Source organism: Saccopteryx leptura, chromosome 2, assembly GCF_036850995.1.
Source record: "Saccopteryx leptura isolate mSacLep1 chromosome 2, mSacLep1_pri_phased_curated, whole genome shotgun sequence".
Taxonomy (NCBI): Eukaryota; Metazoa; Chordata; class Mammalia; order Chiroptera; family Emballonuridae; genus Saccopteryx; species Saccopteryx leptura.
The window spans coordinates 205,793,253-206,946,685 of NC_089504.1; the positions used below are offsets into that span (position 1 = coordinate 205,793,253).

The 1,153,433-nt window shown below is 35.3% G+C and overlaps 1 protein-coding gene, 1 non-coding gene and 3 pseudogenes across 3 annotated transcripts; 3 read left to right on the forward strand and 2 right to left on the reverse strand.

Moving 5' to 3' along the window:
* Window positions 1-122,100: 122,100 nt before the first annotated feature.
* On the forward strand, window positions 122,101-684,490 carry NCAM2 (neural cell adhesion molecule 2). 2 transcript variants are annotated; one of them, XM_066369923.1, is made up of 18 exons: window positions 122,101-122,353; window positions 415,721-415,795; window positions 418,971-419,177; window positions 420,967-421,110; window positions 430,793-430,930; window positions 466,694-466,811; window positions 470,670-470,830; window positions 474,087-474,232; window positions 522,562-522,712; window positions 557,868-558,055; window positions 564,060-564,156; window positions 591,728-591,901; window positions 621,523-621,642; window positions 624,719-624,840; window positions 637,586-637,766; window positions 670,496-670,700; window positions 674,296-674,415; window positions 680,234-684,490. In XM_066369923.1, the coding sequence occupies exons 1-18, from the start codon at window positions 122,299-122,301 to the stop codon at window positions 680,340-680,342; spliced, it is 2,511 nt and encodes an 836-aa protein (XP_066226020.1). In that variant the 5' UTR covers window positions 122,101-122,298; the 3' UTR covers window positions 680,343-684,490. The 2 variants fall into 2 exon arrangements, with proteins under 2 accessions (XP_066226020.1, XP_066226021.1); XM_066369924.1 differs by lacking the exons at window positions 670,496-670,700; window positions 674,296-674,415; window positions 680,234-684,490 and adding an exon at window positions 643,392-643,498.
* TRNAG-ACC (transfer RNA glycine (anticodon ACC)) lies at window positions 299,700-299,775 on the forward strand. Its single transcript has one exon. It is a non-coding gene; the product is annotated as a tRNA-Gly (tRNA).
* Window positions 472,489-472,603, reverse strand: LOC136396360 (small nucleolar RNA U3; annotated as a pseudogene).
* Window positions 684,491-885,934: 201,444 nt separating the features above from the next.
* On the reverse strand, window positions 885,935-886,379 carry LOC136391788 (coiled-coil domain-containing protein 25 pseudogene; annotated as a pseudogene).
* Window positions 886,380-930,906: 44,527 nt separating this feature from the next.
* On the forward strand, window positions 930,907-931,636 carry LOC136393286 (transgelin-2 pseudogene; annotated as a pseudogene).
* Window positions 931,637-1,153,433: the final 221,797 nt, after the last annotated feature.

A 1,153,433-nucleotide genomic window follows, 5' to 3' on the forward strand; every position in this document is an offset into this window, starting at 1 on the left:
TGATCCTCTGTAAAACTATCATTTTTATTCTTAATTCAAGTATCTGTCATGAATACTTAATTTTTACAATACCCATGTTGGCAGGACAGGACAACCTAAGCTTTAAAAAATTAGGATAGTGCATTCACGTCAGTTCTTTTAACCTAAGAAATGAAAATTATGGTTCTCTTTCACTTCATAAAAAATGCCCAACAAACAGATCATTTTAGAATGAGGTTTTTTTAATCCATAGACATGAATTTCTTTTGAAAAACAAAAGAAATTTTTCTCTTTCAAAATTTAAAAACGACAATTTTTTGGGCATCTTTCCCAAATTCAGAGTTGAAGCAAATGTTAAATGATGTTTACTTTTTTGCTAACCCATACTAATTTGTTTTGATTTTCAGTAATAATTTTCTATTTTTAAGATGTATATCTATTGTATCACAGGTTGTTTTTTTGACAATTCTATGGCAGCTTCTTGTGTTTCTCCACCTAGTCCTCCTTTATATAATATTTATGCTTTTATGACCCCTGTTTGACAGGATTACTGTAAAGAGGAAACATGGAACAGCCCAAATCCCTTATAATCAGACAAGGTGATAACTTATCTTCTGAAAGAACTATATCCAAAAACATGGTCCGTTGTCTAATGTGTTTAGTTAGAAATCATCTTACTTTAGATGTAAAAAATGCACATGTATGTGTGTATTATTTTTCCACTTGATATTATGTGACAAATTCTAATTAAAATAAAATTTAATTTAACTGTGTGTGTGTTTTATGGTAGTGTCATCTTATTTATTTTGATTCAAAATGTTCTTATCAAAAAAAGTTTCCATTTTGATACTGTCCATGAGATCAGACCTATCATGGGGTATAATATCCAATTGCATTGTGATGGGGTACAAATGAAAGAAGAACAAAATAGCTTTTCATCTGGTCTAAATAGTTCATGTGTTTACTACTCATGAGAGTAACATCAGAGAATTTCAATTTCAGAGTAGTTCACCAAAACCATGGTCAAAGTATAACCAAAGTCACAACTCTTTACATTTAACTTCACCTGATTTATGAGCTCATAATATTTCTTTCTCCCATTCTTTGTGTCCCTCTTTTAAAAGAACTGCTTGCCTCTTTTCTATTTATTTTTAGAGTGACTTTTTTAAAAAAAGACTTGTGCAATACATTTTGAGGTGAAACTTAGTGAATTTTTTTCTGAAAAATTAGAGCCTTTAATTGACTATCTGATCCAGATTGACTTGTTGAATATTTACTAAAGACTAGTTAAGTTATGACATATGATCAATCCAAACAGCAGTACCTCATTGTTTACTTAGCTTTTGTACTTATATTTTTCAGAGAAAATAATACTACTGTAAATTGTAAATAGTCAATACATAATGATTGTATGCAAATCTGTGACTGTTGGCAATGTCATCTCGGAAGAACAGATAAAGTTTACTATAAAAAAACCATTTAAAATTCTTTTTATGCTTTCTTGCCTGTTGTACCCATGGAATATCACTCCAATGGTGTAAAGAAGGTCAGACACTCAAAAAATTCTTTGCCAAATATAAAACATTTTCTCCTTGGAGCTTTAAAAGTACTTGAAAGAATAAGGGAATTTAATTATCCTATTGGGGTAATAAAACCATCAGATCACAAATTTATTGAAAAACTACTAAGCTCTTCTAACATTTGTCATAATTAGTTTTCTACATTACCTATAAATATCACTCTTGCCTTGAACCTTAGTTTCTTCTAACATAGTATGTAATAATAACATTTATAGAGACCTAAGACTGACTTCCCATGTGATAATATGAATACATTTTATGAAGTAGTTCCAAATTTTGAAATTAATGTTAGTGTAGAATATGTGTTGTATGAAGTTATAGAATTGACTGTGTTAAAATTATTATATAGAATAGTATACCAACAGAACCCTTAGAAAAATTTAAACATTCATATATTTGACTCTTTAGGATTAAATCTTATTTGCCTTTTGAGTCTTATTTCTGGTAACTACACTCTTGAAATCAAAGTTCCATTAAAATTAAACACCCTACCATTCCTGGAAAAATTCTATACCTGCCCACTCTTCTTCCCTGGAACACTTTCTTGTATTTAGTTCCTACTAAACCGATCATCTGTATTATTATTATTATTATTATTATTATTATTATTTATAATTTCATTTAGAAAATTTAATTTAATGGGTGACGTTGATCAGTAAGAGTACATGAGTTTCAGGTAAACATCTCTATAGCATATGAACTGTTGATTGTGTCGTGTGCCCATCACCCAAAATGAAATCATTTTCTGTCACATGTATTTGTACCTTTTCACTCCTCTCCCCCTCTCCCCCTCTACCCCTCTACCCCTGGTAACTGTTTCACTTTTATCTATGTCCATGAGTTTCAGGTTTAAATCCCACTTATGTGTGAAATCATATAGTTCTTAGCTTTTTCTGATTTACTTATTTCACTTACTATAATGTTCCCAGTCTGGTATTTCAGGATCCGTTTCTTGATCCTCCAAATCCAGGTCAGGAGCCATTCTCAATGCACCCTCTGGTGGTCACTTCTATATCCACCTCAGTTGATAAAACCTATTCTGGTAATTCCATAATTACACTGGTGGCAGCTTCACAAAAAGGCATGGGATCTGATTCTAGACCATAGAAACAGAAGCACATTATATTGGAAGGCATCTAATAAAAGTTCCCTCATTCATAAGAGAGAGCCATAGGAAAATAATGTCTTCTATTTTTAAATGTATTAGTATTATTGTTGTGGCTGCCATTCTGGTTGATGTTATTTTACAACATAATTTCTGGAATTTATGTTACTATATTTTTAATACTCTCTGTCCCCATTATTGCAAAAGTTAATCAGCCACTTTGGAGATTTATTTTAGTAGTCATTTAGCATTCCTGTTGCCCATTAGCATCTGACTTGCCTTAAATGTTTGCAGAATATTACACATTTTGAAGAGTTTGAAACTCATTACCAAATCTAAAATGCCTTTTATTCCTTTTTCTAGTCATCCTTGTCTTGAAAGACATTTTTCCAAGAATTTCTCACTTTTCTGCACATCTGGAGTCCTTTGAGCAAAAGCATTTACAGCCAATTTTTATGTATAGAGACATTCTAGGATATTTAAGACATTTTTTCCTTTTGTGTAAGAAATTTGTTTAATTTCTGTAATAATATACATAAAAATGGTTTCTGCTTCACTCCCAAAGATATTTGCTTACTTTCCTGAGTAAAGATAATATTACTGTTATTTTTTTTCTCTCTGGACGGGAGGATAGACAGGGGAGGATGAGCAGCCCTATGTGAAATCATAGTTTGCTAATTTTGAGCATTCTCTTCTGTGATGCACACTCTGTATGTGCAGATAACTTCTAACACTCATTGTGCTGCCCTGTGGGAATTGATGTATAGGAATCTGATAAAATATAATAAGAAATGGTCTTTATCTCTGAAAAAGAAGTCATGAATTTTATTAGCCTACCAAAGGTTTGTACTTCAAATAACTACTGTTACAACATTCAGGAGAGTAGACTCAGCAGGACAGTGTGGTCCCTGACATTCTATGGTGGGCTAATTTGTTAGTGTGTGAGGAGGATAAAATGACCAACTCTTTGCAGTTTTCAACTTGACATTTTATGTTTTAAGTATAATCACCTGACTGAATCCCACAATTGGCTACACTTGTCCCACATTTGCAATTGGAAATGTTAATGTAAAAAATCAGGTACCATGCTAAATTTCTATACAAAATAGTTTCATCTTTCAGCATCTATTGGTAGTTGTGTCAACCAAGGATGCTACTAAAAAAAGAAAAAAAAAGTTCATATCACTCCTAAGCTTTCTCCTCCTGCCAGAGTTGTATTGACTTCATTGTTTATTTTCTATCTCCTCACACTGGAATGTAATCACCACCAGGGTAGGGATTGTTTGTTATTTTCTGTAAACACATGACAGACTCTCAAAAATATTACTGAGAAAATGAATATCAGGGATTTGGAAGAAACTATTATTGACTTCCACTGTTTTTCTCTTGAGGAAATTATATAATCACATGACTGAATCCAACAGTTGCCCACACAAACAGAACAATTCATGTGGATTGACTGTTTCTTTTGTTGTTGTTGTTTTGTTTGTTTTTATGCTTTCTTTTGTTTTTACCATATATGAATGAAACATTTTCTTTTCTTAAGTATCTGGAGAGCAAGTGGAAATCTGATCCTAGAGAATGCAATATAACAATATGTATAATTTATAAAAAGAAGTTATGAGGAAATTCCAAGTAAGAAACACACAGACTGTCACCTCTTATGACAAAAATGGATTACAAATTAAGGACAATCATAGTGAAAAACCAACTTTAGACTAAAAGAACAGGACTCGAAAAACAAGGGGCACAGAAGAATCCACACCAATCCTGGTAGGGAGTGCTTGGGCATGGTGGGGGCTCTCCTACTCCCAGAAGCGAGGGGAGGCTGAGGCTGAGGGTCCAGAAGGACTCTCACTGTGAGGATAGAAACCCTGAGAGGTGGGGGTTCTCAGTCCCAGGACTAGAACCCCAGCCTAGAAACCCAGGGGCTGGAGGAGACAGCCTGACAGCATTGAATGGGGAGAAGAGTGAGAGTTCTGTCTGTGAGAAGCGGCTGGTGAAAGAAAATTCAGCCTTAAAGGGTCAGCACAGAAAATATCACAGCCACTTGCCTGGGTCTCTGGAGATTAGGAGTGCTGAGAGGACTGGTCTTGCATGAGGAGAGTGGGGAGATTGAGACAGGGAGACACAAATGGTGACAAGGAGAGGAGAGCCTGAGTTGACCTGAATCATTCTCCAGTTTCGAGTTGGCCATAGCTGGGGGAGGGGTCACTCCCTCTGCCATGCACAAACCAACAGTGGAACCAGTTGACAGATGTCCAAATAGCTCTCCAGCTCCAATCAGCATGAAAGGTTGTTCAGACAGGAGGAAGTGTAGGGGAGGGGCAGTGACTCAGGTTTCCAGGGAGACCAGAGCTACATCTCCCCCTTCATACTGAGAATGTCTCCCTGCCCCTGGAGAGGCACTGGGCAGAACACACCTTCAGAATCTCAGAGGTCACATTCACCACATTCATGGATATATTTTCAACTAAAAAATAAATAAAAACAAGATACGCCCACTTCTCCCCTCCCAAAGACAGAAGCCCCCTGTTGGGATAAATAAACATAGAAGCTCCCTTCTGGGATCAGCAAATACAGACACTTCCTGCTGGACTCAGCAAACAAACAGCAGGGAAATTAAGACTTTTAAGCAGCTCTACTAGTTAAGGAGAATTAAAATCCAAGCAATGAGCAGAGGTTGAGGAATTAAAGTCCTGAAGGAAAACCCACATTCCATAAACCAGCTTCAGACCCACAACTCTAACAAGCATGCAAATGACACACAGAATGAATGGGAACATAGAGAAACATAAACTATCTGAATCAACAAGAAAAATCCCCAGAAGAAAAAATGAATGAGATGAAAGTAATCAAATCACCAGATGCAGAGTTTAAAATAATGATTGTTAGGATGGAAGTAATCAAATTACCAGATGCAGACTTTAAAATAATGATTAAAATTAGGATGTTTAAAGATCTCAAAGCTACAATGGATGGACTTAATGAGCACCCAAATAAAGAAATTGCAAGCATCAAAAAGGACACTGAATTCATAAAAAAGAATTAATCAGAAATGGCAATTACATTATCAGAAATGAAGACTATACTAGAAATATTCGATAGCAGGCTGATTAAAGAAGAGGATTGAATCAGTAAATTAAAGGACAAGATAAATAAAAACACAGAAACAGAGCAGCAAAAACAAAGAACAGACTCAAAAAGTCTGAGGAAAGTATCAGAGAACTCTGTGACAAGAAGAAGAGAAATAACATCCACATTATAGGGGTTCCTAAAGGAGAAGAGAAAGAATAAGGGATAGAGAACCTGTTTGAAGAAATCATAGCTGAAAACTTTTCTAAATTGATGAAGGAAAAAGTCACACAAGTTCAAGAAGCACAGGGAGTCTTGATAAAAAGAAACCCAATGAGGCCTACATCAAGGCACATCATAATTAAAATACCAAAGTTAAGAGATAAAGAAAAATGTTAAAAGCATCAAGAGAAAAGCAGTCAATCACCTACAGAGGAGCCTCATAAGGATAACATCCGACATTTCAACAAAAACACTTGAGGACAGAAAAGAATGACAAGAAATATTTAAAGTAATGCAAAAATGAGCTTAGAACCAAGGTTTCTTTATCCAGCAAGATTATCATTTAAAACTGAAGAAGAATAAAAAGCTTCCCAGACAAAAAAAGAAAAAATATCAAGGAATTCATTACAACAAAACCAGTATTGCAGGATATGTCAAGGGGCTTGCTGTAGAAAGAGCAAAAAAAGAAATCAAGAAAAAAAGTGGTCTAAAGAATATAATGGCAATAAACAACTACATATCAATAATAACCATAAATGTAAATAGATTGTTTCAATCAAAAGACATAGGATAGCTCCATGGATGAGAAAACAGGGCCCATATATATGCTGCCTACAAGAGACCAACCTCAGAACAAAAGATACACACAGACTGAGAGTAAAGGAATAGAAAAAAATATTTCATGCAAACGGAAAAGAAAGAAAGCTGGGGTAGCAATACTAATATCTGACAAAATAAATTTTAAAACAAAGTCTATAGTAAGAGATAAAGAAGGTCACTATAATGATGAAAAGAGCATTAGAACAGGAAGATATAACTATTATGAATATATATGTGCCTAACATAGGAGCACCTAAATATATAAAACAGACTTTGATGGACAAAAAGGGAGGAATCAACAGCAATACTATAATAGTAGGGGTTTTAACACCCCACTAACATCACAAAGAAGCAGCAGCCTTAAATGACACATTAGATCAACTGGATTTAATAAATATCTTCAGAACCTTTCACCCTAAAGCAGCAGAATATACATTCTTTTCAAGTGTTCATGGTACATTCTGCAGGATAGACCACATGTTAGGACACAAAACAAGTCTCAATAAATTTAAGAAGATTGAAATCATTTCAAGCATCTTCTCTGATCACAATGGCATAAAACTAGAAATCAATTACAATAGAAAAACTAAAAAACACTCAAATACTTAGAAACTAAATAACATGTAATTAAATAATGAATGGTTTAACAATAAGATCAAGGAAGAAATCAAAAATTACCTTGAAACAAATGAAAATGAACATACAACAACTCAAAATTTATGGAACAGAGCAAAAGTAGTCCTGAGAGGGAAATTCATAGCATTACAGGCATACTTTAAGACACAAGAAAAAGCTCCAATAAACAACTCAAGTAAAGCCTAGAGGAAGTAGAAGGAAGGAAATAATAAAGATTAGAGTGGAAATAAATGACACAGAGGCAAAAAAAATCCCTGATAAACTTAGATGCTAAAATTCTCAATAAAATATTAGCAAATCAGATCCAGCAATACATGAAAAATATCATACATCATGATCAAGTGGGATTTATTTTAGGGAGGCAAGGCTGGTACAATATTTGCAAATCAATCAATATGATTCATCACATAAACAAAAGGAAAGATAAAAACCACATGATAATATCAATAGATGCAGAAAAAGCATTTGATAAAATCGAGCACTCATTTATGATCAAAACTCTCAGCAAAGTGAGAATACAGGGAACATACCTGAACATGATAAAGGCCATCTATGACAAACCCACAGCAAACATCATACTCAATGGCAAAAACTAAAAGCATTCCCCTTAAGAACAGGTTCAAGGCAGGAATGCCCCCTTTCACCACTCTTCTTCAACATAGTTCTAGAAGTCCTAGCCACAGCAATCAGACAAGAAGAAGAAATAAAAGGCATCTAAATGGAAAAGAAAGAGTAAAACTATTATTATTTGCTGATGACTTGATACTGTACATAGAAAACCCTAAAGTCTTGGTAAAAAACTACTGAAACTAATAAATGAATTCAGCAAGGTGGCAGGTTATAAATTCAATATTCAGAAATCCGTGACATTTATATACACCAAGATTGAACTGTCTGAAAGAGAAATTAAGGATGGAATACCCTTCACTATGGCAACAACAACAAAATAAATAAATAAATAAAGTACCTACAAGTAAATTTAACCAAGGAGTTTAAAGACCTGTACTCAGAAAATTATAACACATTGATAAAAGAAATCAAGGAAGATACAAACAAGTGGAAGCATATACCATGTTCATAGATAGGTATAATAAACATCATTAAAATATCTGTACTACACAAAGCAATCTATAAATTCAATGCAATTCCTATTAAAATACTAATAGCATACTTCAAAGATATAGAATACATAATCCAAAAATTTATATGTAACCAAAACCAAACAAAAATAGCCTCAGCAATCTTGAAAAAGAAGAATAAAGTGGGGGGTATTACATTTCCTGATATCAAGTTATACTACAATGTCATTATACTCAAAACAGTACTGTCATAAGAACAGGTACACAGATCAATGGAACAGAATAAAGAACCCAGAAATAAACTCACACATTTATGGTTAACTGATATTTGACAAAGGAAGTAAGAGCATACAATGAAGTAAAGACAGTCTCTTTAACAGATGATGCTGGGAAAACTGGACAAATACATGCAAAAAAAAAATGAAACTAGACCACCAACTTACACCATTCTCAAAAATAAACTCAAAATAGATAAAAGATTTGAATGTAAGTCGTGAAACCATGATCATCTTGAAAGAAAACATAGGCAGTAAGCTCTCCGACATCTGTCGCAGCAATGCAATTGCTGATTTAACTACAGGGGCAAGTGAAATAAAGGACAGGGTGAACAAATGGGACTATATCAAACTAAAAAGCTTTTGCATAGCAAAAGACAACATGAACAAAATAAAAAGACAGCCCACACAATGGAAGAACATATTTGCCAACACGTCCGATAAGGGCTTAATAACCAAAATCTACAATGAACTTGTAAAACTCAGCACCAGGAAAGTAAACAATCCAATCAAAAATTGAGCAAACGAACTGAATAGACACTTCTTTAAAGAGGACATAGAATGGCCAATGAGCATATGAAAAAATGTTCAACATCACTAATCATTAGAGAAATGCAAATTAAAACCACGATGAAATACCACCTGTCAGAATGGCACAAAACAACACATAACAAGTGCTGACGAGGACGTGGAGAAAAAGGAACCCCCCTGCACTGCTGGTGGGAATGCAGTCTGGTGCAGCCACTGTTGAAAACAGTATGGACATTCCTCAAAAAATTAAAAATGGAACTGCCTTTTGACCCAGCTATCTATCCCATTTGTAGGAATATATCCTAAGAATAACAAATTGCCAAATCAAAAGAAGAAATGCACCCCCATGTTTATTGCAGCATCGTTTATAATAGCTAAGACCTGGAAACAGCCCAATGTCCATCAGCAGATGAGTGGATCAAAAAGCAGTGGTACATATACACAGTGGAATATACATGGCCGTGAAAAAGAAGGAAATCTTATACATTGTGGCAACATGGATGGACCTGGAGTCTATTATGCTTAGGAAAATAAGCCTGAAAGAGAAATAAAAATATCATATAACTTCTCTTATATTAGGAATCCAATAAATAATAAGAACTGAGGAACAGAAGAGAGGCAGAGAAAGAGTCAAAGAGTCCAGAGGGAAAGGGGAAGAGAAGAGGGCATCAAAGAAAGGAAAGACAGTAGTGAAAGTATATAAACATAACACAGAGAGATAGAGGGTAGGATAGTAAATTATGGAGGAAAAGGGGGAAGGCAGTGGGGGAAGGGGGCTAAAGGGACATCAAGGAAAACAAGGGGGATGAGAGGGAGATATATTCGAAGGTACACTTGTAACTATGTAAACAACAAATTAAAATTAATAAAAAAGAAAAATATAAAAAGAAGTTACTACTATATTGCTAGTATGATTAATAATTTTGTTACTTATCTCACTGCACAATGAATTATCCACAAAACTTAATAACTTACAACATTGAACATATCTCACACAGTTTCTGTTGATGGGGAATTCTGTAGTGGCTTAGCTGAGTGGTTTGGCTCTGAATCTCTCATAAAGTTGCAGTTAGGATTATGGCTATGCCTGCAGTCATCTGAAGGCTTGACTATAGCTGCAGGAATTGTTTTCACAATGGCTCAATCCAAGAACTGCAAAATTGATCAGGCAGTTAGCAAGAGTCTTTAGTTTTTCACCACATGAACTTATCCTTAGGAGTATTAGAGATGAATTATTACATAACAGCTGGATTCTCCCAAAGAAAGTGATCCTGTAGAACATATATGTCAATGTGTCTTTTAAGATCTAGCTTTGAAGTCGCATTCTGTAATTTCCACAATACTCTGTAGGTTACAACAGTCAGCTTGATTCCACAGTGGAAAAAAATTTAATGGGGCCTGAACACCTCAAGAGAAGAATCACTAGGGGTACTACTGGAGTCTGGCTACCACAGCAATAATGGAGTTTTGCAAGTCCTATCTTCTTGCAAGGAAAGTGTTGATCTTTACGGCACTTCTAAACTCTAAATAATTATAATTAACTGAGAAAGAAAGTGACTGGAAAGGCCAAAGAAAATTAAGTGTAGGCCCTGGTCGGTTAGCTCAGTGGTAGAGCATTGGCCAGGAGTGTGGAAGTCCTGGGTTCTATCCTCGACTAGGGCACACAGGAGAAGAACCCATTGGCTTCTCCCCCCTCCCCCCTCACCTTTCTCTCTGTCTCTGTCTTCCCCTCCCACAGCCAGGGTTCCATTGGAGCACAGTTGGCCTGAGCACTGAGGACGGCTCCATGGCCTCCACCTCAGGCATTAGAATGGCTACAGTTGTAACAGAGCAATGCCTCAGATGGGCAGAGCATTGCCCCCTGGTGGGCATGCCGGGTGGATCCCAGTGGGGCAGCTGCAGGATTCTGTCTCTCTGCCTCCCTGCTTCTCACTTCAGAAAAATACAAATAATAATAATATTAAGTATATAGTTTGTGATATTATATGATTCTTAATTCTTTATCTTTTTTTTTTCACACCAACTTGAAAGGAAAGTTCTGTTAGTTAAATTAGACTTTTTTCTTTTGTATTTTTCCAAAGTGAGAAGTGGGGAGGCAGACAGACTCCTGCATGCGCTGGACCAGGATCCACCCAACATGCCCACCAGAGGGTGATGCTCGGCCTCTCTTGGCTGTTGTTCCTTTTTAGCAGGAGCCATTCTAGCGCCTGAGGCAGAGGCCATGGAGCCATCCTCAGTGCCCAGGCCAACTCTGCTCCAATGAAGCTTTGGCTGCAAGAGGGGAAGAGAGACAGAGAGGAAGGAGAGGAGGAAGGGTGGAGAAGCAGATGGGCGCTTCTCCTGTGTGCCCTGGCCGGGAATCAAACCTGGGACTTCCCCACGCTGGGCTGATACTCTACTGCTGAGCAAACTGGCCAGAGCAAATTAGACATTTAAAAAGATTTGACAACTCTAATGTAGTAGAAGGATATATTAATTATAATATTAATTTTTTCATCATCAGGAGCAGCTCTTCTCATTCAAAGAATGTCCAATAGAGTTATGTTAATCAATACAAGGTTTAAATCAGTGATACATTCCTGCCTCATATTATGAATGTTGGCAGGTTACATAAAAAATTGACAGAGAGGGTGACGTCAGAGTGATGGCGCGGTAGGAAGCGATACCGATAAATCTCCCCATAAACTCAACAAGATCTTCAACCAGAAACAGAAAAACCTATCCTTGGAGCCTTCAGATGCTTCGCAACACACCCAAAGGTATGGTCGAGCGAAAGACTGGCTAGATATATGGTCAAACCCTGGGGGAAATAGGGAGTAAGAAATGCTCCGCCTTCCTCTCTAACCCTAACAGGACGGCTTTCACTGAGAACTGAGAACATAGAAACTAAGGAGGGCATAGGGAGTGAATAGATCCAGGCTGCGGTACAAACAGCCAAACCAGGCTGTGGCACGGAGATCCAAGCCGAGGAAAAACCTGGCAATTCAAGCTAACACGTGCGCCAAACCCAGACAAAGAAAGACAAGTGGGGCAGCCATTTTCTGCATGTCCTGGTCGGCGTGCATGGATAGTGGGCAAGAGATTCCTACGAACATTTCAGGGGTGGGCGCCACCTGTGCTAACCCACAGAGAGGCAGAGTCAGAGGCCTCTGTGTGGGCAAAAAGCGGAATCTCCGAAAAGCCCCAGCACCCTGAGGGGGCCGGGCATGGGGAGGGAGCTGGAGCCAATTCCAACGCTGGAACTTTTCCGTGCGGGCGGAGGGATTTCTCGGAGAGGCATCCGGCCTGATATCATGGTCAACGCGCATGGAGAGTGGGCAGGAGATTCCTCCGAACTCCTCAGGGGTGGGTGCCCGTGTTTTCCCACAGAGGGGCAGAGTCAGGGGCCTGTGTGTGGGCCAAAAACGGAATCTCCGAACCGCCCCAGTGCCCTGAAAAAGCCACACACGGGAACAGAGCTAGAGCCAATTCCAACACTGGAACTTTTCCGTGCGGGCGGAGGGCTTTCTCAGAGTGAGAGACGACTGGCCTGAAATCCAGGTCGGTGCGCATGGAGAGTGGGCAAGAGATTCCTGCGAACTCCTCAGGGGTGGGTGCCTGTGTTTTTCCACAGAGGAGCAGAGTCAGAGGCCTGTGAGCGGGCCAGGAGCAGAATCTCCGAGCCGCCCCAGCACCCTGAGGGGGCCGCGCACAGGGAGAGAGTGAGAGCCAATTCCAACGCTGGAACTTTTCCGTGCGGGCAGGGGTTTCACTCAAAGTGTGATGCAGCTGGTCTGACATTCTGGTCGGCATGCACGGAGAGTGGGCAAGAGATTCCTCCAAATGCCTCAGGAGTGGGCACCCATGTTATCCCACAGAGGGGCAGAGCCAGAGGTCTTTGAGTGGGTGGAAGCCCCGCCTGATTATGCTAGCAGCTCTGACTGACTGAGCCTTACTCAGAGCCTTGTGCTGAGCGGGAATAGAGTGGGGAGTTGCCAGCTCTTTCAACCTCTTACTATCCAGGCAGAGGCAGCAGCAACCCCATAGCTGGATTATCAGGCTTCTAATTGTGGAAGGAAAGACTAGGAGAGAGGCTCCAGGAACACTCTCACAGTGAGAGACCCTCTATAAATGCTAATGAGCCTCGACTACCAACGAGACTGAAGCCCAATACATAACATCGCCATAGAGAATTATCAACTGCAAACCTCTACCAGAGTGTGCCACAGGGGCAAAACCCAGGGTACAAAGTCACCGACCAGGAAGAGACACAGAAAAAAAAAAAGCAAGACGATAACCTCTCAAAATCAAGAATAATCTGCAGACTTTATAACCTATCCCATTTTATTATATTTGTTCGTCTGTGTCTCTATTCTTCATTCTTGATTTTTTTTTCTTCCTATTCCAATTTGGTCATTTAATTCTCTGTCAGTCTTACTCTTGTCTCTCTTTGAACTACACTACCCATACGTGTTACATCTCCCATTATCTTTTCTTTCCTCTTCCTTTCTCTCTATGAGGGTTGCACTCCAAAACCCCTAACTCTCTCTCTCTCCTTCTTTTTCTTTTTTCTTCTTTTAGTGGCTCCGTCTTTTCTCTCTCTCTCTCACTCTTTTCTCCCTCTATATTAGTCTCTTCCTTTCTCCTTTACGTCTTCTCTCATTCAAACCTCAATAACGAAAAAATTATCTTATCTGGGACTCAAACTTAAGTTTGTGGCATTTTGGGGGGTTTTTACTTCACCCTTTTTAACTTATTAGCAGTGCTCCCATCCCTGGTTCTCCATTTTATCTAGTTCTTGTTCCACTAAATACAATAGTAATTTTTTAATTTTCCACCCCTTTTTCCTGTTTCCCTCTTATTCCTCTCATCATAACTCTTAGTCAGCCAACACCTAAAAGCAAATCATTTTATACTTGACCCAAATTTTTTCCTTATTTGCTTTTTGTGGGTCTATACCACCCCCCCTTTATTTATATATATATATATATTTTTTTTTTTTTTTTTTTCTTTTTCTTTTTTTCTTTTTCCTTTACCCCTTTATTACTTCTCTCCAATTCAGGCCCTCCACTACAGGTATTGTTTGTTCTATTTAGTACAATATAATTCACAGTTCACCACAAGATTTTCTCAAGAAAGAGGGGAGAGGAGAGGAGAGGAAAAAAGGAGGGGAAGGAATAATTCCCTTTTTTCTCAAATTTTTATCTTACTTTATTTTTCTTTATTTAATGATTAATTTTTAAAAAACCCTCAATTTTTATAACTTTTTATTCCTTATAAAATCTCATTAATACTATCAACAAAACCACCCTCAGATGCCATTAAGGAAGAGAAAATCAAATATCATGGATACAAATGAAAGAGAGGTAACACAGAGAGATGAGGAAAAATCTATGGAGAAAAAATTTAAATATTGGAAAACTTGGAATTAAACAACAGAGAATTTAAAATAGAAATCCTAAAAATACTCAGAGATATACAAGAAAACACAGAAAGGCAATTTAGGGAGCTCAGAAAACAACTCGATGAACACAAAGAGTATATCTCAAAGGAAATTGAAACTATAAGAACAAATCAAACAGAGATGAAAAACTCAATTCACGAGCTGAAAAACGAGGTAACAAGCTTAGCTAATAGAACAAGCCAAATAGAAGAGAGGATTAGTGAAATAGAAGACAAGCAACTTAAGGCACAACAAAGAAAAGAAGAAAGAGACTCAAAAATTAAAAAAAATGAGATAGCCCTACAGGAATTATCTGACTCCATCAAAAAGAATAACATAAGAATAATAGGTATATCAGAAGGAGAAGAGAGAGAAAATGGAATGGAGAACATACTCAAACAAATAATAGATGAGAACTTCCCAAGCCTGTGGAAAGAACTAAAACCTCAAATTCTAGAAGCAAACAGAACTCCAAGTTTTCTTAACCCCAACAAACCTACTCCAAGGCATATCATAATGAAATGGACACAAACCAACTGCAAAGAAAAAATTCTCAAGGCAGCTAAGGAAAAGAAGAATACAACATATAAAGGAAGGCCCATTAGATTATCATCCGATTTCTCAGCAGAAACTCTATAAGCTAGAAGAGAGTGGACCCCAATATTTAACGTCTTGAAAGAAAGAACTTTCAGCCATGAATACTATACCCATCAAAGCTATCCTTCAAATATGAAGGAGAAATAAAAACATTCACAGATACAGAAAAGATGAGGGAATTTATCATCAGAAAACCCCCACTCCAGGAAATACTAAAGGGGGTTCTCCAATCAGATACAAAGAATAAAAAAAAAAAAAACACAACAAAGCCACAAGTAAAAGCTCCAAGAAGAACACAATAAAACCAAATTTAAACTGTGACAACAAAAAGAAAGGGGGGGAGAGGATGGAGATTAACAGTAGCAAAGGACGATGGAGTGCAAAAGTACTCACAAAATAGTGCACTACAATGAACAGGGTAGGAACCCTTTTCATTATTTAATGGTGACCACCATTAAAAAAACCACCACAGAAGCACATGATTTAATAAAGATAGCAACAGAGGAAAGATGTATGGAACACAACCAAATAAAAACAAAAGATAGAAAAATGAAAGAGAAGGATCAAACAAGACACAAAACTAACAGAAAGCAATATATAAAATGGCAATAAGGAACTCACAAGTGTAAATAATTACACTAAATGTAAACGGATTAAACTCACCAATAAAAAGGCACAGAGTAGCAGAATGGATCAAAAAAGAAAATCCAAATGTATGCTGCCTACAAGAAACTCATTTAAGTAACAAGGATAAAAACAAATTCAAAGTGAAAGGCTGGAAAACAATACTCCAAGCAAATAACATCCAAAAAAAAGCAGGCGTAGCAATACTCATATCTTATAATGCTGACTACAAGACAACAAAAGTACTCAGAGACAAAAATGGCCATTTCATAATGGCTAAGGGGACATTGAATCAAGAAGACATAACAATTTTTAATATATATGCACCAAACCAAGGAGCACCAAAAAATATAAGACAACTACTTATTGACCTTAAAACAAAAACTGACAAAAATACAATCATACTTGGAGACCTCAATACACCGCTGATGGCTCTAGATCGGTCATCCAAAAAGAGAATCAACAAAGATATAGTGGCCTTAAACAAAACACTAGAGCACCTGGATATGATAGACATCTACAGGACACTTCATCCCAAAGTGACTGAGTATACATTTTTCTCCAGTGTACATGGATCATTCTCAAGAATTGAGCATATGTTAGGCCACAAAAACAACATCAGCAAATTCAGAAAAATCGAAGTTGTACCAAGCATATTTTCTGATTATAAAGCCTTGAAACTAGAATTCAACTGCAAAAAAGAGGAAAAAAATCCCACCAAAATGTGGAAACTAAACAACATACTTTTAAAGAATGAATGGGTCAAGGAAGAAATAAGTGCAGAGATCAAAAGATATATACAGAGTAATGAAAATGACAATACGACATATCAGAATCTATGGGATGCAGCAAAAGCAGTGATAAGAGGAAAGTTCATATCACTTCGGGCATATATGAACAAACACGAGAGAGCCCAAGTAAACCACTTAACTTCACACCTTAAGGAACTAGAAAAAGAACAAAGACAACCCAAAACCAGCCGAAGAAAGGAGATAATAAAAATCAGAGCAGAAATAAATGAAATAGAGAACAGAAAGACTATAGAAAAAATTAATAGAACAAGGAGCTAGTTCTTTGAAAAGATCAACAAAATTGACAAACCCTTGGCAAGACTTACCAAGGAAAAAAGAGAAAGAACGCATATAAACAAAATCCAAAATGAACGAGGGGAAATCACCACAGACATCGTAGATATACAAAGAATTATTGTAGAATACTATGAAAAACTTTATGCCACTAAATTCAACAACCTAGAAGAAATGGATAAATTCCTAGAACAATACAACCTTCCTAGACTGAGTCAAGAAGAAGCAGAAAGCCTAAACAGACCTATTGGTAGAGAAGAAATAGAAAAAACCATTAAAAACCTCCCCAAAAATAAAAGTCCAGGCCCAGACGGCTATACCAGTGAATTTTCTCAAACCTTCAAAGAAGACTTGGTTCCTATTCTACTGAAAGTCTTCCAAAAAATTGAAGAATAAGCAATACTTCCAAACACATTTTATGAGGCAAACATAACCCTTATACCAAAACCAGGCAAGGATGGCACAAAAAAAGAAAACTACAGACAAATATCTCTAATGAATACAGATGCTAAAATACTAAACAAAATACTAGCAAATCGAATACAACAACATATTAAAAAAATAATACATCATGATCAAGTGGGATTCATCCCAGAATCTCAAGGATGGTTCAACATACGTAAAACGGTTAACATAATACACCATATCAACAAAACAAAGAACAAGAACCACATGATATTATCAGTAGATGCAGAAAAGGTTTTTGATAAAATACAACACAATTTTATGTTTAAGACTCTCAACAAAATGGGTATAGAAGGAAAATATCTCAACATGATAAAGGCCATATATGATAAACCATCAGCTAACATCATATTAAATGACACAAAACTGAAGGCTTTCCCCCTTAAATCAGGAACAAGACAGGGTTGTCCACTCTCTCCACTCTTATTTAATGTGGTACTAGAGGTTCTAGCCAGAGCAATCAGACAAGACAAAGAAATAAAAGGCATCCATATCGGAAAAGAAGAAGTAAAGGTATCACTTTTTGCAGATGATATGATCCTATACATCGAAAACCCCAAAGAATCCACAAAAAGACTACTAGAAACAATAAGCCAATACAGTAAGGTCGCAGGATACAAAATTAACATACAGAAGTCAATAGCCTTTCTATATGCCAACAATGAAACATTTGAGAATGAACTCAAAAGAATAATTCCCTTCACGATTGCAACAACAACAACAAAAATACCTATGAATAAACATAACAAAAATATAAAGGATTTATATAATAAAAACTATAAACCATTGTTAAGGGAAATCGAAAAAGATACAATGAGATGGAAGAATATTCCTTGTTCTTGGTTAGATAGAATAAATATAATCAAGATGGCCATATTACCCAAAGCAATATACAAATTTAATGCAATTCCCATCAAAATTCCAATGACATTTTTTAAAGCAATGGAGCAAAAAATAATCAGATTTATGTGGAACTATAAAAAGCCCCGAATAGCCAAAGCAATCCTAAAGAAAAGGAATGAAGCTGGAGGCATTACAATACCTGACTTCAAACTATATTATAGGGCCATGACAATCAAAACAGCATGGTATTGGCAGAAAAATAGACACTCAGACCAATGGAACAGAATAGAAAGCCCAGAAATAAAACCACATATATATAGTCAAATAATTTTTGATAAAGGGGCCAACAACACACAATGGAGAAAAGAAAGCCTCTTCAACAAATGGTGCTGGGAAAACTGGAAAGCCACATGCAAAAGAATGAAGCTGGACTACAGTTTGTCCCCCTGTACTAAAATTAACTCAAAATGGATCAAAGATCTAAACATAAGACCTGAAACAATAAAGTACATAGAAGAAGACATAGGTACTAAACTCATTGACCTGGGCTTTAAAGAGCATTTTATGAATTTGACTCCACAGGCAAGAGAAGTGAAAGCAAAAATTAATGAATGGGACTACATCAGAATAAGAAGTTTTTGCTCAGCAAGAGAAACTGATAACAAGATAAACAGACAGCCAACTAATTGGGAAATGATATTTTTAAACACCTGCTCAGATAAGGGCCTAATATCCAAAATATACAAAGAACTCATAAAACTCAACAACAAACAAACAAACAATCCAATAAAAAAATGGGAAGAGGACATGAACAGACACTTCTCCCAGGAGGAAGTACAAATGGCCAACAGATATATGAAGAGATGTTCATCTTCTTTAGTTATTAGAGAAATGCAAATCAAAACTGCAATGAGATACCACCTCACTCCTGTTAGATTAAGTATTATTAACAAGACACGTAATAGCAAGTGTTGGAGAGGTTGTGGAGAAAAAGGAACCCTCATCCACTGTTGGTGGGAATGTAAAGTAGTACAACCATTATGGAAGAAAGTATGGTGGTTCCTCAAAAAACTGAAAATAGAACTACCTTATGACCCAGCAATCCCTCTACTGGGTATATACCCCAAAAACTCAGAAACTTTGATTCGTAAAGACACATGCAGCCCCATGTTCATTGCAGCATTGTTCACAGTGACCAGGACATGGAAACAACCAAAAATCCCATCAATGGATGACTGGATAAAGAAGATGTGGCACATATACACTATGGAATACTACTCAGCCATAAGAAATGATGACAATGGATCATTTATAGCAAAATGGTGGGAACTTGACAACATTATATGGAGTGAAATAAGTAAATCAGAAAAAGCAGGAACTGCATTATTCCATACGTAGATGGGACATAAAAGTGAGACCAAGAGACATTGATAAGAGTGTGGTGGTTACGGGGGGAGGGGGGAGAGGGAGAGGGAAGGGGGAGGGGGAGGGGCACAATGAGAACTAGATAGAAGGTGACAGAGGACAATCTGACTTTGGGTGATGGGTATGCAACATAATTGAACGACAATATAACCTGGACATGTTATCTTTGAATATATGTATCTTGATTTACTGATGTCACCCCATTAAAAATAAATAAATAAATATAATACAAAAAAAATAATTGACAGAAACCCCAGACTCCCTCACACACAATAAGTGCTTGTGCTTTTATTTACTAATTTTAATCCCTGGCAGTGATTTTCATTAAAGGAATAGTATGCTCTAGTGGAGCCTAAATATATGATCACTTATTACATGATACTCTTCTTGTATTTATACTTTGAGCAATGGCCAAAATATGACATAGTCTCTTAAAAAGCATATTGAAAAGGGACCAAAAATTACATTGTGTAAATCATGGTTGTTTATGACAATATTTTTCTCAAAATATATAGGATATATGAATAAAGTATGTTAGGTAATGCTACATTTGTTTAAGTCAAACTTCTATTTTTACAATATTGATCTGCCATTTTTGAAGCCTTTTATTTTCTGTGCTCCTCAGGCTATTTCTACACCTGGGCTATAGGAGCTCAATGTTTTCACCCAACCCTGTGGCACCTGAATCTATTACAAAGCCTCTTATGCATTTCCTTTTGATTCTCTGTTGTCAAACTTCCTACAACTTTGATTCATTAATATCAGTGTGGATTTTATTGAAAATATCGCTCTATATAGTTATTCAAATTTTAAACTTGCACACAAATTTATGCCTAATATGATATATATTATTCACAAAGCTATTCTCACTCATGTCTTAAAATGTTTAAATGTAAATGTTCTGAATTACCATAAATATGTTAAAACTAATTAAATGTCTTAATTTTGTCACTGTTAGAAAATTAAGTTCTGTTTTAAATAATTTAAAAAACCAAAGATATTTTCAGCTGTGTTAAAATAGGACAAATAATCTGAACTTTTGTATCATATTTTTCTCTATGAATGGCCATCTTCTTCATTGCATCAATGGCCTTTGTGAATTGGCAGTTTCTTTATAGATTTATGATTTATATGTCTCTTAGCTCTACATAATTTCATGTAGTTGTACTTAAAATTTTTCATGCTTTAAAATAAATGTGAATAGAAAATTCAGAACAGGAAAGCTTAAGGCTTTTTTTTTAAAAAAAACTTTCATATTATATATAACATCTAATTCACTGTCAGTGACTACTAGGTATCTTCTGACACTCTAATATTCCAGGTTGCTCCTTCCCACTGAAAATCTGTTCTCATATTACTTTCCCAACATAGCGATTATATTTCATTTTTCCAAGTTTAATATTGTTGGTTTTTTCCACACAGATATTTTTGAATAAAATTTACTCATGATATAAAACTACTTAACAGTTTATTTTCTACTCTCATAGTTAACATTTTATGATGTCAATCTTTTATACCTATAATATTAATTAAATGTGATAAGAATGCCTCTAGAGTAAAACTGTTCAAATTATGTGACAGGAAGCAACAAGAAAGTGCCAAATGTTTCCATTTTTTTGTCAATCAGATACAAGGTATGAAATGTGTATTGTTCCCTACATACCCAGAAAATGACGCCCTATGCAACTAAGTATTTCACACCATGCCTTTCCTTTGTGGGTTGAACCCATTAGACATTACATTGGTCAAGCATTCAAAGATTCATAGAAGAAAACATGTTGTTAAGCCAGAATTGCCCACACAAACAGAGCAATTTATGAAACCAAACAATCAAAGAAATCGATTATATAAAACTTGTTGGTAAAAATGAAACTTTTCAGTTTCAAATAATAGGTGTTTTTGTTTTCAATTTAGGCTGACTTCAAATGTTTAAGGATCCTGAGTATAATTCTGGCTTTAAGATTATGTCTACAAAGAGCCTACATTTATCATTTAAAGGGGCAAAATATGTCTTATATTAATTATATCCTTATATTACATGTTCTATCATTACATTTATAAAATATTTTTCAATTATTTATTTTCTGTTAGGTCAGTTAAATGTTCAGCTTTATGATGTCAGAAATATCTATATTAATATATATACACACATACATACACATATATTAATTTTTATCTCTATATTAAAATTTTCAAATGGTTATTATTTAGGGCATTAAAGTACACTAAACTTTCTAGAAAGCGATTTCCAAAAAATAATTAAGATTAAAAAAATATAGTAGACATTTGGGACAGGAAATGAACTGAGATCCAGAGGAATTTCTTACTTTTCCACATGAGCTTAATTTTATCAGACATGTTTTGAGGTCATATAGCTTATTAATAGATAGCATGATGAAAATGAAGCTCACCCATTCAACAAATGTGCATTAAGTATTATATTAAACAACATGTCATTAAATGGTTGGTATTCATGGGATATAATCATAAAATTTACTCTTTCCTTCTGTCTTTTTAAACTATCTCAGTGTGGATAGTTTCCCCCTTAATCTTGCAAAACCCAACTGTCACTTTATAACTAATATGCAGCTTTAATTCAATAATTAAAAATATCCAATATATTAGTTAACACTGCAATAATCATTCAATGATAAGTTTTATTTTCCCAGCCAAAGTCAGCTATAAGGGTACCAGTGACCTTGAAGTACAGCTGTGCTCCTTTGACTTTGTTACTGTTCACTGTTTTCCCTTTCTTTTCCTCTTTTAACTCTATCAGAAACAGAGGTTGGGGAGATGAGAGGCTAAGAAATCAAAAAGAGATTAATTCATTGGTCCTACGGAAGATGGCTTTGTATTCTCTTGAACAGTCAATATTGAGGCCTGTACTTCACAGACCCTTTCATGAATCCTCAATGGGTGCAACATGGACTCTGCACCCCAAATTAACTAGCAACTTCAGACTTCCAGCTGTAGCTTATCTTCTCTGGGGAGCAGACTACAACCTACAGCTGTTGGGGTCCTGTAACCCTGGTAGTTGTCTTGGGCTAACTTCCTTGTAGTGTTTGCCTCATTGGGCTCCAGGATTCACACATCTGTTGTTCATTGCTAATGGATAGTTACTTTCAGGTTAGAGGCCTCCTTCCTCATGCCATCGGCCACTAGTGTTCTCAACTGTGAGTCAGAATCTCATTTTCTGTATTCTTTCAACCACATAAAGTACATAATAAGCACTAGAAGTGATGCAGTTGGAACATCAGGGAAGAGAAAGAACCTCATCCTCATGTCATCACTTCTTTTGATGGAGAATGGATTCAGATTTAACAATTATCCTTTTAATGCACCCCCTCACACACTTTACATCATAGACATGAGTAAGAATACCATTTAAGAGCCCAGTCATCAACTTTAAAGTTCCACGTGACCAGCAAATTTTTTGAGAAAACAAATTTTGTACATTGATCATTCATCTTAAAGTGTGAGTTTAACTTTTTGTTCCAGCTGCTATAATATCATGCATTGGCATGATAGAGTAATGAACAGAAGAACTCTGGTCCCTGTTCTCATGGAGCATAATATCTAGAAAGGAAATTAGACATTATTCAAATGATAACAAAGTTGGAAGTTACAACGACAGTAAGTGTTTACAAGGGGACATAAATGTAGCTGTGAGACTCATATTAAAGACAGTTGAACCAGTAAAGAGGTTGGTAAAAGTTTCTCTAAGTAAGAGACCATTTAATTGAAATATGAAAGTGAACTTCATGGAAGAATAGAGATTAAAGAGAATTTGGAAAAACATTTTACACAGATTCCTTATACAATGGTTCAGTGACATGACAGAAAAAACAGGCAAATGGAGATGATTTTAAGAGAGAAAGGGTTCCTGGGAGCAAGACATGAGGCTAGAGATTCTAATAGAATATTCAGGGCCTGATAGGCCGTGTTAAAGATTAATGTTTAAACTCAAATGCAGTGCTAATCCTTTAGATGTTCTAAACTGAGCTTGGAAAGGATACAATTAATGTTTTGAAGAGCACATTTTGTCTGAAGTTTAGAAAAAGATCTTATGTAGAGAAGTATACAAAAGTAGAAGACAAATTAAGGAGCCAATTGCAATATTCTGTGTGAGATTTGTTTCAACTAGCATGGGAAAGATCTTTCAACTTCACTGTGTAGCTTGTAAACTCACAAAGTGTACAGACTGCCTGCTGGCCTGAATGCTAGACCTGTTACAGCTTTGACCAGGTTCAGGAGAACACTTTTCATAAAATACTAGGATAGAAATGTAGCCCACTAGTAAAAACCTACCTAATGGTGCATTGATTCTACACTATCCAGGTTCAAATAGTTGATTATACTTTACTAAACTCAATACAGGGAGTTCTCAAGTTACAAAACAGTTCCCTTCTTACAACAGTGATGTAACCTGAATTTTGGTGTATTTAAAAACACGCCCTAGCCTAAGTCACTTACTTATCTTAACAGAGTTGTAAAATCATAATCTAGTAACAGTGGTAGTCAACCTGGTCCCTATGCCCCCTAGTGGGAGTTCCAGCTTTCATGGTGGGTGGTAGTGGAGCAACCAAAGTATAAATAAAAAGATAGTTTTAACTATAGTAAGTTGTTTTATAAAGATTTATTCTGCCAAACTTAGTGAAAATCCAACATAAAGTACTTGGTAAGTAATTATTATTATATGCTTTAACTTGCTGTAATTCTGCTTTATAAATTTTATAAAGTAAAATTACTTCCCTACTATATAAATCACCATTACTGTGGAACCAGTGGGTGGTTAGAAAATTTTACTATTAACAGAGATACAAAAGTGGGTGGTAGGTATAAAAAGGTTGACTACACCTGATCTAGAACATAAAAACAGAACTATACCGCAGAAAAAGGAAAAGGACATAAGTAATACCGTATTGCAGTAACAGAAAAAAAATGAGTGTAAAAAATATTCCTTACTTCTTTATTCCTGTGGTTGGCTTGCACACTGAACGGTGAATAAATGTATTTATTCATTTCTATACTCATTCTGTTTGCATGGCTAGAGAGCATAATTTAAAACATATTTAAATGATAAAATAAGTTTGAAGGTATGTTAAGAAACCAAGGCATAATGTGCCTCATAGCCTTAGTAAGAATATCAATTCCACTATTTAATCATTTGGAAATTACTGGAATTATTTTAAATAGAATGTAATTAATCATACTTGCATTTGTGGAAGAACAGTCCACAGTTGTATAAAACATAGTTTGGACTGATCGTGACTGCTTCAGGCAGAAGGTGGGCAAGACAATGAGTTGGGAGGTGAGGGGGTATTTATAAATCACTAAATGAAAAATGATGAAATTATAAGGAAATGAGAACATGTTGTAGCAATGTTAATGAGGAGAGAATATTTTATGTATTTAGTATTATAATTAGGTATCAATATATCCTCTGGCATGTATTTCCAAACAGATAAAATTGAATCATGTTTCTAAGGTTTAAAATAACACTATCACATTTTATATTATGGTTTGTTTCTTTACATTAAAAGAACACCTTAAAGCATTAAATCTTTTATTTTGTAAGTGCTATGATAGTGTACATTTATTTAAATTAAATCAGTGTGTGTGTGTGTTTGCAAAGATTTAATAGCAGTCTATGTAAAGTTAATAAACTTAGACATTCTGTACGGTAAAAATTATATTGTTTAAATTGTACCAAAAGGCATTTTGTTGTTTCTTTCCTCGGCTAATGAGATTAACTACTATTTTCTTTCTGTACACACATCTGACTGAAATTATCAACCTTAGTTTTGACAAAATAATTAGATATAAAGGAGAAAACTAATAAGCGGGTGAGGATTAGGTAAAGAAATCAACTAGCTATACCCAGCTTTTCTACATCTCATCCAAAAGTTTGAATGGCTTGCAGACAAGGCACCACTTTTTTTTTTTTTTTTTTTTTTTTTCAAGGCACCACTTTTAAGCATTAAAGTCATAATCTAGCCAATAACAGAGCGTTTAAACCTACTCTTCTGTGATGTTTCATAATTAATTGGGGTCTCCTAAGTCATGCTTACGTGGCAATTCTATTACTAATAATTCCAATAATTTGACAATAAGACTTTAAAGCATTAAATGAGATATCTAAAAATACACTGAATTCTGCTAGATAACTTAAAATAAATTGTTATACTGTGATATGTTGTGCATATTAATAAAAACTTCTTCAAAGTACATGCTGTAACCCAGGGGTCCCCAAACTCTTTACACAGGGGGCCAGTTCACTGTCCCTCAGACCATTGGAGGGCCAGACTATAAAAAAAAAACTATGAGCAAATCTCTACACACTGCACATATCTTATTTTAAAGTAAAAAAACAAAACGGGAACAAATACAATATTTAAAATAAAGAACAAATAAATTTAAATTAACAAACTGACCAGTATTTCAATGGGAACTATGGGCCTTCTTTTGGCTAATGCGATGGTCAATGTTAGGTTCCATATTTATCACTGGTAGCCGTAACAAGTGATATGAGGCGCTTCCAGAGCCGTGAGGCGTGCATCCCGCATCACCGGAAGTAGTACTGTATGTGAGCAACACTGCACTTTGCGGCATCACCACATACAGTACTCCAGAATCCTGTGCTCCTCTCACTGACCACCAATGAAAGAGGTGCCCCTTCCGGAAGTGCAGCGGGGGTCAGATAAATGGCCTCAGGGTTCTGCATATGTCCCACGTGCCGTAGTTTGGGGACACCTCCTGTAACCAGTGACAATACTGCTGTAGTCAGGCTAGTACTTTAAAAATTGTGTGTTGAACGAAATGAATGGCTAATAAATAAATAATTGTGATTGCCTTATCAAACTATTTTTCTGTAGCACTTTATTTCTACCAGCATATAATTTTCAATGTATCTTCATTATCCTACTTCCATTTCAAACTTTTAGACTCTGAGGATTTCTGATAACTCTGTTAACAACCTTGAGAGGAAAGCTCAAATGGTCTTTCATGTTTTAGGATCCTAAAGATGTATTACCTTTTTAATAGGATCTCTTGGTAGTTTTGCATATTTCATGGCTCACGTAAGACTTTAACAAGGAGAAATGCATAGTTATATGATGTTTTGCTGGCATTCTGTATATTGATTGTCTGTTATATTTTATATCTTAATTGCAATTTTTTTTTGAAATAATTTACCTTTAACTGGTAGGACTATAATAGCAGAAGTTACTCTCAAATCTATATGCTGGAGGTGGTTCGTATGTGCAACCCCTAATCCTTTTTCATTGCAGATTACAAAATGGAGCCCTTTTTTGATGTTGTCCAATTATAAGATATTAAGGAATCATTTTTTCAATAGAACCATTGAAATCCATAATCTTTTGTCAGTCATATGAGAAAATCAATGCTTTCACTAAATCTTGCTCCAGATTCTCCCTGATACATAAACATTATTTTTAAAAAGAAATGAGTTTTCATATTTTTCATTGAATTTATTGGAATGACATTGGTTTGCCAAACCATACAGGTTTCAGGTGTACAGCTCAATAAAACATCATTTGCACATTGCCTTATGTGCCCACTGCCCCAAGCAAAGTCTCTTTCCATCCCCATTGTCACCCCCTTTGCTGCCTACACCTACCACTCCACTAATTTCCCTCCAGCTTTCACCCCACTGTTGTCTGTATCTATATGTCATATACATATGTGTGTTTGCTTGATCCCTTACATTCTTTTATCCAGCCCCCAAATCCCCTCCCCTCTGACAGCTGTCAGTCTGTGAGTTTGTTTCTGTTTTGTTTGTCAGTTATTTTGTTCATTAGATTCCACATATAAAGGAGATCATATGACATTTGTCTGTCTCTGACTGGCTTATTTCCTGTTGCATCCATGATATCACAAAAAGTAAGATTTCCTTATTTTTATGGTCAAGTAGTATTCCACTGTGTGTATGTACCACAGCTTTATTACTACTCAGCCACTGATGGACACTGGGCAGTTTCCAGATCTTAGCTATTGTAAATAATGCTGGCAAAACTCATATGAAGTAAACTATTAATCATGCTTAGTAAGCTATTGTTACTTCTCTTCAATTTTTAATTATAGTATGATGCAAATAATTATGCAATAAAAGACAATAGTTTAAGCAAGTCTCACTTCTCATTTTTAATTTAGAAGAAAACAACAAAGCAATAACCTAAAAATAGAACTAAATAATTTTTAAAGTAATTGATTCTTTAAAAATGAACTCTAAGTTTTCTGTAATCTGATTTTATTAATTCAATAAGTACAGCTTACTAGATTGTGGTAGAAATAATTGATTTTACTTAATAATTTTTTTATTTTGTTTAATCATTTTCTTAATTTCTATTAATAGACAATGTATAGAAATAGTGTTAAATGCAGAACTGTATGTCATGCTTGAGTTAGGATTTTTCAGTGTTAATTCATTTCCTTTTAGGTGTTTTTGGAATTCAGTTTTCAAATGAATTTATATGGAATCAAAGACGATAGGAAGAATTTAAATAAAGGCTAATATAAGGCAATTTAAAAAACTAAGGAACATATTTTTATAGATGTAATTCAGCCTTCACTGAAATATATTTAAACACATTTTCTAGATCAGTCACTTGATTTGAATCCATCTAAATGACCTGTTAATTCATTTTTTATCTACTATTCAAATATAGCACTACTATTACTTTACCCTTTGAAGGTAAAGACAGTCAAACATAAAAGATGCAGGAAATCTGTGCAAATAAACAGTAAAAACAATCAGTGAGAATAGTTATGGTTCATCTTTTATGCAGCTGTTTGATTTTTCTCTTTGTTCAGATGGTTGCATCAGTAAGTAGAGACAGCCTGAGATGATGATTATTTGAATATGTGTGAGAAATGAACAAATGTTCAGTTCCAAAAACACTGCTGCTTCTCCCCTCTTCTTTTGGCATATAAAAGCACATTTTGACCTTAGTACAATTTGTGATATTAGTACAATGACAATAGAAGTAATATTCAAATTTAACATAGCAAGGTACAACTCTAAGCCACATCATTTTCAAAGTACCATAACTATTTTAAAATTTCATATAAAGGCTTTGGTCAGTTGTCTCAGTGGTACAGTGTGGCCCAGCATGTGGAAGCCCTGGGTTCAATTCCCGGTCAGGGCACACATGAGAAGCGCCCATCTGCTTCTCCACCCCTCCCCCTCTCCTTCCTCTCTGTCTCTCTCTTCCCCTCCCGCAGCCAAGGATCCATTGGAGCAATGATGGCCTGGGCGCTGAGGACGGCTCCATGGCCTCCACCTCAGGCACTAGAATGGCTCTGGCCACAACAAGCAATGCCCCTGATGGGTAAAGCATTGCCCCCTGGTGGGCATACTGGGTCGATCCTGGTCAGGCACAATGCAGGAGCCTGTCTGACCGCCTCCCCACTTCTAACTTTGGAAAAATACAAAAAAAAAATTTTTTTATATAAAAATAAATGTATTCATCATATTGGGAAGATTTGTTATTGCAACACTAAAATAGAATCTTTTTCATTTGTCTAATACACTTTTTCAGGGTAGCTTTATAGATCATTTCATGAAAATTCATTGAGCTCCATTGGGAAATATTGATATAAATGGAATTTTAACCTGAAAATCTTATGTATTTGTTTTAGGTATGTTTTATAGCAGTTGTTCTTCCTCAGGGAGGATTTTTCCCTCCAGGGGACATTTTGCCATGTCTGGAATGTTTTCAGTTTTCACAACTGAGCAATATTACTGACATTTAGTAGGTAGCAGTATAGATGGCAATCAACATCCTACACTATAGAGAGCACTCTTCTCATAGTTATTCAGCCCAAGAAATTGAGAAGCCCTGTTTAAGGGGATCAAAAATTGAGATGCTGTCTACCCTTTCAGAATGAAAAGTTACTGTGAAGAATGTAAAAACTTTTATCCCCTTAAAACTCATGTTGTCTACCTGACCAGGCAGTGGCGCAGTGGATAGAGTGTTGAACTGGGATGCAGAGGACCCAGGTTCAAGACCCTGAGGTCGCCAGCTTAAGCGTGGGCTCATCTGGTTTAAGCAAAGCTCACCAGCTTGGACCCAAGGTCGCTGGCTTGAGCAAGGGGTTACTTGGTTTGCTGTAGCCCCACGGTCAAGGCACATATGAAAAAGCAATCAATGAACAACTAAGGTGTCGCAACAAAAAACTAATAATTGATGCTTCTCATCTCTTCGTTCCTATCTGTCTGTCCCTATCTATCCCTCTCTCTGACTCCATCTCTGTCTCTATAAAAAAAAACAAAAAAAACTCATGTTGTCAATGTACTCACATGTCTATATAATATTGAAATCAAAACTGTTTCTCTATCAAATCTTTGTGGATCTGTGCTGAAAAAAGAAAAACAAGTGATTATATAACTTTTTTGCTTTGTGATTAAATTATGATTTATTGGCAAGATTGAAAATATTTGAGCTGTTGCTGCTAGCCAAAAGTAAAGAAAATTTACTGGAAAAAAATAGCATTGTTTATGATTAGATCAGATAGAATGGGTGTAATGTAAGTGAGAGAAGTTAAAAAGTAGATAAAACAATACATTTGAGAGGTACACTTTTAATATCTTGTAATAGATAAAAATGACAAAAATGCTCATCTACAGTGCCCTGTCTAGAAATGCAGTGAAGATAAAATAAGCTGACAGTACCGCAATTCAACATTTAAGCCTTAATGTCCTAAGTGGTAAAACAATTAGAATCTACTGGCTAATATAGATATGCTTTCAGATGTGGAGGCAATAAGTGTATCAAATAATTCTAACTATCAATATTCTAACCACACCTCAGTGGATCACTTTTGTAAATAGTACCAAAGAATGTACTTGGCCTGTGGACCTTGATGGACTAGGGAAGATAATGAAGCAAGTGTCCATTGGTGTTATAGGCATTTTTTAGGCTGAATATTATGGGTTTTCCTTGCCTTACAAGTAGAAGGAAAACTCACATTAATGTTTTCAGTTTTCAAAATGTTACAGCTTTTTTTTTTTTAATCAAAAAATAAATATCATGGACAAGTTAACCCAGTTGTCTGAATGCTTTAAATTTACAAGTTTGTCTCATTAAAGAACAGTAGCATGGACTCAAAAATATTTAGGCAATCAACCTTCTGGTTGGATCTTCATAAAATGAATTCATGATAATTTAATGTTCTGCTTTTTTTGGGCATCCAGGCCCATTCATGGGTGTTTGACCTATGCAGTCACATGCAGTCTGAGCCTGGCTCAATATTCCACTGTTGCTGTCTCAAAGTTTGTTATGGTTGTGAATGAGGGACTTGGAATTTTTACTTTCCACCAGCCCTTGCACAGTTACGTAGCAAGTCTAAGGGGCATCTTTGGGAAGAAGTAACCAGTGACAAACTGGCTTTGTTCTCATCTGTCAAACAGGCACTAGAAGTGAGGCAACCATAGCAGAGGTCTGCATCTTGGCGGCCAAGATGGGCTGCTGTCTTTTGTGTAACTTTCATCCCTTTAAAACAGTAAGGGTTTTCAACATCAGTACTACTGACAGGTCAGGTCAGAAGATCCCGTGTTGAGGAAATTATCCTGAGCATTGCAGGATGTTTAGAAACATTCCTGACCTTTTCAGATTTTACACATTAAACAACAGCCTTTCCTCCACTTCCCAATTTGTGACAATCAAAAAAGGTCTCTCTAGACATTGCCAAATATCCCTTGGGGACCCAAATTGCTGCCTGTTTTGAAGGTCAATTTTGCAATTTATTATCCAAACCAAAAAATTCTTAGATTTCAAAGATTTTGTAATTATGCTGGAAGAACAGAGTTAAACCAATACTGTTCAGGCCAATGGGGAAAATTTTTTTTTTCCTAAGAATTTTTTTTTCTTTTTTTTTTTTTAATTTTTATTTTATTTATTCATTTTAGAGAGGAGAGAGAGAGAAGAGAGAGACGGGGGGAGGAGCTGGAAGCATCAACTCCCATATGTGCCTTGACCAGGCAAACCCAGGGTTTCGAACCGGCGACCTCAGCATTTCCAGGTCGACGCTTTTATCCACTGTGCCACCACAGGTCAGGCAATGGGGAAAATTGATCACATTACCTATACATCACATGCAATCAAAGATTGTCCAAGAAAACCTCTTATCCTGGGATAGAATAGCAAAGTATACGCAAGTAAAAGGTATAATATTAAACTTGTTTCTTATGCCTGTACTTTCAGTAAGTGAGACTATTTTAAATTTCAAAGTATTAGTGTTTACTTTAATTGTAATGATTTGGAGAATTAAAGAGATTAACAGGAAGTTACCTTCATATTCTTAGCATTAATTTGTAAAATCATTCTAGTACAATGAGGTCTGAGGTTCTCACAAGGAATATACAAAATTCATATATTTCCTTGCTTCCCACACAAGAGTGACATGTTTTCTTTGGTAACACATCTGCCTTGAATTATTTTAGCCAATTTGGAAATCTAGTACCAACTTTGGACATAGTGCATTTTTATTATTCTTTTTTACCCTACCTGTTGTTGTTTTATCCTAAAGACCCTCATTGCTAGGGCTTAATCATCACCATTCTCACCTCCCATATCTTTGAGGGCTACATAGTGTTGCCAGCAAATATATGTTGCAGGAAAATGTTAAATATTTCTAAAATATCCATGCATACAAAGTATTTAGGTTTTGATAAAGCAGATATCTATACTGACTGAGCTATATGACAAAGCATATCATAAAAATATGATATTAGATAGACATCAGTTTACATTTCTTAAATATCTTCTCTATCTCAACAATTTAAAGCATGAAAAAAATTCTTTTCTGCCCAAAGAATTCTTTATGCTGGTCAGTAAAGAACAACCTCTGGTTCTTACCAGTAAGAAAAAAATAGTGTTACATTATTCTTTTTGATAATATTATCTTAATACATGTATAACAATGAAACTATTTCTTAAAGGAGTATTATGATTTTTATTACAAATACATTTCTCTTTGTGTCATTATCATAGTATAAAATTACTGTTAGTCAACTATAATTCTAACTTATTTTTTTCTTCTTACATCACTGTATAGTTTATATTAAAAATATAACTTGTTCTAATTACTATTTTATTTGTTTTTCAGAACAATGAGGTTTCTACACCTTAAATAATTAATAAAATTAAATCTTGAAAATAACTGTTTTTATTTTGTTGACCTTTTACTATATGTGTAACTACCAAATGGTCAAAAAATTTAGACAATTTTCTAATTTCATACTCTGACCTTGATTTCTTTTTTAAACAGGAAAGGTTACAGGAAATAATCTGCAAGACTTTAAAGTAATCATTGAACTTGAAAAAAAAAAGTATTTTTAACTTTTATCACCAGCCAGGTTGACTGATCTCATTTACAATGAATAGCTATAAAAATCAAGTGAGCCTTTTCTATCACCTAGCAATTCTATTTTATTTGCTCAAGTACATTCATAATGACAATTTCATAACTTTCCAAAGTTCTACTTCAATATTTTGAACTCACCTCAATCCATGCCCAAATCCTCTACTGTCTCTTCCTTTTTGATTTTGTTGTTAGTGTTATTTCACTTGTGGGAAAATTTGGCTGCTCCTCACTCTCAAATTTTTTTTTTGTAGTACCTGTATATATCAATAGATGATATGACAATTTCTTTACAAAAATGTATACTTCAGTTAGTTGGATTTTATCTGTGTTGTTATTTGTAGTACGTTGGAAAAGTGGACATTAGAAGGAGCCAGGTAGACTTAGAATATGCAAATGAATGCCTCCATATCTGTTGCTGCTCAGCTGGGCTGCTAGAGCTCATCATGATCCCTCTCTCTAGCCCAGGAATAGTCAACCATTTTATACCTACCACCCACTTTTGTATCTCTGTTAGTAGTAAAATTTTCTAACCGCCCACCAGTTTCACAGTAATGGTGATTTATAAAGTAGGGAAGTAACTTTACTTTATAAAATTTATAAAGCAGAGTTACAGCAAGTTAAAGCATATAATAATAATTACTTACCAAGTACTTTATGTCGGATTTTTGCTGTTTGGCAGAATAAATCTTTATAAAACAACTTACTATAGTTAAATCTATCTTTTTATTTATATATACTTTGGTTGCTCCACTACTGCCCACCATGAAAGCTGGAATTCCCACTAGGGGGCAGTAGGGACCAGGGTGACTACCACTGCCTAGCCCCACTTCCTCTCTCTCCACCTCACTTGCTTAAAGGTGGCCTCTCTGTCTAGCCCTGAGTTACCCATCACTTCACGGGCTACTGAGTCCAAGTCATAGACCATGCCTATCTTTTAGAAAGGATAAATTTGCTGGTACATTTTGGGGGTTTCCACATCTAGGCTACATACTATATTTTCCCACATATAAGATGCATCCTTTTTCGAAAATTTTGAGGTCTAAAACCGGGGTGCATCTTATACAGTGGGTTTAGAATTTTCCCTTGCATTTCCCACTTTTTCATGCTTGTTTTTGCACTCATTGGTGTAGATTTCTAATGTACATTTCCTGCTTTTTCGCACTTGTTGTCTTTCAGCTCATTGTTTTGCATTTGTTACTGGTATATTATAGTAGGTTATGTTTTGCCATGTTCTGCCCAGAAATGGCTCAGAAAAGATTTTCATACATTGCTGAATTCAAGTTACAAGCCTTCCAGTTCGTAAAAGTGAATGGAAATCATGCTGCTGAATGTAAGTTCAGTCTTCCTTCAACTGAGAAATCAATCCAAGACTGGCTGCAGGAAGAAGAAATCCTACTGAAAACGCCACAGCAGAAGAAGGCCAGGAGAGGCAAGTCAGCAAAATGGCCTGATTCAGAGAGGGAATTGAAGATATGGACTGAAGAGCAAAGGGCAAGTGTAATTCCTGTGTCCACAAAGATGGTACAGCATGAGGCAGGAAGAATTGCTGATGAAAAAGAAGTTACTGATTTCAAAAGAGGACACAATTGGTGGTTCAGGTTCATGAAACAGAATGGACTAAGCATGTGTACATACACCAGACTTGCCCAAAAGATGCCTGAAAGTTATGAGCAGAAAGTCAAATTTTGGGCTCCAAAATTAAAGTGCTTCTTATACATGGGGAAATACAGTAGTTCTTTTATGAATCTTCTCACTTAGCCAGGGTTTCTACTGTGGATGATTTTGGCCCTGTTCACAGCAGTTCCCACTTTGGGTGAGGCACTTACCTCATGGAAAACCTCTATGCTGGCTGTTTTTCCCAGCTATGCCAGTGCTAAGGCCCTCTGACCCTTCCTGACTGCTCAGGTCACAACTTTTCAATGTCTTCCCATAGGGCTCTGCTACTCTGAGCTGATATGTCATGACTTACAAGTAATGTTAATTATAAGGATGTTCCTCACCTTCTAGTTATGCTGAAAATGCCATTCAGTTTATAAGGCTTGGTTTTCTGTTTCTTAAAATTATTTGCAGTTTAAAGGAGGGAAAACAGAAAGCATCAGAAATAAAGTGTCTCTCTATCCAGACATCAGAATTCCCTTCATTGACTTTTTTTGGAATCAATCATATAATTCAATTTTTATATCAATAAATGTAAAGATCATGTTCATTATGAGAGTGAATATAATCTCTCTCTCTCTGTTTCTCTCCCACCACCTCCCTCATTCTGAAGGTATAACATGTACATTTCAAAGAATAATGAAGAAGGTATAGTTAATGAGATAATAAATATTGAATATTTGGATATAACAACAAAATATCTAGTAAAAAGGCAATCGATTTAAATGTCATTGGAGTAAGTTATTAAACCAGAAGAAACTAAACATTTATATTTTAGCTATGGAAAAAATAACTCTTCAATTTTCTCTGTTTAATAAGCAGTATAAAATTATTTTTATTGTCTATACATTTTTAAATGTTTCCAGTTTGGTTTTATCTGAAGTTGTCACTTAAATTAACTTCTCAAACGTGGATTTTCAACTCGATATGCCAAACACCAAGTTAGGTGCACTAAATATTAATAAACTGTGCCAACCCTCAAAATAAATTACCAATATGATAACATACACAGCATGGAAGAAATATTACATGGATTATTTTCTTATTGTATATTTTTTCTGTTCCACAGATATATACTCTAGATAATCTGTATTTTTTTTAGAACACTTTTGTTTTAATTCTTATTAAACTACTGGTTCTGAAAAATTCTTCTTTTTTTTTAGAAAGGAGGTTCAGATTGTTATGTTAAGAATTACTTTTGTCCAATTTCTTGTACATTTTATCTACTTTATTTTTAAAACTAATTGCTTACATATGTACTTTTTGAGAAAGAGTGGAAAATGATAAATAAAGTGCTACAGGTTTTCCATCTCTTACCCGAAATCTTCAGGCTAGATGTGTTTCAGAACTCATATTTTCCATATTTTAAAGAGACAGGTATAGATATGTTATATCACAATGCTTCAAGAGGGTCTTGGAAGTACACAGGAATATTTCTGAAATAAAATGGATAAAACACACATTCACTAATTGGAATTAAAAGAGTAACAGCACAGTCTGACCAAGAGGTGCAGTGGATAGAGCATAGGACTGGGACGTGGAGGACCCAGGTTCAAAACCCTGAGGTCACCGACTTGAGAATGAGATCATCTGGTTTGAGCAAGGCTCACTAGCTTAAGCCCATGGTCACTGGCTTGAGCAAGGTGTCACTCAGTCTGCTGTAGCCCCTGGACAAAGCACATATGAGAAAGCAATCAATGAACAACTAAGGCACTGCAACAAAAAATTGATGTTTTCATCTCTCTCCCTTTCTGTCTGTCACTATATGTCCCTGTCTCTGTCTCTGTCTGTGTCACACACACACACAAAACAGTAACTCAGATAAAACCTCCTAAATAGCCTCATAATTATCCTGACCATATTTTGTCATTCAAATGAGCTATACTCCCCACCACCACCACCACCACACTCTCCCTCTTCTTCTGTCACAGCCAGTGCTTTATTGGCTTGAGGGTGGCCCTGGGTGTTGAGGATAGGTCTGTTGGAGCACCTCAGTCTCAGATGCTAAAAATAGTTCTGTACTCTAACATCGGCCCATGATGGGGTTGCCAGGTGGATCCCAGTCAGGTCACATGTGGAAGTCTGCCTCACTATCTCCCTTCCTTTCACCTAAAAAAATAAAAATAAATAATAAATGAGTTATTAGAAATTCTGATTGCAAATTTCTTATTTTCAGAGTGGTAGATAAATTTTAGGCCTGAGGTATAAGACATGTCTGCAATGTACTAAATAGTTAAAACACCTTTTAACACAAGATTAGAGAGTTCTTTCATTAGAAATTTTTAGTGCCTCTCACATTTCAGGTGAGGGTACATAACTACAAAAGATACGTTGAGACTTTCTCTTGTGTGCTTTGACTGAGAATTGAACCCAGGATGTCCATACACTGGGCCAACATTCTATTCATTAAGTGAACTGGCCAGGGCCAAGCATTTCTATAATTCTATATATTACTATAATTCCATATATGAGACTTGGACTAGCTAGGCCCTACCTTTGACCTAATCATTAGCTTTTTGCTTTCTCAAGTCTTCTAAGCAATCAAAATTATCTATACACTACATATAAGATAGTATTACATCTTTTGGAATTAGATTTATTTTTTCTTTTAGAGGAGAATATATGGCTAATAGAAATAAAACAATTTATTTCAGTATGAAGCAGTATATATTTGAAGCTTCATATGAGTGGTAAGGCTGATGAATTCTAGAAGAATTTAGACATTGGAAATGAGAGTGACACAATTTATTTTGGTCCACTAAATTTGCTCTCATATGCTAACCACCCACTCCCTCAAAGAAATGTTTGAGTCTGAAGGAGGGAGGCATCTAGAAGTGTAATAGTTCTCCAAATTCTGCTGTCAAAGTCATATTTGCTTTTACTGAGGATTATATAAGTTGTGTATATGTGTGTGAGTGGGTTTGCACAGACATGTGAAAGCTAGATACAAAGGAAGGAAAGAATGAAGGAAGGAAGGAAATGAAGGAAGGAGGGAGGGAGGGATGGAGGGAGGGAATGAGGAAAAATAAATCTTTTGAATACTACCTACGGGATTTGAGAAATAATACTGCGGCAAGTGATTATGATATACATTATAGAAAAAATGAATATTTTCTTTCTTCCACTTATTTATTCATTAATGCATTTAATTGCTTCTTGTGTGTCACATATGGTGATAGACACACAATAAATGGTGGGAAAATATGCAGATTTTTAAAAAATATCCCACATGCCTTTTAGATCAAACTGCTGTGTAGCAGCAAATAGCATTTTGAGTAGTTATCCAGAAAGAGTCAAATTAAGTTCAATCTGTGGCAGTAAAAATATTCAATGCAAGACAGTTATTTGTCATTTCTGTGTTTTCCAATTTTCTCATAAGACATAAGTTTGGAAAAATCTATTTCCATTAACATTGCAATTTGTAATTATTCATTTTGTTTCTGTGGGAGGGTTTTGTCAGAAAATAACTTTTTCTTATAGAATCTACTTGACAGCAAGTTAGGTGCTTACATATGACATAGCATCTGTTTATTTTTTTCAAAAGAAAGTTATAGATTAATTTTTCTTACTTATGGACATTTCTATAAATTTCTCTCATACCATATTTCCATTATTATATTTTATATGCTGAGATTATAGATAATGTGTGTTGTTTATTACATATATTCTGATTAAAAATAGTTTTAAAAGTTTTTCTTAAAATTAAAATACTGCCCACACAATATTTCATTCAAAAATGTCAACTATATTTTAAGAGTCTTAATATTTTGAACCAAAAATTACAACATACTTAAGAATGTATTTGGTGAAACAATGCTGGGACTACATTACACACAAGTCTGTGATTTTCAAAAAGTAATTTGCAGAACCCAGGATTCCCCTCAATATTCCTCAAAACTTAGGTTGAAGAAAGGATTTTATTAGCTGGGTTTACTTACAAAAGTTTCTGAAAACCGTCAATATAATATTTTATAATATTCTAAAAAAACCAAATATTATGTATATTTTAGAATATAATTTCTTTCTATTTGTACATAGTGTTTTGAATTAAAATACTATATGATGAATATCTAGCATTTTTCTAAAAATACTTGGTATAATAGTAGTGCCAAGCCAACTTAAGCAGTCCAGTATTCCTTCAGAGGTTCCATAAAGGAAACATTGACTTCCTGTGGGCAGTGAACTGGCTATCTCTGTGTCCTCCATTCCCAGGTTTCCGTTTGCTCCATTTCAATATTATAAGTATACACATATATACACATACATACAAATATATACATATATGTACACAAATATATTTGTTTTGCATAAAATAAATATAAAAATGATAACACTGATAAAGCTTTGAATATATATTACAATATAAATTCAAATTAATGAGTAATAGGTCACCATATTAAATAAATTTTTTTTTCAAACCTATTCAGAATCATTGGAGATTTAGTTGGTTTTCTAGTCTACATTATAGTAACTAAAGCTGCTGAGAATCCTAGAAATGAATTCTTGACTATATTCATGATTATAACTTGGAAGTGAATTGGTCAACATAAAGCATTTATATTAAATGGTAAATGATCTTCTGTAATAGTGTACAAAATTATAATTATGAATACATTTTTTGAAAAATAAGATGTAAAACAGCAAATGTGAACTCTGATATAAATTATAGACTTTGAGTGACAAAGATAAATCAATGGAGATTCACCAGTTGTCACAAATGTATCACTCTGGTGGGGATGTTGATTATGGGGAAGGCTGTATGTGTGTGAGAGCAGTCAATATATGGGAACCTAAAACTGCTGTATAAATAAAACCTACTAAAATAATAGCAAGAGTGAAGATACTACCTATAAAAAATAGGTGTATAGCCAAAGCTGTGTCAAAAAGAGTACAATTAATCTTAGTGTATTGTAACATTTAAATATAAAAAGGAAATACCAAAGGCATGTGTCTCAAAAAAAGTAAAACAAACAATAAAATCAATAGTAGTTAGAATGCAATTTTTAAAATGTATAATTTAATTAAGTTGTCAGTGGGAAATTGAAAATGAGAGTATCTAAAAGTTCTCTCTTCTCTCCGTCAGACCTTGTGTGAAGTGTTTTAAATAGTTTATTGCATGAATCTTCATAATAATTCTTTGAGGATGAAACTCACTTCCATTGTACATAAGAAACTAGACAAAGATAGGAAGAAAGAGCAAAGGTCAAACAGAAAGTAAATAGTGGTTGGAATTTGATACAGTTCTACTCGAAATCAATAAAATAGAATAGTTTTACATAGAAAGAAACATCTTGACACTCATTCTGACAATAATAATCTGGTATAAAAGCCATATTCCTAAGAAATGTTTTGTTTCATTTTTGTCTCTTTGTATTTCAGCTTCACTGAGATATAAATGACATGTAAGTTTAAGTTGTAAAATGTGATAATTTGATATATGTTTACATAGCACAATAAAAACCACAATTATGTTTCTTGTTTTTGTTTTTGCTTTTGTTTTTATGTAATGATCAACCATCTACCCCATCCCTCCTTTGAGCAAACATGAGAGTACCATATTATGTTCTGGCTATTTCAAGGTAAATAAAATGACTTAAAAATGTTTTTTAAACCCTTTTTAATACCTTAATATTTCACTGCTTTTCAGTGTTGTCCCTTAAAAGAGTTCCCCTGAGATTTTAGCTGTAAGTTTTCTAAATTGATATGATTTTTTTAGCACACAAATGAAAGAAATATTACTAAATCTTCCTTACATTTTCTTCAAAGCATGTATTTTTCCACCATTTTTTTATTCTTGATATAAATATATGCTTATTGTTCTACAGTAAGCAATTAGTTGTTTTGGGGGATGTGTTTGATGGCTATGTACTGTGCTTTCTACACTGAATTAATATAAAATATACCAATCTGGGAGTTAGAAGAATTATATTTATTATTCACCTAAGAAATATTTTATAACCATGTATATGTGTGAGCCTGGTATTTTATATACAGTACTGGAAAATGTTAATTACTGAAAGGCAGACAGCTGTGAAAATATTTTATTCCTATGATCAAGGTCTCTTCATACCACAGACTTATTCACAAATATAAAAAGGAACTGAAAATTCTTATCAGATGGGTATTAATTGGATATAGTTTTAACTGAAAACAAAACCAAAAAAGCCAGACAATACTGTAGGGATAGCAAGAGAGAAAGGGGAAAGGGGGAGGTAGAGAAGGGGAAAGGAGGGATAGATGACATAGAATTGTACACCTGAAACCTGTATAAATTTTATTAACCAATGTCACCCCAATAAATTCAATAAAACATTTTAAAGAAACATGCTGCATAAATACATTGTTTCAAGGGCACAACTGAAAGAAACAGAAGTATCTTCTTTAAGATATACTTTTCTGATTCATTTATAAATTGAACTCAAAGCTTCTGAGCATATATACCATATCTTTTTCTTAGAAAACATTGGTTTGGTTTTAACATAGAGATTTATTTCCTGAAAACAGGTAGAAAATTATCTTAAGGTAAACTTGGGTTGAAAAATTCTTTCATATATAGCTCATGGAAAGTTTCCTTCTGTAGTTACCAATAAAGAATATTCTCTAACCAAAAAGACTGCATAACTCATACTTCTACCTGTGGAATGAAATAGCCCAATTTATATTTCTGACTTTCTGCTTAGGTATGTGTTAGCCACCATAAATTTCTTTAAAACTTTAAAGCACATTAACTTATTTTCAAAGCTAATGTTGGAGGTGAAGATAAAAAGAAAACTGTTTTAATCCTAAAGTTATTCTGGAATAAGGTCTAGATTATTATGTTTGTTTGTTTTTTTCTTAATTTCTACAGCCTTTTCCAAGTTGCCTTTATTTCTCCCAAGCTGCTTGTTGCTTTTGCGTGAGATAATCTTTATGGTAAGCAGTTGATAAAATGTTCATGGACACATTAGCAATGTCATATAGTTTCACATCTCTCCAAAGAATCTATCTGAAGAGATAGGAATTCTTTAAAACAACTATTTATAATCTGTTTAATTATAATAATGAAATAAACCTTATTGAAATAAACATTTCTAACTCACCCATAGCTTAGGTTATAAATATATTACAATAATTTAGTGTCTATTTAAGTACAAAAACAAGTACAGTGCTATATAGTTTAGAAATAAACATTAGTTTCTCAGTTTTCTAAATAGACAGGTTTTTCTTTACCTAACATAGCCTCTAAAAGCTCTGTGATTCAAAGATATGATAGATTAAATTTAGTTTGAAAGTATTTATGTAAATCTCTGTTAAAGAAATTTAGTAAATTCAATGACCAAAAATGAATAATGCTGTAAAATTAAGAACTTCAATGTTTATTTAATGGTTAATCTTAGCTACTTATCCATTTTTATTTTTTTAAACTTTGTTTTTTGGACACTCAGTAATTCATCTCAGTGTAGTCATTTATTGGTATCTCTTGATTCAGCGAAGCACAAATCCAGGTTGGTTCTACAGGGTGCTTCATTTATATAGAATTTGGTTAACTCAAGAATGACCATTCTTGTAGTATGGTGATTATCAACCACATTAGCTTCAGATGTGTTGTCCAAAGTTTTGCAAATGATCATACCTGTGAAATTCTATAAAATAAGTGGTAGTATAAGCAGATTATAGGGGGATACATTATTTGAATCAGGGGGACCAGTTCATATATACTAGCCATTTTAATGAGCCTCCACAGATTTTACCATGTTTTATTGGCATATCCATGGCAGAGCTAAGGGTAGGGCACAAGTAGTTTTATAGTTATGAGTACATAAAACTCTTTGCATTATGATTTATTCACTATTGTATTATTTTCTATATGAACAATTGTAAATCTATGTAGAGCCAGAAGCCACGGCCACAACTACAGCAGCCCGGCCCATGCAGGTTCCCATTGGATTCGGACAGTCGGTAAAGAAACAACGGAGCCACAAACTGGTGGGCCATAGTCTTTAATCCTAGCTTGCACCCGGCGGGCAAGTAAAAACACACACTGGGCTCCAAAACCCAATCACATTCAGTGCTCAAAAAGCCACTGACTTATCTGAGTTTCCTAGAATCAAAGGTTTCTAGCTCACCAGCCTTATTCTCCTCAGTTCCCCATCTCCTTCCTTATCCCAGATACAAACTCTGTACAAACTGGCATCTCACTCAGCACTCCGCCATCTTGGCTGCTTTTCCTGGCCTCCTTCACGTGGCCTCCTTCTGCTCTGCTCTCTCATGCTAATCATCCCAGGAACCAAGAGCGCAAACTCTCGTGTAGTCTACCCCCATTTTATATTGTAGCTTCACAACCTCCAATCCAATATACAAAATAGGGTAGTCTCTAATACAGTCACTTCTCTGAGGCATGATTGGATTGTACCACCCCACATCAAAAAGGGTGGGAAAGGCTTAATCCCAAAACCAAGCCCCAGGCTACAAGGATTCTCAACACGCATTAATATCACCTGGGCGATGGCCTCACGTGGGCAGCGCTATATTTAACAAAGTGAGCATAATATACTCTATCTGCCCAACAATCTATTTTTCCCCCACCTTGTATGTATAGAAGCAGTTTTGTCTTAGGAAATTCAGAAAGCTTAACCTGTGGAGTCTCATTCTTGAGTCTCCAAGAATGGTTATCAAAGACAACCCAGGGATTATCAAAAGAAAATATTTAGTAGTATAAAATAAAAAGTGCAATACTGTCAAAGACTTTTCAAAATTATGATTTCAGATGTTATTTATTCAGGAAGCTATTGTTGTCTTAGTAATTGAACAGCTCCCTGAATTAATGATTAGTGGGCAGCTCCCCATCCTACTCACCCATAAAGAATATGTGTTGGAGTTAACTTTAACATCAACATATTGATAGTAACTAATTAAATCCTATCAAATAAAAGAAGAATCTAGGAGTCTACACCAATATAAATGTGCAAGTTACTTTTAAATGGAGAGAAATTTCTCTTGAAAATACAGTAAGTGTAGAAAGAAAGCTGGAAATATCCATTTGACAACCATCATAGTAATAAGTAACTCAAGTATCAACGAATAACACAACTAGTAAGTAAAAGTTAGATGAACATTGGGATATTTGTATACTTTCAAAGTACTCCCCAGCAGATTACTTATTAATTATAAAAGGGGGGAATAACATTACAGTATATAAAGCTAGCACACAACCTTAACATAGTTATCAATTTTAATATTTCCAGGAATGTGATAGATTGAAATGTGATGAGAAGATCAAAGCATCACTTCTATAATATCTCTGCCAAAAATGCATAACCTGTGTCTGATCATGAGAAAACATCACACAATCTCAAACTGAGGAATATTTTACAAAATGACTGGGCTATAGTCTTCAAAAACTTCTGGTCATGAAGATCAAAGAAGCCATGAGAAATTGTTTCAAAATGAGGAAGACTAAAGAACATGATGATCAATGCAAGGAATGAATGAGGATTAAATTTATTCCCTAAAGGGCATTATTGGAACTGTTGGCAAACTTCAAAGGGATATGTTAATAAAGGTTAGGGGACTACTTAGCACAATTCTTGCAATGTGTTATTAAATGTAGAATGACATAAAAATAAAAAGCAAATATTTTACTTATACTGATATTAATATATAGTTACTTTGAGACTCTTGGAGAATATATTATTACATTAAAATTTTGATAACAATTAAGAAATGATTGTAATCTATCTTTTAATGATTTATTATGCATACCTTTGTTCTAACAAAGTAAGTCTTCTGATTCCTTGACTAGATAAGCAGACATACTAATTGGAAAAAATTAGATTTTTTTGTGACTACCCACAAAACTGACAATCCACAGGAAAATATATTAAATTCATATCTTCTAAGGACTTTTTCATGTGCTAGACCTCTGCATCACAAGACTGTCAAACTATATGTCTATTATTCCTGAAAGATACTTGACTATTTTTTATTTAGAATGATTAAGCAAATTAGTACAAACATTATGGAAGAAAGTATAGTGGTTCTTCAAAAAATTAAGAATTGAATTAATATGACTCAGCAATCCCTCTACTGGGTATCTACCCCAAAAACTTGAAAACAGGCCCTGGCCGGTTGGCTCAGCGGTAGAGCGTCGGCCTAGCGTGCGGAGGACCCAGGTTCGATTCCCGGCCAGGGCACACAGGAGAAGCGCCCATTTGCTTCTCCACCCCTCCGCCGCGCTTTCCTCTCTGTCTCTCTCTTCCCCTCCCGCAGCCAAGGCTCCATTGGAGCAAAGATGGCCCGGGCGCTGGGGATGGCTCTGTGGCCTCTGCCTCAGGCGCTAGAGTGGCTCTGGTCGCAACATGGCGACCCCCAGGATGGGCAGAGCATCGCCCCCTGGTGGGCGGAGCATCGCCCCTGGTGGGCGTGCCGGGTGGATCCCGGTCGGGCGCATGCGGGAGTCTGTCTGACTGTCTCTCCCTGTTTCCAGCTTCAGAAAAATGAAAAAAAAAAAAAAAAAAAAACTTGAAAACATTGGTACGTAAAGACACATGCAGCCACATGTTCATCACAGCATTATTCACAGTGGCCAAGACATGGAAACAACCAAAGTGTTCCTCAATAAAGGATTGGATAAAGAAGATGTGTTACATATATACAATGGAATACTACTCAGTCATAAAAAACAATGACATAGTGCCTGACCAGGCAGGGGTGTAGTGGTTAGAATGTCAGACTGGGACACAAAGGACCCAGGTTCAAGGCCCTGAGGTCACTGGCTTGAGCATGGGCTCATCCAGCTTGAGTGTGGGCTCACCAGCTTGAGCACTGGTTTACTCACTGGCTTGAGCATGGGATCAAACATATGAACCCATTGTCACAGCTTAAGCCCAAAGGTCACTGGCTTAAAGCCCAAGGTTGCAGGTTTGAGCAAGGGGTCATTCGCTCTGCTAGAGTCCCCCAGTCAAAGCAGGTATGAGGAAGCAATCAAGGAACAACTAAGGAAACAGAGGAACATCAACAAAGAACTGATGCTTCTCATCTTTCCTTTCCTGTCTGTCTGTCCCTATATGTCCCTCTCTCTGTCTCTCTCTCTGTCTCTGTCACAAAAACAGAAACAAAAACAACCAAAAATAAGCAATGACATAGTGACATTACAACAACACGGATGGACCTTGAGAACATTATACTGAGTGAAATAAGTAAATCAGAAAAAACAAAGAACTATGATTTTACGCATAGGTGGGATATAAAACTGAGACTCATAGACATAGATAAAAGTGAAGTGGTTACCAGGGGGAGGGGATGTGGTGGAGGGGACAGGATAGGTAGTAGGGAGAAGGGTTTAAAGATGGACAAATATAAGGTGACAGAAAATGATTTGACTTTGGGTAATGGGTATACAACATAGTCAATAGTTCAAATACTTTAGGAATGCTTACCTGAAACACATGTACTCTTATTGATCAATGTCACTTCCTATTAAAGTTAATTTTCTATATAAAATTTTAAAATTAAAAATAAATAAAAAATAAAATGATTAAGGATTCAAGCATTATTTACCAAATAATCTATCATGACAATGTTCTTTTTTTAAAGCATAGAGTATATTTTATGTATCACATGTGAATTTGAGTCTGAGACAGATAATGATACATAGTGTCATCACTCTAATTTTGATATTGAGATAAGAGATATTGCTTAATACAAACTTAAAATCATCTTTTTATAATAAATGTATATAATTCTTCCTCACATATTTAATAGTTTATTAGTTATCAACTTTAAGATAAATGCGAAATTATAAGTGATTTGCTATGTTGCTTTTTATGGACTATCTCAGATCTAGAGACCTGTAACAACTTAAAAAAGACTCAACAAAATCTAAGTGTGTGTGTTTATTGTATAATAAACTTTACCCAATAAAATTTTACTCAGATCCCAATGAAATGTATTTTATTCAACACATCAGGAGAAGAAATTATCACTAAGCAGTGTGAATGTTATGTTCATTTTAATTTGTTATTCCTGAAAAGAAAAGGAAAAAGATTTTCTATGCAATTGTATTTTTTCAATTTTAATAAAATAAAATAAGATTATATTAGTTATATGAAAACACCTGAATTCTAATATACAAGTATTGTTTTCAAGCTGAAGAATAGGTTGGAAATAATGTAGAAAATATCATTATCTTGTACACTTTACCAAAAATTATAAATAAAGGGTTTGATGTAATTTATTTTAGTAATCTGAACTGGTCACTTCTTGTTAAAGTCTAAGACTAACATCTGGCAAAGGAATCTCAGAATCACAAATTCTAGTTATCCCCTTGATTACTTTTATTAATATATATACAGGAAATGTAAGATATTTATGTAAAGAATATCTCAGTTATTGATAATGACAAGTAGTGTGTACTTTTCTAAGAATCTATATATAGTCACAATAATGTGCTTCCATGATAAAGGCAATGCTAGAATTTGATTAGAATTTTTTGGTTTTTCCTTTGTGCATGGAAAGACTCCACTTCCTCAGTTCCTTATCAACAACTAGACAGAGCCTCACCTGTGGTGGCGCAGTGGATAAAAGCGTCAACCTGGAAACACTGAGGTTGCCAGTTCAAAACCCTGGGCTTGCCTGGTCAAGGCACATATGGAAATTGATGCTTCCTACTCCTCCCCCCTTCTCTCTCTCTCTCTCTCTCTCTCTCTCTCTCTCTCTCTCTCTTCCCTCTCTATAATGAATAAATAAAATCTTTAAAAAAAAAAACACAACTAGACAGAGCCATGTAGCAAGTTCTGGGCATTGAAATATGGGCATAAGGGCTGTAGGGCACTTCCATTCCTGGACCTAAAATATTACACACTCTTTCACTTTATGTCTTTCTCTTCAATGGTAAGAGCCAAAGTGGCCATAGAACTAATAGATGGAAGAAATGTCCTTCTTAATTTACTCCTTGACAGAGAGTGGCCTAGGAAAATTATCTGACCAAGAATATCCATATTGGAAGGAAAAATAAACCTAAGTGATGTTAATCCATTAATATTTATAATTGTTTATTAATAGCTCATCTTTGTGACTAATACAGCTTTCTACTTAAATTATAAAAAACAATTATCTGGAAACAAATGTTATCTAAGTGTGTGTGTGTGTGTGTGTGTGTGTGTGTGTACATGTGCACACAAAAGTAGGTCAAGTTGTATAAATTTCTTATTAGTTGTAAAACAGAGAGTAAATTGATTTTCCTCCCCAGTTTTGTAGTTCATTTTTTAGAAAGCCATGCATTATAAGCAAAACCATTTATATCTATAGTAACCATGTAATCAGTGCTCACTGATATTCATAATTGTGACTCTGAGAGGGTAGGTACAAGATTAAGATGTTAAGTGTAATGGACCTCATATCTTTTATAGATATTAATGTCCACAGAAGTATATAGAGCTTAATATCTAGTGGCAGTCGGTAGGCCCCATCACACATTAATCATTCAGAGAGCAAGTTAAGATCTCTTACCATCTTAACAGAATAGACAACTAAAATTTAGAGAACTTGGCATGACAGAGAGCATTTTACATGAATCATCTGATTAAATACTCCTAGCCAAGTTAAGAATGAATAATTCTGACCCTTATATCCCTAGTTTATAGGTCAGGAAACAAAGCCATGAGTTCACCATTCTGAGGCTGCCCTGCAGGAACAAGTTTTACTCGACAAGGTGAACTCCATCCTTCCTTCAGCACTTTTCAACAATAAACACCTTAAGATATTCAGTGAAGAGTAAAATAAGCAAGGTTTCCAAACCCATCCTGTGTGCCAAAAGCACTGATGTCCCCAACTGGGACTCTCTCAAGGTATTTTAGGTCTATACCTCCCCTGTGACTCCTACAGCACTTTCTTCTTGTATTTCTAATAAATGATAACCAAATAGATGCCCTATAATGATCAAATTATAGAATGAACTGCAATAATGTTCTAGCAATTTATATTAGTGGTCACTTTATTCACAGTGAAGCCAGAATGTTCTCTTCAGTGAACAGAGTAAATTTCTAGTATATAGAATTCAGAACTGAAAATATTTATTAAAAGTTGATTTTTAATAACTAGCTCCTAAACAGAGAAAACTGGAACCCCAATGCACTTTTATGAACTTGTCGTAAGTCAGTCCAGGAGCCTCTCCACGCTCAGAGATAAAAGAGGTCAGTGCTTTGCACTTTAGTAGATGTCTCTAGACCAGGGGTCCCCAGACTTTTTACACAGGAGGCCATTTCACTTTCCCTCATACCACTGAGGGCCGGACTATAAAAAAAACTATGAACAAATCCCTATGCACACTGCACATATCTTATTTTAAAGTAAAAAATCAAAATGGGAACAAATACAAAATTTAAAATAAAGAACAAGTAAATTTAAATCAACAAACTGACCAGTATTTCAATGGAAACTATGCTCCTCTCACTGACCACCAATGAAAGAGGTGCCCCTTCGGGAAGTGCGACGGGGCCAGATAAATGGCTTCAGGGGGCTGCATGCATCCCGCAGGCCGTAGTTTGGGGACCCCTGCTCTAGACTCTGCAAACCCTACTACCCCATCCAATTCTCATGGGGCTATGGCTTATATTCTAATTGTAAAAAGATCAATGTAAGAAACATTAAAAGCTGACCTCAGCTACCAGTTCCAAAAATCAATGTTCACAACCACCCAGTCTGAAAATGCTGCTTTAGCCTAGCAAAGAAAAATGGCGATCGCAGTGGAAACCTCAGGGTTCACAGAACACTCTGTTGTGTAGAGTTAATCAGCAAATTTCTAAGAGTAAGTCATTCAAATGGGTTCTAAGATTCTTCTTCCCATCAGAATTTTAACAAAGGGATTTGAAGTTTAGAAGTAAAAGTTATATTTAAATGCATCATTTTAAGGCTTTTGGAACTTTGTGCTTCCTTTGCTTATAATTAGAATTAAAAAAATATGCTGTATTCTTTTTTGCCAGCTTTATTTGTCTAGGAAAAATAAAAAGAGGACTGATGCATCTTCAGTAATTAGGGATAGCAAAATATTAATATGAGTATATCTAGTAGCTTTATTAATATGAACTGCATATGGAGAAACATAAGTTTTAAATCAAGAATTAAATTTTTTGGCCCTGGCCAGTTAGTTCAGTTGGTTAAGAGAATGTCCTAAAATGACAAGATTGAAGGTTCAATCCCCTTTCAGGGCACATATAGGTACAACTCAATGATACTGTCTCTCTGCCTCTCTCTGAAAAAAGAATTAAATTTTTGATACTTTAAAATTATTAATTTATGATAAATTAAAGATAGATTGTTATTTTAATTTTTTAATTTATTCTAACTTTTCAATTTTAGTTTACATTCAATATTATTCTGTATTAGTTTCAGATGTACAGCAAAGTTGTTAGACAACCATGTGCTTTGCAAAGTGGTCCCCCTGCTGCTTAAGTATCCACCTGGTCCCAAGGCTAACTTATTATTTGTATTGCTATCCTTCTTGCAAAATATAAAATGGTCTGTTGTCTAATTCTGATTCAGTGAATACTACATCTAGTTACTATAGTGTCTTGTTTTCCTTGCATTATGAATGGGTGGGACTCTCTTATTATCTAAATGTTAAATTGTACCAAAAACTGATCTGTTCCAATCAAATTAGGAGCAACATCATTGCCAGTTTGTTTCTATGTGAATAAAGGATAAGAAAAAAAGAGTTTAAATTTTGCCTGACCAGGAGATGGTGCAGTGGATAGAGCGTTGAACTGATACACAGAGAACCTATGTTGGAAACCCCCAGGTAGGTGGTTTATGTATGAGTTCATCCAACTTGTGCAGAGGCTCAGTAGCTTGAGTGAGGGGTCTCTGGCTAGAGTGTGGGATCATAGACATGACCCCATGGTCACTGGCTTGAGCCCAAAGGTCTCTGGCTTGAAGCCCAAGGTCACGCTGGCTTGAGCAAGGGGTCACTCACTCTGCTGTAGCTCCCTCTATCAAGACACATATGAGAAAGCAATCACTGAACAACTAAGGTGATGCAATGAAGAATTGATGCTCTCATCTCTCTCCCTTTCTGTCAGTCTGTCCCTATCTGTCCCTCTCTCTGACTCTCTCTCTCTCTGTCAAAAAAAAAAAGAATTTAAATTTTATTTTGATTTTGAGAATTTTATAGATGTTAACTAATTTAATTTTTGTGAGATAGAGATTGGTATTTTCTCTCTCATCTCTCCTCCCCAATTTTAGCATAAATTTAAGAAATTGAAACTAAGAACTTAGTTATTGTGTCAGTCATTCAGAGTTTTGTCTGATTCTAATGCTACTAATTTACTTTTCTCTATTTAAAAAAATAAGTTTCATCTTATTAGACTGCTCTTCTTGAAGCCGCTTTTTAGAGGACTACACTGAGAGAAATTGTCCAATTTACTTTGAGGGAGTAACTCCCCTTAAATATACTGATTAAATTCTCCTTTTAGGAAGGTAAGACAAATTGATTAAATTGAAATACAACAAGGAATTCTGATAATTACCTGGGTTTATATTCTTGCCCAATCTTTGTCAACATGCTATTTGTCATATGTATATAAAATAAATAATTAAGTCATACCCATGTGACACTTGAATTGTGATCTAAACTTTAATTCCAGGTTGTCTCGCACCATCATTTTATTTTATTTATTTATTTTTTTATTGTGTGCTATTCTTTTTTTTTTAATTCTTTTTTAATTTATTTATTCATTTTTAGAGAGGAGAGAGAGAGAGAGAGAGGGAGAGAGAGGAGAGAGAGAGAGAAGGGGGGAGGAGCTGGAAGCATCAACTCCCATATGTGCCTTGACCAGGCAGGCCAAGGGTTTCGAACCGGCAACCTCAGCATTTCCAGGTCGACGCTTTATCCACTGCGCCACCACAGGTCAGGCCAACACCATCATTTTAAACAGTATTTGATGGGTACAAGATGACTTGCCTCTGCATGGAGACTGCTGTAGAGTCCGTTGTTTTCCACTCTCTCATAGGAAATAGTCACCTACATTGTTTCTCTAGTGAAGTAGGCAGACTGACAGTCAGCTTTCTACATCCAGCTTCCTCTCTGATCCTTCCCTGGCAAAACCTAACTAGCTTGTTTGCTTATGAGCCTGTGTATGATGAGTGGGAACAGGTACTGACAAGAGGATAGAAAAGATCTCATTTGAGTGGATGCCATTAGGATTGACTTCTTCTTTTCCAGTATGGCACAAATTTCTATGAAATTTCTGCTTACATTCTTCTCCCCTGCAGTTATCTCATTTTGGGTGGAGGCATTTTCACATCTTTAATAAAGATGGTTGCTTGCTTACAACAGTTGCCTTAGCTCTAGGTATCTGTGAGTCACCTGCAGTTTCTTTTGGCTTATATTTTCCCATCCATCTGGGCAGCTTTCTTTGATAGAACACCAGGCGACCTATCACCAGATTGTGCTCCTCAAGATGACACACATCTTAATTGTGGGGATCACAAATCCTTTGCCCCAGAGGACCAGGCCAGAGTGTTCTCTGAGCTCTGCCTACAGAAGCCCATAGGCCAGAGTGGACTGAACACAGGCAGAGCTCCAAAAAAGCTGCTACCTTACCACCATGAACTTTTCTTTCCTGGGAGGTGGAATAGAACTAACAGCATAACTTTCTGCAAAATGTCCTTCTCAAACCACTCATTCTTCTGATTTTTATTTTATTTACTTTTTTAGATATTGTTTATTGATTTTAATTTATTGTTTTTACATAGATTCTAGTGTTGCATCGAATGCATCCCCCTTCCCCCATATTCCCCTCAACCTCTTTTTGCCCTCCTCCCCATAGTGCTCTCCCCCTTTCCCTTCAGGTTTATCCCATCCTATCATCCCCTTTCCCTCATCCTTCTGATTTTTAAAATGTCATTTCATGTGCCTGAGAAGAGATTTCAGAAAAAATATGGCTGCAAAAAAATGTCTACAAGATATTTTACTGCCTGTTTCCTTCTAGGATTTTTATGGTTTCAAGTCTAACATTTAAGTCTTCACTCCATTCTGAGTTTATTCTTGTGTGTGGCTCAAAGGAAACAAAAGAATAAATAAATGGGACTACATTAACTAGAAACTTTTTGCACTGCAAAAAAGACCATCACCAAAATGAAAAGACAATGAGAGAACATATTCACCAATACATCTGACAAGGGTTTAACACCCAAGCTTTATAAAATTTGTAAAACTCAACACCAAATCAAGAAACAACCCAATTCAAAAATGGTCAAAGAACCTAAATAGATACTTCTCCAAAGATGACATACAGATGGCCAATGGGCATATGTAAAGATGATCAATGTCACTAATCATCATATAAATGCAAATTAAAAGCACTATGAGATATCACTTGACATCTATCGTAATGGTTATCATAAAAAAATCAACAATAAGTATTTGTGAGGATGTAGAATAAAGGGGACCCTTTTGTACTGTTAGTGGGAATATACAATGCTGTACCACTGTGGAAAACAGTATGGAGTGACCTCAAAAAATTAAAAATGGAACTTCCTTATGACTCAGTGATATCACTTCTGTGAATTTACCTGAAGAAACCTGAAACACTAATTCAAAAGAAGATATAAACACCTATGTTTATGACAGCACCTGAAGAAACTTGAAACACTAATGAACACCTATGTTTATGACAGCATTATTTACAGTAGCCAAGATCTGGAAGCAGTCCAAGTATCTATCAAGTGTATAAAAAAAGCTGTGATACATTTACACAATGGAATACCACTTGGGTATAAAAAAGGAGAAAAGAAATCTTATCTTTTGTGACAGCATGGATGGACCTGGAAATTATTGTGCTAAATGCAATAAGCCAGTCAGAGAAAGACAAGTACATATGATTTCACTCATATGTGAATCTAATAAACAAAAGAAACTTACAAGCAAAACAGTGACAGACTCATAGAGAACAGGCTGACAGCTGTTGGGGGACTGGGTGAGCAGGGTGGAAGGATTGAGCAAAAAAGAAAAAAGCTCGTGGACACAGACAAGACTGTGGTAATTTCTGGAGGGGAGGCATGGAAGGGGGAGTTGGAGAAGGGTATAGAGAGGATAATTGGCAATGGAAGGTGACTTCATTTGGGGTGGTGAACACACAATACAGTGTACAGATGATGTATTGTAGAATCATATACCTGAAACATGTAGTATTTTGTTAACCAGTGTCACTCCAATAAATCCAATTTAAAAATTCTGTTCTTCTATAACCATTCTCAGTTCCAAATCCTGTACTAATCATGGTTCTCTAGAGAAACAGAACTAATAGGATGTATGTATCTACAGACAGAGATTTATTAAAAGGAATTGACTCACGAAAAAATAGAAATAAAAATAAAATGTCATTTGACTGAGAAAGGAGTGTTCAAGGGTCAGGAAATGAGTTCTTTGACATTTCTTTTAAAACTCTATGATTGTCAATTTATTAATTTTGAACTCTCCTAACTGATATTGGCTCCTCAGTTAAAACTCAGGCTGAATGATTAGATTTAAGCCTTATATTACTAGCATTTGATGATTTTTCCATTTGTCAAGATACCACCGCCAGCCATAGAAACTTGGGTCATAAAGAGGAAATGCATTTAAGAAACACATCTGATGCCTGATTCATATTAATGTGAAGGGCAATTAGATCTCAATATCACATGGAAATATTATAATAATCTGTAGGTCAGGAAAGCAAAAACTGTTTTGGAGATAATTAATAGGAGAAAGTATAATACAGGGAAATTTTAGATTGCACAGAATTTTGGAAGTGCTGGTGGTTCCAAGATCTGAAAAACACTGATGTATTATTTGCAAGTTACTGCCAAACTAAAATAAATAATTTTCTCATCTGGAAATAAATAGCAAAACTTCACATTGAATGTCTGCAGATTCCCCTGTGCCTACTGGTATATTCCTCCTGAAGAACAGTGGCTTTTCAACTCTGCTCATCAGCAATGTCTAACTTAAACCCTTTCTGAAAGAATTACCCTGGGTTTCCAGGGAAAAGAATAAAATCAGATGGGAAAAGGGCTTACTAAAAAATAGATATTCCTACATAGAGTTGTACATGTGATTTCAGTTGCTAGAAACTTACCAAAGACCAAGTATAAAGCATTCTTAAATACTAAGTGGCAATAGTAGCAAAAAAAATGATAAATCATCTCAGACTACATGTGACCTCAAGTAAATATATGAACCAGAAGAGCTGCAAAAATAATGTTGTGATATAAAAGCATATAGAATTGAGTTCATGAAAACTCTATGAATATATGGTTTTCTGAAGGCTAACTGATGATGATGTTAAGCAGTTGTTTTTATTTTTTTTAATTTTTTATTTATGTATTTTAGAGAGGAGAGAGAAAGAAAGAGAGAGAGAGAAAGAGGGGAGGAGCAGGAAGCATCAACTCCCATATGTGCCTTGACCAGACAAGTGCAGGGTTTTGAAAAAGCGACCTCAGCATTCCAGGTCGATGCTTTATCCACTACGCCACCACAGGTCAGGCTGCAGTTGTTTTTCAAAAACATGTACACTGATTACCTACTGTCAAAGCACTTGTTTATTTTCTAGTGAAAGTGTCCTTTAGAGAAAACATTACCAAACAGATGTTTTACACACCTGAGATATGATAAAGATAGGGTATTGTAACAGACTTTAACTTATCTCTCTGACATTTCAAATACTTCAGTAAAGGATCTGAAGCAAGAGGCAATAAAACCTCTTAGCAAAAAATGATAGAAAGCATGGATCCTGGTTCCATTGTGCGTGTGACTGGGGGACTCTTCAGGACTAGCAGCGCATAGCAGATATTCTTGCAGGAGCGCTAAAGTAACAATTAATGTAGCAAAGGGACATTTTACAATTCAGCACAGTGTACACTTCATTAACTGGATCACTAAGGGTATGCTAAGTAGCTACTACTGACATACATCACAGTACAATTCCAAAGTGTTTATTTTATACATACACTCACATGCACACACACTATGACATTTAAGAAGTGAGACATCCAGATTTTTAAAAGTTACTGTCTTGAAAACTAGAACATTCTGTGTTCTGTTATTCACAGTATTAAACTGAGAAACTTTAATTGGCAGTATAAAGCTAACTGTACCATATTATTTATTGCTTTTTACCAGAATGGTGTAAGGATTTGGATTTCATCTAAAATTCTAAAAGTAGCATTTCTTCAAAGAATGTTCAATGTGTTTTCAAGTTAAAAAAGGCTTTTTTTTTCTTGAGGTACTGTTATCCTTTTTCTTTCACCATGGAAATAGAGCAGGTATTGAAAAATAAAAAATAAAACACTTTGATTCTGACTTCTGACAGATCTTAAACATTTTTGCCAAGAGCTAGGTTTTGTAACAATATGTATGCAGAATAACAAATATTATTAGAGTTAAAATAAGTAGTCTTTGCATCTGTGTTTTTAAATGATAGCAATTTCAAAGTAAATGACCAAAAAAAATTGTTTGTAAGTACTGTATGCTCTTTTGCATTGTCCTCTCCTATTACAAGATTCTTATTTGTTATTAATTTCCATAATTTACTTTTAGTTTGTTCTTTCTTTTCTTTGTGAGCCAGTTCTATGTGAAAGTCTTGAGATTGATCTATGGTTACCATATAAAGATGCTTGCATTTGCCTGGAACAACACTGAAACTTCAAATCTGAGTTGTCAAGGAGTACTTGCTGACTGGGTGGCTGATTCACTGTTGCTCGTGAACTCAGATGCCTTGTTCTTTCAGTAGGTTCTTTCAGCATTCTTTATGATGATTTCAAGAATGATTTTGCCACTCTGTACAACTGAAATTTTCAGCTTTTACATAACTCAAAAGATTCAAATACCCTGTGTTCCCTTGAAAGTCTAGTAGATAATAAACAGAACTCTTTTATTTGAATGACCTGTCTAATGTTGATACAAAATTCCTAATACAATACAAACCCAAGAACACAATATTAAGTAAATATAGAGTGACTGCCTCTTCTGCTCTGGACAAAATGCTAAGATATAGATGTAGTCTAACCTAGAATAAAGATGAATTTAAGAAGATTAGCATGTTGCCACAAATTTCATCTAATAAAATAACGTTAGTAAAATCCACGAAGACCACAAGTGTCACTGACATGAGTTAGTAATTCTGCATTAAGCACCCATGCACTCATTGTTTTGACCAATACTACCTTTTACAATGTCAGGTTTTAAAATAATCTTAATTCACATAGTCTTCTCTTTAATATTGTGAGTCACATGGCTTTTCTGGTTCTTTGAACTTTATCACTATGCTTCTGTCTACTGTGTAAGGGTTACTTGATTCTAAACACCTTGGCCTTTTCTGTCACAAATACATCACCCAGACCCTGGCTTTGCGCATTCAGTATTGATCAGCTTTCCATCTTGTGACTCAAACCTATTTAATGACATATAAGAAAATTTGTCCCTGTGCTAAATCAACACTTCCTGACAAGAGAATAAATAAATTCTGGGCTCCGAAGGCTCTGTCAGCTCATCTAAGGCTTGTATTGCAGCAGGGAAGAAAAGAGCCTGGTCAGCAAGTCATCTGATCTAACCCACTCAGATGTGACTACACTGCCTCGGCCTGTCTACAGAAATGGAGCATTCATATGAGGTAGTTGTACTTACAACCAGAAATTAAATAAAAAAATATTGCAAAGGATCCAGGAAGGGAGAAATGGCACTCGTGGAGGAGAGATGTTGGTGGGAAATGAGCACAGATCAGTGAAGGCCCCAACTGGCGACATTCTGTTAGCACATTGAAGAGTTGAAGTCAGGTCGCTTGAAGTTGTCAGGGCTGAAAACACATCCGGCTCAACGATTTCAGTGGCACTGAGATACTTAAAAACCAGTCTGTTCTTTTCATAGGAAGAGTTCCAACTAGCATAGACATCTGCCTAAAGTGGTTTGGTTCTATACACCAGTAATTGAAGTGAGAAAAGAATGAACTGTAGTTCTGTTTACAAATCTTAGGGGCTATTGTAAAGGTAACTGCTTAGATTATACCATTTCTGCTCCAACTTACAAATAAAATGTTGCTCTTGCTTTTTGTTTTTATATATATTCATTTATATATATATTTGGGTTGGGGAATAAGTTCGTAGCGTTTTTACCAAAGACTTTTATTTAAACAAAAAACAATAATTATATCAATAAGTTAATCAATTATATATTCGCCATTGCTATTTACAACCTCTTCCCACCTCTCAACCAATTTGTTGATGCCGTTCTGCCAAAAATCACCTGGTCTGGTGTCAAAGAAGTTGTTGAGCCAGTTTTTAAGGACCTCTTTGTTATCGAAGGTAACGCCCTTATATGGTTTGACAGGGAGCGGAAAAGATGGTAATCGGTCGGTGCAAGGTCCGGAGAATACGGCAGATGCTGAAGGACCTCCCAATCGAGCTCTTGAAGTGCAGCTTTGACGACTTGTGCAACATGGGGCCTGGCGTTGTCATGAAGGAGTATGGTTTGACCATGTCGATGTCTTTTCAGTCGAATAGCCTCATTCACGCAGTGTAGCTGGGCAATGTAGAGCTCCTTGTTGACCGTGGCTTTCTTTTCGAGCATTTCCCAGTTCTTCATCGAATTCAGAAGGCCTTCCGCTGCGGGACGTGTCATCAACGTCAAAGTCGCCATTTTTGAACTTTCAAACCATTTCCGTGCTGAAGACTCGTCTATGACATCTTCTCCATACACGTCGCAAATGTCCCGGGCTGCTTTGGCAGCTTTTGACCTCGATGAAAAGCAAAGAAGAGCAGGTGTCGAAAATGTTGATTTTTGCCTCCTGGGTATTCCATTTCTAAGCCTCAAAACTAATAAAAAATTAAATAACTCAAAAATATAATTAACATAGTTTTGTAGAGCAGAAAGAGTTTTACCGAATGAATACTTACCCTTTGCCAAACAGCAAACAAATCATTGTAAAATGAAAGAAAATATAAAAACGCTACAAACTTATTCCCCACATGTACATATATACATTCACATGCAGCAATTCACATATCTAAAATATATTATTTGCATGTATATACCAGAATGCCAAAAATATAGTTTATCATTTACATTAGTCTTAATGAGCAATTATAGTTAGGTTGCAAACATTGTTGCATTGTTTTCATAACAGATGGCATTTTTATTTCATTTAGCATGCCAGTTCAGATTGCAATGAATCTGTACAATTTATATGCAGTTAAAAATAAAATTATTTCAGATTTTTAAAAAATATATTTCAGGACTCTTCTCTGGTTCTGTTGCTGTTTATGAGGTGTTGGCTTATTGTGTTCTGTGTTTGTTTTTCTGGCTGGCTTACTTATACAGCTTCATGAGGAAAACTTCTTTATGTTTACTCTATATTGACCTACAGCTGAGCAACAGCAGAGACAGAGGAAAAGACATGTTTACAAATATCAATAAAGACATAGACTTCAGAAACAATGGCAGACAGAACAATCTGTGGCTCAGAAATCTGAAATTGTGGGGTTTTTTATTGGTAAGTATGCAGAAAAGAGAGAGCTTTGCAGAGCATTTTGTTCGGTAAAAAGAGATCATGACACAAATTAAACAATGCCTCCTATTTTCAACAAAGCTGGCTGATTTCTGAAAAGTTTTTATTACATACATTTATTGGTATTGTCTAGTGATTATTAGTTTTTTAACCATGCCTGCATATTACTCACGTACACCTGGATGTATGTACTTGAAAGTGTTCTCAAAAGGAGTACGACTTTGCCTGAATTGTTCCCATTTATTTCACAGACTGATGTCTTTGAACTGGGCATGCTACACAGGCATGAATAATTTTGCAAAACTTCTCAGATTCTTCTAATATGAAGACAAGGTTGAGAACCGTTGGGCCAAAAACAGGGCTTCCAAAATTTTAATGTGCATGTAGATCACTAGGATATGTTGCTAAAAGGCCTATTCTGGTTTACTAGGTATTGTTTGGGTTCTGAAAGTATGTTCTACAAAGCTCCTAGGGGATACTGATAATGGAAAAAAATAAAATAAAATTAGCATTACTAAAAAAGTCACTTAAATTAAAATGTTGAGTGTAGAGGGCACTAAGGAAGTAGGCCCTATGCAAGCCTCATGTTTCAGTCCTCAGAAGTGCTATAAGTTGCTAACTTGTTGATAAACTCAGTTCAAGACAAAGCCATAAACATCCTGGAACATGAAAAGCTCCATGGACATATACAGACATCATTTCCTCTTTGTAGTTTTCACCTTCCTCATTTGCATATAGAAATTAACCAATCCCTTGTAACCTAGCTAGTAATCTTCATTTTGCATGGAGAACCCGAATGAAAACTGTACTTGTTTTTTACCTTTACAAACCTGGACTTTTTTTGTTCTCTTCAAAGCACAATTTGCTACCTGAATCTGTAGCTCCAGGAATGCAATCTTCTTTTGCTTGAATAAATGTTTTTATTATTTAATACAGCCTAAACATTTTCTTTGGTTTACACTTTTGATTTTGTATGTACTACCTGTTGAGTAGCCAGAGGCCAGAAGATATGGGAGCTAAAATTGCAAACTCAACAAAATGCCACAGTTTTTATCATGGCTAAAATACCTAATATTCTTTTTAACAGTATACTACAGAGATTTCTAAATTTCCTACTGCAAAGTTTCTCTTGGTTCACAATTCATTATCTACATTCGTTCTTCCAGGTTCCAATTTTAAACAAATATGTTTTCTGAATAACTTCACATGTCTATTTATAAATTTGAGGATATATTATAAGGCCCCATATACTGAATATGCCAAAGGTATTAATATAATGAGAATAGAGTGGTGCTTCGTAACCGAATCACAGTCTGGTGGGGTACTATTGGGGTACATTCCCCCAAATAATCATTACATAAAATCTTTACATGAAAGGTAAAAATTACTAATCTAGATGTCTACTATTTTCACCTTTTAAACTACTTTTTAAAAATCTATGACTAGAATACATTTTTAACTAAAATGCTGAAACATTTAAGAAGTTTATGAATGAACAAACATTGTGTATCATATAATTCAACCCAGAATTTTGTTCTGTGTTGATAGTTTCACAGTTACAATCTTAGAAATACATCAAAGCATTTGCATTGGTTTCATATAGTGAAAATCTTTCTGTGGTTTAATATAGGCAATCACACATGTGATAGTTTGCCTTTATTAATTCCTTAGAATATTTTTTAACCTATGCTATATATTTTCTAGGAGCAACACCAAGGTTCATATTTGTTGTGTTTTGGCAGGTTGCATTTTGGCAAGTTCTTTTGATTACTCGGTTCTAACAAGATGTGTTCCGAAAAGTAACAAACTTTCATGCTATCTATGCAGAATTCCTTCTTTGTTAGTGATGTGTGCAAAGCCATCTGTTCTCTTTGGAGCAGCGGTGATGACTTGTGTGGGACAGTGAGCTTGTCAGCGTCTGGAAGATGGTCCTCTGCATAAATCATTATCCTGTCTTTATGTCTCATAAGCAGTGAACCCATTTTAGGCTGCACTTCTGGCTAAGCATGGCAGACACTGGGAAAAGAGAATCAGAATCTAAGAGATTTGTTTATTAAATTACTCATCTCAGTTTTACGAACAGCTGCTAAACCAAACTGGCTAAAATATCTCAGAAGTTATCTAAAGCATATGTTTGAATACAGATGCTCCCTTTAAGAAAATCAAATAGCCCAGGTTGTGGAGGTTGATAAATGTTCAGCTTCTAGATATAAAGCCTGGGTTAAATGGATATGTCAAGATGCTTAGCTTGCCCTGCTACTTTTTGCTGAAGAATAAATGGTGGCAAACTTCCCACTAGGCTATCTTCTAATCTACCTTATGCAAGAAAAATTAATGGAAATATCATCTGTGACTTTTCATAGTGTGCTGGACCCATTTTATTGTATTGGTTCACTTATAATAAAAAAAAAACCTTTTAAATACATTTAAGGTCAAGGCAAACCATTGAATAATATATTTATTCAAGAAACAATGCTATTGGAGAACTTTCATGAACCTTCTTACCCATTTAGAAATAACCAGCTTTAGAACACCTGACTTCCTTCTTTCTCCTTCAAAAAGTATTTCCACACTTTTTAACTTCTATAACCACACCATAAAATTTCTTTTTAATTAATTAGGATTCTTAAGTCTTAGAAACCTCAGTTTTTTCTAACAGATAAAAAATAAGCAATTAAAGTGACGTCAGAGAAATGGTGCCATGAGGAGTGCTCCTGATACTTCTCCCTGAAACTTCAAAAAATTCAACAACTAGAGACAAAAAAACAATCTCAGGAGCATCTGAAATATACATACATCAAACAAAGGTACAATTGGATGAAAAGGTGACTGAATATATTCCACTCTGAAGGAAATAAGACGAAGAATGGAGTATTCCATTTTTCTTACTGACCTGAACAAGGGCTGCTTTCACTTGGAACTAGAGAGAGAAAGCGAGGGCTGGGGGCGTGGAAAAGCTGGGCTAGGACAGAGACATTCAAGCTGAGAAGAGAGTGTGCCCATGGCTCAGCCTATGCAAAGCTAATGAAAGTGGCAGACCCCAGCAGAAGTGGGTGAGCAGTTGCCTTGTTTACTCTCAGTATCCAAGTCGGCGAGCACGGGCAATGTGCTAGTAGATCCACCTGGTGCTTTGGGCATGGGTGCCCGTGTTCCTATGGCTGGGTCAGAGACTGTGAGTAGTGGGCCTCTGTGTGGGCTGTGACCACAGTTTCTGAATAATTTTGACCTCCCAAACTACAGTGTGCGGGAAGGACACAAAAGCTGGCTTGCCTATACCCGTACCTGTCTGGGTACGGTGCCTCCACCACCATACAAGCTAACAAAGCACATTCCTGAGGAAGAGAACTGCAGAAGTGGTGGGGGGAAGGGCACGCAGGCAGCTTGCAGACAGCCTCTGGAGAGCAGACCTGCGGAGTGCTGAGGCAACTAGACATGCCCGGAGGCTCATAGAAAGACACCTGAAAGGCAATCGGCTCCAGCCCTGCCTGATTACGCGAGGGCTCTGGCTGGCAAAGTCTTACCCAGAACCCTGCATTGAGTGGGGATTGAGGGGGGATTTGGCAGCTCTTGGAGCCTCTTGCTCTCCAGGCAGTGGCTGGGGCAACTTCAAAGCTGGGTCCCAGGCTGCTGGTTTAGGAAGAAGAGATTTGGGGAGAGACTCCGGGAAAATGGACTCTCCCATTGTCGGAGCCTGCAAATGCTAACAAGCCCTGCCTACCAATGGGACTGAGGCCCAGTTTCTGTAATCACCATAGTGACACAACAGCAAATTTCTGCCTAAGAGTGCCACTGGGGCAGAACCTGGGGTACAGTGCCAACCGCCAAAAAGAGAGAAGAAAGAAAAAAAAAAGATAACTTCTCAAAACCAGGAAAAATCCACAGTCTTCATAACATTTTCCATTTCTTTTCTTGTATTTTTTATCTTTTTTTTCCCCTTCTACTTTGGTCATTTTATCCTCTTTCCATTCTATACTTTTCTTTTTATTTTGACCATTATTACCCACAAGTGTTACATTGTCCATTCTTTTTTTTTTCTATGAGTTACATTCCAAAAAAATTCAACTCAAATTTTATTCTCTCTCTTTTTGTATCTTCTTTTTTTTTTCACTTTTTCTCTCATTCAAATCTAATTCACAAACAAATTATTTTATTTTGGATTTAAATTTTTTCTTTGTGGCATTTTGTGTGCTCTTTATCTCTTTAGCATTATCCCCAAATCCAGCTCCATATTCTATAGTTTTTGTGCCACTTAATACAATAGAATTTTCATTTTTTACTGTATTTTTTCCTTTTTTCTCTTTTTTTTTCTCTTCTTTTCTCTTATACTAGTTCTCTCATTTGATCATCATTTCTAAAAATTATTTTATTCTTGATCCAAATTTTTTCCTAGTGGCATTTTGTGGGTTCTTACCTTGTTTTTTGCCTCTTTGTCACTTCCCTCCAACTGAGGCCCTCTGTTCTATGTATTCTTGTTCCCCTTAACACAATAGAATTTTCAGTTTTTCAATGCATTTTTCTCAAAAAATTTTTTTTATCAACTCTTATTAGTGTTATTAACAATACCACTCTCAAATGCCATTAAAGAAAAAGAAATAAAAAATCATGGATACAAAAGACATTGATGTAGCTCAGAAAGATTTGGGAAAATCTATAGAAAAAAATTTCAATAGCTTAGAAACCTTGTAGTTAAATGACAGAGTATTTAAATTGAAGTCTTAAAAATACTCAGCGGAATACAAGAAAGCAGAGAAAGGCAATTTAGGGAGCTCAAAAAAATTCAATGAACAGAAAGAATACTTAACCAAAAAAATTGAAACTATGAAAATGAATCAAACAGAGATGAAAAACTCAATTCATGAACTAAAAAATAAGGTAACAAGCTTAGCCAATAAAACAGGCCAGATAGAGGATAGAATTAATGACATAGAAGACAGGCAACTAGAGGTACTACAGAAAGAAGAGAAGAGGGATTCACAAATTTAAAAAAAAAAAAGAGATATATAGAAGGAGAAGAGAGAGAAAATGGAATGGAGAACATATTCAAACAAATAATAGATGAGAACTTCCCAAGCCTGTGGAAAGAACTAAAGCCTCAAATTCAAGAAGCAAACAGAACATCGAGTTATCTTAACTCAAACAAATCTACTCCAAGGCACATCATAATGAAATTGGCACAAATGACAAAGAAAAAATTCTCAATGCAGCAGGGAAAAGAAGAATACCACATATACAGGAAGGCTCATTATATTATCAACAGATTTCTCAACAGAAACTCTACAAGCTAGAAGAGAGTGGACCCCAATGTATAAAATTCTGAAACAGAGAAACTTCCAGCCAAGAATACTATACCCATCAAAGATATACTTCAAATACAAAGGAGAAATAAAAACATTCACAGATATAGAAAAGATGAGACAATTTATCACCAGAAAACCCCCACTTCAGGAAATACTAAAGGGGGTTTTCCGACCCAACACTAAAAAACAAAACTACAAGTAAAAGCTCCATCAAGATCGCAATAAAAATAAGATTAAATTGTGACAAAGAAACAAAGAAAAGGGAGAAGACAAAGATTAACAGTAGCAAAGGAGGATGGAGTGCAGAAGTACTCATGAGATAATGCACTACAATGAACATAGTATGTATGCTTTCCATTACTTAATGGTAACCACCCCTTAAGAACCAGCACAGAGGTACACGACTTGAAAAAAGTAAGAGAGAAAAGAAGTATGGATTACAACCAAACAAAAACAAATAATAGGGAAATAAAGAAGAAGAACCAAACAAGATACAAAACTATCAGAAAGCAATATATAAAATGGCAATAGGAAACCCTCAAATGTCAATAATTACACTAAACGTAAATGGATGGAACTCATCAATAAAAAGACACAGAGTAGCAGAATGGATTAGAAAAGAAAATCCAACTGTATGCTGCGTACAAGAAACACATCTAAGCTACAAGGATAAAAAAAATTCTGGCCCTGGCCACTTGGCTCAGTGGTAGAGCGTCGGCCTGGCGTGCAGAAGTCCCAGGTTCGATTCCCGGCCAGGGCACACAGGAGAAGCGCCCATCTGCTTCTCCACACCTCTCCCTCTCCTTCCTCTCTGTCTCTCTCTTCCCCTCCCACAGCCGAGGCTCCATTGGAGCAAAGATAGTCCAGGCGCTGGGGATGGCTCCTTGGCCTCTGCCCCAGGCGCTAGAGTGGCTCTGGTCGCAACAGAGCGACACCCCAGAGGGGCAGTGCATCACCTCCTGGTGGGCAGAGCTTCCGCCCCTGGTGGGCATGCCGGGTGGATCTCGGTCGGGCGTATGCGGGAGTCTGTCTGATTGTCTCTCCCCATTTCCAGCTTCGGAAAAATACAAAAAAAAAATTCTAAGTGAAAGGTTAGAAAACAATACTCCAAGCAAATAACATCCAAAAAAAAAGCAGGTGTAGCAATACTCATATCTAACAATGCTGACTACAAGAAGGCTAAGGTAATCAGAGACAAAAATGGACATTTCATAATGAAAAAGGGGACAATGAATCAAGAAGACATAACAATTCTTAATATATATGCACCAAACCAAGGAGCATGAAAATATATGACAGCTACTGACTGACCTAAAAAAAAACTGACAAAAATAAAATCATACTTGGAGACCTCAATATACCACTCATGGCTCTAGATCATTCATCCAAACAAAAAATCAATAAAGAAATATTGGCCTTAAATGAAACACTACAACAACTGATCATGATAGACGTCTATAGGACATTTCATCCCAAAGTACCAGAGTATACATTTTTCTCTAGTGTACATGGAACATTCTCAAGAATTGACCATATGTTGGGCCACAAAAATAACATCAACAAATTCAGTAAGATTGAAATAATAGCAAGCATATTTTTTTATCATAAAGCCTTGAAACTAGAACTCAACTGCAAAAAAGGTAAACAAACCAACAAAAATGTGGAAACTAAACAACATACTTTTAAAAAATGAGTGGGTCAAAAAAGAAATTAGCGCAGAGATCAAAAGATACATACAGGTAAACGAAAATAACAATACAACATATCAGAATCTCTGGGATGCAGCAAAAGCAGTAATAAGAGGAAAGTTCATATCACTAAAGGACTATATGAACAAACAAGAGAGAGCCCAAGTAAACAACTTCACATCTTAAGGAACTAGAAAAAGAACAAAGACAACCCAAAACCAGCAGAAGAAATATAATAATAAAAACCAGAGCAAAAATAAACAAAATAGGAAACAGAAAAACTCTAGAAAAAAATTAATAAAACAGGGAGTTTGTTCTTTATAAAGATCAACAAAATTGACAAACTCTTGGCAGGACTAACCAAGGAAAAAAGAGAAAAGATTCATATAAACAAAATAAAAAATAAAAGAGGAGAAATCACCACAGATATCATAGATATACAAAGAATTGTTGTAGAATACTATGAAAAACTATGTGCCACCAAATTTAACAATATAGAAGAAATGGACAGATTCCTAGAACAATACAACCTTCCTAGACTGAGTCATGAAGAAGCAGAAATCCTAAACAGACCCATAAGCAGGGAGGAAATAGAAACAAGTATTAAATACCTCCCAAAAAGTAAAATATAGGGCCAGGCGGCTATACCAGTGAATTCTATCAAACATTCAAAGAGGACTTGCTTCCTATTCTACTCAAAATATTCCAAAAAATTGAAGAAGAAGCAATACTACTAAACACATTTTATGAGACCAACATAACCCTCATACAAAAACCTAGCAAGGACAACACAAAAAAAGAAAACTACAGACCAATATCTCTAATAAATACAGATGCTAAAATACTAGCAAATCAAATACAACAACATATTAAAAAAATAACACTGGGGAACAAAATTTTGGTTGTATCCACAAAATTACTTGTTCTTACCTAATTCAAGTGTGCTGATCTGAAATCTGACATTAGTTTTTTCTGTGAGCTACAGTTTTTTTGCAATTCAAGATTTAAATGTTCATCTTATTGTAAAACATTCAACATTTAGTTTAACATAATGAAGTAGAATGTCTTCTCAGACATCATCTTTGTGAACATATAATTTATATAATGCAGTAAATACACTAATACACTAAAAGATATGATTGCATCAGAATTTGTCTACAATTTCAAAGTAGAACATATTAAAACACTTATTTTCATACTAATATTTGTGCAAAACTTATTTAAATTCTATTCAGGCAAAAATTTGCGTTTGTAGCTCTTGTGTTTGTGTACTTGTTGAGCACAATCTTGTTTGATGCTCCAGCAGTAGTCTGCTCATCACTAACAGCTCCAAGATTTTCAGGGAACTTATCAAGGTGACTATTCAGGAAGTGAATTCTTAATGCTCATGTTACATCCAATGTCATGGAAAGCCAGCAGCATCCTTTGAACCAGAAGTTTATAGTTTTCTGCTTTTTGTTGCCAAGGAAGTTCTTTGTAACCACTACAAAAGACTGCCATGCTGCTTTCTCCTCCTTATTTATGTTCCTGGGAAATTCTTTGTCACGTATGAAGGTTCAAATTTGAGGTCCATCAAATACACCTGCTTTTATCTTCTCGAAAGACAAGGCAGGAAAAGCAGAAATAATATATTGAAAGCATTCACTTTCTCTATTCAAAGCCTGAACAAACTGCTTCATTAAGCCAAGTTTGATGTGAAGTGGAGGAAACATCATCCTGTCTTGATTAACTTAAGTTTCATTCACAATATTTCGCATCCCTACTTCCAGAGCTTCATGTTTCAGCCACTCCTTTTGTGTCCAGTGTTTCTCCACAGCTCAGCTGTCCCACAAACACAAAAAGCAAGGATACTTTGTGAAACCTCTCTGTTGTCCTAGCAGGAAATTTACCATTTTCAGATCCACACAAATGATCCAGTTATGCTCCTCATAGTTCAGGAAGTTGAGGACAATTTTTATGTCATTATAATCTTCTCACAGATGAGTTGAATAACCAATTGGAACCACTGCATAAACATTACTGTTATGTAGGAGAACATATTTCAGACTCAGAGCTGTCAAGAAATAGCTGCCATTCTGTTGGACTGTAAGTGGTAACACCTAGCTGGCTGAGAAGACTACTGATATCATGACAGTAAACAAAGTGTTTGTCTTCAGGAAAAAAATCCACAAAAATTTGTTCACGCTTCCTGAAATGAGATACTTTAAGCTGACCGATAAAGTACATTCTTTTCTTGAAGACTGGAGGCTAATAACTCAGCTGCTTTCTTTGCTAGGCCCAAATCTCTTACTAAGTCATTTAATGCTGATTGGCTAAACTGCTGAGGGGTTAATGACTGTTTGGCATCAAAAGAAGACCCTTCAGATTCTACAACCATTTGCTCATGCATCTTCTCAAAATACACTTGATCACCATGTTCACTTTTTTCGTCCTTAGAAGAAATAAAACCATTGAAAACTGGAACTGGGAGTGTCTCAGAGTCTGGGATAGGTTGTATTGCTGGAGGAATATTAGAATATACGATCATATGCTGTTTTTTCTTGCTGATGCCTTTGTATGGATAAGACTGATATAACAATCACTGCTGTGGTCCTTAGGTTCACACCAAACCATGGAAATACCAAAAGACATCCCTTTGTGTTTTCCTTTTGTCCAGTCATGAAGCATCTCCTCACAATTATGACACAAAATATGAGGAGCCCAATTCTTGTCTTGATCACCAAGGAGAACTTGAAAATAGGAAATGTATGCACATTTCACAAATGATGAAATATTGCGCCATTGACATTGAAGTATATAACAGCCACATATATAACAGAAGATGTCAGGACTATTCTTACATTTACACCTACTCAAAGAAAGAAGCCATGATTCAATCTTAAAACAAAATAAGAGGGTGTTTTTATCAGGTAATAATTTTTTACATTTAACAACAACTACAATTATATACAAGTGATGTTTGTAAAACATGAATTGCCTTGTGGTTATGTTTAATTTAATAGTCATTGCCCTTTAACTCCAATTTAAAAACCAATGCATGCCATTAACTGGAACAAAAAGAAATTAAAATTGCTTAAAAACTGAAGCATGCACCAAGAAACAGATTTCAGATTTGGAATCAGTGATGCAGATATATATAGAACCATTTCTAAATTCTTTTTTTTTTAATTTTTTTATTATTTATTTATTCACTTTAGAGAGGAAAGGGAGAGACAGAGAGAGAGAGAGGAGAGACAGAGAGAGAGAAGGGGGGAGGAACTGGAAGCATCAACTCCCATATGTGCCTTGACCAGGCAAGCCCAGGGTTTTGAACCGGCGACCTCAGCATTTCCAGATCAACGCTTTATCCACTGCACCACCACAGGTCAGGCCCATTTCTAAATTCTTATGCAACAAAAAATAACAAGAAAAAATTGTTCCCCGTGTCATGATCAAGTGGGATTCATCCCAGAATCACAAGGATGGTTCAACATACGTAAAATGGTTAACGTAATATACCATAACAACAAAACGAAGAACAAAAACCACATGTTCTTATCAATAGATGAAGAAAAGCATTTAATAAAATACATCATTTTATGTTAAAACACTTAACAAAATGGGTATAGAAGGAAAATATATCAACATAATTAAGGCCATCTATGATAAACCATCAGCTAACATCATATTAAATGGCATAAAACTGAGGACTTTTCCCCTACAATCAGGAACAAGACAAGGTTTTTCACTCTGTTCACTTTTATTCAACGTAGTGTTGAGAGTTCTAGCCAGGGCAATCAGACATAACAAAGAAATAAAAGGCACTCATATTGGGAAAGAAGAAGTAAAGGTTTCACTCGTTGCAGATGATATGATCCTTTACATCGAAAACCCCAAAGACTCCACAAAAAATATTACTAGAAACAATGAACCAATAGAGGAAGGTCGCAGAATACAAAATTAATATACAAAAGTTCATAGCCTTCCTATATTGCCAACAATGAAAAATTAGAAAACAAGCTAAAAAAAATCCCCTTTATGGTTGCAACAAAACAATAAAATACCTAGGAACAAATATAATAAAGAATGTAAAGGACCTATATAATGAAAATTACAAAGCATTTTTAGGGAAATTGAAAAAGATATAATGAAATGAAAAAATATTCCATGTACTTTGATAGGAAGAATAAATATAGTCAAAATGACTATATTACCCAAAGTGATATACAAATTTAATGCAATTCCCATCAAAATTCCAATGTCATTTTTTAAAGAAATGAGACAAAAATCATCAGGTTTATATGGGACTATAAAAAACCCCGAATAGCCAGAGCAATCCTAAGGAGAAAGAATGAAGCAGGGGCATTACAATACCTGACTTGAAATTATATTATAGAGCCACGATAATCAAAACAGCATGGTATTGGCAGAAAAATAGACACTCAGACCAATGGAAAAGAATAGAGAGCCCAGAAATACAACCACATGTATATGGTCAAATAATTTTTGATAGAGTGGCCAACAACACACAATGGAGAAAAGAAAGCCTCTTCAACCAATGGTGCTGAGAAAACTGGAAAACCACATGCAAAAGAATGAAACGCGACTACAGTTTGTCCCCATGTACTAAAATCAATTCAAAATGATTCAAAGACCTAAATATAAGACCTGAAACAATAAATTACAAAAAAGAAAAAAATAGGTACTAAACGCATGGATCTTGGTTACAAAGAGCACTTTATGAATTTGACTCCAAAGGCAAGGGAAGTTAAGGCAAAGATAAATAAATGGGACTATATCATACTAAGAAGCTTTTGCACAGCATAAGAAACTTAAAATAAACAGACAGCCAACTAAATTGGAGATGATATTTTCAAATGACAGCACAGATAAGGGCCTAATATCCAAAATATACAAAGAATTCATAAAACTCAACAACAAACAAGCAAACAATCCAATAAAAAAATGGGAAGAGGATATGAACAGACACTTCTCCCGGGAAGAAATACAAATGGCCAACAGCTATATGAAAAGATTCTTATCTTAATTAGCTATTAGAGAAATGCAAATCAAAACTACAATGAGATACCACCTCACACCTGTTAGATTAACTATTATCAACAAGACAGGTAATAACAACTGTTGGAGAGGCTGTGGAGAAAGAGGAACCCTCATCCACTGTTGGTGGGAATGTAAAGTAGTACAACCATTATGGAAGAAAGTATGGTAGTTCCTCAAAAAATTAAAAATAGAGCTACCATTTGACCCAGCAATCCCTCTACTGGGAATATACTCCCATAACTTAAAAACACTGATACATAAAGACACATGCAGCCCCATGTTCATTGCAGCCCTGTTCACAGTGGCCAAGAAATAGAAACAACCAAAAAATTGTTTAATAGATGATTGGATAAAGAAGATGTGGTATATATATACTATGGAATACTACTCAGCCATAAGAAATGATGATATCGGAACATTTACAACAATGTGGATGGACCTTGATAACATTTTATTGAGTGAAATAAGTAAATCAGAAAAACTAAGAACTATATAATTCCATACATAGGTGGGACATAAAAATTAGACTCAGGGATATGGACAAGAGTGTGGTGGTTGACCCTGGCCAGTTGGCTCAGTGGTAGAGTGTCGGCCTGGCGTGCAGGGGACCCGGGTTCGATTCCCGGCCAGGGCACATAGGAGAAGCGCCCATTTGCTTCTCCACACCCCCCTCCTTCCTCTCTGTCTCTCTCTTCCCCTCCTGCAGCCGAGGCTCCATTGGAGCAAGGATGGCCCGGGCGCTGGGGATGACTCCTTGGCCTCTGCCCCAGGTGCTAGAGTGGCTCTGGTTGCAGCAGAGCGATGCCCCGGAGGGGCAGAGCATCACTCCCTGGTGGGCAGAGCGTCGCCCCTGGTGGGCGTGCCAGGTGGATCCCGGTCGGGCGCATGCGGGAGTCTGTTTGACTCTCTCTCCCCGTTTCCAGCTTCAGAAAAATACAAAAAAAAAAAAAAAAAAAAAGTGTGGTTATGGGGAGGGAGGGTAAAGAAGGGGGTGAGGGGAGAGGAGGGGCACAAAGAAAACCAGATAGCAGGTGATGCAAGACTATATGACTTTGGGTGAGGGGTATGCAACATAATCAAATGTTAAAATAACCTGGAGATGTTTCTCTGTACCTATGTACCCTGATTGATTAATGTTACTCCATTAAAATTAATTTAAAAAAATAAGCAATTAGCTTTTTTTAAATTAGCAAACACATTTTGTAACCTCTAGAAATGTAGGCTCCTCCATTGGGAGATGCATACTTTTAAGAGACATGCTTCTAACAAAGTATAAGACACTCATTAACTGCTTCAAATGTAAAGGTCAAAAATAGGCGAACTTAAGACTTGTCTTGCAAGGCACATTTAACAGTTGAGATAAGTTCATTTTACCTGCTCAGATGACTAAATTTTTTTTCTTTCCTTTCAATAAAGATTATATTCCAGACAGTTGAATTTTGAAAGATGTCCCAGATAAGATTTGGTGGGATTTGAAGTGTTTTTGGAGCCACACACACCTGTGGCCCTATAAAGTCTGTCTGTAAAGCAAATACAGTTGGTTTGTAATACCTCAGAAATAGGGTTTCCACTCAATGTTGGCAAAGGACTATAAAATTTATTCACTCATTTTTAGAATGTTTTTTTCCCATCTGTATACATTTTTTTTTTCAGGCCCTTTAGCAATTACAGAAAGATTTGGTTTACAGGTAGTACATTGGGTAGAGCCATCCTTGAAAGCCATAAAGGCTTGGATATATGGAACCTCTGTTTCCCTGGGACTGGCAGAACAGGTCTAGCTGCACAATAGTGCTGGAATTAATGGTGCCATTAACAGGACAGACTCCTCCAATGCCTAATTTACACTGAGGTCAAGATGTGTTACAAAAAACATATTAGCCTCTTCTTTAAGGTTTGGGGATCGAGTTTTGACCAGTCTAAATACAGCCATTAGAACTCAGAGTACTAGCTAACAAACTTTATGTGCATGTCCCTGGATGAGTCAACCAGGAGAGCAGTGGGTAGTGGTTGATTTAGTTACAGTTGAGTTAGAATTTCTGATGGGACTCCAGCACATTGTGAGGGATGATCTCTGACACCCCTACAAAGATTTCTAGTCACCAAAGAATACCCAAGATTTGGGCTGGAGGGAAGAATTGCTTCTTATCTTCAGAGTCCAACAAGTTCAGGTTTCATTTCTGTAGTAGGTTTTGTTTGGACCCTCAGAAAGCATTCCCATTGAAAAGCCAAAGTGAAAAACCAGCCATTTATTTTTATTCTCCTGCCCTTAATGATCTCAACCTTTATATACAGTTTAGGTTCTCAATCCTTAACTATTAGCTCCACCATGAGGATTCAAAAAAGAAAAGCTGAAAGAAAGTCAGCCGTGTACCTTAAATCAAGGAGGTCTGGAATTCCAAGAAAAACTCACCCAAGTCTACCTGATGCAAAGTAAGGAGCTTGTCGGGCACAATGGGTCCCTGCTGGTGCCTAGCACAGGTCCAGGTGGTCCTGGGTGGGCCTCGCTGGAATCCTGCCAGACTATGATATGATAAGACCATCAGGGTCCTGGCCCCCCAAAAAATATGTTACCAAGGGAATGACAAGACCTAGATTCCTGTCTTCTTGAGAGAAGGAATTGAATCAAGAGACAAAGTACAGCAAATAAAGGAAGAATTTATTGGCTGTGCAGGAAGAAAGTCAGAGAAAAGGGGGCCTTGATGACAGGTTCAGGGGATTAGCCTGGGACGAGTTACCACTGCCCACTGCTCTCCTGGTTACAAGTCCCTTGGGGTCCAGTAGGGCTTAGGAGAAACAGAGAGGCAAGGAAAACATGCCTGGGGGGGAAGAAAAAAGGGGAGAAAGAAGAGGAAGGTGCAGGCTTGCTCCAGGGAGGGAGAGTGCGCTGGGACCTCTGTCCTAAGAGCTTTCATAAGTGGAGATTTCAGGGAAGGATCTCAGTGGAATCTTCATTAGCTTTTTAAGTATTCTTTTAGGGTCATGGTCTCCTCTGATTGATCAGCACCATGGCAGAGGGTCATTAGTCAGTGCAGCTGATCCTGAAGGCAGCTGTGGCATCCTTTTTGGTTTTACTGTTTTTCTGAGCCTGGAGCTGAAACACAACTGAGGTCTAGATGTTATCTCTAAAGCTTAATGCTTAAGGGAGTGGTCATGCAAGGACTTGTATGGGGGTCGTATGGTGCTATTCTCTTGCCCCTATTGATTTTCAAGGAGGGTCTAAAACCACATGATTAGCAATATGCCAGGAGAAGAAAGGTCAAGGTAGTATCCAAACTATAAGACCAGTGATTTGGAAGGTCAAGGAGTTTAAACAACATAACCAGCTAAGGTAGGAAAGATCAACCTGTAGGTCAGTTTCTTATTTTCCTGGTTTCGTTCTTTGCTAGGTAACTGGGGCCTTTTTCCCTGGTGCTCTTCTGTGACTGGACTATAGTCCTTGCTCAGCTTGTGTGTGTCTAACTGCCTACCACATTAAAATGAGTGAGTGCATAAATTATTAATATAATTTCTTGTGGGATTTACCATATAGGACTATTTATTAAAAGCTGGTTCATTCAATGAATAACTGTCATGAATGTGGCTTTAAGATATGGCAGTTTGCCTTACAAGACTTGTATTCAGACCACTGGCAAATTCTCATAGGTTACTTAATTTCTATTTAATTACAGCAACTGTTAGTCATGACTAATCTTGGTGGTGTTTGGACTTGTGAATTAGAGATGGAAAATTTTGTAACTCATTAAAAGCCCTTAATCAATCAAATATTTTGTTTGAGGCAAGAAGAATCATTTGTTGGTCAATTCCTATTTAATTCTTTAGTTGATTTTTTACTATAAAATGAAGGATGAAAAAAGTTTGTTTTCTCTTTTAACTGTTTTTTTTTTCCTAAAAAATTAACTCAATTAAAACCATCATTATTGTTAACAAATTAAGACAATATTGATGATTAGGCTGACACAGGCTGTTTTAATTTAAGTACTATTTTCTGATGGGTCTCTATGAGGAATTCTATTTCCTAATACCTATTAAATAACAGGCATTTGATAGAAGTTCCTTATATTTAATGCTTATGCATGCAAAAATATTTGAAGATACAGTAATTTCCTAAGAAGATATGCAGTCTTTAATATATTCCTTGATTAGCTAGATAGTTAATCACTTTTATCCATGTACTCAGTACCACATTCAAAGCTCAATCCACAATACAACTACTAATTTAAACAAAACTGAGCAAATGACATCTTTTTCATATGCAGATTCAGTTCATCCTTGATACTTTGTATCAAGAGGGAAGGGAATAAAATGAAGCTCAAGAAAAGTTCAAAACAATCCCTGACTGCACTATCCTTCAAAGGAATGCCTAAGCACTTCTTTGAAACATTGTAAGAAATCCCTTTATGAACAGTGGATTCATCCTAAATGCAGGTTACTGAGATGACAGAATGTGTGGGAATGTGATCCTAATATAAACAAGAAAGATCAAAGTAGAAAATAAAGTGACAATGATCCACTCTGGTGTTAAAATACTAAAAACAAGATCTCTTTCAAGAAGTAGGAATACGATCCAAATTGTTACAAAGCAGGCAACGTGCAAGGTAGAAAAAGGCATAAAGCCTTGTTTTGTTTTAAATTAATTGGTGTAATTTGTCAAATGTCGCCAAAACACATGAGGTGTCCAAAAACATGTTAATTTTTCTCATTTGTTAGGGCAGTGGAAGAGAGGTGACCAGATATTTGCGACGAAAGCACTTTCAAGTTTAAAAGTATCTACCAATAAAAGGAATATTCCCTACTCTATACCTAACTCTATTTCTAAATGTAATGTAGACATATTCTCATTGGTTAAATGATGAAGTTGAAAAAAAAAATGATGGAGTTGACAACACATCATTTCTCATTCTTTTCAGAAGCCCAGAGAAATGACCCCACCAGCTATTGGCAATGTTTATTTAGCCTATTCCTATAATTATTTTTTGTTCTGTAAAGCCAGTAGCCAAGGCCAGGGCCACCACTACAGCAGCCTGGCCCATGCAGGTTCGCATTGGATTCGGACAGTTGGTAAAGGAACAATAGAGCCAAAAACTGATAGGCCATTTTCTTTAATTCTAGCTTGCACTCGGCGGGCAAGTAAAAACACACATTGGGCTCCAAAACCCACTCACATTCAGTGCTCACAAAGCCACTGACTTATCCGAGTTTCCTAGAATCGAAGGTTTCTAGCTCACCAGCCTTATTCTCCTCAGTTCCCCATCTCCTTCCTTATCCCAGATACAAACTCTGCACAAACTGGCATCTCACTCAGCACTCCGCCATCTTGGCTGCTTCTCCTGGCCACATGGCCTCTTTCTGCTGCTCTCTGCTCTGCTCCCTCTGCTCTCTCATGCTAATCATCCCAGGAACCAAGAGGGCAAACTCTTGTTCTGCCCCCATTTTATATTGTAGCTTCACAATCTCTAATCCAATATACAAAATAGGGAAGTCTCTAATACAAAGTCACTTCTCTGAGGCATGATTGGATTGTACCGCCCCACATCAAAAAGGGTAGAAAAGGCTTAATCCCAAAACCAAGCCCCAGGCTACAAGGATTCTGCCTGCCTTTAGCCCACCCTAACACACATTAATATCACCTGGGCGATGGCCTCCTCGTGGGCAGCACCGTCTTTAACAAAGTGAGCATAATATATTTTATCTGCCCAACATGTTCTAACTCTTATCTCAATTCTTTGGGACTCTATAATCTATCTTCTGATGGCTGCAGTTTAATGTTTTTACAGAGTTATTTATTTCTCCTTTATTATTTTAAAACCATTTTTAAAAGAATGAAAATTTTGAATACATTTTCCTTATGTTCTTTGCAGTTTATTTTTCTTCATGATTAAAATATTTAAATCTAGGGACTTGATTCACTATCTGTTTCTATGACAGTTATTATACAATTGTAAAAATAACCTTTCTAAAATTTATGTACAATATTCTATTCCACAAGTGTACCATAGTTTAAAGCATCACCTTTCTGTTGTTGGAGGGTATATTTTTTCTAACTTTTGCATATCTTAAAATGATATAATTATGAACTGCCAAGTGTCTGAATCTTCAACTGCATTGCTAAACATTATCCCTAGTATTACCTTATAGTATATTTTTTACCACTTCATTGGCTCTGTCATTGCATAGATCACAAGGTATTATTTCAGACAAATTAAACATCTTTTCTTAAAATTTCAATTTTACTGGCTTCTTTGAAGAACTGATTTCACTCAGTTTACCACCATGAATCTCCCTACTCTTTTAGTTCCCGAGAATACTTAGTGATTAACGTTTTCTCTAAGTATGCATAGTTCATGTAAGCACAGGGACTATGAAGCCACAGACTTCTTTTCATTTTATAAACTCCGGTGTTCCTCTCAATTTTAAAGAAAGTAAACAATATGATTTCTATTGTAATAATATATATCCTCAACATTTTGTCACACTAGAACTGCTTCTTTTCTAATAATCTACTTCCATATGTACTCCACATTTTAGGATCTAGTATCCATTAATAATTTGCAGGTTTGTCCAGTTGTCAGAAAGTAGACGAGCCTATGGCCTTGCATAACCTGAATCAGCAGAAAGAAAATAGTATTCCATTTACCCAAGTTTGCATTACACCATTTTGCTTTTACGCTTTGGTACCTGTTTTCGCTCACTGAAAGAAATCTGAAGAGAATTTTTGTTTTTACAGGAAAAGTCTTTACCACACTAATGCAGGTCTTTCCTAATAGCAAAATGGCATAAAGCAAACTTGTACAAATCAGGCCATACCTGTATACACAACAGTTATCCTATAGTATCTCCTTTATTTATTTTTATGTTTCTTTTCTATCTTGCTAGACTAATATTTTTGCCCTTTTATTTTAATTAATTTCTATTTTTTAGGTTAAATTTACAGACTGAAATATATATATATCAAACATACAGCCTGATGAATTTTCACAGTAAACACCCTTGTGGAGCATAGAATGCAAATGATCACTTGGCTTGTTTTCCATAATTTAGTATTAAAAACTGACTTTCTGTGTTTGAAATTTTACTCATCTTGCATTTTAAAAAAATCTATTGTTCTTTTTAAAATAAAATTGTAGCTAGAGAAACCAAGAACTATTTACTAATAGCTTTGGGATCTCACAAAATCAGCCACATTATATTTTCAAGTGACTTTCCAATAAATTGGGGAAAATGATTCATATTCTAAATGTTTTATTAGCTTAAACCTTGAGGATATATGGATTTCTGTCAAGTATTAATTTTATCTTTCAACTCTGTTTCCTGATGGTGCCAGTTATTTCTTTTGTTCTATGAATCTATAAAAAAAATTGCCTAAAACATCCAGATAAGAGAATATTCCTTTAAAACTTCTCTTTTAAAATAAAATTTGTGTGCACTTTGAATCTTTAGTAAGTTAAGGTGAAAATATGATAAAATATCTGTAATTGACATTAAAAGTAAGTTAATTAAGGCCATTTAAAAAATCATATTAGAAATGAGAAATGGCTTCCCGAGGGAAAATAATAAACAATAACTTACAGCAAAATATTTGAAAATTTCATTGACTCTGAAAGATAATTCAATTTGCTTTCACATGACATTTATGCATTTATTAAAATTAATTTGAAAAGACCACAAATACTATTAAAGATGTTGAAAATTTGACAACACATTTATATGTAAAGCTTTAGTTTCTCTCAACCTTAATAAATTATTATACTTCAAATATTCAATTTATTTCTTCTCTGCAGGAATTCCTTCAAGTATTTCAAAACATCTTTAAGATAAAATCATTTACGTAAAGACACATGTAGCCCCATGTTCATTGCAGCACTGTTCACAGTGGCCAAGACATGGAAAAAACCAAAAAGCCCTTCAATAGAAGACTGGATAAAGAAGATGTGGCACATATATACTATGGAATACTACTCAGCCATAAGAAATGATGACATCAGATCATTTACAGCAAAATGGTGGGATCTTGTTAACATTATACGGAGTGAAATAAGTAAATCAGAAAAAAACAAGAACTACATGATTCCATACATTGGTGGAACATAAAAATGAGACTAAGAGGCATGGACAACAGGGGTGGGGGGAGGAAGGATGCAGGAGGGAGGGAGGGAGAGAGTTAGGGGGAGGGGGAGGGGCACAGAGAAAACTAGATAGAGGGTGACGGAGGACAATCTGACTCTGGGTGAGGGGTATGCAACATAATTTAATGACAAGATAACCTAGACATGTTTTCTTTGAATATATGTACCCTGAATTATTAATGTCATCCTATTAACATTAATAAAAATTTATAAAAAAAAAAAGAATTTAAATCTAAGAGGATGTTAAAATCTAAATTCTATTCAAATCAATGCTAAAATGAATTAAAAATATCCTAACAAATATTTACATAAATAAATCATAATTAGACTAATAAAATGTTTAAACCCTAAAAAAAAAAAAGAGAGAAAATCATTAAATATTAGTCAAAATGGCTGTTAAAATCCATAGTGTATCACTGACAAGACCATATATATATATATATATATATATATAATATACATACACACTTATATACATATATATATATATATTTTTTTTTTTTTTTTTACCTTGGCAAAGCAACTTTAAGAACTTCTGCAGAAAGGCATGGTGCTGCTTTTTTTTATTTTTATTTTTATTCAATTTAATTTATTGTGTTTACATAGATTCAAGTGTCCCACCAAATATATCTTCCCCGGACCCTGTGTTCCCCTTAATACCCCGCTTGCCCCTTTCCCACAATTCCTTTCCCCATTCCCTCCAGGATTTGCTTCCCTGCTCTCTATAATGCTGTATTATGTATATATAATTACACTAATCTTTTTCCCTTCTCTGATCCCTTGCTCTCATCCCCTTTACCTCTGACCACTCTCCCTCTGGTCCCTTTGATTCTATCTCTGCCTCTATTCCATTCTTCAGTTCATACTGTTCATTAGATTATTCAAATGAGTGAGGTCATAAGATATTTTTCTTTCTCTGCCTGGCTTATTTCACTTAGCATAATAGTATCCAGGTCCATCCATGTTGTCACAAAAGGTAAGATTTCCTTCTTTTACATGGCTGTGAAGTATTCCATTGTGTATATGTACCATTACTTTTTAATCCCCTTGTCCACAGACAGACATTTGGGTTGTTCCAGACCTTGGCTATTGTAAACAATGCTGCAATAAACACGAGGGTGTATTTTTTCTTTTGGACCAGTGATTTGATATTCTTAGGATGTATTCCTAAAAATGGAATAGCTGGGTCAAAAGGCAGTTCCATTTTAAACTTTTTGAAAAATCTCCATACTATTTTCCACAGTGGCTGCACTAGTCTGCATTCCCACCAGCAGTACAGTATGGTTCGTTTTTCTCTACACCCTCTCCAGCACTTATTATGTGTTGTTTTGTTAATGAGCACCATTCTGACACGTGTGAGGTGATATCTCATTGTGGTTTTAATTTGAATTTTTCTAATGAATAGTGAAATTGAACATTTTTTCATATGCCTATTGGCCATCTGTATGTCCTCTTTGGAGAAATGTCTATTCATTTTCGTAGCCCTTTATTTTATTTTATTTTATTTTATTTTATTTTATTTTATTTTTTGTATTTTTCTGAAGTTGGAAATGGGGAGGCAGTCTGACAGACTCCCGCATGTGCCCAACCAGGATCCACCTGGCATGCCCACCAGGGGGCGATGCTCTGCCCATCTGGGGCATTGCTCTGTTGCAACCAGAGGCATTCTAGCACCTGAGGCAGAGGCCACGGAGTCATCCTCAGCACCTGGGCCAACTTTGTTCCAATGGAGCCTTGGCTGCAGGAGGGGAAGAGAGAGACAGAGAGGAAGGAGAGGGGGAGGGGAGGAGAAGCAGATGGGCACTTCTCCTGTGTGCCCTGGCCGAGAATCGAACCCAGGACTCCTGCATGCCAGGCCAACACTCTACCACTGAGCCATCCGGCCAGGGCCTAGCCCATTATTTGATTGGATTGTTTACCTTCCTGGTGTTGAGTTTTTTAAGTTGTTTATAAATTTTGGTTATTAAATGTATTGGCAAATATATTCTCCCACTGTGTGGTTTGTCTTTTTATTTTGTTCATATTGTCCTTAGCTGTATAAAAACTTTTTATTTTCAAATCCTGCCACTTTGCTGAATTCATTTATCAGGTCTAGTAGTTTTTTGACTGAGACTTTAGGGTTTTCTATGTACAGTATTATGTCAGCAAATAATGATAGTTTTACTTTTTTTCCAATTTGGATGCCTTTTATTTTTTCTTCTTGTCTGATTGCTGTGGCTAGGACTTCCAGAACTATGATGAATAAGAGTGGTGAAAGGGGGCACCCCTGCCTTGTTCCTGATCTTTGTTCCATTTGTTCATCCTGTCCTTTGTTTCACTTGCCTGTGGAGATAAATCAGCAAATCTATTGCTGTGAGAGCTGTCAGAGAACTTACTGCTTATGTTTTCTTCCAAGGTGTTTATGGTTTCACAACTTACATTTAAATCTTTTATCTATTTTGAGTTTATTTTTGTGAATGGTGAAATTTGGTGGTCTAGGTTCATTTTTTTGCAAGTATCTGCTCAACTTTCCCAACACCATTTGTTAAAGAGACTGTCTTTACTCCATTGTATGCTCTTACCTCCTTTGTCAAATATCAATTGTCCATAATGGTGTGGGTTTATTTCTGGTTTCTCTGTTGTATTCCATTGACTTATATGCCTGTTCTTATGCCAGTACCAAGCTGTTTTGAGTACAATGGCCTTGTAGTATAAGTTGATATCAGGAAGTGGGATACTACCCACTTTATTATTCCTTTTCAAGATTGCTGAGGCTATTCATGTTCTTTTTTTGGTTCCATATAACTTTTTGGAATATGTGTTCTATATCTTTGAAGTATGCCATTAGTATTTTAGTAGGGATTGCATTGAATTTATAGGTTGCTTTGAGTAATATAGACATTTTAATTATGTTTATTCTTCCTATCCATGAACATGGTATATGCTTCAGCTTGTTTGTATCTTCTTCGATTTTTTTTATCAATGTTTTATAATTTTCCAAGTACAAGTCTTTAACCTTCTTGGTTAAATTTATTCTTAGGTACTTTACTTTTTCTGTTGTTGTTGCAATAGTTAAGGGGATTGTTATCTTAATTTCTCTTTCAGACAGTTCATTGTTGCTGTATAAAAATACCTCTGATTTCTGGATATTAATTTTATATCCTGCCACTTTGCTGAATTCATTTATCAGGTCTAGTAGTTTTTTGACTGAGACTTTAGGGTTTTCTATGTACAGTATTATGTCAGCAAATAATGATAGTTTTACTTTTTTTCCAATTTGGATGCCTTTTATTTTTTCTTCTTGTCTGATTGCTGTGGCTAGGACTTCCAGAACTATGTTGAATAAGAGTGGTGAAAGGGGGCACCCCTGCCTTGTTCCTGATCTTAATGGGATTGCTTTGAATTTTTGCCCATTTTGTATGATGTTTTCTGTGTGTTTGTCATAGATGGCCTTTATTATGTTGAGGTATGATCCTTGTATTCCCACTTTGCTGAGAGTTTTGATCATGAATGAGTGCAGGATTTTATCAAATGCTTTTTCTGTATCTATTGATATCATCATGTGATATTTCTCCTTTCCTTTGTTTATGTGATGAATCACATTGATTGATTTGGGAATATTGTACCAGCCCTGCCTCCCTAGAATGAATCCCACTTGATCATAATGTATTATTTTTTTTCATGTATTGCTGGATCCAGTTTGCTAATATTTTCTTGAGAATTTTAGCATCTAAGTTTATCAGGGATATTTGCCTATAGTTTTTATTTCATTGTATTGTCTTTGCCTGGTTTTGGAATGAGGATTATGCTCACCTCATAAAAGGTGCTTGGAAGTCTTCCCTCCTCTTGAATTTTTTAAAATTACTTGAGAAGGATAGAAGTTAGTTCTTCTCTGAATATTTGGTAGACTTTATCTGTGAAGCCATTGTTTGTTGGGAGTGTTTTGATGACTGTTTCAATCTCATTTGTTTGTAATCAGTCTGTTTAGGTTTTCTGATTCTTCCAGAATGATTTTGAAAAGATTATATGTTTCAAGGGTTTGTCTATTTCACCTAGATTGTATAATCTTTTGGCATACAATTCTTCATAGTAGTTTTTTACAATCTTTTGTATTTCTACAGTGTCAGTTGTTACTTCTCCACTCTCATTTTTAATATTATTTATTTGAGTCCTCTCTCTTTTTTTCTTGGTAAGTCTGGCTAAAGGTTCATCAATATTGTTTACCTTTTCAAAGAACCAGGTCTTGGTTTCATTGACTTTCTATATTGTTTTATTTGCTTCTATGTCATTTATTTCCACTCATATATTTATTATTTCCTTCCTTCTACTTCCTCTGGGCTTTACTTGTTCTTTTTCTAGTTCTTTTAGATACAGGGTTAAGTTTTTTATTTGAGGTTTGTCTTGCTTCTTAAAGTATGCCTGTAATGCTATGAGTTTCCTTTTCAGACTGCTTTTGCTGTGTCCTATAAATTTTGAGATACTTTATTTTCATTTTCATCTGTTTCAAGGAAATTTTTATATCTTTCTTGATCTCATTGTTAATCCATTTGTTTTAATTTCATAACATGCTATTTAGTCTCCTAATCTTTCAATGTTTTTTACTTTTTCTATTGTAGTTGACTTCTAATACCATTCCTTTGTGATCAGAGAAGATGCTTGATATGATTTTAATTTTCTTAAATTTATTTAGACTTGCTCTGTGTCCTAACATGTGGTGTACCCTAGAGAATGTACCATGAGCACTTGAAAAGAATATATATTCTGCTGCTTTAGGCTGAAAGGTTCTGCAGATATCTATTAAATTCAGTTGATCTAGCCTGTCCTTTGAGTGTGCTGTTTCTTTGTTAATTTTCTTTCTTGGCAATCTATCCAGTGATGTTAGTGGGGTATTGAAATCCCCAACTAGCCTGACCTGTGGTGGTGCAGTGGATAAAGCGTCGACCTGGAAATGCTGAGGTCGCCAGTTCGAAACCCTGGGCTTGCCTGGTCAAGGCACATATGGGAGTTGATGCTTCCAGCTCCTCCCCCCCTTCTCTCTCTCTGGCTCTCTCCCTCTCTGACTCTCTCTCTCCCTCTCTCTCTCCTCTCTAAAAAAAAAAAAAAAAAAAGAAATCCCCAACTCTTATAGTATTGTTGTTGATGTTGCCCTTTATGTTCATCAAAATCTGCTTTATATATTTAGGTGCTCCTAATTAGGTCCATAGATACAGTGGTACCTTGAGATGCAAATTTAATTTGTTCTGTAACTGAGCTCATAATTCAGTCCACTCATATTTCAAACTGCCGATACTGGACCTGTGTGCCAACTAGTGTCAGCTTCCTGAATCATGACTCGTATCTTGGAATTTCACTCGGATCTCAAACAAAAATATGGACCAAGTTGCAGCTCATATCCTAAAAAATTTGTATGTTGGTCTGTTCTTATCTCAAGGTACCACTGTATTTATAATGGTTATATCTTCTTGTTGGATTGCTCCCTTTATCATTATGTAGTGACCTTCTTTATCCTTTACTATAGCCTTTGTTTTAAAGTCTATTTTGTCAGATATAAGTATTGCTTCCCCAGCTTTATTTTCATTTCCATTTGCATGAAATATTTTTTTTCTATCCCTTCACTTTCAGTGTATGTATATTTTTGTTTTGAAGTAGGTCTCTTGTAAACAGCATACATATGGGTCCTGTTTTCTTATCCATGCAGCTACCCTATGTTTTTTGATTGGAGTATTTAACCCATTTTCATTTAAGGTTATTATTGATATGTTGTTGGTTTTTGCTATTTTATCTATTTTTAAATTCTTTTACTTTTAGTTTTATTTTTTAGATCTTATTTCTTCATTTTTAGAGAAAGAAGAGAGAGGGAGAGAGAGAGAGAGAGAGAAAGAAAGAAAGAAAGAAAGAAAGAAAGAAAGAAAGAAAGAAAGAAAGAAAGAAAGAAGAAAGAAAAATAGAAGGAGCGAAAAGCAGGAAGCATCAACTCTCATATGTGCCATGATCTGGCAAGCTATCAGTTTTGAGCCAGTGTCCTCAACATTCCAGGTCGACACTTTATCCACTGTGTCACCCAGGTCAGGTAACATTTTACTCTTTAAATCTACATTCTTCTTTTTCTATATTTTTTCCCCCTTTGATCTGTTTACAACAGGCCCCTTAACATTTCTTGCAGCATTGGTGTGGCTGTAACAAACTTTTGAAATTTTTTTTTGAGGGGGGTCTGGTAAGCTTTATATTTCTTCTTCAATTTTAAGTGATAGGCTTGCTGGATAAAGAAGTCTTGGCTGCAAGCTATTGTTTTGCATTACTTTGAATATTTCTTGCCATTACCTTTTGGCCTCCAGTGTTTCTTTTGAAAAGTCAGATATCATCCTTATGGGGGCTCCTTTGTAGGTGATTAACTGCATTTTCTTTGCAGCTTTTAGTATTCTTTCTTTATCTCTTAAGTTTGGTGTTTTAATTATGATGTGTCTTGGTGGAGGTCTCTTTGAGTTCCTCTTTAATGGGACTCTCTGTGCTTCTTGAACTTGTGTAACTTTTTCCTTCATTAATTTAGGAAAGATTTCTGCTATGATTTCTTCAATCATGTTCTCTATCACTTATTCTTTTCTTCTCCTTCAGGAACCTTATGATGTGAATGTTGTTTCTCTTCATGTTGTCACAGATTCTCTTAGAATTTCCTCAGATTTTTGAGCCTCTTTTCTTTTTGATGTTCTGTTTCTGTGATTGCACTTATCTTGTCCTCTAAATCACTCATTTCTACCTCTGCTTCATCCAGACTGCTGTTAATTCCTTTTAGTGTAGTCTTCATTTCTGATATTGTATTTGTCATTTCTGACTGATTCTTTTTTATGATTTCAATGTCTTTTTTGATGCTTTCTATGTCTTTAGTTATGTGCTCATTATGTTCATCCATTGTTGCTCTAAGATCCTTGAGTATCCTAACAGTCATTATTTTAAACTCTGCATCTGATATCTTCATTATTTCCATCTCATTCAGTTGTTTTTATAGGGATTGCATGTTGTTGTTCCTTTTGGATTGCATTTCTGTCTTCTCATTTTTTCTGTGTATAGACTTCTCTTTTGGATGTTCTGTTTGTGTAGCTAGCTGAGTATAGGGTTGTTGTTGTCTGCCTCCAGCTTCCAGTAGTGTTGTTTCTAGATCTTCTTGGGATGGTCTCAGCTGTTGTTTGTAATCCACTATGGACTACTTGTCTGCTGTTACTGCTCTTTTTTCTATTTGAGTTGGCATTTTCTATGCTTTTGCTGGGTCAGATGGGAGGAGCTCTTCCTTAAGATACCACTCTAACTAGAGTTGTTAAGTCTTGAGCTGATGCTCTTCATATATGGCCACTGGATATGCCAGCGCTGGACCTCCCTGGCCAGAACTTGGCACAGACCAGTGGGGGTCATACTACTTATGACTGGCCCTTAGGAACCTTCTTGGAGCTACAAGCGATCCAGATTTTGTGGCTGCCTCTGCTGGGCCCAGGTTTCATTATAAATACCAGTTGCCCTCCTAGGCTGGCTTTTATCGACTCTTGGCCTGTGGGTGTGGCTCCTGTGTTCCTGAGGTGTGTGATCTGCCTGCTGGCCTGCTGCTGCCTCCTCAGGTGTTAAGGCATGGCATGGCAGGTGCCGACCCGCCTCTGTTTCTGCCATGGGTATGTGGGCTGCCTCTGGACACTGCAGGCCACCGCAGTGCACTCAGGTGCACGGGCAAGGCATCACCCCTGCTGCCACTGGTGCTGGTTCTGCCTACCCTTCAGCAGGTACTCAGCAAAGTGGGAGGGGGGGGACAGGGTAGCCCAGACCTCAGCACTCAAAACCTGTATCCCTGACGCACTCCCTGATTCTAAGCAACTCTTTGCTCTGACTGGAGTAGGAGAGTCTCTGGTGAGCCAAGTAATTGCTTCCCTTTGCTGGTATTACTTCTCCCAGGAAAAATGGACCCTTTAGATTTGGGGAATGATTCAGCACAGGGGTTAGGATGGCTGTTGCCCACAGTGTCTCTCCCTGTACCTCTGAGACTACACTCTCCTCTCACAACTCCAGTTCTCTCAGCACCTCATGCTCCCAGAGCCCTGGGTAAGTGGCTGTGAACAAGGTTTTCTGAACGGTCCCTTTCAGATGGAGCTTGGGTCTGAGAGTTCTGTCTACCTTTCACAAACAGTAACTCAGCTCTTCTCTCAGCTAAATACTGTCCATACGCCTTCTCTAGTCTCTGGGGCTCTAGTCTGGGGATCTGGCCCTGGGGCTAAGGACCCACAACTCTCCAGGCCACCTGCCCCTCCATGAGAGTCCCTTTGGGCTGCCACCTGCTCTTGGAGCAGGACAGCCCTTTCCGCATCTCCACATTTTCTACCAGTCTCAGTGTGGTTTCTTTTGTGGTCCTTGGTTATAGAATCCTGTTAGTTTAGTCCAAAGTTGATTTTTCAAGATGATTGTTCTTAAAATAAAAATGTAATCCACTTTGGTTCTGGGAGGTGGGATTAGGAATGTCCACCTATGCCATTGCCATATTCTAGATTCAAAACCAAATATATTTGGTGAGATCAAAAACTTACACTAATTTTAAAAACTAAGTTAACTAGATTAATATCCTGGTAAAGATTTATTATTACTTCACCTGTTATTTCTATTGCTTCTTTTACACTGTTCTTCTATATAAACACAATATAAATAATGGCTATTGTATGAAACAAGATGTCATCATAAAAGACAAGGAAAAAAGAGGTTTTGCTTTATTGCTTTGGATAAAACTACAGAGAGAAAATTTGTTATTTATTTTCATGAAAAAGACATTTTATCAGCCCATATATTAGAAAAAGCAATTATTCTCATTCTAAATGAATCAGTGACACAAACATGGCTAAACATTAGAAATTTATGTAAATTTATACTGACTTTTATATGCAGGCACTAGTTCATTAATTATCCTAATTTTATTATCTTTTATGTAAATCAATTATCTTTACTTCTTTTAAATTTTATTTAACTTGGGGTAGGAAGACTTGATCCTCTCTAACAAAAATAACAAAAATTAAACATTGAAAAAGAATGGTCTCTCATCATACATGTCTAATTTCTTCAGTTTCAATGAATCTCTGCATTCTCAAAGTAGGATATAATTGTTTGTTTGCCTTTTCATAACCTATGGATTGTTTATTTTTTGTCATTGCAGAGAATTAAAAACCCTAATTACTTAAATTTATACAAAGAACAACAAAAAATATGAGTTAGAATGTTGTGCCACAAATGGTTTTCCTTTACTTAAGCCTTTAGAGATATTTGAATTTAAGATAATAAACTGTGTTTCATAGTAGACGAAGAGGTAAATTTGTTAATGTTTACAAAAGCATTAGGATTTTTTTATGTTTTAAAATGCAAAGCTGTCTAAAGAAACACATGGATTTTTTGTCTTCCCTTCAATCTTTATCCTAATAAGATGGAGACAGGAAGAAAGAAATAGTGTGTTATTACATATTTATAATATTTCACTTACTACATTTTAAAAGCCTTTGATTCCAGAATTGTAGCACTTGCTTAATCATAATGCTATTGTTCTTTTAACTTTTTTGGGATTGGTCTGTTTATTGTGTAATAAATTTTAAAATTTAAGGCTTTTTATAATTCTGATTCAGAGAAAGATGATTTGTGTAACCATGATTTGAGAACATCAAATCAAGCTGCTACTTTTATTTTGAAGTAATGTAGAAGGTCAAGATACAGTCTGTAAACTGGGCCTGTGCCTTTGTTTACAAGTCTCCTGGGAGGGCCTATTCCAGTAGTTTTCAACCACTCTCCTTGTCCATCAGAAATTTTGCATTTGTCTGCAAAAGAGTTAACCACTCTGATGTTATATGAAGATTATAAATTCCATAATCATTGGGTCCCACTTGCCTATGCTGTATTTGGAATGCAGCACGGTTCAATGTTGAGGTATCTTTTCTCCTGCCACATTAGTATTTTTCTAAGTAATATCTGCTCTCACTACTTTAACATCTACCTTTTGTCTTTCTTTAATAGGCTTCTCAACCACTTGCATTAAGATGATAAGGGATCATAAACAACTTGAAATAAGTAAGACATTCAAATTGCTGCATCCCTTGGTTATTGTAAGTAATGTTTAAATTTTATTCAAGTATGTAATTAGCCACCTAAACATTATTGTATTACAGATCACACTTTGAAAAATGTATCTTGGTGTCAATTTCCCATGATTTGTGAAGTCAAACAGGCTCAAATTGAAAAATGTAACCACTTCTCTGACTTCTGATCCCGATAATGATTTTCTTAAAGCATTTGCCATTTTTCTTGAAACAATGAAGAGGCTAATCAAGGCTCTAGACTTTTAGTTTTATTTATTAAAATACCATTATTGTAAATATTAAAATGATTTATTATGAATAAAATATACCATCTTAAAATCATTTAATAAGTCAACCTTTAAAGCACATGTATGGTGATTTGTATATTATATTTAGAGGCAACATTTTAAAGCAAGTCTATGGGGACTTATAAATGTGTAGAAACTCTAGACTGACCTATAAAGCTAATCTTCACTTATTTAAAAAAATGTATTTTCCACTTGAACCATTAATATTTTGAATTTATTTTCACATGGCACCATTTATAACAAGTTTTCTAAGTGTCTCTGAGATCAATCTGTTATAATTCAACATTATTCAAATACAGGCCCTCTAGTGTAGTGACAGTGATATTACTTCTGGCTTTACTATATGGATTTGTGGTTCAATGGAATGAATTCTAGATTTAAAATCAGGTCACAAGAGTTTAAGTTCTTTCTTAGTCAATCTTCAGTTAACAACTTGGAGTCTCAGTTTTACTTTGTTTTGTTTTTTACTGGTTAATGCTTTACCTGACTCATTAAGCTATCAATTTCAAAACAGGCCAAATATGTAAATGTTTTTTCAAATATGAAAATATCCTAAAAGTTGACATTTTCATTATAATGCTATATAGACATGGCCCTTTTACACTCTGGGTATAGTTGACAGAAAATCTGTTTCGAGAAACATATAGCTCATATTTTATTACCAGAATTTGAAGGGATATTAAAAATAGCTCCAAAAAATAAGTTAGAAAAGAGACAAGAAGACTGAGTAAAGAACCCTTCCCAGGATACACACACTAAAAAAGAAATATCTTCTGATAATATTTGTATTTTCCAAGAACCAAGCATAATAATATCCATTAGAATATACTTAATGAAGTTAGGTTGAATTGAGCTATGGAAAAAATACAAACTTTGAAAATAGTGTGATATTAACAATGTTAGAAACTGACCTTTCCTTTCTGCTGTTTTATACCTTCTTTTAAGCTTGGGTTATATATTTTTTCCTTTTGTACAGGTCTCATCAAAGGAACTAATAGACATTTATAGATGCTCTGTTATTTTAAGGTTTGTAATATGGATACACGTTTGAGAATTCACGGATGGGGAGTAAGAAAGTTTTTGAGAAGATATATATTGATAATCTTACTACTTCCTGAGCATCATAAAATTATCCAGGGGTTGGTTATCTCATCTCTGTGCAGCTAACTTTAAAACAGAAATATTATGTCATTAACTAGGGGAAAACTACAACTAGTGTCACTTCAATTAGCAAACCGCTTGAAGTAGCATGATCATCAGCTAACTTGAGACACTTTCATACTCAAAAATTCTCTCTTTCCAACACTAGGTACCAAAATTGCACAGAAATTTCAACTTGCATGCTGGTTGTTACATTCATGAAGATTTCAGCACTATGTTTTCTGTAATATGTCTCAAACTGAGAAAATAAATAGGCAATGTGGTTTTGATATTTGAGATAATAGGAAACTCAGCTTTTCTGGTTAAAGTGAAAAGGCAAAGGACACTAGAAAAGGAATAAAGATTATTTCACTGCATGTGTTCATGAGCACGTGTCTATACATAAATATGCATACAAGAGCACACATACACTACCTACCCAAGATAATTATTTATTTTTTTACTTTTAATATGTTATAACCTTGAAGAATTTGACATTATATTTTTCTTTTTTGTCACTGGCTAGATTTTTCTAGTATTATTATAATGAATAACATTTAAGTTATTGGAAGTTATTGATCAATGTAGTTTTGCAATACCTTTGAAAAGTTAGTGGTTTAATCTTTGAATAAGTTGCTGATTTAGAATCAAATCTTTTCCAGATGTACACTCTTTATCTTGGTGAGTATTTTACCTTTCAACTCACTGGTATCTAACTTTCTGCTTTTGGAACTAATGTGGGTCTTTGATACAACCAACTTGTCCCTGCTATCCATACAGAGGTTTTTCTTATCTTGTTATCAGCTATCTTCATTCAAGGTAATTTTTTATCTAAGTAACTATCTTCTGTGTCCCTCTAAAACAGTTGACCTTGTAGATTTAGTTTATTATCTGGTCATTTAGAGAACAATTTATATTATACTAAAATTATTTCCCTGATTTTTTCTGACACCTGTATATGTTTGTAGAGGATTTTAGAGTTGGCAGAGCATTTTCTCATATACTATCTCATTCAACTTTTTTCTTTTCATGTGGATTATAAGACAGTAATAAAGGATAGCTTCAGTCAGTTTGGTTGAAAAGTAACTCTCAGAAAAAACATATAAAAATGAACAATTGTTAACAATTTTATTTCCTTATTTAATGAAGGGCCAAGCTCATCTTATATTTGGCTCAAAAGAGGATAAAAAAGTACACATATTTATAATTCAAGAATATTCAAATAAAGATGGTGCATGGAGGCAAAGCTAGGTTTTCCATATTTTGAGAGAGTAAGTCAGTGGAAGCTCTACTAACAGGGCTGATTGAGCATATGAAATAGTTACCAACAAATTGCAGATATAATCAGCTCAAAAATTACAAAACTAGAATCAAATAACTCAGAAGGGTGTGTTATAAACACAGTGTTCCATTGGATATAGTTATTCATTCCAGTGCATGCTTCTCCATTGGATACAAATTATTTTTCCATAGTTTTTATAAACAGCAATCAATGCATGATAATAACAGCAATTTCCAAGTGAACACACATAGGTGTTCATCAAATCAACTGCTAATATATTATAAACTAAATTCTATCTTAAGTGTTAGGTCCAAAATAAATATTCACTAGCTTGTATGTTTAATTAGTTTTTTTAACTAATAGAATTCAAAATAACAATGGGGCTCAGAAAATGCTCAAGGGAAGGGCTTTCTAAATAATTTTCTATGACCTCCTGATGTGTCCCAAATGAGTAACAGGTGGGATATGAGAAATTGAACCTCATAGCCTACAGGGCATTCTAGTATAGCCAAGGTATCCAGGGATAACAGTCTGGTCATAGCTAGTCATAAGCAACTTCAATAGGGTCTCAAAGAGGGGCCCTGAAAGAGTGAGGTCTGTGGTTGCATTCCCCTACACCTTGCAGTCGATATGTACAGCAGGAACCAAAACTCGATTTTTTTTGTTTTGTTTTATTTTTATAATGTTTTTCTTTTCCAAGTAGGAGGAGGGGAGACAGAGAGACCAAGAAACACCCTCCCCCACATGCGCCCTAACAGGGTTCCAACCAATAAACCCCTGGGCAACCCTCATCTGGAGCCAATGTTCTGCCAATCTGGGGACATGCTCCCAACAAAGCTATTTTTAGCAGCTGAGACCGCAGTGAAGAGAGAGATAGAGAGAAGGGGCAGAGTAGAGAAGTAGATGATCTCTTCTCCTGTGTGCTCTAAGAATCGAACATGGGACATCCACACACCAGGCCGATGCTTTTCCACTGAGCCAACTGGCCAGGACCAATTCTAAATTCTTGATGTAAAAGTATGATTTGACTTAAAAACAACTCACATAATCATAAAAAAATTTAACATGTTCTTAATGTGTAAAAGACAAGAAAAAGCTATAGATTGTGCAAATATAACTTTGACTGTTTTACATTGCTCAAAGTTTCTTATCAATGGGAATTACTAAGTCACTTCACTAATTGATGTCCACTAAACATGAAGCTGTCAGACCTTTTACTTAGACTGATGAGGATCTAAAAATGGTCATTTACCTGTCATGAAAGCCATCTATTAATTTTAGTATTATATAAAATAGAATTATAATATATAATACAGTCCATCACATATTGCTTCAGCAATTTAGTATCTGTGTGACTCTGGGCAAGGCATTTAACATTTATAAGACTTAGATTCTTCATATGTGAAATGGGAATTAAAACAGTATAGCCTTAAAGATGTTGCAATTAAATGAGTAATCCACACAAAGCACAATAACCATCACAAATTTAAGCTCAAAAAAACTTTACCTTATAAGTTTTCACTTTATTTACTTGTTTCCTAAATCTTGTCTGCTGCAGGCACTTTGAGAAGCTAGCATTTTAGACTGTTATTAAAGGGCACTGTGTTTAATATTTCTCTTGTAGGGTACCGTGTTACACTTGGATGAATAGTTGGTATGAAGTTTGAAAACATTAAGATGCAAAAACCTTTGGGCAGTAATTTGATGACCATGGGTACATGTACACAGTATACTCACTATGAATAAAAATAGACTTGAATAAAGAGCGAACATGTTTCTTTTCAACACCGCTATAACAACAACAACAACAAAAATGACAGAGAGAGTGATCAATCCCCATTGCCACCAAGCCTTTATGAACAGAAAGTTGACAAATATCTAAAATCACATCACTTCTGCTCTTTTAAAAAACTGGTCTTTGAAAGCATAAATGTCTCATGCCAAAACAAAGATGAAATGGTGAAACCTTTACATCATCTAAGTGAAATCCTGGCCAGTCCTCATCCTTCATTCTTTTTACAAGCTGGTGAATAGGGACCTGCTTGATTGTCAGACACTGAACATTTTCAGAAGACCTTTTGCCTTAACATCTGCCTTTGATCTGCTGAAGGATCACAAAGCTCTCTGGCAAATTATAGAAGAAAAACGAAGGTTGCACTGTGTTATCAAGTGTAAAATAATTTCCCCCAAAAAATAAGTGCTTGGGTGTCATTAACTTTTTAACAACATTTCTCAGATCTACTACATGAATAAAAGCGTAACAACAGGTCCTAGAGACCCCACAGGCATGGGACCTCTGAAAACTACGTGACATTAATGGCCATAGGAGAACTCAAGGGTCTATAGCGACACCATTACAGTAAATAAGATTTGGTAGTCAGTGTAACACACTGTACAGCAGATATACTCACTCTAAGTAAAGACAGACTCTCCTGAATAAAGAGCCAAAGTGTTTGACAGGTATAATCCAATATATGTCACTTTCCTTGGAAGATCTGACTACACAATTTTATAGAATAGACTTTAACACCCCCAAAATTTAAGTTTTTAAATTTGCAATCCTGTTTTCCATATAAAACCTACACAGAGACATTCTCACAAAAAGAATAAATGTACTTTTGAATAATCCTTTAATTTTGGTTGACTTTTACTGCAAACGTTTTCATTTACTAATGAAATTTCATATTGTTAATTTTTTTATTCTATTCACTTTGGTTTGTGTTTTCAAATGTTATGTTTTAAAGACTTTTATCTGTTCTTAAAAATACCTGAATCATTACTTTAAAATTTTACCCTTATGTTTGCTTGTATACTGCTGCTCCTCAAATTCAGCCTGTTTTCTAGATTGCAGTCATAATTTATGACCACAAACTTACTTATAATCAAATGCTTTCATTTTTGCATTATTTTTTGCAACCTACAATGCAATAGCCTTTATTTTTGTCCTATGATTTGCCATTCTTTTTTTTAGATTTTAGATTTCAAATAAGTGATGTTTTTTTATAAAGTTAAATTTCTTTATTTTCTTAGTTTTACTGTTTATCTTTAATCCAAACATATCATAAAGAATTATGGTTCCATATATTTAAATCATCTGCACATTTTTTTCCTTTGGAGTCTGTGCAGCTTAAAAACAAACTAAGAGTTTCTTATTTCCATGAGAAGCAAACATTTAAAAATCATGTGTAATTATCTTTTGGAAAGCAGGCCTACTCTAGTTGTCCAGGTGTATACAGTTCTCAGACTTTTATTATAAAAATAAACAAAAATTCAAGTCCTCATGGATTTCACTGACTTGTACATTCAGCAGTCACTAAACGGTTGGGTCATGCTTCCTCCAAGTTCTGCAGCCTGGGGCAGCCACCTGTCCTGGCTGAATGATCAGGAGTACAGGAGCAGGAAGGGCCAGCTTTTTGCATAGCCTGAGCACAGGGATTGAATATACTACTCTTGCCACTATAACTGAATGTCCTGTCTCTACAGAGCAGGCAACAAATGCACTGTCTGAATGTCATGAAGGCAGAGAATTATCTCTTAGTAAGAATTTGTTAAGCATTTTGACAAATAGAATATACAGAGATAAAGTTTCAACAAGATCTTTAAAATAGAGTATTATAAAAATGTTCATTTTTTTGCAGGTAGCTCTCCAGTTTTCCCAACATTTGTTGAGACTGTCTTTACTCTACTGTATGCTCTTATCTTCTTTGTCAAATACCAGTTGTCCATAAAGGTGCGGGTTTATTTCTGGGTTCTTTGTTCTATTCCATTGATCTATGTGTCTGTTCTTATGCCAGTACCAAGCTGTTTTGAGTATAATGGCCTTGTAGTATAACTTGATATCAGGAAGTGTGATATCTCCCACTTTATTCTTCTTTTTCAAGATTGCTGAGGCTATTTGTGTTCTTTTTGGTTCCATATAAATTTTTGGAAAATGTGTTGTATATCTTTGAAGTATGTCATTGGTATTTTAATTGGTATTACACTGAATTTATAAATTGCTTTGGGTAATATAGACATTTTAATTATGTTTATTCTTCCTAACCATGAGCATGGTATATGCCTCCACTTGTTTGTGTCTTCCTTGATTTCTTTTATCAATGTTTTATAATTTTCTGAGAACAAGTCTTTAACCTCCTTGGTTAAATTGGGAGAACATATTCGACAGTATATCTGATAAGGGATTAATAACCAAAATTTATAAAGAATTTGTAAAACTCAACACCAGGAAGACAAACAATCTAATCAAAAATGGGCACAAGAAATGAATAGACACTTATCCAAAGAGGACATAAAGATGGCCAATAGGCATATGAAAAAATGCTCAACATCACTAATTATTAGAGAAATGAAAATTAAAACCACAATGAGATACCACCTCGCACCAGTCAGAATGGCGCTCATCAACAAAATAACACAGGATAGGTGCTGGCGAGGATGTGGAGAAAGGGGAACCCTCCTGCACTGCTGGTGGGAATGCAGACTGGTACAGCCACTGTGGAAAACAGTATGGAGATTCCTCAAAAAATTAGAAATGGAACTGCCCTTTGACCCAGCCATCCCACTTATGGGAATATACCCCAAGGACACCATATCACTGACTGAAAAAAAGAAATGCACTCTCATGTTTATGGCAGCATTGTTCACAATAGTGAAGATGTGGAAACAGCCCAAGTGTCCGTCAGTGGACGAGTGGATTAAAAAGCTGTGGTACATATATACTATGGAATACTATGGGGCTATGAAAAAGAAGGAAATATTACCTTTTGCAACAATATGGAGGGACCTGGAAACTATTATGTTTAGTGAAATAAGCCAGGCAAAGAAAGAAAATTATCATATGACCTCACTCATTTGAGGAATCTAAGGAATAATGAGAATTTAGGAATGGAATTCAGAGAAAGGAGAGATCAAAAGGACCAGAGGGATAGAGGACAGAGGGAAAGGGGATGATAGGATGAGATAAACCTGAAGGGAAGGGGGGAGGGTGCTGTAGGGAGGGGGCAAGGGCGATTTTGAGGGGAATAGGGGGGATGCATTCGGTGTGACCCTAGAATCTATGTAAACACAATTAATTAAATAAAAAATATATTTACCTTAAAAAATAGGAAGATACTTTCTTAATGCTTGATGTAAGAAGTTCTTAGTATTTTGGAAGTTCTGACTTTCCAAGTTTGCATAATGGTTAACATAAAAGAAAGTCAATACATTTTAAAAAAGAAAGATATATTTGTTATTCATGGTTCCTTATAACTGTTACAAAGGATATATATATAATATTCAGTATATAATAATCACTATCAGTGATTATCTGTATTTATTGCTTACCCACTATGTGCCTCAAATTTTTTTCCCAGATAATATTTAAGATGACAATGTTTTTTACTTTGGCTATCTTTTCATACTGGTGGTATCTGAGGTACATATTTATTCATCAAATATTTAAATAAATTAAAACATATGCTGCCAACAGAAACTAGTAATACTGTTTATCAATTCTGTGACATGTTTTTGAGTATTCACTTAATATTTTAATAGATGCAATTTTAAACCCCAAACAAGTTTTTGGAATATGCTTATGAATTTTAACAAACTATGCTGAAAAAGGTGCTTTGAGCTGAGAGAGGACTGGTCTGACATCAAACTGGCTGTGTGGTACCAGATACATGGCTTGCTCCATCTCATATCCTATGGTAAGTAGTCTTTCTTACTCAAAGGAGGCAGCATAGCAGCGTAGCAGCATACAAAGAGTATAGCTCACAGGGCAGAGTGCAAAGGGAAACACCTTTGATGGGCTTCTGGGTTTTGTGTTGCTGTTTTTTGTTTTTTTGTTTTCAATAGAAAGCTTTAGTATAATGAAAAGAGAAACTTCAGAGTCTGGGTGGAGTAATATATAAGTAGACTGTAGTTACTTATACTAAATAGATTTAAGTTTACACAGAAATTGTGCTACACAGTATAAATAAGTATTTAATATCTCTAATAACTTTCAAAAACTTCTATTCTTACCACCACGAAGAAATATGAATGCAGAAGAGATTTTTTGGGAAAAGGATATGTAAAACATAATTCTAACTATCCTATAATATCTTCTTTAGCATATCAGTGACTTCAATACAATCTATCTATCTATCTATCTATCTATCTATCTATCTATCTATCTATCTATCTATCATCTATCTATATCTATCTTTCATCTATCTATTTATCTATCTATCTATCTATCTATCTATCTATCTATCTATCTATCATTTATCATCCATTTTGGTAAAAGTCCAATACAATATACTGTAGGAAAAACTTATAAAGATAAAAACATTAAAATTTCAATATAATTGTGTATTCATCTGGAGGGAAGTTTAAAAGTATATATCTCATGTTTATTCAGGGGTTGCTAAGAAATATAGTATGCTAAGTGTTTCATATAGATTGCATGTTATGTTCTGACAGCATTTTATGAAATTTATAACATTTTTAGAATTCTATAAACTAAGAAACTGAGAAAAATAAGATTTAAAATATGAGACAAAGATCACAGAGTTAATAATGATAGATGCCAGTATGTATGATGATATCTTCTTTTCACAAATTTCATACAACTTACCATTAGCCTCTTAATCAAAATAATAATACTTCAAAATATTTGTATATTGTCATATTTTGTTACCCAAAAAATGCACTTGTTACTATTTCCCAAATGAATGATTCTGAGAGGACTGTATACATGTTTATATACACTGGCCATATTGATAGTATACAAATTTTTTAAAGTATTACTTCTATATGAAAAAAAATATTTGTCCACAATGTGTATATACATACATACATACAGGCAGGGTGGAGTAAAAATAGTGTTAAGTTGTGAATATGTGAAACAGAGTTTATTATTGTATTATTTTCCATATTAAGAACTATAAACCTACTTTTACCCCACCCTGAAATAATCAGGAATAACATCTTCACCTCTAAATATCTCCTTTCCTATTTAATAATGCCTTAATCAGACAAAATGTGGCCATTTAAGAAAAGAAAATATCCCCTAAGTTTTAAACACATAGGTTTAATTTGCTAGTTAGCTGATATCCCTTCATTACGGAAGGTTACTTCACGAAGAGAGCACCAGTGATACTGAAGAAGGGGAGGTTGGCAGAAACTCATCACATTGTAAGGGAAAATAGTAATATTAAAAGAAAACTTTCAGGAAGTAAGATATATTTTAGCAATAGGCAGAAAGATCAGAATGGAAAGTGGATTAATAAAAAGAATCAGAATTATGCATTATAATTAATATAAAAGATATGCATTATAAGTATTATAAACTGATTTTTGAAAAGTGTCCTCAAACAATAAAAGTTTAAATATCACTTACAAATTTTTTTCAGTAAGGATTTAACAACAGTAAATAAAATTTACTTAGGAATTAAGAAGAATGATTTCCAAAAGAGGTGCTTAGAGTCTCATGTCTGGTTTAGTTGTAAATAAGCCAGCGTTTGTTTTTTCCATTCAGCACTATGAAGCACACTACTCATTTGTTCTTTCACAGTTGCCAAAAATCAAATCACACATACACAACAGAACTGACGAGCATTTAACAGTTGTGACAAATAAAATACCATTTTATATGATGTGGCGTTAGAATTATTTTTTAAAAATAAAACCAGTAAATGTGTTTGAAAAGCTGTAACGGGGAATTTAGAAATTCTTTCTGTTCATCAACAGCTGAACTCCCAAATAGCTGAACTGTAGCTATTCAGCATCAACCCAAACACAAGCCCTCCCTGTATTTTCCTGGTATGTGTGTTTTCAATGAGACTGTATCATAAATTATGAATATGGTGCAATGTTGCAATCTCTGCTTTGTTATTATGGAAGGCCCCACTAAAGAGTGAATTGCCTTAGTGCTAGGTATTTTCACATGCATTTGTTCTAAGGAAAAAAGAATGTTTGAATGGTGAGGAAGCAGAAATGAAAAAGGAACTTAGGGGTTTCATCACCTCTAAAACAATAAAGGAGAATGATAGGCCGTGAATACAGCAAACCGTACGTTCTTACAAGGGTGCAGGGAAATAGACCACGTTTCCCAAACACAATGAGATTCCATTCCTAAAGGAATTTATATTACCCCTCCCATTCTATTCTCTCAATCCAGATTCAAAGTATTTTTGGAATTTTCTCATTTCTTGCCATTCTATTGAAACATTCAAAGCAATTTTTAAAATTATGGTGTTAAACTGTGAAAACCTATTTGGCAGTTTATTATAAATCTCAGTAAGTTAAGCTATTGGTTGCTTTCTTTCATTCTTAGGTGTGCTGGACTGCCTCTGAATATTAAATCTACTGCTTATAAATAGGATAACAAACGATGTCTCTATATAGCTCCTGAGAAAAGGGTTAGATAACTTGGGATCCCTCTGGTGTCTGCCTCGTCTCTCCTGAAGTACCTAAAAGGAATAGAAAAAAAATGATCAAAATAGAAAAAAAGATACCAACTTCTTTAATAAAACTACCATATAAACAGCAAGAATAACTTATATTTCCATACTGACTCTCATAAGAATTGAGTCTGACTTTTAAATAAATCTGAAACAAGAACAAGGGCATTCCTACAATGAACGTTTAATATCCAGTGACTGTTGTTTACTGGAAATAAGGATGCCAGATAAATGTAAATTAGAAATGGTCTTCAGAAAATATGCCATTCAAAAATCTAAACCGTAGAAACAAGTCTTTTATAGCTAAAAGAAATCAGGGCTTAAAGTTGTATTTAATGAGTAAGCTTATTTTCAACTATATTCAATCAGATCTATTTGAACAAAAAAGCACACTATGTTTAATCATTGATGTTTATGCCAAGAATAAAGCCCATCCTTTGAAATAGATAATTTCAGAAAATGCTATAATATTTCACAAGTTTTACAAGTTTTATAGACTCTGTAGGGGCTCTTATATTATTTGAGGAAGGAACCAAAGAGAGAAAGTGGCAGTTTATAATTATATGAAAGATACTCTATGTTCTGATAGTTTACTTTGTTTATTTCATTAAAATTTGTGGTGTGAATGAATACATTCAAACCTACTCAACTTTGTTATAATAATTTTGTTGTGAAATTAGTTAACATTTTAACAAGTTTTGAAAGCCCAAGCCTTAAACATGAAAATACATTTTGCTCAATATTTATTTTTTTAATATTTTTAGTGCCTAGTAATAGAATATGAAATTTGTACCTTTCATTGTTTCTATAAAAATTTACTCCAATACATTTAACAATCAAGAATTTTACTAACTTTACCATTTACACAATTCTAGGACTCTCAGCTCCATATTTATTTAATATAAAGCATATATGTATGATTATATATTATATATTTTTAAAAGTTATTTCCCTTTATATATTAATATTTACATAAATTATAAAGAAAAAAGTCTTATATAAAACCAGCTACTAATATCTCATGTGATTATCACTCATATAGTACTATGTTAAAGTACATAATCAAAGTTGGATATAATATGCAAGAAAAAAATATGCGGGAAAGAAATATAATTTTCTAAATACAAATATAAGGCCCTGGCCGGTTGGCTTAGCGGTAGAGCGTCGGCCTGGCGTGCGGGGGACCGGTTCGATTCCCGACCAGGGCACATAGGAGAAGCGCCCATTTGCTTCTCCACCCCCCCCTTCCTCTCTGTCTCTCTCTTCCCCTCCCGCAGCCAAGGCTCCATTGGAGCAAAGATGGCCCGGGCGCTGGGGATGGCTCCTTGGCCTCTTCCCCAGGCGCTAGAGTGGCTCTGGTTGCGGCAGAGCGACGCCCCAGAGGGGCAGAGCATCGCCCCTGGTCGGCGTGCTGGGTGGATCCCGGTCGGGCGCATGCGGGAGTCTGTCTGACTGTCTCTCCCCATTTCCAGCTTCAGAAAAATACAAAAAATAAATAAATAAATACAAATATAATTCTCTATAATTAAATACAATTTTCTTGTAAGATCTGGCCATCCTTAGTTTATGTAATAATCCAACTCTAAAGTAGAAAGTAAATAGAAGATAAAAATTATGAGAAAAAAAAAAGGAGGCATGAACGCTGGGAACAGATGAACAGCTGTCAGAAGGAAGGGAAAAGAGAGGACTGGATCAAAGAGGGTGAAGGAATTAGCCAAAAAACATATATACATACCACATAGATACAGATACAGACAACACAGTGGTAATAGCCAGAGGGAAAGCAGGGATGGAGGTCAGAAGAGGAGGGCAAAGGCAGCTAATGTGGATGGAAAGAGACTTTGCTTGGTGTGGGGCTTGATGCGGTGTGTAGATGGTGCTATATTGAGTTGTACATTTGCAACCTGTATGGTTTGGTGAACCACGTCAACCGAATAATTAAAAAAAGAAAAGAAAAGAGAAAACAGAAACTAATGATTTGATGATGACTGCTTAGATTTATCTAAATTACTCTATGGTATTGCTGCCAAGAAGTCTGTTTTGTTTGACCAACAAGCCTGAGGGATTTTAACCTGACACTAGCCCCTCATGCAAGTACTGATCTAGACAGAAGCAAAGGTTAAATTCCTGATATGACTTCCTGTGATTAACAGTCCCCTGCCTCTCACCATCTTTCCCTTAAGTGTCCCTTAGGTAAGACCTCCATGTAACATATGAAACCTTGATTTTTTAGTTTGAATTGACCAATCTGGCCTGAGAATCCCAAACCCCAAACCCACTGACATGTGCTCCATATATACATACATTCTCCTACTAATATTTTATAAGTATATCACATGATGCTAGATAACTTATTTGATTGCTATATAAAATATGTAGAAAATATTTTTGAAAGAAGTATCAAATATATACAAAAATTTTTTGATCAAATAGAAATAATTCACAAGTCCTCTAGTTGAAGTTTAGGACAACTTAAAATTCTAAAAGCTAAACAAAAACATAAAATAGAATCTGAACGTGAGCCAATCCTTCTAAATTATAGCCAAAACAGAAATTGAAAGCTCCTTTGTAAAACAATGTCATTATTGCAGTTCATTGTTGCCTTTGAGAAATTTCATTGAAAATCAACAGATGTCCTTTTTACCTTTGGGAATATAATGTGTTATTTATGAAAACAAAATACAGGTTTTCCTCAATATTATGTGTTTGTTTCTTAGGTCAGCTAGTGGGAGGATTATTTCCAGAATCTCTAGTGAGAAGAACATAGCTGAATATCTATGCAATACTTTGACTATGACTCTTCCTATGACTCCAACTACCATCTGTCTCTAAGAATAGCAGCCATTACTGAACAATGAGCAGCTCTTTTTAACATCAGAATGAAGTCTGAGGTGTTCCAATTGACAGGAAGATTATATCATATTAAACCATATGACAAAAAAGAGAATTCTAGAAGGAGGGAGAGCTTAGGTGGTGAAGCCATCTTTTTAAAAGCCTAGTTTAAAAGCTTTCTCTTTTTATGGTGAAAGGAAGTACTCTATTAGGTAGAGTGGCAAACTCTGATCTCTAATTCCTACATGTTCCTTTACTCATTTGAAATCTACCTAACATTGCAGTGAACAACCAGACTCAATTTTTTGCATGTTTATAAATTAGAGAAGTTATATAGGGCATTAGTTCTCAGGAGAGAAAAGGGAATGAAGAGTAAACTTATTCATCTTTTATGAACCATAAATATGTTCCTTTGCTTTTACTCTCCAGGTTATCATGCCAAATCACCAGAAGGCATTATAGCAAAGCAAAGACAAGAGCAGGAGAGATCAATGTAACACTCCTCTCATGTCTAAGTGTCAGGAACAAGAGTACAAATACAGAAATAGGTTTCCCTATTAGCAAGAAACCATATTTCAACAGAGTGCAAAGGGCTTATTATGCTCTAGTCTATCTAGATGTTGACATAAATATAGAAATTATTTTTTTAATTCCCTGAAAGAACATAAATTATGAATTTCAAATACATCCTATTTAGCTGTACTGTTTTTAGTAGCTCTGTCGGTCATGATAATATTGCCTAGCAACTTTAGGTTAAATTTTTATATTCTGAAATTCTATTTAGCCAAAAAAATGACTGCTTTTTATCAGACATAAACACATTTCAGTATAAGAGTAAGAATTTTTATATGAATTCTGTCATGGTATCTTCTTTAAGTTCAAGCAAAGAAAAAGAGCAAATATAAAAAGTAAAATAATGTGTTAAGTTCAATGAATCCTCATGTATTAATCAAGTGATGGTATGTCTATTTAGAGGAAGTTATACATAACTCCAACATGTAGATATATATAGTACAGAGTCAAAAATATAAGCATTATACTAATTATTCTAATTATTTTTATTTCAAAGGGGCATAAGAAAAAGTCCAGCAAGTTGTGTAACACAAATGAGTGGTAAACCATTACATTTTTATTTCTCAGTGGATAATTCATCTTCGTCATATAATCCTAAAAAGTCATACTTACATACAATCTCAATACAAAATCATGTTCAGTTGTTTGTTTCAAAGTGTTACCTATAATCTAGTAATCAGAACAAGTTGTAGAGGACTGTAATCATACATAATAAATAACACACAAGGAATAGCTTTCATTGTATATGATCACCAAGATTTTAAAATTATATTATTTCATATACATCATGGTTTTATTGAAAAGAAAAAAGACCCATCATAATTTCATATTTTAGATCAAAGTAGTCTGCTCTGAATTCATTACCCAAAGATTGAATTGTTGAAATACAGTTGTTAACATTTCCAATGCTACTATGGTTCTGATATTTCATATATCACAGTAATGGGTCTGGAGATCCAAACCAATTATGAGGGTTGGATGGGCAATCCAAACCATACTGGGAAGAAGGAAAGATGGAAATTGCTTCAAACCAGTGTTCAAAATAGCAAAGAGGTAAAGACAGGTGCATGAAAGTCACAATGAAAGACCAGATTTTCTAACAAATAGAAGAATAGTATCCATTGACCAATAACACCATCATATTAATTTCCACACTTACACTGTTATTAGTATTGGTCTGATCTATCTTGTATTTATCTAAATATAAACATGAACAAAGGTAATATTTTATTTTTAAAAGGGATACTTAATATGTTATTTAGTGCTGGTCAGTTGGCTCAGTGGTAGAGCATAGGCCTGGCATATTTACTTCCCAGATATGATTCCTGGTCTGGGCACAAGGGAGAAGCAACCATCAGCTTCTCCCTCCCTCCCCCCTTCCCCTGCCACAGCCATGGCTCAGTTGAAGTAAGTTGGCCCCCAGTGCTGAAGATGACTCCATGGCCTCCCCTCAGGAGCTAAAATAGCTCAATTGCCAAGCAACAGAGCAACAGCCCCAGATAGGCAGAGAATCACCTGGTAGGGGGCTTGCTGGGTGAATCCTAGTCAGGATGTATGTGGATGTCTGTCTCTCTACCTCCCAGCTTCTCACTTTAAAAAATTAATATAAAATTAGAATAGAATACAGGCCCTGGCCGGTTGGCTTAGCGGTAGAGCAACAGCCTGGCATGTGGAAGTCCGGGGTTTGATTCCAGGCCAGTGTACACAGGAGAAGTACCCAGCTGCTTCTCCACCCTTCTCCTTCTCCTTTCTCTCTCTTTCTTCCCCTTCTACAGCCAAGGATCCTCTCCTTCTCCTTTCTCTCTCTTTCTTCCCCTTTTACAGCCAAGGATCCATGGAAACAAAGTTGGCCCAGGGCCCTGAGGATGGCTCCATGGCTTCCGCCTCAGATGCTGGAATGGCTCTGGTTACAGCAGAGCAACATTCCAGATGGGCAGAGCATCACCCCTAGTGGGCATGCTGGATGGATCTGTCTGGCACATGCTGGAGTCTGTCTGTCTGCTGCCCACTGCTTCTCACTTCGGAAAAAATTTTTTAAAAAATTAGAACAGAATGGAATAATTTAAGCATCATACTTTCTGTTTATACCCATGAAAGAAATATATATATATATATATATATATATATATATATATATATGTTATTTGGGAGAGGATAGCATAATGAAAAACATACCACACAATATATGCATGACTCTGAGCATGCCAGTTAATATCTCTGGGCTTCAGTTGCAAGGTGAGGGCTTGTTTCAGTTCTACTGAAACATCTTTGCTGTGATAGACTCTCATGGGCTGAGAGCCTGCTCTTTATGTACCCTCATTGGCTACATGGCTTAAGAGGCCAGCTAATGGCACATGCATTGGCTGGAGGGTGACATCTGCCTCATAAACATCTTCACCAGCCTTTTCAGAGGACACACCAAAAAGGACAGCATGCATACCTCTTCCATTATCACTTCACTCATTTCAGAGTTCACAGCTTTGCTCTTATCTATCATAGACAGAAAATGCTCTCGGGAGATACATGGCATTTTCCTGTAGGACAGAGTGACCCCATTTATGCTAAAAATTGTTTCCAATTATTCCTAGAGATAAAAAATAATAATAATTGCACTGCCTAGAGGCCTATTTTGCTATTATTAAATCGATTTCTGTAAATTGTTGTTCAACAGTGAGAATCCAGCTGTGCACCAGGTGCTGTCAGAACACAAAGGTAGTAACATTCCCCACCCAGGAGCATAATTATGATCCAGATTAGACAAATAAATCAGACCTGTACACACACTGACAGCTTTCTTAAACACAGTGGTCATCTCAGAGTGAATGAAGACTTAAGTTGATGGTATGTAGGATCTTAGCAGCTGTCAACTGTATTATCAGTTCATATTTATCTTCAATGCAGCTGCCTTTTAAAGAGGTAAGAACTAAAACTGTACTAATAATATATTCTCTGGCCATATTCAAGATATCTATACTAATTGAAAAAAAAAGTAATAGAGTGGTACACTCTAGCATAATTTATGTAGTGCCTCTTTAATTGTGTTTGCAGTACTCACATGGAAGCATTCTGTTTGGATAATTACTCATCTTCCTGAAGATCAGCAATTTGGCTCATGAACACTTCAGAAAATTACTAAAAATATTGCAAGAATAAAATTTGGTATGCTCAGATATACAAAGTATAAATAAATGTTTTTTTCATCTTCTTTCAGAATACTTTTAAAAATTCTTCTAAGCATTTTGTATCTATAAGTTGTTTATGATAGTACCTTTTTTGGTAAAGAGACATAGTTATTTTCTTTTCTTTAATGCATACAATTGATATTGTCATACATACACAAAAATCTAAATGTTATGACGTAAGTGAAATTAAATATATGCTAACATTCTTATGTCATAAATATATCTAACATTCATAATAAACAAAATTATTAAATGATATACATATAAAAATATACTGTTATCAATACTTAACAGCATGTTAAATATTATTTCTTTGTACATTATTTTGTTCTTTCTATTGTTGAAAACAATAACAATAGTTACAAAATAAAGAATTTTACATTTTATGTAAATATATTATTTATTCTTAGTTAATGTTTCAAAATTTATTAATATAAGAGATAAACCAATATTGTGAATGTTTTTAATGTTGTTACCCATCTAGAATTTGTGTTAATTTACTTGATGGTTTTCTCATTTAGGTCATCTAAGTATATCAAAATTGTAATCTGTGGGAAAATTTTTTAATTTTTCCACATTTCTTTTTTTAAAAACATCTTTGCCTTGCTAAGAGCCTTTAATAAATGTATTATACATACATTATGTTTAAATGAGATGTTTTTAAATGATTGAAATACCCATCTTTGCAGTGAGGGTTGCCTGGGCCCACACCACAACTCTCACACATCATGACCCTGTGGTCATTCCAGTGGCTAGAGCTTCTTTTTTCCCTTTCTAATTTTCTCATTGATAAAGTAGAAATAATAATGTGTCTCACAAAGTTTCTGTGAGAAATAAATTGAGTGATATGTATAATGGGCTTAACTCAGTGCATTGCACTAATGCCTTTCAAAATTTATCAAGTTGCCAATAAATGTGGATATTAGTACATTCTTTAATTTTAGATATGACACATACATTATATTATACTATAAAACCTGAATATATTTAATGGCTATTTTCCTTAGATGTTTTTTACTCCATGACATTTCCCCCTCATTTGATTATAACCATTATGCAACAGTTTTATCATTACAGGCAACTAAATTTTTCTTTTCTATACACATCTAGTAAGCACCCAGAATCAAGAAAGCAATTCTCTATGTTACAAATAAAAAAGGAAAGGTCTATTATTTAAAAAAAAAACCCTGACAAAATAATGTTTTCAGAACTATCTAATGGCATTAAACTGGACTCAAACTTCTATTTTTTCCCTTGCATTATGCTTCAAGGGTTCATAGCAGCTAATTACCCATTATTTATTGGGCATCTATTTTTTTGATCACATACATTTAGAAAAATATATAATCTAGTTATTTGAGAGTTATAGTGAGCAAATTGTCAGCCTGTGATGATTTGGCTTGGTTTTACACACTTAAGTCAGTTTCAGCATTGGTAGTAGCAATAGTCATTTTGGTAATTAGAGAAAAGACCTGAATTAAGAAGATAGAATCTATTAATATATAGTAATGTCATCAGTCAAAAATAAATAAAGCTGCTCCATGGAAATTATTAGAATAGAATTTAACTTTTAAAAAATATCTTAACCAGCAATATTATCACACTTCATTTAGGAAATAAATTATAGAATTATATTATGTAGTGATTAGGAAATTGATCTTGCAATTTTTCTATTTTTAAGCAATCTGAATCAGAAAAAAATATTACTTTGGATTCAAATCTGTTTTGCTTTTGCAGCTCAATGAAATTGGGCAGGTCATTTAATCATTCACAGTGACAGTTCTTTTTATTTTTAAATTTAGAGGGTCAGACTTATATGTGATATCTAACTATATAATGCAAATGATGATAATATGGAGAACATAATATTTAGTTTACTATTGTATATTTTGTTGTAAGTAAAAGGAAATTCAGGCATAAGAGACTTACTAATTATGATTATTATGACATTAGATTTCTTAAAAATCTGTCAAACACAGTATTCAAGTAAATGGAGTTAGGACAAAAACTTTCAATTAGATAACACTTTGGCCTTTTAATAATGAATGAACTTAATTTACTATGTGTAGGTGTTACTGTGACACTTTTTTGAGACACCACCTGTAATTTGAGGAAGATGTCCTTAAAGGTCAAATTTTCTGAATATAGATTTTTTTTTCCTGTGTGACCAGTAGAGTAGGAAGTTATATTTTGGCCCTGGCTGGTTGGCTCAGTGCTAGAGTGTTGATCTGGCATGTGGAGATCTCAAGTTCAATTTCCAGTCAGGGCACACAGGAGAAGCCCCCATCTGCTTCTCCACCCCTCCCCCTCTTGCTTTTCTCCCTCTCTATGTCTTTCCCCTCCTGCAGCCATGACTTGATTGGAGCCAGTTGGCCCCAGGCAATGAGGATGGCTCCTTGGTCTCCGCCTCAGGCACTAGGAAGAGCTTGTTGAGAGTTTTAAGACAATGCTGCTTTACCCCTGATAAATTAAATTACTCTACAGTTCATTTCAGAAAGACTGCATACCTTTAGTACAAATGCTAGAGTAACAATAGGAGCACTTGTAAGTTCACACTTCTGAGAGTTGGTCTTCAGAGCTATTAATTAGAATTATTATGGAAACAGTTATTGTGAGAACAATGGAGGAACTGAGCCCCAAACTGGTGTGGGATACAGGCAGAGGGAAGTTACCATAGTAGCAGATATGAGGTCACTATGAATATCAGAAGACATGATATGAAGTGGTGAGAAAAAATAAGGTCAACATCAAAGGTGGGGAAGTAAAAACTGCCCTGCAAATCTAACACGCTGAAAGCAGACGAGCAACCCACACAGAAAACCAAAAATGGAGTAAAGAAATGAAAAAGACCACATAGTTCTAGGTGATCTGGAGAAATCCCATACATGGATCAGAGGTCCCCACGCCACCCCCAGTCTGGTTTCCCTGAGCACATTTTAAGAAGGACAAGACACCTGCGTATATGTTGTTACTTGGTTGACTGCAATTCAGTTTGAGTGGCAACACCCTCCGTTTTATTTAATATGTGGCAGAATATTAAGAATATTGAAACAGGGATCATAACATTTAATTGTAAATGCCATTTAAATATCAGCAATTTGGAGAAAAATGAAATTATTCCAAAGGATGATTGAAAGGTTTGATCCTGAATGTGGGTTGCAATTGTAAGGAAACAAATATTTGAAGCAGCACTTACTTTCATTGTCCTTCTCTTTCATTTTTCCTTTCTTTTTCTTTTTTTGTGAAAGAAGGGGAAGTAGAGAGGCAGACTCCTGCAGGCACCCTGACTGACTGGGATCCACCTGGAAAGCCCATTAGGGGGCGATGCTCTGCCCATCTAGGGCCCTTGCTTTGTTGCTCAGCAATGGAGTTATTTTTTTTAGCGTCTGAGGCAAAGGCCACTGAACCAACCTCAGCACCCGAGGCCAACTCCTTGGAACGAATTGAGCCATGCTTGTGGGAGGGGGAGAGAAAGAGAGAGAGAGAGGGTAGAGGAGGGAGCGGGGTGAAGAAGCAGATGGTCACTTATCCTGTATGCTCTGACCGGAAATTGAACCCAGGACATCCACACTCTGGGCGATGCTCTACCACTGAGCAAACTGGCCAGGGCTGTCCTTCTCTTTCATTATCAGTTTCTCCTATATTTTATTTTTTATTTTTGCATTTTCATTCAACAGATATTTATTGAATTTTGTCATTCTCCATGTGTTGTTCTAAGCACTGGAAATAGGGTCATGCTTTTTATCCACAAAATGTCTTTAATGAGTTCTAGACCAAACCAAGCTCTCATTCTCTATGTTTTTTTTGTTTTGTTTTGTTTTTTAATCTATGAACTATTTGCTCAATAACTTACTAGTTGAAGGAAAATAAATTGATACACTTCCTTTAGCACTCTGGACATATAACAGTTTGCTGAATGGAGGCTAGACCTTAATGTTTTGCTAGCAGCCATTTCAGAAGCCTATAAATAATGTCTGCACATTTGTGCTTGGTTAGACATGTTTTCATTTTTGGAGGGATTCCACTGATGAGTTCTAACATAAAGATACGAGCCATATATACACCCTGTTTTATTCTGGGATATTTCTGACATAATGAAGTCATCTACTTGTAGCTATTTCTACCTTAAATGTTAAAAAAAATTATTTGAACCATAAATTAAGTGTATGACTAGCAAGTCTAGATTTTTCTAGAAATACATTTGCATTTTTCTATTTTAGTGAAGTTAGACGGTACTGGCTTTAACACAACATTTGGTTCTTAGGGGTTGCCTTCCCTATCTCTGTCCCAGACCATGCCATTCCTGAATATTTATTTATAAGGTAAATTGCAAAGCAGTTTGTCAGGTCAGTAGGATGCGGCAGACTGATCTTCTTCTCATAGGTTGTTCTACTCACAGATTTATACCTAAGTAGAGACATACTATGTAAAGAATATTGAGCCCCCTTGGGGTTTTTCTATCTCATGCATTTTCCCTTTGGGCTGAGGCCCATAATATAATTTAAGTTGTGGGTGAGCTTTCTTTAATAATTATTACCCATATTTGGATGTTACACCAAACTCTATGTAAGGTTGAGAAATCCTGCTCTTATCTGTATTTCCCAGGCTGAGTCTAGGGTCTTCAACAATTTGTTCGCTTTCTAAAACCAAAGTCTGACCCATTTTCCTCTCTGAAGTATTTGTAATGGAACTATCCTCATCCTTCGGAGCAACATTTGACCCAACATAGATGCTCAGTTTCATTCTTGGCTTTTCCCCACTGCACGCCAGTAGGGAAAATCCATTCATGACAATAAAAATGTCTGCAGACATTGTTGAATATTTCCTAGGGGAAAAAATAGTCCTCAGTTATGAAGGACTAGGTTAAAGAAATTCTTCTTGGGAAGTTACTTATTTTTGATAGGTTGATTTTATTTATTTAAAAAACATTTTTAAATTTTATTTTATTATGTTAACATGGTTTCAAGTTTCCCGCTCAGTATAATAACCCTCAACTCCCCACATCATGCCCCCATACCCCATGCAAAGTCTCTTTCCAGTCCCATTTCACCCCTTTTGCCCCCTCCCCCTACCTCCATCACCCCGTTACCTCTGGAACTTGCTGCTCTGTTTTCTGTATCTATGTGTTATGAATATATAATTTGGCTAATCCCTTCACATTCTCTGATTCTGTCCCCTCATCTATCTTCTTTCTGATAGCTGTTTTGTTCTTTGTGACCATGCCTCTCTTTCTACTTTGTTCCTCAGTTTATTGTGTTCATTAGATCATATGATATTTGTCTTTCACTGCCTGGCTTACTTCACTTAGCATAATAATCTCCAGGTTCATCCATGCCATCGCAAAAGATAAGATTTCCTTCTCTTTTTTATGGCATGTAGTATTCCATTGTGTACATGTACCATAGCTTTTTTACCAACTTATCCACTGACAGACACTTGGGCTGTTTCCAGATCTTCGCTATTATGAACAATGCTGCCATAAACATGGGGGTGCATTTCTTCTTTTAAAGTAGTATTTTGGGATTCTTAGGATATATTTCTAAAAGTGGGATAGCTGGGTTATAAAACAGCTTTGGGAAAATAATTAAAACCTAAAATATTCATGGCACTAAGAAAGGAATCCATTAAGGGGACTCTATGTAGGGAGATAGAGAAGTTGCTAACAGGCTAAAACTGATAAATTTTTAAGACTTTGTGTTTGTTTGTTTGTTTGTTTTTAGCAGTTTTAAGTTGACAGCAAAATTTAGAGGAAGGCAAAGAGATTTCCCAAATTCTCCCTGCCCCTTTACATGCACAGCTTCCTTCATTATAAATATCTCTTTCCAGAATGGTACATTCTTTATCAAGGTTGAACCTGCATCTTTGACATATCACCATCACCCAAAGTTTGAATTTCACCTGAGGGTTCACTTACTCTTGGTGTACATTCAGTGGGTTTAGGAAACATATAAAGGCATAGATCCATCATTAGAATAGCATACAGATTAAAACTGCCCTAAAACTCATCTGTACTTTGCCTATTCATCTTCTTCCCTTCTCTACTGAAAACCACTGATTTTTTTATAATCTTGGTTTTGCCTTTTCCAGATTGTCACATCATTGGAGTCATACAGGGTGTATCTTTCTCTGATTGGCTTCTTTCACTTAGTACTATACATTTAAAGTTCCTCCATGACTTTTCATGGTTTGATAGCTCATTTCTTTTTAGTGCTAGGTAATATCCCATTGTCGAATGTACCATATTCACCTACTGAAGGACATCTTGGTTGCTTTAAAGTTTTAGCAGTTACACATAAACCTGCTATAAACATCTGTGTGCAAGTTTTTATGTGGATATAAATTTTCCACTCCTTTGGGTAAATAGCAAGGAGCATGACTGCTGGATCATATGGTATGAATATGTTTAGTTTTATCAGAAACTGTCAAACTGTTTCCCAAAGTGTCTATACTTTGGTATCTATTTTTTTAAAGCTGTGTTTCCCTTTTTTGCTTGTTGTGTCTATAGTATTCCCAAGCTTTCAATATGCTTTATTAAACACCTCTGCCTGAGCTCTGAGGAATTAAGGCAGGTGTCTGTGTTTTAGGCTTCAAATGAAGTGATACCAAAAAAAAGCTATAGCCTGGGGTAGCCATTTATAAGAAGACAATAAGTAACCTCCAGGGAGTAGAGCAGAGATGGAATTGAAATGAAAAACTAGTACTAGGTCCTATGTATGACACATGCCAACATTCCTCAGGCATCCTTAGAGATCCCTAACAGCTAATGCATTGGTATAGTTATCCCACTGTTTATTGTGTGAATGTATTACAGAAAATAAAAGGAAGATTAATTCTTATGAACTATAGAAATTAAGAATATTCAGTCATTGACAATTAAAGAGCTTTTCAACATCATATCCTAATAAATACAGGAGTGCCTGGATCCCAGAGCATAAAAATAAGGTGAAAAGTACATGAGATATTAAGGAGTAGAAGTCTTTTAGCACACCTCAAATTTGACAAATATGAACATACACATACTTCTAGAGTCTAATAATTCAACTGAAGATGTTTAAAGAAAGAAACAACAGAGTAGAAACTCAGAAAGTTCACACAAAATATACAATAAATATTTAATAAACAGGCAATGCTAGTTTGAGTGAAGTATTTTAGGTCTTTCTGATTAGGAAGAAAATTATACATTTGGGAAAACAATTTAGGCAATATGAATACAGTACTCACAAATTGCCATACCCTTAACAAAGCTAAATTTAAAATCTAGTAGCCTAGGGATGTAATGTAGAATATGGTAAAGCTTTGTGGACAGAGATATTCACATTGTGGTTTACTACTAATAATAATTACAGAAAAAATACTTAATGTCTTAGTGTAGGAAATTGTTTATTAGGATGCAGTACATGTAATCAAGTGAAGTTAAATTTATATTTGCAAATATTAATTATAAAGACAGATATATATTAATACAGTGTAATATTAATACATTAATACAATGTAATGTGTGTGTATATATATACATAGAGAGAGAGAGAGAGAGAGAGGTTGGATAAAATGAGACAAAATGTTTAAGGATAGTCTCTATCTGGTTGATAGTGTACAGCTATTTCTAAGTTTTTCTTATTATAAAAATGCAGAAATTTGAGATAGTAAATATAACTTTATAATAAAATATATACAGATATTTAGTTTTATTTCCCTAGTCTACTTTTTACATAGACCAGCTTTTCATACAGATTTCTTCCATAATAGGTGTTGGGTTTTTGTTTTTCAAAAGGTTATCAAACCTAGTAACAAGTATTAAGTGCATGTTTATTTAAGTATGGGGACAAATTATTTAAAATGCTTACAGAAAAAATGTGTCATTTTTCTTTAAAATAGGTGAGCATCATCTCATGTAAATGTAAAAAATAAGCATTTTTTAAAATAAATTTTTATTAATTTTAATGGGGTGACATTAATAAATCAGGGTACATATGTTCAAAGAAAACATCTCCAGGTTATCTTGTTATTCAATTATGTTGCATACCCATCACCCAAAGTCAGATTGTCCTCTGGGTTTTCTTTGTGCCCCTCCCCTCCCCAATCTCCTTCCCTCTCCTCCCCCCCCACCCACCACACTCTTGTCCATGTCTCTTAGACTTGTTTTTTTTTTATTTTATTTTTTTATGTTTTTTTAAAGAGACAGAGAGAGAGTCAGAGAGAGAGATAGATAGGGACATACAGACAGGAATGGAGAGAGATGAGAAGCATCAATCATCAGTTTTTCATTGTGACACCTTAGTTGCTCATTGGTTGCTTTCTCATATGTGCCTTGACCGTGGGCCTTCAGCAGACCAAGTAACCCCTTGCTCAAACCAGCGACCTTGGGTCCAAGCTGGTGAGCTTTGCTCAAGCCAGATGAGCCCGTGCTCAAGCTGGCGACCTTGGGGTCTCAAACCTAAGTCCTCCGCATCCCAATCCGACGCTCTATCCACTGCGTCACTGCCTGGTCAGGCTCTTAGACTTTTTTATGTCCCTCATATGTATGGAATCATGCAGTTTTTAGGTTTTTTCTGATATACTTATTTCACTCAGTATAATGTTATCAAGGTCCATCCATGTTGTTGTAAATGATCTGATGTCATCATTTCTTATGGCTGAGTAGTTTTTAACCTAAACAATTTACGTTAAAATAGAAAAGTGTGTATATTCAAATAATGTGCATTGGCTGGTTATTAGATAGCATATCAATGGTTTGTGCATCTGTAGTGGGGAGTCTCACTGCTCCCAGTAGCCCTCCAATCTGTAATACAATAGCACATGTCATTTGGAAATTAACAAAAGCATAATTCCATTAAGAATTAAATGATTCTCTGCAATAAGAGATTGTCAAATTTAATTGTTAATTATATTGATCTGTAAAAATGCATTAACACTCTCTTTCCTCTCAGACTTTCACCTGTATAGGGATCATTTGCCAGACATGAAGGATTTGCTGTTATCTAGTATGTAATAACTGCCTTCCATTTGATAGGATTTGTGCAGACATCACCTTGGTCAATACTACCCATGGACAAAAATGTTTTCTGAGTGCTGTGATCAATATTTGGGCAACCAGCACTTCACATCACGATCCTCGTCATATCAAATAGGTTCATAGCCAGCCAACTGCTTGATTCTTTTTCCTGTCTCACTTTATCCCAAATTATTCTTAAAGTTCTGTCAATCACGTTTTGTCAATGTGTTAAAGGTCTGTTATATATTCTGCTGTCCATCATTATCTTTGCCAGGGATATTTCAGTGGAGAAAAATATAATACCCCAAAGAGTTAAGAAAATATTATTCTGTTAAGTGGCAAATTATAGGCAGTTACTGCATAATTTCAGAGCGAAGTGAGCAGTTATTTGCCCAGAGGGAACATGAAGTAGCCATGAAGGAAAATGACCCCATGTATCTTAAAAGAAATTAAAAAGTAAGAATCTGTGACAATTAGGGTGCCTTGGTAGCATAAATCTCTTTCTCTGTTATTTAATTTCAAAAAGAATGGTCAAGAAATTAAAGCATTTGCAGAAAGGTGTTAAAATCTAAATTTACCACTAAAAAAGCTAATGTCAGAGGTTCACAAGGAGCCTAGTAAAACATTTAACATGCCGTTGTATCAAGAAAATTGAAATTATTTTCAAAGACATGATCATTAGTAAAAGTGGCACTAATGGAGAAGGAGAGGTTTTAGGCTATCTACCTCTACATACAATGGATAGTTTTCTTCTCTTGTGGTAATAAAAGAAAGTTAAAACAGAAACTTTCCAGACAGGTAAATGCTCAGGTATAACGGGTTTATGACATTTTAGAAATATGACTGAACACACAAAATGTCCCATTTCATAATAGTCTAATCTTAACGCACATGAATTCTCTCAACACGAAGACTAAACAAAACTAATACCCCAAATACACAAATAGAAATAATGTTTAGATCCTGCCCACAGCACAGCATTCATGCCTGGGATCTATGTGTGGATTGCATACCGGCATGCTTTTTGCAAGAACAGATTGCAGATGCAGACTCTTCCTGCAAAGATAATTTTCACACATAATGCACCTTATCACTTTCTATCTTTCTGCTACTCTTTTATGCTCATTTTATTGATTCTTTGAAAACAAATTTATCTGCTTTCATTTAACCATGCATCCAGTTCTGTTAGTATTTCTTATTACTTAGCTTTTCATAGATTCCTGAGTTCTGTTCAACTTTCTCTTGTTTTTATAAGTGAAATAATTAAAGTTCCAATTCAGCCTCTTAAGCATTTGCTTGGATAGTTGGAGGCTAAGATAATTTGCATTAAACATAAATTGTGAGCCACATAAAGGAGAGATGATGCATCTCTGTACCTTTGATATCCTATATGGTGCACATGGCTCAGTCATGTTCAGAGATTTGGCTCATTGGTAATAATACTGTGTCTGCACAATGAGATACATGCCTTTGGAATGGGGAGGAAGGCAGTGGGGAAAGGCATATTGTTCTAACATCCTCAATCTGTTACTAAGTGAAACTGATCAAAGCAAATGCCAGGATTTGTATCATTTGATCAGTGCAGGCAGGATTGATGTGCTTCTTAGGGGCACCTGGAGAGGTACATCTACTGTTGGCTAAGAAGCAGTTTAGGGAAGGTGGCAAGTACCACCATTTGAGTATGTGCCACCTGCTATTGAGACCTCACAGACACATCAATTTTGGCTAACTATGAGAAAGGCTATGTGAAGCCCTGTTGATAAGCTTCCTTACAACTTTGCAATCAGGCCTTAAATCCAGGGATGGAGACAACCACTCTGGTTCTTCTTGTCCACACATATCTGGGCATTCTCGAGACTGTAAATAGCTTTTGTAGTATAACACGATGCCAGACCTTTTCCCAACTCCATCCAACCTTGCGTTTTTCACTCAGTGCTTTTTTCAAGTTAGGCTTCTCTGTCTAACTTGACAGAGTTACTCTAACTTAACAGACACCCAAGGCTCTATTAAGCTTCTCTCTGTCTTGCCCACATCTCCTTCTGTCAAATTTCTTCCCTTCCTTCAGTTTCCTCATGCCACTATTCAGAACTAATCACCTCCTCTATACCACAATGATTGTTTTCACTTTTCTTATAACATTTTACAACCTGATTTATATAATCAAGTTTTGTGTGAATGACTGATCACTTCAACAAACTTCCTAAATTGAGAGCAGGATCAATAGCTCTATCACCTTGTTACATACCTGAGGATGACTGCTTTGTCAGTACTGTTGTAGTAATATAAGGTTATGGTAATTAAATATATAGAAATATAAAAATATGGAAGATATATAAAAGTAATTAAAAAGATATTAAAAATAATTATTAAAATTAAGTAAAGTTATGCCAATTGGATAGGAATTAATATAGTGGCTTAGTGCCATAACTCTGTAATGTAATAAACAGATTCTGACTTTCAAGCAGGGCCCAGTTAGTATGTGTGTGAAGTTATACATAGATAAGAAGTGGCTTGGTGTTATTTACATTAACTTTGTAAATTAATGAAAATAAGAACATCTTAAAAAGTGGTTTAATGTAAACATTTTAGTAGATTGACTTAAAGGGGGTTCCCTGCGAGGAACTCCCAAAAAGGTGGTTTGAAGTGATAATCCTGTAGATTGACACCTGTTAGAAGACTTGGCCAGAAAAGGTACTAAAGCTGAGGGGCCCCGTGCTGCAGTAGTCGCCCAGACTCCAACGTTGATGTGGACTGTCTCCACACCGCTCTGAGCTCTGACCAAAGCCAGCTGAGAGGAGCACACCAACGGGGCCCCCCTTAACCTGTACCCAGGCACGCAAAAAGGATTTGTGAGTAATAGATTGCCTGTGTGATTATTACAACTAATTTTTGTGTCAGTCGTGTCTTTCCTCCGGTGGCATTTAACAGCAGCATCCTCATAGCAGCCTCAAGAGTAGTCTCGAAGAGGCTGCCAGCCCTGCTAATAAGCAAGAATGTCCTACTGCACTGGGGAAGTCGAATCAGGGACGCCTGATTGACGTAGAGCTTGGGCTCTACTGTGACAAGTACACTGTTTTCATGAACACAGATACATGTTGTCTCTCTCTCTCTCATACACACACATGCTCACAGAGTTTGCACACAATTCTCTGATATAAACCACTACTCAGAAATTTCATTAATGGCTGATGAATCATTGCTACCCTTTCTCCTTCCTCCATCTTACCCTAAGAAGATTTTTTTTTTTTTTTTTGTATTTTTCTGAAGCTGGAAACGGGGAGAGACAGTCAGACAGACTCCCGCATGCGCCCGACCGGGATCCACCTGGCACGCCCACCAGGGGCGACGTTCTGCCCACCAGGGGGCGATGCTCTGCCCCTTCGGGGTGTCGCTCTGCTGCCTGGGGCAGAGGCCAAGGAGCCATCCCCAGCACCCGGGTCATCTTTGCTCCAATGGAGCCTTGGCTGCGGGAGGGGAAGAGAGAGACAGAGAGGAAGGAGGGGGGTGGGGGTGGAGAAGCAAATGGGCGCGTCTCCTATGTGCCCTGGCCGGGAATCGAACCCGGGTCCCCCGCACGCCAGGCCGACGCTCTACCGCTGAGCCAACCGGCCAGGGCCACCCTAAGAAGATTTAATGTCTAAATTATCTCAAAATCAAATTCTCCTCTAACATAGTTCAACCCTTTGCCTGAGATAAAAGTAATTTAACTTTCAACAATAAAAATAATGATGTTATCAAGATTCCTAGGAGTGTGTGTGTGTGTGTGTGTGTGTGTGCATGTGTGTGTGATAGTCACTTAGTCACTCCTGATGTCACATTGAAAAACTACTGGTTTTCTGATGAAGAGGCTATTTGGCACATGTATTATCTTTGAAACTTTCTTCTGTGACTTTGGGTGTGTGTGTTTCTCTAGAGAAATCCAGAACTGGTTACAGTAAATAAGTCATTTGTCTTTCACACCTACAAATGAGATGTCACCCCTTTCTGCAAAGAGTTGACTGTGAGCTTATTTAAGCATAGTTACTGTTCCCCAGAATGTGGAAGGGTGTGGGGAGGGACCCTTGCCAAAATAACTTAAATATATAGTCCTAAATACACAACTACAAGATCAAGAGGGAGGAGCAGGTTCTCAAGCCTTGAAGCCCTGACAGGGCCATTAGATGGAGGAGCTCATCAAAGGTGTATGCTGAAAGCTGCCTTCCTCCGCCATACGCAATACCCACATCCCAGGATGCCCAGTAAGTGAATCTTTTGTATAAGGAAGATGGTGTTCTGCCAGGGAGCACTCATTGCAAGGAATATATCCTTTTTCCACGCAAGCTTATTTCTCTTCTTATCCTTGCTCTCCCTGAGGCAATGGAATCTCCATTTCAGCATCCAATCAGGTGTGTAAGTGTATGGGGTCGGGCGGAGTGGATTTGAAACTCTACCATATTCTATCCTCTCCGACCTGCATGCCCACTCACAAGGAAATGACTAAAGGCCTCTCCCTGGCTGAGGTGAAGCAGTTGGTGATGCCTAAGGAACCAGGACTAAGGTGTAGATCAGGGGTCCCCAAACTTTTTACACAGGGGGCCAGTTCACTGTCTCTCAGACCATTGGAGGGCCGGACTATAAAAAAAGAACTATGAACAAATTCCTATGCACACTGCACATATCTTATTTTAAAGTAAAAAAACAAAATGGGAACAAATGTAACATTTAAAATAAAGAACAATTTAAATCAACAAACTGACCAGTATTTCAATGGGAACTATGCTCCTCTCACTGACCACCAATGAAAGAGGTGCCCCTTCCGGAAGTGCGGTGGGGGCTGGATAAATGGCCTCAGGGGGCCGCATGTGGCCCGCGGGCTGTAGTTTGGGGACCCCTGGTGTAAATGAAGAGACTCATGTTCAGTTCCAGCATGCGGCTGAGATCCAGGCCAGCTGGCCAGGGCCCTGGGGACAGGAAAGCTGCCTCTTGCCGCAGGTTTGATATTCCACTGATAGACCTTGTCCTACCCTTCCTGGAGAAATAGAAATATGCCCCAACCTTCACCAAAGGACGGTTAGCTCCAGGAGCTTGCCAGGGGCTTATCACTTCAATTTACATGCGTGCACACACGTGCAGGTGTGTGTTTGGGGGAGGAGGTAGCCTGGGGAAGGACCTCCGCACGACTCAACTTGTGCATTTCCTGGACCTCCCTCAAGGCGCCCACGCGGCGACCTGGCCGGAACAGTGGACTGGGGACCAAGGGCAGAGCCCTTGAGTGTGGCTTGGAGAGGCTGTAGACTTCTCCAAGGACGTGACTAACGCGGACAGCCGAGTTTAACGCAGCCCCTCCAACATCGCGTCCTCTCCCTAATCTCTCTCCCCTAAGGTTTCTGCTCTCAACCGCAGAGGGTCAGCGTGGGTAGGAAACACCGTGCACCTCGTTCTGCCTGCTCTGTAGAGCCTGAGGAGACAGGCAGTGGGGGCAGTAGAGGACACCTGCTTCCCCGAGCCGCGGCAGACGGAAAAGCGTGGGAAAGGGGCACCCTGCAGAAGGCTTGCGCGAGGAGGAGGACCTGGAGAGGGAGCATCCTCGCTCCCCAGACTTCCACGTGCTCGGGGCCTGAGAGCCGCAGTCTGCCTCCGGCGCCCCGCTGCCGATCGGCCCGGGCGCAATCGGAGTCCAGGGCCGGGCAGGTGGCCTTCCGCAGCACCAGCAGCAGCATCAACTCAGGCGGCGCGGAGCTCCAGGTTGCCCTCCCTCCTCGCCCAGGGGCGTCCGTCCACGTGCGGATGGCCGAAGACTGAGCGTGTGTCTGCCACTCGCAGGCGTGCTCCGAGCACCCGGGTCGCGTCGGCCCCTCTAACTGGAGGCAACAGGAACCGAACCCCTGTCTCTGAGCTCGACTGCGGACGAATCCTGGGGCCGCGCGCCCGAGAAGGCGGCCGCCGTGCGTCGCGGAGGGATACGCCTCGGCCGCGCCTCCCCTCCTCTCCCCGCGGCCCCCCCCCTTCTCCTCCCCTCCCGGCTCTGCTGCTGCCGCGGCGGCCGCTCTTGCCGCTGCCGCCGCCGCCGCCGCCGCCGCCGCCTGGATATAGTGCGGCAAGGAGCGGCGCTGGCAGTCACTTTGCGAGGAGGAGCGCGCGGGCTGCGGGCGGTTGGGCACCCGGGAGTGGCGGCGGCGCTAGCCGAGGCGGCCGTGGCAGCGGAAGGTTCTCTCTCCAGGGCTGGACTTAATAACTTTGGAAGTGTCCACCAGTGTCACGTCCTGAACATGAGCCTCCTCCTCTCCTTCTACCTGCTCGGGTTGCTTGTCAGTAGCGGGCAAGGTAGGAGTGTGCTGCTTTATTACAGTTACTTTCCCTCCCCCTTCCACCCAACCAGAGAGGCAGAGGGAGGCACAAGAAGATTTAAAGGAAAGAACTAAAGTTATAGTTATTGTTGTTGTTGCTATTATTTGTCGCTCTTTCTTTTAGCTGCCGCTAATGATCGCATCTGTATCTTAAATAAAAGAATTGGAGATGGGCATCCGTGAGCAGGAAATTGAAGCAAACTGCTTTTTTTTTTTCTTCTTTCTCTCTTTTTTTCTTGCGATCTTTGCTTTCTCTGGTTTCATTATCAGAAATTGGATGAGTGTGTTGCGGAAGGAATAGAGAAAGATGATGCTTTTCAGAAGCAACCAAAACTATCAGCATTAAACTCGTTTGGGTAATGTGTTGTGTGCAAGAAATGCAATTCTTAGACACTCTTCACCTCGCTTTTCCCAAGACCCCAATTCCTGGCTATGAATTGAACGGTGATGGCTTATTTCTGTTGAAAACTAAGAGACAGGAGAGGGGCCGTGGATGTTGTGTGTAAGAAAGCAAATGGATAAAACTAGGGATGTGTTGCAGTCATTCATTTTCACCCCTCCCCCCATTAATAGATCAAGGTTGAAAATTTTTATAATATCAAATTGTTCTTACACCTGTAAGGGATTTTTTTTTTAGTTTCTGGAGAACTGGTGGGAGCTTTTATTTCTTAAGAAAAAAAAAATAGTACACTAGAATAACCTGAGAGAGGATTCGTGGAAGCTACCTCTGTTTATCTGTATAGAGGGAGATGTGAATTTATTTTGCTTTTTAAAGGTATTTCACATTCACATAAAATATATTTGTAATAAATGGAGGCATATTCAACTATCCAGACAAGTTGGGACATTTAATTGGGGGACACAAAAATGCTAAAACATGCATTGGTTGAAGTCTTTGAAGGAAAAGAAAAAAGCAGTGATCTTGTAATGTGTGATAATTGTAGAGAATGTTATATTATTAGTGTAGCATGAAATTGTTTTTTGAGGAAAATAAATTACAAGACAAGTTAAAATACCTCCACTATATTTAATTCTAAGCCTTTTTTAGCCTCTTGTGCATTGGTTGTGTCGTCCAGCAGGGGGTGGTAGAACTCTATTTTAAGCCTAGAAATGGTTATTTCTGCTTTACCACACTCACTGGTCCCTGTATCATTCTTCAGCAGGGCTTGACATTTTGGATATGAAACCTTCCTTTCTCTGCCCTTCTCCTCCCTTAGCTATAGTGTTAGTAGCTGATGAAACATGACTGTATGCAAATTTTATGTTCAGAATGCAGACATTGGATGTTGCTATAGTTTGTAAAGTGTCTTGGTAAGATGCTGCTCAATTTCTCTTATTAATACAGAGGGTGCAAAATTTCAGTCGTAGCAAAATCGCGGATATGGCCATTTGAAGCTAGTATCATCCCAGTTTAATTCAATCACTATTATAGCAAAAATCAACATATGCTTTATTACCTATAAATATCCTGCTTTAATTTTTGGAGAGCTGCTGATTATGTTTAACTGTTCATTTATAACACAGGGAGGTATTTCTGAATACTAAGAAGCAGTCCCTGAAAATTACAGTTAAAATACCACTGCAATTAAGCAAGTATAGATAATGTGGAACAAGATGGGGCATAATAGGAAGCAAGTTTATGCAGACCTTATGATTACATTGTCACTGATTTGGAGAAGAAAAATGTCTCAGTTGTGGAGCCGGAATTTACCATTGTATATATTAAATGTGGTGGAATTTGGGGGATACAAAGGAAATCTAGGAATGTTTAGTATACAAAGGCACATATTTGGAATCTGTATATGCAACATATATCTGAAAATGTGATTCACATAATTTATAATTCAGAATGCAGGATCATTATAAAGAGGAGCTCTAAGACTGAAGCATGCCTGAAGGGGAGCCCATATTCACTATAATAAAACAGGGAAGGAAGAGAGAGCATTGTTCTAAATATCTCTCTATCTAGTCCAATTTAAAAATGCATGACACTCATAGAGGCATAGATGCCCATCAGAGAGACCTAGTTTTGTGCAAGAGAACATGTAGTACTTCTATGCTGTTCCCTAATGAAGTCAGAGATGCTTAGAAACAGCAAGCCTGATCTGGGAGTACAGTTCCTCTATGCTAGTGTTTTGTTCTCCAGTTAAGGATGTAGCAGCGAGTATCAGATACACCACTGAGAGCAGTTTTTTAAAAAATGGATATAGTGTAACTCATAATTTTGTTTATTCTTTTATAAAGGGGACTATGGAAAAGCCTCCAGTCAGTGATCCCTGGGTTTACCTTAGAAATACTGAAACCCTCACTTGCTGATTTATGTTTCTAACAATACACTTGCAGGGGATTTTATGAAGCATGATTGAAGCTATTGCTTTGGAAAGTGGTGTGCAGTTAGACTGGGGAAAGGCAACGATGATGTATTCCCTTTTAAGTAGTCAAAATGTTTTGAACTGCAGCGATTGAATAGGAGAAAATGACAGAAATGAAAAACTGACTAACTTAAGTGGATGCCAATACCATAATTAGCTAACACGGCCTAATAGTTCTATTTCTAACTTTCAACACAACGTTATTGTTCTACTGTGGCGAGAGCCTCTTTTTAATTGTAGCAGACATGCTTCTCTAAAAGCCTCCCATTTCTATTGCAAGATGAATATCTAATGAAGTAAGGTTGGCATTTAATTGTCAAGTCTGAATTTAATTGTCATGAAAGATATTATAACTCTTAACTTCTGCAATTATTTTTCCTTTGTATTCAAAACCTGGTCACATCCTCTGTCATCATAAATCTCAAGTGATAACTGTGTCTCTGGTTCATAGTGCATTTGCTGTTTGGATCTATGCATATTCAGATTCCCAAAGTGTAGTACAAATGTGTTGCTTTCCTGAAGCCTATTTAGTTTCTAAACTAATTTTCTTCTTCTTTTAAAAAATTTACCCAAGTATGATTAATGTCTATTACTGGATGTTGACACATATAAAATAGAAGCATTGTTGTATGAAAATGTAAGGTTAGAAACAGAGGTATCCATCTTTCTTGCAATCCAGTCCAACCAGGTGTAGTCAGAACACTCACCTAAGCCAAAACCAAGGAGGAGAGAAATAAGCTACCCAATTAATGAATTAAATTTACAGATATATGCTTATATTTACTCTTTATGGTGAAGTCATCATTTGATAGAGAAGTATACATTCTAAACATAAAGCAGATGTGTATGGGTCCCTACCAGGGTCAGGTCTACAGGAAGGTCTCTATAAACCTCTCTTTTGCATAGAGTGTTACAACATTTTCACTCCATCCTGGTCTAATTCTTTGAACTCAGCCTCTTTTTGCTAGGTGTCTATTGAATCAACTTCGCACTCACAGAAGATAGGTTGTGTAAAGCAAAATCAATATTGTCCATGAGTAACCCAGAGGATTTCCTTTCCTATTTTATGTCAGAGGAGTTAAGCAGAGCATTTGGTCACTTTAGTTATAATGTCAAATTGAAGGCTAGAGAGCAAGAAGGGGAGTTGGTGGGTCCCGGGTGTCCAATGAGTCTTTTCAGTGACACAGAGGCTAATGTTCTCCCAGAGGTAATGTCCTGTTAGAAAGCCATTAGTAGAACAAAAGAACCTCATTCAGTACAAGAAGAAAGTCAAACTTCATATAATTTGGTAAATAAAATGGCTTTCTTTCAAACATAGAACTAGTTTGTCATGGGTCTGAGAAATGACCTATAGAGACGAAGGCTGGTAACCAAGCTGAAGAGTATAATTTGTTTTTGTCTGTTTCCTTGTGAGGGAGCAATGCGAAAGGAAACAGGGTTGTCAATCTGAAGGCCCGGGAACTGCTAGTCCTGCTGCTTTCTCTGGCTTTTGACATTTGGAAAATGATTTTAATTAATCTGTTTTCAGGGTCATCTCTCATAGCAGTGAACTCTCAAAAGCATGAAGAAAGTGCTCGATAAGTGGTAAAGCGGGTCTGAATTGCTTTTGTTATTAGGTCCTAAAATACAATTAATCCTCTAGGGGTTGATATATACAAAATTAATTTAATAATTTTAATATTCTTGTAAAGGGAATATCACTGTTTTTCAAGTTTTATTGACCTAGATTCTGAATTCCTTATGTTCTTTATAGTAGCCCAATTATATTGAAAATAGGCCTATTAAAAAGATTACAAATTAGTTTTAATTTTTTAAATGATCTGATATGAGAAAACTTTAAGATGTAACCAGTGCTTTTATGCTTTTAGTAAATGTAATAATATCCCTGTGCTTCATAGAGCCAAACTATCTGTAATTGTTCAGCAAATTAAAGTGGTTTATATGAAATTCTTTAAAATATTTAATAACTTTCAATTATTTACAGTTACAATAATAGCGCAGATACTAAATAGCTATCAGTATACTTTCTAGTTTCACATATATTCTTGTGGCACTAACAAAGGTTAAGAGAGATGACATGGAATTTTGAAAGTATTTATGAGCATAACAATCAACAGATGAGAGTTTAAAGAATTTCAGGTCAATTAATCAAAATTATCTTGCCTGTATTTTGTAACTAAAACTAGTAGGGGAAGGGAAGGAACATTGCATTTGACATCAGCAGACCTAGACCACAAAGATTTTGAAGAAGCAACTTAAAGTCTCAGAATCATTAGTTGCTCATTTGAAAATCTGATATAGCTATATCTGCCTGGTTGGTATTGAGGAGCAGTTGTGATCATAGATATGTGTAGACATCTTGTAAAATGCCAGACGTTGTTTATATTTTTGGTATAATATGTATACAGATAAATCTGCCTGCAGTTTAAAAACATCTCATTTATTTAATTTTTGAAAATAATGATTAGAAAAAAATATTGATGAGGTGGAGATAATCTAATTCATTGACAATAGTGGCTTGTTCATTATTACTTATTTACCAAACAATTATTAAATGTCTGGTGTCTCACACCTTAGTAGACAACATTCCTAAAAATGGTTGTATTGGTGGTATGATGAACAGCTCTAGGGGGTACCACTGATAGTCATCATGTGATAGAATACATATTTATTATCAAAAATTTTCAGCAGATGGCAGTTACAGGGTCTGATGAAAAGGTTTCTTTTTGAATCTTGACTCAACTCAATGGGCCAACACCTGATAAGCTTAGGTTATGCACACAATTAAGATAATTGACTTATTAAGGTCCAATTGGAAGAGTAAAAGGTTAATAACTAGAGCTTTGGTCTCTAAACACCAAACTTTTCCATTGATTAAAAAAATAATCTAACATTGCTTCAGCTCAGAGTAATACTTAAATTCTGTGCCATTTTGTCCATTAATTAACCAGTACTAGTTCAGGCCTTAAAATAAATATAATGCCACCATCTTTTTTATTTTATTTTTTGTATTTTTTCAAAGTTAGAAGTGAGGAGGCAGTCAGACAGACTTCCACATGCGCCCAACTGGAATCCACCCAGCATGCCCACCGGGGGCAATGCTCTGCCCATTTGGGGTGTTGCTCTGTTGCGGCCAGAGCCATTCTAGTGCCTGAGGCGGAGGCCATGAGCCATCCTCAGCGCCCAGACCAACTTTGCTCCAGTGGAGCCTTATAATGCAAGCATCTTATAACCATATAGATCATTTGTTTAAAGTGCTTTTAACCATCTTATAAATAATGATCATCAAGAATCCAAGAGACTAGTAACATTATTTTATGAATGAAAATATTGAAATACACAGGAATTAATTTGTGTATATCAGTATTGTGTGTAGTTACTGGAATTAGGATTAAATTGTTTTACTTCTAGTTCAAAGGGGTATGTTTTAATATATTTAACGTATTTGTTTGGAGTGCATAGAATTCAATGTTGAAAGTTGAGAAGGCTACAAATGTAAATTGTAAAGCCAAATGAGTATAGTGTACTAATAACAACAAATTAATGCTTCCTTTCCCCCTCTCCTCTCTTTCCCTTCCTCTCTCTGTCTCTCTAAAAATCAACAAAAATTAAGCCCTATCCAGGTAGCTTGATTAGTTGGAGCATCATCTTGGAGTGTGGAGGTTACTGGTTCCATTCCCTGGTCGGGACACATACTGCAGCAGATAAATGTTCCTGTCTACCCACTCCCCTCACTGCCTCTCTCTCAAAAATAAATACATAATAAATAAAAATAAAATAAAAGTGGTACCTTGGATAAAGTTTCCATATTAAAGTGAATGCCCTTGAAACCTTGCATCTTGAAAGAAGATGAGCTAGGTACAAATGCCAGTAGAACTTTAACTGTGCTAGGGTTTTGATTAAGATGGTTAAGGTTTAGGTTAGTGCTTGGCTACACATATGTGGAGGTTGTGAATGTTCTGACTGCTAATCTTTCGTCTTTTCCCATAAACCATGATTTTTTTATAGCATATTATTTTTATGCATCAGTGGTTTTTAAGATGCAAATACAGTACAGTTTTAGGGCAGAAATATGTCACTATTTGTAAAATCAACCAATGCTATATGGCTAAGACCTACCTTATAGTATAAGGTAGTAGGACTCCATTTAAGAAAATTAGCACACTTTGTTCTCTGTAGGCGAGAGTTTTTGGACAACTTTTCTATATTGTAACTTGTCCATAGCCAACTAGTTTTCTACTAATTGTAACACTAACCTTGCTAATTACTTATATATTTATTGCTCTACTTAATTTTTCTTTGTATATTATCTACCAATCACAAATATTGAACATACTTTCTGACCAGAGCAGTTACATTTGGTATCTATCATTTATAAAAGAAATGCTAAATTTGATTATATGAAGTTTAAAATATAGCATGAAATATATGCTGTATACTTTGTCATTGTAGTGATCAATGATATTTACCTGGTTTTAAAATTTTTAAAATTTATTTAATTTAATAAATACCTATAACTGAAGTATCCCGATTATCCTGGAAGGTAGATGCTAGTCCTGAATTAGAAAAAAGGAAGATAAATCTCGAGAGATAAAATAACTTTCCCAGGAAGAAAAACATGAAAAATGGTATGACCAAGACTTGGTATAAATATTTTATTCTAGATACATCACATTTTTTTATTGAAATGTCTATGCCCTTGCCTAACTGTGTTTTACTCATACCTTTGGAGCAATTCTCAGAAATAACTTTGTAGTACAGTACATATTTTATGTGATTATGCTTCACACAGTTATCTTTAGATTGTGTTTACAGACACATTCTAATTTTCATTGGAGGTATACCTTTCATTTGAATTATATGGGAGTTCCTGACTTAGGACTGTTAAGACTTTTGCTTTTTATTCATTTACACAATCCTATTTTCTCCCCCCTTATGCTCGTTACCCTGTGCATTAAACATTTTTGAGCCATTTCTAGTATTACTAGGCTTGGATGCTGTATCTGCACAACCTGTGCATTTTACATTTTTTCAGCCTTTCTTTGCCTAGACTATTGCTATTTTTTTTCAAGACTCAGCTCAAGTATCTCATCAATGAATACATATTGTTTTAAAAAATAAGTACATTAATTGCCTTCTGTATGCCTGTCAATGTGCAAGGCACTGGGGATCTTTTTTGTTTTATTTATTCATTTTAGAGAGGAGAGAGAGAGAGAGAAAGAGAGAGAGAGAGAGAGAGAGAGAATGAGAATGGGGTGGGGGGGGGAAGAGCAGGAAGCATCAATTCCCATATGTACCTTGACCAGATAAGTGCAACGTTTCAAACTGGCAACCTCAGCGTTCCAGGTCAACGCTTTATCCACTGTGCCACCACAGGTCAGGCGGCACTGGGGATTTAATTGAAGATGGCAATGTACTGAATTCTGCATGTCAAACTACACTGTCCTGTAACCTTCCACATGACCTCTGAGAGCAAGAATGCCTTTCCATTCAGTAAAATGTATTTGATTCGGGTGTTCACTGTAAATTCATACATGTATTCTGGGAATATAGTACTGTAGATACTTAGCAAATAGCTGCTGAATAAACATTTCAATATAACCAGCCAGAGAAAATAAAAACGACTGAATAATTAAAAATATACTTACTCTCAACTTTGGATAGTGCTTTGATTTTCTGGATATGTTGTTCTGGGTCTTTATTTTAAACATTATTTTTATTTCACTGACACCTATGATTTCAAAAATATATAAATATATAACAAATAATCAAGTCGCAGTGATTATTTGAGGAGGAATAGCAAGTATCTCTTATATTGAAGAAACAAATTAGACTGGGAATAAACAACCCCTAATTCTTGCTGTAAGATTTATTCTTTTGAAGCTTTACCTGAGGCTTCGGAGATGGTTACATAGTTGAGATTTTAGAGTCTTCTATGTATAGAGATAAATGAGGGAGATCTATGTAGATAACAGCATAATGAAACATTAGATATTGTTAATAATAAATGTCTGCTGTGTCAATAGAGGAAGTATTTAAAGTTCTCAGGGTTAATTAAAAGTTACTCAATCAATGATCATTAGAAGTCAGTTCTGAATGGTAGGAGTAGAAACACAAATTGTTTTACCTTATTTTTTCATAGGTACTTGGATTTTGTCTGTATTATTTATTTATTTGTAAAATTCGATTTAACTTCAAAACATTCTCTCTTGCCTGGTAGCTATGTTTTGTCATGATTTTATGTTCTCTCGGTCTGACTTCAGTGATAAAAAGATTTCATTGGACAGAATACATTTTCTGATAATCCAGAATATCATTTTCATCTATTTATTTGTGTGCCTACCATTATTACTCTAATGTTACCATTATTGTATATGCCACTTTTAACTTGAAGCAGTTTACAATTAACTCCATTTCAGAGCTCCTGGTTCTGATTCATCCATTTTAACTTTCATTTTTCCCACAATTTTCACATAATTTGTAATCACTTTAATTGGTTCTCTACATGAGTCATTTTCTTTCAAAGGCCCCTCATCAGCTCCATGCTAATGTATTTTGTCTCTGCATATTTTGCACGTGGTTGGCAATTTAGAAACAAAACTCAACGTGGGTTATTAAATGATATTATGTCATCCTCTGCGCTACTGAAAATGTTCACAGCTGTATTTCAATGTGAAATATTCACCTTTAGTGTTCTTATCATATTAAAATAATAGCTCGTATAAAATTCTGAGCAATTATAATCTACCCTAAGTTGTTAATGTTTTTCTCTTTCAAGTACCTGTTCCATTTCTGATGTAATGAAGCATTTTATTAAAAAAACATCCTTTCTACACTCTTCATTAATACAGACATTATTTGGTGGATAGGGACTTCTTTAAGCAGATTCTATTTTTTTTCTTACTTGAAAAATCAAAGGATTAAACTTGACTGTGGTGGAGAAGAGGACCTATTTATTAGTTAACTTGTACTTGTCTCTTTTTGTTTGGCTGCCTCTCACTCCTGTACTTCATTCAGAAATCTCATATTTCAGGTGATGCAGGTGGCTACAGTATGTGATGAGAGAAGAGAAGTTGTCATAGAAGTGTAAAGTGTCTTTAACTAATTGTGACTCCAAACGGGGCTAATTGTGACTCTGAAACAAATTTCACTGAGGAGAAATGCCTGCAAGGAATTGAGACTGAGGAAGGAAAGTAAATCACTTTTATGTTTCAAAGAGAATAATTTATAAGCCACAGGGAATGAGGAAGTGGGTTGGGGGCCCAAGTAGGTTGTGGGATACAGTCTTAGTTATATGCATACAAAGAGAATAAGAGATGACCAGTAAAATAAAATTATTTGATTCCAGGCAATTTCATTTCCTCCATATCCAGTGTCTTTTTGTATTTGATAAATTAATTGAAAAAAGGGAGTGTGTCAAAGATAAAGCAAGACACTAATTATAATGGTAAGGACAGTTTTTAATCATAATATAGTATATTGGAAATTTAGTGTATTATTACATTCAATAGGGTAGAGTCAATGAACTGAACTCAACTTCGATTTGTACAGAGGTGACTGGGCCTTTCAAAGGGAGAAGAGGGAAATTGGGAGGGGGGTGAGTGGGGTTCAGCAGAGTCAAATAAATGAAAGAGGACAAAAGCAGAAAGGGGCAATTAGTTCATGTGAAACCCACCTGGATTTGTTAACTAGTACGATATCAAAGTTAGGCTTCTCTCTTTACACAGAGGCTGGGAAACAGGGTCCTAACCTCAGGTGTTGACTACAAGAAACAAATTTTTTGGCAGCCTTGAGTTTTCTAAGGTAGGCACTTAAGGAGGATTTATAGTCATTCTAGGGATTCACCCTTGAACTGTTAAAAATCATATTGGTGTTTTGTTTAAAACTTTATAGGCCAAGGTTGAGGCCTGTTTGAAAAGAGGGCTCTGTGGTGTCTGGCTAGAGTTTGGTGACAGCGAGAATCTTTGTCAGACACTGTCAGTCACCATGCAGGGTCTTTCACATAGGTTACCTCATGTTTATATTCACAATGTATATAGGAGTTTTGAACAAATGAGCAATCAAAATTTTATAATAGTGAAGTGGCTTTTAATAAGTAAAAGACTTGAAGTGCAAATTCAGTTAATATTTGATTCTAAAACTTGACCCATTTCAGTGACTAAAACATGGTTTCCTTGGCAGTAGAAGGAATTCCTGATGAAAGAAAGAAAACATTAGCAGTAGCTGCAGTTCTTGGTTTTTAACCATCCTTTCTGGTCCTTTCCTTTGAATGGGCAAACTTGAGGTAAGTGACTACCAATTAGTAAAAGAGTAAATCTTTTAGTGACCTGAAAGATTAATGTGTGTGAACTAACAGTATTTAGACAGTGGATTTAGAGTGGTTACAAGGTGGGGCAGTTTGATTATTCAGGTTTAGTATAATTCATTAAGGACCATATACCATTAATATTTTAATATGAGCTACATTTTCAAGTGGCTTCTCTCATGTGAAACAGTATAATTATGAATAATTCAGTAAGTCATTAGTTTGTGGTTGATTTTCTGAATACTTTCATAATGAAATCACATGTGTATAGGATTCTTTTAGGGGCAAATAAGAGGGAAACAAATTGACAATAGCCTAATAATAAAAATCTATTATAGCATGGAAAGAAGCAATCTGGAGACAGGTTTGGGTTTCTTATTTCTCCTCAATTATGGCTGTTTTTTTCTTGACTTCATGGAAGAAACATGCCTGCAACAGATTTATATCTTTATGCAATAAAATGTGAAGTTGGGAAAGATAAATCAATATTTCATTTACTGACCTTATTTTAATAATAAAGGGCAAAAAAGTCTTGTATGTCATCCTTCAGACTTCCCTCAATTTTCATTGGCTAGAATTGTTTCATAGGAATCTCACTAAACCAATCACTAGTGAGGATGACATTACCAAAATTTCTCTTGATTAATCAACTCTTCTGTTGCTTGAGGTGGAGATATCCTCCCTTGAGGTATATGATTGGCCAGTCAACTTCGGAGTTCAATTAGTAAGGAAGAATGAGGGAGGGGGCTAAGTATGTGGTTGGTAGTCAGATATGGTTGACACAGATATGTTGAATGGGACTTTTTTGATAAAGAACTTAAACAGTATCAAAAGTCAATATTTATTGCATACTTAGAATATACCATATTTACATGCTTTGTATGTGATCTAATTTTATCCTTCAAGCTTTCTTAGGAATGTGAATCTTTTTTATAGAAGAGGATATGAAGAGATTTTGAAGGGGTGAAATGACTTGTCACCCTCAAAAAGCTGCCCAGTGGCAGATGTGGGATTGGTACCCAGGCTGAATGGCCACAGAGTCACCTTTCTTTGCCAAGTCACCATGAAAGGAAACAACATTTTGCATGGTTTTGCTATTGTTAAATTTAAGAATAGTAGGTGAGGATACTGACTTTCTTTGTGAACAGGTTATATCTTGGCCAATCTCCTAAGAAATACTTGATCACATTTAATATCTATATTAATATATCTTTTACTGTCTTTTAAAAATATGTATATATTATATAAAAATTAAGAGATGAAGAGATAAAGCAGTTTACCTGAGATCACATAGCTATAAGGTCCTAAGTAAGGTTTGAATGAAGGCTTATTTTGGATTTGAAGGCCTGCATGCCTCCCACTACTCAATATTTGAGAACTGCAGTGAGAATAGTGGCACGGTAGAGAAAAAATTTGGAGTAAAAAAAAAATTAGTTAAACCTAATGAGCCCTCCAGAAGCTTATAATATAAAAACAGTGAAGTTTTTAAAGGAAATATATTGCTTTTATTTATTTACATTTTTCCAAACTAGGCAGGAGAATAATGTTCTCAAGTTTAAGGAGACCAAGAAAAATATTTATTTGATTTCTGGAAGAGTTGAATGAAAAATAGAAATGGGGACCAGGGACTTTAGAGGGAGAAGTTGAAATGAAAAACGAGGAATATTGATTTGAAATTGCTAAGACAGGTTAAATATTGAAATGCACAGATGCACTAATCAGGGTTCTAATCTAATGCATGCCTAGACCAAGGTGTAAATTGACCAGTTCCTGGATTGTTTTTTCTGGAGACTCCACGGGAGTTAAATGGGCAGGATAGAGATCGAAGCCCCTAGGGTGTAAAACTATGTGCTTACTTTGTAATTACTGTTTCTTAGATGATCATTCTATTTTTTTTAATGACAGATACACTCACTAACATGGTTTTTTTGTTTTGTTTTGTTTTTTTGGAATGGCTAGATATGTAAAAATATATATTTACTTGTGTGTGTATACATATGCATATGTATATAAAAAGTTTCAAAAGCAGTTTCTCATTCCATGCTTTGTCAAAATGTTTGCTATATTTGTTTCATTAGTGCTGAAAATCATGACTTTTTTAAATCACATGCTCTTTGCTGCTTTTTATCTTCTAAGAATAAAATGTTTGCCTTGTTAAAACATTGGACTTATTATTCACACATTGTGTAACAAAACTAATTAGCCAGTGTTTAATTTTTCAGGACTACAAAACAATATCTGTTGTCTTTCACTTACACAAAATGAACAGCTACACAGCTCTCCCACCTTAATTTTTTAAACAAACTCCTAGTACACAAGCATTCATAATTTATGATATTTTCCATTAAAATATATTCCCTGAATATAGATAAGATCGGCGTTTGGAACATGGTTTCGGTTCCAGCTCAGGGGCTGTGATTGAGATGCATGCACAGGCTTGAATTCTTCATTTTCATATTTCCTCATTTTGTAACTGAAGAGATGAAAGCTGCTAAGTGCCTAACAGTGTTATTAGACTCTGTTTTACATTGCATTGCACAACTGAGTTACAACATTTCTTGTTTAAAAGCTGCCGAGCAAATTCTTAAACATATTTATTATACTGCAATAAGGACTGGATCATCAAATTGTAGACACAGATTCTCTTGTATCTCAGTGCTTGATTGCCATGTCCTTTTTTGAGGATTGCTAGGTAGATAATCCACTTCTATTTCTGATGACAGAGAATAAATTTATTTGTATTCTGAGTATTTTTGTGAGATACGTTAATAATGTTTTTCAATATAAAGCATTTCCGTATTTGCAGGTATTTCTTACAATGGAGTTCATGTATTTGCTGCAAAGTAATAGTGTTCAAATTAGATAGCTTCTGTTAACTATCATTGACTGCTAGTTTATGCTTTTATGGATATAAAAATAATTTTTAAAGGAGCTGTCTTGTTTTCTATAAATGGTATTGAATGGTCATATTCTTAAAGGTTTCTTTGATTTTTTTTTTCTTAGTCCCTATGGTTTGGTGACACCAGTCAAAATTGTTTCTAAAGTGTTCAAAATTCACATCACGTGGCCAGTTGTTGAAGCCTCCTGGCTGAATGGTTGGATACTAAATGGATTCCTGCCAGCACATGGCATTTCCAGGCACTGAGGCCAATGGCTGCTTAGTGCTGGGGAGAAACTCTTTCTTGTTAGTAGTAGTTTCCTGTGAATAAATTTGGATTCTGTAGCCCAAATGATATCTTCAGCAAATAATTCAACATCTGTTTTATTCCCAACATTATTTCACACTCAGTGAAGCCCGGATCTCTACATATAAACTAAATAGCTAAATATCTTTCCATTTCCATTTGCCTCAAAGCAAAATTTTTTGAAAATTTTACAGGCAAACATGTTTATTTTTGTTTGTGAGCATGCGAACACTTTGAGCCTACATAATATGCTTCTGTGCCAGAGGCTGTGTGATTGTTGAGAGCACAGAGTCTGAAGTCTGCCTGATTTGATAAATCCTGCTTACTCACTGTCTATCTCGAACAAGTGATTCATCTCTGTCCCTTAATATTCTCATCTGTATTATGGGAAACATAATAGTGCTAGTTACATAGCAAGTGTTCAACTAAAGAAGCTGTCATCCTTAATATTATTGTAAAGCCAAGTGATAATCACACCATTTTTGATGATTTAGTAACCAAGCTTCTTTGAAAGGCTTCCAAAGAGGATTTGGCTTTCTGAAAAGACATTCTCCGGGCCAGTGTCAGAATGCTCGTTTAGAGGCAGTTATTCATTTTGGAAAGCTATCACTGTTTAGTTTCTCCACACTTTACCAAGGGCAGATGGCAGCCGGTAAATGTGGCATTTGGGACCTTTCTGATATCTGTGCTCCCTTCACCTCTGAATTAGGTGTTTACCATCAAGGGGCAGGACTTTACAGAGAGGCACAATGAGGAATTAAGGGTAATTACTCCGTTTATTACTTGACTAACTCAGAACTCTTTAACTCCTGACTTCAGTGCAAAGTTCAGCCTCCCTTTCAAGGACTTCTGTCCTTCAACCCTAACCCTACTCAGCATACTTTCTTTTTTGTTCTCCAGTCTTCTTCATCCTTAATTCCAATGTACATTAATTCTTCTACTTCCTGTAAACATAATAAATCACTATATCCCCAATTTTCTCCCCTCTTGTGTGAATATTTCCATGTCTTTCTTCTTACATATCTACACTCTGGGTCTTTATCACCTTGCAACTCCCTAAAACTTGTGGCCTGTTAGTTTTCTCCCAGTGAGCTGAGCAATGCATCCTTTCACAGGGACCACAAGAGTAGAGAAACAAGAAATCATTGTCAGCTTTGATTTTTAAACAGCACTTTTAAATAGAGCATGGTAGAAGGAACAACCTTGAATGCTAGGATTTTAGCATCCAATCCAATATTTTAGCATTAAAGAAGAAAAGAGTATTTTCATAAAGTATCTTTTTAAATATCAATAGCCGATGACACAAATTGAGGAGTTTATAGAATGATCCATAGAAGAAACAGAATGCACCTACCATAAGTACAGCTCACCATTCCCTGATAAGGGGAAGAATGTAACTAGTTGTTGGGACAGAGGAAGACAGAAGATGGTCAGATGACTCTTAGTGGGTTATCTTTTCCTTCCTTGCACCGTCACTTAGGACCCAGAGGCAGTCGGCCCTGTCCTACCATCTCTGCCCCCATAATCTCAACCGCCTTTACCACAGAAATATTTTAGAACAGAATGGCTTTTATTTTTGTTTCCCTAATGAGGAACCAAGTTGTGCTCTTGCCCCAAGTCTTCACATTCTACTGCAATGTGGAAAGATATAGAAAATGCTCCTATAATTTCTTCATTATGATGCCAATAGTAGAGGAGAATAAATTGTCGCTGAACCACCTTGAAGTGTGTGTGGTGAAGATCACTAAAGCTTCAAGTAGGTAATGAGGCTAACACCACCAGCCATGTTATGAGGAAGGAACTGAGAATCCTTTGAACATAACCAGAGCCATTGGGAGCCAAGGGGAGTCTTACTTAGTAATATGGGAACCACTGTGCATTGATCATGCTGTGGAAATAGACCATATGGAATCTCATGTTGAAGGACGTGACCACCAGTTGATCTGTGAGCTGGAACCAAGCAATTAGAAGCTCCTTTCCACTCCCCTGCCCTTAGAATGTGTGCCCTGCCCACCATTACTACAATGGGAGCTATTGTCAAGACAGAGGCTTGAGAGGGTAAGGTGTTGTTAAGACCACCAGATGGCATACATATCTGAATACAGTTAAGGCCTCTTTATAAGTTTTTAAGATTCTGACAGGTAGGTGCAGAGGTCTATGCGTCTTTTGTTCACCTAGGAAAAGTATGTAAGTTCCTTTGCTTTTAAATCCACCACATACTCGTCTGTAGTGGGCTGCCTTTTCTTAAGTCTCTCCTTGTCCTCCATGGACAGGGCCCAGTATAAGAAACAATAGCCAGTGGTACAGATACTTCCCAAAGTCTACAAGTAAAATGACAAGAAGTAGTTTTTAGACCCTTTCCTAGGTGTCATTTTTAAATAATCTTTTCCATTACCTCAGTTTATCTTATAAAATGAAGCTCAAGATCTATTTGATTTTTGTAACCTTTCTTATTAATCATTCCAAGCCACCTTTCTGTGTCGCTTATAAACCATTACAATATAGATTAGTTCTACTAATTTATAATATCATACAGTCCTAGCTTAAGTGTTTTAATTTCATTTATTGTGTCTTTTCAATCAGATTCTAAGCTTACAAAGAAAGATTTTATATTATGTGATTCACTGATGCTCAATAAATAGTTGGTGAAAAAATAAATGAATGATGCTATGACATTGTTATTTATATTTCGAATAGAGATTTAAACTATAACCAAAGGAATATAAGTTCAATAAAATACACACCTGGCTTCAAGGTGTATATATTATGAGTGAGCATATTATACTGACAAATGTTATAGAATATTTACTCTTTTAAAGTCTTTAAAGATAAACATACACTTTTATTGGAACCATGTTGTTGAATATTTAAATTAAATCATCAGAGTTGCCTTCTAGTTTTCTGAAACTATATAATTAAAAAATTATTTAAATTTGTGTTTATTAATACAACTGTCCTTCTCAATAGCCTTTCTCATACATTTTCAGAGAAAATAGCCAGTAAATTTAAATAGCCCAAACTTCAGTAGTTTATCTTTGTGTATGCGTTAGTTATATGCACATCTTGCCTACCTAAATTAGTTTAATTTCTTTCCTGACTCTAAATGTTCTATAGCAGAATCTATTTTGGTTATAAAAAATGTCAAATGACTCTTCAAATGGCACTATCCGGATAAATGTTACTTGAAGTTTTTTGTTACTAAAACTCTTAATTAATATTTACATCGAAATTAATTTGTTGTAACTGCTGTGTCTAAATAATAGTCCATAACATATATAACGTATCTGCCACATTTACAAAGTATTTTTATTTCATTTATTGGGGTGGTATTGGTTAGTAAGATTATATAGGTTTCAATGGACAATTCTGTGATACATGAGCTGTATTTGCATGGTGGTGTGCCCACCCACAAAGCAGATCTTTTGTCACCATGTGTTTGGTCATTGTTACCCTTTATTACTCCCCACCCACCTTCCTCTGGTAAGCACCATGCTGTTTTTTATATGCCTGTGAGTTTTTGTTTGTTTTTCTTCTTTGTTCATTTGATGCTTTTAGGTTTATATCCTACATATATTTGAGTGAAATCATATGATTCTTAACTTTTTCCATCTGACTTATTTCACTTAGCATGATATTCTCAGGATCCTTCCACATTGTTGCAAATGGCAGTATTTCATCTTTTCTTATGGTTGAGTAGTATTTTGACATCATTACTTTTAAAATAGTCTGTTTGCATTCATATAACATTATAGAATTTTAATAATTTCTGAATAATCTATTGTTGATAATTCTTAATGTTTTACTCTGATGAAATAAATGTTAAAACTCTTATAATATCTACAGTTTAGAAAATTTAATTTTACTAAGAAAAGGGTCAAAATGTCAGAAGTGATTTATGTATAAATATATCTTATAATAATTAAAAAAACCAAAGCAGCAATAACAAAGGCACAATAAAAGTTAAAGTAGAAGAAGCCAACCATCATATATATGTTTGTGATATGAAAGAAAATATTCCAAAATATTTAATTTTTCTAACTATGTTATGATTTAGTACACAAATGTAAAAAGAATATTTGTAGTCACACTTAAGAGAAATATATACTAAAATATTCTTAAAAACATAAGAACATGAGAAAGAGGCAAAATAATAACAAAATATAAATTAGTTATGTTACTCCATTTAAAGTTATATTTAATTCAAAATTTTCTGGAAAAATAAGGGAAAAAAGAAAGATGAGATATATAACTTTTATTATCAAGTGAGGAAGTCTTTATCCAAAAGGAAAATTAAAATTAATTTATTGTTTAGCTGTTTAAAGTAGAAATGTTAAACAACTTAATAACGACAGACTTGCATTCTAGCTTTATGAGAGATCCAGAAAATTTTTAATAGTGCTGTTTTATATAATTATCAATGAAAAAGTCTAGACATAGCAAGGTGTACTAATCTGTAGTATCACATTATATATGTTTACATATTTATATACATATACAAATTAAAGAGCTAGGATTGTTACTTAGTGTTTATTGTTTAGTTTATATTTTTTAGATATTTCAGTGATATTAGCTTTTTTTTATCTTAAAGTATGATCTAAAACTGTAATTTAAAGTGATGAATAATAGAATAGTTTACAAAGTTATCTTTGAGGGTTTTGGATTCTGTGTCATTCACTCATTTCTGTCAAATCTTTACTTTTACTTTGCACAGCCATTGAACCCATGGGTAGTGCAAAGTTTTCTAAGTCCTGGATTATTTTCTCAAGGGATTTACCATCAAGCATTAGCAATAATACACTTATGCCCAAAGAAATAACACAAAGAATATGTGATATTTTCATATAAGTGACAAGGTGTGTTATCAGCCTGTGAATGCAATTTGATTATATGCATGTGCCAACAGTGCGGAGATTTCAATTGAAATAACAGTGAAGGTGAGTCTCTGACTAGGGAAGAACTGGAGAATCAGCCTGTTATGTTCCGCTACCTACAATATAGTCAGTGCCTAGAGTAGACCACTATCACTCAGGTTAGAACCCTGCTTTTGCTCATGTCCTTCTCCCTTGGAGCAGAGAGGATGGTTAGGTTTTGGGTTCTCCAAGAATACCTGTTATATCACAGAATCTTGAAATATTTCTTTATAAGAGAAACACCTGCAAATTATTTTAATTAACATCCTTATTTTAAAAATAAAAATTAAACCTCCTTAAAAGGATAAGGGACTTGTTTAATTATTCACGGTGGCAAGTAGCATGGCCTGGGACTTGGTCTAAAATCTAAATCTTTTCAACATAAGCAGAAAAATCTTAAAACACTCCATTTTAGGAAATAAAGTTTGGGGCCAAAATTTTATGTGCTTTTATTTTAAATGTGCCAGTTTATTTTTTCCAATTTTATAAACATCCACTATTGTATATTATTCCAAGGGAAAGGGATTTAAAAATTAAAGAGTTGAACTGTTTTAATATGTTCTATCTCTCCAGGACTGGCAAGAGAGGACATTTACATAATATGAGTATTCCACTATTTCCTTAACATTTTGAGCTAACTGGAAGAGTTTAATTCCTTTTTAAATATGGAAATCACTGTTATTAAAGACAAGAGTCTTACTGCATCTGAAGTAAGTGTGCTCATTTCACTTGAAATCAAACCAACATCTTTTATTTCCTAGGTGGAAATGCATTTTAATGGAAAATTAATGGCTATATTGCCCCACTTCCAGGGTTGAGAAGGTAACTTGGGTGGCATGTAGCTAACGAACATGCCGTGGGTACACTGTAGAACGAGCTGTTGTGTGTCAGAGTGAGAGAACTGACTTCTGAAGCACATCCACAAGTATATCTGAAGTTTGAGCCGGACGGTTTTGAGCAAGTGGATAATGCCTCTGGGCAAATTGCGAAGATAGAATTGAGTACATTCAGGCACAGTCAATATTTTGTATTGACTTGTAAATAATTACAGGAAAAGATAGAGGATAAACTAAGCCATTTTCTACCTAGTGTCATTTAAAATGTTCAAATCAAGAAATAATTTTGATGAGTACATTGAGAACTTGGAAAGCATTAGTGTAGCCTGAATTTATCCTGGAAGCAGGGTGAAGGTGGTAGAAGAGGACATACAGTGTGTCCGTAAAGTCATGGTACACTTTTGACTGGTCACAGGAAAGCAAGAAAAGATGATAGAAATGTGAAATCTGCACCAAATAAAAGGAAAACCCTCCCAGTTTCTGTAGGATGATGTGGCAGCATGTGCACATGCGCAGATGATGACGTAACACCGTGTATACAGCGGAGCAGCCCACGGCCATGCCAGTTGAGATGTGGACGGTACAGAGGAAAGTTCAGTGTGTTCTGTGGCTTGCTAAATTCGAATCTGTGACCAAAGTGCAATATGAATTTTGGCGCGTTTATAATGAAGCGCCACCACATAGGAATAACATTACTCGGTGGGATAAGCAGTTGAAGGAAACCGGCAGTTTGGTGGAGAAACCCCGTTCTGGTAGGCCATCAGTCAGTGACGAGTCTGTAGAGGCTATACGGAATAGCTACCTAAGGAGCCCTAAAAAATCTGTGTGTGAGCCCACATCGAGCTGCACTGAATAGGTATGAAATTGGGAGAGTTTTCCTTTTATTTGGTGCAGATTTCACATTTCTATTGTCTTTTGTTGCTTTCCTGTGACTGGTCAAAAGTGCACCCTGACTTTATGGACACATTGTATATGACCCTGAGAAGTAAACATGGTTCAGGCTTACTGTTTTCTAACAGTTTTCAGAGGCAAAATGGAGATTAGTTATCTGGAGGTGGCTAGCGTGCATTTCAGAAAAGGAGGTGGTATGGCAGGAAGATGTAAAAAAGTGTTAAAGTTTGAGATGAAATGCTCATAATGGAAATTCTCTTGAAGTGTTTTGGAATTCAAGAGAAAGGTACCAGTAGATTCTGTGTCAGGTGAATACACAGATTCTGGTTCATAGAAAGCCCTCTTGGTGGTGTGTCTTCATCTGGTGGAAGGGATGGAAGCGCTCACTGGAGTCTCTTCATAAGGGCACTAATTCCTTTTGTTGAAGGCACCTCTAATTATCTAACCAAATCCCAACATCATCACATTGGGGGGGTCAAATTTTCCATCTGAATTGGGGGGGCACAAACATTAATTCTCCATCAGCATTTAACCCCAAGAATTCTCATTTTTTTTATTGTGTTCTAATTTTTTGATTGACCACTGGCAGTTTGGAGTCTGTGTTACTTTATATTATTTTTTCTTAATTATTATTATTTTTAGTGAGAGAGAGAAAGAGAGAGGGACAGACAGTAAGGGAGAGAGATGAAGAGCATCAACTTGTTGTTATGGCACTTTAGTTCATTGATGACTTTCTCATATTTGTCCTGATGCGGGGGATGGGGGCTCCAGCTGATCCAGTGACCCCTTGCTCAATCCAGAAACCTTGGGCTCAAGCCTGTGACCTTTGGGCTCAAGCCAATGACCATGGGGTCATGTCTATGATGCTACACTCAAGTCGGCAACCCAGTGCTGAAGCTGGATGAGCCCACACTCAAGCTGGCAACTTTACGGTTTCAAGCCTGGGACTCAGTGTCCCAGGTCAACACACTGTCTACTGTGCCACCACCGGTCAGGCTACTTTATATTCTTCAATGTTAGATAAGGTGAGTTTATTTATGCATTTACTAAAGATATCTTTGGAGAATTATGTTTTTTCCAGTCATTTTGATAAGCACTAAACTATAAATTAGATTTACAGAGATGAATAAAACACTGTCATTTCCCTCAAGGAACTTTGAATCTTACTTAGAGAAGCCATTTAAGCAGACAGTTCTAATGAGATATTCTAATTATATCCAAAAACTCATATACAGAAATAATTTGGAAACATGAACTAGTACTGATACATCATTTTATATTATTTTAGTTGTTTTCAATTTTATAATTATTCAATTGTGGAATAATGTATATGAACATAAGCTAATTTCAAACTTGCTTTTTCTTAAAGAAAGAACTATGAATAAAAATACTTTTTGTAGTTTATAGTGAGTATACACTGTGGACATTAAAATAGACACATTGACGCCCTGCCCATATAGTTCACAGTTGGTTAGAGTATCCTCTGGAAGTTCAAAGGTTGCCAGTTCAATCCCCAGTCAGGGAACATACAGGAACAGATGTTCCTGTTTCTTTCCATTTAAAATACATACATACATACATACATGTATAAAAACTAAAATAGATGCATTGTTTGAGCCCTCTATACCTCCTTTTAAAAAATGTGCAAGCCCCCAATCCCAACCACCTTGTTATGAAAAAATAGTGTTAAAATCATAATTGAGCTCAGAAATTAATGTTGTGTGATACATATTTACTTATCAGATTATTTAATGAGGCCTGGCTAGGTCTTTTGAGCATAAACCAAACACAGTGATTCATACTCCCTAAGCAGACCTTCAGTCTAAATGATTTTGAATCATATTTGAGGTCACTTTGTCTTTGTCATTGTACTTAATCTTCCCAGCATCTCATTGTTATTGCCAGTAAACTTTGGTGTGCAGCCTGCATGTAATCAGGCACAGACAAACGCACACAGACTGCCTTAACTGAATTAAAATAAGATGGCGCAATACAATCTGCAAACTTATGCAAGACAAGACATACTAAGCTTGTACACAAAATGCCTAAATAGTCTTTTATTTGCTATTAAAAAAAACATAGCATATGTATTACATATCTATAATATACTGATGTTTTTATGTAAAAGTCAGCGTTTTCATGAGTCTACCTGATTGTACTTAATATTCTATTGGTGTATAGGGAAACAAAACCAATGTCTCTTTGTGGGAGGATGTTTAATGTTATAAATTTTTTAAAGTTTACATGGTTTTTATAAGTATGAGTTTATACAATTATTTTTAGTATTACAACTCAGTAAAGAAGAAACTAATTTCTGAGAGTTTTGAATAATAGTTGTTCTTTGACTCTCTTGTAGACTAAATTGTAGCTTCATATGAAGGTTATTCCATAACCCATAAATCCACACTCTTTAATTTTAAAAACATAAATTTTCTATTAGCAGAGGTGTGTTTTTATACACATATTTACAATTTTTGTCTTTATTTGACTTCTTACATTGCCCCAGACTTTGTTATATTTTTCAGATGAAAACTGTGACAAGTGGTCAAGGTATACTTGGACTTAATTATAAATATTTAATGCGATTCAGAGAACAATAGATTCTTTATGATGTAAAATTCTTAGTTGTCATGTTGCTAGTGTGCTGTTTGACTAGAATACAAAGTACTTTTAATCCATACATCCTTTTTTCTGTGCTGGGATGCTTGCCAAATCTATGTCTGTGATTAACTTTTGAGGTTGTCAAGTTGAAACAAATGTAGGGCAGGAAAACTTAGAACAGTGGATTTGCATTTAATGCATATTTAACAATAGTGCTAGCTTCAGAATTAGACAAATAATTATCTTCCTAAATTAAAACTTGGCATTACATTGGCTGTTTTAATCTGTCCTACCTTTGTAGTTTATATTTTTAACATTTCATGTAAAATTTATGGCATTTTAAAAGTTTTCTTTTAGAATCATATTACGTAATTATTTGTTATTTTAGTGTCAAAAACTCTCCTGCTTGTTAGCAGGAGGTGCAAGTCAGCAACATACAGGAGCACTTGTTACCTAATTTGCTTAATTCTTTGGCGAGTTGTTAATAATCTAGGCAAAGAAGATTTGGGGTGGGAGAACCCTTGCTAAGCATTAGGAAAACAAAATTCTGGGATCAAATCAAGCATTTACTGAATTTCTCTGGGTTTCCATATCTTCATCTATATAAACGTTCTATATCCTGGTGACTCGTTTCAGGGTATTTAAATTATTAAGTTTGAACAGGACTGGAAGGTAGGGAAATTCACACTCAGCAATACCAGCTGTGTCCCGTGTTGTATAGTGAATCTATGAGGAATGTTCATTTCATATAAATTACCAATTAGGAAATTGCCTCAGAGAAGATTACTCACTGTCTAAGGTTGTTCAATTGATAAGTGAAGAATGTGGAATTCAAAACCATAATTGTCCACTTTCTTTTTTGTTGTTTTATTAAACTTAACTGTTGATATTGGTTAATAAAATGATACAGGTTTCAAGCGAACAATTCTATGATACATCATCTGTATATTATACTGTTTGTCCACCACCCAAAGTCAAGGTTGTCTACTTTCAGAAATTTTATTTACATGACTGTACACAGCCTTGACTCTTATGTACCCAGGGCTACATTTTCTACTCCCATTTCTTACCTCCACATGATGATGGGAGGAGAGGGAATGATTTAAATATTTGGAAAAGATCCATGAAAATATAATCATATTTTGTGAGCATGTTATTCTAGATAGTTTGCTAAGCATTCGATATATATTATTTCACTTCAGGATAAGCATAACCTCAATGAGGTAAATACTCTTATTACTAAGCCATTTTACAGATGTGAGAGCAATGCTCAGAAACTTTAAGTGACTTCTCTAAATTTTAAGACAATGTAGCTTGACTTCAAAGGTCATGTCTTTTACCACTGCTATATTCATTTCCTATTGCTGCTTTAATAAATTACCACAAAATTAGTGGTTTAAACAATATAGATTTATTTTCTTACTCTTCTAAAGGTCTGAAGTCTCACAGGACTAAAGTTAAGATGTCAGCAGGACTATGTTCTTAAGGTTCTAACTGGAAATGTGTTCTTTCCTTTTCCAGCTCCTAAAAGCCACCTGCAATTCCTTGGCTCATAGCCCCTTCCTCATCTTCAAATCTAGCAGTATAGAATCTTCATATTTCTTTCTTTCTGTTCCCCCCCCCCTTTTCTATCACATCTCCATCTGAATTACCTGATTTTTTAAAAATAAGGTCCCTTAACATTATAATGAACATTATAATATTCAGGATGATCTCCCCATCTCAAGGTTCTTAATTATTTCTGCAGAGTCCCTTTGCCATTAGGGCAACATTCACAGGTTGTGGGAGTTAAGATGAGATCTTCAGGGTGTGTCTTTCTTCCTTCTACCGCAAGTGTGCTCTGCTGATTGACTCTCGGCAATGCATTTCCTTCTAGAACAGTGGTAGTCAACCTGGTCCCTACCGCCCACGAGTGGGCATTCCAGCTTTCATGGTGGGTGATAGTGGAGCAACCAAAGTATAAATAAAAAGATAGATTTAACTATAGTAAGTTGTTTTATAAAGATTTATTCTGCCAAACTTAGCAAAATTCTGACATAAAGTACTTGGTAAGTAATTATTATTATATGCTTTAACTTGCTGTAACTCTGCTTTATAAATTTTATAAAGTAAAGTTACTTCCCTACTTTATAAATCACCATTACTGTGGAACTGGTGGGCAGTTAGAAAATTTTACTACTAACAGAGATACAAAAGTGGACAGTAGGTATAAAAAGGTTGACTACCCCTGCTCTAGAATGAGTGGTGTTGAGGGATATAAATGGCTAATTTATTAATCTCATTTGTGAAAAGTTTAAAAGGGATGATTTGGTATTAATTGATTAGTCAGATAAATGGAGACACATTTAAAATCAGCAACTAACATTGCCTTATATATTAAATAATGGAGAAATGTAAAGTGTAGTGGGCTTTAAAAGCTGACTAACTTGTATGACAAGGAATTCATACATGATAATTTTAATTGATAAATGTTAAATACATTTATGAATTTAATCTAAAAAGATAATAAAGATTATAGTGAATAAAGTATTTTATCTTTAATATTGCATTTTCTGTGGAATGAAAAAACATCTACTTTAAGAAATATATTAAATGTATAGTAGTTTATACTCTGAAAAAATTTTCTAATCTGTGTTTCCATTTAATTTCACATTAATCTTGGAGGTACTAGAACAAATGCTTTAAAACCTGCTTTATAAATATATTACCTTTGTTGAGACCTGGTAGCTAACATGTATTATTAGTTTCACTATTTATTTTTTTCTGCCATTTTTATTTTTCAATTTGCTATTTTTTATTGAGTTGTTTTATAACCTGCTGTAATTATTTTTAGATACTAGAGTATTAATGCAAATAAAGGAAATGTCATCCATGAGACATGGGGAGTATTAGTAAATTCCCCACAACCAGTTTGTGAGATAGCTTGGCCTGTTACCTCGTTCACTGGACTCACACTCCACAGTGATTGTCTCTGGGTTAAATCACCTCCAAATTCTTAGACCGAACTTAATGAACCCTTAGCCTTTTGACTTTACTACCTCTGCAGGTTCATTGGCAATACATAGTCCTCTCCTGGTGTGATCTAGAGCAGTGGTCCCCAACCTGTTTTGGGCCATGGACCAGTTTAATTTCAGAAAATATTTTCACAGACCAGCCTTTAGGGTGGGACAGATAAATGTATCAAATGACCGAGACCAGCGTCAAGAGTGAGTCTTAGATGGATGTAACAGAGGGAATATGGTCATTTTTTAAAAATAAAACATCATTCAGACTTAAATATAAATAAAACGGAAATAATGTAAGTTATTTCCGGGGGTTGGAGACCACTGATCTAGAGCATCTTGATTTTGGCAGAGGACATCTACATCATTATAAAACCCTTCAAGTGAGGTCTTCTTCAATACAGAAGTAGGCAGTGAAGGCTATTAGAATTGGCAAGCAAACTAGAGCCATATTTAATGTTTGAAATAAGCCTTTGCTAAGTTAAGTGAACATTTTACCTTAATATTTATTAACGTTTATTGAATATTCTCTCTTCGTTTCTACCACTACCCTGTTCTGTTTTTCTCTCTCTCACACACAATTTATTATCTTTTTTTTTAAATAGAAGTTAAATGTTGTCATAAGTTCTTTATATGGTTCAGGTAGATTTTATGTTTCTGTAACCCTCAGACGGAGATCTTAACACGGAAAACACTTTCTAGTAGAGGAATACTAAAGCAAATGTAGTCTGATAGATTTCAATATTAATTAGATACTTTTTGACTGAGTAAAGATTGTTCCTCACTGTCTCTGATGTGATATCAGTGTGAGAGTGGACATATTAACTGAGGAAAAAATATCTAGCTGGTTTTGACCCTTTTACATTAAATTAATTTCTTTTAAAATTATTTTTATTCTGAATAACTCCATAGATAATTATTCTTATAAAGTGATTTTCACATAGTGGCGGCATGCTAAAACCAGTGGTTACTTAAATGGAAATAAAGCTATAGCAGTTAAAAATATTTTTATTACTTAGCAAGGAAATTTTTTAAAAAGTTATGTTTACTTAAGCATAATAAATAAAATAGCTATTTTATAATTTTAATTTTTTTTTATATTTCCCTGGTCATGAATGCCAATAAGTCTTTATGATTCCTTCTTCCAGAAAACCAGTGGTTTTAGTCTGTGAAATTATAGGGTGGTTATGCATTTACACCAGAAAATGTTATTGTAATTGCCAGAAACATCATCAGCAAAGTAATAGCAAAGTAATCCTAATATCTGTATTACCTCAGCATGAAAAGAAAAATAGGTATTGAGTACAGCCAATCAAAATATATTTCTCAGTATTTCACATCTACATTCTTTATTTTGCCATACATCTAGAGTATGGATTCACTCTTTGCATTGTTTTAGAAGTGGTATAATTACAGTGCATTTGAAACTACAAGAAAATGTAATTTCACTGAAATGTTCAAGTACCAATTTACTCAACCAATAGAATAGTCAGAGACACAATTATTACCTTATTTCATATGGTAAATTAATGGTTATTAGTAGCTATGAAAAACTCATCATTCCTTTTGTGTGACCTAAATTTCTTTTTCTTAAAATCTGTTTAAAAATTTATTCACACACTTTAGCTAAATGCTGTTCTGTTTTGTTGCAATTCTGTTTACTTACTAACAAGGCATGGTTTCTTGTTTTTACACAATATAATGTGTACCACATTCTATTCAGGCACATGGGATGATAAAGTGATAAGTGCCTATAGCTCAGATCATGGTGTCAAAACAATGTTTATATCTGCTTTACCTATGGAATTATACTGATTATAAAACATAGTGATTTTCAGTAGAAGCCTGTGTTTTCCTGTTATTTTGTATGTAGTTATTCTCCTAAGAGCTAAGACAGTTAATGATTTCCAAGAAGACAAAGGATTTTATGGATGATATTTAAACTCTTTGGAATTCATAAAACCAAATAATTTATCATTGATTATTTACTTAGAGTTGTTTTTGATCAATATAATATTTAATAATGATAATTTCCAGGGATGTATCATCTTACAGTCTGTATGTTAGGCTATATATTCAGTTAAGAGATAGATTAGCACTGATTTTCTAATTTGGAGCCAAAGACTGATTGTTAAGATTTTGTGATTATCAGAACATTGCAGAGGTCTACTGGAATTCAACAGAACATTGTAGAGGTCTACTGGAATTCAAATTTTGCCAATTCAATATTTAAACATAAAAGTATGGTGGCTGTAGAAGGATAATTTTGGTTTAAATGGAAAGATTTATTTTGACATATAGTTCCTTTATATATCATTTTCTTGGAGTTGGCAATTTATGATTACTTGATTAAAATTGGAAACTACAAAATAGAATGATTCAATTTTCTAATAATTTTGATAGCAGAAATGCATCTTTGACAGGCAGAGTGCCCATTTCAAAGATGAGATATCTATCTATATATATAATATATATATAGTATTTCCCCATGTACAAGACGCTCCCATGTGTAAGACACACCTTAATTTTGGGTCCTGAAATTTGAGAAAAAATGTATTACATTAAGTTATTATTATTTTTTTTTTGTATTTTTCTGAAGCTGGAAACAGGGAGAGACAGTCAGACTAACTCCCGCATGCGCCCGACCGGGATCCACCCGGCACGCCCACCAGGGGGCGACGCTCTGCCCACCAGGGGGCGATGCTCTGCCCCTCTGGGGCGTCGCTCTGTTGTGACCAGAGCCACTCCAGAGCCTGGGGCAGAGGCCAAGGAGCCATCCCCAGCGCCTGGGCCATCTTTGCTCCAATGGAGCCTTGCTGCGGGAGGGGAAGAGAGAGACAGAGAGGAAGGAGAGGGGGAGGGGTGGAGAAACAGATGGGCACTTCTCCTGTGTGCCCTGGCTGGGAATCGAACCCGGGACTTCTGCACGCCAGGCCGACGCTCTACCACTGAGCCAACTGGCCAGGGCCTACATTAAGTTATTGAACTCAAGTTTTATTCATTATAAAATTCATACAATTCCTCATCACTATCAAAACTTCCATCCATTAGCTTGTCCTCATCTGTTTCTAATGACAAATCACTGTCTTCATATATTGCCTCGTCCTCAGTTCCATCTATGGTACTTGAAAATCCACACTTCTTAATGGCAATGATCTTAATCTTGATATTATCCCAGGATCTTTTCACCCAGGTACAAACTTCTCCTATAGTTGGTTTCTTCACTCTTCTTGCTGGTGTCAAATTGTCCCCAAAAGACTTCATCCATTGGTTCCATTCGTCTGTCATGGCAGCTTTGAAGGGTTTGTTAATGCTGACATCAAGTGGTTGGAGCTGGGATGTCAAGTCTCCAGATATGACAGCAAGTTTTGTTTTTTGCTTTGCAGAAATCTTCTTTGTGTTTTTTATGTGTGTCCTGAACTAATCAAATACCATTGGGCAGGTTTGTGTAAGAGCCCACCTGGTCTCCTTCTCCAAACTTTCTTAAACCAGATCTTCATCTCATCCTGATCCATTCAACCCTTGTCATGAACGTGGACAATCAGTCCTGGAGGAATGTCTTCTTTGGTATTATTTTGCATTTGAAAATCAGCATAGGAGGCAGCTTGGTTCTGTCAGCACAACAAGCTAGAACAACTTTATAATGGCTCTTTTCATGTTCACTTGTCTTCACAGTTACAGTTTTCACCCCCTTCTTTTTAACAGTTCTGTTACATGGGACATGAAAATGAAGGGGGACTTCATTCATATTTGCAATCTGTCCCAACTCAAACTGATGTGTTTTCCAACATTGAATGACAGAACAATGAAATTCAAGGACTTTTTGCTCATAGCTTTCAGGCATCTTTTGGGCAAGCCTGGTGCATGTACGCATGTTTAGTCCATTCCGTTTCATGAATCTGAAGCACCAATTGTGTCCTCCTTTGAAATCAGTAACTTCTTTTTTTTTAGCAATTCTTCTTGCCTCATGCTGAACCATCTTTGTGGACACAGGAATTACACTTGCCCTTCGCTCTTCAGTCCATATCTTCAATTCCCTCTCTGAATCAGATAATTTGGCTGACTTGCCTCTCCTGGCCTTCTTTTGCCGTGGCGTTTCCGGTAGGGTTTCTTCTTCCTGTATCCAGTCTCTGATTGATTTCTCAGTTGGAGGAGGACCAAACTTATGTTCAGCAGCACGGTTTCTGTTTACTTTTGCAAACTAGATTGCTTTTAACTTGAATTCAGCACTGTAGGAAAATTTTTTCTGAGCCATTTTGGGCAGAATGTGGCAAAACATAACTTATCATAATATACTGGTAACAAGTGCGAAATAATGAGCACAGAGACAACAGGTATGAAAAAGTGGGAAATGCAACTAAAAAAATCTACAACAATGAGTGCAAAAACAAGCACGAAAAAACTGAAATGCAAGTAAATAAAATCTACAACCACTGTATAAGATGCACCCTGTTTTTAGACCCCAGTTTTTAAAAAAGGGTGCATTTTATAAATGGGGAATACGATATATACACTGCTCACAAAAATTAGGGGATATTTAATCGCTTCATATTCATTTCTAAATATCCTCTAATTTTTGTGAGCAGTATATATAAATTTTTTATTCAAAAGTGAAATTCTCTACCCACTATTTGTGACCAGCTTGTTTTTTTAACATGTTATTTTTCTGTGTAATTAAATAATTATATCAAAAAGATATATTAATGTAGATAATATCATTTGTCTTGGGATACTATATTGAATTAATTATTCTGCTTATGATATTATAAGAAATGGGAAGATAAGATATTGTAGTTTACTTTGAGTGCTTCTGTTCACAATTTTCTTAATCTTTTTCTGCTGCTAGTGTTAAATGACCAGTCAGCATGATCTAAATCTAAATTTGCTTTAATGGCTGACAGGATTGATTTTTTCTAGAGAATACAGAGATTAAGAAGGCGATCGGTAGGCATGCTAAGAGTTATTCAGTCATCCCCCAAAAGGAATATATACAGATGGACAGAAGTACTGTGTAAGCTGAAATTTTTGTATATAAAAGAAAGTTATAGATTGATTAGGTATTTTAAATAGTTTTATTTTTCTGAAAGAAATAGGAACTATAAATTGTTCTTTACCAAGGAAACCCAAATCCTGATTTTCTGCTGTTGCTCCTGAAATTCACTGACTTAAATAATCCCATTTTGACTCTGGTCTGAATGCACAAGCAGTCTTCATGCTCAGCAGGTTTCAATTTAAATGGCTCCACGGAAGGAATGCTCTGACAAGGCAGAACCTCATGCTTCTACTGCAAGTTGTGCTTTCAATATATATCACCTTCAAATGTTAACTAGACCATTCACCTTTCCAACCACACCACTAACAGATGTGTTTCTTGGTCAGAGACAAGTAAGACCTATAGCTATGAGGTTTGTTGATTCCATTAATAAATCTCCATAAAGAAATATGTGTGTCTCACTTGTTCTTTCCGGTTTCTGGCACTTCAGTTAAATAAGAAAGTAGATGTAACAAGTGCATTAATACGAATTTGTTCTTTGACAGCAGTGGATTATTAAGGGCTGTCTTTTTTTTAGGGAGCAGCAAATCTTGTAGAAAAATAATATAACTTCAGGGAGGAAAAACAGGATTATATTCAAATGTATGCATGTTTTAAATTAATATTTCAGTAATCGCTTTGAGATTTGATGTGTGAAAATGTTAGAAATTAAAATGAGAACAATTTCCCAGCCATGCTATATCTTTCTACCTTGGACATATGCAAATCACTGAAGTTGCCCAAGGGTCGCTTATGTGATTCTCTCTCAAGTGCGGCACTAAATGTTTACATTGCTTGTTGATATCTAATCCTCAGTTAATATCATAAATCAGCACTTGTCAAATCAGAGAAGCATATTAACTAGAGTTATTATATTTCAAAACAGTTAGGGGTGTTTCTTATTCTGACAGCTTTCCAGAGAGTGGGGACTCTGTGATGAGTAGCTGCAAATATTTCAAACCGGTGAGGAGGCTACACATTGTGTTACTGTTAAGGGCACCCTTAGCTGGCACGTCATAATTCTCTCTACAGTTCTCCATTTCGATTCCTGTCACACCCTAATATTATTTACTCTCTTTGCCAAGCTAACAGCTGCATGCCAAGTACATTTTTTGTAGAATTATAGCATTTTAGAAAGGGTAGAGGGGACTGGCTACACAGGGTATCTTACCTGAATTTTCCTTTTCCTTTTGGTATACTGATGCCTTTTCATTGTTGAGGACTTACTATGCTGTGGCCCAGAGAAGCTGTTTAACTCACCACTAACTTGTTCCCTTCAAGCATCCTATTCATTCAGTCTTAGTCTCTGCCTTTGTGTCTGTCTCTCTGTCAGTTACTTTAAAAAAATTGTTGTTTCAGTCTTACTGTATTGTTTTATATTACAGTATTAAATCAATAGAAACACCACTATACCGGTGGTACAATATTCTGTAGTAGGTAATATCTGGATGAAAAAGAAACAAAAAGGTAAACAAAAGAAGTAAGGAAGGAGGTATTAATTGAAGAAAGGGCTATCTGATAGGCTCACCTTTAAAAATGACTGGAAGTGAAACAGAACCAATAAAGAATATAAAACACATTCTTTCTCTGTAAGAATGTTACTAAAAACCATTACACCTGAAAGTAAGATGAGGCTCTTGGAAAGTATCAACAACAATGAGATGTTACTTGAGAAGGCCCTGAACTTCTGTGAAAAATGTCATTCATTCATTGTGTAAATAGGGGTTTTTAATAGAACAGCTGTGTGGTTAACCTCAAACATCCTTGGAGTCAAAGATGGTAAAACTGAAGTTGCCCTTCTTCAGGGACATCTTGAGGAGACAGGATTCTTTGAAAAAGATAATAGTGCAGGAAAAATGGAATGTAGCAGGAAAAGACCTGAGCTACAGGAGCTGAGCAGGGCTTTGAGGATAGAACACTGTGGACATCACTCATTCATAGGTTTGCCAGGAGTCGGAGCGCCTTGATGTTATGTGTGTATACACACACACACACACACACACACACACACAACACTTAAACATACAGGTAGATGACAGAGAGAAGGTGGATATGCCATTTATTTTCATCCTTTAAGAATGATTTTTAAGTAGTTTCGATATCTGAAATATTTAATACACTTTCGAACTAAAAGTAGAATTAGGTGAGGAGTCTTTAAGAAAACAATTACTTCTTCTAAATTTGTTTTAGCTTTCTTATCCCAATAGATTATATCACAGAATAATAGCTGAACCTAGCTGAAAACATTTTATTCTGCAGTCTTTGAAGCAGTGAAAGCAGAATGATGTTGCTGTGAAGGTGTGATTTTTTTTTTTTTTTTTTTGGTTTGTCACAAAGCAGGTACAGCAAACTATAGATTTGTAACCTTGACTTTGATCTCAGAAAAGATTTCAAAATATAATACATTGTGTGTGTTTGTGTGTGTGTGTATCCATAAACACTTGAGCTGGAAAAGAAGGAAGTAGTCATTCAGGTCTTGTTTGACTAACCAGTAGGGAACTTATATAAAACTGGTATATCTGAATTGGAGGTTAGCATTTAACAGAAGCTTAGCTTGTGGTTAATGTGGAGAAATGTGGACAGAATCATCAGTTTGTAACTGGTTAAATTACTGTGACAATGTTCATTAATTTTAAACATAGTCAAATACTTTTTAATATTTCTACAGTTTTCCAAAGCACTAACACATATATAAAGGCAAGGATGTTGCTATCCAAACAAAATTAAGGATCTAAAGTTTAGAAAATGTCTAGAGATTTTTCTCTCTGACTGTACATAGATTGTTTTGTGGAATAAATAGAAATCTCTCCTTGCTTTAAGGGTTTAGCATTCTGTATGTCTAGGAATTAATTTAACAGAGGGTAGGATTCATTTTTCTAAGTTTAGAAATGTGTAAATTTAAAAAAAATCTTAGGGATTCTTCTTTTCCTTTCACTTGAATTCCTTGAGCTTGAATTTTTCATCTATAAGTGAGGAATGTTGCCAACTAAAAAATGAGCTGTAATTTATTCCCTTCAGACCTTTATTTCACATTGGCTGTTATTCAGAGTGATATTAGGCACCTGAAATGGACCAGAAGTAGTAAATAATAAGAATTGAGTTGGCTAGGTAAATGGAAAGCAAGTTTTATTAATATATAGATCTTATTTTCTGCCAGAGCTGTCCTTGATCAATAGGTTTAAATAACAGCAAACATTTTTCTAAGTGCACATTAGTGCATTTTATATCTTTGAAAGCTTTATAAGAAGGCAAATGAAACAAAATAAAATGTCAAATCCAAATATCAATATTCAATTTCATTGTAACATGTACCATCGACATAACTTACCTTGCATTTATCTTTTTAAAATCAGAGTAAGAAATGGGAAGCATTCTTTTCTGTTAAAAGTTAAATTGAGGCAAGTTAACATTTTTTCAAGAGTTTGAGCACATGTTGATTCAAACTGGTCAGTGATAAGGATTGCTCCACTCACAGGAGAAGACAAGGAAGCAAAGCAAGGAAATTATTTGAGTGGCTACAGTTTAAGCAATCGTCTTATTGGGGAAAGCCTTAGTGGCTGTTTGTGGTTGATTATTCTTGTTTCCTTTTTTTCAGAGTTGAGTGCACTGACTCTGGCTTAGGTTTTTGTTTGCTTATGTAGTCTAAAGGCATTAGAACTTCCTCAGTCTAATGATCTCCTTGTTTAGAATTACGTTTACATTTTAAAACATGTTTTATTGTAACTAATTTACAAGTATGAATTATGTCAGGATAAACGTTTCTATGTCAAGCCACAGCCAGATTTAATGGAACTGCTTATTTGTTTCCCTTCCCTATGTCTAGTACAGAGGACTTTCTGTTACAATATATGGCAATATCACAAATACAGTATAGGGGGGGTCCTGAAGTTATGACACAGTTCCGTTCCTATGGCAGTGGGAATTTTGGTGTAAATTGAAACACACCCTACCCTGAGTCACTTACCTATTCTAAGACAGTTGTAAAATCATCTAGAACATAAAAACACAACTAAGCCAAAAAAAAAAAAGAAAAAGAAAAAAAAAGGACATAAATACTAACTGGTATATGCCACTGATGCTGGTCTTCCAGCCACAAAACTAGCAAATCTTTCCATCTCAATCATTCTGCCACCTCACTGTTTAGTAATAATCACAGTCGAAGTCATAGGGGCTGATCCCTTTTCTTGTCCTAGGATATGGTCTTTATCCTTGATATTGTTGCTACAATAGCACGGCTAAGGCCTAGCATGTATCCAATGTTTGTTGCTGATTCTCCTTTTTTGATCTCTTTACAATGTCTAATTTCATTTCTATTATGATGGCTTTCCTCTTCGAAGCACTACCATCTGAAGACTCTGACTTTCATTTAGGAGCCATGATAAGGGCCAAAAAGTCAACAAACAAAGCAACACAAATGGAACACTTGCGCTTTTAACACTCCAAAATGGTGTAGGTAAGTGTACTGGGAGACACCAGCCCCTTCGCTCATGTGTGCATTACTGCGTATTCTTCTGCCGCACACAACCAAACTAGTTCACCCTTCTTGTCCATAGTATGACACTAACAGCATAAGCTGAAACTCTCACGTCTCAATTTTTAAAGTCTTTATGGGAGTGAGCATCATAAACTTGCACCGTCCTGTGTCGAGACTGTCATAACCCAAGGATCTCCTGTAATTGGGTTTCTATAGGAAATATAGTTCAGTGGTTAAGAACCAGGATTCTGGATTTAGTATGACTCACATAGAATTCTAGTAACACAGGCTAGCATCAAGAATGACTAATCTAATTCTAATCAACTGTGAAATAAGAATGATTATATTATCTATCCCATAGATTTATTTTGAGGATTAAATAAGATAATATAGATAAGTTGGATGCTACAACCTCTGGAACCTACTAATTAGCTTTTGTTTTAAAGGAAAAAGTATTTGTGAAGACATAGCATTTATACGGTGTCAGTAATTGTCTTTTTATTAGATGATACTCTCAAATTGTGTTGTAATATAAAAGTTAAAATATGCACATACCTTTTTGAGCCAGTGAAAACAATCCAAAAATACAGTATATGGAACTTACAACCAGCTAATCAAGTATTTTGGTTAATTGATATTTCAACTATTTTAGCCATAAAACATTTCCAAGTATGTTATCTACTGTATATGTGTGTGCTTGTGGGGGCAGAGGAGGGATGAAGAAAGAATATGCTTATTAATGGGAAATTTTACTACAAAACATATCAGTACATTTTATGTACCAAAATTTCAGTCTCTGTCCTAAAGGTATGTTTTCTAGCTACTCAGGTCTTTGAAAATATAACCTTGTTGTAGACTTGTGCTCAGACCTGGTCTTCCTTTTGAGGCGTGGAAAGGTACTGAAGAGCAGCAGAGAGCAGTCCTTGCGCTTGTATGAGGTTGTACCTGTTCCGTTCCTCTGCTGGTGTACTTGCTCTTTCAGTGTTAAAAGACGTGTGTTTCAAATGATGACTGTGGTGAGGAAATGTATGCATCCATTCAGTGTGGATGCCACTTCGATCTCCTGTTAATAATTGTATGTCTCTAAATCACAGACAGGAGTAAAATAGTAGAAATACCATAGGATCTGAATGTTTCCTTTTACTCTAAAGTGAATATATTGATGCTTGCCTTATGGAATTTTTATGGATATTAACTGATTTAATATAAATCACAGTCAATATGCAAACCTGTCTCATAGCAGGTAGAAACTAAATGTTAAGGGCAATGAATAAATTAGTGTTTCTGTCATCAGACATGCTTGCACTGAAAATTGAAGTTGGTCTTATATAAAGGGTTACAATAATCTGAGTTCTCAGCTCCTTTCAATTTAACTTGTAATGTATATCAAATGATGTCAGCCATGTTCCCTTCTTTCTTGTCTGTCTGCAGAAGTGTTGTTTTCTTTCAAGATCATTTTCTCTGACCTTCCAGGTGTACTAGGTATGTACCAGGTATATAGTCTTTACAACAGTTGGATCCACACAGTCTGGGACTAGTTGTCTGACTTTGGGCAAGTTATTTAACCACTGCATGGCTCAATTTTCTTGCTCAGAAAAAGAGAATAATAATAATGTTTCTTTACTCCTAGGATGGGCATGAAGATTAAATGTGATGTGTAATGTGTAAAGTGTTCATAAAAACTCAGATCTCAAGAGGTATTACCCATTATTTTCTACATCATATATATAGTGATATCTCATGAAGCTAGATTATGTGTCTATCTTCTACAGGAAACTCTGATCTCCCTGATGATAAGGAAAATGCTATTACTTATCTTTCTATGTTTCAAGTCTATTCTAGTTTCAGGCAAATAATAGGGGATTAATATTTTGGTGGATGTTATACTTAATTTTAAGAGTCTCTTTGAATTTAGATATTCTGTTCATAGATGTTTGTAATGCTATTGGATGCCCTTTTCATAAAGCTACATATTTAAATCTCAAATTATATAGATTATATATAATCTGTATAATTATATGAATATATTGGGTTGGGGAATAAGTTCATAGCGTTTTTACCAAAGACTTTTATTTAAACAAAAAACAATAATTATATCAATAAATTAATCAATTATATATTCGCCGTTGCTGTTTACAACCTCTTCCCACCTCTCGACCAATTTGTTGATGCCGTTCCGCCAAAAATCGCCTGGTCTGGTGTCAAAGAAGTTGTTGAGCCAGTTTTTAAGGACCTCTTTGTTATCGAAGGTAACGCCCCTCATATGGTTTGACAGGGAGCGGAAAAGATGATAATCATTGGTGCAAGGTGGTGCAAGGTCCAGAGAATACGGCGGATGCTGAAGGACCTCCCATTCGAGCTCTTGGAGTGCGGCTTTGACGACTTGTGCAACATGGGGCCTGGCATTGTCGTGAAGGAGTATGGTTTGACCATGTCGATCAGGTCTTTTCAGTGAATAGCCTCATTCACGCGGTGTAGCTGGGCAATGTAGATCTCCTTGTTGACCGTGGCTTTCTTTTTGAGCATTTCCCAGTTCTTCATCGAATTCAGAAGGCCTTCCGCTGGGGCACGTGTCATCGATGTCAAAGTCGCCATTTTTGAACTTTGCAAACCATTTCTGTGCTGTAGACTCGCCTATGACACCTTCTCCATATACGTCGCAAATGTCCTGGGCTGCTTCGGCAGCTTTTTGACCTCGATGAAAAGCAAAGAAGAGCAGGTGTCGAAATGTTGATTTTTGCCTCCTGGGTATTCCATTTCTAAGCCTCAAAACTAATAAAAAATTAAATAACTCAAAAATACAATTAAAATAGTTTTGTAGAGCAGAAAGAGTTTTATCGAATGAATACTTACCCTTTGCCAAACAGCAAACAAATCGTTGTAAAATAAAAGAAAATATAAAAACGCTACAAACTTATTCCCCAACCCAATATAATACATAAAACATATATATAATATATATGTAATTGTTTTTCTTAAAATAACTTCTTTACTTCATTTCACTAACCCTTATGAGCCTAATCCAATCTGATATTGTATAGATTTTCCTTTGCAACCATTTCTGCTTCATCTCTTGGTTTAAATTTTCTTGTCAGCACCAACAAGAACTTGGAGCTCAGTTTTCAGTTGCATGCCTACACCGATACTGCAGTTCAGGGAAACTGTTCTTAGATATATATTTTTTCAGTTTAATTGGATAATCAAGAATAAAGAAAGTAAACTCCAATAGTTTCTGCTTTTTTGACAAAGTGAAAGTATGACGGAAAACTTAACTAGCAAAGAACCCCAAATAACTCAAAATATCTAAGAAAAAGTAATATTTATTTTGTCATAGTGAAACGTTTTACTCTAAATGGTAATTTTTTATTGATTTTCTCATTCCTAATTTACTCATCTCCTTTATTTTGGTAAAATAATCTCTGAAGGAATAAAATTAGTATTTCAGCAAGCACATATATACAACTTTTTAGCACCATTTGAAATAAAGGCAGTCTGCCTAAATATGGATGGCTGCTTTATGAAATAGCTTATACCCTTTCTTAAAATCAGTTGGTTTGCACAAGTTAGAGAAGCTATGCAATTAATAATTAAATAGTTTTGTTAGGTTTGCTCTAATGATGATCATATACTTAAAAATGCCCTAAGGAAATTTTATTTTTACTGGGGTATTTAAGATAATACTTGTAATTCTTCAGTAATTTCTTTGATATGATTAAGTGAATTTTGGATAAACACATATTTTTAAAATAAAATTACTTGCAGAATAGATAAATATGCTTGAAAAGAGAACTAGTTTTACTAATGAGTTGCTATTTAGAGTCTAAGTGTTCATTAACCAGGAGGTGGCTAATGAGCAGATGTTTAATGAGCAACAAAAATGAAGAGATAGGTTTGTTTGTTTTTTGCTTGTGTAATTCAGACCAACTGAAGGTATGGATGTGGTTGCTGAAACAAGAAAAACAAAACAGATCCAGTTTTATAGGGTTTTAATGGAAACATGTTTTAATAATAGAATTGAATATAGTATGGAAATACACTGAAATTTCAGAAGAATACTGATATGCTTTTAGAGATAAATCAAAGCATATACAGATAGCATCGGTAGTTAAAGATATCAAAACAATTTAATCAATTCATAATTAATATATTATGTAATGTTTTCTTATTCTCTTTTATGTCTCATTACCTTACTAATGGCTATTTTACTGCTCATTTACTAGGTTAGACTATACTGTGGCTTTTTGTTTTGTTTCGTTTTTCAAATTCTATATATCCAAAGATTGTTTCATCTGAGATTTAACTATACTGACTTGAGATTTCTCATATACTGTGCCATTCTTATAAGATAACCATGAAGATAAAGCATTTAAAGAGCACTAGAAAGATTTATGTATAATCTTGTGATTTCTTTTCTCATGAAACTATTTTGTCACTTTCTTCTTTTTGGCCTGTTATTTAAAACTGATTTTCAGACACAGAGCTCTTAAAGTTGGGTCTCCAAAGTAAAAATTTTTAAAGAAACAAATATTTAGGCCTCTATGATAATACACTATTTTACAGGTCCATCTGTGCAAATATCTTTCTTTTATGGGCCCTTACACATTATATTTTAATAGTGACCTGCTAATTTCACTGTACTGTCCTACAGTTATCACAAAAACAAAAGTCACAGCTTTTTCTAAATTTTTTCTCATGCCAGTTGATGAAAACAAAATTTTATGTATTTATTTATTTATTTATTTATTTATTTATTTATTTTTAAGTGAGAGGAGGGGAGATAGACAGACTCTCACATGCACCCTAACTGGGATCTACCTGGAAACCCCCATCTGGGGCTACACTTGTACCAACTAAACTATCCTCAGTTCTTGAGGCTGATTCTCTCGAACCACTGGCTACAAGAGGGGAAGAGAGAGAAAAAGGAGACGTAAGGGAAGAGAAGCAGATGGTCGCTTCTCTTGTGTGTCCTGATTCAGGATTGAACCCGGGATATCGCATTAAGGGCAGATGCTTTATCCACTTTGCCAAACGGCCAGGACCCAAACTTTTCTTTTACCACTTTTCTCTATCTAAATATGGAGGACATTTTGGGAGTAATGGGGTTAAATTAATCACAATTTATTCCATAGTTTATTTCTGTAGTCATTAAGGAAACTGTACAGAGTTAGGTTTATATTTTATTTCCCTTACTATTATATTAACTAGAAAGCCCAGCGGTCATATGAAATGACCGCTGTTCTAGATATTATAAATTGTAATTAAAATGATTTGTGCAAAGGTGTCTGCTAATTCAAACTGAATTACCCAAGGCAGGCGGTGAGGATGCCCCTTTGCTTAGTGCCCCACAGGGTTTCCCCCTTCTACTTGCTTAATTGCTTAAAGTAGAGTGCAATGAAGGAAACCACTGGTGGTACATTTCTTAAGAGCCACTGCTAGCTCAATAAATAAAGGTGATTTAAATAATAAAATGTTAATTCACATGTCAAAGATCTCTTTGTGCACAACATTTCTTGTGTGGATCTTTCCATCATTTTTAAGCTCGCCTTGCAGAGGACAATCAATTATTTTTAATTTTACGTCCGTTCTCTTACAAACTCTTAAACAGGCAATATAAAGTTGACCATGTCCAAATGCAGGCTCAGGTAAAAAAATGCCAACATGCTTAAGCGTTTGGCCCTGAGACTTATTGATGGTCATAGCAAAGACAAGTTTTACAGGACCTTCCCCCGACCCGCTCAATTTGCGTTCAGCCGTGGCAACTTCACCCCATTGACTAGTACAGTTACGCAAGCAACCAATAATCTATCGGCGACAAACAGACACTTAAGCCGCATATAATAAAGATTTATATGCTGATACAGCTAAACTCTGCACATTAAATACCCTATAATGATCAAATTTGAATGTAATAACACTACATTAGGCTTAAAATTACATGTTCGGTTCTTTTTAATGGATTTGTAATTGATGGCAAGGACCCTTCTGAATTGCCTAATAAAAAGAGCATGGGTGCTGGAATCAGTCACTGACTCTCTCAGCCACTTTTTTCTCTGCATGTTACCATAAGGAATTTATATGCTCAACTTTTCATTTAATATTGTTGTTAATATTATATAATATCATGTATATAAATAGGCTTTTGAAACTGTAAATAGCATGCAAGTGGAGATACTGGGGTAGGAGCATTTGAAGACAATCTAATTTATTATTCTAGGTTATTAATCGATAACAGCAATCCTACATATGACTGATGAAATGACTACTGAAGTTGACTAACTAGAACTTACAAACTTTGGATGCTCTATCCAATTCACATTGAGTACTGTAAAATGCAGAGATGGTTTTATTCATCATGAGTCTATTTTAATATGGTCTACTTCTTAATTTGCATTTCATAAACTCTTCTAATTTATGACAAAGTTAGGAAAGTGAAAGGTACACATTTTTGTAAGGATGCACTGTGGAAGTGATCATTTTAGAATCCTTGAAGTTTAATTATATGAACACTGCTTTTAGTAGGAGTTAAGTTAGAGATTATGTGCCATTAATACGACTGGTTTTTTGGGGGGAGGGGCAGTGTTACGCTTGTTCACAGGGCTCTAGTGTCTTAAATACCACCATTTTGGTCAAAATGAAGAAGATGCATTGATTCATACTGATTTTTGTGTTCCTCATTGACCCCTTTTGGTTTCTTCTATTTGATTGCAGCCTTACGTTTGCCAACCCTACTTGGCCTAGTGCTTCAGTTTGGAATGTGAAACATTTTTGTTTGCCCTACAGGAATGAAAGAGATCAAATTTGGAGTGTGCCTTATTCATCTTTGGAGTCCCCACAGGGCCTATCACATGTGTGGCCAGAGGCCTGAAGGGTGTTTTAGTATTGAAGGCATTACCTTCTAGGGCAGCGGTTCTCAACCTGTGGGTCGCGACCCTGGCGGGGGTCGAACAACCAAAACACAGGGGTCGCCTAAAGCCATCGGAAAATACATATTTATTATACAATACATTTTAATTTCCGATGGCTTTAGGCGACCCCTGTGTTTCTCAACCTGTGGGTCGCGACCCCGGTGAGGGTCGAACAACCAAAACACAGGGGTCGCCTAAAGCCATCGGAAAATACATATTAATTATACAATACATTTTAATTTCCGATGGCTTTAGGCGACCCGTGTTTTGGTCGTTCGACCCCCGCCGGGGTCGCGACCCACAGGTTGAGAACCCCTGTTCTAGGGGCCTTGCTCTCCTGATCTGGGAAATGAAAATAAAAACACACCTAAATCTCTGTGTGATCAGAAGAGTTAAGTGAGGTAACACATGCCCTGCCCCTGAGTTAGAGCTTGGCAGAAAGAGGCACTAAAAATGTTAACTATTGTTAGTGTCATTAGTACTCTTTTGTTGAGATTATAGGAAACTTGATAATGCTATAAATAGTGTGTTTGGCTAAAGATATTGTTAAATACTAGTTTGAGAACCTTGATTGCTTTTCATCGAGATAGTTAAAATTTGACACCCTTCAGAACAGGTTATCTGGGCCCAAGATCTCTTGGTATCCACTGTGATGTGTAGTGCAGATGAAGGAGATCCTCGTCCCCACTTGTAGAGAGGGAAAGGATGTCAATAGCAGAGTTGGGTCTCTTCAATAATTGCTTTGGCTTACATGATTTCGTGCTTTAGGTCACACCTTTTGCCTGGTTTTGTTTATAGCCAGTTTCTAGTTGAGGTGAACTTTAAGGCCTGGACTTTACTGCCTTTCTCAGGAAAATTCTAAGGCACCCTTCCAACTGGAGAGCAACCTGTGTGGTTACCTGAGGCTGTCATTGGACATGTTGCATCTTGACTTCTTCCTCTTCCCAAATCTGTATCACGCCCTCCCCTTTACAGCTGTTGACCCAAGGGCACTTACTTCATAATAAACATTCTGCGTTCTGCTACCTCCACGTCTGTTTCTAAGAAACCCACAATGTGCTATAACTTTTCAGATGGTTGATGTTTAATGATTGGATATCAAATTGAGCTGAAGAATGACACATAAAGAATTTGATCAGAATCCAAATTCTTTGCAACTCAAGTTTCCTAGGCTACATTAGGCTGAGGATGAAATTAGTCATAATGGGTGTTTTGGCTCAACATTATAGTTTTAGCACTTAGCACATGTAATACAGTTTCTGTGAAAAAGCAGGCAGAATGTTTTTGCCACGCAGTAATATTTCTATTTCACAACTTCTGTTGTCCATTTCTCCTCTTCCAAGTAACTTTTTGGATTCTCACAGAAGTGTGAGGATGCCCTCATCTCTGTTTCAGCGAGACAGTAACTTCCTGTTTCCTGCTCTCCATTCCAGAGGTCTCTTATGTAACAGAAACGGGCTCAGGTAACCCACCTGCAAAGCTTTTTCTCACTGGTGTTTTGTTGATAACAAGCTAGATTCTCCAAAGGAAAAGGGAGACTCCTTTAACTGTGATCTGAATATGTTTGATTATTGGGACTCAAACTCATAATGCCTTTTTCTTCAATGTCTCCTGGACACTGTATCCCAAGTTCTGTTCCGTGTATGATTTGAAGCACCTTCCTCCCTAGCACATGGAAGAGACTCTATGGGGCCTATGCTGAATAAGAACCTAAGGAGTTATCGAAGCACTGAGCACTAAAAATCATCTCTTCTCACCCCTATAAGCTCTGTTTTCCTCACAATGCTTTCTTTTTTCAGAAGAGTCTCAGTCCCTTAGGCAAATACATCTCTGGTGGCCCACTCATTAATCTTGACAACCAGACACGTTCAGGCAGGTTAGTCTGAATGCACCCACTTAGGGCTACAGCTGGAGTTTCCACTATAATTAGAAAGTAAATGATTGCATGGTATTCTGTATACTCTTTTTTCTCGAAAGTAAAAATAAACAGATAGCATTAGCATTTTTGCACAGATCTCCAGGCCTTTCAAGGAATTTTAGAAAAATAAAGGGTTCATAAATCTCAGAGAAGCAATTCTAAAATTTTGTATTTTTTCTATTTTGCTATGCTTCACAATTCTCATTACCATTTCTCACTATTTACCCATTCTTTAGGGGTGTGTATATGTAATGTCTTTTATTATATAAAATGGTAGACAACCATTTTATTGAATAGGAATAAAAAAAGTCCAAAATGTGATCTTTATGTTCCATTGTGAATACATTTAGCACTGGCTGTATTATATTTGCTTGGATTTAAACAACATATTTTTTTTTGCATCTTTATATAATTTGAAATCTCATATTTGATTTCCATGTAGGTTTAGAAGGTGATCTTTAGAAATATCAATTATTCAGCCCAACCTAGCATCTAAAATGAAACTTAATATTTTCACTGGTTTGACTTCAGAATTAGAAACCCTATTTTGATAAAATAAGCATTATCAAACACAGGTCATCCTTTCCTGGTCAGCTGTCCTTACTAAAGATTTTCATCATTTTGTGTTATTGCATAATCTGTATTGCAGATATTTTCAGTAATATTACAAATTAGTGGTCTAGGCATAATTATAAATTTATTTTCATTCATAAATAGTGGCCAGCATTGTCATACTGTACAAGACGACGTGTTCAGTAAATTTACTTTTAAAATTCAATTTTAACTTTTTTACAGCAATTTGTAAATCTTTCTATCAAAGTATTCCTGTGGTATAACTACAAAAATTAATGGAAAATGTTAAGGTTATAACTTTGATTCAATAAGTGAAGATATACTACTAATCATATACTAACTCATGATAATTATAAAAAAAATTTAGAGCCCTGTTTTGTAATCATAACCTGGATAATATCTATTAAGATATATTTCCAAAGAGTAGTTACCTAAATATTAATATTAACACACATATATGTAGAACCTATGTATATAAATAACTCAAATGTTCGTGATTGATGATTTTTAGAAACTTAATTATTAGACAGGCATATTTGAAAGTTCTACCTGCAGGTATGAGCATAAATAGAAATCATGACTGATACAAGGTTTCAGATTATGAGATAAAGTAACGTCCCAGGTTAGTTTATAACTCACAACTCTATAGTAGTAATTCAAATATCAAATCAATTTGTTCTACACAAAATTATATCAAGCTCACCTTACATTGTTAGAAGTGAAAATGAATTGTTCCTGGAGGGCTTTTCTTATCTGCAGCTCTGAAGCTCGGATAAAACACCTTGTCTTGTTTTTGCCTCTACTATGGTTCTCTAATTTTCACTGTGTCCTGTCCATCATTCATTTATCCAGTTTAAGTAAGAAATAAGGGCATGCTTAATTCTATAATAATCTTTTCAGCTCTTATCAGAGTCACTGAGTTGGTCAATAATTTGCAGATTCCTAGATTTCATCCTGGTCCTATTAAATTAAAAACTGGGTTTTGCCTGAAAATATGCATTTTAAACAAACATTGCAGTTTTTTTTGTTTTGTTTTGTTTTTTGTTTTTTATGAGAGATAGAGGGATAGATTGACAGAAAGGGATAAAGATGAGAAACATCAATTCTTTGTTGCAGTACCTTAGTTGTTCATTGATTGCTTTCTCATATGTGCCTTGACCGGGGTGCCTCCAGCCAAATCAGTGAAACTTTGCTCAAGTTAGCCACCTTGGGCTTCAAGCCAGCGACCTTGGACTCAAGCCAGTGACCATGGGGTCATGTCTGTGATCCCATGCTCATGCCAGCAACCCTGTGCCCAAGCTTGTGAGTCTGCACTTAAGTGGGTGACCTCGAGGTTTCAAACCTGGATCCTCAGTGTCCCAGGCTCATGCTATACCCACTGTGCCACTACCTGGTCAGGCAAAGTTAATTCTTAGATACAATAAAAATCTGAGAAACTCTGTTCTTCAATTCTTTTTATTTTCTTTTTCTTTTTTGATAGAGACAGAGAAAGACAGAGAGAGGGAGAGATAGGGACAGACAGACAGAAAGGGAGAGAGATGAGAAGCATCAGTTCTTTGTTGCAGCACCTTAGTTGTTCATTGATTGCTTTCTCATATGTGCCTTGACCAGGGGGACTACAGCAGATTGAGTGATCCCTTGCTCAAGCCAGCGACCTTGTGCTCAAGCTGGTGAGCTTTACTCAAACCAGATGTGCCTGTGCCCAAGCTGGCGACCTCAGGGTTTTGAACCTGGTTCCTCTGCGTCCCAGTCTGATGCTCTATCCACTATACCACCACCTGGTCAGGCTGTTCTTCAGTTCTTTAGAGAGATTTTTTTTTATACCTCTTGGTATCAGTCTGACTACTGGATATTTGATTATTATTTCTGTGCTATGAAATAAAAATCACATTTTGTATTAAAAAAGAAAATTTTGTTTAAACAGTATATTTTTGTAAAAATTAATTCAAGCCTGCCTGTTAAATTTTGATTTTGACTGCTTGTCTTGAAGACAACTTTGAGTGTGGGAAAATCATGGCAAAACCTTAATGGTGTACTACTTACCTGAAGCTAACTTGTTTAGATTTCTCTCTCCTAGCACTGAAGAAATAATTCATGATGTTTCTGCCTCATAAATCTTTATAGTTAAACATTTTCTTAGAATGAAATTTCTTAAATGCAGAAATAAAGACATGATTGCTTAGGATCTATTTTCTTTTATTTTGAGATTCATAAGACAAATGTATGTCACAAACTCCTTAATGGAAAATGAAATATAAAAATTTCAGCTACAGAATAGAAATATATATATTTCTTTTTCTAACTTCTCTTAATTTTTGGACACCCAGCTTAAATATTGGAATGCATTTGATATTACTGAATCAACTGAGAACGGAAGTTGAAAGAGAGAAACTACTAAAGTCAAATGATCTCCAAAAGCCCTGAGACATAAATTATTGATCATCCTGTGAAAACATTCAGATATTTTTCTGTGGGTGTGTTCATGCTCACTGGTCAGTTTAGAAGAAGAGTTTTAAGAAAACTTTGTCTCTCTTGATCCAGCAAGATATTATTCAGTAGGTCATAAACAGGAAACTACATCAACCATCTCTTTACTAAAAACAATGATAGTTTTAATGTATTAATATGATACTTTTTAAGTAGAAGTTAGTGATGGTTAACCTAAAATACTTTGAAAGCAGTCTTGCTTGATCTGTCTTCTAAGTCTATGCTTGTTAATTTTTTGAAGTATAATGAACCTTCAGAAGTACATTTCTTTATTAATAAGTAACTACAGAAGCACATTACATCTTAAAATGGCAAGCGCGAGTGGGAGGGGATGCTGGTAGAGGTTAGGAGTAGGCTCAGGACCACCCAGTTGGTATCATCACTCTGTAGCTGCAATGCACACTTCCTCAGCCTTAATTTTCTCATTTTTAAAGTCATAGCAATGATGAAGCCTAACTCACAGACTTGATATAAGAATCAGAAAGGAAAACCCATGTTAATACAACACCCAGCACATCCAATGCTCAGTAATTATTAGCCTTTATGACAATTACTGTCACACTTACAAGTTCCTAAATGTATATTACACATTTCTATGAGACTCAAAATCCATTAGGATGAATGAAAGATAAAATAGTACACCTGTTCTTCAAGCACCTCATTTTAGCAATAGCTTTATATCCAGTCAAATGTTTTCTCTCTGGGGATAGAAGTTCTGGCTTAAGCATTTTATTTGCACAGAACCAAATACTGTCTGCACACATAGTAAAAAAAAAATTATATATATATATCTATATATATAGATATATATATATATAATTTTTTTTTTTTAGAAAACAAAAAGCCAGTATGTATTTATATTTTAGAAATGGTACAAAGTACTAAGAGAATTCATTTTAAAGGTCTACCAGTCTGAGTCATATTTATTCATGAAACTTTTTAATACCTTGATCACCTTGATCAACACCTTGAAACGTCTTGATCAGCAACATGTGTTGAATGTAATTTTGAGGAATAATTATAGGAGCATTGTGGTCAACTGAAATTAATGAGATTTTATTTGACATTTTTATTTTTCCTTCCTGGTGGTGTAATTTTATTTTACATTTGTAGGGTTGTGTTGCCCTTTCTTCTAGCTCATTTATCAAGTTGTAAAATTTCCTCCAGAGACTCACTAAAATAAATTGATAATTGTCAGTGGAGAGCAAGTGACAGAGGTGTTTTTTTTTGTTTTTTTTTGTTTTTTTTGTTTTTTATCACCAAAGACCTACTGTTACTCCTCCTAAAGAAAAAAAATGATCCTTAAGGCAAGGGAGGGTCAGTTCTTTTCAAGGTTACTTAACTCACTGTATTTTTGATATAATCAGTTTATAGTGGAGAGTAAACAGAGGTAGATAAGAACATTATGATGAAAAGGTTAGGGGCAACCTGCAGATTTGAGGATACCATTAAATAATTAGAGCTAGGATTATGTAAAGGTGAAGAAAACAAACTTGACTCCTTGTGGTATGTGCTTCTCCCCATCTATATCATGGACATTATATATCAATTAGAATAAAGTTTCAGTTAAGCAATAGAAATAGGTTCTAGAGATCTACTGTACAACATTGTACCTATAGTCAACAATACTGTGTTACAGACTTAAACATTTCAGAAAGCAGTTATCCTGTTAAGTGTTCTTAAAACAATGAAATAAAAAAATTTAAAGAGCTTAATTTAAAATAAGTGATATTTATATTTGATTCTATATTTTGTATCTGATAAGTTGTATTCACAATAAGAGTGTTTTATAAATAGGAACAATGAGGTAAATGATACTATTTAGGGATCATTTTAACATAAAAGCCCTTTTATATTTAGAATACAATAGCTTGTAGTGTGTATTAATGTGATCTTTATCTTTTACATAGCATTCCTCTTACAAGGCACATATTATTGACAAGTAAAAAATGGTTTGGAACAGATTCTCTTTGATTTTAAATTATCAGACCATTTCAATCTCTAAAATAGTAGTTTTCAGCAGGGATGTTTTGTCCCCCTGACGATATTGGGCAATGTCTGGAGATATTTTTGGTTGTCACAACATGTGTATGGGTGGGAGTATTACTCATATCTAGTGGATAGAGACCAAGAATGCTGCTGCCATCCCATATGCACAGTACTACTGCCGTCTACAAAGCAACATGTCAGTAGTGCTGAGGTTGAGACATTCTGCTCTAGAAGTGAGAGGGTTGTCTTGTCTAAACAATTATTTTCAGCAGTATTTTTCTTCAGATATGGAAATGCTCAATTTTATGGTTCTGTATAATTATAATTAATTAGGTGAAATATGCCATTTATGTGTCTGAACTAATCTGATTACAAGGTGAGGGTTCATTCTGTACATGTTTGACATGTATTTATAAATGCGTGACTATTATAAATATACAGTGATACCTCGGTTTTTGTCGATAATCCATCTAAAATCAATCTGCAAAATCTGAAACTGATGCAAACCAAGGCAATTATTTTCATATGAATCAATGTAAATCCAATTAATTCATTCTAGACACTACAGAATACGTACCCCAAACACATTACACCGATACTGTATACACAGTAATCACTTATATGTAATTGTAGTATTAACACTCACAATCAATAAAAAACACAAAAACACTGAAAAAGCAATGGAATTATTTGGCTAGATGCACGGGGTGATGCTCACACAACGAGAAACAAAGCTACACTGATCAAGAGACGTGGGTCGCCCTTTGTTTTTGCAAAATTAGCAGCGAGGTAACATGGGCACATCAATGAAAGCCGAGGCAACCAACGAAAACTGAGACTTTTTTTTCCGCGGGGAAAAGCAACAAAAACCGAAACTGATGATAACCAAAGTCAACAAAAACCGAGGCATTATTGTACTGATAACAGAATAGTTATTGCATTTCAACTAAATTTAATAGGATTCTTATGCATAATATCTAGGTTAAAGGTTAATATTTTGATGGATTTCAACTTAGCCCATCACTGAAAAATAATAAAATGACCATGCTGTTTGTGATAGTAATCACCAATCACCAAATGATATTAATTTCCATCCTAGTGGTTAAGTGATAATGTAAATCTATTAACTATAAATGCATAAGCATATCTGTGTATGTATGCCTGTATTTTATTAGTTTAAGTCCACTATATTATGGATCAATTTCTTTAAAAAATTATTTTATCTGAAGGAAAAAATGTCAGTTGATATATTTTAACTTGGTTTTTTTTCTTTTAATTTTCTGTTTAAATGTTCAAAATGTATTTCTTTTTTCTTTTTTTTTTATTATTGACTATATTCCCTATGTTGTATTTTACATTCTTATGACTAGTCTGTAACTACCGATCTGTACTTCTTAATACCTTCACCTCTTTCATCTCGTTCCCCAAACACCTCCCTCATTGTTAACTCATTCATTGTTTAGTAACATGTTATTTAGCCTCCATGTCTTTTGTGTTTTCTTTAGTTTTAACCTTGTGATTGATTGCTAGTTTCATACCACAATGGTCAGAGAAGATGTTTGATGTGATTTCAATCTTAAATTTATGGAGACTTCTGGGTCCCAATGTGTTCTATCCTAGAAAATGTTCCATGTACACTTAAAAAGAATGTATTTTCTGCTCTGGCTGGATAGCTCAGTTGGTTTATTTGGATCCTGAAGAATGGACATAGCTTCAATCAATAGAATGAGGGAAGCAGTGCCCTTGATAACTGAATGACCACATATCTGACAATAACCCTTTTCTTGAAATAATCAGCATATTTTCAAACTCTCATTATTTTTGAAAAAAGGTTGATGTATTTGTACCATTTTTTTCTATACAAATTTTTATTCAATATTCATTTATCCTGCACTAAAATTTAGTCTAAGATCAGTCATACTTTTAGTAAACTTAGTATTTTGCAGTGCTGTGTGATCAAAGAACTTCAGGTTCTAGGGAATTAGTATTTGTGGGTATTTTATGAAGCAATTGTATAAAATTCTGAATGTTTGCAGTCAGTAATGAAGGAAAAGAAGTGTATTAAGTATTACCAAAAACTAATTACGAAGCAGCAAAGGAAAACTGGACAACTGATTAGATCAGAGGTTATGATTGTATAAGTCCATTCAGGACTCAATATTGATACTAAGTACCTGGTTAAATTGTTAGTGGCTGTTATTTCAAAATGATTCCATGATTACTATGTCTCACTAGGGTTAGTTAGGACTCCACTGGACTTAAATATTCAATTACATGATGGAAAGGAACTCCCAATGTAAAACAAGAACAACAATATCAAATCAAGTAAGAAATTCAAAGATGTCGATTATAGCTTGCCTAGAAAAGAAAGCCTTCTCATCTATGATTGAGTATCATCATGTATTATAATCATTTTTGAAAACAAAATCTTGATAAGTTATCAGCATTTGAAAAGGGTGTTCTGTGTTAGAGAAAGATGATTTTATGTACACACATACATATGAAGAAAGTAAAATACTGTTTTGGGTCCTCAGAATATGAGGCATTTACATATTCAGGGTCGTTGCAGTGAGTGTCAGTTTTATAATTCATCCTAAAGAAATCTGTGAAAAAGCTCTAAAATCGAACATGAACATTAACATAAAGTAAGAAATCTAGCAGTTTTTCTTAACCAAAATTATCTTGCTTAACTATTTCTTTGGCCTACTGCTAGCAAAACCAGTTCTATAGGACAGCCTGATAGGTTTAAAATCTCTGAATCAGTACTAAATCTTACACTTGCCCCTCAAGTCGGAAAAGTACTTATCTTCACAGTCTTAGCACCTTGAAAGGATGGCATGTATAAATGTGAGATTTACTAAAACATACACATTTAAGTGTAAGAGGAGAGAATAATTTCCTAGTAATACATTCCCACCTTAATATATGTGAGACACAAGAAAAAGAAAAAGGAAAAAAAATTGATGAAAGAAATCAAATATCACACAGTAAAATGTGTTCAGTTAATTAATATCAATGCTTTATGTAGTACTTATTAGTGGTATTATTTGTTCTAATTAACACATACTTGCTCTTTAAAATAGTTTTATATAGAGCTTATTTATGAAGAGGCACATTGTTAAATTGTGAAAGGCTTCTTACATAATGGAGTTTCTGGTCTGACACGGGAGTGCAACATTTACAGAGATAATTACATTTTGATGATGGCCAGGAAGAAAGCTAATTTAAAGGTTATTATGACAGATAATAACAAGGGCAATTTGGGGGGGGGATTAGACAGGCAAGAACTGATATGTTTTCAGAGACCTGAGAGGTGCTAGGTGTAAGGAATTTTTCCCCGCCGAGAAGGAAGAAAGAGGTCTTGGAGCCACCAAGTGTAGAATAGCAAAAAGGCTTTATTGAGTACAGAGCGCGCATCCCGCCCAGCAAGGTTCCCTGGCCCCAAGGTAAGATGGAGGCCGGGGAAGTTGCAAAGATTAAACCACGTGGGAGATATTTAAAGGGGTCCCTTTAGGGAAGTGGAGCTAACATGATGTGGTGAAATCCCACTGGCTGGCAGATGGTCACTTTTTTCCAAACGGTTCCTGTGAAGCTTTTGGCGCGTTTGGTTGTGGGCGGTCCTAGCCAAAGTTCGCGGGTCTGAGTTTTCCAAGTGACCACCACCCATTATCCACTGACCTTACATTCTGACCTTTTGTGTTAAATAGAAAAGGGGTGCCGTTTATATGTCTGGCTACTTCCTGCTGAATAGGGGCGTTGTGGGGAGGGGGAGATCAGAAAGTGGTGGCTTTGAGGGGTGTCAGGGGGAACATCTGTGTGGCTGTGAGTTGAGAAACTGTACGGATGCGGTCTTGTAAGGATTTAAAAAAAGAGGAGTAATAGGGGATTTGTAAGGTCCAGCCTTTTGGTGAGCTGGAGATGGATGGAGTCCAGTGGTTCCGACTGCCAGTGGTCCTGTAAGGAGGCAAGCTTGAGGCAGAACTGCATGTCAGGAGTGGTGTAAAAAGGGGAAAGGAAGGGGTCCCATCCATTCCCATAACCGAGACCTGTGAGAGTACTAGAGGTCCAGAGTGTGATGGCAAAACAGAGAAGGCAGCCCCCATGTCCACAAGAAATGAGATAGACTTACCCACTTGTTGCAGCATACCCTGGGTTCTCCAAGTCCAGGTCGTGTCCTAGGAGTTCGAGCAATGCACCCACCTGGCTGGATTGGCCTTCCCATTTGGGCGGCTTGTCCTCCATGTAGAGGCGCTGAGGAAAAACCTGTAGCCCAAAGGGGCAATCACTCTGCCAGTGACTGGGCTGCTTGCAGTCAGGGCAGGGCTCAGTGGGCAGCCGCCGGCAGGGGCCCTGCTGGGACCAGTGGTCCTGCTTGCCACACTTAAAGCAAGCTGCTGGTGGCTCTGCTGGTCTCAGGGTTGCCACAAGAATCGGGGTTTGGAGTGTTACCTTCTGCTACATGCGGGCCTGGCAAACAGCCTTGGTCTGTTTCTACTAGTTTGGACCGTTAAAAACTTTACATGCCATGTTCACAGGTTCTGGATAGGGGTTTCGGGGTTGAAATAAAAGGAGGGGGGGCTCGTGCGGAGCCCAGCACCCAGATCCTGCAGGAAACGCTGGAGCCAAAGGCAGGACAGGGCAGGAACTTCCTGCAAGAAAATTGGGGTTGGACATCCTGAAAACCGGTGTTAGAGCCAATGCCAGGCTGAGAATGGCCTGATGGGGGAGGGACTTAAGAACACAGTGAAGGGAGGGGCCCCTGGCCAGCAGGGGAGAAGAAAGAGATGGTAGTGGTGAATAAGAAACAGGTTTTTGAAAAGGGAGGGGAGGGGGCTCTCAGAGGGAAGAGACGCGAGCACAAAAGAGGTCCGCAGAGGGACCAGAGAAAAGTCCCGAGAGAGGGGTGCCCACAGTGGTCAGACAGGAGGGAGAAAGTTGGGAGTCTGTGGAGAAGGAAAGATTAGGAGTGGAGGTTTGAGGTGAGGTTTCTCTGGCCAGAAAAAGGCCTGAGCGATGGAACAGGCAGCACAGAGATTAAGGACAGGTGCGTGAATAATTAGAAGCCGTGTATGTAAGAGATCTCCAATCAGTTCCCAGCTTTTCTGGCGATAGTTAAATTGGTGAGGTTGTTAAAACCGAAAGTCCCTTCAGGAGGCTAATTGAGTGGGTACTGTGGCCTGGCCACAGTGGAGAAGAACAGTTTCTTCTTCTTTAGGGAGGGAGATTCCTGTGCCCCCATGGCCGCCCTCAGTCCTCAGAGTGGTCAGATTTGAGTATTAGCATCCTAAAAACTCAAGGTCCGGCCACGGACAGAAAAGATAAAGTAGATGTGCTTGGGGAAATCTCCACAGCACATGCACTCGGATGGACAAAAAATAATTCCCTGACATAGCTATGGTTTCAGACAGGGAGTCTTGGAGGAAAGAACTGAGAGGAAGTTGGAGGCAGGGGACTTACTGCACCGTGCGCTGAAGTGGGTGGAAGGTCAGAGATCCTGGTTCTTTCTTGGAGGGAAGGGGAAAGGAGCAGTCCTAGCAGACTTCTAACTCCTCCCAGGTTTCGGCACCAAAATGTAAGATATTTTTCCCCACCGAGAAGGAAGGAAGAGGTCTCGGAGCCACCAAGTGTGGAATAGCAAACGGCTTTATTGAGTACAGAGCACGCATCCCACCCGGCAAGGTTCCCTGGCCCCGAGGTAAGATGGAGGCCAGGGAAGTTGCAAGGATTAAACCGCGTGGGAGATATTTAAAGGGGTCCCTTTAGGGAAGTGCTTACATGATGTGGTGAAATCCCACTGGCTGGCAGATGGTCACTTTTTTCCAAACGGTTCCTGTGAAGCTTCTTTTGGTGTGCTTGGTTGTGGGCGGTCCTAGCCAAAGTTCGCGGGTCTGAGTTTCCCAAGTGACCATCCCCCATTATTCACTGACCTGGCACTAGGAAATGATTGGCAAAGAATTGGGGGAACAGAAATCTCAGTAGAAGGAACTGGACCTATGAAAGCCCTGAGTTGTGAGATTTTCATACATGCTTGAAATAAAATAAGGTCATTGTGGCTACAGCATAATGAATGTGGAAGCTTTGGGGCAGGAAATCTAAACAGTATAAAACTATACCAGCCTCTGAAGGATGATAAATTTATGACGTTAGTCCACATATATAAATATAACATTAGCCAATGTTGACTTCTCAATCTAAAAGCTTTGCGTATGATCAAAGGAGACGCAATGAAGCGGTCTTGAAGAACAATGTTCATTTTAACCGGGTGTTCTTAAAAAAACTTACATAGCACTTTTATGATGCAGAAAGCTTCTTATATATCTTTTCTCCAAAGTTCCTCAATCATAGCACCCATTAAAAATTATGCTCTCTGTTATTGATGTATTGACACATTCCTCCCATTATAGTTTCTTATCATTTATTTCCTTTTTCTCCACCAAAAGCATTCTACCTTCCACTTGCATGGGGTCACCAGCCATTTGAGTTATTCTAGGAATTGTAGCTTCAGAATTCTGAGAAGTGTAGTTTCCTGTCATTTTGATGGCTGATTTACTAGAAATTCATAGGGACAGTTTCTAGTAATAAAGTGCAGCATCGTGTTCCACAAAACTGAGAACATTAATCTCAGGTCTCCAGACTTGGTTTTGATTTTATGGAAACTTTGTGTAGTTTTGGGACTGTTACTATATTTTTTCATTTGTTAACCTGCACATTAAATCTGATAGGAACGTGGTCACTGGAGCTTCATTACTCTACCATCATCCGTTCTTTTCTAGGATCAGACATCTTCCAACTGATAGAAAATTATAGACATTGCAGCACAACAGTAGTTGTATTTTTTGAGCTCTATTTAATACAGGTATTAACATCACCCTTAAAGTACACAAGTTTTATAGCTTCCATTTATATCTGATCAAGGCATCACAAAAGCCTCCTAAAACAAAAACAAAAACAAATCTTTTAAACAAGTCCACAGTTCAAATGCTATAAACTGTAAGCATGACAGCATTGTGTGAATGTTTCTTCTACTCTTCATTTTTGAATAGGTGATTACTCTTAACAGTGTTTCTACTTATGTAAATATCCCTTGTTATTAAAAATGCTGGCATGAAAGGTTATTCCTATAGTCAGTATACAGTAGGGATTGCAAAGTCCCCAATCATCAAGCATAGCTATTACTGGGCAATTCAATTCATAGTTTAAAATCATCTGAGTTTTAATTATTGCTCAAGGTCACAGAAGTGCTTGGTTATTCTAATTGGAATGTGAACAACTAATATATTTATTCTGAGCCATTAAAAATGGTTTATATGTAGGAGTTCTGTGTCAATAAATTAGAACAAATTAGACAAACAAGTGTTTTATTTCATTTCAAAGATAATTTTAATTCACTATCTCTCAGTTAGATTAATGCTTCTAATAAAAATTAAGCTCTCCCCAGTGCATGGCACGTGTACCAAATGACCTCATTAAGTAGGTATATGGAGAACAGATGCATCTATGACCTGTCCCCAGATTTCCTAGAGGGGAGTGTCCTTGTTTTAGTGTCTTGTGATTAGTGAATGAATTTCAAATTAGGGACACAAGGACAATATTTCCTCATGGGATGTTCTCTATGCAGTTTGGTAAGCTTAAGAACATTAAACAAGATTCACCTTTACTGATGAATTTGTCATCATCTTTACTAGACTGATGATTTGATTTTCTAATTTGATTTTAGTTTATAAATATGTTTTTCCATAAACCAATGGAGATCAGTTATTAAGTTCATTTTTATATATACTAGCACATTTCTTAAGTGACACCTGGTTTAAATTAGTCCATATGTAGTTTTTTTTCTAAAATTTTTTTTATTTATTCATTTTAGAGAGGAGAGGGAGAGAGAGAGAGAAAGAGAGAGAGAGAGAGAGGAGTGACAGAGAGAGAGAGAGAGAGAGAGAGAGAAGGGGGGGAGGAGCTGGAAGCATCAACTCCCATATGTGCCTTGACCAGGCAAGCCCAGGGTTTTGAACCAGCGACCTCAGCATTTCCAGGTTGACGCTTTATCCACTGCGCCACCACAGGTCAGGCCATATGTAGTTTTCATGACTATGAAAATACTGTTTTCCAGAACATATATATGCTATTCTGGTGTCTCATTCAAACCATTACTGTGTTGCTGCTTCTTATATTATTATTGGTGGTCTAGGTTTCTGTCAGCTAAGGAATAATACAGCTGTTAAACCAATGCTTGACTTCATGTCCTGCTACTGATTTCTCTCTACAGGAAAATTCAATGTCAATATAAAGGAACATGATACCATTAATTTTTCTAGTAGTGTATTTTAGGTTGTTGGCTTTTATGTTGTTTGAGTCTTTTAACTTAAAAATTCAAAGGAAATTTAGACTTTTGAATAGCTTCATGTTAAAAGCAATGTAAGTATGTTCACATTGAAAGCTATAATGAATATATGAAACAGAAGCTGAAATTGACTAAATATTTAATATATGCAAAGATTCCTGTGTGGTCTTAATGTTTCAATGGAAATCCTAAATTAATCTGTTACTGACTGAAAAGTACTCATTTGATTTTAGCACTTTGAGAAAACCACAACATAACTGTAGCCTATATTACAGATTCCCAATTTATTGAGGATGTTACCTTAAATGTTGCCTTGTTATGGAAATCTTTAAAAATACGTGCATCCAGTTAAGTAGGTTTATACACACCTGGAATGTAAATAACTGAGAAAAGAGCTGTCTGCATAATCAGCTTCTTCATAAAATCTTTGATAATGTATTTATCAGCTTGAAAATTATTTACATTTGAAAATTTACTAGGCAGTACATATTTTACTAGGCAGTGTGTATAAAAGTAAAAATTATCAGATGTTATTATCTATCTTTAAAGTTGGCATGAGAGGGAAAATAATACCTCAATTAAAAAAGCATTACTGAAAAATACCTTGTAGAGGAAAAGATACACTCTTTATAAACATATTTTGAGAAGGGAACTGTGTAATATATATATTTGCATATAAAATATGAAAACCAAGTAAGTGAATGTTATGGCATGAATTTTCTATCTTTATGACATATGTAGACAAACAGGAATAGATTATTGACCTTAAGATATGGATACTTATTTAACATAGATATGGGAATTATCTTAAAAATGAAATTAAAAATATTTTACATAATTCTCAACATTTATGAGAATCTTTGGGAAAATTCAACCTAGATATTACTTTTAAATTATAAAACATTCTAGATACTCCTTTGTATCATAATATTTTTCTACAGGCTACTCTTCTAGCACTGGTAAACTCATTTTGTATATTTGTATCAATCTAACATAATTGCCCTATTTACATTATTTATATAATATTATCCTGAATTACTTGTAAGAAAGAAAAAAGTAGACTTCCATATTTCAAACACAGTCATGATATATGAGAAACAATTATGGTAACAATATATCTATAAAATAATTTTGTTTTAATAAACACAAATTAACTATATTTTTGTGCATATTTCATATGTGTTTATATAATCATGGGAATTATAGAATATAGCACATCTACCTGTTAATATTGTTTATAATAGGGAGCTTTAATTATGTATAATGGTCAGAGGGTGAGGAGTCATGTTAGGAACATAAGGGGACACTTAATTTATTGTGTTCAAAAATATCTACTCATGATTAAGATGCCCCATGTATAAGATATACCTTAATTATGGGGCCTGAAATTTGAAAAAAATGTAATATATAATGTTATTGAACTCAAGTTTTATTCATCATAAAATTCACATAACTCCTCATCACTGTCAAAACTCCCATCCATTAGCTTATCCTCATCTGTGTCTGATGATGAATCACTGTCTTCAACAATGATTGCAAAAAACAAGTGCAAAAAAGTGGGAAATGCAAGTAAAAAATCTACAACCACTGTATAAGATGCACCCAGTGTTTAGACCCCAAATTATTTGAAAGAAAAAAAAGTGCATCTTATACCTGGGGAAATATGGTATATTTGTAAAGTCAACTTTCTTGATGAAAAATAACTTTCTGAATAAGGAACTTTGTTTCCATTTATATAATGATTCTAGGACCTCAATCCTTCATCTTAATGGTAAAAAAAATTGCAATATGATTGTCTTGACTAAATTATAGGAAGATAAAAATGTGTATTTCCATTATCCACATACTGTGTGTTTCATTTTCAAGATTAAGTTGGAGTAAACATTGGTCATCAGGAGTCTACATAGTATCAATATGTGAAGACTTCCCCAAAAGTCACTTTATTTTCTTTCCTTCCAATTTAACTATAGTAACTATTTTAAAAGGTCAGCAAGTTTCTGATTTTTAAGGTCACTATGAGCCAAATTTAACAGCATCTCTTGGCTTTCCAGAATATGGATTATTAACTGGAGAGGGAGATATGTGGTAATTATAACGATAGCTATATAAATACCTAGGCAAGAGGTGATTCACTTTAAATCATTATCATAATGAAAATAATATCTAACCAACTATGTTGAAAGACTTAATTTTTTTATTTGGTTTTTAGTTAAATTATGTTTACTGTGTTTTCTGAATTTTACTTTGTTAGCACTGCTTAGAAATGTTTTTAGAAAAAACACTAAAAGTTATCAGACATTAATTAAACCAGAATTTCTAACATTTTTGAAGAAAAATAGGTGGGAAGGACTAGAAAAGAGTTTAGAAATTACAAGGTAAAGTTTTTCTTCTTGGGAGGTAATTTGGATTTGTGACTACTTGTTTCTCCTTTAAAAATCAGAAAAATTATTTTATATAAATAAGAGTTATTTTATTTCTGTTTTTAGAAATTGGTTGAAAATACACAATGAAGGTCATTGGATTGACTGCTATCTGCCATTCAATGAAAAAAAAATTGATCAAAACACAGTATTTTCCAAAAGGGTATAAAAACATTCCACTCCACACTCTTGAATTAGTTCTGTGATGTAATGTATGCTGGAGAACAGTCACTGAGTTTTCTGTTGAATGGAAGGATAAGTGGTACCAAGCTCTAGTAAAAGTACGTGAAATGCCCATATAAATAAATAAATGAAGCATCTATCTATCTATCTATCTATCTACCTATCTATCTATATCTATCTATCATCTATTTATTTTTCTATTTCTCATCTATCATCTCTCTTCACTGAATCACTTTCAGATTCAGCTATTTACTTTTAGCTATTTAACTAGAAAAAGAACATATCTTATAAAATGGTATGTTCTCACATATATACACATAAAAGTTGAATGAGTTCTAAAAATGATGTTGGAAAAGAGAAAAGAAATTGAATAGATTTAATTATGACTTAAAGCTCAGTTCTCTATAGTAATTTTATTATTTGAGACATTTCACTTTGATATAATAAATTTTTATTTATTATTTTCTTATTTGGCAATCAATATGCTTCAAGTTGGGGAAGCAAGGATGAATACCACATATTTCACATTACAGTGGTGCATAATCCAGGGAAGACAATACATGACCAAATAAAGTTTAAATGATTATTTGCTTCCAAAATAATAACTGAATAGTGTCCTGTAATATTCATTATATTGCATTTTTATGTAATGAATCAGTGACTTTTTTTTGGTATTTTTCTGAAGTGAGAAGCAGGGAGGCGGGAGGCAGAGAGACAGACTCTGGTATGTGCCGACTGGGATCCACCCGGCATGCCCACCAGGTGGTGATGTTCTGCCCATCTGGGCCATTGCTCCATTGCAACTGGAGCCATTCTAACGCCTGAGGCAGAGGCCCTGGAGCCATCTTCAGTGCCCGGGCCAACTTTGCTCCAATGGAGCCGTGGCTGCAGCAGGGGAGGAGAGAGAGAGAGGAAGGAGAAAGAGAAGGGTGGAGAAGCAGATGCGTGCTACTCCTGTGTGCCCTGCTGGGAATCGAACCCGAGACTTCCGCATGCCAAGCCGATGCTCTACCACTGAGACAACTGGCTAGGGCCCAATGACTTATTTTTAGTGCACTACTCTTTTTTTGTTATTATATTAAAGTAGCTAATATTTCATGTTGTGAAGTTACTTTGCTTTGTTTATTTTTCTAAAGAATTGTCATCTTCCTAGCACTCATCTATTTTTTCTTTGCTACTAGTTAAAACCAGTCGCTCATAATACAATCTAAATGTATACCCTATTTCTTTATTTTTATTTTTATTTTTTTTTTATTTTTTTTTTATTTTTCTGAAGCTGGAAACGGGGAGAGACAGTCAGACAGACTCCTGCATGTGCCCGACCGGGATCCACCCGGCACGCCCACCAGGGGTGACGCTCTGCCCACTAGGGGGCGATGCTCTGCCCCTCCGGGGCGTCGCTCTGCCGCGACCAGAGCCACTCTAGCGCCTGGGGCAGAGGCCAAGGAGCCATCCCCAGCGCCCAGGCCATCTTTGTTCCAATGGAGCCTTGGCTGCGGGAGGGGAAGAGAGAGACAGAGAGGAGGGGGGGGGGTGGAGAAGCAAATGGGCGCTTCTCCTATGTACCCTGGCCGGGAATCGAACCCGAGTCCCCCACACGCCAGGCCGATGCTCTACCGCTGAGCCAACCGGCCAGGGCAATGTATACCCTATTTCTATTTTAGAAGGCCATCCAGAATCATTGTGCTAAAAAGATACTTTGTGTTTTCAAAAGGGATGAATTTTATGACTTTAAAAATTTATTTCATCAGAAAACAGGTACTATAAATGAATTGCATATGGTTAACATATAATTGTAATTATGTTCCCTTTGGAAAATACTCAGAAACTCATTGAAACTCAGCAGAGTTTTTTATCCTCTGTGTGCTCTGTCCCCATGTAGCAATTTTACTTGATTAGTTGAATTCAGTAATTCATATATAAAAATAAATTTGATTGATTTATTACTAACTAATCAATACTGATGTGTCTTTTATTATGTGCTATGTCAGATTACTTTCTGGGAGCAAAGAGAATGTAAGCTGTATATGAATATAACATATAAAAAAAGTAGAAAAGCTCACAAACACAACATTGCGACCACCAGAGGGGAAGCAGGGTGAGAGCGGTAGAGGGGCCCAGGTGGTGACGGGAGCAGACTCGACTTGGGGAGGTGAACACACAGTACAGTACACAGATGATGTAGTGTAGAATGTGTATAACTGAAACCTATATAGTTTTATTAGTCAATGTCACCCCAATAAATTCAATAACAATTATAAAAATAAAATAAAATTATAAAAATATTATTAAACTTTGACAATTATAAGAAGATAGGTGAAAAATCCTTTAAGTATAAACATTATCTCCTTTTTTTTTGTTTGTTGAATTTATTAGGATGACATTGGTTTGTAAAACTGTACTGGTTTCAGGTGTACAATTCTATTAAGCACCATCTGCACATGACATTGTGTGCCCATTATCCAAAGCAAAGTCTCTTTCCAGCCCTCTTGTCCCCCTTTGCCCACCTCCACCTAGCCCCCACCCCTCTCCCTCTGGCTGTCACCACACTATTGTCTTTCTTTATTTGTTATGTGTGTGTGTTTTCTGGCCGATCCCTTCACCTTTCATTTAGTCCCGCCACACCCTCTCCTCTGACAGCTTTTAGTCTGTCCCATGTGTCCATGCTTCTGCTTCTATATTTTTCATGTCTCAGAAAACAAGTTTTGGTGAGGGTGTGGAGAAAAAGGAAGGCTTGTGCACTGTGGGTGGGAATGCAGACTGCTGCATCTGCTGCAGAAAACAGTACGTAGTTTTCTCAAAAAAATTCATCATGAACTGCCTTTTAATGCAGTTATCCCACTTCTAGGAATATATCCTAAAAATCCCAAAACGCTAATATGAAAGAATATATGCACTCCTATTCATTGCAGCATTATTTCCAATAACAAAAATCTAGGTACAACCCAAGTGCCCATCTGTAGATGCTTGGTTAAAAATTATGTAGTACTTTTACACAATGAAATACCAAGTAGCTGTAAAAAAAGAAGTAAATCTTACCTTTGTGACGTATTGGATGGACCTGGAGATTATTATGCTAGATGATATAAACCAGTCAGAGAAAAAGAAATAAGACAAATATCATCTCCTTTCTTAGCTTAAATATTTACCCATAGTAATATTTGCAAACCAAAAAAAGTTTTCTTCTCTTCTTGGTAGCAAAGGAAAGTTTTTTTGTTTTTTTTTTCTTATCCTAGCCATGGTATGATAGTACCTCTTTGCTATAGGTAAAATCTAGTATCTACTGATAATTCTCTACCTCTCTATCCACTCAAACACATACACTTCTTTTCAAGAGTGTTTCAAGGAATTTTAGATCTAGAATGTAGAAAATACAGAATATATAGAAATATGAAAATACAAAAATATGGAAAAATATGAAACTGAGTAAGCTCTGTGCTGCTGCTACAGCTGACTGCAGGGAAATGACAAGTGGTAATAAAGTCTCCGTGGGTAAAGATAAAAGGGTAAAAACGTAGACAGACAAGATTGACATTTTTTATTCCCAGTTCCTAGGCATCCTCTCTGATATCCCAAGATAGAGTTTACCCCCTTTTTATATTGTCCTTGAACTTTCTCATCCTTTTATTGTTGCTGTTAAAACATACTGTCCTGCAGTTGCCTTTCTCACAAACTCTGTGAACTCTGGCAGTTAAGACTGTGTGTAAGTGTGTGTGTGCATGTGTATGTATTAAACATAAGTAGGGTCTTTCAGAAGCAGGAAATGTAACAACTAATGTTATTTTCTTGGTACACTAATGTTATTCTCCTGGTACAATTAGAAAAGATGGTGACACTAAATCTCCCAGAACCTGGGAGAACTTAGCAAGATCAAAGTCCAGACACATTTCTATGAAGGCCAAATATCAAAGAAAGAAAGAAAAAAAGAAAAACCTGGTTAAAAAATTTTGTGAAAGAAAAGTATGAAAGCCATTTTATACGGTTTCCTCTAAGTAAAGGTAAAACCAGTGAACCAGGGAAGGAACCTATTGGATGGTCAAATATTATAGCTTTCAAAGTTAAATTTAATTATTCTACCTCTTTATATGCTTCAGAATCTAGTTACTTTTCTAAATTTTTCAGTTTCTTTTCATTTCAGTACAATTTCCCTAATTGCTCAGTTTCTGTTATCTTTAAAAAATAGCCACCTTATTGGCAAATCATATCAGTAACACTATTGAGCAATAAAATGTACTGTACTAAGAGCCATAAGGCTGAGTGTGGTGATATGTAGTATACATGACATATGTGTGTGTGTATAAATAATAGATACATGGAAACGTTTATCAGAAAATATAAACAAACAAATTATTAAATGTATTATAAAATCTTTTAAGAACTATCAAAATTATATATAACTGAAAGATAAATAAAACAACAGTAGCTACTGAAAGAAGAGTAGTTGGCAACGATAGGGAGGTGGGAAAAGTCAGTGGGGTTGAGGGGAGGGACAGAATGGTTAAGTGAAGTGAAAAAATGTTAATAATTATGTAATGAGCAGTTGGAGACTGAAAATGAAATTGATGTGGGGCCCTATTTTGGTCTAAAATGTGCTAATGTGGTGTTTATGTTGTACATAAAAAAGGCATTAATATTTTGAATAGGGAGATTTTATGGTCAAGGTGAGGTCACTGAAGAACACAGCAATGTGGCAGGTGAACTAAAGCTGGGAGGATAGATTACAACAGTCCTCTCACTACTGGCAGAGTTTGCACCAGGCTGGTAGTTTTGAGTCTAGATAAGAATGGAGTACCAATAAATATTTTGATGGGACAGTGGAAATCCAGTAGTTATTTATTAAATTTAAAGAGCACTTAGAGAATGTGAAATAGCTTTGATGTTTTGAGCTTGGAAAATTGGAAGAATAATAATATCATTTAAAAGCAGGAGAAAACAGGCAAGCAAGAAATAGAATTATGCAAGTATGTTTCTAAACATAGTGAGTTGAAATGAGAGTTATTGAAGAGAAAATAGGAGTCATATCAGAAAGACATAACCAAAGCCTGTGAATAGTTGGTGATTAAGATAGAGGTTTAAACTTTGGCACCATCAAGATAATGTGTGAATTCATGAGAGTGAATGACATCTTCAAGAATGAGAATGTGGAGAGTGATGAACTTACTGAACAGTATTCAACTGCAGAGAACATATATTTAAGAGAAAAGGAAGGATGATGAGGAATGAGGAAGGGAAAGAGAAAGAGAGCAAATAAAACCAGTTGGTAAAAATTAGCAAATTTTGTGGAGATAGTGATTAATATCTCAACTTTCTTGCTGTTTGGAAATCCTGCAAAATAAAATGTAATGGGTGATGGGGGAAGATCTAGAGAAATAAAGATCAGGGTGCAGAGCTCAAGAAGATTTTGAAAAGGATTTGAAATTGTGTGTGCGAAGATAACTCTTGATATTTAGGTTTTCCAGGGCTTTAAAAAGAACATTGGGAGCTTGACTTGTGGTGGCGCAGTGGTTAAAGCGTCAACCTGGAACACTGAGGTTGTTGATTGGAAACCCCGGGCTTGGCTGGTCAAGGCTCATATGAGAAGCAATTACAAGTTAATGCTTCCTGCTCCACCCCTTTTCTCTCTCTTTCTCTCTCTCTCATCTCTAAAAACATTAATATGTAAAATCTTTAAAATCAAAGAAAACATTAAATATAAAAGGAAGATGGGAAAGCTGTATTGAAAGGGGTTTATGCAGCTATAGGATATGGAATTAACTACATAATATATTTAGAAGGGAAAATATTGTATAACTGCCAGTTATAATATTAACATAAATTATTTAAATTTTTCTTTTGCTTTCCAAAAAAAATGATGAGATCGACAATTCCTCTAAGAAGGAATGCTCTAAATCAGGGGTCTCAAACTTGCGGCCCACGGGCCGCATGCGGCCCGCCAAACAATTTTGTGCAGCCCGCAGACTAATCCACGAAGTTCAAAATATTTTGGATAAAATTAAGTAAGCCTAGGGGCCTACTTGTATTTTTCATTTCTCTAGCATCCTAGCTAGATATTAGCTTAGTTAACAGCAATTGTGATGCGAACTACAGTTTCTGGTCGTTTTGTGACACTGAGTAAACTGCATGTACGATTGTGCTTGTTGTACTGATTTTTTTTTGTTTTCAACTGCAGTGAGAAAAGTGTTGCATAACAGTTGCCTTTTGTAGACCTAGTGCGGCCCACCGAACGTCTGTGATCTTGCTCTGCTGCCCACATGCTGAGTTGAGTTTGAGACCCCTGCTCTAAATAGCAGTTTCAAAGTAAATGCCACATGAAGAAAAGAGTATGCTGCCCAATTGTCATTCTTTTGAAATTGAAAATTTGAAAATCTGACAGATTTAAGTGGAGGTGAGATGATCAGAAACCACACAATCTGGCCTGACCTATGGTGGTGCAGTGGATAAAGTGTCGACCTGGAATGCTGAGGTTGCCAGTTCAAAATCCTGGACTTGCCCTGTCAAGGCACATATGGGAGTTGAAGCTTCCTGCTCCTCCCCCCTTCTCTCTCTCTCTCTCTCTCTCTCTCTCTCTCCTTCTCTCCTCTAAAATGAATAAATAAATAAAAATAATTAAAAAAAAAGAAGCCACACAATCTATATTCTTTCAAACTCTAGTATATTGTAAAGGAATACAGTGTCCGGACAAATAATGATGACTAAAAATTTTCTTGTATCAAGAAAATAAAATTATGGAAAAACCCAAGGATATTTTTGAGAAGCAAAGTCAAGAAATACTTATTGAGACTTGACAAACTCATAAAAGTTATCACTCTATGCCCCTGAAATTGAGGAGGAATGGAAAGAAGGGTCAATAAAACCTTGTGATAATACCAAATATCATTGAAAAGTTTTAGGAAAAGACCAGATAAATAAGACTTTTTGCTCATATGGTTGTTACATTGAAACTTTCAAATATGGAAATCCTGTTTGTATTAAAAGAACCAAATTATTCAATATTCATTGTTACTGATTTCAGTTACATACAATTTATTATTTTTATTTATTTTAATATGTTGACTTTTTTCATTTTAATAATTGAAAAATATTTATAAAAGTGTTTTTTAGATTCATTTATATATAACATTTTATTGTGGTAAATTATACATAACCTAAAATTTATCATTTTAACTATATTTGAGTGAACAGTTCAGGGTCTGTTATTATTCATATTGTTGAGCATTTATCACCACATTTATCTGCAGAACTTTTCATCTTCCCAAATTGAAATTCTGTACACATTAAGCAATAATTCCCAAATATCTCCTGCTCATGACTCTTGGCAACCACATTCTACTTTCTGTTTCTGCAAATTGACTATTGTGTATACCGTATTTAAGAGGAATCATACAATATTTGTTTTTTGTGACTGGCTTATTCACTTAGCTTAATGTCTTTAAACTTCATACATGTTTGTTGAGATGAGTAGAATTGTTACATATTGGTGGATGCAGAAGCTGACAGATAATATCTAGTTAACATAGCTTGCTATTCTCTAGGAACACATACATTTATAGTCCAGGAGGCACAATGATTCTATATCAGCTATGATGGTAAAAGATGTAATTAAAGGACAGTTTCTGTTAATTCATAATCAGCTCTGAGTGTGGTGCCTTTGGCTCTGTGTTTATTAATGCCTAATGAAATCAGAGGCTCACAGATAAGCTGTGCAGGGTAGAGAGGGTTTAGCAGATATGCATGATAGTTCTGTAAATCTTCTTGATGCTGTTCAAGGAAACGACAGCTTTTTCCTAAAGTCACACCTCCTAATATATATAATTACTTATGTCTTAAATATATGTTGACTTTCTTTTATTGGAGTGTTGCATCTTCAAATACTGCTTGAATGTTATTCAGTATAGAAAATTAACTTTAAAAGACATGAAAATTTTCTCTAAATAGAAACTGAAGAACTTAAGTGTTTTAAAAAAATGGACAGCTTTGTGTTGATGCAGTTTAAGAATGTGATTATGAAGATCTGCATATTTAAAAGAGGTTTGATAAAAGTATAATTTATATTACAAGGGATATGAACTGAAAACATTCTTCTGTAGTCCTTTTATGGGGATATTTTTAAAGCTGACTATGCATTTAATGCAGCACATAATGAAACTTGGATCCTTATAATTTTCTAAAATAATAAACTTAGACAAAACGATGTCCTTAGTTTCTGTTCTGATCTCTTTGAATGGTTTGCGAAGTAATTATTTCGGGCTTATACTGACAAAATGTTTGTCAGAAAATTAGAGCCATTTAATTTTTTTTACTGTTTTTTTATGCACATTTTGCTTTGTTTAGTTTTCTTTGTTAAAGATTCTTTTTTTTTTTTTTTTTTTGTATTTTTCTGAAGCTGGAAACGGGAGAGACAGACAGACTCCCGCATGCGCCCGACCGGGATCCACCCGGCACGCCCACCAGGGGGCGACGCTCTGCCCACCAGGGGGCGATGCTCTGCCCCTGGGGCAGAGGCCAAGGAGCCATCCCCAGCGCCTGGGCCATCTTTGCTCCAATGGAGCCTCACTGAGGGAGGGGAAGAGAGAGACAGAGAGGAAGGAGAGGGGGAGGGGTGGAGAAGCAGATGGGTGCTTCTCCTGTGTGCCCAGGCCGGGAATCGAACCCGGGACTTCTGCACACCAGGCCGACGATCTACCACTGAGCCAACCGGCCAGGGCTGTTAAAGATTCTTATAGCTCCGTCAGTTAAGTTTGAGGAATGACAACCCCTCTACCTTCCTTTGCTTCTTCCCTATCATTTGTTTTAAAACTGGATCAGTCTATTTAAATTTCCTTTTGCTGCTTTCTGAGGATTATTGATACCAAAGTAAAGAAGCTCACTGAAATCCAGTATTACATGATGCATAAAATGCAGTTTTTAGAGTCCTCACAATTAAGTATAGGTATATGGAAAACTGTACAGGTTTCTACTTGGCTTTTTTTTTTCCTGCCTAGTGAAAAACAACATAATCTACCCAAATGGGACTTTTTCTTGGAGCATAATGGGCAGAATCTTACAAGACCCAACTCCTTTCTCATCTTTCTGCTTTCATCTGGCCAGGGAGAGTAAGAGAATTGAAGGATTGTCCTTTGAAGAGTACATTGCCTTTGAATGTAAGGTGACTGCAAGCTTGTCTAAATTTTTGAGGCGGGTTTCTTTCCACTAGCAGAGATTATCTATGACAGAAACAGAGGCCATGTGTTGATTAGTGTGGCTGGAAACATGAGGTGTTGAGTCATTTCTTCCATATATAAGATCTGTGATCTTCAGCAAGCTACTCAACTTCTCTTTGTCTTATGTTTTCACTTAGGAGAAAAGGAAGATAACACCTATCTCAAGACAATTTTGTGACAAGCTACTTTAGATAAAATGCTACTCATAAATTAGCCATTCTATAATTTGCAACTCAGGTTATGATTATTTATGGTCGATTACAGCCTGACCTGTGATGGTGCAGTGGAAAGAGTGTCAACTTGGAACACTGAGGTCACTGGTTCAAAAACCTGGGTTTGCCCGATGAAGGCAAAACCAGAAAGCAACTGCTATGATGCTTCCCACCTCCCCCTTTCTCTCTCCTCTCTCTAAATATCAATGAATAAAATATAAAATACTATATATTTAAGGAAATTAAGGTTAATTACATGTGGCATCAGAATTGACTTAGTATTGTACCTCATCCTAGTATCTCCACATGAGATGATTTAAGCCTAAGAAAAAGGAAATATTTTGCCTTCTGTTATAGATTTTAAGTTTGGGCTTTTTTTCTTAGTAGAAAAGGTCCTCAGATGCCTTTGAAAGAGAATTGAAGGATCATTGAGAAGGCATCTACTAGTCATTGTGTAAAAATAAAAAAAACTAACCCTTATTTCTCATTCTCATGCCTCAATTTCACATTAATGAGGTTCATTGCATTTTGAGGCTGAAACATTTTATGAATGATAGTGCCCATATGTAATCAATTTTATATAGTTTATGTATATGTAGTCCATCACCTTTTATTTCATACTTACAATGCAAATTTTATAAGTAAAAGCTGAAGAGATGTACAGAATTAAAATTCTCTTTTCTCATAACAGGAGATAAAATAATAGCTCTAACATATAGCAGAAGCAGTAACTAAAAATTTTAAGATAGGTGAATGATCACTGACTCCACTGAAAAAAATAACATGTGCATTTTAACTAGTTTTTAATGAATAGACAGTAAATATATATTTTATGGCTCACAGCTTTATTTATTTACCATCACACCATTTTTTATTGACTTGATCTGTGGAGAAAATTGTGATTTTTCACAGGCCAAGCTGTACTTAACACTTTAATATAAGGTATTGATGAGGTATGCCAGTGAATTTTAAAGGTTACTCTCTGTAGAGAATTCAGAAACCAAATTTTGGTTGTAAATTAACAGGAATAGTGGCAGAATTGCCTTGGAGTGATAGTAGAATTGAAGTCAGTAAACTTCTAATTTGTATCACATAATAAACATGGCTCAATTTTAAGTAAAAGATGTTATCTCACGTGTAAGGAGAGTGCATTGCTTTTGTCCCATTTTAATACAAAATAAAATAAAGATGTTTAATATTATTGTATCTAGTTTAGATTCAGCTTTTCTTTTTAGGAGAAAATATAGTATGTTTGTGTATTTGAGTGCTTGTGTGTGAATTTGATTCTTGGGTATATATGTTTATATCATGTAATAATTATAATGGTTTCACAGATTAATGGGTCTAATGTGTTACTTAGTTGTCTTCCTGCTTTTTCTAGGTACAGGCAAAAGGATAAGAGTCTGAAATTCACAAATAACTCACTTTTTGTTAGTCATTTTCCTTTGGTTGTAGAATTAAAGTTATATTGATTTAGATGTATTAAAGTGGTATTTCTCTTGGATTTACAGTGGTACCTTGAGATTCAAACAGACCAACATACGAATTTTTTTTTAAGATACGAGCTGCAACCCGGTTTGTATTTTTGTTCGAGATCTGATTGAAATTCTAAGTTAGAGTGACGTCACGGAAATGGCGCCGTGAGCAGCGCGTCCGACAGATCTCCCCAAAATCTCAACAAATTTATCAACTAGAAACAGAAAAATTTATCCTCGGAGCATTGCGGAGTTCCACACACACACTGAAAGCAAAAGGACTGTTGCTGAGGAGAGAGCACACCTGTGGTGAGTCAACCCACACGTGCAGCTGCCCGCCCACACTCCGGGACTGCAGCCTGGGCACTGGCAGCTGCCCCAGCATACCCTGAGAAACCGCGCGCGCGCCCCGTGCCGCGGTCCCCGACCACTGGCGTGCGGAGAAACCCCGCGCGCGCCCCCCGTGCCGCGGTCCCCGGCCACTGGCGTGCGGAGAAACTGCACACGCGCACGCGCCCCCGAGCCGCGGTCCGGGAGGAGCTCCAAGGCTGTCTTTCTTTTTTTTTTTTTTTTTTTTTTTTTTTTATATATAATTTTATTTTTTTAATGGGGTGACATCCATAAATCAGGATACATATATTCAAAGATAACAAGTCCAGGTTATCTTGTCGTTCGATTATGTTGCATACCCACCACCCAAAGTCAGATTGTCCTCTGTCACCTTCTATCTTGTTTTCTTTGTGCCCCTTCCCACCCCCTATCCCTCTCCCATTCCCCCCTCCCCCCCCCGTAACCACCACACTCTTATAAATGTCTCTTAGTTTCACTATTATGTCCCACCTACGTATGGAATAATACAGTTCCTGTTTTTTTCTGATTTACTTATTTCGCTTCGTATCATGTTATCAAGATCCCACCATTTTGCTGTAAATGTTCCGATGTCATCATTTCTTATGGCTGAGTAGTATTCCATAGTGTATATGTGCCACATCTTCTTTATCCAGTCATCTATTGATGGGCTTTTTGGTTGTTTCCATGTCCTGGCCACTGTGAACAATGCTGCAATAAACATGGGGCTGCATGTGTCTTTACGTATCAATGTTTCTGAGTTTTTGGGATATATACCCAGTAGAGGGATTGCTGGGTCATAAGGTAGTTCTATTTTCAGTTTTTTGAGGAACCACCATACTTTCTTCCATAATGGTTGTACTACTTTACATTCCCACCAACAGTGTATGAGGGTTCCTTTTTCTCCACAGCCTCTCCAACATTTGCTGTTACCTGACTTGCTAATAACAGCTAATCGAACAGGTGTGAGGTGGTATCTCATTGCCGTTTTGATTTGCATTTCTCTAACAGCTAAAGAAGATGAGCATCTTTTCATATATCTGTTGGCCATTTGTATTTCTTCCTGGGAGAAGTGTCTATTCATATCCTCTTCCCATTTTTTTATTGGATTGTTTGTTTGTTTGTTGTTGAGTTTTATGAGTTCTTTGTATATTTTGGATATTAGGCCCTTATCTGAGCTGTCGTTTGAAAAAATCATTTCCCATTTAGTTGGCTTTCTGTTTATTTTGTTATCAGTTTCTCTTGCTGAGCAAAAACTTCTTAGTCTGATGTAGTCCCATTCATTAATTTTTGCCTTCACTTCTCTTGCCTGTGGAGTCAAATTCATAAAATGCTCTTTAAAACCCAGGTTCCTGAGTTGAGTACCTATGTCTTCTTCTATGTACTTAATTGTTTCAGGTCTTATGTTTAGATCTTTGATCCATTTTGAGTTAATTTTTGTACAGGGGGAGAGACTGTAGTCCAGTTTCATTCTTTTGCATGTGGCTTTCCAGTTTTCCCAGCACCATTTATTGAAGAGGCTTTCTTTTCTCCATTGTGTGTTGTTGGCCCCTTTATCAAAAATTATTTGACTATATATATGTGGTTTTATTTCTGGACTTTCTATTCTGTTCCATTGGTCTGAGTGTCTATTTTTCTGCCAATACCATGCTGTTTTGATTGTCGTGGCCCTATAATAGAGTTTGAAGTCAGGTATTGAAATGCCCCCAGCTTCATTCTTTTTCTTTAGGATTGCTTTGGCTATTCGGGGTTTTTTATAGTTCCATATAAATCTGATGATTTTTTGCTCTATTTCTTTAAAAAATGTCATTGGAAGTTTGATGGGAATTGCATTAAATTTGTATATTGCTTTGGGTAATATAGCCATCTTGATTATATTTATTCTTCCTAGCCAAGAACAAGGTATATTCTTCCATCTAATTATATCTTTTTCGATTTCCCTTAACAATGGTTTATAGTTTTCATTATATAAGTCCTTTACATTCTTTGTTATGTTTATTCCTAAGTATTTTATTTTTTTTGTTGCAATCGTGAAGGGGATTATTCTTTTGAGTTCCTTCTCAGTTGTTTCATTGTTGGCATATAGAAAGGCTATTGACTTCTGTATGTTAATTTTGTATCCTGCGACCTTACTGTATTGGCTTATTGTTTCTAGTAGTCTTTTTGTGGATTCTTTGGGATTTTCGATGTATAGTATCATATCATCTGCAAAAAGTGATACCTTTACTTCTTCTTTTCCGATATGGATGCCTTTTATTTCTTTGTCTTGTCTGATTGCTCTGGCTAGAACCTCTAGTACTACATTAAATAAGAGTGGAGAGAGTGGACAACCCTGTCTTGTTCCTGATTTAAGGGGGAAAGCCTTCAGTTTAGTGCCATTTAATATGATGTTAGCTGATGGTTTATCATATATGGCCTTTATCATGTTGAGATATTTTCCTTCTATACCCATTTTGTTGAGAGTCTTAAACATAAAATTGTGTTGTATTTTATCGAAAGCCTTTTCTGCGTCTATTGATAAGATCATGTGGTTTTTGTTCTTTGTTTTGTTGATATGGTGTATTACATTAACCGTTTTACGTATGTTGAACCATCCTTGAGATTCTGGGATGAATCCCACTTGATCATGATGTATTATTTTTTTAATATGTTGTTGTATTCGATTTGCTAGTATTTTGTTTAGTATTTTAGCATCTGTATTCATTAGAGATATTGGTCTGTAGTTTTCTTTTTTTGTGCCCTCCTTGCCTGGTTTTGGTATGAGGGTTATGTTGGCTTCGTAAAATGTGTTTGGAAGTATTGCTTCTTCTTCAATTTTTTGGAAGACTTTGAGTAGAATAGGAACCAAGTCTTCTTTGAATGTTTGATAAAATTCGCTGGTATAGCCGTCAGGGCCTGGACTTTTATTTTTGGGGAGGTTTTTAATGTTTTTTTCTATTTCTTCTCTACTGATAGGTCTGTTTAGGCTTTCTGCTTCTTCTTGACTCAGTCTAGGAAGGTTGTATTTTTCTAGTAATTTATCCATTTATTCTAGGTTGTTGAATTTAGTAGCATAAAGTTTTTCATAGTATTCTACAATAATTCTTTGTATATCTACGGTGTCCGTGGTGATTTCTCCTCTTTCATTTTGGATTTTGTTTATATGAGTTCTTTCTCTTTTTTCCTTGGTAAGTCTTGCCAAGGGTTTGTCAATTTTGTTGATCTTTTCAAAGAACCAGCTCCTTGTTCTATTAATTTTTTCTATAGTTTTTCTGTTCTCTAATTCATTTATTTCTGCTCTGATTTTTATTATCTCCTTTCTTCGGCTGGTTTTGGGTTGTCTTTGTTCTTCTTTTTCTAGTTCCTTAAGGTGGGAAGTTAAGTGGTTCACTTGGGCTCTCTCTTGTTTGTTCATATATGCCTGAAGTGATATGAACTTCCCTCTTATCACTGCTTTTGCTGCATCCCATAGATTCTGATATGTCGTATTGTCATTTTCATTACTCTGTATATATCTTTTGATCTCTGCACTTATTTCTTCTTTGACCCATTCATTTTTTAAAAGTATGTTGTTTAGTTTCCACATTTTTGTGGGATTTTTTTCCTCTTTTTTGCAGTTGAATTCTAGTTTCAAGGCTTTATGATCAGAAAATATGCTTGGTACAACTTCAATTTTTCTGAATTTGCTGATGTTGTTTTTGTGGCCCAACATATGGTCAATTCTTGAGAATGATCCATGTACACTGGAGAAAAATGTATACTCAGTCACTTTGGGATGAAATGTCCTGTAGATGTCTATCATATCCAGGTGCTCTAGTGTTTTGTTTAAGGCCACTATGTCTTTGTTGATTCTCTTTTTGGATGACCGATCTAGAGCCGTCAGCGGTGTATTGAGGTCTCCAAGTATGATTGTATTTTTGTCAGTTTTTGCTTTAAGATCAATAAGTAGCTGTCTTATATATTTTGGTGCTCCTTGGTTTGGTGCATATATATTAAGAATTGTTATGTCTTCTTGATTCAGTGTCCCCTTAGCCATTATGAAATGGCCATTTTTGTCTCTGAGTACTTTTCCTGTCTTGTAGTCAGCATTATCCGATATGAGTATTGCTACACCTGCTTTTTTTTGGATGTTATTTGCTTGGAGTATTGTTTTCCAGCCTTTCACTTTGAATTTGTTTTTATCCTTGTTACTTAGATGAGTTTCCTGTAGGCAGCATACAGTTGGATTTTCTTTTTTAATCCATTCTGCTACTCTGTGCCTTTTTATTGGTGAGTTTAATCCGTTTACATTTAGTGTAATTATTGATACTTGTGAGTTCCCTATTGCCATTTTATATCTTGCTTTCTGTTAGTTTTGTGTCTTGTTTGATCCTTCTCTTTTGTTTTTCTATCTTTTGTTTTTATTTGGTTGTATTCCGTACATCTTTCCACTGTTGCTATCTTTTTTATCTCATGTGCTTCTGTGGTGGTTTTTTCAATGGTGGTTACCTTTGAATAATTAAAAGGGTCCCTACCCTGTTCATTGTAGCGAACTATTTTGTGAGTACTTTTGCACTCCATCGTCCTTTGCTACTGTTAATCTCCATCTTCTCCCCCTCTTTCTTTTTGTTGTTGTCACAGTTTAAATTTGGTTTTATTGTGTTCTTCTTGGAGCTTTTACTTGTGGCTCTGTTTTTTTTTGTTCTTTGTATCTGATTGGAGAACCTCCTTTAGTAATTCCTGGAGTGGGGGTTTTCTGATGATAAATTCCCTCATCTTTTCTGTATCTGTGAATGTTTTTATTTCTCCTTCATATTTGAAGGATAGCTTTGATGGGTATAGTATTTGTGGCTGAAAGTTCCTCTCTTTCAGGACTTTAAATATTGGGGTCCACTCTCTTCTAGCTTGTAGAGTTTCTGCTGAGAAATCTGATGATAATCTAATGCGCCTTCCTTTATATGTTGTATTCTTCTTTTCCCTGGCTGCCTTGAGAATTTTTTCTTTGCTGTTGGTTTGTGTCAATTTCATTATGATATGCCTTGGAGTAGGTTTGTTGGGGTTAAGAAAACTTGGAGTTCTGTTTGCTTCTTGAACTTGAGGCTTTAGTTCTTTCCACAGGCTTGGGAAGTTCTCATCTATTATTTGTTTGAGTATGTTCTCCATTCCATTTTCTCTCTCTTCTCCCTCTGATATACCTATTATTCTTATGTTATTCTTTTTGATGGAGTCAGATAATTCTTGTAGGGCTATCTCATTTTTTTTAATTTTTGAGTCTCTTTCTTCTTCTCTCTGTTGTGCCTCAAGTTGCTTGTCTTCTATTTCACTAATCCTCTCTTCTATCTGACCTGTTCTATTAGCTAAGCTTGTTACTTCGTTTTTCAGCTCGTGCATTGAGTTTTTCATCTCTGTTTGATTTGTTTTTATAGTTTCAATTTCCTTGGACATATATTCTTTGTGTTCATTGAGTTGTTTTCTGAGCTCCCTAAATTGCCTTTCTGTGTTTTCTTGTATATCTCGGAGGATTTTTAGGATTTCTATCTTGAATTCTCTGTCATTTAGCTCCAAGGTTTCCAATGTATTAAATTTTTTCTCCATAGATTTTTCCTCATCTAGCTGTGTTACCTCTCTTTCTTTTGTATCCATGATATTCGATTTTCTCTTCCTTAATGGCATCTGAGGGTGGTTTTGTTGATAGTATTAATGAGATTTAATAAAGAATAAAAAGTTTCAAAAAATAATAAAAAAAAATCGACAAGAGTTTTTTTTTTAAAAATAAATTAATAATGAAATAAAGAAAAATAAAATAAAATAAAAATTAAAAAAAAAAAAAAAAAAAAGAAATTATTCCCCCCCTCCTTTTTTCCTCTCCTCTCCTCTCCCCTCTTTCTTGATAAAATCTTGTGGTGGACTGTGAATTATAACAAACAATGCCTGTGATGGAGGGCCTGAATTGGGGAAAAGTAATAAAGGGGCAAAAAAAAAAAAAAAAAAAAAAGAAAGAAAAAAGAAAAAAAAGAGCGTAGGGACCCACAAAAAGCAAATAAGGAAAAAATTTGGGTCAAGAATAAAATGATTTGCTTTTAGGTGTTGGTTGTCTAAGAGTTATGATGAGAGGATTAAGAGGAAAACGGAAAAATGGGGGGACAAATTAAAAAATTACTATTGTATTTAGTGGAACAAGAACTAGATAATATGGAGAGCCAGGGATGGGAGCACTGCTAGTGAGTTAAAAAGGTGAAGTAAAAACCCCCCAAAATGCCACAAACATAAGTTTGAGTCCCAGATAAGATAATTTGTTTGTTATTGAGGTTTGAATGAGAGGAGATGTAAAGGAAAAAGGAAGAAACTAATATAGAGGGAGAAAAGAAAGAGAGAGAGAGAGAAAAAAAAAAAAGAGGGAACCACTAAAAGAAGAAAAAAGAAAGGAGAGAGAGAGAGAGAGAGTTAAGGGTTTTGGAGTGCAACCCTCATAGAGAGAAAGGAAGAGAAGAGAAAAGATAATGGGAGATGTAACACTTATGGGTAGTGTAGTTCAAGGAGAGGAGAGAGTAAGACCGGTAGAGAGTTAATCGGCCAAATTGGAGGAGGAAAAAAAAAAGTATCAAGAATGAAGATAAGAGAAACAAACGAACAAATACAATAAAATGGGATAGGTTATAAAGTCTGCAGATTATTCTTGATTTTGAGAGGTTATCTTCTTGCTTTTTCTTTTCTCTCCCTCTTCCTGGTCGGTGACTCTGTACCCCGGGTTTTGCCCCTTTGCCACGCTCAGGTGGAGGTTTGCAGTTGATAAGTCTCTATGGCAATGTCATGTATTGTGCTTTAGTCTAGTTGGCAGTCGAGGCTATTAGCATTTATAGGCTCCGACAGTGAGAGAGTCCATGTTCCTGGAGCCTTTCTCCTAGTCTTTCCTTCCTCAATTAGTAGCCTGATAATCCAGCTATGGGGTTGCTGCTGCCTCTGCCTGGATAGTAAGAGGCTCAAAGAGCTGGCAACTCCCCACTCTATTTCCACTCAGCACAGGGCTCTGGGTAAGGCTCAGTCAGTCAGAGCTGCTAGCATAATCAGGCGGGCTTTCCACCCACTCACAGACCTCTGGCTCTGCCACTCTGTCCGGTAACACAAGCGGGTGCCCACTTCCGGGGCGCTTGGAGAAAACTCTCACTCACTGGCTGCGCGCAGACCAGGATATCCGGCCAGCAGTCTCACGCTCTGAGTGAAACCCCTGACCGCATGGAAAAGTTGCAGCGTTGGAATTGGCTCTCGCTCCGTCCCCGTGCGCGGCTTTTGCAAGGCGCTGGGGCGGCCCGAGATTCCGCTTTGGCCCACACAAAGGCCCCTGACTCTGCTCCTCTGTGCGATGACACGGGCGTGCACTGCCGAGGCACTCGGAGGAATCGCTCACTCCTTATCTGCGCGCGCAAACCAGGATATGAGGCCGGCCGTTTTCCCTCTGAGTGAAACACCCTCGGCAAGGAAAATCTCCACCATTGGAATTAGTTCTCACTCCCTCCCGTGCGTGGCTTTCCCAGGGTGCTGGGGCTGCCCAGAGACTCTGCCCTCGGCCCACAGAAAGGCCTCTGACCCTGCCTCTCCGTGGGGCAACACGGGCACTGACTCCCGGGGCCTAGGAAGAAATCTCTCGCCCACTAACTGCGCACCAACCAGGAGACCGGGTAAAATGGCCGCGCCGCTTGTCTTTCTTTGTTTGGGTTTGGCGCGAGTGTTAGCTTGTATTGCCTGGGTTGCCACAGGATCAGATTTTCCTCGGCTTGGATCTCCGTGCCACAGCCTGGTTTGGCCGTTTGTATTCACCCCCTTTGCCCGCCTCAGTTTCTATATTCACAGTTACCAGAGAAAGCCGCCCTGTTTAGGTTAGTGAGGAAGGCGGAGCATTTCTTACTCCCTATTTCCTTCGGGGTTTGGTTATATATTTAGCCAATTTTTCACTCAATCATACCTTTGGGTGTATTGCGAAGCATCTGGAAGCTCCAAGTATAGGTTTTTCTGTTTCTGGTTGAAGATCTTGTTGAGTTTTGGGGGAGATTTATCGATATCGCTTCCTACCCCGCCATTACTCTGACGTCGGCTGTCTTTCTTAGTCAGGAGATTCTCTCCATGGGCGGGGCACCTCACCCAGCCATTCAAGCTAACAATCAAGCGCTGGGGGGAGGGGCGCGCAGACAGCCTGAAATACTTTCTGGAGCACAGCTGCGGATCCAATCAATGAAATTAGCTTAACCCACGAAATCTACGCACCCGCGGGGCTCTAATTGATAAGATCTCTCCCAGTTCAGCGATCCAAAACAAGAGGCGTGATATTTTTCAGTGCCTTTCGCTAAAGGGGCGGGGGCAACTTCTGATTGACAGAGCCTCCATATTCAGGGATATACCTAACAAGAGGGACTTGGCAGATATTAAGATCCATAAAGCAAACAGCGACTAGTGCTTCTTCTTCACAGCCAAAACAGGCTACCAAGTGTGGAAAGCCTGGGTTGAGTGGTCCAACTTAATGATAGGCACTGAACAGTCACCTTGACAACAATTGACTCCCATCCCCACCTGATTACGCTGGAGGCTCTGACTACCAGAGCCTTACCCAGAGCCTTGCGCTGAGTGAGGATAGAGTGGGGATTTCCCAGCTCTTTGAGCCTCTTACTCCCCAGTCAGAAGCAGTGGCAGCCTCATAGCTGGATCACCAGGCTGCTAATTCAGGAAGGGGAGACTAGGGGAGAGACTCCAGGAAAGCAAACTCTCTCATTGTTGGACTTTGCAAACGCCAACAAGCCTTGACTACCAGCGAGACTAAAGCCAATTATATGACATTGCCATAGAATCCCATCAACTGCAAATTCCTACCTAAGAGTGACACAGGGGCAGAACCTGGGGTACAGAGTCACCGACCAGGAAGAGGGGGAAAAAAGAAAAAAGGAAGAATTTAACCTCTCAAAATCAAGAAAAATCCACAGACTTTATAACTTGTTCCACTAATTCTTTGTTGTTGTTGTTTCTTTCTTCTATCTTATTGCCTTTATTATTATTTCTATTTCTTCCACCTCGGTCCTTTTACTCTCTGCCCATCTTATGCTACCCTTTTCTTGAACTACACTACCCATGAGTGTTACATTTTATTTCTTTTCTTCATCCTAACTCTCCTTTAGGGTTACACCCCAAAACCCTTAACTCTCACTCTCTCCCCTTTTGTTTTTTTTTTGTTCCTTTCCTTTTTTTCTTCCTTCATTTCTCTCTTACTCTTATTTTTTCCTTTCTATTCATTTCTTCTTTTCTCCTTTTACTTTTCCTCCCATTTAAGCCTCAATCACGAACAAATTATTTAATTTGGGGCTCAAGTTTTTGTGTTGTTTTTTTTTGTTGTTGTTCTTTTTTTTTTTTTTTTCTTCTTCTGCTTTTGTTCTTGGTTTTCCTCTATTTGTTTGTTTTTGTGGCATTTTGGGCACTTTTTACATTGCTTTTTAACTCACTAGCATTCCTCCCAACCCAAAGTCTCCATTGTATTTACTCTTCACTCCACTTAATACAACAGATTTTTACTTATTATTTTTATTTTTCTTTTTTCTTTTTTAATTATTGTTTTTTCTCTCCTTTTTTTCTGTTTCCCTCTCATCCCTCTCATTATATCTCTTAGTTGACCATCACTTACAAGCAAATCATTTTATGCTTGTCTAAGATTTTCTCCCCCCCCCCTTTTTTTTTTTTTTAGTAGGTCCCTGCTCCCTTTTTTGCCCCTTGAACTCTTCACCCCAAATTAGGCCCTCCATTATAGGCAGTTTTTGTTCCATTTAGCATAATATAATTCACAGGTCATCACAATATTTCCCTAAGGAGGTGAGAGGGGGGGAAGAGAAGAAAGAAAAAAGGGGGAAATAATAAATTATTACTTTTTTTTTTTTTTGTGGAGTGTTTTCCTTTTTTCTTTTTTTTCTTTTTATTTTTTATTAATTCCAATTAACACTATCATCAAGACCACCTTCAGATGCCAATAAGAAAAAGGAAATCGAACATTATGGATACAAAAGACAGAGAGGTAACACAAATAGATGTGGAAAAATCTATGGAGAAAAGATTTAACATATTGGAAGCCTTGGAGCCAAATGACAGAGAATTTAAAATAGAAATCTTAAAAATACTCAGAGATATACAAGAAAACACAGAAAGGCAATTTAGGGAAATCAGAAAACAACTCAACGATCACAAAGAATATATTACCAAGGAAATTGAAACTATAAAAACAAATCAAACAGAAATGAAAAACTCAATTCAAGAGCTGAAAAACGAGGTAACAAGCTTAGCTAATAGAACAGCCCAGATAGATGACAGGATCAGTGAAATAGAAGACAAGCAACTTGAGGCACAACAGAAAGAAGAAGAAAGAGACTCAAAAATAATAAAAAACGAGAAAGCCCTACAGGAATTGTCTGACTCCATCAGAAAGAATAACATAAGAATAATAGGTATATCAGAGGGAGAAGAGAAAGAAAATGGAATGGAGAATATACTCAAACAAATAATAGATGAGAATTTCCCAAGCCTATGGAAAGAATTAAAGCCTCAAATTCAAGAAGCAAACAGAACACCAAGTTTTCTTAACCACAACAAACCCACTCCAAGGCACATCATAATGAAATGACACAAACCAATGACAAAGAAAAAATTCTCAAGGCAGCCAGGGAAAAGAAGAATACAACATATAAAGGAAGGCCTATTAGATTATCATCAGATTTCTCAGCAGAAATTCTACAAGCTAGAAGAGAGTGGACCCCAATATTTAAAGTCCTGAAAGAGAGGAACTTTCAGCCAAGAATACTATACCCATCAAAGCTATCCTTCAAGTACGAAGAAGATATAAAAATATTCACAAATATAAAAAAGATGAGAGAATTTATCATCAGAAAGCCCCCACTCCAGGAAATACTAAAGGGAGTTTTCCAACCAGATTCAAAGAACAAAAGAAAACATAACCACAAGTAACAGCTCCACCAAGAAAACAATAAAACCAAACTTAAACTGTGACAACAAAAGAAAAAAAAAAGGGGAGAAAGGATGAAGATTAATAGTAGCAAAGGACGATGAAGTGCAGAAATACTCACAAGAAAGGGTACTACAATGAATATGGTAGGTACCCTTTTCATTACTTAATGGTAACCACCCTCGAAAAAACCACCACAAAAACACTTGACTTAAAAAAGGTAGCAACAGAGGAAAGAAGTATGGAATACAAACAAACAAAAACAAACGATAGAAAAACAAAAGAGAAGAATCAAACAAGATACAAAACTAACAGAAAGCAATTTATAAAATGGCAATAGGAAAACCACAAGTGTCAATAATTACACTAAATGTAAATGGATTAAACTTACCAATAAAAAGACACAGAGTAGCAGAATGGATTAAAAAAGAAAATCCAACTATATGCTGCCTACAAGATACTCATCTAAGCAACAAGGATAAAAACAAATTCAAAGTGAAAGGCTGGAAAACAATACTCCAAGCAAACAACACCCAAAAAAAAGCAGGTGTAACAATACTCATATCTAATAATGCTGACTACAAGACAGAAAAAGTACTCAGAGACAAAAATGGTCATTTCATAATGATTAAGGGGACACTGAATCAAGAAGACATAACAATCCTTAATATATATGCACCAAACCAAGGAGCACCAAAATATATAAGACAGCTACTTATTGACCTTAAAACAAAAACTGACAAAAATACAATCATACTTGGAGACCTCAATACACCGCTGACGGCTCTAGATCGGTCATTGAAACAGAGAATCAATAAAGATATAGTGGCCTTAAATAAAATACTAGAACAACTGGATATGATAGACATATACAGGACACTTCATCCCAAAGCGACAGAGTATACATTTTTCTCTAGTGTACATGGAACATTCTCAAGAATTGACCATATGTTGGGCCACAAAGACAATATCAGCAAATTTAAAAAAATTGAAATTGTGCCAAGCATATTTTCTGATCATAAAGCCTTGAAACTAGAATTCAACTGTAAAAAAAAGGGGGAAAACCCCACAAAATTGTGGAAACTAAACAACATACTTCTAAAAAATGAATGGGTCAAAGAAGAAATAAGCGCAGAGATCAAAAGATATATACAGAGTAATGAAAATGACAATACGACATATCAGAATCTCTGGGATGCAGCAAAAGCAGTAATAAGAGGAAAGTTCATATCACTTCAGGCCTATATGAACAAGCAAGAGAGAGCCGAAGTAAACCACTTAACTTCACACCTTAAGGAACTAGAAAAAGAAGAACAAAGACAACCCAAAACCAGCCGAAGAAAGGAGATAATAAAAATCAGAGCAGAAATAAACGAAATAGAGAACAGAAAAACTATAGAAAAAATCAATAAAACAAGGAGCTGGTTCTTTGAAAAGATCAACAAAATCGACAAACCCTTGGCAAGACTCACCAAGGAAAAAAGACACAGGACTCAAATAAATAAAATCCAAAATGAAAAAGGAGAGATCACCACAGACATCATAGATATACAAAGAATTATTGTAGAATACTATGAAAAACTATATGCCACCAAATACAACAATCTAGAAGAAATGGATAAATTCCTAGAACAATACAACCTTCCTAGACTGAGTCATGAAGAAGCAGAAAGACTAAACAGACCAATCAGCAGGGAGGAAATAGAAAAAACTATTAAAAACCTCCCCAAAAATAAAAGTCCAGGCCCAGACGGTTATACTAGTGAATTCTATCAAACATTCAAAGAAGACTTGGTTCCTATTCTACTCAAAGTCTTCAAAAAAATTGAAGAAGAAGCAATACTTCCAAACACATTTTATGAGGCCAACATAACCCTCATACCAAAACCAGGCAAGGAGGGCACAAAGAAAGAAAACTACAGACCAATATCTCTAATGAATACAGATGCTAAAATACTAAACAAAATACTGGCATATCGAATACAACAACATATTAAAAAAATAATACATCATGATCAAGTGGGATTCATCCCAGAATCTCAAGGATGGTTCAACATACGTAAAACAGTTAACGTAATACACCATATCAACAAAACAAAGAACAAAAACCACATGATCTTATCAATAGACGCAGAAAAGGCTTTCGATAAAATACAACACAATTTTATGTTTAAGACTCTCAACAAAATGGGTATAGAAGGAAAATATCTCAACATAATAAAGGCCATATATGATAAACCATCAGCCAACATCATATTAAATGGCGTAAAACTGAGGACTTTCCACCTTAAATCAGGAACACGACAGGGGTGTCCACTCTCTCCACTCTTATTTATCGTGGTGCTAGAAGTTCTGGCCAGAGCAATCAGACAAGACAAAGAAATAAAAGGCATCCATATTGGAAAAGAAGAAGTAAAGGTATCACTTTTTGCTGATGATATGATCCTAAAAATCAAAAACCCAAAGGACTCCACAAAAAGATTACTAGAAACAATAAACCAATACAGTAAGGTCGCAGGATACAAAATTAACATACAGAAGTCCATAGCCTTTCTATATGCCAACAATGAAATATTAGAAAATGAACTCAAAAAAACAATCCCCTTCATGATTGCAACAACAACAAAAAAATACCTAGGAATAAACATAACAAAGAATGTAAAGGACCTATATAAAGAAAACTACAAGGCATTGCTAAGAGAAATAGAAAAAGACACAATGAGATGGAAAAATATTCCTTGTTCTTGGATAGGAAGAATAAATATAATTAAAATGGCCATATTACCCAAAGTAATATATAAATTTAATGCAATTCCCATCAAAATTCCTATGACATTTTTTAAAGAAATAGAGCAAAAAATCATCAGATTTATATGGAACTATAAAAAACCCCGAATAGCCAAAGCAATCCTAAGGAAAAAGAATGAAGCTGGGGGCATTACAATACCTGACTTTAAACTATATTATAGGGCCACAATAATTAAAACTGCATGGTATTGGCAGAAAAATAGACACTCAGACCAATGGAACAGAATAGAAAGCCCAGAAATAAAACCACATATATATGGTCAAATAATCTTTGATAAAGGGGTCAACAACACAAAATGGAGAAAAGAAAGCCTCTTCAACAAATGGTGTTGGGAGAACTGGAAAGCCACATGCAAAAGAATGAAACTCGACTACAGCCTGTCCCCGTGTACTAAAATTAATTCAAAATGGATCAAAGACCTAAATATAAGATCTGAAACAATAAAGTACATAGAAGAAGACATAGGTACTAAACTCATGGATCTGGGTTTTAAAGAACATTTTATGAACTTTACTCCAATGGCAAGAGAAGTGAAGGCAAAGATAAATGAATGGGACTACATCAGAATTAAAAGTTTTTGCTCAGCAAGAGAAACTGATAACAAAATAAACAGACAGCCAACTAAATGGGAACTGATATTTTCAAACGACAGCTCAGATAAGGGCCTAATATCCAAAATTTACAAAGAACTCATAAAACTCAACAACAAACAAACAAACAATCCAATAAAAAAATGGGAAGAGGACATGAACAGACACTTCTCCCAGGAAGAAATACAAATGGCCAACAGATATATGAAAAGATGCTCAGCTTCATTAGTTATTAGAGAAATGCAGATCAAGACTACAATGAAATACCACCTCACCCCTGTTAGATTAGCTATTATCAACAAGACGGGTAATAACAAATGTTGGAGAGGCTGTGGAGAAAAAGGAACCCTCATACACTGTTGGTGGGAATGTAAAGTAGTACAACCACTATGGAGGAAAGTATGGTGGTTCCTCAAAAAACTGCAAATAGAACTACCTTATGACCCAGCAATCCCTCTACTGGGTATATACCCCAAAACCTCAGAATCATTGATACGTAAAGACACATGTAGCCCCATGTTCATAGCAGCACTGTTCACAGTGGCCAAGACATGGAAACAACCAAAAAGCCCTTCACTAGAAGATTGGATAAAGAAGATGTGCACATATACACTATGGAATACTACTCAGCTATAAGAAATGATGACATTAGATCATTTATAGCAAAATGGTGGGATCTTGATAACATTATACGGAGTGAAATAAGTAAATCAGAAAAAAACAAGAACTACATGATTCCATACATTGGTGGAACATAAAAACAAGACTAAGAGACATAGACAAGAGTGTGGTGGTTACCAGGGGTGGGGGGAGGGAGGACGCAGGAGGGGGGAGGGAGAGGGGAAGGGGGAGGGGGAGGGGCACAGAGAAAACTAGATAGAGGGTGACAGAGGACAATCTGACTCTGGGCGAGGGGTATGCAACATAATTTAATGAGAAGATAACCTAGACATGTTTTCTTTGAATATATGTACCCTGAATTATTAATGTCATCCCATTAACATTAATAAAAATTTATTAAAAAAAAAAAAAAAAAAAAAAAGAAATTCTAAGTTATGAGTCGTGATTCGGGAAGCTGCCGCTAGTTGGCACATTGGCGCACGGGTCCAGTATGGGCAGTTTGATATACGAGTTGACTGACTTACGAGCTCGGTTACAGAATGAATTAAATTTGTATCTCAAGGTACGACTCTAATTGAATATAACTCATTATTCTGAATTGTTTTATCTTAGAGATGATTTTTGCTTTCTCTCTAATGGAGAATTTTACTTATTCACTAGACTTTTAGCAAGCCACTAATGAGAGTGAGAAGCTACGATAGTATTTGTGGCTATTTTAAAGGTAGAAATACATCACTGACCCCCTCCCCCCCATCAAGGCACATATGAGAAAGCAATCAATGAACAACTAAGGAGCTGCAACAAAGAATTGATGTTTCTCATCTCTCTCCCTTCCTGTCTGTCTGTCCCTATCTGTCCCTCTCTCTGACTCTCTCTGTCTCTGTCACAAAACACAAACAAATAAAAAAAACAAACTGATGCTATATGGATTTGGATTGCTTATTATGAACATTTTTAAGAAGAGAAACAAAAATATTGCAGTGATTGGTGAGGAAATAATGACTGTGTCTTACCAATTTTCCTTTGGTAGAAACTCTTTGCCTGTGAGTTCTCCATTCACTGCACACTTTTCTCATTCCAGATCATTGCCATCTCTCTTCTGTTATTATATAGTTTCCTTTACCTCACTTTTTTTTTTTTTTTTTTTTTGTAATTTTCTGAAGTTGGAAATGGGGAGGCAGTCAGACAGATTCCCACATGCACCCGACTGGGATCCACCCGGCATGCCCACTAGAGGGCAATGCTCTGCCCATCTGGGGCGTTGCTCTGTTGTGACCAGAGCCATTCTAGTGCCTGAGGCAGAGGCCATGGAGCTATCCTCAGCACCTGGGCCAACTTTGCTCCAATGGAGCCTTGGCTGCGGGAGGGGAAGAGAGAGACAGAGAGGAAGGAGAGGGGGAGGGGTGGAGAAGCAGATGGGTGCTTCTCCTGTGTGCCCTGGCCGGGAATCGAACCCAGGATTCCTGCACTCCAGGCCGATGCTACACCACTGAGCTAACTGGCCAGGGCCCTTTACCTCACTTTTATTTCTACCTTCTGTCAACCTACTCTGTCCCTCACACTCTCATTAGAATATTTTCTTAAAAACTCATGGCTTTCCATCTCTTTCACATTAAGACTATGCTCCCTGGCTTTCCACAAATGTTCCTTCACTATCTGGCCACAATGTGTCTATTACATTTTTCAAACAATCAGTGCTATTCCTTGTTCCCTAAATAAAACATTCAGTTGCTAACTTTATCCATTTTCCTTGTCCTTAGAATGCCCTTCTCTTGCTGGCTGTGCCTGGAAAAATAATGCTTATATTTAAAGATGCTACTATAATTTCACCTCAGATTTCCTAAGTCTCAGAATTTCAAGGTGAGAATTGATGATGTTATTATATGACATTGATTCACACCAATCACATTAATTCTTCTTTGAATTTATTTAGGTAAATATCTATCACACAATCTATAAACTCTTGGAACATAAAGGACGGTGCATCATTCATTAAGACTTTTCCGTGTTTTATATCTGTTGGAGCTCAAGAAAGACTTGAAGGTGGTAATAAAGAGTATAGCATCATATGGATTTAGCCTGCTTTGGTGTTGAAGAAATGATCGCAATTTCTGATTTTAAAAAATGTGAATTATAACATGACCATTGATATAAGTGGCACATAAGTATTCAGTTTCCCAGAATATTTCATTACCATCATGGTAATTAAATTTAGTTTGAAAAGTAGCAGGCTTGGGTCAGCAGTAGTGCATCGGCCTGGCATGTGGAAGTCCCAGGTTCAATCCCCAGTCAGGGCACACAGGAGAAGTGCCCATCTGATTCTCCACCTTTCCCCCTCTCCTTTCTATCTCTCTCTTCCCCTTCTGCAGTCAAGGCTCCATTGGAGCAAACTTGGCCCAGGCACTGAGGATGGCTTCATGGCCTCTGCCTCAGGCTCTAGAACAGGGGTTGGGAATCTTTTTGTCTGAGAGAGGCATGAACACCACATATTTTATAATGTATTACCATGAGAGCCATACAATAACCCATGTACTTTACGCATTATCCAATAAAAATTTGGTATTGTCCCAGAGGACAGCTGTGATTGGCTCCAGCCACCCGCAACCATGAACATGAGCGGCAGGAAATGAATGGATTGTAATACATGAGAATGTTTTATATTTTGACGTTATTATTTTTTTATTAAAGATTTGTCTGTGAGCCAGATGCAGGCATCAAAAGAGCCACATCTGGCTCACGAGCCATATGTTCCCAACCCCTGCTTAGGATGTCTCTGGTCACAACTGAGCAACGCCCCAGATAGGCACAGCAGCACCCCTTGGTGGGCATACTGTGTGGATCCCGGTCGGGCACATGCAGGAGTCTGTCTGACTGCTTCCCCACTTCTAACTTTGAAAAAATAAAAATTTAAAAAATTTAAAAAAAAGAAAAAGGAGAAGAAAATGAAAAGTAGCAGGCTGAATAAAAATTAGTTTTTATTAAAGCCATTATTAAAAGGGATACTAAATATTAATGTTCCTTCTGCTATTAGGTCTGCAATTATACCTAATGATACTACAGATAATATTAGCTGAAGTGCTGATATTTGCCATGCACCATACAGGTACTTTTGGATCCTGAGTCTTTGATATCAACTGCAGGTTTGACTGGATTGATTTGTTATGGTCATCCTGTGTCACATATCTCTCACGGTAGAACTAATATCTCTTCATCTCCTACTCTGAACTGGGTGCCTTACTTTTTCACTAATTCACCATGTCCCCTTCTTTCTCTTCCTGAAAAGCCCTTCCATTTTACCAGAATTTCTATGCAGTTTCCAGACAAATATTTTATACTGTAGAAATCTTCCTAGCCTCTGAAAATCTCAGTGACAGGCCCACTGTTTGTTTCTTGAGAGATCTTTACCTTCTACCATGGGATTTGTTAAAACAAAGCATTTTTTCCTTGGCTTCCTTTTTCTTGTTCACTCCTCGGCATCAGGAGTCTTCATTATAATTAGCAGTAGTGATAGTAGTGGTGGCAACCATAATGGTAGCAGTGATGTTGATAATAGAGCTTTTGAATTCCAGTTTATAAGTGTAGCACCTGGGACTCGGTGCATGCCTGACATTTGAATGGCTGGCTGGCTGAGTGAATGATGGATGAATGAATGAATGAATGAATGAATAAGGTAGCACCTTTGTGGTAATTACTATGTCCTATTTTATGGGGGTGGAATGGAAACATGTTCAGATAATTGAGACTATTTCATCAGAGACTTGTAAGCTAGCTTAGAATCTTTATCCTAGTGAACTCTAAAATCTACCTTCTTTTTATTTAATTAAAATTTTTATTAAAAATTATATATTCATATTGTTGTTTAAGTCAGGTTTTTAAGACAAATAGAACCAAATACAGGCAAAGATAGATAGATAGATAGATAATCTAGAAAGGGATTTTTTAAATGGTATTGGAATTTACAGTTATGAATGATGAGAAGTCCCCTAATCTGGGACACATGATAGAGACTCAGGAGAGCTAGTGGTGTTGTTTGAAGGTGAAAGAGTCAAAGAGCCAACAGTGTGGATTCCAGTTCAAGGTGAAAGCCTAAGAACAAGGAGTACCAAGAGTAGGCTAACACTGATATCCCAGCTAAAAATCAGTGAGGCAGAGATTAAGTTCAACTTTAATTTTATGCTCTGGGCTTATAGTAGAAAGAGTGTTCCTTTTCATGTTTGATAATTATCACTCATGTAAATAAAATATTTTTATATTGAGTTGCTCTACTTGGTCACTGTACTGGTGTCATTTTTTCAGGCATTAGAAAAACTCATGCACCCCTCCTTCTGTGACCAATTCTATTTAGTAACTATTTTCAATCAATGGTTAAAGTTCTTCCATTATCATAGGTCCTGAAAACCTAAAATTTATTCTCTATATATTTTTAAATTTTTATTTATTTATTTATTTTTAGAGAGAAGAGAGAAAGAGAGAAGAGGGGAGAAGTGGGAAGCATCAACTTATAGTAGTTGTTTCTTGTATGCGCCTTGATCTGGCAAGCCCAGGGTTTTGAACTGGTGACTTCAGCATTGCAGGTTGATGCTTTATCCACTGTGTCTCCACTAGTCAGGCTGATCTCTGTATTAAAATATGTTTTGTTAGGTTAAATCCTATAAAACACCTATTTTTACTATTAATTACTATTACTCTTGTTATTAACCATTTATGCTTGTTCTAACTAGAGGTCTTTTATTTAGAAGGAATGGGGAGTCTCTTAATTTTATGCACAGAGGAGTTCTTGAAAGAATGTATGTGCTCAGGGACCTGAGTGGAAATAAACAGCTTCCAGGACTGGCACTCTCTCCTCTCCACCCTCTCGGCAATGGAAGTCCTCCCTTTGCACATCTGCTCTGGTTTTCTCCCCACTGGCTGGATTCCACAGCTTATATTGGCCCTTTGAATGCTAATTCCAGCTTATTTTTTACTTCATGTTCATTTTGCTTGACTTTCCCCACTATCCTCTGGGCTTAAAAGCCACAGTCCTCTGGCCAATCACTGGATGGACTCTCTTCTCATGAAGTTTTCACCAACAGCTGAGGTGCTTTGGCTGGAAAGGTGGGGTTCTGTGATGCAAAACAGGGTGTAGGTGAGTGTACATTTTTGAAGATAAGATTGTAGACACCTGAAGGCTATGAAGACTCCTCATGCAATAAATAAAGGTTATTTTTTATTGCTATTTTCTTGTAAGTTCCTTGTTTATATCTGAGAACAGATTTATTACTCAATATATATAGTTTATTATGGAAATTATTTTATCATGCAGTTTATTTTATTTTTTAATTATTTTTATTTATTCATTTTAGAGAAGAGAAAGAGAGAGAGAGAGAGAGAGAGAAGGGAGGGAGGAGCAGAAAGCATCAACTCCCATATGTGCCAGGCAAGACCAGGGTTTTGAACCAGTGACCTCAGCGTTCCAGGTTGATGCTTGAGCCACTGTGCCACCTCAGATCAGGCTTATCATGCAGTTTAGATAAAACCTTCAGATTTATTTTAATATACCTAAATTTGTTTTAAAGGAAAATATTCAGCAGGTATTAATATTCATCTGCAGAATAGCCTTCTTATAGGCATATATTGAAGGCTTTCCTCACATGACCCAATAGCATGTTAGGACACACCAAATATTTGTAATCAACACATTTATTGTAAATAAGATGACAAGTGAGTGAAGGTATGGAAGTTGAAGTCATGCATACTATTACTGATGCTGAACTGTCAGAAGGTGCTTTGCATGCCTGTTACCTGTGATAGAAATCTTAAAGCAGAATAGAAGCAAGCAGTCTTTGGTGGTACAGATGGAAAACGATAGGAAGAAACTTGTTTTCTCTTTTGATTCAACAGCTCATTTTGCAGTTATGAGTGCCTATTAATAAACCAAGAGATAAATACAAGTACATGCTATACCTCTGAGGAAATGTAGAAATGTATGCATACAGTAGCCAGCTCTCTCTCTCTAAAATATCTTTTAAAGTTGTGTTTGTGTTAAAACTTCACACTTTATGCTTCAAGATGTTCCCGGTTCAAATGCATATGTGTACAACTTTCTAGTATTAGTTTTTATAATTGTATTCAGAATGCTTCTGTCTTACTGATTTTTTTCAAATATAAGTGAATTTACCCAATTTAAAAAAAAATACAAATGTGATCTATTTTTAAATAATGATATTTGCCATTTTGTGGATCTAACACTATAATGTCTTTTCCTGGCAAAATGACAAGAATTACATGAAGATTTAAGTTGTCTATGAGATTTACAGTATGTGTTGTTATTTTTTCCCTTAAAACCTTTCCTGATAATACTAGCATTAAAATAAATCTCAGGTTTGAAAATTAAGAAAGCATACTCCCCACATCCCACTGAGAATTGATGCTGGTTCTCTTTCCTTCACTCTCTTCTGCCCTATACTCTTGCCCCAGATGCTGCCATTTTTTTAGTCAGCTGGATCACCACTGGGGAGCCCTGTTGAGAGACTGAAGAGGAGGACAGAGCATTCTCTCGATTTCCTTCTTGAGATTATATCCTGCTCCAGTGTCAGTGTTCTCCTGCAGACACCCTGGTCCACACAAGTTTTCTTTTCTTGTGGATTCCAATAGCCTATCATACCATTGGTCCCTTGTACCGACTGGTGGCAACATCTTCTCTGCTGCTGGCCCTGATCCTTGAGCTCTCCATTTATGGTCCCCCATGTACCACACACAACTTAGTCATTAGCCTCTTTGTAAATGAGGCGTTATCTTAATTTGAGTGCACCACCTGAGTCCTATGGTCCTTGGGGAGATTCTGCATTCTGGATGATACAGGCAGGACTGGGAATTCAGTGAGATAGAAAATTGTGAGATTATTGCATAAATCAATAAGAATAGATCTCATTTGAATTCTAGTCTTAGAGTTGAGAATAGTCTTCTTTCTAGCTTTGGCCTTTGGAAGGCCAAAATGTGGAAGGTCTGCTTTGGAATTATTTGTGACAAATCTTGTGTGTGATTGAGTATTGTGTAAGCCCATAAGGGCTCAGTAGGACTAAGTAATATGTCAGGAATTAGTCATGTCATTGAATTTATTCTTGCTGAGTATCACCTTTTAAATAGTTATAAGCTGTCTAATTCTCTCTTGAAATAAATATCTTTCCATTTTTTGGTATGTTTACATTCTATAAAGTGATATAGAACTGTGATTGTATATAGCAAGAATATGACACATTATTAAATAATTTAATAAAGTGCCTTTAAGTTAAATATGAAAGTAATAGATTTAAAATAGTTACCCATGATCCAGATTATCAATCAATAAAAATATTAAGAAAGTGTATTTCCTAGGTCACTTTAGGAGCATTACTTTCTTTTCAAACTAAGCAAGTATCAATAAATATTTAAATAATGAAAGCTGGAATAATATATAGTAGGTTATGCCAAAATTATAATTTATATTGAATTATTTAATGTACTAATATCCATGATATAGAAAAAAACTAGTCTTCAATAATTACATTTAAATTATATATAATTATAATATGAGCTATGAATTTTCAACAAAAAGTGTTGGAATTCTATTTTAATAATGAATTAAAAATCGAATGTCAATGTTACCTCAGATTTCCATATGACAGGAAAGTTCTGAAAATATAAAACAACCCCTATGATCAATTATATTGCATATAAATTTTAGATAGCCTTATATTACAGTTTCATTTTGTGATTATTTCTTTTCCTCTTAGGATCAGCCTTGGGGAGTGTTTTTATTTATTGAGAAATAAATGGCATATAAGAATGTGTAAGTTTAAAATGTACAATGTGTTGGTTTGATGCATTTATAAATTTCAGTATACTATGACCATAGCATTAGCTAACACTTCTATCATGTCACATAATTATCAACTATCTTTTGTGGTAGTAACAATTAAGATATAGATTTTTAGCAGCTTTGAAGTTTATAACAGTGTTGTTGACTATAATCACTGTCCTGTGCATTAGATCTTTACTATTTATTTATGACTGTGACATAAATACAATCAATTGGTGAAACTCTTTTACTGAGAAATCCATTTACAGTTGAGGCTTCAGGAATCATAGGTTTATATTTTGGGTAGCTAGTCCTACTACAGTGATCTTTTGTGAGTTGTTCTTTTGTTTTACTTTATTAGCAAAGAACTGGCCTTTCAAAACCTTCCACTCAATACAGGGATTGTAAAACTAGAAAAGTTATGTTTTATGATAAAATAGAATCTTTATTTGAAGATATAATAAAAAAATAAACCTGGTAGGAGTATTTGGGAACAATTACTGTTAATAAAGACACCTTGTTTTCTGAAAAAATATTCCCTAATAGAGTTTTGCTATTCTCAAGTTACAATACAATTTAGAGTATAACTTCTTACTTTGGCCAACAAATTCTGTGAGTTCTTTCTCTCCCTAATGTATCTATCCCATCTGCTGGTTATTAGTGGCAATCAATCCCAAAATAACGAATCACATTAAAAATCACTACTTTTTTTTCTGATTAGTTTTCTAAGATTCTCTTACTATAGATATTGATGCAACAAGGCTGAATATTTCGCTGAACATCCATTTCTCAGTGAAACTAGATGACTATGCCAAAATGAATTTGTCTGAAATTGGGATTCCTGAAGGATGCCTATGACATCTAGAGCAACTGTTCTCTGCTAACTCTTTTTTTATTATTTATTTATTTATTTATTTATTTATTTATTTATTTATTTAAGTGAGAGGAGGGGAGGCAGAGACAGATTCCCACATGCACCTGACCAGGATTCACCCAGAAAGCCCACTAAGGGGCAATGCTCTGCCCATCTGGGGCTGTTGCTCTGTTGCAATGGGGAACCATTTTTAGTGCCTCAAGTAGAGGCATGGAGCCATCCTCAGTGCCTGCTTTAATGAATGTAGCTGTGGCTTGCAGGAGGGAAAGAGAGAGAGAGAGAGAGAGAGAGAGAAGGGGGAGGAGTGGAGAAGCAGATGATCACTTTTCTTGTGTGCCTGGGATTCGAACCCAGGACTTTCACTGAGCCAATCAGCCAGGGTTGCTAACTCTTCTGTATGTTTCCATTGTTAGTTACGGTGTCCCTCTGCTTTCCCATTACATCCTCCCTTGAGGTCTATCACTAAGCTTTACATACTGCATTTAAGCTCTCTGGCCATATGTTTCTCAAAGTCACCTGACTATAATAAATAATAAAACATGTTATCTTTTTCTTTTGATTTTATATCTCCTGTTTGCATTAAATTCCAGTTCCTAGTTTAAATATGATCATCCTACTTGGTTGTATCCAAGAAGCTATGTTCTGAAACAGAATAAATAATCAAAAGGCAACAAACATCAATCTGGTAACATCAAGGACATCAGCAACAGTAGACAGTGAGGGACATAAAGATGGCAGGACAGGGGTAAAATGCTACTGCCCCCAGCATGTTTCTACTCAAGGTCTGGTTGGTGGATCGGCCTGTAGCTTCAGCAGCAGCTGGAAGGTTGTTGGAAATGCAGAGTCTCAGGTTCTACTAGAGACTTAGAATCTGCCATTCAAAATTTCCCAAGTGATAGGTACACACATTAAAGGTTAAGAACTCTGGCTTTTCTCTTTTTTTTCCCACCCTTCTTTTATTTTTATTTTTTGTGTCTTTCTATCTTGTGTTGTCAGATCTGATGAATTTTTAAAAAATATTTAAAATGTGAATTTTAATATGAAAATTCTTATTTTTAAGAAGTTATTAATCCAGGTTTTTTTTGTTGTTGTTAATTTCTTTTCAAATTTTCAGGGACCAATAAAGCAAACTAAAAATCTCATGAGGTCTGGGAGGCCACCAGTTTGTATTCTAAAACATGCAATGACAAAAGTGAATGTGGACTGCTTTATTTTTGTATTTTCAGGAAATAGTAATATCTAAATAACTAAGCAAAACTATTGATTGTATAAAATCAAATATTGTCATCAGTAAATATGCCAAACCTTATTTTGTTCTGAATACCTGCCACTCACTTGTGTGATTATAAGGCCGCCTGCCCTCACCCTCCATCCCAAGCATATTACATTCACACAGCGGTTAGGGACCCTTTTAAAACCTGAGTTGAACTTGTTTGGTTCCTCCAGAGGCTCCTGTCTTATTCGGGAATAAATACCAACACTTGTAAGCTTTTTGAAGGCTTCTCAGTCCAGTTTCTCTTTTTTAAATTTATGTCCAGCCACCCTGGCTAGCTTTGCATTTCTTCCACCACTGAAAAGAAGAATGCCTCAGTGTTCTCTCCCAGATGGGTGCTGAGCTTGCCCCTCACCGACTGCAATGCTATCTGGAATGTCATTCGTATAGTGAGGCTGTCTCTGATGAGAGCTGGTGAATGATAGTCCCTGTGACCACCCCAATAACCTACCCACTCTTTCATGACTCTTCTCCAGAGCAGTCATGCCATCAGATTTATGTAAATTGTTCTATTTATTTATTAGTCTATTTCCTGTCTCTCACCACTAGAATGGTAATTCTTTGAAAGAAGATACTTTTGATCTTTTGTTCATTGTGTATCCCTAATCTGAGAACAATGTTTGACACACAGTAAATTCTTAATAGTACGTGTGGCATGAATGTATTACATAAACTTAAAATTTATGTGACCCTACTCACTTTTCTATAGGTTTGCTCATTTATTTCTTTCATAACAGTACACAATTAAAGGTAATGTTATTATTAAGTGTATACTCCAGGTATTACCTATGATTAGTCTTCATTCTATAGGTTTCCAGATATACTATATACATGTTGTTTACTTTCTTTTCTACCATTCTGAGTATTTTACAACTGCATTACCTAACTTCCAAATGTACCAATCACATAGTATCTTTAATGAGGGCACACATAATGTCTTCTTTAATAATTCTTTACTGTTAGTGCTAACCATTAATATTTTAAATTGAATAATTGAGCTGTGCTCTATTACTTGGTTTAAATAAAATGCAACTTAAAATAGAAAAATCTCACAAAGTATAATGAAAAAAATAGTTATTCTTAGAAAAGGTTTGTTTCCCCCCTAAATCAGGATGGCAGTACAAATGATCTAATACTCCTGCTTCTTTAAACATTTTACATTTTACTAAGAATAATAAATACGATTCCAAGTACTACTCAGTTCTCATTCTAAGAAAGATATTTGAAACTTTGTTACTTTCTCAAATACATTGTTAGCTACATAATATCTGACAATGAAATAGATTACTCTAGTTAGAATACAGGTATCTTAAGTAATAGAATGCAATTTATTACTATATTTAAGTCTCAATGTTCAAGAAATAAATGTTTTTTTAAAAAGACCCATTGTACTAATGTTTTTCTTTTTTTATAAAGTGTTGAGAAGATACGCACGGGAACATCTTGAAAACTACTATTAACTTATATACTCTCCAATTAGAGAATTGGTTTTAGGTCCCTCTGCTTTAAATATATAAAAGAGAGCCTAACAAATACTCAATAAATATTTGATAAATAATCAATAATATAAAAACTAATTTTTTAGACATATTTATTTATGTATAGACTTTGTAAGTTCATGCACTGAGTTCTTAGTGAAAAGTGGGTAACTTGTTTGTGATAATGAGGATTGTTGATGCTGTCTATAAAAAATGGAAGATGAAGCTGATAGGAAGTTTTTTGATTAACAGTTAATTAAATTGTGCTGTCTACATCATTGCCTAATGTTTCCATTGTGGTAGACTAAAAAATGTTGAAGGGATTAAAATGATAAATTATCATTTCATCTACTTTAAATGACTAAGGAGACTTACTAATTTTTTAGAAACTTCTTTTGAATTGAATTTCAATTTATTTAAAATCACTTAACATGTTTGTTTTATCCTTATATAATACAAAATATATAGCTAGGCTATATGAATTTACTGGAATATTTAGTGTTATATTTTAATTATAGCAGTAATGTCAATTAGCATGCATATTTTTTAATTTTTATAAACAATGGCAACTCAGTAGCCACCTGCTTTGATGCTAGTAGAACACATAAAAAATGAGAAGCATTGCTCAGAATACTAATAAAGATGTAGATTAAGTGAACATATGGTTAGTTGACATGATCTTTATATTTGGATATATGTGCTGCTAAAGCAAGCACTGATCTTTATACTTTAAAGTAGACAAAATATGAAGTCATAGGAGTGAGATGAATTGAGAAATCTGTGATAAGAACTTAACTTCCTTGAGTCTTTCTTACCCAAGACATGAACATACCTGCAATGTATAATTAAATATTGTAGATGCTTCAGAGATATTGAACTAAATCATAACTCAAATGATATACAAAAAACTTTATTTTATATCTTTTTAAAAGTATATTTTTATGATTGTCATTTATTAAGTAATGTTTTTCTGAATTTTTATACAAAATACTAAAACAAATATTACAACGTCAATTTCAAATATTCCACAGAGTTTTTGTGGCAATGTGTCGAATATCAATGACTTGACATTGACTGCAGCTTTCATAACTTCTTAATAACATTTAGTAACTTTGTCAAGTCTAGAGGTGTCAGGGAATACAGGGTTTGCAGGAAGATCCAGAAGACAACAGGTTACTCCAGGAAAATCAATCAGTGAGGATAATGAGGGGGGTCAAGGTTAAATGGTGCTCAAGAATGGACTGAAGGTACAAATGACAAGAAGGCTGAGTGAGATTCTGCTGCTGCCTTCTGATTGTTGTCTCTTTACCTTCCCCTCTGGATAAGTATACCTTTCTTTTTGAAACTGCCTCTCTGTCTTTTTTAGTTAGGGATCTAAGTGCAGATGGTGTTGGACATTATCCCCTGCATAGAAATTGACATGTGTTCTAAAGTTATGCAGCCCTTGTTAGGGATATCTCAGTGAGGAGATGGTGGGGAAGAGCCTGTTCCTCTTTGCATCATGGGCTAATAGCATATGAACTTGAAAGGCTCTGGGAAAGCAAGAACAAGCATAATTACTGATAGCATACAGGTCATCCCTGCCCAGTTAATCCTCAGTTTCACTGCATTCCCTTCCCATGATTTAATAACATTAGCTGATAATTCTTGCTTAGACTGAAACTAGGTTGATGCTTTAATTTTCAGCTGGAGTCTTAATGCATCTTCTGTGGCAAGAGCAACTCTTAAAAGTGCTGTTTGAGGCCAGAATATATGTTGGGATAGATTGTACTGAACCTTAAATTTAAGGTATTGGAGAAAAGGAGACGAACATAATATAAGGAATTAGAATGTAAAAGTTAAAGGAAGCTAGAAAGCATCTAGTTCCTTATGGATAATGAATCCAAAATGCTCACAGTATTTTATTTTTAATAAGATGGCCCAGCTCATTCAATTAATGAATTATTATATTGTTTCAGATTGGGAATCCCATGACTTTTATAGGAAGCTGCCCCTTGTAGAACTTTCTTGATCTAGTAGGAGCCTGCAACCAAATTAAAAGGAGATATCTATGTTCAAGATTTGTCTTCTACTTCAGTTTCAGTTTGCCAAGTTATGCCATGCTTATTTCTTGAACAGATCTTGCTTATCTTCTAACCGTAATCCAGGAAGTGATTGCTTAATATACTGATTCAAGGTGTGTCTCTTTCCTTCCAGCCAAACAATCAAACTCTCCTCAATATTCTTTCTCCTTTGGTTTTGGTTTGGAGCACATGTAAGGATCTTTCACCTAACTGAAATGAATATAGTCTTTTGTTTTAAATTTATGAATATTACAAGGTATCTGCAAGAATATTAGATGCAGCATTATTTGAAAGCTTAATGTATAGCTATAACTGAATATGTTTAAAGATAATTCTCAAAGGGTAGATAAACTTGAAAGATTGAAGAAAATTCAAATTGAACACTTATAATTAGCAAAATTACCACAGGGACACTAATTATAATCAGTGAATAATGAAGGATATTGGTAATATTAGAGGCATAATTGTTGACTTCTAAAAGAGTTTTAAGTTTATCTGCACATTGATATTCACTGTTAAAAAGGAATTAGGTCATTAGTTTTCTGTATATAAATTTATGAATTAACATTTGATTAGTTCAATATGATCTCTTTCATGAAGTAGACTTGTGTTGCATGTCTTAAGAAATATAGTCAGATCAGGTTATATTTGTGCTTTAAAAAGTAAAGTATATGCCAATTCTGAAATGAGAGTGCAACTTAATTGTTAAGCATTAAGCATGTATGCTACAGCTTCATCTTTTCATTTAGGGATTATCTATTATCTATCTATCTATCTATCTATCTATCTATCTATCTATCTATCTATCTATCTATCTACCTACCTACCTACCTATCTGTACCTGACACAGTATATTTTAACTTCATCTTTAAAATATACACAGAAAGAAAAAACAAGATAAAATATGTTGTAGAGGTGTATATTCCAACAACTAAACGTGGAAGAAAAAGTGAAGCTAAATAAGTGTTTTAAGGGAGAAAGGCTGATAAGAAACTATTCAAGTTTCTACAAAGAATGAAGGTATTGAGTAATTGTAAAAATATAAATAAAAAAAATGGAGCCTGACCAGAAAATGGCACAATGGATAGTATGTCAGACTGGGACCCAGAGGACCCAGGTTTGAAACCATGAGTTCGCCGGCTTGAGCACAGGCTCACTAGCTTAAGTGCAGGGTCTCTGGCTTGAGCATGGGATCAACATAACCCCATGGTCGCTGGCTTGAGCTGAAAGGTTGCTGGCTTGTGCAAGGGGTCACTCACTCTGCTGTAGCCTCCTGGTCAAGGCACATATGAGAAAGCAATCAATAAACAACTAAGGTGCCACAACGAAGAATTGATGCTTCTCATCTCTCTCTCTTTCTGTCTGCCTGTCCCTATCTGTCCCTCTCTCTGTCTCTCTCTCTGTTTCTGTCACAAAACAGCAAAAACAAAAAAATGGAGCATGATTGTTCCAAAGGAAAATATTAATAAATAAGGTAGTATTAAACCCTTGAGTATTACCAATGAAAAAAATCAACGTTGGTTTTATCTTGTTTCCAATTTCACCCAAGTATCAGCTTTTCCGTAATGTCTTTCAGAGAGCTGTGATTTATCTTTTCTTTGTATGTATTTCTAATCTAGCACAATATTCGACATAGAATAGCACTCATTAAGGGTTAGTTGTTGAGCCCTACACTTTCCCATCAGAAATTCACAGATGTACCTTTGAAAAATAAATGGGAAGTGAGAGACAAGAGAGAAGAAACTAATGAGGCAGAGAGGTTTCAAAGGCAATACAAGCAGAACATCTGTTTATGAGAAACAGGAAGGTCTTTAATTATCCAGTGGGAACACCATGGAGATGCTTCATTTCCCTTTGCATTTTGTCTTTGTCTTACTGACAACTCTACCTATTACTGTTAATTTATTTAATACATTAGATAATAGTACCACACATTCTTATCAGCAAGGGTGCTTGCCAGGTTGTTCCAGTTTTCTTTATCTCAGACAGACTAGATAAGAAGATGACTTTAAATGTTTTAATTCTTTTTAAATTCCCTAATGCTTAGTGTGATATTTTTTTTTTTACGTTTTACTGGATTCAATATTAATGACCTTTTGAAGTCCATACGGGGAATCCTCCCTTTGCATGGTAGTCCAGGATCATAAAAAAGCAAGTGCAAGCTGAAATTATGTGAATAATCAATGGACAAATCATGATTGTTCTGTGCGGTTAATTTTTTTTTTTGTCAAAACCTTAATGCCTCTCTTACTCTTGTCTATAAATGAAAGGGCATGAAAAATAGTAAAGCTAGTATTTATTTAGTACACTGCCTAAAACATAAGGCATATTGAAAATTAAAGTGACTTCTTTCTTTATAAAATACTTATGTAGAGTTGTTGGTACAGTGAACAGTGCTTTCTTTTCTTGGTATAATTGATGGTTTGTATAACAAGTGAGCATCTTTTTTGTGCCTTGGTGGACTGTCTTATTTCTTTCAAGTTGGGATCAGCTTCTAACATTTTATGCTTTGCTTTTCCAATGTCATGAAGTATTTCCAAGAGTTCCTTCAATGTGAAGTTTTTGTTGGTGTCATTTCTCTGGAATATCTTCAACCTTTGTGTTAAAAAGTTTTTTCATTCCTGTTGGGTTTTGCCTTAATAAGTCCCTATAGCTTCACAATACAAGCCTCTTCAACAGCGGCCGTTCCAACATTCCTACATTAGTTATTTCTTCTGTAATTCCACTTACCTTTTCCTTGAATTTTACTTTCAGCATTATCACTTCTTTTTCTTTCCTAATATTTTATTTTTGTTATCCAGTTTTGTAACTGTCTTGTGAGTTCATCACTGGGAGACAAAGAGACAGTACAACCATCATTTTTGCATTTTGTATATGAACTGAATAGATTCACAGTGACCAATCACCAACAGACTAGGAAAAAAGTGACATGATTGGTCATTGATCACAATCATCTCTTATTTACATAACTTTTGTACTGATAATTTAACAGCCTAGTTTGTACCCAGTGCAATTACAGTCAATATACCATAGTACAGTATACCTGAACCAAATCATGAGGGTTAATATTATCTAAGTACACTGTGGTAACAAAAATTCATGAACCTTAGAACTGTGCAAAACAAAACTATCTACATTTTTATTTTCTGGTATAAATTTTGTTTATTTTATTTGTGTGGACATCTATGAAAAATTATTTTTCATATGTTTGAAAGGTTTCATATCAAACCTTTCATATGTTTACTATTTTATATTGCCTGTAAATTTCCACAGATGGTTCTATTTATACTTCACTGACGTGGACACATAATGGATGTCTGCTGAGTCAACAACAAAAAGCCTATCTGGCTGTTTGAAACATATCAATATCAACGTCTGTAAAAAAGAATCTGAAGCTTTGTAGGTCCAAAACTCTGTTATGCCAGAACACTTATTGTTTACAGACCTTCTGGGATGATTCATTCCAACAAAATAACACAAAGAGCAATTAGAAGCCAAATACAAATTTGAATTGATAATCACAAATATAACCATGAATTAGATGAGATTTTTACTATGGATATGTAATAGATTTTTGCCAGATAGGAATCTCTCAACCCTACTTTCAGTTGATCCCTCGATGGGCTACCAAGAGCTAGAATTAGAGATCTCTGCTTTCAAAGAGAAAGTGGGGACAGGTTTCCATTGAGTTGGCCCCTTGAAATCACCATGCTTCATATCTCAAAGCACACATTCTAGAGAATTTTGTACCAATATGGTAGCCATTAGACACATATGTCTATGAAACACAAGAAATGTGACTAGTTCAAAATTGAGATGTGTTGTAAGTATAAAATACACATTGAATTTTGGAGGCCTTGATGAAAAAATAATGTTAAAATATCATTAATAAGCTACTGATCGTATATTACAATATTATTATTTGGATATATTAGTTTAAATAAAATGTGTTCTTAGTAGTAATTATTCCCATTTCTTTTTTTTTCTTTTTTTATTAATTTTTAGAGAGGAGAGAGAGTGAAAGAGAGAGAGAGAGAGAGAGAGAGAGAGAGAGAAGGGGGAGGGAGGAGTAGGAAGCATCAACTCCCATATGTGCCTTGACCAGGCAAGCCCAGGGTTTTGAACCGGCGACTTCAGCGTTTCCAGGTCGACGCTTTATCCACTGCGCCACCACATATCAGGCCTGACCCATTTCTTTCGAATTTTTCAGTGTAGCTACAGAAAACTTAAAATTGACTTATGTGACTCACACTGTATTACTAAGGTTTAAATCCCAGCTTCACAATTTACATGCTGTGTGGCACTGGAGTTGACACTTAACCCCTTTGCTCCTCAGTTTGTCAAATGGAGAAAATACGGTTTCTAAAACATAAGGATAAAGTTCAATTTGAATTAGTTAATAAGTATTAAGTACTTAGCTATTTGCCTGACATTTAGTTAAACGCTGTAAGTTTTTATTGTTTGGTGTTGATATATATATAATGTACTAAGCATATTTTTTACTTCCACTCTTTTTAGTATTCTTTGTTTTCTTATAATCAACATCGTTTAGTCTTTCCAGACACATTGTTGAATAACTGAGTTTGATTACACTTTTTTTACATCAGCTGTATCAAGGTGTGTTTTTGTAGGAATACACACAGGACTGTTGATGGAAAGTTGAAACATAGCCCAGTTTCATCACCAAGGTGTTTATATTTCATCACAAACATATTTGCACACTATATCTTTCTGGTTTACTTCTATAATTGGCTAACTGTATTCTTTGTGTGTGTGCATGTGGTGTTTTAATTATTATTACTTTTTACTCAGTGTTGGTTTTTGTCTCACCTTATGGCCAAATAATTGGAACTGTTTTCTTAGATAGCTAAAAAATGTTTAAATTGTTTTATTATTAAGTTTCAAAAATAACTTAGTTCTTATTGACCATAATGTAAGATGAATGTGGTTAACTATGAATAATATGTAGTTAGGTCTAAATCAAAAGCCCAGAACATTGATTGGAAAAGGTAACTTGCATTCATTTGTACTTCATGGTAGTATTTCTCTGTTGTTTAGATATTTTGAGGAAACATTTCTTTCAGATATCTGTAATATAATTTTGTATTTTTTCAGCATATGTAATGGGCTATATATCAATTTACTTCTTTGTGCTTTATTTAATGAGCGATATTTCTATAACTGGAATAACCATAACCCAAAGTAGCTGGTCTTCAAAATACAGGTCTTCCAATTACATAGCTCTTGTGTTTTTATACTATTCTAATTTTCCCAATGTCCTCGGCTTTTCATACAGTCATAACAACATATTATAATAGTCAACCATATTCATCATTCATTACGGTCAAAGAGAACATGAGATTTTAGTAGAGTTTTCATCTCAGTTATGAACATGTTTTCAATTGAAATATTCTCATTTTGATGTTATTTTTTCTCTTATGAAGATATCTCCATCGAACTCATTTTACTTCCCAGTATATGGTGATTTAATTTATCTGTTAATAGAAGATGATAAATTTCATCTAGAGATTTCTTAAAGTCTAACTGTACTTTATGATGAATTTGAATTTATTGTGGCAGTAATAGCCTCGAAGTATTGTAATAGGTTTGTTAAACATTTAAGCATGACCTCCCCTGCCTGAATTCATGTTGCCTATAATTAATCAAATCATACCTTACCAGGTGTGCAGTTTTCATGCTCTCTAAATACGTTGCCATGAATAAAATGCTACAGCAGATGTTAACATTTGTCACTCTTGATTTATCTTTTGTTGTTCATGTTATATAATACATTAGGTGATATAATTATCCATTTAGTGAACTAATCATACTCATTCAATAATAGAATAGTTTATTTATTCCAGCTAAGTTTACTTGTAATTATAACTGGAATTTCTAAAAGTATTTAATCTTAACTATATCCTTAAACTCTATATTCTTGTAATTAACAGGAATGTGGAAAATAATTATTGTAAAATATAGTACATTTCAAGTTTTAGAAAGTCATTTTGCAATTTTTTTAACTGTTTTTAGTCATGTGAACAAAGGACATGAGGGTGTTTGTAGAAACATTTAATCAAGTGGGGAGGTGTTATAATCCATCTCAGGAGAAGCTTATTTTATCAGTGAACTATGTAATGGGTTTGCAGGTAATTAGAAATTACTACAATTATAGCAAATCTTTAATTGGGCCTAATTTTAAAAGGCACTATGATTTATGTAATCAATCTTTAATATTGTTATAAAGTATTGTTATTTGGCTTTGCAGCATGAAAACAGTTATGACCACAGAAAACAATATCCCCTTTTCTTAAGTTTAAATAGAATATGTTTAAATAAGTTTAAGTATTTGTTTGAAACTGTTATCTGTACATAAGTGCAAATAATGGAATAAAAATAAAATGCGCCCTTAATATTTTTTTAAAGAATACAAAATATTTTTGACACTGTTTATAAAATCAGAATATCTATTGTCATTTTAAATTTAATTTTTATAAATATGTAATTAACAAGATATTAGATAATTAAATGGTTTAATATAAACTAAAGACAAAATTCTTCATAAAAATGATACTTGTACTCATTGACGTGGAGGGGGTGAACCCACAATAAAGTATACAGAGATGTGTTGTAGAAGTGGGCACCTAAAACCTATATAATTATATTAACCGGTGTCATCCCAATAAAATTCAATAGAAAATGATACCTGTAATATTAATATTCCTGTATTTCCCTGATAATTCTGATGTCTACTGTTTTTATTGACTTCTCATGTATGTGCAGGAAACAATAATTACTTTGTCAATTGAATGCACAATATTAGGCATTACCCAATATTAAGCATTATTGAATAAAATGGAATAGAGTTCTGACTGGAACCATAACTTTTGTTGTTGTTAAGCCCAACATAGATCTTTTGGTTTATGATATTTACTTCAGATGGATATAACACCACAAAAATATTTAATAACAGTTTTAAAGACATATAATGTCATAATTTCAAAAACCTCAGTGTTTTTCAGATAGTAGAGACTATTAGCTTTTGTCCTCTATCTTCATAATAGACCTGTTTTTTAATGTGATGCATTTCTGTGTGTATATTTATAGAACTAGTATTTTTATCCTTAACACATTTGATATTATATACTTAAAACACTCAAATGTATTTCAGAACAGGAGGGACATAGTCATTTTTTAATATGTTACTGCATGTTAGATATTGTGCTAAACACTTAAAACCTATATCACATTTATTGCTCACTTTAGGTCGTTTAGGGAGGTATCATTATCCCTATTTTACAGATAAGTAAATTGAGTGAGACTCAGTGGATTGCACTGAGGAATTAGGTTCATTCAATTTTAAAGCCAAAGTATTTTCTATGATGTGCTCTGAAATGTGAAAGAATGTCTTTCATACCTTTTCTCTGAATATCCATTAACTGTAGGTGGCAGGAATGTAAAGATTGACCCAAAAAAGTGCTTTAAGAGTTCACATTGATATTGAAACCATTTTTTTTTTTAAATTTAGTGTTGCCCAGAGGCCTGACGTGAACTCATGTAGGGCACAACTTTTAACCAAGCAATGGCCAGAGGCTAATGAAAGGAAGAAATTCATTCCTGAAATGGCCAAGCACAGGAAGAGCTAGGGAATGAGCTGTGGTGATAGTACTTAGAGAATGGAAAGAATCAAGTGGGGAACACAGGCCCAGTTGGAGTAACCATCATGAATCATTTGTTCACTTGTGTGTCAATAGATGTGTATTGATGAGCTCCTATCTTTCAGACAACATGTTGGACATTATCCAAAGGCCCATAGTTGGGAGGAAAAACAAAACCAACTAAAGTGAGTGAAAAAGTCAAACCTGAGTACCAGTAATCAGACTTCTAAGCATGGAAAGGTGAATCCTGGATGATGCCTTGAATGGTGATAAAACATTTATATTTTGTCTTAATGATCATCAGTTTTGGACTAACCTGGCTCAGGCAATCTATATTATATGTATAAAGTAAGAATAATGTGATGGTCTCTAAAAAACAGGAGAGTTGCTAGTTTTAGAATATTATCAACTGCCAGAAGCAGTATTGTCAGTATTCCACCATTTCCCTTCTTTACACAAGTCTATCTCTTCTCCCTCTGATATACCTATTATTCTTATGTTATTCTTTCTGATGGAGTCAGATAATTCCTGTAGGGCTTTCTCGTTTTTTATTATTTTTGAGTCTCTTTCTTCTTCTCTCTGTTGTGCCTCAAGTTGTTTGTCTTCTATTTCACTAATCCTATCTTCAATCTGGGTTGTTCTGCTAGCTAAGCTTGTTACCTCGTTTTTCAGCTCGTGAATTGAGTTTTTCATTTCTGTTTGATTTGTTTTTATAGTTTCAATTTCCTTGGTAATATATTCTTTGTGTTCATTGAGTTGTTTTCTGATCTCCCTATATTGCCTTTCTGTGTTTTCTTGTATATCTCTGAGTATTTTTAAGATTTCTATTTTAAATTCTCTGTCATTTAGCTCCAAGGCTTCCAATATGTTAAGTCTTTTCTCCATAGATTTTTCCACATCTATTTGTGTTACCTCTCTTTCTTTTGTATCCATAATATTCGATTTCCTCTTTCTTATTGGCATCTGCGGGTGGTCTTGTTGATAGCACTACTTAGAATTAATAAAGAGTAAAAAGTAAAAAACAAAAACAAAAAAACAAAAAAACAAAAAAAGGAAAAACAAAAAAACAACAACAAAAAAAAACAAAAAAAACAACAAAAAAAAAACAAAGGGTAAAACACCCCACAAAAAAAAGCAGTAATAATTTATTATTTCCCCCTTTTTTTTTTTTTTCTTTGCTCTCCTTCCCTCCTCTCCCCTCCTCAGGGAAATATCGTGCCTATAATGGAGGGCCTGGTTTGCGGTGAAGAGTTCAAGGGGGCAAAAAAAAAAAAAAAAAAAAAAAAATAATTAAAAAAAAAAAATAAAATAAAAAAATAAAGGAAGAAAATCTTAGACAAGCATAAGTTGATCTGCCTGCGGGTGACGGTCAACCAAGAGATATAATGAGAGGGACAAGAGGGAACCAGAAAAAAGGACCAAAAAAAGGAATAATCAAGAAGAAAAAATAAAAATAATAAGTAAAAATATGTTGTATTAAGTGGAGCAAAGACCAAATACAATGGAGACCTTGGGTTGGGAGGACCCAAAATGTCACAAAAACAAACCAACCAGAAAAAAAACAAAAACAAAACCGAAAAAGAAAAACAAAGCCAAAAAAAAACCTTGAGTCCCAAATTAACTAATTTGTTCGTGATTGAGGATTAAATGGGAGGAAAGTAAAACGAGAAAAGAAAAAACGAATAGAAAGGAAAAAATAAGAAAAAGAGAAAAACGAAGGAAGAAATAAAAAAGGAAGAGAAAAAAACAAAATAAGGCAAAAAAAAACAAAAGAGGAGAGAGTGAGAGTTAAGTGTCCTGGAGTATAACCCCAAAGGAGGGTGAGGATGAAGGAGAGAAATAAAATGTAATACTTATGGGTAGTGTAGTTCAAGAAAAGGGAAGCATAAGATGGGCAGAGAATAGAAGGGCTGAGGTGGAGGAAATAAAGGCAATAAGATAGAAGGAACAAACAACAACAACTACAAAAAAAAAAACCCCAAACAAACAGTGGAACAAGCTGCAAAGTCTGTGGATTTTTCCTGATTTTGAGATGTCAACCTCTTCCTCCTTCTCCTCTCTCCCTCTTCCCGGTCGGCGACTCTGCACCCCAGGCCCTGCCCCTGCGCCACACCCAGGCAGGGACTTGCAGTTGATGGGGTTCTATGGCAATGTCACACAGTTGGCTTTAGTCTTGTTGGTAGTCCAGGCCTGCCGGCGTCTGCAGGGTCTAACGACGAGAGAGTTCGCCTTCGTGGATTCTCTCTCCCAGTCCCCCCCTCCTGAACCAGCAGCCTGGCGATCCAGCCCCAAGGCTGCCACTGCTTCTGCCTGGGGAGTAAGAGGCTCAAAGAGCTGGGAAATCCCCACTCTATCCCCACTCAGTGCAAGGCTCTGGGAAGGGCTCTGACAGTCAGGGCCTCCTGTGTAATTAGGCAGGAGTGGGAGTCAATTGTTGTCAAGGTGATTGTTCAGCGCCTAGCATTCCGTTGGACCTCTCAACCCAGGCTTTCCACACTTTGTAGCCTGTTTTGGCCGGTAAAAAGAGGCACTAGTCTCTGCTTGCGACTAGTGTGGTATAGATCTTATTATCTGCCAAGTCCTTCTTGTTAGCGTTTATCCCTGAATATAGAGGCTCTATCAATCAGAAGTTGCCCCCGCCCCTTTAGCGAGAGGCACCAAAAAATATCACGCCTCTTGTCTTGGGTCGGTGAACTGAGAGAGATCTTATCAATTAGAACCGAGGGTGCGCAGATTTCACGGGTGAAGTTAATTTTAGTAATTGGGTCGCAGCTGTGCTCCCGAAGGTATTTCAGGCTGCCTGCGCGCGCCCCTCCCCCAACGCTTGATTGTTAGCTTGAATGGCTGGGTGAGGTGCCCCGCCCGCGGAGAGAATCTCCCAAGTAGGGAATACCTCCCTGGGGCCTCTCCCGCTCCCCGTGCGCGGGCCGCTGGGAACGTTAGCGGTGCTCGGTCTGCAATGCTCGGTCTGCAACCAGACCGGGATCGCGCCAGCGGCTGTTTGCCGCTGGCTCTGCAACCGACCCACTGCTCGCGGCGGCGGCGGCGGCGGCGGCGGCAGCGGCAGCGGCGGTGGCGGCGGGATGACTTACCACAGGCGCACGTCTCTCAGATTCGAGTGATAACAGTCTTTTTGCTTTCAGTTTGCTCCGAAGATAAATTTTCCTGTTTCTAGTTGATAAATTTGTTGTGATTTTGGGGAGATCTGTCGGACGCGCTGCTCACAGCGCCATTTCCGTGACGTCACTCTACACAAGTCTAAAAATTAGAGATGCTATCCTAGTTACCAGACCCACCCTGTTATGCCATTTTTACTTCTGTGCCACTGACCATAATTTAGTTACAACACTTTCGCTTATCTTGTCATTTTTTTGGCATGTTTCTGAAGTGAGAAGTGGGGAGGCAGAGAGACAGACTCTTTCATGCGCCCAACTGGGATCCACCCGGCATGCCTACCAGGGGTTGATGCTCTGCCCACCTGGGGTATTGCTCTGTTGCAACTGGAGCCATTCTAGCACCTGAGGCGGAGTCTATGGAGCCATCCTCAGCATCTGGGGGCCAACTTTGCTCTAATGGAGCCTGGGCTGTAGGAAGGGAAGAGAGAGACAGAGAGGAAGGAGAGGGGGAGGGGTGGAGAAGCAGATGGGTGCTTCTCCTGTGTTCCCTGGCCAGGAATCGAACCCAGGACTTCCACCTGCTGAGCCCTACTGCTGATCTAGCTGGCCAGGGCTGCCATAGTTTTAACTTTGCTTTCTTAACTTTATTTTTAAGAAATCTTATCTAGCTTCTAGTTACCTATATTCCAACTTGATTCCTTTGCCTTGGCTGTAATTTGCCATGATTTTAGCACCCTGTTGTTTTTGCTGAACAACACAGATTAAGAAATTAAAAAAGATTTTATTATTTTTAGTTTTTCTTTTTTTCCTTCCTTCCCTCCTTCCATCCATCCATCGATCCATCTTTTCTCTTTCTTTCTTTCTTTCTTTCTTTCTTTCTTTCTTTCTTTCTTTCTTTCTTTCTTTCTTTCTTCTTCTTTCTTTCTTCATTTTACCATTTTTACCTATTCCACATAAAACTAAGCAATGTTCTTTTTTCCAGGATGGGCTTTTGTATAGTCAAATACAAAGAAAAAAATATTAAATTGTTAGCTTTCAAGTGTAAAATACAATTTTAAAAATTTATGGCAAAAACTATAGGTTTAAAAGGTTTTAGAGTTATAACAACATCAGAGAGGGGAAGTTTGTATATTTTATATTTGATCAACAAAAGAGAAGTCCCGAAGAAACTTCAGCATTCCATTTATGAGCTAATATAAGGAGGGATCAGAAGTTTGCAAAATGAATTCACTGGAGACCACAATGAACTATAGGTATGTCATAGAGACATCAAGGGTAGATGTCTGTGACCCTCCAAAGAGAAGACAAGGCATATCTCAATGAATGCCATAATCAAATGACAAATCCAGAAGAACAAAATATTTGTTCCCAAAATCATGATGTCATGTAGAAATGGAAAAGGGACATATCTGATAGGAATGTAGGAATATGGACACGACTGGTTTAAACTGTGTTTTTTTATGTTAAGTTTGCTGTTATCAGCCAGAAGAGAATCTCAGAAAATAGACTTCATTTAGTAAGAGAAAATATTTTGCACTTCTCAAACCTGAGTCTTGGTCCCCCAAATACAGTATAGACTTTTAATATACTTGGCATCTCATTCTACTTAGCCTGCCCTCTTTTCCCCTTTCTTGTTTGTTTCTCTAGCCTGAGACTTCTCCCAGTACTCCACTTTCGTCCTCCTCCTCACCAGTTTGTGGCCTAGGCACATCTAGACAAATCCGCTTCCTTGGGAGTGCGTTTTTTTCCGGAGTCACCTTAGCACTTCATCTGTCTTAATGTATCAGATATTCTCTCTTAGGATACAATTTGCTAGTCCCTTGGATTCTAATGAATTTGATCTGTGACACTGACTTCTGACTGTGCCCTAAATGTCTACAATACCAACCCTCAATGAAATCTATATAACACAGTGGTTGTGAGGACACACTATATATATATAAATATATATATATATATTTATATATATATATAAAATGTATCATCCTAGCTTTATTCCAATTAAAAAGGGAATAATAATAGTTACCTGATTTGAATCTATAGTATTTTCTCTTTAAAAATGCTTTCATACACATTACCTCATTTTACTTTAGAATTGTACAAATAAATAACAGTTGTGTTAGTTTTCCTTAAGTAAATTTGCAGAGGAGAACATATCCATCAGCTGTACAGATGTAGACAATAAATGTATGTGGATTGAACTTGGGAAAATATGTATACAAATATCACAAATACAATCATAGCTAATTATAATACAGAAGGTATGTTTTATTTCCCTTGTGTTTTTCCCTCTGTGATTATAATTACATAGATACCACTTTTTATTTATTTATTTTTTGTGGCAGAGACAGAGAGAGTCAGAGAGACGGACAGATAGGGACAGACAGACAGGAAGGGAGAGATGAGAAAGAAACATCAATTCTTCATTCTGACTCCTTAGTTGTTCATTGATTGATTTCTCATATGTGCCTTGACTGGGGAGCTACAGCAGACCAAGTGGCCCCTTGCTTGAGCCAGCGACCTTGGGCTCAAGCTGGTGAGCCTTGCTCAAACCAGATGAGCTCGCACTCAAGCTGGCAATCTTGGGGTCTCACACCTGGGTCTTCCACATCCCAGTACGACCCTCTATCCACTGTGCCATTACCTAGTCATTTGGAGGCAGAAACAAGCACACTAACCTGCTTACACTGTCACAAGAGTGTTCTCAAATATTCAGGGTAGACACAATATAATTAACTGGCTTTCAGACTCAGGAATAAAACTGCCGTGTTGTGTACCAGCTGTTTGACCCTGGACAAGTCACTGAACCTCTCCATGCCTCAGTTTTCTAATATGAATAACTATCATAACATATATTATATATAGTGTTGTGAGGATTAAACAGTATAGCATGAAGTGCATAGTAAACCTAAATAATTGTTCTGTATGATTATTTTGGTTATAGATACTTATTGTAAAGCTTTCTTTTTTGTCAAATCTCTTATTCTAACTAAGAGTAAAACATGGTACAATTGCTGGATGAGTAAATAGAAGTTTTCTAGAACTCACTAGCTAATAATGATACATATATTTAAATGTAACCATTTTCAAAAAAGTCGGAATAGTGTTTTCTGTCTTTTGAGGTAACCAGAAGAACAAAAGGAAATGGGCGATAAATTTAGGTTCTTGCTCAAACAGTTGATGGCCAAAAGAAAGACAGCTGATTAAAAATCATTAGTTTTGCGATACCACTTTTATTTTTTACATTGACACAAGGCTGCTACCTGAAAACACAGCCTCAACAAGTATCAGTGGTATTTACCAAATATTTACAGCTCTCATCTGTTTGGATATGTGCTAGGATTTTATTGGCTGGCCTCTGATATTACACCTGGCATGTTACAATCTTTGGCCAGTGAAGTGCAAGGAGTGGCCATTGTCACTTTTTATCCCCTTTTTTCCACTACTGTGATGATTGGTGAAGCACCAGTCAAAGTGAAGGTTCCATCATGCTGACTTTGTGTGACCATGAGGAGAGAGCCCCCTGCTGATCATCACCATAGATGAAACAAGAGAAAACATAAACCCTTTTGTGTTCAAATATGACACTTTGGGATTGTGGGTAGTTAACACATTGTCTAAACTATCCTGAGTGTTTCAACATTTATTTAGATTTTGGAGCATTGCTTATACTTATTTTTACTTTTTAAATTATAAAAGTGTATACAATACAATACAGTAATATAAAACTTTTTATTAGAAACACTACCTACAAATCTCTATTTAAAAGATTGTGGAAACATGGCAGTTTAATTTAATTTAATTTAATTTTTACTACTTGAAAATATAATACTTGTCAGTTAGTAGTTCACGCATGGTATGGTTCTGATGTAGTGCATAAAACTGTGAGCATCGCAGCATGTTTGAGGGAGTTGAATTGGGTATTTAATATGATTATTTGGCACTTTAGTTACTACTCATGGATATGAATCACAATTGCAATCCAAGTAGATAAAAATTCAAGAGTATTCATTAAGTGCCAAGAAGGTGGAAAGAACTGTAATAAATGAGAAAAAATAAAAATACTGATATTATCTATGATGTTTTCTAAACTAATAATGCTGAGTTATAATAATTTCAATAGAAAATATTAATGCATTGTAAAAAAAGTATGAAAAATTTCTTCTGTGAATCAATCTGTTTTTAGTTTGGGGATTTATTTAAAAAGTAAGAAAGAAAGAAATAGAGATAGAAAGGGAAAAAATAGAAACAAAGGCATTATTATTCTATGTTGTTATTTTCTGGAAAGGTGTTGGTTAAGGCAGAATTTTAAAAATTTCATATATAATTATGTAATAATAGCCTTATTTCATTCTTTTGTGATTTTACCAATTTATATATTTCTGTCATATATAGCTTTAAGCCCCATCATCTAATGCATGGTTTCTTGTCTAGTCGTGTTATCAAAGGATTGATTCTTGTGAATCAACAAGGCATAGACCCAGACTAAAGAGAGCTTTCATCGTTTTTAAGAAAGTGACGCTAGCTTACAGTCTCCTAGGAAACTCTAAAATTCAGCAGCTGTAGAAAGTCCAAGTTTACAAAATAGCTATTATTTGGGATAAAAATCTCCCATGGAAGTACTCTCTGCAATGTTACTTTATTATAAATTTTAGTCTAAGCAATCCTTATACAGTCTTTATGGTTAACTATGTGTTACCACAAGAAAAAAGAAATGAACATAACCCAGATTTTGACACTTTCATTCCTTGATCTGTGTGAAACTGCAATTAAACACTGGGAACTTAACAAAGGGCTTATTATTTGAAGGTAATGGTCATCAAATAAACACAGGGGGAAAGAAATCCAGTAAGCACAAACAGAATAATTAGTGGGGCAGTATAATAGGAGTAGAAATAGAAAAAATGTATTTACATCTAGGAGAAGTATATATTTCAAAATATATAAATATTAACAATACATGAAATAGCTAATTTCTCTTCATGGAATTAAAAGCTTGAGCTAAATGACCTTCAAAATTGCTACCAAGAGAGTGTGATATTTTTCTAAGTGTCTAACATGTTCATTTTGTTGGCTATGTTCTCTTGTGGGTGTTAGGTGTAGTACAGAACACTGCTCTTAGAAATAGTTACCTCTGTTTTACATTACTATTTGGCTTTGGAAGATGGGCACGTATTTTGTTTTCATGGGATAATATAAGTTTTTGTAATTGTCTAGTGTGTCATTTGTGTGCGTGTGTGTGTGTTAATGGCTCCTTTATCCTTCATTATCAGTATATCTTGATGATAAAGAATTTAAGAATAAAAAAAATTAGTGTCATTTTTTCTGAACAAAAATAAATAAATAACAACTAAAGAAATACAGATGTTTGTGGGATTACCAGCATGCTGACTCAGTGTTTGTCCCAGTGAGGAATATCTTTGATATCTGGCAGATTTAAGTATAAAACTTTTTTTCAGTATTATTTTTGGGATGTTGGTCAAGTTTGTTAACTTCTCTAAAGCTCAGTTTCTCTATATGAAAGATACAGATATTATAATTACCCTTGAAGGGTTGAAGATTATTTTTTAATGAGTTAAGTTTTCACTAAATGTTGTCATGTCTTCTCCCTTTTGTTACACAGACACTTGAATAAGTCCCTTCTTGTCTGTTATAATCTGACATACACAGACTTATGTATGAATGTATTAGTACAGTATATATATTGCATGTCAAATGTAAAATAAGTAAGAAGGGAAAATATAAGCAAGAGAAATATTTATAATACATATTACAGAAAAGGGGTTCTTATTATTCATTTTCTTTTCATAGATAGATGCTTTTGAGTAAAGACTATGTATGCACATATATCTATTAACTGAACACTGTCCTCTGTATCATTTATGTGTGATGTCTGTGTGTATATATAGATGCATATATTTATAAATTATATATATATATGTGTATATATATTATATATACATAGATTATATACACACATAAATTATAGAAATATAATTTTATGAAGCATTTGTGATAGTCAAGGTCATGAACAAGAACAAGGCTGGTAGTCTTTGCTCTCATGAGGAATATATTCTAGTAAAGAAGAGAAAATTAAGAAGCTGATAAACAAAATTACAGTGATTAATTTTTTTTTCAGGGATGTTGCATTTGAACTAAGAACAGAAAGATAGCTTAGAATTAACCATGTTATGAGCTAGGGAAAAGTGTTCCAGATAAAAAGAATAGCTCTTACAAAGTTTCTAAGGAGAGAATGAATTTGGGACATGTAACAAATGGAAACACAGTCCTGTGTTAGGACTATAATTCACAAGGTGTGAGAACAGGCCACCAGTAGGCCCTTAAAGATCCCTGCTTATTCCTACGGCCCCCTCTTTGGCTCAGGGATTGGTTTGTATGAGCAGTAGAATATGGCAGAATTCTTGGTATGCTACTTCTGAGATTAAGTTACAAAAGACACTGAGTTCCTTCTTAGTCGCTGCTTTCTCTTGAATCTTTTGCTGTGGGGTAACCATATTGGGAGCAGCTCACTGGAGATGCTCATTTGGAGAACTAAAGGCTCCTGGCAACTACTACAATGAATAAGTTCTGGGTGGATCCCTCAGACCCAAACAAGTTTGCTGAGCTTGCAGAGCTAGCCAACATTTTGACTGAAACTTCATTAAAGACATGAGTCAGAACTTGCTTAGCTAAGTTCTTCCCAATTCTTGACTCTCAGAAATAGTATGGGATAATAACTGCTTATTGTCTTAAGGTCCCACCATAGGGACTGCTTTCTGTGCAGATAAAGAATACAAAAAAGAAGACTGGTTTAGAAATGAAGTGACATGATGTCAGACTTCACAGACCTTAGTGCAATCTGTATTGTGTTTAAATTATTAAGCAATTTAAAATTATGAAATGTACACATAACACAATTTGTTATAAATAATGAATTGACATTTGGGGACACAGTAGTTTGGAGGGACATGCAAATTATTCAGGATTCAAATTAAAAGGAGTAATTCCAATGTGGGTGAGTCAGTGATTAGAGTAGAACAGGAAAAATAGTGCCATGGAACTATTCAGGATTCTTGGCGCTAGAACTGGCAAGGGATGCTAATAATGGGAGCATTCTTACTAGACATGAACATGTAAGCTCAATGAGAAAAATAAATGGCAAGTAACTAATGGACTTACATATGACAAAAATGCATCTGAAAAGGTCCTCAATCTCATTATTATTGGCAAAAATCAATATTAATGACATTTTTCATCATAGATTTAAAAAAAACTGATAAAACCATTGGCAAGACTGGAAGGCTTTACACTCTCATTTATTGTAGATATGAGTTTAAATTGACATAAACTGTCTGAAGCTAGTCTGCAAAGTGGATATTTTTCCACCAATTCCACTTGTAGGAATTTACCCTGATAAAATATTTGCAATATTAATGAGCATTCATTGTTCATGCAAGTCTGTTTGTAATGGACATTTGGAAATTATAAGCTCATCATGTTATATGTAATGAATCGTGCTTATAGCATAATGCTGAGTAAAGTAAAGGTTTGATGATGGTATTTTTTTTAATGAGTCCATGTTATGTAAAACTATATAAACCCATGCCATATATTCATGGTGTGTGTGTGTGGGGGTGGGGGGAAGGTAGGAGGGAAAGAAGAAAGGAAGAAGGGAAGAAAGGAAGGGAGAGAATGAGGGAGGGAGGAAGGAAGGGAAAGAAGATTTGAAAGAATGCTCAGCAATTATGAAAGGTTCTGGATTTGAAAATAATTTTTATTTTCTTCAGATTTTTTTTCTATTAAAATATTTTTGTCAGCATTCTATTTTTAATATTTTATAGACTTTATTTTTTAGAGAAGTTTTAGTTCAAAGTGATATTGATGAAAAGTAGTGTAATTTTTGTTTAGTCCTATCTTGCTGTTGTAATTTGCCTTTCCTGAGTATACGGATGTGGGACATTATTTTATGTGCTTATTTTCCATGTATAGATCTTCTTTGGTAAGGTATTTGTTAAGATGTTTGTCTCATTTTTTTAATTGAGTTACTTATTTTTTTAGTGTTGATGTTTAAATGATCTTTATATAGTTTACATAACAATTGTTTATCAAACGTATTTTCTGCAAATATTTTTTACTAGTCTGTGTATTTTCTTCTCAGTCTCTCAATAGTGTCTTTGGCAGAACAGAAGTTTTAATGGTAGTGAAGTCCAATTTATCAATTCTGTTCTGTGTGGATCATGCCTTAGGTCACACATGGTATTTTTACAAATAAAAATAGCCACAAACTATTCAAAAAATGTAAAATGTAGAAATATTTACTGAAAAAAATAACATTTAAAATCTTATGAATATCATGATTTTTCTGTTAAAACAAAAAAACTGCAAAGTAACTCTGTTACATTAGTTATTTTATCCATTCAAGATTTAGCCTGACCTGTGGTGGTGCAGTGGATAAAGCGTCGACCTGGAAATGCTGAGGTCGCCGGTTTGAAACCCTGGGCTTGCCCGGTCAAGGCACATATGGGAGTTGGTGCTTCCTGCTCCTCCCCCCCTTCTCTCTCTCTCTCCTTTCTAAAATGAATAAATAAAATAAAAAAAATAAAAAAAAAAAGATTTATAGTGGTAATTTAGATTATCAGTAGTCTATTTTTGTTTACATTTTTAGGTCTTTAGAAAACTTTGTTTCCATTTATTCTTTTTAAACAGAGCAGAAGAACAATACCATAGGAGTAATAATGGAATTGATCATTGAGGAGAAAATAAAGAATCAGGCCATGTAGTTAAAATTTAATAAAGATAGCCTGATCAGGTGATGGTGGAACACTGGCTAGAGCATCGACCTGGGACACTGAACACCTAGGTTTGAAACTCGAGGTTTCCGGCTTGAGTGTGGACTCATCTGGCTTGAGCGCTGTGTTGCTGCCTTAAGTGTGGGATCATACACACGACCACAAGGTTACTGGTTGACCCCAGAGGTCGCTCACTTGAAGCCCAAGGTTGCTGGCTTAAGCCCAACGTCACTGGCTTAAGCAAGGGGTCACTCACTCTGCTGTAGTCCCCCGGTCAAGGCACATATGAGAAGCAATCAATGAACAACTAAGGGGCCTCAGCTATGAGTTGATGCTTCTCATCTCTCTTCTGTTTGTTTGTCCCCCACCCCCTCGCTAAGAAAAAAAAAATGCACGTTCAATCTCTGGTCAGGGAACACACAAGAATCAACCAATGAATACATAAATAAATGGAACAACAAATCTACATTTTTCTTTCTCTCTCTCTCCCTCTCTCATTCTTCTTCTCTTTATAAAACCAATAAGTTTAAGATATTTTTTAACTTAATAAAAAATTCCATTGCTCAGCAACTGAGCTATTTTAGCATGTGAGGCAAGGCCATGGAGCCATCCTCAGTGCCCAGGGCAAATTTGCTCAAACTGTTTGAGCCATGGCTGAGGGAGGGGAAGAGAGGGAGACAGAGAGAAGGGGGAGGGGTGAGAAGCTGAACTCCAGGACTTCCACACCTCAGGCTGACACTCTACGGCTTAGCCAACCTGCCAGGGCCCACACATTTTTTATTAAGATTGCCTATAATGATGTTTTTGTTATTAGTCAATGTTTGCAAAAATGATTTAGTTGCATAAAAATTATTTCTGAAAAATTATTCTCACATTGAATTTTAGTTGTTTCAAGATCTGAGGTCATAGTACTAAGAGGATCTTATCTGTTGAAATGGTGCTTTATAGTTTTTGCTTTAAAGATTCAGAAGAAATTTCTGCTTTTTATATGTAATTGATACTAATCTAGTTTACTTAGGAGTTATTTGAGGTCTTAAAATATCTGGCAATAATAGCCATAGCATAGGATATTACTTTTGTAATTGCTAGTCTTCATTGTGCTTCACGTGCCATGTTTCATTTCATCCTTACCGCAACTTCAGTAACTCTGATTAATGGCTTCCATTAGAGAAGTGAGACAACTGAGGCTGAGAGACCCTGAATGCCTTGTCCAGCATTATAATTTTAATAAGTACTGGAGCAAGAAAATTACTCCAGAGCCCACAGTGAAAAAATGTGTCCAAAATGTAAATCAGGTTTTTTGTTTCTATTTTCCCCCCAAGGCTTATATAGAGTTATCATGCAGCTTCCAAAGTGACTCATTTGAGTTTACTATTGACTAGGGACAGGAAATTCTTTCTGAAAAGTGTCTCCACCCCCTCCCCAGTTATTCAACCTACATTTACCCTCCCTGCATAGTAGCTATCTCCATTACCATATTTTCTATTTAATTTTTGTTTTGAGTCCACTGTTATTAATTTAATTTAAAATAACTTTATGTACATCTTAATACATTGTATTTACTGCATGTAAACACTTAAGGCAGGACTGTAGTCCTAAAAGAGCTTATGAAGGCAATTGGGGATATAAGACATTTTGGAAAACTCTTTAAACAGAAATATAGAAAAATACTATCATCAAGTACATACATTCATTATTGACAATTTGGGTCTATATTGCTTCAGCACTACCCAGTGGACATGATATGAACCACCCTGCTTCAACGTGAAGTCATTGCTAAGATTTAAAATGCATTATTAAAATAAAAATTATGTATTTCTTTTATTTAATCTGGTCACTTTATAAACTTATTCATAATATACTACTTGAATATAATCTAGTACTTGCTACAGTTTGTTAATATTTTAAGAAACATTTAAATGTTCAATATACATTACACTTAAATTGCAAATGGACAGTGGAAATATATTTCCTCTAAGTGAATTGCCTGCACTATGTAATAACCAGTTTATTTATTTAAATACCATGTTTTAATTGTGTTCATTTTTTGTGTGTATTGTTTCAAAAAATGAGCTTATGTTTGAAAAACTAAACTGTTCAACTCAATTATAATAGTTTTAAAAGGTAATGTAACTTATAAGTTCTTGATTTTTTTTTTCAATGAACACATTGTAAAGGGTACAGTGTTCCGGGCTTTAAGTCTGAGTCATGAATTCTGCAAATTGAAGCTATATTTTCAGACAACTGATTTTCTTTCACAGTTTAATTTTTTTTGTGCAACAAAAATCTAGAATATATTTGGCCACCGATGGCACTTTTAATTTGAAGCTACACTGAAGCTGTCACACTACCATCCAAATGGTAGTTAAATGAGTATGCTAATTGAAAAACTCTGGCTATGAAATTAAATATTGCAATTTTATCAGGCAGAGATAAGAACTCAGTATAAAGCAGGGGTTTTTTAAGTAAATAGAATTATCAAATTATAAGACTGGGCCACAATTTGAAAACCCAATGGTAAATAGATTTAAAATTTTTAACTTGTTATAAAGACTACATAAAATTTGGAATAAGGACATTTCTACTTGGGTCTAAATTTCCTAACTGGCATAACTCATGAATTTTCTCTCTTCTTTCTGTTGAATTTGGGAGGCTATTTAGTACAATTTTTTTTTAATTTCAAGAATTTGCAGTTAAATTCAGAAATCATACACCATTGTTCTCCAAATCAGACCATATATCAAAAAACATAGGATAAATCAACCTCAAAATTTACTCTCAGCTATCCATAAAAGTTGTGTTTTGGGATGAGTCTAAAGTTCTTGACTTTAGCTATGGTCTCTATTTTGTGTGTGTGTGTGTGTGTGTGTGTGTGTGTTTAAATAATTCTGAGTCTGACCAGGCAGTGGTGCAGTGGACAGAGCGTCGGACTGGGATGCAAAGGACTCAGGTTCAAAACCACAAGGTCCCAGCTTGACCGTGGGCTCATCTGGTTTGAGCAGGGCTCACCAGCTTGAGCCCAATGTTGCTGGCTTGATCAAGGAGTCACTCGCTTTGCTGTAGCCCCCTGGTCATGGCACATAAGAGAAAGCAATCAATGAACAGCTACGGTGCCACACTGAAGAACTGATGCTTCTCATCTCTCTCCGTTTCTGTCTGTCCCTCTCTCTGTCTCTGTCACACACAGAAAAATAATAATTGTGATAACAATGTAATACATGTGCAAACAGTTGCAGCTACCATGAAAAGATAATCAATAAAACCTTTTTCCAATGGCTGAAATATATATTTAGATTTATTTGGAAAATAACCTTGCCTTTAAAATACTTTTCTAAGGATAAGCCTGATATAAGTGAGATATGGTTCTATTGTTTAGGATTAATGGCATGAATGGCCAGTTAAATATGCTTTAGCACATACTAGAAATTCTCAAAAAGAGCAATGTAAATATTTTTGGAGCATTGTTTCATATAGACACATATGTCCTAGATATTTCTAATATAAAACTTACTAATATATTAGTTAACTTTTATATGATAAAAGTGAACAATGTTCCTGCAAATTACAAGAAACATTTTATACCACTATTTCTTTTTTTTTTTAATAATTTTATTTTTTTAATGGGGCGACATCAATAAATCAGGATACATATATTCAAAGATAACATATCCAGGATATCTTGTGATTCAATTATGTTGCATATCCATCACCCAAAGTCAGATTGTCCTCTGTCACCTTCTATCTAGTTTTCTTTGTGCTCCTCCCCCCCTTTCCCTCTCCCTCTCCCCCCTCCCCCCCATAACCACCACACTCTTATCAATGTCTCTTAGTCTCACTTTTATGTCCCACCTACGTATGGAATAATGCAGTTCCTGGTTTTTTCTGATTTACTTATTTCACTTCCGTATAATGTTATCAAGATCCCACCATTTTGCTGTAAATGATCCGATGTCATCATTTCTTATGGCTGAGTAGTATTCCATAATGTATATGTGCCACATCTTCTTTATCCAGTCTTCTATTGACGGGCTTTTTGGTTGTTTCCATGTCCTGGCCACTGTGAACAATGCTGCAATAAACATGGGGCTGCATGTGTCTTTACGTATCAATGTTTCTGAGTTTTGGGGGTATATACCGAGTAGAGGGATTGGGTATATACCCCCAAAACTGGGGTCATAAGGTAGTTCTATTTTCAGTTTTTTGAGGAACCACCATACTTTCTTCCATAATGGTTGTACTACTTTACATTCCCACCAACAGTGGATGAGGGTTCCTTTTTCTCCACAGCCTCTCCAACATTTGCTATTACCTGTCTTGTTAATAATAGCTAATCTAACAGATGTGAGGTGGTATCTCATTGCAGTTTTGATTTGCATTTCTCTAATAACTAAAGAAGATGAGCATCTTTTCATATGTCTGTTGGCCATTGGTATTTCTTCCTGGGAGAAGTGTCTGTTCATGTCCTCTTCCCATTTTTTTATTGGATTGTTTGTTTGTTGTTGAGTTTTATGAGTTCTTTGTATATTTTGGATATGAGGCCCTTATCTGAGCTGTTGTTTGAAAATATCATTTCCCATTTAGTTGGCTTTCTGTTTATTTTGTTATCAGTTTCTCTTGCTGAGCAAAAACTTCTTAGTCTGATGTAGTCCCATTCATTAATTTTTGCCTTCACTTCTCTTGCCTTTGGAGTCAAATTCATAAAATGCTCTTTAAAACCCAGGTCCATGAGTTGAGTACCTATGTCTTCTTCTATGTACTTAATTGTTTCAGGTCTTATGTTTAGATTTTTGATCCATTTTGAGTTAATTTTAGTACAGGGGGACAAACTGTAGTCTAGTTTCATTCTTTTGCATGTGGCTTTCCAGTTTTCTCAGCACCATTTATTGAAGAGGCTTTCTTTTCTCCATTGTGTGTTGTTGGCCCCTTTATCAAAAATTATTTGACTATATATATGTGGTTTTATTTCTGGGTTTTCTATTCTGTTCCATTGGTCTGAGTGTCTATTTTTCTGCCAATACCATGCTGTTTTGATTGTCGTGGCCCTATAATATAGTTTGAAGTCAGGCATTGTAATGCTCCCAGCTTCATTCTTTTTCTTGAGGATTGCTTTGGCTATTTGGGGTTTTTTATAGTTCCATATAAATCTGATGATTTTTTTGCTCCATTTCTTTAAAAAAATGTCATTGGAATTTTGATGGGAATTGCATTGAATCTGTATATTGCTTTGGGTAATATGGCCATCTTGATTATATTTATTCTTCCTAACCAAGAACAAGGAATATTCTTCCATCTCATTATATCTTTTTCGATTTCCCTTAACAATGGTTTATAGTTTTCATTATATAAGTCCTTTACATTCTTTGTTATATTTATTCCTAGGTATTTTGTTGTTGTTGTTGCAATCGTGAAGGGGATTATTCTTTTCAGTTCATTCTCAAATGTTTCATTGTTGGCATATAGAAAGGCTGTTGACTTTTTTTTTTTTGTATTTTTCTGAAACCGGAAACGGGGAGAGACAGTGAGACAGACTCCTGCATGCGCCCGACCGGGATCCACCTGGCACGCCCACCAGGGGCGAGGCTCTGCCCCTCCGGGGCGTTGCTTTGTTGTGACCAGAGCCACTCTAGCTCCTGGGGCAGAGGCCAAGTTGCCATCCCCAGCGCCCGGGTCATCTTTGCTCCAATGGAGCCTCGGCTGCGGGAGGGGAAGAGAGAGACAGAGAGGAAGGAGAGGGGGTGTTGGAGAAGCAGATGGGCGCTTCTCCTGTGTGCCCTGGCCGGGAATCGAACCTGGGACTTCTGCACGCCATGCCGACGCTCTACCACTGAGCCAACCTGCCAGGGCCAGGCTATTGACTTTTGTATGTTAATTTTGTATCCTGCGACCTTACTATATTGGCTTATTGTTTCTAGTAGTCTTTTTGTGGATTCTTTGGGGTTTTCGATGTATAGAATCATATCATCTGCAAAAAGTGATACCTTTACTTCTTTTTTGATATGGATGCCTTTTATTTCTTTGTCTTGTCTGATTGCTCTGGCTAGAACCTCTAGTACCACATTAAATAAGAGTGGAGAGAGTGGACAACCCTGTCTTGTTCCTGTATCCCATATTTCTTACATCCTATTTCTTGCCTTTTTAATTTCATGTTACTTGAAATAAAAAATGGTTATAATTTAGTGAAATTATTTTTCACTGAATTATTCCTTTTATCCTCTATTTGCAGAACTTAAGCCTTTGACAAATTGTGAGCTTCTGTTTTTTTTTATTTACTTTTTATTTTTAGTGAGAGAAGGGGAGGCAGAGAGACAGACTCTTCATGTGCCCCATGGGGATCTACCCATCAAGCCCTCTAGGGGCTGATGCTCTGCCCATTTGGGGCTGTTGCTCTGTTGCTGAGCAGTGATGCCATTTTTTTTTTATCCTTTGGCCGAGGCCACAGAGTCAACCTCAGTGCCTGAGGCCAACTCTTTGGAGTCAATTGAGCCAAGCCTGCTGGAGGAGGAGAGACAGAGAGAAGGGGGAGGGGTGGAGGAGCAGATGGTTGCTTTTCTCATGTGTACCCTGACCGGGAATCAAACCCGGGACATCCACATGCCAGCCCAACACTCTACAACTGAACCAACCAGTGAGGGCCAAATTGTTGAGCTTTTAAAAGCTTATTTTAAGTATAAACTTTCTTATAAAATTAGCATCAGTTTGATGATTCAGTCATAGTATTATTTTATTTTTTGTGTTAACTTTTTGAGGGCAGAAACAGTATCTAATTTATTTCTCTATTCCCTAACACTAATTTAATATTTGGCATATAGCAACATTTCAGTTAATATTCAAAGAGAAGAACCTTAAACAGGGTAAAAAATTCAAATTAAATGTGAAATATCACGTATACACTGTAATTCTTTAAATTCAGGTATGTAATAAAAATAATTTTCTCTGTTTTATAAATTATGATATATTAGATTCACACACTAAATTATTATGAATCGACTTTTTTGGAAAGTGTCAGAGAAAGCCTTCTGTGAGTTATTTTTTAAAACATTCTCTTTTAAGATTTTAATAAAACATTTTTTTGGAAACTGCATGTTTCTCTACTGCAGAGCTAGCATTGAACACTTGAAACACAACTCAGAGTGAATTAGAATGTCACTGTTCCTTCTCATTCTTTAAGAGCTGCAACCACTGTGCTGGGAATGTTATTTTGTGACACTTTGTGATTGCCAGATGGTATCTGTCCTCCTAACTCCATTTCAGAAAATCGGAAGAGAAAACTTTTATCGATCTGTCACTGTCGGGCCTTATCACCCATAAGCAAGTGTTCAAGCTAACAGATCCTAAAGAATGCCCCAAAGCAGATTACTATATGAGATTGGCCAGTGAGATGCAACATGTTGCACAGGATTCTTTTACCCTTGAATCAATAGCAGGTATTAGTAAAAGCATATCTTGAGGCCTCTTTAAACTACTTACATTGAGAATTGGTTTCCTAGGATTGAAAAGAAAGCAGTATGTTCTGCTGCTTCCCTACACGTGGTACTGAGCTTGGGGCACCTGTGTTGCTTTTTTGCATATGTCTATTTGTCCCCAAAATGTCTTTGCTAAGAGTTAGCATAAGGTATTAGGGCTTTTAGAATTTAAAACCTAAACAGTGGTTCTCAAAGTGACAATATTTCCCAGATCCATGGTCTAAAACTTTCAAGGGGTCTGTGAATTTTAAATAAGCTATTTTCATAATTAGGCTGACAGTTATTGGACTTTTTCAATTTGTTGACCTGTACACTAATGGTGCAAAAGCAGTTCTGGGATGAATTGCTGCCCCTTAGTGAGAATCACACAGTGGTATGAAATTGTTCACTATTACACAGTCACTGGAAGAAAAAGAGTCAATTTCATTTAAAATGTCCTTCAAGAAGCAATACAATATAGTATTATTTTATACATTGACACTGGACTGCACAGTCTTTTCAGTATTTAGTGTGACAACATTGAAAAGACATATAAAGCATTTCTACTCCAAACACAGATGCAGTAATAGTCTTGAGGAAAAAGCCATGTGTGCATTATTTGACTTGTGAAAGCTAGCTTTGTTTTTAAATATGGAAGGTTATTCATATTGAAAAATGACTGACAAATTCTGGTTATTCACATTGGGTATTTTGCAACTCTTTTTAAGGCACGAGTGAGCCTGTCAGTTACAGGAAACTACTGATTGTCTTTGTTGTCATTCATAAAATTTGTGCTTTTAATCAATTGATCCTAAATAGTGAGAACTGCACTGCATTATGAATACGTAATATGGAATATATATGTTATCCAGTTATTGTATAAGATTTTAAAACTGAAGTTAATGCCTCTTTGGCTTTAATTGGCCTTCTGGTAATTCAAAATTAATGAAGGTCTTTACTATGGATAATAATATTGTTAGTTTTCATTTTGATTTGTATGACCTCAAGCTTCCAGTAATTCATTTTAGAGTTAAGACAGTCCAAAGATATCATATCATTTTCTGACTTTACCTTTTGAGTTATAATCAGTCATGTGAGTTATCTATTTTTGTTATGGCTTTTTTATGCCTCATTTTTTGCCCATTTTTTATAATACAGTTTACTATAAAGTCTATGAATACTAATGAATGAAAGAACCCTCCCCCAATTTAACTCCGCTAGCATTTATTAGAATAATAATAATGTTTTCAGTATGTCTTACATCTAACACCCCAAGATCCTGATTCTCCAATTTTTGGAAGAAGAGTGTGGCAAGCTTCTCCTGAGAATCTCCAGGCATATATGCACTTGAAAGTAACATAAAGTACTCTATATCTTATCCTTAACATAATAATGTTATTTTGTTCTATACAAAAACCTATTTTTTGAACAGAATGTGGGCTACTATGAGCAGTATATTGTTTTCTATATGGTATGTTTAAACTCTCATTTTTAAATTGCAAGTAGTTTTGTATAAATGTGTTTCTAAACTTGTTTGGAAATACAGGTGTGATTACATACTAATGGCTTTCCTGGGCTATAACCCGCAGTGTCCAAGGGTCAGTGTTGATGCTCTTCCTTAAGAACAAGTTAGCAGCAAGGATGGAGATGCCATCTGTGCCAAAAACTATTTCTTAAATCCAGAGATCATGGCAGAAGACATTGCTGAGCTTGTTTTAATGATGTTAAGAGTACTGAAAAAGCACTTTATCAAAAGCTGTCACAATGAACCACTGAAGAGTGACTTCTTAGGGCAAGGGTGGGAGACTGAATGACAAATCAAACATGCTTAGAGCCTCCTCTGTCCCTCCCTCCCTCCCTCCCCTCCCTCCCTCCCTCTTCTTTCTCTCTCCCTCTTTTTTCTCTTTCTTTCTTTCTTTCTTTCTTTCTTTCTTTCTTTCTTTCTTTCTTTCTTTCTTTCTTTCTTTCTTTCTTTCTTTCTTTCTTTCTTTCTTTCTTTCTTTCTTTCTTTCTTTCTTTCTTTCTTTCTTTCTTTCTTTCTTTCTTTCTCTTTCTTCTTTTCTTTCTTTCACAACCTGGCTTATTTATTTTGTCTACTGCTTCCTTTGGAAGACAAAATTTCTCTGCATGAGGAAATGTAAAAAAGATGTAGGCAAGTCCCAACTTAAGGACTAAAGACTCCTGCAAGTCATTTTCACTTTTTCTCAGAAAAATGTCAACTACTATTAACTAACAAAAAGAAACAGACACCGGAGGAAGCTTTTTCCAGCCCTTCCTGTGGCACTGCTCTCCATTTTCTCCTGCAGCTCTGAATGCTCAGGCACCGTTGGGCATCCTAATTATCTAATCGCCCTAAAATGGAGACCCAAGGTGCATATTTGGAAGGAGTAAGTTAAGTAAAATAGAAACATTTAAAACTTTAAATTCATTTTCAATTCCTCTCCATTTATTTCTTCACTGCTTTTGTTTTCAACAATGGGAGGGGGGATTAGTTATATTTATCTTGACCTAATGTCCAGTCAGTGGTTAAAACTCTGTTCTCACATATAACTACGTACTATAAATATAACTAATTTAGAGTCTTTTAAAAAAAGCTTCCCTGCCATTACATTTCTTTTCCAGATTGCCATCTTATGTACTTCTCTGTTCTGCTTTGGTGCCTTTTGATATTACTCATGATTCTGAAAATCTCACCAGCAACTATACATTATTATTTTCCTGGGTAATATTTGATTACAAGTTTAGAACCATGGATTTGTATGTGTCTGTGTATAATTTGCATTGTCTTATATGGAAAGGAATAAAATCAATTCAGATTGGCTCAAAGATATTGAAATGTATTTTCTGGGATAACAAGGAGCTCATAGATAGGGTGGGAATTCAGGGTTTCAGCTCTATTTCTCTGACATTCTCTTTTGTCTTTTTTTATGGATTGGGTTTTTTCTCAGTTTTCAGTTTGAATATAGCAAATCCAGGCATCATATTCAGATAAATAATGTCCAAAGCAGCAGAAGAGATGGTATTTTTCTTTTTTACCATAGGTTCAATTAATTTTCAGATCCTCTCAACAAAATTCTTATTGGTCAGAAGTGAGTCACATGCACTATATGTGCTGATTATGACTGCTTCAATGAATCATCTGGGGAAATCACCCCTCTGACTAGTGCACTATTGAAGGGGAAAATAACAATGTTTGGTAGCAGTGTTAGATTGTGTGGGAGATAATAGAAAATGAAATCTCTCCATATATGTGACATATGAGTACTAGATGAAGCTGCTGAAGTTGTTCAGACATACTGGCCTTTATTCAGTTTTTTTTCAACATGAAGACCTTTCATAGGTTGAGCCTGCTTATCTGGGACATTCCTTTTATTTATCTTTTTATTCAACTGCATCCTTCACTAGTACTCTCAGACCATTTCTTCAGGGAATTTTGATGTACCCAACTGCTTCAAAGCCCTCTGTATTTTTTCTATCACTTAGACATTAATTGAGTCATCATTGAATTGATACCTTTAACATTTTCCATATCTTTTATTGAGATGACTGACACTGGTTAACACAATTATATAGGTGTCATGTGTACAATTCTATGGCACATCATCTGTACACTGATTGTTTACCTCCACAAGTCAGATCTCCATCAGTCACCATTTATTCCCTCTATACTCTACTCCACCTCCCCACATTATTGGGCTATACCTTTAATTTAGGTTTTGTCTATTTTCTTTACTATCTTTAGCACCTGCAGGGCCAGTTTAACATAGTAAGTGCTCAAGAAATAGTTGTTCAGTGTTTGATGCAACAAATACATGAATAAATGAATGAGTCATAGAAATTGTTAAGTTGCAGGCAGTAGTCTTTGAAGAAATGCAAAATAAAAACTTTTTATTTAGACTCTGCTCTTTAATTATTTTATTCAGCCTGTGAAGATGTATTAAGGATTAAGGGAACTGATCCTTATTCTTCAAAGAATGTATCACAGCTTGAGATTTCAGATTCCAATTGTGTTTCCTTGATTAATGATGGTCTCCTTCACTTAATTTCAAGTTCTATGAAGACATGGTTTGTGTCTCCTTGGATTGACAGTTTACAAAGAACATGGCTTGCTATTGGGCACATACTAAAAAGTTAATCCAGTTCTATTAAATCATTGGACTAATGTATAGATGAAAGACATTAAATTGCATGGTATTCATGACTTTTAATTATGTTGATAGAATTAGGAATGACTGCATATATTTAGGAATATCTTTTCAAATATCAGTTAAAAAAATTGACTGCTAACTTGTCCCTTGTTAAAGTGACTACCAAGACACTCAACAACAAATAGTAAGTTCTTGTGATGATGCTATTTGATAGCTTTGGATGCTCTTCAAGATGAGAATCTGTCATTTTTCTTTTGCTTACTCAGTAAACTTGATTGTTAAATAGTCACTTTATCGTAAGAAAAGGAGATCAAGCTATTGTTGCACATGCCTAACCAGCTGTTCTAATACATTATTTATTACAATCAACCACCAACACATACGGAAGGTAGAATTTGATTCAATACCAAAATAAATTGATCAGTAGTCCATGAATTGATAGGTCATCCTGTCTTTCTGCAGGATGGATGATCTGGATTGGATGCTGAAAAACTTAGCCAATTCAGATAAACAAAGAAGGGGTGAGAGACACTGTAGGTAGAGAGAAATCAGTAGGAAAGAATACTCCCTAGTCAATTCATGTGTGCAATCTGAACTGATCAACAGCCTTGCCAGTTAGTGTAAGGCTAAAACAAAAGTTTTTGCTTTTTCTTCTTTTTCCTTCCTTTCCTTTATTCATTCCCTCCTTCCCTCTTCTTTTATCTTCTGGGTTTTTTTTTTAATTCTTCCATCACATTTTCCACCTCCTCTTCCCACTATTTCCACTGATTCACATTTCCTTCTTCTCCACCTCCACCCCAACATTCTTTTGCACCAATGGGTTTAGGATGTTTGGGATAGCTCACCTGAACTCTTCCACACTCCTTAATTTCTAATAGAAAAAGATCAGCACCCTTTCCCCAGTTTTTCTATATGACAGTGTTGGAAGAACATGATTAGGTGTATATGAAAGTTCTTAGTTTTATGTCCACTGCTTGCTTTTTAGACTAGTGAGCACTATATAAGGGAAGCAATAGTTATTTTTTATCTCCCTTTTTCTTTGTTCTTTCTTTTTGTTTTTGTTTTATGGTTTCTGTTTATTCATTTTTATTTTATTATGTTTTGAGCATACTGTGGAATTTTTTTCAGAAGTTCAAGTGTAATTTTTCATACGGAGGATCATGATACTGTATTTGAACTTCATTTGGAGCAAAATAATTAGGCATTTCCATTCTAATTCTCTTCTTATATGTCCTCTTTAGCTTAATGATTACTTCACAATAATATTATAGTCCATTTCTTACTTTAATTAATATCACATCTCAATTCTAAGTGCTTATTTTCAGCTCCAGGGTACTAATTTCATATTTTGTTTCTTAAATTAGCTGACTTTAAGCTCAAATTTCAGGTGGTTACAAAAGTCATACAGCTATTTTGTGTCCCCATCAATAAAAAGAAATTAGTGTTTTAATGAAGGATTTTCTGCTAATCTCTTAGGTATTTGATTTTATAAACTGTAGTATTGTTTCATGGCCTTAAGTTATATATTAAGCAATAATTGCTCGGTAGCTAATATATTTTTGTTATTTCTAGAATCATTTATAATTTATAGGATTGAAGAAAATATACAAAACCTAATCAGGTACATTTTTTTAAAAAAGTAGCATTTTATTATTATCCTAGTTAATAAACCAATATAGAAAATAATATAAGTTTCTTAGCAACCCTAGATTTGTTTACAATGAACTGAAGTTTTTCTTTGATAATAACATCTAGGGACAAAAGGAAAATAAATTATCTAGAGACATCTTGTTAACACTACATCTAAATTTAAAAATATATATATATATAATTCCAAATGCAGGTGACAATTATAGAAATTAGTAGTTTCATATTTATTCTAAAAATTTTGAATATCAAAACATAGCTGCATATTAAAATAAACTCATTTATGTTAAAATATAATCTTTCTGCATTGATTTAAATTTTTGCACAAACCCATTGTGATTCTAACCTGCAAAAGTCCCAACCTATTGATTATTCTCTATTACTTCAGTGTCTGATTTGTTGCCCAGTTAGAAGTGATAATAATTTTGACACCTCATTGTTATTTTGATAATTTCTCTAATATTCTGCCTTTAGTTAGAAAGTTTTCTTTTATATATGTTTCTTATATGCTATGAAGGGTGAGAGATACTTTCTGGGGCTCATTATTTTATTAGGAGAAACAGTAATGAACTTTAAATATATGGATTACATTGATATGAACAGCTTTATCAATGATTTACAAGGATTATGACACAGTTAAACTCCCAGAATTCTGTATAAGTGAAAAAGAAGAAAAAGAAAATATCACTTGACTGTTAGCAGTCATTATATTGTGATTAAAAATACAATTGATTATCAATGAAGAAAAAAATAAAATTAATTTGGGGATAGAAAATCCATTGCTATAGTGGTGTTTGTGTATGTGTGTCCCTAGGACATGGTTTTAAGATGGTATTGGAAGCAAGGGTCAACGTAGGTGGCAGGTAGGGGGTATGTATTTACAGGCACTGGAAACTCCTTATGAACCCTTGGGATAAAAGGCAGCTTGTGTTTTACAGGGTGGGGAAAAGTCCACCTTGGTCCAACGTGGAGAGAAAACATAATGGCCTTTTTAAAGGCAATAAAAATTTTAAAAGAAATTAATATTTATGTGTTTAATGGGAAGGACTTTACTAAGCTTATCATTTTTACATATGTTCCTGTTATATTTCTCTGTAGTTTTTTGATATATCATATGATCATTATTTATATTATTTAAATATTTCAGGAATTATTCTCATATGCATAGATATTCATTCTTAAGTGAGAGAAAGAGACATAGAAACAGACTCCTACATATGCCCCCACCCAGTTTCACCTGGCTACCCCCATCTGGGGCCATGCTCATAACCGAGCTGTTTTTATCCCTTGAGGCAGAGGCTTGGCAGAGCCGTTTTTAGCACCTGTGGCCAATGTTTTCAAACCAGTTAAGCCATGGCTGCAGGAGGAGAAGAAGTAAAAGAAGAGAGAGAGAGAGAGAAGCAGATAGTTGCTTCTGTTGTATGCCCTGACAGAGAATCAACCAGGACATCCATATCCTGGACCAATGTGCTACTGCTGAGCCAGCTGGCAGGGCCAAATATTTCTTTTCTTTTCTTTTTTTTAGATTTTGTTTATTCATTTTAGAGAGAAGAAGAGGAGAGAGAAAGGGGGAGGAGCCGCAAGTATCAACTCCCACATGTGCCTTGACTAGGCAAGCCCAGGGTTCCAAACTGGTGACCTCAGCATTCCAGGTTGGTGCTTTATCCACTGCGCCACCACAGGTTAGGCTGAATAATTCTTACTAAATAAATTTAAAGACAAAAAAATGAGAAAGAATTGTGATGTCCATTGTACTGATCAGGAGCTATTAAAATTTCCAGATTGTAATTATTCACATTTTTATTTTAAAAATTATGTATTGGCCCTAGCTGGTTGGCTCAGCCATAGAGCATTGGCCTGATGTATAGATGTCCCAGTTTTGATTCCTAGCCAAGGCACACATGAGAAGCAACCATCTATTTCCCTCCTTCTCTTTCTCTTCCCCTCCCACAGCCAGTGACTCATTTGTGTCAGCCCTGGGCACTGAGGATAGCTTGGATGGCCCAAGCATCAGCCTTAGGTGCTACAAATAGCTCAGTTGATTCAAGCATTAGGCCTAGACAGGGGTTGCTGGTTGGTTCAGGTGCATGCAGGCCTTTGTTTCACTATCTCCCTTCCACTCACTTAAAAAAAAAAATAGAATTATTCTTGAGATTTTACAAAGATAGTGCTATACTCTTCCAAGTATAGTAATTGATGTTGAGAAGAGAGTAGATGAAATTAGTCCTACTTGAGATTTGCTGTTTGATATAGACTTCAAAGAATGGAAGAAAATTTACATTTAGTTGCATGTCATAATTAAAAATTTGAATAACGTTTGAATTGGGATTTAATTATAAATGATAAAGTTATCAGTTTATTTATTTTGCTATATTTATTAAGCAATTAAGATGTCTAGATATGATTAAGGATTCAAAGTAGTCATGATCCTTCTTTTAAGTCCAGATCTCTTAGTTCAAGATAATAAAATTTAGTCCAGCCAGATTAAACAAAAAATGATTTATCATAGATTATAGCTTGCTCACTGAAGTGTTTAGAAAGCTAATGGGAAAGGCTATATATATATATGCTTTCCTCAGGAAATCCCTGCCAAAATCATGCTGTTGAAGTGACCGGCCAGTGGATCTGCTGCCTCTGTCAGAATAGACTTGGTGATGAATCAGGGACCTAATACCACAACCGCAGGCTGTGGACCCATGTTGTTACAGAAGACATTATGAGAGACATCCAGGGGAAAAAGACAATTCATTGAACTGAATCCAAAACAGTTATGCCTGTTTCCAAAAAACAACCGGGAAATGGTGAATATGAATTTGAAAAACAGTGTGTTCTGATGAAGATTTGACCCTCTTGGGTTTTAGAAGAAACTAAAATCAATTAATATTGATAGAGGTCTAGTAATGCTTAGAAGCTCTGAAATTAGATATCAGAAGCAGCAAATATTGTTAGGCCTGGAAAAGAAATCAACCTTTTAGCGAGAGATACTCTATCCTATGATTGTCCATGCATAGTTTAATAATAATTGAATGCATAATAATACATTTTATTATTCATTAATTAACTTCTTAACATAACCTGATTAGGTGATTATATGAAATGACAAATAGTTTAATATGAAAAAAAGACTCAGGTACTTTATATATACTATATAATACCAGAGTTTTGTAAGATATGCCATCCAGAGCCCCGATTTTAATAACAGGCCAAAGAAGATTGTTTTTAATACTTTTTCCCATGATGCATTTTTTCTCTTTATAGTAGTTGTGAATTTCCACAATAATGCTATGATAAAAACTATTCCAATAATTTCTAGTATAAAACATCAAGTATTTATTAGTTTTCACAGTTCTTTGTGTTGGTTGAATGTTCTTTTTGACCTAGCTTGCATTGTCTAATCTTGACTGAGCTGGGTCGGATATCTGCTATCAACTTGGTAATAGTTGACTGGAAACTGGGTAGGTCTTACTGAGTCTTTTCTGTTTTTCTGCACATGGTCTCACAATTTTTTAGCAAGGTAACTTTGTGTTCTCAAATGACAGGCAGGAGTCCAAGTTATTGAAGACATGTGAAACCTATTGAGCTCTAGGATCAAAGCTGACACATTGTGAGTTCAGCCACATTCTAGTAACCAGGGCAAGTTATTAAAGATTATACCATAATTAAGAGGTAGACTAATAAGCTACAATTCTTGATAGGAGGTGTTACAAAGCTGCATTGCAAATCATTTACTGTATTCTTCCATACACTTTTGATAAGCAAATCAAGTCAGGTCATTGTCCTCAATTCATTTTCCTAAACTAACTTTTCAATTATTGAAATAGCAGCACAGTTTCAAATAAATACATCTCTAAGCAGGATATATATTGTCCTTGAGAGTAAACTTACATAATATAAGTAAATTTAAAAATATTTATTGACCACATATTTATTATTTGAAAACTCTATGAATAACACGAAACTGAAAAACAAAAACAATAATCCAGGTTCTAGTCCAGAATGTAAGAATCTTGGAAGTTGTTATTTCACTCTAATAAATAAAATGCTGACAAACTAAAAAAACAAAACAAAACAAAAAAACAACAAACAAACACACAAAATAACTTCTTAAATCCATAAGAAACATGTAACCACAGGATAAACCACTGCCTCTCTAATTGGATAGACCAAGAACAAATACAGAATAAACAACTTACCTTAGGCCTGACCTGTGGTGGTGCAGTGAATCAAGTGTCAATCTGGAACACTAAGGTCACCGTTTCAAAACCCTGTCCTTGCCTGGTCAAGGTGCATATGGAAACTGATGCTTCCTGCTCCTCCCTCCTCCTCTCTCTCATTCTCTCTCTCTCTCTCTCTCTCTCTTTCTCCTCTAAAATGAATAAATAAATAAAATTAATTAAATAAAAAAAAACTTACCTTAACAGGGCTGAAACCTCCTCAGATTCCAGTACCTGGGCAAGGAACATGAATTGTTTTTGAAGAATTTCTGGAAGCCAGTGTAGACAAGTCTGAGAGAGGAAATCTCTAAGTGAATTCAGTCATCTGGGAGGGTTCACACTTTTTTTGAGTTTCACTTCCTAGAGTTTTACTAGTTCTTTATATAGTCTCACAGTGAATGTCCCTATGCTCATGGCAGAAGAAGAGCAAAAGAAACCACTTTGAAATAAGCCACAGTATTTTGTACCTTTTATGAAAACCTGCCCTCCGGAGAAATGATTGAAAAAGAACCTAAGGTGCTGGGGGTTATATCAGAGCCTAACTGACTTAGGGTAAGGGAACTATCCAACCCCATTTCCTGGCACCCTTCACACAGGAGAAAGAAAATGTACATTCTGGTCATCCTTTCCTACTTAAGAAAGGGGTGCTGAAAAGCATATCTGTCATTTATAATATATAGGCACAAGTCACTGAAAGGCTGAGATTTAACTATAGGATGAGAAATGCTTCCCTCTCCTTCCAACACACAACACACCTTTACCATAACATTACTGAGAGCCTATTGATAGCAGTTCCTTTGAGCTGCAAGTACATTATGTCTGGTCATTCAGAAAAAAAAATATAAGATGTACTAAAAAAACTTAAAAACTTAAAAAAAGCATCAGAAACAGATTCCCTGGAGATTAAAAACAAAACAAAACAACAAAAAACTTGTTTAATATGTGAGAGATTTAATGGATAAAATAGATGACCTCAAAGAACATATAGACAGTATCAACAGAGAGATAGAAATCCTAAGAACCTCACACCAAAAGAAAATGCTAAAGATAATGCTGTAGCCGTGATGAGGGAATGCCTTTGATAGGTATACTAATTGTCTAGATATATCTAAGGAAAGAATGTCTGAGGTGTGGATTTCTTTATAGAAACTTCTAAACTGGAAAAGCAAAGAGAAAAGCTACTGGAAAAAAAGACTAGAATATTCAATAACTGGTACAACTACAAAAATTGTAACACACATGTATTGGCAATACCAGGAGGAGATTAAAGAAAAGGACAGAGAAATATTTAAAACAATGAATGAGAATTTCCCTCAAAGAATATCAGACAGCAAACCAGGAAAAGAATACCAAGCCTGAAAAACAAGAGAAAATCTACAACTAGTCAATTCGAACTAAAGAAAAAAAAAAAAAAGATCAGGAATAAACCCTGAAAGAAGCCAAAGGGGAAAATCACCTTACTTTTAGAGGAACAATTATAATAATTACATTCAACTTCTCCTCAGAGACCATGCAAACAGGACAGTGGAATGCAATATTTAAATTGCAGAGAGAAAAAAATAGACACCAATGCAGAATTCTGTTGCCTGAAAAATTACCCTTAAAAGTGAAGAAGAGGAGTGGCAAGATGGTGATGGAGTAAGCAGATGTACCAACTTCCACTTCCCAGAACCAAAGTGGATTACAACTTAATTTTAAGAACCATAATCTGGAAAAATCAACTTTGAACTAAATTAAGAGGACTCTTTAACCAAGGAACACTGAAGAAGCCACACTGAGACTGGTAGGAAAGGCGGAAATGCGGAGAGGGCTGCCCAGCTCCCTGGAGTGAATGGCAGCCCAGAGAGACTTGCGTGGTGGGAAGTGAGTTTAGCAGAGAGGGGAGGGTCCTGAGCCTGAGGAACAAAGTCCCAGCCTGCAGCCCCAGAGCCTAGAAGAGGCGTATTGACAGTATTTAGCTGCAAAACAAGTCAGGATACTGTTTGTGAGAAAGAGACAGTTTTCTCAGACCCTGGATTATTCTTAAAAGGACTGCACAGAAAACCTCTTTCACAACCACCCACCAGGGGTTCCAGGGGATGGGGAGAGAGGAGAGGACTGGAGTAGCAGAAAGAGAGTGTAGAAACACTTTGAGGGACAGCCACCCTAACCCTTGGGCTGAGTTACTCCCCAAATCTGAAGAGAATATTTCTCCTGGAAACAGCAATACCAGCAAAGGGAAGCAGGACAGCAGCCAAACAAGCTCTTCCGTGGCACTCAGAGCAGAGCCAATTAGAAGGAGGAAGCTTTCAGGACTACAGTATGGAGTGTTAGGGTCTGAGCTGCAGTACCCCTACCCACACTGCTGAGGGCTTGCTGTAGGGCGGGAGGCGGCGGGATGCAGAAGCGTGGTTCCATTGGCGGGGTCAGAAGCCAGGCCAACCACACCTGAGTCCTGGGTGTCAGCTCAGTCTAGCCCAGCAGGGGCAAAGGGGAGGTGCGAAAGCAGTCTGGCCCAGCTGCGGACCTGCCTGCAAACCCGCCTGTGGGGGAAGGGCGGAGATCCGTTGCTGAGCAAGGGCATGCAGGTGCGCAGCCTAGACTGACCAGCAGAGCCAAGGCTTGTGGCCATATGCATGAATCGGCTCTGCCTACAGGGATGTGACAAAAGACTGGGAAAGGCAGAGATCTGCAGCTGAGCATGTGCACACAGGGCTGCCCGGCACACAGAGCCAAGTCTTGCAGCTGGACGTGAGAGCCATCTCTGACTGCAGTGGCGGGACAGAAGTCCTGGAACAGGTGGAGACCCACAGCTGAGCAAAGGTGTTCACCTCTGCCATCAGTGCTGAGGCGTGTGGTCCATGCAGGGCACACAACCCCACCTGCAGGGGCGGGGCCAAGGTTGAGACCGCCTGAGGCTTGTAGAGCCAGGCACATGAACACAGCCCCTCCAGTGGAGGAGAGGCAAAAATCGCAGCAACAGTTGCATCAAGCCAGTGCTAAGAAGGCCTATCTTGAACACCCTAGGCAGCAGCAGAGGGGGTGGCAAGACTGCAGACAGACCAAACCTAGGAAAAACACATTGGACTCCAGTGGCCAAACCCATACTCAAAATGGGAAGGCAGAGAAATGCAACCCAAATGAATCATGAGAAATCCCCAGAGAAGGACCTAAATGAGTCAGATATAACCAAATTACCAGATGCAGATTTTAAAATTATGATTGTTAGGATGTCCAAAGAGATTAGAATGACAATAGATGATCACTACAAACACCTAAATAAAGAGATAGCAAATATAAAAAAGGAAATTGAAATAATAAAAAAAGAATCAGTCAGAAATGAAAAATACAGTATCAGAATTGAGAACACAATGGAAGGAATGAAAAGCAGGATGGATGAAGCTGAGGATAGAATCAGCGACTTAGAGGACAAGATAAATGAAGGCACGGAAGCAGAGCAGAAAAAAGAAAAGATACAAAATGTCTGAGAAACTCTTAGAGAGCTCTGTGAAAACATGAAGAGTAATAACATCCACATCATAAGGGTTCCTGAAGAAGAAGAGAAAAAACAAGGGATACAAAATTTGTTTAATCAAATTATAGCTGAAAACTTCCCTAAATTGAGGCAGGAAAATGTCTCATAGGTTCAAGAAGCACAGAGAACTCCATTAAAGAGAAACCCAAAGAAATATATACCAAGACACATCATAATTAAAATAGGAAAGCTAAGTGATAAAGAAAAAATATTAAAAGCTGCTAGAGAAAAAGAGGATATCACCTACAAAAGAGCCACCATAAAAATAACATCTGACTTCTCAACAGAAACACTTGAGGCCAGAAGGGAATGGCAAGATGTAAGTAATGCAGAAAAAGAGCCTACAACCAAGACTACTTTATCCAGCAAGGCTGTTGTTTATAATTGAAGAAGAAATAAAAAGCTTCCCAGACAAAACAAAAACTCAAGGAATTCACAACAACAAAACCAATGCGGCAAGAAATGCTAAGGGGCCTGTTGTAAACAGATCAAAGTAGGAAAAGAATATAGCAAAAGAGGAATACAGCTATAAGGAATAAAATAGCAATAAACTACTACATATTAATAATAACCTTAAATGGAAATGGATTAAGTGATAACATCAAAAGATATAGGGTAGCTGCGTGGATAAGAAAACAGGACCCATACATATGCTGTCTATAAGAGACACACCATTAAACAAAAGATGCACATAGACTGAAGGGAAAAGGATGGAAAAAATTATTTCTTGTAAATGGAAATGAAAAAAGAGCTGGGGTAGCAATACTTATATCAGACAAAATGGACTTTAAAACAAAGGGTATAGTAAGAGATAAAGGAGAACATTACAGAATGATAGAGCAATCCAACAGGAAGATATAACCATTATAAATATCTATGCACCTAATATAGGAGCACCTTAATATATAAAGCAGACTTTGATGGATATGAAGAGCGAAATCCACAGAATACTATAATAGTAGTATTAAGGAAAAAAAATCAAGAAAAAAAATTAACGAAGAATCAGCAGACTTAAAGGACACACTAATTCAACTGGATTTAATAGATATCTTCAGAACGTTTCACCCTAAAGCAGCAGAATATACATTCTTTTCAAGTGCTCATGGTACATTCTCTAGGATAGGGCACAAAAGTGGTCTCAACAAATTTAAGATTATTGAAATCATATCAAGCATTTTCTCTGAGCACAATGGCATGAAACTAGAAATCAACCACAACAGAAAAACTGAAAAAATACTCAAGCATTTGGAAACTAAATAGCATTTTATTAAATAAATATTGGATTAACAATGAGATCAAGGAAGAAATAAAAAAATTCCAAGAAACAAATGATAATGAGCATACATCACTCAAAATTTATTGGACACAGCCAAAGCAGTCCAAGAGGAAAGTTCATAGCATTACAGGCATATGTTAAGAAGCTAGAAAAAGCTCAAATAAAAACTTGACCCTGCATCTAAAAGAACTATAAAAAGGACAGTAAGTAAAGCCCAAATGTAGTTGAAGGAAGGAAATAGTAAAGATCAGAGCAGAAATAAATGACATAGAGGCAAAAGAAACAATATAGAGGATCAGTGAAACCAGGAGCTCGTTCTTTGAAAAGATAAAAAATATCGATGAACCTTTAACTAGACTCACCAAGAAAAATAGAGAGAGGACTCAAATAAATAAAATTAGAAATGAGAGTGGTGAAATAACAACTGACACAACAGAAAAACAAAGTATTGTAAAAAAAATACTATGAAGAACTGTATGCCAAAAAACTAGACAACCTAGATGAAATGGACAAATTTCTTGAAGCATACAATCTTCCAAAAATCAATCTGGAAGAATCAGAAAACCTAAACAGACTGAATACAGCAAGTGAGATTGAAACAGTTATCAAAAAACTCCCAAAAAAGAAAAGTCCTGGGCCTGATGGCTTCACAAGGGAATTCTACCAAATATTCAAAGAACTAACTCCTATCCTACTCAAGCTATTTCAAAAATTCAAGAGGAAGGAAAACTGTCAAGCTCCTTTTATGAGGCAAGTATAATTCTGATTCCAAAACCAGGCAAAGAAAACACAAAGAAAGAAAATTATAGGCCAATATCTCTGATGAATATAGATGCTAAAATCCTCAAAAAAATATTAGCAAACCAGATCCAGCAGTATATGAAAAAAATCATGCACCATGATCAAGTGGGATTTATTCTGGGGAGGCAAGGCTGGTACAATATTCACAAATCAATCAATGTGATTCATCACATAAACAAAAGGAAGGAGAAAAACCACATAATAATTTCAGTAGATGCAGAAAAAGCATTTGATAAAATCCAGCACCCATTTATCATCAAAACTCTTAGCAAAGTGGGAATACAAGAAACATACCTCAACATGATAAAGGCCATCTATGACAAACCCACAGCCAACATCATACTCAATGGGCAAAAATTAAAAGCAATCCCCTTAAGATCAGGAACAAGGCAACGGTGCCCTTGTTCACCACTCTTATTCAACATAGTTCTGGAAGTCCTAGCCACAGCAATTAGACAAGAAAAAGAAATAAAAGGCATCCAAATTGGAAAAGAAGTAGTAAAACTATCATTATTTGCAGATGATATGATATTGTATATAGAAAACCCTAAAGTCTCAGTCAAAAAAACTACTGGATCTGGTGAATGAATTTAGCAAGGTTGAAGGATATAAAATTAATACTCAGAAATCAGAGGCATTTTTATACAGCAACAATGAACTGTCAGAAAGAGAGAGAAATAAAACAATCTCGTTCACTATTGAAACCAAATAAAGTACTGAGGAGTAAATTAACCAAGGAGATTAAAGAGTTGTACTCAGATAATTATAAAACATTGATAAAAGAAATCAAGTAAGATACAAACAAGTGGAGGCATATACCGTGTTCATGGACAGGAAGAATAAACATCATTAAAATGTCTATATTACCCAAAGCAATTTAAAATTTAATGCAATACCAATTAAAATACCAATGACATACTTCAAAGATATAGATCACATATTCCAAAAATTTATATGAAACCAAAAAAAAAAAAAAAAAAAAAAAAAAACACGAATAGCCTCAGCAATCTTGAAAAGGAAGAATAAAGTGGGTGGTATCACACTTTCTGATATCAAGTTTAACTACAAGGCCATTGTACTCAAAACAGCCTGGTAGTGGCATAAGAACAGGCATATAGATCAATGGAACAGAACAGAGAACCCAGAAATAAACCCACAGCTCTGGGGACAACTGATATTTGACAAAGGAGGTAAGAGCATACAATGAAGTCAGCTTCTTTAACAAATGGTGTTGGAAAAATTGGACATCTACCTGCAAAAAAATGAAATTAGACCACCAACTTACATCATTCACAAAAATAAACTCAAAATGGATAAAAGACTTAAATGTAAGCCGTGAAACCTTAAGCATCTTAGAACAAAACATAGGCAGTAAGCTCTCTGACATCTCTCTCAGCAATATATTTGCCGATTTATCTCCACGGGCAAGTGAAATAAAAGACAGGATGAACATATGAGACTATATCAAACTAAAAAACTTTTGCACAGCTAAAGACGATAAAAATAGAATAAAAAGACAAACTACACAATGGGAGAACATATTCGACAATACATCTGATAAGAGGTTAATAACAAAAATTTATAAAGAATTTGTAAATCAACACCAGGAAGACAAAAAATTCCATCAAAAAATGGGCAAAAGTAATGAATAGACACCTCTCCAAAGAGGACATACAGATGGCCAATAGGCATATGAAAAAATGCTCAACATCATTAATCATTAGAATAATTCAAATTAAAACCACAATGAGATATCTCCTCACACCAGCCAGAATGGCGCTCATCAACAAAACAACACAGAATAAGTGCTGGCAAGGATGTGGAGAAAAGGGAACCCTCCTGCACTGCTGGTGGGAATGCAGAATGGTGCAGCCACTATGGAAAATAGTATGGAGATTCCTCAAGAAATTAAAAATCAAACTTCCTTTTGACCCAGCTATTGCACTTTTAGGAATATACCCCAAGAACACCATAGCACTGTTCCAAAAGGAGAAATGCACATCCATGTTTATGGCAGCATTGTTCACAATACTGAAGATCTGGAAACAGTCCAGGTGTCTGTCAGTGGACGAGTGGATTAAAGAGCTTTGGTACATATATACTATGGAATACTACTCAGCCATAAGAAATGATGACATCGGATCATTTACAACAACTTGGATGGACCTTGATAACATTATACTGAGTGAAATAAATAAATCAGAAAAAAACTAAGAACTATATTATTACATACATAGATGGGACATAAAAATGTGACTCATAGACATGGACAAGAGGGTGGTGGTTATGGGGAGGGGCAGAAGGGGAGGGGCACAATGAAAACCAGATAGAAGGTGATGAAAGATAATTTGACTTTGGGTGATAGGTATGCACCATAATCAAATGGAAAAATAACCTGGAGATGTTTTCTCTGAATATATGTACCCTGATTTATCAATGTCACCCCATTAAAATTAATAATTAAAAGAAAGTGAAGGGGAAATAAAGACTTCCTGAGATGAACAAAAATTTAAGTAATCTGTTGCCAGCAGACCTGCCATATAAGAAATGTTAAAAGAAGTTCTTTAGAGAAAGGGAAAATGATACAGATCAAAAACTTGAATTTACATAAAAATAGGAAAAGTATAGGACAAGGAATAAGTGAAGTTAAAATAAGAGCATTTTTTTATTCTCCACTGATCTAAAAAAATGTCAGTTTGTCCAAAATAATAACAATGTATTTGAAAATTGTAATAATATAAGAAGCATATGAAAAGACATTCAACTTTATATGTTCTTAGGAAATTACAAATTAAAACAACAGTGAGATAACCACTACATACCTACGAGAATGACAAACATGCAAAAGACTGGCTTCGCCAAATTCTAGCAAGCATGTGGAGCATCATGAAATCTCATTGTAGCAGGTGGGAAAGTGAAGGATATTTTAGAAGGCACTTTGGCAATTTCTTACAAAATTAAATGTACTTTTACCTGATAATCCAGCAACTGTGCTCCTAAGAATTTATACAATAAGTTGAAAATACAACACTTAGTCATTTATTACAGCTTTATTCATCATTGCATTATTGAAAGGAGCTGGCATGTCCTTCAGTGGGTAAAACGGGTAAGTAAATTGTGCTACATCCAGACGATGCCATTTTATTCAGCACGAAAATGAAATGCACTAGCAGGCCCTGAAAAATCATAGAGGAAGCTTTAATCATATTATTAAGTGAAAGAAGAACATCTGAGCAGGCTGCATAATACACAATTCCAACAGTATTTCAGTCAGAAAAGTGTAAAACTTTTCACAGTGATGATAGTAGTTGCCCGGGTTAGGAAGGAGAAGTGGATGAACAGGTGGAACACAGAGAACTTTTTGGGGAGTAACACTATTCAGTATGTTACTATAAGAATTAGGGGGCAGCCAGACCAGGCCATGGTGCAGTGGATAGAGCGTGGGATACAGAGGACCTAGGTGTGAAACCCTGAGGTCGCCAGCTTGAGCGCGGGCTCATCTGGTTTGAGCAAAGCTCACCAGCTTGAGCCCAAGGTCGCTGGCTTGAGCAAGGGGTCATTTGCTCTGCTGTAGCCCTCCAGTCAAGGCACATATGAGAAAGCAATCAATGAACAACTAAGGTGCCATGACAAAGAATTGATGCCTCTCAACTCTCTCCTTTCCTGTCTGTCCCTATCTCTGATCCTCTCTCTGTCTCTTTAAAAAAAAAAGGAATCAGGGACATTCCTATGCTCAGGAAAGCTTTGAAACTTCAATAAAATCTACTGTGTTAAATTTCTGAACCATGTACTAAACCTAAATAGTTTAAACATCAAGTCATATTGTAATAATTGTAAGTACATTTTGTTCTTCTCTAGGCTCCCTTTCTTTAGGATGTGATATCACACCTTCAGTTACATGAGTTTCTACCCTAGTTCTATTACCATTTCTGATACAATTAAGAGTGAATCTTGCTCCTACTCCTCTTATAAATGGTCAGGATAGATCATTAACGTCACCATGTTTACAATTAGAAATAGAGTTGAATATATAAAACTAGAGAGTAAAACCTTGAGGAAGCCTTCTTGTATAAACTGCCTTCATTTGTATGGCCTGTGGTGGCGAAGTGGATGAAAGCATTGACTTGTAACGCTGAAGTCTGTGGTTCGAAACGTAGGGCTTGCCTAGTCAAGGCACATATAGGAGTTAATGTTTCCTGCTCCTTCCCCCTTCTCTCTCTCTTTCTCTCTCTCTCTCTCTCTTTCTCTCCTCTCTTTCTAAAAATAAATGAATAAAATTTAAAAATGTTAAAAAAAATAAACTTCATCAGACCAGGTTATTAAGCAGAGTTCCTAGCAGTAATCTGGGATACACAGTTTACTTATAAGCAAAAGTCTTTGATAGTCAAAAACTGAAAAAGAACTCACCTGAGGGTCCTTTGAGCATTCTCACACAGTACTCCATGAGCAAAAATTTGGAGTGTACTTTCAGCCATCTATAGCCTAGATGTTCTGAAACACCAAATTGCAATGATCAGCCAACAAAGACTTTGGTACTCCTCTAATCTTTTCCACGCTGATGCATTTTTTTTTTTTTTTGACAGAAACAGAGAGAGAGTCAGAGAGAGAGACAGATAGGGACAGACAGACAGGAAGGGAGAGAAATGAGAAGCATCAATTCTTTGTTGCAGCTCCATAGTTGTTCATTGATTGCATTCTCATATGTGCCTTGACCGGGGGACTACAGCAGAGTGAATGACCCCTTGTTCAAGCCAGTGACCTTGGGCTTCAAGCCAGAGACCATAGGGCTCAAGCCAGCAACCATAGGGTAGTGTCTATGATCCCACACTCTAGCTGGTGAGCCTGTGCCCAAGCCCATTGAGCCCACACTCAAGCCGGTGATATTGGGGTTTCGATCCTGGGTCCTCTCTGTCCCAGTTCAACACTCTATCCACTGTGCAACCGCCAGGTCAGGCCCTTCTGCATTTGTTTTGCTAGAATGTTTTGGTGGGATTGTTGTTAGCACAGGCATTATTAAGAATTAAATTATATAAACAACAAATATAATTTTTTATTAAAAACAACAGTAGTAAATACTCAAAGTGTAACTGGAAAACAAAGCCAGACTCAGGGTTACCCATCACACCTTTTGCCAATTTAAAGGGAGATGAGGACCAAGTAGGGATTAGGTATTTCTTATCAGAGAAACCTGAGCCCTGAGACGGCAGGGGAATTCTGTCCACAAAACTGTCTTAACACTCTCCTGGTGCTGCTCATTTTTATAGGATTTAGGAGCTGTTAGTAATGGTGTAAGGGGCAAAAGAAAAGAAAAGGATTATGCAGTTAGTCTCCTAACAATATGCAGGAGGTGGGGGTTCAGCCACAAGAATGTCTCCTCTGCAAATTCTTTTGATATAACACAGGCCCAATCAGCAAGGTCCTATCCAGTGTCCTTGGTAAATCTTCAAGGCAGCAAGGACAGGTGTCTCCCAGGAACAGCTGGGACCTGGAATCTCTGAATTGTCTGTGAGAAGACTCCCTCTTTTCTTAGGATACAAAGTAAAGATTAAAGATTGGTGAACTAAATTTCTAACTAATTTATATGCCTTGACTTTTCACAGTAAATTCTGTGTCTAGGCTTTTATAAACAACTATTGTGATTTAAATTTCTCTAATTGTGAGGTCCCTTCCCAATGTAAGCTTTCCCCAAAATTCCTGCAAAGGTAAACTTTTCGCTACATTTCAAAGTAAAGGCCAGGGAGCCATTAGGAGAGAAAAGCATGCAGATTATTTCCTAACCTTTACAATCTCCTATTCATTACAACTAAAAGCTACTATAACTGAAACCAAACTTCTAACTTTTGGGCTACCCTAGCAAAAGCTCATTATTTTCAAATTAGTTTATTACATATTACTATTATCTATGGTCTTAGGTTATTTACATCTCTTGTATATCTATGATGGCAATACTCTATAATATAGTGTTACTCCACATCTCTTTTAAATACCATATTCAGTAATGTCATCCTGGTGGCTCTTTATTTTTTATTTTTTATTATTAATTTTAATGGGGTGACATTGATCAATCAGGGTATATAGGTTTAGAGAAAACATCTCCAGGTTATTTTGACATTTGATTATGTTGCATACCCCTCACCCAAAGTCAAATTGTCTTCCATCACCTTCTATCTGGTTTTCTTTGTGCCTCCCCCCTCCCCCCTCTCCTTCCCTCTCTTTCCTCCCCCCACCCCAAAAACACCATACTCCTATCCACCCTGAGTCACATTTTGTGTCACGCGTATATATGAAATCATATAGTTCTTAGTTTTTTCTGATTTACTTATTTCACTCAGTATAATGTTATCAAGGTCCATCTATGTTGTTGTAAATGATCCGATGTCATCATTTCTTATGGCTGAGTAGTATTCCATAGTGTATATGTACCATATCTTCTTTATCCAATCATCTATTAAAGGGCTTTTTGGTTGTTTCCATGTCTTGGCCACTGTGAACAGGGCTGCTATGAACATGGGGCTACATGTGTCTTTACGCATCAATTTCTCTGAGTTTTGGGGTATATACCCAGTAGAGAGATTGCTAGGTCATAGGTAGTTCTATTTTTAGTTTTTTGAGGAACCACCATACTTTCTTACATAATGGTTGTACTACTTTACATTTCTACCAACAGTGAATGAGGGTTTCGTTTTCTCCACAGCCTCTCCAACACTTGTTATTACCTGTCTTGTTGATAATAGCTAATCTAACAGGTGTGAGGTGGTATCTCATTGTAGTTTTGATTTGCATTTCTCTAATAGCTAATGCAGATGAGCATCTTTTCATATATCTGTTGGCCATTTGTATTTCTTCCTGGGAGAAGTGTCTGTTCATGTCGTCTTCCTATTTTTTTATTGGATTGTTTGCTTGTTTGTTGTTGAGTTTTATGAGTTCTTTGTATATTTTGGATATTAATCCCTTATCTGTGCTGTTGTTTGAAAATATCAACTCCCATTTAGTTGGCTGTTTATTTTGTTGTCAGTTTCTCTTGTTCAAAAACTTCTTAGTCTGATGTAGTCCCATTCATCTATCTTTGCCTTCACTTCTCTTGCCTTTGGAGTCAAGTTCAGAAAATGCTCTTTGTAACCAAGGTCCATGCATTTAGTACCTAAGTTTTCTTCTATGTAATTTATTGTTTCAGGTCTTATATTTAGGTCTTTGATCCATTTTGAATTAATTTTAGTACAAGGGGACAAACTGTAGTTGAATTTCATTCTTTTGCATGTGGTTTTCCAGTTTTCTCAGCACCATTGGTTGAAGAGGCTTTCTTTTCTTCATTGTTTTGTTGGCCCCTTTATCGAAAATTATTTGACCATATACACGTGGTTTTATTTCAGGGCTTTGTATTCTGTTCCATTGCTCTGAGTGTCTATTTTTCTTCCAATACCATGCTGTTTTGATTATCATGGCTCTATATTATAATTTGAAATCAGTTATTGTAATGCCCCAGCTTTGTTTTTTTTCCTTAAGATTGCTTTGGCTATTCAGGGTTTTTTATAGTTCCATATAAACCTAATGATTTTTTTGTTCCATTTCTTTAAAAAATGACATTGGAATTTTGATGGGAATTTTATTAAATTGTTTATTGCTTTGGGTAATATAATCATTTTGACTATATTTATTCTTCCTATCCAAGAACAAGGAATATTTTTCCATTTCATTATATCTTTTTCGATTTCCCTTAACAATGCTTTGTAGTTTTCATTGTATAGGTCCTTCACATTCTTTATTATGTTTATTCCTAGATATTTTATTTTCTTTGTTGCAACCATGAAGGGGATTTTTTGAGCTTATTTTTTGATGTTTCATTGTTGGCATATAGGAAGGCAGTGGACTTTTGTATATTAATTTTTTATCCTGTGACCTTGCTGTATTGGTTTATTGTTTCTAGTAGTCTTTTTGTGGAGTCTTTGGGGTTTTTGATGTATAGGATCATATCATCTGCAAAAAGTGAAACCTTTACTTCTTCTTTTCCAATATGAATGCCTTTTACTTCTTTCTCTTGTCTGATTACTCTGGCTAGGTTAATGTAATACACCATATCAACAAAACAAAGAACAAATCCATATGATCTTATCAATAAATGCATAAAAGGCATTCGATAAAATACAGCATCATTTTATGTTTAAAACACTCAATAAAATGGGTATAGAAGGAAAATATATAAACATAATAAAGGCCATTTATGATAATCCATCAGCTAACATCATATTAAATGGCATAAAACTGAGGACTTTTCCCCTAAAATCAGGAACAAGACAAGGTTGTCCACTCCACTCTTATTCAACTTTGTGCCTGGTGGCTCTTTAATCTTTTGTGTGTGACCTACCATGGAACTATATCCAGATGCATTATTATTGTACTTTCCACACAGTATCTTCCTTCAACTGTATTAATTCCTGAATTTCTCAATGGCTACACACACACACACACACACACACACACACACACACACACACACAGGTATCCCAGTCAAAGGAGAAACTACTTTTTCTTTGTGAGCCGTTTGAACTTCAAACAGACCACGTTTCAAAATCTTTATACTGGCCTGAAATCAACACAGCACAATACTCTCTAAAATGGACTGAATGAACTTTATATTCCACTCATTTTCAGATTCAATGAAAAATGATAGAAAAGGACTTAATCAAACACCTCATTTCATTCATCAGTGTATCAAATGTACCCAACAAAAATTCTCTGGGAAGCTTTCCCATTAGCAGTTATTCCGTTTGAGCCTGAGAATCTCTAATGCCTCTTCTAATGTTGCAATGTTTATCTAACAGGCTTTCAAAAGTTGACCATATTAAATTATGCTTCCTAATAAAAATGTTTTATTAGTCTCATTTATGAAGGGTGTTTTTCTTAGCAAAATATAATGAAATAATTGCTTTTGACAGTTTAGTGAGGGAACTGGACTCTGGGAAAAGCTATGAGAAGATAAGGCCGATGTGATTTCCATTTCCATATCACAGTGCTGTGTGAAAAGTATTTAAAGAGAACTTTTTCCCTTGAATTAATGTAACTTAGTGAAAATATTTTTTTAATTAGTATGGTACTCTTCTCAGATTGTATCAAATGGTAAAATATAGCCAAATAAATTTGGTTATTCATTAGGGTTAAACATACATATACTATACACATATGCACAGACATACATGTGTACTTTAGAAGACAGTTTTTTCTTCTCTTTGATCTATATGTTTATAGTCCTGTTACAGGAAAATAATGACAAAAATATCAGCCTGTTATTGAATATCTGTAATACTAACCCCATTTGCATGCTTAAGTGTGATTTATGGTGTATGTATATGTTTGTGTTATGGTTTGTGTAATTTGTGGAAAATTATATATTTGATATATTTTTTGAAGCACACAATATAATTTTATAGTAAAACTGAAGTTTCAGTGGCCATATCTGTGGAAAGAAGAGCTCATCTTATCATAAAAAAAAATATACCAGGTAGAACCAACATAGGTTTACAGTTGTTTTGGGGGAAAATAATACAATAATTAATAAATAATACAAGAATAAACTCTGTGTTCTGTGTACCCACTATTGTCAACCTACCTTTGCCCCACCCTGGATATATAATTAGCTTTATAAAAATTAGTAACTTTATAACATTAATATTAGCAATTAAATAAAATAGCCATTTGCATATTTAGTAATAAAACTGAAAAAAGCAAAATATATTTTTATATTCCTGGTTTTACCTTTTTTATTATTATTATTAAGTGAATCAAGGAGGCAGAGAACCAGACCCTCATATGCACCCCAACCAGGATCCACCTGGCAAGCCCCCTTCAAGGCCAGCACTGCTCTGCTGCTCGGCAACAGAGCTATTTCAGCACCCGAGGAGAGGCCATAGAACAATCCTCAGAGTCTGGGTCCAACCTACTTGAACTATTCGAGCCATGGTTGTGGGAGGGGGTAAGGGGAAAGGTGGAGAAGCAGATGGTCACTTCTCCTGTGTGCCCTGACCGGGAATGAAACCTGGGACTTCTGCATGCCAGGCCAATGCCCTACCACTGAGCCAACTGGCCAGGGCCTGGTTTTACTTTTTAAGTGCCATATTTGTGCTATTTAAAGGCCCCTATCATTTTTTTAGCTTAAAAAAACATTTCCCAGGTAAGTATATTAATTACTCAGTGTAGAGTACTGTTGCCTTCTAGAATGAAAAAAGAAAAATAGATGCTACAACTGCATGTAAATTTTACACTTGCAAGTATTTATATTATAGGAACTTTTAAAAAATGAATAAATATCCTTATTTCATTATATGTCTTTTATTAAAAATTAATAAGCATCAGTCACCATTATTTATATATATATATATCAACTATATAATTTTTACATTATTTTTGTATTTATAAAGTTTTTAGATGCTTTTAAGTAAATTATATAAATAAATTTAGAAAAAATACAAAGTTAATACTTTAATATATATTTAGCAATAAATATCAGGAAAAGTATCTTCAATTAGAAGAAAAAGGCTGAAATGAAATTCAAGTGTGGTATGGTAAAGTAATTACTCATCTATTATTTAAAGACATTTAAATCTTTATATATCATACATTTTATAAGCTAAACTGTCTACCCTCCAGTAGAGAATGCACAATGAGTGATAATAACAATGTTAACAGACTAAACACATCTATTTGCCTGAATGAATCAAAGCCCAGTCAAATGCCAACAGGAGCTAACAGCCAAGAAAGGAAGGGTTTTTTAGTTGAGGCAATGGCACCAAGCTCGGAGACACAGGTAGTGTTGAAAGACCTAGTACCCTATTGGCTTCAGGGGGTGGGTTCTTTAGGATCTAATCTATAGGACACCCATCTTTGCCCCACTTCCAAGCTTTGCTCTGGGTGTTTCAAAAAACAAGTCCTGCCATATGCTAATACCCTATCTTGGGAAGAGCTGCATATCACATTCCCTAAGTGTAATCAAGCACAGATTTCATTAATTATTGGGCTAAAATGAAGAGGAAAAATCTACCCCACTAATATGCCTTGAACCATACTGGCATTCCAATCCTCTCCAATCCTACAAACTTTCCTAACATTGGTGTGATTGTAAAAATAAACAAAAAAATGGGCTTTAGAGCCAGACAGATGTATTCTTTTCTACCCCTTGTTTTTATTATCTGTAAATTGAAGATGTTAATGACAATCATAGCTCCCAAATAGTAACCTTTATCTTCTGTTTACTGTCTTTATGTGCATACTACTTAGTGAAATCAGTTGAAAGTAAATGTTTTCATCAGCTGTCTTCTCCACCATTTTGTGAACTAATGAGAAAGAGTTGCATCGTTTTTCATATTATCACCTCCCAAATTTTTTAAAATTTAATGAAACAGAATATATACTACCATTATACTCCAACATATAACTTCTTTAGCAATGACATAGTCATATTAAAAATGGTGTATGTTGGTTTACATAATATTGAAAAATATTTTCAATAATGAAGCAAAAATTTATAAGTAAGTTTAAGCATGTTAATGCCAAAAAGATCTTATGTTTTAATATTTGACTGTCCATTTATTTGACATTGTAGTTTTGACTTGACATTAATTACCTCTGCATTTCCAATGCAGTCATTGTAGTAATTTTTTGTTTTGCTTATGCATCTCTTGGTTCATGCTTGGATATTTTCACAATAACAAAGTTATATAATGCAGTCAGTTGGATTGTGGCCTCTTCCAATACCTGTAAGAGTTACCTTTTTTGGAAAAAAAAATTTATTTATTTGTTTGCAATGGCTGCCATAACAAAATACTACAGATTGGATGTCTTCAACTACAGAAGTTTATCTTACAGTTCTAGAGGCTAGAAGCCCAGGATCAAGGTGTAAGCACATCTGAAGCCATTCTCCTTGACTTGACACTTTCTCTCATTTTGTCTTTTCTCTTTGTGGCCATCTCTTCTCCTTATAAAACACCAGATTGCTTAAGATCCCATGTGACCTCATTTTACCTTATTTACCACTTAAAGACCTTATCTCCAAATCTAGTCACATTCCAAGGTACTAAAAGTTAGGCCTTCTGTATAAATATTGTAGTGACACCATTCAGTTATAACAGCATATGTAATTGAAGTAAGGATCTTGACATGATAGTTATTTTGATGGGCCCTGAGTCCAATGACATGTTCCTTTTAAGAAAAAGATAGTGATTTGAGGACAGCAAAAAAGAATGAAGCAGTCTGACCCAAGAGGCAGGGACTGGAATGATATACCCACAAATCAAGGGCTGCAAACAACCCCCAGAAGCTGAAAGAGTCAGGGAACAGATTTTCCCCTAGAGTGAGTATGGCCCTGCCAGATTTTAGAATTCTAGCCTACAGGACTGTAAGACATTGCTGCTGTTGTTAAGCCTCCAAGTTTGTAATAGTTTATTATGGCAGCCTCAGAAAACTAATACAGATTAGTTAATGTTCCTAGTTACTGGCACCTGATCCTGATGATTTACAATGATTTTTAGTAAACATACTTGACCCATTTAGTTTTTTTTGTATAGAATGCAAAGAAATTAATATACAAGATATACAGTAAAAAATATATCTATAAATCTATAAAATTGCAATAATCTTAGATGTCTTATTCATTTTCTGTTAGTTTACATTTAATATAAGATGAAGTCTAGTAGAGTTTAAAATGTATTATTTACAGAAATTCAAGATGCTAGGGACAAAAGAGTGTTTGAAAATTTTGGTGTAGAAGTATTCAATATAAATTTATCGAGAGTTTCCAGTAGCATATATATATTTGTATGTCAAAATATTTGTGATGTCAATGCATAAATAAATATTTAGTTCTGTTTTAAAAATACCAATACCCTTTTTTGTTAAACTCAATTTGCTGATATTATTAAAGTTTTGTTTCCTAGTATAAATAAATATAAAATTATTTGCAATTCATATATTATAAAAATTTGCTTTGTTGGACATCTACTGATATAAGAAAGTATTCATCATGAGCAGTTTCCTTACTGAAGAAGATAGTGTCTTCAGGAGTTTGACAAACTGACCTAAACCACTCAGGGTGGTTTCTATGGCTAGAATAAGTTGTCAGGTTTCTCTTTAGAAATTGAGAAAAATATTGAAATCCCTTTAAATCATTAGAATTGGTACAATGTTATTACTCTGTGTTAATTTTAGAAGTCACATAATAATAAGTCTAAGGAACAGGCCTTGAAAAATAAATGGCACTGAAAATTTAAACACACTTTTGTGGCATATAAAGACAAATTATTGTATAATTGTATCTAGGCTTCGAAACTACAAGTTTCCATTTCGGTAATGTTGGCTAGAGCATCTGAAAACTCCCAATGGGGCCTCTGGGTGTGACAAATACATCCATTAAGCCATACTTCAGTAAATGAATTTTTTGTGAAAAATAAAACTATTAACAGAGATATGCTAATATTCATCCCACCATTAGTACTGTTCTTATTTTGTGCTGCAGTATATTATTATACTGATGTTAACAAGCAAGGTGCATTATAATTGTGAAAATATAGAATAAAAAATTGCATGAGATTGACAGATTTTTATTCAATCTAAATCTTATCAACTGCTTTATCTTAATGGGATCAGCAGGGTTCAGAACTGTGTACACTGATTTACATCCCTTATTTTTACTCAGAGGTTCTCAGCAAGAACTTACATTATTCTTTAGTGTTCTTTTTTTCTTCTTTTTTAAAACTGCTGTATAGAAAACATTGAAAAAATAATTTATCTATTTTAAGTTTTTTAACATGTAACAGTTCCTGGATTCACAGATTACTTTTCAAGAATGATTTGAATTCAATTTAAGGAGTTAAATTAATTGGTTAAAAACCTCTACATATAATCTCCTGCCAGATGGCTCAGTTAGTTAGAGCATCATTCTGAAACTCAGAGGTTGCCAGTTCGATCCTTGGTCAGGGCACATACAGGAACAGATCAATGTTCCTCTCTCTCTCTCTCTCTCCCTTTCTCTTTCCTTCCTTTCCTTTCTCTCTATAATTCAATAATTAAAATTAAAAAAAAATCTCTACATATTGCTAGGCAGCTGTGGTACAGAGGTTGATCTGGGCAAGTTTATAGTGAGTAACAAGAATAAAGAGAAAGTAAATTCTGAATTTAACTCTGAGATGAACTCTGTCCTGAAAACCTCTGTAACTAGCAAAATGGACTGTTTATTCAAAGTCCTAGGGGCAGTAAGTAGTATCTTTCCATTGAGATAATATCTTAAACATCTTTATAACCGATATTTTTGATCCTGATAAAATTGGAGGACATAACATTTAAAATTTCAAAACTTAGCTAAAATAATTTTTCAAATTTTGTTGCTGGAAGATGTGTAGAGTGGATACAGGTGTGTGTGCATAAACAAGACATGGTGAAGTTTAGCACACTGCTATTTCCTGTAAATCATTTTTTATCAGGGGTTACAGGTTGCCTGGTGTCTTTATTTTTTATGATGTGGGCAGCTGTTAGTGAGCTTTGCCTGGGTCCATGAATTCACCAGCAGTTAAAAATATATTTTTAAATTTTAATTCCATACTTTTTCCTTACTTATTAGCAGATATTATTGTAAGGGAAAACATACCCTCTCCAGTTGTATTATGCCAGTGGTGTCAGAAAAGCAGATAAAGGCTTGATATTTTTCCCATAAATTACTAGTTTTTAAAATGAAGATTTGTTTCCCTAGACCCTTTATCAATGAACAGTTCATTTTTATAAACATCACAAATTTATAGACATAAATGAATTTGATGGATATCAACCTACTTAAATTATTTTTCTATTGATGTTTAAATTTTCTCAGCTTCAACTCATAGGAACCTCTCTGTTTAGCTAAGTCCTTTGACACAGCCCAGATAATCATTGGTAGCTCCGCGCTCTCTGACATAATGGCTTTCCAGGCGTAAGTTGTGTATCTTTAACTCCTTTCTTTGCTATTCATCAACACTAGGAATAATTGAATTAGATTAACGTCTGCTTTTCTCCAAAATATACATATAAAAGAACCTCAGATAATGATATAAAAAAACAACCAAAACTTTAAATTATTTTTGATTATTCTTTCTGTCCTTATGTTGTATCTTGCTATAACCATTTAGTCAAATTGCTGTTTTATAGCTACTTGGAATCATTCATTACTCTTTGTGTTTGTGTTTAATAACAAGTTGCATATGTAAGTTCACTTTTTATTTTTCTGATATTTTGTTTCTTTTCCTTAATATTTTATAAAATATTTTTCCTGATTTGCTGATCAAGAAGCAAAATGGAAGGCAGTGTATAATACAGATGTTTGTATAGAACAGATGTGTGTAGACATATGCATCTATAATATATTGATACTTACTCTTTTCTGCTTATAATCCTTAGGGATCAAACAATAACTATGGAAAAGAGTACAATTCATTCCTTTAAAGAGCTATGACTTTGTAGATCTGTATTTTATTCAACCAGATCTCCATTAACAGAAATTTGGATTTTTACATATATTTTTGGGTCCCCCTTGTCACATAGCATGGTGCAATTATTTGCCTATTTTTAAAAGAATATTCTTTTATGAATATTTTAGCCCGTGTATATTTTGTTTTATCTTTCTACAAGGTATATTTCTGGGTCAAAGCATAAAGGGTTAAAAGTCTGTCACATATGACAAATTACTCTTCTTCATAGTGATCTTATTCCATCACCCTACCAGTGATGTATGAAGCTTCATATTTAGCCACCCTTCAGCCCTATATGTTGTTACACTTTTGACTTTGCTTGTGAAAGAGGTGGTAAATGAAATTTCAGTTTCTGGATTATTTCTATTCTTTTTCTATAAAGTATGTGTTCATTTCTCTATTTTGTAATGTGGAGAATTTTCCATAATTTTAGGTGCTTTTTTTATTTACCCTTTTATATTTCAAGTTGCAAATATTTTCCCAGTTTGAAATTTGTTTACTTTACTGATGGTGTCTTGGCATGGAAGTTTTTATTTCTAATGTAATAAAATTTTCCTAACTTTTTTTTTCATTGCTTCTGGATTTTTAATTATAGTTTAAAGAGGTTTTCTCTCCCACTTATAGAATAGGAAACCAAGTGTTCTTCCAAATGTATGGTTTTAGTTTTATCTTTTTATATTTAAATTTGTGTCCATTTTGGAATTTATTCTTGTGTATAATCTGATAAACAGATCCAATTTTATCTCTTTTTCCATATAGTCACCAGTTATTCTAACACCACTATATGAAAATACATGTTTCCTCACTTTTTAAATACATTTTTTCTATTTGATTCCTTGTTTCTTTAATCAACTCTTACACCCAAAATACATTTTAAGGTATGTAAAATATTTGGTATCTTGTAGGTCTTTTATATTTTGCTTATTTTGTTTTTCCTGAGAATGTTGTTGGCTAAAAATTACTTATACTTGTTTGTTATTTTTTGAAACAAAATTCTTAATTATATGTTCATGATTCAAAAAAACTAAAATACATACCATTTTACTGTCATTGCCATAAATTCTTAAATTAGTTTATTGAGAAGTCACATCTTTATGATATGGGCTCATCCTACCCAAGGATATATTTGTTCTCTAGTTCTCTATGTCTACTTTTGTGACTTTCTGTGATTATTTTTCAATATATGAAAGTAAAATTATTATATAGCAGCACAATACAAATAGAAAAAAATCAAGATAAAAACTTGAAAAAAGCATGTAAAATAACATTTAAAAATAATATATTAACAAATAAGTTTAAGGTTAAAACCAAAAACATTGCTGACAGAAATCAAATAAGACCCAAACATATGGAGATAGACACCATGATCATGGAGCAGAAGACTCCACAGTATCAAGGTAGCAGTTCCTCCCAAATTGAATAACATTTTATTCAAGTCCAATATTTTATTATTACAATCATATATTATATATTTTTAAATATAGGATTTTATTTATGACACATCTTTGGATTTCTTTTGCCCTGTCATCATGCAACACAAGGGAAATCTTATCCAGTTAATCTCAAACAAATGATTAACAGGTGCTTCTATCACGTATTCTTCCCTCTTTCTACCTTCATAGATTTAACTCTAGACAAAAGAAGTAATACCAGGAAGCGTAAAACATTTTGATTAATAAAATGTTTAATCAATATATGGGGTTGGGATATATAGAAAAACATAGGGAGAAATTATGCTAACATTAATGGAATTTCTCTTTGAAAAATTAGGGATCAGTATGTATATGAAAAGCAAACCAGTGTATGAAAAATTGAAAGAAAGATTACTAAGAATTGAAAACCTTTATTACCACTGATACAAATATTTTTTCAAGCAGTATACTTTCTAGGAAAATGGATTCCTAGTAGAGAATAAGGGTCGGTCATCAATGCAGTTTGATACATCAAAGTCCTATTGTATTATAACACCACCAACCGTTTTTTGTTTTTTTTGAGGGGGGGTTGTTTTTTGTGACAGTGAGAGGGACAAATAAGGACAGACAGACAGGAAGGGAGAGATGAGAAGCATCAATTCTTCGTTGCGGCTCCTTAGTTGTTCATTGATTGCTTTCTCATATGTGCCTTGACTGGGGGTTACAGCAGAGTGAGTGACCCCTTGCTCAAGCCAGTGACCATGGGGGTCATATCTGTGATCTTATGCTCAAGCTGGTGAGTCCTTACTCAAGTCGGTGACCTCTGAGTTTAAAACCTGGGTCCTCTGCATCCCAGTCCAATGCTCTATTCATGCGCCACTACTCGGTCAGGTTTCACCAACTATTTTCAATGTTTCTTATCGTAGAAAAACAAGAAAACCTTTGATAATGGTGGAACAAAAGCAGAATGGAAGGCTTGAAGCTCATGCTGATATAAATTGCAAGTTATTTTTAAAATGAATTGATTCAATATAAGAAAAACAACAAAAATTTTAAATTGCATTTGTTTTTGTCATATTTTATACCATTTTGACTGTTTTTACATGTTTATAATTGAATACTTTAAAAGTTATGTGGTATAAATTAATAATAACTTACTGAAATTTGTATCTGCAATCACATGATGAAGAGAATTCACATGAGTTTTTCTTTTTTCACCTGTAACTGTGCAGTGTGTTATACACAGAATTAAATATTGATGAAAACTACTAGGTGCTAATGACAGATAACCATTCCTAATGGTTTTGTTGTGTAATATAATTTTCATCTTCTGTAATTCTCCAATAATTTAGGGTAGTGTATAAATAAATCTGTATGCTACAAAAAAGATGAAGCCAAAATAGAAGGTAAGAGGATTATTCCAACAGGGAAATATGGATAGTAAAATATAGCCAAGGGAACATATAAAGATTTATCCATAAGAGGTTTATGATCTCTAATATGCATGAAACAATTTAAGACACTGAAAATAAAAAGATGAATAAATAAGAAGGTCTTTTTAACTTAGGGATTTCACAGTCTAGTACAGTGTGTCCATAAAGTCATGGTGCACTTTTGACCAGTCAGAGGAAAGCAACAAAAGATGATAGAAGTGTGAAATCTGCACCAAATGAAAGGAAAACCCTCCCAGTTTCTGTAGGATGATGTGGCACCATGTGTGCATGCGCAGGTGATGACGTAACACCGTGTCTACAGCAGAGCAGCCCATGGCCATGCCAGTTGAGATGTGGATGGTGCAGAGGAAAGTTCAGTGTGTCCTGTGGCTCACTAAATTCGAATCTGTGACCAAAGTGCAACGTAAATGTTGGCGCGTTTAAAATGAAGCGCCACCACATAGGTATAACATTACTCAGTGGGATAAGCAGTTGAAGGAAACTGGCAGTTTGGTGGAGAAACCCCGTTCTGGTAGGTCATCAGTCAGTGACGAGTCTGTAGAGGCTATACAGGTTAGCTACCTAAGGAGCCCTAAAAAATCTGTGCGTGAGCCCACATCGAACTGCATTGAGTAGGTATGAAACTGGGAGAGTTTTCCTTTTATTTAGTGCAGATTTCACATTTCTATTGTCTTTTCTTGTTTTCCTTTGACCGGTCAAAAGTGCACCATGACTTTACGGACACACTGTATTCAAGATAGGCAGTGACTTAGGTGGACTGTGATCCTTTTAACCATAGCAGTGTACTCCAGGAGCTGGTAAAACAGTGAAGAGTGATTAAATTTGCCTGAGGGAAGCAGGAGCACTTGTAGAGAGCAGAGATAGCAATTTTAAATAGCCTTTGTGCCTGAAAACATTAGCAGTAAGAAGCTTATTTTTCTCTAGTCGTCAAAAGTAATAATGGATAAAGGGAGAGTATGAATTGAATAAATTCTATACTATATGCTGTGATAAAACTACTTAAAAAGATAAGTACAATAATATGTGATTAAAATATTCATAATGTTTTTTAATAAAATATTTTAAAGTATTCTATTTCATACAAATACAGGGGTGAGCAAAAGGCTTTCAGTTGTGAGTGCACAAGGCATAGAGTTAATGAAGTTATTGTAATACTAGAAAGCCTGGCGGTCATACGAAATGACCGCTGTTCTAGATATTATAAATTGTAATTAAAATGATTTGTGCAAAGGTGTCTGCTAATTCAAACTGAATTACCCAGGGCAGGCTGCGAGGACGCCCCTTTGCTTACTGCCCCACGGGGTTTCCCCCTTCTACTTGCTTAATTGCTTAAAGTAGAGTGCAATGAAGGAAACCACTGGCGGTACATTTCTTAAGAGCCCCTGCTAGCTCAATAAATAAAGGTGATTTAAATAATAAATTGTTAATTCACATGTCAAAGATCTCTTTGTACACAATATTTCTTGTGTAGATCTTTCCATCATTTTTAAGCTCACCTTGCAGAGGACCATCAATTATTTTTAATTATACATCCGTTCTTTCACAAACTCTTTAATAGGCAACATAAAGTTGACCGTGTCCAAATGCAGGCTCAGGTAAAAAAATGCCAACATGCTTAAGCGTTTGGCCCTGAGACTTATTGATGGTCATAGCAAAGGCAAGTTTTACAGGAAATTGTCTACGTCTCAATTGAAACGGCAACCCTGTTTGAGATGGAGCCAAATCAATTCTTGGAATGACATGTATTTCACCTTTAGAGGAGCCAAACACTTAGCTATTATGACATTATTTTTCAATTGGAGAACCTCTAGTCTTGTACCATTGCAAAGACCCCTTCTGGTGTTAAGATTTCTTAACAGCATAATAATTGCTCCAATCTTTAACCTCAGTTTGTGAGGTGGCATGCCAGAAGGTGGGACTATTTGAATGCCGTGGCAACTTCACCCCATTGGCTAGTACAGTTACGCAAGCAACCAATAAGCTATCGGCGACAAACAGACACTTAAGCCACATATAATAAAGAAGTATAAACTGTGTGTCTTTTTCCATATGAACAGTAAACCTACTTTTGCCCACACCTGTATATGTTAGGAAGATTAGTTATTTTTATAGATAACATCACAGCCTTACTTTATACTTTTCCTTTAGTTTATATTCAGGGGTGGTTTTTTTTGTCTGTTTTTGCACCATAAAATGTAATAAAGGCTAATTGTCTTTGTGATATGTATTTGTTCTGATTCTTTTGAGCATGTTTTAAGTCTTCTGTGGTGATCTCAAGTACCACATATGGACTGAAATTACTTAGACAGTTTGTTCTTAAATATTAGGACCATAAAAATGAAGACTTTTCTTATCTTAAATATTTTTGAACAGGAAGTGATGAACATCATGGTTTGGCATGAAAGCAGATTACCAAATAGCTTTTACTGGGATATTCTTCACAGTTAGTGTCACCTGTCTTGAATTGCTTTCTAATTAGAGACTTTCTGGAAAAACTCACTTCTCCTGTAAGGGGAAGTTACTTTTAAAATGGAGATTTTAAAACAAATTCAAAAGAAGGAAACTACAACATTTAACATCAAAAATCTTTACTTTTCCTTTGGAATATTTAAAAGTGGAGAATGTCGGACTGCAGTTTTCTTTGTGGGAAGTTTTTTTTTAGTAACTGCAATGAGAAGTACTCACATGTGCTTAAGTTGTCATAGTTATTAATAGTTCTGAGAATTTCTTATACTTTCCAATATATTCAGTTGATGGCCAAATCTTTGCATACACATTGACTTGAATTTCTTTACTAATCTGCAAATAAGTATTTTTTTCTTCTTTTTTCCAAGTGAGAGGAGGGGAGATTGACAGACGACAGACTCCCACATGCGCCCCAACTAGTTTCCACCTAGCAACCCCATCTGGGGCCAATACTCTTCTCATCTGGGGCTATGCTGGCAACTGAGCTATTTTTAGCACCTGGGGTAGAGGTTCCATGGAGCCAACCTCTCTTCCCAGGCTGATGCGCTTGAACCAATCAAGCCATGACTGCAGGATGGTAAAACAGTGAGAGAGAGATAGAGAGAGAAGGTGGAGGGGAGGGGTGAGAAAACAAATGGTCACTTCTCCTGTGAGCCCTGACCAGGAATTGAACTCAGGACATCCACACTCTAGGCTGAGTCTCTACCACTGAACCAACAAACCATGGCCACAAATAAGTATTAAAGCAGATATAAAAGAAATGATTTTAAAGCTGTATAAGTCATAAAATATTTACTATATTTATTTTGCTAAGAATGCATACATAGGTACTTTCTTTTTTTTTCAAATGGGTATTCAGCTCTTTCAACAACATGTGTTGAAAGTCTGTCCTTATTTATTATCATAGGACCTTTGTAGAAATCCATGGTAGGACTCCATTAATCCATATTTCTGTTATTATTCTTTTTTTTTTAATTTATTTTCTTTTTTTAAAATTTTTTTTTAAATTTATTCATTTTAGAGAGGAGGGGGGAGATAGATAGATAGAGAGAGAGAGAGAGAGAGAGAGAGAGAGAGAAGGGGGAGGAGCAGGAAGCATCAACTCCCATATGTGCCTTGACCAGGCAAGCCAGGGTTCTGAACCGGCAACCTCAGTGTTTCCAGGTTGACGTTTTATCCACTGCGCCACCACAGGTCAGGCTTCTGTTATTATTCTTACACCAAACTGTCTTGATTTCAATAGCTCTATATAAATTGTTGAAATGGCTAATGTACCTATTTTTGTTCTTTTTTCAAAATTGTTGTTGCTCTTCTACATCTTCCTTTTCCATTTAAATTTAGAACTTTCTTGACAATTTCTTAAAAAAAATGTTGAGAGAATTTTGGAGAAATTGCATTAAATCTAAAGATCAATTTGGAAATAATTGATATCTTAGTAATATTGATTCTTCCAATCAAAGATTTTGGAATATTTCTCAATTTATTTGGATCTTCTTTAATTTCTCTCAGGTATTTTTTTCTAACTTAAATATCCAGTGTTATATATATTTTGTTAAACTTCTCCCTAAATAGCTTAAGTTTTCCATAACTTTGAAAGGTATTGTTATTATAGCAAAGGTATAATTCCTTGCAGTTATATAGAAATACACTTAATTTTTGTCTATTGACCTGTATTCTGCAACATCTTTACTTAATAATCTAGTATTTTTATGTAGGTTCCTTTTTTTTTTTTTCGTATTTTTCTGAAGCTGGAAACGGGGAGAGACAGTCTGACAGACTCCCGCATGTGCCCGACCAGGATCCACCCGGCACGCCCACCAGGGGCAACGCTCTGCCCACCAGGGGGCGATGCTCTGCCCCTCCGGGGCGTCGCTCTGCCGCAACCAGAGCCACTCTAGCACCTGGGGCAGAGGCCAAGGAGCCATCCCCAGCGCCCGGGCCATCTTTGCTCCAATGGAGCCTTGGCTGCAGTAGGGGAAGAGAGAGACAGAGAGGAAGGAGGGGGGGTGGAGAAGCAAATGGGTGCTTCTCCTATGTGCCCTGGCCGGGAATCGAACCCGGGTCGCCCGCACGCCAGGCCGACGCTCTAACGCTGAGCCAACCGGCCAGGGCCTGTAGGTTCCATTTTTTAAAATTATCTGAATTTCATAATTTTACCAATATTTATAGTGTTTTCTTTGCTCATTTATGTGTCTATTTGCCTATCCTACTGCTTGGCAACTCCAACACAAATAGAAGTGGTGAAATAGACATCCTTGTTTGTTCCTGATTTTATGGAGAAATCATTAAAATTTTCTCCATTAAACATGTTACATGTACGTACCATGTAGATTTTCTTTGTCGATTGAGGAAGTTTTCTTCTATTTCTAGCAGGATGAGATACTTTTTATCATTAATGGATGTTGTATTTTGTAAATCAAGATTTTTTTTTTTGTCATCTATAGCAGTGGTCCCCAATCTTTTTTGGGCCATGGACTGGTTTAATATCAGAAAATATTTTCACAGACTGGCTTTTAGGGTGGGACAGATAAATGTATCATGTGACCGAGACAAGCCTCAAGAGTGAGTCTTAGATGGAGGTAACAGAGGGAATCTGGTCATTTTTAAAAAAATAAAACATTGTTCAGACTTAAATATAAATAAAATGGAAATAATGTAAGTTATTTATTCTTTCTCTGCAGACCACTACCAAATGGCCCATGGACCGGTACCGGTCTGTGGCCCAGGGGTTGGGGACTACAGATCTATAGAGATGATCATACAATTTTTCTCATATATTATGAAAACATATTATTTGATGTCCACTGATGGGAGAAATCCAACTTAGTCATGATATATTGACTGTTTTATATATTGTTGGATTTGACTTACTCATGTTTTTTCATTGCCGTTTCTATGTTCATGACTGCATTATTGTCTTCTCGTAGTATCTCTTTCTGCAATTGGAATAGGAGTGATGCTGTCTTTTAAAATTAGTTGGAAAGTGTGCACTTTGTGTTTGTTTTCTGAAAGAGTTTATATAAATTTGATATTATTTTTTTCATATGTAGCTGATAAAATTTACCAGAAAAGTAACTACTACTGGAGTTTTTTCTATGAGAATATTTACAAAATATAATTTTATTTCATTATAAATAATTATTAATTATTTTTAAATGATATTAGTTTTATCCCAATTTTGGTAGATTTTGACCTTCAAAAAGCTTGAATCATTATGTTTATATCATTATTTTCTAATATTATTATTTAAACCAAAATAATTAAAATATTTTTACATCTGAACAACTTTTTATGTTTTTAATTAACTAAAAAGATTGTCTAGCCTGACCAGGCAGTGGCACAGTGAATACAGCATCAACCTGGCACTCTGAGGACACAGGTCTGAAATCCCAAGGTCACCAGCTTGAGCACTGGCTCATCCAACTTGAGCATAGGCTCACCAGCTTGAAGGTGGCATTGCCAACTTGAGCAGAGTATCAGAGATATGACCCCATGGTCGCTGACTTGAAGCCCAAGGTCACTGGCTTGAGCCCCAGGTTGTTGGCTTGAGCAGAGGGTTACTGGCTCAGCTGGATCCACCCAGTCTAGGGACGTATGAGAAAGCAATCAATGAACAACTAAAGTATGTAATGAAGAATTGATTAGTCTCATCTCTCTCCCTTCCTCTGTATATTTGTCTCTTTATCTCTAAAAAAAGTTTTCTAAAATAAAAAAAAAAAAGATTTTCTAATATTATTTAATCTATGCCTTATTTAGAAGTTACTTAATTTCAAAGTATTCAGGTATTTCTAAATAGTTTTTCACTATTTCTAGTTCAATTTCTTTTTTTTATTTAGAGAATATACTTTGGTCAATTTAGTTATATTAAACTTCTTAAAACTTGTTTTATAGCCCAGCATATTATCTATCTTGGAAAATATTATTTGTATACTTGGAAAGACTAATCTGTTCAACAATGATTTATTGGTTAGAATATCTTTTTCAAGTGCGGTTGTTGCCAGTTTTATCCACGGTCAGGGCACATGCAGGAGCAGATCGATGTTTTTGTCCCTCTCTCCATCTCTCCTTTCTTCTCTCTCCAAAATCAGTACAATAAACATTTTTTAAAAGGATCAATTGCAGAAAACTACTTATGTGTAAATTTATTAGGTCAACTTTGTTAATAGTATCATTTACGTGTTCTAAATTCTATTCTGTTTTTCTGCTTATCAATCTTTGCATAGTATTTTTTTCCCATCCTTTTATTTTACATATGAGTTTCCACTGTTTTCTGCTTTGCATTATTTCTGATGCAATATTAGTGATATCTTTTGTTTCTTTGTGCATAAAGTGACATTTTTTCCTCTAGTTGCTCTTTCTATCTTATCTTTATCATTGATTTCAGCAATGTTGATATGATGTACCTCAGTGTGATTTTGAATATTTTTTTTCTAATTAGAGTTTGTTGAGCCTTTTGAATTAGTTGATTTTTATTTTTTATAAAATTAAAAACATTTCCACTGTCTATTTTTTCAAATATGTCACTTCTTTTTTTTCTGGGATTCTCATTTCATGTATTTTTGGACTTCTTGATGGAACCCATATACTACTGATCTATTCATTCATTCCTTCTTTCCTTCCTTCCTTCTTTCCTTCCTTTGTTCCTTTGTTCCTTCATTTCTTTCTTCCTTCCTTCCTTCCTTCCTTCCTTCCTTCCTTCCTTCCTTCCTTCCTTCCATCCATCCATCCATCCTTCTTCCCTCCCTCCTTCCCTTCCCTTCCTTTCCCTTCCCTTCCCTTCCCTTCCCTTCCCTTCCCTTCCCTTCCCTTCCCTTCCCTTCCCTTCCCTTCCCTTCCCTCCCCTTCCTTTCTTCTTTCTTTCTCTCCCTTTCTTTCTTTCTTTCTTTCTTTCTTTCTTTCTTTCTTTCTTTCTTTCTTTCTTTCTTTCTTTCTTTCTTTCTTTCTTTCTTTCTTTCTTTCTTTTTCTTTCTCTTTCTTTCTTTCTTTCTTTCTTTCTTTCTTTCTTTCTTTCTTTCTTTCTTTTGTCTCTTTCTTTTCTTTCTCTCTCTCTTTGTTTCTTTTTTTGCTTTCTTTCTCTCTTTCTTTCTTTGTTTTTTTTTCTTTCTTTATTTATGATTGTGTTTGGATCATCTCTATTGCCATGTTTTCAAGTTCAAGTTCATTAATCTTTTTTTTTTCCTTGCAGTTTCTAATATGTTAAGCATATCCAATTAAGATTTGGTAGATTTTTAAATATTTTATTTATAACTCTAGCATTTCATTTGATTATTTCTGTTTTCATTTTTTTTCTTTATTGTAATTTGTATTTCAATTAAAGCCTTGAACAAGCCAGCTAACTCTATTTTATTTGTTATTTGTATCTATTTCTATTAATATATTTTTCTTCTGGTTATGGGTCACATTTCCATGATTTTTTATTAGTCTACTATTTTTTTCGTAGTTGTTTTAGTATATTGGTTGTTGTGAATACCACATTGTTGAGTATCCAGATATTGTTGTTTTCTTCTTAAGAGTTGTGTTTTGCTAGGATGGAAATCGCCATATTTGAGAATTAAGTTGATCTGCTCAAGCTCTATTTTAAAGTATTTTAAGACGGAATTTGAGGAAGCAGTAATCTAGAACTTGTATAGCTCAATTTAAAAGTCTTGACCTTTATATGATCCTTACTAAATGCTCCAGTTATTCAACAAATCATTCTGCCTTGTTGGAAGTTGGAAATCTCCCAAGTTGTAAAGTGTGGTGGTTTTGAGCTTACCATTTCTCAGCAGTTATTCTTTCCCTCTGAGAAGTTATCTTAATATTATATAAAAGACTAAAGGGGACACATATAGATTTCTAGAGCTCTTTGCCTGTGTAGCTTCCTATTTGCCTATACTCTGACACAAATTTTAGCCAACTTATCATCTCTGAATTTGACTTTTTGTCTTCACAGCTCATAGAAACCACTGTGCTCTGCCTTCATTCTGTACTGGTGTCTACTAAATACATCCAGGCAGAAAGCCAAGGTGATGCTAGGTTTCATCTAATTATTTCTTATTTCTCATGTTTTAATGTCTCACTATTTATGAAAACCACAATATGTATATATATTTTATTTTTAAGTTGTTTAAATGAGCGGGTTTATCTAGAACTAATTACACCACCATGGCCAACAATTGAAAAATCTACATTTTTTTTCTTTTAAATAGTATATATATTTTAATTAGAAGCCTTTACAAAACCTTATTCTTTTACTCTGTAATATAATTTCCTTATAATTTTGTATGACACTTTCAGATTTTAGGTTAAGTGTCACTTTTTCCCCAAGAGAGCTTTCTGAGATCTGCATGTTCATATGTCCTCTATATTTGCTGCCATTGTGTCTTCTGCTTTCTCCCTCAGTGCATTTACTAGACTAGAGCATGTTGATTTACCACTGACTTGTTTATACACATAACTGGAGAGTATGCCCATAAGTATGTCTCATAAGGATGTTATTTGAGAATGATTTGCACAAACTATCTCTAGAAGATATTTTTCAGGGAAATTAAATATTGATAGCATAGTACATAATACTAAAGCAGTATTTAACTTAATTAAGAATAAGGATAGCATAGGAATTTTATTTTAAAAAGTGGTCTTAATAAAGACCATTACTAATAAGAAATATATAATGAAGTTACAGAGCAAATGAAATAATTGTCAGATTTGCTTTAATATACTATACCAAAAGTCAATAAAGAAAAGAGATACAACAAAAGTGGAAAATATTTATCGTTCCTGAAGCCATGTGTTGTACCTTTGTGTTTGATAATTTAATAATATTAAAAATGTAGTGTGCCACTCAAAAACAGAGATTGGAGATGTACACACACATATATATGTGAGAATATGATGCTTTCAGTTATAAAATGTATAAAATTGCTATAGAATGGGACATAGAAGGCCAAAAGCAGACATGAGAAAGTAGTGGTGGTAAGAGTGGTAAGGCTTTCACTCTGATAAGAAAACTAAAAATGATAAGGAAAGGAAAGATGCAAGATGCACCATTGTTTTGGTAAAACCCAAATTGCTGGAAACTGGTTTGAGGGGAATTGAAGAGATCAAATTCAACTTTGAAATCAGGGTTTTGTATTTGACTAAAACGTAAAGGTAGACAGTGATGGCCATCAACAAAATAGCAAACACAGAACAAGGAATGTGCTCTTTGGTCAAAATATAATGGATGTAATCTAATTGTAAGTTAGTATGAAATAAAAGGTGCTTTAGAAAATGCCATGTGAGACTTCACAAAGATAACACCACATTTTTTCTTCACACACACTGATTTTTTTCCCCTCCTGTGAGAAGAAGGGAGGCAGAGAGACAGACTCTTGCATGTGCCTGACCAGGATACACACTGCAAGCCCACTAGGGGCAATGCTCTACCCATCTAGGGCAGTCGCTTCATTGCAACCAGAACCATTCTAGAGCCTGAGGCGGAGGCCATGGAGCCATCCTCAGCACCCAGGGCAACTTTGCTCCAATGGAGCCTTGGCTGCGGGAGGGGAAGAGAGAGATAGAGAGAAAGGAGATAGGGGGAAGGGTGGAGAAGCAGATGGGTGCTTCTCCTGTGGGCCCTGACTGGGAATTGATCCCGATACATCCACACATGGGCTGATGCTCTATCAGTGGGCAAACTAACCAGGGCCTTCACACACACTGATTTTTGAGACTGCTTAATGCAGTTATTAAAATGTTTTTATTTGATTGCAGTTAAAAATTATGGCCATTTTAATTTTGACATTTTAATAGCAACTTATTGAAATGTTAAAATTATTTATATAATATGTGATTCTTGTTGATCTTCTGCAATATATCTTACTTTAATTTAGTACAGTACAGACTAAAATTTAGTCTGGTCTTGTGTTTTAAGTCGTTAACCAAGATAATTTATTACATCACTATGACTATCACATTGCAGTTTATTCATTTTTTTATTTTTTTTATTTTTCAACTCCTGGTTAAATAAATGATTTATTAGTGATAGGAAAATTGGGAGTTTACTTTGACTTTAATATATGATATTAGCTTTTTTTTGAGATATGATCTTTAAATTGATATAATTGCAATGTAAATGATAATAATAATATGTAAAATATTCCAAGCAGTTTCAGATCATTTCAACATGAGTCTTGTAACACAATATAGTTTTGTCTTCTTCCCAAATTCAACCAGGTACTGATTTTATCTTGTACAACTATGGGGACATTTTTTCCCATAATAAGATTTTAACAGTTATTTTAAATCCAAATGAAGATGCAGGAACTAACTAAGAAAACTTTGGAAAACATCCTTTAAAATTAGTTCAATTTGGCATGTGGCGCCACTGTCATACATCTTCATTTCTATGTGTAAAGTTCTTCTTGCTTTAGTTAGGACCTCATTAGTGAAATGGTAGTAAGCAGTATTCTGTTTCTGCTCTTGATTTGGTGTTTCAACAGTGTTCAGAGCCCACCTTTGTCCATTTCCATTAAACTTTCCAGCACTGATAAACAAGAATGTTAAAATAAAAAAAGTTATTGCTATCCTGGCATGCTTGTTTTGTAATATTTCTGTCTCTTATTATGAAGAATAAAATTATTTTCCTATTTAACAGAAACAAACCAAAATAAGGTAAATTTCAAATCAGTAGTGTTTAAATTCCAAAGATGTAACTCTATTCTGGACACACAAAATCACCTTTGATTAGACAGTACATAGTGTATTCAGCAAGAACAGCATTTTGACTTGAAATCATTTCATAATAAAAGTTTGCCCTCCATATTTGGTCTGGATATGTGGAGTACATATGGCAATACAACTGTATTATAACTAGTCAGAATTTGCTTGATATTCCTATGTAAGTGATGTTAGTTGTTTGTTTATTTGCTTGTAATAAACACCGAGACATAACTATGAAAAAAGGATGAATGGATGGATAGATGATAGATAGATAGATAGATAGATAGATAGATAGATAGATAGATAGATAGATATAGATGGATAGGAAGAGAGAGAAATAGAGATTTATGCATAGATACATAGATATAGGTATAAGTATAGATATGTTTATGGTTATAGCTATATTTCATATTATCTAGATGGTTTTCTTTCATTGGTATTTTCTAGAAAAAAAAATTAGTTGAGAACAAAAATTTTCTTCCTGAAACCATAATCATAGCTGTGTACAAAACTGTAGATAGGATGCAGTTGTAATTTTTTTCCTAATGAAAACCTCAATAAAATCTGATCCAGGGTTGGCTAATAAAATTGCATCTGTTCCGATAAAAGCAATGTCTCTTCTTCTTTTTTTCAAAGTTGTTCAATATCACTTGTTTGTGTAGAAATACAAATTATTACTGGTAGAAATGTCCAAGCTTCTGCACCTGCAGTTTTCAATTTACTGCAGAGGAGCAGCTGTATTTCCATAGTTTTTTCCCCCCTTCACTTTTCTCTTCTCTAATAAACTCTGTACCATGCCTGCCATGTGTTTCTTATTCCCATGGCATGGCTTTGCTATTCATCTGTGGACTCATGGCTACTCATCTGTTTTACTCAACTGATATGTTACTCACTGCTGCATTAATAGGAAGAAATTATATCCTGCCCTGAATTTTTGCAGGGAGAGTAATTCACTGCTTGAATCTGAGCTAAAAATTAGATTCTGCATTGGTTAGAGATATGAATACCTTGTTATGTCTTATGCAATATCATTGAATATTTCCCCCTGGCTCCTCCACTGTGTGGTTTAATCCTAGCTGCATATTACACACAACGTTATGGATTTCAATATCTCTAAGAATTGGTGAAAATTCTTGTTTACCTTTACAGACTATTTTGGACATAAGATAGTTGGTAGTATTGAGTATACCATGCAGATTTATGCTCATAAAGCAATTATATAATTTAAAATTTTATAAAGTAATTATATTCACCATATGAAGGGCTATAATTAAGTGCATTTACACTTTATAACGTGTTCCCTGTTATAAAATCTTGAGAATGAGAACTGCATTTATATAGAGTCATCTGAGTTTTAAAAAAGGATCCTCATAAAACATGCAAAGAACAGCTACCAGTACTTGCAGCTGTAAGAAATATTTATGTGCACAGTTTGTATTTGTACTGGGACAGGTGAAGGTTAGAAGCACCTACTTTATGAAAAAGGATGAAGTCTTTGAAGTTTTGTTGTTCTTATTGTTTGATTTCTAGTGAAACTGAGCATCCTGTATAGCAACTTCTTCTTCCAGTTGCAGCCAAGTGGAACCTAAATACACACCTTATTCTTTCTGACATAGAAGATTCTTAAACTTAAACCAAGGAATCTGTGGACATGAAACCTCTGGACGCTGAACTCAGCTTGATCTGATTTTGAATCTCAGCTATCTTAACGTATATGCCATGTGTTTTTTGCAAATTTAAGCTCAGTGTATTTTTATATATTGTTTGTTCAAAAAATTATTAAACTCTTCTAGGCAGATTATAAAATACTGGCAAGCCTTGAATCTTGGATTATAAGAATTAAATATAATAATTCATTTAGAATAATTAATAAAGTATGTGGAATGCACAGTTCAGTATAATTTAGATTTTAACTTTTTGATTATCTAAAATTAATTGTGTTTTAAAACTGTTACATAATTTTACATATACACATATAGATGTCTATATAGTATATGTACATATTGAGTTATTATATGCTTTTCAGATTTTGCAATGTGAATATTTTATCAAGTGAAAAAATATGTACATCTACATATAAAAAATTTCACTCTGATATTAGAATTGGACCACATAGATAATATATACAGGAGAAGAAAGAACCTCTAAAAGCTGAGCATTTGTTATTATTAAAGTAAGGAACTTCTGAGAAAAATCAGTTTATGCGCATGTTCCCCAGTGCACTGTGCCTTCAGACCTTGATTAGATCACTGATGGTTTCCTTTACCGTTTCGCATTCACAGTCCTCTAACTATCCACAGTAAAAATTTTCTACTTACTGTAGAAAATTAAACTTACTGTATTTAATTTTTTACAATGTGAATATTTAGTGTTACCATGTAATAAAAGAAAAAATATATATATAATGTACAAAAGTTTAAAATAACCATAGAGCAATAATTTACTTAGTAATATCACTGTTTCATCTACTTCTGTGATGTATAATTTATTATAAATATTATTTCCTTGTAACCAAAATGGTTTTTAAATCCAAGTTTATTACAGTTATGAATTTTCTAAAATTTAGTGTCTAAGGAATATGTTACACAATACTAAAAATAAATTTAATGAGGGCTATTTTATTAAAGATATTTTATTTCTTTCCTACACAAGATTTTAAAATCTTATAAAAGTTTCCAAATCTTTATATTTAAGTTTAAAGGATTCCTAAAAATATGTATAGTTGAACAAAATTTAAAGGTGAAACTATTTAGGGACTCTTTGCATTCTGATTATCAGTAAAATTGAATAAATCTTATTTGTTCAATTATTTTACTTTATTACTATTTCCTTTTGAAAACATTTACTCCATATTAGATCACATTATATACACAAGAGAATATGGAATAAGGTAATTTGAATGTAAAATAAGAATATTGTTTTATTATATAGGATATCTGCATTCCACATGCACTTTGAAATACAAAAATAAGGCTCCAACATCATTAGTTTTTGGTCTTTATTTTTATTGACACTTTGCTTTAGTTATTTAGTTGATTCTTTAATCTTTATATAATATTGAATGAGCACTGAAGCACACAAAAATACTGGGAAGATTTTTGACTATGTTTAAGTTATTGAGTAAAATTGTGTTAACCACAAATGTATAAGATCACTTTCTGCTCTAACAAAGAACTCCCAGAGATACTGATTAAGAACTTTGGACTACCAACATATATATAGATTTCTATTGCTAACTAGCACAGCTCTGTTTGTAAAACACAGAAAGAAAATTTTCTACGAATAATGTAAACAAGAAAAGCTAGACCATTGAAATTATAACATAAATTGCAATTTCTCAGATATGATAAGTTAGAAATAAAATAGACATATTCTTAACACAAAAAAGGATAAATTAGAAATATAATGCCTATAAGGTATTTGCTGCATCTTGTATATATATGATTTTTTTCATTCATTTTTTCAACAGATACGAATTAAGCACTTACCATGTCCAAATTTAGAGTAATTTATTTGTAGTGAGAGCTGTTTTATTATATTCACAAATGGATGACCACTGAAATTTTATTTGAAATGAGCACACACTCTCCTGGGTTGATAGCAATTTCATAATTGGGAAGGATTTAGTGAGTTGAATGATTGCAATGTATATATACACACCACACATACATATATATAAACCATATAGTATACAAGATGGGGCAAAAGTAGGTTTACAGTTGTTTGTATGAAAAATAATTCAATAATTAATAAATAATACAGTAATAATCTGTTTTGTATACTCACAACTGTAAACCTACTTTTGCCCCACCCTGTAAATGTTACTGTAAGATCCAAATAGAAACATGAAAAGCTAGAGAGCTAGAAGTTTACCCATTAGATAATTGATGTATATAGGCCAAGGGATAGCCAAATGAACTAAACCAAGTAATATTTTAAGAGGTTTATATAACAAATGCATTGTCCACATGTGTGTTTAATTGTATTTGTTCTTCAGTTTAAACAATATTTTAAAAATTAGTTTGGATTTTACTGTCAGTGTGAAGAGTTTCTGCCAATTTAGCCAACTTGGGTTATACATGAAAATTTTTCCCTTTAGGATTAGTATATAGATTATAAGTTTGGGAAAAAGTATTTACTGTATGAAAATATATTTAGGATACATGGTTTTAAATAATTGTTTACTCTTCCATTGCAGTCCCAATTGGTAGAAGTGCAGACACCACAAGTTAAGGCTTCAGTGCTCATAAGACTGCCCTAACTCGATACAACAGCCACAGAAGGGTTTTGGGCCAACACAATTAACTAGATTCAAGTTTAAGGATTCATTCCCATGACTAAATCAGCTTTGATAATTTGCTAAAAAAAACCCCTCAGAACTCAGAAAGGTGCTCCACTTTCAGTTACAGTGTAATTATAATAGATGCAACTCAGGAAGAGGTCAGTGAAGGGACATGTAGGGGGATATATAAGAGAGTACCAAATAGAATCTGGCACTTCTGGTGGAATTAGGACTCATCACACACCTGACACATCAGTGTGTTCGGTAACCAGGAAGCTTCCCTAAACTTAGGTCAAGGGTTTGTATTGGGGTTTCATTACATGGACATGAGTGGTTAAATCATTGGCTGTGGGAAGGAACTGAATATTTAGCTTCTCCCTTCCTTAGAGATTTGACTGGCTCAAAGTCCTGGTCCTCTAATCACGTTGTAATTAGTCATTTTAGTATGACCATGCTCTTCCCTACAGCTCTTAGGGAGTTACCAGAGTGACTTCATTAGCATAAATGATCAGATGTGATCTAAAGATCTCTTGAATAGCAAACACACTCTTCATAACTTGAGAAATTCCAAGAGTTAGAATATTTCTCTCAGGTTACCAGGGATGGAATTTAGTCTAACTGTATTATACAACAGCCACCATTTGTGTTATATGTGAATTCAAAGCCATGTGTGTAAGAATTAGAACTATGTAGTAGTTGGGTATAGTTTAGACAATTTTGGAATAATTTATAAGCTATCATGATGGAATATAATGAGTTAAAAGTATTTCATTTCTTATTTGCTTTTCATTCACTCTCTATATTAAATGTCTCAGGCCCTGGCCAGTTGGTTCAGCGGTAGAGCATCGGCCTACCGTGCGGGGAACCCGGGTTCGATTCCCGGCCGGGGCACATGGGAAGGGTGCCCATTTGCTTCTACGCCCCCCCCCTCCTTCCTCTCTGTCTCTCTCTTCTCCTCCGAGGCTCCATTGGAGCAAAGATGGCCCGGGCGCTGGGGATGGCTCCTTGGCCTCTGCCCCAGGCGCTGGAGTGGCTCCGGTCGCGGCAGAGCGACGCCCCGGAGGGGCAGAGCGTCGCCCCCTGGTGGGAAGAGCTTCGCCCCTGGTGGGCGTGCCGGGTGGATCCCAGTCGGGCGCATGCAGGAGTCTGTCTGACTGTCTCTCCCCGTTTCCAGCTTCGGAAAAATACAAAAAAAAAATGGTGATTTTGGCCTGAGGAAATCGATGGCTAAAATCTCAGAGTGTGTCTCACTGAACTTATGATAATATAAGTGGATATATTTACTACTTATATTTATACTTATATTTGCATCTTCTGATGTACTTTATACCATTTTAAGAAAACACTATTACTCCGTCTCCAATTTAGAAGCCAATTCAAAAGTGATTTATTTGGAATGGATATTCATCTGTAACACATTTGAAATTTAATCACATTTTTACAAAATAAACTTCTACAGCATGACTTCAAAACCATTACATATAATGAATGATTACTCGTAAGTTGAGACAAATATTCTTCCTGTGAAATAAAAAAATAAAATGGGTCATGTGTCTTTAAAATACACATAAAACATAGCAATGAATATTTGCTGATTGACCAGATTATAAATTTTAATGAATAGTTTTTGCTTAAAAGTTTGTTTAAATACCAGGTTAGCCAATTACTAGTATAAAATACCACAATTTACATATGATGATAGACTGTCAAGGTAACTGGAGTATATCTGGAGTATATTTAGATCTTTTATGAAAAAGAAAGGTCCTCTCAAGTTCATATGCTTTCACTCTTCACATTTATTGAACATGCCTAAAGTTTTTGTTACTCTATTCCAGTCTTACATTTGACATATATACTTAAATGGTTATAGGCATAAAAAAGAAAAAAGAAAAAAAATTATTGAGCATGATTGACATGTACCCAGATACAAAGGAAGGCCTGTTAAACAAAAATAAAAACAAACAAACAAACAAAAATCTGTCAGATTACCTAAAACACTAGGAAGCAAGTAATTGTTATTTCTAAATATTGTCAACATCAATGCCATTCTGACATTTTTTTTTTTTCTCTGAAGCTGGAAATGGGGAGAGACAGTCAGACAGACTCCCGCATGCGTCCGACTGGGGTCCACCGGCACGCCCACCAGGGGGCGATGCTCTGCCCCTCTGGGGCGTCGCTCTGTTGCGACCAGAGCCACTCTAGCGCCTGAGGCACAGGCCAAGGAGCCTTCCCCAGCACCCGGGCCATCTTTTGCTCCAATGGAGCCTCGGCTGTGGGAGGGGAAGAGAGAGACAGAGAGGAAGGGGGGGGTGGAGAAGCAGATGGGCACTTCTCCTGTGTGCCCTGGCCGGGAATCGAACACGGGACTCCTGCACGCCAGGCTGACACTTTACCACTGAGCCAACCTGCCAGGGCCTATTATCTTATTTTTATCTTTCAATTATCCCTATTTGATAGGGTCCATATTTGTCCCATTTCTGCATTAAGCCACCCAACAGTAAAGTAAATTGCTCAAAGTCACACAGATAAAAATGTTGAAGTCAGATGACAATGGTTTTAGCTTCTGGAGGGTGTCATTTTTATCTATCAGACTTCTGATGAAATTTAAGCAAGGGTCTGTTCACAGTTAAATTCTCTGGCAAGCCTAGATGATAAGGATCCATGTGGCTGTTTTACCATATGATTACCTTTCTCTGTAGTCTCTTGTGACCATTCTTGACTGTCAATGACTGAAAGGGCAGGAAAAATGAGTTTTAAAGAAAATATTTGCTTCTGTGATATTCTAAGTCTGTAGTTGTCTTAGAAAATTGATGGGTAAAGTGAAGCAAAACAAGGAATATCTCAGAACAATTTTTGGTAGCTCAAAGTTTGTGGAGTGCAATTACTTAAAAGAAAGTGCATGATAAGTTATTTTACCTGAGAATGCTAATGTGATTCTTCAGAAAGGTCAACATTAAATGAGCAGGATATTTTGGTAGCTATAGAGTGAATAGAATTGTGCTAATTAGTGTAACAATTAGTTTATATATAATTTATATTTCTATATTGCAAGAACTTCTACTCCTGTGTTTTCTAAATTCCTGTCAGTGTAAACAAATGAATCAATTTTTGTGTCTTTTATTCTCCAGTAACCTTAGTAAATTAGCATAACCAGAGGGTGATTTTTTCACATTCTTATCTCTTTACTTTTTTGGCTCATCAAATAGAGATGATATATATATCACTACTCTTTCCTAGAGTAGTGCCCTATTTAAACATTTTAGCAAGCATGAATTTGATTACAGTTGTTTCTGGCAGAATAGTGACAAAATAATCAGTTTGGAAAATTGGGAGGAAAATAATAATAACAGATTTCCACAATCTGAAGCTTCAGGCTAAATTAAAAAAAAAACTTAGATACCAACAGCATCTTTATTTATGAATATCATAAAAGTTTGTGATGTTTTACAAATCACCCAAGAATAAAATAAGTTTCTTCTTAGATGTATTTGTCATTTAGTGCTAACTGAATTATAATCTTTAGGATAAATTTTTATATAAGAATAATTTTTTAAGTCTTTACTTTCAGTCATATTCTATCTATATGCTTGAAAAACAATCCTGTAACAAGATGCATTAAAATAATTTCTTCTTACTATATAATTTACATGCACATTGTATACTACACAATTGTGGTCATATGTAAATATAAAATTAGTTGTTTTCCACTTATAAAGTTTGGGATAATTCTGTAGAAGCAAGTGCATTGGTTTAGAGATGACACTGTCAATTTCATCTAGAGCTGCGGGTAACTCATTAATACTTTAGCAGTTGAATATATACCATTTAAAATATTTATCTAATTGAAAACTGAAGACATAAATACATCAAACATGCTACTGGTTGAAATCATTAAAAAATTCACAATTGAAGTATCTTTTCATATATATCTTATAAATTAGATAATTTTTCAAATGCATATTTTATGAAAAAGAAATACAGAATAAAAATAAAAGATTTTTGCTTAATTCACTACTATTTGCGTCCTTAAGCCTTACCCTGTGATACTATTCATAAGACTCATTAGTGGTGGAGAGGACTAATGGTTACAGCGTAACATGTACTGCACTCTGCTTTCTTGGATGGGGATCCAGAGTGCAGAGTGATGTAAATAATTAATGTAGCATAATGCCTGGAGCTGAGAGGGTATTCAAAGTTGTACAAATGAATTATAAAAATGATGGTATTTTGAATTTATTAACATTCAAGAAAATTTTTATATTGATATAGAAATACATCCCAGAGGGAAGCTATTTGTCCTTAGGTTCTTATTCTTTGTTATTCATTGGAAAGAAAGTGAACAAAGAATTGAATTGAATATGACAACATAATAGAGAGTATATATATAAATATATAGTCCTATATTTTACAGTATGTCAGAGTAACACAAACTTGCTAAGAGAAATGTTCATATTATTTCTCCTTTCAATTCCTAGGTTGTCAGTGGGCATTGGGGTCACAAAGAATGCATTATGTAAACCTTTATTTAGTGAATATGGAGCAGTGCAGTAGAGGACGACCTGGAAAACTGGCTTCATTTAGTTATTTCTGCAGGTTTCCTTAGAGTAGAGCACAGCACAACTCTAAAGGCAGTGCCTAGAATGTTCATTTGTTAGCCATCTAGGCAGTTTGCCACAAATGGTACTGATATCCTGGTTTATTAAATCCTATATATAAATATACCAGATGCCCTACAAATTATCTGTCACAAATATCATTTTTATCAATCAGACTTCTGATTAAATTTAAGCAAGGGTCTATTCAGTCATATTCTCTAGCAAGCCTATACTGTAAGAATCTATCTATGTTGCTGATAAATAGCCCATCTGTAGGCTTTACAAGTCACGAGACCTAGGGTTGACATACAATTTTGAAAATTAGTGATTTAAACAAAGCTTTTCCTTAGAGAGTCAATCAAGCACTCTCTATCTACAGTAAATTCTGTAATAGGATTCCCAGATTTAACAAATAAGAATACAAAATGTCTAGTTAAATTTCAGATAAATAATATATTATTTCTTAGTATAAGAATCTCCCATGCAACAATTGGGACATATTTATGTTGGCAGCAGCAAATGGCAGTAGGTGTTAGGCTGATGAAGGCAGATGGGAACTTATTCCAGCAAACTCAGTACTTGAGTCCTGTCTAGGAAGGAATTCAGTAAGATAAAGTTTATTTACAAAGGCATAGAGGAACAAGAAGTGAGCAGTAGAAGAAATGGGCTCAGGAAACAAGTGTCAAAGGCAAAAGAAGGGACCCTTGGAGCTTAGGAGAGAGAAGGGTAAAGGTAATTCACAAAGGGTGTTGGTAGAGGAGGGGGTGAGAAAGACACAGATGTGCTCTTGAGAAGAAGAGACCCCTGGGTCCTGGGTCCTCAGAGCTTCTAATGTTGGTGATTTTAGGGGAAGCCCCAAGGGAAGATCTCAATAGAATATTCATCAGAAAGTTTTGTTTAAAACAGAAATATCTAAGAGTTAACTTTCTGTTACATTTCAGACATGGACAGCATGTCTAGGTAGTAAAATAAAGAGGTAGCCATGAAATCATTCTGAAAAACTCAGTTCTCTCAGTGAAGTGATAACACCTGTGAATTATGTGATTTTGAAGAACTGGGCTATTTGTATTACTGTGTTATCTTTTCTACATCACTCTACTGAAGCTCTTAGATCAAATTAATCATACTGTGTAAGTCTGTATCGATAACTTCACTGTTATTTCCAGTTTATTTGACTAACAGTTATTGTCAGAATAATTCAGGGAAAGTTCAATAATCATAAATATTGAGAAATGAAAGTGTCATTGTCATTTCAGACATCTGTATATAGTTGAAATATCTTCTAATGGTGATGGATAATTGTAATTGAATTTCATTATTAACTGTCTGTCTTTCACATCCATTTGCTAATTTGGTTTTTTAATAAATTTATGACTAATATCAATCTGGTCTTTAGAATCATTCAATCAAGAACTTCTCTATGAAAATTTAAATGGCCATGATACAATTTGATAATATAGCAGTGTAAAAAGAAAAACTGACACATTTAACAACGTTTAAGTGTTTATTTCTGCAAAAATTCATTTGAATTGAGCAGCATTCAGTCTAGCAGATAGAAAGGAGTCCTGAGGAGTGGTATGAAATGAAAGACTTTTGTAGGCAGAATCGAGCTGGAACATGGAAGTTGCACTGGACAAAAGAAGTGGGTTGATTATTGTAAGGTTACTTTCTTTTAGGGCCTTGCTGGGGTCTATCTGGCAGATTATCTAACTAGAGCTGATCAGGGGTTTCTGTTTAAGATTCCATTTTGGGGACCATTACCTTGTTTTGCTGATGTGGGGAATAGCATGAGTGACTCCATTTGGAGCTTATTGTCTTATTTTAACAATAGAAAATTAAAACTGTCAAAATATAAGAAAACATGTTTAAAGAGAAAAATTATGTTTAAGGCACTTTTTATGTAAAATATTTAAAAACTTTTTAAAAATTGCAAAATGAATTTTCCGAAATTTTAATTTTCATGATTTGAAATTTTATACATTAAGTATGTTTATGGCATTGTGGTAATTTCTTGCCTAAAGGGAAATAAACTTTATTGTCTGAGTTTCACACAATCATAAAATTATACTGAACCACATTTTTATTAAAATAGGCATAGTACATGATATATTTTTCTTTTCCTAATCAGCATTTATGTGTACTAGATAATTGCTGTACTAGTTATTTATGGTTCAGGAGTATGGAGCTGTTTGTTGATGAAATGATCAGAAAGAAAAACAAAGAAACCATAACAAGCCTTGGAAATTAAAAGCTTTTTAATTAAAATCTTATCTGTTAAATCCAAAAAGTACACCTAAATAGAAATATCTAGTCTGTATTAAGTGTCCGCACCTATTTACTTAGAATATTTTCCATTATTTTATTGGTACAACATTAATGTACTCTGAAAAGACAATGCCAACCACATTAAGAGAAAGAAGACAAATATCTTGTAGGAGATATTATGGAAGTTGTCTCAAAAACAACCTTATATTTTTCTTTTTTTTTTTTTTTTTTTTTGTATTTTTTGGAAGCTGGAAACGGGGAGGCAGTCAGACAGACTCCTGCATGCACCCGACCGGGATCCACCTGACACGCCCACCAGGGGGCGATGCTCTGCCCATCTTGGGGCGCTGCTCTGCCGCAATCAGAGCCACTCTAGCGCCTGAGGCAGAGGCCATAGAGCCATCCCCAGGGCCCGGGCCATCTTTTGCTCCAATGGAGCCTTGGCTGTGGGAGGGGAAGAGAGAGACAGAGAGGAAGGAGAGGGGGAGGGGTGGAGAAGTAGATGGACGCCCCTCCTGTGTGCCCTGACCAGAAATCGAACCCGGGACTCCTGCACGCCAGGCCGACGCTCTACACTGAGCCAACCGGCCAGGGCCTATTTTTCTTTTTTAAAAAAAATAAATTATCTTTAGATTATTAAGGCTTATTTACTTTTCCTTCATATGTGTGTAACTATTTCCATTACATGTTTGCTTATAGGTTTCACCTATCATATATCAAAGGTGTTTCTGAATCATTTTATCAAAGCATCCAGAAACTTACCAAATCCTTTATAGGGTTATTATAGACCACATTAGACATATTGATCAATTAGGATTACTAATTAATAAATTAAAATGCTTACCATTTTACATGAGCAACAAGTTATTATTATTATACTAATAAGTGAATTTAGAGCTGCTTTAATTTATGTTCTATAATAATTACTATACTTATTATATGTTACATATATATTTAAAGCCAATAAAGTGAAAATAAACCATATATTACTTTACTTTTTATTACACAATTATTTTATATAATATATTAGCATAACATATTAACATATATTTCTTTTCCTTTCTCTCTCTTTCATTCTGTTTCTTGTCCTTCCCTTCCTTCCTCCGTCCTGCCTTCCCTCCTTTCCTTCCTTCATTCCAACAATGAATGTGGAACTTTTTCCCTCAATGAAATGAATTGCACTCTATCTTCCTTGTCATATTGACCATCACTGCATTTGTCATGGAATAATATTACTGATAGGTAAGTGTATAATATAAAAAGAGGAATTTTGCTTTATAATACTTAGAATATATTTTGTGAAAATATTTTATACATGTTCATTTTTTTGATGGAGTAAGAATTTAGTCTTAACAATTTTAGCATCATTGTTTTGAAAATAATAATTAGAAAATCAATCTTTTGCATTTAAATAATTTGAAAATATAGGATAGTAATAAAAGGCAAATTATTGATGTTTTTACCATGATAAATTTTTCATTCATGTAAAATTTCTCTCAGCAAAGTATCTAGTGTGGATGAATTATTCCATCTTTATTTTTGTTTCTGATAGAACAATTATAAACCCATACTCCTGATTTTTCTCATGTTAAAGTGGCCTAATTGGTAAATATCTGATATAGAAAGCACTGCTTTCTTTTCTTTTTTATTTAAAGATTTATATTTATTCTGTTAATTTCTGATCACTCCATTATTCCCTATACAGTTTCAATTCCAAAACTGTTCATTCAGTTTAGCAATGACAGTATTTTTCAGAATGAAAGATATTTTCCATGAAAGAGCTTTAAAACAAGATAATAATACTCTATATTGAATTTATAATATGAGCCAATCACTGGGGCTTAATAAGAGCTGAATGAGACCTGCTTGCTGACCTCATGCTCTAGGATTTCCTGAGGTACATTTTTATAGTGTGTTAGGATTCATCATCTACCTTCATGTGTGTTTTGTTATGTAATCATTTTGTTTAAACTCTTAATCTGATTTTCTATCATTCTTTGAGCATGATTGAAATCACTTTAAATAATAGTATTATAACTAGAGTATTTAAAATAATATATTTTTAATATTTTACATTTTCTGTAAAAAGGATTAACTATTGTCACTATCTATGCATCAGCCTTCTTATGCTTAGGGCTTGGGTTTGAAGAGACAACACACTTTGGCTTCAGATAAGTGTCAGATATTTGCATAAAGCAGGGTGAAAATTTGTCACAAAGATAGTGTCTACCTTACAGATGTCTCTTAGTCATCTTAGACTTGAGGAGAACCCCTTTAGAGGAGAGGGCCCGCAGTATTTGAATGTTGCTCAGGCTGGAGGAGTTCACTCACAGCTGAGAGTGCTTTTCAGGCCTGCTTCTATGTTCCTATGGAATAACGTTTTGAAATTAAGGTTTGAAATGCCTTTTTTTTCTATGAACTTAAGAGCTTTTATGTCTTAAATAGAAGTAATCATTAACAGCTTTACCTTGATATTTTTATATGGCTACTTACAAAGTGTACTAACTAGTTGCTGATTGAATTATTGTTCTCTGATCATTTACTTGCTATATTTCTCATAGGGATATTTGAAAGTAGTGCCAAGTCATTGAGTACCTGAAACAGATGGAATCTCATAAGTAGCTTGTCCTTTTCCTCCACTCATGAACTGCTCTGCCTTAAGAAATACTAATGAGAAATACCAGTCAATTCTAAAATGACATGGTATTAACTATAATTAATCCCAACAGCTGTTGTCTTGTTTTATGGATGACATTTTGAAAACTTACCTTCATATTTTCAGCTTATTATGGTATATCTGGACTGTTTAAATTAGGAAGTATATTTACTTCATTATAGAAATAAATACCTCTTGTTATTTTGTCATTTTCATGAGGAATATGTAAACATTTTTTTAGACAGTTTTGCTTGTGTAGATGTAAAATATTATGGCCTGACTCCAGTGTAAACTGTGGTATCAGAACTATCCCAAAAAGCAGCAAAGTATCTATCATTCTCATCTGTTGTTTCAGTTATCTTTTGCTGTTTAACAAAACAGACACAAACTTCATAGCTAATAAGAAAAATAATTCAAGCCTGACCAGTCGGTGGCACAGTGGATAGAGCATCAGACTGGGATGGAGAGGACCCAGGTTCAAAACCCCGAAGTTTCTGGTTGAGGGCGGGCTCATTGGCTTGAGCGCGGGCTCACCAGCTTGAGTGTGGGGTCACTGGCTTTAGCGTGGGATCATAGACATGACCCTATGGTCATTGGCTTGAGCCCAAAGGTGACTGGCTTGAAGCCCAAGGTCGCTGGCAAGGGGTCACTCACTCTACTGTACCCCCCTCCCTGGTCAAGGCACATATGAGAAAGCAATCAATGAACAACTAAGGTGCCACAACAAAGAATTGATGCTTCTCATCTCTTTCCTTTCCTGTCTTTCTGTCCCTATCTGTCCCTCTCTATCTCTGTCACCAAAAAAAAAAAAAAAAAAAAAAAAAAAAAGGAAAATAATCCATTATTGCTCATAAATCTGCTCTTTGACTAGGAACTTTTCTCTTTCATTGTCAAATGGGTACTGAATCTCAAATGACATCACTATCACTTAACTGTCTGACTGTTGTTACCACTTCTACGAGATAAATCAGCTAGAACTCTGGGGCAGGGACTTCATCACTACTTGAAATTCATCACAAAATGGCAGCTAGGTGCCAACAGGGAATCTCCCAATGGATGATGACAAAAGCTGTGCAATTCTTATTACCCAGACCTCCAAGCTGCACAGTGTCACACTTGCTACTTCAATTTCTCAAAGTGTGTGGAATTACATTATGGAACGGAAAGTAAAACAGATTTACCTCCCTTTGACTATGAACAAGTACAATTTATTTATTTAACAAATGTTAAATTATGTGCTATGTTGAAAATCTCAATGTTGAATGCATAGAGACGAGTTTTTGCTCAATCCTTCATTTTCCTTTGAATTCTTTGCATTGTTTTTATGAAAGATTAACATATTTATGCTAGTTTATGATAGTATACTACCAAGCAATGTCAAAAAAACTATATTATAAAGTAGGAAGCCATCATCCTAGGAAGCAGAGGAAAGGTCATATAGAGAAATGCATTTATTGCATTGATGTCTAAGGCCTTAAACTGTAGCAAAACTGTAGGTAATTTGAGAATGTTTTCTTATTATGAAACAATCACTGTTATCACTGTGATCTTTCTGAGAAGTGTGTAGTGGGACTATACACATGTGCTATCGTGTTCTGAAGTCAAGTCAAGTATGTAAAAGTGACATTTTTCTTTTATATCTCTTCCTCTGTTCATGGGTACCTCAGCTTCAGTTTTGTGGAAAACAAGCTGTAATCTCATACCCAGGTCACTCATACTATTCTTTTCAACGTTTGAATAAAAAGGTGATTTGGATTACATTTTGTAAAGATACAAACTCAGTTTTCATGCCTCTCATAAATATTATTCCCTAGTGTTGAATTTCAGTCAAGAGTGGGAATGTGCTGGTAGGAGGAAAAATATTTTTAATTTGAGGTCTAATTTTATATTCTCTTTTATGGGACACAACTATATCACTTCTTCTGTAAATAGGTAGTAGTTGAATATGTCTCTTCCCAGAATTACTACTTTGTAGCATATAATCTCAGAATGTTATGTAAGCCAAACCCAGTGTGTTCTCTTTTTATGGGGTTTATTTAGCAGGAGAAATGGAATGAGCAATTTTGATACAAAAATATGTAATTTATAACTGTTGTTTTTATTCTCACGTAAACCTTTTTAAGTCTTATTCCTGTGTCCATTGCAATAATAAAAAGAAAATAATTCCTTTAAAATATATATTTTATGAGTATGCTGATGACTGTGATTGCCACACTCTCTTTGTAGAACAGCTGTTTGCAATTTACAGTCATTTCTATGTTATCGGCCTTTGCATTTTCTGAAAGTTCCTCTGCATAGCTTTTCTCCATGTACTTTCCTAAATCAGTGTCTTCATGTCTCCCTCAGATCTTTCCTGACTTGTTGCCTTCTCTGTGACAACCCCTTCAGTCCTTCCATATTTCTTTTTGTTTTAAAGTACTGTAATCCTCGGGTTACATAGAGACACCAGGCAGGTTACAGAAGAAATTTGAGGAGTATGTTAATTAGCTGGCTAGCTAGCTACTTGGGGCACGGTCCCAAATCATGTAGGCTCTCTTACAGTTCTGAACCTTCTTTTTTTTTTTAATTTTTTTATTTTATTTTATTTTATTTCCATTTTTTCCGAAGCTGGAAATGGGGAGGCAGTCAGACAGACTCCCGCATGCACCCGACCGGGATCCACCTGGCATGCCCACCAGGGGCAACGCTGCACCCCTCTGGGGCATTGCTCTGTTGCATCCAGAGCCATTCTAGCGCCTGAGGCAGAGGCCACAGAGCCATCCTCAGCACCCGGGCCATCTTTGCTCCAATGGAGCCTCAGCTGCGGGAGGGGAAGAGAGAGACAGAGAGGAAGGAGAGGGGGAGGGGTGGAGAAGCAGATGGGCACTTCTCCTGTGTGCCCTGGCTGGGAATTGAACCCGGGACTCCTGCACGCCAGGCTGACGCTCTACCACTGAGCCAACTGGCCAGAGCCCTGAACCTTCTTTTATACAAAATCAAGTACTACTGATTGGGGTGGGTAAGGAGGGGGATCATACTACAATAGTCAATTACTAACAAGCTTACAACATTCAGTTATAGGATCTATTAAAAGGAAAAAGCATTCTTATACATCAAGACCACAAGATAACACAGTAGTGATAATTGTTTTACATACCCAGCAAAGACATTCCCAAATCTTCTAGTGTCTACCCCCATCCCTGTCGCTACAAAATGTTTAGCTTAGGATAAGGAGATAAACTAAATAAAATTACCTCTGCTAAAAGTGTTGGGACTAGCTTGTTTAGTTTATAAGTTTTATACATATAAAGAATTTCAAAAAGGATGATTGTTAGAAAGCATATAAAATATTAGAGAATGCAGGTTTTTCAAGCAAGGGGAGTGGGCTCCTGATCCCTTTGTCTAGAGGTATATGTCACTCTCAGGACTCCAGGAGGGGAGGAAGAGTTAGAATTAGTGTAGGAATTTTTAATTAAGATATGTAAACATTGTCTCCTAAAGTCTCTTAAAGATAGGGAAGAGGAAGTTTCCAGATAAATTTTTCCTTCTTTGCTCTGTCTAGCAAGTATTGTCTTCAGTCCTTCCAGAGAACTATAGTTAAACTATGATTAGTTACTAACTTTTGCCCCTTCAATCTCTTTCTCTAGGTTATTTTTTCTCTTCAGAAAGGAGGGTAAGGGGGCCTGATTCTTCCTTTTAAAATACTAAGGTTAACAATTTTTGCAATTTCTTGGCACCTTATCACATTTTCTCCCTCCCTATTTTTGGGCATTATACTTATTACCATCAGACAGATCCTACATTGTCATCATTTATCAGTCATCTTCTTTCTGCCTGAATAAATGTAAATTCTGTTACTACAATATTTTTTTGTTGATATTGTGCATAACCAGATGCCCAGCCCCTAGAAGTACTTCTGACACATTGTAGCCACATAGTAATCTTTTTGAATAAACAAATGGGTCATTATTGAGAAAATAATACCTCAGCATTGATACTAATGAATGATGTAACAAATTACTTTAACCAGTGTTGATATATACCTTATTACATTGATTATTTTTGAGGATTATTTAGTAACTATAACACCATGAAATTCCCAACAACAAAGAAGTGCACGTTAGTTTGCTCTGTGATACATCTCACTATATGTAAGAAACAAATATCTTTTAACATGAAGTCTCTGAACAGTATAAAAAATATTTTAGCACTTAGTTTATTTAGATTTAGAGTGATGGCTGTTTTCATAGTAAGGCCAGCACACATATTTTCACATGACATGCATGAATCATTATAGCTTTACTCTGGTCTTGAGTTGTAGAGACAGTAGCTTCTACTGTGATATTCATCTTTATTATACCAGTTATTAATGTGTTTCATGATCTTGAATAACATCTATAAATTTTTTCATGTGTCTGTTTTAAAATATTCATTAGTGTTTTGCTCCTATTGAATTGGCTTTGATAAAATTTATATTAGCGATAATTACCAATGCAATTTTATTTTAGCTGTTCAATTTAGAATATTACTTCACATACAATTGCTATCATACCACTAATGCACTATAAAGCCAGTATCTTTGTAAAAATATACTTTAGTTATGAGTTTGATGGATATTGGCACTTGACAACTTGACAGGCACGGCACTATTTTTCCAATGAAGATATATGTATGCCTTGTCCAGATCATTTTAGTAACTTGCTCAAAGTTTTCTATACAATATTTGCTCCTACGTGAAAGAAAATAATTTAAGAAATGTAAGATTTTTTAGTAATAACCTTTAAAATAAAATTTTGAAAATGTATTCTTGATATTTATACTAAAGTACAATACAGATAATAGATAATTCATCAAACTAGTATCAATTGTGCATGTATTCCATAACATATGGTGCTAAAAATAGAAATGTAATGATAGGTAGCAGTTTTTGAGAAGTTGCTCTATATCTGATTCTGTGCTACTACTTTATAGAAATTATTTTATACATACAACACTCCAATCCTGTGAGGCAGGAATTAATTTATTATTCCATTTTACAGAAGAGGAAATGCAGTGACACCAAGGTAAAATTATTTCCCTGGGCCATTCAACTGATAAATTATGAAGCCACGATAATAATACCTGTGGTTTGACTTATGAAGCCAGTCTCTGGATCCCCATGCTATGCTGCTTCTCATATAATTGTGAATACAGAGCTACTGTAGTTTGGGTGTATGGGAGTGAGGGAAAAAATGACCTGTCTTATTGTGCAGTGAATAGTATGGGAAGGATAAGTAAGGGATGTCGTGAGACTGCATTGGTGCGGCCAGCTATAGGAGCTCTGGGTGCTAAGGAAGCTTGGTGAGAATAAAAACATTGTTAGCCTTTTTGGTTATGTCCCCTAACCAGGCCATGGATCTACTTTACAGGAGAATGCACTAAATAGTAGTGACATCTAAGCCAAGTTTGGATAACCTGCATGTGTGAAATCTGGAAATTATCATATGTATTGAATGTACTATAGATGGCTGAGAGTACTTGTTCTAGGTCATGTTATGTTCTTACCCTGTTATATCTGAAAGAATACCACAGTCTTTGCTGACCAAGAAGATTTAGATGTCAAAGTCTATTTTACTATAATGAGACTTAATTGGGAAAATAATAAAAAACTAAATAAAAACCAAAATAAATCTTACTAAATTCAAATATCGTACTTTTTCATTTTAGTAATGCAGCAATAAAATGGAGATTTAGAACTGAATGTTGATCACTAAATTTTAAAGTGTATAATCATAATATGAAATTTCCAGAATATTTATTTGCTAAGATTAAAATATGAGAGAGGAGAAAAATATTTACTGTCAATACATACATTCCCATAAAAATATTGTAATGTGATTCAGCGATTTATTTTCAATGCTTTTAAAAGAGATAATTAGTTCATTTAGGTCATAGTGCTGACAAAAACATACAGTTAAGGTTAGGAATTTGTGGAGAGAATAAAAAAAAACACAGAAAATCAGTTTCTATGAGTTATAGGAAATGCTAATGACTTCATGTGCCAAGGTGATGCTGTAGAGTTGGGATTTATTGGAAACGAAAGAAAGAAAGAAAGAAAGAAAGAAAGAAAGAAAGAAAGAAAGAAAGAAAGAAAGAAAGAAAGAAAGAAAGAAAGAAAGAAAGAAAGAAAGGAGGGAGGGAGGGAGGGAGGGAGGGAGGGAGGGAGGAAGGAAGGAAAGAAAGAAAAGAAAAGAAAAGAAAAGTAATTTGTATTATATTCATTTAAAAGAGTACTTAAACAATCTCTGCTTTACTGTAGGTAGATTTGGGGACTTGAAAGGCTCATGGTATGGTGTAGTGGTTCTCAAAATCAACTGCTTCCAGTAATCATGAGAATGTTTAAAAATACTGAAGCTTGAGCTCTCCCTACTACACTTTCACATTTACATTAGCCCTGGATTCAAACTTGGGCATTAATATATTCTTTAAAGCTCCCAGATAATTCTAATTTGCAGTTGTTAGAAACAAATGATTCAGGGCTTTTTAGCAAGATAAAGTTTAGAGGATTATTTGTTGGGAAGAGTTTATATTAAAGTAAGTATCCCTATCTCATGTCCCTATTTCTTGCCAATGGTTCATTGTAATAAATACCCAGAGAATTGAGATTTAAGGACATTGTCTCTGTCTCTAAGGAAATTTCAATTAAATAAAGCAATATTAAAAAGGTTTGGCTATTTCTACGAAGAGCAAATGAAATGTAGTCTTTAGACAACTGTTCACTGAATGCTATCATTTTAATCATTCTGAAGCCTATTTTTGCAAAAGGAGCTTATGATTTCTAGTGGGAGAGATAATTATAAATAGACTACATTTACATATGCATTTGTTAGAAGGGTAAGCACTACTCAGTCAAAGTGGACAAATAACAATATTCTTAGGAGGAGGAGAGCAAGACTCATGTACAAAATAATGATGCATTCTTCAGAAATTTGACAGTAGCCCAAAACAAGTTAAATTGACATCTTAGTCTTCTGTAGTTATAAAGTGTAACTCTTAACACATTCTTACACATACAAATGTTAACCACTAGTATTTTGTTTTATTTTTTTGATACACACACACACACACACACACACACACACACACACACACACACACACACACACACACACAAACCAATAACAGTAGCTGCTTAAAATTACATTCATCTAATGTGCTCTAGCTATGTCTTTGTTCTGTGGTTGTTCCTTTGGGGTTATATAGAGTTTGCTGAGATTCATGTTTGCGGGACTTCAAACTCCTGTTCCCCATTGTCATAAGCTCATTTCCATTCAGAAATTTAACAGCTTCATCCTTGACTAACTTGTTCATTATATCCAATTTCAAGAATATTGCTTTTGACTCTTAAAATTGCTCTTTTCCTTCTAGAATTGTTTCTAGTTTTATCTTATATTCATAAATACTTTATGGGAATATAATTATCAAATTTTATTATTTGTTTTGAACTTTAAAATTTTGCATTACATCCACTTTGGAAAGTTGTTTGGCCATATCCCCTAAAGCTTTACTTCTGTTGTACTATCACCAAACTTGTCTACTCTTATATACTTTGGCAACAGAAATGAAAAAGATATATTCTTTTTTTTTTTTTTTTTTTTGTATTTTTCTGAAGTTGGAAACAGGGAGGCAGTCAGACAGACTCCTGCATACGCCCGACCGGGATCCACCCGGCATGCCCACCAGGGGGCGATACTCTGCCCATCTGGGGCGTTGCTCTGTTGCAACCAGAATCATTCTAGTGCCTGAGGCAGAGGCCATAGAGCCATCCTCAGCTCCCGGGCCAACTTTGCTCCAATGGAGCCTTGGCTGTGGGAGGGGAAGAGAGAGACAGAGAGGAAGGAGAGGGGGAGGGGTGGAGAAGCAGATGGGCGCTTCTCCTGTGTGCCCTGGCCGGGAATCAAACCCAGGACTCCTGCACACCAGGCCAATGCTCTACTACTGAGCTATCTGGCCAGGGCCAAAGATATATTCTTAGTACTATTTTAACTAGCCCCCCATTAGAAACTATGTGATGGCCAACCATTATTATAATGAAAAATACTTTTGGTGTGTTCACATATGAATAATTATACTGCAATGAGAAATAAAAGTCTAGATTTATGTGCTTAATATTGGTGGATTTTTCATGTATTATGTTGAGAAACAGAAATGAGACCAAAATAAAAGCATATAATACATGATTACATTAATATACAATAAATAATATAGCCAAAACTCACATTATTTTAGAAGACTTTAAATCAGGGGCACTAATTCTGCTCTTTTTCTTGACCTATACTGTAGTTATTTGCATTTGTAAAAATGCATAGAGAGGTGACTTTACAATGCATGAATTTCTTTCATGCCTATTAAATTTTAATAAAATGTTATAAAGAAGGAGTTCTAAATGTTTCCAGAAACTTAGCTACAACTCTAAAAATATTAAATATAAGGGTCTCTCTCTCTTTCTCTTCTTTTTTTTTTTTTGTTGGCATTTTTTTTAATAACTTAAAGTACACAGAAAAATGGACTTTGTAATTACTTCAAAAGACAAAACATATTTCTAGCTGTTTTAAACTATCAATATTTCACAAGTAAAAGATCAATTAGTACCTTACTTTTATATTTTTGTGGTTTTTGAACTTATATTGTTATAGTCTCTGAGGCTTTTAGTCATTTCTGGCCCAGTGGGAGACTGAGGCTTTATTCTAGGTCTACAATTACCCTACTTTTTTGCCTTCTAATAGGCTTCATAAACTTTTGAACTTATGTATCTTATGTACATGTTAAATAAGTTTTAATTTACTTCCAGAGGAGGAAGGAATGTTTTATAAGGTTTAGAAGTGAGAATTCTGCCTGACCAGGAGGTGGCGCAGTGGATAGAGCGTCAGACTGGGATGCGGAAGGACCCAGGTTCGAGACCCCGAGGTCGCCAGCTGGAGTGCAGACTCATCTGGTTTGAGCAAAGCTCACCAGCTTGGACCCAAAGTCACTGGCTCACTGGCTCAAGCAAGGGGTTACTCGGTCTGCTGAAGGCCCGCGGTCAAGGCACATATGAGAAAGCTATCAATGAACAACTAAGGTGTTGCAACGCGCAATGAAAAACTAATGATTGATGCTTCTCATCTCTCTCCATTCCTGTCTGTCTGTCCCTGTCTATCCCTCTCTCTGACTCACTCTCTGTCTGTGAAAAAAAAAAAAAAAGTGAGAATTCAGGTGGTTGTTAAATGAGAACATTTTTTCGGAATTTATTTTGAATTATGGAAAATAAGTTTTCTTTTGGGGAACTGCTAGTGCTTAGGTTTATTTCAATTTCATTGTTGACTTAGTAATTTTGGTAGTTTTTTATAAATAATAAAATTTGCTTATCTCTTGCTCCTGAAAGTTGTCTTCAATAAATACCTATTTTAAAAAGAATTCATATAATAACTTTAAGCAAAGTCTGCAGGCATTGATATTTTTAACATACTTTTTTTTTAACTTAGCAAAACTACATAGACAATATCTGAATATAATTTTCTTGATATTAAACTCATCACTCTGGAGCAGATCAGTTGAATAGCTGCATATGATGGGGTTGGGAAGAACATAATGTAGTTCATTACTCTTTGCCCTGAAAATGAGGCAGTACTGCTATTAGATATGATTAAACATAGTTATAATATAGTATATGAATTTGAATATGTGTTAAAACTGGATATATATTTGTAAAAGTCTGCAATTATTATACTCTTTAAGACAGCTATGTAAAACAGTAAGTATATATTTCATGAGTTTAATAATTTTCCTTTTTTTGTATTTACCACTTTCTTTCATTATCCACAAATTTATTACTTTTAGAGAATTTTAAGGAGTAGACAAAACAAAATTATTATTGGTTTTAGGACCCAGATGAGTAAATGAATTTCCAAAGGTCACAAAAGTAACCATTATTTGAATAAGCACCAGAATTGGTGTCTTTTAATATTTTTGTCTTTTTTTCTCTAATTAAATTGAATATGCAGAATTTGTCCAGGTTTGTATAGACATGATTGCTGTTAAAAACATTTTAAGATTACATTTAAAATTAGTTCAATTCAACAAAAGATAAAAATCTAAATTTTCTCAATTCCATGACATCTAAATAAATTCACAATTTTAAGAAAAGTTTGAATATCATAAATTAAAAAATATGTACATATGGCAATGATATCTAACACTGCTAACATATAAGAAACTAATTATTGGCAATAATTCATTTTATCCTGTTTCTATCTATATGAAACAGCAATACATATAGAAGGTCATGCCTTTCAGGAAGTTATAGTGTAAGAATTTTGAAAACCATTTCTAGGGCAAGTTTATTATGTGAAAAGAATTATTACTTGGACATAAATCTTGATTTATCTGAGATACTAAACTTATTATTTCTGTTTTTTATTCCTTCATATGAGAGATTACCTGTGTAATAGTTAGGAGAAAGGTTTATGACTTAGAGTATCTTTCTCTAATTTTTTTTTGAAAGGACAAAAAAAATATATATATATATATATATATATATATATATATATATATATTTTTTTTTTTTTTTTTTTTTTTTTTTTTTTTTTGAGATGCCTTCCCAGAAACAAAAGTGCAGGGGAGATACCTTTTACTCTCTTATATTTTTCCCTCTCTTTTAATGATGTCATTGCAAAGTCAAGTGTTAAATAAATTATTTTGAGCTAGATATTGCTATTATGTGACATAAACCAAGCAAATAGAAGGTCATGACACAAGTGGTTCTAATTATTAAAACTTTATCCCTTCCTTGGGATTTCACCATATGAGTGTGTATAATTGTTGTGTCTTGGGTATTCATTAAACCTGATTTCCTGGGTGAATGAGCACATTAGTGTGATAACATATTAGATTGCCATGAGACTTGAAATGTATTGGGGGGATTACGTCAGCAAGGTCAGATAGATGATATCTCTGGAAGTCTAGACTTCAGCGTTTATAAAACTAATCCTAGAGAGCTTCATCATAGCTTAAAATAAATACATGTGTTGCAGATAATATTCTCTGAGTTATTAAAAATAAATGCTTTTGAAAATATGGAGAATACTTATTTATTTGACAAGTTCTGTATGTTTTATAAGGTTAAAATGAAGTGATTATAACTTTACTCAGTTTGTTTACAAATGATTTAACTAGCCCTCTACTCTCCTTAAAAAATATTTTTTTAAATTTCCACATCACATATTTGAAGTAGTATAAACGTATTTCCCATAAGGGAACAAAAATAAGGGACTAATAAGGGATTACTAAACGCATATTAATAATTTTTAAAAAAGAAAAATATGAAGGCAATGCTCTTTAAATATTGGCCAGTACAACTGTTAATAGGCAAGAAATACTCTGGGTTTTAGCAAATATTTAGCAGTTTATGGAAATCAAAGTTTCAAAATAATTATTCTTCAAGTTTATTGATGGTACAAAGGTATAATTATTACCCTTTAATATTTTTAAAAATATATTTTATAATAAGAAAAATCAGTAATTTTATGAAATAGTGAAACATTTTGATAATTGACTGAGTTTAAAAAAAAAAAACAACCCACCAGTATTCTCAGGTCCTAGCTGATTGGCTTAGTGAGTGGAGTGTTGGCCTGGTGTGCAGGCATCCTGGGTTCAATCCCTGGTTAGTGCACACACAAGAAGCGACCATCTGCTTCTCTCTCCCTTCCCTTCTTCCTTCTTTCTCTCTCTTTCACTCTCGCAGCCAGTCAGTTGGTTCAAGCATCAGCCCCAGGTGTTAAAAATACCTCGGTTGTTTCAAGCATTGACCCTAGATTGGGGTTGCCAGGTGTATCCCTGTCTGTGTGCACACAGGAGTCTGTCTCACTATCGCCCCTCCTCTCATTCAAAAATAAATAAATAAAACAAAACAAAAAAAAGCAATAATCTTATTTTATTGTGTTTCTCTTTAATGGAGGCTTTTATTAAAATAAAGCAGGATATAATTCAGACTAGAGATGAATAATCAGCAAGACTATGAATAAAAATAAGTGTTTATAAATAATTTCATAAGGGCCCTTGGATTTTCCAGTCATGAATGATTACACTTTCATGTACTTTGTCAATGGCAAAAGTCAATAAAAACAACGAATTAAAGGACCGGGCAGAGCTGATTATATCCTATTGCTCCTGTGTATTACAAGAATCACATGACAAGAGAGGAAAGGTTCTGTCCAGTGGTGAAAGTTTCTGTTTGTTTAAAGAATAACAGCATATAAAGAGCTAGATAGATTCAGTGTGCCTTGAGCAGTAGTTTTTTTTTTTTTTTTTCATTTTTCTGAAGCTGGAAATAGGGAGAGACAGTCAGACAGACTCCCGCATGCGCCCGACCGGGATCCACCGGCATGCCCACCATGGGGCGACGCTCTGCCCACCAGGGGGCGATGCTCTGCCCATCCTGGGCATCGCCATGTTGCGACCAGAGCCACTCTAGCGCTTGAAGCAGAGGCCACAGAGCCATCCCCAGCGCCCGGGCCATCTTTGCTCCAATGGAGCCTTGGCTGCGAGAGGGGAAGAGAGAGACAGAGAGGAAAGCGCGGCGGAGGGGTGGAGAAGCAAATGGGCGCTTCTCGGAGCAGTAGTTTTAAGACAAATAAAAGTCAACTTGCAAATTACAGAACCTTTTTGTTGAATGTAATTTTATGCCGGGTCCCATGGTACACAAAGTATAAAAAGGAAGGCTGAGTAAAATGGGGCAGATGTCTTGGCAATCAGCCCAGAACCTTGTGAGAAATATCTAGGGATCTCAAGCATTCAGCATAACATGTGTGCATTTGAGATTATACAATGTTAGACCCAATAATGCTTTACCATTTAGCTAGTCTTATCCCTGTAATTGTACAAAAAAAGATAGTAAAGTTCATCAGGTTTGTGGATTTGCCTTTAAACCCACAGGTAGTAGTCAGAGGCTGTTTTCTGTCACCAAATCAAAGGTATTAAAACCACTCATTTCTTAAAGGTTTGTTCAGATGATCTCTATTTTAATAGTAAATAAATTTTAAGAGTTTTAAATATATGATAAAAATTAGAAGAATAAAATGGATCATCTCTCAGAGTGATTTTGAAGTTAATAATGACTGAAAATATAAAACTTCTTTACTTCTAAATAAAATTTAAAACTTTTGTAAATGCGGGTGTCAAAGATGAGTATATAATAAGTTTCCAGACTTGACTGAAGCTCCAAGTTTGCAAGGTAACATAGACCAAAGTTAAGCAAGATCCATATTTTCAAAACAGTTATTCTAAACATTGTTACTTTGAATCTCCTCAAATCTTCACCCACAAGGTTTTAAAAGTGCTAAATTGTTTGATGTTGTGGTGGAAGAATATTTTTGAAGAAAATTCTTGAGAATTTTTTCTTCTCCTACCCAAAGGCAAGGATGTGGGTTGGTGTTCTCTCTTATCAGCTGTATTATGGGAGTACTTAGAGATGTTTCCTGCAGTCAGAGGGAGACCAGTGGCTGCCAAGGCTCTGACCAGTCTACAGGAAACGAGATGGGCAAGCTGGTTGTCGCTAGTGTTACAGCAGACGAAGTAGCTGTTAGGTTGCAGTCCTTCTCTATTTCTGGGATTTATCTAAGAGGAGATTGTGTTTACAGTGACCAGATTTGGCCTATGCAGAACAGGTGCATTGAAGAAGAGAAGGTCTGGGTTAGACTCCATCCAACTAAGCATTGGAAACTGACCAGACAGGAAATCCAGGAAATCGAGAGACCATTGAATCAGTAATTTTATGAAATAGTGAAACATTTTGATAATTGGCTGAGTTTAAAAAAAAAAAAAAAAACACTCCTAGTTAAGATAATAAACTTTCCTGATTCTCTTCCACTAATTGAATTCAGTGTGTACGTTCATGTGTGTGTTTGTATGTGTTGGCTCTACCACTTACTAATAGTGTGATCTCTGTGATCTCTGACAACTTCACTTATTTGTGACTTAGGCTAATAATCTTTGATATATGTATTAGAATATTACCTACCTGATAGAGCTATTTTAAGGAATGAATGAGTTGATCAAGTCTCAGAACATGTGAAGTTTCATAAAATTATTTATTATTACTAATAGTGTTATAAATGAAAGTTCTAGTAAACTGGATGTCTAGTACTGACAATATTGGATCAAAGGTCAAGCATATTTACATTTTTATTAGACACTGTCAAACTATGCCCTAAAAAGCCATTTACAAATAATTCTTCCTCTTGATGTAGAAGAAAAAACTATATATAAATGGAGGTCATGTGAGGGGAAATGTCAGGAGGTCCAGTTAGCAATGAATGATTGTTTATAAAGACTCAGCTGCTTTGAAAGTTATTTGGGAGAAATATACTGAACAGGTGGACTGAATGACCTGTTTGCCCTGTGAAAATTGGTATTTGAAATGACCCAATTCTCAACCTGCAAATTTTCAAAGTGACAAATTATACTCATTTGGCTTGTAATGAGGTTCTGATTACAGGCTGTAAGACCAATAATGGATTTCCTTGACTTCCTTTCTTAATGTTCTCAAATCCTATAGTCACATTTCCATATTCAAGCCTGTCGCAGTGTTTCAGAAACACCTAAAAGTTTCATAATTCTTTACTTAAATATTTTTTAAGGTAAACTTATGGTTAGCTGATCTGTATGCAGAGAATTGGAATATTTGCTGGAGTGAGGTCCAGGCTCGGGGAATAATTTTGAAGACAGAAGATATTAGATAATGCTCTGTCAAGGGCTGCAGTGATGATTTAGGTTAGAAATGTTAGAATGAAAAAGAGATGGTTCTAGCATGGGAGGAGGGCATAATGAAATTGCAGGTTGCAATCAGCAATATTAAGAATTATTACTAATTAGAAGAGACTGCAGAGGGAGAGATTTTATGGGCCTGAGCAGCAGCCTGCAGGTGTCATCTGTGTACCTTAGTGTCTCATGGCTAGCAAAATGGAAGGATAGAGGAGGTCAAAGTGCAGAGCTAATAAGAAAAGAAAAGAATTGTTTTACACACTTGTAAGCAATGAGCTACTCTTTCTTCCTCAGACTAGTTTGTCTCTTAAAATACTTAGCTTTGAATTAAACAGATTCTGGCCTTAAACATTAGCTCTTTTTCTTGATTCTGCATGTTAACCTAATATTAGGTTAAATGAATGGATTTTGGTACATATATAAAGTTAAGTGTAGGAAGTTAAATATATAAATTAGCTTATTTCCTTATTTATTATAACAGTATTTCCTGTAACCTCTGACCTTTTTGAGCCATACTAAGAAGAAAAGAAGATAAAGCATTTCTTTACCCATCATTGGCTGGAAGTTTAAGCATAGGACTGTCTGTCCTGGCAGTACCTGTGGCCGTGACAAAAGTAAATAAATAAGTAAATAAATAAAGGTGTGAAACCTCAAAGAACAGCTGAAAATAAGTGGAGAAGGTGGACATACTTTTTATTTTATGACAGTTAAAATCACACTTTTTGATATACAAAATTTAAAGAAAAATATAGTCATAATTAAATATTGATATTGCACTTGAAATATATTTATCCTAGTGATGATTATATGTTACATGTGGTACATGGTTCTCTTTATATGAGAACACCATAATTTTACAGAAATATTTTTTTTAAAAAGGGAAAGAATAAAATCTGATAATAAAAACATTAATTTTGTCATTTGAGGCAGTTTCCTAATGTTTTTTTTTAATTTTTTTAAAGATTTTATTTAATTCATTATAGAGAGGGAAGAGAGAGAGAGAGAGAGAGAAGGGGGGAGGAGCAGGAAGCATCAACTCCCATATGTGCCTTAACCAGGCAAGCCCAGAGTTTTGAACCGGCAAAACGCTTTATCCACTGCGCCACCACAGGTCAGGCCTAGTTACCTAATGTTTGATTTGGGCCTTCCATGGAATAAACCCTGACATTAATGAATATCTCTAATTTATTTTTTTTTAATTGAAGTCAAAATTATAATTAGTATATATTTTTCTTTATCATATAATTAATTATTTTTCTAATTTATTAGAAAAGCATTCCAGGCTAGACTGACTTTGAAGTATGGTTATGTATCTGTGTGTGTGTTTGTGTGTCATATATATTTATATTAGTTGTTGAATTCTAATACTGTACTTTGCAACCTGCTTATATCTATGAACTCGTTAATTGTTTTAATGGTTAGATATATCTCCCATTTTAACGATAAGAAAACTGAGACAGAGAGATACAGTTTATTTTCCAAAGTAGTTTAGAGCAAAGCCAGTATCATTCTAACTTCTCTATTATACACTCAGATGTTTCTACAGAACCCAGCAACAGTAGTAAATCTTACTGGTAATTATTGTATTGAGATTTACAAAAATTAAAATAAGAAATACAATCTTATAGACAATAGATTTCAAAATTGTAGAATGTAAATAATTAACTAGAGGTGGACCCTAGTTTGAAAGTGAGAAACCTGACAATCCAGCTGTATTTGATAATAATAAGAATGGTAAAGGTGACATGGTAAGTTTAGGGTGGGGACATATGTTTTACAGCATCTACTGAGGCAATTAGTAATGGAGAGCATTAACAAACATCCATTATTTTTATTGTCTAGTTCCTTAGGAGAACAAATAGAGAAATTAATAAATATGAATGAATGTATAAAATTAAGATGTAGGAAATATAATACTTAAGTTAGTGTCCTAAATTATACAGTAAAAGGAAAAATATAAACCTGAATTAATAAGTATTCTATATTGTTTTAAATAAAATTGTTCTTCATAAAAAGCTTTCAATAATTATTTTATTTTCAAAGATCTATAAACAAATATATGTATAGATACATGTAGATAAGAATATGTACTTAAGAACCTAAAATATTCAGTTAAAAGGAAAAGTAGAATAATTAAGTGACTAGCATATTTTTTTCAAAATAACTATATTTTTGCTTCTCTATGACATGAGATTCTGTCTGTAGTAAATCATCCCAAAGGCATGCAACAATAAAAATTTTAATCTAACATCATTAGCAAGAACTGGATTTTTTTAGAAGTGAAAATGAGATCTAGAATCTGAAAGACACTTTCTGTTTCATATAAAATGATTACAAGGAAGATGTTGAGTACAAATTATTCTTATGTGTGTTTGATCAACTAACTCTTCAACCTGTATTTGGACAGTATGTGCAGTGTTTCAGATAGTATTGCTGCAGCTGTAATGAACAAGTCACAGTGTGAAACTGAAATGTTAGTCAGATTCCAGTAATATTTTCTCAATTTTATACCTTCATATATGTCAAAGCTAGGAAAGAAGTGACTGGATATGTAAGTTAAATTGTACCTTATATACTTATGTTAGGGAATGAAAGACTTTAAACTTTTTGTAGGATTGATTAATATCTGAGTTTAAATTATTAAAATAATCTAACTTCTAAGAATATATTTCACATTTTTAATCATCTTAAGCTGGATCAGATGTGAAAATTTTGTAAATCTACTTGATCTGAATTCTAACCAAGAACATTTTATAGCCTGAGTAAAGTCACATGGCATGGTAGACATGGAGAAGGACTTCTCAAGACCCTCTCAAAAAAGGACTTTCTGCTTCTCCTTTCCCTTGCAAAGGGACTTGGTCCAGAGCACTAAATAGCTCTCAGAGTCTGCCTCACAAATAATACAAACTGTGACAGAAACATAGAGATTAAAAAATGGAGCATTTAGGTCCTTAGGGTCACCAGAACACATTCTACAGGGGCTTTCACAGTCTGGGCTACTATGCCAAAACACCACATTTGGGCTGACTTATGCACAGCACAAATTTATTACTCACAGTTATGGAAGTTGGAAGTACAAGGTCAGGGTGTTGGCATGGTCAGGTGATGGTAGTCTTCTGGTCAGTGGACTTTTTTGTATCTTCACATGGTAAGCAGGTCAGGGAACTCTGTGAGATCTCTTTTATTAAGGGCACTAATTATATTCATGAGGGCTCCACCCTCAGGAGCTAATCACCTCCCAAAGTTCTCACCTTCTAATACTGACACATTGGTCATTAGAATTTCAAAATGTGCATGTTAGGGGCACTCAAACATTCAGAGCATAGATGGAGTCAAGTGGGTAAAGTGTTGAGTTATCAGTCTAACTATAAAATGAGTGTGACAGTGATAGTGTGGAGGCCAGAAAATGGCAAGCAGAAGCCCCTGTTTAGAAAATCAAATTCCACCAAAATAAAATGTGGTGAGGCAAACAAAATATGTTTTGGAACCAAAAAAGAAGACTACCAATTGCTAAATTTTAAGAGCATGGGAGGCCCAGGAGTTAAAATAGAAATAAAGCAATTTACAGGCATTTCAGATCTTCAACTCTGATGAACATACTACATTTTCTAATTAAAATATTACTGCCTGAGGTCTAATGCTAACTATTTCTATACTTTTTTGTACAAGGGATACACTTTGCCAAATTCCTTCCAACTGTGGCTTTTGTCAGTATAGAAATGATTGAGGTCAATAAGAAACTCAAAGTAGAATGAATTATAGAATTTTCCAGGAAAATGCTGCGTGAGGGATGGGAGGGAAGCTCTCTTGAACTCAGTTTCCATGGACCTAAAATATGTTAGTCATGGGGAATTGGAGACACTGCATGTTGACAACTAAAGTTTTTCAGATAGATATATCTGTATCTATATCTATATATCTATATCTATATTTATCTACCTAGATACAAACACAAAAACACACACACACAATTCAGCGTTTTTTCAATTGTTTCCCATCTAATCGAAATGAATCCATTAATTTTTTAAATACATATTTTTCTTTGGAGGTCCTTTTTTATTTTGTTTTTAATATCTTTAACTATATGCTATGTCTTTTCATTTTAATGCAATTAAAGCTTGGATAATTTTCTCTTTTCCATTTACTTTGATTAAAAATAACTATGCAGAATTTAAAAAAATGAATACATCCTTTTAATTTGGCCAGAATGTATTGTACCAGGAAGAAAACTATGTAAAAAAAATGCATTGAATTAGCGCTTTCATACTATGAAGAGAGAGAATGACCTCAGAGAAGGATGAATTAAAATTTTTTGGAAGTGTGAGGAAACCTGCTGGTTCACTTAATAAAATCAAACATTGGCCATCCAACAATAGAAATGGAAGAGAAAGAATTTTTACTACCCTGTCTCTTGTTCTTCAAGATGCACTTTCTTCTCAAGGTTTGTTTATAATAATTCCTGGCCTAAGGATATGGGAGCAGTAAAGGCATTTTGTTCTTTAAGATTCCTGTCCAATGTGATTATAAACCTCACTGCTCCTCTGCATCTAATATACTTCATACCCCAAACACATAGCTTGGCACATCACATATATTGATACATAATTCCTTAATGAATATAAGTGTCAACGATCAAACTAGGCATTACAAATTATTTTTACTATCTTTTTAGGGATACAACCAACAAAAGGAATATGTATACTTGTCTAAAATTTCTATAAAACGCTTATGTGTATAAGTTATTTATACCAAATCTTGTGTTTCCTGTTAGACAAACACTTCACTGTTAGAACCTAACCCTTAGAATACTCCACAACATTAATAGAGTGATTTATACAGTCTAATGAATGGCTATTAGAAGAGAAAATAAGATACCAGGATAATTCATTGTTCATAATCTTATTTGTGTTTATATTAATTCAATGTATTTCTTTGCCCCACTACATTAAGACTACCTCCAAAGTATGAAGAGTTCCTAATAAAAAAAAAGTCATTTCTTTTTTGTAATTTACAACAAGAAAGCAGGCCTAAAACAGAGGAAAGAGAAAAACAATCCAAGACAAAGTTCAGACTGATCTAACTCATCTGACAGATCTAATAACTATCCTATGAAATCCTGGCTTGACTCCTAGTAACAGAGCCATGAAAGGAGAAATAGAAAATATGCTTTGAAAAGGAAAGCATTGCCTTGGATAACAATAAGAGGGACTTAACACTGAGGTTGATACTTACTTCATACCAGGAAACACTGCATGCTGGTTCTCAGAAGTTGCATGACTTGTGACTCATGTGGCCGGTCAGCCCCCAGGAGTGGGTTCTGAGAATTCCAAATGAGACAAGAACATATCAGTAAGGAAATTGAAATTTTCATTGTCTTTTATTAGTAGTTTTTCTAGCTATTATTTTCCTCCAGTTCTAGGAGACAAAAAGTTTGCAAAATAATAAGTGGCCAGATAAAACTGTCACATACAATTTGTAAAACCTCACATCTTTGGGGGCATTAAGGAACTGGGAATCAGATTCACAGAAAAAGGAGGTTACATCTTTAAACAACGTATTCATTGTTTAACTTACTGCTCACAAAAATTAGGGGATATTTTGTCACTTCATATTTATTTTTTAATATCCCCTAATTTTTGTGAGCAGTATATAATGCTATCTTCTATTTATCAGGTGATAAAATAGTGACAAGACTCAAAATATGATTGTTCTAAAAATTTTCTAAGTAACTTGCTGTTACTATAGGTGCATTTATAATCCCATCTTCATGGCAAAACGGTTTTTCATTCTCATTCCATTTCTTTACCACACATGTCTATAGTTCATTTTGTGAGTTGGTGTTAGGAAACGTGCAAGGCTCTGAATTCCAGCCTTCAGTTCTACGACACCTGTTTTGGGACCGATTGAGATAGGTGATCAGTGTGTAAGACAAGACAGTTTACGGCCATGATCTTGAATTATGCTGCTCCTATTATCTTTCAGCATGGAATGACTCTTAATGAGACACGTGTCATCTTCTGTAATTAACAGGTGAATAACAAAATTAAAGAACTGCAAGTTTACAATCCAAGAATCCCAACTGAGATTATCTAAATGTCGCTCAGTGACAACAAATAACCAGATAAATTTTTCTGAAAGAAAAAAGACAATAATGAAATCTTTGTACAGTTAATGGAAAGAAAAGCTTTATCCAGAAGACAAAGGGAAGCTGGAAAACTCAGGCAGTTTAAAGACCCCTAAATGGCTGTGACCCTCAGACTGTGTGCACAGGGTTGTTCGGTTGTTTTTAATATACATTATTTGAATCTTTTCAACAATTGCAAGGAAGTAGATAATGTAAAGTTCAAATCCCTGGCTGCTGGTTTTAAACCGTTGAGGAGACTCTCCCATCTTCAGATATTCTGTTTCTGTTTGGTTGAGGGTAGCCAGGGATCCATCACTTTCAGAGGTAACTTTCTAAGTAGATATTATGTTTCCTTACCTTTTTTTTTTAATCATAGTATTTTGACTCTAATTATTTGCTTCTCTAGCCATCATTATGAATTCTAGTTGCCTCTAATTACAGAGACAAACTTTAACCCAGAGTCCAAAAACACCAACAATTTTATAGCTTAAAATTATTGAATTATATTTGATGTTTTGGAACCCTATTTTATTTTATATTTACTAGTTTATATACTTATTTATTTTACATTTATTTATATATAACATAAATGAATAGTATACATATTTTACAGATTATATTCAATATATATTTTATTTCAATTACCATATATTTCTGAGACAAGGTTATTGTCTGTCATTGAGTCATTGGCATAAACATTTTAAAAATAAAAATAAGATTAAGGACTCTGTGTAAGAGGCAGTTGACCCTTAGTTAATTTGTCCCACCTCTTTTTTGGGGGGATTTGGTTTGGTTTTCTTGTCTCTTGTTAATAACTAGTTCTAGATCTGCTTATTTATTTAACTTGTTCTTGTATATTGGCTCTAGGAAATCTACAAAAATTAGCCTCTATACTTTACAATAATTCAGTGAATGTTAATAAGACTCAATTGCACAAACTTTTCACATTATGCATTTAATGATATTTATTTTGCCAATCTCAAGTCTTTGGGGGTATCATTTCATATGTGCAATAATGACCTCAGAGTAAGTGTTGAATTGCTCATAAAATTTTCTACTAGGGTACAAATTTGGGGGGTATAAGATAACCTATAGGGTATAATTTTTTATAATTCATTCCTAATTCCCAAAAGCCTAGAGCATTTCCTAGCACTTGATATTTGTTCAATTGATATTTGATAAATGAAGGATTAAAATAACCTGAAGTGATGAAGTTTTGCTGTAGAAGGCCTAGGATGGACAGTAGTGTGAGGGATTCGCAGTGACTATTGCTTGCACTAATCCTAAACTGAAGTCAAATGGAGTCTAAGGTTTTTTCTGATTACCTCAGAAAATGTATTGGTATTTAAAAATTGATTTTTGCTTTGTTACCATGATTCAGAATTTGGCATTTATAAATGTAGGGGCTTATTCAAAACTTAACTTCACTAAGCATTTGTTTTATATAATTTCTTCCTTGGGATCATAGCAATTTAAAATCAATATGCGTATACTCATTAGTTTTATTTATTTCTTCTTATTAACCAACAAAAGATTTTAATATTATCACAGAATATTTGACATGTTTTGTTTAACAAAAATATTATTAATTCAGTCAATAAGTGTTTATGGAATGTGAACAAGTATCTCCTGATATACCTGGTGACTTTGACCTCTGGTTACTGCATCTGCTTCACATTCAGTTTTAAAATGTGTATGCCTACTGAGCCTGAAATCTCACCTACATGTGATTTTACTGTTATCTTCATTGGTTTTTACAATTGTAGCTTTAAGCTCTGACTTTGTCATTTACTACTCCAAATATCTAAGCGTAACAGTTATTCAGGAGAGCCATGCCAAAATTGTAAAAATATAAAGTGAATATATATGATACCAAAAATATTGCTGATATTTTTATTTTGGTATCTTTTATTTTTGACATTTTTTTCGTAGCTTTGATATATTTGATAATAAAGATATACTCTATGACCTTGTACTAAATTATTTTATAAATCAATTAGGACAAGAGATTTCTTTGGAAACATGTTTTATTCTTTTTTTTTTTTCTAAAGTAACATTTTTGAACCTGGAATAGTATTTAAGGCAGGAAAAAAGGGCACACTGGAAATTCGATCAGGATTCTATCCAATGTTTTGACAAAGAGTCATCAAACCTTGGCCATAAGGTTAAAACAGTCCACTTAGTTTATGCTATGAATAGTTTCATAGACTGAAATAAAATTGTTCATTTTATTTAAAATAACCTTTTTCAGATGGGTAGTACATTTCCTCTTTAATATGTAGTAAAAGATTTTAGAAGCTTTGGCTTGTTGTCAATATATTCATATTATCACTTACAGCCATCTGGCAGATATTTTCCTCAATTGCTTCTTGGTGTGTTATGCACAACAAAGAGTTGCTGTAGCTCTCCTGACTATAATTTCTAAATTAATATGGAACTTCTCCTCTGATAATTAGTTCCATATTCATCATTCTTTTATCCCCTTTGTTTAAGTTATTACTTTTCTTTAATGTACATATATATCATTCCTTGTAATGATAGTCGTGTGAGATATTTGATAGTTTCTATAAAAAACAATATATTTATTTATATATATGTTTATTCAGATATGTATAGTGAATGCACACATATGCACTAAAAATTTTGATTATAAAACATCCATTTTTGTTTATAAATCTATCATTAATGAGGTAAATTTTATAATATTTCACCTGATGATAAAACTTATTTTATTTTTATTGACTTTATTTTGGTGGCATTGGTTAATAAAACCATACAGGTTGCAAATGCAACCTGTAAAACATCATTTGCATACTGCATTGTGTGCTCACAAATGTCCATCAGTAGATGAGTGAATAAAAAAGCTGTGACGTATTTAAACAGTGGAATACTACTCAGTTGAAAAACAAAAGGAAATTTTACCTTTTGCAACAGCATGGATGGACCTGGAGAGTATTATGCTTAGTGACATAAGCCAGTCAGAAAAAGACGAGAAAAAGAAGTACTGTATGATTTCACTTATATGTGAAATTTAATGAACAAACTTAAATATATTTTAATATTAAATTTGAACGTGATTCTTTTCTGGAAATAAATGCAGACTTTTTAAGCATAATTCTCTCTTTAAAATGTTCAGTGTTTTCCCACTGACTGCTATAAAATATTGTCAGAATTAGTTGTGGATATTTTACATTTTATTTTAATTTATATTAATGCCTGGACACTACTGCAAACCAGTTAAATCAGAATCTGCTGGAATATGGTCTAGACATGCAATTTCTTTTGTTTCTTGGTTCATTCTGATGTACATTAATTTTCTTGAAACCCACTGCTCTTTATGTAAATTATATCTTGTTTAAATTTGTTTCAAGTTTAGAGAATTTTGAATAAATAATGATGCCCTGTAGCCTACACTTTTTTTATTTAAAATAAAAACAATGAAATGCAATCAGCTCTGTTCATTTCCTGTACGTATATATTTTACGTCTCAAATGTAATTTCCTAAATCATTAGTTTATAAAAGAATTTTAAGAGTGCTCTTAGCAACTTATATAATTTTATGTTGGCTAAAATACTATGCTTTTAAGAAAGGTGATTAATAACTTGTTTGAATGAATAGTGTTTAAAAAAGTATATGGTTGATAGATGATGTTTATTTTGGTTTTATAACTTATAATATATAATGCATTAAATTCCACATTATAGTTGTATATTCTCATTTATTTATTAATAAACTCAATTTCACATCTTGATAGAATAGGTTTTCATACTATGAAGCTGACAATTGGGTCTTGGAAAGTTCTTTCATTTCTAAACTTTCAAAAAACATCAAATAATTATTTAAATTAGTTATATGTGTAAGAATATAGAGTTGATTCACCTAATTATTTTAAGATGATTATCCTCTACAATCATGACATGACCTTATAGACTTACCCCTGAGCTTGGTAAAGTGTCCCATAATCCTACTAAATTTGAACATTTAATGGTATCAGAAACATTATTTCCAGTAAATTTTTATGTCAAAAAAAAAATTTTAAAGGTCCATTTCTAAGGTACCAATTTTTTAATGACTTTATGTTATAGGTGTTGTTCTATGTTTCTGCAACATAAAGTTATGCTTAATAACTTTTTTTTTTATTTTGTTACAATTTGGAATCCAGGCTATCCTGAATTTATACCTTAGTTTATCAGCACATAAATTAGAGATAAGGTAACTATTTTTGCAATGATTATTCAATAAAAAGAAAAAAGCACTGATTCATTCAGTAAAAAGAGAATGGAATAATACTGAGTACTGCTTATTTTGATATATATATATATAACATTTATACTTAAATCTGATTATCATAGATATTAGGTAACATCATTAAAATTATGAGGAATAATTTGCACATAATTGAGGAGATAGTATTTCTTTAGAATAACGAAGGTATTTATCAATATTTATTTATTTTATTTCTTAATTTTTTATTGAGTTTATTAGGGTAACATTGGATTAATTCAATAATATTATATAGGTTTCAGTTGCACAACTTTGTAAAATATAACCTGTATATTACACTGTGTTTTCACTCAAGTCAAGTCTGCCTCTATCACCCTATCCCTCACCCTTCTCCACCTCTTCCATCCCTCTTTACCTCCTTCACTCCCCACACTGTCATCCCCTGTTGTCTCTGTGCATAAATTGTTATTCCTTTGCTTAATCCCAGTCCCCCAACTCCCATCCCCCCTGACAGCTGTCACTCTGTCCTCTGGATGGATCTATGAGTCTGTTTCTATTTTGTTTGTTAGTTTATTTTGTTCATCAATGTTTACATATAAATTAAATTATATAGTATTTGTCTTTTTCTGACTGATTTATTTTACTTAGCATAATATCTAGGTCCATCGTGTTTTCGCAAATGGTAAGATTCCCATCTTTTTTTTACGGTTGAATAGTGTTTCATTGTGTAAATAAATGTCTCACAGGTTTTTTTCATCCACTCATCTACTGATGAACAAATGGTAAGATTTCCATCTTTTTTTATGGCTGAATAGTATTTCATTGTGTTTTTTTCTATCCTCTCATCTACTGATGATAACTTGGGCTGCTTCCAAATTTTGAATTGAACTGAAATAAACATACAAGATATTTATCAATAGTTAAAGGAGCCAAAGTTGTATTAATGGACATTTGTCAGAATTTTAATACTGTCTTTAGAAATTTTAAAAACTGTGTACACTGTGATTATTACTGAATAGTAAAATAAAATATGGTACTATCTACCAAGCAAAATTCAAATTATGTTTTATGCACTTAATGAAGCCAACTTGGTTTTAGCTATTTGACAAAGAAACGTTTTAGTACAATTGACTTTTCTTAACACTCGAAAGAACTTGGACCATAGTTGTATGTACCACGGATGCATTGTGAGCATTCACTTAATATATCAGATAACTGCTGATATTTGAATTTCTTATCTTTGTTTTCTTTGTATTTGATTTGTAAATTCTAGATTTAATATTTGTATGTTTATTATAAGTTTCAAACAGGGAACTTAATATGTATTTTTTTATAACCATACTATATTACACTGTGTAATTATCTGGATACAGACCCTGCAGTCATGGGGATAAGGATAAATTCTGCTTAGGAGAGTATAGAAAGCGTTACCAGAATGCTAACATTTGAACTACATCTTAGAGAACATGTACATGCCATGTATACTAAGCAAAGACAGGGCAAAGGAAAGAATAAGAACATGAAGACATCTAAAAAAGCAAAACAGCCTGACCAGTGGCACAGTGGATAGAGCGTCGGACGGGGATGCAGAGGACCCAGGTTTGAGACCCCGAGGTCACCAGCTTGAGCGCAGGCTCATCTGGTTTGAGCAAAGCTCACCAGCTTGGACCCAAGGTCGCTGACTTGAGCAAGGAGTTACTCAGTCTGCTGATGGCCCGTGGTCAAGGCACATCTGAGAAAGCAATCAATGAACAAAAAGGTGTTGCAACGAAAAACTGATGATTGATGCTTCTCATCTCTCTCCGTTCCTGTCTGTTCCTATCTATCCCTCTCTCTGACTCTCTCTCTCTTTGTCCCTGTAAAAAAAAAAAAAAAAAAAACTGTCTAATGTAAATATACATACAATATTAGGCATGATTGCTTAAGGGACATTTTAGATATTCTACAAATAGACCTAATAATCAAGTCAGATGAACAGAATTGAGTGATTGACAACTGCTCCATTTTGACAGCTGCCACTAGATATACACATGCACCTGAAATATCTGTGATTCATTTTGGAGAACAATATCTGAAAATCAATTTCTAATTTAAGCTTAACCTGCTGAGACATACCCAGACTGATTTCTAAGTTTTTGTTTCATTTTTCTTCTTCTGTGAATGAATTTCACTTACACTAAAGATGAGTAAGAAGTAGGACTCATGGAGTGCTTTTGTGTAATTTTTTGTTGTTCTTTCCACTTATTTTTTTGTATTTCTAATTATTGAGAATTTTGTTCTTTCTGAGTAAACATTTGTATGAAAAATGCTTGTGAGGTCCAGATTAATGAAATAAGTATATTAATTGCCTATACTTTGCATTTTTTAGTTATGTCAGTATTTCTAAATAGCCAGTTTTCTTTTCATCATATCTTATTTCTGTGAAGAATGTATTAAGTTATATAATGTCAGAGAAAAGTTAATTTGGTCCATATATAAGATGAATGCAGGAACATTAACTACAATGCCTTATAGAGTGTCTTCTCTCCAATTCAAATAATTATATTTAACTTCTGTAAAACTCATAGGGCATACTATTCTTGAGAGCAGGCATGATGAAAAGGAGAAATATTTGCAATCAAGTTTTAGATCTGGAAATATATTTGGATATCCATATTAAGGGTATCAAAGATAATGGCTTGCTCAAATAAAGCAAACATTTGTAAAGAAAAGGAAAAAATGAAACTACAAGGAAGTTAGAAGGAATTATACTCTGATATAATTGATTTTAGCTTGGACTAGCACTAAAAAATACTCTCTGCAAGACAAATGATATAAATTTGGAAATATGCTGATTTCAGAAGTCTACTGAGTACATTTAAGGGTATAAAACATTGAAGGTGAAAAGCTAGTACTGAAGATTCATTGATCATTGTATTTGTAATGATCAAAATTATAACAGAGGCCCTGGCCAGTGGCTCAGTGGATAGAGCATTGACCAGATGTGTGGATGTGCAGGGTTTGACCCCCAGTCAGGGCACACAGAAGAAGCACACATTTGCTTCTCTCCCCTTTTTTCACATCCTTCTGTCCTGCTTTCCTTCCCACAGCCAGTGACTCAATTTGTTTAAGTGTCAGCCCCAGATGCTAGGATAGCACAGTTGGTTCAAGTGTGGGCCCCAGACATGGTTGCTGGGTGGATTCCAGTCGGGGCGCATGTGGGAGTCTGTCTCTCTATCTCCCCTCCTCTCACTTAAAAAAAAATCCTTAATAGAAGAGCTGAGATGATGAAAAGATGGTGGAATGGTGGAGGATAGGGAACTTATCGAACCTGCATCAGCTGTTAAGGGTACACTAAGCATATGTCCAGAATCTGGTCAATTTATATGCTTACAATTCTTTCTATGTGTTTGTGTTCATTTTTCCACAAACAGAATGCATACTGTGTCAAGAATTTTTAGGATAAAAATATCTGGCAATGGTATATGCAAGAAACCAACAGAGATGTACTCACACTAAAGCAAAAACATTGTTTAAAGGTGTTTGGAGAACACACATAAGGATCACATTTGTATGCAGACAGTTCATTAAACAAAGTCTTTCTTTTTTTTATCTTATATTTATTAATTTTAATGCAGTGACATTGATAAATCAGGGTACATATGTTCCAAGAAAACATCTCCAGATTATTTTGACCTTTGATTATGCTGCATACCCCTCACCCAAAGTCAAATTGTCTTCTGTCACCTTCTATTTGTTTTCTATGTGCCCCTTCCCTACCCCTACCCCTTCCCTCTCCTTCCTTGCCCCATGCCCACCCCTCCACCCCACTCCCTGTTACCATCACATTCTTGTCCATGCCTCTGAGTCTCATTTTTATGTCCCATCTATGCATGGGTTCCTATACTTCTTAGTTTTTTCTGATTTACTTATTTCACTCTATATAATGTTATCAAGGTCCATCCATGTTATTGTAAATGATCCGATGTCATCATTTCTTATGGCTGAGTAGTATTCCATAGTATATATGTACCAAAGCTTTTTAATCCACTCGTACTCTGACAGACACTTGGGCTGTTTCCAAATCTTTGCTATTGTGAACAATGCTGCTATAAACATGGGGGTGCATTTCTCCTTCTGGAACCATTCTATGGTGTTCCTGGGGATTATTCCTAAAAGTGAAATAGCTGGGTCAAAAGGCAGTTCGATTTTCAATTTTTTGAGGAATCTCCATACTGTTTTTCACAGAGGCTGCACCAGTCTGCATTCCCACCAGCAGTGTAGGAGGGTTCCCTTTTCTCCACATCCTCGCCAGCACTTACTCTGTGTTGTTTTGTTGATGAGTGCCATTCTGACTAGTGTGAGGTGATATCTCATTGTGGTTTTAATTTGCATTTCTCTAATGATTAGTGATGTTGAGCAGTTTTTCATATGCCTATTGGCCATCTGTATATCCTCTTTGGAGAAGTGTCTATTCATTTCTTTTGCCCATTTTTGGATTGGATTGTTTGTCTTCCTGGTATTAAGTTTTACAAGTTCTTTATAAATTTTGCTTATTAACCCCTTATCAGACGTACTGTCTAATATGTTCTCCCATTGTGTAGTTTGGCTTTTTATTCTGTTCTTATTGTATTCGGCTGTGCATAAGCTTTTTAGTTTGATGAAGTCCCATTTGTTTATCCTGTCTTTTATTTCCTTTGCCCATGGAGATAAATCAGCAAATATATCGCTGTGAGAGATGTTGGAGAGCTTACTGCCTATATTTTCTTCTAAGATGCTTATGACTTACATTTAAGTCTTTTATCCATTTTGAGTTTACTTTTGTGAATGGTGTAAGCTGGTGTTCTAGTTTCATTTTTCTGAAGGTTGCTGTCCAATTTTCCCAACACCATTTGTTGAAGAGGCTGTCTTTACTCCATTGTATGTCCTTACCTCCTTTGTCAAATATCAGTTGTTCATAGAGCTGTGGGTTTATTTCTGGGTTCTCCGATCTGTTCCATTGATCTATATGCCTGCTCTTTTGCAGTACCAGGATGTTTGGAGTACAATGGCCTTGTAGTACAGCTTGATATCAGGAAGTGTGATATCTCCCCCTTTATTCTTCTTTTTTAAGATAGCTGAGGCTATTCGTGTTCTCTTTTGGTTCCATATAAATTTTTGGATTATGTTATCTATATCTTTAAAGTATGTCATTGGTATTTTAATTGGTATTGCATTGAATTTATAAATTACTTTGGGTAATATAGACATTTTAATGATGTTTATTCTTCCTAACATGAGCATGGTATATGCTTCCACTTGTTTGTATCCTCCTTGATTTCTTTTATCAATGTTTTATAATTTTCCAAGTACAAGTCTTTAGTCTCCTTGTTTAAATGTACTCCTAGGTACTTTATTTTTTTGGTTGTAATAGTGAAGGGGATTGTTCCCTTAATTTCTCTTTCTGACTGTTCATTGTTGATGTATAAAAATGTCTCTGATTTCTGAGTATTAATTTTATATCCTGCCACTTTGCTGAATTCATTTATCAGGACCAGTAGTTTTTTGACTGAGACTTTAGGATTTTCTATATACAATATCATCTCATCTGCAAATAATGATAGCTTTACTTCTTTTCCAACTTGAATGCCTTTTATTTCTTCTTCTTGTCTGATTGCTGTGGCTAGGACTTCCAGGACTATGTTGATAAGAGTGGTGAAAGGGGACACCCCTGCCTTGTTCCTGATCTTAAGGGGATTGCTTTTAATTTTTGCCCATTGAGTATGATGTTGGCTGTGGGTTTGTCATAGATGGCTTTTATCATGTTGAGGTATGTTCCCTGTATTCCCACTTCATTGAGAGTTTTGATCATGATTGGGTGCTGGATTTTATCAAATGCTTTTTCTGCATCTATTGAAATAATCATGTAGTTTTTCTCCTTCCTTTTTTTTATGTGATGAATAATATAAAATTGATAGATTTGCAAATATTGTACCAGCCTTGCCTCCCAAGAATAAATCCCACTTGATCATGGTGTATGATTTTTTCCATATATTGTTGGATCCGGTTTGCTAATATTTTGTTGAGGATTTTAGCATCTATATTCGTTCAGGGATATTGGCCTATAATTTTCTTTCTTTGTGTTGTCTTTGCCTGGTTTTGGAATCAGAATTATGCTCACCTCATAAAAGGAGCTTGGAAGTCTCCTTCCTCTTGAATTTTTTGAAATAGCTTGAGAAGGATAGGAGTTAGTTCTTCTTTGAATATTTGGTAGATTTCACTTGTTAAGCAATCTGGCCCAGGACTTTTCTTTGTTGGGAATATTTGATAACTGTTTTGATCTGATTTGTTGTAATCGGTCTGTTTAGGTTTTCTGATTCTTCCAGATTGATTTTTGGAAGTATGTATGTTTCAAGGAATTTGTCTATCTCATCTAGGTTGTCTAGTTTTTTGGACTTTACTTTGTTGGGAGTATTTGATAACTGTTTTGATCTCATTTGTTGTAATCGGTCTGTTTAGGTTTTCTGATTCTTCCAGATTGATTTTTGGCAGTATGTATGTTTCTATTTTGGAATTTGTCTATTTCATCTAGGTTGTCTAGTTTTTTGGCATACAGTTCTTCATAGTATTTTCTTACAATCCTTTGTATTTCTGTTGTGGCAGTAGTTATTTCTCCCCTCTCATTTCTAATTTTATTTATTTGAGTCCTCTCTCTCTTTTTCTTGGTGAGTCTAGTTAAAGGTTCATCAATCTTGTTTACCTTTTCAAAAAACTAGCTCCTAGTTTCATTGATCCTCTATATTGTTTCTTTAGTCTCTATGCCATTTATTTTCACTCTGATCTTTATTATTTCCTTTCTTCTGCTACATTTAGGCTTTACTTGCTGTTCTTTTTCTAGTTCTTTTAGATGCATGGTTAAGTTGTTTATTTGAGCTTTTTCTAGCTTCTTAAAGTGTGCCTCTAGTGCTATGAACTTCCCTCTCAGTACTGCTTTTGATGTGTCCCATAAATTTTGAGTTGTTGCATACTCAGTATCATTTGTTTCTAGGAATTTTTTTATTTCCTCTTTGATCTTATTCTTTATCCATTCATTATTTAACAACCTGCTATTTACTTTCCATGTGTTTGAGAATATTTGAGCTTTTCTGTTGTGGTTGATTTCCAGTTTGATGCAGTTGTGATCAGAGAAAGTGCTTGATATGATTTTAATCTTCTTAAATTTGTTGAGACCACTTTTGTGCCCTAACATGTCTATCCTAGAGAATGTAACATGAGCACTTGAAAAGAATGTATATTCTGCTGCTTTAGGGTGAAAGGTTCTCAAGATATCTATTAAGTCGAGTTGATCTAGTGTGTCCTTTAAGCCTGCTCTTTCTTTGTTAATTTTCTTCTTTAAGGATCTATCTAGTGATGTTAGTGGGGTATTAAAATCCCTTACTATTATAGTGTTGCTGTTGATCTCGCTCTTTATATCAATCAAAGTCTGCTTTATATATTTAGGTACTCCTATATTAGGTGCATAGATATTTATAATAGTTATATCTTCCTGTTGGATTGCTCCCTTTATCATTATGTAGTGGCCTTCTTTATCTCTTACTATATTCTTTGTTTTTTTGTTTGTTTGTTTGTTTGTTTTTGTATTTTTCTGAAGTTGTAAATGGGGAGAGACAGTCAGACAGACCCCCGCATGCGCCCTACCGGGATCCATCAGGCACGCCCACCGGGGGGTGATGCTCTGCTCCTCTGGGGCGTCGCTCTGTTGTGACCAGAGCCACTCTAGCGCCTAGGGCAGAGGCCAAGGAGCCATCCCCAGAGCCCGGGCCATCTTTGCTCCAATGGAGCCTTGCTGCGGGAGGGGAAGAGAGAGACAGAGAGGAAGGAGAGGGGGAGGGGTGGAGAAGGAGATGGGCGCTTCTCCTGTGTGCCCTGGCCGGGAATCGAACCCGGGACTTCTGCACGCCAGGCTGACGCTCTACCACTGAGCCAACCGGCCGGGGCTATATTCTTTGTTTAAAGTTCATTTTGTCTGATATAAGTATTGCTACCCCATAATTTCTGATATAAGTATTGGCAATAAATAATATTGCTAAAGCTTTTTTTCCATTTCCATTTGCATGAAATGTTTTTTTTTCCATCCTTTTACCTTCAATCTATGTGCACCTTTTGTTTTAATGTGTGTCTCTTGTAGACAGCATATGTACGGGTCCTGTTTTCTTATCCATGCAGCTAACCTATGTCTTTTGATTGGATCATTTATTCCATTTACATTTAAAGTTATTATTGATATGTAGTTGATTATTGCCATTTTATTCTTTAAAGTTTTATTTTTCTTTTGCTATATTCTTTTCCCACTTTGATCTGATTACACCATGCCCCTTAACATTTCCTGCAGCATTGGTTTGTTGTAATGAATTACTTGAGTTTGGTTTTTTTTTGTCTGGGAAACGTTTTATTTCTCCTTCAATTTTAAATGATAGTCTTGCTAGATAAAGTAGTCTTGGTTGTAGGTTCTTGTTCTGCATTACTTTGAATATTTCTTGCCATTCCCTTCTGGCTTTAGGTGTTTCTGTTGAGAAGTCTGATGTGATCCTTATGGGGGCTCCTTTGTAGGTGATAACCTTTTTTTCTCTAGCAGCTTTTAATATTTTCTCTTTATCACTTAGCTTTGGTATTTTAATTATGATGTGTCTTGGTGTAGGTTTTTTTGGGTTTCTTTTTGGTGGAGTTCTCTATGCTTCTTGAATTTGTGAGAGTTTCTTCTACATTAATTTAGGGAAGTTTTCAGCTATGATATGCTTGAACAAAGCTTCTATCCCTTGTTCTTTCTCTTCTTCTTCAGGAACCCCTATGATGCAGATGTTATTTCTCTTTATGTTGTCACAGAGCTCTCTAAGAGTTTCCTCTGACTTTTTGAGTCTCTTTTCTTTTTTCTTCTCTGCTTTCATGTCTTCATTCCAGGTGTTCTCCAACTCGCTGATTCGATCCTCAGCTCTATCCATCCTGTTTTTAATTCCTTCCATTCTGGTCTGTATTTCTGTCATTGTATTTGTCATCTCCGACTGATTCTTTTTTAATATTTCAATATCATTTTTTATACTTGCTATTTCTTTATTTAGGTGTTTGTGATGACCATCCATTGTTGTTCTAAGATCCCTAAGCATCCTTACAATCATTATTTTAAACTCCGCATCCAGAAGTTTGATTATTTCCATATCAGTCAGTTCATCTCCTGAAGGTTTCTCTTGTGGTTTCATTTGAATTGCACTTCTTTGTGTTCTCATTGTGTCTGTTTGTTTGGGTGTTTTCTTTGTAGAGCTGGTTGAGTCTAGGCTTGGTGTTGTCTGCCTACAGTTTTCACTTGTGTTGTTTCTAGGTCTTCTTGGTTTGGCATCAGGTATTATTTGTAATCCACTTTAGGATTTGGGATGCTTTGAAGTCTTGATTTGTTTGTTTTCTTAACAGGTGATTGTCTTGTTTGCTGATCTGAGCAGGGGGCTTATTTGAAACTGTATCCAGGAATGCGATGGGTGTGACCTGAGGCTCTGAAGTCCTCTTCTGCCAGTTAATCTCTCTGGGGGCAGGTTGCTTTCTCAGCTTCAGTAGGGAGAGGTACATCTCAGATCTCCATGGAGACCTGAATTACTGCCCCTCCTCCCCACTTCTTGTTTTCAGCATGTCTTGTTGCGCTGATTGGACCTGGAGAGATTTCTGTATCTCTGTGACCTGGAAGTACTTCAGTATTTTGCTTTGTGGAAGGATCAGCCCCTCCCCCAGTTATGGCCACCTCCAGCACTGAATGAGTCAGCTTTTCATGTCATCACCTGTATTCCTCTCCCCCTCACCATTCATCTCTCTCTCTCTCTCTCCTTTCTTTTTGGAAGACAAGTGGGCCCTTTCAACACACTCGTTCCCTGGTCGCCAGGCAATTGGCTGTGAGCAGTATTTACTCCTCTTTTCCTTGGAGTATGAGCCTAGCCTCAAACCCCCCCCCCCAATCCTGTAAGCAGGAGAGATTCAGGTGCTCCCTACCAGGTTTGTTGTGGCTTCTTCTTTGCTCCTTGGTTTTTGAAAGCTGTTCTTGTAGTCCAGATTTGGTTTTTCATGCTGATTGTTCATAAATTAGTTTATAATCCAGTTCGGTTTTGTGAGCTGGGCGTCTGTGCATCTGCCTATTCTGCTGCCATCTTCAGGTCTCCACCAAGGTCTTTCTTAAATGATGCTCATTAATAAATGAAAGAGAGTGAATGCATTTGTTCAGTCTCATCAAAAATATATGAATATATGTATAATATATATTTTCATGGGGTAATGAAGAAAGACACTTTGATAACAAAATCTTTATTTTTTTTTTCTGCCTTTTTCTACTTGAATGAGAAGAAATACAGAGTGGAGCAAAAGTAAGTTTTCAATTGTTTATATGAAGAAAAATAATACAATAATTAATGAATAATAATATAAGACTTTCTCTGACTAACATCTTGTATTGCTATTTATTAATTATATTTTAGAGTTTTACACTTAAAATCTATATAATTTTAGATTCCCAATAAATTCAATAATTAAAAATGAAAAAAAAATAATACAGTAATAATACAAGAAGAAACTTTCATGTACTCACAACTATAAACCTACATTTGCCCACCCTGTATAAATAGTTTGAGAAGAAGAGAGATAAAATTCATACTAAGCCAAGATAGAGGGCTGATAAAATAACTCCTTTGTTAACATAAACAATCACTGTCCATTAGCCAGGCTTCTGAGTCTGTAGCCTACTATACCCAAGACCATTTTTGATTCATAATTGTAGCAGAGATAGTCAATAACTATTAACTGGGTTTGAACTGTGTGCTAAGCACTGTGCTAGACACCAGGAAAATATCAATTTGTCAAAAAGCCAGAAAATTATCAGGCAGTAGGACTTTATAACATCTGAGAAAGAAAAAGATAAAAAAGAACAGAAATATACAAACCACAAACTAAATAAATGTAGTATGTGTTGTAGAGTGAGTAAAAAAAATTCAAAGCAAAGCATATGTAAGACACTGCTGGGTTTTGAGGAATTGTAATTTATTTTTTCTTCCCCTTTGATTTACAAACCAGCTGAAACTAGACCTGGACAGTTCTTTCTCCCTAGTTTATCAATTCTCTTACACTATTTCTTGGTCACAAGGATAAAGGGGGAAGAGAGGAAAGGTAGACATGTCCTTTTGATACATGGCCCTAAAAAGGATAAGGTGGAAATCACATTGCTCTAGAAATGTGAAAGATGGATTGCTTCAGCCACACCCCCATTAAGACATATAGGAAAACCTGGTTAACATAGGGCAGAGCTATATTAGCCAAAAAGAGAACTCAGCAAGTGTTTAGCAAGGGTCTGTTGGTCGAAGCAGGTAATTTGGAAACTTTGGCTAAAGTTTGATCCAAGGACAGAAGGCATGTGATAATCTTTGCAAGCAATACTTCCTTAAAGGAATAAAGCTATTATTTTGAACACAGACTACCCATGTGCAGACAGAGGGTGCCGAGAGTTTACACAGTACAGGGGAAATGCTAAGAGTGCTCAGCCATTTTTCTCTGGGTAGAAAATATAGCTTCTGCTGTCAGCAAGTGTGCATGTAGACAGGCAAGAGTAGTGTCCTATGACAATAACAATAATGTAACACGGCATCAGGGCATTGATAGCTCAGTAAAAGCGACATCTGGGGAAAATCAGTGCTACATAGATTATGTACAGTGGCCTGTGTCTATGTACAAACCCTAGAGCACAAAGTCTGACTGCAGGAATGTTGAAGGCAACCATCGGAACATAGAATTAAAGATTCCCAACTGAATGAAGGCTACTGATATCATATCAGTATTTAGGTATACATTTTTATCTGTGATTTTATTTCATTTCTCTGTTGGTAAATGAGTTTATATGGCACTGTAACAATGAAAAAAAATCCTAAACATAGCTTCCACATGTTGTAGAAAGAACTCCAAAATGATGCCCCAAGATTCCCATGTTGTGGTTATTTAATCAAATACAAATCTAAGTACTGCTGGGAAGGACACTGCAGATGAAATTAAGAATACTGATCAACTGACCTTGAATAGGAAGATTATCCTGGATCCAGTGTAATACCATCAGCCTTTAAAAGCAGCAGAGAAGTTAGATGCAGCTGAAGACAGAAGCAGAGAAGACATAAGGCAGAGGTAGGTCAGAGACCCAAGCACAAGGCGGACTTGTCCACGTTTGCTGGCACAGAGAATGGAGGAAAACTCAACTGCAGCCTGGGAATGCAGGCGGCTTCCAGAAGATGAGAACAACCCAGGCTGGAAACCAGGGAGAAAATGGAAACGTCCTACAACGACATGAACCAGAATCCTATAAACAACTCTAGAACCTCCAGAAGGAGCACAGCCTTGCTGGCCCGTGATTTTGCCCTATGCAGTGAACCAATTGTTCCATGTTTTGCCACTTCTTCTGAACCACAGTAATGATGGGATAATAAATGGATGCTTAAGCCACTAAGGTTGTGGCCATTTGTTACAACAGCAATAGAAACCTAATACATTGCACAAATGCATTTAGAATAGTCTGTTAAGTTGAGCCTACTTGCACTTATCAACATGCCCAGTATACTCCAGAGCAGTCCAGTGCACAGAAAGCTTCATTAGAGTCCACCTGGCATATATTAAAATAGTAATAATAAGATAATTCTTTCTACTTCAGAGGTTTGCAACCAAGTACATTTGCAAAAAGCCTTGTTGATGTTCCAGTTCATTACTGTTCAGACTTTCAGATTGTGCTTTGCACTTTGGTAGGGCGTTCAGTGGCCCCAAGTAGTATGGACATAAAGGGAATATGTTGCCAAATTCTAGTCTGTGGGGCAGGCTGGCTCAGCAGTCCTATCTCAGTGACTGCATCACTTTTTGTTTTTAAAAGGGCAAGAACTAGCCTCATATCACCTAAAATGTCTAGTGTAGTTTGTGAACTAAATTGGCTTCCAGAGATATAATAAGGGAAAATTAAAAAAACAAACTAAACTAAAAACAATGGTGGATGGCAGGAAGAATTCTGTTGCATGTTGCTTCTGTGAACCATTTGCTCACTTTTCCTAGAGATGCAGCCTCATGTCAATACCCCAGCCTATGGATACAATTTGTAAGAGTTAGACCCTTTGGCCTTTAAAGAAAATGAGACAGGATCTTTATAAGAAACAGTTTTCCACATGCCATAAGCTTTTAGAGTGTGGAGGTGGTGGTGAGAGGGGAAGCACTTTGAAAATCTTATTATAAATTACCACTTGCAGTTTAACTACCAAGGCCCGAAATTTTAAGGGGTTTGCCCAAGACCAGCAGTATGGGAATTTCCTTCTCTATAATGCTCAATAAAATTGATGCACACAATATCTTTAAAAAGAGAAAGTAATATTTGTGAGGTGGTATATGAGCAAAAATATGCCTTTGCAAATCGCAGCAGTGATTAAATGAGAATATTTATACAGTAGCTTCTAAATGAAAGACCAGTTAGGTACTAGCTGTAGATTTTAACTCTACAACTGTCTCCAGCTGAAAATCAAGAGGGACCACTTTTTGGAGGACATGCCATCTTCCACATTTTCTCCTCTCTCAAGAGGCAGCAGGTAACAGCTATTTTGTTGGGCAGTTTGGTTATAAACTAGATAGTGAATACTTGACAAGAAGTTTGTGATGGGCAGAATAATGGTCCCACAACAATGTCCATGTCCCTGGACACTGAATCTACTACATGGCAAAGGGGAAATAAAGTTGCAGATGGAATTAATGTTGCTGAACTGCTGTCCTTATAATACAGATTATCCTGAATGATAATTCGGTTGGCCTAATGTAATCCCTGGCGTCCTTAAGATAGTCAGAGGGAGATGTGACCAGAGGAAAGGCATGGTGAGATGCATTTTGACTGGCTGTGAAGATGGGAGACGGAGGCCTCTGGAAGGCGGGGAAGGGAGCAAATGGGTTCTCCCCTTCAGAAAGAAGCACAGCCCAGCTGGGACCATAATTTAGCCAGTCAGACTTCTGACTTCCAAATACTAAATTTGTCTTGTTTAAAGCGACCAACATTGTATAATTTGTTATGGAGCAAATAGAAAGCTAACACAAAAGTGAAAAGCGTCATGCTGTTAATTTGGTTCCAGCCCCTTTAAAACATGTCCTTACTTTCCTCCCTTTGAGAAACTTCACCTCCTGCCATCCTCTCTTTCTTTGATTCTTCTCTACTTTACCTCTCAAATCTATTTCTATTCCAGATTCTTTGAAATAACTCCCCTTTGCATCTCACAATATGTGCATAGAAATCTTCATTTCATTATTTTAAAATGTAGGTTCTTAGTCTGAGGGGGGATTTTGAGATCTGCATTTGCAACAAGCTTGTGGTCCACAGTTCATACCTTGCTAACCTGAGCCAATGGGCTTGAAACTACCTTTAGTGGCTAACCACAATGTAGGTGTCCGTTTGTGTGAATATGTATATAACTATATATGAATGAATAAAACAAAGGTGCATTTTAAAAAATTATTGTATAACCTAGAAACTCTAAAACTCTAATTGCCATATTGAGGAAATAACATCTTGAGTTGTGTTAACAATGTTTCATACAGTGCTAGGAAAAAAAGTTTGGGTACTTTTCTGAATTATTTATAACACCTTTTGATAATTAGTGATTAGTCTTTAAAGATAGATGTTATATTATAGAATTATATGTGTAAAACCTATATATTTTTATTAACCAATGCCATCTTAATAAATTTAATAAAAAATAAAGATATGTACTGTACATATAACTTCTCCTGCATTGCAACTTTTTAATTGATGTGCTGTCTAGAATTCACATGATGGAAATCAACTAAATGTGCCTGCTATTATGACTAAGTGCAAAGATCACCACTTCCCTTTGAAAGTCAACATTTATCTTCATACATTGTTATTATCTCCAAGGAGAGTTATAGTTAAATGGTGGTGAAAGAAACATTAATTTCCCAGTAATTTCAAGAGATGACCTAAATAGACCAGTGTACATCACATCATGATTTCCAGTCATCAGGGGGCCTTTTAAAAACCTGTATTTTAGACTTCTCCCAGATCAATTAAAGCTAAATCTCTGGTGATAGGTTGAAGGCATTAGTATATATGTATACATGTATATTTATATATGTTCTGCAGGTTATTCTAGCAGTCAGTTAAGTCAGGGTTGAAAATCATTGGTCTGGACTGCCCTGTCCAATATGGAAAACACTGACCACAGAGGCATATGGAGTATTTGACATATGTATAGTTCAAATTGAAGTGTTCCATAAATGCAAAAATGCACCAATTTTAAAGGTTTAATTTAAAAACTGAATTTTAGAGTATCTCATTTTTTTTATATTGATTTCATGTTAAAATGAAAATATAGATATATTGGGTCAAAGAGATTATGTTAAGATTTTCTTGTTTGTTTTTTAGTATTATTAATGTAGTTAGTAAAAACTGTAAAATTATTTTTGTGGCTTACACTTGAGGCTTGCCAATATTTCTATTTCTATACAGTGGTGGTCTAGAAATTCATATATATATATATGAGAATATATATATTTATAATTTTTACATATATATTTATAATTTTATTTTATAATTTTATATATATATATATATATATATATATATATATATATATATATATATATATATATATTAGAGAAAGAAGAAAGGAGAAATGGGGGAGGGAGATAAGAAACATCAACTCATAGTTGCGGCACTTCAGTTGTTCATTGATTGCTTTCTCTTATTTGCCTTGACAAGGGGTGGGGCTCTGGCTGAGCCAGTAACACCTGAGTAACACCTGAGCTCAAGCTTGAGAACTTGGCCTTCAAACCAGCAGCCTTTGGGCTCAAGCCAGAAGACCATATGGTCATCTCTACAATCCCACGCTCAAGCCAGCAACCCCATGCTCAAGTTGGTGAATCCATGCTCAAGCTGAAAGAGACAATGCTCAAGCTGGTGACCTCGGGATTTCACACCTAGGTCCTTTGTGTCCTAGTTTGACACTCTATCCACTGTGACACCGCCTGGTCAAGCAATATATTTTAATAAATGTCATATTGTTGAAAAAGAATCCATTAGATATAATTCAAAAATATTTAGTAATTTAAAAGGATTTTTTAAATTAAAATAAGACAATTTCAGATTTAAATTTACAAATTTAATATAACTATATAGTTGTTGGTTAAAGTCACATATTTGGGTAACATATCAGTTACAAAATATAAGACAATCATTAAAGAAAATCACTTTAGAATACTCCATAGGTACAGAAAGTAAACACCATCTGTTGAGGAAGAACCACACATTATGATTTTAGCTCACTTAACAAGTCTAAAAATTCTAAACCCAACTCACTATTTTTTCACTTAAAATTTTATTTATTTATTTATAATTAATTTTAATGCAGTGACATTGATAAATCAGGGTGCATATGTTCCGAGAAAACATATCCAGATTATTTTGACATTTGATTATGTTGCATACCCCTTACCCAAAGTCAAATTATCCTGTGTCACCTTCTATCTGGTTTTCTTTGTGCCCCTCCCCTACCCCCACCACCTCTCTCTACTTCCTCGCCCCTTCCCTACCACCCGTTACCATCACACTCTTGTCCATGTCTCTGAGTCTCATTTTTATATCCCATCTATGTATGGATTCATTTAGTTCTTAGTTTATTCTGATTTACTTATTTCAGTCCATATAATGTTATCAACATCCATCCATGTTTTTGTAAATGATCTGATCTCATCATTTCTTATGGCTGAGTAGTATTCCATAGTATATATGTACCAAAGCTTTTTAATCCACTCATCCACTGACGGACACTTGGGCTGTTTCCAGATCTTTGCTATTGTGAAAAATGCTGCCATAAACATGGGGGTGCATTTCTCCTTTTGGAACAGTTCCATGGTGTTCTTAGGGTATATTCCTAAAAGTGAGATAGCTGGGTCTAAAGGCAGTTCAATTTGTAGTTTTTTGAGGAATCTCCATACTGTTTTCCACAGAGGCTGCACCAGTCTGCATTCCCACCAGCAGTGCAGGAGGGTTCCCCTTTCTCCACGTCCTCGCCAGCACTTATTCTGTGTTGTTTTGTTGATGAGCGCCATTCTAATTGGTGTGAGGTGATATTTCATTTTGGTTTTAATTTGCATTTCTCTAATGATTAGTGATGTTGAGCAGTTTTTCATATGCCTATTGGCCATCTGTATGTCCTTTTTGGAGAAGTGTCTATTCATTTCTTTTTCCCATTTCTTGATTGGATTGTTTGTCTTCCTGGTGTTGAGATTTACAAGTTCTTTATAAATTTTGGTTATTAACCCCTTATCAGATGTATTGTCAAATATGTTCTCCCAGTGTGTAGTTTATTTTTATTTTGTCCTAATTGTCTTTGGCTGTGCAAAAGCTTTGTAGTTTGATATAGTCCCATTTGTTTATCCTGTCTTTTATTTCACTTACCCGTGGAGATAAATCAGCAAATATATTGCTGTGAGAGATGTCGGAGAGCTTACTGAATATTGTACTAGCCTTGCCTCCCCAGAAGAAATCCCACTTGATCATGGTATATGCTTTTCTCCATATATTGTTGGATTCAGTTTGCTAATATTTTGTTGAGGATTTTAGCATCTATATTCATCAGAGATATTGGTCTATAATTTTCTTTCTTTGCCTAGTTTTGGAATCAGAATTATGCTTTCCTCATAAAAGGAGCTTGGAAGTCTTTGAAATAGTTTGAAATAGTTTGAGAAGGATAGGAGTTTCTTCTTCTTTGAGTATTTGGTAGAATTCATTTGCGAAGCCATCAGGCCCAGGAATTTTCTTTGTTGGGAGTTTTTTGATAACTGTTTTGATATGATTTGTTATAATCGGTCTGTTTAGGTGTTCTGACTTTTCCAGAATGATTTTTGAAAGATTGTATATTTCAAGGAATTTGTCCATTTCATCTAGGTTGTCTAGTTTTTTGGCATACAGTTCTTCATAGTATTTTCTTACAATATTTTGTATTTCAGTTGGGTCAGTTGTTATTTCTCCACTCTCCTTTCTAATTTTATTTATTTGAGTCATCTCTCTCTTTTTCTTGGTGAGTCTAGTTAAAGGTTCATCGATCTTGTTTACCTTTTCAAGGAACCAGCTCCTGGTTTCATTGATTCTCTGTATTGTTTCTTTTGTCTCTATGTCATTTACTTCTGCTGTGATCTTTATTATTTCCTTTCTTCTACTACATTTGGGCTCTACTTGCTGGGGTTTTTTCTAGTTCTTTTAGATGCAGGGTTAACTTGTGTATTTGAGCTTTTTCTAGCTTCTTAAAGTGTGCCTCTAGTGCTATGAACTTCCCTCTCAGGACTGCTTTTGCTGTGTCCCATAAATTTTGAGTTGAGGTATGCTCGTTATCATTCGTTTCTAGGAAATTTTTATTTTTTCTTTGATCTCATTCTTTATCCATTCATTTTTTAACAACCTGCCATTTAGTTTCCATGTGTTTGGGAATTTTTGAGCTTTTCTGTTGTGGTTGATTTTTACTTTCATGCCATTGTGATCAGAGAAAGTGCTTTATATGATTTTAATCTTCTTAAATTTGTCGAGACCACTTTTGTGCCCTAACATATGGTCTATTCTAGAGAATGTACCATAAGCACTTGAAAAGAATGTATATTCTGCTGCTTTAGGGTGAGAGGTTCTGAAGATATCTATTAAGTCAAGTTGACCTAGTGTGTCCTTTAAGTCTGCTGTTTCTTTGTCAATTTTTTTTCTTGAGGATCTATCTAGTGATGTTATTGGGGTATTGAAATCCCCTACTATTATAGTATTGCTGTTGATCTCACCCTTTATATCCATCAAAATCTGCTTTATATATTTAGGTACTCCTATATTAAGTGCATAATTATTTATAATATTGAATAGTTATATCTTCCTATTGGATTGCTCCCTTTATCATTATGTAGTGGCCTTCTTTATCTCTTACTATATTTTTTGTTTTAAAGTCCATTTTGTCTGATATAAGTATTGCTCCCCGGCTTTCTTATCATTTCCATTTGCATGAAATGTTTTTTTCCATCCTTTCACTGTGAGTCTATGTGCATCTTTTGTTTTAAGGTGTGTCTCTTGTAGACAGCATATATATGGGTCCTGTTTTCTTATCCATGCAGCTACCCTATATCTTTTGATGGGATCATTTAATCCATTTATATTTAAGGTTATTATTGATATGTAGTTGTTTATTGTCATTTTATTGTTTAAAGCTGTATTCCTCTTTTGCTATATTCTTTTCACATTTTGATCTGTTTACACCATGTCCCTTAACATTTCCTGCAGCATTGGTTTGGTTTTAATGAATTACTTGAGTTTTTCTTTGTGTGGGAAGCTTTTATTTCTCCTTCAATTTTAAATGATAGCCTTGCTGCATAAAGTAGTCTTGGTTTTAGATTCTTGTTCTGCATTACTTTGAATATTTCTTGCCATTCCCTTCTTGCCTCATGTGTTTCTGTTGAGAAGTCTGATTTCATCCTTACGGGGCTCCTTTGTAGGTGATAGCCTTCTTTTCTCTAGCAGCTTTTAATATTTTCTCTTTATCCCTTAGCTTTGGTATTTTAATTATGATGTGTCTTGGGGTAGGTTTCTTTGGGTTTCTCTTTAATGGAGGTCTCTGTGCTTCTTGAACTTGTGAGAGTTTCTCCTACATTAATTTAGGGAAGTTTTCAGCTATGATATGCTTGAACAAAGTCTCTATCCCTTGTTCTTTCTTTTCTTCTTCAGGAACCCCTATGATGCAGATGTTATTTCTCTTTATGTTGTCACAGAGCTCTCTAAGAGTTTCCTCAGACTTTTTGAGTTTCTTTTATTTTTTCTTCTCTGCTTTCATGCCTTCATTTTATTTGTCCTCCAACTCACTGATTCGATTCTCAGCTCCATCCATCCTGTTTTTAACTTCTTCCATTGTGGTTTTCATTTCTGTTATTGTATTTGTCATCTCTGACTGATTCTCTTTTAATATTTCAATATTCTTTTTTATACTTGTTATTTCTTTATTTAGGTGTTTGTAATTACCATCCATTGTTGTTCTAAGATCCCTAAGCATCCTTACAATCATTATTTTAAACTCCACATCCGGAAGTTTGGTTATTTCCATACTAGTCAATTCATTTCCTGGAGGTTTCTCTTGGAGTTTCATTTGGATTGCACTTCTTTGTCTTCTCATTATATCTGTGTGTTTGTGTGTTTTGTTTGTAGAGCTCTTTGAGTCTAGGATTTGTGTTGTCTGCCTCCAGTTTTCAACTGTGTTATTTCTAGGTCTTCTTGGTTTGGCATCAGGTATTATTTGTAATCCACTTTCAGATTTGGGCCACTTTGAAGTCTTGATTTGTTTTTTTTCTTTACAGGTGATAGTCTTGTTTACTGATCTCATCAGGGGGCTTATTTGAAACTGTATACAGGACTGCGGTGGGTGTAACCTGAAACTCTGAAGGCCTCTTCTCTAGTTACTCTCTCTGGGGGCAGGGTGATTTCTCAGCTTAAGTAGGGGCAGGTGTATCTCAGCTCTCCATGGAGACCTGAGTTACTGCCCCTCCTCCCCACTTCTTGTTTTCAGCTGTGTCTTGTTGTGCTGATTGGAACTAGAGAGATGTCTGGAGATCTGTGACCAGGAAGCACTTTGTTTTTTGTTTTGTGGAAGATCAGCCCCTCTTTCAGCTATGGCCACCTCCAGCACTGGATGAGTCATCTCAGGTCGTCCCTTGCATTCCTCTGCCCCTCACCTTCTGTCTGTCTCTCTCCCCCCCTTTTTTTTGAAAGACAAGCTAGTCCTTTCAACACACCTCATTCCCTGGTCTCCAGGTAAGTGGCTGTGAGCAGTATTTTCTGCTCTTTTCCTTGGAGTGAGAGTCCTTCTGGGCTCTCGGCCTCACCCCCCTTCTGTTCCTGTAAGCAGGGGAGATTCAGGCACTCTCTACCAGGTTTGTTGTGGCTTCTCTTTTGCTGCTTGGTTTTTGAGAGCTGTTCCTGTAGTCCAGAGTTGGTTTTTCATGCTGATTGTTCATAAATTAGTTTGTAATCCAGTTCGGTGGTGTGAGCTGGGAGTCTGTGTGTCTGCCTACTCTGCTGCCATCTTCAGGTCTCTCACTTAAAATATTTTTTTTACATTTTATAGTTTTCATTAGGCTATAGAATACCTAAGGTATTCATTTTTTATATCATCATACTATAAGAAATATAAACAAATTCTTCATATATTTGGTCTTTTAGCAATACATCTACTGTATCCAGTTTCCAACTTAGTCTTATTTCCTTGCCATGTTTGGGTATTTCTATTTATTTTGGCTTATTTATTTGATATTATATTATATTTTGAACTCTTGCACTTTACTTGGTTTAGACTCTGTAACAGTGAACAAGTTAATAGTTAGACCTGAACAGTTTTATAATTTTTTTCACTAAAACATTACATTTTCTTGTATCCTGGTAATGCCTATGAGAAGATATCATAAGATTGTCTTCATTCATGCCAAATGTACAAAAATTAATTGAGTAAATACAGTGGAAGGAAAATATGATGAACTAATTGGTATGCAAATCATTAGCAAAATGAAGTTAAAAGATTTAAAAACAGAATTGCTTTATAAATTTTTTTTGGAACAAAATATCATTATACACACTCAGCTGGTATCTGTTGTATGTTCAGTATCATGAAAAATTGAAGGAACAGTATCGGTTTTTAAATTTGGAGGCACTATAAATATTTCTTCCCTATCCCTTTTAACTACAACTTATTGACAATTTGTAATAAGCTATTTTTTACTGACAAAGTTGTGATGTCATTGTTGCAGTAGTTAGTAAGCAAGATAAAAAGAGAATAGAGCCTAGGTGAAGTGGAAGTAAGTCCCTCTTCTGATAGCACTGATTGACTTCATCTTTCTCGGACTTAAGAAGGTTAATCTATTAAATAGGGAAAATAATTTTTTTCCCCACACAGTTGTGATTAGCGACTATTTATAATTATTTTCATGTAAGACATCTTTAATCAATAGTGTCTGTAACTATAGTGCTCATATAGTATACATACATACATACATGCATGTATATAGATATCCTTCTCTCAGACTATTAGTTTAAAGAAGATTCTTTATGTCCTGGTATATAAAATCTCTATCATATAATTACCTGTGCTTTGTAAATATTTTCTAAACAATTATAAGAACAGCTGTGAGGCAGGCATTAGTCTCCCAATTATTGATAAAGTAACTGAAGTTCATAAATGTTAAGCAACTCCAATCCCTCTAAACCACAGTCAGGATGCACATGTGAAACTGTCTGAATATAAAGTCTACAGTATAGTATCTTACAAATACTCTCTTTTTCATATGTTAGCTATTTTCTAACATGACATCTGCTTCTATGACAATATTGACAATAATTCAAATAGTACCAAGATCTGAAAGATTACGAAATTCAAGTTTTTTAAAATCTTATTTTATGTCACAAAGCTACTGATACTTTGGAAGCCCTTCTCTGTTTTTGTGTTCTGCTGCTATCTTACATCCTCGCCCTCCCCCTCTTTCCCTGGTGGTCTCATCCATGTGTGACATATTATGGTAGAAGGGAAATGGACTCTGGACAGAGATCTGGAGTAGAATCCAATAAACTTGGGCAAGTCTCCTATTTCTCCATACCATGTTTGCTCATCAATGGGTAATATGCAATCCATCATGCATGGATGTTATGAAGATTAAATTGATGACACTTGTAAAGCACATTAGGTGAAAAAGTTCATATTGCACCTCAAAATCTGGTTGTATTACCTTACTAATTTAATTTTGATTTTTGGCCATGAGATGTATGGGTTTTCTAAATTTCTGCCATTAAGTCCTTCCTTTACATTTTATTTTGGTTGTTTCATCCACACTCATATTTCTAAATTTATTTTATTATTTTTGACTACCCATAATGATTCTGTTTCTATGCTCTAGGTACTTCTCTGCCATCCTCACTGCTTATTTGACTATTATATTAGTCCCTGCTCTTTTCCTTCATTTCAGGTCAACTTTATGCTCTGTTCTCAAAACATCCCTCTTTAATGCATAGTTTATCTTAATACACAATTTCCAAAAGGTCAGTGACTATCCATTGCTATCCTAAAAACCTAAGTTATCCACCAAGGGTTACATGTGTTTATGAAACCCTCTGAAACCTCTTTCTTGTAAATGTTTTATAGTGTGGTCTGTTTTTGAAATCAAACTCATTCTTCAATGACTAAATTAACTGTTTCCCAAAACTAAAGTAATTAGAGATTCTTCTAAAGAAATGATGTCTTCTATTACACAGTTTATGTAGTTTATACTCCCTTAATAACTTTTCTAGAATGCTTTTTCTAAATTTTCTTCTATTTTATACAACACACACACACACATATATATATATACACATGTGTACTCTTAATTTCTACACTATTCACTAAACTCTCTTAATTAAATGTCACATTGTGTTCAATCACCTTTATATAACTTTCTATATGGCCTTTTGATTAAAAAGTGATGTTAAAAATTTATTAGTAAATTCTTAGAATCATAAAAATATCCAGCCACTAAAAACAGATACCTTAACATTTAATAGTTTCTTTTTAATTTTCTCTAGTGTCCTGTTTATCTTTCATCTCATGTATATGAGAACAATTAGACATGATCAACACTGTGCTTTTAAAAAAATTATCATCCAGTCATAATGTCTAAAAGGACAAACTTCTTTTCTCATCTGTCAACAAAGCTCACAAATTTTAGGTATAGGAAGGAAATACTGAAGAGCTGAAGAGGAAAGCATTACACTTCTTTCTTTCAAATGAAGTATGCATATCTTCAAATTGGTAATGGCTAGCTTAGCGAGTAATAGCATTAGATTTATTTGTGAGCCATGCAGTGCTTCTAAATAATTTATAAAAATAAGAGAACATACAGCTAGAATTAATGCACCATACAGCATTATATGATATACAGCAAACTTTGTCAGTGCCGTGGAAACAGCCTCATTTTGACAGTTTCTTTCAGACTAGAGTTTGAGTGAGGCATACAATTGAAAGAGAAAATAGTCAAGTCACGTTAATGATATTCAGAACCCCATTTCTCTCAAAATGCTGCCAAACTAAACACAGAGAAAGCAAAGATAAAATGACATGTTTAAGAAGAATAAAGCATAACCTAGAAACAGAAAATAAAGCAGAAAAAGCATTTGCGATCATTACATTTCAAACACAATTGGAGAGCTTTGAAATATAGTCCTGCGAGGAAGAAAGCCATCATTGAGTAGGCCAGGGTACAGTGTCGGGGAGTGGTCAGTTCAGAGCTCTCTAGAACGTTTATTATCATAGTGGAGCTCTTAAGTGCTTTGCATATGAAACCACTGATGCTGAGTTTTCAACCCAGCTACAAAAATGTGCAGCAATTTGAGGCATCACAGAAAGTCAAAGATAAAATTTACCCCCATGGGTGTTATCAAATACTGCAAAGCTGTTAAGACTGGAAGGTTTTTCACGTTTTACTCATCTATGAATAGAAAATGAATTTTTCCATGAAAGTAAAGCCATCTTATTTCCTGTGACAGGCCCAAAATGACCCCTCTGTTCTGCTTCAGATGTTACTGTATTTTCTTTTGTGCTTAAGACATCTTACTTGTACCTGGAATATATAGAATATTTGAAGATAATCTGGATGGAATATAAACAAATATTCAGATACTGTTACTTTGCTTATAGCTTATATTTTCTAATAAATGCCTTTTAGCAAGGCATTATTTTAAATTATTGACTTATTGTACAAATACTAATCTTAATGAAACATAAAATATTTATATTTTTATAAGGAATGTATACCTTTATCCCTGAAATTCACTTAATAATCTTCATTTTATATTTTGAATTTGTATTAATTCCAAAAGAAAATTAAAATGAGATTAGCATTTACACAGAGGCAGCATTTGGAAATACCTTATTTTTAATATTTGATTAGCAAGCAGAAACTGAACCTAGATAGATGCTTAAATTTTAATCTTACATAGAGAGCTATTGTCAATAATATCATTTCTATTAAAGATTTTGAAAATGATTAAAGCTGATGTTAAAACAAAATTTCCTTGCACATTATCTTTAAATTGACATAATGAAACATTATCAAATACAATAGAAATATAAGAACTGTACTTCAAATATAAGAACTGTACTTTCATCTATGAAAAGGCTTCTTTGCATAGCAATGCGAATCAATTTAAAAATTTTGTAAAGTTCTTACAATCATAAGTAGCATGTACTACTTCTATTGTAGGTGATGAAATTCACATGTAAGAAAATTTACAGACTCACTCAAGTTACTTTGTTAATTAAAGTCACAGGTTATCCTTTCTACCTCAGTGTACTACTTAATTAAAATGATGCTAAATAATCTATTACAAGTGTAAGACTATGTATGCATATTATAACACTAATATTTTACAGAAACCATTTACAGAAACCAAATCATGTTCTGTTTAATTTCTTAATCTTTATTCTTATATTTAACCTAAAAGTAAAGTTACAACATATACAGCATAACAAAAATAAATTGAATATCTAATATTTTTTCCAATGATAATATTGTAATGTTAATTTTTAATAAGCTTAACACACTAGAGAATTTATAAGGATCCTTACCTACTGTTATCCATAGTAACATTTAAAATAACCTTGATCTTAGATTTCAGAATAGAACCTCAAAGAGAAACTGAGAAACAAGTGTCCATGAGCTATATTAACATATATTGCTTAAGACTTATTTTTGAGTTAATAAAATTCAGAGTAAGGCTTAGTAATTCTTCATATAATTCTAACTACAAAGATCAAAATATTAGAGAGTATGGGAATTTTAAGACATACAATTTTTCTGGAAAAAATGCTACAAGGTCTACTATGCATACTCCAGCAATAAATATCTATAAAGTCCCACCTAACCTTGAGCATACCAAGAAGGAAAAAAAAAACCTGATATGGTCACTGTGGATTTGCCTAAGATTGTGTGTGTGTGTGTATAAATTTGTGATTGTTATTCAGATAAAACAACCTGTTTAAATATATGTATGTACTATTATATATGTTTATCATCGCAAGTCAAGTATCTGTCCCTCACCATTTATCCCTCCTCCTCTGCCTTCCCTCAACTCCTGTCCTTGCAATCATCACAATGCTGTCCATGTTCTTGAGTTGTTTTTTTCTTTTATTCTGCTCAGACTTTCCACTCCCCCAGCCTCCCCCAACATCTGTCAGCCTGCTCTTTATCTGTGAGTCTGTCTCTATTTTGTTTGCTTGTTTATTTTGTCATTAGATTCCTGATGTAAGTGAAATCATATGGTTCTTGCTTTTTGGCTTATTTCACTTAACATATGCTTTCCAGGTCCATTCACACAGTTGAAAAGGGTAAGGTTTTTTTTGGCTAATATTTCATTGTGTAAATATTCTACAGTTTTTATCCACTAATCTGATTGGCCCTTGTGCTGCTTCCAAATCTTGGCTATTGTAAAAAAATCTGCACTGAACATAGGGGTACATATATTCTTTTGAATTAGTGTTTTGGGTTTCTTTGGGTATATTCCAAGAAATGGAATCACTGGGTCATAAGGCAGCTCCATTTTTAAATATTTGAGGTTACTCCATACTACTTTCAACAGTGGTAGACCCAATGTGTGTTCCCACCAATAGTGCATAAGGGTTCCCTTTTGTTCACATTGATTTATTGATGATAGCCATTCTGACAGGTGTAAGATGATATTTTATTATGATATTAATTGGCATTTCTCTGATGATTAATGATTTTGAGAATGTTTACACCTCTAATGTCCATTGGTATGGTTTCTTGGGTGAAGTGTCTATTCAGGTACTTTGCTCATTTTCTAATGGGATCATTTGTTTTATTAGTTTTGAGTTTTATAAGTTCTTTATAAATTTTGGATATTAATTCCATATGTATTATCAGAGAATATGTTCTCCCATTCAGTTGGGTTGTCTAATTCTTTAGTTTATGTTTTCTTTTTCTCTGAAAAACTTTTTAGTTTGATGAAGTCCTATTTGTTTATTTTTTGTTTTGTTTCCCTTTCCTGACAAGACATATCAGAAAAAATATTGCTATGAAAAATGTTTGAGATTTTACTGCTTATATATTCTTCTAGGGTGCTTCTGGTTTTAAATCTAATGTAAAGAACCCTAAAGACTGTACTGAAAACTACTAGAACTGATAAATCAATTCAGTAAAATAACAGGACACAAAAATGAGTATCTAGAAATAATTTGCATTTTATGCACCAAAATGAACTATCAGAAAGAAAAACTAAGAAGACAAACCCATTCCTAAAAATTCTTCAAAAAGAATAAAATACCTAGGAATAAATTTAACCAAGGATGAAAAAGACCTCTACTTGGAAAATTATAAGACCTTGAAGAAAGAAGTTGAATATACAAATCAGTGAAAGCATATACTATGTTCATAGATAGAAAGAATTAACATCATCAAAATGTCCACAATACCTGAAGGAATGTGTAGATTCAATGTAATTCCTATTAAGACATCGATGAAGTATTCCATGGAAATAGAACTAATATTACAAAAATTTATATGAAACCACAAAGGACCTTGAATAGCAACAGTGATCTTGAGAAAGGAAAATAATGTTTGGGGAGTCATGCTAACCAATATTAAGCTATACTATAAAGCCATAGTAATAAAAACAGAATGGTACTGGCATAAAAACAGATGTGTAGATTAATGGAACAAAATAGAAACCCAGAACTAAATCCACATCTTTATAGACAACTAATATTTGACAAAAGAGGGAAAAACACACTATGGGGTAAAAGAAAATCTATGCAATAAATGGTGTTGGGAGTATTGGACAGATAAATGCAAAAAAAAAAATCAAACTGGATCATCTACTTACACTTTACACAAAAATAAATTTAAAATAGATTGAAGACTTAAATGTTAAGTAGAAGAGAGAAGTGAAAAAGATGTCCTGCAAAAATTTGCTTAATTATCAAATATTTATAAAGACATTACTCCCATGTATATTGTATGCTAAAATTTGAAATTCTTATAAAATTTTAAAGTAATTAAGAATGATGGGAAAACTAGCCATTGGAAATTACTCATTACTAAAAACCTGGAAGTGGTGACAGTTTGACTTTGGTGTGCACAGATGCAATATACAGATCATGTATCATAGAAATGCAAACTGAAACTATAATGTTATTAGCCAATGACACCTCAATATATTTAATAAGTAGGGAAAAATAGAAGTGGTTTATTGATTTTTCAATAAAATTTTTTTAAATATAATATCAAAAGTACCTGTTTTACTTACTTTGATTTAGTACATGAGGGCACAGTAAATTTAACAAAACTTTTCATAAAATAGTGATGTGTGGCCCTGGCCGGTTGGTTCAGTGGTGGAGCGTCGGCCTGGTGTGCAGAAGTCCCGGGTTTGATTCCCGGCCAGGGCACACAGGAAAAGCGCCCATCTGCTTCTCCACCCCTCCCCCTCTCCTTCCTCTCTGTCTCTCTCTTCCCCTCCCGCAGCGAGGCTCCATTGGAGCAAAGATGGCCCGGGTGCTGGGGATGGCTCCTTGGCCTCTGCCCCAGGCACTAGAGTGGCTCTGGTCACAACAGAGTGATGCCCCGGAGGGGCAGAGCATCGCCCCCTGGTGGACAGAGCATCGCCCCTGGTGGGCGTGCCAAGTGGATCCCGGTTGGGCGCATGCGGGAGTCTGTCTGACTGTCTCTCCCAGTTTCCAGCTTCAGGAAAAAAAAAATAGTGATGTGCATGGAACATTCAAAATATTGCCTAATAAATTGAACTACTGCAGAATTTATATGACAGTTCTCCCCTTTATAAGTTAATGAGAAAAATTTGACAAAAACTTACAGGAATTTATGTATAATTATCCTGTACTTCCTGGGAAAACAGTATGCAATATGTACTTTTGGAAAGTAACATTATAAAATTAAATGCAAGTACCAAAGGAATAGGCTTATTTTAACTGTAATTTTACACTATCACATACTGTAAATGCATATTGCTGTGGGATATTGCTTTAATAAATCTACTATGTTTCATGGATGGCTTTCCTGGTTTAATCATTGTTAAAATGATTAAATGGCAAAATTTAGGAAAAATTTTTAACATATTTTGTTTTTGTAAACATGTATCACCTGAAGTAAATCTCATACAGTATTATTTTACTACAGTTGAGTAATAATCATGAGAAGATACTATTTATAGATACTATGTGCTTTGTACTGTTTTCAACCAAAAAGATCTTCCCTTAATTTGTCACTTTTCCATCTGTTGGGAGGCAAAGATGTATTTAAAAAAAAAATAGCAAACTGATGCCTGCCTTTTTAAGTATCTATCTTTATTTGAGGTATATGTAACTATAGTTCTTTTATATATATTTTAAATGTACATGTGTTTTATATCTACCTAAACACCATATACTAAACAAAGTGACAACTCTTCTTGTATCATTGAAAGCCAACTTTGTTCATTTTAATAAAATTATGTTCTCTGTAATTGATTCCCTCAGTGGACTCAATTGTTTTTGTTTTAAATTTTGACTTCTATATCAAGAATAGTCTCTTCATATCCACCTCATCCTTATTATAAACATAACTTAAAATATAATTTTAAACCTTATCTTTTCACTTCATTTGCACTAGAGGGTAAATTTTATGACAATTTACAGGAAGCTTCTAGGAACTCTCAGATGGTTGTAGATAATAGAGTCTTGTCATCCAAGTAAAACTAACATTATTTAAATATGAACCAGTCATGCATATTTGAAATTTTATTATATTCAAATTATAGAATATAAATGTAAGACAGTTTTTTAAAAGAAAATGTATGTAGATACACAGTCATATTTAGTTACCACTAACAAGACCAAACTGAGGCCCTGGTCGGTTTGACTCAGCGGTAAAGCGTCGGCCTGGCGTGCAGGAGTCCTGGGTTCGATTCTTGGCCAGTGCACACAGGAGAAGCGCCCATCTACTTCTCCACCCCTCCCCCTCTCCTTCCACTCTGTCTTTCTCTTCCCCTCCCGCAGCCGAGGCTCCATTGGAGCAAAGATGGCCCGGGTGTTGAGGATGGCTCTGTGGCCTCTGCCTCAGGTACTAGAATGGCTCTGGATGCAACAGAGTGATGCCCCAGAGGGGCAGAGCATCGCCCCCTGGTGGGCATGCCGGGTGGATCCCGGTTGGGCGCATGCGGGAGTCTGTCTGACTGCCTCCCCATTTCCAGCTTCGGAAGAATGAAAAGAAAAAAAAAATAAACCAAACTGAGATTAACCATTGAAGAACAAGAAATATGTTAGTTGCAGGATTAATGACAGTCTAATTACAAATTCTCTGAACTAAATACTTCTGTATCTATTATTAAAGGAATTAGTCAGTAATTCTTGTGCATAAATTGTTCAGCCACATTTGGCTACTTGAGTTGCTACCCAATGGCACTTGTGTGTTTGATATCAGAACAGCAGTTTGCTTCTCTTCCAGTGAATGAACTTTAGCTAATTTAAAAAGTAAAGTCTTAGTCTTATGAAAATTCTACTCTTTATGAGGAAAATAAGACCCATCAGTAGCACTAACTGTTGCTAGATTTGTAAGGATATATTTTAAGTATGCACCTCTTGACCATCTGTATGTCTTCTTTAGAAAATGTCTCTTCAGGTCCTTTGCCCATTTTTTTATTGATTTTGGTTTGTTTTTTGCCATTCAGTTGTAAATTTTGGCTATTAGCCCATCTTGTATATTTTTGGACATTAACCCCTCATCATATATGTGGTTTACAAATACTTTTCCAATTCCATTGGTTGCATTAAAATAAAAAAATAAATATTATTTTAAAAAAATAATTAAAAGGAGATTTTAGCTTTGAAAATTATTCCCTGGTGTAATAACAAGATTTTTTAAAATTTACATAAGATTCTTATCATCATTAATTTTACAGTCAAATCACTTAAATTATGTATTCAACCCAGACTTAAAACAATGTAGAAGTCTTCAGTATTTTTCATGTTAAAATGATTTCATATATGTTGGCACTTGGAGACCTAAACACTTTCATACTGTTAGGATTCCTGGGATTTTGCTGAAAAATCTTACATCTCTACTTCATCTTTTAAGTATAAAGACTTATTTCAGCATGAGTCATAAAATAGTACCAATTTTCTTACTTAGTTCTTTCTTTTTATGGTCTAAGGGCTGATAAGTAGTTAATTTTGTCTGTGACTTCCTTCTACACTTTTGATTTTCTCCTTGTTGACATCTTTCTTATCATCTTTGTAATCCCCATGATGGATGAAAGCTAACTTTTATTACCATGCACACTTGCTACTATTAGAGCAGTTATCAAAGGTGTTCTATCATTCTCTATTTCCCATAAAATTCCACTTGTATGTTCCTTTTCTGCTTAATCTTATTCAAACCTGAGTTCCCTTATTAGATACTTTTCCCAAAATACACTTTCCATGTTTTAAAATTTTCATATTTAAAATGTTTTTTATTAACTTCTTGGAATTCATACAACTTATTTTAATGTAAAATATCATTTTCTTTCTACATAGAAAACTTAATCAAAAGCATCAGTCTGGTGTGCAGGAGTCCCGGGTTTGATTCCTGGCCAGGGCACACAGGAGAAGCACCCATCTGCTTCTCCACCTCTTCCCCTCTCCTTCCTCTCTTTCTCTTCCCCTCCCACAGCCGAGGCTCCATTGGAGCAAAGATGGCCCGGGCGCTGAGGATGGCACCGTGGCCTCTGCCTCAGGCGCTAGAATAGTTCTGGATGCAACAGAGCGATACCCCAGAGGGGCAGAGCATCGCCCCCTGGTGGGCATGCCGGGTGGATCCCGGTCAGGCGCATGAGGGAGTCTGACTGCCTCCCCGTTTCCAGCTTCGGAAAAATGCAAAAAAAAAAAATGATCAACTTATTTATACATCATTTATATTTAGCATATTAAGTATGTCTTATCAGGATATCAATTGCACTTAAATTTACATTGGAATCTTTAATGTACAGTGTGTTCGTAAAGTTATGATGCACTTTTGACCGGTCACAGGAAAGCAACAAAAGACGATAGAAATGTGAAATCTGCACCAAATAAAAGGAAAACTTTCCCAGTTTCATACCTATTCAATGCAGTTCTATGTGGGCTCACGCACAGATATTTTAGGGCTCCTTAGGTAGCTATCCCGTATTTTATTTAAAAATGTATTGTATAATAAATATGTATTTTCCGATGGCTTTAGGCGACCTCTGTGTTTTGGTCATTCGACTCCCGCCAGGGTCGCGACCCACAGGTTGAGAACCGCTGCTCTACAGACTCGTCACTGTCTGATGGCCTACCAGAATGGGGTTTCTCCACCAAACTGCCGGTTTCCTTCAACTGCTTATCCCACCGAGTAATGTTATTCCTATGTGGTGGCGCTTTGTTATAAACGTGCCAATATTCACGTTGCACTTTGGTCACAGTTTTGAATTTAGCGAGCCACAGAACACACTGAACTTTCCTCTGTACCATCCACATCTCGACTGGCATGGCCGTGGGCTGCTCCACTGTATACACGGTGTTATATCATCATCTGCGCATGAGCACATGTTGCAACATCATCCTACAGAAACTAGGAGGGTTTTCCTTTTATTTGTTGCAGATTTCATATTTCTATTTTCTTTTGTTGCTTTCCTGTGACCGGTCAAAAGTGCACTAGGACTCTACAGACACACTGTACTTTGTGTGGTCAAATGAAGTTCTGGCATCACCATGTATGGATAAAAATAAAATGAAAAAGCACAAGAAGTTATATGTGTTTGATTTTTCATGAAATTAAAAATTTTGTTTATAAGACATTCTCTTTACTGTGAAGAAATGACAAACAAAAGTATAAGTTGTAAATCATTTTTGGCATTTAGTAATGAAAGTTAAACTAAAATTTGAATTAACTCTTCTTCCTAGAGAGTGTTTGAAGTATGGACTTCTTCCCAAGGGAGAGTTTTCTGTGAAAATAAGATGCTGATTTGCAATTTTATAATAACTTTATTCAATGATGACATTTCTCAGTTGCACATAATACATGGTGTGAGCCATATGTGCACTACTTCACAGCACTAATGGTCTCTTAGCCCAGTGGCTCCCTAGAGTTAATGAGTGTCTGGAGTTGTAGGAGCTTTTATACAGAGTTGAGGACCGTTGATTCATATGGTTATTATGTTACAAGAAATACCTGACCAGCAAGGCATTATTGTGCTGAAAATTTAAATGAATGATGAATACATTGCTCAGTAGATACTTCTCCAAATCAAAATAATTTATAGCACATGATATTTTAGTCCATACTTTACTCTTATACAGTCTATATAATGACAATACATCTTCTGTATTATTTTTCTATTTAAAAAATGAAACATAGTAGGAGAAGAGTTTTTAAGTAATTTTTCACATATTCATTGGGCAAGTCAAAACAGGACATTAAATTTAATTATTCAAATACCTTTAGTCTTAGAGAATCTTATGGCAGATATAGAGGAAAAAGAAGGAAGATTTTACATGAAATATTGACATGCTTTGGTAACAGATAAAAACAGCTTCATTATTTTGTTTTTTACCAATTTAAATTTTAGTTAGAATTTAATGAACTATAAATGTTTTCATATTTTGCATTTTAGCTTTTGGCAAGTAAAAAGTACTTGGGATGGAAACATTTCAAGAAGTTTACAAGGAAATTTAGTGCATAGTTTTATTAATTTCTTCTCCGATTGAATAATATTGTTGGTGGTGAAACCAATGGTTACCAGTGAGAGTACCTTGATTCAGCAACCTTAGTTCTTAGGTTCAGCTTAGAGAGAAATTCAGAGCCAAGAAATTCAAATCCTAGTGAAAATCTATTTAGAAAGTCACAGAGGTAGGAAGAGTGAGCCAGCTGGGCTGTGTGGGCTCAGGAAACAAGTTACAAAGGCAAAAGAAGGGTCCTGGGAGCTTAAGAGAGAGAGTCAAGGAAAACATGCCTGGGGGAAGGGGGTGGGAAAGTCTCAGGTGATCCATAGAGAGAGCTGTGCTGGGTTTTCAGTTCTAAAGGCTTTTAAGAGCAAGGACAGAGATTTTAGGGGAGATCTCAGGGTAGATTCAGTAGAATATTAATCATTTTCCAGGTGTGTCCTCTCAGGGTCGTGGTCTCTACTGACTCGTCAGTGCCAGGGCAGGGGTTCATCAGTCAATGCAACTGGTCCTGAGGTCAGCCATGGCATCACTTGTCTAGTTTCACTGGTTTTCTCGGCCTTGAGCTGAGAAACAACTGAGGCCTAGATGCTATCCCTAGTTGGACTGAACCTCTATGTCTGTGGTCAACAGATCTGAGACTATGTACTTAAAATGATTTGATATGGGTCAGAACATCATCATCCAGGGGGCTTAATACTTAAGGGAGTGGTCATGAAAGGACTTCTATGCGAGTCTTATGAATCTATTCCTTTGACCCCTTTTAGTTGCCTTCTAAAGGTGTCTAGCCTGCATGACTAGCAACAAACCAAGGTCAGGGGAGGCTCAAAATCACGTGAACTGTGATATGGAAGCTCAGGGGTTCTAAACTGCATGACCAGCATTTTATGACAGAAGGAAAGGTCACCAAGGCAGCAAGGTCGAAGCCCAGTTTTGCCCATTAGTAAGTACCTGGGGTTTCCCACCCTGGTGACCTTTCAAAAGTGGCCCACTGTTCCTACTCTGCCCATGTCTGTCTAGTTGTCTTCCACAATATCAAATCTATTTATTATTTTATATATAAACTAAATTGATGAACATTGAAAAAAAATACATCAGTAGATAGACCTAGTCCACTTAGTATTTCTAAAAAGTCTATAATTAAATTCATCAATCATAAAACTCTCCAGGGATATTTAAAATTATAAACTGAAAATGGCATGAGTGCAAGTGGTCAATATACTTACAAATCAAGCAGGATCCTTTGTATCGAATTCAACAAAAAATTCCAACAAAACTGCTTTATATAATGAGTGGAATTAATCAACTCACCTAATTAAAAAATGTAGATGTGTGACTGATGGCAGATCCAGCTGTTCACACTCTGCAGAAAATTCAGTTCTCCATTTGTTTGCTTACTTATTTTCTCTTTACTCTACTCTTTGCTTAGTTATTCCTACTCTACATTGAGATCTTAGGTAATTCCTCTTAAGATCAACTGTCATCAACCTCTGCCTTTACCGGTCTAGAGTGAGTCCCATTGTTATATGTTTTTACAGTAGCCTCTATTGTTTTTGCATTGTATTTATTAACAGTAATCATAGTTATATATTATTATTAAGGTCTGTAATATATATTTCATTGTCTGGCATATCATAAATCTAAATGAAGTCAAACACCCATCACCATTCTTAACTTATCAAATTACCATGACTGTAAATACTCTGCATGCTACTTTCTCATGGCCTTTGTTCAGTGTCTTTGTTCAGAGTATTGCATTGCTTTCTGCTGAAATTCTGCTCACTTCAAAATTTCTCTGATTGTCAAAACAAATATGTGTGTGTGTGTGTGTGTGTGTGTGTGTATGGGGCAACAAAAATAGGCTTACAGTTGTGAGAACATGAAATACAAGTTATTCTTGTTTTATTACTTTTCAATTATTTTCAAACTCAACAACTGTTAACCTACTTCTGCCCACCCATGTATATTTGGGGGGAAAAAATCTCCTATGTTTATGAAACAGTAACATGTTATCTGTCTTTTGGAATTGGTCATAGTTGTATCATCTAGTTATTTGGGGAGGGGTATTATAATCTTTAGTAAATTATTAAATTTGGAGAGCATAAATTATGTAATGTTTCAATTTCTATGGTGAATAATTCAGTGTCTATAAATATATTTGAATTAATAAACACATTAAATAAAAAATGTGATCCTCTTGTTTGAAAGTTTGGATGGTTGATATTTTTATAGCTATTAGTGTTTTCTTATAAATATGAAAGTATTTGTATCTTGATTTAAGCAGTTAGTGCTTATACTATTGTATTTATTCAAAATTATACTAATAAAACAACAGAAAAGGCTGCTTGCTTTTAAAAGAATTGTTGTCTATTAAAATTTATTAACAATAGTTTTTTGTTACTCAATGATCTTTCATATCCATTAGGATGATGTCAAGCAAGTCAGTTCTTTGTGATACTTAGTATTTCAAAATATGAAGATACTTATTAAGAAACTTCATAGGTTCTCTTTTCCATGAAATAGGATCTCAATAAAATCAGTAGCTATGTAAGATCTAATAAATGAAAGTTTGAGTAGATAATAGATATGCAACATAGGTACTGAACTCAATAAGATACAAAACAGAAATGATTTTGTGTTTTCAACAGTGATTCTTATCAAATATTTTGTAGGAGATTTTAATATCTAAGGAATATGTTTAGCCATTAATGGGTGAAAGGGTTGATTTTGATGAAAGAAAACGATTTTGAAAATAATACATTTTACATCTAAACTGAGTAATTTTACCTCTGTCTATAAAACTGGATAATTTGTTTTCTACTCTTGTGGGCATGTTCGAAATAAAAGCTATTAAACTTAGAAACTTTAGATTTAAGTTTATGACACTGTTGTATATATTTCTAAAACTCTTTATTCAAGTTAGTTTTGGGTCACAACATATCATAATCTTGTGAACATCTAATAATAGTCAACTCTCAGGTTCAAGCAATATCCACAAAGATCACTCTGTGTATTTGTGTGTGTTTGTGTTCATCTTACAAATAAAATTTAATGTCTTCATGAGTTCCCTGTTTTCTACAATATCATTAAGAATAACAGAATCTAGCCCTGGCTGGGTAGTTCTTTTGGTTAGAGCATCATCCTGATACACCAAGGTTACGGAATCAAGCCTGGGTCAAGGCACATACAAGAAACAACCAATGGATGCATAAGTCAGTGAGACAACAGATTGATATTTCTGTCTTTTTTATCTCTCCCTCTGTCTCTCTCTTAATCTCTAAAATCAAGAAATAAATTTTAACAATTAAAAAAAAATCTTTAACCTAGGCATTTTCACAGAGTTCGGAAACTAGAATTAAATTTACAATCCTGGTTTAGCATAATTCCTTTACCAGATTTATCTATTTTCTTTGTTTCTGTCTTTCTAATTATTTTTTTGTTTTGATTTTTTTTCCCTTAAGGCCAAACCTGTTAAGATTAGAATTCTGCTTATTATTTATGTTTCTATTTTTGGTTTCTCACTTTTCAAGTTATTAGTTACTGATTGGTGTTTAATCCTATTTCTGGAGACACATGGTTGGTATTTCAGGAGAATGAACAGAAATAATACAGCTGTAATGGGCATGACTACCTAATTCCATAATCCTTTCATTAGTCAGTCATTCCATTTAGTAGTATTTAATCTGCAGAGAGAACCCTGAGGGATCAGATCATATTGTCACTGTGGTTCAGAATTTTTTAAGGTTTTATATTATTACTACTTCTGAAGAAAATTTCTACCTAACTTCTCTCTGTAATACTATAGCTATGGCAATAAGTAGGTGGGGCATAAAACTCTTGGCATATTTAAATATTGCGTAACAAATATGGTGTAATTATGGACATTGTAACTCTATTTTTCTCTTTTTAATATTTAAACTCAGAGACAGACTTTTTAATTCCTGATATATAAGAACCCCAATTTCCTAACCTTTGACAATGTTTTCATTTTCATGATCTTTCATCTTACCCTACCCCCAAAAATTATATTTAAATACAGAATTTATTTCCCAGATTAAAAATCTCTATTTTCTATGCTCCTCCCCTTGCCACCCATCAAAACACATGTTATACTGGGCAGTAATGAGTTCAAGGTTTGTTGTTCCCAAATTAATTTCAGACTTGTCTTTCAAGAAATTTTAATTAAAATAAATTCAATTTGCTGTCCTGTTATATTAACCTAATAAATAGGTTTAATGTAATAAAATAGTTAATTTTTTATCATCAAATTATGTAAGATGATTTAAGTGGAGGTTTTAAAACCATATTCATATATAGTGTTGTTTTGAACTTTTATACATTATTAAATGCTATATTATAGATAAAAAATAGGCTAAGGCCTTTGAAAGTTCTTCCATTTCTTTGAAATATTTTACTCAATGAACTTTAATCTTTAGAACTGAAAACCATATCATCATGCTAAATTCTCAAAATGAATATCAATTATTTTCATTTGCTATAAAATTTTGCCACAAGTATTGATCATTAGGACAAAACATTAAAAATACTATTTGAATTTTATCATTTTGTTTTCATACTTAAATATTTTCATAGCCAAACAGTATTCTTTCAGTGTTCAATGGAAATTTCACAAATTGCCTTTTCATTATGGAGTAGATTTATTTTTGAACATAATAATTATTAAAGACTAAGTATATTATTATATATGAAAATAAGAAAGCAGATCAAAATGAAACCAGAAATATTTATAACCATAAATATTTAACTTTTGAGTTTTAAACTTAAGTTTAAAAGTAACTTTTGCTTTTAACTGAATAAAATTGGGGCATTTCAATATTTTTTTCTCTTATCATCAGCATCTGTTAGGTCAGGCCTACATTAAGCCCCTTTTTAAATGGGTAAATAAAAATTGAATCTTTGTTATTGTAGCAGTAGCCATTACAGTAATAGTTCTTGTATAGAGGTATAATAAGATGGCCATTTTTCCTCGATATAACCACCCAGAAGTTCAGAGAATTGTTTACCTCGATTTCCTAGGGTGGCAAAGTGGCAGCTTCTCAAATATGTATTATAATACTGATAAAGGCTTCAATCACCTGGCATAATCTTCTAAGAGAAATTCCCCTTGCTGGGTCATTACAACAGATAATGGAGGTACTTGTAATCTTTACAATTGGACTAAATGAAATTAGATTCCCAATTCCCTTTGTATGAGAATATTTCATAATGTTTTCAGAACTTATTGAGCCACAAACTGGAGGGTTGAAATTGTACAGAAGAGAGAGATATATAGAGCTCCCTGATCTTCTTTAGCTTTGCCACTCGAATGTTTATTCTTTAAATTAAACATTCACTCAAACTGTAAATTTAAGTATTAATGAGTTCAATGCTAAAAGCTTTGGGGAGGAAATTTTCCTGAGGCATTTGCAACCCATGTTAAAAAAAGAAAATGTTCCTATATGAATAAGGAGAGAGAGAGTACAACTACAACCATCTTCAGGCAATACTAGTCCAAAGAGACATCTGGAGTAGAAAATTTTAAAAGAGAAAAACTGTGGTTGATGGCAGAAACAGTAGGCAGCAGTCTGTTACCATAATCTATATATGAGTTGTGAAGCTTTGTATCCAGCAGGTGTCCATAAAAGTTAATTATTTTCCTTTAAATAAATTACTGGTTATTCTTAACAATGATTCATTGTTGTAATTGTTGGATGGTAAGATGGTATTAGTTAAGTATTTTATTTTTAACTACTGAATTTCCAGGTATCAAACAGATCATCTAATTTTTAGGCCATCTGTATACAACATATACATGATATGTGCATGGTCAAATAATTAATGGCCATTCAGGAATAAAATTTAGACATGGATTCTCAACATGTGGAGGATTTTTTTCTGCTGTTAAAGCCCACTGGCCCATTGATCAGTTTCTACCTACAGAATATTATATATTTGAAAGGAAAATATTCTAAAGTATAAAGTATATGCAATTTTACTTAAATAAACATTTATGGAATAGCATTTTAAAGAGTAAGATCAGAGATAATTAGAAATTGAATATATGTGATTAAATTTTATAAATAAAAATATATATAAATTATATTAAATAATCTCAAACTTTTCTTCCAAACAGCAATTGCCTAAAGAAAATATTTAGCTAATTTTCTTTCTCTCTCTCTGTCTCTCTCTTACACACACACATACATGCAAAATGACACGATCATCTACAAGATTCTACCATCACCAACCTTTTCTTTCTCCTGGAAGAAGTTATATATGTATTTTCAGTGTTGCAAAATGCCTCTATTGAATAAGTGTTGAAAGCAAGATTAAAATTAAAATTTTAAAATAAGACAATGTCAAGTACTCAGTATTATTTTTTAGCCTTTCATAGATTATAAACCATTCCCCTTGGTGGTAGCATACATGCATAAAATGTGATATGCAAAAACATAAGTGTTTTCTTGCAAAAGTTTAAGAGGTTTTAACTATTAAAATATTAATATGTATGAATATGTCTGATTAATTTGCTAAAATACTTTATAAAGCAAAATCCTGCAATTCTTCCTGAACTCCTCAAAAGAAAACTGGTATTTTTTACTACAATGTTATATACCCAATCAATGAAAAAGATTGTTCACTTTTTCTTTCTTTTCTAACTGTGGATGTGATTGAAAGTATATTTAATCTTCATACTGGTTCTGGTTCCATCACTGATTTCCAAAGTTGTCTTTGGGGATATCTCTTACATGTCAAAATAATGTAGTTTATAATTTTAAGCTTTTATATCTACTATCCTATATTTTTCCTCTATCGATCCTGTGAGACACTGGAGAACCCTGCTATTGTTTAGTATGAATTGTGCCCAATAAAATATTATGACTTGTTAAAGATTTTTAGTAATTTTGGGTCAGTTATCTATATTCTTTCTATCAACTCTCATTTGAAAAAAATGGGGATAATTATATATATATATATATATATATATGGTACAAGGTTGCAAGGATGAGTTAACATATATAAACTTTTTAGAACTGTATGGCATCAATACCACATAAATATCACAATTGTTTGTAAATAATAGCATCATTAGTCTTATCGTGATACAGTTTAAATTGCTATAACCAGATCACTTACATGACTATATTACAGTGATTTAATTAAAACAACCTATATTAAAAGATTTGAAAGCATTTTGAGCAGTATAATATTCTCTTTTTATACAGTAATACTAATAAATCCAAAACATGCTTTGGACCATTTTGTGTTCCAAACACCTGCAGTTAAAAACACAGTGTCACCTGACTTTTAAAATGTCAGAAAAAGTGGTGACAAAAAATGAAAAAAAGCCTAAAATATAATTTGGAAAATTGTTTCTGTTGACCTTTAAACAATCCTATCTCCCTGATGGTCTTGTCTGTAAGAAAAGATTTTAACTACACTATTCTACATGATGATAAAAATGCAGTGTTGCATTTCCAGTTTATATAGGCCAGTCCTATTGCCTTGAACTTCTAAATTCTCCTATGAAGTGTTTAGCATATGGCTGTTAATTTCCATATTTAATAAATTATGGAATTAAAACACATATATGCTAATTAACTTGGCCAAGCTCACCGAGGATGTGTGATGAAGTTCACACTGTAACCCAGATTTATTCAGTCCAAATTATATGTGCTCTATCCCTCTGCAGTCAGGCAGATGGTGGAGAGGGCTCTAATGACAGGCTGTTTCAAAAATCTTGCCAACTCCATTCATGTGAAGCACTTGCCAGGTTGTAAGGGATTTATTTCAGGTAATTTATGGAACTAAATTTGAGGCTCTGATTTAACTCTTTTTTTTAAATATAAGCTATAATTTGGTACAAACTTTTGCATCCCTCTTAGCACTCTGTTGACCACTGTCTGCTTCAAGTATGTTGTGCTTTTTGATCAGTAAAGTTTGTCCCAGGGAGTTAAAAAAGCTCTTCATTACTTGATGGTGTAAGGAGGAAGATAAAACACTGCTAATTTTAAAAATAAGCTCTACCTAAAAATCTAGGTTAATGCCTGAAGGCAAATATCATTAAGTAGAGATCCAGAATTGTTTAGATAATGGATGTTAGAAAAAGACAGTGGGAATTTACTCATTTATTGAGTTAGTCATCACATTACACTTGTTGAGCATCCATTAAATTCCTGGAACTATACTGGGTAGTAGGAATGCAAAGACAATATATAGGAGGTATAACTACATATGTTTGCTGGTTAAGGCTTTTGAGGAAAGTATTAAAATTGTTAAAAAATGTTTTTACCTTGGTTCTGTCATCAATTCAAATTGCATTGGAGATAGCAGCCAAGAGGCCAAGAGAAGACTGAGACTAAAAGGACAGAACTAGAAGAAATAGGAACAATCACCAAGAGCAAAGAAAGATATGTCATTAGAGACCAAGGCTAAGATCATCAGAACCCTTATATTGCCAATTATTGTGTCTGAATGCAAAAGTGGGAAACTGAAGAAGACTGACAGAAAAAAAAAAAGGATTCATTTGAAAGATGGTGCCAGAGGAGCACTCCCTGGATATCATGGACCACAAGAAAGATAAACACATTGGTCCTAAAACAAATTAAGCCTGAAACATTACTGGTGGCAAAAGTGACAAAACTGAAGCTGTCCTACTTTGGACACATCATGAGAAAGCAGGGTTCTATGCAAAAGGCAGTGGTTCTGGGAACAATAGAAGGCAACAGGAAAAGAGAAAAAGTAAATATGAGATGGATTGATTCTTTAAAAAAAAAAAGCCATAAGCCTGAGTCTGCAAGAGCTGAGCTGAGCTATTAAGAACAGGATGCTGTGGACATCACTTATTCATATGGTTGCCAGGATTTGGAACTGACTCCAGGCATGTAACACACACAAGCTTTTGAAATGACCAACAGAGAGAGGAAGAAAGGTGTTTATGGGAAGTGAGTGAAGCTTTGCCAATCAGAATAGCAGGAGGAATGATTGAAGAAAAAATATAGAGAAAGAGCAATTTTCTCTGTGTATTTAAACCTCTTATTTCAAAGAAGAAAACTAGATGAATTATCAACTATGGTGTTATGAATATGTAAAATAATACTTTATACATTGAAGTAGTGAGAAACCAGGGGATCTTAAAAGAGATACAGAAAACCCAATGGCAGATGCTTCCAAGGATTTAAAAATCAAGGAACCAATCTATTGTCAGTGCAGGCAGTTGCTTGAAACTTAGTGTCCCAAATGTTCACTATTTCTTTTAATAAAGCATTAAAGTATTAGAACTACAGAATAATAGAATTTACAATGCAAAGATATGCTTCAGACAATCTTAGAAAGAGTTACACCTTCAAAAAGTCATAAAATACTATTAATTCTTTGTAAGAAAAATACTATAGCTCATAAAGTTTAGTTAGAGGGTCAATTACTACTAATTGAAATGTTTGGTGTTAACCCTTTTTTTGACTTTAAGATGTATAAACATGCTTGGGTTAACCAGTTAATGAGACTTTATTTTACAGTTAAGATATGTTGAGTCCCTGGCTGGGTAGCTCAATTGGTTAGAGTGTCATACTAACATACTGAGGTTGCAGTTTGATTCCCTGGTCCAAGCACATACAGGAATCAACCAATGGCAGCATGGATAGGTGAAACAAGAAATCAGCCCCTCTCTCTCTCATTGTCTACCTCTCTCTCTAAAGAGCAATAAATAATTTTTTTTTAGAATAAGGATATGTTAAAAAGTAAATCTTTAACGTTATTCTCTAGTTGGCTAGCTATGGCTTTGGTCTTGATACCTGGTCCTGACATTCATGATAATCTTGCTTAAAAAAAAAAAAAAAAAAAAAAAAAAAAAAAAAAAAAGGTCTAGGCCAATTGCCAGCACTCAGGCACTGATTAGAAGATGGAAATGTAAATGACTTGTAACACCATAGCTTGTTCACTAGAACATGTTATAAAAGCACCCATGTGTCAGGGAGACTTGTGAAAAAGAATAGAGAATAAGAGATGGGTCCTTCAAAAAAAAAAAGGTAGACCTAACACATGAACAAAGGAGTATGGGACCCATGGTGCTAGTTCCAAGATGTACATATAAGTCATATAGGAAATACTTTTTTTTTTTTTCTGAAGTTGGAAACGGTGAGGCAGTCAGACAGACTCCCACATGCGCTTGACCGGGATCCACCCGGCATGCCCACTAGGGGGCGATGCTCTGCCCATCTGGGGCATTGCTCTGTTGCAACCAGGGCCATTCTAGCACCTGAGGCAGAGGCCACAGAGCCATCCTCAGTGCCTGGGCCAACTTTTTGCTCCAGTGGAGCCTTGGCTGTGGGAGGGAAAGAGAGAGACAGAGAGGAGGGAGAGGGGGAGGGGTGGAGAAGCAGATGGGTGCTTCTCCTGTGTGCCCTGGCCAGGAATCAAACCCAGGACTCCTGCATGCCAGGCCAACGCTCTACCACTGAGCCAACCGGCCAGGGCCAGGAAATACTTTTTAATGCTATATCCTCTCCCCAAATTATTACTTTTTTATTAATCTTATTGATGTGACATTCATTAATAAACATATAAGTTTTAGGTGTACAATCCTATGATACATCATTCATATATTGCATTGTGTGCCCACCCAAACACAAATCTCCTTCTGTACCATATATTGGACCCCCTTTACCCTTTAAACTCTTCCCTCTTTCCTCGAGCCTGGTTCTTTTTTAATTGGTCTAGGATATACCTCACACATTGATATATTTTAAAAGGTTCATAGGTAAGTTATTGTACAACCAGAGTTGATAACTGTTGGTCTGGTTTAGAAAGTGTGTTTTTCTGATACCTATAAAGTGAGACTAGATTGAAGTAGGAGAATCCTTTAAGGTTACAGAATATCCTATTATCTGTCTAGGCTAGCCAGTCAAAATCATACATTCCTTCAATATGAAAGAAACTTTTATTTCTCCTTAGAAAGAAAAATAAATGTAAAATTTAGTGGATAGACTAAGAATGCCAAAACAAAGTGATTGAAAATGTTTTGTTTAGATTTGACAAATTGAAGTCAGAGGAATACAAAATCTATGTGAATTTCATACCCCACACTAAACTCTGAATCACCTTGCTGCTTTTCATTCTTAGAAGTGAAATTTTGTTATGAACTATATGAAATTCTAAAGGAAAAAATTACCAAATGTTGTGTTTTGAATTGAATTTACCTGTAACCTCTATATTAAGTGCCACAATTATGTAAACAACAAAATAAAGACATGCTTTGTTAAAATATTTCATTGTAATTATCTGTTAACTTCATTGATTAACTGTATTCCCCACTGTACCCTTTTGTTGAATCCATCACAAATAATGTGCCGCTCTAGTGACAACAGACCCAGAAATAAAATTTTCAAGTCACCATTCAAAATAAGTTTAGAATAACTAGTATCCAAAGAGGATACAGCCTGTGGGGACAGTTACCTGGAAATTGAAAAAGTGTTGAAAAACATCCTCTACCACTCTTTCCATGTTTCTCCACTTTTCTAGGTGCCAGCCACATCATTCATCATCACCCTAGTCCACACACATGCGGTCTTCCAAACTTCTCTCTTCTCTCTGCCTAGCTAGCTCCTTCCTCCCTGTACCACTCATTCTTCATTCAGCAATCAAACATTATCAACTCCATGAACCCTTATCTGTAACACCACTTCCCTGGCCAAGATAACTCTTATCTGTAACACCATGTCCATGGCCAAGATAACTAATGACTAACTCCTTTGTGCTTCAATGACCTTTTGCAGTTTTATCACTATGTTCATATCAGAGTAATTGCATCTACTTTATATATATATATATAAATATATATATATGTAATTGCTTATATATAATATATAGCATGTTGTTGTAAGTTTTTGTCTTTTTCTTTTGGCATAAGTTTTTCCCTATTAAATGCACATGAGAAGTTGCTTCATCACCCTGAGAGACATGTAAATGGGAGAAAGCTCCAAGGGTCAGATATGCCATCTCTTCAGTAAGATGCTTAGGATAGTACAGGAAGATAATATGGGTCAAGATTTCTTTTTCCTAGGTCCCAAATTACCAGAATTTGCCTCTGTAAACATGTAAGCATCAGAGCTCTTAATTTATTTTATGCAATTAGTTCTCAGGTGGTTTTGTTTGTTTGTTTGTTTTTTACTATGAAAACTTTGTATTTTCTCTTTCTATTTTTCTTCCTAAGGGGTTGGGATAGGTACAAAGAAATGTAGGAACAAAGGGAGGATGGAAGGAAAGTAGATAGACTGTAGAACATGAGATGGGAGTAGGTCAATGGTCGATGAGATGGTTTTAAAATAAATAAGCCTATAAAGTCTGTGATCATTCCCCTTTCAAGTGATGAAGCCTAATTATCTTTCCTTTGAAATTGTGTTGGTCAAATAAGTTTGTAAATATGATATATATGTTTGCTCGCTAGTAGTTTGTATTGGCTGTGGGGGACAAGCTGTAAGCAGGCTAGGTCTTTATAGCCTAAGGCTTAGTTTTAAGACAACCCTTTTCCCCACACCCTTGACTGTTATATGATGTAGGGTGGTGCACTCTCATGAGGAATCCCATTATGCCTCAGATAAGTGACTTTGTAACAGAGACAATCCTCAAACTAGAAAAGGAGGGGATCATCCAGCCAGCGCACAGTCCTTACAACTCCCTGGTATGGCCTGTGCACAAACCAGTGGAACCTGGAGAATGACATTAGATTACAGAGAACTTAATAAAGTTGTTCCCCTTTTGCACGCTGCTGTTCCCTCAATAGCTAACATGATGGATTGGCTAAGCCATGAGTTGGGGACATACCACTTTGTGGCAGACTTGGCCAATGCTTTTTTCTCTATTGATAAAGCTGCAGAGAGTCAAGAACAATTTTCCTTCCATTGGGAAGGGAGACAATGGACCTTTACAGTGTTACTTCAGTGCTATTTGCATAGCCCCACCTTGTGCCATGGGCCAGGCAGCTGTGATGGTGGCCGCACCTACTGGCCTTACACCTGGCCCATGATAAGCCATTTCTGATGCCTTCATCCCGAAAACTGTGAGATAAACATTTGTTGTTTTAAGTTATTTATTTGGTTTGGGGTCTTTTATATGTGTCAATCGATACTACAGTATAAGACATATTGTAAATAAATGATGATAGAGCAGAGAGAAGTAGAAATAGAGAAAGGAACAGATAACTGTATGTAGAAAGCTATATTATTATAGAAGTATATTAATAAATCGTGAATATAACAACAGCTCTTCAGCTATCATTTTTTAAAATTATTTTTTGCCACAGTGTTTTTTAAATAACCAATTTCATATAAATCTTCAATTTTTTTCTTTTTCTTTCCTATTTCCTGTTTACTGTAACTTCTGGATATTCACTGTTATTACTTTATGTTGGGCAGATAAAATATATTATGCCTACTTTGTTAAAGATGGTGCTGCCCACGTGGAAGCCGTCGCCCAGGTGATGGTATTGGTTGCCCTTCTTGCTTGGGATGGGCGTGATTATATTAATGTGTGTTGGGGGTAGGCTGTGGGCAGGCAGGATCCTTGTAGCCTGGGGCTTGGTTTGGGGACTAAGCTTTTCCCCACCCTTTTTGATGCGGGGTGGTACAATCCCATCATGCCTCAGATAAGCGACTTTGTATTAGAGACTTCCTTGTTTGTATATTGGATTAAAGGTTTTGGTTTCTATACTATAAATTGGGGCAAACCAGGAGCTTGCTCTCTCTTGGTTCCTGAGATTAGCATTAGAGAGGAGAGCAGAGGAAGGCAACCTGGAGGAGGCCAGGAGAAGCAGCCAAGGTGGTGGAGTGCTTAGGGAGAAGCCAGTTTGTGCAGAGTTTGTACAGGAGAAGGAAATGGGGAACAGAGGTGAATAAGGCTGGTGAGCTAGAAACCTTTGATCCTAGGAAATTCGGGTAAGTCAGTGGCTTTGGGAGCCCTGATTGGAAAGGGAAGTGTTTTCCCATTGTGTGCATTTCTTGCGCACTGGGTGCAAGCTAGGATTAAAGGTAATGGCCCACTGGCCCTGGCCGGTTGGCTCAGTGGTAGAGTGTCGGCCTGGCGTGCAGGAGTCCCGGGTTTGATTCCCAGCCAGGGCACGCAGGAGAAGCGCCCATCTGCTTCTCCACCCCTCCCCCTCTCCTTCCTCTCTGTCTCTCTCTTCCCCTCCTGCAGCCAAGGCTTCATTGGAGCAATGTGGGCCCTGGTGCTGAGGATGGCTCCATGGCCTCTGCCTCAGGTGCTAGAATGGCCCTGGTTGCAACAGAGCAACACCCCAGATGGGCAGAGCATCGCCCCTTGCTGGGCATGCCAGGTAGATCCCGTTCGGGTGCATGTGGAAATCTGTCTGACTGCCTCCCCGTTTCCAACTTTAGAAAAAAAAAAAAAGGTAATGCCCACCTTTTCTTGGCTCCGTTGTTTCATTACCGTCTGTCCGAATCTAATGCGAACCTGCACTTGCTAGGTGGCTGTGATGGTGGCCGCGCCTACTGGCTTTACACTTCACATCAAAAGAAACTAAATGAATCAATGAAAAATTATTAGTTCAATATGATTTTCTTATTCAATATTTGGTTCAAATTTTTAAATTTCAAAAATAAGTTTTTGCACTTTTATAGAGGTATATAGGGGTTTCACCTATAATTTAACCCTGACAAAGTTACGTAAATTTTACTAATACCTATACCATGCAGAAAGACATAGTGGTTATGGTGTTGGCTTGAAACCAATTTAAGGGGGTTCAAATCCTTCCTTTCTTATTTACTTAATATTAATATAAGTAGGCTCTTCAAATGTGTGATAAAGGGGAGGGCAGCCATGGAGTCATTGAAGGTTTGTGGTTGTTAGTTCTACTAACAACCACAAATGACTGATGTTGACTGGTATTTCCGGCACATTTAGTAGTTTCTACATTTAGGGACATCATCATTGTTATCATCCATTTGAGCCACTTTAGTTCATCTACCTAATGTTAGCCTTCTGTCATTAAATTGTTGAGCGCTCTCTTTTATTTTCCACACTACATTCAAGCTTGCTACAGAATGTATTACTATCATTGGTTTACACATCAAACACATACATTCAAAATTTATAGCATACAAAGCTGCAAGTCTTATCCTCCATCTGCTTTTTGAAGGACAATGTATATAAACTTTGTAGTATGGGGAGACAGAATTCTAAGTCCACATAGCTGGTATGTTACTAGTATGTAATCATGGGCCTTCTTTTCTCCATACTATCTTTAGAGCAGAGTTTAATATATTAAGGAATGTTACTTGAACAGAGAGATTTTGATTGGTTGATTGATAATTTAGAGAAATCTATTAAAAAACAAAAAAAAGTTCAAAATGAATTTCTAATTTAAATGTTAAAATTTATTTAATTTTTGAACATCTTCATTTCACTAACAGTGCTTTTGATTTAATGAACATCTATCTAGGTATTCCTAAAATAATTACTGTGAAAGTGAAATATAGCTACTCGGCAATTTATGATGAATTTTTTTATCCCTTGAGGAACTCTGTTGAATAAAATGAGTCACCATAGAATATTGTTTATTAAAACCAATGTTTTCTCTGTGTAGATTTATTTTGCAGTGTAATTGTAAAATTAAAGTATAAAGTAGGAGGAATGCATATTTATTCTTTTGTTTTCTTGTTTTTGAAGTAAGAGGAGGGAGATAGAGAGACAGACTCCTGCATGCATCCCGACCAGGATCCACCTAGCAACCCCCATCTGTGGCCAATGTTCTGCCCATCTAGAGCCATGCTTGCAATTGAGCTATTTTTAGTGCCTGAGGTAGAAGCTCCACGAAGCCATTATCAGAACCCAGGCCAAAGCACTCAAACCAATCGAGCCATGGCTGCAGGAGAGAGGGAGAGAGCATGGGAGAGAAAAGGGGGGAGGGATAGAGAAGCAGATGGTCACTTCTCCTGTGTGCCCTGACCAGGAATTGAACCTGGGACATACACACGCCGGGACGATACTCTATCATTGAGCCAACCTGCCACGGCCACATAATTGATCTTATTCACACTTGCTTTTCTTCGATTGTCCAATTCAATTTGATTAGCATAGAGAGAACATTTTTCTACTTCAGCTCATCACTGTATGGTAAGATTTCCCACTTCTCTTTCATTTTTAAAATATTAGTTTAAAATGACTTCAATTCCTAAAGTTGGAGATAAAGGACAGACAGGGGTGACAATGGGAGAATCGTTGGGGAAAGACATTTGTTCTTGTGTGGAGGTAGTGGAGGAAGGTCTTGGAGATTTTGTTAATACAATGAAGTGGAACAAGCATGGTCCTTAGGAATGGTAGCCTGACTTGCTGGTTATATGCTTAGATCTTCCCTGGGCTCTGACTGCTATATCATATAAAAGAGGAATGTTCCATTTTAGTTGTGTAATAGTAATCTAAATTATGACCTCTACATCACTTTTTTCTTTCTTTCTGGCTATTTAAGGAGTTTTGATATCGTTTTATCATTCGAACAGTATAATTTTACTTAGTATTAAATGACTGAGTACCTTTACTTTTTTCTTTATACTCTCTTAGTCCTCTTCTAATTGGTCCTTGACTAATGCTTAAGAATCCTTGCTCTCATAAATGTGTAGTAAACTTTAACAGTTTACGGTTTTCTGAATTTACTGAAATGCTTTGTTTTCAAATTACAAATAACTGACTTGATTGAACTTGCACTTCACTTTAAATAATAACATGTAGTCTATTTGAAAAAAGCATTTGAGATATTAAAATAAACGCCCAGGTATCTACTATGTTGGCTAACTCAGTGAGTTGTAAAAGTATCTTGAAGGCCAGATAATGCTGATTTCTGGGAAAGCTTTTATTTCCTCTGATCTTCTAGTTTCCTTTATCTTTTTCAATTATGTGGTAAAGAATAGTACTGATAATGATAGTAATGATAATAAATAATAACAATAAAGCAAGGTAAAATGTAATGTTACCTGAGAGGTAAATCAAAAATAATGTAGACTTTTTTTCCCCTACATCTGGACTAATCTTCAATAAACTTTCATCTGGGATTGAACAAGCCTTGATGCATATGAGAGAAACTGATATATTTCATGCAGTGCCTTAGAGCACTGGAGTTTAATTCTCCTGTAGACCTGTGGTTCAAAAGAGGTGTTCTGCTCCCAAGGTTCTGAAAAAGTGCCTGCCTGCTGCACCTTCCTCCTCATTTGGCCAAACAAGGAAAATAATTGGAGCTCCTCATTAGGAACTCTATAATAGCTCTATTATAAAAATGTTTTTACATTTCTGAAATTCAGATGTGTTTTATAGTCAATGTGTATATTCCGGGATGGAGTACTTTGTTTCCTGACAGTCTTACTGAGATATTGACTAGCCTGTAAAATGGCATTAAGTTAAAAAATTTTTTTTTGAGTACCTTCTTTTTAGCAGTCCATTAACACCTTTTTTGTAGGCTTACTTTCCCCCCTATTCTTTAGAACTATATTATAGTGTTGCTGTATCAAACAAAATGTTGCAGATAAAATACTATAAAATATGTTAAAATACAAATTGAATGAAATGTTCATAATTGAATTTTTTCTTCTATTAAGTTATTTAAATCTGTGATTTCTCCCACTACTTTGGGCTACAGAATAAATGACATTGGATTTAACACAACTGTGAATATATTTAATGGTTGTAAGAGTAATGGATTAACATTGCATGGTCCTCCACCAAGTGTGCCATGCCTCTCTGTGGTCTGGCACTTGAATGATTTTAAGAACCAGTGCCCTACGGTGCTCTTTTGTGCTAGTTGATAATGTGCCATAATAGGTTCAGATAGACTAATTTGCGCCTAAGTGATAGCTAATATATCTTCCTCCCAGGTAGTATTTAACTTGATTAAAATGGACAGGTCAACATAAGGCAATTCAAGTGGGAATTTCAAGCACCATTGAAAACTAATTGGGCAAGACAAAGCTTATAAGGAAGAAATTCCATATACTTGGAGTTGCCAAAATTCTAATTGGAAGCTAGGACAAGTTATATTTGAATCAAATTTGATATAAGCATTTTGGTCTTTCTTAGTGCATGCTGCTGTGGGAGCTGATTACTTTACGGAGAAGTTTTACTTCGGTTGCTCATTAACAGATAGAAAAAATAAGAAAATTCATTGATTCCTCATATATTATGAACAGATGTTCCATTTGTTTCCAAGATTTATTTGGTGGAAAGAGTGATCTAAAAGTATATAAAATTATACTTTTCTTTCTAACATTTTATTTCTTTCTAATAGTTTTTTTTTTTCTTAAGAAATAAAAAAGAAATAAGGAAACATATTATGAAAATATGCAATGCATGGTTCAGCAAATCTAATATTAACACGGACCCTGGTAGGTAACTGGTCTAGGGAAGAGAGGAAAGGTTGAAATTCTACATACCTTAGTGTGAATAACTTCTCGGAAGACATTCAAATTCATGTTTAAAAACAGTATTTTAGATCAAACAAATATTTTTTAAAATTTTTATTGAATTTATTGGGGTGACATTGGTTAATATAATAATATAATTTTCAGGTGTACAATTCTTCAATACTTCATCTATATATTTATTGTATTGTGTGTTCACCACCCCAAGTCAAATCTTTCATCACCGTGTACCCCCTGTATCCTCCTCCACCCTTTCCTCTTATATTCCCCATGTTGTTGTCTGTGTCTATGAGTAGTTCAAGCATTCTTACTGGCTGTGCTGAATCCACAGAGGACCAATCTGTTACCTATGAGAGAAGATTTTAATTCCAAACTTTCACTTAATTTGTAGATATGTTATTAAGTATATTAAATGTCATCTGTAATTGTAAGAATTATCTTAGTAGATGTATGAGCATTTGTTTAATAAATTCCCTTTCTGGCCTGATTGTATTTTATTAAAAAAACAATTAGAAAAAAACAAACAAAAAACAATTTTGACCACAGGTTTTTCTCCATAGCTGTCCTAATTTTATATGATTATAATTGCTCATTGTTTATGAGATAGTATGTCCTCCACTAGTGCAGAATTAGACTGAATTAAGTGCTTGATTCTTTTTAACACCCGACTCATCTATTCTGTCTCATGGGGAAAGAATGAAATGAATGAAATGTCTTTTTTTTTTCTTTTTGGTTATATATCATCAAAGAAAGTTAAGTGTGCTGTCTCCCCCTCTCTTACATGTATTAACTAGAATTATTCTTAAGAGATAACTGTACCACTGAAACTTACTACCTTTGTTTTACAAACTATCTAAATATATTCTATGAAGAAAAGAAAACAGATTATTAACAATACCAAGACACAAGAGATCTACACAGGAACATCCTTCAAAATTGAAACAAGAGTAAAACAAAATGAGTGACATAAATATATTGCTCACAAAAATTAGAGGATATTTTAATATGAATATGAAGATATAACATATCCCTTAATTTTTGTGAGCAGTATAGAATTGTTTGATGGCTTAAGTCTTTATTTTATATCAAGCAATTAAACAAATAATAATATTTCCATATTCAATAATCCATACTCTTACTGTCATCTTAAACATATCAGAAATCAAATAAACTAGTGGCCAAAATAAATTAAAATAAATGAATCCATCTTCTAACTTCCAAAATGTTTTTTTTTTTTTAATTCTTTTCTCTCCCCCTATCTTCTCACTTTCTTCTTTTCCTAATCCTTCAGGGACATCATTGTCCTGACAGGCAAACTGAAGATGTCCATGTAAGCTCTTCTACTTACAAAAATTAGGTAATATTTCAAAATAAATATGAAGTGATAAAATATTCCCTAATTTTTTTGAGCAGTATATATTGATGCTCAGCCAATTTTTATAGCATTAGAAGCATTGCCAAAATATGATCCCAAACTGTCAAATCTCCCAGCACCAGAAACTACTGGAAAAAAAAATGATCTTTGTCTCCCTCTTCCTTTTGTTCTTGATTGTGTTCTTTCCATGTTCTAAGAGGTATGTTGTCTTTCTTTTTCATTCTGATTGCTGAACAAATAGATTATATGACTATTTGATTCTTCTAAGAGCCCTTGAACAGCACTGTCAGCATAAATGTTGCCCTCTGTACTACTAATTACTTTGCTTATGTGCTTTACTCACATCCCTTCTTGGATATTAATATGGGTGATATGTCTCATGCTCCCTACTAATTAGATTAATCATCTTATCATTACAAAAATTGTTACCAAAGAGAATGTTCAGAAACACTGAGGATTAAAGAATCTGTTCATGGAATTTTTTTTTAAAAGTTCTTAATCAAGTGTGAATGTATCATTTTCATATATATCCTTCACTTACACTGGGGAACAATTTTTTTTTCATTTTCTGTTGCATGAGTTTTTAGAACTGTTTCTATATATCTTTGCATCGCTTATTCCAAATCTGAAATTTGTTTTTTGGTGCATGCTCCAGTTTTTATGTAATTTTAATTTCATAAAAATGGCATGATTGGTTTTTAAACTGGAGTTAAAGGGCAAGGACTCTTGGATTGAACATAACCACAAGGCAATTAATGTTTTACAAACATCACTTTTACATAATTGTAGTTGTTGTTAAATGTAAAAAAATATTATCTGATAAAAACACCCTCTTATTTTGTTTTAAGATTGAATCATGGCTTCTTTGGGTAGGCGTAAATGTAAGAATAGTCCTGACACCTTCTTTTATATATGTGGCTGTTACACACTTCAACATCAAAGGCACAATATTTCATCATTTGTGACATGTGCATATATTGCCTGTTTTCAGTGGTTCCAATTGGTTATTCAACTCATCTGCGAGAAGATTATAGTGACATAAAAATTGTCCTTGACTTTCTGAAATATGAGGAGTGTAACTGGATAATTTGTGTGGATCTTAAAATGGTAAATTTCCTGCTAGGACAACAGGGAGGTTTCATGAAGTATCCTTGCTTTCTGTGTTTGTGGGACAGCCGAGCTCGGGAGAAACACTGGACACGGAAAGTGTGGCCAAAACGTGAAGCTCTGGAAGTAGGGATGCAAAATATTGTGAATGAACCTGTAATTAATCGAGACAGGCTCGTTTTCCCCCCACTTCACATCAAACTTTGCTTAATGAAGCAGTTTGTTCAGGCTTTGAATAGAGAAACTGAATGCTTTCAACATATTACTTCTGCTTTTCCTGCCTTGTCTTTTGAGAAAGTAAAAGCAGGTGTATTTGATGGACCTCAAATTTGAACCCTCATACGTGACAAAGAATTTGCCAGGAAGATGAATAAGGAGGAGAAAGCAGCATGGCAGTCTTTTCTGGCAGTCACAAAGAACTTCCTTGGCAACAAAAAAGCAGAAAACTATGAACTTCTGGTTCAAAGGATGCTGTTGGCTTTCCGTGACATTGGCTGTAACATGAGCATTAAGATTCACTTCCTGAATAGTCACCTTGATAAGTTTCCCAAAAATCTTGAAGCTGTTAGTGATGAGCTGACTACAGCTGGAGCATCAAATGAGATTTTCCTTAACAAGTACACAAATGCAAGAGCTACAAATTTTTGCCTGAATAGAATTTAAATAAGTTTTATGCAAATTTTATGATTAAAATAAATTTTTTAATGTCCTATTTCAAAATTGTAGACAAATTCTGATGCAATCATATATTTTATTGTATTAGTGTATTTACTGCATTATACAAATTATTATATTTTCACAAAGATGATGCCCAAGAAGACATTCTACTTCATTATGTTAAACTAAATGTTGAAAATTTTACAATAAGATGAAAACCTAAAATCTTGAATTACAAAACACTGTAGCTTACAGAGAAAAACTAATGTCAGATTTGAGATCAGCACACTTGAATTAGGTAAGAACAAGTGTTTTTGTGAATGCAACAAAAATTTTGTTCCCCAGTGTTATTAATGATGAGGTAAATGAACAGAAGTAAGTTCCTAATTTGAACTGAAGCTGGTTCAATTTTGTAATACTATAGTACCTAGAATGCTTCCTCCTGTATATGTTAAGTCCTCAATAAATAGTATTAAGTGCATAAATTCAATTAATCTTTAAAAAACTGAGCGTTTCTATATTAGAAAATTATCATATATTAAAATGCCTATACTTTTGAATTAGTAGATATAAGGTAACCAGTTTGGACCTTGGGGTTCTATGACCCAGAGACAATTGGCTAGATTTCTGAGACAAGGTATTAGTGATTATAATCTCAACCTTTGGCAACAGATCTCAGTGAAATATCCTGGCTCTCAATAGAAGACACAAAAAATTTTGAAATACAGAAGGAGTATAAGATCCAAGAACTTTTCAAGATGCCCAGGTTCAAGAATCAAAAGGGGGTGTGTAATGATTAGTCAACCTAAAAGTATTGATCAGAAACAAGAACAAAAACAAGGGTTCAGTGTCAGGAGCCTGAAAACCAAGTCAGTTCAATTTTACATTTTACATTATTCATTGTTTGTCTTAACAATTTGTTTTTTTCTTAGCAATATGTCAAACACTACATTCTTGTTACATTATTATTTATTTTAATTTTCAGAAAGACTCCATGACCTATGTGCTACTCATCTGCCACTTTGCAGATGAAGACTCTGAAACCGTAAGAGATTGAGAAAGCTGACTGACATTGTAGGTATTGAGTGGCAAAGCCAGTATATTTGCTCAAAATATTATTTGAAGTCTGATTTCAAAACTTGAGCTCCTAATCCCTTCAGAGACAACTAAGTCCTGAACCTTCCTCAGAAATTCTGGGCCAATTGCCTGTAGTCAAAGCTGTTATTATGGCTTGGACTTTTTTTTTCCAGCTAGGTCATGTTTGTAGATGAGCAGGAAATGGCATATCCATCAGTTGGCATAGCCTTTTGCTCAAGCCCCCTGCCCCCTTTTGGAGCATCTTTTGGAAAGAGGTTGGGTGTAAAGACTAGACCATAACCAAACATATGGACTATAACCTTCTTATAATGTAAGTGCTGGTTGACCCTGTTCTACTATGCAATATACTTTACTTCTTCAGTTCTCCATTCTATAATAGATTTGGAGTAAAGAGCTATGATATAGCAGAATATTTAGAAATAGCATATACATACATGAAGTATGTGTGTGTTTGGGGGTATTAGACACAGAGGACCCCTTAAGTGATTTTACAAGGCTCAAGATGGAAGTTCTTCATTTGTGTCAAGGTTGGTTTTGCGTATCTGTTGTGAAAAGAGACAGATGTAATTTCCAATTTATGCACCCCTGGTCTATCCCTTGTGTATAGGTGTAATATATATATTATTTTAGAAGTTTTCAATAATTTTTTACATCAAAGCAAGTTTGGTTCCCAGTGAAATCTTGGATAGAATAAACTCCAGGCTATCATGATGATATTCATAACATGGTTAGGACAGCTGGAGGGTTGGTATTCTGCAGTCATATGAGGTTAGGATCATAATATTTTTTGTGCCTTTGGGGACGGGTATTGGCCTTACAGGATGTATTTCTTTACAGCAACATCCTATAGTTTATCAGTAACTTCTGCACTTCCCTGTGAAGTGTACTCAATCTACTGAAGAGACCTAGGACAGCCTCTTCTGCTAAACTTCTTTAAAGACTTACCCTTCCAAGGTCTCAGGCTGGCTTTTCATCAAGAATTGCTTCACCATGCTGTATACCCTATGAGCTATCTCTGCCTTCTTCTGTATCTCTGGCACTACAGTCAGGAGTGACAGAGTAGTCTACAGTTAACATTTTTTAAAACTAGTTATAATGGGGTGACATTGATAAAACAGGGTACATATGTTCAGAGAAAACATCTCCAGGTTATTTTGAAATTTGATTATGTTGCATACCCCTCATCCAAAGTCAAATTGTCTACTGTCACATTCTATCTGGTTTTCTTTGTGAGCCTTCTCTCTCCAAACCCCTCAGTTACCATCACACTCTTGTCCATGTCTCTGAGTCTCATTTTTATGTCCCACCTATGTATGGAATCATATAGTTCTTAGTCCTTTCTGATTTAATTATTTCACTCAATATAATGTTCTCAAGGTCTATCCATGTTATTGTAAATGATCCGATGTCATCATTTATTTTTTTATTTTTTTATTTTTTTTGTATTTTTCTGAAGCTGGAAACGGGGAGAGGCAGTCAGACAGACTCCCGCATGCGCCTGACCAGAATCCACCCAGCACGGCCACCAGGGGCGACGCTCTGCCCACCAGGGGGCAATGCTCTGCCCCTCCGGGGCGTCGCTCTGCCGCGACCGGAGCCACTCTAGTGCCTGGAGCAGAGGCCAAGGAGCCATCCCCAGTGCCCGGGCCATCTTTGCTCCAATGGAGTCTTGGCTGTGGGAGGGGAAGAGAGAGACAGAGAGAAAGGAGGAGGGGTGGAGAAGCAAATGGGTGCTTCTCCTATGTACCCTGGCCGGGAATCAAACCCGGGTCCCCTGCATGCCAGGCCAACGCCCTACCACTGAGCCAATGGGCCAGGGCTGTCATTTCTTATGGCTGAGTAGTATTCCATAGTATATATGTATCAAAGCTTTTTAATCCACTCATCCACTGACGTGCACTTGGGCTGTATCCAGATCTTTGCTATTGTGTACAATACTGCCATAAACATGGGGGTGCATTTCTACATTTGAAACGGTGCTATGGTGTTCTTGGAGTATATTCCTAAAAGTGAGATGGCTGGGTCAAAAAAAAGAGTTCGATTTTTAATTTTTTGAAGAATCTCAATACTGTTTTCCACAATGGCTGCACCAGTCAGTATTTCCACCAGAAGTGCAGCATTTCCACCAGTATTATAAAAGAGTTCTCTTTTTGCCACATCCTCGCCAGCATTTATTCTGTGTTTTTGTTTTATGTTTTTTTGATGAGTGCCATTCTGACTGGTGTGAGGTGATATCTTATTGTGGTTTTAATTTGCATATCCTTAATGATTAGTGATGTTGAGCATTTTTTCATATGCCTATTGGCCATCTGTATGTTCTCTTTGGAGAAGTGTTTATTTGGTTCTTTTTTTGATTGGATTGTCTTCCTGGTATTGAATTTTACAAGTTCTTTATAAATTTTGGTTATTAACCCCTTATCAGACATATTGTCAAATATGTTCTCCCATTGTGTAGTTTGTCTTTTTATTCTGTTCTTATTGTCTTTAGCTGTGCAAAAGCTTTTTAGTTTGATATCATCCCATTTGTTTATCTTGTCTTTTATTTCACTTGCTGTGGAGATAAATCATCAAATATATTGCTGCGAGAGATGTCGGAGAGCTTACTGCCTATGTTTTCTTCTATGATGCTTATGGTTTCATAAATTACATTTAAGTCTTTTATCCATTTTGAGTTTATTTTTGTGAATGGTGTAAGTTGGTGTTCTAGTTTCATTTTTTTGCAGGTTGCTGTCTAATTTTCCCAATACCATTTGTTGAAGAGGCTGTCTTTACTCCATTGTATCTCTTACCTCCTTTGTCAAATATCAGTTGTCTATAAAGGTATGGGTTTATTTCTGGTTCTCTGTTCTGTTCCATTAATCTATATGCCTGTTCTTATGCCAATACCAGGCTGTTTTGAGTACAATGGCCTTGTAGTATAACTTGATATCAGGAAGTGTGATACCTCTCACTTTATTCTTCCTTTCAAGATTGCTGAGGCTATATGTGTTCTTTTTTGATTCCATAAAAATTATTGCAATATGTGTTCTATATCTTTGAAGTATGTCATTGGTATTTTAATTGGTATTGCATTGAATTTATAAATTGCTTTGGGTAATATAGACATTTTAATGATGTTTATTCTTCCTAACCATGAGCATGGTATATGCTTCCACTTGTTTGTATCTTTCTTGAGTTCTTTTATCAATGTTTTATAATTTTCCGAATAAAAGTCTTTAATCTCCTTGATTAAATTTACTCCTAAGTACTTTATTTTTTGGTTGCAATAATGAAGGTTTTTTTTTTCTTAATTTCTCTTTCAGACAGTTCATTGTTGGTGTATAAAAATGCCACTGATATCTGAATATTGATTTTATATCCTGCCACCTTGCTGAATTCATTTATCAGGTCCAGTAGTTTTTTGACTGAGATTTTGGGTTTTCTATATTCAGTATCATATCATCTTCAAATAATGATAGTTTTACTTCGTCTTTTCCAATCAGATGCCTTTTATTTCTTCTTCTTGTCTGATTGCTGTTGCTAGGACTTCCAGAATTATGTGGAATAAGAGTGGAAAAAGGGGGCACCCTGCCTTGTTCCTGATCTTAAGGGGATTGCTTTTAATTTTTGCCCATTGAGTATGATGTTGGCTGTGGGTTTGTAATAGATGGCCTTTATCATGTTGAGGTATGTTTCCTGTATTCTCACTTTGCTGAGAGTTTTGATCATGAATGGGTGCTGGATTTTATCAAATGCTTTTTCTGCATCTATTGAAAGTATCATGTGGTTTTTCTCCTTCCTTTTGTTTATATCATGAATCACACTGATTGATTTGTGAATATTGTACTAGCCTTGCCTCCTCAGAATAAATCTCACTTGATCATGGTGTATGATTTTTTCTTTATATTGTTGGATGCAGTTTGCTAATATTTTGTTGAGGATTTTAGCATCTGTATTCATCAGAGATATTGGCCTATAATTTTCTTTCTTTGTGTTGTCTTTGCCTGGTTTTGGAATCAGAATTATGCTCACCTCAGAAAAGGAGCTTTGAAGGCTTTCTTCCTCTTGAATTTTTTGAAATAGCTTGAGAAGGATATGAGTTCGTTCTTCTTTGAATATTTGGTAGAATTCACTTGTGAAGCCATAAGGCCCAGGATTTTTCTTTGTTGTAAGTTTTTTGATAAGTCTTTTGATCTGATTTGTTGTAATCGGTCTGTTTCGGTTTTCTGATTCTTCCAGATTAATTTTTGGAAGATTATATGTTTCAAGGAATTTGTCCATTTCATTGAGATTTTCTAGTTATTTGGCATACAGTTCTTTATAGTATTTTCTTACAATATTTTGTATTTCTGTTGTGACAGTTGTTAGTTCACCACTGTCATTACTAATTTTATTTATTTGAGTCCTCTTTCTTTTTTTCTTGGTGAGTCTGGTTAAAGGTTCATCAATCTTGTTTACGTTTTCAGAGAACCAGCTCCCGGTTTCATAGATCCTCTGTTTGTTTTTTTTTAACTTCTATGTCATTTATTTTCACTCTGATCTTTATTATTTCCTTCGTTCTACTACATCTGAGCTTTACTTGCTGTTCTTCTAGTTCTTTTAGATGCAGGGTCAAGTTGTTTATTTGAGCTTTTTCTACCCTCTTGAGGTATGTCTGTAATAATATGAACTTCTTTCTCAGTACTGCTTTTGCTGTGTCCCATAAATTTTGAGTTGATGTATGCTCATTACCATTTGTTTCTAGGAATTTTTTATTTCTTCTTCGATCTCATTCTTGACCCAATCGTTATTTAATAACATGCTATTTAGTTTCCAAGTGCTTGAGTATTTTTTAGTTTTTCTGTTGTGGTTTTTTTCTAGTTTCATGCTATTGTGATCAGAGAAAATTCTTGATATGATTTCAATCTTCTTAAATTTTTTGAGACCACTTTTGTGCCCTAACATATGGTCTATCCTAGAGAATGTACCATGAGCACTTTAAAAGAATGTATATTCTGCTGCTTTAGGGTGAAAGGTTCTTAAGATACCTTTTAAATCAAGTTGATCTGGTGTATCCTTTAAGTCTGCTGTTTCTTTGTTAATTTTCTTTCATGAGGATCTATCTAGTAATGTTAGTGGGGTATTGAAATCCCCTACTATTATAGTATTGCTGTTGATCTCGCCTTTTATATTCATCAAAGTCTGTTTTATATATATGGTTCTCCTATATTAGGTGCGTAGGTATTTATAATTGTTATATCTTCCTGTTGGATTGCTCCCTTTATCATTATGTAGTGACCTTTTTTGTCTCTTACTATAGCCTTTGTTTTAAAGTCCATTTGTCTGATATAAGTATTGCTACCCCAGTTTTTTTTCATTTGCGTTTGCATGAAATATTTTTTCCCATCCTTTTGCCTTCACTCTATGTGCATCTTTTGTTTAAATGTGTGTCTCTTTTAGACAGCATATGTATGGGTCCTGTTTTCTTATCCACACAACTACCCTATGTCTTTGATTGGATCATTTAATTCATTTACATTTAAAGTTATTATTGATATGTAGTTGTTTATTGCTGTTTTATTCTTTAAAGCTGTATTCCTCTTTTGCTATATTCTTATTCCCTTTTATCTTCTTACAACAGACCCCTTAGCATTTCTTGCAGCATTGGTTTGGTTGTTGTGAATTCCTTGAGTTTTTATTTTTTTTTATTTTATTTTTTTTTTGTCTAGGAAGCTTTTTATTGCATCTTCAATTTTAAATGATAGCCTTGCTGGATAAAGTAGTCTTGGTTGTAACTCTTGTTCTGCATTACTTTGAATATTTCTTGCCATTCCCTCTGGCCTCAAGTGTTTCTGTTGAGAAGTTAGATGTCATCCTTATGGGGGCTCCTTTGTAGGTGTTGGCCTTTTTTTCTCTAGCAGCTTTTAATATTTTCTCTTTATCACTTACCTCTGGTATTTTAATATGATCTTTCTTGGTGTAGATTTCTTTGGGTTTCTCTTTAATGAAGTTCTCTGTGCTTCTTGAACTTATAGGAATTTTTCCTGCCTCAATTTAGGGAAGTTTTCAGCTAAAATTTGATTGAACAAAGTCTCTCTTTTGTTCTTTTTGTTCTTCTTCAGGAATCTCTGTGATGCAGATGTTATTACTCTTCATGTTGTCATAGAGCTCTCTTAGAGTTTCCTCAGACTTTTGAGTCTCTTTTCTTTTTTCTGCTTCTCTTCCATCCCTTCATTTATCTTGTCCTCTAATTCACTGATTCAATCCTCATCTTCATCCATTCTGCTTTTAATTCCTTCTGTTGTCATATTCATTTCTGATATTGTATTTGTCATTTCTGACCTGATTCTTTTTTATTATTTCAATTTCCTTTTTTATATTTGCTATCTCTTTATTTACATTATCATAATGACTATCTATTATTGTTCTTAGATCTTTGAACATCCTAACAATCATTGTTTTAAACTCTGCATCTGGTAATTTGCAGAGTTTATTTGAAAAGGACTCATTCAGATCCTTTTCTAGGGATTTCTCTTGATTCATTTGTGTTGCATTTCTCTGCCTTCTCATTTTGTCTGTGTATAAGAAGGGTATGGCCACTGGAGTCCAATGAATGTGGCCTCTGTGTTTCCTAGGTGTGGTTTCTACTACTAACGTTATATTGTATCCTTCAGCTGATGGTGTTTCATCTTACATGGTAGGATGCCTTTGAAAATTTGACAGAAATACTCCATCAAAGTATTTTTGAAGAATACTTTAGGTTTCTTCTTTTTTCCATTGCATTAATCACTTTCTATTATATAATTTACTTATTTTTCGTGTTTGTCTGTCTACTGCCTTTTAGAAGTAAATTTCCCACGAGGGCAGGAATTTACATCCATTTTCTTCACAGTGGTAACCTGATAAGCCTGAATTTCAGGGTACCAGACTCATTTAGTAATTGTTTTTTTCCCCAGAATGTAGCTTCATTGAAAAAGCTTGCCTTCAAACATGGTCTCTGGTTATGATTGACACTAGAGTTAAAGAAGCACTGAGGCACTGCTTATTAATATTGGTGTGCAGGCCCACCTCCACTCATTCTTGAAGCCACATCTTCAATAAGGTAGGCTAGAACTGGTTATAGCATGTCTTAGTCATTTGGGATGCTGTAACAAATTGTCTAATGGATTCAACAATGACTGGTTATTTTTCAGAGCTTTAGAGGCTGACAGTCTGGGATCAGAGTGCCAGGATGGTTGGGTCTGGTGAGCACCCTCTCACAGTTGGCAGACTGCCTACTTCCTGTTGTACCTTTCATATGGTTGAAAGTGAAGGGGAAAGCTCTCAGAATTCCCTGTTATAGGACATTAATTATATCACAAAGGCTCCACTTTCATGACTAAATTATCTCTCAAAAGCCCTACTTTCTACTATAAGTAAGTGGGGGAGCAGGATTTCAACATCTGAATATTGGGAGAACACATACATCCATTCTTTGAAGCATAGATCAAATGGGGACAAAGTTTGTTGTTGTTTTTTTTAAGTGAGAGGAGGGGAGGTATTAAGGCAGTCCTGTATGCTCCCCACCTGGAATTCACCCAGCAACCACATCAGGGGATGATGCTCAAGGACTAAGCTATTTTTAGTGCCTGAGGCTTATGCGCTTCAATGAAGCTATCCTCAGTGCCTGGGGCCATGCTTCAACCAATAAAGCCACTGTATACAGGAGGGGAAGAAGGAGAAAAGGGGGAGAAGGGAATGAGAAGCAGATGGTCACTTCTCCTGTATGCCCTGACCAGGAATCAAACCTGGGACATCTATATACCAAGCAAACATTCTATCCATTGAGCCACAGGTCAGGGCCAACATAATATTTTCATTTACCAGAATACCATAGATGTTTAACTGGGGACCAGTCTAGTCACTTTCCTTGCATACAGAAATCAATTATTTTACCTGGATTATGTAAAATTGTGTTATGAACTGTTTATATCTTCTTGAAAACACAATAAGCTATTGAAAATCCTTGATTGTCATAGAGTCTCCCATACTTGGATACTGGAATGGAGTCTCCCCTCTACTTGTTGATGTTAGCAAGTTCCACCTTTATAATTGTGTGCATTTTATATGAGTGGTATGATCCAAATAAAAAGACCAGAGACTCACAACAAGCCCAATCTGAAGAACAATTTGCAATATAATACAAGTATATTATAGTTTCTCAGTTTAGAGATTCAAGAATTATTCCATTAATGAACCTCTAGTAGAAATAATTTCTCTGTGTTGGAAGCATCTGTAATCACCATCTAAAGGAGATTATGCATACCCTGGAAGTTCAGCTTTATGAAACATTACTGGAATGGCAGTGAGTCTGAGTGGTGTGTACTCAGCAACACTGAAAAAGGGAGAGTCTTCTGTTTTTAACTAAGAGCTCAGGAGCATTTTTTATGAAGTCATTTGGTATTCCTTCCTTTGACTTTTCTGAATGAGACCTACAATAATTCACCTTTTTAATCAAGTGGCTAAGGTAAACTAGAACCCTGTAGTACAGGGGTCCCCAAACTACGGCCCACGGGTTTCATGCGACCCCCTGACACCATTTATCCAGCCCCTGCTGCACTTCCAGAAGGGGCACCTCTTTCATTGGTGGTCAGTGAGAGGAGCATAGTTCCCATTGAAATACTGATCATTTTATTGATTTAAATTTACTTGTTCTTTATTTTAAATATTGTATTTGTTCCCATTTTGGTTTTTTACTTTAAAATAAGGTATGTGCAGTGTGCATAGGGATTTGTTTATAGTTTTTTGTTTTATTTTTTATAATCCGGCCCTCCAATGGTCTGAGGGACAATGAACTAGCCCCTGTGTAAAAAGTTTGGGGACCCCTGCTGTAGTGATTTACAATGTTCAGTCTTATGAGACATTATTATAGGCTTTCTATGTGTAGGAGCAGAACTTTGTACTGTTCTAGGCTTTCAAATAAATAACTCATGAAAAAAAAAACTTACTTGTCTGAGATTGCCATTAAACTGTTAACTGTTTGACTTGTAAAATTAAGTGATGGATTGAGTTGGAATATAACCAAGTTTCTCTGGGGGTTAGACACAGAGGCCGGTCACTGATGTAATTACAGTTGACAGCCAAACACTCTTTTCCATAAGTTAAGTGGAAAGTGAAGTTAACTGTTTATATGATTCTATCTCCCATTCTGGATGGGAGAGGAAAACTTCAGAAAGCATTGAAGCCAGATAAAATGGACCATGGAATCTTTGTGACTGTAATTAGAACAGGTTGCTTGCCATATCAGGTTGTAAGAACCCCAAAATATGTAACCATATCTTCTAAATTTTTACCATACTAGCGGTACAAAAAATATCAAGGTTCTTAAACTAAAGGTATAAGAGAAAGGACATGTAACTTGATTTTTATGAGCCAGCTATACTTAAACATGTTTGGTAAGGAGAGGTAACCCATCCACTTATGTAAATTTTCAGTTATTGGGATGAAAACTACATATATGCACCATCCCTTTGTTCTTGGTTTGGCTGCATTTGGGTGCTCCATTCAGTTTTCTAGCTCCTTGGACTGGTATCCCAAAGGGCTAACTGATAAACTTTAAAAGCACTAGTGCAGGATAAATTCACATAAGTGTATATTGAAAAGCAACTTGGGCAGATGAGTTCTAGAATGTGCCTTGTTTACTGTTAATATTTCAATTTAAATTATATTATTTGATATGTACTAGTAGTACTCTTTCTTCACTTCTGTTAAATTAGGTCTCAAAATAATACAGTATAATTGTCACCCACTTAACTATCTCAGTTGCATGAGGATGTAGTAGGTTTCAATGAAAAGGATTAGTAGGTAGGTGAGAGTGTTATTTTGGTCTTAAAGTACTCACTGATATAGGAATAATCATCTTTTTTTTGCAATTAATGAAATCATATATATATATATTTTTTCTTTATAAAGTGGTCTGATTCTAGAAAAAAAAATTAAAATATAAGTAAAACAGTTATCCTCTTCATCCTAAAGTTGGAAGGGGGATTATATTTGTCCCTTTTTATATGGAAAATTGAAATTTAATGAATATATTGATTTTTTTTTAAAAATCTTCAACATGTATTTATTTATAATTAAGAAATATAATAGATGCCTGTAATGGGGGTATAATAAATTTTGGGGGGGTGTAATAAATTAAAACATTGTCCTTTCTTAGTACAAATTGATTCTGATTATAGAGGTATGACATATAAATAAAATGATTATCCTCCATGTGGTCAATGAGAAAGTGTGGTATGCTGAGGCAGCCATGTTCAAGAAGGAGGTCTGCGTGAAACCACGCCTGAGAGTTCTGAATTATCAATGACAACTCTCAGGGAGACCAGTTAGGGAAGGAGGCATACTTATGTGTGACATAATTTGAAACTTGTGACATACTTTAATATTTAATTATGTTTATTACCAAACTGGTTTGGCAGAAATAAATCACTTTTGATAACATTATAACTTTTTTTTAGCATTGTTGTAAAAATTAGGTTATTCCAGGTATGTGTAGTACAGTATCATAAGTTTTATTTTGGCCACAATTTTCTATAGTTGGCAACTGAAGCAATAGCTTTTTTGTTCATACAGGTAAAACTTCTAATTTTGTAGTACATTTCCTACCCCTCACCGGAGTGGCAGAGTATCATCATAGTGAGCACCAGAAATTTTTCTGTTATTTGTGCAGATGTCAGCAAATTCTACAACCTGTTGTACAATCTTGACAATGCTGGGAATCTTCAGTTAACATTACTGGATGGAAGTTGTTATGATCTGAATATTTGTGCTCCCCCAAAATTCATATGTTAGAATCCTAATGCCCCATGTGATGGTGTTAGAAATTAGGACTTTGGTGGGGTGATTAGGTTTTGAGAGTGGAGTCCTTGTAAATGGGATTAGTACCCTTATAAAAGAAACTCCCTAAAGAGTTCTCTCACTGTCTTTCCACTGTATGACGATACGACAAAAACTAGGCTATCTGAAACCTGAGAGAGGGCCTTCACCAGAACACATTATGCCAGTGCCATGATCTGAACCTCCAGCCTCCAGTATTGTGAGAAGAAAATGTGTATTGTTTATAAACTCTCCAGTTTATGGTATTTAGTTACAGTAGCTTGAACAGATTAAGACAGTGGTGAACAACTTTCACTTACTCTTCAATTAAATTTGAATTGAGGAAAAAGTTTCTTACTGTACTTGGAAAGAAAAACTATCGATATAATTTTGATTGGCAATTGTAATTCAGTGGTGCACAACCATAGAACAATTCTCTAATGTGAAAAATAAACAGAAAAGATGCCATGTTTGTCTTTGTGAGTAGCTTGTGATCTAGTTAAGAGGAGGGGTTCCAATTACAGTGGTTAACATTTATTGTGTACTTTTCAGACAGTGTTCTAAATGCTTTCCACTTAATCCTTGCAAATGTCATGGAGCTACTGTTATTATACACACATTACGTATAAGACGATACCAATAACAGAGTATTTTCCAGTGTGTATAATTTATTTAGTATCTTTTAGGTTCTCTCTCAGTCTTCAGTACCAGATAGCACCTGTATGACTGGTCAGGACCTGCTTCTGTAAGTAAGCTTGTAAGCATTGCGAGCACCCTTAGACATGTATGTGTTCATCCTCCTGTCCTTTGTTAAGTCGAAGTTTTAGGATCTGGTGAGGTTTCTACCCCCATGAACTGATGTCTTCAGAGAAATTGCTGGTAAATATGTTCTGCATACCTATGACTTCATCAGAGACCAAGGACTCTCTCATGCTGCTTCAGCACTAACTCAGTTGCTATTGGTGATGACTTTTAAGAATAAAACTACATTTTTTGTCCTATTCCTAGCTGGTCAGTAAGTGCAGTTACTTACTTCCCACCAGGGATTCCATTCCCCCCACGATGACTATAGCTATTTTCTGTTACATTGGGCATGTGTGGATTTGGAGACATTCCATCTTTCTGAATCACACAGGAGTTAAAAACAAAACAATAATACCAATCCTTATTCTCTTTGGTACTAACTGTTACACTGACTTCTTTCTCTGCTGCCCCAGGTTGATGACCAGTTGCCATTTATGAAATTGCTTCATCCTGTTCACGTGCACACACACACACACACACACACACACAGCCACAGCCACAGCCACACAAAATTGTAAGATACAATGTCTCTGATTTCAGCTTTTATTTCTATCTGTGGAAAACTCCTCTGCTATTTTAGCTCAAACTAGGAAGCCATGCTGCAGAAAAATGAGTCCTGCCAACTTCATAATTTTCATCTCTTGATTCCCTCATTTCTTTGGGAGGAGGAGTAGGCTATTTTCTTCCTCTCTGGGAGGGATTTACCCAAGCCTAAAGCAGTGCCCAATCTGCTCCTTCCCTCAAAATTTTCAACAAAGTTGCTCCAAGTGATATGGAGATAAAGTGAGTTCAGGCTGAGGATTAGTAGTCCGAACACAGCTCAGTCTCTGCATTATTATCCTGGGGCCCCAGGAAACAGATAAACTTCTGGTCCTCTTTTTTACCTGTAAACTGAGACAGGTTGACTAGAGGTGCTGTACACAAGATTTCTTAAATGTTTTCACTGAAAAAATTTTTCTCCATATTTAGCTATTCAAACTAATTCACCCTTTTAAAATTTCTCTGACTTTTCCTCCGTATTTCTATGAATGTATTAAAGTAAATCCTTGGTAAAATACAGTTTTTAAAAAAAGCTAGTCTTAGTGTTAAAACTAAATGCCACTGGCTGTAATAAAAGTTGTCCTACAATTGATTTAAAGGCATAAGAAACATAACTTGTTGACCTCTTATATTAACTTAAGTTGCTTGTTTCACAAAAGTGGAAATATTTAGGCCTGATGAAATATTTTTCTTGTGGTTACATGACAGCAAACTTTGCATATGTATTCATTCAAATCTACTCAATGATTCCACTCATTCATAGTGATTGAGAGAACTAATCAATGAGTAAACAATTGCCTGTATCTTTGAATTGTAAATGTTAATTTTATCCTAGTACTTATTGTTGCTGTGCATTACTGAAAACCTTACCGACATTAGGACACATGCCTTGTAATAGTCTCTCAAAATTGCTTATTTTTAAGGTATATACATCTAAAATATTTTGGTCTCTATAGCATACAATGCTTATGTTATAATACTGTTATGATTTTCCCATAGCAGACGAAATTAATATACTCTCACAGTAAGAATGATATCTTTCATTGTTTCCTGATTTTAGTGTTTGTAATTAAAACATGCTTGGTCCTAAAACAGAGGAAAATGTGATTTATTTTTCCTTTTTGCATTATTTTATAGTAGCATTTGCAATATGCTGATGATTTCACATTTTTTAACAATGTATATCAAGTTTGCTAGTAAGCAATGTAAGTGCTGAATAGCTAATATTATAATACTACTTAGGAAAAGAAGAAAGGTGAAATATTTCAGCTGAACTGCTGTATGCCAAATGTTTGATTTCTGATTTGAAAGACATAAATAAGGTTTAGGCAAGCCTTAGCTAGAGAGGAACTCTGCACACTCGGGGAAATAAGACAGAAGGTTAGGTACCCGGAGACTTAGGAATTAGGCCCAAGGCAAAAACTTTCCCTGAAATTAATTTATTGCTGCATGTCATTAGCAGTGATTCAAATTTTACAGGATGTTCTATGCTGGTTTCATCAAGGCAGCTAATAACTTACATATCTAAGTGGTGCCTGTTGAAGTAAACTTGGACTGGATCTACAAGTTGGACTCAGCTGCCTCTTCATGAGATTGTAGTTTTAATTAAATGTCACTCTCAAATAAGTGATGAGTGAGCTGTTCCTGGTCTGGTAATGGACTTCAGACCTAACTACCAGCTAAGAACAGATTGCCACACTCAACACTTAGACATTCCCCAAACTCACTGGCACAAAGGGATATTTTCAACTTTTATTTACATTAATGACACATAAAATGCGATTGACTTTATAACTAAAGTACAGATAAGATGGTCACATTACTTTATGTTTTATAAAGGTTCAAGTATGATAGGTAATTATTTTACTTTTATTAGTAAACTATTTTGATCAGTATTTATGCAGTAAAATTTACTTAAATTATGTTTGGTTTGCAACTTTTATATCTCCTTCTTAAGCTTTACTGCTTGTTATTCAATTTCAAACAGTGTATTTTAGAGAAAAATAATTTATCCTTTTTCAAATCAAAAATATATTTTAGGCCCTAGGCGGTTGGCTCAGTGATAGAGCATCGACCTGGTGTGCAGGAGTCCTGGGTTCAATTCCCAGCCAGGTCACACAGTGGAAGCACCCATCTGCTTCTCCACCCCTCCCCCTCTCCTTCCTCTCTGTCTCTCTCTTCCCCTCCCGCAGGCAAGGCTCCACTGGAGCAAAGTTGGCCTGGGCGCTGAGGACGGCTCCATGGCCTCCCTATCAGGTGCTAGAATGGCTCTGGTTGCAAAGGAGCAATGCCTCAGATGGGCAGAACATTGCCCACTGTGGGGTATGGCTAATGGACCACGGACTGGCACATGCGGGAGTCTGTCTCTCTACCTCCCTGCTTCTCACTTCAGAGAAATAGAGAAATAATATATATAAAACAGAGAAATTATATATTATATATAATTTATATATATATATTGAAATATATATATATTTTAATCAGCATAAAATTTATGTCACAAATATTTCCTCTTTAGTATGATGTATTATTCACTTACTTTCTTGGTAAGGCCATGTTTTTAAATGTTTGGCATAGGGGAGATTCTCTATGTATCAATATATGTGATTACTTTTTGATTAGTGCAGTGGTTCGATGACCGATGAGTGTAATGGGTATAAAATAGGTGTGCACTCCCTTGGGGAGAATGCCCATCCTCTCTCCTTCCACTGCTCTCCCTCAGGCCTGTCACTTTTGTCTTCCTCCCTCCTGAGCATGAAGGTTCCTTCTTCTGCCTCTGTAACTTGTGTCCTGAGCCCATTTCTTCTACAGCTCTCTTCTACCCCCCCCCCCCCGTCACTTTCTGAATACACTTTCTTTTATAATTTAAAAAAATAAAAAATAAAAATTTATTGCATCACCATATGGTCTTCCCAAGCCCATTACTTCCTGACATTTTCTTACAGATGCTCTCGAAATGACATTTAATTCCTTCTTTCTTTTTAAATATGATTTTTGCTCTTGTTTTCATTCACATTACCTAGTTTGAACATCAGTTAGTTTTTGCATACTGGTCATTCAGATAGCATTTTTGTACATTAATTTTATGTTCCTATGTGAAATATATGTTTGAATTGAAGCAGACACACACACACATAATTACTGAACAATCGCATGGTAGCCATTTCCTCAAAGGTCAGTTAATATATCACTGATTTAACTTATTCAAATTTTTATGATTAACAATATTTATATTACCAAAAATAGGATAGACTACAGAGAATAAAAATAGATTAAAAATGGCTTTTAATTAGACTTAATCATCAGACACATTCATGGAAGAGATATAAATATGAAACTTTTATTTGGTTTTATTTTATTTTACAACTGTATTACTTTATTTGTGTATTAGTATTTTAGCATGGGATCTTTACCAGCCCCTAGGCTGGATGGACAGACTAAGATGAATGAGGTACACTTAAAATTTTCAATAAGAATATAATTCAATGTACAAACAAGTATGTGAACAAAACTGATCATATATGAATTGCTACTGGTAAATAGTACAAAAATTCAAAACAAACAACCTGCCTCAGTTTTAGAGTAATTTTAAATATCACTAAATAAATTTGAATAAGTTAATATAATGCCTTTAAAATAATGTGCAAATTATTTTTTGTTTATTTAAATCATAAAATTTTTAACATACTTTTATGCAATGCATTAAGTGCTCTTAGAAAGTGAACTACAGGATTTTAGAAGCTATTGAAGAGTTTGGTTTACTGCCTGGAGGCCTCAAGTAAGTCTTTAACAGAAAGTTATAGGCATACCCATAGATGAGAGAACACAAAGGGAGAACACAACATTGAATAAGTAAAATAATGTAAAAAATAGATAAATAAGAAAGTGGGGCTATTTGCAAAGTTTCCTGACTAGCTATTGTGTGTGTTTTATTTTAATTTGGTTTTGATTCCCAACCTGAAATGTGGCAGGAAATAATGTTAAGTAAAAGCAGATTATGGCCAGATTGTGAAAGACTTTACATGCTAAGTATGAAGGAATTTGGGTTTTATCTATACTCAATGGAAAGTGTATTTATTACTGAATGGTAATTATGTTGGATTGTCCCAGTCCAACCAGTGCTGATCATATTTTAAGTGGACATGGATCTGCTGGAGACCTTGTTAAATTGTGGATTGTGATTCAGTTAGTATGAAATGAGACCTGAGACCCTGTATGAAAAAGGGCTCCTAATTAAGGTCAATGATACTAGACTGAGGACCAATTTATTTATTTTTGTTTGTTTGTTTGTTTGTTTTTTAATTTTATTTATTTATTCATTTTAGAGAGGATGGGGGGAGATAGAGAGAGAGAGAGAGAGAGAAAGGAGAGGAGCAGGAAGCATCAACTCCCATATGTGCCTTGACCAGGCAAGCCAGGGTTTTGAACCGGCAACCTCAGTGTTTCCAGGTTTACGCATTATCCACTGCGCCACCACAGGTCAGGCTACTGAGGACCAATTTATAAGTAGAGTAAGTATCAATGGTTAGTTAGCACCTGAAACTATTTAAATCAAATCGTAGACCCTGCATTTGATATATTCAATCAGAATTTCCAAGGATGGGACCAAAACCAAATACGTACATTCAACAGAACACACAGTCACATAGACACATATTTCTGCAGATGTTTTTGATGAACCCTAAACCCGGTACATGACCTTATATTCTGCACAACATTCATATACTAGGCTAGCAATGATGAGAAATGAAAGAACACCAGTGAAGATGCTCAATAGAAGGAGATTTGAGAGACATTGAAAGCAAAAGTGAGTTGGATTTTGAGTTTTATGTTTGAGATAAGCAAGTGTAGAGAATCTTAGATATTTTATGTCATATGACAAAAGAGATTTAATAGCTAATAATAGCATAACCTAAGATAGAAAATAAGTAATGGGGTAAGACAGGAAGAGAATGTTCTTGAGTTTTGGTATACCAATTTTGTGAAATATGAAAGTATTTTGTAAAGAGGTATAATAGATACTAGCAAATGTATTTCCTAGACCTCAAAATAAAGAGAAGATACACACACATCTACACACATTTGATCTATATTAATACATATCAGAAGACATGGTAGGCAAATAGAAACTGAGTTCTGAGTGCTTACAATGGACCAGATTATACTGGGAATTTTTATATATATACATAAAAGTTATTAGTGAATCAGTCAATAGCATAGACCCTGAGCATAAATGGCTGGATTCCAGTCTAGCTTTACCACAAGTTGAATGAGTGGCCTTTCATTTGCCTCAACTATCTCATCTCTAAAATAGAAATAATAGAAGAGCCTACTTAATAGGATTGTTTGAGCATTAAAAGGGTTATGTTAGGCACATGGCTTGAACTATCATATATGTGATGAGTCCTGTTTTAAGCAGTTAAGTACTGTTTAAACATTGTTAGAAAAAGCTATAGAGAACTCCAAAATTAGAAAAGAACTTACTAAAAAGTAAAGATATTTAAGTCATATGTGGAAGAAGAGATGAAAACAAAAAGACTAGAATAAGAGTAATCAGAAAAGCGAGCAGAGAATGTTTATGCAGCAGTCAAAGAAAGGGGCAGTTAAAAAACGAAGTAGGCCCTGGCCGGTTGGCTCAGTGGTAGAGCGTTGGCCTGGTGTGCGGAAGTCCCGGGTTCGATTCCCGGCCAGGGCACACAGGAGAAGCGCCCATCTGCTTCTCCACCCCTCCCACTCTCCTTCCTCTCTGTCTCTCTCTTCCCCTCCTGCAGCCAAGGCTCCATTGGAGCAAAGATGGCCGGGGTGCTGGGGATGGCTCCATGGCCTCTGCCTCAGGTGCAAGAATGGCTCTGATCGCAACAGAGCGATGCCCCGGATGGGCAGAGCATCGCCCCCTGGTGGGCGTGCCGGGTGGATCCCGATGGGGCGCATGAGGGAGTCTGTCTGACTGCCTCCCCGTTTCCAGCTTCAGAAAAATACAAAAACAAACAAACAAACAAACCAAAAACGAAGTAGTCAGCAGTGCCTCATTCTTGATTAAATTTTAAAGTAGAAAGTTGGAAATTTTTTCTGCATTTGAAAATTAGAATGTTGTGGATGACCTTTGGAAAAATAACTTATGAGTTGAATGAAGAGGACAGAGTAAATTGTAGTGGAATAAATAATAACTGGGTAGTTAGAGAGTTCTTTCTCATTCTTTTTTATTTTTCTATCTTTCTTTCAGAAAATAATGTAATTAAGACAAGTAGGACATACCATAGTAATTCAAGAGATAAATAGGGAAAGAATAATTTTTTTTATAATTATTTGGTTATTTTGTTTCATTTTTTTGTTTAATTTATTATTATTTATAGCTTGACAAGAAGGGGCCAATAGAGAGAGAAGTATTAATAAGGCAGACCAGTTGCTCTTAAAAGCAAATGAGACATTTATTTTTTTAACTTGGAATAAAAAGACTGAAAAGCTTTAGTGTAAATATAGAAATGATGGAAGTGGAAAGGAATTACACTAAAAAGTTCAACTTTGTCTTCTTGGTAAACTTAGGTGACACAATTTACTAAAAATAATTTTGATACAATGTTCACAGCCATCAGATTTTCTGATTTTTATGACAGACTACTTCTTTACCTTAAATGCTCCAAAAATCCCAATTTTTCTTGAACACTGTAGAAATTTCTAAAACTTAAGAACCACCTTAGGCTGTTATGCTATGTTGACATGAAAATTTAATAATCAAAAAGGTGAATAATTAAATGAATATGAACTAATTTCTCCAAAGAAAACACAGTAGTAAAATATGTTTTCAGTGAACAAAATGAGAAAATTTTTTTCTCATTCATTTTGTAAAATCAATGATTAATTTATAAGGACCTTCTTTCAATAAGAATCCTTGAGAGTTTATTTAATTACTAGGTAAATGCACTAGTCTTACAATTCTCTTGATGTGGAGATCGAAGTGGGTGGCGGCAGGGTTTACTTTAAAAATCTTACAAGTCATTGCACCAAGATAAATCAATCAGTGCTTTACTTTGTCTCTGCATGTCTATTGGAATTTTAAGTGAATACAATTCTTCTTTGTGTCAAACTCATAGTAGGCTGATTGTCAGTTTTTAAATCTCTTCAAGTGGTAAACTGGACATTTTAAATGCCACTGTTAAATATTGTATCAAATTGCAAAGGGCTCATAGTCTCCTGATAGAATTTAAAAATGCCAGTAGCTTTATTATATTTGTATTCTTGTAAATGAAGAATGTCCCTTTTGGACATGTGGTCTGCAAGCTTACTTAAATTATAACTATTACTTTAAGCTTTGTTATGGTAGCAGTTATCTTTGTTAAAATGTTGCCTTGGTTCTATTTTGGAAATAATTGTCAATTGTGAAATAAGTTACAGCTTCATACCACCCTCCCAATTAGGTCTTCTCCTGAAATTTTTTTTTTTTTTGTGACCCTTGTTTCACTGAAGTAAAAAACTGTAAAAAACTTAACATCATTTACTTTTTCTTTTTTTATTAAAGTTCTAATTGATCACAAAGATGACTTCTATTTTAAAAGTTTTTGTTACATATACCCCTCCCTTTCCATATGCTTTGTCACCAGCCATCCTGCACCCTAAAGTAAGTGCTATTCTCCTTAACTTTATTTATAAGTCATCCTGTATTCTGACTAATCTATACTAAATGTCAATTTTTGTCATCTTAATTTCTATTTATAAATAATTAATGGACAAAAGTTGAAGTCTAGACATTTTACCATGAGTTTTTCCAACATCATTTTTAAAACTATTTATCCAGTGATAATATATTGCTAGAGACATTCTACATGGTTTCTACCTCATCTATATTGATCTACTTATTATTCCCTGCATGTTTCTTGAACATTTTGCCCCACTTAACCTAGGTTTTTCCCCTTTTTTCTGTTCTTTTATTACAATACCTATCCCATTTTTTATTTAAAGTTTTATTGCCCTCTATACAGCCTTCTTGATCATGAATCTTATGGTCATAATTGATACACATCATTTCATTTTGTCATACATCTTTATAGGTATTATTGTCTTTTCAAATAAATTATAAATCCCTTCACGTTAGGAACTATGGCTTATGGTTTTTTTATACCGGAACATTTAAAGGAGCAATTTGCAAAATGCATATAATCAATAAATACTGATTTTGATAAGAAAATTTTAATTTATCTAACTCTACTTTTGAGACTGATATTGCATGCATTTCTTTGAAAATAGTTCACAGAGGACATTTATCTATCGTGACTATTTTTCAGTCAGTGGAGTTAAAACATTTTGTTACCTTCAGTAAGAATCATTTAAGAAGATACTGGAATTCTGACTGTCCAAAACTAACTTTAAAAAATTGTAATTTATTGATTGATTTATAAAGAATGCCATCATATAATCAGTAATGCCCCGTATATGAAATAAATCTACATAACAGTAAACCCTTCACAGTTTTTTCCAAAATCATTATATCTATTTCAAATACATAAGAACAATAAAATATTAAAATTATATATTTTAGCATCAGCGAATGACACTGATATAATTTCAGACAGACCTTAATCCTAGAAATTTGAATTAGAAATTCTTAATATCATTTTTATAAAGTAATATCAATATTTATAAATGAATATCATATCAATATCTACATTCACCTCCAGAAATGACAGATTAATGGAACAGATATCAAATATATTATTCCTCTTCTGTTTTCTCTTAACACAGCTTTTGAACTTAGGAAACTGTTTCATTTTCCTGACATTTGGGTCCATGACAAGTCTGTTGGAGGTGGCAATGGGTCAACTATGATCCCAAGAACCTGGATTTTAAATAATAAAGCAATGATTGAGGTGTGGACCTAAATTTTAGTTTTACAGATTTTTCCTAATGTGCACACATTTTAATGTATCTGTAAAGATCAATTAGAGCAAATCTAGGCCTTGGTAATGTGAACTGTAAGAATTATGCTTATTAAGAATTATGTTATTTATTGTAAACTGGAGAATTATGTTTTCTTTATATATTTAATGCCTAAAATATGATAGCAATGTCATCAAAATGTCCATGAAAAATATGGTCCTGGTTTGTGGGTAAATTGATAGTTTGTACTGAATGAAACAATAACCAAGTATTTTAGTATAAATTAATTAATTTTAAGCTAAATTTTATTTAGTTACTATGAATGTTATTTATTACATCTGTTGGCAACTCAGTATAAAATTGTTCAGAACCATAATTGAATTTTAAAGTGCCTCTATCTTTTAAGTTTAGTCTTTTCTATAAACTCTTCCTTAGAAAAGCAAACCAAATATACTTCAGAGGTTAAATATGGAAATTATTTATGTGGTAATTGGCAGATATTTCTCAAAGTCTCTGATATCCTTCAATTCAGTTGATGGCAATGAAATCATTCTTAATTTTATGTTGTTAATACTCTCAATGTTCTATACCTTGTATACAATAAACTCTGGGTAACTGTCCATTATTCTCCCATGTATTTATAAATTATCAGTTTAACAGAAACAGAAGTGAGATTATCGGCCTTTACTTCTATAAATTCATAGATAAATAAGCTAGAGAACTGAATATAATTATCAACAACATGTTTTAATGTTTACTGAAAATACCTCTTTATCAAACATATTTATTTGTTGATGCCATAGATGGGGCTCTCAAAAAATGTTTTGCAAAATTACTGATATTTTAGCTTTGTTTTAAAGCTAGAATGCAGTCAGCCATATGGAGATGTGAGAAAGAGAGAGGAAGGCAGAGGAAATAGATTAAGCAAATGCAGGGTGATAGGACTGTGAGTCAGTGGAAAAGGAGTGGGAATAATTCATCGCTGTCTATAGCTGCAGAATCATTGGAAATAAATAATTGGAAATAAACTTTGAAAGTTTAAGTTTCTTTGAATTAAAATTTGTGTAGTAATTATTTATTTGGCCAGAGGAAATCTACTTTGAATTCTTTTGAGTAGGCACGTTAAATTAAACTGTTTTAGAAGCATACATGTAGCACCCTGAGAAATACTTCCATGGGAAGAGAGAATGAAGAGAAGAAAGTCAGAGAAAGAAATCTAGAACTTGAAATATCACTCTCTTAGATTAAAATCAATATCTCACATTGTAATTCATGAGTACATTTTTTAGGCAGAAAGAGTCTTAAAATTAAACAAGAATGCATACAGGTGATATTTCAGAGGTTATATCTTCAAAATCTGAAAACTGATGGTGATTAACAGTGGAATGTGAACAATTTTTGATGGAAGGGGTTCAGTTTGCACATAGAAAGTTTGAAATTAAAATATGCTAACTGTATGCTAGCTGAGCGTTGTAAGTTATAAGTTTAGATTTTTAGGAAAGTTCAGTTTGAAAATACAGAGAAAAGGTAATTGATGCATGAAATAGAATAATGTCTTGAGAAAATAAAGAGAGGAAAGTAATGAGAAAGGAAAAAAATAGTCAAAATTCCTTTTTTAAAATTTTAACTGTGTTACCTCTTTTCTGCCTCCTTCTCCTCTATTGGTAGGTGTTGGTCAAATAATTTGTAAAATATTATTTTTATGTTTGATTGCTTATAGTTTGCATTGGGAGCTGGGCAGGTATGTCTATGAAATTGCAAATTACCTTCCTGCTTGGGAAGGGCTATTGTTTTGCCAATGTTTGCTGGAGGAGAGGTTTTTCTCACCAGAAAGTTTTGAAAAGAGAAGAGAAGAAGAAGAGAGAGAAGCCATGTTTTGCAGAGTAAGAGAGGAGAGAATGCACGATGCTGAGGAAGAAGCCATGTGCAGAGAGAGAGAAGGTGTGCAGATGAGGAACACCTGAGGGGCTTTGTGAGCTCTGCTGAGACTGGTGGGGCATTTGATTCTAGGAGAAGCCTGAGAAGATTCTCCTGCTTGTAGAACTGAGGGAAGTGTTTTCCCTATGTGTGTTGCTTGTCGGTCTGTGCAAGACTTTAGTAAAGGAACGGCCCACCTTTTTTTGGCTCCACTGTTCCTTTACCTTCTGCTTGAATTCAATAAGAACCTGCATGTGCATGGCCGCAATGGCCGTGGCTACTGACCATACAGTAGGTATGCCCCAAACTTCTCCAGATCATAAAACCACTGACCACTTGCCTAGAATTGTGGGTCCTCCAAGTCTCATCCACCTCTTTAGAGTCAAGCTTCTTATAAGGGAAATCTCAAATTCTTTAATTCTTGTAACTTGCCTGTGTTGATCCCATTACACGTAAACTAAGTTCATCCAGAGAATTAGTTACTTCTCAAAAGGAAAAGTCCTCTTCTATGAATTTTCCCTGGAATTGATAGTTAATAGTGCATTATTCTCTTGTTTCTTGGTTCTACTGGTTCTTCCCATTACTTCTGACTACTGTCATTTTCTTAACATATCTGAAGTATTAGACTTACCTGAACACTTGAGTCCCCCTAAGGTGCCAGGCACTGAGTATTCAGGGGTTGTGAATATAAGAAGGACCCAAGACTAAGAGGAAAGAACAATGCCATTGTAGCCCAGCCTGAGTTTCCCAGACAGGTTTTCTGCAAAAGAAGAAATTTATCCTTTGGAGATAGAGAATAAAAGGAAATATTGTAAAGAGCTCAAACATGTTTGAAAAGTATTTCCTGATGAGTTCTTCCTTTCTTATGTGTTTTTTTGTTTGTTTGTTTTTGTTTTTTTGTTTTTTTGTTTTTTTTTTTGCATTTTTCCGAAGCTGGAAATGGGGAGGCAGTCAGACAGACTCCCGCATGTGCCCGACCGGGATCCACCTGGCCCTTTCTCATGTTTTTGATTCCACCTTTTATTTCTTTAAACATTTTCAACATAGTTATGTTACATTCTTAGTCTCATCCTATTTTTTGAAATTGTATGTTCTTCTATTGGTTGTTTCAAGTGACTAATTTCACGGTGCCTTCAATTGCTATTTTATTTTATAATGTCAGAATGTGCATTTAGGTTAAAAACAGCTTCATTTATAAAAATCTTGGGCAGGCTGGGCTGATGATATAGATCTTGTTTTTTGTTGTTTTTTTGTTGTTGTTGTTTTGTTTTTTGTATTTTTCTCAAGCTGGAAACAGGGAGAGACAGATAGACTCCCGCATGCGCCTGACCGGGATCCACCCGGCACGCCCACCAGGGGCGATGCTCTGTCCACCAGGGGGCGATGCTCTGCCCCTCTGGGGCGTCGCTCTGCCGCAACCAGAGCCACTCTAGCGCCTGGGGCAGAGGCCAAGGAGCCATCCCCAGCGCCCGGGCCATCTTTGCTCCAATGGAGCCTTGGCTGCGGGAGGGGAAGAGAGAGACAGAGAGGAAGGAGGGGGGGGTGGAGAAGCAAATGGGCGCTTCTTCTATGTGCCCTGGCCGGGAATCGAACCCGGGTCCCCCGCATGCCAGGCCGATGCTCTACTGCTGAGCCAACCGGCCAGGGTGATATAGATCTTCTTAAGGAGATTTACATTTGCTTCTGTCACTTGGCTGTGAACCCTGCATGTGACACTATTTTTAATTTAATTTTTCAGGTTGCATTTCACATGTTTATAGTTAAATTTCCAAACATGAGGTATGGCAGAACGGTGGTTAATCTATTTAAGGAGAAACATTTTCCCTCTACATAGGCCAGGAAAGAGCTTTCTTTGTCTTCACCTTTTGCCAGTGGGCTGATTTATTCTAACCCTTCTGATAGTATAGATTAACTTTATTCTGGTCCAGTGTTACCTGGTATTCTGTAACACCCTTTTCTAGACAATCTTGGATTGCATCTCTGTGCAATCTGTTCACCTTTTGGTTACGATGATCCACAAATTTCCAGTGTTGACTTGTACTATAATTTTTAGATGTTTTTTGTTTGCTCCCTTGTAGCTCCATTACTTTACTGAAAGCTCAGGCATGCATTTCTGAATACAAAAGATAGTGGGATTAGGGTTCAGGGAGTGGTCACACTCTCTTGTTTATCATATTATTAGAAATAAGTCTTTCAATTTGTATTAAAACAATATTAATTATCTTCTAAAATTCTACAATCTTCATCTATTTCATTGCAATTTGAGAACAAATTTATTGAACAACTCACCTATTTTATTGCCATTGTTTTGGTTGTTTCACTTAACTTGCTTATCTTGTCAAAATCAGTGTTCACTTACCTTTCCCTATGTAATGCTCCCTCTCTTTCCAGTTTCCTTTCATAGAACTATTTTAATATGTAGTCAAATTCTAGTTAATTTATATCTTTATTGTTGTAATATAGTGTAGAATTTACTCTTTTAATCAAGGTTAAAATTCAGGGCAAAAATTTTCTCTAACTGTTGCCTAATCAAGTAGCACATATAAACTTTACATGTAAATATAGAACAGCTGTCTGAGTACAAATTTTCTCATTTACTTGACAAACAAATTTCAAAATATTCATTTGAAAGAGTTCTGTATTTGGTCTAGTTGTGAAATATAAATACATATTAAAATGTGACATTCTGTTTGTTAGGTCATGTTTTTAAAACTTTCCTTTTTTTATAGATTTTAAAAATTGGGGGAAAGTAATTGCTACTTAAATCATGTGGTTTCTAAATCATATAATAAAATCTTAGAATTCATGTTAAAAACTTTAATTAATTGTTACTCAAATTTTTTTCAGCTCTTCTTCAAGTGACAATTTCACTTAGCAAAGTAGAGCTTAGTGTGGGTGAATCTAAATTCTTCACATGTACAGGTATGTATTACAAATATTTCCAGATTGCATGCTTTATACTTTAATTATTTAATATAATATTTTGGCAAAATTTAAGTTGTGCAAAACTCAATTCTCTAAAAATAGTATCTTGTATTATCATGGGGTTTATAATAATTAGAAAACTGTTAATTGCTATATTTTACTTAGTAAGCAATAGAATTTTATTTCTATTTTAAGTTATTAATTTTTATTGTCAAAATTAATAACTAGCTTATTTATTTTGAAAATAACATTATATATAAGTTATACATAGTAACTTAATAAATTCAAATATTATACCTATCTAAATGATAATTTAGATGAATGTAAATATTATAACTAAACAATCTTTTTAAGTATACTATGAATAAACTGGATATGGTACAATCCACTAGTTACTCATGCTGAAAATTTTAGTATGAAAAGTGATTTAAAAGTATTTATAAATCAGTAATAAATTTTAAGATTTTTGTGACTATTAATCAAAAGTATTATATATCATTATACTTCTGGGAAATTATATGGACCTCATTTAGTTTAATCATGCACATGCAGAATTTTTCAGAAGACATTTAAATATTTAAATATCAAATTCTAATTCATCTGTAGAACTCGCAAATGACCATTCTACTTCTCTTTAGCTCCATAATACTCATTTTATTCATAAAATCTTTATACTTAGTTTTAAAAATTATTAATTTAGTACCAAAATTATTTTCTAGAGCATATTTAAAGTGTTTCTATTTCTGCTTTTATTTAACAATTCAAAACTATGTAGATTTTTTTTTTAATTTTATTTATTTATTTATTCAGTTTTAGAGAGGAGAGAGAGAGGGAGAGAGAGAGACAGAGAGAGAGAGAGAAGGGGGAGGAGCTGGAAGCATCAACTCCCATATGTGCCTTGACCAGGCAAGCCCAGGGTTTCCAACCGGAGACCTCAGCATTTCCAGGTTGACGCTTTATCCACTGCGCCACCATAGGTCAGGCTCAAAACTATGTAGATTTAATGCCAGACATAATAAAATGACCACTCAGTGAAAATCCAGAGTATACTCTTTAATAATAAAATTTGATACCATAATATTAAGGATGAAATATCTAATTTCTATATTTTATAGACTATCAATATATTTTGTTGTGTGAGATTTTTTTTGTAATGTTCACATTTAAAGTGATGCTCATTTACATTATTCTTTTGTGACTTCTCTATGGTTGGGGAATTTAAAAAATACTTCCTCTAAATGAGTTATTCTATAACCACTATGGTATTATGGATTTGTTCAGAAAATAACATAACTGAGATCCATTTAAAATTTAAGCTCTCTTTCTTACTTTGCTCTGGCATGTCTAATTTGATGTAGAAAGGAAACTAATTTGTTTCTAAAGTGATTTGTTAAAAAAAAAAAAAAAGAAGAAGTAGGAGGCCCTGGCCGGTTGGCTCAGCAGTAGAGTGTCGGCCTGGCGTGTGGGGGACCCGGGTTCGATTCCCGGCCAGGGCACATAGAAGAAGCGCCCATTTGCTTCTCCACCCCCCCCCTCCTTCCTCTCTGTCTCTCTCTTCACCTCCCGCAGCCAAGGCTCCATTGGAGCAAAGATGGCCCGAGCGCTGGGGATGGCTCCTTGGCCTCTGCCCCAGGCGCTAGAGTGGCTCTGGTCTCCACAGAGCGATGCCCCAGAGGGGCAGAGCATCGCCCCCTGGTGGGCAGAGCGTAGCCTCTGGTGGGCGTGCCGGGTGGGTCCCGGTCGGCGCGTGCGGGAGTCTGTCTGACTGTCTCTCCCAGTTTCCAGCTTCAGAAAAATACAAAAAAAAAAAAAAGAAGGAACAATTTTCTTCAAAGAGGTCCTGCAGATGTTAGCCAACTTTATACATTTTCCACCGATACATTTGAGTTAGTAGTGTATACTGTTTCCACAAATTATCTCTCAAGTAATTAGGTGAAATACATCCTTTTGGTGACTAAAAGCAAACAGGAAACTTCAGCTTTTACAAAAAGCATAATAACTTAGATTCTGAATTGGAAAACTTAAATATATGTTTACTCTGTCATGATTTGGTGTAATTACCTAGCAGTATAAATATAATTCCAATGTATTCTAATTATCATATGACTAAATGGTTAACAGTTTTAGATTAAAATGATAAAAATACTGATTTCAGTTGGGAAAAGAGATTAAGTCCTCATATTAAAAATAGTCATTGGCTTTATATGGACGCATATAATGACTTGAGATATTAATTTAAAATTCAGTATTATCAAAAACCAAAATTTATTTTTTATAAGATTTCCCATGAGCTCTGCTTTTCAGGGGGAAAAAAGCTCTAACTACTGACCCTAGCAAGAACTAAATAGGTAAAATCATGCTAGAAATTGTGTTTTTTTTCATATATGTCAAGTATTATTTATATCTGACTCAATGGCCCTGGCCAGTTGGCTCAGCGGTAGAGCGTCGGCCTAGCTTGCGGAGGATCCGGGTTCGATTCCCAGCCAGGGCACATAGGAGAAGTGCCCATTTGCTTCTCCACCCCTCTGCCGCGCTTTCCTCTCTGTCTCTCTCTTCCCCTTCCGCAGCCAAGGCTCCATTGGAGCAAAGATGGCCCGGGCGCTGGGGATGGCTCTGTGGCCTCTGCCTCAGGCGCTAGAGTAGCTCTGGTCGCAATATGGCGACGCCCAGGATGGGCAGAGCATCGCCCCCTGGTGGGCAGAGCGTCGCCCCTGGTGGGCGTGCCGGGTGGATCTCGGTCGGGCGCATGCGGGAGTCTGTCTGACTGTCTCTCCCTGTTTCCAGCTTCAGAAAAATGAAAAAAAAAAAATATATATATATATCTGACTCAATGGCCAAAGCAGTTTCATAATTTACTGTTGCTATAGTCCATAGATTACTATGGTAAAGATTCAACTATCATAGTTTTAATATCATAGTGGATGTTTTCTATGGAACTTTTGGGTTTTGCTTACTCAAATGAGATTGAATCTTCAATGCTAGATAAATAAGATGAACATGTGTTCTAACATTTGTGTTTACTTTCAATTTTGTAAGATTTTCATCTTTCCAGTCATTTTCTATTTATATTTTTTTCTAAATTGCTAAAAGTTGTTACGTAATAAGTGCATGCCAATGTGAAAACAAGCACTTGAAACATATTTTTTCAAACATTTCTTTTCCCTGACTGCAGCAATTGGTGAGCCTGAGAGTATAGATTGGTATAATCCTCAAAGAGAGAAGATAATTTCAACACAGAGAGTAGTGGTGCAAAAGGAGGGTGTCAGGTCACGATTAACCATCTACAATGCAAATATAGAAGATGCAGGGATATATCGTTGTCAAGCAACAGATGCCAAAGGACAGACACAAGAAGCTACAGTTGTTTTGGAAATTTACCGTAAGTCATGCATTTATTACTTGATTGAAATTGTATTTATGTAAAAATTCAAAGTAAAATGTGTTTAATAAAAACTAACACTCACAGTGCATCTCTAAAATAGAATAAATAATAGGGAATAGTTGACCATATGGAGCCAATTACCTTGGTTATATCATATAGATGGAAAAGTTTTCATTTTCTCAGGCCATTAAGATTCTGCTGGGAAACAGAACACAGTACTTCATTTAGTGGTATGAAATACCTAGAGTACTTTTTTACTCTAAAATAAAAGGTCATGATTAGAACCTGAAATTGTTTATGTGATAGCAGTGTCCAGTATAGAATGAGAATTGGGAAAGGGCCAGTAAGGGAAGTAGACAGAGAAAAGCTGAAAACTTCCCTAAACTCATCTAGTGGGCAGTGATATGTAGCCAGATACTTCAGCACACTTACACTTCATGTTATGATTTGAGATCTATTGCTTCCTACAAGCCTTTCCCTCTTCTCAGGTTTAGCAGTCATCACCTTATTTAAGAACACTGTTGACTCTCTGGGTTGAAACCAGGCTGTATCACTTATTTTATGGTCCTAAGCAGCCACCTAACCTGTCTGTCTTTAGTTTCTTCATCTATAAAATGGATATAATAATAGTACCTACCTCTTACATAGAGTTTTTTTCAAGACTGCATTCATTTATATTGCTTAAGGCCTAAGAATAATGCTTTATAATTATTATGTGATAGTTAGCATTTCTACCAGTGAAAAATTCTAAAGATTTTTGAATACTAGCTTATAAGGCATCTCTTCCTTATAACTTTGTTTCTTTATTATTCTAGGAAAAGGATTTCTTAATAAACCAATGTATCCCCCCAGCATGACTTCCTCTTTGATGACCAAGGGAATTTGTTGCCACATTGTTGCACTCATTTTTCCTGATTTCCACCCCCTCCCTCAATTAGCTCCTCAAGGAGAAAATATTTTTCTTTTTTATGTGACCCCTACTGAACCTATTTCACATTCAGAAAGATTTTTTCTTACTTTAAATAATGTAAGGAATAATATAAAGGAAGATCTCTGATATTTTATGTGAAGGTAAAGAAATACATTTATTTTTTCTTGGCAAGAAAACCAAGTTACTTTTGTGAACATTTCTTATTAAGCATACATATTCTGTTCATTTATTAATTGTACACATTTATTAGGTGCCTATGATATTGGGTATCTACTCTGTGGCAGACAATATTTTAATTTCTAGACACTCAGTAATGACTAAAACAAGAAATGTCACTGGCTACTTGGTGCTGATATTTTAGTGATGAATCAAACAATTTGTAAGCTTTGAAAAATAGGTAGAAGCTAGCTCCCCATTCTATGGAATTCTATAGTAAAGAAATTAAGTAGTGTGGAGACACAGAGAGAGTTGCAGTGGGAAGGGAGACGGCTATTTTATCTTTGGAGGTCAAGTAGAAATCTGAAGGAATTTAGAGAGAGCAAATGCCAAAATGTGAGAACAAACCTGGACCGTTGAAGGAATTGAAAAGATGACAATTTAAATGGAGCACAGAGCACAGGAAGAGAGGGGAGAAATGGGATCAAAGTTGTGGAGGCATAGCAAGCACTTCAGACTTTCTTCTCAATGATGGGGGAAGTTACCAGTGAGAGGAATTATATTATCTGGTTTAAGATTTTAAAGGATTTACATTTAACTAATTATTTAATTATAGCATCAGTCAACAGATTCTGGAACAGATTATTGAAAGAAGTAAGCAATAATACTTTTATGGTTTATTTTACTTTCTTGATACAGAAAAACTCACCTTCAGAGAAGTGGTATCGCCTCAAGAATTCAAACAAGGAGAGGATGCGGAAGTGGTTTGCCACGTTAGCAGCTCACCTGCACCTGTTGTCAGCTGGTTGTATTATAATGAGGAAGTCACTGCTATTTCCGACAGTTAGTATTTTGGTAACATCCTAAGTTATATGTTCTAATAATATTGTAATTTTTTAATGGACTGAATCTACTTGACCAAATATAGAAATTGAAATTTTGACTGTAATCATTAGACGACTATTTTGAGAACCTTAAAGCTGTAAATCAGGAAATGGCAAACTATAGACCCAGGAAAAGTTCAGCCCCTTGCTGTTTTTTGTAAGGTGTTTATGAGAATACAGGCATGCAGAATCTCTGCATATTGCATGTGGCTGTTTTAGGGACAGGATTGAGCAGCTGTGACAGATGGTTTGGCCTATAAATCCTATAGTAATCATCTGGGATTTACAGAAAAAGGTTCCAGGCCCTTGCTTTATCCAAGAAAAATATTACATATACATACAAGGATACTAAGTAAATGAAGTAATTAATCTGAATGCATTGGCCTGACCTGTGGTGGCGCAGTGGGATAAAGCGTCGACCTGGAACACTGAGGTTGCTGGTTCGAAACCTTGGGCTTTCCTGGTCAAGGCACATATGGGAGTTGATGCTTCCTGCTCCTCCCCCTTCTCTCTCTCTCTCTCTCTCTCTCTCTCTCACACTCCTCTCTCTCTAAAAATCAATAAATAAAATATTTTTTAAAAATGAATGCATGCAAATTCTATGTATTATAATTCAAACATGATTTTATGGGCTCACTCTCTGTAAATATAAAATAATATCTATATGAATCCTGTTTATTATTCTGACACTATTTTTTCAAAGACACCTACATATTCTAAATATTGTGGTAAGATACAGATGGATAATAGATAGAAAAGTGCATTCTTCAGATGATATGATCCTATACATCGAAAACCCCAAAGAATCCACAAAAAGACTACTAGAAACAATAAGCCAATACAGTAAGGTCGCAGGATACAAAATTAACATACAGAAGTCAATAGCCTTTCTATATGCCAACAATGAAACAATTGAGAACGAACTCAAAAGAATAATCCCCTTCACGATTGCAACAAAAAAAAATAAAATACTTAGGAATAAACATAACAAAGAATGTAAAGGACTTATATAATGAAAACTATAAACCATTGTTAAGGGAAATCGAAAAAGATATAATGAGATGGAAGAATATACCTTGTTCTTGGCTAGGAAGAATAAATATAATCAAGATGGCTATATTACCCAAAGCAATATATAAATTTAATGCAATTCCCATCAAACTTCCAATGACGTTTTTTAAAGAAATAGAGCAAAAAAATCATCAGATTTATATGGAACTATAAAAAACCCCGAATAGCCAAAGCAATCCTAAAGAAAAAGAATGAAGCTGGGGGCATTACAATACCTGACTTCAAACTCTATTATAGGGCCACGACAATCAAAACAGCATGGTATTGGCAGAAAAATAGACACTCAGACCAATGGAACAGAATAGAAAGTCCAGAAATAAAACCACATATATATAGTCAAATAATTTTTGATAAAGGGGCCAACAACACACAATGGAGAAAAGAAAGCCTCTTCAATAAATGGTGCTGGGAAAACTGGAAAGCCACATGCAAAAGAATGAAACTGGACTACAGTCTCTCCCCCTGTACAAAAATTAACTCAAAATGGATCAAAGATCTAAACATAAGACCTGAAACAATTAAGTACATAGAAGAAGACATAGGTACTCAACTCATGGACCTGGGTTTTAAAGAGCATTTTATGAATTTGACTCCACAGGCAAGAGAAGTGAAGGCAAAAATTAATGAATGGGACTACATCAGACTAAGAAGTTTTTGCTCAGCAAGAGAAACTGATAACAAAATAAACAGAAAGCCAACTAAATGGGAAATGATATTTTCAAACAACAGCTCAGATAAGGGCCTAATATCCAAAATATACAAAGAACTCATAAAACTCAACAACAAACAAACAAACAATCCAATAAAAAAATGGGAAGAGGATATGAACAGACACTTCTCCCAGGAAGAAATACAAATGGCCAACAGATATATGAAAAGATGCTCATCTTCTTTACCTATTAGAGAAGTGCAAATCAAAACGGCAATGAGATACCACCTCACACCTGTTCGATTAGCTATTATTAGCAAGACAGGTAATAGCAAATGTTGGAGAGGCTGTGGAGAAAAAGGAACCCTCATACACTGTTGGTGGGAATGTAAAGTAGTACAACCATTATGGAAGAAAGTATGGTGGTTCCTCAAAAAACTGAAAATAGAACTACCTTATGACCCAGCAATCCCTCTACTGGGTATATACCCCCAAAACTCAGAAACATTGATACGTAAAGACACATGCAGCCCCATGTTTATTGCAGCATTGTTCACAGTGGCCAGGACATGGAAACAACCAAAAATCCCGTCAATAGATGACTGGATAAAGAAGATGTGGCACATATACACTATGGAATACTACTCAGCCATAAGAAATGATGACATCGGAACATTTACAGCAAAATGGTGGGATCTTGATAACATGATACGAAGCGAAATAAGTAAATCAGAAAAAAACAGGAACTGCATTATTCCATACGTAGGTGGGACATAAAAGTGAAACTAAGAGACATTGATAAGAGTGTGGTGGTTACGGGGGGGGGGGGGGAGGGGGGAATGGGAGAGGGAAAGGGGGAGGGGGAGGGGCACAAAGAAAACAAGATAGAAGGTGACAGAGGACAATCTGACTTTGGGTGATGGGTATACAACATAATTGAACGACAAGATAACCTGGACTTGTTATCTTTGAATATATGTATCCTGATTTATTGATGTCACCCCATTAAAAAAATAAAATTATTAAAAAAAAAAGAAAAAAAAAAAAGAAAAGTGCATTCTTCAAATGGTCTTTATGGTTTTGATTCCAACTGAGCTAAAAATCCAGAATAATATGACAGCTTATATTGAAAGTATAATTTGCTTACATTGTGCTACTTTACCATTGTGCCTCGGGAGCATTTTCAATTTAGAATATGTTTCAATGCACCCACATTTCAGAGAGGTACATGATAACTGAATCCTTTAAAATAATTTCCATCTTGGATGATTCCGTTTTATGTTTCTTAGAGATGAAACTTTTACAGCATAAAGGAAAGAAAACAGAGTAGCTATTTTTAAAAATAAACAGAGAATGTATTATAATTATATTTAATAGTCAATTCTTTTTAATTTGGAGATTTTTTTATTTGATATTTTCAAAGCTTGTCATTATTGAGTAAAACCCATAATAAGTTAGTGAAAAATAATATTTTATTTCCTCTTATTTTCTTTCAGGAAAACTGCTTTGGATTTTATTAACTAATTGCATGAACAAATTATGCAATATATTTTCAGCTTTTTGCCTCTTAATAATAACAAAAAGACACTTCTTTGATGGGAATTAAATGACAATGTCTAAACATTTCAGATTGCCTAATTTTGGTTTCAAGTGTATATCTGGTTTATTGTAAACCTTAATTATAAGAAGGATTTGAAATAAATTATAGTTTGTTAAAAGATGCATAGAAAAAAGCCTCAAAGCAGTGATTGACAGTCAATTGCAGTGATACAGAAGTGAGGCCTCCAGGCTGCAGTGTATACATATTCCCCTAGTACCTGGCCAGGATGGAATGATGTGAAGATGCAGTTCCATTATGGCTCTATGCTTTATTTGGTCCTAAAACTTAAGACAGCTTTTCTAACTGCTCTGTACCTAATTCAGATTCTTCAATGCAAACTAAGTACTATATCCATTTTTTTAAAAAAGTGGTTGAGAGTTTTAAATAATACATTAGGAAAATAATTGTTAAATGAATGTATGACTGTCAATTCTCAGTTTCTCAATAAATCACATTTTTTTCTCTTATTCCTTCCTATTGAGGTTTTAAGTCTTGGGAATCAATCTTTTTTTTTTTTTTTTTTTTTTTTTTTTATAACAGAAAAACAGAGAGAGGGTCAGATAGAGACAGACAGACAGGAAGGGAAAGAGATGAGAAGAACCAATTCTTTGTTTCAGCACCTCAGTTGTTTATCTCATGCTTTCTCATATGTGCCTTGATGGGTTTCGGGGGCTTACAGCAGAGCGAGTAACTCCTTGCTCAAGCCAGTGACCTTGAGTTCAGCCAGTGATGTTTGAGCTCAAGCCAGCAACCATGGAGTCATGTCTGTGATCCCATGCTCAAGCCAGAGACCCCGTGCTCAAGCTGGTGAGCCTGTGCTTAGGTCAGCAACGTTGGGGTTTCAAACTAAGATCCCATGCTCTATCTACTGTTCCACCACAGCCTAGTCAGGTGAGAATCAGTCTTAACAAAATTATATGCATTTCGATTATATCTAGAATTAAAAAAATCTAATATGAGGAGAGTGGTTAGACTAGATTTAAACTTGAAATGTAACTGAGTTTCATGGTAGGCAAAATCATTTTTTAATGAAAAAGAACACCATTTTTCTTTTATTCTAGGATGTAAAGGATGTAGATGAGGAAGAACATACTTTTTTAGCCTTTTAATATTGGAAGAACTTAACACATAGTTCATTATCCAACAATTTGTATGTTCATAGTGGATTTACAAGATGTAATATTCTCCATCTAATTATACCTCACATGGTATCTTATCTTTTTTTTAAGCATCTGGAATAAGATTAGACTCATAACTAAAAAAGGAACATGTATGGGATTTAGAATAATGTAGTGTTCTCAGGTAAATTTTTAAAGGCTCTGTGTGGTATAGGAGTCAAGTTTTGGTCTAGATGAAACAATGAAGACTTGGAAATGGCCATCTTATTAGGCATGTTTTAGGTAGCAGTTGTGTGGCAGATATTTAGAGTTAAAGTTCCAACAGAACATTTGAGGTGAAGTTTTCCATGTGGATTGTTGGTAGGAGATCAAATGCTAAAGAACCCAAGCAATTAGGGACTAAAGGTGACACTTTGTTATAAAAGTTTCTTGACATTCATTGTCACCCTGATGAGGTAGTGAAATTAGATTATCTGGTTTTAAAGAATCTAGAAATTAGATTATCTGGTTTTAAAGGATCTAGATTTAACTAATTATTTTATTACAGCGTCAACCAACACAGATTTCAGAACATGTTATTGAGGGAAATAGGCAATAATACTTTTATGCTTTGTTTTACTTTTGATAAAGAGGAACTGGACTACTGGAGATGCCTATTCAGTCACAGCTAGTTTGAAAGTTATCTCTGAAACTTCCTAAATGGTTTGATCATTTCCTAGCAAAATACCCATTTTGCATTGTAAACTATGGATAAAATTGTATTATTCAATACAAATTTCATGTGATCTAATTCTAGCATAAGATTCATTCACCAGTTATTGAACACCTACTATTAATATATTTATGAACCTGGTATGCTAAATGGTGGTTATGCATGGTCAACAAAGTAAACAAGTTTCCTTTCTTCAAAATACGAATAATTGATGGAAAAAATAAACAGGTAAATCAGTGAAAACACAATATGCTGATGTCTCTGATAAGGAAAGTGCAGGAATAGAGGATTAAAAAAACAAACACCTAAGCTAATTAAAGCACCAAAGGGTGTCCAAAATGCCTGCTGAAGAGAGAAGTGACCATTAAATATGAAAAGGAAATAGCCAGGTGAAGAGTGGTGAGAGAACACCATATATAGTTGCCCTGAGGTGAAAACAGCATGAATGGTACTTTTTGGAAACTGGAATAAGTTTGTTATAACTAGAATTTATGAATAAGTACAACTAGAATACTTATTCTAATAAAGATATGGTATGATTTGTTAATAAAGAACTAATAAGAAAGGATGTTGGAAATGAAGGTTGTGTCCAGTCAATACAGCCTTGACATATCGGCTAAGGCATTTGGAATTTATCCAAAGGGGACATCACTGAAGGAATTAAACCAAGGAAATGACATGACCTGACATATATTTGAGGAGATTATTAGTGCTCCTGTGATGAAAATGAATTGGATGGCATCAAGGCAAAATTCTAGGTACTGAGAACAATTCAAATCCTAAATGAATTAACTGCTGAGGTAGAAAGATACTTAGACTAAGGAATGATAAAGGGAGGGCTGATAGGACATGGATTTGATTGGGTATGCAGACTGTGGGAGCTGGAGAAGTCAAAGTTAATGTAAGAAATAGCCCTTGGGCAAATAGTTTTGTAACTTACAATATTTACCTTAGACAATTAATTCAATGTAATACATTTGAAGACAGAGGCGGAGAGTACTATAGGAAAAATTGCAGGTGAAGCGAGTGAGCTAAACATGCTGAGATTGAAGCACTTAACAACCCTTCTCAGTAAATGCATTAGATAGAATGTTAAACAGTTCTGGCATTCTTGTGCTGGTCTGGTCTGAAGAAAAATTTTGTCTCAAAATATAGATGGTGATTGAGCTCATACAAGTAGATGAGACAAACCATCTGTGGCTGTGGAATGAAAAGATTTAGTAAAGAATTTGCTTAAAGAAGCATAACCAGATACCTTATTAGGTATTACCTCTTTTATTTTTCTTACAGCAATAATGAAAACAAGGGTTTTTCTATAATTGAGGAAGACAGGTGCTTCCCCCTACTTATTTTCTAACAGTTAAATATGTCTACAATCCATAGTTAATGTGTGATTGATTGAAGCATTGCTTTCTTCAAATATTTCTGCAAACACATTAATGATCTGCTTTGCTTTGATAGTTTAGGACCATCATTGCAGGGACCTTACACAAATATTTAGAAGTTGACATTCAAATTTCTTGTAATGTGTTTAAAGTATGGAAAGATTTTATATAATTAAACTTATAGAATGGTATGTATTCAGATTTAGGAGGTGATTACTAGTTTTCTAAAGTTCTAAGTTTTCTCTCAGATAGTAGAAATGATATATACAAGGCTATTGGAAATCAATTCTGCAGTTGGAAGAAACATGGCTTTATTTCCACCAAAATATGTATTATGTAGATTCTAATTCACTGTTCTTCACTGTTTATATCAAGTGTTACTGTCATCATTAAAATAATGCTTCCCCTTACTATTTCCTTAAAGTATAATCATTAATGAACATTATACATAGTTAAAGGATGATACATATTTTAATAAGTTAGAATATATACTATTACAATGATCTAGATATGATTAGGTGCATCTCTTTCTAAATTTGAACTTTTAAAAAAACTTATAGTTGCTTCTTAGTTTAACATTCAGCCACATGCTTGAATCAAGGATCTTTTAGTTGACTTTGGAATAATATAAATTTTTAGGATTTCTAAATTACCGCAGGACTTACTGTGAATTATACTTTAAAATTTCTTGCATATTGCTTTTCTTTCTCATCAGTATTTCTTTTTGGTGAGAAAATTTATCACAGGAAAGCATCTTCATAAACCTTTTATTCTCTCTTCTTAGGTTCAAACTGAAGACAAAATAATCATTAAGATTAACTCTATCTATAACTCCTGGCCTGAAAATCTCTTGTCTGTAGATTTATATTCAGTATTTTTTCTCTGAGAGAAACTCTGAATCTACACATTTTCATTCTTTTTTTTTTTTTTCTGAAGCTAGAAACGGGTAGAGACAGTCAGACAGACTCCCACATGCGCCCGACTGGGATCCACCTGGCACACCCACCAGGGGGCGACGCTCTGCCCACCAGGGGGCGATGCTCTGCCCCTTCGGGGTGTCGCTCTGGCACGACCAGAGCCACTCTAGCGCCTGGGGCAGAGGCCAAGGAGCCCTCCCCAGCGCCCGGGCCATCTTTGCTCCAATGGAGCCTCGCTGCGGGAGGGGAAGAGAAAGACAGAGAGGAAGGAGAGGGGGAGGGGTGGAGAAGCAGATGGGCACTTCCCCTGTGTGCCCTGGCCGGGAATCGAACCCGAGACCTCTGCATGCCAGGCCGATGCTCTACCACTGAACCAACCGGCCAGGGCCCATTTTTATTCTTTATTAATTAGCTTTTTCTTAACTGTTCCAATGACCTCCTGTAGTCTGATCACTGCCCAATTTGTAATTCTATCCCAAACTTGTCCCCTTGCACCAGTGATTTGCTATGACAAGTGAACCCCAAATCTGAATTGAGTCATAAATTGCCTAATATCATAAATGCTATTTCTCACTAATGCGCCATCCAAGTGGCAATAGGAGTACATTTGCTAATGCAGCCATTCAGCAATTCAGGGCCGAAAGATGCTCTAGCTTTTTCTCATATGGCTTTCATGTTTGCCCTCATTTCTTTCTCAGGCCTGCAGGTAAGGGAAGAACAGTCACCACTGGAACAATTCTTAAAAGTAACTAAGAGTATAACAGGAAATATCTCCCTTAAAATAATGGCTCAATGATGGTGGACTGTGTCTCTAACTCATCAAGGTACCTCAAATATAATATGAGCAAATGGATGATGTTCAGTGATATCTATTGCATATGTTAACTAATGAAATTTAGGTCATTGCTTTCACAACATGTTTCAGAATAGGACGAGATATCGTAACATTCTTTACTTGAAAAGAAGGAAGAAAGTCTTTTTTCTTTTCTTTTCTTTTTTATTCACTGAGAGTAGAGGAGGCACAGACAGACTCCCACATGTGCCCTGACCGGGATTCACCTGGCAAGCCCACTAGGAGGCTATACTCTGTCCATCTAGGGCATTGCTCCATAGCTCAGCAACCAAGCTCTTTTTAGCTCCTGAGGAAGAGAACATGGAGCCAACCTCAACACCTGAGTCAACTTGCTCTAATCAAGCCATAACTGTAGGAGGGGAAGAGAGAGGGAGAAAGAGAAAGAAAGAGAGAGAGAGAGAGAGAGAGAGAGAGAGAGAAGCAAGAGGGGGAGGGGTGGGAAAGCAGATTAGCACTTCTCCTGTGTCCTGACTGGGAATCAAACTCAGGACATCCACATACTGGGCCAACACTCTACCACTGAGCCAACTGGTCAGGGCCAGAAGAAAGTCTTAATATGCAACAAAATGGTGATGATTAAAAACTGAAACCAGATATTATGGAAAATACTGTCAGGCTGAGATGCTGCTTTGGAAAACCAGATTATTTTAAGTAATTGGTTAATATATACTCCATAACAGCGTATTTTGATATGAATGCATGTCTACACACATACACATAAAATGGAACCTTGAAATAATTTTAATGAAGTCAAAACTATTCATTCCTAAAATGTATTGTCTTACATTTTGAACAATCATCCTTCAAATAAATTCAAGATACAAGCATTTTATATGTTCTCTTGTGACTTGAATATTATTATATATATATATATATTTTTTTTTTAGCTGCTTCCTCAGGGTATGCAAATTATTACTTTGATTATTGTGTGAGAAAGGATATTCAATCAATTTTCTAGTCCTTTTCAATACCCAAGTTGTTCTATACAGTAATTGCAGTCAAAATGTTTTCATAGTTGCAGTATGAACACCTCCCCTCATTGTTCTTTGGTGTATCATTTCTGCATTCTAAGTACCAAGGGGAAAATAATAGCCTAACCATTTTATGTGGAAATAAAATCTTGAATATATTTTAGAGAAAAGGTGTGACGAGGCAATGTGGAGTGGAAAAATTGAAGTCTCAAAATTACATTTTACTTTCAAATTTGAATTTGTTTGTTGAAGAGATGTTTGATAGTGTCAGACAAGTGCCATACTTTAACTCTCAGCAATTGAAAGCTCACTGGACTCTGCCTTTGATTGCTGATATCATTTCCTCCCCTTTGCTTACCTTCCAGATCGGTTCGCTATGTTAGCCAACAATAATCTGCAGATTCTCAACATCAATAAAAGTGATGAAGGTATATACAGATGTGAAGGAAGAGTTGAGGCTCGGGGTGAAATTGACTTCCGTGATATCATCGTTATTGTTAATGGTAAGCAGGGAATAATTTGTACATATTCTATTGTTTCATTTTAACAATCTGTTTATTAAAAAGGCAACCATGTAAAATCAGCACTTAAGATTTCTCTAATAAACTTCTATGCCTGGAGGAAATCTTCCCACCTCTGTAATAGCATATGGAATATTTTATGATAACCCCAGGGCAGGATCCATGACTTATTTAGCATTGTTCCTTTCTTTCTCAAAGGTTATATGAGGGAAGAACTGCCTTTGCTGACTTTGTAGTTGTTGAAAGAATTCCAAATGAAACATACCAAAGTATTATTATTCGGTTTACTTTGATATTACATAAAATACTTGTCACTGTTGCTTAAACTAATATATTTCATAGTATTTGCATCTTATCTCAAATTTAATAATTGAATCTATAAGGTTACTCTCTCAAGTGTTAATGGAACATTAATAGCTAAGTTTCTGGCATCATGATATTATCCCCTTCATCCAACTTGGTTTCTCTTATTATATACCCTGCCCTCGTTAATGTGACATTTTCTGAGACCAACAGATATATTAATGTTATTCTACTTGTTCCCATTTTGGTAATCTAATCTGTTATCAACACAAGACCATTGTATTTTTTCGTATCTTATTTATTTATTTTTTTATTTTTTGTTACAGAGAGTGGGACAGATAGGGACAGACAGGAAGGGAGAGAGATGAGAAGCATCAATTCTTCGTTGCTGTAGCTTAGTTGTTCATTGATTGCTTCCTTATATGTGCCTTGATGGGAGGTCAGAGTGGGGGGGGGGGGTTGCAGCAGACCGAGTGACCTCTTGCTTAAGCCAGCAACCTTGGGCTCAAGCAGGTGAGCCTTGCTCAAACCAGATGACCATAGTTCAAGCTAGCAACCTCAGGGTTTCGAACCTGGTACTCTGCGTCCCAATACCACACTTTATCCACTGTACCACTGCCTGGTCAGGCTTTTTTCACATCTTAAATATACTTTGGTCTCTGTCATCCTGCCTTCCATAACACCTCTGCCTTTTCCAGTTGTTTTTCTCCCTTGAATTGATACAAATTGTTTTCTCTACTCTCTATCCCACAATTCCAACCTCTTCTCAATCAGACTTTTCAACTCTTAGAATTTTCAGTGTTTCCCGTTAACTTCTTGCCCATTATCTTCAAGACAAAATCAAAACCACTTTTCTTGGCAAAGGAAGCTTTTTATGGACCAGTTCCTCCTCTCTAAACATTGATCAATAAGCCACCTATGCTTCAGACATATGGTAATAGTGGTAGTAACACTATATAAATGCATTTTTATTTTTTCTTTTATTTTAAAATACCAAATAAGCAGTACCTATAATCACAGGATCCTATAAGCATTATATAATTTTTGAATAGACAAAATTAAAGTTATCTATGTCCTATTATTTAGGAAAGGGACAGAGAAAACTAACTGTGTCTACGTCCATATCTTCCTCTTCTTCCCCCATGAGTTATCTCTGCAGTTTCTTGAAGAGGCTGGAGAATACCAGGAATATAACATAGATCAAATGGAGTTATTTGATCTGTCCTATTCCTGAAATGGAGGTAGTTTAACCACAGTATTATGCTCAAAAAAGAAAGAAATTGTTAACTCACTGCTATTTTCTCTCCTTATTTATAATTAAATGGAATTTTTGAATAATATAATAGTCCATGAAATATTGGACATAAAATCTAGGCAGGCTGGTAGAAACTGCGCATGCTTGTAGGGGAAACCAAGGTGCCAGGTCTTCAGAGAATATCTAGCTTTTCAGAGTCTTTCTAGGTGTGAAGCCTGGCAAGACTCTTTCTTTATTAAGAGCACCACAGTTAGTAATGGTTTTTACCTTCAATATAACAGGAAGAGTTTAGTGCATGAAGGATAGGTTCAAATATGGAGTTGTGTCTGTAACTGTCACTGTAAATATCTCTAATCTCCTTCTCTTTTTATTGTATGTACTAACCAAAGCTAACTTACAGTAGCTATTTTTATTATTGCCTTACTGTTGTTAATTATTAATTATTGTCTACTGTGTTTGTTTTCAAAATAACTTAAGGTGGTAGGTATAAGTGTATTTTATCATGGGAAAATCCTTGCACTGAATATTCTCTTTTAAAAATGGGGCTTATATTATTTGTTAATATATGTAAAGTTCTTTAAAAAGTGCTAAGTTTAAGATTTACAAATATTTCCTATTATGTATATAAATATAAAATTATGCCACCTTTTTACACTAAAAAATTCACTTCAGTGTGATATTAATAAGGAAATGTCATCTAGCAGTATAGCATGTTAACCATTTATATCCATTCTGCTATTGTAATCTCTATTTTAATACATTTATACTACATTCTAATTTGTTTTCATACTAAAATGACCTGTTTGTATGTTTATGACTACATTTATTTTTAAGGAAGGGTGAGTCAGGTATGAATGCATTCATTTAACAGAATTTGAATCATCAAGCCTTTTATGCTGTGTTCAAACTGGAATTATTCAGTTCTATAGGTTTGTATTTATTATATCAAAGTATACAGGAGAGGCCCTGGCCGGTTTGCTCAGTGGTAGAGCGTCGGCCTGGCGTGTGGAAGTCCTGGGTTCGATTCCTGGCCAGGGCACACAGGAGAAGCGCCCATCTGCTTCTCCGCCCCTCCCCCTCTCCTTCCTCTCTGTCTCTCTCTTCCCCTCCTGCAGCCAAGGCTCCATTGGAGCAAAGATGGCCTGGGCGCTGGGGATGGCTCCATGGCCTCTACCTCAGGCGCTAGAGTGGCTCTGGTCACAACAGAGCAATGCCCCGGATGGACAGAGCATCGCCCCCTGGTGGGCATACTGGGTGGATCCCGGTCGGGCGCATGTGGGAGTCTGTTTGCCTCCCCATTTCCAACTTCAGAAAAATACAAAAAAAAAAAAAAGTACACAGGAGAAAAACACTGAAATGCGTTCTTTAGAGTTACTCCAATCAAACATATTGGTTATGTCCTTTTTGTCTGCAACACCCTGACCTTCCCCAAACCAATCACCCTCTTTCCACATCCCACTTTCCTCCAGCAGACTCAGCTATGGAAGCTAATCTGACCTCCTTTTCTTATGCAGTGCTTTATCTCCAGTGCTAATTGGTCACATTTTCTCTTTATATTCATAAACTCTGCTGCCTTAGTATCCTTGGAACCTCTTCTCTTCAAAATAACAGTGTTAACAAAATCAGCCATCAATTTATTCTCCATCTGGGTGATACAGTTGGACCCTGCTGTGGGCCTGTATTGACTGAATCCCCCAGACACCTGTGCTTTCCCTCGCATCCTGCCTTTACTTCAGCAGAAAATTACTTGACTCCAGTTTTATTGACTCATCCTGCTAACTGGCTCTTTTTCTTTTCTTTTTTTTTTTTTTATAAAATATGAAGCTGGAAACGGGGAGAGACAGTCAGACAGACTCCCGCATGCGCCTGACCGGGATCCACCCGGCACGCCCACCAGGGGCCACGCTCTGCCCACCAGGGGGTGATGCTCTGCCCCTCTGGGGGGTCGCTCTGCCATGACCAGAGCCACTCTAGCGCCTGGGGCAGAGGCCAAGGAGCCATCCCCAGCGCCCGGGCCATCTTTGCTCCAATGGAGCCTTGGCTGCAGGAGGGGAAGAGAGAGACAGAGAGGAAGGAGGGGGGGGGTGGAGAAGCAAATGGACGCTTCTCCTATGTGCCCTGGCTGGGAATCGAACCCGGGTCCCCCCATGCCAGGCCGATGCTCTACCGCTGAGCCAACCGTCCAGGGCCTAACTGGCTCTTTTTAAATCTTGACCTCTCTTTAAACGAATCCTTGTATCATTTCTTTGTTATAAAATCTCTTGAAGAGGTTTCCATGAGAAGGTTGAGGCTGCAACAGTACAATACAAAAGCAATACCTGTATCTGTATTACCTTCTTTTTCTTCAGTTATACAGTGTGACTCATTCTATGCCCTTCTTCCTAGTTTATATTGTAACTCCTCTCTCAGTTGCATCTGATTTTTTTCCCCACTAAGAGTGGGACAGTATTGTTTTATGTTACATGTTTAATGAGAAAAATGTCAGGATTCACGACATAAACAACAATCTAGTATATTTTATTCTACATCTAAGTAGACATAGTTGTTATAATTAAAAACAAAGTTTTTAATTAAATACAGTAAATATGTTGCCTGTTTAATAATAATCGCTGATATTTACAAAGCCCTCATTTTGTAACAGATTTGACTTTGGGTGGTGGGTTCATAATGCAATATACAAATGATTTATCATAGAATTGTTCACTTGAATCCTACATAATTGTACTGACCAATGTCACCCCAATAAATTTACTTAAGATAATAATTTTAAAATATTTGATACATATATTTTAAACTATTAATAAAACAATAAGAAAGTGAGTTACTAGAATTGCAACTGATTTTATCTTAAGTGATGATGTACACTGTATGCTGGACCTTTTGGTTTCTCCCCTTCTCCCTCAAGTACAGTGAATTCCAACCCAATGCTCCAGTTCCCTGTGCAGAGGTTAATTGAGGCTGTGGGTGCAGAAGAAAATATTGGGCCCCTTAAAAATAAAGAGAAAAACAGGGAAAATAAAAAGTACATGTTAACCATATTTTTAAATAAATAAAAAATATTATGTACTATTAATATTCAAATTGCACATATGAAACCAAACTTTGTGTCATTAGAAAAAGTATAAAGTTGGGGTTTTGCCGGGTCCTCCAGAAGTTGGGGCCCAAGCGCATGCCTGGTGCACCCGCATTTAAATCCACCTCTGCCCCTGTGTCTTCTCAGTTACTACTTTCTGGTGAAATCCTGGCTCTGGTAGAAGCTCTGCTTTTTCTTCTATTGTTTGCTATTTGCAAGTTTTTTTCTCACATTCTATTTCTTTTCATATATACTCTATTTTTTAACAAGTAGTCGAAATATGGCCTTTCTGAGTTCCTCTGTAGTACCAGCAATACTAAATGGTATTTTTTTGTTTTGTTTTGTTTTGCTTTGTAAAACCCTCTGTGACCTTCTTACCATATTTCTCAATGCCTAGTATAGTTTTTCACAAATATTTATCCCTCTTCCTACACACTGCTCATTGCTATGTGAAGTGTGGTACTACTAGTGGGAAGAATGTGCATCCCCACACGACTGATGATGTGGCTTGCTCTGGCCAATTACCTGTAAGCAGACTTGATATACACACTAAGGTTGAAATGAAGCTTCAAGAAGTATTTCATGTTTCTTCTCTTGCTCTTGTGCCATGAAACTAATATGATCCAAAAAGAAACTTCTCTCACTTTGGGCCCCTGGTGAGGACATTAGGAGCAGGGCCACAAGGTTGACTTGTAGGCGCAGAGAGATGTAGCACAATAAGAAGAAAGTACATTTTTTTAAACCCTGAGATTTAAAATCATTTGATATCACAGAAAAGCAGACCAATGCACTGCTAGTGGTTTTTCCTACTTAAGCAGTTGAAACACTGTCTGATGTCGTAGTACTTTTAAAATCACTATCCTGAGTGTGCATTAGACATCATAAAATCCCACTTTCCTATGTTTTTTTAATCACTTTATTAAGATATTGGAAATTCAGCAAAAGATCGTTGACTGCATTAATTTATAATGCATTTGTATATTCATTGAACAGGTATATGTGAAGTGGTGGCAATGTTTTCACACTATGTTATGCCCCAAATACTGACAAACCATTTAGAGCATCATTTCCCTTGAGACACTAATTATAGTTTTATCTCAATAACTTAATATTTACTAAAGTCCCTTATTGTCCATAGTGTAGCTTATATAATAGCATATAGTAAGTGCACTTTTTATAGATATTCAGACTGTGTTATAATAAGAAAATGCACCTAAGTTAGCTCCAGATATATATTGCAGACAGAACAGGGTCTGCAAGAGCAAAGAGTGTAAGATGTTGAAAGAGAACAAAAAACTTAACTGTTACTGAAATCTAATATTTTTGGGAGGAAATGATGTTGGTATTAGTTGGTTTAGGGATTAGGTGGAGATGCAGTTGAAAAGTATATAGTGCTGGGTCATGGAGGAATGATCATCAAGAGAGAAAGATGAATAGATATTGAGGAGCAGAGAAACTCGAGAGAAAAGAACTTGACGGAAAGATAGAGGCAGGGACAAAATGAGTTCAAATAAGAAAGACTTGGGGCCTGTGCCAAAAGACAAAGAAGGGAAGAGCAAAGTGTATAATCAGATAGTATTTGAAGCAAAGCCTCTATGTCAGTGGTCCCCAACTCCCCGGCCGTGGACCGGTACCGGTCCGTGGGCCATTTGGTACCGGTCTGCAGAGAAAGAATAAATAACTTACATTATTTCCATTTTATTTACATTTAAGTCTGAACAATGTTTTATTTTTAAAAAATGACCAGATTCAGCCCTGGCCGGTTGGCTCAGTTGTAGAGCGTCAGCCTGGCGTGCAGGAGTCCCAGGTTCGATTCCCAGCCAGGGCACACAGGAGAAGCGTCCATCTGCTTCTCCACCCCTCCCCCTCTCCTTCCCCTCTGTCTCTCTCTTCCCCTCCCGCAGCCAAGGCTCCATTGGAGCAAAGTTTTCCCGGGCGCTGAGGATGGCTCTGTGGCCTCTGCCTCAGGCACTAGAATGGCTCTGATTGTGGCAGAGCGATGCCCCAGATAGGCAGTGCATCGCCCCCTGGTGGGCATGCCGGGTGGATCCCAGTTGGGCGCACGCAGGAGTCTGTCTGACTGCCTCCCCGTTTCCAGCTTCAGAAAAATACAAAAAATAAGAGAAAAAGAATTTAAAAAAAAATGACCAGATTCCCTCTGTTATATCCGTCTAAGACTCACTCTTGAAGCTTGTCTCCGTCACGTGATACGTTGCCACTAAAATTAAACCCGCAAAATGAGTGAAAAACAAAATTCCATCGAAAGGTTTTTTGAGATGTGGAAAAGGACCAGTGAGGAGACAGAAGAACCTACGATCTCGAAGAAAAAGAAGGCTTCATTTAACAGACAATACCATGAGTCCTACTTGAAGTATGGATTTATCGCAACTGGTGATTCTTGCGCACCAAGGCCGCTCTGCATAATATGTGGCAACCGGCTAAGTAATGAGGCAATGAAGCCTTCAAAACTGCTCTGCCACTTGGAGACCAAGCACTCTACTTTAAAAGACAAGCAATTACTGGTGGCCACTACATCAATAAATGCGAGTGCACTGAGAGCATCTTACTTGGTGGCTAATTGTATTGCTAAGGCTAAGAAGCCATTCACCATTGGTGAAGAATTGATCCTTCCAGCCACTAAAGACATTTGTCGTGAACTTCTAGGAGAGTCTGAGGTTAAAAAGATAGCATAGATGCCTCTTTCGGCTACCACCATCACACAGCACATTGAGGAAATAGCAGAGGACATTGAATCACAATTGTTGAAAAGGATTAATAAATCACCATGGTACACTCTCCAGGTTGACAAAACTACAGATATTGACAACAAGGCAATGCTACTTGTTTATGTGCGTTATCTTTATCAGGAGGATATGCATGAGGATATGTTATGTGCACTATCATTGTCAACCAAAACTACAGTCGCAGAACTATTTAAATCATTGGATGACTATATATCAAGAAAATTGCAATGGTCTTCTTGTGTCGGCATATGCACAGATGGAGCTGCTGCCATAACCAGAAGGATGTCTGGTTTAACTACTCGGATTAAGGAGGTTGCATCTGAATGCGAGTCTATGCAAGGTGTCATTCACAGGGAAATGCTGGCTAGCCGAAATATACCACCGGAACTTAACAGCATATTGAATGATGTTGTTAAAGTTATTAACCACATCAAAGCACACGCCCTTCACTCGCACATGTTCAAGCAGCTTTGTGAGGAAATGAACGCAGAGCACAGACACCTTCTCTTATACACAGAAATAAGATGGTAACCCTGAGGGAGGTCCCTGGCCAGAGTGTTTGAATTACAAGAGCCGCTGCAGAGATTTCTCTCAGAAAAAAAGTCACCGCTAGCAGTACATTTCAGTGACGAGGAATGGGTCACAAAACTCGCTTACTTGTGCGACATATTTAACCTCCTCAATGAACTCAATCGGTCACTTCAGGGGAAAATGACAACTGTCTTCAAGTTGGCAGATAAAGTAGCTGCATTTAAAGCCAAACTGGATTTGTGGGGACGATGCGTAAACAGGGGTATATTTGACATGTTTCAAACATTCGAGGGAATTTTGGAAGAGACTGAGCCCAAGCCTTCATTGTCCCAGCTGGTGCACGATCACCTGTATTTGCTTTTAAAAGAGTTTGAACGCTACTTCCCAACCACAAAAGACCCATGAATTGCCAAGGAATGGATCCGTGATCCATTTGTCAACAAACCAGGTGAAACCAGCGTGTCTATGCAAGAAGAGGATCAACTACTGGAGATCGCAAATGATGGCAGCCTTAAAAATATGTTCGAGACTACAACTCTGCTGGTGTTCTGGATTAAAGTCATGGCAGAATACCCCGAGATCGCCACAAAAGCACTGAAAACCCTGTTGCCATTTCCGACATCTTATTTGTGTGAAGCGGGATTTTCTGCAGTGACAGCAACCAAAACAAAATTACGGAATAGACTGGACATAAGCAACACACTTCGGGTGTCATTGTCTCCCATTACCCCTAGATGGGACTGTCTTGTTGCTGAGAAACAAGCTCAGGGCTCCCACTGATTTAGCGTTATGGTTGTTGATAGGCTACTATCTCTCATTCTATATAAAAATTATAATAAATAACCCTTAACTTACAATATTCATAACAATGGTGAGTTGTATTTTTTATGCACTTTATATTTACCATAGCAACTGGAAAGTGTTTGAGGCAGAGAGGATGTTACTCATGTTATGTTGTTGGTATGATGTTAAGAGGACACTTCTAATAAAGTTGCCTATGAGTACACAGTGGATTCATGTTTATTTTTATTGTCGTAGGTTCATGATTGGTAGCGAGCCTGAACCTATCATATTACATATTGATGTCAGACATGAAACGTGTCAGAATAACAAATTTAAATACAGCCTGAATAATGAGGACATGCTCGTTCCTCCTTTAACTTAGCCCAATGAACATCGTAAGTTCTACAATTATATTTAAAAATATCACAGTTTTTACACCAGTTGCATAATTTTATTTTGTGCATTTATCCGTCCCACCCTAAAGGCCGGTCCGTGAAAATATTTTTTGACATTAAACCAGTCCGTGGCCCAAAAAAAGTTGGAGACCACTGCTCTATGTGACATGTGTGTCTCAGAGGTGAGAGCAGCCGAGGGTAATTTGAAGACTGCTAGTGTGGATTCTAGGCTTCCAGTGCTGTGAATGCAGGCAGAAGTGATCAGTAAATAAACCTGCTGAATGGAGCAATGATGAGATTACATGAGACATTAGGGTGAACAGTATCATTTTGCTGCCTGGATAAATTCAGACTATAATGACTTGAAAAATAAATGTACATAGAAATTCATTGAAAAATGAAAGTGGTGAAGGTAACCAACCTATTGCCTCAGCTTGTTGGAATTGACTATTAAGTGGGAAACATTGCAAAGCGAATTAAGGACTAGAGAGTATGTGTAGAGTTTAGTATACTTGTATGGAAGAATCACTTTGAGCGTAAGGAGGAGTTTTTTTGTTTGTTGTTGTTTTTTGCTGAAGATGGAGAAAATGAGTCAAAAGTGGGTGAGAATGTGGGTAAATTTACAGGAACATCTGGTTGATAATTTGAGAGAAATCTTGCCACATGACTTCAATATTATATTTCTAATCACTTGATTTCCATCATCTAAAAAATAGTGATGTACTCTTGATAGTTCTAAAATATTTTCCACTTTTTAAATGTGTTTATGCATGATCTTTTTTGGATTTAAGATGAACTTTCCAACCTTTATTTATTTATTTTTAGAACTTATTATAGCATTATTATATATTTGCTCAACTGACTAGCCATCTTTTCAATAAATTCTAGGGCATTTTTACTAGATTATATTACATACACATTTGCTTATACACAAATCATGGGTATATTCTTTAAACAGAGGATCAAATTATTTCTCCTGCTTTAGCCTACGCCCACCCTCCCCCCATCAGACTCCTAGCCTTTTTAGTAAAATAGAATGTTCTCCAAAGCCATTTGGAATATGTTCACACTGATGAAAGGCCTGGAAATAACTTCTAAATTTAAAATATAGCCAATAGAGTTATTTTTATAAAATGTTTTTAAGGTTTAATGATGCATTATTTTCTGAATCTTTTGTAAATTTATGGAAAATGATCTACTACCTGCCAAATCAAATTGGGATAATGGAGGCAGCAACAACTAAGAGTAAATGAAAGCACTTAGTTGTATAATTTTAAAGCAATTGTGCCTTTAATCTTCCTTTGAGCATTAGAATCAACAGTGATTACAGTGGCCAAAGATATTTGTGCAAATAGGTGTCTGATTGCACAGTACACTTTGTTAATGCAATGACCCTCAGGCAAGGATTTTGTATTCCTAGCTATTTCTAGCTATTTCAGACACTAGGAAAAAATAGTTTTGTTTTTATAAAAAACATAAAGTCAGACTTTTTTAAAACATGTTATGCAACATTATATAATGTACAAGCTATATGTGAATATAAAGTGAAGTAGCTTCTTGTATATCAATAATATATTGTAATTGACAGTCATGCAGAAATATATTTTGTCAGTTTAAAGTCTTCAAAATATGAGAGGATTTTTAATTGATAACAATCATATACAATATGTAATTGAATTGTCAATAAACAAACATTTTTCAAACACAATATTTTAACATTCTGTTAAGTGTTTTTCTCCCTAATGACACCATTAAATTTCAAAGATTAGCAGTCTGAGAATACAGAAAACTAAAATATATTTTTTCTCTGTAACTCTTATCCAACCAATAATTTAGAAATTTTCAGTAAAAGAAAATTCAACAGCTAGATAGATCTCCTAAAAATATTTATGTACATCTTTTTGCCTTTCTCCTCAAGATAAATAATTTGTGTGAACATTTAATAGAGTTTCCTACTTATTTTTTCTTATAGTTTCTTCAATGTGTATTTCTCTTTTACTTAGAATTTCATAAGTACATTCAAAGGAACATAATGTCTTCTATGAAAGGCTTTAGAAAAGCATAAGGTGGGTGCAAGATCCCCCCAGGGCCCTACTCACACTCAAGGGTGGTGCTGTGCCTTTAGTTTATCTATCTATCATCTATCTATCTATCTATCTATCTATCTATCTATCTATCTATCATCTATCTATTATCTATCATCTCTATTGAATTTATTGGGGTCACATTAATTAATAAAACTATATAGGTTTCAGGTGCACAATTTTATAATACATCACCTGTATATTGTATTGTGTGTTCATCATCCCTAGTGAAAACTCCTTACATCACCATTTATTGCCCTGTATCCTGTTCTACACTCCCCACCCTGCTGTCCCTCTGGTAATCATCATACTGCCTATGAGTTTTTGTTTTGTTTTCTTTGCTTAATATGTCTTCAGTTTAAACCACCAAAATCTGAGTGAGAAATCTCAAAGACACTATCAAGGAGAGAGGCCCTTTGGGAATCACAGTAGGCTTCCCAATTTGTGAGTTCAAGACATAAATTATCAATGCAGAAAGTTACTTTGAGGATAGCTAAGTCAGTTTCTGGTCCATCATAAATTCCAAAATCTTTGTCTTTGGTGAAAGTCAAGATATTTAGGACTTTTCCAGCTGAGCTATAATACTACTTCATCTACGCAATCTGTCAGTATAACTTCCACATGGACTTGAAATTACTCATTTATGTGTGAAATTATCTCATAGACTAGTTCATTAGTGCTTTAAGAACAGAAGTAATATTTTCTTGCTTCAAGGTATATATTTGAGTTTTATATACAGAAATAAGTCAATAACTTTTAGAATGATTTCTTCAGTTTTTAATTATATTTTACAAATGTCTCATTACCCCAGTTGCATAGGGTATTTTATTTGATAATTATTACTACTTAACTTTTTTCTATTGAGGTTAAATAATCCAAATAGTTTTATTATTCTTTGAGGATATTTCTCAGCTTTTATTACCAATCTTCTAATCTAATTTCAGTTATTTTGCATGCATTTTAACAGTTCTATTGAATTGTGTATAATATATAATTAATTGCATATTTAAATAGAATATGTATAGTGGAATATATTTATAATCTGTGAAACAGTCACCAGAATTGAAATTTAAAAATGGTGAATATATCTATTACCAACAAATTTCTAGAATTATATAAAATTAATTATGTAGTATACACTCACATTTCAGTGCATTCTTTCAAACTCAACAAAGTTATTTCAAGATTAGTCAGTGTTGTTTCATATAATAATACTCCATTCTTTTTTAGCTTAGTAATACTCAATTTTAGGAATATTTCACAATTTGCTATCCATTCACCCCATAACAATCTGGGTGAATATCAAGTTTTTGGCTTATAATAAAACTGCCTTAAACATTTGTATGTCTTTGTATGAACATGTACTTTTATGTCTCTTGGGTAAATGCCCAAGAGAGGTATGGCTACATCATGTAGTAGGTATATGTTTAGCTTAAAAAGAATAAAACACTGCAAATTTTTCTGTTACTTACATAATTTTTTTACTAATAAGTCATCAAAATTTTTCCATATTTTCCCCACCACTAACTCTGCCAAAATAAGTATCTTTGTAAATAAAATTAAAGAACAAAAACTTGTCAGTTTGTTTTCCAAAGTAGTTGTACCATTTTTCATTCCCAGAATCAGTGTGTGGGCACGCCAGCGTCTCCACATCCTCATTGAAATATCAGGGTCAGATCTTTTATGTTTAGGCATTCTAACTGTACAATGGTTTCATAAAGACAATTTAATTTGCATTTGTGCAATGACTAGGGATGTTGAGCAGCAGGTTGCTTACCACTCAACCTTATTTTATTTTTATTTTAGTAAAATACCTTTAAAAACCTTTCATTTATTTTAATGGGTTGTTTTCTTACTGTTGAAATTTCAGAATTCTTTATTTATACAATTTTTTATCAGATACGTCATTCAGAAATATTTTCACTTAATCTGTGGCTTGACTTTTTTGTTTTCTTAACACTGCCTTTTAGGCGGCACAAGTTACTTTGATGAAGTTCAGTTGTGTTTTTTTTTAATAGTACTTTTTGTATAAAGTCTAAGAAGTCATTGTCTAACTTAAATACAGTTAGAATTCCGCAATGTTTTCTTCTAGAAGTTTTATAATTTGGGGTTTTATATTTATGAGCAAATTTTGATTTAAATTTTGCATAAGTGGAATGCATGAGTTAATTTTTATTATATGAAAATTTCTTTTTGTTTCTTGATGTCATTGGTTACAAAGACTATATACTTTATTATTTAATGTACTTTTTCATGATACAAAATTTTTTTATAATAAATGTCTGAGGAACTCACTTCTCTTACATTGATCTATTTGTCTGTTTGCACAAATCCCCAAATGCTTTTATTTGCAATAGCTGTATTAAAATTGAAAAAATATTTTGTAAGTCCTCCCATTTCGTACTTTTTAAAAGTAGACTCAAAATATAGTATCTATGTTCTTTACTTTTTTATATTAATTTTCTAGTCAACCTATCAGTTTTTATATGCACACAAGTGCACATATACAATCATAATTTTGATTAGATATTTTGAAGTTATAGATAACAGACAAAAATTGGCTTCTTAACATTTTCATCCTTCTGTTCCATGATTACAATATGCATCTCCATATATTTAAGTCTTCTTTCATTTCGCTCAGTAGTTTTTGGAAGAGTTTTGTTTATAGCTATAAGAAATCTTTTGTCAGCTTTGTCTCTAAATATTTTGTATGTTTTGATATTATAATCCACGTTATTTTTTAATTTTCAATTTTAATTCTTTGTGACCATTTCTACACAGAACTTTTGTATACAACAGGTCCTTGAATAATGTTTATTTCAAAGTCATTGTTTTATATCATTGATGAACTACAAACTTAACTCTTGTTTATATCAAATAGCCTATGGTAAAGTTGGTTTTGCTATATACATCATATTGTGTCATTTAAAGTTGCAGAACCTATCAATGATATTGAATGGAGACTTACTGCATTCATATGTTATTCTAAAACATTACTAAATTAAAATTGTAGGTATAGTAGCTTATGTTGTTGGGTTCCATAGGTATCTCTACATTGATATCCATGCCACCAGTGAATAAAGACAGTTTTACTTTTTTTCCAAACTAGATGCCATTTTTTCCCTTTACCTTTTGAACTGGATAGGAACTCTAGTATAGTGTTTAAAGAAGTAATATAATTGATCATCCTTGCTTTCATTCTGATTTGGGGGAAAATATTAATTTTTTTAGTATCATATATATTATTAGCTATAGGGTTTTTGAAACTGTCCTTTATCAGATGGAGAAAGAAAGCTTTTTCTAGATTATGAAGATATTTATCAAAAATGAATTTTGACCCGACCAGGTGGTGGCGCAGTAGATAGAGTGTCGACCTGGGAAGTTCGAAACCCTGAGGTTGCCAGCTTGAGTGTGAGTTCACCACTCTGAGCTCAGGGTCACTGGCTTGAGCATGGGATCATAGACATGACTCCATGGTCACTGGCTTGAGCCCAAGGTCAAGCCCCCCCCCCCCCCCCCCCCGCTCCAGTAAAGGCACATATGAAAAAGCAATCAGTGAATCGCTAAAGTGCTGCAACAACAGAGTTCATGATTCTTATCTCTTTCCATTCCTGTCTGTTGGTTCCTGTCCCCTCCCACACACACACCTCTCTCATGCTTAAAAAAGTGAATTTTGAATTTACCAATTCAAGTTATTCAAGTTATTTATTTCTTTTTAAGACAAATTTGGAGATTTTTATCTTTAAAGGAATTTATCCATTTTATCCCAACTGCTGGCATTATTGGCATAAAATTGCTCACAATTACTCTTTATTATCCTGTTAACAAGTTTAGCATCTGTGGTCATGTTGACTTTCTCATTTTCAATACTGATAATTTCTGTTCTCTCTGTCTTTGTCTCTCTCGGGCTCTGTTGCCTTTCCACTCTTTCCCTGTCCCTCATTCCCTTTTTTTGATGGGTGTGGTAGAGTTTTATCACATATATTAGTCTCTCAAAGAAATGGATTTTGTTTCATTGGTTGTTCCTGTTTGTTATCCTTGTCTTCCATTTTACCAATTTCTAATTTTTATTATTTTATTTTTTCTTGCTTATTTTGGGTTGAATTTGATCCTCTTTTTATATTTTCTTTAAGTTAAACCTGGAAATACTGATTTGAAGCCTTCTCTTCTAATGCATACATTTAATGCTCAAGAATTCTGTATATATACTGCTTCATTTCATTTCATGACTTTTTTTTTTTTTTTTTACGGAGACAGAGAGAGAGTCAGAGGGAGGGACAGACAGACAGGAATGGAGAGATGAGAAGCATCATCAGTTTTTCATTGTGCATTGTGACACCTTAGTTGTTCATTGATTGCTTTCTCATATGTGCCTTGACCGCGGGTATTCAGCAGACCAAGTAACCCCTTGCTTGAGCCAGTGACCTTGGGTCCAAGCTGGTGAGCCTTTGCTCAAACCAGATGAGCCCGCGCTCAAGCTGGTGACCTAGGGGTCTCAAACCTGGGTCCTCAGCATCCCAGTCCAACACTCTATCCACTGCGCCACCACCTGGTGAGGCCATTTCATGACTTTTGATATGTTATATACTTTGCCATTCATTTCAAAATACTTTTTAATTTCTCTTTTGATTTTTTTTTGTGACAGAGTGAGAGAGAGACAGAGAGTGGGACAGATAGGGACAGACAGGAAGAGAGAGAGATGAGAATAATCAATTCTTCACTGCAGCACATTAGTTGTTCATTGATTGCTTGCTCATATGTGCCTTGACTAAGGGGCTACAACAGAGCAAATGACCCCTTGATCAAGCCAGCAACCTTGGGCTTAAACCAGCAACCTTGGGCTTCAAGCCAGTGACCTTTGGGCTCAAGTCAGAGACCATGGGGTCATGTCTATGATCCCACGCTCAATGTAGCCACCGCATTCTCAAGCTGGTGAGCCCACTTTCAAGCCAGATTAACCTGCGCTAAAGCTGGTGACCTCTGAATTTCAAACCTGAGTCCTCTGCATCCCAGTCTGATGGTATATATCCACTGCACCACTGCCTGGTCAGGCTCTTTTGATTTTTTAATTTAGTTTATGAGTTAGTTTCCAAATATATGTATATTTCCCCAAATCTTATTCTGTCATAATTTTTAGTTTGGTTTTAATGAGATCAGAAAACTTACTTTCTTGATTTAGAACTTTTGAAATTTCCTGAACACTAAAACAGAATGTGAATCTACTGGTTTGGTTGAGGTTTTGGTAAAATCATTAATTAATTCAGCTAAGGTTGAATGATAATATTGATCAACTCTCTCTGTTCTTTTTAACCTCTTGTGTACTTCTTCTATTAGTTATTGACAGAGGGCTGCTTAATCTCAAATAAAATTCTAGATTATATATTATTTTATATTGAATTAAATTAGATGTTATAGTAAATTATATTTTTTCTTTGCAATTCTATTAGTTTTTGCTTCCTGAGTTTAGAAGCTCTATTATATGCATAAAAGTTTAGAATTGTGTCCTTTTGATGAATTGACTTCTTTTTTTTAAGATTTTTTAAAATTTTTATTTATTTATTCATTTTTAGAGAGGAGAGAGAGTTAGAATGAGAGAGAGAGAGAGAGAGAGAGAGAGAGAGAAAGGGGGAGGAGCAGGAAGCATCAACTCCCATACATGCCTTGACCAGGCAAGCCCAGGGTTTTGGACTGGTGACCTCAGAGTTCCAGGTCAACGCTTTATCCACTGCGCCAGCACAGGTCAGTGAATTGACTTCTTTACCATTAGAAAATGATCCAATTTATTCTTGCTAATTCTTTGCTATGAAACCTACACTGACTGTGTTATGGCTAATCTAGCTCTCTCTTAGTGTTTGCATGATGTTATTCTTCCTTTCAATTTTATCTTAATTGTTTCTTGGAGACACTATATATACTGCTCACAAAAATTAGAGGATATTTCAAAATGAATATGAAGCAATAGAAAAAGCATTTGATTTCTTTTTTTAATTAAACAAGAACATCAGAAAAAGAAATGACAAGTGAAGAAAAGTTGTTTAATTATGCAAATGAGATACCAAACCAACCTTTATTTCAGTGGTGAAAATGCACTACAGAAGGCTGAAAGTACTGGAGTATCTGCTCATTCCATAATCCCCTAATTTTTGTGAGCAGTATAGTAATATTTTCATTTTCAATAAATTCTGACAGTCCCTGCCTTTTTATTGAAATGTTTACACAATTTACATTAAATATTTTATTGATTTAGTCAATTTAAATCTTACTGTTTGTTTTCTTTTTGTCTTATACGTTCTTTGTTCCCTTTTTCTTCTATTTCTTCCTTCAGATTTTTGGCATAACTTTTTATCAAGTCAATTAATTTTCTGTCTTGGCTCATTAACTATAACTCATTGTTATGCTATTTTAGTAGTTGACCTTTATAATCTTCCTCCAAATGATGTTCTACCCTTTCACATGTTGAATAACAATACCATCTCCCAGCCTGTGTGCTGCTGTTATTATACACTTTATATCTACATAGATTATAAGACCTGTATAAATTTTCTATTTCTTTGGTAACAAATTACAATAAATTTGGTGGATTAAAACAACAAAAATGTATATTTTGCTGTGTCTGTAGGTTCAAAATCCAAGTAGGCTCAGCTAGGATTTTCTCAGAGTATTGTAATAATATTTTGAAATCAGGGTGTCAGCAGAATTGGGCTCTTTATTTCAGGCTTTGGTAAGGAAGTTCTCCTAGTATCATTCAGGTTGTTGGCAGAATTCATCGTCTTTCTGCTGTAGGACTGAGGTCCTGTTTTTTGTTTGGATGTCACCTGGAGGCAGCTGCACTTAGCTCTGGAGGCCTCCTTCCTGGCCTCTTTCTCCGGTACCAGCAACAGTTCTGTAGTCTTTCTCATATTTGGGCTATTTCTGACATCCTCTTTTGCTGCAGCTTCTTTTGCTGCTTCTTCCACCTGTCACTCTGTTTTTAAGGGCTCATGCGACTGTTCTTACATGGATAATATAGCATACTCTTCCATTTAAGTGTCTATGATGATATTATATTGCAAAGGCCCTTTTGCCATGCAACTTAATGGATTCATAGGTTACTGGGTTTAAAGTGTTGACATTTTTGGAAGGGGGGAGTGGCAATGTTTACTTGCCATAACCTCACAATATATGGTTTTGTTGTTGTTTTATTCTTTTAAACTGTCATTAACTTTCAAAATGACTTAATTAATAAAGGAATAAGGCTTTTCTAAATGTTCACATACTAGCTCTTCATCACATTGTGTGTCCAGATTTCCTTTAGCATTTCTTACTGTGCACGTCTGCTAGGGATGATTGACTTCACATACTGCATGTTTCAGAAAGTCCTTATTTCTCATTCATATTTAAATAAAGTTTTGCTTGGTATAGAGTGCTAAATTGACAGTTTTTTATTTAGTACCTTAAACAAAATTTGAGTCATTATCTTTAGCTTAGTTATTTCAGATCAAAAGTCTGTTCTCCTGATTGTGTGCCTCTGTGTGTAAAGTGTGTCAGTACCCAGTCCTCCCAGAAGATTTTATCACTTGTTTAAAGCAATTTGGATACAATATACCTTGTTGTAATTTTCTTCATTATTCTTGAATTTGGGTTTTGCTGACAAATTTGTATTTACTTTTTATAAAATTTGAAATTGTTCTAGCCATTAGCCCTTCAGATAATGTTTCTACCCCACAATTCTTTGGGACTCCAATTTCAAATGTTAGGCATTTGACCTTACTCCATCCACTGTTCTTAGATGTTCTAATCATTCTCTTTTAGCTTTTTTTTCTTCCTATATTAATTTTTGGAAAGTCTCTGTTGTTATTTTAAAGTTATTAATATTTTCTTCTACAATGTTTAATGTACCATTAATCTTATTTCATATGCTTTTGATTTCAGACACTACTATTTATACATAGAAATTCGGTGTTTTAAAATATCCTCTAAGTCTCTAACATGAGCATTTTTTCTTTTAGATTCTTGATGCTAAATGCAGTTATAATAATTACTTTAATGTTCTTGTCTACCAATTATCTATGTATTTTCTGGGTCAGTTTTTGTTGGTTGTAATTTTTCATCATGTCTAATATTCTTGCCCCTTTGCATATTTAATAGTTTTAATTTAGATGCCAGATGTTGTGAATTTTACCTCTACAATATGCTAAATATTTCTGTTTTTCTTTACATATTTGAGGTCATTTTCCAGGACTGCAGATAAGTTACTAGGAATCAGCTTAATCCTTTCCATTTCTTCCTTTACATTTTGTTAGGTGGGGTCAGAATTCTCCAGAGCTTATTTGACCCCATTTCTGGGGTAAAAATCTTTCTAATACTCTATTTGACAGGCATCATCAAGTATTCTAAAATTATTATTCTGACATTGGGAATAGAAACTGTTCTTTGCTCTATTTGAGCTTTGGAAATCATTCCTTCTAAGTGGGGATGATTTTTTCCTGACCTCAGTAGTTTTCTCTCATGATGCAGTCATTGGTACTCATCTGAAGAACTCATGGGAACTCACTGCCAATCTCAAGAAGTCTTCATTGTGCACTTCTGTTTAGCACTCTGCCCTGTGCAATACAGCCAGATAGCTTTACTTCCCCAGACCACCTGCCCTGCCTCCTCAGACTTCTGGACGCCCACTGGGCTCTTCCTCTCTGCACTGCAGCTCAGAAACTCTCTCTAGACAGTAGGCTGGGGCAGTGGTAGGATTCACCTCATTTCCCCTTGTATTTCAGGGTGCACTGTTGAGTCATTTTTGTTATTTTATACTATACGTCTAAATTCTTAGTTGTTTTCAGGTGATAGGGTAAATTGGTCACCTGTTTCCATATCTTGACTGGAAGGTGACATTTTTGCACATATATTTAAGTGTCATGAACAAATTATAAACATCATTTTAAATATTTGAATAATGTAGCATAGCAGTGTCTTTTGTTCATTATGGTAGAGCTTACTTATGCCTACATTTTGACTTCAATATGTTTGTCTCCTGTAGTATACTAAATTCAAAATAAATTCATATATATATGTTATATATAAATTATATATTTATATATAATATAATATATATAATTCATATATATGTCTCAATTTTTAATGCTTATTTTTTAGGTCATTTAATTTAATATTTGTTTTTATATCAAAGTGTCACATTTTCTACATTAAAGTATAATCATACTGTGATCTTTTTGTTTTCCTTTGTTTAATCCCTTCACCTTATTTACCTGGACACCCTACCCTCTTTGCCCCCTGGCAGCAGGAGACTTGACTTGGGGTGGTGAATACACAGTGCAGGGTACAAATGATGCATTATGAAATGGTGCAGTTGAAACCCATCCAGTGTGATTAACTAATGTCATGCAATAAAATAAATTTTTAAAAATATATGTATAGTTATACTGACTAACCCCACACACCCTCTGAGAAAAAATGGAAGAATTTTGCACAACTTGAAAGATGAAATACACAGATAAATGACTGTTGCACCCGAGTGACAAAGAACACAGAGAACATACAGCAGATACGGCAGAGTATACAGAAGACAACTCAGGGCTCACAGCAGGAAGGAGAGGGTATTAAAGGCTAAAGCTTTTAAAGCAGGGGTCCCCAAACTTTTTACACAGGGGGCCAGTTCACTGTCCCTCAGACCATTGGAAGGCCAGACTATAAAAAAAACTATGAACAAATCCCTATGCACACTGCACATACCTTATTTTAAAGTAAAAAAGCAAAACGGGAACAAATACAATATTTAAAATAAAGAACAAGTAAATTTAAATCAACAGACTGACCAGTATTTCAATGGGGACTATGGGCCTGCTTTTGGCTAATGAGATGGTCAATGTCCAGTTCCATATTTGTTACTGCTAGCCATAACAAGTGATATGACGTGCTTCCGGAGCTGTGAGGCATGCGTCCCGTGTCATCGGAAGTAGTACTGTACCTGAGCGATGCCCCGCTTTGTGGCACCGCCACATACAGTACTCCAGGAGCACAGGATGCATCCTCTCATTGACCACCAATGAAAGAGGTGCCCCTTCTGGAAGTGTGGCAGGGGCCAGATAAATGACCTCAGGGGGCCGTAGTTTGTGGACCCTTGTTCTAAAGCCTATTGATTGTGTCACAAGATTATCCTGAAGAAGCAATGACAATTCAGAAAGTAGGACCAAACAGGTGGCTTTTCAAAGGCTGCTCTGGAACCAAGTTTAAAAAGTATCCATACACAGGAGAGCTTTCTCTTCCTACCTTGCCTTCTGCAAGGTTTAGAAATTGACTTGTTTTTCCACACATTTTGTTTTGCAATTAATTTATTTGTTTTTGTTAATTAACTTCATTGTACTCCAGTTTTGACACTGGATCTATAGCAGGATATTACAAAGCTACTTGGAAAGAACTAAGCCAATTCACTGAAACCCAGCCAACACTCTGGATATCTCAGAAACATGAAGAATATAGGAGCAGTAGAATCTCCAGTTCATAGTAGATACAAAGAAGCAAAAGAGTAAAAGGGTTTTTAGAATACATTGGGCAGATCCAAGCAGTGAGTTAAAGAAAGAGAATGACTTCAATGAACTGGAGTAAAAAAAGATACTCCCTCAGATAGGGAAATTTTGAGATTTTCCTGCTTTAGAACTATCAGAAACTGACTTCTCCAAGAGATGTAGATTATTATAGTGAATCGAATCAGCTACTTATAATTGTTATAAAACAATTAGATTAAAAAAAATTACTGGATATAGTTTTTAAAAGGTCTGTGGCCCTGGCCTGTGGCTCAATGAATAGAGCATCAGCCTGGTGTGCGGATGTCCCAGGTTTGATTCCCAGCTAGGGTACATAGGAGAACTGACCACCTGCTTCTCCCCTTCCTCCCCCTTCTCTTCCTCTTCCTCTCCCACAGCCAGTGGCTAGATTGGTTCAAGCATGGCACTGAGGATAGCTTCATTGGTGCACATCAGCCTCAGGTGTAAAAATAGATTGGTCCTGGAGCATCAGCCCAAGACAAGGTTGACAAGTGGATCCCAGTTGAGGCATATGGGGGAGAGACTGCCTATTTTTCTTCCTCTCACCTAAAAGAAAAAAAAAAAGTTTATAAAAATTTGTTTCCAAATTATGTACAGTAAAATTCACTATACAGTTCTATGAGTTTTGATGTATGAATCAATTCCTGTTACTGCTAACATAACCAGTATACAGAATTGTTTCATCACCTTTGCTCTTTTATGTTTTCTCTTAGTAGTTACACTTTCTTATAACTTCTAAACCCAAACAGCCATCACTCTTTATCCTGCCATTATAATTTTGTCTTTTCCAGTATCATATAAATGGAATAATCCAAAATGTAATCTTTTAAGAATTTCTCAATTAATTCAGCATAATGCTTTGAGAATCAGTCAAGTGTTACATGTGTCCACTTTTTGTAATTATAATTAGAGCTGCTATAAACATGTGTGTGTGTGCGGTGTGTTGTGTGAGCTTAAATTCATTGATCTAGGGCAGTGGTTTTCAGCTGTAGTGCCTCAAGAATTTTAAAATATGCAATACTTGACTATTTAGTCAAGAGTGCTGATCAATGACAACAGCCAACCACCACATTGCTGTTCAGTTTGAATAAATCAAAATAATACCTCTTTTTTTATTAGAGCAGCAAAAAAATAACTATTTTGCTGTGCTGTAGAATTTCAAAAATTGTTTTATGTATGCCCTGAGATGAAAAAGGTTGAAAATCACTGATGTAGGATAAATACCTGGAAATAGGATTTCAGGGCCATATAGTAAGTGTATGCTTAACTTTATAAGAAACTGCAGTACTATTTTCCACAATGGCTGTATAATTTTTCATTCTCACCAGTAATATATGAGCTCAACCTGTCCCTCATTCTCACCAGTACTTGATGTTGTAAGTATTTATTTTTTAATTTTATACCTAATAAGTGTGTGGTAGAACCTTGGAGGTTTGAGTTTGCGCAAAGTCATGAGGCAATACCTGATGCTAGTGAACTTCTTTGCAGGTGCTTCTGTCTCGTCTGTGTTCCTCTTCAGTGAAATGCCTCCATACGTCTTGGCCCCTGTTCTAGGCAGATTTTTTTTTAATTATTGCAGTTTGAGAGTTGCTTATAATAATAGTATAAATGAATTTTTGCTTCCAAGTCTTTGTGTACATTTTTTTATTGTTGAATTTAAATGTTTAAAAATATATTTTTATTGGTGCAATTCCTTGCTTAGATACCTGATTTGCTAGTGCTGTTTTTCATGTTGTAGCTTCTCTTCTCATTCTTTTAAAATGTCATTCAGACAGCAAAGCATTTTTTGGTGTCATGTCTCAAAAATCTTCATCTAACCCTGAGTCACAAAGATTTTGACCATATTTTCTTCTGTAAGTTTTATACTTTTATGCTTTACATATTGGTCTTTGATCCATTTGGTGTTCTTTTTTGTATAAGGTGTGAGTACTATACTCAGGTGCATATATTTACATATGGATATTAAGTTCTTTAAAAACTATTGTTAGAAGAATATTATTTTTGCCCTGGCTGGTTGGCTCAGTGGTAGAGTGTGGACCTGGTGTGTGGATGTCCCAGGCTCAATTACTGATCAGGGCACACAGGAGAGGCAACCATCTGCTTCTCCACCTTGCCCCGCTCCCCTCTGTCTGTCTCTCTCTCTTTGCTCCCACAACCATGGCTCGATTGGTTTGAACACGTTGGTCCCTGGCACTGATGATGGCTCCATGTCCTCCCATCAGGTGCTAAAATAGCTTGGTTGCTGAGCAATAGTGCAGTGCCCCAAAGATGGGCAGAACATCACCCAGTAGGGGGCTTGTGGGATAAATCCTGGTCAGGGCACATGCGTGAGTCTGTCTCTTGACTTCCTGCTTCTTAAAAAAAAGAAGATGACGACTAGTATTTCTCCATTGGACTTTGTAAAATAAATCATGGTTATTTATATGAGTCTTTTTCTGAACTCTTTCTGTTCTACTGACCTATTTGTCTGTCTCTGCACCATTATCACACTGCCCTAATTAATGGCAACTTTACTAGCTCCTTAAAACCACATAGTGCCTTGCCTGTGGTGGCGCCAGGGATAAAGCCTCGACCTGGAACACTGTGGTCACTGGTTTAAAGTCCTAGGCTTTCTTGGTCAAGGCTCATATGGGAGTTGATGCTTCTTGCCCCCCCCCTTCTTTCCTCTCTAAAATTAATAAATAAAATCTTTTAAAAAATCAGATAGTGTACCGTATTTTTTGCTCCATAAGACACACCTGACCATAAGACATACCTAGGGTTTTAAAAAGGAAGATAATAAAATAAATATTCTGAACCAAATGGTTTGTTAAAATATTTCATAAAATACTGTATTTTTTGCTCCATAAGATGCACAGGGCCTGACCAGGCGGTGGCGCAGTGGATAGAGCGTCAGACTGGGATGCGGAAGGACCCAGGTTCGAGACCCCGGGGTTGCCAGCTTGAGTGCGGGCTCATCTGGCTTGAGCGAAAGGCTCACTAGCATGGACCCAAGGTCACTGGCTCGAGCGGGGGGTTACTCAGTCTGCTGAAGGCCCGCGGTCATAGCACATATGAGAAAGCAATCAATGAACAACTAAGGTGTCGCAACAAAAAACTGATGATTGATGCTTCTCATCTCTCTCCGTTCCTGTCTGTCTGTCCCTATCTATCCCTCTACCTGACTCTCTCTCTCTCTCTCCCACTGTAAAAAAAATTAAAAAAAAAAAAAAAAAGATGCACAGGCATTTTCCCCTCCATTTTTGGGGGGGAAAAAAGTATGTTTTATGGAGCGAAAAATACAGTAATTTCTATAACTTTGTTCTTTAAGAAAAATACTTTGCTTAAATTATTACTTTAATGTTGCCTGACCAGGTGTGGTACAGTGGAGAGAGCATTGGACTGGGATGTGCAGGACCTAGGTTCGAAACCCCAAGGTCACAGGCTTGAGCGCAGGCTCATCTGGTTTAAGCAAGGCTCACCAGTTTGAGCCCACGTCGCTGGCTTGAGCAAGGGGTCACTCAGTCTGCTGTAGCCCTCCGGACAAGGCACATATGAGAAAGCAATCAGTGAACAACTAAGGTGCTGCAACAAAGAATTGATGCTTCTCATCTCTCTCCCTTTCTGTCTGTCTGTCCCTATGTGCCCCTCTCTGTGTCTCTGTCACACACACAAAAAAATATTATTACTTTAATTCTGACCTTATAAATGAGTTAAGAAGTAGTACCTGTCTTAACATTTTCTAAGAGATTGTGTAGAAAAGGTCTTATTTTTTTAAACATTTGGTAAAGTTCAACAGATACACCATCTGATTCTAGAGATTTCCTTTTCAGAAGGCTTTTAACCACATTAATAGTTAACAAGACTGAGTTATCTCATCTTGAGTGAGTTTCCTTAGTTTGTTGTTTTCAAGGAAGTGGTCTGTCCCTTCAACACTGTTGAACTTGTATGCAATATTTGGCTGGATCAGTTTTTTGTGGTTTTTTTTGTTTGTTTGTTTTTGTTTTGTTTTTACTGTATGTGGGAATCTATAGTGAAATAACTTTTTTGATTCTTGATATTGGCAATCTGTGTCATCTCTTCTTTTTTCCTAATGCATCTTACTAAAATTTATTAACTATATTCTTTGAAAGGACTGTTGTTGGTTTCGTCATATACTCTTACTTTCTTATTTCTATTTTCTATTTTATTGTATCTTTTCTTAATTGTCTTAGTTTTTCCTTATGATTGATGTGGATTTGGTTTGTTCTGTTTCTCATTTCTTAAGCTCCAAATTCACAAAGCGGAATTTTGAACCTGTCTAGGTATCGTATCTTTCCTGTCAGTTTTGCTTCAGATATTTTGAACCTCTTTTGTGAGATGAATACACATGTAAGATTGTCATACATTTTTTTGACAAATTGGCTCTTAAATCATTATTTAATCTATCACTTTATATTATGTATTGTTATTTGCTCTGAAGTCTTCTATCTTTGATATTAATTTACATAGACATTTCAACTTTCTTATAATTAATGTTGGAGTGACATATATATGTTTACATTTATTCTACCTATATTATTATGTTTTAGATAACCTTTTAATAGACAAACATAGAATTTGATTATTTTCATCCATTTTGAAAGTATGTATCTAATTTTTATTCATGAAATTAGACCATTTGCACTTAAGTTAAATCAAGATTTGTTTTTTTTTAAGTTCAAATATATTTTGTAATTATAACTTTAATTCTAATTATTTATGTATTTTTGAATATATTCTATGTCTTTGCAGAGACTATCTTTTCATTAGTTTCAAGGTGGTTCACTTTTACTCTTTGGAAAATGTTTAAATTAATTTATTTAAAATAGTTTTTAGGTAATTCAATATGTATAAACATGTCACTGGTATTTCCTGTTAACGTGAGATATTCCTAGTTCCTCATAGGCAAAAATTTTTTAGATTATGTCCTGGATTTTGAATATCACATTATAAGAATTGGGTTTCGCCCTGGCCGGTTGGCTCAGCGGTAGAGCGTCGGCCTGGCGTGCGGGGGACCCGGGTTCGATTCCCGGCCAGGGCACATAGGAGAAGCGCCCATTTGCTTCTCCACGCCCCACCCCACCCCTCCTTCCTCTCTGTCTCTCTCTTCCCCTCCCGCAGCCAAGGCTCCATTGGAGCAAAGATGGCCCGGGCGCTGGGGATGGCTCCTTGGCCTCTGCCCCAGGCGCTAGAGTGGCTCTGGTCGCGGCACAGCGACACCCCGGAGGGGCAGAGCATCGCCCCCTGGTGGGCAGAGCGGCGCCCCTGGTGGGCGTGCCGGGTGGATCCCGGTCGGGCGCATGCGGGAGTCTGTCTGACTGTCTCTCCCCGTTTCCAGCTTCAGAAAAATACAAAAACAAACAAACAAACAAAACAAAACCAAAAAAAAAAAAAAAAAAAAGAATTGGGTTTCATTTTAGTCCTATGAAGAATGCTGATACTTTTATTTTCACAGACAATAAATCGTTTTAGTAACCAGTTTTCTGTGATTTACAGATTAAAAATCACTTACGTTTTAAATTCCTTTGCAATGTTTTGAGTCTGTCTCTCCTGTGTACCAGCAGCCATTCCAGAACACGTGTGGTGGTCTGTCTCTTACTCAATTCTCAGTGTCTTGGTACTATTTAAGGTCATAAACACACACATACAGCCCAGGGCTGAGGTCCAAATTTGATAACTGATACTCTTGCTTTTCTAATCCCTACCTACTCTATAATCTCTTCTATACTTTCCCTTTCCTTTAAATTTTGTTGTTTTGTGCTCTAGCTAAACAAGAAAACAAACAAACAAAAGCAGGAGTTTGATTTACCCCTTCTGTGCTACAAATGTGTCCTTATTCAGGGTCATGTTGCTGGAAGAAAGACAAGGAGAAGAGCAGTGGAGTTTGCCTTGCCCTCCTGGGACCACAACTGTTTTGAAGGACCAGGACAGGCGCCTCCTGCTGCCATCACCCCTGCCAGGAGGCCTCTTCCCTGCTCATTGAGCCTGAACTAGAAGGCTTCCCTATACCTCTCTCAGGCCATGTTGATTCTCACCTCTAGAATTTAGGCTGTTCAGGCCAAGGGACCATAAAGGGAAGAAAAAAAGATTGTTCTTTCACAGGTTGTCTTCAAATTCTGATATTTTCCTATTAGCAACATGGCCACTACTATTTATGTTTCAGAGTTCTCAAACAGATTATCCATGAATTCTGTCCAAATGTGAGATGCTGTATGTGACAGAGACAGGGTGCCATAGGGTTCCTTCAATTTACCTTGAAGTAGAACTCTGTGATGTTAGTTTTAAACCTGTTGCCATGTATATGATATTTTCTTTCATAACTTGAAGGAATTAATAAAGATGCTAACTAAAATGATTCACAGCACATCACTTTTGATTGATGTGTGATTTATCACACCAATGTCAGTCTGAACATTTAGCTTGCACTTTAGGATAATCTCAGGCTATACTTACTGACTTTTGACAGAGGTGGATTTAAAACCTTTTTTATCTTAGGTAATGGGGCAAGCCTACATGATGTACAGGGGAAAGTAAAAGAGGCTGCACATCTGTGCCTTTTTCTCTTCTGTCAGTCATTATGGATAAAGATTATGTTCTCCTTACATAATTTGTCCTTACAAAAACCATGTAGCTTCCCCAAATCATGAGCTGTGTGATATTTTGATAATTTCTTCTCTTAGCTATTCAGAATTATAGTAAACCAATCTGTTTGAATACCAAGATAACACTTTCTCCCCAGCTTATCCCACACCATCCAACATGACTTTCATTCATCTTATGCAAATGAGCCAAGGAGAACCCCTCTTGATTTGTTCTTATGTCATTTTCTTCTTCACAGCAGGCTAGGCCCATCATCTCATACCATCATTAGCACAAAATTAAAAATTCATATACACAGCTGTTTTAAATATAGTCCATAAGCATACTTTAATAATTTAGAATCAGCCTGCTTTGCACACCCTGCATAACTGCACCCGTTTTCTGCTAGCCATAAATTGGACCTTTGCAAGACCATAAGCCACTGCTACCCTTGCAGGTTCTCCAACTGAGAGACTCTGTGCGATGCTGCTAGGTGACATCACCTAGATACACAGCACCCCTCTTGCCTCAAATGCCCACCTCCCCCACAAGCACTGTCTCTGGCGGGTCTCCTGTTATGGAAAATGTAACTTCATGTAGAGACCACTGAAATGAAGCCTACTATTTCCTGCTGTCACCTGATCATGTCTCAAAAGTGATCATTACTATCTCTCTAGTAATATGTTCTGAAACCTTGTACATTTAGTTTTATTTTAAACACACACTATGGCTTCTATTTTAAATTATTTTTCTTGGAAATATTCTATAACTCTATTTTTATAGTAAGGTGAGTATTTTTTATTAATTTTAATGGGGTGACATTGATAAATCAGGGTACATATGTTCAGAGAAAACATCTCCAGATTATCTGACATTTGATTATGTTGTATGTCCACTGACGAACACTTGGGCTGTTTCCAGATCTTCGCTATTGTGAACAATGCTGCCATAAACAAGGGGGTGCATTTCTCCTTTTGAAACAGTGCTATGGTGTTCTTAGGGTATATTCCTAAAAATGGAATAGCTGGATCAAAAGTTAAAATTAAAAATCTATGACTGTTTAAGTGCTGGTTGAATTACCAAATGGTATTGTACCCCAATTGATCTTACTTTTTGCATTAGGAACTATTTACATTTATAAAATTATTGAGACTCTCCAAAAATATTGTTTATGTGGATCAAATATATATGTGTGTGTGTATGTATATAGTTATATTTATTTATACATAAAGTTTTAAAACTATTTGGTTAAATTATTTAAATTTTGGAATGTTAATTATTAATTTTTCAAAATAATAAGCATGGTATTTTAGATATCATACTTGTGAAAAATAACTACATTTAAGAAAATAGTGAAAGTGATTTCTTCATTTTCCATTTTTACATTTCTCTAGTAGTATGTGCCTTCACAAAAGACCGACAGATCCTTTTTTTTTTTTTTTTTTTTTTTTTGTATTTTTCTGAAGCTGGAAACAGGGAGAGACAGTCAGACAGACTCCTGCATGCGCCCGACCGGGATCCACCCCGCACACCCACCGGGGGGTGTCGCTCTGCCGCGACCAGAGCCACTCTAGCGCCTGGGGCAGAGGCCAAGGAGCCATCCCCAGCGCCCGGGCCATCTTTGCTCCAATGGAGCCTCGGATGCGGGAGGGGAAGAGAGAGACAGAGAGGAAGGACGGGGGGGGGGGGGGGGGAGAAGCAAATGGGCGCTTCTCCTATGTGCCCTGGCCGGGAATCAAACCCGGGTCCCCCGCACGCCAGGCCGACGCTCCACCGCTGAGCCAACCGGCCAGGGCCAGACAGATTCTTATAATTGCTGTTGCATTCAATTTTTTGTGATATATTTTGGAACCCAAGAAAACTATTTTTTTAGATAAGAAGATTATTGAACTTTTTCTCTATTAGCACAATTTAATAAGTTACTTTTACAGAGAAAATTCCATTCGCCCAGAAATATTTAGTTGAGAATCTGATTTATTTTAAAATTCATATTAAAGGAACATAGAAATCAGATTTATTTGGAAAATAAAGTTGGAAAATACAGAAAAACACATGATCGCAATTTAGGTAACATTTTCTCATTGTTTGGGTACTTGTACACTGAAGGCCATATTTGTTGGCTTAAATTTATGACATCTTTCATATTAGGATGAAATTTATGATGCCAATTGTAACTTTTCCCTCACATTTTTTTAAAGCAACATAATGGACCTATTTGATTATATCTGTCTTGTAAGCTGATGGTATAAAGTAAGGCAGTTTTACTAAATTTGATAATATTCAAAGTTGGAAACAACTAACTACATTTTTGAAAAAATGACTAGAGGCATTCTGTTTACAATAATCAGTAAGCTAGATTTCCTTTCAAAATGAAATTATACAATTGATACACTTATTTTTCATGACAATCCCTTGATATTTTGAATTTGTTAAATTTTTAGTTCCCAAAACATCTTATTTCTATTAAATAAAATTTTCTATTAAGTATTTTTAAATTAATTTTTTTTATTTTGTTGATTTTAGAAAGAGAATGGAAGGGATAAAGAGAGAAAAAAATACATTGATTTGTTCCACTTATTTATGTATTCATTGGTTGAGTCTTTTTTATTTTATGTATTCTTTTATATTTTGCACTTATTAAGATACAGGTTTCAGGTGTGAATTATTCTTGTATGTACTCTGGCCAGGTATTGAACCTGCAACCTTGGTATATTGGTCAAGACTCTAATTGACTGACTTACCTGGCCAAAAGTATGTAACACTTTAAATTGACCTTCCTCGTAAATGTGAAATGAAGGATTTTTGAAAGTAACCAGAACCAATATTAATGAAAATTAAGAGATGGTAGATAATGTAATAGCCTATGAGGCAGTAGTGAAAGACAAAACAAACAAAAAATACAACAAAAAAACAATGCATATGTGATGTCATTGATGATGTCTGTAATGACCCTTGGAAAATAACAATTGAATGACCGTATGCTAGAATGAATAGGAAGGTCTAAGAAAAGAGAATAAATTCCACATACACTGAGAGTAACAATATAGAATGTTAAAAATACAAGTTCCTTTAGTGTTTACCTGGTTCATCTGTTTGCTTGGCCAGGGACTGAGATTGGTTATGTGACTTTTCTTTTTTCTTTCTTTACCATTTTTGTGGAAAAATACACATAACATAAAATTTACCATCTTAACCATTTTGTTTGACTATATATTTAAGTGGTATTAAATATATTGATAACATTGTGCAAAATTCACCATCAAACTTTTTTTTAAATTCAGTGAGAGGAGGAGAGGCAGAGAAAGACTCCTACATGCACCCCAACCAAAATCCATATGGCAAACCCATAAGGGGGCGATGCTCTGCCCATCCGGGGCATTGATCTGTTGCTCAGCAACCAAGCTCTTCTTAGCACCCAAGGCAGAAGACATAGAGCCATCCTCCATGCCTGGGGCCAACTTACTCCAATTGAACCGAGGTTTCAGGAGATGCGGTGGTGGGAAGAGAGAGAGAGAGAAAGAGAGTCAAGAGGGGGAGCGGTGGAGAAACAAGTGGATGCTTCTTTTGTATGCCCTGATTCGGAATTGAATCTGGGAAATCTACACACCGGCTGATGCTCTACCACTGAGCCAACCTGTCAGGGAACCATCAATCTTCATAACTTTTTTCTTCTTCCAAAAGTAAAACTCTTTACCTATTGAACACAACACACACCACCAATTGCTAGCAAACACCATTTCACTTTCTGTCACTATACTTTTGATAAGTAATAATAAGTGGAATCATAAAGTATTTGTCTTCCTGTGACTGGCTTATTTTCTTTATCATAGTATCATTTAGGTCAGTGGTTGGCAAACTGTGGCTTGTGAGCCACATGAGGCTCTTTGGCCTCTTGAGTGTGGCCAGCTTAGGAGTATCCTAATTAAGTTAATAACAGTGTTCCTACCTATATAGATTAAGTTTAAAAACTTTGGCTCTCAAAAGAAATTTCAATTGTTGTACTGTTGATATTTGGCTCTGTTGACTACTGAGTTTGCCGACCACTGCCCTAGGTTCATCTGTGTGGTGGAATATGTCAGAATTTCCCTTGTTTTTTTATGCTGAACATTTTGCTTCATGCATGTAATACATTTGCTTAGCACTGATGGAAATTTGAGCTCTTCCACTATTTAAATGTTGTGAATAATGCTGCTACGAGCATGATATACAAATATATCTCTTTGAGACCTTGATTGCAACTTAGCTTCCATTCCTTTTTCTGGAAGCTTCAAGCCTTCAATAGGCTCCAGAGTTCCAAGATAGTTTACATGAGACAGATTCTAACAGTACAACTATTGTCTACTTGGAAGACAAATACTTCCTACTGGGAAGCCTGGTACTTCCTACTCTGACATTTTCTATAAATCCTTCCTTAAGTTAATAAGTGTCACGCAGACTGAAAAGTCAAAACAAGAAAAGGTAAACAAGAAAGATGGTGAGTCTTAAGTTTTCAAGTTTTCCTCCAGGTAGAGGATCTACATATAAATTTATTTGGTAATATATATTTAGGATAGATCTGAATAATTAGTTGCTAAAGAATAGCTTTCTTGACATTAGAAGAGGTAGGATTTTATCCTTATCCTAAATAAATCAAATTATTGGTGCTGATTAATCTGAATAACATGAGTATTCCATGGTTAGTATCATGTTATTCTTTTGAAAAAAACTATTGAAAAGAAGTGGGAGAAGCAGATTGCAAGACACAGAAGATATATAATTATTGATGCCATTGTCGATGAAAGGGAATTAAGATCACTGATATCTTTGATGCCTACACAAACAATGAGTCAAATTATAACAGGAAGGTAGATAAACTCCATATTAGTGAGAGTTCTGGGGCTACTTTCCTTACCTACACATCCTCATGTTTCTTGAAACTAAAGAATGAAAACAGAAATTTAACAGAAAGCACTCATTACTTAACATACACAGAATTAAATTTTTGTTAAGTTAATAAAACTAGATGCTTCAGGTGTAGTCAAATAAAAAATGTATTTTAAAATATTAAAATAAAGTAGATGAACTTATGAGAAAACAATAAATTTGAATGAAATAATTATAGTCATTTTAAAAATTATTTAATCCCACTCAATAGCAAATCCATTACCAATGAGGTAAATATGCATAAAATACTCTAAAGCAGTGGCTAAAATACTCCCTGACCATCTTGGCATCTTTGCACACTTACTTATTTTTTATTTAATTTATTAATTTGACATTTTTTAAGTAAGATTATACAGGATTGAGGTGCACAATTCTATAATACATCATCTATATATAGTGTTTAATGTCCACCACTCCAAGTTAAGTTTCCCTTCATCCACACCTATCCACCTTCACCCGCTTCCACCTTCCCCCACCCTCTTCCTCCTGCAATCTCCACACTGGTGTCTGTGTTTATAAATTTCTTCTTTGCTTAATCCCTTCATCTTTTTCATCCACCCACCCAGTTCTGTCACTCCTTATAGCTGTCAGTCTGTTTAGATGTTATTATTTTTCACAATAGTTCTAGAATTATTCTTCAAAGTACTATGTAAGTATTTAATATTAACATATTAATATTGTTTGCTCATCTACACTTTAAGAACACATATTTTGTTAGCAGAGTCAGTCATTGTATCATATAACATAAACATTATGATTTGTCATTTCATTTGGATCATCCAGCATATGCAATGCAATTTATAGAGAAGAATATTATGACTAAAAATAAATAACTTAAGTTTGTAACAGTAACAGGACAACCACCAGAGCATGTCATTTTTCATTTGAAAGTATTTCTATGTACACAAGTATTTTAGAGAGAATTTCTATTAAAAATTTAATCGTCATTATAATTCTCTAATGGGTTAAAATCTTGATTGTTATAACAAAAATAGAGCATTCTTATAGCTACATTTATAATAACCAAATGAAAAACAATATATTTTGATTACAATGGTAGTTTTTTATAATTACAAGAGAAGGAACACAAGATATAGAAAATTAAATTTCAATGGACTTAAAATTCAGAGTTAATGTCTGATATAAAGTTCAACCTATTATAATATTTTAGATTATTATTATATTACTATATATAATAATATATTATTAAAGACAGCGAATCAGATCATGACCCATTGTATCTAAATTTGTAAGGGCATAGACTCAAATTATTGTGATTAATTACTAAGATACATAAGAGTTTCTTCCCCCACTGTCAATGGCAATAATTCAGCATCAATGCCGACCTGAATGCTGTTGTAGAGATATTTAATTATAATCACACTGGTAAATGCCTGTCTAGTTAAGTTCTTTAGAATATATAAAAAGTCTATTAATATAACTAATTTGGGGAATATCATTCTGTTATATTCAGTTGAATATCATAAAAGTGCATTAAGTCAAAATTTATGCTGTACTTTGAAATTTAGCTTCTATTATGGATGTTATTAATTTGTTTATTGCAAACAGTACCTTTCAGTAACAGTTTCAACATGTTCAAAATGTGCAGCATATACAGTTTTTGCAATATAATTAGTTAGAAATTGAGGAAGCTTAATTTAAAATTGAATTGTTCATAAAACTCTATTTCATTTTCTCTATTACTTCAGCAGTTTCTCTTTATAAAATGTTCTATAGTTGTTTAAAGAAATTAAATGCAGTTAATCAGAAAGAACATTATGGTTTGACACCTCATTTGAAAGCCCTGTCTTGAAGCAGTGAATGATTGCTTATAGAATTACATATACTGAAGAGAACCCAAATAGAAAATCTATTTATGCTCCAAGTAGATCTCTGTGTTACTTTAAGCTAGGATGGTATAGTCTATCTTTTTATGAACAGTGTTCTATAAAAGTATATATGTATATATATGTGTGTGTATATGTATATAAAGAGAGCAATATATATACTAAAATGTCTATTGCATTGTTTAGTCTATAAACTGTTAATGTTTGTGATTTTATTTCTATAAGAAGTTATTAATTTTGAAGTTCATGAAGATACATATATATTAAAATTTTAATAGATGTTGCCTAGGAGTGATAGCAAAAATATATAATCACTTGTATGAAAATATATATTAGATTATTATATATATAAAAGTTGAAAATACGTTCTATGATAAAAATAGAATCTATGAACTAAACATTGTTTTCTTAAAAAACTGCTAAGTGATATAAACTGCAGTATAGTTTGATAGATTCAAAATAATAAAATAGCATTAAAGTATCCATTTTTTCTACATCAGAAGGTAGATGAGCGATCTTAAAGTCATTTGACTGTGCAGCCTGACCAGTTTTATTGAAGTAAGTACAGATGTTGAATCTCAAGCTTTAAAGCTTAGCATTAACAGCAACAACAAATAGTAGTGGTAAAAATGTCTCAGTAATATCAGAGAAATGTTCTTCATCTCTATTGATCTGTCTTCGCCTGTTTTTCAGTGCCGCCAACAATCACCATGCCTCAGAAATCCTTTAATGCCACAGCAGAGAGAGGAGAAGAGATGACATTATCCTGCAGGGCATCTGGCTCACCTGAGCCCACCATCTCTTGGTACAGGTAGGTGATGTACCCACACCCCTATGCTGCTGTCCTTAATCACACTCATGAAAAAATATTTGTGAGTTTGTCATTTTTTTTCAGGAAGGAAAACACTGTTTTTCAATTTTATTTAAAAAAAACTATTATGCTTTTCTGGTTTAGTTTCTATTCTAGAATGTAGAGCTCTTTTTAATTAAAGTATAGTTGACATGCAATATTATATTAATTTCAGATGTATATATAGTGAGATTTCACATTTATACACTATACAAAGTGATCACCACAAAAATCCACTATCTGTCTATAACCATACAAAGTTGTCATGATAAAATGAATGGGATTAAGATGTACAACTTTATAGTTATAAATGGGTCATGATGATGTAAGGTGCAGCAAAAAGTTATGCTTTTGTTTTTATTTACATTGCTTAGATTAAATTGTTAAAGAGATCAACAGAGTGACATAATCAGAGTCAAGGGTATACCTATAGTCCTGATCATTCTGTCTATAAAGGGTATTTTTTTATTCACTTATATTTTAATTGTACACTTTATTTTTTGTTTCATTTTTTACTTTATTTTTAATTTTGTTTTTAGTCAACTTGAAATTATTTATGTTAGTTTCAGGTGTAATAGCATAGTGGTTAGACAATTATATAATTTACAAAGTAATCTCCATGATAAATTCTAGTAATCACTTGGCACCACATAACTTATTACAATATGACTGATAGTCTCTATGCTGATTTTAATATCCCTGTGACTATTTTGTAACAACCAATTTGTTCTTCTTAATCCCTCACTTTTTCACCCAGCCCCTCAACCTACATAACCTTCTGACAATGGTCAGTTTGTTCTCTGAATGTATCATTCTGTTTCTGTTATTTTTTATTTGTTTGTTTTGTTTTACAAGGCATGTTTCTTTTTATTTTCTAAAGTTTTTATTGAGAAAAATAAATTTAATATTGATCAATAAGAGTTTTCAGGTTTCAGGTAAATATTTCTACCACCTTTGAACTGTTGATTGTGTTGTGTGCCTATCACCCAAAGTCAAATCATTTTCCATCACCATATATTTGTCCCTCTTTACAACCCCTGGTAACCACTTCACTTTTATTTATGTCCATGAGTCTCATTTTTATATCCCACCTGTATGAAATCATACAGTTCTTAGTTTTTTTTCTGATTTACTTATTTCACTCAGTATAATGTTCTCAAGTTCCATCCATGTTGTTGTAAATGGAAATATGTCATCATTTCTTATTGCTGTATTGGATAGAGATGTGGTACATATACACAAAGGCATGTTCTTGACCCACAATATCAAGCCATTTTGCCTCACCCAGCTAAGAGCTCTGTCTTTCAACTCAGATACAATGCCTGGTTCTGTCTGCATTCTGTCTCTCTGAGCAGTAGTCCAGGGACTCCTCAGGTAGAAACTCTGATGGTCCTCGGAGTTCTCTGGCATGTATTATTTGATGACCAGTGCTCGTAACCTGTTCTCTTTATCTGTGTACAATGTTTCTGTTGTTTGAAATGGGAAGGTACATATATCTCTGTTACTACATTACAGCAAAAAGTGGAATTGTTCCCCCTTCTTTATAATTTTCTTGAATTCTTAAATCTTAACCTCTATTTACTTGTGCCTGGAAAAGGGGCACTTTCAGAAATGGTTTGAGTTTCAAAGGATGGGCTCATGAAATGACATTCAAAAAATATGAAAGTTTTTTTCAGACATTGGCATTCCACAGAAATGGATGTGAATGGTGATGTCTAATTCTGTCTAACAGGTTTGTAAGGAAGAGAGGTATCAAGGACTATTCCCTTGTTTGTTATCCTTTAATGCTATTTTTAAATTGAGCTCTTGTGGGAAATATAACCTATACTAACTGATTTTCTCTAAATGCTTTGAGATCTACCCATCCACTTCAAAGCTCAAATCATGGATTTTTTTCTCCCTTGAAAATTCCCGGAAAAGTCAACACCTTTTCTCTCCTACTATAGTAGATCTCTTCTGATGCTCCTAAAAACAAAACCCAAAAAGTTATTAGCTCATCAATGAGATATATATGACCCCTGATTACTGCCAATCATATTATTAATCCTTCGTGATAAGTTCTCATGTCTTACTCATCTGCTACACTGCAAACTTTATTTCCCTTCACATGAGGTAGGGAAATAACCCTCCTTAACAGAAAAACACTACTTGGATTTAGTTAATCTGTTGCTTATATTACTGGGTGAGTTATGGGATGTGGAAATCATACTAAAAATTTTATTTGTGATCTGTGAATGATGGAAGAGAGGGAAAATATGCATGGGCTGATTGTGAAAATTCAACCACATAAACAATATAGGCAAAGTGTTGCATAAACTACAAGTTTATGAAACTTCTAATTTATTATTATTACACTAGTATCAGTAATATTAAACAAATGAATCTATTTCATTGAATAAATTGAGAAATATACTGATTATAAATTGTTTTGAAAACTCTATACATGACTGTTTTAAAACAAAAATGTTGAAATATCATTCTTATAGTTATAAATATTAAATTAGTAAAAATATAAAAAGATATAAAAGTACAGAGTACCATATATATTGGTACATTTGCTATTGATAGTTTTTAAACCCTAATTTTGTATTCTACCCTTCTTATGGTATTTTTACACATTTCACGGTATATTTAGCAATGCCAATAGAAACAGAAAAATAGATGTTATGGAGTTATAAAAGGATAAGGATTATGGAAAGATATGTGCCAATGCTTTCTGGGAAGCAAAACCAAATTTGCTGGAAAGATCATTTACTATATCAGAGGAATGTTCTGTTTCTCTGATATTATTAAAATCCTTTTAGAAATTTTTCTTTTTAAATTTTTATTTGTATGGGCAAGTAAATCTCCCCACCCCTAAAAATGGATTCTAAACGTTTTATATTAGTGGACCTTAAAATCAATTTAATAATCTAAAATACTATTATAAGAAAAATGAAAAGCTATATAGAAGAAAGAAATGGGGGGGAAGAAGGGATGAGAAGAAAATGCTATAGAGTAAAAGAACACTATAAAGTATAAGAGGTTTCACACATATGAAAGGGAATTGTAAAAATTGCTTCAGATTTAAAGATATTTAAAATATTTCTTACTGTAATCATTATAAACAGGTGAAAAGGACATTTTTAGTGAACAACAATGGCTAGAATTAGGGCAGAATGAATATGGCCTCAGTCCGTAAAGAACATGGAACATACTAAAAATTATTTAAATATAGGAGGGAAATTATAAAAATGTGATTTCTCCTTATTAGTGAATTAAATCATATTCAGCATTATTTCTCTAACTGCATTTTCACATAATTATGTCTTGTTATCCTTTTATTGGCAGTACTTATTTTCACAATAAATTGGTTATATATTTAAATTGCATTTACTTTGAAACTTCTTTAAAGGATGTTTCTATAGAAATTTTATTAAATATGTCCCAGGAATCTAGTAAATAAAAGTTTCTTAAATACATGTGGATTCAACCAACATAAATAAAGTATATGGAATTAAAATCATCAAAGAAACTTTTTTTGTTCTAATAAAGAACAGATTTAAATGAGCTTTTTGCCCATGTTAATATCAGTATTTCATCATAACCCAAATGTTATTTTTGTATCTAAAGTCAAAATCATTTTCTAGTATACCTTTAATATGTATGCATTAAGTTTTCTACTGGGCTACTAGAAGTATGCTTCTGATTGGAAATTAGCTTTGTCTATCAATAGCCATGAACTGATTCACAACTACAGTTCAGAAAGCTGAGTATGATTTTTTCCAGAGTTTTGAAGTCAGATTTATGATCAACCTCTGTAATTTTTTTTTTCTTTAGGAATGGCAAGTTCATTGAAGAAAATGAAAAGTACATTTTGAAAGGAAGTGATACAGAACTCACCATCAAGAACATAATCAATAGTGACGCAGGCCTTTATGTCTGCAGGGCCACAAATAAGGCAGGAGAAGATGAGAAACAGGCATTCCTCCAAGTCTTTGGTAAGTATTGTAGCATAGTGATTTAAACTGTCATGTCTTGAGGAAGGTCTGGGTCTAATCCTACTCTTTCACCTTTATAAACTGTTTAACTTTCCAAAATTAATCTCAGTTTTCTCATCTTTAAAATATTTTTTTAAATAGCAACTACGAGATATAATTGTTTTAAGAATTATATGAGCCTGACAAGGTGGTGGTGCAGTGGATAGAGTGTCGGACTGTGATGCGCAAGACCCAGGTTCAAAACCCTGAGGTTGCCAGCTTGAGCGCGAGCTCATCTGGTTTGAGCAAGGTTCACCAGCTTGGACCCAAGGTTGCTGGCTTGAGCAAGGGGTTACTCGGTCTGCTGTAGCCCCCGTCAAGGCACATATGAGAAAGCAATCAATGAACAACTAAGGTGCCACAACGAAGAATTGATGCTTCTCATCGCTCTGCCTTCTTGTCTGTCCCCATCTTTCCCTCTCTGTCTCTGTCACAAAAATATATAAATAAAAATAAAAAATGTTTAAAGAAAATAATTACATTAAATTTTCATGTAAGTTTTTGTAAAAATAGCTGACCCATAATAGGAGCATGAAGAAAATTCACTTAATATATACTCCTGGGATCTCATATATATATATGGGTTGATCCTCATAAATCTTTAAATGAAACAGAACCATTTTGGAATCAGCTTTACTTTTACTATGTTTCAAAAGAGAATACCAATCAGACTATAATTAAGAAACATTGACCTGCAACTGTAATTGACTATCCCCTTCATTTTATTTAAAGAAAATATATTATAAATATCTTCCATAATTACCAAGACCTTCTTTTGGCAATCTTATAGAAAGTAGAGAAGTAATAAGTTTTTTTAAACAATTTATTTAGCTTTCATTATACATTAAAAAAAAATCAATAATGCTGGTGAATATTTGGATATGAGTGTTTTCTTTAAAAAAGCATAATACTAAAAAGTTATGCAGTACTAACATTTAATATATTTTCTCCATTTTTAAATACATTATTGACAAAATGCTTTTAGAAATGAGATGGGAAAGGAAGGAGGGAGAACTCTGTAAGAGTAAGAAGAATCAGTGTTTGCTATTGGCAGGGGCAGCGATACTATGGCTATAGACCAAAAGACAAATGGTAATTCATGTGGAGACATTCTTTGCCAGCTGGTTTTGTGATTACATAATAGAAATATTTTCAGAACCAGAGAAAACTTCTTAAGGCTTATATTCTGGTGAAGTGAGCCAAAGACTATAACAATTATATTAAAATAATTAAAATTGGAATAGCAAAATATTCTAAGTGAAAATGAATAAATCTGGTAGTGTTGGGTAAAGAGAGCTACTATTTTATTTTTTATTTTTATTTTTTGAGAAAGAGAAAAGGGAGAGAGATGAGAAGCACCAACTCATAGTTATATCCCTTTTAGTTGTTCATTGATTGCTTCTCATACATACCTTGGCTGGGGGTTGCCAGACAAGCCATTGACACTTTGACCAAGCCAATGACCTTTGGCTCAAGCCAGAAACCTTGGGCTTCAAGCCAGCGACCTTTGGACTCATGCCAGTGACCTTGGGAAATGTTGATGATCCAGTGCTCAAGCCAGTGACCCAGCACTGAAGCCGGTAATCTCATGCTCAAGCTAGTGACTTCAGGGTCTCGAACCTGGGAATTCAACATTCCAGATTGACAATCCATCCACTGTGCCACCACCAGTCAGGCCAGGGGGTTATTATTTTAGTAACAAACTATAGAAATGATCCCTGACAGTATAGTCTTAGGGGGCTATTATTTTAGATAGCATGGTGTTGGACAGTTACTGAGAAGGATAATGATTAGATGTGTCTACACAAAAATCTTTCAAGATGAGATGCCAGCAAAGCTAAGAACCAGGAGAAGATTGTTTACATAGAGGAAAGAGTAAACAAACAAAATTATTAAAAATTACAGAAATCCTATACTGTAATTAGTTTCAGCTGTATTCCCCACTTAAAAAGTCTCTTTACAATCTAAAACATTAAATAAATATGACTCAGTGTAAACAATTAATTAATTAGAAATGATGGTGCCTGAGATAATTCCAAAGTGTAATGTTCTCAATCTACCTATTTACTTGTTATTTTTTAGGGTTTCAGTGAGTGAGAACAGATATAAATAAAGATTCTAATATTTTTATATTTTCAAATAGAAAAAATGCATGAAATTTTTTATATTATATTACTAATATAATCAATTTTGGATAGTAACACTAAACAAATTAGTATTGTGTTTGACACAAAATATATAGAGAAGAAATGTAACTAACTCCGTTAAGCCAATGGAGTAAATACTAAATTGTTAAAAAATATGTATACTATATTTTGATATCAGGAATCTAAGTTTCTAAGATTAAAAAAACTTATGTGTATCCTATGATTAATTGCACTTAAATATTTAAAATTACCTTTTACTTGTCCTTAAATAACAAGTGCTGGGTTTTATCACTTTTAGATTCTAACAAAAATAATTAATAAATGCAGATAATAAAAAGTTTACAAATATGAAGCTCTGTGGTATTATGTAAATTTATGGGTAGACATAATTTTTGATATTAAGTTAATTTATGTTAGTAGATATAATGATTTTCCTTTTTAAAGAAGTTATAATTATAAAGAAATACTTAGCTACAATGCCTAATAATGTTGCTAAGATAAACAAGGTCAAAATATATCAACTAGGATAATATAAATAAAAAACATTTATGCATCTTCATAAATATTTTAAATGTTTTACATAATTATGCTTAGTACAAATTCAGGACACAGTCATTATTTTTTCTCTTTGGCAAACTTGTTTTTAATAGCTTAAGAGATAGCCACTCACTAAGTGGATTTTATGTACACACCCATAAAGACATACACCCATGTACACATATGGCTTAAAAAATAAGAAATTTTAATTTGTGGTTTACAAGAAGAAATAAATACGTGGCTCTTATACAGGCAAGATTTTGGAAGGAATTATAATTTGTATGTTGGTGTCTAAGCCAATTCACATTATTTTATAATGATAGTTGAGGAGAATCTCTTTCTGAAATTTTTTCAGCTGTTCTTTGCAACTCTCTTGACACCACTTCCAAGCAAAAAGCATGCTGCCGTCACTGCTACACAGTTAACAACCCCATACTACACAAATGTGGACTTACATGTCCATCATGGCTTTTATGTCTAAATAATAACATTTTCCTCCAATACAAATTGAGTAATGTATATATTCTTTACAGTACAGCCTCACATAATACAGCTTAAAAATAAAACCACACATGAGAATGGTGAAGTCACACTCCAGTGTGAAGCGGAAGGCGAGCCTATTCCGGAAATCACCTGGAAAAGAGCTGTGGATGGAATCACATTCTCTGAAGGCGATAAGGTAACAGCAACTCAACATGTAGTGGTTTTCAACATCATTGCATTTTCAGTGTTTGGCATATTATTAAATCTCATGTTGGACTCCAGTTTACCAAGTAAATTGTGAGAATACAGTAAGTGGTTTATTTTTTAAAAATGCAACTCCATCACAGTCATCCTAAAACTGAATTCATAGGAGAAGAATATCAAAATGTTACCTTTGAAGATGTTTATTATTAAGCCACAAAAATCTTAGGTTGTTGGTTTGTTTGCCTAATTGAGTTTTGGTGTACAGGGAATTTATAAAGTATCTTATGACAATTTTAATCCCTCCTCTCTGTGCTGTGAAAATGAATATAATTTTAATTTACAAAAGTTTGTCAATTCACTGTTTATTCTCTTGAATTGTCTTGTGAAATACAGAAGTAGGTTTCTGCTTTTATGTAACTTAGTGTATAATAAGACAAATAAGTTTCATCAGAATGCACACAAGTTACTTAGATATCAGTTGAACATCATCATAGGTTTCACTACACTTCATGGATGTTCATAATTGTTATTTTTTCTTAACTACTCATATAAAATTCCAAGTATACACAGAAGTGAAACAAAAGAAAAATTTAGTGAATTAATTATTTGATAGACTAGCGTTTTAGGTCATGTAAGAGTTGTGACAGTAAGGTTATAGATTGCTTTAATTTTATCATTGTTAAAGACAAACTTCTTTTAAAATTTTAATTAATTTATATCTATTTCTGCAAAAGTCAGTGATTTTTAAAATATATGCCGCTTTGACTTTCCAACATTGATAGCAGAAAAAATTGAAATCAATTTATCCAAACTGCATTTTCTGTTCCTTCAACTCATTATATCATTTTAAACATGTTAACTCCATAGACTGACAACACAGGTGTCTCACTGTCCATTTACAAGTTATCTTTTAAAAAAATGTATTCGCAACTATGTCACCCTTCTTTGCCCCATTTACTCCTCATGATGACATATTTAAGAGAGTAATACACAAGAATTTCATACACAAAAATTAAAAGTAAAATTTATAAAATGAATGATATTAATAGTTTTCAAGAAACCTGGAGAAACTATATATTTTACTTTAATATTTTTACAGAAAATTATAGATATTGCTATGGCACAGTTGGCAAGTATCAAAGGAGTTACAGTTTCATAAAAATGTTTAAAATTGTCAGAAAGAAATTAGACATACAAAACTGTAGGTAAATGCTTTCATGTTGACTTAGTACATTTCTTTAGACAAGATAACAAGTATGATTTTCATCTCTAAGCTCTTATTAATTGTACTTTCATATTTGTAACTCATGTTATCATTATTTTCTTCTCTCCTGTAAAATTTCACAAAGTCTTCTTCTCAAAGATAGCTTTTTATTTAAAAGATGTTTCTTCATTATATACCAAGAATGAGAGATACGTTATATCTAGTTATTTTATCAGTTCAAGGTTATCAAGTATCCAAGGGTCTTATATATTATCTAGAACTATATAGGAAAATTTCTTCTATAGTAATTGTGAAAAATAATGACAATTGTTTGCTAAAGACTATATCTATTAAATTAGAAATCTTTAAAAAATTATGTTTGGCTTATTTGTTACAAAAGACACTTTTATAGAAACGTAAACTTACTTTAGTTTTTTGAATATTCCAGTGGATAAAGAAATTAAGACTGCTTTATTCACTTTCTGGCAGGATATGCATCCAAAATTATTTTTAAGATCCCCGTTTTGGTTTTGGATGGTATGTATTTTTCTCTTAACATTCTTAGTTTCTTCGACAGAAAGAATTCAGAAATTTAATGGTTGAGCTAAGCTTTAAAGGAAGACAAACCTAGTTTTGAATCTCACCTCTCATTTATAATGCTTCAGCACTGACAATAATTTTTGAACTCTCTTTTAAGATGATTTCTTTGTCCTTAAGGTTGGGATAATAATACATATTTTCCTAGCTGCTATAAGAAAAGTGAGGGGTGCCTTGCAAAATGCATGTCAAAGTCTTTAGCATATTGTAAATATTCATTAACCATTTTTCTTTGTCATATTACATAACTCTTGAAGCATAGTTTATCTTGTTTATCATCTTCTGATTAAACTCTGGCTGTTAATAGACTTCATAAAGCAACCTAAAGTCTGATTGAACATTAACTATCACAGAGTATATTGAGAGTGTATCTCCGTTGTCTTGAAAAGTAGCATAAGATTGTATTTTCGGTAAGAATCACTGGATAGCCTGTTAGAATACAAATTCTAGAATCCCACACCCTGAGGTTGATCAAGTATGTCTAGCACAGGATCTAGGAGTGCATATTTTAAGAATTCATCAGTTAGTGTTATTTAGATGGTTTTCAGGCCATTCTTTTCAAAACAATTCCCTTACTCTAAGTCAAATGAAATTTAACAACACATCCTTTCAACAGGAAAATATTCTTACCAGATTTCTGCCACGTGATAGTGGTCTGAGAAACACAGAACAAAACAAAATAAAACTTCCCATCATTTAACACTGCATACAGTGTTAAAATTTTGATAAAATTGCTGAATATGTAGGTCATCAGCAGTGAAATATCATCATTGCAATATGGTTCAAACTGTTAACTTTATCCCAAAATATGACTGTTTTTAGCAAATATGTTCATCATTCACTAAATATATTTTTGAAGGAGAGGGTGTTCATTAATAATATTTCTTTTTTATTTGCTTAAGTTCTCTATCACTAGATAAGACAAAAGAAATACATGGGGTAAAATATCATGTGGCTTAAATCTATAGGTAAGTGCATGTCCTTATAATAAATTATAGAATTAAATAGACTTGCCCAACATAGTAGCCCACTCTTGTCTAATCACTGTTAAGGTGGTCATCTTGGCTGAGAACAACAGAAAACCTGTGGTCTCTACTAAAAGATCCTTCTGAAAATAAAAAAGAGATTGGCTAGGAAAACTGCATCCATATGATGACCTCATCATTAGCAATCAGACATCTCCCTAGTTCTTGCAGGGAGGAGTAAATAAGGAAGTTGAAAATCCAAGAATAGAATGTTAGCAGAATTCTCTTTCCATGGAATAAATATTAGGGGCCCATGAGAAATGCTTATTGCCCAACAAACATTATGTCTATAATATTTTAATGTGTGCTGTATATGTATTGCCTGAACTTATCTTCTGGCATTCTCACTGCTTAATAAATGACCCTAAAACATAGTGGCATAAAATAGCCTCACTATTTGTAGATCAGGAATTTGGGAATATTCAGATAAATTAAATCTACTAAGAGTCTCGAATGTGCTCATATGTAGATGTTTTCTATAGCTAAAGTTCTGAAGGATTGAACTATGAGTATTAATATACTAGACAATAACCTTGCATAATAGATCTCTCAGAAACAACAAAATATCATGTGTAAAAACAACTCTTTTTAAAAAAAATTCTTATTAATTTTAATGGGGTGACATCAATAAATCAGGGTACATATGTTCAAAGAAAACATGTCCAGGTTATCTTGTCATTCAATTATGTTGCATACCCGTCACCCAAAGTCAGATTGTCCTCTGTCACCTTCTATCTAGTTTTCTTTGTGCCCCTTCCCCTCTCCCTCCCCCTCTCCCTCCCTCCTCCCCCCATAACCACCACACTCTTGTCCATGTCTCTTAGTCTCGTTTTTTATGTCCCACCTGTGTATGGAATCATGCAGTTCTTAGTTTTTTTCTGATTTACTTATTTTACTCCGTATAATGTTATCAAGATCTCACCATTTTGTTGTAAAATCCGATGTCATTATTTCTTATGGCTGAGTAGTATTCCATAGTGTATATGTGCCACATCTTCTTTATCCAGTTGTCTATTGAAGAGCTTTTTGGTTGTTTCCATGTCTTGGCCACTGTGAACAATGCTGCAGTGAACATGGGGCTACATGTATCTTTATGTATCAATGAAAAACAGCTCTTTTAAACTTATAACTCTTTTATATATAATTTCCTTTAATGCATCTTACCTACATTTAAAATCATATAATTTTAAAAACAAGAAAATTTCAAAAAACATGCAATATATAAGATAAATAGACTGTCGGCCTGCTTTAGAAATATTTTTCTTTATTCTATATTTACATAAATTTTATCATTGTTGCTCACTAAATTATAATGATACATTTATTGAAAATTTCTAAGCAATGTATTATACTGATAATGAGTATAATTGATGATTTTTCATTAAACTATTGATTTACTAGGGTTATTCAAAGGTTTACCAAACTAACAGCTGAATTTTAACACATTATAATGGAATCATCTTAAGATATATTTGTTTATAGTAATTAACATCCCTGGATTTTTCACTTAATTTTATTTAATTGCATTAATATTTAAATGTAGATGGTGAAGTTTAGAAAAGATCCAAAGCTATCATTATGGAATATGCAACAGCCATGAATTCAAAGTTATAAAGTGTTTTACAATTTTATAACAAAGTAATCTAATTTTTTTTTACTTTAAAAATATTTATTTTAAAAGTCAAACTATGCTTCTTCACAGGGTTGTTCTGAGGTTTAGGTAAGATTGTGTGTCTGGAGGATTTCGACGTAATATCTGCCATTAAAACCTGTAATCTATTCTGAACCAGTTTCTTGAAATCATCAAATTCTAATATATATAAGATTACAGGTACTATTGATAAATTAGTATGGGGAAGTCATGCAGGTGACACACAGGTCAAAGGTTAATCATAGCTCTGTCACCCTCATGTTTTATTTACCATGTTACTTCTCATGTCTGATTTTAGTTTCTGTATGTCTGTATATGGGAATAATGGAACCTATCTGAAAAAAGTTTGTGAAGATGAAATGAGAGCACAAATAACAATATTCTAGACAAAAATCACACAACTTAAAAAGTATTATTTTCTTTTGTCCTTGGAGGTATCCAGACTTTAGATATTCTATACATGAGAAAGTGACTTCACTAATTCTATGTCAATGTCTGCATCTACAAAAGGAACCAGACTAAAATTCCAATGGCACAGTCATATATAATGTATTAATAACATTGTCCGCAAGTATAATAGAATGTTGCTATAGTTATGGAGATTATTCTTACTTAACATAGCATTATATGGAACTTAAAGATAAAATAATCTTTAGACTTATAAATTTAATGGATCATATATAAATTTATCCTACCACACTAAATTCCAGATCTTGTAACTATATATTGCATTGTTCTTGGGAGTTGACAATGGTGAGAATTGCTATCTATGTATGTTTAGGGTTAATCTCCATTCCTGCAGAGAGTGCAGATGAGGGCTCTCTGACTTTTGGGTAAGATCAGATTCTCAGGCACTCCTTTTTTTTTGGAATTACAATTCTATTTTTATTTGTTGAGTTTATTGGGGCTATAGCTTTCAAGTGTATACAGCTCAATAAAACACCACCGTCACACTGCATCCTGCACCCATTGTCCTATGCAAAGCCCCCCCCCATTGTCTCCTTTTTGCCCAGCTCAGCCTACCACCACCCCCCATTTCCCTATGGCTATTACCACACTGTTGTCACTGTCTGTGTGTATATATGTATTTTTATTTAATCCCTTCACATTCTTTGACCTAGTCCCCCAAAACCCCTCCTCTCTGATAGCTCTCAGTCTGTTCCATGTATCCATGTCCCTGTTTCTATTTTGTTTGTTAGTTTATTTTGTTCATTAGATTCAACATATAAGTGGGATCATATGGTATTTCTTTGGCTGGCATATTTCACTTAGTATACTTAGCATAATAATCTTCATGTTCATCCATGCTGTCACAAAAGGTTAATTTTTTTTTTTTATGGTCAAGTAATACTCCATGGTGGAAATGTATGACAGCTTTTTTATCCACTCATCTACTGATGGGCACTTGGGCTGTTTCAACATCTTGGCTACTATAAAAAACACTGCATATATTCTTTTGAATTAATGTTTCAGATTCTTAGGATATATTCCCCAAATGGGGATTCCTGGGTAAGAAGGAAGTTCCATTTTTAATTTACTGAGGAAACTCCATACTGTTTTCCATACTGGCTATGCCAATCTGCAGTCCCACCAATAGTACACGAGGGTTCCTTTTTTCCACATTCTGGTTAGCACTTGTTTGTTGACTTATTGATGACAGCCATTCTGACAGGTATGAGGTAATATCTCATTATGGTTTTAATTTGTATCTCTCTGATTATTAGTGATGTTGAACATTTTTTCATGTGTTGAGTGCCTGTGTGTCCTCTTTGGAGAAATATCTATTCATGTCCTTTGACCATTTTTTAAAATTGGTTTGTCTTCTTGGTTTTGAGTTGTACAAGTTTTTTATGTATTTTTGAAATTAACCCCCTTTCAAATGTGTAATTGGCAAGTAAGTTCTCTCATTTATTTTGTGGGTTTAATTTTTATTTTGTTTCCTTTACTCGAGGAGATATATTTGCAAAAATATTGCTCCAAGAGTTGCCTGAGATTTTACTCCTATGTTTTATTCTAGGATTTTTGTGTTTTTATGACTTAAATTTAAGTAATTTATCCATTTTTAAGTAATTTTTACATTTAAAAAATTAAGTAAATTTTTGAATTTTTTCTTGTGTATGGAGTAAACTGGTGGTCTATTTTCATGTTTTGCATGTACCTGTCCAATTTTCCCAACACCATTTATGGAATAGACTTTCTTTAGCCCAGTGTATATTCTTGCCCCTTTTGTCATACATTAATTGACCATGAAGGCTTGGGTTTATTTTTGGGCTCTCTATTCAGGTTAATCTTAAATGATAAAACTTGGTCTTTCTTCCTGGGGGACACAAAAATCAGAAAGATAGACCAGATCTATTTTGCAATCCCCTGAAATATTTCATTGTAGAAAGTGAGTCGTTTTTTGCCTTCTGTTGGGCCCTTTTACACCTCCCATATTATATAGTAATAAATAATGATTTGGAATAGAGTCTTCCACATTTCAAAAAGTAACTAAACTGGTCATTGGAAAAGGAAGAAACAGAAATGCTGTGTTCCAAAGAGCAAGCTTACTTAAAAGAATCAATTATTTTTCATAAGTTTCCAAAATATTATCAATATTTTATAGTCATATGATAAAACTGTTTTTTTTGTCCCCTTGTACTAAAATTAATTCAAAATGGATCAAAGACCTAAACAATAAATTACATAGAAGAAAACATAGGTACTAAATTCATGGACCTGATTATAAAGAGCACTTTATGAATTTGACCCCAAAAGCAAGGGAAGTGAAGGCAAAGATAAATGAATGGGACTACATCAGCCTAAGAAGCTTTTGCACAGCAAAAGAAACTGACAACAAAACAAACAGACAGGCAACTAAATGAGAGATGATATTTTCAAACAACAGCTCAGATAAGGGCCTAATATCTAAAATATAAAAATAACTCATAAAACTCAACAACAAACAAAAAACAGTCCAATAAAAAATAGGAAGAGGACATGAACAGACACTTCTCCCAGGAAGAAATACAAATGGCCAATAGAAATATGAAAAGATGCTCATCTTCATTAGCTATTAGAGAAATGCAAATCAAAACTACAGTGATCAAAACCACCTCACACCTGTTAGATTAGCTATCATCAACAAGACAGGTAATAAGTGTTGGAGAGGCTGTGGAGGAAAAGGAATCCTCATCCACTGTTGATGGGAATGTAAAGTAGTACAATCATTATGAAAGAAAGTATGGTGGCTCCTCAAAAAATTAAAAATACAACTACCATATGACCCAGCAATCCCTCTACTGGGAATATACCCCCATAACTCAAAAACACTGGTACATAAAGACACATGTAGCCCCATGTTCACTGCAGCATTGTTCACAATGGCCAAGACACGGAAACAACCAAAAAGCCCTTCAATAGATGACTGGATAAAGAAGATGTAGTACATATATACTATGGAATACTACTCAGCCATAAGAAATGATGACATCGGATCATTTATAACAACATGGATGGACCTTGATAATATATGGAGTGAAATAAGTAAATCAGAAAAAAGTAAGAACTGTATGTTTCCATACATAGATGGAACATAAAAATGAGACTCAGGGACATGGACAAGAGTGTCGTGGTTGGGGGGGAAGAAAGAGAGGGAGGAGGTGGGGGAAGGGAAGGGGCACAAAGAAAACCAGATAGAAGGTGATGGAAGACAATTTGAATTTGAGTGATGGGTATGCAACATAATCAAATGTCAAAATAACCTGGAGATGTTTTCTCTGAAACTATGTACCCTGATTGATCTATGTCACTCCATTAAAATTAATAAATAAAAACCAAACTGGTCTTTTAAGGATTTTTAAAAAACAAACACTGTTACTTGTCATTTTAGGATTAAATAGAAGTAAAAAGGTCTACAGGGAGTTATTTTCACTTCTGGAATTCTTACAAAATGGTAAACATGATAGTAAGCAATTTAATTTGTTAATAGAATGTTTTAAATAATAATTATAAAGTGCTTTTGATATTGTCTGATGGATGACATCTCAAATGTGTCATTTATCTGCTCATACACATTCTTTAATTATTTTATTTCTGCTATACTCTTCCTGCATAATAAAGTACAGGTCTGCCTCCACTAGAAATTAATCCCACTCTACATTGACTAAGAAGCATTTGAAATGTAGAGAGAAAAGCTATAGCTATTTTAAAATAGGATTTCTTGAACTTCAGTCATTTGACCATCAGATTCATCTTTCTTCTATATTCATGGGCTACTGGGACTGTTATAAACCTAATTTTTTTTCTTTTAGGTAAGGTAGTGTTTCATTTATTCTTATTCTAACCAAAAAATACCAATGAAATCTAATGTGTGATTATAAATGTTGTATTTTCAAATACATATTCAACTAAGTGTGAAACTATAAAATAAAAATTGTATTTCAAAGTAATTTCTAAACTCAGCACGTGCGCCTTCTATGGTATACAGACCGTACTTTCAAAACACTGCTTTTGGGTGAAAAATGTTTTAACTTGATACAAGTTTAGCTATGAAATTTTGAGGAAAGCACATTTACAGATATTTCAATTATGATAGAACCTATCCTCCATCCTCCTATTTTTGAAGTTAAGCACTTCATTTCAGTAAATAAATATGCTGCATTATTAATGAATACATAAAGACTTCATGAATTGTAATAATAGACTCATTTAATTTCATTCATTAACAAACTAAATGGTCCTTTTACAATAATGCCAGTAAACTCAATGGATAAAGCAGGGTGATTAACTTCAAAACAAATTCTTTCTATACATTCTGTAGTAAAATATGAATTTTTAGTCTTGGTCTGAATATAGATCAATTCAAATTTTTTGGTTAAACTAGTAGGACTTTGTATTCATTTACATTTATTTGAAAAGTGCGATTTTCTGTGTCAAAGATAACCTTACTAACTCAAGTTTAACTTTAAATTTATTTTGCTTTCTGTTAGTTTAAATAAATAAATGTATTTAAATAGAAATTTATTACTTAAAATATAATACATAGCTTGTATAGTCTACATTAATTTTTTTGCACTTAAATAATTTGTTGGAATAGTAAACATTTTTCTTCATGAATTTAGGCAAGTGATCAGGACAATATTACTTAAAATGTTCTTTCAACCAAAAATAACAAATCTGAAGGAATTTCTAATTATAATATAGTCAATTTTTTATACAACTAAATATTTACTGTTATACTATTACATTCATTATTATATTACCATCTTATACTCTAGGATATTATTCTTTGTTGTGTATGTAGAGCTGTATAGCTAAGGAAACTTCTTGTTTTAAAATTGACTCACTTAAACCACTTTTAATGAAAGGCAAAAAATAATGAGTGAATTTTTCACATCCTATGAAAATACTCACTATAAAATTTTATATAATTTACATACATATATAGCTATAAAGATTACATTAAACTTTTCTCTTTTTATTGATTTTTAAGACTATGTAAATATTCTATTCTCAAACATTTTATTTTTAAAATTTTTTATTGAATTTATTGGAGTGACTAAGCAAACATGACGTGTGTGTGTGTGTGTGTGTGTGAGAGAGAGAGAGAGAGAGAGAGAGACAGACAGAGACAGAGAGAGAGAGGAACAGATAGGGACAGACAGGCAGAAAGGGACAGAGAGAAGCATCAATTCTTTGTTTCAATTCCTTGTTTGTTGATTGCTTTTTCATATGTTCCTTAACCAGGGGGCTACAGCAGAGCAGGTGACCCCTTGCTCAATCTAATGACCTTGTGCTCAATCCAGCAACCTTGGGCTTTAAGCCAGTGACCTTTCGGCTCAAGCCAGTGACCATGGAGTCATGTCTATGATCGCACGCTCAAGCTGGTGACCCCATTCTCAAGCTAGTGAGCCCGCACTCAAGCTATATGAACCCATGCCAGTGACCTTGGGGTTTCAAACCTGGATCCTCTGTATCCCAGTCCAATGCTCTATCCACTGTACCACCACCTAGTCAGGCCAAACATGACTTACTGAAAGGTGAATTTCATCATGTAATCAAAATAATCTTTAAAGTGATAGAAATTTATATGACTGATATTTATTACTTACCAAAATTCATTGAACAAATATAGCATAACAAATATAGCATTCAAAACTGTTATGTTTGCATGTAGTATTCTAAGCACAAAGAATGCAACAGTAATAAAAAGAGTCTCATAAAATTAGTCAATTTTAAAAGCTACTGACTAAATATAAGTATAAACCTATATACTACAGGTAAATACAATTTATATAATACTCTTTAAAAATACTTCAGCACATGTGATTTTTTTTAAAAACAAAAAGCTTCTAGGTGGGTGAATGAAAAGCATCCATGTACCAGGAAGGTGACAAACCCCATATTTCAGACAATACAAGCACTTTTGCTCAGGACCCTTCTGGACCACAGAGCTGAGAAAATAAAGCTTTGGAAAAGCTCAGTAACTTGCTACGTTTTTGTCTGCGAGAAGCAGAACTGGGACAAGGCGCACTGCTATCTGACTCCAAAGCCCCTGGTCTGACTAAGAGGCTATAAGAAAGATGGAGCTGGAGTACGTGGACATTCCAAAAACCACCTCCCAGGACCAAAGTGGATTACAAATTAATTTAAGAACAATCATTTTTTTTTAATTTTTATTAACTTTAATGGGGTGACATCAATAAATCAGGGTACATATGTACAAAGAAAACATGTCCAGATTATCTTGTCATTCAATTATGTTGCATACACATCACCCAAAGGCAGATTGTCCTCCATCACCTTCTATCTGGTTTTCTTTGTGCCCCTCCACCTACCCCTTCCCCTCGTCCTCCCCCCCCACCCCGTAACCACCACACTCTTGTCCATGTCTCTTAGTTTCGTTTTTATGTCCCACTTACATATGGAATAATACAATGAACATGGGGCTGCATGTGTCTTTATATATCAATGTTTTTGAGTTTTGGGGTATAAACCCAGTAGAGGGATTGCTGGGTCATAAAGTAGTTCTATTTTCAATTTTTTTTTGAGGAACCACCATACTTCTTCTTTTTGATATAGATGCCTTTTATTTCTTTATCTTGTCTGATTCCTCGGGCTAGAACTTATAGCACCACATTAAATAAGAGTGAAGGGAGTGGACAATCCTGTCTTGTTCCTGATTTAAGGGTGAAAGTCCTCATTTTTATGCCATTTAATATGATGTTGGCTGATGGTTTATCATATATGGACTTTATCATGTTGAGATATTTTCCTTCTATACCCATTTTGTTGAGTGTCTTAAACATAAAGTTGTGTTGTTTTTTATCGAATGCCTTTTCTGCATCTATTGATAAGATCATGTGGTTTTTGTTCTTTGTTTTGTTGATATGGTGTATTACGGTAACTGTTTTACGAATGTTGAACCGTCCTTGAGATTCTGGGATGAATCCCACTTGATCATGATGTATTATTTTTTTAATATGTTGTGGTATTCAATTGTTGTTGTGCTAGTATTTTGTTCAGTATTTTAGCATCTGTATTCATTAGAGATATTGGTCTGTAGTTTTCTTTTTTTGTGCCGTCCTTGCCAGGTCTCAGTATGAGGGTTATGTTAGCCTCATAAAATGTGTTAAGAAGTATTGCTTCTTCTTCAATTTTTTGGAAGACTTTGAGTAGTATAGGAACCAAGTCTTCTTTGAATGTTTGATAGAATTCACTAGTATAACCGTCTGGGCCTGGACTTTTATTTTGGGGGAGGTTTTTAATAGATTTTTCTATTTCCTCCCTGCTAATTGGTCTGTTTAGGCTTTCTGCTTCTTCTTGACTCAGTCTAGGAAGGTTGTATTGTTCTAGGAATTAATCCATTTCTTCTTGATTGTTGAATTTGGTGGCATATAGTTTTTAATAGTATTCTATAATAATTCTTTGTATATCTATGATGTCAGTGGTGATTTCTTCTCTTTCATTTTGGATTTTGTTTATATGAGTCCTTTCTCTCTTTTCCTCGGTGAGTCTTGCCAAGGGTTTGTCAATTTTGTTGATCTTTTCAAAGAACCAGCTCCTTGTTTTATTGATTTTTTCTATAGTTTTTCTGTTCTCTATTTCATTTATTTCTGCTCTGATTTTTATCATTTCCTTTCTTCGACTGGTTTTGGGTTGTCTTTATTCTTCTTTTTCTAGTTTCTTAAACTGTGAAATTAAGTGGTTTACTTGGGCTCTCTCTTGTTTGTTCATATAGGCCTGAAGTGATATGAACTTCCCTCTTTTTACTGCTTTTGCTGCATTCCAGAGATTCTGATTTGTCATATTGTCACTTTCATTTGTATATATATATATCTTTTGATCTCTGCACTTATTTCTTCTTTGACCCGTTCATTTTTTTAAAAGTATGTTGTTTAGTTTCCACATTTTTGTGGGGTTTTTTTCTCTTTTTTGCAGTTGAATTCTAGTTTCAAGGCTTTATGATCAGAAAATATGCTTGGTACAATTCTGATTTTTCTGATTTTGCTGATGTTATTTTTGTGGCCCAACATATGGACAATTCTTGAAAATGTTCCATGTACACTAGAGAAAAATCTGACACTTTAGGATGAAATGTCCTGTAGACGATTATCATATCCAGTTGCTTTAGTGTTTTGTTTAAGGCTAATATATCTTTATTGATTTTCTGTTTGGATGAACTCTCTAGAGCTGTCAGCGGTGTATTGAGGTCTCCAAGTATGATTGATTTTTATCAGTTTTTGTTTTTAGGTCAATAAATAGCTATCTTATATAATATATTTTGGAGCTCCTTGGTTTGTTGCATATATAATAAGAATTGTTATGTCTTCTTGATTCAGTGTCCCCTTAATCATTATGAAATGACCATTTTTGTCTCTAATTACTTTTGCTGTCTTGTAGTCAGCATTATTAGATATGAGTATTGCTACACCTGCTTTTTTTAGATGTTATATGCTTGAAGTATTGTTTTCCAGCCTTTCACTTTGAATTTGATTTATCTTTGTTTCTTAGATGTGTTTCTTGTAGGCAGCATACAGTTTGATTTTCTTTTTTAATTCATTTAATTCATTCTGTGTCTTTTTACTGATCAGTTTAATTCATTTATATTTAGTGTCATTATTGACACTTTTGGGTTCCATATTGCCATTTTATAAGTTGCTTTCTGTTAGTTTTGTATCTTTTTGATTCTTCTCTTTTGTTTTTCTATCATTTGTTTTTGTTTGTTTTTAATCCATACTTTTTTCCGCTGTTGCTACATTTTTTAAGTCATGTGCTTCTGTGGTGTTTTTTTCAGGTGTGGTTACCATTAAGTAATGAAAAGTGTACCTACCATGTTCATTGTAGTACACTATCTTATAAGGGCTTTTACACTCCATCGTCCTTTACTACTGTTAATCTCCGTCCTCTCCCCACACTTTTTTTTTTTCTGTTGTTGTCACAGCTTAATTTGGTTTTATTGTTTTCTTGGTGGAGCTTTTACTTGTGGTTTTGTTTTGTTTTGTTCTTTGTATCTGGTTGGAAAACCCCCTTTAGTATTTCCTGGGGTGGAGGTTTTCTGATGATAAATTCCCTCATCTTTTCTTTCTTTTTTTTTTTTTTTTTTATATAATTTTATTTTTTTAATGGGGTGACATCAATAAATCAGGATACATATATTCAAAGATAACAAGTCCAGGTTATCTTGTCGTTCAATTATGTTGCATACCCACCACCCAAAGTCAGATTGTCCTCTGTCACCTTCTATCTTGTTTTCTTTGTGCCCCTCCCCACCCCCTATCCCTCTCCCATTCCCCCCTCCCCCCCCGTAACCACCACACTCTTATAAATGCCTCTTAGTTTCACTATTATGTCCCACCTACGTATGGAATAATACAGTTCCTGTTTTTTTCTGATTTACTTATTTCGCTTCGTATCATGTTATCAAGATCCCACCATTTTGCTGTAAATGTTCCGATGTCATCATTTCTTATGGCTGAGTAGTATTCCATAGTGTATATGTGCCACATCTTCTTTATCCAGTCATCTATTGATGGGCTTTTTGGTTGTTTCCATGTCCTGGCCACTGTGAACAATGCTGCAATAAACATGGGGCTGCATGTGTCTTTACGTATCAATGTTTCTGAGTTTTTGGGATATATACCCAGTAGAGGGATTGCTGGGTCATAAGGTAGTTCTATTTTCAGTTTTTTGAGGAACCACCATACTTTCTTCCATAATGGTTGTACTACTTTACATTCCCACCAACAGTGTGTGAGGGTTCCTTTTTCTCCACAGCCTCTCCAACATTTGCTGTTACCTGACTTGCTAATAACAGCTAATCGAACAGGTGTGAGGTGGTATCTCATTGCCGTTTTGATTTGCATTTCTCTAACAGCTAAAGAAGATGAGCATCTTTTCATATATCTGTTGGCCATTTGTATTTCTTCCTGGGAGAAGTGTCTATTCATATCCTCTTCCCATTTTCCCTCATCTTTTCTGTATCTTTGAATGTTTTTATTTCTCCTTCGTATTTGAAGGATAGCTTTGATGGGTATAGTATTCGTGGCTGAAAGTTTCTCTCTTTCAGAACTTTAAATATTGGGGTCCACTCTCTTCTAGCTTGTTGTTTTTTCTGAGAAATTTGATGAAAATCTAATAGGCCTTCCTTTATATGTTGTATTCTTCTTTTCCCTGGCTGTCTTGAGAATTTTTTCTTTCTTATTGGTTTATGCCAGTTTCATTATGATGTGCCTTGGAGTAGGTTTGTTGGGGTTAAGAAAACTTGGTGTTCTGTTTACTTCTTAAATTTGAGGCTTTAGTTCTTTCCATAGGCTTGGGAAGTTCTCATCTATTATTTGTTTGAATATGTTCTTCATTCCATTTTCTCTCTCTTCTCCGTCTGATATACTATTATTCTTATGTTACTCTTTTTGATGGAGTCAGACAATTCTTGTTGGGCTTTCTCATTTTTTTTAATTTTTGAGTCTTTCTCTTCTTCTCTCTGTTGTGCCTCAAATTCCTTGTCTTTTATGTCATTAATACTACCTTCTATCTGGCCTGTTGTATTAGCTAAGCTTGTTATCTCATTTTTTAGGTCATGAATTGAGTTTTTCATCTCTGTTTGATTTGTATATATACTCTCAATTTCCTTGGTAATATATTATTTGTGTTCGTTGAGTTGTTTTTTGAGCTCCCTAAATTGCCTTTCTGTGTTTTCTTGTATATCTCTGAGTATTTTTAAGATTTCTATTTTAAATTCTCTGTCATTTAACTCTAAGGTTTCCAATATACTAAATTTATTCTCCATAGATTTTTTTCTTATCTATCTGTGTTACATCTCTGTCTTTTGTATTCATGATATTAGATTTCCTTTTCCTTAATGGCATCTTATGCTGGTTTTGTTAATAGAACTAATGAGATTTAATAAGAATAAAAAGAAAAAAAGAAAAAATTTTTCATTTTCTCTTTTCCCCTCCTTGAGAAAAATACCATCATAAACTGTGAATTATATTGTGCTAAATGGAACAAAAGATACCTATGATGGAGGGCTTGAATTGAGGAGTATTGATAAATGGGCAAAAAAGGAGGTAAAGACCCACAAAATGCAAAATAGGTAAAAATTTGGATCAAGAATTAAATGATTTGCTTGTAAGTGATGGTCAACTGAGAGCTATAGTGAGAGGGATAAGAGGGAAACAGGAAAACAAAAAAAATTACTATTATATTAAGTGCAGCAAAAACTAGATAGAATGGAGAGCCCTGGGTGGAGGCAATGTTAATGAGTTAAAAAATGAAGTAAAAAGCACCTAAAATACCAAAAGAAAAAATTTGAATCCCAAATAAAATAATTTGTTTATGAGTAGGGATTGAATGAGAGGGAAATTGAAGGAGGTACGAAGAAACTAAAATAGAGCGAGAAAAAAGAAAGAGGGAAAAGAGAAGTGAAGAAAAAAGAAAATAAAAGGAGAGAGAGAGAGTTAAATGTTTTGGAATGTAACCCTCATAGAGAGAAAGGAAGAAGAAAAGAAAATAATAGGAAATTTAACACTTATGGGTAATGTAGTTTAAGAAGAGAAAAGAATAAGACAGGCAGAGAATAAAAGGTCCAAAATGGAAAAAAAATAATAAAGACAACAAGATTACATAAACAAGAAGAAAAGAGGAAAAAGTTATAAAGTCTGTGAATTTTTCTTGATTTTGAGAGGTTATCTTCGTCCCTTTTTTTTTTTAATTTTTTTTTATTTATTCATTTTTAGAGAGGACAGAGAGAGGGAAAGATAGAGACAGAGAGAGAGAGAGAAGGGGGGTGGAGCTGGAAGCATCAACTCCCATATGTGCCTTGACCAGGCAAGCCTAGGGTTTCGAACCGGCGACCTCAGCATTTCCAGGTCGACGTTTTATCTACTGCGCCACCAGAGGTCAGGCTATCTTCATCCCTTTTCATTCCTCTTTCTCTTCCTGGTCAGTGACTGTACCTCAGGCTCTGCCCTTATGACACGCTTAGGTAGAGATTTGGGTTGATGTGTCTCTATGGTGATGTCATATATTAGGCTTCTATCTTGTTGCTGGTCGGGGCTTGTTAGTATTTGCAGGCTCCAACAATGAGAGAGTCTGTTTTTCCGGAGCCTCCCTCTTAGTCTTTCCTTCCTGAATTAGCAGCCTGATGATCCAGCTATGAGTTTGCTGCTGCCTCTGCCTGGAGAATAAGAGACTCAAAGAGCTGACAAATCCCCACTCAGTGCAGGGCTCTGGGTAAGGCTCTGTCAGTCAGAGCTGCCAGCATAATCAGGTGGGGCTGGGAGCCAATTGGTCTCAAGGTGCCTTTCTATGTGCCTCCAGGAGTCTCCAGTATCCCTCAGCACTCTGTAGGACCACTCTTTTCAGGCTTTTTGCACTTTGGAACCTGTTTTGTCTGGGAAGAAGATGCCTTAGTCGCTGCCTGCAGAATAGGAGGTCTTAAAAGGTGCCAAGTCCCTCTTTTTAATGTACAGTCCTGAGTATGAAAGCTTTGCCAATCAGAGCCTCCAGCTTAATCAGGTAGGGGGGGCGTGTTGACTTCTGTTCAGTTCCCCAGGTATATCTAGTTAAATTTGCCTTAGTGTTCCATGGTATTGCTTTCTGCCGGCATCTTCCTTGTTAAAAAGCCAACAGCCTAGACTGTCTAACTTCTGCAGTGTTCTCTGAGGTTTGTTCCATGGAAATGTGTTTTTCACCTTGTATCCGGTGACTTAAAGTTGCCCAGCTACTGCGTGCAGAGTGAGTGGACCTAAAAAATATCATGCTTCTTGTCTTAGATCAATGAACAGAGAGAGATCTTATCAGTTAGAGCTGTGTAAGTCAGTTGGGAGGTGAGCAGACTGTGGGTTAAGCTCATTTCAGCAATTGGATCCATAGATCTGCTCCAGAGACAGACTGCAAGTGCTTGTGTGTCCTTCCCCATAATGCTTCGTATTTTTTCTTCCCTGGAATGTTAGCCTGAATGGCTGGGTGAGTCGCCCCGCCTGCCCGGAGAAGTTCGGGAATAGAGAAGTTCACTTTCACGCACTTCCCAGACTCTGTTTTGGGGAGAGCAGGAACCACACTGAGACTCTGGTCAGAGCCCTCGCAAAGGCCTCTGATCCTGCCCCTCTGTCCAGGAACATGGGCGCCCACTCCCACGGTGCTAGGAGGAACTTCTTGCACACTCTCCATGCTCCCCGACCAGAATATCAGGGCTAATGGTGGGTGCCGCTCACCCACCTTTGCTGGAGTCTGGCTCAGGCATTAGCTTGCATGGGCTGAGTCACCGCAGACACACTCTTTCTTCAGCTTGAACGTCTATGCCACAGCCCGGGTGCCTCCACACCCTCAGCTCTCACTCTATCTCAGTTCCAAGTGAAAGCAGCCCTTTCTCAGGTTAGTGAGGAAGGCAGAGTGTTCCTTTCTCCATCTTATTTCCTACAGTGTTGATTATATTGCAATATATTTAGTCAATTTTTCACTCGATCATACCCTTGTGTTCAGTGTGTGGAACTTCCAGATGCTCCAAGGATGATGTTTCTGTCACTGGTTGAAGAACTTGTTGAAATTTTGGTAATAGGTATCGGGAGCACTCCTCATGGTTCCATTTCTTTGACGCCACCCTATAAAGCCAATTTTGATGGACATAAAGGGTGAGATAAACAGCAGTACTATAAAAACAGGGGAATTTAATACCAACCTAACATCAATGGATAGATTCTCCAGATAATTAACAAAGAAACAGCATTCTTAAATGACACAGTAGATCAACTGGATTTAATAGATATCTTCAGAACCTTTCACCCCAAAACACAAGAATATATATTCTTTTCAAGTACTCATTCATGGTACTTTCTCTAGGATAGACCACATGTCAGGACATAAAATGAGTATGAATAAATTTAAGAAGATTGAAATCATATCAAGCATCTTCTCTGATCACAATGGCATGAAATCAAAAATCAACTATAATAGAAAAAAAAGAATAACATTCAAATGCTTGGAGGCTAAATAGCATGTTGTTACATAATGAATGAGTTAACAACAAGATCAAGGAGGAAATAAAAAATTTCCTTGAAACAAATGAAAATGAACAAACAACAACTCAAAATTTATGGAACACAGCAAAAGCAATCCTGAGAGGGAAGTTCATAGCATTACCTTAAGAAGCAAGAAAAAACTCAAATAAACAACTTAAAGGACAAGAAAAAGAACAGCAAGTAAAGCCAAGAGAAAGTAAGAGGAAGGAAACAATAAAGATCAGAGTGCAAATAAATGACATAAAGGTTAAAAAAAAAACACAATACAGAAGATCCTTGTAACCAAGAGCTGGTTTTTTGAATATGTAAACAAGATTGATGAACCTTTAACTAGACTCATCAAGAAAAAAAGAGAGGGGACTCAAATACACAAAAGTAGAAATGAAAGTGGAAGAGTAACAACAGACAACACACAAATACAATGGATTGTAAGACAATGGTATGAAGATCTGTATGCCAAAATAGGTGGAATGGATAAGTTCCTAGAAACATACAATCTTCCAAAAGTCAATCTGTAAGAATCAGAAAACCTAAATAGATCAATTACAACAAATGAAATTGAAACAGTTATCAAAAAACTCCCAGCAAACAAAAATTCAGGATCAGATGGCTTAACAGGAGAATTTTACCAAATATTTAAAGAACTAACACCTATCCATCTCAAGCTATTTCAAAAAATTCAAGAGGATGGAAGACTTCCAAAATCCTTTTATGAGGCAAGTGTAATCCTCATTCCGAAACCAGAAAAAACACTACAATGAAAAAAAACTATAAGCCTATATCCCTGAGGAACTTAGATACTAAAATTTTCAACACAAATTAGCAAACCAGATCCAGCAATACATGAAAAAAAAAGCATACATCATTATCAAGTAGGATTTATTCTGGGGAGGCAAGGTTGGTACAATATTTGCAAATCAACAAATGTGGTTCATCATATAAACAAATAGAAGGATAAAAATCACATGATAATATCAATAGGTGCAGAAAAAGTATTTGATAAAATCCAGCACCCATTTATGATAAATAATCTCAGCAAAGTGAGAACACAGGCAACATACCTCAACATGATAAAGGCCATCTATGACTAACCCATGTCCAACATCATACTCAGTGGGCAAAATTTGAAAACAATCCCCTTAAGATCACGAACAAGGCAGGGGTGCCCCCTTTCACCACTCTTATTCAACATAGTTCTAGAAATCCTAGCCACAGAAATAGGACAAGAAGAAGAAATAAGATGTATCCAATTGGAAAAGAAGAAGTAAAACTATCATCATTTGCTGAAGACATGATACTGTACATAGAAAACCCTAAAGTCTTAGTCAAAAAACTAGTAGACATGATAAGTGAATTCAGCAAGGTGGGAAGATATAAAATTAATATTCAGAAACCAATGACATTTTTATACACCAACAATAAGCTGTCTGAAAGAGAAAATAAGGAAACAATCCCCTTCACTATTGCAACAACAACAACAACAAAATAAAGTACCTAGGAGTAAATTTAACCAAGGAGGTTAAGGACTTGTACTCGTTACATTATAAAACATTGATAAAAAAAAATCAAGGAAGATACAAACAAGTGGAAGTATATACTGTGTTTATGGGTAGGAAGAATAAACATCATTAAAATGTCTATATTACCCGAAGCAATTTATAAATTCAGTGCAATTTTTATTAAAATACCAATGACATGCTTTAAAGATATAGAACACATATTCCAAAAATTTATATGGAACCAAAAAATAACACAGATAGCCTCAGCAATCTTGAAAATGAAGAATAAAGTGGAAGGTATCACACTTTCTGAAACGAAGTTGTACTACAAGGCCATTATACTCAAAACATCTTGGTACTGGCATAAGAACGGGCATACAGATCAATGAAACAGAACAGAGAACCCATAAATAAACCTAGCCTTTATGGTCAATTGATATTTGACTAAGGAGGTAAGAGCATACAATGGAGTAAAAACAGTCTCTTTAATAAAATGGTGTTGGAAAAATTGGACAGGTACATGCAAAAAAAAAAAAAAATGAAACTAGACCACCAACTTACACCATTTACAAAAATAAACTCGAAATGGATAAAAGACTTAAATTTAAGTCGTGAAACCATATTTCTCTTGGAAGAAAACATAGGCAGTATACTCTCTGATAATGTGTCATAGCATATTATTCCTGATTTATCCGCATAAGCAAGTAAATTTAAGGACAGGATGAACAAATGGGACTATATCAAACTGAAAAGCTTTTGTACAGCAAAGGTCACCATGAACAAAATTAAAAGATAACCCACACAATGGGAGAACAAATTTGCCAATATGTCTGATGAGAGATTAATAACCAAAATTTATAAAGAACTTCTAAAACTTAAAACCAGAAAGGTAAACAATCCAATTAAAAAATGGGCAAAAGAACCGAATAGACACTTCTCCAAAGAGGACATACAAACAGCCAATAAGCATGTGATAAAATTTTCAACATCACATGCTTAATCATCAGAGAAATGCAAATTAAAACCACAATGAGATACCACCAAACACCTGTCAGAATGGTGCTCATTAACAAAACAACACATAACAAGTGCTGACGAGGGTGTGGAGAAAAGGGAACCCTCCTGCACTGCTGGTGGGAATGCAGACTTGTGCATCCACTGTGGAGAACTGTATGGGGTTTTCTCAAAAAATTAAAAATGGAACTGCCTTTTGACCCAGCTATCCCACTTTTAGGATTATATCCTAGGAATACCAAAAATTACTGATTCAAAAGACGATATGCACCCCCATGTTTATTGCAGCATTGTCTACAATAGCCAAGACCTGGAAACAGTCCCAAGTGTCTGTCAATGGATGAGGGGATTAAAAAGCGGGCTTACATATACACAGTGGAATACTAACAGCTGTGAAAAACAAGCAAATCTTACCTTTTGTGGCAGCATGGGTGTACTTGGAGATTATTATGCTAAGTAAAATAAGCTAGGCAGAGAAAGAAAAATGATCATCTCACATATATGTGGAATCTAATGAACAATGTGAACTGAGGAATGGAATAAAGGCAAAGACGGGGTCACAGGGACCAGAGGGACAGCTGTCAGAAGGAAGGGGGATGAAGAGATAGGATCAAAGAAGGTAAAGAGATTAGTGAAACTAATATATGTATAAATATAAATATATATATATAACTATATATTCATAACTCAGAGATATAGATAACAGGACAGGAAATCCTAAAGGGAAGAGGGGAGGGGGTTAGGGAGAGGGGGCAAAGGGGGTATAAAAAGGGACACAGGGTTGGGGGTGAGGGAGTTATATTCAGCAGGACACTTGAATCTATGTAAACACAATAAATTAAAAATTAGTAAAAATTTAAAAAATATATAAACAAAATAAAGTTTAAAAAAGCAGTAATAAAAATTGTTTTCTGCTTTATGGTGCATACAATTTAAGATGGGAAATGGAACCAAAGCATATATAAAATCATCTGTCTTTTATTTCTGACAGTGTAATTTTGAGATATGTAATTTTCATACTCAAAATATCAACTTGTAAGTGAACTTTTATAAGACTACAAATATATCTTTGGCAACTTTTCTGCACTGTCACAGACACAGTTCAACTTATTCTTTGATGTGCCTGTATTTTGGTATATGACTACTCTCAGAATATATCTTCTCAATGTGTTGTAGGGTGATGAAAATTGCCTGGTTTCTAATTTAAAAAAAAAAAAAAACCTTAAAAATACGTAATGGTGTAATTGGCAGCATTTTTATATTATGGCAAAAAATCAAGATTTTCAACCCACTTTTCCTTCTTACATAGAAATTACCAAAATTAGATCAAGAAATCCACAATTATTGATTTAGAAAAGAGAGTCGGCAGAGTTTCAATTATTTGCACTTTATTATAAAATCTCCAGCAAAGTAAAAAGTAAAATTTGACATATTTATAGCATTGTTTTTAAGAATTAAGGACAGTAAATAAATATTTTATATTCTTTAAATTTGTTTTAGTTTTGAGCAATTTTTTTACAGCTGTATTTTTATTACTTTTATGAGGAATTTTATTTCTACCCCTTTACCTAACCCTGAAGGTGCTTTGGGGATTCCATTATGGAAAATTCTAAGTACTTGATTCTAAAATTAGTAAACATGCACAAACACAGCAAGAACAGAGTTCAAGGTGAGAACTGTAATGTAAAAAACAAATAAATAAAATTAGTAAAATGGTTTAGTAAATAATTAAATGATATGTCAAGTGTTTTAAAGACAGTCATATGTATACTTGAACTAGACATAGTGTTTAAGATGGGTGATAGTATGACAAGAGTGGGAGTTACCAAAATTTATAGCCTTTCTAAGAATCAAGGATTATAGTAAATGGAATATATAATATTAAATTCCAAATTCGACAATCTCCAATATCTTGAATTTTTCTGACATAATTTGCAAAATCATCAGTTTCTAAAGAGAAATCTTTTCATTTGATTTTTTTGTACATGAGAATATCTTAAATAATCTTTGCTCTAATAAGATTCCATCTCTCTATGAATTTAAATGTTTGAGTTACTAATCAGGAGATTCATACTGAAGCAAGATTATACACAAAAATCACATAAAGAGCTGTGTGCACATACACTTGACTGAGTCTCATGTTTTGGGAGATGCCTTAGCCTCACTCCTAAATTTCTGTCTGAACCTTGCTCCTGGATATTCTGATTTAATAAAATTTTGGTAGGATTAAAGAGCTGTATTCTGTATATCCCCAGAAATAGTACTTGTGTGTATTTCCTGTACAGATCCTCCTTTTTTGAAATTAGTACATTTCTTTTATTACAAACTTACCCACACACTTACATGCAAGTACAGTATATTCCAACATACTTAACATATATAAAATATTTATTTAGCAAACTTAAAATAATCTTGGTATTTTTTGTAGCTAATTGTGGAATGTGTGTGTGTGTGTGTGTGTGTGTGTAATCTATACTTATAACCCTTGATTTCCTAATCATGCTATCTTTGCTTTTCCTCATTCATGAAAAGGGAACTTAGTAGAATAGTATCCTGTAGTAGTTATAATAGTAAATCTTTGTCAGTTCTTAGATTGCCATTTACCTGCTCTCTGATATCAGGTACATTGCCATATTTTTTAGAAGTCAAGTTCCATTTTTATAAAACAAATTTTCATCAAAGTTTAACATTTTCTTATTCAACAACTCTCCCTATTGACTCAGTAGACAACCATACATTTTAAGATAGAGTTTTTTTTCTGATGCCAAGCCCTTTTTAAATTCAGCTCCTCACTAATTTTTCAGTTCATGATTTTCTAATAATCTAATATAATGAAACAGTGTGTTTCCACTTTTCTTTTTTCTATATACTTTTTTCATAAGGCTCAATTATTTTTAAAAAGCTAATATTATTTTGGTAATACATTTATATTAGAAAAATGTTACTTTCTGATTGTAGCAAAGAATATTAAAGAGCATACTTCTGGTACCTGTAGATTTTAATGCCTATAATTTTTTTTCTTTCCAACGGAAATGAGCTTTTCTGAGGGATTTTGTATCTGAATGACATTTTTAAGGCCTACTTCATGCAATTTTTTTTTTATACCAATGCTCTCACAGTTATACTATAGGTCCCTGCTGGGCAATAAGCAAAATGGACCCTTCAATTCCCCATATGATGTAGGGGGTAGGATATTATTAGGCATGTTGGAAATCCTCCTAGATGTTTCTGAGCTCACTGAGAGGTGGGTTTTTGGTCATTTGCAGATTTCTGATTTTTTTTCTTTTAGCCCACATTTGAAAAACAATTACAAGACAACTAGTCATACATTTAACATGTCCTTAAAATGCTCCCCTTTGGGGAGAATTCTGAAAATATATTTAGAATAATGATTGTTATTGTTCTTTTATAAAAAACAACATTTATTAGTGTGCTTTTACTGTAAATCTATTATGAGAATTCCTTTTGCCAAAAAACTTTTACCATATTTGTAAGAAGTGAGAGTAGTTTTATTATACTCATTTTCAGGAAAATGTTATTTGCATACTGAAAATGATTTTAGTATGGTTTATAGCAGAATACATATTATTTTTTTCTTATAACTACCATATGTTGTATAGAGACTATATTTGCTTTATTTACATCTCTTTATAAAGAAATTTACTATTACCGCTGAAGAAAATAAAAGCATATAGCTATAAACAAATATGGAGATATGACTAAATATTAATGGACTAAACAAAAATAACATTGTGTGGTAAATGTAACTTTGAATTATTTATGTAATAACTTAGTGTATAATATGAAATAAATTCAAGAAATGAGATGAAATAAATTTGAATGTATTTGCAACAATGGAGACATTTTGGAATAGTTCTTAATATACAGTGTGTCCATAAAGTCATGGTACACTTTTGACCAGTCACAGGAAAGCAACAAAAGACGATAGAAATGTGAAATCTGCACCAAATAAAAGAAAAACTCTCCCAGTTTCATACCTATTCAGTGCAGTTCAATGTGGGCTCACGCACAGATTTTTTAGGGCTCCTTAGGTAGCTATCCCATATAGCCTCTACAGACTCGTCACTGACTGATGGCCTACCAGAATGGGGTTTCTCCACCAAACTGCCGGTTTCCTTCAACTGCTTATCCCACCGAGTAATGTTATTCCTATGTGGTGGCGCTCCATTATAAATGCACCGATATTTACATTGCACTTTGGTCACGGATTCGAATTTAGTGAGCCGCAGAACACACTAAACTTTCCTCTGTACCATCCACATCTCCATTGGCATGGCCGTGGGCTGCTCTGCTGTATACACGGTGTTACATCAGCATCTGCGCATGCACACATGCTTCCACATCGTCCTACAAAAACTGGGAGGGTTTTCCTTTTACTTGGTGCAGATAACACATTTCTATCATCTTTTGTTGCTATCCTGTGACCGGTCAAAAGTGCACCGTAGCCTGGCCTGTGGTGGCGCAGTGGATAAAGCATCGACATGGAAATGCTGAGGTTGCCGGTTCGAAACTCTGGGCTTGCCTGGTCAAGGCACATATGGAAGTTGATGCTTCCAGCTCCTCCCCTCCCCTCTCTCTCTCTCTGCCTCTCTCTCTTCTCTATCTCTCTCTCTCTTTCTCTCTCTGTCTCTCCCTCTCTCTCTCCTCTCTAAAAATGAATAAATAAAATAAAAAAAAAGTGCACCGTAACTTTACGGACACACTGTAGATATGAACAATAAATTTGAATGACCCACTTTATGTATAAAATATATTTCAGTATTATAATATAAAACTTTCAGAAAAATAATACATTTGATGAATTTCATTGTTAACCATAATAATGCAGGAAAAATTAGTGCATAAGAGAATATTTGTTACATAATAGTTTATGAATAAAATTAAATGTACTTTAATAAAAACTACCTTATACTTATTGCAATGCCTCCCTTGCCTTGACTAATGGATTATCAGAAAATAAATTGAAAAAATATATATTGAAGAAAGATTTTTACTAATAACTCTGTTAAGACATCTATTAAGTAGTTGTGTCTGTTGAGTGGGTAAAAAAACCTCTTAGGCTGAAAAACAAAGTAACAAGCTTAGCTAATAGAACAGGTCAGATAAAAGAGAGGATTAGTGAAATAGAAGACAAGCAACTTGAGGCACAACAGAGAGAAGAAGAAAAAGACTCAAAAATTAAAAAAAATGAGATACCCTACAAGAATTATCTGACTCCATCAAAAAGAATAACATAAGAATAATAGGTATATCAGAGGGAGAAGAGAGAGAAAATGGAATGGAGAACATACTCAAACAAATAATAGATGAGAACTTCCCAAGCCTGTGGAAAGAACTAAAGCCTCAAGTTCAAGAAACAAACAGAACTCCGAGTTTTCTTAACCCCAACAAACCTACTCCAAGGCATATCATAATGAAATTGGCACAAACCCACAGCAAAGAAAAAATTCTCAAGGCAGCCAGGGAAAAGAAGAATACAACATATAAAGGAAGGCCCATTAGATTATCATCAGATTTCTCAGCAGAAACTCTACAAGCTAGAAGAGAGTGGATGCCAATACTTAAAGTCCTGAAAGAGAGGAACTTTCAGCCACGAATACTATACCCATCAAAGCTATCCTTCAAATATGAAGGAGAAATAAAAACATTCACACATACAGAAAAGATGAGAGAATTTATCAGCAGAAAACACCCACTCCAGGAATTACTAAAGGGGGTTCTCCAATCAGATACAAAGAACAAAAAAAAACAGAGCTACAAGTAAAAGCTCCAAGAAGAACACAATAAAACCAAATTTAAACTGTGACAACAACAAAAAGAAAGGGGGGGGAGAAGATGGAGATTAACAGTAGCAAAGGACGATGGAGTGCAAAAGTACTCACAAAATAGTTCACTACAATGAACAGGGTAGGAACCCTTTTCATTACTTAAAGGTAACCACCATTGAAAAAACCACCACAGAAGCACATGAGATAAAAAAGATAGCAACAAAGGAAAGATGTATGGAATACAACCAAATAAAAACAAAAGATAGAAAAACGAAAGAGAAGGATCAAACAAGACACAATACTAACAGAAAGCAAGATATAAAATGGCAATAGGGAACTCACAAGTGTCAATAATTACACTAAATGTAAACGGATTAAACTCACTAATAAAAAGGCACAGAGTAGCAGAATGGATTAAAAAAGAAAATCCAACTGTATGCTGCCTACAGGAAACTCATCTGAGTAACAAGGATAAAAACAAATTCAAAGTGAAAGGCTGGAAAACAATACTCCAAGCAAATAACATCCAAAAAAAAGCAGGCGTAGCAATACTCATATCTGATAATGCTGACTACAAGACAGCAAAAGTACTCAGAGACAAAAATGGCCATTTCATAATGGCTAAGGGGACACTGAATCAAGAAGACATAACAATTCTTAATATATATGCACCAAACCAAGGAGCACCAAAATATATAAGACAACTACTTATTGACCTTAAAACAAAAATGGACAAAAATACAATCATACTTGGAGACCTCAATACACCGTTGACGGCTCTAGATCGGTCATCCAAACAGAGAATCAACAAAGACATAGTGGCCTTAAACAAAACACTAGAGCACCTGGATATGATAGACATCTACAGGACATTTCATCCCAAAATGACTGAGTATACATTTTTCTCCAGTGTACATGGATCATTCTCAAGAATTGACCATATGTTGGGCCACAAAAATAACATCAGCAAATTCAGAAAAATTGAAGTTATACCAAGCATATTTTCTGATCATAAAGCCTTGAAACTAGAATTCAATTGCAAAAAAAAGGAAAAAAATCCCACAAAAATGTGGAAACTAAACAACATACTTTTAAAAAATGAATGGGTCAAAGAAGAAATAAGTGCAGAGATCAAAAGATATATAAAGACTAATGAAAATGACAATACGACATATCAGAATCTATGGGATGCAGCAAAAGCAGTAATAAGAGGGAAGTTCATATCACTTCAGGCATATATGAACAAACAAGATAGAGCCCAAGTGAACCACTTAACTTCACACCTTAAGGAACTAGAAAAAGAAGAACAAAGAAAACCCAAAACCAGCCGAAGAATGGAGATAATAAAAATCAGAGCAGAAATAAATGAATTAGAGAACAGAAAAACTATAGAAAAAATTAATAGAACAAGGAGCTGGTTCTTTGAAAAGATCAACAAAATTGACAAACCCTTAGCAAGACTTACCAAGGAAAAAAGAGAAAGAACTCATATAAACAAAATCCAAAATGAAAGAGGAGAAATCACCACAGACACCGTAGATATACAAAGAATTATTGTAGAATACTATGAAAAACTTTATGCCACTAAATTCAACAACCTAGAAGAAATGGATAAATTCCTAGAACAATACAACCTTCCTAGACTGAGTCAAGAAGAAGCAGAAAGCCTAAACAGACCTATCAGTAGAGAAGAAATAGAAAAAACCATTAAAAACTTCCCCCAAAATAAAAGTCCAGGCCCTGACGGCTATACCAGCAAATTTTATCAAACATTCAAAGAAGACTTGGTTCCTATTCTACTCAAAGTCTTCCAAAAAATTGAAGAAGAAGCAATACTTCCAAACACATTTTATGAGGCCAACATAACCCTCATACCAAAACTAGGCAAGGATGGCACAAAAAAAGAAAACTACAGACCAATATCTCTAATGAATACAGATGCTAAAATACTAAACAATATAATAGCAAATTGAATACAACAACATATTAAAAAATAATACATCATGATCAAGTGGGATTCATCCCAGAATCTCAAGGATGGTTCAACATACGTAAAACGGTTAACGTAATACACCATATCAACAAAACAAAGAACAAAAACCACATGATCTTATCAATGGACGCAGAAAAGGCTTTTGATAAAATACAACACAATTTTATATTTAAGACTCTCAACAAAATGGGTATAGAAGGAAAATATCTCAACATGATAAAGGCCATATATGATAAACCATCAGCTAACATCATATTAAATGGCACTAAACTGAAGGCTTTCCCGCTTAAATCAGGAACAAGACAGGGTTGTCCACTCTCTCCACTCTTATTTAATGTGGTACTAGAGGTTCTAGCCAGAGCAATCAGACAAGACAAAGAAATAAAAGGCATCCATATCAGAAAAGAAGAAGTAAAGGTATCACTTTTTGCAGATGATATGATCCTATACATCGAAAACCCCAAAGAATCCACAAAAAGACTACTAGAAACAATAAGCCAATTCAGTAAGGGTGCAGGATACAAAATTAACATACAGAAGTCAATAGCCTGTCTATATGCCAACAATGAAACAATTGAGAACGAACTCAAAAGAATAATCCCCTTCATGATTGCAACAAAAAAAATAAAATACTTAGGAATAAACATAACAAAGAGTGTAAAGGACTTATATAATGAAAACTACAAACCATTGTTAAGGGAAATCGAAAAAGATATAATGAGATGGAAGAATATATCTTGTTCTTGGTTAGGAAGAATAAATATAATCAAGATGGCCATATTACCCAAAGCAATATACAAATTTAATGCAATTCCCATCAAACTTCCAATGATGTTTTTTAAACAAATAGAGCAAAAAATCATCAGATTTATATGGAACTATAAAAAACCCCGAATAGCCAAAGCAATCCTAAAGAAAAAGAATGAAGTTGGGGCATTACAATACCTGACTTCAAACTCTATTATAGGGCCATGACAATCAAAACAGCATGGTATTGGCAGAAAAATAGACACTCAGACCAATGGAACAGAATAGAAAGTCCAGAAATAAAACCACATATATATATTCAAATAATTTTTGATAAAGGGGCCAACAACACACAATGGAGAAAAGAAAGCCTCTTCAATAAATGGTGCTGGGAAAACTGGAAAGCCACATGCAAAAGAATGAAACTGGACTACAGTTTGTCCCCCTGTACTAAAATTAACTCAAAATGGATCAAAGATCTAAACATAAGACCTGAAACAATTAAGTACATAGAAGAAGACATAGGTACTCAACTCATGGACCTGGGTTTTAAAGAGCATTTTATGAATTTGACTCCACAGGCAAGAGAAGTGAAGGCAAAAATTAATGAATGGGACTACATCAGACTAAGAAGTTTTTGCTCAGCAAGAGAAACTGATAACAAAATAAACAGAAAGCCAACTAAATGGGCAATGATATCTTCAAACAACAGCTCAGATAAGGGCCTAACATCCAAAATATACAAAGAACTCATAAAACTCAACAACAAACAAACAAACAATCCAATAAAAAAATGGGAAGAGGATATGAACAGACACTTCTCCCAGGAAGAAATACAAATGGCCAACAGATATATGAGAAGATGCTCATCTTCATTAGCTATTAGAGAAATGCAAATCAAAACGGCAATGAGATACCACCTCACACCTGTTTGATTAGCTATTATTAGCAAGACAGGTAATAGCAAATGTTGGAGAGGCTGTGGAGAAAAAGAACCCTCATACATTGTTGGTGGGAATGTAAAGTAGTACAACCATTATGGAAGAAAGTATGGTGGTTCCTCAAAAAACTGAAAATAGAACTACCTTATGACCCTGCAATCCCTCTACTGGGTATATACCCCCAAAACTCAGAAACATTGATACATAAAGACACATGCAGCCCCATGTTTATTGCAGCATTGTTCACAGTGGCCAGGACATGGAAACAACCAAAAAGCCTGTCAATAGATGACTGGATAAAGAAGATATGGCACATATACACTATGGAATACTACTCAGCCATAAGAAATGATGACATCGGAACATTTACAGCAAAATGGTGGGATCTTGATAAGATGATACGAAGCGAAATAAGTAAATTAGAAAAAACCAGGAACTGCATTATTCCATACGTAGGTGGGACATAAAAGTGAAACTAAGAGACATTGATAAGAGTGTGGTGGTTACGGGGGGAGGGGGGAGAGGTAGAGGGAAAGGGGGAGGGGGAGGGGCACAAAGAAAACTAGATAGAAGTTGACAGAGGACAATCTGACTTTGGGTGATGGGTATGCAACATAATTGAACGACAAGATAACCTGGACTTGTTATCTTTGAATATATGTTTCCTGATTTATTGATGTTACCCCATTAAAAAAATAAAATTATTTAAAAAAAAAAACCTCTTAGGTAAGAATTTTCATCGGCTTCATCATGATGTTATTTTCATGATCTATGTCTTGGAGCAACATAATTGCTGTTGTTTTGCAATCTAAACATTTCTTGTCAAAACTTTTAATTCTTTCATTCTTGGACGCCAGATTATTTTAGATACATATTTAATGGTTAATCTCCCCAAAATAAAAAACATATTTATACTCTATCTCATAGGGAGAAACAATGTAATTCTAATAATTGTGGATCCTACCATCTTTTTCTGGGCCCATACCACAATCCACGCTCATTTTTAATCCCCACTTAAATTTCATTGTCTGTTATTAAAATCTGTATCTCATAGATACTCAATTCTTGATTACTTTATTAAACTTTTTTAGCAAACACCAGTCATAGTTTAATTAACCTCCATGCCTATTCCACACATACAGAAAGGCAGTTGAACTTTATTGGAAAAAACAAGTCATTCAAAATGATCTGCCTAGAATCTATACCTAATCTGTATTCTTCATTTTGTACACCATATATTTCATTTTCCTGGCTTTTCTTGACCGTATTTATATAATAACCTTATACATTTTTTTCTGTCCTCAAATTTACAAAATTTCTGTATCACCAGAAAGCTCAGGTAATCATCTACTTCCTCTTTTACTAAGAAAAGAAAAACAATCAAAAGAAATCTTTAACAAAATCCTATTACTACATCTGCACTCATACATAGGTAAACTGGTAAGTTGCCATGAATTAATATCTAAGTTTTTTTTATGAATACTAGTTCCCATCCTCTCTAACAAACCATGGACCTCTGACCAGTAATTCATCTCTGTATTCCTAATATTTATTTTCATTCACTACCTTATTCATCCTTCTCTTCTACTTTCAAAAATATTCTATTACTTCTTTTATTATTTGTAGATAATATACATTATATGTTAAAAGTATAACATATAATTTATATTTAAGATATACATTTCATATGTATATATGTTTACATATCTAACGTGCATGCATGTAGCATTTATGCATGTGCAAATAGACTGATAATGGGCAAATTAATTAAATAGATGTAGGATAATAGATGATAGATTAGATAGATGGATAACTAGATAGATAGATAGATAGATAGATAGATAGATAGATAGATAGATAGATAGATGATAGATAGGTAACTACATAAAACATCCAGATATCATCTGATTTCTATATTTTGTCCCAGCAAAAGCACTTGAAACTATTGTTTAAACTTTTCTCTCTTTCTTTCTCCAGTTGTCTTTTGAATATACTACATTCAGGCCTTGACCACATCACTCCACTGAAACTCTCTGGCAAGTTTATCAGTGACTTTCACTTTCTTCAATTTAATGATAAAGTATCAGTTCTTATATTTCTGCATAGCAGCAACACTGACCCAATTAAATAATTTATTTTGCTTGAAGCATGTTCTTTGGCATGTAGTACTCTCTCCTTTTTATCTACTTGCCATCCTTCTCACTCCTTTCCTCTCCTTTTATCAGCATGTTATATAATTGACCTCTACATACCCAGGCCCTAGTTTGGAGTCCATTCTTTGATTCTCTTCCTAACCATACTTATTCCATTGATTTATTTACCTAGTCACATGGCTTTGATTACCAACTGTTTCAGTAAACTTCAAATTTCAACCATGGAAACTCCCCACTAAACCCTCGTTTTCTATATCCAATGACCTACTAGACAATTCCATTCAGATACTAAATAAATATCTCAAAGTGAAAATATTGAGTCCAGTTCTATATATTATGTTCACATTTGCTTCTCCCTCCCACATCCCAATCTCAGTGAATGGTGACACCTTCTTTCCAGTTATATTGGCTAAAATTCTTGAAGTTATCCTTGACTCTTGTATATTATTATTCCCATATTTTAATTTTATGAGCAAATTCTATTAGCCCTATTTTAAATATATTTAAAATTTAAACATTTGTGAGCACTCTACTGTTAATGCTCTGGTCCACACTATCATAATTACTGGTCTAGACTATTATGATGACTTTTGAAGGGGTCTCTGTGTATCCACCCTTGCCCCTTTATTCTCACTAAAATAGCTATTGTTGGTCCTTTTGAAATAAGCCAGGTATTATCACTCTTTTGTTCAGAAACCTCAGAATTTTTAAATTCCTTCTATTCCTTAACTACATGTCTCTACACGATAGGCCACTCTTATAATTCCAGTTCCCTTCTCTTTTTCGTCATATCCTACTAGTAAGATCAATTCATTTTAGCCAAATAGGATTTCACATTTCCTCCATCAATCGTTGGACATTGTAAGCTTTACAATGGTGTGTGTACCTTATCCATCAAGAGCAGTGATTTTTAATCTTTTTTGTCTCATGGTACACATAAACTAATTATTAAAATACTGTGCCACACCAAAATATATATTTTTTGCTTATCTGGAAAAAAAAGTAGGTATAAATTTAATTTATCATGTTGGATGGCTATTGTTGTGTTAGCTGTTGTCATTTTTTTATTTGCAATCTCTAGGGAAAGGAGTTCAGTGCCCCAGACTGAATAGTGGGTATTGCATATCTTAAAAATTCTTTTGACATACTGGTTGAAAATCGCTGATCTAGAGCATTAACAACATATTGCAAGTCATAATGGTAGTGATAACTGTCACAGATATTTGATGTCCTGATGCAGTTTCAATTTACATTTGAGTTTGCTGAGACAGTCCTTGACTGCCAAACTGAAGTTTATGTGATAGAATATTCATTTTTAACAGTTATTAACTCTGAGTATGGTGAGGTTAATGGTTGAGTTTCTTAGATAACCTAAGCATAAATTATAGACCACTGTTCTTTTAGTTACAAAATCTGAACCCATATAAGAACATAAACTATGTACAAAACATCAGAGTTGATTTACTCTGTGGATATTTGCATTCAGTTATGAAGTTCACTGTATCCAACAGAGTAATGGGGCCTGTAATTACGCTGGGACAGAATTTTAAACAAACACATGACAGTAACATAATAGTAGCAATTCCATTGATAAACAGTTTGAATGAATTGGTGTAGTCCTCTGATAGCTTAATAAATTAATAATTTGTTTACTCATAAATAAATTAAAATCTCTCACGGCTCCAAATGATAGAAAAGGTGATAATTAAGGGATCTCACATAGAATTTATAATAAACAGGAGTTTAGCAAGCAATAGAACTGCTCACTCTTTCTGTTTGTGCTATAGAAAAGATGTTGGAGGTTTACTGTGGCTTTATCCACTGTTTTCATATATTACAGGAAACATGCTCTCCACCTTTTGTGATAAGCCCTTTGAAATAACATACTGTATATTTACCAACTAAATAGTATACTTTTTAAATACCTTCTAATAAAATTCACAACAATCTGCCTATACTGATCTTATTTGACCATTTCTTATATCAGCATATCCCAACACAATTAGAAGCTTGATAAAGTTGTTACTCATTATTTTTAGGTTTTCTAGCAAAGGCATTGTAATTTCTTGGACCATCTCTTCTTTCTGGGTCTTAACTCCACCAGACTTTCCTTTAATGGTAATACTCATACTTTTTTCATCCTCTAATGATTGGTATATACACCTCACTGAAAAGATTCATTACAGGACTATCTGGTCCATAATTCTTTTGGTTTAGAAGAGGGAATATAATGTAGAAATATAGGCTGCTTTATCTCGTCCTAATGTTTTTGATATAGTCCACAATATGTCTTATTCTTTCTGTGGTTTAGGGGTGTAGCATTGATTTTTTTTATCTCATACTTGGGAACAGTTATAATAAAAATTATAGCTTTTGGTTTAAAAAACCATTTAATCAACATTTCCAACTCTCTTCGATGTACTATTTTGTTATTTTAATAACTTTTTTGTGTAACAGAGAGAGAGAGAGAAAGAGAGAGGGACAGATAGGGACAGACAGACAGGAAGGAGAGAGATGAAAAGTATCAAGTGTTTGTTGCAACACCTTAGTTGTTCACTGATTGCTTTCTCATATGTACCTTGACCCAGGAGGCTACAGCAAAGCGTGTGACTTCTTGCTCAAGCCAGCGACCTTAGACTTCAAGCCAGCAACCTTTAGGCTCAAGCCAGCAACAATGGGGTCATGTCTATGGTCCCACGCCAAAGCCAGTGACCCCACGCTCAAGCTGGTGAGCCTACGGTCAAGCCAGATAAACCCGCACTCAAGCTGGCAACCCCAGGGTTTAAAACCTGGATCCCCCATGTCCCATTTTGACGCTCTATCTACTGTGCCACTGCCTGGTCAGATTAATTTAAAACCTTTGATTAGATCTTTTTTGAAGAGCTCCTTATTTAATCTGAACTTCTAATGATTATAAAAAGTTTGGTTTGTATATGCAGTCTTTGTTTTACCTTGTCTTATCTTAATGAGCAGTTGCTTTATTTACAATAAAACAAAATTAAAACACATAAACAAACAAAATAACAAGTAAACAAATACAGCTCAATATAGCTTATGTATTTGTTATATAGTTTTCATTTTTAGCCATCTCTTAGAGATAGGTTGTTTCTTTATATATGTAATGCAATTATTTGATAAAATTGTGGTTTGGTATTTTGGCATATGGTGACTAGTTTTTTGGTATTATGTTCATATCTTATATAAAACATTTATGATTAAGTAAACACTGCTTTCATTTAAGATAATTATCTTAATTACATATAGTCAGACTGTGACACAACTCGGGAAGATTGTCAAGTTTTGATATATTGATAATACTTTCACTCCTCAAAGCCACCACCCAATGTGTCATTATGAGGAATCAGTATAAAGTTTGTTAGTCACTCAGCATAACTCAGTATTCAAAAAGGGCATATATTTGATATAATAATACCAGCATATATGACAATAATCATATATATTCATTATATAAAATTTTTATATATCTAATGATGATATTTGAGTATGTATTTGGCATGGTGTGGTTTTTAAAAATGAGCAAAATGTACATACATATTAGCAGATACTTTCCTACATTTGGTTCAGCCTGAATAAAGTGATGCTCTTACTTGCAGCACATGGTATACTGTGAGTATTCTCATAACTATGACAAGAGGTGGTCACTGGATGACAATGCATTGCATTTTCTGACCTTGAGTATGGAACTAATCATAATTCAAAATTCTTGTTATTAGAACTTCTCTTTCCAGGATAAAGGATAAAGAGAAGTTGAGAATATATCCTAAGAATCCGATACACCTATTCAAAAGAATATATTCATCCCTATGTTCGTGGCAGCATTATTTACAATAGCCAATATATGGAAGCAGCACTTACTGATTTATTTTAATAAGTAGTCATTATTATTTTCCTTATTTTTCATTTTTAAAGCTATACAGGCAAATTGGGAACCCCAAAACAGTAGTGATCATCCCATTTTTCTTGTTTCTAAAGCCTGGAGAAAGTAATAAATTTTACATGGGAAAGTGGCTTAAATCAGTGGGATTTTTCTACTCCAGCACCATACTTATAGCTTGAATTCACATATGAATTTTCAAAACATCTCTATTATCAAATATTTTGTTTTACTATCACCATATTTGAATAAAATTTTACACACACATAAAAATAAATATCTGTCAGAATAGCGAATATTTTTGCCAAAATTATGGTCAGTCATACTACAAGCATGTTTTTCTTATTCTAATTTACTTTCTTAAGCTCCAGTCACATTTGTTGACCATCATAAATAGCATTGATATCACAGACATGGTGTCAGTTTATTTATATGGCTTGGACTAATATAAATTTGGGAGAAATGATACATAATCATTCAAATCTTAACAAATTTAAAACCAAGGAATGGTAACACTGAGTTCACGTCCATGTAAATGCTGCATTTAACATGAAACTGGCATTTGACACAAAACTCATGGTATCTTTGCAGGGATATCATCCTGATGAAAGTAAAAACAAAGATACATCTGAGTCATCTGCATACTTTGTTGCCAAATTATATTATTTTGCCTGGATATACCACGTTTTACTTAGTTAAGCACAATAGAGTATTAGGTTGCTATAATTTTTTGGTTGTAATAATAATGCTGTTATGGGCAGTCATGTATACATTTTTGTGTGGATACATATCTTTCTCTTGGGAGTTCACTTCCTGAGTCATATAATAATTCTGTGTTTAAGTATTTGAGGAACTGTCACACTTTTTATACAAAATACCTGCACCATGTTGCTTTCCTATCATCAATGAATGGTGTTTCCAATTTCTCCCATCTTCACCAACACTTGTTATTATCTGTCTTCTTGATTTTAGTCATTCTAGAGGACATGAAGTGGCACTGTGGTTTCCACTTTTAATTTTATGATGGCTAATGATGTTGAGCATCTTTTTACATTCTTATTGGTCTTCTCTTGACTTCGAGGCTCTTAGTGGAAGTCTTGTCTGACTTTCCAGCCATTTTAACTCTTAACGTTGTATGTGTTACGCCAGCTCCAATGAGCTTCTTTCACCTTATGAACATGCTTTTACCCCTTTAGTACAGGCTTCTCTAGTTTCCATTTTCTTCTTTACTTTCCCTCCTTGATGCTTGGTCACAGCTGACTGTATGGGGTACACAATAGCATGGAGCTCAATACTCAGAAGAATTCTGAGTTTGATTTAATATTCTGCCTTTGTCTTGAAATGTACAGTGATTTTGAAGAAGAGTTCTACATTTTATTTTGATGTGGGACCTTAATTTATGCCGCTAGTGTGATGCCTTGTTTGTTGTTATTATTTATCCTAAAGGTCTAAGTTTAGACAAAAAGACCTACAAGAAAGTGTCCCTGATATCTGTAGACTATATTACATGTTGTTCCTGAATGCAATATCTACTGGCATATGTTTTGTATGACTTGTCACTTTATTCATTCTAAGACTTTTGACCTATGAGCATATGGGCTTTTCCTTTTGTGTTCATATTTCTGCTGAGAATTCAGCTTGGTGACAGTGACTAGGATATACAGTGGTACCTTGAGATACGATCAGACAAACATATGAATTTATTTTTTTAAGATATGAGCTGCGACTGGTCTGTATTTTTGTTCAAGATCCGAGCAAATTCCGAGATACGAGTCGTGATTCGGGAAGCTGCCACTAGTTTTTGTGGTTTCATTTTAAGTAAATAAAGTGCAGTTTTAGTTTTGTTTAAAGTAAAGAAAATGCAGTTTTAGTTTACATTTAGTGTTAAGAAAGTGCAGTTTTAGTTTACGTGTCTACAGTGCCTGCATCCCTTCCTCCTTCCCTCCTCCTCTACCATTCACCTCCGTTAGCCACACTCGTCTGTCTCCAAGGTAAGAATACAGTACAGTACTAAATAACACTTTTTTATTTTATTTCATATATTTTGTTATGTATTGGTAAAGTATACATGTGCATTTCTTAATTAAAAACATGTCTTTTTTCATAATTTAGGATAGATTGGGGATGTTTCATAAGGCTGGAACGGATTAAATCTATTTTAGTTACAGTACTTCAAAATTTTGTTTTGATGCCAACCAAGTATTTGAAGTTGAGTTTAATTCAAATTCAGCACAGATTTAATGCCATTATGAAAAATCACACAGAATTTATAATGCAGTGATGCAGTTTTTTGTATTTATCTGCATTTGTCTAGTGTTCTGCATGCATTCTCTATTTACCTGCCCAATATTAGGAGATCCCACGTGCCCTCTCTTCTGTGCACTTGCTGGCTTCCCTCAGTTTTTCAAGTGCCATCTAGAGCCATTTGACTGGAATTCTCTGCACCACCCTTGTTCACCATTTTCAAATCTCAGTCCACCATGCAATTTTCCAGTGAGCACACCTCTGACTCTACCTCACACCTCTACTTACCTACAAAATGGAACTATGTTGTTGTTACAGAACTTTTCAGTTGAATTGTATTATCTTTTAAAACCAGTATCTGTCTTCCCTGTTTAATTCCACAAAGGGGTTGATAGAAGTTATTCTGTTTTTCTCAGCGTGTACCGGTGCCTGGATGCTTATTGTTGAATAATTTCACACACAAAAAAAAATGTTAAGTAACTAAGTGACATGATTCACAGTTCTCTAAAAAGGCCAACGTGAGATAAATGACTTTAGAAAGGTTCAAAGGTGTTAGCGTAAGGAAGAAGAAAGATAAGAACTACCTAACACCTTAGATGTATTATTGTGTACTACAGTTGGATTCTAAATTTGGCAATACATGTCTAGTCAGGTAAGGTCACAAAACTAACCTATAAATGTGGTGCATTATATAATTTTAACTGTCAGGCAATTAAAATTGACAATAAAATATTCACATTTGCACCAACCTTAAGAAATTTGTGATCACATAGTTATTTGATCAATGAATTATTGAAAGGACAGCAACCTCAACTAATCATTTTATAAAAATATTAAAATACGATTCAAATAAGCAGTTCTTAAACTGACTTTCTGAAAAGGCAAAGACTATAATGCAAACCAAATTGCAGAGAGCCTCTTTCTGTAAAGAATTGGAATAATAATGTATAGTCAGACACATTTTAATCATCTTACTTAATGCAGTGAATGAACCTGAAAATACTAGATGGACAGCTAATATATCCATTAACCTGTCTCAGTCAAATATCAAATGTCTTAAGTGAATCTTTAGTAGGTGGTGAATCAAAGCCAAGATATAAGTGAATTTTCTTTCAGAAATGTGTAATGCATTTTTGTGGCACAAGGAGAGATGTCCTTTGGAATGTCAGAAATGAGAAAGGGCCCTGGCCGGTTGGCTCAGCGGTAGAGCGTCGGCCTAGTGTGCGGAGGACCCGGGTTCAATTCCCAGCCAGGGCACACAGGAGAAGCGCCCATTTGCTTCTCCACCCCTCCGCCGCGCCTTCCTCTCTGTCTCTCTCTTCCCCTCCCGCAGCCAAGGCTCCATTGGAGCAAAGATGGCCCAGGCGCTGGGGTTGGCTCTGTGGCCTCTGCCTCAGGCGCTAGAGTGGCTCTGGTCGCAACATGGCGACACCCAGGATGGGCAGAGCATCGCCCCCTGGTGGGCAGAGCGTCGCCCCTGGTGGGCATGCCGGGTGGATCCCGGTCGGGCGCATGCGGGAGTCTGTCTGACTGTCTCTCCCTGTTTCCAGCTTCAGAAAAATGCAAAAAAAAAAAAAAAAAAAAAAAGAAATGAGAAGGAATGACTTTGGTCTTCTTGTGGAAGTATTTGAGATTAATGCATATTATGCATTATTACAGCACCAATACTAAGTCTGAAAATGACTTATAATTACCCAGGGAATCACACACTTTTCCAAAGAAATTCTATTCTTCTAGATTTCAGTTAGTAATGTTAGATTTCTTAATCATAATTTTAAATACCAACACTTTTACTAATAGACTGCTAGTTTTATATATACAAATAGTTTTTCACAAGTTAAAAATCTATCATTAAAAAAGCAACAAAGCCAGTTTAGTTTTCAAGGGAGGTAAATTTACCTTTCATTATTGCAAAAGAACATTATTTTTGAATTAAAAAATGAAGCATTTGCTTTTTTTTTTTTTCATTACAACAGCTTAATTGTTCATTGATTGCTTTCTCATATGTGCCTTGACCACGGGCCTTCAGCAGACCGAGTAACCCCTTGCTCGAGCCAGCGAGCGACCTTGGGTCCAAGCTGATGAGCTTTGCTCAAACCAGATGAGCCCCGGCTCAAGCTGGTGACCTTGGGGTCTTGAACTTGGGTCCTCAACATCCCAGTCCGATGCTCTATACACTGCGCCACTACCTGGTCGGGAAGTATTTGCTTTTAATAAGGTATTTTGTCATATTCTAATAAAGATAATAAATTCAAGTTTTTAACACATAGTAGGGTGACGTCAGACAAATGGCGCCGTGAGGAGCACTACTGATAACTCTTCCCAAAATTTCAACAAGTTCTTCAACCAGTGACAGAAAAATCTATCCTTGGAATGTCTTGAAGTCCCACACACTGAACACGAAGGTATGATCAAGCGAAAAAATGACTAAATATATAATCAACCCTGTAGGAAATAAGACGAAGAACAGAACACTCCGCCTTCTTCACTAACCTGAGCAAAGGCTGCTTTCACTTGGTACTGAGATAGAGTGAGGGCTGACGATGTGGAGGGAGCCGGGCTGTACCACAGATGTCCAAGCCGAGGAAAGAGTGTGCCTGCGGAGACTCAGTCAGACCCTGGCAAAGATGGGCGAGCAGCCGCCACCATTAGCCCCAATATCCTGGTCGGCGAGCGCGGATAGTGTGAGAGAGGTTCCTCCTAGCACCCCAGGAGTGGGTGCCCATGTTCCTGGACAGAGGGGCAGGGTCAGAGGCCTTTGTGTGGGCTGTGACCAGAGTCTTGATGTGGTCCCTGAACCCTGAACAGCGGCATGCAGGGAGTGCTCAAAAGTGAACTTCCCTACGCCCAAACTTCTCCCAGACGGCAGGGAGCCTCACCCAGCTATTCAGGCTAACATCTCAGGGAAGAAAAATACAAAGCGTTAGGGGGAGGGGCGAGCAAGCAGCTTGCAGTCTGTCTCAGGAGCAGAACTATGGACCCAATTGCTGAAATTAGCTTAACCCACAGTCTGCTCACTGCCCAACTGACATATGTGGCTCTAACCGACAAGATCTCTCTCAGTTCAGCAATCTAAGAAGAGACGTGATATTATTTAGTGCCTCTTGCTATGCACATAGGGCCTACCTGATTAAGCTAGAGGCTCTTATTGGCAAAGCTGTCATACTCAGGGCTGTACGTGAAAAAGAGGAACTGGCAGCTTTTAAGACCTCCTGTTCTGCCCTGGCCGGTTGGCTCAGCAGTAGAGCATTGGCCTGGCATGCAGGAGTCCCGGGTTCGATTCCTGGCCAGGGCATACAGGAGAGGCGCCCATCTGCTTCTCCACCCCTCCCCCTCTCCTTCCTCTCTGTCTCTCTCTTCCCCTCCTGCAGCAAGGCTCCATTGGAGCAAAGATGGCTCAGGTGCTGGGGATGGCTCTGTGGCCTCTGCCACAGGTGCTAAATTGGCTCTGGATGCAACAGAGCGACGCCCTAGAGGGGCAAAGCATCGCCCCCTGGTGGGCATGCCGGGTGGATCCCGGTTGAGCGCATGCGGGAGTCTGTCTGACTGCCTCCCCGTTTCCAGCTTCGGAAAAATGAAAAAAAAAAAAAAAAAAAAAAAAAAAAAGACCTTCTGTTCTGCAGGCAGCAACTAGGGCATCTTCTTCCCAGCCAAAACAGGTTACAAAATGCAAAAAGCCTGGGGAGAGTGGTCCCACAGAGTGCTGAGGCATACTGGACATGCCGGGAGGCTCATAGAAAGACACCTTGAGAGAAATTGGCTCCCAGCCCCACCTGATTATGCTGGTGGCTCTGACTGACAGAGCCTTACCCAGAGCCCTGCGCTGAGTGGGGATACAGTGGGGATTTGCCAGCTCTTTGACCTCCTGGCAGAGACAGCGGCAACCTCATAGCTGGATCATCAGGCTGCTAATTTGGAAAGGAGAGACTAGGAGAGAGTCTCCAGGGGAAAAAAGAATCTCTCATTGTCGGAGCCTGCAAATGCTAACAAGCCTCGCCTGCCAACGAGACTGAAGCCTAATATATGACATCGCCATAGAGACTTATCAACCGCAAATCTCTACCTAAGCGTGCCACAGGGGCAGAGCCTGGGGTACAGAATCACCGACCAGGAAGAGGGAGAGGAAAGAAAAAAGGGGAAGATAACCTCTAAAAATCAAGAAAAGTCCTCAGACTTTATAACTTTTTCCACTTTTTTTTTTGTTTCTTTCATCTTCTTGTCTTTATTATTTTTTTTTCTTCCACCTTGGTCATTTTATTCTCTGCCTGCCTTATTCTTTCCTCTTCTTAAACTACACTAACCATAAGTGCTACATCTCCCATTTTCTTTCTTTTCTTCTTCCTTTCATTCTATGAGGGTTACAGTCCAAAACCCTTAACTCTCTCTCTCTCTTTTTTTTTTTCCATTTTTCTTTTTTCTCTCTCTATTAGTTTCTTCTTTTCTCCTTTACCTTTCCTCTCATTCAATCCTTGTATCATGAACAAATTATTTTATTTGGGACTCAAATTTTTCCTTTGTGGTATTTTGGGTGCTTTTTACTTTGTTTTTTTTTTACTCATTAGCATTTCCCCAACCCCGGCTCTCCATTCTATCTAGTTTTTGCTCCACTTAATACAATAGTATTTTTTTTCTTTTTCCTGTTTCCCTCTTATCCCTCTCATTATAACTCTCAGTCGACCATCACTTACAAGCAAATAATTTAATTATTGATCCAATTTTTTTTCCCTTTTTTGCATTTTGTGGGTCCCTACCTCCTATTTTGCCCCTTTATCACTTCTCCCCAACTCAGGCCCTCTGTTATAGGTAGTTTTTGTTCCATTTAGCACAATATAATTTAAAGTTTATCATGATATTTTCTGAAGGAGGAGGGGAGAGGAGAAAAAAATAATTTTTTTTCTATTTTTTTCTTTTTTTACTTTTTATTCTTGATTAATTCTCATTAGTGCTATCAAGAAAACCACCCTCAAATGCCATTAAGGAAAAGGAAATCAAATATAATGGATACAAAAGACAGAGATGTAGCACAGATAGATGAGGAAAAATCTATGGAGAAAAAATTTAATACATTGGAAACCTTAGAGCTAAATGACAGAGAATTAAAAATAGAAATACTAAAAATACTCAGCAATATACAAGAAAATACAGAAAGGCAATTTAGGGAGCTCAAAAAACAGCTCAACGAACACAAAGAATATATTACCAAGGAAATTGAGAGTATATATACAAATCAAACAGAGATGAAAAACTCAATTCATGACCTGAAAAATGAGGTAACAAGCTTAGCTAATAGAACAGGCCAGATAGAAGATAGTATTAATGACATGGAAGACAAGGAATTTGAGGCACAACAGAGAGAAGAAGAGAAAGACTCAAAAATTTAAAAAAATGAGAAAGCCCAACAGGAATTGTCTGACTCCATCAAAAAGAGTAACATAAGAATAATAGTATATCAGAGGGAGAAGAGAGAGAAAATGGAATGGAGAACATATTCAAACAAAGAATAGACAAGAACTTCCCAAGCCTGTTCTTCCCAAGAACTAAAGCCTCAAATTCAAGAAGCAAACAGAACACCAAGTTTTCTTAACCCCAATAAACCTACTCCAAGGCACATCATAATGAAATTGGCACAAACCAATGACAAAGAAAAAATTCTCAAGGCAGCCAGGGAGAAGAAGAATACAACATATAAAGGAAGGCCTATTAGATTATCATCAGATCTGAGAAGAAACTCTACAAGCTAGAAGAGAGTGGACCCCAATATTTAAAGTCCTGAAAGAGAGGAAGTTTCAGCCAAAAATACTTTACCCAGCAAAGCTATCCTTCAAATACAAAGGAGAAATAAAAACATTCACAGACACAGAAAAGATGAGGGAATTTATCATCAGAAAACCCCCACTCCGGGAAATACTAAAGGGGGTTTTCCAACCAGATACAAGAACAAAACAAAACAAAGCCACAAGTAAAAGCTCCACCAAGAACACAATAAAACCAAATTTAAACTGTGACAACAAAAAAAAGGGGGGGAGAGGATGGAGATTAACAGTAGCAAAGGCTGATGGAGTGCAGAAGCACTCACAAGATAGTGCACTACAATGAACATGGTAGGTACCCTTTTCATTACTTAATGGTAACCACCATTGAAAAAACACATAGTAAATAAATAGCTTAGAAATTACATTTTTTTCAAATTATATGTAAATATACCATAACTTAATTTACTATATAATAATTTTAATATATGGTGGCTCTGCCCTAGGCACTACTCCAAATGACTTTATATCAAATACCATAAAAAAGTTCTCATATTAATTCAATTATAATATTACCACCCTACATGTGAATTTTTAACTAAACTAGCAAAGGCCCTACATCCTAAGAGAAGCATGAAACTCAAGTAGTAATTATAAATAATCCTTTATTATAAATATAATATAGAATGAATAATACTCCTTTATAATAATTATGTAACAAAATCAACAAGGGACTATTTTGACTGTAAACATATATGTGGTCAAAAATTAAAGAAATGATGATAGAAATCTGCCATTTAAATTTGCAAGAGATAAAGGCAGAATGATTTAACACAGGTCTTAAATGAAGGTTACTTCTGGAGAGCACAGGATATTCATGACAGTACATGTAATTCAGATTAACTGGAATCCAAATTGTAAAGTGTGCTTAGACAAGTGATGCCATATGGAAGTCTTTAAATGTCAGGCTAAGGGAATAGAATTTTATTTAGGAGGAAATACAATGTTGTTTATGAACAGAGAGCACAGAGGATGTGAAACTGTCATAAAGTTATGAGAATTAAAAGTTTGTTTAAAAAGAAAATATATTCTTAGCTTCTCAAGAAATAATTTCAGCAGCTGGAACAATTTTTTTTTTTTTTTTTTTTTTTTTTTTTTTTTGCTAGAGAAACATAGGAAATAGCATAATGTTGCTGACTTTTGCAGAGTCAGGGAGTCTTTTTCGGTCACATTCAGCTTTCATGAAATTGTTCTCTCTGAAATCCAGTGATACCTGTCAATATCATTTCAAATCAGCTGCACAAAGCAAAGAACAGAGAGGGCTCCAAAGCACAATTGCTGAAAATGGAAAATGATCATGTAGAAACTGTGATTTCTCATAATTTGGAATATACATAGATAAAAATTCAGAAACAAACCCAAAACTGAGGACAGATATAGCCTGGGACATGGAAAATAATTAGTATCATTCATGGAAAGAAAGACCGTGTGCAGAAATCGGATGATGACAGATGATATACGTGCCAAAGAGTTGAGCCCTGCAAATGAGATACCTGGTTTTGAAGCTCCAGAGAGAGATCCTGGCTGAAGAAAAGTGACTAAAGATGACTGAACTGAGCAGAGTATATTCACCAAAAAGAGAAGTCCAAGACAGAATGCAGGGGACTTCAGGTAGGCTTCAGCTAAGACCAAGTAGTAGTAAGAGAGGTGAAATGGAGGAAAAACAGATTATAGGTTTCTGGAAGCCAAAGGAAGTCAGCGGATAAGGAAAGAAAGATAGCTCAATAAGGTTCAATGAGGTAAGGTTCAATGAGGTAAGGAGAATGCCCACGAAGTTATTCAAAATTAGTTACGTGTCTAGCAAATTGACCATTTTGCTTTTGTGTTTACTTATTCTGTGCTGACCTTCCGTGAATTTTTGCTTTTTTTTTCTCCTTTTCTATCAATTAAGTAAATGGACTTGGCAGTTGAACATGTTAAAAATTGGCAGGAGAGAATGGCCTTCTGCTTGAAAACCTCACCTTACTATGTTTTTTTTAGCAACACTCAGAAGTGGGGAACATATGGTTTTCCTAGAAATCCTGATCTAAGTCACAGAATGCATCCCTCATACATTTTTATTTCTTTGTTTTTGAAGACTATTTTTCTGATAGGAAATAAATTATATGACTGCTATGATTATATAATAATTCCATGCTGTCTAAAAATTGAAAGCAAAAAAAGTAATCTTACTGTGACCCAGTCAACTTTGTGTGAAAAAGAGCTTTATAACAGTCTTCTGGTATTAATAAAGAATAATGATTAAATGCCAAATTTTAATAATACAAAGTACACAAATGTATTAAAATTTAATTAAATTTCAGTGATATAGAAAATTAAACAGCTATTATATTGTTACATAATAACATACATATTTCAAAATAAATGCATGGCATAAAATATTTTATGAGGCACTGAAACCTCAAATATTGAACAGAATTGCCTCAATAACAGTTAAGCACATTTCAAATAAATTATAAAGTGCTAAAAGTTCAATATATTTTCTGATGGTGTGAAATAAAATTCAATGAATAAACTATCTCTGTTTTAATATGTGTGCTATAAAGATATTTAATAACTTAAGAAAATAATATTAGCTTTGGTAATTCTGTTGCAGACAAGAATACTTATGTGACATATAATCTATAGACTATTGGATTATAAGCAGCTCCTTTATTTGAGTCAGTATTCATGGAGTAAGTAATTAATCATCTTTGTATTCATTTATTGACTTCCTAAAAGTGAATTTTATAGAACTATGTTTACTATCATCTGGTACTAATTATGCTTATGAGAAGTGCTATTGCACATTTTTAAAAATGAAAATTATCCATTCCTAAGGCTTTAAATTTCATAAATCTTGATACTTGTTTTTACATGATGGATATGAAACTAAAGTGCCACAGGAATATCATTTTCATTGGTAGGTTTTAAGTAGAATTGAAAGATGTTCTTTTGTATGTTTGCAAAAAATATGATTGGAAACCAACAAAACCCTTCCTGGTTTTTAAAAAGCAAAGAGCATGCTAAATAAAAGAGGTTGATAAAATTAAGTTTTTATTACAGGTCAATGTCCCTGTAAGCAAGTGGAAAGGTAAAATGGATAAGCTAATATTTGTAAATCACAAATATAGAAATGCTGCATTTTGGGGGGAAAATATGAATGCAGGTAAGAGGTTATTTTTATTTACTGTGGATATCATAGACATCATATATTTGGTCATCATTTTATACAAAAGAAACATAAAATCTTTCTTTTTCCTGATTCATTGTAAACAGAGCCCAGACGGCCGTATAGAAGTCAAAGGGCATCTTGGAAGCTCATCCTTGCATATTAAAGATGTGAAGTTGTCAGATTCAGGGAGATATGACTGTGAAGCTGCAAGTAGAATTGGAGGACACCAAAAGACCATGTACCTTGATATTGAGTGTAAGTTCTTTTCATTTTATATGTTTATTGAAAGAACCTTTTCTGCTTAAAAAAAATTGGGAATTTTAATTGGAATATCAAAATACCTATGTGGTTAGTGTACCTGTATTCAACACACAGCTTTAGAAAAAATGTAGCCGTTCGAAGTCAGTTATTGGAGACATCTAGTGGATGTTACAGGACATGGAACAGTGCTGTATTTCATGTTTTTGACACTTATTCTAAAAATTGTCCATTTTTTCAATGTTAAACTTGAAACACATATCAGCTGAACTATATTATTATTTATTATTGAGTTATCAGTTATAGGTCAACATTTTCTTAGATTCCTCTCTTTTTATTATAATATTAATTGTCCTGTGTTTCACATAGGTAGTAAGAGTTTTTATCTTATTCAAGCTGTTTTGTTGAATTATTTTACATCTTCATAAGATATGATATAGTATTTTAAATGATTAAATATAAGTACTTATATTTTTATTAAAATAGTGTTTATTACCTGAAAGTAGGAAATATGATAAAAAATTGTTAAATAATTATAAAAATTGTTTGTAACTGTGAGATTGGGGAATAGTGAAGGCAAATGTAAAAGGAAACTACAATCTACTTTAAGTCACTGCATGTGATTTTAGAATACTCTGGTACATATGTCATTAAAAGAGGAAGAAATTTAAGCTTATTCCCAATAAATATTCACTAATCATCAATGTTAGAGGTTCTCTTATACTTGAATGGACTTAGCTGTCTTAGTGGGAATTTATAAAATATTTATTGACAAAATGTTTATTTGGAGAAATTCTATTACATTAATATTACTATACTATGATGATAATTGTGAAGCGAGATGCATTTTCTAATTTAAAACTCTAGAAAGCAAATATTTTTTAAGAACTGGCACAAATTATATTATTTTACATATTCACAAACTGCTTGTTAAGAAATTAATGGAAAGGCTAATTAAACAATTTATATCTAAGCTTTCTTTTTAATGTTTTGGTGATTTGAATTTTACATTAAAGTCAATGATACATTTGGAGTGCATATGTGTAGAATCAGTATGTATTATCTTTCTATCCATATATACAAATCATTCAGCACTACTTATTGAAAAGACTTTTCTAGCTAAGGGTTTACTAATGTTGATCATTACAAAGCATTAGTTTTTGCCTTTACTAATTTATATTTTCTATTATATATCTGTTTTCTAGTGTTTTGATTTTATTTCTATTTTTCTCTATATTTTGGATGTGCTTTTTTATTTCTTTATAAATTCTTAAGGTGAAATAGTAGATCACTTATTTTAGATATTTTTTATTTTCTAATAAATCATATAAAACTAAATTTCACACCAACCCATACTTTAACCATACATCACAAATTATAATAATGTCCCAGTAGAGCCCAAGCTCTACATCGATCAGGCATCCCTGATTCGACTTCCCCATGCAGTGGGACAGTCCTGCTTATCAGCAGGCCTGGCAGCCTCTTCGAGACTACTCTTGAGGCAGCTATGAGGATGCTACTGTTAAGTGCCACCGGAGGAAAAATACGACCAACACACAAATTAGTTGCAATAATTACAAAGGCAATTTATTACTCACAAATCCTTTTGGCATGCCTGGGTACAGCTTAAGGGGGCCCTGTTGGCGTGCTCCTCTTGGCTGTCTTTGGTCAGAGCTCAGAGCGGCGTGGAGACAGTCCACATCAACGTTGGAGTCTGGGCAACTACTGCAGCACGGGGCCCCTCAGCTTTAGTACCTTTTCTGGCCAACACCTTCTAATCGGTGTCAATGTACAGAATTATCACCTCAAACCACCTTTTTGGGAGTTCCTTGCAGGGAATCCCCTCTATGTCAATCTACTGAAATGTTTACATTAAACCACTTTTTAAGATGTTCTTATTTACATTAATTTACAAAGTTAATGCAAATAACAACAAGCCACTTCTTATTTAGGTATAATTTCACACACACACTAACTGGGTCCTGCTTGAAAGTCAGAGTCTGTTTACCACATTTAAAGAGTTATAGCAGTAAGCCACTATATTAATTCCTATCTAAATAGCATAACTTTATTTAATTTTAATAATTATTTTTAATATTTTAATTATTTTATATATTTTCCATATTTTATATTTTATATATTTAATTATTGCAACATTTACACTGCTTCCTTGTCTATCATGAAGGTTAGTTTCCAGAACCTCCCACGATAGGTGAAAATCTCCAAAGTAGTGACCTTATATTTATTTTATTATTTATATATATATTTTAAGGCTTTATAAACCCTCCCTACATTCTTGGAAGCTTTTCCCACACTACTATTAACCTTTCCCACAGTCTTATAAATGCTTCCTTGCTCTTAAACACTTTCTACATTCTTAAAACTACATAAACACAGTGCTCTGGTTGGTCACCTCCCATCCATCAGCCAATAGTGTGCCCTGTACGATCTCACGTAGACAGACTAACTCAAGTGGAAGTGGCTGTAGCTGCATTTTCCATAGGTGTGAGTCTTTGTCTACTCATCTGCTACATGCTACATATTTTATTTTGATTTAATATTCTTTCAATATTATGTTTTAATTAATATTTTTACATTTTTATTTTGTTTTTAATTTCTAGGCTAGAAAATGCTTATTTTACCACAAAAATAATTAAAATAATAAATATATAAAAATACCTATATACCAAAAAATCCCACGATATAGCAAAAAATCTGCTATACAAAATTAGATATATACAATTTAAAAATCTGCAATACAGTGTGATCACGAAAAGTGAACTGTGATATGGAGAGGGACGACTGTATGTGGTATTTTTATTGTCTGTCAGTTGAAATTATTTTTTAATTTGTGGTGCATTTTATCATTACTACAGTTACTTTTAATTGAATTTATTGGGGCAATATTGCTTAATAAAATTATATAAGTTCCATAACCCATCATCTGTAAAAGCCAGTGAAACAAAGGCAAGTGCCACATGATTTCACTTATGTGTGGAATCTAATGAACAAAATAAACACCTTCATAGTTATTCATAAGAATATGTTTGATATTCAGATATTTGGTGTTTTTCTAGCTATTTTGCTGTTATTTAGTTCTAATTTAATTCAGTTGTGCTTATAAAATACCCTCTGTGTTATTTTCATTTTTTAAAATTTATTAATATTTGTTTTATGTTCCATCATATGATACTGATACATATACAATGTATATTTGAAAAGCATATATATTCTGCAGTTACAGTATCTTGTGTTCTATAAATATAACTTAGATCCAGGTGGGTAATAGTATTGTTTAAATCTTCTATGTCTTTACTGAACATTTTTGTATAGTTATGCTATCAGAATGAGAGGTGTTAAAATCTTCTTTCATGATTGTGAACTCTTTTCCTCTCCCTTTTTCCTGTTGGTGGTTGCATCATGTATTTTAAAGCTTGGCGAAGCAATACAGGATTCTACAATAGTTTGTATATTATATTAGTTTCCAATTGCTGCTATAATCAATGACCACAATTTAAGGGCTGTAAACAACAAAAAATATCTTTCTGGAGTTCTGGATGTCAGCAGTCTGAAATTTCTCACTATAATAAAATAAAGTGTACATAGGGTTGTGTTCTTTTGCGGAGGCTCTAGGAGAGATTTTGTTTCCTTGTCTTTTTCAACTTCTAGAATCTGCGAACATTCCTTGGCTCACTGTCCAATTTCATCTTTAAAGTCTGCAATGGCAGATAGAGTCTCTCTCAAATCACATCATTCTGATTCTGCATTTTCCCTCCTATCTCCCTCTTTATCTCTGGTTGCCATTTTATTGACCCACATTGGATAATCCAGGATCATCTCAACTCCACACCCTTAGTTGTATAACAGCTGCAGAGTCCTTTTTGCCATGTAAAGTAACATGCTTACTGGTTCTGGAAATTTTGATGTGTGTGTGTGTGTGTGTGTGTGTGTGTGTGTGTGTGTGTGTGTGTGTTATCTCTCCCATGAATATCTTTCTCATAAATTATTTCTTTTACTCCTCTCACCTCTTTGAATTTAATGTATTCTCTCTAGTATTAAAATATACTCAAGTTCTTTCATGCTTACTGTTTGTATATGTCTTCCATTTATTTACTTTCCACCTTGTATTTTGATTTCACATTAAAGTGTGTCTTTGGGCAGTGTAATAGAATATTCCTTTGTAATCTACTCTATCAATCTCTACCTTACAGAGTGTTGGTAAAGCCAGGAGTCAGCAGTAAATGGATTAGGTTACAAATATTTTAAATTTTGCAGGTATTTCTATGGTATCTTTCCCCCCCCAAAAAAACATTTTAAAGGTGTGTTGAATTTATTTTTCTCTTGCAATCAATTAAAAGTATAATAGCATTCTTAACTCTAAGCATAAACTTGGGCTCTATTTTGCTCAAGGACCACAGTTGGCCAACCATTGGTTTAGACCAGTAATTTTCAACCTTTTCAACTCCTGGCATACATAAACTAATTACTAAAATAATGCAGGACACACGAAAATATATTTTTTGCCAATCTGACAAAAAAAAAGGTATAGTTCTGATTCATTCACACTGGAATGCTATTGTTGTGTTGGTTGTTGTCAGTTTTTTATTGGACAGTCTAAGAGAAAAGAGGTCAATGTCATGGAATTAGTCAGGTATTACATACAGTATTATAAAAATACTTGTGACACACCAATGTGCCACAGTTCACCAGTTGAAAATCACTGGTTTAGACTATTAAATTTAATGTAGTTATTAATATGTTTCATTTAGGTTTACAATTCTGTGTTTTCTGCCTTTTCTTAATATTCTGTTTTCATTTATCTGTTTTTCTTCCTTATTTGAAAATTTTAATATTTTAATTCATATATTGATAATACCTCATAGATTTTTTGTTTTTATTTTATTAAATTATTCTCCAGAGATTATAATATATAAACCTCTAACATTTCACAGTCTAAATATAGTCAATATTTTGACACTTTAAATTAAATGTAGAAACTTTGCAACTATATGGGTCCCTTAACACCTGCCTCATACAGATCTTTTTATTATTGTTTTCATATGCAGTACATCTACATTCATTGGAATATCACCAGATTATGATAAATTTGTTTTGATGTCATAAATATTTTAAAGAAATAAAGAGAAAATAAAATTTTATTTACTCATTTATTTACCATGTGTTTTGCTCTTTTTTGTGTGTGTGACAGAGAAAGAGAGAGAGACAGAGAGAGGGACAGATAGAGACAGACAGACAAGAAGGGAGAAAGATGAGAAGCATCAGTTCTTTGTTGTGACTCCTTAGTTGTTCATTGATCGCTTTCTCATATGTGCCTTGACCTGGGGGCTACAGCAGAGTGAGTGATCCCTTGCTCAAGCCAGTAACCTTGGGCTCAAGCCACTGACCTTGGACTTCAATCCAGGAATGGTGGGGTCATATCTATGATCCCACGCCCAAGCCAGTAACCCCAGGGTTTCAAACCTGGGTCCTCTGCATCCCAGTCTAATGCTCTATCCACTGCGCCAGCACCTGGTCAGGCTCCTTTGCTCTTTCTTCCCTTTTAAGATTCAAATTTCCCTCTGACATTTTGGTCCTTCAGCCTGAAAATTTTTCTTATTCATTTATTATACAGCATATATGTTTGGAACAGATTCTATTAATATTTTCCATCTGAAAACATTCTGCCCTACTTTCATCAGATTTTTTTTCCTGGAAATAATTCTGGGTGACATTCTTCTAGCTTCCTAATGAGAATTTTCTGATGAGAAATCCATGATGATTTGAATTGTGGATTTCAGGTAATTTTCTTTGTATTCATTGCTTTGATTAGGATGAATCTAGTTGTTTTTTATGTTGAGTCTATTCTATTTGGGGTATACTGAGTTTCTTGAACCTGTAAATCTGTATTTGTCAATATATTTGGGCAGTTTTTGACCATTATGTCTGCAGATATGTGCCCTGTCCTAATCTTTTTCTCATCTCTAGAGTTTTACTTACATATATATTAGACCTTTTGAAATTATCCCAGACCCTGAAACACTGTTTATTTTATATATCTTATTTCTCACTCTTTTCCAGATTGGATCATTTCAGCTGTTTTTTTTTTTTCCTCTTTAAGTTAACTGACTCTTGACATCATTGTGTCCTTTTGCTTTTAAACCCAACCAATGAGTTTATTGTATTTTTAAAGATATTTTTAGTTCCAATTTCTAATTAATATTATTTTTTTTTGCTTTATGTTTTTTTCCTCTACTGACATTTATTTTATTTTTATTCATTTTATGTATGTTTTACTTTATCTCATGGAGCATAAGTAAAGTAGCTGCTGAAATCTATAGCTGATAGGTTCAACATCTGAGCCATCTTGGGATGTACATAGCTGGATTATCCTTTCTCATTAGAATTGGTCATGTTCTCCTGGCTCATTAAATGGCAAAAATCATTTAATTTGTTCTGAATACTGTAAATATCATATTCTGAAAACTCTGGGTAATTTTACAACCATCTGAAAAAGTATTTTTAACAGGTAATAACCCTAAAGTTCTGGGAGTTCTGTGTTGCCTCCAATGAGCAGTGATTCAAATCTTAGTTGACTCCCAAAGCCTTTGCTTTGCAAATTTTCACTGTCCTTGGCAAGTAAAAATCATAGCTTGGACTGAGACTTCTATGGTTTTATACACACAATTATGGTATCTACTTCTCTGACTCATCTCTGGAATTACTTCCACATAGTTCAACTGTACTGGCTTCTTTCTAAGTTTCCTCTGCACTTACAGACAAATTTTAGTTCCACAATCACTTTGAAGCTTACCCTAGAGAGAAAGCCATAAGAGAAAAGGAAAAATAGGAAAAACAAACTTTTGTTACTCTACAGAAGTCTTGTTATTGTTTTTGTTTCTGTTGTTGTTGTGTGTTATTTATAGACCTTTTAATTGTTATCAGTAAAGGAGATAGACTATCACAGGCTTAAATTGCTGTCATACATTTCATTGACATATGTTCTACTCTTTTTTTTTTAACCTCCAAATGAATGGAGCTTCTTTGTGGGTCTAACATACATGTGAATGCTCTAGTTAAGCTGTCTTTTTCTTTCTATGATGAGTAGCTTTTAAATATCCATTACAAATTACTTGTGAATCTCTAGATGTCTAGTTTCCTCTTCAATTAATCTAGATTCCTACAGTATTTCTTTTCATATGTGAATTGGAATTTCCTTTTTTTTTTACAGTTAAATTTACTAATGATTTTCAGGAAATACTAAATTATATTAGAAGTCTATCACACTAGTCCATCCTAATACTTTATTTGAGAATAAAATTTAGCTTTAGCCTGATATTAATTTTCACATATATTTCCCTAACTTCTCAGTTACACATATTTGAGATTACTGCCTTCTAGGTATTTACTATAGTTTATTAAAATTGAATCATGGAAAAAATGTTTATAATAGATGAATATAATGCTGTAAAACTTACTAAGAAGTTGTATAAGTATGTTAGTAAAAGAAGATTTTATACTTAAGTAGAGGGTAGTTAACTATTTAGTATTTATCTTAATTTTATTAGGCTAAAGTTCAGAATTAATTCATGTTTTAGAACTAGAGACAATACCACACTGTTGTCATTTGTCTATAGTTACTATTTTGGGGAGGTTTAGGTTAAATAATCATGTAGAATATGTATAGTCATAAATTAAAATTTAACCTGCTATTTTTCAGTTATCTTTCCTGTAAATTAGTGTAATTTTATTAGAAAAGTTTAAACTTTTTTTTCACGTTGACAATACCACTATTTGTAACAAACCTGATACTATTCTCATAGGAAGATTAGTAGAAATTTTGTTTGGCTATTGCTACTTAATAACTACAATTAGTACTGAATATCTAATAAGCTTATTTCTTGATAATTGAAGCCTGTATTAGTATAAGATATGATATTTTATGTAGCAACAAATTTATAATAAGAAATACATTTTCAATATCTTACATGTAATAACACAATAAATTTTGCTGTAAATGAATATCTGAATTTAGAAACGCTAAGAATATTTTTATTCTGCATCTTTGAATCAAACCAGTATAGAAACTATAAAAATTAAAACATTACACAATGTCACAGACACACAAAAAACTTATAGAATAGTCTTTACTGCCTGATGCAAATATCTGAAGTATAATATTGCTAAGAATGAGTGAAAAAGAATCAAGTCATTTACAATTTGATTCCAAACACATTTATTAAAATATCAGTGGACTTAAGGTGTATAGGAGATTAAGCCCCCAACCTTTTTTTTGTTCAAAGCCTCTTTTGTATTTCATCTACACAGATTATTTGGAATTCTGCCAGTGAATTTTCAACATTTCAAGAACATTACCCTTACTAAGAAGCAGGAGTTGAACTAAAGTTTCAATTTATAAAACAAAGGAGATAACAAGCATGTGGTACATGTTTTAATGCAATAAGTACCGATTACATAGTGTGTTTGATTACAATTAGAAAATTATTATTAAGTTTTATGACTAGGTACTCATTACATATTACCTATTAACTATACTTAATTACTTTATGTGATAAATTTAATTTAATAGTTACATGGTAACAATGCTTGTTAAGAAGTATTGAATTTTTAATTATTATATTTTTTCTCACTGAGCTCTCTGCACCTGTTTTTATTTCTTGTTAGACATAATAGCAATATTTAAATGCATTTTCTCCTGTTGTATAACTATTGTTCACAAGATCAGAAACATTTTAAAGCTATAAGGATAAAAATTAATCTTATAATACAAATTCATGTTGCTTGCATATTTGCATGCATTCCATAGAATTAATAAATTTTTATCACATACTTCTTTCTTTGAATATTACACTCTCAACAGTAATTCTGGTAGCAAGATTAGCTGAATGTATGGAGTAAGGTAAATAGGATGTGAACATGATTTTAACACTTAAAGAAAATTATCTCAGTAAACACTTAGATATTTGAAAAACACTATGGTCATACATTTTATACCTGTGATTAAAATCTTGTCTTATAATACTATCTTTTACACCCACATTAATATATTTAATACATAATAATGTTCAAACTTTAAAGGAGATGGCTTATTTGAAGGAATAAGTTGATTCTAATGCCAGCAACTATTTAGGTTTTATATTCAATATAAAAATTTTAGGACAGCATCTCAGAGAAATACAAAGCATATCTGTATATCCAGAAGATAAGAAGAATAAACTAAAAAAAGAGAAAGATGAAAAATAATTCAGATTTATCTGAAGATGGCAGCGGAGTAGGCAGATGCACAGACACCCAGCTCAGACCACCAAACTGGATTACAAACTAATATAGGAACAATCAGCATGAAAAACCAACTCTGAACTACAAGAACAGCTCTCAAAAACCAAGAAGCAAAGAAGCCACAACAAACCTGGTAGAGAGCGCCTGAATCTCCCCTGCTTACAGGAACAGAAAGGGAGTGAACCCCTTCTGGGCTATCACTCCAAGGAAAAGAGTAGAAAATACTGCTCACAGTGAGACCTGAAGATGGCAGTGGAGTAAGCGGAAGCACAGACACCCAACTCTCACCAGCAAACTGGAATACAAATCAATTTAAGAAAAATCAGCATGAAAAACCAACTCTGGACTACAAGAACAGCTCTCAAAAACCAAGGATCAAAGAAGAAGCCACAACAAACCTGGTACGGAGCGCCTGCTTACAGGAACAGAGGGGGTGAGGCTGAGAGCCCAGAGGGGATCTCACTCCAGGGAAAAGAGCAGAAAAAACTGCTCACAGCCACTTGCCTGGTGACCATGGAGCGAGGTATGTTAAAAAGACCAGCTTATCTCCCAAATGGAAAGGAGAGAGAGAGGGACAGACTGTGAGGGGCTTAGGAATACAGGAGACGACCTTAAAAAGCTGACTCATCCATGCTGGAGGTGGCCATAGCTGAGGGAGGGACTGACCCTTCCACAAAACAGTACTGAATTGCTTCCACATCAGAGATCTTCAGACATCTCTCCAGCTCCAATCAGTGCAACAAGACACAGTTGAAAACAAGAAGTGGGGAGGAGGGGCAGTAACTCAGGTCTCCATGGAGATCTGAGATACACCTCCCCCTACTGAAGCTGAGAAAACACCCTGCCCCCAGAGAGATTAGTTAGTGGAAGAGGCCTTCACAGTCTCAGGATACACCCATGGCATTACTGGATAAAGTTTCAAGGAAGCCCCCTGCTGAGATCAGTAAACAAGACTATCACCTGTTAAGAAAACAAATCAAGTCTTCAAAGCTGCCCAAAGTCGAAAGTGGATTACAGAAATAGCTGATACCAACCCAAGAAGACCTAGAAATAACACAACTGAAAACTGGAGGCAGGCCCTGGCCGGTTGGATCAGCGGTAGAGCGTCGGCCTGGCATGCAGGGGACCCGGGTTCGATTCCCGGCCAGGGCACATAGGAGAAGCACCCATTTGCTTCTCCATTCCCCCCCTCCTTCCTTTCTGTCTCTCTCTTCCCCTCCCGCAGCCAAGGCTCCATTGGAGCAAAGATGGCCCGGGTGCTGGGGATGGCTCCTTGGCCTCTGCCCCAGGCGCTAGAGTGGCTCTGGTCATGGCAGAGCGACCCGCCAGAGGGGCAGAGCATTGCCCCCTGGTGGGCAGATTGTCACCCCTGGTGGGCGTGCCCAGTGGATCCCGGTCAGGCACTTGCGGGAGTCTGTCTGACTGTCTCTCCCTGTTTCCAGCTTCAGAAAAATACAAAACAAAAAACAAAAAACAAAAAAAACTGGAGGCAGACAACACCAAGCCTAGACTCAACAAACTCTACAAACAAAACACCAACAATGAGAAGACAAAAAAGTGCAATCCAAATGAAACCACAAGACATATCTTCAGGAGATGAACTGAGTGATACGGAAATAATCAAACTTTCAGATGCGGAGTTCAAAATAATGATTGTAAGGATGCTTAGGGATCTTAGAACAACAATGGATGGTCATTATGAACACATAAATAAAGAAATAGCAAGTATAAAAAAGAATCAGTCAGGCCCTGGCCGGTTGGCTCAGCGGTAGAGCGTCGGCCTGGTGTGTGGGGGACCCGGGTGCGATTCCCGGCCAGGGCACATAGGAGAAGCGCCCATTTGCTTCTCCACCCCCACCCCTCCTTCCTCTCTGTCTCTCTCTTCCCCTCCCACAGCCAAGGCTCCATTGGAGCAAAGATGGCCCAGGCGCTAGGGATGGCTCCTTGGCCTCTGCCCCAGGCACTAGATTGGCTCTGGTCGCAGCAGAGCGACGCCCCGGAGGGGCAGAACATCGCCCCCTGGTGGGCAGAGCGTCGCCCCTGGTGGGCGTGCCGGGTGGATCCCAGTCGGGCGCATGCGGGAGTCTGTCTGACTGTCTCTCCCCATTTCCAGGTTCAGAAAAATACAAAAAAAAAAAAAAAAGAATCAGTCAGAGATGACAAATACAATATCAGAAATAAACAATGGAAGGAATTAAAAACAGGATAGATAGAGCTGAGGATTGAATCAGTGAGTTGGAGGACAACTGGAATGAAGGCATGAAAGCAGAGAAGAAAAAAGAAAAGGGACACAAAAAGACTGAGGAAACTCTTAGAGAGCTCTGTGACAACATAAAGAGTAATAACATCCACATCATAGGGGTTTCTGAAGAAGAAGAAAAAGGGATAGAGACTTTGTTCAATCATATCATAGCTGAAAACTTCCCTAAATTAATGCAGGAGAAACCCTCACAAGTCCAAGAAGCACAGAGGACTCCAATAAAGAGAAATCCAAAGAAACCAATTAAAATACCAAAGCTAAGCGATAAAGAGAAAATATTAAAAGCTGTAAGAGTAAAAAAAGCTATCACCTACAAAGGAGCACCCATAAGGATGACATCCAACTTCTCAACAGAAACACTTGAGGCCAGAAGGGAATGGCAAGAAATATTCAAAGTAATGCAGAACAAGAACCTATAACCAAGACTACTTTATCCAGCAAGGCTATCGTTTAAAATTGAAGGAGAAATAAAAAGCTTCCCAGACAAAAAACAACTTAAGGAATTCATTATAACCAAACCAATGCTGCAGGAAATGTTAAGGGGCCTGTTGTAAACAGATAAAGTGGGATAAGAATATAGCAAAAAAGGAATACCGCTTTAAAGAATAAAATGACAATAAACAATTACATATCAATAATAACCATAAATATAAATGGATTAAATGATCCGATCAAAAGACATAAGGTAGCTTCATGGATAAGAAAACAAGACCCATACATATGCTGTCTACAAGAGACACACCTTAGAACAAAGATACACATAGATTGAAGGTAAAATGATGGGAAAAAAAATTTTGTGCAAATGGAAATGAAAAAAAAAGCTGTGGTAGCAGTACTTATATCAGACAAATTGAACTTTAAAACAAAAGATATAGTAAGATATAAAGAAGGCCACTACATAATGATAAAGGGAGTAATCCAACAGGAAGATATAACTATTATAAATATCTATGCACCTAATATAGGAGCACCTAAATATATAAAGCAGACTTTGATGGATTTAAAGGGTGAGATCAACAGCAATACTATAATAGTAGGGGATTTTAATACCCCACTAACATCACTAGAGAGATCCTCAAGAAAGAAAATTAACAAAGAAATAGCAGACTTATTGGACACAATAGATCAACTCGATTTAATAGATATCTTTAGAACCTTTCACTCTAAAACAGGAGAATATACATTCTTTTCAAGTGCTCATGGTACATTCTCTAGGATAGACCACATGTTAGGGAACAAAAATGGTCTCAACAAATTTAAGAAGATTGAAATCATATCAAGTACTTTCTCTGATCACAACGACATGAAACTAGAAATGAACCACAACAGAAAAGCTCAAAAATTCTCAAACACATGGAAACTAAATAGCAGGTTGTTGAATATCGAATGGATTAAAAATGAGATCGAAGAAGAAATAAAAACATTCCTAGAAACGAATGACAATGAGCATAAAACAACTCAAAATTTATGGGACACAGTAAAAGCAGTACTGAGAGGGAAGTTCATAGCAATACAGGCACACTTTCAGAAGCTAGAAAAAGCTCAAATAAACCACTTAACCCTGCATCTAATAGAACTAGAAAAAGAACAGCAAGTAAAGCCCAAATGTAGTAGAAGGAAGAAAATAATAAAAATCACAGCAGAAATAAATGACATAGAGGCTAAAGAAACAATACAGAGGATCAATGAAACTAGGTGCTGGTTCTTTGAAAAGGTAAACAAGATTGATGAACCTTTAACTAGACTCGCCAAGAAAAAGAGAGAGAGGACTCAAATAAAATTAGAAATGAGAGTGGAGAAATAACAACTGACACAACAGAAATACAAAATATTGAAAGAAAATACTATGAAGAACTGTATGCCAAAAAACTAGACAACTTAGATGACATGGACAAATTCCTTGAAACATACAATCTTCAAAAAATCAATCTGGAAGAATTAAAAACCTAAACTGACCGATTACACTAAATTAGATAGAAACAGTTATCAAAAAATTCCCAACAAAGAAAAGTCCTGGGCCTGATGGCTTCACAACTGAATTCTACCAAATATTCAAAGAAGAACTAACTCCTATCCTTCTCAAACTATTTCAAAAAATTCAAGAGGAAGGAAGACTTCCAAGCTCCTTTTATAAGGCGAGCATAATTCTGATTCCAAAACCAGGCAAAGACAACACAAAGAAAGAAAATTATAGGCCAATATCTCTGATGAATATAGATGCTAAAATCCTCAACAAAATATTAGCAAACCAGATCCAACAATATATGGAAAAAATCAGACACCATGATCAAGTGGGATTTATTCTGGGGAGGCTACGCTGGTACAATATTTGTAAATCAATCAATGTGATTCATCACATAAACAAAAAGAAGGAGAAAAACCATATGATAATTTCAATAGATGCAGAAAAAGCATTTGGTAAAATCCAGCACCCATTCATGATCAAAACTCTCAGCAAAATGGGAATACAGGGAATATACCTCAACATGATAAAAGCCATCTATGAGAAACCCACAGCCAACATCATACTCAATGGGCAAAAATTAAAAGCAATACCCTTAAGATCAGGAACAAGGCAGGGGTGCCCCCTTTCACCACTCTTATTTAACATAGTCCTGGAAGTCCTAGCCACAGCAATCAGACAAGAAAAAGAAATAAAAGGCATTGAAGTTGGAAAAGAAGAAGTAAAACTATCATTATTTGCAGATGATATGATATTGTGTATAGAAAACCCTAAAGTCTCAGTCAAAAAACTACTGGACCTGATAAATGAATTCAGCAAAGCGGCAGGATATAAAATCAATACTCAGAAATCAGAGGCATTTTTATATGCCAACAATGAATAGTCAGAAAGAGAAATTAAGGAAACAATCCCCTTTACTATTACAACCAAAAAAATAAAGTACCTAGGAGTAAACTTAACCAAGGACACTAAAGACTTGTACTCAGAAAATTACAAAGCATTGATAAAAGAAATCAAGGAAGATACAAACAAGTGGAAGCATATATCATGCTCATGGTTAGGAAGAATAAACATCATTAAAATGTGTATATTACCCAAATCAATCTATAAATTTAATGCAATACCAATTAAAATACCAATGACATACTTCAAAGATATAGCTCACATATTCCAAAAATTTATATGGAACCAAAAAATAACACAAATAGCCTCAGCAATCTTAAAAAAGAAGAATGAAGTAGGAGGCATCACACTTCCTGATATCAAGTTATACTACAAGGCCATTGTACTCAAAACAACCTGGTACTGGCATAAGAACAGGCATATAGATCAATGAAACAGAACAGAGAACCCAGAAATAAACCCACAGCTCTATGGACAACTGATATTTTACAAAGGAGGTAAGAAAATACAATGAAGTAAAGACAGCCTCTTTAACAAATGGTGTTGGGAAAATTGGACAGCTACCTGCAAAAAAATGAAACTAGATCACCAGCTTACACGACTCACAAAAATAAACTCAAAATGGATAAAAGACTTAAATGTGGGCCATGAAATTATAAGCATCTTAGAAGAAAATATAGGCAGTAAGCTCTCCAACATCTCTGGGAGCAATATATTTGCTGATTTATCTCCATGGGGAAGTGAAATAAAAGACAGGATAAACAAATGGGACTATATCAAACTAAAAAGCTTTTGCACAGCTAAAGACAATAGGAATAGAATAAAAAGACAAACTACACAATGGGATAACATATTTGACAATACATCTGATAAGGGGTTAATAACCAAAATTTATAAAGAACTTGAAAATCTCAACACCAGGAAGACAAACAATCCAATCAAAAAATGGGCAAAAGAAATGAATATATACTTCTCCAAAGAGGACATACTGATGGCCAATAGGCCTGTGAAAAAATGCTCAACATCGCTAATCATTAGAAAAATGCAAATTAAAACCACAATGAGATATCACCTCACACCAGCCAGAATGGCGCTCATCAACAAAACAACACAGAATAAGTGCTGGCAAGGATGTGGAGAAAAGAGAACCCTCCTGCACTGCTGGTGGGAATGCAAACTGGTGCAGCCACTGTGGAAAACAGTATGGAGATTCCTCAAAAAACTGAAAATCGAACGGCCTCTTGACCCAGCTATCCCACTTTTAGGAATATACTCCAAGAACACCATAGAATGGCTCCAAAAGGAGAAATGCACCCCCATGTTTGTGGCAGCATTGTTCACAATAGCGAAGATCTGGAAACAGCCCAAGTGTCCTTCAGCGGACTAGTGGATTAAAACGCTTTGGTATATATATACTATGGAATACTACTCAGCTATAAGAAATGATGACATCAGATCATTTACAATAACATGGATGGACCTTGATAACATTATACGGAGTGAAATATGTAAATCAGAAAAAACTAAGAACTATATGAATCCATACATAGATGGGACATAAAAATGAGACTCAGAGACATGAACAAGAATGTGATGGCAATGGGGGGGGGGGCGAGGGGGCGAGGGGGCGAGGAGGGAGAGGGAGGGGGTGGGGGAGAGAAGGGGCACAAAGAAAACCAGATAGAAGATGACGGAAGACAATTTGACTTTGGGTGAGGGGTATGCAACATAATGAAATGTCAAAATAATCTTGAGATGTTTTCTCTGAACATATGTACCCTGATTTATTAATGTCACTGCATTAAAATTAATAAAAAAATAATGCAAAAAATTAGAAAAGAAATAAAAAATGTTGATGTATAAAGTAAAAAAAAAAATATTGCTTAGCTATATTTTTCAACCCCAAATTTTCAAGAACCCTGTTGAAATTTTTTTGCGTTTTTCACATGCACAGGTGCTCTCAATTATTCTAATATTATCACATTTTTGTCTAAATCCAACAGATATCATTTAATTAAAATCAAATGTGCAAATGTACTTCAGAATTTATGGTTTTGAAATGTTTTTAAGGACGGTTAGGAAGTGTTCGATCCTTGAGAGGATAACCCTCATACATTGAGCACATATCAAACAGTTACTTATAAATAGTCATTTTCTGTAACTATTAGATTTATCACTGACTCTTGGCACCTGCTTAATGTAATTTTGCAGGAATATATATTAAACCCTACCTCTACTTTACCACAGCTTGCACCCTATATCTGGAATGAATGAAAACCTTGCCCCAGGGATCTCAGTTCTCACTAGCACAATGACTAATCTTAGTTTGGGATACAATAATAAAATAACATAGACTGGGTGGAGCACATATTTCTTCTGGTTCTTAAGGCTGAAAGCCCGAGATCAGAAAGCCACCCTGCTGAGGTTCTCCTTGGTGAGGGTTCTCTTCCTGTTTATACCCTCCTATGGCTTTTCTTTTTTTTTTTAGTGCATGCACACAAAAAGAGAGACACTTTCTATCTCTTTTTTTAGGGGCATTAATCCCATCATGGGGTTCCATTTGGCCTTATGGCTTCATTTAAAACTAATCACCTTCTAAAGCCCCAACCTTCAAATACCATCACATTGGTTATTAGGACTTCAACATGTGCATTGGGGCCAGGGGCGGAGGTGAGATTTCTGGATTTAACAGAGAGGGCCACCTCTCAGACAGAACTAGTACAGGTTACAAAGAGTGAGGCTGCCCTTTCAAATAACCTCCGAGATCACATCATACCAAGCCTTCACAGACTTCACTGAGTTTTGTCATATTGAATATCCTGGAAGATTCACAAAGACCTAATGACAAATTGCCTACTGACTTTTACTCTACCCAGGCTACTATGTCAATGTTCCATAGACTTTGTAACTTATACACAACAGAAGCTGACTTCTCACAGTTCCCGAGGCTGGAAGTCTAAGATCAGGGAGCCAGCATAGTAGAATTCTAGTGAGAGTTTTCTCTTGTTACAGACTGCTGTTTTCTAGTTTTATCTTCAGATGATGAAAAACAGAGTGGAGGTACAAAAGTCTCTTCTGACTCATATAAGGGTACTGATTCCATTCCTGAGAGCTCCACCATATGACCTCACCTAATCCTAATTACCTCCAAAGACCACACCTTCTAATGTCATCACTAACTGATCATCCTTTCTCTTTCTCTCTAGGTTGTCCTGCCAGTAGATTTAGCCAGGGTTTACTGCTTGACAACTTAGTCCAGCATAATGTGACCACCAAAAGTTAAGGTACTTGATTCTTGAAAAAAAAAAAAAAAAAAAAACAGTCCAAACCTTGAATCCACAACCAGCCAGAACTCTGTGCCTATAGATCCTTGAATCTTCTGATTTCTCTTACCTAATTTCAGTGGAGTAGAGGCACCTACAAGGTTTTCCTAATATTCTATGGATTTTTGATAGCTATTTACTGATTGAAGCTAGCTCCTAGTTTGTGATAATTTAACAAGATGAGAGTTTTCTAATATATTTGGTATTACTAAAATAATATTTAAAAATATTATAGTATAAGCAGCTATCCTTAGACTTTAATGAATCTGTTAGATCTAATCCTAGGATATTAGTCAACTTATTTAACTTAATTCAAATTTAATTTCCAATTGTAAATAAAAAGAGATGGATCTAAACCCATAATTTTTATGAATTTAGATTAGGATCTTAATTACATTTTTTTTCATTCCGTTTTTACCAGGCACGTACTACCTACCAAGCATTTTTCCAGGAGTTGAGTGTATAGAATTGAATAAAGCAAACAAAAACACATGACTTTATGGATCTTATATTCTAGCATGGGAAACCAATAATAAACAAAACAAAGTAGTATAATATATAATACAGCAAACATTAAAAAGTGTTAAGGAGAAAAGAATAATACAGTGCAGTGAGATATGTCATTAGCTAATGGCACAATAATTATACATAGTAAACAACCCAAACTCAGTGGCATACAAAAATAATTCTCCATCTCAACTGAATTTGACTGAACCAGGCTAGTGTTGAATAGAGAACGCTACTTCAAACAGCAATACTTAACTCTATGCATGGGTCCAGCAACACTTGAGGCCAGGCTGACAAAGTGGCCACTACAGGGAGGAAGCCGTCTTGTGGTGAACATAGCTGTGCAAGAGAACAAGCCCAATAAGCAAATTAGAATGTTTGCTCATGCCACATCCAAAAAGGCATTTGGTTAAGCCCCTGTCAATCCAGCTGGGTAATGTACTCCTTTTCTGTTGGGAAGGCTTTTCAAGTATTTGGTGAATAAAATGACTCATGTAAGAAGTACATTCCTATAAGTGATATTCAGAGTTAATTTAAAAATAATACTCAAATTTGTAAAAATATCTGTAGTTACATTTTTCTCTACGTTGCTTCAGACTTGCTTGTAAAATTATCACCTATTGAACAAGAAAAACCAAGATAATTCTTAAAAAGTTGTTATAAAGACCATAAAGAAATAAATGGTATTTTGTATCTATTATCCTTAAGATCTTCCAAATAATGACTAAGTTTAATAATATTTATTATCACTAGAAATAGTGTATTATTAGTGTTTTTAAAGATGCAAAATAATTGAGGGGACATACAAGTAGTGCAGTATTTCTAGGAAGCTGAATCTACTTATGAACTTCTTAGACAGTATCATAAAATAACAATTTAATGAATTTATAATTACATATGTGTTACAGAGATAGAAAAATATCTCTTAGAAATGTAGTATCATCACAATATTTTAAAGAAGTAGAACCTAAGAATCATATAATATTGATTTCTGTAACTTTAGTTTGAAAACCTATGTAAACTAATTTGACTTACTAAAAGTATCCACACAGATCCCTTTATTTCATATTTATTTCATCTCTAGAGCAAAATGTGCTCTTTGCTTCAGTATTATTGAAAAGAACGGTTTGCGACCTATGATGTAGATGAAGGCTGTCTGTCAAAAGCAATTCACCTCTTTAAATTATTATTTTTAGCACATTATTCAAAATTCTTTATATGTAGCAGGATATCAATATTACTTATTAAATATACATAATTTAATGACAGGTCTGTCTTTTTTAGAAAATCTTTCTTTTTCCTGTGTGTGTTTAAAAGTCTCCCAAAATTATAAGAGCAATTTTCAAGGTAGCCACCTAATATTTTAAAATATATTTTATTTTTTGATACATTTCTTTTTTGTGATTTTGCCAGATTTAATAAATGATGAGTTTTCCCCAGTAGTCTTAAATCATCAGTGCAAAAACAATTGATTTAAATATATTTTTGCCTTGAGCAACATATCTCATTATGATAGCTTATTTTATTTTTAAGAGATGTTTATTTTAGATTTTTTTCAATAATAAAATTAGATATATAAAAATTCCAGATTATATCCTAATAAACCAAGGAAATAATTTCATCTAAGTATATGCACTTACATTTTAAATTTTTATTTAAAAATAGAAACAGACTCATGTATATGGAGAACAGACTGATAGCATCAGAGGGGATGGAGGTTGGGAGGCTTGATGTAAAAGATAAAGGGATTAAACAAAGAAAAAAATTCATAGACACAGACAATAGGATATTAAATTCAAGTGAGGAAAGTGGGTGGTGGGAGAAAAAAGAGGGTGAAGGGAAAATGAATGGTAATAAAAGGAGACTTCATTTGGTGTGGTGAACACAATACAGTATACAGATGATGTATCATAGAATTGTACACCTGAAAAATATATAATTTTATTAATTAATGTCACCCTATTAAATTCAAATTAAAAATAAAGCTAAAAAAACTTTAACACTGAATTATTTTTGATTTGCACAATTAAATATTTCTTCCTAGAACAAGTAGAGACTTTTTCAGTATAATGTAATAATAGAACAGACAAACATAATTATTTCTAACATCTCTCTTTTTCTGAAGTGGAAAAAAAAGAAAACAAAATTCTTTTTCAATTTTAATACAGTGATACACTCTGACGTTATTTCACATCAATAAACATGAATTATGTAAGTTACACAATGTAGTACCACTAAATCTGAAAGATTCCGAAGAAACTGGCATCATGGTTATTGATGAAATAATTTTAACACTGCTGTATCTCTGTGACCAATCTTTCTTTTGATCTTTCTGAAATTTTTAGTAAAATTCAATTAGGCTTTGGTTTCTAGATTTATATGTGAAATTGTTCATAAAAATAATATGATATTTTAAATAGTGTAGCTATTATGGAAATTTCAAAGAATATAAAGCACCAGTAGAGGACAAAAATAACATAGGTAGTAAAATACTTTTATTAATATTTGTATGTATGATTTAAAGGAAGAACTATTAAGACAAAGGAAAGAAGAAAATAGTTGAAAGAGTAATAATTCACCTTATATTCAAATTTGTCTTAAATCAGTAATACTTAATCACTAATAACAGTCAAATTAAAATGTGTGGTAAGAAGTCACATATAGACATTTCAATATACATGATGCTTATAACTTGGGTCATAAAATATGCTGAGATTTACGTATAATTTGGTTGTTCAAATTTCATACAGAAAATATACATCCAATACAATGGTTAAACTGTCAATAAACATGCATTTAATTTAGTATTCCATGTAGTCATTAGAATTTCCATGACACATGGACTGAATCTAGTTAATTGCCAAGGCTGATTCTGCATATGAGAATCATTACAGAACTAGATCTATGAAATTATTAACTGAATTATTCCCTAATGTGGCAAAGGATATATTATCTTTTATTCCCTTGGTAGTTTCTCTCATCATAAATCCAGTGAGAAAATTTAATGACTGAACAAGAGCATCAAGCTATTTTAGATATTAAAAGAAAAACATGCAGTTAATTCTTAGCTAATTTAAGGGGCTGGCTTCTTTACAAAATATGCCGTAAGAGTCTATGAAAGAAAATGTATTACTATAGACTTAAAAGAGTCTATGAAAGAAAATGTATTACTATAGAACTTAGACTGCATTAAAGTGCTAAGTTCTGTGACTTTAGGGAAGTCAAACAAATGTCTATATATGTTTCTTCTCCCATTAAATGGAGTGTTAATATATGGATTATATGTTTATCCTGTATTTTCACTCAATATATTATTTACTGATATCTACTGAGTTACAAATATAAATTGAGTTGTACAGAACTATAAAAAAAGACAGCACTGTCTTTCTCTCATGGGATTTATTATTTAATTAGGGATATGGAACATGCACAATGACATTAAGATGAAATATATCAAAAAGTGATTAGATAGGTGAGACAGGTAGGCAAAGGGCTGAACACAGGAAAGATTAAAGATAACAGTTTAAGGAGCCCAGTTAACCTAAACGGAGACAAAGCAAAAGAAAAGGCATGGGCCAGCTAATGTTGTTTTTAGTTTCTACATTTTTGTGGGGGTTTTTTCCCTCTTTTTTGCAGTTGAATTCTAGTTTCAAGGCTTTCTGATCAGAAAATATGCTTGGTACAATTTCAATTTTTCTGAATTTGCTGATGTTATTTTTGTGACCCAACATAAGGTCAACTCTTTAGAATGTTCCATGTACACTAGAGAGAATGTTCCATGTACACTAGAGAAAAATGTATACTCTGTCGCTTTGGGAAGAAATGTCCTGTAGATGTCTATCATATCCAGGTGCTCTGGTGTTTCATTTAAGGCCAATATATCTTTATTGATTTTCTGTTTGGATGATCGATCTAGAGCTGTCAGCGGTGTACTGAGGTCTCCAAGTATGATTGTATTTTTGTCAGTTTTTGGTTTTAGGTCAATAAGTAGCTGTCTTATATATTTTGGTGCTCCTTGGTTTGGTGCATATATATAAGGTCTATCGAAAGTTCTGTCCATTTTTGGAATAAAACAAAATACAAATTTTTCTTACCATCAATAAACTTTATTAAATAATATAATTGTCATTATTATTAATGATTTCTTGCCAGTGTGAGGGCAATTTGTATATCCCATTTTTGAAAAATGTTTTATCATTTGATGCAAAAAATGGAACCAGTGCTTGTTTGATATCTTCTTCATTTTTGAATTTTTTGCCCTTCAAAAAGTTTTGTAAGGACAAAAACAAGTGATAGTCGGTATTATTCCTTCACCAAACCCTTTCAAAAATTTCTACATGCTTCTATAGCATTTCTTCCTTGTTGAAATTTGTAAAAATTACAGTGGCCTAAATGAACTTTATCAGTAGCCATGGGTACACAATCACTTCACACATAAGACTAATGTGAATCAACTTTGTTTTAGTTAATTTGCTATGTCAGTATGTATACATTAAGTGATAAAAATAGAGAGGCACACATGCGCCAAATAAACATGTGCTTACCTGTCGAAACTTGCTGTGATAGAAACTAACAGGACTTTCCGGTAGAACTTTTTTTTATTATTATTACTGTTTGTTTTTCTTTTCTTTTTTTTTTTTATAATAATTTTATTTTTTTAATGGGGTGACATCAATAAATCAGGATACATATATTCAAAGATAACAAGTCCAGGTTATCTTGTCGTTAAACTTATGTTGCATACCCACCACCCAAAGTCAGATTGTCCTCTGTCACCTTCTATCTTGTTTTTTTTGTGCCCCTCCCCACCCCCTTTTCCTCTCCCATTCCCCCCTCCTCCCCCCCGTAACAACCACACTCTTATCAATGTCTCTTAGTTTCACTATGATGTCCCACCTACGTATGGAATAATACAGTTCCTGGATTTTTCTGATTTACTTATTTCGCTTCGTATCATGTTATCAAGATCCCACCATTTTGCTATAAAAGTTCCGATGTCATCATTTCTTATGGCTGAGTAGTATTCCATAGTGTATATGTGCCACATCTTCTTTATCCAGTCATCTATTGATGGGCCTTTTGGTTGTTTCCATGTCCTGGCCACTGTGAACAATGCTGCAATAAACATGGGGCTGCATGTGTCTTTATGTATCAATGTTTCTGAGTTTTTGGGATATATACCCAGTAGAGGGATTGCTGGGTCATAAGGTAGTTCTATTTTCAGTTTTTTGAGGAACCACCATACTTTCTTCCATAATGGTTGTACTACTTTACATTCCCACCAACAGTGTATGAGGGTTCCTTTTTCTCCACATCCTCTCCAACATTTGCTATTACCTGTCTTGCTAATGACAGCTAATCGAACAGGTGTGAAGTGGTATCTCATTGCCATTTTGATTTGCATTTCTCTAATAGCTAAAGAAGATGAGCATCTTTTCATATATCTGTTGGCCATTTGTATTTCTTCCTGGGAGAAGTGTCTATTCATATCCTCTTCCCATTTTTTTATTGGATTGTTTGTTTGTTTGTTGTTGAGTTTTATGAGTTCTTTGTATATTTTGGATATTAGGCCCTTATCTGAGCTGTTGTTTGAAAATATCATTTCCCATTTAGTTGGCTTTCTGTTTATTTTGTTATCAGTTTCTCTTGCTGAGCAAAAACTTCTTAGTCTGATGTAGTCCCATTCATTAATTTTTGCCTTCACTTCTCTTGCCTGTGGAGTCAAATTCATAAAATGCTCTTTAAAACCCAGGTCCATGAGATGAGTACCTATGTCTTCTTCTATGTACTTAATTGTTTCAGGTCTTATGTTTAGATCTTTGATCCATTTTGAGTTAATTTTTGTACAGGGGGAGAGACGGTAGTCCAGTTTCATTCTTTTGCATGTGGCTTTCCAGTTTTCCCAGCACCATTTATTGAAGAGGCTTTCTTTTCTCCATTGTGTGTTGTTGGCCCCTTTATCAAAAATTATTTGACTATATATATGTGGTTTTATTTCTGGACTTTCTATTCTGTTCCATTGGTCTGAGTGTCTATTTTTCTGCCAATACCATGCTGTTTTGATTGTCATGGCCCTATAATAGAGTTTGAAGTCAGGTATTGTAATGCCCCCAGCTTCATTATTTTTCTTTAGGATTGCTTTGGCTATTCGGGGTTTTTTATAGTTCCATATAAATCTGATGATTTTTTGCTCTATTTCTTTAAAAAACGTCATTGGAATTTTGATGGGAATTGCATTAAATTTGTATATTGCTTTGGGTAATTTAGCCATCTTGATTATATTTATTCTTCCTAGCCAAAAACAAGGTATATTCTTCCATCTCATTATATCTTTTTCGATTTCCCTTAACAATGGTTTATAGTTTTCATTATATAAGTCCTTTACATTCTTTGTTATGTTTATTCCTAAGTATTTTATTTTTTTTGTTGCAATCGTGAAGGGGATTATTCTTTTGAGTTCCTTCTCAGTTGTTTCATTGTTGGCATATAGAAAGGCTATTGACTTCTGTATGTTAATTTTGTATCCTGCGACCTTACTGTATTGGCTTATTGTTTCTAGTAGTCCTTTTGTGGATTCTTTGGGGTTTTCGATGTATAGGATCATATCATCTGCAAAAAGTGATACCTTTACTTCTTCTTTTCCGATATGGATGCCTTTTATTTCTTTGTCTTGTCTGATTGCTCTGGCTAGAACCTCTAGCACCACATTAAATAAGAGTGGAGAGAGTGGACAACCCTGTCTTGTTCCTGATTTAAGCGGGAAAGCCTTCAGTTTAGTACCATTTAATATGATGTTAGCTGATGGTTTATCATATATGGCCTTTATCATGTTGAGATATTTTCCTTCTATGCCCATTTTGTTGAGAGTCTTAAACATAAAATTGTGTTGTATTTTATCAAAAGCCTCTTCTGTGTCTATTGATAAGATCATGTGGTTTTTGTTCTTTGTTTTGTTGATATGGTGTATTACATTAACCGTTTTACGTATGTTGAACCATTCTTGAGATTCTGGGATGAATCCCACTTGATCATGATGTATTATCTTTTTAAATTGTTGTTGTATTCGATTTGCTAGTATTTTGTTTAGTATTTTAGCATCTGTATTCATTAGAGATATTGGTCTGTAGTTTTCTTTTTTTGTGCCATCCTTGCCTAGTTTTGGTATGAGGGTTATGTTGGCCTCATAAAATGTGTTTGGAAGTATTGCTTCTTCTTCAATTTTTTGGAAGACTTTGAGTAGAATAGGAACCAAGTCTTCTTTGAATGTTTGATAAAATTTGCTGGTATAGCCGTCAGGGCCTGGACTTTTATTTTGGGGGAGGTTTTTAATGGTTTTTTCTATTTCTTCTCTACTGATAGGTCTGTTTAGGCTTTCTGCTTCTTCTTGACTCAGTCTAGAAAGGTTGTATTGTTCTAGGAATTTATCCATTTCTTCTAGGTTGTTGAATTTAGTGGCATAAAGTTTTTCATAGTATTCTACAATAATTCTTTGTATATCTACGGTGTCCGTGGTGATTTCTCCTCTTTCATTTTGGATTTTGTTTATATGAGTTCTTTCTCTTTTTTCCTTGGTAATTCTTGCCAAGGGTTTGTCAATTTTGTTGATCTTTTCAAAGAACCAGCTCCTTGTTCTATTAATTTTTTCTATAGTTTTTCTGTTCTCTAATTCATTTATTTCTGCTCTGTTTTTTATATCTCCTTTCTTCGGCTTGTTTTGGGTTGTCTTTGTTCTTCTTTTTCTAGTTCCTTAAGGTGGGAAGTTAAGTGGTTCTCTTGGGCTCTCTCTTGTTTGTTCATATATGCCTGAAGTGATATGAACTTCCCTCTTATCACTGCTTTTGCTGCATCCCATAGATTCTGATATGTCGTATTGTCATTTTCATTAGTCTGTATATATCTTTTGATCTCTGCACTTATTTCTTCTTTGACCCATTCATTTTTTAAAAGTATGTTGTTTAGTTTCCACATTTTTGTGGGATTTTTTTCCTCTTTTTTGCAGATGAATTCTAGTTTCAAGGCTTTATGATCAGAAAATGTGCTTGGTACAACTTCGATTTTTCTGAATTTGCTGATGTTTTTGTGGCCCAATATATGGTCAATTCTTGAGAATGATCCATGTACACTGGAGAAAAATGTATACTCAGTCACTTTGGGATGAATTGTCCTGTAGATGTCTATCATATCCAGGTGCTCTAGTGTTTTGTTTAAGGCCACTATGTCTTTGTTGATTCTCTGTTTGGATGACTAATCTAGAGCAGTGAGTGGTGTATTGAGGTCTCCAAGTATGATTGTGTTTTTGTCAGTTTTTGTTTTAAGATCAATAAGTAGCTGTCTTATATATTTTGGTGCTCCTTGGTTTGGTGCATATATATTAAGAATTGTTATGTCTTCTTGATTCAGTGTCCCCTTAGCCATTATGAAATGGCCATTTTTGTCTCTGAGTACTTTTCCTGGTTTGTAGTCAGCATTATCCGATATGTGTATTGCTGCACCTGCTTTTTTTGGATGTTATTTGCTTGGAGTATTGTTTTCCAGCCTTTCACTTTGAATTTGTTTTTATCCTTGTTACTCAGATGAGTTTCCTGTAGGCAGCATACAGTTGGATTTTCTTTTTTAATCCATTCTGCTACTCTGTGCCTTTTTATTGGTGAGTTTAATCCGTTTACATTTAGTGTAATTATTGATACTTGTGAGTTCCCTATTGCCATTTTATATCTTGCTTTCTGTTAGTTTTGTGTCTTGTTTGATCCTTCTCTTTCGTTTTTCTATCTTTTGTTTTTATTTGGTTGTATTCCATACATCTTTCCTCTGTTGCTATCTTTTTTATCTCATGTACTTCTGTGGTGGTTTTTTCAATGGTGGTTACCTTTGAGTAATAAAAAGGGCCCCTACCCTGTTCATTGTAGCGAACTATTTTGTGAGTACTTTTGCACTCCATCGTCCTTTGCTACTGTTAATCTCCATCTTCTCCCCCTCTTTCTTTTTGTTGTTGTCACAGTTTAAATTTGGTTTTATTGTGTTCTTCTTGGAGATTTTACTTGTGGCTCTGTTTTTTTTTTGTTCTTTGTATCTGATTGGAGAACCCCCTTTAGTAATTCCTGGAGTGGGGGTTTTCTGCTGATAAATTCCCTCATCTTTTCTGTATCTGTGAATGTTTTTATTTCTCCTTCATATTTGAAGGATAGCTTTGATGGGTATAGTATTCTTGGCTGAAAGTTCCTCTCTTTCAGGACTTTAAATATTGGGGTCCACTCTCTTCTAGCTTGTAGAGTTTCTGCTGAGAAATCTGATGATAATCTAATGGGCCTTCCTTTATATGTTGTATTCTTCTTTTCCCTGGCTGCCTTGAGAATTTTTTCTTTGCTGTTGGTTTGTGTCAATTTCATTATGATATGCCTTGGAGTAGGTTTGTTGGGGTTAAGAAAACTCGGAGTTCTGTTTGTTTCTTGAACTTGAGGCTTTAGTTCTTTCCACAGGCTTGGGAAGTTCTCATCTATTATTTGTTTGAGTATGTTCTCCATTCCATTTTCTCTCTCTTCTCCCTCAGATATACCTATTATTCTTATGTTATTCTTTCTGATGGAGTCAGATAATTCTTGTAGGGCTATCTCATTTTTTTTAATTTTTGAGTCTCTTTCTTCTTCTCTCTGTTGTGCCTCAAGTTGCTTGTTTTCTATTTCACTAGTCCTCTGTTTTATCTGACCTGTTCTATTAGCTAAGCTTGTTACTTCGTTTTTCAGCTCGTGAATTGAGTTTTTCATCTCTGTTTGATTTGTTTTTATACTTTCAATTTGCTTGGACATATATTCTTTGTGTTCATTGAGTTGTTTTCTGAGCTCCCTAAATTGCCTTTCTGTGCTTTCTTGTATATCTCCGAGGATTTTTAGGATTTATATCTTGAATTCTCTGTCATTTAGCTCCAAGGTTTCCAATATATTAAATTTTTTCTCCATAGATTTTTCCTCATCTAGCTGTGTTACCTCTCTTTTTTTTTTATCCATGATATTCGATTTTCTCTTCCTTAATGGCATCTGAGGGTGGTTTTGTTGATAGTATTAATGAGATTTAATAAAGCATAAAAAGTTTTTTAAAAAATTAAAAAATAATAAAAAAAATAAAAAATCGAAAAGAGTTTTTTTTAAAAAAAATAATGAAATAAAGAAAAATAAAATAAAAATTTTAAAAAAAGGAAATTATTCCCCCCCTCCTTTTTTCCTCTCCTCTCCCCTCTTTCTTGAGAAAATCTTGTGGTGAACACTGAATTATAACAAACAATGCCTGTGATGGAGGGCCTGAATTGGGGAAAGAAAGGGGCAAAAAAAAAAAAAAAAGAAAAAAGAAAAAAAGAAAAAAAAAGAGCGTATGAACCCACAAAAAGCAAATAAGGGAAAATTTTGGGTCAAGAATAAAATGATTTGCTTTTAGGTGTTTGTTGTCTAAGAGTTATGATGAGAGGAATAAGAGGAAAACAGAAAAATGGGGGGACAAATTAAAAAATTACTATTGTATTTAGTGGAACAAGAACTAGATAAAATGGAGAGCCAGGGATGGGAGCACTGCTAGTGAGTTAAAAAGGTGAAGTAAAAACCCCCAAAATGCCACAAACATAAGTTTGAGTCCCAGATAAGATAATTTGTTTGTTATTGAAGTTTGAATGAAAGGAGATGTAAAGGAGAAAGGAAGAAACTACTATAGAGGGAGAAAAGAAAGAGAGAGAGAGAAAAAAGAGGGAACCACTGAAAGAAGAAAAAAGAAAGGAGAGAGAGAGAGAGAGATTTAAGGGTTTTGGAGTGCATCCCTCATAGAGAGAAAGGAAGAGAAGAGAAAAGATAATGGGAGATGTAACACTTATGGGTAGTGTAGTTCAAGGAGAGGAGAGAGTAAGACCCGCACAGAGTTAATCGGCCAAATTGGAGGAGGAAAAAAAGTATCAAGAATGAAGATAAGAGAAACAAACGAACAAATATAATAAAATGGGATAGGTTATAAAATCTGCAGATTATTCTTGATTTTGAGAGGTTATCTTCTTGCTTTTTCTTTTCTCTCCCTCTTCCTAGTCGGTGACTCTGTACCCCGGGTTCTGCCCCTTTGGCACGCTCAGGTAGAGGTTTGCAGTTGATAAGTCTCTATGGCAATGTCATGTATTGTGCTTTAGTCTCGTTGGCAGTCGAGGCTCATTAGCATTTATAGGCTCCGACAGTGAGAGAGTCCATGTTCCTGGAGCCTTTCTCCTAGTCTTTTCTTCCTCAATTAGTAGCCTGATAATCCAGCTATGGGGTTGCTGCTGCCTCTGCCTGGATAGTAAGAGGCTCAAAGAGCTGGCAACTCCCCACTCTATTTCCACTCAGCACAGGGCTCTGGGTAAGGCTCAGTCAGTCAGAGCTGCTAGCATAATCAGGTGGGCTTTCCGCCCACTCAAAGACCTCTGGCTCTGCCACTCTGTCCGGTAACACAGGCGGGCGCCCACTTCCGGGGCGCTTGGAGGAAACTCTCACTCACTGTCTGCATGCAAACCAGGATATCCGGCCAGCAGTCTCACGCTCTGAATGAAACCCCCAACCGCATGGAAAAGTTGCAGCATTGGAATTGAGCCTCTCTCCGTCCTGTGCTTGGCTTTTGCAAGGCGCTGGGGCGGCCCGAGATTCCGCTTTGGCCCACACAAAGGCCCGTGACTCTGCCCCTCTGTGCGATAACACGGGCGCGCACTGCCGAGGCACTCGGAGGAATCTCTCATTCACTATCTGCGCGCGCAGTCCAGGATATGAGGCCGGCCGCGTTTCCCTCTGAGTAAAACCCCCTCCAGCCCAGAAAATCTCCACCGTTGGAATTAGTTCTCACTCCCTCCCGTGCTTGGCTTTCCCAGGGCGCTGGGGCTGCCCAGAGACTCTGCCCTCGGCCCACAGAAAGGCCTCTGACCCTCCCTCTCCATGGGGCAACATGGGCACCCACTCTCGGGGCCTAGGAAGAAATCTCTCGCCCACTAACTGCACGCACTCCTACCAGGAGACTGGGTAAAATGGCCACCCTGCTTGTCTTTCTTTGTTTGGGTTTGGCGTGAGTGTTAGCTTGTATTGCCCGGGTTGCCACAGGATCAGTTTTTCCTCGGCTTGGATCTCCGTGCCACAGCCTGGTTCGGCCGTTTGTGCCGTGGCCTGGATCTATTCACCCCCTTTGCCCGCCTCAGTTTCTATATTCACAGTTTCCAGAGAAAGCCTCCCTGTTTAGGTTAGTGAGGAAGGCGGAGCATTTCTTACTCCCTATTTCCTTCGGGGTTTGGTTATATATTTAGCCAATTTTTCACTCAACCATACCTTTGGGTGTATTGCGAAGCACCTGGAGGCTCCAAGTATAGGTTTTTCTGTTTCTGGTTGAAAATCTTGTTGAGTTTTGGGGGAGATTTTTCGGTATCGCTTCCTACCCCGCCATTACTCTGATGTCATCTCCCCGGTAGACCTTTTATTAAGAATTGTTATGTCTTCTTTACTCAGTGTCCCATTAATCATTATGAAATGACTATCTTTGTCTCTGAGTACTTTTGCTGTCTCCTAGTCAGCATTATTAGATATGAGTATTGCTACACCTGCTTTTTTTAATGTTATTTGCTTGGAGAATTGTTTTCCAGGCTTTCACTTTGAATTTGTTTTTATCCTTGTTGCTTAGATTTGTTTCTTGTAGGCAGCATACATTTGGATTTTCTTTTTTAATCCATTCCGCTACTCTGTGTCTTTTTATTGGAGAGTTTAGTCCATTTACATTTAGTGTCATTATTGACACTTGTGGCTTCCCTATTGCCATTTTATAAATTGCTCTCTGTTAGTTTTATATCTTGTTTGGTTCTTCACTTTTGTTTTTCTATCATTTGTTTTCGTTTGGTTGTATTCCATACTTCTTTCCTCTGTTGCTACCTTTTTTAAGTCATTTGCTTCTGTGGTGATTTTTTCAAGGGTGGTTACCATTAAGTAATGAAAAGCGTACCTACCCTGTTCATTGTAGTGCACTATCTTAAAGTGCTTCTGTACTCCTTTGTCCTTTGCTACTGTTAATCTCCGTCCTCTCCCCCCTTTTTATTTTTGTTGTCACTGTTTAAATTTGGTTTTATTGTGTTCTTGGTGGAGCTTTTACTTGTGATTTTGTTTTGTTTTGTTCTTTGTATCTGGTTGGAAAATCCCCTTTAGTATTTCCCAGAGTGGGGGTTTTCTGATGATAAATTCACTCATCTTTTCTGTATCTGTGAATGTTTTTATAACTCCTTCATATTTGAAGAATAGCTTTGCTGGGTATAGTATTCTTGGCTGAAAGTTCCTCTCTTTCAGGACTTTAAATATTGGGGTCCACTCTTTTCTAGCTTGTACAGTTTCTTCTGAGAAATCTAATGATAATCTAATAGGCCTTCCTTTATATGTTGTATTCTTCTTCTCTCTGGCTGCCTTGAGAATTTTTTTTTTGTCATTGGTTTGTGCCACTTTCATTATGATGTGCCTTGGAGTAGGTTTGTTGGGGTTAAGAAAACTTGGTTTTCTGTTTGATTCTTGAATTTGAGGCTTTAGTTCTTTCCACAGGCTTGGGAAGTTCTCATCTATTATTTGTTTGAATAAATTCTCCATTCCATTTTCTCTCTCTTCTCCCTCTGATATACCTGTTTTTCTTATGTTAGTCTTTTTGATGGAGTCAGACAGTTTCTGTAGGGCTTTCTTATTTTTTTTTATTTTTTTTTTCATTTCTCTGAAGCTGTAAACAGGGAGGCAGTCAGACAGACTTCTGCATGCACCCGACCGGGATCCACCCGGCATGCCCACCAGGGGGCGATGCTCTGCCCCTCTGAGGCATTGCTCTGTTGCATCCAGAGCCATTCTAGTGCCTGACGCAGAGGCCACAGTGCCATCCTCAGTGCCCGGGCCATCTTTGCTCCAATGGAGTCTCGGCTGCAGGAGGCGAAGAGAGAGACAGAGAGGAAGGAGAGGGGGAGGGGTGGAGAAGCAAATGGGCACTTCTCCTGTGTGCCCTGGCCAGGAATCAAACCCAGGACTTCTGCATGCCAGGCTGACGCTCTACTGCTGAGCCAACCGGCCAGGGCTTTTTATATTTTTGAGTCTCTTTCTTCTTCTCTGTTGTGCTTCAAGTTGCTTGCCTTCTATGTTACTAACCCTACCTTCTTTCTGGCCTGTTCTATTAGTTAAGCTTGTTACCTCGTTTTTCAGTTCATGAACTGAGTTTTTCATCTCTGTTTGATTTGTTTTTATAATTTCAATTTCCTTGATAAAATATTCTTTGTGTTCATTCAGTTGTTTTCTGAGCTCCCTAAATTGCCTTTCTGTGTTTTCTTGTATATCTCTGAGTATTGTTAGGATTTCTATTTAAATTCTCTGTCATTTAGCTCCAAGGTTTCCAATATATTAAGTTTTTTCTTTATAGTTTCTTCCTCATCTATCTGTGCTACATCTCTGTTTTTTTGTATCCTTGATATTCAATTTTATTTTCCATAATGGCATCTGAAGGTGGTTTTGTTGATAGCACTAATGAGAATTAATAAAGAATAAAGAGTAAAAAAAAAGAAAAAAATGGAACAAAATTTATTATTTCCCTCTTTTTTTCTTCTCCTTTCCCCTCCTCTTTGAGAAAATATCGTAATGAACAGTGAATTATATTCTGCTAAATGGAACAAAAACTACCAATAACGGAGGGCCTGAGTTGGGGATAAGCGATAAAGGGGTAAAAAAGTAGGTAAGGACCCTCAAAATGCAAAAAAAGAAAATATTTGGGTCAAGAATAAAATGATTTGCTTGTAAGTGATGGTTGACTAAGAGATATAATGAGAGGGATAAGAGGGAAACAGGAAAAAGGAAAAAATATTACTATTGTATTAAGTAGAGCAAAAACTATATATAATGGAGAGCCCCGGGGTTGGGGGGAAAGCTAATGAGTTAAAAGGCGAAGTCAAAAGCACCCAAAATGCCACAAAGAAAAAAATTTGTGTCCCAAATATAATAATTTGTTAATGATTGAGGACTGAATGAGAGAAAAAGTAAAGGAGAAAAGAAGAAACTAATAGAGAGGGAGAAAAAAGAAAAACAGAAAAAGAAAAAGAAGAAAAAAGAACAAAAAGAGAGTGAGAGAGTTAAGTGTTTTGGAGTGCAACCCTCAAAGAGAAAAAGAAAGAAGAAAATAGGAGATGTAACACTTATGGGTAGTGTAGTTCAAGAAGGGGAAAGAATAAGACAGGCAGAGAATAAACGGACAAAGGTGGAAGAGAAAAATAAATAAATAAAGACAAGAAAGATGAAAGAAACAAAAAAAATGAAAAAAGTTATAAAGTCTGTGGATTTTTCTTGATTTTGAGAGGTTTTCTTCTTGCTTTTTCTTTCTCTCCCTCTTCCTGGTTGGTGACTCTGTACCCCAGGCTCTGCCCCTATGGCACATTTAGGTAGAGATTTATAGTTGGTAAGTCTCTATGACGATGACATATATTAGGCTTCAGTCTCATCGGTAGTTGGCTTGTTAGCATTTGCAGGCTCTGACAATGAGAGTTCGTTTTCCCGGAGCCTCTCTCCTAGTCTTTCCTTTTTGAATTAGCAGCCTAATGATCCAGCTATGAGGTTGCTGCTGACTCTGCCTGGAGAGTCAGAGGCTCAAAGAGCTGGAAAATCCCCACTCTATCCCCACTCAGTGCAGGGCTCTGGGTAAGGCTCTGTCAGTCAGAGCTGCCAGCGTAATCATGGGGGCTGGGAGCCAATTGCTCTCAAGGTGCCTTTCTATGCACCTCTAGGCGTGTCCAGTATGCCTCAGAACTCTGTGGGACCACTCTCCCCAGGCCTTTTGCACTTTGTAACCTGTTTTGGCTGGGAAGAAGATGCCCTAGTCGCTGCCTGCAGAACAGGAGGTCTTAAAAGCTGGCAAGTCCCTCTTTTTAACGTATAGCCCTGATTATGAAAGCTCTGCCAATCAGAAGTTTCCCCCACCACTACGTGCATAGCAAGAGGCACTCAAACATATCGTGTCTCTTGTCTTAGATTGCTGAACTGAGAGAGATCTTTTCAGTTAGAGACGCGTAGGTCAGTTGGGAGGTGAACAGACTGTGGGTTAAGCTAATTTCAGTGATTGGATCCATAGATCTGCTCCACAGACAGACTGCAAGCTGCTTGTGCACCCCTCCCCCTAACGCTTTCATATTTTTTCTTCCTGGCGATGTTAGCTTGAATGGCTGGGTGAGGAGCCCCACCCACCCAGAGAAGTTTGGGAATAGGGAAGTTTGCTTTCGCGCACTCCCTGGGTGCCTCTGTTCAGGGTGCAGGGACCACACCAAGACTCTGGGCACAGCCCACGCAAAGGCCTCTGGCCCTGGCCCTCTGTTTGGGGCACTAGGAGGAACCTCTCACACACTATCTGCACTTGCTGACTAGAATATTGGGGCTAATGGCTGCTTCTGCTCACCCGTCTTTGCCGGGGTCGACGCGGGCGTTAGCTCGCATTGGCTGAGTCGCTGCAGGCACTCTATTTCCTCGCTTGAACATCTGTGCCACAACCTGGCTTCCTCCACACCCTTAGCCCTCTATCTCAGTTCCAAGTGAAAGCAGTCCTTGCTCAGGTTAGTGAGAAAGGTGGAGTGTTCCTTTCTTCATCTTATTTCCTACAGGGTTGATTTTATATTTAGTCAATTTTTTGCTCAATCATACCTTTGTTTTAAGTATATGGGACTTCCAGATGCTCCAAGGATAGATTTTTCTTTCACTGGTAGAAGAACTTATTGAAATTTTGGGGAGATTTATCGGTAGCACTCCTCATGGCACCATTTCTGTCATCACCTGATGATATATTGTTTTTTTCTTGAAGTCAAGTAATAGTATTGTTTATACTAATTAAGTGGCATTAAAGAAAAAATCTATAAATGTTATTGCTTTACAGATGCTCCCAAGTTCATATCAAACCAAACAATTTATTATTCTTGGGAAGGAAATCCAATCAATATAAGCTGTGATGTGAAGTCTAATCCACCAGCATCAGTCCATTGGAGAAGAGAGAAATTAGTCTTGCCGGCTAAAAACACCACGAATTTAAAGACATATAGTTCAGAGAGAAAGATGATATTAGAGGTAAGCCTGCATATACATATCAATAAATTGTACTATTTTAGCCATTATTGACTATTTTAGAACATGTTTAAAGATCTTACTATATAAATATAATGTTTGTATTATAGAATATTTATAAAACTCATCATACATATTTCATGTTTATTTACTTAAAGCAATGGTTCTCAATCTTTTTGAAGTCTGGGTGCATTTAAAATCCTACAGATAATTGTAGGTGTACTATATACAGATTTCTGAGAAATATGTAATAATAATTAAGTCAAATATTAATGAAAAAATATAAAGTCCAAGCATGCTTTTATGGTAATTAAATGAAAAAAAATAACAAAATTAAATTTATTCTGACATTAAAAACCATTTTTATGCTACATTTTTTGTTATGCTTTGTAGAATTTGTAAAAAAGAGGGGTTAAAAATTAAAAAATGACAAAAAAGTTATCTTTTTATATATATAGATACATTCTTAGTAAGATTTAATAAATTCGGCAGATCCCGATGTGAATGTGTTTTTCCTTTCTTGTGTTTATGAGAAACATGAGCCCTATGTGTCCTAGCAATTTCTTCAATGTTTGGGCATATATTTGAAAAACAAACTCTCATTTCCTTGTCAATACATTGAAGAATTTCTCTCTTTTTACTCTTAGTTGTGTTGAATGCAGAAAACCCCTAGCATACATATCATCTTAACTTCATACCAAACAGAGGATAGAAAAAACTTGCCTCCAGTCTTTCCATGGAACATGGGGGGTAGTGTAAACAATCCAGCACCACAGCTTAACAACCTTTTGCAGCCTAAGGCAAGTGAGGTGTGGTTGGGCAGATTGTCAGTTTACAGCCAACTCCCCACACCACTGCCCCCTAAAAATCTAAATTCCAAAAACCTGTTGGTTTTTTGGTCCCCAACAGGCACATATTTTGCTGAATGTGCATAGAGTGCACCTGGAGATCTTCTAGGGTGCACCAGTGTGTCCTGGTGCACACTTTGAGAACAGCTGACTTAAAGAGAAATTTTATGTAGATGGATTATAGTCCATTAATGATTAACATCTATTTGAATAGAAATATGGGTATATAGCAAAAGCCATTATTTTTTATAAATTTATTTTTGGAAAAGAAAAATAATTATATCAGGAAAAATTAAGTATATGCTTTGTCAGTTCTTGAGGCCAAAATTCAATTTCAGTGTTTATACTAGCCACTGATTCTGTGGTGACACTTCCTTCTCCTTAGACTGGTATACATAAATGCTATATACTGACTATATATTTACAAGTTCCTAAATAAACCAGACTTACTTGTTCAATGCCTCATTTCATTTTATTTTTACAATTAAGATTGTAGATAATTATTTTGTACTGCCAAGGGCCTGGCCTTTAAATTCTGTTTGAATATAATACCTTTTATTTATTAGTTGTAGATTGTGTATATTTCAATTTCCAAAGTTTACATGTCTATTATAATGATCATCAACCCTTCCAACTTATGATGCTTTCAGAACAATGATACTGTTCTTCAATACAACAGTTTTATTTAGCTGAACAGATGCTACGTTTTCCTGCTCATTCAATTAACAATTGTTCTATTCTCCTTTTCTTCACAACCTGGGCCTTAGGCACCATTCCTTAGGCACCAGCTGGCAATCTGGTGGTCCTCAACTCCGGAGAAGTCACCATACTGATGCCAAACGTAGTGCAGACACTAGATTGGCATAGAGCACTACTTTTTAAAAATGTCTGTTTTAGAGCCCTGGCCAGTTGGCTCAGTGGTAGAGCATCGGCCTGGCATGCAGCAGTCCCAGGTTCGATTTCCGGCCAGGGCACACAGGAGAAGCACCCATCTGCTTATCCAACCCTCCCCCTCTCCTTCCTCTCTGTCTCTCTCTTCCCCTCCTGCAGCCAAGGCTCCATTGGAGCAAAGTTGGCCTGGGCGCTAAGGATGGCTCTGTGGCCTCTGCCTCAGGTGCTAGAATGGCTCTGGTTGCAACAGAGCAACGTCCCAGCTGGGCAGAGCATCGCCCCCTGGTGGGCATGCCGGATGGATCCCGGTCGGGCGCATGCGGGAGTCTGTCTGACTGCCTCCCCATTTCCAACTTCAGAAAAATAAATAAATAAATAATTAAAAAAATATGTCTGTTTTAGAATAACATTTGATAATCTGTCCGGCTTGAATTAAAAGATATTCTCAGTGGTGCCATATTGACTCTTCTACCTGGCAATTGGACTTAGTAAAACATTTGGTTGATAAAAGGATTTATCCATCACTTCCCCAACATTTGGATAACTAACTGATAATTAAGCTGCTTTTACTAAAATCAATTTAGGTGGGTTTCTTTGTAACTGCATTAGAAATACGTATTGGTGCATTGACATGGAGTCAATTTTACAAAGACATTTGGTCAGATTTGGCCTAAATTTTAGGAATTTAACCATAGTTAAAAAACATTGTTGCATTTAACTGTTTTTGAGTAATATATTAGTGTGCTCTGGCTGACAAAACAAAATACCACAGACTGGGTGGCTTAAACAATAGAAACCTTTTTTTTTCTCCAACATATTTTTGAAGGATAGAAGTCTAAGATCAAGGTGACAGAATCAATGGATTATGGTGAAACCTCTCACCTTGGTGAGAGGTTTATTATTTTACATATAGCTTGGTGTGCAGATTGTTCTCTCTGGCCATGTATATATCTGTCTTTTCCTCTGTGTCTTTTTAAAGACCTTGTCTCCAAATATAATCACATTAATGCTCAGCATATGAATTTTGTTGAGGTGGGGCCATAAAGTCAGTTTATGACAGGTATATTTACATTTATGTTTAAATGACAGACAAATCTGTAATTTATACTTTATTGTATCTTGCTACTTTTTAGTTCTTGGGACAGTTTATAATAAATCTCCATCATCAGTGTCAAGCATCATTTTATAAATATGATATTTAAATATTTTATTCATATAAAGCTTCCCTGTTAGTTAATCTTTTGCCTAAATGACATCCCTTCCTACCCCAGAGTGAAAACTAATCAATTTTTTATTATTTTACATATAGCTAGGTGATTTGTTCATTGAAGCATTGACCTTGAATATATACTTTTTGTATGTGTAATATTTTAAAAAATTAAATTTAAATAGTGAATAAATAATATACATAACTATGTAACTAACACACTAAAAGATAAAATCAAACAAAAATATATTACAACAACAAGAAATGCAATAATAGGAAGTACTAATTTTGAATTATTAGCATGCATAATTGATTGGGATAGTACATTATTATTACTTTTTGTTTAATAAATATGATAATAGCAATATATTTTTTATTTTTAAAAATTAACCATTCTACTTTAGAATAGTTTAGATTTATGGAACAATAAATAACAGATGTATCTCAAAAAATGTAAAATGGAACTGCCTTTTAACCCAGTGACCCCATTTCTGGGAATATATCACAAGAATCCTGAAACACTAATATAAGATGTAACATAATAGTTAATACTTAAGAACATATTGAAAAACTTTAAGTTTATAGTTAATAACAAATTGGTCAATAATACATTTCTTGATTTGAGTTTTAAAGATTTTTCCTTTTTGTTGATTAAATATAAATTCAAAAATTGATGAATTTTAAAAAATATTTTAATCTAATTTTTTCTTTTACTGCCCATAAATGCATTGCTAAATGTCATTCAAACAATTTTTTAAAAAAGTTTTCAGAGAACTCCCTTGATATAATATCAATACATGAACAAAAACTCATATAATCATTTCTAGTAGGATGATTGAATGATTTTTTAATCATCTGAATTGTTGCTCCTTGTCTGAAGTGAAGATGCTGTTACACAAATGATTTCTTCACCATAGGATATGTAGAAAGAAGAAATCAAATTTTGAGATTTAGGAAAAAGACTACCAAGTATTTTATTAATATTGTGTTCTCAGCTCAGAGTTAGGTTTAAAACTATATTTCTTGATCTATTCTATTTTGTCAAAGCTCCACATTTTAAGTAAACATGAATTATTTTAACTACATATTAAAATATGAAGAAGTGAAGTGTGTCTTAAGTAGATGTCCCTAGCACACGCTGGATAAATATCAGTGCTCATTTGCATATTTAAATATATTTGTATTAATGCTTTATAATATACCACCACTGTATATTATTTTATATTTTGATAAATTGTTTATTATTGTGCTGGGATTGGGTATAAAACCACTCTTGGACTTGACTTGCATATTGCTTTCTTAGAATATACTGAATATGCTGCAACGTAATGATTTACCCAGGTTATGTCTAGATATGTGTTGTTATTTTTTTAATCTGCTCAAACAGTGGTTTCTGTATTTTTTTATCATAAAACATGATAAAGGAATTGTTTACCTATGATTGAATTGTAAAGTTTTCATCATTGATAAGTGAACTCTCAGAAAGAGAAAACAAAATGAATTGAGCTCTTAAAAATTGCTTCAATGAAATTGGATGTTTAAATTACTTTAATAGTCTAGAGGAGTGGGGCAACAATGACACTACTTTAGTTACAGCCAGACTGTCTCTTTATTGTATTCACTCAACACACATTCTTCCCTATGGATTTAAAAATCACTTTCTCATATGCTAGTAGAAAAATTTTTTTTGTGAAATTCCTTTCTCACTAGTAAAATTACTTTAAAGTTATATTAGCCTAGTTTATTAAAAGCTAAATGTGGCCCTGGATGGGTAGCTTAGTAGATAGCACATCATCCCAACTCATCAAGGTCTAGGTTTGATCCCTGGTCAAGACACCTATGAGAAGCAACCAATGAATGTGTAACTAAGTAGAACAATAAAGTGAAAAAGATTGATGCCTCTCTCTCCCCCTTCTCTTTCTTTTAAATCAGTGAAAAAAAATTTAAACTGAATGTAAGAAAAATGAATATTTAATTGCTTGAGAGTATTTATTTAAGAGCTGTTAAAAATTCTAATCTTTAATTCTAATCTCAGCTCTATTCCTAGATGGACAGCTGAGTAGAGAATGAATGACACAGCTTTTTGTACTCTTCCAGAATTACCATCTGCAATGGGCCTCAAAATTGCACTTTTAGTTAATGGCCTCCCATTATCACAAAATAATTTTCCCCCTTTTGGGATAGAGTTGAAGTTAATATCAACTCTTGTTTTAGGCATACTCTCTCTTAGTAATAGTTACTGAGATTGAAATTTTTTATCTGTTACTCTCTCTCTTCTGAATTGATACTTAAGAATTTGGGTACATTAGAATTATAAGTTTGGTTCAGCAATAGAATCCCAGAAGGTCAATTTAATTATGGATTTCAAATGTGTAAGGACTGATGTCAGCTGTGTTCTACCTAAAATGAAAGAGAAGGATAAGAATTGACTAGAAATGGAGGCAAGATACCATTACTACTAATATCAAGATAAAGTGCCTATCTACAGGGATTGCTACACAAGGGAAGTCTTTTTCTTTAAAATACTTTCTGGGAATATTTTTTCTAAGACTGGACCTCCATCCTTCATTAATATTTTATGTTAAGTTTTATCATAGGAGGGAGAGATCTGACATATTTTGAGCCTTTTTAACTTTAATTCTCCCTGATTTTAGCCTAAAACAGAGTAAACAGAGAGTTAATACTTTTGTTACAAGTGTTCTGTTATCAAGTTTACTATTGTAGTGATTGCATTATACGTGTTTTTCAAAATGTTTACTACTTTTTGCTCTTTACACATATAAATATCTAATGAATTTTCTATTCAAAAAATGTAACAACCTTGTATCTTTAATTTATTTAATATATTGATTGATAAACTGTATTCACCTGTATAATTCCATGGATTACATTTTAATAGCATTTATATTACTTAGTATATTCACTTAATATAGGAAAAATGTTCTGATAAGGAGTTTTTAATAACTAAACATGTGTAAAGATGGAAGGCATACTAGAATCTAGTTTAAAACGTCTGTGATATTATTTTAAAAATTTAAAAATTTTATTATAATTATTTTAGATTGCACCTACATCTGACAATGACTTTGGACGCTATAATTGCACAGCCACTAATCATATAGGAACAAGATTTCAAGAATATATTCTTGCTTTGGCTGGTAAGTATAACACTATAATAACGAATCTCATACAATATTTCTCTAGGTAAATAGCTTTTACATTTTAATAAGTCATGAGTCAGTTTATTATTATTAAAAATGAGACCATGCTTAAAAATTTGAAACAGTTATAACAGGTATAGTGAGACGTAGAATTTATTTACTAATAAAAATTTGTTTTAATATCTGACTCTAATTTCTACAACTTTATAACTAATAGGTCTTTGAAAGAAATAGGAAACGTGTCTTAAAAAATCAAATTATATTTCAAGTTTACTAAGAATTCTGTCAAAAATTAAAAATAAGACATATTCCTTTCCTATTTTAAAGGAAAGTAGAAAATTTACAGTTATATAACTTATTCAAAAAATATCTTATTCTTTATATATAAAAATATTTTAGTTCTTCCTCTAAAACTTAAAGCTATATAAATAATAAGATACAAAGTAAAATTTATTTTAATTAGAAATACAGCTATGTTTTTGTTATTTATATTGTATATATAACACATATATATTTATAGAATTTGTCATTATGTTTTATGAGACTGATTAGAAATTGAGGAATATATGTGCTTTATACTTTGTGTAGCCCAGATGATGCAAGATATGATTTATTGTCTTATAAAACTAAGTAGACAAATATTAGTAAATTACTTAACTGTTATGTTTTAATATAACAATAGCTTTCATGAAAATATATTTAAATGTTTTCTAAGTAGAATTCTTATACATAACTTTAATTGTATATTAACATATGAAAGAAAAATTTATTGCTTTGAAAATATATTCACAGAAGTAATATTATTAGTACTAAAGGTGAAAAGAAAAGTTAAAGCTTATAATATACAAAGTTTATTATATAACTGGAAAACCTCTTATTGTCTAGTTTAAGTTTTACTACAGTAGAAAAGAAGGGAGGGAAAAGATTGTGTAAAAGGCTTTTAGGAAAGAAAGCCAGAAAAAAAAATTAACATGAAAGTGAGTTCAGACAGGAGGAAAAGAGGGAAAGAGGGACAAAGGAAGAAAGGAGATAAACTAATATTTATTTTCTATTTTGAAGTCATTAGAAAATTAATCTCAATTAAAAATAATGAGAAAAGGTTCTACATTTAGGCATTTGAATGAACCATTATACAAGCAAATGAAATTCTAGGAGAATTAAATGTGTTAAGTCACATCAAAATTCATTGATAATAAATTAAAGTATTATTTGTACTGATAGGAAGCACTCACTACTCACATTCATTCCAAACCTTAGCAAACCAAGCAAATTTTCTTGTAATTTGTATTATATTTTTATAAATAAAACTAGATATATATTCAACATGTGCACATATAACATTATATTAATACTACAATAATATATATTACCTTTTTATACAAATAATTCAATTTTCTATTTATTTAGGTAAAACATGATAAATGACTAAAATTATTCTAGTAGTTTTTAAGAGTTTGTAATTCTCAAAAAAGTATAAAAACACTGTATTGATGAGATCTAAACATTTTATTAAATACACTGGAAATGTCTCACATTACTTAGTGAAACACTTCTTATTGAAAAGTATATTTGATTTCTCTCTTCTAATGCAGATACGAAATTAATGGGTATCCCTCTGTCTAGTCATAAAACATAAAATTTGTGCAATCAAGCTAAGAATTATAATATTATAGGAAATATATTTGAATAGTGCAATTCTCTTAGCATTTCAAAATTTTGAGATAAGTAGAGACTATAATTTTGTTTTAAGAAAGGTTTGATTGAACTGACATTTGTTATAAAGATATAAAAATTGGTGGTGACGTCAGAGAAATGGTGGCATGAGAGATACTCCTAATCTCTCCCCTTGAAATTTCAACAAATTCAATAACTAAACACAGAGGAAAAAAACCTTGGGAGCACAAAGGTATGATTGTGTGAAAAAAATGGCTGAATATATAATATGGGGGACCGGGCATTATGCTTTCTGCATTGATCTGAGATAGGGGCACTTTTGTTTGGAGCCAGGAGAGGAGGAGAGACTGAGCTAGTGTGTTAGCGCTGAGTTAGGGCGGGAGCCTAAACAAAGGAAAGAACATACTGGCTTTGCCTGAGATCATGGACACTGGGCGTGCGCATGAGCAGCGAGATTCACCTAAAATTAACAGCACAGGGTGCCGCGTGGGCCAGCAGCAGCATCTTTGTGTATTCCGAGCTCTACAATCACAGGCGCAGCTCTAGTGGCTCCACTTAGCATCACCAGCAACGGGAACAAGCGGGCACGTGCATGGGCCGAGGTGATTAGCCCGAGATTAACAACATTAGGCACCTTTTTGAGCACCAGAGTCGTTGGGCACTCCTGGCTCCACGATCCCCAGCACAGTACACACGCAGGGACTGGGGTACTTAGCCTGAGATTGTCAATGCTAGGCAGCTGCATAGGCACCAGCATCTTTGGGCATTCCCAGCTCCACGATCTCCAGTGCTGGCCACATGCACAGGCCAAGAGCTTTGGCCTGAGAATGCCCATGCTGGGTGCCTGAACAGTGGCTGCAACTGTCTGTGAACATTGCTGGAGTCATGGGAGCTGGACACACACGTGACCTGTCACGGGATATCAAGCAGCACAAGCAGGAAAACCTGTGGAAATTAAAACCGCAGCATGCTGAAGCAAGCCAGATATGCCTGTCAGCCGATAGAATTTTGCTTGTGTGTAACAGAAAGGCACTTGAACTTGGTGTGTGCCCTGCCCTGCCTGCTTGTGCTGGTGGCTCTGGTTGCTAGAGCCTTACCCAGAACTTTGCTTTGAGCGGCACTGGAGGGGGGATCTGGTTGTGCATAGATTCCCTTGCTGCAAGGACAGTAGGTGAGGTGGACCCCATAGCTAAGTCTCCAGGCTGCTAGCTCCAGTGGGAGGGACATGGGGAGAGGAACCTGGAAAACTGAGACTGCCATTACTAGAGCAAGATAATTGCAAAGCCCTAACAAGCCCCGCCTGCCAGTGGGACTGAGGCCCAGCCTACATCATGCCACAGTGACACACCAGCAGACCTCTCTCTGCCCAAGAGCCCCACAGAGGCAAAACTGAAAGTACAGCACCACCTACTGTAAAATAGGAAGAAGCTACCCCTTAAAAGCAGAAAAAAATTTCATTTTTTAATGCTTTTTGTCATTTTAAACTTTTTCCTTTTTCTTTTTTCATTATTTTCCTTTAGAACTACATTATCCATTGTTGTTATATTTTCCATTCTTGTTTTTTGTTAGGGTTTCCTTTCAGAAAACTTTACTTTTCTGTTTTTTTTTCTTTTTCTTTCTCTTTGTTCTGTATTTTCTTTTTTGCTCTTTCTTTCTCTTTATTGACCCCTCTTGTTTCTTCTCCTTTATCATCTTATTCTTTTTTTTCTTTTTTTTGCTTTCATCAGATCATCATTTATAATCAAATTGTTATATTTTGAACTCATATATTTTTCTTTATTGCATTTTGCTTGTTTTCTACTTCATTTTCCTTTTTTTTTATACTTTTTTTTTAATGGGGCGACATCAATAAATCAGGATACATATATTCAAAGATCAACAAGTCCAGATTATCTTGTCTTTCAATTATGTTGCATACCCATCACCCAAAGTCAGATTGTCCTCTGTCATCTTCTATCTAGTTTTCTTTGTGCCCTCCCCCTCCCTTTTCCCTCTCCCTTTCCCCCCTTCCCCTGTAACCACCACACTCTTATCAATGTCTCTTAGTCTCACTTTTATGTCCCACCTATGTATGGAATAATGCAGTTCCTGTTTTTTTCTGATTTATTTCCCTTCGTATAATGTTATCAAGTTCCCACAATTTTGCTGTACATGATCCGATGTCATCATTTCTTATGGCTGAGTAGTATTCCATAGTGTATATGTGCCACATCTTCTTTATCCAGTCATCTATTGACGGGATTTTTGGTTGTTTCCATGTCCTGGCCACTGTGAACAATGCTGCAATAAACATGGGGCTGCATGTGTCTTTACGTATCAATGTTTCTGAGTTTTGGGGGTATATACCCAGTAGAGGGATTGCTGGGTCATAAGGTAGTTCTATTTTCAGTTTTTTGAGGAACCACCATACTTTCTTCCATAATGGTTGTACTACTTTACATTCCCACCAACAGTGAAAGAGGGTTCCATATTCTCCACAGCTTCTCCAACATTTGCTATTACCTGTCTTGTTAATAATAGCTAATCTAACAGGTGTGAGGTGGTATCTCATTGCAGTTTTGATTTGCATTTCTCTAATAACTAACGAAGATGAGCATCTTTTCATATATCTGTTGGCCATTTGTACTTCCTCCTGAGAGAAGTGTCTGTTCATGTCCTGTTCCCATTTTTTTATTGGATTGTTTGTTTGTTTGTTGTTGAGTTTTATGAGTTCTTTGTATATTTTAGATATTCGGCTCCTTTCTGAGCTGTTGTTTGAAAATATCATTTCCCATTTAGTTGACTTTCTCTTTATTTTGTTATCAGTTTCTCTTGCTGAGCAAAAACTTCTTAGTCTGATGTAGTCCCATTCATTAATTTTTGCCTTCACTTCTCTTGCCTGTGGAGTCAAATTCATAAAAAGCTCTTTAAAACCCAGGTCCATGAGTTGAGTACCTATGTCTTCTTCTATGTACTTAATTGTTTCAGGTCTTATGTTTAGATCTTTGATCCATTTTGAGTTAATTTTTGTACAGGGGGAGAGACTGTAGTCCAGTTTCATTCTTTTGCATGTGGCTTTCCAATTTTCACAGCACCGTTTATTGAAGAGGCTTTCTTTTCTCCATTCTGTGTTGTTGGCCCCTTTATCAAAAATTATTTGACTATATGTATGTGGATTTATTTCTGGACTTTCTATTCTGTTCCATTGGTCTGAGTGTCTACTTTTCTACCAATACCATGCTGTTTAGATTGTCGTGGCCCTATAATAGAGTTTGAAGTCAGGTATTGTAATGCCCCCAGCTTCATTCTTTTTCTTTAGGATTGCTTTGGCTATTTGGGGTTTTTTATAGTTCCATATAAATCTGATGATTTTTTGCTCTATTTCTTTAAAAAACGTCATTGGAATTTTGATGGGAATTGCATTAAACTTGTATATTGCTTTGGGTAATATAGCCATCTTGATTATATTTATTCTTCCTAACCAAGAACAAGGAATATTCTTCCATCTCATTATATCTTTTTCGATTTCTCTTAACAATGGTTTATAGTTTTCATTATATAAGTCCTTTACATTCTTTGTTATGTTTATACCTAAGTGTTTTATTTTTTTTGTTGAAATTGTGAAGGGGATTATTCGTTTGAGTTCGTTCTCAGTTGTTTCATTGTTGGCATGTAGAATGGCTATTCACTTCTGTATGTTAATTTTGTATCCTGTGACCTTACTGTATTGGCTTATTGTTTCTAGTAGTCTTTTTGTGGATTCCTTGGGGTTTTCGATGTATAGGATCATATCATCTGCAAAAAGTGATACCTTTACTTCTTCTTTTCCGATATGGATGCCTTTTATTTCTTTGTCTTGTCTGATTGCTCTGGCTAGAACCTCTAGCACCACATTAAATAAGAGTGGAGAGAGTGAACAACCCTGTCTTGTTCCTGATTTAAGGGGGAAAGCCTTCAGTTTAGTGCCATTTAATATGATGTTAGCTGATGGTTTATCATATATGGCCTTTATCATGTTGAGATATTTTCCTTCTATGCCCATTTTGTTGAGAGTCTTAAACATAAAATTGTGTTGTATTTTATCAAAAGCCTCTTCTGAGTCTATTGATAAGATCATGTGGTTTTTGTTCTTTGTTTTGTTGATATGGTGTATTACATTAACCGTTTTTACGTATGTTGAACCATCCTTGAGATTCTGGGATGAATCCCACTTGGTCATGATGTATTATTTTTTTAATATGTTGTTGTATTCGATTTGCTAGTATTTTGTTTAGTATTTTAGCATCTGTATTCATTAGAGATATTGGTCTGTAGTTTTCTTTTTTTGTGCCATCCTTGCCTGGTTTTGGTATGAGGGTTATGTTGGCCTCATAAAATGTGTTTGGAAGTATTGCTTCTTCTTCAATTTTTTGGAAGACTTTGAGTAGAATAGGAACCAAGTCTTCTTTGAATGTTTGATTAAATTCGCTGGTATAGCCGTCAGGGCCTGGACTTTTATTTTGGGGGAGGTTTTTAATGGTTTTTTCTATTTCTTCTCTACTAATAGGTCTATTTAGGCTTTCTGCTTCTTCTTGACTCAGTCTAGAAAGGTTGTATTGTTCTAGGAATTTATCCATTTCTTCTAGATTGTTGAATTTAGTGGCATAAAGTTTTTCATAGTATTCTACAATAATTCTTTGTATATCTACCGTGTCCGTGGTGATTTCTCCTCTTTCATTTTGGATGTTGTTTATATGAGTTCTTTCTCTTTTTTCCTTGGTAAGTCTTGCCAGGGGTTTGTCAATTTTGTTGATCTTTACAAAGAACCAGCTCCTTGTTCTATTAATTTTTTCTATAGTTTTACTGTTCTCTATTTCATTTATTTCTGCTCTGATATTTATTATCTCCTTTCTTCGGCTGGTTTTGGGTTGTCTTTGTTCTTCTTTTTCTAGTTCCTTAAGGTTTGAAGTTAAGTGGTTCACTTGGGCTCTATCTTGTTTGTTCATATATGCCTGAAGTGATATGAACTTCCCTCTTATCACTGCTTTTGCTGCATCCCATAGATTCTGATATGTCGTATTGTCATTTTCATTAGTCTTTATATATCTTTTGATCTCTGCACTTATTTCTTCTTTGACCCATTCATTTTTTAAAAGTATGTTGTTTAGTTTCCACATTTTTGTGGGATTTTTTTCCTCCTTTTTCAGGTTAATTCTAGTTTCAAGGCTTTATGATCAGAAAATATGCTTGGTACAACTTCAATTTTTCTGAACTTGCTAATGTTGTTTTTGTGGCTTAACATATGGTCAATTCTTGAGAATGATCCATGTACACTGGAAAAAATGTATACTCAGTCACTTTGGGATGAAATGTCCTGTAGATGTCTATCATATCCAGGTGCTCTAGTGTTTTGTTTAAGGCCACTATATCTTTGTTGATTCTCTGTTTGGATGACCGATCTAGAGCCGTCAACGGTGTATTGAGGTCTCCAAGTATGATTGTATTTTTGTCAGTTTTTGTTTTAAGGTCAATAAGTAGCTGTCTTATATATTTTGGTGCTCCTTGGTTTGGTGCGTATATATTAAGAATTGTTATGTCTTCTTGATTCAGTGTCCCCTTAGCCATTATGAAATGGCCATTTTTGTCTCTGAGTACTTTTGTTGTCTTGTAGTCAGCATTATCAGATATGAGCATTGCTACGCCTGCTTTTTTTTTGGATGTTATTTGCTTGGAGTATTGTTTTCCAGCCTTTCACTTTGAATTTGTTTTTATCCTTGTTACTTAGATGAGTTTCCTGTAGGCAGCATACAGTTGGATTTTCTTTTTAATCCATTCTGCTACTCTGTGCCTTTTTATTGGTGAGTTTAATCCATTTACATTTAGTGTAATTATTGACACTTGTGAGTTCCCTATTGCCATTTCATAGATTGCTTTCTGTTAGTTTTGTGTCTTGTTTGATCCTTCTCTTTCGTTTTTCTATCTTTTGTTTTTATTTGGTTGTATTCCATACATCTTTCCTCTGTTGCTATCTTTTTTATCTCATGTGCTTCTGTGGTGGTTTTTTAATGGTGGTTACCTTTAAGTAATGAAAAGGGTTCCTACCCTGTTCATTGTAGCGCAATATTTTGTGAGTACTTTTGTACTCCATCATCATTTGCTACTGTTAATCTCCATCTTCTCCCCCCCTTTCTTTTTGTTGTTTCACAGTTTATATTTGGTTTTATTGTGTTCTTCTTGGAGCTTTTACTTGTGGCTCTGTTTTATTTTTTCTTTGTATCTGATTGGAGAACCCCCTTTAGTAATTCCTGGAGTGGGGGTTTTCTGCTGATACATTCCCTCATCTTTTCTGTATCTGTGAATGTTTTTATTTCTCCTTCATATTTGAAGGATAGCTTTGATGGGTATAGTATTCGTAGCTGAAAGTTCCTCTCTTTCAGGACTTTAAATATTGGGGTCCACTCTCTTCTAGCTTGTAGAGTTTCTGCTGAGAAATCTGATGTTAATGTAATGGGCCTTCCTATATATGTTGTATTCTTCTTTTCCCTGGCTGCCTTGAGAATTTTTTCTTTGCTGTTGGTTTGTGTCAATTTCATTTTGATATGCCTTGGAGTAGGTTTGTTGGGGTTAAGAAAACTTGGAGTTCTGTTTGCTTCTTGAACTTGAGGCTTCAGTTCTTTCCATAGGCTTGGGAAGTTCTCATCTATTATTTGTTTGAGTATGTTCTCCATTCCATTTTCTCTCTCTTCTCCCTCTGATATACCTATTATTCTTATGTTATTTTTTCTGATGGAGTCAGATAATTCTTGTAGGGCTATCTCATTTTTTTTTAATTTTTGAGTTTCTTTCTTCTTCTCTCTGTTGTGCGTCAAGTTGCTTGTCTTCTATTTCACTAATCCTCTCTTCTATCTGGCCTGTTCTATTAGCCAAGCTTGTTACCTCGTTTTTCAGCTCGTGAATTGAGTTTATCATCTCTGTTTGATTTGTTTTTATAGTTTCAATTTCTTTGGACATATATTCTTTGTGTTCATTGAGTTGTTTTCTGAGCTCCCTAAATTGCCTTTCTGTGTTTTCTTGTATATCTCTGAGTATTTTTACGACTTCTATCTTGAATTATCTGTCATTTAGCTCCAAGGTTTCCAATATATTAATTTTTTTCTTCATAGATTTTCCCTCATCTATCTGTGTTACCTCTCTTTCTTTTGTAACCATGATACTCGATTTTCTCTTCCTTAGTGGCATCTGAGGGTGGTTTTGTTGATAGTATTAATGAGATTTAATAAAGAATAAAAAGTTAAAAAAATAAAAATTCGAAAAAAGTTGTGTTTTTTTAAAATTAATAATGAAATAAAGAAAAATAAAATAAAATTAAAATTAAAAAAAGGAAATTATTCTCCCCCTCCTTTTTTCCTCTCCTCTCCTCTCCCCTCTTTCTTGAGAAAATCTTGTGGTGAACTGTGAATTATATTGTATTTAATAGAACAAACAATGCTTGTAATGGAGGGCCTGAATTGGGGAAAAGTAATAAAGGGGCAAGAAAAAAAAATAAAAAATAAATAAAATAAAAAAATAAAAATAAATAAAAAATAAAAAACGGTGTGTATGGACCCACAAAAAGCAAATAATGAAAAAATTTGAATCAAGATGAAAATGATTTGCATTTAGGTGTTGGTTGACTAAGAGTTATGATGAGAGGAATAAGAGGGATACAGGAAAATGGGGGGACAAATTAAAAAATTACTATTGTTTTTAGTGGAACAAGAGCTTGATAAAATGGAGAGCCAGGGAATGAGAGCACTCCTAGTGAGTTAAAAAGGTGAAGTAACAACCCCCCAAAATGCCACAAACATAAGTTTGAGTCCCAGATAAGATAATTTATTTGTTATTGAGGTTTGAATGAGAGGAGATGTAAAGGAGAAAGGAAGAAAGTAATATAGAGGGAGAAAAGAAAGAGAGAAAAAAAGAGGGAACCACTAAAAGAAGAAAAAAGAAAAAAGAGGAGAGAGAGAGATTTAAGGGTTTTGGAGTGCAACCCTCATAGAGAGAAAGGAAGAGGAAATAAAAGATAATGGGAGATGTAACACTTATGGGTAGTGTAGTTCAGGGAGAGGAGAGAGTAAGACCGGTAGAGAGTTAAACAACCAAATTGGTGGAGGAAAAAAAAAAAATCAAGGATGAAGATAAGAGAAACAAACAAACAAATGTAATAAAATGGGACAGGTTATAAAGTCTGTGGTTTATTCTTGATTTTGAGAGGTTATCTTCTTGCTTTTTTTTTTCTCTCCCTCTTCTTGGTCGGTGACTCTGTACTCCGGGTTCTGCCCCTTTGGCACGCTCAGGTAGAGGTTTGCAGTTGATAAGTCTCTATGGCGATGTCTGTATTGTGCTTCAGTCTCGTTGGCAGTCAAGGCTCATTAGCATTTATAGGCTCCGACAGTGAGAGAGTCCGTGTTCCTGGAGCCTCTCTCCTAGTCTTTCCTTCAATTAATAGCCTGATAATCCAGCTATGGGGTTGCTGCTGCCTCTGCCTGGATAGTAAGAGGCTCAAAGAGCTGGCAACTCCCCACTCTATTCCCACTCAACGCAGGGCTCTGGGTAAGGCTCAGTCAGTCAGAGGTGCTAGCATAATCAGGCGGGCTTTCCGCCCACTCAAAGACCTCTGGCTCTGCCACTCTGTCCAGTAACACGGGCAGGCACACACTCCTGGGGCATTTGGAGTAAACTCTCGCTCACTATCTGCGCGCGCAGACCAGGATGTCAGGCCGGAAGTCTCACCCTCTGAGTGAAACCCCCCACCCGCACTGAAAAGTTCCAGCGTTGGAATTGGCTCTCGCCCTGTCCCCGTGTGCGGCTTTTTCAAGGCGCTGGGGCGGCCTGAGATTCCGCTTTTGGCCCACACAAAGGTCCCTGACTCTGTCCCTCTGTGGGATAACATGGGCTCCCACTCCTGAGGTGCTGGAAGGAGTCTCTTGCCCACTCTCCGTGCGCGCAGACCAGGATGTCAGGCCGGAAGTCTCACCCTTTGAGTGAAACCCCCCGCCCGCACTGAACAGTTCCAGTGTTGGAATTGGCTCTCGCTCCCTTCCCGTGCGTGGCTCCCTGAGGGCGCTGGGGCAGCCCGAGATTCCGCTTTTTGGCCCACACAAAGGCCCCTGACTCTGCCCCTCTGTTGGATAACACAGGCAGGCACTGCCGAGGCACTCGGAGGAATCTCTCGCTCACTATCTGCACGCGCAGACCAGGATATCAGACCAGCGGCCTCACCCTCTGAGTGAAATCCCCTTCCACATGGAAAAGTTTCAGCATTGGAATTAGTTCTTGCTCCCTTTCTGTATGCGGTTCTCCCAGGGCGCTGGGGTGGCCCGGAGGCTTTCGGCCCACACATAGGCCTCTGACTCTGCCTCTCCGTGGGGTAACACGGACGCACCCTACGGGGCTTTGGAAGGAATCTCTCGCCCACTATCTGTGCGCGCCGACCAGGAGATCGGGGAAAATGGCTGCCTCGCTTGTCTTTCTTTGTCTGGGTTTGGCGCGAGTGTTAGCTGTATTGCCCGGGTTGTCACAGGAACAGTTTTTCCTTGGCTTGGATCTCCGTGCCACAGCCTGGTTCAGCCATTTGTGCCGCGGCCTGGATCTATTCACCCCCTTTGCCTACCTTAGTTTTTATATTCTCAGTTTCCTGTGAAAGCTGCCCTGTTTAGGTTAGTGAGGAAGGCGGAGCATTTCTTACTCCCTATTTCCTTTGGGGTTTGGTTATATATTTAGCCAATTTTTCGCTCGATCATACCTTTGGGTGTATTGCAAAACATCTGGAGGCTCCAAGGATAGCTTTTTCTGTTTCTGGTTAAAGATCTTGTTGAGTTTTAGGGGAGATTTATCGGTATCACTTCCTACCCCGCCATTACTCTGACGTCATCTACTTCATTTTCTTCTCTATTTTGTCAATTATTCTCAGTTCCTGCTCCTTGTTCTCTGTAACATTTGTACCACTATCAATATAAAATTTTCATATTTTTCACTATATTTTTCAACATTATTTTACTTTCTTAATTATTTCTTATTAGTGATATTAATAATACCATTCTCGAATGCCATTAAGGAAAAATAAATCAAATATCATGAATACAAAAGACAAATGTAGCTCAGATAGATGATGAAAAAAAATCTCTAGAAAAAAATTTTAATTATGTAGAAACCTTGGAGTTATATGACAGGGAATTGAACATTAAATTCCTAAAAATACTTAGTGAAATAAAGAAAGCTTTAAAAAGCAATTTAGTGAGCTCAGAAAACAATTTAATGAACAAAAAACAATACTTCATCATCGAAATTGAAACTATAAAAAGGAACCAAACAGAGATGAAAAACAATATATGAATGGAAAAATGAGGTGACAAGCTTTGCTAATAGAACAGGCCATATAAAAGAGAGAATTAGTGACACAGAAGACAGGCAACGAGAGATACTACAGAGAGAAGAGGAAAGAGACTAAAAAATTTTAAAAAATGAGAAATCCCTATAAGAATTGTCTGATTCCATCAGAAATATAAGAATAATGGCTATATCATAAGGAGAAGAGAGAGAAAAATGAATGGAGAACATATTCAAACAAATAATCAATGAGAATTTCCTAAGCATGTGGAAAGCTATAGTGTTGAATCCAAAAACAAACAGAACTGAGTTACCTGAACCCAAACAGACCTACTCCAATGCACATCATAATGAAATTATCGCAAATCAATGACAAAAAAAAATCCTTAATGCAGCCAGGGAAAAGAAGACTACAACATATAAAGGAAGGCCCATTAAGTTATCCTCAGATTTCTCAGCATAACTTTGCAAGCCAGAAGAGAGTGGACCCCAATTTTAAATTATGGAAGAGGAACTTCCAGCCAAGAATACGATATCAATCATAACTTTTTTTTAAATATGAAGAGGAAATAGAAACATTCACAGATATAGAGAAGATGATAGAATTTATCACCAGAAAACTCTCACTTCAGAAAACAATAAAAGGGGTTATCCAACCAGATAGAAAGAACAAAACAAAACAAAATCACAAGTAAGACTCCAACAAGAGCACAATAAAAAAAAAGAATAGTCTGTGACAACAAAAACAAAAAAGGAGAGAAGAGAAAAATTAGCAGTAACAAAGGAGAATGGAGTGCAGAAGCACTCATGAGATAATAGACTACAATGAAAATGATATATATTATTTTAATTACCTAATGTAACCACCCATAAAATATCACTAATGAAACATATGACTTAAAAAAAGAAGAAACAGAGGAAAGAAATATGTAATACAACCAAACAAAAACAAATGAGAGAATAAAAGAGAAGACCCAAACAAGAAATACAGCTATTAGAAAACATTATATAAAATGGCAATAAGAAACCATCAAGTGTCAATATTACATTAAAGGTAAATGGATTGAACTCACCAATAAAAACACACAGAGCAGGCCCTGGCCGGTTGGCTCAGTGGTAGAGCATTGGCCTGGCATGCAGAAGTCCCGGGTTCGATTCCCAGCCAGGGCACACAGGAGAGGTATGCATCTGCTTCTCCAGCCCTCCCCCTCTCCTTCCTCTCTGTCTCTCTCTTCCCCTCCCGCAGCTAAGGCTCCATTTGAGCAAAGATGGCCCGGACGCTGGGGATGGCTCTGTGGCCTCTGCCTCAGGCACTAGAGTGGCTCTGGTTGCAACATAGTGATGCCCAGGATGGGCAGAGCATCGCCCCCTGGTGTTCAGAGCGTCGCCCCTGGTGGGTGTGCTGGGTGGATCCTGGTCGGGCGCATGCGAGAGTCTGTTTGACTGTCTCTCCCTGTTTCCAGCTTCGGAAAAATACAAAACAAACAAACAAACAAACAAAAATCCCCAGAAAACAGCAGAGTGGATCAAAAAAGAAAATCCAACTGTCTGCAGCCTTCAAGAAACACATCTAAGCTACAAGGATAAAAACAGACTCAAAGTGAAAGGCTGGAAAATAATTCTCCAAGCAAATATTCAAAAAAAGCAGGTGTAGCCAAACTCATATCTAACAATGCTGACTACAAGACAGCAAAGGTAATCAGTGACAAAGATGGTCACTTCATAATGATAAATGAGACATTGAATCAAGAAGACATAACACTTCTTAATATATATGCACCAAACCAAGAAGCACCATAGTATATAAGAAATCTACCAACTGATCTAAAAATAAAAACTGGCAAAAATACAATCATACCTGAAGAGCTCAATATAACACTGATGGCTCTAGATTGTTCATCCAAACAGAAAATCAATAAGGAAATATTGACCTTAAATGAAATACTAGGACAAGTAGATATGATAGACACCTACAGGACATTTCTTCCCAAAATGTCAGAGTATACATTTTTCTCCAGTGTACATGGAACATTTTCAAGAATTGACCATATGTTGGGCCACAAAACTAACATCAAAAAATTCAGAAAGATTGATATTATACAAAGCATATTCTCTGAAAAGCTAATTCAACTGCAAAAAAGAGTAAACAAACCCACAAAAATGTGGGAATTAAACAACGTACTTCTAAAAAATGACTGGGTCAAAGAAGAAATAAAAGCAGAGATCAAAAGATATATATAGACAAATGAAAATGACAACACGACATATCTGAGTCTCTGAAATGCAGCAAAAGCAGGAATAAGAGGGAGTTCATATCATTACAGGCTTATAAGAACAAACAAGATAGAACCCAAGTAAACAACTTAACATCACATCTTAAGGAACTAGATAAAGAAGAACAAAGGCAACACAAAACCAACAGAAGAAAGGAAATCATTAAAAATTAGAGCACAAATAACTGAAATAGAGAACAGAAAAACTATAGAAAGAACCAATAGAACAAGGAGCTGGTTATTTGAAAAGATCAACAATATTGACAAACACTTGGCAAGACTCACTAAAGAAAATATAGAAAGGTCTCATATAAACAAAATCCAAAATGAAAGAGGAGAAATTACCATAGATATTAAAGATATACAAAGGATTATTGTAGAATACTATGAAAAGCTATATGCCACTAAATTTAACAATCTAGAAGAAATGGATGAATTTCTAGAACAAAATTATCTTCCTAGACTGAATCATGTAGAAATAGAAAGCCTAAATAGACCCATCAGCAGGGAGGAAATAGAAACAAGTATCAAAAACCTCCCAAAAAATAAGTTCCAGGCTAGGCAGAAATACTAGTGAATTCTATCAAACATTCAAAGAAGGTTTGATTCCCATCCTTCTCGAAGTCTTCCAAAAATTGAAGAAGAAGCAATACTTCCAAACACATTTTATGAGGCCATAATAACTCTCATACTAAAACCTGGCAAGGACAACACAAAAAAAGAAAATTAAAGACCAATATCTCTAATGAATACAGATGCAAAAATCCTAAACAAAATACTAGCAAACCAAATCTATCGACACATTTTAAAAATTCACCATAATAAAGTGGGATTCATCCCAGAATCACAAGAATGGTTTAACATACGTAAAACAATTAACGTAATACACCATATCAACAAAACAAAGGACAAAAACCATATGATCCTATTAATAGATGCAGAAAAGACATTCTATAAAATGCAACATTATTTTATGTTTAAAGTACTCAACAAAATGGGTATAGAAGGAAAATATCTCAGCATAATGAAGGCCATTTATGACAAACCATCAGCTAACATCATATTAAATGGCTAATAACTGAAAACCTTTCCTCTAAAGTCAGGAAAAAGACAAGGCTGCCCACTCTCTCCACTTCTATTCTTCGTAGTGCTGGAAGCTCTAGCCAGAGCAATCAGATAAGAGAAAGAATTAAAAGACATTCATATTAGGAAACAAGAAGTAAAGATTTCACTGTTTGCAGATTATATGATCCTGTACATAGAGACTCCACAGAAAGACTATTAGAAACAATAAGCCAATACAGTAAGGTCACAGGATACAATATTAACATACAGAACTCTGTTGCTTTCTTATATACCAACAATGAAACTTCAGAAAATGAATGCAGAAAAGTAATCCCTTTTATGGTTGTAATAAAAAAAATAATATACCTAGGAATAAACATAACAAAGAATGTAATGGACCTATATAATAAGAACTAAAAGGCATTGTTTAAGAAAATTGAACATGACAATGAAATGGAAAAAGATTCCTTGTTTTTGAATAGAAAGAATAAATATAGTTAAATAATATATGATCCAAAGCATATACAAATTTAACGCAATACCAATCAAAATTCCAATGTCTTTTTTTAAAGAAATGGAACAAAAAATTATCAGGTTTATACGGAACCATAAAAAACCCCGAATAGCCAAAGTAATCCTAAGGAAAAAGAACAAAGCTGGGGGCATTACAATACCGGATTTCAAATTATAGTACAAGGCCACGATAATCAAAACAGCATGGTATTGGTAGAAAAATAGACACTCAGATCAATGGAACAGTATAGAGAGCCCAGAAATAAAATCACAAAAAAATGTCAAATCATCTTTGATAAAGGAACAAAAAACACACAAGGGAGAAAAGAAAGCCTCTTCAGTAAATGGTGCTGGGAAAACTTGGAAAGCCACATGCAAAAGAATGAAACTCAACTACGTTTTGTTTCCTTGTACAGAAATTAATTCAAAATGGGTCAAAGACATAAATATAAAATTGGAAACAATAAAATACATAGAAGAAATCATGGGTCCTAAACTCATGGACCTTGGTTATAAAGAGCACTTTATGAATTTGACCTCAAAGGCAAGGGAAGTAAAGGCAAAGATAAATGAATGAGACTACATCAGACTAAGAAGCTTTTGCACAGCAAAAGAAACTGACAACAAAACAGACAGCCAACTAAATGGGAGATGATATTTTCAAACAACATCTCAGATAAGGGCCTAATATCCAAAATATATAAAGAACTCACAATACTCAATAACAAACAAGCAAACAATCCAATAAAAAAAATGGGAAGAGGACATGAACAGACAGTTCTCTCAGGAAGAAATACAAATGGCCAATAGAAATATGAAAGATGCTCATCTTCACTAGCTATTAGAGAAATGCAAATCAAAACTACAATGAGATACCACCTCACACCTGTTAGATTAGCTATTATCAACAAAACAGGTAATAGCAAATGTTGGAGAGGCTGTGGATTAAAAGAAAACCTCATTCACTGTTGGTGGGAATGTAAAGTAGTACAACCATTATGGAAGAAAGTATGGCGTTCCTCAAAAAATTAAAAATAGAACTACCATATGACTCAGCAATCACTCTACTGGAAATATACCCCCAAAACTCAAATATACTGGTACATAAAGACACATGCAGCCCCATGTTCATCACAGCTTTGTTCACGGTGGCCAAGACATGGAAACAACCAAAAAGCCCTTCAATAGAAGATTGGATAAAGACGATGTGGTACATATACACTATGGAGTACTACTCAGCCATAAGAAATGATGATATAGGAACATGTACGACAACGTGGATGACCCTTGATAACATTATTATGAGTGAAATAAGTAAATCAGAAAAATTAAGAACTATATGATTCCATACATAGGTGGGACACAAAATTGAGACTCATGGACATAGATAAGAGTGCAGTGGTTACCAGGGGGAAGGGAAGGGAGGAAATGGAGGGGGTGGTGGGAGGGGAGGGCCATAAAGAAAACCAAATGAAGGGTGACGGAGGATGATTTGACTTTGGGTGATGGGTATTCAACATAATCGAATGTCAAAATGATCTGGAGATATTTTCTCTAAATCTGTGTGCTCTAGTTGACCAATGTTACTCCATTAAAAATAACTGTCTAAATAAAGGTATAAAAAAGATATAAAAATTATTAGACACTGAGACTTAGATGACTAGCATACATTTAAATCATTTACATTTAAAAATGATTTTATATAATTTTTTGGGAAATAAGATAGTTCACATATGTTTTTGATAACCATTTTTTATAATTTTTTACCAAAATGTGAAATTAAATACAGAGAACAAAGTGAGAGATACAAAGAAAGAGCTTTTCAAAAAACCAGTTCTTCATGAATATTTTCTGTTAATGCACCTTGTACATGATAACCTTATCTTCTAGCTAGGAAACATACTTTTATTTTTTATTTAAATGTATATCTAGAAACATATTAAAAATGTAGGACATAAAGGTAGATTAAATTGCAACAATATAATAAATACGATTCGTTCTTTACAGTTTTCTACTTTCAATAGTTCATAATCTGATAGGAAATTGTGTATATTTATATGTGTATTTTTAAGAAGATTTTTTAAAAGAAGTTATACAACTTCTAAACTTCATCAAATGATTCTATTTCCATTCATAATTGTCATAACTTTATATAATTTATGTTATATTTCAATTTTTAACTGTGAACTTTTGCTATTAAACCTTAATATGATGATCTTACTTTTGCTTCTTTAATTGACACCATTTTCTGATAAAGTCACCTCATCCTGGTCAGATTTAGGGCAGGGACTTTGCTGTTGGCTGTCAGCAGACAGCACATCCAACATTGGGGAGAGGGATCTTCTGTTTGCAAGGTTTCGGTGTTCCATTAGCCATTCCAAGATCTACTGGAATAAGACTGTTGTGAGGACTAAGTAAGGCAATGTATTCAAAGCACAAACATGTAGCATATACTCCACAAAATGCTAGCTAGCCACTTTTATGGTAAAATTATAGTTGAAATTGGCCACTTTTCTTTGAGGGAGAAGTTAGTTTGTTGATGTCTTTTTAAATATAATACATAGGTCTAGACATTGTAGACCAATGCATAATAATATTGGATAACCAGATAATAACCTCACTTATTCTGGACACTATGTGTCTGTTAGATAATACAAAATTTCATTTCATTTTGTCATTTTTATTTTTATTCTACTGTTTTGTCCTGCATCTTTTTCTCAAATATGCTGTTAAGTGAAGTCTGCTGCGCTATGCTTCACAATTGATTTTTTTTTAAATCTCAGTTCACGACTCTATACTTAGCCCATTTAATCTCATCTTGTCAGGTTGGGCTCATCATTTTAACCTTATAAGACCTTGTCAAATGCAATATTTTAGCTCTGTTTCCAAGATTGATTGATGTAATTCACAAATATTGTGAAGTAGTCATCTATATTTTCATTTAAGTTATGGATAAGCCTATACAAGTCATTTTTGAGCCTGGAGACCTACTTAAAGGATAAACTAGGTCAATTGAACAGAATTCTGAAGATGCAGAATTATAGTCCATCTACTTGTCCTTGTACACAGACTACGTTTTATCCAGACACTTGTTCCATAAAATTTGAAAACAGGCTATACTTAGTTCATTTGGAAACACTCTCTTAATTGAATATGAAATTAGGTTTTTTTACATGATTGATTTTATTATCTATCTTGTTCTTTTTTCAGAATCTATAAGGCAATCTTTTGTGTGTTTCCAGAAACTGTTTATGGCATCCGCTTTATTTCCTAATTCGTGTACTCCTCTGTAAAAAGAAAATTAGGACAGCTAGATAATATTTTTAGGTAATCCATGGTTTCATCAGTTCATACTAATCTGTTAATTTACTCATTCTACATATATTCAGTGAGTTTCTAGCAGGTGCCTGGCACTGTTCTAGATATTGGAATTCTGAAGATGAGTAATATATGGCTCCCAATCTTTACCAATAAGAAAGCAAAAGAAAAGGGTTGCAGTAGAAGTGTGAATCATGTGCCTGGGGACACAAAATGAAATTCTAATTGAAGTTCTTGGGAAAAAGTTGAAGCAGATAACAACTTTTTATTTTTGTCTTTCAATTTTATTTTGTATTTGTTGCAGGTGTACAGCTTAGCAGCTAGACAATCACCTTGTTCCCCCCAAGACAGGTATCAGCTTTTGAGTTGAGTCTGAAAGAATGAGCAGAGACAGGTTTAGTGAAAAAGGGAAGGAGCTGGGCGCGGTGGCGCACACCTGTAGTCCCAGCTACTCCAGAGGCTGAGGCGGGAGGATCGCTTGAGCCCAGGAGTTCTGGGCTGTAATGTGCTATGCCAATCGGGTGTCCACACTAAGTTCGGCATCAATATGGTGACCTCCCCAGAGCAGGGGACCACCAGGTTGCCTAAGGAGGGGTTATCCTGCCCAGGTCGGAAATGGAGCAGGTCAAAAAGGAAAGGGAAGATGGAAAGAAACAAGGTGACTGGACAGATGGACCATGCTGTGAAAAGGAGTGGTAAAGAAATGCAGCATGTAGTGCAGAACTGGAGGGTGAAATGGTATGAAGGCATTAGTGGTGGTGATATAAATAGAAAGGTAGTGAGAGATGAAGTTATAGATTTCAAAAACATTCATTTTACATTCTTTTATATCAAATATCCAACAAGAGAAGTTTGGAGTTTTTCATCAAAAACAATATGCTCTATTTATTATGAACAACTATCTTGACAGCATCGTAGAGACTGATTTCAATATAGCTAGTTCCCATGTTTCTCTACATATCCCAAAATATATAATAAATGGAAACTTAATATCCTAACACAGTCTTCATCCCAAAATATATAATAAATGGAAACTCAATATCCTAACACAGTCTTCCCTGTTTCAGAAAGGAGCTCTCTCCATAGTGACCTTGTTCTTTAAATACTCAAAGCATACTATCTCTCCCCCTAATATTTTAATTTTTTAATTTTAATATTTTATTTATATCCAAAGCAGAATATATCATGTTAATTTTATTTTATAATTACACTTAGCATTCAATATTATTTTGTATTAGTTTCAGGAGTACAGCACAGTGGTTAGACAACCATTTCCTTACAGTGTTCTTTGATAATTCCAGTACCTACCTGGCACAATACACTATTATTACAATATTATTGATTATATTTCCTAAGCTGAACTCTACTTCTCCATGACCATTTTGTAACTACAAATTAATACTTCTTAATCCCTTTACCTTTTCATCCAGCCCCCAAACTTCCTCACCTCTGGCAACTTTTCATTTGATTCATTTTCTTCTTGGTCAGATATTACCTTTTTTAACAAAGGTATTCTTGGCTACCCAATTAAAAATTACAAGATTTCAGCTATTATTTTTATTTCCACCTAAAATAATATGTCCATTCCAATTAAATTTTGACCATTCTTTATAATAACTTACATATTACTTTTACTTTTATTTGATTAGAATATAACTTTCATTGATAATGATTGTTGTCTTATGCCTACCCCAGAACATAAAAAATTGCCTGGCTCATAGATGATTTAGATGAATTATTGAATGCATCTTTAGTGAGTTTTATTTGATTTACTTATGAGTCATAGTTGATAATGGGATATTGAAGTCCATGACTTCTGAGAAGGGTCAAGATTTAGATATGCATGAGGAAATAATTTTCATTGATATCTGAAGAGTAAATGAGTAATGGACCATTCTGGGAGTAAAAATGATATACTCAAAACAGATTTCTGGAGTACTTTAGTTTAATTGACAGACATAAAAGTATATGAATAAAATACAATTAAAAACAATTGTTTAAAGGGTTAGTACAACTAGTTGTGAGGAGAAAATTTTACACGTGAGATCAAATGCTGAGTAAAGATCATTAGAATAATAATTTGGACTGGGAAATTAGAGAAAACTTTAAGGGGTAGTGAAATTAGAATAAATATACATGGTTTCAGATGTGTTGCAGATTGACTATTAGATTAAGGGAAAAAATATATAAAATCTTACTGAAAATAGGTGGCCACCCTGAGCAGAGATAGATGGAACCCATCTCAGCACAGCCACGAGGCCCATGCAGTTAATAACAGCACTTCGTATAGTAGGTTCTTTCCAAATCCAGGGAGTTAAATCTATTATGTGACAATTCCATCAATATCTAAGAATTATCAGATGGAGATTGATAAAGAAACTAAGCAGAAAAGAATTCAGCGTAGAAAACTGGGTGGTTAAAAACCTTTGGAAAGTCAGATGAAGGGGAAGAGAAGAGATAGCCATAGTGTTCTGGCTTCAAGATCACAAGATACCACAAGTCAGGTTTAAGGTCAAAACTACAACTGCTAACCAAAGGTCAGGAAGCCCTACTGCCAAACTACCCCTTTAATGACATCACAGCCACCTGGCCACAGATACTATGTGACTAGGCTGTGGAGTAGTGAGTCCAGCTGCTCTCATCATTCACACCTTCAGGTCTTCTTGTTCACATGCATTTTCTCAGCAAAGTCGGAATGGCACTTAGATTCCTTTGGCATTCTAAACCTTAATGAATATTTCATTGTATATGCCTTCATGGCACTTAAAATCATAGCAACTGAGTCTGGGAAATGAAGATTTGAGCATTTTACCTTTTATGATATAGAAAAGTAAGGTAGGTGTTAGAATGGATGTGGAGTGTCAAAGAAAATATCTAGGTTTAGAACAACATCCTGAAAAAATACTTACTTTGGTCCTTCCACTCAAAGTAGGTTTATGAATATCAAACTCTTCCAATTGGTCTAAGGTTAGCAACACCACATCCTCATATGTGGGGAGAAATCTGAGTCAGTGACTATGAACCATGCCTTAAATGCCAACTTTCCCCCACTCTAGAAAACCAATTCCCCAGGAATAAAGATGTCAGCACAGGACTTAAGAGCAACTCTCTCAAGCAGTGTGACAGGGAAACAAAAAGAGTCTGTTGCTTGAGAAGATAGTTAAACTGAAGAAAGTTTGTCATTTGAGAGAAATCACTATAGTTCATGATAATGAGTCAGAGAAAAAAGACTAAAAATTCAAACGAGAAGAACAGGGAAGAGAAGATCTAGCTGATGATGGCTAATTCTGGAGAAAAGGAAAGGAAATGACATTCAGAGATATAGGGTTTTGCTTTGGAAAAGAGGAGGGCAGACTTCCATGATTGGTTCATCCAATGGTAGAGTACAATTGAATGAACTTTCTTGGCCAATTCTTTTTTCACTTTTGATATAAAGACCTATTTATTTGCCAGGAATTTAGAATGCAATTGAAGTAAGAGAATGTTAAAACATACATCATGCATGCACATACATACACAAACACAACTGATCTAACATATAATACTATCAGTTTATTCTGAAGCCTGAAGAAATACTACTTTATAATTCCATGATTCCTCTTCATTTTGAAAATGTTATTCTCATCTAAGATCTCCTTTGCACATTATATTCATTAGCTCCCTTTCTTTTGTTCCAGACAAGCATCTTTGGGCATATACTTTCAGAATTTTATTTTATAGAGTGTATCTTCACTTAGAGATGATTTTCTGAAAGACAGAAGAACATAATGTTTGATGTATTTTGAATCTGCTTTCAAACATCTATGTATATGTCTGATTTTTGCCCTCTTCTATTTTTATGAGGCTTCATGTACTTCTACTTCTTAGTTTCTCTTTATTTCATTGTTTGATTCTTTTTTATCAGAATTAAGTCACAGGTGGAAGTCCTTCTGTTGTTTTTCTACCTCTTACAAGATAAAATAATCATCAGTATATTTTTTCTGTTTTCATATCTATACTTTGATCAAATGATGACTTTGCACATATGTATAAATATTAAAATGTTTAACAAGATTTTTTATACACTTACAGCCTTTTTAAAGACAGTGTAAGTGGGAATATTTGTGAATTCATGTTGACTTTTATCCATCAACTTATTCTCACAACAGTAACTTTAATGTTTGTGTTATTGTTACCATTTGGCTTATGAAGAAATTGAGCCCCATTGAGTTTAATTTTTTACAGAGTCATACAACAATTCTATAGAGTGGTCCTATGACACCCTTAGATTTCCAAGCTGAACTTCAACATTCTAATCTGTCACCTACCATTTGACTAAAACATTGGCATATATCAGTGGACACAAAACTATACAATTGAAGCATGGTTATCAGGAATAGATGGCAATAACTATAATGACTAGCATTTATTAAGTACTTAGTATTTCAGGTTATGTTTTAAGACCTCTGTAACACTTGTTTTGGCACTCATAGCAACCCTAGCAGTGGATATTATTCTACTCTCCATTTTAGAGATAAAAGTACGAATGATTGAAAGGATTAAGGGACTTGTACAAGGTTACAGTTAAGAAAGCGAGCAAGGCTAGACTGGATCCTTAGATTCTGATGATACATATCCAGGCTCTTCATCCAACTTTACTGCTACCAGTAAAGGGGAAAAGTAAATAAAGAAATACATATTTATTCATCCAGTCTTGGATGGTGGAATTTATTAATTATTGAGCTTAGAAGGTGCTAAGAAGTAGTTTAGAAAAACATGCTAATGATAATGGGAGTATTGTGTATGAAAATTAACAACTGCAAGCCCCATTAAAAACATAAAACTATGTTTGATAGTCTTTTACAATAAGATCTACTTGCTTATACTCAGTGAGGATAGATAATTCAGGATCTTGAAAGCCAGACTGAAAAGTCTAAGTTTGCCATTGTAAAGAAGAGGAAGCTTCTGAATACCCAGCTCAAGGAAGTGATGCGATTAGAGTGGTGCTTTAGGAAGATTGATTTTGCATTTATACACCATATGAATTGAAATTTGGTGGGGTGTCCAATAGAAAAGGAAGCTGAGAGCCACAAATGGCATTACTGGCAGAAGCAGTTGGTTCCTAAGCTTGGGACTTATCAGCAGAAACAGGAAGGAAGAGAAGGATTGGATACAGGAAAGATGAGATAAGTTTGAGACTAATAGTAATGTCTGTGAGAAATAGAATCAAGGATGAATGTGACTGAGAAAGTGGAGGGAAGAACTAGAGATGTTCTAGACACATCACACACTACTCACTTGGACATGTTCTGTATCTTTGTATATTTTAATTGCCAAAATATGTATTTAATTCATCATAATTTGCTGAGGACTGAACATATTCCAGTCCCTTTTCTCCATGTTACATGTATGTATGTATGTATGTGTTCATGTATAAACTCTTAATAATATTGTATTCATCAAATCAGAATGCAAAAATATCTTTAGGAATAGTGGTAGAGCTGTGTATCATAGGCAAACATTTTCTTTTAGTCAAGTAGCTGAAAGAAGAGACCAACACAAAATAAATGTAAATGAAAAGATGGGATAAGAGTCAGAAGCTTTGCAAATAGACTGTCTGGCCAGAAAAATGTACCTACTGAGCAAAGCTTGGTGGTGGCACCACTGTTTTAAGAAAAAAAGAGGTTTTTGTTTCTGTGATGGTGTACCATATTGAGGTGCACAGTTTAACAAATGGTGCATATGTCTATGGAGAGTGTAAAAACCAAGAACTGTGTACATGCCCTCTGGTTAAAGTTGGGAGCCCAAGGCCCTGGCCAGTTGGCTCAGTGGTAGAGCATCGGCCTGGCGTGTGGAAGTCCGGGTTCGATTCCCGGCTAGGGCACACAAGAGAGGCGCCCATCTGCTTCTCCACCCCTCCCCCTCTCCTTCCTCTCTGTTTCTCTCTTCCCCTCCCGCAGCCGAAGCTCCATTGGAGCAAAAGATGGCCCGGGCGCTGGGGATGGCTCCTTGGCCTCTGCCTCAGGCGCTAGAGTGGCTCTGGTCGCGACCGAGCGATGCCCCGGATGGGCAGAGCATAGCCCCCTGGTGGGCGTGCCAGGTGGATCCTGGTAGGGCGCATGCGGGAGTCTGTCTGTCTCCCCGTTTCCAGCTTCAGAAAAATACCAAAAAAAAAAAAATAAGTTGGGAGCCCAAGAAGAATCACACCTTCTCCTTCTCCCCCATTTCTTATCACCTTTTTTTTTTGAAATGTATCATCAAACTGTATATTGTCATTGCTGTAATGTCCACTTAGGCCTATTTGACATTAGTGCATCACTCAGCATGGAATAAGGAATTAAACAGTCTTGTTAAGAACAATATGTGTGTGTGCAATTTCTTTCCTTTTCTGCAAACTTTTAGATCAAATGTACAGATGACAGTAACCTACAGTTATAATTTAGGGATTAAAGAAACATGAAAAGCATGATAAGATTTATGTATTACTACTTAGATGATTTCAATAATTTAAATTTTTATTTTCAGGTAAGATTTTAATCGCAAATGTCTTTAAAATGCATCACTGTTCTAAACATTTATTTCCAAATCTTAATGTTATAATATACTTTATAGGATCTTTAAATAATTTACTGTTACTAATTAGAGTTGAAATGTACAGTTAAATATTTTTTACAGGGTACACCCCCAAAATGTCATAAACCTGCTCTCCAGGATCTTGCCCAGCACTATTTATAAGGCATATATTATGTGATGTTCAGTGTTCTCTTTTAACTTTAGCAAATATGTATGGCACATTTGACTTTTGACAGCCATTAAATTTTTATATGAATATTTGATTATATTTGAATGGAAATTTACTGCATTATTTTCAATCAAGTTTATTATTTTTGTCTTTGTAAAGTTAATTCTAGGGATAAAATAACATTTATTTATATATTTATATAATAAATATTGTGTATTACATGCCGTTGAGTTGCCTCTGGCTCCTGGAGACCCTACCAATGACTGATGTCTGCAATGTCATGAACTCACCAGCCCTGCTGAGCTTCTATTGACTTATCTGTATGGATTCTCTTACAGTTAATTCATCTCATATTTGGTCTGTCTCTTTTCCTGATGCCATCTTTTTCACCCAGCATTATTGTCTTTTTCAAAGAACCATGCATTCTCGTAATATGCCCAAAGAAAGGCGACTTCAATTTTGTCATCTTTTGCCTCCTGTGATGTTTCTGACTTAATTTGTTCCAGTACCCACTTGCCCAGCTTTCTGTGGTCCAGGCGATCTGTAGAGATATACTTCAGAACCATATCTCAAAGTAATCAACTTTTTCCCGATCAGTCTTCTTCACTGTCCATTTTTCTTATCCATATATAGTAATTGTGAATACAAGAATGTGAATGATTTTAACCTTGGTCCCTAATGACAGTTCTTTGTTCTGATGATCTTTCCTAAACTTTCCTTTCTTCTCTTCTGAGTCTAAGCCTTCTCCTGATTTCTTAATTATACATAAATTACCAAACTTTGTGATTATTTTAAATGTGATTTTGAAAATAAAGAGAAATAAATTGAGAGACAAAAAGAGATATCTTTAATGTTTAATGTGCCTCTAATTCTTGTTTCTGGGAGAGAGGTGTCATTAACTTCCTTATAAAGACTGTTTTACCTCTTATTTTCTCTTCTTTTTTGTGTGGCCTTTTAGATAACATTTTATAAAGTTTTGTATATGTACTAGAAAAAAAATAAGGTTCCACTCAGGATACCTTATTGAGCTTGAAATAATGTGAGTAGCGGACTGATAACAAAAACAGTCAAAGAATGATTTTATAGTTGTTTTTTAAATACAGGAATTAAAACTCAAATATCTGAACTAAAGGTTTATTTTAATTAAATAATACCTAAATGAAATTAAAACAGTTTGCAGTTTTATTTAGTTCATAATGACATTTTCTCTACACTTAACTCTTGCCCCCAAATTAATATAATTTTAATGAAAAAAACAAAGCTTACATTTTCACAAGACATAATTACTTATACCAATGATTCAAAAAATTATTTCTTATTATGTTTTAATTATACTCTCATTTTTCTACATTCTTTCTCATAAGCTTGTTTTCTTTGAATGCAAATAAAATATTTGTATTGTATAGAAAATGGAGAAGTAAAATTATTCCCTCAATAAATGAAATTTGATATTGAATGCATTCCTGTTTATTAGCTATGATAGTAAAAATTGATTAGTGTATACTTTCTTGCAATTTAAACAGATCAGTCAGCAATTTATGCAAGATTTATAATTCACATAGGTTAAGTGTATAGGCAGCAACCTTCTTTTATTTCTAATTCTCAGAATACCGTAAGTCTTAATAATACCTACCAGTATTACCTAGGCTATACTTTCTTTGCAATTGTTTCTTCATAGATGTACCATCCAGTCCCTATGGGGTGAAGATTATAGAGTTGTCACAGACCACAGCCAAGATTTCTTTCAACAAGCCGGATTCCCATGGAGGTGTGCCTATTCATCACTATCAAGTGGATGTCAAAGAAGTGGCATCAGAAACCTGGAAAATAGTACGCTCCCATGGAGTTCAAAGTGAGTGAATGATTCAAAGTATGTAGATTAATTAATTCAGGCTGATCTTAAATATATCTGTGTTATCAGATTTTAATTTCTTTTTTTTCTCATTTAATATAGTAGAAATGGGATAACATTTTCCACTGTCCTATCCCTTTTGAGAAAACTTTAATAAAGACTGGGAAAATTTGCATCTTTAGTAAGATTGGAAGAGTATAGCAAAAGCACCAAAGTTCAGTTCTGGGAGGAAAAAGTAATAAAAATTTTGGTGGTGGAAAAACAATTGCTGACATGTGAGATTTGCTGACTGAATATTCTGAAATGTGTGTTGTTTTCATTTATTAATAATATTCTTTTCATTAGGTATGATAGTCATAGTATAAAATGCCTTATATATGTATTTATGAACTCACTTATAAAAATTTGTCTGCCTACTAAAATTTATTTTTAAAAAAATTTTAAGCTCTAATTTTACTACCAGTCATGGCATTTTGAGTAATAGAATTAGCTAACTCAGACAAGTTACAACAATTTATAACTTTACATTTTACTTATGTGGCATTTCCTGTTGTGAAAGTGTGAGTTTTGTTTTGTTTTGTTTGGGGGTGGGATTTGGAGGGTGGGGTTTTGGCGCCTTAAGAAGAAACTAAACTAGAAAATAATAATAAATTATCAGATTTGGGTTTTGTTGTTTGGGTCATAGTACTACATTAGCTCCAAAGAATAGCATAATATAATATGGAAATTATTACTTTACAGTGTCTTCCTCTACTAGCCAAGCCTTAACCCTTGCACATGTGGTATAAGGGTTCTGTAAGAGGCATGAGCTTTCTTATGAAGAATTATTCTACTAGACAATGGAGACAGAACATATAAAATCATTCTAGTCTCACCTGTGTTGGCACCTGTTTGTTTAGCTTTCCCTAAGAGTAAACATAGATTTTACATATAAATGTCAGAAATATTATCAATCAGTCATTAATTACTTACCCTATGCTTCAAATCATGCCCTAGACAGATCAGCTCTTATAATTTCTTTACTGATGAGAGATTTTGGATGTATTCTTTGTTCACGTGCTATTTAGTTCAGGAGAGAAGATGTGTAAAGATAGTACTAAAAATAAAAAAAAATGGGTGAGTTTAAGGACTCTAATGAAAGATATTATTATCTTAGAAACAGGAATAATATTTATTTTTTTAAAGAAACATAGTAAGAGAGGGTAGAATTTGGAAGACAAAGAGAAAATGAATTATTTGTGATACTGAAGAACACTCAAAGAGGGTACTTGAGTACAACCATGAGGAAAAGTAATGTGAAATCTTAGAATTATGGAAATTGCACTTGACAAAAGAGCACTATCACACCTACCCCCTCCAACATAGCAGAGAAGGTCACTAGACCCACAGACTTTTTGTAAAGTTGCAACACTATGTAAAATTTACAGTGGACTTGAGCTGGCCAACTCGATAAAGTTTTAAAACCTGACTTTATACCCCATGTATCCATCTCTCTGAAGCATATTTTCATGCCTATAAGGCTCCTGTATAATAACAAAGGACATTAGTTAATTTACAGTAAAGGTTACTGTCCCAGAAATTAGACATTCAGAATATATTTGATAGGTATATTCTTTCTCTGTATATATATTATGTAGGAAGTCAAACATGCATAAGAAACTTTCCAGTGAGTCTTGAATATTAATAAGGAAAGTAGCTGAATGATATATAGTTAATGCCCTGAGATTATGAAAGCTTCAATCTTACTGATGAAACCAAAATATTCAAAGTCCTATTGCTTTAATATCCTTGATTTTACATAAGGAAAATAACTCCATTGAAAATTTATTTTCTGTTTCCATGGTTTATTCTTCTTTTACAGATATGTTAATGTGTACCTTAAATTAGATCATAGTCATATAAACAAAATATTGCATGATCTCAATTCACTGTAGTACAGACATGATTTATAAAAAGCAACCCATTCTTTTTCAATGCCCCCTTTGGTTATAAACATCTTTGGTACACTCCATAGATTTCTAGTCATCTCAAGTAGAAATAGATTCATTTGTGTCCTGCACAACTTAAAATGTATAAAATCCAATTCAGCACTTATATTTTCTTTGACCGCATGACAGCTGGACCTTATCTTAGGGAGTTGAGTGTTGGGAGGTGCCATGAACTGTATCTTCACTTGGGAAGAGAAATGAAATCAAATAACTTTTCCTGGTGCCGTGTAGTTCTCTTTGGGCTGTCCCTTCCACCAGTGATGTCTATGGGACAGACCTCCAAGTACCTGTCCCCTGCAATGCAAGTGGAGTGAAAGCCAGGCAAATGTTAGTTGCTAGTAGTTTCTTTTCCTCTCTCTCTTTTTCCCTCTCTCTCCTCTTTCTCTTTCTGTTTCTAGTTCACACTTTTACTTCCTTCCAAAAACTTTGAGTTTCTAGCTCCTTGCAGGTTCCCCAGCCTCAAATCTCTGTCTTGCATTGTCTTTCACCAGAGAGGACAATTAACCCCAATCTTTTTTATCAGAGATCGGGGCAAAAGCTCTCGGTTGTTTGAGTAGCCATGATGTTTTCAACAGGACTGCGATAATTGATGGAAAAACAACTGCATGGCTCTCCTCTAGCATCAGGAGTTCCCATCCACTTTATTTCTGGCATTTCGGAGTTTGCCTTCCTTTTCTGCGGGATAATATGTGCATTTAAAAAGATTTTTGAAAATGGCCTATACAATTTGTACATATGCTTAGAAGACTTAGTTTTGGCTATGTAGATGACCCTAATATTGAAAATCTGAAGACATATTTTAAAGCACACGTATATTTTTGAATAGAGAAGAAACCTTTCTTTTTGCCATTATATTATAGTTTGTGCTAATTAACTATAGGCATTTGTTAGAAGATAGATTTATGTTTACTCTATGAAAAGACAGGTGCATATTGTCATAAACATTTCAACCAGTACGTTTTGTTTTGTTTTTTTGCCCTCAAGGTGGCTATATTTATTTAATCTAATTAACATGAGTTTAGTTGATGTTCAGTTACTTTTATTTAATTCCCTAATTTATTATATACTATTCATGAACCTACTTCTAATTTGCTGATATCACCACCTATATATATCAGCTCTTTCTTGATTGCAATTTATTTAGCAAGAAAATTTTAGCATAAATTTTTTCCTGTTAGTAGATTCTAATTCTAAATAACTTATTAATTAATTCCCTATGAATTTCACCTGCCCCCTCTGCACCTGGCCCTAGGTTTAGGGTACATTTGACACCTGGGAGTATTAATATATTCTTCTTTAAGTTTTAGCTGACACCTTACTGATTATTCCAGCAGCTTATGTGACATAAATTAATTTTCAAAACCTAGAAATTTTGAAGTTTTAATTATCAACAACTTATACTACTCAAAAATAGAATGTGAGTCATTCTACCTTTTAATTTTGAGTGAAAAATGTGGATCACAGGTGTAGCAAGACTTTGGTTGGGACACATGACACATTTATTGCCATGTCATTTAACACTTTGAAAGTGTATTCTAGACAACCCATTGGGCACAAATGAAGAGAAAATAATAATCTTGCAAAACAACTACTCATTTTTAGCCTTCAAAATAAAAATGGAAAATTAAAATATTTTTAATTTTAAAATATTTTAAAATATCAAGTTCTTAATAGAGCATAAAAGCAATCCTCCCAAATAGCATAAGCTATTACTTTTGACTTGTGAAAGGTTTAGCCAGTTAGAATTACACATAAGAGTCGTTTCAATCTCAATCAAAATTATTAGACTTTCTTCTTTATTTGGATCTGAGGATATAGTAGAATTGCTCTTTGTTCCTGAAAATAAAGAATTTTTATTTGAAGAAAATAGCATTTTCTAAATTTAACTTTTATTTAAAAATTTATTTTTCAAGTTCTTACAGTTTTTAGTTATGGAAGAATGTAATAACTGACTACAATTTGAAAATAGCTGTACAATTACATAGATTTTTTTCAGTCCTTTCATTGGCTCCATTAAACTTTTCAGTGCAGCTTTGCTGGAAATAACTGTATGTATATGTTAATTTATAGATGTTAATTTTTACATTATGTTATCAAGTTTATAAACACTAAATGAAGTTTTGGGACATGCTTTATTAAGGTTATATAATAACATGCTATATAATTCAAACTTTCCACATCTGGGTTTCCATTTTACTAAATATTTGATTTTAATTAAAATCTAAAGTAAATATCAATTTTTGAGATAGAGAAGGCCATTTTTAGTTTTGTGGAGAATTAGCATTCAGTAAACACTTTTTTCCAAGATTGTTTTGGATTTATAAAATGTACACCTGTGCCTGATAGGTCAGCAAACTAATTTTGAGTAGAAGCTTAAATCAAAAGAAAGTGAAGATTAATAGCTCAACTACTGAGAAACATTTTGGCACAACTACAGCGATGTGACTACCTAGTACCTTTCTTTGTCCTTAAAGAGGTGCCCAGAACTCAATGACATCCGCAGTCCTCTTGGAATGATGAATCTTCCAAACTGCACTCCTGCTATTTTTTATATAGACTTAGACCAGGGCTACACATCAATAATGAAAAGTTTATTGCATGTATGGAATTTCCTACCGACACCACTGTTAGAGAACTTAGTCACATCTGTTTTCTAGTTTTTCACAATGCTCACCCATCCTTCCCAGAACCCACCCACACCCACACACTATACACACTATTTTTTTTTTTTTTTGAGAGAGAGATAGAGACAGAGAGAGGGATAGAAAGGGACAAACAGGAAGGGAGAGATGAGAAGCATCAATTCTTCATTGCAGTTCCTTAGTGGTTCATTGATTGCTTTCTCAAAAGTACCTTGACTTGGGGGCTAGAGCAGAGCGAGTAACCTGTTGCTCAAGACAGTGACCTTGGGCTCAAGCCAGTGACCGCTGGGCTTCAAGCCAGCAACATTTGGGCTCAAGCCAGCAACCATGGGGTCATGTCTATAATCCCACGCTCAAGCTGGTTAGCCCATGCTCAAGCAGGATGAGCCCACACTCAAGCCGGCAACCTCCGAGTTTTGAACTCCTCTGCATCCCAGTCCAACACTCTATCCACTGCACCACCGCCTGGTCAGGCCACATTTTTTTTTTTAGGCACAGCAGGCTTTGATATGGCTTATAATGGGTCTTTTATATTATTTGCATTGGAGAATAGTTTAACTTTCAAAACTGGACTTTAATGACCTTTAAGAGTAAGATCATAGAAAAAAATTAGCTGTTTTTTGTAAATTTCCTCATTGTTTTGTATTAGAATTTTTTAATCAAATGTTGGTTTTTCTTGATTAATTTCCAGTGTTCAAGTACTTTCTTTCTCATTTTTCTACGTATTTTTATATTTTTGCTCTGATTTAATTTTTTTAAATATTTGTGTTATATTTTCTGTTTATTATATTTTAGATTAAATTAAAATTTCTTAATCCTTCATTCTCTGTCATTTCTTATTTCATCTATGCTGTATAATCTTTTATCTCTGGTCATTGTAATGAGACCTGTTTTCAGAGTTGTTTTTATTCACTGATTTTTTTTTCCTAGACTTATTTATAGTTGTTGTTATTTGTTTTATTCTTTATTATTCACATAAAAAACTTTCCTCAAGTATTTGGGGATCTTTGTCTGGATGTATATATTCAAAGGTGAGAGAAAAATAGCACTAGATTCTGTTTGGAATAGTAGGGCTTTGAAAGCACTGTGATCACATACATTTCTAACATCCCCATAGTAAAGGACAGTGAAATGTCCGCTATTTGTAGAGCTCTTTTTGAGGTTTTTCAATTATTTTATCAACATAGCTGGCTACCAGGGCTGTATGCAAAAGCTGCCTGTATCAGATGGTTCTCACTTCTTTCTTCCCATATATCAACTGCACACACTTCGTCACATTAGAATTTCAGAGTCTAGTGCTTCTTTAGACCAATTTTTCTATATAATAGACCTTCATCTTGTGTAGAGATGAGAGAGAAGAATATGTCTTCTCTTAAATTTGAGAAGAGGACACGAGATTATAATTATTCAAATGTGTAATGGTCATTCAGATTTTTTATTCCCATCTTCTTAAAATACCTTAGATTTTTATCTGTTCTATAGGTCTAATCAGTATACCTCCCCTTGGCATCTCATCTTTGAATATAAACATTATTTTTGATGTAATATTATATTTTTATATTTTGTCTTTTTAAATTTTTAAAGCATAGCCATATTAAATAAAATTGATTTGTTAATATATTGATAATTACAATATTGACAATGATAATTTTCTAAATTCAAAAATTTCTATGTTTGTGTTATAGTACCATTAAAAATAATAAAAGAAATGATTGGTATATTTTATGTTACTTTATAAACTTTCTTTCATTATTTTATTTTATTTTTGGTATGATTGTTTAAATAAAATTGTTTGAGTTAGTGTTGGTTAATAATATTATGTAAGTTATAAAACATATATTTTATTTTTTTGGAAATGTACCTAAAAAGATGTTTCTACAGACAGATGACATGATCATACTTTTAGGTCTTTCCCCAACCACACCTACAATGGTTAATTTCAATTATAAAAAGGAATTTCCTTATTTTCCTGTTATCTTTGTGTTTATTACCATGTATTTACACATATTACCATGTAGTTTCTTTTGTTTTATACTATATTAGCAGGAATTTTTAAATAAATAATGTGTAGAGATTTATGTGGTTCAATGAAAAAACCTATGGTAGTTATTACATGTTTGAAATGCTAACATAGGCCCTGGTCAGTTGGCTTAGTCGTAGAGCATCGATCTGGCATGTGGATGTCATGGGTTTGATTCCCAGTCAGGACACACAGGAGAAGCACCCATCTGCTACTCCGTCCTCCCCCATCCCCCTCTTTCTCTCTTCCTCTCCTCCTGCCATGGCTCAGTTGGAGTGAGTTGGTTCTGGGCACCAAGGATGGCTCCATGACCTCCACCTCAGGTGCTAAGAAGAGCTTGGTTGCTGAGCAATGGAGTAACACCCCAGATGGGCAGAAATAGCCCACAAGTGGGTTTGCCAGTGGATCCTGGTTGGGGTGCATGTGGGACTCTGTCTCTGCCTCCTGTCCCCTCACTAAAAAAGCAGAAAATAAAAAACTAAGAAATGCTAACATATATGGGTTTTCAACATGCTTCTTTGGCTATAAATTATGATGAAATGGTTCTAATAGTGATTTGAGTCTTAAATAATCAATGAGACATAACCCCCCCTATTGCAGTTTGTTTTAAGGGAGCATCTGTAGTTTTCTATAGTTTCTCAGTAGCTGAAAGTTATTATAATATTTCAAATTACACATTATGCTTTTTATTCCAATATTTTTTTTAATTTATGCTATTAAAGATGCTCTGGTGAAACTGGAATTCTCTCCATCATATTATTATATTGCACTTTTAGAAATAACTAAAAATAATCATATTTAAAGTTAGTTCTAAACTGCTTTCGATGTTAAAATCAGAACTAGTTCCAATGCCTTCTTAAAATTATCTACAAGAATAACTTTCTGTGATTATACTGTTTTAAGAATAAATGCCTGAGGAAAACTTTTTATCATTTATAAATCACTATATTTCACATAGTAAAAAAGAAATTGATGTAAAAAACATCAATCTATGTTAAACACAAGTGCAATAAAATCTAATGAATGTCAGAGGAAGAGGAAAAAAAGTAATCCACACTAATTCCATATTTTCTGTGAAAGGAAATTTATTCTAATTTGCATGAAGTAGAAAGAGTTCTGTATGCTAAAATTCAAAACAAGAATATTTTGAACTGTTTTTACTGTGCCTGTAAAAATAAACAGAGCTAAATTAGAAATTTATATGTAATTTAAATCTTAATGAATTTAAACTGTGTAGATCAAAGCATACGGGGAACTAAGCTAAGAGAAAATTGACTGAAATAAATCCTAAGTAAAATTACTTGTCTGCTGGAAGCCTCCTTGCATTTTTCAAGATGAAGAGACAAATTCATGCATAATTCTACACTCAGCCTGGTCTCTGCCATAATGATAAAAGAAAGATTCTATACAAATATTTAAAAAAAATTTTTAATAAAAGTAATAAGATTTTTTATACATCCATACTTTTTAAATCAGAGAAACATATGGTATATTGAAATGAAATTAATTTATATACGAAAGATGTTTTGTGGGTAGTGAGAAAAGAAGCATGAATATTTCATGAGTGTTTTATAAGAACTTAATTCATAAGAGGATGAAAATATTCATTGTTCCAAGAAACTTAAAAAAAATAGAGCCCATTTCACTGCTCAAACAGACACTCTCCAGGACACTTTCATATGCAGTGTAAATATGATATTTGGTAGGATATATATTATAAATTCTCTTGATTTTAGTGAAGAAGCACTGTGGGCTGACATCATAGCTATTTGGGTGGTGAATTTAACTGATAAGGAATTTTGAAGACCTATTAAATGTATATTATACCCCTAAAATTTTTGAAATCATGCTCAACACCTTTCACTATATTAAACATTAATTCATTGTTAATTATCAAGTTTCATTACTATCTACATAATTTTTTTATGGTAGTATATAAATAGTTTTAGAGTTCAAGGAGAAATATAGAGCTTTCCCTTTATACATGACATGGTTTGGGATTCTTTCATGGGGAATGTTCTAAAGCCTTCGTCAAAAGTATCATCCTGTAGGAAGGTTGAACACCAAGGACTGGCCTTGTCAACAATGCTTTCAGGGACTGGCATGACTCTGGTTTGCATCTCTTTTACATCAGGTGTGGACATGGAGATAATGGCTTTGTGTTTTCTTACTGTTGCTATCTCATGTGTTCCTTCTTTTTCTAACAGAATCTGATTAACATTTTAAACCAATAAAGTGTTGGACATAACAAAAAAAAATCCATTGCACATAACAATGATATCTAATTTAGGATTAAGATATTCCAGGATGTATGAAAGATCAGCCACTAGGGTACTTAAATGTAAACTGGAGAATATTTCCATTTCTTTAATCAAATAACATAAATTATGATTCAGATAATTGCATTTAATAACTGATTGACTATAGTAAGAGTATATATGCATATATACAGAGTGGGGAAAATATATTCACAATTTTGATTATGCAAAATACAGAGTCTATTTTTGTATTATTTTCCATACCAACAACTGTAAACCTACTTTTGCCCCACACTATATGTGTATGTATTATGTGTTTGTATAAATATGTGTGCCTCATGTGTCTTAATACCCTAGCCTTTCTTTCCTCCCCATCTCCTAACATTCTTCTAAATAAGCACTTGACATATCAGAGCAAGTTCACTCTCTGTGCCAACCATTCATTCCACTTTCTTATGTTCATGTTTGAGTATTTGTAACTCGTTCAGTTATTTTTTATCCAGTCTTTATGACCCAATATGAATTTAGGCTTTTTTGTGAGAATTCATTTTATTATTTTTGGTAAAATCTTTTTATATTCCTTTGTAAACATAGTTTTGGGTTATACTAATATTTTTATTCTCTGACCTCATAATATAAGTACTAAGGCATGAGTCACATCTCTCCATCTTGACTGCACAGCTGAGTGCCTGTATATCACATTGAATGAACATTTGACTCTTCTACGTCACCTGAGATAAATGAATGGGTACTTATTTACTGTGTGTTTATGCTCAGAAAAGGAATTGCTAGATCATACTGCAATTCTGTTTTTAATTTTTTGAGGATCCACCATACTGTCTGCCACAGAGGCTGTATTATTATACAGTCCCTCCAATAATTTACAAGAGCTCCAATTTCTTGCCATCATAACCAATGCATGTTATTTTTCTATTTTGTGATAGTAGCTATTCTCATAGGTGTGAATTGATATCTCAATGTAGTTTTAATATGCTTTACCCTAATATTTAGAGATGTAGAGTGACTTTTCATGTGCACATTGGTCATTTATATATCTTCTTTGGAGAAAGGTATTTCAAGTTATTTGCCCATTTTTGAATAGGGTTGTTTGTTATTGTGTTGTTGAGTTTTAGAAGTTCTTTATATATTCTGGATGTTAATTCTTTGTCATACATATTTGTAAATATTTTCTCTCATTCTGTGAGGAAAAAGACATTATACTTTGTTGATCTTTTGATGCACGATATTTTTGTGAATTCTAATTTTTTTTTTTATTTAGTTACTGGTGACTTTCGCATCATATCCCAGAAAGCTCTGCAAAATGTAAGGTCCTAAAGCTTTGATTCTAAGTTTCTTTTTAAGAATATGTGCTTTAGGACTTATGTTTAGGTCTTTGATCAATTTTGAGCTAATTTTTGCATATGTTATTAGGTAAAGGTCTCACTTTATTCTTTTGCATGTGGAAATCCAGTTTCACAGCACTATTTGTTGACTTTTCTTTCTCTTTCGAATGATTTTGGCAACTTTGTTAAAAATTATTGGACTATATGTGCTCCTATTATTTCTGGGCTCTCTATTCTATTCTATTGATCTAAATAGGACCAATAATAATTTTGATTTACTGTAGCTTTATAGTATATTCTAGCTTGCTTTTGTGTGTGTGTGTGTGTGTGTTTTGTTTTGTTTTTACATTGTTTTGCTATTCAGGGTACCTAGAAAGTTAGAATGTTGACTTGAGATCTATCTTATTTTTTAATGTAAGCATATGTAAGTATTAATTTCCTCTTTAGTTTTACTTTTCCTGTGTCCAATTTTCATTCATTGTTATTCATCTCTCCTTGTTTGATCTTTTAAAAGTTTGATTATAATGTATCTTGGTGGGGGCCTGTTTGACTTCATTTTACTTAGAATTCATGAGTTACCTAGATGTTTATTTTTATTGCTGAAGTTTGTAGCTCTTATTTCTTCAAATAGTCTCTCTGCTCCTTTTTTCTCTCTTTTTTTCTCTGGTACTCTCTTTTTTTTAAAATTTTATTTATTAATTTTTAGAGAGGAGAGAGAGAGGGAGAGAGAGAAAGGGGGAGGAGCTGGAAGCATCAACTCCCATATGTGCCTTGACCAGGCAAGCCCGGGGTTTCGAACCGGCGACCTCAGCATTTCCAGGTCGATGCTTTATCCACTGCGCCACCACAGGTCAGGCTGGTACTCTCATAATACGACTTTTGGTTTGCTTAATTATGTCCCACAGTTCCCTTAATCTGATGGACATTTCTTTAGCTTTTTTTCCTGTTCTTCAGATTCAAGAATTTCTATTGTCCTATGTTCCAGTTTACTGACACTTTCTTCTTTTCACTCACAACTACCTAATGAATTTTATATTTTAATGACCATTAAGATCTAAAGTGTATTTTCTGTTTCTTTTCATAGGTTTTCTGTCTCTTTATAGACATTTTCATGTAAGTCATACATTGTTCTCTTGATTATCGACATCTTCTTTTCATTCTTTGAGTATATTTAAAAACGTTTCAAAGTGTTTGTCTAGTGTACTTTCTATCAGATCTTTTCAGGAACATTTCTTCTGATTTAAGTTTTCATTTGAATGCTCCTGCTTTCCTGTTTATATGCATTGTGTGTGACTTTATATTGACAGCTAGACATTTAAATTTATTAATGTAGTAAAGCAGGAGATTAGATGCTCTCTTTTCCTTAGCATTAACTCTTTTTTGTTGTTTTTCCATTTACTTTTGGTTTTTGTTGTTATTTTGATTGTTGCAGGCTATATCTATGCCAAGGATTAGTCTGAGGTGCCAACCTAAGGTCTTATTTTGGCACCAACTCCTTCTATTTCCTGGAAATTTCAACTGGAAGAGGAGGGCATTCAACAGTGAGAATAGGAGCAACATGGGGTAGGGTAGTGGGTAGCTGCTTCTGTGCTAACAGTTGAAATTTACTGAAATTCATTACAGTTTACTGTTCATACCTTCCCACAGAAGTGGCAAATCTGTAATAGACTCAAGATGTGCAAAATGTTTGCAAAATAATCAGATTCTGCCAGTACTATTGTAGTTTAGGTGGCAAGACAGATTTGGCATCTTCTTAGAATCTTCACTTTCAATTTCTAATTTTTCCTATTCATTGAAATTTTAGTTTATAGACATTCATTCTTTGGGCTTTTAAATTTAAGATTTAGAGGCATTTTTAAAAAAATGTATAGAGTATTCCAGTGGTATTGTTTATGTCAGCATACTCATTGTGTATGAAGTATTCATAAGAAAATGAATTATGCACACAGATATGTAGCTGTAGAATAACCTGCTTTGTAATTTTAATTCTCAAAAAAGCATTTTAAAATACTCCAACAAAATATAATTTAATTCTTTTTAAATAGCAATATAAAATATAATAGTTGTCTAAAATGTTCAAAATATTACTTAAAAATAAATTTTGTCATAATTTTTAAAGGATGTGATAATTTCTAAAATATGATTGGCAAACATTCATATTAATTTATTTGAAAAAATTAGATTAAAAATAAAGTAAATCAGTATTAGACAACAAGATACAGAAAGGCATATACATGGTCCCAAGTCTCTAGAGGTAAAATAATGTTTCTATGTCCTGAATTTCACTGAAAAATAACAAGCAATTGATTAGAACTAATGGAGATGTCTAGGTTAACTATAGAAAATTATGACCTCTACAAGAAAAATTTTAGGTATTAGTATGAGTTTTCCAAAACTCATAAGATAGTAGTACAAGTTTCTTGAAATTAGAAAAATAATTACTTTTAAAAATAGGGAACAAAGCCTTCCTAAATTGCCTTGGTGCATTGGTTCTGAGTATTTCTAACATTCTAAGTCAGGGGTCCCCAAACTACGGCCCGCGGGCCACATGCGGCCCCCTGAGGCCATTTATCCGGCCCCCACCGCACTTCCAGAAGGGGCACCTCTTTCATTGGTGGTCAGTGAGAGGAGCATAGTTCCCATTGAAATACAGGTCAGTTTGTTGATTTAAATTTACTTGTTCTTTATTTTAAATGTTATATTTGTTCCCGTTTTGTTTTTTTACTTTAAAATAAGATATGTGCAGTGTGCATAGGGATTTGTTCATAGTGTTTTTTTTTATAGTCTGGCCCTCCAATGGTCTGAGGGAGAGTGAACTGGCCCCCTGTGTAAAAAGTTTGGGGACCCCTGTACTAAGTGAATCTCTGGAGCATCTACATTTTGCATAAGATAATATAGATCATAGAACAAGACCAGTTAATTTCTCATTATTTGGAAATAGGATCTTAAATGAGATATATAAAATAAACTGATTTAGTCTTTTTAAAAAAATTAAAATGACCAAATAGATTGACCAGAATTCACAGTAATCAGAAGTGGCTGGAGAATGTGCCTTTTCTACAATGAAAGGTCTAAAACCAGAACACTTTATAATCTAATGGTCTCATTTGACTTTGTTCTGTATTTCTCATCATTGCATCTTTGCTATGATTATAATGTGCTCCTGTAAACAATAAGAAATATTACTGAACTGTATCCATCTTGTAGTGCTGAGAATTTGTTAAGATCATTAGTATGGATTTATATTATTTCTTCTCATGAGAATCCAGAAACACATAATTAACTAAAATACTCTAAGAACTGTCTTCTTTAATAGCTTAAACTAAATCTTAAAAAGTATGTACAATATCATATTTTTTGTTAGATTATCATTTTAATTTTTGAGTGGAATTAATGTCTTTTGGAGAAAAAGCTAAATTTTCCTTACATGCAGGTTTTTGAAAATTATTTAAATTCCTTCTTTATAGAAAGTGTTCTGTTCGTGGGTTTTATAGGCCAGGATACAGCTTTGGGATGATGCAGTGCTTTAACTCTAAGACAGAATCTTGTTCAAATCCAAGTTTTGCTTCTTATGTGTTAGTTGATCTTTATGAGCCTCCACTTACTTATATTTTTATGAAATAAACAATACAACCAAGTTATGCTAATCTAAGGATTAAATAAAATACAATCAACTTGGATTTGAATAGTAGAATTTCCCCAGAAACAAAACCTTTTTCATGGAAAAGTAAAATGTGTTTTCAATACTCAGCAAAAGAGTAGAGCCAATAAGGAATAAACAATAGTTAAGTTTTATAAGTATCTTCTTGGGTCAATTTTTTAAAAGAGGTGTTTGTCTGTTTGGCATATTTGTTAAAATATCAATTCAAAATCACTTTGTTGAATTGTCATATTTTTAAATTTTTTAAAATTTTCAGTTATAGTTGACATACAATATCATATTAGTTTTAGTGTACACCCCAGTGATTAGACAATAGATAACTTACTAAGTGATCACTCCCAATAAATATTGTTCCTACCTATCACCATACATAGTTATTAGAATATTGTTGACTATATTTCATATGCTGTACCTTACATCCCCATGACTATATTGTAACAACCAATTTGTATTCTCAACCCCTCCCTACCCCTTATCATCTGGCAGCCATTAAAATATTTTTTCTATCTCTGAGTCTTTTTTCTGTTCTGTTTATTTGTTTGTTTGTTTTTTTAGATTCAATTGTTGATATGTACTTATTACCTTTTTATTGTTCATATTTTTTCTTTTTTTATTTTGAATTCAAAATGTGAGAGCTGCAGACATATGAATTGTGCTTATGAATTGTGTCCTATTCACAAGATCTTTACAATAAAAATTTACAATAAAATATGCAAATACAGAAATATAAGGCATAATTAAAAATGAGAAAAAATTATGTATAAATGTTGTTAAGAGGTTAAGTAGCTAATGTGAGGCTTAGAGTTTTTATAAAAATAGTAGAAGGAGAGGTAGTTAATTACAATTGCTTCACTTTAGCACAAAAAAGGGTTTTGAAGGTATAGATACTTGGCAAAATTAGCAGTTTTGTAAGTGAAAAATAATATTCTGGTTATTTTTAATTATCAAGGGTTTTATTAGCATAATAGTATAAATACTGTTGTGAGATTCTTTTATAAATGAACACTTTATAAAATGAAAAATATGAATTGCTTATGAAACAAATATTTTTGATAGAACTGTACTGCTTTTACTTTTTATTTATTTATTTTTTAGATTTTATTTAATGATTTTTAGGGAATAGGGTGGAGGGGGGAGAGAGAGAGAGTAAGAGAAAAAGAGAAAGAGGGAGGAGAAGGGGAGAAGCAGGAAGTATCAACTCATAGTAGTTGCTTCCTGTATGTACTTTGATGGTAAAGGCCAGGGGTTCAAACCAGGGAAGTCAACATCCCAGGTTGATGCTTTATCCACTGTGCCACCACAGGTTAGGCAGAACTCTAGTGTTTTTAAATTAATGTTTTGATATAGGGAGTATATTTTAAGGGAAAGCCATTTGATTTCAAGGGACAGTAAGTACTAACTCTGTAAAATATAATATCAGTTAAAACTCAATTATTAAAATTTTTATTTGCTGATTTTTTTGCATAGTTTATACTTACCATAAAAAACATTCTAAACGTCTAATAAAGGTAAAATAATGCATGTTAAAAAGCTATGATCTTAAAATAGTGCTATAAGCATATTGTCTTGAGTAAAAGCCCCACACAAATAACATGTAATCATGATTTTTCTTTCTACTTTTCATCAAAACATATAGCCATATAAATAATTTGTTACAAAGAATCTATTTATAACTGTTATTTTTATCAAATTATATATTCTAAAAATTGTATGTTAAGTTTCATGATGATCTCTAAGTTACCTATAAAAAGGTGAAATCATATTCTTTTGCAACTAATGAAATCTTGAAACACAATATAATTAGTAAAAAAATGCAGATTTAAATTTCCAAAAGTAGAATTGACCTGAGGTAATCACATATATAAACTAAGAAAACTTAAAGATACTTTGCACTGGTAAACGAATTCTCCCTTGAGTTATTCTTATGTTTGTAAAATATTATTATTATTCAAGCCTGTAACAAACTCCTATGGAAGAGAGCCAAATAATATGTATTTTTCTCTGGTTAAAATATTTTTTTCTTTTTTGGTAATGGGGCTTTTTAGAAAACAAAAATGAGACTTTGATGAGAAACTTTAGTGACTTGACTATTTTCCGATCTGAGGAGATTAACAGCAAGTGTAATTTTGAATGATTAGTTCTGCTCCAGCTAAGCTTTGTGATTTCCCATAGCTATCTAACGGGTTTCACAGATCCCGACAACTTAAACTGTTCTATTTTATGTCCATAAGACAGTAAGTCTCCAGCCAGGGAGTCCATATCTGCTAACACTGAATGCCTGAAAAACCTCATGGAGAGACCCAGGGTGTGAGAGAGTGAAGAAGAAAGCATGGCTAATTTTAAACTCATATTAGAACTTTGCTCAGCCTAATTCGCTTGCAAATATGTAATTTATTTTACTCCATGATTTGTAAATATTTTGTACCCTCTGCTTCTCTTGACAACCAAAGAAAAGGGATTTACAATACAGCATCTGAACAAACAAAATCTTAGTTGTTCAGCTTTCTTTAATAAAGTCTGATTTCCTTATTACAGGGAAAATGCAACTCCATTTTTTTCTCTCTAGTATGATCATTTCCACACTTGTAAAATAATGTTTAAAAGTCGTATCTTTCTATTATTTGCTACCATTTTAATGTCAATATTTTAATGTATTTCAATTTTTTTGCAGTATGTTTTGCATTTATAGCCAGGTGACAAAATGGTCATTTATGAAACTCAGTTATATTTAAATATATTAAGTGTATTTTAATTAGTAAGGGAAATCAGATTCTTTATAGAACCCACCCTGTTGCCCTGTGGCAGAAAAAAATTATAATTATTTTAATTTTCAGAAAAATTGTATTATGATTTCCAAATCATGCTGACTGAACATAACTATTAAATCCTCTAATTTATGTAATTTGTTCTTAGAAAAGTTTTAGTACTTTGTAATCTAGATCTCCTTACACCTAGTTTTTGCGTTTGAGTTTCTAATAAATTGTAAGGAAAGAAGACTCCATCCCACATCTCAATTTGTGACTGTATGGTTCTATTGTACAGGAATGTGTGGAGAGCGAGTCTTCCATTACCTAAGTTCATAATCTGAGGTCTTATAGAGTTCACAGCCTTTAACTTTCAATAGGTGGTTTGCTTTTACTCCCTACTTTGAGTATTCAAAAACCCTCTGTTTGGTAATATGCAAGTAAATGATGGATGATTAAATATATACATCCTCTCAGTTAAAAATGGCAACTCAAATTACTGATCTGAGCTTTACCTCCCTGCTTCTTTTTTCTTTCCCTCTTTTTAAGTTGGTCACAATGTATAGAGTTCTTTCTATTTCACATAATAATCTAATGTTCATATAATGTTAATAAACCTTATTAATAAAAGTTATTGTTCCAGAACCTTTAGCATTAGCACTGAAAAACAAACTGTCTTCTTTTATAAAAACTTTGGAAAACTTGCACCAGTAGGTTTGCTTTCATTCCAGTCCCTATAATTTAGAAGGTTCTCAGCTCTCCCTCATCTATGTTACCTTGGGGTGTTGTAGCCCAGCACTGTAAGGCCAGTGCAGCCATTCCTTTATTCTTTTTGATTTTCTTGTCCACAAACCACTTTCCTGTGAAACTCGGTCAGTAAACGGGAGAGTCTTGACACTGAAAAAAGAAAAATATGAGGGAACATGGGGAAACATTGATTCTAAATTGATTATAATATAAAGAAATAAATTTTCCCTTAGCAATAGGTAAGGGACACTTGAAGCCCCTTGTAATCCCTGTGAAATGTTAGAGGAATGGGCTTGCTGATGATCTAAGCCAGAAAGCACTTTTTGTAGAAATACACAGATAATTCAAGTAAAATGTGGAGTTGTTTTTCTTTTTGTTGGGGGCAAGATGGTGAATTTTTGTTTTACTTGTCTAATCTAAGTACAGTGTAATAACCTCACTTTTCCCTGACTTAGTATATTCTGATTCTTTAATAACTATCGTTTATCCATTTTAACCTGAAAAGATGAGTGTGATCCCCACACTTTTGATTTATGAAGAAATTTGTTTACAATTAAAATTGTGTGATGTAAATGAAAGAAATTGCTTTTCTTGCTTAAATTTATAAAAACAAAAAATGAATATGTGTTACCAACTATAATAATTTTAAAATGATGGTAGCAGTGCAATCTTTACATCATAGAGTTATGGAGGCATATCACATACCAAAGTTGTTGGCAGCAGTTTAGCATCTACAGCAATAAATATATATATTCTTGTGTAGCAACTCTCTATATAGAGTATCTATGTAAATATTAATAAGTACATATCACTAAGACTATTTTGTAAGTAAATATAATAGTTTGCCATTAAACATAAAGTCAAAGATGAATAATGATTAGTCTGTATTACCTCAATGTCTGCAGATAATATACCCATTTCTGTAAGTAATTGATACATAGTGGTTTTTGTTTTGCAGATTACAAATTCTTTTTTCTTTTTCAGTTACAGTTGACATTTAGTATTATATTAGTTTCAGGTGTACAGTGTGGTGCTTTGGCATCTGTATAACTTACAAAGTGATCACCCCAATATTTCTAATACCCACTTGGCATCATACATAGTTTTGTGTGTACTCTCTTTGAACTTTTAAAAATATTTTTGTGTCTGTGAAATTTAATAAAAATGTCATTATCTAGAATTTGAGAGACCAACTCAGACTTTGGAGTTAGTTGAATTTCAATCAGTGGTGGAATCAGGCACAGAGCTACATGAACTCATTCGTGAATCTAAAGCATGGATCACTACAGTGTCTTATTACAAAGGTTATCAGTTCCTGCATGAATCTCTCCTATGACTCCATGATACATCAAGTCATCCTCCATTAGGATAAAAGGATAATAAAACATTATCTGCTCCACAACAATGTCGATAGTCCAAGGGCCTAAGAATTTTATTATAAGCCTATTATAATTTTTTATTAAAAAATTATACTTTTATAAAGCTTTAATATCTACAAGCCTGACTAGGTGGTGGTGCAGTGGATAGAGCATCAGACTGGGATGCACAGGACCCAGGTTTGAAACCCTAAGGTCGCTTGCTTGAGCGCAGGCTCATCTGGTTTGAGCAGAGCTCACCAGCTTGGACCCAAGGTCACTGGCTCAAGCAAGGGGTTACTGGGTCTGATGCAGCCCCTCAGTCAAGGCACATATGAGAAAGCAATCAATGAACAACTAAGGTGTCGCAACAAAAAACTAATGATTGATGCTCCTCATCTCTCTCCATTCCTGTCTGTCTGTCCCTATCTGTCCCTCTCTCTGACTCTCTGTCTCTATAAAAATATATATATATATCAATAAGACAGTAGTTCTAATTCACTTTGGTTTTTAAATCTTATATTAATTAATTGACTAAATGGATAAAATGAGATGAATTTTATTTTATTTATTTTTAATCATTGGAGTGACATTGGTTAATAAACTTATATAGATCTCAGATGTACAATTACATAACACATCAGCTGTACATTGCACTGTGTGTTCACCGCCCTAAGTCAAGTCTCCTTCTGTCATGATTTATCACCCTGAAACCCTTTTTTACAGCCCCTACCCCAAAAGAATCTTACCTTTTGTGACAGCATGGGTGGACCTGGAGAGTATTGTGCTGAGATATAAGCCACTTAGAGAATGATAGTTATGTGATTTTACTTATATATGAAAGTTATGATCAAAATAAACAAGCAAAATAGAAAAATATTCATAAATACTGAAAACAGACTGAGAGCTGTTAGAAAGGAAGGGGCTAGATAAAAAAGGTGATTCATTATATATATATATATATAATGTGTGTGTGTATATATATATATATATATAATGTATTTTGAACTCTTTAATTCCTTGTTACACTAACCTTAAGCAAAATCTTTCTCTCTTAAGAAGGATAAGAGGCCAACTTTGTACATTTCAGCTACATAAGTCTTAGTTTGAGTTCCCCTTCCTTTCGTAATCTGTATGAACAAACCCATTTATACACTAACTTCTCCATTGTAGCTATGCTTATTTTAATGTGCTGATATTATTTATATAGGCAGTGACTTCAAGTCACCAACCAAATGGGTTTGAGTTTCCTGAAAAAGCTTCACATGTTGTTAGCCTATCAGAAATAGTGGGATTCTAAACTTGGTTTTCTCATTTATCTTTACAGCTACAGAGTTTCCTGCCAATTAATGTTTCCCCACCTTTCCTCCATTTCTTTTTTTTTTAATAATTTTATTTTTAATGGAGCAAAATTAATAAATCAGGATACATATTGTATATTCAAAGATAACAACTCCAGGTTATTTTGTCGTTCACTTATGTTGCATACCCATCACCCAAAGTCAGATTGTCCTCTGTCACCTTCTATCTAGTATTCTTTGTGCCCCTCCCCCTCCCCCTTTCCCTCTACCTCTCCCCCCTCCCCCCGTAACCACCACACTCTTATCAATGTCTCTTAGTTTCACTTTTATGTCCCACCTACATATGGAATAATGCAGTTCCTGGTTTTTTCTAATTTACTTATTTCACTTCGTATAATGTTATAAAGATCCCACCAGTTTGCTGTAAATGATCCGATGTCATCATTTCTTATGGCTGAGTAGTATTCCATAGTGTATATGTGCCACATCTTCTTTATCCAGTCATATATTGACGGGCTTTTTGGTTGTTTCCATGTCCTGGCCACTGTGAACAATGCTGCAGTGAACATGGGGCTGCATGTGTCTTTACGTATCAATGTTTCTGAGTTTTGGGGGTATATACCCAGTAGAGGGATTGCTGGGTCATAAGGTAGATCTATTTTCAGTTTTTTGAGGAACCACCATACTTTCTTCCATAATGGTTGTACTACTTTACATTCCCACCAACAGTGTATGAGGGTTCCTTTTTCTCCACAACCTCTCCAACATTTGTTATTACCTTGTTAATAATAGCTAAACTAACAGACATGAGGTGGTATCTCATTGCAGTATTGATTTGCATTTCTCTAATAACTAACGAAGATGAGCATCTTTTCATATATCTGTTGGCCATTTGTATTTCTTCCTGGGAGAAGTGTCTGTTCATGTCCTCTTCCCATTTTTTTATTGGATTGTTAGTTTGTTTGTTGTTGAGTTTTATGAGTTCTTTGTATATTTTGGATATTCGGCTCCTTTCTGAGCTGTTGTTTGAAAATATCATTTCCCATTTAGTTGGCTTTCTGTTTATTTTGTTATCAGTTTCTCTTGCTGAGCAAAAACTTCTTAGTCTGATGTAGTCCCATTCATTAATTTTTGCCTTCACTTCTCTTGCCATTGGAGTCAAATTCATAAAATGCTCTTTAAAACCCAGGTCCATGAGTTTAGTAAATATGTCTTCTTCTATGCACTTAATTGTTTCAGGTCTTATGTTTAGATCTTTGATCCATTTTGAGTTACATTTACTACAGGGGGACAGACTGTAGGCCAGTTTCATTCTTTTGCATGTGGCTTTCCAGTTTTCCCAGCACCATTTATTGAAGAGGTTTCTTTTCTCCATTGTGTGTTATCAGCCCCTTTATCAAAAATTATTTGACTATATATATGTGGTTTTATTTCTGGGTTTTCTATTCTGTTCCATTGGTCTGAGTGTCTATTTTTCTGCCATACCATGCTGTTTTGATTGTCGTGGCCCTATAATATAGTTTGAAGTCAGGTATTGTAATGACCCCAGCTTCATTCTTTTTCTTTAGGATTGCTTTGGCTATTTGGGATTTTTTATAGTTCCATAAAAATCTGATGATTTTTTGCTCCATTTCATTAAAAAATGTCATTGGAATTTTGATGGAAATTGCATTAAATTTGTATATTGCTTTGGGTAATATGGCCATCTTGATTATATTTATTCTTCCTAACCAAGAACAAGGTATATTCTTCCATCTCATTATATCTTTTTCGATTTCCCTTAACAATGGTTTATAGTTTTCATTATATAAGTCCTTTACATTCTTTGTTATGTTTATTCCTAAGGATTTTATTTTTTTTGTTGCAATCGTGAAGGGGATTGTTCTTTAGAGTTCGTTCTCAGTTGTTTCATTTTTGGCATATAGAAAGGCTATTCACTTCTGTATGTTAATTTTATATCCTGTGACCTTACTGTATTGGCTTATTGTTTCTAGTAGTCTTTTTGTGGATTCTTTGGGGTTTTTGATATATAGGATCATATCATCTGCAAAAAATGATACCTTTACTTCTTCTTTTCTGATATGGATGTCTTTTATTTCTTTGTCTTGTCTGATTGCTCTGGCTAGAACCTCTAGCACCACACTAAATAAGAGTGGAGAGAGTGGACAACCCTGTCTTGTTCCTGATTTAAGGGGGAAAGCCTTCAGTTTAGTGCCATTTAATATGATGTTAGCTGATGGTTTATCATATATGGCCTTTAAAATTTTGAGATATTTTCCTTCTATACCCATTTTGTTGAGAGTCTTAAACATAAAATTGTGTTGTATTTTATTGAAAACCTTTTCTGCGTCTATTGATAAGATCATGTGGTTTTTGTTCTTTGTTTTGTTGATATGGTGTATTACATTAACCGTTTTACATATGTTGAACCATTCTTGAGATTCTGGGATGAATCCCACTTGATCATGATGTATTATCTTTTTAAATTGTTGTTGTATTCGATTTGCTAGTATTTTGTTTAGCATTTTAGCATCTGTATTCATTAGAGATATTGGTCTGTAGTTTTCCTTTTTTGTGCCATCCTTGCCTAGTTTTGGTATGAGGGTTATGTTGGCCTCATAAAATGTGTTTGGAAGTATTGCTTCTTCTTCAATTTTTTTGAAGACTTTGAGTAGAATAGGAACCAAGTCTTCTTTGAATGTTTGATAAAATTCACTGGTATAGCCATCAGGGCCTGGACTTTTATTTTTGGGGAGGGTTTTAATGGTTTTTTCTATTTCTTCTCTACTAATGGCCTGTTTAGGCTTTCTGCTTCTTCTTGACTCAGTCTAGGAAGGGTGTATTGTTCTAGGAATTTATCCATTTCTTCTAGGTTGTTGAATATAGTGGCATAAAGTTTTACATAGTATTCTACAATAATTCTTTGTATATCTACGGTGTCTGTGGTGATTTCTCCTCTTTCATTTTGGATTTTGTTTATATTAGTTCTTTCTCTTTTTTTCCTTGGTAAGTCTCGCCAAGGGTTTGTCAATTTTGTTGATCTTTTCAAAGAACCAGCTCCTTGTTCTATTAATTTTTTCTATAGTTTTTCTGTTCTCTATTTCATTTATTTCTGCTCTGATTTTTATTATCTCCTTTCTTCGGCTGGTTTTGGGTTGTCTTTGTTCTTCTTTTTCTAGTTCCTTAAGGTGTGAAGTTAAGTGGTTCATTTGGGCTCTCTCTTGTTTGTTCATATATGCCTGAAGTGATATGAACTACCCTCTTATCACTGCTTTTGCTGCATCCCATAGGTTCTGATATGTCGTATTGTCATTTTCATTAGTCTGTATATATCTTTTGATCTCTGCACTTATTTCTTCTTTGACCCATTCATTTTTTAAAAGTATGTTGTTTAGTTTCCACATTTTTGTGGGATTTTTTTCCTCTTTTTTGCAGTTGATTTCTAGTGTCTAGGATTTATGATCAGAAAATATGCTTGGTACAACTTCGATTTTTCTTAATTTGCTGATGTTGTTTTTGTGGCCCAACATATGGTCAATTCTTGAGAATGATCCATGTACACTGGAGAAAAATGTATACTCAGTCACTTTGGGATTAAATATCCTGTAGATCTCTATCAAATCCAAGTGCTCTAGTGTTTTGTTTAAGGCCACTATATCTTTGTGGGTTCTCTGTTTAGATGACCAATGTAGAGTCATCAGCGGTGTATTGAGGTCTCCAAGTATGATTGTATTTTTGTCAGTTTTTGTTTTAAGATCAATAAGTAGCTGTCTTATATATTTTGGTGCTCCTTGGTTTGGTGCATATATATTAAGATTTGTTATGTCTTCTTGATTCAGTGTCCCCTTAGCCATTATGAAATGGCCTTTTTTGTCTCTGAGTACTTTTGTTGTCTTGTAGTCAGCATTATCAGATATGAGTACTGCTACGCCTGCTTTTTTTTGGATGTTATTTGCTTGGAGTATTGTTTTCCAGTCTTTCACTTTGAATTTGTTTTTATCCTTGTTACTTAGATGAGTTTCCTGTAGGCAGCATACAGTTGGATTTTCTTTTTTAATCCATTCTGCTACTCTGTGCCTTTTTATTGGTGAGTTTAAACCATTTACATTTAGTGTAATTATTGACACTTGTGAGTTCCCTATTGCCATTTTATATCTTGCTTTCTGTTTGTTTTGTGTCTTGTTTGATCCTTCTCTTTCATTTTTCTATCTTTTGTTTTTATTTGGTTGTATTCCATACATCTTTCCTCTGTTGCTATCTTTTTTATCTCATGTGCTTCTGTGGTGGTTTTTTCAATGGTGGTTACCTTTAAGTAATGAAAAGGGTTCCTACCCTGTTCATTGTAGCGCAATATTTTGTGAGTACTTTTGCACTCCATCATCCTTTGCTACTGTTAATCTGCATCCTCTCCCCCTTTCTTTTTGTTGTTGTCACAGTTTAAATTTGGATTTATTGTGTTCTTCTTGGAGCTTTTACTTGTGGCTTTGTTTTTTTGTTGTTGTTGTCCTTTGTATCTGATTGGAGAACCCTCTTAGTAATTCCTGGAGTGGGGGGTTTTTGATGATAAATTCCTTCATCTTTTCTGTATCTGTGAATGTTTTTATTTCTCCTTCATATTTAAAGGATAGCTTGGATGGGTATAATTCGTGGCTGGAAGTTCCTCTCTTTCAGGACTTTAAATATTGGGGTCCACTCTCTTCTAGCTTGTAGAGTTTCTGCTGAGAAATCTGATGATAATCTAATGGGTCTTCCTTTATATGTTGTATTTTCCTTTTTCCTGGCTGCCTTGATAATTTTTTCTTTGCCGTTGGTTTGTGCCAATTTCATTATGATATGCCTTGGAGTAGGTTTGTTGGGGTTAAGAAAACTCGGAGTTCTGTTTGCTTCTTGAATTTGAGGCTTTAGTTCTTTCCACAGGCTTGGGAAGTTCTCGTCTATTATTTGTTTGAGTATGTTCTCCATTCCATTTTCTCTCTCTTCTCCCTCTGATATACCTATTATTCTTATGTTATTCTTTTTGATTGAGTCAGATAATTCTTGTAGGGCTATCTTATTTTTTTTAATTTTTGAGTCTCTTTCTTCTTCTCTCTGTTGTGCCTCAAGTTTCTTGTCTTCTATTTCACTAATCCTCTCTTCTATCTGGCCTGTTCTATTAGCTAAGCGTATTACCTCGTTTTTCAGCTCGTGAATTGAGTTCTTCATCTCTGTTTGATTTGTTTTTATAGTTTCAATTTCCTTGGAAATATATTCTTTGTGTTCATTGAGTTGTTTTCTGAGCTTCCTAAATTGCCTTTCTGTTTTTTCTTGTATATCTTGGAGGATTTTTAGGATTTCTATCTTGAATTCTCTGTCATTTAGCTCCAAGGTTTCCAATACATTAAATTTTTTCTCCATAGATTTTTCCTCATCTAGCTGTGTTACCTCTCTTTCTTTTGTATCCATGATATTCGATTTTCTCTTCTTTAATGGCATCTAAGGGTGGTTTTGTTGATAGTATTAATGAGATTTAATAAAGAATAAAAAGTTAAAAAAATTAAAAATCGAAGAGTTGTTTTTTTTAAAAAAATTAATAATGAAATAAAGAAAAATAAATAAAAATTTAAAAAAAGGAAATTATTCCCCCACCTCCTTTTTTTCTTTCCTCTCCTCTCCCCTCTTTCTTGAGAAAATCTTGTGTTGAACTGTGAATTATATTGTACTAAATAGAACAAAGAATGCCTGTAATGGAGGGCCTGAATTGGGGAGAAGTAATAAAGGGAAAAAAAATAAAAAGAAAACAAAAAAAACGGCGTATGGACCCACAAAAAGCAAATAAGAAACAATATTTGGTCAAGAATAAAATTATTTGCTTTTAGGTGTTGGTTGATTAAGAGTTATGATGAGAAGAATAAGAGGGAAACAAGAAAATGGGGGGACAAATTAAAAAATTACTGTTGTATTTAGTGGACCAAGAACTAGATAAAATGGAGAGCCAGGGATAGGAGCACTGCTAGTGTGTTAAAATGGTGAAGTTAACACCCCCCCAAAATGCCACAAACATAAGTTTGAGTCCCAGATAAGATATTGTTCGTTATTGAGGTTTGAATGAGAGGAGATGTAAAGGAGAAAGGAAGAAACTAATATAGAGGGAGAAAAGATAGAGAGAGAGAGTGAAAAAAGAGGGAACCCCTAAAAGAAGAAAAAAGAAAAAAGAGGAGAGAGAGAGTTAAGGGTTTTGGAGTGCAACCCTCATAGAGAGAAAGGAAGAGGAAAGAAAAGATAATGGGAGATGTAACACTTATGGGTAGTGTAGTTCAAGGAGAGGAAAGAGTAAGACCGGCAGAGAGTTAAATGACCAAATTGGAGGAGGAATAAAAAATATCAAGAATGAAGATAAGAGAAACAAATGATCAAATATAATAAAATGGGATAGGCTATAAAGTCTGCGTATTATTCTTGATTTTGAGAGGTTATCTTCTTGGTTTTTCTTTTCTCTCCCTCTTCCTGGTCGGTGACTCTGTACCTCGGGTTCTGCCGCTTTGGCACGCTCAGGTAGAGGTTTGCAGTTGAGAAGTCTCTATGGAGATGTCGTGTATTGTGCTTCAGTCTCGTTGGCAGTCAAGGCTCATTAGTATTTATAAGCTCTGCCAGTGCGAGAGTCCGCGTTCCTGGATCCTTTCTCCTAGTCTTTCCTTCCTCAATTAGTAGCCTGACAATCCAGCTATGGGGTTGTTGCTGCCTCTGCCTGGATAGTAAGAGGCTCAGAGCTGGCAACTCCCCACTCTATTCCCACTCAGCACAGGGCTCTGGGTAAGGCTCAGTCAGTCAGAGCTGCTAGCATAATCAGGCGGGGCTTCTTCCCACTCAAAGACCTCTGGCTCTGCCACTCTGTGGGATAACACAGGCGCGCACTGCCGAGGCACTTGGAATCTCTCGCCCACTATCTCTGCATGCAGATCAGGATATCAGGCCAGCAGTCTCACACTCTTAGTGAAACCCCCTCCCGCACGGAAAAGTTCCAGTGTTGGAATTAGTTCTCACTCCCTCTCCGTGTGCGGCTTTCCCACGGCGCTGGGGCAGCCTGGAGATTCCGCTTTCGGCCCACACAAAGGCCTCTGACTCTGCCTCTCTGTGGGACAACACGGGCACACACTCTCGGGGCTTTGGAAGGAATTTCTCACCCGCTATCTGTGTGCGCCGACCAGGTGATCGGGGAAAATGGCTGCACCGCTTGTCTTTCTTTGTTTGGGTTTGGCACGATTCTTAGCTTGTATTGCCTGGGTAACGACAGGAACAGTTTTTCCTCAGCTTGGATCTCTGTGCCACAGCCTGGTTCAGCCATTTGTGCCGCGGCCTAGATCTATTCACCCCCTTTGCCCGCCTCAGTTTCTATATTCTCAGTTCCCAGTGAAAGCCGCCCTGTTTAGGTTAGTGAGGAAGGTGGAGCATTTCTTACTCCCTATTTCCTTTGGGGTTTGATTATATATTTAGCCAATTTTTCACTTGACCATACCTTCGGGTGTATTGCAAAACATCTGGAGGCTCCAAGGATAGGTTTTTCTGTTTCTGGTTGAAGATCTTGTTGAGTTTTGGGGGAAATTTATCGGTATCACCTCCTACCATGCCATTACTCTGACGTCATCTCTCTCCTCCACTTCTTTGACACCATTTCTTTTCATCTGAGACTTTGATAAGGCAGTACACTGTCAAAAGCAAGTTCAGTTTTTGACTAAGTTATATAAACTGAAATATTAATGTAACTTTTGCCAATTATTCATTCTTTCTGCAGATTTTAGAACATCTATACTGGATTAAATAAAGTCTGGTTAATATCTGAATTATATATTTTATTATTACTATTTATGTGCTATATATGATAAAATACAATATGTACATGTAAAATACATATATAATTTTATTATATTTTTTAAATTCTAAATTTTAGACAAAGAAAACATCTATACAGTGCATCTAGCAACTTTATTTTCTATATTTTAATAGCTAACTAAATGAATAATAGTTATCATGAAAATGCTAAGTACACGTCAGACAGGATAGAGATAACTATGGAGTTTTGTTAGCTGCATCAAAAGAATTTGTGAAGTTGTAATATTCTGAAATCTACAATTGTGTCCAACATTCTTTGGCAAATTGAAGGGTTGACATGACACGGAATTTTTCTTTTCTTCTTTTTTTTTTTTTGTATTTTTCTGAAGTTAGAAGTGGTGGAGAAGAAATCAGACAGACTCCCCCATGTGCCCAACTGGGATCCACCCGGCAAGTCCACCAGGGGGCGATGTTCTGCCCATCTAGAGCGTTGCTCCACTGTGACCAGAGCCATTCCAGTGCCTGAGACAGAGGCCATGGAGCCATCCTTAGCACCCAGGCCAACTTTGCTCCAGTGGAGCCTTGGCTGTGGGAGGGGAAGAGAGAGACAGGGAAAAAGGAAAATGGAAAGGGTGGAGAAGCAAATGGGTGCTTTTCCTCTGTGCCCTGCCCAGGTATCTAACCCAGGACTTCCACACTTTGGGCCGACGCTCTACCGCCACACCAACCGGCCAGGACTCAGGGAATGTTTCTAATAACATTTACATCCCTGTTCTTTTCCAGACTATTGATTCCTCTTTGTGTCATACTGAATCTAGTTCTGGGATAGTGTATGACTGAGAAGAAATTTAGAGAGAAAATACAAAAGATGATTACCTTCAAACTAGCAGTAAAATAATTTGACTTGGTTTAAGATTATTAAATAAATAATTAATTTTTGCTGTTGAATTAGTTTTGTGACACTTCTTAGACATGACCAAGCACCTTATATCAGAGACCAGGGTTCTATATATTGAATTCTGTCTCTGCATTAAATTTTATAGAAAACTCATTAAGAGTAGACAAAATATTTGGGATGCATACAGTAAAGATGTTTTATTTAAATCATTCTTTCTTCGTCTGACCAGGCAGTAATGCAGTGGATAGAGCATCGGACTGGGACATGGAGGACCCAGGTTTGAGACCCCTAGAACCCATCAGCTTGATTGTTAGCTCATCAGGTTTGAGCAAGTCTCACCCACTTGAGCCCAAGGTCGCTGGTTTGTGCAAGGGGTCCCTTGGTCTGCTGTAGCCCCACGGTCACGGCACATATGAGAAAGCAATCAATGAACAATTAAAGTGCTGCAACAAAGAATTGATGCTTCTCATCTCTCTCCCTTTCTTTCTGTCTGTCCTTCTCTCTGACTCTCTCTGTCTCTGTCACTCACACACACACACACACACACACACACACACACACATTCTTGTTTCTTAAATGTTAAGAAGGTAAAAGAAAAGATTTTACTTTCTACTTGTGAGTGTAAGAATCACAAAAGAATCTAGTAATTTTCTTATTTAAAAGTTACTGCATTAAATTAAAAAGCTAAAGTAGAGGTGAAAAAGAGAACTGTTCATATTTCATTGTCTTCTTGTATGTATTTTCTATCCTTTTTAGGTATTCCATGGAAAGATTTTCAGTGAATTTTTTCCTCAGCTTTGCAACAGGTTGATTTATTTGTTTATTAAAATGCATTAATCATAGCCATTTTTTTTCTAGCACTGGTTGTTTTGAGCAACCTGGAACCAAACACAACTTATGAAATCAGGGTTGCAGCTGTGAATGGAAAAGGGCAAGGAGACTACAGTAAAATAGAAATCTTTCAAACATTACCAGTTCGTAAGTACTCTTCTCTGTGTTGCTCACTATTGCTGGGATTTTAACAGGCAATATGTTTCAACATTGGGGAAAGTGACGTATATCCCTGGTGAAGTAATTTCTGAATATGGTGACATCTTAGCTCTCTAAACATAACATAGCTCTGGAGCAAGGCAAAAAAAAAAAAAAAGATACACTTCAATATATATTGTAAAATTGCTCTCAGAAAATTGTCCTAATCAGCAGATATCCTACTTATTCTTTTTCTTATTAATTGGATTGTAGTGCTCAAACTATATTCTTGAAAGAATGGAAAAGTGCATGTAATATATCCAATATTCTATTCTTTTGATGAGAAATGACTATTGCCTTTATCTCATAAATTATATAAAGCTAAAGGGTGAGAAAAATGAACCACTAAATTAATTCAATGACAATGGTGACTGTAGAAGAAGAATAACTATGGTAGCTTTGTTCTCATTATTATCCTGTTTTGGAGTATTATAAGTAAACTGAGTTTATATGAATCTAAGATAAATTTAATATGAATTTAAAATAAATTTAAAATGGCTCATGTTTCTTTTATGTTAAATAATCACTTAAAATATTAAAAAATTTAATGTGACTATAAAAATGCTGTTATAAAATTTCTCTATATCCTATTATATACATATTAAGACAGTCAAGTTCACCACATAAATTATATTATTCTAATTTGTGACCAATTATTTTGTTTTACTGAAAATTGATTTGATGTGTTCCCTTTCTCCATTTCCAATGTCAGTTCTATTTTAGTTTCTCATTTTTTTCACCAGCAGAACTGAAAATACATTTTGATTTCTAATTCTTTTTCCATATTAAAATGAGTCTAGAGGGACTTAAAAAAATTAAAAGACAACTGTCTCTTCTCTACTTATAATCCTCAACCCTACCACCCTTTCCATCTACACATCCCTTTGCCTGTCATCCTCATTCCCCTCCCTCAGCTGCCACCGTGCTTCTTACACCAGCAAGTTGAACATAAGATTGCACTGTGATTTCTCTCCCTTTTATAATTTCCAGAGTCCCTGCACATCAGCCTCCAGTGAAAACAAGATCACTCTAGTAAAACCTTGGCTAATCACTCCAACTTTTATTTTCTTCTTTATTTAGGCAAACTTTTATTCATTCATAGAACACCTCTATAGGTGTTTCAACCATAAAACATCTATTATTCCTTTCTTTTTTTCTCTTTACTGTTTAAATGATACTTCTAATCTCTTAGTGTACTTTTGTTGGTTTGCAAACCTCTGCCTTAGACAGTAATAACTTTGAGTAGAAGGAAATTGGGGTTTTTCTTAATTATAAATATGTATTTAGATCGTTTCTTGAGATTTTGTGAAGTTTAAATGAGATAATATATGCAAAATATTTAAAATGTCACAACTATTACTTTTTTATTATTCATGATGTTATTGCATAAACATTTTGTTTTAATTGCTAATAGAAAACATTATTTTAACCAGTTTATTTTTGATAAACAATCCACACTTGCTCTGAACTTTATTTTCTTTTTGAAAAAAGCAGTAATTGTAAGAGAATCACAAATTTGCCAAAATCATTAAACTGTATATTTTAAAATATCTTAATAAAAATATAATTTCTGCTTTATACTTATTATCTCAAAAAGTTATTAAAAATGGTATTATTACAATAATATTAAATAAACATATAAATTCTAAAGTTCAGTTTAGAAATATTATTAAACCACTTGAGTGTAGCATCACTTTAAAATATTTTGGCATTTCTATAATCTCTTACCTGATCTTTTTAAAGAAATTATTTCACTGGTTGTTACAGAAGTTTTATTTATTTTAAAAATATATTATGGGTTATATATCATATAATGTCATGATAGCTGTATGCTAATTTAATTAGGTTTCATGAACAATTTCTCTACAATTCTTCCTTTCAGAGTTGTCTATATACCTACTATATGATGCTAGTTTACTATTTGCTTGCAGGCAAACACACCCAACTGTCATATATCTTTAATGACCTGCTTTGTCACAGATAAACTACACACTTTCTCAGGCTTATAAACAGCATATTAAAATAAAGATAACTTGCTGAAAATAACCCAGGTTCTCCAGGTTTGATGGCATGTAGTCCTTGGTACTACATTCTGCTCAGTTTGTTGTCTCGGCGTGCCTCTCAGTTGTCCAGATACAACAGGTTTGGGGAACCCTGGGAATTAAAGCACGCCCTCTACTAGTTTTTTAGTATTCCCATATTCATATCTATGTCCACATCCATAGGGAACTGTAGGAAGCAAGCAGAGAAAGCCAGTGCATTCCCAAGCACATCCTGCCAGTGACACACAGCAAGAACCCCCATTTCAAATTGTCAAGCAGTGGTAGATGCTTCACATAAAAAAATAACAAGAGAAAACTACACTTTAGGAGGTACCTGTTAATATTCAATGTATTACAAGTGTCTATGTTCTCTATCATCTCCATATGTAGAACAGTGTCATAGACAAGCTTGTTCATGATGCCTGAATAAAAATAATATATTGAAATACAAGACTATCTATTGGGTAATATAAAATTTCTTTATCCACAGAACTGTGTCTAGTTAAAAAAAATGTTTAAATGCTTATAAAGGCAGATTACTAACTGCTAAGCCATGATTGTTTCTGAAACAGACATACACGTTGAAGCCTTCATATGTTTATATTAATAACTATTTGCAAGAGGTTTCCAAACTAAATTGACATGAATAAAATAAAAAGGTAGCACATTCAATGAGATATCGCATTTTACACTTTTATAATGCAGTACTGTTCTTCGAGCATTTTGACATCAGTAAAAACAATATATTTGGTCCTGAGCTTTCACAATTTTGGCATAATACCTGTGATTTACGGAGGTTGCCGTTTCTTGGATGAGGAGGAAGTGGATTAGAAGTTATGTCATAACAAAGGGCAAAGAATAAATGTTAAATTCAGGAACATCATATGTTTTCATTATGTGACAGTGTTATTTTCATTAATATGCAGTTTTTCCAGGTATCTGAGGTGTGTCCAAATATCAAGAATGTTGTATTGCATATTTAGGTGAACCAAGTCCTCCATCCATCCATGGGCAACCAAGCAGTGGGAAGAGCTTTAAACTCAGTATCACCAAACAAGATGATGGAGGAGCCCCTATTTTGGAATACATTGTGAAATATAGAAGTGTAAGTACCCCATTTATTGTCATTTTGCACAAAGTGTCCTCAAATTGCATTAAATTTGCATTGATTTCATAGATATATCAGGTTAAATAATAGTGATATCATGGTACTCATAGGAATTTAAATGATCATTTTCCATTAATGAAATTCATCAGTATAAATGATAAAATATTGCTCTTTTGGTGAAATCTCAGCATAAGTCATCAAAATAATACCATTGCTTTCATCTTGTGATTTCTTTTTTTTTTTTTCTTTTTTCTGAAGCTGGAAACAGGGCGAGACAGTCAGACAGACTCCCGCATGCGCCCGACCGGGATCCACCCGGCACGCCCACCAGGGGCTGTGCTCTGCCCCCCAGGGGGCGATGCTCTGCCCATCCTGGGCGTCGCCATATTGTGACCAGAGCCACTCTAGCGCCTGAGGCAGAGGCCACAGAGCCATGCCCAGCGCCCGGGCCATCTTTTGCTCCAATGGATCCTTGGCTGCGGGAGGGGAAGAGAGAGACAGAGAGGAAAGCGCGGCGGAGAGGTGGAGAAGCAAATGGGCGCTTCTCCTATGTGCCCTGGCCGGGAATCGAACCCGGGTCCTCCGCACGCTAGGCCGACGCTCTACCGCTGAGCCAACCGGCCAGGGCTCATCTTGTGATTTCAACATATTTCTGAACTGAGACACAATTTTTCCTGTCTTTCTGACAAGTTAGCAGAATATTTTCACCCTCCATTTTAGTTGATATTAGTAACTTTAATCTAAGCCTTCTTCTCAATTCTAGTTATTGTAGGCAAGATTATTAGCAAATCACACCTTAAATAAATTATTACTTCAATCAGAATTTAACAAAGAATGACCACATTGAACTTGAGGAAGTAGAAGTATTTTTCTTTTCATATTTAATTAGCCCAAGGTAATATGAGACTTTGGACAGCTAAGAGTTACCTTGGGGCTTTTTGTATGTGTGTGAAGGTGTTCACTGGTTGTTGAGTGAAGAGGCCTGATGGACTTTGCCTGTTTGCCTTTATTATTTTTTTAAAGATTTTATTTATTGACTTAGAGAGAAGAGAGAGAGACATAGAAAGGGGGGAAGGAGTGGAAAGCATCAATGTATAGTAGTTTCTTCTTGTATGTGCCTTGACCTGGCAAGCTAAGGGATTCAAACTGGCGACCTCAGCATTCCAGGTCAACACATTATTCACTGTGCCACCACAGGTCAGGTTTCCTCTTTGCTTTTAGATGAAAATATTCCCAAAGGCCACTGAAAGTCATTTCTCCTAACAACTTTGCTACAGGTAGCAGAGTCTATGTCTACTGTGGAATATGTTAAAAGTGAAAGATTAAAATTAACTTTTTAAGATATATTCACTAGTGTTTATAATTATATCATAATACAATGCCAACTATATTTATGTTGACTAAACCTTTAATAACAGTTACCAAAAGTATATTTTAGCAAATAATATTTAAACAATTGTTTCTTAATAATATAGATGAATTGAAATATTTTCCCACAAATTCACAATTGTCTAAATCACGGGTAGTCAACCTTTTTATACCTACTGCCCACTTTGTATCTCTGTTGGTAGTAAAATTTTCTAACCAATCACTGGTTCCACAGTAATTTTGATTTAAAAGGAGGGAAGTAATTTTACTTTATAAAATTTATAAAGCAGAGTTACAGCAAGTTAAAGCATATAATAATAATTACTTACCAAGTACTTATGTCGAATTTTTGCTAAGTTTGGCAGAGTAAATCTTTATAAAACAACTTACTATAGTTAAATCTATCTTTTTATCTATACTTTGGTTACTCCGCTACCACCCACCATGAAAGCTGGAATGCCCACTAGTGGGCGGTAGGTACCAGGTTGACTACCACTGGTCTAAATGATAAGACTGCTTCTTCTAAATTCAAACATTCAAGGTTTGAGGGATAATGAAAAGAGGAACTTGATTTTGAATAGCACAGTTCAAAAATTGATTTTAGACATCAGTTTGGTCTTTTATAATTATGATTAATACCCTTTCCCAGGACCCCTTTCTGTCTACAGTTTCACACCGGCAATAATAAGCATCTCTGTGTATCTTTTAGGGCCTCTGCTATAGAAAGTACATGGTTCTTCCCCAGAACCTCTCTGAAAGGCTTACTGATCTCTGTCAGTCTGATAGTGGTGGCTGTTCAAGCCAAGTTTCTCGGTCATTCTTGTGTGCCCATCTGAAAACTCTTTGAAGGGAGAGAATCTTTCCTTCAGAAACACAGGTTAGAACCAAACTCATGAATTGACCATCCCTTCCAAACCTATAATTGCATCCAGAAGAATTTATGGTTCAAAATACCCGGGGATGGTAATATTTGTAGGGAACTCTAATAAAATCCATGGTGAACACCGAAGTGCAGTGACAAGTAGAAATACATCTAATATATTCCCTTTATTCATAATTGCTACCTTAACTAAAGTTATTCTTGACTTCTTTCTAAGGAGTTGTAGAAATAAAACAAATATTATGTTTTATTTATAATGAACTCAACGTCATTAATTTCAATTGATTTGTCTTAATCACTTTTTTTTTTCTTTGTATTTTTCTGAAGCTGGAAACGGGGAGAGACAGTCAGACAGACTCCCACATGCGCCCGACCGGGATCCACCTGACGCTCTGCCCATGAGGGGGCGATGTTCTGCCCCTCTGGGGCGTCGCTCTGCCACTACCAGAGCCACTCCAGCGCCTGGGGCAGAGGCCAAGGAGCCATCCCCAGCGCCCGGGACATCTTTGCTCCAATGGAGCCTTGGCTGTGGGAGGGGAAGAGAGAGACAGAGAGGAAGGAGGGGGTGGGGGTGGAGAAGCAAATGGGTGCTTCTCCTATGTGCCCTGGCCGGGAATCGAACTCGGGTTCCCCGCACGCCAGGCCGACGCTCTACCACTGAGCCAACCGGCCAGGGCATGATAAAGTCTGTATGTATATTTTAGAAATGCTGTGACATTTTCCAGCTATGTGTCTATTTGCAGTTATTGAAAGTAAAGTTCAGAAACTAGCCAAAAATGTGATTGTCCACAGCACGTATCTTTTTCAAAACATTTAATAAAATTCAAGAGATAACATTACACATACCCTCAGAAAGGCCATTTATATCTTATTTGCAGAGAGTGATCAGTTATTTTTATGCAGGTTTTATTCCTAAATCTAATATAAATTATTTTTCTGTTAGGGAATATTTTTATATTTTTAGACTTTAGGTAACATAAGAATGACTGTGGAGCTTAAACTGAAAAGTTTTTTTTTTTCTTCACATTAAGCATATGTATGTGTTAGACAATCAGGCTAGGAAAACATCTTAGGAATATAATCAGATATCTACATTATTTTTCTTTATGTTCTTTCATTCTCAGAATGTCGGCTTTTTTCCTCATCTAGATTATCTTGTGTTCCTAAAATCCACATTCGGAATGTGAAGACAATGAAAAGAACAAAAAGGGACTATAGCTTGTTTAAGCTGAATTTGTCATGTTTTTTTTTTCAGCAAAACAGTACAGGTTTTATAAAAACCTTATCACGCAGAGTTAAATTATGTCTCATTAAATATAGAAGTATGTCTCATGACCACCACTAAATGAAGTGTGGTTATACTTGGGAGCTGGTTCAGCTGAATAACGGAGTCTACCACAATTATTAATGTAATCATCTTTATTATCTTAATGACTGTCTTAGTCTGCTAGCGCTGCCATGACAAAGTTTCACAGACTGGGTGGCTTAAATAACAGAAATCTATTTTCTCACAGTTCTGGAGAATGAAATTCCAGAATCAAAGTGTCAGCTAGTTTGATCTATCATAATGAAAATGTTCGGTTGCATAATTTAAACATAGCTATAATTGACTAATAATCGATTACTATGTTACTACTACCAAATCTACTAGAATTTTAACAGGGAGCACTGTTTTATTTTCAAATCAAGTTTTTAAATAAACTATTTTAGAGCTTTAAAAATTAATGTATTTTAAATATAGTTGACATACAATATTATATTAGTTTCAGATATAAAATATAGTGATTTCACATGTATACACCTTACAAACTCCAAAAACATTAGAAACTTAAATGTGACATATAAGACGATGGAACTCCTAGAAGAAATCAAAGGTAATAAACTCTTTGACATCACTCTTAGCAATATTTTTTTTCTAGATATGAATTCTCAGGCAAAAGGAACAAAAAACAACAAATGAAACTACATCAAACTACAGAGTATTTTCACAGAAAAGGAAGCCATCAACAAAATGAAAAGACAACCTCCTGAATAGAAGATATTCACCAGTGATACATATAATAAGAGGTTAATATCCAAAGTATACAAAGAACTCATACAAGTTAACATAAAAAAACAACCCAATTAAAAAATGGGCAGAAGACTTAAATAGACACTTCTTCAAAGAGCACATACAGATGGCCAAAAGATATATGAAAAGATGTTTAACATCACTAATCACCAGAAAAATGCAAATTAAAATCACAATGAGCTATCAGCTAACACTTATCAGAATGGTGCTCATCAATAAATGAACAAACAAGTGTTGGCAAGGATGTGGAAAAAAGGAAACCCTTGTGACTGTTGGTAGAATTGTAAATTGGTGCATCCACTATGAAAATCAGTATGGAGGTTCCTCAAAAAATTAAAAATAGAGCCTGACCAGGAGGTGGCGCAGTGGATAGAGCGTCGGATGGGGATGTGGAAGGACCCAGGTTCGAGACCCCGAGGTCGCCAGCTTGAGTGCAGACTCATCTGGTTTGAGCAAAGCTCACCAGCTTGGCTCCAGCAAGGGGTTGCTTGGTCTGCTGGAGGCCCACAGTCAAGGCACATATGAGAAAGCAATCAATGAACAACTAAGGTGTTGCAACGTGCAATGAAAAACTAATGATTGATGCTTCTCATCTCTCTCCATTCCTGTCTGTCTGTCCCTGTCTATCCCTCTCTCTGACTCACTCTGTCTCTGTAAAAAATAAATAAATTAAAATTAAAAAAATTAAAAATAGAACTACCATATGTCCCAGCAATCCAATTTCTGGGTATTTATCTGAAGAAATGGAAGCAGCCCAATATTATTAATATCAGGCAATTGAAAAAAGAAGCTGTGGCACATACATACAATGGAATATTCCTTAGCCATAAAAGGAATGACTCACCATTTGCAACAACGCTGGTGGATTTAGTGGGTGTTATGCTGAGGGAACACTGTTTTAATAGCAGATTTTTATGCTTTCATAGCAAGATTTGTGAAAGTTATTTCTCACCAACCTTTGTAGGAAGTCATTTTTCACTCTTGGAGACTTAAAAATATGTTTATAATTAAACATAATGTGATATTTTTCACATTTTAATGGGCAAACTGAACTTCACAGAATTTGGGTGCCTTGGTGGGGTTGGGAAACAAATATCAGAATGGAAGACATTCTATTAATAGTTTAACACAGTTTTGCATCTGAATTGAAATCTGCCTCTGCAGATTATGTTAACCTCTCAACTACTCTCCTGTCTCACCTCAACTGCCAAGCTCCTGTGCCAGCAAATAGAACCATTCTGATTCATTTTGTTTTCACCATATCATTTAATGGTTTGCCTTCTACTCCAACACACTGAAATTATCTCTACATCACACAGTTCTATTTTTTATTACCCGCTTCCTTTTACCACCTCCTCCATTCTGCAGACACCATGCTCTGTAGGTCCTATTGGAAATTCCATAATTCAATATAATGTTATATTAACGGATAAAACAGTAACTGATCTTGGGAAAAATAATTTTCTCCACATTTTCTCTCTCAACATATTACGTCTCACATTGAAAACCTTACAAGTTCGAGAAGATTTGATAAATATTTATAGTGACATTAACCTTGATATTTGCACTTATATTAAAATATTAACTACTACATCAAAAAAATTCTTAATCATCTGCTCTCTTTGTGTGATTCAAAGCCATTTTATCTATTAATGTCTCAATTATAATGACAAAATTGAGACAATATATTCCTTCATCTCACTGTTGATTTCAGACAGACACTGAATAAAACTGTTTAACCCATATTTCACTGGGAAAAGGCCAAGGCTAATCATATTCTAATATAGAGACTGTATAACTGCCTTTAGATTATAACCTGGAAACAATTATTCTATGCAATTCTTTAGTAGATAAAGCACATGACTTTGTTCAGTGCCCATTAAGAAGACAGAATTTATTAGGACAGAACTAGAGTCAAATAAAAGCAGAATTAGATGTCTCTGTTCACCCTCTGTGAAAATTAACATCACTAACAATAAGTCAGGAAGATTAAACTATGTAGCAAGCTTATTAATATCATAATGTACATGCAAAAATAATGTATTTTATGTGCAGCATATTTTATATCCACTTTGTGTTACATTATCAGTATAACTTCATGTAATTTAGTAAATAGTTTTTAACAGGCTTCCATAAGTGTTTCACTGTTTTCCTTTTTAATTTGTTGATAGCTATGGCATCATAACTATCGCTTAGTGTTAATGCATTAAATAATTTCGCTGAGTTAAGTAGGGCCAAAAGAAAATTGGTATCTTAAAATCAATTGTGAAGAATGTACTGTAGGGACTAGCAACAGAGCTTTGGCATATAATTTTATATCTTACTTGACATTCTTAAGCTTTTTGGAGTCAAGGAGTTCATACTCAATGGCCATGAAAAGGAAATGGTAACTTTGAAAAGAGTATCAAAATAATAATTAAAATTGAGTTTTTGTTGTTGATAGAAATTATTTTGAAATTATGTTTAGATGTGTACATTGACATTTATTTAAAGTTATCAGTTTAAGTTTTGAAGTATTTTTTTTCAAAAAGAAATACTTATGGACATTAAAGAATCCTAAACTGTTAGGTAATTTCTCCTTGCTTCTAGTGAAGGAGATGAGGTGCATTCATCCTGTGTTGCTACTATTAAATAGACTATTTGTTCTCTGAATGAATCATTACATTAATGAATCAATGAACAAACAAATTAATCTGTTATAAATTATAAATAGACCTATAACCAGATTAATAAATATGTATAAGAAATAATGAACAAAGGGAAAAATACTTGTACAGGGTAAATTTTTATGGGTTTTGAGAACATAGAAGGTTATGAATAGGAAAAATTAGATTTTTTTCCCTAAAGAAAAATGTGGGTGATGGAGATTAGGGAAAGATTTAAGGCCCATTTTATAACATTTACATGGAACAAATGCAATTTAAATCAGCTATGATAATAGGAAAAAGATATTTGAATTGAAACTCTACTAAAAACCACCAAACCTTATATCTTTCCAAATCATAGTGGAATGTGTGTGTTTATTTGTGTATATGTGTGTTGCTACAACATTTCTCTTATATTCAAAGTAGCAATGAGACTTGATAATTCTGGGTCCTCTGTAAGGTCATACAGGTAGTGGATTGCTGAACCACCAGGAAATCCATGAGCAAGGAACTCTTTTACCTGGAAACAAAATTCTTAAACCATAACACAGAAGAGTCACATAAACATTAACATTCATCTTGTAGTATGAGCTCACTTCTTCTATTCCTTTCTGTTAATAATGATTCACTTGTCACTTAAAATGATGTTGACCATTTATTCCTTAAGGCTTTGACAAAATTAATGAAATAAAAGCAGTCAAGGAGTCTATATATAAGAATACCAAAACCCCTTCCATCTTTCATCTGCTCTCTCTTTATCCAGATGATAGCAATTTTTTCCCTATATGATGATATTGAGTTTTTAGAAAAAAATTGAATGCCCTTGACTGTCATATGGCCCTGCTATCTATTTTCTGACAAAAAGGATTCCTTAAGATAAGCTATATCAAAGCCAAGTGACTGTTTTTCTTCCAGTAGCTGCCCTTCAGCATTTAATTGGCTTATTAATAATAGCCCTGTTCAGCAAATCATCTCATTAAGATACCTAGGGGAACATTTTACAACTAGATTATCTTAAATTGTTCCCTAGGCATTTAAATTCTGTAAATTAGGCACTCTACAAATGGTATAATTGAGATTTTGGTGCCTAGGGGAGTATTTGGTAACACCCACTTTAATTTTTTCCTATTCCCTAGGAATAGCAATTAGGGGATTAAAAAGTCTCCTTGTCTACTGTTGAATGGAAAATGAAATTGATTTAAATTGGCAAAAATATTAGAACTCTCTTTGGTTTTTTTATACCATCATTTCAACTCAGTAAATGATGGAAGGGCTTTTCATTTATCACTCTATGAGATTCAACAATTAAGAGCTAAATGATTGATAGTGCAGAAGAGACTGTCTGTGTGTCTTGTGCTTGTCAGGAAGTTTCACCTTAGTGATCAGTTCTCAGAAACAGTATTTTTGGAGGATTACCTGAAAGAGAGGAAGACTGTTCATTCCACTCCACTAAAAAAATAAATTGTATCTCGGGATCATCCAGAACTCACTGTTGGCTTATTTTTTGGGTCTTTCAACCCCATCACCTTGAAGATCCAAAGCAAAAACTCAACTATGGATTTCCACAAACATATTTACTTACACCAAGACTTCATAGTTACATAGAGCTTATTGAACTACTAGATTGAAGGGAAGTCTACAGGGGCAACTCTCTACTTTTTTTTGTAGCCCTTGTCATCCTTATCTAACTCTTAGTCTTCCTGTTCCTCACCCACTCTTTTCTGTGTATGTATATGCACAATATATAACGTATGAAATAATTACATGCTGTGTTTTTTGTGACTATGTATGTGTGTATATATACATATATAAATATACATATATATCCTATATTATCTGAAATTATTTTTGGATGGAGATATATTTACACTTAAATTTTTTGGTCCATAGCTATGACTAGTGTTTTTTTTGTTGTTGTTGTTCTTTTTTACATTTACTTAATAAGGCTACAGCATCTGTTTTTACATTTCCCAGGGCTTGTGTATCCTTCTGAGGTCTCCTATCATTGTGTTTATTTATGGATCTAAAGTTTTATAAAGGAATCACACCTTCTTTTCAATAACTAGTTTAGAATAAATGAAAAGAGGAATAGCATGGGAGTTTATTATTTTCAATAACAATGCCATCTCTTCCCTGTGAAGACATTCCTGTCTCCTGCACTCTATTGGCCTTTGTTTTACATGCTTCCAAAGCACCCCTGAGTTTTCAAGTTCATTTCTTTCTTGCTTGCTGGTTTGAAAACTCCAAGATAAGGATATTGCTCATGTCTTATTCATTATTGTGTTCACACTTCTAGAACTGACTCACTACACTCTAAGGCAGTGATGAGCAATCTTTTGAGCTTAATGTGTCAAAATTTGCCAAAAAACCGAACATAACTCGGGTGATTTGTCACTTTGAGAAGAAAACCATAATTTCACGATATTTATAGTTTAAATAACAAAAATGTATAATTGTAATATATAACTGTATTTAATAAATCAAAAACTAATTATTTAACTTACCTGCTTAGTGACTTCTTTGTTCATCTGTCAGTTTCTTTTGTTGGTCTTGATATTATTTAACTTGTGTGGGGTGCCGTGAACTAAGATAAGTGAGGAGGGGGAATTATTTAACTAACCTGCCTATTAGTGACTTTTTTGTTACTGAATTTTATTGGCTAAATCTTCAGTTGAAGGTTGGTATTTTGTACACTTCAAGCCCAGCAAGCGCTACTAACTTCATCTGTCAAACTGTTTCTTTTGTTGGTTTTGATATTATTTAATGCTGAGAATATGGTTTCATAAAAGTATGTAGAAGGAAAAATTGTGAGTAAAGCCATTGCTATAATTTTCCAGGGTGCTAAAAGTGTTTAGTAATCGATTGCAGGCACTCCAAATTTTCTGTTCGTAGTGGCATTCCTCTTGATTCTCCAAGCAGCACCTTTTCAGATTCTCAAGCTTTGACCTCAAGTCAACAAACACCTGAGCCCAGATGCTGTCTTAAAATTCTGCAAGTTGCATCTTATGTAAATTAAGATGGCTGCCGCTATATCTAATGGCGGGAAACTGCACCCATAGCACAGGCCGTTGCCTCTCCCAGCCTCCCCTAACTTATCTCAGTAATGATGGTCAATTAGAAATCCAAAACACCCCAGAACAATAGATTGAATGATGGGTGCTGTGGTTATGTGGTTGCTGGTAATGGCGATCACAGGGCCCCCAGAGATGTGTCCCCCATGGCATTTCACTGCTCCCTGCTCCGCCGGCTGGAAGTGAATTCAAAGATCCCCTACCAGCCTAACCAGGAGTCCTAGAACTAGACACTCTGTGCCTAAGTTCTGTTGTTTTGGCCTACAGACCTCCGGCACAGTGTCTACACTACCTCAAATGTTTTATCCTTGGCTACTGCACCTGGCCATGCAGGAGCCGAGGATGAAACATCCTTCTCGGCATGTGGCCCCATACTTCTCTGGTATGTGGCCACATGTCATCAAAAATGGTTGCACGTAGCCTGACCAGGCGGTGGCGCAGTGGACAGAGCATTGGACTGGGATGTAAAGGACCCAGGTTCGAGACCCTGAGGTTGCCAGCTTGAGCACGAGCTCATCTGGTTTGAGCAAGAGCTCACAAGCTTGGACCCAAGGTCACTGGCTTGAGCAAGGGGTTACTCGGTCTGCTGTAGCCCACGGTCAAGGCACATATGAGAAAGCTATCAATGAACAACTGAGGTGTCACAGCGAAAAACTAATGATTGATGCTTCTCATCTCTCTCCATTCCTGGCTGTCTGTCCCTATCTATCCCTCTCTCTGACTCTCTCTCTGTCTCTGTAAAAAAAAAAAAAAAAAAAAAAAAAAAAAATGGCTACACGTGTCAGTGCTGACAAGCATGTCATAGGCTTGGCATCACGGCTCTAAGAGCTGAAAGAATAATTGATGAAGAAACTGATGAAGAACAGGAATGTTAGGGAAATGATGGCTGTTTGGTGTAGGTGTCCTAAACATTTCAAAAGTGCAACTAGGTTTCTTTGTATATACTGATCATTCAGTGACTTAGACAAGTTACAAGTTCTCTGGCCCAAACTGTTTTCAGTTTTCCAATAGCATTTTCAGAATAACTCACAACATCTTAAATACTGGACAGTAACCAGTCTAACAAATTTATAAGTTTATAAGTTTCAAAAAACAAGGGAAATGCCTCTTGTTTATATGATAACTTTAAGTACTTGTCTAAAACTCATGGTTCACTAAGAGTGTTACTTTCTTCAGTCTTAGATGAAATAACAAAATTGGTCTAACCAGTTTCTTTTGTAATAAAAGGTATATGTAACCAAAAATTGAGTAGGAAAAGAGATTAATAGTGTGATTTCAAAACTATGTGTTCTTATCTCCTTTTGAAGAACAATTTGTATATGTTGTACATCATTTAATGCAATCATGAATTTAACTTCCAGAATTTGATTTTAGAAAATAAATTTTTAACTTTAATAAATGCAAAAGAATTATTTTTATAGCCAAAAAAATTGTAAAATATTGGTTCAACATAAAATAATACTTAGCTGATCTCTGGGGTTAAAATCTATCTATCTATCTATCTATCTATCTATCTATCTATCTATCTATTTATTTATCTCTATGACAAGATACAGTTTATTTATAATTACCCCACTGGGAAATTAAGATTTGCAATTGCAGTGAGAAATTATTAGATCCACGACTCCAGAGATAATATTATTTTATTTCCATATAGTTATTATGGAAATATTTTCTCCTTAAAAATAGCTGTCATTTATTAAGGAATAATACACAATTTAATCACTTTTATTTTATTCCTCCCTCATGAACGCTTACAAAGGCAGCTGCTATCTTCATTCTATAAAAAAGATGAGGGAAACGGAGTAGAGAGGTCAAGGAACTTGCCTGTCTTTAAATGGTTAACATGGAAAAGTTGAGTGCTCACATTAAATATAGTTTAATTAATAAAATCATATCAATTTATTGTTTGTGTTTATTATAGTCAAGTATTTTTTAAAATAAAATGTAATTCAAATATTACATGATTTAATACATTTATTTTAGAAAAGAGTCAGTAGGATTTAAGTGTAGAAGTCAAGAATAAGATAACATTTTTTATTTTTTATGCTAAAAACTTTTTAACAGGTAATAATTTTCCTATATGTTACTTCATTATGAGTCTAAAATATTATAGTAATAAAAATTCTAGTGGTAATTTAAATCTATAAAAAATTCAAACTTTATTTGCAAGATATTTTATCTCCTCCACAAAATAAGTCATTGATAATTACTTTAATGAATATATTAGGCTTTTCCTATATATCATGCTTCATTTTTTTTGTCCACATGAGTCTTCATAATCAACAAAGTGGCCAAATAGCAAACTGATATATGTGATTTTTTAAAAATCTTAATGGAAGTAGATTACTATCCAGAAGCATCAAAACTCTCTGGCTTAACCCGTTTCAGTTTTCCAATAGCTTTTTCAATATATATATACCTTATAACACCTTAAATACTGGAATGACCAGTCTAACAAATTCATAAGTATAGATTTCAAAAAGCAAAAAATATACCTCCTCTTTGGCTAATATAAAAACATTCCATTTTTATAAAATGTCTTAGAAATTACTTTATTGATATAGCAACTTCATTTATCCCTGTGGATGAGAACATGTCCTTTTATGATTTTAATAAAATCAACTTTTCCATTTCTAGATAATTATTTTCAATCTCAATTTTATTATATAGATATTTACAAAGTAGATTTTTATTGCCTTTACAGAAAGATAAAGAAGACCAGTGGCTAGAGAAAAAAGTGCAAGGAAATAAAGACCATATTATTTTGGAGCACCTACAGTGGACAATGGGGTATGAAGTTCAAATTACAGCTGCCAACAGATTGGGATATTCAGAACCAACAGTCTATGAGTTCAGCATGCCACCAAAGCCCAACGTTATTAAAGGTAAGCAAAATGATGTATTTTCTTAGGCTGTAAATAAACATGTTATCCTCTTTCTAATTCCTCTGGACTGTTTCTTCTTTTGAAAACTTAATTTTATTGAAAGAACTGTAAATTCTAAGTTCTAATCATGATTATTGTGGCATGTCTTGCTCAAGGTAGTTCTCAGTCATCCTTGTCAGGGTAAATATGTTAATTTATAAATATAGTTTGATAACTTCAGTGGTTAAAGTGATAGAAAAAAAATGAGCACAGGGCAACGATGGCAGGTAAGAATGTTAAATATCAAAATGAAAATTTTCAGAAACTTTGCAAAGAAGACAACTTCTCTGCTAAACATGTGGGCACTGTGCCTCTACTTTGGGGAAGATGTGACCTAAAATCATGACAAACTCATCCATGCCTGACCAAGCAAGTTGATTTTAAAAACAGAAAATCAAATATACAGTGAGGCAGAAACACCCATAGACATAGCCCCAGAAAGAAATGTAACTAGAGTTTCAAGGAGACTCACAACATTGCAGGACACTGCATTGGTGTTCACCACACACTGTCAGATTCTACCTTTGTTAAGTAACAGTACTTACATCACTCTGTGCTAATGCTATTAGCAAAGTCCACAGAGGGATATGAAAGTATTTTTCTGATACATGCTATAGTGGTAAATATGCAAGAATTTATCTTGATTCAGAATCATATTTAACTCTGTTAATGAGTTAACATATTAGAAATCTTTTAATATTTACTGGCAATTTTTATACATATATATAAATATATATGTACTATATATATACATATATATGTACTATATATATACATATATATTTATATATACATATATAGACAGATGAGAGCAGCATATTTATAAGCATGGCTTAATTAGGTCATTTTTATAATAGAGGGTCAGTATGGTTACATAACATTTTTGAGACTGGAAAAAAATAATATTTGTCAGTTTGGTCATGCTATTTAACCCTCTTGTATTTTCAAATTGATATTAATCTCATTATTATGATTTTGTTATATTGTTCATCAGTTATGTCAAATTGAGAACAGCTTATTACAATTAACCTTTCTCTTAAAAAGCAATTACTATTGGTTATAGGGCTTAAAAGTAATTGATATTATGGCTTTGTACTGCTAATATTAATTAATAAGTCCTCCCACTTATAATTTGAAATTAAGAAGTTGGGAACATCTAGAAATAAAATGAGTGTCTCATCTTATAATGGCATTTTAAAAAATTTACAAAAGTACTTCTTCATTTATTATATAATTTTAATCTTGAATCTGAGTTGAAGAATAAAGAGTGGTCCTTATTTTACTGACAGGATTTTGAGAGTGAAAGGATCTGTTCAAGATCAGAGATATTTTAAGTCATATGACACACCTAATCCCCTTACAATGGTACATCTAAAAGAAGAATGGTTGAATGTACTTTCAGGTCCATTGCCCCTTTAAGTTTGAAACATCGATAACTGCCTCTAAAATTATAACATATTTTGTTTGTAGTAATTACCACCTATGCAGATATCAAGAATGTGATATCAATATGATTCTTAATCTGAGTTCATCTTTAAAGGGGGAAGTTGAAACAGGATACTCCATCCCCTCAAATCTTTAATTGTCCTCATACATTTGGAGGAAATAATGATTTTATGAGGATAAAAATTAATGTTTTATGAAGGAGAAGGCAACTTTTTAGTAACATTTTATAGATAAAACACAAACTCTGAGAAAATTTACTTCAAGCAGGTTACTTTATGTAATGATCCTAGACAGCCTGCTATTTCTATAAGAAATTGTTAATGAAAGTGAATAGTAAGTATAAACAAAAGGAATATAACGTATATCTAAAGGCCCTAAAATAGCTAAGAAGTCTTATGATACATTCACTTTGAGAGCATTTTTGTTTGTTTGTTTCTTTGTTTCAATTTTGGAGACTTGGCTTGTGGACAGTACCAATGGGGCAAATAGACAGAATTCTGGTTTATAGTTTCAACTTTGCTCTTATCACTTAATTTCTCTGGATAAACATTTCCTTATCTCTATCCTATCTGTAGTCATAAGAGTCATTCATTCATTCATTCCAGTGATTTATTGGGGTCTTTTTTTGTGACAAAAATCATATAAACAAATTTAAAACAAATCCTAAAAACAGTAAGAAATCATTTGAAATAAGGAAGCTATTTGAATAGATAAGCATATGAACAGATTACTCTTGCTCATATGGGTAAAGCAATATATGGGTGAACAGGAATGCTTGGAAAAATAGTGATGGGAGAAGAAAAAGAAAACAATGACTAAATCCCAGACACAGTGTAGATGAAGACTAGCCTGCTTGTGTAACAGATTGGATTCAGTAGGCACTGAAGATTGAGTGTTTTGCTTTGGGAATTGAGCCATTCTTGTCATCATTCTGAGGATGGAAGATTTTGGAATTGGAGAATGAAGGTTACCATAAAAGTAGTTTAGTATTCATTAACTTCTCAATGTCAAGAAGTAATTAGATATGTGTGTATGAAGATAAACAGATACATGCTTTGGAGACATATTGCAATGTTGTTAACTTTACCAGGGAAATGGTATTAAAAGTCTGGGTGAGGTTAAAACTAAACAGTGAATAATGCCTATGAAAAGTAGTTGATGTCTACTGGGATAGTGATGTTTCCCCTGGTATCTAGAAGGGTGACCAGCACAGCATAGATATTTAAGAAGAGCTTCTTGAGTTACTGAAGTGCAGATGGTTAAGAACGGCATCCTAAGAAACTTTAATTATTATATAGGAAGAGGAACCCACACCACCACCCCTCCCATGAGACTAAGATACAGAATTCCTGGAATAACATGGCACTGTAGTATCTTAGAAGTTAATAGTCATATTTCAAGAAGAAAATCTATAAATCACCTTTGACACTTCAGATGCTGCTGAGAGTTCAGTGGAACTTCATCAAAAGAGATGTGAAGTATCCTTATTGCGTCCAGCTGTGCTGAAGTGGTTGGCAGAAAATTAAGGAGAAATAGGCTGGAGATTGTGTGTGAGGTTGAGACATGGAGACTCCATGTTTATTGAACGCTTGCAAAATGTTTTGCTAAAATGAGCAGAAAAAAATATGCAATCAGTGTTATAAGAACTTTTATGATGAAAAAACAAGAGCACATTTCATGACTGATAAACAGATAATGCAGTCTAGAAGTCAGACATACAGATAGAGGTACAAAGATTTTTGAGAGGGTAGGAGATAGAATTCTGCAAAAATGTCACAAAATAATGTCTGATTTACTATGACTGAATCTACTGGCTGGTAAGGCCTCTGGGAAAGCCACATCAAAGACATGCCTTTTCCAGTTCAAGAGTTTTTTGATTCAGCTCTAGAAGGTTTACGTTTGTGATGGATGATGGTGAATTTCAGATACTTATAACCAAAATATTCTAGGGAGTTAAAATTATGTACAGTATTGGCAAAATGAGGGAAGATCATCTTTCTGTGTTTTCATCATAATTACTCTTGTACTATATATGATATTTTTATTCCATTTTAAATAAGTATGCTAATTGAACTTATATCTAAAATGTTATCTTAAATAAACTGACCAATTTCAAACCTTTTTATTTAATTTGAGATAATATGGAGTTTAAAAGTTAATTTACTTTGGGTTGATTTTGTTATTCTTTTTGTCTTGTTTTGTTTATATGGCATGCATTACACACTGTTCAAATGAAATTTATAGACTTTTAAATTTAAAAATAAACATTACCTATTTGCATTCAGGTATATTTAAATTTTTGTAAGCAATAGGCTAAATCCAGACTACATTTATTTGTTGGGCTGAAGAACTATTTTTTGAAAATATGTTCATTTTACCATAATATCTACTGATAGTGGCTGTTTTACATATGCATCTTAGTGGATACTACCTTCCTTTATAATATATGATTCTGATTTAAAAAGTACTTTGTGATTAACAATATTTTCTCATTTTTACTATTTAAAGATGTTCATTTTGAAAGATGTTTCTTGATTTACATAGAAATAGTGTGCAAATTCATGATCATGTTCCCTTTTGAAATATTCATGATGCATAATTCCATCTCATTTTATTAAAAAACATGAGAATATTTGATAATTATGACATAATTCTTATAAGAATGATACAAAACTATATAGAGAACTAGAGTCTGCTAAAATGGCATTTATTCATTTGTTCTATAATTTTAATGACTAAAAGTACTGCTAATTTACTGGCTTGAATTTAGGATTAAAAATCCTTGGAAATAAATTTACTTTGAAATCATTTTCATCATTTATTTTGACTTCAAAAATGTTTAAGATTGTTTGTTTTAACTAAAGAAAAACCTTAGTATATTTTAGATCACTTAACTTTGTCTTGTTGCTGTGATTGAAGACATGTATAATTTTAACACTGAATATCAGTATAATTTGTTGACAAATAATTTCATTCATACATTCATAAGATCCAGCGGTAAAATAATTCTATCATGTGAAATCAAGCATGTAATACTTACATGAGAGCTCATCACATTTAACAAACTAACAAAGAAATGATGTAAATCACTACCGATAAATAAATTGCTAACGTTTTTCAGTTAATGTATATTTTCATGAGCTTTTCAATTATACTTCTAAAGACTGCAAAGTACTTTGATGACTTTCACTGTACTTCCACACAAATCTAGTATAGAGTTTCATATTTGAATAACTCAACAGGAACAACAAACCACAATGTTCAAGTGCATGACAAATACTAAAATGTTTTCTTAAGGTTAAGTCTATGATTACAATATAAATTAGAGAAATTCTAAAACAATGGTGAAACTGAAATTCAATTACTTAAGGAAACTTCATTTTAGCCAATGAAAAATCTCAGTCAATTCTAAATAGAAATTTTACACGCATAACAATATTTCTTTGGCTTAGCATACAATGAAAAAGTAAGTCTATGAATTGTTTTCATAATCTTTGGTTCTTAAAATAATTTTTATGAGGTACAATGACATATGTCCAAACTGTGCCTGTGGTCATTTAAATTAATGCTTCTTAATTCTATTGTGATTACAAATTTTTATTGTTTGAATATGTAATATTCACTTATTTTTAGTAGTTCATTTATTAAGAATACTACTTTTAAAAAATGTCTTCTAAATTATTATGGTTTCAAAAAAAAGCAGTAAATATTGCAGAATATGATGAGCTCATACTTAAAGTAGCAGTTTGAATTTAACAGTAGCACAGTGGAATGAATGCTGATTTTTCTCTCATAAGTTGTATTTTATTATAGAATGATTTAAGATGTTCACACTTAATCAATGATAGAACCCATTTCTGAGTTATATAAAATAAACATTATTAATATCGAGTCTCAGCTATGTTTTTTAATATATGACATCTATTTAGAAATGTTTTATACAAGATTTTTGGTATTCTTTGTCTTGTATCAAAATAATTGGTAATGATTTTGTATAAATCTTGCATTAATTCTTTTCTCTTTTTTTTCTTTCCTACTGTCACTTCTTTCTTTTTTTATTTTCATGTTTTTAACTTTACTCTTTTTGTTCTTAATTTTTTTATTCTTATTCTATTTTCAAAAACAATTTTCATCATGCAGATAAATGCTGTGAAGCGAATAAAGGTGAAAATGGAAGCCAGTCATGGCAGCTGACTGCTGCTGGGTTTTCTTTAATTATAGCCATAAGTTTGTCTTGCATGTTTTAATGTTATTGTTATATCATAAGATATTCCCTTTTATACCCTGCAAATTTAGAAGGCAATCGAAAATTATAATAAAAGACTTTCTAATAGCCAACTAATAATGCATGTATATTCACCCATAAACAATTAGCTTTTCTTCTTTCCCCAAATTATCAACTTATAGGTAGATAATTTGTCAGAAAATCACTGAAGGAAATTAAAGTGTTTCTTTCAGGTACCAGTTCCTTGCTTTCTTCAAAAATTTTCTTTAATTTCTCCAGTTGACCTTGTTAAATGCCATGCCATTTTTACTAGGAATTTCAGCATTTGCTACATCTGATCTTCTTTCACTTTATTATATTGTAAATATAACTTCACATCCATGGTCATATATTGTATAAATTGTCATTTTATTATGTAGAATTGTGGATCTTTTATATTAGCTTTAATTGTTATTCTTTTAAGTGAAAGTTTCCAATATAAAGACATTTATAATATATAAATGGTAGACCTGGTCATTTTTATTCTATTATAGATGTTTATTCCTATGATGGTGCTCATTTTGTTTTATAGATCTTAAATTTCATAAGAGAAATAGATATGAAACAGAGTTTCTTCTTTTGAAATTGAAAACTAATAAAATAAATCCAGAACATTTTGTAGTATGTAAAAACATCTCTATGCAATTGCCCAAGAGTAAATGATAAATTTAGTTTTAAAAGTTACACCCTATTCATTTGACTTGTGTTGTGTTTTGAGCTGGTATCAAGTTCTAACAAAATACATATTTATGTATTAGATTTTTCTGAACACCTAAGAGACAATTAGTTTGCAAGGATCAGAAAGAGAAGTAATATTTTAGCTACTCCCTTTCAGAAGATTGGATAATTGAGAAGGAGGGGTTACTATATTCTCTTTTAAAGGATGCTGGGTTTGAGGGAGTAGCATGAGTAATGATTTTTATTTTTTATTTTCATTCACTTTGAAATGATAAAAGGTTCATGTATTTTTCAATTACATTTAACTTTACCAAGTGATTCTCACTACTATTCAGCATCATTAGGAAACAATCAGATTTATTTATGTTCACAAGAATGACCAAACCTCACATGGTAAATATAATTATTGGGTCTGGGCTTTGACATTGATTCATCAAAAACCACTTCGCTGTATGAAAGTATTCTCTGTTTCTTATCGAAGAATACCTACAAGATCCTATAATGTAAGGTATAAGGCTAGACGTGCCTTCATAGTCTGTTTTCTTTAATTATCTTCTCCAAACTTTATCCACTGCTGTTCTTCCTTCTGACCTTTCAACAGCCCTGGTATAGAGAAGTGACCCATCCCCAGATGGGAGACACACCTCTTCCCTGCTACCTCCCTGCAGAAAAAAGGGGCCTCCCAATCTGTGCATTTTGGGAATCTAACATTTTTCAGTAATGTTCTGTTTTAAATAACCATAACCAATGTGAAATAACTATAATTATTATTATATTTCATGATGTCTGAGTTTGGAAAAGATATGTAGGCATGTTGATTCCTAAGGTGTAGAAAATGCTGGGAAAGCAAGGAGTTTCAAAACACTTACAGGATTTTTTTTTTAATTTATTATATCCTGACTTGATATTTCCAATAAATTACAAATCTTTCCATAAAAAAGTCCTGTAGAAATAATTTTGACTTAGTATTTAATTAAAAATATTTTTGTGGAGAACATGGAATATGTCTTTATTAAGATAAGAAAGTTGATTTATTCCTTTTGTTTTTGAAATTTTCTACTCTACAACTCAAGGTTTCAACAGTGATATGAAGAACACTCAGTCAAGTACATGACACCTGACTGACATTTTGACAGTTCTGAAAAGAATCTAAAATTAAAATTCTATCTTAGCAGAATTATTTCCATTTTAATGAGTTGCTCATTTAGACTTTAAAATAAGTAAGAGCAAGTTGTTAATTCTGAAATTAATAAGCAATCTATCATTTGGACCAATTTTATTCTTAGAAAAGTATTTATTTTACAACTCTGAGTTTGCATAAATTCTTAAAAATATTATTAGACCCTTTAAAATAATAGGTTCTGTGCTTTGCTTTCTATAAGAAATTGAAAAGCACAAAACTGTGAACAGTGCAACTATTGAATTTCAGTAAATGAGACCTTAGAGATTGTAAATAACTTTCTTTGATTATAAAAAATCATAATAATATGGAAGTGTTGCTGAATTATCTTTTTTTATTATCTAAGCTTTCATTTTGTTATATGCACCAATAAAATTAAATTGACAGTACTTTATCTAACTCCTATCTATAGATCTAAGTAAAATGTGATTATTTGTTAAGCAAGACAAAAAATTCAACTTATTTTAAGTTTTTCTTTAATATGAGTCAATGACTTTTTTCTAATCTAATTGATTTTCAGTAAAATTTTGTGTCTTAAATGTATAATTATGAACTGTGTATAAGGTGTATGTGCCTATATAAATTGAGGTATATATCATATCTTTAAGTAATAAATTATTTCAAAAGATTGTCTTGATCATATTTTACCAGTAACAGAGCTAGATTGATGTGTTTATGCATGATTGCCAGTATCTGCATGTGGTATTTCAGGACAAATGTTATGCAAACCTGAATATCTTCTTTTACTCTTTCCAACACTTTGCAAGTCTGTCTTGTCTGTCTTCCTTTTTCCACATATCATTCAATTTTAATAGTCTCTCTATTCTAATTCAAATTTAATAATTATTTATCATATAATTATAAGGCCACCAGCACCATGTTTTATATATGCTAACAGATTAAGCCTCGGAGGTAACAGTTAATTTTCTTTCCTACAAAATTTCTTCTTAAATGGAAAAACCTTACAGAAATTACTAAGTTTGATCCTTTCTCTCGTAATATTATTATTCATTGTGCATAGGTATATTTTATAAACTCTACAATTGAATTTTTTCCAAGAACATCATGCAAGTACGAATGTATGCATTCATGTTGAAGGACATGGACAAAATTAAAATTTTAAATACTTGTTTTATTTATCTTAAAATTTTCTTTCTCTTTTTCTCAGCCTAATGTATCTTGAGTGTTTAACATGTTAATTATATATAATATATATATAAATATAGATTATATATATTGGATTCACATTATATATAACCTCAGTTTTATAGATTCAAAACAAATACTTGTACAAGTAATTTCATTTCAATAATTTTGACTTTTTAAATAATCACCAATTTTTTTAAATTAATAATTAAAAATACAAGTAGACACCAAAGTTGTTCATAGCTTATATGATGTGGGTCAGTTTGGAAACCATTATTACATTTAATTAAAATGTTTTCTATATAAGAATGCCCAATTATTATATTGAAATTAAATTAAAACTAAAATAAGCAAAATTCCACATTAGTTTCAACTAACTATGGACATCTGGATTTTTTTATTTATTTTTAACAAAACAGAGCATGCAAGAAAGGATTTAAGCTATGCACTTTTGGATCAGGATTAACTGGCAGATCCATGAAAAACTTTTTTTATTATTAATATGGTATTACTACACTAAAAATGACAAAATAAAATTTTAAATTACAAGTAATTTTAGTGATTAGAAATGGATATTTAGCTCCATTATACATTATTTCAGAATGTTTTGGTCTAGCATTCAAGAACAGTTATACATACCTACTTTATATACGGGGGTCCTCAGGTTACAAGACAGTTCCGTTCCTATGACAGTGACATAACCCGAATTTTGGGGTAAGTTGAAACACACCAAAACCTAACACAAATGGAACACTTGCACTTTTAACAATCCCAAGTGGCGTAGGTGAGCGTTTTGGGGGACGCCAACTCTCTCATAACTGCATAGCCTTCCGCCACACGCAACCAAACCAGTTTGCCCACACAGTCCGTCAGTACAATGCTAATAGCATAAGTTGAAACACTCATATCTCAATTTTTAAAAATTTTTATGGGAGTGAACATCATAAACACAAAGTTATACATCAAGACTGTTGTAAACCGAAGGTCCCCTGTAATATTTTCAGTTTATAGTGATTTATAAATAAATATCTTTATTTGTGTAAATGATCTGAAAATTTCAATCCCTTTGCTTTTGGTTATATTAGCAGCCTTTAAATAATATATTATGTTACTACCTAAATTTAATATAGTCATTTATAGTTTGCTTTAACTCTATGTATGATTCCACTTGAGTAAAGATATAGGATCATTTAAAGTCATGACTAAGTGTATCATTTTATGCATTTCATTAAGTTTCAAATTCTGATGCATAGTGTAAAACTCCTTTAAAGAGTTTTTGAGTGAATATAAAGTAAGATCTCTTATTTTGATTTATTTCCTTTCATTCACCTTCCTTCTAAATTTTTCTTTCATCTCCCGTTTGTTTCTCTCCACTGCTCCCTCTCCATTTCTGGACATAAATACGATGCACTTCTCTATTCCTACTTCTCTTAATCATGGGTAAATTTTATAGTGCCTGCTTTTGTGGTATAGATATATATCATAAATCCTCACCAAGGTGAATGCATTGAGTTAGCAGCTCAAATTTATATATATCAAATTATTGAAGATACAAGTATTTTACAAATAGCCCTTGAAATGATTTTAATATAAATTGAAATTGGTAAAAGATCTATTTTCAAATCATCTGTGTGACTGAAAAAATGAAGAATATTATTTACTTACTATTAGTAGTTGATAGTTAAATTTAGAATTTATCAGAGTTAATTTTATCTCAACTAAAGAACAAAAGTCTTTCTAACAGTTCATTAATGTGTTCTCTTCCAATTTATCCCCTATATTTGAGTATTATTCTAGTTAGCTATTTTTAACTTTTATTTATTTTTTCTTTTTTTTTTCTTTTTTTTTTTTTTAATAATTTTATTTTTTTAATGGGGTGACATCAATAAATCAGGATACATATATTCAAAGATAACAAGTCCAGGTTATCTTGTCGTTCAATTATGTTGCATACCCATCACCCAAAGTCAGATTGTCCTCTGTCACCTTCTATCTTGTTTTCTTTGTGCCCCTCCCCCTCCCCCTTTCCCTCTCCCATTCCCCCCTCCCCCCCGTAACCACCACACTCTTATCAATGTCTCTTAGTTTCACTTTTATGTCCCACCTACGTATGGAATAATGCAGTTCCTGGTTTTTTCTGATTTACTTATTTCGCTTCGTATCATGTTATCAAGATCCCACCATTTTGCTGTAAATGTTCCGATGTCATCATTTCTTATGGCTGAGTAGTATTCCATAGTGTATATGTGCCACATCTTCTTTATCCAGTCATCTATTGACGGGATTTTTGGTTGTTTCCATGTCCTGGCCACTGTGAACAATGCTGCAATAAACATGGGGCTGCATGTGTCTTTACGTATCAATGTTTCTGAGTTTTGGGGGTATATACCCAGTAGAGGGATTGCTGGGTCATAAGGTAGTTCTATTTTCAGTTTTTTGAGGAACCACCATACTTTCTTCCATAATGGTTGTACTACTTTACATTCCCACCAACAGTGTATGAGGGTTCCTTTTTCTCCACAGCCTCTCCAACATTTGCTATTACCTGTCTTGCTAATAATAGCTAATCGAACAGGTGTGAGGTGGTATCTCATTGCCGTTTTGATTTGCACTTCTCTAATAGGTAAAGAAGATGAGCATCTTTTCATATATCTGTTGGCCATTTGTATTTCTTCCTGGGAGAAGTGTCTGTTCATATCCTCTTCCCATTTTTTTATTGGATTGTTTGTTTGTTTGTTGTTGAGTTTTATGAGTTCTTTGTATATTTTGGATATTAGGCCCTTATCTGAGCTGTTGTTTGAAAATATCATTTCCCATTTAGTTGGCTTTCTGTTTATTTTGTTATCAGTTTCTCTTGCTGAGCAAAAACTTCTTAGTCTGATGTAGTCCCATTCATTAATTTTTGCCTTCACTTCTCTTGCCTGTGGAGTCAAATTCATAAAATGCTCCTTAAAACCCAGGTCCATGAGTTGAGTACCTATGTCTTCTTCTATGTACTTAATTGTTTCAGGTCTTATGTTTAGATCTTTGATCCATTTTGAGTTAATTTTTGTACAGGGGGAGAGACTGTAGTCCAGTTTCATTCTTTTGCATGTGGCTTTCCACTTTTCCCAGCACCATTTATTGAAGAGGCTTTCTTTTCTCCATTGTGTGTTGTTGGCCCCTTTATCAAAAATTATTTGACTATATATATGTGGTTTTATTTCTGGACTTTCTATTCTGTTCCATTGGTCTGAGTGTCTATTTTTCTGCCAATACCATGCTGTTTTGATTGTTGTGGCCCTATAATATAATTTGAAGTCAGGTATTGTAATGCCACCAGCTTCATTCTTTTTCTTTAGGATTGCTTTGGCTATTCGGGGTTTTTTATAATTCCATATAAATCTGATGATTTTTTGCTCTATTTCTTTAAAAAACGTCATTGGAAGTTTGATGGGAATTGCATCAAACTTCCTGTTTTTAACTTTTAAATATAAAGTTCTAGTATTATCTTTTTTTACTTTATTGTACTTAAGATCTTGAAAGAACACATACAGATTATAAAAGTATATAAGCACTATCGCAATTTTTATGTAAGGCAAAGTATTCAATAGGGTTAAATCTAAATTAATTTCTCTGAAATGAAACAAAGATGGGAGTTTAATATCAATACTTTGTTTTTCAAATACCTTTGATATTGTTTTTATCTAAGATTATGAACTAGACGAAAAACTCTAGTCCTATACTCCATTCCCAGTGGCTATTGACTATTTTTAAAGCCTTAAATATACAGCTCTAAATATTACCAGAAGAGTGGAATGTTCTATTTACATCAGTTTTAGGTACTAGTAAACAAAGTTGAAATTAAAAACAAACAATAGCAAAGGAAAATGCTTAGCCTATATTCAAGTATTCTATTAGTATATCTGATACCTGAGCTGCAACTAATGTCCTCATGTCTTTGTTGGTAGACTATTATTTTACCTACTTTTAAAAACTTGTTTGTTCAAGTGGGGCTGAATTTCATTAAATGTGAATGAATCTAATGTTGATTGTATTAAACCTAGGTACATTGCAAAATTTCTTAACTGTGTATGTGCAAGTTAAATTTGGTAATTCTTTATTCCATTTTAAGTAATAAAAATATGAAGTTACATACTGGAAACTGGATAATATAAGAGTAGCGTCATTTTAAAATGTAAACCATATTGTTTTAATTCTATGTGTATACTAAATGGTCATTATGAAATAAGCCCTCTAGCTAATAATTATTTTCTAAAAGCAAGCAGTTAAAACTTATTGTTTTAAAAAATATCCACAATTCATGAACCTTTTTAAAGAATATTTTTATCTCACATCTTACATTGATTCTATGTATAACACTTCTGTCTTAAAGTGACTACTTCTGATTATTTTAATTGCATTTGTTTTCATCATAGTTTATTTTCATGAAGGTAATGTACATATTATTAATGTATTGTCTTCAGTATCATCTCTTATTTATACCCTCAACATAATATTCAACACTCTGTGTAATCTTACGCATGTGTTTCATAGTATATTAAATGTCATATTATTTTCTGTACTTATGTGTCTCCATTGTAATAAAGAAAACTGAGGAAAAGCTTTGTTATATGTGTTTTCTTTATTACTGTACAAAACTTTTCTGTCCTTGTTCTGTGTTTTCATTTGTAACTTGATCAAATCCAATATTTTATTGTAATAAACATAATAATTGATTGGTTTCTTTTTTGGAAGAAATAATACATCAGCAGCATACAAATATTGTAAAAATGATTTAGAAACAATAACAAGTATTGTATTGTTCCTTTCATAGTAAACTTAATTCTAGGGTCTTCTTAGAAACGTTTATTACTAGTGTGAGGCCAGAATAATTAGATGATAACAGTGAAATACATGAATATAGTTAATAATTTCAATAATTATTGAATAGGCAATAATTGTTGAGTAGTCTCCATTAGTAGATGTTTATAAAAGTGATAATGATTAAAGTGATTTTTTTGAATTACTCAGATTAATATATCATTGTTATTCAGTTTAAGAATAAAGTTATAGAAAATCATTAAAGTTCTTTGCTTATCCACAACCAAAGTATGAAACATAAATAACTTTAGAAGTTTACAAATAACAATGAAAATAATATAATACAAAAACAGAACACCTTTTATTTTTTAACATGTACTGTGTCACACACTGCAGAATGCCTAAGTGCAATATTTTGTTTGCCCTACATTCACTTTGAAGTATTATTTTCCTATATTTCACATGAGAATGATGAATAATTTATATACTTAAGAGTCACAATTGGAATGCAGATCCAGGGTACTTAATAAAACATTAAATCACTTTTGTTTTGTTTTGTTTTGTTTTAGCCCTGGACCTGGATTCAAATACTAATTCTTTAAAATTTAAATGATTAAGTTAGTTTTCTAAACAAAAAAATTATAATTTCTGATTTGGACATGAATATATATGCATCTTTTACAAATATGGTTGTGTTGCACTGCCAGATATAAATGTTGCCTGACCAGGTGGTGACGCAGTGGGTAGAGCGTCGGACTGGGACAAGAGGACCCAGGTTCGAAACACAGAGGTCGTCAGTTTGAGCGCAGGATCATCTGGTTTGAGCAAAGCTCACCAGCTTGAGCCCAAGGTCGCTGGCTTGAGCAAGGGATCACTCGGTCTGCTGTACCCCCAAGTCAAGGCAAATATGAGAAAGAAATCAATGAGAAACTAAAGTGCCACAGTGAAGAATTAATGTTTCTCATATCTATACTTTCTGGTCTCTGTCCCTCTCTCTGTCTCTGGCAAACACAAAAAAATAAAATAAAAAGAAATTACAAAAGGAAATGTTCTTTTAAAGTTTGCATTATTTTAAGGAACACTTAATTTTTTTTTATTCTAGAACAGACCACTCCCAAATACATATCTTAATATATACAGTACCACCAATTGAAACATATTTTTATAAATTTCAAAATGAAAGTTTTAATAAAATGTCTATATTTTGCTGTAAATTTGAACCTTTTTCAGTTGATACAATAGTTATGGAAAGAAGTTCTGTACTTTGGGAGAGGAGTTAAATTGTTTTTCTATATTGTTCTTTTTATTTTTTCTTGAAGCCTCATTACAATGAGATAATATTGTTTGACATTTTTGTCTGTAATTGTTTGACATTTTTCTAGTGACAGCCACATTAACTTTCTATTACTTTATTGTTTTGAGTCACTGTGAAGAAGCTAAAGAGATTTGAAGAAATCTATTCTAATATTCTAATCAAATACCATTATTTTATTAAAGAAACTAAGGATGAGAGAACTCAAGTAACTAATTGACAGGGAAGCAACTGGAAATCTGTTTTCCTCTCAACTTTGTTTTGTTAAATTACACTGAATCAATTCTATTCTATACTTATGTCTTTGACATAGTTTTATTACTTTCTTTTTAATTAGTCAGTAGAGAAAATTTTGTGACAAAGTAAAGGCCATGCGTTAACCAATCACAGTCCCTGCCGGGAGTCATGGTACTTCTGTAAATCAGCCATTATCTTTCTCACTTCAACTTGTGTGTGCCGCCGATTTCCCATTATCAATGAATATCAAATTAAACTTATCACTTTCTAATTTTTATACATTTTCTGAAAATACCTTCTCAAATGACGTTTACATAGTAGAAATGTCTTTTTCGGTTATATAAATAGTATCTTTACTTACTGTCTAATAAAAACGAAAGTATATAATTTCATCTCAGAATCTATTTTTTACATATTAAGAAGTCAGAATAAACAGTTTCAGCACATTATTTGATGAGTGGCTTTCTGTTTGCTTCTCTACTGATTTTTCATAATAAATATTAAAATATTGAAAAAATCACAATAAAATAGAGTAATTTTCCTAATTTAAATGTAGTTTTAAAATCATCTCTTCAAACTCAGATTTCCATTTTGAAGAATTTATTAGCAACAAGCTTTAATTTGCTATTGTTTGTTTGCTACTGTTTCTATATAATTTCATAAAGGTTAAACTGGGTATGTACATTCCATGGAAAGTTAAACGCAAAACTCCCTAATGCTCTTGAAACAAGAACATATTCATTATAAATGTCCAGTTTAGAATATTTATACATATTTAAAATATTTAGTTTTAATACTATAACTTGATTTTTAAAAAATATATAATCTTAATGAAGAAATTGAAGTCTCTAAGACAAAATATTGTGAGCATCTAAAACTTGAAGTTTTGTAAAACCTGTTATAAATTTCTTGGAAAATCATAATTCCAGTTTTATATTCATATTTTTTATTTATACATTTAGAAAATTTAAAGGTATGTATATTTCAGGATTTTATAATAAAATGGTTTGGAATTTCAACAAGCAAATTATAAAATAATTGTATTTTTACCTCATATGGTTATGATTCAATTGTGTAATACTGTCTTTTAAAAATGAATTTTTTGCTTTTGCTTGTAAAAAGAAAACTTTTCTACTTTTAATATGTGGTCAGACTGTTAATATTAACAGAAAAATGAAAATGACCAGGTAATAGTTGAACTAAATTATTTAATTTTTTATCACTGATCAGTATCTGTTTTGGTCATATTCATTTCAATTTAAGAAGTTAGTTTTTCTGCTAGTCAATAAAAACCTTCATTATTTTATGAGAAGTAACTAAATCACCTCCACCAAAGCAAACTGAACACATAAGAGAAAGCTGCATATGGAGAAAGTCTATATTTTCTTAACAACTCTACAGTTAGTGAGTTAATAACAAATTTCAGAAGTAGCTGTTTGTTACCTGAAACCTATGTACTCCTGTCAATGTCACCCCATTAATTAATTTTTTAAATACAATTTTTAAAAAGTAGCTGTTTAAATAGGTAATTATGAAATTATGGAAGTCAAAATTTCCATAGAAGAAGAATAATTATTTATTAGATTGTTTACTTTTTACAGGACATTGTTTTAAAAAGATAAATATTGAAACCTTAAGGGTGATTGAGTATATATATATTTTTAAATTGTATGAAAGTTATGGAACATTCATTTAAAAGTATAAAGAATAATTGTACCTAATTGTAAATATATGTTATAATATTTATAGTATTATATTTATCTCATACTGTATCTATTTTAAAAATATATTAAGGGACACTAATGATGTAAGGTTAATTCACTTACTAATTACAAAAAAAAGGCTGAGTCTAATGGTTTACTCTTTTCTTCAATCTAAATGTCTACAGGGTTGCTTGCTTGTATGCATTATAGAAATAAATGGGCATAGAATAGGAGACAGGGAAGACTGGACAGACATTCCAAGCAGTAGTCCAGGCCTCTGCTACTCCCTACTGACCATTATAACAGGTTCTTCTTTTCTGTCTGGGTATATCTAACAACTGCCTGTCTGCCATCTTTTCTAAAAAGATCACTCTTAGGTTTTGTGGGTGGTGGTGTTTATGTCAATTTTTTTTGTTAATTTATTTGTTTATTTATTCAAATGCAAGGTCCATCTTCTCTAACATCATTTATCAGTTAAAAAACCCTATGCCCCAGCCACCCCAATAGCTTCTCTCTAATAGCTTAATATGTCTTCTAATTTCCTGGTTTAGAGGAAATATGTTTTCCTTCATACGTCTCCCTCTTTGCTCATGTCATCTTCTGACTGAATGGACTCTGCTCCTATGAACAACCTCTTCAACAGCATCTCAAACGTTATTCTCTCCATCATGCCTTCCTTGACCACTAACCACTAATTTATATGCTTCACCCACCTATCTGCTCAGGTCACGTTTTCTTTTTAACCATTAGGAATACAGTCAATTACACTGATTTCTAGTTACTAAGTTACATCTTACTCAACCCACCTAGTACATTCCGTGTCCCCACGGTAGAAACCACTCGGGCTTTTTCTAATTTTATCTTCACAACTGATTGATAGAGCTGTTTAATAATATGATATATTAAAGGATGATCACATGTTATTTACCAATTTACCCCAGTGCAAATATATTATTTTTATATTATGAAATGACTAGAAGATCTTTTGAAAAGATTTAATTTATAATTATGCCTGTGTTAACAAACATATATAAGAAAGACACCCAGAAAAAAAATACGGTTTTAAAAGTATAAATGCTATTTATAGAATATACATGTTTACAATTCTCTTTCCATTACTAACCAGATATCCTTAATTAGCTACATTTTCTTGCATTAAATCATGCATACTTTAAAAAAAGTTATAGATTATCAGTGCTGTCTTTATAGCAAATAATACCTCTTAATAAGAAGTGATTTGGAAAAATATTCTGAATGGCTATTGAATGTATATAAAACAAGTAATTATACATGTAACAGCACATTTTGACAGTAGAATCAAAATAACTAAGGAAGAGAGAGAGTAACAAGGAATATGTAATGTAAAATACAGTTTAGACCTATCAGAAAAGGAAGATTATATGCAAACAAATTTGGTAATAGGCAGTAAACTGTCTATATCAATATTGTTTACCTGAGTGCATATAGAAAAGACACTTTGTTAAAATGTACTGAAAATTGCCTGAGAATTTAAGACATACAAACAACACTAGGCATTATTGCCATATTTGAGTAATGTTGAAATAATTAATTTATAAATAGAAATTTATAAATAAATAAATTTAGCTTAGAATTTTTAAAATCTGAAAATTTCTATTTCCTAAATTAACATGTGGATACTACAAATAGAATTTTTAAAAAGCTAGAAAATTACAGTCTGTCCTGTGGTGGCACAGTGGATAAAGTGTCGACCTAGAATGCTGAGGTCCCCGGTTTGAAACCCTAGACTTGCCAGGTCAGGGCACATACGAGAAGCAACTACTACTTCCCACATCCCCTGCCCTTTTCTCTTTCTCTAAAAAAACAAAAAGAAAGAAAAAATTAATAAATAAAATCTTTTTTAAAAAAGCTAGAAAATTATATAAAAAGAACTTTCACATATGTATTATTCCTCAACATGAACTTTTATAATTTGTTTATACATATGCAAAGAGCTCCAAAAAACTCAATATATGTTTATTTAAAACAGCAAATTACTGATTCTAAAATAAAAAAAATCCCTCCTTTTAATCCCTGTTAAATCACAAAGCTCTTATAAACAAGTACAATTGTACATAATTGTGTACTTTTCTTATGAGTATAATTCCATTTTGATTTTAATATACAGGGTTGGGCAAAAGTAGAGTTATTATTTTGCTATTATGACATCCTTTTGAATTAATAAAGCTATTGTAAGAATCATATCCTGCATGTGTTTTTTATACAAACTGTAAACCTACTTTTGCTAACCCCTGTACTTTTAAAGATTTTTAATTTTACAATATTCCTTTTTCAGAAGTCAGTCCCTTATAAAAAACTGCTATTTTCTCTTCAGTGATAACAATGTTCTTTTCACAGCCATCACAGATGACTAGCATCACATACTTTTTTTCTTTAAATTGTTCATTGAAAAATGAATGAAATTATATGTTGTACCCACACAATTTTCATTCAGCTAGTTCAGTCAACAGTCAAATATCTGAATAATATGAACTCAAATGAACTTAAAATGTCACTTATAAGTGTGTTTTGTCAGGAAGCTGAATGATGTAAATGTCTTCTTATCTCATTAATTCTGCAGCTGTCCAAAAGAGAGCCAAGATACAACAGAATAAAAGATAAAAACACAAAGGAAGAGTTCTTTTTGTTTTTTCGGTAGAAGCCTTTGATCCATTTTGTAATAATCTTTTAAGAGAATTAATTTTCTATTTATTTCAATGAAGATGAATGTGTTTAAAATAGTGTGCAAAATAACAATAACAATAAAGCAACTATAATAATAAAAAATACTAATGGTGAGTTAAAGAGGACTAAATAAATTACAGAAGAGTTGAATAGCAGTAAAGAATATACCCTTTTTCTCAAACTGAGAAAAAGTCAATGTCACCTATCAGACAGAGTTAGAGCATTATTAATAATTATCTTCCTTTCATTTATTTTGACATCCATCAAGAAAGATTTTAATTTGACATATAGATTAAAGAAATGAGCAAAAAGATAATTTACTATGTGAATAATAACTAAATAAATAATTAAAGTGAAATATTTGTTGTGTCTGGTCACATTTTAAAAAATGATTTTGGGGGGGTGTATTTTTTGAAGTTAGAAGCAGGGAGGCAGTCAGACAGACTGCCACATGAGCCTGACTGGGGTCTACCCAGCATCCCACGAGGGGGCAATGATCTGCCCATCTGGGGTGTTGCTCCTCTGCGGCCAGAGCTATTCCAGCACCTGAGGCAGAGGCCATGAAGCCATCCTTAGCGCCCGGGGTCAACTTTGCTCTAATGGAGCCTTGGCTGGAGGAGGGGAAAAGAGAGATAGATAGGAAGGAGAGGGGAAGGGTGGAGAAGCAGATGGTAGCTTCTCATGTGTGCCCTGACTAGAAATTGAACCCAAGACTTCCACACACCAGGCTGACTACTGCTGAGCCAACCGGCCAGGGCCAAAAAAAAGATTTTAACTTTAGGCCTTATTTAAGAGACTTTATTAACAACCAACAATAATAACAAGCAACTTTTAACATATAAATATGCATTTACAATTATTTTTGTGCATCGTAGTTTATGAATGTTAGTAATATTCAAATAAATGTTTAGTAAGTAAACATACTTTGTTAAAATATAGGAATTTTTGGGATAAAAGTAGAAATCTAATTTTTTAAAATTAGATACTATAAACAAATAATGAGTACTAAGAAGTTACTATAAACCAATACATATAACCAGAAATAATACCATATTTGTATAATACTTTGAAATTCCCAATGTGCTTCCACATATGATTATTAAGTAATATTTTAGTTAGACTATATGGGCCAATTATTACGCATATTTCATCAATAATGAAACTAAATTATAATTATGTTTTAAATATATCCAACAGTGGTATGAAGGACATAAAACAGGAAAACAAATACCATTGTGGAGATTTAGAAACTAGCTTTTCATTATTTATTTTATACCATCTTTCTAATTTATTTTTTGTTTTATAATTGTACATTGCATTTTTCAAAGTATAGATATTATATGTAAAAAATATCACCTATTTGCAATTTAAAAGAAAAACACATAACTTAAGAGAGTATACCCAAATTTTTCTCTGGGTGTATGGAGAAACAATAATAGAAGTGGCTTAGAAAAAGAATAAAAAATCTAATCATGGTTTCTTTTGAGTTTGCTGTTTTTGTTTTTTAAGTTATTTTGAATTAATACCAAGTGGTATTTTTAATCATTTTTGCTTATACACTTTGCTATGATTTTGTTATTTCTAATCAATACTGCTAAAGAGTATTGACCAGACATTGGAAACCTCAGAAGTTCAAACATTTGTTTCAAATAGGGAAGATAAATATGAATCAAATTTGAACAAATCTATCAATTCAGGGATTAGCACAAGGCACTGTAATTTCGGGAGGTCCATAGTCATGACAAAGAACAAAAACATGGTATTTAAGCAATGGAAATAGTGTGACATGCTCAGATTGCTAATATCAATAATTTTAACATTTCTCACTTTAAGAATTTTTAATGAGGAAATCAAAGTTTTTATTTCATTTTTTTAATTTTTTTGTGTTTTTTTTAGATTTTATTTATTCATTTTAGAGAGAGTAGACAGAGAGAGAGACAGAAAGAAAGAAGGGGGGGAGCAGGAAGCATCAACTCACATATGTGCCTTCACTAGGCAAGCCTGGGGTTTTGAACTTGTGACCTCAGCATTCCAGGTTGACGCTTTTTACCCATTGTGCCACCACAGGTCAGGCTATTTCCTTCTTTATTTCTATTTGTGATTACACCCACAAAGGTGATATGAAAGTCATGTTGTTTCAAATATATAAAAATAAATATTTGGAATTATTTTTTTCTAAATATATAAATTAGAATTTTTACACATATGCCTGATACCCCATTTAGTTTAGCTGGGAAAAGACAAGTCCAAAGACAAATCTTAATTCAATTTAGGCTCTGTTGGGAAGGTCCTGTATTCCTTTTAGAAAATAGAAAGTTTTACAAATGCATAGTGAGGTATTTATCTACACAACAGAATTGAAGAATATTATTTTCTTTCTTAACAAGTTGGTTATTTCAGGAAATGTAAAGGTTGTAGCTCTGTCTATACTGGGGGGATATTGTGATTATATTTTATTTTCAATATTCTATTTTTATAGTTGTGAAGGATATTAAAAACTTTCATTTTTTTTTATAAAATATTATGTTGGCTCAGCCTAGATCCTAGTCTCATTTTTTATTCCTCGGTTCTTTCTACTACACTTTCCTATTCTCTGTTTAGGGAAATCCTAGGAGAAATATCACAGAAAATATATTTATTAATTTAAGATAATTTCTAAGGCTATAGTGAATAGTGAGTTTGAAAATCAGCTAGTCTGACATAACACAAAAAAAGCTGTGAAATTCTTAGGGATTGTTGTTTTTAAATAGTGCAATGTGATTTATTTTAAAAGTATGTATACCTTGAATTTATAAATTGCTTTGGGTAATATAGACATTTTAATTATGTTTATTCTTTCTAACTAAGAGCACGGTATATGCTTCCACTTGTTTGTGTCTTCCTTGATTTCTCTTATCAATGTTTTATAATTATCTGAGTACAAGTCTTTAACCTCCTTGGTTAAATTACTCCTAGGTACTTTATTTTTTTGTTGCAATAGTGAAGGGGATTGTTTCCTTAATTTCTCTTTCTGACAGTTCATTGTTCATGTATAAAAATGTCTCTGATTTCTGTGTATTAATTTTATATCCTGCCACCTTGCTGAATTCGTTTATTAGGTCCAGTAGTGTTTTGACTGAGACTTTAGGGTTTTCTATATACAGTATCATATCATCTTCAAATAATGATAGTTTTACTTCTTCTTTTCCAATTTGGATGCCTTTTATTTCTTCTTCTTGTCTGATTCCTGTAACTAGGACTTCCAGTACTATGTTGAATAAAAGTGGTGAAAGGGGGCACCCCTGCCTTGTTCATGATTTATCATATGACCTCACTCATTTGAGGAATCCAAGGAATAATGAGAACAGAGGAATGAAATTGAGACAGAGGAGGGATCAAAGGGACCAGAGGAAAAGAGGACAGAGGGAAAGGGGATGATAGGATGGGAAAACCTGAAGGGAAGGGGGGAGGGTGCTGTAGGGAGGGGGGCAAGGGAGCTGTTGAGGGGAATAGGGGGGAGGGGGGATGCATTTGGGGTGACCCTAGAATCTATGTAAACACAATTAATTAAATTAAAAAAATAAAGAAGAAAAAGAATAAAAGTATGTATTACCATAGAGTGCATATTCTGTAATTCAAGATTACCATACTTCTAGTGAAAGCTCTTACTATTAACTGTAGGACTTTGTTAATATAAAAATCTTATCTTGCATATGAATGAAATCATATGGTTTTTAGCCATTTCTGACTGACTTATTTCACATATGTGGGATATAAAACTGAAATTCACAGACACAGACAAAAATATGGTGGTTACCAGAAGGGATGGGAGTGTGGAGGGGGAGTAAAGGGTAAAGGAGACCAAATATATGATGAAGGAAAATTATTTGACTTTGGATGGTGAACACACAATACAATATACAAATCATATATCATAGAAATGTACAGTTAAAACCTTTATAATCTTTTTAGTCAATGTCACCCCAATACATTTAAGAAGAAAGATAAAAATTTTATTCTTTTTTCTTTTCCTTTGTTGTGTGTGTTGGAACCCAGCGAATAAAATTACATTTTGGGAATTTATCTATAATAAGTAAAAATAAACTTAAATAAATGTATAACAAGCCTAAAAATTTATGCTAATTTTTACTAATTCTATTTTAATAAATATGCAAAACCAGCTAATAGTCTAAACTAATAGGCAATCAGTGAAGGTTTGTGAGGCAAAAATGAGATAATGATTTAAAAAAAAACTTTGTGGCCACAAATAAATCTTGAGATTATCCAGATGTCTGATACTAAAGTAGCTGACCATTTTGATTTAGATGGAGTCCAACGGTGGAAAGGTGCCTGTTCCACCTCTTTTCACAAAGGTAATATATATGTAAATATATACATGTATAGATTTATACCTATATTTTCTATTCATGAGTAGATGTTTGAAAGTGGGTGATTCTGGGCAGTATAAATAAAGAACATCTACATAGAGGACAAGTATACCTACCTCAGTTGTAGGAGAATATAGTATCTAGTTATGCCATGATGTATATCAAAGAGTTCTTTTAAATATATTTTTGTTGTCTTTCACACTCTTAAACTGCTTATTTACTATAGTAATATCTTTTATGAAAACAGCTACCATCATTCTGAAAACAAAAATCAAACCTCTTCTTTAGGACCTATTAAATTAAAAGCATTTTTATTCTTCACCACTTTATCACCTTTTCAAGTCTGAAGGTAATTCTCAATATGCTTGGAGAAGATTATGGGTACACATAAAAAAAGAGATAAATAAAATACTGAACAATTTAAGGAGTTTAAAAAGGGCCAGTTTTATGAATATAGTGCAATTTAAAAGAAAACAGTATTAGGCCTGACCTGTAGTGGCGCAGTGGGTAAAGCGTCGACCTGGAAATGCTGAGGTCGCCAGTTTGAAACCCTGGGCTTGCCTGGTCAAGGCACATATGGGAGTTGATGCTTCCAACTCCTCCCCCCTTCTCTCTCTGTCTCTCTCCTCTCTCTCCCTCTCTCTCTCTCTCCCTCTCTCTCTCCTCTCTAAAAATGAATAAAAAAAAAAAAGAAAACAGTATTATAAAATTTCACAGAAAATTAAGTTTGCAGTAGTGAGTTAATTTCCATGATAGAAACATGAAAAATCATGCATATACCAAATTTGAAATTAAGATTACTTTTCTTATTTTAATAGGTTGATTTTATATTTTGATAATAATTAGAATGGTATTATATAATTACATCTTGGGAAAATGTATTGACATAGTTAGCCAACTTCTAGATTTTATGAAGACAGAAGTGTAGCTGGGAAGGAAGTTACAGAAACTCATTCAGAATGTTTTTTATTTTTGCTTTCAATAATGAAATATGTAATAAAAATATTTTAAATTTTTTGATTCTTAAATTACTTATTCTTAATTTTAATATAAAATTACCTTTTTAAATGAGCAATATGGAATAATCTTCGAAAGGGAAACAAAAAGCAAGGATACATATAATTAACACTATTTATTTATTTATTTTTACATTTTACTTTTTAAGCCTTGTATTTACTTTATAAAAATTTATATATTTATATGTTTGGGTTTTTTTATTATTATTATTTTTTACATGGACAGAGAGAGAGAGTCAGAGAGAGGGATAGATAGGGACAGACAGACAGGAACGGAGAGAGATGAGAAGCATCAATCATCAGTTTTTCGTTGCAACACCTTAGTTGTTCATTGATTGCTTTCTCATATGTGCCTTGACCACGGGCCTTCAGTAGACCGAGAAACCCCTTGCTTGAGCCAGAAACCTTGGGTCTAAGCTGGTGAGCATTTTTATTTTGCTCAAGCCAGATGAGCCCGCGCTCAAGCTGGCGACCTCGGGGTCCCGAATCTGGGTCCTTGGCATCCCAGTCCAACGCTTAATCCACTGTGCCACCGCCTGGTCAGGCTATTTATATGTTTTTAACTTAATATTTTCTTTTTTACTTAAATATATTTCTTAATTTTTTAATTACAGTTGACATACCATAATATGTTTCAGCTGTACAACTAAGTGATTGGACATTAGATAACCTATAAGTGATGATTCCAATAAATCTCATAGCCATCTGACACCATACATAGTTATTACAATATTATTGCCTATATTCCTTACGCTGTACTTTACATTCCATGCCTGTTCCATAGCAACCAATTTGTACTTCTTAATCCCTTAATCTTTTTCATCCATCTCCCCAACCCTCCTCCCATCTGACGCTGTCAAAATATTCTTTGCAACTATAATCTGTTTCTGTGCTGCCTGCGCATTTTTTATTTTTAGATTCAGTTGTTGATAGATATGTATTTATTATTTTATTATTTATATTTCTGACCTTTTTGTCTTCTTTTTAAAAAAGATCCTTTAACATTTCATACAATACTGGTTTGAAGATGAACTCCTTTAGTGTTTCTTGTTTGGGAAGTTCTTTATATGTCCTTTGATTATAAATAATAGCTTTTCTGGGTAGAGTAATCTTGGTTGTAGGTCTTTGCTTTTCATCACTTTGAATATTTTTGATTGAATCAAAATGATTTTATTTGTTTTTGTTTTTTATTTTGTTTAGAAAAATAAATTTAACAGGGTGACATTGATCCATAAGAGTATATAGGTTTCAGATAAATGTTTCTATAGTGTTTGAACTGTTGATTATCTTGTATACCCATAGTCAAATCATTTTCCATCATCTTATATTTGTCCCCCAATACACCATTTCCCCTACCCCTTACCCTGCCCATCCATTCCCCTGCCCCCTGGTAACCACCTCAATTTTATCTATGTCCATTGTCTCAGTTTTAGATCATCCCTATGTGTGAAATCATACTCCCTTCTGACCTGAAAAGTTTCTATTGAGAAATCTGCTGATAAACTTTTGCAATTTCCCTTGTAGGTAACTGTTTTTATCTTGTTGCTTTTAAGATTCTCTTTTTGTCTTTAACCTTTCATATTTTAATTATAATGTGTCTTGCTGTGGGCCTCTGGGTTCATCTTATTTAGGACTCTATGGTTGTCCAGGACTTGTATATCTATATATTTCCTTTGCCAGGTTATGGAAGTTTTCTGTCCTTATTTTTCTACATGTATTTTCAATTCCTTGCTCTCTCTCTTCTCCTTCTGGCAGCCCATGATGTGAGTGTTGGTACACTTGAACTTTTCCCAAAAGCTCTTTACACTATCCTCTTTTTTTTTTAGAGAGAGAGAGAGAGAGATAAAGGGAGAGAGATGAACATCAACTTCCAGTTATGTCACCTTAGTTGTTCATTGATTGCTTTCTCATGTGCCTTGACCTCAAGCCAAGCCAGTGACCCCTTGCTCAAACCAGTGCCTTTAGGGCTCAAGCCAGCCACCTTGAGATTATGTTGATGATCCCCCATTCAAGCTGGTGACCCTAGGATTTCAAACCTGGGACTTCAAACCTGAGACATCAGTGTCCTAGGCAATGCTCTATCCACTGCATCACCACCAGTCAGGCTATACGATCTTCATTTTTTTGAATTATATTTTCTTTTTGCAGTTCTGATTGGGTGTTTTCTACTTCCTTGTTTTCCAAATATGATTTGATCATCTGCTTCATCTGCTTTACTGTTGATTCCCTATAATGTAGTCTTCATTTCAGTTAATGTAGTCTTCATTTCTGACTGTTTTTTTTTTTTTAATGTTTTGTAGTTCTGTTTTTATGTTTTCTTTTTGTTGAAGTTCTCCCAAAGTTTATCTACTATTCTCCTAAGTTCATTGGGCATCCTTATAATCAGTTTTTCTTTTTTCTTTTTTCCATTCATTTGAGAGAGAGACATCAATTCATTGTTCCACGTAGTTGTTTCATTTAGTTGTGTACTCATTAGTTGCTTCTTGTACATGCCCTGACCAGAATCAAACCTCAGCACACCAGGATGATGCTTCATCCACTGAGCAACCCAGCCAGAGTCTATAAACAGTGTTTGGAATCCTGCATCTAGACGATTGCTTGTGTTTATTTTGTTTAGTTTTTTTCCAGAGTTTTGTTCTGTTTGTTCATTTGGGACATGTTTCTTCACCTCCTCATTTGAGCAGCCTCCCTATGCTCTTTTCTATGTATTAGGTAGAGTGGCCTTATGTAGTAAATGTTCTGCAGGGTCCAGTGACACAGCCTTCCTGTTCACCCAAGTTGGTCACTTCACGTGCACCTCTCCACACGTGGGCTATGTACCCTCTCCTGTTGTAATTGAGCCTTGATTGCTGTTGTTCATCAATGGGAGATATTTACCCCCAGACAGAGTTGCAGCCCCAGAGCAGGACTTATTTCAGCTGTGCTCTGGTGCCCACTGAGTGTGTCATTTATAATGGTGATTGGGTAGTGCTTCCAAATGGATCTGAAGCTGGCCACAGGGTGCACTGGCTCTGGGACCTCTTGCAAAATTAAGGCCTAGGTCAACCACCACCATTGATCTTCTCCAGATGACACAGCATGAGCTAAAAAGCAATGTGCAGCCGGCTGCTGCTTGTGCTGAGCTTGGAGAGGACAAGTTGCAAACTAAGGCTGGCTGCCTCTAGTGCTGGGCTAGGGGCCATTTATCAAGAGGTACAAGACATTCTGAGGGCAGCTGTTGCATGTTTGGAAATTTTAGGAAAATGTAACATAAGCTAAGAGAGGCCACCCATATGGAAAAGCCACTAGAAATAGCTTGTGTGGGTCTACAAGTTGATTAGAGTAGTCTCAAGGAATTACCAGAGTAGGTAAGTGGTGCTAACCCAGTTGATGGAGACTCAGATATGGAACCAGCTTGCAAGTTCGGTAGGGGTAGGCTCAGTAAAGGAACAATGGCCTCTGCCAGCACTTTGATCTGGCAGAAAGTTACCCGTTCTACTTTCGAGCTCATGCTAGACAACTCATTTCTTTTCCATATGTCCCTGGTTCCTGTAGAGCTGCTGCCCCTACACTGAAGCTCAGGGAGTGAGTCTTACTATGTCCATACATGGGCCCTTTAAGAGGGACTGCTTGGGACTCCAAAAGCCCTCTGTCTCACTTAACCACATTTTTGCTGATTTTTACAGCCAGAAGTATGGAGATTTCTCTTCTGGCACTGGAACCCTAGGCTGGAGGCCTGGTATAAAGTCAGAACCTTCCCACCTCAGGGGAAACTTCTACAGCTGATATATTCCTTCCAATTTTTATCTGCAACACATGGGTGTGGGACCAGCCCTTCTGCATCCTTAACCCTCCTTTTAGTCTCATTGCTTCTTCTTTATATTTTTAGTTATATAGCACTTCTGTTCAGCTAGATTTTAGTTGGTTCTGAATGATGGTTATTCTGTAGTGTAGGTGTTTTGATGTGGTTGTAGGAGGATGTGAGTACTACATTTACCTACATAACCATCTAGACCAGAAGACCTTATACTTTATTTAAATAGTTGTTCCTCCACTAACAGTATAGGGAAAAATGGATATTGACATTCTATAAAAAATGTTTACATTTTAATTAATTTACTATATTTTATTTCAGTCTTCTGATGATTTGATGATGAATACTGAATATTTACTCTTAACAAGTATGAAAAAAATATAAAACATGAAGCTAAATAGTCTTCATTTTTCCTCTTTAGACCTCAATTTTCTTATCTGTAAAATAGTCCTGTTAACATTTTTTTTAATGGACTTGTTATTGAAATTATATTATAAAGCACATGTGTAGGTATTCTGGAAAACTAAAAGGAAAAAGATGAATTTAAAGTTCTTTAAGCGATTGCAATATCCATTTCAATTTGTTAAATAATTAAACCCATAATTAACTTTTTCTTTTTTTTTTTTTTTTCTTTTTTGTATTTCTCTGAAGTTGGAAATGGGGGAGGCAGTCAGACAGACTCCCGCATGTGCCTGACCGGGATCCACCCGGCACGCCCACCAGGGGGCGATGCTCTGCCCATCTTGGGGCGTGGCTCTGCAATAATCAGAGCCATTCTAGTGCCTGAGGCAGAGGCCACAGAGCCATCCTCAGCGTCAGGCAAACACTGCTCCAATGGAGCCTTGGCTGCGGGAGGGGAAGAGAGAGTCAGAAAGAAAGGAGAGGGGGAGGGGTGGAGAAGCAGATGGGTACTTCTCCTGTGTGCACTGGCCGGGAATCGAACCTGGGACTTCCGCACACCAGGCCGACACTCTACCACTGAGCCAACTGGCCAGGGCCTAAACCCATAATTAACTTTTAAAGGAATAATTTTCTGTATGCCTCTGAGAAAATAAATTACTGCTACTCCTCAAATCCCAGTGATGTAATTTTGCTTAGAGTTATGGTTTCATTTGTGAAAAATCCAAAGACAAATAAGCAAGCATTCACACCGGAATAATTACGTGACAGAAAAAAAGTAAGAAAATTTAGCTTCAGAGCTATTGTTGTTTAACCCTATGGGATACAAGAATACGTATTTAAAGATAACCTTAAGCTGACTTAAAAAAAAACAACAATACCTCAAAAGAAAACTTAATAAAATATTAATAGCATAAACCTATTTGATGTCCACCTTATCTTTGCAATGACAAAAATATATTTGTTTTTTTATAAAAATACTTCAAGTAACATTTAAAATTTTTAAGTGTAAGTTTAAAAGATTTAATTTTGTGTCTTTAGAAAACATAATACCTATTTTAGTGTCAATATTTTTTACTGTAGGGAGCTTTACAAATAAGATATTTCTAAGAGCTTTTTCTAAAGTTGGAAGTGAATCAGAATATAATACTGTTTAATGCTGAAATGTCACAAATAAGGTATTTATCATTTTAAAGATAACTTGCTAAACCTAAGTCATTAAAAAGTGATTATATTCTCAAAAGAATAATCAATACTTAATAAGAAATACTCAAGATAGGTCCTTGATGAAAGCAATAGTGTTTTGTTTTTTTTACCAAAACCATACTTTTCTAAAATTTTAAAATGATAAAATAATAATTTAAAATATTTGTTAAATTTTTACTTAGTGCTCAGCACTAAGTGCTAGAACTATTCGATAGCTTATTCATAGCAATCATTTCATAACCCAAGACCCAGTTTGTGGTGGCTGCTGTTTTTAGAACTGTCCCTATTTTAATAAAAAAAATCTCCAGCCCTGGCCAGTTGGGTCAGCAGTAGAGCATTGACCTGATGTATTGAAGTTCTGGGTTCAATTCAAGTCAGGGCACAAAAGAGAGGCAACCATCTGCTTCTCCACACCTCCCCCTCTGCTCTCTCTCCTTCTCTCTTTCCATCTCTCTCTATTCCCCTACTGCAGACACAGCTCTATTGATTCCAGCACGTGGGCTTGGTTGCTGATGATGACTCCCATTGAGTTTGAGTCTCCATGGAGCCTCCATGGAGGCGCTAAAAAAAAAGCTTGTTACTAGCAGCAGCCCCAGATGGACAGAACATGGTCCCCAGAGGAAGGTTGCCAGGTGGATCCCAGTCAGGGTGCTTGCAGGAGTCTCTGTATCTGCCCTACTCTCACTTAAAAAACAAACAAACAAACAACAAAAAAAAAAACCCCAGCCTTAGAGAAGTTAACTGACTCACCTAAGAACATACAGTAGTAAGTGATGAAGCCAAGATTTTCTGACACCAGATCCAGTGCATTTAAGAACAAAGCAAGATTTCATACTTGAGAAAAGTAAATGGGGATTAATATAATAGGCAGATATATCATCACTAATTAGTGAGATTTATTGCTTACAACTATGTCTGCATGTGAGAGGAACCTAAAGACAGTAAGAGAGGGATGGCTACTTTAAAGCATGAAGATCATGGAGTCAATATATTATCCCCTGGGGCAGAAGTCCAATCGCATTTGTTCAACTATTCTTTTTGGAGCTTTGGTTTTGAATCATGTACTGTTTATCTAAAATTACTAGAAAAAAAGTTTATATAGATATGAAACTTAGTCATCTGCAGAAAATATACTAGCATTCAGACATGTGTGACATATTCTGATATCAGCCCATTAGTGATAAATTCAAAATAAGAATAATTATATTAATTCTTTTGGATAAAAATTTATTTGAGTCATTATTAATATGTTTGACCTAACTTTTTAAAACTTAGTACTTAGAAAAACTTAATTTTACATATACAGCATTTTCTTTAGAAGTGGTTTTTTCAAACTCAAATTTTTATCTGTTTCTGTATCTCACTTGTTTTCCACATCAGTAATTTAGTGAGCATGCCATATGATTTCACTAAAAAAAGAAATTATAATTTTATAATGATATGCAAGCAAATTTTAACTCAATCATGTTAAAAATAATCTTGAACAATTCTATAAAATTGTTCTACATAATCCTCTTTTTTCCCTTTAGATAACACAATATCAGTAGTTTACCCGATTTCTTTCCATTGCACTTATTTTCCTATCTACATGGTCATAGTTCTGTAGTCTACCTCATATACAGCCACTGGCATGGAACCCTAAATTTATTTTTGCTATATTAATCCCTCATGCCATTTTTACTTTGTCAGTTATGATATCCTATCTTATTCGCAATCACATTTTTCATGGATACTGTCTGTATGGCTTTTGGAATTCCTGCAACTACATGCTAAAGAAAAGTGACTTCCTTCATATCCTACTTTCGGAAAGGTCATAATACCATTACTCTTTCAAAGTTTGCCTCTTGTTGAATATAATTTGTTAAAGTACTAACTAGAAAGATACAAATACACATTTATTCTAAAATAATTATTTTAAAAATATTCATACATAGATATTTAAAAATGTATTCTCTGTCAAAGCAAAGAGCTTGAAGCCATCATTTGCAAATTTAAGTCTTAAAACTAAAATAATTTATAAAGAACATTTATTTAACACTTTTCTAATAGGAATTTAGACTATATTTTCCTTTTAACAAAGTGATGATCTATTAATGATGTTGACATTCTGATAGAGAACAGCTACTAATATGATAATATTCATTATCTTTCCCACGGGGAATCAGAACTATATTGGAGGGAAGAGTTTCCTAAGAGATTTTATCTAAAAAGTTTTTGTAAAACGTAATTCAAGTCACTATTATGTCAATTGCTTAGAATATCATTTGAAACCCAGGATATTGCTCTCAACAATCACGAAATGAAGTCTTCTAGGGATTCTCCTTATTCTTGTGTTTTTAGTTGAATATTTCTCAGATAAGATTTATTTTTAAAATAACTGTCTAAACTTCTCTAATGTGAGGTTTAGTATATTATTATTATTTTTTAATTTTTTAAGATACACTTTTTAATAGTCTTGGACTTGGAGCAGTCATTGGCCTGGGAGTTGCAGCACTCTTGCTAATCCTTGTGGTAACAGATGTCAGCTGCTTCTTTATTCGACAATGTGGGTTATTAATGTGCATCACCAGGAGGCTGTGCGGGAAGAAAAGTGGCTCCAGTGGCAAAAGTAAAGAACTCGAAGAAGGAAAAGCTGCATACCTGTGAGTATCAACATCTGCATCACATTACATTAAAAAAATGCCACTGTCAAACTTGCGTGCTTTATTCAGGGTTTTGTTTTTCCTAGCGGAGTAAATGAGTTTAACTATAAGACCACTGGGCACTGTTCCAGCTGATTTCTGATCCTAAATCTATATGACCTTAAATATAAAATCTTATAGATAGAGCAAGTGACTTTGTAAAGAGACTACTGTATTAAAAAATAAACTTTAAAATGGGGTCTATGGTAAAAATTTTACTGTCAAAATTTTAAATATTGATAAGTAAATAGGTAAGTAGAGGAAGGAAGGAAGGAAGGAAGGAAGGAAGGAAGGAAGGAAGGAAGGAAGGAAGGAAGGAAGGGAGGGAGGGAGGGAGGGAGGGAGGAGAGAATCATACAATTATATTGGTTATAATTTTTCCTATCCATTTCTTAGTTTATATTGAATAAAAGAAAGACATCATTTATAATGTGAATTAAAAAGTAAGATAAATTGACCTGACTAGGTGGTGGCACAGAGGATAGAGCGTCGGACTGGGATGCCAAGGATCCAGGTTCAAGACCCCAAGGTTGCCAGCTTGAGCGTGGGCTCATCTGGTTTGAGCAAAAGCTCACCAGCTTGGACCCAAGGTCACTGGCTTGAACAAGAGGTTACTCGGTCTGCTGAAGACCCGCAGTCAAAGCACATATGAGAAAGCAATCAATGATCAAATAAGGTGTTGCAACGAAAAAACTAATGATTAATGCTTCTCATCTCTCCATTCCTGTCTGTCTGTCACTGTCTATCCCTCTCTCTGACTCTCTGTCTCTGTAAAAAAAAAAGTAAGATAAACTGATTTAACATAAATTATGTCCTTGTCCACAGTTGTAAGAAATGACAAGCTTCAAGAGTGTCTATATAGAAAATGTATGCACTATGCAATAGATAATTATAGATTTTGAATTTACTCCTCCAAATTTTGATCAAAAGAGAACCATATATTAGATTTTGAAGTTCTCTGTGACATTTTATTTAATTAGACAATATATGAATTCAGAGAAAATATACAGAGTTGAATTTTGTAGAAAGTCTTCTTGTCTTGTAAAAAGTAATTAAGAGTTTTTGATACTTTTTTGTGGTCTTTAGATACATTTGAATAAAATCTCAAAAGTAGAACAGTAGTTCATTCTTTTTATTGTTGAGTCTTTTCTGTTTATTTTTCTATGCATATATTTATACGTATATGATCACATACATTATCTTCTAGCTTAGGGATATAAAAGAATTTATTCTGCATGGCTGTATTCTTTTTCTATCCCCAGTGAGGAGGCAGAGAGACAGACTCTCACATGCATCCGACCGGGATCCATCTGACATGCCCACTAGGGGACAATGTTCTGTCCATCTGGACCATTGCTTTGTTGCAACCAGAACCATTCTAGCACCTGAGGTGGAGGCCAGGGAGCCATCCTCAGCGCCCAGGCCAACTTTGTTCCAATGGAGCCTTGGCTGTGAGAGGGAAAGAGAGAGAAAGGAGAGGGGGAAGGGTGGAGAAGCAGATGGGCACTTCTCCTGTGTGCCCTGACTGGGAATTGAACCCAGGACTTCTACATGCTGGGTGGATGCTCTACTTCTGAGCCAATCAAGGTGGTTAACTCTTTCATGGACTGGCAAAAAACTTCTGGTGAACCAGCACTGGTCCATAGACTAGCTGTTGAAAACCACTGGCTTGTATTATTTGGGGCTAGAAATGACGAGCATTTCTTCAAGCCAATCAATTAGTTTCTTAATCGTTTGAGGCTTCTATTGGTTTCTCCCACCAAACAATCAGATCCTAGGCTAGAATGACAGGCCTCTGTGGTTGATATCTTGGCTTTCATAGTGCATGTGTTAAAGGGGAAGCACAGAAGTACCTCCCCCCATAGTCTGGGGATGGACAGATTGTACCCCAGGGGAAACTGAAAAACTGGCCTTTCCTCCCTACACAGGGGAGGTGATGATAATCCCCTTAGTGGGGCAAGAATGCAATCCCCCAGAGTGTCTGAAACTGCAAATACTATAATTTCCTAGTAAAGTGAATGCTGTAACTTCCTACTAAAGAATGCTTCCCAGTTTTATTACTCTGTTTGATTCCTTCATTCCTAGTTTATTATGCTCAATGTCTGTTTTCCTCTGCTTCCTTCCATGTTAATATTTAGCTACCTACATTAACAGTATGGTAACAGTATGTCCCAGAGGAACTGAAGTCTCCACATACCCTTATTCGGGGTGGTCATATTTTGTTATCTGTATTACGAGTGCATATTTTTTACCCTTACATGTCTCCTACCCTTCATCATCAAATTACTTTTCTTGTTTTTCTTAAGTTTATTTAATTTCTTCAGATACGAAACTTTGCAGTAAATGTTTCACTATCCACAATTATGATAAATTACACTTACTCTTGTATTTAAGAAATCTGAAGCCTGACCTATCATGGTACAGGGGATAAAGGGTTGATCTGGAATGCAGAGTTCACTGGTTTGAAACCCTGGGTTTGCCTGGTCAAGGCACATTGGGAGTTGATGCTTCCTGCTCCTCCCCACTTCTCTCTTTCTTTCTCTCTGTCTCTCTTTCTTTCTCCTATATAAAATGAATAAAGTCTTAAAAATCTTTAAAAAAATAAATCTGGCCCTGGCTGGTTGGCTCAGCGGTAGAGCGTCGGCCTGGCATGCGGGGGACCCGGGTTTGATTCCCGGCCAGGGCACATAGGAGAAGCGCCCATTTGCTTCTCCACCCCCACCCCTCCTTCCTCTCTGTCTCTCTCTTCCCCTCCCGCAGCCAAGGCTCCATTGGAGCAAAGATGGCCCGGGCGCTGGGGATGGCTCCTTGGCCTCTGCCCCAGGTGCTAGAGTGGCTCTGGTCACGGCAGAGCGACGCCCCGGAGGGGCAGAGCATCGCCCCTGGTGGGCGTGCCGGGTGGATCCCGGTCGGGCGCATGCGGGAGTCTGTCTGACTGTCTCTCCCCATTTCCAGCTTCAGAAAAATACAAAAATAAATAAATAAAATAAATAAAAAATAAAAATAAATCTGATAAAGATTATGTAAATGTAAAATTTTAAATGAAAATATCTTGCATATATGTTAACAGTATTATTTTATCTAAACTATTGAATACATAAAAATGTTAAAAGTCAATGATCATATTATAGTCAAAATCATTCAAATAAACTCAGAGACATTTAAACATATACGGGGTGGGGCAAAAGTAGATTTACAGTTGTTCATATGGAAATTAAACAATAATAAGTAATAATACAAGAACAAAATGAATTTTTATGTACAACTGTAAACCAACTTTTGCCCAACACTGTATATAAATTTTATCTTTAAAATTTGAAATAACAATTTTAATAAGAAAAAATTATAGACAAAATGAAATTTCTACTTTTTCTGAGTGAAAATATGGTGAAATGAATTTAAGTGTAAAAAAGAAAAAATTTTAATGGTATTCTCAATCTGATCATGTTGAATTTATTTGTGAAGAGGTGGGATTAGATGGACATTTTAAAATATATTTCATAATGTATCCATCTTTACAATATGTAGATAAGAATGTTTTTCTTTATTTTACTAGGAAAGATGGATCAAAAGAGCCAATAGTGGAGATGAGAACAGAGGATGAAAGAATTACTAATCATGAAGATGGAAGCCCAGTAAATGAGCCAAATGAAACCACACCACTAACAGAACCTGAGTATGTAGATTGAAATGCTTAACAATTTCTGGATAAGTATTTGTAAAATAATAATGCATTATTATTTTAGTAAATATTTACAAATATAATCATTTGTGAAAATTTTTGTTGTTTTCAATGAAACTACACATGAATATCCAAAATCCATTTTCTCTTCAGACATTTCACATGAAAACTTTGTATCAATGTCAGAGAAAATCTATTCAAACATATATTTATAATTTTATACTAAAATGTCTGAAAAACTGAGTCAGATTTTTTACACTAATTTCACTCTTTAAGAAAGTAATGCATTGAAAATGTTTATTTTTACTGAAATAAAGATGTGTCAGGAAATTAATCATTGTTTTGAATATAAATATGACAGTGTAAAATAGGAATAAATAGTGTGAAATGTACACAGACTTCTTTTTAAAATAAGAATATATTAAAGAGCAGAATAAAATACTGTTAAACTGTCATTTAATGTTTATATAGTAAATGGTGCTTGGTCTCCATTCAGGAATAAGTTATTTACATCTTTCTGCATCCATCACAGCCCTACCTAATACCATAGTAGGTATTTTTAACTAAACCCTTAGAGAATGAACGTGTGCCTAGTTTGATATACATAAAATTAAAATGATTTAAACTGAAGGTGTTATAAGAAGTAGTAGTACAGGGAGTCCTTGGATTAGGACAGTCTCGACATACAATGTTTCAAGGTTTCGACACTAACTCCTGGAAAAACTTTTAAAAAATTGAGACATAATATTTCGGCTTACGTTTTTAGCATTGTACTTACAGACTACATGGGGAACTAGTTTGGTTGCGTGCGGCAGAAGGATATGCAGTACAGAGTACAGTTTCAGCATATTTAGGTCGTTTTCCTTCTTCTGTGGCTTAGTTGTGTTTTTATGCTCTAGATTATGGTTTTATAACTGTGTTAGGGTAGGTAAGTGACTTAGGCTAGGGTATGTTTTGACTTACACCAAAATTTGGGTTATGTCACTGTCGTAGGAATGGAACTGTGTGGTAAGCCAAGGACCCCCTTAGTAGTATTTTATTGAATATATATGTAACACTAATAAAAACATGACTAACACTCTATTCTTTAAATACTGCTCACCAAAATGTTTTATTGATTTTTAAAACAAAAATTTCATTTTCTGTGCCACGTAACTTTTCCCTTGCAGAAAAATTTGATTTAGGCTTCTCATCTTAAATCAAATTCTGAGTGTTGTCATAATGAAAGAAAAACGATTTGTTTCAGAAATCCCTTTTATTCACTGTCAAGGGATAGAGATTATTAATATTTACGTAAATATAAGGTATTACTCTGGAGTTAAAATTTCAGTATAAATTCTCAGGGCATTTTTAGTGATTGCATTTAGAATTATTACATTCTAATTTGAAGTTAGCTCTAGAAGTAACAATGAGCACAAGTGAGTATTTTCAGAAATTATAAATCTTCAATGAAGCAAAAAAAATTTTGTATATTAATTCTTATTTTCAACATTATATCAATGTGTATGAAAATGAGTTAAGAAATATCTGCATATAAGAAATATATTTTAAAACAATCTAAAAAACAAAAAGACATTATTTAATAGCTACTTTGGGACTCAGAAAAATATACTCAATAAAAAATTGGAACATTAATAGTAATCTTTTTAAAAAATTGCCATAAACATAAGTCACAGATATTTATATGTGTCAAAACACACCATCCACAAATTATTGAGAACACTGGGTAATTACCAACTCAGTGCATGGTTTGTTGATTTAGAGATATATTCACCCTATGTTAACTTCCTATGCCAGCTCCAAATTTCTCTACATTTTGATACTAAAACTGACCCATACATTTTACAATATTTTTGAGTAAATGTTTTCAGTACTTAGGAGTGGGAGAAAGGAAGAAATATGACTGCACTATTTATAATATACATAAGATAGCCTGCTTGGGACCAGGCTCCATTGGAGCAAAGTTGGCCAGGGCACTGAGGATGGCTCCATGGCCTCCGCCTCAGGTGCTAGAATGGCTCCAATTGCAGCAGAGCAACGTCCCAGAGGAGCCGAACATCACCCCCTAGGGGGCTTGCGAGGTGGATCCTGGTCAGGTGGGTGCATGTGGAAGTCTGTCTGTCTACCTCCCCTCAACCCCCACCGCTTCTCACTTCAGCAAAAATACAAAAAAAAAAAAAAAAAAGACAGCCTGCATGGTAGGTACAAAGTAGATGTTACTTCATCCCAGAAATATATCTGACTAGTTTTTGCCTATGAATTACTTTTGATTGGTTCAGTTTCACACAGTAGTTTTTATCTTCAAAATAAAATGAATTATGCACTCATTCCAGAATATGAAATAAATTGCAAATAATTCCCAGAGAAACTAGCATAGTAGCTTGTACTCCTCCATAAATCAAGGAATTTAAAGTCACAGTGGTGAACCGGATTCTATCTGTAACGTAATTTTTTTGATGTGGAAAAAATATTTTGTCATAGGAAGAAAAATACCACCAAAGCCATATACACAAAATGTAATAGTAAACCATTGAATTTAAGAATAGTAGTAAAAACTAGAAATCTTGATTCATTGTCATCATAATAAGATTTATGAAGCTATCTCAGTATTGAATAATAAAAGTTGTAAATGATAGTATATACATTACTTAAAGTTAAAGATGTACTTGTAATCCTTTTACTCTTAGAATATATTCCAGAGAGAGTGAATGATCAAACTATGATATATTAAAAGTTACATACTAAATTACTTTTACTTGTTTCTTTGTTTTTTACTCCTGTAAGATTTTAATGACAAATATTTTTTTATTTTTCAATTACTGCTTGCATTTAATATTATTTTGTATTTGTTTCAGATGTACAGCATAGGGGTTGGAGAATCATGTGTTATATGGAGTAATTCTAATTTCATTTTGTGTGAATTTTAACATTGGGCAAATTAATAAATATATTTGAAAAACTTTTGCTGTTGTTTCATAGGTAACAATTAGAAACAACTTAAGCCTGACCTGCGGTGGCACAGTGGATAAAGCGTCGACCTGGAAATGCTGAGGTCGCCGGTTCGAAACCCTGGGCTTCCCTGGTCAAGGCACATATGGGAGTTGATGCTTCCAGCTCCAGCTCCTCCCCCTTCTCTCTCTCTCTGTCTCTCTCTCCTCTCTCTCCTCTCTCTCCCTCTTTCTCTCTCCTCTCTAAAAATGAATAAATTAAAAAAAAATTAAAAAAAAAAGAAACAACTTTAAAAAGTACTTATAGGCCATGGCCGGTTGGCTCAGTGGTAGAGCATCGGCCTGGCATATAGGAGTCCCAGGTTCGACTCCCAGCCAGGGCACACAGGAGAAGTGCCCATCTGCTTCTCCACCCCTCCCTCTCTCCTTTCTCTCTGTCTCTCTCTTCCCCTCCCGCAGCCAAGGCTCCATTGGAGCAAAGTTGGCCCAGGCGCTGAGGATGGCTCTATTGCCTCTGCCTCAAGCACTAGAATGGCTCTGGTTGCAACAGAGAAATGCCCTAGATGGGCAGAGCATCGCCCCCTGGTGGGCATGCTGGGTGGATCCCGGTCAGGCTCATGCGGGAGTCTGTCTGACTGCCTTCCCATTTCCAACTTCAGAAAAAAAAAAGTGCTTATAAATGATAGACAAATAAGAAGAAAATAATAAGAGTGAATACAGACCAATTTTTTTTTTAAGTGAGAAGCAGGAGGCAGGGAAGTACAGACAGAGTCCAGCATATGCCCCAGATCAGGATCCACCCGGCAAGACCCCTACAGAGCAATGCTCTGCCCATCTGGGGCCACTGCTCTGTTAATTGGCAACTGAGCTATTTCAGCACTGGAGGCAAAGCCATTGAGCCATCTTCAGCACTTGGTGCCGAACTTCTCGAACCATTCTAGCCATGGCTGTGGAAGGGGAGGGGTGGGAGAGAGAGATAAGGGTGAGGAGGAGGGTGGAGAAGCAGATGGTTACTTCTCCTGTGTGCCCTGACTGGAAATTGAACTTAGGACTTCTGCAAAACGGGCCAATGCTCTACCACTGAGCCAACTGGTCCAGGCCAAACAGAGACCAATTAAAGAAAAGAAACAGTAAATATTTTAAAAAGGAAGAAAACCCTGTAATATCTTTATTTGCATTAATTTGAAAAGAATATTGCCAATTCATCCAACTTCTGAAGTTTATATAACAGAATACAGCAGCAACTATTGATTGTTTTTACTAGAAAAACTGAAGTACTAGTTAATCATCTACTTGGCAAATAAAAAAGTTTTGATGCTTTAAAGTTCCAAAACAATTACATTTTTTAAAATAAATTTTTCTTAATTTTAATGGGTGACATCAATAAATCAGGGTACATATGTTCAAAGAAAACAACTCCAGGTTATCTTGTCATTCAATTATGTTGCATACCTATCACCCAAAGTCAAATTGTCCTCAAATTGTCCTCTCTCACCTTCTCTCTCGTTTTCTTTGTGCCCCTCCACCTCCCCCTTCCCCGCTCCCTCCCTCCCCCCCCCCCCCCGTAACCACCACACTCTTGTCTATGTCTCCTAGTCTCATTTTTATATCCCACCTATGTATGGAATCATGCAGTTCTTAGTTTTTTCTGATGTACTTATTTCACTTTGTATAATGTTATCAAGATCCAACCATTTTGTTGTAAATGATTCGATGTCATCATTTCTTATGGCTGAGTAGTATTCCATAGTGTATATGTGCCACATCTTCTTTATCCAGTCATCTATTGAAGGGTTTTTTGGTTGTTTCCATGTCTTAGCCACTGTGAACAATGCTGCAATGAACATGGGGCTACATGTGTCTTCATGTATCAATGTCTCTGAGTTTTGGGGGTATATACCCAGTAGAGGGATTACTGGGTCATAAAGTAGTTCTATTTTCAGTTCTTTGAGGAACCACCATACTTTCTTTCATAATGGTTGTACTACTTTACATTCCCACTAACAGTGAATGAGGATTCCTTTTTCTCCACAGCCTTTCCAGCACTTGCTATTACCTGTCTTGTTGATAACAGCTAAACTAACAGATGTGAGGTGGTATCTCATTGTAGTTTTGATTTGCATTTCTCTAATAACTAATGAAGATAAGCATTTTTTCATATATCTGTTGGCCATTTGTATTTCTTCCTGGGAGAAGTGTCTGTTCATGTCCTTTTCCCATTTTTTTATTGGATTGTTTGTTTGTTTGTTCTTGAGTTTTATGAGTTCTTTGTATATTTTGAATATTAGGCCCTTTACATTATTTGCTATGTTTATTCCTAGGTATTTTATTTTTTTGTTGTTGCAATCATGAAGGGGATTATTATTTTAAAATTTCAGGCCCAGATGGTTATACTAGTGAATTCTATCAAACATTTAAAGAAGACTTGGTTCCTATTCTACTCAAAGTCTTCCAAAAAATTGAAGTAGAAACAATACTTCCAAACACATTTTATGAGGCCAACATAACCCTCATACCGAAACCTGGCAAGGATGGCACACACAAAAAAAAACAATTACATTTTTAATGTTGTCAACTCATTTTCAAATTTAAGCAACCCTTTAATGAATGATTTGGTGCATCTAAATTTACAAATGTATTATTTTGTTCATCATTTTGCATCACACCACATTTTTTCAATAAATAAATTGTTTAATCTCTTTTAGCATATTTTGTCAATTTTATTTTAACAAATATGATTTATTTTATTCTACTAATTATACCAAATTTCCTTCTACAAAATAGTAAACAGTAACTTAAATGTTAAGGGATACCACTTAAAGTACTGAAGCAAATGAAGTGTTTATTTTTATATTTCCTTCCAGAAAATTGCCTCTAAAAGAAGAGAATGGGAAAGAAGTCCTAAATCCAGAAACTATAGAAATTAAGGTTTCTAATGACATCCAGTCAAAAGAAGATGACAGCAAAGCATAACACCAGCTTGCAGAGGCTTGAACGATGTACAAAGAGCATTTGGATTGCAGTGACCTTATGACCAAAACTATTCCATTGACCTTAATTTCTTGGGAAACTCCTAGCTTGGAATAGCTTGTACACATATACATAGAATCAAATACTCCTGCCCATAATCCATTTTCTATGTTGTTGCTGTTGTAGTTATTGTTGTTTATTTTGTTAAGAAATTCAATATACAGACCTGACTGGCACCAATACTTGGGTATTAATTTGACTCTATGATTGAAGAACTGCAATATATTAGATATCTAAAGTCCTTTACTTCTTAAGAACTATATTTTATACCACAACCTCTCCAACAAACAGGTTTAAATAAAAACAAGACAATACAAAACTTTGTGAGGTAAATGTATAAGAAAGCCCTGCATGTTTTTAATCCTACCTTGGGCAAAGAAATTATGAAAGTGGATTTCGGTTTAAGATGAAAACACTTAATAAAGGTTACCCTATTTTTATTAGGGGATTTTCAGGGAATTTGGGCTTGTGAGAGCCAGCTATCTTTAGCAGATATTAAAAATTGAGAGAAAAAAAATTGAGAGAAACTTTGGAAAACTCTTTTTAAGGTATAATTACATTGATTTTTTGATAGACTGAAGTGCCAGATCAAAATTGTTACCCACTTGAATAAATATCAGTTGAATATAAAATTAGTTAGAAAGATTCCAGAAATTTGTCTTTCAATATACCATAGTCACTCACAACAGATTACATACACACACACACAAATGTATTGCAAGTAAAAATAATATTTATTTCTGCCCTCAGCTTCAAGTAATAAAGTAAATTGAAGTAAGAATAATATTAATGTTGTCTTGATATATTTATAAATATGTGATTATCTTTTAAATTAAATAATTTCTTCTAAAAAAGGTCTTAGCATTCCAATACTTCACACACCATGCCTTCAGATACATTTTTTTTGCCCATTGTTTTAGATAATCTCTATTTAAAAATTAATTTATCAAGTGTTATAGATCAATTGTAAATGTAATTGATTAATAGAAGTTAAAATCCTTAGTTTGGTGAAATTAAGGAGTAATTAACATTTAAACATGCCATGAAAGTGTAGATGCAAAAACAGTTGAATTACTACTCTCTTTTTATGCTGGATGTTGTAGTTAGAAGTCATTTTAAGATTTTGATAGACAACTTTGGTTGAAGAAATCCCTTACCTATTCAACATGAACTTTCTAATATTACTCATTAGGGTCTGTACCTGAATAAAATAATTAACTTCCAAGCTATGCAAGCTCCCAGGGGTAAAAGACTAAAACACAGTTTCCACTTCTATGTAAGGTTAAAAAAATGTATTTTTGATTATATATTTACATACCATTGGGAGCAAGTTTTTAGGTTATTTCTTACCCTAGAGAGCCAAAGGTTTCTTTAGGCCACATCACATTCATAAACTTTAGTGTTTCAGGTGGTATTACATCTCAAATGTTGACTGGTTGGGGGATGCCTTGCAACAGAATATTGGAGGATAGTTTTAACAGTGAGAAGTGACCTGCTTTAGGGGGTCTCTTTATAGAGAAAACTGGATGAATATTTAATGTAATGTTAATGCCATTTATTTAAGAGCATATATATAAGGAGAGACAGTTAACTACTTTATCAAAATTTTGGTAATCAGAAAGACAGAATCTGCCCACCTGCATGTTTGGACACTAAATCTCCAGTGTCATTGCCAGAATTTATAGGATTAGGAGCAGAAATATCTCCTAGTTATCTTTTCTGGCATATTCTAAAGAAAAGGAAAAGACATCTGTGCCTACCTAAGAATTTTAGTAGGAATTATCCAATTGGTCTTTTTGATGGATTCACTACTGTTTAAGTTATGTTTTTTCTCACCTGTTAGCTTTATTTTACTGTTGTTTATCACCTTTAGTATAAATTATACTAGTCACAATACTTGTGCAAAATAAATGGGCTTAGTAAAGTGTCAGTGAAGCAATAGCCATGAATGCTAACTTTTCCTGGGTAGGGATACCTGATTTTAAACTAGTGATGGTGAAAGAATTAGAAAAACTTAGAAAGCAATTTAGCATGTTTACTCTGATATGTGTGCTACCTTTCAAAAGCAGAGAAATCATAATACTAAACAAATATTTTTGTTTTTCATTATTAATTTGAAAGTTCTGTTTCATTTCTTTGGACTTTCAATGTAAAGCAATTTACATTAAAAAAATTATATATATATTTGCTGTTGCAATTCTTGCCACTAATGGTGAGTAACAATCTGAAGTTAACAAGTAATCTGAAACTAACTGTAGACAGATTGTTTCAAGTGTACTGTTTCAATTGTCCGAGTGGTCCTTATCTCTTGTCCTTGAAATGTATGCCATGCAGGAGCAAGGCAATACTGTGATAAACTTTTTTTAAAAACATTTTTATGTAATGATCCAAATTCTCTTTCATAAAAGTTTCCATCTAAGACATGGATGTTAGTATTTGTAAAATATGAATAGAACTGAAATCATGTATCCTGTTTTTCACTAAACTTATCCATTTAACTGTATAAATGTTATTTTTACTGTCTGAGAGTACTCTTAAATGTTATTATCAAACGTCAAAAGAGTGGACATAATATAAGTACATTAAATAATCAGAAACTATGGTACTTTAAACAAAGAAGAAAAGGTATCACTAAAAAATGGTATTTCTTGATAGGCTATGTGCAATTAGACAATGACAATCTATATTCAACAACATATAAGAGGAATCAGTAATATCAGCATTTTAACATGTTTTGCTTTTGAAACTGGCACAAATTAATGTGTTAATGTATTTTAAATAATTTGCAAAGAAATTTAATTAAGAATTTTAATTTCTATAGGTTTATTTATAGTTTCTTTGGGTCAACATATTGCCATTCTTTTGATACTAATGTTTAACATTCATGTTCGAGTTTGCTTTTCTTTTTAATATTAATGACTATATAAGCATTTTCAAATACTATTTTATTCATGAAAGTTTACATGACTCTTAGTCTTTGAATTAAACATTTATATAAATAGGATTTTATTAATCAAATTATTTATTTGAGTGCCAATAATTAATTATAATTTTATAATCATACCTTTATTTTATGCTTATTTTAAATAATTAAAATGTATTTGTGCCTTTAGATTAGCCTGAGTCTGCTTTTTAAAAGAAAAAAACACAACTGCAATCTTTATTGATATATTTTGCTTTTATCTGTGACAACTGAATAATACTGTCTTAATTACATTCAGTGAATAAGCTTAATTCAAATTTCTTTACCTTAAATACAAAATCTAAATATAGCAAATTATACTGTGCAATTTATTTCCACTTATGACAAAACAGTTCTTTTGATGCACACACAATATATACTTAATTTGTTCTATATTGTTGTTCTAAACAATAAATACATTCTGGATGTTGTTGAAATTGAGTATTACCAGTTGCAAAAAAAAGCAACAGATGACTTTCCAAAATAAGGTAAATTTTTATGGTGTCACTTGGGTTAACATTATTCCTGTTATAATTTGATTTGGGACCACAAATCATCCTTTATTGTTGAGAAGATAATCACTAATGAAAAATTCTAAACTGAGGTTGTAAAAAGAAAAATCTCCATCTCTGACTTTAAAAAATATTGGAATAACATATTACAATTACTTATTACAATTGCAATGTCTTTTTTCATGAAGAATAATGTAAACACAATTTCAGTCCCTTATGGAGGTCTTTTCCATTATGGAGGTCTTTTCCATAACCATCTTCAGAGTGCTTATTCAACAAACTTCTGAGTAGCTGAAGATATTTTTTTAAATGAGATTGTTTGAATTATTTATCTTTAAAGATAAAAGATTTGCATATTATTAACCCTTTAAAGCATTATTACATTTTATCTCACATTGAAATTGCATATGGATGTATTAGCATATGCTAAAGCTAAACTGTGGAAGGTCACAGAAATGAAGTACTTCAATCCTAAAATGAAAACCTTGTAAGAAAGTATTCAACTCATGGGCTTAATAATGTTCTGAGATGAAATAATATGTGTATATGAGAAAGTTATAAAAGGGCATATATGTAATAGTTGCTGAACAAATATAATTTCCTTCCAGTTCCCTTCTCTCCTTTTTTAAAAAATTGCATTTACCTCTGTAGATACAGCTATTTCCAACATTATACAAGAATACTAACTTATTAATTCTTTCCCCTCATATACTTTTATTATATACATAATAATATTTATTTGGTAACAATTTAATTTTATTAGAAAAAAATAGTTCATTATTTACTGTAGGGTTTTGTCAATGACTTAAATTTATTAGTTGTTACCCTAGCTTAAATTTTTTAAGTAATTTTTAGGATTTAGGAAACATGATGTTCATAATTATTAATATAAAAGTTTCCCATATAAATTTAATATTGCCACTTTTTTATTTTTTCCTGAAATAAAAACATCTTTTTGCATCCAGTTTTAGCCTTCCTTGGGAAAATATTAGCAAAGCAATGACTGTTGGAGCATTTCAAATCACAACCAGGTATAAGGGAATAGAGGAGCAGAGAATGGAGACCAGAAAGGCAGAATGAACTATGTTCTGAATATGTAAGGAATGAGTGTGAAAAGAGTTTGAACAGGAACTAGGAACATTGCTTAGATAAAAATTAAGGCCAATTCCACTGATGCAAAGGTGAAAATGGAGTGGAATCCAAAGGAGAAAGTTAACATTAGAACCTATGATTCAATTTTTTAAACAGGACTTTTTTTTTAGAGAACAACATGCATTATATAAATAAGTGATACTGTTAAGAGCAAACATATTTGTTTCAATTCTTAAAGGAATGTTCATGGTTTTGTATTTGCCTCTAAACTGAGTTAGGAATATGTGAATTTTTTAGAAATAAAAGTTTTAAAACTTTTTTTTTACAGTATGTGAATTCTATGCTGTGTTTCGTATGCATTAAAACATACTCTCTTTTTTTTTAACTTATATATTCCATTCAGGTTCTATATTCTTAAGTTAGTTACCTACCACAAAGTTTTTTTATTGTTTCAACATAGTATGTCCCTATGAAATGCTGTATATATATCTAAACTGTAAAAATTATAATGCAAATGTTGAAGTTTTGTATTATGAGAGACATTGAAAGTATGGCTTACAGTAAGTATATCAAAATTGTCACTTCACCATTTGTATATTAATAGTAAAGATACTTTTACTTTAATAAAGTGTTGCATTTTATTTTTATTTTGAATAACATCTTTGTGATGAGTGAGCTTATAATGACAAATATTTTTACATTTTTAAACATTTCTAAACATATCTTTATATATTCAAAAGAAGAGAATGGCCTTGGCCAGAGGTCAGTTGGTTAGAACATCGTCCCACTACACAAAGTTTGCCAGTTTGATCCTCAGTCAGGGTAAATACAAAACAGATGTATGTTTTACTCTCTCTTTCTCTCTCTCTCCCTTCCTCTCTCTCTCTCAAGTCAATAAGTAAATTTCTAAACAGAGAGTGCTTTTTGCCACCTTATTCTCACCTCCAGGCACAACCTTTTGGCTTCTACAATGTGTGTGAGTGAAAGAATTTAATGAATAAAGAGTTGATAAGAGGCCCTGGCTGGTTGTCTCAGTGGTAGAGCAGTGCCCTGATGTGTGGAAGTCCTGGGTTCAATTCCCAGTCAGGGCACACAGGAGAAGCTACTATCTGCTTCTCCAACCTCTCTCTCTTCTCTCTCTCTCTCTCTTCATCTCCCACAGCCATGGCTTGATTGGTCTAATCAAGTTGGTCCCAGGTGCTGAAGTTGGCTCCATGGCTTTGCCTCAGGTACTAGTATAGATTGGTTGCTGAGCAACAGAGCAATGGCACCCAGATAGGCATAGCATCTCTGGGTAGAGGGCTGCTGGGTAGATCCTGGTTGGAGTGCATGCTGCAGTTTGTCTCTCTGCCTCTCCACCTCTCACTTAATTAAAAAAAAAAAGGTAAGTATTGGTAAGAGCAATAATTCTAATGTGTTCTCAGACAAGAAATTTTGGCACTGACTGAAAACTTTTTAGAAATGTAAATTTCTGGACATCACAGATTTACTAAATCAGAAGAATCTGGGAGAGGGGCCCAGGAATCTTAGTTTTAATAAGCCTTTTGGGTAACTCGGAGGTATATAGACATTTGAGGTCTACAGGGTTGGACATACATTGTGAGTGACAAGTTTAGATTAGCATCTAGTACATGTTAAAATTTTATTTTTGGTTATTATATAAAATATCTTTGTGTAGAACTTAATTAGTTATAAATGGAGGGGAGTTAATCATTCCTCACATGCTTTTACTAGTTGGTTTCACTTTTTTTAGCCAGTGTAAAGTTTAATTTATTCTTATAATTAAAAAATTAGCAAATGCCAAATTTGCACAAGAGGCAGGGTGCTTTTCAGTATAAGGCTTATAAATTTCATGAAGTATACATACATACAGAATAAAAGTAATATTAAAAGGGCTTTGAAGGCCCTGGCCGGTTGGCTCAGTGGTAGAGCATCGGCCTGGCATGCAGGAGTCCCAGGTTCGATTCCTGACCAGGGCACACCGGAGAAGCGCCCATCTGCTTCTCCACCCCTCCCCCTCTTCTTCCCCTCTCTCTCTCTCTTCTCCTCCTGCAGCCAAGGCTCCATTGGAGCAAAGTTGGCCTGGGCGCTGAGGATGGCTCTATGGCCTCTGCCTCAGGCGCTAGAATGGCTCTGGTCACAACAGAGCAACGCCCCAGATGGGCAGAGCATCGCCCCCTGGTGGGCATGTCGGGTGGATCCCAGTCGGGCACATGCAGGAGTCTGTCTGACTGCCTTCCCATTTCCAACTTCAGAAAAATACAAAAAAAAAAAAACACCACGAAAAAAAAAAGCGCTTTGAAGGGTGGAAGAAAAGGCAGTTATATATTTTGCTTCTTCTCTCAGTATTCTATATTTATTTAAAGAAATATAGTAATAAGAGATGCAAAATATACCATGATAAAAAGGCTAAGAATAATTTAGTATCTGATATTGATAAAAATATACTAGGTATCTCTGTTAATATTTGAACAAATCTCTTCATTTTTTTTCTAACCTAAGCCATTGTTTATTATAGTCTCTTGTAACATAAGTAATGAATAAATGTCGTCTAAGAGCCATGCTTTATAAGGGATCAGCACTTTAAATTTAATTTTTTTCTGAATGACTTTCCACTAGACAAGTTAGTATATTCTCAAAACATAAACCACATATTCTATTTTATGTAAAGTATCTTATTCATGTATATATTCTTGGCATAACTTTGTTCCCTAAAACAAAATAAACACATACATTTGGTTAACTTTCCTAGATAATGTAACTCATCTTCTGTAAACAAAAGTTCTGGGGAGAAAGCATGGGTAAGGCAACAATAGTACTATCAATATATAAGTATTACATATTGATTTAAATATTATTTATAATACCTATCTCTATATTTAACTTACTTTGAGATTTTATTAATTCTTTAGGGGGTAAAGACAGATGTTTCTAGAACTAAAATGTCTCAGTTTTGGAAAAAAAAGATTAACTTCATTATTCAGTTGATATCAAGGTCCCTTATTCCACTTCCAATTACCACATCCCCCATAAATCACCTGCTTTTCACCTGTCGCAAGTGTGACCAATGTCTGAAACTGACCGGGAAAGATTGAGATATATAGAAAAAAAATGATTAACAAAGTAAGTTTTAAACACTTGTGTATCATGACATCTGGAGATAAAGCAAATAAAAATTCTTTTGGGAGAGTCATTATTTTAAGTGGAGGGTTTTAGAAGGAAATTAACAATTTCTTTTTGAATGAGGAGGCATTGCCTGGGAAGTGGAAAAAACATCTTTTTATAAGAAGCAAGAACCCAAACTTTGTAAAGGGATAAAATATAAGCATTTAAAATTTTTTTAATTTACTTTTTCAATTCAATTTATTGGGGTGACAATGATTAATAAAATTATATAGATTTCAAGTGTACAATGCAACAAGACATCATCTGTGCATTGACTGTACGTTCACTACCCTGAGTCAAGTCTTCTTCCATCACTATTTATGCCCCTTTCACCCTCCTCTATCTACCAACATCCCTCTTTCCCTCTCGTAATCCTCATAATGTTGTTTTTGTCTGAGTTTTTATTTTTTTAACTTAATCCGGACCTTTTTCACCCTGTCCCCAACTCCTTTCCCTTCTGTCAGCTGTGTAGACAAAAATTAACAAACAAAATAGAAATGGATTCACAGATACAGCGAACATAAACTTAAGATCACTTGATGTGGGTTGGGAAGCTTTATCACCAGATTGACTATAAAAACCCCCTACCAATTCTGATGGAAACACCCTCTTAAAGGTATAAATAAAATTTTCACTAACTCAGAAATCAAGAGATCCACATAATTACTCAGCACAAAAGAATAATAATAAGGGAAGAATTTTTCTCAAACTTGCAGTAAAAAATAGAACTAGGATCACTGAAATAATATTGGGAAATCGGTAAAAACTCAAATATTAGGACTAAAATAAATGTGAGTTCACATCCAAATTTACCACTTATTTTTTTTGTCTTTTTCTTTTTTATTGATTTTATTGGAGTGACATTGGTTCAGAAAATCCTACAGGTTTCAACTGTATATATAACTCAATAAAACATTATATATTTGCTCTGAGCAGTTTATATAAAAACTTAAACCTTGGTTTCCTCATTTATAAAAAGATGGTTATATTTTTTTATTGCTTTAAATTTATTGTTTACATAGATTCAAGTTTTCCACTGAAAACATTCCCCCCACCCTTGTGTTCCTCTCAACAGCTCCCTTTGCCCCCTCCCCCCAACACCCTCCCCGCTTCCCTCTGGTCCCTTTGATCCTGCCTCTTCCTCTATTTTGTTCCTTAGTTCACAATGTTCTTTTTCATGGCCCCATAGTATTTCATTGTGTATATGCACCACCGCTTTTTAATCCACTCATCCACTGACGGACACTTGGGTTGTTTCCAGATCTTGGCTATTGTAAACAATGCTGCCATATACATGGGGGTGCATTTCTCCTTTTGACTTGTTGATGTGGTGTTCTTGGGATAAATTCCCAAAAGTGGGATGGCTAGGTCAAAAGGCAGATCCATTTTTAATTTTTTGAGGAATCTCCATACTGTTTTCCACAGTGGCTGCATCAGTCTGCATTCCCACCAGCAGTGCAAGAAGGTTCCCTAAAAAGGTGGAATGAATAAAGTGAATAATATTCATGCCCAATAGCTGATGTAAGGGGCATAAAGAATGACATCGCTTATTGAGCATAATCAATGTTATAGTATAGCACCATCCTTCTTCCATCTCTAATGTTTCACACCCTTTTCACATGCACAATTAACTCACCTCCAAAGGATTTTTGAAAATCTTGGGTTATCAAGATTAACCTTAAATTTCTGAATTTATTGAGCAAATCTATTTCAGATGCCTAAAACTCTCCTCAGGTATTATACCTTGGGGTTAGTTTCTCCATGCAGATGTTTGGGCACTATGAAGATACTTTACCCCCAAGAAACCCTTATGGATAATTGTGAGACAGGGGTAAGGCAATAACAATAGACACTGCCATTCAAAAAACAAGAGGGGAGGAATGGGGCCATTTGACAGTTACTTTTCTACAGGAATTGTGCAATACAGACAAACAAAAATTATTGGACTGTCATCCTCCAACATAGGGGATTTTCCTTGATTAGGATCTTCTTCTATTCCCTGGGAATGATTCCTAAATTGATTGCTCTCAGGAGCTCTTAGAGTGGTTTTTTGAGATATTCTTAATTTTCTGCATAGGTAGTGTGTGATTGTAGCTGAGTAAATTTCTTGTCCCATTCCTGGCCAGATGTAGTTAGTACCTAGAAATCTGTTTTCATTTAAATTTAATCCCATTATAAATCCTTCAAAAACCAGTGTGATCTTTTAATGAATCAAATTATAATCTCTAAATTAACCAAAATCTACACTCAAGTCTCAAGATTGTTCTTTCCCCATGCTGAGCTACAAAACAAGGTGCTTTATATAATGCCTTTAAAAGTTGTAAAAGCCCATTCGTTCAGTTAAAAATATCTACATGGCACCTCCTTAAATTTCTGTTACCTAAACAAAGGACACCTTGATTTGATTTTGTTCTCAAGACTGTTTTACTGGCAGTACCCTAATTTGATATATATCCTTATATTATTTTGAGAAACTTTTGACAAATGGAAAGTAAAAGAATGAGAGAATAAGTCTTGGGTGGAAAATAATTCAACTCTGCTTGAAATTGGGTATATAACTTGTTAGCACATCTCTCATTTGCAACACTTGATCTTACTTGAGAAGGAAAAAAAAGACAATTACTACAAATATGATGCCTGGAAATCTCCTTCAGTCAGATTCACTCATTAGTGACAGTTTCTGTTTTTAATTTATCAGAGGTAACAATTTTCCTAATTGTGCTGCCAGTACAAAACGTGCTTTGTCTCTCTCTCTAAAAGTAATTCCTTCACTATTCTAGAGATCTTCATTAACATTCTCCTTACCTATATTCAAACCACCACCTCCTACCCAGTGGCAAAGCTAATGACAGAAGTTTTAGGGTTTTGTTAGCAGTAACAGTCCACATGCATTATCTGTTTCACTTATCTATGTCATTGTATTATTTTCCCATTGTTACTATGAGAATGTACAATGAAGTGACTTTAAAAAAACCCCATAATTGATCGTTTTTTTATAGTCTAGAGGTCAGACTCTGATATAGACTACACTGGGCTAAAATCAAGGCATCAACATCATCGTGTTAGTGTGAAGCCTTCTAGAGTGTCTTTGTTATTTCAGGCTGCTATAGTAACTTACCACAGATGGCTGACTTAAACAACAAACATTTATTTCTCACAGATCTGGAGGCTGGAAATCTCAGATTAGCTGCTAGTATGCTTGGGTTCTTGGTGAGGGCCCTCTTCTTGGCGTTTGCATGTGAAAAGAGAGAGAGACAGACATACAAATTGACAATTTTGTTTCTCATCCTCTTTTGATAAGGGGATTAGTTCCACAAGAGTCCCAGTCCCATGACCTAATCTAATTACCTCCCAGGCCCCATCTCCAAATACTATCCCATTGGAGACTAGAGTTTAAAAAATTAAATGGAGAGAAATACAAACATTCAGTTCAAAGTACAAAGACTGCACACATTCCTTGACTCATGATCTCTTTCTATCTGCAAAGCCAGCCCCTGAATTGCTTGAGCCTCTGTTCTGTCAACACATTTCCTTCTCCAACTCATACTCCTTTCCTGCAATTTTCCTTTAAGGAGCTTTGTGATTAATATTGGGTCCACCTGGGAGAGATTATCCAAAGTAGTCTCTCCTTTTCATGGTTCTTAATCCAATCTGAAAAGTCTTTTCCCCCCAGGTAAAGCAGTATATATACAGGTTTTAAAAATGAGGACTTGTACATCCAATATTCTGTCCATCAGTCTATTTTACAAATTATTGCAAAACATATTGCCACATTTATTTATGATTTTGTTAGTTGACTTTGCTCAATTTTATGTGTGTGTGTGTTTTGTTTTGTTTTCCCTCTATTAATGTGCTGAGGCCAATTATATAGCAGCATTCAGCTGGAAGCTCAAAAGAAACGGGAATGTTGAAATGGGCTCTCATCTTTAGGACTTTCTCCACACAGACTCACAGCATTCTGTAGTCTAATACAAAGATCTTTAGAGTATGGTGAAAGGCTTTTAAAAGGGAGTTTGTCAGGAGCACAAGTTGTAATGCACAATTACTTACCAGGCCTATGCTGGTGTCACTTCATTAACATGACAATAGCTTTCAAACTTTGTGACCGCCAAGTCGATATGAGAGAGAACTTCAATGAATTATTGCAACAATAAAACAAAACATAGCCTTTCAAAGTAGAGAAATGGCTCAGGACATTAAAATTGCAACAAATTGACAGAAGTTTTATACTTAGGAAATCAAGAATAGTATAAAATAAATAATAGGGCTTAGACAGATACTAGATACCTCATTGTTGATTCCCATAATTTTCATAACAAAAATTTTGCTAAGCAAAAAGATAAAATGATTTTTATTTTTTATTATTCAGTGAGAGGAGGGGAGGCAGAGAGACAGATTCCCTCATGTACCCTGCATGGGATTAACCCAGCAAGCCCACTAGGGGGCAATGCTCTGTCCAACTGGGACATTGCTCCATTGCTCCATTGCTCAGCAACCAAGCTTTTCTTAGCACCTGAGGCAGAGGCCATAGTCATCCTTAGCACCTGGGGCCACCTTGCTCCAATCAAGCCAAGGTTGCAAGCGAAGAGAGAGAGAGAAAGAAGCAAAAGGAAGAGGGATGGAGAATCAGATCGTCACTCTTTTTGTACTCTCTGACCAGGACTCAAATTTGGGACATTCACATGCAAGCCCAATGCTCTATCACTGAGCCAACTGGCCAGGGTCATTTTTTTTTAAATCTAGAAAGTGTTGAAACCATGATCTAAATTCAGGTCATTAGCTTCTATTTATATATTTTTTCTATTAAGTATCACATATCAAAAGGCTAGATGTTAAAAATGTGTTTAAAATGAATCTCAGACTTTAACTGGTTTAATAACTCAAGATCTTCACTTGTATTCTCCATATAGTCTTTACATTTTGCCATAAAACAGCATCTTTACAATCTTCTCATATTTTAAAAATATACTTAAGTACTACATATTTGAGTGTAAGATATAAACTATGTATAGCCTAAAATATAAGAAAAAATATAGAAGATATTTTAAAGTATTGCTATTTAAAATTCAGATATAATTTTATAAATATATAAAACAAAATTTATTTTGATAATCCACCTATTTTGTTTTCACCCCAGAGTGGCAGCAAACTTTTAAAGTCTAAAATTTAGTCTAGGAATGTATGAAAACTAACTACTTTTAAAAATAAAATCAGTAATTTTTTAAAAGAAATATAACTGGTAAGTTTTTTTACAATTGCTGTTATTTCTTCTATTGATAAGAAGTTACTCATAGGTCCTTGATTAAAACACATATATTTATAGTAATCTTTGTTTCTTAATGATTTCAAATTAGCCATTTTTATTATTAGACAAGTGTAGGGAAAACAGCTGTGGTTAGGCTTGTTTGTTTGTTTACCGGCTGCAAGCACTTTGCATGATTAGTGTGTGAGCACGTGGCAGAAAGCCACCTGTGTGTAGCCTACATAAGGTTATGGGTACTTCCCCTGGAGGGGCGGTTTTCCTGATCACTCACCTGCCACTTCGAAGGGCGAATTTCCTGCTTGCCTGCCTGCTAACCTGAGAAGTAGTTTTTCCTTGCCTGTTTGTTCACCTGCTTCTGTGAGAATCTGAAAAACAGGAATGACCCAATGACTTTGGCTCTGTGGTTCTTCTGTGGTCTTCCTGAATCCAATGTGAACCTGCCTGGCCTCAGCCACTGGCATTACATCAAGATCTTAAAATATTCTTTATCTTATAAATTTAATAATATTTGTGATTTTCAATTGCACATCAACAAGTGAATGAAGGAACAAATTATGTTAACTTTGTGTGACTTGAATAGTTTCAAATTGACTGAGACTTGTTTTATAACCCAGAATATCTGCAAATGTTGCATCTGAACTTGAAAAGTGTTTGTTCCTACAGTTTTGTACAGTGTTCTATGAGTGCTGATTTGGTTAATAATGCTATTTAAGCGTTCTATATTCTTACTGATTTTCTGTCTCCTGGTTCTGTCAATTTTTGAGAGTGGTGTTAAAATCTGCAACTATAGTTCTTAATTTTTCTCTTTCTCCTTATAGTTCTATCAGTTTTTGCTGCTTTTGTTTAGAAATTCATTAGTTGATATAGAAATGTTTAGTACTCCTTACATCCACTTGACAAATTGGTCCTTTTATCATTCTCCAAAGACCCTCTTTATCCCTGGTAAAATTCTCTGCACTGAAATCTACTTTTGTTGATGTTAAGACGGCCATTATACTAGCTGTCAATAAAAAAATAAATAACTATCAATAATGCTGCAGTACACATGGAGTGCAGATATCTCTTCTATATCTTGTTTACATTTTCTTTAGATATATACCCAGCAGTGGAATGATGGATCATATGGTAGTTCTATTTTAAGTTTTTGAGCAACCTTCATACTGTTTTCCATAGTGTCTGTACCAATTTATATTCCCAATAACAGTGCACAAATATTCCTTTTTATCCACTGGTAGCCAACACCTGCAATTGCTTGTCTTGATAACCATCCAATGTATAAGGTGATGCCTCATTGTGGTATGATTTGCATTTCCCTGATGATTAAGAATATTAAACATATTTTCATATATCTGTTGGCCATTTGTATATCTTCTTTAGAGAACTGTCTATTCAATTTCTTGGCCCATTTTTTAAATCAGATTGTTTGTTTATTATTATTGAACCAAGACAGAGAAACAACCTAAGAGTCCATCAATGGATGAATGGATGAACTGATAAAGAAGATGATGTGGTATATACATCTTCTTTATCTTCTCTGAAATTTACTGTAGCTTTCAAACTTTATGGCTACCTATAGCAACTGCACTTCAGATGTTAATAAACCCAAGAGAAATGAAAACACAAAAACTTGTACCAGGGTCTTTAGAACAGCTTTCTTGATAACAAACAAAACCTGAAAATAACTCAAATATCTATCAACATAAAAATAGATAATTATGTTATATTTAAATAATGAAATCTACTCAGCAATACAAAGAAATAACTGCTAAAATAAATAAAAATATGGATGAATCTCAGTGACTATATTGAGCAAAATAGATACAAATGAGAACATAGTATATGATTTAATTTATATAAAATTCAAGAATGCAAAATTAATATATGGTGATAGAAATTAAAACAAAAGTTGTTTATTGGATTACTGAAAGAAGACATAAAAATGTTTCTAAAATGAAAAAAAAAAAGAAAAAAGTTTCTAAAATGATGGAAATGATTTATTTGGGTAATGTTACACTTGGCAATACTCATCAAATTTTACACTTAAAAGATATGCATTGTTCTGTATATGTTTTACCTCATAGAAGTGAAAAGTATATAGAATTTTATATTTTAGATAAATAAGAAAGGTAAGAACTCAACCAAAAGTATTATAAAAATCAGCATTTAACAGATTTTCATCAAATATTTAATTATTTTTGAACATAAATAAAAATGGCAGTACAAAGCAGAAATTAGAAATTTAGGCAATCATGTCCAAAATAGTTCAATCTGTTTCTGATGCACCAGGTTTATCTAGGTAATTTTATTTTTATTTTTAATCTTACAGATTAATTTTATTCTTAATGTTTAAGGTTAAAATACTGATGGTCACCTGACCAGGCAGTGGTGCAGTGGATAGAGCATTGGCCTGGGATGTCAAGGACCCAGGTTCAAGACCCCGAGGTCTCCAGCTTGAGCGCGGGCTCATCTGGTTTGAGCAAGAGCCTACAAGCTTGAACCCAAGGTTGCTGGCTCCAGCAAGGGGTTGCTTGGTCTGCTGGAGGCCCACGGTCAAGGCACATATGAGAAAGCAATCAATTAACAACTAAGGTGTTGCAACACACAATGAAAAACTAATGATTGATGCTTCTCATCTCTCTCCGTTCCTGTCTGTCTGTCCCTGTCTATCCCTCTCTCTGACTCACTGTCTCTGTAATAAATAAATAAATAAATAAATAAATAAATAAATAAATAAATAAATAAAATACTGATGGCTGAGAGGTAACAGTGGTTTGGGAAATGATTAAACAATAACAGTTCAATCTACAAGATTTAGAAATGCCCAGCCTTAAAAATAAATAATGACCTGCCTTAATAACCATTTGTTATTTTTTTATATGTCTAGAAAAAATAGAACTCTTCCAGTTCCAAATGTCCTTATGCTAAATCAGTATGCATAGTTGTTTTAAAAAAAGTTTACTGAAGGCTGTAAATAAGTGCTTGGATTACTGGTTTTTCAAACATGGGTGCACTTTACAACCACCTGTATAAATTTAAAAGAAGTAATGCCCAAAGTTCACCCGAATCTCACCTCCAGAAATTCTGACTTAGTTTGTATAGGGTATAGTTTTATTCACTTAAAAGCAAGGTTTGGAGATCATTGATTGAAAAATGTAGTAGTGTATGTTAGAGAAAGAAACTGTTAGGGCCCCAAATACTTTATCCCTGAGAAAGGTATGTGTTGTTTAACAGGTCTTAGTGTCTCTACACAGTTCAGCTTCTTACCACTTATTAGTGATATTTTCTGATTGTTTCTTGGGTTACTACCAGGGTTTGTAGTTATACTTAGTTGAGAGAAACAGTAAAGAATGGTCAGAACTAGGTCAACATGACCTGATCTGGACTCAAAGTCCCTCTTTGTAATTTAAAGAAAGCAAAAATGAAAATCTAAGAATATGTACTTTGGGTGATTTTTTAGAAAAAAAAAACACAACAACCTGTATCATCATACTCTACTTGTATCTAAAAGAATCAGTGTTGAAACTGTATGAGACAACAGGGAAATTGAAGAATATTTTGTAAGTATCTTTAAATATTTACTTTATAAAATCAGAAGTGGACATTAGAATATGTATCATGGATGTATTTTGGGGAAAATTTAGTCTTCAGAGCACCATGCTTCAAGGTTACCTTGGACCTATATCAGAATATCTATGGAAAATATATACTTTTATAAGATTTATTTTTATATATATTTGTATATATATAAAACCTATATATATATATGGTTTTATGATTTTAAAGGCATTAACTTTAATTTTAACTTTGATGAATAAACCATCCACTACTATTGATAATTATATCATAGTTATTTATTAAATGTGTTTTATTATCATTGCAGTAATTTGTGGCTTTGCCTAACTTGGCTCTCTTTTCTACTTTCTCTTACTTTCACACATATGCACTGTGTGCGCCCAGAAGAAAACAATTATTTTTCACACATTTTAGAACACAGCTCTATGTTCAGAGTTGGGCATAAGATACAGTCCCACTCAAAGAGATATGCTTGGGTTTGGGCAAGGAATATCAGGGCAAATATTCTTAATTATTGAATGAAGACGTAATCTTAAATATTCAATAATCATCTGGCAACAATGTGAAGTTCCCTGTCTGAAAATGAGGTAGCCTTGGTAAACAGAGACAAATGATGAGAGAAACCAAAATTAATGGCATTATTTAAACCTCCAAAAGAAGCTGTGGTGAAGCCATTCCTTTCTCTAGAATTTTCAGTTATAGAAGTTAATATGTTCACTAGCTTATACCAGTTTGAGTAAGGTCTTTTTACCATCTGTATCTTAAATGTTTTTTGTTTTTGTTTTTATAAATAAATTTTTATTTTAATGGGGTGACATCAATAAATCAGGGTACTTATATTCAAAGAAAACATGTCCAGGTTACCTTGTCATTCAATTCTGATGCATACCCATCAACCAAAGAGAGATTGTCCTCCGTCACCTTCTATCTAGTTTTCATTGTACCCTTCCCCCTCCCCCTACCCCTCTCCCTTTTTTCCTCCCCCCATCCCCCGTAACCACCACACTCTTGTCCATATCTCTTAGTCTCGTTTTTATGTCCCACAAATGTATGGAATCATGCAGTTCTTGTTTTTTTCTGATTTACTTATTTCACTCCGTATAATGTTATCAAGATCCCACCATTTTGTTGTAAATGATCCGATATCATCATTTCTCATGGCTGAATAGTATACCATGGTGTATATGTGCCACATCTTCTTTATCTAGTCTTCTATTTTTTTTACAGTGATTAAAGCCTTTAATCAAACTCTTGGCCAATACAGCAAGAATCCATAAAAGAGTAATGTCCTTAACATGTTCACCAAGTCCAAGTTGGCCCCAACACCATGCCAAATCCCTGAAAAATGCAACCCAACTCCAGTTCAGTCTGTTAGGAGCTGTCACAGGAAGCAGGAGTCCAGGAAAAGTCCACATCCAGGAAAAGTCCTCATGGCACTGGAATTTTTGTCACCATTCTATACTTTGCAGCTCACGTCCAAGTCCCAAGGACCGCTGCTTCTAGCTGGTAATGATTCAGGTAGACTGGAAAAGCCATCTGCAGCATGTGTGGATATGAAGCTTCTGTTCTCCTCTGCCTGGAGAGATGAGAACAGGTTGCTTTTCCCTGAAGCTCTGTGACTGTGGCTTGGTAAAGAGAACCTTGGGATACACTAAGCTGGGTGGCAAAGGTAGATTCATAATAGAAGTTGGCAAAAGGGGGAAAGAGAGCTCTAAATTAGGAGTAGGTCCCAGCCTGAAATATGAGTGGGGCATTAAGGTAGGAGGAATAGAGGAAACACTATAGATTAAACAAAGCAGCAGAAAATAGGACTATCAACACCCACAACAGAGATCTTCGAGGGAAGAATAAAAAACCTGACTATTCAGGCAAGACATAGTTAAGTGGCTATTGTGCAAATGAGATCATTCTACCTGCTTCTTGGAAGAAATACCCTAGGCTCGTCCACAGTGTCGTAGATAGGGCTGACGGCCCTGGGCACCTTCAGCCTTCAGTGGCAAACCCCAGCATTCTGGGCAAGGTTAGGTCATAGGTGGCTGGAGCAGGGCTGGAAGAGACTGAACCCTCCCTTAGAGGAGCGAGGGGGAAGCCTACCTTCCAGTGTCCCTGTTTCCTCACAGCAGAGGCATGTAAGTCTGGCAGGCTTTAGCTCAATGACCTTCTTTTCCACTATTGAAGCAGGACCCAGATGACATCCTATGAGACCCCTTTGGGGCGTTGGAGTCTTTAAGGGCATATCCTAAAAGTTGGTAGTTCCCCTGATCTCTATTGGGCTTTTTCTGCCTCTAGGTATCTTAAAAGCCATACTCAGGAGATCTCGCTGAGGGGTTTAAGGATCCCCATCCACCTATATAAATCTTTTCCATATATCTGGAGCTATTTGGAAAAAGACAAAACAGTGTTATTAGCTGGATCAAATAAAAAAGGTAGTAGTTTGCAGGCGAAAAAGATTTGGCGTCTCCTGTTCATCAGCATTCAAAAGAAATTTAAAAAAAATTTTTAAGTAAAAAGCATGATATAGTAGACCTGTAGGAGTTTCAGGATATGACTACCCCCTTTTAAATTTTTTTAAATTGACCTTAAAATATTTGCTGGGTACACTTTAATAATACCTTAACTTTAAAGATTGTAAGAATGACAAAATACAGTAAATGCTTTTGCTCCATATGCAGGAGGATTTTCAGTTTAACCAGTTTAGGAAATCCAATAATAGAACAATGCATACAAACAATGAGCTATAAAATGCTTATCAGCCTCTCCTGTTCTGACAGAGGTTACTATAAATCCAGAATATGTATCCACTGTAACATGGACATAGGACTGTTTGCCAAATGAAGGTATATGAGTAACATCCATTTGCCAAAGTTGTCCTGGTAGGGGTCCTTGAAGGTTAACTTCAAATGAAGTGGCAGATTGTAGTATAGGACCACTTGGACAGGATTTCCCAATCTGCTGTGCTGCTTCCCAAGAAAGTTGAAACTGTTTACACAGGGCTGCAGCATTCTGGTGATGAATAGTATGAGACTGAATTGCTCGATCTGTCATGGTTGCTCCAAATAATTTTTTGGGGGGTAGCTTGATCAACAAGGGCATTTCTAGGCCCTGGCTGGTTAGCTCAGTGGTAGAGCATCGGCATGGTTTGCAGGATTCCCAGGTTCAATACCTGGCCAGAGCACACAGAAGAAGTGCCCATCTGCCTCCCCATCTCTCCCCCTCTCCTTCCTCTCTGTCTTTCTCTTCCCCTCCCACAGCCATGACTCCACAGGAGCAAAGCCACCCCAGGAGCTAAGGATGGCCCCGTGGCCTCTGCCTCAGGGACTAGAATGGCTCTGGTTGCAACAAAGCAACACTCCAGATGGGCAGAGCATTCCCCCCTGGTAGGCGTGCCGGGTGGATCCCAGTCGGGCGCATGCGGGAGCCTGTCCGACCGCCTCCCCATTTCCAACTTCAGAAAAATACAAAAAATAAAAATAAAAAAATAAAAGGGCATTCCTTTGTGCTAAAGCTCCAGGGAGCATGGACTGAGCTCGAGTATGTCCTATGAAACATGGAGCTCTATGTTGACATACAAGTCTTTGAAGTAGGAGGAGCTGCTGTAATAGTTCATAAGCATTTGTCCCTAAGACAGCAGTCTTTATAATGGAAACACCATAAGTAAATATTAGCTTTCTGTATATAGATTAAAGAGGGAATATGGCAAATGCTGAAAAGCCATGATAATGTCATATCATTCTAGACTGAGCTGATTTTAATTTGACAGTTTCAGTATAAAATCGTCCATTGATTTGCAAGAGCGATTTGCCATTTAGTGGAAGTTTCCCAGAGCCATTGTTGTTGATCCTTTGAAAAATTGGATAACAATTGATAAAATTGTCTTCTGTCACCTTCTAACTGGCTTTCTTTGTGCCCCTCCCCTCCTCCAACCCCCTCCCTCTCCTCCCCCCCCCATGCTGTAACCCCAACACTGTTGTCCATTTCTCTGAGTCTCATTTTTATGTCCCACTTATGTATGAAATCATATAGTTCCTAGTTCTTATTGATTTACTTATTTCACTCAGTATAATGCTATCAAGGCCCATCCATGTTGTTGTAAAAGAACCGATGTCATCATTTCTTATGGATGATTAGTATTCCATAGTTTATATATAGAAAAGCTTATTAATCCACTCATCTTCTAATGGACACTTGGGCTGTTTCCAGATCTTTGCTATTGTGAACAATGCTGCCATAAACATGGGGGGTGCATTTCTTCTTTTCAAACAGTGCTATAGTGTTCATGGGGTATATTCCTAACAGTGGTATAGCTGGGTCAAAAGGCAGTTCAATTTTTAATTTCTTGAGGAATCTCCATACTGTTTTCCACAGTGGCTGTACCAGTCTGAATTCCCTCCAGCAGTGCAGGAGGGTTCCCTTTTCTCCACATCCTCGCCAGCACTTATTCTGTGTTGTTTTATTGATGAGCGCCATTCTGACTGGTATGAGGTGATATCTCATTGTGGTTTTAATTTGCATTTCTCTAATGATTAGTGATGTTGAGCATTTTTTCATATGCCTATTTGCCATCTGTGCGTCCTCTTTGGAGAAGTGTCTATTCATTTCTTTTTCCCATTTTTGGATTGGATTTTTTGTCTTCCTGGTATTAAGTTTTATAAGTTCTTTATAAATTTTGGTTATTAACCCCTTGCCAGACACATTGTCAAATATATTCTCCCATTGTGTACTTTGTCTTTTTATTCTGTTCTTATTGTATTTATCTGTGCAGAAGCTTTTTAGTTTGATAAAGTCCCATTTGTTTATCCTGTCTTTTATTTCACTTGCCTGTGTAGACAAATCAGCAAATATATTGCTGCGAGAGATGTCAGAGAGCTTACTGCCTATGTTTTCTTCTAAGACACTTATGGTTTCACGGCTTACATTTAAGGCTTTTATCCATTTTGAGTTTATTTTTGACAGTGGTATAAGTTGGTGGTCTAGGTTTATTTTTGTGTAGGTAGCTGTCCAATTTTCCCAACGCCATTTGTTGAAGAGGCTGTCTTTACTCCAATGTATGCTCTTATCTCCTTTGTCAAATATCAGTTGTTGATAAAAGTGTGGGTTTATTTCTGGGTTCTCAGTTCTGTTCCATTGATCTATATGCCTGTTCTTATGCCAGTACCATGCTGTTTTGAGTACAATGGCCTTATAATATAATATGATATCCGGAAGTGTGATACCTCCCGCTTTATTCTTCCTTTTCAAGATTGCTGAGGCTATTTGTGTTCTCTTTTGGTTCCATATAAATTTTTGGAACATGTGTTCTATATCTTTAAAGTAAGTCATTGGTATTTTAATCGATATTGCATTGAATTTATAAATTGCTTTGGGTAATATAGACATTTTAATGATGTTTATTCTTCCTAACCATGAGCACGGTATATGCCTCCACTTGTTCGTATCTTCCCTGATTTCTTTTATCAATGTTTTATAATTTTCCAAGTACAAGTCTTTAATCTCCCTGGTTAAATTTATTCCTAAGTACTTTATTTTTTTGGTTGCAATGGTAAAGGGAATTGATTGCTTCATTTCTCTTTCTGACAGTTCATTGTTAGTGTATAAAAATGCCTCTGATTTATGAGTATTGATTTTATATCCTGCCACCTTGCTGAATTCATTTATCAGGTCTAATAGTTTTTTGACTGAGACTTTGGGGTTTTCTATATACAATATCATATCATCTGAAAATAATGATAGTTTTACTTCTTCTTTTCCAATTTGGATGCCTTTTATTTTTTTTTCTTGTCTGATTGCTGTGGCTAGAACTTCCAGAACTATGTTGAATAAGAGTGGTGAAAGGGGGCACCCCTGCATTGTTCCTGATCTTAAGGGGATTGCTTTTAATTTTTGCCCTTTGAGTATGATGTTGGCTGTGGGTTTGTCATAGATGGCCTTTATCATGTTGAGGTATGTTCCCTGTATTCCCACTTTGCTGAGAGTTTTGATCATGAAGGGGTGCTGGAATTTATCAAATGCTTTTTCAGCCTCTATTGAATTTATCGTGTGGTTTTTCTCCTTCCTTTTGTTTATGTGATGAATAACATTGATTGATTTGCAAATATTGTACCACCCTTGCCTCCCAAGAATAAATCCCACTTGATCATGGTGTATGATTTTTTTCATATATTGCTGGATCCGGTTTGCTAATATTTTGTTCAGGATTTTTGCATCTAAATTCATCAGGGATATTGGTCAATAATTTTCTTTTTTTGTGTTGTCTTTTCCTGGTTTTGGAATCAGAATTATGCTCATCTCATAAAAGGAGTTTGGAAGTCTTCCTTCCTCTTGAATTTTTGAAATAGCTTGAGAAGGATAGGAGTTAGTTCTTCTTTGAATATTTGGTAGAATTCACTTGTGAAGCCATCAGGCCCAGGACTTTTCTTTTTTGGGAGTTTTTTGATAGCTGTTTCAATCTCATTTGTTGTAATTTGTCTGTTTAGGTTTTCTGATTCTTCCAGATTAATTTTTGGAAGATTATATGTTTCAAGAAAATTGTCCATTTCATCTAGGTTTTCTAGTTTTTGGCGTACAGTTCCTCATAGTATTTTCTTACAATATTTTGTATTTCTGTTGTGTCAGTTGTTATTTCTCCACTCTCGTTTCTAATTTTATTTATTTGAGTCCTCTCTCTTTTTTTCTTGGTGAGTCTTGTTAAAGGTTCATCTATCTTGTTTACCTTTTAAAAGAACCAGCTCCTGGTTTCATTGATCCTCTGTATTGTTTCTTTAGCCTCTGTGTCATGTATTTCTGTGCTGATCTTTATTATTTCCTTCCTTCCTCTAGCTCTGGGTTTACTTGCTAGTTTTCTTTTTCTAGTTCTTTTAGATGTAGGGTCAAGTTGTTTATTTAAGCTTTTTCTCGCTTCTTGAGTTATGCCTGTAATCCTATAAACTTCCCTCTCAGGACTGCTTTTGCTGTGTCCCATAAATTTTGAGTTGATGTACGCTCATTATCATTTGTTTCTAGGAATTTTTTAATTTCTTCTTTGATCTCATTGTTAACCCATTCATTATTTAATAACATGCTATTTAGTTTCCAAGTCTTTGAATGTTTTTCAATTTTTCTGTTGTGGTTGATTTCTAGTTTAATGCCATTGTGATCAGAGAAAGTGCTTGATATGATTTCAATCTTCTTAAATTTGTTGAGACTACTTTTGTGCCCTAACATATGGTCTATTCTAGAGAATGTACCATGAGCACTTGAAAAGAATGTATATTCTGCTGTTTTAGGGTGAAAGGTTCTGAAGATATCTATTAAATCAAGTTGATCTAATATGTCCTTTAATTCTGCTGTTTCTTTGTTAATTATTTTCTTGAGGATCTATCTAACAATGTTAATGGGATACTGAAATCCCCTACTATTATAGTATTGCTATTGATCTCGCCCTTTAAGTGCATCAAAGTTTGCTTTATATATTTAATTCCTCCTATATTAGATGCGTAGATATTTATAATGGTTATATCTTCTTTTGGGATTGCTCCCTTTATCTTTATGTAGTGACCTTCTTTAACTCTAACTATGGTCTTTGTTTTAAAGTCCATTTTGTCTGATATAAGGATTGCTACCCCAGCTTTTTTTTCATTTTCTTTTGCGTGAAATATTTTTTTCCATCCTTTTATCTTTAGTCTGTGTGCATCTTTTGATATAAGGTGTGTCTCTTGTAAACAGAATATGTATGGGTCCTGTTTTCTTATTCATGCAGCTACCCTATGTCTTTTGATCAGATTATTTAATCCATTTACATTTAAGGTTATTATTGATATGTAATTGTTTATTGCCATTTTATTCTTTAAAACTATATTCCTTTTTGCTATATTCTTTTTCTCCTATGATCTGTTTACAACAGGTCTCTTAGCATTTCTTGCAGCCTTGGTTTGAATGCAGTGAATTCTTTGAGTTTTTTTTTTTTTTTGTTTTTTTCTGTAAAGCTTTTTATTTCTCCTTCAATTTTAAATGATAGACTTGCTGGATAAAGTAGTCTTGGTTGTAAGCTCTTGTTCTGCATTACTTTGAATATTTCTTTCCATTCCCTTCTGGCCTCAAGTGTTTCTGTTGAGAAGTCAGAAGTCATCTTTATGGGGGCTCCTTTCTAGGTGATAGTCTTTTTTTCTCTAGCAGCTTTTAATATTTTCTCTTTATCACTTAGCTTTGGTATTTTAATTATGATGTGTCTTGTTGTTGATTTCTTTGGGTTTCTCCTTAATGGAGTTCTCTGTTCTTCCTGAACATGTGAGATGTTTTCCTGCCTTAATTGAGGGAAGTTTTCAGCTATGATATGTTTGAACAAAGTCTCTATTCTTTGTTCTTTTTCTTCTTCTTCAGGATCCCTATGATGCGGATATTATTTTTCTTCAAGTTGTCACAGAGCTCTCTTAGAGTTTCCTCAGTCTTTTTGAGTCTCTTTTTTTTTTCTGCTCTTTCCATGCCTTTATTTATTGTGTCCTCTAACTCACTGATTCGATACTCTGCTTCATCCATCCTGCTTTTAATTCCTTCCATTGTATTCTTTATTTCAGATATTGTATTTGTCATTTCTGACTGATTCTTTTTTATTATTTCAATGTCCTTTTTTATATTTGCTATCTCTTTATTTAGGTTTTCATAGTGACCATCTATTGTCGTTCTAATATCTTTGAGCATCCTAACAATCATTATTTTAAACTGTGCATCTGGTAATTTGTTTATATCTGATTCATTTAGATCCTTTTCTGGGGATTTCTCTTGGTTCATTTGTGTTGCATTTCTCTGCCTCCACATTTTCTCTTCACGGGAGTGGCTGTGATCACGTGCTCGGGTGCACAAGCCTTGGTGGCCTTGGCCTTTGCTCTGTCCCTGTGGATGACATTATGCTTGGTCCTGAGGGCACTGGTGAGCACCTTTGCTCAGCTGCGGGTCTCCATCTGTTTCCGGGCTTTCGCCTCACCCTTGCAGGAGGAACCCGCTCATGGAGTGGCTGCTAGCCTTGGCTCTACCAGCCGGGCAGGACTGCATGCCCACACTCAGCTCAGTAGTGGAATTTTGCCTGTTCTGGGCTTTTGGCTCCATCCCCTTGGGAGGAGCCGGCTCCCAAGTCAGACCACAAGCCTGGGTTGCACAGGCAGGGCAAGACTGTGCTTCTGAGCCCTTGCTCAGGGGCTGGTATCTACCCTTTCTTGTGATCCTGCCCTTCTCCCGCAGGCTGAATCACAGGCTGCCGGCAACTGGGCTTGACTGCTTTTGCATACCCCCTCCTTCCTAGCCGGGCAAGACTGAGCTCACACCTGAGCCCAGTGGTGGCCGTCCGGCTTCTGCCCTTGCCAAAAGAACCACGTTTCCATCTCCCACTGCCACCCACTCTCCGGCGAGCCCTCAGCCACATGAGTGTGGGCACTGCAGCTCAGACCCTAACACTCACTACTGTAGACCCAAAAGCTCCCTCCTTCTAAGCAACTCTGCTCTGAGTGCCATGGAGGGGAGCTTGTTTGTCTGGTGTCCTGCTTCCCTTTGCTGGTATTGCTGTTTCTGGGGGAAATATTCACTTCAGATTTGGGAAGTGACTCATCCCAGGGGTTAGGGTGGCTATATCCCAAAATGTTTCTCCCTGTGCCTCCTAGATTACACTCTCTTCCTGCTACTGTGGTACTCTCCTCTCTCCCTGACCCCCAGAGCCCCGGGTGAGTGGTTGTGAGAGAGGTGTTCTGCGCGGTCCCTTTAAGAAGAATCCTGGGTCTGAGAAATCAGACTCTTTCTCACAAACAGTATCCTGACTTTTTTCCAGCTAAATACTGTCCTTCTGCCTCTTCTGGGCTCTGGGGCTGCAGGCTGGGGCTTTGGTCCTGGGGTCAGGACCCTCCCCTCTCTGCTAAATCACTTCCTGCCACTCGAGTCTTTCCCAGCTGCCATTTGCTCTGGGGAACTGGGCAGCCCTCTCCGTGTTTCCGCTTTTCCTACCAGTCTCGGTGTGGTTTCTTCAGTGTTCCTTGGTTGAAGAGTCCTCTTAGTTTAGTCCAAAGTTGGTTTTTCTAGATGATAATTCTTAAAATTAGATTGTAATCCACTTTGGTTCTGGGAGGTAGATGTTGGTACATCCGCCTACTCCAGCGCCATCTTGTCTTCTCCCTGTATCTTAAATGTTTTTAAGTTATGCAATAAGTGCAGTGTGCTTTTACATTTATTTAACTCATTATCGTTATCCATATCTTCCTTGGTACATTAAAGTTTAGAGAGTTTTGGTCCAGTTTAACTGCACAGACTTCTGTGAGGTATGGTCAGTTGGTAATAACTCTTCAAATATAATTTATCTCTTTTCTCCTTGCTGTTTACTTACAGATAGGGTACCCCATAAGGACCCATAAAAATTATAACTCTTCATTAAGTGGATCAGAAAGAAATTGGGCTATCTGTGATGTTCCCCATGGTAAATAATAAGTGGATGTCAAGCAAATAACATGAAAACCCCCAGCAGGGTTTTTAATGTTCTGATAATAACAGAAGCTATGACTGACCTGTGCTGTAATGGCCATAAATGATCATGAATATGAATGAGTCATTAAGGTTTTACAATTTAAAATTTAACTCTAAATAAAGGACATTTTAAGATGCAAGTGAGATTTTGGGAAAATATACTTGTATTATGAACCATAACAATATTTGCCTCAGCAACAAATATTATATCAAAAGTTAAGTGTTTAAAAGATAATTATGCTGTTTAAGTACTTTACCTTTCCATATTTGCAGTTTACAAATAAGTAAATATGGTTTAAAAACTTTCATATAGCTGATTTCTGGTTTTAGTTATAAGATTTCAAATGTATATTGCTCATAGATTATTAGATAGGTCACCAATAAAATCAAATTTATCTGATATATTTGCACATTTTATGTGTCTCCATACTGTCACACAGCCAGAGCAGTTTCAAACCCAGTGACAGACTTTTATTCCATGGAGAAACTAAATGATCACACTCACTTTTTCCATAACGGTTATCCTGCAGATGTGCTCCATAGCAAACCACGTTCATTGTTTCTACTGCCAGCACTGAGCTCATTTGGAAGAGATTCAACTGCATGCAAAGGACAAAAACATTCTTTGTTCTTTCTGTCCATTTCAGTCTCATTTTGTGGTGGCCTCCATGATCAGTTTCATACACCCCAGGCTGATACATACAGTGCTGTTAAAACCTATCCTCATAGCCTCTTTATCCACTGTCCTCATCTCTCCATGTGCCATTCATAAGGAAATTTCTATTCTCATTTTCTACACCACAGATCCTATAACTACATTGCTTATGGTGGTTCTACTGGCCAAAATCTCTTCCTTTATTCTCTCTCTGTACAACTCTTTTCCACTCTGTATGATCTGGGTTATATTTTAGTTTCTGTGTAATTTCTTTCCTGACTCAGTCACTCCTTCCCTTCTATTTCCCCAGTAACACATCCATGTCTGCATTTTATTCACTTGCTTCTGGTTCCCCAATAAACTAAGCTGGGGAAGAAGAGAAGTTTTGTTCATTTTGAATAACATAGGATTTCTTTTATTGTTGTTGTTGTCTGTTTGATTATTTGTTTTGTTTTTTACAAGAAATTATTCTTTAAAGATGCAAGTGATTCCAAGATTATTCTAAGGAACAAAGCCCTTTTTAAGGTTCAAAGAAGCACCGAAGAATGTCTCTAAAATCTGTGAAATTTTTCAAAATAGTATGTATGTTTGTTCATGTGCACAAAAAAAACTTCATTTGATCAGGAGGATTCTCAAACGTGTCTCATACACAATAGAGGTTACCATGGCTCTAAGGGATTAGGAAAGAAAGCTGAAAATCAAGGAACTGTAGGAAACTTCTCTGTTATTTTTTTACATGTTTCTTAGGATTTTCTTTTAGTCTTTTTTGATATCATGGTAAAATATGTATAATATTAAGTTTATAATTTTAACCATTTTTGTGCATGGTTGTATAGCACTAAGTGTATTCACAGTTTTGTGTATCTTAAGTATTTTACTGAATAACATTTTCACAAACATAAAATTAGACTATAGTGCTTTATTTAATTTGATAATAAAATTATCATAAAAATTTGATTATTGCTAATCCCAAATATGATTTTCAGAAATGGCATGAATTAGCAGTCTCAAAAGAAATAAATAAAATTATAGCTTGACTATGACCTTTGACAATTTAAAATAAAAGCAGTCATTCTATGCTTTTTTGCATAATGTTCTGTTTTGTCATTAATAATGATTCAAAGGACAATACAAGAGAATATCAGCATGTGAAATCAGTTTCTCCAATTTAAATCATTAAACCATCTGTTTCTGCCTCAAACTGAAAGCAAACTAAAAGAAAAAAAGAAAATTCTCAGGATGTGACTGTAAAGAATAATAAACTGCTATCCTTGTGTAGTTACAGAATAAACTGGGGGAACACAAAAGAATATATTTTATACATTCTTTTCCTCCTTGTTGGCATAAGAAATTAAGAGACCCCTGTTTTTCTCTTCTTTTATAGTTAGTAAAATTAATGCTGTATTGAAATTGGTTCATTCATCTGGTTGACCATCTCTTCTACTAGACTGTAAACAAAGTGTTAGATTTATTCCCTACTGCATACCCAGCATTACTCAGAGGCTAGCACATACCTGAGATCAATATGGTCCTGGTAAACCATGTATTATTTGCTGCAAAACTGACCGACTCACTGCATGAATGAATGATTTCTTTCCTCCCTTTCTGACTCCTTGCATTCTTCCTTCTATATACTTCTCTCTGTCCTCTAGTTTCTTCTTGCCTAACAAGTCTTGACTCCTCCTCTGTTCTCTGTCTTCTCTCTTTACATTTTCCATTTTTCTTTCTTTCAGAATCTTCCTGTCAATGTGTACCTTTTCTAAATTGTAAGTGTGTATCATACTCCAATTAAACGAGGCCTTACTGTTATTATTACTGGCTAGGACTCTTGAGTTCCCCAAAATAGAGATCGAGAGGATATCCTAGAGAAATTTTAGACAGATTTTCTTAAACTTATGCTTGATTAGGAGGGAGACAGCACAGAATAAAGAAAGGTCCTCTGAATGGACTCTGGGCTGGCTCTATTGGCTGCTTTTGTAAGCTGGGGAAAAATAAACTGCTGGAACTTTCCATTTCAGGGTTGGGTGGCTTTAGGTGCTTGGTAACTATGCTCATGACTGAGCTGTGGGAGCAACATGGCAGACTTTCCATCACCACCACTCGAGGTAGGTCTACAGTGGTTAAACCTTGATCAACTACACATAGATTAATAGTTAAAGCAGGCAATTAGAAGACCAATAAAATCAACTTTCTCCTTCTTTGTAAGTAGGGCCTGGAAGGGTGGTGACATTTTTGAGATCTTACATTCCTTCTGGCCATCTGGCTCCTTAGAGTCCTGAGTCCACTTTCTCTTCTTTTACAACTAGAATATGTAATAAAAATTTTAATTTTATACAATATTATTTGACCTCCTGAATTATTCAAAATGTAAAATAAATGATATAAATATTTATATTTTCCCCTCAGAAAAGCAACATATGCTTTATTTTTTGTGTGCTTTACTTGACTTTGGATTTTTTCATCTTGTGGGTTTGGAAATTCTTGCCTTAAAAACAATCTATATACATGCCATAGGAATGTAGGGTAAGAAACACAGGGAGATGGGTCAGCTGATGATTGGCAACATTCAACACCAACAGGAATCCCCAATTTGGGGTGCAGTGAAGAAAGAAACTGTATTCAGTGCAAACAGCTCAATCATGACACAGCAGACTCAAACACCTCAATAGTGTTACAGTGCAGTATTGAAAACAGAATGGTCATTGGACAGCTCAATTTGATGCAGTGTGGCTGTGAGGCTGCCCTGAGGCCAGCCCTGCTTCAACTAGGTAGCTCTGCTGTGCTCTGCTCCGGCTTCAGACACACAGTTTACAGTGCAAAGCACGTTCTCTGAGTCAGAGGGAACTGACTTGAATGGACAGAAGTCCAGGCCCCTGGTTCCTGACTGGGATGTCTTCATGCTAATGAGTACACCAAGTTCTCACAGTTCCATTGGTCCAAAAGGCATTGTTCTGTCTGGTCAGAATAAAGCTGTTCTCATTGGTTGGAGCTGTGCCACTCTGATTGGACCGCAAAGTCTCAGTCTTATTGGTTAGAATAGGACTCCAGGAGTTCCTTTATAAGGGCTGGCTCATATGGTAGAAACAATGCAGACAGGCAGTCTGCACAGAGGCAGACAGATCAGTGCACAGGCTTCTTGCAAATAAAAGAACATCTCCAATAAAATTTAAATTCATGTGTGTCAATTCCCTTCTTGTGATGAACTTAATTTGCCTTTTTTTCCCCATGAGAAGAAAGTCACAAACTTAGATTTAGGAGCAGTTATAAAAAATAGAGCTATTGGGATTTTACTTAAACTAAAAAACACATGTCTGCTTATGATTTTCCTGCATGCAATGCAATTCCTTAACATGGATGGTAGTGGATTGACAGAGAAGCAGAACATGGGCATATGCATTTGAGTGTCATGCATGAGCAAGAGCAAATAGTAAGTTGGTAGTTTTTGTTTTTTTTTCTGTATTTTTCTGAAGCTGGAAACGGGGAGAGACAGACAGACTCCCGCATGCGCCTCCGCCCCCCCCATCCACCCGGCACGCCCACCAGGGGTCGATGCTCTGCCCCTCCGGGGCGTTGCTCTGTTGTGACCAGAGCCACTCTAGCGCCTGGGGCAGAGGCCAAGGAGCCATCCCCAGCGCCCGGGCCATCTTTGCTCCAGTGGGGCCTCGGCTGCGGGAGGGGAAGAGAGAGACAGAGAGGAAGGAGAGGGGGAGGGGTGGAGAAGCAGATGGGCGCTTCTCCTGTATGCCCTGGCCGGGAATCGAACCGGGGACTTCTGCATGCCAGGCCGACGCTCTACCACTGAGCCAACCGGCCAGGGCCAATTTGGTAGTTTTTAATCACTTAAGAGGCTCTACAAAGTTTGACTATTTTCTAGTATAATTAAATATCATCTAAGGTTATTAAGTTTTTAAATATATATCTTTTCAAAAAGTCAAGAATTTTTTTGGAGGAAATAAAAACAGAGAAAAGCCATGGCTTGCCTTTCCTATTATTTTTTTTAAAGCAACTTTGTTTTATGTGACTGTATGCAGTCTTTTTTTTCTAAGGGTCACTGACTCAAAAGGATTTCAGAAGCCATCTGCTTCAATGTCCACTTATAATATTGGTGTCCCAGCCAGTATCTAGAATGCAGAGTAAAGAGGGAATCAGCCCCTCATATTGTATATTGTCTATGATACTGATATGTTCTCTGCTGTCTAGTACAAGAACCCCCACCATATGTGAATATTGAACACTCCTAATGTAACTAAAATGTCTAACTAAATTTAAATTTTGTAAATTTATTTTATTTCAAATTATTTTTAATTGAAATTATTTGAGTGGCATTAGTTAATAAAATTACATAGTTCTCAGGTGTACAATTCTATAATACATCATCTGTTTATTCACCACCTCAAGTCAAGTCTCTGTATATCATCCTTTGTCTCCCCTATACTTTTGTCTACCTCCTCCCACCTGCCTTTTCCTCTTGTAATTGCCATATTCTTGTCTGTGTCAATGAGTTTATTTTTCTCTGCTTAATCCTTTCACCATTTTTACCCAGCTGCCAACCCTCTTCCCCTCTGACAGCTGTCAGTCTGGTCTTTGTATCTGTGAGTCTGTTTATACCTTGTTTGTTAGTTTATATTTACAATAGCTAAATTTGGAAGTAGCTCAAGTGTCCATCAGTACATGAGTGGATAAAAATGTTGTGTTACATTTACTCAATGAAATAATACTTAGCCATAAAAAGAAGGAAATATTACTTTTGGTGACAGCATGGATGGACCTAGAGATTATTATGCTAAGTGATATAAACCAGTCGGAAAAAGCAAGTACCATATAATTTTAGTTATATATGGAATATAACCAAAGAAAGTAAAATTTTGTAATTGTAATTAATTTAAACAAAGTACCACAGGAACTAACTCCTTTATAAGATCTGGCTCAGATGGGAGAAACAGTTTAGCCGGGCAGTTTAGCACAGGGAAGCATGTGATATTGCATTCAAAATATACTTGCTTTGTATGATCTTTGTCTTTGCTATTTTATAGTACCAGGAAAAGATACTATCATTCTTTTAATATCAAGATTAGGCTGTTCAATTAACCAGGATACACTGAGGCTTAATTAAGAATTTCCAGTGGTTTAACAAAGTGTTCAATCTCTCATTCAAAGCCCAGAGCTACTTGGTGGATGTCCAGGGTGATTTGTTATGCCTCAGGGATAGAGGTGACTTCATCCTTTGGTTCTGTTTATGTCATCTCATGGCTTTAATGGCTACAGCATTGGTGAAATGAAAAATGTGGTTATTTCACAAGGGTTCCTGTCTAGCATCTATATAGCGGCTCTGTTTCACAGGCCATCAGTCAGAATATTCTCATGGGCCAGCAAATCTCCAGGAAGAAATGGTGTCTTCTCAAAGCCTAAGAAGCAGATAGAGCAGGGGTCCGCAAACTTTTTACACAGGGGGCCAGTTCACTGTCCCTCAGACCGTTGGAGGGCTGGACTATAAAAAAAGCTATGAACAAATCCCTATGCACACTGCACATATCTTATTTTAAAGTAAAAAAACAAAACGGGAGCAAATACAATATTTAAAATAAAGAACAAGTAAATTAAAATCAACAAACTGATCAATATTTCAACGGGAACTATGGGCCTGCTTTTGGCTAATGAGATGGTCAATGTGCTCCTCTCACTGACCACCAATGAAAGAGGTGCCCCTTCCAGAAGTGCAGCAAGGGCAGGATAAATGGCCTCAGGGGGTCACATGTGGCCCGCGAGCCATAGTTTGGGGACCCCTGAGATAGAGCATGTAGTGTGAGCAGAAGTAAATCTTATTTTTCTGTATTTTAGCTGTATGATCATGGACGCATAGATTATCCAGGTTTTGAGTTCTTCATCCCCTTAAAACAGGTATTAGAGCTAATCTCATAGAATTACTGTGAGGATTTAATAGCATAATCTTACAAAAATTTCATAGTACAGAATCTAACATATAGCAAATACTCAATAAAAGTTAGTTCTATTGCTTTTTTTTAGCTCATTGTTCATTTTTGATGCTTACTTTTTTTCTTTAAATGCATGCACCAAATATTATCTACTTTAAATTTAACTTGATGCTATGGTGTATTTGCACATTTTTCCTAGTAAGATGGGAAGATTACCTGGTAGAAAAAAATTAAAGAAAAAATAAAATGTACTGTTTCTTTTTTCAGAATATCTATTAATTCAAAGCACTTATTACCTAATCATGATATACATACTTGCTATCTGAATATAAAAATCATATGAAAATGGAAATATACAAAATTCCAAGCACTTTGTAAAATAATTTTTTCTTTACTCTTTTTCAGTAGTAAAAAAAAATCATAAATCTCAAACACCATGAAAAATAGAAGCACTCTGGGTTTTCAGGTATAGAGTGGGAATTTTAGGAGTGAATGACATGGGGCATCAGCCATATATAAGGAATGTTTGTGTAAATATTAAAATAAGAATATGTTTTTAAAGCTAGAGGGCAAGTTCCAGCTCCTGCCAGGCAGATTTAAATTATACATTCTTTAAAAAAAATTATACATTTTTATTTTAGAAGATATGTGACCATTATATTTGCAAATAGCTTCTTTTCATGACTTTAGTAAGACAAAATGTCATGTGTGCCTTTATTTAATTGAGTATAATCAGATTCAAACTAGTATTCAATATAATAGAACTGCTTAATGATGGTTCAATTGCAATGTGATTACATTTTTTCATATGAATATTCTAGAAAGACAAAAACAGAGAAGCACATCTTAGTTCTTAAGACAAGACTTCTTGACCAATTTGTGTCTTTTTAAGGCACCATGGGAGCTGAGAAGAGTTTTATTCCCACTGTGGTGAGGACAACCAGTGCCTTTCATGAGTTTTGAGTGCAGGAATATTGTGGAATCCCTCTAACATTCTTTTTACCCACCTGTCTCCTTCACATCCACTATCCTATCTTCAAAAACACACACACACACACACACACACACACACACACACACACACACGCACACCAATATCTACTCCTTTATCTGTCTCTCTGTGTGTATATACACATATATATGGTATCTAACTTTTGACATCTATTTTAAGATATTAAATTAATATATAAAATATATTTTAAATATACTAATTATATATATTTTCAATTTACATATATATATTTAATATGATTCTTAAGATGGAGGTCATTGGAATCTTGATTTGGACATGGTTATATTCTAAAAGGGCCTATGTTATTACTACATAATTTCAGCCACCATTTGTATACTCATAAATAGTTTGAGGCTGAGACAGTGTAAAAAAATAAGCCATCTAATGCAAAAAGATCATGTTTTTAATTTAATTTATCTTTAGCCATTTCCAATAAGCTGCTCTCTCCTATTCTGGTCCCCAACATTTCATAGCTCTTACCAAAGCCAAACTTGAGAAAGAATAAACTTAAAAAATTTTAAATGTGGCTCAGGTTATGATGCAGACTTTACAATATCATTACTTATTAAGTTTTATATTCCTTTGTTTATAAGTGTTTGTTTTTGAAGCAATATTTTCCAACATATAATTAAGAATTGGAATTCTGTAATACTTAACAAATGTATTTTTAATATAAAGGACTTCATTTTCTTTAGACAAAAAATTTAGCCTCCAAGATGCCACTTTATTGTGTGTGGGTGTGTGTGTTCACATGGGTGTACACGTTTCATTAGCTGATGAACTCTATTTAATCACCTTGTTATCTAAATCTCCAGTCTGAAGTACTAAGCACCAGAGATCATCATCAACAAATACAACCATGCATTCCAAGTTTTTGAGAAATTTCTTAATTCTCTTGTTACTACTTCTTAAACTCACTAGGATACATTGTGTCTACCTCAAAGTTAATGTTAAGTGTGAAATTATATCCAATTCAAGGACTCTTTCTTTAGTTTCTTTTCCCGATAGTAAGATTATAAAATTGGACTATAGTCTCTAAATCTGAATTTCATGTTGGCAAAAGCGGAGAAAAAAATAGGTATACCATAGAATGGATAATACTTTTGTAAAAAGGGCATTGATAGTACTCAAGGAGATATTTTAGCAATATATGTCTTTCATTCCTTCTACTACATTTGGGCTTTACTTGCTATTCTTTTTCTAGTTCTTTTAGATGCAGGGTTAAGTTGTTTATTTGAGCTTTTTCTAGCTTCTTAAAGTGTGCCTGTAGTGCTATAAACTTCCCTCTCAGTACTGCTTTTGCTGTGTCCCATAAATTTTGAGTTGTTGTATGCTCATTGTCATTTGTTTCTAGGAAATTTTTTATTTCTTCTTTGATCTCATTCTTAATCCATTCATTATTTAACAACCTACTATTTAGTTTCCATGTGTTTGAGCTTTTCTGTTGTGGTTCATTTCTAGTTTCATGCCGTTGTGATCGAAGAAAGTGCTTGATGATTTCAATCTTCTTATATTTGTTGAGACCACTTTTGTGCCCTAACATGTAGTCTATCCGGGAGAATGTACCATGAGCACTTGAAAAGAATCTGCCTTGGCCGGTTGGCTCAGCAGTAGAGCGTCGGCCTGGCGTGCGGGGGACCCGGGTTCGGTTCCCGGCCAGGGCACATAGAAGAAGCGCCCATTTGCTTCTCCACCCCCCCCCTCCTTCCTCTCTGTCTCTCTCTTCCCCTCCCGCAGCCAAGGCTCCATTGGAGCAAAGATGGCCCGGGTGCTGGGGATGGCTCCTTGGCCTCTGCCCCAGGCACTAGAGTGGCTCTGGTCGCAACAGAGTGAGGCCCCAGAGGGGCAGGGCATCGCCCCCTGGTGGGCAGAGCGACGCCTCTGGTGGGCGTGCCAGGTGGATCCCGGTCAGGCGCATGCGGGAGTCTGTCTGACTGTCTCTCCCCGTTGCCAGCTTAAAAAAAAAAAAAAAAAAAAAAAAAAGAATGTATATTCTGCTGCTTTAGGGTGAAAGGTTCTGAAGATATCTATTAAATCGAGTTGATTTAGTGTGTCCAATAAGTCTGCTGTTTCTTTGTTAATGTTCTTTCTTGAGGATCTATCTAGTGATGTTAGTGGGGTATTGAAATCCCCCTACTATTATAGTATTGCTGTTGATCTCGCCCTTTAAATCCATCAAAGTCTGCTTTATATATTTGGGTGCTCCTATATTAGGTGCATAGATATTTATAATAGTTATATCTTCCTGTTGGATTACTCCCTTTATCATTATGCAGTGGCCTTCTTTATCTCTTACTATATCCTTTGTTTTAAAGTCCAATTTGTCTGATATAAGTATTGCTACCCCAGCTTTTTTTTCATTTCCGTTAGCATAAAATGTTTTTTTTCCATCCTTTTACCTTCAATCTATGTGCACCTTTTTTTCTAAGGTGTTTCTCTTGTAGACAGCATATGTACCGGTCCTGTTTTCTTATTCAGGCAGCTACCCTATGTCTTTTGATTGGATCATTTAATCCATTTACATTTAAGGTTATTATTAATATGTAGTTGTTTATTGCCATTTTATTCTTTAAAGCTGTATTCCCTTTTTGCTATATTTTTTTTCCACTTTGATCTGTTTACAACAGGCCCCTTAACATTTCCTGCAACATTGGTTTAGTTGTAATGAATTCCTTGAGCTTTTTTTTGTCTGTAAAGCTTTTTATTTCTCCTTCGATTTTAAACGATAGCCTTGCTGGATAAAGTAGTCTTGGTAGTAGACTTTTTGAGTCTCTTTTCTTTTTTCTTCTCTGCTTTCATGCCTTCATTCCAGTTGTCCTCCAACTCGCTGATTCGATCCTCAGCTCTATCTATCCTGTTTTAAATTCCTTCAATTGTGGTCTTTATTTCTGATATTGTATTTGTCTTCTCTGACTGATTCTTTTTTATACTTGCTATTTCTTTATTTAGGTGTTCATAATGACCATCCATTGTTGTTCTAAGATTCTTAAGCATCCTTACAATCATTATTTTGAACTCTGCATCTGGAAGTTTAATTATTTCCATATCACTCAGTTCATCTCCTGAAGGATTCTCTTGTGGTTTCATTTGGATTGCACTTTTTTGTCTTCTCATTATGTCTGTGTTTGTGGGCAGCTTTGAAGTCTTGATTTGTTTGTTTTCTTAACAGGTGATAGTCTTGTTTACTGATCTCAGCAGCAGGCTTCCTTGAAACTGTATCCAGGAATGTGATGGGTGTAACCTTAGACTCTGAAGGCCTCTTCCACCAACTAATCTCTCTGGGGGCAGGGTGTTTTCTCAGCTTCAGTAGGGGGAGGTTTATCTCAGATCTCCAAGGAGACCTGAGTTACTGCCCCTTCTCCCCACTTCTTGTTTTCAGCTGTATCTTGTTGCACTGATTGGAGTTGGAGAGATGTCTGGAGATCTCTGATCCAGAAGCAATTCAGTACTGTTTTGTGGGGAAGGATCAGTCCCTCCCCCAGCTATGGCCGCCTCCAGCACAAATGAGTCAGCTTTTTTTTTTTTTTAGGTCGTCTCCTGCATTCCTTAGCCCCTCACAGTCTGTCCCTCTCTTTCCTTTCCACTTGGGAGATAAGCTGGTCCTTTCAACACACCTCGCTCCCTGGTCACCAGGCAAGTGGCTGTGAGCAGTACCTTCTGCTCTTTTCCCTGGAGTGAGATCCCCTCCGGGCTCCCAGTCTCACCCCCCCTCCATTCCTGTAAGCAGGGGAGATTCAGGTGTTCCCTACCAGGTTTGTTGTGGCTTCTTCTTTGCTTCTTGGTTTTTGAGAGCTGTTCTTGTAGTCCAGAGTTGGTTTTTCATGCTGATTTTTCCTAAATTGATTTGTATTCCAGTTTGGTTGTGAGAGCTGGGTGTCTGTACAGCTGCCTACTCCGCTGCCATCTTCTGTTTCAATATATGTCTTTCAAACCAGTGTATTATGACCTAAGTTTCTAGGCAAATTTACTCATTAGCATTTAATCAAGGCAGTCCAGGGTCCTGCATATGCCTCGAGCAACTGTCAAGATACTGTATTTAAATGATGACTAAGTTACAGTGGAAACACTGATTCTTTATACTCTGAAATGTAAAAGTTAGAACAAATTATAAACTATTAGTTCCAGACTATGTATGTCTGAGGTTAATATTTTCCTGTCAAACTCTAGTACAACTTTAACATCTATTTCAAAGTGAAAGATATATAAACTATATTAAAAACAAAGAAAATTTTAAGTTCATATACTGCAAAAGATAAATAAAAGTAAGGTACAATTGTTTTTTATGATATGATAATATGTATGTCTTTAGCTCTATATGTGTTATAGTTATTACTTCAAAAACAAAGGTTTATAGGTTAGATATCAGACTTAGTACAGATACCTGCTCACTCTCCTTCCCAAGGTCTTGTCAGAATTTCTAAAATTTCATAGAGATAACTAAAAATGATTTGCACTAAATAATTAAAATATTTTAAAAACATACTTATATTTTATAATATATTTATATAAATATAATCTATTTATATATTAATAATTTATTGAAAAAATGAGAATTATGAGAACTATGTTTCAGACAAAAGTTACTTGCAGGTAACAAAAATCATGCTATATAATTTAAACAAAAAATATTTAATACAAAAAATTTTGTAAACACAAAAATGTTGGAAGGTAGAAAAACAGGCTTCATGTTCGCCTCTAATAAGGACTTGAAAATTGTCACTGAGTCCAGCAAAATAACTGTTGCACATTGTCCCCAGGCACACACTCCTGCTGGGCTTCAGGTACTGGGTGACCACCACCAGTATGATGGGCTTCAGAGCAAATCTGTCTACATTGCATTTCTTGCCAACAAAATGAATGGCTTGAGGACCCAAGCTATCAAGCCCAATCAACTCAGTTTTGAATTGGTTTCTAGAACCAAATTGTAAGGTAATTTAAACTTTTGTTGGTTTGGTTTGGTTTTGAACTATTCAGCTTCTACAGCATAAGAAAACACAGTAGAAGAAGGTAGGCTTCTATGCTTAGTGAACTAATTTTCCACGTCCGTCACAGGATGTTAAAGTAGATATTTAAAAAACTGGGGGAAAATGGAAATTAAAAGAAATGAGATTGATGGACCTACTATGTCATGAAACACCAAAAGAAAGAATAATTATTTTCTAGGTAGGAGTAGGAGTCATATGAATTCAGAATAAATATTAAGAAGGAGTAAATGTAATTAATTAAAATTGAATTGATAAATCCAGTTTGTGTCACTGGTTCCCTAACTCATAAAATAAGCTGGCTCTATTTTACATGCATCTGTAATATTTTCATCTAAGTGACACGATATAGGTTCAAAATTTTCATTTCCTTTACTATGGTTTCAACTCTACTGCTCGATTCTAAAGTAATAAATATTTATAAAAATCCCAGTATTGTAAGTGCCAGTAATATGTTTTAGATGTTAGAAACAATCTACAGATAAGGAGAGAAGCTTATTATGGTTTTAGAATAGGAAATAAATACTCATTTGAGAACATAAAGTATAAAAAATAAAAGGATAAAAATAGAAAAAAAGAGACAAACGAGTGACCCAGATCCTGATTTAATCATTTTTATAGGAGTGTTAGCATATCCTGACTAAGGGTTATATATTAACCTATAAGAAATAAAAGTATAAGCATAAAATGATTTCCCAGAATTAATAAAAAAACATTTATATTAACATAAATTCTATGTATTGGGCTTAAAGATAGAACGGAGAAAGATGTTTAATTTTCATGTATATATATTATATATAGCATCTGTTATTTATAAGCTATGATAAACTCAAACCCTCTGTCACCATTTAACTCTCAATTATTCCATATTTAAAAAAAACCCATTAATTCAGTTTATTGGGCTGATATTGGTTAATAAAATAATGTAGGTTTCAGGTACACAATTCTATAATATATCATCTATATATGCATTGTGTGTTTACCACCCCAAGTCAAGATCTCCCTTCATCATTATCTATCCCCCCTTCTATCCTCCTCCACGCCTCCATCTCCTTTCCTTCCTGCAATCCACACACTGTTGTCTGTGTCTACAAGGTTTTTTGTTTTTTGGGTTTTTTTGTCTTTGCTTAATCTCTTCACCTTTTTCACCCAGGCTTTCGACCACTATCCCTTTTGAAAGCTGTCAGTTTGTTCTCTTTATCTATGAGTCTGTCTCTATTTTGTTTGTTAGATTAGTTTGAGATGTGACATTCCCCTTTGTGCTGACTCTATCCATAAGGAGGAGCCATGTGGACATTTCAACATATTTGATCTTGGATATTTTACTTGGATCGTGGCTGATTTTGTTTACCCATTTATGCTGGGCATATACAGATATTGCTGAAATTCACTAACTGCCTCTTTGTGGGTAAGCCCCAAGTCTTTATGTCAAGCTTAGTGTGTCCTCTACACTTCAGACTCAGATACAGGATTTCTTACTGGTCGTCTCTTCCTGGGTACCCACAAGGATCTCAAACTAATCATACCCAGTACTGGCTCTCTCAGTTGTTGGAATCACCAGTGACCTAATAGAATACGTGGTCATAATCAATTCTTCTCTCACACAACCAATCCTTCATCAAGTTCTTTGAAATTTTTTTCATGCAAATATTTAATTTTTTCTTCTTTATATCCCTCTATTCATTGTATTTAGGCTCTCATATTTTCTGATCTAGAACTCTTATCTCCTACTATTACTCTTCTGCAGCTTGAGCCATTTGTGACATGACCACTGGAAAGACCTATCTAAAAATCAAATCTGACTACATTTCTATTCTTCTATAAAATTTTCATTAGCTCCTAGAAACTATAGGTTAAGAATCACAATAAAGTGACTATAGGACCCTCCACATTATCTCTATCTGCAGTCATTTTTTAAAACTTTCTCTTGTGTTTTTTTATTTCCACCATACCAAAAACCTTAGTATGTCCTACATATATCCAAACACCAAATTGTTTCTCTTAACCATGCTATGCTTGCCCCTAACTGTCCTGTTCCTTGGGCCTAACCTGCTATAAAAAGGGCTCCATGCGTTCCTTCTCCTCACTTGCTAATGAATACCTTCTATATATCCACATCCACAAATTATCCTGCATACTTAGCACTGATCGCAAGTTGCAGATTGTCTTAGAATGATCTTTGTGGTGGTCTGTCTCCCAATTAAGTTGCTAGATTCTTCCGGTCAGCATCTGTGCCTTACTTACCTCTTACCTTTTAGCTCATCAAATTAACATTTGCCAAATAAATTAATTAGTGACCCACTGGTGATTCTTTTATCAGTGGGCATGGCACACTTCATGTCTGAAGAGATGGACTTAAATTACCAGTACTTCTAAACACTTAAATGAACATTTAAAAAAAATCATACCTAAGTATATTAAAAAAAATTATTTCTTAAACATTGAAAATGCTAACTGGAATATCTAATGCAAAGAAAAATTATTATGAAACATTTTTTTCTCATTTTTTTCTATTGCTCCAGGCTTATGTGAGATGTTTCTTTAAGCAGGTGCCTCCAGGTGTCAGCCTGCAGGAAATCATTTAAAACTAGGGCACACTAGGGTAGTTTCCATGGAAGCAGAAATTAACCCCCAGGAACCTCACATGTTTTGAGGACCTTCAGCATATCTTGTGTAGCCACAATCAGAGACAACAATTGAGGCAAATTCTTATTACAAAGGACAAGTAGAAGAAAGATCAGTCACCTTAACAGGTATAATCTGGACTACTATAAATCTTTAAAGTGATATATGTTTTTATATAAATTTGACGGTCACAATTTAACTTGATTTTTAAAATGTTTTTTACCAAATCATAAATTATCTTGCTTTAAACTATGATAGCTAGTAATAGATATTTAATATTGATAAACACTTCTTGATAAATATTTTATCCATGCTTTTCTTTATGCACAAGTTTCTCTTTTTAACATTTATAAATGTTTTTACTCATCACAGGAAAGGTTTCAAAAATTGAAAAAAGCTTCAACAAAGGTTGTATACTCATCATGAAGAAAAATACTGTGTTCTAATAATTCTCATTGTTAACAGGAATTTAAGATTTCTTTTAAGGGTAATATTGAATTTATTTAACAATTAGTGTCAGTAAGTGTTGTATGTGCTTTGTAAATATTCATTTACTATTATATATTTGTAAACATTAACTCATTTACTGTTCACAGGGACTCTCCAAAGTGAAAGAAATTATCACTTGCTCCATTACAAAAAAAAAAGAAAAAGGAAACTGACAAAGACTGTTTAAGAAATTTTGTAAGATCACTCAGTTAAAAGGTACCAAAGGCAAACATTGACCAGGGTAGGTCTGGAAGCAAAAGTCAGGTCCCTAACTGCTACATCACCTCACTTTCTTGTTCCTGATAAAGACAGGGTAGATTGAGGTCCCAAAACCAAAGGCTTAAGGTAGCCTGCTTGGATCTCCTTTTATGCAAAGATGTTAGATTTGGAAAGAATGAAAACATAAATGCAATTATTGTAACAATTTCTTCCTCCTGTGTGTGTTCTTTGTTCTCATCTGAAATCTGCAATTGATTAAGCTCCTTTTCCAGTCTTTCACTTTCTGACTTTTGCTGGAATAATATTACACAGTGAACTTCTACATCATGAAGAAATGACTTTGCTTAATAAGCAAAGAGCCAGAGCAAAAGCTACCTCTTGATTTTCCTCATCATTTTTTTTAAATTGACTCTGAGGACAATTATAGAATCAAGAATTTAAGTACAACTATGTCCTTTTACCTGTATTGTAAATGTCAATGTATTAAAAAATCAAATTAAATTTAAAATAATAATTTTTTAGTCAAACCCATTGAAATGTTCTAAGAGCAATTTCAAACACACGATTCATCCGAGTTCCAGACTATTGTTCTTCAACACTATTTTTCTCCTAAGCATAATTATAGCCCAGAATAATAGCTGGTGAAATAAATTCATCATGTTTGGAGCTGAAAAGTAAAAAGTAAGATTGGAATACATCACAATGGCAGAAAGCAAGACAGCTTTCAAGTTTAAATGGTTCAAGTAGAAGATGCAAAGAATAAATTAGCAAAGGATCATACTGGCCAAGTAGAGACAATTTTAGATAAAAAAAGTATTGATTTAAATTGTCTAAATTCCAGTGGATATAAAAAAAATCCTGAGTTCATTTTAGTTGGCAAGGTGATGCTCTGAAGGAGAAATGGACATCTATCAAGCTGGGAAAGAGACTTCTTTATTGTTGATAAAGTGAGCAACACTGTAAAAGAGGAAACAGAAAGTTCAAAATCAGTGGCAACATCTGTCAGCACAGTACAGTGAATCAATGTTGTGCAAATGTAGCAGAACAATCTTTAAGCCAAGTCATCAAGATGGAGAAAAGCATTTAAATACATTGCGGCCTGTATAATTTTCAGAAGAGTGGAGCCGGATTACACAGGGCAAGTTCTTGCTTCTGGGACAGCTCTGCAGATGGAAGCTGCACCATGGGACTGCATCATCAGCACCTTTGTTTGCAGTGTCCATCTGAACTCATTTCCTTGGGATCATTCTCCTTTTGTCTTGACATTTCTGCTCCGTCTTCTGATCACCAGCCATGATTTCAGTGAACACCTCTTTCATTTTCTTTAAGTGGACTTTTGTGGCACTTTCAAAACATAGAGAAAAATAGACACAAAAGACAGCAGTGTTCTATGAACTATACACCCTATGTCAGAAGTTGGGACTACCACTTGTCTTAATTATGAATATGTCTGTCCAAAGGTTCTAAAAACTGAAATCTTCTAGTGTGAAACTCTCTACTCTGGGAACTGATTCAAATACACTAATTTCCTTTAATTTGAACTTTTTTAGAATAATAAAATTATTTCAATTAAAGAAAATGACTCTATAATGAAACATAAAATGAAAAATGTTCACCAACTGTATTGATGAGAATGAAGATAGAAATTATTCTGGTGATTTCTGAACTAATTATTTTGTCACTGACAACTTTATTATACCAAAAAAGAACTCAAGAATTACTAAATGTAAATAAAGCAGAAAGCATTGTCATACCATACTCAGTTGGAATGACCATCTAGATTGTCATCTTCATCTATGTAACATATTCTGAATTCAACTAGATATCATTTTAAATATCTTTAAAGAGCAATGTCAGAGAAATGGTGGCAAGAAAGATATTCCTGATCTCTCCCCTTGAAATTTTAACAAATTGAATAACTATAATGCAGAGAAAGAACTGCAGCTAGGCTTGCAGGTGCACCTGAAATATTCAGACACTGACTGGACAAAAGGTTTGACTGGGTGAAAAGACTGGTGGAAGATAGAACCCGCTCCTGGAGGACAAAAGCCAGAGGACCATTTTTTTTCTCTTTCCTCACTGATCTAAGGAAAGGAGGTAATTTTAATGTGGATTTTGCTTCAGATCTGTAAGAAGTGGTGAGACTGAAGGGCAGAGAGGAAGGAGCAGAATTAAGGCAGGTACTCAACCAAGAGCAGGAACACAGCTGGTTCAGGTGTCTGCCTGCAATGCTGGGCTCCATTTTCCATCACGATGCTGGATGCACAAATAGCCTGCAGTGCGCCCCCAATCTGTGGATGATTAGCCTTTGGAGATTGGCCCACAAGGTACTGAGGCATATTTGATCTGCACAGTCAGCCCATAGAGTTTGGCCTGCATGATACAAAAGCATGCTTGATCTGTGATCTGTGCCTGCACCCAACTTGCTCCACAGGCCATCAGCTCATGGCACGCAGCTCCTGCCCTGCCCACCAGCTACACTTTGAGTGCTATAGAATGGAGGGCCAGGTTTTGGCTCTCACAGCCTCCCATTTCTTCCTTGCTGTGGGAACAGTGGTGGTGGCAGATTCCCCACAGCTGAGTCTCCAGGGCTGCTCTCTCCTGTGAGAGGCAGATGTGCCTGGCATTTGATCCCCTGCTCTGTTGAGACATGAGGATAGGTTCCCAGAGACCTGAGACTACCATTGTTAGATCCATAAAATTGTAAAGCCCTAACAACAAGCATCTCCCACCAATGTGACTGTGGCTATGCTTATATCATTATGGCAGCAATGCCTCAGTGGAACTCCTCCCATGAACCTGACAGAGGCAAAATTTGTAGTAGTGACACCTGCTGAAAAAATAAAAAAGTTACTTGTCAAAGCTGAAAACATACATTTTTTTGCTTTTTCTCATTTTTCTTCTTTTCTTTTTCTTCATTAATTTTTTCCCATTTGAAATTTATTATCTTTAGTTGTTATAATTTATATTATTATTTTATGTGAGGGTTTATTTCTGATACTTTCTCTTTTACTCTTTTCTTCTCCTTTTTTCCTTTCCTCTCATATGAATTTAATTTTTCTTCAAATTATTATAATTTTTACTCATATTTTCCTGTGGTGTTATGTTTTTTTAATTTCACTTTCTCTCTCTTCTTTATCTTTCCTCAGTTTCTTCTCCTTGTTCTCTGTAGGTTTTGTTCTACATGTTATTATTTATAGAATTTTTATTTTTCACTTTATTTTTAAAATTTTTATTTTTATTAATTTTTAATTATCTCTTGTTAGTTTTATGAACAATACCATTCTCAAAAGCCATTAAGGAAAAAGAAATCAAATATGAATACAGGAGAAAGAGATGTAGTCCAAATAGATGATAAAAAGTCTTCCGAAAAAAGAATTTCTTTTACATGGAAACTGTGGAGCTAAATGACAGAAAATTTTAAATTAAAATTCTAAAGATACTCAATGAGATACAAGAAAACACTGAAAGGCAATTTAGTGAGCTCAAAAAATAAATTAATGAAAACAAAAGGACTTCCCCAAGGAAATTGAAATTATATAAAAAACAAACAGAGATGAAGAACTCAATACATAAACTGAAAAATGAGGTAGCAAGCTTAGCTAATAGAACAGGCCAGATAGAGGAGAGAATCAGTGACAATGAAGACAGGCAACTAGAGATACTACAGAGAGAAGAGAGAGACTCAAGAATTTAAAAAAATGAGAAAGCCCTACAAGAATTGTCTCACCCTGGCCAGTTGGCTCAGTAGAAGAGCATCGGCCTGGCGTGCAGGAGTCTGGGTTCAATTCCTGGCCAGTGCACACAGGAGAAGCGCCCATCTGCTTCTCCACTCCTCCCCCTCTCCTTCCTCTCCATCTCTCTCTTCCCCCTCTCACAGCTGAGGCTCCATTGGAGCAAAGTTAGCCCGGGCTCTGAGGATGGCTCTATTTCCTCTGCCTCAGGCAATAGAATGGCTCTAGTCGCACCAGAGTGGCACCCCAGATGGGCATAGCATTGCCCTCTGGTGGGCATGCTGGGTGGATCTCGGTTGGGCGCATGCGGGAGTCTGACTGCCTCCCTGTTTCCAAATTCAGAAAAAGAAAAGAAAAGAATTGTCTCACTTCATCAGAAAGAGCAATATAAAAATAATAGGCATATAAGAAGAAGAGAAAGAAAAGGAAATGGAGAACATATTCAAACAAATAATTAATGAGAACTTTCCAAGTTTATGAAAAGACTTAGAGCTTCAAATCCAAAGAGCAAATCCACATTACTTCAACACAAAAAGACCTACTCCAAAGACATCATAATGAAATTATCACAAATCAATGACAAAGAAAGAATCTTCAAGGCAGCTAGAAAAAAAAAAGAATATAACATATAAAGAAAGGCCCATTAGGTTATCATCAGATTTCTCAGCAGAAACTCTATGAGCCAGAAGAGAGTGAACTCCAACATTTAAAGTACTGAAAGAGAGGACTGGGAGCCAAGAATACTACATCCATCAAAGTTAGCCTTCAAATCTGAAGGTGAAATAAAAACATTTACAGACATATAGAAACTGAAGAAATTAGTCACCAGATAATGTACAGGAAATACAAAGGGGATTATCTGACCAGATATACAAAGGGGATTATTTGACCAGATTTATCCTGTACATTTTCACTATGTACAGGAAATACAAAGGGGATTATCTGACCAGATAAAAAGAACAAAAGAAAACAAAACTACAAGTAAAAGCTCTGACAAGAACACAATAAAAACAAGGTTAATTTGTGATGTCAGTAACATAAAAGGGGACAGGACAAAGATCAGCAGTAGCAAAGGAGGATGGAATTCAGAAGCACTTATGAAATAATAAACTCTTGTAAATATGATAATTTTACAAGAAAGAAGTATGGAATATGACCAAACAAAAACAAATGATAGAAAAACAAAAGAGACAAACCAAACATGACACAGAGCTATTAGAAAGCAAAATATAAATAGCTATAAGAAATACTCAAGTGTCAATAATTACACTAAATGTAAATGAATTGAACTCACCAATAAAGAGGCACAGAGTAGCAGATTGGATCAAGAAGCAAAACCCAACTATATGCTGCCTTCAAGAGAAACACCTAAGCTACCAGGATAAAAATAGATTCAAAGTGAAAGGTTCCAAAATGATTCCCCCCAAAAATAATATTCAAAGAAAACCATGTGTAGCCATACTCATATCTGACAATGTTGATTACAATACAACAAAAGTAACCAGAGACAAAGATGGTCATTTTATAATGATAAAGAAGACATTATATCAAGAAGACATAACAATTTTTAATATATATGCATCAAACCAAGAAGCACCAAAATATATAAGACATCAACTAACTGATCTAAAAATAAAAACTGACAAAAACACAATCATACTAGGAGATCTCAATACACTATTTTGGTTCTAGATTGTTTATCAAACAGAAAATCAATAAAGAAATATTGGCCTTAAAGGAAACACTAGAACAAATGGACATAATAGACATATACAAGACATTTTATCCTAGAACATCAGAATATATATTTTTCTCCAGTGTACATAACATTCTCAAGAATAGATCATATGTTGGGTCACAAAACTAACATCAACATATTTAGAAAGATTGAAATTATACCAAGCATATTCTTCGACCATAAGTCTTTGAAATTAGAATTCAACTGCAAAAAAGAAGTAAACAAACCTACAAAAATGTGGAAATTAAACAACATATTTCTAAACAATGATTGGATCATAAAAGAAATAAACACAAAAATCAAAAGATACATACAGCCTGACCAGGTGGTGGGGAAGTGGATAGGGAGTCAGACTGGGATATGGAAGAGCCAGGTTCGAAACACTGAGGTTGCCAGGTTGAGCACAGGCTTATCTTGTTTGAGCAAGGCTCACCTGCTTGAGCCCAAGGTCACTGGCCTGAGCAAGAGATCACTTGGTCTGCTGTAGCCTTCATTAAGGCACATATGAGAAAGCAATCAAGGAACAACTAAGGTGCCACAACAAAGAATTGATGCCTCTCATCTCTCTCCCTTCTTTCTGTCTGTCCCTGTTTTTCTCTCTGTCTTCCTCTCTCTCTGTCACAAAAAGAAAAAAAGTATATACAGGCAAATGAAAATGACAACATAACATATCAGGATCTCTGGGATGCAAAAAAAACCCCATTAATAAGAGGCAAGTTTATATCATTACAGGTTTATAACAGAAAACAAGAGAAAGCCCAAGTAAACAACTTAACATCATATCTTAAGGAACTAGAAAAAGAAGAACAAAGGCAATTTAAACCAGCAGATAAAAAAAAAATAATAAAAATTAGAGCAGAAATAAATGAAATAGAAAACAGAAAACTATAGAAAAAATTAATAAAGCAATAGGCTGATTCTTTGAAAAGATCAACAAAACTGACAAACTCCTGTCAAGACTCACTAAGGAAAAAAGAGAAAAAACTTATATAAAACAAAATCCAAAATGAAAGAGGAGAAATTACTACAGATATAATAGATATACAAAGTATCATTGTACAACAATATGAAAAACTATATGCCACCAAATTCAACAATTGAGAAGAAATGGATAAATTCCTAGACCTATATAATCTTCCTAGACTGAATTAGTAATAGGCTTCTTAGACTGAAGTAGAAATCTTAAATAGACCCATAAGCAAAGAGAAAACAGAAACAAATATCAAAAACTTCTTCAAAACAAAAGTCCAGGACAAGATGGCTACACAAGTGAATTCTACTAAACATTCATAGAAGATTTGGTTCGTATCCTTCTCAAAGTCTTCTAAAAAAATTGAATAAGAAGCAATATTTCCAAACACATTTTATGAAGTCAACATAACCCTCATATCAAAAGCTGGCAAAGACAATACAAAAAAAGAAAACTGCACACCAATATCTCTAATGAATACAGATGCAAAAATCCTAAACAAAATACTAGCAAATCAAATACAACATATTAGAAAAATTAATACATCATGATCCAGTTTGATCCATCTCAGAAGCACAGGGATGGTTCAACATAAGTAAAACAATTAACATAATACAGTATATCAACAAAACAAAGAACAAAATCCATATGAACTTATCAATATATACAGAGAAGGCATTCGATAAGATACAACAGCCTTTTATGTTTAAAACACTCAATAAAATGGGTATAGAAGAAAAATACCTCAACATAATAAAGGACATGTATGACAATGCATCAGCTAACATCATACTAAATGGTAAAAACTGAAAACTTTTCCTCTAAAATCACAAACAAGACAAGGCTGCCCACTATCTCCACTCCTGTTCAACATAGTGCTGGAAGTTCTAGTCAGAGCAATCAGACAAGATAAAGAAGTAAAAGGCATTCATATCACAAAAGAAGAAGTAAAGGTTTCAGTTTTTGTAGATGACGTGACCCTGTATATAGAAAACTCCAAACACTCCACAGAAAGACTATTAGAAACAATAAACCAATACAGTAAGGTCACAGGATGCAAAATTGATATACAGAAGTCTATTGCTTTCATATAAGCTAACAATGAAACTTTGGAAAATAATCTCATAAAATAATCCCTTTTACAGTTGTAACAACAACAAAAATAACTAGGAACAAATATAATGCAGAATGTAAAGTACCTATATACTAAGAACTACAAAGGATTATTAAAGCAAATCAAAAAAGACACAGTAAGAGGAATTCCAAGATGGCCACAGAGTAGGCAGACGTTACAACAGCCACCACCCAGGACCAAACTGGATTACAACTTAATTTAAGAACAACCATCGTGAAAAACCAACTTCGGACAAAATAAAGAGGACTCTACTATAACCAAGGATCATAGAAGAAGCCACACTGAGTCTTGTAGAAAGTGTAGAGACATGGTGGGTGCTGCCCACTCCCAGAAGCAAGAGGTGGCAGAGTGCCCAGAAGGACTCACACTGTGGGGAGAGGGACCCTGAGAGGTGGGGGGCTTCAGCCCCAGTCCCAGAGCCCCATCTTGGAGCCCCAGTGACTGGAAGAGTTAACCAGACAGCATTGAATGGTGAAAAGAGCAGGGTTTCTGTCTGTGGGAGGGAAAGACAGCTTTTGGAGAGGCAGATTCAATCTTAAAGGGCCCACATAAAAAATCTTGCTCATGACCACTTGCCTGGGGCTGTGGTGGTGAGAGAGCAGAGAGGACTGCAGTTGCATGAGGAAAGAATAAAGTTGGTGGCACAGGGAGATACATGGTGATGGTGATCAGAAAACCTGCACTAAGTCATTTTCCAAGGCTAAACTAGACATATACATGGGAGGAGCAATCCATTTGTCCTGCACCAGTCTGGGGAAAAGGCAGCTGGCCCAACGCCGGTAATCTCTTCATATACAGCCAGGGGCAAGGGTTGTTCAGAAAGGCAAAGAAGCAAGGGCTTGGTCAGTGACTCAGGTTTCTCATGAAACCAGAGCTACACCTCCCCCCTCCACTGCTAAGAATGTGCCTCACCCCCAGAGAGCTGGAGGCCAGACCACATTTTAGAAATTCAGAGGCCACACCCACCCCAATCCTGTGGCAACACCCTACTGAGATATGTAAACAAAAAAGTTTGGACAGAGTTACAACTGGGACCAAAGAGCAAGCCACACCAACTGCCCCACACCAATCCCTGGAGTTCTCTACTAGGCCCAGTGAGTAGCCAGCAATTAGAGGCAGCAGAAAGAGAAACTAAGAGGAATTCAGACATTTCTGCAGCTCACTTTATTGGGGAAAAATAAAATTCTGGTATCCAGCAGAGACTGAGGGATTAGGCCCTAGAGTAGGGGTCACATTCCTTGTACTGAGCTACAGTCCAAGAAAACCCTGATGTAGGGGGTCCTATTAACATTGTATTTCAAACTTCAGCTCCCTTAACTGAACAAGTTTGCAATCTGTGTAGGGGAAGATTAGGTGAGGTCAGTTGGGCCCACATTACAGTCTTTCAACAAAGGACTCTTAAAAGGCGAGGCAGCTGCAAGACAAGCTGGAATAGCTGAAAAGTAGAAGCAAAAATTTTAGAGCTTGCAGCTCTTATGAAGCTGCTGACAGCTCTAAGCAAAAGAAAGCTGATCATTATAGATAGGTTGGCCCTCCCACACTACCCAAGCACAGAAATCATCACACAAACACCAAAAAGAGCAGTAGCTGATGACAAGTAGCCCACAGTGTATTACAAACAAAAAATGATGCTAACCCAAGAAGATCTAGAATCAACACAACTGAGATCTGGAAGCAGAAAATTTAAACCCTATACTCAGCCAGCTATTCAAACAGCACTCTAAAAGGAGGAGTCTACATACAGAAAAAATGAGAAGATAGACAAATGCAATTCAAATGAATCAACAAGAGAAACCCCTAGGAAAAAAAAACTGAATATGATGGAATTAACAAAATTACCAGATGCAGTGTTTAAAATAATGATTGTTAGGATGCTCAAAGATTTTAGAGCAACAATTGATGGACATAATGAAAACTTAAAGAAAGAGCTAGAAAGCATCAAAAAGGACATTGAAATCATTAAAAAGAATCAGTCATAAATGAAAAATATAACATTAGAAATGAAGACTAGACTAGAAGGAATTAAAAGCAGACTGGATGAAGCAGAGGATCAAATGAGCTCTTTAGAGGACAAGATAAATGAAAGCATGGAAGCAGAGCAGCAAAATCAAAAGAGGCTCAAAATGTCTGAGGAAACTCTAAGAGAGCTCTGTGACAACATGAATAGAAACAACATCTGCATCATAGGGGTTCCTGAAGGAGAAGAGGAAGAACAGGGGATAGAGAACCTAATTTAAAAAATCATAGCTGAAAACTTTACTAAATTGATGAAGGAAAAAGTCACACAAGTTTGAGAAGCACAGAGAGTCCCATTAAAGAGGAACCCAAAGAGGCCTACACCAAGACACACCATAATAAAACTACCAAAATTAAGAGATAAAGAAAGAATACAGAAAACTGCAAGAGAAAAGCAGTCAATTACCTACAGAGGAGCCCCCATAAGGGTGACATCTGACTTTTCAACAGAAACATCAGAGGCCAGAAAGTATTGGCAAGAAATATTCAAAGTAATGCAAAACAAGAGCTTCCAACCAAGAATTCTATATCCAGCAAGGTTATCATTTAAAATTGAAGGAGAAATAAAAAAACTTCCCAGAAAAACAAAACAAAAAACTAAAGGAATTTATTACAACTAAACCAATTCTGCAAGAAATGTTAAGGGGCTTGCAGTAATCATAGTAAAGGAAAGAAAAAATAATCTAGGAAAAGAGAACCATAGATTTAAAGAATAAAATGAAAATAAACAATTCATATCAATAACCTTAAATGTAGCCTGACCAGGCAGTGGTGCAGTGGAGAGAGTGTTGGACTGGGACACAGAGGACCCAAGTTCAAAACCCCAGGTTTGCCAGTTTGAGCATGAGCTCATCTGGTTTGAGCAAGGCTCACCAGCTTAAACCCAAGTTTGCTGGCTTGAGCAAGAGGTCACTCAGTCTGCTGTACTATCCCGGTCAAGGCACTTATGAGAAAGCAATCACTGAGAAACTAAGGTGCCACAACAAAAAACTGAAGCTTCTCATTTCTCTCCCTTCCAGTCTGTCTGTTCTTCTCTCTGTCTCTGTCACAAAAAAATAACCTTAAATGCTCCAATCAAAAGACATAGGGGAGCTGAATGGATAAGAAAAAGGACTCGTTCATATGCTGACTACAAGAGACTCACCTCAGAATAAAAGATACACATAGATTGAGAGTGAAGGAAAGAAAAAAAAGTATTTCACGCAAACAAAAAGGAAATAAAAACTAAAGTAGCAATACTTATATTGGAAAAAATAGACGTATAAACAAAGGCTATAGTAAAGGATAAAGAAAGTCACTACATAATGATAAAGGGAGCAATCTGAAAGAAAGACATAACCATTAAAAATATCTATACACCTAATATAGGAGCACCTAAATATATTAAGCAAATTAAGAAGAACATAAAGGGTGAGATTAACAGCAATACTATAACAGGGGATTTTAATACCCCACTAGCATCAATGGATAGATACTCAAGAAAGAAAATCAACAAAGAAACAGCAGCCTTAGATGACATATTAGATCAACTGGATTTAATAGATATCTTCAGAACCTTTCACCCCAAAGCAGCAGAATATACATTCTTTTCAAGTGCTAATGGTACATTCTCTATGATAGACTACATGTTAGGACACAAAACAAGTCTCAATGAATTTAAAGAGATTGTTTTTGCTCAGCAAGAGAAACTGACAACAAAATAAACAGAAAGTCAACTAAATGGGAAATGATATTTTCAAACAACAGCTCAGATAAGGGCCTAATATCCAAAATATACAAAGAACTCATAAAACTCAACAACAAACAAACAAACAATCCAATAAAAAAATGGGAAGAGGATATGAACAGACACTTCTCCCAGGAAGAAATACAAATGGCCAACAGATATATGAAAAGATGCTCATCTTCTTTAGCTATTAGAGAAATGCAAATCAAAACTGCAATGAGATACCACTTCACACCTGTTCGATTAGCTATTATTAGCAAGACAGGTAATAGCAAATGTTGGAGAGACTGTGGAGAAAAAGGAACCCTCATACACTGTTGGTGGGAATGTAAAGTAGTACAACCATTATGGAAGAAAGTATGGTGGTTCCTCAAAAAACTGAAAATAGAACTACCTTATGACCCAGCAATCCCTCTACTGGGTAGATACCCCAAAAACTCAGAAACATTGATACGTAAAGACACATGCAGCCCCATGTTCATTGCAGCATTGTTCACAGTGGCCAAGACATGGAAACAACCAAAAAGCCCTTCAATAGATGACTGGATAAAGAAGATGTGGCACATATACACTATGGAATACTACTCAGCCATAAGAAATGATAACATTGGATCATTTACAACAAAATGTTTGGATCTTGATAACATTATGCGGAGTGAAATAAATAATTCAGAAAAAAACAAGAACTACATGATTCCATACATTGGTGGGACATAAAAACGAGACTAAGAGACATGGACAAGAGTGTGATGGTTACTGCGGGGTGGGGGGGGGTGAGGAAAGGAGGAAGGAGAAAGGAAGGGGAGGGGGAGGGGTACAAAGAAAACCAGATAGATGGTGACAGAGGACAATCTGACTTTAGTTGATGGGTATGCAACATAATTGAATGACAAGATAACCTCGACACGTTTTCTTTGAATATATGTACCCTGATTTATTGATGTCACCCCATTAACATTAATAAAAATTTATTTATATAAAAAAAGAAACCATAGCAAGCATCCTCTATGATCACAATGGCATGAAACTAGAAATTAACTACAATTGAAATACTAAAAAACATGCAAATAGCTGGAGACTAGCATGTTGTTAAATAACAAATGAGATAACAATGAGATCAAAAACAGAAATAAAAAATTTTCTTTAAACAAATGAAAATGAACATACAACAACTCAAAATTTATATGACACAGCAAAAGCATTCCTGAGAGGGACGTTTATAGCATTACAGGCATAACTTAAAAAGCAAGAAATAGCTCAAATAAACAACTTAACCCTGCATCTGAAAAAGCAAGAAAAATAACATCAAGTAAAGCCCAGAGGAAGTAGAAGGAAAGAAATAATAAAGATCAGAGCAGAAATACATGACATAGAGACTAAAAAAGCAATACAGAGGATCAATAAAACCAAGAGCTGGTTTTTTGAAAAAGCAAACAATATTGGTGAACCCTTAGCCAGACTCACAAAAAAAAAAAAAAAAGAGAGAGAGAGAGAGAGAGAGAGAGAGAAAGAACTCAAATAAATAAAATTAGAAATGAGGGTGGAGAAGTAACAACAGACACAGCAGAAATACAAAGGATTGTAAGAAAATACTATGAAGAACTGTATGCCAAAAAATTCGACAACCTAGGTGAAATGGACAAATTTCTTGAAAAATATAATCTTTCAAAAATCATTCTGGAAGAATCAGAAAACCTAAATAGACTGATGACAACAAATGAGATAGAAACAGTTATCAAAAAACTGCCAACAAACAAAAACCCTGGGCCAGACAGCTTCTAAACAAATGAAAATGAACATACAACAATTCAAAATTTATATGACACAGCAAAAGCATTCCTGAGAGGGAAGTGAATTCTACCAAACATTCAAAGAAGAACTAACTCCTATCCATTTCAAGCTATTTCAAAAAATTCAAGAGATGGGAAAACTTCCAAGCTCCTTTTATGAAGCAAGCATAATTCTGATTCCAAAGCCAGGAAAAGACAACACACAAAAATAAAACTATAGGCCAATATTCCTGATGAATTTAGATGCTAAAATCCTCAACAAAATATTAGCAAACCGGATCCAGCAATACATGAAAAAAATTATACACCATAGTCAAGTGGTATTTATTTTTGGGGAGGCAAGGCTGATACAATATTTGCAAATCAATCAATGTGATTCATCACATAAACAAATGGAAGGAGAAAAACCACATGATAATAATATCAATGGATGCAGAAAAAGCATTAGATACAATTAAGCACCCATTTATGATCAAAACTTTTAGCAAAGTGGAAATACAGAAAACATACCTCAACATAATAAAGGCCATCTATGACAGGCTCACAGCCAACATCATACTCAATAGGCAAAAGTGAAAAGTAATCCCCTTAAGATCAGGAACAAGGCAGGGGTGCCCCCTTTCAACACTCTTATTTAATATAGTGCTGGAATTCCTAGCCACGGCAATCAGACAAGAAGAAGAAATAAAAGACATCCAAAATGGAAAAAAAGAAGTAAAACTATAATTATTTGATGATGATATGATTCTATACATAAAAAACCCTGAAGTCGCAGTCAAAAAACTACTGGGCCTGATGAAGGAATTCAGCAAGGTATCAAGATATAAAATTAATACTCAGAAATCAGAGGCATTTTTATATACCAACAATGGTCTGTCTGAAATAGAAATTAAGAAAACAATCCCCTTCATTATTACAAAAAAATAAAATAAAATACTTAGGAGTAAATTTAACCAAGAAGGTTAAAGACTTGTACTCAGAAAATTATAAAACATTGAATAAAAAAATCAAGAAAGATACAAACAAGTGAAGGAATATACCATGTTCATGGCTAGGAAGAATAAACATCATTAAAATGTCCATAGTACCCAAAGCAATTTATAAATTAAATGCAATTCCTATTAAAATACCAAGGACATGCTTGAAGACACAGAACAAATATTCCAAAAATTTATATGGAACCAATAGCCTCAGCAAACTTAAAAAAAAAGAATAAAGTGGGTAGTATCATACTTCCAAATGTCAAGCTATACTATAAGGCCATTGTACTCAAAACAGCTTGGTACTGGCATAGGAACAGGCATATAGATCAATGGAACAGAACAGAGAAGCCAGAAATAAACCAGCACTTTTATGAACACTTGATATTTGACAGGGATGGTAATAGCATACAATGGAGTAAAGACAGTCTCTTTAACAAATGCTGTTGGAAAAATTGGACAGCTACCTGCAAAAAAATGAAACTAGACCACCAACTTACCCCATTCACAAAAATAAACTCAAAATGGATAAAAGTCTTAAATGTAAGTCATGAAGCCATAAACATCCTAGAGGAAAACATAGGCAATAAGCTCCCTGACATCATTTGCAGAAATATATTTGCTGATGTATCTCCACGTGCAAGAGAAATAAAGGGCAGGATAAACAAATGGGACTACATCAAACTAAAAAGCTTTGGCACAGCTAAAGACAATATGAACAAAATAAAAAGGCAAACCATACAATGGGAGAGTATATTCGACAATATGTCTGATAAAGGGTTAGTAAATAAAATGTATAAAGAACTTGTAAAACTCAACAGCAAGAAGATAAACAGTCCAATCAAAAAATGGGAAAAAGAAATGAATAGACACTTCTCCAAAGAGGACATACAGATGGCCAGTAGGCATATGAAAAAATGTTCAACATCACTAATCATTACAGAAATGCAAATTAAAACCACAATGAGATATCACCTCACATCAGTCAGAATGGCACTCATCAACAAAACAACACAGGATAAGTGCTGGAGAGGATGTGGAGAAAAGGGAACTCTCCTGCACTGCTGGTGGGATTGCAGACTGTGCAGCCACCGTGGAAAAGAGTATGGAGATTCCTCAAAAAATTAAAAATGTATCTGCCTTTTGACCCAGCCATCCCACTTTTGAGAATATATCCCAAGAACACCACATCAACGAGTCAAAAGGAGAAATGCATCCTCATGTATATGGCAGCATTGTTTACATTAGCCAAAATCTGAAAACAGCAAGTGTCCATCAGTGAATGAGTGGATTAAAAAGCAGTGGTATATATACAGAATGAAATACTATGAGGCCATGAAAAAGAAGAAAATATTATTTTTTGCGACAATATGGATGGACTTGGAAACTATTATGTTAAGTGAAATAAGCCAGGCAGAGAAATAAAAATATCATATGACCTTACTCATCTGAGGAATACAATGAACAATATAAACTGAGGTGCAGAATAGAGACAGAGAGACAGAGGCGAGATTTGATCCAGAAGGAAAGTAGACAGAGGGAAAGGGGATGATAGGCTGATAGGATGGATGAGAGCAGAAAAGCAAATCCTCGAGGGAAGGGGGTTGGCATTACAGGGAGAAAGACAGGGGGAATGTACTCAGGAACATGGGGGAGGGGAGGATGAATTCAGAGGGGACACTAGAATCTATGTAAGCACAATAAATTAATTTAAAAAAGGAAGAAAACAATAACAACACACAAAAAAACAGTTATTCTTCTTTCTCAGTCATACAGCATCCTAACACTAGTATCCCTATCACCAGCCTGTGGAGATAGTTATCACATGACTATGCAGGAGACATCTTTGGAGATGTAGAACAGATGACGTGAAGGAAAGTTAAAATGACTGGTCTGGACATGAAAATTCTGCTGTGTAATTGGCATGGGGTTCATTTTTATTTCAATTCTTCATTGGGGAATAGATGCATCAGGCTCTATTTTATATCTAACTCTAAGTTTCCTAGAGTCTTTTAGAGACATGTATATTACACTTGGTTTTTCTGTTGGAGTATAGTGGATCCCCTCCTCTTCTTTCCAACTGCAGGAACTTTAAACTTGTTTTATTCAATTAGGTCTTCCTTCCTGGGTCCACTGGCTTCTCTCTATTTGGGGCACTGGCTGGCCTTGCTTGCTTGACTCTTTTTTGTTAGTCAGACTGAGTTTGCAGGAGGCCACGGCTATTTTTTTTTTTTGTATTTTTCTGAAGTTGGAAACGGGGAGGCAGTCAGACAGACTCCCGCATGTGCCTGACTGGGATCCACCCGGCCTGTCCACCAGGAGGCGATGCTCTGCCCATCTGAGGCATTGCTCTGTTGCAACCAGAGCCATTCTAGCGCCTGAGGCAGAGGCCATAGAGCCATCCCCAATGCCCGGGCCAACTTTGCTCCAATGGAGCCTTGGCTGTGGGAGGGGAAGAGAGAGACAGAGGAAGGAGAAGGGGAGGGGTGGAGAAGCAGACGGGCGCTTCTCCTGTGTGCCCTGGCCGGGAATCGAACCTGGGACTCCTACACTCCAGGCCGACGCTCTACCACTGAGCCAACTGGCCAGGGCCCCAAGGCTATTTCTTGAATTACACATTCCCTCCCAGCACACAGGCCAGGACACTCAGTGGATGTTCAATGAGTCTAGCAAGATGATCAAGTCCTGTTGCTCTTGTCCTGATGCTTTTATTTCTACAGATGTCACTCATAATTCTTTTCATGAGTGACCTGAAAATGTATCTCTTTTGTCTTAACACAGCATCCCTTAATTCCAAGATACTTTGGTAACCTACCCATTCACCCAGTCGCAGTAAAAAAAAAAAAAAAAGATCTGCTGTTTGATCCAGCTATCCCACTTTTAAGAATATATCCTAAGAATACCAAATCACTGATTCAGTAGAAGACATGCACCCCCATGTTTATGGCAACATTGTTTACAATAGCCAAGATTTGGAAACAGACCAAGTGTGTGTCAGTGGATGAGAGGATTAAAAACCGTGGTACATATACACAATGGAATACCACATGGTCTTGGGAAAAAAGGAAATTTTACCTTTTGTGACAACATGGATGGACCTGAAGACTATTATGCTAAGTGAAATAAGCCATGCAGAGAAAGAAAAATATCATAGGACCCCACTCATATGAGGAATCTAATAAACAATGTGAACTGAGGAACTGAATAGAGACAGAGGCAAAGTCAAAGTGATCAGAGGGAAAGTAGAAAAGAGGACAAGATCAGAAAGGTGAAAGGAATAGTGAAATTATGTATACATAACACAGAGACAAAGAGCAGGAGAGCAAGTCCTGGAGGGAAGGGGAGAGGCTGTTCGGGATAGAGGGCAAAGGGGTATCAAGAGAAACATGAGGGTGGGAGAAAATTGAGATATATTCAATGGGACACTTGAATTTATGTGAACACAATAAATTAAAAACTAAGACAGTGAAATAAAAAAATATTCCATGTTCTTGAATAGAAAGATTAAGTGTAATTAACATGGCCATATTGCCCAAAGTAATGTATAAATCCAATGCAATTCCCATCAAAAGTCCAATATAATTTCTTAAAGAAATAGAACAAAAAATGATCCGGTTTATATGGAACCATAAAAACCCCAAATAACCAAAGTAATCCTGAGGGGGAAAAAAGAAGCTGAGGCATTACAATACCTGACTTCAAATTATATTACAGAGCCACAACAGTAGAAGCAGTATGGTATTGGCAAAATATAGACACATAGACCAATAGAACAGAATAGAGATCCCAGAAATAAAACCATATATATATGGTCAAATCATCTTTGATAAAAGAGCCAAAGACACACAATGGAGAAAAAAAAGTCTCTTCAATAAATGGTGCTGGGAAAATTGGAAAGCCACATGTGAAAGAATAAAACTTGATGACAGTTTGTCTCCTTGCACAAAAATGAATTCAAAATGGATCAAAGACCTAAAAATAAGATCTGAAAAAAATAAATTATACAGAAGAAAGCTTACATACTAACCTCATGGACTTTGGCTGTAGAGAACATTTTATGAATTTGACCCCAAAGGCAAGGCAAGTAAAGGCAAAAATAAAAAAATGAGACATATCAAACTAAGATTCTGCACAGTAAAAGAAATTGTAAAAGAACTGTAAAAGAAAACAAACAGCCAACTAAATGGGATATGATATTTGCAAACAACAGCACAGATAAGGGACTAATATCCAAAATATATAAAGAACTCATAAACTCAACAACAAACAAACAAACAATCCAATAAAAAAAAATAGGAAGAGGACATGAACAGACACTTTTCCCAGGAAGAAATACAAATGGCCAATAGATATATGAAAAGATGCTCATCTTCACTAGCTATTAGAGAGATGCAAATCAAAACTATGATGAGATACCACCTCATACCTGTTAGATTTGCTATTATCAACAAGACAGGTAACAAGCGTTTGAGAGGCTGTGGAGAAAAAGGAACCCTCATTCACTGTTGGTGGGAAGTAAATTAATGCAATCATTACAGAAGACAGTATAGTGGTTCTTTAAAAAATTAAGAATAGAACTACCATATGACTTAGAAATCCCTCTACTGGGTATATATCCCCCAAACTTGAAAACATTGGTACATAAGGACACATGCAGCCCCATGTTTATTGCTGCATTGTTCACAGTGGCCAAGACATAGAAACAACCAAAAAGCCTTTCAGTAGAAGATTGGATAAAAAAGATGTTGTACATATATACTTTGGAATACTGTACTCAGCCATAAGAAATGATGACATAGTATCAATTATGACAACAGGGATGGACCTTGATAACATTATACTGAGTGAAATAAGTAAATCAGAAAAAGCTAAAAATTGTGTGATTCCACACATAGCTAGGATACAAAATTGAGACTCATGAACATAGATAAGAGTATGGTGGTTACCAGGGATAGGGGGAGGGGGTGAGGCAGAGGGATAGAGGTTCGAGGAAGGGTCTAAAAGGAAAAAAATATAAAGTGATGGAGGATGATTTGACTTTGGGTGATGAATATCAGTATAATAGACTGTCCAAATTATGTGGATATATTTATGCAAAATGTATATACTCTTGTTGACCAATGTCATCCTGTTAAATTTAATTGAAATAATAATAATAATAACAATTATATCTTTAAGACATATACTCTTGTGAATATAGAAGTTTTATAACTTTTATCAGTTTAAAAGACATTTAAATTTACATTTGTTTTTGTGTCCAGCACTTTTAGAATGACAAAATGGCAGTATAAGAAGAAGCTCAGTTGATGCATTATCAGTAAAACAACCATTTAACAGGTAAAAACCACAAAAAAAAACATGTAAAGCCAGTAGCCACAGCCACCATCACAGCAGTCTGGCCCATGCAAGTTCGCATTAAATTCAAACAGATGGTAATGAAACAATGGAGCCAAGAACTGGTGGTCCATTACCTTTAATCCTAGCTTGTACCCAGCAGGCAAGTAAAAACACACACTGGGCTCCAAAACCCACTCATTTATTGCTCATAAAACTATTGACTTATTCGAGTTTCCTAGAATCAAAGGCTTCTAGCTCACTAGCCTTATTCACCTCTGTTCCCCATTTTTTTCTCTCTGCACAAACTGGCTTCTCCTTCAGCACTTCACCATTTTGGCTGCTTCTCCTGGCCTCCTCCATGTGGCCTCTCTCTGCTTTCCTCTCTGTTCTCTCCTCTAATGCTAATCTCAGGAACCAAGAGAGAGCAAGCTCCCGGTCTGCCCCATTTTATATTGTAGAAATCAAAACCTTTAATCTAATATACAAATAAGGAAGTCTCTGATACAAATCACTTATCTGAGGCATAATGGGTTCCTCATGAGAGTGCACCACCCCATATCATGCAACAGTCAAGGGTGTGGGGAAAAGCTTAGTCTTAAATCTAAGCCCTAGCCTATAACAACCCGGCCTGCTTACAGCCTGCCCCCCACACCCAATGCAAACTATAAGCAAACAAATATATATTATATTTAAAAACTTATTTGCCCAACAAACCATTTTAATTATCTGAAAATAGATCTAAGGCCATATATAAAATGAAGAAAAATTTATTAAGAAACTCTACTATATCATAGTAAAAATACAGTGCCAAGGGTATTTGACAAGAATGTCTTCTCTTCACCTACATTTGAGTGTAATGTAATGTGCACTCCATGGTTGTATAACCAAGAAAATAGGCCATCTTTTCCATATGGCTCTTAATCTTAGGGTTACAGTTTCACAGTGGCAAGGGCAGGTCACCAGAAATTCTTATACCACTCAGCTCTGTTATAGAAGCTCTATTTGAGCAAATGCATACAAGACTATCAGGGTTCATCTTCCCAACAATGGTCAAAGTAATAGGACAAGCCAAAATTATTGGACTCCCATCACCCAGACACAGTTATCACTTAGAAAGAAAGTCTGTTCTCATCACTTTACTCAACATTGTACTAGGAGGTTAGCCCAGGGAATTAGGAAAGACAGTGAAAAAAAATTGTATTAAAATTGGGAAGGAAGCATTAAAACTTTTTTTACTTGTATATGACATAAAATGTATGTATAGAAAATTCTGAAGAAAATACATATAAATGTACTCATACACACATGCACTGTTAGAACTAATAATCGATTTCAGTGAAGTTACAGGATATAAGAAGTATTCCAAAATCAATTCTGTTCTTATAAACTAACAATACAAAATAGAAAAATAAAATTAAGACAACATGTAATTTACAATAGCATGAGATAGAATAAATTACCTAGAAAAATTTCAGCAAAACAAGCATGAAACTTCTATGTTAAATACTAAAAATCAGTCCTTTGCAGGTTAGCTCAGTTGGTAAAGAGCATCATCCCAAAACAACAAGGTTGTGGGGTTTGATCCCTGGTCAGAGCACATTCGGGAGGCAATGAATAAATGCATCACCAAGTGGAACAAGAAATGAATGCTTCCCTTCTCCTCCCCTCTGTGTGCCTTCCTCTCTCTGTCTCTAAAAATAGTAATAATAATAAGCCCAGATTAGATAGCTCAGTTGGTTGGCACATTGTCCCAAACTGTAGGCTTTACATTTAATATTTAATTTATATTTAATTTAATTACCTTGTGTTTTAAAATATATTTTAAATGTATATTTAACCTTGCTTATTTTGCTTCCCCTGTTTTCAAAAAATATATGTTCAATATGTTATTTTAATTCACATATACTTGACTTCATTTTCTGATGCTTCTCATATTATCAAACTGTATACTTTAATCACTTCTAAAATATATATGACTAGTTGATCCTTTTAAGATTGCATATGTGTGAGTGAAGGTGCCTCCTTTCTCTGCAGATCCCAAAATTCCTAGACAGACTACCAGGTAATTGAAGGTATCTTGGCTTTTATCGATGTACATAAGGAAGACCTGTAACCATGGTATGTTAAGAAATAATGTGAATTAGCCTCCTGCCTCTGGCCTTCTGGCTACTTAATGTCCGCCTTGCTTCCTCCTGCCATGAGGGATTATTTTTTTTTTAGCTATGGCCAAAGTCATACATATATGCAATATGTGCATATATGTGCATTTTATATAAATATTATATGCATATATATGTTATACACACACATAAGTAAAATTTTGCATTTGTTGGGGAATTTTTAAATAATTTACTGTTAAAATGCTAGGGTTCACATTGCAGTGGAGCAGTCAGGAATAGCGATGCTGCATTATTTGAGAGCTAAGATGCCCTCCCTCTCCTTGCAATACAGGACAGAATATCATAATCTATTTATGTGTCCATTCCTTTATGCATTTGTGAATGTACTCCAAAGAATTCATTGACTAATAGTAATAATTACTTTGTCAACATAAAACTACTGCATTCTTAGCATGAATGCCTCGTGGAGGAGGTAGATGTGCTAGCATGTAAGCCTGTGTTTTTTAAGCATGCAAAGGGGATTGAGAATAAATCCAATAAATAGTTTAACCATAAAAAGAATCCAGTTAAGCTATTAAAATGTACCTTTTAATCTATTCCAAAATTCCTTCCATGGATGCTGTATTTGGTCAAATACAAATATGTATAAAGATTGTGTCTAAATTATATACAAAATGGCCCTGGCCGGTTGGCTCAGCAGTAGAGCGTCGGCCTGGTGTGCGGGGGACCCGGGTTCAATTCCGGGCCAGGGCACATAGGAGAAGCGCCCATTTGCTTCTCCAGCTCCCCACCTCTTTCCTCTCTGTCTCTCTTTTCCCCTCCCGCAGCCAAGGCTCCATTGGAGCAAAGATGGCCCGGGCGCTGGGGATGGCTCCTTGGCCTCTACCCCAGGCGCTAGAGTGGCTCTGGTTGCAGCAGAGCGACGCCAAGGAGGGGCAGAGCATCGCCCCCTGGTGGGCAGAGCGTTGCCCTTGGTGGGCGTGCCGGGTGGATCCCAGTCGGGCGCATGCGGGAGTCTGTCTGACTGTTTCTCCCCGTTTCCAGCTTCAGAAAAATACAAAAAAAAAAAAAAAAAAATTATATACAAAAATATTTCTAGGGTTATGTATTAAAGAGTTTGAAATATCCTTGGTAAGGGATCATATTTAAGTTTTCCAGTAAGTTAATTATTTTTTTTAACTATGTTGGCAAAACAAAGCAATTTTTCTTGTTTTCAATTGTATTGCTTTTGTTATCTCCCAATCTATGTTTAAATACTTCACTTACTGTTCTACAGATACGTTATGTTAACCTGGCCCTTTTCATATTACTGCTCAGCCATTTTTCAGATTATTATTCAATGCATTTATTATTTAGAATAGTGAAATATATATATATTTCCAAGTAGAAAATAAATGTCTGGAAAATAGGTTGTGGGCTACAACATAATAGATATTTTAAAAACCATTTATTTAATAAATCATTGATTTAGCTGACTGTGCTCTGTGATGGTAGTTTCCTACAGTGGCCCCCAAAACTTTTACACTGGGGGCCAGTTCACTGTCCCTCAGACCGTTGGAGGGCCACCACATACAGTATTCCAGTGCACTGACCACCAATGAAAGAGGTGCCCCTTCCAGAAGTGCGGTGGGGCCAGATCGATGGCTTCAGGAGGCCACATGCAGCCCACTGGCTGTAGTTTGGGGATGCCTGACTGCCTACTAAGTTGTTTCCATACATTCAGATACTGATTTATGCTAATCATATTTAATTTGTCCTCTTCCCACTGAAATATACCTCACTTTCTTAAGTTGCTTGTAATCAATTCTTCTAGTTTTTAATTACTTTCTTTGCCCCAAAGTGAAAAATTTTATTTCTGAAAATGATGTATTGTGCTGGAACATGCTATAAATGTGTGATGTTTAATTAGAGCAGAGAATTCTAGATAACTTTTTTTTCAAAACAAATTTTAAAACACAATGACATTTGGATCCTATGAAAAAGTAAACTGTGCACTGGAATTTTTGATTCTAGGAGTCTGCTGTTATTTTGCTTTATTTTATTTTTAAGTCAGTTTATTTTTCAAATCCATTTGGATTTAACACATTGATGTAATATTAAACTAAAATAATTACAAACCTCTAGGACATGTTAACAATATAATTTTAAATTTGTGATCATCATGTTACCCATTATCTATATAAATAAAAATGTAAATGTTTGTTCAAAATCTTAAATCTCTGAAAGTTTTTTGATTGCTTTGAAATTTTGAAACAACATTGCATTCAAATATGTGCTCTTTTTTATATATCTACTAATATACAGATATAGATGTCACACCTGTGACAGGTAAAAACATGCTTTTTTTGAAAAACAGCACCATCTGTTGGATGTAAAAGCAACAGACTATACTAAATATTTTATGATTTCATTTTAATGTTTCCAATTTATGATCCATTTACATGCAGCCAGACTTGAGGTTGCACGTTTGCAAGCACAGCAATCATGTTCTGCATCTTCAAATCTGCTTCATTCTCAACAGAATGAACACGACAGGCTGAGAGTGGCTGAAAGATGTCAACAAGAAACAGCAGATCAGTGACTCCATGCTCAGCAATCATGCAATTACAATTGCCTTGCATTCTGGTACAAGCCAGCTGATGATTATATTGTAGTTTGTGCCAGCATGTTCTCATTGGCACTATGACTGAAGTGTGTCCTTATTGCAAGGCTCTGAAATTTAATGGAGAAACAAAAGGAATGTGTTGCATTGCCAGTAAAATTAAGCTGCCTCATCATGGAGAACCAAAAGAACCATTAAAAACTTTGCTTGCCGGATATACAGCGGAATCAAAGCATTTCCTATCTAACATCAGGAAATAGAACTCATGTTTCCAAATGATGTCGTTCGGTGCAAAAATCGTAACAGCTCAATTCATGCCAACTTTCAAAGTGAAAGGACAAATTTATCATAAAGCTGGCTCCATGCTTTCATTCCCAGATGGCCAACATAAATTCTTACAAATGTATTTTATTGGTGATGGCAATGATGAATTGAATGCACACTATGGGATTTCTACTGGCATAAAAAAAATTCCATTGTTTCCCAACTGCAAGAGCTTCTTCACAAAAAATAACAATTTAGTGCATTTGTTCAAAACAGCAATTAACATGATGCCATCTGATACACACAAAATTGTTATTCATGTTGACAAAATGGCTGCTGGAGAACATGTGCAAAGATTCAATGCTCCAACTATAGACAAATTGGCAATTTTTATAGTCGGAGATCAATTCCAACCCAGAGATATTGTTCTTCATCAGAGAAACAATGAATTGACAAAACTTGCAGAAACTCATTGATGCTACGATGCTCTGCAATATCCAATCATGTTTTTGGATGGTGCCGATGGATATCACTTCAACGTTAAGATGATAAATCCAGTCAGTGGTGAAGAAACAAATATGAAATACAGTGCAATGAACTATTATTCATACCAATTAATGATTCGAGAGAATGAAGACAACCACATTTTGAAATGCCGTCAATTGTTTCACCAATACATCTTAGATATGTATGCAAAAATTGAAACAGAATATTTGATATTCATTTGTTTGAATCAGACCAAGCTTCGCTCTGAAGAATACGTTCATTTGCAAGATGCAGTTGTAAATGACAGTAATACAATTAACATTGGAAGACTAATGATTTTGCCATCTTCATATATAGGCAGTCCATGTCATATGCATGAGTATGGTCAAGATGCAATTGCATATGTTTGTCACTACGGGCATCCAGACCTATTCATTACATTCACATGCAATCCAGCTTGAGACGATAAACAACATCTCTTACTTCCTGGCCAATCACCAGTGGATAGGCATGACATCACAGCACATGTTTTCAGACAGAAGCTTAAATCCCTGATAGATTTTATGATAAAATATGAAGTGTTTGGGTCTGTGCACTGTAAAAAATTAATGAGCAACATAGCAGAAGCAACAATCTTGACAGGACCTTTCAAAGGTGAAGATGTCCTCATTCCTCTCATTCCTATGATTCCAATGGATGTGTCATTTCAATTTAAGAAAGTGCAATTCCCAATTTGATTGGCATTTGCAATCACCATCAACACAGCTCAGGGCCAATCTTTAGAACTGTGCACTTTATTTTTTTTTAATTTTTTAATTTTTTATTTATTTTTATTTTTTTATTTTTATTTATTTTATTATTATTATTATTATTTTACAGAGACAGAGAGAGAGTCAGAGAGAGGGACAGACAGGGAAAGACAGGAACGGAGAGATGAGAAGCATCAATCATTAGTTTTTCGTTGCAACACCTTAGTTGTTCATTGATTGCCTTCTCATATGTGCCTTGACCGCAGGCCTTCAGCAGACCGAGTAACCCCTTGCTTGAGCCAGCAACCCTGGGTCCAAGCTGGTGAGCTTTTGCTCAAACCAGATGAGCCCGCGCTCAAGCTAGCGACCTTGGGGGTCTCAAACCTGGGTCCTTCCGCATCCCAGTCCAACACTCTATCCACTGCGCCACCGCCTGGTCAGGCGAACTGTGCGCTTTAGATCTACACATGGATTGCTTCTCACATGGACAATTATATGTTACATGTTTTAGACTCGGCAAACCAGACAATCTCTATATCTGCACAGACAATGGAACAACAAAAAATATTATATACCCACAAGCATTGTGAAATTAAACATATTAGAAACATGTGCTTTCTCTTTTCTTTCTTTTCCATTTAACCTGACTGAGCCACAGCAATGCGTGGCTGGGTACAGCTAGTAATTCTAATAAAATTGTATATAAATTAAAAATATATATATTGTTCCAGCCTGACCTGTGGTGGCGCAGTGGATAAAGCATCAACCTGGAATGCTGATGTCGTTGGTTTGAAACTGTGCACTTGTCTGGTCAAAGCACATATGGGAGTTGATGCTTCCTGCTCCTCCCCCCTTTCTCTCTCTCTCTCTCTCTCTCTCTCTCTTCTCTAAAATGAATAAATAAAAATATATATATAGTTACAAACTATGTTACTTTTATGCTATTAAAATAAGTTTTATGTATGTTTGTTTTAGTTAATATTTTTCTGGTTTATTAACTATATGATATAATTTCAGAAGTTTTGTACATAAAAACATTCACTGCTGTGGATCAAAGTGTAAGATTCATTCTCATTCATTGATCAAATTTAAATTGATTGTAATACTGCAACATTGTTGGTAGACAGATTAATAAAAATTTTAAAGAAATTACAATGTCAAATTGTATCTTTGTTAAGATGATACAATTAGATGTTTAGTTTTGATCCTCAACTATAGAAAGCAAATATATAAAACACAAAATGATAGGGAACAAATTAGACCATGGATACAAATGAGCTTGGATAGTATTTTATATAATAAATATTTTTTATAGAATGTAATTTATAAATTTAAGCTTTCTAGTCATCTTACATTTGACCTAAAATAACTAATGGAATATAATGCAGAAAGTTTTGATTGATATGACAATTTTTGATATATGTAAAATGAGCTAAGGTATACATATATGTTGTTTTATTTTTATACAGTTTTTTTATAAGAAACTAATAAATGCTTATACAATCTCTTATTTTCATTTTCACTGCTGCATATCATCTCAAATTCAGATATCATCTATATGTTAGATGACATACTTCAACATCTCCAGTTATATTTTAAAACAAACTGACAGCCCTCCAATTTTATAATAGTGCTGTTTTTGTCTGATTTTCCAGGGATTACAAATTTTATTTTATTTTTAGTTCACATTTCTTCTTTGTATTCACATTAATGGCATTAATTTTAAGTGTCCTTCCAGAATGAAGTCAAAATACCTTAGAATTAAGTAAGGCCATTCAAAGTTAGCTTTAAGTACTTCAGTCACCTAATCTTCAGTGCCCCATCTTAACTTTCTATAACACCTCTAATGCTAATACTACTAATACTACAGGTGTAGTAAGTTATGTAATACGTCTTGAGAAATCATCAACTCCAGGCTATGTAACAAGCTGAAGTTCTAGGAAGAGCTTGGGTGAGTTATCACAGCCTTGAATAAGATAAATAAAATGCAATGAGCCAAATACAGTTGGGTTAGTAACTGAGGGAACAGAAGGAGTCAAGTTTTTCACACATAAATAACCCAAGAACCAAAACCATACAGGATAGTGATGGTGGAGGTGGGGAATAGGTGATGGTACAATGGATAGGAAAAGAGGTGACAGACTAATCAAACCATCTAGTATCTACTTTCTTCCGAAGCTTCCCTCAGGATAGCTGGCGCTCCCACATGCTTCACTTTGGCTGCAAAGAATAACAAATAAATAGCAACAACAATAGCAATGACAACAGCAACAAGAAAACTTGACTAAATGATTTTTATAAAAGTGTTATATCTTATAATTGGAAAGCCAGAGGTTGAGTGAAAAGCAGATCAATTGCTTGGTAATAACATAAAGGATCAGATTATCTCTATCTCTCTGCCCATCTTGTAAATAAGCAATTATCTATGGCTGGTCTTCTTTCTTCTCATAAAATGAATGCTTTTTGCATCATAACTACAGGTCTCATTATCCTTACTCAACAAGCAAGTTCTGAAGTTTACGCCTTCAGTCAGAAGTATTCAATTTAGGTCACTTGATTAACCTGGGACAACAGGAGAATCACCATCAAAATGGCATGCATTAATTTGCTTAGAATAAGTAGGTAATAGCTCTGCAGCTAAGAATGAGGGTCCTGAGTCATACAGTGTATGAGATCAGTAAATAAAAAAAATTAATTTTCTTAAGAAATATAAAAATAAAAGGATTCTAAGTAGAAAATTAACATTTTCCAATACAGTTATAAATATTTTTCATATATAAATAATAAACAAATATATAAACAGGTTTATGATTAAAAATAAAAAACAAAAATTAGGAAAGAAATTTAGAAGGCTCAGAACAAACTACATGGACCATATCATATTTTGGGAGGTTTTCTGTATTTGTTGTAAACAGATGGTGCAGTAGAACTTTGGAGTCAAGCCAACTTGGGTCAGTTTACTACTCACCATTGACTGTCAGTAATTTTTCTTGAGTAACTTATTCTTTCTCTGAATTTGTTTCCTTAGCTTTAAAACCTTAATTTTGTATAGTGTTCGAGTAAAAATGAAGTGGAAAAACTCTATAATCTATAAAATAAATTAAACTCAGAACTATCCCTGTCCTTAGTATTATCAAGGAATGCTGTAAAGCCAGATGCCATGGCCAGGGCCACTATCACAGCAGCCCGGCCCATGCAGATTCGCATTGGATTCGGACAGTCGGCAAAGAAACAGCGGAGCCAAAAACTGGTGGGCCATAGTCTTTAATCCTACCTTGCACCCGGCGGGCAAGTAAAAATACACACTGGGCTCCAAAACCCAGTCACATTCAGTGCTCACAAAGCCACTGACTTATCCGAGTTTCCTAGAATCAAAGGTTTCTAGCTCACCAGACTTATTCACCTCTGTTCCCCATCTCCTTCCTTATCCCAAATACAAACTCTACACAAACTGGCATCTCACTCAGCACTCCACCATCTTGGCTGCTTCTCCTGACCTCCTCCACGTGGCCTCCTCCCGCTGCTGGCTCTACTCTCTCCTCTGCTGAAAATCTCAGGAACCAAGAGGGCAAGCTCTTGTTTTGCCCCCATTTTATAGTGTAGAAATCCAAACCCTTAATCCAATATACATAATAGGGAGGTCTCTAATACAAAGACACTTCTGAGGCATGATTGGATTGTACCGCCCTACATCAAAAAGGGTGGGAAAGGCTTAATCCCAAAACCAAGCCCCAGGCTCCAACAATCCTGCCTGCCCCCAACACACATTAATATCACCTGGGCGACGGCCTCCTTGTGTCATCTTTAACAAAGTGAGCATAATACATTTTATCTGCCCAACAAATGCCCTTCCCCCTTTTAAATTACTGGCAAACTTTAAGAAAGAGGTCAAAGTAACTTGTTTTTTATTGTCTGCTACAGTAAAATGTTTGCAAAAACTGAGACAAGTATTTCCTTCCCTGTATCCATTCTCTTTGCAATATATCGTTGTATCATTTCCATTAAGAGTCAGACGCCCTTTTTTACCCCTTGAATTTTTTTTTAAATAATTTTATTTTTTTAATGGGGTGACATCAATAAATCAGGATACATATATTCAAAGATAACAAGTCCAGGTTATCTTGTCGTTCAATTATGTTGCATACCCATCACCCAAAGTCAGATTGTCCTCTGTCACCTTCTATCTTGTTTTCTATGTGCCCCTCCCCCTCCCCCTTTCCTCTCCCATTGCCCCCTCCCCCCCATAACCACCACACTCTTATCAATGTCTCTTAGTTTCACTTTTATGTCCCACCTACATATGGAATAATGCAGTTCCAGGTTTTTTCTGATTTACTTATTTCACTTCGTATCATGTTATCAAAATCCCACCATTTTGCTGTAAATGTTCCGATGTGATCATTTCTTATGGCTGAGTAGTATTCCATAGTGTATATGTGCCACATCTTCTTTATCCAGTCATCTATTGACGGGCTTTTTGGTTGTTTCCATGTCCTGGCCACTGTGAACAATGCTGCAATAAACATGGGGCTGCATGTGTCTTTACGTATCAATGTTTCTGAGTTTTGGGGGTATATACCCAGTAGAGGGATTGCTGGGTCATAAGGTAGTTCCATTTTCAGATTTTTGAGGAACCACCATACTTTCTTCCATAATGGTTGTACTACTTTACATTCCCACCAACAGTGTATGAGGGTTCCTTTTTCTCCACAGCCTCTCCAACATTTGCTATTACCTGTCTTGCTAATAACAGCTAATCGAACAGGTGTGAAGTGGTATCTCATTGCAGTTTTGATTTGCATTTCTCTAATAGCTAAAGAAGATGAGCATCTTTTCATATATCTGTTGGCCATTTGTATTTCTTCCTGGGAGAAGTGTCTGTTCATATCCTATTCCCATTTTTTTTATTGGATTGTTTGTTTGTTGTTGAGTTTTATGAGTTCTTTGTATATTTTGGATATTAGGCCCTTATCTGAGCTGTTGTTTGAAAATATCATTTCCCATTTAGTTGGCTTTCTGTTTATTTTGTTATCAGTTTCTCTTGCTGAGCAAAAACTTCTTAGTTGATGTAGTCCCATTCATTAATTTTTGCCTTCACTTCTCTTGCCTGTGGAGTCAAATTCATAAAATGCTCTTTAAAACCCAGGTCCATGAGTTGAGTACCTACGTCTTCTTCTATGTACTTAATTGTTTCAGGTCTTATGTTTAGCTCTTTGATCCATTTTGAGTTAATTTTAGTACAGGGGGAGAGACTGTAGTCCAGTTTCATTCTTTTGCATGTGGCTTTCCAGTTTTCCCAGCACCATTTATTGAAGAGGCTTTCTTTTCTCCATTGTGTGTTGTTGGCCCCTTTATCAAAAATTATTTGACTATATATATGTGGTTTTATTTCTGGACTTTCTATTCTGTTCCATTGGTCTGAGTGTCTATTTTTCTGCCAATACCATGCTGTTTTGATTGTCGTGGCCCTATAATATAGTTTGAAGTCAGGTATTGTAATGCCCCCAGCTTCATTCTTTTTCTTTAGGATTGCTTTGGCTATTCGGGGTTTTTTATAGTTCCATATAAATCTGATGATTTTTTGCTCTATTTCTTTAAAAAATGTCATTGGAAGTTTGATGGGAATTGCATTAATTTTGTATATTGCTTTGGGTAATATAGCCATCTTGATTATATTTATTCTTCCTAGCCAAGAACAAGGTATATTCTTCCATCTCATTATATCTTTTTCGATTTCTCTTAACAATGGTTTATAGTTTTCATTATATAAGTCCTTTACATTCTTTGTTATGTTTATTCCTAAGTATTTTATTTTTTTTTGTTGCAATCATGAAGGGGATTATTCTTTTGAGTGCGTTCTCAATTGTTTCATTGTTGGCATATAGAAAGGCTATTGACTTCTGTATGTTAATTTTGTATCCTGTGACCTTACTGTATTGGCTTATTCTTTCTAGTAGTCTTTTTGTGGATTCTTTGGGGTTTTCGATGTATAGGATCATATCATCTGCAAAAAGTGATACCTTTACTTCTTCTTTTCCGATATGGATGCCTTTTATTTCTTTGTCTTGTCTGATTGCTCTTGCTAGAACCTCTATCACCACATTAAGTAAGAGTGGAGAGAGTGGACAACCCTGTCTTCTTCCTGATTTAAGGGGGAAAGCCTTCAGTTTAGTGCCATTTAATATGATGTTAGCTGATGGTTTATCATATATGGCCTTTATCATGTTGAGATATTTTCCTTCTATACCCATTTTGTTGAGAGTCTTAAACATAAAATTGTGTTGTATTTTATCAAAAGCCTTTTCTGCATCTATTGATAAGATCATGTGGTTTTTGTTCTTTGTTTTGTTGATATGGTGTATTACATTAACCGTTTTACGTATGTTGAACCATCCTTGAGATTCTGGGATGAATCCCACTTGATCATGATGTATTATTTTTTTAATATGTTGTTGTATTTGATTTGCTAGTATTTTGTTTAGTATTTTAGCATCTGTATTCATTAGAGATATTGGTCTGTAGTTTTCTTTTTTTGTGCCATCCTTGCCTGGTTTTGGTATGAGGGTTATGTTGGCCTCATAAAATGTGTTTGGAATTATTGCTTCTTCTTCAATTTTTTTGGAAGACTTTGAGTAGAATAGGATCCTTGTCTTCTTTGAATGTTTGATAAAATTCTCTGGTATAGCCGTCAGGGCCTGGACTTTTATTTTGGGGGAGGTTTTTAATGGTTTTTTCTATTTCTTCTATACTAATAGGTCTGTTTAGGCTTTCTGCTTCTTCTTGACTCAGTCTAGGAAGGTTGTATTGTTCTAGGAATTTATGCATTTCTTCTAGGTTGTTGAATTTAGTGGCATAAAGTTTTTCATAGTATTCTACAATAATTCTTTGTATATCTACGGTGTCTGTGGTGATTTCTTCTCTTTCATTTTGGATGTTGTTTATATGAGTTCTTTCTCTTTTTTCCTTGGTAATTCTTGCCAAGGGTTTGTCAATTTTGTTGATCTTTTCAAAGAACCAGCTCCTTGTTCTATTAATTTTTTCTATAGTTTTTCTGTTCTCTATTTCATTTATTTCTGCTCTGATTTTTATTATCTCCTTTCTTCAGCTGGTTTTGGGTTGTCTTTGTTCTTCTTTTTCTATTTTCTTAAGGTGGGAAGTTAATTGGTTCACTTGGGCTGTCTCTTGTTTGTTCATATATGCCTGAAGTGATATGAACTTCCCTCTTATCACTGCTTTTGCTGCATCCCATAGATTCTGATATGTCATATTGTCATTTTCATTAGTCTGTATATATCTTTTGATCTCTGCACTTATTTCTTCTTTGATCCATTCATTTTTTAAAAGTATGTTGTTTAGTTTCCACATTTTTGTGGGGTTTTTTTCCTCTTTTTTGCAGTTGAATTCTAGTTTCAAGGCTTTATGATCAGAAAATATGCTTGGTACAACTTCGATTTTTCTGAATTTGCTGATGTTGTTTTTGTGGCCCAACATATGTTCAATTCTTGAGAACGATCTATGTACACTGGAGAAAAATGTATACTCAGTCACTTTGGGATGAAATGTCCTGTAGATGTCTATCATATCCAGGTGCTCTAGTGTTTTGTTTAAGGCCACTATATCTTTGTTGATTCTCTTTTTGGATGACTGATCTAGAGCCGTCAGCGGTGTATTTAGGTCTCCAAGTATGATTGTATTTTTGTCAGTTTTTGTTTTAAAATCAATAAGTAGCTGTCTTATATATTTTGGTGCTCCTTGGTTTGGTGCATATATATTAAGAATTGTTATGTCTTCTTGATTCAGTGTCTCCTTAGCCATTATGAAATGGCCATTTTTGTCTCTGAGTACCTTTCCTGTCTTGTAGTCAGCATTATCCTACCCCTTGAATTTGATCTGTACTTGCCACCTGCTTTGACAAGTGTGAAGCCAGTAGCCACAGCCACCATCACAGCCGCCTGGCCCATGCAGATTCTCATTGGATTCAGACAATCGATAAAGAAACAACGGAGCCAAAAACTGGTGGGCCATCAACTTTAATCCTAGCTTGCACCTGGTGGGCAAGTAAAAACACACTGGGCTCCAAAACCCACTCATTCAGTGCTCACAAAGCTACGGACTTATCCAAGTTTCCTAGAATCAAAGGTTTCTAACTCACCAGACTTGTTCACCTCTGTTCTCTATCTCCTTCCTTCTCCCTACACAAACTCTGCACGAACTGGCTTCTCACTCAACACTCTGCCATCTTGGCTGCTTCTCCTGGCATCCTCCATGTGGCCTTTCTCTAATCTCCTCTCCACTCTCTCCTCTAATATTAATCTCAGGAACCAAGAGTGCAAGGTCCTGGCCTGCCCCACATTATAATGTAGAAATCAAAACTTTTTATCCAATATACAAAATAAGGAAGTCTCTGATACAAAGTCACTTATCTGAGGCATAATTGAATTGTACCACCCCACATCAAGAAGGGTGGAAAAGGTTTAGTCCTAAAACCAAGCCCCATGCTACAAGGATCCTGCCTGCCCACAGCCCATCCCCAACACACATTAATATCACCTGGGTGACAGGTGATATTGTGGGCAGTGCCATCTTTAACAAAGTGAGCATTATATATTTTATCTGCCCAACAACAAGGCTGTCATGGACATAGCATAAACCAGTTTCATATGTAGGTTTCAAGACATTCACAGTTTCTACATTCTCCCTCCATTATTTGGGGCTGTCATGTAAACATGTCTGGGCTATCATGCTGGAAAATGAGTGGCCACATGGGCCAGAAAGTAGTCAGTCAACTGAGGTCACAGATATATTGTTGTAAAGTACGTGTATCTCACTTCTGTGTGTTTACATAGAGACACCAAGTCCAGATGAATTTTAAAAGGTTTTATTAAAGGAGGAAATTTATTAAATATACTGGCCACATATGACTAACACAGGGAATTGTAGACTCAAATTGTGCAGTTCCAAATATATGTCAGAGGCTGGTTATATACCTTTGATCACATACAGGCTGGGGGAGCATGACATGATGGCACAAACTTATAACATTTGTTTAGGGAATCCATAGAAACATTAAGACTTTTAAGGTAACACAATCAAAGACATTTACAAATCTTTCAGTGTCTAATTCTCCTCCTTTGCCTAGAGGTATGTCACTCCAAGAATTCCAGGAATGAAGGAAGAGCCAAAATCAATGTAGGGTGGTATGTAAATTCTGTCTCTTATTGTAAGAGAAAAGAAGTTCCTCAGACAGCCTTTACTCTATAGTTAAAACTAAATGACCCATTGTCCTTGTAAGTCAGAAACTTCTACATTCTTCTCCCTCCCCTTCCCAAAGGAAGGACGGGACAGGAAAGCCTGACCTTTCCTGCTAAAATATCAATATTAATTTTGCAACTTTTTGGTATCTTACCACATAAGATCTCCCAGTCAAGATCAGCACATCCGACTATAGACATATGAGCAAGGCCTAGTAGCCTCTTTGCAAATTTAAGAGTTAAAATAAAACATTTGTTGTTTTAAACTACATTGGTTTCACATCACTGTCTACTTCACACATTTTAATTCCCTAATCCTGACTTACACATACTCCCTTACTTACCATTTGTCACTTACCATTATTCTCTTTGATACTGTCATTCTTACTTTGTTGACTAATGTCCCAAAGGGACAGGGGCTATTTTATGCTCATCATTGTAACCTTATAACTAGGTTAACCTGACACATAATAGATATGCAGCTAATGCTACTAACTGATAAACCAGTCAAAATGTTCAGGCTATTTGTTACATGTTGGCAAAATTTAAGATCCTTCTTACTTCCTTAGCTCATCAGATAATGTGGCTCTGACTTGCTTTACGTTTTCTCTTAGCTGCAGAAGCTTGAAACATCTTGAGAGATTCAGTGACATTTGCTATTCAAACATTTTTGTTCCAATTAATAGTGGTGCTTCTCAAGGGTAGTGCAGTATAAATGACTGGTCTCAAAGACAGTCTCTCCCTGGGAAAACTGAAGTGGAAAATCAAAATATGACATGGTTTTAATGAAAAACAGTCTGCAGAACTCTCGGTAGAAGTGAGAAACTGGGAATTATATTGTGAAATAGAGCATGTCAAACACAATATGGCCATTGTTCTCAGCTACTATCTCTGGAATAATGCAATAGCACAATCAATGAATTGACCTATTTATCTCTGTAACAAAACCTGTAAAGATTCAATTACTTGACAATGTTACTCTTTTAAAAGTCAAAATGTATGCATCTCTTCTTTAAGTTTCCTAGCTGTTAGTATAAAGACATTATGATTTAAGTACATTATATATTTGTGAAGCCAGTAGCCACGGCCACCATCATAGCAGCCTGGCCCATGCAGGTTCGCATTGGATTCGGACAGTTGGTAAAGAAACAATGGAGCCAAAAACTGGTAGGCCATCATCTTTAATCCTAGCTTGCATCCAGCGGACAAGTAAAAACACACACTAGGCTCAAAACCCCACTCATTCAGTGCTCACAAAGCTACAAACTTATCCGAGTTTTCTAGAATCAGAGGTTTCTTGCTCACCAGACTTATTCACATCTGTTCCCCATCTCCTTCCTTCTCCCTGCACAAACTGGCTTCTCACTCAACACTCCACCATCTTGGCTGCTTCTCCTGGCCTCCTCCACAATGCCTTTCTCTGCTCTACTCTCTAATGCTAATCTCAGAAACCAAGAGAGCAAGTTCCCGTCTGCCCCCATTTTATAGTGTAGAAATCAAAACCTTTAATCCAATATACAAAATAGGAAAGTCTCTAATACAAAGTCACTTATCTAGGGGATTGCACCACCCCACATCAAAAAGGGTGGGAAAGGCTTAGCCCTAAAACCAAGCCCCAGGCTACAAGGATCCTGCTTGCCCACAGCCTGCTCCCAACACACATTAATATCACCTGGGCGACAGGCTTCCATGTGGGCAGTGCCATCTTTAACAAAGTGAGCATAATATATTTTATCTGCCCAACAATATTATATATAGGAACTCAGCCCTTAACAACATTCACATGGACATCTTACTGTAATATATTTGTAAAGCACTTTAAAGTGCATATAATGCCATTTTTTTTATGATGTAAACAGTGCAAGGAGGTAGCTTCAGTAAGAACTGCCATTTTTTTTTTTTTTAATTTTAGAGGCAGCAAAATCACAGACCTTAATGTTTTAAATTTCTCAAAGTAGTTAAGGGTTAAAACTGGAACCAAATTTATTACTTCAAAATTATCTTTTTTGAGCAAAACTAATTTGACTTTAAATAGATTTAATATAAGAATCTATACTAACTCACCCTTCTTTCCTTCACCATTGAGTCCCAGGTTTCTTATTTGACTCGGAGTTTTACTTTTGGGCACCAAATAGAAGCATGGCAATGTCTAAACCTGATTTCCAACTTTGTGCGGAGTAAGGAAATCATTACCAATGACTGCAAATAACTTTAGGGTGAAGTTCATGAGGAATGCTGTTGGTCAAATAAGTTTTAAATATAATATATATGTTTGCTCGCTTATAGTTTGCATTGGGTGTGGGGGACAGGCTTTAAGCAGGCAGGGCCATTACAGCCTAAGGCCTAGTGTTAAGACTAAGCTTTTCCTCACACCCTTGACTGTTGTATGATGTGGGTGGTGCACTCTCATGAGGAACCCAATTATGCCTCAGATAAGTGACTTTGTATCAGAGACTTCCTTATTTGTATATTGGATTAAAGGTTTTGATTTCTATAATATAAAATGGGGCAGATCAGGGAGCTTGCTCTCTTGGTTCCTGAGATTAGCATTAGAGAAGAGAGCAGAGAAAGGAGAGCAGAGAAAGGCCACATGGAGGAGAGGAGAGACAGGCAAGAGGGTGGAGTGCTGAGTGAGAAGCCAGTTTGTGCAGAGTTTGTACAGAGAGAAGGAGATGAGGAACAGAGGTGAATAAGGCTGGTGAAGTAGAATTCTTTGATTCTAGGAAACTTGGATAAGCTTTGTGAGCACTGAATGAGTGGGTTTTGGAGCCCAGTGTGTGTATTTCTTGCCCGCCGGGTGCAAGCTAAGATAAAGGTAATGGCCCATCAGTTCTTGGCTCCATTGTTTCATTACCATCTGTCCAAATCTAATGTTAACCTGCACTGGCCAGATCACTGTGATGGTGGCCATGGCTACTGGCCATACAAATGCCCACCTCTGAGTTTCTTAAGTGTTTAAATTAAAGAAGTTTGCAGTCTGCGGTGACACGATAATTCTTATAACTATATGAGACTTTAATAACTTATTGTCAGATGTATGTGCTAGAGAAAAAATATTCTTGGACTTTATAGCATAGCATCACTCCTTCATCCTGTCAATCAATATTCACAGCACGCCTGCTACCTTTCAGATGCCATGAAGGTCCCACCTATGCGACAGTAAACAAAACTAACGTAGTGCCTGGTCTCATGGAGATCACAGTCCAGTGGAAGACACGTGTTTTTTACTAACAAACATTGAAGTTAACATTTGAAATCGTATGAAGTGTTATGGTGGAAAAGAGCAACCCGGTATTCTGTAAGAAAACAAAGAGGGGAATGGATTTAAACAGAATCAAAGGATGATCAAAATGAGGAAGTAGGAGAGAAAAATCTGATTGATGGGTGAGCTGTTAGTGCCCTAAGGGGCTGCTGGTGGGAAGTGAGTGAATCCAAGAGTGTCAGGAGATAACGATGAGAAAGGGAAGGGAAGAAAATTCATATAGACCCTTAAGGGAAGGGGCTCAGATGTAAACTCAGAGCACTGAGAATCACTTAGACTTTAAGTTGAGGAATGACATAATCTCACTTGGTTTTTTTTTTTTTTAAGATTAACATAGCTTCTATGTGAAGATGATTGAAGAGAATGGAAATGGGAAAAAAAAGCTAGAAAAGTTATTGCAGTAGAAAGACAAGAATTATTGTTGGTTAATGTGAGATGAATGAAAATAAGATGAACTATACACAGTTTTCAATTACTTCTGGTGTAGAATAATACAAGGTTATGTTTGCATAGGGGAGTTCAGAAAACATAAATGCCCAGCATGACTTGCAGCTTCCTATGTGGAAAAATAAAGCTGTATCTAATTTTGACTATGTCCAGGATTCATGAGAGAGAGAGAGAGAGAGAGAGAGAGAGAGAGAGATTTATTGAGAATTCAGCTCAGGGCATGTTCTACAATGTGAATGAACCTTGACGACTTTACACTACATGACTAAAGTCAGTCACAAAATGAATATTTTTGTATGATTCTAGCTTACATGGGGTTTCTAAGGAGTCAACCTCAAAGAGGTGGAAAGTAGAGGGTGGACAGCAGCAGTAAGGAGAGGAGGAAATGAAGGCTATTATTAAACGTGACAGTTTCAGTTGGGGAAGATGAAATTCTGAAGATGGATGGTGGTGATACTGCACAACAATGTGACTATATTTAATGCCAAACAACTTTGTATTTAAAAATGGTAAAAATGGCACTTTTTATGTTATATGTATTTTACTTCAGTAAAAAAAGTTAACTCAGAAACAGACAATGACTCTTGTTACCTGGATGAATTCATAAAACCTAACATGAGCATTAGAAAATAAATTCTACATGAGGTTGATGTACAACATGACTGTGAGCTAAAATATAATGTAAATAAAATATAATCATGTACCTCCACTGTGGCTGCATTTGAAATTTTATTCAGAAATGATCTGAGAATGTTTTGTATGCTCTGTGTTTTGGGATAAAGGCACTTTTTTGTCCTTGTTAAGATTTGGTATTCCACTTTTCCTCATTTTAAATAACTTTCACCTGACTTTCATTTTCATATCAATAAGTTCTTCCTAGCAATAAAATTTTATTGTCAGTCTTTCCAAGTCTTTATTTTCACCTTTTTATGAATACTATCAGGAGACAAGAAAGAGCTTTACCCTTACATACCAAAGTGCCACTCAAATTTATATCCTAAAGTTAATCCAAAAACTTTGGAGGATTTATTTTCTTATGATTATCTAAATGTGTCAATTCAGTAACATATAGGTGTTCTAAAAATTCAGCATCATGAAAACCATATTATAAGCACTGCAGTCATTGAAGTGAGTGTATACTGAGCTTTTTAAATGGAAGAGAATTCTCTCCGTCCACCCTTAGTCTGGTGCAATGTCTTACATATAATAGGTGCAGAGAAGTTCTTGACTGACATTGTATCATCTATCACCTTTTAATTAGCCTTCTTATGTTTGGTTAAGCTGTAATACTATTCAATATAGAAGAGAAATAACTAAAATTCCAGCCTTCCTTACAGCCAGGATATGCAGATGAAACCGATGTTTTCTCAATCTTTCACCTGTGTGAGACTTTGATTTATGTGAGCAACGTGAGAACACAGATATGAATCACGCCATGCTTTTGCTGGAGCAAACGATGATAATAGTGTCTGGTGTTGAGGGATAGCAGTTGTTAAATGTTAATTTCTTGACTGAGAGGTAGTTTCTGTGTGGAATCGTAGTGGTTACAGAGCAGTCAAGTTCTAGGTCAGAGCAGTATCAATATCAACAGTATTTTCATAGAAACTTTTCCTTTTGGCATTCCTTTATACCAGTTTCTAGAACAGAGACTGAACCCTGTTTTTCTAGGCCTCATAATGATTCTAGATGCTGTTTTATACACTTCTAATTAATTATGCTTCTGCTTTGTCCAGTGAAACTTCATTCTATTGTTTGAAATAAACAGCCCAAGTGATAAACTTGATAGAGACATTCACTCAATCAGCTCAGCCAGTCTTTTTCATCAATGGCATTTGTACATGTCATTTATCACTCATTCAGCATCTACTACATCCCAAGAACTGAGTCTATTGCAGGATAAGCAGAGACTAATGGCATAAATCAAGAATCATGCCTCAAGAATATTTAAATCTAGTCAAGGGGCCTGATAAATAAATCAGCAATTACAGAAATAGTGTGGTGATCATTATAAATAAATGCTTAGAAAGATATATAAATACAAGAGGGAGGGATATAGGGGGGACAAAAGAGGGACAAATATACAGTTATGGAAAATGATTTGACTTTGATGGGTACACAACATAATCAACAATTCAAATGCTATAGAAATGTTTACCTGAAACCTATGTACTCTTATTGATCAATGTCATCTTGTTAAATTTAATTTTCTAAATAAAATTTAAAAAATACAAAAAATACAAGAGGAACATCTTTACTAGACTTGAACAATCAAAGAAAACTTCTGAGAAATAAACATGTTTTCCAAAGTTTGATTCATAAGTCACCTGCTGATGTTTGAACATGCTCAATTATGTTAGTCTTATTCCACATTATGTGAAAATTTTGGGGTTATTACTTGGAAATATGCACATGGATCCAATGTCGCAGGGCTATAAGTTGAGCAACAGAAGGGACTGCATCTGTGAAGCTATCCATACAAAATCTCAGGAGTAAGAGATTTTGAGTAATTAAGGTCCAAGGTCAAAGGATAGAAAGATACAGATAGTTTCAAGCATCTCCAGATTCATATATTGTGACATTCCTGTACAGTGCCAAAATTTTGAGTCAAAGAGATCTGGTTGTGTTGCTACAGTGTAGCAAACCCCAGTGTCGCCACCTGCATAAAAAGGAGTGATACCAAACACATTAGAAGACTGTGAGGATTTAGCTTAATTAATTTTATAAAGACACTGATTTTCAGGGAAGGTTCACTTTATTACCTTTATATATATTTTTGGTTGTTGAACAGAGTTACCTCTTTTTCTGTTTGTATTTTTCATAGTTTTAGGTCTAATTGTTAAATACCATATGGCTGAATGTGCTGTCAATTCACTTAAAGCAATACAAAGAAGAGTGTGCAGATGGAAACTTAATAAATGATTTTTAACAATAGTTGTGGTACGGGTTTATACTTTCTTAAGTCATGTTTAATATTATTAAGTTCATATTACGTTCTACTAAAGAAACATACCTTTTGAAAAGCATATTGGAAGGTACTCAATTATACAGCATGGGTTCTGTTCTAGCTTGCAAAAAATTAGCAAATAAGAGAAAGATGTATTTGGCTAAATGTGGAAGAAAATACTTTAAAATGTATTGGGAATATGTTAGCAGATGTTTCCCAAAATTTAATTTCTCTTTTCTTTTTGGTGAAGTATAGTGTTGACATAATATTGTCATTTGAATTTTAACTTCTTTGTTCCTGGAAAAATAAAAACTGTATCCAGCTCTCTCATTATAATTCTTTTTTTTATATAATGTTTTAAATTAAATTTAACGCAGTGACATTGATAAATCAGGTTACATATGTAGAGAGAAAACATCTCCAGATTATTTTGACATTTGATTATACTGTATACACCTCACCAAAAAGTCAAATTGTCTTCCGTCAACTTCTATCTGGTTTTCTTTGTGCCCCTCCCATCCCCCATCCCCTCTCTCCTTCCTTGCCCCCTCCCTCCACCCTCCACCCCATTACCATCACATTCTTGTTCATGTCTTTGAGTCTCATTTTTATGTCCCATCTATGTATGGATTCATATAGTTCTTAGTTTTTTCTGATTTACTTATTTCACTCCGTATAATGTTATCAAGGTCCATCCATGTTGTTGTAAATGATCCGATGTCATCATTTCTGATGGCTGATTAGTATTCCATAGTATATATGTACCAAAGCTTTTTAATCCACTTGTCCTCTGACAGACACTTGGGCTGTTTGCAGATCTTCGCTATTGTGAATAATGCTGCCACAAACATGGTGGTGCATTTCTCCTTTTGGAGCCATTCTATGGTGTTCTTGGGGTATATTCTAAAAGTGGGATAGCTGGGTCAAAAGGAAGTTCGATTTTCAATTTTTTAAGGAATCTCCAAACTGTTTCCCACAGTGGCTGCACCAGTCTGCATTCCAACCAGCAGTGCAGGAGGGTTCCCTTTACTCCACATCCTTGCAAACACTTATTCTGTGTTGTTTTGTTGATGAGCGCCATTCTGGCTGGTGTGAGGTAATATCTTATTGTGGTTTAATTTGCATTTCTCTAAAGATTAATGATGCTGAGCATTTTTTCATATGCCTATTGGCCATCTGTATGTCCTCTTTGGAGAAGTGTCTATTCATTTCTTTTTCCCATTTTTTGATTGGATTTTTTGTCTTCCTGGTGTTGAGGTTTACAAATTCTTTATAAATTTTGGTTATTAACCCCTTATCAGCCGTATTGTCAAATATGTTATCCCATTGTATAGTTTGTCTTTTTATTCTGTTTTTATGGTCTTTAGCTGTGCAAAAGCTTATTAGTTTGATAAAATCCCATTTGTTTATCCTGTCTTTTATTTCACTTCCCGTGGAGATAAATTGGCAAATATATTGCTCCGAGAGATGTCAGAGAGCTTACTGCCTATGTTTTATTCTAAGATGCTTATGGTTTCATGGCTTACATTTAACTCTTTTATTCATTTTAAGTTTATTTTTGTGAGTCGTGTAAGCTGGTGGTCTAGTTTCATTTTTTTGCAGGTAGCTGTCCAATATTCCCAACACCATTTGTTAAAGAGGCTGTCTTTACTCCATTGTGTGTTCTTACCTCTTTTGTCAAATATCAGTTGTCCATAGAGCTGTGAGTTTATTTCTGGGTTCTCTGTTTAGTTCTATTGATCTATATGCCTGTTCTTATGCCAGTACCAGGCTGTTTTGAGTACAATGGCCTTGTGGTATAACTTGATATCAGGAAGAGTGATACCTCCCACTTTATACTTCTTTTTTAACATTCATGAGGCTATTTGTGTTCTCTTTTGGTTCCATATAAATTTTTGGAATATGTGATCTATATCTTTGAAGTATGTCATTTGTGTTTTAATTGGTATTGCATTGAATTTATAGATTGATTTGGGTAATATAGACATTTTAATGATGTTTATTCTTCCTAACCATGAGCACAGTATATGCTTCCACTTGTTTGTATCTTCCTTGATTTCTTTTATCAATGCTTTGTAATTTTCCGAGTACAAGTCTTTAGTCTCCTTGGTTAAGTTTACTCCTAGGTACTTTATTTTTTTGGTTGTAATAGTGAAGGGGATTGTTTCCTTAATTTCTCTTTCTGACTGTTCATTGTTGGCATATAAAAATGCCTCTGATTTCTGAGTATTGATTTTATATCCTGCCGCTTTGCTGAATTCATTTATCAGGTCTAGTAGTTTTTTGACTGAGAATTTAGGGGTTTTTTATATACAATATCATATCATCTGCAAATAATGATAGTTTTACTTCTTCTTTTCCAACTTGAATGCCTTTTATTTCTTTTTCTTGTCTGATTACTGTGGCTAGGACTTCCAGGACTATGTTGAATAAAAGTGGTGAAAGGGGCACCCCTGCCTTGTTCCTGATCTTAAGGGGATTGCTTTTAATTTTTGCCCATTGAGTATGATGTTGGCTGTGGGTTTCTCATAGATGGCTTTTATCATGTTGAGGTATATTCCCTGTATTCCCACTGTGCTGAGAGTTTTGATCATGAATCGTGGCTGGATTTTATCAAATGCTTTTTCTGCATCTATTGAAATTATCATGTGGTTTTTCTCCTTCTTTTTGTTTATGTGGTGAATCACATTGATTGATTTACAAATATTGTACCAGCCTTGCCTCCCCAGAATAAATCCCACTTGATCATGGTGTATGATGTTTTCCGTATATTGTTGGATCCAGTTTGCTAATATTTTGATGAGAATTTTAGCATCTATATCATCAGGGATTTTGGCCTATAATTTTCTTTCTTTGTGTTGTTTTTGCCTGATTTTGGAATCAGAATTATGTTCGCCTCATAAAAGGAGCTTGAAAGTCTTCCTTCCTCTTGAATTTTTTGAAATAGTTTGAGAAGGATAGGAGTTAGTTCTTCTTTGAATAGTTGGTAGAATTCATTTGTGAAGCCATCAGCCCCAGGACTTTTCTTTGTTGGGAGTTTTTTGATAACTGTTTTGATCTCATTCGGTGTAATCGGTCTTTTTAGGTTTTCTGATTCTTCCAGATTGAATTTTGGAAGACTGTATGTTTCAAGAAATTTGTCCATTTCATCTAGGTTGTCTAGTTTTTTGGTATACAGTTGTTCATAGTATTTTCTGACAATATTTTTTATTTCTGTTATGTCAGTTGTTATTTCTCCACTCTCATTTCTAATTTTATTTATTTGAGTCCTCTGTCTCTTTATCTTGGTGAGTCTAGTTAAAGGTTCATCAATCTTGTTTACCTTTTCAAAGAACCAGATCCTAGTTTCATTGATCCTCTGTATTGTTACTTTAAACTCTATGTCATTTATTTCTGCTCTGATCTTTATTATTTCCTTCCTTCTACCACATTTGGGCTTTACTTGCTGTTTTTTTTATAGTTCTTTTAGATGCAGGGTTAAGTTGTTTATTTGAGATTTTTCTAGTTTCTTAAGGTGTGCCTGTAGTGCTATGAACTTCCCTCTCAGTACTGTTTTTGCTGTGTCCCATAAATTTTGAGTTGTTTTATGCTCATTGTCATTCGTTTCTAGAAATTTTTTTATTATTTCTTTTTTGATCTCATTCTTAATCCATTCATATTTAACAACCTGCTATTTAGTTTCCATGTGTTTGAGAATTTTTGAGCTTTTCTGTTGTGGTTCATTTCTAGGTTCATGCCATTGTGATCAGAGAAAGTGCTTGATATGATGTCAATCTTCTTAAATTTGTTGAGACCAGTTTTGTGCCCTAACGTGTGGTCTATCCTAGAGAATGTACCATGACCTCTTGAAAAGAATGTATATTCTGCTGCTTTAGGGTGAAAGGTTCTGAAGATATCTATTAAATCGAGTAGATCTAGTGTGTCCTTTAAGTCTGCTGTTTCTTTGTTAATTTTCTTTCTTGAGGATCTCTCTAGTGATGTTAGTGGGGTATCGAAATCCCCTACTATTATAGTATTGCTGTTGATCTCGCCCTTTAAATCCATCAAAGTCTGCTTTATATATTTAGGTGCTTCTATATTAGGTGCATAGATATTTATAATAGTTATATCTTCCTGTTGGATTACTTCCTTTATCAATATGTAGTGGCCTTCTTTATCTCTTACTATATCTTTTGTTTTAAAGTCCATTTTATCTGATATAAGTATTGCTACCCCAGCTTTTTTTTCATTTCCGTTTGCAAGTAATGTTTTTTTCCATCCTTTTACCTTCAATCTATGTGCATCTTTTGTTCTAAGGAGTGTCTCTTGTAGACAGCATATGTACGGGTCCTGTTTTCTTATCCATGCAGCTACCCTATGTCTTTTGATTGGATCATTTAATCCATTTACATTTATTGTTATTATTGATATATAGTTGTTTATTGCCATTTTATTCTTTAAAGCTGTATTCCCTTTTTGCTATATTTTTTTCCTACTTTGATCTCTTTGCACCATGCCCCTTAACATTTCCTGCAGCATTGGTTTGGTTGTAATCAATTCCTTGAGTTGGTTTTTTCTGGGAAGCTTTTTATTTCTCCTTCGATTTTGAATGATAGCCTTGCTGGGTAAAGTAGTCTTGGTTGTAGGTTCTTGTTCTGCATTACTTTGAATATTTCTTGCCATTCCCTTCTGGTCTCAAGTGTTTCTGTTGAGTAGTCAGATGTCATCCTTATGGGGCTTCTTTTTAGGTGATAGCTTTTTTTTCTCTTGCAGCTTTTAATATTTTCTCTTTATCGCTTAGCTTTGGTATTTTAATTATGATGTGTCTTGGTGTAGGTTTCTTTGGGTTTCTCCTTAATTGAGTTCTCTGTCCTTCTTGAACTTGTGAGAGTTTCTCCTGCATTAATTTAGGGAAGTATTCAGCTATGATACGATTGAACAAAGTCTCTATTCCTTGAACTTTCTCTTCTTCTTCAGGAACCCCTATGATGCGGATATTATTTCTCTTCATGTTGTCACAGAGCTCTCTAAGAATTTCCTCAGACTTTTTGAGTCTCTTTTTTTTCTTCTTCTCTGCTTTCTTGCCTTCATTCAAGTTGTTCTCCAACTCGCTGATTTGATCCTCAGCTCTATCCATTCTGTTTTTAATTCCTTCCATTGTGGTCTTTATTTCTCATATTGTATTTGTCATCTCAGACTGATTCTTTTTTAATATTTCAATATCCTTTTTTGTACTTGCTATTTCTTTATTTAGGTGTTTGTGATGACCATCCATTTTTCTTCTAAGATCCCTAAGCATCCTTACAATCATTATTTTGAACTTCGCATCTGGAAGTTTAATTATTTTCATATCACTCAGTTCATCTCCTGAAGGTTTCTCTCGTGGTTTCATTTGGATTGCACTTCTTTGTCTTCTCAATATCTGTGTTTGGGTTTTTTGTTTGTAGAGTTGGTTGAGTCTAGATTTGGTGTTGTCTGCCTCCAGTTTTCAATTGTGTTATTTCTAGGTTTTCTTGAGTTGGTATCAGCTATTATTTGTAATCTACTTAGGATTTGGCCAGCTTTGAAGTCTTAATTTGTTTGTTTTCTTAACAGGTGATAGCCTTGTATACTGATCTCATCAGGGGGCTTCCTTGAAACTGTATCCAGGAATGCAATGGGTGTAACCTGAGACTGTGAAGGCCTCTTCCACCAAGTAATCTCTCTGGGGGCAGGGTGTTTTCTCAGCTTCAGTAGGGGAAGGTGTATCTCAGATCTCCATGAAGACCTGAGTTACTGCCCCTCGTCCCCAATTCTTGTTTTCAGCTGTGTCTGATTGGAGCTGGAGAGATGTCTGGAGATCTCTGATCTGGATGCAATTCAGTACTGTTTTGTGGAAGGATCAGTCCCTCCCCCAGCTATGGCCACCTCCAGCACAACGAGTCAGCTTTTTTATTGAATAGGTCGTCTCCTGCAGTCTTTCCCTCTCTTTCTCCTTTCCACTTGGGAGATAAGCCGGTTTTTTCAGGCAAGTGGCTGTGAGCAGTATTTTTTGCTCTTTTCCTGGAGTGAGATCCCCTCTGGGCTCTCAGCCTCACAACCCTCCCCCCCATTCTTGTAAGCAGGGGAGATTCAGGTGCTCCCTACCAGGTTTGTTGTGGCTTTTTTTTTGCTTCTTGGTTTTTGAGAACTGTTCTTGTATTCCAGAGTTGTTTTTTCAAGCTGATTTTTTCTAAATTGATTTGTATTCCAGTTTGGTGGTGAAAGCCGGGCTTCTGTGCATCCACCTACTCCGCTGCCATCTTCAGGTCCTGGATACATATTCTTTTAATTATCCTACTGAGTAGCCATCTCAAAGAGGGACTAGGATAAGCTCGATGATTTTGTCAATCTCTTCTTGCTTTTTCAGCTTCCAGATGCCAACCACAGTCATTATAATTCTTTTAATATTTATTTGTATAAAAAACTGAAGACTAGAACAACTGTGCTTGAAATCACCCTTTATTGAGGCATTTCATTTGGCATTTCATGTTGTCATTTTTTTCTTGATTTCCCATGAAATCAAATATTATTTTCTAATTATTGCAGAACAATAACAGCTGAGCTATTGCAGGTTTTTCCTGTTACTGAGTTTGGTAAATTCATGATTTCAGCAGATGTCTTTGATTTGAGACCCTTGACTTGTTTCTAAGCAAGAAATGATCAAGCTACAGACACAAGTTCAACATATGAGGAACAATGTGTTAACTACCAAATCAGTAGCCATCTCTGTCTGAGACCTCATCTGCTCATCAAACATGCTGGTCATGTAAAATTTTAAAATTTCTTTTCCTTTCTTCTACCTATGGACCACTGCATAAAACTAGCACTACAATTATTTGTTAAGTAATATTGATTCCTTTTTGGTTTTATGCTAGAGACAGAGAGAGGGACAAAGAGGGAGAGACAGGAATAGAGAGAGATGAGAAGCATCAATTCTTCACTGCAGCACTTTTGTTGTTCATTGATTGATTTCCCATATGTGCCTTGACCGGGGGGCTACAGCAGAGTGAGTGACCCCTTGGTCAAGTCAGCAACCTTGGGTTCAAGCTCATGAGCTTTGTTCAAACCAGATGAGCCTGCGCTCAAGCTGTCAACCTTGGAGTTTCAAATCTGGGTCTTTCGCTTCCCAGTTTGACGCTCTATCCACTGCACCACCGTCTGTCTGGTGGTGCAGTGGATAGAGCGTCAGTTTGACAACCTTCATGTTTTTAATTCTTAAAGTCAGTAAACAACTAATTGTGGCATTTTTCCAGAATTTCCCTCTATAAAAATTTCAATGTACAAAGTATAACTTTTTTACCTGAAATATACTGTATATCATAAATTTAATTGAAAACTAATTTCAAGAAAGACATACTCTTTCCAAAATTAAACATCTTTTAGGTATAATCCTAAATGGAATCAAACATTTTCAAATATAGAACTGGATTTAAAAATGCAAATATTAGTAATATGCAGTTTTTGTTGTCTTTTTAAAATTTTTTCTTTGAATTTATTGGGAGAGAGACAGAGAGAGAGAGACAGGGACAGACAGACAGGAAGGGAGAGAGTTGAGAAGCATCAATTCTTCATTGCGGCACCTTACTTATTCATTGATTCTTTTCTTATATGTGCCTTGACCAGAGGGCTACAGCAGAGCAAGTGACCTCTTGCTCAAGCCAGTGACCTTTGGGCTCAAGCCAGTGACCATGGGGTCATGTCTATGTTCCCATGCTCAAGCCAGGGATGCCCACGCTCAAGCTGGTGAGCCCGTGCTCAAGCTGGCAACCTTGGGATTTCAAATCTGGGTCCTCTGTGTCCCAGTCTGACACTCTATTCACTGTGCCACCACCTGGTCAGACTATGCTACTGCTCTTAATGTGACACTACAATGTAGATATAATTACTCACACTTTTATGGCTTTTCCTGCTTTAAGACATGAATTAATATGTCTTCTTATTGTCTGTGATTGCTTTTGGAGTCAATGTTTTTGTTATACACAGTCCATAGAAAAAAGTATGTATTTCTTGCTATGTTATGCAAAGCCTTCCAAGTCATGATATAAATCAGCTCTCTATGAATGTACTACATATTATATCCCTGACACTTTCCAACACATGCCTGTATTTTTGTAGCTTTGTGCCTTTGCTCATTCTGTGTCTTCTCTTATGATACCTTTTGCTCATTTATCCATAAGTTCCACTGATAAAGTCATTGTAAATGAAGTCCTGTGTCAATGGACACTTGTGAGAGTTCTATTTTTCCATAACAAATAAGCAGCAGCGCACCCTGTTGTGTATGTCATTATATGCAGGAGTCTCTTTGGGAATCTAATGCTCTGCTATGGCCTGTCTCCACAGGGCTCTCTGGAGGCCTGGTAGCAAGTGTGGTAGTTCTCAGCAGGTCCCCCTGTGCCAGTAGGTGGACATGGCAGCACCTCTAACTGGTTGCTCTCTGCATGTACTCACTGGAGCTAATGGAAACAGATCAAACTTGGCAGACATATCAAGTCCCATGCATGGGCACCACCTTCAGGGAGCTCTCTTCTCAGTCCCATCCTATGGAAAGCAGTAAGAACTAGGCAGGAACATACCTCTCTCTCTCTTCTTTCAAGGGCACTTATGTTAGTCACCTTGTTGGGGTCTGGCCAGGGCCTCCAGCGTCAAAATTGTCCTTTCAACAGGATCAAAGGGGGAAAGCCTAGAGCAAGGGTCTTTTCTCTCTAGCTCATTAGGTTCTAAGAGAAGACCACTTGACATCCAAAAAAGACTGTGGTGTGATCCATGTCTAGGAATTGGTTTTGATGAGAATGTGCCTCCAATCGGTCCCCTTTGGCCTTTACTGTGGATGCTTGTTGAGGTTATATAATTTGTCACAGTTTGAAGGCAAAGTGATTATTTGAGCTTGAAATTTTGGAAAATACATATTAATATATTTTTTTTTTTTTTTTTTTTTTTTTTCCTTCTGAAGCTGGAAACGGGGAGAGACAGTCAGACAGACTCCCGCATGCGCCCGACCGGGATCCACCCGGCACGCCCACCAGGGGCGGTGCTCTGCCCCCCCAGGGGGCGATGCTCTGCCCATCCTGGGCGTTGCCATATTGCGACCAGAGCCACTCTAGCGCCTGAGGCAGAGGCCACAGAGCCATACCCAGCGCCCGGGCCATCTTTGCTCCAATGGAGCCTCGGCTGCGGGAGGGGAAGAGAGAGACAGAGAGGAAAGCGCGGCGGAGGGGTGGAGAAGCAAATGGGCGCTTCTCCTATGTGCCCTGGCCGGGAATCGAACCCGGGTCCTCCGCACGCTAGGCCGACGCTCTACCGCTGAGCCAACCGGCCAGGGCATATTAATATATTTTTATAGTCCATATCTATGTAAGGAATTACAGTATGCAAACCTTCAATTTTGAAATTATATCAAATTTGGTTTTTAATTGTTGAACCAATTTATATTTCCACCCAACAGTAATATAATGATATTTACCCACTGTTTAATATTCAATGCAAATATTGCTAGATTTTAATTATTGCTAAATTTATAACATCTTAATTTAAAAATATTTCATGAAATGTGATCGCAAGGAACTTGTTATGGTTTTAACTTTTAATTTCCCTGAACACCAGTGTTATGTTCTACAATTCCAAGGTCACAAATATACAGGCATTTTATACATAAAATGAAATAAAACTGTAATTAAAACAAAAAAGCTAGAACTAAGTTATCAACATGGATAATGCTTAAAAATTAAATTTTTGATTAAAAAGATATTTATATATTTATATATACATGAGAATGTCATTTATATAAAATATAAAAGCTGACCAATCAAGCTTATGTATGGTTTATGAATGCAGTGGTAGAGGCTGTCATTGCATAAGGGTACACAAGATGTCATTTGCTTCTGGATAATTTATCTTGCAGCTGAGTTCACATGTGTTTTATTTTTCTCTATAAATTTCCAGCTCAGAAATATTTTTAGTTAAAAAAGTATGCATTGCACATAGCTGATTGCTATTTATCCTCTGATCTTTCATTGTTCTTTTCAAGAAAGTGAGCTGTCCCTAACTCCATTCTACCTTTCCCTTCCTATTTGAAACCATCACAATCATCTGTATTACTGCAACTGCATGACAAATGATCTTCCTGCTCTTACCTTTCCCTATATACCCTACTTTATTTTGAAAATTGCTATAGTTCTTCAAATATTTATGCCATACCATGCTATTTTTCTGCTAAAAAGATTGCAATCAATTCTCATTTTAATTACAATAAAAAATGTCTTTATATAATGGCCATAAGATTTCCTGTTAATTCTCTATCTTTATCTCTTACTAATGTTTTGATCAGAAATGCAGGAAAATACCATAATGTAGTTGTTTAACATATCCCTTCTGCTTAGAACATGATTGCTGAAGATATGTGCTTAGCTAATTCTCTCACCTCCTTTGTGTCTTTTCTCAGATTGTCTTTTTTAAAATGAGTCCTCCTAAACCATTAATTGAATGCTGCCACTTGCTCTCCCACTGCAGCACCATGCTACTCATCTCCGTTCATTCTGCTCCACTTTCCCATTTTCATTAGCACTTATCAACATTGACATGCTGCATAGTTTACTTATTAGGTTTACTATTACTCTGTGTCTCCCTCCACTAGAATATAAGCTCCCTGAAGCAGGGAATCTTTATTTGCTTCATCAGTGATCCTAAGAATCTATAATATATGGCACTCAATAATTATTTGTGGACTGAACACATAAATAAATATCTGAGAAAAGAAATTTCTGTATTTATTTCCCAGTCTTTCTCTGGGACCTTTCTCATGGAAGATGCGAGCAGACAGAGTCGGTTGTATAAATAACTTCCCTGTGAGTATGTTTGTGTATTTTTCTGACTTCCTAGAGCTAAATTTGCTAAACATCAATATATGCACGCTGATGTAAAATCATGGAGATACTGCCAGGCACAGTGCTAGAGATGAGAGATCCAGGAGTTCCGAACTCACGTGAGAAAGGGTCCTTCTTTAGAGAAGTCCACAGCTACCACACAAGTTAATGACAACAGAAAGTGATTGTTCTGCTTTGTTCTGATTAGAGTAAAAAAGAATACTGATTTTTAAAATTACAGTCCAGAAAATACACACACACACACACACACACACACACACACACACACACACTTCTGAATTCCTTGTCAAATCATGTGGTCCTATTTAAATTCATGAGGGTAAAAAAGTACATTTTATTATATTTCAGGATGACCAGAAATATTTGGAACCATAATAATCACCACTTAATTTTCCTCATAAGTTCACCTGTATTTACTCTAAAAAACAGCCTTCAGTACTCTGGAAATTACCTTCTTTCCATGATGGTAACTAGGAACATGCCAAATCCAGTGATTTCCATTCCTTAGTTCCTCTTGGAATTACTTGGAGCATTTGCTAAAAATAAACCCTTTGGATATCTACTTTAGGAGCTGAAGGTTGAATATTTCTAATGTAAATATCATTAATACATGTTTAAAATGATCAATAGGATTCTGATATCAATATGTGGTGACTAGAATTTATATTCATAGAAAAAGTTGAAGGTCTCAAGTTTTCCTGAATTTCAGAAGACTGGTACCAATGTAACCTAGAGGCAACTAATTGGTATCTGTAATTAGTGTCTCAAGTGATTCTGCTGATCTATCAGGCTTGATAACTATTGACTTAACTTATTATAGAAGATATTACTGATATCTGAAGTGGGTTGATCCCTGTTAGTGAATCTCAATAGATAGGCAAAGGCAATGTTGGCATGAGAACTGAAGGAAGATACAGAATGTTCTAATTAAAAAAATTAGAAATAATCATGTCTGCCTCATTTAATATAAAAAAAACATGAGTTACAAAATAACTGAGTTACTTAGGGCAAGGAATTTGCATCTTCCAAGTCCAAACCCATCACCAGGCCATTTATGACTAATTATGACATTGGTTCCTTCCTTCCTACTACTCTTTTTTTTTTTCTTTTTTTTTCTTTTTTTTTTTGTATTTTTCTGAAGCTGGAAACGGGGAGAGACAGTCAGACAGACTCCCGCATGCGCCCGACCGGGATCCACCCGGCACGCCGACCAGGGGCGATGCTCTGCCCACCAGGGGGCGATGCTCTGCCCCTCCGGGGCGTCACTCTGCGGCGACCAGAGCCACTCTAGCACCTGGGGCAGAGGCCAAGGAGCCATCCCCAGCGCCCGGGCCATCCTTGCTCCAATGGAGCCTTGGCTGCGGGAGGGGAAGAGAGAGACAGAGAGGAAGGAGGGGGTGGGGGTGGAGAAGCAAATGGGCGCTTCTCCTATGTGCCCTGGCCGAGAATCGAACCCGGGTCCCCCACACGCCAGGCCGACGCTCTACCACTGAGCCAGCCGGCCAGGGCCTACTACTCTTTTCTATAATATGAAGTCTTCTTAATGGTTAGATTGTGAGATAGAGAGAGGAGGAGTTTGAGTCCTAGCATGTAAATGCATCTGTCATGAGCAGCAATGGTTGCTCACTGGACGCTTTCTGCTCCTCTTGGTCAAGCCTGTCTGGGCTCAAGCTGCTGCCTACTCACTCACTTGGTCTTTGAGGCAGGCCTCTAAGTCTCAGTTGTTTATAATTTACCCTTGAGAGCTGCTGCTGTGCAATGCTCTTGGTGTTCTTTAAGGCCCAAGTCTTCTAGCTGCTGTTAGCTGCTATTAAAGGCAGGAAATCTCCAGATTGATTGTAAAAGTATTTCTGTTAATAGTATGGAAAAAGAGGGTATCCAAAATAACTGGTGATAAAACTTGAAACATGAGAAGTTTTTAAAAGTTGCAAAAGTCGTCTTCTCTGTTCCTTACTTGCTGTTCTATATCCTAAAAAAGTGACTGTGATCTCTCAAGATTTTGTGTGATCTCTCAAGATCTCTTTTTTACAATGAAGAGACTCATAAATCTCTGCCACCACATCCCGGTTTCTCCAGCAACTAGAAGGTACCTTCTAGAGAAGGGGCAATACGTGTCCCCTCCTCTCTTATCTCTGTGCATTTATAAAGGTGGTATTTCAGATTAGCTACTCTGTCACATCTGATAATGTACCTATTATCCCTCAAATCAGTAGCACAATCTCTAGAATGCCAAATTCCAGTGCCTTGTTCAATTTTTTTTTTCTGAAGTTGGAAACAGGGAGGCAGTCAGTCAGACTCCGCATGTCCCCGACCGGGATGAACCCAGCACGCCCACCAGGGGGCGATGCTCTGCCCATCTGGGGTGTTGCTCTGCTGCAACTAAAGCCATTCTAGCGCCTGAGGCAGAGGTCACAGAGCCATCCTCAGTGCCCGGGCCAACTTTGCTCCAATGGAGCCTTGGCTGCAGGAGGAGAAGAGAGAGACAGAGAGGAAGGAGAGGGGGAGGGGTGGAGAAGCAGATGGGCTCTTCTCCTGTGTGCCCAGCCGGGGATCGAACCCAAAACTCCTGCACGCCAGGCCGACGCTCTACCACTGAGCCAATCAGCTAGGGCCTGCCTTGTTCAATTTTTACAACCTAGAAGCCATATGAAAGAGCTTCTGTGAATACTAATGTGTCCTTTCAAAAATTAAATTACAGAAAAAGGAAAGAGAAATTTGAAAAGTATAAAGCTTCTTTAGTTATCTCAAATTTTCTTTGCTAGTTCTCATTTTTAGCTCTGTAGAGTAAACAAAATCGAAGTGAGACCAAATCTCTGAGTCACTGAGTCATTTCAAAGGATCAGAACTGTGTGTAACTTTTGACACATTCCCTAAGCTCTTTGCCTTTGTTTCTGCATCTCATTGTCAATAACTTTCCATTTCTAGAATTTCAGTGGACTCAGCCTTGGGAGAGGGGCTTCAGCTAAGAGAAAAGAAAGTTACTGAAAAAAAATGAAAGTAAATGCCCATTCACATATCTATTAGTCCTATTACAACTTCATACCAGAAAGTAGCCCCTTTAATATTATATAAATTATTTGACAATGATTAATCTGGTTATTCTTTTTTAATAAATAAATATTTCAGTTGGTGTTTCTAATAGAAGTGATCCAAACATGTGAACATAACGCCCATGGGGCAATAACAGCAGCAAACCTAAAAAAATATTCGTGATAAAATTTTAGTATCACATTTGACAATTATTAAAAATTTTCTGAAAGCAATTGTTGCCATTTCAAGTGGAAAAGCAATAAGACAGAGGATTATGAGGACAAGGATTACTCTTGATTTTTCTTCTAAAGAGAAGGTGAAAACAAAAATTGATGAATATGTTTTACTGTAATTAACCTAACAGCAGAAACTGTTATTTATACTTGCCCACAGCTATACTGTAAGTTAACCCATTTTCTTAAGATTTTATTTACACAGTTGTTTTTAATCATTTTGCCACTAATCCACGTATTCTAATTTTTTTTAATTCATTTTAGAGAGGAGAAGTAGAGACAGAGGGAGAGAGAAAGGAGAGACAGAGAGAGAGAGAAGGAGGGGAGGAGCTGGAAGCATCAACTCCCATATGTGCCTTATCCAGGCAAGCCCAGGGTTTCGAACCGGTGACCTCAGCATTTCCAGGTCGATGCTTTATCCACTGTGCCACCACAGGTCTGTCCAATCCACGTATTCTAAATGAAAAATAGTATCAGTAAAATTACTCAGCAACATTTTTATCTTACCTGCTGTTTCAAATCAGAGTCAAACACCTGATGACTCTCTGAATTAATATTATGATTTTACTTAAAAAAAAAACTTTTAGAGATGCTAAATTAATTTAAAAACTGAATTTTCTTTCCTTTTATGATATTGGGATGCTTAATCTATAAAATATAAAAACATGTAGATAAAAAATGTATATTTTTCTTAATATAGTTCTTAATATATTTTTTTTTATTTTAGCTCAAACTGGACTAGCTGATTTCAGCTAAATAAAACTCTTTCTAAATGACTTTTGTAGACACAGCTGTAGCAAGTTATTATAGTGGAGCCAATTATTTCTCATTTAATTCTTACTACAATTTTAAATATATTTGGAGGAAGGTAATTTCCATAAAGATAAATTATTATGCATTCTTTCCTTGATTTAATCAGTATTTGTTTTATCTTAAAACATCAGTGATGCATTTATTTCAGACAGAAAATATGTGGCATTAAACAAAGGCACTTTTCATATATAGAGCTTTCAGAGCCCTCTAACATTAATGTACAGTCACACGTTGCTTAACAGCAAATATGTTTTGAGAAATGCACCATTAAGTGATTTGTCATTAGGTAAATATTATAGAGTACATTTATATAAACCTAGATAGTATAGCCTACTATACACCTAGGTTATCTGCTATAACCTATGGGTCCTTGGCTACAGACCTGTATAGCCTAAGAAACTATACTGGATACTGCAGGCAATTGTAACACAATGGTATTTTTGTATCTAAACATAGAAAAGGTACAGTTAAAATGGTATAAAAGATAAAAAGTAGTATATCTGTAGAGCACTTAACCAGGAATGGAACCTACAGAACTAGAAGTTTCTCTGAATGAGTCAGTGTATGAAAGGTGAGTTAATGTCAGACCTCTACTGTATACTACTGTAGATTTTATAAACACTGCATGCTGAAGCTACACCAAATTTTTTAAAAGCCACAAGATTAAATCATGCACAAGAGAAGATGCCACCAAGAGACCCAGTAAATATTAAATGTATGAGGCTGCTGCTGGCTTAACACCACATACTGTTACACAGCAAAATTTTTTATAAGTAGGAAGAATATACTCCAAAATAATAATAAAAAGTATAGGATGGTCAATACATAAATCAGTGATATAATTGTTTATTATCATTATCAAGTATTAGCTACTGTACATAATTATATGTACAGTATACTGGAAGAGGTGTAGCTTTTACATCAGCATCACCACAAACACATGGTATGTTACACTTTGATGTTAAGACTACTACAATGTTATCACTAGGCGATAGAAATTTTTTGCACCATTATAATCTTATAAGACCTCTGTGTTTATGCCGTTCATCATTGACCAAAACGTTGTTATGATGCTAAAACCAGGTTTGGCTTCCTGCCGCTTCAAAAGCCAGTACTCAGGGTAGAGTGCGGGTATAAAGAAAGGTGATTTATTCAAGAGCCAGCAAGCTTGAAAAGATGGCAGATTCTTGTTGCAAATATTGTTTTAATATCTCAGTGCAGGTAGAGGTTCTTATAAAGCAGGAGATAGAAAAACAGAACAAAGAGAGCAAGAGGAAGAGGGTTAAAAGTTTTCTTTATGCAGATCAGCACAGTCTAATCTGATAATACTTCAAAACTGGTCAAGCAATGATGGTCTGTCTGGTGTGTGTCATATTGGTTTCACAGTTGAAGGTCAGCAAATCTGGAGCCCAAATGTCTGGTTATTGGAGTTAGTATTATTTAAGTCAGTTCTTTTTTTTTTACAGAGACAGAGAGAGAGTCAGAGAGAGGGATAGATAGGGACAGACAGACAGGAATGGAGAGAGATAAGAAGCATCAATCATCAGTTTTTTGTTGCAACACCTTTGTTGTTCATTGATTGCTTTCTCATATGTGCCTTGACTGGGGAACTACAGCAGACCGAGTAACCCCTTGCTCAAGAGAGCAACTTTGGGTCCAAGTTGGTGAGCTTTGCTCAAACCAGATGAGCCTGCGCTCAAGCTGGCAAGCTCCGGGTCTCGAACCTGGGTTCTCCACATCCCAGTCCAACGCTCTATCCACTGTGCCACCGCCTGGTCAGGCTTAAATCAGTTCTAAGAGTTCTTATACAAACATGCTGTTTATTTGAGTGACAAATTAGTAAGTAATTCATCATTTACGGAAACAGTGTAAAAAAAAATGATGAGTGGTTATGGTTATGCCGTGTGTTAAGGTCATTTAGAGGCACCAAAATGCTCATGAAAATGTAGACTCCCATTGTGTCTACAATAGGTTGGAGAAGAGACTGAGCACCTGGACTTTTAACAAATGCTCCTGGCTGATGGTTTTTCAAATTGCATTTACAGAAATACAGTTTTGAAACCCAGTGAATTGAAACAATTCATTTATCAAAAGCTAGAGAAATACCTCTTCCACCACTGATGCCAAATTTTTCCATGCTAAATACCTTTGTTACCTACAGTTCTTGAATAATTCCAATTGAAAATATTTATTACTTTGCACTTCCAAATACAGAGATTGAATTTCATAGACCTGTGAAAAATTGCTAATTGTAGAATAAGATTTTTGTAAATAAAATACTTAAATGCATTTAAAATAAAAAGTTGTTAAATGGTACATTTAAAATAGAAGAATTTTTTTAAATGATCAATAAGTGTGTTCCTACATCAAATTTGTATATAATATACAATGTTGACTGTTATAATGCATGCTGATAGTTCCCTGATAGGAAGAATACTTCCTAATAAAAAAATATTTTTCTAGTATATAAACTTGAGACCAAGTAATCCTTCAATGGTCTTATTGAAAATATTTATTTATTTATTTAATTTTATTTATTTATTTTTTTATTCAGTGAGAGAAAGGGAGGCAGAGAGACAGAGAGACAGACTCCCACATGCACCCTGACTGGAATCCACTTGGCATGCCCACTAGGGGCTGTGCTGTGCCTGCCCATCTGGGATGTTTCTCCATTACTGAGCAACCAAGCTCTTTTTCACACTTGAGGTGGAAGCCATGGACCCTTCCTCAGTGCTTGGGGCCAACTCACTTCAATTTAGTCATGTGTAGGAGGGGAAGAGAGAGAGAGAGAGAGAAGAGAGAAACAAGAGGGGGAGGGGTGGAGAAATACATGGGCACTTCTCCTGTGTGCCCTGACCAGAAATTAAACCCAGGACTTCCACATGCTGGCCAACACTCTACCACTGAGCCAACCAGCCAGGGTGGAAATATTTATTTAGATTGTAAAATGTTTGTTATTTCTTTGTTTCCAAATATGGGTATTTGTTATAATGAACTAAAGTAGTTTACTTTTCAGTTTTTATTTAGTGTTCATAATACCAAAATAACTGGCCATATAAGCCATTATGATCTCTGCACTCAAAGATATAAAATAATAGCTGGGAGGGAACAAAATAGCAGAAGTTTAGTGTTAAAAACAGTTATCAGATCCAGTCTTTTGCTTCTGTCATTTCTACTCCCATCTTCCTACTCCCATTTCCTCCAGCCTCATCACTTTCCTATAAATTTTTGCTCTTTTGAACCTTTGCATCACTATGCAGAGAACACATGTTAAGATAAAGAACCTCAGAACTAAGTTGTCCTATTCACTGTGGCAGAATCTGTCCCTCCTCAGTCTACTTTCAGAACTGTCCTGAGAAGCAGGGACCACCATTAAGGTCCACTGGGCACAGGGCCACCTTGCAGGTATATGAATGACTGCTGCTTTAAACCCCGGAGTCCTGTGTTATGCTGCAAGAGCCTACACATACAGCAAAGGTGTACTGACACCAGAAGCCAACTTGACACAGAAGACACCACTGGGGACACGAAGAAAGAGTCATCAGAAAAAAAAGAAAAAGATACAAGAGAAGAGAGAAATGGATTTTTTGTTTAAACAAGGATGGAGTTAAAAAGTTTGAATAAGCAATAGAATTCCATAAACTTTTATCCACACTCTGAGAAATAGATGTGTATAGAACATAGAATTTCTCAGATCTTATAGAGTTATTAGAATGTGTATATGATATATTTTGTAGCATTCATCAGAAAGTTCTAGGACAATGCCTTACAATACATTATTTGTAATAAAACAAATACATATTTATAATAAGCACATTGGGTAAAGACTAAAATTCATGTCAGTTCAGGTTGGGTTTTGCTTCCAAATTAATTATTTAAAATCTCAGTTTTTAGAGTTTTATAAATTTCAATACTGTAGGTGAAAGTCCTGTAATGTTAACACTGCATAAAATTACAAGAGTATGAATAATTTGAAAAATCATTGAATTGAATATTAAGGCTAACCCTTGTTAGACTAGCTGGGGTAAAAAATAGAATAAAATTAAGAAATAGATATGTTCAGTGAAAACTTTAGGCTATAGAACAAATATTTAAGAAAGGATGCTCACCTTCTCTTCTGTAAGTAGAAATCACACTCTGCCTTAATTCAGACTCCTTGCATTATTAGTACTGTTAACAAGTTGATGGAAAAGATAATTTATCACCTCTTTTCTGCATATAATAAAACAGGTCTGCAAAGCTGGAGCAGAGTAGAATGTGCAGTAGGCAGAGCGGTGTGAAAGGCCAGCCTGAGTAATTATTCTCCAAACTCAATGGTCTGACTGTAGTTCTTGGGTGGCTTTTAAACATGTTCTAAAGCAGAATCTAGTTTGTGAAGGACACAAAAGTATCATTATCTCCAGAAAGGAAACTAAAGCTGACAGAAAACATCGAGTTTTGTGGCAACAATAGGCTCACAATATAGACTCTCATCCCAGCCCAGTTCAAATACATCCGATAATTTAACAGCATGTTACAGTCTTAATTCGTACCTTCACTGGTGATTTGTAAGCCAACAAGAGTAGTTTCCAGGCTGATGTTTCGTGATCTTTAAAATTACATTTTAAAAATTCTGTTGATTTAATTTCCATTTTGTTATAAAATATATTATCATTACTAATATACTCTCACAATAGAGGATATTTCAAAACAAATATGAAGCAATAAAATATCCCTTATTTTTTGTGATCAGAATTAGAGGATATTTCAAAATAAATATGAAACTATGAAATATCCCCTAATTTTTGTGAGCAATATATTATCAATTTCATTAAAGGTTAAAAATTCTATAGAATTACTTTAGAGTGGCATTAAATAGAATAGCAAGTAATATTAGAAATGTTCAGGACCTAGAAGAGGTAACTTTTTCAGTAAAAAAGGATCATGGAAAATTGTGTCTCATCTTACTATTACTTATTTTCAGTTTAATAATGACATGTTGTTGACTAAGATGAATGAATGAAAGATTATGTTTTAACCACCTACCAATACTGAAAAATTGAAATTGTTTTCTTTATCATTTAATCAAGCTATATGTATTTGAATGCCCCTGTATTTTAATCTTAATTTTCAGTTTGGTTCTTCAATATTTTTCTTGATATGGTTAGATTGTCAGATATTTTTGGATTAGTAAAATTTCCATGGAAACCAACAGAAGTTGTTCAGTTCATAATTGTGTTTATTGTTAAGTTTATTTTTATCTAACTAGTGAGAACACTTAAAACTGTATTATATTGACATGCTGGCTTGACTTAAATATTATGTTTTTCAATAATTTATGTGTATAATTATATTTTTAAAATACATTTTATTGAGTTATAATTGACTAACAATGTACATATTTTATGTATACAATTTGATGAATTTAGAGATAATTATACCCCATAAAACAATCATCACAATCAGTGCTATAAACATATCCATCACCTACAAGAGTTTCTTTCATTCCTCTTTATTTTATTTTAATGTGACAAAAACACAATGTAAGACCTACCCTCTTAGCTAATTTGTAAGTTTAAGATACAATGTTGTTAACAATATGAATTATGCTGTATCATAGATTTCTGGCAATTATTCATCTGTTTTTAATCTTTTTAAAGTCATGTCATCAGAGTTTTGAGCATATTAAAATCTGAAATAAATGTGATATCAGGTACAACAATCTCACATTAAAACACTAAAAACACATTAAAATGTGAACATTTAAATTGACTCTTCTAAGCCTAGTTATTTTTCTATATTATTACTTTCCCCAAAGTAATTAATAAGTGAAAAGGATACCTAGTGTTCTTTTTGTGGAAAAAGTTTGAGAATGTCTTGGGATTCCTTTAGAATATGAATGCTTTTAATCAGCTATCCTAATATGGTTTTATGATTGTTATTATTTCAGAGAGATGAATACATTCTAGGTGTCTGTTAAAATGAATCTAGTTCATTTTACATGAACTAGAAATGAAGAACATGAAAGAAAAGATATATTTACTAGGTCATGAAACATTTGGTGTTTTCAGGAAACTAATTATATGGAAACTGAATTATTTAAGATATCAAGTACTGAAATATGACAATTTCAATTTTTGAAATTGAAAGATAGTCTTCCCATTTAGTTAGAAAATATTGAAGGGTGACAATTACAAACAAAAGGAAATAAATAAATTAAGACTTATCTAACTCTAAAGATGAAGAGAAGAACAAAATGGGTCTTGTGGAAAAATGTATTATTAAGGATATCTAAGAAATTCATCATCTTCTTTATTTTTGTGATAGAGACAGAGACAGACGGACAGTTAGGGACAGACAGACAGGGAGAGAGATGAGAAGCGTCATTTTTTTGTTGCAGCTCCTTAGTTGTTCATTGACTGCTTTCTCATATGTGCCTTGATGGAGAGTCAGGAGGGACAGCAGAGGAAGTGACCCCTTGTTCAAGCCAGTGACCTTTAGGTTCAAGCTAGCGACCATGGGATCATGTCTATGGTACCATGCTCAAGCCAGCAACCTCGCGCTCAAGCTGGTGAGCTGGCACTCAAACCACTGACCTTCAAGTCTTTATCCTGTGTCCTCTGCATCCCAGTCTGAAGCTCTCTCCACTGCACCACTGCCTAGTCAGGCTCATTATCTTTTTAAAAAACTTGAAAATTTTACCTTAAAAGGTAATTATTCTCAATGTAAATTTTGAATTCAGGTGGATTTACTTTTTAAGATGTAAAAATGAACATTTCCATTGAGCACAGAACTTTTTTATTATTTTCTTTATTAGTGAGAGGAGGGGAGGCAGAGACAGACTCCCACATATGCACCAACTAGGATCCATCAAGCAAGCCCACTAGGAGGTGATACTCTGCCCATCTGGGGCCCTTACTTCATTACAACTGGAGCCATTTTTTTAGCGTCTGAGGAAGAGGCCATGGAGCCATTCTCAGCATCCGGGGCCAACTCGTTCTAATCGAGCCTTGGCTACAGGAGGGACAGAGATGAGAGAGAGAGAGAGAAAGAGGGAGAGAGAGAGAGAAGCAAGAGGGGGAGGGGTGGAGAAGCAGATGTGCGCTTCCCTTGTGTGTCCTGACTGGGAATTGAACCCAGGACATCCATATGCTGGCTGACACTTTACTACTGAGCCAACCAGCCAGGACCACCAAACTTTTCTAAGAGAGAGCAAAATTATATTTTGCACTTAATTATACCTGATTATCACCAGTTGAGACAAATAAAATGCCATTAAATGTTAAAAAATGACACAGGACACAAGACTCTTAGTTAACCTAATGAAAGCTCCTTCCTGATCAATAAATAACGGGAACAGCAGAGAGCCCACCTTGGTTTCCTATCACCTGCTTCAGAGACAGGAGCAACTCAGGTGCTGTTCTCACTGGAACAACTGGCAGTAGTAGCCTAGAATTCTTTCCTTTGAGGAGCGTATACCTCTCTGAACAATTTTAAAGGAGATTAAGGCCTGAGAAGGAATGGTCAAGAAAGCTTTATCAGTTACTCATATACGAATTATCAGTGCTACTAAATCGTAATTTATAAGAAGATAAAGTATGGCTCAATACAAATATAAAATTAGTGTGTGTCAAATGTTAAACTCATTAATGTGGAAACAAGTAAGATGTTAAAACCAGTTCAAAGAAGATGCAACTGGTTCATATCTTATAAGAAATAAAATGCAAATGCAATAATTAGTGTTGTATTTCCTACTGAGCAGTAGTCAATGGTATCTCCTCTAAAAAACAGTCACTCACCTTGCTATGGATAAGAATAATTTGTATTTCTATCTATTTTCTATAATTGAACTTCTACCTCTACAGAGTTGTTAAATAATCTGTTCAGTAGGACAATCTAAAGTGAAACATAAAATAAGATAACCCTTGAAAAGGGCACTGATGTAGAGAAATGTAGTGAAAAGAAAGAAAGCTCAGTCATCTTATTTGTTCATTTATTTGTCTTGGAAATTTTTTTTTCTGAAAGCTTAATGGTTGTGTCCTAGGCTGAGATTACTTACTTATTTTGTTTCTTTTTTTTTTGTGACAGAGATAGAGAGAGACAGAGAGAGGGACAAAGAGGGAGAGACAGGAATAGAGAGAGATGAGAAGCATCAATTCTTCACTGCAGCACTTTTGTTGTTCATTGATTGATTTCCCATATGTGCCTTGACCGGGGGGCTACAGCAGAGTGAGTGACCCCTTGGTCAAGTCAGCAACCTTGGGTTCAAGCTCATGAGCTTTGTTCAAACCAGATGAGCCTGCGCTCAAGCTGTCAACCTTGGAGTTTCAAATCTGGGTCTTTCGCTTCCCAGTTTGACGCTCTATCCACTGCACCACCGTCTGTCTGGTGGTGCAGTGGATAGAGCGTCAGTTTGACAACCTTCATGTTTTTAATTCTTAAAGTCAGTAAACAACTAATTGTGGCATTTTTCCAGAATTTCCCTCTATAAAAATTTCAATGTACAAAGTATAACTTTTTTACCTGAAATATACTGTATATCATAAATTTAATTGAAAACTAATTTCAAGAAAGACATACTCTTTCCAAAATTAAACATCTTTTAGGTATAATCCTAAATGGAATCAAACATTTTCAAATATAGAACTGGATTTAAAAATGCAAATATTAGTAATATGCAGTTTTTGTTGTCTTTTTAAAATTTTTTCTTTGAATTTATTGGCATGACATTGGTCTATAAAATCATAGGGGTTTCAGCTGTACAACTTCACAATCCATCATCTGTATATTGCATTGAGTATTCACCACCCCAAGTCAAGTCTCCCTCTATCACCATCCATCTCTCCTCTCCCCGCCTCACTTTCACACATCCCCCTTCCCACCTGAAATTTTCACACTGTTGTTTGTATCTATAAACTTTTCTTTGTTTAATCTCTTTACCTTTTCCACCGAACCTCTCAACCCTCAACCTCTCTGACAATTGAATTGTCAGTCTGTTCTCCATATCTATCAGTTTGTTTCTATTTCGTTTGTTAATTTTGTTCATTAGATTTCACATATAAGTGAAATCATATTTACAAAGTGGAATACTACTCAGCCATTAAAAAGGAATGGAATCTTATCTTTTACAACAGTGTGAATTGACTTAGAGATTATTAAGCTAAGTAAAATAAGCCAGTCAGAGAAAGCAATATGAGTTTCAATACTTTATAGGACCAGAACTGACCAGGTAACTCATCAGGCAAGCAGGCATATATTCATACACAAAACTGTGTCTAGAATTAATAGGAAATAAAAGCATGTATACCAAAAACTAAGCACTATTGACTGCATCCATTACTTGGCACAAGTTTTATCTTAATGATTATTTGGAAAGATAAAGGCATGAATGCTCTGGTAGGGTACAAAGAGGTAGAAGTGGTTATACTTCACTCATAACCAACAGTGTTTGTTGGAAAATGATGAGAGGTTACTTAAGACCCAAGACTCATGAACTAGAAGCCAAAATATCCTTAGAGATAAAATACATTTAAAAAATGCACTGTTGTGTCATTATAAGTGGCCAAAAAAATGAAAGGTGTTTGTGTGAGGGTGAGCATTTAAGCTGTATGGAGTGGGGACAGAAGGAAAAGAAAAAAATGTACACTAAACATTAATTTCAAGGGAAAGGCACAGAATCAATACAATTAAATAGAATATTTTCCAAATTAGAATGAAGTCTTTAGTTTATATCACTCTGAGCTTGAGACATTTCATAACCTCTACAACTTCTGAGAGACTTCTGAACTCTAATTTTGTGTCTTATTCGTAATCTATTTAACTATAGTGTTGCAACATAAAATCCTTTACATCAAGAGCAAAATAGAGAGATGGATAGTTTGAGTCCCTCACTTTAATTTTCCTTGGGTTGGACAGGAAACATAATGGAAAGTCAGTTAGAGGAGTATAAATACATATTAGAAAAATGACTTAAAAAGTTTATGACAGATTAAAATGCACAAATGTCCTCTGTTGATTAAAATATACCTTTATAGTTGTCCCTTGCCATATCGTAATTCACTTTTCACGGTCTCACTGTATTGCAGATTTTTAAATTGTGTATATCTAATTTTGTATTGCGGACTTTTCACTATATCGTGGGATTTTCTGGTACATAGGTATTTTTGTATATTTATTGTTTTATAATTTTTTTGGTAAAATAAGCACTTTCTAGCCTAAAAATTTGAAAACAATATAAAAATATAATAATATTAATTAAAACATATTAAAAGAATATTAAATCAAAATAAAATATGTAGCGTACAGCAGAAGAGTAGACAAAAAAACGCACCTATGGCCGCTTCCACTTGAGCTAGTTTGCCCACATGAGATTGTACATGGGACACTATCGGCTGATGGATGGGAGGCGCAAACCCAGAACATTGTGTTCTGTGTATATAAATAATAAAATAAATATAAGGTCGCTACTTCACCTATCGCAGTGGGTTCTGGAACCTAACCCCTGTGATAGACAAGGGACCACTGTACATGAAAGCCCACATATTTTGAATATCCTGTTTTGGCCAATTTATTATTTTGTTCAATTTGTTTTCAACCAAATTGCTTTTGCTTTCTACAAATTTAATTGCTACCAACTGCCCTAGAGAGCTGGTTTGAGCAGAAGAGACTCCAGGAGTTTTAGAAGCTAGTAGTGTTCAGATTGATGCAGTTGAGCTATTTGAGCTATTTTATAACTTTGAGTTATATATATGAATGAGAGAAGAAAAAGAAAGGGAAAAAGGGGGAGGAGGAGAGGAGTGGGGAAGAGGAGGAGGGGAAAAGGGAACAGGTGAAGGGGGAGGGGAAAGAGATAGAGAAGAGGACAACAAGAAGTAATAGGAGATAAGAGTAGGGAGAGCAGGAGAGAGATCTGAGTGAGTATGGGCATGAAACAAAACCTGAAATTCAATAACACAAAAGCTACAGAGTTCTTTAGACATGTCACAGATTAGATACATGCTTACATGTAAGATCATAACCTCAGGTACATTTGAAGAGAGAATAAAAGAGGAAGATTGTCACAACCTGTGCCCTTTGGGTCATGGGTTTAGGTTATAAAAATTATAAAAATGTTCACAATATTACATAAGTGTGCTGTTGATAAGCTGATGGTTCCCAACCTCATTTGAACAAATTAATTTTTTTCTTTTCTTTTTGCTCTGTCCTAACTTCTACAAAGATGGCTTCAACTCTTTTTTAAATCCTTATAACCACTTTCCTTGCTTCCAGCTCCTGACAGCAGATAATCTTTGGGACTACTTCACTAAGAAGAAAAACTGAATTATAAAATAGCTCAAAGGCAACCATACCAACACCACTAGCTGCTAAATTACCTAGTTTCTTCTGCACAAACTAAATGTGTAGAAAGCCATTTGGTTAAAAACAAATTGGTCAAACTAAAATACTTAAAATCTTTAGGTTTTCATGTAATGGTATCTTTTAATCAACAGAGAACATTTGTGTACTTTAATTTGCCAGAGACTTTTAAAATCATTTTTTTAATATATTTAAACTTATCAGAAAAATTTTAAATGTATTTTTAGTCAATTTTACCTATGTAATTTTATGACATTATTTTCTTGACATTGTAAATACTACTTTCACCTCTAAGTGATTTTTCAAAAACAAGTTTGTTGAAATGGATGTTATAATCATCAAAATTTCTTTAAATATATTTTGAACAAGCCAGGGCATAACAAAATTGTAGACCACTAATAACTTCTTAAATTACTACATAGTTATACCTGTCTTGTTTTGTGTAATCATACGAGGCCCTGGTTCTATTTGACAATGGTTGTACTCTTAAAATTACATTAAAATATTTGAACAGATTTTTAATTAACATAATTTAATTTCATTTGATACAGTTATTATTTGCAGTTATATTGGATTTTTATTGTTAAGACAAGGTATCCAAGATTTGGAAATAGACAAATGTTAAAACATGCCAGATTTATACATAGAATAATATTTCTAAATTGAAATTAAAATTTTTTGGAATGAATTGTTTCTGTATTTTGATATTTAATGAATATTAATTTATAAAGCCAAAAGATAAGATCAAGAATAATATTTTTTTTCTGCATCCAAAACTATACTCTAAAGCATTAAAAATAAAATACATCCCCACACCATTTTTTTTCCTGATAGAAAATTGTTAGAAATGTTGAACTTCCTTTCAGTAGAAACAACTTATATTTATTCACTGGATTCAAAATGATACATGGCTTATAAGACTACAAAAATAGTTCCTATAATTCTAGGAGGGAACTGTAACATTTCTCTAAATAACGGATGCTAGAAAAACTTTTGCGATAAAATATACATAATGTAAAGCTTAACATTTTACCATTTTAAGTAAATAATTTAGTTTCATTAAGTGTATTTATATCACCACTATTTATCTCTAGAAAATTTTCAGCATTCCAAACCAAAACTCTGTGCCTATTATACAAAAACTCATTCCCTTTCTGCTTCAGATTCTAGTAATCTCTATGGCATGTTCAGTCACTATGTATTTGACTATTCTTAGCATCTTATGTAAGTGGATTCAAGCAATATTTGTCACTTTGTTGTCTGGCTTATTTCAGTTAGCATGATGTCTTCAAGGTTTATCCATGTTGTAGCATGTATACATGTTTTCTTAAAGCTAAATATGTTATTGTATGTGTATACCACATTGGTCTATCCATTTATATATTGATGAACATTAGAATTGTTCCACTTTTTGCCTGTGGTTTATAATTCTTCTGTGAACATTGGTGTGCAAATAATTGTAGGGCAAGTGTGAGCAAAAAATTCACAAAAGGTCTTGCTGTTTTGAAGGTGGATTTTTTTTATTATTAAGCTTTTAACTGATTTCTGTAGACCCTTAACAGGTTTTCAGAGATCCTATAAGGTTAATACAGCAAGTTTCTGGCTGTTTTTGATGTTCTGTAGGGAATAAAGTCTTGGGACTTTGTAGTCTATTATTTTGTTTTTGAAAAACTTTCATCCAGAACTACAGTATCTCAACAACTTTTTTTTCCTAAAAATGGAAATCTTGTGATATGGAAAATAATGTATTATGCATTTTCAAACACTAATTTTTTATATTTGGTACAAAGGCTGTTAAATTTTTACACCAGAGAAGTTTCCGGTATTCTCAAATAATGTCGCAAATTGTTTGCCAGCAACTGTTTAAGGTAGGTGGGGAAGATCCTGTTGTCATTGTCTCATACTTAAGAGGATTTAGGATTGAGAAAAAATGTGTTCTACAGAACTTTGAAATAGTAAACTGAAACTTGAACACATACTATGTGATTTCCCCTTGTCCAAAAATTTTCCAACAACCTTCCCTAATTGAATTTGTCTGTTTGAATTTATAAACTGAAATGTTTAGTCAAACTTTTATAGAAACTCTCATAGCAGCAGCCTATAGTCAAGGGCCAAAACCATTAATTATACAGTCCTCTTGGTCATCCTTGGATCCTTGATAAGGTATAAAAACATGAATATCAGTGGTGGATAGTATAAAATTAAGTTCTAGTTGCCTACATCTACTCCAAATTAAGCACTTTCCTAAACCTCTGCTTATTTCTAGGTGAGAGTCAGCTTTTAGATTTGGACCAGGACCTGAAAGACCAAGTGGATTTGCTTTAGTAAAAGGTGGATGTGAATGGAGCAAGAGATGAGTAGACCAAACCTAGTAAATACAAACTTCAATTAAACAATACGATATAGCATATTTATTTTAACTTTACAGCTTAAATTTGAATAAATATGCATCAACAGGAAGTGATTTATTATTTTCAGTATTCTAAGACTGAGATCAATGATGTATTTTATAAAAGCCAAACTCTATGGCCTTCATATTCTTATTTTATGTGATGCCTCTTGGCTTCCAAACCACCCTTTACTTTGATTTTTTTCTTTCTTTTTTTTCTGACTCTACTCTACAGATTAATTGCTGACTCTCAGTTCTCTCAGACCACAGAATTTGCTATTATTCTTCAGGCTCAATTTTGTTAGTTTTCTCATCTTTCTTTTTATGATCTGCTTGATAATCTAATCCCACAGTCTTAACTTTGATCTTCATACTGAAGTGTATATAGTCTTTTCTGAGATCAAAAAGTGTTGATGTTCATTCACTTATTTATTCATATCATATACTAACTTTAAAAATATTCATTAAACATCATTGTTAACTGCATTTCTTTAGTATTTCCAATTTGATGTGGCCAAAAAACTTAACTTTGATGAGTTCCATTGTGACTTATTCTGTGCACTTTCACTCTGGTTCCCTTTCTGTCTCCCTTCACTTTATCCTGATATCTTCATGAGTTGCTCAAACTAAAATCCTGTAATTCTTATTTTCTTACGCTAATTGAATCAGAGTTGGCATAGCTCCAAGTCTGCATCTCAGGAAATTTTATTTGTAACTGGTTTTACTTGCTAAAAAATAAAAAATAAAAGTAATCATTTCCTTCATAGAGAAGATATGCTTATAACAAACAAGTATTAATATTAATTTATATTGCTACAGCACAATTTAAACCATGAAGATGTCACTTAGAATTTGTAAATTTTGAGTCCAAAATTCACACTTGAATGATTAGAAGTTGATTAGCATCCCAAAGTTTTATTAGTTATTTCAAATATCTTAGATCTTAGAGTCTTATTCAGAAGTTCTTATAAAATGTGTTAGGTTAACTAAGTAAAAATCAAACAAATTAAAAAAAATTATTTTCCAGGGGAAATATATTTAAACTTCTAGAAAGAATTCTTAAATGATTATTCCTTAAGTTTCATTATATTGTTTGAAAATTGCACTGGAGAATGAATAAATGAAAATAAGATTTTATAAAAAAGAATGAATACATTTATAAAACCATACAACTGCCAAAAAACATATTTTACAACATTTAAAATAGTTTGATTAATGAATAATTTAAAAACTTATTTTTATCTAACTACTCCATGTTAAATGATCTTTACCCCCTGCTATCTGATAAAAAGAAGTTCAACTTTAAACAATGTAAGTTAAATTGGAAATCCACATACTAATACCAAAGCCATGCATTTTGTAAACTAATTACTTCATTTCCTTCTTTGATTTCTTTATGTATTTTCATACAGAATAAACTATATAATGATTATGAGAAATGAAGAAAAGAGTAACAAAGGAAGAATCTTGCAATAACCCGTTCATGCTGGTCAGTGAAACAGACTGGGTTCTAAAGCTGCTGGTAAATTTCTACATGTGCCCAACAATTTTGTGTCTGTATCTTTGCTCTGCTATTCTCTATATTTAGAATATGCTTTTCTATTCTATTTCTAAATTTTTCTTATCTTCTAAAAGCTAACTCACAGTTCACCAACATTTAAAGATTTGCCTTAATTTTCTTACTTGTAGTGAATACTTCATCATACTTTTCATGTGTTCTCTTCCTGACACTTTATCTATAATGCTATTGCATGTATCAATACTAATGTGCACTACAACTATTACATACACTGATATAAACCCCATATATTCACTAGTAGTTCCTTCCTCACCTCACAAAGTTGAGGTCACAGACCATAACTTGAGAAGTTTTGTGTCTTCTTGAAAATATCAAAATGACTTGACAATCACATAAAATTATTGACTCAATTAAATGATGTTTCACAATATCAATTTACTGCTCAGAGAAACTTTTCTGAAAGTCCACAACTATCACAATCTAAACTCAGTTTAGTTATGGCTATACTTTGGTATTCATTTGTAAAGGCTCTCTTTGAATTTTTTTTTTTTTTTTTTTTTTTTTTTTTTTTTTTTTGTGACAGAGAGAAAGAGACAGAGAGATAGGGACAGACAGACAGGAAGCGAGAGAGATGAGAAGCATCAATTCTTTGTTGTGGCTCCTTAGTCTCCTTAGTTGTTCATTGATTGCTTTCTCATATGTGCCTTGATGGGAGAAGTAGGGGGGCTACAGCTGAGTGACTACCCTCTTGCTCAAGCCAGAAACCTTGGGCTCAAGCCAGCATCCTTGGACTTCAAGCCAGTGACCTTTGGGCTCAAGTCAGTGATCTGTGGGCTCAAACCAGCAAGCGACCTTTGGGCTCAAGCCAGCAACCATAGGGCTATATCTATGACCCCACCATCAAGCCAGGGACCCAACTCTCAAGCCGAGTGAGCCCATGCTTAAGCCGACAACTTCAAGGTTTCGCACTTGGGTCCTCTGTGTCCCAGTCCAATGCTCTATCCATTGTACTACTGCCTGGTCAGGCAAGGCTCTATTTGACTTAATTTAAAAATAACAGTTAAGAAAAGAGATTATTATACTTAACTATATTACATTTTATTATTTATTTTAAGGACAGAGAAAATAATGTATAAACACTTTCTATGCAGAAACACAAGAATTACTTTCTTATATCTTTCCTGGATGGATGTTAAACACATTCTGTACCTTCCTGTGGCCATAATCTCTCCAGCTGGCCATCAATTGAAGAAGTGACTTTATTTTAATTAAAGTTCCTAATGATACAGTTGCTTCTCAAAGATAGGGAAATCCTTGTGGAAAAAGCAGTGGCTCTCCTACTTATTAATAGCCAGTCTTCTATTTCTGGTAGGGCTATCTACTGTTAACCTTACTTTTAACAAAGAAATCACTTTCAATGAGCTACAAAATTTATTTAATTTTTAACAGTTCTGGAGATTGGAAACATGAGTATTAATTGTAGTTAAGGAACTAAGAATTTTCAAGAGGTGATTTGCCAAAGCTGGCTGATGAATGACCTTATTCTCCTTCAAGTTGACTGTCAGCACCGTGCTAAGCTGCTGCTCTGGGATGCACGGTGTAGTTAATGTCTTTCTGCATGTTCTTCAGGGCACAGGTTTCAGTGATGAAGTGTGCTTGAATGGCTGATTTTATTTCCCCAAATAATCTCTTTTATAATTAATAAAAATAGAAAAAGACTACTTTAAACAGTTTCAAATAATTATAATTTAAAACACCAATACAGAGACTTTCCTCCTCTGTTTAGAATGAGTAGGCCTCATGGGTTTGCAACCTGTGCTTGATCTTATGTTCTGTTTATACAATCTTGAAAATTTTTTTTAAATATATTTTTTATTTATTCATTTTAGAGAGGACAGGAGAGACAGAGAGGAGAGACAGAGAGAGAGAAGTGGGGGAGGAGCTGGAAGCATCAACTCCCATATGTGCCTTGACCAGGCAAGCCCAGGGTTTCGAACCGGCGACCTCAGCATTTCCAGGTCGACGCTTTATCCACTGCGCCACCACAGGTCAGGCCGAAATTTTTAATAAACTTTGAATAAAGAATATTAAATTTCCAATTTGTAATGTCTGTTGTTTTATGGTTTAGAATAAGTCAAGAGGTTGCGACTCCTGAAGGTGACAGAGATACATCAATTAGGTAAAGTTCCTGTATTTTCAGTTCTGGATAGCAGTTTATCTAGTAGGATCTTAAAAAATTGTGGTGCAAATTTTATTTTAGTAGTGAACTCCATATCTTTTTTTCTTTTCTCCTAATGAAATGTTATGCAGAAACCCAACCTCTGAAACCATTAAAAGTGGAGCTGATCTTGTTCATATGTGCGTTGAAAGGGAAGGGTGGACCATTTTTCTCTGGGCATAGAAATGGGGGTAAGGGGGTGGGTGGGGGCAGTGAGGCAACATTAACGAGCTTATATATGAGAAAACACACAGTTTGAAAATCACAGTGAGGGTCCAAGGTACTGGAGTAATTGAAGATAAGTAGAAGCTTGTTAATATTCAGAACCAAGCATTTTACTGATAGACTAAAGAAATACTTGAATTGAATGGGGTTTCAAGACTGTACTATTCTTGGGTGCCTTATATGAAAATATAAATAAAACACAGCAGGTTTTCTAAAAGGGTATTAGAATTTTAAATCTAAGATAACCTTTAGCTTTATTTAAAAATATAAATTATAGAAGATTAAAACATATACAATAATATACATCCACATTAAAATATTGGTATGGTAGTGTTGAATTTATTAAGAAAATATAACACATTTTTAATATCAGCTTTTAGACTTTTGTTATGACCTCATGTATGGTTATGTAAAATTATTTGGTTAGAATTGGGGGTATGATACAGACAGGTTTCACTTTAATGGAATTACAAATGGCTCAGACACAAAGCCATTAACTAGAGATCAACAAACTCTTCCATCATGAACAGTCTCAGAATATTGATAAACATTGTTCAGCATCCAAATGGAGCTTTAGACTCACTATCTCATTATATAAGTGCAGGAGTGAATTTTATGTGCTCAATCTATGTCAAGCACTATTAAGCTGACAAGGGTATAGAGAATGAACCACACAGACCTCTGGGAAATTCTCATATTGCTTTCAGTCAGGAGGCTAGAGGGGTATAGTGTAACAGAGAGAGATGGAGAACTTTTTGAAAACTGTCACTGATCAGTATTCTGAATGTACCATTTATAGAATTCATAACACATAGTGATACTTTTTCAATATGCTTATCAGCTTGGTTATCAAAGTCATATTTCAACAATGCCTGTGCTCATTAAATTTGAACTTGAATATAAATGTTTAAATATGCGTTTTTATGTAGAAAAAATCTTCAAAAGAATATAAAGTGGATCAAGGGCAAGCTTTGCAGTTGATGACTTACTAACTAGAGATATGACACTTTTATATCCCTCAAGTTTGTTTCCTACAAGACTATTACCCTCTTAAAGTAGTGATGGGTCCTGAGGCCTTGGTCACACTGCGCCTGCTAGCTGGACTTTGAGTAATAAAATGATATGAATTACAGCAGTTTACCTAAAAGCCAACTTCAGTAACTGAGAGACCTTGGCATCACTGGGAACAATATGAACAAACTAAATTACCTCTTCCATAAAAAAGTTGGGCCTGATAGAACCATTTAGAAAAATACCAGTTGACAACCCATGAGGTAGGGTTCTCATCTTGCTCAAAGAATTACTGGAGGTTCTATTATCTTTTGATAGTAAGAAACCTATTCATTCTATGTCAACAATATAGTGCAACATTTAATACTTCCTGTTTCTTTTCTTTCTTTCTTTCTTTTTGAATTGGGCAGGCCAGCTCATAGTACTTGGGATCAGCCAGTTACTAAAGTCTGAATATCAGAAAGGTAAACAAGAACAAATAGCTCTAGACAAATTCAAAGCAGAATGAAGGTCACTAGGAAGCTGAGTTTGGAAAAAAAGTGTATGTTTAAGGGAGGAAGACAATATGGTATAGAAGTGACACCCAGAAGAGCATGAGCTAGAATCCTGACTCTGCCCTTTACACACAGTTCATGAGTTCATGAATGAATATGTTACTGCATAGTGTTGAACTATCCTCTTCTCACTGGGAACAGAGAATGACAATGGGCCTTGGCCAGTTTTCTCAGTGGTAGAGCATCAACCCAGTGTGTGGATATCCTGGGTTCAATTTCTCTAGTCAGGGCACACAGGAGAAGTGACCCATCTGCTTCCTCACCCATTCCCTTTCTCTTTTTTTCTCTCTCTCTCTTCCCCTCCTGCAGCCATGACTCAATTGGTTCGAGTGAGTTGGCCTCGGCCACAGAGGATGGCTCAACAGCTTCTGCTTCAGGCGCTAAAAACTGGTTCAGTTGCTGAGCAATGGAGTATAGCCCAGATGGACAGACATTGTCCCGTAACGGGCTTACAGGGTGAATCCTAAATAGGGCACATGTGGGAGTCTGTCTATTTGCCTCCCTTTCTCTTGTTAAAATAAAAAAAAAATTATAAAAAAATAAGAATGACAACATTTTCTTAGACATTAGGATGTAGATTACATTATGCCATTCAGTGAGAGCATATGGTAGAAAAGACTGGTACACTGTAATTGCTCCTCAGTTGTGGTTATTGTTACTGGTTTTTCAGAGAAAATAATCCCTATTTGTCAAAATTGATATATCCATAAAATACGTTATTGAAAAAATTTATTAGAGAAAATTTTTTATCATCACATCTTTTTATTTTCTCATTTTGGGATGAAACACTTTGATTTCATTGCTTTTTTCCTCCCTGTGACAGGCATTTTAGTAAAGTGAGAAATGGCATGGCTTCTGTGTTTAGTCTGTCTATGTTCAAATTGACTTCCCGCTTTTTAGCTGTGGAACCTTGTGCAAGTCATTCACCCTTTCTGTGTCTTGTTTTCCTTGTATGTAAATAATATTAGAGATTAAAATCATCGTTAAGACTAAATAAAGTTAATCTTAATTTTTAATTTATTTATTTTAGTGAGGAGAGAGAGAGAGATACACACAGAGAAAAGGGGAGAGAGAAGCAGGAAGCATCAACTCCCATGTTTGCCTTGACCAGGCAAGCCCAGGATTTCAATCCCACAACTTCAATCTTTCCAGGTCAAAGCTTTATCCATTATGCCACCACAGGTCAGGCCTAAATAAAGTTAATCATTAAATAATTTATCATAGAGCTTGGCATATAGCAAGTGCTATATAAATAATAGTTATAATTTTGCAATAAAAATACTTTTGTGGTGTTTTGAGATATTCAGTAATTTAATGCAACCTCAATTGTACACATTTTTTTTTGTATTTTTCCAAAGTTATAAGTGGGGTGGCAGTCAGACTCCGACGTGTGTCAGACCGGGATCCACCTGGCATACCCACCAGGGGGCGATGCTCTGCACATCTGGGACATTGCTACATTGTGGCTGGAGCCATTCTAGTGCCTGAGGCAAAGGCAGTGAAGTCGTCCTTAGTGCCCGGGCCAACTTTGCTCCAATGGAGCCTTGGCTATGGGAGGGGAAGAGAGAGACAGAGAGAAAGGAGAGGCTGAAGGGTAGAGAAGCAGATGGGTGCTTATCCTGTGTGCCCTGGCTGGGAATCAAATCTGGGACTTCCACACACCAGGCCAATACTCTACCGCTAAGCCAACCAGCCAGGGTGCATACATATATATTTTTGTGCAGATTTTCAGTTTAAAAATTTTTTTAGAAAAACTACATAAATTAATATAATAAAATACTTATATGATTATGATGGCTTTAAATATTATTATAAATATTTGAATTCATATAATTGTTATATTTCTTTAAAATCAGAACACAGTGCTTGCAGACCATCAGTATGTATTGATATACATGCATATTTTTATTTTATAGTTTATAGTTTAAATATATTTTATATTTCTATTTAAACATATATAATGCAAACATATATAATAATTTTAAATACATATTTATATATGTATTTAATTTATTTATAAAAGTTAATCTAAATATTTTTGAACTGGGAATCCTCCAATTCAATTACATATTTTCTATGTATAAAATTTTTGAGATCCTTTTAATCCAGACCCCTTAGCTCATCATACCTAGTCCTGATCACCTTCTTCATTTCCTATGATAAAATATCAACATTCAATAGATATTTGTCATATATTCTAAAGTCTAATCTCAACTAATTAAAACATACTATTATTTCCTTGAAAAACTTTATGGTCCTTTATTTTTTCTGAAGGTTTGCTCTTTTTTTCAAATATAGATTTATCAAAATTTTTATGGTTGTTTAATATTTTTAATATATTTACATGTATAGCTATGACATAAACATATGAGTGAAGCTGTTAAAGACCATGAGCCTCAGCCAGAGCATTGACTGACAGGAGCTATATGAGCACATCTTGAAGAGATGAGCTGAGCCAGAAGACAGAATCTGAATCAAAACAAAATCATTACTTTAAATCACTATGTTCTGTAGGTATCTTATTAGGCACCAAAAACTAACTGATAGATGGCTGTGGTCTATATGGCATTATGTTTTCAATTGAGAAAATCTATATCTGAAGTTGCTGATGTTTTGAATTAGTTCAAATTCTACTAAAAGTGGATAGACTCAAATATTTGTCTCTGGTATTAACATGTGCAGGTATTTCAGCCCCTAAATTTTCAATGCTATTCTCTCTTTATTTTTATTTTTTTGCAATCAGAATATATTTTATGAAAAAAATATTCATAGTTCTAAATTTGACATGCTACTTCTTTTGATTTTTGTTTCTTTTGAGTTTTTAAAATCAAATTTGATGTTACAAAAGTATGCATCTCCTCAAATGTATACTGTAGCAGAAAAAAACATACATTTATGAATTAAAAATGGACAACTTTTTATACATGTTTAAGAAAATTTGGACTTGCATACAGAGGAGTTACTTTAAAAGAATAGGCCTTTGATTAAAACAATGAGTCATGTTTTTTGTGTGTTTCTTTTGTGACAGAGACAGAGAAGTAAAGAGACAGAGAGAGGGACAGATAGGAACAGACAGGAAGGGAGAGAGATGAGAAGCATCAGTTTTTTGTTGCGACACCTTAGTTGTTCATTAATTGCTTTCTTATATGTGCCTTGACCAGGGGCCTACAATAGACCAAGTGACCCCTTGATTAAGCCAGCGACCTTGGGTTCAAGCTGGTAAGCCTTGCTCAAACCAGATGAGCCTGAGCTCAACCTGATGACCTCGGGGTTTCAAACCTGGGTCCTCCTTGTCCCAGTCCGATTCTCTATCCACTGTGCCACCGCCTGGTCAATAAACAGTGAGTCATGTTTCACAAAATGATATGGAAATGCAGTCTGTAGCTACATCAACATCTTCTTATGTAAGTTTTCAAAATAATGACTAACTTTTGAAGAAATCTGATGATTATTCTAAAATTTTTTTATTCTGTGTCTTTTTGTTTGATGTTTTTATGGTCTATAACAGCAGTTCTCAACCTGTGAGTCGCGACCCCTGGGAAGGTCGAACGACCAAAACACAGGGGTCGCCTAAAGCCATCGGGGTCGCCTAAAGCCATCAGAAAATACATATTTTATTTAAAAATGTACTGTATAATAAATATGTATTTTCCGATGGCCTTAGGCGACCCCTATGTTTTGGTCGTTTGACCTTCGCTGGGGTAGCGACCCACAGGTTGAGAACCGCTGGTCTATAATGTTATTACCTGCTTATGGTGGATGAAAAATGACTGATATAGTCAGCAAATTACAAATTTGCTATACAGTTTTTTGAGACATAGGAATTCCAATATCATATTGTCATTGAATATTAAAAAATTATGTTTTGTTTGTTGGTTTAGTTTCTGGAAATGACAGAGGTTCTTTATCCTCGCCATGCAAAAACAGTGGTAGTAAAAATAAATGTAGAGTTTACCCTCAAACAAACAACAAAACTGTTCTACCAAGAGTAAATGAAGTTCTCCCTCTATGCATTTTTAGGATGAATGTTAGCCATGCCTCTTGTATGTATATTACATACAGCTAAGCCATAATTCTGCATGATTTTCAGTGACCTCACTGGAGGCTTGGCACATCTCAAATTCCAAGCCATGAGCTTACAGCACAATTAGCTCCTACACCAAGTGACCAGTAGGGAAATGGCACTGCATACTGTCCCTCCACTATAACATTAGCTGTTCTTGATAGATATGTAAATTCCAAACTGGCTTCTTGATGTTCCGCTTATCTGTCAGACCTCACCCTTACTGGACTATTGACCCTGAGACAGAGGAATTCCAAAAGCTGAGAAGCCGCCCCAAGGAGGGGCTCCGGACATACCAGGACTTTTGATTCAACACCCACATGCTCGAAGCCCCCCAAGGAGGAGCATTCCGGACATACCAGGACTTTTGCCTCAGTATCCCCTCAGGCTCTCCCAAACACTATATAACTTGCCCCTAGTCTGTAACCGGTGCTCTTCTCCCCCAGGAGGAGTGCCTGGCAGGGTTCCTTTCTTCCTTTCAAGAAAGCCTGTTACTCTGGTCTTTCAGACTCCCATGGATTCCAACATCTGGTGCTGAAACCCGGGACAGGGTACTAACTGCCTGGTCGATCCCTCTTTGCCGTCCAAACTTACAACCAGGGAAGCAATGGGCAGCGGCAGCTCGTCCCGGGCTTACTCCCTGATTCTGTTTGGACGTGCAATTGTGGGTTGATTGGCCGGCAGTCTAACCCTGTCCTGAACCCCTGCTGGACCAGAAGGTAAGGAGTTTCTCCCTTCCCCTTCCCCGGTTGGCCTCTAAATTTCTCTAAAAATACCCCTTTCTGGTCGGACGGTTTTCTCTGATACGCCTCACGTTTTGAGGGGTTTGACTCAGTCTCAGTGGACTGCACGGAAGACTAGGCGCCTAGCCAAACCTCTCCACTCTCTTGGACTTCTCGTCCTCGGAGCTCCCTGACAGGTGGTGATGACCTCTATCAGGGACGACTCCCCCACACGGAGATTCTCTCCTCTTGAGACAGTGACAAAAGGTGGGGACGCCCCCTCTTGCTCACCTGTCTCCACTCTGGGCTCTTCAGGGTCTAAGCCTTCCGACCAGACACCTCTAGGATGTCTCATAAAAAACCTCACCAAACTCGGTCTCTCAGACCTCAAACCGAAGATATTAATTTTCTTCTGTAACACGGCATGGCCTCAGTACAGACTAAACAATGACTCCCATTGGCCTGAAAACAGGATGTTGGGCAGATAAAATGTATTATGCTCACTTTGTTAAAGAGGCCATCGCCCAGGTGATATTAATGTGTGTTGGAGATCGTTGTAACCTGGGGCTTGGTTTTGGGATTAAGCCTTTCCCACCCTTTTTGCTGTAGGGCGGTACAATCCAATCATGCCTCAGAGAAGTGACTTTGTATTAGAGACTACCCTATTTTGTATATTGGATTAAAGGTTGTGAAGCTACACTATAAAATAGGGGTAGAATGGGAACTTGCGGCTTGGTTCCTGAGGTTAGCATGAGAGAGCAGAGAAAGTAGAGCCAGCAGCGGAAGGAGGCCACGTGGAGGAGGCCAGGAGAAGCAGCCAAGATGGCGGAGTACTGAGTGAGATGCCAGTCTGTGTAGAGTTTGTATCTGGGATAAGGAAGAAAATGGGGAACTGAGGAGAATAAGGTTGGTGAGCTAGAAACCTTTGATTCTAGGAAACTCGGATAAATCAGTAGCTTTGTGAGCACTGAATGTGACTGGGTTTTGGAGCCCAGTGTGTATTTTTACTTGCCCGCTGGGTGCAAGCTAGATTAAAGACTATGGCCCACCAGTTTTTGGCTCCGTGGTTTCTTTACCGACTGTCCGAATCCAATGCGAACCTGCATAGGCCAGAAGGCTGCTGTGATAGTGGCTGTGATAGTGGCCCTGGCCCTGATTACTGGCTTTACATTTGGCGTAGTCGGCAGGATTCGATACAGATCAGCAAGGAGCCTTTGAGTGGTGGAGTAGAGGACTGGCTAGTGTTAGGGTTCCCCATGGCTGTCCTCTTGGGGATCGTAGGCTGGCTGACTTTTACAGCCATGCGTGAGAAAACCGAGAGCTCTGTGGAAGAGGCTTCCTGGGACCTGCAAACCGAGCAGCGGGAGGAGCTGGAGCAAACACAGGAGAAACCGATGCTGACCCTGGAGCTGGAGGAAATGCTGGAGGAGGAGGCCAACCAGGTGTTCGAGATTCGCCTGGAAATGGAGCAAATGCTGGAGGAGGATTCAGAGGTTCGTGAGTTGCAGCTTGCCCTGGATGTTGCGGAGAGTCAGCAGTGGCAGGAGGCCGGGGCTGAGGCTGAGACCGGGGCTGAGGCTGAAGCGGAGGCCGGGTCCGGAGCTGCAAGGTCTGCGGAGCAGAAGGCGGCAGCGGACGGAGGCTCAAGCCCGGCAGCAGGAGCTGATGTTTCCAGTTCCTCTTTGGAGGATGAGGAGAATCGGGCTGGAGTTGCAATCCGCAGTCTCCATAAGATGAGAGCCCAGCTAGAAGGAGCACCTACTATGGCCCCGGTAGGTCTGCGATTTGGGGACATAGGGCTGGACATGCTTTCCAGAGCAGAGATGGAAATGCTGACTGCCATTGCCACGGGCCCCTCTTTGGGACAGTGTAAGACCTGCAAGGATGGCAGGGATGAGGGGGGTGGCTGACGCCCTATGTGCGTGGACTGATATCCTGGACTATGACTGGAGTGGGCATTGGCATTGTTGGATGGATTTACGGATTACGGATTTTGGACAATGTAAAATACCCTGATGGGGGTGGGGGGTGGCTTTGCTGGAAGCACTCCCCTACCCCGGGAAGCTTTTCCCATGGCTAGAAAGAAGACCGAGGACATTTTGCGCTTTGGGCTAAGTGCTGAGAGACTGGTGAAATGTACCTTTGTAATTGTTGAAACTGTATTATTTTTGCTGTTGTAATCTGTGTAATGTTCTAATTTCCTTGCACAGGAATGCTGGTGATGTAAATTGTGGGTAGTAAAGTGAGCATAGGGGTGGATTGTTGGGCAGATAAAATGTATTATGCTCACTTTGTTAAAGAGGCCATCGCCCAGGTGATATTAATGTGTGTTGGAGATCGTTGTAACCTGGGGCTTGGTTTTGGGATTAAGCCTTTCCCACCCTTTTTGCTGTAGGGCAGTACAATCCAATCATGCCTCAGAGAAGTGACTTTGTATTAGAGACTACCCTATTTTGTATATTGGATTAAAGGTTGTGAAGCTACACTATAAAATAGGGGTAGAACGGGAACTTGCGGCTTGGTTCCTGAGGTTAGCATGAGAGAGCAGAGAAAGTAGAGCCAGCAGCGGAAGGAGGCCACATGGAGTAGGCCAGGAGAAGCAGCCAAGATGGCGGAGTACTGAGTGAGATGCCAGTCTGTGTAGAGTTTGTATCTGGGATAAGGAAGAAAATGGGGAACTGAGGAGAATAAGGTTGGTGAGCTAGAAACCTTTGATTCTAGGAAACTCGGATAAATCAGTAGCTTTGTGAGCACTGAATGTGACTGGGTTTTGGAGCCCAGTGTGTATTTTTACTTGCCTGCCGGGTGCAAGCTAGATTAAAGACTATGGCCCACCAGTTTTTGGCTCCGTGGTTTCTTTACCGACTGTCCGAATCCAATGCGAACCTGCATAGGCCAGAAGGCTGCTGTGATAGTGGCTGTGATAGTGGCCCTGGCCCTGACTACTGGCTTTACACAGGACATTCGATTATAATTCCTAAGAAATCTTGACAATTTCTGCCACCAGACGGGGAGGGCATCAGAAGTTCCTTACGTGCAGGCTTTCTTCTCCTTTCTCTCCTGTCCTTAATTTCTGTACTTTCTGTTCTACACGCAGGCTGGTTTTGGCCAAAGAAACCTCACCTAAAACCTCTGCTCCTAATCTTTCCTTCTCCGTGGACTCCCAACTCTCTTCTCCTGCCTGACCCCCGGGGCACCCCTCTCTCGGGACCCCTCTCTAGTCTCTCAGCAAATCTTTTTGCTGGAGTCTCTTCCCTCCAGAAAGCTCTTCCCTTCACTGAATCCTGTTTTCTCATTTCACCAGTCTCTTTCTCCTCCCCTGCTGGCCAGGGGCCTCTCCCTTCTCCACTGTGTTCTTCGTCCCCTCCCTCCTCCTTAGAAGCTGTGCCTGTCTCATCTCTGACCTCTCTTCCCTCCTTACAAACTGCAGTTCTGTCTCCTCTCCAACCCCTCCTCCTTCCTTACAAACTGTGACTGTGCCTCTTTCCTCCTTGCCCTCTCCTCTCTCCTCAGAGCTCTAAATCCTTTTGACTCCTCTGACCATGTGGCGCCACACCAATACTTTAATCTCCTTCTCTCCTCCTGCAGATTCTGACCCTCCTTCTTTCCATCCAGCTGCTCACACTGTCCATCCGTCTTTCTCTCTTCCTCCCCTCTTTGCTGGCAACTCCCTGCCATCTTGAAAAACTTAAAAAACAGAATTGTATATTAAGTTATGTGAGTAAGTAATCTGTCTTGTCTCATTGTTTGTCAGAAAATATTTCTAGTGAATTGAAACAAGTAAAGCACGCTCATTTAAATTCCTTTATTCATAATATGTGAAGTCTTTTTTTAATGTGTAACTGTCTGTTTCTAAGGCCTTAAACCAGTAATTACCCACCTGATAAACCAGGTTTACTCATCCCCATGGAATCCCCCTGCAATACCCCCATCTTTCCTGTTTGAAAACCTTCAGGAGCTTATCACCTCATACAAGCCTTACACCTAATCAATGAGGCAGTAATTCCCCTCCATCCAGTGGTCCCTAATCTCTACAAGTTACTGTTGCACATTTTCTCAAACACCACTCATTCACAATCCTAGCCCTCAAGAATACCTTCTTTACCATTCCTCTACACCCTGACTCTTACTTTCTGTTTGCCTTTACCCAGACACTAATGCAGCCCAGCAGTTTACCTGGATTGTCTTACCCCAAGGGATCAGAAACAGCCCAAACCTGTTTTGGCAGGCACTAGCTCAGGATTTAGCAGCATGCAATCTCAAAACTAGTAATACTCTTTTACAATATATAGATAACCTACTCCTCTGCAGCCCCTTCCTGCCTGCCTCAAGGAGACTCACCACCACTCTTCTTAACTTCCTCACTATGAAGTGTTATCCTGTCTTCTCTGCTAAGGCTCAACTTTATTCTCAGTCCCTAGTCTATCTAGGCATTACTTTAACCCCCACCATCTGAAGTTTCACCCTAGATCAAACTCAGACGCTCCACAGTCTCCAACCACCTACCACAACAGATCAAATCTTTTCTTTCCTCAGTCTAATAGGTTTCTTTAAACACTGAATTCCCAATTTTGCTCTTAGTCAAGCCCCTCAGTGAGATCTTCTGAGCATGGCTTTTAAGGTCTATTATGACCAAGGAAGTAACAGAAAAGGCAAATAAGGCCCAAAAGAAGTCAGGAAATACCAACTTTTGGCTCCAGCACCCTAAGGGGTTTCATAGCATTCCATCAGCGCCCTACTCCAGAGTGGAAAGAAAGGTCATTGAACTGAAGCCTGCCAAGCTTCCCGGCCCCACCAGTGACACGCCTGTGCTGTGGAAAAAGGGACACAAGAAGGTAAGCTGCCCCCTTTCTCCATGGAGGGAGGGTTCAGTCTCTTCTAGCCCTGCTCCAGCTACCTGTGACCTGACCTTGCCCAGCGTGCTGGGAATTGCCACTGAAGGCCCAAGGACATCGTTCATAAGCCTAAAGTATTTCTTCCAAGTAGCAGATAAGCTAATCCCATTTCTTGTAAACACAAGGGCCATCTACTATGCCTTCCTTGAATATTTAAGTTTTATTTATCCCTCAAAGATCTCTACTGTGGGTATTGACAGTCTGATTTTATTGCTTTATTTAATGTTTAGTATCTCCTTTGTTCCTCTTATCTCAATGCCCCATGCCTATTATAGGCTGGGACCTGCTGTTAATTCCAGCTAGAAGCAGTGGTCACTAGGACTTAAACTCTAACTGCAAAGTGTAGAAATGTAACACCCTTTCCCTAAGTACTTGCAGGTTTTATAGGTCACTGAGCAAACTGTTCAAAGACTGTCCAAGAGGCACTTCCAGCATTACATCACCCAAGGACTGACTTTCACATGGACAGGTCCACACACCATGATCCTGACAACTCCCACTGCTGCTAAAATAGAAAAACGGCATGCCTTACTCCAATCACAAACCTGAAGCTGGTTGGTCTACGTATGGCAAATATATGAAAAAAACTAAGGACTCTTTTAGTCAGGCTTTGGGAAAAGGGAAACTAGGATAAAAAGAAAGTCAACTTGATTGTCACTAGAGGTTAAAATTTATTAAATTAAGAGTTCTGACTAGAAAGGAATTGTATGGTTTTGATAATAGAAGGTATAAGGTATGGAAATACTTTTGAAAGAAAAAGGAAAAGCAAGTTGTTATGAAGGCCAATTATATCTGGATAAGAAAGTGCATGAAAGTTGAAGGTTTATGTAAGTTGCAGAAGGTTTGTGCAGGTTGTAGGAGATTTGTACCGAGAAAAAAGAATTTGTACAGTCAGAAAACTGGTTTTCAAAGAATGTTTAATCAGTCACCCTAGCTAACAATCCTCTACCCTCCCCACTTATTAGGATGACTCTTTCCTCCACCCTGACCATCTGGACCTCAGAAACAGAGAAACAAAACTGATCCCTTGTCCTTCTATTCTCTATTCACCTCTCAGCCTGCCTCACCAAATCAGGAACTTTCTACTCATGTGGGACCAACACCTCTCTGCGTCTCCATACTAATTAGACAAAAATCTTGACCCTAATCTATCTCACCCTAAATATCAACCAAATCCCACCCTGTGGGCCTCTTTCAGTTCCTAATACACTATCCATCAATGTAAGGACCAAACAAGCTATACAGGTAATTTCTCTTCTTATTGCTTTAGAAATCTCTACAAAAGTAGATCTAGGGACAAGGGGACTAGCCACACTGCCCTGTCTTATTCCTATTTACTCTCTCTCTCTCTCTCTCAAGCCCAGCGAAGTCATAAACATGGAATCAGTGGTTTCACACAAACTGGGCATCTTGACTATTACCTTTCATTGCTCCACTCACTCTCCTATTTATTTTTCTAACTTTTAGACCCTGCCTCTTACATTTGTTTACTAGTTTCTTACAGAACTGCATGCAGACCTTCGCCAATCAGACAACTGGAAAAATCTACCTAACCCTACACATCAACCCTGAAACCTGCTCTTGTGAAACAGAAAAATCTGAAACCCTATATCAGCAAACCTCCTAAATTCTATCTTTCAACCTCTACAGGTCCCCAAACCCTAAAGCTCTCCCATATCCCTGAAGAACTAGGAGAATGAATAGCATTCACCTCTTAATGCTTTTCAGTCTTTTTACCTTTCACATAGTAAAAGGACAAGATCACTGGGTCTTCTTGGCTGAAGAAGAGCCTACAAACAGGCATGAAACATTTCTTTTAACTCAAGCTAACTGCTCTCTTCAGGTCTGCCAGGAAAAAATATCTCTAACTTTACCATGGAAGAACTTTCACACACACACCCCGATACAACCCTCCTTATCTCTGTATTGCTAATCTCCAAATACCTGCCTCTTTCTTTATTAAGTTCCTACAGGCCGGGATGAGAGAAATCTCTAGGATTACCTACAATCAAATGCTCCTACACTCCTATTCTCCAGTACCCCAAGGAGAACTTCATGAGGGAAATATCAAATAGGTAGGGATGACAGCAGGAAGAAGCCGCCCCTCAGCCCGAGAAGTTCCCTCCTGAATGTTCTCCAAACCCTCTTCCTCTTTACCACACATATTCAGTCCTTCTAAAAATTTATACCAACAGGTTCCCTGTCTCCTAAAATCTCCACATGTCCTCCCATTTGAGAGGAACCAGACCAGCACGTCTCATGAGGCTCATCCAGGAGACCATGCATCACCATGTCACTCTGTCCACTCAGCACTTGCAGCAAGCAACTGACAATTATTACCCCGCAAATTTTTTTTTTACTTCCTCACTCAGGTTTTCAGAGACATCACATGGTTCAGACCTTACAGCATGGAAATTGATGACCTCCTTAACTGGATGAGGGACTTGGCTTGGCAAGGTTCCCTTCTTGAGTTCTCTCCAGAAGAAGAAATAATTTTCCAACTTTTTCTCCTCTTTCTCCTCATCAACCTTCACCATATATTATAAAATTAATAACTGCCTTTCTTTTATATGTAACCACAGAGTTGAGACATGATAGATACGTAAATTCCAAACTGGCCTCTTGATGTTCCGCTTATCTGTCAGACCTCACCCTTACTGGACTATTGACCCTGAGACAGAGGAATTCCAAAAGCTGAGAAGCCACCCCAAGGAGGGGCTCCGGACATACCAGGACTTTTGATTCAATACCCACATGCTCGAAGCCCCCCAAGGAGGAGCATTCCAGACATACCAGGACTTTTGCCTCAGTATCCCCTCAGGCTCTCCCAAACACTAAATAACTTGCCCCTAGTCTGTAACCGGTGCTCTTCTCCCCCAGGAGGAGTGCCTGGCAGGGTTCCTTTCTTCCTTTCAATAAAGCCTGTTACTCTGGTCTTTCAGACTCCCATGGATTCCAACAGTTCTTAGCCACTCATGCCTAAGTGCATATCTATGGTGACCCAACTGACCTCAATATTCCCATTAATTTGAAAAAATTTTAAACAGGTGTTCTTTAATGTTATGTTGTTCCTTGACTATACATAAGCTTGTGAGCTAACTTTTCTTAGAACATTTAATTAGAAAACTTTCAATTATAACTCTATCCCTGCCCATTTGAGGTATAATTCTTCTCCTGGACTCTTGCCAGTATTGTAAACCAGGAATATTTTTCTGAAGGTGTAGGGCAGGGGTTCCCAAACTTTTTACACAGGGGGCCAGTTCACTGTTCCTCAGACCATTGGAGGACCAGACTATAAAAAAAAAACTCTGAACAAATCCCTATGCACACCGCACATATCTTATTTTAAAGTAAAAAAACAAAATGGGAACAAATACAATATTTAAAATAAAGAACAAGTAAATTTAAATCAACAAACTGATTAGTATTTCAATGGGAACTATGCTCCTCTCACTGATCACCAATGAAAGAGGTGCCCCTTCTGGAAGTGCGGCGGGGGCCAGATAAATGGCCTTAGGGGGCCGCATGCGGCCAGTGGGCTGTAGATTGGGGAACCCTGGTGTAGGGAGTTGTTCCTTTGAAATGTAATCAGCAAGAAAGATAGTGCAGTAATCTCTCAATCTCCATAGGGAATTAGGAGTCTTACTTCCAATAAAAGCCTATTACCAAGTGTCCGTCAGAAGACGAGTGGATAAAAGAGCTTTGGTACATTTATACTATGGAATACTACTCAGCCATAAGAAATGATGACATCGGATCATTTACAATAACATGGATGGACCTTGATAACATTATATGGAGTGAAATAAGTAAATCAGAAAAAAACTAAGAACTATATGAATCCATACATAGATGGGACATAAAAATGAGACTCAGAAACATGAACAAGAATGTGATGGCAATGGGGATGGGGGGGTAGGGGGATGGGGGACGAGGTGAGGAAGGAGAAAGGGGTTGGGGGAGGGGAGAGGCACAAAGAAAACCAGATAGAAGGTGACAGAAGACAATTTGACTTTGGGGGAGGGGTATACAGCACAATCAAATGTCAAAATAATCTGGAGATGTTTTCTCTCAACATATGTACCCTGATTTATCAATGTCACTGCATTAAATTTAATAAATAAATTAAAAAAAAGCCTATTAGCAAAAACAGATATCTTAGTCAAACTGAGCAACCTGCCCCTAAAAGTCCCCAGTAGTTTCCCATCAGCTTACCTCAGTGCTTAGAAACTCAGCCTTTTGTTGAGTGGAGTTAATTAAGTTCAATCTCTCTCCCTTAATGCAAGTCTTTTCTTAATTGAATTTATTGGATGACATTGTTTAATAAATTTATATAAGAATGCAATAGTCTTGAGTAAAATCTTCCTTGTCTGCTGCAATTTTTTCTTAGATAATTTGTAATCAGTGTGCTGCCTGCCACCTTAAAGGAGGCTTTAGGTATGCTGCCATTGGGCAGTGCTGGGGAAAGAGTGATAGGCTATTTATTTCTGGACATGATAAGATTTAACCATGGCTTAGTTTTCTTCACTGTATGTGCACCTGATTTGTCACTAAAGGAGACCTTGGCAAGAACTGGAATTCAAGTGAATTACCACCGAAACCTCCTTGCCTTATTTTAATATTGCTTATTTTAATAAAACTGCTTTATTAAAATTAAAAAAATCTATAAGTGCTGAGGGGCAAAAATGTAAACTTAAATGATCCTGGCTAACAACCAAGGGTACAAAAACTCTTAGAAATGTGACACTGGACCCTGGTCGGTTGGCTCAGCGGTAGAGCGTCAGCCTGGCGTGCGGGGGACCTGGGTTTGATTCCCGGCAACGGCACATAGGAGAAGCGCCCATTTGCTTTTCCACCCCCCCCCTCCTTCCACTCTGTCTCTCTCTTCCCCTCCCGCAGCCAAGGCTCCATTGGAGCAAAGATGGCCCGGGCGCTGGGGATGGCTCCTTGGCCTCTGCCCCAGGCGCTAGAGTGGCTCTGGTCGCAGCAGAGCGACACCAGGGAGGGGCAGTGCATCGCCCCCTGGTGGGCAGAGCTTCGCCCCTGGTGGGCGTGCCGGGTGGATCCCGGTCGGGCGCATGTGGGAGTCTGTCTGACTATCTCTCCCCGTTTCCAGCTTCAGAAAAATATATTAAAAAAATAAAAATAAAAAAAAGAGAGAAATGTGACACTGTTCTTTACCTCCTAATTCTTGCAGAAAGTGAGCATTTGACATAGAACTCAATCATTTAACACAAGCTACAAGAAGCCATGAAAGATCAACAACCATACTGTACTATGTCAGTTGCCAGAGTCCTCCAGATATAGTGCATTTTCTGTATCACATTGGAGGGTTATTGATAAGAAGATTGGGGGCCAATGGGGCTACCTTTGAAATTATTTTTTTTCTCAATCTTTGTAAGTGAAGATTTTTTTGCTTATCTCTTGCATATTCTATCTGTATGTTCATGTTGTGAAAGAGAAAGGAAGAAGAAAGGAGAAAATACAGGGGCCATTGCTACAATTCTTTCATAATTTTTATGGTATATCATACTGACAAATCAAGAATACTGACATATGGTATATATGTTCAAAAATACATTGTGGCATCTTTATAAAATGCATAATTTTTATCTCATAGGCCAAGAAAGGCAGTTGGGATGATTTTACACACTCTCATTTTTCTAATCTGCTGTTGCGTCAAAGTCATAAATCACTGTTAAGTATTTGATGCACTCTTTTAAAGTTACTTTATGCGAAGTTTCTCCTTAATGACTAAGAAAATTACTAACAAAATCTTTTCAAGAAGAAGCTTTATTTTATATAATCAGAGGAAATTTTGGAGCTGTAATCTTATTTTCTAGATATTTTCAAATATATTTCATCTCAAACTTCAGGGATTGGTATAGTAGTATTTTGTATGCAATGTTCTCATCTTATTCCTGGGACACAACTCTAGAGTGTTCTGGACTGTTTCAAATAGGCAAGGCAGATATCTCCAAAATAACCAGGAAGCTCTGAGCATGAGTCACTTTTACATGTATGTGTATTGGGGGTGGGCATATAAAATAAGGCTAAAGGTATATTGTTTTTTTTTCAAGAATTTAACTCTGAAGTTTGTTAATCTACTACTGAATTTAAATCTCACATCTACCACTTATTAACTATGTGACTATGCACAAGTTAAAAACTTACTTAACTAAATGAACTCTCATTCACTGCTGCTGGTAATGCAAGAGGCATGGCTGTTTTGGGAGATGTTTTGGCAATTTCTTACAAAGTAAACATACTCATACTATATGATCCAGCAATCATGCTTCTTGGCATTTAACTACTCAAAAAAGTTGAAAGATTATTTTCACACAAAAGCCTGTAAAGAATGTTTATGGTAACTTAATTTATAATTGCCAAAACTTGGAAGCAACCAATAGGTCTTTCAGCAGTTGAGTGAATAAATAAATTGTAGTACATACACATAATGAGATACTACTCAGTGCTAAGAATTGAGCTATCAAGCCATAAAAGACAGAAAAAATTTAAATATATATTACTAAGAGAAGGAAGAAAAATGTGAAAAGGCTATATACTCAGTGATTCCAATTATTATGTTCTGGCAAAGGCAAACTATGGCAAAGGTAAAAAATATTTCCATTTGCTAGGTTTTCAAGGAAAGGAAGGATGGATAGACAAGACACAAAGGGTTTTAGTGAAGTAAAAATATTCTGTATGATACCACAATGGTGAATACATGCTATTATATACTTGTCAAAACCCATAGAATGTGTAACACCAAGGATGAACCCAAGTGTAAACCATGGACTTTGGATGATAATGATGTGTCAATGTAGGTTCATTTTTGTACAAATGTCCACTCTAGTGAGGAATGTTGATAGTAGTAATGTAACTGGGAATAAATATCCTATTTACTAATTTATTGATCTTAGTTTGACTAGTCATAAAATAGAGCTAAATAAGAATGTATTAACAGACTGATTAGGTGGTGGTACAGTGGCTAGAGCATCTGACTGGGACACAGAGGATCCAGGTTCAGAACCCTGAGATTGCTGGCTTGAGCGCAGGCTCATTCAGCTTGAGCACTGGCTCCCCAGCTTGTGCGCAGGGTTGCTGACTTGAATATGGAATCATAAATATGACCCCATGGTCACTGGCTTGAGCCCAAGGTTGCTGGCTTGAGCAAGGGGTCACTTGCTCCCCTATAACCCCACCTTGATAAAGGCACAAATAAGAAAACAATCAATGAACAACTAAGGAGCTGCAATGAAAAATTGATGCTTCTCATCTCTTTTCCTTCCTGTCTGTCTGTTCCTATCCGTCCCTCTCTCTGACTCTGTCTGTCAAAAAAAAGAAAAAAAAAAAAGAATGTACTAACAAACTAAGCTTATAAAAGAATTTTCATAAAATGTCAAATCCAGTTTGTTGCTCTTATAACCATGATTCAATATTACTAGTTTGGAGACCACAGTATGTATTCTGTAACAAATCAAATGTATGTCATCCAATCTGTACTTTCCCTTTGGCTAAGCTCTCATTACAGTTAAACAGTTTGTTCCTGTCTGGCTCATGCACATCAAGTGTTAACATCTGAGCAAGAAGAATAAGCATAAGTGAGAGACACATGCAGCTCAGCCTCCCCTACCTTCTCCTCATTCCCACCACCATGAGGATTGCAGTTGTGATTCTTGCTCAAGACCCAGAGAACAACCTGACTGTGGGAATGTGTGGTTTATAAGTTATATTTAGTTCCTCTAACAACTGAGACACAAACTCTGACTTTCACCTATGGTAGCTCTGAAGGACGAGCAGGCCTTCAATCAGTTGTTTGAACACACTGAACTAGCTTGCATATAGCGCCTTCAGTACATAAATCTCAACTACCTCTTTTTGATTTATTTGTTTTATTTTTGTACATACCTCCTCCTTGTCTCTCCTTATAAAACCCCTGTCTACACCAGAAGAGTCAGATGGGTTTTTGAGTACAAGAGTGCCTCCCTTCTCTCAGGTAGCCAGCATGTGAATAAACCCCCTTCCTTCACATCAATTATTGTGTTACATAATTGGTTTTCATGGCAACAGCCAGCCAGGCCTGCAGGTCATTTTTCTGTGTACAGAGAAGTTCTGTATTTGTGAGGAGAGAGGGTATGTGGCAACTTTGTACTTCCTTCTCAATTTTTCTGAGTAAAACTTCTCTAAATAGAAAAGATTGTTAATTTAAGAATGTTATTTAACCTCTCTTATATTTGGTTTCATCAAATGTAAGATATGGGTACAACCCTATCTATCTTATAAAGTAGTTATGTGGCAAAATCAGCAGACATCATTTGCTTAGAACAGTGCTTGTCATAAAAGAAATACCCATGTTAGTTGTTATTAGTGGTAGTGTAGCATTATATTTACTATCATGAAGTGGGTTTTTTTAAATTTCTATAATCTTAATGGTTACCAAACAAGCACAAATAAATGATGAAGTAGAATGGACAGAGATTCTTAACCATCTTTTACATCAGGAGACAAAGAGTAAGCATTCAAATACAGTTTGTCAAGTCAAGGGTCAGAACTGTAAATAAGCCCGTATCTTGGGAAAATCTTTCCACCCACACATTGTGTAAGGACACCTTTACACTCTCAAAATTACAGGCAACTCTCACGCTACACAGTACAGTGTTCACAGAATATCCATGCACATCAGAACCATGCAAACAAGGAATGCCTGTGCTGAGGAACCCAGAGCTTCTGTTTATGTAGCTTATATCTCTGGATGGTTATTATATACATTAGATATTTAAACTGAGATACTTAAAAAAACCCATGACACATAAACACACAATCTATTAGTCTTTAAATTGATAGTATCATCATGTCATGAATCTGTAAAACTACACTGTATGTTTTAGAGAAAATGAGAGTGTAAAAAGCCAATAACACCTTAATATTTTAATGAAATAGGTAGGATTAACTTCTTACATGCTGTTGGTCAAATAAGTTTGTAAATTGATATGTATGTTTGCTTGTTTATAGGTTGCATTGTGTGTGGGGGACAGGCTGTAATCAGGATGGGTTGTTATAGCCTGAGGCTTAGTTTTAAGACTAAGCTTTTCCCCACACCCTTGACTGTTGCATGATGTGGGTGGTGTAGTCTCATGAGGAATCCCATTATGCCTCAGATAAGTGGCTTCGTATCAGAGACTTTCTTGTTTGTATATTGGATTAAAAGGTTTTGATTTCTATACTATAAATTAGTGGGGCAAACCGGGAGCTTGCTCTCTCTCTGTTCCTGCTATCAGCATTGCAGGGGCCTCCCTGATCCTTTGCCCTTCACGGGAAAAGCGTTTTCTGCTTTTCCCTTGTCTTCTCTTGTGGCTTGCCTGTATTGGTGAGACACCAATAAACAGAATGGCTCACCATCCTTGACTCTGACATTTCTTTACCATCTGCCTGAATTCAATGGGAACCTGCATGTGAATGGCCACGTTGGCGGCTACTAGCCATACAACTGGTGTGGTTTGTGGCATGATTCGGAGATCGATATGGGGCCACCACCCTTGAGGGGTGAGGTTGCTGTTCTGGCTCCCTATGGCTGTCCTATTAGGGGCCATGGGCTGGGTGTTCTTTACTCAAGAGGAAACCAGGAGTTCTGTGTGAGAAGCTGCCCAAAGTCGAAAGCTTCAGTATGAATTGCTAAACGAACGGCAGAAAAGGCTGAAATTGGAGTGAGCACTGAAAAAGGAATTACGGGTTCGCGAGTTGCAGTTTGCCCTGGAAGCTGAACATTTGCACCGGTAGTTGTTGGAGAAACAACTGAGTATTTAAGAGCTCGAGTCTCAGCTTCTGGCCAAAGGCCAGTAGCTATAGGAACCTAAATGGTCACCAAAGGAGCAGCAGCATCCGTGCCGGTGGATTGGCTTTGAGTCAGCGGGAGCAGGCACTTGCAACTCCTCTTCTGAGGATGAGAAAGCTTAGGCTGAAGCTGCCAAACGCACACTGAGAGCCTGACCAGTGGTCGCCAAGAAGGTAAAAACCCAGCAGCGAAGAGTCCCTCAGGGGCAGCCACAGCCTCCTGCCCAGGTAATGGAACACTCTGTGGTCCGACCCTATACCCACGCAGAGCTGATGGAGTTGGGGGCACAATTTAGGCAGAAACCTACTGAATCCCTGGTAATCTGGTTTCTATGATAATGGGACATAGAGGTGGATGGCATCATGCTCTCCAGAACAGAGATAGAGAAACTGTCCACCATTACCACACACTTCTCCTTGAGGCAGCATCTTCAGAACTGCCATGGCAACCGAGGAGACCATACCCTATTAGAATGGGTAATGGCCACCATTCATATGGTCTGGTAGAATGCTGGAGAATTGCCAGGGGCAATGAGTCATGGCATTACTACAGTGTTAGTAAAGGTCCTTCAGAAACTAGATATGAAGAGTGCTGTTTTCAACCCTGAGTCCCATGGGCCAGATGAGGAAGTGTTTATGGCAAAAACAAGGAAATTTATCCTTGCTAGTGCCCCATCAGCCCTTTTTTTTTTTTTTTTTTAAATAAATTTTTATTAATGGTAATGGGATGACATTAATAAATCAGGGTACATATATTCAAAGAAAACATGTCTAGGTTACCTTGTCATTAAATTATGTTGCATACCCCTCGCCCAAAGTCAGATTGTCCTTCGCCACACTCTATCTAATTCTCTGTGCCCCTCCCCCTCCCCCTAACTCTCCCCCTGTCCTCCCTCCCCCCACCCCTGGTAACCACCACACACTTGTCCATGTCTCTTAGTCTCATTTTTATGTTCCACCAATGTATGGAATCATGTAGTTCTTGTTTTTTTCTGATTTACTTATTTCACTCCTTATAATGTTATCAAGATCTCACCATTTTGCTGTAAATGATCTGATGTCATCATTTCTTATGGCTGAGTAGTATTCCATAGTGTATATGTGCCACATCTTCTTTATCCAGTCTTCTATTGAAGGGCTTTTTGGTTGTTTCCATGTCTTGGCCACTGTGAACAGTGCTGCAATGAACATGGGGCTACATGTGTCTTCACGTATCAATGTTTCTGAGGTTTTGGGGTATATACCCAGTAGAGGGATTGCTGGGTCATAAGGTAGTTCTATTTGCAGTTTTTTGAGGAACCACCATACTTTCCTCCATAATGGTTGAACTACTTTACAGTCCCACCAACAGTGAATGAGGGTTCCTTTTTCTCCACAGCCTCTCCAACATTTGCTATTACCCGTCTTGTTGATAATAGCTAATCAAACAGGGGTGAGGTGGTATCTCATTGTAGTTTTGATTTGCATTTCCCTAATAACTAATGAAGCTGAGCATCTTTTCATATATCTGTTGGCCATTTGTATCTCTTCCTGGGAGAAGTGTCTATTCATGTCTTCTTCCCATTTTTTTATTGGATTGTTTGTTTGTTTGTTGTTGAGTTTTGTGAGTTCTTTGTAAATTTTGGAAATTAGGCCCTTATCTGAGCTGTTGTTTGAAAATATCATTTCCCATTTAGTTGGCTGTCTGTTTATTTTTCTATCAGTTTCTCTTGCTGAGCAAAAACTTTTTATTCTGATGTAGTCCCATTCATTTATCTTTGCCTTCACTTCTCTTGCCATTGGAGTCAAGTTCATAAAATGTTCTTTAAAACCCAGGTCCATGAGTTTAGTACCTATGTCTTCTTCTATGTACTTTATTGTTTCAGGTCTTATATTTAGGTCTTTGATCCATTTTGAATTAATTTTAGTACACGGGGACAGGCTGTAGTCGAGTTTCATTCTTTTGCATGTGGCTTTCCAGTTTTCCCAACACCATTTGTTGAAGAGGCTTTCTTTTCTCCATTGTGTGTTGTTGGCCCCTTTATCAAAGATTATTTGACCATATATATGTGGTTTTATTTCTGGGCTTTCTATTCTGTTCCATTGGTCTGAGTGTCTATTTTTCTGCCAATACCATGCTATTTTGATTGTCGTGGCCCTATAATATAGTTTAAAGTCAGGTATTGTAATGCCCCCAGCTTCATTCTTTTTCCTTAGGATTGTTTTGGCTATTCGGGGTTTTTTATAGTTCCATATAAATCTGATGATTTTTTGTTCCATTTCTTTAAAAAATCTCATAGGGATTTTGATGGGAATTGCATTAAATTTGTATATTGCTTTGGGTAATATGGTCATTTTGATTATATTTATTCTTCCTATCCAAGAACAAGGAATATTTTTCCATCTCATTGTATCTTTTTCGATTTTCCTTAACAATGCTTTGTAATTTTCATTATATAGGTCCTTTACATTCTTTGTTATGTTTATTCCTAGGTATTTTATTTTTTTTGTTGCAATCGTGAAGGGGATTATTTTTTTGAGTTCGTTTTCTAATATTTCATTGTTGGCATAGAGAAAGGCTATGGACTTCTGTATGTTAATTTTGTATCCTGCGACCTTACTGTATTGGTTTATTGTTTCTAATAATCTTTTTGTGGAGTCCTTCGGGTTTTCGATGTATAGGATCATATCATCAGCAAAAAGTGATACCTTTACTTCTTCTTTTCCGATATGGATGCCTTTTATTTCTTTGTCTTGTCTGATTGCTCTGGCCAGAACTTCTAGCACCACGTTAAATAAGAGTGGAGAGAGTGGACAACCCTGTCTTGTTCCTGATTTAAGGTAGAAAGTCCTCAGTTTTATGCCGTTTAAAATGATGTTGGCTGATGGTTTATCATATATGGCCTTTATCATGTTGAGATATTTTCCTTCTATACCCATTTTGTTGAGAGTCTTAAACATAAAATTGTGTTGTATTTTATCAAAAGCCTTTTCTGCATCTATTGATAAGATCATGTGGTTTTTGTTCATTGTTTTGTTGATATGGTGTATTACGTTAACCGTTTTGCGTATGTTGAACCATCCTTGAGATTCTGGGATGAATCCCACTTGATCATGATGTATTATTTTTTTAATATGTTGTTGTATTCGGTTTGCCAGTATTTTGTTTAGAATTTTAGCATCTGTATTCATTAGAGATATTGGTCTGTAGTTTTCTTTCTTTGTGCCATCCTTGCCAGGTTTTGGTATGAGGGTTATGTTGGCCTCATAAAATGTGTTTGGAAGTATTGCTTCTTCTTCAATTTTTTGGAAGACTTTGAGTAGAATAGGAACCAAGTCTTCTTTGAATGTTTGATAGAATTCACTAGTATAACCGTCTGGGCCTGGACTTTTATTTTGGGGGAGGTTTTTAATAGTTTTTTCTATTTCCTCCCTGCTGATTGGTCTGTTTAGGCTTTCTGCTTCTTCATGACTCAGTCTAGGAAGGTTGTATTGTTCTAGGAATTTATCCATTTCTTCTAGATTGTTGTATTTGGTGGCATATAATTTTTCATAGTATTCTACAATAATTCTTTGTATATCTATGATGTCTGTGGTGATCTCTCCTCTTTCATTTTGGATTTTATTTATTTGAGTCCTGTGCCTTTTTTCCTTGGTGAGTCTTGCCAAGGGTTTGTCAATTTTGTTGATCTTTTCAAAGAACCAGCTCCTTGTTTTATTGATTTTTTCCATAGTTTTTCTGTTCTCTATTTCATTTATTTCTGCTCTGATTTTTATTATCTCCTTTCTTCAGCTGGTTTTGGGTTGTCTTTGTTCTTCTTTTTCTAGTTCCTTAAGGTGTGAAGTTAAGTGGTTTACTTCGGCTCTCTCTTGTTTGTTCATATAGGCCTGAAGTGATATGAACTTTCCTCTTATTACTGCTTTTGCTGCATCCCAGAGATTCTGATATGTCGTATTTTCATTTTCATTTGTCTGTATGTATCTTTTGATCTCTGCGCTTATTTCTTCTTTGACCCATTCATTTTTTAGAAGTATGTTGTTTAGTTTCCACATTTTTGTGGGTTTTTCCCCCTCTTTTTTGCAGTTGAATTGTAGTTTCAAGGCTTTATGATCAGAAAATATGCTTGGTACAATTTCAATTTTTCTAAATTTGCTGATATTGTCTTTGTGGCCCAACATATGGTCAATTCTTGAGAATGTTCCATGTACACTAGAGAAAAATGTATACTCTGTCGCTTTGGGATGAAGTGTCCTGTAGATGTCTATCATATCCAGGTGTTCTAGTATTTCGTTTAAGGCCACTATATCTTTATTGATTCTCTGTTTGGATGACCGATCTAGAGCCGTCAACGGAGTATTGAGGTCTCCAAGTATGATTGTATTTTTGTTAGTTTTTGTTTTAAGGTCAATAAGTAGCTGTCTTATATATTTTGGTGCTCCTTGGTTTGGTGCATATATATTAAGGATTGTTATGTCTTCTTGATTCAGTGTCCCCTTAATCATTATGAAGTGACCATTTTTGTCTCTGAGTACTTTTTCTGTCTTGTAGTCAGCATTATCAGATATGAGTATTGTTACACCTGCTTTTTTTTGGGTGTTGTTTGCTTGGAGTATTGTTTTCCAGCCTTTCACTTTGAATTTGTTTTTATCCTTGTTGCTTAGATGTGTTTCTTGTAGGCAGCATATAGTTGGATTTTCTTTTTTAATCCATTCTGCTACTGTGTCTTTTTATTGGTAAGTTTAATCCATTTACATTTAGTGTAATTATTGACACTTGTGGGTTCCCTACTGCCATTTTATAAATTGCTTTCTGTTAGTTTTTTATCTAGTTTGATTCTTCTCTTTTGTTTTTCTATCATTTGTTTCTGTTTGTTTGTGTTCCATACTTCTTTCCTCTGTTGCTACCTTTTTTAAGTCATGTGTTTTTGTGGTGATTTTTTCTAGGGTGGTTACCATTAAGTAATGAAAAGGGTACCTACCATATTCATTGTAGTACCCTATCTTATAAGTATTTCTGCACTTCATCGTCCTTTGCTACTGTTAATCTCTATTCTCTCCCCCCTTTTTTTTCCTTTGTTGTCACAGTTTAAGTTTGGTTTTATTGTGTTCTTGGTGGAGCTGTTACTTGTGGTGTTGTTTTCTTTTGTTCTTTGAATCTGGTTGGAAAACCCCCTTTAGTATTTCCTGGAGTGGGGGCTTTCTCGTGATAAATTCTCTCATCTTTTCTGTATTTGTGAATGTTTTTATATCTCCTTCATACTTGAAGGATAGCTTTGATGGGTATAGTATTCTTGGCTGAAAGTTCCTCTCTTTCAGGGCTTTAAATATTGGGGTCCACTCTCTTCTAGCTTGTAGAGTTTCTGCTGAGAAATCTGATGATAATCTAATAGGCCTTCCTTTATATGTTGTACTCTTCTTTTCCCTGGCTGCCTTGAGAATTTTTTCTTTGTCATTGGTTTGTGTCAACTTTATTATGATGTGCCTTGGAGTGGGTTTGTTGGGGTTAAGAAAACTCGGTGTTCTGTTTGCTTCTTGAATTTGAGGCTTTAGTTCTTTCCACAGGCTTGGGAAGTTCTCGTCTATTATTTGTTTGAGTATATTCTCCATTCCATTTTCTTTCTCTTCTCCCTCTGATATACCTATTATTCTTATATTATTCTTTCTGATGGAGTCAGATAATTCCTGTAGGGCTTTCTCGTTTTTTATTATTTTTGAGTCTCTTTCTTCTTCTCTCTGTTGTGCCTCAAGTTGTTTGTCTTCTATTTCACTAATCCTATCTTCAATCTGGGTTGTTCTGCTAGCTAAGCTTGTTACCTCGTTTTTCAGCTCGTGAATTGAGTTTTTCATTTCTGTTTGATTTGTTTTTATAGTTTCAATTTCCTTGGTAATATATTCTTTGTGTTCATTGAGTTGTTTTCTGATCTCCCTATATTGCCTTTCTGTGTTTTCTTGTATATCTCTGAGTATTTTTAAGATTTCTATTTTAAATTCTCTGTCATTTAGCTCCAAGGCTTCCAATATGTTAAGTCTTTTCTCCATAGATTTTTCCACATCTATTTGTGTTACCTCTCTTTCTTTTGTACCCATAATATTCAATTTCCTCTTTCTTATTGGCATCTGAGGGTGGTCTTGTTGATAGCACTAATTAGAATTAATAAAGAGTAAAAAGTAAAAAAAAAAACAAAAAAAAAAAACAAAAAAAAAAACCAAAGGGTAAAACACCCCACAAAAAAAAGCAGTAATAATTTATTATTTCTCCCTTTTTTTTCTTTCTTCTCCTTCCCTCCTCTCCTCTCCCCTCCTCAGGGAAATATCATGCCTATAATGGAGGGCCTGGTTTGCGGTGAAGAGTTCAAGGGGAAAAAAAAAAGGTGAGTAGGGACCTACTAAATGCAAAAAAAAAAAAAAAAAAAAAAAAAAAGGAAGAAAATCTTAAACAAGCATAAGTTGATCTGCCTGAGGGTGATGGTCAACTAAGAGATATAATGAGAGGGATAAGAGGGAACCAGAAAAAAGGACAAAAAAAGGAATAATAAAGAAGAAAAAAATAAAAATAATAAGTAAAAATCTGTTGTATTAAGTGGAGCAAAGACCAAATACTATGGAGACCTTGGGTTGGGAGGACCCAAAATGCCACAAAAATAAACTAACAAGAAAAAAACAAAAACAAAAGCGAAAAAGAAAAATAAAGCCAAAAAAAGCCTTGAGTCCCAAATTAACTAATTTGTTCATGATTGAGGATTAAATGGGAGGAAAGTAAAAGGAGAAAAGAAAAAACGAATAGAAAGGAAAAAATAAGAAAAAGAGAAAAACGAAGGAAGAAATAAAAAAGGAAGAGAAAAAAAACAAAATAAAGCAAAAAACAACAACAACAACAAAAAAAACAAAAGAGGAGAGAGTGAGAGTTAAGTGTCCTGGAGTATAACCCCAAAGGAGGGTGAGGATGAAGAAGAGAAATAAAATGTAACACGTATGGGTAGTGTAGTTCAAGAAAAGGGAAGCATAAGATGGGCAGAGAATAGAAGGACCGAGGTGGAGGAAATAAAGGCAATAGGATAGAAGAAACAAACAACAACAACAACAACAACAAAAATTAGTGGAACAAGTTGTAAAGTCTGTGGATTTTTCTTGATTTTGAGATGTTAACTTCTTCCTTTTTCTTTTCTCTCCCTCTTCCTGGTCGGTGACTCTGTACCCCAGGCTCTGCCCCTGTGTCAAATTTAGGTAGGGATTTGCAGTTGATGGGATTCTATGGCAATGTCATATAATTGGCTTTAGTCTTGCTGGTAGTCAAGGCTTGTTGGCGTTTGCAGGGTCCAACGATGAGAGAGTTTGCTTTCCTGGATTCTCTCTCCTAGTCCCCCCTTCCTGAATTAGCAGCCTGGTGATCCAGCTATAAGGCTGCCACTGCTTCTGCCTGGGGAGTAAGAGGCTCAAAGAGCTGGGAAATCCCCACTCTATCCCCACTCAGTGCAAGGCTTTGTGAAGGGCTCTGGCAGTCAGGGCCTCCAGTGTAATCAGGCGGGGGTGGGAGTCAATTGTTGTCAAGGTGACTGTTCAGCGCCTAGCATTCAGTTGGACCTCTCAACCCAGGCTTTCCACACTTTGTAGCCTGTTTTGGCTGGTAAGAAGAGGCACTAGTCTCTGCTTGCGACTAGTGTAGTATAGATCTTATTATCTGCCAAGTCCTTCTTGTTAGCGTTTATCCCTGAATATGGAGGCTCTATCAATCAGAAGTTGCCCCCGCCCCTTTAGCGAGAGGCACTAAAAAATATCATGCCTCTTGTCTTGGGTCGGTGAACTGAGAGAGATCTTATCAATTAGAACCGAGGGTGCGCAGATTTCACGGGTTAAGTTAATTTTAGTAATTGGGTCGCAGCTGTGCTCCCGAAGGTATTTCAGGCTGCCTGCGTGTGCCCCTCCCCCAACGCTTGATTGTTAGCTTGAATGGCTGGGTGAGGTGCCCCGCCCACGGAGAGAATCTCCCAAGTAGGGAATACCGCCCTGGGGCCTCTCCCGCTCCCCGTGCGCGGGCCGCTGGGAACGTTAGCGGTGCTCGGTCTGCAATGCTTGGTCTGCAACCAGACCGGGCGCGCGCCAGCGGCTGCTCGCCGCTCCGGAGTGTGGGCGGTGCTCGCTCTGCAACCTACCCGGGCGCTGCTCGCGGCGGCCGCTGGCGGCGGCGGCTGGCGGCGGCTGCTCGCGGCTGCTGCTCGCGGCTCCCGAGTGCGGGATGACTTACCACAGGCGCACTTCCTCGCGGCTTGAATGAACGTCCCTGCGGTAGCTTCCTCCACACCCTCGTCTCTCAGATTCAAGTGATAACAGTCCTTTTGCTTTCAGTTTGTGTGGAACTCCGTAATGCTCCGAAGATAAATTTTCCTGTTTCTAGTTGATAAATTTGTTGAGATTTTGGGGAGATCTGTCGGACGCGCTGCTCATGGCGCCATTTCCGTGACGTCACTCCCCCATCAGCCCTTTTTGGGTCACTTTTGTGACTATCTTGGGCCCCTATGTGGGGCAGCCCATCAATGCAGTTACACAGTTGGTAGCAGATTTGAGAGAGCTGGAGGCTGCTCAGGATCATAAAGCAGTGAGGGCTGCTGCCTATCTTGCCCCCTGTTGGGCAGATAAAATGTATTATGTTCACTTTGTTAAAGACGGCGCTGCCCAGAGGAGGCCGTCGCCCAGGTGATATTAATGTGTGTTGAGAATCCTTGTAGCCTGGGGCTTGGTTTTCGGATTAAGCCTTTCTTACCCTTTTGATGTGGGGCAGTACAATCCAATCATGCCTCAGAGAAGTGACTTTGTATTAGAGACTTCCCTGTTTTGTATATTGGATTAGAGGTTGTGAAGCTACAATATAAAATGGGAGCAGAGCAGGAGTTTGCTCTCTTGGTTCCTGAGATTATCATTAGAGCAGAGAGCAGAGAAAGGCCATGTGGAGTAGGCCAGGAGAAGTAGCCAAGATGGCAGAGTGCTGAGTGAGATGCCAGTTTGTGTAGAATTTGTATCTGGGATAAGGAAGGAGATGGAGAACTGATGAGAATAAGGCTGGTGAGCTAGAAACCTTTGATTCTAGGAAACTCGGATAAGTCAGTGGCTTTGTGAGCACTGAATGTGAGTGGGTTTTGGAGCCGAGTGTGTATTTTTTACTTGCCCGCCAGGTGCAAGCTAGGATTAAAGACTATGGCCCACCAGTTTGTGGCTCCATTGTTTCTTTACCGACTGTCTGAATCCATTGCGAACCTGCATGGGCTAGGCGGCTGCTGTGATAGTGGCCCTGGCCGTGGCTCCTGGCTCTACATTTGGCGTAGTCTGTGGAAGGATTTGATACAGATCGGCAAGGAGCCTTTGAGCGGTGGAGTAGAGGACTGGCTAGTGTTAGGGTTCCCCATGGCTGTCCTTTTGGGGATTGTAGGCTGGCTGACTTTAATAGCCATTCGTGAGGAAACGGAGAGCTCTGTGGAAGAGGCTGCCCAGGACCTGCAAACCGAGCAGTGGAAGGAGCTGGAGCAAATGCCGGAGAAACAGATGCTGACCTTGGAGCTGGAGGAAGTGCTGGAGGAGGAGGCCAACCAGGTGTTCGAGATTCACCTGGAAATGGAGCAAACGCTGGAGGAGGATTCAGAGGTTCATGATTTGCAGCTTGCCCTGGATGTTGCAGAGAGCCAGCAGTGGCAGGAGGCCGGGGCTGAGGCTGAGGCTGAGGCCGGGTCCGGAGTTGCAACGTCTGCAGAGCAGAAGGTGGCGGCAGCCCGGGGCTTGAGCCTGGCAGCTGGAGCTGGTGTTTTCAGTTCCTCTTTGGAGGATGAGGAGAATTGGGCTGGAGTTGCAATCCGCAGTCTCCATAAATTGAGAGCCCAGCTGGAAGGATCACCTACTACGGCCCTGGTAGGTCTGCGATTTTGGGACATAGGGCTGGACATGCTTTCCAGAGCAGAGATGGAAATGCTGACTGCCATTGCCACGTGCTCCTCTTTGGGACAGTGTAAGACCTGCCAGGATGCAGGAATGAGGGGGGTGGCTGACGCCCCATGTGCGTGGACTGATTTCCTGGACTACGACCGGAGTGGGCACTGGCTCGTTGTTGGATGGATTTACGGATTACGGATTTTGGACAATGTGAAATACCCTGATGGGGGTGGGGGGTGGCTTTGCTGAAAGCACTCCCCTGCCCCAGGAAGCTTTTCCCATGGCTAGAAAGAAGGCCGAGGACTTTTTGCGCTTTGGGCTAAGTGCTGAGAGACTGGTGAAATGTACCTTTGTAATTGTTGAAACTGTATGATTTTTGCTGTTGTAATCTGTGTAATGTTCTAATTTCCTTGCACAGGAATGCTGGTGATGTAAATTGTGGGTAGTAAAGTGAGCATAGGGGTGGATTGTTGGGCAGATAAAATGTATTATGTTCACTTTGTTAAAGACGGTGCTGCCCAGAGGAGGCCGTCGCCCAGGTGATATTAATGTGTGTTGAGAATCCTTGTAGCCTGGGGCTTGGTTTTCGGATTAAGCCTTTCTTACCCTTTTTGATGTGGGGCGGTACAATCCAATCATGCCTCAGAGAAGTGACTTTGTATTAGAGACTTCCCTGTTTTGTATATTGGATTAGAGGTTGTGAAGCTACAATATAAAATGGGGGCAGAGCAGGAGTTTGCTCTCTTGGTTCCTGAGATTATCATTAGAGCAGAGAGCAGAGCAGAGAGCAGAGAAAGGCCATGTGGAGTAGGCCAGGAGAAGCAGCCAAGATAGCAGAGTGCTGAGTGAGATGCCAGTTTGTGTAGAGTTTGTATCTGGGATAAGGAAGGAGATGGAGAACTGAGGAGAATAAGGCTTGTGAGCTAGAAACCTTTGATTCTAGGAAACTCGGATAAGTCAGTGGCTTTGTGAGCACTGAATGTGAGTGGGTTTTGGAGCTGAGTTTGTATTTTTTACTTGCCCGCCGGGTACAAGCTAGGATTAAAGACTATGGCCCACCAGTTTGTGGCTCCATTGTTTCTTTACCGACTGTCCGAATCCATTGCGAACCTGCATGGGTTAGGCGGCTGCTGTGATAGTGGTCCTGGCCATGGCTCCTGGCTCTACACCCCTCCCCCCCAACTAACAAGGGAAACAGGCCTATAAAGGTTACCCGAACACACATGTGGGTAGATCTGATTGCGGCTGGAGCAGATAAGGGGAAAATAGATGGCCAGTCTAATAAAATTCTTTTGGAGCTTTGGCGGCAGCTTAAACCAGAAAAGAAGTTCCAGCCACTGAGACGAAAGGCCCCAGCAGCTACCAATAAAATGTTTAGTGCACGGGCAGCTCAGTTATAAGATTATATGGTAGAGATGGCTGAGGGAGAGGAGAACTCCCAAGACCCATTGTACCAGTTTTAATAGGAAAAGGGCCGAGGATGAGCAGGGACCGGAGGCCACGTGTGGAACTGGCTATCCACTGGTCCCCTTCCAATATACAATGGGTGTTGGCCTTGGTGAATACAGGTACAGAATGTTCCCTCCTTTATGGGAACCCAGAGTGGTATGCTGGGACCCCAGTGGCCATTGATGATTATGGGGGCCAAACTGTTCAAGTGAAGCCAATAACTATTCCATTGGGGACAGGAATGTTGTAAGGTACCAAAAGTTGAAAATTGATATTAATATTCTGGTAGGAAAAGTCAGGCTTTCCTGTCCTGTCCCTCAGTTAGGGAGGGGAGGGAGAAGAATGTAGAAGTTTCTGGCTTGCAAGAACAATGGGTCACTTAGCTTTAAATCTAAAATAAAGGTTAACCTAGAAACTTCTTCTCTTTCAATATGAGGCAGAATTTACATACCACCTTGCATTGATTGTAGTTCTTCCCCCTTCCTGGAATCTTGAGGGTAAAATACCTCTAGGCTAGTGAGGGAAGATGAACCCTGAAAGATTTGTAAACATCTTTGATTGTGTTACCTTGAGAGTCTTAATGTTTCTGTGTATCCCCTAAACGAATGTTGCCAGCTCATACCGTGATGTCATGCTCTCCCCCACTCATGTGTGAGCAAGGGTATATAAACAGCCCCTGAACTATTTTTTGGGACTGCACCATTTGGGCCTGCAGATGCCCCATGTTAGCCATATGCAGCTGGCATATTAATAAATCTCCTCCTGTAAAAAACTCTTCAAAATTCATCTGTATTGGGTGTCTCTACATGAACTTGATGAAATGAGGTACAGTGCCTTTCAGAATCTGGAGTGCAGTCCTTTATAAGAGAAAGACTGCCTCCTAAGCCATATAAATTGTATGTGTCTCCTATTCCTGAATATATTCTGGGGTAGATTTCTTGCAAAGACTGTGGTTGAAAACTACAGCCAGGAAGTTCTGGCTGCAGATCAGGGTTGTGCAGGCAGTGTTGCGGGGACACGCATTACATTCCCCTTTGCAATTATCCATCCCTCAGCGTGTGACTAACACCAAGCAGACTCGAACTAGAAAAGGTGGGGTTCATCTAGTTAACACAGTCCTTACAGCTCCCCGGTATGGCCTGTGCACAAACCAGAAGAAACCTGGAGAATGACAGTAGATTACAGAGAACTTAATAAAGTTGTTCCCCCTTTGCACACTGTTGTTCCATCAATAGCTAACATGATGGATTGGCTAAGCCATGAGTTGGGGACATACCACTTTGTGGCAGACTTGGCCAATGCTTTTTTCTCTATTGGTAATAGCTGCAGAACATCAAGACCAATTTGCCTTCAGTTGGGAAGGGAGACAATGGACCTTTACAGTGTTACCCCAGGGCTATTTCCATAGCCCCACCTTGTGCCATGGGCTGGTGGCTGCTGACCTGGCTAAATGGAAACAGCCAGAGGCAGTTTGCATCTACCATTATATTGATGATATTATGTTAACTAGTGATTCTCTTCCAGAATTGGAGCAAGCAGTCCCCTACCCTGCTATCCCATTTGAAAGCATGTGGCTGGGCAATCAACGAGAACAAATTACAAGGGCCTGGGTTATCTGTTAAATTCTTGGGAGTTGTCTGGTCGGGTAAGACAAAAGTTATCCCTGATGCAGTTATAGATAAGATCCAAACATACCCTGTGCCCATTACAGTAAAACAGTTACAGGAATTCTTAGGTTTGTTGGGGTATTGGCAAGCATTTATACCCCATTTGGCTTAGTTACTAAGCCCCTTGTACAACCTTATTCAGAAGGGGGTTTGTTGGGATTGGACTGAGCAGGCACAAGGTTCTTTTGCAGCAGCTAAGAGAGCTGTCAAGGTGGCACAGGCCTTGAATGTGTTTGATCCTGCCAGGCCCTGTGAGCTGAATGTTCATGTAACCTCGGAGGGGTTTGGATGGGGCTTGTGGCAACAGAGTGCTTTTGGCAACTGTTGGGCAGATAAAATGTATTATGCTCACTTTGTTAAAGAGGCCATCGCCCAGGTGATATTAATGTGTGTTGGAGATCGTTGTAACCTGGGGCTTGGTTTTGGGATTAAGCCTTTCCCACCCTTTTTGCTGTAGGGCGGTACAATCCAATCATGCCTCAGAGAAGTGACTTTGTATTAGAGACTACCCTATTTTGTATATTGGATTAAAGGTTGTGAAGCTACACTATAAAATAGGGGTAGAACGGGAACTTGCCGCTTGGTTCCTGAGGTTAGCATGAGAGAGCGGAGAGAGTAGAGCCAGCAGCTAAAGGAGGCCACGTGGAGGAGGCCAGGAGAAGCAGCCAAGATGGCGGAGTGCTGAGTGAGATGCCAGTTTGTACAGAGTTTGTATCTGGGATAAGGAAGAAGATGGGGAACTGAGGGAAATAAGGCTGGTGAGCTAGAAACCTTTGATTCTAGGAAACTCGGATAAATCAGTGGCTTTGTGAGCACTGAATGTGACTGGGTTTTGGAGCCCAGTGTGTATTTTTACTTGCCCGCCGGGTGCAAGCTAGATTAAAGACTATGGCCCACCAGTTTTTGGCTCCGTGGTTTCTTTACCGACTGTCCGAATCCAATGCGAACCTGCATGGGCCAGGCTGCTGTGATGATGGCCCTGGCCATGCCTGCTGGCTTTACATTTGGCGTAGTCTGTGGCAGGATTCGATACAGATCGGCAAGGAGCCTTTGAGCAGTGGAGTAGAGGACTGGCTAGTGTTAGGGTTCCCCATGGCTGTCCTTTTGGGGATCGTAGGCTGGCTGACTTTTACAGCCATGCATGAGGAAACTGAAAGCTCTGTGAAAGAGGCTGCCTGGGACCTGCAAACCGAGCAGCAGAAGGAGTTGGAGCAAACGCAGGAGAAACTGATGCTGACCCTGGAGCTGGAGGAAATGCTGGAGGAGGAGGCCGACCAGGTGTTCGAGATTCGCCTGGAAATGGAGCAAACACTGGAGGAGGATTCAGAGGTTCGTGAGTTGCAGCTTGCCCTGGATGTTGTGGAGAGCCAGCAGCGGCAGGAGGCCGGGGCTGAAGCTGAGGCCGGGTCCGGAGCTGCAAGGTCTGTGGAGCAGAAGGCTGGAGGCTCGAGCCCGGCAGCCGGAGCTGGTGTTTTCAGTTCCTCTTTGGAGGATGAGGAGAATTGGGCTGGAGTTGTGATCTGCAGTCTCCAGAAGATGGAAGCCCAGCTGGAAGGAGCACCTACTATGGCCCCGGTAGGTCTGAGATTTGGGGAAATAGGGCTGGACATGCTTTCCGGAGCAGAGATGGAAATGCTGACTGCCATTGCCACGTGCTCCTCTTTGGGACAGTGTAAGACCTGCCAGGACGGCAGGGATGAGGGGGGTGGCTGATGCCCCATGTGCGTGGACTGATTTCCTGGACTACGACTGGAGTGGGCATTGGCATTGTTGGATGGACTTACGGATTACGGATTTTGGACAATGTAAAATACCCTGATGGGGGTGAGGGGTGGCTTTGCTGGAAGCACTCCCCTGCCCCAGGAAGCTTTTCCCATGGCTAGAAAGAAGACCGAGGACATTTTGCGCTTTGGGCTAAGTGCTCAGAGACTGGTGAAATGTACCTTTGAAATTGTTGAAACTGTATGATTTTTGCTGTTGTAATCTGTGTAATGTTCTAATTTCCTTGCACAGGAATGCTGGTGATGTAAATTGTGGGTAGTAAAGTGAGCATAGGGGTGGATTGTTGGGCAGATAAAATGTATTATGCTCACTTTGTTAAAGAGGCCATCGCCCAGGTGATATTAATGTGTGTTGGAGATCGTTGTAACCTGGGGCTTGGTTTTGGGATTAAGCCTTTCCCACCCTTTTTGCTGTAGGGCGGTACAATCCAATCTTGCTTCAGAGAAGTGACTTTGTATTAGAGACTACCCTATTTTGTATATTGGATTAAAGGTTGTGAAGCTACACTATAAAATAGGGGTAGAACGGGAACTTGCCGCTTGGTTCCTGAGGTTAGCATGAGAGAGCGGAGAGAGTAGAGCCAGCAGCTAAAGGAGGCCACGTGGAGGAGGCCAGGAGAAGCAGCCAAGATGGCGGAGTACTGAGTGAGATGCCAGTTTGTACAGAGTTTGTATCTGGGATAAGGAAGAAGATGGGGAACTGAGGGAAATAAGGCTGGTGAGCTAGAAACCTTTGATTCTAGGAAACTCGGATAAATCAGTGGCTTTGTGAGCACTGAATGTGACTGGGTTTTGGAGCCCAGTGTGTATTTTTACTTGCCCGCCGGGTGCAAGCTAGATTAAAGACTATGGCCCACCAGTTTTTGGCTCCGTGGTTTCTTTACCGACTGTCCGAATCCAATGCGAACCTGCATGGGCCAGGCTGCTGTGATGGTGGCCCTGGCCGTGATTACTGGCTTTACATTTGGCGTAGTCTGTGGCAGGATTCGATACAGATCGGCAAGGAGCCTTTGAGCAGTGGAGTAGAGGACTGGCTAGTGTTAGGGTTCCCCATGGCTGTCCTTTTGGGGATCGTAGGCTGGCTGACTTTTACAGCCATGCATGAGGAAACTGAAAGCTCTGTGAAAGAGGCTGCCTGGGACCTGCAAACCGAGCAGCAGAAGGAGTTGGAGCAAACGCAGGAGAAACTGATGCTGACCCTGGAGCTGGAGGAAATGCTGGAGGAGGAGGCCGACCAGGTGTTCGAGATTCGCCTGGAAATGGAGCAAACACTGGAGGAGGATTCAGAGGTTCGTGAGTTGCAGCTTGCCCTGGATGTTGTGGAGAGCCAGCAGCGGCAGGAGGCCGGGGCTGAAGCTGAGGCCGGGTCCGGAGCTGCAAGGTCTGTGGAGCAGAAGGCTGGAGGCTCGAGCCCGGCAGCCGGAGCTGGTGTTTTCAGTTCCTCTTTGGAGGATGAGGAGAATTGGGCTGGAGTTGTGATCTGCAGTCTCCAGAAGATGGAAGCCCAGCTGGAAGGAGCACCTACTATGGCCCCGGTAGGTCTGAGATTTGGGGAAATAGGGCTGGACATGCTTTCCGGAGCAGAGATGGAAATGCTGACTGCCATTGCCACGTGCTCCTCTTTGGGACAGTGTAAGACCTGCCAGGACGGCAGGGATGAGGGGGGTGGCTGATGCCCCATGTGCGTGGACTGATTTCCTGGACTACGACTGGAGTGGGCATTGGCATTGTTGGATGGACTTACGGATTACGGATTTTGGACAATGTAAAATACCCTGATGGGGGTGAGGGGTGGCTTTGCTGGAAGCACTCCCCTGCCCCAGGAAGCTTTTCCCATGGCTAGAAAGAAGACCGAGGACATTTTGCGCTTTGGGCTAAGTGCTCAGAGACTGGTGAAATGTACCTTTGAAATTGTTGAAACTGTATGATTTTTGCTGTTGTAATCTGTGTAATGTTCTAATTTCCTTGCACAGGAATGCTGGTGATGTAAATTGTGGGTAGTAAAGTGAGCATAGGGGTGGATTGTTGGGCAGATAAAATGTATTATGCTCACTTTGTTAAAGAGGCCATCGCCCAGGTGATATTAATGTGTGTTGGAGATCGTTGTAACCTGGGGCTTGGTTTTGGGATTAAGCCTTTCCCACCCTTTTTGCTGTAGGGCGGTACAATCCAATCTTGCTTCAGAGAAGTGACTTTGTATTAGAGACTACCCTATTTTGTATATTGGATTAAAGGTTGTGAAGCTACACTATAAAATAGGGGTAGAACGGGAATTTGCCGCTTGGTTCCTGAGGTTAGCATGAGAGAGCGGAGAGAGTAGAGCCAGCAGCTAAAGGAGGCCACGTGGAGGAGGCCAGGAGAAGCAGCCAAGATGGCGGAGTGCTGAGTGAGATGCCAGTTTGTACAGAGTTTGTATCTGGGATAAGGAAGAAGATGGGGAACTGAGGGAAATAAGGCTGGTGAGCTAGAAACCTTTGATTCTAGGAAACTCGGATAAATCAGTGGCTTTGTGAGCACTGAATGTGACTGGGTTTTGGAGCCCAGTGTGTATTTTTACTTGCCCGCCGGGTGCAAGCTAGATTAAAGACTATGGCCCACCAGTTTTTGGCTCCGTGGTTTCTTTACCGACTGTCCGAATCCAATGCGAACCTGCATGGGCCAGGCTGCTGTGATGGTGGCCCTGGCCCTGATTACTGGCTTTACAGCAACCTATTGGATTTTGGTCCCAATTGTGGAAAGGTGCTGAAGTTCGTTACTCATTAGTGGAGAAGCAGCTAGCAGCTGTGTATGCTGCCCTCCTGGCCACTGAGAGCATTACAACCACAACACTAGTTACAGTCAGGACAACATACCCTATTGCAGGATGGGTTAGAGATTGGGTGATCAAAGAACATAGTGGTATGGCCCAAATGTCCACTCTGGCCAAGTGGGGTGCCTACCTGCAACAACGCTGTGTTCTTAGCACCAGCCCATTAAGGGCAGAACTGCAGGAAGTCTTGGGTCCAGTCACCTATGTGACCTTAAAGTCAGGTGCAGCTGGGGCTCAGGAGGCAGAACCTGACATTAGTCCCTACCAGGAGGGGTGGATGCCCATCCCCGAAAATGCCTGGCATACTGATGGTTCCATCAGGGGCCAACCTGCCAAGTGGATGGCCATAGCCTTCTTTCTGGCCACTGAGACTATTTGGATGGACACAGGAATGGCCAAAGCAGCTAATGGGCAGAACTAAGAGCTGTTTGGCTAGTTGCCCATAATGAACCTTCACCTTTGGTGATCTGTACTGACAGCTGGGCTGTCTATCGTGGATTTACCCTTTGGATTGCTACTTGGCACATTAACCAGTGGATGGTAATGTACCATTCACTATGGGGTCAGGCCATGTGGCAGGACTTATGGGAAACAGGACACCAGAAGCAGGTGACAGTATATCATGTCACTGGACATGCCGCTCTAGCCCATCCTGGGAATGATGAGGCAGATACGTTGGCAAGGGTGTGATGGTTGGAGACTACGCCTGCAGGTGATGTGCTGCAGTGGCTCCACCAGCGCCTGCTCCATGCGGGACAGAAAATTATGTGGGCTATAGTTAAGGCATGGAACTTGCCCATGTCCTATGCAGAGGTACTTGCTGCCTATGAGCAATGTACAGTATGTTCCAAGGAGCACCCTTGGAGACCACTGGTGTCACCCAGACAGATCCAAAGGTTCATGTTCCACTGACATGATGGCAGATAGACATCACTGGACCCTTACCAAAGTCAGATGGGTACCAGTCAGTATGCAGTCACTTGTGTAGATACTGCCACCAGTCTGCTTGCTGCTTACCCCGCCTGTAACCCAGACCAGAGGGCAGTCATACAGGCTCTGGACCACCTGAATGCTGCATATGGGCGACCGCTGGTCCCTGAAAGTGACAATTGTACCATTTCACAGTTTCAATGGTGAGGCAATGGGCTCAAGAGCTGGGGGTGGTCTGGAAGTACCCTGTTCCCTACCACCCCCAGGCTGCTGGTATTATTTATTGAGTGGTATAATGGACTCTTAAAGCAGAGACTGCGACAGGAGGGTGGCACCAGCTCCCTTACTGGATGGACACACTGCTTATGGACAGTACTCCAGATTTTGAATGAGAGACCTTGATGGAGGAGCCCAGCTCCAGTAGAGGCCCTCCTGCATCGGGCAGCCGCCCCCATTCAGTTGCAAATATGCACCAAGGACATTTTACTTAAGCCAGGCTTTGGACAGCAGGGCAACATGCTCTTGCCTGTCCCAACAGCCCTTCTTAAAGGCCAATGGCTTCGATAGACTTGGCCCTGGACTGTACAGGCCCCCCATCTGAGATGGGTGGCTTTGTTGGCACCATAGGGAAAAGGGCTAGAGGTGGACTTCCAGTTAACTCATTGGGCAACCAGCACCTGGCCATCTAAGGTAGAAGTGTATTATCCTTTGAGTGCTCAGGGGGACAGCATTATGAAGGGCACCTTTATAATTTCTTTATGGCCAATAATGAGTTCTTTTACTTTACTACAAATAGAACCAGCAGATGCTGGTGTATTGGTCAATAAGGTTTGGTATGCCTGCTCAGGGTGGCCTCTGGCACCAGCTTTGGTGCTGTCTGCAGACAAAACTCTGGCCTGTATACTGCCAGAGGGAAAAGATTTGCCTTTCTTGGTGCCGCTAACAGCTCTCTCATTTCGCCCATAGCTTCTGATTTGTTAATCCTATTGCTGTAGTTGGTACTGTTTCTATTTATGCAATGTACCCCACTCCTTGCACAGTGACCATCATGGAAGATACCTGTTGTTTAGATTGTGAAGTGAGAAAAGGGGTGGAATTTTGGTCAAATAAGTTCGTAAATTGATATATATGTTTGCTTGCTTATAGTTTGCATTGTGTGTGCGGGACAGGCTGTGAGCAGGCTGGGTCGTTATAGCCTAAGGCTTAGTTTTAAGACTAAGCTTTTCCCCACCCTTGACTTTTGCATGATGTGGGTGATGCACCCTTATGAGAAATCCCATTCCTCAGATAAGTGACTCTGTATCAGAGACTACCTTGTTTGTATATTGGATTAAAAGGTTTTGATTTCTATACTATAAATTAGTGGGGCAGACTGGGAGCTTGCTCTCTCAGTTCCTGCTATCACCATTGCCGGGGCCTCCCTGATCCTTTGCCCTTCATGGGAAAACAGGTTTTCTGCTTTTCCCTTGTCTTCTCTTGTGGCTTGCTTGTCTTGGTGAGACACCAATAAACAGAATGGCCCACCATCCTTGGACTCTGCCATTTCTTTATTGTCTGCCGAATCCAATGGGAATCTGCATGTGAATGGCCGTGATGGCGGCTCCTGGTCATACACATGCCAATGAAAGAGTCTGGGAATACCCAGGGTTCAAGAATATCTGCAATATACCATATGCCATCAGACCAATTTATATGTGGTTTCTAATCAGCTACTTCCCAGTCTCTCTCTCTCTTTTTTTTTTTTAACGTTTTTCTTTATTTATTTACAGAGACAGAGAGAGTCAGAGAGAGGGATAGACAGGGATAGACAGACAGCAACGGAGAGATAAGAAGCATCAATCATTAGTTTTCCGTTGCACATTGCAACACCTTAGTTGTTCATTGATTGCTTTCTCATATGTGCCTTGACCGCGGGTCTTCAGCAGACCAAGTAACCCCTTGCTCAAGCCAGCGACCTTGGGTCCAAGCTGGTGAGCTTTGCTCAAACCAGATGAGCCCGTGCTCAAGCTGGCTACCTTGGGGTCTCGAACCTGGGTCCTCTGCATCCCAGTTGGATGCTCTATCCACTGCGCCACTGCCTAGTCCGGCCCAGTCTCTCTCTTTTTTAACAGTAGCTTTTCTATATTCTCCCAACTGTCTGTCAGCTTGATCATGAATTTCACCTTAGACAGCTTCTGAGTCTCTGTCCTGTAGAGGCCTACTGATACTTCTCCAGAAGCCATATCCTCCTTGGGATTTAAAAGGCCATCAAATCTAAGAACATTCTTCCAGTACCAAACTCCCAGGATAGTTCATGCATAACGAAAACTGCTACAAGAAACAACTCAGGTCTCTGAGGAAGGCAGAGCCAGAGAACCCAGGGCTCAGGCTTCAAAAGCTGCAGACATGGCTCAAGCCAAACTGGAGGATGAGGAGGCTGCTTTAATGTGACCAAGTGAGAGGAGGCCACAGAACAAATCGGAGAGTTGAGCAAGGCAGGACAGTGTCTGAGCCAGCTGAGAGCCATCCAGAGGCTTCACTAATAATCAACAATGTTGAGAAACACTGGTCGGCTACTTAATGCAGTTTTAAACAATGTAATTTTTTTTTGTTTTAGACCATCATGAATGTCAATGAAATGCCCTTTCATTTCACATTTAAGCTGTAAAATGTTACCACATTTTACAGTTTATTAGATGATGTGTTTCTTTAAAACTTTTGGTTTCACAAATACCATGCTCTGTAGTTGCATAAGGTCAGAATTATTTTCTACTTTTTTATACACAGTTTGACAAACTAAATCAATTTTGATCTTTAGGAAAATAACATCACAATTAATAGGTTAGATGACATATATATAACATTTCTTCATAAAGATTCCCTACACTGAGTGATGCGATATCTATTAAAATATCTCCATATTTTAGGATTTCACATCCAAATTGGCATAAAATATGTTGAATAATAACTAAATACACTTATCTGTAATTCTGCATTATTCACAAATGTTTATTGAAATCCCATTATGCACAGATCACTGGACTGGTTGTTGGTATAAAAAGAACCATAAAATATAGCCTTCTTTAAAATATAGCTTTCGCCTGACCTGTGGTGGCGCAGTGGATAAAGCGTCGACCTGGAAATGCTGAGGTCGCCGGTTCGAAACCCTGGGCTTGCCTGGTCAAGGTACATATGGGAGTTGATGCTTCCAGCTCCTCTCTCCCCCTTCTCTCTCTCTCTCTCTCTCTCTCTCTCTCTCTCTGTCTCTCCCTCTCCTCTCTAAAATGAATAATAAAAAAAAAAAAAGAAAACTGCTTGCTTACGTACAACAGTAACAGTAGACCTCACATATAAAAATGTACACACACACACACAAAAAAATAAAATATAGCTTTCAAGAGTACTTGAATAGGCATTATTTTTCTCACAGAAAATATATATATATCCAAGATGCACATAAAAAGATTTTCAAAATTACTAATCATCAGAGAAATAAAAATTAAAACCACAATGAGCTGTTACCTCACACCTGTCAGAATGGCTCTCTTCAATAAATCAAATGCTATTGAGAATGTGGAGAAAAGGGAACCCTAATACATCATGATGGGAATGCAGACTGGTGCAACCACTGTGGAAAACACTATAGAGCTTCCTCAGAGAATCAAAAATAGAACTAATGTCTGACCAGGCAGTGGCACACTGGATAGAGCATTGGATTGGAACACAGAGGACTCAGGTTCAAAACCCCAACATTGCTGACTTGAGTGCGGGCTCATCCGGCTTGAGTGAAGGGTCACTGGCTTGAGTGCAAGGTCACTGGCTTGAACATGAGATCATAAACATAACCCCATGGTCATTGGCTTGAGCCTAAAAGTCACCGGCTTGAAGCCCAAGGTCTCTGACTTTAGCCCAAGGTCACTGGCTTGAGCAAGATATCCCTCATTCTGCTGTAGCCCCCTGGTCAAGGCACATATGAGAAAGCAATCAATGAGCAACTAAGGCAGTGGTTCTCAAACTTTTGAAGTCAGGGCACATTTAAAATTCTATAAATAATTATAGGCACACTATATACAAATTTCTGAGAAATATGTTATAATAATTAAGTCAAATATTAAATAAAAAATATAAACTTCAAGCATGCTTTTATGGTAATTAAAATAAATATGGCAAAATTAAATTTATTCTGACATTATAAAACATTTTTATGTTACAATTTTTTGAATTATGCTTTTTAGAATTCATAAAAAAGAGGGGTTAAAAATAAGACAACAACAAAAAGTTATCTTTTTATATATATAGATACATTCTTAGTAAGATTTAGGAAATTCGGCAGGTACCAGTGTGAATGTGTTAAGTTTTTTCATTCTTGTGTTTATGAGAAACATGAGCCTGACGTGTCCTAGCAATTTCTTTAATGTTTGGGCATATATTTGAAAGGCAAACTCTCATTTCCTTGTCAATACACTGAAGAATTCCTCCCTTTTTACTCTTAATTGTGTTGAGTGCAGAAAACCCCCACCATACATATCATCTTAACTTTACACCAAACAAAGGATAGAAGAAACTTGCTTCCAGTCTTTCTGGGGAACATGGGGGTAATGTAAACAATCCAGCACCACAGCTTAAAAGCCTTTTGCAACCTAATCAGGTAAGTGAGGTGGGGGGTTGGGCAAACTGTCAGCTTACAGCCAATTCCCCACACCTCTGTCCCCCAAAAGTCTAAACTTTAAAAACCCTGTTGATTTTTGGTCCCCAACAGGCACATATTTCTCTGGAATACCATAGGGTGCACCTGGAAACCTTCTAGGGTGCACACTTTGAAAACCACTGAACTAAGGAGATGCAAGAAAGAATTGAGGCTTCTCATCTCTTTACCTTTCTTTCTGTCTGTCCCTCTATCTGACTCTCTCTATGTCTCTGTCAAAAAAAAAATAGAAGTCGTATATGATTCAGTAATTCACTTCTAGGTAGTTATCTGAAAAAACAAACAAACAAACAAACACAATAATTTGAAGAGATACATGCACCAGTATGTTTGGCTGCAACATAATTTACAAAGACCAAAGTATGGAAGCAACCTAAATGCCCATTCATAGTTTAATGGACAAAAATTATTTGGTATATAGCTAGATATCTACATCTATATAATATTATCCAGCCATAAAAATGATGAAATCTTTCCATTTGTGATAACATAAATGAACCTAGAGGGTATTATGCTAAGTGAAATAAATCAGTCATAGAAAGATAAATGCCATGTGATTTCACTTATATGTGGAATCTAAAAAACAAAATGAATTAACAGAACAAAAAAGTAGACACAAAGATACAAAAACAAAATGATGGTTCCAGAGATGGAAGAGGTTGTGGTGGGGGTGCAAAATAGGTGAAGGGGATGAAGAGGTACAAACTTGCAGTTACAAAATAAATATGTAATAGGGTTATAATGTATAGTATATAGAATATAGCCAATAATATTTTAATAGTTTTGTATGGTGACAGATGATAACTAGATTTGCTCTGGGGATCATTTTATAATGTATATAAATACCAAATCATTATGATATATAATTAAAACTAGTAGGGTATATTTTAATAATATATCAGTTAAAATATTAAAAAGAAGGACAAACATGTGGTAATGGAAAATCATTTGACTTTGGTTTATGGGCACACAACACACATCAACAGTTCTAATGCTTAGAGATGTTTACCTGAAACCTGTGTATTCTTATTGACCAATGTCACCCATTAAATTTTATTTCTAAACTGAAAGACTTAAAATAAATCAAAATTCAGACTAAAACTACAACTAGAAAAGACTTAAGAGAGGATGAGAAAATATGTAAGTCAGGGAAAATGAAGAGGGAAAAATGTATAGTGGGAAATATAAATTTCCATTTGGTATAATATAAAATTCACATATGGAAGTAAATGTAAAGTTTTAAAAAAGAAAAAAGACTCAATTTAATAGAGGTAGCAATTAGCAGATGTCTTTAGGGCTACTCATAGCTAAGTAATGGCATAGAGAACTAAAATTAAAAATAAAAACATAAAAAGGAGAAGACAAGTAACAAATGAAGGGAAAAGATAATATCTATACATCAAAAATATGAGGTTTTGTCCTACCAATGGACTATAAAATTGTACAAGTTATACCATGAACCACTTACAGATAATTTTTCAAGTCCCTTCCCATCATTAGTTACTGTTTTTGTTTGTACATTCTCAAACAATTAAATGTTATTAAGGATTTTTTTTTCTGACATTTCTTTTTTGCTACTATATACCCCAGACTTCAGCATTTGAGAAAAATGCATTCAGTTTTCCATCTTTCTTCATATATTAGCTTTATATTTCTAATAATGTTTATACTATTAATATTTAATCTTAAATTGTTTTGTTTCAGACATCATCTTTGTCTTCTTGACAAGTTAGTTGAGGATATCTCCTTACTACCTACTTCCAAATCCCTGCAAATGGAATCTTGATTTTTAGTATCCTTAGGAGTCTGATATTCAGACTATGTCAGTACTGTTCACCACTGAGTCATGCAATGCCGTGATTAGTATTCATTTTTATAAACAAATAGGCTTCTGTAATCTCCATCAAACCTGTCAAACAATTTTCAGACATATTTTCTATTTCAGTTTTCTTTCTTGATCTTTGTGGGGCCCTCCATCTCCTCTTTTCAATCTTAGCTTCAACCCTTGTCTTCAGTCCTGTTTTCAAGTAACTGGTGCTCCCAAGTGCTGACTCTCTCTGGGCTTTGATAGGGTCTGTTTGCTTCTGGTCTGCCCCTTCTCTTTCTCTGCTAAGCTATGCTGCACCCTATCTGCTGACTTTTCCAAACATACTGAAATCACATTAGCCTTTGTACATATTGACTCTAACTTTTAAAAAACTTCCTTTCTACAGTTTAGTTTTAAATAAAAGCAGCGATAACCACATGTGGTAAAACTACCCTGTTTATCTGGAATTTCCCCAATTTACTCTTTTGTTTCTGCCACTTTATCTCTGCATTTATGTTCCTTATTCTTTTTGGATTACAAAAAGATTTTTTTTTCAAAGAATCTTTGAAATTTTTTGAAAAGCTTTATTTTCCTTTTTTAAAGTAATTTCTTGGTATTTAGTGTTACCTTCGAATGGACTCATTTTTTTTTCTCTTTAATTCACCATTTACATCTCCAAGAGTTCCTGCATTTCTTAAGTTTTTAATAAGAATTATAAATAAGTCAGACATGTTTTTCAAGTCCCCAAGCTTCTGCAGATTTTAGTAACGTACCTGACTCGCTTTGTGGTCACATGTAAAGGTACATCAATTACTTCAAAAGCTGATTATAGAGTGATGCCTACACTTTAAGAATCTCCTGAAAATCAGTGGCCTACAAATATACACAGATATCTTAATAATTTTATCAGCATTTGCCCTTAGGAAGTATTCTCCCCAGGAGACTGTGGCATCACTAGTTATTGGCTAGTTAAAACAAAAACATTTTAGCAATAATAAACTTCAAAACATTTTTGCAGTTTCTTTGACCCATCACACTTTTCCAAATAGGGTCACTGTCAATATGCTAGAGATGGCAGCCCCAGTACCACACACTGGCTATTCATTTCATCCACAGATCTGCTATGAGCCATGAATGCAAGTTTTAGGTCAATCCTTTTATACTTTCCTACCTCCACCAGTATAGGCAAAAACAAACAATGAAAAACTGGCACCTAGTTTAACTAGGGAAACATTTGTAGCCTACTTATACTGCTATTATCTTATATGTCTTTGTTCAATGATACATAGCTTTGAGTAATGCACTCTTGCCTTTATGTATTTTGTTATTATTTTTTATTTTGAAGTCTTTCAGGTGCTTTAGCAGCTACATAAACTCTAGTGGAGCATGCCCATTGGAGCATTTTTAGCAAGGACCAACAGCATCAAGGTCTATCCTCATTATTTGTAAATATTGAACAGTATTTCCAAACTCACCTATTTGCTAAAATTTATATCTAACCCCAACATCAATATTCCCCATACTTTCAAGGTCATTCACAAACCTACATAAGAGGCAAAAATTTTGAGTCACTCAAAACACACCTTCCCAGCTCATGTGGAACAAAGCCACACTCTGGCTTCTATCAATACTTTCAGCTTTCATACTGTAAACAAGAGTCCTTTTTGCAGTCTACACAGTGCCATGTTTTCTGCATTTTTTGGTTGCTGCTGTTGATTTAGCTATTTGAAGTGGTCTCTCAGCATAGTGTTAAAGTGAGGTCACATTTTCTTAAATGTAAAAAGAATGGATGATAAAATACATGTATTAGGTGAGCTTCATCCAGGCATGAGAAATACTGCTATTGGCCACAAATTTAATGTTAATGAATCAGCAACTTGTATTAAATACAGTGTCTTTACACAGATACACACATAAAATAAGTTTATGTGTAAAGTTGATGAAAGTGTGATGAGAGTCTCTCAGCAACCTAACTCTGTATTTTCCCTAAGAGCAATGGTTCAGTATTTGCTAAATCAGTGTTCACTGAGGTTTTATAAAACATAACTGTCATGAATAATAAGGACAGACTGTATTTACATATTAACCCCATGGATGCCTTTTATAATTTGAAAATCTTAGGATAAAGCTATTGTGTAGAATTACCATTTCAAGTCAAGGGTAGATAAATAACTTACCCTTGGCTAATTTTTATTGTAATATTAACATGCAATTCATAACTTAATTGTTCTATTTTCATTTATATTTATTTACTTTTGTCTCAAATGATTAAAGAAGATAATTTAAGTGATGTAAACAATTTAAAAATTCATAAAGCTAAACAATCTCCATTAGAAGAATTGCAAAGTGAGTCAGAAGGCAGATAGCCTTTATAGAATAAAAAATAAAGAATAAAGAAGAGACAAATAGAAAATATCTGATTAGCTTGAGCCACAAGGGCATAAGTACAGAACCCAGAGTTGGGTTGGTGCTTAGAGATTGGCTGGCTGGATAGACTGCACTTCCAGTCAAAGCAAAGGATTTATAAATGTCAAGTTTTGGTTTATGAATGTGGTGCCCCAGTTAGAAGTGACTCTATCTCCGGTCTTGGAAAGTACTGTAACCATAAAAAAGAGTGAATGATGCAAATATTTTTGATAAATTACAGTTGTATTTTTATCTTATTTATGGCATGAAGATGTACATAATCTTAAAACCATCTTTATTAATTTACTTTAAAACTTGATTTCACCTGTTTCCTTGATACTTTTAATAATAGCAATACCTGAACTCTTAAATCCAAAATACTATGTTGGCTATCTGTTTTAATGAGGGATTCTGAATTTTTCAATAATCAATTGAGCCCTTATAACATTCTTTTCTTTTCTTGGAAAAATTCTATAAATCTTAGTTAAGTGCTGTAGAGTACATTATTGGTTAATGCTATCCCTTCACAAACCTGAGGGCTTTCAATATCGTAAATAATCTAAAACATCCAAGTGACCATTTCCATTAAAATACAACAGGTTATAACTTCATTTTTTTTTCTTTTTTGTCAAGCTCTGATCTTTCTCCTTGCTAAGCATTATAACTTCAGCAGAATAAACTACAGGTAAATATATAAATAATAACATAGTGATTTATGCAGTCATGTGGAATTTTCTATATTTAACTTTAAATATTTATGTACCTGGATACAAATAAAATCAGATTTTTAAAAACTTTCCATATTTGTTTAAATAATGTGCCAACTCCATAGGCCTTTGAAAGTTAGCCTTTTAAATCCATTATCAATAATCAAGATGAGACCGACCCTATCTTGCTTTTCCATTTCTAGTCTGGTTGCAGACATTATTTTTTTCTCCTTAAATATCTTCCAAATTGCTGAAGCAGAAAAATTGCTTTATTTCTACCTCAGTTGAGCTTCTTTTTGGAGTTGAAACACCTGCTAAGCATACATTATGTAAAGAACATACCAATCATTTAGAATGCAAGTTTGAATATAAATGTCAAACATTATTGAAACCTATTTCACAATGTGCTTATGTATCACTTTCAATGTTTTACTTTTGTGTATGTATATGAGAGAAAGATTAACGGACAAGAGTAACAGGTAGTTGTTAACATAAGTATATAACCTCAGTTATATACTTGTCTTAACACTATTTGACAATTTTATAAAATTGATGCACAAAATTTCCAATCTGTATGTTTCTGCTACATTCTTTTTTGCCTTGAGATATTTGCATTTACTCACTGATGTTTTCCAAATCTTCTTTTTCTTATATAACACAAGGCTGAGAGTGCTCTACACATTTTAAGGACACACAGATGACTATCAGTTTTTACTATAATAGAAAGGTGGGACTGGAAAGAAGTAAAATGTAGAACAAGTGAAATTTTACCCACTTCCAAAAGCTTGATAATTCTTTTTATTTCAATTTGATCATGAGGTCCAGAGCAATCTTTCCATCTTAACCAGCTCTTGATGGCCTTTATCATCATATTTATCTCTAATTTTTTTAATGTTAAACATTTGAGATGGCATATATATGCATTTTCACCATTCTAAACAATCTGTTTTAGTCTGGATTATAGTCACACTGCTTTGCAGAAGGTACTATCACAATTGTTAGTAACCAGTGGAGATATGGTTCTATTTTTGATCTCACTAAAGTCCTCCTTCTTGAATCACTTTTTCTTTGTTTTTTTACCACAACATATTTCTTCAGATTTTCCTCTAACTTCTTCATCTTATTTTACCAAGTTTTAGACATCTCTACCTCTACCTGGGTTTCAAATATTCATCATTTTTAAAGTTTGACCTTTTAATCTATTAAATCTGGACTATTTTCTGAGCAAATTTTTCATGTCAATTGTTTCCTTCTCTACCTCTACTCATCTGACTGACAGATTTTCTCCTTGAATACTCAAACTCATATGTTCAAACTTCCACTTTATATCTCCATGTTTTTTCCCCAAAGGCACTTTGAATCAAACCCCTTCGAAAATAAACCCATGGACCTCCATCTATAGGTTTTCATAGCCTTTTTTTTTTAAAAAATAACAGACTCTAAAGGCAGAAAATGTTATTTTTTTTATTTAATTTATAAAATTAAATTTAACATGGTGAATTTTATTTTATAGACTTTATTTTTATTGACTTTTTCAGGGTGGGGACAGAAAAAGAATTAGAGAAACATCAGATGAGCATTTCTCATATGTGCCTTGACTGGGAATCGAACCCAGGACATCTACATGCCAGGTTGACACTCTACTATAGAGCCAACCAGCCAGGGCTGAAAAACACCAATTTTAATGGGATCAAACTTACAACCTTAGCATGTTGGGCCCATGCAATAACTAACTAATCTATCCAACCAGGGCCCAAAGCAGAATTTTTTTTTTCTTTTTCTTGATAGAAACAGAGAGAGAGTCAGAGAAAGGGACAGATAGGGACAGACAGACAGGAAGGGAGAGAGATGAGACACATCAATTCTTTGTTGCAGCTTTTTAGTTGTTCAGTGATTGCTTTCTCATATGTGCCTTGACTGAGGGGCTACAGCAGAGCAAGTGACCCCTTGCTCAAGCCAGTGACCTTGGGCTTAAGCCAGCGACCTTAGGTTTCAAGCCAGCAATCTTTGGGTTCAAGCCAGTGACCATGTGGTCATGTCTATGATACCACACTCAAGCCATGACCCCTCACTCAAGTTGGTGAGTCCATGCTCAAGCCAGATGAGCCTGCATTCAAGCCGGTGACCTTGAGATTTTGAACCTGGGTCCTCTGCATCCCAGTCTAATGCTCTATCCATTGTGCCACCTCCTAGTCAGGCCAGCCCAAATTTTAAATGTCATCATTTACCTTCTGAAGAACAAGTCCTAAAAAACTAGACTTTTCTAGGTGTCATCTTCCTTAATCTCTTTACCTAATTTATTAACAAGCCCTATTTGTTTTACTCATTAAATATATTTAGAATATACTGTTGTCTTTCTTTCTTGGTTCACATTATCAATACTTTTTAACTAGATTATGTCAGTTCATTGGTTTCTCTAAACCCACTTTTGCTTCCCTCCTCCAAATTAATTCTTTATGTTTTCATATGTAGTTAATGTTATACAACATGATGCCAAAGGCAGTGGGAAGTCAGTGAAAGATGTAAAGTTGAATAATGTTATCTTATTTATGTTGTAAAGTTATTAGACAGTAGTGAACAGCCTTAGCTGAAGGAATACTGGGTTCAGGGATGTTAAACTAATCTTAAGTGTGTGAGATTAGTAAATGGTAGTCTAATTAAAAGAGTTAGATAAGTACCTTTTTTTTCTCTCTATAAGATGCACCTGACCATAAGACACACCTAGGGTTTTAAGGAGCAAAATAAGAAAAAAAATATTCTGAACCAAATGGTGTGTTAAAATATTTAATAAGATATACCACAATAATATTTCAACAATATAAATTCAACAGCAGTATTAACAACCATTAGCACTGTTATTAACAAATGAGAAGAGACTTTAATGTTCAAATACTCTTCTAGTTGTCTGGGTACCCCAGGAACTCATCATTGCTAGTGTCAGAATTTAAGCAGCTCAGTTGCTCACAATCACTGGTATCACTTTCTTCACTGTTTTTATATATGATACCATCTTCAGTGCTGTCTAGGGCATTGCTGGTGCCACATTTTGTGAATGACCATACCAAAGTTTCATTCTTTATTCCAGGAACTGCCATTCAGGTTGTTGTTCTAATTTATTTCAGGACACCCCCCCAGCAGCTACACTAGGAAAAGTCTAGTTATTTTTTAGTCTACTGTCACTACATAGGTAAACTACCTGGATTACAGTTGGGATAAATTGATGGAGATGAGCAGCATCTGCTGCTGCTTTGCCTGTGCTTGCACTGGCTTCCCTGGTCACTGCACCTGCCTCACACCCTTGGCCCCTCCCCTATCTGCCAGCCAGCCAGTCAATGAGATGCTATGAGGGTGGCAACAAGTGACGTCATCATTTCACACAGAGCTCCAGCAGCTGCAGTGCGCCTCTCATGTCTGCCCTCGATGATGCCAGATGAATGCACCCACACAACATTGCTCTCCTTCCCTCCTCCCTGCATGCAACTGTGGAAACTGGAACCAGGAGATCACTCAGCAGATGCTGGGGTTCCTCATGCTGCTGTGGCAGGTATGATTACGCTTCCGCTGATGCCCATTCTAGATATGTTTACTGGCACAGCACCAGCAGTAGCTAAAAAAAATGAACATTCACTCCATAAGATGCACAGGCATTTCCCCCTGTACTTTTTGGGGAAAAAAAGTACATCTTATGGAGCAAAAAGTATGGTAAATACTTTTCAGTATGGTATTTAGTGGCTAACAGAATATGGTAGAGAGTAAGAAGTCAGATATTCTAATTAAAAGAATAGCTATATATATATATTTTCTAATTAGATTTAACGCATTGTTTTTCAACAATGTCTAAGAAAACTGGAGCACCCTCTGGTGGCAATTAGGAACTATATATGTGTGTGTCTGTAAGGTATGTGTATACATATATACAATATATACACATATATCTCCATATATCATACATACATACATACATATGCATGCATATACACATATGCTAATTTATAAATTATGACTAGAAAACTTGTATTCCTTAGTTTTTCTCAGTGATCCAGTGCTTTCTAGGAATGTATTAAAATCTGAGAAATGGACGTCAGAGTAATGGCGCGGTAGGAAGTGATACCGATAAATCTCCCCCAAAACTCAACAAGATCTTCAACCAAAAACAGAAAAACCTATTCTTGGAGCCTCCAGATGTTTTGCAATACACCCGAAGGTATGGTTGAGCAAAAAATTGGCTAAATATATAATCAAACCCTGAAGGAAATAGGGAGTAAGAAATGTTCCGCCTTCCTCCCTAACCTAAACAGGGTGGCTTTCACTGGGAACTGAGAATATAGAAACTGAGGTGGGCAAAGGGGGTGAATAGATCCTGGCCGCAGCTCAAACGGCCGAACCAGGCTATGGCACAGAGATCCAGGCCAAGGAAAAACTGTTCCTGTGGCAACCTGGGCAATACAAGCTAACACTTGCGCCAAACCCAGACAAAGAAAGACAAGCGGGGCAGCCATTTTCCCCGATCTCCTGGTCGGCACACGCAGATAGTGGGCGAGAAATTCCTTCCAAAGCCCCGAGAGTATGCGCCCGTGTTGTCCCACAGGGAGGCAGAGTCAGAGGCCTTTGTGTGGGCCGAAAGTGGAATCTCCGGGCCGCCCCAGTGCCCTGAGAAAGCCACGCACGGAGAGGGAGCGAGAACTAATTCCAACGCTGGAACTTTTCCGTGCGGGAGGGGGATTCACTTAGAGGGTGAGGAAGCTGGCCTGATATCCTGGTCGACGCGCACAGAGAGTGAGCGAGAGATTCCTCCCAGCACCTCAGGAGTGGGCGCCCGTGTTACCCCACAGAGGGGCAGAGTCAGAGGCCTCTGTGTGGGCCGAAAGTGGAATCTCTGGGCCGCCCCAGCGCCCTGGGAAAGCCACGCACAGGGATGGAGCGAGAGCCAATTCCAACGCTGGAACTGTTCTGTGAGGGTGGGGGTTTCACTCAGGTGAGACTGCTGGTGAGATATCCTGGTCTGTGCATGCAGATAGTGAGCGAGAGATTCCTCCAACTGCCTTGGCAGTGCCCGCCCGTGTTATCCCACAGAGGGGCAGAGTCAGGGGCCTTTGTGTGGGCCGAAAAGTGGAATCTCGGGCCGCCCCAGTGCCTTGAAAAAGCCGCGCCCGGGGACAGAACGAGAGTCAATTTCAACGCTGGAACTTTTCCGTGCAGGTGGGGGTTTCACTCAGAGTGTGAGACTGCTAGCCCGATATCCTGATCTGCACACGCAGATAGTGGGCAAGAGATTCCTCCAAATGCCTCGACAGTGCGCGCCTGTGTTATCCCACAGAGTGGCAGAGCCAGAGGTCTTTGAGTGGGCGGAAGCCCCGCCTGATTATGCTAGCAGTTCTGACTGACTGAGCCTTACCCAGAGCCCTGTGCTGAGTGGGAATAGAGTGGGGAGTTGTCAGCTCTTTGAGCCTCTTACTATCCAGGCAGAGGCAGCAGCAACCCCATAGCTGGATTATCAGGCTACTAATTGAGGAAGGAAAGACTAGGAGAAAGGATCCAGGAACACGTACTCTCTCACTGTCGGAGCCTATAAATGCTAATGAGCCTAGACTGCCAATGAGACTGAAGCACAATACATGACATCACCATAGAGACTTATCAACTGCAAACCTCTACCTGAGTGTGCCAAAGGGGCAGAACCCGAGGTACAGAGTCACCGACCAGGAAGAGGGAGAGAAAAGAAAAAGCAAGAAGATAACCTCTCAAAATCAAGAATAATATGCAGACTTTATAGCCTATCCCATTTTATTATATTTGTTCATTTGTTTCTCTTATCTTCATTCTTGATATTTTTAATTCCTCCTCCAATTTGGTCATTTAACTCTCTTCCGGTCTTACTCTTTCCTCTCCTTGAACTACACTACCCATAAGTGTTACATCTCCCATTATCTTTTCTTTCCTCTTCCTTTCTCTCTATGAGGGTTGCACTCCAAAACCCTTAACTCTCTTTCTCTCTCTCTCTCCTCTTTTTTCTTTTTTCTTCTTTTAGTGGTTCCCTCTTTTTTCTCTCTCTCTCTCTCTTTCTTTTCTCCCTCTATATTAGTTTCTTCCTTTCTCCTTTATGTCTCCTCTCATTCAAATCTCAATAACGAACAATATCTTATCTGGGACTCAAACTTATGTTTGTGACATTTTGGGGGGTTTTTACTTCACCTTTTTAACACACTAGCAGTGCTCCCATCCCTGGCTCTCCATTTTATCTAGTTCTTGTTCCACTAAATACAATAGTAATTTTTTAATTTGTCCCCCCATTTTCCTGTTTTCTTCTTATTCCTCTCATCATAACTCTTGGTCAAACAACACCTAAAAGCAAATCATTTTATTCTTTACCCATTTTTTTTTCTTATTTGCTTTTTGTAGGTCCATACGCCCTTTTTTTTCCTTTTCTTTTTTCTTTTTTTTTTGCCCCTTTATAACTTCTCCCCAATTCAGGCCCTCCATTACAGGCATTGTTTGTTCTATTTAGTACAATATAATTCACAGTTCACCACAAGATTTTCTCAAGAAAGAGGGGAGAGGAGAGGAGAGAAAAAAAGGGGGGGTAATAATTTCCTTTTTTTTTTAATTTTAATTTTATTTTTATTTCATTATTAATTTTTCTAAAAAAACAACTCTTTTCGATTTTTTATTTTTTTTATTATTTTTTTTAACTTTTGATTCTTTATTAAATCTCATTAATACTATCAACAAAACCACCCTCAGATGCCATTAAGGAAGAGAAAATCGAATATCATGGATACAAAAGAAAGAGAGGTAACACAGCTAGATGAGGAAAAATCTATGGAGAAAAAATTTATTATATTGGAAAGCTTGGAGCTAAATGACAGAGAATTTAAGATAGAAATCCTAAAAATCCTCCGATATATACAAGAAAACACAGAAAGGCAATTTAGGGAGCTCAGAAAACAACTCAACGAACACAAAGAATATATGTCCAAGCAAATTGAAACTATAAAAACAAATCAAACAGAGATGAAAAACTCAATTCACGAGCTGGAAAATGAGGTAACAAGCTTAGCTAATAGAACAGGCCAGATAGAAGAGAGGATTAGTGAAATAGAAGACAAGCAACTTGAGGCACAACAGAGAGAAGAAGAAAGAGACTCAATAATTAAAAAAAAAATGAGATAGCCCTACAAGAATTATCTGACTCCATCAAAAAGAATAACATGAGAATAATAGGTATATCAGAGGGAGAAGAGAGAGAAAATGGAATGGAGAACATACTCAAACAAATAATAGATGAGAACTTCCCAAGCCTGTGGAAAGAACTAAAGCCTCAAATTCATGAAGCAAACAGAAATCTGAGTTTTCTTAACCCCAACAAACCTACTGCAAGGCATATCATAATGAAATTGGCACAAACCAACGGCAAAGAAAAAATTCTTAAGGCAGCCAGGGAGAAGAAGAATACAACATATAAAGGAAGGTCCATTAGATTATCATCAGATTTCTCAGCAGAAACTCTACAAGCTAGAAGAGAGTGGACCCCAATATTTAAAGTCCTGAAAGAGAGGAACTTTCAGCCATAAATACTATACCCATCCAAGCTATCCTTTAAATATGAAGGAGAAATAAAAACATTCACAGATACAGAGAAGATGAGGGAATTTATCATCAGAAAACCCCCACTCCAGGAATTACTAAAGGGGGTTCTCCAATCAGATACAAAGAACAAAAAAAAAACAAAGCCACAAGTAAAAGCTCCAAGAAGAAAGCAATAAAACCAAATTTAAACTGTTGACAACAACAAAAAGAAAGGAGGGGAAAGGATGGAGATTAACAGTAGCAAAGGATGATGGAGTGCAAACCAAAAAGCCCATCAATAGATGACTGTATAAAGAAGATGTGGCACATATACACTATGGAATACTACTCAGCCATAAGAAATGATGACATCGGATTATTTACAGCAAAATGGTGGGATCTTGATAACATTATACGAAGTGAAATAAGTAAATCAGAAAAAAACAGGAACTGAATTATTCCATACGTAGGTGGGACACAAAAGTGAAACTAAGAGACATTGTTAAGTGTGTGGTGGTTATGGGGGGAGGGGGAAGAGGGAGAGGGAAAGGGGGAGGGGGAGGGGCACAAAGAAAACTAGATAGAAGGTGACAGAGGACAATGTGACTGTGGGTGATGGGTATGCAACATAAGTGAACGAGAAGATAACCTGGAGTTGTTATCTTTGAATATATGTATCCTGATTTATTGATGTCGCCCCATTAAAAATAAAATTATTAAAAAAAATAAAAATAAAAATAAAGGCTCCTTAAAACTGAAAAAGCCTGACCAGGCGGTGGTGCAGTGGATAGAGCGTCGGACTGGGATGCAGAGGACCCAGGTTCGAGACCCCGAGGTCGCCAGCTTGAGCGTGGGCTCATCTGGTTTGAGCAAAAGTCTACCAGCTTAAATCCAAGGTCGCTGGGTCCAACAAGGGGTTACTCGGTCTGCTGAAGACCCGCGGTCAAGGCACATGTGAGAAAGCAATCAATGAACAACTAAGGTGTTGCAAGCTCAATGAAAAAAAAAAAACTAATGATTGATGCTTCTCATCTCTCTCCGTTCCTGTCTGTCTGTCCCTGTCTATCCCTCGCTCTGACTCACTCTCTGTGAGAGTGAGTAAATAAAATAAATAAAAAAATAAAAAAATAAAAAAATAAAAAACTGAAAAAAAAAAAGTTTATACCAATTTAAATCTCTACCAGTAGTTCAAGGAACTGTTTATTTTCTAATCATACTAGACATTTTGTTTGTTTGTTTGTTTTATTTTATTGGTATTTTATTTGTAGGTCTTGAATCTCAAATTAGATTAAAATTTTGGAAATCTTTTTGTGTGTATTTTTTGGCTTAACCATAGCTTAATTTTTCCCTGAAAAAGTTTATCATTTATTTACTGATTTATAAGAGTCTTTAAATGTTTTGTTGTTGTTGTTAACTCTTTGTGTCTCATATATATTATAATTATTTAAAAAAAATTTTTTTTTCTTGTTTACTCCTTAACTATATTTTATTAATCAAAGGATTTACATTTATATGTAGCCAAACTATTATGCATTGCTTTTACAATTTCTGCCTTTTGTTGTAGTTGTTTAGTATGGTTTCTGGGTGAAATAGAGTTTGTCTTTGTTTTGTTCGTAATGATTAATCAGTTGTACCTGTGTGAGGTAGTGATTAGTTCTCAAATTATTTAGAATATTACCTTCACTGTAATTAATATATATATATACACACACACACACACATACACACACACAACACACATAAACACACACATACAATAGTTGGCATAAACTACATTTCTCTTGGAATGTATTTGTTTAATTGCTCTTCATTACCATAGTTACAGTTTCTTTCTACCATCATGTTGAGTTTCAGGGGCAAACAGGTTTCTTCAATAATATTTTCTTTTTGAAGACTTCCTATTCATGCTCTTACAATAAAGTGTTCACTCAAAATTCAGTCTAACTTATATAACATCAAAAATTTCCATGAAACTTTTAGTCCAAAACCTACTTCTATTAATATTTAAATATATACATAAAATTGAAGTATTTTAGGTTAAACATTAGGTATCTGAAATAATCATTTTTTCTTTTGATTTTTATTATATATATATTCAAAGGGAAAGTAGATGACAAATTTAAAATGTCCACTTACTTTGTACTGATTTAGTATGATGAAACCGACTATAACTCTTACCTGACTACAGATATGCTACAAGAAAAGTCTAAAAAATCCCACATCTATTACCAAAGATAAGATACTGACAGAGTACTATTAGCAAGCAAATGTATTCTGGAATCGATTTATAAAGATTTAAAAATACTTGAAATGCAACAGCCAGAGTCAAATCAACATCTGAACATTTTGAATAGTATTTACCTTAAAAACTATGGATGAAATAATTTTTTTTGAAATAAAATAAAAATTATGACATTTAAATGTCAATGAAGAGTCCTCAGATAGAGTTTAAACACAGCTTACACAATGCCAGGTATCAGAGAATGAACAATTCTGTTTTACAAATTTTTCTTTATATTATAATATAGAAATAATGAGCAGTGTTCTTAATTTTTTCTTTAAGAGAAAATTTTAAAATAGTAAGACTGAAAATTAAGAAATTATTTTCAATATATTTTCACAAATAAGAAAAATATATGAGGTTACGGAAGTTTATATAAAATATATTTTAAACAGTTTTATATGAGAACAATGGTATAATTTCTATCTCATGAATCTTCTTTAACGCCATGTACAATGTTTTAAAGAAAATACTGTCTCTTATTTTTTCTTTAGACAAATATGGTATCTGCATTGTCTTAGCACTTGGGGAGTTTATTATATAGGTCAGGATTTGACTGTTGTGAATGGCTGAGTAAGCTTTTGTAATTTTCTAGAGTTTTAACAGCAGTGATACTTTTTTTCAGGTTCCACTTCAGAGCCGTGGTAACAAGAATGAACTTTTAAAAATATCCCGATCACTCTTTTCTTCTTTTACTCTCACAAAACACAATAGCCCTTGTTTAGAGTGTGTGAAATGGGAAGCAGTAAATAAGACAGATCAGAACGTCTGACTTTTGCCCCAGTGCTCTTTACGGAAGAAGGGTCCTATGGAGGAAGGAGGCTGGTGCACTGGATTGAGTATGGGCTTTGGAATTGAGGGAAATGCCTTCAAAACCAAGTCCTATCTCTTTATATCTGCATACAGTGGGCATGTTACTTAATCTCTTTGAACCTTGGTCATTTTTCTGTAAAACAGTGATTGATGTTTTATGCACATCATTGTTCTGCATTTTAACCAGGAACTTTCTAAAGATCAAACCTCCAAAAAAAGTTCTCAAAAAATGTTAGGTGATTTTTTAAATGCTTATGTGTATATAACCCCTCTCTATGTTTATTTCACTACATCCAATCGCCCCATTGACATCCCCTCGAGATTATTACTTCCATCTTGTCCTCTCTGACACAGGTAGTACCTGTTGAATTCTTATTTTCTAAACGGAGACATTTGTGTTTCCATCTGTTTCAACTACAACTTCCACCAATTACAGCTCTCTTAGGCAGCTGGCTGTGTTCTCATTTCTATCCCATCAAACTTGGTGAGGTTTATTATATTCTGTACTATGTTCACTAGACTGTGTCCTTGAAGTGATTCTATAAAACACATACACTTTTTCTATGACTATGAATATTATTTTGAGTTGAGTAGAAGATGAGCAAGGATATTATATACTAGTTACACTTTGGGTCCAATGTTATATCTCTGCTTTTAATACCCCACACATGTCTTTAATCTATCTTCAAGATTTTCAGACTTTTTAGCCTTATATCATTTCCATCAAAGCCTCATTTTTACTAAGAAACACTCCCTTTGTTGAACCTCTGTTTGAATTGAAACAACCAGAAACTTTTCTGCTTTGCTCCTTTGGTTGTTCCCCTTTACCTTGTAATTCATTTTTTCTATTTATTTATTTTAGTTTTAGTTTTAGTTATTTTACAGGGACAGAGAGAGAGAGTCAAAGAGAGGGATAGATAGGGACAGACAGACAGGAACGGAGAGAGACGAGAAGCACCAATTATCAGTTTCTCATTGCGACACCTTAGTTGTTCATTGATTGCTTTCTCATATGTGCCATGACCGCGGGCCTTCAACAGACCAAGCGACCCCCCCGCTCGAGCCAGTGACCTTGGGTCCATGCTAGTGAACTTTTTGCTCAAACCAGATGAGCCCACGCTCAAGCTGGCGACCTCAGGGTCTCGAACCTGGGTCCTTTCGCATCCCAGTCCAATGCTTCATCCACTGAGCCACCGCCTGGTCAGGCTTTTCTATTTATTTAAAATGTTCAGACCTTACCTATTCATTGCTCTATCCTCACACTGGATTGTTTGTAGGAATATAGAAATTTAGAAGGTTTTTTTTTTTTCAGAGATCTTGAGAGGCTTTGTTCCATTCTTTTCTACCATCTGGTGTTATTGATAATACACCTGGCAATTTGACTGAGATGTCACTATTTAAAGGACTTTGGTTTATTGTTTGCATAATAAGTCTTCTCTTGGTCATAAGTGGTTGAACATTTCACAATGTTATGTATGCCTGGCTATATTATTGTTGTTCCAGTAATTGTTTTAAACAACCAGTAAACCATTACATTCAGAGGTATAATCTTTATTGGCAATGAAAAAAAAACAACTATTAATGATTGAGTTTTTTTCTGCTATACTTTCTAATTATCTGTTTTGTAAAATCCTTAAGTCTGGTATTAAATCTGTATATTTGATTCTTTATGTCTCTTCTCTTTTATTGTCTATTTCTTTTATTTTTCTTGTTTATTTTGAAATCTATAAGTTTTTCTTGACTTTCTCTTTCAACATTACTGTTATTTTTCACTTCAGTTAATGTAATTCAAATGTTGTTTGTTTGTTTTATGTACAATATCTCCTTCAGTTTTTGAAAGGATAGAATTAGACCTTTTGTTTCTCTTGGTTATATTTTGTTCTCAATTCCTTTCAATAATACTCAATAAAATTTCCACTCTTTATCTAGTTTTTCTTTCATTTCTAAAATAATCATGTCCTTTTCTTGCCAATTTATATTTTAAAATAAGATTATAGAATGCTGTTTTTAGTGGCAAGTCAAATGAGTGGATAGAGAGCTAGCCATTTTGATGAGGGTTTTTATTCTTTCCTTCTAGAAAGTGAATATGAGAAATAAAATAGAAGAAAATAAATGCTCTATTTACATTTCCCCATTAATTTCTATCAATTCGGGCTCATTTCAAACTGCTTCCATACAGAACTCATCCAGGATTTTATTGGCAAAACTGTCTCCCTCCTCTGAACAATACTTTCATATCTGAATAAATTCTAGTGTTGGCTTTTTCTTTTTCATTTTCAGTCAACATTTTTCTATTTCTCTTAATTCCATTGATTTGTTTAAAATTTCTCATATGTGATTCCTTGTGCTATACAGTGATATTTTTAGATCTATTTTACCTATTCATTTACTGTTGTTTTACTAAATCTTAAGAAAATAAATGCATTTTAATCCAACATCCTAAATTAGCTATCTGAAGATTTAGAAATAAATGGAAAAATAAATTGATGTTTATATTTGGATCCAGAATTTCATAATTTTATCCTCAGCTGCGATACTCAGTGACAGGTGGAGTCCTATCACAACCGCCTGTACAGCTCCTGTAACAGACACAAGTTCCAAATCTTCTCTGTTTCACTGTGCCATTTGAGAGAGGGCACAGCATTATTTCCTGGGTAAAGATTCTGAGCAAGTATTCAATTAAAATAAGACAAGTCCAGGTGCTTCAAATAACACTATTCAATCTTGAAAATCACTGAATACAAAGATTATTTTTCTTCAATCTGCTCAGCCAAATCTTACCTAAATACATTTACTCATTTTCTCCACTGCTTTCTGCAATATCTGGCACTTTTTCAGAGTTCTAATTTCAAACCAAATGGAAACAACTATATTCAAAGGTGTGTGTATAATATTTCTGCTACCTCTCTTTGAGCATGTCCTAATCAGAGACCTATGGAAGAGTAGGCCGACTTGCAGTTTCTAGTTAAGAATTTTTATGCCAATTTATCTTATGTCATGTTTCCCTTCCTTACATTTTAAAGTCTATAGCATTTTTACTTGAGATCATCTTACAACCTGGAGACAATAACCACTTTCCAAAGCAGTTTTAATTATTGATATAAAAAAATCATTAAGGCCATTTAATTATTATTATTTTTTGTCTTGCCCCCCCTCCTAGCTTATCGACTCTGTGAGTATTTGGTTCACAACTCATAAGTCCCCGCTTTGGCTATCACTTATCCCAGAGTGTGCCACCAACTTTATTAAGATCCATAAATTTTTCTTGCCTAATATTCCTTTAGGTAAAAACCTAGATAGATTATTAGAATAACAGGCTCAACATTCAATTTCTCATATCCAATACTGACCAAATGGATTTTGGTAACTTGCATACAACCAATCAAAACAAGGATATAGATATACATATCTGAAATAAATCAATAAGGAAAATAAATATGAAAGTACAAATTTGTTACCTGTATTACATAGCCTGCTAATTTCCAACACTAGTCTTCCTATAACACTGCTTCATTAGTATCCATTCTTTTCTATTTTTCATATTCACTGTCAAAGTATTTCCACCTCAGTGCCAATGCCTTGGGACTATGATTCCTACTTGTTATGGAACATGTCTTTGCTCACATCCAGGAAATGTGTTTACATGGCTGTAGTCAGACTAGAATTTCCCCCCTGACACACATACACTAGAATTAGCATATACAGTGCTGGTTTTAAATTTATCTTAACTTCCTTAAGCAAGTGTTGAAACTGTTTAAGAATTATGTGAAGAATCTTTATATGAAATAGTTTATAGGATTACAATAATGGATGAAGAAAATTATTATCAAAAATTGAATTTTAGGTCTTTTGAACAAAAATAATACACTGTGGAAAGCAAATATTTTAGAACTATTTGTAACTACCTGAAAGAAACTCTTTTTTTTCACAAATTCCATATAATCTTATTTTATTTTTATGATGTTCTGGACCGAAAAATGTGTGTCTTAGTATGGTATCATCTTTATTTTATCTCATTTTTTCTTCAATAGAGTTGTGCCAGTTACATTAGTAGCTACATCAATTGAACAGAAATGGTAATTGTATAAATTTGTAAAAACTATAGAAAACTCTACACTTGAATTAATGATCATCACTAAATTTTTAAGCAATTAGTAAATAATTAATAATTTCTATATTTAGAATTTTTTGAAGAAAAAATTATACCATCATTCATCTAAATTATGCCAGCATTTAAAATCATCAGTTAAAAAAAAATATTCTGGAAGGAAATATCAAGTTAAGTTTTTTCATATATAATTACAAAGCCAAACATTCCTCCCTGTTGGAATGATCTACAATATTATTGCTCCCATATTCTGCTCTGTAACTTTTCTCCTTTGACTCACTCATAGCAAAATTGGTACAGCAGAAGGATTTTGTTTATCTTTATAGTATCTTTCTCTACTGCATCAAGTCATATTTAATTTCTTCACACCACTGTTTGAAAAATCATTCTCTGACCTCAAGGGTAAAAGAACAACCCTGAAAGATTGTTTGCTTTATGGATATAAAAGATATGTTTCATCTTCATCTTTCTACAAGTTCAAAATAACAATGGAGTATAAAAGACAAGGTTTTTAAGTCTTAATAGGAATGGTGATATTACCAAATCCTTGTCTTTTTCTTTAATAACAACAAATATTTATTAAAATCAACATTTAATTTTTGCTGTAGCCTGAGTGTTCTACAAGACAGTTTCCAGACCAAATTTGCCTCTTAGTTTATTCTCTTTTCTCAGACACAGCTCCTGAGAAACCATTCTGCCCTTAGAAGTCAGCAGACATAATTACAGACAAATAATATCAGTCATTTCCCCTGCATATGTAAAAATAAAAGACATCATGTTAACTCTTTTTAGTTCCAATTACTAAATAACACAGCTATTAAGTTAATAAGCTCAAGGTTTCTGGAAGAAACTTAGAATTATACCTAGTATGTAATATCATGTTGAAATGTGAAATCCACATCATTATTTTGTCAAGATGTAAGTCGGATGATTGAACATGTATACGATCAATTTCTCACTCTGGCTGAACTTCAACCTTATGAGATTTACGGTATTGGTTCATATTTCTCCTAGAAATATAGTTTGAGAACTTGGGCCAAAATTAATAATCACCCTAATAATTAACTTATTTACAGAGCGGTCCATCTCATCTATGCATAAAACACCCTTTAACTGCAGGAGATACTCCAAGTTCAGAAAAGGTCAATGGTGCACAAAAGGGTTTACTAAGGATATAATGTAATGGCATGCTGTGTTAATACAACATTCTGAATTAAAATGACTTCTCTTTTTTTTTCTTTTCAATAATATCTAGGCATACTCATAGTTATTTTTAAAAAGGTGGGTGATATGAATAAATGAGAATTTTATATAATGGTTGCATGGTAAAGCTATTGTATATAGGAATCAGGTAGAAGCAAACTTGTATAATAATATTTTTAATATTTTGTAGCTTTATTAGATATGAATTAATAAGTCAAAAATCTTAAGTCAGTGGAGGAGAATGGGCTTTAAGTAAAAAATGGGAGTAATTACTGGAACCATCAATATTAAATAACTTTTTAAGCATCTTTGAACACAATTGTCAAAAGTAGAGTTAAAACATAACTCACATACATTTTGGATAACAGGATATATTTTCAATATGATTTATGTTTTTTTCCTGCTGATCTCTGGTTGATGGATAACAATTGTCAAGTACTAATAAAGTATTCTTGAATGTGCTAATGATTCATTCAAAATCCGTTTACAGAATCCTACTAAGCATCTGGTTTTGAATTACACTTATGTGTAGTCTGATCCTAGACACAGCAGTCCCTACTGTGTATCTGGTTTTGAATTAAATATAAACATGACTTGATCTTTGGCACCAAAGCTCACAATGAAAATACTTCCAATATTTTGTTATCAGTCCCTCTCTGGAATGGGATAAGTAACAAAGTGCAAGGTGTTTGGGTAAAGAAATATTAAACATTTCACTACTTTTATTAAATATCATTATAAAAATAATTTGTTTTAAATATTTTGAAGGACAATAAAATAGATGGGTGTAAAATTTGTTCATAAATAGAATAAATAATTAATAAGTTTAAGAGGATAGAGGCTTTGCATATAGTTTGGTTTTGCACAATACTCAGCAATTGTTGACTGTGTGATTGACTATCATGGTTTAAGAACTTAAGTGGAGGAGATGTTTTAAATAAGAAAGGGGTTCTGTAATATAATGCTTTTTGAATTGTTTTTAGTATTAATGAATTTCCACAATGTCTATCTGTGTTAGTCTTTTCATTATCAGATGTAATACCTGTATTAAAATCTTACAAACTCTTCTTTCCTATATTACGGCTTCTCTCACATACATATAAATCCTGAGCTTGCAGCTATCATTATTCTACTGACCCACTACCTTTTTCCCAACCTCATAAGACGATGGCATCTTACTTAAGAGAAGCTGTCCAGATGCTAACTCAACTAAATGGATAAATTTGACTGACTTGCAAGGAAAATATCTATAAGAATTGTTACAATGACAAATACACAAATTATTTGAGTGAGGAGTTCTCAAGGAATAGACAGAGTCATCATTTAGTCTCTACTATTAGTTTTGTATTTAAAGATAATGCAATTTTGTTTTTCTCTTTCATTGAGGCTGATCTGAATTTCAGAAGTGTAACATATAATTGAATCAATACAACATCAAATTTGTAATAAAGGAATAGATCTCTACACTTCTTATGTCCCATTTTAGAAACCAAGTTAGTAGCTCAGGGAAATATTACTCCATCAAAAAAAGGCAGCAAAAAATGTACTTATTTCGATTACTTCTAATATTTTACCTCTCCTCCATTTCATTTATCTTCTTTTTGAATAGTCGACAGTCTAAAGAAAATAAATATGTCTCTTTTTCAAAGAGTTAGTGAAGTGTTCTAACCACAGATTTTATAGTCATTTAAGATAAAACTTTGATTTCTAGATTTATCAGTACCTTGTAAGTGTCAGTTTATACCTTTGTCAAATGGCAATATTTCCATCATCTTGTCAAATGATGAAAATGATTGACTTCATTTGAATGGAGATCTAATCTGCCAACAAGTGCAGTACATGTCATGAAAGAGGAAAAACACCTCTTTCTCATAGAGATCTTTGAATCTTTGCTTTCGTCAATTCTATGAACCATTTGATAAGAACACAGCTGATGTTAAAAAATTGTGCTAGATGAAAGGCATCAGTGTGGGCAAGGTGAAAATCAAGAGCTTGTGAATATATTATAGGCTGAAAGAATTTTTGGAAACTATTTTCAAGTATGTATATGCACCATTTCTAAAATGAATAAAAGTTTGAAATAAACTTTAAATAAAATGTTGAGAAGATGTAAAAAGTGTAGCTACTTTAATCTTAATCAATGCAATTTGTGATGAAGTAATGAAGAACAGGCAATCAGTTAGAACCCATCTACCCAGATGAAATCTCAAACAACAACAGATGATATTTTTTTACTTTAGTTTGTGTTAGGAGAAATGGGCAATGTTAAGTGCTATGCAGATTTAATGTGCTAATGAAATCAATTCATCAAGTTTTAAATTATGTTGAAATTAAGATAAGAAACTGTTCTGTACACAAAAGAGACTATACCCCAAGAGAATTTCCAGCCTTGATAAAAAAACAGCCTTAACAAGTTTTAGATGAAATTAAAAAATTGGTATATATCATCTACTTTTAAAGACTTCTTTCTACCTCTCTCTCTTTTTAATATTTCTCTATGAGTCTTTAGAGACCCTAAGAAGGAGCCTAGGAATTAAAAGCAGAAATAGAAGCAGTCAAAAGCTCCACTGTGAAGCTGTTTATCTAACCAGCTTACTGTTATTCTTCAGATGAGTGATCTGTCACCTGGCTTTTGGGTGACATTGAAGTATATGGAGGCATTTAAGGGTATATGAGTATAAACAGTTTAAGAGTATTAATTTTTAAATTAAAAAAAATTACATATTTTAGATTAAATCTTTCCTGAGACAAATATAAAATATTTGAAACTCACATAAATTTCAAACAAGTAAACACCACTTTCTTACAACTAAGTTGATATCAATGAAAATCTACAAAATCATCACCGACCAAAAAAAAAAAATAGCAAACTTTTCTTGAAAACAAAACAAGAAATTTCCCTTGATTCTGTTGGCAGATATAACTGGAACTGTAGTATATTCGTAAGAACCCATCATGGAGTTTCAGGTCCTAATTTTCTAGCACATGACTCCAACTTTTAAAAATAAATTATCTTGGGCCTCACCTGTGGTGGCGCAGTGGATAAAGCATCAACCTGGAAATGCTGAGGTCGCCGGATCGAAACCCTGGGCTTGCCTGGTCAAGGCACATATGGGAGTTGATGCTTCCTGCTCCTCCCCCTTCTCTCTCTCTCTCTTTTTCTTCTCTCCCTCTCTCTCTCCTTTCTAAAATGAATAAATAAATAAATAATTTAAAAAAGTAATAATAAAAATAAATTATCTTTCACATAGCTCTAAACTTATAGTGGTGATTGTTTTAGAATATTACACATTGGCAATGCATTACTATAAGAACAAATTAAAATATTGCTATTGGTTTTTTTTAGAAAATAAAGAATATTAAATAATAAGGATAAAAATAAACTTATAAGACCAGTGGTTTTTAGAAGTTATTTTCAACTGAAGGAAGACATACTTGAATTGTGAGCTGATAGGTCATTTAAAAGGGATCTTTGTTGAAGAATTAGAGCAACTTCTGTATGCATTCTGAGAGAAGTTCAAATAATTCAATGACATTGCTGTAATAACACTCTTAATTCTATTGACTTATTTATGTGAACAAGGTATTTCAACAACTTCATGTATAAAGAACACCAAATAATAAGATTAGAATTTATGATAAACACTGACTCATTCTAACAATAAGTAATTCATACATAGATATTAGATTCAATGTAATAAAAAGATCCAGGACATCTCATAAAAGATAAATTTTCTGTAAAAATTACTTTAATATATTAAAGTTGTTTATAAAAATATGTAATGTTTTCATATCTATATAAGTTGAGAACTAATGATTACTATAAATATTTTAAGCACTAATAATTACTATAATAATAACATACTCTTGAAAAAATTTTTCAATATTTAGGGTGGCTCATGGTCACAAAAATATTACATCAGTAAAAATATTTTATCATAAAAATATTTCACATCATGGTAAAAGTTAAGTTTGGAGAGTTAAATAAAGATGGTTTGAGAAGAAAAAGAAAAATGTAAAATACTTTAATCAAAACGATGATATTTTTTTAAATAGATAATAGTGGATATCAATTTATGGTCATATTTTTATTCTCTTGGAAATGTGTAAAGAAGTGATATAACTTCATTTTAAAATGTCATATCTACCTTACGCTGGAAAATTTTTGTATATCTTTATAACTATTAACATTTATGATAAAAATCATAGTTATCTGCTTAAAAGTATATATCATGTATATCATTTATATAAACTCATATGTAAACTAAAGTCATAAAATATTGATTAGGGGTGAATTTGGACATGCTTATGGACATTTCAGTATGGCAAGAAAGGAATTACACCGAAAATACCATTGTCTTATTTTGAAATAAAATTTTGTTGGTTCTAGCTCTTAATTCATAATATATCTTTCATCAAAGTCTTTAAAAAGTTTTTTTAAGTTATACATTTTTTATAATAAGCTACCTTTAAAAACATAGTTGAGTAACAGATATTTTTCATGAATTATATTACTTAACTCAATAATCCTGCAACAGCATTATATTAATTTCAGGTTTAGAGTAGGAAACACTAACACTTGCAGACACAAAAAAGAATGAAGATTAATAAATTTTAGTTAGGGTTAGAGAAATTAATATATCTTAGGGTTAACAGGTCATATCAGATTTTTAAAAATGATGTCTAGAGAATGCTATTTGATCTGTTCAGAAATTATTGACTGATTTATTATCAAACTACATTTTTCAGATTTTTTTTTAATAATTTTATTTTTAATGGGGCGACATCAATAAATCAGAATACATATATTCAAAGATAACAACTCCAGGTTATCTTCTCGTTCACTTATGTTGCATACCCATCACCCACAGTCACATTGTCCTCTGTCACCTTCTATCTAGTTTTCTTTGTGCCCCTCCCCCTCCCCCTTTCCCTCTCCCTCTCCCCCCTCCCCCCGTAACCACCACACTCTTAACAATGTCTCTTAGTTTCACTTTTATGTCCCACCTACGTATGGAATAATGCAGTTCCTGTTTTTTTCTGATTTACTTATTTCACTTCGTATAATGTTATCAAGATCTCACCATTTTGCTGTACATGATCCGATGTCATCATTTCTTATGGCTGAGTAGTATTCCATAGTGTATATGTGCCACATCTTCTTTATCCAGTCATCTATTGAAGGGCTTTTTGGTTGTTTCCATGTCCTGGCCACTGTGAACAATGCTGCAATGAACATGGGGCTGCATGTGTCTTTACGTATCAATGTTTCTGAGTTTTGGGGGTATATACCCAGTAGAGGGATTGCTGGGTCATAAGGTAATTCTATTTTCAGTTCTTTGAGGAACCACCATACTTCCTTCCATAATGGTTGTGCTACTTTATATTCCCACCAACAGTGTATGAGGGTTCCTTTTTCTCCACAGCCTCTCCAACATTTGCTATTACCTGTCTTGTTAATAATAGCTAATCTAACAGGTGTGAGGTGGTATCACATTGCAGTTTTGATTTGCATTTCTCTAATAACTAATGAAGATGAGCATCTTTTCATATATCTGTTGGCCATTTGTACTTCCTCCTGGGAGAAGTGTCTGTTCATGTCCTCTTCCCATTTTTTTATTGGATTGTTTGTTTGTTTGTTGTTGAGTTTTATGAGTTCTTTGTATATTTTGGATATTAGGCCCTTATCTGAGCTGTTGTTTGAAAATATCATTTCCCATTTAGTTGGCTGTCTGTTTATTTTGTTATCAGTTTCTCTTGCTGAGCAAAAACTTCTTAGTCTGATGTAGTCCCATTCATTAATTTTTGCCTTCACTTCTCTTGCCTTTGGAGTCAAATTCATAAAATGCTCTTTAAAACCCAGGTCCATGAGTTTAGTACCTATGTCTTCTTCTATGCACTTAATTGTTTCAGGTCTTATGTTTAGATCTTTGATCCATTTTGAGTTAATTTTAGTACAGGGGGACAGACTGTAGTCCAGTTTCATTCTTTTGCATGTGGCTTTCCAGTTTTCCCAGCACCATTTATTGAAGAGGCTTTCTTTTCTCCATTGTGTGTTGTTGACCCCTTTATCAAAAATTATTTGACTATATATATGTGGTTTTATTTCTGGGTTTTCTATTCTGTTTCATTGGTCTGAGTGTCTATTTTTCTGCCAATAACATGCTGTTTTGATTGTCATGGCCCTATAACATAGTTTGAGTCAGGTATTGTAATGCCCCCAGCTTCATTCTTTTTCTTTAGGATTGCTTTGGCTATTCGGGGTTTTTTATACTTCCATATAAATCTGATGATTTTTTGCTCCATTTCTTTAAAAAATGTCATTGGAAGTTTGATGGGAATTGCATTAAATTTGTATATTGCTTTGGGTAATATGGCCATCTTGATTATATTTATTCTTCCTAACCAAGAACAAGGTATATTCTTCCATCTCATTATATCTTTTTCAATTTCCCTTAACAATGGTTTATAGATTTCATTAGATAAGTCCTTTACATTCTTTGTTATGTTTATTCCTAAGTATTTTATTTTTTTTGTTGCAATCGTGAAGGGGATTGTTCTTTTGAGTTTGTTCTCAAATATTTCATTGTTGGCATATAGAAAGGCTATTGACTTCTGTATGTTAATTTTGTATCCTGCGACCTTACTGTATTGGCTTATTGTTTCTACTAGTCTTTTTGTGGATTCTTTGGGATTTTCGATGTATAGGATCATATCATCTGCAAAAAGTGATACCTTTACTTTTTCGATATGGATGCCTTTTATTTCTTTGTCTTGTCTGATTGCTCTGGCTAGAACCTCTAGTACCACATTAAATAAGAGTGGAGAGAGTGGACAACCCTGTCTTGTTCCTGATTTAAGGGGGAAAGCCTTCAGTTTAGTGTCATTTAATATGATGTTAGCTGATGGTTTATCATATATGGCCTTTATCATGTTAAGATATTTTCCTTCTATACCCATTTTGTTGAGAGTCTTAAACATAAAATTGTGTTGTATTTTATCAAAAGCCTTTTCTGCATCTATTGATAAGATCATGTGGTTTTTGTTCTTTGTTTTTTTGATATGGTGTATTACGTTAACCGTTTTACGTATGTTGAACCATCCTTGAGATTCTGGGATGAATCCCACTTGATCATGATGTATTATCTTTTTAATATGTTGTTGTATTCGATTTGCTAGTATTTTGTTTAGTATTTTAGCATCTGTATTCATTAGAGATAATGGTTTGTAGTTTTCTTTTTTTGTGCAGTCCTTGCCTGGCTTTGGTATGAGGGTTACGTTGGCCTCATAAAATGTGTTTGGAAGTATTGCTTCTTCTTCAATTTTTTGAAAGACTTTGAGTAGAATAGGAACCAAGTCTTCTTTGAATGTTTGATAAAATTTGTTGGTATAGCCGTCAGGGCCTGGACTTTTATTTTGGGGGAGGTTTTTAATGGTTTTTTCTATTTCTTCTCTACTAATAAGCCTGTTTAGGCTTTCTGCTTCTTCTTGACTCAGTCTAGGAAGGTTGTATTGTTCTAGGAATTTATGCATTTCTTCTGGATTGTTGAATTTAGTGGCATAAAGTTTTTCATAGTATTCTACAATAATTCTTTGTATATCTACGGTGTCCATGGTGATTTCTCCTCTTTCATTTTGGATTTTGTTTAGAGTTCTTTCTCTTTTTTCCTTGGTAAGTCTTGCCAAGGGTTTGTCAATTTTGTTGATCTTTTCAAAGAACCAGCTCCTTGTTTTATTAATTATTTCTATAGTTTTTCTGTTCTCTATTTCATTTATTTCTGCTCTGATTTTTATTATCTCCTTTCTTCGGCTGGTTTTGGGTTGTCTTTGTTCTTCCTTTTCTAGTTCCTTAAGGTGTGAAGTTAAGTGGTTCACTTGGGCTCTCTCTTGTTTGTTCATATATGCCTGAAGTGGTATGAACTTCCCTCTTATCACTGCTTTTGCTGCATCCCATAGATTCTGATATGTCGTAGTGTCATTTTCATTAGTCTGTATATATCTTTTGATTTCTGTGGTTATTTTTTCTTTGACCCATTCATTTTTTAATAGTATGTTGTTTAGTTTCCACATTTTTGTGGGATTTTTTTCCTCTTTTTTGCAGTTAAATTCTAGTTTCAAGGCTTTATGATCAGAAAATATGCTTGGTACAACTTCAATTTTTCTGAATTTGCTGATGTTGTTTCTGTGGCCCAACATATGGTCAATTCTTGAGAATGATCCATGTACACTGGAGAAATATGTATACTCAATCACTTTGGGATGAAATGTCCTGTATAATTGCTATAAAGTTTTTGATGGGCAATTGTAGGTGAAAAAATTTGCGCTGTGTCAAACCAACACATTGGAAATGTCTTAGACTTGACTACTAGTATAATAATCACAATGTTGCTTGAAATGACAAAAATTAGACAGTAGTTAATATTGAGTAGAAAGTGGTTAATGTATTGAGTGGAATACTGACATATAATTGTAGCGGACATCTGTTGTAGCTGCTGGATCTGCATCAATTTGACCTTTTTCTGGGCACTCATTCTAAGCAGCCTCTGTGACTACCACCTCTTTTGTCTGCCACACACGTAATGAACAGAGTCCTAGTGGGAAGTGTCAAGATGTTATATATTCTCCTGGAATTTGAGTGGAATGACGTATACACTTTTAACATTTAGAGCTGATTAATCCCAACAGGGGTCTCTAGAGCTGACTGTCTTTTGTGCTTTGTTAGTATATCCTTATCCATTTTGTGTTTTAAATATGACCTGGTGTTTCAGCTTGTCTCTCAAATCTATGAGTCAGTCCATTTGCTTAGAAACATTTGCTTGATTAATGTACCCTATTTTGGTTTCTGTTGCTTGCCACCAGAGAACTTGAAATAATTTTTAAATAATTATTGAGTAAAGATGGTCACCAAATAATGGGGTTTATAAAAAGAAACAGCACAATAATATATATATTTGGCATTATGTGATCACAATTTTAATTCTTTTTTTTTATTTTCAATGTGTTTGTTCTTCAAATGAACAAAGCATATCTCTTATTAATATTAACAAATAAAATGTAATACAAATAATAACAACATATGCTTATTATGGTTCACTTGATCAAATAATAAATATTGGATATTAAAGGTCTAATAATTGCTCTTGGATCTACAATTATCTCAATAAGATTTCAATTAAAATGCAAATTAAAGTAGTAAGACACTATATTAAAATGACTGAAATAATAAAGTTTAAAACTTACATTTGCTGAGGTTTTATTATTTCATAGTTTCTGTGTGTCAGCAGTTCAGATGTGACATAGCTATGTCCTCTGCTCAAGGTTCTGCAAGGATGTAATCAAGATCCCAATAAAACTAAATTCCATCAGGAACTTAGGATACTCTTCCAAGTTCATGTCATTTTTTGCTGGAATTCATTTTCTTACTGGTTCTATTTTTCTTGCTTGGAGCTGCTCTTAGCTCCAATTTACTTCTTCAAGATAAGAACACCCTCTGGATCTTCTCTACTGTGATGGGGTCTTATTGGTGGGGTCTTATATATCATAACAGAGTAATGGAAGTGACTATTTCATCAGCTTTGTTATATTCTATTGACAGAATCAAGCCAGAGGTTTCATCCATTCAAGATGTTTTAGGGGCATACATAGGGCTACTTTGTGTATGTGTAGGATAATGAGTTGCTCTATAATTCCTTATTTCAACACTCACTAGCCCTGCCTTTAAAATAACCAAATTGGGGGATAGGGTTAGCAAAGTACAATTTATTCACATTAGATTTATTCTTGCAATTTGACCATACTGATCAAGATGAACATATTTAATATTTTCAGGTTATTTGAACATGTCATTGTGGAAACATGTATGGGGAATCCAACTTAATATAAAATTCTATATTTAGAGAGTGGCCAAATGTGTGGACCATCTTAATGAAATGTTAACTTTACATGATCCTCCCAAAGGTAAGAAAAACAAAAAAAAACAACCTCTTGACTTTTTCAGAAAATAGTTGATTTGAGTGTGTAATAAATAAACATCCTTAACACTCTGGTTTCTCTTCAGATCACATAAATCATTTACTTTTTTCTAAAGATTTCTGTGGAGAGGAACAATAAAAAAAATAAATGTTCTTCAAAAAAGAAATTTCAAGATATTTTTGGAAGCAGTTTTAAAAAAAAAACAAGATTAAATCTTTCTAACCAACTTGAGGCTAGAGGAAGATTTTAGTTAAAATAATACAGGAGATTCATATCCATTCTATACTTATAGTTCTCTGAGCTAAAAATCAATTTAGCCAAAGTGATCATGTTTATTTATATAGAAAGAAGGATATGACATATATCCTAAACTCATGTTTCACTTTTTCAAAGACCAGGCATATAGAACATTAATTTGAACAAGTTAACATTTAACAAGAAGTATAACAATTTTGAAGCAAATATTCTGCCGTATACACTTTTTTTGTAAAATACAAAAACTAATGACTATGAAGACCTAACTGAGAATGTGATAAATCAAGGCTAAGTTAAAGTAGATTCAACCAAAAATGGAGGTTTGCTGTATTAATTTTAGAGGCCATAATTCTTGTATTGAAAGTGTTATTTGGTGGCTTAAAAAACAGTTTGACTTTCTTATCTTCTTTACTTAATTATTGTCACTTAAAAAATTCTAATAATGTACCAGTGTAGAGCTTTTATACTGCTCACAAAAATTAGGGGATATTTCAAAATGAATATTAAGCTATAAAATATCCCCTAATTTTTGTGAGCAGTGTATATTTTTATTTGTTTTATTTAGATTGTAAAGCTCAAAGTCAGCAATATGATGAATTAATTATTCCAATTTGTGTTTTTTTCTGAATTTTTGTTTTAGTACGCAAACCAATATACTGTTAAATCAGCATATTTGTCATTTTAATGCTAAGGATGCATTTAGAATTGTCAAGTAGTTTTGCCTTACAATCTATGTGTGTGTGTGTATGTCTGTGTATTTGTATTTTTCTCTCTGAAAATTCTTCAGTGAAGTCAAGTAAAAATTTGGCCTCTTTGAATATTGGTTAACAAGAAAATTACAATACAAATATGAAGAACTGTATTATTGAGAGGAACATGTATGATGTGGATAATTGGAAATAGTTGCTTTTATAATATATTGATTTTTTAAAAGAAATTAGTTTTTTGTTGACAAATTGAATACTATTGAATAAATACTTATATTTAAGGTAAACTACAGGAAGATTTAGAAACCAAGAAATGTAAATAATAAATGCCTTTACAATATACTGTACAAATATTCCATGTATATGTATACTAAGACTCAATATTGATTTCCTTTCAGATCATGTAAAACAATTCACAAATGTATGAACCAGGATTCAATGCAATGTGAAGGGATATTGCTTCATAATTTAAAGGAGATGTTATATGTAGAGATGACCTGCATGGTATTTATATTGAAGTTTCAGTAATAGTTCTAACTCATGATAGTTGATAAAAAGTATGTAAATAAAAATACTGAACTTTCTGCAATGATGCAAAAATGTATTTGGTGAAAGTTCAATTAGGCTCCAGTCACCTATATAAAAATACGTAAAGAGATAGAAGTTGAACATGCCAATTACCATTGTCCACAAAGTCGAGGAAAAACTTGTACAAGTAGTTCTGAAAGAAACTATTTGCACAGGAATTTGCAGAAAGCTCAAAAGTGCAATTTCAAAATCATCTTTTCTTAAGGTGAGCAACTTTTTTACAATGAAAAAGAAGAAAACAATATTGTAAATAAAAGAAACATTTTATTCATTGCAACAATAATACACTATAATATGATAAATGCATAATAAAAATGTAATATTTCATATTATAATTATGCTTACATGCCTATTAATTTTTAATGATAATTGTAAGAAAAAATACTTATTTAAATAATATTATCTAAATGAGTACTTTTCCATTAAATGAATATTTTTGTCATTGTATGATCTTGTAACAATATATTGGAAATATTTGAATAAGAAATATCTTTCATATTGAATTTTATGACAAGTGCTGCAGCTAGAGTATCAACATTCAATCTCGATTTTTCACTTGTCCAAAAATCATTAACAATTGAAAAAACTGCTGCATTTATTCCAGGGCAGCACAATGTAAATTAAATAAGAATAAATAAATTTTCACATGGAATATTTCATTTTGAAATGGCTGAATATTTCCACCCATCTTTTATCAATTTTGACATATTCATTTTTCCATTGTATTAATTTTTCAGAATTTGGAAGCAATCTTTGATACATTGACAACATGTCTGGTAAAAATTCTGCACTTCTTTGATAAACTTTTCTGTTATGCCTGGATTTGATTTCTCTAAGTCTGACAGTTTTCTTTCTATATTTAAAGGAAGAAATTTTTCTTCAAAACAAGATTTATATGGAAGGATAAGTCATTCAAAATAAGACTAAATTCCGTAGCTGAATGTGTTCACTTTCAATCTTTTGAATCATTTTGTGAAAAATAGATGCTTGATTATATACAATATACATTAATATCTTGGATATTTTATTATTAGAAAACAATTCCAGGATTTTAGGACATTTGTCTAAACTTAAAAAAATATTAACAGAGAGACTCAAATAATTGTTTTTTGGATTCAACATTTTCTTCACAAAATTGTTTTAAAATACCAACATGAATGGTTAAACAACTAAAATGCAAATAATTTGTAGTTATTATTATTTCTACATCAGTTGGCTCGGCATATGATGCTGTATTGATTGCATTTGACAAAATATGTGCATTACAACCTATTCTTAGTATTTTCTTTTGGAGTAACTTGTAATTTTATATACACATTATTCAGCCCTTTGTATCTTTGCCCACCAAAATTTGTATTTGTATTATCAGCTGTTAGTGCAACAACTTTAGATTTCAAATTGCTTTATTTATTACTTTGTATAGATGGTTTGACAAAATTTCAGAAGTTTCACCCTCAATGGATTCTAAATTTAAAATTTTTACTTGAGTGCCCTTGGTAACATTAAAATGTCTTACTATCATTGGATACAATTTAATTTCATTATCATTTGATGCATCAGATAAAATCATTACAAATGCTGCAATTTCCAAGTTTTCTGTAAGTATTTTGCCACAGTAAATTTAAAATAGTGATTTCCAAATAGCCTTGCATTTTGTCCTGGCACATAGAAAATTTTGCATTGTAAAACTTTCTCAATAATTTAGTTGTACAATCCATACTACGAAAACTTTGTGAACTATAGTATAAAATGCAAATGTTCCCTCCATTGCAGCCAACTGTTTTTCATCTTCAGAAATATTTGAAGTTTTTATTTATTTATTTATTTATTTATTTATTTATTTTTTAATTTTTCTGAAGCTGGAAACGGGGAGAGACAGTCAGACAGACTCCCGCATGCGCCCGACTGGGATCCACCCGGCAGGCCCACCAGGGGCGACGCTCTGCCCACCAGGGGCCTATGCTCTGTACCTCTGGGGCATCGCTCTGCTGCCACCAGAGCCACTCTAGCGCCTGGGGCAGAGGCCAAGGAGCCATCCCCAGCGCCCGGGCCATCTTTGCTCCAATGGAGCCTTGGCTTCGGGAGGGGAAGAGAGAGACAGAGAGGAAGGAGGGGGGGGTGGAGAAGCAAATGGGTGCTTCTCCTATGTGCCCTGGCTGGGAATCGAACCCGGGTCCCCCGCATGCCAGGCCGATGCTCTACCGCTGAGCCAACTGGCCAGGGCCAAAAATATTTAAAGTTTTAAAAAGAACTTGTTACTTTACAACTGGAAGCTGATGCATCTAATGATTGCTTCTGTTTGTTGGTGGTCAAGTGTTTCATTATCATTGCTCTGCCCTCAACTGCAATGCAAAATTCTCTGCTGCAAATATTGCAGAAAACAATGATATCTGTCTTTGATATGAGGAATGAAAATTCTTTTTAAAATTCATCGTTGAAATGGTAGTTTCTCTTTTTTGATTTTTCAATCCCTTAAATGAAATTTAAAATTAAAAATAAAATATAGAGCTACACAAACGATGCAAGCACATTAGGAACTGAAAATGTTACATCATGGTAGGTGAATTTGAAAGATAAATTATCAAAACTAAATATCAAACAAAACCACTAATTTGGAGTGATATTTGGGTGTATTTATCTTCTAATTTAAAAATGTCTGTTTTATGCAACTATTTAATCAAAATGCATTATTAATAGATATGGTTAGATATGGAGATTAGATTTCCACTCTAAAACTTGAATTTTGAGAAAATACTTGTAAATAAAAATATACATATTTGGAAATGATTAAATAGATAATGAATTAATAAAATGTGAATTGTGTTTACCTGTCTATGATTGAATATTCACTGAGAAAGAAATAATCATGAGTCTACAATGTTGTATGTGCTGTGTCATGTTTCAGTAAGAAGTACACAAAGCCATTTGCATGCTTGGTATGCAGCGCAGCCTCTCAAGGTCTCCTGTGCAGAGCATATGTGTCTCATAATCGTGTCTGTCTCATTGTACTGATCCTTGACTAATCGTCATGTCAAATACAAATATGTCACATCACATGCAATGGATCAACTGTGCATCAATCGAATATGGACATTTACAGATTAGTTTTCCAATATCAAAAAGGAGGACATGTAGAAGGACACTTTTCGAGGGAGGATGGAACTTACAAAAGAAGGACTGTCCTCCCTAAAGGAAGACAATTGGTCACCTTACTTTTATATATTTTATATGGCTTCCGCTTCATTTAGGATGATATTTAGGTTGACTAAATACCGTATTTCCCCATGTATAAGATGCACCTTAATTTTGGGACCCGAAATTTTTTTTTGGTATATTTCTAATGTTAGATGTGGGGAGGCAGTCATACAGACTCCTGCATGTGCCTAACCGGAATCCACCAGGCATGCCCTCCAGGGGATAATGCTCTACCCATTTGGGCCATTGCTCTGCTGTGGCCAGAGCTATTTCAGTGCCTGAGGCAGAGGCCATGGAGCTGTCCTCAGTGCCCAGGCTAACTTTGCTCCAATGGAGCCTTGATTGTAAGAGGGGAAGAGAGAGATAGAGAGAAAGAAGAGGGGGAAGGGTGGAGAAGCAGATGGGCGCTTCTCCTGTGTGCCCTGGCCAGGAATTGAGCCTGGGATTTCCACAAGCTGGGCTGATGCTCTACCACTCAGCCAACCAGCCAAGGCTGTGGCCCAAAATTTGAAAAAAAAAATGTATTACATAAAGTTATTGAACTCAGTTTTACTCATCATAAAATTCATACAACTTCTCATCCATGTGAAAAAGCAGGAAATGCAAGTAAAGAAATGGCAACTACTGTATCAGATGCACCCAGTTTTTAGATCCCAAATTTTTTCAAAAATGATGCATCTTATACATGGGGAAACATGATATCTCTGTCACTGATCTATCTGTCTCTTTCTCCTCCTCTAATTAAAAGGCCCATATGATTACATTGGACCTACCTGGATAATCCAAGTCCACATTTCTGTTTTAAGGTGAGCTAGTTAGTAACTTTCTTTTACCTATAAGGTTCCTTCATAGCAGTACCTAGATTCATGTTTGCCTGAGTAACCAGGGAATGGGGATTTTGTGGGAATATTTTTAGAATTCTACTACATGTTTACGCTCTCTGGACAATTCTAATAAGAAGACAGGGTTGAAAAATGTTTGTAGAACTGCATCCGTTCTGTCCCAAACACTCCCATCCCTCTACAAGAGGCAAGTACGCTGATATATAGAGAGATAAATGACTATATGTGGGATTTCTGATTTCAGCTCTGCATAATAAAGAACTTAGAAGTCATACTCTATTCCTCTCACTACTGTAACAGGTTTCCATAAATATAGTGGCTTATAACAACTCAGATTTATTACCTTAAAATTCTGGAGGTCAGAAATCCAAAATCAGTCTCATTGAGCTAAAGGTAAGTTACATGACTTATCTATTTGGTTCAGAAATATTTATCCAGGAAAATGAGGCTGTAGATCAATAAACAATTTTACTTTTATTCAGGAAATTCTTACAAGCTAATTTTTTTCCAAGCAAGAGTTAGCTCACTTAGGTAAACAAGTATCCCCTCAGACAATAGATTGCTAGCCTGGTAACCTTGCTTATTAAACAAGTTTAGTTATCCAAGACCCACATCTCACTGTGGCCATTAATCTTAAATTATTATGTCACAATATTTGCCCAAATCCAATTAATTTCTCTCTTTGAAAGACCTGAAACAATTGGCTTTCCCTTAGATCCCAACAACCTGTAAATATCTTCCTTTGACCCTCCTCTTCTGAGACATTGTACAGACTGTCAAGGCTCCCTCTTGCAGTAAGACCAGTAACCTTTTTACTTGATTAACATTTTTTCTCTTGCAATTTTGATGGTGACAGCAGGCAACTCCTGCTTTATAGCTGAACAACTTTCACCTATTTATACACTGAAAACATTTCATTTAACCAATTAATTAAAAAATGAAGTCTTAGGGAAAACGTGGTTTGTACCATAATACACAAGTAAAAGAAATGTAGAACCTGATTCTAATCCATGGTTTGACTCAAAGTTCTCAGATATATTCAATCATCTGAATCCTTTTTTCTTTCTGTACAGGTGAGCTCCTCTAAAAACCCACCCACCTCTATGCAATAGAATAATTCATATTTATCTCTCCTTTTCACCGTTCTCTGAGCATCAGTCCAGCATTTTCAACTTGAATGCATTTCCATCATTTGACACCATTTGAACTAAACTCATCTACACCAAAAATGTAATTCCCTGGACTTCATTATTATACAGAAACTTGATGGTAGTTTTAAAAATCTTAAGCATAAAATTCTCGTCTCCCTATTAACATTGTAAATGTACTGAGAAAAAGAATCTGGTGTGATACTTCTCAATATCCTCTTCCTCTTGGCTAAGCACAGAGCAATGTGAGAGGTGTTCAGTGACAGGAAGAGCAGGGAAGGGGATTTAAATTGAATAGTGAAAATGATTGCGCTGTAAGTCATTTTAATTGCTGCATTAAATTAGGTTCAGTGTGACATTTAAAATTACAATTCAGTTTGATTCTATGGATACAAGCTAGCATCACCAGGGGTGTTCAGAAAAAAAAAAGGGTACATATAAAAGGTAATTATTATACCCTAACCCCTTGGTTAGCTGATCCTAGGTTCTGCTACTATAAAATAAGACCCTGAGGTGATATGAGGGAAGAGAAGAAAACAATGGGATAGAAAGGTAAGAACTTTATTTATTTATTTATTTATTTATTTATTTATTTATTTATTTATTTTGCTTTCTCTCAACTGAAATAGTCTACAAAAAAGGGACATTTCTATCTTCAAAGAGATTTGGAGAGGAAACATGTTTTAAAGAGGAAAGAGAAAGAAGAATGAGGGACAAGGCTAAAGAGATTAAAAGCAGTGTTGCAAGCACAGGGAGCAGCATTTGAAAGGAAATCCTCAAGAAATTGCTCAGCTTTCTTTCCTGGAGTCACCTTAGTTGATTCCAATGGGGGCAATCTCAGCAAGGCAGTTCTCCATTACTCTAAGTTTACAACTGAGAACAGGTAGTAGCTAATACAACAACAATCATTTATTTATGAGAATGCCACATTGTCAAACATCAGGGACCTTATTGAAGTCCCAGCATTAGTGGTAAGGGGAAATTAAGGAATCAAGGTTAAAATTTTTCCCTCTGTGATAGAATCACTGATGAGCATGAGACATCATACATTAAACGAGAAATCAGTCAGAGAATGCAGCATTCATTTTCATTTAGTTATATTCAACCAAATCTTAGTAAATGTTATGTTCCAGGTCCTTTACCAATACTGTGGAAACACACAGTGAGTTAATATATAACCTATGTCCTCAGGGAGATGTATTTATAGATGTCGATATGAGCCCCTAGTACTCTTTCTGAATTCTACATTCCTTGTTATGTTTTCTTTTCCATAGTCCTGGATAACTAAATAATTGGCCAACTTGTCTCAATTTTTCCAAAGCACCTCTACCATTCTTACGTAAAGAGGATGATCTTGTTTTCTATTTCACTGAGAGACTCAGCAATCTGAAGAGACCTTCCAAAAGCTCAACCAGCAAGTTACATACTTGCTCACAGGGTGAGCACACTAGGTTTAAATACCAGCTGTTCAGTGAGCATTCCCAACTCATGTCACACATTAAATTAAATAGTCCACAATCCTGAGACACAGATTCTCTTAGCTTAAGCATATGAACACTACAAAGGACCCTCACAATGTTGCAAGAGCCTGTGCTCAGGGGACCCTCAATTTCTCCCCTTCTCTTTCTCCTTGTATAAAGCATGTGATTTTTAATTTTAATGCATACTCTAGGTATTAATAATTTTAGCCATTTTAAATGTGAAGTTATCTTTTGGTTTATATCTCTAGTGGAATGAATTATTCTACTTTAAAGTATGATTTATAAGGGCAAATCACTTTTCAGAAGACATCAGGTGTTAAGGGATAGCACTATAAGCTATTAACTAGCATTACATTTCATTCATTTACTGTTTCCCTTTCTCCTATTCTTGCTCATTCAACAGTAACTCATTTCCTTGCAAGTCTAAAATGCACAGTTTACACTCATATATGATTTACATGTTTGAAAATTAAGCTTCCACTGTGTGATGTGGAACAAACTTCCTTATAATATTATAATAATGTTGCCATTTGTCAGTTTTGCAAATTTGATTAACTTTTGGAATTTCTTTAGTTAAACTACTTTATTCTTATAAATTTAGCAGTCAGATTAATTTAATATTCTGAGTAAACACGTGATGTTCATTCTTTAGTGATGGAATAGTGAAAATATATTCCAAGGTCCAGTAGAATTGTGATATCATTGATGTACATGCAAATTTAATACACTCATAGTGCTTGATTCATGTTGGCAGTTTCTTCAAATGACAGGATATATCCTTTCCAAGACACCTAGTTTTCCTTCCTATTCTTATATTTAATAAGAACTAAATCAGGTAATCTAGTCTAGGACTTAATTCCATTGCTAAACTAGAGATCAATTTTGGCCATCTATCTAATCTCACATACTATTGAATTTTTACCAATTGGCTTTAATAAACTCATTTTAGTGTGTAAGGAAGGATGTGTGTACATGTGTGCACGCAAACTCAATGTAATATTTAATATAATTTTTAGGTTAAAAGAGACATTTGTTAAAATAATTTTGTCATAATAAATGTTCTTGCTCTAAACTGCCATGTGAGGTGCCCATTAACCTTCTTTATAAATGTAGCATTTGTAGCATCTACAGGCTGGTATCTCTAGCATAATTGTCACATATAAAAATATAGCTGAGTATCCTTTCTTAGTAGATTAAAGGCTTTGAAGCTCTTCCTCAGCAGATTGGATGGTTGGCATGGAATCATTCCTATTATCTGGCTCAGTCTCTGGGAATAAACAAACACCTCCTTTGCATTAGTATTGCAGTCAAACGACCAGACAGAGTGATGCGAATAATCCATGTGAGAATTGGGCTCATGAGCTTTGTTGCAATATTTTCAAGGTGTCACTTAATTAACTCGCCATTGCTTCTACATTATTCAGAATATGCATGCAAAGTACAACTGAAATGCTGCCTCACACACCTTTGATCCTCACCACAAACCTGTTCTTAAAAAGTCTTTTTAGCTGTTTCTATTATGTACACTACATAAATTAATGTTAAATTACAAATGTCTCTAAATAAAATATTTTAAATAGTGAAAAGTACATTTTCTAAGAATAACTTACATGTTGAGCTCCCCATAATAAGCCCAATTTGCAGAACTCTGGTGATTTTAGCATTTCTAGATAGGTCCTGGTTCATTAAAATCATCAATTTGGGTGAGAGGCCAATGAATCTCATAAGAAAAATGTGACTCAACTTGTTGACACTGTCTGTTCCAAAGAGCTATGAATAACAAAAGCCATCAATTTATACCCTATCAGCATATTGAATTTAGAGGTAATTTGCCCCCCGCCTTCCCAACTCCATCTTGGAAGAACACATTAAGGTGAACTGGGATAGAGGCTTTTTATGAAGGCCAATGGAGACTTTTGAGTGCAATGCTGAGGAATATTACTTCAATGATCTCTCAATCCTGCCTACCACAATTTTTAACGAGATCTTCAGAAGGAAGAATATGCAACAAACTGAACTTTTTAATGAAATAAAATAATTGCAATATTTGTAGGTAATGTAAAAATGACAAGTTCACGGGATATTACATACTTTTTTTTTTGCAAATAACTGTTATCTTCATTACTGATTCACTTTTACAGAGATATTGCAATAATTCTAGCTGCTCTTTCACATTAGTCATCTCAGAACATAGGTAAATGCAAGCTTTACCAATATAAAAATGTGAATTTTAGAATGTAATGTGTTTTAAAGTAACATTTTTTTAGCATTTTAATTATAGGACAGAGCTTTAGTGTTGATCGCCATAACTATAAATATGTAGTTAAACATATATACAGGTAATAAATATGACAGACATTTAATAAACTATCAATGAAAATAGAATTACAAGCAAATAAATATTACTAAAGTGCATTATTAATAAAACTGAATTAAAAAATCCCTGAACTACTAAGTCTGGGTAAAGCTAATTAAAGTCAAAATATTTGTAGTTGTTTTAGTTAATTAGTGCTATAATTTGCTCTTGTTTGTTAAATTAATCTATAATACATTGGTCAAAGACTTTTTTGGTGAAAATAGTAATTTGAACAATTATTCATTTATGTAACAATAACTATTGGCATCTTAGTTTCTCCTTTAAGCATGTTTATTGATATGAATGTAAGTTACATTTATAGAATCACAAAATATTTTTAAAGTAAAAATTATAATTTTGAGCTTACTAATAAATCTTGTCCGCTTTCACTGTATCTGTTGGCAGTAGCAGTAATTCTTGTCTTCCTTTTTTACTTTTTACTTTAACAAGAGATTATTATTGCCTTGGTTTGATAACCATAAGATCAGTTCAGATTTGGCCTGGTTCCTCTTACTGCAGTAGTATATAATCATTTATGTTGAATGCACTGGTATAGCTAGGTTGTCCTCCACAAACTACTAGATGATCTAGAATATGCTTCTGGTCAGCTATGGAGACCACGTTTAGTAGAGTGGTTTAGAATATCTACCAAATTTATATGTTTTTTCTTTTATAGTTGCCAGTGTCTATTTTTCTTTTTATGATGAAATATCCAATACTTGGATTTGCTCTTGTAAAGGCATTTGGATTAAAGAAGAACAAATAGTCTATAGGCAGACATTTGGTCATGGTTGACTGCACATACTAGGTGTTCAAATGACTCACTAAGATATAAGAAACCATCTGAACTCAATGGCTTAAATAACCACTATCTTATGATTGGTTGTCCTCAACATCTGGAATTAGGACTAAACACAGAAGAAATGGATTATTTCTAAAAGAAAGATACCAATGGCTGGGAAAAGTTTAATATCTGGAAGCTTCTTTACCCACATTTCTAATTCTACATGGGAATGACTCAAAGCTTGATATCTTCAAGCAATATTGATCAAGCACCTATAGATGCCTTTTCTGGTGTTTGAACCTCTCCCAGAATAAAGTTTAATTGTGAAAAATTGTATCTCAAGATGAACCATTCAGAGAGAAAGATAACCAGGCAGTAGTTGCATGACCTGTTATAAACTAACCTCAGAAGTATTATAGCATCACTTTTCTCATCCTATATTATTTGAGGCTTCCCCAGTTCATGAAAATTTTACAGAAAGGGTTAGAAATATGACTTAAAAATTATGGTATTTATTATAATATTTTTAAATCACAGAACTCCAGGCTGAATATCATTAGACATATACACACACACAATTAATAATTTTTGGAGTTGTCTCCCATACTTTGTCGCAAAATTTGGCTGAGTTCTGGCCTCAGGAAATTTCCCAATTTAATCCCATACAAAAATTTGGGATAAATAGGAAACTGAAGTGTTTTGGTTTTAGAACAGGCCCAAAGTGCTATTATATATAGGCAGAAAACTTGTCAAAGGTCATTGTTACTGGCTTAGAACAAAAATAAAAATGCTGCAAATATGGTTCTGGATGTGTTAAAATGTGAATTTGTATGTTTCCTGACCTGCAGGCTTTGTTCTCTTTTCCTTTCATTGTGTTGTTTTGTTTCTTTCTACAGGGGTTGCCTTACATACTTTAATAAAAATATGTCTTCTATTTGGAATCACAGTGGAGAGCAGATGGTTTGAATGAGTAATACCATTACATATTAAGTTACTGAGTCTACAATTGAAAAATCTGAACTCTGGGGTTATAACTTCAATTAAATACTATTTCATGGTAAATAAACAAATTACTTGGCTGGCTAGTGAAATGTTTAATTCTTTTTAAAATCACAATTACAACATGGAGTTTTGTTTAATACTGTATTCTAAGATAAAAAACAGGTAAGTTATATCTTCACAATGGTTCACATAACATTTCTTTCTATTTCTGCCCTCAATGTTGAGAAATTACTCCAGGGGCTGGTGCGTGTCTTGAGTCATTTGATGCTCACATGAAAACTGCCACAAGCCCCAAACTGAACACCAACTATTTCTTTAAGTCTTATGGTTCTATGTGGAGGGCCACAGAGGTGATAAGGATGTAGTATGTAGAAGCTAAGGAAAGCTGAAAGCTGTGGACAACTCTGCAAATTGACTCAGATGACACAATGAAACATGAATATTGGAGTCAGTAATCTTCTGCAAATATCACTGCCATCTCCAAAACCCATATGTTTGTTTTTTTAATCAGGAAATCAAGAGTGAGAGGAACATTACTATATATGGCTCATTAATACCTTCTTTTAACAAAAGTGAGGCTATTTCAAGGATATAAAAAGCTCTACAAGACATCTGGTTTCAGGGACAGACTACAGTACCAGAAATACTTTTCAGAGTTAGTTCATTCTAAAGTCTGTCCTAAGAGCCAACTTTCACGAGCTACCAAGACTTGTTTGGGCACATATATTTTCACCTTTCTAAAGTTATATGCTGCCTTCAAGTTCAACTATATTTGAGATTGTATGTTTATATATATATAACTGATCCTTTTTTTTGTTTTTTATAACTCAGAACACAGATAAAATCAAAATGTCTGCAACTGTCGCTAAATTCAAATCTTTAAAAGGTTCCAAAAAAAAAAAAAAAGGTTCTTTTCTCCATTCACATTCTGATTTTAAGACATACTCTCAACTTTCATTAGCAATGAATAACTAAGTTAGTCCATTTCCCTTTTCATCTTCCTCTCTCCCTTTGCTCTCCTGAATTTGGGCTTTTTTTTTTTTTTTTTTTTTTCATTGCTCCTCTCACTGTTTCTACATTCTTTCTCTGCAACTAGATCTGGGGACTGCTCCATTTTGGTCTTTTCTGACCAGTTCATGATCTCATTTGCGTACTTCTCCACTGGCACAATTTCATGTCCTCTTGCCTGTGAAAGCCCGTCTGCCTCACACCCATGTCAGCTGTTAATTTCAGGTTGGACCGAGATGTATATAGTGCATCATTATTCATCCAGCAACTTGGATGACCTTTGCCTTCACAAAAAGGGCAGAGTCCATCAATACTTCCTTTGAAAGTTATAGGCAAAAATTATTAAAGTTGATTTTATTTTGCTTAAACCAGATGAGCCCGTGCTCAAGCTGGCGACCTGTAGAGCCAGTGGCCAGGGCTACCGTCAGAGCAGCCCGGCCCATGCAGGTTTGCATTGGATTCGGACAGTCGGTAAAGAAACAATGGAGCCACAAACTGGTGGGCCATAGTCTTTAATTCTAGCTTGCACCCGGCGGGCAAGTAAAAACACACACTGGGCTCCAAAACCCACTCACATTCAGTGCTCACAAAGCCACTGACTTATCTGAGTTTCCTAGAATCAAAAGTTTCTAGCTCACCAGCCTTATTCTCCTCAGTTCCCCATCTCCTTCCTTATCCCGGATACAAACTCTGCACAAACTGGCATCTCACTCAGCACTTCGCCATCTTGGCTGCTTCTCCTGGCCACATGGCCTCTTTCTGTTCTCTGCTCTGCTCCCTCTGCTCTCTCATGCTAATCATCCCAGGAACCAAGAGCGCAAGCTCCCGCTCCGTCCCCATTTTATAGTGTAGAAATCCAAACCCTTAATCCAATATACAAAATAGGGAAGTCTCCAATACAAAGTCACTTCTCTGAGGCATGATTGGATTGTACCACCCCACATCAAAACGGGTGGGAAAGGCTTAATCCTAAAACCAAACCCCAGGCTACAAGGATTCTGCCTGCCTTTAGCCCACCCCAACACACATTAATATCACCTGGGCGATGGCCTCCTCGTGGGCAGCATAATCTTTAACAAAGTGAGCATAATACATTTTATCTGCCCAACACGACCTCAAGGTCTCAAACCTGGGTCCTCCACATCTCAGTCCAATGCTCTATCCACTGTGCCACTGCCTAGTCAGGTTCAAAGTTGATTTTTTAATCTAGTAATATTAAAGTTTTGTCATTACACTTTAAATCTGTGACAACTTTACCACATATAAACCTTTATTGATGCTAGAAATTTGAGGGGAATTTTGAAGATAATATAGCTCATGGATGGCTCAACATAGATATTGATTATGCTTCATTGTTTTCTATAAATATAATATTTAATTTCATGAGCACAAGAGAGAAAAGTTGTTCTACTATATTTAACTTTGAGATTATCTACACAAAATAAAGGAAAATAAAATAAATTTATTTTTTTTTGATCAATTTAAATATTCAAATATAATTTTTATTCTAAAATGTTTATAAATCTTAATCCTTTGGATTATTATGATGAATTACCCATTCATTCAAAATTTTATTGATTATTTATTAGGTGCTTGGTATATACCGTCAAACAAAATAAAAAAGTTTTTTCCCTCTCTTGTTTCAAAACCAAAATAAATAATTAAATATATATGTTCATGTGTGAAAAAAATTAGATCAAGTAAAAATTAGATAAATTATCATTGTTTATAGTTTAAAAAGGTTGATCACCATGGGTCTCATTAGGAAGATGATATTTTAGCAACAACTTGGAGGAGAAACAAATCCTTGCAGATATTTTTTAGATTCTAAGGCAGAAGTCTGTTGTCTCTGTTAGAGGAACATCTGGGATGTCACTAAGCGAGATTGGAGTGAACAACGGGAAGAGCTTTTGGAGAGAGATGGCGCAGTGCACAGATTCTGTAGGGACTGTGGGCTACTATAAGGACTTTGATTTTATTCTCAATGAAATGTGTTGCCATTCTTAGTTTTTGACATGATCTGGGAGAATTATTGAGTACTGGATAGATGGTAGGCTTATAGAAATGAAATCAGCAAAACAAGTTTGGAGGTCTTGTAGAAACTCAAACAAAGAATGACAGTGTCTGGGACCAGTGTGGTATAGTGTTGAGAAGTGGTCATTTTCTGTATGCTTATGGGATTTGAGAAAACAAGAGAAAGAAGAGTTAAACACAGGCTGGCTTAAATAATTGCAAGTGTAGTGTTACCACCAGTAGGAGAGAGAAAACCGCAATCAGAGCATGGCTGGAAGGAAAGATCAGTAATTCCATTTTGATTAAATATGAGAGCTTACTGCTTATTAAAATTTTCATTTATTTAAACTAAAATAATTGTTGTTTTTATTTTGCTTTTAAAAATATCTTTTTAAATGGATTTTTCTAAATAGCCATTAGATTAATTCACTTTCTTCCAGACCATTTTACTGGTCACAGAACTAGAAAACAAACAAACAAAACCACTGACTCCAGTCTGTCACCTGATACAAAATAGCTGTGACTTTAAATAGGTTATTAAAAATCAATAGTTTTCAGATTTTCTTTTGTTCATTGGGAAAAATAATTTTCTATCATTCCTCACATGATTATATGAGCATTAAATTATATACTTAATTATTAGTTAAATTATATGAAACTCAAACATATTTCAGATATAATATTCATGATATTAAGTATGTAATATTTTCTATTTTAACCAAATTTAAATTTTGAATCCTAATCCAGGCAGAACTTAAATTTGATGATTATCTTTTATGGTTATAAAAGCAGGCAAAACATCAATGAATAGGTAATTCTTAGATATATTAACTTTAAACAGAAAACTATGATATTCTGAATTACTTCTCATCAAGAGATGGAATCTATTTCTTTATTATTTGGTCCTGGTCTTAGCTATGTGACTTTCTTTGGTTAGTAGGAGCAAAGGTAAAGTAACCAAAAGCGTAAAAACTGCTTGTCCACTGATACTTGCCCACTCTTCTCCTTGGGAACCCTTTGGTCATTGTGTGTACAAGCTAGTAATTTAAAACATGAGAGGATACATGGAAAGACAGCATTGAAGTTCTACGTCCCAGCTGATGCCTCCAATGTGAGAGTAAAGCCATACTAGACCACCCAGCACAGAACAGATAAACCATCTAGATAAACAAGAAAATCAAATGTATTTCAACAAGAGGACAAAACATATTTGAGCCACTAATTTCCTGAAAGGCTGCACATTGTGATGTAGCAAACATTGCATGATATAAAATTTATCCAGGTTAATTTAGTAACATTGATAGCACAATCTGAATGGTCTTGAAATATCATATAATTAGAAGAGATGAGCTTTGAAACCAGCAAGATCTAGCTTTGAATCTGGATCCTGACACATTCTGCTTATGTGACCTTCAGTCTTTTATTTAACTTTACTGCACCTTAGTTTGGTCATTAAAAAGAATGACATAATCTTGTCTAATTTGGAGGATGGTTAAGCTTGACGACTGAGATAAACTCAGCACATAGTAGATGCTAAATGAACTCTTATTATTTTTATTCATTACATGCTATTATTTAGGCTTAATGTAATTTATTTATTTTTTTTCCTTAGATGCATATTATTATTCTCATTTTTAGTATTTTGCTTTCAAAGCTTTAGGGCTTATAATTGACTTCCTCAACTGTCAATGATTCTTTCTCTGAGATTTTTTTGACTAACATTTTACAGAATTCAAGTCAGCACTGAAATTCTTTGAAGAATTTGATTTTCTTGCTAACTTCTCTTTATATTTACACACAATTGATCTGTCATTTTTGACAGCATTTTGGGGACACCTAATGACATTTGAAGATACCCATGATAGTGTCTGTGAGAGATTTATAGCACTTGACCTGTCAGAGATTCATCCTTAGAATTAAAGAATAGTAGGATATCTTTAGACCTCAAGTTTCATGCTTAGTTACATTGAAAATATCTTTAAAAAATAGTTTCAATGTCAGAATACTAATGCCTATGTCAGCTTTTTAGAAAGAGTGGCAATGATATACAGCCACCTAACTCTGACTAGAGACTATAAAATAGATGGAATGGTAAGGTTTAATCCTAAGTAACCTTTTATCCAATGACAGTAATTACTTATATGAACCTCTAATTTATTTAAATTTGCTTGAACTTTCAAGTGCCTACCCACATATTTTCCATTTTGACAGATAGAATTAAATGACTAATATGTATAACAACCTACCCAATTCTATGATGTGATTGACAGTTAAAAAATCATAAAGCAACTTTTTCTTTTCCAACTTTGAAAAGATAAATTAATCTTTAATAAAATAAATTTATATTTTTACTTTATTACTCTCTTTTTTATAGTGACATGGTCTAAAGTAAAAATTCAGGATCCATGAATAAAATTCCAAGATTCTGAAGAAAATAAAAATTTCCCCTGTGTAAGTACTTTGCTTGTGAGAGACCCAAAATGTTGATCACATGTTCACGTTTGTCTGTCACCTCAATAAAGTTAAAGCCACTACTTAAAGAACAAATGAATCTAATAGAGATATTCTTTTAAATTATTTTTTCCCAAAAAAATGCTTTTCTTCTACTCACTTGTATCTCTTCGACTTTTCAGCTGTGTATTTACATGAAATTCTTTGAAATGGCTTGCTTGAAGTGGGCTGCTGACTAAAACTTATGATAAGTTTTAAGCTTTGCATTTGTACTGGTGTCATTTCTGCTTAAGGGGATGATATGTCATTATTTCATTGGCTTCATTGTGGAGCATTTGGAAATACCAATTTTGTCCTTGAGTGCCTTCTCTTGAAATGTAACAGAGCTATATTTCCCCCCAGGGTCAATATTCTGAAGTCAGTATCTTTGAGAGTTTCATATCAGTTGCTATGGAAAGATTGTAACTAGTGCAGGTTCCTTATGGTCCCACTGAACTACTTGAAAACACTGCCCTGTTATTGATGTGCCACCATTGCCTAAAATCTAGCTCTATATGACCCTGGAAATCTCTCATTAACTTCACTCCAAAGATATTATTGCTACATTCTCTAAGGTTATCAGTTAATATTTGTTTAAAATGGAACCACTGGTCATCTGATACAGAACAGAGGATTTATGATGGGTTTACTAAATAACAAAATAAATCAGACATAATGAAGTCTGTAATTTACTTGTTACTTTTATTTTGTAGTCATTAGTGGCTACTAGTTTTTTCTAATTCTAATTCTAGATGGTTCTCAGATGTTATCAGTTATAAGAATAACTGGAGAAATGTATTATAAATAATTATTGCAATCCACTTCAAAATTTTAATTCAATAGATCTTGTTTGTAACCGAAGGATCTGCATATTCAATAAATTCCCACTAGTTATGCTGTTCCTGGTTTTTCAAAGATCTCAAAGAAAGTCATTGTGTCCCTCACTTGAGAGATTGTCTCTTTTACCCTTTCCTTCCTTTGAATTGATATCAGCAGACATATCAATAAATCTTGTACAATTATGGAGAAAAATAAAAGCATAGTTTTAAATCTGAGGGTCCTTACTTTTATATATAAATTTTAATTAGTGACCATAATGCTCTCAATTTATTTTACATCTTCCTTATTCTTCATATTTTTCTCTTATGGGTATTCTGATTGATTCTTACTTAGAATCAGAGAATGGATATTAGACCTAGAAGAAATATTTATTTTTTAAATTTTTATTGAATATATTGGGTGACATTGGTTAATAAAATTATATATGTTATAAAACTTTACTGTATCATATGTATATTGTAGTGTGTGTTAACAATCTCAAGTCAAGTCTCCTTCTGTCAGCTTTTTCCCCCTTACCCTCTTCTACCTCTCTACAGCTTCTTTCCCTCTTGTTAACCCCATACTGTTGTCTGTGTCTATGTAGAAAGATATTTATAATGAAGTAAATAAATGTCAAATTTTACAAATGAACAACCTGTTTGGAAAATGTGTCTCTTACTTTAAGAATATTGAGACCCTGGCCAATTGGCTCAACGGTAGAGCGTCGGCCTGGTGTGCGGTGGGACCCGGGTTTGATTCCCGGCCAGGGCACATAGGAGAAGCACCCATTTGCTTCTCCACCCCCCCCCTCCTTCCTCTCTGTCTCTCTCTTCCCCTCCCGCAGCCAAGGCTCCATTGGAGCAAAGATGACCCGGGTGCTGGGGATGGCTCCTTGGCCTCTGCCCCAGGTGCTGGAATGGCTCTGGTCGCAACAGAGCGACGCCCCCTGGTGGGCAGAGCGTCGCCCCTGGTGGGCGTGCCGTGTGGATCCCGGCGGGGCGCATGTGGGAGTCTGTCTGACTGTCTCTCCCCGTTTCCAGCTTCAGAAAAATACAAAAAAAAAAAAAAGAAATAATGCTAGAATAAGTATCATTGGACCTGTTTCTAATACTAGATCATGATTATATAATATGAATTAATAAAATGATCTTAAATAAGTCAATTTTTTTTTTTTTGTATTTTTCTGAAGCTGGAAACGGGGAGAGACAGTCAGACAGACTCCCACATGTGCCCCGCCGGGATCCACACGGCACGCCCACCAGGGGCGACGCTCTGCCCACCAGGGGGCGATGCTCTGCCCCTCCGGGGCATCGCTCTGTTGCGACCAGAGCCATTCCAGCGCCTGGGGCAGAGGCCAAGGAGCCATCCCCAGTGCCCGGGTCATCTTTGCTCCAATGGAACCTTGGCTGCAGGAGGGGAAGAGAGAGACAGAGAGGAAGGAGGGCGGGGGGGGGGGGTGGAGAAGCAAATGGGCACTTCTCCTATGTGCCCTGGCCGGGAATTGAACTCAGGATTTCTGCACGCCAGGCCGATGCTCTACCACTGAGCCAGCCGGCCAGGGCCTTCTAGCATTATTTCTGACAGTTTAAAGGCTCTATTTACTAAATAAGAAATCTGCTCAACAATGATATTAAATTTAGTTTTCATTACGCAATTTGTTGTAAAAGTACAAATAATTCAAATGTTGACGGTAAAGAAAGCATTAAAAGTTAAATAATCACCGCCCATTTTTTAAATGTTAGTGCTCAGAATTAAGGGGTATTTTCCAGATTTATTAACAGAAGACAGATTTTATATATAAATTCATATATTTTGTACATTTATAATGTAAATATATACTGAATAAAATTGGTAACATGTATATTTATAATTCTCCCACAACTTGTTTTATCTTACAACATATAATTGGCATTACTCCCAAATAATGTTTCTGATGCAAAACTATGTTGTTTTCAATAGCAGCTGGCACAGAGAAATCATTCTTAAATGTATACAGACTAAATAAAGCAGTAAATGAATGGTTATGTCTGTCAGTATCTTTCAATTGATGTATATAAATAGTAACCTTAAAATAACTTTGGTAAGAAATAATTAGAACAGATATTTAGTGCACATTCATCTTAAAGAAAAATACTAATTTCTCATTATAAAAATGATTAAAATTATGAAATAATTTTATATGATTTTAATATGTATTCTTGATCACTCTGCCTTATAAATATCATAAAATATAAAATAGACTTGCCATATAATTAACTTTTAATGCATATATGCACATATACATAATAGATGGATACAAATAGTTATTACTGTACAAGTCTAGAAAAATTATAACATACTTATTTGCTCATGAAACATCTTATAGATATATACATCAAACCTCTACTATAGAGATGTATTATTTTTGCTATAACAATATATAAGACAGCATCATCCCAACTTAAAAGCATAGATTTTCAAGAACATAGTCTTGAATTGTAATATAGATTGTGCCACTTTCTAATTGCATAATACTGTGGTATATAGATAGTTAAGATTTTTTTTTTTGCAAATCTTATGTTTCCAAAGTTGCCAGCATGGGAACTAAAGCACCCTTTTATAGATAAATGCAATCCTCAGAAGTTTATTGATAAACTTTCCCCAATTTATTTATCCTTAGAACATGTGCTTATGAGAACTTATAATTGTTCATCCATTTTTCTCAACATTATCCCCCACAAACTCAAATTCTTATTTTTCTGTCCCTTTTCCCATGACCAACCTAAATGTGTATAATATATAAAATGTCTACTCATGACCAGAAAACAATGTAGTCTCACTTTCAGAATAATCTTTCTGCTAAATAGTAATTAAAGCTTTCTTTTTTTCTTATCTGTTTCCTTAGGTCTTATTCTAGAGTATTTTCGAGAAACTCACTAAACACCATAAAGCTTAATTTTCCCTTGGTTAAAGGTATGTGAAATAGCAATACTAAGAACTGATACTTCCTACACAAACATAACTGACTATTAGAACTAAATGAAAGCTGCCTATATTTTTACTCTTTACTCAGGAAAGTCTTTCCTGAAAGATAAGTCTGTAAATCAGTAAATAATTCACTTGCTTTTAAAATTTCCCAGAAAATAATTTAACTGAAAACTAATCTGCTCAAGTAACTTCCTTCTCAGTAAGTACAGTAGTTTGGTACTCTGATCTCAAAGCCCCCGTTTCAGGACAATAACTTATTCAAATGGGGAAACCATTCAATTTTGAAACAACCTTTTATTATTCACATTTATTTTTAAGTCTCTCAGTGTGTCCATAAGCTGAAAATAAGTATTTTACAAAGTTTTCTTATTCCAATCATGTCTCCACATTGGAAGGCCCACCTTAAACTCCCCACTCTAGACATAAAAAAAAATTATTGATATTTTTTCATAGCCACACCACTAAGACATTATCAAATAGACACCTTGCAGTTGTAGACAATAAATTCAACTCTGGTGATCTTTTGGAGATATGTAGCCATCAGTCTTAGTAGTCCTGGCAAGATCAAATTGAGACCCCTTTACCATTGCTGTTCAATACTTGTATTTCAGAAATGCCTTGCTTTTCTGAGGTCCCTTGACACTCCACTCAAAAGTCTTTCTAAATGCATAGTGACTTAAGACTTTCACTAAGTTCTAATTTTCTCTCATCCATTTTTTCAAATTTTAAATTTATTTTTCTCTTAGGACTAAGAAACCCTATCTTTGATTATTTAATAAAATATATAAGACAGTGTTATGGTGATGACACTATTGTTTGTCCCTATTTTTCCTATCCTAGATATTACTACAACAACTATCCGATTGATACTTTCTCTTAATATAATAAATATGAAACTCTACTTTGGTTGATCAACAAGCTATTCTGATGATCTTTGGAGAAGTCAAAAATCAATCTTGTTTACACCATAGGTTTACTATAAATGATACAAACAAACAGACATTTGTAAGTCAAATAATAAGCAGTCTTAAGTTTTCTCCCTGTTATGGTCAAGTTTTTTACCAGGCTGTAGTTTTTTCCTCATATTTTTGATCTAGGATTTATTCTTTCAGTTTCATAGTTACAATGCAAACTGTTTTTTAGCTAAATGTTATTCCAATAATCCACAATTGAATAGTAATTTCTTTGTATTAAGTTTAAAACAGTAATTACAGATTTGTAGATGTCTTCTGAATTTTCTAAATCTCATTTTATCAACTATTGTTTTCCTTCTATTACAACGTAGATTTTTAAAAATTATGTTATAGCTCATAGATTGTTCATTTCTAATTGCACAATCCACACAAGAAGTTGGATACAGATCTCCCAATGATTCTTGTGTTAATAACTTAATAAATGTAATTGCTTTACCTATTTGTAAATACCTTCCATGGCTTTCAACATAAGAATTTACTTTTGTTATTTTTTGGCTAAGCATAAGAAAGATCATTTGTAGGTGATTAAAGTGTAATTTTATCAGGCAGGCTTCAAGAGAATCTTCAGTGATCTCTGTTTCTAATAATCTCAGCCCTTACTATCAGCTTCACTTGAGTTACTTGCTTCAGTCAACAAAACACAGAAAAGTTGAAGAGATGTTGCTTCACCAATTAGTTTACAAAATATTGTGATGACTTCTGTATTGCTCAAGTACTCTCCCACTTGACTTCTCTATTTAAATGCTTTAATGAAGTAAGCAGCCAGGGAAGAGAGGCCCACAGATCAGAAAACTTAGAGCAACCTCAGGCCAACAGCCAGCAAAGAATGGAGGACTTCAAACCAACAACTGCGAGAAACTGAATGCTACACTACCACACACTAAGTTTGTAAACGTTTTTTTGTATGAATTGAAGATTCTAATATGGCTGTGTTCCCTGGACCTGCACCTAGATTACAGTCTCCTTGGAGATTGTGAAAGAGAGGGATCAGCTCTGCCATACCTGGATCATTCACTCACAGGAACTGTAATATATTAAGTATGCATAGGGTTAACTGCAACATATGGGATAAATGTGTTATTCAGCCATCAACAACTAATACTCATGTTCTAATAATATATCAATTAAAACTTCTTTCTTTTGTGGTTACTTATTTTTTTATTTTAATTTATTATGTTTACATGAATTCAAGTGTCCCATCAAATATAACTTCCTCACTCCCCACCCCCATGCTTCCCCTTATACCTCCTTTCCCCATTCTCTCAACACCCTCCCCCTTCCCTCTAGGATTTGCTGTCCTCTATCTATATCTCTGTGTTATGTATATATTATTTTGTATATATAATTTCACAAATTCCTTTACCTTCTCTGATCCCCTTACCTCGTCCCCCTTCCCTCTGAACGCTGCTCCTCTCATCTCTGTGATCCCTCCTTTCCCTCTATTCAGTTCCTCAGATCACTTTGTTCATTAGATTCCACATATAAGTGAGATCATATGATATTGGTCTTTCTCTTCCTAGCTTATTTCACTTAGCATAATAGCTGCAGGCCCATCCATGCTGTCACAAAAGGTAAGATTTCCTACTTTTTCATGGCCTCATAGTGTTCTATTGTATATACATACCACAGCTTTTTAATCTATTCTCCACTGACAGACACTTGGGCTGTTTCCAGATCTTGGCTATTGTAAACAATGCTGCAATAAACATGGGGGTGCATATCTTCTTTTGAATCAGTGATTTCTTGTTCTTAGAATATATTCTTAAAAGTGGGATAGCTGGGTCAAAAGGTAGTTTCATTTTTAATTTTTTGAGGAAACCCCATACACTTCTCCACAGTGGTTGCACATGTCTGCATTTCCATCAGCAGTGCAGGAGGGTTCAGAAAACCTAAACAGGCCATAACAACAAGTGAAATTGAAACAGTTATCAAAAAATCTCTAAACAAACAAAGTCCTGGACCAGATGCTTCACAGGCGAATTTTACCAAATATTTAAAGAAGAACTAACACCTATTTTTCTCAAGCTATTTCAAAAACTTCAAGAGGAGGGAAGACTTTCAAACTTCTTTTATGAGGCAAGCATAATTCTCAATCCAAAACCAGGTAAATACACTACAAAGAAAGAAAACTTTAGGCCAATATCCCTGATGAAACTAGATGCTAAAATTCTCAACAAAATATTAGCAAACCAAATTCAGCAATACATGAAAAAAATCATACATCATGATCAAGTGGGTTTTATTTTGGGGAGGCAAGACTGGTACAATATTCACAAATCAATCAATGTGATTCATCACATAAACAAAAGGAAGGATAAAAATTACATAATAATATCAATAGATACAGAAAAAGTATTTGATAAAATCCAGCACCCATTTGTGTTTACTTCTTATATCAGTCAACTGATGCTTCTTTGAGTGCAAGTATGGTTTAAAAAAAAGGCATCTTATGTCACAAAGCTTTAATGATTTAACCATTTAGAGGCCATAAGAATCAACTCTCTTTGTAACAGATGTAATTTTCCTACTTAGATGAAAAGAGAAATCTTTGTTTGGGATAGCAGAAGACATGGATTAAAGTTGGTTGAGGCCCTGGGCACAGAAAAAAATATTGAGCTCCTTAAAAAAAAAAGAGAGAGACAGGGAAAATAAAAATATATGTTAACTACATTTTTAAATAAGTAAAAAATATACGTACTATTAATGTTTAAATTGCACATGGGAAACTAAACTTGGTGTCTGTAGAAAAAACTGTAAAGTTGGGGATTTGTGGAGCTTTTCAGAAGCTGGGGACCAGGGTGTGCACCCTGTGTGCCCGCCATTAACTCATCCTCTGGATAGTGTGTGGTCACTGTGTGGCCTCTGGATAGCATGTTCAGCTTCTGAAAGGGCTGGAGAGCCAAGCTTGAAACAAGGATCCTGTAACACAGAGCAAGGCAGAGCTCACAGGAAAGGCCGCATCCTCACAATCACTGCCGTTTCTGAATGTCAGTCATGTGCTTCTAATTTGCAAGTGGTTTCTTGCAAGTTGTAAGTCTCTTGTGAGTTCATCTGTTTGGCAAGCCAGGGCTATCTATCTGAATCCTGACTCCAATACTCATATTTTCAGAAAAAAATTTTTGAGGTCCACCAGTCTTGAGTTGAGTTGATGGTATTTAAGAGGCTGAAATTTTTCCCAACATAGGCAAGATTCAAAGCAATAAAAGCTCAGTTTTAAAGAAATGAGAGCACATGTATTGAAGTATATATTTTGTTGTTTAGTGAGAATCTGCTGTGGAAGAAATAAAGGAGGTTGATCAATAGCAAGAAGATTATAACATCATTTATAACACATAAATTTAATAAGTACAACTAACATATTTTTCTGCACATTTTCATGTTTTGAAAACAATGAGATAGTTAATAATATCCTTTAATAGCAAGAAGCATTTTCTTAATTTTTCTATTATTTAAATGTTTATTAAGCACAAGAAGTTTCATCTTATCCCATGAACTATACATGGACAGGAGAAAGATGAAATGTGTTTCTGCTTTCGACTGATTTACTCTAGACCTGACACAATATGATATATGGTTAAACTATTTCATTATGTTTTAGAAATGAGAAGGAAAATTAAATACTACCAACTCTATCATTTTATGATAGAGAAAACTAAAACTCAAAGTCATGACTTGCCTAAAAGTGGCTCAAATCTATTCAGTGGCAGACTTAAAATTAAAACCATTTTTATAACTCCAAGTTTATTTTTTGATTTACTGCCTTATATTTTTCTACAGGAAATAGAAAATAGGAAGTGTATGTTCAATATCAATGTCTTAACAAAATGGATTATTAGCAATACTACCTAAAGAAAGTAATCTCTTAAACCTATTTTATGTGTGATCCTCCATTATTACTGACAGATAGATTTTAAAAAGATATTAATCTTTTTAACCTCTACTGGAAGGAGTTGTCACTCATTTGCCAATCATGGAAGCAAGAAGAAACAGCTAAAATAATTAAGTCATGGTAAACAAGAAAAGAAAGCTCAAAAGCAAAGTAAGGAAATAATGCTAACCTGCATAAAATAGAAGACTGTATACAGCATCAATCTGAGGAAAATTTCTCTTGGTCTGAGATAAAAACATTAAAGAAATTGAATGTAACATAGGGATACAGCAGAGAAATAGTGACAGGATCAGCAAGCTAGTGGCAATACAGATTTTGTAAGACTGATTGCAAAACCAGGAAGATGACAGTGATGATGCTAAGAAATGAGTCTAATTAAAACAGTAAAATTCTCAAAACTGAGAGATAAAAAGGGCAAAGTTAGCAGAAATCTAATTATTGCCAAAATTCTTTTTTTCGTTCTTGACTTTTTTTTTTTTTTTTTTTTTAACAAGGAGCTATTTTACAAAAGGTCTTGGAACTTCAAATCTCATCTGAGGAGGAGCCATCTGTGAGTGAGCCATCTGAAATCTGGAAGATCTAGAGCTGATATCTTAAAGATAGAGGTCTCTCAAGAAGCACAACTGCTTCCATTTATATTCAGTTAGGCAGTCATAGGTTTTCTTTAATTTTGCAGCAAAATACTATTTTTATGACAGTATTTGTCATAAATTTTGCAAGGATATTTAAAGGTTTTTGAAAAAAAATTTATTGCTTCTTAGAGAGGAAGGGAGTGAGGGAGTGAGACAAAGACAAAGAGAGAAAGAGAGAGAGAGAGAGAGAAACATCTATTCATAGTTCCACCTATTTATGCTGACACAGGTTAATTCTTGTATGTGTTCTGACCGGTGGTCAAACTCGCAACCTTGAAATTTCCAGATGACACTCTAATCCACTGAACCACTTGGCTAGGGCCTGAAATTATTTTATCAAGTTACTTTTAAAGTGTATATTTTTATTGCTTTGTGCTATTCTTTATTTTATATTTCACATTGTCTCAAATAGTAGCATAGAATGGCAACAGTGGGAAGAAATTAATGCCTATAACTCAATAAAATAGTGTATTTGGGTTGTTCAGGGTAAAATATCATAAAGGTTTAATGGCAATGGTGGAACAACTGGGCATTGTAGGGAAACTGGAAAAGAAAAGAAAAAAATTAAGAAGTCATTTTTGAGACATTAGCTGGACAAATATAAAGAAAGAGCTGAGGATGACGTCAGCGTAATGGCGCCGTAAGGAGCGATACCAATAAATCTCTCCAAAAATTCAACAAGATCTTCAACCAGAAAAACAGAAAAATCTATCCTTGGAGCCTCCAGACGTTCTGCACTACACGCGAAGGTATGATCGAGCGAAAAATCGGCTAAATATATAATCAACCCCGAAGGAAATAAGGAGGAAGAAACACTCCGCCTTCCTCACTAACCTAAATAAGGGCTGCTTTCACTGGGAACTGAGAGTATAGGAACTAAGGCAGTCAAAGGGGGTGAATAAATCCAGGATGTGGCACAAAAGTCCAAACCAGGCTGTGGCATGAACATCTAAGCAGAGGAAAAACTGTGCTTGTGGCAACCCAGTCAATACAAGCTAACATTCATGCCAAACCCAGACAAAAAAGGCACTCGGGACAGCCATTCACCCTAATCTCCTGGTCGGCGTGCGCAGATAGTGAGCAAGAGATTCCTCTGAGTGCCCCGGGAGTGGGCGCCCATGTTATCGGACAGAGGGGCAGAGTCAGAGGCCTTTGTGTGGGCCGAAAGCAGAATCTCAGGATCATCCCTGTGCCCTGAAAAAGCAGCGTACAGGGAGGGAGTGGGAGCAAAAATTACTACGCTGGAACATTTCCATGAGGGTGGGGGTCTCATTCAGATGAGAGGCAGCCTGCTTCATATCCTGGTCAGCGCGCGGATTGTGAGCGAGAGATTCCTCCAAGTGCCCCGGGAGTAGGCATCGGTGTTACCGGACAGAGGGTCAGAGTCAGAGGTATTTGTGTAGGTGGAAGCCTCGCCTGATTATGCTAGCAGCTCTGACTGATTGAGACTTATCCAGAGGCCTGCGAGGAGTGGTAATAGATTGGGGATTTGCCAGCTCTTTGAGCCTCTTACTCTCCAGGCAGAGGCAGCAGCAACCCCATAGATGGATCATCAGGCTACTAATTCAGGAAGAAAAGACTAGGAAAGAGGCTCCGGGAACACGACTCTCTCATTGTCAGAGCCTACAAATGCTAATGAGCCTCGACTGCCAACAAGACTGAAGCCCAATATATGACATCGCCATAGAGACTTATTAACTGCAAACCTCTACCTAAGCGTGCCACAGGGGCAGAACTAGGGGTACAGAGTCAACAATCAGGAAGAGGGAGAGAAAAGAAAAAGCAAGAAGATAACCTCTCAAAATAAAGAATAATCCACAGACTTTATAACCTAACCCATTTTATTATATTTGTTTGTTTGTTTCTCTTATCTTCTTGTCTTGTTTATTTTCTTCCTCTTCCAATTTGGTTGTTTAATTCTCTTCTGGTCTTACTCTCTCCTCTCCTTGAACTACACTACCCATTACTGTTACATTTCCCATTATCTTTTCTTTCTTCTTCCTTTCTCTATGAGGGTTGCACTCCAAAACCCTTAACTCTCTTTCTCCCTTTATTCTTTTTTATTTTTGGCGGGGTTTCCTCTTTTTTTTCTTCCTTCTTTTCTCCCTCTATATTAGTTTCTTCCTTTCTCCTTTACATCTCCTCTCATTCAATCCTCAATAACAAACAAATTATTTTATCTGGGACTCAAATTCATTTTTGTGGTGCTTTGGGGGTTTTTTACTTCGCTTTTTTAACTCACTAGCAGTGCCCCCAACCCTGGCTATCCAGTTTATCTAGTTCTTACTCCACAAAATAAAATAAAAATTTTTAAATTTTCTCCCCTATTCCTGTTTTCCTCTTATTCTTCTCATCATATCTCTTAGTCAACCAACAGCTAAAAGCAAATCATTTTATTCTTGAAACACATTTTTCCTTATTTGCATTTTGTGGGTCCATACCCCCTTTTTTGCCCATTTATTACTTCTCCCCAACTCAGGCCCTCCATTACAGGCATTGTTTGTTCTATTTAGCAAAATATAATTCACAGTTCACCAAAAGATTTTCTCAAGAAGGAACGGGAGAGGAGAAGAGAGAGGGAAAAAAGGGAGGGAGAATAGTTTTTTTTCTTTTAATTTCATTTTTAAATTCTATTCTATTTTTATTTTTTAACTTTTTGTTCTTTATTAATTCTCATTAATACTATCAACAAACCACCCTCAGATGCCATTAAGGAAAAGGATATCAAATATCATGGATACAAAAGAAAGAGAGGTAACACAGATAGATGAAGAAAAATCTATGGAGAAAAAATTTAATATATTGGAAACTTTGGAGCTAAATGACAGAGTATTTAAAATAAAAAGCCTAAAATTACTCAGAGATATACCAGAAAACACAGAAAGGCAATTTAGGGAGCTCAAAAACAACTCAATGAACACAAAGAATATATTACCAAGGAAATTGAAACTATAAAAACAAATCAAACAGAGATGAAAAACTCAATCCCCGAGCTGAAAAATGAAGTAACAAGCTTAGCTAATAGAACAGGTCAGATAGAAGAGAGGATTAATGAAATAGAAGACAAGCAACTTGAGGCACAACAGAGAGAAGAAGAAAGAGACTCAAAAATTAAAAAAAAGAGAAAGCCCTACAGGAATTGTCTGACTCCATCAAAAAGAATAACATAAGAATAATAAGTATATCAGAATGAGAAGAGAGAGAAAATGGAATGGAGAACATATTCAAACAAATAATTGATGAGAACTTCCCAAGCCTGTGGAAAGAATTAAAGCCTCAAATTCAAGAAGCAAACAGAAAATCAAGTTTTCTTAACCCCAACAAACCTACTCCAAGGCACATAATAATGAAATTGACACAAACCAAAGACAAAGAAAAAATTCTCAAGGCAGCCAGGGAGAAGAAGAATACAACATATAAAAGAAGGCCTATTAGATTTAATCAGATTTCTCAGAAGAAAATCTACAATCTAGAGGAGAGTGGACCCCAATATTTAAAGTCCTGAAAGAAAGGAACTTTCAGGCACGAATACTATACCCATCAAAGCTATCCTTCAAATACGAAGGAGAAATAAAAACATTCACAGATACAGAAAAGATGAGGGAATTTATCATCAGAAAACCCCCACTCCAGGAATTACTAAAGGGGGTTCTCCAGCCAGATACAAAGAACAAAACAAAACAAAACCACAGGTAAAAGCTCCACCAAGAACACTATAAAACCAAATTTAAAATGTGACAACAACAAAAAAAAGGGGGGGGAGGGAGATGATGGAGATTAACAGTAGCAAAGGACGATGGAGTGCAAAAGTACTCATAAGATAGTGCACTACAATGAACAGGGTAGGAACCCTTTTCATTACTTAATGGTAACCTCCATTGAAAAAACCACCACAGAAGCACATGATTTAAAAAAGATAGCAACAGGCCCTGGCCAGTTGGCTCAGCGGTAGAGCTTCAGCCTGGTGTGTGGGGGACCCAGGTTTGATTTCCGGCCAGGAAACATAGGAGAAGCACCCATTTGCTTCTCTACCCCCTCCTTCCTCTGTCTCTCTCCTCCCCTCCCACAGCCAAGGCTCCACTGGAGCAAAGATGGCCCGGGCACTGGGGATGGCTCCGTGGCCTCTGCCCCAGGTGCTAGAGTGGCTCTGGTCACGGCAGAGCGATCCTCCAGAGGGGCAGAGCATCACGCCCTGGTGGGCAGAGCGTCGCCCCTGGTGGGCATGCCGGGTGGATCCCAGTCAGGTGTATGCGGGAGTCTGTCTGACTGTCTCTCCCCATTTCCAGCTTCAGAAAAATACAAAAAAAGAAAAAAAGATAGCAACAGAGGAAAGATGTATGGAATACAACCAAAGAAAAACAAAAGATAGAATAACGAAAGAGAAGAATCAAACAAGACACAAAACTAACAGAAAGCAATCTATAACATGGCAATAGGGAACTCACAAGTGTCAATAATTACACTAAATGTAAATGGATTAAACTCACTAATAAGAAGGCACAGAGTAGCAGAATGGATTAAAAAAAATTCAACTGTATGCTGCCATAAGAAACTCATCTAAGCAACAAGGATAAAAACAAATTCAAAGTGAAAGGCTGGAAAACAATACTCCAAGCAAATAACATTCAAAAAAAAAGCAGACGTAGCAATACTCATATCTGATAATGCTGACTACAAGACAACAAAAGTACTAAGAGACAAAAATGGTCATTTCATAATGATTAAGGGAACACTGAATCAAGAAGACATAACAATTCTTAACATATCAATATATACACCAAACCAAGGAGCAACAAAATATATAAGACAGCTACTTATTGACCTTAAAACAAAAACTGACAAAAAATACAATTATACTTGGAGACCTCAATACACCGCTGACGGCTCTAGAGAGTTCATCCAAACAGAGAATCAATAAAGATATATTGGCCTTAAACAAAACACTGGAGCACCTGGATATGATAGACATCTACAGGACATTTCATCTCAAAGTGACAGAGTATAGATTTTTCTCCAGTGTACATGGATTATTCTCAAGAATTGACCATATGTTGGGGCCACAAAAACATCAGCAAATTCAGAAAAATTGAAGTTGTACCAAGCATATTTTCTGATTATAAAGCCTTGAAACTAGAATTCAACTGCAAAAAAGTGGAAAAAATACCCACAAAAATGTGGAAACTAAACAACATACTTTTAAAAAATGAATGGGTCAAAGAAGAAATAAGCGCAGAGATAAAAAAGATATATACAGACAAATGAAAATGACAATACAACATATCAGAATCTATGGGATGCAGCAAAAGCAGTGATAAGAGGGAAGTTCATATCACTTCAGGCATATATGAAAAAACAAGAGAAAGCCAAAGTGAACCACTTAATTTTACATCTTAAAGAACTAGAAAAAGAAGAACAAAGACAACCCAAAACCAGCCGAAGAAAAAAGATAATAAAAATCAGAGCAGAAATAAATGAAATAGAGAACAGAAAAACTATAGAAAAAATTAATAGAACAAGGAGCTGGTTCTTTGAAAAGATCCACAAAATTGACAAACTCCTGGCAAGACTTAGCAAGGAAAAAAGAGAAAGAACTCATATTTAAAAATATCCAAAATGAAAGAGGAGAAATCACCACAGATATCATACATATACAAAGAATTATTGTAGAATACTATGAAAAACTTTATGCCACTAAATTCAACAATCTAGAAAAATGGATAAATTCCTAGAACAATATAACCTTTCTAGAGTGAGGCAAGTAGAAGCAGAAAGCCTAAACAGACCTATTAGTACAGAAGAAATAGAAAAAACTATTAAAAACCTCCATAAAAATAAATGTCCAGGCCCAGACGGCTATACTAGCAAATTTTATCAAACGTTCAAAGAAGATTTGGTTCCTATTCTACTGAAAGTCTTCCAAAAAATTGAAGAAGCAATACTTCCAAATACATTTTATGAGGCCAACATAACCCTCATACCGAAACCAGGCAATGATGGCACAAAAAAAGAAAACTACAGACCAATATCTCTAATGAATACAGATGCTAAAATATTAAACAAAATACTAGCAAATCGAATACAAAAACATATTAAAAAATAATACGTCATGATCAAGTGGGATTCATCTCACAATCTCAAGGATGGTTCAACATACGTAAAACAGTTAACATAATACACCATATTAACAAAACAAAGAACAAAAACCACATGATCTTATCAATAGATGCAGAAAAGACATTCGATAAAATACAACACAATTTTATGTTTACGACTCTCAACAAAATGGGTATAGAAGAAAAATATCTCAACATGATAAAGGCCATATATGATAAACCATCAGCTAACATCATATTAAATGGCACAACACTGAAGTCTTTCCCCCTTAAATCAGAAACAAGACAGGGTTTTCTACTCTCTCCGCTCTTATATATTGTGGTACTAGAGGTTCTAGCCAGAACAATCAGACAAGACAAAGAAATAAAAGGCATCCATATCATAAAAGAAGAAGTAAAGGTATCACATCACTTTTTGCAGATGACATGATCCTATACATCGAAAACCCCAAAGAATCTCCAAAAAGACTACTAGAAATCATAAGCCAATACAGTAAGGTCGCAAGATACAAAATTAACATACAAAACTCCATAGCCTTTCTATATGCCAACAATGAAACATTTGAAAATGAACTCAAAAAATAATCCCCTTCACGATTGCAACAAAAAAATAAAATACCTATGAATAAACATAACGAAGAATGTAAAGGACTTATATAATGAAAACTACAAACCATTGTTAAGGGAAATCGAAAAAAGATTCAATGAGATGGACGAATATTCCTTGTTCTTGGTTAGGAAGAATAAATATAATCAAGATGGCCATATTACCTAAAGCAATATACAAATTTAATGCAATTCCCATCAAAATTCCAATGACATTTTTTAAAGAAATGGAACAAAAAATCATCAGATTTATATGAAACTATAAAAAACCGCGAATAGCCAAAGCAATCCTAAAGAAAAAGAATGAAGCTGGGGGCATTACAATACCTGATTTCAAACTATATTATAGAGCCACGTCAATCAAAACAGCATGTTATTGGCAGAAAAATAGACACTCAGACCAATGGAACAGAAAAGAAAGTCCAAAAATAAAACCACATATATATGTGGTCAAATAATTTTTGATAAAGGGGCCAACAACACAAAATGAAGAAAAGAAAGCCTCTTCAACAAATGGTGCTGAGAAAACTGAAAAGCCACATGCAAAAGAATGAAACTCGAATACAGTTTGTCCTCTTGTACTAAAATTAATTCAAAATAGATCAAAGACCTAAATATAAGACCTGAAATAATAAAGTACATAGAAGAAGACATAGGTACTAAACACATGAACCTTGGTTTTAAAGAGCATTTTATGAATTTGACTCCAAAGGCAAGAGAAGTGAAGGCAAAAATTAATGAATGGGACTACATCAGACTAAGAAGTTTTTGCTCAGCAAGAGAAACTGATAACAAAATAAACAGACAGCCAACTAAATGGGAAATGATATTTTCAAACAACAGCTCATATAAGGGCCTAATATCCAAAATATACAAAGAACTCACAAAACTCAACAACAAACAAACAAACAATCCAATAAAAACATGGGAAGAGGACATGAACAGACACTTTTCCCAGGAAGAAATACAAATGGCCAACATATATATGGAAAGATGCTCATCTTCTTTAGTTATTAGAGAAATGCAAATCAAAACTGCAATGAGATACCATCTCACACCTGTTAGATTAGCTATTATTAACAAGACAGGTAATAGCAAATGTTGGAGAGGCTGTGGAGAAAAAGGAACCCTCATACACTGTTGGTGGGAATGTAAAGTAGTACAACCATTATGGAAGAAAGTATGGTTGTTCCTCAAAAAACTGAAAATAGAACTAACTACCTTATGACCCAGCAATCCCTCTACTGGGTATATACTCCAAAAACTCAGAAACATTGATATGCCTTTAGGTATCAATGCAGCCCCATGTTCATTGCAGCATTGTTCACAGTGGCCAGGACATGAAAACAACCAAAAAGCCTTTCAATAGATGACTGGATAAAGAAGATGTGGCACATATACACTATGGAATACTACTCAGCCATAAGAAATGATGACATCGGATCATTTACAGCAAAATGGTGGGATCTTGATAACATTATACGAAGTGAAATAAGTAAATCAGAAAAAACCAAAAACTGCATTATTCCATACGTAGGTGGGATATAAACGCGAGACTAAGAGACATTGATAAGAGTGTGGTGGTTACGGGGAGTTGGGGGAGAGAAAGAGGAAAAGGGGGAGGGAGAGGGGCACAAAGAAAACTAGATAGAAGGTGACGAAGGACAATCTGACTTTGGGTGGTGGGTATGCAACATAATTGATTGACAAGATAACCTGGACATGTTTTCTTTGAACATATGTACCCTGCTTTATTGATGTCACCCTAGTAAAATTAATAAAAAAAAATAAAAATAAATAGAAAAAAGGAAGAGCTGATAGACTTGGACACATGAGATGAACAAAAACAGATGAGAAGGCAAGACTGAGGTACATGTTTGTTTCTTGGGTTTCTGTTTTATGTAAGTATGTAAATCAGTGTTACACAGATACAGCTGTTATGGAATGTTATGACTAGAAACTCTTTTCCCACTAATGTTGGAACTTTTAAAAAAATGTACATAAGGTTCATTATGTCACCAATAAACTGCATTTCTAGTTTGCTGTAGTAGGCAAGGTTAAGAACTAAAACAATGAACACAATAGTTAATACTCCTGTGCTTCTTGAGTGAGACAGTGTAAAGTTCCCAAAAACAGAAATTTGGTCACCTATTACACATTTGGATACAGTAGCTAAGAAAGAAGGTTCTGCATTTGAAGATGTAGAATGGAACATTAAGCTGACTGATACACAATTTTTAGCCTTAAAATAACAGTCCATCAATTCAAAAATCAAATCTTCATGTCTAAAAAATAAATTAATATTTTTGAAAGACTCAGTAAACATTCTGCATTTGGAAAAAATAATCTATCATCCCCATCTATAAGTATGGCTTCCAGATAATAATAAATAATAGCCTTAAAAGGGAAATTCAGATTAAAATTTCAACTCTTATAAACTCATACTTTTATTCTGAAATGAAAATATTGCTTTTTTTTAAATAACGTGGTTTTTTTCAATATTTAGAATTCAGTATCTGCAAGAGATGAAAGTAAAGGAGCTCAATTGCTACATGGGCAATGTAGGAGAGGAAAAGGAAAGGAATAAGATTTGACTTACACATTTTCCCCCAGATTTCAATGGATCTCTTTTGTTATGGTGACTTTTAAACCTTGGGATTTATTTTTTGTATGATGTAAAGTTTTTAATTAATCATTTTCTGGTACATATAAAAATGAGATGAATTATATTCAGCTCTGAATTATTCATAGTAATGAAAAAAAGTCACATATATTTTTAAAAATTATAATATGAAGGGAATTGGTAAATATTTTTTGGTAATAAAGTTGAATACAGAAACTCTGTCCAACATTTAATTGCCTCCTACCCCATGCATACACTTTTAGCTAATCATTGCTTTGTTCTTATACCTGATTCTAACTGCCTTTAACCTCATTCTTTTGGGCGAATTCCCAATAGTCAAGTAATTGGAAAAGCAGCCTACCTCGAGAGTAATATAAGCTCATGGTGTTTTCCAAAACATGATTCATCATCATCTGTGCCATTTTTTGGTCCCTGTCTGAACATTCTACTGTTCTGTGAAGATGGCTTACTAAATAAAAACCATATCTCTGTAATCAGATGGTATGATATTTATTAGCAATCACTATTATCTATATTTAAAGATTTAAAGTTGCATTTCTTATGCTTATAATCCCTCTTTACGACATTCTCCTCTCCCATGTTAGAGTGGCCCTTTGCTCTCAAGTGCTGTTATTACATATTTGCACTCTCCGGGCTGTTGGTGGGAGTTTTCTTTATTTTTAACTGTAAAGTCCTTGATTACAGTCATGAGTGCTATAATATAAATAAAAGAATATAATAAATGGATTTATCAGGTGTTTACTTAAAAATTATGTAGTCTAGATGGCAGATTTGGTTTTTTTGTTTTTTTGTTTGTTTGTTTTTGTATTTTTCTGAAGCTGGAAACGGAGAGACAGTCAGACAGACTCCCGCATGCGCCCGACCGGGATCCACCCGGCAGGCCCACCAGGGGCGACGCTCTGCCCACCAGGGGCCGATGCTCTGTACCTCCGGGGCATCGCTCTGCTGCCACCAAAGCCACTCTAGCGCCTGGGGCAGAGGCCACGGAGCCATCCCCAGCGCCCGGGCCATCTTTGCTCCAATGGAGCCTTGACTGCGGGAGGGGAAGAGAGAGACAGAGAGGAAGGAGGGGGGGGTGGAGAAGCAAATGGGTGCTTCTCCTATGTGCCCTGGCCGGGAATCGAACCCGGGTCCCCCTGCATGCCAGGCCGACGCTCTACCGCTGAGCCAACCGGCCAGGGCCAGATTTGGTTTTTAAACTCATGTATTTTTATATATGCAAAGGTTCAATCTACTTCTGACCTGCTCATAATGAGTTATTACAGGAATTCTAGCTGTTTCCTTAAAAAATATAACTTTTAGTTAGAGCAAACATACTGAATATTCCCAGATATGTGTTAAAAGCAATGTGACAATTACAATTTCTTATAAATTTGTTTCCTAGTGTAGCAGGTATGCAAACTTTCACTGGAAAGGGTAAGTTATAAACACATGACAAAAGTTTCTGATTGGAGCAAATCACATACTACCTCATCCATCAACATTCTTTCTCTTTTCTAAATTTAAGAGAGCAGACCAATGGAAAGAATTTAAAATTACTTCTTTGGTAATTAACCATGACTAGAGCAATTTAAAATCACAACTTAATGGCAATTTTGAATTGGTTTACATTACTTGAAGCAAAATTTTCTCACTTGGATCTATCACCCACTAAATGAGACATATTAATAAATACTATTTTAAAAAGTAAAGCTTAAATGAATACAAGATACTTACAGAAGTTAGGTTCATCTTGCTGAGGTAATTTTTACTGCATGCTGAGAAAGTATATTCTCCAACTCAAAGGAAATGAGAAGTTTTTAGAAACCATGCCCCAATTTTCAAGATGAAGTCAAGTCAGTGACTATTCTTTTCCATCTCTAAGTGAATACCTACTCTAACATATCTTTGCCACTTCTCTGAAACATTGGTCTGAGTTCAAATATATAATCCAATAAGAAGTTTATGGTATATAAAAAATATGTAAGCTTCCCTTCTTATAGAGACAACAACTTTTCAATCTCTTTGGCTATCTGTAAAGTTTTTATCTTAGAAAATTTAAAATAGGCAATGTGATATATAAAATAGCTTCTTACTCCTTTTTTTAAGTGAAAGGAGGAGAGATAGAGGCAGATTTTCACATGTGCCCCGACCAGGGTCCATCCCACAAACACTGTCTGGTGCTGCTGCTTGAATCAACTGAACTATCCTCTCTGCCCGGGGCTGATGCTTAAAGCAGTACCACTGGCTGCAGTCGGGAAAGAGAGAGAAAATAGGAGAGGGAGATGAAGAGAATCAGACAGTCACTTCTCCTATGTGTCCTGACTGGGGATCTGCATGCCAGGCCAACACTCTACCCACTGAGCCAATTAGTCAGGGCAATCCTTCTTTATCCTACAAAAAAATGCTGATTTTTTGTTAAAATATTTCTGAATTTATAAAATTATAACATTATGGCTATAAAATATTTGAAGTGATATATAATATAGTTGAGTTTATTCATGAAGGATAAAAAATCCAAAGATATCTGTTTATAATAAGTAAAAAATGAAAGAAGATATTCAAGGAAATAAAAAATAAAGGTTACCTATAAAAGAAGACATAAAATAATGGGAACTTCTATAAAAATTAAACCTCTTTAAATAGTTCTTGATTTGAAAAATTTACTTTAGAGCCATATAAATATTTTATATAATTGTTAAACAAAATAAAACTAAAAAATTCAAAATAATGCAATCAAGAGTAAGATGTAACAAATGTATACAAATATACATACAGTTGGTCATATCCACACAAGTAGAACTTATGCCAAATGAATTTTTTTTTTTAATTTAAGTGAGAGGAGGGGAGATAAAGAGACAGACTCCAGCATGCGCTCCTACCAGAATCCACCCACAACTCCCATTTGGGCCCGATGGTCTGCCCACCTGGACCCATGCTTGCAACTGAGCTATTTTTAGTGCCTGAGGAGGAAGCTTCACAGAACCATCCTCAGTGCCCAGTGTGATGCACTAGAACCAATCGATCATGGCTTTGGGAGAAGAGAGAGAGAGAGAGAGAGAGAGAGAGAGGGAGAGAGAGAAGGAAGAAGAGAAGGGTGTGGGGAGAGAAGCAGTTGGTTGCTTCTCTTGCGTGACCTGACCACGAATCAAACCGACGACTTCTACATGCTGGGTCAATGCTTTACCACTGAGCCAACTGACCAGGACTGCCAAATGGATTTAAAACACAGTAATTTGACTATGGTGTATAGTAGAACAAAAATAAATATTGTAAAAGTATTAATTTAAAAAATATTGTATGAAGTGATGTTAATATTTTTATTTCAAGATTGCTGTATGTGTTGTAAGGTATAACAATTAAGTAATTATATAATGTTTTAGTTTTTTCATTCCCAATGTCCTAGAGAAATGAACTTCTTAGCATGGGTAAAAAAGACACAACTATAAGGTTAAACAGGTTAAATAAAAATTCTATAATCTGCATTTTAAATTCGAAATATTATTATTAACTCATTATGTACTCTATCCTGAAAATCAGCAAACAATAATTTTTTAGCACTTTCTACAAAAAGACCTAGAAACATTGGGCTAGCAATAGTATTTTTAGCTAGTGCCCACAAAGGATTTCTACAAAATCAAGCCAGGATATGGAGCAGAAATATCTTATTGTATCTGTAGAAAAGAATGATATGGAAGAGTGTGGTATCATGTCAAAAAGACACAGAAACCTAATGGAAAATCTTCCACTGAACAAAGATGCTTGTAATCATAAAAGATATATGTATTACATATTTTTATACCCATAAGTTAATTATATATAATTATGTTAAATATATATTTTTTCAAAATCATGTTTGAAGTTTGAGGAGAAACTACTGAAAGCTGACAAAGTGAAAACAGAGAAAGACATATTTCAACTGGAGAAAGCTAATAAATTCAAAAAGAAATCATGGGGGAAATAATGGGAAATTTCTGGTAATACATAAAGAACAAACAATTAGATTATTTTCCTTTTGCAATATCCAATGAAATAATGAACCTATGCAGAAATCACCAATAGCTAAAATATTATAAAGATAACCAGACAATATGAGTTGCTTGATAGAAAATATATTTCTCGTGGGAAACCACACAGCATACAGATATGCTATAAAGTGATCATGTTAAAGAGAACTAATCAAACATTGATCTACATTCATCTACCAATATATATGGGGAATGTAGTAATCAACACTATCAGCAAAATCCAGAAGGTGGAAAATGCTACAGAAACAAAAATTTTAGAAATAAAGCAAAACAAAATGGAAATAATCATAAAACAAAACAATTTGTTCAACAAATGAAAAGGAGAGAAAAGGGGAGTGGAGAGTGACAGAGAAAGAGAATGAAAGTCTGTAAAAGAGAACTTTAAAAAAGTACTGTTAAAAACTGTGACATGTGAAATGATTAGAATTTGAATACTGATAGTGAATGTTGGACAAACGGTAATATTTACACATATTTTAGGTGTATTCATAGTGCTGTGCATGTTTATTAAAGGGCTTTCTTACAGGGCTACGTAACTGAACTGTATGAATGAAGTGTTATGATGTCTTTTTTGCTTTATGCTAACAGAAGGACATGTGACTGGCAGGACGTACAGAAGAAATGTGAATTGAGATGAAATGCAACCCTAAATTGTAACTCTGGATGCTGAAAAATAAACACAAGGCATCTGTTATATTATTAAATCTAATTTCCAGTCAATTGTGAAAGAACAGTTTTAAAAATTAAAAGCAATTTTAACATTTAGAAAAGTGATAGTACTTGAACACTTAGTTTTTTTTCCTTAAACAGATTTTTATGCAATTATTTGGAGCAATTTAAAGATGCTGTTCATGCTTTCTAGAACTGTACTGTCTTATATAGTATTCACTAGCTGTATGTGAATATTGAACACTTGAAATGTGGCTAAATCAAATTGATGTGTTATATATATTTATATATATATCTATATAAATTAACAATGAATTTTTTTTTTCAGAGACAGAGAGTGAGTCAAAGAGAGGGATAGACAAGGACAGACAGACAGTAACGGAGAGAGATGAGAAGCATCAATCATTAGTTTTTCATTGCGCGTTGCAATTGTTGTTCATTGATTGCTTTCTCATATGTGCCTTGACCGTGGGCCTTTAACAGACCAAGTAACCCCTTGCTGGAGGCAGCGACCTTGGGTTCAAGCTGGCAACCTCGGGGTCTCGAACCTGGGTCCTCTGCATCCCAGTCCAATGCTCTATTCACTGCGCCATCGCCTGGTCAGGCAACAATGAATTTTATGTACAGTTTAAGAATGTAATATATTTTGTGTATAATTTTTATATTGATTACCTGTTGAAATAACAGTTTAAATATATTAGTTTATTTAAAATATCTTACTGAATAAATTTTCCTTGTTCTTTAAACTTTCTTAATATGGATGCTAGAAAACTTAAAATCGCATATGCTACTTGCATTATATTTCTATCTTATAGTGCTGTTATAGACAACATAAGAAGGCAAATTAATTGAAACTAATAAGGGCCTTCTTAAAATTTGCTTTAATGTAGAAAAATAATTGATTTAAAATGTGCAGATAATTCTAACTGATTAAGGCATTTAAACCTCACCTAAAACAACAATAACAAACAACAAATTACTTATTCAGCTAGCAGGATGTACTTTAGAGAAATAAAAAATAAATTAATTAATTAAAAAGTTCCAAATGGAGGCCCTGGCCGGTTGGCTCAGTGGTAGAGCGTCGGCCTGGCGTGAGGAAGTCCCGGGTTCGATTACCGGCCAGGGCACACAGGAGAGGAGCCCATCTGTTTCTCCACCCCTCCCCCTCTCCTTCCTCTCTGTCTCTCTCTTCCCCTCCTGCAGCAGAGGCTCCATTGGAGCGAAAGATGGCCCGGGCGCTGGGGATGGCTCCATGGCCTCTGCCCCAGGCACTAGAGTGGCTCTGGTCCCAACAGAGCGACGCCCCGGATGGGCAGAGCATTGCCCCCTGGTGGGCTTGCCGGGTGGATTCCGGTGGGGCGCATGTGGGAGTCTGTCTGACTGCCTCCCCGTTTCCAGCTTCAGAAAAATACAAAAAAAAAAAAAAAAAAAAAAAAAAAAAAAAAGTTCCAAATGGAACACTCTGACAATTTTCTAAATGTCAGTTAATTAAGTTTAGAACAATAAAAACTACTTTTGTTCAATGTTATTTATAGAATAACTGATAGTTATTACACATAATCACAATTTTAACTGGAAAAGTTTTATTATATTTTAGAGAATCACAGTGGGAATTATAATATCCAAACGTTGCAGAATGATATTTAAATATTTAGTAGTTGTACTAATTTTGAAAATTCATTCTTTGTTTAATATTTTCTCATATGTTTTATCTGACAAAAGTAGTATATCATTTAAGATGAGATATTGTTATCAGTATATTTTATTCCTACAAAAATTTTCAAAGTTAATATGAAAAGCGAATAAAGCAAGACATACAGGTATAGACAGAACAATGCCTTGGACATATCAACATTTTTATTATTTAAATAAAGTACTTTTAGGATATATTCAGATAATTAATTTATATAAAAGAACTTCTTTGCTTTGACTAAAATTTAGCACCTCATATTTGATCATTATTATAGATATGTATTTATATTAAAAATAATTCTAACTTCTTTCTCTCAAAAAGAATAAAATTCTTTCCATTACTCTTTTTCCTGTGTATTCCTGTCTATTTCTCTGTGTATGGAATCACATGATATGGTCTTGACTGAGTCTGAATTTTTTCTCTCTTATTTCTTTCCATCATGCAATTTCTTGGACCATCCTGGCCTAGGTTCTGAGTAGCAGCAGAACACTGTGATATTATCTATTGTGGTTTAATGGGAATATATGAATCCAAAAGATACTTTACCAAATATGACATATATCACCATACAAGCAGAGATCTCTCCAATAGTGCTGCCTTGTAACCAACTTGAAGAGCTTGACTTTTTGCAAATTGTCAGAAGCTTTACCTCTGACCCTGGCACTGCAACGGGAGGCATCCAACAATGTGAAGATAATCTTGTATGAAGAATGAGAAAATGCAGAATCTCCAAATACCTGTTTTGTAGTAGGTGATGGTGAAGTCATTTGAAAGAAGAGGAAAACACTTCAGGAATCACAGTGACCACCACAGTCAGCCCTGCTCTGTGTCTGGACTTGTGGATGCAGGACAATTATGAGTGGCAGATGAGACTGGTATTCAATTGCCAGAAGCTAATTTGAGCAATGTCCCAACATATGAGAGAGAGTTTATTATTCAAATAGAAACTCAAGCCCCCTCAAATAGACAACAATTAGAGTCTTAATAAATAAATATTGGTCAGTGTCGTGTTAAGTTTGAAAATAAAAATAGTCAAGAACATCATCTGGTATCGACAATGACCAGATCTCACACTGACAATAAACAACGCCTACTTATTCACCTAAATTTATCAAAGCTAGTTTACTAACACTAAGAATGAAATATCAATCGGGTATCTTTGGGATTACCACAACACAGTATGGACCTCTTGTTTTGTCAGTGGATGTGTTTACAGGTCAGAGAATGGACAGTAGTATTAAAATCATGTAGTAATGGTGTATGAGGTTTTTTTCTAATGGGAGAATATTGCACAATAATAAATGACTGAATAGGGCATTTTTAAATGAAAGAGAATATAAATGTGGACTTGTCTAATCCCTAGTTGTATAAATAAAAGTATTGATAAATATCTATGGGAACTGTTATGAAATGGAAGAGAATGGCTAAGCTACTGCAGAAGACAAACTGCCGCCCTTGTATTTTATTTTTGTTGGACAAGACTGAACTACCTAACAGAATGGGTAAATGAGGAAATTACACATAGGCTTTGTGAGTGAATAAGAAAAGTGAGATTAAAAAAAAAAGTGAGATCACATCTTTGGCCCAATGAAAAACTACTGTTCTACCAATTTCTTTGAATGGTTGTGTTAAAATTTTTCCATCAAGTATTTACATATATACAATGTAGAAGAACACTGGGAATCTATTTATGGCTAGTTCAATTCTTAATTTGTCTCATAAAGTTAATTTAAAAAGATTACCATTATGTGATTCTTGTACTTTCTTCTGTGTTTTTTTTTTTTTCCTTTCATTTTTCTGAAGCTGGAAACAGGGAGAGACAGTCAGATAGACTCCCGCATGCGCCCGACCGGGATCCACCCGGCACGCCCACCAGGGGCGAGGCTCTGCCCACCAGGGGGCGATGCTCTGCCCATCCTGGGCATCACCATGTTGCGACCAGAGCCACTCTAGCACCTGAGGCAGAGGCTACAGAGCCATCCCCAGCGCCCGGGCCATCTTTGCTCCAATGGAGCCTCGGCTGCGGGAGGGGAAGAGAGAGACAGAGAGGAAAGCGCGGCGGAGGGGTGGAGAAGCAAATGGGCGCTTCTCCTGTGTGCCCTGGCCGGGAATCGAACCCGGGTCCTCCGCACGCTAGGCCGATGCTCTACCGCTGAGCCAACCGGCCAGGGCCATTCTTGTATTTTCTTAAGAAAATCCTTTCCTAAGAAAAATTGAATTAGAACAAACAATTCAAGTTCATTTATATCAGTTTCTCACACTCTTCCCCTTTGGCACAACCAGTGTAAATGAGTCCCATTCTAAATATTTTGGTTTCCACTGGGATAAAGAAAAACTAGCTGCTCCTCTCTGGCATCCAGGAAAACAGAAAACAGAGGAAATTGGGGCTATTAAAATTTAAAGTGTTCTTTTTACTTGGCAGCTGTAACTGTTTAGGAATATGGTGAAAATAGAAGTGTGACACATTATTTAAACTTTATTACTTAAGACAGTCAACAATTTCATGCACTCAAGTCTACTTTAAAAATTAAAAAAGCAGACATTAAAGTTTATTTATTTTATTTTTATTTTTTAGCAAGACAGACAGACAGGAAGAAAGAAAGATGAGAAGCATCAACTCATAGTTGTGGAGACAGACAGGAAGGGAGAGAGATGACAAGTATCAACTCATAGTTGCAGCACCTTAGTTGTTCATTGACTGCATTCTCATATGTGCCTTGGTCAGGGACTGCAGTGGAGCCATTAACCTCCTTGTTCAAGCTAGCGATCTTTGGGCTTAAGCCAGCAACCATGGTGTCAAGTCTATGATCCCATGTTCAAGCTGGTGACCCCGCGTTCAAGCCAGATGTGCCCACGCTCAAGTTGGCAACCTTGGGGTTTTGAACCCGGGTCCTCAGCATCCCAAGCCAATGCTCTATCCACTGCACCACCAGCTGGTCAGGCTGAAGTTTGTTTCTTGTTTTAGATAGTTTCTCTAATCTCAGATAAAGTCTTCAGATATCATCTTAAATAACACAATACAGGTCTTATTTTTAATTAATAAAGCAACATTTAATGAAAAATTTAGAAAAAAATGTTGCATAACAGGGCTTGCCCATTTAAGATTCACTATAATTTTCTAGACTTTAAGTTATAAGTTTCAACTTTAAAAGAAACAAAGAAAAACTTCAGTTTCAAATTAGAGCACTATAAAGCACATTTCTTCTCAAAAATGATGATTTATATTTAATGCCAATAATTTGAAAAATATTAGAAACTATATTTAGCATCTCAAAGGAAAAGCGTAGTGAGTTTTACCCACTAGTTTTATGAAGAGTAACTGTAATGAAGTTCAATGAAAGAGCATATTTTGGGATGATGATGATGATAGTGGTGATGGTGGTCATGATCTGATGGTGATGGCGACTCAGAGGATTCCAGAACAGTTGGAGTAAAAACCTTAAAAAATAATCAAAGACAATGAAACATTTGTTTCAAGTGGAAACAATAATTTAAATAATTTTTTATTATGATTATCTATTCTCTTGAGTGATTTTCATTTTCTTGTACCTGCCCTGGTTAAGAACCAACCTTAGATGAAGCTCAGGTATTTTGTTTTGTGTTCATTACTCACTCAGCTCATGACTACTGCTGGATGAATTCACTCAGTAGTAAACATCGAGTTTACCAAATAAGTTAAGCACCTTATTTAGGCATTTTACATTGCTTCATCCATGGTACTAAATTTCTCTGGTTATCTTACTCTAGCATCCTTCCAAACAATAGGTTCAACATTGCTATCCAATTATTTATTTCTATGTAATGAACACCCCAAATTTAGTGGTTCAAATCAATCATTTATCATTAATATGTATCAGTTCTGTAGATTGCCTCTTTTGGTTACAGACAGATAGTGTCTGAGGATAGAGCAGTCTGATTCCTTAAGTAGGCTGGAGAGATATTTGGTATTTTGTTACATATTTCTTTCCCTGATTTTCCTCTGGGACATCTCATATACAATACCCCTTATAATTGCTTTGCCTTCTCATAACATGATGGATCAAGACAGCCACACTTAGGTAGAGCTGGCTTCCAAGAAGAGGAATCAGAAGCTAAATGCCCAGTTCAAGGGTACATCTGAAATGGGTACAGAGTCAATTGGGTAGCATTTTGTTGGTGAAGCCAGTCAGTAGGTCTGCTCAGATTTAAGAGAGTTAAGAAATAAACTTCAATTCTTGGGCAAAGAAGAATGCCACAATGCTCAACATACGTGATGGGAAATTCGGTGTATACCTTTTAGAATACTATCTGCCATCTATTCACTAGTTTTTTTTATGAACCTCACCCCTGATTTCTTTTTTATATGTATACCATAAATGCTCTCACTTGTTACTTACCAAGAACATTAAAATAATATGTTGGATGCAATCTTATATTTCAATCACTGATTTTATAAGGATTTCTTCATCAGCACTTACCTATTTCTTTTTCTCTCCTAACCAAGGCTCAATCTCTAATGTCAGCTACACATTGTATCCCATATCTTTTTTGATCCTCATTATGTCATTTAACTACTTCTCTTCAAGATCTTTCATTTCTCTTTTCTTACTATTTAATTTTTTGTTGATAAAATATGGCTCAACTTTCCCTACTGTTAAACAGATAGACACACATTGAACAAAACAAACTAGAAATTTGTCCATGTTCAATGTACCCATTCAATACCTAGGAGGATATAGTCCTACTTATCTCCTGGTTTTACCACAATTTTTGAAAGAGTTTGCTCCCTCTACATACTCTATTCTGTACTCCTTTCTATACTCAGTCTCTGTACCTGGCTTGTGCTCTAAATCCAAAGGGTACATTTTCCTATTAGAACTCTCACCTGCCTTAGACCAGAATAGATAATTTATTCTGCCCTAAAATCTACAGGATTAGACAAAAGTAGATTTGCAGTTGTAAGTACAAAAAATACAGAGTTTATTCTTGTACTATATTTATTATTTATTGTATGATTTTCCATATGAACACTGTAGACCTACTTTTGCCCCACCCTGAACTGAAGTGCTGCTATTTCTGCCTCAGTATCTCAGAATAGTTTTAAGGAAATAATTCTCATATTAGTGGAAGCTTCAGGGCTTATATAGGAATCTGAAGAAAGATGACCACTTACTGCAATGGCTTAGTTAGTTCAGCTTCATTATGCTCAGCTTCCTTGTCCCTTAAGATTTCTGTCCCAGGAGTTTTCTTGGTGTTTTAATAAAATTCTCCTAATTGTTTGTCACCACCGCAGCATTCCATTAGACAGTTTTGTATCACAGTTTAGGCTAAGCTTGTACCAGTAATGTATTAGGGAGTAAAAAATACTCTTTATGTAAAGGCACACCAGAAAGTAAAAGCAATATAGCATGCTCAAAAATATTAATAATATTTCAATTTCTTAGAATAAAAAGTAGTTTCTTCTTAAAACATGCATATGTTCTGGTAAAGTTCAATAAAAGTAGTGTCAAATGTGTTATGTCTTAAATGTGAAAATAAAAATACATCAAAGCCATATCTCTTTTCTGTGAATTGTTTAAAATTTAGCTATGAGAATAAATTGTGAGCCATTTAAAAATTTTGTAGCTATGTTTATAAGAGGTTGAAAACTCAAAAGTAGATGAAATAATTTTTTTAAATAAACAAACATTATCTAGGGTAGACTGAATCATTCTCACCTGTATTAACTCTTTGATTTAATGTTTTGCTAATATTTCTTCAGGTAGAAGTAGAAATCAAAAATAAAGTTTGATCCATTTTCTTGTATAATTAAACAAAACCCTAACTATGGTATACTAAATTTCTCTGACCTGTATCAACTCTTTGATTTAATGCTTTTCTACAATTTCAGCAGGTGAAAATACAAATCAAAAATGATATTTGGTTCATTGTGTGCTCTGAATAGACTGTGATTGAAGTCCTTTTATAGAATTTAGAAAATAAGGAAAAAATAGAGAGAGAGCACCCAGGAGCTCAGTTGGTTTGCTATTAGAAAAATCAAATGATTCTCCACTAAGATTCAGAATTCTGAATCAGGTAAAATATTCCCTCCAACTAACTGGACTAATAAAGAGTATATATGGGACCTGAGTGGTTAATTTTACATGTCAAATTCACTGAGTCATAAGATGCCCAGATATCTGATTAAACATTATTTCTGGGTGTGTTTGTGCAGGTGTTTTTGTGAGAAAATAGCATCTGAATTTGTGAACTGAGTAAAGCAGATTGAACCCTCCCCATGTCGTGTGTGTGGAAGGGCGTCATCCAATCCATTTAGGACCTAAATAGAACAAAAAGGTAGAGAAAAGCTGAATGTACTCCTGCCTATCTGCTGAACTAAGACTTGGTCCTTTGCCATCTGTGCTTCTGACTCTTAGACCTTCAGACTTGTATTGGAATCTACATTATCAGTCAGGTCTTTGGCTTTCTCTGGACAACCCTGACTAATACAGGATTACACTCGTAGGGGATGCTAACATTTGGCTCATTATTACTTATATTCAAGACCAATGGTTATATTATAGCATATAAATAACTTTTAAAATATTTTTCAGTGACTACTCCTTCTCTAAAGTATTGCAAATATGAATGTTTTATAGGTACTGAACCAAAAAGTTTTATGAAAAAAAATTATTCATGTCTAGATCATTATTTATGAGAACCATGCCATATATATTATCCTGCTTAAAATATGATGTACCAATATATATTCAGAGTCTATGTGTACATATGAACACAGGACCTCAAGAAAATCAAGATGTGCACAGAATAAAAATTTTATAAATGAGAACAAAGTTGTGTTAATGGAAAAAAAGTTGGGAAATAAAGAAAAAAAATGATGCAAAAGTATAGAAAAAACTGGGGGGAGAGGTCAGGTGAAGTTGGTAAATGGGGTCAAATGTATGATGGTCGATGGGGACTAGACTTTTGATGATGAGCATGTTATAGTATATACAATATTTAATTACAGTGTTGTACATCTGAAATTTATATAATCCTATTAACCAACATTACCTCAATAAAAAAGGTACATTAATTATATACAGTGTTCTTACACTGCTTACAGCTACTTCATGTAGGAAAATAAAAGTAACAATCATAATATGTATGGCATGTAGTGCTCCCGCCTACTGGGACTGCCAGTGTCGTGTGGAAACAAACTACTCAAGACACAAACTGATATCAAGAGGAGGAGGAGGAGGCCTGCCAAGAGAAGCAAAGAAGACCTCCTGAATTTCTGTCCCCCTCAGCTTTTATTGATCAGAAGCAGAAAAGATGTAGCAGGATTACAAAGAAGGGAGACCAGGTGATAAAGGGTAAAAATGACTAATGAACTTCTTGCTGACATGGAGAAAGGGCTAATTTTGGTCAGTACATTCTTTTTCTTCTGCTAATTAAACACAAAGGAAGGGGCAATCTAGAACCTCTAGGCTAAGTTTCTAAAGCCTGTTCACACGCATTCCTTTGTGTCTGCAGGAAGGTCACCCACTCCAACTTTCTTGGTGTTTGCATCCAAGAGACATTCACTCAGGGCTTTTAACTAAAGTTTCCCAATCCAAGTCATAGAGGGTTCAAGGTTCGATGGGTGATTCCCTACAATTGTGTATTTATTATATTTGTAAGCATACTTGTTTTTTTGAACTTGTACTATGGCTAGTCTTCAGGTCATATTTTTGTAAGATAATATTTAAAAATCAACTGTATGGTGAATTTAAAAAAAAATTGTTGGTAACTTTTCTTAGATACAGAACAGAGTAATATAGATAACATAAAAAAATCAGTTGGGAAAGAATTCATATGGTAGGAGAAGAAAAATATAAAACTTTACTTACCTAATTCAAATGTAAACATTGTATGGGGCAGTTAAATAGCAAGAAGGAAAGCTTAGGTCTAGGTGGTTTTGTAAGTGATTAAAAAATATTAGTTAAATTTATATTATTTATAATTGAAATAGCAAATAAAATGCTTACTATTATGTGATAATTTAAGTGAGACTGGTGAACTTAAATCAATGTAGTTATTTTGTGTAACAGTTAAGAGTAAAAGCTCTGTTGTTTAAGGTACCAAATCTATGCAATTTTGTTACAGCAGACCTAGCTAACTGATACAATGATTAACACAGAACTGCACCATTTCTAAATTTCCATTTATTGTGTTTAAATTTTTTCTCTATTTATCATATCCCATCCTTTCTCTTAATCATATATTCATGATTAATGCCTACGACATTTTCCTTCACCATGATCAAAGATTCTTCAAAATTTTCTATTTGAGTTCATCAGTCACTTTTTAGTCTTATCTGTCTTTTTATTCTATGCATATTGAATCATGTCAGTTACCTTGTTCATAACCCCTTTGATTTTTCTCTGGCTTTTTACTGTATCAATCTCAAAACTACCAATATTTAGATAGTGTTGGCCTGGTACCACTGCATCATTGCTTAAGATTACAAGAGAAAGTCATAAAATAAATAATTAAATCCACTTAAATTCTTGGTATTTAACCTCAGATGATTAATCATTTTTAAAGTTTTACACATTTACTTCCCTTAATGCATAATAATAATATATTTAAAAATAAATATATTTTAAAAATCTTTTTGATTTTCTTTAAGCCCCCTGGTAGAGTTGAATGAAGAAATATGCATTATTCCAATTTAGTTGAGAGAGTTTTCTAATCATTTGTTTTGTATAAGAAAACAGGTATAGAAAAATTATATATCATTTCAGTATTTTAAAAAAGGTTGAATAATAAGTTAATGATTAATTTTATGTGTTAACTTGACTGAGCCAAAGGATTCCTAGGCATTTGGTCAAACACTATTATAAATGTGTCTGTGAGATTGTTTTTGGATGATAACATTTGAATCGAAAGGCTGAATAAAGTAGATAGTCCTCCTCAATGTGAGTAGGCTTCATTCAATCAATTGAAGGTTTAAATAGAATAAAAAAAACCCTGATCTTGGGAGCTGTCAGCTTTCATAATCACATGAGCTAATCACTTTTCATATATATATATATGAGATTTGAACATATATATGCCTATATATCTTTATATATAAAATATCTATCCACCTATGAATATATCTGTGGAGATATATATATATATATTGTGTGTGTGTGTATATATATATATATATATATATATATATATATATATTCTCCCGTTTGTTTTGTATCTCTGGAGAAGCCTGACTAAACACAAAGTTGCTGTACTAACCCAAAGCATCAGACTGTAAAATCAGATTTAGCAAACAAAGAGTTTACCAAAATTAAGTTTTGCTAACAATTATAAGTATGCAAGTGATCACAATGTACAAACATTGCAGGGAGATATCACAGACAGCAACGCAGCTCATCGGGTATTTTAAGATCATTTAATTACTTGTATATGAGCCCATAGCATTTATTTCTAGTATTTTTGGTACAAATCCAATAGTGTTAATTATCCAACATTATTTCCATATACCATATGAAAATTTCTGTAGGAATTACTTATAGAATATCCATGTTATCTCTTTTATAATTCTTTGCATTCTGTGGTTGATAAAAAGTGTCCATTGACATTAAAATGTAGTAGGTTATCTTATTTTGCTTGGTTTTCACAAAATAATTTTTTGTCAGATTTTGAGCAACTCATTATTCTATAATATTAGAATGTTAATATGTAGTAAGGTCTCTGCTTTTAGACTTTCCTTCTTCCTCACCTGTTGGCGTAAGTACTCATTGTCTTTGATTTCGGAAAGTAAAGAGCATAATCCAGGTTCATGCGTTCTTTATTTTCTCTGTATAGGCTCTGATAATAGTTATTGAAAAAACATGATTTACTCTGCAGATTTCAGCTGAGAATACCAAGTTACCTGGACTGACTTTAAAGTCATTTAAGTATGCATTAAAGAAACATACGGTAACTTGCATCATAATAGTCTGTGTTCTTGAAGCTTGATATATTAATTCTTCTGAAAATTGAGTAATTGATATTTTTCTTTATCATGCTACTAAAAAATAACTGATAAATGTTTTCAGCAGGGTGAATTATTTTTATTAAATAGCCTTTCAAACTATTTCTAAAATACTTGTGACTGCTATAACAGAAACAATTTTGAGACCAATAGAAAAGTCACATTATTACAGATATATGTAAGCACATCTATGTACTTACATATATCTGTATGTATACTTGTTCATAAGTAGCCTGTCAATCAATAAAATTCTTATATAACTTGCCAATCAGTAGTCACAGAAATGCCATAAACCAAAACAACTCAAATATTTGTATGTTTTTATTAGCCTGTCTTATGATAGTCTTAGCCTGCTTTTATTCACACCTAGAAAATGTAAAACTAAAGAAATATTTCGAATCAGTTTAAGAGTCAGCATGTCTTTTTTACTTTAATTTACAATTTTTTTTTTAAAATAAATTTTTATTAATGGTAATGGGATGACATTAATAAATCAGGGTACATATATTCAAAGAAAACATGTCTAGGTTACCTTGTCATTAAATTATGTTGCATACCCCTCGCCCAAAGTCAATTGTCCTTCGCCACCCTCTATCTAGTTCTCTGTGCCCCTCCCCCTCCCCCTAACTCTCCCCCTGTCCTCCCTACCCCCACCCCTGGTAACCACTACACACTTGTCCATGTCTCTTAGTCTCATTTTTATGTTCCACCAATGTATGGAATCATGTAGTTCTTGTTTTTTTCTGATTTACTTATTTCACTCCTTATAATGTTATCAAGATCCCACCATTTTGCTGTAAATGATCTGATGTCATCATTTCTTATGGCTGAGTAGTATTCCATAGTGTATATGTGCCATATCTTCTTTATCCAGTCTTCTATTGAAGGGCTTTTTGGTTGTTTCCATGTCTTGGCCACTGTGAACAGTGCTGCAATGAACATGGGGCTACATGTGTCTTCACGTATCAATGTTTCTGAGGTTTTGGGGTATATACCCAGTAGAGGGATTGCTGGGTCATAAGGTAGTTCTATTTGCAGTTTTTTGAGGAACCACCATATTTTCCTCCATAATGGTTGTACTACTTTACAGTCCCACCAACAGTGAATGAGGGTTCCTTTTTCTCCACAGCCTCTCCAACATTTGCTATTACCCGTCTTGTTGATAATAGCTAATCTAACAGGGGTGAGGTGGTATCTCATTGTAGTTTTGATTTGCATTTCCCTAATAACTAATGAAGATGAGCATCTTTTCATATATCTGTTGGCCATTTGTATCTCTTCCTGGGAGAAGTGTCTATTCATGTCTTCTTCCCATTTTTTTATTGGATTGTTTGTTTGTTTGTTGTTGAGTTTTATGAGTTCTTTGTAAATTTTGGAAATTAGGCCCTTATCTGAGCTGTTGTTTGAAAATATCATTTCCCATTTAGTTAGTTTTTTAAACTCACTAATGTAGAGAAAACATTCTAGGAAAGTACATTACTTAAAATATATTGTATCAGTAAAACTTCAGTCAGAAAAACAGAATACCACCTACATTTGGTATTTCAACAAAGGTAATGTAGTACAGGGTAGTTGGTTCTATGGTGCTGGAATGTGGAACAAGCAAAAGAGCAACACCCAGGGAGCATAAAGATCAGGGTAGGTAGTGGCAGCAGGGGTCGTGGAACCCTAGACAATTGCAGAAGGGACCTTTTGAAGATTAAGCTGAGATGTCTCAGGAGGAAGTGTTGTCTAGCTGTTGTAGGCACTTCTGGGAGCAAATGTCTATAAGACTGAGCCTAGAAGGACGGAAAGAAACTGGAACTGAAACCAACAGCTGCTCTGAGGCCCCCAGGTTAAAGTTTATTTGTGGGGAGATGCTGTTTGCAGCATGCAAATAAAACTGATAAAATCTTTTCCCCACCCTCTTGTTCTCCAATATCCATCTGAATGCCCCTATGACAAGAAATAGTAAAAAGTCAGGAAGAAAAGAAAAAAAAAAGAAAAGGACGTACTGACATGCAGTTTTAATATTCCAAAGTAGCATAGAAAAATGTTCTGTAAAGTTAAGATTGTAGCTGAAAGAATAGCACCATCTTTTGGTGGTTCAAATATCAAACCAGCATAATCTATAATGAAATTAAATGTTAAAATGTTTCTTCCAAGATGAAGAGTTATTAGTCTTATAAAACACTAAATTAAGCATTGTATTTTTCAAAACATATTTTATTTGTCACATAAGCTTATGAACTTAAATTTGGTTCCTCTCCTTTCACAACTATGAAGAGATATTAGAAATATGTTAAAGTATACTTTATTACTTTTGTCTTTTATAGTCCTTTTATAGTTATATATGACACATGGTTGTTCATCTGAATAAATTTATAATTTTAATAGAAACTATATCAATAGGCCAGTATTGATGCACTCATTATGAAGATTTTTAATATCACCTCTGTATAAATCTAGATCTATAAACATTGTAAAAATAAATAATAAGAACAGTTTAAAGTGATATTTTTTACTTTAAAATGTATTTGATATGTTGCAAACTATATCTTAGTTTAAAGCTTATGCTCAAGTCAACAACTCTCCAACAATATACGGTAAGTCACAATTTGACCATTTTTTCTCCCCCAGAATTATTCACAGCAACAGGAAACATCTTGAGAAGACTCCAATTGTGAAACTTTTGGAAACATTTGAGTATAAAATATTTGCTTATTGCCTGACCGGGAGGTAGCGGAGTGGATAGAGCGTCGGACTGGGATGCGGAGGACCCAGGTTCCAGACCCCGAGGTTGCCAGCTTGAGCGTGGACTCATCTGGTTTGAGCAAAGCTCACCAGCTTGGACCCAAGGCCACTGGCTTGAGCAAGGGGTCACTCGATCTGCAGTAGTCCCCTGGTCAAGGGCACATATGAGAAAGCAATCAATGAACAACTAAGGTGCTGCAATGAAGAATTGATATTTCTCATCTCTCTCCGTTCCTGTCTGTCTGTCCCTATCTATCTGACTCTCTGTCACTGTAAAAAAAGAAATTTTTTTTTTTTGCTTATTTGATACAATAACTACGGCATAACAAATGACTCAAGGATATCATAATTGTAGGGACAGAGCCTCCCTGCACCCAAGTAACTACTGTATCAAATTTCTGGCCCATTAAATTATTTCTGGGCTACACCCTACTCATATAGGGAGTCTATTACATAACATATTAGTCTCAGGAGTTATGCTTTACATCTCTCTTTAAAATCTCACTGCATCTTTCAAAGTTCTCTATCTATCAATTTTCTTATCTTAGCTGTGTGTTGAACATGTGTCAGTTAGCTGGTGATGCTATTATTGCTATCACTGGTTCAATCAATATTAAACTTAACTTGGCCCTGGCCGATTGGCTAAGTGGTACAGTGTTGGCTTGGCATGTGGATGTCCTGGGTTTGATTCTTGGTCATGGTACACAAGAGAAGAGACCATCTATTTCTGCACCTCTTCCCATCTTGCCTCTCTTGCTCTCTCTCTCTCTAAGATGGTTCCATAGCCTCAGGCTCTAAGAAGAACTTGGTTGCTTAACAACAGAGCAACACCCCAGATGGGCAGAGCATCACCCCCTAGTGGGCTTGCTGGGTGGGTTGGGGTACATGTAGGAGTCTGCCTGCCTCGCCTCCTCTCACTTTATATATATATATTAAAATTAACTCAAGGAGCCCTCATTCAATGGCCTTCAAATTATTGGCATAAGATGTGTCATATTTCAGCATTCAATTAGATATAATGTACAAAATAGCTAAAAAGTAAATGGAGTTCTGAGGAAATATATTTTTATGACTTGTCCACTCACTGTGTTTTATTTATAGAATATGAAAAATTTAAGATGATATATATTAACTTTTATTTGGGAAAACAAGACTCCCACTGCTTTGCCAATTGTGAATATAAACTAGATTATATTAACGATTAGAGCCCAAGTTTCTGTAGCTCTTACACAAGATAAGACCTGGAACCCCATTCCACATCAAATAAAATCTCCAGACAAGCAGTGCCTTATCTTTGCTGTTACTAAATGTTTCCTCTCTTTCTCGAGGAGCACCTGGTTATTGTTATCCTTTGATGCTTGTATGCTGAATGAATGAATAAATTAATACATGAAGGCACTGTATTTATTCTGAAATATGATATGTGTTTCATATATTCAGAAGAATATATGCAGCCCACTTGATAGTAAATTATTTAAAGAAATGATGTATTGGGATTTTATAATATATTAAGTATTTAATTTACTGAGGTTTTAATTAACATTTATCAAATTTTAAAAATAGGATATTAAATTAACCAGATATAGCACATCCTTTTTATGCCCCACATCACATCACCTCAGCATGCCTCTGATTTCAGCATAGCTTTGATGGACATGTATTGTAGGGTAACTGGCCTACTTGAAAAGTGCTTTGTGACATTTCTCTCACTTTCTACCTGAAGCTTTTCTCTAAAACTAAACAGGGTCACTCACCCTTTCTAAAGGTGCCACATGAAGTTCAGGGACATTAAGACCACCAGAAGCAACCTAGTCCAATGGGGACAGAAGTCAGTGGATAAATGTCCCAGCCTCCTCTCCTACTCAGGACAGTTTTAGAGCTTATTCTTCACAATCTTTGGAATATTCCTAGAGGGACCAAGTCCCAGGGACTCACAGCAATAACAATATCAAACATTCATCCTTTATTAAAATTTTCCTTTTTTCCTGTCTCAATCAGCATGCTTCCCACCACGTGCACTAAACACCTACTTGCACTCAACCCCTACTTATACTCAAGTCATTCTTTCAAGTATTACTATTGGGAACCTGAACTAAGAAACATGGTTAAAAAGAAAACAGCCTGATCTGTGTGGCACAGTGGATAAAGCATCGACCTGGAGTTCTGAGGTCACCGATTCAAAGCACTGGGCTTGCCTGGACAAGGTACATATGGGAGGTGATGTTTCTGGCTCCTCCCCCCTTCTCTCTCTCTCTCTCTCTCTCTCTCTCTCTTTCTTATCTCTCTAAAAAAAAATTTTTTTAAAAATAATGCAGACTTATTAAAGTTCTTCTATTTTTAAAATATAAAGGAGGGCCTGGATATTTTGTAGCAGCTGTTTTAATTTTGATATTGTGGGCTATTCCAAGGGTAGTCAAAGTTTAGTTTTGCTCTAAATATATTTTTTAACTTATACCGGCACTGTATTAGGTGTTGAAGAAATGAAGGTAAAAAAGAATCAGCTTTCAAAAGCCTGAGAAAGACAACAGGATGGAAAACATTCTTAGCAGAGATGCTAGAAAGTGTGTGTGGTAAAATAGCCTTATAAATATTCATTAATGACTCGCCTTGCAGCCCTGTCTAGAGTGTGCGATCTCCAGCCCGATGGACGGCCACAGGGATGACCTAAAACTGCAGAGAAGCCCAAGCTCCCAATAGTTACCACCATCCTTCAAAATGGCCAACAAGGGACCTGCCTATGGCCTGAGCCGGGAGGTGCAGCAGAAGATTGAGAAACAGTACGATGTAGATCTGGAGCAGATCCTGATCCAGTGGATCACCACTCAGTGCCGTAAGGATGTAAGTGAGAACTTCCAGAACTGGCTCAGGATGGCACGGTGCTGTGCGAGCTCTTTTATGGTCTGTACCCTGAGGGGCAGGCCCCTGGGAAGAAGATCCAGGCCTCCACCATGGCCTTCAAGCAGATGGAGCAGATCTCTCAGTTCCTGAAAGCAGCTGAGCGCTATGGCATCAACACCACTGACATCTGGGAAGGAAAGAACATGGCCTGTGTGCAGCGGACACTGATGAACCTGGGTGGGCTGGCAGTAGCCCGGGATGATGGGCTTTTTGCTGGGGATCCCAACTGGTTTTCTAAGAAGTCCAAGGAGAACCCTCAGAACTTCTCAGACAGCCAGCTGCAAGAGGGCAAGAACGTGATTGGGTTACAGATGGGCACCAATCGTGGAGCATCTCAGGCAGGCATGACTGGCTATGGGATGACATGCCAGATCCTCTGATCTGACCCTAGCCCTGCTCCTGCCCTCCCTTGGATGGTTAATATATAGCAGTGACATTCCCTGAGAGGCCCCTGGAGCTCTCAAGCTCCCCCCAGCCTGGGTGAGGGCCTGGCCTGGCCTGGCATGTCTCCTCTGGGAGTGCCCAATGGGGACCTTCCTCTGTGCTTACTAATACATTCCAGTCTCCAAACCCATAAAAACTGGACCAACTGACCTTTTTCCCTGGGACCAAACTTTAGGGCCTCTGATTCCCCTTTATACCTCTTCTCCCCTGAGCTCTGAGCCCTCAATGCATTCCTTGGCTGGGGGTCAGCAATGCTGCCTTTGGGCCTGCCTTCCACAAATATGCCTTGCCCATAGCTGTGGCTGCAGGGATTTAATTTATAGGGAGGGACCTGTGGTAGCTGCCACACCTGCCACAGCTGGACTAGGCTCACTGCATATTGGAGGCAGCCTGTCCTGGCAGAGGCCCTCCTGGCTTCTCATTCTCCATTCACCTTGCTATGGCTAAGGGGTGGGGTGAGGGGAGAGGAAGGGAGGGCTGCCCACTATGGGCTGGGGCTTGAAGAATCTGAGTTTGTTGATTTAAATAAAAATTCATTTAAAAAAATAAAAATAAATAAATAAATAAATATTCATTAACTAATCATTTGTTTCAATGGAGAGAATACAAATAAAACATTTCCATTTATCTCTATCACGTTTTAGAACACATGGCAGTCAGGTTAATCATTGTTTATGGATAAAAATACTGTTGATGCGTTAAAATAACATTTAAATTAAGATATTAATTTTTTTTAGTTTGGAAAATGAGATTAAATTAATAAATAACATGTTTAATGATATATTTATATATGAGACATACTTAAACTGAGAACCTAGGTTTTGTGAATTTGAATACATTTTCCCTTGTACTATTATTATTTTAAGGAAGACAGATGCTTGAGTCAGACTGGTTTTTCCTCACATTTAGTGGTGAGAGAATGTAGACAGCTCTACATGGGTTCTTTAAATTACAGTGCATGACAGTCTGTAACAGATGCTCTTAAAAGTCTGCCTGCCTCACTTATGTTTTATCTTCAGGTCGCTCCTGTCTACTTCTAAATTCTTTTGCTGTCTTTAGAATCTAAAACACAGACATTTTGCCTCCACTTATGTATCAACTACTACTTTCTATCTCTTTGATGTGATATAGATAAGCCCTTTGGACCATGAATTATGAACTTGTCTTTTCTTAAATTTTATTTTAACTTTGCAATGAAATTTTATGGTCTCAGGGTGGATTTTCCCTGATTTGATAAAGGTCATAGTAGCCAATTAGTCTGGTTCTGTTCATTCTGTGTGCCATGGATTATTTTTCTTTTGGGTTTAACCTGAACTTTCAGACAATACTCAGATATCATCTATTATCCCTTTGAGACAGGGAAAGCTTTCAAAGAGCCTTCTGATATTTCTCAATGCAACATATTACACCTAAATGAGTGGATTTAATAAATTTAAATAAATTTATCTCTAGCGGTTGTTTTTACTTATAGCACAAATATTAACATTAACATTAGCCAGTAATCCTGAGTCAAGATATTTCTGGTTATAATACTTTGACAAATCCAACTGTTTATTAAAATGACATATCAATATGACTAAAATAACTTTTGTCTAACTTTCCAAGGGTATTGTACATTAGTAGCATGTAGAATTCTATTCTTTTTCTTCTTTTTAGCTTAGTAGTGAAACTACAAACTATTGTAGTACTACATCATCAACTCTTTTGAAGACAGAGACTGCAATATTTTCAGAAATACAGCATATGGACTAATTGTTGATTGCATTTTTTTCTTGGACTAATATCTTACTCTCATCAGAACAAGATTGTGAAAGCTTAGGTCATTCTTTATTTCCTGAAGGTCATTATCCATTTCCAACTACAGATGCCTTTTGATACCTAACCAGACTATGAAGGAGTTTCCCAGGCATGGCACACAGTTCTATAAATATCCTTTCTATACTCTCCCAAGGATCATTCTTCATTGCACTTAGTAGAATGTGACTCATCAGTGGCATTTACATTGTTGCTGTCCCCGTTTCTGTACTTGTATTATGGAAGAATTGGCAGTGCTTTTCCAATCTCTATTTAGTTTCTGAATTGCTTTCCACACTCCTAAGCTTATCATCTAAATATTTAAAATGATACACTTAAAATGTTCATCCATCCAAATATTCATTTATTTACCAACTATTTATTCTATCCCCTACTATGCAATATGAATTGCAAATGTTTGTAAATTAATTGCTGGGCACATTTCCCTAGGCTTTTTTTTATGGGAATCTATAGAACACTCACAGAGTGAGAGAATGGATATGAGTAATTAACTGGTTCAATGTCCTTCTTCATGTTGTGGTTTCAACAGATTATATTATGGAAGCCCATATTAAGTAACTTGTCCAAAGTTAGCCTAGTCAATAACAAACTGAACAATAAACAGAAACCCAGATCCTCTAATTCTTCATCTAATTTTTCTCCCAGTAATCTAATACTTTCTAACTTTATAACTGTATAAAGCCAATACCAATACTATATATTAATCATTCATTTATTTATACAACAAATATATAGTGGTTGTCTATTTTATGGTTAAGCTATTACATGAACTTGACATACAGAAAAATACCCTATAATTACTGTGACTATTAAATAAATTAATTATATAGTATGTCAAAAGATTATATGTACCATGGAAAAAGGCAACAGATTAAGGGGGATTTTGAGTACAGAAAATTAGTTGGATACTGCTGAAATTTGAAAAGCATACTCAGTAATCTTCATTTAAGAGGTATCATTTTAGCAAAGAATTGAAGGAGGGGTGGAAGTTCACCAGGTGGATCATTGAAGAATGACACCTCAAGCAGTGGAAGGAGTCAATGGGAAAACCTTAAACTGAGTGAGAAAAACAGCTGAGCAGATGTCAAGGTAGCTGAAGCTGAAAGAGTAAGACTGATGTAGATGAGAGAAGATTTGAGAAGCAGTAGGTGAGCCAGAGCAGAAAGATCATCAAAAGAATTTGTGTTTTACCCTTGATTGAAAAAGAACTCCGCAAGGTTTCAAGACAGGCCTTACACCATTATTTTATTTAAAAGAGAATGTTGAGGGCACAACAGTGGTCAAAGCTGAACCAGTTTGCTTCATTAGTTGAACTGTACCAAACATTCAAAGAATGAGCAATACCAACTGTGGGGTGGTCGGCAATGGGGGAAGGTCACATAGGGAACTCAGGCCTGAAAACTTTGGCTAGGACTGCCTACAACCAAGCACGCCAAAAGAAACTTCCCAGGAGCCCTTTGGAAAATAGCAACTGTCCATCAGCCAGTGAGATTTCACCACATCATATTAGCTCCATCACCCTAAGGACCCTTTAAATATCTCTCATGCGGGTCACCCCTTGTGACTCCTCTGACCCCTGCCCCCTGGGACCAGAGAACATCATCTGGGCAGCGCAATACTCAATGAAGTCTTTACTATTCCACACTTTGTGGCTACGGTCCCTTCCTTCCTTCTTGGCAGGGAAAAATACCTTACATTTTGGTACTGAAAACCCATGTGGAGTTGAAGTCCATAAGGACAACTCCTCTTTCCTTCCCCTCTGAGAAAGAACCAGGATCTCCAACCTTCTACCCACTTCGGGGCATGGTGTGGTAAGTCCCCTGTCTCCAGCCTCCCCTCAGTTCTTTCTGCTGAGACTCCCTGTCTGAAACCATAGCTACATCAGGGACCTCTTTCCATTTCAGTGCGTATGTGCCCATGGAGACGTCCCGAGCACATCCACTTTTCCTATCCATCTGTGGCCAGAGCTTGAGTTTTGGGATGCCAGTTCTCAACTCTGATCACTCTGAGAACTAAGGGCAGCTGTGGGGGCACAGGAATCTAAACCTAATCCAAAAACACTCCTGGGGTTGCCTTATCCAAAACCTCTCCCTCCCTAAAGAAGAAGAAACTGTTCTTCTCCACTCTGGCCAGGCCACAGAACTCACTGGATAATTGAACCAGGTAACCTCCTGAAGGGACTTTCGGTTTGAACACCCTCACCAATTTAACTCTCACCAAAAAAGCTGGGAACTGATTGGAGATCCCTTAAATACAGGGCTTCTAATTATTCACGTGCCCGTCCTTAACCTCTGTGCCCTGTTCTACCAGGCAGGCCCTTTTTCTGGCCAGAGAAACCTCACCTAAAACCTCCACTCCTAATCTTTCCTTCTCCATGGACTCCCAACTCTACCCCTCCTGTCTGACCCCTGGGGTCACCTGTCTCTTGGGAATTCTCTGGTCCCTCTGTGGACCTCTTCCACTTGAGTCTCTTCCCTCCGAGAGCACCCTTCCCTCCCTTTGCAAAATCCTGTTTCTTATTCACCTGCAAATACCAGTCTCTCTTTCTCCTCCCCTGCTGGCCAGGGGCCCCTCCCTTCTCCACGGTGTTTTTAAGCCCCTCCTCATCAGGTTATTCTCAACCTGGCATTGGCCCTTACACCGGTTTGCAGGATGCTCAACTTCAATTTTCTTGCAGGAAGTTCTGGCCCTGTCCTGCCTTTGGCTCCAGCGTTTTCTACTGGATCTGGGTGCCAAGCTCCCCATGAGCCCCCGTCCTCTTATTCTCAACCCCTAATCCCCTATCCGGGACCTGTGAACATAGCATTTAAAGTTTTTAATGGTCCCAACTAGTAGAAACAGGCCAAGGCTGTTCGCCAGGCCCACATGCAGCAGAAGAAAACACTCCAAACCCAGGCTTTTGTGGCAACCCTGAGGCTGATAGAGCAACAGAGGCAAGGCACAGGAAGTGCCTGACTCAAGTCTGGGCTACAAAGAACACCCCCACCAGGAGCTTGTTTTCAGTGTGACAAGCAGGGTCATTTGTCCCAGCAGGGCCCCTGCCCGTGGCTGCCCACTGAGCCCTGCCCTGACTGCAGGCAGTCCGGTCACTGGTGGAGCAATTGCCCCTTTAGGCAACAGGCTTTTCCTCAGTGCCTCTGAGTGGAGGACAAGCCGCCTGAATGAGAGGACATTCCAGCCAGGTGGACCCACTGCTCGACTGACACGGCCTGGATTTGGAGAACCCAGGGTATGCTGCAACTACTAGTGGGTAAGTCCATCTCATTTCTTGTGGACATGGGAGCTGCCTTCTCTGTTTTGCCATCATACTCTGGACCTCTAATTCCCTCATGGGTCTTGGTTATGGGAATGGATGGGACACCCCTTCGTTTCCTCTTTGCACACCACTCCTGATACACAGTTTTTCACCCTTTGTATGCCACCCCTGGCATACAGTTTTGCCTCAAGCTTGCCCCCATGAAGAACCACTGGCAGTTGGAACCACTGGACTCTACCCATCTCCAGCTCACCAAAAGGCTGAACCCTGCAAATTCCCCTATTACTCCTTTTAAAAAAAAAAAAAAAATCCTTACAGGACGACATCTACAAAGTTTCTCCAGTCACGGCCAAACAGATGTTCCTCCTGACACCCCTCAAATTCACCAACTTCTGATCTCCCCCTCCCTACGATGCCCCTAATCAGCAGGAAGTAGACAGACGAATAAGCAGTGCCCCTAATTAACACAAAAGACTGGAATGTGAGGTGGTCGGCAATGGGGGAAGGTCATGTGGGGAACACAGGCCTGGGACCTTGGCTATGACTGCCCACAACCAAGCATGCCAAAAGAAATTTCCTAGGATCCCTTTAGAAAAAAGCGACTGTCCGTCAGCCAGTGAGATTTCACCATGTCATATTAGCTCCATCACCCTAGGGACCCTTTAAATATCTCTCACGCGGGTCACCTCTTGTAACTTCTCTGACCCCTGTCCCCGGGGAACAGAGAACATCGTTCGGGCAGCGCAGTACTCAATGAAGCCTTTATTATTCCACACTTTGTGGCTACGGCCCCTTTATTCCTTCTCGGCGGGGAAAAATACCTTACACCAACCCTTCTTAAACTCTTCCAAAAAATAGAAGAGTAAACATCTTCAAATGTATTATATGAGACCAGCATCACCCTGATACCAAAATCAAAGACACTACAAGAAGGAAAACAAGCCAATATACCTGATAAACGTAGGTGCAAAAATCCTCTGTAAAATACTAGCATACGAAATCTAACAGCACACTAAATTGATTACATGCCACGACCAAATTGGATTTATTCCTGGGATGCAAAGATAATTTAATATATGCAAATCAATCAATGATTTTAAATCACTATACATACCCATAATCTCTTTTTTTGAAACCATGAAACCAGGTATGTTTCAGATTTAGAATTTTGGAGATAGTTTGGAGAGCAATATGCACATATACTTTTTATATAACATTACTAGTGGAGTCAGTTATCAATCATAGTGTTATATTTAAAGAAAACCATATGAATAGTCGCACTAAGTGTGAAAGAAAAACTATAAATAACTTCAAATCTATTCAGTCCTTAAGTGACTACAGAACAGGCAATATTACCACCCCTTGAATTATGAAAATACTTTGTTTTCATAGATTTTAGTATGTTATAATCACAGATAAGTGATTATACACCTGTTTTTTTTTCTGTATATTTATTTCAGCTGCTGCAGCTATATAGTCACTTAATTTATACAACTTAATAAAGTTATGAAAATGTACTTTGTACTATATGGTCTTTAATTAACACCTGGTATTATGTGCCATCTTGACATTTGATGAAACCAGAGTGCCATAATAAATTAGAAAGCAATTTAAAAATTTTACAATAGAACTCCTTTAAGAAACTGGAGATTTAGTTATAATACTTAAAATAAAACTAACTATATACAAAAGTCAATTTCTCAGGTTTTTATCTAATCTTAGCTTTAATATTAACAGAGTTGAAAAAATATATTGTATCTTTAATTTCCATCTGAGCACAAGTCAAATAATAAATTATACTTAAAATATAACATATGCTTAATTGAAACTTTCATACTTCATTAGTTTATAGAAGCATGTGCCTCAGGAAGAATAAAAAACACAAAACAGACATTTTGATATATTTTTTACTGATGTTTAAGGATGATTTCACAATGTATTTTATGTTGCCATAATTTTATGACATGGAAGACAGTTGTTCTCCATCCTATCTCTGATGTATTATTACAAAGTCTCTGAAACAGAAAAGGTTAGTTGTTTTCACAAAAATCATAATTAATTCACTTGCCATCAGATTTATTGCAGAAAAGAAGTGGTCTATTAAACATGTTCAGTTTTTTACATTCTAAGCTATATCGCTATAAAATTTAAATATTTGCTAGGTAAATTTATAAAACATGGTGTTATAAAATATTTATTATATCAACATTTTCCATTAGTGTAATTTGGTAAATGTTAAGAATTATATCAATTATTTCACTTGTTAAATACAATATTTTAATTAATATTGTGTGTGAACAGTGAAAACATTCCATAAAAGTTTCTTTCTCTTTAGACATTATAAAAAACATAGAAGGCCTGACCTGTGGTGGCGCAGTGGATAAAATGTCAACCTGGAAATGCTGAGGTCGCCGGTTCAAAGCCCTGGGCTTGCCTGGTCAAGGCACATATGGGAGTTGATGCTTCCAGCTCCTCCCCCTTCTCTCTTTCTCTGTCTCTCTCTCCCTCTCTCTGTCCTCTCTGAAAATGAATAAATAAATAAAAATAAAAATAAAAATAAATAAAAAATAAAAAACATAGAAAAAACATTTTTCTTACAACAGAACTATTAATATATTTTTTATTCCCTACATAAATTTATTTCCCAGAGCCCATCATTTCAGCAAAAAAAAAAGTCTCAAAGTTAGTCATGTTTAAAACTCTTCCTAATATTCCTTAAGTCCTGTGGAAGAAAGGCAATGCAAAAACTTTATTAAAAATATATATTAGCATATGTTTAAAATCTATATTTTCCTGTATTTGTCTCTAGACCAGCATTTATGCTAAAACTTTCTTTACCCTTAACAAATATGGGCTCAATATTCTTTTCCACCTATATTGGCTGTAAACATATTTACTAAGTTACTTCTTATTTTTCCTCAAACTTTAAACATTTTCTTCTTTTTTTTAAAATTTTTTGTCTAATCATTTGCCCTTTCCATTGACATTGGTCTTAGAAAATCCTATATGAGAATATCAAGAACATTTTATATGAGTTCTGCCAACTTCATTTTGTAATCCAGAAGTTATATATCTCATATTTAAAAGTGCTTGGAAACAGCTGATGCATCTTTTTTTTTCTAAGATGATGCTAAAAGTTTCATTTAATATAATGGACAGAACAGTTCTTTACAAGTTATGTTGTAAAAATATTCATTAACATTGAAGGAGAGTACAATCCAAACAGCAAAAAAATGTGTCTGTAAAAGCTTACTAAGATTCAGAGGCTCAAATAATGTAACAAAAGTGTTCAAATCTTCAGTGAAATTCAACTGCAGGGGTGCTATTAGAATCACATTTCAAAACTAAAATTTGCTACCAATGTGGTTTGTTTCTAAGTAACAATTTTTTTTTGTTGTTTTAAAAAAGTAGAAAAGATTTTTACTTTGAAAATGACATTTGCAAAATGGTCCTCAATTTGTCTGATCACCTAATAAAGATCTTAAATTCATGCTAGCCCATGCTCTGTAGCATTGCATGTTATTTAAAGTTGTTTTACACTAAGGTAATTTTCTTAGTCTATAAAAATATTTCAGGCTTTCCATTTATTCTAATATATTTGTAATAAACTATATAGACATCATGTAGAACCCCTTCTACAAAAATGATATTTTGAAATCTTATTTTTTAAGACTTTAATATGTATTTTCTATTTATTAATTTATTAATTTATTGTATTTTTATGAAATGAGAAGTGGGGAGGCAGAGACAGGCAACTGCATGCACCCACTGGAATCCACCCAACAAGCCCACTAGGGTGTTGCTCTGTTGCAACTGGAGACATTCTAGTGCCTGAGGTGGAGATTATGGAGCCATCCTCAATGCCTGGGCCAACTTTTTGTTTCAATGGATCCTTGGCTGTGGGAGGAAAAGAGAAAAATAGAGAGGAAAGAGAGAGGGAAGGGTGAAGAAGCAGATGTGTGCTTTTCCTTTGTGACCAGGCCAGGAATTGAACCCGAGACTTTCACACACTGGGCTGATACTCTACCACTGAGCCCAACCTGCCAGGACCCTGTATTTTACTTTTTAATGAATGTATTTTAATTCTTTTTTTATTCTTATCTGCATGCCATTACTCACTAATTGAATACATGCAAATATTTTAGATCAAATAAGTTGCAATGATAATCAAAGTTACATATAAGATGAAATATTAAGTGTTTTATTTAAAAGAACTATAAATATTTTTGTCTATGTATTTAAAAAATTGTTATTGATTAAAATATGTTATTTTTATGAAGATTGTTTTAATGTATATGTCAGTTCTGTCTACTATATTGATGTAAATTTTCTTTTCAAAACATAGACAACTCTAAATTTTACAACATTGTTAAATAATTAAGAATTAAACTAGAATGATATATTTGTAAGGACATTACATTTTAAAAAGTCCTAGTCAAATACTCTTCACTGTACTCTAATTAGTACTTATAATATTCCTAATGATAATTTGATAATTTAGCACATTTTTTATTTTTGCAGGAAATGATAAAATATGCATTTAAAATATTGAATTATATATCATACCATAACAGTAAGTTTTTCTCCTTAGAATATAATTTTTCATAAAAGATACCAAAGATTAAATTTTGGCTTAAAATATAAAAACAAATCTTTAATAACAAGTACGTATTTTAGAGAAAGTAAAATCATTCTCTTTAAATTGAATTATGACATTTTTATCTCTAATTATTTCTAACCCTTCAATACCCCTTTTCAAATAAATTTATTGTGGTTTGTTTGTTAGTTTTCTCATTCAAACCTTTTGAAACTGTAAATATGTAACTAGAAAGGTTAATCAAGGACCTGACATTATAGTGAGTTTGCACTTTCCACGGTTTAGTCATTCAATTTTAGTTTAGTCATTTTTAATTTTAAGTAAACATAAACTAATTCATATTTTTAAAATTTTTTATTGATAAAATTTCTATTAAGTATTGAATTAAAGAAAAATAAGATATTGGGTTAGTTCTCTTATAGCTAAGGCTAGTTTCTCTCAACCAAGGCAATAAAATATAAAGTGATATTAAGAATGAAAAGAAAATGAGTATAAGAAAAGACACTTGAGGACATCTATATGGGAAAGTTTCTTAGTGTTTCCACCTCAACACATAATCTATGGTCTAATTTTGATGCTAGTTTTTTCCTGCAAATGTGCAATTACAGTATATAGTACATGAACATTAAAAATTCTCATGTGGTTAATATTAGCAGAAAACAACACATCAAAAGCTGAAACAAAAAGAAAGAATGGTACCTTTCTCAGATTTAAACAAAACAGTGGCCAGGACATGGAAACAACCAAAAAGCCCGTCAATAGATGACTGGATAAAGAAGATGTGGCACATATACACTATGGAATACTACTCAGCCATAAGAAATGATCACATCGGAACATTTACAGCAAAATGGTGGGATCTTGATAACATGATACGAAGCGAAATAAGTAAATCAGAAAAAACCAGGAACTGCATTATTCCATACGTAGGTGGGACATAAAAGTGAAACTAAGAGACATTGATAAGAGTGTGGTGGTTACGGGGGGGGGGAGGGGGGAATGGGAGAGGGAAAGGGGGAGGGGGAGGGGCACAAAGAAAACAAGATAGAAGGTGACAGAGGACAATCTGACTTTGGGTGATGGGTATGCAACATAATTGAACGACAAGATAACCTGGACTTGTTATCTTTGAATATATGTATCCTGATTTATTGATGTCACCCCATTAAAAAAATAAAATTATTAAATAAAAAAAAAAACAAAAAAAAAACAAAACAAAACATGGACAACAGAAACAGATCTCTCTGTCTGCACCTCTAACAGGTGAATAACAAATGGTAGAATATCTTTAAAATCATATTTTGTTACACGCAAACAGTATTCTTACAATTTATTCTCTGACTTTATATTTTATGGTGTTAAGATCGGTACTTGAATTTGCATCTATTAATCTGACATTAAAAATTATATTGTTTTTTAATGTAGCCTGCCGGGGTCCAGCCCCGGGGGGGATCCAGGGGTCCCACAGGAGGAGACGGCGTCGGCGAAAATGGAGTGAGAGAGCCGAATTCTTTTCTTTCTCTTTATTCTCTAGTTAGCATTTACTGCCAGCCATTTCTCCCAAATGCTAGTATAGCTCCTTTTTTATACACACACACCAAGTTACAATTACATGGTATTAATCATTGCTTCTGTTTCACTATGTTTACATGTTTCCAGATAACAGTTAATTTATATCTATAAACTACAAATCAGGTGGCAAATCATTCAAAGTACAATTAAAAAATAACTTGAATAGCGATAACATCGGTAAAAGCTTTTAAAGGATTAGTACTAACTAATAACTCAACTTTATTGTTGTTGTGAGTCAAGGGGCAGAGAGAGATTAACAGACAAAATCATTAAGGACTAGCAAATGACCACCGCTTGCTCAGGCAAATGGCCTTGAGTTTATGCAGTGTCCTAACTTTCCTCACAAGATAACAAAAGTCTTGCCCATTAAGAAATTGACATAACATTAAGAGTAACTTTTACTTAAAGATATATAGAGTGCACTCGCAAGATAGCTTAGTAGCAACATAATTTCAGAAGACATTAATTGCTATTGCTTCTATGTATGCCCTTCCATACCTCTCATTATCTGAAGAAAGAATTTTTGGGAAAGTATATAAATCTTATGAGTGTCTCACTGAGAAAGCCCAGCAACTGCCTTCAGTCATAAAACAATTCTCTTAGCGAAACATTCTTTTCTTGCTGACTGCGTTCCCATCCCAGGCCACGCAACGGGCCATTCCATAACACCTTACCTAAGATTCTATTGTCTAGTCAAACTTTATTTATTTACTATATTCACACACTAGCTAAGTTCTAACTATATTCTTTCTAACATGATTAATAAGAAGAAATTCTCCTACAAACTTAACCCTTTATGAGGGATATCATAGTCAGCCTCTTATGTTTATGAGCCCAGTTCAAGGGGCTTACAGGCTTTTCTGTGGAACTTACACCTTCTGTCTCATTTCCAAAGAAATTACTACGAATCTACAGGGAAAGTACGGTACTATTATCCCTGTGCCACAAATAATAGCACACACCCAGAAAAAGGGGGGATATAAGGCCAGATTAATTCAAAAGATTAAAGGGGGAAGTATCGTGCCTTCCTTGCGGTGACTTTGTCAACCCTCAGCTGTTGGTCTTTACTGCGGTGACTCTATCTTCTTTTGCTGTGACTTTGTCAACCAGCAGTTGTGGATCTTCTTCTGCTGTGACCTAGTTAGCCAGCATTAGTGGATCGGCTCCCGACAGTAGCCCTCTTAAATAAAACAATAACATTTTAGTCTGTTCAGACTGCAAAATAATGCAGATTCTGTGACTTAAAACAGAGATTAATTTTCTCCAAGATTTAGAGGCTGGAAAATCTAATATCAAGTTTCCCTCAGTGTTCATTTCTGGTGAGAACTCTCTTCCTGATATGCTGTATTCTCACATGGTGGAGGAAGAGGGGGAAGCAATATCATCAACTCCTTTTTTTTTTCTTTTTTTTTTTACGGAGACAGAGAGATAGTCAGAGAGATGGATAGACAGGGACAGACAGACAGGAATGGAGAGATGAGAAGCATTCAATCATTAGTTTTTTGTTGTGCATTGCGGCACCTTGGTTGTTCATTGATTGTTTCTTATATGTGCCTTGACCACGGGCCTTCAGCAGACTGAGTGACCCCTTGCTCAAGCCAGTGACCTTGGGTCCAAGCTGTTTGCTCAAACCAGATGAGCCCGCGCTCAAGCTGGCGACCTCGGGGTCTCGAACCTGGGTCCTCGGCATTCCAGTCTGGCACTCTATCCACTATGCCACCGCCTGGTCAGGCCATCAACTTTTATTTACTCTAAAAACAACAGTTTCATCAGATCTGGGCTCTACCTTTATCGCCTCATTTAATTGTAATTATTTCCCTAAAAGCCCTATCTTAAAATACAGTCACACTGGGGGGGGAGGGGGTTAAGGCTTCAACATATGAATTGTGGCAGAACACAATTCAATCCAGATATGGAAAATTTAAAATCACTAAGAAACATAATCTTTACATAAATTTTTCAGTATTTCCCTTGTAGTCTTATTTTTCAAAAAAATTTTATTTATAATATTGTTTTAACAAATATTTAAGTAAATATTATATCCTAAATACCACTGAGGATATAGAGGAAAAAAATGAAACTGACTCTGCTGTTTTCTTGAGATTGATACTCTAGTATTGTTTATGGTTCGGAACATGCATTCTGGTGTCCAACAGACATGGGTTTGCATACACACTCCATGTGCATGCTGCTTAACCCTGTTTCTTCATTGTGAAACTGGAGTGGTGGTAGAATCTATTCATAGACTCATCAGGAGAATTTAGCATGACCAAAACTCAATGCAATCAGCATGATTTCTAGCAGAGAACCCATTGATCACTAGCACTAACTATCACCACCATTTTCAAGATCACCTGTGATGTTGGCATGTGTGACACTGTCATGTTTGCCTAAAAACCACTATCTTTCTTCACATCACTGTCATTTTTTCTTTATGTAAATAAAGGAATGAAAAAATAGGTTTACAGTTGTTTGTATGGAAAAATACAAATTAATAAATAATAATACAAGAATTAACTCTGTGTTTGACATACTTACAACTGTAAACCAACTATGTATATATGGCAATATTGTTTTATTTTATTGATTTTAATTTATTGTGTTTATATAGATTCTAGTGCCCCCCAAATGCATCCCCTGTAAGACTAATATTAAGAATAATACAAAATGTTCATAGTGAGTAAAGCTGACTCAAAAAGATATATATATTTCATAATTTCCTGTTCAGTAGAATTTTACTTAAATCATTCAGAGGAAATCTAATCAATTTTTATTTTTGTCTTTAAAGTATCTCATGCTGGTGTTTTTACCAGCATTGGGGAATCATTCCTCATATGTAGTTTGTCATATTATTGTTTGCTGTCATTTCCTTCCAAACTACTATGCTTGGTGGAGATGGCCTGGGCACCATTCTTTGCAGAACATAACTCTTTATCACCTCTCATTGTGCTTCCCTCTTATTTACTCTTCCTTTATTGAACTTATTAATTAACCACTTAATAGATTATATTTTCCACCTCTGAGTCTGCCACAGATTTTCCACAAAGCTCCTTGTTCACAGTTCTTAAAAAAAAAAGCTGGAACACTGAAAACAGAATTTGAGAATCACTGCTTCATCTCCAGGTGCACTATTCCTACTTAGAATTCCACACTGGGTTTCCCTTCACTGGAGCTGCATCACTGACTGTGGTAGTTTATTATCTACTGTGATACTTTGCTATGTATCTTCCACAACTACATATCTTGCATTTTTGCATTTAAAAAATTATTTCCCTCTCCTGTTATATTACCCTCATCTTATCTTTAATGCATTTTGTTCTGTATGTTTTTACACTTCTGGAATTTACTTCAAATTGTTAGCATATCCTCTTAGTTTTTTTAATCTTATCTGAAGAGTCAATGAGTACATTTGCTATTCTATCATCTATTCTATTCTATTCTATTCTATTCTATTCTATTCTATTCTATTCTATTCTATTCATCTAATGCTATTATATTCAGAGTTCCTTCTATACAATGATTCAGAGCTTCACACTGACCACACACTTCTGGTAAATTCAATTAATGCAGTGATCATTCTGGTTATCTTCAATTGACTGCAATCTGAAATTTGAACTCAGAGTTTCACCTAAAAAGTTCTTAAAAATTTTCAGTGGCTCCACATTATCCAACAAATTAAGTTCAATTTATTTTTTCTAATATTTGTCATTGTCCATTATTGGATCACAACATGCTTTTCGGGTTATTTTTCACTATCTATAACGTGTGAAGCATGAACTATGGTATGTTTCTATGAAAAGGGGAGAAAACTGGAACAAATAGAACCAGGGGTTTCTTTTATTCAACCACACATTCACTCACCTAAATGGATCTATTCTGGGATTGACATTTTACAGGTGCTGGGGACACAATAATGTAATGAGATTATGATGCTTTTTTTGGAGACAAATAATTACAAATGCAACTATGTTATACTGTGAAGAGGGTGACAGAAAAATCTAACTCAGGATTGTAAATATGAATAGAAGTTAAGAGTATAAGAGAGAGGAGAAGAGTATAAGCAAGGACAGAAAGAGGGAATATAGTGGACAGAGGCACAAAGAAAAAAACAAAAATATACCCTTTAGAGAACTGATGGAAATTTTGAATGTACAATACTGAAGCATCATGGAGAAGTCAGCTAATGAAATGCTTAAGCACTAATAATTTTGATTGTGAAGTGAGCAACTACTGGGATTTTTGTGCCATAGACTGATATTGGTATCACAAAAAGAAAATATGTTCTAATGGGGGATGAAGTTTAGTTTGATCAAGTTGTAATACAGGTGCAAGATTATTTCCACTTTCAGTACTTGTTCTGGATTAAAGATAAATATATATTTGGAACTCATAACATATAGGTGGTAATAAAAGTCATGCGAGTGGAAGAAGAGGAGGAAGTGTCACAGTGAATGTGTTTGAGTATTTTCTGTCATGTCAAAGTCCAGAGGTTGGCAGTCCAAGATTGGAAACTTGTTTCAAGGATACAGGACTCATAATACTTCTTTATTTTATTACTCATTTATGTGGTCACTGTGTTGGACAATGTGATGCACAATCAAATGCCTATCATTGAAGGATTTGTTTCCCTAGTTATTAGAGAACTGTCAGGAAACAGTTGTCTACTCCGTATGGGGTCGGTTGTGTTTATCATAAAGAGCTGCCTTTCCCAAGGTCTCATTCCATCATAGGGTTACCCACGGCTAGTAATTGATCAATACAGTATAGTACAAAGTCCTGACCTTTCCAACCCACTATGGGACTATACTGAAGGGCAAATCTAGCTCTGTAGATCTTGTGAGATCACTGGAGGCTATTATGAGAACTCACTTCAACTTCTTCCTCTGTTTAAACCTTTTTTCTTCCCCTACATTCTACTATGGATGACCTAGAGGCATTGCTAATAAATATCTTGCATGCCAACTCCATTCAGTGTCTGTGTTAGGGAACTCAAGCTGTGATAGCTTGCATTCACAAAAATTTCTTATGGGTCCAATATGACCTCATAAATTGCAACCATTATGTACAAATTCCAACCAGAAAAAATGAAGGTTAAAAAAAAAAGTATTTTGATCCATTCCTGTCTGTCTGTCCTTGTCTATCCCTCTCTCTGACTCTCTCTGTCCCTGTAAAAAAATAAATAAATAAAATAAAATAAAGTGTTTTGACTCTTGTCTTGTACATTTTAGTAATTGCAAATTTTGTGTGCTTATATTTCCTTGAACAGAATTTAGATATAGTTTCAAAACTCTACCTATCTAAAAACCACAATTAGAAAGGTAATTTTTATTTTGACTGTGCATATGCTTAGATAGAAGTTTCTGTGATAACTTCCCTCTCATCACTCCCCTACTCCCTGCCTTCCTTCCTTCCTGCCTTCATGAGAAGCTACCTTACGCACTGGTTAGTCATCTGAGCAATGTCAGTGAATTCAGTCATGAATCTAAAGGTTATATGGGGAATGAGGAGGTTAGATTTTGTAAACCATAGCTGAATCCTGTTATTTTTCCACAGAAATGCATAAACAATGTTCTGTTTGGCTAAGCGTTTCCTAATGTTGGGGGCTATTTTTATTTTGCTTGTTTTGAAAATTAATTATTTTTCTGGATATAAATTATTTTTTGCCAATTACATTAATGAGTTCTATTTAGTATACTTTTACTGATTATATGCTATTTATAAGGTGGTCTGCTAGGCACTACGATAGATGAAAAAGCTTTGCATGAGCAACATTAGAACACAATTCAATTTGAACTCTTGCATGGAAAAGGAAACGATATTTTTCTTAGGATGTTTACTGTTATGCATGCTTAAATCTATGCCTTAGCTATGCTCAGTCCCACATGAAGCAAAAATTCTAATTAAAGAGATACATAACCACATGAAGAGTTGACTAACAAAGATGGTGTCACGTAATAGCCCAGTTAGTGGCCACAGACACTGAGCCCTGTGTCATTATTAGGAACATGTGGTGATCTGGACTTGCATACTTGCCACACCACAATAATGCTTTGTCAAAGAATGTTCAGGTCTTTGTTTGCTAACACATGAATGTCCATTCTCATTCAAAATTAAAGTTAACTATATGCCAGCTGCTCTTAGAGATCTGAAATTTGTGATTTGAACAAAATAATTTAAAATGCATTTACATTTTCTGCCATTATTGTCTAACAGATGCCATTTAGTAAACACTATTAATCCAGATTGTTATGCCACGCATACTTGTAATATGATCAATCACCAATTATATATATTATCTTCTCTCAGTCTATTTCTCAGAATCTTAGATAACTTTTCCAAACATTATTTTCATTGCATTTTGGATTCACCTGGTCCTTCATTTTGATTTGATCTTATGAAATTCTGCTTTCACTGTTATATTTTTACTCTTTTGTTTATGGGCAATACTTGCTAAACATTGATTTTGACAGAGCAGAGCTATGGCCTGCAGAAGCCCACACAGTTATCAATTCTTAGGGATTTGTGCGATAAGGGAGTTGACAGCTCTTTGTGTTGGAGCTCAGGCTCTGTTTTCTAAGAATTTGTAGAAGCATTATTTTCTGACACTGTATGCTCCTTTTAGTTTGCCAGTTCTCAAATATTAAGGTTTTTTTTGACAATTTCTTTTTAATACACCACATAAAGGGAAAATACATTAAATAGAACATTATAGATTTCTGTGTGCCTTACGTGTTGTGGTAGGCTCAATAATATACCCCAAAAGATCTCTATTTCTTAATACATGAAGCCTGAAAATGTTACTGTATATGAAAAATAAAAAGAAAGGATATTTGCAAATAAATTTAATTTAAGTATCTTGAGATAGGAGGCTTATTCTGAATTATCCAGGTGGGCCTTAAAAGTCATCACATGCATCCTTATAAAAGAGATATTTGACAAAGACTACAGAAGTAGAAAGCCATGTAAAGCAAGCAGAGGGCAGCTGAAGCAGGGAGAGAAGAGGCTCTGCCACTGACTTTGAAGATGGTGGAAGTTCCCGGAGTCAAGGAATGAGTGCTAGGAGCTGGAAAAGGTGAGGGAACAGATTGTCTGTTAGGGTCACCAGAGAGCGTGGCCCAGTGGATATTTTGGTTTCTGCCCTAGTGAAACTGATTTTGGAGATCTGACTCCCAAAACACTAAAAGAATAAGTTTGTACTGTATTAAGCCATAGAGTTTCTGGTAATTTGTTATAGCGGCCATAAGAAACTGAATAACTGCATGATGTATTATAATTGAGCACTCTGATCTTGTCCTTGTGGGTCAAGGTATATTTAGAAAATAAATTTTTATTTTGGTTTAAAAGAAAAACAATTTTAATTTTGTTTGTTCGTTTGTTGCTTTAGTGTTTAAGGTGATACTCATCAGAACTTTGATAAAGATTTCTCATGCATACTGAAAACATTTATTCTGTATATGGAATAATTCTGCATAGAAACTATAAGCAAAATAAACATGACTGTACAAGGACAATTATCTGTCATTTTGGTACAAACAGATTAGGCACTATTTCCCTGTATCTCATCTCATTGATTCTTATACTAATTTTTATCTAGATATTCCAAGAATTCTTTAAGAAATTCCATAAACATGTGTTTTGCTAAAGCGCTACATTAAGTCCAAATTCATTTTAAATTTTAAAAAAATGCTAAACTTACATTTTACTGGTTCTTTTATGAAATTCCCAATTCATAAAATATGTACTAATTTCAACCCTTTCTTAAGTTTCAAACAATATATTTTATGTTAAACTGTTTAAGCATTTTAATTATACCTTGCATTTATCTTCTTTTCTATTAATATTTTTCTTAAGTTATTTTTAATACATTTTAACCTCATGATTTAGGCTAAGAGACTACAGAATAATCTTGGGGCCTCAGCTACATCACCCAAGATTAAGCAACTGCAGCTGAATTACTTAATTTACCTGCACTTCAGTTTTCTCTTCTATAAAACGGTGCCAGTAATGGAATCTTTCTTATAGAATTGGCAGAAGGATTAATAAATTAGCCAACCGCTTTTAACAGTGTCAGGCGTACAGTAGATGTGCTTGTGGTTCTTATTATCATAAACACTTCCACGTTTCTTCCTCTACTCTGTTTTCAGTATACGCTAAACAGAGATTTGTTAAATCAATAAAATATGCCAGCAAGAAACCAAAACAAATATGGGTGAAATTTCTACTTAAAGTGTTTTATTTCTTTAAACAATTTTTTAGAATCACCTGTATAATGTAATCTTACATTTTAATGTATACAACACTTTCCGGATCATTTCCAATAAGATCGGGGTATATGTAAAAATAAATAAATAAATAAGACAAATGCATACATTTAAGTTTTAGAATCAATTTCATATTGATGACTGCCCTCAACTTTAAGAGTCCCTATTTTAAAAGGGAACATAAAACTTGGAAATAATTTTTTAAAATTCTCATAATAATTATTATTTTTAATATAAATGAAAAGTTAATAGCTTCAAGAAAACTAAAATTATTATAACACGATTTCACAACAACCAAGTAATTTATTTGTTTTAGCAGTATTTTATTTTTATGTGTATAGAAAGAATATTATATAAGTTGTTAATAGTTCAATATGCTCAAATTATGTAATGTGTTTGACATAAAAGATAAAAAAGGTCACACTTCAATTGAATTACTCAATTTTTAATTGCTATCTAACTCATGCTGTTTTGTTTATTTTTACTATATGAGCTTATTAAGTGTTGTATATTATTTAAATTAATTCTTATTTATCATGTGTCAGTCAGAAACACCCTCTGCCCATCCCAATTTTTTGTTGCTGTTTAGGTCATTGTGTATCATTTTTATACAGATATTGAGATAAGTAATGTAATTGTTTTCTAATCTTTATCTAGTATAAAAATTCTAATTTTTAAAATTATTAAATCCAAAAATTGTGCTGTTATGACAACTCGCAAATATTGTCTCTGCCTGGAATAGTTTAAAAATATGCATAGAATAGTTTACTTTTTCCTTTTACCTCTACATTTGTTTACTTCCATACCCCAAAAAATTTTAAAATAATTGATATTGTCATATTATTTACTACTAAATTATAAAAAGAATGTCAAGGAAATATCTGACTTAACAGACACTTAGAATTTTATCTCTTGGAAGTTTAGATCATATGGTTTACCAATTTAGTTTATGAATACTTATGAATATTTGTATATGCAAAAAAAATACAAAGGTCAATGTACTTCAATAAACCAGGGACTGCTTAGAAAATTATTATATAATTTTGAGGTATATGTGATATTGATACTGATTATTGGTTATTCCAGAATTTTTACTATGTTAAGATTATTATTAAAATATTCAATATAGCTTTTTCTTAACAAATATCCCAGCAAGGCAGAAAATATTATTCCATTTTTTTCTACATTAAAAGTAAAGTAATGATGAGTTCCCAATAAAAGGCACTAATGTTACTTGGAGAAATGGCTGATTCCATATTTGGGACAGGCAAATAGAAGATGAATATGCAATAAATTGGTCCAGAAAGCAAGAAAATAATAAAATTATGATGCAAATATATGAAAAGGGCAAGAATCTGATTAAAATGTGTTTCCATGGTCCAAATATAGGGCAGATTGTCTATTAAAAATACACAGAAAGAAATAATTTTAAATGATTGATAATAATGGATTTTAAACATTTGAATAGCAGAAGTTTCCAAGGATCCATAATGATGTTTTATCAAAGAAGGGAGGAAGGTATAGGGAAAGCTCTTCTTTATTGAACAATGAGAGCTAATATGCAGAGGTACTGTGATAGATTTGGAAAGGTCACACTACCTTGCAAGCATTGTTGCAATACTCATGAGTGGAGCAGAATAGAGAAAATGCCATTGGCAAATCAGATAGAAATAAAATATTCACTTTACAAATTTCTTACTGATTGCAAAGGTTAAAAATTTCTTTACAGTGCAGTGATCTGGTGGACAACACCTTTGGTCTCATGCATCATGTACATACATATATATTATTGTACTGTTAAATGATCTGCCATCTGGAGCTTGACACTGACTAGGGAAAGACTGCACAGCCCAGGTTAACTCTTTCCTGGAAATAGTAAATGACTTATAAGGAGTGTAGCATTCAAATGCAAACTAATCTAGAGCCCACATTCCCCTACCATTATCACCCGAGGGCCATGTACCACACAAGTTAGGACAATCCTCACACCCCAGAGTCCACAGAAATTAGTAAACTAGCCACTATTTTGTCCATTTCTTCCTAAGGAAACCACATTAAAGGACCTTGCCATGTTTTCTCCCATTCCTTCCACTTCTTTACTGATCCTGGTGCCTCCGCATGTTGCATGGCTCGCCTCCTCCTCTTGGGAACTGTGGCTAACAAGCTGTGTTTTCAGTGATAATTCTCTCTTCATCTGTTGGCCTCCTCATACCTGAATAATAACAACACTGACATTTTACAATTGGCAAATTGAACAGGGTGTATTTGGCCATATGCTGAAATGGCAATGCTACTAGGCTGCCCTTGGCTGAGACTGAGACTTAGACTTAGATGGCTTTTAGGAATAGATATGTCTTTTGGGTAGGGTTGTAATTTTACATGTTGGGCAAGAACTAGAATGGTTTAAATACAAAGAAAAAAAATAGAATATTAATTCTTTTTCCTTATGGGTAGAGCTTAGCATAGTCCAAAACGTATGGTGTTACATGAAAGCAATGTATGAGTTATAAAGTACCATGAACTATAAATGATTACTACATCAAATGAAAAAACAAAGCAAAATGAAACTAAAGCTGATATACAAAACACAGCCAATATAGACATACTCTAAACTAAGTATGATTATGATTAACAATTCCTTTAAAAATTACCATTTGATATACAAATGCTTCAGATACCAATTGCATCATATCATTCAGTTCAGTGTATCATTATCTCCATTTGACAGATGAAAAAGCCTGAAACCTAGAGTTAGTTGCTAAGTAACTCACCTAAGATAATATAACACAGTATGTACAATTTGGTCTGATCTGAGTATTTTCTTGACCATTATGCTGTATTGCCTGCATGCCAAAATCCAAACCTGTTTATCATAGTTACCTATAATAACAAGGTGGCTGTTTTCTTCTGGGAAACATTAACTAAAAACACTGAACATTATATGGCACGTGCTAGATCAATGTGCTGACAGCAACTCTGTCAGTGTGCAGGTGAGCCAGAGAGCAGATGGGCTGGGCTAGCAATGGAGATTTGCCCACAACAATGGTGAATGATAAGCTTTGGATAAGAAGTAATACTTATAAAGTGCACATAAGAGGAAAGGGTACCCCAGAAACACAGATGAAAAAGTAGGAATATGAAAGTAGTATTTAGGGGCCAACCTGGGTAGAGATAAGGGTTTTTAGGTCTAGGAATTAGGCAAAATAGGTTTGGAAATGTAGTTAAGGAGCAAATTGCTAAAGGTGTAAGGATATTAATTTGTATATGAGATAGAAAAGAGAACAACTGTTGAAAGAAGTAATAATAAGGAGTTATAGTAGGCAAGTACTATTTAGCAAATTAATCTGATTGCTTTTAAGGATCTGTCGGGTAGATCTACAGAGAAAGTCTAGTGCCTGGAAATCATCAAAGTGCTGATTGTAACAATGTAAACATCATGGTAGAAGCAGATATTTAAAGTAAACATGGATGCTTTACAAAATGTATTAAGTTCACCAGGAACTATTAAAATTTATGTCAAAGAAAAGTGAGTTTCTAAAAATAGTTTCTGAGATTAACTGAATGGAAGAATATAGTACTATTGAAAACAAAAACAAAAACAAGATTTTTCATTTCTGATGGGAAAAGTGGACTGATAGCACAGTAAAAAATTATATTTAAGCTAAAGGAAGAAATAACTAATGCTAAGAATAAGAACAGTATCAAGGACGAGAAATGTGGTACATTCATCACTAGAGCTTTTGAACATCCTTTTTCTTTTCTTTTTTTTCTTTCTCTTTCTTCTTTCCTCTCTTTCCCTTCAGCCATTTCTATTTTTTCTCATTTTCTCTCTTTTTTGCTTCTCATTATTTAAAAAAATATTCATTTGAAACTATAACTATTCATCAAGCATGTATTCTGCACATGTTTTTGAGTTGGAGGGGATGTTCGTAGAAATTTTATGAATTGGTTTAACACTAGGATAAGTAAATATTTGAGTTTCAAATCATGAAGTTGGCTTGTTCAACTTGATAAACTACTGCTTTATTTGCATATACGATGAAATATTGTATCAACAACATTATTAAGATAAATTTTAAATAAATATATGTATTGTTTGGTGCAATAAATAAGCCTACATAGTCAAAATTGTCTATGGTCAAAAATTTATTGCAATGCAATCATATATCGGAAACTAAAGCATGTGTGCAGAAGTGGGATGTGTCTATGTGTGTTTGATGAATATACAGGGAACCAGAGCCAATTACTATGTTATGAGCCAATTCTTCCTAACAGCTCAGATTAGGGCTTGAGGGCAATTTAAACTTATTTCTGACATTTGAAATAAGTTTGTCACAATTTCTTGTTAAACTTGTTTTTGCTCTCTAATTCCTCACTAAAGTATAAACCATTAATAACGTTCTTTGATTCTGTTTTGTAGGAATGTTTTTTTCTATGTTTCTTGAGATTTAATCACTAAAATTGTAAATAACATATGTTCTTTCTTGTCTTCCTCCAGGGTAAAGGTTTTAATGTGTGCTGTAGTGCATATAAACCTTTTTCATTGCTGCCAAATACATTATAGAAATTAGAATTATGTCTAGTTCATGTTCCAGTGAATTAAATTAGTTTATCAGCTGAATGGTTACTTATTCATTTGTTTTGTAAAAGAACACTAAAGTGATTAGGTGATTCAGACTAAAGGTGAATTGGAGAAAGACATAAGACTTAAGCCTTGCAAGATTACAGAAAAATACTATGTTTTTTTTAAAAAAAAATCCTCTTCACGGTTGCAAAAATAAAATAAAATAAAATACCTAGGAATAAACATAACAAAGAATGTAAAGGACCTATATAATGAAAACTACAAAGTTTTGTTTAGGGAAATCAAAAAAGATACAATGAAATGCAAAAATAATCCCTGTTCTTGGATAAGAAGAATAAGTATAATCAAAATGACCATATTACCCAAAGCAATATACAAATTTAATGCAATTCCCATCAAAATTCCAATGACATTTTTTAAAGAAATAGAGCAAAGAATCATCATATTTATATGGAACTATAAAAACCCCCGAATAGCCAAAGCAATCCTGAGGAAAAAGAACAAAGCTGGGGGCATTATAATACCTGACTTCAAACTATATTATAGAGCCATGACAATCAAAACAGCATGGTACTGGCAGAAAAATAGACACTCAGACCAATGGAACAGAATAGAAAGTCCAAAAATAAAACCACATATATATGGTCAAATAATTTTCAATAAAGTGGCCAACAACACACAATGGAGAAAAGAAAGCCTCTTCAACAAATGGTGCTGGGAAAACTGAAAAGCCACATGCAAAAGAATGAAACTCGACTACAGTTTGTCCTCTTGTACTAAAATTAATTTAAAATGAATCAAAGACCTAAATATAAGACCTGAAACAATAAAGTGCATAGAAAAAAACATAGGTACTAAACTCATGGACCTTGGTTTTAAAGAGCATTTTATAAATTTGATTCCAAAGGCAAGAGAAGTGAAGGCAAAGATAAACAAATGGGATCACATCAGAGTAAAAAGTTTTTGCAAAGCAAGAGAAACTGATAACAAAATAAACAGACAGCCAACTAAGTGGGAGATAATATTTTCAAACAACAGCTCAGATAAGGGCCTAATATCCAAAATATACAAAGAACTCACAAAACTCAACAACAAACAAACAAATAATCCAATAAAAACATGGGAAGAGGATATGAACAGACACTTCTCCCAGGAAGAAATACAAATGGCCAACAGATATATGAAAAGATGCTCATCTTCATTAGTTATTAGAGAAATGTAAATCAAAACTACAATGAGATACCACCTCACACCTGTTAGATTAGCTATTATCAACAAGACAGGTATTAGCAAGTGTTGGAATAAAAGTGTGGAGAAAAAGGAACCCTCATCCACTGTTGATGGGAATGTAAAGTAATACAACCATTATGGAAGAAAGTATGGTTGTTCCTCACAAAACTAAAAATAGAACTATTTTATTACCCAGCAATTCCTCTACTGGGTATATACCCCCAAAACTCAAAAACATTGGTATGTAAATACACATGCAGCCCCATGTTCATTGCAGCATTGTTCACAGTGGCCAAGACATGGAAACAACCAAAAAACCATTCAATAGATGACTGGATAAAGAAGATGTGGCACATATACACTATGGAATACTACTCAACCATAGGAAATGATAACATTGGATCATTTACAACAAAATGGATGGATCTTGATAACTATATTTTACGGAGTGAAATAAGTAAATCAGAAAAAAATAAGAACTGTATGATTCCATACATAGGTGGGACATAAAAACGAGACTAAGAGACATGGACAGTAGTCTGGTGGTTATGGGGTGGGGGAGGGAGGAGAGGGAGGGAGAGAGGAGGGGGAGGGGCACAAACAAAACCAGATAGAAGGTGACGGAGGACAATTTGAATTTGGGTGATGGATATGCAACATAATTGAATGACAAAATAACCAGGACATGTTTTCTTTGAACATATGTACCCTGATTTATTAATGTCACTCAATCAAAATTAATAAAATTTTATTTAAAAAAATAAAAATAATTAAAAAAATGTTGAATTTTTTTTTTTTGCATGTGATAAATATTGGAATCTTTTGTTGTTGTTGTTGTTGTTCTTTCTGTAGTTTACTCTTTGTCACATTAAACCATTTAAGCTATTTTGTGTTTACCATGTCTAGGAACTGATATATATTTTCAGCATTAGGCAGATATGGGCCACAGATAACCTTCCAGAGACTGAGGTGACAAAGAAGCTGGAATAGATGCTCACAACTTTAGGATTGGTGTGAAAGTAGCAGCAAGACTAATAGAATCTGAATTAAGTCAGCAGGTAAGAAAGGCAAATGTTTCAGTGAAATCTGAATGGATAGAACTGTGACTGAAGACTAGATAGTATGAAGACAGTAGCAAGATTCCCATTTCGAGGGAGCATTTCTGGACAAAGTGATCCCAACAACATCTTAGCCTTGGGTACAAAGCCCAGAGTGAGTAAAAATATTCAATTACAGTGTGATGGGCACACAAAATAAAAATCAAGTGGAATCATTGGAAAAAAATAATGTTATTTCTGTTGCACATTGGAGTTTGAGTTGACATTAATACCTACAAATTTCAAAAGAAAAACATGAATAAGCCAAGAATTGTATAATTATTTTATCCTAATTTCCACTTTGACATGTTGAGTTACTACTTTTGAAAAGACACTAACTTGGCATTATTTAATAGCATCTGTAGTTTTTATCCAATTAGTTAACTTCTTTATCACTTAGTTACAATATATTAAATTAAGTATTTGGCTTCACTTGAAATGGAAATTATTTAATTAGTAATATTTACTATGAAAATTGTATTCTCTGATATGATCAGAATGACACATCATTAAATCCTGGCTTCAATTTGTAGTTGTGTAATTTCATTAATCTACCTTTTCTATTCTTTTACCTCCTCTGTAGTATGAAAATAAATACCTCACTTTATAGTATTTTAAAAAGTAACTCTAAAACTAATAATAATAGTAGTGCTAACATAAAAAAATAAGAGTATAACAATAATAGTGAGCATAAAAATAACAGCAATAGTATCAAAAATGAAAACAAAACACCTAAACTTTTTGAGCAGGCATTGTGCTATTTTCTCATGAATTATGTTAAAAGTTTTTCTATAGATGAACTCAATATTCAAAGAATCTCCTGAGAGAGATCATGTATTGGAATAATGTATAATTTTACCCCATTACATAAATGAGGACACTTAGGTTCAAAAGGTTAAACCACTTCTTCATGCTACCTAGATGATGCATGTTGCCTATAATTTGCGTTCACAGCTTGCTCTCTTAGGAACAACATATGATGTAAAGGGGAAAAAATTAGTCAGGCAGCAAATAACAGCTCTTTCTGTGACCTTTACAGTGGTTCTCAAATTTTAGAATATCAGAATTATCTAAAGGACTACCTGAAAATGGGTTGCTGGGGCCTCTCCCAGAGTTTCTGATTAAGTGGGACTGGGGGAAGCCTAGAAAACTGTGCTCCTAACAAATCCCCAAATGACAAGGCTGTTGGTCCAGGGATCACCCTTTAGGTATTACTATTCTGGATCTGATAGGTGAAGAAAGCTTATAAAGATTATAAATGGCCCTTTTTGAGTGAAATATAGGTTCTATTTATACTTAGATAAAGGCAAAATATCATCACACTTGAGGATATCATTGACAAAATATATCTTCAAGTCTGAAAATTCATCAGCAGACAGTTCATTACTTTCTACTATTGTAGTTTCTCTTATTAAAATGGAATTAGTGTTTTGAAAGGCATTGTATCTGTTCATCCAGTTATGACCATTTCCATGGACACAACTGTAATACAGTAGTAATATGTGATCCATGGCTTTAAGGGGCTTAAAATCTAGACAATGAGACTAAAGCTATAAACAGATAATACACCACTTATGGGTCTTATACTAAAAAGACAAGGTTTTTATGGCATAAGTGCAAAGCATAACAATTCTACTTCAAACAGAGTATGCAGTGGGAAATTAAAAAGTTGACAGGTAGAAAAGTTGGATAGAGTAGAGGAGTTAATGTTTTAGCTAAATGTTGAAATCAAGTAGATTTACCTAAGTCAGTGCATAAGGCTCAGGTTGTTAAAGGATGGGATAAAGGGAAAGAATTTTACTAAGTGACTAAAGAGGAAGACAGGTACCAGATTAAGAATAGTCTTATAAATCCAAATAAAGCATTAGGACCTTACATTGAACATAATAATAAATATCAAAATGCTTTTTTGAACTGGTGTGAAATATTATCTGCTTTGTTACTTATAAAGTATAGCCAGATGACAATTTGTAGGATTTACTGACCAGTAGGCTGATTCAAATTTAGTAAGATTAAATTTATTAAGAAAATAATCTGGGGGAAAAATTAGTTCCTCAAATAAAGTGGTGGTAATATGTGTATACTGAGGGGATAAATTTAAAAGATAGTTAATAAAGTGAAATTAACAGTTTTTTATTAATTGCATTTGACAGGTATATTTAGAGACTAAGGAAGTAAGAATCAGGTTCTGGCTAAGAAATTATATATCAGTGGTTCTCAAACTTTTGCATATTAGAATCATTTGGGGAAAAACTTTAAAAAATCCTGAATTACAGGCCACACTTCTTATAATTAGTTCAGAAGCTTTTGGTAGAAACAGTAATCTCCAGATGAGTCTAACATGCAGCACAGCTGGCTACCCACTATTATTAGAGAGAAAAATGCTATTTCTTAGCTAAGAAACCAATATATAAAGCAGATAAAACTGCGGCAAAAGCAACATAAAAAAAGAATTTGAAAATGTAAGAAAAGAAATGAGATGACAATAGACTGAATAGCCTAGAGGCAATGAGAGTTTTTAAAGAGCATAGGTAGAGAAACTAAATTTCAAATGTAAGAAGATATGCCTAAGTTTCTGAAACTAAAGGATATGGGGTAATAAATGAGTTAGATATAAATACAGTGTCTGCTAAAATAGCGGGAAGCTGGAATGTTTATGGCCAATAGCCTTAATTATTTCTCATGAGGGCTGGCTAGGCCATCTGCAATGACAGAAGAAATGAGGAAATTGAGGTAGAGAGCTTGAAAAAAGAACTTTCTCGATTATGGAACTGCTTAGTGGGAATGCTTGGCAGAGTGTGTATAGGGGAGCACTGGTATAGATTAGACATTTGTTAGTGGGATAAATCATTTAAAAGGAAGACAAAGGATCAACAAAGGAAAGGATTTGTTTGTTATTACTTGCTCTGACCATGAACTCTTTTTTTTCCTTCTGAAAAAACATTTTTAAAATTAATTAATTAATTAATTAATTAATTTAGACAATTAAATTTAACAGGGTGACATTGGTCAATCAGAGTACATAGATTTAGAAAAAACATCTCCACATCCTTTGGACAGATGATTATGTTGTATACCCATCACCCGAAGTCAAATCATCTTCTCTCACCTTATATTTTGTTTCTCTTTAAGCCTCTCCCCTTCCCTCCATCCCCCTCCCTCTACCCCTCCCTTCCCCCTGGTAACCACTGCACTTTTATCTATGTCCATGAGTGTCAATTTTGTGTCCCACCTATGTATGGAATTATACAATTCTTTGCTTTTTCTGATTTACTTATTTCACCCACTATAATGTTATCAAGGTCCATCCATGTTGTAAATGATCCAATGTCATCATTTCTTATGGCTGAGTAATATTTCATTGTACATATGTACCACATCTTCTTTATCCAATACTCTATTGAAGGAGATTTTGGCCAGTTCCATGTCTTGACCACCATAAACAATGTTGCAATGAACATGGGGGTACATGTGTCTTTATGTACCCATGTTTCAAGTGTAGAGGGATTGCTGGATCATATGGTAGTTCTATACTTAATTTTTTGAGGAACCACCTATTGGGGACCACAAACCAACAAGGTCTTTGCAGTTTAGATTTTTGGGGGATAGAGGTGTGGGGAACTGGCAGTAAGCTGACAGTCTGCCCAACTCTCCACCTCACTTGCTTAGTGAAGTTGATAAAGGCTGTTTTTTCCACACCTCCATGTTAGCTGTGGTGCTGGATTGTTTATACTCATCTTGTGCCCCATGTCCCTTCCTATCTACCATGTCCCTCAAAAGACTTGATGATGATTTCTTTTTATCCTTTGCTTTGTGAAGTTAAGATGTTATGTATGGTGGGGGTTTTCTGCACTTGGTGGAATTCTTGGGTTGCCTTGGAAATGTGATCAGAGATATCATTGATTTGATAATGACTCTCTCTGCCCTATAAATAAAGCAGGAATAGGGGTGGAGAGCATGCTCTGTTCTTGCTTTCAGCTTGCAGCAGCCTCCCAATTGCATCCTATTTTTCTTTAAGTCTATTTTCTTTTTTTTTTTTTTTTTTTTTGTATTTTTCTGAAGCTGGAAACGGAGAGACAGTCAGACTCCCGCATGCAACCGACCGGAATCCACCCGGCATGCCCACCAGGGGGCGACGCTCTTCCCACCAGGGGGCGATGCTCTGCCCTCCTGGGCGTCGCTCTGTCGCGACCAGAACCACTCTAGCATCTGAGGCAGAGGCCAAGGAGCCATCCCCAGCACCCGGGCCATCTTTGCTCCAATGGAGCCTCACTGCAGGAGGGGAAGAGAGAGAGACAGAGAGGAAGGAGGGGGGAGGGGTAGAGAAGCAGATGGGCGCTTCTCCTGTGTGCCCTGGCCGGGAATCGAACCCGGGACTTCTGCACGCCAGGCCGACGCTCTACCACTGAGCCAACCGGCCAGGGCCAAGTCTATTTTCTTAATTTCACACAGTTCCCACTCAGGACCAGGAATTATTAGCCGTGCTGGTATGTGGCAACCACCATATTTTCTTCCATAATGGTATTACTACTTTAAATTCCCACCAAGAGTGGATGAGGGTTCCTTTTTCTCCACAGCCTCTCCAACACTTGTTATTACCTGTCTTGTTGATGATAGCTAACCTAACAGGTGTGAGTTGGTATCTCATTGTAGTTTTTTTTCTTTTTTTATTATTAATTTTAATGCAGTGACATTGATAAATCAGGGTACATATGTTCAGAGAAAACATTTCCAGATTATTTCGTCATTTGATTATTTTGCATACCCCTCACTCAAAGTCAAATTGTCTTCCTTCACCTTCTATCTGGTTTTCTTTGTGCCCTTCCCCTCCCCCACGCCCTCTCTCTCCTTCCTCGCCCCCTCCCCCCCCATTACCATCACATTCTTGTCCATGTCTTTGAGTCTCATTTTTATGCCCCATCTATGTATGGGTTTGTATAGTTTTTTTCTGATTTACTTATTTCACTTCGTATAATGTTATCAAGGTCCATCCATGTTATTGTAGTTTTGATTTGCATTTCTCTAATAGCAAGTGAAGATGAGCATTTTTCATATATCTGTTGGCCATTTGTATTTCTTCCTAGGAGAAGTGTCTGTTCATGTCCTCTTCCCATTTTTTAAGCACTATAGTTGAGAAAACATAGTTAGTATATAGTTCATAAACTGGAGCTCATATATTCTTCTGTATTTTGTTCTTTTGAACAAATTGCATGATATAGCAGTAATTACTTGACCTTAATGGACTAATTAGAGCTGTTCCCCAAGACTTTGTAATTTGCAATAAAAATAAGCATGAATAACTCCTTCTGTAGTGTGCAGAGCTATTAAATTTTAAGACTTGCACATTGTAGAACTAGTTTCCGTCAAATGGAACTGATAGACTAAAGTCGGAGCAGAAAATGGTGCCAAAGAAAGAAAAACAGAAAAGAGAAATAAACATAGGAAGACAATTATTAAGGTATTTCAGCTCCATTTCTAAACCTTTTGTATTGTGGTTATGTAATCTTTTCTCTTAGTTGGAAGTATACTATTGTATCTGGGTGTCTTTCAAAAAATAAGTCCTTTAGTTTCTGTCTTTCTAAAAGATAGCTATCTAACAAAAAATGTGCTATACTGACAAAATTGTCATGTGAAATCCACACTTCCCTGTTCCCTTGCAATACATTGGGGCCATGTCCAGTGGAGAACAGCTGGAAATGCAGTGTGCTGTTTTCAGGCCAAGTGAATTAGGAAGGATGAATGCCTTTCCACTCTCTTTTTCTCTAAGTCTGAATGAAGAATAATCCAAGGCCCAATGAAAAACCAGAAGTACAAGAATAAAGTAGCTTAATTCCCTGAATTTCCAAGTGTAAAAAACACACACAAAAAATAATTTAAATGAAAGCAGCACCTGTATTTGATTTTATATGACAGACCAATAGATCTGATCATGTTAAGTTACAGAAATTGTAGGATATATTTATTATAGCAGCTAGTATTTTTTTTTAATTTTAATTTTATTTTTTTAATGGGGCGACATCAATAAATCAGGTTACATATATTCAAAGATCAACAAGTCCAGGTTATCTTGTCTTTCAATTATGTTGCATACCCATCACCCAAAGTCAGATTGTCCTCTGTCACCTTCTATCTAGTTTTCTTTGTGCCCCTCCCCCTCCCCCTTTCCCTCTCCCTTTCCCCCCTCCCCCCGTAACCACCACACTCTTATCAATGTCTCTTAGTTTCACTTTTATGTCCCACCTACATATGGAATAATGCAGTTCCTGTTTTTTTCTGATTTACTTATTTCACTTCGTATAATGTTATCAAGATCCCACCATTTTGCTGTAAATGATCCGATGTCATCATTTCTTATGGCTGAGTAGTATTCCATAGTGTATATGTGCCACATCTTCTTTATCCAGTCATCTATTGAAGGGCTTTTTGGTTGTTTTTATGTCCTGGCCACTGTCAACAATGCTGCAATGAACATGGGGCTGCATGTGTCTTTACGTATCAATGTTTCTGAGTTTTTGGGGTATATACCCAGTAGAGGGATTGCTGGGTCATAAGGTAGTTCTATTTTCAGTTTTTTGAGGAATCACCATACTTTCTTCCATAATGGTTGTACTACTTTACATTCCCACCAACAGTGGATGAGGGTTCCTTTTTCTCCACAGCCTCTCCAACATTTGCTATTACCTGTCTTGTTAATAATAGCTAATCTAACAGGTGTGAGGTGGTATCTCATTGCAGTTTTGATTTGCATTTCTCTAATAGCTAAAGAAGATGAGCATCTTTTCATGTATCTGTTGGCCATTTGTATTTCTTCCTGGGAGAAGTGTCTGTTCATGTCCTCTTCCCATTTTTTTATTGGATTGTTTGTTTGTTTGTTGTTGAGTTTTATGAGTTCTTTCTATATTTTGGATATTAGGCCCTTATCTGAGCTGTTGTTTGAAAATATCATTTCCCATTTAGTTGGCTTTCTGTTTATTTTGTTATCAGTTTCTCTTGCTGACCAAAAACTTCTTAGTCTGATGTAGTCCCATTCATTAATTTTTGCCTTCACTTCTTTTGGCATTGGAGTCAAATTCATAAAATGCTCTTTAAAACCCAGGTCCATGAGTTTAGTACCTATGTCTTCTTCTATGTACTTTATTGTTTCAGGTCTTATGTTTAGATCTTTGATCCATTTTGAGTTAATTTTTGTACAGGGGGACAAACTGTAGTCCAGTTTCATTCTTTTGCATGTGGCTTTCCATTTTTCCCAGCACCATTTACTGAAGAGGCTTTCTTTTCTCCATTGTATGTTCTTGGCCCCTTTATCAAAAATTATTTGACTATATATATGTGGTTTTATTTCTGGACTTTCTATTTTGTTCCATTGGTCTGAGTGTCTATTTTTCTGCCAATACCATGCTGTTTTGATTGTCGTAGCCCTATAATAGAGTTTGAAGTCAGGTATTGTAATGCCCCCAGCTTCATTCTTTTTCTTTAGGATTGCTTTCGCTATTCGGGGTTTTTTATAGTTCTATATAAATCTGATGAATTTTTGCTCTATTTCTTTAAAAAATGTCATTGGAATTTTGATGGGAATTGCATTAAATTTGTATATTGCTTTGGGTAATATAGCCATCTTGATTATATTTATTCTTCCTAACCAAGAACAAGGAATATTCTTCCATCTCATTATATCTTTCTCAATTTCTCTTAACAATGGTTTATAGTTTTCATTATATAAGTCCTTTACATTCTTTGTTATGTTTATTCCTAAGGATTTTATTTTTTTTGTTGCAATTGTGAAGGGGATTATTCTTTTGAGTTCATTCTCAATTGTTTCATTGTTGGCATATAGAAAGGCTATTGACTTCTGTATGTTAATTTTGTATCCTGCGACCTTAATGTATTGGATTATTGTTTCTAGTCGTCTTTTTGTGGATTCTTTGGGGTTTTCGATGTATAGGATCATGTCATCTGCAAAAAGTGATACCTTTACTTGTTCTTTTCCAATATGGATGCCTTTTATTTCTTTGTCTTGTCTGATTGCTCTGGCTAGAACCTCTAATACCACATTAAATAAGAGTGGAGAGAGTGGACAACCCTGTCTTGTTCCTGATTTAAGGGGGAAAGCCTTCAGTTTTGTGCCATTTAATATGATGTTAGCTGATGGTTTATCATATATGGCCTTTATCATGTTGAGATATTTTCCTTCTATACCCATTTTGTTGAGAGTCTTAAACAGAAAATTGTGTTGTATTTTATCGAAAGCCTTTTCTGCGTCTATTGATAAGATCATGTGGTTTTTGTTCTTTGTTTTGTTGATATGGTGTATTATGTTAACCGTTTTACGTATATTGAACCATCCTTGAGATTCTGGGATAAATCCCACTTGATCGTGATGTATTATTTTTTTAATATGTTGTTGTATTCGATTTGCTAGTATTTTGTTTAGTATTTTAGCATCTGTATTCATTAGAGATATTGGTTTGTAGTTTTCTTTTTTTGTGCAATCCTTGCCTGGTTTTGGTATGAGAGTTATGTTGGCCTCATAGAATGTGTTTGGAAGTATTGCTTCTTCTTCAATTTTTTGGAAGACTTTCAGTAGAATAGGAACTAAGTCTTCTTTGAATGTTTGTTAAAATTCGCTGGTATAGACGTCAGGTCCTGGACTTTTATTTTTGGGGAGGTTTTTAATGGTTTTTTCTATTTCTTCTATACTAATAGGTCTGTTTAGGCTTTCTGCTTCTTCTTGACTCAGTCTAGGAAGGTTGTATTGTTCTAGGAATTTATCCATTTCTTCTAGATTGTTGAATTTAGTGGCATAAAGTTTTTCATAGTATTCTACAATAATTCTTTGTATACCTACGGTGTCCGTGGTGATTTCTCCTCTTTCATTTTGGCTTTTGTTTATATGGATTCTTTCTCTTTTTTCCTTGGTAAGTCTTGTCAAGGGTTTGTCAATTTTATTGATCTTTTCAAAGAACCAGCTCTTTGTTCTATTAATTTTTTCTATAGTTTTACTGTTCTCTATTTCATTTATTTCTGCTCTGATTTTTATTATCTTTTTTCTTCGGCTGGTTTTGGGTTGTCTTTGTTCTTCTTTTTCTAGTTCCTTAAGGTGTGAAGTTAAGTGGTTCACTTGGGCTGTCTCTTGTTTGTTCATATATGCCTGAAGTGATATGAACTTCCCTCTTATCACTGCTTTTGCTGCATCCCATAGATTCTGATATGTCATATTGTCATTTTCATTAGTCTGTATATATCTTTTGATCTCTGCACTTATTTCTTCTTTGACCCATTCATTTTTTAAAAGTATGTTGTTTAGTTTCCACATTTTTGTGGGATTTTTTTCCTCCTTCTTGCAGTTGAATTCTAGTTTCAAGGCTTTATGATCAGAAAATATGCTTGGTACAACTTCAATTTTTCTGAATTTGCTGATGTTGTTTTTGTGGCCCAACATATGGTCAATTCTTGAGAATGATCCATGTACACTGGAGAAAAATGTATACTCAGTCACTTTGGGATGAAATATCCTGTAGATGTCTATTATATCCAGGTGCTCTAGTGTTTTGTTTAAGGCCACTATATCTTTGTTGATTCTCTGTTTGGATGACCGATCTAGAGCCGTCAGCAGTGTATTGAGGTCTCCAAGTATGATTGTATTTTTGTCAGTTTTTGTTTTAAGGTCAATAAGTAGCTGTCTTATATATTTTGGTGCTCCTTGGTTTGGTGCATATATATTAAGAATTGTTATGTCTTCTTGATTCAGTGTCCCCTTAGCCATTATGAAATGTCCATTTTTGTCTCTGAGTACTTTTGTTGTCTTGTAGTCAGCATTATCAGATATGAGTATTGCTACACCTGCTTTTTTTTGGATGTTATTTGCTTGGAGTATTGTTTTCCAGCCTTTTACTTTGAGTTTGTTTTTATCCTTGTTACTTAGATGAGTTTCCTGTAGGCAGCATACAGTTGGATTTTCTTTTTTAATCCATTCTGCTACTCTGTGTCTTTTTATTGGTGAGTTTAATCCATTTACATTTAGTGTAATTATTCACACTTGTGAGTTCCCTATTGCCATTTTATAGATTGCTTTCTTTTAGTTTTGTGTATTGTTTGATCCTTCTCTTTCATTTTTTTATCTTTTGTTTTTATTTGATTGTATTCCATACATCTTTGCACTGTTGCTATCTTTTTTATCTCATGTGCTTCTGTGGTGGTTTTTTCAATGGTGGTTACCTTTAGGTAATGAAAAGGGTTTCTACCCTGTTCATTGTAGCGCACTATTTTGTAAATACTTTTGCACTCCATCGTCCTTTGCTACTGTTAATCTCCATCCTCTCCCCCCCTTTCTTTTTGTTGTTGTCACAGTTTAAATTTGGTTTTATTGTGTTCTTCTTGGAGCTTTTACTTGTGGCTTTATTTTTTTTTTGTTCTTTGTATCTGATTGGAGAACCCCCTTTAGTAATTCCTGGAGTGGGGGTTTTCTGATGATAATTTCCCTCATCTTTTCTGTATCTGTGAATTATTTTATTTCTCCTTCATATTTGAAGGATAGCTTTGATGGGTATAGTATTCGTAGCTGAAAGTTCCTCTCTTTCAGGACTTTAAATATTGGGGTCCACTCTCTTCTAGCTTGTAGAGTTTCTGCTGAGAAATCTGATGATAATCTAATGGGCCTTCCTTTATATGTTGTATTCTTCTTTTCCCTGGCTGCCTTGAGAATTTTTTTTTTGCCATTGGTTTGTGCCAATTTCATTATGATGTGCCTTGGAGTAGGTTTGTTGGGGTTAAGAAAACTTGGAGTTCTGTTTGCTTCATGAATTTGAGGCTTTAGTTCTTTCCACAGGCTTGGGAAGTTCTTATCTATTATTTGTTTGAGTATGTTCTCCATTCCATTTTCTCTCTCTTCTCCCTCTGATATACCTATTATTCTTATGTTATTGTTTCTGATGGAGTCAGATAATTCTTGTAGGGCTATCTCATTTTTTTTAATTTTTGAGTCTCTTTCTTCCTCTCTCTGTTGTGCCTCGTTACTTGTCTTCTATTTCACTAATCCTCTCTTCTATCTGGCCTGTTCTATTAGCCAAGCTTGTTACCTCGTTTTTCAGCTCGTGAATTGAGTTTTTCATCTCTGTTTGATTTGTTTTTATAGTTTCAATTTCCTTGGACATATATTCTTTGTGTTCATTGAGTTGTTTTCTGAGCTCCCTAAATTGCCTTTCTGTGTTTTCTTGTATATCTCTGAGTATTTTTAGGATTTCTATCTTGAATTCTCTGTCATTTAACTCCAAGGTTTCCAATATATTAAATTTTTTCTCCATAGATTTTTCCTCTTCTATCTGTGTTACCTCTCTTTCTTTTGTATCCATGATATTCGATTTTCTCTTCCTTAATGGCATCTGAGGGTGGTTTTGTTGATAGTATTAATGAGATTTAATAAAAAATAAAAAGTTAAAAAAATAAAAAAATGAAAAAAGTTGTTTTTTTAAAAAAAAATTAATAATGAAATAAAGAAAAATAAAATAAAATAAAAATTTAAAAAAAGGAAATTATTCCCCCCCTCCTTTTTTTCTCTCCTCTTCTCTCCCTTCTTTCTTGAGAAAATCTTGTGGTGAACTGTGAATTATATTGTATTTAAAGAATAAACAATGCCTGTAATGGAGGGCCTGAATTGGGGAAAAGTAATAAAAGGGCAAAAAAAAAAAAAGGGGGGGTGGGGGTATGGACCCACAAAAAGCAAATAATGAAAAAATTTGAATTAAGAATAAAATGATTTGCGTTTACGTGTTGGTTGACTAAGAGTTATGATGAGAGGAGTAAGAGGGAAACAGGAAAATGGGGGGACAAATTAAAAAAATTACTATTGTATTTAGTGGAACAAGAGCTTGATAAAATGGAGAGCCAGGGATGGGAGCACTGCTAGTGAGTTAAAAAGGTGAAGTAAAAAACCCCCAAAATGCCACAAACATAAGTTTGAGTCCCAGATAAAATAATTTGTTTGTTATTGATGTTTCAATAAGAGGAGGTGTAAAGGATAAAGGAAGAAACTAATATAGAGGGAGAAAAGAAGAGAGAGAGAGAAAAAAAGAGGGAACCACTAAAAGAAGAAATAAGAGGAGAGAGAGAGAGTGAGAGAGAGAGAGAGAGTTAAGGGTTTTGGAGTGCAACCCTCATAGAGAGAAAGGAAGAGGAAAGAAAAGATAATGGGAGATGTAACACTTATGGGTAGTGTAGTTCAAGAAGAGGAGAGAGTAAGACCGGTAGGGAGTTAAACGACCAAATTGGAGGAGGAAAAAAAAGAAAAAAGAAAAAAAAAATCAAGGATGAAGATAAGAGAAACAAACGAACAAATATAATAAAATGGGATAGGTTATAAAGTCTGCGGATTATTCTGATTTTGAGAGGTTATCTTCTTGCTTTTTCTTTTCTCTCCCTCTTCCTGGTCGTCGACTCTGTACCCCGGGTTCTGCCCCTTTGGCACGCTCAGGTAGAGGTTTGCAGTTGAGAAGTCTCTATGGTGATGTCATGTATTGTGCTTCAGTCTCGTTGGCAGTCGAGGCTCATTAGCGTTTATAGGCTCCGACAGTGAGAGAGTCCGTGTTCCAGGAGCCTCTCTCCTAGTCTTTCCTTCCTCAACCAGCAGCCTGAGAATCCAACTATGGGGTTGCTGCTGCCTCTGCCTGGATAGTAAGAGGCTCAAAGAGTGGGCAACTCCCCACTCTTATTTCCACTCAGCACAGGGCTCTGGGTAAGGCTCAGTCAGTCAGAGCTGCTAGCATAATCAGCCGGGGCTTTCGCCTACTCAAAGACCTCTGGCTCTGTCACTCTGTCCGGTAACACGGGCGGGTCTGCGCACACAGACCAGGATGTTAGACCGGAAGTCTCGCCCTCTGAGTGAAACCCCCCGCCCGCACTGAAAAGTTCCAATGTTGGAATTGGCTCTTGCTCGTCCCCGTGTGCTGCTCTTTCAAGACTCCACCCTCGGCCCACACAAAGGCCCCCGACTCTGCCCCTCCGTGGGACAACACGGGCTCCCACTCCGGAGGTGCTGGGAGGAGTGTCCTTCCCACTCTCCATGTGCGCAGACCAGGATGTGAGGCCGGAGTCTCGCCCTCTGAGTGAAATCCCCCGCCCGCACTGAAAAGTTCCAGTGTTGGAATTAGCTCTCGCTTCCTCCCCGTGTGCGGCTCTCCCCGGGTGCTGGGGCAGCCTGGAGGCTTTCGGCCCACACAAAGGCCTCTGACTCTGCCTCTCTGTGGAGTAACACGTGCGCACCCTCCGGGGGCTTTGGAAGGAATCTCTCGCCCACTATATAGCAGCTAGTATTACTCTAACTTAATGAACTATGAAAATTTCATTTAAACTTAATACACAGTAACAAAGAATGTCTCTTGTGCTAGTCATTATCTTGTTTACTAGATGCTGACCATTTTTTTTGAAACATAAACCTTAACTGATCTACTGTGGGACCATGTGACTAATCCTGGCCAAGTGTTGTCAACAGAACTTACATGTATTACTTCCCTGTATAGGTTTTACTTGCATTGTGAGACACAATTGAGTATTTTTTTTACTTTTCTTTTCCTTTAATGGATTTTAATGCATGAATATTTCATCTCTAGGAGTTATTAAACATCTCTGTTTCTTATAATATTAATTTTTGTCCCAGTATTTAATTTTAGAAAGTTTTTCTTCTTTTGTCTTCAATTCACTAATCTTTTCTTCTGCAATGTCTAACCTGATGATAATCCTACCCACTGTATTTTTATCCTCAGTACTATATTGTAGTTTTTAGCTTATTAAGTTTGATTTGTGTTTCTTTTATACCGTGCATGTCTCTCTGAAAATGTTCATTCTTTCCTCTACTGGCTTGAATGTCTAAAATACAGTTATAACTGTATTTAATATCCTTGTTTAATGATTGTAGCATATGTGTCGATTCAGTTTTGTCACCTGTCTGCTAAATACGCAAAAGAGACTATCTTCAGTTTTCTGGAGCTTTGTATATGTGAATATTTCTCTTCTCTGGTACTCATATTTTTTCAGTTTTATTGGCCTCTGCCTCCCTGCACTACCAGTTATATATTTTCAATTAAAGAAATCCATTAAATTCCACCCAGAATTCCCCACTTTGTACTGTGATGTAGAAAGTCTTTAAGCCTGAACCAATGACATAATTTGCAGACCCATAGCCAAAGGGAGATGCAGAATACTCCATTCAAATATTATTAAGAATTTCAAGACAGTGACAGTTGGCATCCCACCAAGTGTTGGAATAACAACTCTGTAACTGCATAGGTTTCATGGCTATGAACCCAGACTTGCTCAAGGCAGTAATTTATGACAATTGCAGTGCTCTTCTCATTGTTTTTCATATCTCATGGATTGCTATCCTTTATTTCCCAATGTCTAATATAAAAAAACACAGCTTTTTCTATATTTTGTTCTGAATTTTATGCTTTTTGATGAGAGATAATATTAGATGGTAAGTGCCGTAATTTTATTTAGTGTTCCTTTAAAATCTGACACATATACCTGTATTTGCGATACATCTACCACAATTGTTTCTTAAGAATATATGTGTTTGACTGATATCATTTTTGAAATTATATGACCAGTTATAGTATTTAGTGTTATTTAAGTACCTAGAAAAAAACTAATTACACATTTTTCTCTTGGGCAAATACCCAGTGTTTGTGGTCTTGGATGCTACTTCTAATGTTATAGTACAAATTAAAAAATTCATTTTCTGCCAGGACTTGATATGTAAAACAAGAAAGTACTGAAGATTAGTATAAGATACTAGGTGCAAAGGAGTCTATGAGTGACTGAGGAATGGAAACATAAAAATTAACTGAACATGTATTTAATTATTTTGAAAGAAACTACAAATTTATCTATTCATGTGAAAGTAATAGTAAAAATATTTACAAACAACAAATGTAAATGACTCTAGTTGAAACTGTGAAGCTCTGAAGAAAAGTCAATGCTCACAACTGCTTGTATCTCTACCATAGACCGTGGCTGAGCGTACATCAAGTTGTTTTCTGAGAAAACAATGGCTAAACTTCTACACTGGATGATTATTTAATTATTTATTTTGTCAACTATGGTAAAAGCATTAATTTTAAAACTGTTGGGTTTTTTTTTGAACATGATAACCATTAAGCACATGTGGTTATTAGGTCCTTGAAATGTGGCTAGTCTAAAATATAATCTGCACAACATATTTTATAGACATGTTATAAAGAAAAAGTAAAATACAATAATAATTTTTAATGTTGACCGCACACTAAAATAATACTATTTGAATATATTAAATTAAATATGTCATTAGCATTAATTTCATTTTTTAAAACTTTTTAATGCAGTTACAAGAAATTTAAAATTAAATGGCTCATAATTTGTTCTAATGAACAATGTTGTTTTCAAAGCACTTGGGCATTAAAGATCCGAAAACAACAATGCATAGTGCATCGTGGCATGTAGTGTTTTCAATCTCTCAATTTTTTTAAAGATTAAACCAAAGCATATTTAGACTAAGTCATGTTTTAAAGCTTGTAACATTGATTCTTTTTTATAAATAACTAATAAAAAATAAAATTTCTCCCACCTCTGTTTTTCTTCAGTAACATTGTTGCTTTAATAAACTCTTGTCTTTAAGTATGTTTATTGTTTTAAACATTTTTTTCTTGGGTCATGGTCAACTTTCTTCATCTATGAAGCCAGTGACTTTGCATTTGTTCAACCATTCTTTCACAATTACATCTCTAATCACAGATTGGAAAGTTTCTCCACTTTTAAGAATTTATGTAATGTAGTGGGCTCAGTCTAATCTATACATCTATACAAGTTAAGAGCTTTAACTTAATCACATTTGAAACATTCCCTTTTACCACAGAAGGTAACAAATTAACAGATTCTGATGATTAGAAGGTAGACATCTTTTTGGGGGACCCCAGGGGTGGGAATTACTATTCTGCCTACCACTGAGTATTTCCATAAAACATTTATCTGTTAAAAGTTATAATTTATTGATATATAGATGATAGATAAATAGAAAAATGATAGATAGATGATATAGATAGATAGGTAGATAGATAATAAATAGATAGATAGAAAGATAGATAGATGGTTGATAGATATGTCTGCTAAGCACTGGCTATATACAGGTGAATGAGACACTGACTCTGAACTCAAAAAAGAAATCAAATGGAAAACATTCTTGGTGATAAAAGAAGTAGGAATTCAGTAGCATAACTGCAGCATAAAAGGAGTGCCCTTAATATTGACCTATTGGAGTTATGCTTGAAAGAAAAATCTGACTAGTGGACAGGAAGATCATAGACCAAATAACATTGTTTCACTTCCTGTTTAAAAAGCTGAATATTTAGTATGCATATCTCAAAGGCATGGCAAGATACTAAGAAGGTAAGAGGAGTCATACTGAGAATGTCCATGAATGTCAGACCACATTTTGTCTTGCAAGAACTAGAGGCCATTAAAGTAGTACTGTTAATTAAGGAAATCCATCAGATTTACTTTTACAATCTTGAAGTAGGCTACTTCCATTTGAGGTAAGACACCAATCTTACTTCCTTTCTCCCCAGTGTGTCTAAAGATGTGATAGCACAGAGATACTCATTCAGTCACCCAAATATTAAGCAGTCGTGAACCAATTTTTATTATTACTCTAACTTTTGAATAATGTTCATGAATGATTCTGATTTACAATGCTGCTTTAGAACCACAGCTTTTATGGACTATAAATTGGGGCAGAAGAATATTTTCTTTTCATTGTCTACTTTGATGCTCATTTTAATGGATATAAGGTATGAAATATAAAAATAAACTAATTTCCTTGTTATCTCTCCATAAAATGTTAAATGATTATTAAAGATGAAAGCCATTTTTTTAATCTTGGCTGACTTTATAATGTTTAAATGGACTGAAGTTTCTACTTAAGCTGCAGGCATATTAATGCTTAAGTGTGTTAATTTCTATGCTACATAACAAATTATCGCCATTTTAGTGTTTCCAAACAACACACATTTAACATCTCATAGTTTCTATAAATCAGAAATTCTACTACAGATGAACTTGATTCTCTAAGGTATGTACACACACTGGGTGTTGCAAAAGTAGGTTTACAGTTGTTCACATAAAAATTATATAATAATAAATAATGATTCAAGAATAAACTCTGTGTTTCACATACTCACAACTTTAAACTGACTTTTGCCTCAATCTGCATATTAGAAAATATATCTAAGGTAAAATTAAATATATTTTTTATTTTATTTATTTATTTTTAATGATTTTTTAATTAAAAATTTTTTATTGATTGAGAAGAAGGAAGAGAGAGAGAGAAAAGAAATCAATTTGTTGATACACTGGTTTATGCATTCATTGGTTGATTCTTGTATGTGTCCTGACTGGGGGTTAAACCTAAAACCTTGGCATGTTGGGATTATGTTCTAACCAACTGAGCTTACTGGCCAGGGCAAAGTATATGTATTTTAAAACACACACACACATATAAATATATATATATATATATATATAAATATATATATATATACATATACATATGTGCATATTATACATATGTATTTTCAGTGACTGAAAGCACTGAAATGAAAATCTTATTGATAAGGTATGATAAATAGAAATTTTTGGTAAATAGACATTTCTCTGTTAAATTGCTGACTCTTATAGCTTTGCATTAAGCATGTGAAAATTCACACCAAGATATATACTGATGTTACAAATTGTGGTTTTGCTCCGATAAATGTAATGGATTAATCTCAAACTCCCTGTAGGAGGGCAATTGTTTTCACTTTTCCCAGTCTTTTTAAGGATGACGTACCAGTGGAAAGGTCACACTCACAGGCACACCTGGCTGTCCAGCAGTTTATGTGTTATCCTCCCACAAACACAAGGTATCACTTAACCATGAGAAAAGATCCACCGCAAAAGATGAAAAATTCCTGTTAAACTTCAGGATAAACAGTAAGTATGGCCAGAATTCGATCATTCTGGGACTTATGATACAGATCCCATTTTACAAAGTTTATATTTGAAACTGAGTGTAGTAAAAAATTACAAAAGATTTATGCAGAACATGGCATTGTTGGATTTGTATTTTAGAAAGAAAATTTTAAGGAAAGCATTAAAAATGGAATCAATGTATGTACAGCTGGTAACATGAGTTCAGGTAATATAAAACTCTGGATGGAGAGCAGACACAAGAATTATTAAGACCTTACAATCAGCCCTGGCTAGGTGCTTAGTGGAAAAAGCATTAACTAGCCCAGCAGAAATTGCAGGTTTTACCTCCAGTTAAGGCATATACGAGAAACAAACAATGAGTGCATGACTAAATGAAACAAGTAGGTGAAACAATGAGCTGGTGCTTCTCTCTTTCAAATCAATGGAAACATAAAAAAAAAGGTTTTATAATCAGATTACTGATTAGATACAAAGAGTATAGGTAGAAGAGACTGAAAAGATACCAAAATCAATGACTTTTCTGGTAATGCATAAAAACATTCATATTGGGAGAAGTTGCATGAGCAATACTAGATTCCATTTTGCCCAAGTCACACCTGGTAATCTTGTACCTCTTACCTAGTTTCTCAAATCAAATGTCTGGACACATCCTTGATTTTCTTTTTCTGTAGCAATTCTAAATTATATATGATACTTTGATTATATATCAAATATAACCACTTTTTATCATCTTCACCAATACTTCTTTGTACTCAGAAATGTTAAGAACTACTAAACGGGCCCTGGGCGGTTGACTCAGTGGTAGAGCGTCGGCCTGGTGTGCAGAAGTCCCAGGTTCGATTCCCGGCCAGGGCACACAGGAGAAGCGCCCATTTGCTTCTCCACCCCTCCCCCTCTCCTTCCTCTCTGTCTCTCTCTTCCCCTCCCACAGCGAGGCTCCATTGGAGCAAAAGATGGCCCAGGCGCTGGGGATGGCTCCTTGGCCTCTGCCCTAGGCGCTAGAGTGGCTCTGGTTGCAACAGAGCGACGCCCAGGAGGGGCACAGCATCGCCTCCTGGTGGGCGTGCCGGGTGGATTCCGGTCGGGCGCATGCGGGAGTCTGTCTGACTGTCTCTCCCCGTTTCCAGCTTCAGAAAAAAGAAAAAAAAAAAAGAACTGCTAAATGATAAATTAATGCATATGTTAATGTTCTAACCTTCACCACCATGTCAATATAGTTGGAGTTTTTTGAGTGAAGAGATTCATGAAAAACAATAGCCAGATAGGATTGAGAGTGACTAGGCATTGCAGGCTATGTTAAAACATTTGATATTTATTTTATCAATACGTTTGAAAAAAAGAAACTGTAGTTCTTCAGCCAAATAAAGTATCTGATGAAGTTCATAAACAATAACTGCTGCCTGGAGGACTAAATGTAGAGTGACAGGGGCAAATATAAAACGTCCATTCCTGTAATGTAAACTAAACCTGCATGAATTTTGTTTCCTTTGCCAGATCAAACTTGTTCCCAGCCTTAAGGCATTAACCTCATCATTTCCTTTACCTTAATGGTCTTTGCCCAGATTTTAATATGGTTTATTTCAAGATTACAAGACTTGTTACCACCTCAGAGTCCCTCCCTTAATATCTTAACCAAGTGACTTTATCTTTGTCAGTCATTGACCAATAATTCTGTTTTGTATTTTTTTCAAAGCACAGAGTACTCTCTGAGGTTGTTATTTGTTTGCACCCTGTATTTTCTCATTGGAATGTAAGGCCCATGAGGACAGGAAATGTATTTTTCTTGTTGATAGTTTGTTTTCCATGTTATCATAGTACTTAGGGTAAAAAATATATATATAATACACATTCATGACTAGAAAGAGAAGCAAAAAAAAGCTTAATTTAAAATTTGTGAAATACTTGCTGGGAGATGACAACTGAATGAGGCTATCCAAGAATTATTTTAATCTTGGAGATGAAATAGAAAATTTTCATATGCACTGCTAATTTCTGGATTGACAGTAAATAACATCTTTTTTAAAAAGATTACAGGAAGTGAAATATAAACATAAAATTAATGAAGAGAAATTGAAATAAAATAAGTTTCTGCTGAGTACCTAGAACAGTGTTATATACTACACTCATAAAAGTTCAAGTACAATGTTATGTTTTTTTGATTAATTTAGTTATTTTAATAAAATATTTTTAATTTAAGAATAAACATTTAAATTTGTTAAAATCAGTGCACTTAAAGAACAGTTGAAAAAAATCACATGTAAAACAGAGCATTCACCAAATTCAATATTGAAAAATATTTACATGTCTTTTGACATAACAAATATGAAAGTTATTTGCATCTGAAAAAATGTTTTTAATATATTAGCCACTGACTATAAAGTAACAATCATTGTTGTTTTATATTTACCTGCCTTCCATGAACCTAGATTTGACTAATAATAAAAATTTCCACTCTTAAAATGCCTGCAGAAACATTGTTCATGTTAAATTATAACCAAATAATCATGCTTGCATTGCTCGTTATCAATAAAACAATTCAAAGCTTATAGTACCAGGATACACTGTACCCAGTGTTGTTACTGTGACATATAAAGCTACCTGGTGCTATATCATACTGTAAGTCAGACGTTAACTTATGTGAGTACTATTCTTTACCTAGAAAAGATAGTATTTTCATTTCCTCCAAAAACTGTACTGTGCATATTTCAGATTATAAAATATATCTATTTCCACAGTAGTAGTTTCAATTATTATTAGCATTTTAAAAAATATACTAGTAAAAATATTTTAAATCAACTTGTGGAAATAAGCAAATACATAAATAAAATAAAGAGTTGCAAATAAATGAGATTCTGGGACATGTGAATATGTTATTTTAATAAGGCACTAACTATACAGTAGTGTTTTAAGGTCTCAGTTTATAATTCTGAGACTTGAGAGGAAGGGATTCACAATAGCATAAACATGGAAAACCAAACTTTATAAAAACATTTCTTATAGATAAAGTTTTAGGCACAAAGAATGGACTAATAAGGAGCTATGGGAGCTAGGAATAATTTTTTCAGAGATAGTATTGCTATTTCTTTATAATAAGGTTGAAGATGTGTGTATATCACCACAACTAAACAAGTAACATACAATTTATATATTAAAAATAGTGAAATAGATTATAAAAAATATAACATAAACCTGCATAAAGATAGAGAGTTCAACATGGTCTTCCTATAAATGTATATCTCTGTATGACTGTATTTAAAATAAATTCTCTGTAGGAATTATACAATAATAGGAGGGGGAAATGGTAAATATAGATGTGATTCTGAACTGCCAACACATTAAATTAAAGCAGGATTGATTTTATTCTTTTTACCTTCTGCATTAAGAATTTCCTTTGAAGCAGGACTATCATAGTTAAATAAGAGTGAGAAACTGAAATAAGTTATTTGTGGAAGTCAACACTAGCATTGTAAAAATTGGGGGAAAATTCAATGTAAGATTGTAATAGAATTGATCTCATTACCAAAGTCATGTCTTCATTTGGCATAAATGAATAGCCTTGAGTAAGAATATTAATATATATTTCAAATAATATACTAATTTTTGATGAGGAATTATAATTTTTAGCTAGGGTTCCAGAAAATTTAAATCCATTATATCCAATTCATTAATAGATCTAGTGTTAAAAAATATTATTTTCTGTATTAATACCTCCACTTTAAAAATAAAATGGGGATTCATAAAGTAAAATACATATTAATGTTACACGTTAAATTAATTGTTGGAGAGAAGATTTCAAAGCAGTTTAAAATGTTCCATAGTTTATTCTTTTTAACTAAATTGCACTGATATTAAATTTTAGAAAAACCTCAAAAAACATTTCTAACTACTTCATTTGGTTATATGAATACTTGTATGTAGAAAGACCAAAGTGATTGCATAAGTGAAATATCTACAAAAGTAAAGGATGAATAATAGAACATGCTTTATATACAGCATAATTTACTGTGCTATTTACCATGTCTTTTATTTGTGGTTATCTAACATAAAAAATGTGTGGAAAAGACTTGAAGGGATTCTGCAAGAGAGCAAATACAAAAATGATTGAAAAATAATACATATAGAAAGAATAGAAAAAGTGAGAATACCTTGCCTAAAAGGTTTAGACAGATTTAATAACTATCCTCAGACATAAATGTTACGCTTATTAGAATGGCTTCCAAACATTTTTACAGAAGCAACAGAAAATAAAAGCTTTAAGAGCTTAAAAAACAGGACAGAGCATCCCCTCCTCTCAGTACAACCATAACTAAATCATTAGAGTTGACATTTTTACTCTTTCTAGAAATCTTCAGGAAATAGTAAAGATACTGGACACCATGTATAAAAAATATATAAAGAACTGTAGATGGGAGAGCATATGCACTGTTTTTAATTTTACAACTAACTGTCTGTGTGACATTTTTATACATGACATTGGTCTGAATTTTATATGCCTCATTTGGAAAAGGATAAAGCAGGACTAAAATGGTGGCTTTTGATCTTTTTGAAATATGAATATTTCAAAAATTTGATGAAAGTCATACATCTTCAGTAAAGAGACTTTCAGTTAGAATTTTGCTTTTGATTTTAGGAATAAAATAACATCCTCCATATTATTCATGGATTTTCTCCAGAGGTTTCTACCAGTTAAATAATTTCAGATTCAAAGATGACAATTGCATGAAATTCCAGAATTTCTCTCATTATACATTATTATTATTTAGAAATTCAAATACATCTTTGCTAATATTTCTTTTACTTAATAATAGTACAAGCAAAATGTCCCTTATATAAAATTATAGTGAAAATTTGCTAGTAATTATCCTAAATAAGATGGAAAAAGTCTTATATATATTTAGTTCTATTAACTCCCTTAGTGTCTGGCATGTAGCTTGACATGAAACAAACAAAAGACGTTCTTCAAAAATATATGTTGCTCAAGTTTTCATGATATTTTATTCTTATTAAAAACCCGGGTTTTTTAAAAATTATATAACCAAATTTTAATCACATAGTTCTTCTTATCTCATCCATGTCTTTCTTAAAATGAAAACACAATAAAATATCTTCTGTCATCAGAAAGCTTAATAACACATTCAAATAAAAGTTTAAAATCTCTATCATGTAACTATTTTTATGTATTTTATTTATTCAGTTTAAACACTCATTTAGAAATCTCTATTACTTTATTTTCCTTTTTTAAATTTTTTTACTAGCTGTACCTGGCCACGCATTGCTGTGGCTCAGTCTGGTTAAATGGAAAAGAAAAAAAAGAGAAAGCGCATGTTTCTAATATGTTTAATTTCACAATGCTTGTGGGTATACAATATTTTTGTTGTTCCATTGTTTGTGCAGATATAGAGATTGTCTGGTTTGTTGACTGTAGAACATGCAACATATAATTGTCCATGTGACAAGCAATCCGTGTCTAGGTCTAAACCACACAATTCTAAAGATTGGCCCTGAGCTTTGTTGATGGTGATTGCAAATGCCAATCGAATTGGGAATTGCAATGTCTTAAATTAAAATGTCATATCCATTGAAATCATAGGAATGTGAGGAATGAGGACATCTTCACCTTTGAAAGGTCCTGTCAAGATTGTTGCTTCTACAACGTTGCTCATTAAATTTTTTATTGGAAGCTGCGGTGCCGTTGCAAAACTTTGGCTGGTTGATATTTCACAACATGATAATTGGCATGCCGATTTTCAATTGCAGTACATGTAGTGGCATCCCTGGCAGATTGAGTGAATTCAAAAATTCTTTTGGATAATTAACCGCTTCATCTGCTTCCACAACAGTTTCGACGGACTTGTATGTGACTGCCTCACTTTGAATGTTAGACTGAATAATATTGTTAAGTTTGTAGACGTCTTTGTTCTTGGCCGCAAGAGTAGCTCATTCACTCAGCCAATTGTGATTCTTATAATTGGTTTGAATATTGAGAAATACTTTTACAACCAGTTCTTTTCACGTCACTAAATTGTAGAAGTTATGAGGCAATGAAATTCTTCCTGAGATCAGATCAACCAGCACCTTTCTGTTCCCAATTTCCAGCAATTGATGTGAGAATATCTCAGCTGATCAATTGTTTTGCAGCTGGACATACATATTTGTAGTTAATTTTAACATCTTTACATGTCACCACAAAGTGGAGTATTTCAGGCAAGCATTTATTTCATCTGCTGGTGTCGATCGGGAATTGCAGGTAATGTTTGCTTGAAATCTCCTGCAAGCAATGTTAATGCGTTCCGAAATGGTCTGATGTTTCCAAGCAAATCTTACAATGATTGATCAAAAGCCTCAAGCTATTCTTTGTGCTCCATTGTGCATTCATCTCAAACAATAAGTTTGCATTTCTGCAATACTTTTCCCATGCCAATGCTTTGGAAATGTTGCACATGGGAGTTTCAATGAATTGCATGTTTAATGGCAATTTCAAAGCAGAATGAGCAGTTCTTCCACCTGGTAGCAATGTTACAGCTATTCATTGATGATGATGCAAGAGCTAAGGCTATGTCATTTTGGGATCAAATTGCTGCCAGAATCAATCTATTAGGAATGTTTTACCAGTTCCTCTTGGAGCATCTAAGAAGACGATTTCTCCAACCCCATTATTGACAGTTTGCATTATTTGATCGTAAATGCCTTTTTGCTCAAGTGTTAGCTGAGGAATATTTGATTGCACATACGACAAAAGATCACCCGTGTTGTAATTTTGTTCACAATGTAATTCTACATTGAACAAAGCAGCAGCAGATTGATTCAGTGATGGATCATAAATTGGAAACATTGAAATGGAATCATAAAATATCTAGTATAGCGTGTTTGCTTTTACGTGCAACAGATGGCTCTGTTTTTTCCAAAACAGCATGTTTTTACCTGTCACAGGTGTGACATCTATATAATAGTAGGTATAGAAAAACATGCATGTATTTGAATGCAACTTAGTAGGTATATAAAAATGCACATATTCAAATGCAACGTTCTGTCAAAATTTCAAAGCAATTGGTAAAGAATTTTTGGAGATTTAAGATTTTGAACAAATAAACATTTATATTTTTATTTATATAGATTTTGAGAAAGAGACTTAGAGAGTCAGGAAGGGAAAGATGAGAAGCATTAAATCTAAATTGCTTTCCCTTTAGTTGTATGTCAAGCTTTTCATATGTGCCTTGACCAGGGCCATGCCAGTATCCCCTTGCTCAAGCAAGTATCCTCTTTGATCTCAAGATGGTGAGCTCTGGATTCATGTGAATTATTTCCCCCACTCAAGCCAGTGACCCACATTGAAAAGCCTGCACTCAGAGCCAGCAACCAAGTGGTTTTGAACCAGAGACCTGGCATTCTGAGTCAACGCTTCATCCGCTTCACCACCACAGGTCAGGTCAGGCTACTATTTTATTTTTGATAATGTTTGTTTTTATATAGTTCTTTCATAATCAGATTATTTCTTTCCTTTACCACTACTTTTTTGTTTCCTAATTTTAGATATTACCATAAACTCTATTTTTGATTACTGTTTGTTTTATCTTTCTCTTTTTCTTGGAGAGATAATGTATATCCATTTTTGTGGCCTTATTACACACTTATATTTCCAACTTCATTATTTTTTCACACATTAGCTCAAGAACTATGAACTCAGCATATTACCAAAACAAATAACCAGTGATTTTTGATGTTTAACACAATGAATAAATATGTCTTGCTTTTCCCATGTTGAAGAACATGATTTGCATTTTGTTCTTGACTCTTTTATCAAGTGGTTCCACTGCATGCCAATGTTTTTTAGGAAGATGGGATTCTCCACAGTATCACCTTAATCCAACTGGCCATCAGGCATAGAGTAAGAGAAAGAAAATTTAAACAACAGACCTAGAAGAGAGGTGTATCATTTCTGTCCACATTTTAATGACCAAAACATCATCACATCATCTCATTTCCTTACATGGTGGTGGTGGTAATGGGGATGGGGGATAGTTTAGCTTGCTACAGGTAAAAAAGAATGATTTGGTCAACATTTAGGGAACTCTTTATAACATTACACTATCACCATTTAATTAATTAATTAATTTCCCATATTAGTTGACTCCGACCTAACTTATCTCCTTCATTATTTTAATATCTGTCTCTGCTAGAGTTGGCTATCAGCAATAGCCCTTCTCTCTCCATTCTGTATTATGGCCAAACTCTTGCACTACCTTCTTTCATTTGTTTGACACCAGCTAGTTCACTGGATAATTCCAAACTGGAAATATGAATGAGGAAGTTGATTGAAAGAAGTTGTTCCCACATATGGAGGTCTTCTGAGGCTGATCACATATATGTTTTCCCCTTGCACATTCATTCCCTTCTAGTTATGTCAGGGCTTTGAGGTTTACTGAAGGTTTTGGTGAAAGACCATTTCATACCTCTGCCCAAATCTTAAAAGAGAAATATGCCTCAATAAAAAATTTTTTTTAAAAAGTGTTGTTGTTTTTTTTTTTTTACATTGAATGAAGAAGGCCATACTTTTCTGATAATTAGGGTCAATCCTAACAACTGAATTTCATTAAAATATTAAAATATATATATTTAGAGGTAACTATTATATTGATGTAGTCTCATTCCTTAGTTCTCCATTGTAACAACAGGCTACTGACCAAGATGGCCTTAGTTGGGTAAACAGGTGTACTTAGGTTTGCTCACTTGTATTTTGCATTGACATGGGACAGCGCCATGTGTGTATAGTCTATGAATGGCTGTGTGCTTGCCCTAAGGTGACAGATTGCAAATTGTGGATTGCCTTCCTGCTTGAGAGGGGCCATTGTTTGCCAAAAAGGGGTATTACTGGCCAAGCCTGTTTGGCTAGAGAGTGCTGAGGGGCTGGAGAGCCCTGCTGAGGCTGGTAGGGACCTGTGAGTCCAGTGAGTCTGGTAGGGGTCAGGGAGTGGGAGCCCTGAGTGACAGGGAATTAATTTTCCCTATCTGTTTGTTTGTCTGCCGTTAGGAGACTCTGTTAAATGGAATGACCCACCATCCAATGAGAACCTGCATGGCCCCAGCCCCACAGCCTTACAGTTCCTCTTAGCTTGATTAAACCTTAGATAAGTTGCTTCCTAACTCTAGGCTCCTGACCTCCCACTTCTTAGAATACTTGCTTTAGAAAACTTGTAATTGCAATTTTTTTTCCTGATCTTTGGAAATGTAAATCTTTTTAAGTACCTTTGTCAGTGCTGTAAGATAGCTCAGTTGGTTGAAGCATCCTCCAGAAGTATGAAGGGTGCCAGTTTGATCCCCAGTCAGGGCACATGCAGGAACAGCTCAATGTTCCTGTCTCTCTGTCTCTCTCTCCCTTCCTCTCTCACTAAATCAATAAATAAAAATAAAAAAAAATCTCTTGTCAATTTTACAACCAAGAATTGTCTTTATTTTTATTTTTCTCTTTCTTTTTCTGTGCAACATGTCTTTATTTAAAATGGGGTGAATATTCCAGTAGATCCTGAGCTCTACGTCGAGCCTCGATTTGACTTCCCTGCACAGTGGGAAACTCCTGCTTATCAGCAGGGCTGGCAGCCTCTTTGAGACTACTCTTGTGGCAACTACAAAGATTCTACTTATCAGTGCCGAGACTAACTGCCACAGGAGGAAAGACATGACTGACACACAAGTTAGTTGCAAGAACCACACAGACAGTTTATTACTCACAAATCCTTTTGGTGTGCTTGGATATGGCTTAAGGGGGCCCCATCAGCATGCTTCTCTTGGTCAGAGTGCCATGGAGACTGTCCGTGTTCAACATTAGAGTCTGAGTGACTATCACAGGAGGAGGGGCCTTAAATTTTAGCACCTTTACTGGCCTATGTCTTTTTATTTTATTTTATTTTATTATTAATTTTAATGGGGTGACATAGATCAATCAGGGTATATAGGTTCAGAGAAAACATCTCCAGGATATTTTGACATATGATTATGTTGCACACCCATCACCTAAAGTCAAATTGTCTTCTGTCACCTTTTACCTGGTTTTCTTTGTGCCCCTCCCCTCCTCCCACCCCCTCCCTCTCTTTCCTCCTCTCCCCCCAGTAACCACCACACTCTTGTCCATGTTCCTGAGACTCACTTTTATGTCCCAACTATGTATGGAATCATACAGTTCTTAGTTTTTTCTGATTTACTTATTTCACTCAGTATAATGTTATCAAGATCCATCTATGTTGTTGTAAATGATCTGATGTCATCATTTCTTATAGCTGAGTAGTATTCCATAGTATACATATATGTACCACATCTTCTTTATCCAGTCATCTATTGAAGAGCTTTTTGGTTATTTCCATGTCCTGGCCACTATGAACAATGCTGCAGTGAACAGGGGCTGCATGTGTCTTTACGTACCAGTGTTTTTGAGTCTTGGGAGTATATACTCAGTAGAGGGATTGCTGCTGGGTCATATGGTAGTTCTATTTGTAATATTTTGAGGAACCACCATACTTTCTTTCTTAGTGGTTGTACTACTTTACATTCCCACCAACAGTGGATGAGGGTTCCTATATCTTTTAACTGGTATCAATCCAGAGGATTATCACATCAAACCATCTTTTTGGGAGTCCCTCGAGGTGAGCCTTTTTATGTTAATCTACCGAAATGTCACATCAAGCCACTTTTAAGGTGTTTCTAGAGAAGCTTCTTGTTTATGTGAACCTATAGAGCCATGACATCAAGCTACTTCTTATCTATATATAACTTCACACACACACTAACTGGGCCCTGTGTGAAAGGCAGAGTTTGCCTATCATATCTGTACACATGAGATTAATTCTTGTCCAGATGGCATAACCTTATTTACTTGCCTTAATGGCTTTTAATATTATATCCTAATTTATTTATATATATTTAATTTCTATAACATATTACTGTAACACAATCATGTCTTTGGTCCCCAAATTTGAAATGCAGGTTATATCCTAACAGATAACATCCTGGAGGTATAAAGTATTAGAAGACTGTATTTCTTAAAAAATCTAGGAGCCATTTTTTGAAATATAATTACCAAGGATGACAGTGCCATTGCCTGCTAATGTAACTCCACGTTGTAAAATTCTCTTCTGTTATGAAGATAGGACAATTATAGTTTATTAGGTAAAACCCATTAACAAAAAGAAGCAGCCTCATTTTATCAACCCTACATCTGGAAATCCTCCAGGTTGTTTTTTTTTTTCTAACAGAATTGAGTACAGAATGTGCTTTGTTTTCTCTTTTTTATTGCAATAGTCCTTAATAGTTTTCTTCCATATCTATTTAGCTCTGTCAGTTAAACGTTTGCTTGACACTGCCTGAAAACATTCTCATTCTTGCTTCCAACCTTGGTCCATTTCTTTATTTGCTTCTCTGACTTCTGTTGAGTTTCATTGTTTATATTATCTTGATTTTTTTTTCAACTAATTCTAAAGCTGGTTACATTCACTAATCTTGTTGAGTTCCCTTGGTGGTTAAACAATAGTGCAATCTTATTTGGCATAGATTGTGGTGTTGCTAATAGTCTTGTATTATCAAGATTTCCATCTGTCTCAACCAGCTTATACCTGAACCAGCCATAAAATGTTCCCATTCAAGACTTCGAACTTCCTGTGTCTCCCTCTGTGTCCTATTCTTTCTATCCTTTCAGACACAGATCAGTTCTTGAGTTATTATATACACCTAACTGCCCTCACCTTGTTTTCATGATTTTTTGTGCTCCTTGTTTTTTATTAGACTCAACTGATGGCTTCATTAACTTCACATATTTTCTCTTGTGGGTTGGCTGTCCTACCTGAATTGATGCTTCCCTGGGTGACAAATGAAGAGCTTGGGTTCAGATTCCTCACTTCAGAATATTCTCTTTCTTTCTTTCTTTCTTTCTTTCTTTCTTTCTTTCTTTCTTTCTTTCTTTCTTTCTTTCTTTCTTTCTTTTTCTTTCTTTCTTTCTTTCTTTCTTTCTTTCTTTCTTTCTTTCTTTCTTTCTTTCTTTCTTTCTTTCTTTCTTTTTTTAACTCATAGCCATTCTGGTTGCAAATGTTTTCCTAGTTGTTGCAAACATTCTTCTGTTTTTTAATCCCAGTATATAAAAATGCTCAACTGAAGTAATTAATATTATTTGTGGGGTATTACTAAATTGAGCTGAATTCTTCTCTTACTCCCACTGAGTATTTCATAGCATCTCTGACCTGAAGATTCATCATTCCCATTATGCATTACAAAAAGAGTTGTTTTTATCTTTTACTTTTGTGATGGACTGCCCATGCTGTATTTTTTCTACATCCAGATCTACCAATGGAGACAGAATAAGATGTGCTAATGAGGAAGACAGAGAGAGAGAAAGAGAGGAGAGAGAGACAAAGAAGAGAGAGGAGAGAGAGACAGAGAGAGAGAGAGAGAGAGAGAGAGAGAGAAAGGCAAAAAGGAGAAAAAGATAGATTAAGACAGGCTGAGCAAATTATATCTTTTGGCAAATCAGCATCTTTATCTCTGTTGTGGAAGGATAACTGAACCATTTGGGTATAGACCTTGTTTCTTTGAGTCAGGTACAGTGAAGTCAAACTTTCTTTTTTCACTCAGTCATGCTGGAGGTTACTTTCTGTCAGAATAATTATGACATAATATGTAAACCCAGATTCATATATCAAGATAAACTTTTTGACTACTTTATTATGAAAAATTTGGTTTGTTCAACAGATAGAGAGAATAAGATATTAACACCCCTTCCAATACACATTCCCTCTTTTTCTTTTTCAAAAATGTAGTATTTCTAAGAAAATCTCAAACCTCATATTTTTTTAGTGTGACTATAAAAAGTATAGTCATTTTCTCATATAATCTCAAGGTCATTATTATACCTAACAAAATTTATAATGATTCCTTAATATCCTTAGTATCTAATTTATACAAGACATTTGTGATATAATTTATTTAAATATTTTCAGAGGTTGGCATGAGGTTAGATTTTAAATGAGGTTTTGGAGGTCTAATGAAGGTAGTGGCATGCCTAACTTATTTACAGCTAGAGTGGATCATTTCTTACCATCTACCTTATCAACATGACCTAATTATTTTTAAGAATAATAAGATGAAACAAGTGGCAATAATAGCCAGAAAAATGCAGAGTGAAAATTTTATTTTGTTAAACTTTATACATATGAAATCATGACAGAAAAACAAAAATATATAAAGAGGTAACTAATAAATTACTAAATTGAAGTTGCATTAAGTATAATTTTTGTGTGTGTGTGTGACGGAGACAAAGAGAGAGACAGAGAGAGGGACAGATAGGGACAGACAGAGAGGAAGAGAGAGAGATGAGAAGCATTAATTCTTCGTAGTGCACCTTAGTTGTTCAGTGATTGCTTTCTCATATATGCCTTGACCCGGCGGGTTACAGCAGACCAAGTGACCCATTGCTCAATCCCACAACCTTGGGCTTATGCTGATGAGCCTTGCTCAAACCAGATGAGCCCACACTCAAGCTGGCGACCTCGGAGTTTTGAACCTGGGTCCTCTGAGTCCCAGTCTGATGCTCTATCCACTATGCCACCGCCCTTTCAGGCTAAGTATAATTTTTCAAAAGGAGACAGATATGTCTATAATTAATCAGTTGAATTAATAAAATCATTATAATTATATTTTGAACTTAACATACAAATTTATCAATGACTTCTTTAAAATTGATCTTCTTTATATTTAATGCTATTATTATTGCCAGTCTGTTTCCATTCTAACTGTTAATGTTTCTTGTCAATTTTAATTTTAAAAAATATTTTAATTTTCAAAAGTATTTTTTATATGAAGTAACATATGCAAATGTTAAATAAAGTTTTTTTAAATTTGTTCATTTTTTTATTCTTTATGTGCCCTAACTGATTATCATGGCATTTGGGGATGATGCTTTAACCAACTGAGCTATATGACCAGGGAAAGAAAAGTTTTATATATAAATTTTATTGACTTATAAAAATCCTATTTGGGAATCTAGTATAATATATAACTTTTCCACTCTTACAAAATTTCCATTAAAATGTCTTTAAAAAATACATCATAAATTTCAGTTACATTTATTCAAACTTCTGAGTCATTTTTCTTCTAGAAAATTATTTCAAAATCGCTGATAGTAAACATTGACATTATTGACTCATTAACTTAGGATGAGTATCCAGTTCTTGGTGAAAATGATCAAGGCAATGAAATATTCCTCTATTGATGTCTCTGGTTGAATAGATGAGCATCTTTTGTCAGTTCTTTAGGCATTCTTCTTTGAAACTTGATTCTACTTTTCTTTGGAAGGTTCCATTTCCTTACATTTATAGTTGCATAATTAATGGCGTAGTCCATAATTGCTATGCACCAATCATCAAAGAATGATTTCAAAGCTTATTGTTTCACTGTACATTTTCAAGGCTGTTTCTGAATAGGTTTTGCTTCTGATTAACCTCATTTAAAACATCACATTGGGGGGGGAAATATAATTCATAAAATGAAAAAATGCATACAGCTCTGGCAAAAAGCATTCTTTAGTACTTTTGAAGTTGAAAACACAAAATGCAGTGAAAGAAAATCAAAACTTATAAATTCTTATGAACATCTTTGAAGATAAACACATATAGCTGAGTCTTAGACCATTGGAAGCTGTCTACAAAACTAGAAATTCTCTGTATTAACCTTCACATAGAAATTCTCAATATTAATGTTTATTAAAGAATAAATAATACAGATGTAATAAATTGAAGCTTACTGATACATTACTGAAACTAAACTTTAATTGTTATAATTATTTAGAACTTTGGTAGGCTAACAAAATATATTTTCTAATCTTGTTTGGCATTCTTGACTCATATGAATAATAAAAAGGAGGCTTTTAGTTGGTGTCATGGTTGTTTTAAATTTCTCCACGAACCATGTACCCACTTACTTTTTGCCTCTCCCCAGAGTAGGCTGTTACCAGTATCCCACCGTTGGCATACAACTGAATGAAGACGCACAAGCCTTCACTTATTTTACAGTGGGAAATTGGAAAGGCTGAATTAGGCCAGCTAGCATCTCTCTCATTAGCCTATTGCTACCTCAGGTCTCTCCTGCATTAAATTTATTTCTCACACTGAACTCAGAGGTTTTAAAACACAAATATGTTTACAAATCCTCCAGTCGCTTTTCTCTGCTGTAAATTCCTTAAGCTGATACACAGTCTGTCTCCTGGCTGGTCCTTTTCCACAACAAATCCGCACTCGCCCACTCTCACAGCTGCACAGTCTCAGCCTCTGCGCACCACTCACACCTGCTCTCACACCTGTGAGCCCCAGCACATGCTGCTCTTTTTAAAAAATTCTTAGTAATTTTTAGGGAGGAAGTTCAGATTAAAATATTCACATTTAAGCCCTGGCCAGGGCACACAGGAGAAGCGCCCATCTGCTTCTCCACCCCTCCCCCTCTCCTTCCTCTCTGTCTCTCTCTTCCTCTCCTGCAGCCAAGGCTCCATTGGAGCAAAGTTGGCCTGGGCATTGAGGATGGCTCTGTGGCCTCTGCCTCAGGTGCTGGAATGGCTCTGGTCGCAACAGAGCAACACCCCAGCTGGGCAGAGCATCGCTGCCTGGTGGGCATGCCGGGTGGATTCCGGTTGGGTGCATGCGGGAGTCTGTCTGACTGCCTCTCCATTTCCAACTTCAGAAAAATACAAAAAAACAAACAAACATAAAATATTCACATTTAACACAGAGAGACAAAGCCTATTCATCTGAGACTATTCCTGAAATCTATCACACAGAATGTTGTTGGGGGGGGGGGGTGTCCAAATATTTAGTACCTTTTTTACTCTCTTTACAGCTCTGGTGTGAAGAATATGTCCATCATGTATTTAGTCAATGGTTTTTGTTTAAAAAATAAGATAAAGTAGGATGCTATTGATGAAAAATACATTTATATGTGTTATGAAAAATTTCACAGATGATTTAAACATGAAAAATTGTAACCATGTATAATTGCATCTTTAGAGATGTTTTAAACATATAAACTCATCTATCTTGTTTTGTAAAGTTTATTTGCTATACTCTGCTTACAACAAATAATTTGAAATCCTTTTCAACTTTCTGTATCTTACTGTATTCTTTATATGTATTTTATTCTGGTTTCATTACTCTCTACATAGCTATATTTATATATAAATTTATAGCTAACTAGATAGCTGGATGGAGGACTCAATAGATAGAAATAGACAGAGAAATAAATAGAAGATAGACTGACAGATAGAGAGCTTTTTGTGAGTAGAATTCTGCTAGGACTGCAAAATTTACTGTGGTTAGAACTAATGGCATATCAATGGCCAATATCTTAGAAATCCTATAAAAATGAGACATGCAGTTTCATTCATATTTGATTTCTGTCTTCAAAACAAACAGAATCCAGTTAAAAATAATAACTTGGGCCTAATTAGAATGGAAAATGATAAAATGTGGATGAATATATACTTTAAATACATTAACTAGCAAGTAGTCATGAGGAACCAGTGTATGCAGTGTATTTTGCCACATGATATATAGTCCATGTAATATATGCTATGTGATATATTTATCATGTGTTATAATCAGTTATCTAAGATAATGAGATTGTGACCAAGGTGCTCACACAATGGGGGAGTTGAATATCAATATGCAAGAATCAATATTATAGTTCTGCTGTTACTTTTCCCAGAAAATCTTTTTAACACTCCTCTAGTTCTGTAAGTGAACATATCACTGGATTGGTTTCACACAGCCTAGGATATACCTGCATCACTTCAGTGAACTCATTGTATTATATTGTAGTTGTATTAGATTTATATAATTTACCAAAGGGTGAGCTCCTCCCTCTCTGATGCCTAGAAACTAGTACATTGCATATTTATTTTGTAATTACTATATGCATTCATAAATATATGGTGAGTTCCAATATTACATTAATTTTCTTTGTTAGAGAAGATGCAGTGTGTGTGTGTGTTTAAATTTTCTAAAACATTCCTTTGGTTTATAGTCTCACAAATTTCAGAACATTTATCGTAATGTAAAGGATTTAATTTTCCAAAATAAAGTGAAAAAAAAAAAAGGTTAGTTAAAACTTCACTCTTTTGTTCTCAGGGCTTTGAAAAAAAAAACAGTGAGCTTTTTAACCAATGTCAATAAAGACTTTGTTTTCCTTTTGGTTGAACATTGCCATTTCTACTATGTTAAAGGAAATAGTTTATTTTATCTGTCTCTCAAATTTTCTCATAAGGTATCGATGTAGTAAAAATGTGAGACAAAAAGAAGAATTATATTCAGTTATTTGTAGTATTTTTTCTTTTTTTACCTTACAATTAGAATAGTGATTAGAAAGAGTATGTTTAATTGCATACAACTTCTATGATTTAAAAATTCAAAGTTTCATCACCTATGAAATATAACTGACAAATGCACTATATTGTATGTAGTAGCAATTTTTATACCTTTTTAAGTATAAAATGTAAGGTACAATTATGAAATAGAGAAAAAATTAGCAAGAACATAAACAATTGATCATAAAACAAAGGGTCTTCATTATAACAACTTATAAATTTTAGACTATAAATGTACAGTGTTTTGCCTAACCAGGCAGTGGTGCAGTGGATAAAACATTGGACTGGGGTGCAGAGGGTCCAGGTTTGAAACCTCTATCTAGGTCACCGGCTTGAGTGTGGGGCCATCCAGCTTGTGTGCAGCCTCACCAGCTTGAGCGGGGTCTCTGGCTTGAGCATGGGATTGTAGACATGACCCCATGGTTGCTGGCTTGAGCCCAAGGTCACCGGCTTGAGCAAGGGCTCAATCGCTCTACTGTAGCCCCTTGCTAAAAACATGTAAGAGAAAGCAATCAATGAACAACCTTTAGTCTCTTTAAGGCTAAGAAGCTGCAATGAAGAATTGATGCTTCTCATTTCTGTCCTTTCCTGTCTGTCGTCCCTGTTTTTCTCTCTGTCTCTGTCACACGAACACAAAAAGTACAGTGTCTGTGGGTAATTAAGACACTAAATAAATATTTAATATTTACTTTCAATGTTTTAAGTATAAACTAAGGAATATATGCAACAATTTTATTTTCAGCCACTTTATTTTTATAATTGTTTTTTAAATTAAATTTTTTAAGTTACTCTCTATCTCAATAATTTATGGATCATGTTATCTCTTTATTTCCTATGGAAAACTATTGATCTTTTATTCACTGATTATTAGAAATGCACAACTATAAATCTTCTGCATGGGTTGTCAAGATATGTATGCACACCTTGAAATACAGTAATTAACCCCTGAAAGTCCTTGGAAATGAAGGTAAAGAAAAAGCCTGATTTAATAGTCCAAAATATCTTTAACTTTAAGCACATGTGTTAACTATATAAGTTATAAGTAATACCTTTTCTTTATTATTATTTTATTATTTTGGAGAGCTAGGTAATAGTATTTAAGTAGATTTAACAATTTTTAATTGATTCTGAATATATCTCAAATCAGACATTGTTACATAGCATTTCCTATGGGCCAACACATTTAAATTATCATCACATTTAAATTATACATTCATATATGTATAAACATGAAAATAAGTATGCACACTATATGCCATGCTATGTTCAGTGATAATGGTTATCCTCCCATTCAAAGTTATTATGGAGTCTCTTCTTGGTAACAGATGTTAACAGGGAACAATGGAATTTTCCTGATGAGATAGTTAGGTCTTAGAAGTATTTTAGAAAACAAGTAAAGTGCAAAGTTTCACTAGGCCCCTCAAATAAAAATGATGTAAACCTCCGGAAGACAGTTTAATGGGTTTAGGCAGCAGGATGGGGCTATATAACATCAAGATAGATGGTGTGGAATCTCATGGATATATTCGGTGACTGACTCTACCAATCAATAATGGCAATTATGATGATGATTTACTGTTAGGGAAGCATATTTTGGTGGTATCTAGGGCTGTCTGACAATGCATATTCAAAAGACAGATTGAATGCCCTGAAATGTTAACCTTGTCATTAAAGATTTAAGCATTTTTTGAAATGCACTAAAAAAGACTTCTTAAAAATTATTGAGCTGAATAAAAATATTTATTTATATCAATTCTGACTGAAGATTTTAGTATGCATCAAAATATGACACTAAGGTTCAATTACATTTCAAACAAAAGGTCTAATATTAATCTTTATTTGTTTAAATGCAAACTCACTATAATTAAAAATAAAATAATTTTACCTTGAGTACATTGCAAAGAGAAAAAATAACATTGAAGGATTTTCATTATGGCAAAATTGCAAAATGATATATTGTTTTCTATTCAGTGAGGACTTCAGGATTAAAGTTGGACACCATTGCATTTGCTAAGAATAACATATTTGTTATAAGAAAAAGTTACATTTTTTGGCTACAAAGATTGGCAAAAATACAATTAATCAAAAATCAGTTTTATGATATTTGAGAGTTTTCCATTATCCAAAATGACAAGCAAAAAGATATTTAAAATTTTATTACCTGTACTTGTCAAATATGTACCTATTATTAATCTTTGTATGTTTGTAAATATAATATGTTTATTATGTTACATAAAATAACATAGATAATATTTTAAATAATATGCATAAGATAATTTCTATTATTTGACATTATAACTAATTTTTCCTTTGTTGCTGTTCTCACAGAGTTATACAAAGAGATGAGACTGAACATGTCTACTAGGGAGGACTTCTGTATTTTTTCTGGAAAATATGGGCAGATATGAATCTGAGTCTAAATCCTGAAATCTCTATTTATCAGCAAATCATTTTTATCAGTGCCTTTGTTTCCATATCTGCAAAATGTCAGCCAGGATAAGGAGGGAAACAAATGCAAATTCCAATGTGTCTCAGTGATGGGTGTTAAGTAGCAAATACAATACTAAAATGTTCACATCATTTGCTGCAATTTGACAGTTTAATAGTTTTCCTTTTCCTAATAAACATAATAAATAGTTTACTGTAATATATTCTTTTATTATTGTTTTTTGTTTCTTATAGAATGTAAATAATTCTATTTTTTCATGACAAGTTTATTGTTATACATATCCAAAATTTACAATAATCTTGATTTCATGTAAGGATCCAGGTTTAGAATAAACATATGCCCTCTTATTCCTTCATTCTTTGAACCACCAAGCATGCATTACATTAAACCTACATACCACATTTTAAAACTTTTCTTCACCACTCAGATAGTTTTTCTTTCTTGCGTATTAGATTTAATGTTATAGTCAGTTACGATATTCATCCCTTGCCTGCATCCAGATATAACTTTTTCATCTCTTGGCTTCACATACTTAATTAAAAAAAAAGAAAAGAAAAGGTTCCCTGATTCAATTCATCTTCCTGACTGTTTCATGCCTATACCTCATGCAGCTGAACATGGTTGGAAAGTAGTTTGTAAACAGATATCCTCATTTTTCTTCATCTATCATTCTCTCCTCTCTCTCTCTCTTTTTTCTCTCTCTCATTTTTTGTAGTTGTTTCTTTGTTTTTGGAGGGAGGGGTCTTTTCTTCTTTAAAAATGTAATTTTTTTTCTGTACTCAAAATTTTTGGTTATTAACATAATTTGGTGCATAATTCTCACTTTAGGGATGAGGAGACTGAAGCCTTGAAAGATTAGGAAACTTATCCAAGGTCACAAATATGAAATACTTTGTACTTTGAAATGGTTCCTGAGACTTTTATTTTCAGAAGCTTAATATAAAACATTTCATGCATGCAGAAAATTATACCTTTATATCTCTTTTGGGAAAGAAAAAATTACAATTGAAAATATTTCTCAATCAGATAGCCTTGATTCTATTTGACATTTTAACTGTACTATCTTTATCTCATGTAATGAATAGATAAAGCAATGACGTTACTCTATAGCTTCTATTAGCATAGGCAGACATTAGAAATTTTAAAACCAATTTGGCTGGTTAATTAGAAGAAGTTAGTTGGAATAGTTCAAGGAAAATGAAAAATAGAAGTATACCTTGTTCTTTGTTAAAAACAAACAAACAAGCAAACAAAAAACTATTTCATTCACATCATAATGTATGTTACCACATTTTACACAAATTTACTGCTGAATATCTTATTTTTCTGCTTAATTCCTGATATTATAATTTTCTTCTATTAATGCAGTTAATAAAATGGTTGACGGCCCTGGCCGGTTGGCTCAGTGGTAGAGCGTCGGCCTGGCGTGCAGAGGTCCCGGGTTCCATTCCCGGCCAAGGCACACAGGAGAAACGCCCATTTGCTTCTCCACCCCTTCCCCTCTCCTTCCTCTCTGTCTCTCTCTTCCCCTCCCGCAGTGAGGCTCCATTGGAGCAAAGATGGCCCGGGTGCTGGGGATGGCTCCTTGGCCTCTGCCCCAGGCGCTAGAGTGGCTCTGGTCGCGACAGAGCTACGCCCCGGAGGGGCAGAGCATCGCCCCCTGGTGGGCAGAGCGTCGCCCCCTGGTGGGCGTGCCGGGTGGATCCCGGTCGGGCACATGCGGGAGTCTGTCTATCTCTCCCCGTTTCAAGCTTCAGAAAAATACAAAAAAAAATAAAATAAAATGGTTGAGATTTCATAGTTCTTTCTCAGGTTCTTTATTATAACACATCTTAACTTGAGAATGGAAGTGAAATAACCTCTACCTTTTAGATTTTTTTCACCTGAATATGCACATTATATGGTAATCGAGTGGCCTGCTCTGTCTGTGGCGCTGTGGCTATCGCTGTGAAGATAAGGGTTCTAGATGCTTATAACGGATACTGATTATTTCATAAGGCATTCATTTGTAAAGTGGAAACCAAAGTAAACAAAGGTGGGTTGTTTTTTTTTGAGATGTTTTAAAATACATGAATCTTTCTAAATGAAACTTATACTTCCAATAATAGTCATAGTGTTCTGAAAGTACTTGATGTCACAGACTTATGTGAGATTCTCTTCTGTCATTAGGAATCTTTGTAGCTCCATCACTTTGGTCTGTTTGTATACCAAAGGAAGAGAACATCATCAATGAAATTTAATTCTAATATGTGCATTACACACATGCAATGTCAGAACTACAAGGAGTCACATTTCAAACATTATGTAGCTACTTAGGAATATACAAATAATATAACTAAGAAAAATTCTTTAGGTCTAATAATAGCTACTATTGAGTGAGCATTAACTGTGCATTTCACTAATAACTCATTTTTGTCCTCAAACTATCTTACTAAGAAATTGAGACTTAGAGAAGTTTAATATTGTGACATGACTAAAGTCTGTAACCAGGAATTCTCAATCCAGATCCCATTTCTTAATGGCTTGTGTTGATTGGGCTTTAGATTACAGACTATTTAATATTGCAAACTCAATAAGCATTTTTACAATTATTATAATATATGTTTATATTCACACTTTTGTTTATGTTTCATTCATTTTTAAAACAATTCCAAAATTAAAGTGATGCTTAATATTAATTGCTCAGAGAGTTATTGAATACACATATCTGTTTCAAATTGATAAAGAAAGCATAAATAATTGTATTAGCAGTATATTCTGATTAGTAGCATCTTCAACAATGTTTGACTAACACTATTTTTTACTAGTCAAGCATAAATATTACAGATAATTAACCAAAATAAAAAATATTTTTCTTAGTGTATAAGATACTTAAAAGTCCATTCTTGTCTAGAAATGATATAAAAACTCATTTTAAAATATTGAACATTTGGTAATCTCAAAAGATTAATTAGCCTAATTACTTTAAGGAAGTGAGTAGTTGTTTACTTTAGAGGTTGCTTCAGTCACAGGCCTATTCAGAAGAAGTTTATTAATTAAATCTATTTCTATAATATGAAGTCTAAGGAAGTAAGCTAAGGTTAGAATTTTGAAGTGAACCACATGGGCTAATAATACAAATTCTCATATTAGCTAAACTGAATTATTTAGATGTAATCAATAGTGTCTAAAATTTCTAAATTCCATAAAACAATAGCAATATGATATAATAATCACATGTCTGGTTGACTTCTAGAAGGATGTACTACATCAATTCCCTCTAGGTTCAGCATAGAGGGAGCAGACAAAATGCTCACCTTCTAGTTTTTCCCTAAAAAGGGTTTGATGCAACTTACTAGTGCTTGCCTGCAGGTCTAGTTTCTAATCAGCTTACATCTAAGAGCAGACTAAGATCTTGATGGGAGCCTGAAAAGTTGGCAGGAACTTTCCTTGCCTTCTCTCTTACTCAAATTATAATATCAAGTTACCAGCTTCTCCCTGGAAGGACCTTGTACACAATCTAGCACTTCAACTTTTAAAGCTGCTAACAGAGAAACACGTCCCCAAATTACCTACCTCTGAGAGCTATCAGAACCTGACATTCACAAGGTCCACAGGACCACAGTAAATAAAGAAGCAGTTTTTAAATAGGTGTGTGAGCACTTTCTGCTGCTGTATATACATATCACCTAAGCATACATAGTAGATTTCATTCAACAGCAGAATATACATTTTTCAAGCGCACATGGAACATTTTCCATGATAGATCATATGTTAGTTTACAAAATAAGTTTTAACATATTTAAGAAGATTGAAACTTTACCAAATATCTTATCCAAGCACAATAGTATGAAACTTGAAATCAATAGTAGGAGAAAATGTGTCAAGAAAAAAAGAATGGTCAGTTATAGAAAATGTAGCTGAGAGATAAAATAATAAGACATATGGATTTTTTGATTTGTCAAGTATATTGCAATAGTGTATTTGAAATGGCAACAACATGTTCATTGTATGGTATTATTTTTTTCTCCAGCAAAATTCAGTACTGTGTACAGGATAAAGAAATGTAGAGAAAGAAGAGTGATCTTGCAGGAAATAGATTTCATTAAGGAGTATCTAGTGGAAAGAAAATAACCCAGAAAATGAATAATGAGAATGGTAGTAATTCCAGCTATTGAGTATATGGTTTAGGCTGTAGAAAAAGGAAAGTGAGATTTTTGAGGCTGGAATGTTCCATGTGATAAGAAGGTTTAAGGGGTGAAACGGATTTTGTCTGTTGATATAAAATTAAGGCCCCAATGTTAGGCATGCAGCCCACGTGGAGTTTGGTATCCAGAATAATGACAACTGGAGTGAGAAAGTCTTTCAAGTGCATGGCTAAGTTCTCAGTGCATGAAGAACCGGAATGAAAAAGTTGACAACTAGACATGTTATATTGCATGTGCACGTGTGGGTATTTATGAGTTACCATGCAACTATTCCAAATCATGGACTATTAATATATTAGATTCAGTAGGGTGCCTTGGCAGTTATAACTGGTTTCTGTGTTTCATTTCATGAGAAATGTTTAAGGTACAGTAGTCCCACCTTATTTGTGATTTTGCTTTTTGTGGCTTCAGTTACCTTGCAGTCAACTGAGATCCAAAATAATAAATGGAAAATTCCAGAAGTAAACAACTCATCAGTTTTAAATTGCACACCATTATGAGCACAGTAATGAAATCTCATGCTATCCTGCTCCTTTTTGCCCTAGAGATAAATCATTTCTTTGTCTAGAGTACCTATATATACAATGTGCCATGAGTTGCTAAGTAGCCATCTTGCATATTAGATGGACTATTATGGTATCACACTGCTTGTGTTCCAATAACCCTTGTTTTACTAAATAATGAACCCAAATCAATTTACATAACTTTTATTATGGTATTACTATAATTGTTCTTTTTTATTAGTACTCTCACTGTGCCTAATTTATAAATTAAACTTAGTCATACATATGTATGTATGTATAAAAAAACCAGTAAATTTAAGGTTTGATGCCATCTGTGGTTTCAGTTATCTACTTGGGGTCTTAGAATGTGTCTCCTGTGGAGAAGCGGGGGGCTACTGTGCAATTCAGAATGCTGGAAATATTTGTAATGATAATTCTTCAACATCTTACAATTAGATAGTAAGAACTTTTCTATTTTGGAAAATGGTGTGTAACAAAATTTTGCACTGCTCTTTAATGGCAATTTACATCATAAAGGAAAGAATGGGATATGTGAATTGGTTTGAAAATTATTTTTCTATGTAACAATACTCATTTCCACTTTAGAGTGAGGTTCCAAAACTAGAATTCAAGCTTACTATGTTCAATTATGTTTTAGGTGACCTTGTTTAATTCATGGTTATACAGTGAATAATCAGTGGAAAAACAGAAAACTTCAAAGGCTAGTGAATACAATACTCTATGTTATTTAAGATTTAAAAGAATGACTAGCTTTCATTTTTTTTCTCCATGGTTTTTGCAAAACTAATTCCCACCTTTCTCCTGCATGAACTCTAACTGGAATTCATGATATTCTTTTGACCATATAGGTTAGTTCTATTAAAAACTCTACTGCTGGCCTGACCTGTGGTGGTGCAGTGGATAAAGCGTCAACCTGGAAATGCTGAGGTCACCGGTTCAAAACCCTGGGCTTGCCATGTCAAGGCACATATGGGAGTCGATGCTTCCAGCTCCTCCCCCCTTCTCTCTCTGTCTCTCTCTCCTCTCTCTCTCCCTCTCTGTCTCTGTCTCTCCCTTTCTCTCTCCTCTCTAAAAATGAATAAATAAATTTTAAAAAAATTAAAAAAAAACTCTACTGCTGTCAGATAAGTTGGGGTTTGAGGGGATGAGTGAAAAGGGGGAAAAGATTAATCAAAGAACAAAAACCTCACAGACACAGTATGGTGATTCTCAGAGGGAAAGAAGGGTGAGGGAGGTAGAAGAAGGTAAAGGGGGCATCAATGATGATGGAAAGAGACTTGCTAGGGGTGGTTAACTCACAGTACAATATATAGATGATGCATTATAGAAATTATACCTGAAGCCTATATAATTTTATTAACCAATGCCAACAAAAAAAATTCAATAAAAAATTTAAAAAGAACTATTGCTCATGAGTTATATATTTGCACTTTTTCATTCATCATTTATCACGATAGATTTCTCTGCACAAGTACAGGTTGCTTTTCTGCTTCATCAGGACAAGAATACAGGTTAAAATGCTGTTTCACGGTATTTTCTATTAGAACAATTAATGTCCTTTGCTTATATCCACTAATCCATAGTTTTAATCTAATATCAAAAATAAAAAATTTTAAATTACATGCTTTTATTTGAACTGAAAGTCTCACTAGGTAAACTATGATATTTGACCCATTTCTTAAAAATGCTGAATATGGGATGGAAAAATATTAGTTTTAAGGATTCATTCAAAATTTTTCATAAGATTTTTTCTTTGCTATTAAAGCAATAGCTCCAAGTGACATTTGCTGGCTTCTGGATCCTTACTGCCTAGAAAAACTTAATTTCTTGACTAATCTGCATATTTTATAAATCTCTGCATAAAGATGAAGAGTGGTACTGAGGGGTGGAACAAAGAAATAATCCAACTAACTTGTAAACACATTAACATAGTATTCTGACTGAAATGTCTTCAGTATAAAAACAAAACATTTTAAAATTTTTTTGAAATGGTATTAGCACGATTTCTGTGTTGGTACGGACTAGTAAATTTGAAACTGTTTTCTATGTTTTCCAAGATTGACAAATGAGTATATATAAGGTGGACAACTGTAGTAGTGGGTTTCATTGTTGGAAAAAAGGCAGTGGATAGAGCAGACCATCTCTAGTATCAAAGTGGAATGAGAAGTATTAGCTTGTTATAACTAATAAGAGGAAAATGTGTATAGATTTCTACCTACCAAAAGTATCTCATCGTGCTTTTTGAACACTACTGATAAAAAGTATTGAACAATTCTGAAAATGTTTTAATTAGTGGAGTTCAGTTTTTCTTTTCCAAAAGTTTCATTTAGCAAAGTAAAGTGTAAGATAAAAATTATATCAAATATTTAATAATGAGAACATCGGAGAAAGAAACTTCTTCGAGTTGGTAATCATTCTGTTTCTTATTATGGGGCAAGTTATTAAAGTGACTTTTCATCCCAATTTATTACAGTCAATCTTGTAGATGGACAGTTCAGATGCTGCTGACGCCTGACTATTTTTTTTTAAAACTTATTTTTCAATTACAGTTGACGTACCATATTAAGTTACTTTCAGGTATACAACAAAGTGATTAGACTTTTATATAACTAAGAGAGTTATTACTTGTTAAGTCTAGTACCCATCTAAAACCTTATTTTTGAGGGTTAACATGAAATCAAATCACCATTCTTCCATTCCTTTTGCTCATTAGATCAATGATATAAAAATTCTAATATAATGTCAAAGGACTTCAATTATCAAACTGGAAATATCTTGTCACTGCTTGTCAGGATAACCCCTCTTACTTTAAAAAATAATGCTGAAGAAATTTTACTGAATCAAAGAATAATTTTAGGAGATTTTATAAACCAAGTTAGCAAATAAATTGGGGAAAGTATATGGATAATTGGTAAATAGAATAAAACACAATACACATAACATATACATCATAAATTCCTTTCTGTCTTAGATTAAAAGTTGTACATATATGAGTGTTCAAAATACATATATGATGCAGTTGAAGCTTCTAATGAATTATAGGTTACTAAGTACAATACTGGTGTTTAATACACACTGAATAATTTAAAATCAACTGTGCCGTGATATTTCATTGATTTTACATTTAATGTTTATTAGTTAGGTGATGTTCCCTGTGGTGTCTCCATTTTGAAGCGGTAGTCTAAACACAGTTTTGTTTTGTGGGTTTTATTTTTTTAATTTGTTGTGTTTACATAGTTACAAGTATACTCCCAAATATATCTCTCTCTACCTGGCCCTTGTTCTACTTGATACCCACTTTGCCCCCTCCCTCCACCTCCTTCCCTGTTTTCCTCCATACCTTACTATCTTGCCCTCTATCTCTCTGTGTTATGTTTATATACTTTCACTAATGTCTTTTCTTTCTTTGATCCTCTCCTCTCTCCTCCTTTCCCTCTGGACTCTTTGACCCTTTCTCTGACTCTCTTCCATTAATTAGTTCTCATTGTTCATTGGATTCCTCAAATGAGTGAAGTTATATGATATTTTTCCTTTTCGGCCTGGCTTATTTCGCTTAGCATAATAGACTCCAGGTCCATCCATGTTGCCACAAAGGGTAAGATTTCCTTCTTTTTCATGACCGCATAGTATTCCATTGTGTATATGTACCACTGCTTTTTGTTCCACTCGTATACTGATGGATACTTGGGCTGTTCCCAGGTCTTGGCTATTGTAAACAATGCTACAATAAACATGGGGGTGCATTTCTTCTTTTGAATCAGTGATTTGTTATTCTTAGGATATATTCCTAGAAGTGGGATAGCTGGGTCAAAAGGCAGTTCTATTTTTAAATTTTTGAGGAATCTCCATACTGTTTTGCACAGTGACTGCTCCAGTCTGCATTCCCACCAGCAGTGCAGAAGAGTTCCCTTTTCTCTGCACCCTCTCCAGCACTTGTTATGTGTTGTTTTGTTAATGAGCACCATTCTGACAGGTGTGTGGTGGTATCTCATTGTGGTTTTAATTTACATTTCTCTAATGATTAGTGATGTTGAACATTTTTTCACATGCCCATTGGCCATCTGTATGTTCTCTTTAGAGAAGTGTCTATTCAGTTCTTTTGCCCAATTTTTGACAAGATTGTTTATTTCCCTGGTGTTGAGTTTTATAAGTTCTTTATAAATTTTAGTTATTAACTTCTTATCAGACATATTGTTGAATATGTTCTCTTACTGTGTAGGTTGTCTTTTAATTTTGTTCATGTGGTCTTTTGCTGTAAAAAAGTTTTTTGGTTTGATATAGTCCCATTAGTAAACTAATGAATGTACCTGTTCTTTATTTCCCTTGTGTGTGGAGATAAATCAGCAAATATATTGCTGCGAGAGATGTCGAGAGCTTACTGCCTATGTTTTCTTCCAAGATGATCATGCTTTCACAACTTACATTCAAGTCTTTTATCCATTTTGAGTTTATTTTTGTGAATGATGTAAGTTAGTGGTCTAGTTTCATTCTCTTTGCAGGTAGCTGTCAAATTTTTCAAGCACCATTAGTTAAAGAGACTGTCTTTACTCCATTGTATGCTCTTACCTCCTTTGTCAAATATCAATTGTCTATAAAGGTGTGGGTTTATTTCTGGGTTCTGTATTCTGTTTCATTGATCTGTATGCCTGTTTATATGCCAGTACCAAGCTGTTTTGAGTACAATAAAAGTGTGATACCACCCACTTTATTTCTTTTTCAAGATTGCTGAGGCTATTCGTGTTCTTTTTTGGTTCCATATAAATTTTTGGAATATTTGTTCTATATCTTTGAAGTATGTCATTGGTATTTTAATAAGAATTGCATTGAATTTATAGATTGCTTTGGGTAATATAGACATTTTAATGATGTTTATTCTTCTTATCCATGAACACAATATATGTTTCCACTTGTTTGTATCTTTCTTGATTTCTTGTATCAATGTTTTATCATTTTTGAGTACAAGTCTTTAACCTCCTTAGTTATATTTACTCCTAGGTACTTTATTTTCTTGTTCTTGCAATAGTGAAGGGGATTGTTTTCTTAATTTCTCTTTCAGACAGTTCATTGTTAGTGTATATAAATGCCACTTATTTCTAAATATTTAATTTATAACCTGTCATTTTGCTGAATTCATTTATCAGTTTCAGTAGTTATTTGACTGAGACTTTAGGGTTTTTTACGTACAGTATGAAGTCATCAGCAAATAATGAAAGTTTTATTTCTTCTTTTCCAATTTGAATGTCTTTTATTTCTTCTTCTTGTCTGACTGCTGTGGCTAGGCCTTCCAGAACAATGTTGAATAAGAGTGGTGAAAGGGGGCACCCCTGCCTTGTTCCTGGTCTTAAAGGGGTTGCTTTTAATTTTTCCCCATTGAGTATGATGTTGACTGTGGGTTTGTCGTTGATGGCTTTTATCATGTTGAGATATGTTCCCTGTATTCCCACTTTGCTGAGAGTTATGATCATGAATGGGTGCTGGATTTTATCAAATGCTTTTCCTGTATCTATTCATATTATCATGTAGTTTTTATCCTTCCTTTGGTTTATATGATGAATCACATTGATTGATTTGTGAATATTGTACCAACTTTCCCTCTCTAGAATAAATCCCACTTGATCATAATGTATGATATTTTTCATGTATTGCTGGATTCGATTTGCTAATATTTTGTTGAGAATTTCAGAATCTAAGTTCATCAGGGATATTGGCTTACAGTTTTCTTTCTTTTTAGTGTCCTTACCTGGTTTTGGAATGAGGATTATCTTCACTTCATAAAAGGAGTTTGAAAGTTTTCCCTCTTCTTGAATTTTTTGAAATAAGTTGAGAAGGATAGGAGTTAGTTCTTCTTTGAATATTTGGTAAAATTCACCTGTGAAGTCATCAGGCTCAGGATTTTTGTTTGTTGGGAGTTTTTTGATAACTGTTTCAATCTCTTTAGGTGTAATCGGTCTGTTTGGGATTTCTGATTCTTCTATATTGATTTTTGAATGATTATATTTTCAAGGAATTTATCCATTTCATCAAGGTTGTCCTACTTTTGACATACAGTTCTTCTTAATATTTTCTTACAATTCTTTGATTTCTGCTGAGTCAGTTGTTACTTCCTCTCTCTCATTTCTAATATTATTTATTTAAGCCCTCTCTTTTAAAAATTTTTTTGGTGAGTCTGGTTAAAGGTTCATCAATTTTGTTTACCTTTTCAAAGAACCAGCTCTTGGTTTCATTAATCTTCTGTATTATTTTTTTTCTTTTATGCCTCTATGTCATTTATTTCCACTCTGATCTTTATTAGTTCTTCCTTCTACTTCTTGTAGGCTTTACTTGCTGTTCTTTTCCTAGTTCTTTTAGATGAAGGGTTAAGTAGTTTATTTGAGCTTTTTCTTGCTTCTTAATATATGCCTTTAATGTAATGAACTTCTTTCTCAGGACTGCTTTTGCTGTGTCCCATGAATTTTGAGTTGTTGTATGTTCATTTTTATTTGTTTCAAAGATTTTTTTTTATTTCTTCCTTGATCTCATTGTTAACCCATTCATTATTTAATAGGATGCTATTTAGTCTTTAAGTGTTTGAATGTTTTTTAGTTTTTCTATTGTAGTTGATTTCTAGTTTCATGCCATTTTGGTAAGAGAAGGTGCTTGTTATAATTTCAATCTTCTTAAATTATTAAGACTTGTTTTGTGTCCTAACATGTAGTCTATCCTGGAGAATGTACCATGAACACTTGAAAAGAATGTATATTCTGCTGCTTTAGGGTGAAAGTTTCTGAAGATATTTATTAAATCCCGTTGATATAGTGTGTCATTAAGGCCACTGTTTCTTAGTTAATTTTTTGACTGGAGGTCCTATCCATTGATGTCATTGGGGTATTAAAATCCTCTACTATTATAGTATTGCTGCTGTTCTCACCCTTTATGTCCATCAAAATCTGTTTTATATATTTAGGTACTCATATATTAGGCGCATATATATATTTATAGTAGTTATATCTTCCTGTTGTAATGCTACTTTTATCATGTAGTGACCTTCTTTATCTTTTACTATAGCTTTTGTTTTAAAGTTTATTTTGTCAGATATTAGTATTGCTACCCCAGCTTTCTTTCCTTTCCATTTGCGTGAAATATTTTTTCCATTCCTTTACTCTCAGTTTATGTGTATATATTGTTCTGAGGTGGGTCTCTTGTGGGCAGTATATGTATGGGTCCTGTTTTCTTATCTATGCAGCTACCCAATGTTTTTTTATTGGAGCATTTAATCCATTTATATTTCAAATTATTATTGATATGTAGATGTTCATTGCCATTTTATCTTTAGATCTATAATCCGCTTTTTCTCAATTTATTTTTTCTTTGCTCTTTCTACATCAAGCCCCTTAACATTTTCTGCAGTACTGGTTTGATTGTAATAAAGTTCTTGAGTTTTTTGGGGTTTTTTTGTTTTTTTTTGTCTGGGAAGTTTTTTTTTTTTTTTTTTTTTTTCAATTTTAAACAGTAATCTTGCTGAATAAAGAAATCTTGGTTGTAAGCTCTTGTTTTGCATTACTTTAAATATTTTTTGACATTCCCTTCTGGCCTCAAGTGTTTCTGTTGAAAAGTCAGATGTCACACTTAGGGGGCTCCTCTATATGTAATTGACTTCTTTTCTCTTACTTTTTTTAGTATTTTTTCTTTATCTTTTAATTTTTGTATTTTAATTATGATGTGTCTTGATGTAGGCCTCATTGGTTTTTTTTTTTAATCAGGACTCTCTGTGCTTCTTGAACTTGTGTACTTTTTTCTGCATCAATTTAGGAAAAGTTTTCAGCTATGATTTCTTCAAACAGGTTCTCTATTCCTTGTTCTTTCTCTTCTCCTTCAGGAACCCCTATGATGTGGATGTTATTTCTCTTTATGTTGTCATAGAGTTCTCTTCTAGTTTCTTCAGAGTTTTTGAGCCTCCTTTCTTTTTGATGCTTTGTGTTTTTATTTATCTTGTCCTCTAATTCACTGATTTGATCTTCTGCTTCATCCAGCCTGCTGCTGATACCTTTTAGTGTATTCTTCATTTCTGATATTATAATTGCCATTTCTGATTGATTCTTTTTTATGATTTCAGTGTCCTTTTTGATCTTTGCTATTTCTTTATTTAGTGGCTCATTAAGTCCATCCATTGTAGTTTTGAGACTCTTAAGCATCCTAATAATCATTATTTTAAACTCTGCATCCTGTAATTTGATTACTTCCATTTCATTCAGTTCTTTTTCTGGGGATTTTTCTTGTTGATTCATATGGTTTATGTTCCTCTGTCTTCCCATTCTTTCTGTGTGTGGTTAGAAAGTTTGTTAGATTTGTGGGTCTGAGGTTGGTTTACGGAATGTGGGTTTCCTCCAGGACTTTAATACTCAGCCTTTGCTTGTTGCTTGGATTTTAATTCTCCTTAACTAGTAGAGCTGCTTAAAAGTCTTAATTTTCCTGCTGTTTGTTTGCTGAGTCCTGCAGGAAGCATCTATGTTTGCTGATCCCAGCAGGAAGCTTCTATATTTGCCAATCCCAGGGGGCTTCTGTACTTAGGAGGGCAATGTGGGCATATTTTTTTTCTTATTTGAAACTATATCCAGGAATGCGATGGGTGTGACCTCTGAGATTCTCAAGGTATGTTCTACCCAGTGCCTCTCTGGGGGAGGGGCGCATTCTCAGTATGAAGGGGGAGGTATAGCTTGGGTCTCCCTGGAAACCTGAGTCACTACCTTTCTCCTTTACTTCCTCCTTTCTGAACAACTTTTCCTGCTGATTAGAGATGGAGAATTGTTTGGAGGTGGGTAAACTGGTTCCACACTTGGCTTGTACAGGGTGGAGAGAGTGACCCCTCTCCTAGCTATGGCTGCCTTGGCACTGGAGAATAACTCAGGTCAGCTCTGACTTTCTTCTCCTCATCACCATTTGTGTCTCCATGTCTCAATCTCCCCACTCTCCTCATGCAAGACCTGTCCTCTCAGCACTCCTTGCCTCAGGAGGCCCAGGCTCTGAATGACATTTGCTGCAATGGCCCTTTAAGGTTGCACTTTCTTTCACCAGCCACTTTTTACAGATAGAATTCTCACTCTTCTCCCCATGCAATGATGTTAGGCTGTCTCCTCCAGTCCCTGTGTTTTTAGGCTGGGGCTCCAGTCCTGGGACTGAGGACCCTTGCTTCTCAGGGTTTCTCTCCTTGCTATCAAAGCCCTTCTAGACCCTCAGCCTCAGCTCCTGGGAGCATGCTCCCACACTCCTTATCAGGATCGGTGTGGATTCTTCTGTGCTCCTTGATTTTCAACTTCATTCTTTTAGTCCAGAGTTAGTTTTTTATGATGATTGTTCTTAAATTATTTTTAATCCAGTTTGGTCATGGGAGGTGGCAGTTTGTCATCTGCCTACTCCACTGTCATCTTGAAATCTCTTGTCATGGTATTTTGAATCCAAAACAAACTTTTAACTTGACTAAAAGATTAAACTATAAATAAGACTTAAGATTTATCTAGAAGGACTCTGGATCTAGAAAGTAATTAGATAAATACTTTCCCAGAGATCTGACAAATGGCCTTACCACTGCTATCATCTCCACACTCATCACTGCTGTTCTGTGCCACTCCAGCTGCTCTCAGGCAGTTCACATGCTCACAAGAGAGGGAACCAGCCCAGTCATAGTACGTGTGTCACAGAAGGAAGCACGGCCTCTCTGGCACCTTAGGAGAGTTGTGAGGCACACCTCGGCAGCTAGTGGCCCCGGACCCAACTGTTTCACCTTTTTTTAACTCCACCAACAGGCCCCAGCCCATAGGTCTGGGTTGCTTTGCTAGTCAAAGTGTGTGTGGAGCAGTTGGCAAAGTTGAGGACAGTGACCTCTCAGGGAACAGCAGTGCGTGGCTATTTGGCCACAAGCCAGCGAGCCTAGATGGGTGGAGGTTCTGGATCCCAGGAGAAGAAAACTTCTTTTCTTCCCATCATGCTTTTTTTCTGTGGGTGTTTCTAAAATATTTTTTAATTGATTTTATAGAAAAAGGAAGGGAGACAGAAACATTCATCTGTTCCTGTATGTGCCCAGACTGGGGGTCAAACCCACATCCTTCTCATCTTGGGAGGATGCTCTAACCAAATGAGCTATCCAGCCAGAGTTTTGAAGCAGGAAACATCTTTGTGAACCTTACATCATCCATGGGCATTGCTGTTTATTTTGTCAATATGCTGAATTTATTTACAAACACCTTGCTATACAAGTAAAAAATTCCCCTACTGTTTCCTAAAAGCAGCTTTCTTTAAGGATGTGCCATATTAACAACCATATTAGAACTTTTAACTAATTAAGCATCACAGATTTACTAGGTTACTAAGTCAGGAGATGTTTATTGAAATGATAAGCTGGAAAAAAGTTCATTTATTTGTGGCTGATAAGTTGTTTAAGCAAGAACAGACAGACCTAGAATCACTTAAAGACATAAAAACTAATTTCTGTAATTGGAAATGTTCACTGTTAGGTAAATTTTAAATATACACATTAATTAATATATGTTCCATAATTAGTTTTTTAATAGAATGAAAATTAAAATCATAATGAGAAATCATGACATGTTTATTCAAATGGCTAATATTAAAAAAGACTGACGTGCCTGACCAGGTGGTACACAGTGGATAGAGCATTGAACTGGGATGCGGAAGACCCAGGTTCAAGGCCCTGAGGTCACTGGCTTGAGCAAGGGATTACTCAGTCTGCTAAAGACCCACTGTCAAGGCACATATAAGAAAGCAATCAATGAACAACTAAGGTGTTGCAATGAAAAACTGATAATTGATGCTTCTCATCTCTCTCCATTCCTGTCTGTCTATCCCTATCTATCCCTCTCTCTCTGACTCTCTTTCAGTCTCTGTAAAAAAAAAGTAAAATAAAAAAAGACTGACCATATCAAGCATTGAAGAAAGTGAAAAGGAATTTGAACTCTTTCACATAATTCTGGTGTGAACAGAAAATGGTACACTGTGGGAAAAGTTTGGCAGGTTTTTTGTTTGTTTTTAAGTTAAGAATTTATCAGTGAAATAACACTGTCATTCTACTCCTAGGTATTTACTCAAGGAAGAAAAATAGAAAATATATATCCACACAAAAACTTTTTCATTTATTCATAGCAGAAATATTTGTAATAGACAAAAACAATCTAAATGTCCATTACCAGGTGAGCAGATTAACTGTTTTATGCTAAGAAAATGGAGTATTAGCAAGGATGATGAGTGAACTATTGATACAATCAATAGCATAAATGAACTTCATAATATTATATTGAATTAAAGAAACTAGATCTCTCCTCTCCCCTAAAAGAATATATACATATATGACTTTATTTATATGAAACTCAAGAAAATGCAAACTAATCTCCAGTGATAGAAGGTAGATTAGTGGTTGGTTGAGGATGAAAGATGGGTGGGGATTTTAAGAAGAGATTACAAAGTATTACAAGAAAATTGGGAGGAAGGCTGATGATGTGTTCACTATCTTGATTGTGTTGTGGGTTTCACAGATGCATGCATATGGTTAACTTCTGAAAGTTAGCACTTTGAATATTTTGGCTTATTGTTTGTCAATTACACCTCAAGAAAGTTCTAAAAAACAACAACAGCAAGTGATTTGTCTCATATCCAGCTGAGGGCTGCTGAAGATAAGAACATGCAATTTTGGAAGTAAATTAGAAGTCCTTTCTCTTTCTTCTATCTGATTTTTTTATTTCAATATAAGAGTATTGGCTTTTCCAGAGCTGATCTGAGAGAAAGAGGAAGGGAAAGTAAAGCCAAAGGTACTGAACAGGTATGAAAATGCCTTTAGGTTTTTGTGGCATGTGACCATGCGTCCTAGGTTGGGCCCCTTTAACTGAAACTCTTTTGTTGTTGATGATGCCACTTTTTAATCTGCACACTCCCAACCCTCTTTTTTGCTTTGGCTTTGGAAGATAAGCTCCACCTCTTTCTTCTGAGGACATCTCAATGTCTGGTAGAAATTTTCAGAAACTAAAAACCTTTATAAGAATTCACTGGGACTCACACACATTTGACTGCCTGTAAAGCCAGTAGCCGTGGCCACCATCACAGCAGCCTGGCCCATGCAGGTTCGCATTTGATTTGGACAGACGGTAATGAAACAATGGAGCCAAGAACTAGTGGGACATTAGCTTTAATCCTAGCTTGCACCCAGCGAGCAAGAAATACACACAATGGGAAAACACTTCTCTTTCCATTCAGGGCTCCGAAAGCCACTGACTTATCTGAGTTTCCTAGAATCAAAATTTCCTCCTCACCAGCCTTATTCACCTCTGTTCCCCATCTCCTTCTCTCTGCACAAACTCTGCACAAACTAGCTTCTCCTTCAGCACTCCACCATCTTGGCTGCTTCTCCTCTCCTCCACATGGCATTTCTCTGCTCTCCTCCAGCATGGACTCCTCTGCTCCATTATGGTGTAGAAATCAAAACCTTTAATCCAATATACAAATAAGGAAGTCTCTGATACAAAGTCACTTAGGGTGGGAAAGGCTTTTAAAACTAAGCCTTAGGGTATAAGGACCCTGCCTGCTTACAGCCTGTCCCCCACACCCAGTGCAAACTATAAGCGAGCAAACATATATATCATATTTACAAACTTATTTGACCAACAGTGCCTTGCGTAAACAGTGCAGTTGAGTCCCAGACTCAGTCCTGCTCTAGCCAGGTGACCCCCTCATTTTTCTCAGGCATGGTTGGACATCAGCTCCTGCATCATCAATTCCAGGAGACACACAGTAAACTTTTCAAGTAGTACTGCTCACCGTGGATGTGGGGAGAGTGGGCTGCATTTTCCAGTTTTTGGAAAATGGAATCTTAGTACAGGTCTTTCCAATTATACCTTCCTCATAAAACTCGACCGACACATCTGACCCTTGTATGTGTTAGATTGTGAGTCTTCTGACTGGTTCTCAGCCACCCACTATAAAATGTCAGCTTGGAATTATGTCTTACAAGCTACTTTGGAATGTCACGTCTATTAATTTTATGTCTCAGACAAAAGTGAGTTAGAAAACCTTCCTTTAATAACCTGTTAAAGGTCTACTGAATCAGGAGATATTTATTGAATATTAACTCTACATAAAACAATATATAAGCCTTTGTAGAAATTAAAAGATAATAATAAATACATTATAATGCCAAATACCTTTAGTGGACACATGAGTACATGAGTATAATCCAGATAAAATTGGTTTAAAGAGACACAAGTAAAGCACAGCAAAAAATTAAATGTACAAAAGGATCCATTATTCTGGTGTTATAGAATTTAAGATGGTAGAGAGAGTGAAGAAAGTTTATGTGTGTAAAAATGATTAAATTAGGGAGTACGCTGTTTCACAAGGAAAACTGCCCTTCATCACTTCTTATTTCCATTTAGTGTAATAATTCAATTTTAAACCCTCAGACTGCATGACTTTGATGCTATCCAAATATCTATTAGTATGTTTTTGAATATATTTGGAATGGGAAAATTGAAATATTTATATGCACATTAAATTCTAAAAATATAATAAATTACAAAGTTTCACTTACAGTTTATTAGTGAATAGATTAGCTCCTGTGCTTCCGGGCTACTTTCATATTGATCAGAGACTTAATAGCAAGATAGAAATGAATCTTACACTTTGTATTTACCTCAGATAATGAGGTTTTTTAATTCTATGAACAAATAGCAATAACTGAGTTTAGTTAAAAATATGCTATGTTATGAAAAATATATATTCTTGAGATGATAAAAAACAGAGTAAGACAACATTATATAATCAAACTTTCTCCGATGTTGATATGACTGTGTGAAGGTCTGTTTTCATTTTAAAAGTCTTCCAGGGGCTCCTGACTCTAGGATGCCTGATGTGCAGAAGTCTGCTTATGTGTCCTCATCAGGACAAGGCCAGGAGCCTACGTTCTTAATTAGATCCTTTGGCAGCACTCTGGGTCCTCACTGGCCCATGCACTGATGCTATTTGGCATTGTGTCCTCCTGCTAGTTACAAGCAAGTTGTGGCTGGGAGAAATCATCCATGTACTGGCCACAGTCAGAGACAGCTGGGCCCTCCTTGTTGACCCATCCCTACCACAGGTCTTGCTGGCACCTTTGAACCCTATGGTCTTGAATATGCCTTCTGTTCACTACTTGGCCTAGGCCTTTTATGCTGTAGTCTTTGTCATGGGCTCACCACCCTCTCTCAATACAACAGAACTACTACTAGTTCTCAACTCTCTCCAGACTGCCCAAGAACTGACGTGGGTGCAGGAGGAATGCACATAAACAACTCTCTGATTTTAACTAAATCAATTACCATTTTTGTTCTCCTAAAATTGTGTAAGTACAAGATGTCTAGATTTACTAATAAGAAGATAAACAAAAGCCCATCTGGACTCAACTTTCTATAATTGAGGGCATTTTGCAGTATTGTGGCCTCCTTATCTATCAAGTTATAATCCAGATGAGTGTTAAGCACCTCATGTCTGACTGCTTGTCCTCTTTCTCCTTCTCTACACCAGTCATTTTTATACACAGAAGCTACTGCTTTGTCATAGTCTACTCCTTCCAGGATAGTATCCACCCTTGTCTCATTCATAGTCTAGACCAGGCGTCTCAAACTCGCGGCCCGCTGAACAATTTTGTGCAGCCCGCAGACTAATCCACGAAGTTCAAAATATTTTGGATAAAATTAAGTAAGCCTAGGGGCCTACTTGTATTTTTCATTTCTCTAGCATCCTAGCTAGATATTAGCTTAGTTAACAGCAGTTGTGATGCGAACTACAGTTTCTGGTCGTTTTGTGACACTGAGTAAACTGCATTTACGATTGTGCTTGTTGTACTGATTTTTTTTTGTTTTCAACTGCAGTGAGAAAAGTGTTGTGTAACAGTTGCCTTTTGTAGACCTAGTGCGGCCCGCCGAACGGCTGTGATCTTGCTCTGCAGCCCACATGCTGAGTTGAGTTTGAGACCCCTGGTCTAGGCAAAAAGTTCCAATAGGTTACAGAGAAATTTTAATTTTGAAAGTATTTAAAGTATATCAATTTAATATTTTCACATCATTTACATGTTAATTGATTTACATATTTATGATAACAAGAATGTATTAGAGTCTTATCCTAAATACAAATGCCAGCCTATCAAGATAGTGATTCACAGAGTCCCATATTCTTAATAAGTCTAAAGTAAGCAGTGAAAACAAATAAAGCATTACAAGAGTTGTATAAATGCTATGGTAGAGGGGCAAGAGAGTATTCTAAGAGAAATTTTAAGGCATATATAACTTATTATAGTGATCTCATTTTCATGTACAGGTATGAAATAAGGAACATCTTGCAAGTATCCAGAGGGCTATAACTTAGTGTGACAGTTAACAGGGAATATCTTCCCACAGGATGTAAAGAGCGAGTGCTACTTAAAGATGATTTATCTGATGGTGGAAGACAGAGTGGATAAGATGGAGACAAAGTAGATGACACTTTCAGAGCTCCAAACTGTTGAAGTATGAGTGAATTAAGGAAAGAACTTCTTGTATGTGGTGAGGATATTATAAGGTTTAGGGGGAAAAAAAAAAAGGACTCCTGAAGATAACATCTACGACTATGGTGAAGTCTCCAGTAAATGCCTGAGAAGTATTAAAATAGAGGAAGAGTAGAAAGGACTCTTCCTGTTATTCTGTATCAATCAGGTTTCTATAATTTTGTTTAATTTTAGACATTGAACTTAAAAAAAAATTAAAAAGTGCTGAAATGGGAAATGATCAGAGAAAAACAGCAAAGATAATTAGCCTTCTGGCAAATAGAAATTAAACAAATTAGATTTGTTTAGCTTAGAAAGGAAGGGTAAGTTTGATCTGGTTATTGAAATGAGTCATATGTAGAATAATTAGGAGGGTGCAGTTTTCAATTTCCCCAGAAAACTAAACAATAGGAAATGGACTTTAATATAGTAGTTATTTTATTTTCAGACATAAATTAACGAAAAAACTATTTAAAATCTACTACAAGTATGTTACTACAATATGTTACTATGTTTATGTTGGTCCCCATGGGACTGTCATTGGAGTCCATTCACATCTGTCTGTACTGACTGGTCACCTGGGAAAGAAGATGGGGAATGAGATGGGCTCACAGGTCTTTGATTTAAACAAATCTGCAACAGCTTCTTGACTTGATTTCATCTGAAATTAATTTAAAATAATGTCTCTGTTTCTATCACTACAATCTTTTAGAGTCCCTGGTCTCTCCATAAAGCTGTTTATAAATTTGAGAGAAAAGGATAATTTATAAATTGCTTGACTTTTTCATCATACAGCAAATAAAAACTCAACACCCAGTCTTTAAAAATCCATAATTAATCAAGAAGTTTCAGTAAGTTTTTTAGTTATTTGACAAGTTGCTTTCTGATTTTGCCTTTTATAAATTATATAGGAAAATCTGAATTTACTCAAATGAAAGTGGACATTTTCAGAACATTTTAGGAAGTTCAAGATCTCATTAATTTTATATCTCTTTACAAATACATTTAAAGTTTTCACACATTTTTGTAAGTTTCTGAAGTTGTTTGTACACACACTAAGCACATAATCTAAGATCAGTGGAAAGTGAATTAAGTTCTACCTCCTAGCAAAAGGAATATTAAGAAATATGAGGACACAAATCAATTCCATCATAGAAAAAGAAGTGCATATTTTGATGGAGACACATTTAGACTGTGCAAAAAACCTTCTTCTTGGAGACTTCCATAACCTTTAAGGCTGTAAAAGTTCAGGGCATTGACTAGGTCAGATGTGTCCAGTAGTGAAAATCAGAAATGTTTAGAGTTTCAAGATCACAGGATGCTTTGGAGAGGAGGTTGTGCTTTGCAATTGATGAGTCTCAAATAATCAGCCCAGGGAAAAATTAACAGAGAATGCCAGTAGCATCTTTGTTTTTAAGAAATAAAACAGATTTGTCAGTAGTGGCTGGCCTAAACTAAGCTGACAAACAAGGGGTATATTTAAAAATGTGAAATCTTCTCATCTCATTTAAATGGAATCGCAGTATACTGAAGATGGCAAAAATGATGAGATCATTGAGACAGATGCTTTGGAGGCAAAACTGACCAATTTAGTTGACATATTAAATGTGGCTGGTGCTGTGTTCTAATACCAAAACACCATCACCTTTATGCTAAGATGTTTCCTCTCAGGGTCAAATACTTACAACCTTATAAATCACAATTGCTTCTGAGTAATAGATAGTGCAAACATTTTTACAGAAATTCAATTTATGTATCTAAGGTATTAAAAAATTTCACCCTACTTGCATGTTACTTCAACTGTTACACTTCCCCTGAACATGATAAATATTAATGCCTGAACTGCTTTGCATTGAGTTTGCCATTAGTTAGTAAACCTTATTATCTGCACACTAAATTGAAGATGATTATATTAAGAGCACTTCATTTTTTCATTATCTTACATTTATTTGACTACTCTACTTGACTACCTCATATTTAATTGAAATACCAGTTATGGCTGGTAGAGGGAAATAGAATTATTGTATATTTACATTTGAAGCATTTTTTGAGATTCACACTTTATTTCTTTGCTTTGCTTTTCTCTTTTACTTTTTGAGTTTTTTAGAGAAAAAAATTGAGTGGATTTAATAAAATTTCACAAGTGCACTGGAGACTTCTTTTCACCCTAAAGTTTTTTTACCAAACATTACTCACAATCAAAATTAAATTTTAAAATAATGTAAATAACCGTTTCAACCATTTCTAACTAAAGAATTGTAATCATAATTTAAATATTATATATGTCAGCACAGTATAAGAAGTTTAGAAAAGTTTGATATTTTTAAGTTATGATAGTTAATGTTTTATTATTTTCATTTAAAAAATAGTGGAAATAACAATACATTAATTCAAATTGGAAAGTTTAAGGAATTAGTTAAATAAAATTTAAAATCTGTGGCAGTATGATTTACTATTTGTAGTTTTTGAGGAGTTCTTATTCAATATACCACTGATTTTTAAATAAGTATATAAAAACAACCTACTTTAAAAAATACATTTTAAATTAACTTTGAATATTTAACTTTAAGAGGAATATAAAACTTTTCTACTTAAAAACCTAAATATGAATGATTAATATGAAAAGAAATTTTAAGCTATGTACTATATGTTTTTATATATTTAATATATAGTTCAGAGAATAATAATATTGTTGCTACTTTAGAGATATAATTTTATTTCTGTAAAATGTTTTAATTTTTTATTTTTCAGGGGCAATTATAACCTACACTGATATAAGCATTTTTATTTAAAATATATAATGTTTAATGATATATAGAATTAATATTATAGTGGTTTATGTTACAAATACCAATTAATCATACAGATAATAAGCTTTTTGAGGTGCCAGTCAATATAAATTCATTTACACATGCACCACTGTCATTTTATTTTAAACTCATTTAACTCCTACCACAAACTACTTGTGTTACTTTTGTTGTTTTTGGAAGTCTTTGCCTCACATTGTACTTAGAGGCCTATTTTCTTGTTCATGTAATGTGATAAATTCGCCTAATTTAACTAAATGATATAAGAAAAACTAGGTATAACATTATTAAAATTATCATTTTTGAATACTGGCCTTTTAGCATTAATGCAATAATTTTCTTTTCCTGCATGGTGCCAAACATACTGTTCAATGGATTTTAAATATTTATCAAATTAACCGATTCCTTAAATAAACAATATCCATTGCTGGTTTTAGCATTGTATGAATATAATGTGTAGACTTTGAATCATTCATGTCCAAAGACAGTTATTGCCAAACCAGTTCAATCATTCACCTGTATTATTAAAATACTTATAATCTAAATATATATACTGTTTATTTATATTTTATATATTTGTACTGTATACATACATGTATTATAAATATCCACAAAATAGAAATTAAAAAATAGAAAAAGTTAAAAGATAGAATAATGACAACCAAGCAATATTTCTAGATGATTTGATATCTTATTTCATAACATTTGTTGTAAACACAACAAAACTTCAATAATTATTAATATTTTTTGATTAATAAAATTTGACACATTTTCAGCACTTAGTTTTACAGTTTTGTCAATCATGATAACCTCACACTAAATTAACCATGACCTCTATGCAGAACTCACACTTAAATGAGAAGTTAATATTTTCTGATTATTTCCATTTTTTCCATCTCTTCATTAAATCTCATCATACTGGTGCAGTTCTTATTCAGTTGTGACAAATTGCTTACATTGTAAATAAGAAATGTGTACACTCTGCTAGTTTTTGTTTCCTTGCACTTGTCCTACTTTCAATCCATAGTTATTAAATCCCAGAACTCTTTCACGTTACATAGCCAGGTGCTATTTAAATTTTACTATGATACCTTATTTGTAGAAAATGAATGCTTATATTCCTGACTATAATTATTATACAAATTCTTTGTATGTGTGTACATATGTGTGTATACCAGCTATGACAGTGTGATTCCACAGTAGTCACTGTTAGTTTCTGCCATCACTATGAAATCAGAGATGAGTAGACGAGTTCATGCTGAACCCAAAGTTTTGTATGAGCAGCAGGAGAAATGGACTTGTTATTTACTAAAATGGGGATCAGTGAAGAAGTAAGTGCAGGGGAGAATGAAAACAAAGAAGATTCAGATAAGCTAAGTTTGTGGTAACCCAGAGGCATGCAAGTGAATGTGCTGAGTGGGTATATTTAAGATAAAAAAACCAAACAAAGAGAAAAATAAAGTTTTTTCACATTTATATAATTTTTTAAAAGCTATGAAATTGGATACAATCACTGAGAATGGGACATACTCAGAAAAAAGGCTGAGATCTGTGAATTATGAGATGTAGAAAAAGAATTAGCAAAAGTGACTGAAAGATGAAATGAGAGGAGAATTTTGGGGGGCTGGCATTGGTTTTATATACTAAGGAAAGAATTTGTTTCTATAAAGAGTTATCAACTCTGCCAGTTGCTTTTGATAAGTCAAGTAAGATGAGAGCAAAAAACTGTTCACTTGATTTAGTAATCAGATTTTATTAGAGAGTTTAGCTATAAATATTGAACTACCTGATGTGAGTTTAAGAGAGAATGGGAAAAGAGAAAATGGATACACAAAGATAGACATTACTTGGAAGAGTTTTATTGTAAACAGGAGATCCATGTAGTTGGCAATGGCAGAGAGAATGTGTAGTCAAAAATATATTAAGGAGGATGAAGAGAGATGGTGACAGAGTAGGCGGACATTTCAGCTACCACCTTCCAGGACCAAATTGGATTACAACTTAATTTAAGAACAATCATCTTGAAAAACCAATTTTGAACTAAACTAAGAGGAATCTTTAACCATGGATCTCTGAAGAAGCCACACCAAGACTGGTAGAAAGGCAGAGTGGAGAATGGGCTACCCCATTCCCAGAAGCTAGTGACAGCCCAGAGGGACTCCCATGGCAGGGTCGGTTGCCCTGAGAGGTATGGATCCTTAACCCCATGCCCAGAGCCCCAGCCTAGAGCCCCAGAGACTAGAAGAGGTACGAGACAGCATTTAGCTGTGAAAAGAGCCGGATTTCAGTCCACGAGAAAGAGACACACCTCTTGGATGCAGACTCTGTTTTAAAGGGCCTACACAGAATACATCATTCTCAGCCACTTACCTGGGGCTGAGAGGACTGGAATTGTAGGAAGAGAGTATAAAGTTGGAGGCCAGGGGAAAGACACTGTGTGGGATGACCACCAAAGCCCCTGGGCTGAATCATTCTCCAGTACTGCAGACACCATCTTTCTTGGACATAGCATCCCCTTTGTGCAGCATCAGCCTGAAGAAAAGCAGCTGCTTCATCCTTGGAAGTTTCTCCTACCCCAGGGATGGTGATGGGTCATTCTGAGAGGCCAGAAAGCAGGGGACACATCAGTCACTCAGTTTTCTGGTGTTGAGACTGGAGCTCCCCCCCACACTCTCCCAAGTCTATGACTTGTGCTTCCACCTCACAAGAGACTCATCTGAAACTGTCTGGAGAAAGAGAAGACCACACCTCTGGGTCTCAGAGGCCACAACCACTGCATTCCTGGGTCCACACCCTACTAAAATCTGTGAAAAAAATTCTAGACAGACTGACACTTGGGGCCAAGAGGCAGAACCACAACCACTACCCTTCCTAATTGCTGAATTACCACAGGCTCTAGACTCTAGCAGAGGTTTTTCTAGCAGTTGAGCCCAATAAGCAGCCAGCAGACAAGCTGCAGGAGGTGATTCTTGGGGAAACTTGGCCATTTGAGCAGACATTCCCCCAGGACCAGAGTACCTAAGAGTGCAGCTTGGTATTTCCATGTGTACCTGAGCCCAGCAAATGCAGCCACAAACTCTGAATTGCTTGTAGCACCAAGAAGGTTACTGAGGGCCAGTCATGGGCAGTGTCTCCCACTGGTCTGTGCTGGGTTTCTTCTTGAGAGGCCCAGGGCTGGTACATCCAGGGGAACAGCTGTGGAAAGCATTGGTTCAGGACCTAACAACCCTTATTAAAGTGGTATCCTAAGAAAAACTCCTCACATCAGTCCCAGCTGAGGTGAATTGCACTGTCTCTGATCAGCACTGGCACAGAGGTTCATGTGTATTGAATAGGATGAGGAAGAAGATCAAATCAGTGATTTAGAGGACAAGATAAATAAAAGCACAGTAGCAGAGCAGCAAAAAGAAAAGAAGCTCAAAAAGTCTGAGGACACTCTAAGAGAGTTCTGTGACATCTTGAAGAGAAACAACATCTACATCATGGGGGTTCCTGAAGGAAAAGAAAATGAACAAGGAATGGAGAACCTGTCTGAAGAAATCCTAGCTGAAAATTTTTCTAAATTGATGAAGGAAAAAGACACACAAGTTCAAGAAGCACAGAGAGTTCCATTAAGGAGGAACCCAAAAAGGCCTACAGCAAGACACATCATGATTAAAGTGTCAAAGGTAAGAGACAAAGAAAGAATACTAAAAGCTGCAAGAGAAAAGCACTTAATTACCTACAAAGGAGCCCCCATAAGGATGACATCTGACTTCTCAACAGAAACACTTGAAGCTAGAAGGGATTGGCAATAAATAGTCAAAGTGATGCAAGGCAAGAACCTACAACCAAGACTTCATTTACAGCAAGGCTATCATCTAAAATTGAAGAAGAAATAGAAAGTTTTCCAGACATAAAAAACTCAAGGAATTCCTTACAACCAAATCAGTACTGCAAAAAATGTTAAGGAGCCTACTGTAAAAAAAAGCAAAAGAAAAGATCAAGAAAAAGAGGACTGTAGATTTAAAAAATAAAATGGCACTAAAAAAACTTCATATCAATGATAACCATAAATTTAATTGGATTAAATGCTCCAATAAAAAGATATAAGGTAGCTGCATGGATAAGAAAACAGGACCTGTACATATGCTGTCTAAAGAAGGCCCACCTCAGAACAGAACATACACATAGACTAAAAGTGAAGGGATGGAAAAAGTATATGATACAAATGGAAATGAAAACAGAGCTAGGGTAGCAATACCTATATCTGACAAAATCAACTTTAAAACAAAGGTTATCGTAAGGAATAAAGAAGTTACTACATAATGATAAAGGGAGCAATCCAACAGGTGGATATAACCATTGTAAATATATATATGCCTAATATAGGAACACCTAAATATATAAAGCAGATTTTTATGGACCTAAAGGGCAGGAGCAAAGGCAATACTATAATAGTAGAGGATTTTAATACCCCTCTGAAATCAATGGATAAAACCGCCACACAGAAAATTAACAAAGAAACAGTGGCCTTAAATGACACACTATATCAACTGGATTTAATAGATATCTTCAGAACCTTTCACCGCAAAGCAGCAGAATATATATTCTTTTCAAGTGCTCTCAGTACATTCTCTAGGATAGACCACATGTTAGAACACAAAACGAGTTTCAATAAATTTAAGAAAATTAAAATCATATCAAGTGTCTTCTCTGACCACAAAAACATGAAACTAAAAATCAATTACAATAGAAAAATTGAAAAACATTCAAACACTTGAAGGCTAAATAGCATGTTTTAAATAATAAATAGGTTAACAATGAGATCAAGAAGAAATAAAAAATTTTCTAAAACAAATAAAAATGACCATACAACAACTCAAAATTTATGAGACACAGCAAAAGCAGTCCTGAGAGGGAAGTTTATAGCATTACAGGCATACCTTAAGAAGCTAGAAAAAGCTCAAATAAACAACTTATCCCTGCATCTAAAAGAACTAGAAAAAGAACAACAAATAAAGCCCAGAGGAAGTAGAAGGAAGAAAAAAAAAAGATCAGAACAGAAATAATAGACAGAGAGGCCAAAAAAAATAAAAAATACAGAAGATAAATGAAATCAAGAGTTGGTTCTTTGAAAAGGTAAACAAGATCGATGAACCTTTAACCAGACCCATTAAGAAAAATAGAGACAGGACTCAAATAAATAAAATTAAAAATGAAAGTGGAGAAGAAACAACTGACACCACAGAAATACAAAGGATTGTAAGAAAATACTATGAAGATCTGTATGCCAAGAAATTGGACAATCTAGGTAAAATGGATAAATTTCTAGAACCATATAATCTTCCAAAACTCAATCTGGAAGAATCAGAAAACCTAAATAGACAGATTACAACAAATGAAATTGAAACAGTTATCAAAACCTCCCAACAAACAAAAGTCCTGGACTAGATGGCTTCAGGGGTAAATTTTACCAAATATTTAAAGAAGAACTAACACCTATCCTCAAACTATTTCAAAAAATTCGAGAGGAGGTAAGACTTCCAAGCTCCTTTTATGAGGCAAGCACAATTCTCATTGCAAAAACAGATAAAGACACTACAAATAAAGAAAACTATAGGCCAATATCCCTGATGAACCTGGATGCTAAAATTTTCAAAAAAATATTAGCAAACCGGATTTAGCAATACATGAAAAAAAATAATACATCATGATCAAGCAGGATATATTCTGGGAGGAAGGCTGGTACAACATTCGCAAATCAATCAATGTGATTCATCACATAAACAAAAGGCAGAATTGAAACATATGATAATATGAATAAATGCAGAAAAAACATTTGATAAAACCCAGCACCCATTTATAATCAAAACTCTCTACAAAGTGGGAATACAGGAAACATACCTCAATATGATAAAGGCCATCTATAATAAACCCACAGCCAACATCATAGTCAATGGGCAAAAGTTAAAAGCAATCTCCTTAAGATCAGGGGCAATGCAGGGGTACCTCCTTTCACCACTCTTATCAACATAGTTCTGGAAGTCCTAGCCACAGCAATCAGACAAGAAAAAGAAATAAAAGACATCCAAATTGGAAGAGAAGAAGTAAAACTTTCATTATTTGCTGATGTCATAATACTGTACATAGAATACCCTAAAGTCTCAGTCAAAAAACTACTAGACATGATAAATGAATTCAGCAACATGGCAGGATATAAAATTAATATTCAGAAATCAGTGGCATTTTTATACACCAACAATAAGCTGTCTGAAAGAGAAATTAAGGAAACAATCCCCTTTACTGTTGCAACAACAAAAAGTAAAGTACCTAGCAGAAAATTAATCAAGGAGGTAAAGGACTTGTACTTGGAAAACGTATAAAACATTGATAAAAGAAATTAAAGAAGATTCAAACAAGTGGAAACATATACCGTGTTCATGGATAAGAAGAATAAACATCATTAAAATGTCTATATTACCCAAAGCAATCTAAATTCAATGCAATTCCTATTAAAATACCAATGACATACTTCAAAGATATAGAAAAAATATTCCAAAAAATTATATGCAACCATAAAAGAATACGAATAGCCTCAACTATCTCGAAAATGAAAAATGAAGTGGGAGTTATCACACTTCCTGATATCAAGTTATACTACAAGCATTGTATTCAAAACAGCTTGGTACTGGCATAAGAACAGGCATACAGATCAATGGAACAGAACAGAGAACCCAGAAATAAACCCACACTTTTATGGTCAATTGATATTTGACAAAGGAGGTAGGAGCATACAATGGAGTAAAGACAGTCTCTTTAATAAATAGTGTTGGAAAAATTGGACAGGTACATGCAAAAAAATGAAACTAGACCACCAACTTACACCATTCACAAAAATAAACTCAAAATGGATAAAAGACTTAAATGTAAGTCATGAAACCATAAACATCTTGGAAGAAAACGTAGGCAATAAGTTCTCCAACATCTCTCACAGCAATATATTTGCTGATATATCTCCACAGGCAAGTGAAATAAAGGACAGGATGAACAAATGGGATTATATCAAACTGAAAAGCTTTTACACAGCAAAAGACACCAGGGGAGAACATATTCACCAATATGTCCAAAAGGGGTTAATAACCAAAATTTATAAAGAACTTGTAAAACTCAACACCAGGATGGTATATAATCCAATTAAAAATGGGCAATAAAACTGAATAGACACTTCACCAAAGAGAACATACAAATGGCCAATAGGCATATGACAAAATGTTCAACATTACTAATCATCAGAGAAATACAAATTAAAATCACAATGAGATACCACCTCACACATGTCAGAATGGCGCTCATCAACAAAACAACACACAATAAGTGCTGGCGAGGGTGTGAAGAAAAGGGAACTCTCCTACAATGCTGGTGGGAATGCAGACTTATGCAGTTACTGTGGAGAACTGTATGGAGTTTTCTCAAAAAATTAAAAACTAAAACTACCCTTTGACCTAGCTATCCCACTTCTATGAATATATTCTAAAAATACCAAATCACTGATTCAAAAGAAGAAATGCACCCCCATGTTTATTGAGCACTTTTTACAGTATCCAAGATCTGTGAAGAGTCGAAGTGTCCATCAGTGGATGAGTGGATTAAAAAGCTGTGGAACATATACACAGTGGAATACTATGCAGCTGGGAAAAAATAAAATTTTACCTTTTGTGACATCATGGATGCACCTGGAGATTATTATGCTAAGTGAAATAAACCAGGCAGAGAAAAAAAATAGTATAAGATCTCACATATATGTGGAATCTAATGAACAAAGTGAACTGAGGAATGGAATAGAGGCAGAGGCAGGGTCACAGGGGCCAGAGGGACATTAGTCAGAGGGAAGGAGGATGAGAGGATGGGATCAGAGAAAGTAAAGGGATTAGTGAAACTATATATACACAGCACAGACATATAGATAACAGGACAGCAAATCCTAGAGGGTAGGGGGGAGGGAGTTAGGAGGAGGGGCAAAAGGACATAGGGGTGGTGGGTGAGGGAGTTAGTTATATTCAGTGGAACACTTGAGACCAAATAAACATAATAAATTAAAAATTAATAATAATTGAAAAATAAGAAAACAACAACAAATATAAAATGTATTCTGCATTGAATTTTATTTTTTTTTACCTAATAATAAATTACATAATGTTTATTAATGAAAAAATATGCACCAAAATAGTTGAAAGGGGGGAATTTCATTGCAAAAGGGTAGAATTTGGCTTTTGACCTTAGTTAGTAATATTGTTTTTAAAAAAGTTTTAAAAATAAAGAAAACCAGAATGTGAATATGAACATAGGTAAATGGGTAGACATGTCGTATAAATGTGTTATATTATTTCTGACTATTTATATTTACCCAGTTATTAAAAAATATATTTTTGAGCATAAAGACAAAGGTGTAATATAGTTCTTGAGCTTACAAATGAAGAGGTAATAGAAAAGAAACATTGAGTAGGATCTCTGAACAGGAAGAAAGTTGAGGCTACTGGTTATGAGTTAAAAGTGAGATCAGTCAGTAGATGTGTGTGTTTTCCTCCAACATCATAGATATGTTCAAATGCGGGTAGAGAGTTAGATTCAATTAAGGTTCAGATTTTTCCAATGTAGTAAAATGAAGAAACAAAAAGCAAAGAAGAAGGAAATTGTATGTTCATGCAACGAAATGTCAATGATGTTAATCATAAGACATGATGTGGGTAAAAAATAGATTTAGGTCAATGAATTGAAGGTGGTTCAGGTGGAAAACGATGCTGCAACTCTAGTGATGAAGAGCGGGATCGAAAGGAAGGAGATAGTGGTTCAGACTAGAATGGTCGAACCTGAAATAAAAAAAAGTTTGCTTGCTGGAAATAAGACTAGTGAATTACTACACAGTGAATGGGCTGAAGGGATAATCACTGGAAATGATGCAAGTAAAGAACTTCTAGGATTAGGGGACTGAAGGACCTTAAATGTTCATACTAAAATCACCAAAATTTTTAGCATTTTAACAGGTGGTAGACCGGGATTTTTCTTTTCTTTTCTTTTCTCTCCTTCTTTCTTTCTTTCCTTTCTTTTTTTTAAAATCATTTTGGCATTAGAGAAAGTCAAGATGGTAGATCTGTGACAGACATAGTTTATGTGGCTAAAGCAGAACATTTCACCAGAGGAGAATATAAATGGGAAATTTCAGTAAATAGTTATTTTATTAATAATAATACCTTATTTTTTTATACTCTGTAGAGCACTTGAAAGTGTTTCTACAGCATTTTATTATGACTCTGATTTTATTTTACCCTTATGACAACTCTGTGAAGAATGTGGAGACAGAGTTATGTTCATGGGGGGGGGGGGAGAAGGAGGCTTTGAGATGTTGAAAGTCTATATCAAAAGCTATGACTACTACATAAAAGAGAAAGTTTTCTCATTGTTATTTGCTCTTGAAAATTTATACTTATTTCATTTTTTTGTCAATAATTATATTTTAAAACACCTTGACTTCAAATTGAGTAGAGTAAATGATGTTCAAATAAACCATACTAGGATGTTAGAAACATTTATGATATTCTAAGACAATTATAGGATTCCCTTATTCACTCAAAAATGTTTCCATGATAAAAAGAAGAAATATTGGCAGATAAGTAGACAGAGAGGGATAGGTAGAATAAAAAATATATCTAAAGTCTAGATTGAAGGTGTTATTGATGAAGCAATGAAAATAATCTTAGAATTTTATATTTTATAAGTTTAGGTAACAGATGCTTTTAAAAAGTATATCTTTTTTATCATAGTACAATATGAAATAGAATATTATACTGCAGAATAGTATTAAACACTTGAAAATATTTTATCTTTTGTTTCAGAAAACAGTTTCAACCTCATCTTCCAATATGTTTTAAATCTTTTGCTGTTTAGATTATATGCTTCAGAATAACTTGGCACTTTCTATCCATAATGCAGTCAACTTATCTGAATGTATGAAACTCCAGTGTCTTCATCTGTAAAATAAAGAGAGCAATGTATATTCCCAGAGTCATGATAAAGAGTAAAGAAGAAAATTTATGATGTCCTGAGCACTTTGTCATTGTTCTAATAAATACTTGATAAATGGTAGTTGTTGTTGTTATATTTTTTCTATTTTTAAATTTATTCCTGCCTTTAAAGTCACAAAATAAATAATACTTTGATATCTTAACTGTTTTTAGTGATTAAATCACATGTCTTAGTATAAACCATTTCTCAGAAATTTATAATTATTTCCATGTCTTTTGGTCAGGTAATTTAAAAACATACTTTAGAATTATTTTTTAATACTTGTTCCAGTTTAATATATGTAGATTTATTTTTTCTTTTTTGTATTATAAAAACATTTTTCTACTGAAATTAACTTCAAACTTCTAAATCTGGATTTTTCTTTCCCTTGGGTAAAATTGCATAAAGACAATAAGTTCCAAAATATATTGTTGTGTGTGTACTCTATGTGATAAAATATAAATAATAGGGCATATTTAAAGGGCAAAATAAGATGGTGGAAATAAATTCTAATATATCAAAATTTTAATAAATGAAAATATGAATACATTCTCTTTTTAACAGACAAATATTGAGAAATTAGATATATCTGCAGGTTCTTGCAGAAGCAGATTTGAGAACATGTTTAACCCTTGGAATAGTGAGTTTTTTTATGCTCGCTGACCCCTGGGAGTGAGGGTTTTTTTTTCAAAAAATTAAATTAGTTTGTTACAGTTTTATTAACTTAAAATCATGTTTGCTTGATAACCAATTTATGGAAACAAGAAAAACATACATTAGCCTTTTTTTAATGTTGCCTTACACATTCCTAACTTAAAATTTTTTGTTACGATCGTACTCTGGATGGTCAGGAGGCACGAGTATGTACATGAACATTTGCACTACTCTAAGGGTTAAAGTGCATGTATTTTACTTGGTGTTCACATAAACACAAGCGGAAAATTGGAGACCCGGGATGCAGTTAGCGAGGAGTGCAAAAGCGGCGAATATCCAGGGCACAAAAAACTTACAAAATCCTAAAAGACAACTCTGGGAATCTGTGTAAAACATCCATATCTGGATTACTTACTAGAGGGTTGTGGGAGCTCACTCATTTACACAGTCACTCTGGGAAGTGAGTTACAGATATGACTTTAAAGCTGCATTCAAGAAAGAGTATTTTAGTCCTCATATCCAGGAGAAAAATGTTCATTTATCTTTGAAGTGTGATACTTCTAGTTCAAAGTCTTTTGATGCTGAGTCTCTACATTAACAACACTGTGTATGTGTATGTATGGGGGCAGGAGGTGGCACATGCTAAACCAAGATAGGCAAACAACATATCAAGAACATAATAACACACAAATTTAAAATTAAAACATGGGAAATACACTAGCAAAAATAAATTGTTATATAAGGAATAATAATTAAAATAAAAAATAATAATAAAGTGTATTAAAACATGTTAAACTGGAAACTATTTTGCTGAGTGAAATAAGCCAGGCAGAGAAAGAAAAATATCATATGATCATACTTATTTGGGGAATCCAATGAGCGGTGTGAATTGAGGGCCAAATAGAGGATGAGGCAGGATCAAAGGGACCAGAGGGAAAGGGGATGAGAGGATGGGATCAGAGAAGGGAAAGAAATTGGTGAAATTATATACACATAACACAGCGTTATAGAGAACAGGACAGCAAATCCTGGAGGGAAGGGGAGAGTATGTGGGGGATGGGGAGGGAAAGGGGAGGTTGAGGGAAATATGGAGGTGGGGAAATGTACTTGGTGGGACACTTGAATCTATGTAAACAAAATAATTTAAATAAATAAATTAAATAAACATATTAAACTGAAGATTCAATATGTCAGATTTTACATGCATTCTAAATCTTTATGCATCAAATATTATAATTTCACAATACATGTAACAAAGATAAAAATAAGAGATATATAGTCACAAATCTAGTAATATTTTTATCACAACACTTATTGTGATTTATATAAAAATTAGACAAATTTAGTAAAGATATAGAAGAAATAAAAAGACTATGAATAAAATTCATCTACTCAATACCATTGACTCCGTAAATATAAATATATATTATTTTATGCATTCATACATTTGCATCAGTCCATCTATATCTCAAAGACCAATTTTTATGCTCACAAAAGATGTTCAATGGAATTACTGTGTTAAAATAAGACAAAACTGATTCAGGAATAAGAGTAAAGCTATATATACTGGAACCTAAAAAGCTTGAGGAAAAAAGTAAACACTGACAATGAATATAATTAACATACAGTCTTATAAATAAGACTAAGCAGTTTTTCTCATTGTGCTGCTCTCTGGACAAATTACTCAGAACTAAGTTGAGATACACTAATTTTTTCCTTAATTATATATGGCCTATGATTTATTCTACTCATTCATTTTTGGGCATTCAATAACCATACTTTCTCAGCTGTAAGATTTCTAATAAGTAATTTTGATAACCACGTAGTATTATTTAATTGATACCTTTTTATACTTTATTATTTTTATAAATTATCTTTCACTTTTTGATCCGAGTATAAAAAACATCCTTTTTGAGATTATTTTCAGTTTTCTCTATATATATTATTAACTTTTTATCTGGTCTAAATTCATCTTTTTTTTTTATAACTTTTTTTTTAATTTTATTTATTCATTTTTAGAGAAGAGAGACAGAGAGAGAGAGAAGGGGGGAGGAGCTGGAAGCATCAACTCCCATATGTGCCTTGACCAGGCAAGCCCAGGGTTTCGAACAGGCAACCTCAGCATTTCTAGGTCGACACTTTATCCACTGCGCCACCACAGGTCAGGCTAAATTCATCTTCTATTTGACTCATTTTGCTATCTTTCTCAGTATCAATTTGAATTTCCAGTTTTTGGTTTATAAGTTCATATTGAGTGGGAGTTGCATTTATTCATTTCTGTTTTTCTCTTTGTGTGTGTGTGTGCAATTATTTTCTTATAATGTAATTTTGTGTTTCATAATTATATATCTACTAACCAGAACTTATATAGCTTAGGGTTTCTGCCCTGTGAAGATATCCATATATAACTTATCTAATATGTCTGACTGCATAGCTGTATTCATTTCATTCATTCCACCTCCTTCAAATTTATCTAAGTCATAACCTCGATCAGTAGATTCATCACAACTATTTTCCCACCTCCTTTCAGAGAATGGAAACAGTCTCTCTTTTATTTTGAAGAGTTATCCAAGTCCTTCACTGAAAGAAACCCCTATAATTCCTATTACTCCTAAAGAGATTTTTATTTCTTCTTCCTCATCTTGCTGGCTCTAAAACTTTTTAAACCTATATGTTTATATTCTGCTTCATTGTAGAAGATTTTTTTTAGAAGATGCTTGTTTTGAAGATTGATTAATTGTTCCTATAAATTTTCTCATTTTATAATATTTATAATATCATTATGTGTTTAGAGTAGGATGGAAGGGCTTTAGAAATCAAACTATAACACTCGATTCATTGTTTATTGGCTAATATTTTCTTTCTAAGTGAATTACATGTATACGGGTACATAATTAGATTAAATATGTTAGTCTAGTTATTGGGAGAAAATGTTTTATAGATAAAAATGTGCAAAGTTGTTTTTTCTTGTAGATAGATGAAACAATTACCTTTGGGAACTCTGTTACTTAGTCCTGTGAATTGGATGATATATGAGACATAACTTCTATAATGAATAAAATGTTAATTATGAAGATTTACAGATTAAATGGGAGAAATACAATGCATTCTGTTATGGCCATTGCATAATGTAATGACTATAATATATATTTAAGGTGAGCACTACATATTTTATGGTCCCTGGTATTTGTCTACAGTGTTGAAGAAACCACAGATATGTAAAATCTATTGGGTCACTTGGATTATCACCTTGGTATGAACTATATTCTTTACAGTATATCTTTAGGACATTTTCCAGTTTTAAATGACATAAATGATAGTTCTTTTTAACTGGCTCCATACCCAAAATAAAAAACTTTTTTTTCTAATTGATAAAAGTATAGGAGTGACGTCAGAGAAATGGCACCATGAGGAACGCAGCCAACAAATCTCCCCAAAATTTCAACAAGTTCATCAACCAGAAACAGAAAAATCTATCCTTGGAGCATCTGGGAGTACCACACACTGAAAACTAAGGTACAATTGAGCAAAAAATTGACTAAATATATAATCAACCCTAAAGGAAATAAGACGGAGAAAAGAACACTCTCACTCTGCCTTCCTCATTAACCTGAGCAAAGGCTGCTTTCACTTGGAACTGAGATAGAGTGAGGGGGGGCTAAGGGTGTGGAGGAAGCTAGGCTGCGGCACAGACGTTCAAGCCTGCGGCGACTCAGCTCACACGAGCTAACGCCCACGCCGGTCCCTGGCAAAGACGGGGGAGGAACAGCTGCTGGTGGCGCACGGGGAGTACGCCAAAGTGAACTTCCCTATGCCCAAGCTTCTCTGGGTGGGTGGGGCACCTCACCTAGCCATTCAAGCTAACAATCAAGCTTCGGGGCAGGGGCTGGTGGGCAGCTTGCAGTCCTTCCTGGAGCAGATCATTGGATCCAATCGCTGAAATTAGCTTAACCCACAGTCTGCTCACGTCACAACTGACCTACACAGCTCTAACTGACGAGATCTCTCTCAGTTCAGTGATCTAAGACAAGAGGCATGATAATTTTCAGTGCCTCTTGCTAAAGGGGTGTGGGCAACTTCTGATTGGCAGAGCTTTCATACTCAGGGATATATGCTATAAAGAGGGACTTGGCAGCTGTTAAGACCTCCTGTACTACAGGTAACAAATAGGGCATCTTCTTCCCAGCCAAAATAGGTTACAAAGTGCAAAAAGCCTGGAGAGAGTGGTCTCACAGAGTGCTAGGCATGCTGAGCAGGCCTGGAGGATCATAAAAAGTCACCTTAAGAGTAATTGGCTCCCAGCCCCCCTGATTATGCTGGAGGCTCTGACTGAGAGAGCCTTACCCAGAGCCCTGCGTTGAGTGGAGATAGAGTGGGAATTTGCCAGCTCTTTGAGCCTCTTACTCCCCAGGCAGAGGTAGCAGCAGCCTCATAGCTGGATGATCAGGCTAATTCAAAAAAGAGAGACTAAGAGAGAGGCTCCGGGAATACAGACTCTCTCATTGTTGGAGCCTGCAAACGCTAACAAGACTTGACTACCAACGAGACTGAAACCTAATATATGACATCACTGTAGATTCTCATCAACTGCAAATCTCTACCTAAGCATGCCACAGGGGCAGAGCCTGGGGTAGAGAGTCACTGACCAGGAAGAAAAAGAGGAAAGAAAAAGGAAGAAGTTAACCTCTCAAAATCAAGAAAAATCCACAAACTTTATAACTTGTTCCACTATTCTTTTTTTGTTTCTTTCATCTTCTTGCCTTTATTATTATTATTTCTTTTTCTTCCACCTTGGTCCTTTTATTCTCTGCCCATCTTATTCTTTCCTCTTCTTGAACTACACTACCCATAAGTGTTTGTTATATTTCCCATTTTTTTTCTTTTCTTCTTCCATCTCTCCATGAGGGTTAAACTCCAAAACCCTTAACTCTTTGTTTTTTTCTTCTTTTCCTTTTCCCCTTTTTCTTTTTTCTCCTTCTCTATTAGTTTCTTCTTTTCTCCTTTTACTTTTCCTCTCATTTAATCCTCAATCAAGAACAAATTATTTTATTTGGGACTCAATTTTTTTTTTGTGACATTTTGGGTGCTTTTTACTTTGTATTTTAAATCATTAGCATTCTTCCCAACCCTGGCTCCCCATTCTATCTAGTTTTTGCTCCACTAAATACAGTAGTAATTTTTTTCTTTTTCCTTTGTCATGTTTTCCTCTTATCCTTCTCATTATATCTCTTAGTTGACCATCACTTACAAATAAATCATTTTATATTTGAAAAAAATTTTTTCCTTTTTTGCATTTTGTGGGTCCCTACCTTCTTTTTTGCCCCTTGAAAATTTCCCCTCAACTCAGGCCCTCCATTATAGGCACTTTTTGCTCCATTTACCATAATATAATTCACAGTTCATCACAATATTTTCCCAAGGAGGAGAGAAGAGGAGGGGGAGAGAAGAAAATAAAGGGGAAATAATAAATTATTGTTTTTTTCCATTTTTTCCCATTTTCTTTACTTTTTATTCCTTATTAATTCTCATTAGTGCTATCAAGAAGACCACCCTCAGAATCCATTAAGAAAAAGGAAATTGAATATCATGGATACAAAAGATAGAGAAGTAGCACAGATAGATGCGGAAAAATCTATGGAGAAAAAATTTAATATATTGGAAAACTTGGAGCTAAATAAAAGAAAATTTAAAATAGAAATCCTAAGAATACTCAGAGATATTCAAGAAAACACAGAAAGGCAATTTAGGGAGCACAGAAAACAGCTGTATGAACACAAAGAATATATTACCAAGGAAATTGAAACTATGAAAACAAATCAAACGGATATGAAAAACTCAATTCATGAACTGAAAAATGAAGTAACGACCTTAGCTAATAAAACAGGCCAGATAGAAGGTAGGATTAGTGACATAGAAGACAAGCAACTTGAGGCACAACAGAGAGAAAAAGAGAGAGAATCAAAAATTTAAAAAAATGAGAAAGACTTACATGAACTGTCTGACTCCATCAAAAAGAATAACATGAAAATAATAGGTATATTAGAGGGAGAAGAGAGAGAAAATGGAATGGAGAACATATTCAAACAAATAATAGAAAAGAAATTCCCAAGCCTGTGGAAAGAGCTAAAGTCACAAATTCAAGAAGCAAAGAAAACACCAAGATTTATTAACCCCAACAAACCTACTCCAAGGCACATCATAATAAAATTGGCACAAACCAACAACAAAGAAAAAATTCTCAAGGCAGCCAGGGAAAAGAAAAATACAACATATATAGGAAGGCCTATTAGATTATCATCAGATTTCTCAGCAGAAACTCTACAAGCTAGAAGAGTGGACCCCAATATTTAAAGTCCTGAAAGAGAGGAACTTTCAGCCACGAATACTATACCCATCAAAGCTGTCCTTCAAATATGAAGGAGAAATAAAAACATTCACAGATACAGAAAAGATGAGGGAATTTATCATCAGAAAACCCCCACTCCAGGAAACACTAAAGGAGGTTTTCCAACCAGATACGAAGAACAAAACAAAACAAAACCACAAGTAAAAGCTCCACCAAGATCACAATGAAACCAAATTTAAACTGTGACAACAAAAACAAAAAAAGGGGGAGAGGACAGAGATTAACAGTAGCAAAGGACGATGGAGTGCAGAAACACCCATAAAATAGGGTACTACAATGAATATGGTAGGTACCCTTTTCATTACTTAATGGTAACCACCCTTGAAAAAACCAACACAGAAGCACATGACTTAAAAAAGGTAGCAATAGAAGAAAGAAGTATGGAATACAAACAAAAACAAATGATAGAAAAACAAAAGAGAAGAATCGACCAAGATATGAAACTAACAGAAAGCAATTTATAAAATGGCAATAGGGAAGCCACAATGTCAATAATTACACTAACTGTAAATGGATTGAACTCACCAATAAAAAGGCACAGAGTAGCAGAATGGATTAAAAAAGAAAATCCAACTGTATGCTGCCTACAGGAAACTCATCTAAGAAACAAGGATAAAAACAAATTCAAAGTGAATGGCTGGAAAACAATTCTCCAAGCAAAGAACATCCAAAAAAAAGCAGGCGTAGCAATACTCATATCTTATAATGCTGACTACAAGACAGCAAAAGTATTCAGAGACAAAAATAGTCATTTAATAATGATTAAGGTGACACTGAATCAAGAAGACATAACAATTCTTAATATATATGCACCAAACCAAGGAGCACCAAAATATAAGATAGCTACTTACTGATCTAAAAACAAAAACTGACAAAAGTACAATCATACTTGGAGACCTCAGTACACTGCTAATGGCTCTAGAGAGTTCATCCAAACAGAAAATCAATAAAGATATATTGGCCTTAAACAAAACACTAGAGCACCTGGATATGATAGATATCTACAGGACACTTCATCCCAAAGTGACAGAGTATACATTTTTCTCTAGTGTACATGGAACATTGTCAAGAATTGACCATATGTTGGGCCACAAAAATAACATCAGCAAATTCAGAAAAATTTAAATTCTACCAAGCATATTTTGTGATCATAAAGCCTTAAAACTATAATTCAATTGCAAATAAGAGAAAAAAAACCCATAAAAATGAGGAAACTAAACAACATACTTTAAAAAAATTAATGGGTCAAAAAAGAAATAAGTGCAGAGCTCAAAAGATATATACAGACAAATGAAAATGACAATATGACATATCAGAATCTCTAGGATGCAGCAAAAGCAGTAATAAGAGTTCATATCACTTCAGGCCTATATGAACAAACAAGAGAGAGCCCAAGTAAACCACTTAACTTCACACCTTTAGGAACTAGAAATAGAAGAACAAAGACAACCCAAAACCAGCCAAAGAAAGAAAATAATAAAAATCAGAGCAGAAATAAATGATAGAGAACAGAAAAATTGTAGAAAAAGTTAATAGAACAAGGAGCTGGTTCTTTGAAAAGATCAACAAACTTGACAAACCCTTGGCAAGACTCACAAGGAAAAAAGAGAAAGGACTCATATAAACAAAATCCAAAATGAAAGAGGAGAAATCACCACAGACATCATAGCTATACAAAGAATTATTGTATAATACTATGAAAAACTTTATGCCACCAAATTCAACAATCTAGAAAAAATGGATAAATTCCTAGAACAATACAACCTTCCTAGACTGAGTCATGAAGAAGCAGAAAGCCTAAACTGACCAATTAGCAGTGAGCAAATAGAAAAAACTATTAAAAACCTACCCCAAAATAAAAGTCCAGGCCCAGACGATTATACTAGTGAATTCTATCAAACACTCAAAGAAGACTTGGTTCCTATTCTACTCAAAGTCTTCCAAAAAATTGAAAAAGAAGCAATACTTCCAAACACATTTTATGAGGCCATCATAACCCTTATACCGAAACCCGGCAAGGACAGCACAAAAAAAGAAAACTACAGACCAATATCTCTAATAAATACAGATGCTAAAATACTAAACAAAATACTAGCAAATCGAATACAACAACATATTAAAAAAAATAATACATCATGATCAAGTGAGATTCATCTCAGAATCTCAAGGATGGTTCAACATAGGTAAAATGGTTAACATAATACACCATATCAACAAAACCAAGAACAAAAAACACATAATCTTATGAATAGATGCAGAAAAGTCATTCGATAAAATACAACACAACTTTATGTTTAAGACACTCAACAAAATGGGTGTAGAAGGAAAATACTCAACATGATAAAGGTCATATATAATAAACCATCAGCCAACATCAAATTAAATGGCATAAAACTGAGGACTTTCCTCCTTAAATCAGGAACAAGACAGGGTTGGCCACTCTCTCCACTCTTATTTAATGTGGTGCTAATATTTCTGGCCAGAGCAATCAGACAAGACAAAGAAATAAAAGGCATCCATATCAGAAAAGATGAAGTAAAGGTATCACTTGTTGCATATGATATCATCCTATACATCGAAAACCCCAAAGAATCTCCAAAAAGACTACTAGAAACCATAAGCCAATACAGTAAGGTCACAGGATACAAAATTAACATACAAAAGTCCATAGCCTTTCTATATGCCAACAATGAAATATTAGAAAACGAACTCAAAAAAATAATCCCCTTCACGATTGCAACAAAAAAAATCAAATACCTAGGAATAAACATAACAAAGAATGCAAGGGACCTATATAACAGAAAGTACAAAGCATTGTTATGGGAAATCAAAAAAGATACAATGAGATGGAAAAATATTCCTTTTTCTTGGATAGAAAGAATTAATGTAATAAAAATGGCCATATTACCCAAAGCAATTTATAAATTTAATGCAATTCCCATCAAAATTCCAATGACATTTTTTAAAGAAATGGAACAAAATATCATCAGATTTATATGGAACTATAAAAATCCCCAAATAGCCAAAGCAATCCTAAGGGAAAAGAATAAAGCTGGGGGCATTACAATACCTGACTTCAAACTATATTTTAGGGCCATGACAATCAAAACAGCATGGTATTGGAAGAAAAATAGACACTCAGATCAATGGAACAGAATAGAAAGTCCAGAAATAAAACTACATATATATGGTCAAATAATTTTTGATAAAGGGTCCAATAACACACAATGGAGTAAAGAAAGCCTCTTCAACAAATGGTGCTGGGAAAACTGGAAAGCCACATGTAAAAGAATGAAAGTCAACTACAGGTTGTCCCCTTGTACTAAAATTAATTCAAAATGGATCAAAGACCTAAATATAAGATCTGAAACAATAAAGTACATAGAAGAAGACATAGGTACTAAACTCATGGACCTAGGTTTTAAAGAGCATTGTATGAATTTGACTCCAAAGGCAAGAGAAGTGAAGGCAAAGATAAATGAATGGGACTACATCAGACTAAGAATTTTTTGCTCAGCAAGAGAAACTGACAACAAAATAAACAGACAGCCAACTAAGTGGGAGATTATATTTTCAAACAACAGCTCATATCAGGGCCTAATATCCAAAATATACAAAGAACTCATAAAACTCAACAACAAACAAACAAACAATCCAATAAAAAAAAATGGGAAGAGGACATGAACAGATACTTCTCCCAGGAAGAATTACAAATAGCCAACAGATATATAAAAAGATGCTCATCATATTAGAGAAATGCAAATCAAAACTACAATGAGATACCACCTCACACCTGTTAGATTAGCTGTTATCAACAAGACAGGTATTAGCAAATGTTGGAGAGGCTGTGGAGATAAAGGTACCCTCATTCACTTTTTGTGGAAATGTAAAGTAGTACAACCATTATGGAGAAAATATGGTTGTTTCTCAAAAAACTGAAAATAGAACTACCTTATGACCCAGCAATCCCTCTACTTGGGTATACACCCCAAAAACTCAGAAACATTGATATGTAAAGACACATGTAGCCCCATGTTCATTGCAAAGCATTGTTCACAGTGGCCAAGACATGGAAACAACCAAAAAGCCCTTTAATAGATGACTGGATAAAGAAGATGTGGCACATATACACTATAGAATCTACTCAGCCATAAGAAATGATGACATCAGATCATTTACAACAAAATGGTGGGATCTTGATAACAGTATACAGAGTGAAATAAGTAGCCTGACCTGTGGTGGCGCAGTGGATAAAGCGTCGACCTGGAAATGCTGAGGTTGCTGGTTCGAAACCCTGGGCTTGCTTGGTCAAGGCACATATGGGAGTTGATGCTTCCAGCTCCTCCCCCCCTTCTCTCTCTCTGTCTCTCCTCTCTCTCTCTCTTCCTCTGCCTCTCCCTCTCCTCTCTAAAATGAATAAAAAATAAATAAATAAATAAATAAAAAAAAAAGAAATAAGTAAAAAAGAAAAAACCAAGAACTGCATGATTCCATACATATTTGGGACATAAAAACGAGACTAAGAGACATGGACAAGAGTGTGGTGGTTATTGGGGGGGGCGAGTGGGAGGGGTACAAAGAAAACTAGATAGAAGGTGACGGAGGACAATCTGACTTTGGGTGATGGGTATGCAACATAATTGAATGACAAGATAACCCGGACATGTTTTCTTTGATTTACTGATGTCACTCCATTAAAATTAATAAAAATTTATATAAAAATAAATAAATAAATAAAAAGATAAAAGTATAGTAATATACAGATTTAATTTCTTACAGTTGTACAGATGAGCACTTTGGTTGTGCTCATCAGCATGTAATCAGTAACTCATAACTTCAGAGTTGCTATTAGCATACAGTTACTCATATCTTCAGATCTGGAAGAAAGTCTTAAGGTCAGCAGTTCCATTGTTTCTACAGTTCTAGCATCCTTCATAAAACATCTCTAGTAGGTGATAATTCAACATTAGTGTCCACATTTTCATATTAAATTACAGCACAATGATCCATGAGAGAAGGTGGATGAACACCTCCATGTCCTTGTCCAAATGCCATCACTCCGAATTGTCCCTCCAATTGTCACTCCAAAATGTCTCTTCTTATTAAACATTTCTATTGCTCCTAATTACTGAATAAATTTTATGGCTTTAATTGTCCACATTGTTTTCCTTATACTTCTAGAGGTAAACTGCTCTGGTATGTCAGCATTTTTCTTAAATGTATTTTATGAAGACCTTAACACAACATCCCAAATGAGCACAGCCAACACAGAAAATGATGCACCTGTTAGATCCTTTGCTCTCTACACTCCAATTTATTAAGCTTAATGACCTTTCTAAACAATTTTATTTTATAGCATTACAGGTATTTGTCATTTCTTTTTCTAAATGCCCACAAATAAACCAGTTGATGCTGAGTTTTGTTAACTTGGACATGACTTAACATCTGGAGACTGGCCTTAAACCATCTTCCTCTCTGAAATATTCAGTCTGCATTTTTAATGCCTTCATCAACTCCTTGTTGTCCAATCCTTCTCAGATTCTTCATATTAGTTCCATGTACTCATCAATTCATTCAGTGATTGATGATGTAATTTGACTGAACCAGAAATCCTTAAACTCATTTAATTAGCTGGGGGTTGGCTCTCTTACATTTTTTCTCAATATTTTGATTTATTTTGTTAATGTTTTTCTTAATTTGGTTTTAATCTCATTCTCAAATTACAGAGAAAATAAATTCAAATAGCATCTAAGGACTTCCTCTTGTTAAGTTTGAGGAGTTTTCTGATTAGCTCTCTAAACATCAGACCCATGGCCTTTCTGTCAGTTATCACTCCAGGTACAGCCGAGACATTATTTTCCTGTCCTTTGCTGTGTTTTTTCCCTTCTTTCTTTTTTTTATAAGTAGTAGATATAGTCTAAACTTTAGATTCCATAACACCATTTTTTATGGAATCCTGGCATTTATATACATATTTTTTCTGATTATAAACTCCATTTTTCTTAATCTTTAAATATGTTAGTTTTATAATTTTGTGTTAACTACTTTAATATGAAATCATTTTCGACTTTATTCCCATTTGTCCTATTTAAATTATCCTTGGGGGATATAATTTCAAAATATTTTTTATGATTTAAAATTCAGATATAGATTTAATAACTGTATTTCTTCTGGTTAAAATCAAGGATGCATTTCCTCCAAGCCATGCAAAATTCTGTTTCTTGTCTCACTACTTTCATTCAGGTCACACTGCTTTCATTCTACATTTGATCTATGTGTCTTATACAGAATTAGTCTGGTGCAATAATAGCCTTTATTACTTTTATAATATTCTGGGCAATAAAAATGTACACAAGGACATGAGATAGGTCATCAGGATAGTAAGAACTCTTCTTTGAATAGTCGTAGCATTTTAACAGAATGCTGTTTTACCAATGTCATTTCCTATCCCTATTTTAATTTGGTGATTTTCATTAAAGACACATCACTCATTCTATTTTAATGTTTTGTGAAGTATGCATATTATTTTAAGATACTGCTCAGATTCTCTCCTTTTTTTAAAATGAGAAAAGATAGTGGAGAAGTTAAATAACATTCCTGTTCCTGAAATATCAATTGACATGAGCCCACACCTGCTTTCTTTTACTGGGGTTGGGGAGTAATAGGGGCTGGGGAGTTAATCTGCATCTAATGGAAGGAACTCTTATATTTGTTTTCTAGCAATTTTATTCTGTTTATCTACCATCTGTTTAACCTCCACTGCTTCTACTGCAGTTTGAATTTTCTTTTTAGATTTTGCTGTTTGTTGTGTGTGTGTTTGTGTTTCTTTTCTGTCTTTTTGGTCTATAGTCATCATTCCATTCTAAACATATTGAATGGCTAAAGATTATTTTCTTTTTTTTCTGTATTTTTCTGAAGTTGGAAACGGGGAGGCAGTCAGACAGACTCCCACAAGTGCCCGACCGAGATCCACCCAGCACACCCACCAGGGGCGACACTCTGCCCATCTAGGGCATTGCTCCACTGCAACCAGAGCCATTATAGCACCTGAGGCAGAGGCCACAGAGCCATCCTCAGTGCCCGGGCCAACTCTGCTCCAATGGAGCCTTGGCTGCAGGAGGGGAAGAGAGAGACAGAGACAAAGCAGAAGGGGAGGGGTGGAGAAGCAGATGGGTGCCTTTCCTGTGTGCCCTGGCCAGGAATCAAACCCAGGACTCCTGCATGCCAAGCTGACATTCTACCACTGAGCCAACCGGACAGGGCCTTAAGATTATTTTCTTTTCACTGATGTGTTCCTGCTTTCAAAAAAATATACAAAAACATAGTAGAGTCTCAGTAATAATGCTAAAAAAATGAAAAAGATAATCTGGATTATAATTCCTTTTCTTATATGAATTAAGTTCAGTTTTATATTGAAGTGTTAGAGGAGAGAGAGCGACAGAGAGAGAACTTCTCTCTAAATAGAAACAAGCTTAAGTTAGAAAGACAAGGTAAAAATTCCTTGTTTACAATCTTTTACTCCACCCTTCCTCCCTCTTTGGTTTGTAAATTTATACTCTAGGTAATATAAGACTGTATTATGTTTCTGGAGGTCTCAATTTATCCAGTTACCCTTTAACTCCCAAGGCTTGTTCTTTAGCATAGGTTTTCATTTAGTTATTTTGACTATTCCAAATGCTTTTGATTTCCAAATGAATGTTAGAATTTTTTATTATTTCTACCAAAAGCAGTCTGATGGGTGATGGAAACTATACTAAATCTATCAACCAATCAGATGGTAGGGGGATTGAATGTTAACATCTTTGTGTCTTCTAACCTGTGAACACAGCGGATCTCTCCATTTTAATAGGTTTCCTTTCATTTCTCTTAGCAATACTTTGTAATTTTCAACAGATAGGTCATGTACATGTTTTGTCAGACTTATCCCCAGACCTTTCATACTTTAAAGACATGTCCTGTCAACTTTCTACACTGACAGCTTAGCTTTTCAGTCCTAGTAGCTTTCCCATATTGGCAAATTAGGGGAGAGAGACATTATTCTCTGCTTACCATAAAGACTTATATCAGACTAAGTCCCTTCAATTCTTAACTTTGAGTCTTTATTATGAATAAATATTGGATCATTTCAAATGTAGTTTTCTGCATCTGTTAAAATGATCATATACTGTGCTGTTTTTCCATTTTTAATGTGGCTAATAAATTAAAAGACTTTGCATTTTCAAAATAATCATGGTGATATATTCTTTATGTGTATGTTATAAAATTTTGGTAAGCATTGTCTTTTATTTTGCATCTACATTCAAAAGAGATACTGAGCAATAGTTTTCTTGCAAGGTGTTTGTCTGGTTTTGATTTTAGGATAATGCTAGCTTCATAGAATGAATGCTCTGACTTCTTCAGTTTTCTGAGATTTTGTAGAATTAGTATTACTTCTTCCTCTAATGTTTGGTATACTTATAAATTGAAGCAATTTGGCAAAGAGATAGATATCTTTGTAGAAAATTTTTAACTATAATTTTAATGTTTAATTTATATGGAATATTTTGATTATGTGAAACCAACTCTTTTCATTTCATTTCATTTTATTTAAAGTCTATTTTTACTTCACATATGAACTCTGGTCATATGTGTCATTCAAGAAATTTAAAATGTTAAACTTAATTTAAATTTATGGGAATAAAGTTCATAATATTCTCTAATTATCTATATGCATCTAGAGTTTTGTTATCTATCTTTTATTTCATTATGGTAATAATGATTTATGACTTCTCTGTCTAGAGATTTATGAATTTCATTATTTTTATCATAGAATCAGTTTTGTTTTATAGCTATCTCTTTATTGCTTATCTTCTCTATCTCACTGATATCTATTCTGATCATTATTTTCTTCAAATTGCTTTTTTATTTGGGTTTCAATTTCTTCTTATTCTACTATCTTGAAGTTAAAGCTGAGAGCACTGATTTGAGATTATTTTTCTTTATAGCCATGATTTTTTTCCTTAAGTATTGTGTAGCAGCACCCCACTAATTCAGTACAGGGTGATGTTACATTCATCCTGTTAAAAATACTTTCTAATATCACTTTTAATATTTTTTGACATATGGGTTATTTAGAAGTGTTCTTTTTTCTCATATATTTTGGGGTTTTACAATTTCTAGTACTTTGTATTCCTCAAACGTAAATCCATATTTCCATCTAGCATTGGACTGACAAATTTTCTTTAACATTTCTTGTAGTCTGTATACAACTAATAACTTATTTCAGCTTTTGTATACTAGAAAGTAACTATTTCTCCATTTCAATAAAATTTTATTTTGGAATAATTATATATTATATATAATAATTAATTAGTAATCATTATATATAAACATTATTTTAAAATATTTAAAATAGTATAAGCTTTATTAAAAAATCAATATAAAATATAAATATTATGATTTTATAGAATAATTTTTATTACATATATGGAATATACATATATCGTATACATATGCGATATACATATATATCCCATGCTATCATTCAGTTTCTCCTAAAGCATCTTCTGAAAACAAATAGAATATGAACACAAAAAGTTAATAATTTAAACGTGTAGGTCTGCTAGTTCTAGAATCAGGAAACAAGCAGGAAAAGCCAAAAATGAAGAGTCTTTTAGTGTAAGAGAAGTTAAAAGGGGTACCAGCTTCGTGGGACTTACTCAGTCTTTAAAATCAAAGTCTGAGATGGATTTCATATTCTGAATAGAGACTGAAAATAAAGTAGCAATGGATTTACAGGCTGGTGTTATGACTTAGAAAACATTGACACTTAATGAGGTTGAAAGAAAGATATAGCCATGTATTCAACTATGTTGATTATGTTATAGAACTGGGAATACAATTTTATATTTTTTAGAATTCTCTTTTAAAATTTTATATTTCTTAATTTCTATTCTAATTTCCTATGTCTTGAGGTATCTATGCAGCATATTGTGTAATTTTTGCTTAATCTTACAGGCCATTAATTTTAAATTTAGCTTTATGTATTGACTACTTTATCTAATTCACTGGGTTTTTCATATAAGATATATAATATATATTACTATATATGTATAAATGCACACATGAATATATTTTCTATTTTTATAGAGTTTCTAGTTTTAAGCTGATGACATCTTATTCACAATAAATTATATGTTATTCTTGAATTACTTTTTCTTCTTGTTTTCAGTAGAATAGGCACCACTTTATAATAATCATAAATTTAAAATGGCATTTTGTGATACAACTCAGACTTGGATGATTAGATCTGTTATTTTGCATATAAAAATGATTTAAGATGCAAGATGCCCTTAATTTTTGGTACATAAATTTCATATTTATTTATTTACAATATCATTTTTGAATATATCTGTTGACTTTGAAATATCTTTCCATATGACATAGGCAAAAATATATTTTTAAGTGTAATGGCATAACACGAATTTTAATTTCTTGGTAGATAAAAATAGGCACTTCTCAAACTAAAAACTTGAATTAAAGAAAATAAGATTACCTGACACATGATATAGTCTTGCATACACAAGGATTTTTCTTTCTATTTTAAATAATTAAAATGATATTCTTGCTTTATTATTGTCTCACATACTTGAAAAACAAGTCATCTCCTCTTAGTGTGCTGACACTACCCATCCAATCAGTGTGCCAAGTAAAAACATATTTTAAAATTTCTGTTCACAACACTGCCAAACCAAGGTCATCAAAAACAAAGAAAAGAAATAGTTACGAGGACTTTAAAGACATATGACAACTAAATATAATGTAGTATTCTATATGGAATCGTAGAATAGAAAAAGAACATTAGGTAGAAACTAAGACAAAAATATGGACTTTAGTTATTAAAAATATTTATATTGCTAATGCAAGGTAATGTAAGGTAAGATTCAACAATGAGATAAATGGGGTGCAGGTTATACAGGGGACCCTCAGGTTACAACAGTCTTGATACACAACAGTTTGAGTTTAAGACGCTCACTCCCAAAAAAACTTAAAAAAATTGAGTTGTGAGAGTTTCAACTGCCATTGGCATCGTATCTTTTTTTACACTCATTTTTTTTGTTACTACAGTACAGTGCACAGTAGAGTATATTTATGTCCTTTTCATTTTTTTGTAGCTTACTTGTGTTTTTAATGTTCTATATTATGATTTTACAACTGTGTTAGGATAAATAGCTGAATTAGACTAGCAGAGGTCTCAAACTCAACTCAGCATGTGGGCCGCAGAGCAAGATCACAGCCGTTAGGCGGGCCACACTAGGTCTACAAAAGGCAACTGTTACGCAACACTTTTCTCACTGCAGTTGAAAACAAAAAAAAATCAGTACAACAAGCACAATCGTACATGCAGTTTACTCAGTGTCACAAAACCACCAGAAACTGTAGTTAGCATTACAACTGCTGTTAACTAAGCTAATATCCAGCTAGGATGCTAGAGAAATGAAAAATACAAGTAGGCCCCTAGGCTTACTTAATTTTATCCAAAATATTTTGAACTTCGTGGATTAGTCTGTGGGCCTCACAAAATTGTTCGACGGGCCACATGCAGCCCGCGGGCTGCGAGTTTGAGACCCCTGGACTAGAGTGTGTTTCAACTTACACCAAAATTTAGGTTATGCCACTGTTGTAGGAATGGAACTGTGTTATAACCTGAGGACTTCCTGTATAGAAATTCTGTAGTATAATTGTACCATTTCTGTAAATCTAAAACTCTTTTAAAAGAAAACAGTACTAAAAGTAAAATGTAAGCCTTATATAAAATGGTGATGTAGTTTATTTTTATTTATAAAACACTAAGGATACTTTACTGTGTACCAAGTTAGGTCAAAAAAAGAAAAAAGTAGGAAGATAAATTATCTAGACATTTACTTAAATAGGAAAACTATTTGCAAAGAGGAATTTGACATTCTTTGCAACTTTAAAGTACCTTTACAGGATTAGATCGATCATTTTGAAATCAGATAAATTAGTCTCAGTTTCTCTTTTTGTTTATAAGATATCTACAGGTAAAGGCTTTTGAAGCCAAAAGAGAATAGGTTTTAATTACTGTAAAGGGGAGAATCTAAGAACTGGTTCCAGTTAACAATCATATTTTAAATTTCATAATATCTAAATTTATGTATATGAGATATCTTATTATATTTTAATAATGTTTATATAAATATATTAACCTAGAGTTTTAACACAGAGATGAAATTAACCTAAATAAGGCAGAGTAATAATAATTTAACACATATGCAAAATTAATAGGCTGCATTTACTGTCAGGGAAAATAATCAGTTTTGAAAAAATTTATTGTAAGTACTGTATATCAAAAACATTGAAGCCCTATAAAATACTCAAAGAAAGGTTATATAATAAGTTATAATATCATAAAATTGCATAAATTTAATTTTTTTATTTTGAAGATGTCAGTGGTTGAAAATTTATGATTATAGAAAGATTATATATTTAGAAGTTATGCACAGTGAATTTTAAAGTCTCTCCTTTTAGAATTTAATCAATAATTATACATATTTATTATTTTATTTCATTTATAAAAGGTACAACATAATTTTATGTAAAAAACTAACATCTTGCAAAATCATGTACAGCTACAGTTGATCAAACATTATGTTTCCATTTCTTTTCACTCTCTCTTATTTTAACATTGTAAATATTTGAGAAACAAATTTTTTCAAACTTTTTTGAAATTTTATTTAACATATTAAGGAATTCTGCATCTGGACCCTCCATTAGATATTTTCTCTTTATCACTTAGCATTTTATAAAATCCAGCACCCATTCATGATCAAAACTCTCAGCAAAGTGGGAATACAGGGAACATACTTCATAATGATAAAGGCCATCTATGACAGGCCCACAGCCAACATCATACTCAATGAGCAAAAATTAAAAGCAATAATACCCTTAAGATCAGGAACAAGGCAGGGGTGCCCCCTTTCACCACTCTTATTCAACATTGTTCTGAAAGTCCTACCCATAGCAATCAGACAAGAAAAAGAAATAAAAGGCATTCAAATTGGAAAAGAAGAAGTAAAACTATCATTATTTGCAGATGATATGATAGTGTATATAGAAAACCCTAAAGTCTCAGTCAAAAAACTACTGGACCGAATAAATGAATTCAGCAAGGTGGCAGGATATAAAATTAATACTCAGAAATTAGAGGCATTTTTATATACTAACAATGAACTGTCAGAAAGAGAAATTAAGGAAGCAATCCCCTTCACCATTGCAACCAAAAAAATAAAGTACCTAGGAATAAATTTAACCAGGGAAATTCAAGACTTGTATTCAGAAAATTATAAAACATTGATAAAAGAAATCAGGGAAGATACAAACAAGTGGAAGCATATACCATGCTCTTGGTTAAAAGAATAAACATCATTAAAATGTCTATATTATCCAAAGCAATTTATAAATTCAATGCAATGCCGATTAAAATACCAATGACATACTCAAAAATATGGAACACATATTCCGAAAATTTATACGAAACCAAAAGAGAACACGAATAGCCTCAGCAATCTTGAAAAGTAAGAATAAAGGGGGAGGTATCACACTTTCAGATATCAAGTTATACTACAAGGCCATTGTTCTCAAAACAGCCTGTTACTGGCATACGAACAGGCATAAACTATGTCCGTAAAGTCATGGTGCACTTTTGACCGGTCACAGGAAAGCAACAAAAGACGATAAAAATGTGAAATCTGCACCAAATAAAAGGAAAACCCTCCCAGTTTCTGTAGGATGAGTGGCAGCATGTGCGCATGCACAGATGATGATGTAACACCGTGTATACAGCAGAGCAGCCCACAGCCATGCCAGTCGAGATGTGGACAGTACAGAGGAAAGTTCAGTGTGTTCTGTGGCTCCCTAAATTCGAATTTGTGACCAAAGTGCAATGTGAATATCGGCGCATTTATAATGAAGAACCACCACATAGGAATAACATTACTCGGTGGGATAAGCAGTTGAAGGAAACTGGCAGTTTGGTGGAGAAACCTCTTTCTGGTAGGTCATCAGTCAGTGACGAGTCTGTAGAGGCTATACTGGATAGCTACCTAAGGAGCCCTAAAAAATCTGTGCATGAGCCCACATTGAACTGCACTGAATAGGTATGAAAATGGGAGAATATTCCTTTTTATGGTGCAAATTTCACATTTCTTTTTTTTTTTTTTTTAAATTTATTTTTTTAATGGGGCGACATCAATAAATCAGGATACATATATTCAAAGATAACAAGTCCAGGTTATCTTGTTCAATTATGTTGCATACCCATCACCCAAAGTCAGATTGTCCTCTGTCACCTTCTATCTAGTTTTCTTTGTGCCCTTCCCCCTCCCCCTTACCCTCTCCCTTTCTCCCCTCCCCCCCGTAACCACCACACTCTTATCAATGTCTCTTAGTTTCACTTTTATGTCCCACCTACATATGGAATAATGCAGTTCCTGTTTTTTCTGATTTACTTATTTCACTTCGTATCATGTTATCAAGATCCCACCATTTTGCTGTAAATGATCCGATGTCATCATTTCTTATGGCTGAGTAGTATTCCATAGTGTATATGTGCCACATCTTCTTTATCCAGTCTTCTATTGAAGGGCTTTTTGGTTGTTTCCATGTCCTGGCCACTGTGAACAATGCTGCAATAAACATGGGGCTGCATGTGTCTTTACGTATCAATGTTTCTGAGTTTTTGGGGTATATACCCAGTAGAGGGATTGCTGGGTCATAAGGTAGTTCTATTTTCAGTTTTTTGAGGAACCACCATACTTTCTTCCATAATGGTTGTACTACTTTACATTCCCACCAACAGTGGATGAGGGTTCCTTTTTCTCCACAGCTTCTCCAACATTTGCTATTACCTGTCTTGCTAATAATAGCTAATCGAACAGGTGTGAAGTGGTATCTCATTGCAGTTTTGATTTGCATTTCTCTAATAACTAAAGAAGATGAGCATCTTTTCATGTATCTGTTGGCCATTTGTATTTCTTCCTGGGAGAAGTATCTGTTCATATCCTCTTCCCATCTTTTTATTGGATTGTTTGTTGTTGAGTTTTACGAGTTCTTTGTATATTTTGGATATTAGGCCCTTATCTGAGCTGTTGTTTGAAAATATCATTTCGCAATTAGTTGGCTTTCTGTTTATTTTGTTATCAGTTTCTCTTGCTGAGCAAAAACTTCTTAGTCTGATATAGTCCCATTCATTAATTTTTGCCTTCACTTCTCTTGCCTGTGGAGTCAAATTCATAAAATGCTCTTTAAAACCCAGGTCCATGAGTTGAGTACCTATGTCTTCTTCTATGTACTTAATTGTTTCAGGTATTATGTTTACATCTTTGATCCATTTTGAGTTAATTTTAGTACAGGGGACAAACTGTAGTCCAGTTTCATTCTTTTGCATGTGGCTTTCCAGTTTTCCCAGCACCATTTATTGAAGAGGCTTTCTTTTCTCCATTGTGTGTTGTTGGCCCCTTTATCAAAAATTATTTGACTATATATATGTGGTTTTATTTCTGGGCTTTCTATTCTGTTCCATTGGTCTGAGTGTCTATTTTTCTGCCAATACCATGCTGTTTTGATTGTCATGGCCCTATAATAGAGATTGAACTCAGGTATTGTAATGCCACCAGCTTCATTCTTTTTCTTTAGGATTGCTTTGGCTATTTGGGGTTTTTTATAGTTCCATATAAATATGATGATTCTTTGCTCTATTTCTTTAAAAAATGTCATTGGAAGTTTGATGGGAATTGCATTAAATTTGTATATTGCTTTGGGTAATATAGCCATCTTGATTATATTTATTTTTCCTAACCAAGAACAAGGTAAATTCTTTCATCTCATTATATCTTTTTCGATTTCCCTTAACAATGGTTTATAGTTTTCATTATATAAGTCCTTTACATTCTTTGTTATGTTTATTCCTAAGTATTTTTTTTGTTGTTGCAATCACGAACTTCTTTTGAGTTCGTTTTCTAATATTTAATTGTTGGCATATAGAAAGGCTATTGACTTCTGTATATTAATTTTGTATCCTGCGACCTTACTGTATTGGCTTATTGTTTCCAGTAGTCTTTTGGTGGATTCTTTGGGGTTCTCAATGTATAGGATCATATCATCTGCAAAAAGTGATACGTTTACTTCTTCTTTTCCGATATGGATGCCTTTTATTTCTTTGTCTTGTCTGATTGCTCTGGCTAGAACCTCTAGTACCACATTAAATAAGAGTGGAGAGAGTGGACAACCTTGTCTTTTTCCTGATTTAAGGGGGAAAGCCTTCAGTTTAGTGCCATTTAATATGGATGTTAGCTGATGGTTTATCATATATGGCCTTTATCATGTTGAGATATTTTCCTTCTATACCCATTTTGTTGAGAGTCTTAAATAAACATAAAATTGTGTTGTATTTTATCGAAAGACTTTTCTGCATCTATTGATAAGATCATGTGGTTTTTGTTCTTTGTTTTGTTGATATGGTGTATTATGTTAACCGTTTTACGTATGTTGAACCATCCTTGAGATTCTGGGATGAATCCCACTTGATCATGATGTATTATTTTTTAATATGTTGTTTTATTCAATTTGCTAGTATTTTGTTTAGTATTTTAGAATCTGTATTCATTAGAGATATTGGTCTGTAGTTTTCTTTTTTTGTGCCATCCTTGCCTGGTTTTGGTATGAGGGTTATGTGGGCCTCATAAAATGTGTTTGGAAGTATTGCTTCTTCTTAAATTTTTTAGAAGACTTTGAGTAGAATCGGAACCAAGTCTTCTTTGAATGTTTGATAAAATTCACTGGTATAGCTTTCAGGGCCTGGAATTTTATTTTTGGGGAGGTTTTTAATGGTTTTTTCTATTTCTTCTTTACTAATAGGTCCTTTTAGGCTTTCTGCTTCTTCTTGACTCAGTCTAGGAAAGTTGTATTGTTCTAGAAATTTATCCATTTCTTCTAGGTTGTTGAATTTAGTGGCATAAAGTTTTTCATAGTATTCTACAATAATTCTTTGTATATCTATTGTGTCTGTGGTGATTTCTCCTCTTTCATTTTGGATTTTCTTTATATGAATTCTTTCTCTTTTTTCCTTGGTAAGTCTTGCCAAGGGTTTGTTAATTTTGTTGATCTTTTCAAAGAACCAGCTCCTTGTTCTATTAACTTTTTTTATAGTTTTTCTGTTCTCTAATTCATTTATTTCTGCTCTGATTTTTATTATCTCCTTTCTTTGGCTGGTTTTGGGTTGTCTTTGTTCTTCTTTTTCTAGTTCCTTAAGGTGTGAAGTTAAGTGGTTCACTTGAGCTCTCTCTTGTTTGTTCATATAGGCCTGAAGTGATATGAACTTCCCTCTTATCACTGCTTTTGCTGCATCCCATAGATTCTGATATGTCGTATTGTCATTTTCATTAGTCTGTATATAACTTTTGATCTGTGCACTTATTGCTTCTTTGACCCATTCATTTTTTAAAAGTATGTTGTTTAGTTTCCACATTTTTGTGGGATTTTTTTCCTCTTTTTTGCAGTTGAATTCTAGTTTCAAGGCTTTATGATCAGAAAATATGCTTGGAACAACTTCGATTTTTCTGAATTTGCAAATGTTGTTTTTGTGGCCCAACATATGGTCAATTCTTGAGAATGATCCATGTACACTAAAGAAAAATGTATACTCAGTCACTTTGGGATGAAATGTCCTGTAGATGTCTATCATATCCAGGTACTCTAGTGTTTTGTTTAAGGCCACTATGTCTTTGTTGATTCTCTGATTAGATGACCAATCTAGAGCCGTCAGCGGTGTATTGAGGTCTCCAAGTACGATTGTATTTTTGTCAGTTTTTGTTTTAAGGTCAATAAGTTGCTGTCTTATATATTTTGGTGCTCCTTAGTTTGGTGCATATATATTAAGAATTGTTATGTCTTCTTGATTCAGTGTCCCCTTAGCCATTATGAAATGGCCATTTTTGTCTCTGAGTACTTTTGTTGTCTTGTAGTCAGCATTATCAGATATGAGTATTGCTACCCCTGCTTTTCTTTGGATGTTATTTGCTTGGAGTATTGTTTTCCAGCCTTTCACTCTGAATTTGTTTTTATCCTTGTTACTTAGATGAGTTTCCTGTAGGCAGCATACAGTTGGATTTTCTTTTTTAATCCATTCTGCTACTCTGTGCTTTTTATTGGTGAGTTTAATCTATTTACATTTAGTGTAATTATTGACACTTGTGTGTTCCCTATTGCCATTTTATATCTTTCTTTCTGTTATTTTTGTGTCTTGTTTGATCCTCCTTTTTCGTTTTTCTATCTTTTGTTTTTATTTGGTTGTATTCCATACATCTTTCCTCTGTTGCTATCTTTTTTATCTCATGTGCTTCTGTGGTGGTTTTTTCATTGGTGGTTACCTTTAAGTAATGAAATGTGTTCCTACCCTGTTCATTGTAGCTAACTATTTTGTGAGTACTTTTGCACTCCATCGTCCTTTGCTACTGTTAATCTCCATCCTCTCCCCCCCCTTTCTTCTTGTTGTTACAGTTTAAATTTGGTTTTATTGTGTTCTTCTTGAAACTTTTACTTGTGGCTCTGGTTTTTTTTGTCCTTTGTATCTGATTGGAGAACCTCCTTTAGTGTTTCCTGGAGTGGGGGTTTTCTGATGATAAATTCCCTCATCTTTTCTGTATCTGTGAATGATTTATTTCTCCTTCATATTGGAAGGATAGCTTTGATGGGTATAGTATTCATGGCTGAAAGTTTCTCTCTTTCAGGACTTTAAATATTGGAGTCTACTCTCTTCTAACTTGTAGAATTTCTGCTGAGAAATCTGATGATAATCTAATGGGCCTTCCTTTATATGTTGTATTCTTCTTTTCCCTGGCTGCCTTGAGAATTTTTTCTTTGCTGTTGGTTTGTGCCAATTTCATTATGATATGCCTTGGAGTAGGTTTGTTGGAGTTAAGAAAACTCGGAGTTCTGTTTGCTTCTTGAACTTGAAGCTTTAGTTCTTTCCACAGGCTTGGGAAGTTCTTATCTATTATTTGTTTGAGTATGTTCTCCATTCCAATTTCTCTCTCTTCTCCCTCTGATATACCTCTTATTCTTATGTTATTCTTTTTGATGGAGTCAGATAATTCTTGTAGGGCTACGTCATTTTTTTTAATTTTTGAGTCTCTTTTTCTCTCTGTTGTGCCTCAAGTTGCTTGTCTTCTATATCACTAATCCTCTCTTCTATCTGGCCTGTTTTATTAGCTAAGCTTGTTACCTCGTTTTTCAGCTCGTGAATTGAGTTTTTCATCTCTGTTTGATTTGTTTTTATAGTTTCAATTTCCTTGGACATATATTCTTTGTGTTCATTGAGTTGTTTTCTGAGCTCCCTAAATTGCCTTTCTGTGTTTTCTTGTATATCTCGGAGGATTTTTAGGATTTCTATCTTGAATTCTCTGTCATTTAGCTCCAAGGTTTCCAATATATTAATTTTTTTCTCCATAGATTTTTCCTCATCTAGCTGTGTTATATCTCTTTCTTTTGTATTCATGATATTCGATTTTCTCTTCCTTAATGGCATCTGAGGGTGGTTTTGTTGATAGTATTAATGAGATTTAATAAAGTATAAAAAGTTTAAAAAATTGAAGAGTTGTTTTTTTTTTTTAAATTAATAATGAAATAAAAAAATAAAAATTTAAAGAAAAGGAAATTATTTTCCCCCTCCTCTTTTCCTCTCCTCTCCTCTCCCCTCTTTCTTGAGAAAATATTGTGGTGAACTGTGAATTATAACAAACAATGCCTGTAATGGAGTGCCTGAATTGGGGAAAAGTAATAAAGGGGAAGAAAAAAAAAAGAAAAAAGAAAAAAGAAAAAAGAAAAAAGAAGGGGGTATGGACCCACAAAAAGGAAATAAGGAAAAAATTGGGGTCAAGAATAAAATGATTTGCTTTTAGGTGTTGGTTGACTAAGTGTTATGATGAGAGGATTAAGAGGGAAACAGAAAAATGGGGGGACAAATTAAAAAATTACTATTGTATTTAGTGGAACAAGAACCAGATAAAATGGAGAGCCAGGGATGGGAGCACTGTTAGTGAGTTAAAAAGGTGAAGTAAAAACCCCCCAAAATGCCACAAACATAAGTTTGAGTCCCAGATAAGATAATTTGTTTGTTATTGAGTTTTGAATGAGAGGAGATGTAAAGGAGAAAGGAAGAAACTAATATAGAGGGAGAAAAGAAAGAGAGAGAGAGAGAAAAAAAAGAGAGAACCACTAAAAGAAGAAAAAAGATAAAAGAGGAGAGAGAGAGAGAGAGAGAGAGTTAAGGGTTTTGGAGTGCAACCCTGATAGAGAGAAAGGAAGAGGAAAGAAAAGATAATGGGGCATGTAACACTTATGGGTAGTGTAGTTCAAGGAGAGGAGAGAGTAAGACCGGCAGAGAGTTAATAGGCCAAATTGGAGGAGGAAAAAAAATATCAAGAATGAAGATAAGAGAAACAAACAAACAAATATAATAAAATGGGATAGGTTAAAAAGTCTGCAGATTATTCTTGATTTTGAGAGGTTATCTTCTTGCTTTTTCTTTTCTCTCCCTCTTCCTGGTCGGTGACTCTGTACCCCGGGTTCTGCCCCTTTGGCATGCTCAGGTAGAGGTTTTCAGTTGATAAGTCTCTATGGCGATGTCATGTATTGTGCTTTAGTCTTGTTGGCAGTCGAGGCTCATTAGCATTTATAGGCTTCGACAGTGAGAGAGTCCGTGTTCCTGGAGCCTTTCTCCTAGTCTTTCCTTCCTCAATTAGTAGCCTGATAATCTAGCTATGGGGTTGCTGCTGCCTCTGCCTGGATAGTAAGAGGCTCAAAGAGCTGGCAACTTCCCACTCTATTCCCACTCATCACAGAGCTTTGGGTAAGGCTCAGTCAGAGCTGCTAGCATAATCAGGCGGGGTTTCTGCCCACTCAAAGACCTCTGGCTCTGCCACTCTATCCGGTAACACAGGTGGGCGCCCACTCCCGGGGCGCTTGGAGGAAACTCTCGCTCACTATCTGCGCGCACAGACCAGGATATTCGGCCGGCAGTGTCACGTTCTGAGTGAAACCCCCAACCGCATGGAAAAGTTGCAGCATTGGAATTGGCTCTCACTCCGTCCCCGTGCGCGGCTTTTGCAAGGCACTGGGGCAGCCCGAGATTCCGCTTTGGCCCACACAAAGGCCCCTGACTCTGCCCCTCTGTGCGATAACACTGGCGCTCACTGCTGAGGCACTCGGAGGAATCTCTCACTATTTGTGCGTGCAGACCAGGATATGAGCCTGGCAGGCCGCCGCGTTTCCCTCTGAGTGAGACACCCACCACACGGAAAAGTTCTACCGTTAGAATTAGTTCTCGCTCCCTCCCGTATGCGGCTTTCCCAGGGCACTGGGGCTGCCCAGAGATTCTGCTTTCGGCCCAAAGGCCTCTGACTCTGCCTCTCTGTGGGGTAACACGGGCACCCACTCCCGGGGCTTAGGAAGAAATCTCTCGCCCACTATCTGCGCACACTGACCAGGAGATCGGGTAAAATGGCTGCCCCGCTTGTCTTTCTTTGTCTGGGTTTGGCGCGAGTGTTAGCTTGTATTGCCCGGGTTGCCACAGGAACAGTTTTTCCTCAGCTTGGATCTCCGTGCCATAGCCTGGTTCGACCATTTGTGCCACGGTTTGGATCTATTCACCCCCTTTGCCCGCCTCAGTTTCTATATTCACAGTTTCCAGAGAAAACCGCCCTGTTTAGGTTAGTGAGGCAGGCGGAGCATTTCTTACTCCCTATTTCCTTTGGGGTTTGGTTATATATTTAGCCAATTTTTCGCTCGACCATACCTTCGGGTGTATTGCGAAACATCTGGAGGCTCCACGGATAGGTTTTTCTGTTTCTGGTTGAAGATCTTGTTGAGTTTTGGGGGGAGATTTATCGGTATCACTTCCTACCCCGCCATTACTCTGACATCATCTCCCAAATTTCACATTTCTATCGTTCTTTATTGTTTTCCTGTGACCAGTCAAAAGTGCACCATGACTTTACGGACACACTGTAGATCAATGGAACAGAACAGAGAACCTAGAAATAATTTCACACCTTTATGGACAACTGATATTTGACAAAGGAGGTAAGAGCATACAATGGAGTAAAGACAGCCTCTTCAACAAATGGTGTTGGGAAAATTGAACAGCTACCTGCAAAAAAATGAAACTAGACCACCAACTTATACCACTCACAAAAATAAACTCAAAATAGATAAAAGACTTTTAAGTAAGTCATAAAACCATAAGCGTCTTAGAAGAAAACATAGGCAATAAGCTCTCTGACATCTCTTGCATCAATATATTTGCTGATTTATCTCCACTGGCAAGTGAAATAAAAGACAGGATAAACAAATGGGACTGTATCAAACTTAAAAGCTTTTGTGCAGCTAAAGACAATAAGAACAGAATAAAAAGACAAAGTACACAATGGAGGAACATATTTGACAATAAGTCTGATAAGGGGTTAATAACCAAAATTTATAAAGAACTTGTAAATCTCAACACCAGGAAGATAAATAATCCAGTCAAAAATGGGCAAAAGAAATCAATAGACACTTATCCAAAGAGGACATACAGATGGCCAATAGGCATATGAAAAAATGCTCAACATCACTAATCATTAGAGAAATGCAAATTAAAACCACAATGAGATTTTACCTCACACCAGTCAGAATGATGCTCATCAATAAAACAACACAGAATAAGTGCTGGCGAGGATGTTCAGAAAAGGGAACCCTCCTGCACTGCTGGTTGGAATGCAGACTGGTGCAGCCACTGTGGAAACAGTATGGAGATTCCTCAAAAAATTAAAAATCAAACTGCCTTTTGACCTAGATATCCCACTTTTAGGAATATACCCAAAGGACACCATAGTACTGTTTCAAAAGGAGAAATATACGCCCATGTTTATGGCAGCATTGTTCACAATAGTGAAGATCTGGAAACAGACCAAGTGTCCATCAGTGGACGAGTGGATTAAAAAGCTTTGGTACATGTATACTATGGAATACTACTCAGCCATAAGAAATGATGACATCAGATCTTCTACAACAACATGGATGGACCTTGATAACATTATACTGAGCAAAATAAGTAAATCAGAAAAATTTAAGAACTATATGATTTCATACATAGGTGAGACAGAAAAATGAGACTTAGAGACATGGACAAGAGTGTGGGGGTTACGGGGTGGGGGGGAGGAGAGGGTGGGGTGGGGGGAGGGGAAGGGCACAAAGAAAACCAGTTAGAAGGTGACGAAAGACAATTGGACTTTGGGTGATGGGAATGCAGCATAATCAAATGTCAAAATAACCTAGAGATGTTTTCTCTAAACATATATACCCTGATTTATCAATGTCACCCCATTAAAATTAATAATAATAAAAAAATAAATAAATAATAAGAGAACAAAGTGCTTGCTTTATACTACCATATTTTCTTATTATATAAAAATATACTATGAAGTATTAAACCATATTTTATTAATGTTACATTTGTGTGTTCAGGCCATAAGTGTTGAAATGCACCAAATAAATAATTATAATTAATGTTGTTTTCTTTGAGCTTCAAAATGAACTTGATATGATAATGACAGAAAAAAATTGGTACAATGTGTTTAATTCCCATGATCTCTACTGTGATTAAAAGAAATACTTGAAGACATTTCAACATCAGGGACTGTTGAGGTTATTAGGCTGTGATGTTGCAGCACTCTGCATCTTTCACATCTGGCATCCTTCTCCAAGGACCAATCTCACTTGCCTGATTGATATTGTAAGTAAAATAGCTGCCCCAACTGTTTTGCAAGTTTATATTCTTCTCACTTAATCCATGCTTAAGGAAACACAAATTAAAGTATCAACTGTCCATGGAAATGCTTACTTAGTAGAATGCCGATTTTTTTGTCCTCTACCAGGTCAACAGCAAGAAAAGTATACCCAGCAAAGCCTGGTTATCATTTGATTACATATCTTTTGCGTTGCCTCTTCCAACCTCCCTAAAGTCGTTTCCTCTTCTGAATTCCCCAACTGGATCTGCCAAGTTGCCAAAGATGGAAACCTAGACATTATCTCTTTTGTACTATCTCACCACGCTTTCCAAAATTTGGGATTATTACCTATAAAGTCACTCAATTGCTATCCACTGAAACAATGATTAAATATAGTCCTCATTTTAAATGGCATCATCCTAGCATATCGACTTTTCATTTGACAACATGTGAATTAAGTTGGGGTTACATTTGCCACCCTGCTTGGTAGATATCAATTATTTTTTCTAGAGTGGGATGTAAACAGTTTTAAAAGGTGCCATCTTCTCACAAATTATGTACTAATGTATTAACTGAACAGGTCATCCTGAAATAATATGCCAGTTTTCTCCTTGAATGATAACTCTACATTCTCTCTATGAGAAGTTGGCAGAATTTAGGTATAAACTTTCATCATTGGTCTTTTATATGCTTTATGACAGTGATTTTCAACCAGTGTGCCATAAGGATTCTTAAAACATGCAATACCTGACTATTTAGTTAGGGGCACTGACCTATTTTCTCTTAGATTGTAAAATAATAAAAAAAAAAGACAACAGCCAACAAAACAATAGCCACTCAAAGTAAATGAATCAAAATGATATGTTTTGTTGTTGTTGTTGTCAGATTGGCAAAAAATATAAGATATTGGTGTGCCACAGAATTTTAGCTTATGTGTGCCATGAGATGAAAAAATTTGAAAGTCACTGCTCTATCACATGATGAAGACTCTAAAGACAATAACAAGACTATAGTGTGATTAGACCTTTACTGGGGTAATATTAAGTTAGCCTGAGGACTACACCTGAGAAGCTCTTCCTCCTACAACAAGCCTTCTCCCTCACATTCCTCCACATTGTGGCTTATATGCTATGTCATTATAGAGCACTTTCTATTTCCATCCTTTTATAATACAAGTTCCCATGTCCCATCATTTCAGTTAGTACCTTTAATTTATAAAACATCATTTGTTAACTTTAATTAGTAGAAAAATTAAGTTATTGATTTTTTTTTGGTTTTTCTGCCAAAATCTAAACTACATGAATTTCTGACCTCTTCTATCCTTCATGTCTACACTTATGACCTGACATGGTCCGTCTTAGTTGGTGCTAGCATGTTCATGTTCTGGTGAGAGCTCTCTTCCTAGTTCATAACCAGTGCCTTCTCACTGTGTCCTCACATGGCATAAGGGCCTCAGATATCTAAGAACCTCTTTTACAAAGAACTGATTCTAATCATGAGGACTTTATTCTAGTGAAAAGCACCTCCCAAGGTCCTATCTCTTAATACCACTGTCTTTGGCAGTTAAGATTTCAACATATGAATTTTGGGGAGACAAACATTTAGTCCACAGCATGATACTACATCCTTATGAGAAGAAATAGCCTTGTATTAAGCCATGTATCTTCCAATTTCAGAAAATGATAACAACTCAGAAGGGAGATCATCTGTCCAAAATTCCATTTGAATTTTTGGTACTACAAATAAGATCAATTTTGAAAACTATTAAGCCAAACTTGTCACTTACAAGTCTAAAATTTTTCCTTAGATAAAATGAGAAAACTTCAACTTCAGTTCCTATGAGATTCCAATGTGAGAATTAAGTGCATGGAGTGGGTGGAAGGTGAGACTGTGGTGGTCAGTGCAAACTGGAGAAAGTTTTACCTCCTGAATGAGGGAGCAGTTACTTCAGGAAGCAGTGCCTGGATGGCTAGGTGAAAATAAAGGCAGGTGCTATCATAGCTTACATTTTTGGAAAGAAATTTTAAATCTAGCTGTTTTTTAATGTTCCTATAGCTCTAAGCTTTGGAGGTTAATGCTAAATTTTTCAATTAAGTCAAAAAAATGTTTGAAGAAGACAGTGACCCTCAAGTAATAATTTTTTAGCCACTGAGCTTTGTCTCTTTATCAATCTAAGGTCTTTTTAGAATCATTTTTACTCAAATGCACATTAATTTGAGGAACATCATAAGAATTAATATGTGAAATTCACTACAGTGGTTATTATTATAATAATTAAAAGGTCTCGTTTATAGCCTAAATATGTACCCTTTGGAAAATTTAACTCAGTTGTTAGTCTTTTCTCTTTAGAAATTAGTGTTTTCATCTTACAGATATCATAAATAAAGTAATAAAGAATGTTCTATTTGTAATAGCTGCAGAGAATCCATCTTATTCAACTCAAAAACAAATGTGGATATGATGGCACAAATTTTGGATACTTTTAATTTATAGCATCACTAAATTCTAACAGAACTTGAGATATACTCCAAATAAACCTCTAAGATGACTATTTTTTAACACTCATATCTAAAATGCACATATTTGTATTATAATATGTGAAACACAACTCTGAAGTGTAAGCATTGCCTGGCACATAATATGTGTTCAATAAATACTTTTAAAGAAATGATTTCCATTATATGTAAAATCTAATGAACAAAATAAGTGAAAAAACTAGAAACAAACTCAGATACAGAGAACAGACTAACAGCTGTCAGAGTGGATGGGGGTTCAGGAGCGTGGGTGAAAAAGTAAGAGGATTAAAGCAAAGAAAATAAAACATAGATATAGACAATAGTATAGGAATTGCAGAAAGGAAAGGGGTGTAGGGTGAGGTGGAGGTGGGTAGAGGGGGATAGGTGGTAATGGAGGAAGACTTGACTTGGGGTTATGAATACACAATGCAATATAAGGATGATATATTATATAATTATACACCTAGAACCTATATAATTTTATTAACCAATTTCATTCCAAAAAATTGAATACAATAAAATAAAAAATAAGTGAATGAATCCATTAAATTTTCAATGGATGCCTACTAGGTTTAAAAACTATACTAAGTATCTTACATGAGCCTGACCAGGTTCGAAACACCGAGGTCATCAGCTTGAGCACAGGCTCATCTGGTTTGAGCAAGGCTCACCAGCTTGAGCCCAAAGTTGCTGGCTTGAGCAAGGGGTCACTTGGTCTGCTGTAGCCCCCCAGTCAAGGCACATATAAAAAAGCAATCAATGAACAACTAAAGTGCTGCAACAAAGAATTGATACTTCTCATCTCTCCTCGTTACTGTCTGTCTGTCCCTATCTCTTCCTCTTTCTGTCTCTGTCAAAAATAAATAAATAAATAAATAAATGAGTTTCTTACATGAGTAAGTTGTCCGATAAAAAGCCATTAGGGCTGCTCATACATGTGTTTTAATTCTTATGGGCCTGACTAGTGGTAAAGTAGTGGATAAAGCATCAACCTGGAAATGCTGAGGTTGCCTGTTCAAAACCCTGAGCTTGCCTGGTCAAGTTACATATGGGACTTGATGCTTCCTGCTCCTACCCCCTTCTCTCTCTTCCCTTTCTAAAATGAATAAATAAAATATTTAAAAAAAATTTTATCTTACAAATGATGAAAAAGAGACTCAAAGAAGTTACAAAATCTGTTGATTATCACACACTTCAGCTAATGATGTACCTCTCACAATTCTGTGCTATTTCCATTATTTCATCATTTACAAAATGACTTTAAATCACATATATTAGATAATTGTGGAAGTGATTAATAGTTTATTCAATCTGTTCTAATTGTGTCTAAATATAAAACATCTCTTAGAACAATCTTTCTTAAAGAGCAATTACATTAAACAAGCTATAATGTAGCTTAGAAATAATGGTAACTGAGATGTTAAGATTCATTGTAGTAATAAGGATGTTGTGCAAGTAGGAAAGTAGGAAACAATTATTATTGTATATATAACTTTGCAGCAACTCTTGTATTTTTAATAAGTTGATCCAAACTTTTAATTTATAAAAATAAGAACAATATTAATTGTGCTGCTTTTATATTTCTGGTGCCTATTACATTTATAAAATTTCTATTTACAAACAAAGGGCTTAACATAATCATATTATTTTAATTTTCATGTTGCCAATATAAACACTAGCTCCAAATTCTAATTAAGATTATGAGGAAGGTCTTGGACCAGAATTATAGTTATTTGCAGTTGTTTTGTAGGAATGCTAACATGGTGAAAACATATTAGGAGAGAGGACTGCTGAGAAAATTAGTCAGTAACTCCTAAATTCCAACATTTCAAATTTATTGTGATGCCAAAACAGATTATGATGCTTTAGAAATATAAAAGCTTTTTTGGTTAAAAATAATCTAGAGTGGATTACTCATCTTTTATTTCACTATGCAGTAAGGGTGTTGGAGCCTAGTAGGATCAGTATTTTATTCCAAAAGAATATCTGCCCTTCTCAATCTTACTAAGTTTGAAAACGGGTTGTCAGTTTCCCTTTATTGACTATTATTTTTTGAGTCCTTCCTCAGGCCAGGAATCATTCAAAGTGTGTCAATTAACTTAATCTTCAAAACATCCTCCTTAGTAAGTATTATTACATGGATTTCATCTATGACTAAAGCAAGATCCAAAGAAATTAACAACCCGCCACACTGAGGAGGTAGAACCAGGATTCTACACAGGGTTTTCCTGACTTGAAAACATATACTGCTCATCATCTCCTTAGATTTAGTCTGTTTGAGCCTCTGAGGTCCAGAACTACTAAAGATGTTCCTAATACCCAAGGTCATATAAATTAACAAAGAAACTAAGTTCAGTAACTGAGGATAGCATGAAATCAACACAAAATTATTTCTCTTTACAATGAACATAATTGCTAAAACTGAATATTTGGCCCCACCCCAACTCATACATCAAAGTTCTCACCTCCCAATGTGGCGTTATTTTTAGAGGTCACCTGGTTTTGATAAGGTCATGCGGATGGGTCCTCATGAAGGGATTAGTGTTCTTAGAAGATAAGGATACTGAAGCTCTCTGTGAAGAGATGGTAAGAAGGTGACCATCTAAAAGACAGCGTTAGGGCTTTCACCAAGAGCCAAACCTGCTGATACTTTTAATCTTGGACTCCCCACTCTCCAAAACTGTAAGAAATAAATACAGGATGTTTAAGCCAACCAGTCTCTAGTGCTTGGTTACATACAGCAGCCCAAACTGATTAAGTGGAAGTCTGTTAAAACGTTTGATCTATTAAATTCAGTCTCCTTTAATCTTCAGAACTACTCCTTTGTTATTACATGTGAATGTATCACTTGCCCTAGCTTTTCTGACAACAAAATAATATCTCATTTTTTTCTTATTTCTATCACATAAAGGTTCCTAGCACATAATGTATGTTTATTAAATCTTGTTGTCTATATGATTTTTTATCTCACAACTTGCAATTAATTTATTCATGCCCAAAATATCTATAATTGAATTGATTTTCCTGTCTATTCCAACTCTGTCAGGAATTATAATTTTTAAGACAAATTTAGTCTTTTATTATTGAGATTTTCAATGTCAGGAAACTTTCAGATTGATAGAGTGGGAGTTCAGTGTTCTCCCCAAGGCAAGCTGACATAATTACTGTCCTCCTGGGCCACTGTTGCCCTGCTGTCATTCACAAGTTCCTGCAGGCTCCCTGGAAAGAGTTCAGTTATTCCTGGAGTAAACTGACCTTAAAGTATACACATGTTCAGTAATATTTTTCTGAGTTAAAAAAGAACACACCCTTTAATTAAACCAATTTTATAGTAACCAAAATAATAGCAAGTAGAAAGATAAATATTAATTTTTATAACTATTTTCAATGATTCCTAATTCTCTTATTTGTTTACTCCTATGTTAATAACATCATGTTCATGACTGTTACTGAGACTCCAAAACACTGATCTAGTAATTTTTAAAAAAATAATAAGGCTTTTTGAGAGAACTGAAGTATGCTCTCTAACTTTTTTGCTTCCCTGAAATAGCAGTTCATGAATAAGCCTCTTGTTACTATTTTGGGAAAATACACACAGAATCTTTGATCCTAGGATCTCATATACTCACAAAAAATTACAGGAAATTACTTTTCAGCATAATATAGAATATTTTTAAAAATTATATAAAACAACTAATTTCTCCTAGGTGCCAAACAATTCTTTGATATATGTACTAATAAAATTTTGAATTCAATGCAAGTCCTATAGATGGGGTGTTAAATACTTTAGAACTATGTCTGCACATAACATTCTTAAATCCTTAGAATGCTAAATCAGTCAATGTGATTGCTTTAAAGTACTTAATTTTAATTTTTAGAATTAAACATAATCTACTTAATTAATCACCTTTGTCCCCAATACATTCTGGAATTTACATGGAAAAGTAAAGTGGCAATTTTTCTGAAATGCCTGCTAAATTCAGAAGAGAATGACAGAGCAGGTGTATATGTGTATGTATTAAAAATTCAGGAAGAGGGTTTATTCTTATGAGTACAAAAAAGTGTAGCAAATGAACACTATATAATAATTATAAAACCTTAACCTCTTAGAATTGTTCCCATCATTAACATACCAACTTTGTCTTAGGGTTAGGTGGTAATCATTTCACATTTACCAAGTTACTACTAAATATGTCATTTCATGATTTAAAAACCTAATGTTGTACTTGACTTCATATATTTAAATCAAACTAAAATATTATATAAGAACAGTATTCAAAATGTAAACTTCCCTTTCGATGCAAAATAGGACCAATAAACGTTTTACTTATTGGGATAAATTCATTGCTTACCACAATTCAATCAATTGAATTCATTTAGAAAAGAAATAGCCACTCAAGAAGAAACACTATAGTAAAGAGTAAACAGTTAATTTTATCTTGAAAAGTTACAAAAGCCACCACACCAGTTTACAATGGACAATTTAGTGGAAAAGCAAAACAGAAATCATCTTTACTAATAATTACTGCATTATCCATTGTAATGTTGCAGAGGTTTTTAGGAATATTTTTTGAATATGATAAATGTGTATCTCTCCTGGGGTTAGGCAGTACAATGCAGTGTTATACAGAGAAAATGTATAGGACTTTTAGTGGTGGAAATGGGCTCTCTGTTTGTGAGAAATGCAGCTGTAAAATACTAAAAGTAAATGGAGCTAAAGAAATTTCTTCCCACTACCTATATCAGACAAGTCAGAGGCATATTCAATTGCTGTTTGAATCATTTATGACTGGTGATTGTCATGATGTAATGTGTCATTTGCAATTACAGTCAGCTTTTTTTCATTAGGTTTTCAGACTTAATTTCAGAAAATAAATGCATATTTTAAGCTCAGATCACCTGGTCTATGACTAAGTCACGCATCAATAAAAACAATTGGACTGTTTGATGAAAGGAACACGCCTCTGGATTTAGTTGGCATTTTGTGACTCTGGACATTAATTGCTAAATAGCTTGGCTAGTTTGACAAACTGACAATGCTTCAATGTATATGTAAATTCTTGTTTTAGCTATATATATCTTACCCTGAGTTGAATGTGAGTTTTCAAGTTGTTTTAAAGTTTTAAAAGATGGAAATTTAGAAGAGTTTTTGGAACTTAGTTGTGGAACCTAGGGTCCACAGTCCTAAATTTATTCAATTATATCTTTGTGAGGACTTTGGAAGCAAAAATTGAATCAAAAAGTTGAAGTGGAAAGGTTTTTATTTAGGAGATTTTAAAGGTAAAAATAGAATGTTGTGTTTAAATGGTTACATTTCAAGATATATACTGTATGAGTTCTTCATCAACTACATTCATGTTTATATTATTGACATATATAAATTTAGTTTTCTAAAGAAAAATATATATCTATTTTCACATTGATATATTAATTCAAGGAATAATATAGTGATGTTCCTAAGATACTTCCTCGGTCATTATTTAGTTTAATACTTGCATTCACAACATGAGATAGGTTTACTGCTATCAGTGTATCATTTATAGCTGAGTAGATTTAGACTCACAAAAGAATTCTTTTCAATATCTTTCTTTTGAACTGTTACTTGATTCATTGCCTTTGTTATTCAAAATGTGGTGAGAGGGTCAGTGGGATCATCCCTACTGGGAAGCTTACAAGAAATGTGGAATCTTGGGCCTTGTCAAAGACTCCCTTAATCTGCATTTTAAAAAGATTCCTAAGTGATTCACATAAACATTAAAGTTTGAATAGCACTGATGTAGAGTATTTTCATGTTGTAGAAGAGGTAATCTTCATGTGATCTGAAGATAAATATTGGTGTTTAATATTGAACTTGGACTATATGTAACATACCACACACCTGATTCACAATCTGCAAATGCCCATTTTTTTTGATGGGCATATAAGTGAATCACATTTCTACGCTATTATGAGCATATCAGAAGACACATTGATAATTAACATCATTAATAATTATGTATTTTGAAATATACAATCAATAAAAGAGTATAAAACTATGTCTAATTACTTGCATAAATAATCTATACAATTGTATCTAGTTAATTTAAGAGGCATCTTAAGTTAACTGTTTTGAAAGAGGTAAATATTAAATACTACAGGGGTCCAAAAAAGAAAAATATTACAACCAGCTGGGTAAACAAGAATAAAATCATTATAGAGAAAGATTTATTTGAATTTGAAATTGAATAATATAAAAACAGAAACAATTGGGAGATTGTTTCCCAGACAGAAGGTTAGAGTATGAGCAGAAGTCCAAATATAAGGGATTTTTTGGTGAGTAACTGGTCTCTGTTAGCTAGAACATACCACACAACAGGAGTTTAAAAACTGAGACTGGCAAAGTAAATTGAGGTAATATTATTAAAAGGTTGAAACTATCTTGAGATTTTTTTTTTGTTAGGTATGGTGATTCTTGAATGATCTTCATAAGGGCTAATGTGATTATAACAAGATATGATGGTTAATTTTATGTTATCAATTTGACTGGGCCAAGGGGTAATCAGATTAAATATTTCTGTATGTGTCAGTGATGGTGTTCCCAGATGAGACTAGTATTTGAATTGGTGGATTTAGTATAGTAGAGTACCCTCTCTAATGTGGATAGATAGATATCATTCTATCCCATGCAATCCTGACTAGAACAAAAAAGGAGAGGAAGGAGGAACTTGTCCCTTTGGCTTCCTGCCTTTCTGCTGAAGCTGGGACATTGCCATTGCCCTTCTTAGAGTTTACACCATCTGCTCCTGTGGTTCTCGGGTCTGCAGATTCTGAGGGGGTTTACACCACTGGCTTTCCTAGGTCTTCAGCTTGCTGACAGAACATTAGGAGATTTCTTAACCTCCATAATCGTGTGAGCCAACTCCTCAATACATCTTCTTCATATATATCTTATTTTTTTTCAAAAGATTTTTGAAAGTAAAATTTGTTTTAGGAAGGAATGGCCCAATGAAGAGAGAAAAGTCTGGGAAACAGTTTGCCCCGTGAAAACTCGAAGATATAACAGAGGATAATGGTAATGAGGAAGGGGTTATTAAAAAAAAAATTGGAGATGTGATCCTTAGAACTAGAATCTCGTATGAGGAAAATGAAGGAGAATACAGATAAAAGGTTAATTAACGATTTTCAATCCAGCTTAAGAGAGAACAACCAGGTTATTGACAGAACTTAAGAAATCAGAAAAAGAAAAATCTAATTTAGATTTGTATATATGAATATAAATTAGTCAACATTCAAGTATTTAGACAAAGAGGGGGAAACAATTTCATATGTGTATTTGAGAATTATGAGCACAGAGAGAAAATGCTTAAACTGTGCAAGTGGATGAGATTCTACTGGACCTGAAGAGGGTATTAGGATATGTTTTATTCTTCTTTGCCCTTTCCTGGCTATGATGTTATTAGCATCCCTGTCAAAAATCTGCTTGGTTTTGAACTTTATTTTACTGATCTATGTCATTTTTGCTTTTTTGCACCATTGAGTAAATTGCTAAAAGCAGATGTCTCACACTGATAAATGTGACTAAACTACTCGATGCTCCCCCATATGCCTTTTCTCCTTCATTCTAAGTAAGGTACTTGTAAGGCTTGTCCCGCCAGAAGAAAGCAAACCCGCCACAATGTGGCAATTTGGCCTCTGACTTTAATACCTGTTTCCTTGGACAGCCTGCCAATAACTTAGCTCCCCATCACTTACCTGAATATTCTGTTACTTAGTCATTAATCACCACCTGCCTTGATTATTTAACTGCCACAGGTAACAGAAATTTTTGCCCTGCCGCAGGCCATCATATATACTAGGATAGGGTTTCTCTTCCTTTGCTGCTGATGCCACTTAGGGTCTCAGGTCATCTGTTTGCAGATGCATCAGTAAATTTCTTACAAAACTCATCAGGTCTTGTGTGTCCCTCCTTTGGTGACCTAACAGTACTTGCTTCCCCCTCACCTTCCCAATTTCTCCACCTTCCATTTCCATTCTTGTCATGTAATATAGCTTTTATCGGTGAGAGAAAGGCAGATTGGCTGGGAGCCTTTTAAAGGGAGCTCATCAATACAACATGCACTTCATTTGTGTTTTGTCTTCTTATTTTAGGAAACACCTCCGTAATGACTAGATCTCTGGCAGCCATCTTTCAAGTAAAAAAATGAGGATCCTACCAAAAGGATGGATGTTAGAAGATGTTAAAAGAACAATGTTAGGAGGGACTGGTTTGTTTGAAAACATCTTGGATTCACAGCAACTGTCTTGGATTTTTTATGTTAAAAGTTCCAAAAAGTAGAAATGTATTTTTTAAAATTTGTTTTATCATTGTTTTGGATCTCATTGATTCTCTTGCCAAATGCAATTCTGAAATGGACAAAATGAATTCAATGTGTTCTTGATCCAATTTCTGTCATTCTGAATAGCATACTAAGTATCATCATGAGAAATATGTACATTTTAAGTAAAAGAAATCTTAGTGTACTATGCTGAGCCTGATAATAGATGTGACTTAACAATATGTGTTCAACTAGAGGTAGATTTTAAAGACAAGTATGGGTTTTAGATGATGGGCTTATTCATCACTTTAATATTACTTCAGCTTTCTGTTCCAATTGTCTTACATTGATAGGAGCAAGCATGACTTCCATGTTAGCAGCCACAGCATCAATCATGGGGACTAGCTGAGGAAGCATGACACCATAAAGTCCCTTGATTCCTTATTCCTGTCATGTTGGTCTAGTGCAGTGTGAAATGCATGCTGATCTATTAGGGGCTGATAAAAAGCAACATGATTAACTCATGATTTATATCCTTTGAGATCGACAGCCTATAGAAAATAGTGACAAATGGAGGATTCAGTGGGACTGAGAAACATTATATTAAAAATAGAAAGCATGATTACCTTATCTTATGTAATCCATCATTCTTGCTTTCATCAGTTATCTTCCTTCTCCCAGTACAATGATCAGCAATGCCAAAAAAAAACAAACAAAAAAACCCATGCATGCTGGACTTATATTACATCCTCTTAGAAAAATGCAAGTTTTACTTGTAAGAAATATCTAAAATCCTCCAAGTTAGGCTTTTTAAATAATGATAAGATAAAAATATTCAAACTGAATTGAAGAATTCAACTCACTCAGCAAGCTTATTTGCCTTACCCATTCAAAAACTCTAGCAACGCAAAACAGAGCACTTTATTACTGCTTTATGATCCTGGTGAAAAACTTTTATAAAACATTTGAGGAGATGCTTAGTGTCTACTGGTAGAAATTTTAGTGGCTTCACCAATAGATATTTACTTATTTGCTGGCCAATCAAATTTTTGTGTTCATCCTTCACCAACTCAATAAGTAGAAACCCATCCCTAGCTCCAAGTCATATCTTATTAGTTCGAACCACTTATTCTAGCTCCATTCTCACTCCTAGTGATGCTTGTGAGACAATTCTAGCCAATTAGATAAAAATGTGTTTCTTAGGAACCTCTATGGTGGATTACTATCATATACATATTTTTAAATTGTCCCTTCCCATTTACCAGCTCTTTGCATTTTGGGGTGTTTTAGCTTAAACTGTAGCAGCTTTTTTTGTGGCTTTATTAAGTGCTAGCCAATGGACAAGCCAACCTGCTAAGGGTAGCAGACAGATTTTAAATGTTCATTGGTCCTTGGTGAAATAATTTAGTAGCTAAATTTATAATCCCAGAGCCTTCTATCTCCAGACCTCTTGTTTTATAGTGGGATGCTCTATTTCTTACTTTTTAAGGCAGACAAGTAAGGTATTCTGATGCTTGCATCCAAGAGTATGCTGAAAAAAATTATGGAGGCAAATAAATACTCTTGATGTCTATTGTGGGTATGCCAACTATTATTACAAATTTCTTGTTTATATTTTTCAAAATTTTTAGTGTAAAAGAAATATATTATTCATTTTTCATTAATTTAAGAGAGATGCATTGATCTGGAGTGTAATCCTTTTTTTAAAAAAACTGTGAGCACTTGAATACTAATTGCATTCAGATTCTTGGATGCTACAAGAGATCTATGGTCTCAGCCTATATAAAGGTGAGGACCAAGATTTTTAGCCTAAAAAACAAAATTGCTTGACCAAGATATTTATTTATTTTTTTAAAAATTGCTTTCCATTGTCCATAGTTGTTTGAGAAATACTGATAGATATGTAATGAACATTTTAGTATTTTAAATTTGGGTGCATTTATAGCTTATCCATTAAATTTAAAAAATCCTGTAGCTTAATATTATTATGAAGCCCCTTTCAAACACTTGAGCATCTTATTTTAAAATTAAATAATTTTGAAAAGTTAGTGTTCTCTAGTCCCAAAGATATTTGTCTCAGATAACAAAATTCATGGGCATAATTAATGTCAGCCTGAGCAGTTTCTAAGAATCTGTTATACCTACTTTTGAATGTGTTAATTCCACAAGATCTCTACAAAATTTCCCCAAATTTAATCTGTACTATGTTTATAACAGATAAATGTCATTCAAAATTTCAAGATAGTATTTGAATTTTCAGAAATGAGAACAATAATACAATTTCCAAATGATATAAAATCTTATTGTACAAGCATGAATGAATTAATTTTAATGATAGTTAATTTAGGATTGCAAGTGTTATCGTATCTGCTGGCTCCATGAACTAATTGTAGAAGGAAATTTGTTGTGTTAAAAAGAGAAAGAAAAAAAAAGAAAAGGGAAGGAAGGATGGAAGGAAGGAAGGAAGGAAGGAAGGAAGGAAGGAAGGAAGGAAGGAAGGAAGGAAGGAAGGAAGGAAGGAAGGAAAGAAAATAAAGAAAAAGACCAAAAAATATGGTTTCTGCTAGGGAGTCATGACCTTCCACTTAGCTTCGTCTTCTGTCTGCTGGTTTTGAGAAGCGACAAGAGCTGGGGTCAGAAAACACTCACTGCCCTGAATGTGGACCTGAGGATTTATGTGCATTCCTCAGAGTTAAAACTACAGAGAGGATTTGAACATCAGCCTTTCATAATATGCTACAGTTTGTACTGGTGGTCAAACTAGTTTAACTTCAGAAGAGTGAGACAGTCAAGGTCATTACCAAAGATGTAAATAAGCAGAAATTTAGAATGTCAGTGATCTACTTTGTCAGAATGTTCTATGGTAATATAATTTGTTGTGGTGTCTTTGTGAACCAGTTCCAAGAAGAACTTAATATGCAAATATGCCAGCAGACTCAAGGATATAGCACATACCTACTGCATAATGTTAAATATGCATGAAGCACAATGAGCCTCATGTTTATTTCTATTATACTTTTGGCAGTTATATTTGCACACTCCAATTATATATTTCTACTGTTTATTATTAACACAGATGTAATGGCCATTTTTTTGCAGCTACAATAAGTTTGGTTTTCAAGGTTTCTTTCCTGACAAAGTTAAAATTATTATGTAACATGACTAAAGTAGCCACTTTTCTCTTGAATCACTAGTACACAGTATGAGTTTCTCTTAAAATTTTTATCAAGATTATTTATATACATTGGATGCTTAACAAGCATAATGATGTGATGTGTGAAAATATGAAAGGGTGTTTTACCATAAACATAAAGGTGTTCAACTTATTTCAAGGTACATTAATAATTTGTTCAAAACAATATTGATAAAGTTAGAAAACTAGCTCTTGTTTCTATTTTGCTGCAAGATAGGTTCTCCAATGATTAACATTTTCCAATGAGATACCACTGTCGAATTTTTTAATGGAAATACAGAGCTAGAAGATTTAATTTACTTTTAATTAGTGTGCTTATTTTACTTATGTCCTAAAACAGAGATCAGTCTTGCTCTTTATAACCTGGTACAAGTTTCCTGAGTAAACTTACAGAGATTAATAATACTCTGGCACATATTGCCACATAAGAGTATAAAAAAGACATTAATTAGTTCTTTTGTAAGTGATCATAAATGGCCATTAACTTTGGTTTCTAATTATAGGCTAATATTCAGATATTCCTTCATTACTCCAACTCAGAGGCTAGTTTTACAAGCAAAACATTTAAGATAAACTGTGTCATTTTAAAACACAATTTAGTGCTATTGGTGATGAAATTGAGATTAAGTCACACTTTTTATATATCAAAAGTTTGATCAACATAAGATACATATAACAACTAGACAGCCTCAGCACACAGATCAACTGATAAGTCAACATAGACATTTTTACTAGAATTGCTAACATGGTTGGTGTTGCAAATTTAACATTGATTTACTTATTTTTTTAATTCAGATATGACAGCCACAAACCTTTGAGTTTTGATTTATGAGACAGTTGAACAGTCTCTAGAAATTCAGAGCAAAATTATCAAAGTTCTCAGTCCACCATAAACACACTTCTCTCTCTTTTATGCACTATTTAGGGTAGGAGCTTCTCAATCCCCAATTCCCTTCCCTGAAAACCAAACCTCTCTCTTCCTATTCAGATTACCAGGGACATGTCCATCTCCTTTCTCCATTAAACCTTTCTCACATTCTAGCTAATACTGATCTGTTTATTTTTAAAAAATAATTATAGCACATATATTTTGTACCTCTCCCTTTGACAGAGAATTGACTCTGACTCGTATTACCAACTATCCCAGAAGTAGAACTGAGCACCTTCTGTGAGTCAGATTTTAAGTCAATTTCCTTTTCCTGGCTACATACTGTTTTAGCCTAAGGATGGGGGGAATGGAGCAGTGGGTATGGTCAACTTCTGACCTCCAACTTATATATATTAACTGTATCTCCCAATATGCACACAGAATGCACATGCTTGCATGCACACACACACACACACACACACACACACACACACACACACACACACACACATGCACACATGTACACTCTTGCTAGTGTTCCCATCTTTCCAAGTGTAGGGTCCACAGATGGAAGATTAAAAGATATTACACATTTTCACATGGTATAAGCTGGTATTAGCTTGGTGAATAGTTGATTAAAATTGGTTGTTTCTCTAGTAAGCCCTTTTGTGGCTTTCTTAGGTCCCTTTTCTACCAAAATTCCAAACAATAGTCTCTTTAAAATTAAAAGTATTGGGGTGACACTGGTTAATAAGATTGTATGTTTCAAGTGTACAATTCAATGATACATCATCTGTATATTGAATTGTGTGTTTACTACCCAAAGTGAAATCTTTTGTCACCTTACATTTGACCCCCTTTTACCCTTTACTATCTTCCCACCTCCCCTTCCTTCTGGTAACCATCATATTTATCATACTATGTCTATGAGTTTTTGTTTGTTTTTCCTATTTGTTCATTTGTTGTTTCAGTTCTATATCCCACACATGAGTGAAATAATATGATTCTTGACTTTTTAAAATTTTATCTGTCTGTTTACATCCCTCTCTTATAAATTCTTTCTGATATAACACATTCATAGAGCATCTGCCCCAAACTACCTTCTCTTTTGCTTTAAACCACTTAATCCTTATTCATTTTTGCTGTCATAATTAGGTAAAGAAACCACACCAATTTTTTGCATGTCTTTGCAAATCATACATAAGTTCATTCATTAGTCAACACACATTTATTGAGTGCCTGATTACTTCCAGGCACTGAGACTATATTAGGAAACAAAAGAGAAATAAAAATTTGTCCTCATTGAGCTAGAAACTTACAGCTAAATTTATGCTACATGGTGATAAGTGCTAAGAAAGTAAAATAAGCAAGAAAAACAAAATGAAGTATATTTGTATGGGTGGGCAGAGTTGAAATTTTAGATAGAGTGTCTAAGACTAGCCTCCTGGAGAACATGACTTTTGACTAGAAACTTAAAGAAGAGAGAGAATGAGTGTTGGTGCTCTGTGACATCTTCCCAGAGCGAATAATCAATATGTTCAAAGCACCCTGAAGCAAGAGCCTTGGATGTTCAAGGAAACTTGCAGAAGCCAAAATCAATGAAATGGTTTAATGAGGCAGAGAGAATTAAAATAGTGAGAGAAGAGAATTAACTTATGCCACTATTTGGCCTTGTATGCCTTAAGGACTCTTGGGTTTTCACCCAACAAGGATAAATGGTCACTGGAGGGTTTTGAGAAAAAGATGGAAATTATTATGCTTTTATATGATCACTATGATTGCTTTATTGAGATGACTCTAAACAGGGCAAAGGCAGGAATAGGGGACCAATTCTCAAGCTTTTGCTATAGTACTGTTGAGAGCTATCATATGCTTTGTACCAGGATGGTGACAATTGAGTTGATGAAAAGTTATCAAGTTTGGGTGTTTTAAAGGTATAGTGAACCTGATTCACTGTAAAAGCGACATGTGGGAGAAAGAGGCAAAGATGATATAAAGATTTATAGAAATACCAGATAATATAATGAGCATATATAATGGATGTTATGTGTATATGTATAGATATATATATACATGCATATACTCATAAACATATTATGCATATATCACACATGTACTGGCATAAATGAAACAAAGGTTTCATGGAACTATAATATTATTATATATGTTTTGCTCTTATACTTTTGTCCTGTTTTATTAAAAATTAATCTAGCCTTAAGTAAAACAGTATTGTAAAACACTTTTAAATAATTGGTTTCACTATTTGGTTATAAATAAACAACAAAACAAAACTGTGGTTTAATAAAAAAATTATATTTGATATTTCAAGAAGGGCTAAAGAATCATTTTTAGAGTTTAAACTATAAAGATTACACTCCAATCATAGGGCAGACCTCTTCTTTGGACCCATCAATGTTATTGCTGGGCACAAACAGCTTGGCTTGTGTCGTGATCATTGGGTACCATAATTTGTCTTTGGAAGCTCTGCTTCTGCTACCATGGAAGAGGCTTGGTAGGCATGGTGCCATTTTCTGGCATCTCTAGTTTATTGAGTAAAAGGCAGATGGAATCTTTCTGATTGTTGGGACTCATGACACATGGCTAAATATTGCCTGTTTGTAACTTTAGTTAGAATGAGTTTCTACCTTGGAAAGGGACAGACTCTCAATGTGGTCAGTTTCATGAACCTAAGAAGCATTTTTAAACCTTTTAAATCACAAAGTGTGTCAGATAGCCAAGAAAATCTTCCTTATGTTTATAGATCTTCACAATAAGGGATTGCCCAGTCTAGAAAACTACTATAAGATAATCACAAAATTGGCTACAAAAATATAATGTAGCATAATATATTGATTTGGCTGAAAGAGTGAATGCTATGTACATTATTACATAATTTCAATAAATATTTTTAACAACTCACTCTTCTTAATGCTTTATTAAGACAATGAAGAAAGGTCCAATTTAGTGAATAATAAATACATTTCCATGATGACATGTATTATATCTTCCTGACTTATGTAATACATCTGACAACTCAGTGGTAACTCAGTTTACCTGAGAAATGAAAAGCAAATGAAAACAATTATATACATGGAAATCATGTTTACTCCTTTTTCATTTTATAAGTAAAAATCTCCTAGAAGACTTTGTTAACACATTTGTTTAATGTTGATAATTTTATCACAAATTACTTTTAGAAGTAATATGGTAGCAAATATAAATAATTGTACAATGACAAAAGAAGTTACAAATGGGATTATTATGGAGTCTCTACCTCACTTTGCAATGAGTGATATTGATCATGTTGACATGTATAAAATATGGTTTAAGTTTTATTTCATAAAAACCTAAAGCAACCCTATCATCCCGATGTTTAGATTTCTCAGTATACTACATCAAAGAAAGTATACTGATCAAAGGAAGCATTTTTTACTCTAATTTTAAAACCAAAGAGCATTTATTCTTATGTAGTAGACAAAATTAGCAAATTTAGGTCTCCTCCCAAATGTAAACTCATTACTAGAAAAATAGACTTTAGTTCAGAGTTCCATAAGATGGTAGATTTTCTTGTTTAAAAAGCAAGCTAAAGAAAACAGGGAAATGAAGATGAAATACACTATTCTTAGGGACATTTCTCTATTCTCCTACCCAGTTTTTGGAATTCCACAGTTACTGAGCAAGAAGAAACATTAAAGGAAGGTTGTTTTTCGTTAGGTACATTTAAAATGATAAGCAGCTACTTGCTTCACTGCGCACTCCAGCTTTCTGATATTGCAAAAGAAGTTTATGATCTTGATTTCAGTTTTTTGCCATATTTTATGTTTTGGATACTTAGTATTTTTCTTTTTTTTTTTTTTTTTTTTAATTTTTTTTTCTTTTTTTTCATTTTTCTGAAGCTGGAAACAGGGAGAGACAGTCAGACAGACTCCCGCATGCGCCCGACCGGGATCCACCCGGCACGCCACCAGGGGCGGACGCTCTGCCCACCAGGGGGCGATGCTCTGCCCATCCTGGGTGTCACCATGTTGCGACCAGAGCCACTCTAGCGCCTGGGGCAGAGGCCACAGAGCCATTCCCAGCACCCGGGCCATCTTTGCTCCAATGGAGCCTCAGCTGCAGGAGGGGAAGAGAGAGACAGAGAGGGAAAGCGCGGCGGAGGGGTGGAGAAGCAAATGGGCGCTTCTCCTGTGTGCCCTGGCCGGGAATCGAACCCGGGTCCTCCGCACGCTAGGCCGACGCTCTACCGCTGAGCCAACCGGCCAGGGCTGATACTTAGTAATTTTCTATCAAAAATGAGTCAGTAGCAATTTAGGTCCTTGCTTTAGTTTTATGCATAAATATAGGTCATCTGCAAATTCTTTGACATAAATATTTTGGGATCTATTTGTTTTTCCCCCTTGTAACTAATTGCCTCATAAACAGACACCCACTATTTCCTAAACTTAACCCAGCAAGAAATGTGCTGATCTTGGCTTATACTGGATCACCAGAGCTAACTGTTTAATTTTCAAGAATTTTACAAGCCTTGTTGATAACTTCAGTTGGCTATGTTGAAAGTATTGGCATGATAGAAATGGGAAATAATGACAAATGAGAGCTGTTTTCTTTTTTCAGGCATCTAGCACAGCACTGAACACAACACTTGTTTGATGAGCTTGGGACTTTTTGACATGTTTCTTAGTGATTCAGAATTATTGCCGGTTCATGTTTTCACAGCTTCGTACAGATGCATTTATATATTGTATCTTCTGGTACTAAAAATTGTTTCCTTTCTTAGAAAAATACCTGAAGTACTACTTTAGAATTGAACAACAAAGATCAGATAAATGGTCTAGGAAGCTATAAGTATGTAAAAATTGTACTGAAATGTGGTGTAATGTTACTATAAGAGTGGCTTGGGAAAAGAGATTATTATGAGGAGGAAGGCATCACACACATGACAAGTAAGAGGTATTTTTAAGGCTAATCACTTTTTACTATCCTAAGATTTATATTGTATTAAAATGATAAGGGTCAATTCTCTTTCTCGCTCTCATTCTGTTTTTACTGCAATTTTTCTAAAACACTACTTACTAGATTTTTTCTCTCTCTAGAAAAAATATGGGAATGTTCAAGGTTTGACAAGGGTACACAGAAATGAAAATAAATAAATGTGTGTGTGAGGGGAAAGAAGAGGGAGACAAGGAGAGAGATTTAGAAAGTTATTTTAGTAAAATTTTGTATAAATTATACTAACTGAAGGCATTGTATTTAGAACTCCTGATTCCTCACTCAATATATAATAGTGCCCTGGCTGGTTAATTCAGTTGGTTAGAGCATCATCCCAATACACAAAGGTTGAGGGTTTGATACTTGATCAGGTAACATACAAGAATCAACCAATGAATGTGTAAATAAGTGAAACAACAAATTGATGTTTCTTTCTCTCTCTCTCTTCCTCCTTCTCTCTTTAAATCAAGAAATAAAAATTATATATATTTTTGATGTTTGTTTTATATTTTCAAAATAAATATTTTTTGATTTTAGAAAATTTGGTAAATAAGATCCTCAATATAATCTCTTAAATTTAGTGTACAAAAAATTAGGATGTGTAGATTATATAGACATTCCAATTACACTGAAGGATACGGTGAATGAGGCTAACAATTCATCACAGTTTTTTTCTCTCAGCAAATTTTCTCCATTTTGAACTTGATATAGATTCAGCCTCCAAGATAACATTTTGCCTTTTTCCTTCATTTACCTTTATCAGACTTTATTATAGTTATATTTTTCCTACTAACTCTTTGGCTAATATTCTAAGCAAAAGATCTTAATATGTTAGGGATGTCAGGGTGTATCCACACTGGTGAAGAAAGTATTTATCTGACAAAAACAGACTGCCTCTCTAACACAGAACACTGTTTTAGGGAAGTAGAGTATAAAAAAATAGTTGTGGAATGTTATCTAAACATTCACTTTATTTTATAAATGCTTAGTTATAGTTCTATTTTATAAATACATATCAGATCTCTATGAAAGAAAGAAAAACAAGATTCCTGAGACTGAGATGTTCTCAAACTGGGAAGGCACTGGCAAAATTAATTTTTACCTTTGGAAATTCTTTATCTTTTTATGCAAATCTACCAATTATTTTCTATGCTTTGAATTCAATTCACAGTGACTATATCACTATAAATAAATATTTCTATCTTCTCTGTAAAGCTCCATGTAATATTAACTAACTTTTTAAAAAAATCTAATGGTCTGTCAGCTCATTACTCTGTCACATACTTAAATGCTTTATCCTGGGGTATTGTAGCCACCACCACAATATTAAAGTGTTACTTTCAGCTTTCATAATGTTTGTTAAGTTGTATAATAGTATACAAACACTTTTTAAAAGCCCCTTCCCCAAAACAAAAAGTTTATTGAATGGATCAAATGGTTTATTAAAGGTTAAATCAGAACACCTTACATTACTTTTAGCAAAGGTCATCTGGTAACATGGTGCTCGTAACATGTTGAGTCAGAATGCTACCAAGAGGAAGCATCCCGTGCATCTGAGATCAACGGGATGCAGTCACTGTACTAGAAATTGTAGTAGGAAAAGGGGATTCAAGAATCTTGATGATGAAGTGAACACATGCCATCTTTAAAAGCAGGTTTTATGTTTGCTGAATCACTATCATTAACTGATTGACATGACTCCCTTACAATATTGCTTCCACATTACTTGCATTATTCGTTTTTGTTTTTTTTTGGATAGATTTTTAAGTGGTGTACATGCACAGAAACACACAACACACCAACTAAACTTACTTATAACTTTAAGTTAACATTGGCTTTGACATGGTTTTACTGCTTAAAATGTTAAGGAGAAAAAAATCAGGTGGACAAACTTAGAAATAAATAACAATAGTCTCACATTCCATCATTTTTGAATAAATCACAACTATCTCACAAATGTTCTTTTAATAAGTTTTACTTGTTTATTTAAATGGAAACCTAATTATCATTATATAGATTAAAAAGTTGAATATCTGTAATATGTAGGAAAAGAGATTAACATTTCTTCATTTGTTCTCATATATTGAAGACAAATATATATCTAAGAAATAATCTCCTGTCTTCTGGTTTAGTGTCTGACTTTATTTCATGATTTCTAAGACTTATGTTGGCATTTGTATTTAAGCCTCAAAATAATAAACATAGACTTGAGTCAGAAAATCATCCTAGTTCCAGGCCTTGACAATGAATAATGTATATTATTTTTCAGGTTGTATCCTTCTCTTGAAAGGGACAATGTTCTCTGATATCCTTTCTTGGCTTTACAAATTGATTTAATTGGGTGAAAGTGAGAAAATTCTGGTCTTTGTATACTGTTCTATACAGTCTTTGTTCTGAAACAGCTTGTTCCCATTCAGCTTCATTTATTTCTATTCACAACCTCTAGGGATGCTTCTAACCCAATCTTGAGGGATGGATTCTTAGGGTCCACTTCTCTATAATCTCCTTCAGTGTAATTCTCACTGGTTATATGGCCATTGCTGGTAGTAATGGACAACTTCTTTTAGTTTTTACTGGGGTTGCTATAAATGCCACCAGTTCATGGATCTCATCTGGTTCTGTGCCTTCTCATGTACCCACGTCTTTGGGTTGCTAATGTCAACAATTCTGCTGCTGCTCTCAAATTCAACTTTACCAACTGTCAATCTTGGACCCCTTATTCTACCATAAATTGTAGCTGAGCTGTGGTCTGATGATCTTTTTCACATGGTCTGTTTTCTCTTGTTATGGCCTCGATTCTCTGATAGTACCCAACTCCTGATAGTAGACTCTATGCCACAAGTAGACTATATCTTCTTAGGTCAGTTTCAGTCAAGTTTACCAAATATTATTAGGCATTTAGAACAGTGCTCAGAATTGTGCTACCTGTAGGGTAAACAGGGACAAATAAAATATTTTTAGCCTTTAAAGAACTATTCATTTCCCTAGGAGGACGAATGAAAATTGCAAATTAATATAAACTTATGCCGCTTAATGTTGTTGATGATTTTACTATTACTTTTACTCCAGCCAATTTAACATGCCCTTCCATCGTTATGCAATCTATAGAAAGCCACTGTGGACAGTCAAAACTACAAATATTTTTGGTACATTAGGAAAAATAGGTTCTGGCTGTGGTCTCCCCAATAGATCATCAGTGTCTCACTTAATCTGCTTCCCTCTTGTAAATTCTACACAGTATTGACGGTATGCTCTCCTTTGCTTACATGTAGAAGTTATTGAGCTCTGAATGATAAAATTGACTTTAGTTATTTTTTGCATGTATTCCTCTAAAAAGTATCTCTTTAAAAAAATTGAGGTATAATTGATATATAACATTAAACAGTAATATTAGTTAAGGTGTGCAACAAAGTGATTTGACATTTTTTTACATTGCAAAATGATCACCACAATAGTCTAGTTACCATCCATCATCACACAGCTATAAGTGTTTTTTCTTGTAATGAAACTTTTAAGATTTTTTCTTTCAGCAACTTTTAAATATGCAACAAAATAGTATTGACTACAGTCAAAATGCTGTACATTATATCACTAGGACTTAACTATTTTAGAATTATCACTTTGTGACCTCTTATCTTCCTTTACCCATTTTGTCCACAGTCTAACCCTTTCCCTTCAGATAACCACCCATCTATTCTCTGTATCTATGTGTTTTGTTTTATTTGTTCATTGGTTTTGGTTTTTAGATTTCATACACAAGTGAAATCATATAGTAATTGTCTTTGTCTGGCTTATTTTACTTAGCATAATACCCTTAAGGTTCATCCGTGCTATTGCTGTGATAAGGTGCTAAGGAATTGCAAAAATTGTTAACATTAGTATTTTAAAAGGAAGAGTCAGGCTCTCTTACCCCTCCTCTCTGAAAAGAAAAAAAAAACCAGAGAAAGAGATTAAAGGGACAAAAGTTAGTTAGTAACTAATCATAGCTCTTTGGAATGATAAAAAACTTTCTCTTCCCCATCCTTAAGATCCTTTAGGACAGTGGTCCCCAACCCCCAGGCCACAGACTGGTACCGGTCCATGGGCCATTTGGTACCGGTCCACAGAGAAAGAATAAATAACTTACATTATTTCCATTTTATTTATATTTAAGTCTGAACGATGTTTTATTTTTAAAATATGACCAGATTCCCTCTGTTACATCCATCTAAGACTCACTCTTGATGCTTGTCTCAGTCACATGATACATTTATCCGTCCCACCCTAAAGGCTGGCCCGTGGTTTAATTTTCTGACATTAAACCAGTCTGTGGCCCAAAAAAGGTTGGGGACCACTGCTTTAGGAGACAATGTTTACATATATTAATTAAAATTCCTACACTAATTCTAACTCTTCCTCCCCTCCTGGAGTCCTGAGAGTGAGGTCTACCTCTAGGCCAGTGGTTCTCACACTTTCTGAAGTCAGGACGTATTTAAAATACTACAAATAATTGTAAGCACACTATATTCAAATTTCTGAGAAATATGTTATAATAATTAAGTCAAATATTAAAGAAAAAATATAAAGTCCAAGAGTGCTTTTATGGTAATTAAATGAAATAAATACAAGATTAAATTTATTCTGATATTAGAAAAAATTTTATGTTACATTTTTTGAGTTACACTTTTTAGAATTTGTAAAAAAGAAGGGTTAAAAATTTTAAAAAATGACAAAAAAGTTATCTTTTTATATATATATAGATACATTCTTAGTAAGATTTAGTATATTTGGCAGGTCCCAGCATGAATGTGTTTTTTCATTCTTGTATTTATGAGAAACATGAACGTGATGTGTCCTAGCTATTTCTTCAATGTTTGGGCATATATTTGAAAGGCAAACTCTCATTTCCTTTTCAGTACATTGAAGAATTCCTCTCTTTTTACTCCTAATTGTATTGAGAGTAAAAAAAGTCCTAATTCACATAAATACGATGTTGAAAATTGTAGCAAAATGTTCAAAACTTTTGTAGATATTGCTACATATTCTTCTTTTATAAAAATCCAAAAGGCTTCAAGATGCAACTCATTATGTTTAATCATCAATCCACGATCAGTGAATATAGCTGTCAGTTCTTCTTCTTCTGTTAATGTTAAACCAAAATCACTTGAAGCTTCCATGAATGGGTTTCTAATCCAATAGTATTGTTCAGTGTTAAGTGATGGAAAATGCTATAAATTAAATTCTGCCTGTTAGCCTTCAAATCCTGTTTTATTTACACTTAACTTTTGCTCACTTCCAGAATCGGATTCTTCAATATCACAATTCTTTTTGAGAAATCTATCCATTTTATTTGGGTGTATTTATCTAAAAATAATATAATGATGTGTTAATAATAAATATACTAATGATGTTTTAACACGGAAGAGTGGTTTTTCCATAATGAAATGGTATAATGAATAACTATATTTATTTTAATATCTGGGCACATGCTGCAAACCAGCACAGCTAGTAATTTTAGGTTCTGAGTGGGAACGGTAGGAAATTAAGAAAATACACTAAATTAAGAGAATACAGGGTCGGGAGGGCCCTGTAATTATGCTGCCAAGAACAAAGCACACCCAAAAACTGCATCTTGCTTTATTTATAGGGCAAAGTGGGCCATTAGCAAATCTTAACTTTACACCAAACAAAGGGTAGAAGAAACTTGCTTCCAGTCTTTTTGAGGAACATGGGGGGTAGTGTAAACAATCCAGCACCACAGCTTAACAGCCTTTTGCAACCTAATCAGGGAATTGAGGTGAGGGGAGGGGGTAGCAGACTGTCGGTTTACAGCCAATTCCCCACACCTCTGTCCCCAAAAATCTAAACTCCAAAAACCCTGTTGGTTTTTTGGTCCCAACGGGCACATATTTCTCTGGAATACCGTAAGGTGCACCTGCAAATTTTCTAGGATGCACACTTTGAGAACCACTACTGTAGATAAAGGGAGCATGAGCCCACTCCCCTTGCTTGAAAAATCTGCATTCTGTAACATTTTATATGCTTTCTAATAATTATCCCTTTTGAACTTTATATGTACAAAAACTTGTAAACTAAAGCAAGCAGGAACTAGCTTATTAGTTTTCCTAATAAGCTAGCCACAACACTTTTAGCAAAGGTAATTTCATTTAGCTTCTCTCCTTATCCTAAGCTAAACATTTTGTAGCTACAGGGATGGGGGTAGACACTAGAAGATTTGGGAATGTCTTTGCTGGGTATGTAAAACAATTATCACTACTGTGTTATCTTGTGGTCTTGATGTGTAAGAATGCTTTTTTCTTTTAATAGATCCTATAGATAGATAGATGTTGTAAGCTTGTTAATAATTGACTATTGTACCATGCTCCCTAATTACCCACCCCAACAAGTACTTGATTTTGTATAAAATAATGTTCAGAACAGTAAGAGGACTACATAATTTGGGACTGTGTCCCAAGTAGCTAGCTAGTTGGCTAATTAGTAAACTCCTCAAATTTCTTCTGTAACCTGCCTGGCGTCTCTATGTAACCTGCGGATTGCAGTACTTGACAACATCGCAAATACCAAAATTTCATACATATTTAAGGTTGAATAATTTCCATTGTTTGTGTGTGTGTCTTTGTGTATACATATCCATTCATTCACTGATGGTCACTTAGGTCATTTCCATATCTTGGCTATGGGGAATAATGTTGCAATGAACACAGAGGTGCATAGCAATGGCAAGACGCATCCATGATGCTCACTGAGAAATCTAAACCAGTACTTAGTTTCAGTTTGACTTGAAGCCAGATGCTCACATGGCAGCTTTTTTTTTTCTTTATGACAGAGACAGAGAGAGTCAGATAAAGGGGTAAATAGGAACAGACAGACAGGCAGGGAGAGAGATGAGAAGCATCAATTCTTCTTTGGGGCACTTTAGTTGTTCATTGATTGCTTTCTCATATGTGCCCTCATTGGGGGGGTGGGCACAGCAGACCGAGTATCCCCTTGCCCAAGTCAGTGACCTTGGGCGCAAGCTGGTGAGCCTTGCGCAAACCATATGAGTCCGCAACCTTGGGTTTCAAACCTGGGGTTTCTGCATCCAGTCCAAATTCTATCCACTGCGCCACTGCCTGGTCAGGCCCTCACATGGCAGCTTTTAAAGTATTAAATGTCTATAGTGTTGGGGACCACAATCATAAACCCTGCTGGCCTTCAGACCCAGCCATCTGTAGCTGTCCCCATGGTGACAGTTACAAAAATCGGGGTTCCTAATGAGTGGATAAGCTCCTCTCTGGAAAGTCCCTACAAGCTGATGGGAGGGCAAGGCAGAGCACAGAGGTGATTTCCCTGGGCCGACATTCCCTGGTACACACCTCCATAGCCTCTAGATATGTGACAGACCTACAACCAACCTTCAAGCTAAAACTGCAGGGTAAGTAACTAGTTGCAGTAAGATCAAGGGTTGTTTCAGACTGCTGCTCTCACAGTGCCCTGGCAGTGGCAGCCTGCCAATACAGTCTCTCCAATTGTTTTAGTCCCATGAGGCCCAGAATTGCAAGCTTTTGACCAGCAGAGTAGATATTCACTGGGTATTTCCTGTGTGGATGCCCATACCCCTTGGCATTATGGAGGCAGTAGGAAGATGCAGGGGTAGGGTGCACCTGATTGCTTTAGGAGAAGTGTGGGGAAAATGCTGTGACTGTGCACCATACCTGGTATTAGACAGGTAGAGAAGAAGGCACTTCCATCCCCAGAGAGTCCCAACAGGCTCCTGATCTCCTGACATGCTTTAAGATTAACAAGCGAATCTTCCTTATGTAAGTGCTAGGCACTTTTCAAACTACTGCTTTTGCACTGGGTCTGGGGAGTGAATCTGTGCTCCAGTTCTTTACCAGCGCAATCTCTTTTTTATAGCCCTTTGGGTCTCCTTGATGTTAGCCCCTTTGGTTTTCAAAGCCAGCTGGTTTGGAGGTTTAGTTCAGTTCTCCAGTGGTGGTCCTAAGGGTTGGGGGCTGGATGTGGGGCATGAGCCCCTCATTACTCAAAGAGAAGCTCCTTATTTGTGAGAGCCCTGATTGAGGGTTATCACATGGAGGGTGGTATTTTTAGTGAGACAATATCTCTCTGCTTTCTTAGCAATGCTTACTTTTTTGTGGAGATACTGCTCAGTTGGTTTTAAGGTATTTTTCAGAGGGACTTGTTTTGTATGTAGCTGTAGATTTGGTGTGTCCATGAGAGGAGGTTAGTTCAGGAACTTCTTGCACCATCATATTGAACTGTACCCTCCCAACAAGTATCTTTTTGAACATGTTTTTTTATGTAATAAATAAATAGACTCACTTGAGTCTTTAAATACACTAAAATCCATAGGAAGAATTGTATTTTTATACAAATGAAAGAGAAATTCAAAATGAAACCATATAATTGTAAACCGCTATACCCATTTCTAGACATTGACTAAAGAATTATATTTTTTACCTTGTGTTTGTATGTGTATGTTGAGTTAAGATGATCTTTTCAAATATTTTCTTCCAGTCTAGAAAAAAATAGAAATCACAAAATACAATAAAGAATAAGTTTTACATTTTAATTAGCATCCAAAGCATATAACATTCTTAATCTTTTGAGCATAGTAATGGCATCAGATGAATTCTTTAGTATCTATAATTTACCCTCAAATAACAAACTTGTATTCTAGTCAGAAATTTTTTTCATTTCCTGATCCTGAGTATTTCTATTATACTTTCCACACAATTATTGCTCACAAAATTTTATGAAAGCAATTTAAGAATATATTATAACTGTGTCTATATATATGACAAAATGAATTGGGAAATTGTCACAGTCACAGGTATAATGCAAATTACAAAATATATCCACAAAAGACACTTGCCTATTTGGCTTGAATTGCAAAGAATTTCCAACACACTATTTGACATGTATTGACATCATCTTTATCAATTTTATCTGGTTTCAAAATGTCAGTGCTTTTAGGCACTTAATAATTAAATATGGATGATAAAACATTCCCTGACATTTAAATGGTACACTGAACTGTAAAATTCACAATAAAAATACTAAAAATTAAGGTGACTGTCAATAGCCAGATGGCTTCTCTGATGTTCTAAAACACACATGAAAGATATTAATTTCACCACCATCTGGAATATCGTTGAATATTAGCATCTAAGAGAAAATAAATCCAGATATAATCTGAATGTCACAGGGAGTTTAACTCCAACTGCAACTACTTCTCTCTTTGGTGACACTGCATGGAGTCACGTTAGCTCTTTCCCACATGCATGCAGAAATAGTATACTTTCTTTGCATCATGATGATATTGTTAAAAGTACTGAAAATTGAAATGGGAAAACATATACGTATATATCCAAAAGATAGTGATCAACTGTTACACAAATCCTAAAATATTTCCTCATAAAACCTGTTAAGTTACATGCTTTCAACAGTTAACATTAATTTGATTTCAACCTCACTGGCTTCAAACTTTTTTATATCATATACAAATTTTAAACTAAAATAAAAGTAAGTCATTTTCCTAAATAAAAGTATTTCCAGAGAAGTGGATTAAACATGGTCTTTTAAATGACATTCTGCCTTTGGGTCACCTTCCATACATGTAATTTAATTTCTCACCCATACATTTAAGGTATTACAACGCCAGATGGCATTAGCTCTACTGAACCTGGGATTAGCAAACTTTGCCCCTGAGTCAAACGTAATTCAGCGTGTTTTTCTACCACTCTCATATGAAAGGTGTTTTGTTGTTGTTACATTTTAAAGGGTTATAAAAACATAAGCAAACGAATAAGTATATATTAAAAAGAATTATATGAAACAGACTAGTAAAAATATTTATTATCATTGCATATATAGATTGCTTTCTTTGCAGTCTGGCTACATTTATTATTTGGCTCTTTATGGAAAGTTTGTTAATCCTTGTACTATACAGATTACAAGTTATTGTATTTTGTCTATTGGCCTCAACACTGACACTGGATTGCAATAAATTCACAAATATAAGAATTACACACCAAAAATTACTCTATATAAATATGGCAGAGTTCTATGTAGAGTATGCTGAAAGATCAAAAGTTAATGTCCAGGCACTGACAATGTTAATTAGGACCAGGTACTATAAAATCCAATGTGGTATATTAGTTAGACATTTAAATTAATTGTTAATATTAAACTATTTCAATTAGCTTATTTTTTATAACTCCAGAAAAAGTAATTATCTATATTTCTGAATGTAATCAACAATTTTGTAGGGCCCTCGAATATTATAAAATTAATTTATTTATGTATTTTAATTTGATATTCACAAAGATCCTGGGTTTCTGTGTTTTGTTTATAAGATTTACATAAAATCATACCGTTTCTTAGACATGAACCTTGAGGTTAATTATTAATTCAAGTTTTTCTGTCTTCATGTGTTTTTCTCTATACAGAGTTGCCAATCACCAGATGAAAAACAAATAAACAGGTAACAAAATAAAGAATAAACTCCAAAATAATTTTATCAAGGTAACAAAAAGTTTTCCTTTTTGAAAAGGAAGTTTTCTTATGTGTGTCAAAATGAATTAATAGCCTACCAACTTCAAACAAACAAATTGTTCTCAAGTTTAAGTCAAATAACTTATATTCTTTTTTTTTAAATTCTGCTTAGAGTCCATTTCTTAGTTACTATAAATAGAAGTTGATGAAAATGGAGTAAAAATAATGAGCACTAGGTTATGAAATATTGCCCATTTTTAAAGTTGTTTAAAACAACTGTTACAAAACTGTGTCCTGTATATTTCTCTGAGAAAGAACAGACCAAAATCATTAGATGAGGGTGACTGTGAAAGGATCCGTGTAAGCCAGAAATCTGCAGTGTAAAAATACCAGTGGTATGATATTCACATTTTGTCTTCTGTTTTCCATTATTCTGACTAAATAATTTGTTTGGTATAAATAAAATATAAATGTACCATTTAATCCAAAGTATAAATATATTATAGTAAAAGATAAGATTACATTTCCTCATTAGTACTCATTAACTTAATGTAAAGTAAAAGTTATAGTATTTCTGAACCATGTAGACACCTTTTTTTTAACCGAAACCATTAGTGTTGGTTTGTAAAACAGTAGCTTTATTAGTCTACTAAAATCTTTTATACGACTATATATATATTTATAATATGAGCACTCTAGTTTCCTGTGTGGTATATAATCTTCCATACTTTTAGGTTTTTATAACCTCACTGTGTAAAGGTTTTTATAACCTCACTGTGTAAAACACGCTCCAAGTTACTGATTTCTTTAGTGTAAATATTTAAATCTTCATAGCAAATATACTTGATGAAATAACTAGGCTTTTTAATAGGCTATTATGGATGCAATATATTGCATCAATTCCAAACCACAATTCCAAAAACTAAGGTAAGGCCTGTCTCTTAGCTCTGCAACTAAGAATATAAGATCTCTGAAAATTGTTTTATCTGTTGTCTGAGGAAATTTCTCATGAATTTTCTACTACGGATATTAATTATCTTATATTTCAACTTTATATTAAGAGAAAATATTCAAAATTACATTTTATAAACCCAATCACACAATATTTGCTATATAATAAAAGTGCTTCATGTATGACAACCTAAAGAAATTTTTCAAATATTAGTTATGAAAACCAAAGCAGAAAGTGCTAGTCAATTCCCAAACAAGTGCAAGTGTGCCAATTAATTTCTGTGACTTATTTAACTCACAAAGACCTTTATAGTTGAACACAAAGAAACATTGCTGTGACTTTCCTACAGTAAACTGTGGAGAATTAAACAACATAATTCTATCTATCATTGTAGCAATAACAGAAGGGTCAACTTTGATGGGGTTTTTGACAACTGTTTAATCTTTCTAAGAGTAATAATTCTGCCATTGCACTTGACATTGGCTTAATTTTCTTTCTGATAAATAGAAAGAGAAATTTATGATCTAAATAATTAGGTAAAATTCCTAGAAGATGTATCTCCTTAAGGAAAACATAAAGCAGAATAAATGTATTTAATTATAACTTGGTCATGCATAGAATACCATGGGTTGTTTCTATTTTCTATTTAACTGCAAATTGCACAAAATTATGGCAGATAAATGATGCAGTGACAATTCCAAATCATCCTGGTATGCAAAATGATATATTACTTTGGATAAATAAGCAAATTTGAAAGATGGGCATATATTTAAAGAGATAAGAAATTTAATATAGTACTAACACATTTTTACAAATATCCACCCAAGGTATAAAGGAAGGCTCCATTTCCTTAGCCTTCCACATGTTTCTTTTCTAGAGCAGAATGAACTTTCTTCTAACAGTCACATTTAGTCATTCTTTCCCACCCCTGCATATCTGAGAAGACTGGTTATGTCTGGGGTATAGTCCTGAGACAGCAGGCTTTGGTATGAGGAGTGTGTTCAATGCATCCCTGCCATTCAGCAATATAATTTTAGTCACAATTAAGTCATCTTTCTCATCAGTAAAATGGGTTTAAAAATGTCAGTGTATAGGGTTACTGTGGAAAAAAGTAAGAGAATTTTTATAAAATATTTGCCGTAACACTCGTTCAGAATATGCACTCAATACACAAATATTACCTACTATTTTTGTTAACTTTCTGTCATTTATCAACTTACTGTCTACATATGTCTGGATGTATAAAAATGTAATTAATACCAAGCATGCTCATTTCTAAACTACTGTTGAACATTCTTTTAACCCAATTTCGGAGCCTTTGTTCCTGCTGTCAATTCTATTCTTTTTCCTTTTCAGAACTCTCAGTGTTATATAGCATGACAAGTTTAAGATTCAGATCAAAGTTACTTTTAATCAAATCTATTTAAATATCTATATCTCCCATTATACTCTAAAGTACTATAAACAAGTATTCAACAGTACCATCACTGGTTTTATTTTTAAAAATTTATGTTGCCTGACAAGGCGGTGGCGCAGTGGATAGAGCATCGGACTGGGATGCGGAAGGACCCAGGTTCGAGACCCCGAGGTCGCCAGCTTGAGCGCCGGCTCATCTGGCTTGAGCAAAAAGCTCACCAGCTTGGACCCAAGGTTGCTGGCTCCAGCAAGGGGTTACTTGGTCTGCTGAAGGCCCACAGTCAAGGCACATATGAGAAAGCAATCAAAGAACAACTAAGGTGTCGCAACGAAAAACTGGTGATTGATGCTTCTCATCTCTCTGTATTCCTGTCTGTCTGTCCCTATCTATCCCTCTCTGACTCTCTCTCTGTCCCTGTAAAAGAAAAAAAAAATTATGTTAATAAAACTAGTGTGTGGATTATTATTGGGAAAATAATAAGTGTTCAATAAATATGGATTGGATAAGTAAATAAATTACTACTTTAATTAAAAACGTGTATTTTAGAGCTATATTTTTGGCTACTAGACAATTTAAACTTTCCGTCTCCTGGTTGTCTACCATCAGTCAATATCACACAGAGGAAATAATGAACATGCAGTACCATGGTGGATACGCTTGTATAAATCAGACAAACAAATTGATTAATTGACAAAATACTTAAATTAAACTCAGTTGAGGGTCTTTGTTAGTCTCAGTGGTTTAAGTGTTGAAAACATTATTTTTGTCTTAGCACAATACTCCTTCTAAAATGGCAATTCACTTCAAATTAATGTATTATGCTGTAACTTAATATGACATCTTTCTTCTAGCTTATCTGTGATTCTCCTAAATATTCTTTGTCAGAACTGCATTGTAAAGGTTAAACATAATAATTTAAAATAAGGTGCCTTTGGATAGCATACTTATCTTTTTTGGAGGGGTCAAATAAAATGTTAAAATGTATGTTTGTTCCTTGGCAGGCAATATTTTAAAAATAAGTTGCCAAGAAATAAAATATGTGATGTAAATTTTCATTAATATTCTTATTAATGTTATGAATGAATAGTAAAATTATACTTTTACTAATTATATTTCTTAGATTTTATCTTAAGGATGTATCAAGAAAGTAAAAATTATATGTGCAAACATTACTATATTATCAAAAGTAGTGAAGTACTAACAATAGTGTTAAGTGAATATTCAAAAATGGATAGAATGTTATGCAGCATTTAAAATTATAAATGTATAATAAGTAAAATGTATACAATATAATTTTAAGCAAAATAATGCAAATTGAAAAATTATACATTCTCTCTGATTAAAATTGCTCAACTGAGGTTTAAGAAGTAAAAGTTGTGAAGAATTTTCTTTAAAATTTCAAAAAGATTGCCAAATTCCCAAGAGTTAATTTCCTCATGCTGAGGATGCTTGGGCCTTGGACAGAGCCAACAGGCATGGTTTGGGAAAAAGGAACCGTGGTCATTCTCTCATGTGTTACAATGAAAAGTTGGAGCTCAAAAATAAAGTTTCTCTCAAAAATAAAACAAGCAACACAATTTCTTTGCAAGCAATTAGCTGAAAACTATCTTGGGCAAAGGATGTATATCTTTCTATTATGTGGTAAGAAATTTATATTTTTGGGAGATTTGTTTATTCCCTCTTCCACAGGAGTTTAAAATACAACAGTTACATGACAAAATCAAATATGCTGTCATCATGTGATTAAATAATATTCATATTGAGATGATCTAAACTTTATCTTAATTAATAATTCTACCAAGGATATCTTGAAAGCAAGTTCTCATAAATAAATAGTTGGTTATACATGGGGTACTTATGGAAGGAGCTAATTATTTTGCTCTAGTGTATGATTTAAAATTATGACAGTAAAGCAAAATCTCTTCAAGAAAAAAGGCATGAGTTATATAAATTCAATTATCCCATTATAAAATAACAATAGAGCTCACAAAATAACAGCTACCTATTCTTAAACCCTTCCTTTTTGCTGGCCACTGACTAAGTACTTCTCGTGTGTTTTCACATTTATGCCTCACAAAATATTATTGCAATTGATACTTTTCTTTTATCTCCATTTCACTTAGGTGAAATCTGAGGCTTAAAGAAAATAAATAGTCTGACCAGGTGGTGGCGCAGTGGATAGAGCGTCGGACTGGGATGTGGAAGGACACAGGTTCGAGACCCCAAGGTCGCCAGCTTGAGCGCGGGCTTATCTGGCTTCAGCAAAAGCTCACTAGCTTGGACCCAAGGGCGCTGGCTCCAGCAAGGGCTTACTCAGTCTGCTGAAGGCTCGCGGTCAAGGCACATATAAGAAAGCAATCAATGAACAACAAAGAAGTTGCAACACGCAACAAAAAACTAATGATTGATGCTTCTCATCTCTACGTTCCTGTCTGTCTTTCCCTGTCTATCCCTTTCTCTGACTCTCTCTGTCTCTGTAAAAAATAAATAAATAACTTGACTAATGTCACAAAATTCCAGAAGTGAGATTTTATTTTTTTTATTTTTATTTTTTTTGTATTTTTCTGAAGTCGGAAATGCGGAGGCAGTCAGACTCCCACATGCGCCCAACCGGGATCCACCCAGCATGCCCACCAGGAGGCGATGCTCTGCCCATCTGGGGTGGTGCTTCGTTGCAACCAGAGCCATTCTAGCACCTGAGGCAGAGGCTATAGAGTCATCCTCAATGCCTGGGCCAACTCTGCTCCAATGGAGCCTCGGCTGCAGGAGGGGAAGAGAGAGACAGAGAGGAAGGAGAGGGGGAAAGGTGGAGAAGAAGATGGGCGCTTCTCCTGTGTGCCCTGGCCAGGAATCGAACCTGGGACTCCTGCACGCCAGGCCGATGCTCTACCACTGAGCCAACCGGCCAGGGCCAGATTTTATTTTTTTGAAGAGCAACTTTCCTAGGACAACATTACATTTTGTAGTCATTTTTATTGGTGATAAAATTATCTTCTTAATCAACAAAGACACTGGAACTAGCTTCACTAGTGCAGTAAAAATGTACTTAGATTATAGAACAGGTACTCTGTGGTATATAACATTTATTTCAAAATTTCTAAGAAAAATTGAAATCCAAATGTGAGATCACTGATGTTTCATTTGATATGTATATGTACACATACTGTGCTCTCTATGAACAAGACTGTTATTTTTAGATTGGTAAGTCTTGAGTCACGTATAGCACCTTTGCAAAAATGGGAGAACTAATTTAAGATGTCACAATCTTTTTTAGCATATTAATCTATTGTTTTCCTTCGGAACACTCAAACTTGTAAAACTGACAGAAATTAGGGAAATGCTAACTTTTTATACTACCATAACTAAGAAATGTAAGATCTGGGATTTGAACTCATTATTGTTTGATTTCAAGTCTATGCTTTACCTGATAATGATGTAAAAGCAAGGATACATAAATGAACATAGAAAGAAGTAATAGACATTGTCAGTGAATTCAATTGAAAGGGTAAATAATACCATTGGTTCCCAGAGACTGCAAATTTGAGGAACATATGACAAAATAATTCACTTTTATAAATACATTTTATTAGCAAAACCAATTTTAGTCAAAGTATTAATAGCCTCCTATAATCAAGGTTTTAAGTAGAAAAAAGATGTATTTAAAAACGGAAATTCTGGTTTTTATGCAGTGAGAACCTGTATTACACATAGAGAATTATGGATAAGGATTTAGGAAACCTCATGCATTTATGTATGAATTATAATAGAATCTAAGAAAGATAACATCTTCAAAATATAAAGAGAAAAAAATGAACTTAAGAAGAACTTAAGGTATTTTATTTTGCACACTGCATGCTTTCCATCTCAAAGAAGATATATCTTGTTAAGCTGTAAGGTTTGTTCAGATAAGTTCTAATATATTGCTTTTTCTACCATAGGGTAAAGATCTTCTTAAGTCCTTATGCAAAGAAATATAAAGACTCAAAGCCTATTTTAATAAATTATTTTGAATAGATTAGTCTACCTCCAAGAGTTAAAGATCTACATACCACTGTTAGAGCAGATGATTGAGAATGTTATTCTATAAAAATCATTTTTAATCATATTCTCTTAATTTTGTGATTTTCATGCCATTTTTATTGTAACACAGGTGTTAAAATTTGCTTTAAAAGAAAACAACCAACTTATGATACAAGTGAAAGCACACTCTTTTCTTGTTTTGACAAAACATCTGTAAGTATAGTCTAAGGCTGTTGAAACACCCTGGGCTCTAATTCCACGTAGACGAGAATGAGACATCAGGGACAACCCAGCATGGTACAAACAAAGAAAATATCAATTTAAATGTTAAAATGTCTGAAGTAGAAAGGATGCCAACTGACTTTTCCAGTTACTGTACTTTTATTTCCCGAAGCTTATATTCTTCAACCTTGTAATAATACCTGAAGAAACCAATAAAAATTTGCAGCATCTCTGTTTTGGAGTGATTTGGGGATATTGGTTTGGAGAACCCCTGGAAAGTATTCTTGGGTGTATAATCAGAAGCCAGCCCTCTTTAACGGAGGGCAGGGATAGACCCAGGAAAAAAGTACATCACTCCAGATTGGTAGGTGGCAGGTTTAATAAACAATGCTTGACTTGGGTGATTCTCTAGATTAGTAGTTTTCTTCATTTCCTTACCAGAATCTTAATGCTTTATATAGAGTCCATAACTGGGTTCAGTCACACACATACATGGGCCTTACTGCATTTAGTCATGTACCCTATTCATATAGTGTCATCACCATGGTATTATATCAAGGCTATACACTTGGAGAAGCTTCCAGAACTGGGAAGGGATGGTAAGTGTCTAATTTCCTAGGTTCAATTCTCGGGTCAAACAAGGATTCATGTCTTCTTGATGACCTTCCTTAACATAGAAAGTAACTTAAAAAGTGTTAAAAATTGGCCTGACCTGTGGTGGCGCAGTGGATAAAGCGTCGACCTGGAAATGCTGAGGTCGCCGGTTCGAAACCCTGGGCTTGCCTGGTCAAGGAACATATGGGAGTTGATGCTTCCAGCTCCTCCCCACTTCTCTCTCTTTCTCCCTCTCTCCTCTCTAAAAAAATGAATAAATTAATTTTAAAAAAGTGTTAAAAATTGTAGTCACAAAGCAGAAGTAGAGTATAATATAGCAAAAACTCATGCCTTGAGTAGGTTATTCCACAAGGAGTCACATAGAATTTGTTTTTTGCATTAAATAGGATACCAAGTTCCAACTTCAGCAAATGTTCAGGGATTTTTGACTTTCCATGTGACACATGGAGAGACCAAAATTTTCAATAAACAGCTAATTCTGCCTTTAACTTACACTCAAACCATGTGGCAGATCTGAGCAGTAACCAGAGTATCCATGCCCTTTCCCTTTTTTTGTCATGATGTGCCACCAAACTGTAATGACTTGGGAATACGGAAGACCTCAGGTTAGTGGAAAATAGTAAAGACAAGGTGAAAAAAATCAAGGTAGAATAGGTAAGGAATCCAAATAGGGAAGGAACAAATAAGTATAAAAGTGAAAAAATAGAGCAAAGTAGTAAATAATGAAGAAATAATAAAGACGGGATAAAATGGAAGAGAACAGAATAGTTGATGCCTCTCTTAACAAATGAGATACATAAAAATGATAAACGCTTTTGAAGAGAAAGTAATCATGATGAACATTTGTACATTTCTTGGAAGACAAAATGAACTAAAGCATTTGGAATTTAATGCATATTAGAGAAGGAAGTAGGCATTCTGCAGTTATGTTATTAACTTGATCAATACCCATAACCAAACAGGCAATTGAATACCACCTTCACTCTCAGTTCACATTAGGGCTTGTAATCTATTGATTGTGAGCTAACCAAACAATTATAAAGCTCCAATTTTCCTCTATTGAGCAAACATAATCTCTGTGGCAGCCTTGACTTATTTAAAAGATAAATATAATAAATTGCAAGTATGCATAGCATGATCAGTTTGAAAATTCAGATTTTCTTTGATTCTTTAAATAGAATTATATTATGACTATGTATCAAAATAATGCAATCACTAAAATGTCCAAAATAGTATTATATACTCTGGCATGATCTACTCAGATTGGGGAATTTTGGTAAGAGTAAAAAAAAAAATTTAAAGTACTTCTACGGAGACCCTTAAATACTGTAATAAGTAAATATGTCTTAGTATATAAATAAGAAAAAAATTTAAATTATGCAACTTGAATACAATATTTTAAAATAAAATTTGTCAGCATATTTTAAAAATTAAAAAATATAAAAATATTTAAAATATACTGTAACATAGGTAACATGTCAGATTCTTAATAATTTATAGAATATAATACTTGTTTCAATAAATGTAGGACCAATAAGTATTAAATATTACAATATAATGTCCATATTTTTACTCTTGAACTTTAAAAAAAGAATCCAACAAAGGGAGAAAACTCGGGAAAAAGCAAACCCAGATTCCTTACCAAGCTGTCCTTGCTTGAAGACTTTGAAAAACAGAATCTAAGCATGTGTATTCACCCAGCTCCATGCAATTAGTCTAGAAACTATTAGTCTTAGAAGCAGTGTTTGGAAAAAAATATAAATATTTTCTTTAGTCTCAAGTTTATACAAATTTGTGCCATTCATTTATAACCATTCTCTCTTCTTCTAATGTGCAAAAGAGTTGGTAGAAGATTAGAATAATCAATTCTATGACTATTTTGTAAGAAACAATTGCAAATATAAATGACTATCCTTTTTCCAAAGGAATATTTGAAATGACAGGTTTAGTACCTTTAAATTATTAGAAATGTTCAGGTTACTTATTTTATGCTGAGTTTGCTTTGGGTAAATTTTAATTTTCTAAGAATCTATGTATTCCATCTATGTTTTCAAATATATTAATATAAAGCTTTATATCATATCCACTCTATCTTAAAGCTCTGCTGAATACATTACTTAAATTATTCATACATACTATTTCTGTTTTACTTGGAAAATCACCCAAAGGATAGTCTATTTTTCTAATTTTTTAAAATAATTAAATGTTAATGTATTACTTTTTTCTTAAAACTTATTTTCTTTTAATTCATTTGTATTTCCTTTCTTCTACCTGTTATTTCTCTCCTTGATTTTTAGAACTTACTGATTTTACCCTGTTGTTGCTTAATATAATTATAGTAGGTTAGTTGCATTAATAACTTTGATCTTCACCTTTTTTCCCTGTATTCACTGTTGTATTGTGCTTTACAGGGGTTTATGGTGCCCTCCTCTTGACTCTGGTCTTTGCCTTCTCTGGTCAGTGGAGTTTTAGCAAACATGATGAGCTTGGTCAATTTGTTTGTTTCTTGCCATCTGCTGTTGAACATCAGATTGTGCCCTGGCTAGCCCTTTGGAGACATTTGCAAGAGCAGCTGGCAGTTAGCTGATGACCAGTTATCTGAATAAACCTATTTGAGACAAGAAAACTGCACAATGAAAGCAAAACAAAATGCCCCATGAGATACATACATGCATATAATTTACTATCTCTGATATTTTATGTGTTGAAACATTGTTTGTCATTTGAATAACTTATTGCAACTGAGAAATTATATAGTATTTTAAGCTTTTATTTTAAGATATAAACATTGTATTATTTCATTAGGCATAGGCATCCACCATTTATTCTTATATGAGGACTCCTTGAGTAAAGTAGTATGTTCAACTATGATTTTTTTTCTTTCTTTTACATGGGTAGTTGTTAGCTAAAAGCTCTTTTTTTTCTATTTAGATTTTCCTCATTTCTATGCTTTGTGTGGCTCTTTTAAATAGTATATACTAGAAAGGACAGCGGTTTTCATAGTAAATAGGAATTCTTAAGGTTTATATTGTCTTACTTAATTCTACTTGGAATATGTAGAAATATGTGCAAATAACATATAGAGTAAAACAGAAGTTAGAAGCTAGTTATCCACTTGTAAATTAATTTGATATCTTATTTTTAAGGGCTTACAAAATATCCATAAATATTTTAGCATATTTCCTGTTTAATAAAGCAACATGAATATAAGTATTGTAGTTGTAGGACTGAATCTATGTAAAGCTGGAGGATAGGACTCCAATCAGTACTCTATTAACAAGCAGGCTAGATAGCCCCTTTGAAGTTCTCTCTTGTACATCCATCTTTTTATATTTCAATAGGACACCCTGGATAGTGATCTTTAATTTTAAGTCTGCCCTGCAGTATGAGTTTGTGTCAAGAGAACCATTAGCCACAACCATAACAAATGCACCAACAGCAAATAAAAATGACCTTTACCCTTCAGCATGTCAGGCTACCTGAGCCCATGGAAGCTTTGAAAGGCGCATATACATTGCCACCACCTTGTGGTAGCTTCCACCCAGTAGAAAGAGTGGATTAACCTGCACCATTCATAAACAGGGCCAGGAGCAGTGTGAGGCAAGAGGAAATCAAAAATTTAGATAAATGATTTCACCAAATAAATAATATTTAATGCCACATATTTTAAATATAAAAATTAGTAGAGAATCCATAATGAACAAATATCAAAAATTTAAATTTTAAATAAGTACCATATCTAATATTGCTGTGAGCTCCCAGAGTTCTTACCTTTCTTGCCTAATCCTTCCTCATCTGTTACCTATAGGAAAATATTTGGAGATGGTGTTAGGTTTTTCTCATCAATATAAAGAAAACCTACAATTATTATATCTGAAGAATATGAGGTCTGATGTTCTCTGGTACTTGCAAGTGTATTCTTAAATTTTAGATTCCTTGATTCAAAAATTTTCCCCATTGTGTTTAGCTGGATTTTTTTTATTTACTTGGTATTTTTGCTTACAGTCTTGATTTTTTGTTTTTTTGTTTTAGCTAGTGAGTTTTGTTTATTATAATTTCTGATCTTTGACATTTAAAAAAAATTATTGGTTTTAGAGAGAACAGAGAGAAGGAGAAGGAGAAGGAGAGGAGTGAGAAGCAACAACTCATAGTAGTTGCTTCTCATATGTGCCTTTACCTGGCAAGCCTGGGGTTTCAAACCAGCAACCTCAGTGTTCTAGGTTGACGATCTATCTGCTGCACCAAAACAGGGCAGGCTGACCTTGGACTTCTAAAAGTTACTCTATTTACTCACTGTAAGTACTGATCTTTGGGGCTTATTTCAGCATCAGAGTTGTCTTCTTCGTATATTTGTTAAATTTCGCCAGGGTTTGCCAAAAGTCACAGGGAGAATATTTCTTTTGGGTTTTGCTTACCCTCCTGGGATCCTGATTTTACTTTATCAATGGTCTGAGCAGGTATCTTACATTTTTTTAAAATTCAGATCAATCATTAATTGCAACTACTATTTGAAAATATTTTATCCGACAATTTAATTATTTTTAAAGAGTTGCTGTCTCAAAAGTGTTTCTCAAATTGCTCATATCTTGACATACATAGAAAATGCTATAATTATATGTAAAATTCTATGACATTGGAAAAAAACGAGTAGGTTACTTGATATTGAAGACAGCTGGCCTACTATTTTCAATCTTGTTCAGCTAACTAGCTGCCTGGGGGATAAATATTTTTGCAGACTTTCAACCGATTTGCGGAGTCTTATAATTCATTTGTAGAAAACAAGGTTTCAGTAACAAAATCTAGATTGTAAATTTTTGTTTTATTTTTTAGTTTAGTACTTTATTATTCATCATATTGTAATGGGTAAACATATTCTCTACTTCAACTGGGTAAATTCCTGTAATTAAAAATTATTTCACTGACTAATTGTCAACCAGTTCCAAAACTTGTACTCTGTAACTAATACCATCTAATACCATTTAAAGTAATAGAAATTTAAAAAAAACAATTTTTCTTGTTCATATCTTTAAGTATACAGAAAAAATAAACGTTGCAAAAGGTGATATATGAGATCTATGGTACATGAGCTCTGCCCCTTGCATTTATCAATGTCTAGTTGTTCTCTAGGTACAGAGATAACTCTGTTGTTTCCCATGGGTATGTAAGCAGAGCTCTATCTAACACCAGATGAAAAATAAATGTACCTATTCAAATAAAAATGTACAGCAAGTGCATCTGTTATTTATGACACCAATTATTTCATATATTTGCTGCTTTGTTTTCAAAATAAAAATGACAAAGGCCTAGTGCATTTCTATATATGCCATGTCTATGTATTTAAATGACAACAGAAATTGAAAAGATTCATATGGATAATTCAAGCCAAAAGTGCTGTTTCACCTCAAATAAAGCTAAATAAAAGAGAAGGAAACAGTTTTATTTTCACATGACTTATTTCAATCTTTGACTTTATAAAAAAAGATAAGTAGCCAACTAAAAAATTCTGTTATGCATGCTTTCTGAAATGTTATATAGTTTAATCTTCTCTCTTTCTATCTCTCTCTCTCACACACACACATACACACACACACTCATGTGCACTTAGAATTTAATAACTCTATGAAAATTCTGAGGCTCAGGAAGATAATTGCATGAAATCACATAACTAAAACACGCTACTGAATTTTATGACCATTTCTTCTGAATTACAGTGACATAGGCATCTTGCCATATCATATCATTACAATGGAATTTTACATGGGGTTATAGTATACAACATTACAATGCAAGAATCCATCAGAGTAAAATATATTTGATGATATATAAAAGTAATTATCTCCTTATGTAACTTTTTTTAAGATATCTTCAATATTTATGTATTTCTATAAGATTTAAATAATGCTAAAGTTTATATGTTTAAGTTTTTCACATTATTCTTTATATTTAATTAATTTCCACTAATGTAACTTTTATTTATATTATGTTAGTTAAAAATTTTGCTTACTTTATGAGCCTAGTTGGATTATTGTATGTTAAGAGTTCATTTATACAAGTAATTTTTTATTTTGTATCTAAAATATTTTGTCTTTAACTTTTCTTAAAATGTTATTATATATAATATGAAAATACTGAATTTTCAAAAATGCAACTGAAAACTGAGATTGTGATATTCTCTATGAATTATCAATAATTTTTTTAAGTTTATAGGGAACTGTCAACAACATGAGAGGTTGTGTATATACATAAACATATGGCAGGATAAGAAAGAACATAACATTTATATATGATGTCGTTTACATAAATAATAAAATAATATATAAAATAGGTTAATATGTTCACTAATATTATTGTTGTTAATAATACAAAAGGCCATTTCCTTAAATGCAATTAAAATAAAACTCATTTTTATTCTACTTTTTCTGATCGTGGTGCTTTGTCTCACACCCACTACTACTGTGTCACTCAATTTTTAAAGTCAGTTTTACTTCCGACAGGTATCTTTTCCACAGGAAACATGGTATTTCCTGAATGGACATTCCTTACTTTCAAGTGAAGGGCAATGTTTCCAGGTGTTGACTGTAAAATAGTAGCCAGATATTTCTCTAAGAAAATGGATGTATTCAGGAACTAAAAGAATTACAATTTAGGATATATGGTCTAATGACGAATCTGTGCAAGTCCTGAGAAACAAAGAAGTAGAAACTCTTACTGAAAAGAAGAAGTTGTAGTAAGACCTGGCACCCTGATCCACACAGGGTATAATGTTCCTCACTTCTTGTTTTCTGACTTCATTTTAAATGAGGTTTCTAGTTACTAATTTTTACATAAGATAAAAGCAGTGACCATTGTGTATGCAGACCTGGAGTTGAAGACCACAAATACTACTCATGGTCACTGCTGATTTATACAGTTAATGAGTCAAGTGCATGCAGAAACACAAAATATTGCTCAGAAAAATTTTATATTTGATACTCTAGTGAAAGGATCAATATGTCATTAGGAGGTAAGTGAAAATTTAGTTGGACTTCCTGACAGCCTGTAAAGGTCTTAATTCAGAGATAAATAAGACACAATGAAGCAAATACAGAGCCATATCTTTGGAGAAAAGGTATGAGAAAAGCTGTTTCTTAGCAGAGGACAGCAAGGTGAGAAAAAGGAAGGTGAGCAGCTGCTGGCCACCTTAGCTCATGTTTTTTCTTTAAAGAGCTACATTTAGGATGGCTGTCCCTCTAGGTGTTGCCTGCTAGAGCAGGTGTTTTTCTAGACAGCTGTTGTATGTGCATTTCTTTTCAGCTAACCTAAGTAGTTTCTTCAGTTTTTCTTTAGCACAACTTTCCTCATTAGAAGCACCAATGAGAAGCCAAGATGTGACCTGAATTCTAAGCAAAATGGTAAAAAAAAAATCCAAAAAATAAACCAAATTAAAACAACAAAAACAAATGTGATTCATTTATTATGCAGTGGACCTATTCTTTTTAAAAAACATCAGGTTTGTTTTATTTATTTTTTGTCAATACTTAGGGACCACTTATTTTACTTTCAAGTATGATCAGTGTACCTCTCTGCTGTTAGAGAGAAATAACCCCTAGATCCCTTTTCCATTTCAGTGGAGATAATGATGCACAGAAATAGCTCTCAGGTGTACCTGAAAGCTTGACATTGCAGGGAAGTTTGTATTTTAAAGCAAAGAAGTTACATTCCATTAGGTGTTAGTATCTCATAAATATGCAGTACGCTGAGAGACTCCCCCAAAAGATGGAGAGTTGGTACATATTTCAGAAATTGTTTGACAGACATTAAAAGTGATATAAATCACAATAAAATAGAGATGAAAACATCTACAGTAAACCTAGACAAGTTCCCATCGTCATCTCTCACAGTCTGAACTATCAACATACTACAATGAAATTCAGATGAAGCTGAAAGAAGATATGAGGACCTAATACTCAATTATCTGGTAAGTGGGAAAAAATGCAATTCTGAGACTACATGCAAGATTATTATTTAAATAAAATCAGTAGTATTTTTTTATGCTGAAGAAGTGAGGGCTAAAGACCTGGATGGGACATTGAGAGCACAAAGTTGACCAGGCGGTGGCGCAGTGAATAAAGCTTCGGACTGGGATGCAGAGAGCACAAAAAGAAAAATTATTTGGAAATCAGACTTGCAAGGAGGCCAGGGGTAGAATCCTGTCATCAAAAGAAGAGCTTCTCAGCTGTTAAGTTGTATCAGGATGACCGGGAATCCAACATGAGACTTTCGCATGTCAGGCTGATTCTTTATCTCTGAGCCAACCAGCCAGGGCTAGCAGAAAAATTCAGAAACTTTTTTTTATTTCTTTTGTATTTTTCTGAAGTGAGAAGCGGGGAGGCAGAGAAATAGATGCATGCACCCAACCCAGATCCATCCGTCATGCCCACTAGGGGGTGATGTTCTACCCATCTGGTGCATTGCTTCGTTGCAACCAGAGCCATTCCAGTGCCTGAGGCAAAGGCAATAGAGTCATCCTCAGTGCTGGGGCCAACTTTGCTTCAATGGAGCTTTGGCTGCAAGAGGAGAAGAGAGAGACAGAGAGAAAGGAGAGGGGGAAGGGTGGAGAAGCAGATTGGCGCTTCTCTTGTGTGCCCTGGCCAGAATGAAACCTGGGACTTTCACACGCCAGGCCAATGCTTCACCACTGAGCCAACTGGCCAGGGCTAGAAACTATTTTAATTTAATAAAGTGCCATGTAGCTTTTCTAAGGATGTCAGCTAATTCACTGACTTACATTTTGTCTCTCTTTCTTTCTTTGACAGAGGTTCCCTCCTGTTTGTTTTCTAATGACATTGTACATCATTAATTTCTAATGACATTACATCAGTAATTTACTAAGATTCACTGAAAAAAATTGAAGAATTAGGTTGTATCTGCAAACAAAGTTTAAGACTAATATTTTATTTATTCATTGCATACATGTGTATGTGCACACACTTATACACACATTTTTCTAAATTATGTGAAGTGAAAAAAAACATCTTTTGGGGACCATTACTTAACTTCATATCCATTTAAAATTTATAGCAGAAGTGAGCTAAGAAAGATTTTAAGTAAGCTAAACAATAAAACAAAACAAATATATTCATATTTGAGACAAAGTGCAGGTGAAACAGACTGAGGGTAAAGTAAAAAATGAGATTAATTTTGATTTTAGAAATTTTAGAAGGTCAATTTGCCAAATGTTAGAGTTTGAAAATATAAACATTTTCTAAAATAAGGTAAATGTTAATGACTTAGATAAACACATAGATATACACTTCAATTATACAATCACAAAGATCTTTATGATTCACAAATCCTATCTCTTTGGCAATGACTTCTGAGATATTGCAAGAACAACAAAGAACAGAGAGATCATATCCATGATTTTAACTTTGTTTTCAGATAATAAGTGCTGTTGGTGTTGCTAGCTGTCTATTATTCCTCTTCTCCAAGCATCATTGCAAAGGAAGATATAGAAAACATGGGAGTCTTTGGTTACACATTTGTGATAACTTGATGACAATTTTTAACCATTTTCCATCAAAATACTAGAATAATTTCAGTCAGGCTTGTTTGAAAGGCATTATAGAAAAAACTGTTTATAGAAAAAAGGAAGACATGGCAGATTGTTTCAATATGTATTTTTCCCTTAATATTTTTAGTCAACTGAAAGTCAAATGATTTATGGCAGTTCATATTCTCATTTGTGGCTCTTCTCAAATTTTACCTAAGCTCTGTGTGATTCTCTGACAACTTAAATTGCTTTCAGAAGAAACACTATTTAAAATAAAATCACATCATGTCTAATTTGACAGAGGATGTAAATGTGACAAGGACATCAATGGAATTTACTGAGAGAAGTCAGGTCCTTCATTCTAAGTAACAGGCATGGTGAGCATCTTAATTTGATCAAAACTTTGTCAAATAGTAACTACTACACAGTGTCATGCTTTCAAACTGAATGCATTGTTCCCTGTGGTTATAACTATGTATGATATCTGCATTGGGAATTGAAATAAAGCCTTTAGCAAAATACTGTTATGCATGGTACTCTATAATTGTACTGTAAGGTATACATTTGATTGATGAGATATTGTAGTTGACTGTAGTCAAGTCAGTATTGCAGAGAAAGAGAGAAAGAGAGAGAGAGAAAGAGACTAGAGATTTCCCTAAAAAAAGTCAAATGCACTAATATACAAAACAAAATGTTGTATTGTTCATTCTCAAGGCAATAGGACAACATGGTAATATTTGTATAATAAATGCTTATGCATAACCATAGGTAAAAGTATTCTAAAGTCTAACAGATACAATAAATTCAAATATGTATAGTGTCTTCTTTCCATCACCTTTATACAATTGATCTAGAGACCAAACATTGAAATATTTGATAAAGTCTTTTTAGAATAGTAACTTAAGAAAGTAAAATAATATGATAAACAAATATACACACAACTTTCACAATAAATGTACATTAATCTAGGCATATACTTGAGTTGGAAGAGTACTGTGTGTATCACAATATGTACTTATCATCGAGTCGCCTTTTTTCTAGCCTGATATATTAACTATTACATTTAGAATACATCTTTTTTTAATCTTATTTTTATTAATTTTAATGCAGTGACATTGATAAATCAGGGTACATATGTTCCGAGAAAACATTTTATGGAAAATGTATGAAATACAAAAACACACTGCTTGCACATTATTTTCTTTCTTTTCATTTTCTCTTTTTGAAAAGAACAATACATATTTTGGAGATTATCAACATTTAATTACCAACCAATCTGAATCAACAATCTGTTGTGTAAAAGTTTTCATGTCTCAACATGTGCTGTGAATAATAATACTTGCAAGAAGAATTTGGCACTATAGATAGATGCCTTTGATGTATTCTTTAGAAGTGAGCATTTAGAACACACCCATTGTTCTCAGCTAGATACTGTGCCTAATGAGTTACATGCCTGTGATCTTTGTCTAATGATAGAGTTGAGATTCCAAAAAAAAAAAAAAAAAAAAAAAGGAACCATAATAAGCCTCAGTGTATAAGGAAGCATATTCCTGACCACTCCTGAATACACATCAATATCAAGTATATCAAGGGTTTTTAAGGAAGAAAACCATTTGAACCTTCCTGAGTCAAAAAGAAATGTCAAATATGATCTCTACTTTTTCCCCACTTTGTTACCTTGGGTTATATTTGAACCGGGCTTTCTTCCTCTGTAAAATGGAGATAATAATATCTGCACTATCTGTTCACCTCACAGCTTGCATATATATCAAGTGTTTTCATTGTTATTGTTACTATTACTAGTACTAGTAACAGTGGCAGTAGTACTAGGAGTAGCAGAAAAATTACTAATATTACTGTGGACAAGGTGCATTTTAAATATCTCCAAGCACTGCAACACTTTAATCCACTCCTTAATCCACCTTAATCAATCAGATACTTCAATAAAAAGGGAATGGGAAGAATTATGAGAAAGAAGGATGTAAGGAACATTAAACAGATACAAAAAACTGAACACAGAATTTCTGAACAAAATGCAGGAGCAGGAGCCTGGAGAGGTTACAAAATGAGCCTGTACTACTCTGTTTCCTCAACAAGCTTCCTTTCCAGCTCATCTAATTAGTATATTGTCAGTAAAAACAGTTTCCACTGGATTTTGTAACGCATGCAATGCACATTGTATTGAATAACAATGTTCTCTAAGTGGATAGGTAACAAAGCCAGAAATCAGAGTGAAACATTTATAAACCACTCATCAAGTGAGGGAGGTAGGCACCTTGGGAGATGCAAACAATTGTATCTGACCCTGATAACTAAATGGGTTACGTGCACCCAAACCTCGCTCTTTAAAACAAAATAATCAAAATGTGCTTCAGCAGAGATAAATGGCTCCCCAAAGAGGGGCAAACGACAGACTGCTTTGTGAGCTCTAAAACATTAGTTATAGAAGAGAAAGATTCTTATCTCTACAATTCCCAGAGGAGCCAAGGCATTGGGAAGTAAAAAAGATAGGTACAACATGAATTCAGGGAATGTTTTCATTTCAGTGAGCATCTGCTGATAGTAAATTCAGCAATAACTGTCATGCAGGGTGAGTGCCTTTCTCTCTAGTAAGCATGGTGAGAGTACCTTATATCTTCAAACATAATTGTTCTTGTTCCAATTTTGCGTGATGGGGATTTAAAAATTATAAGAAAGCTAAAAGGCAGAAAACAACATGTGACTCTATTAAAAAAGATGAGTTACTTCTAACAAATCTAATTTATTTTGATGCAAATAAGCCTTACTGTTTTATAATTTCACAATGTTGCATAGAATATTTTATAAATATTCTTTAATTTCTTTTTATGAATCTAGATGAAAACTCTTTACATGTTTACTATTATTTTTAAAAGGGAGAATAAAATAATATAAGACACAGTAGTGACAATAATGATGTTACTTTGGCTTACAAAAGCTGTATGGACAAGAATTGCTTAGAGACAAAGGCTTGTTTCAACCTGAATGTATAAAATATAGTCATAGACGTTTTAGATTTACAGTTGGATCAAGATTATTTCTGAAGAACAAAATAACAGAATCTTTCCCTACTAAATATATTTATTATGCTTGTTCCTTAAAACAAACAGAATTTTGGATTCCATAAAACATTTACATATTATAATGAATGTTATATGTATATTCAATGAATTATATTGAATTAATGAATTATATTGGGTTTAATGGATCCACGTTGAAAACACTATTAATAATGATTAATTACTAAGAAAATTTTTACACTTAGAGCATTTTTAAAGCAATTTAACCACACAATAAAAGCAATGAAATTTGAGAATTGATACTGAATCATTAGATATCCTTTAACTGGGAACTGCCCCGATTTTATGTATTGGGAGTCCTCTTGGATCTCATTTTAAGAAAAAAGCATCATATCAACATATACAAAATTATAATGTGGTTATTCTCTGTGAAGAACTGTTTTAATTGCAAGTTGGTCCCGAGACACCTCAGAGGGAGTGCCTTTACCTCATCTGCAGTATAACATAATTTCCCTCTCCTGTAGAGGTAATTCTATTTATTTTTTAGCAATCAAAATATATGATATCAAGAAACCTGGAATAACCAAAGTTTTCTGAGGTCAAGAAGTATTTTATCAGTGGAGTTTACATGCACACTGCAGAGATTTGCTGTCAGAATTAATTTTTTTCACTGAATAGCAACAAAAAATTATTTAAATATTTGACTTTGTCATAACCATACTGCACTACCTCATACAAAACTAATACTGACACTACACTACTTTTGGATATTTCCCAGAGCATGAATACCAATGTCCATTATTGATAAATAACACTTGTTTACTAATCATACATTGTCAGATCATGTGTCTGAATAACTTTCTATGTTATTTTCTCACATGAGTCAAATTACAATATAGAAATTTATATACTATTCCAGCCAGTTAACTTAATGGTAAGTGATATGTTGAAATCATCTACCACAGCATCACAATCTAAACTTAGATGTGGTTCCCATTTGACCCAAAGATCTGGGTGACTGACTAGTTTATTCCATGTCAATTGGTACATTGAATATATATATTCATATTCCATGTGAATTATATATATTGGTATATATAATGGAAAGTCTTCAAAACTTTACATGTTTGGTTGCATATTTTTGTGCAAGGGAGTATTAGGTACAGAGAAAACTAGTTCACATGATGTAGATATGAACTAAAGTTTATTGAGAAAATGCTCTAACAGAGAAGTTGCAGAGCAAACTCTATCTTCCAAACAGTCATCATTCTACAGCCTAGGTTGGGCATGGATATTCTGTATACGCCATGGTCAAAGTTCTAGCAGAAGAGCCAGCTTGTAGAAACTGGTATAGTTGCCAGAGAGAGAGAGAGAGAGAGAGAGAGAGAAAAGAGAGAGACAGAAAAGAAATACAGTAACCACAGCAACCGTATGTGTCAACATGTTACAGTACAGGTGGTAATTGTATGTATTTGATAGTCTCCATTTTTTCTTCATGTAACAACAGACAGTTCAAGTTTATGAGAAAATGTTGCATCTGGGTATATCAATTCTAATATATGCTTTATTAGCCTCATGGCCTAACCTTAGAATCTGGCCATTAATTTTTAGCCGATCTATTTGTATAAATCTTTAATAAATCTTGTGGAGGCATGGTTTAGGATCAGCAGCACCACATGAAGTTCAGATCATTAAGCAGAGTTATCTGAGGCCATAGATGCTGATAAAGCCTCATCATTATGAAGAGGATCGTTTTCCATAGGGTACATCTAACCTGAGGGTGGGCTCTTTGGCCAATAAATAATATTGTATTTTTAAGCATAAAGACTCAAGGGCAAGAACCCCATTGATTGGGTGATTTTGTTATAGTATACAAGGTTGTCTCTGTGCTCAATGTTTGAGCAATTACCTGTTAGTAATGATGGCTAAGGCTTTTAGGGCCAGCATAGGTCCTTAATTGAATACTCAATTATAGGATAAGAATATAAGATTTGTGACACTAACTTTTTCACTTGTAAATCTTCTCTTTTAGGAGCTAGGAACAGTCTAGCTTTTAATATTTGAAAATAGAAAGAATTATGGAGTCTTATTTGAGAAAACGCTCAATATACTGAGAGGTTGGTCTGGGTGTCTGCAGTCTCGTCAGGTTGGAAGAAGATAAAGGTCTTGAGGGCAGAGCTTGAGCTGTTGTATGGATTATGTTCCAGACTTTTAGCTATGGACACCTTCATTCAAATTTAGCTATTTGTCTGATGTATTAGAGGCCAGAATAAAATTTTCAGAAGTAATGTACTGTTTCCAGTTCTCAAAAAGGTCAATTAGATTTTAACCCTTTTCCTTAAGAGTTGGTAGTTACAGAGGCAACAACACAGTTTTATCATTTCTTTTTATTATTTACATATGACCAAGCGTATGGTGGGAACTTGTCTTTTGTCTCATTCAAAATCTCTGTTAGTTATTTGTGCCAGGATGTCATACAATACAGTATAAATATTCTTCTCAGTAGAGGTCATTTTCTTTTTTTTTTTTTTTTTTGGCAGAGACAGGGAAAGTCAGAGAGAGGGAGAGATAGGGACAGACAGACGTGAAGGGAGAGAGATGAGAAACATCAATTCTCCGTTATGGTTCCTTAGTTGTCCATTGATTGATTTCTCATATGTGCCTTGTCTGGGGGGCTACAGCAGACCGAGTGACCCCTTGCTTGAGCCAGTGACCTTGGGTCCAAGCTGGTGAGCTTTGCTCAAACCAGATGAGCCCGTGCTCAAGCTGGCGACCTTGGGGTCTTGAACCTGGGTCCTCCACATCCCAGTCCGACGATCTATCCACTGTGCCACTGCCTGTTGAGTTCATCTTTTACAAGCATTGGTGTAATCTAGTGATTTATAACCAGTGTACTATGGCAATCTGGTGTACTCTAAAAATATCTAAAACATATAACACCTGACTATTTATTTGGTCAAGAGCACTGACCTCCTTTCCCTGAGATTTTCATATAAAAATGAACAACAGCCAAGTTTCTGTTGTGAATGAATCAAAATTATACCTATTTCTTGTCAGATCAGCAAAAAATATATTTTTAGTGTCACAAAATTTTAGTAATTAGTTTCTATGTGTCATGAGATGAAAAATGTTGAAAATTGCAGGTCTAGTACAGTGCTTACTTGTTATGAACATGTCTTTTTAAGTAATGAGAAACTAATTTCAGTTTTATATCCAGTGGCTATAAGATATAAAGCAGGAATAGTATCCTGAGACAGATACAAGTGCCAACAGTGGCAGCTCAAAAGTTACCATTATGCTGTCAAGTAAAATGGTAACTATAATGGCCACTTTCTTGTTTAAGGTTCTATATTTCCCAAAGAATGAAGGACCATTGGCTTCCATTGGCCAGCCAGGTATTTTATGTTGCAGATAACCTTGGGTAGCATTGTAGCACTTCAGTCCATACTCACTGCTGTGAAAAGACCAAGAACTTCTTTTTGTAATCTGAAACACCCTTTCTACTGCACAATCCTGGGAAGTTTCCCGAGTAGAGACTACGTTCAGCTATATACATTATACTAACTTTTGTTGAAGCCGAAGATGATATCATTCACTCAAACCAATTGACTTGTCTGTACATTTGATCACCAAAATATTCCTATCACCTATTCAGGCTGGCAAATGAGTAGTAAGTATATACAATCACGAAAGAGAAAATAATAGCCACATATGCCCTTTTGTCTTAAGCAGTTCAGAAATATTTAACATCTTTGTTTGAATGGAACAAAGGAACAAAGTCCCACACCTCTCCCTTGTCCTGGTTTATCTCATCCCCATAATTTTCTAAAATCAAGTCCAAGTTTTGGTATCAGCTTATCCACACATAACTGCTTTCAATTTCTAAGTTGTGAATAAAACAGACTGTTTACCCTTTCATTTGTTATCAGTCTTTGAATCTTTGGCTATAAAGCACATATATTTTGCAGTTTTATACTTATTCCCTCTTCTTGGCTATAGAAAGTTTTACTGGCTGATTTTCCTTCTTGACAAATCTACCTTGGCTGAAAGTACCTGGTGTTTTAATGACTGAGAGACTTCTTTGCTATTGTTTCATCTCCATGAGACCTGGAGAACACCTTGAGGCCCTGATAGATTCTGGGTTAATGAAAACTATGGTGGCTTGCCAGCTCCTGGGCTCTGAACAGACCTCTCAGCTGTTTCACCTGAGGCCCATGGGCTAGTGGACACTGTTTCTGCTCTGCCCAATCTTTAGTTACAAACTACCAAGGCAGAACACTTCCTTGTTACTTGTCATTATTCCTAGGTAATGGGTGGCCTCCTTATATCTTCTCACTTTCAAAACAAAACCAAACAAAAACAAAACAAAAGCAGAAAAAAAACCCAAACAAACAAAACAGAAACAAAAGCATGGTACCAGGATGAGTAGAATATGGCCTCTGTGGAGTTACAACTGTCTTCTGAAGTGTCATCAAAACACACCCCCAGTAGCCCATGGTTCAGTTTTATCACACTTTATTGGCCAAAGCTTGCAAATAGTAATGAAGCATAATGCACGCTGTCCTCCTCATCATTCCACAGCCCAAGCCAAGTGTACACCTTGGCCAGAATTTCCAATGGAACATGTCTGGGCCAGGCCAGCAGACTGAACACATAGCTGAGAATACCCCAAGAAAGAAAGTAGTCTCTGTTCCCATACTGTCTTACCTATCACCAGGATAAGCCAAGAACAGCTAGGTAACATCTGTTGTTTTTCTAAGAAACAAGAAATATATTCTGAAGTGTCCAGGCTCAGGAATATAGGAAATGTGTATAACAAGGACCATGTCATCACACCAAAGCTGTGGGGAGAATTTGCCTGGCAGAAACATTGAGACCAGCTGAAGGTTTGTCATTCTGCAGAACACTAAGTCAAGCTGAGTCATCTACTAAAAGAGACAGAAAATTATCCTCCAGCTCATTCATAACTGCTTTCTTATCATATATCTATTTTTCTCCTGTATTTCTCATATTGACTGAGAACAAAATCACAGTTAAAATTACAGTCAGTTTGATTCACTGCTAGCATCTTAAAAAGAAGTTTTATACTGTACTTGACTTTAATATTAGTTTGGTAATATACAAATGGAGCTCTTTCATTTTATTTATTCTTTTATTAGGTCCAGGTCCTCTGTGTCAGGCCATGTTACAAGGTATTGGGGGTGATAAAAATAAATAACACTGAGTTCTAGACTTTGAGAATGTTATACTGAAGTGAGACTCAGTCCATAAGGACATAGGAACCACAAACTATATAAGGAATATATATATAAATTACACAAATAACTTCAATACATTATCACAGTAGAAATGTCTATTGGAGGGCTGTTTAAAATAGAAGAGAGTGATAGACACATTGAGGGAGAAATAAGATGTAAATAAAATCTTGTTAAAAAACAAGAAGCGGCAAGTGACATCACGGAAATGGCGCCGTGAGCAGCGCGTCCTACAGATCTCCCCAAAATCACAACAAATTTATCAACTAGAAACAGGAAAATTTATCCTTGGAGCATTCTGGAGTTCCACAAAAACTGAAAGCAAAAGGACTGTTATCATTTGAATCTGAGAGACGAGGGTGTGGAGGAAGCTACCGCAGGGACGTTCATTCAAGCCGCGAGGAAGTGCGCCTGTGGTGAGTCAGCCCACACTCGGGAGCTGCAAGCAGCAGCCGCGAGCAGCCGCCACGAGCAGCCGCAGGCGCGCGCCCGGTTCGGTTGCAGAGCGAGCACCGCCCACACTCCGGAGCGGCGAGCAGCCACTGGCGCGCCCGGTCCGGTTGCAGAGCGAGCACCGCTAACGTTCCCAGTGGCCCGCGCACTGCGAGTGAGAGTCGCCAGCCACCGGTGCCCAGAGCACCCCATTCGCGCGTGTACCCTGGGCATTCCACGCGCCCAGAGCGCCCTGCTGGCCCGCACACCCAGGGTGCCCCATCATCCTGCGCCCGGTGCACCCCAGCCGCCAGCAGCGGGGGGAGCGGGAGAGGCCCCAGGGCGGTATTCCCTACTTGGGAGATTCTCTCCGTGGGCGGGGCACCTCACCCAGCCATTCAAGCTAACAATCAAGCATTGGGGGAGGGGCGCGCGCAGGCAGCCTGAAATACCTTCGGGAGCACAGCTGCGACCCAATCACTGAAATTAGCTTAACCCGTGAAATCTGCGCACCCTCAGTTCTAATTGATAAGATCTCTCTCAGTTCAGCGACCCAAGACAAGAGGCGTGATATTTTTTAGTGCCTCTCGCTAAAGGGGCGGGGGCAACTTCTGATTTATAGAGCCTCCATATTCAGGGATAAACGCTAACAAGAAGGACTTGGCAGATAATAAGATCTATACTACACTAGTCGCAAGCAGAGACTAGTGCCTCTTCTTCCCAGCCGAAACAGGCTACAAAGTGTGGAAAGCCTGGGTTGAGAGGTCCAACTGAATGCTAGGCGCTGAACAGTCACCTTGACAACAATTGACTCCCACCCCCGCCTGATTACACTGGAGGCCCTGACTGCCAGAGCCTTTCCCAAAGCCTTGCACTGAGTGGGGATAGAGTAGGGATTTCCCAGCTCTTTGAGCCTCTTACTCCCCAGGCAGAAGCAGTGGCAGCCTTATAGCTGGATCACCAGGCTGCTAATTCAGGAAGGGGGGACTAGGAGAGAGAATCTAGGAAAGCAAACTCTCTCATCGTTGGACCCTGCAAACGCCAACAAGCCTTGACTACCAGCAAGACTAAAGCCAATTATATGACATTGCCATAGAATCCCATCAACTGCAAATCCCTACCTAAGTGTGACACAGGGGCAGAGCCTGGGGTAGAGTCACCGACCAGGAAGAGGGAGAGAAAAGAAAAAGGAAGAAGTTAACATCTCAAAATCAAGAAAAATCCACAGAATTTACAACTTGTTCCACTAATTTTTTTTTTGTTGTTGTTGTTTGTTTCTTCTATCTTATTGCCTTTATTTCCTCCACCTCGGTCCTTCTATTCTCTGCCCATCTTATGCTTCCCTTTTCTTGAACTACACTACCCATAAGTGTTACATTTTATTTCTCTTCTTCATCCTCACCCTCCTTTAAGGTTATACTCCAAAACACTTAACTCTCACTCTCTCCTCTTTTGTTTTATTTTGTTTTGCTTTATCTTGTTTTTTTCTCTTCCTTTTTTATTTCTTCCTTCGTTTTTCTCTTTTTCTTATTTTTTCCTTTCTATTCGTTTTTTCTTTTCTCGTTTTACTTTCATCCCATTTAATCCTCAATCACGAACAAATTAGTTAATTTGGGACTCAAGGCTTTTTTTGGCTTTATTTTTCTTTTTCGCTTTTGTTTTTGTTTTTTTCTTGTTTGTTTATTTTTGTGGCATTTTGGGTCCTCCCAACCCAAGGTCTCCATTGTATTTAGTCTTCGCTCCACTTAATACAACAGATTTTTACTTATCATTTATATTTTTTTCTTCTTTATTATTCTATTTTTTGTCCTTTTTTCTAGTTCCCTCTTATCCCTCTCATTATATCTCTTAGTTGACCATCACTCACAAGCAAATCATCTTATGCTTGTCTAAGATTTTCTTCCTTTTTTTTTTTTTTTTTTTTTTTTTGCATTTAGTAGGTCCCTACTCCCCTTTTTTTGCCCCTTGAACTCTTCACCCCAAATCAGGCCCTCCATTATAGGCACGATATTTCCCTGAAGAGGGGAGAGGAGGGAAAGAGAAGAAAGAAAAAAAGGGGGAAATAATAAATTATAACTGTTTTTTTTTGTGGGGTGTTTTACCTTTTTTTTTTTTTTTTTTTTTTTTTTTTTACTTTTTACTCTTTATTAATTCTAATTAGTGCTATCAACAAGACCACCCTCAGATGCCAATAAGAAAAAGGAAATCGAATATTGTGGATACAAAAGAAAGAGAGGTAACACAAATAGATGTGGAAAAATCTGTGGAGAAAAGACTTAACATATTGGAAGCCTTGGAGCTAAATGACAGAGAATTTAAAATAGAAATCTTAAAAATACTCAGAGATATACAAGAAAACACAGAAAGGCAATATAGGGAGATCAGAAAACAACTCAATGAACACAAAGAATATATTACCAAGGAAATTGAAACTATAAAAACAAATCAAACAGAAATGAAAACTCAATTCACGAGCTGAAAAACGAGGTAACAAGCTTAGCTAGCAGAACAGCCCAGATTGAAGATAGGATTAGTGAAATAGAAGACAAACAACTTGAGGCACAACAGAGAGAAGAAGAAAGAGACTCAAAAATAATAAAAAACGAGAAAGCCCTACAGGAATTATCTGACTCCATCAGAAAGAATAACATAAGAATAATAGGTATATCAGAGGGAGAAGAGAAAGAAGATGGAATGGAGAATATACTCAAACAAATAATAGACGAGAACTTCCCAAGCCTGTGGAAAGAACTAAAGCCTCAAATTCAAGAAGCAAACAGAACACCGAGTTTTCTTAACGCCAACAAACCCACTCCAAGGCACATCATAATAAAGATGACACAAACCAATGACAAAGAAAAAATTCTCAAGGCAGCCAGGGAAAAGAAGAGTACAACATATAAAGGAAGGCCTATTAGATTATCATCAGATTTCTCAGCAGAAACGCTACAAGCTAGAAGAGAGTGGACCCCAATATTTAAAGCCCTGAAAGAGAGGAACTTTCAGCCATGAATACTATACCCATCAAAGCTATCCTTCAAGTATGAAGGAGATATAAAAACATTCACAAATTCAGAAAAGATGAGAGAATTTATCACGAGAAAGCCCCCACTCCAGGAAATACTAAAGGGGGTTTTCCAACCAGATTCAAAGAACAAAAGAAAACAAAACCACAAGTAACAGCTCCACCAAGAACACAATAAAACCAAACTTAAACTGTGACAACAAAGGAAAAAAAGGGGGGAGAGGATGGAGATGAACAGTAGCAAAGGACGATGAAGTACAGAAATACTTATAAGATAGGGTACTATAATGAATATGGTAGGTACCCTTTTCATTACTTAATGGTAACCACCCTAGAAAAAACCACCACAAAAAAACTTGACTTAAAAAAGGTAGCAACAGAGGAAAGAAGTATGGAACACTAACAAACAAAAACAAATGATAGAAAAACAAAAGAGAAGAATCAAACTAGATACAAAACTAACAGAAAGCAATTTATAAAATGGCAGTAGGGAACCCACAAGTGTCAATAATTACACTAAATGTAAATGGATTAAACTTACCAATAAAAAGACACAGAGTAGCAGAATGGATTAAAAAAGAAAATCCAACTATATGCTGCCTACAAGAAACACATCTAAGCAACAAGGATAAAAACAAATTCAAAGTGAAAGGCTGGAAAACAATACTCCAAGCAAACAACACCCAAAAAAAAGCAGGTGTAGCAATACTCATATCTGATAATGCTGACTACAAGACAGAAAAAGTACTCAGAGACAAAAATGGTCATTTCATAATGATTAAGGGCACACTGAATCAAGAAGACATAACAATCCTTAATATATAAGCACCAAACCAAGGAGCACCAAAATATATAAGACAGCTACTTATTGACCTTAAAACAAAAACTAACAAAAATACAATCATACTTGGAGACCTCTACTCCGCTGACGGCTCTAGATCGGTCATCCAAACAGAGAATCAATAAAGATATAGTGGCCTTAAACGAAATACTAGAACACCTGGATATGATAGACATCTACAGGACACTTCATCCCAAAGAGACAGAGTATACATTTTTCTCTAGTGTACATGGATCATTCTCAAGAATTGACCATATGTTGGGCCACAAAGACAATATCAGCAAATTTAGAAAAATTGAAATTGTACCAAGCATATTTTCTGATCATAAAGCCTTGAAACTAGAATTCAACTGCAAAAAAGAGGGGGAAAAACCCACAAAAATGTGGAAACTAAACAACATACTTCTAAAAAATGAATGGGTCAAAGAAGAAATAAGCGCAGAGATCAAAAGATATATACAGACAAATGAAAATGAAAATACGACATATCAGAATCTCTGGGATGCAGCAAAAGCAGTAATAAGAGGAAAGTTCATATCACTTCAGGCCTATATGAACAAACAAGAGAGAGCCAAAGTAAACCACTTAATTTCACACCTTAAGGAACTAGAAAAAGAAGAACAAAGACAACCCAAAACCAGCCGAAGAAAGGAGATAATAAAAATCAGAGCAGAAATAAATGAAATAGAGAACAGAAAAACTATAGAAAAAATCAATAAAACAAGGAGCTGGTTCTTTGAAAAGATCAACAAAATTGACAAACCCTTGGCAAGACTCACCAAGGAAAAAAGGCACAGGACTCAAATAAATAAAATCCAAAATGAAAGAGGAGAGATCACCACAGACATCATAGATATACAAAGAATTATTGTAGAATACTATGAAAAATTATATGCCACCAAATACAACAATCTAGAAGAAATGGATAAATTCCTAGAACAATACAACCTTCCTAGACTGAGTCATGAAAAAGCAGAAAGCCTAAACAGTCCAATCAGCAGGGAGGAAATAGAAAAAACTATTAAAAACCTCCCCAAAAATAAAAGTCCAGGCCCAGACGGTTATACTAGTGAATTCTATCAAACATTCAAAGAAGACTTGGTTCCTATTCTACTCAAAGTCTTCCAAAAAATTGAAGAAGAAGCAATACTTCCAAACACATTTTATGAGGCCAACATAACCCTCATACCAAAACCTGGCAAGGATGGCACAAAGAAAGAAAACTACAGACCAATATCTCTAATGAATACAGATGCTAAAATACTAAACAAAATACTGGCAAACCGAATACAACAACATATTAAAAAAATAATACATCATGATCAAGTGGGATTCATCCCAGAATCTCAAGGATGGTTCAACATATGCAAAACGGTTAACGTAATACACCATATCAACAAAACAAAGAACAAAAACCACATGATCTTATCAATAGATGCAGAAAAGGCTTTTGATAAAATACAACACAATTTTATGTTTAAGACTCTCAACAAAATGGGTATAGAAGGAAAATATCTCAACATGATAAAGGCCATATATGATAAACCATCAGCCAACATCATTTTAAACGGCATAAAACTGAGGACTTTCTACCTTAAATCAGGAACAAAACAGGGTTGTCCACTCTCTCCACTCTTATTTAACGTGGTGCTAGAAGTTCTGGCCAGAGCAATCAGACAAGACAAAGAAATAAAAGGCATCCATATCGGAAAAGAAGAAGTAAAGGTATCACTTTTTGCTCATGATATGATCCTATACATCGAAAACCCGAAGGACTCCACAAAAAGATTATTAGAAACAATAAACCAATACAGTAAGGTCGCAGGATACAAAATTAACATACAGAAGTCCTTAGCCTTTCTATATGCCAACAATGAAATATTAGAAAACGAACTCAAAAAAAAAATCCCCTTCACGATTGCAACAAAAAAAATAAAATACCTAGGAATAAACATAACAAAGAATGTAAAGGACCTATATAATGAAAATTACAAAGCATTGTTAAGGGAAATCGAAAAAGATACAATGAGATGGAAAAATATTCCTTGTTCTTGCATAGGAAGAATAAATATAATCAAAATGGCCATATTACCCAAAGCAATATACAAATTTAATGCAATTCCCATCAAAATCCCTATGAGATTTTTGAAAGAAATGGAACAAAAAATCATCAGATTTATATGGAACTATAAAAAACCCCGAATAGCCAAAACAATCCTAAGGAAAAAGAATGAAGCTGGGGGCATTACAATACCTGACTTTAAACTATATTATAGGGCCACGATAAGCAAAACAGCATGGTATTGGCAGAAAAATAGACACTCAGACCAATGGAACAGAATAGAAAGTCCAGAAATAAAACCACATATATATGGTCAAATAATCTTTGATAAAGGGGCCAACAACACACAATGGAGAAAAGAAAGCCTCTTCAACAAATGGTGTTGGGAAAACTGTAAAGCCACATGCAAAAGAATGAAACTCGACTACAGCCTGTCCCCGTGTACTAAAATTAATTCAAAATGGATCAAAGACCTAAATATAAGACCTGAAACAATAAAGTACATAGAAGAAGACATAGGTACTAAACTCATGGACCTGGGTTTTAAAGAACATTTTATGAACTTGACTCCAATGGCAAGAGAAGTGAAGGCAAAGATAAATGAATGGGACTACATTAGAATAAAAAGTTTTTGCTCAGCAAGAGAAACTGATATAAAAATAAACAGACAGCCAACTAAATGGGAAATGATATTTTCAAACAACAGCTCAGATAAGGGCCTAATATCCAAAAGTTACAAAGAACTCATAAATCTCAACAACAAACAAAGAAACAATCCAATAAAAAAATGGGAAGAGGACATGAATAGACACTTCTCCAAGGAAGAGATACAAATGGCCAACAGATATATGAAAAGATGCTCAGCTTCATTAGTTATTAGGGAAATGCAAATCAAAACTACAATGAGATACCACCTCACCCCTGTTAGATTAGCTATTATCAACAAGACAGGTAATAGCAAATGTTGGAGAGGCTGTGGAGAAAAAGGAACCCTCATTCACTGTTGGTGGGACTGTAAAGTAGTACAACCATTATGGAGGAAAGTATGGTCATTCCTCAAAAAACTGCAAATAGAACTACCTTATGACCCAGCAATCCCTCTACTGGGTATATACCCCAAAACCTCAGAAACATTGATACATGAAGACACATGTAGCCCCATGTTCATTGCAGCACTGTTCACAGTGGTCAAGACATGGATACAACCAAAAAGCCCTTCAATAGAAGACTGGATAAAGAAGATGTGGCACATATACACTATGGAATACTACTCAGCCATAAGAAATGATGACATCAGATCATTTACAGCAAAATGGTGGGATCTTGATAACATTATAAGGAGTGAAATAAGTAAATCAGAAAAAAACAAGAACTACATGATTCCATACATTGGTGGAACATAAAAATGAGACTAAGAGACATGGACAAGAGTGTGGTGGTTACCAGGGGTGGGGGGAGGGAGGACAGGGGGAGAGTTAGGGGGAGGGGGAGGGGCACAGAGAACTAGATAGAGGATGGCGAAGGACAATCTGACTTTGGGCGAGGGGTATGCAACATAATCTAATGACAAAATAACCTAGACATATTTTCTTTGAATATATGTACCCTGATTTATTAATGTCATCCCATTACCATTAATAAAATTCATTTAAAAAAGTTAAAAAAAAAAAAAAAAAAAAAAAAAAAAAAAAAAAACAAGAAGCAGCCCTGGCCGGTTGGCTCAGCAGTAGAGCGTTGGCCTAGCGTGCGGAGCACCCGGGTTCGATTCCCAGCCAGGGCACACAGGAGAAGCGCCCATTTGCTTCTCCACCCCTCTGCCGCGCTTTCCTCTCTGTCTCTCTCTTCCCCTCCCGCAGCCGAGGCTCCATTGGAGCAAAAGATGGCCCGGGCACTGAGGATGGCTCTGTGGCCTCTGCCTCAGGCGCTAGAGTGGCTCTGGTCGCAACATGGCGATGCCCAGGATGGGCAGAGCATCGCCCCCTGGTGGGCAGAGCATCGCACCTGGTGAGCGTGCCGGATGGATCCCAGTCGGGCACATGCGGGAGTCTGTCTGACTGTCTCTGCCTGTTTCCAGTTTCAGAAAAAAAAAAATGAAAAGAAAAAAAAAAAAAAACAAGAAGCAACACTTGAAAAAAAGGTAGAAGAGGAAGTAGGCACAGATTTAATCTGTTTGAGCTGCTATAACAAACTACTATAGACTTGTGGTTTATAAACAAAGGAAACTTATTTCTTTCTATTCTGGAGACTGGAAGTCAAAGATCAGGGTGCCAGTATGGGAAGGTTTTGCTCAAGGCCTCCTTCTTTTTCTGTGTATGTGACAGAGACAGAGAGAGGGACAGACAGACAGAAAGGGAGAGAGATGAGAAAACATCAACTCTTCATTGTGGTTCCTTAGCTGTTCATTGATTGATTTCTCATATGTGCCTTGACCGTGGTGCTACAGCATATCAAGTGACCCCTTGCTCGAGCCAGCAACCTTGGGCTCAAGTTGGTGAGCCTTGCTCAAACCAGATGAGCCCATTCTCAAGCTGGCGACCTTGGGGGTTTCGAACCTGGGTCCTCCACATCCTAGTTCAACGATCTATCCACTGTGCCACTGCCTGGTCAGGCTCAAAGCCTCCTTCTTGATTGACATACTTTTCCTTATATCCTCACATGGTAGAAGATATTAGAGAGCTCTGTGGGGCCTCTTTCATAAAGACACTAGTACCAATTATTAACATTCTGCTTTTATGACCTAATCACCTCCAAAAGGCCTTACCTCTTAATACCATCACCTTGGGGATCAGTATTTCAGCATTGGATTTTGAAAGATCACAAACTTTCAGACATTAACAGGCACTTTATGGATGCATGTTGCTGGAGGTAGAATTTTGCTTTAAGAAGCAGAATGAATAAAAACATGGAGTTATGAGAAAAGAGATCACTGGGGAATTTAACATAACTTCTAGAATGACTGGAGCATAGGATGTGCAGAGAAGAGAGGGTTAGAAACAAGGTTGATGGATTAAGGAATCAGAGATATTCCTTCATGCTGTCCCAATTTTTGCCTACTATTATCAACTTTGAATTTTGTATCCTGGTTAGCCACTGAAAGATCTGACCCAAAAGAGAGACCTGAAATACAATTATAATTTGAAAGAACATATGGGAGAAATATTAGGGATAGATTAAAAGTGGTAAAATTAACATTGTGGAGACTAGTTAAGAATTGACTGAAGGAAACTGAATGAGTTAAACTTCCATTTTTACCTCAATTTTTTTACTATTGTCTCAGATTTTAACAATTTGTAAGTTGATTTCTCTTCACAATCAAATTCAACTTGAATGAATAGACACCCTAGAGCCAGAGTTCCACAGTGAGAGGAGACCCAAGTAACTGTAAAAGAAACAAGTTAATACGGAAATCAATAGGAAGGGTGGTGTTAAAAGAAAATATGGAAAATGACCTGGAGTTTTAAAAGAACATAATAAAATTTAGTCAATGTAAATAAATTATACCCTAAAGGAATGACAATCATTTATGTTTAACTTAAAGAAACAGTGCTAAATAAAACATACACACCATCATATTTATAGTCAACATTCAAATGAACCAATTAAATTTATTGCCACAGTTAGAGTGTGAGAACCTATTAAGTAATGGATTTCCCATTATATTTAGCTTCAAAGATTTAAAATTTCTTCTAAAATGCTAAGGTCTTGTATCTCCTCTGATCTATAGATTATCTTCACAGATGTGCTTGTGACACAGCCATTTTTGCAAGGAATTATTACTATAAATACTGTATATTCTTATTCAGGTGGAAATATCTATTGTGATTAAAATATTCATGGTATTTCTTAGTAAGAATTTCCTCTGAAATCTCTTCATGGTCAGCAGAATCTGAAATTCAGGTGCAATACACCTGTAGACTAATGTTTTGGGTCCCCCTGGAGGATATTACGATATCACTGAATGCCTTAAACCAGTGTTTCCCAACCTTTTTTGTGCCATGCCCTACCTTAACCTTTCTAAAATTTTTGTGTCCCCCCCATGTAACATACATAATTTTTAACATTAAAAAATTGATTTGTTCACTTAATAAACATAAATGATAGGTTCTAGGAAGAAATCACTATGAAATTGTTAACAAAACACAGTAAGTAAAATTTCAAAATATATAATGAAAAACAGAAATTTAAATTCCAAATACTTTTAATACAGATTTTTCTATATTAATTTATTATTTTAATTTAGTGTGATCCTTGTGCTTGATGCTTGCTGCACAGAGATTTTTATAGACTTTATATTACGTTCCAATTTGGTTAGCTTTAGTCTCAAGTCTCCACGTTGTGTTATATCCAGAAGATTTCTTTTTTTTACCAGTAAATCATTTACAGCACTAAATCCACATTCAGCTAAAAATGAAGATGGAAACGGTAGCAATAGTTTTCTTGCACATTTGGTTGAATTTGGGTATTTGATTTCTGTTTCCTCACAAAGCCATGCCATCACTCTGATATTAAATAAAGCTTTAACTGACTCATCATTTTGCAATTCTGCGAGTTCTTCTTGGTACTGCATATTTGATATATCAGACAAATCCACTAACATTGGCTGCATCATCCATGTTGGGAAATCAATTTGTTTTAAATCAGAAAATCTTTCTTTTAAATCAGCCGATAGAATATTCAAATGATTGACAATAACAAGTAAAGCAGTATCAGTTACTTCACATTTTTGGAGCCAATGAAACTGTTTAAAGTTTTTGTTGTTAATATGTTTCTGACATAACTCAATATTGGTAATGAAACCAAATATCTTTGTTTTTGCATCGACAAGAGTTTTATTTGTTCCTTGAAGTTGCTTATTTAATATATTTAGTTTTTCAAAGATATCGGCTAAATAACTCACAAATGCTTTACCATCTATTGTTAACAGATACTTCATTTCAGGTTTGTCGCTTAAAAAATCACTAAGAGTATCAAACAGTTCCATAAATCTTTTCAAACAGTTTCCTTTAGATAGCCATCTTACTTCAGTATGAAGTAAAAGTCTCACATGGTCTTCATTTTGTTCTTCACAAAATAGCTTGAAAAGATGCTCACATTTGGCACTAGCTTTAATAGCATTACACACTTTATTACTGTATATAATACTTCATTCAGAACAGGCGAGATGTTTTTAGCTACCAAGTTTTCCCTATGAATAACACAATGCACAAGAATCATTTCTGGATTCGCATCTTTCATCAATTTTAAGCAGCCATTTTTCTTGCCCATCATATTGGGAGCACCATCTGCAGCACAAGATGTTATATTTTTCATTGGTATATCATTGACATCTAAGTAGTTTTTTAGCTTATTATATATATCTTTGGAGGTAGTGGTGCTTTCTAATCTTTTACAGAACAACATTTCTTCAGCAAAATGTCCTTTATCAATATATCTTACGTAAGTTATCAATACTGCCTCACTGTCTCTCAAAGTTGATTCATCCATTTGCAAGGAGAATTTTCTTGTTTTCAGCATTTCAATAAGTTGTTTTTCAATATCTTCTCTCATTTCGTCTATTCTTCTGCTAACAGTATTGTCACTGAGTGGCATAGCTATTACATCTTTGTCATCTTTTTCAAGAACCGTTTTAAGAAATGCTGATATTGACGGTTTTATTAAATTCTCTCCTATAGTGTGATTTTCTCCAGTTTTAGTGATGAATAAAGAAATTTGATAACTAACCTCAAGAACACGATTATTAGTTGAAGTATGAGCAGTAAATAGAGACTTTAATGTTGTTCTTTTTTCAAAATTTTTCTTTAAAGTTTTAAAGTAACTCAAATCTGAATTAATATGAGCACTATGTTTCGCCTTCAAATACGCCTCAAGACGACCTCATTTCATTGATTCATTGGTCAAGCATTGCTGGCATAAAAGGCAAAAAGGAATCCGCTCATCGTGAACAGCGGGTATGAACCCAAATTTTAAATATTCCTCTGAATATTGACGAGTTTTTTCTTGCTTGCACCACTCATTTTACTATGGGCTATAAGAAATAAAAATAAGATCAATTAAAAACTAATATTAAAATATGTGTTAAAATATATTCAATGTGACATAAAGTAAACGTATACTAAAAATTCATATTTATTTAAATGTATATAACATATTTACTACAGTACTACCGCAAATCAAAAGGTATCTATATTTTTTCCACTTGACAAAATTTTCTGAAAAGTTATGCTTCTAAAATTAAAATTGTCGTGCATGCACTATCATAGCCCCAATAATATTTATAAAATATTAGTGCTTTCTAGCCCCGATGCAAGAAGTACTTAATAAAGAGTTTAATATTGATAAAAATAAAATCAAATACTTACCAATTATATCTATACAATATATATATGTATATTTATTAAATCAATGAGCTTTTACAACAGTTTTGACTGACACTTATTTCAAATTAACACTAACTGAATGATGTAAAACACTACAGAAGTTGCGATGGGCCAATTAGGTGAGAATAACTGTTGTTTAGCGAGTTTTTAAAACATCCAGGGTTCCCCGCGGCAGACGGCACGCTCCGTGGTGAACCCAGGACAAAGTTTACTTGACAACGCCAATCACCCAGTTGATATTTTGGTCTCTTCAGATGAAATTATACTTAATAAATATTTACCGCAATTATTTAAGAATTGCATTTTTTATTAAATTTGGCACCGATATCTAGCATTGCATTTAAATGGCCCGGGGCAAAAGAGTTAAAGTCGTGTCATGTCCATTTTAAAATTGCCCCCCTTAACTATCGAATTTCCCCCCTGTGGGGCATGGGCCCCACGTTGGGAAACACCTCATTAAACTATAGAGTCAAAGCTAGTTTCTCACGAGTAGTATAAGGTTGCAAAGATAACATGGAACAACAACCAAAATCAGGAAGTTCTGTTTCTGATTTTGATGAAACAAAAAAAAAAATGGTACTAAACTTGCTATAAGAAAGTAAACAACTTTAAGGCAGGACAGAACCTAGGAGATGACTGTCTTCTGTCAACAACAACAACAACAATAAAAGATTGATTATCCAGGGAAGGGAATTACAGGAGATGAACTTGAAGATCACCCTAGCTCCTTGCCTGTGAACATTTCACCAGCACAGCAAACTGGAGACTTAGCAGAGTATGGTAGAAATCAGAGTTCAGAGCAGCAACCTGAAATCTGTAGGGCAGGGCTCTGGAAAGTAGCTCCAAGAGTTTGGGATGGGGAGACAGAAATCTTCCTGCAAATCCTTGATGGATGCTTGGCTGAGAATGGGCAAGGCAAGATAATATGTATGAAGTTACAAAACAGAGCAGTTGTTAGCAAACTGAGAACCAAGGAGCAAGATAAGATAGAGGTCAAACAGTGCTGAAGAGCATTACAGATTCAGTCTACATTGCTAATAGGGAGAGACATCATGAGCCACCTCTCAATCCCCAGGGTGTCAAACCAGAGACAATGAAAATACTTTGGGAGTAGGGCAAATGCCGGAAAGGTACACAATAAAATTAAAGATGTAATTAACTAAAACTAAAAGGACACTACACACAGAAAGTAAACGTAAGAAAGCCTATCATTAACTGTTATTATATATAATGGGTTTTACAAGAAGAGTGGGCAAGAAACAAGAGTGGTATTTCATGATAAACAGATGACTCATGAGAAAAACATAACAGTTCTAAATATGTATGCACTCGATAATAGGACTTTAAAATACATGAGGCTGAAGCCCTGGCCGGTTGCCTAGCGGTAGAGCATTGGCCTGGCGTGCTGGAGTCATGGGTTCAATTCCCAGCCAGGGCACACAGGAGAAGTGCCCATCTGCTTCTCCACCCCTCCCCCTCTCCTTCCTCTCTGTCTCTCTCTTCCCCTCCCGCAGCTGAGGCTCCATTGGAGCAAAGATGGCCCGGACGCTGGGGATGGCTCTGTGGCCTCTGCCTCAGGCACTAGAATGGCCCTGGATGCAACAGAGCGATGCCTCAGAGGGGCAGAACATCTCCCCCTGGTGGGCATGCCGGGTGGATCCCGGTTGGGCGCATGCGGGAGTCTGTCTGACTGCCTCCCCGTTTCCAGCTTCAGAAAAATGAAAAAAAAAAAAAAGAGAGAAAAAAAATACACGAGGCTGAAACAGATTTAAATAAACAAATCCTTAAATTAATTTTGATTTTAACATTCCCCTCTCAGTAATTAATAAAACAAATAGGCAAAATCTAATAGGCACATAGAAGATGAGAGTCATATTATCAACCAAATTGACCTAATTGACGTTTAAAGAAAACTGCACCTTCCTTGGTGGGGTGAGTCAACTGGTTAGAACATCATCCTGATTCTCCAAGGTTGTGGGTGTGATTCCTGGTCAAGGCACACACAGAAACAGATAGATATTTCTGTCTATCTCTATCATCCTTTTTTTCTCTAAAGATCAATAAATAAATTAAAGAAAACTATACCTAACATTTACAAATGTAATACCCAGACATACTTTACAAATAAACATGGAAAAAAAACATATCCTAGTTCATAAAATATGATTCAATAAATTTTAAAACACAAATTATGCATAGTATTTTACTTGATTCAAACTGTATTAAATTAGAAATCAATAGAATAACAAACAAAAATTTTTCTAAGATTAAGGAATTTAATGCCACTTTTCCAAGGGATACTTAAAAATATTGCAGAATAAATGAGGAAAACTCAAAATATCAGAATTTGTAAGACATAGCAATCAGAGCTTAGAGGCAAGATTGTAACAGTAAATGTCTATATATTATAAAGAATAATTATTCAAAATAATTATACAGGGGTGAACAGAAGTAGGTTTACTGTTCCTTTTTGACATTCTTTTGAGTTAATAAAATTATTGTAATAATCATTGATAGATATGTGAATTCTAAACTGCCCTTTTGATGTTAAGCTTATCTGTCAGACCTCATCCTTACTGGATATCACCCTTGAGACAGAGGAATTCCAGGAAGCTGGTCAAACTGCCCCAAGAAGGACCATTCCAGAAGGCTGAAATCCTAAAACTGTAAAAGGGAACATACCAGAACTTTTGCCTCAGTATACTCTCAGGCTCTCGCAAACACTATATAATTTTCCCCTAGCCTGTAACCGGTGCTCTTCTCCCTGGGAGAAGTGCCTGGCAGGGTTCCTTTCTTCCTTTCAATAAAGCCTGTTACTCTGGTATTTCGGACTCTGGACTCCCATGGATTTCAACATTTGGTGCCGAAACCCAGGACAGAGTACTAACTGCCTGGACGATCCCTAGTTGCCATCCAAACTTACAAACAGAGAAGCAATGGGCAGCGGCAGCTCATCCTGGGCTTACCCCCTGATTCTGTCTGGACGTGTAATTGTAGGTTGATTTGCCAGCAGTATAAACCTGTCCTAAACCCCTGCCAGGCCAGAGGAAGGTAAGGAGTTTCTCCCTTCCCCTTCCTTGATTGGCCTCTAAATATCTCTCTAAAAACACCCCTTCCTGGTTGGATGGTTTTCTCTGACACACCTCACGTTTTGAGGGTTTGACTTTCAGTCTCAGTGGACTGCACGGAAGACTAGGTGCCTAGCCAAACCTTTCCACTCTCTCGGACTTCTTGTCCTCACAGCTCCCTGACAGATGGTGATGACCTTTATCAGGGACGACCCCCACACGGAGATTCTCTCCTCCTGGGACAGTGACAAAAGGCAGGGATGCCTCCTCTTGCTCACCTGTGTCCACAGCTCTTCAGAGTCTAAGCCTTCCGACTAGACCCCTCTAGGATGTCTCATAAAAAAACCTCACCAAACTCGGTCTCTCAAACCTCAAACCAAAGAAATTAATCTTCTTCTGTAACATGGCATGGCCTCAGAACAGACTAGACAATGACTCCCATTGGCCTGAAAATGGGACATTCGATTACTATATTATGAGATACCTTGACAACTTTTGCCACCGGATGGGGAGGGCATCAGAGATTTCTTACATGCAGGCTTTTCTTCTCCCTTCTCTCCTCTTCTTAATTTCTGTGTTGCTTGTTCTACATGCAGGCCAATTTTGGCCAGAGAAACCTCACCTAAAACCTCCGCTCCTAATCTTTCCTTCTCCATGGACTCCCAAATTTCTCCCCCTCCTGTCTGACCACTGAGGGCACCCCCTTCTTGGGACCCTTCTCTGGTCCCTCTGCAAATCTCTTTCACTCTGTCTATTCCCTCCAAGAGCCCCCTCCCTTAGCAGATACCTGTTTCTCATTCATCTGCAAATCCAGTATCTCTTTTTCCTCCCCTACTAGCCAGGGGCCCCTCCCTTCTGCACTGTGTTCTTCATCCCTTCCCTCCCTCCTTAGAAGCTGTGGCTCCGGCTGTGGTGCCTGTCTCTTCTCCGAACCCTCCTCCCTCCTTACAAACTGTGACTGTGCCTCTTTCCTCCTCACCCTCTCCCCTCTCCTCAGAGCTCTAAATCTTTTCAACTTTTCTGATCACAAGCACTTTAATCTCCTCCCCCTCCTCCTATAGATTCTGACCTTCCTTCTTTCCATCCATCTGCTCACACTGCTTTCTCTCTTCTTCCCCACTATGCTGGCAACTCCCTGTCATCTAGAAAAACTTTAAAAAAGCAGAATTATATATTAAGCTATGTGAGTAAGTAATCTGTCTTGTCTCTTTGTTTGTCAGAATATATCTTTAGTATAATTTTAATTGAAACAAGTAAAGTGCACTCATTTAAATTTCTTAATTCAAAATATGTGAAGTCTTTGTTTAATGTGTAACTGTGTCTGTTTTCAAGGCCTTAAACCAAAAATTACCCACCTCTTAAACCAGGCTTACTCATCCTCATGGACTCTCCCTGCAATACCCCCATACTTCCTGTTCAAAAACCTTTAGGAGCTTATTGCCTTGTACAAGCCTTACACCTAATCAATGAGGCAGTAATTCTCCTCCATCCAGTAGTCCCTAATCTCTACAAATTACTGTTACATGAACGTCAGAGAAATGGCGCCATAATGAGCGATACCAATAAATCTCCCCCAAAATTCAACAACATCTTCAACCAGAGACAGAAAAATCTATCCTTGGAGCCTCCAGAAGTTCCACACTAAACACAAAGATATGATCCAGCGAAAAATTGACTAAATATATAATCAACCCTGAAGGAAATAAGACAGAGGAAGAAACACTCCTCCTTCTTCACTAACCAAAATAAGGGCTGCTTTCACTGGGAACTGAGAGTATAGGAACTAAGGCGAGCATAAGGTGTGAATAGAACCAGGCTGTGTCACAAATGTCTGAATCAGGCTGTGGCACAGACATCAAAATCAAGAAAAAACTGTGCTTGTGGCAACCCAGTCAACACAAGCTGGCGCTTACGCCAAACCCAGACAATGAAAAGCAAGTGAGGCAGCCATCCGACCTGATCTCCTGGTCAGCGCATGTAGATAGTGTATGAAAGATTCCTCCTAGAGCCCCAGGAGTGGGTGCCTGTGTTCCCAGACAGAGGGGCAGAGTCAGAGGCTTTTTTGTGGGCTGAAACCAGAGTCTCGGGGTCACCCCTGCATCCTGAAGAGCAGCGTGTGAAAGTAAGATTCCCTACGCTCGAACTTCTCCAGGCAGGTGGGGTGCCTCACCCAGCCATACAAGCTAACAGACCTGTGAAGGATTAGCTTAACCAACAGTCTGCTCGCCTCCCAACTGACCTATGCGACCCTAACTGACAAGATCTCTCTCAGGCAGAGGCAGGAGCAACCCCATAACTGGATCATCAGGCTACTAATTCAGGAAGGAAAGACTAGGAGAGAGGCTTCAGGAAAACGGACTCTCTCATTGTCGGAGCCTGCAAATGCTAATAAGCCTCAACTGCCAATGATACTGAAGCCCAATATATGATATTGCCATAGAGACTTATTAACTGCAAACCTCTACCTAAGCATGCCACAGGGGCAGATCCCACGTAACAGAGTCACAGATCAGGAAGAGGGAGAGAAAAGAAAAAGCAAGAAGATAACCTCTCAAAATCAAGAATAATCCACAGACTTTATAACCTATCCCATTTTATTGTATTTGATCATTTGTTTCTCTTATCTTCTTGTCTTGATTATTTTCTTCCTCTTCCAATTTGGTCGTTTAATTCTCTTCTGGTCTTACTCTCTCCTCTCCTTGAACTACACTACCCATGAGTGTTACATCTCCCATTATCTTTCCTTTCTTCTTCCTTTCTCTCTATGAGGGTTGCACTTCAAAACCCTTAACTCTCTCTCTCTCTCTCTCCTTTGTTTTTTTTAAATTTTTTTCTTATTTTTGTGTTTTTCTCTTTTTTTTTCTCCCCTTATATTAGTTTGTTCTTTTCTCCTTTACTTTGCCTCTCATTCAATCTTCAATCAGGAACAAATTATTTTATTTGGGACTCAAATTTTTCTTTGTGGAGCTTTGGGGGGTTTTTACTTAGTTTTTTTTTTTAACTCACTAGCAGTGCTTTCAAACCTGGCTCTTCATTTTATCTAGATTTTTGCTCCACTAAATACAATAGTAATTTTTAAATTTGTTTCCCTTTTTCCTGTTTCTCTCTTATTCCTCTCATTATATCTCTTAGTTGACCATCACCTAAAAGCAAATCATTTTATTCTTGACCCAAATTTTTTTCTTTTTTGCATTTTGTGGGTCTATACCCCCATTTTTTGTCCCTTTATTACTTCTCCCCAACTCAGGCTCTCCATTATAGGTAGTTTTTGTTCTATTTAGGACAATATAATTCACAGTTTATGACAAGATTTTCTCAAGAAGAAGGGGAGAGGAGAGGAGAAGAAAAAGGGGGGAAGCCCTGGCCTGTTTGCTCAGTGGTAGAGCATCAGCCTGGCGTGCAAGAGTCCGAGGTTCGATTCCTGGCCGGGGCACACAGGAGAATCACCCATCTGCTTCTCCACCCACCCCCTACTTCCTCTCTGTCTCTCTCTTCCCCTCTCACAGCCGAGGCTCCATTGGAGCAAAAAGATGGCCCAGGTACTGGGGTTGGCTCCTTGGCCTCTGCCCCAGGTGCTAGAGTGGCTCCGGCTGTGACAGAGCAATGCCCCAGATGGGCAGAGCATTGTCCCCTGGTGGGTGTGCCGGGTGGATCCTGGTCGGGCACATGTGGGAGTCTGTCTGACTGCCTCCCCATTTCCAGCTTCAAAAAAAAAAAAAAAAAAAAGAAAGAAAGAAAGAAAGAAAGAAAAAGGGGGGGGATGATAACTTTTAAAAACTTTTTATTCTTTATTAATTCTTATTAGTTCTATCAATAAAACCACCCTCAGATGCCATTAAGGAAAAGGAAATAGAATATCGTGAATACAAGGAAAAATCTATAAAGAAAAAATTTAATATATCAGAAACCTTGGAGCTAAATGACAGAGAATTTAAAATAGGAATCTTAAAAATACTCAGAGATATATCAGAAAACACAGAAAGGCAATTTAGGGAGCTCAGAAAACAACTCAATGAACACAAAGAATATATTACCAAGGCAATTGAAAATATAAAAACAAATCAGAGATGAAAAACTCAATTCACGAGCTGAAAAAAGAGGTAACAAGCTTAGCTAACCCAACAGGACAGATAGAAGGTAGGATTAGTGAAATAGAAGACAAGCAACTTGAGGCACAATAGAGAGAAGAAAGAGAATCAAAAATTTTTAAAAATGAGAAAGCCCTACAGGAATTGTCTGACTCCATCAAAAAGAAGAAGATAAAAAATAATAGGTATATCACAGAGAAAACAGAGAGAAAATGGAGTGGAGAACATATTCAAACAAATAAGAGATGAGAACTTCCCAAGCCTGTGGAAATAACTAAAGCCAAAAATTCAAGAAGCAAATAGAACTCTGAGTTATCTTAACCCCAACAAACCTACCCCAAGGCACATTATGATGAAATTGGCACAAACCAACAAAAAGAAACAATTCTCAAGGCAGCTAGGAAAAAGAATACAACATATAAATAAAGGTCCATTAGATCATCATCAGATTTCTCAAGAGAAACTCTACAAGCTAGAAGAGAGTGGAAACCAATATTTAAAGTCCTGAAAGAGAGGAACTTTCAGTCAAGAATACTATACCCATCAAAGCTATCCTTCAAATATGAAGGAGAAATAAAAATAATCACAGATACAGAAAAGATGAGGGAGTTTATCATCAGAAAACCCCCACTCCAGGAATTACTAAAGGGGGTTTTCCAACCAGATACAAAGAACAAAACAAAACAAAGCCACAAGTAAAAGCTCCAATAAGAACACAATAAAACCAAATTTAAACAGTGACAAAAAGAAAAAAAAAGGGAGGGGAGAGGATGCAGATTAACAGTAGCAAAGAACGATGAAATGCAAAAGTACTCACAGTGAACAGTGTAGGAAACTATTTCATTACTTAATAGTAACCACCATTGAAAAAATCACCACAGAAGCACGATTTAAAAAACATATATGATAAACCATCAGCTAACATCATATTAAATGGCACTAAACTGAAGGCTTTCCCCTTTAAATCAGGAACAAGACAGGGTTGTCCACTCTCTCCACTCTTATTTAATGTGGTACTAGAGGTTCTAGCCAGAGCAATCAGACAAGACAAAGAAATAAAAGACATCCATATCGGAAAAGAAGAAGTAAAGGTATCACTTTTTGCAGATGATATGATCCTATACATCGAAAATCCCAAAGTATCCACAAAAAGACTACTAGAAAAAATAAGCCAATACAGTAAGGTCACAGGATACAAAATTAACACACAAAAGTCCATAGCCTTTCTATATGCCAACAATGAAACATGTGAGAATGAACTCAAAAGAATAATCCCCTTCACGATTGCAACAAAAAATATAAAATACTTAGGAATAAACATAACAAAGAATGTAAAGGACTTATATAATGAAAACTATAAACCATTGTTAAGGGAAATCAAAAAAGATATAATAAGACGGAAGAATATACCTTGTTCTTGGTTAGGAAGAATAAATATAATCAAGAAGGCCATATTACCCAAAGCAATATACAAATTTAATGCAATTCCCATCAAAACTCCGATGACATTTTTTAAAGAAATGGAGCAAAAAATCATCAGATTTATATGGAACTATAAAAAAACCCTGAATAGCCAAAGCAATCCTAAAGAAAAAGAATGAAGCTGGGGGCATTACAATACCTGACTTCAAACTATGTTATAGGGCCACGACAATCAAAACAGCATGGTATTGGCAGAAAAATAGACACTCAGACCAATGGAAGAGAATAGAAAACCCAGAAATAAAACCACATATATATAGTCAAATAATTTTTGATAAAGGGGCCAACAACACACAATGGAGAAAAGAAAGCCTCTTCAATAAATGGTGCTGGGAAAACTGGAAAACCACATGCAAAAGAATGAAACTGGACTACAGTTTGTCCCCTGTACTAAAATTAACTCAAAATGGATCAAAGATCTAAACATAAGACCTGAAACAATTAAGTACAAAGACGAAGACATAGCTACTAAACTCATGGATCTGGGTTTTAAAGAGCATTTTATGAATTTGACTCCAATGGCAAGAGAAGTGAAGGCAAAAATAAATGAATGAAACTACATCAGACTAAGAAGTTTTTGCTCAGCAAGAGAAACTGATAACAAAATTAACAGACAGCCAACTAAATGGGAAATGATATTTTCAAACAACAGCTCAGATAAGGGCCTAATATCCAAAATATACAAAGAACTCATAAAACTCAACAACAAACAAACAAACAATCCAATAAAAATATGGGAAGAGGACATGAACAGACACTTCTCCCTGGAAGAAATACAAATGGCCAACAGATATATGAAAAGATGCTCATCTTCTTTAGTTATTAGAGAAAAGCAAATCAAAACTGGAATGAAATACCACCTCACACCTGTTAGATTAGCTATTATTAACAAGACAGGTAATAGCAAATGTTGGAGAGGCTGTGGAGAAAAAGGAACCCTCATCCACTGTTGGTGGGAAGGTAAAGTAGTACAACCATTATGGAGGAAAGTATGGTGGTCCCTCAAAAAACTGAAAATAGAATTACCTTATGACCCAGCAATCCCTCTACTGGGTATATACCCCAAAAACTCAGAAACATTGATACGTAAAGACACATGCAGCCCCAGGTTCATTGTAGCATTGTTCACAGTGGCCAGGATATGGAAACAACCAAAAAGCCGTCAATAGATGACTGGATAAAGAAGATGTGGCACATATACACTATGGAATACTATTCAGCCGTAAGAAATGATGACATCAGATCATTTACAGCAAAATGCTGGGATCTTGATAACATTATACGAAGTGAAATAAGTAAATCAGAAAAAAACAGGAACTGCATTATTCCATACGTAGGTGGGACATAAAAGTGAAACTAAGAGACATTGATAAGAGTGTGCTGGTTACGGGGGGATGGGGGAGAGGGAGAGGGAAAGGGGGAGGGGGAGGGGCACAAAGAAAACTAGATAGGTGACAAAGGACAATCTGACTTTGGGTGATGGGTATGCAACATAAGTAAACGACAAGATAACCTGGAGTTGTTATCTTTAAATATATGTATCCTGATTTATTGATGTCGCCCCATTAAAAAAAAAAAAAAGAAAGAAAATACAACTAAACAAAAACAAAGGATAGAAAAACAAAAGAGAAGAATCAAACAATACACAAAACTAACAGAAAGCAATGTATAAAATGGCAATAGGGAACCCACAACGGTCAATAATTATACAAATGTAAATGGATTAAACTCACCAATAAAAAGGCACAGAGTAACAGAATGGATTAAAAAGAAAATCCAACTGTATGCTGCCTACAAGAAACTCATCGAAGCAACAAGGATAAAAACAAATTCAAAGTGAAAGGCTGGAAAACAATACTCCAAGCAAAGAACATCCAAAAAAAATCAGGCATAGGAATACTCATATATGATAATGCTGACTACAAGACAGCAAAAGTACTCAGAGACAAAAATGGTCATTTCTTAATGATTATGGGGATGCTGAATTAAGAAGACATCACAATTCTCAATATATATGCACCAAACCAAGAAGCACAAAAATATATAAGACAGCTACTTATTGACCTTAAAAAAAACTGACAAAAATACAATCATACTTGGAGACCTCAATACACCACTGATGGCTCTAGATTGGTCATCTAAACAGAGAATCAATAAAGATATATTGTCCTTAAAAAAACACTAGAATACCTGGGTATGATAGACTTCTACAGGACATTTTATCCGAAAGTGACAGAGTGTACATTTTTCTCTAGTATACATGGATTATTCTCAAGAATTGACCATATATTGGGCCACAAAATTAACATAAGCAAATTCAGAAAAATCAAAGTTGTACCAAGCATATTTTTTTATCATAAAGCCTTAAAATGATAATTCAACTGCAAAAAAGAGAAAAAAAACCCCACAAAAATGTGGATACTAAACAACATACTTTTTAAAAATGAATGGATCAAAGAATAAATAAGCACAGAGATTAAAAAATATAGAGACAAATAAAAATGACAATATGATATATCAGAATCTATGGGGTGCAGCATAAGTAGTGATAAGAGGGAAGTTTGTATCACTTCAGGCATATAGGAACAAACAAGAGAGAGCTCAAGTGAACCACTTAACTTCACAGCTTAAGGAACTGGAAAAAGAAGAGCAAAGACAATTCAAAACCAGCCGAAGAAAGGAGATAATAAAAATCAGAGCAGAAATAAATGAAATAGAGAACAGAAAAAGTATAGAAAAAATTAATAGAACAAGGAGCTGGTTCTTTGAAAAGATCAACAAAATTGACAAACCCTTAGCAAGACTTACCAAGAAAAAAAGAGAAAGGACTCATATAAACATAATCCAAAATGAAAGAGGAGAGATCACCACAGACATCCTGGATATACAAACAATTATTGTGGAATACTATGAAAAACTTTATACCACTAAATTCAACAATCTAGAAGAAATGGATAAATTCCTAGAACAATACAACCATTCTAGACTGAGTCAAGAAAAAGCAGAAAGCCTAAACAGACCAATTAGTAGGGAGGAAATAGAAAAAAACTATTAAAAACCTCCCCAAAAATAAAAGTCCAGGCCCAGACGATTATACTAGTGAATTCTATCAAACATTTAAAGAAGACATGGTTTCTATTCTACTCAAAGTCTTCCAAAAAATTGAAGAAGAAGCAATACTTCCAAACACATTTTATGAGGCCAACATAACCCTCATCCCAAAACCGGGCAAGGACAGCACAAAAAAGGAAAACTACAGACCAATATCTCTAATGAATACAGATATTAAAATACTAAACAAAATACTAGCAAATCGAATACAACATATTAAAAAAATAATACATCACAATCAAGTGAGATTGATCTCGAAATCTCAAGGATGGTTCAACATACATAAAACGGTTAACGTAATACACCATATCAACAAAACAAAGAACAAAATCACATGATCATATCAATATATGCAGAAAAGGCATTCGATAAAATACAACACAAATTTATTTTTAAGACTCTCAACAAATGCGTATAGAAAAAAAAAATCTCAACATGATAAAGGCCATATATGATATACCATCAGCTAACATCATATTAAATGGCACAAAACAGAATGCTTTCCCCCTAAAATCACAAACAAGACAGGGTTATCCACTCTCTTTACTCTTATTTAATGTGTTGCTAGAAGTTCTAGCCAGAACAATCAGACAAGACAAAGAAATATAAGGCATCCATATTGGAAAAGAAGAAGTAAAGGTATCACTTTTTGCAGATGATATGATCCTATACATCGAAAACCCCAAAGAATCCACAAAAAGACTACTAGAAACAATAAGCCAATACAGAAAGGTCGCAGGATACAAAATTAACATACAGAAGTCAATAGCCTTTCTATATGCCAACAATGAAACAATTGAGAACGAACTCAAAAGAATAATCCCCTTCACGATTGCAACAAAAAAATAAAATACTTAGGAATAAACATAACAAAGAATGTAAAGGACTTATATAATGAAACCTATAAACCATTGTTAAGGGAAATCGAAAAAGATATAATGAGATTGAAGAATATACCTTGTTCTTGGTTAGGAAGAATAAATATAATCAAGATGGCTATATTACCCAAAGCAATATACAAATTTAATGCAATTCCCATCAAAATTCCAATGACATTTTTTAAAGAAATGAAACAAAAAATCATCAGATTTATATGGAACTATACAAAACCCTGAATAGCCAAAGCAATCCTAAGGAAAAAGAATGAAGCTGGGGGCATTACAATACCTGACTTCAAACTATGTTATAGAGCCTCGACAATCAAAACAGCATGCTATTGGCAGAAAAATAGACACTCAGACCAGTGGAACAGAATAGAAAGTCCAGAAATAAAACCACTTATTTATCATCAAATAATTTTTTTAAATAAATTTTTATTAATGTTAATGGGATGACATTAATAAATCAGGGTACATATATTCAAAGAAAACATGTCCAGGTTATCTTGTCATTAAATTATGTTGCATACCCCTCGCCCAGAGACAGATTGTCCTCCTTCACCCTCTGTCTAGTTTTCTCTGTGCCCCTCCCCCTCCCCCTAACTCTCTCCCTCCCTCCCTCCTGCGTCCTCCCTCCCACCACCCCTGGTAACCACCACACTCTTCTCCATGTCTCTTAGTCTCGTTTTTATGTTCCACCAATGTATGGAATCATGTAGTTCTTGTTTTTTTCTGATTTACTTATTTCACTCCGTATAATGTTATCAAGATCCCACCATTTTGCTGTAAATGATCCGATGTCATCATTTCTTATTGCTGAGTAGTATTCCATATTGTATATGTGCCACATCTTCTTTATCCAGTCTTCTATTGACGGCTTTTTGGTTGTTTCCATGTCTTGGCCACTGTGAACAGTGCTACAATGAACATGGGGCTACATGTGTCTTTACAAATCAATGTTTCTGAGGTTTTGGGGTATATACCCAGTAGAGGGACTGCTGGGTCATAAGGTAGTTCTATTTGCAGTTTTTTGAGGAACCACCATACTTTCCACCATAATGGTTGTACTACTTTACAGTTCCACCAACAGTGGATGAGAGTTCCCTTTTCTCCGCAGCCTCTCCAACATTTGCTATTACCTGTCTTGTTGATAATAGCTAATCTAATAGGGGTGAGGTGGTATCTCATTGTAGTTTTGATTTGCATTTCTCTAATAACTAATGAATCTGAGCATCTTTTCATATATCTGTTGGCCATTTGTATTTCTTCCTGAGAGAAGTGTCTGTTCATGTCCTCTTCCCATTTTTTTATTGGATTGTTTGTTTGTTTGTGTTGAGTTTTATGAGTTCTTTGTAAATGTTGGATATTAGGCCCTTATCTGAGCTGTTGTTTGAAAATATCATTTCCCATTTAGTTGGCTGTCTGTTTATTTTGTTATCAGTTTCTCTTGCTGAGCAAAAACTTTTTAGTCTGATGTGGTCCCATTTGTTTATCTTTGCCTTCACTTCTCTTGCCATTGGAGTCAAGTTCATAAAATGTTCTTTAAAACCCAGGTCCATGAGTTTAGTACCTATGTCTTCTTCTATGTACTTTATTGTTTCAGGTCTTATATTTAGGTCTTTGATCCATTTTGAATTAATTTTAGTACACGGGGACAGGCTGTAGTCGAGTTTCATTCTTTTACATGTGGCTTTCCAATTTTCCCAACACCATTTGTTGAAGAGGCTTTCTTTTCTCCATTGTGTGTTGTTGGCCCCTTTATGGAAGATTATTTGACCATATATATGTGGTTTTATTTCTGGGCTTTCTATTCTGTTCCATTGGTCTGAGTGTCTATTTTTCTGCCAATACCATGCTGTTTTGATTATCGTGGCCCTATAATATAGTTTAAAGTCAGGTATTGTAATGCCCCCAGCTTCATTCTTTTTCTTTAGGATTGCTTGGCTATTCGGGGTTTTTTATAGTTCCATATAAATCTGATGATTTTTTGTTCCATTTCTTTAAAAAATGTCATAGGAATTTTGATGGGAATTGCATTAAATTTATATATTGCTTTGGGTAATATGGCCATTTTAATTATATTTATTCTTCCTATCCAAGAACAAGGAATATTTTTCCATCTCATTGTGTCTTTTTCTATTTCTCTTAACAATGCCTTGTAGTTTTCGTTATATAGGTCCTTTACATTCTTTGTTATTTTTATTCCTAGGTATTTTATTTTTTTGGTTTTAATCGTGAAGGGGATAATTTTTTTAGTTCGTTTTCTAATATTTCATTGTTGGCATATAGAAAGGCTATGGACTTTTGTATGTTAATTTTGTATCTTGGGACCTTACTGTATTGGTTTATTCTTTCTAGTAATCTTTTTGTGGAGTCCTTCGGGTTTTCGATGTATAGGATCATATCATCAGCAAAAAGTGATAACTTTACTTCTTCTTTTCCAATATGGATTCCTTTTATTTCTTTGTCTTGTCTGATTGCTCTGGCCAGAACTTCTAGCACTACGTTAAAGAAGAGTGGAGAGAGTGGACAACCCTGTCTTTTTCCTGATTTAAGGTGGAAAGTCCTCAGTTTTTTGCAATTTTATATGATGTTGGCTGATGGTTTATCATATATGGCCTTTATCATGTTGAGATATTTTCCTTCTATACCCATTTTGTTGAGAGTCTTAAACATAAAATTGTGTTGTATTTCATCGAAAGCCTTTTCTGTGTCTATTGATAAGATCATGTGGTTTTTGTTTTTTGTTTTGTTGATATGGTGTATTACCTTAACCGTTTTACATATGTTGAACCATCCTTGAGATTCTGGGATGAATCTCACTTGATCATGATGTATTATTTTTTTAATATGTTGTTGTATTCGATTTCCCAGTATTTTGTTTAGTATTTTAGCATCTGTATTCATTAGAGATATTGGTCTGTAGTTTTCTTTCTTTGTGCCATCCTTGCCAGGTTTTGGTATGAGGGTTATGTTGGCCTCATAAAATGTGTTTGGAAGTATTGCTTCTTCTTCAATTTTTTGGAAGACTTTGAGTAGAATAGGAAGCAAGTCTTCTTTGAATGTTTGATAGAATTCACTGGTATAACCGTCTGGGCTTGGACTTTTATTTTTGGGGAGGTTTTTAATAGTTTTTCTATTTCCTCCCTGCTGATTGGTCTGTTTAGGCTTTCTGCTTTTTCATGACTCAGTCTAGGAAGGTTGTATTTTTCTAGGAATTTATCCGTTTCTTCTAGATTGTTGTATATGGTGGCATATAGTTTTTCACAGTATTCTACAATAATTCTTTGTATATCTACGATGTCTGTGGTGATCTCTCCTCTTTCATTTTGGATTTTATTTATTTGAGTCCTGTGCCTTTTTTCCTTGGTGAGTCTTGCCAAGGGTTTGTCAATTTTGTTGATCTTTTCAAAGAACCAGCTCCTTGTTTTATTGATTTTTTCTATAGTTTTTCTGTTCTCTATTTCGTTTATTTCTGCTCTGATTTTTATTATCTCCTTTCTTCAGCTGGTTTTGGGTTGTCTTTGTTCTTCTTTTTCTAGTTCCTTAAGGTGTGAGGTTAAGTGGTTTACTTGGGCTCTCTCTTGTTTGTTCATATACGCCTGAAATGATATGAACTTTCCTCTTATTACTGCTTTTGCTGCATCCCAGAGATTCTGATATGTCGTATTGTCATTTTCATTACTCTGTATATATCTTTTGATCTCTGCGCTTATTTCTTCTTTGACCCATTCATTTTTTAGAAGTATGTTGTTTAGTTTCCACAATTTTGTGGGGTTTTCCCCCTCTTTTTTACGGTTGAATTCTAGTTTCAAGGCCTTATGATCAGAGAATATGCTTGGTACAATTTCAATTTTTCTAAATTTGCTGATATTGTCTTTGTGGCCCAACATATGGTCAATTCTTGAGAATGTTCCATGTACACTAGACAAAAATGTATACTCTGTCGCTTTGGGATGAAGTGTCCTGTAGATGTCTATCATATCCTGTTGTTCTAGCATTTCGTTTAAGGCCACTATATCTTTATTGATTCTCTGTTTGGATGACCGATCTAGAATCGTCAGCTGTGTATTGAGGTCTCCAAGTATGATTGTATTTTTGTCAGTTTTTGTTTTAAGGTCAATAAGTAGCTGTCTTATATATTTTGGTGCTCCTTGGTTTGGTGCATATGTATTAAGGTTTGTTATGTCTTCTTGATTCAGTGTCCCCTTAATCATTATGAAATGACCATTTTTGTCTCTGAGTACTTTTTCTGTCTTGTAGTCAGCATTATTAGATATGAGTTATACTACACCTGCTTTTTTTTGGGTGTTGTTTGCTTGGAGTATTGTTTTCCAGCCTTTCACTTTGAATTTGTTTTTATCCTTGTTGCTTAGATGTGTTTCTTGTAGGCAGCATACAGTTGGATTTTCTTTTTTAATCCATTCTGCTACTCTGTGTCTTTTTATTGGTAAGTTTAATCCAGTTACATTTAGTGTAATTATCGACACTTGTGGGTTCCCTATTGCCATTTTATAAATTGCTTTCTGTTAGTTTTGTATCTTGTTTGATTCTTCTCTTTTGTTTTTCTATCATTTGTTTTTGTTTGTTTGTATTTCATACTGCTTTCCTCTGTTGCTACCTTTTTTAAGTCTACTGTGTTTTGGTGGTTTTTTCAAGGGTGGTTACCATTAAGTAATGAAAAGGGTACCTACCATATTCATTGTAGTACCCTATCTTATGCGTATTTCTGCACTTCATCGTCCTTTGCTACTGTTAATATTCATCCTTTCCCCCCTTTTTTTCTTTTGTTGTCACAGTTTAAATTTGGTTTTATTGTTTTCTTGGTGGAGCTGTTACTTGTGGTTTTGTTTTCTTTTGTTCTTTGAATCTGGTTGGAAAACCCCCTTTAGTATTTCCTGGAGTGGGGGCTTTCTGATGATAAATTCCCTCATCTTTTCTGTATTTGTGAATGTTTTTATATCTTCTTCGTACTTGAAGTATAGCTTTGATGGGTATAGTATTCTGGGCTGAAAGTTCCTCTCTTTCAGGGTTTTAAATATTGGGGTCCACTCTCTAGCTTGTAGAGTTTCTGCTGAGAAATCTGATGATAATCTAATAGGCCTTCCTTTATATGTTGTACTCTTCTTTTCCCTGGCTGCCTTGAGAATTTTTTCTTTGTCATTGATTTGTGCCAATTTCATTATGATGTGCCTTGGAGTGGGTTTGTTGGGGTTAAGAAAACTCGGTGTTCTGTTTGCTTCTTGAATTTGAGGCTTTAGTTCTTTCCACAGGCTTGGTAAGTTCTCATCTCTTATTTGTTTGAGTATATTCTCCATTCCATTTTCTTTCTCTTCTCCCTCTGATATACCTATTATTCTTATGTTATTCTTTCTGATGGAGTCAGACAATTCCTGTAGGCCTTTCTAGTTTTTTATTATTTTTGAGTCTCTTTCTTCTTCTCTCTGTTGTGCCTCAAGTTGCTTGTCTTCTATTTCACTAATCCTATCTTCTATCTGGGCTGTTCTGTTAGCTAAGTTTGTTACCTTGTTTTTCAGCTCGTGAATTGAGTTTTTCAATTCTGTTTGATTTGTTTTTATAGTTTCAATTTTTTTGGTAATATATTCTTTGTGATCGTTGAGTTGTTTTCTGATCTCCCTAAATTGCCTTTCTGTGTTTTCTTGTATATCTCTGAGTATTTTTAAGATTTCTATTTTAAATTCTCTGTCATTTGGCTCCAAGGCTTCCAATATGTTAAATCTTTTCTCCATAGATTTTTCCACATCTATTTGTGTTACCTCTCTATCTTTTGTATCCATAATATTCGATTTCCTTTTTCTTATTGGCATCTGAAGGTGGTCTTGTTGATAGTATTAATTAGAATTAATAAAGAATATAAAGGGTAAAAAAAAAAGAAAAACACCCCACAAAAAAAAAAAACAGTAAAAATTTATTATTTCCCCCTTTTTTCTTTCTTCTCTTCCCCTCCTCTCCCCTCCTTAGGGAAATATTGTGATGACCTGTGAATTATATTATGCTAAATGGAACAAAAACTGCCTATAACGGAGGGCCTGATTTGAGGTGAAGAGTTTGAGGGGCAAAAAAGGGAGTAGGGAAAGAAGAAAAAAATAAAAATAATAAGTAAAAATATGTTGTATTAAGTGGAGCGAAGACTAACTACAACAAAGACCTTGGGTTGGGAGGAATGCTGGTGAGTTAAAAAGCAATGTAAAAAGTACCCAAAATGCCACAAAAACAAACAAACAAAGGAAAAACAAAAGCAAAAAAAAAAACAAAAAACCCTTGAGTCCCAGATTAAATAATTTGTTCGTGATTGAGGATTGAATGGGAGGAAAAGTAAAAGGAGAAAAGAAGAAACGAATAAAAAGGAAAAAATAAGAAAAAGAGAGAAACGAAGGAAGAAAAAGAGGAAGATAAAAAAAGACAAAAGGGGAGAGAGTGAGAGTTAAGGGTTTTGGAGTGTAACCCTAAAGGAGAGTAAGGATGAAGAAAAGAAATAAAATGTAACACTCATGGGTAGTGTAGTTCAAGAAAAGGGAAGCATAAGATGGGCAGAGAATAAAAGGACCGAAGTGAGGAAATAGAAATAATAATAAAGGCAATAAGATAGAAGAAAGAAACAACAACAACGAAGAATTAGTGGAACAAGTTATAAAGTCTGTGGATTTTTCTTGATTTTGAGATGTTAACTTCTTCCTTTTTCTTTTCTCTCCCTCTTCCTGGTCGGTGACTCTGTACCCCAGGCTCTGCCCCTGTGTCATGCTTAGGTAGGGATTTGCAGTTGATGGGATTCTATGGCAATGTCATATAATTGGCTTTAGTCTCACTGGTAGTCAAGGCTTGGCGTTTGCAGGGTCTAACAATGAGAGAGTTTGCTTTCCTAGAGTCTCTCTCCTAGTCTCCCCTTCCTGAATTAGCAGCCTGGTGATCCAATTATGAGGCTGCCACTGCTTCTGTCTGGGGAATAAGAGGCTCAAAGAGCTGAGAAATCCCCACTCTATCCCCACTCAGCACAAGGCTCTGGGTAAGGCTCTGGCAGTCAGAGCCTCCAGCGTAATCAGGTGAGGCTGGGAGTCAATTGTTGTCAAGGTGACTGTTCAGCGCCTAGCGTTCAGTTGGACCACTCAACCCAGGCTTTCCACACTTTGTAACCTATTTTGGCTGGGAAGAAGAGGCACTAGTTGCTGCTTGCTATATAGATCTTAATATCTGCCAAGTCCCTCTTGTTAGCGTATATCCCTGAATATGGAGTCTCTGTCAATCAGAATTTGCCCCGTCCCTTTAGCGAGGGGCACTGAAAAACATCACGCCTCTTGTCTTGGATCGCTGAACTGAGAGAGATCCTATCAATTAGAGCCCCGTGGGTGCGCAGATTTCATAGGTTAAGCTGATTTCAGTGATTGGATCAGCAGCTGTGCTCCAGAAAGTATTTCAGGCTGCCCGCGCGCCCCTCCCCCAACGCTTGATTGTTAGCTTGAATGGTTGGGTGAGGTGCCCCACCCACAGAGAGAATCTCCGGAATGGGGAAGACAGCCTTGGAACCCCTCCCGGACCAGGGCATGGGGCACGCGCACGGTCTCTCAGGGTACGCCAGTGGCTGGGGACTCTCCGGACCGTGGAACGGGGCGCACACACGGTTTCTCAGGGCACACCGGTGGCTGGGGACTCTCCGGACCGCGGCACGGGGGGCGCGCATGCGAGGTTTCTCAGGGCATGCCGGTGTCCGGGGTCTCCCCGGACCGTGGCACGGGGCGTGCGCTCGGTTTCTCAGGGCATGCCGCCGGCCGCCGGCGCCCAGGCTGCCGCTCCCCGAGTGTGGGCGGGCAGTTGCATGAGTGGGCTGACTCACTACAGGCGTACTCCCTCCTCGGCTTGAATGAATGACCGTGCGGTAGTTAGCTTCCTTCACACCGTCAGTTCTGATCCGTCTCACAGATTCAAGTGATAACACTCCTTTCGCTTTCAGTGTGTGTGGAACTCCGGAATGCTCCGAGGATAAATTTTTCTGTTTCTAGTTGATAAACTTGTTGAGATTTTGGGGAGATCTGTTGGACGCGCTGCTCACGGTGCCATTTCCGTGACGTCTCTCCAAATAATTTTTCATAAAGGGGCCAACAACACACAATGAAGAAAAGAAAGCCTCTTCAAAAAATTGTGCTGGGAAAACTGGAAAGCCACATGCAAAAGAATGAAACTCGACTACAGTTTGTCCCTGTGTACTAAAATGAATTCAAAATGGATCAAAGACCTAAATACAAGACCTGAAACAATAAAGTACATAGCAGAACACATAGGTTCTAAACTCATAGACCTTGGTTTTAAGGAACATTTTATGAATTTGACTCCAAAGGCAAGGGAAGTGAAGGCAAAAATTAATGAATGGGACTACATCAGACTAAGAAGTTTTTGCTCAGCAAGAGAAACTGACAACAAAATAAACAGACAGCCAACTAAATGGGAAATGATATTTTCAAACAACAGCTCAGATAAGGGCCTAATATCCAAAATATACAAAGAACTTATAAAACTCAACAACAAACAAACAACCAATCCAATAAAAAATGGGAAGAGGACATGAACAGACACTTCTTCCAGGAAGAAATACAAATGGCCAACAGATATATGTAAAGATGCTCATCTTCATTAGTTATTAGAGAAATGCAAATTAAAACTGCAATGAGATACCACCTCACATCTGTTAGATTAGTTATTATTAACAAGACAGGTAATAGCAAATGTTGGAGAGGCTGTGGAGAAAAAGAAACCCTCATTCACTGTTGGTGGGAATGTAAAATAGTGTAGCTATTATAGAAGAAAGTATGGTTGTTTCTCAAAAAACTGAAAATAGAACTACCTTATGACCCAGCAATCCCTCTACTGGGTATATACCCCAAAAACTCAGAAACATTGATATGTAAAGACACATGCAGCCCCATATTCATTGCAGCATTGTTCACAGTGGCCAAGACATGGAAACAACCAAAAAGCCCTTCAACAGAAGACTTGATAAAGAAGATGTGGCACATATACACTATGGAATACTACTCAGCCATAAGAAATGATGACATCGGATCATTTACAGCAAAATGGTGGGATCTTGATAACATTATACGGAGTGAAATAAGTAAATCAGAAAAAAACAAGAACTGCACTATTCCATTCGTAGGTGGGACATAAAAAACGAAACTGAGAGACATTCAGAAGATTGTGGTGGTTACGGGGGGGGGAGGTAGAAGGAAAGGGGGAGGGGGAGGGTCACAAAGAAAACTAGATAGAAGGTTGACGGAGGACAATCTGACTTTGGGTGATGGGTATGCAACATAATTGATCAACAAAATAACCTGGACATGTTTTCTTTGAACATATGTACCCTGATTTATTGATGTCATCCTAGTAAAATTAAAAAAATTAAAGAAATTACTGTCACACATTCCCTTAAACACCACTCACTTCATAATCTTAGACCTCAATAATGTTTTCTTTACCATTCCTCTCTACACCCTGACTTTTACTTTCTGTTTGCCTTTACCTAGACACTAATTCAGCCCAGCAATTTACTTGGACTGTCTTACCCCAGGGGATCAAAAACAGCCCACACCTGTTTGGGCAGGCACTAGCTCAGGATTTAGCAGCATGCAATCTCAAAACTAGTACTCTCTTACAATATGCAAATAACTTACTCCTCTGCAGCCCCTCCCTGCCTGCCTCAAGGAGACACACACCATCACCCCTCTTAATTTTCTTGCTATGAAGTGATATCGTGTCTTCTCTGCTAAGGCTCAACTTCACTCTCAGTCTGTACTCTATCTAGGCATCATCTTAACACCCACCACCTTAGGTCTCACCCTAGATTTTACTCAGACCCTCCACAGTCTCCAATCACCTAACACTGCAGATCAAGTCTTTTCTTTTCTCAATCTAATAGGCTTCTTTAAACACTGAATTTCCAATTTTGCTCTCTTAGTAAAGCCCCTCAGTGAGATCTTCTGAGCATGGCTTTTAAGGTCTATAATGACCAAGGAAGTAATAGAAAAGCAAATAAGGCCCCAAAGTAGTCAGGAAATACTAGCTTTTGGCTCCAGCACCCTAAAAGGCTTCATAGAATTCCATCAGGCCCCTGCTCCATAGTGGAAAGAAAAGTCATTGAACTGAAGCCTGCCTGGCTTTCCAGCCCCATTGGTTGACTCGTCTGTGCTGTGGAAAGAGGGACACGAGAAGGAAAGCTGCCTCCTTGCTCCATGGAGGGAGGGTTCAGTCTCTTCTAGCCCTGCTCCAGCTACCTGTGACCTGACCTTGCCCAGCATGCTGGGAATTGCCACTGAAGGCCCAAGGACATCGTTCACAAAACTAAGGTATTTCTTCCAAGTAGCAGATAAACTGCTCTCATTTCTTGTAAACACAACGGCCATCTACTATGTCTTGCTTGAATATTTGAGTTTTATTTATCCCTCGAAGATCTTGACTGTGGGTATTCACAGTTTGATTTTGTTACTTTATATAATAGTATCTCCTTTATTCCTCTTGTCTCAATGCCCCATACCTATTGTAGGCTGGAACTTGCTGCTAATTCCAGCTAGAAGCAGTGGTCACTAGGACTTAAACTCTAGCTTCAAAGTATAGAAATATAACCACCCTTTCCCTAAGCACTTGCAGGATTTACAGGTTACTCAGCAAACTGTTCAAAGACTGTCCAAGAGGTGCTTCCAGCATTACATAACCCAAGGACTGACTTTCATATGGACAGGTCCAGACACCATGATTCTGACAACTCCCACTGCTGCTAAGGGTGACTCTTTCCTCCACCCTGACCATCTGGAGCTCAGAAACAGAGAAACAAAATTGTCCCCTTGTTCATCCATTCTCTATTTACCTCTCAGCCTGCCTCACCCAATCAGGGACTTTCTACTCATGTGGGAACAACACCTATATGTGTCTCCTGACTAATTGGACAAAAATCTGTACCCTAATCTATTTCACCCCAAATATCAACCTAATCCCACCACATGAGCCTCTTTCAATTCCTTGTACACTACCCATCAATCTAAGGACCAAACAAGTAATCCCTCTTCTTATTGCTTTAGGAATCTCTACAGAAGTAGGTCTAGGGGCAGGGAGACTGGCCACTTCCCTGTCTTATTCCTGCTCTCTCTTTCTCTCTGAAGCCCAGAAAATTTGTAAACATGGAATCTGGTTTTACACAAACTGGGTGTCTTAACTATTGCCTTTCATTAGTCCACTCACTCTCCTATTTATTTTTCTAACTTTTAAACCCTGCCTCTTACATTTGTTCACTAGTTTCTTACAGAACCACATGCAGACCTTTGCCAATCAGAAAATTGGAAAAGTCTACCTAACCCTACACACCAAACCTGAAACCTGCCCTCGCAAAACAGAAAAATCTGAAACCCTATATCAACAAGCCTCCTAAATCCTATCTTTCAACCCCTACAGGTCCCCTGACCCATATTCCTGAAAAAATAGGAGAATGAATAGCATTCACCTCTTAACACTTCTCAGTCTTTTTACCCTTCACATAGAAAGGGGACAAGATTGCTGGGTCTTCTTGGCTGAAGAAGAGCCTACAAATGGACATGAAATATTTCTTTTAGCTCAAGCTAACTGCTCTCTCCAGGGCTGCCAGGAAAGAATATCTCTAACTTTACCATGCAAGAACTTTCACCCCCTGCTATACAACCCTCCTTATCTCTGCATTCCTGATCTCCAAATATTTGCCCCCTTCTTTATCAAGTTCCTACATGCCTGGATGAGAGAAATCTCTAGGATTACCTACAATCAAATGTTCCTACACTCCTATTCCCCAATACCCCAAGGAGAACTTCATGAGGGAAATATGAAATAGGTAAGGATGACAGCAGGAAGAAGCCACCCCTCAGCCCGAGAAATTCCCTCCTGAATGTTCTCCAAACCCCCTTCCTTTTAAACCACACATACATAGTCCTTCTAAAACTTACACCAACAGGTTCCCTGTCTCTAAAAATCTCCAAAAGTTCTCCCATTCGACAGGAACCAGACCAGCACGTCTCATGAGGCTCATCCAGGAGACCATGTATCACCATGTCACTCTGTCTACTCGGCATTCGCAGCAAGCAACTAACAATTATTACCTCGCAAAATTTTTTTACTTCCTCACTCAGGTTTTTGGAGACATTGCCTGGTTCAGACCTTACAGCACAGAAATTGATGGCCTCCTTGACTGGATGAGGGACTTGGCTTGGCAAGGTTCTTCTTGAATTCTCTCCAGAAGAAGCAATAATTTTCCAATGTTTTCTCCTCTTTCTACTCGTCACCCCTCATCATATATTATAAAGTTATTAACTACCTTTCTTTTATATGTAACCAGAGTTGAGAAATGATAGATATACGTATTCCAAACTGCTCTTTTGATGTTCTGCTTACCTGTCAGACCTCATCCTTACTGGTCTATCGCCCTTGAGACAGAGGAATTCCAGGAAACTGGTCAACCTGTCCCAAGGATGACCATTCTATAAAGCTGAAATCCTAAAACCGTAAAAGGGAACATACCAGAACTTTTGCCTCAGTATCCCCTCAGGCTCTCCCAAACACTATATAATTCACCCCTAGTCTGTAACTGCTGCTCTTCTCTCTGGGAGAAGTGCCTGGCAGGGTTCCTTTCTTCCTTTCAATAAAGCCTGTTACTCTAGTCTTTTGGACTCCCATGTATTCCAACAATTATAACTTGTATTTTTTTTTTCCATATGAAGAACTATAAATCTACTTTTGCCAACCATTTTATGAATCCCTGCTCAAAAGCAAATTATATGTA

What these genes read in the sequence shown, in the direction of transcription:
- NCAM2 (XM_066369923.1), top strand. Translation starts at nt 122,299, where the DNA reads ATGAGCCTCCTCCTCTCCTTCTACCTGCTCGGGTTGCTTGTCAGTAGC. An exon ending in GCTTGTCAGTAGCGGGCAAG is followed by an intron (nt 122,354 to 415,720) that starts GTAGGAGTGTGC and finishes AATTTTTTTCAG; the next exon opens with CTCTTCTTCAAGTGACAATT. An exon ending in GAAGGAAAAGCTGCATACCT is followed by an intron (nt 670,701 to 674,295) that starts GTGAGTATCAAC and finishes TTATTTTACTAG; the next exon opens with GAAAGATGGATCAAAAGAGC.